Source organism: Phyllostomus discolor, chromosome 7 (assembly GCF_004126475.2).
Source record: "Phyllostomus discolor isolate MPI-MPIP mPhyDis1 chromosome 7, mPhyDis1.pri.v3, whole genome shotgun sequence".
NCBI lineage: Eukaryota > Metazoa > Chordata > Mammalia > Chiroptera > Phyllostomidae > Phyllostomus > Phyllostomus discolor.
Window position 1 is genome coordinate 49020925 of NC_040909.2, and position 1153433 is coordinate 50174357.

General features: G+C 38.7%; 3 protein-coding genes, 2 long non-coding RNA genes, 2 other non-coding genes and 2 pseudogenes across 29 annotated transcripts; 4 read left to right on the forward strand and 5 right to left on the reverse strand.

The window, feature by feature from the left end:
* Positions 1 to 57757: 57757 nt before the first annotated feature.
* ERC2 (ELKS/RAB6-interacting/CAST family member 2) lies at positions 57758 to 927187 on the reverse strand. 10 transcript variants are annotated; one of them, XM_036030920.1, is made up of 21 exons: positions 927056 to 927187; positions 895372 to 896170; positions 739743 to 739766; positions 738691 to 739107; positions 641347 to 641421; positions 611588 to 611743; positions 591992 to 592159; positions 523830 to 523997; positions 472805 to 472942; positions 466085 to 466225; positions 462907 to 463047; positions 458821 to 458856; positions 448672 to 448865; positions 442958 to 442969; positions 407483 to 407618; positions 339951 to 340111; positions 179921 to 180068; positions 178364 to 178492; positions 144562 to 144696; positions 128992 to 129057; positions 57758 to 57877 (listed from the first exon to the last, which is right to left on the reverse strand). In XM_036030920.1, the coding sequence occupies exons 2-20, from the start codon at positions 896026 to 896028 to the stop codon at positions 129031 to 129033; spliced, it is 3063 nt and encodes a 1020-aa protein (XP_035886813.1). In that variant the 5' UTR covers positions 896029 to 896170; positions 927056 to 927187; the 3' UTR covers positions 57758 to 57877; positions 128992 to 129030. The 10 variants fall into 10 exon arrangements, with proteins under 10 accessions (XP_035886813.1, XP_035886815.1, XP_035886816.1 ...); XM_036030922.1 differs by lacking the exon at positions 739743 to 739766; XM_036030923.1 differs by lacking the exon at positions 458821 to 458856.
* On the reverse strand, positions 411376 to 411643 carry LOC114501773 (annotated as a pseudogene).
* LOC114502205 lies at positions 702322 to 702393 on the reverse strand. Its single transcript, XR_003685052.1, has one exon. It is a non-coding gene; the product is annotated as a small nucleolar RNA SNORD72 (small nucleolar RNA).
* Positions 927188 to 988805: 61618 nt separating the features above from the next.
* On the forward strand, positions 988806 to 989091 carry LOC114502178. The gene has a single exon (XR_003685030.1).
* A 22512-nt stretch (positions 989092 to 1011603) lies between these two features.
* On the forward strand, positions 1011604 to 1073622 carry CCDC66 (coiled-coil domain containing 66). Of its 9 annotated transcripts, XM_028517834.2 has the most exons (19): positions 1011648 to 1011698; positions 1013461 to 1013525; positions 1014185 to 1014210; positions 1016919 to 1017041; positions 1017747 to 1018194; positions 1019858 to 1020023; positions 1020383 to 1020486; positions 1022553 to 1022674; positions 1023153 to 1023254; positions 1043581 to 1043831; positions 1044327 to 1044411; positions 1046867 to 1047028; positions 1052108 to 1052252; positions 1052701 to 1052841; positions 1068147 to 1068637; positions 1069231 to 1069271; positions 1070107 to 1070345; positions 1070610 to 1070737; positions 1072115 to 1073395. In XM_028517834.2, the coding sequence occupies exons 5-19, from the start codon at positions 1017747 to 1017749 to the stop codon at positions 1072184 to 1072186; spliced, it is 2697 nt and encodes an 898-aa protein (XP_028373635.1). In that variant the 5' UTR covers positions 1011648 to 1011698; positions 1013461 to 1013525; positions 1014185 to 1014210; positions 1016919 to 1017041; the 3' UTR covers positions 1072187 to 1073395. The 9 variants fall into 9 exon arrangements, with proteins under 9 accessions (XP_028373634.1, XP_035886827.1, XP_035886825.1 ...); XM_028517833.2 differs by lacking the exon at positions 1016919 to 1017041 and having other exon boundaries at positions 1011604 to 1011698; positions 1072115 to 1073622; XM_036030934.1 differs by lacking the exon at positions 1016919 to 1017041 and having other exon boundaries at positions 1011604 to 1011698; positions 1068147 to 1068499.
* On the forward strand, positions 1037649 to 1040519 carry LOC114501774 (annotated as a pseudogene).
* On the reverse strand, positions 1071662 to 1126805 carry TASOR (transcription activation suppressor). 6 transcript variants are annotated; one of them, XM_028517828.2, is made up of 24 exons: positions 1126189 to 1126805; positions 1116456 to 1116601; positions 1114158 to 1114250; positions 1113459 to 1113531; positions 1112938 to 1113029; positions 1112137 to 1112298; positions 1110173 to 1110297; positions 1107899 to 1107930; positions 1107129 to 1107234; positions 1106200 to 1106303; positions 1106015 to 1106118; positions 1095012 to 1095084; positions 1094855 to 1094926; positions 1093228 to 1093926; positions 1088925 to 1089334; positions 1087584 to 1087725; positions 1086249 to 1086308; positions 1081591 to 1082522; positions 1078354 to 1078476; positions 1077376 to 1077535; positions 1076814 to 1076922; positions 1075355 to 1075533; positions 1074990 to 1075154; positions 1071662 to 1074407 (listed from the first exon to the last, which is right to left on the reverse strand). In XM_028517828.2, the coding sequence occupies exons 1-24, from the start codon at positions 1126520 to 1126522 to the stop codon at positions 1074352 to 1074354; spliced, it is 4551 nt and encodes a 1516-aa protein (XP_028373629.1). In that variant the 5' UTR covers positions 1126523 to 1126805; the 3' UTR covers positions 1071662 to 1074351. The 6 variants fall into 6 exon arrangements, with proteins under 6 accessions (XP_028373629.1, XP_028373630.1, XP_028373626.1 ...); XM_028517829.2 differs by having other exon boundaries at positions 1071662 to 1074130; positions 1093735 to 1093926; positions 1126189 to 1126804; XM_028517825.2 differs by having other exon boundaries at positions 1071662 to 1074130; positions 1126189 to 1126804.
* LOC118501641 lies at positions 1106227 to 1108483 on the forward strand. The gene is made up of 2 exons (XR_004904275.1): positions 1106227 to 1106351; positions 1108313 to 1108483. It is a non-coding gene; the product is annotated as an uncharacterized LOC118501641 (long non-coding RNA).
* On the reverse strand, positions 1108444 to 1110166 carry LOC118501640. Its single transcript, XR_004904274.1, has 2 exons — positions 1109775 to 1110166; positions 1108444 to 1109537 (listed from the first exon to the last, which is right to left on the reverse strand). It is a non-coding gene; the product is annotated as an uncharacterized LOC118501640 (long non-coding RNA).
* Positions 1126806 to 1153433: the final 26628 nt, after the last annotated feature.

Sequence of the window (1153433 nt, forward strand, 5' to 3'; positions counted from 1 at the left end):
GATGTTAGTAGAAAAACCTTTCCATGGCTTTTTACTGCCCATTGTGGTCTGGACCACACTTGTCTCATACTTTTCAGCACGACTTCCAGACTGGCCCAGCCTGGCTCAAGCCTAGCTCCTGAGAACCTCTGACCTCTGTGATCTCACTGGCCTCGTGCTCCCTCTCTCTCCACAGGCCTTCTTGAAGTAACATGGCCTCCTTCCCTCTCTCTTTAGGGCCTTTGCACCACCTGGTCCCCCCTCAGCTTGACCATCACTGGGTGACCTCCCTAAAGAACCTATTTGTGGTCATATTTCTTTGCTCTGAACTCACATAGACTCACGGTCCTTACTTTAAAGTTCTTTTTCCAGTTTGTGATTCTATGTGTGAGGGTGTGAGGAGGGTGTGATCTCATTTAACTCCACTAAAATCTAAGTTGTTTGAGGGCAGAAGTCTCATCTTTTGCATTCAATGTCACAATGCAAATACTAGGGATCATGTATAGTAAATATTTGTTGAATCCATGCATAAATATATGAATTAGGTTATACCCACTGTCTTATGTAATTCTCTCCAAATTCCATGAAGTAGATACTATGAATTGTCCCTTGTTGTAGGCAGACAGCCTGAGAGTCTCAGAAAGGTCAGCCACTTACCCAAAGTAACACATCTAGTGAGATTAGGCTAGGATTTGGCCACAGGTATGCCTGACTTACAAGCTATCAAACATCTACTACTTAAGAAGAGAATACAGTGATATTCCATATAGTCAGGGTTCTCCAGAGGTTCAGAACCAACAACGTGTGTGTGTGTGTGTATACAGATAGGTAGATAGATGAATAGACAGTTGTATTTCAAGGTATTTTCTCACATGATTTTGGAGGCTTGGAGAGTTTAAAATCTGATGGTAGAGGCCAGTAGGCTGGAGACTCAAGGAAGAGTTGCAGTTTAAGCCCAAAGTCAGCCTCCTGGCAGAATTCCTTCTTGCTCAGTGGAAGTCAGTCTTTGTTCTATTAAGGCCTTCAACTGATTGGATGAGGCTCACCATATTATGGAGGGCAATCTACTTTATTCAAAGTCCACTGATTTAAATGTTAATCTCACCAAAAAACAAACAAACAAAATAGCAATAACAAAAAATACCACCTCACAGAAACATCCAGAATAATGTTTGAAAATACTTGGGCATCATGGCCCAGTCAAGTTGACACATAAATTTAAGTAATACAACTTTTATATGCCCATCACTGAGATTCCATAGTTATCAAGAAGTTGCTACATTTGCTTCAGGTAGCCTTCTTCTTCTCCTTCTCTACCTCCTCTTCCTCCTCCTCTTCTTCCTCTTCCTCCTCCTCCTTTTTTTTCCTGTTGGTGAAGTGTTTTGAAACATACCCCTGGTCCTATCTACTTTTGAACTCAAGCCTACCCAGCTTTAATGCATGCCCCCATATTCCCCTGTACTTCAAAGAGCAGGCTCTTGTCTCAGAAGAACCTGGCCTCTCAAAATGCCGAGGAGGCATCATGCTGCTTGGGCCCAATCTCTACTTCCTGAAATCAGAGATCTGATTTGTGGCACAATTTCTATGGTCTTAGCAAGTCAGCACATAAGTTGACCTTGGCCAGAGGTGGGGTGGAGGGAGCAGATGGCAAGGCTTACCCCTTTACTTCAAAATCCAGTAAATGATTTTACTCCAGAAAATCATTCTCCAGTTTTCTACAGCTCTACATTGTTTTCATTTTCTTGTTGTGCTGGCCTGCTCCTGGTCTGTTTATTGCTTTCTCCTCCCTCTTCCTCCCCCTCATTCTACTTTTCTGGCTTTGAGGAGTCTGGACTTGGGCACACTAGAGAAAGGGACCTATTTAATCTACCATATTTACAAGCTTTGTAAACAAGGTACAGTGAGTAAATCATGGAAAAATGCATTTTATGTGAAAAAGTTCATTATATGACTTTGTTCTATTAAAATTGCCTGGTGTAACTAACCCCACCCCATGAATTTGAAGGGAGAGAAAGAGAGAGAGAAGAAAGGGACCTCTGACAATGCCTTAATGGCATATGCATCCTATAATTGCATACCAACATTCATATTTTTTTTAGTGTAGAAACATTTGAGCGGAGTTTCCTCTAGGCAGGAGATAGGGGTACTTATTTTTTGTTGCTTTCTAATAATCTCTTCCTTAAAAATTATTTTTTAATTCTTCAAATGGGTTTAGGAACTAAGGTTAAAAACCAACCAGCTGAATGAATTCTTGTATTGAGTGGTTGAATAATTTGCAATCATTCTTTTATTTCAGTATCATTTTGTTTGGATTTTGTAATGGAATAATTCTGTGTTGTTATGATGGTGGGGCTTCCAGAGTTTCTGTTTTTCTTGTGATGATAACACAGAATGCACCAAGCCCTGTGCTGAAGGTTCTATGTTAATAATTTTGTTTAATCCTCATGAGAACTTGATGAGGACACGAGGGCTTTTTGGGGTTAAGTGACCAGCTGCAGGTCATAGCTAGAAAGTGACAGCACTGAGACTCAAACTTCATAGCCAAATGTCTGCATCATTTAAAGTCTACTTTTTTAAGTTACAAAAAGAGAAACGGAGACCAAGACATACTAATAATCATGAAATTGTCTTTTAGGACATAGGCCTATGGGTAGCTTTTAGTTTCTTCCTTAAAGTTATTAAACTTTTCAGATTGTCTATGACAAATCATGGAATAGTGTTTTTATGACTGTTTTGTAGGGGAAATAATGTAATCCAGCCTAGGCTTTTACAGGGAAGACTGAGTGTCTTCCAAGAAGTGTCTCAAATCCATCTGAGAGGGAATAACACAAAATATGCCAGATTCTCTGCATGTTGTGACAGAAGGCAGTGTTCCAGGGTGCACAGGACCTGAGCTGTGCCAGCCGGCCAGCCCCTCATCCATGACCATGTGGGTGAGCTCCTCTCTTTTCCTCCTCAGTTGTATCTCATCTGTGACATGGGACTGATATATTGAAATGCTCCTAAGGGCCGTCTGTCTGTGAACTTCTTTGACCTCTTTAATTGCTTATGAAATAACTTGATGGCCTCTTTATCACCAAATATTCAAAAACACTGCTTTATGGGAGCTCATGATATCCTTAATAAGTAGAAAGGACTTTCAGGCATTTTCCATCCTTTTATTATGGTTTTTAAGACAGGTTCAAAAAGGGCCAGATGGGATTACAATGGGCCTCTTAGGGACTGTGGAAGGAGACATAGGCTTGTTTTCAGGAGATACCAAATAGATGACACCTTCTCCTGAGGTAGACTACTATAATCGGCCCTTTCTCCTGCCACTCCTGCCAGGGCAGCCTTGGAATCTCCATCGATGCTAAATAAAGTCACTTGCAAATTGCATGGTTGTGATTTTTCTGTGCAGCTTCCCAGGAAGCTGGGTTTCCACACATGTGCTCCATGCTGCAGGCTGCCCTTGTTTTAAACCAAGACTTAGGGCTAAGCCAAGGGGCATGGCCAGTCTGGGATCTCAAAACTGGCAAACATCTCTGCCAAAGCCCTAAAGGAGGCTGCAGCTGCTCTGCCTGCTGAACCTTTAGCTCACACCTGACCCTGGAAAGGAAGGAAGGGAGCTTTGGGCTTCCTGCAAGGTGGGGCCCAAAGCTGACCCAGAGCTCTGGCCCCCAGACAGAAACTGCACCAGTGATTCTGGGGATGCCATTCCCTACCTTGGGGAAGTCAGTACCAGGCACCATGGAAAAAAAATCAAAATGCAGGCACAAATAATAGAAATAATCCTAATAATCTGAGACCTGCTGCCCTTGCTAACAGGACCATAAAGGGCATTTGTTTCTAATTAAACACCAAAACCCTAAACCTTTCAACTCTGCATCCACAACTACTGTAAATGTTTATGAAAAACGGGAAATTCTCCTTTAATTCAAACCATGCCAGAAATGCGTTTTCATTGTCCAGACTAGGAGAAATCCTATCAGCTCCAGCTTGAGCACATCTGAGCTTTAAATTAAGAAAGGCAGGATGCCTGAGAGCAGAACTAAGTCATGGGCAAAACTTGTGTGAGGAAGCAGCGTCTCTTCACCACTGCCAGACCCTCAGATGTGTCTCCGGCAGAAACCAGAGCATCTCCCAGAAAGAGAAATAGGTACTAGAGGTGCTAACATTTTGAGGGGAGGATCACAGGTACCTCAGAAATGGAGTAGGCTGCCCAGCAAAATGGTCATGAGTGGAAGTTCCAGAATCATACAACCCAAGTCAACTTTGTGGCACCTGGGTGACCCTGTGCAAAGTCATTCAACTTTCTGAGTCTCAGGCTCCTTAAGGATCATGGTAATAATAGAGAGGAAGACCTTAGCACAGCAGTGAGCAAAATGAGCGTGCTCCCTGCTCTCAGGAAGCTGATGGCCAGGCAGAAAAGCTGTGTTAATGGGTACTCATGCCCAGCTCTGGGGTGTCTCCTGGCAGTCTTGGACCCTTGTTAGTAAACACCCTTAAAGTTGCTGAAATTGTTTCCCAGTCATGGAGAAAGCAGTTCAGAGAAGAAAGGTTTCAGCAGGAGAGAGGAGCTTTTTAATAATTCCAGAAGACTGTGTCCAAGAAACCATAGAACTTCGAAAGCTTCTCGCCCCAATCCTACTCTGGAGGTCACAGCACCTGAACTGTCACAATGATATCCACCAGGGGCTGTGGGAATTCCCAGGGCAGAAAGAATCTCTGCCTTCGTAATCAGAGGATGGGAGTCCTCCCTTACAGACAAACATTTCATTTTGGCAGAGAAAGAGCAAGGAAGAAGTCCTAAGGAGTTAGCATTTCCTAAATCTTCATCCAGCCTTAAAAATCATGGGGTTTGCTTTGCAGGTCTTAGAGAAGAAGGGTTAGGACCTAAAATCTAGGGCTGAGTAATCCTTTCTCTCACTCTCTGGGTAGTCCTACTCTAACAATGTCAGCAGTGGCCTTTCAAAAGTAGGGAGTCCAAAATGGGGTCACATTACTGCCCTCTAGGCAGATAAAGAGACATGGGTTTTTGCCCCATAGCATCCAGTGACCTTACTTCCAAGAAGGTAGACCTCCTTGCTTCTGTCCACATGCTCTACCCCCAGCTCCAGCCACAGACTGTGTGACTCAGCTTGACCAATCACCATATCACACACCCTGGCCCACAGTGACTCATTCATATCCAACGAGGCTGGTTGAGAGTTTTGCTGGACTATTGGAAGACAGACACCTTATCTTTGCCAATGGACCTGAACCTGAAAGGATGAAGGCTGGGAGTGGTCTTGCTGCCAGGTGGGACCTGGGAAGGTAACCAACACACAGGAATTAAGGCACAGGGTGGAGAGTATTCAGGTCCTGACTGCATCATTTGAGCCCCTGGATCCCACCATGCCTGAAGGTGTGCTTTCAATCTTCCAATTCCACAAGCAAGCAAATACATTCTCTTATTTGCTTATGTGACTTTTGAGCTTCTTTTTCTTTCATTCAGCACTGAAAAGAGAAGAGGTAACTATGTGATAGAGAAGAGCAAAGCCTGTTAGCAACATTTAGCAATTATTTACTGAAAGCCTACTGTGTGCCTGGCACTGTGCTCAGTATACCACATGGTTCTAGGGTATGAATACACACACAGACCTAGAGTTTATAATCTTTCAGGAGAGATGAGATATGAGCTTAAGCGACAGAAATACATGACAAAATGTGACAAATGCTGCAAGAAGGGGATAAAAAGTTCTGTTCATACCCGAGGAGTGAGAACTTGCTTCTGACTAAGGGCCTGAAGATGGCTTCATGGAGGTGGCATTGTAGCACCACTGTATAGAAAGCTGGAATTTGACATGCAGAATTTGGGGTGGGAAGTGACACGTGGCACCCCTGGTGGAAGGGATAATGTGGGCAAGGTGAGGAAGGTGTTCTGGAATGGCAGATGTCCACACTGACAGACTAGTAGCAGGGAAAACAGTGGGTGAACAATGGAAATTCTGTGGGGCACAGCCAAGGCTCTGCTCCCTCTCAGTGCAGGTCTCATGTCTTATCTCCAACCTGCAGCCATTCTGGCAGAAGTTCTGCCATCTTGGCTGCCTAGGGAAAAGCTTTCTACAACAGATCGTGGACTGCAAAGGAATCTAGCTTTCACTTATTCTGGTGGCCTCTGGAGGGAATACTTTAAGCGCTGAGTAGCTGTCATTTGAGTTCTGCTACTCTGAAAGCTAAACAACTGCTCTCTTGGAATGCCCCCAAAGCTGCTTCCAGCATAAAGCCATGCAATGTGGGCAGGAAATCCATTTGCAAGAAGCCTGGAAGGAGCATGCCAGTCAATGCTCTGCATGGTCTGGCCACTGCCAACTGCTTCTCACTCCACCATTCCCTTTGCTTTCTGCATTCCCTATACCTTCAGCCACAGGGCATTTGCACAAGCTCTTCCCTCTGCCTGGAACATCATCTCTTTACCTAATCGACTCCAACTTATCCTTCAGATCATGGCTCAATTGCTACTTCTTCATGAAGGCATCCCCTGGACCTTCAGAGCTCAATTCCTCCTAGGGTATGATTTCAGAGTCAAAATGCCTCAGTTTAAATCCTGGCTCTAGTGAATTCCAGCTCTAGTGCTTACTATGCATGTGATCTTTGTGTGCCTCTGTTTTCACATCTGTAATATCAACATAATAATGGAGAGGTTCAATAATGGCGATAGTGTTAACACATAAAATCACTAAATAAACATGAACCATCATCATATGACTTCAGAGAACCACTTCCTTTGGCCTCTCTGCCTCTTCCCAGAAAAACAAATTAATGTATTCAAGTAATCATTTGATTGACACCTATCTTTGCCAACTGACTGAACCTCCATGAGGCAGGGGTAATGCCTAGTTTGGCCCACTCTTTACATCTAACACTTAGTACACTGCCTGGCACATAGTAGGTGCTTAATAAATACTTCAGGAATGCAGGTGTGAGTGAAGGAATCCAACTGGAAAAAAGTGAGATCCCAAATATCCTTATCATTTATAGAAACTATTATCTCAAGAGGTCCCTCCAAGTAACTCAGGGATGATATCTTAAAGTTGCAAACACATGGTTACAAAGGATGAAGAAAACAGGTCCCAGAAGATGCTCCAGCCACTGAATTCCCCTTTAGCAATTCATTTCCTTCTCAAAAATGGACACAAGACTTGGAGCAAACCTGGCCAGCTAAACAGTTGCAACACTCTGAGTTAGCAGAAGTCAGTCTGATGTGTGTCAAACAACTACAATTCCTCTGCTAGCATCCCTAACAGTTTCAGAGAAGTCTCTGTGTTTGTGACCTTTGGCCCAGATTTTAAATAATATTATGCTTTGCTCTGCAATGCTATTGTCTGAGAGTTTACATGTTTGGGATATGTTTTTAATATGCGCCTCATACCACAGAATGGGCCAAAGTCTCCTCTGAGATCCACGCTGAAACTCTGAAGTGTGGAATGTGTTATAGATAGAGGGGTAAACAGTGGTTTGCATGCCAAACTTTTGATCCATCTGTGGTCGTCCAAAAGGACTACTCAGATCTGAACGACCAGAAGTGGGCATGGCATGCAGGGGGGACATGAACACATCCCCCTGCAAAACTCCTCCCATTAGTCCTACAGCCAGGTCTGGAGAGGCAGAGGCCAAGTGAGCACTGACACAAATGGAGACAGGAGAGGCAGGGACTGGAGCTTCACCTTTGAGTCACCTAAGGCAGAAAGTCCTGGCTGCACCCTGCAGCAGGGATCCTGGACCCGCCTTCCCCTCAGCCTGAGTGCCTGAGCCAGCCCAGCTGTGCTCACTTCATGCATCCCTTTGTATGTCTGAACCACAGAAATTGTTTTCCTTCACTGACTGTTCAGCCTTCTGCAAGTTTTTCTACATCTTTCTTCCTTTCCTGAAACAAATGTATCCCCAAATCAGGTTCTGATTCAAGGCAACATCCATGTGGTACAATTCTGAGCCATAGTCTTCCTGCACAATGGCTTCTTACTTGGGGAACAAGGTGAAATGCATGTAGACACCCAAAACCCACACACACCCCCACCCTGAGACTGAAGCCACAGCTCTGGGCTCCTGTAAGATCCAGCCCCCTCTTATCTTACCAACGTAAACTCCCACCTCTTAGTGGTCCTATCTACCTCAGTAGCTCATTTTAGGTCTCAATATCTACTTGTTTAGCAGCTAACTTATTGGAAATCAATGCTAGAAATTTAAATTAGCAACATCAGACAACATGTGTGTCCCCGAGAGTCCTGGTTGGTGAAATGGGGCCGGATGGAAACCCCTGATGGATGGGGTCTGAGCACTGTGGTGCACTAGGTTTGCAGGGTACAACCCAGATTCTTCCAAAACTCCACCCAGAGAGGCTTCAGAGGACAACACCCTCAGTCCATCCATCAACGTCCTCCTTGCCTTTGGCCCCTCTCCACAGGAGATGGTGAACAAAGAGAGAACAAGAGAGATTAATTTACTTTTAATCCTTCCCTTCCAGCAAAGGCCTGACCCCAGGCTTTGGCCTGTTTTAGTGCTGTCCCAGGCAAGGCCATATTTCATGCTGAATCATCAGTTTCTAGGGGAACAAGGCACTTACCCCATGGGGTATGGATGGCCATCCTATCTGGAAGGAGCCCACAGGGGCTGCTCAGACATGATCTCATCCATCCCCACCCTCTGGAGCAAGGTGGGGGCAAGGAGTGTTATCTCAGCTGGGCTGCTGAAGAAACGTTAGCCCAGAGGTGAGGCACCCCCTCGAGTCATGAAGTACCAGGAGCAGTGCTCGCACCACCTCCCTCAACTCTAGGCAAACCCTCAGCAGCCCAGCTCTTCTTGGGCAGGAGGTTAGCACGGTGGTGACAAAGTCATTGTACCTCAAAAGCAGTTATAGGTAAATGAAGGGCATGGCTGTGTTTCGATAAAACTTTATTTACAAAAACAAACCTCATTTGGCTCACAAAACAGGTTGCCAACTTCTATCTTATTATAAGGTATGACGGAAATAGAGTTCCCGCTCAGAAGTTATTTTAGAATGTCAGACTGGATCTCAGACTCTGCACAATTAACATTTGGGGCCCCATAATTGCTCTGAGAGGCTGGCCTGTGCACTTTTTATAACTACTCTCTGGCCTCCAGCCATTAGCTGCCAATAGCTCCTCCCTTCTAAGTCTTGACAATCAAAACTGTCTCCAGACACTGCTAAATACCCCCGGGGGAGCAAAATCCCTCAGAAGTTGAGAACTACTGGGTTGGAGGGAATTTAAAGAGATCCTGACATTTGAGTCCTTTCAACTGTTGTCCCTGCCCAGTTTTGCATACCTGGAGGCAGAGGGATACTTGATACTTGACACTCTTACTTGGAACAACCACTACACCTGGAATCAGAATACCTGAAGGGGACTATAGCTCCTACTTACTGAGCACAGCCTCTGAGCCATGCTCTGTGCTACAGGCTTTGCACATATCATCACAACCACCCCATGCAGTGGGCACTGCCTCTCCCCACATTAGAGCAAAGCCTGGTGCATGAAGCTACACTACCCAGAGTCCACAATGATTCTGAGCCAGGGTGCACCTTCCTACAGCCTCAGGCTCCTAGGCAGTGAAGTAGGAATGCTAATAGTACTGCCCTTGAAAGGCTGCTGGAAGACCAAAGAGATGGCTACAGACACATCAGTGCCTTTACTGTCAGTGAGCTGATGGTCTCTTTCTGTAGGGCAGCCGCTACTTTTGGATGACTCCCTCCCTAGCTTCCTTCTAAGTTTGTAGTGTTCATTTTAAGTTCAGAGACCTCCAAGCCCTTCTCTGAGGTTCTCTTGGTGGCAATTGCCCAGATCCGAGGCGCTCATGTGCTGGACCCTTCACCCAGAGCACCTCTGCTTCTATCTTCTGCACATATTGAGTCTCAACTTGTGATGCCTTTTGTAAAATGGGCTCAGCTGCTAAACAGAGCTAAAACTATCACTCTAGAGCCTTGTTCTCTAAGTGTGGGTCTTGAACCAGAACATGTTGTCAAGGCTCATCAGGGAGATCATCAGATGGGCAGAATGTCAGGCCTTGCTCCAGACTTGCTGTCTCAGAATCTGCATTTTCATAAGCTGAGAAGCAGCTCTGCTCCAGGGTCCTCTGATGCAGATATTTACATTATTGTTCCCTCTTGGGGGCTCCTTTACTGGATAAGGGACACTGCTTTGACTAAGTCAATCCAAAGCTGCAGCTAAAAAATTTTTTGAAAATGCAAAGATTTCTGACTGCAACAGGGGAGGTGGGGTCTATAGTAAGGTACTATGTAGATTAAAGGTGACCCTGAGGAGTGAGATCACTTTACCCCCTTGAATCTGCTCTGGACTGTGACTGCTTTGATCAGCTACATGTGGTGAAAATGATGCTATGGCCCAGCCTCTACAAGGACAAGCAGCTCCTGCCTTGGTTTCCTAGTGCCCTAAACCACCATGCAAGGAACCAGACTACCCATGGACAGGACCCAAGGAAGGGCCCCAGGAAAGGCTCTGCAAGCATATGGAGAAGAGGGGCCCCACTGAGGCTAGCCTCCAGCTGTCCCCACCAAAGCACCAAGAATGAGACTGAAGCTTTCTTGGACTCTCCAGCCTAGTCAGCAGCTGAATAGCATTCAGTGTGATCTCAGTCTACATCACATGGAGCTGAACAGCCTAACTAAGCCCTGATGGAATTTATGACCCACAAAATTGTGAGCTATAAGAAAATGCTTATTTAAGTCACTGAGTTTTGGGGTAGTTTGTTATGAAAGAAGAGATAACTGGAATAATTTCAGAGAAGAAAAACCTATCTTATGATCAAGGCTTACCAACATAGATTAGAATATGATCAAAAGGGAATGTGATCAGAAACCCACTGCTGTGGCAGACGACTTAGGTCACTGTCTTGGCAGGCTGTTGGTACTTTTAGCCCCTAACATCCCCTTTCTCAATATGCTGAACCTTTTCTCCCACTAAGGCACAGGGAACCAAGGGATGGAGGGTGCTCTAGACCTCCTCCCTATAGCTTAGGATGCAAACTTGAAAGATTGGCTCATCAACATAAATGAAGCTTCGTTAGTTCAGGCAGATGGTTCAGGTGGGGTAAACATATTCCCAGTAGAAAGTATATCCAGCTATTGCTTCTTTTCTTAGAGAGAAAAAGAGAGAGGAGAAAATCTTTGGGTTAGAAATCAGACATCCTTCAAATTAGGACCAGCTCTGTCACCTTGAAAAGTGACAAGCTTTTGTTCTTAGGAAAATTCCTTTGCAGTCCTGATTTTTCATTTTTCCATGTGTCCATTATGATTTTGTATAAGCTCTAAGATAATCATATATAGTTCTTGGAAATTCACAGAAGATCCTCGGAGATTGGTTGCATTCATGTGGTAGAGAGATGGAAGAAGGAGGATTTAGCAAATTGGATTTGGGTCCTTCAGCTTCACTTCAACCAAAGGAATTTACTGGCAATTGGCAGAATATTTAATTTGAAAATAAAAGCTGAAAGCATTCCTGAATATTGCCAGTATTCATGATTTGTGAAGGTCCTTCTAGAATTTTCATCTTGAAATTCTTGGCTCCTGATTTGGAGGGGGTGTGGCGGTGTATGTATCTAAAGTGTTTCCTCCACTGCACCTTTCACAATGGTAGGCACAGTGGGCCACTTATCTTTTCTCCTGCATAATATCCACCACCTTTTTCTAATAATAATACCCCAAATTTGGGGGGGACCACCCATCCTCCATTCTCAGCCTATGCCCCATCTAAAGAGGGAGTATGTGACCAGATATGATCAAAGTACAACATCTTCTTGGTGTATTTTTCAGCAACAGGTGGCACTGGTCCTTAACCATCCCAATGAGCATTTGCCTTGGACTTTCACAGGCACTGTTAGAAAAGTAGCCATCACTTAATGGGGTTGTAAGATGCCAGCCTGGAGCTGACAGCAGCCATCTGGCCACCTCAATGGGAAAGCCAGCCTAAGAATGCATCCAACCCAGAGGAGAGCAGAGCAAAGCCAAGAGATGGGAAGAAACAGTATCTTGATGACATCACATGTGCTTCTGGATCAAGCTATACCTGAAGTCCAAAGGTTTCTAGACCTTATGGTTATTTAAGCTAGAAAATCCTCCATCTCTCCTTTCTTTTTAAATTAAGCCAATTTGAATTGGGTATTTGTTTCTTGAAACTAAGAGTCTCAACTAACAGAGTAAGTACATACAGCTTAATTGAGTCTGTGCATGTCATATGAGAAAAGCCCAAGTGCTTTGCATACCCTGCCTGCAGAGAAAGCAACCTGCCAGGTTGGTGTTGAGAGTTTATGCAACACCGACAAACACTAAGCTCACCCACCCTTTGGTGTTCCAAAGGGTTCCCAGCCTTTTTTTCCCATTTCTCTCCAGCTGCACCTTCATTTGTGGAGTTCATCTTTCTCCAGCCGAGACATCCAAAATGACATGCTATTGAAAGGCATTTCTGTCCATGCTAATACCTGCATTTAAATTTTTTGTTGTGTTTAAAAAAAATGATCATGATGTGATAGCAAATGAATGTTGGCAAATTACCAACTGACAGGCGTAAAATTTTATGAACATGCACATTCCAAAGGAATGTGGAAATAAGCCATCTACTGTAGTCCAGTTTGGCAGAAATATTACAAAAATATAAGTTTGGCATCTATTGTAATTCATTTAAAGATGCTTAAAAACCCATCCATCAACCTTGCACGGAAGGTCAAAGAAACATATGAATCCCAAATAAACAGTAACTGATGTACAAGGAAAAGGCCTGAATATCAGTCCCGGATACTGGAGAGAATGCACACATGTGAAGAAGATGGTGGTGAGGTTTGTTTGGAAGGCTGTGCTTCTAAACCCTTCGTCAATGTTTAAAGAGAAATAGTAATGACTTCTAGCAATAAGTAGGCTGGACTGTTTCCCCCTAAATGGCCATCTGAAGTCTGCTCCTCAGAGACAATTTTGTTAATGGACTGATGAGTGGCACCCTTAGAGACTTTATGTTTTTTACTTCAGGGACCATGTCTGTAAGAAGAGTACAATCAATTGTTCTTGCATATCTGGTATCCAGACCTTCTCTGCCTCATCATGTACCTGGAGGGGCTGACCCACTCTTTGCCAGCCTCAGGATGGACCCCTCACTGGAACCTGGCCAGTCAGATCATTCAACCTCTGGTCATGGTGATTGATTTAAGGGTAGTAAGTGTCCCAGCTGAGTGTTCCATAAGATCTGGTTAAGTGAACAAGAAAGAGAGAAAGAGACCCTTTTTCTTCAGGATCCAGAGGACCATGAGATATAAAGAAGTTTCTACCTTTCCCCCAGCCTCCCATAGAAGGGAATGAGGCCAACATGCTGAGAGAAACAAAGAATAGAGACAAATGCAACAGGGGTGGGATATATATCTAAGTGAAAAGGAGAGGGGGGGGAGGATCTGAGACCCAGCTGTGCCGGCACACAGAATCACCCGTGCTCGGACTTCTCAGTAACATTAGCCAATAAATATTCTTTTCAGCTTCAGCCAGTTTGAGCTGGGCTTCTGCCACTTGGAACTGAACTAATTTTGACTGATACAGTTACCCACAATATTTGCAGCATGATCAAGACCATAAAAAAGTTGGATATAGGAGAAGGATGACACGGTTCTTACTTCAAAGGAGCTCACAATCTAACTGTGCTGACTTTGGTAATGGTTTGCTAAGCATCTTCTCTGTTCCAAGGCCTGTGTGGGGTTCCAGGTGATCCTAAGATGAATATGACACAGGTCTCATCCTAAAGGAGCTCCCTGTTGAGCTCAGAAGTGGCTTTCTTCCTGGTGTTTTGAAGATGGAGGAACCTGTGGCTATCTGGAACCAGGGATGCGACATTCTGTTCTTAAAGGTGAGTGGAGTTGGAGGGAAGAAGGAAAGCTTGGGGGATAGGGACTTGGAAGTCCAGGTAGAGTATTTTAGTACAGTGGAAAAATATTAAAAGAAGATGCTTCCTTGAAAGCTTCTAATCCCCCAATTGTAAGTGGCCTATATACCACCCCCCACCCCACATTTTAACCATTTGTGAAACTGGGATGTGTCTTACAAATTGCTTCAGTGCCTGAGTTTCAGCTTCCCCAACTGTCATGTGGGAATAATATTACCCATGCTGCAGGATTCCTATGACACAAACACTACTAGCTGTCGACCCCATTTTTTGTTTGACATTTTTCTGAGTCATAGGATCTCTGACTCTTAGACTCATAGCTGTATTTCCCAGCCTCTCTTCCTGCTGTGTGTGCCCTACCCATTTGTCTAAATTCTGATTGATGAAATACAAGCAGAAGGGTTATTTATATGCAATGCCTAGGACGTGTTCGTAGAGGGAGAAGGAGGGCCCTTCCTTAACCTTTCTTCATTCCACTTCCCCAAAGTACAGCTGTGATGGCTGGGCTTACATGGCCATTTTGAATCTGAAGGCAAAAACCATGTCCTGGGACAGGGATCAGCAAACGTTTTCCTTTCAGGTTCAGATAGTAAGAATTTTTGGCTTTGTGGGCCATATGTTCTCTGTGGCAGCTACTCAACTCTGTTGTGAGAATGCAGGATAGACAATACGTAAATAAATGAGCATGGCGGTGTTCCAATAACACTTTATTTACAAAAACAGGCAGTGGGCTGAAGGCCAGTTTGCTAGGATGAAAGAGCAGCAAGTTAAAGAAACCAGGGTCCCTGATGACATCATGACACCCCTTACCTGGACATGGGCTGCCTCTTACCAGACTTATTTTATATGAGAAAAAAATAAATTTCATGATTGTTTTAGGATTTCTGTCATTCTAAGCCAAATCTAATTCTAACTAAAATAGTTGTTTAAGAAATGAATAAATGGTGCATGTAAAATATCCAGAATAAATGTTAAAAGGCAAGTGGATATTGAATAAATGGGTATTTCATAATGATAACCAGATAGCTGTATTCCAAAAGAGCTTATGAGAAGAGAAGGACAGAGGGTGGGCCACAGGCATTGTGTGCAGATTAACCCTTTCTGCCCTGGCTGTGCACCCCTGCTCTGCTCGAGGTCAGGGAATGCACTCTCCTCTGTTCTCTCTGGCTGGTATTCTTTCCCAGCCTGCTGAGATGCTGCCATCGGAACGACAATAAACCACTCACACAAGAAAAAGTGCTAAACTTGATTAAACATAATAAAAAAGATGTGACTGCTTAGGCCCGTGTAAGCTCACTGGGCTTGAGCGCCCAAGCTTGGCCGTAAGTCACCCTCTGGCAACTGAAACCACATGAAGCACAGTGTTGAAAACTTGCTAAATCATTTGTCACTCAAAGCCTTTTAAAATAAAATACTTTCAGAAATAATCATTTGATTTCAGACTCTGAACTGCGGGCTGCACTGAACGGGATATAAATACTCTGTCTTCACAGGCATGTTCAATAGAAACTGAAGTGAGGGCCAGTTAAGAGACTTTGCTGTCAAGTTTCAAATCCCAAAATACCCTTTCAAATTCCAAATTTCTTCTTCTTTATGCCTCAAATTAAATTATTATATCCAGTAAGGAGGCACAGAACTCTAAGCTTGGGGGAAAATATCCTAGCTGCTGAGTTCTCTGGCTCTGTATTTAAGTAGGCTTGACTTTTGTTCTATGAAATGAACTTCCTACTGTGTGTCAAGAACTTCTGCTCTGTAAGTTCAAATCCTGTCTTCATCACTTACCAACTGTGACACTTTGGACAAACGTAACTTCTCATCTGTAAAATGGGTGACATGAATTAAATTCACTCATTCACTCACTGTGAAAAAATTTCTGAGGATCTGCTCATGTACTAATATGACAAGGATTTGGAGAAAGCAGCCCAGGAGTTCCAGCCATGATGGAGACATAGGTAGAAACGTTTCACTTCCTCGCACAACTAAAAGAGGGACAATGATAAATTTAAAAACAAAAACAGCCAGAACTGCCAGATATTCAAACTTCATGGAAGTCTGACAACCAAGGAGTTAAAGAAATATTCATCCAGACTGGTAGGAGGGGTGAAGATGGGCAGTTGAGGTGGAGAGGATGCATAGACAAGGAGGTGGCTGGTAGACCAGATGGTCCCACATTCGTGGGCTGATAAGCTGAGAAGAACCATTGGGAAACAAGACAGACTGAAGAAGCCAGGGTTTCAGCATGAGAAATAAAGACTCAAAACCTCTGGATGTAAAAATCTGTGGATGTTGTGGCCATGGGAAAAACTCTCATGATCACAGAAGAGTCCATGGGAGAGACCAACAGGCCCTAGAACATACACAAACCCACTCACCTGTGAATCAGCATCTGAAAGGGCACGGTCCACTTGTGGGAAGTGAAGGAAGTGATGGAAAGTGGGGATAGAGCAAGTGGCATTGTTCTCTCTCTGACCTCTCCCCCACGTAGAGTCACTATAATGCATCAAAGAGGGTTGCCTGGCCCTGGTGAATACCAAAGGCTCCACCCCTTACAACATAACAAGTGCACCAAGACAAATAAATATGGCCCAAATGAAAGAATAGATCAAAACTACAGAAAAAGAACTAAGCAATGAGGAGATAGCCAACCTATCTGATGCAGAGTTCAAAACACTAGTAATCAGTATGCTCACAGAAATGATTGAGTTTGGTCACAAAATGAGGGAACAAATGAATGCTATACAAAGTGAAATAAAGAAAAATATATAGGGAACCAAAAGTAAAGGGAAGAAAAGTGGGACTCAAACCAAGGATTTGAACCAGAAGAAAGAAATAAACATCCAACTGGAACAGAATGAACAAGAATTTGAAAAATGAAGAGAGGCTGAGGGACCTCTGAGACAACTTTAAATGTTCCAACATCTGAATCATAGGGGTGCCAGAAGGAGAACAAGAGCAAGAAATGGAAAACTTATTTGAAAAAATAATGAAGGAAAACTCCCCCAATCTGGCAAAGGAAATAGACTTTCAGGAAGTCCAGGAAGCCCAGAGAGTCCCAAAGAAATTGGACCCGAGAAGGAAAACACCAAGACACATCATAATTAAGTTATCCAAGATTAAAGATAAGGAGAAACTCTTAAAAGCAACAAGAGAAAAGGAGACAGTTATCCACAAAGGAGTTCCCATCAGACTGTCAGCTGATTTCTCAAAAGAAATCTTGCAGGCAAGGAGGGGCTGGAAAGAAGTATTTCAAGTCATGAAAGTCAAGAACCCACATCCAAGATTGCTCTATCCAGCAAAGTTTCCATTTAGAATGGAAGGACAGATAAAGTGCTTCCCAGATAAGGTCAAGTGAAAGAAATTGATCATCACCAAGTCCTTACTATATGAAATGTTAAAGGGACTTATCTAAGAAATAGAAGATGATAAAAAATATGTACAGTAAAATAACAAGAAACTCACAACTATCAACATCTGAGCCTAAAAAACAAAAACTAAGCAAACAACTAGAATAGGAACAGAATCACAGAAATGGAGATCACATGGAGGATTATCAGTGGGGAGGGGGAGAATGGGGGAAGGTACAGGAAATAAGAAGCATAATGGGTAGGCACAAAATAGACAGTGGGAGGTTAAGAATAGTATAGGAAATGGAGAAGCCCAAGAACTTATATATACAACCCATGGACATGAACCAAGGTTGGGTGGGTGGCAGGGTGGCGGGGGGAGAGGAATGCTGGAGGGTGGTGGGTGCAGGGAGGAGGAGGATAAAGGGAAAGGAAAAAAATTTTGAGCATCTATTATGCATCAGATACTGTTAGCTGTGCAGGGAAAAAAGCATTAGATAAATGCCATGCATGTATTATGCAAAGTAGTAATTATTCAATTAGTGCATGCTATTATTATGCTGGTCTTTCATTTATATAAAAATGTATATGTATGTATATGAGTCTCCATTCTAGGTGCTGGAAATCCAGAGCGAAATGAGAGAAGTCCTTCTTCTCAAAGTACTTGCATATGAGTGGGGAAGGCAGACAATATAGAAGCACATTAACAAGACCCTTTCCTATGGTTATAACTGCAATGGAGACAACTAGCTGTGGTTATAGGATGAAGAATAATCAATGATGGTGTGACGGGGGTTGGGAGAAGACTGCTTAAATCATCAGGAGCAGATCTGGGAGAGAGCATTCCAAGGAGTGGATGGGCCCATGCCAAGGCCCTGGGGCCCAAAAGGGCTTCATGTGTGAGAAAAATGGACAAGAGGCTAATTAAACAAAGGAAGAAGTTGTTGCAAGTACAGTTGAAAAGGTTAGCAAGTAACCCATTATGGGACTGGGAAGCCCTGATAAGTGTTTTGGATTTTAACCAACTGAAAAAGATCCCCTTGAAGGATTTTAATCTGATTTCATTACTAAAACCCAGTCTTTATGATGACCAGTGGGGAGGCTGCTACAGTCCAATGGGGAGATGATGGACTGGGGGTAAATGGTGAGATGGTAAGAAATGGACAGTGGTAAGGCCGGTGTACTGGGTACAGGAGGTGAAAGAAAAGGAAGAGACAGTAATGACTCCAAGGATTTCTGGGAGGACTAGATTTGGAATGCAGGGAGAAGATTTCCCAGTGTGCATAGGAACAGGGGTCTGGAGGCCTGCTTTGGGCTCTCAGTCATCACCCAAGAATGGAAGATGAAGCCAGGGGGATGGTGAGGTCACTGCTGTGATTAGGGGATCACAGACAGCAGCCTGGAAAATTCCCTTCCGGACTTTTCCCTCACAACTGTTTTATCACTATCTGGTGAGTTCCACTCCTGGTGATGGCTTCCCTCTTTGGGCCCTTCTAATCTGTTTCCTTTTAGAAGGTGGCTGTTTTCAGTGGTTTTTCATTTCTTTCTCTGGACTAATTTTATTGCTCATAGCCTTCTCTTCAGCTGCCTTGGCAGGGAGATGCTGTATATTAAAATAGTTATTATTTTATTTTATAGCTCAGTCGAATCTATATTCAGCTCATTACAAGTCTATGGGCTCCACTAGCCAAGTACATTTCATAATGGTGAGCTCTTATTGAGAGAGAAATCTCATGTTCTCTTGGTATCTCCCAGAAGGCTGCCCCTAAATTGTGATGAATCTCATGTGGTCACAAAAGGCCCACAGTTTGGGTCAGTTCTAGTTAAGCTATTGTCCTGGTTCAATCTGGAAAACTTATAAAGCTGGAACCCATGTGGTCTGAGCTCAGAGTGACAGGAAGCTGAGAGAAGAATCACCCAGCAATTGATAGTTAGTAGGCATCTCAAAGTGAACATTTCCCAAACCTAGCTCCCGATGATCATCAAGATATCCCCTCCTGTAACCATCCTTGTTCTACATGGCAGCAGCTCCACTTTATTAGTGGCTCAGGCCCAAACTTCGGATCCGTCATTGTCTTCTTTCACACTCTATAGCAAATCTTTCAGCAAATACTGTCATTTCTCTCTTCAAAACACATAAAAAATCCAGCCACTTCCCTTTACCTCTACTGTCACCATCTTGGTCCAAATGCTCAACATTTCTTTTCCGGATTTTTAAAATAGCCTTCCTGTCCCTGTCCCCATCCTGTCTCTTCTCAAGTCAGCCAGAAATGTCCATCAAAATGAAGTCAGATCATGACAAATATTTGTCCCAAACCTTCCAATGACTTGCTTTCTAACTCACAGCAACAACAAGAGTCCTTATTGTGGCCTATGAGGCCTTACTGGTCTGGCCTCTTCCCTCTCTGACCCTGCGCCTGCGGCTCTCCCATGCTCACCATGCTCACACGGAGTGTCATGAGCACATGTCAGACACATTCCCACCTCAGGGCTGTGGCATGTACTGTTCCCACCAGGAGTGTTCTTTTCCTAGATACAAGCAAGGATCACCCTCACCTCCATCATGTCTTCACTCAAACATGACTTTCTCACTGAGGCCTTCCTACAAATCCCTATCTAAAATTGTAACCATCCTGCTTTTTCATAGCTTCTCCTTTTGTGGCTCTATTCTTCTTCTTAACAAGATGAAGCAGAAGCACTTATCATCAACAAATATTTCAAATATTTATCTTTTTCAAATGGTCTGGCACCCGAACCTGGGATATACTTGTAAGCTCACTGAGTGCAGGGATTTTTGTTTTGTTCATTGCCATACCTCCAGTGCCTGGCATACAGCAGGTGCTCAGAAAACATTTGTTGAATAAATGAATTAATTGACTTTCTTTAAAAAATTCAAGTTTTTTTATTGGATTATCTTTACCCTAGGAAGGGTATTGGTCACATATAAGTCAGGACATACCAAGCTGTGCTGCAGTAGCAAACAAACTGAAATCTCAGTGGCCTTACACAGCAGAGTAAGTGGCCTTACTCTGTTCATGCCATGTGTCTGCTGTGGGCCAGAATGTGGCCCTGCTTAGGGTGGTTACTTGGGCTCCATTTTGGCACAAGTTTCCACACTCAGAAAGGCAGAGAGAAAAAAAACAAAATAAATTACATGAGACTCCAAAAGCTTCTGTCCAGACATGACACACATTACCTCTGTTCTTATTTCATTAGTCAGAGCAAGATACAAGGTCAAGTCTGACTTCAGAAGGAGAGGAGGTGGAATATTGCCTTGTGACCAGAGTGAAACTGGGGAAGGGCCCAAATGCCCATCCCAGTCCAGAAGAGCACAGTAGAATCCCCTTTGTCTACATGTACTTACCTCATTCCTTGTAGCCTTCTCAGTTCCAACCACCTCATTCCCCCAAAGCTCCTCTAGCATGACTCTCCTTTTTTCACCAGGGAACATACCTCTCTAGACCTAACTCTTCCCCTGGACACACACACATATTAACTCCCAGATTTTGCGTCACAGAAGCCAAGAGCTGGGTTCAGCAGGGCTGGCCCCAACAGAAAAAGAGGCTGGCAGGGGTTACTCAGTTGACAAAGCCAGGCCTTTTCAGGAGGATGGCTGAAGGGCATGCCTGGGGAGGCTCACAAGTAACTAAGCTCTGTCCAGTAGCATGGGCACATGGCATCCTGCCCACAAGCCAGAGCATGGTGCTGGCTGATCTCCACATGGCTGACACCTTGACCTTAAAATGATCAGAGAAAGATCCAGCCTTTTGTCATTCTGTGACTTTAAAAAAATCTATTATGATTAATTTTTTAAATAGATGGAACCTATGATGACTAATCAGACTGTTTGGCCAGCAGAACACCTATTTCCTCTACTATTCCTTTTTTTTTTTTTTTTTAAAGATTTTATTCATTTATTTTTAGGGAGGGAAGGGAGGGAGAGGGAGAGAGAGAGAGAGAGAGAGATCAATGTTCGGTTGCTGGGAGTTATGGCCTGCAACCTAGGAATGTACCCTGGCTGGGAATCGAACCTGGGACACTTTGGTTCCCAGCCCGCGCTCAATCCACTGAGCTACGCCAGCCAGGGCTATTTCCTCTACTATTCCTTTTAATAGAGATGTTACTATGTCAATAATTTTGTGAATACTTACATCTCCATTCATCATTTCAACAAATTGCTACTGAGTACCAACTATGTGTTAGGGACATAGTGAACAGGTCAAGGATCCTTGCCTTCAAGGAGATTAAATTCTATCAGAGGTGACAGCCAGTGAACAAGATAAGTGAGTAGTTGCGATGGTGTGGGGAGGGTTAAGAGATATGGTGAAAGTAGAGGTGAGAAGGAGGAAGGGGGCTCTGGAATGTGGTGGGAGGCAGATCTGTTGTTCCAGTCCCTGGCACATACAATGTGTGTGTGGGAAGGTGATGTGGGAAGGTGATACGGGAAGATTACGGCAAACTGTCGGGTCACCTGTGGCCCAGGCAAGCAGAACAGAAAGCTAGTGTCCCAGGGACGCTGTGGGTGGCTCTCATCACCCCCTCGCTCAGGGACCACTTCTGCTTTTTATCCCCTTCTTTTCAGAGTGATGAAAAATGGAATGGGTTCTCCATTTTCCTCACCTTTCATTCATCTCTCATTGGGACCATTCCAGGAACTTCTGGGTAATGTGATTGAGGGAGAGGGGCTAAAAGTTGCCTCTGGACCTGCTTCAAGGAAATGCCACTGAAACCCCAGAATTCATCTCACTTCAGTGAGCAGGTAGCAACTTTCCAACCTATCTGATTAAACAAACACACAAGAAGACCACATTTGGCTGCAACAAAGGATTAAACATCCCCCTGTGATTATTGGGCCAAATCTGAAGAAGGAATCTGCACTCATTCCAATAACATGGTAAAGTTCAGTGGCTGAAAAATCTGCAGAACAAGTTGGGTCCCAGTGTGGAAGGGCCAGGGAAGGAGCAAGCCTCACTCTGCCAGTGGGGAGGAAAAATATTTTAACGAGGGCAAGATAAGAGCCAGACGTGTGGAAATATTTCTCTTTGAGGACATTCTTTGTACCAATTACTCTTCAAAGATATCACGTTAGCGTTTTTGGCACAACTTGACAATTAAATTAGACGAATGGTTTTCAATGTTTTTGCATCTGATGTGCCTGAAACTCTTCTTAACGCTAACATTTTCAGCCTGTCACACACATTTTAAAAACTTTGGCAAGTCATGTAAACACTGATTTCAATTAATTAAAAAAGTTTTAAAAACATTTCACTATTCATCTTATTTTAAAAATGACACAGCAATTATTTGGGCTTGTTGATTATCATTATGTGGTGCCTGAAGTGTCTGTGTAGGAAACTAACACAGCCAATACATTTCTTCTTGATGCTCCCTGAGATGGCTTCATTTCTTGCATTCATTGACTCTCCTTTTTTCCTCAAAGATTAATGTAGCCTTGAATCAACCCCTTTCCAATTTTATGCTCCAAAATCGTTCCTATCCTGGTGCTTTAGGTCCCAAGTCCACCCCAGATGGAAGGAGACTGCTGTGCTGGACGTTGGAAAGGAGCACAATAACAGCCTGGTCAGAATAGGAGCCTCAGCCAGAGGAAAAGCAAATTCCAGGTCTTATCTCTAGGGTTATAGTTTCCCAGTTGCTGATGTGACAATGTAACTTGACAAGATAATGATTTCCAGGCTGGTTCCAAATGGTCTGGGATTGGAAGGTGAGGGTGGATGGAGGGCCAGGTGGAGTTGCATCAGCCAGATGACGCATGAATTGGAAGAGGTGGCTAATTCTGCAGGACATCTCTCCCAGGAGTTCAAAGCATTCTGCCGATATTCTCTAACTCACCACTGACAAAGTCAGAGAAGAACAGATGGTCGATAGTCAGATAAGCCATCAAGGCTGGGACATGATAAGGAAGTTCAAGGAAAACTCTGAAACCTTGGAGCTTCCCTTTCCTTCTCTGCCCTCTCTTCACTTCCGGCCTTTCTCCTTGCACAAGTCATTTCTTTCCTTCTCACTGCTGACACATTCCCATTCTTAACCAGTTTCGTCAGTTTTGACCAACACTGCTAAAGAGAAGTAATGCTCCTGTCTCCATACCCATTGTCTGTGCAGGGGGCTCTTTCAAGCCATTAATGATAATTACTTATGAAAAATCCCACAGAAAGCTGTTCTTTCCCTATTTCATTGATCAGTGCATTTTATAATGATCAGTAATTTGATGTCTTCTTCCTTGTTGAATGGAAAATTCCACAGGGAAAGAAATCAGATCTGTTTTGTGCACCATGCCCTCCCCCCCCCCCCCCCCCAAGCTGAGCTATGTTAACCATGTCTTTTTATTCTGAGGTTTTGACACTGGAGCCTTATGACCCTAGGAAGATGGCTCATCCCAGGGTTAGCCAATTCCTAGAGATAGTAAATGGCTTGTGTACCTTTCATATGCAAACGAACCAACCAACCAAAGCCCATTCTCCCCAGCCACCTCCTTTATGGGGCATTTACAGGGCTCTTATACTCCAAGCCTAATCACTCCAGGGCCAGATACCAGACAACTCTGGACAGCTTCTACCCTCAAGAGCCTGCCAAAATTATTCAAACTAGCCACTCCTCAGCCTGTTTACCCTGCCTTTTCTTTCCTTTCCTGTAGAAACTACAATAAAAACTCTTGTTCACCCCTGACTCCTGACTGACCCCGGGGCTTCCCTGCAAGGCCTGGCATGACATGGCATGCCTCCTCTTCTTGGAAACTGTGAGTTGCCAATTTTTGTGTGTGTGTGTTTTGTTTTGTTTTGTTTTTCTGACAGTTGTCTCCTGATCTGTTGGCCTCACCAGACCTCAATGATAATAAAACATGCATTTTAAAATACTAGCACAGTGTCTAGCAAATAGCAGGTGCTCAATTAATACTTGTAGGGGACTGACTAAATGAATAAGTAGATGACTCTTCCAGTCCTTTATCCAAACTTTAAAGTCTATGAAAATTCTTGTCTATGGTTTCCTCACAAGATAAAGTCAACACTAGGCCACTGACTTTAGCCAAAATTCAAGCAGTCCTCCCAACCCAGGGAGTGGTGTTCTTCCCACAATCTGCAGGGTCTGTGTGGCCCAAGAAGGCAAGCCTAATGATATTGCTGAAGGGAGATGCTGTTAGGACACTGAAGGGGCTTTTTCTGGCTGCCTGTCATTATGAGACATTCCAGCCAGCAAGGAGAACAAAGACAACAGTCTGGGAGCCTTGCCTTTTACGGTCCCATCCTGGCAGCACTTCAGGAGCAGCCCAGAACGTAGACTGGGGGCCAGGCAGGCCTTGTCACCCACTTATGTGCATCTTGGCCACTAGTCTTCCAGCTAGAAAAATACTCATCATAGTGAGAAGCATGGGGATCAGAAAGTGGGAATGTGATTGTTGAGGGGACACAATGCCTGGCAATTAGCTTTCCTTATACTTATCCCCAATCACCTCCCATAAACAACTGTGGGGCATCAGAAAGAAGAGACTGAAGTAATTCCATGCTTAAATAATAGCAGTGACCATTTTTGACCCCTGCAGGATATTTGGAATCTTCTACAAAATAATAGGTAATATTTATACAGCAGTTAGTATATGTCAGGCACCATTCTGAGCACTTGGTATGTGTGCTAAACAAACCTCTCAATAACCCTGCACAGGGTTATTACTGTCCCCATTTTCAGATGGGAACATGGAGTTTAACTGCGGTGAAGGCACTTGCCCAAAGTTACACAGTGAGGAGGCCAGGTTTAAACTGGAGCTATCTAGCTTTAAAGTCTTTCCACTGCCATATAAGACCACCTACAAACAGCCAGATTCTGTTTAATGTTCAAAAGCCTGAGGTGGGTGACCTCTCAGGGCCTCAGTTTCCCTCTCTCTACTGTTAAGCAGTTGCCCCACTGGCTCCCACTAAGGGGCGTTTTATGACCTATTACTTTGACTCAACAAGTGGTAAGTCCACGCACTGCAGATTTTCCTATCTGAGGAGATGGCAAGGTGTTTAAAGCCCCATTTACAATCTATGTGACCTTGAGCAAGTTGCTTAGTTTCTCTGAGACTTGTAAAAAGGAATAAAATAGTCCTCAAGAAGATGTGATCCCCCAAACCCTAATTTTTTTCCAAGTATTCTTTACCTCCTTCCTCAGCAATATCCCTGTCTCAAAATATTTCTGGAATGTTATAGAATTACAGGACATGGCACATAGAGGTGAGTAAGATGTGAACTTTGATGTTGGACAGACTGAATGTTACACCCAGGACTTACTGGGAAAGATTTAGCTTTCTCTGTACCTTGATTCTCTTACTAGTAAAATGGATACTGATAGTCATTGTTCCATGGAGTTAGCTGAGAATTGCCTGAGATGATGCATTTTGTGTGGAGCTGGGCAACAGTAGCACTTAATAAATATTGGCCATTAACATGATCATTATGATTGGACTTTGTGATGACTGTTCTCTGCATGCTTCCTATATTGAAAATGATGATGTGATGGCAGTCAGCGTGGTGGGGTCCACAGCAGGCACCTGGCAGTGAGCTGGAAGGCAGCGCCAAGAGCCCATGTCATGGCTAGTAGACAGGCATGCTGTAAAAGGGAAGACTGGTAGCTGGATGACCCACTGGGATGTCCCCACCATGCAGTCCCTCACAGTTGTTCTTACTTCTTCCTCCATTTGCTCAGCCAAGGTCTGTCCCTGTCCCTTGGTCCTCTGCTTGCCAGAGTCAGCTGCCTGGCCCTTCCTGAGCCCATATGTCCCTGCCTCATCTTCACCCCACAGGCACACTTTTCAGGCACTGATGAAGCCTGCAATAGGTCATCATCCTCAGTAAAACTGACTCTCTCTCTAAACTCTTCTGGAGTATGGAGGAGCCGGAAATTCCCTAAATGTATTATTCCTAAAATGTATTATTTTCCTATCTTTAAACTTTTCTGAAATGAGAATACAGTTTACCTTTGATGAATGCTCTTGATGTAGGATTTCTCCTTATCATCAAACATCTGTTAATAAATGGGAAGGGCACTTTAGAATTGAGGGAATACATTTGTTTGTCATTATATTCTGTGTGAAGATTAAATACTGTCCTGCTGGGGGTGGTATTAGTAATATTAATTACTATTACTATTCCTAGCAGCTACTTGGTGTTAGGTTATTACAAAGGCCCAGCACTTTGTATGTGCTAGTTTTAATACCTAAGTAATAGGTTCTGCTATTCCCATTTGACCAATGAGGAAACCGCTGTCCATAGAGGTGAAATAGCTTTATAACTCTCTGGCCAATGGGCCTGAATTTGAATTTAGGCCCACTTGGCTCCCAAATGCCTCCTGCTTCATCTACACGATTTGGTAGTTACTGTTTGTCTCTCAAATACTTCATGAAATCTTTGATAGGATCTTCCTTTGCCAATGTCCCTTTAGGGAACACTGCAATAAAATAAACATTTATCTCCCAAGTAATCTGGCCAATGCATGAACCTAAATAAAACGATGCAGAGAATAGATCATTCCATGAGTGATGAGCTCTCTGCTGCTAGATAATGTCTGAGAGGAGAAAGATGCTCCATGATGGAGTGCCAACTAAGGTTCCTGGAGCCTTGGGTCACTCACCAGCTGTGTGACCTAGGAGGAATCACTGTGGCTATCTGGGCCACTACTGGCTCTATATTCTGTGAGTGTGCAATGAGAACAAGAGTCTTATAGAGCCATTTAGGGATTCACAATGTTTGCAGGGCAATCCTCGGAGGAAAGCCCAAATGGTGGTGGCTCTGTCACCATGACTATGAAGACTTCAATTGATCGCCAAGGCTGTCCCTTCAAACTTCAAAGTTTCATAACTTCTTCTCAGAGGGGCAGAGCCCAGATTAACAATCACCAGTGCCCGCCAGATACAGGTCACAATGGGACCTCTGTTTCCCTGGGGCCAGTTTTAAGACTGTAGCTGGTCTCCACTGCCTACACAAGCACCCACTTGTCCATCATAGAGAGATCATATATGAAAGGAGTAGCAACTTTGGGTCCCTCTTGTGAACTACCAGCTCACTGAAGGTTTATTTCCCTGTCCCTTTCTTGGCCTGGGCAACCAAGGGTTCTCCTGGCCAACAAACTCCAGTGGACCAATTGGGGTCCTATGATGGGTGCAGATCCTCCTGTCTCACTCTGACTAGCCTATGTGACCTCTTGAAATCATGTAACCTCTAATTTATCACATCTACAAAAAGGGGATAATGGAAATAAACCCACCCAGAGGGGCTGTTATTAGAATTCTTTGGAGAGGATGTACATAAACTAAGTAGCACACGGATGTCAATTAATTTTATTCTGGTGCTCACTAACCAAGAACCACACCTGATTCTTGGCCCCAGAGGCACCCCCCACACCATGCTGGGGCTCGAGAGCTCCTCCAGCCCCACTAGGGGCTGAGTTCAAGGCAGGCAAGGAGAAGGAGCATGGGTTCCATCAGAACATTACCAGACTAAATTCCACCCTCCCAAGGCCCTCTGGTTGAAACAGCATAGCTTTAGAGAAAAATCAGAACAGCAAGACAACCAAGCTCTGCTGGAATTGTGCTCAGCCCTGGGCTGTGCATTAGCCATACCTGTTTGCATTTAATCCTTACTGTAACTGTTCACACAGGTATTTATATTATGCTCATTTGACAGAGGAGCCAGCTGAGACTCAGAAAGGCTGCTGAGTGGTCTGCTTAAAGCCACATGGCTAGTTAATAACAGGTGGAATTCAAGCTTGGTCTGTGGGAATCTAAAGGCTCATATCCTTCACCTCTACAGAGTCCTACTCCAAAATAAAGACATTTTATGGAGTCCCTTTCATGCACCAGGAACTACTGGCTATTTATACATATTAACATATTTAATGCCCCAAATAAGTGCCCTTGATGTGTCATTTTTCCTCATCACCAAAGAGCTGGCAATAAATAGAAGGGGCATTTTAAAGTTGAAGGAATACAATTGTTTATTTCTCAAAAATTAGTATACTTAAAATGCTCTGAGGAAGAGATATATAATTTTACAGATGAGGAAACTAAAGCTCAGGGATGTGAAGGGACATACCCAAGGGCAATGGTCCAACCTGACCACTGACCTCCAGTGTGCTGGGCTCCAAGCACTTGCTCTTAGCTACCCTGGTGTTGTTGCTCTGGGACTTCTCCCAACATCCAGGCAGAAGCAGGAGCTGGGCTGCCTTTCAACTCTGAGCTAAGAGCGGAGGTAGAGAACCAGCCTTGAAGAAAGCTGACCACCCTGTGGGTCTTCCCACTGGCTGAGAGCCCTGCCTGTCTCCTTAGAGGCTCAGCTGCTGGCCTCTTCTTGGTTCCAAGTCTTCAGTCCCTGTCCCATGGAACCATGTTAGAGAACTGCAGCTCCAAAGTGGTGACAAATGTTAGTGACACAGCATCGTGAAAGGCTCAGGGGAGAATCTCCTGGTGGGAACGGGTGGGGGTGGGGTGTCACATCCTCAGGATCCCCTGGCCTTTCCTGAACCCTGTTCAGAGCCCTAGGACCATGGCTCTGGTCTCTCTCCAGAGGAGGGATTTGCCACACTTGGTCCTAGACAGGTCGGTGATAAAAGATCAAAAGGCAAGCTGAGGCTCCTGGCTGGCCAATAGGCTATTGTCTGCCTGCTCCCCAGAGCCGCCTTCCAGGCCTCAGAGGCCTGCATAGCCCCTCTGTACTGGGCCACCTTCTCTTTCACAAATGATTAAAAAAAATCCCCTCCTGCTCTTAATTGCATGCTGTGTGTTCAGATTTCCTGAAGTTCATGAACTGCTGTGAAATTTAAGACAAGTCTGCATTCCCGCTGCATTGCTACTTTTTAATTCTAAATTCCACCCACCCTCCCTAGGAGAAGATGGAAAAAAAAGTCAAGCTGAGTCAAAGAAAATTTATGCCAGTTGAAAGGAGAAAGCCTGCCCCAAATAATTTTACTAATAAAAGGGCAGTGAGACACAGGGTAAAAATAATAAGGTTACATCGTCATAAACATCCTTTATTTGTGATTCCCAACACATCGGGGAATGTTAGCTCATCAGGGGAAGGTCCCAACTATAGCATCTGTTTCCAGTGGCTGCCTTCATCACTCAGGGTACTCCATAAACACTGAACCACTGTAGTCTAGGGCCTTCAAGGTAGCTTGGTAGGAAGTGTGAACTAGAGGAATTTTATAGCAGGAGAAAGAGGTGCCAAAACCCTAAAGACTTCCTCACCATCACCTGATGAGTCAGGCTGGACCTCAGACGGAACCTAGGCACGCTCTGCATTCCAGGCCTTGGAGAGGAACCCACTGGGCAGTGGCCACAGCCATTAAGAGATGCTTTGTAATAACAAAGGCCATGATCTGGAGTTTCCTGGGGCCTCCACAGTCTTGTGAAAGAGGAAGAGCATTTCTTCCTAAGCCATTGGGGTCAAAGCAAAGGGGGGAGATTGGATAGGACATCACAGCATGGCAGACGTTTACTAAGGCTTTGCTGTGTGTGAGGCAAGGGAGATGGGGAGATGAAGGAGCCATGGTTCTCCCTCAGGGAGCTCACCAGCATCTGTGGGAGCACAGTTGGGTAAACAGAAGACCTTAAGCAAGGAAGTAGCAAGTCTGCAGGGGGTCTTCCCACTTAGGGCCATCCTCATCTGAGTCACCAGCATCTCTCATCTAACTTCTGCAGTGATTACCAACTGGTTTCTGTGGCCTCTCTTGCCACCACACAACAGCCAGAAAGTTAAAAAGCAAAAACAAATAGACAAAAAACAAAACAAAACAATGTCACTCTCCTGTATCAATGTCCTCCAAGGCTTCTCCCAGCATGTGTACTAAAATCTGAACTACTCACTGGAGCCCACAGACTCTGCAGGTCTGCCCCTGCCCCTCTCCCAGATCTTTTCTCGTACCATTCCCTTCCTAGTTCATTAGTCCACAAACCCTGTCCTGGGACCTTCACAATGCTCTTCTCTGCTCCAGGAACTCCCTTACCTCAGCTGCTCCCACAGTCTGCATCCTGTAACTGCTCAGATCTTGGCTTACCTGTCTCCTCCTCAGAAAAGCCTTCATTCAGCATCTTATACGCAGTAGCCTGTGCAAGCCCCTCTCTATCATGTTTTATTCCCCTCAAGGCAGTTGTTCCTATTGGAACTACTTACTCTCCCTGAAGTATTTGTTTGCTGACATATTGCCAGTCTCCCTATATTAGTTAGCTATTGCTGAGTAACAAACTATTTCAAAAGTCAGTGGCTTAAAATAGCAATGACTTATTATTTTTCATAAGTCTGCAGATCAATGGGATGACTCATCTGGTCTTGAGAGAGCTCCTCAAGTGTCTACAAGAGCTAGTCAGGTGGCTCTACTCATCTTGGCTGCGCACTCTCATAAGGTTGGGGGTTGGCTGGCCGTGACCTGGTGTAGGATGTCTTGGCTGGGACAGCTCAGCTCTGCTGCACACGTACAGAGCCTCTTATCTACCAGCAGGCTAGTGCAGACTTGTTTTTATGTAGTTAGGGGAGAGAGAGAGAGAGAGAGAGAGAGAGAGAGAGAGAGAGAGAGAGGATGCACAGGAGTTCACAAGGGTTAAACTCAGAACTGGCATACTGTCATTTCTACTGCATTTTGATGGGCAAAGGAACCTTAAGACTAGCCCATATCAAGAGGGGGAGGAGAATTCCGCCTCCTTATAGGAGAAGTTGCAAAACCACATTGCAGAGGGTATAGATACATGGATCCTGAAGAATTTGGGTCATTATTACAGTTCATCTACCACATTCTCCTTCTACAGTATAACTTCCACAGGAGGAAAGACCTCAATGAGTACTTGCCATGCACCATACACAGCTTTAACCATTCCCTTACATAGTACACATAACTCATGGTCTGTGTTTGGTGTGTTTGTCCATTTTTTTTAAAAAATGGCACAAACCTCTTTACAACACTGGATTCAGGGACAAGGTTGTGTTCTGGGTTAGACAAGTTAAAACAGGCAACTGCTGTGTGGAGTTGTTCTATGCTGGGAGACATATTTGCCCCATGGGATATCAAAATCCACGTAATAACAGGTCACGTTATAATGAGGTTTCGCTGCACATGCTTGCTCTCAATTTAGACAGCAAGCCTTGCCAGGTCTCTGTACAGCTGCTGGCTTCAGACCTCTTTCCAGAAGGATAAGAACTACCTGTCAAAATGCAAAGCTCTAACAATGAAATATACAGCGCATGCTGTGGGAAAGCCCTCGGTTTACTTCCACAGGCTGCAGCTGGTGTGCACGGCTGAGATGATTCATTCCTTCACCCAGCAAAACAAGTCCGTTTACAGGGTCTCCCAAACAGAACACATCCTCAGCCTTTCACATGCACTGCATTGGGCTTATGATTTAACCTCCTTTGCGTTGAAGAGCAGCAGACTCAGCAGGCTTGTGCTGGAAAAGGAGGCTCCTTCCTGAATTGCTCTCTCTTCCAAGACAGTATACTGTTACATTTCTAGGAAATCAGAATGTCTTTTAAATCCTACTTCAAGTATCTACACATTCCACACTAAGCTGCAATGCTTAATTTAATATCTCCACAGCAGTGCTAAGGGTTTTGAACGATAGAGCCCACAGCCTCTGGGACATAGGAAGAGAATTCAAAGGGTGATATAATAGTTTGAGAGGATTATACATGAGATGAGGCAAAAGTGAATGTAAATGGCACTTCATAGCAACCCCAAGAGCATCTTTTCTCTAGGGGATGCTTGAGTTATACAGGGGATTCCATTTTTGAGAGTCCAGTGCTGCTACAGGCCAAAGAATGAAGGCATCACTGAGCTGAAAACCCAAGGGCAAGAAACCTAGTTCAGCCCCCAAAAGTAGCAATGGCTTTTCAATGTCATGGAAATCTAGAAGAAAAGACAAAGGAAGAAGAACAAAAGTAGCCAAATTCATTTCCTTCAGAAATCACTGCCTGGATCAAGGGATCCTCAAGTTGTTACCTATTCCCACAGGAGCCTTGGACTCAATTTCCAAATCGAAGGTGCCAATTGCTTTTCTAAGGGTGCCCATTGGAACAGAACCCAAGAATGTGGCAAGTGTGATGTTTTCGTTTCTCTGAGCCTGAGGCATGCTTGAGTTTTAGAAGGTAAGCCCCTAGGTTGACTACATACATATTCTGTCCCTGCAATGCTTGTCTTCCTCACACCCAACCACAAACATTATTGGTCCATTAATTCATTAAATATAGATGAAATACCCCTGACATGAGCTATGTATTATTCTAGGCTAGCCTGCCTGGGACTTCTAAATAAAATCAATAGTTAAATACAATAGTACAGTAGATGATAAGTGTCCTAAACCAGGGAAGGAGGTAGAATTTATTTTTAAATAGAGTAGTCAGATGAGGCCTCACTAAGTCTGTGACATTTGAGCAAGGACTTGAATGAGGTGAGTGGTGATCTGGGGGAAGAGAATTATAAGCAGAGAGAACAGGCAGTGCAAAGGTGCCCTGGCAGGGGGTGCCCAGCTTGTTTGTGAAACCTCTATAAGGCCCGTGGTGGAGGAGGCTGATGGGAGTGGGGGCAAGGGGACCTGTCTGACACCAATTTTAAGGATGTGTTTCTTTAATAGGAGGCCATGCTGGGTGATTCCCATCAGCCCTTGAAGGAGTCACCTTTAGGATGAGCAGGTTAAAGAGGAAACAGAGATGTTGTCACTCTTTCCCTTTTTAAATACTTAAGCAATGGTTTTCCCATTGCCACTTCCTATGAAGAGAAACACGTAAATGGGAAAAAATGGCATAAATGTATAAATAGAAATGCAATAATATCATTTAGTCCTGCCACAGGGAGGGAAGAGGAAATGTCTGGAGGGTCACCCATCAAGGTGAGTTTATAGACTATGTAACTTCTTTAAGACAGTAATTACACTGATAGCTGATTAACATGGGGAAGTGAGCCAGGGGTGGAGACTTGAGGTGTAAGGAGAAGCCTGTGTGTGCAGGAAGAGTGGCAGGGTTTGCACAGAGGCAATGGGATGCCTGTGGCCAGCGCTGTTTCTCAATGGGCATCAAGGTGAGAACGAAAACAGCAGGGTTCCTGACCAGTGGTCCTTGCATCCTCACTTCATGGAAGGGTTTCAGAAGGTGCCTGTGAACCTCCTAAAGTGATACACAACATCTCATATGTGCTGAGTGCTTTTTTCTAGGAAAAGAATCCAGAGTGTCTCAGAAATTTTTATGACCTCCTCCAAAATGAAGAACCATTGATTTTGCATAGAGCAACCTGTGCTCTCACTTCTCTTCCAGGATGGTGGGGCAGCAGATGACTCCTGGGAGAACTCTGCAATCAGGGAGAGCATACATAACCAGTATCCTCATATTATAGGAGTCTTCATTCAGCGTCATGAAATGAATAATGTTTAACCCAATACAAAAAAAAAACATTGAAAAACACATGTATACTGTCCCCTCCCTACTCCAAAATCCAACCATCCTGAGCATTGGCTAGTGCTCCAATTGTACACAGGCTCTCATTCACCTCCTGGCTTCTACCCATGCTATTCCATCTGCTTGGAACACTCTTCCCAGCCTTTCACACCATTCAGGTCTCAGGTACCATGACATCTCCTGTAGGAGGCAATTCCTGGTGGCAATAGCATTCCCTGCAGCAATGTACATGTCCTCTATAATAACCCATCACAATTTATTGTGTGCATGGTTTCATAGCTTTCTCTGCTATAAAGTAAGCTCTGTGAGGACAGGAAGTGGGGCTCTCTTCCTTGGCCAGCATCCCAGACCTAGTAGGTACCAAATAGGTACTTCTAGACGGATGGGTGTGCTGCTCAATTAATCTTCTCAGACAGGCAAAGTCTTCTGGACACCAACCTGCTCTCCTTCCCAACCAGTGGCCAGGTTCCAGGAAGTGGTTTACTACAACCTGTAACTGCCTGTTCCCATTGACCTGGGTCATTACATCTAGAAGTTGGATCAATCTTTTGAGGTGAAACATTCCTTTTAAAAAAATGATTGATGTACCTCAGTGACTGAATGCTGCTCAGTTGATTGATTCCCATTTCAAGTGAGTTCTTGAGCAAACCTACACTACTGACTGTCTTTGTACCATATCAGTCTTCACAGCTCCATGTGTCAGTTCTTTTTCTGCAGGGCTCCAAGCTGAGCCTGACCTTCAGAGTGTTTGCTAAGACAGACAGGATAATATAGGTAGCCTGAGTTCAAGTGTCGACTTTATTACAAATCAGCTGAGGGCTCTTGGCAAGCCATCTAGCATTTCTGAGCCTCAGTTTTTCTGCACTTGATCAATTCAATGTACTACAGGGTGGTTAAGAGTATGAGGCTTCAGAGGCAAAGCTGAGTTTGAATGATGACTAACACTTGTCAGAAGAGAGGCCATTCACAGGTGCTTTAATCTTTGTGGGCTTCAGTTTTCTCCTCTGACAAATAGGACTAATAAAGGCTATTGCAAAACTATTAACTGCTTAGCCCAGAGACAGAACATAGTAAGTACTAACTAGTTATTGTATTGTCCTCATAATTGTTGTTATGCTATACAGACCAGAACATAATAAGACAAATATTCCTTTACTCAGAATTACCCAGTCTTCAGAGTCAAAGCAAAATGTCATATTTTTATCCACAAAAAGCTGACCTTTAGTTTCTTTGTATTAGTGAATATGAATCTAGAGAAATCATATGTGAAATTAAGTATCTGTTAGCTATTGGTTAGTTTCCAATGCAGAAGCATGTATTCATTCATTCATTCATTCATTCATTCTTGAAAAAAGGCATGGATGCACTGGGTGATATCAGCTCCCTAACAATTTAGTGAGTGCAGTTGTGTCAGCTACTATGTTCAGTGCTAGACTGGTATCAGACAACATGGGCTGGTGGAAGCTAGAGAACCTGCTCAGCACAGGTGACAGAACCAGCCAGCTGTATGATGGGAAAACCCTGGCTCTTCTACATATGCAAGGACTTGTTGAGCTGCTTCTCCCCTTTGGCCTTCAAAGGGCAGCAGAGGGCCTAGTAGGAGTCCTCATCAGCAAGTCCACTATAGCCATACTCTCTAGCCTCCTATCCCAACACAGGCACAGAGGTTAGGAGTCCAAGCTCCCAAGACTCCCTGGGCTAGAATCTCAGATCTTCCACATATTAGTTAAACAATTCTTAGTAAGTCACTCAGCTTCCACAAGCCTTAGTTTCTTTGTGTGTAAAAGAGTAATAAGCACTCTATCTACTTCAGTGAGTGACTGCAAGGATTAAAGGAGATAATGCAGAGAAAATGTTTCTTTAATAGTGCCTGACCCAGGGAAAGCCCTCAGTAGACAGCCATTATTATTATTATTATTGGCAATAATGGTAGCCTCAGAGTCCCCACATCATAGCCTACTGGTTAAGAGCTCATGCTGGAGCCAGATGACCTGGGTTTGAAGCCTGGGCCTGCAGCTTCCTAGTTGTGCGCTGGGGCAAGGTGTTTAACGTTGTGCAGACTCAGCTTTGCTATCTGCAAAATGGAATCAATAACAGCACCCACTTCCTGGGGCTTTGATGAGAACTCAGTGAGTTAATAGGCATGAAACCCTCAGAGCCATTCCTGGTTTATGTCATTATGCACTAAAAACAGCTGCTATTACTATTAGCTATTTGTGCCAGGTGTTCTGGGCTTAGTTCCTGGCTCTAGGCATCTTGCTGAGACTCAGAGGAAAGGCAATATCCCTCATTTAGAGGAGGTTTTAAAACTACACCTCTCCTACTTTCCAACCCACCTTGCTTAATGCAGAGCCCCTAAGGCACAAAGCAGATTTTGTAGAGGCCAGAGACTCTCTGCTCTCTCACCTGCAGGTCACTTAAATGGGCTATTTACAACCTTGTTCTTGACTGCCTAAAGGCAGCCCTAGCCCACATCTCACTGCTGGCTATGGCTGCCTCTTTCAGGAGCTCTCCAAAGTGGGGTGAAGCTACAAGGATGTGTTCAGGAAGGACAACATAAGACAGAGAACAGCAATTCCTCACTGAACTGGGAAGATTGACAGGGCAACTCCACCAGCAAATTGGAATCTCCCACGCAGCACTTGGGCATTTACATCCGAAGAGGGAGGTGTCCAAACAAATGGCTTGTTTCAAGCTGAGCAGACCTCTGATTTTATCACCAAGTCAATGGACTATGAGAACCAGACTTGCCTGCAAACGCCCGGGGAGTTACAAATCCAAATACGGTCTTCTTTGCTGTTTCTGGAGCCTGATATATGTCAGTCCATTTGGTGGGGAGGAGCACAGGCAGAAACTGGGCTTTTCAAGTGAGCTGTTGCTGCTATGGTCTGTGAGATTTGGTTATTTGAGTTCCCCTGTTTACTGTAGAACTCAACTGCTGCCACCTATTCAGTTCAGATTCTGTGGCTTGTTTTAAGATAAATGGCACTCAGCATGGTCTCTGGAGCTGTTTGTGCTGGGCAGCACTTAGGATGGGGTAACAGCCTTAGGACTAATTTTCTAAAAGGAGCCTCCATCTGTTTTCCCATTTCTATGTCAGAGCTCAGGGGTTTTGCACCAGGAACTGTCTTAGAGCATCAGGTGGCCCATTCAGTGGCTAGGCTCCAGGGGCTCCATTCAGTCAAGGGCTCCTCCAACAAGCAGCTCAACAATTGTGACCTCAGGTGGCTGCCAGGACTTTAATAATCCAACTAAGGGTCCAGTTATTAAAATATGAAGAGAATTCCTAACACAGCCTCCTCCCCTCACTGCAGCTGCTGGGGTTCTAGACTTTCATGATTAGATCTTTGTCATAGGGTAATGCTGAAAAATAATAAGCAAGATTTCTACCCCAAATTCCCTTGTTAGAGAGCTTTTGGGGGAGGCTTCACCCTGGAAGATAATAAAACCCAAAGCTGCATCAGTATGCTTAATTGTTTTTCCCAGTCATCCAAGCCAAGGGCAGGGCTACTGAGGGGCCTCTGTGGGTTTCGGTTTTTCTGACCCCAGTCCTTCCTTTGTGGCCATGTGAACTACCTTCTTGATTATTAAGAATACAGAGTGACCTAGAAAAATCCCCAGGTTTCATGGAAATGAAAGATCCACAAATAAACACAGCTGGTTTCAGCTTTGATGCTGATAAACAAAGCGAAGCAGAGCAGAACCGCAGAACAAAAATCAAAAACCAGACTGAAAACAAGACAAGAAAATCCTTCCCCCTCAGCCTGTATTTATGGGAGGGAAGGCTCAAGGAAGCTTTGGAAAGAGTGTGTTTGAGAGCAAGGCCTCCTAGAGGGGAATCAGGGAGCCCCCAGGCTATATCCTGAGTCACACAGAGACCCCCTACTGCTGGCTTGACATCCAGGGCACGGTGCACCCGAGGTGACCCTGAGCCAGAGAGGGAACAGTGATTATGGATGCAGAGGAAGGGCCAAGAGGAAACCAAGTGGGGGCTTGATATTTCCCAAAAGGGAGAGGATTGGCTGGATGGGGTCATATTCCCAAAGGGAAGACTAGAATGATTGTAGAAGGGGAAAGCAGATGCCCACCAGCTGTCTTCAGTTGCAAGTGGAGGACCCTGATGTGTAAATGCCCCAATGAAGTCCTGGGAAGACATGTGGAGTGGTTCCTGGACTGTTCATCTTTCCCTGCATTTCCCTGCAATATTAGTAAATAATATTGCCTTCTCAGTGCTAATTCCAAACCATCCCAGGCCAGCACCAAGGAGGATTCTGACCATGACACTCAGAAAAATGCTATTCACAGATCCCACATTACTCTGGGAAAAGATTTTATAATTAAACTGTAACTTTATATTACTGCATTTGACAGTATATTCCCCATTCTGCCTTCACAAACATAGAAACACAGTCATGGTTTTTAAACTATTTTTTAAATCTCCTAATGCTTCAAACATTTGTGACACAAAATAAAGTGCTTTTCCCACCCACTCCTTTTACTGTAGGAAAAAGAAAGCCAAACTTCTTGAAAGAAATATTTTTACCCCTTTATCATTTCTTCTTTTCCATAAAACAACTTAATTTTATTACAATTTTTACTGTGGAATATTTTAAACGTGCAAAATAGAATTCAAAATAGTATTTAAAACATTTATATCCCCACCATCCAGTGGAATAAATAAATCTTAATATTTTCCATATTCCCTTTAAATATTTTTTCCAGGGACAAAAATTACAAATATAATTTAAGCCCCCTACATCCTTGATTTCCTTCTCCTCCCTCCCCTAATCCTAAAGTAAACACTAAAGTTGAGAGTATTATTTTTATGCGTGTTTGTTATACATTTAATACTGTTGTTCTTCATGTATTCATTTATTAATAAATGTAATATAAATCTACAAGTTTTGAAATTTTAAACAAATGTTATCATACTCTGTTTATCACTATTAAACTTGCTTCATTCATTCAATATTATGTTTTTGCAATTTACCCATTTTAATGCAGTTGGTTCCAGTGCATGTTAATGCTGTGGTGTATCCTACTTCACAGATACACAGAACTTCTATTGTTGAATATTTGGATTATATCCGTATGTTTGCCAAAGCTTCAGTGACACTAATTGCACATGTTCTCTTATACACAGATTCAAGCAATTCCCCAGTATATCTGCCTAAAAGTAGAATTGCTGTCACAGTGACTGTCCAAGTTCAACTTGAATAGAGTTTGCCCAGTTGTACTCCAGAGTGGCAGCAAAGTGCACAGCAACAGAGTCAGAACTGTCCACTTCCTCGGTGGGTGGTGTACAGTACCTTGTCTGCTGAGCTGGTGATAATACTGTCAGTGGTTCTATGTGTCAGGCCATGGGCTAAGCTCTTCACACATGTTATCCTGTTAACCATCCCATGCAATCTAGCAATGACCTTATAAAACAGGTCTTATCAATCCCATTTCACAGACAGGAACTGGAGCAGGGAGGCCACTTACACAGGGTCAACAAGACATAGAGTGATAGCTGGTGATAGCAACCAGCTGTGTCTAGCTTCAGAACTCTTAAAAACTAAATAATATTGCCTTCAAAACTGCAAAAAAAAATCCTTTTTCATTGACCAGGCACATGCTTTGAAGCCACATAGATAGTAAAATTACCGAAGTGAGCACAAAAGCAGTATGTGTTCCTAGGCTGAAACCAGAGCTCCTAACTCCTTCCTCCCAACTGGAGGCTGGTGCAGACCTCAGGGTTGTTTCCTTGATGGTTTTCCCCAAGGAGCCAGCAGAAAGCTCCAAGCTGAATGGCATGAAGGGTAGCCATCTCTTACATCCAAAGCCTGGCTACAGTGGTGTTTCCAAGCCCCAGCCCCTCTTTTCAGGACAGGCCTCCAGCCAGGGCCTCCCTACCATCCATCAGGGTGCTATGCAACACACCTGACATGCAAACCATTTGGAGCATTTTTCCAAAAGAGGGAACAACATCATAAAGCCTTGGCACTTGGATTAGAACAAATGGATCCTAAAGACAACTTTCAACTTAGGCCCCAGTAGGCCAACAGTATGTTAAAAAGACACATGAACTTCAGAAGTGAAAGCAGAGAGCAAGAGGGAAATCCCTCTTGGCCTGATGAATCAATTCCAGAAAAACCTTTTCACCAGGTCCGGTCCCCATCCATCAGCACCATCATCAGAAGATGGGAAATGTTGGCTCTCATTCTTAGCACCTCTGAGTTACAGTTAACCACATTCAGAGTGTGGTCAGAGAAAACAGGTCCTGGGATGGGGACCAGGAAACTGACTCAGAAAGAGTGTGCATCAGAAAAGTGGGGTTCCTCCTTCCCATGTGAGATCCAGAGGTGCTGACCTCCTGATGACATTGCTGTAGGGCAGGAGCTGGGCTCTAATGCTTCAGTGTTAGTCACAAAAAGGCACTGTTGGCTCATGAGGGTCCCTTGGATAGTTTCAAGTTCACCCTGGCTTCAGCAGTACTGCTCACTGACCACACCACCATTCTAGAGTGTTGTAGGAAGAACCCAGGGTGGTGGTCTGAACCCAGTGCTTGTATCATAACCATAGCTTGAGGTATTTCAGAGGACTATTTGGGGGTAACAGAATCCCAATACAAAGAAAGGGCAGGCCAAGAGTTGAGCACAGACTTTGGGGTCAGATAGACATGAGTCAGAACTCACTAATTAGCTGTGTATCTTGGGCAAGTAACTTAAACTTTCTGAGGCTGTTTCCTCAGCTTTAGAGAGGGAAGTAATATCACCAACCTCAGCAGGCTGTTGGAATGATTTCAAAACTATTGTATTTAAAGCACATAGCTGTAAATACATCATTAACCCTGCTGCCAACTACTTTGGTGATTCTGTATCCATTTTTTCCTAAAAAGCCCCTTCTTCAAGACACTTAACTACCATCTGGCAGAAATAATTCTGCAAATCTGCAATGATTACACAGTGAATGGTGTCCCCTGCAGTTGTGCAATGGACTACTTAGACAGTAATAAGCATTGGCCTTACATATGGTAAGTGCTCACTAAAGAGTAACTAATTTTTATTTGTAAGAACAAAAACTACCATCACCCAAGGGCTTCATGAGGAGTATTTCAGATGGCACTGAATTCCTGAAGGAGGTCGTAAAGGACTCCCAAACTCCAAGTGTGTAGGACTCATGTGGGATTTGGGAGGGGTGGTGTGGGGAGGGAAATGAAAGGTTGTCAGGCAACAGTCCCAGCAGGAGACAGGCAAGCAGAGGATTCAGAATTCTCAGGTCAAGCCCAAGAGGCAAGCCTCATCAGTCAGGGGCAAGTTGAAGGTCTGACAGCTCGGAGGTCATCCGGAGCTCAGCCTACCTCCCAGGACTGCACTGAGGAGCATATGCGGGCAATAATACATGTGAAAGAAAATGCTCGTGAGCTGCACGGCACATGAAAGGAGTTATTACTACCTTCCATTCACCCAACTCCACTCTCCCAAACCCTTGTCTGTCCAACAGCCTTGGGAGGTCTTGCATTCTCAAAGTACCTATTAAAAATCACTTTATTCATTTTTTTTGCTAATTATAAAACAAGATAATATATTTTTTAAAAGACAATTTCACTCAAAAGGGCACAAATGGGCAATTTTCAGGACAAAAGTTGCCAATAAGCAAATGAAAATAAGTTAAACCTAAGTAAGAGAAATAAAATGAACACAGAGTGAGACAATTTTCCACTCATCAGATTGGGAAAAAATTAAGAGTGGTGATATCCAAAGCTGGTAATGTTGTGGGGTAATGGGTAGTCTGCACTGGTTATTGCTGGTTATGTAAGGTGCTTTCAAACACTGTAGAAACCAATTTGGAGGTCTTCATTAAAATGTAAAGAGAGTACACCCTTTAACTCAGAAGCCATACTTTTAGGAGTTGATTCCACAGAAGTAAAACCACCATAATATGTAGTAAAACATAAACATTGTTTGCTGCAGCCTCCTTGGTACCAATGGAAAGACTGGAAACAACCTATTGCCCATCAAAAGTGTATGACTGAATAAACATGGCCTTCCCATAATATGAAACAGTATGCTGCATTAGATATAGGAGGGACATCTATATACACTGACCTGAAAGGATGAACTTGATATAGTATCAAGTGAATTGCAACAACCCAGAAATGCAAAATGCAGTCCACCATCCTGTAAAAATCACATACATATGTATGCACCCATGTAAATAGAGATATGTGTTTTAAACTTAGGTAGAAAAGTAGGAAGGACATATACCAAACTGTTCGTGTGACCAAACTGCCAAAAGCTGGAGGGTGCAGAAAATTGGCTTCCTACTTTACACCACTGTGTAACTTTAAGGGGTAGAACCATGGTTGATTTTCACTTGTGTTTTTAGTATTTTTTAAACAAATTTTTGAAAGCACATGCTCTTCATAGAGTAGTATTTTCATTTTACTTTTGTGTTTTGTCTCTTTTCTTACTTACGATTGCATTATACTTCACATAACCTCTTGTTTCCACCTTTGTGGGACCCAGCACTGTGATCAGGAGAGGAGATCTCAAATGTAGAAAGTCTGGTGGAGAGTCCTCAGGCATCAGGGCTGGAATGAACCCACAAAGGTGGTTCAAATGAATCAAAATCCAGTTCATACCCTTTGTTTTCCAGATGCAGACACTGAGATCCAGGGCACAGGCAGGGCTGGGAGGATGTTGTCACTCATGCAGGCTAGGAGCTATTTACAGAGAGAAGGATCACTCAAAACATGATCATGTGTGTGGTTCTGATCGAAGAAGTGTCTGACTAAGGCCCAAACCAATCATCCACAACAAGGGTAAATCAGCACATGTCTTGACTGGGTCCTGGGTCTCTCCAGCCAGTTTCATTGCTAACACTGACCTTCTCTTTGCCAGACCATCTGTCAAACACACCTCATCTTCATCATCTTATCCTTACCACACCCAATGGCACAGGTTTGATTTATTCCATTTTACCAACGAGGAAACTGAGGCTCAGAAAAGATAACAAGTTGCTTAAGACTGCACAGCATGTAAGTGGCCGAGGAGGATTTTAAATCTGGTTATGTCTTGTCTAATGCTCTGACACATGGATTCTAAAGGAAAAAAAATGACTTTCCTGTCTCAAAGGCCTTTTTGTAAGAAATATTTGTGGAAAAGAGCAGTGCCCAAAAACATGCCAGCTAAAAAGTGGGCTTTGTGAGGGACGTCTCTTCAGTCATACCAGGCCGACTGCCAAGGAATGCCTGGTGAGGCTTCTTTGGGCTGCTCTAATATGTGGGCAGGGCAGGAAGTTGGGATCCTAAGTGACCCAGCAAAATTGGAAGGACAGCCGTGCCAGACACAACCTTCCTGGAGCTTACGCTTGGCTCACTGGTGAGTCCTGCTTACTCAGAAGGTGCCGCCAGAGCAAGAACAAAAGCCACTTTTGCTGACTCAGTAGCTTGGGCCACTGTGGGCATGTCCCCAAGCCCAGGTACAAGCTTTGCTCATTCCATTTTTCTCATCTGTTGAAAAGTACCTGATCTGTAAGCTCTTGTTTTGAAAATAAACACCCTCTAGGATTCCACACACTCTAGGCCAATCCCTTTAGCCTTTATTGATGCTTCCATCTCTCCCCTCTGCCCTCTCCTTTTGAAGACATATTTTTCTTTTATTCTGTTGGGATTTGGCTGACAATGGATTTCTCCATGCTGGAGGAGTCATGGGGAAAGGTAGAGAAAGATCTTATTTAGGAGGGAGGGGCAGAGAGTATAGAAAGTGTAGACGAGAAATAAGCTCTATTTCTTTATTTAGAATCTATTTTCATCTCTCTTTGCCTTGCCTGGACCATAGCTTCTAGTCTACAATAACAAATTACTATATGTTGTTTAACATCAAGAATAAGAAATGACTAAAACACCTTGGATCAGATTACTGAAGAAATAGGAGCTGATTTATTTGTAAGCCAAACCAATAGATGTAGACATCTAGGTGGTTAAATCTAAGCAACCCTGGAAAGCCCACATGCAGCTCTGCTAAAAGTATCTCCTTTCACCTGCCCACCAGTGGTAGCTGACATTCTGCTATTAGAGAGTCATTCGTTGGAATGATATTGACCTGCTAAAATGTACTTAAGAAGAAAAGTCCCATAGAACATTTGCATAGAACACTGGGAAGTTTGACAATCTTTAATTGTCTCTCTCCATTAATCCATTCAAATAAATTCTATGAGCACCTATTTTATATTGTGTAATGATAACAGGCAAGCAAAAAGGACATGATACCCTGTGCTATAGAAGGGCACAATACTTGACCTGGGGGACCACTCCATGCCCTTGACTCCTGATTCTGTGGTCCTTCCACTCACCCACTGGTCACACTAATGCCTGGGTGTGATGAGACCTTTGCAATCTTCCTCACCTTGGTGCAAATTAGTCTATTGGTTCATTTTTATGTAATGACCATCTGATATCTGGGCTAGGTACTGGGTAGGGGAGGAGGAAAGGGAGGGGCCCATGGGTGAAGCGGGAGCAATAAAGGGCCATCTGTGGGATTACAGGGTGCTTATAGTGCACTGAAGATCCTAGAGATTAAAACCTGGGCAAGATAAAATGGGAAGATCTAGAAACACACACCTTTTCTCCTTCATAGGGGTCCTTGGCAAGCATTCTAATCAGCTACTTGACTTCCTCTCCCATTTCAGACAGTGGTTCTTGTTAGACTCTCTCCCAAAGTCCATATGCCTCCAAACATCTCTTTCGCTCTCCCATCAGAGATCTCACCTTCTTTTAACAAAAGGTCAAGATCATTCAAAATAAGCCTCACAGATTATACTTTTCCTCACCTGTTTGTTCACTAGGGACCTGGCAGGTGGTTTAATGGGCCAAAGAACTTCTCCTTTTTCCATTTCTTTTGGGACTAAGTATCTGCTTGCTTTTATACCTTCATACTCAGCTTCCCCTGGCTCCTTCCTCTTCGTCTATAAATAGGACTTATTCTCTCCTATCTAAAAAATGTCTTTCCAGTGTGCAACCTCCTGTCTCTCTTCAATGTCTGTGGCCTCCACTGCCTCACCCCATTCTTCCTCTTTTAACATCACAGTGATTTCTGTGTCAGATGCCAAAACTGAATTTTCATTGCCAAATGTAATGGCATTGCCCAACCTTCCTCATCCTCACCATTTCTCTGATATTCAAAAATACTGACTTTCTTCCCGTACCTGAAACTGTCACCCTTCTTTGCTTCAGTGACACTAAGATTCGGTCCCAATCTTCCCATTGGCTGTCTCTTTTTCCTGTACTGCCTTCTCTAAGTTCCACACTCATGTATCTAAATGATTAAAGAAAGAGAAGTTGGCAAAGAGATGACAGAGAAATGTTCAAACACACAGGAGAACTCCAAGACATCCCATGTCTTAGATGCTAAGCAGTGAGCAAGCTTTAGAAAGGAGGATGTCAACAGGATCAAATGACTCCAAGTAACACTTCTTGGCTTTTTCAAAGATAAATCCAGGCCTGAAAACACAATTTTATGAGTGAACTAGGCTTTTGTGGATTTTGTTTGGTTTGGTTTGGTTTGGTTTTGTCTGTAATAGAATTTTATTAAGAAAGTACCTTCTAATGACTAAAAATGCCCAAGTAGAAACTAGAGAACTGTAGGTCAGGTAATAATAGATAATTCTGCCTTTTCTCAAGTTATTTAATTACCTCTCTGAGCCTTTTTCAATGGACTCCTAACATCCAGTTAACCCCACTACCACCACCATCATCTTCCTCACCATTATTCCTAGCATCAACATCCTCATCACCACTACCACCACAATCATCATCTTTATTACCATTGTCTCTACAACTACTACTTTCTTCATGATCATCATCATCATCATCTTCCTAATATTCTTCACCATCCTACTATGTACCACGTTTTGTGCTGAGTGAGCACTCCACATATATTATTTTTACTTAATATTAATATCAACTCTGAAAAGTTGATTTATTATTTTAATTTTAAGGATGAGAAAAACAGCTCAGAAAAGTTCATCAACACATCCCTCATTACACAGTTAGTATGTCCTGGAAGTAGAATTGAAATGTTGATCTGCCTGATGCATAGAATTTGACTCCTCATGCTAGGCTGCTTCTCTTGAAATGAAAAAAAGTAGACAAACCTTCCAATGACATATTCAACAAGTTAATACAGAAGAGGAAGTTCCTTTTAAAAATAAGAAACAATCTTGCCATAAATTGCAAACTTGTTGATTCCAGGAAAGTTAACATTTCTAGCCCTGTTGTATGAATACAAGTATGTCTTTCAGCACATACATTTTCCAGCTTGTTAAACTGAGATGACTCTACATTTGTTCGTGAATAGTTTGGCATCTTCTGAAAAAATGTTGAAGATACAGTGAATGATCAGAAGATAAAAATCCTCCATTTTCTTATGCTTAGAAGGACCCACAGTTTAAAATGTTTTCTGTCCTAATATACACAAGAGAGGTTATTAATCCCAAATCAAGATATCTGTTTAAATGTAGACCAAAGGATTGAGGTCACAAAGACATAGATATAACTTGCTTATCTTTAACAGATATTTTGTTGAAACTAAGTAGTGGTTTAATAGCATCTTTCCAACATTTTGTCTCCTAATGGACTCTGCAGGATATTTTACATTGAAATTTTGTCTGTCCAATACCAAAGTTCTTCAAAGACTCTATTTTCATCCCTTACATTTTTAGGAGATGGCAGGGGGAGGGGAGGGAGGCAGTGAAAGAAACCTCTTCAAATCCTTTTCCAAAAATCTTTGGCTGAGCAAAGACTTTCCCATTTAAGTGCAGGTGACAGTAAGATCTCCCTTATAGGCAGCACATTAAGACTCTCTGCAGAAGTAAACAAATCCATTATGATGAAAGCCGAACACTCCTCAGGGCCAGGATCTAATGAAAATGTCAGTGTTTTATGCATTTTAAAAACTGACAATTCAACAGTTTTACAGGAACTATTTAATGTGTATCATCACTTACAAGAGCTGAAATGCAGACGAGGCAAAGGGCAACAGAGGAAACCATGCAACTCCTTGCTTAGAAGCCACAATCCATGAGGATTTTACTGTTTGTCAATTACCAAAACCCTCAGTCATCAGGGCACAGGTCTTGGCAAAGGCAAATTGAAAATCCATACTCCAAGATATAATCATCACAGTGACCATGTTCTGCACTTTCATCTACACTCTTGCCCATTAAAGACCCAATCGGTGGGGCGTCAGCCAGGACACTAGAGAAAGCCATTAAACCAACTAAAGGTGATGCATTAAGAGCCTCTGTGTGTTTTCCAAAATCTGTTTTAGATACTACCCAAACAATGAAGAGAAGAAAGATGGAGTGGGTAACTTCCTAATCAGTAGAAGGAAAAAGACAAAGAAATAAAGAAAGCACAGTTGATTGAAACAGGGTAGTAAAGGAGAGAAAAGGAAGGGGAAAAACACCCATGATAACAGAACATGCAAAATAAGAAATCAAGGTTAAGTCCAGATAGATTAATTACAATAAATGCAAACAGCTTAAATTCATTCTTCAAAAGACAGCGACACAAAATTTTTTAAAAATAAAAACTTTGTCATTTATAAAATGAACCAATGACATACAAACACTGAAAAATAAAAGGATGAAGAAGCATACTCATATACATTAACCAAAGGGATATTGCTATAGCAATATTATCAGACAAAATAAAAATTATAGGCAAAAACATTAATAGGGATAAAGGGAGGTAATAATTAGTAACAGGAACCCCAGCAAGTTGTAACAGTAGATAAAGAAAACGAGTAGATCATAGCCTAGAAATAGATGAGACAAAAAACTGATAGAATTACTAAAAGAAATGCCCAAATCTATAATCATGAGTATTTGAATGATTACATCTCAGAAACTGAGCAGTTAAACAGCTAAAACATTAATAGAGATATAGAAGATTTAAGTTATATAATTCATAAGCTTCATCTAAAAAACATACAAAGACTATGCATTCAAGATAGAATACACATTCTTTTCAAGTAGACATAGAAGGTTTACAAAAAATTAAACATATGCCTGGTCCTCATAAAATCTCAACAAATCTGAAGAAGTAATATCACACACTTGACATCTGAGATTCTCTGTTGAAAGAACAATGAAATTTTAGACCCTTATGCATTAAATGTATTCCACTAGTTCCTTGCCTAGAAAGTTGTCCTCATTTCCAAGGCTTATTTATATTTTTTTGGTGCCATCTCCTCAGAGAAGGCTTCTCTGATCACTTTAGGGAGAAACACCTTCTATTTCCATTCATTATCATATCACTCTAATGTATTTTTAATGCAATTAATGGGCCTCTGAAATCACCTTATTTGTTTGTTTATTGGTTTATTATCCCCCTGCCAAATGAAATTCATCTGCAATCTCTCACTCCTAGAATGGAATCTGACACATAGTGGGCACTCAATAAATATTTGCTGCCTGATGTAGCAGCCTGCAGTATTCAGAGGTATTCACAGAGCTACAGATTATTCTTCTAGATCACATAACTTTAGAATTCATGTGATAACTTCATAGATGCCAAAGAAATGGTTGTTAAATAAACTATGATATCCCATGTGCCAGAAGAAGTGTGAAACCTTGAGAAGCCATGTGATCAGCTTAAAGCCCCATCTTATTAATGGAAGTGCCGGATTCTTGACTGGAATATCACACGGATCCCCTCCAAGTGACCTCTGTATCATATCCCATCATGCATAGAGGCTGCAAGTGAGGAGAGAAGACAAGTTGGAAACACTTTTCTCATCAAACTTAGTCTTTCCATTACTACTATATACACTAGCTTTTTCCAAACCTATTAAAATGGACTCAAATAATCATTTCTTACGATAATTGTGTATCTATAAGAAATTCAATTTCCAATTAAAGATATAATAGATACAGCTTAAAATAATAGCTTGTTGACTCAAAATCAGCAGTGCGGCTATATTATCAGCTTAGTGGTTAAAGAAAGAAGACTCACTGTGTGACTTTGGACAAGTTGCCTAATGAGCCTAAGCCTCAGTTTCTGTATCTGTGAAATAATCATAAGATCAGCACTTACTTCATAGGTTGCTATGAAGACTAATTAGATTAATCCAACAAAGCACTGAATATAGTATATGTCTCAATGAGCTTGATATATGTCTCTAAGATTTCAGACTTATGCATAGCCAGCTCGATTACTTTGCATGAGTTGTTTGCAAGTTTAGCTCAAGAAACTGGTTTTGGATAATCTGCCTTCAGGAGCTCTTCTGGAGATGTAACACTATAGAATGAGTCTTAAAATTCTTCTGAATCTGATTAAATCCATTCCTTGTTGTTGTAACTGAGCTAGAAAAATTCTGGCCAATGCCAGATATACTTGTTGAATGGCCTTTTCAGGAAGATTAGGCTGCTAGAGGGGCAGCCAAGATGACAGCATTGATTAACAAAAGGGGCATATTGTCTGGCACATTCTTCTCTGACCTAACCTTCTTCCTGCCTCAGAAGAAACTATTCTAGAATGGAAAGTTTCCACCAGAAACATCTGCTTTCCAGGTCTGCTCCAACACTGTAGCCACTGGTGAGAACCATCAGGCACTAAGGATTTTCCTTTGGATCAGGATCTACTGGACAAAGGCACAACCAAACTTCAGATTTGTCATGAAAGATATAAGCAGCACAGTTTTGATGGGGATTCCTTTAAAAGATCAAACAATTTTGCATACCCCTCCACCAGGGTAATATTATTTTTCCTATCATTTGATTCAGAAAAACACCTGATGATGAAAAGCTAGTAGGAATTCAGTAATCTCTTAAAATTAATTAATATTTTAGAAGTCACAATGCTATCTATATACATATCAAAAATCATCACACGTAATTTATGAAGCATTGTGTGTGTGTCTGGGGCGGAAGGAGGCAGATTCCCAAGGAGTTTTAGTCCACAGGTAGAATGTAGTTCACTGATTTAAAATGTAGAATTTTTTCCCTCCAAACCAAAGTTTTGAAACATCAGCACTATTGATATTGTGGGCTGGACAAACCTTGTTGTGAGGGGCTGTCCTCTGCATTGTGAGATGTTTAGCATGGTCCCTGGCCTCTACCCATTAGACACCAGTAGTACCCTCCTCATACACAATCTGGTGGTGAAAACAAAACTATCTCTGGATATTAACAAATGTCTCTGGAAGGGGTGAGCAAAACTGCCCCCAGCTGAAAATCACTGCTTTAACCTTTCTCTATATTCTAGCTTGCTCTACAGATAGCTGTTATTGAGGCAAGCTATGCTGTAGAAGAAGGGGGGTGAATATGGGGCAAGCAATGCTCAATTGGAATATTCACACTTGATGGGTGTGAGATTTTAATTAGATTCATGGTAATAATGATTTTATCAATCTAATTAGTTATTTTGTACCTCCACTAAGAGTTGATCTTGCAAGTAGAGTTTTGGGGATAATAGAGTCCAAGAGCCTTGGACTGGTGAAAACCAGAATTTTATTCCCATCTCTACCAGGAACCAACTATGTGGCCTTTGGCAAACTACACCCTTCTCTGGGCTTCAGTTTCCCTATCAGTCTAAAAGCCCATATGGGGCACTGAGGCAGAGGATGGAAAATAGAAAGGAATTTTTGCCATCTACCACCCACCAAAATATGCAATAATGGACTCACAATTGGCATCAGAAGCAGCTAAATGTTCAGTTACCATTACAAACAAATTGCATCTGTGAAATAAAGCATACACTTGTGGAGGTTATCCCAGAATATAGAGATGCAATGTACAAGGGTCAAGATGATGGATATGGACATTAGATAGTGAAGAATCTGAGGATAACAGATGCACAAAAAGATGAGGCTAAAACTATGAAAAAAAGCAATAAATTTATATAGATGGACAATATAATAGCAGGTTAAAATGGCTTAGTGATCACCAGGAAAATTTAAAGGAGGCAAATACTAGATATACTCTGGCAAAAGTAGTGACTTGTTTACACAAAGGAAAAAAAAAAACAATTCACAATCATCTAATAAGAAATTACCAGGCTGCCTATAAGAAGCACAAATCCACACAGTCTCAGGAACTTGCAGACATAGAAGTGCCTCCCACTGTTATGCACAAGATAAGATAAGCATTTGTGTTTACCCAAATCTTCCCCACCCAAGTCCCATTTTTGTTTTTATAGTTGGGGTTTAAAACTGAAACATTTTTGTATTTTGTGTTATATTTCTTTTTAAGAGACACTTTTGACATGTGTGTTTTCTTTGATTCCATGTTCATGACAGCTGTTTGTGATGATCAAGACCCATTCAGGAAGAGGATCTAGGCCAAGAAAAATGCTGATGAGAGCAGAATACTTGTCCAGAGAGCAGGTGAGCTGGGCACAAGCCACAATGAAGGCTTTCCAAAGTTCATGTGACCCTCCCAGAGCAACTGAGTCAGAATCCTTGAAGTGGGGCTTAGGCAAGTGCCCACTTGGTTTTTCTGAGAAGCTCAGGCTGGGTGGCGTTCCACTGACATTGACCCTATAGGCCCTGACATGTGGCATCTGGACAGGTGACTGCAGAGCCAAACCTGGATACTATTCACATGCTGTGGATTGCAGCAAGCCCACCACAAGGCCATCTTTTGCAAGTCTCTATTAGGGTTGTACACTGTGCTGACAGAGACCAGGGAGGTAACATGAATGAGAAACATGAATGAGGCCTGGTGTAAACAAAGCAGGCAGCAGTGACCAATAAACTGGAGAGGGCATGCTGGGACAAAGGGGGTGGCTGCCAGAATCTTGGTATATGGTCTTATGTAGCTGGATCACCTAATTTTTTTCCCCAATACAGAAAGCTACATTTAATGTGATACTTACAAGTTTTAGGGACCCCGTGTGGGCCAGAGAAACTGGCACTTGGGTGCAATTGACTTGTATCACAGGCTCAGAATTTCCAGGTCTGCAAAAATGGTCCCTTCACTTTAATTAAAGAAATCCTCAGTCCTCAAAATAGCAAGTAGAAACATAGATGCTTCAAATGATTGTCTTCATTAGTTAATATTTTAAGGGGCCGGTCAGAATGCCCTGAAGTTCAAGTACTCCCTGTCACTTCATGTTCACCCTGGCTTTGTGCAGTCAGCCAGTAAGCTGTTCTTCAGCACTTTAAAATGTCAGAGCTCAGGCCACAAGTACCCTTCTATGGGAGAGTTCTGCCTCTCTGAAGAGAAGCAGACACACTCAAAGCCTGGAACCCTGGACTCTCACTTCCAAATAGCAGGAGAGGGGGGACCACTAGGGCCTCTGCAAAGCTCAGTGGGACAACATGAAGCCAGATGCCAGAGCATCAGAAGCCAGAGCTAGAGTTCTGGCCAAGATAGAGGTATAGTAGAAACCCTCATGTACTCAAACAACCAAAAGGAGAATAATGACCAATCTAAAAACAATAAACAACTGGAAGTGCCAGAAAATCAAACTGCATGGAACGCTGACAACCGAGGAATTAAAGAAACAGTCAACCAGACCAACCAGATCAGTGTGCTGAGACAAAGAAATGTGGCCCAAATGAAACAACAAATCAAAACTCCAGTAAAAGAGCTAAGCAACAAGGAGATAGCTAACCTATCTGATGGAGAGTTCAAAACTCTGGTAATCAAGATGCTCCCAGAACTGATTGAGTTTGGTCGCAAATGAAGGAACAAATGAAGGCTACCCAAAGTGAAATAAAATATTCAGGGAACCAACAGTGACAAGAAGGAAACCATGACTCAAATCAACAATATGGAACAAAAGGAAGAAATAAACATCCAACTGGAACAGAATGAACAAACAAGAATTCAAAAAAGTGAAGAGAGGCTTAGGAACCTCTGGTACAACTTTAAACATTCCAATATCCAAATTATGGGGGTGCCAGAAGGAGAAGAACAAGAGCAAGAAAATGAAAATTTATTTGAAAAAATAATGAAGGAAAACTCCCCCAATCTGGCAAAGGAAATAGGCTTTCAGGAAGTCCAGGAAGCCCAGAGAGTCCCAAAGAAGTTGGACCCAAATAGGAACACACCAAGGTACTTCATCATTAACTTACCCAAGATTAAAGATAAGGAGAGACTCTTAAAAGCAGTAAGAGGAAAGGAGAAAGTTACCTACAAAGGAGTGCCCATAAAGTTATCAGCTGATTTCTCAAAAGAAATCTTGCAGAGAAGAAGGGGCTGGAAAGAAGTATTTGAAGTCATGAAAGGCAAGGGCCTGCATACAAGATTACTCTATCCAGCAAAGCTATCATTTAGAATGGATGGGCAGATGAAGTGCTTCCCAGATAAGGTCAAGTTAAAGGAGTTCATCATCACCAAGCCCTTATTTTATAAAATGTTAAAGGGATTTACAAAAGAAATTGAAGAAGATCAAAAACTATAAACAGTAAAATGACAACAAACACAACTATCGACAACTGAACATAAAAAAAAACACAGTGAAAACAAATACTAAGCAAATAACTAGAACAGGAACAGAATCAGAATCATAGAAATGGACATCACATGGAGGGTTTTCATCTGGGAAGGGGAGAGGAAGAATGGGGGGAAAGGTACAGGGAATAAGAAGCATAATTGGTAGGCATAAAATAGATGGAGAGAGGTTAAGAATGATACAGGAAACAGAGAAGTCAAAGAACTTATATGTATAACCCATGAACATGAACTAAGGGGGTGAATGCTAGAGGGTTGGGAGGTGCAGGGCAGTGGGGGGATAAAGGAAAAAATTGGGAAAACTGTAATAGCATAATCAATAAAATATACTTATATTAAAAAGAAGCCAGAGCTAGTTTTGCACTTCCTCTATAACAACCACAATCAACTGTGAACTACTATGTTCCAGGCATTTCAGCTACACAGTTAAACAGTAAGTCCTGAAGAACTGCCTTTGAGTGGGTGGATGAATACACAAATGAATCAGTTGTTGGTTTTATTTCACATTCCTAAAATCAAGCGTCTGTATTGCAAGGACATTTGGATTTGCAGAATCTTTTCTTTCATTCATCAATTATTTGTGAGTGCCAGATTTGTGCAAAAGTCAGCGTGCCAGGCACGGCTTAACAGAGAAAGAATCTGCCCTCAAACTGTGTTCTGGCTAGGATGGGTGACACATGTGCAGTAAGGACTCTGGGTCAAGAAGGCAATGGGTAGAGGCAGTTCCTCCCTCCTAGGAGCTGCTGGCTACATTCAGAAAGATTCTCTGAAGATGCTCAAATGCCTCCCTAAAAGCCATGTAGGAATCCTCCAGGGAGTAATTATTGTCCCCCACAGGCAGTCTGGCTCTTAAAAAGGAGGCCAGCAGAGGCTGCCCCTGAAAGGAAGGACCTCAGAGAGGAACCAACATAAGGAAGAGAAATACATGCCAAGGTGTTGATGTCACACTTGGGCATGGTGTGTCTGCTGTTAGTGAACATGGGGAAATCTTGTCTCTATGTGGAAGAGCCCTTCCCCTGGGGTTTCTGCAGGGAGACTTTGGGTGTTTCACTCCAGTCTAGCTGTTGTAGCAGCTTCTATGGGCAGAGTCCCAGCTAGTAAGGGAGGTCCCAGGTCCCTGGGCACACTCTCCCTTACCCCCTACTATTCCACCAGCCAAGACATGTATGCAGATGATCATCCTTCAGTTCTCAACCTTGAGCCCGCAGAGAAGCCCTTTCTGCCAGCCCCAGAGCCTGCTTCCCTCTTCTCTCCTCTCCCAGCTCTCTTATCCTTCAATGTGACACTTTGTATTATTTGCTGAAGTTTCTGACCTCTGGGCTGCTGGAGGACAGAGACAGGGCATGCCTGTCTTATTCATAGCCACTTGAAGCAGACTAGCTTCTCCTTCCAACAGGAAGAGCTCCAGGCGTGTCAGGAAGCTCACAAGGCGAGGAGATTTGATTTCCCTGGTTTCCTGGAAGAACCTGACAAGGCAGGGGATGCCAAAAGGCCAAAAAGCCGCCAGAAGCCAGCACTTCCCCTTTGCCTACCCTCCAAGATGGCTTCTCCTCACTGACCTTCCCATCCTCGGCTGAAAATCACAAATGAGATGCCTCCTACACAGCAAATAATACCCCAAACTGCATATGTGCCACATAAAAAATATTGCCTGCAACCATGAAAGAGCTGTCAGAACAAAAATCCAGACAAAACCCCAAACCAGAACCAGTGCCCTAACCTTGGCTCTACTAGTCCTAAATCTTTAAGAACCCCTTGCCTCTTTTTTTAAACAAATTGTATTTAAAATATGTGTTTCCCTTTCTTATTGTAAAGAGAATCCCAAGGGACCACTTTTTACGTTTAATAAAAACCTAAACAGCTGCTTTGTTCCCAAAGCACATTGCACACTTAATATCCCAAAGGTCAAAATTAGCATTCATAGATAAGTTTTTGTAGAGTTAAAACCTGACAAATGTGGTTATTATCTTTCCTTTAAGTAGGTGAAGACAGCAAGAATCATGTGTTGGCTCCATTCATGCTCCCCCCACAGGTGAGCCCCCCCTCAGCACCTGGTGCCTCCAGCCATGGTTAGTCATTACAGTGTGTGGCTGCTGAGCACTGTGTCTGCCCCACCAACTCTCAGAGAGAGAAAGATCAATACAATTACATGATGCTAGGATTAAACTGAACTATATTTAATAGTTCCTTAATGATTGTAAAAGTCCTTTCATATGGCTACATTATAAGAGAGGCCATTAATATTATTACATTGAATAAGGTCACTATATACATATATAAGTATCAGTATATTAATATTGATGGGGACATTATATTAATGGGACATTGGTTGAGAAATATTGTACTGTATGGGAAAATACTTCAGTGACCAAGCCTATTACTTAACCTTTGTGATTCTCTTCCCTTCCCTTCCTCGACATGAATTCCTGCTGACCCTACAGACAGTGCGGGTATTTGGAGATCAGAAAGAAGGCCATTGTGGAGTGGCAGAGCACAAGGGGAGGGAGGGAATGAAGGTAATAGCACCAGGTGAGGCTGGGCAGGTAGGCAGAGGATGGAGAATGCCAGGCTTTGTAAGCCTAAATCAAGCATATTTATTTATATCACTACAAAGGGAAGTGCCCAGAGGAACTTAGGAAGTGAGTGTATGAAGTAATTCACATTTAATAAAGATCACTCTGCCTAACTGATGAATTTACGTCATTTGCCCAGGATTGGATCACAAGCTTCTGGATGATAGGGCTATAGGAGCACTCCTGTTACTGCCCTCACCTCATGCACTAGCACAAGTTCTAAGCCAGTAGTTCTCAAACTATTGTGTGCAGCAGAATCAGTGGGAAGCTCATCTAAACTCAGCTTTCTGGACCCTGCCTGCAGAGTTTCTGATTTAGTAGGTCTGAGTGTGGCCTGAGTATCTGCATTTCTAACAAGGTGCCAGATGATGCTGAGAAGCAGGTTGCTGGTCCAGGCAGGCACTTAGCCAATGTTTAAATCTGCTTGCTGAATAAATCAGTCAATGAAGAGACATGAAAATGTTTTCTCCAACAAAACAAAAGAAACAATCAATGGCTTGAGTTTGACCTAAGACGGCAATCATTTATTCAAATTTTTCTTTTTCTTTTCTTAAATTATTCCCTTTACCATGTAACAAAGAGGACTAACCCCTGCATGCAGAAGTACACTGAAAGGAAAAAGATTGTTATGATTAGACAAAATGAGACACTTCAGACACTGCATCACCAAGTTTAATTACAAATCAAATGTCATTCAGAGATTTTTTTGTTTGTTTCTTTGGCGTAAATATGTGATTTGTGTAGGCAGTAATTACCTGCCTTAGTCCAGAAAGGATATGAGGTAAAGAGGCGTCCCCCGGAGCTGTCCCAAACTAAAAATTAAACTTAACTTTGTCTTGGAATTCATGAGTAAAGCCCACCATGGCCCATCCTGTTTGGTTCACAGTACCCAGTGTTGATGAACACACCTGCTTTAAGAAGAGGTTGTTCAATAATGTTGGGATAACTATCTATGGGGCCAGGTGGGTACTAGAAATATCACAGGGAACACTTTGTAAGGAACACAATTGTCTAACCACTATGCTGCATACCTGAAACCAATGCAAAATAATATTAAACTTCAATATCGACAAAAAATTTAATTGACAAAAATAAATAAATAACATAGAAAAATAAAAAAGTTGCTCAAACTCTCTTTCTTGTAGGAACCTCCAAAGATTCCAATTTATGTGTTTATTATGCAACTGATGAATGTAAAGTAAACAGAGAATCAGAACCAGCAGAGGAAGAGTATTCAGCAGACCTGGGAGAGACCTGGGACAGACCACTATGCAAGAGCACCCGAGGACACTGAGAGTTCACTGTGCTCCACCACATGTGAGGCTGTGGTTTCCACAAGGAAATGTCCATCCACCCAGAAACTGTGATTGCGGCCCAACCAACAATGAGCAGTCCAAACTTAGGGATGGCTGGGGGCCTGGGGGTTCACTAGGAAGCCCTCTTGCCTGAGGCCTACACTGTCATAGGTTTACATTCTGCTTAGGGAAAAAACTGGTTAAATATATCCCAAAATTGTGTAGGGTTATGATTAAACACTGAGGGCCAGTCCTAAATGAAATCTCATCTATTCAATAGTTATTCAGGATCTCATGGTCTTAGATGTTGACCCTGGAGGAGGGGATTCAAAACATCAAAAGCCAGAGAATCAAAACAAGAAAGGCCATTGAAAATCATAAAGCTTAAAAAGAAAATAACAAATATAAGTCACGAAACAGGAACCAGTAAATGAACCATACACTCTGTCCACAAAGCAAAACACAAACAATACACCGCCAATGTGACAATTTACCTCATGTGGATAATGAACCTGGATTTTTGTTCTATGTGGATGGGAATCATGGAACAGTCTGACTATGAGTTAAATACACAGGTAACAATCCCTACACTATAGCAAAATAATAAAGTATATGTGAGCCATGAGCCCCCAAATCCAAGGTCATAGGCAGACTCCAAAAGCCCACTCCCCATGGCATTTTCAGTTACCCACCTCCAAAAGGGTAAAAGTAAACATTGGACCTGCTCTGGTGTTACACTGCCACCGGATCCTCCCGCTGTCTCCCTCCTCCTCTTCTTCTTTACAGACAGGTAAAGTTGGATCTCTTGAAGGAACTGGGGGCTCCCACTCTAGGCAAAGGTTGGACAGGTGATCAATGTACAGCATGAGATTTGACTGTGCCTCCGTGCCTCCAACAGAGCTGGATCATCTGGGGCAATGAAAATTATAAGCAACAAGAAAGCAGTATTAACAGCAAGGGTGGGAAGCCCATGCAGCACACACCATGATTTCCTAAGACACCCAGCAACCATTCCGTTCCTAATTCAATCATTCCAAACACTCATCAAGCACTGTGCCCAGCTCTGCAGATATAGTACTGACAAATATAAACACAAGCTGGGCCCTCATAAAAGTTACAGGCAATTTTGAACAATGAGACAAGCAATTAAAGGACAATAGGTACAGGAACTTAGAGGATGCCATGGAGCACAAAACAAGGGCAGCCAAGCCACACTTGTGGTCAGTGGTCAGGGAAGGCTTCCTGGAAGAAGTGACATTTAACACTGAACCCAGGGGACCCACTGAGCCAGCTAGCCAAGACTGGGGTGTGTACAAGTCTGAGATGGTGCAAAATTGAGATGAGAAAGCATGACTGGTGAAATGGCTAAAAGTCCTTTGTTCTGAGCAATTCTCCAACCCAAAATCCTTCACCAAACCAGAGCACCAGATTTGGAATCTACAGCTGTCATCACAAGGTGCTTCTCTAGTCCCCACAATCCAATACATTTTAATCTCTTGGGGTGAAATCCCAGGAAAGGGAAGAACTTAGAAAATAGTTTGTCCTATAAAAAGATAGAAAAATGAGCAATAATACAGAGTTGAATGCTATACAGTGGACTAAACTGCAGCAATCTGTTTTCTGCACATCAGCATCACAGGTGAGTGACATGCCATGCTCACTGAGGGCAGTTGAAAAAAGACCCTGGAGTATTATTGGGCTTCTTCACTTTAGCTCTCAGTTTGCCTTTCCTTTTTCTCCAAGTCCCTGGGAAATAGCAGAGGGATGCTTTGCTGCTATTCCCCTTGGTGTTTTTGATGTCTAAAAGGCAACCACACACAGTACCTCCCACTTGCCTGATCCAATCAGTGAAGGAAAACCAGATAGCTTACGAAGCCAATCTTGTCAGGGCCCTCCATACAAGAAAACAAAACAAAATAAACGAAATACCTGTGAAAGCCCCAGTAGCTTGAATGTTGCCCAGGGTTCCGGCTGCCCTTACATTACAAAAGAGGCCACTGAAGGGGATGGTTTAAGATATGGCAATAGGCACATGGTCATTTTACCAAAATGCATAGTCCAAAGTATCTTGCCTTTACATTTTCATACTATCATATAATTCAAGTCTGCAAGTGGCATCCCTGACTGAACACGGGGAGAAAACCCTCACTTATAAAAAGCAGAGGAGGGAGCTATTTTAGAGACAAAGAAAGGATGTCTTTTTAACCTATGACAACACAAATTTGTTTAGCTTTTCCCTCTACTAGGAAAGTAAGCAATTAGGCTTTTTCCAATAAAAATATCCCCGTGCATGTGCAAACACCAGAGGCAATCATATAATTACCCTGCCCAATCAGATTCAATAGCTGACAGTTGAGTTCCCACTGCTCGTTAACTTCAGATCGAAATGAGGTCTTTATGGAAGCCCTTTCCCATCTCTTCACAAAGGTTCCTGTGATGCTGTGAGCAGTCCCAGCACTACCTCATGCAGGATAATCATCCCAAAATGGCCAGGGCCAAGGCCAGCCTACTCTGACTTCCCTCTGAAAAAATAAAAAGAGAAACTCGAAGAAAGACTGGCTTACACACCCTGGCTTCACTGGGGATCTCACTCCTAAATATAATAGTAACCTTTCACCCCCACACCTTAAGTGCGGTAATTATATAATTAAAACCAATTATGTCATTTAACAGACAGACTTTTTCAAGATCCATGGCAAGCCAATTACTTCAATCATTGACCTCAGAAGATTTCCCACACTGAACTACAACAATGACGATTGGGATAAATTTAGATACTGGCTTCCGAAGTGACCTGCCATTGACTAGCTGGGTGGGTTGTAGCTGGCCTAGCTTCTTCCAGAATCTAGAAGCTGAACTGAATTCACTGGCTGATAGCTGGCATCTAAACAACTACTTATGTGCACAATGCTTCCAACATCCCAAGATGCCTGCTTGATTTTCATAACCACCCAAATAGTATTACTACTTCCATAATTCAAATTATAAAAAGGAGGCAGTGAGAGAGTTGTAGAGTTATCTCAAATTATGCAACTAGTTAACAGCAAAGCCAGGGCAAGGAACTGGGTCTTTAACTGCAGAATCCAAAGCATCTTAATAGCAAGTAGTGTGGGTGTGTGTTTATTCTCCTGGACATCCATTCCTCCTATTTTGATAATTTTACCCCAATTTTCCTTTAAGGCAACACATCTGTCCACTTTCAGCACACATGGGTCACAAGGGGCTTAGGGGTATGCTGTCACCTAGGCCTCAGCCAATCGGCTCCTAGCATTCCCCTGGCCACAGCATTGGTTCAGGGATCAGCACCTGAGACAATCAACACTAATGAGAGACACTGTGACTTTGCCGAGAATCTTGGGAAAGAGTCTCACACATCCTAAGGGGGTTTGCATGCAAAAGGAGGGAAGGTCTGCTGGTTGAGCATCCATTTCTTGCTACCACAGAAAGAGTGTGGGAGAATGGAGCCAAGAGATGTAGCGAGAAAGTGGCTCTAGGAAACTCCCTGAATCCCTTCATGTTGATAGCTGCAGCATTTAGAACATGTGGCAGTTGAATAGCATGCACACACACACACACATACACACAACATGAAGAACATCACCACCTATATAGCTTGATTATAGCTACCCAGCTTGCTTACAAGGATGCACATAATTGACCATGGCTCTGAGCAATAGTCCTGCCTTCTGCTCACAACACAGTTAAATGCCTCCAATTTTTAAGTTATTTAAAGAACATACCATTTTATGGGTAGGAGGAAGCCCTTTAATCTGCAAAATGATTTTTATCACAAACTAAACATCCTTGTAACTTTTTGGTCCTCTGCTTCGGTCAAAGTTGTCTCTCCTTGGAGCTGAGACAGCTGTTGGTGCTGAGAAGGCCTGCCTCAACCTTGCACTTTGCCCTGCTCAGTGGCACTCTTGTGCTCTCCAATTCCTGGGTCCATATGGGATGTTGGACATCAAGACACATGTACTCATCAAAATTGAGAATTTCTTTCTTTTTTCTTTTTTCCCAAGCCTTGAGGAAAAAGGAAAAAAGAGGAAGATTCCTCTAACGCAGGATTTTCAACCTTGGCACTATTTAAAGTTTGTTGTTGGGGCTGTCTTATGCATTAGAGGATGCGTAGTACAGTCGTCTCGCCTCTACACATGAGATGCCAGTACCACCCCTCTCCCCAAGTTGGCACAACCAGAAATGTCTCTCAACGTTGTCAAAAGGTGTAGGTATTGGGCCCAGATCACCTCTGGTTAAGGCCCACTCCTTTAATAGAATATTTGTGGTATTTATTGGATTTGCCTCACAGCATCTTTGAAAATATAAGCTCATGTATTATTGTGGTGTCTTTTACTTAAAGTGTAAGGAGCGAGGGAACCACACATTCACTAGAACTTTACAAGAGCCACATAAGCTGTCCATGGAGGAGAATTGACAAAACCAGAGTATCCAATGTAGCAGTACTGCCTTCTATTGTGTCCTTGAAACCACATAAGACAAAATGACCCATTAAGGACCAGGGTGGGGGAAACCTTTATCAAATATAAATAATTTTACCTAACAAGCAAAAAGAGGAAGAGGATGTGGAGAAGGAAAGTAGAAATGAAGGACAGGCATTTATAGGGAGAGTTCCAAAGTGGCTATTTGATTTCTCACTTCCACGGGAAAGACAATGAAACCTCAAGAGTGTTGCTGGGTTTCCTGGATTCAAGTTCAGCCAAACAGGTGGAAGAGGCTGGAGTCAAACAAACAGGAATGATCTCTCCAACAAAGACTTAAAACTCTCTCTGCAGAGAAAAAACCAAGAATGGTAAAGCCTCACTTATTTGGACAAATGTGGGCAAAGACATTTAAAATAAGCAAAATTGAAGGATTTATAGACTTTTTTAAGGGAAAGGCATTTACTTTCTTTCAAATGCTAGGAGTAAGTAAGAGCAGGCTGGCAGAGCTCCTTCCTTTCCAAGAATAAGAAGTTAAGATAGCATTCACTTAATTAGTCCATGCATTGCTAAGCCTTCAAGAAGGCCTTTGAATTGGTTGATCCTTTCAAATGAGTTAATCAGTTACATCTTCACCCAAGTAGCTAGCTGAGGCCAGCACAGGAATTCCACAGTAGTGGGATTTCTGGTGAGGCTTGCTTCAAGGCATAGACTTCTTCAGACCTCAAAATACTGATTTCTGATCAAGCCCCTCAAAAGAATGAGATTGGTTTGTGTGTGAAGACTGGTCTTTGCTCAGGCTTCATTGGAAAATATTTGGATTCTAGCAATTTTCCTCAGTAGAAGTTTCAGTTTCTTGGACATCAGAGACATATATGGGGAAATTCAGGTTATCAGAGCTGGACCACCACTGTTTCCTCAGGTGCCAGGCAGCCCTCCCTCCAGCCAGCACCCTTGTTCCAACTGTCCCATCTGTCTGGCCCTCATTCTCCATCTGCCTCACTTCCCTGCTGCAACCAGTGAGATCTGGCTGCTAGGGTGTGACCATATCTCAAATGGAGAAACAGCAAGAATAAGAGGGTCTCTGAGGAGACTTTGGCCCACTCCCTATTATTATTTCAAGCTTATTTTTTGTTTTGGTGAAGAGGTAATATTTAAAACGAACAATACTAGAAAAATACAAGGTCTATCCAGAAAAAGTCCAGCCATTGATTATATAACTACAACGGTTTGCACACAGTTACATCGATGTAACTTGGTAGCCAAGGGGAGTAGACTGGAATGCACATGTGTAAACAATGGCAACTTCACTGTACTAGTCAGTGGGGATAGTAGATGCCATTGAGTGAGCACATGCACTGTGTGGCCCTCACATTCAAAATGACTACACGAGTAGAGCAATGAATCTGCTTTAAATTTTGCATTAAGCTTTAACATTCCTCCACAGAAACTGTGTGGATGATTCAGAAGGCTGGAGCTATGGGAATGTCAGTTTCATCACAACAACGTGCCTGCTTATGCATCATGTCTCATGTAGAGGTTTTTGGTAAAACCTCAAATCACCCAGGTGACTCAGCACTCCTACAACCCAAATTTGACACCTTGCAACTTCTGACTTTTTCCAAAACTAAAATCACCTTTGAAAGGGGAGAGATTTCAGACCATGATGTGATTCAGAAAAATACAATGGAGCACTGGGAGAACTACGTGAAGTCCCAAGGTGTCTACTTTGAAGGGGACTGAAATGCATTGTCCCATGTACAATATTTCTTGTATCTTCTTTAATAAATGTCTCTATTTTTCATATTACATGGCTGGATACCTTCTGGACAGATTTCATGGACATATTCATCTGGAGACTCTATAGAGATCAATAGGGACTCCTGTAAGCTGTATAAACAACTGTCCTTTGTAGAATTTAGTAATGAAATCTGAAGGAGCTAGTTCTCAACTGGAGCTAGTTCTCAACTCTTGATACATAAAAAATGAGTTTCTCAGGGCATCTTCCTATGGATAAGCATCTCCAGCCCAACCCATTCTACTGGTTATTCATCCTGAGATAAAAGAGAAGACTACCCTACTTCTCAATTCCAGTAGGCACTAAAACCACAGGATGATTTGTGTGTGTTCTGGCGGATATGCCTCTTGACTAAGCCTACCTGCTAGCATGTGAGCATTTTGTTTGTACCAAAGACATTAGCCAAGATGGGAACATGGGTCTGCTTGACCAGACATGTGCCACTGGTTCTTAAAAATAAAAAATATAATAATAAATAAATAAACCAAGGCTCTCCATACACCTTAAGACAAATACTTCCCTCTTCATGCCCTTCTCAGAATGAAGTGTGGAAAAGGAGTATCACTGGGGTGGCAGGTCACCTCAAGTCACCTTCATCATGACTGGACAAGACTTCCAGGAACAGCAACTCTTTGCTTTAGCTGAGTGTAGGCCTTACTCCCAAAGGTGCAGAAAAGGATTTTAAGAGCGTGTGGAATCCAGTTAAGGTAGGAGGTGGTATCTAGAGATGAGCTTCAGTAGATCTAGAAATTGTATACATCATTTGGTGTAGGCACTTTCATGCTTTATTCTGAAGACTGGATTTATGGGTTTTTTAAATCACATTCTCAAATTAGTATGAAACCAAAAATAAGAAATTAAGCAATAGTTGTTATAAAGCTCTCCCTTAATTTTTAAAAGCAATTTTCTGAGCTATAATTTACATACCATCAAGTCCATCCATTTTCAGGATAAAGGTCAATGAATTTGAGTAAGTTTACAGAATTGTGCAACCATCACCACAAACCAGTTTTAGAACATTTCTATTACCTCCAAAAGATCCTGTGCTGGTTTATTGTAAATTTCTCTTTGTTTTCACAACAGAAGTTCTAGGGTTGAAAGAAGGCTGTTTGTGTGTCTGCAGGGGTGATCGATTTTCATCTTCTCAAGAGCTCTATTAAAAAATTACTTGTTGTTTATCTGAAATTCCAGTATAACTAAGTGTGCTGTATTTTTTTTTTAATTTGTGAAATCTGGCAACCCTAATCTAAAGCCAAAGCGAAATTAAGTAAATACAATTTTCTGGAGCACTATAAATAAACATGCATTATTTTATCAACTTTAAGTCTTCTAGGTTCAGAGATATTTAGAACCTAGTTCCATTTAGAATTCAGGTTGAGAACTAAAGTTGCAGAAACAACCTGAAGAATTCAGGACCCAGTTGCTCTTTTACAAGCAAGCCTGGGACCTCAGGTACTCATAAGGTTATGTGCTACATTTGCCTTGAAAGGTTAAGAAAGTGGATGTAATTGTTAACCTTGCACCTCACAATCAGAACTAGAACTGTGACTTCAGGGACTCATATTATCAGGAAGTCATTATTAACCCTTTGAAGGATCACAAATCCCTTTAAGAAAATAGAATAAAAGTTAAGGACTTTCTCCATAAAAAAATTCATGTATACAGATTCAAAACATTTTGCACAGACACTTTTTGAGTGGGGGGAGGGGTTGAAGATTCTATAGGAAGGGAAGAAATCAGGGTGATGGCAAAGGAATTGTATAAAGCAAAGCCACACTGTCAGACATCAGTCGTGAGAACTATAGCAACTCACTGAACTCCATGGGCTCAAGGTTCATTGTCTGTAAAATGAACAGATCTGCCCAGCTCTGTTCTCACAGGTTATGTCCCATGGATCTAGCTGACAGAGGTATCTGAGAAGGGCCCTTTTAGATCCTAGAGCACTACACAGAATTTTTGTATTAAAATAGGTTTCTAAACTACTGGACTATATAGTCACTAAAGTCATCTGATTATCCGGTTGAATATTCTACAGAACTGGGGCCTGGAGACAATTGGGGAAGATCTGGGAATTCCTCTTCTTGGGGTCCAAGGGAAAAGCATTTGGCAGGGAGAGAGAGAATGATGTCCTGGTCCTTACTGCTCTTCAGCTCTGCAATGTGTCCTTCCTCCTTTCTGCTGCTCTCCCATTCTTCATATGGAAAACTCCAAATTGCCCCATTTTCCTTTGGTAAAATAAAAATAGTTTTCCCAGTTCCATGAACTTAATTGAATCAATTTCCGTTGGGTAATAAGGGAATAGGATGGTCTATTATATCACTATATGATAACATAGCGACTATAATTGTACTCCAAATGGACAAAGAACATGGGTGCTTAGCTCTGCATTTTAGAAATAGTATCTTATAGCACCTACAAAATAGGTCCTAGTAGTATAATCCCCATTTTTCAGAAGACAAAAATAAGAGAAAAAGGTTAAATGACTTATACAATTCACCCAGCTAGCCAATGGCAAAAGGGGGTTTCAAGTCCTAATGTCTACACTCACAACTACTCTACTATATTGAAGAGGTTAACTACAAAACTACGACTTTAAAAAAAAGGCAAGCATTACTCATTTATTGTCTCTCAAAAACAAATAATCTACCACTTTAAGCAGATCTACTATGTACATATTTATCACCTCAAAGGAAAATATATTATTTAGTTTTGGAGTTTTATTTTATCCATTCTTGGTCCTTGAAATAGCACAAGAAATGCATATACTCTGTTCTTATTTGTTGTCATAAGATACAAGTGGCATGCTGGGAAAAGCATGCTGGGAAGTAATGTTCCACATTGTGTTAAGACTTTTCTTTTTCAAATAGAGCTTATGTAAATCACAGACAAAGTTGGCAAATTTCATGGCTTAGTCATGGCTAACATATCAGATTACATGGTTTGATAGAGATTAACAAGAAAATCATATAAGAGTTGCAACTATTAGTAGATTCTTAGATACTTGGTAAAGAAACTCCAAGCTCTCCAAACTTCATTGCCCACTGCACACCACAGTCACCTTTCCTCCCCCAAATGCAGAGCTTCCATGAATCCAGGGAGCAAATGGGATCCTCCAGTGTGTTCCTTGGTCATCTCCTGGCTATCTCACCGATGAGCCAGGGCCTAATGGATCCCAGGGAAAGACTGACTACCATCCATGGAATAAGTCAAGGTTTAGCCTATATGACCCAATTCCTAAGAGTGCAGGGAGAAAAAAAAAACACACCCCGTTTGTCCATAACACAAGCATATGACCCTAACATCGCATGCACTATGGAGAGGAAATGAATTATCATAGTTGTTGAAATGAAGATATTTTAGGTAAAAATTAAGTTTTCACATCTTCAGAAGGGGGCAGGTCAGCAGAGGCCTTGTTAAAAGTAGGGGCATGCAAGCAGAGACTTCAAAAAGTCTGCTGACTGCCCAGCCATTTGGCCTGGGGGCTCTGCATATCCTCTTTCGGGTAGCAGCCCCACTTGCTTGTCAGCTTTGCATAAAAGACAGCCAATTTGTCAGCCATTTGCTTTAATTCTCTTTCCAAGTCTCCCTAATGATAAACTCCCTATACCTTCTGGTCTTCAATATCATATATCTGACTGGAGAATGAAAATTCACTCGTGGCTAGGCCCCGTTTCCTTCCCAGGCGATCCTCCTGGGTCTTATAGGATGTCCTTAATCAGAACCACATTACTGGGCTAGAGGAAGTCCTTGCGCAGACCCTGGCAAGACACTATGGCAAATTAGTTTCAGAATACAGAAGGTCAGATTGAGAATAAAAGCTGCAGTTATCTATTGTGTTTTCTTTAGTTCAGACAATTAAGACAGGGTTCCTAACTCTTAAGAAACAAAGATTTGGATAGGCAGCAGCCACTTAGGAAGGAGTTCTATTGACAACTGAGCACAAGAGTCAGTTGTGGAAACTGAAAGACTTCACATTCCAGGTTTTCTGGACATGAGCAAGGACTTTCTTGTTTTATCTGGATAGGTTTTTATATTTCTGTAGCATCCTAGACGTGTGAAATAAAAATATAATTGTCAACTAAGTGTGTGTGAGTGTGTGTGTATATACAAAACTATATATATTGCAATACGTGTGTTACATAAATAAAGTATATTTTAATAACAATAATAACAGCTACTATTTATTGTGTTCTTATGTGACAAATACTATGCTAAGCACTCTCCATACATTATTTCATATATAGTCTCAACAAACTAGCATGGTAGGGGCTATTGTTGGTCCTATTTTACCAAAGAAAAAACCCCTTCGATTAGCCACAGTTAGCAATAGAGCCATAAGTCAAACACAGGGCTTGCCTGACTCCTTAGCCAGTGAGAATGTCCTGGACATTCTCATCAGTTTCATTGACATGAGTGCCCAAGGTGTCTCTGAAAAAAAATACAAATTTCCTTGGGGTGGGGATGAGGAGCTATATTATTTCACCAACACATGAGTGTGAGAGTTCTGCCTGCAAGGCTTTTGGAGAGGGTGAAAAAAGGAAGAAGTTGTTGCAGAAACTCAAGACCCAACTCCTTCATGATTCTGCCCAGGACTAGCCTGTCTGGAGACCCTCAGAGAACCAGAAGGACCAGAGGGCTTTGTGGAAATATTCCCCCATCCAATTTCAAACTGATAGACTTCCCGTCTTGTGAATGGAATTGCCCTAGAGATTTGAGGCAAGAAACATTTCCAGTATGTCTCTACCTTAACTAACACTGTGGGGGGAGGGGGGGCAGCTAACAAAAGGAATGAACTTTTTCATCAAAAGCCCTTCCATAAAACCATTTCCCAGGAAATGTAACACAGCATGGAGCTAGCTGACTGCAATTTTCCACCAACAATGAGCATCGTGGGGAACAGGTACTATACTTAAATGATTTTCCTCCAGCTTTTTGGCAAGAATCCCTCTCAAGGAGACTTAGAGTTGGGCTGAGGTCTCACTCCCCTCCAGCCAGCAGGATTGGAATGTTTAATACAGCCCTGTGTCTTCAACACCCATGTGTAAAACACCAATAAACAAGCCGGCAAAGACCTGCAGGCCTAATTGCCTTTTAACTCCACCAAGATGATAAACTCCCAGAGCAAGGAAGGAAAGACTCCTAGGGATTTAACAAGTTTATCTGCCTGCCACTTGAACATTTTCTGTCTGCCTACACTTCAGTGAATTCACCAATAAAAGGATAAAAGGGCCCCGAACCTAAGACCCCCTCAATGGCCAAAAAGCCCCAGATTCAAAACGTATGCCCAGCAAAAATCAACCCAATAACCGAATTTTGTTTTACGTGTTTGTGAGGTCTGGAGGGAGGAGACTGGGGCCACTTGCCTGTTTCTAGCACCCGCCATTTCCTGTTTATTGACCACGGACCACAAATCTTTACCTACAATAAAGAAAACTGTTCTCACAAGGAAACTGGGAAAGGCAAATCATTGGGAAACCTCTAAAATTCAAGTCAGGGAATTGTAACGACCAAAGAGGAACCATACAGCTTCCGGTGGCAGAGGGATGGAATGCCATCATTGATGGCAACAAGCATAATCATTTTGAAGGACATTTTTCATCTTTCCCTCCTTGAACTGACTTTCAAGCTTAGAATTTTAGTGTTTTTTGTTGGTTTGCATGCTACCACCCAGAAGAAAAATTCTGAGAACTCTGTACCAATTGGAGTTAAACTGGAAAAGCAAAGTAAAACAAAACCAAAAGACTTGGGGGTAATACAGCAAGGTTGTGTCATCCAAGATGTAAAACATAGGGCGAATGGGCATAACCTCTCTGGGAGGCCACTTCACAATATTTATCAAGGTAAATGTGCAACTTCCCTTGTGGGGATTTATTCTACAGAAATTACTGGACAAGTGCTTGAAGGTGAAGCCCCAAAACTTGTAGCACTCTAATAGGAACAGTTTAAAAGGAACTAAATGCTCATCATTAAGAACTGGTTAAGCAATGCAAAATTGTTATGCTTCTGCACTTATAAAAATGATATTGTAGGTATATCAATTAGTGTGCAAAGGGGTCCAACAAACTAAGTTCAAAAAGCAAGTTATAAAAACATTTATAATATGGCTTCACTTTTTCAAAGAGGCTAGATATAGGTAAAAGACTAGAAAGGCACATAAGCTTATTAAAATGTCAGTGTTTCTCAATGGTAGTCTTCTGCAAAGATTTTTGAGTTGTTTGAAATTTTTAGTAATGAAAATGTATTGCCTTTAAAAGCAATGAAAACACTGAAGCTAAAAAATAAAACATCCCACCACCACTACCACCACTGCTGCCTCCACCACCACCAGCATCACCACCATCATCACTAGCACCATCACAATCACCACTATCATCATGAACATCACCACCCCACTGCCACTCTCACTGCCACTTTCATGACCAACAGAAAGAGAATCACATCTGTAATAAGTTATGGAAAGAAAGATCCAGCTTTCCTTGCTCAAGGAGACATGAGCAAAGAACATTAAAGGATTTAGTCTTGATTTATCAGCACATCTAATTGTTATTTAAGTATACTGTCGGAAGAAATGAGAATAAACGGTAAAACTATAAGTGGACTAAAAAATCCCAGAGGGTGTATTTCCCAGGTGGCCCATGCTTCTCTCTTCCCTGAAATCAGGGTACGAATGCTGAGAACTCCTCTATTAAGCCAACCTATTCCACTTAATAAAACAAGAGTAGCCCTAAAGTAGGTGCTTGCCAAATAAATAGCTGAAGCACTATTTTTTTCTATTAAAATGTTATCCATGTTTTTTCTATTGGAATCTGGAAACTGGACAAATTCTGAAGGAATGCAAAGGAATTTATTTAGAAAAGAATTCTGTTAACACCAAAAGCTCCCCAAGCACTACACAAAACAAATGTTAGATTGCATTATACTGAAATGTAAAAGCAGGGGTTCAAACCAAAAATGACCTGAAAAGGCACAATGTGTCCTTCACACCAGGCTTAGCATGTATCGGGGCTTATGCATTTGTACACTTATCCCCATGCATTTCTGCAACTCCTTGCTTCATAATTTCATAATCAGTTCCAGATTTTCTATTTCTCTCAAATTGTAAGGCATGGAATTCTGGATTTTAGAGATGCAAGCTTTAAGAGTATGGTAGTACAATGGAAAGTATGATAAAAAATAAAACCAAAATTGAAGTTTTGTTTTATACCCACTGAGAACTAATAAATTGAATGCACACCACAAGACCCACTAGAAACTGTCAGAACAGAGACACATGTTAGAACATGTACACATGTGCATGAAATTCATGTGTAAGACCGTTTAATTAGGACTTATTACCAATGGAGCTATGGGAAGCTAAAATCACTCCTACATGCCATTATACATCAATGATAGGTACATTTGCCAAAGCACAATAATACTACTCCCAAAATTCAGACCTCTGTCCCTGATAAACAGACTAAACTGAAAGATCACATTCATCTAGGATAAATTCATCTCTAGAGTTCAAAGACAACTGGCTTCTCTATGGGTTTCAATTGGAGGTTTCTTTGAAGGATTGTTCTCAAATTCATTAAAGAAATATCACTGATTTCACAGACTTTGGCATAAAATAGATAACCTGAACTCTTTATTGCCCTGCAAAATGACTGTTCACCTTTGAGCTCTGCAAATTAGGATTAAGCTGGCTGTTTGCCTTTTACCCCAAAGATGACTCCACTTTGTTGATCATTGAGTCCCAGGGCAATCATTTGGTTGATCAATGATATAAGATTTATCACCATAATGTGTCTCTTTCAGAATACTCATCCTTTCATGGGTAGGCTTTGTTATAATTTTTGCTTTAGATGTAGGAGTACTGCTTGCTTTTAATGCCCTCCCTCAGTAAAATCATCAGGAAATCATGTTATAAAAATCCATTTAATTTTCAACTAACTTGAAAGATAGGTGGAATTATTAGATACATAAATTCTCTACTCCAAAAGGCCGCAGAAGCTGAGGCTTCTCATCTTTGGAGCAGCATTCACTGGCTTTTCACAATGACTCTGCACATTCCTAAGAGGGCTCCACATAAACACATACACCAGCCTTCAGCTTTCACCCTCTAACCCCATGTCTGCTTCCTGAGCACCCTGTAATCTAAAACATCTCCTCTTCACAGGTATATGGTCTTGGATTTGTCACGGTGAATGCGAGACTTTACAAGACCAATAAAATGACAGCTGCACAGAGGAGATGGGGTGGCTTTTACCAACTCTGAAATACCACTGCCTTTAACTCCCAGGGATCAGGAACTTGAAAGCACTCCGATTCACTTAGCTCTGGGTTTGTTGTAAAGTGAAGGCTAATCAGATTTCTCCCAACTTGCAGCCCTATCTTAAATCCCCAAGCTTCTCCTATGCAAACTTAACTGATGGAAGATGTGATTATGCCTTCTCAGGTCGTAAATTTTAGATATTTATAACATAACTGTTGTCATTTAGGTCAATTAAGATGCTTTTACTGGCTCGGAAGAACTACCTATGGGTCTTGTCCAATACTCTGGCAGTGGTTTATGACCCTTAGGGTGATTTTATCTTATAGGGATATGAAAGATGGCTATGCATGAAAATGGTCATGAGACTCTCGCAGCATTTTTTTCCATATTATGATCAACTATGCCCATTTCCAGTCTATCTATCCCTGGAAGCTCAGACCCCTTCCCTATCCATAAAAAACAAACAAACAAACAAACAAAACAAAACAAAACACTGTCTGATTCTAAAATTTCCCTTAGAGTTGGTTTCTTTGATCATCTTTTCTCCTCCAAAGACCTGAGAGAAAAGATAACACCTCCTGAGACATTCTGATAAAATTCCCAACTGGTGGGCTGGCCAAACACCCAGCTGGGAAATGCTAGACTTTCCACATGCATAATATGTCCCTAAAGACAAATCCATTTTACTTTTCACATGGGGTAAACTGCTCCCTCATGAAAGGCAAAATAGGGTGACAGCAACAAAAATGAATAGAACATATTTGGGCATTTCAAATAGACAAGTTGTACCTCCTTTTCCTTTGAGTAATATCTCTTATTTACCACCATCTTCTTCAAGCTGTGTATACTTTCAACAATGCCCCTGGACACCCTCTGTATTCCAGGCACTGTGCTACGTTGGGAAATAGAGATCAAGGAATTCTCAGGCTGGCTGCAAACAGAGATACATCAATAATTATAATACAAAGTGTTAATAGGCAACAAGAGAGTCATGAGTAGTAAATTCTGAAAGCACTGAGAAGTAGCATTTCATCCTTTGGATGGCAGGGAAGTAGTAAGGAAAGGTTCCTTGAAAAGAAAGAAGTCCTAATCTGAGGCTTAGAAAATGCACGAGACAGCTAGGTTAAGCAGGGGAGAAGAGCATCATCAACAAGTAGAGCAGGAGCAAAGACATGGGCTTGAGAAGGGCACAGAACATGTGAGAATGCCAAGAAGGTCAGTGTTTGGAACATCACATTCCTGATGGGCTATGGTGAAAGTCGAAGCTGGAAAGGAAAGCCAGGATGAGATCTGGGAGGGCTTTGTATTTATGTTACATAATCTATTACCTTTCTTGTTCAAAGAAGACCTCGTATAATACTTTTCACAAAAACAACTGGATGTAGTTGAGCAGGGACAATTTTTTTCTCACCCAAATCTATTTGCTCCATTGTCTTCATGAACAGCTAGCATTGTAAAATCCCCCAATCTAACTTGACAAACATAACTCCTCGAGACTCCAGTCACACTTCCATTTGTGGAGGACACTGTTTTTGATTACCAGTCTACCACTATTTCCAGAGGCCAGGTAAAATGACCAAAATTCTACCTGGTAAACACATACTATGTGCTGACTCCATACAAGGTACTGTCCTGGGGTGAGTCAGAAATGTGGTAGACAAGGCATGACCTCATCAGTGTGCAGTGTGATTTTTAAAAGGATTTTATTTATTTTTGAGAAAGAGGGGAAGGGAGGAGAAAGAGAGGGAGAGAAACATAGATGTAAAAGAGAAACATCAACTGGTTGCCTTCTATACATGCCCTGACCAGGAACTGAACCCACAGTCCAGGCCTATGTCCTGACCAGGAATCTAACTGGTAACCTTTTGCTTTTCAGAACAATGCCCAACCAACTGAGCCACACCAATTAGGGCTATGCAGTGTGATTTTGAGGTACAGAATGACATACCTTGGGTCTTAAAATTTAAAAGTCTTTTAACAATTTGATTTTTTCTTGCATTTCTGATGGTGATGATTTGGTTGAATTTTGCTGAAAAACACCCCAAAAGCACAACATCTACTAAGCACAAGGAGGATACAGTGTGAAGATATGCTCCAGCAACAGCATGTGAAAGTGCAGTAGGAGAAAATGCAAGCTACCAGCAACTTAATAAAATTGGCTGCTTAAATGTACTAGAGAGATGCAGGGTCAGAATGTGACAGTGTTGACTCTGGTTGTCACAAGTTTCTTGAAACAATCAAATTGTAGTTAATTTTCAAGAGTAAAAGTTTTTGCTGCTGTTAAAAATTAAAATACTTGACTTTGCTTGCTTCTGTATTCTACCTTGTTCCAAAAAGGATTAAAATGCCTAATACCAAGTAGAAGAGGCTTTTATTGCCGGAGAAGGGAGGAGTGGGCGCTGAGTCATACCCACCAAGCAAAGGTCAGGTTGGTTCCAAGTAGGACTCAGATAGTGCTGATGAAACTTATAAAGCTCTTCTAAAATAGAACATTCTGATTTAAAACATAAATCAGCTGCTAGGTGATAGAGGAGGAGCTGAGGACCCATTTCTAGAGGAAGTCTGGGAATCATGAGCTTCATCAGTTGCATAAAAATCTTAGATAAAGAATTCACACTCATTCATTTGTTCTCTACGCCCAGATGTGTGTTTACATGTATCTTACCCATAGGCCAGTATCAAGCAGCACAGTGTAGTGTATAGCCACTGACTTTACTATCTGGTCACCATTTCCATTTCAGCATTTGGGAAAGTTACCTAGTAGTTCAGTTCCTCAGTTTCTGTGTCTGAACATGTAACTAATAGCAGTCATCATGGTAGAGGATTATTGTGAAGACTACAAGAGTTAATACATGTAAACAGTGCTTGGTGCATATTAAGTGCTCAATAAATGTTAGCTATCATTATTATTTTCTAGTTCTCTGTTAAGTACAGAGAGGACAACAGAAATAAAGGCCATTGCTTTGTCATAAGGAGCTTATAGTCTAGCTGGAACCAAAATCATCATAGAGAAAACCACTGTGATCAAGAAAAGGAAATTTGGGGGTAAATTAAATTAGGACTCTTAAGAGCCTCAGGAAAGAAGGAGATAATAACATTTTCAAAATTCAAAATTTTAGAAGAGGCTGGATCCAATAGGTAAGATTTTGGCAGAAAACAGGGCATTTCAGATAATGGCAAACAATAGTCACAAAGACATGGAAAGAAAAATAAACCCTATATATTTTTAGAAGAGGAAAAAAATATCTCATTATCTGGGAATAGTGGAAAATTCATAAAAACTGCCCAGGGATCCCATTTGGGAGGTATAAAAGGACAGAGTAGTGGTAGTTGAATCTAATGTGGTTGAAAATAGGGGGCCTGGCAATTGGGCATTGGGGGAGGGACCCAGAGAAAGTGGTAAACCTGGCTGAGGCATGAAGGTTAGATGAGCTGGGAAAGTTCTGAGTTAGATAAGCCACCAAGAGGCCAGTGGAAGGGTGAGACAATCTGGTCCACAGCAGACCAGTGCTGAGAGGACAGACACAAAGTGGAAGATGGGAGAAGAACTGGCTGGCCTTTGTCAGTGATTAGACATCTATCCATGAGGTATAAATGCACAGGGTCTGGGCTTCCAGAGAACCCATCTGAGGCCCCAGCACTGCCACTCAGCAACCCTGAGCTCAGGGTACCGACTGAGTGTAAGTTCAGCTTTCTCCTTTGCAGAATGGAAGTGAGTACTTACTTCACATGAATCACTCCTGGCTTATCCCAAAGTGGTAAAAAAGTAGTAAGCATTTCTTTGGTATTGGCATAAGGAAGAAGAAAAGAAAAAACAAAAAGCAAGAAAATGGATGTTCTCTACACCTGGTCCCTAAGCCACTGACTGAGACCCAGACCTGCCTCTTTCTGGAGACCCCATTAACTACAGTATCAGCCATTTAATGTTTCATAGACAAATAGAGGTGTCAGTATGAACAGAGACTGATTGTATTCTTTTTACAACATACCAAACTCATACTCACAGCCACCTCAACGTGGAAACCAAGTCTTTCCAAAAATATCAGACCAAAAGAAAATGGTGGTAACTTTGCTTCATTTAAAAGAATTAGCTTAAGGGACAACTATAATTGAAAAATAATAAAAAAAAATTAAATAAGAGAAATAGCTTAAGATTTTTTTAAAAAGGTAAGTACTTTGCACTTTATTTCATAAGAAGAGGAAAAAAGATGACACATTGTACCAGTGATTACCTGCCCATTTTAAGCTGTGTCAGCAAAACGAAGACTTAAACCAAAGCTAAATCCAGGGCACATTATCCCTTTAAGCTCCTGTGTTAGCTCAAGGGGACTGAAAGGCATGTCTGTATTTCTACACGAGGTTTGTGGTGGGCTCAGAGAACTTTTAAAGAAATGCCCTATTATCTCAGGTAGGTGTGTTCTCAAGAATCCAGACTGAAGGATCTTTTGTTTTAGTTCCTGAAGAATGTTTCTCATCTACCTAAGTTTCCCAAAGTCCATCTTGCATAATGCAAATTGTAGAGATGGGTTGTGTTTGACCTAATAAACCTGGAATGAAAAGCTAAGGAAGTGAGTAACACAGGGAAATTCTTCATCAGCACGCCCTTTTGACCCCCGCAGAAGTGTCCTTGATGGCCCTGAGTGTCCCAGGCTTTGCTTCCCTCTTAAGCTGTGAGGCATTTGAAAACAAAGTTTTGAGAAAAGCCACAGAATCAAAGAAGAATGGGCAGAATGACCTGCTGCTGATTAGTGCTGATAATCAGCCCTGGTGGTCACCAAGGTAAGGACTTTTGACCCTTCAAGAAAGCAGTGGGAGAGAAATGATGGAATAACGTCCCTACATCTGCTTAAGCATATTTAGTGAGGAATGGCCCCTTCAGTCCACAGACTTTCCTAAACTATGGCATGCCAGACCAATTATTTTTTCCATCCTTTATGTATGCAATTGACTAATATTATGACATAAATGAGCTTTTACAAGGCAGCCCTGTTTCCTTAATGACTATAACCCAACCCAGTGACTGCTTTGATTACAGAAGGAAATAAATGGCTTCTCAATGTCCTTTGGATATGGTGGCATTGGAAAAGTAACCTCTCAGATGTATAGAACAGAAGAATTGCTATTTCTCACCAAAGACATAAAGCCCAAAGAAAAATACCTTTAGCTGCCACAGAAGTCCCACAAATACTCATAACATGTTGTCTGTGAGTAAGAGCACAGATTGCAGGGTCTCTTTGGACCTTAGGTTCTGTTCAACACATAAGACCCACATGCCCTTGGTCAAGCAACCACATCTCTGAGTTTCAGTTTCTAGCCTTCAAAATAGAGCCAATATCTGCCTACCTCACAGGACATCATACAGGTCAAGTGGACTAATGTCCATGGTGCATTTAGATTATGTCTGATGTATGAAAATCATTCTACAATATTAGCTGTTGCTATTAATGTGAAATCCAGAAAAGCACAATCCCTATCCACTGGGCGGTGTTGTCATTCAGATCTAGCAGTAAATTCTTTTCAGTGGAGAAATTCTCCCTGAATGAGACAGGAACAAGTCAAATTTTGGCTTCAGTTCCATAATATTGGGTCAACTGTTTCTTTAGAAATTTCTTTTTTTCTCTGGGTCTATTTAACAATCACCTTCAACACCACAAATCAGATTGGCCATATGGGCGGTCTAGTACCATCACTTCAACACCTGGGAATGGTAAATGTGCAGACAAGGATAGCAGGAAGACTGCCCACTTAAAGTCTTGGAAACTGGGGCCAAGGAGCTGCCCAGGCCATTGAAAACCTTTCACTTTAAGTGCTTTAGAGTACAGACACCAAGAAGGAAGGTGCCTTACCTTGGGACACAGGCCATGAAAGAGAGAGGTGGACTAAAATCCTCAATCCAGGACTTTCTGGCCACTGCCACTTATAATTAAGAGAGTAGCTGTTCCTTGGAGATTTAGTATAAATTGACTGTAAAATCATCTTGACTTGGTGTCATATTTTGGTGGACAGGAAGGTTGTATGGTCATATTTTCGCTACTCTCCTGTTCTTTCGATGGTTACTGAGATATTCAAGCTAGCTTTCTATTTTTTTTTTTGAGTCAATTCAGAAATATGTACCTTTTCAGAAAATTGCTCATTATATCTCACTTTTAAACACGACACCTTTTACAATAAAAGTCTAGATTGATACCCCTAGTTTTTTGTCCTCATAAAGCATTCTGTACTTTCTCTACTGTCTCTGTTTTATTTAACCTAGATGAAAGTTAGACTGTAGAAGAGATGTGCAACAGAACTTTCTGCCACACTGGGAATCTTCCCTTATCTGCTTTGTAAAATATGGATAGACTGGCACTGTCCACAGCCATCAGCTCAGTGTGTTACTGAACACTTCAAATATAACTAATGTGAGTGAGGAATTCAATAGACATTGAAATTTAATTAATTTAAATGTAACTAGTAATACGTGGTTACCATATTGGATCTTTTCAAAGATTCAGCTTCTTTTTCAGCTTTTTTGTGTGTGTTATTTCTAGTTATTATTGTTGTTTTTAATTTTATTTAACCTAGCTGGGTTGTGATCTATGCTTCTGACTTTTACAATAAACTTTTTTCCTTTTACTTTGTTTTCACTGTTTTTATAAAGACCAGTCACTAGTCAAGAAACAGACTTGTGCAGAGTTCTTTCAAGGCCTGAATTCCTTTTTCCTTGCATTCAAATCCCAAAGGCTTAGTAGGAAAGGCCCATGGAAAGGTGATTGAAGAGAGAAGATGAAAAGCTAGAGGCCTCCCAGATGAAAGCCAAGCCAGAAACCTAGCTGTTAAGAATATTTTCTCTCCTCCGAAAAATGAATTAGTTGAATCCAATGTGACACTGAAAGGAAAGTCAAAATGCTTGAAGAGCAAGTTGTGGACTTGAACTCCCATGTAACTGGATTCCTCCTTGGGACTTAAGGCTCTGACACATGATACTTTATAGAGAGGGTCCTGCCAGCCCTGCTGAAATCTCGATACCATGGGCCTTTTTTATATGGGGAATTTTTAATATAAATGGGGTTGAGAACCAGGAACTTAGCTATCCAGGGATTTCATTCACTTGGGATGAAGATTGGGGATAGAAGCAACAGGAAAAAGAAGCAGATGATCTACTGTAAAGGGACAAAAGGAAATCTCCTTCTGCCTGGAGGGAGTCAGTCTCCAGGCTTGAAGATGAGAACCACCCTCCATAAAGCAAGAATTCATTACATTTTCAGTCCCCCAGGCCTTACTATAGTTTGAGCCAACATATAATATATATTGTGAAGCTCAGTATCAGAAGGGATGCCAGGGCAGTTGGATGACAGGGAGGCCACAGCTCCCAGAGATGATCAGAAGCCACTGAGCACTGAACCCTGGAAAGCCCAGACTGTTTCTGCTTTGATGCCTGGGGCTAGGAGGAAGGGGAGAGGCTCACTCCAAAGGGGCTCTAAAATGCCAGAGATAAAGTGAATGAACCTGAAACACTCTGACTTATGGTAACTTGGAGAGTACTTCAAGTAAAGTTAGCTTAAAATTTTGAGTGTTCCTGGTAATTTTACTACAATAATTCAAGTCTTCTTAGACTATTTCTTGCCTCTTGCTACTTTTGGACTATACTTTAAATGGTCAAGGAATCCTAAAAATTTACATTATACAATTATACCCAGAAAGCTACAGACTCAGGTATTACCTGCTCCATGATAATTTATCTCATTAAACAACCAATTACAGTTCCAGGCATTATGCCAGGAACTGGACTCACAATGGTAAACCATATAGATAAAGGCACTTCTCATGAATGGATATTCTACTGAAGACAGGCCTGTTCACAAATAAATAACATAATTCACATGGTGACAAGTGCTGTCAAGAGTACAAAAGAGAGGAATATGACAGGGAGGGCCTGGGGGGCAAGGGAAGAACCTCAGATGGTATGGTCAGATAGGGACACTTTAACAGTAACAGCTAAGCTGAGATCGATATGATGAGAAGGAGCTAGTTCTACAATGATAGAGGGGAATGGGTTCTAGGCACAGGAGGCTGAAGGCTCAGAGGTCCTAGGGTGGGAATAAAGTTGGGATGCTGGGGGACAAAAAGAGAGCCAGGGTTCTAGGAATTTGGTGAACCAGGGCAAGGTAATGGGAAAGGAAGAAGAAAAGGGGTACAGGGGACAGACCAGAGGGGATCTCAAGAATCAGTGTAAAGGCTATGGATTAATTGTGGGTTCATGAAATATTTAAGGCTATTCTCCTATAGTACATTGTCAGCTGAAACAGTTTTTATACCTCCTTAGTGACTCTGAAAACATAATAGACCTTGATCTGAGCAAGTTTTCCTCAAAGAAAGGGCAGACCACATTGGTGCTTTCACTCAATTAGTTGGGCAAAAAACCAAGTTCTTCCAAGAACTCCCCATGTGTCTCTGACCATCAAAGATACTACTATTGGGGTTTCACAGAGCTCAGGGCCCTCCCTCACAGGCACACGGTCAACTCATGGAGGCCTAAGCCCCTTGGCAATCGCCCCTGCTTCCGCCTCTGGGTTTTACACAAAGATTTTTTCCTCTGCCACTGGGAAAAGTACATAAAAATAGGTGTGCCACTTGAAAATTAAACAAAGAGTAAATACACAGGGCAGCTGGGTTGTGATCTAGATAACACTGGAGAATCTAAGAGTGGGAAGTCACGTAACATAAAAATAAGAAAGAAAGAAAGAATCATGGCAGTAATGATCAGTTTGGAAAAAAAAAGAGAGAGATGGAAAGAATTTGGAAGGTAACAACTTCCAGATGGTCCTGGTGGTGAAGATAGCTATATATAGAGAAAGAGGGGCTAATTAGTTCCTGGGCCGAGGCCCCAGTTTCTGTTAAGTGAGTGATTGTCTCGTGGTGGTTTAGTTCAATACTAGGGGACACACACCACATCGCGAGTAAATTAAGTATTTGGCGTTTTTTTCCTCAAGCAATGGGAATTGCCCAACCTTAATACAATTAATTAAGACTCAATGAATGTTTAATTTAGTTCTGGTGCTTGTACGAGGGACACAATGGGCTCTTTGTTTTGATCAAGGCTCGTACATATTGGAAAAAGGGAGACGGGCTGAAAGAGAACAAGGGTTGTCAACAGCTTTTCCCCAAATGCTCAGATGCACAAGTTGGTTTCCAAATGCAACAGCCAATTCAGTGAAACCCAAGAGATTGCTCTAGAAAGAGGCTGTGGACCTTCTAGGAGAAAAGGAAAAATACTGCCTCATGCCCCTAGGTTGGCACCGAAATTTACAACCTAGTCTTTCAAACACCCTCTCCAAAACTCTAGCTCTGTCAACTAAATGGACCATCTTTCCAGTGCATGCTCAACTAAAGTCTCACTTGGTTTCTCCCCATTTTTGGGTCAGGAGCTCTCGTAAGTGAAAAGAAAGTTTGAGAAAATGTAGGTGGTAGGAAGAGTGGTTGGAATGCTTCTTCCAAGATACTGTGACCAAATGAGCCGCTTTGGGCTGGCCACCAGCCATCACCTAACAAACCGCTGGACAACCATGAGGGGACTTTTATCACTATTGAATCCACACTATTAGATCCTGAGAGAATTCCACAAAGAACAGTAATAACTACATTATAAAGTGCTGTTGTTGACTGTGTATCTACTGTGTGTCAACCCTGTGTGTGTGGTATTCCATGTAGATATTCTCATTTAACTTTTGAAACAAGGTTGAGCAGAGTTCTTACCATCCCCTATGGAACACATGTGGAAGCTAAAGCTTTGAGATACTAAGTTCTTTGCACAAGGTCTCATAGTTAGTAAGTGGACAAACTGGGATTGCAACCAAGGATGCTTGACTCCAGAGGCTGCACTAACTTGCTCATGCCTGATACTGTGTTAAGTTACTCGCTAAGTGAACTCCCACTGGGTGAAGGAGCTACAGGGATTGCCAAACAGCTGGCTCTGTATGCACACCAGCAGAAGTCTCGACATTTAAGCCAGAGAGCAAACATGGGCTGTGTGCCCATTTAGATACCAACTTGCAGAGCTGGCAAGTGGTGAGATCTACCAATGGATCCATAGAACAATGGCTTCTCATCTTGATCATGCTGGACCAGAAAAATTAACTGGCTGGAGAAGAAAAGCATGTGTGGTTCAACTCATTTTTTTTCCTGGAATCTGGTCCTGTTCACTCTTAATCCACTGCTGGAAAGCTGTCAGCCAATTCTAGGAGACAGGGTGAGATGGAGGTGAGGCGGCAAGGATTATTGTCCCAAACTCCCATCTTTCCTTTTTCTCTTAAGTTTGCTTTCAGGGGAAGCCCAAGAGGTAATCCAAAGACATCTGGTTTGGCCATGTGTTAATTATATCCCTTCACCCTATTCTATAGGATCTGTAGTAGGCTGAGGTGACTGCGGTCAACCTAGAACTTTAAGACTACTCAGAAGATGTAACTCATATAGATTTTCATTACATCACAATATTTAGAGTTGGTAGGACTCTTGGGGGTAAATTAGACCAATATCTTTTTCTTCCTAATTACCACCAACCTACAGCCAAGATCTTCAATACCATTCTGTGGAAAAAAGGAAGAAATAGAAGAAAGCTGGTTAGTTAGTTAAGTTTGTAAAAGGTTAAATGACTTATGAAGGGTCACCAGATTGGCAGAAAAACCAAGACGAGAACTTAAGTATCCAAATTCCAAGTATGTGGTCTTCCCATTACATTATCTTGAAAGTCTACACGTTGTCCATATATCCACCTATCCATCCAATAAGAGAATCATTATTGCCTACTATCTGCTAGGCACTAGAAAGTGCAAAAATAAGTAACTTGCCTCTTTTGTGGGCTCTAATACTGTGTCAGTCTGCAGTATCAATTCTGATACTGTGCCTGGCCAGCAGAAGCCCTCAGTAAATTTTTGCTCAGAGAAGGTACTCTCTAATATTTGTTGAATGAATGAATGAATCAATCATTCAACAAGTGAATGAACCAACAGAAGTGAATCCAGCATAATCTGCACTGCTGGGCTTTAAGAACAGTACACAACAGGGTCTGTAGAGGAATTACTCCCTCACATGATCTTTCCTGGATGGAGGGTGGAAGGCGTTCTTCTGTTAGTTCAGGAGCAAAGATCTCAGGGCTCTGAAATCAGAAAGACTTATATTAGAATTTATTTGCCATTTACACATCATATTCCCTTGGACAAATTAGTACTTTGTCTTCTCTGACTCTTGTTTTATAAGAGGGCAAAATGACAGAACCTCCCTTGTCAGGTTATTGGGAAGATTAGAACTCAGTAAAGTAAAATGCTCAAGAAACATAAGAAATTCCTACCAGGAGTTCCTATCAGTTGTTACTAAATGCTTCTCTATTTTATCCATCCATTCATCCACTCATTTATCTATCAGCACTTCCTATTTATCAGGCATTATCTTAACACTCTAGAAATATAAACACACTCAATCATCATAACAACCCTATGAGTCAGGTACTATTATCTCTCATTTTACAGACAAGAAAAACAAAGAGCAAAGGGGATAAATGTCTTGGCAAAGTCACAGATAAAAAGTGGCTGAGTTGGGATTCCCAGGGGAGCATGCAGCTTGGCCCCAGAGTCCGTGCACTTGGCCACTATGATACGTTGCTTGCCAACAGTGGAAAGAGGCTCACTTCCTGTCCCCTGAAAACATGAACAGTCTTTTCACCACTGTTCCTGAATGATTCAAAACTCAGGGGCAGTAAATTTTAAGAGATTAGTACCTTATACCTTTTAAAAAGTGTAATCACCAAAATGGTCGTGGCAGACTGGCAAGGCAGAGGAGTGACAGGTTCAGCAGCACCAGGACACTGGTGACTAGACACTCATCACCTCAGTCTGGCAGGACCATCAGGTTGTGGCAATGTGGTTTCCCAAACACAATACAGCTGGGTTGGTCTGGAACCTTGATTTGATGCTGGGGAGAGCACAAGATGTTCAGATAACTCTGGTAGCATTTCTTACCTTGGAAGACTCAGTCACTGCCTCATGCCATCTTCTGAATTCTTTCCTATATACTCTAATTCTTCATCATTATAATCATTTATAATAATAATACAAATAATAGTCTTTAATTTTTAGCACAGTAAGCCAGATATTTTGTGTTATCTTATTTACCTTTGTAACAACTCTATGAGCTAGGTGTTGCTGTCCATATTTTAAAATAAGAGAGTTTCCTTCATTTCTCTATCTATCCACCTGCCCGGCACCATGATATGCCAGGACTGTGCCAGGTACTGGGACTCTGAAGACAAGAAAAACCAACCTCCTGCTTTCATGGAGGTTAATCAACTAAATTATATGAATAGTGGTAACATGACAAAGGATATGAGGAGTAGGAAGGAGAGGCTCAGACTATGGGAGCATAGAGTAAGGGGACCAGCCCAGGCGGGGACCAGCCCAGGCAGGGTCCAGGGAAAATTTTCCCGGAGAATAAGAGGGGGGCAGTAGTTGGAATGAATTGGGTTAAGGGGACAGAGTGCAGGTGGCATTGCATGGAGCGATCCAGGCAGTGGAAAGAGCATGTACACAGGCTTGATGGTACAAAGCATCATGAGGCCTTCAAGGGTGGGGCCCTTCCCTGCCTTGCCCATGGTTGACCAGCTCATCCTGCCAGGAGTGTAGCATGCCACCAGGTTTCTCCTTCCACTACACAATTCTTTCTGCCCTTTGTATAGCACACAACCCCATGGCCCCCTCATGACAATATTTTTAGAAATCACACAATGACAACACACAATCAGGAACACATTAACCTTTTTTTAGTTATTTTATATTTTATCAACCATACCAAATCTACATACATTTGAAAAATAGTCAACTATACTATATTAGTTATTTATCAATCCAGTGGACAGGTGGGCACATTTGGGGATTTTATAAAATAACTCCATGTCCCTTGTCCACATGTTCTGAAAAATATAGAAACTGTTGGCCGGTTTATGTGTCTCCCTTTGCTGGGCTGGGAGCTCTGTGGGGGCTGCTCCTCACTTTAGTGCCTGGCATATAACAGTTGTTTAATTTAACATGTGTTGATGGGACAGATACACACACAGACACTCAGTGGCCTTTCATTCACTCAGCAAGTATTCACTGAGTGCCTACTGTCTGCCAAGCACTAGTTTAGAACCTGGGACTACAGCAGTGAAAAAAAAAAATGGGTGAAGTATCTGCCCTTTCAGACCTTACATTCTACTGAGTCCAGAAAGAATTAATATATTTCTCCTTTGACCATTCATGCAAAAGCAAAGCTAAACCTTAAATGACTTTGTCTTTAATTCTTTTTAATTAAAATAAAGATGTTTCATATATATATGCTCCATTCCCCTTTCTTTTCTGGTTCCAGGCTTCAACATGAAATGTACCAGGCTGGCAGTCAAGGGTCTCAGATGGGAAAGTCCAAGTGCTCTGCCCGCCTCCCACATGGCCTGTTAGGGGTTCCATTTGTGTTTAAGGACCAGGGACCTGCCCCTCCAAGGGAGCCCCTTCAGATGTGGTGAGTTGGTCATCACTTATCAAATGCAACTGAAATCTCTGCATTAGGCCAGCTTAGCACAAAAGGGCCTGTTCCCTCCTCTTCCTGGGTACGTGTATTTTACAGGGGATCTGAACGGGTGGTTAGGAATTCAGTTTGTGGAAGACTCCAGACATGAAGACAGTTTATAAGAATCTGCTCATGGCATAAGTAACAAGCAAAAGTTGAAGTAATTTATTTTCTTTAAATATTACATTTTATGTATCCATGAATTCTCTCAGGATATTCAATTCACAGACTGCCTTGAAGCTACTTGGGATGTATGTACACCATACATCCACGTCCCTACTATTTATTGGGACCAGCTTGCTCCATTTCTATAATCCTGCCTGAATTTTACCTATTAAATATTGTCAGTCCCAGCTGTAACATAATCCTGGCTGAGATTCACAAGCAAGATGTAATCTTGACAAGCCATTTGGAATCTCTTCTTAAAAAAATGAAAAAGCCAGCATTCTTTCAGAGGAATGAATCAGCCTGATAAAAATGTCTACAGGGGAAGCCCAATCAGTTCACATGAGAACTTGTCAGTAGAACCTCTACTTGGACTGTAAGACTAAACCATCTTCATAAATTGTCATTAGTGAGAAGTGTGGTCCATTCAGCTAAGATACTCTTCTCTTATTTCCAGTTAGAGACTCTGGTTTGCATTTCTCAGATGAGGATGCTCGCAAAAACCATGTCTAGTCTGAGCATCAAAAATGAAATTGCACTTTTGCTCACTAGCAATGGTTCATTATTAACTGGCAGGATGGGTACTCTTCTCTCTCCCCCAGAGGTTTGGAGTGTTCTGAAAAGGGAAAGTTGCCTCTCTTTATTATTTCTTTTTTTTTCAAATACATCCTTTTTTGACCTCTTGTCCAGATAATCACTTACAGATTATTTTAAAGGTACACTACTATTTAGACAAAGCCTCCAAGATCACTCTCAGATTAGAATAGGAAATGCTTTAAGTCATTTTAACGTTTATCAACATTAGTGGTGAAATCACATCATTACAAGGGAAAACATTTTCAGATGATTTTTTGATATCATCTAAAGCAATTAGTGTGTGAGTTCAGGACAATGTACAATGAAGGACCATCTCAACAGAAGCTTTGCCAAGTAAGTAGCAACTTCATTCACTTATCACATTAAATAGCAAGAGTTTCCATCAATGGTTTTTAAAAATAAATTGTTTTCAACATGTTTATCTTTCCTCCCTTCTCACAGGAATCCATACTTACAGGGGAGGATAAGAACAAATGTGATTCTAGTCCTGGGTCTGCCACTTGCTGGCTGAATGGCCTTGCAAATGTCACTCAGCCTCCCCCAGCCTCAATTTCACCATCTGCAAAATGGGATGATACCATCATGGACTCACAGCTATTACATGGTTTGGGCACAGCACCCAGGACACTTGGTGGGTAGCACAATGTATAAGGTACCTTGGATGATAATTATTTGTTCAATGAATACATCAATGAATGAATCTATTCCTACCAAAACTATAATGTTCTAGATGAGGGGTTAGCAAACTTTTCCTGGAAAGGGTCAGAGAATAAATATTTCAGGCTCTGCGAGCCATATGTTCTCTGTCACAATTATCCTAGTCTGGGATGTAGCATGAAACCAGCCACAGATAATAAACAAATGGGTGTGGCTGTGTGCCAATGAAACCTGATTTGCAAAGGCAGGCAGGGGACCAGATTTGGCCTGCATGCCATAGTTTGCAGACCCATGTTCTAAAGTGCTAGACCATACTAATTCTTAAAATAAGGGCTTGGTCATGACTTATAGGGAAACTAGGAAGCAATAAAAAGTCAGTCCTTCCCATTTGCTGTATCCTGTCACACTTTCCTTCACCATGGACAGGACCCCTCATGGTCCTGCAGGTATGCTGGGGTCCTTCCAGCTGTCTGGGGACTCACCATCCTGTAAAACAACCTGTTTCACCCAGTTCCTCCTTGGGACCAGGCCTGTGATGAAGCCCTTGAAGGTGAAAGGCCCTCCTGGAATATCAGTATACCCCTTATTTTCCTACTTAAACTAATGACAACCCTCTTTTGTCCAAAATCTTCAGAGCTAGAGATGGGAACTTTCTTGTCCACACCTAGGCAAAGAAAGGGAAAGGATGAGCCACAGATACTTGATGCTAAAAGGATTAGCTGGAGCCTTATTAAGGTAAAATTTCTATGTGCTGAGCACCTACGGTGTTCCAGTCACTGCTGAGAGTCCCCCACCACCCACCAACTGACCCCTGGCTACAGAGAGAATGAGAAGCTCAGAAAGCATGAAAGAATTGCCCAAAGACACAGGCTGGGAGCAGGAACTAGTGCCCAAGCTGCTCTGACCCAGGACTGACTCAAAAACCCAAGTTATGAAAAGCCACTCTCTACTCATAGATACCCTGCCAGCTTGAATCCACTGAGTACTCACAGGAGCCCTGAGTACTCAGGGCTTTCAAAGTTAGTACAGTTGGCAAGCATTTTACTTAGTGATGTGTTCACATGTAGGTTATTTTTTGCCATTTCCCCCACTATAAATTTAAAAAACCCTGATCTGCGTCCCCAGTGTAGTCCCTGGCACATTGTTTATTATATATTTGTAGTTTTAGTTAAGAGAGAATAATTATGATACTATTAGGTAGCAGTAACTATCTAGTTACTTTCTATTAGAATTTCACAGGAGGGATCTCAGGGCCAGGCATAGGGCTAAGAATGTTACATATATTAATCTCAACAACCCCTTCAACTCCACAAGTTATTTTCCCCAATTTATTGATGATAGAACTAAGGTTCTGAAAGGTAAACCCTTCCAGGTCAAGGTCAGAAAGCTAGCAAATGGTAAAAGCAATAATCAAACACAGTTCAGTGAAGCTCTTAACCCAGATTCCTCTTATTCCATTTAGTTCCACCCAATACAATAATTGCCTTTGTCCCAATCCAGACAGTGAGTTCATTGGCCCAGGGCTCTGTTCCTTCCACAACAAAAGTCACCTTTCCCCTTTTTTCCCTGACCATGTTTGTTTCTAGTCTGGAAATTGCCCTCACCTATAAAGCCAGGATAATTTTCCATTGTCAACACATATCACAATCTCCTCCATGGAATTTTTGTAAGAATTAACTCCACTTGCAGGTATTAATTAAGTTGTTAAAAGTACAAGTAGCTTTTTCTCCATTTTTACATGGCTTCCCAAATGGTTAATGCCATTTTCTTTCTTGGTGCAAACACAAGGAGCTCATAACTTTTCAATGGTTTATGCAAGTTATTCCCCCAGGGGCTCAGCAGGGCAGTCATCACTGGGCATAGCTTTGACATGATGTCAGTGAATGCAGTCCTTCCAGTGCTCATGGTAGTTCTTTGTAACATTATTGGAATTATTATTACCTTCAATTAAAAGGTTGGCCATGAATGACTGACTACTTCAGAGAGATTCCCCAAAGAATCACGTCAGAGTTTGCTGTCTTTCTGCCAAAGGGCACCATAAGAACAGAGTCCTTGCCCATCCCCCTAGTAAATACATTAATTAATAAACATACAGCATTCAGATATTTTAAGATTTTGGCTGATTACCAGGTTTTAAATTTACGTCCTTAAAGGTGGATAGGGCTGGTTGATCACTACTACTTTGTTTTGAAAACTAAAAGGAAATCAAGAAAACTTTATTTTTTTTTCACTTTTACTCACTACACATTAGAGTACTATTAGCAGTGCAGCTGCAGCCTTCACAAAATGACCCACCTCTAATCTTGCTGTAGACAGGGAAGCATATGATGACAATATGATGAATGGTTCCTGGTAAAAAAAAAACTTACCTATTATATCTCCCTTGACAGTACCCCAGGCCTGAAGAAAGGGCTCTGAAGCCCAGTGAATTGTTCATTGGATTCAGGATCAGTGAGCTCGATCTGCCTCGACTTGCTAGAGTTGACTCTACCAAGTGATGTCTTCTACTTTAGGCAAATACATTTTTAAGTCTGGTCAGTGACCTATAGCTTGTGGCCTAGTTCTGAGGTTGACCAATGAGCTTGCTCCTCTAGGGATTGAGAAAGAGGGATTCCAACAGACTGAGTCAGTTCATAAAAAGGTGGTGGAGACATGCAGGCCATGGCAAGAATACAATGAAGGTAGAGGAAATTAGACGAGAGGGGAGAGAAGAATACATGAGAAATACAAGACAAACATCCTGCTCTGCCTCATGTGGCTCAGTGGATTGAGCCATGGCCTACAAACTGAAAGGCCTCCAGTTCAATTCTGGTCAGGGCACATGCCTGGGTTGTGAGCCAGGTCCCCAGTCAATCAATGTTTCTCTTGCACATTAATGTTTCTCTCCCTTTCTTTCTCTCACCCTCCTTCTCCCCTCAAAAAATAAATAAATAGGGTGGGTGGAAATGGGAGGGAGGAGGGGAGGGCTGGGTGGGTGGGTTGGGATGGGAGTGAAAAATAGAAAATTGTACTGCAACAATTAAAATTTTAAAAAAGAAAATAACTGTAAAGAAAAAATGCAACAGATTTCTGAATATAAATTTTCTATTTTGCTTTATTACTGAATTCATTTATCAGTTCTGCTAATGGTTTGGTAGAATCTTTATGGTTCTCAGTATTGTATTATATCATCTGCAAATAATGAGAGTTTTGCTTTCTTCTTTCCAATTTGGATGCCTTTTCTTTTTTTCTTGTATTATTTATGTTGCAAGGACTTTTATATTATGTTGAATAAAAATGTTGAAAATGGAAATAAATAAATAAATAAATAAAATATTTTAAAAACAAACAAAAAAATGAACACAAATACCCTGATTTTCCACTCTTCAGATCCAGTCTTGAGCAGCTCAGCTACACATCCAGCCTTCAACTTGGTGAAGAATTTTAACAAATTCCCAGCAGGAGATGCTCTTTTTTCTTTGCTCATCCTTCAGTACAGTTTATTTTTGTAGCAATATCTTGACTTTTTTTCCCTTAGAGAATCATACTTCACCCATTGTCAGACCCTGGAGGACATGTCCAAATTATCAAAATATCCTACTTCTTAGGTACACAATGTTTGATTCATGGGTGGGAATGTGGCAAAGGCTGGTGTAATGAGTTTCACTGCAGGACATTTGCTGGAACTACTACGGAGCAGGTTTCCATGCTTCTGGGGTATCTATATTATTATATAAAGATGTGTGGATGTCAGTGGCTGTTTTTCTATCTTCTGGTGAAGCTTTTGGTAGAATTCTGCTAAAGAATAAATATCTTTAGGGTAAGGCAAAGCTGAGATGGTGAGAGACAAGGTTTTAATATTTTTCTTTACTCCCTTGGATCCAGCCATACCTGGTGCCATTACACCTTGACTTTTTTAGATATAAGAGCCAATATATTCTTCTTCCATTTAAAAACTAGTTTGGGTTGATGCGAGGGTCCCGCCTACTTCATATTCCTTGTGGATTCAGATAGCATGGTTAGATTACTGTCCTTGGCAGCACAGAAACCTGACCTCTCAATCCTGCCCCCTTTTCCCTTATACTACTTACCATGTCAGGAGAAAGGTATTGAAAGAAGAGCTGACATTTCTACCTTCAACTACCGTTCAACTGCCCTTTTAAGCACCATATTCCCTTTCTAGCCATCTTCTCCACCCATCTTGCTATCTCATTAAATTTCTCAGTTTGAGTAAAGTAGTCTCATATATCTTCTGAGAGCATAAAAAGATTATAAAGGCTATTTTATGGGAAGAATAGAAGTGTTGCCCATCACTTCCACTCATGTTCCATTGGCTGGAACTGAGTTGCACATTGGAGAAATGCAGTCTTCCCCTGTCTGCAGGAAGGAGAGGCAGCGCTGGTGAGCGGGCAATTCCTGCTGCACTGACGCCCTCCTGGTCCACAGTAGGCACTCAGTCTCTGTTGAATGAATAAATAATGAAGAATAGGTAGAGCTGGGGTTTGTGGATGATTAGAAATTCCTTCTTATAGTCCAGGAAAAGAGGAAAACACACAGAACCTGAAAAGCCATATTCCATTATTTTCCATGGGTGAGTACCTTCTCTCTCCTGAGAAGACCCTGTTAAATTCCATCTCTGTATGTCATCCCTTCCGCAGAACAAAAGTTTAATTGATTTTGCTTTCTACTCTGATATGTGCTCTCTACATAATTATACTGTACCATAACTACAGCATTCCAAAGTATGTCCGATATTTGGTTAGGAGGGGTGAAGAAAGGAGGGTGAAGTTTGCTCATTATGTTCAAATCATGTATTAATGTAGAGGTGTTTTACTCTCAGACTCAGCAGTTCAGAAGTAGATGAGGGTCAATATTTTTTATGACTGGAAAAAAAAAGATAGTTTTACACAGAAAGTCACATACACACAGGTATATGTATGTCTCTATTTGCTTAAAAAGTAAATAATTATGAAATCTTATTACTACTTGATTTACCTAGGTTTATATTTTCATGATAAAATATGGCATAGAAATTTACTGTTAAAAATTTTAGAGAGATTTTTCCACAAGTTTTGTCCACTTGTGCTCATGGGTGGGCTCAGCAGTACACTCGTCCTGCTGACACTATTACAGTTGGTCAGTGTGGGCACAAATTAAGAAAGAGGTTGTTTTTGTCACAGGTACAGGCAGGTGTGACTAATGAATATTTTTTTTACTTTCCCTCCCATCTATGGGTATCTTTTAGTTATAGGCTAAGTCTTAAAGCCTTTTGAATTTTCCCAAAGTCAACATTTTTTAAAAGATTTATCTTCCTGTAAAGTTAAATTTTTAATTCTTCCCTAGATTTTTTAGGTCAAGACAGAGATAAAAATTATATATATATACACAACAAATTATTTTTCAATAGGATCCAGGTATTTTGTTCACAGGAGTATTATCAGATTTTTATAAAGATAAATAATGGAATTAGCAATCAGAATTAGAATGCAACTTTAAAAGTACATTTAATAGAAAGCTGGTCTAACACATCTTTGAATACTTTTTGATATTGATATTTCCTTGATGATCCAGCTGATTTTTCAAAATTATATTCTGCCTTGAGGTAACCATTATGAGCATCAATCATCATGTAGACACAACATTCTGGTAAATACAATGTTAGATAAAGGAGGGTCTCTAGAGCCTCCTCTGGGGTGTGGGTCTGTTTTCAAGATACTTGCAACTGTATCACCACACTGAATTTTACTAACTTTGGAGGAACTTGCACACATATTTCTTATTAGTGCTACAATCTTGGGCAAGCAACTCAACCTCTCTGTGCTTCAGTATCTTCCTCTGTAAAATGAGGATAACAATAATTCCTACCTCTTATGGTTGTTGCAAAGATTACACAAGTTAATGCACGTAAGATACTACATAGGGTATTTGGCCCAGGGTCAACTTTATTGCTATGATGATTTTCTCATAATTATCAACATATTGCTGGACAGGCATATCTTTATGGAAATTTGTGGCTCCCTTTTGTAGTGAAATCAGATTTTAGTCAGCATTTAATACTGAAAATAAAATATTTACAGAAAAATGAGTGTTAAATTTTAAATAAAATTAGACTTTGAATTATTAATGCAAAGCAGTTTTCACTATAAGTATTAGGTCTCTGAGTTTCAAGATATTTGGAAATAATAACAAGAGCCAAACTCACTAATGACCTCCAGACTCTGTGATGCTAAGGTAAGCTAAAAAGCGACCATGGACATATAATGATAAAGGGGCCTTTGTGGACAGGATGAAGGGGGTCAAGAGATGCCAAAAGCAGGGTGGGGTGTGAGAGGGCAGCATGACCCCACACATAGGCTCAAGGCCCAGGCCAGGCAACCTGAATTACAGCATCAGTGAGCTGCCAGCAAGTTGGTTGATCTTGGCAACTCATTGAAGTCCCAGTACCTCCATTTTACCATCTATAAAATGTGAAGAATAATAATGCCTCCTCTTTCTTTAACCTAAAATGAAAAAAAAGAATGGGGAACACTTAAAAATCTAGAAGTTAAAGTGTGTAATTGTTTTACAACAAATGTACATTTCTTGTATAATGAGGGAAGATTTTGTAAAAGTTACTAAATAAGAAAAAAAGTTAGTGTACACTATGTGAACATACAGAGTTGACCTAATGTTATAGAAAAAGTAAGGGGTTAGGCCTTGGAAAACCCCTGTGTTTGAAATGCAAAAGTAGGCCCTTACTATAGCTTGAGTGAGTTTCTTAACTTTTCTCAGTGTTTAGTTTTTCCATATGTTAAAGTTAGGACAATATCACATACCCCATAGGATCACTATCAGCAACAAAAGAAGAAAACAAGATATAAAAATGCTCTGGCACTTAGTAGGGGTGTGTGTGTGTATATGTGTGTGTTAAATAAATACAATATGTTTGGGAGTCGGGGTTATTTATATCTATGATCTGGTATCTATGGTCTATGGATAAACATCAAGAGAGTAGATGAATGCCTTGAAATTTATTTTGTGCATGTTCATTTTCTAGAGAGAGACCCTCCAGTTATCATGTTCACCATCCATAGGGACCATGGCCTTGAAAAGATTACATGTCAACAGTGTAGACAGGGAAATCGTTAGACTGATGGATACTTTGTTCCCATGTTGCCCTCTTCTCCTCATTCTCCCAGAGTGCATAGACAGTGGTCATCTAGAGTAAGATCATTCCCAATGCAAATACACCAGTTTCTCTTTATTGGAGGAAAACTGGAACCTGGAAAGTGCACCCCTTTAACAGGACCAAAAACATCATGGCAAATAGTAGGGAGAGATATGGGACTTAATGTTTTAAAAAGAGACTAACATTTTTATAAATGCATATATATATATCTTATTTTTAATAAAATGTATGTTACAATTTCAACAGCTTACTAGTTTTTATAAAATAGGTATTTATTTACTTGGTCCGATTTTTTCTTAACTAGGTTGTATGAGTGCATGATATGACATCCTTCACTTTCATCAGCACAACCATTAAGAGCATGATGTTTACAAAAATATTGGAGACTTGTCCCATTTTCCCTAGAATTTGTCAAAAGCTTCTAACATCCAATCATTCACTTGGAAGTCCCGTCGTTTTTTAAGGGATAATAAGTTATCTTCATTAGCTAATGAATTTGCATGTGACACAAATTTGATTTCCAACATCAACTTGATAAAAAATTTTATCTTTTAAATAATTTGCTACCTCATTTTATAAGTAATGTATAATATATTTTCACTGTATTTCTGGATATTGGGTAATTCAGAAAAAACAAATTTCCAAAGAGTTGACTCTCAACATAATGGGCAGCCCAGCATTAAATTGGGAGGATGTTTAATTGAGACTAATTTGGTAGGTGCTCAAGTAATTTATGAATGTTTTAATGTTATAACAACTTCCGCTTTCCTGCAATCTTTGAACAACTTGTCTTTGATAGTGAATTTTCAGATAAGGGGAACTGCTATAAAATTAGCAGACTAATACTGGGTCAGTACAGGACAAGCTGGCTACCTCCATGCCTTCTCCCATAGTTGCACGCAGAGGCTAGTGAGGGGAAAGAGTACATTTCAGTCCAGTGTATGTTAAGTATATTTGAGGATCAGTGCATGAACTCTGGTCTAGTGAAAAATGAGGCCTGCATTCCAAACCACTTTCACAAACACCCTCTGCCTTAATTTTAATAACAGCTTGTTTTACATAGGGGATGGGCTATTCTGCAATTCTGTAACAGTGAATTTTTGCTTATTGTGTTTCTGGATAACAAGGTGTGCCCATGTCTCTTTCTTGTGTATCAGTTTGCAGAAAGTAATTGCCCTGCGATTCTTAATCCAGCCCCTTTGCGCATTCCTTTCTGCGTTATTCCAGTTTGTCATGTCTGAGCTGTCACCTGAGAGCTGATCTTCCTTTGCTAAAGTCCATTCAAGAAGCATCTTTATCCTTCAAGATGTCTGCTGCAAAGATGGACTGTTTTGACTGATCTAGCAAAACATACACAGACCATCTCTTCCCAAAGCACTCTTGTGTTACTTCTCAAAGAAAATCAGTTTTTAAAATAAAACAGTGGACTTTAGACTCATGACTTATCTTTTTCTTTTTCTTTTTGAGGGGGAGTGTTATTTCATAAATATAACCTAAAGAATAATATTAGTATTTGCTCTTTTTAGCCGAAATCAATGTGCCAGGCAATGTGCTAAGGATTTTATATGCACAATCTATTTTAATCTTTATAATAACCCTCCCTGTACATTTTGTTTCCCCAGTAGAACAGAAGTTTCATAAGGCTGGTATTTTTGTCTTTTTGATTATTGCTGCATCCCAGGTTCCTACAACAGTGCCTAGAAGAGCATAGGCACCCAACCAATATCGGTTGAATAATGAGTGAATCCCTGTTTTCAGAGCACTGTGAGGCCAATTATAAGCAATTTGCCTAAGGTAACAGAGGTAATAAAGGACAAATGATAGTTCAAACAAAATCTAACATTAAAACTTGTAGTCTTGAAAGATAAGTTCCCTCCCATCCAAGACATGCTCATATACCCACAGGTTCACACATACCAACACATGCAGACACCCACCCAAACGCACACAAAGAGGCCACCCCAGCTCATCTGCTTCCTCAGCTCAGCACTGGTCAATTGCTAAAGGAAGCCCCTCCCCTGCCCTAACTTTTCCTCCCCCAACAAAAGTCCTCCATGGGTTCTTCTGTTGGCAGTTCCCACCAGCATTTGGTGACCTCCCTGCCCAGTTTTGATCCCCCATGCTACAGCCCCTGCCCCCAAAGACTTGTTAATTAAAAGCACCACATAGTCTACACCCGCCTGGGAGGGAGGCTGTTTGGCAGCAGCTGTGAAAGCTGAACTAAGTTATTTGGGGATTAATCCGCTGCTGAATATAGTCTTACAAGTATGGCTTTGGGAGGGAAAAAAAAGATAAAAGGAGCTAATGCTGTTCACATAAATGTGAACTTACATACAACACAGACACAGGCACACCCACAAGTACATTGACTAAAAGTTAAAATATGATTATCAAAGGATAAGAAGGACTTACAACTGTAATGTAAAACATTAAGAAATACGTCCTGGCTTTGTGTGTTCTGCAGGGATACAAGTGTGCTCTGAGCCAAGGAGAGGGGGAAAAATGAAAGATAGCAAATTGAAATATCTTTAGGTAGACTTAAATATAGCTTCAGAGATTATAATTCAGATCAAGGCTAGAGCTCCATTTCAACATTCCTTTACTGCTAGTAATATAACAAAGGCCTGCAAATTGGGAGGTACGTCTGCTTGGGAAGGGATGCTTATCTGATCTCAGCCCATCTTTCTTCATGTTTCAATCCCAGAACAGCTGCCCTCCGCTTGGTGAGAGACTCAGCAGTGGCAGCATAAAACTGAACAGGCTGAAAGCCCAGCTGACTGATCCAGCTGAGACTATGTCTCCCTGTGGTGTGTGGGGAGTGGATATGGGCTCCTGCTGGCAGGTAGCTGCCTTGCCCCACAATTACATAGTGTCCCCATGTACCCTGAGGCAGGGGATGGGACAGTGAGAGAGAATGAGACCCTAAGAAGGTGGTGGCTCAAAATGGGCATGGCTGCTTTTTCCCAAGGACAGGTAGGCTTCTAGAAGCTGGGAGTGAGATGGGGGCTACCCGTCCCTCACATGTTCATTTGTTCATTAATTCACTCATTCATTCATTCACTCACTCATTCATTCACCTTCCATTCATTCAAACATCAATAGAGCAATGCAGTATAATGATCAAATGCACAGACTTGGGGGATGGACTTGAGTGGGACTTCCAGCCTCCCACAAACCAGCTGTGAGACTTTTGGGAAGTTACTAAGTCTGACCAAGCTTCAGTGTCCCCACCTGTATAGTAGGAATAATATGGGGTCCACACCTCACAGGGCTGCTGAGGGGACTGTGAGTTAGTGTAGACAAATCTCTTTATACATTGCCTGGCTCATAGTAAGTGCTCAACGAATAGCAGATATTAGAATGATGAAGACAGTCCCATGGTGGGCATTAGAGATGCATCACACTGGCTCTTGCCTACTAAGTCACCTTAAAAAGCCTCTAGGGAAAGTTCCTAGGGAGAATGAGGCTGCTGTGGTCCTGGCGCAGGGAAGAGGCTGGAGTACACAGAAGGCTCCTAGTGGGAGAGAAGCTGTTTCTGTCCTCATGCTCCTTTGGAAGATGGCTTTTGTGGGTCACTGAATGGGACAACAGAGAGGGGATGAAGGTTGGGCAGGGGAGGGGACACACATGACAGAAACACTGAACAATGTCACTCTATGCCCTCGATTAATAAAAAGGAACAAAGACAGGAATAGAGGCTCCCTTTGATGTCAGTGTCTCAGAACCTCAGGCTTATCTGCAAGACAAGTGTCCTGAGGAGCACAGTTCTATGAAGTGTCCCCTCAGAAGCATTCCAAGGCCATGCACATAAATATACCTGTGGCATGTGTCAGACTGTATTTCTCCCTTGGTGGTGCTTATTAGCACAGTAAAGGCTCTGAGAAGTCCTGCAACAAACAGCCTGTTCAACTTAGTTTGGTTCAAAATTATTTAAAGTAACTTTTTAATAAGGCCTATGCCCCAATCCTCTCATCTCATACCTAAAAGAGTGCAGGTCCCGAGGAAAGAAGGAACTTTCTCAAGGTCAAACAGTCCATCTAGGCACCCCAGAAACTGAATTCTAGCTCTGACAAACAGCTCTTTGCCTTCCTCCTTATTTTCTCCTGGAGCCAGGGCACTGCTGGCATGTGCTGCTGCTCCTTGGAGTAGGTGGTGACAATACTGACACTTCTGTCAAGCAGAAGTCACTCAAGGTGACTGCCTTTTAACACACTACTAAAAACAAATCACAAAAGCCCTCTCTGAAAGGTCTGATGGGGAACAGATTTTAAATCCAAGTCTTTGGAAGACATGCTTGCGGGTAAGGAGGCAGAACACACAGGCAAGAGAAAAGCACAGGATTGGGCATCCCAGGTCCTGTGTCCAGGCCCAGCCCTCCCATTGCCCAAGCTGGCCACATCTGTCGACATTTCGAGCCTCAGTGTCCTCATTGTGAAACAAAAGGATTATGTTTTCTTTTAGGTCCACGTATTTATGTTCCTAACGAAAGGCCTGGTGGAATTCAGGCTGACTGCCTGGCATTCTGGTAGTCACTCCACCACTACAATGCCTACCATGGCTGTTTTTATGCTTCTCTGCCTCCCAACTCAAACAGCATAGCACTCTCCTGCTCAACACCCTCCCAAGACTCCCTCGTTCTCCTACAAGGACATTCAATGGCCCTGTGCAAACAGACTCATGTCCACCTCTCCAGCTTCTCCCAACACCTTCCTCCACCACCTGGGGTCTTTTTTGTGCTGACCCCTTCTCAGGCCGGGGGTCACACCAGCCTTTTATCTGAGGCAGCATCCTCACCCTTAGGCTTTCCTATCACATCGCCACCTTTGCTTCTAAAATCATCTTATTTATCCATTTATTTACCTGTTTCATTTCTTATCCCTTCCAAGGGGCTGTAAAATCCCTGAGGGCAGAGTATGTTTACTGCTCTATTTTTACTGCTCATTTACCTGCCACAAAGATGGGCAAAAAGTGAATTTCAATTAAAAGAATGGATGGATGAATGAATGAATGAATGAATGATGGACTGCTTTGCCAAGAAAAAGCTTACTCATCCCTTCAAGACCCAGGTCAAATAAAACTCTCTGAATTACCTAGGCAGAACTGAAAAGTCCCCTCATTACATTGCCAAAGCCTCTCAGGGGACATCAAGTATGGCTCTGCCCCTCATTGCTTTGAGAACAGGGACCAGTGTGTACCATCTCTAAGTCCTAGGCCTCCCTGGAGGCTGGCCCTCTGCAAGTCCAGTGCTTAGAGAATTAACAAATTGCTCTTCTAAGACAAAATGACTCTGTAGTTGTACAATCAGGTATTTTCTGCCTCTCCAAAAAAGAACAGCCATGAGAGTTTTTTTAAAGGTTACATTTAAACTGTCTATAGTTTTGTGTCCATGTGTGCCCCCCACAAGAAAGATCTGAAAGTAGCATTTAGCGGAAGCCTTGAATCCTGGGCTCTAGTCCTGGGCCTTACAGAGGGATCTTGAGTTGGCACTTTCACCTCCTTGAACCTTTCTTATCTCTTCAGCATCTGGAGTGGGTCTAAAAACATGGAATCTAAATATCCTCCTAGCTCTTACTTGTTTTGACTTTGTGGCTCCATCCTCCATATTCTCCCTCTGAAAGCCAATACGTACCTAAGGTTTGAGAAGGGGCATGTCTGATAAGTGTAGCCCAACAAGTATTTGGCAAGGGAAATTTTATCCTAAGAGTAACAAGAGATCATCCTTTTCACTGTAATTGGTGTTTTAATTCAGATTCAATCTGTCATGTACCAGGTGAAGTGATTTTCATATCTGTTAAACATTTAAGACTTTTCACAGATTGCAAAAAAGTCAAAATTACAGCAGCTCCCAACCCTATTGCATTTCATTTTACTCAGCCTTGCAGATTAGCTTCAAAGCTTGCTTGGTTGGCAAACATTTCTGCTGGCCTGGAAAAGCTCTTCAGTTTTTCCCAATCAATACCTACCAGGACTGTAATGCCACAGCTATGAGTAGTGGGATAAGCCATTTTCCATTCCTGTGAACATTTCAGGGCTTGAAGTCTGCCTTCTTTCAGATTCTGTGGGGCTTTGCTAATTTGTATGACAGCTTCAATGTAAATAGGACACATCTGCATGGGTTAAAAAAATAGCCACTCATTGTAAAGGGCAGTATACTGTGTTTATTTATCATCTACAACTGGAAATCGGGTTCTGTTTCTGGTCTAGAATAGATGATGGTTTGCGACAACCTCTGAGGCATTTTGGAATATTTTTAGTTGACTATTGACTTTAAAAATAATTTTACACTCATTTTATTTTCCACAATTCTTTCTCAACTACCTGGCTGGGAGAAGACAATGAGCACATGTAAAGGGTGATATTTATAGTGTGTGTATCTCATGTATCTCATAAGGCATACATACGTGACAGATGTCAGCTGTCTGCTGGTGATCACACTCCTGTTCCTACTACTAACAACCCCTGTTTGCTGGTCAAGTGCCAAAAGCAAAGGATTCTTAGGCCTTCTCTCCTTTAGTCCTCTCAGTGACACTAGCAAGTATATGTCATCATTTGCTGTGAGAAATAAGGAAACCAAGCCACAGAGAGAGTTAAGCACACAGACTAAGACTGTAAGCATCAAAGTTGGTATCGGAGCCCACAACCTATATTCTTAATCACCTATAGTGTCTTCCAGGAGCCTTACACTTAGCTACTGAGCAGCAATGCCAGTCAAGAAGTGCACACAAGCCTAAAATTAAATCCTGGCTAATGGGTGAAGTAATTCATTTAGGAAAAGTTAATTCAGGTATAGAAGTAGTATCTGGTTTTACTTAGACAGCTAATTATCTCTCTTGAATTTTATTACACTTTACACACCCACACTAAGATGTTTCATATATATATATATTCAAAATCAGTTTCTATAACCATTTTTATGACTTCCTCCAGTCTTCACTTTAATTCTATTGAATTAAAGAGATAAGATAATAAAAGATTACTCCTGCCAGAAATGATAACAGCAATCAGCTAGTAACATTTTTGTTTGTTTATCATGGGCTGGCAATTTGGGAAGCACTCTAAATCACCTTGAAAGGTGTAACACATTATTGTAATCTATTAAAAGAGCACCACAAAGTAATGACAAAGATTATACTGATGTGGAAAGATGTCCAAAGTTCAGAAGTGTGAAGGGGATAATTTATACAGTACAAGCTCATTTCTTGTAAAATATGTATGTGTTAGTGGGTGCATGCCTATGTCTAGAAGAATCTATGGAAGGACAAAGGGGTGGAACTTGTGGGTGTTGAAGAGGAAACTTTCATTTTTTCACCTCATGCATCTCTAGTCTATCTTTTTATTAGCATGTATTTATACTTTAAAAAGTAATACATATGACATTTAACAGCACTCCCAGCCAGCTCACGCTGGCAGCCCATTGCCATTGGTAAGCTCTTTGCGGTGATTCCTGCCATTGAGGCCATAGCTGCTTTCCTGGATCACCTGCCTCCTCGCTCCAGCTCTGTCTTAGAATGCCTACTCTGATTCAGGGTCTTTGGGCTGGCTCAACCAGCTGAAAGGCATGGAGCATCATTCTGTATCGTTTTCAGTCATCCAGGTCTCTCTTCTCATTCTGGCTACATATCCCCATGGCCTCACCCTCTGCCTGCACCAAGGACCAAGTAGCTGGAAACTATGAGGCCCAAACAATGGTGCTGGACTTAGCCTTCTAGATGAGGAGGGTTGTGACAACCCAGCTGGTCAAGAGGATACCAAGAGGAACACACAGGTCTCAGCTCCTCGGCTGAGCAACACTCCAAGCTCGATTCTGACTTTGCCTCCAGCTGCCTGGCTGAGCCAGCCACACTGGTATGAAAATTCGCTCGCCTGGCTTCTCAGAAGGCACACTGCCTGGCCTAGCTGCAGGACACACATTGGGTGCTGGGTGGCAGCACCTGCCAATCAAACAGCTTCTCTGTGTGAGCCTTCCCCCTACCCCACCCTGAGCTTTGAGAATGTGGTTTTCAATCTGACTTTCATGTTTCAGGGCTGAAGTTTCAAGGACGCATCTGGACAAAATATGCTTTCCATATAGGCCAACAATTTATTTATTTATTGCTTATGACATTGTACTTGGCAGCTAAGGAGATATAAAACAATTTGAACCACTCTGCAGAAAACGGTTGCAGAGTTGCCACTGGAGACCCCTGTGGAAGATAATGGAGGAGAACGGAATCTCGTAGATCTTTCTGTAATTGACAGGCAGATCCTCAAGAGGCAAGCGCGGTGAGCAGGCATTCCCGTCAGGAGCTCACATCTCTTTCCAGCCTCAACTCCTGCTTTGGCATAAGCAAGAGACCAGAGCCATGTATTGGAAGCCTCATCTGATGGGACAAATGAAGCCAATGGGAAGGTCTTCACCATCTACCCCCAACCGCTGGAGTAGATGGGGCATTTTGAAGGGTCTCTTGAATATTTGCTAGTGCAGTGGCTGGCACTGACTGCATCCTTCTGCCCCTCTCACACTGGCACTCTCTGGGTTCCATCTACTTCCAGGGGCTGATACTAGCCTGCCTTTGTCCGAGGGCTGCTCTGGCCCCACAGCCCACCCTGCTCAGGCTTGTGGCAGGTAAGGAGTGTCAAGGTACTGATGGTCCTAGAGGTGCCCTCAGCCGATGACTGAGAGGAGGGTATTTGTACATACCCCAGTCCCTAACCCTCAAGCAGGTGACTCTGAGGCATGTGTCTAACATTGGTGGGTCTCTGCAGGAGTAAGATCCAATCACCAATCACCCACAGTGATGACTTGAAAACACCCCCTATTGGCTGCTTTCCCATCCCTGCCCCACTCCCCTATCCCTGCCCTATTATGTCTTCTGGGATCCTATCCCAAATTAACTGCTTGTAATATATCCTTGTTGTGGGACCTGCTCCTAGGGAAACCTAAACTCAAACCCCCTAAACCCCCAAATTCTGCTCAGCCTTTAAAGTAGAGATAGTAAGTTAAAGCCCCAAGAGTTTCTGTTAAGTGGGCTGGCTGACCTGCAGAATCTTTAATTCAAATTAGTTGCTCTTATGTAAAAGTGAGATATTTCACAAAGAAATTTAGATTCTTGGTTTTTCATAAAAAAATACACAGATATGGCCAGACTGGGCCTGTATTCCCTATGACACATGAATCTGGAGCTTACTTGTGATGCCTCTTTAGCCAGGCTGACTCTCCAGTCCAATCGGTCCCCCTGGGCCCATTTCCCTTATTGACAATTTCAGTCTGGACCCTGCGGCCAGCCAGGTGGCCAACCTATCTATTAGGCCAGGTACTCTTTTTCTCCAAGTCTCCCTGCCTTGCTGAGGGCCTGCATCACTGTCCTGGACACACAGGCCTGGATTGTATATAGAAAAGTATGTGAACAGAGGTGTGTACTCTGCCAGAGGATGCAATGACATCAGTGATGAGAAAGCCACTAACTGCTAATGAGTGCAATAATGTCAAAGGTGCAGCTAAACCCTTTCCAGTCATTTTTCCTTCCATTTTTGTCCTCATAGTCACTCTGTGGTAGATCCTGCTATCATTCTCATGTTTTACATGAGGGAACTGAGACTTGGAGAGTTGAAAAACTTGTCTACACAGCTCAGTAATGGAAGCTGGGACTCAAGTTCAAGTTAATTTAACTCCAAAGTGCATGCTCTTCTTTCTGTCTGTTCAGCCCCTCTTTTCAAGGGCATAGGTATGCACATGGGAGAATGTGTTTTAAATGGCCATTGTCATCGTCCAGACCTGACTTCCAGTCTGGGAAGTTCTGAAGCCCACCTTGTCAGTGGATAGTGGAAATCTATTTCCAAAATAGAAGCTTCCAAAGTTGCCAGCTCCAGGCACTTTGTGATTATTTTACATGGACAATTCTAATAGATGTATGGACCCAAAGGCTTGATAGCTTTTGACCAACTCAGTCTCTTGTAGGCACACTTACAAAGGAAGCCAAATTAGGCTCTGAATGCCAGTTTGCTCATTTACAGTGATATTAGGCCATCAGCGCAGAATGTCTCTGTGTGACAAACTGTCTTCTCCCTACAGAGCAGTGGTTTAAAAAACAGTTTAAAGAGAGAATGCTAAGGGTCATGGCAAAGAGGAGCCTGGAGTCCAGAGAACTGAAGGTGTTGACTTAAGCACTCATTTAAGGCATCAGGCTACGAGGCCCAGTGTGCTGATCTACAGTAGAGATGGAGGCTTTCATGGGAAGAGAGACTGTTGGGTTCCATGGCCACCACCTCCTCTCTTATCTTTCCTTAGGGATAGGCTGACCACCAGAAAGTCGTATGGATATGACTCCCATGCTGATAGTGCTAGAACAGGCATCCCCAAGGACCTTCTCTTCAACTCCCTTATTCTGGGCTTCCATGGTTGGCTGATATCTCTTCTGACACACCCATTACTTCTCAGCTGCCAATACATTCAGGCAGCTATATCTAGATTGGTTGGCTGGGAGCCATTCTGCATCTTTAGAGAAACTTGATAAACTCTGCTCTGATCTACTCCATGTTGCTTTCATGAATGTGCAATCTATATCTCCTATTTCCAAGTCTCTGGGGATAGAAGGGAATAACTTTATCTGCTCTGCAGCACCCAGTGGGGTTCCTTTATGTCTCTGTGACTGGAGTGTAAGCACCAAGTTAGAAGAAGGCAAGAAAGCAGGGGAGTAAGAACACAGGCTTTGGAGCCATAGTACACCAAATTCCTAACTTGCCTCTTCAGTGACTAGCTATTATTCTTATTATTATATTGGATATATTTCTTAACCTTTCTGGGCATAGGTTTCCTCCTCTGTAAAATGCAAGTAATTCAAATGTCTGCTCATAATATCAAATAAATAACATGTGTAAAGTGCTGAGGAGTGTCTAATAATGGGAAATGTCCAATAAATGGAACAATAATTATAACAATTGCAGCTGTGACTATATCACACCTTGCGCATTTGCTGTAGCTCTCTGAGGTATAGTTCCCACCATAGACCTCAAATAATTGCTAAATTGACTTGAATCAGGACTCAATAATGGACACAATTTCTGTTCATCAGGACTCAAACTGGCTTACTGAGAAAGACATTTATTAGTTCTCGTAGCTAAATTATTCAGGACTGGCTTTAGGCACAGATGGATTTAGGGGATCAAACAATGATCCCAGGGATCTGTCTCTGCCTGCCTCTCTCTCTTCTCATGCAATTCTGCTTTCCTCTTCTTTTTCACTTCCTTCTCAGGCAAGTCTTTCCTCATGCTGTAGCTCACAGCACCTAAAACATCACCACACTACATTACAATTCCATTGAATAAGCATTTCTTTTTCCAAATTGTCCTCACACATTTTTCAGAACTGAGACTCATTGGTCTAGTGGAGTCATGTGTCCATTCTTGAGTCAATCACTCTGGCCCAAAGGACAATTCCCTCTGAGTGATCAAGACTGAGGGTGGAGTAGGGAATTATGACTGGCTGGCTTGAGTCATGTGGCCGTATCTGACATAGTCTGGGCAAACAGGTAAACTGACCCAGAACTGCAAAAACTAAAAGGAATTCACCAAAGAAAATCTGGCTGCTGACATCAGAAGACAGGGAGAGAGATTATGTGCAGAACAAAGCACATAATGCTAGGCACTGAATGCATTTCACATACTTGCTCATGAAAAATCTCCCTGACTTGCTGCAAGGCTATAGTAATAAGAAGAGGACTGAAGAACCATTATTGTGTAAGTGGATCTGAGTTATCCTGACCTGTCAGTCTGTCATAGCTTAGCCATGGGGCCATAGCAGTTGCAGGTGTTTAACCAACCAAATGCTACTAAGCCCCAGGCTCACCTGCTCTTCCCAGAACCCAGTCCCAGCTCACTGGCAGCTGACATGATATGCCAAGGCCAAGAGTCAAGACGCATTTTAAGACATCACAGAGCCTTAGGGTACATGACATATGCAGATTATAACTGCACTGACCCTTCCCCAGACCTACAGAACAACCTGCACTCACCACCTTCAACAGGAAAGGCATTCTTCTCTGCAGAAAACAAGGGCACAGGAAAGAAAGAGAGCATTTGAAACTGTATCATTTCCTGTTTTGTTAAGGGGTTGGGACTTTGTTTTCTTGAAAGCTTTTATTCTTCTGTCAGCATATTCCAAACAATCCAGTGGAGTCATCTGCTCTGAGAGCCCCAAGACACCAATCTACAAAGGCACTCTTGGCGGCCCCATGCAGCAGGAGGAAGATGTGCTTCCTGGCTGATCCCTTACTTCTCAGGCCTTGTACAAATTACACATTTTAATCCCATCTCACCTCTGCAGACCACAGCTTGGGCCTGTCAGCCATAATGATATTTGGATGATGATTTAGTCAAGGCAGGCCTGGCTGTCATCCTAGATTCCCTTTTTGCCCTGCATCCCACCACCGAATCCCTTTGACTTTCCCAGATATCCGTGGAATCCAGCTGCCTTTCTCCACCCCTAATGCCACCCTTCCTTTATATACACCACATTCTCCAGCCTCCCAGGGGTCTCCCTCCATCCATTTTTTACTCTTCCACTAGAGAGATCCTTTTACAGTACCCACATCTGATTATATTCCTGCTCACTTTTTTTCATTGCTTTCCAAGTTCACTTAAAATAAAGTTCGATCTCCTTAAAATAGTAGAAATCCTTTCTGACCTCAGTTTCTACTGATACCTTCAGCCTAATCTTTTGTTATTCTGTCACTTTGCCTTCTACACTCCAGATAAATTTATGGACAATTGTATGTTTCCAGATCAGACCTATATTATGAAATTCCCTCCATCTGGATTAGTCTCCCCTACTAGTATGTATCTGGCTAACTCCTACTTTTCCTTTAGGCCACGTTGAGGGCCACTATCTCTGATTTCTGAATCTGGGTTTGACATTTCTTCCACATGTTTTCATGGCATCCAGTACCTTCTTCATCTCAGCATTTAGCCTGCAATTCCCTGCAGATCCATTCTCCTTTCTCTAGCCTGGGAGATTCATGAACATGGAACTCATCTTATTCATCACTGTATCCTCAGCATCTAAATGCAAACTCTGGCCCATGAGAAGCTCAGTTCATATTTGTTTAATGTTTAAATATGTGAATGAATAAATACAAGAAGGAATTTGTTGCATTCTCAGACTTTCCACTGGTTGAGTTTGAGCTCACACTTTCTGTACAGACAACTGAGATCAAATTAGCACATTGCTCTTCCCAGATAAATTGTCAGTTATGTACCACACTGGTTCCACTTGATACTCCTTCTGTGTATGTTCAAGGTATAAAAATGTCTCCATCACAGCTTACACCTCTGGAATTGAGTGCCTGGTGCAGGAAAGAGAGTTCAATCTTTGACACAATCTAGAGCAAGTGGAACCTCCAAGGATTTGAAGAGAAATATAAGAGTGTGTGCTGTGCTTTTGCTTGAAGAGCCTGGGGTGGGGGAGGGGAGTGTCTTGTTTCCTTGACCATCCAACTTTGATTTTTTTCCCCTCCTTGCTCAGCATCTGCTGGAATAGGATTCCAATGGCACTGAAACAAGGTCAAGGGGCTTTATGTGGCAAAAGGCATTCTAGGACGTGAATGTTTAGCAGGAGTTTAAATATCAGTGATTTATCTTCATATTTTATTGGATAGGTAGTCACAGTGGTGCACTGTGAAACAGTGTTGACATGCATAGACTTGGGTGTGATGTCCCATAGATGCAGGTTTGAGTCCCAGCCTGCCATTTATAGGCCCTATGACCCCTGCCCATGGACCTAACCTCTCCGAGGCTTAGTCTCTCATCTATAAAATGTTGATTATCATAAAAGCACTAATGCTTATGGACAGTAAAGTGGGGTTATTGTGAAAAATTAGGTAGGGAAAGCACATAAAGCAGCTAGCAGAGCACATGGTAGCATTTAGAAAATGTGAGCTCTTTTTCACATTATAATATTGGTCCCTATCCTACTTCAGATGCTAGGAAGTAAGAAATGGACCAGCCTGCCCTATGGGTACATTTCTGCTATTCAACACATAGATGTTGGATTAACCTCTGATTAGTTTTCTATTGTTGTCACATATTTAGCAACTTATGAAAATCCATTTATGATCTCTCTGCTTTGGGTCTTCCAAGACCAAAATCAATGTATTGGCAGGGTGGTAGTCCTTTCTGGACCTCTAGAGATGAATCCACTTCAAAGTTCATTGAATTCATTGGCAATATTCAGTTCCATGTAGCTGTAGGACTTTGCTGGTGGACTGGTGTCAAGAAGTCATTCTCAGCTTCTACAGCTCTCTTTCATTCTCTGGCTCATGGACCCTCCCTCCAGGTTCAAGAGCCTCTTCTTACACTTAGTATCCCTCTGACCTCCCCTTCTGCCTCATCTCTCATCCTTCTTTCCTTTTCCTCCACATGCCTCTGACTCTTCTGCTTTCCTCTTCTACTATTACAGACCCATTTCATTACATTGGGTCTACCTGCATAATCCAGGACTATTTCGAGATCAGCTGGTTAGTAACTTGAATTCCATCTGCAAAGTGCCTTCACCCCATGCCTGGATTAGTGTTTGACTAACCAGGAATGGGAGTCTTGGGGAGACATCTTTGAAATTCTGCCCACCACACCCTGTTAGTTATACTTTAAAATCTCCAACAATATTCATGTCAGCAGAGCATACTCATTAGGTTTTTAGTTTTGACTATTTATGGAGTTGGCTTAGCTGAGAAGAAAAACATGAAAAAATTACTTTCAAAAACAATGGCCTATCTTCTTTCCTGACAGACTAATGTTCTGTTCAATATGGAGGTGTTAATCCATTTATCAGGGAAACTCCCTTTATTCCTCTCTTTTCCACTTTCTGCTCAGTGAAGTTCATACCATTTTAAGGCATTAAATATTGTAACTCTAAGGTTTTTATCTATGAGGCTCAACTCCAGCTTTCAAAATGTCAGCCAGCAGTGTCCAAACATGGAAGGCTCTCAGGCAATCCTGAATTATTCTGACATGGCAGCTTGGGCTGAGAAACTCAAGATGCAGGTTGGAGTACATTTGCCAATTGGCAACGAGTTCTGTTCTCATCAGTTTTTCAAACCCATTCAGAAAAACTGGCACGTGTGCCCAAAGACATATACACAAAATTGTTACTGCAGTCTTATTTGTCAGGGCAAAGAAAAAAAGGCAAATAATCTAAATATCCACCAACTGTGAGGAGTTAAATAAAACTTGGCAGGGGAACTCCATAGAATACTCCTTTAGCTATTAGGGAAAAAGTAGGTAGATTCATATATACCAAAATGGAAGGTTTACCAAGATATACTTACTGTAAAGTGAAAAATGCAAAGCTCAGAACCATCTGTATATTAAGATCCAATTTGTTACAAATGAAACTTGTAAATGTACATATATATGTAAATGCACATGAAGAGCACATCTACCAATTAATTGATGTTTACTGCTTCTGGGGAGAAGCATGGAGCTGGGGAGCAGAGCAGAAAAGGCACATTTGGGCTTTAAGTTGTTTACTTAAATAAAACTTAAATCTTTCACAATGAGAATTGAGTCATGAATTAACTGTAGACTTTTCAAAAGTTGGTAAAATATGCCACGTTTTGCACACCACTGAGAAGTTAGGGGGCATTTAGTACTTCTGAAAAATGGGACTTTCAGAAATTAAAGTCTGCCACTGTACTATATAGTAAATAACCCGTGAACATTTCAGCTGAAAACCCTATGCCTACTCATTGCCATTGTAGTACTAAACAGTCTAGACAAGAGAGAGCTGTTTGTCCTCTAGTTTCTGAATGACTGTGGCTTTCCATAGATCTAGCACATAGTAGGCACTCAATAAATACTTGTAGAATAAAACTGCTGGCACTATTTAATCTGGGAAAGTATGGTGTCTGCCTTTGATTAATTAAATAAAGTATAGTGAAATCATGATAGACATATATACAAGATGCGCCTAGTCTCAAGAATGGATGGACAAAAGGGAACCGGTTTCCACTAGAGAATACAGACAAGGAAGGTTTAGAATATAGGCAATCCTGCTATGCTTTAAAATAGAACAACAACAACAACAACAAAAACAATAACAAGAAACCCCTGAAAAACCAGATCCTAGAAATCTGATTCTAACCCCATATATCCCCCCTGAGATAAAGCTCTTATAAGGTGCACATCAGAATAGCCAGCAAGGGAGCAAGGGGCTCAAGGAGGAGGAAGTTCTCCACAGCTCTGCCCCTCCCTTTGTAGGATTCAGGGGCTGGAATAAATGATTGCTAAACTGCCTTCAGGTACCAACCTTCTGGCAATAAGTGGCTGCTCAGGTGGCTCAGTGGCCTCAAAGGAGCTGGAATCAGTTCTCTTAGCTTCAAAGGAACAGAGAGCATGTCAAATGTCAGAGTAAACCTAAGCCCAGGACCCCACTTCCTCTGCAGATCACCTGTCAGGAGCTGAGCTGCAAGGGCAGTCATGGTGGCCCCTCCATTTCCAAGTGCAGGTTGGGAAGGGAGGCTGAATGTGGCAAAGCGCCATCCTAAGGCCCTCAGCATAAAATTTTGCATTGTTTTCAGCTCTTCTGGCCCCTTTTTTACTGTGAAAGCTGTAACTTCACTTTGGAGTTATCAATATTAACTAAGTGACTAAGCCAATAAATATATAAAGCAAACAGGAGGATTCTAGGCCTGGGAGTGCAGATAACCCCACTTGCAGGGCTGTATGTACAGTCCTGCTGCTACAATTTTGCTGCTATTGGTTTGTTTCTGCCAATAACTGAGAAACTCCGTAGTGTGACTATCCTGTGAACCATGAGCTTGTTTTTAAATTGTACCAGATGTGCATCCACTAACTCAGCCTTATGTTTTCATCCAATTTTTATGTTTTGATGATGTACACTCTTGCCACTCAAAGTGTGGTCCACACACCAGCAGCATTAACATTGCCTGGGAGTAGAGTTGCCAGATAAAATATAGGAAATTTAAATTTTACTAGGCATCCAGTTTATTTTTTTCTTCTTTCTCTAAATCTGGCAACCCTACCTGGGAGTGTGTCAGAAATGCAAAATCCCAAGCTCCACCCAGACCTGAGGACTCAAAATCTGAATTTAATAAGATTCTGTGTGGTTGTAAAACCCAAGAGGTGCTGGTCTCCTGGACTGCTGTGATTTTACCCTTTTACCTGGAGGTCCTGCTGGCAAATTCTGATCTCACATCTCCACCAAATGCAGATGAAAAGAGTAATCCGTCAACAACAACGTTGGTTTATCTGCCTCCCTGATCAAAGATTTTCATAATGTATTCTATTTGCAAGTGGGTGCGTTATTCAACCTGGGTGCATGGCCTCCCACTTTCAACCACTGATCAGCTAGAGCTGGTCCTGTGAGCTGAATCCCTGTCACTGGGGGGAGGAGACACCAGGCTGTGTTAATTGCTTGCTGGGTGGTGGGGAGGAGGGGCGGGGTTACCATCTCGGCTTTGATCAGAAGGGAGAAGTAATGGTTTTACTTACATCCTGCTTGGTCTCCACTCAGGCCCAGAGCCCTGGGATCCATTTCAGGCTCTCTCTTTCTTCCTAGTATTCTGTTACTGACTACATACTGCAACCCAGGGCTTGGGGGGGAAACCAAACGCTCTTTGTGGTACACCCACATGACAGGCTTCAAAATGGAAACAATATTTAAGTTAAACCTGGAAGATCAAGTTTGCTAAGATCCTGCAACACAGGGAGCTTTTGAAAATAAAGCAGCATGTCTGAGTTTGATGAGGAGAGGCGAGCAGGGATGGAGAAGCAAGGTCCTGCTAACAGCCCAAATCCCCACATAAGAATCAACATTTCCCTTTATTCCTTATAAAAAGAAGGATAATAATAATGCACCTAGACAGAACCTGGAGAGTTTCAAGTTGTCTCTACAACCACTCTTCTGTGGTCCACAGAATAATTATTTTAGATGGGGGTGAAGTTGTAGAAAGTTGTCATTATTAGCCCCATATAACAAAGAAGGTCTAGCCAAGTAGACAAATTTTAAAAGTTAAAAAAAAATCAAGACACTTCCCTGGAGTGGCACATTGCCTGACTCCTAAAAGAGTACTCTTTCCCTTGCTCCTGGGGGTTCATTTATTTGGTCACCCCAAACTACTCAGACCTCAGTAATTTCTCATGGGACTTCAGAGCTGGAAGAAACCTTAAAAAGATTCACAGGATGCTAAATTCAATTGTGTCTCCTCAAATTTCACGTTGAAGTCCCCACCCCCAGTACCTTAGAACAGGACCTTATCTGAAAACAGGGTCTTTCAGATGTAATTAGTTAAGATTAGGTCATACTGGCTCCCTGACTCATTGTGAATGACATCCTTTTCATAATGTATTCTATTTGCAATAGAATATAAACGCTCATAGCCACCCAGGAAGAATGTCATATGAAAGCAGAGGCACAGGCAGAGACCCAGGTCCTGTATCCATGAGCCAACTGATGACAAGATTTCCAGCAAACCAATGGAAACTGGGGAAAGGCATGGAACAGGTTCTGTGTCACAGCCCTCACAGGGGACCAAACCTGCTGACCCCTTGACTTCTAGCCTCCAGAGCTGTGGGACAATCAATTTCCTTTGTTGAAGCCATGCAGTCAGTGGTACTTTGCTTTTTGGTACTTACAAACTAATACAAACTTTAAGGTGCAAAGTGCCACAGTGTTGCTCAATAATGTGGACATCAGGCATACTGTATGCCTCTTCTCATAGTCCCATCACATTGAGTCTGGGAGGTAGGGACTAGAAATGAGGAAGTGGAGGCTCACAGAGGCTGAGCTACTCAGTTGAGATGATACAGTCAGCAGGTGGCCAAGCTGGACTGACACTTGGGTAGTCTGAGTCTAGATCCTGTTTCCTTCACCATGAAACATCACAGCCTCAGGTGGAGTGGCCAGGACAACTGCCTAGCATTTACTGGGCCCTTTCTATAAGTATGTAGGCAATTGTAGGAGCTCAAAACACAACCATGAGGTAGAAACAAAAACATGGTATAGATTTTGTAGGGGAGAAAGCAGAAGAAATGAGGTTAAATGACTGGCCCGAGGTCACACAGCCTATCAGTGGTAGAACTGAGGTTTGAACCAGGTCTGTAAACTCTAGCAGGAGCCCAGATAGCTCATGTTTTCTGGGTTCTCAGAAGTAGATGTATGTCCCTTTCCAGATCAGAGTCCATCTCTGTGTCACCACACAAGCATCATCTTTCCGTATCTCTACTCACCACATGTCCCTCTTTCCATATCCGAATGCACACATGAACATTTTCAGGAAGTTCATTTCCTCCTTGCCTCTACAAGAAAGCTCTGCTTCCTCCAAGTAGTGCAGAAGGAAGGTGGATTCATGACTATAAAGTCTGTGAAATTGCTTCAGTCTGTGGGTCAAACTCTGATAATGTTCTAAGTCAATTCCAGGAATTCTCCTGGGCCACACATTTACAGCACATCTGGGTGTAGAACAGGGGTGCTTAACTGAGGGAAATTTTGTCCTCCAGGGGACATTCACAATCTCTGGAGTCATTTTCGGTCATCACAACTGGTGTGTAGGGACATACAGCTGAGGCCAGGGATGCTGCTAAATATCCTGCAATGCATGTTTGCACAGCATGGATGTGTCTAGCCCCAAATGTGAGTAATGTTGAGGTTGAAAAATCCTGACAGAGTGTGCCCTGAAGAGGCAAACTGCTCATGTTCAAATTCCAGCTTGGGGCTCACTAGTTCCACAACCCGGGGCAATTTTCTTAGACTCTGCAGGGCACAGTGTTCTAATCTTCAAAACTGAAACTAATAATAGTCCCCACACTGTGCCTAGTAGAGTGTAAGCGCTCAAGATAGTCGACCTTATTATTTCCAAAGCTGGAAGTTAGGCACCTGACCATGGGACTTCAGTAGCTGAGGTTCAGTTGTACTATTCTGCAATTTGACCTGAGGTGGTCATTCTTGGATTCATGAATGGCTGACTTAGGTATTTACTCTCCGCACAAAAGGCAAGGTGCAATGTATAAGGCAACTCTTTTGTTTCAAAGTAAAGGTATGAGGGTCATTCCTCTCTACAATCTTTTTAAAAGTATTCAGAAATTCCTTTAAGAATGTTTCAAAGGTCTCCTTTTATCCCTGCCACTAGCATTTACATAGCTTTTACAGCATGGCAGACACTATATGGTTTAATGGAATTAATTCTCAAAACAACTTGTGAGATGACCACTGCCTTCTCTTCTTCCTTTTAAACAAAATCACTTCTCCTGAAGTATCAGGACCCAAGGTCAATCAATGCCTTATTAAGTTTTCATTCAATGTTATTACTTTTCCTATTATCTTACAACTATTATCTTCTAATAATTTCTCCAACCCTCTTCACAAGTATAGGCAATTTAGCAACATGACAAGCTCTATGGGTTAGCCTGGGCACCTAACACACTGCTTAGCATATACAATATGCACTATATAACATGTACAATACATTATCAATTTTATATAATCACTCTTTGATTTCCTTCCCCCAAGCCATCTGACTTATGAGTTCTTAGAACTTAACCCACCTGGGGAGAGACTTCAGTATGTGGTTTAAGGAGCTGGAATTGAAGAACACCTTGCTCTGTGGTGGCTGACGGTGGCCACATAATATTGAAAAGAGAGCATGGGACATGGTGGAGATGACAAACTGGGTTCCAGCCTGGGATTTCCACCTCAAGCTGTGTGACCTCAGAGGCATGACGTTGCCTCCTCTCTGTAAAATGAGACACCTGAGACCCACATGTGGAAGTAGAATAAGACTAAGCAGAGTTACACGAAGGAGACATTTGATAATGGCTGCCTTCCACCGCTGAATAAATTTTGCCCCTTGTTATGACTTGATTCTATGGTGACCAGGCTTATGAGACTCCAGTGGGGTCTGTTAGGTGACCACAGCCTCACAGTTAAATGTCATTGTGTCACTGTCCTTTTAGTTCCTCTGTATGTTACCTCTCTTTGTTCTTACCCTGGTCCTGAATTACTCATACTAATCTATTGCTATACAGGGTCAGTAGCAATATAGATCATGCAATGTAAAGTTGTCCTGTGCTAAAGTGCAGAGTCCTTGAATTCTTTGTATAACCTTATTGACAGATAATTAAGAATATACCTTAGTTGGACAAAATAAGGCAAGAAGAGCAGAGACCATTTCTGTCTAGTTTCTGTTGAAGTAAACATAGTAGGTACTAGATAAATATTTGTTGAACTAATTACTAAACAGGTGAGCATTAGTTAAGTGCTACATAAAAGGTATGTGGCATTTTTCCCTCCCAGTGCCTCCTTTCATTTCTTTTCAAATAATATGAATAATTTGTAGGCAGAAGCATAAGAGCTTAGCTTTTAATCTCATCAACAAAGAACCTTCCAAAGAGGAGACATTCCTTTGGCCTTGGTTGTTGGCATTTCAGATGTAATTACATTTTTCACCCTAAAATTTCCCAACAAGATTAAGAGTCACACACAAAGTTTCCTTAACACTCTACTCAGAATTTGCACAAGGAGATCTGCCCACTTTTCATAGGATTTCTGAAGGATGCCAGCTGCTGGCAACCATGAAACCTGAAACACAAAGGACTCATAATCACCTGGAACAACCCTGCTTGCACAATTCCCTGCAAGCCTCTCTAAGAATATGCTGGAGCCTGCAAGTGTGCACATGCTGTCCTGCAGGGGTAAAGATGCAACATTTCCTTTCTCACCAAGCTATTCCTAACATTTCATTTACTTATTCTGGATCAGACAAGATAAGAGTGTACAAACATCTAAGACAGGGGTAATATTAGCATTTTCTTTGTAATTTTACTTGCTTTATGGCTTCTGTCGAGAGTTTCTCCTGACTTCACATCATGGTGATATTTCTGATGACGGCTGAAAAGTTTTAAGCTTCTTCAAGTACCTAATTCCAATTGGCTATTAATTGTACTAGTACACTGGGAGTGTGTATTGAGGGTTTTTGAATTTTTGTGCATACATTTTTTGTTTGATCCTAGGAAAGTTATGACCAACCCATTCCAGGGAGGAGGCTTTTGGTGGCAAGCATGAAGATCCCCACAGAGATGGATTCCCCTTGTTTCTTTGAGGATGTGAGTCCATGTAAAGCAGTTATGGTGGTCGGACTGGTGCTCAGTGCCCAACCTGATTTAGGAGATAGACATGGAATAAACATTGAGTTCTTTATAATGCACAGTATATGACTAACAAATCATTACAGAAATACTGGTGCTGCAAGGGATGATCAGTGAAGAAGGTATCAAAGAAGGTGATAGTGGGAAGAAAATAAGACAAAGTACTTACTATGTTCTAGCACTGGACTAGCATTTTAAATCATTGTGTTCTTTGGGATTCACATTCCCCCACCCCTTACTTTGCAGATAAGACACGGAGGCTCAAAGAGACTAAATAATGTGCCCAAAGTTCCACAGCTACTAAGGGACAGGTCTGGGAGATAGAGCTCCCACCCTCATTCCATGAACTTCCACATGAAAGATGGACATTTTACTCATGAAAAAAAGGGGGGCAAGAAGAAGAGGAGAAGTTAAAAAGAAGGTATGAGGAGAAGGAAGGGGAGACATGTCCATGGAGCAAAATCCTGAGATACAGAAGAGGAAAATGATGGAGTCCTGTTCACTGTCTTCACGATTCTTGGAAAACAGCCCACCTTCACATCCCATGAGAGAATACTGAGTGAGGAGATTGGAGACTGAAGCGGAGATCTGAAAGAGTCACTTTGGAGAATGCAGTGTGACTCAGTACAGACAAACAGGAGTCCTAGAGGGAGGCTTTGGAGTCATATACACCTGGGTTCAAATCCCAGCTCCAACATTCCTGATCTGTGTGATTTTAGACAAGGAAAATCCCCTCTCTGTGTCTAAGTTTCCTCATCTTGAAAACAGGACAGTAGTAGTACCTACCAGAGAGGGAGTTGTGAAGGTTGTACAGGGTGATCAATATGAAAGCACTTAGGGTGATGATGGCAAATGATGAACCACTGGATCACATGCAGTAGCCACTGACTTTTGTACAACCTGCAAGCTACAATTAGTTTTTACATTTTTAAAGAGTTGGAAAAAAATCAAAAGGAGAACATTTTGTGACACATGAAAATTATATGAAACTCAAATTTGTCCATCAATACAATTCATATTGGGACACAGCCAGGACCTCATGTTCCTTTGATGTCTTTTGCTACTTCTGTGTTGCAGTGGCATGGAGTACCTATGCCCCAGGCAGCATGGGGCACGCTCATGGCTGCACAGAACTGCAGATGGCCGTAGGGCAGTCAGACCTTGACAGCTGACCAAGTGGCCCATGTATCACTTCTCAGTGGGGATAGACATTTTTAAACATGAAATAATAAAATACCACTCTGGATCGATACTAACAGATGAACATTTGCATAGATTTTGATGACAGAGAATAATAACTTTGAACCCCAATTAAATAGAATGTTATTTCCCTCCAAAAGAATCCTATTCTTCACATTAGTAGATATGTATTACAAAAAATGAACTCATTATATTTTTAATTTCATCAACAAAAAAAGTTGTGAAAATGCGTTTTCTTCCTTGTTATAGGGATACTATATAATATTCTTCATTTTTCCTTTGGCCCACACAACCTAAAATATTTACTCTCTGGCCATTACAGAAAAAATGTGCTCAGCCTTGACTGAGGGCAGTGGCTGACACAGGAAAGGAAGTGCTGGCTCTCACCTTGCTGACCTCACAGCCCTGACACCATTTCCCTTGTTAAGGCACTCGGCTAAAGGCCCCAGTTCCTCTTCGTACGTCTTATTAGATAACTGCATATATATGCCCATCAAGTTCCAGGTAAAAATACTAGGCATACATAGCTGCCCAACATAGGAAGGGAGATGAAAGCTTAATGCTGGTGCTGGGCTACATGCCTTCTCCTTTTCAGGCCCATTCATCTCTTTTTTTTTTTTTTGGCACAGGACCCTGTGGGCTCCCAGTTAGCTACCCCCACATAATGGTGGCAGCTCCACCTGCTAGGACAAAGAGCTTATTCTGAAGACCAAAGAGAAGACAGATTGTAGCAAAGCTCTCCCCATACATATTCTGTGGGCACTAATCCTACATGAGGGTCTGGGAAGAAAAGGGCCTATGAACAATATGCACAACCACCCCAGCCAACTCTCTCTTTCTCTTGGAGTGTGATAACTAGCCTGAGGATCCTGGCCTATCAAAGGCTCTAAGAAGGCCCACAATGGAGAAGCCTATTTCATTCTGTTTAACCCAGTTTCACTCAAACTTATTTGAACACAGAATGCTTTTATTATAATTTTTTAAAAGTGCCTTAATATTCAAGATCATCAGTTTTCTGAGGAACAACTTTAGCAAATTACTATTACAGGGGGAGGAGCAGTTGACCAAGAATTAGATGTTTGAAGTTCATGTTCTACCTCCCACGTCCTATCTCTACATCCCTGAAAAAATCTCAATGGTTGGAACCTCACTTTTTTACTTTGTTAAGCAGGCATGATGCTACCTGCCTGTCATCCCCTTGGAGCTGATGGGGGCTCAGACGTGAGTGAGACAGGAATAGGAGAAGTGGCAATGTCAGCCCTTGGCACTTTCAGGATGTTTCTGATGATGAGTGGACTATGCACAGAGCTGCCAGGTGGAAGACTTCCCCTCAGCTGCCCCTGCCCTCAGTGTTTGTTGGAAAAGCAGAGGCTATCTGAGGGGGTATGAGGAGAGCCCATCCTTCCATGTCCAGTTGCTGACCAAGGTGAGAGACACACTGAGAAGAGACCCCCAAGTACATAAAACTCCCTGAAGGCCTCCAAGGGTGGGAGTTCCGGGCCTCAGACCAGGTGCTCACATTCACTTATGAAGTGTGGAAAAGGCTTAACTGTCTGGCCTCTGCAACACACCAAGCACATTCATAATTTAAAAAATAATAACATGGAGAAAATTCCTCCAGCACGTCTCAGCTTGCACCCTTACCCATAGTTACTGCCTTATCTGACATATCAGATTTCTCTGAGTCCCAAGCCTGTTGTGTAAGGAGGGACAGGAGTGCTCTGTGGCTCTGAACACTTCCTCATTCCCCCTCTTTGGTTTCCACATTCCGTGAGAAGGAAGGACAAGCCTTTCTGCCACTGATGGTATTGATGACCTGGGAGGCTGAACTGTGTTTCAAATCTGCTGGTGGCGATGCTGTCAGGTGGGTGAGTCATTTCTCTCCCAGAAGAAAGCAGAAGTGTTTCCATTTTCCATTGTGTCACCTGCCTCTGGACAAAGAGAAACACAAAGGATGCCTCTAATGTGATTTCACTATATTCCCAAGCTAGAGCCTTGGCACCAGTGGATGGATACAGGTGCAAAAACAAATCAATAAAATATAAAAGCAACCAACAACAGCAGCCCATAGCTCTACCTGCAGAACCTCATCAGAATCCAACACCATGGGCAATGGAACACCCCTTTTTAATCATGGAGGGTGTTTTGTTTTTGTACAGGGATTTGTACAGAAACTCATATCAAATAATGCAGTTACATCAGAGATCAAGGTGCACTGAAAGAAGAATGATGCTGGGGATCAGCAGGGCTGCTAATTCCACCACAGCTGACTCAGGGCAGCCACAGGCATCTGGGCTTCCTTGCTGATACCTGAGCATGGAACAAAGCAGTCTCATACCACTGCCAAAAATAATCAAACTGCAGCAATGCTCGTTACTCCCACTCTCTCCAGACGGTTGCTGTGGGCCCACCCCAGCCTGATGAGGCTCTCTGACTGCTCAGTGCAGAGCAGAAATCAAAATTATACACAGGTATGTTAACATGGGAGAGAGTCAGGTGACACGGAATAAATAACAACAATAACAGCCTTCAAAGGCTTAGACAGCATGTAAGAGTGGTAGAACTAGTACCTGAACTGGGTCGGTGTGACTCCAGAGCCTCAGTGCTTACCAGCCACAAAGCACCAAAGACTAGGCAAAGTTGGATTCTGTCCCTACCAGGCATGTATTTGCATGACCATGTCTGCATGGGAAAATGTGCCTTAGAATGGCACTTTCTCTGAATGAGGATTACAAGAAGTGTTTTTTTCCTGATTCCTCATTAATTTTCTAAGTTTTCTACAGTGAACATGAAAGTAATAAATGGGGAAAATGAAGCAGTGGCTGTAAAACTCAGGTTTTCCAGTGAAAGTGAACTTTGTAATTTTTATTTCAGAGTTTCATCCTATATTTTCTTCTGAAGGATGAAGGTGTAATGTATATAGAGGGTCTTTAGCCACATATGGGTAGTTGCCTTTTCATTCTGGGTCTAACAAGTTTCACTAAGAAATGATCTCTGAGATTTTTATAACAGCTTTTCTTTTATATCCTTCTGTAAGTTTTATTTCTACCACCCTATATGTGTACAGAGACTGAGGCACTAAGGAAATACTGGGGATGGATGGAGTTCTCAGTTGCCCAAGCCCTGCAACCCAGACACCCAGACTCAGACATTACAGGAAGAACCAGCTTACTAGGACACACAGTGGGGTTGCAAAGGAGCCAGGCTCAACCTCATGCTGTGGGAAGCTCCTGAAGGCTAAAAGAAACAACAGGAAGGGCTCCTCATATGCAGATAAGCATCCCAGAAATTCTGTTTCCTTGGGAACAGCCCCATGAGCTCAAAGGCAAGTGTCACCCACTGCAGAATCTGCATGGGAGAGATGGGGGCAGCTCAGAACAGCACCCTGCAGGATGGAAGTTCTCAGTTGTTATATGCTGCTCTTCCTAGCATTTGCATTACATTTTCTGGAAAACATAGCTAGAGGGAATGTACACTTTTATCCCAAAGTTTCTAATAGGCATGCTCCTGGGAAAGGTGCCTTATGGCCACTAAGGCAAAGTGGAGATTGTAGAACCTATTTCATGGGATCATCTGGTAGCTAAGAGGGCCAGCAGTCTTCCTGCAGAGATCATGTTACTCTGGGGAAGGCATACATGGGAAAGGCCTGAGGATACAGTTTAGATACATCTGGGCATGACCAAGGGCCTCCAACTAATTGATACCTCAATGGCAGCAAGGAATATAGTCATTCCAGTTGGTGGTGACCATAAACATGCACTCTTATTTTGGATGTTGTCTGTTTTTTCATTTTGGGGGGACTATGGGGATGGTTGGAAAGAGGTAGAATTGGAGTTCCTCTCTCTGAAACACCAAGAAAGTTCTGGCTCAGCTTGTTAACATCGCCTATCAATTGGATGGCTTCCCAAAACAGGCCTCTGAGAAGTGTCTATTCTTGGTCTACTGGTCTAGTGAGGAACCTTCTTAAATCCACATTTACATATCTTAACAGGAATCTGTTATGCTCTCCCTGAAAATGCCATTCTGGTCACATGTTTGAATGATAACTTATTAGTAATTGAGAATCAACACCTGACATTGAATGGTGTTCTGATATCACTTAGTGGTTGTGTTCTTTAAAAATCCATCTTCCTGGTAATTTGGGTGGTCCTCCAGAAAAGAGACTGAATAACATTGTGATGTCCTGAGTGTAAGACACAGTTTATGGGCAGCATTGTCACAAAGGGTGATGCCTGTCTCTGGCACCTGCTAACCTCCAGACAGTGCTAACTGCCATTGGTGCTTGCTTCTCCCTGCTCTCACTCATGGCTGGATTTCCCCAAGTCCACGCAGCTTATTATTTTTCTTCTAGCATTCAGTTTTCCATACTCCTCCCACCCATTGATATCTGATTAATTCTCACCAGATGTGAGTGTCTGGACTTCTCCAGGATTTGTTATTTTCCCTGCCACGTTCCTAACCGTCTTCAGGCCATTTGTGTGATTTTTGTGACCTCTCTAGTGTTTCCAACACCTCCCAAATTAGTGTCATCTGTGACTTTCCTTCACATGTTCTTTACTCCCCTTTACAGATCATTAGTAAAGAGGTTAAACAGGACCAGACCATCACAACACTGTAGAGCAAATGACAAAGGGGTGGGAGAGGCTGGACTGCTCCCTGAGCGCCAGCCCTGGCACAGGAAGGATGTAATGTAATGCAACAACACTCCGCTAGACTCCTCCCGCTCTGGCCCACATTCATTTATCACCACTGTTTGTTTATGAGTTCTCAGCCAGATTTCAGGTCCTGAGAGTGTGGTCATATCCAAGCTAACATGCATTGCTTTGCCAGGTAACTCTTACAAGCTCCAGAAAGAATCCACAAGAACTTATTTACTGCTCTTTACTCAGCTTAAAAGCTTCTATCCCAGCATCCGAGGCCATCATAATTGAGAGCAGAAAGAGGTAGACTGAGACATTTTTAATATTACTCTTTTCTCTCTTCCAATTCATCAGCTCACAGTTGTTCATTAAAAATATTCATTGGCTTTTCACATTACTCATTAGATTTTTCTTCCAGCCAAAAGAAACCCTCTGCTCAAAACACAGACTAATCTATAGTCGCCAGCAATCAAACATTTTTTTTTTTTTTGCTATTCCCAGGTGTCATTAAAATCAAAGGTAACTGAAGAGGGTGTGTTTTTAGGGTAAACATGCTTTAAGACCTGCTGGAAATTGTATAGCTGGCTTATGTAGCTATGGTCATAGGAATAAATTTCTCCTTTTGATTTTTATTCCTTCTGTCTTTCTCTTATACTCTCCAGCCCCCAAATTCACCCACCCCAGAGTTATCAACTACTTTCTCCAGCTGCCATAAACAGTCTGCTCTTCTGAGCCCAAAAGTAACAATATTAGTGATGTTCTATTGAGCCCCTCACCATGCAGCAAGCATGGCTAGGCATCCTACTCACCTCATCTCATCTAATCCTCACCATGTCCCTGGGAGGTGTCCTGACATCACTTAGTGACACATGGTGTACAAAACCTTCTGCCACTGAGAACATGAGGTAGATTGAGAAGGACAATTACCCAAGGCCATCCAAACCCAGACCTATCTGAATCCAGAGACCCCACTGTGAGCCACTCTACACAGTGTCACCCAATCTCTATTAGAGGAGTGGTCAGTTCTTCACCTTTCTGAGTCACAGGACTCCTATAAATCTCTGTTGAGGATTCAAGGTACTCTCTCTCCTTGGGGAATGTGCACATACCCACATTAAAGTCTGTTAATTATGTGAAGGGATTTGTAGATCTTTGGGGTGCATGGACACCAGCTTAAGAATCTGTGTACTATGAATTTTTGTACTACTCTAAGTTCTTCCAGGGTGAAATTGTACTTAGCTCACTGCCTCAACTTCAATACTAAGATGATGAATTATTGCCCTGGCTGGCGTAGCTCAGTGGATTGAGCTCAGGCTGGGAACCAAAGTGTCCCAGGTTCGATTCCCAGCCAGGGTACATGCCTGGGTTGCAGGCCATAACCCCCAGCAACTGCACATTGATGTGTGTGTGTCTCTCTCTCTCTTTCTCTCTCTCTCTCTCTCTCTCTCTCCCTCCCTTTCCTCTCTAACAATAAATAAATAAAATTTTTAAAAAACCTTATAAAAAAAAAGATGATGAATTATTTATGAATGAATTATTGATTGGAAGCAGGTTGGGTAGTTCATTCAAGCTGTAGCTCTGAACAATAAATAGCTCACAAGCCTGACTGGAAGATATAAATATATACATATCTTCCAGAGGAACAGAGGTGTCAAAAAAAAAAAAGGTGGCAATGGAGGAAGATAATAGCGCACAAACATCTCACTTTGCCTAGCAATTAATTTTGCAGTTGGTGGTTCTGAAACATCTCATGGCTACTTCTAGTGACTTCTCATCTTAACTCCTTAAAACAGATGATTGGAAGTCTCTTTTGAAGAAAATAACAGTTGACCCCTGAACAACACAGGTTTTAATGCACAGATCCACTTATATGAGCCACAGCTGGGAATCTGTGAATGCAGAGGGCTAATTATGTGCATTGTCCTATGCCATTTAACATAGGAGACTTCAGTGTTCTCAGATTTGGGTGTCTGCAGGGGGTCCTGGAGCCAATATCCACAGATACCAAGGGACAGCTGTAAAGTTTTGGGGGGTCAAAAGTTGTATGTAGACTTTTGAGTATATGTGGGGTCAACTCCCCTAATCCCTGCATTGCTCAAGGGTCCACTGTATATTCGGGATTTCAAGAGGGGCAATCATTAATTAAAAGCAGCCAAAATCTCATGAGGCTACCCCTTAACTGACAGAATTCTTGATTCCTGGGGAGTTCAGAGGGTACAAGAGCCAATGACCTTGTTTCCTTCTTTCTCTGGGTCCTTTCCAACCTTCTACAACTTCAGGAATATGATTTTTCCACAGATCAGTTTGCCCCACACATCTCCATATTCTATTACTGCTGATTTCTCTTTGCAATTTTTTGCTATTTAAGTTCTCTTCTTTTCTTTGAAAATCAGAGGAGCTGTATATTCTTGAAGTTAGATTTTAGCTATGCTGTAAACCTGACTTCCTAAAAGTCACTGCAGTGAGAGGCAAGAGATTCCCCTCACTTGTCCACAGGCAAATGGAAAAGAGGACAAGTCAAAAGGCTGCCTCTCAGTTGGCCTTTCCAACTGGATATCAAAGGAAAACAAAACTCTGGATTCCTACCCAGCCCCGTATTGTTCAACAATGGCTTGCCCCAGTTTCAATACCCATGGTAGAAATCTGGAAGCATTCTTGATTTAGTCCTTTCTTTTACCTCCCCATCTGAATCTTACTGGCTCCACCTCCTACTCTCATCTCCAACTTATCCATTTGCCTGCATCTGCCTCACTGATTCCCTGGGTCAGCACCATCAATTCTCTCACAACTGATGGAACAGCCCCTACTTCTTTTCTTGCCATGACAATTCGTCTTCTACAAAGCAGCCAGGCCTGTTCTACAACATAAATCAAATCGTGTCATGTCTCTGCTTAAAGCCAATGACTGTTCTTTTCATTTTTTAATTTTTCTTAAGCTAAAACCCAAACTCTCTACTTTGACCTACGTGATCTGGCTTCTTCCCACTCCTTCAATTTCACCTACTGTCTTATTCTTCATCCAGAGTCGTGATCTTCAAGCTCCTCCAGCCCATAAAGCTCTTTCCCACCTGCAGCCCTATGCACAGATACCTAGGACCACCTCCCAGGCATAGATACCTCCTGGTTCTCCCCCTTTTAATGTTTGGCATGAAACTCATTTCTTTGGAGAGATGCTCACTGAACATCCTTTTAGAAGTAGGTTCCTTTTGTTAATCTCCATATCTTTCCATTTCCCACCAAAGCAATGATCAAAATATGTAAGGTTTTCATTCATATTTTAATTATGCGATTTGCTTTCATTAACTAGATTGTAACATTCACAGAGTAGTAATCATGTCTATCTTATTCATCATTGTTTTGTCAGCATCTAACCAAGAATTTAACCATTTGATGAAAGGATACATGAGTAGGTAAAATGATAAAATCAATGAATAAATACATGAAAGAAAAGCCTTTGCAGCCAATGGCACAAAAAGGAGATGCATCAGATCCTCAGTCATAGGAGATATAGATTGAATTAAAAACCTTACTTGTTACTCTATACAGGAGGTGCAAAAGAAAAACTCCACTTTACAGAGAAAATAGGGCTTTGGTTGAGAGTCTAAGAGCACAGGGCTCCTTCCACAATTTCTTTCCCAGCCCCTGGATTCCTCTTGCCCCAGGACAAATGCAGGCCTAGTGTCTAGGCCCTGTCTATTCAGGGAATGCAAGGAAATCATACACTTTCAAGCCACAATAAAACACACCTCCTTCCTCATTCTTCCTGAGGGGAGGCATCCAGGGAGCTCTACCAGCCTTCAAGCTCTGTTTCTATGTGTAAAAAACCCTTGCTGGGGCTAAGTGCTCTGTAACTCATACTTGCACTCTGTAACATGGCCCATGTGCTGGTGGCATAGGGCTCCAATTTTTCATTTTGAACAGGATGTGTCTGCTGGCATCACAGCTCCGTGCCAAAACTTGTTAATGCCCACATCTGTATTTTTATGAATCAGGTCCGAAAAATTTGCATGTGTTTTCAATCTAAAAAGACTTATCCCTTTCTAGTGGTTTAAGAAATAAAATGGTCTTATGCTCTATGTATGCTCAATTACCAGAGTTCACAGTAAAAGCTGGAATATTCAAATGTCAAGGCCGACGTGGCACCAGATCTCACAAGGTGACTTGATTTGGTCCCTCACTGACCTGTGTCATTAAATGTTCACAAATCAAAGAGCCTCTTGGGGGTCCAAGGGAAACACCTTCATTCAATGGAAATGAAGAGTTATTTGCTGACACAAATGATTGCCACATTAAGTGGATTTTCCAAAAATAAAATAATGGAGAATTAAGTAGCTGTTTTCCTGTATTTTGCAAAGCAAGATAGAAAATGCAGTAAGGGCTCCAGGAGCACATTTTCACAATCAAAAGTTGGGGGCAAGAGGAGAGTGTTAGAATATGCATTTGAGGGATGCCCATGAGGGCAGCAACATGCTGGAAATGTGGTCCCACGGAGTCTTTGTGAGAAAATCATCACAATAATGCAAGGCAAAGGTAAATTGTAGCCTTGAAGAAACAGGGATGAGCCAATAGAGAGAGGGAGGGAGAGAATTTGGGGGCAATAGAGTATACAGTGGATGGAAGCAGCATCGTCTATGCAATTGGTAGTGCCAAGTGCAAAATGAAATCATGGGCCTTCTTCTTCAGTGGCAGCAGAGCATTATTAAACCAAGAGTGGAGCCTTTCTAAGCTTGGGGTTCTGTGGACTACATAGGTCACATGCGGATAATATCAGGCTGGGTGTGAGGTTTGTGGTGTGGGGAGGAGGAGTGGCTCTAGGGGCTATCAAAACTCTTTAGAAAAGCAAAGTTTCCTCAGTCCATTTTGCTCACAGTAAACACTACCCTTGAATAATCATAGCAAAAAAAAAAATAAGTTGCACCTAGGCTCATACCTAGAAGTGACAAAAAAGGGAGGAGCTGTCAGGGTTGTTACACTAATTCCAATTTGTTGTCAGTTTTGGAACGACTTTTCCTAAATTATGATTCATTTTAGCACCAAAACACCAGATTCCAGCCAAGGCCTTTTAATAGTATTATAAGTATATTACTGATGCTTAGTAAAATAACTTCTTGTAATGTTTCTTTTATAAGGGCCATAAATCAAAATATTCAAAACAGTTAATTTTTAATGTGCCATTATTATCCATCCTTAGTTATAAATTTAATGTCTCCTTAGTCCTCACAGATTCCAATGTGACTCAAAACAGGCAACGGCTGTTCCAAAGCAGACAGTTCCCCAGTATCTCATTATTTAAGTCTCTAAGATTTGGTTTTAAAAGCCTGAAGATATCTGAGTAAACTTGTTTAAAGGAGTCATAAAGAAAGATAAGTAGTTTTCCTCAGAAGCCTATAAAATTTATTACAAGATATTAAAGTAAGATTATATATTGACTAATTATCAGAAGACATTTGTTTTCTGGGGCACATGGTGTTTGGGGAAATTCACGAGCAAAGCAAGGTTTTCTATGAGCTTTGGCACCAATTCTACCCTGAGGATGACAACAAGGTTCCTCCTATCTCAGGAAATGGCAGGGTGGATGTCAGGAGTCTTATGAAAGAGCAATAAAGATCTTTATGATCCAGGAGGAGACCCAAATGCAGCCCAGTACACCAACATTTATGGTACAGAAGAAGCAGCTTCATAGAAAAGCCCCAAGGAGGACCCACATTCCTTGCAACGACCCCCAAACTCTTCGGAGCTTACTCTGTCTACCTATTCTATACATGTGTGGGTAGCTTTGACATGCCGATGTTTTTAGCACTTTCAAACCTTTTCTTCTCATTTAATATTGTATTAGGTCAAATTATTCTTTTATTAGCTTTTCAAGACACGGGGAGACTCTTTCAGACAGGCTCTTAAGAGTTTCTCTGACTTCTCTGCCTCCTCATACTGACAAGCTTCTCTTTGGAGCCACTTTGCACCTGACAGACATAATTCCAGTGCCATTTTTCACTTTACCCAGGAAAGAGTGAAGAGAGAAAATACTCTGATGTGACCATCAGGAAGGCTCTACTGGCAGCAAATGGACCCAGGAAGTGTTACATCTTTACTATATAGAAAGATACTGTATCTGAAAATCAACCCCTACTACCACCTGGGTCCCCCCACCTGGTGTATTTCCTGCAGGACCAGAGAAAGCAATCTCACTTATTGGCAGGAACTACAACAGGTTCAAACCAAGCAACTGAATACTCCATTGAAACTGTCACCCATGGGCAAAAGACACCAGTGATTGTTTTAAGATACACCCAAAGCCCCACTGCCATGAAAATAAGAGGGCAAGACTTGAGGAAGGGTACACCTGTTGTTACCCCAGATAACTGCCTCTCTAGTCACAGACTTGGTGATTCTCCAGTACTGTGATGTTTCATGTTTGTCCTAGAAAAAGAACTGCATACTCAGTACTTTTGACCATAAAAAATCACATGGCATACAATCTTTCACATTCCTACCATATTTCAGGTAACCATAGGTATATTCAACTCCAGGGAGTTGTGACTTGGTGTTAAACAGCCTACAGTATACTGAAGAGATGTGAGTCCCAGCAGCAAAAGTCACTAGAGTTTAGTGTTCTGTTTATAACTGTGGCAATTACATGCACAGCTGAAACCATTATAATGAAGATAGGACAGAAATAAAGGGTGGGTTGTTAGTAGCTAAAAACCCACCTTTAGAACAGCAAAACATTCAGAAATACTCCATGCATGAAATGTATAATGCAAAGCTCCGTAGAACACAATTGTAAAAAAAGCAACAGATATAATGCCACCAATGAGACCTGCCAATATTAATATTTCTCTTCTAATTTATTCAAAGAGGTATAGTTACCCATTCACCAGTACTATGCCTTGATCCTTGTGTTTTCTGCAGAACTGCCGTAGAAGAGATAGTATAGTCCATTAAATAGGCTTTTCAGAGATGACAGTTTCAGCTCCATACAAATATATCATTTCATTTTCCTTATTCCTTGCCAAACAGTTGAACAACCAGAAAGATGTGAGAATCACACCACACTGGCATGTCTGGCAAAAGCAAACAGTGAGCTGAAAACCACAACTGGAGAATTGTGACAATTTCTGAGTCCTCAATCATGCCTTTAAAAATGTGCATAAATCCTAGTGAGGGTGTAGTTTACATCTTAAATAACACAGAAGCATTAGAATTGTGCTCAACCCAGCCCCAACACGGCAGTGTGATAGTGAGGTCTCAGGTGGCAGGGAAGGGGCTGTAGGTAGGAAGGAGAGGGTTCTTGAGCATGGTCACAGAACACAGGGGCAAACACAGGGCACAGTCACAAACATCAATGAACATTATTGATCACACACACAATACAACACCAGATTGCAATCTTTTAAAGAAAAATGATATAAAAGATCGTTTCTCACCCCTCAAAACAACACTGGAACTTTGGTTTACAGGCCCGGCTATGCCCATATGCCCTCCTCGTCATCCTGCGGCCGGCCCAGGGAAGGAGGTGTGCGAAGAGGAGGGAGCACCAGAATGAAAGAAGAGAAGGTTAGTTACACCGTGATGCACTGCAAAGGCACACTGATCTTCACTTTGTTATTTAATCTTAAAGAATGAGAAAAAAAATCCATAGTAACTTAAGTTCCACATCACTGACTTGTCAAATACATAACTAAGTTTGTATCTATGGCAACCCACACACAAAAACATTCCACCCACCCCGCTCTGACTCCGTGTCAAGATTGGATTAGAAGATTAAAATTAGTCTACATTAGCAGATGATTATTTTTTTGGAAAGCATGCAATCAGAATTGCATATGCCTAAGGAGTAGATTAAACCTTTTAAGTAAGCAGAGAAGTAATTATAGTAATCAAATACCCTTAATTTCTCTTAAGCTTAAAGTATCAATAAAGGCTGAAGAAGAATTTAAAAAAAGATCTACTTTTATAGCAGGTGATAATTCACACTGGTTATTTCACAAAGACTCAAACCGGGCTGTGATCTTCTTGATTTGTCAGGTTCTATTTTGCTCTCAGCATAAGGGAGAATGTGCTTGCCATGGGATGATTATACATTTGCAATCAAATAAGTTTCAAAGAAAAGAGAGTACACTTTCCATTCAGTAGAATGCTTATAGAAAGAAAATTTTGTTTAACTTAAAATTGTATTCAACTGTGGATAAACTGAAACTTATTTGGTCTGAATTCTTGTTGTTGAAAACATTTCCAGAATGGCTCTGGTGAGTTTCCCCACTTAGTGAAGTGGCAGATAGGCAGGGAAATTCAACCTTTGAAGACAGAAGTGAATTTAAAATAGGACCACCACCACCACAAGGTTCCATTTGCAACAGGAATGCTCATGGTTTACTGCAAGGATAGACAAAATGTTGAGGACTGAGTGGTTCACGTCCTGGTCTCACACAGATTTGGGAGTGGTGTCTTTTAATAAATCCCTGATGAAACCAGGTTTTGCCATGACATGATTCTTTGTTTTAAAAACCAGGACCAGAAAAAAAATAACTTGGAACATTTTCTTACTACTGGATCTTTTATTGCTTAAGTTGTTGCACTATTAGGTTAAATCATATGAAAATGCCAATACTTGGCCATTTTTGATCTAGGAAAACAGCAGTTTCATGCAGTTCAGTCTAATCTTACCAATAGGAAAAGGTAATTTTCATCTACTCAAAGATTTATATCTGTGATCTTGAAATGAATTTTCACATAATTTTTTTCCTTTTTATCTATTCATACTTTATTTTCTGCATTTAAAAGTATCATTTTGAGAAGAGGTTCAGAGAGTTCATCAGACTGCCAAAAGAGTCCATGGATCACAGAGGGTTAAAGAGTCCCTGAATGACAGGAGTCAGTTAGGGGATTTGCACACAGTCAAAATTGGACACAGTGCAAAATTGGACAATTTGCACTGGAAAGTTTAGATAGAAATATTCTGGGGAAAATAAGGTACAATAGATATTTTTGGCTGAGTCTTCTCATGTAAAATTTACCTGTGTTTGTCACTATGCAGTCTAGTAATTACTCCTGACAGAAAAAAAGAAAAACAAAACAAAACAAAACATTATCTTTTCCCTACATCACTTGAGAAACATGTATTTTTATGTTCATTAAACTCCCTTTCAGTTCTTGGAGAAAAGCAAAGTTGATGTCCCTTTTTATGCTAGTAAAGAAGGAAAAATCTATAGCATCCACAAATGGATTTAAAGGGTTCTAGCAACCCCTTGAAATTCAGTGCAGAACATTGTGGGGGTTGGGGGTGTGAAAGTACATTTCTCTAGGTGGAAACTTTCATCATCCAGGGAATCTTGACCCGCAGAGTTACTGCTATAGGAAAACCCCAGGCACAGAGAGATGCTATGATTTGCCAAAGTCACAAAACAGAACAACACTTTAGCTGCAATGCAGCCTACAGCCTCTCCTGACTGCTTCTAAAAGACTATAAAATCACTTTCCTTGCAGAGCAGTTTATTTCATTTTGCATTTAAAATGCAATAGCATGGATACATTCAGTTTGTTTCAAATCCATTCATACTGGGTTTTAAACTTCAAAAAAGAAGAAAGAAAGAAATGAAGAAAGCTACTGCCACCAAAATCTACTACTATTTTCTTAACAGTGAAATGTGGTCTAATGCAAATCACTTTTAGCAAATTAAATACATTAAAAAGTGGTAATTAATTATGATTGAATGAGACAGGAATCGTAACTTGAAAATATACACTGCCAATATCACTACTGTGCCTCGTCCACCATAGGAATAAAAAGGAGCTCCCAGATGTCGAGGGTTATTAAAAACCAGATGTTGAGATCGACATCTTGTAAGCTGGTGAATAAAGTAAAGAAATATGACAGTCCAATATAAACTTTGCTAACATTTAACATGGTAGAAACGTGGATAAATTCCTTGAGTGAACTTGTAATATTATGCATATTTTTCAAGTTTTTAGTTTCTAAAGTTTAAAGTTTTTAAAAGAAAATAGAAAGGGAAGTGGCAGCCATTTCTGTTCTCTCTAATCTTCAAAGCTTAAACATGAATTGACCCTAATCACCAAGTGATCTGGGTCAGAGTGAGTGTCTGCTTAGGGAATAAAAAACAAAAATGCAGAAGCTAATCAGAGAGGGAGCTCCAAGTATTGCCAAACGTTCGCAGCTGTTTGACTCCTGACTGCATCTCTGGATGCAAATATTGATTTATTCAGCAATCTTACCATAGAGAAATGTATAATTGGGGACCAAAAATAAGAAACAGATAGATATCACTTGGTCATTAACTTTATGCCAAGTTATTCAGAAATACTTGAGTTTTACAATGCATCCATCCTGAGAGAGTCTATTTCCTCTCCTTGTTTTTCTGTTTCTAAATCAACTCTGTACTGGCTCTCCTGGATGTTGCCTGTTGTTTCTTCCCTTGGGTGTCCTTTGTGTGTGATGGCTGTGCCAGGAGTTGCCAAAATATCTGGATGGAAAGAAGGCCTCTAGTCCTTCAGTCATCCAAGTGCTTTTGTCCATAGCATCTAGGGATGGGAACATCCAAGGTGGGCAGAAGCCCAGAGCCCAGTGACCACAACACACAGCAAATTTTGAAGGGAGAGGAGGCTTAACTACCAAATAGCATCAGGATGTATCTATGGCTTCAGAGATGATACGAGGCCTTGATGGTAAATCTGCAAACCCAGATGCTGAGCCCTAATGGGATTCTGTAAATACTGAGATAAAATAAAATTCCTCACCAGATGGCCACTCACGGGGCCATGCTGATGACAAGATCTAACAGCAAAGGACAGAATTGTCACTGATGAGACAGGAGACTCACTGTTGTGGGGGCATTTATTGGCCCCAGCAAAGCAGCCCTGGGAAGGAATGCTATGATCTGATGTGATGAATGGCCCAGAGTAAACCTTTAATTGGTCTCTATTTTGAAGTATTCAGTAAAACAGCAGGCAAGCCCCAGCCCATCACTGGATATTAAAAAACAACACAAAACAAAAACAAAAGCTGGCAGTTCTCTTTGATTTGCTATGCAGCTTTTCTTCTTGAAATCAGAGGATGAGGTTCCTAATGGGGGCCTTGGTGTCATACCTGTCATACCTGGAAATGAGAGTAAAATTATGGAAGTGTCACCTTCAAATCAGCCCACTGCCTCTGTGAGAACTCAGCTGCCATCTCTGTCAGGAAGACATGGGAAGAGATGCAAGGAGGCTGTCCTGGTCATAGCAGAGACAGTCACCAGACCTGCCCCTGCCCCTACTTCAGTTCGGGGCTCCTCTGACACTTTCAGAAAACTTCAAGCCCCAGGGCTCTGTAAATTTTGGCTGCAAAAATTCCAAAAGCAGGACCATAGTATGGGATTTATGATGTGTCCTGTACCTGGGTTTCACCAGAGCAACCCTTCTTGGCATATCCCACTAAAGGTTTGGCCAGAGCTGGGACAGACAGATACATGTATAAAGGGAAACAATGGGTGGGAACCTGGAGAACAGGGGTTCTGGGCCTCTTCATGGCACTAGTAAGTTTTCTCTCAGGGTCAAGACCTCTCATTCATGTCTTTCACCTCTCCTGCCTCCTGGAATGCTTAGCCCTTAGATGGATGTCTTTGTTCGGGTGATGAGGTCAGGGATGGCCATGAACTCTTACTGGATTTGTATTTAGTATAGCCTGTAGGGCCCATTTGCAGACAAGTTCCCCCAAATAATAGGAAAGTCCTATCTGTCTTCAGACACCCAGTTGGGGCTCTGTTTAAATATACATGTTGGCTTATTTCTGACCTGGGCTAGACACCAGCCAACAGGTATCAGCACCTGCTATAGGTTAGAGACAGTATGACACTTTCTGTGCTTCTTCCCTGAGTCTCGCCACAGCCCTGTGACACAGGTGTTGGCAGGCTTTTGTGCAGATGTGGAAAGCAAGGCTCAGGGAGAAGGTTCAGGAAACTTGCCAAAGGACACCTGGCCAGGACCTGTGGAGCAGGGTCAAATTTCAGTCTGTCTGGCCACAAAGGTTTACCCTTTCGGATATGGATGCTCTGAAGCTGCAGAAAGAAGAGCTCATTTTGACTACGGAAGGCATTTGCTGGTTCTGCTGAGCTCAGTTTAGAATAATTTGGGTATTGTATGCCTCTTCCCAAGCTGTTGAAGATCTTGGTGTTGGATGATACAACTTAGTTGGGTCCCTCTGGCTCTTGGAAGACAGAAGTTCCCATGCAAGAACATGGGTCCCTTAAACAGGAATGTCAATAGCACCCAAACAAATTCCAAGGTCCCTGAGGAAGAAGGTGGCACTTTCAGCCCCTTCACACTGCCACTCAACATCTCAGATCTGGGAACTTAACAAATATTTCCAAAGGAGGAAGGATATAAGGCTCGATTCTTGCTTTCTGCCTGACTGGACTCCTCTGACAGGGAATGGCCTGGATTTCAGAGTTCCTGAGGCTCGGCCCGATTGTGTATCTTTGTTTCTCCAAAGCATGGCTCCCTCTCCTTTGTCACTGCACCAGCCGCATCCCTGGTTTATTCTTCTAATCCCAGGGGGTGAAAGCTGAAGTCACTGGAGGAAGGGAAACATGATGGGAGACACCCATATTTTATGACACACTGGGTTGGTTCTTCTCAGCAAGTTCACCTCACAAGGACACCCTGAGGAAGGGCAGCCATCTGAGTCCTTTTTGCCAAGCCACTGAGAACATTAGAGAGGCTTGGGGAGTTTTCTCCTTCACTTTTAAAATTTTTGGACCATCATTTTGGGGTGACATAGAAATGAGCCTTCTATTTCCGTCAAGCAAAATAATTCTGACAAACCGGTGTTTGGTATTTGGTGCATGGCTCCAGCTCTCTCAGCTGAAAGATATAAGATACCCAACTGAAGATAGAAATGCTGGGAGGCTCTACGTTGGCCAACAATATCGTATCAGAGCCCAAAGTCAACATCTGCTAAAAGCTGAGCCATTGCCAGATAACCATAAAAAGGGGGTAGTGGTGGAGACAGGCTTTATTTTCACTTCCTCATCCATCAGTCATTAAGGCTTGGCTTTGTTAAACACAGTGAAAATTGTGTTTTTAACATGAATCTGGTTCTGCCATTTCCTGGCTAGTGGGCAACCATATCCGCTGGCCCCTTGACCCTTTATTCCCTCTGTGGCCTCAAAAAGAATATGGGATCATATCCTGCCCCTAACGCTTCATGAGGATGCCATATGCATTAAATTGGAGAATGTCAATTAAGCCACTCTGTAGACATTACAAGCATATGCAAATAGAACTGGACACACCACCCTTGTTGGTAGCATTTGATAGTTTGTTACTATTACAACAAGTTATGTGATTTTGCACCAAGGCCAAAGACAGCATGCATGTGAAAAGAATGTGATACTGTATAAAACCATTCTTAGACATTTTAGCATCTCTGGGCTGTTCAAAGTTAGAGTTTATTCAGATCATTAATATTTAGAAGCTGAAACGATTTTTAGAATGCTGTTGTCTGCAGGAAGGCAGTTTTCCGAATCTGTGTGTGTGCAGTGTATGTTTAAAGGATGTTTCTGATTCTCTTTGCTCTGCTGTCCTGTTATCTTCAGAGTGTGGTGAGCGCCTGGAGTGTGTAAGTCAAACATGATCCTTATTACATCAGTTCCAGAAAAAAAGGAGAAGCAATGGTGTTTAGCAACAGAAAATGGATTTCCCTGCTTTGAGATGTTTTAGGGTTGGCCACCTCCTTTCAATGGGGGAGCTACAGCGCTGCCTCGTAGACAAATGGGGACTGGATTAAAGCAGCAAGTTGAAAAGGAATCAAGCCTCATCAAGCCTCTGATGTTGCCAAGATGAGTTATACCTAGAAGCTGGGGAGTGCAGGCTGTGTCTGAAAACCCCTGTTGACTCAAAGGATACTGCAACAAATCTCTTAATGAAACTCTAATACTACAAACAAGGTTTAAAACTAAGAGGAATCACTAAAAGGGTGGGGTGGGGGGATTTTACCAAAATAGAGTAAGACTGGAATTCTTAATAGGCTCAAATCTCCTTTAAGGGGAAATCCTTTTTTTTTTTTTTTTTTTTTTTAAACAAGAAGATCGTAATGCATTAAGCAGCTCTGCCTTTTCCCATCCGTGAGGACCCTACCTGGCAGCGTTTATCAAATCAAACCCAGATTAAAGAGCTTTGGCAGTAACCTGTTCATCTGCAAAGCCAGCTTCCCAAAGGCTGTGTGTCACCCGCTACCACCTGTCCTCTTCTGTGGCTTGTAATGGTTGGGTGAGGAGGTAACTGCTCCAGAGGCAGGAGTAGTTAAGCACCTCCCTCGACAACAATTTAGACATTTGTCCTACTCCTTTTCACCTGTGGCCTCACAGAGAACCAGGACCAGGTCATTCCTGCTCTTAAGAGCCAGGACCAGAGTTCCTGCTCTTAAACACAGTAACTTGGCACCTTTATTTCCCAATGGTGAGAAAACGCATATACCTTCTGGTTCGTGTTTTAGTAGCTTTGGGGATGTTTAGTAGTCTTTAAGGGATAAAGCAAACAGTGACATCTGAGTTATCTTTTTATTTCAAGTACTTAAAAAAAAGAATCTCTTGTGTTTTAAACACAGCATCTTCCAATCTAGTCTATGATAAAGGAAGTCTCAGAAAAGAGGCAAATAATCACAAAAAAAAACCCAGTTTGTAACAATGGGTGGTAATGGGTGTTAACTAAACTTATTCTGGTGATCATTTCACAATATACAGATATCAAATCATTATGTTGTATGACTAAGACCAAATACAATTATATCTCAGTTTTTAAAGATTAATCAATTGACTTTTTAAAAAGGAAAGAAAACAGGCAAGAGGCTCACAAGATTTGTTCCAAAAGGTACCAGAAAACACCCCAGGACACCTTGGCTCTGATTCCGACAGGACTGACCCAGGAGTGGGAACACTTAACATCTCTGCACCCTCCCCCATCCAGCAAGGGTCAGCCCAACCAGAGGTTTCTTCCTGGGTTTTTGAATTTGAAGGCTTCGTCCCCACATGAAGCCAAAACCCAAGGATTCTTCCAAGACGTGGGCCAGGAAGTGAGGTTTGCAATGCAAACCACTTTGTTGTTTCTGTTGCTTCTTAACCGGCAAGCTTCAGATAAACCAGCTCAGATGAGAAACAGGTATTAAAAGCCTAACACACGTAATGTTTCTTATCAGGTTAAATTACGGGAGCTAAAATGTTCTGTTCCTTTACTTGCTCTGTAAGAATACTTTAGTAAGCTCTGATATGTGGTAAGTTTTCTTTTATATAGGAAACATGGAAATGTATTTACACACACACGAACATATATATGTATATATAATGTATATTCAAACATGCTCTCAGGGGAAGTTAGGGAGAGAAATTTCTAGTTAAACATGATCTTGAGAAATTCTTCCATATGTGGAAAAGTCCTCAGTTCATCTGACATATAGCGATACATACATATATACACTCAGGACACTATGTATACATTTATCCCACATTCATTTAACCTCAAAACATAAAATAAATTTTTTTTTTCCTCCCTAAGCAAAAGCTAGAAATAACAACTTTATATACAGAATCCATCTTCTGGGGGCAATGGAGCAAGTTAAACCCCTCGTCTGTTTGTTAGAATTCAAAGGGCTGCACTTTGGCTAATCTGTTGGTGAAAGTGCACAGAAAGCAGGGCATCAATCACAAAGCCCTGTCCAGCATTTCACACAGGGGCTGAGGGTAAGTGTAGAATCTGAGGGCCTTGAGGTGGCTTACTGAGAAGTAACAGGGCCCCAAGGGGGCTCATGGGACCCTTTCATTTTCCTGGTGGAGGGTGAGACTCCACCAACTCCTTGTTGACCAAACATTAAATGCAGGTCCCTGAGAAGAGGAGGAAAAAAGCAGGGAGGTGATTTACCACACACATCTGAGGCCAAAAAACACATGTGGCTTGCAAATACTGTCACCTTCTTCCAGCTACCACCTCAAGAGGACCTGATTGTAGGGGTGGCTGGAAACCTCCCTTGTATGGGGATGCTCTGCAGGACACTAACTCGTTCTACCTGTAAGCAGGTACCCAAGGCTCGGGTGTGTACAATGTGGACAAAGGTGGGAAGGTGAAAGGGTAAGAACCTTATGTTTATTTTCTGAGCTAACTCTACCTTATGCCTCTTTTGCCTGTGGGAAGAGGGGAGAGGGGACGAGGGGACAGCCAAGCCTTTATGGGCCAGAGCCCAGGTACAATCAGCATGAGTGGGCTCATTGGGATTGTGTTGTTGTATCTTAAATATACAGTCTGTATATTTGACCCATGTTCTCTCTCTTGAAAGAAGGCCAAATCTAGGTCTGAGCAAGTTATTTGATGGCTTATGGCAGAATGACATGTATCCCAAACAGAATTCTATAAGGATTTTCAACAGGAAATGGAATTGGACATTCAGTGCTCTAAAAGATGTCCAGCACTACAGACTCACATCTCAGCTGAAAGCCAACATGTGCCAGGACCACATGGTAACCAGGAGCTGCAGAGAAAGGACCAAAGGCCACTCACATCTACAGCTGGGTTTTAGAAATTGCCAAGTGGACTGGGTAATATATATGACTAGGGCAATTAATTTTCTAGGAATAAAATAGCTGAGTAGTTGTCCTAAAGTTAAAGATGCAAAATGAAAACCTACTTCCTGCCATTATCTGCAAGTACTCAGAAAACCCTAGCTGATCTGATGGCAGCCTTTGGCCGACTGAAGCATCCTTAACTTTGTTCAGGGGGACTAGCTTGTACCAGGCCCTTGTGTGTGCAGAAGCTCAAGGGTGAGTGAACAAAGGAATGCGTGTCCTGGCAAGCCATTGCCAAGGTCCTCCTATAACCTAGAGTGACTCCCCCTGCCCTCTCTGTGCCATGCTCTCCACTCCTTGAGAATCTCACTCTGGTGATTACATGGCAGTGGGGGAGTTGGGAGAAGACATATTTTGTTTGGCTCAAGGACAATGGAGATAGAGAAGAGCAAAGGGGAATAGGTGAAATGGGAGGAAAATGAAAGGAATGAAATAAAACAGAAAAAGGGAAATAAAGAAAATGAAAGCTGAGGCAAATGGAAAGAGAACTAAGGAGATAACATTTTAATTCAACATTGATCAGAATAAAAAATAGAATAAATTTTCCTACAATTTAATGGGGAAAAGAAAGGATATTTGCATTAGAGGAAAACTTGATATTATAGCCATGCAACCATATTCATAACATTTTGTTGCACAAATATGATGGGGGATCCAAAAAACCCATAATTTATTTTTAAAAATTATGTATTTAATTTTACTTGTTTAAACTTCAGTCACCTCCAAAGTACTCTCCATATGATTCAATACATCTATCAAGACTTCCTTTCCACTGCTCAAAATAGTTTTTGAACTCATCAAGTTTGATGCCTTTTAGTGATTCTGACATTTTTATTTCATTTCTTCTACATCAGCAAAACACTTGGGGCGAGATCAAGTGAATAGGGAAGGTGGGGTACTGGGGTCATGTCATTTTTGGTCAAAAACTGCTGAACACACAGCACAGTGTGGGCAGGTGTGATCATAAATCACCCATTGTGAAATGGGCAAACACAATGAAAGAGTCTTCAAAATAAATTCACTGAAGCCAAATGCAGCCTCTCATAACACCACCAGCTGGTACACTGATACAGGTGGATTCCTAGAACACTCACCTGGCAGAGGAAGCCTGTAGTACAAAGGGCCTGCCCTCTAGGAGATAATTCTAGTTTGGGGGGGTCCTCGCTTGTACATCCATACTAATATCCAAAGAGGTTTGCCACCAATGGACAGCACTCAGACTGAGACTCAGGTTTTCATCTTGGGCCTGTTGACTTTCAGAGGTGTGACTCAGGATAGCTAACAACCTTTCTGAGCTCCAGTTTCTTTATCTAGAGATCTCTTTCTTTACCGCAGAGATACTTCCATCTGCTCTTCCTAGTTCCCAGAGGTGCTGTGGAAACAACTCACTCAGATGTTTGCAGAGTGCCTATTATAGACCCGACAGGTATAAATGTGCTTTGCAATATGAAACAAAGAATATGGATAACATATAAAACTTGACCAACTCCTTCCATTATCAATTTAGTAATATTCTGCCTCCATGCTCCTGGACTCTGGCTCCTCTTTAGAAGTGGGACTTCTATAAGTGAAATGCAAAATGCCTCTTCAAGGCAGCGAACATTTCTTGAGATTCCAAACTCCTGGGAGAGAGCATTTCCATCCAAAGGAAGGAGCAAGAGGAGAGGCGAGCTCTGGGCTTGGAAAGTGGCCACATATTCTGGGGTTTCCAGCCAAAATATGTTTAGGTTCTTTGCCATTTAGGCCCCTACACGTTAGAATCAGAGTGGCAGAAGCTTTAACAAATGGAAGTGAATTTTTCACACACACACAAAAACAAAACAAAACAACAACAATAACAAAAATGACAACAACAAAACAGTGCAGTTCAGAGCCAAAGGGGCCCAACACCAACCCAAAACCCAGGTACGGAAATTGGAGTCCTGAATGCCAAAGGGCAGCTTGACCAAGACCTGGCACTTTAAGTTGTCTGGAGTGTGGAGCTCACTCTGATGGTGTGCTTTTCTTACCCATGGGATTAGTTCATACCTGGGAGCACTGGAAGGAGATTAATAAAACATAACTCTTTTCAGGAACAATAAAAATCATATGATGCCTGGAAAAAGGAAAGTAAAAAGGCTTGGCATCATAGATAAGTCAAGGAAAGATCCTACTTAAAAAAAAAATAACAGATGATACTGATGATGACAGGTACAGAGGGCATTTAGGAGAAGTTGAGCTTCCACTTAGTTTTCCTAAAATAAATCTTGGTGACTTCACAAAAAATAAAATCACTGATGTGTTTCCAGCATGTTCCATCAGTTCTTTGGTCTTTGGTGCTTCTCAAAGCTCACCAGTAGCTTGTGTCATGGGAAATTTTTGTTGTCTGCCCTTGTGCCTGCTTCTTGGTTTAAAGGATTTCCGAAAGGTGTTACTGAGATTTGTCTGAATGTTCTATTTGGACATATTCAATGACTATGTCCATCCAATAGGGGGGTCACAGGGCACCAACTATTAACTGCTCCTTTTTGGCTGTTGGATTGCCATACCCTTGATTTCTCTTATATGTTCTCCAAATCCTCCTTTGTCTTCATCACACTCATTTTCAATCCCTGGGAGGCTTCAAATTTATGATTATCCTGGCTTTTTTGGGTCCTCATCCTTACAATGGCTCCCTGAGTTCAGATCTTTTGGGTTTTGGGTGGCATAACACATTCTCAGATGTTATATCCTTTATAAAGGTATCCCAAGAAATAAATGAAAGGGGAACTCTCATTTTCTGCTATGCAAAGCATAAGGGAAATACTTCAAAACTCCACCTTAAGATGAAAAACACTGCTGGAAACTAGATCAGCCATGTTTTAAACTGGGTAGTCTCTTTCTTCACCTGATACTCTGAGAACAGTATTTCTCAGAGCACAGATGTTACTAGAAAAGGAAAGAAAAAAAGATTCTATGATCAAATAAATCTGGGAAATGCTGGATTAAATAAAATTGGAGAGCTTTCTTTCTTTTCTTTCTTATATGACTTTTTCAGTCCTTTGATCTGCTAATTGCACCAAGACTCTCCAAGATTGAATTATAATATGCAGCACTTTCCCAAAATTCCTTGCCCACTGAATCTTTGTTACAAGACTATCCTCATGGGACTAATGTTCCAAAAGTTACTTTGGGAAATGTTAGTCTAGACTTATAACCCTTGGATTCAGTTTCTTCTGAGGAGAAAGAAAAATCATAGTGAAGGAGAGAGGGACAGGGAAAAATGGAAAAAGAATCGAATTCTGCAAACCTGGCAATACTTAAATTGAATTTCCTAAGGAAAAATGAGTTTCTCTGGAAAAGTAGCAATGGGATAGATTTTTTATATTTCTTCATTTTCATGTTTCGATCTGTAATTAAATCACAGAAGGCAATGTCAAGAAGACATTGGAAGAGGTAGGCCCTCTTCCAGAACACACTGTTGTCAACCTTCAGGGCCATAGGAAAGTTGGGGCTGGAAGACTGATAGGAAAGGGATTGGGAATTCTAGAAGAGATGTCTCCCCTTTAAATCAGCTCAGTTAACATGGGTACATTATGGACATTTAATTAAAATCATAATCAAATCATCTGTTATTTAGAATCCAGTGTTGTCACATACTGATATAAGGCTGTCACTTTCTCCTGAGAAGTAACCCACTCCATACTTATTAGTATATAGGCTTACACAATTAATTATGTGCAGTTTTTAATCAATTGGGAAAGGCTTCTCAGCCTTTTAAGACTGTTACATTCTAGGACTTGGATTTATAACAATGCGTCTATTGATAGGAGTTGTTGATGATAATGAATCTCAAATCTCCAGTATAGCAGGGGTCATCCTTTCCCCAGACCTAGGACAGCTAGTCCAAAAAGGCCTTACTATCGATAGCGTCAGCACACCAGTACCAGGGCTTGTTTAATTCTCCTCCTCTAACTGAAAGAGCGCAGCAAAGGAGTCTTATAAGTTTGCTGATTCCAATTTAAAACCAAAAATTATCCTCCTGGCCAAAGGTAAGTCATTTCCTGGTGCACCCACTTCAGAATAACTTCCTAAGTCATTGGCCCCTAATTAAATTATAACTACCTTTTATCTGTCATGTTCTGATTGGCATGATCCAGACAAGAATTAAATGAGACATCAGATGACCTGAATTTTTGTCCCAGGACTAGACAGCAAACTCCTTGAAGGCATAGTGCTTGGCACAGAATATATGCTCCAAGTATTAGTTGAATGAGCAAATAACCAGCAGCAGGACTCTGGTCAAGTTCACCCCCATCCTCTCAGGGCCTGGCTTTCTCATCTGTAGAGGATGGGATTATCTGCCTCCATGTCCATGGGTTGCTTAGAGTGGGCACTGAAATGAAGGATGTGAAAGTGAAAGGGCATCACCATCTTCCAAACAGTAGCATTGACAAAGGTGTGTCAGAGGTCCTGATGACATATCTTAGCCAGACACTCCTCAAAGAATGCTAACTCTTCTGGAAAGGGCACCACCCCTGAGCCATGATTTCTCCCCTGTGACAACCTCTCATGTCAGTGGACTAGCATAAGAGGGTCAACCAAGCAGGCAAGCATTCTAGTTTATGATTAAAGACCTCTGGGAAAGCAGCAAGAGATAAGCTTTTGTAAGAAATATCATTCACAAGGCAGATAAATTTGATCTGCTGCCCTGTTGGTAGAAGGACATATTAGCATATGTGTCTCTGTGATGAAACAAGCCTGTCTGTGATCTCAACACATCCTTGTGTGATCCACTCCCCTAATGGAGCTCCAAATCCTTCTTTCAGCTTCTACAGTTCCTGCTTCTCTTGGGGGAAGCCTTCTGGGAGCACGGATAAAACCTTACACTCACCCCTAATGGGAGAAGTTTAAGGAACAAAGGGTATGGACTAAGAATGAGAATGAAGAGATCTGATTAGCAGGATGCCAGTCATACTGTGACATGTTATGGGGAGGGTATTGGCTGTGAGGAATGAGAACTGAAGAAATAAAACCAAATCAAACTAAAACCACAGTCATACAAGATAATGACATAAAAATAACATTTCTCTCCACTATGCTGATCTCCAAATTGAGACCAATTTTTAGCTAATAACAAACTGGTGCCTTTCTGTACTTGACCTCAGATACTGAGGTGTCCTGTGTGTGAACACCTTCTGCAGCATTGAGGTCTCTGAGGAAAAATGTTTCCCAGTACAAGGGTAGGGCCAAGCTGGGGGTGAGGGTATGGGACTTCCTGGTTAGAGCAACCTCACTGCACACTCCAGGGAGCCTTTTCATGTCATATACTATACAAAGGGCTCCCCCTGGAGTTGTACTCCTGGTAAACCTAGAATCCCCCTATACTCCCCCTGTACACCTAGAATCCCTCTGTACTCCCCCTGTACACCTAGAATCTTAACCTCCTTTGGGATGTGAGTAACATGAAGTGAAAATGGAAGCCAAGCCAGCTGAAGCATATTAAGTACCTCTCCCTCCAACAAACAATTTAAGCCCTGTTCACATAGGTAATTCCAGTAAGTCCTCTCCTCACATTCAGAAATATATATTCAGAAATATATAACAAAAGCATTCACACTTATCCAGATGATTGTATTCTGTTACCTATGCCCTACCCCTCTTGAAATTTTGTAAGTTACACTAGGATCACAAAGAAAAGGTAATAGTATGATCAAGGTAGAAATACTGCTAATATTGACTATATCATCCTGCTAGTTTGCATTGAATTTAATAGTTTCTGTGAAACTCACCTTCAAGAGTTTTAATACCAAATGCTATAAGTAGTTTTTGTATTTGGTGGGCGAATGCAAAATAGTTAAAAATCACAGGAAATTATTGTTTTTGTCAATCCATCTTTTCACTTGCTTTACTTAGTCAAAGGAGAAGATACCGTCCAAATCAAATAAACCAGACCCCTTCATTTCACTGGCTAAAACGCAAGCAAAACTGATTTTTTTCATATTGTTTTACCCCACTGTTAATTTGCATCACTAAGGAATTTTCTAGAAAAGCGCTCAGCAAACTCAAAACTTCTCTGGTTGCCAAGCTCATGGAAACAAAGTGCTTTCTCTTAAAACTCTGAAAAAGACATTCCAAAGTCACCCACCATTAGATACTGAGCCAGCAATAGATGACATATCTATGAAAGAAGAAAGGAGGGGAGGAAAGAAAATGCATAACATAAACAAGAACAGACAAAACCTTAAAGAGGAAGGAGAAAGGAAAACATTTAGATTCCTTGAGTGATGGAAATAAATACCAAAGCTATTAGTTTCAGTTCAAAGAACGTATCACTTTATGCTGTTTATTATTTCTTGAGGATTATTTATTTTATCTTAAAATATCCAAAGGGTAAAAGGGGTCCTGGAGGTAAGCGGCAATGAAACTGACCTGGTCGGGAGAGGGCCTGTGATTGGAATGTTGCGACCTCCCAGGAGATCGGTGGTGGTGGTGATGGTGGTGGTGGTGGTAATGGTGGTGGTCCTCGTCATAGTTGTCTGCCATCAGCTTCATTCTGTTCTGGGTCTGTGCACACAAAAATCAGGGGAGATTCCATCAGGAGCTAGAAGACCAGCCAAAGAGACTCATGGCATCATTATAGCACCTAGAGGGCTCCCTTTGTTCCTAATCCAGAAATTTTTATATTTAGTCAAATTGACACTTCATGAAGAATGCACCATGCTTTGGTGAAAGAGGCTTTGTCACATCTGTGAAGCTACTATGTTCTTGGACCTACATTTGTAGATGTAAATGTACTTCTCCCACATGATTTAAAAGGGGGAAAGAATGGACAATTCCTAAGGTGCATATCAAACAATCACAGAGATCCAGAGGAAGCTTAGGATCACAAACTGCCAACAATCATGTCCTACACTCTAAAGCAAGCATGAGAAGGAAGTCCTAAGTGGAAAAATGGGAAAGGACTGGATGGAGATACAGAGCCACAAATAAATGATGGTTTTGCAAGACAAAGCAGAGAAATCCACTAGAAAGCTGCCAAATGCAAAAATGTTAATGGAGATGGTTTGCTGCTATGATGACTTCTGGTAAATGGGCATGCTATGGACATTTTAACTCAGAAACTTTTGGGGGGAAACTGAGCAAAAGGAGCAAAGTCAATGGTGAAGTGCTGACCACTCTAATTTACTTCCCACTGTTTGCCACAGGAGGCAACTGGGTGTCATAGTAAAAACCCTTGGGCCATAGAACTGTTTTATTGTATTGTTTTGATATGCAGGGCAATAACATAGCAGTGAACTGACTTAACAGAGTCAGAGAATTTAGAAAAATACCTAAAGACCATGGAAAAAAGAAGATAAAAATATCCAGTCCAGAAAGTCTACAAATGTGGGTTTAGAGATAAGACTGTCTGGATTCAAGTTTTATTGATTATGCTATTACAGTTGTCCCAATTTTTCCCCCCTTTGCCCTTCCCCACCCAGTACCCCCCAATCCCTCAGGCAAACTCTATTCATTGTTCATGTCCATGGGACATGCACATAAGTTCTTTGGTTAACTATTTCTATGCCTCAATTTCCTCAACTCTAAAATGGGACTAATAGTGCCACCTGCCTAATGATGAACTTCAAGCGTCAGTTCAGGACCTGGCACACAGTGGCTCACAATAAAAGTCAAATGCTATTATTACTATTATTGTTGTTTACTTTAAGGCATTTCCCCTTCTTGATACATATTTTCTTTGCCTGTTCCCCCAGCCACCTTGTCTCACCGCTAACGTCTGGGTCTGGCCAACTCACAGCCTTTTCCTGGCCGCACCTTTGAGGGTAGGGGATGTGTACCTCTGGCTTACTACCACTCTGTAACCAAGGATTTATCTGTCTGTCTTTCTTCCATCTGCCTCAGTCTAGAATCTAGCACATGGTCTAGCAAATGTAGATGCATAGGCATGTTGGTACAATGAGAGAAGGAAAGAAGGGCCATGATTTCTGACAGATGCTGTCCTTCTAGGGGCAAGATGAGGTTTACTTCCAGCCAGAGAAGGTCACTGAGAGTTGAGGATATCTCATGAATCGGCATCACAAACTCACTGGTAGCTAGGGATGACAACGAGCCATCAGTACTTTAAGAGTGTGAGAAGTCAGAGGCTAGCAAAACCTCAGGCCAGTTGGAATTTTATTATGTGATATAAATAATACACTGATAATAATTCTGGACCTCGCATAGTGTTTTCTTATAGTATTTTTCATGCACAATCTAACTTATCCTTAAAACTTTCCTGGGAGGAACTATTACTATATCCATTTGCAACCAAGGCATAGATTTCAGCCCCCAGAGCTTCTTTCTTGACATAGAACATGGGGGTTTTCTGGGAATTCCAATTCTTAATCGCTAGACTTTTCTCTTTGCCATGCTGCTAGCAAAAATGACAAACAGCCGAACAGGTAGAAATAACTTTCTTATACATGCTTTGATTCTGTTAAGTTTTGAAAACACCTCACATCTCTATTCTACCTGCCAAAGGATGTCTCATGATTTACTCATTTCATTTTTTGAAATGTGTACAATATTTGAACAGCCCAGAACAGATGTAAAAAAAATGCATTATATGGATAAAATCAATAAAATTGAGGTGAAATAACAAATTAAAAATCCCAGGCAACCTTTGGCAGCTGACACCATTTCTATCCTTCACTTGGACACTTCAAGTATCAGAAGACCCGATGGACAAGTTACATCTTGTGAGAAACAGAAGGTCAGTGGGGCAGTTGCTGACTAAGTACTGAGATTTCCCTCATATAGCCTACCCTTGTGTAGGAGATTCTGAAATTCAATGTTCACACATAAAATTCCAGTATTGTTAAGAGCCTGTACTTTTGAACTTGTGAACTAATAAATCTGGAATTGTGTCTTCTAATAGAATTCCAAGGGCCTAAAGGGACTTATAAGATCTGCTATGGTCAATAAGGAAAGAACTTGCCCAAGAATGAATGATGGAGCCTAAATGAACAAATAATAACTGCTATTGTAAATATCATAATGTCCTTATCCTTTGGGGAAGCTCCTGTGATTTTATGAGATTATTTTCTTACCAGCGACAAGCCTAAAGTTCCCTACCTTTGAACTGTATCCCATAAAAGAATGTACAAGCTAAACAAGATGCTATATGCAGTCCTAAATGTGTCTGCTGAAATGAGGTGTTGGAGAGTAGGCATGTCATGGGATAAAGACTGTAAATGAATGATGTCATCTTTCCAATTTGGTGCTGAAATATAAATAAACCACGTTGTTCATGTGAATACCAGATCTGGGGGAAATGTACACAGAGCAATTGTGAGCGGAAGAGGCTTCTTTTGATTAGTCTCGGCTGGAAGAGAAGAGCATGAAACGGAGATGAAAAATGAGAGTTTGGCCTGATACTCTAGACTACTTTTATTTATCTTGCTTGTAACATATCCCCTAAACTGTGACCGATTTCTTACAGACTGGTTGCTAGTTTTTCCTCCTACAAGAAAGTTTGACCAATCCTGCTTGCTAATTCTCAGATTGAAAATAAATCTCTGTTCATTTGTTTTTTTTTTGTTTTTTTTTTTTTTTATCTACACTACCTATCCTCATCACTACCCAATTGTATTGATTTCCTAACACACCCACCCACACTGGGCTGGAAGGATAGAAAGCCATGAATAAGACTCCCTAAAGGCTAATGGGGAAAAAAAGCCTGCAGAAAATTTTAACAAGCTTTGGAACAAGAATACCATTTGCTCAAATCACTTCAGATATATTTACTGGGTGATTCCATATATACTGGTTCATAACCATCAGACAACATGGGGTGCCTACCACAAAGATTTAAACAGCAAATCTTTTGGGCAGTCATAGCTGAATTCCCAGGAAAACTAATATAGAGTTGGAAAGGGATAACTTTCCAATGCACTGCACTTGGGAACTCAGACTCATTTAGCAAGTCACTGAAGTCCATTTTTATTTCTTTTTCAGTGTCTACCAAATGACTGACTTGACACTTTCACTTTTGGCTATGTTATATTCATTTTATGATATTATGTCATGTTTTCTGAAACAAATCTAATCAGATTTCATTTTCTACTTCCTTTTCCTTCCAGGCACCACCTTATTTCTTGAGGGCAATTGGACCGTAACAGTTCTCCTGTTGTACTCTTGCCTTCCATTGAACACAACCTGTAGCCAGAATGATACTCCCTGAAGTGAGCAACTTGCAGGCAGCTACTCTTTGGCTTCAAGTTCCCCAGAGCTTCCCACTGCCCTCAGGAAAACAGCCCCGTTTACTCTGCAGCTTACATGGCTCTTGGGAGGTCACTGCTCTTCACTTTCCAGCCCCACCGCTACTTCCCCCTTTCTTTTGCCCTGGATATGTTGTCTCTGTTCCTATCATGCCTTCATCCTCTATCTTTACCTGAGTTAGACCCATTAGTTCTTCTGGTCTTAGCTTCAACACTGTTACTTCCAGAAATGCCTTCCCTAAGCCCACCTCAGAAGAGAGTAAGTTCTCTTCCACTGCTTTCCCCCGAATCCCAAACCCTCCTTCAACCCCTACCCCATCATAGCACTTTCCTCAGTGAATGCTAAATAACTATGTGCTTTCTTGGCTTTCTCCACCACTAGGTTGAAAATAGGGTTGGGTGGGTGGGCTGGAATAGGAGTAAAAGGGAGAAAACTGTACTTGAACAATGATTAAAATAAAAAAATAGGAAAAAAAAGAAAATATCTTGAGGGAAATGCTATGTCTTAATCACCGGTATACCCATTACTTAGCATAGAGTCTGGTGTATAAGTAGTATATATATATATATATATATATATATGAATGTATGAAGGAATAAATGGAAAGGGTATAGGCTACTGGAACAAATGAAAGGAAAAATACACAATCAGCATCTAGGATGGGCCAGTTGAGTGTGTAACTCTCCATATGATAGTTTAACTGTTCCTGATGTATATTTGTTTGTGATTACTGTTGTTCTTGGAAGTGGAGAGAGCAAGATAAATGTATAGCTTTGGGCTGTTGGAAAAGTAAAATTGGTCTTCTTTGAGAAATATTCCACTCTTTAGTAAAATGGATCCAGTAATATACTCCATCATGTCCCTGGGTACTTGTTTCATTAATGATAAGGGGTATTGGGTTATTATGGGCTTCATTTTGTTACTCTCCCCTGGCCTTTGGAAGAGTAGGGGGCTTAGAATACTTTTGTTAGCACCAAAAACCAACCATAGTAAACTGAAACTTGCTCCATTAACTAAAATCCCTGATAAACACCATATGTGAAAAGGTGTCATTTAGTCCATCTCTCTTGACATTTTTGAAGAGTTTATCTAAGAAGCTCTTGAAACAAAATTAAAATCCTTGATTGACCAGTAATAGACTCAATAGCTTAATGGCAATATGTAGCTATAAAGTGTAATATTAAAACTGCCTTTAAAGTATTTTAGCAAGGTGGCAATAACAAACTATGCTTTGATCAGTCATCTGGATCAAGTTAACAATAAAATCTTCATAAATATGGTTTAAATAAGAAAAAATATCATAAGATTTGTTGCTATGAGATATGGAGATAATACCACACAATAGTAATTACACTTTATCCTATCAGGTTTTCTTTTTCTCCCTCTTTCTTTCCAGGAAAATCCAAAATAGTCCAGAGCTATTCTACCAATCTTATTTTTGCTAAATCAGAGCAAGGTCAACAGTTCTTGTTTCCGAGTAAAAGGTGGAGCAACCAGGTGACAAGTGGGCAATGAAGAAGGGAAGGATTTCCTGAACATCCACTCACCAGGCCCACCTGATAATGAATCACAATGGACATTCATGTGGGTCTGGGTTCCAATGCCTGGGTCATTCTTGGAGGACAAAAGTGAAGCAGAAGGATAAAGAAGCAGCATATTAGGACGATATGCTGCATTGGGGAACTTTATGGGAATAAGTAAGGATCAATGATGGAAAGGCTTTTACTGTGGATACTGTGCAGAAATTCATTCAAGACACACTAAACTTCTGCAACCACAAAGACAAGTACCATTTGTGTCAGGCTAAGTGCTTGACCAGTATGTTTTCAATAAATCCCTGCTTTTGACGTAGCCATTTTCAAGAGGAAGGAAGCCCATGATCGCTCAGCTAACGAGTTAAAGAAAAGGACTTCACTCAGGTTTCTGACTCCACAGCCCTACTATAGTAACAAAGTGAAGATGAATAAAACATGAATAATTAGAGGACCAATGATAACACAATATGGAAAGGAAAACAAGAATAAAGGGATTGGCTTACATGAATGTCCAGAGGCAGGAGAAATGTCCTCTAGCTCCATGGGTCAGGTGCCCTTTGAGCTAAGACTTGAAAAGTTGGCATGGATACAGGTATAAGGAAAAGTGGGCTGGGGGGATTCCATGGTAAACTCACCCTCTAATCACCTTGAGAAGAAACATAGGTCAATATGGGAAACTGAAACCCAAGACATGAGGGGTGTGTGTGTGTGCACGTGCACACGTGCACTGCTTTCTTCATTCCTTTAGTGGTTGTGGACAGAGCAGAAAACATATTTGAGATAATTCACTTTCTTATTTCTCAGCACAACTTATCAACATGGGTCATTTTGGAAGGAATTTAAGATAGCCATAACCATATACATGTATGCTCACACTTGTCATACTATGACATTTCTGGGAAAATGCGCCAATCTCTTGACATTTATGTTTTTACAAATATCTACACAATCCACTGCTATTGCATCAGTCCTGCCTCAAAAATTCGTCTGATCTCTCCCAACTCATTCAGCTGATCCATCCCCTGCTAAACAGGACATTGATGAAACTCTCCCTCCCAACTTTGGTGAAGACTCCTCCCTCAGTCCTTATTTATAGACAGAAAATTAGTAGGTCACCATAGAGGGCATGGCTGCTATTTTTGTACCTACTCTTTAAGGACCCTTATTTTAATTATTATAGAGAATGTTAGTGCCTCTCCACATCCTCTTGTTCTACCCTGGAGGTCACCTGCAGCTTGAATGGAGAATATTAGATGTGCTGCTGTCTTCCCACCTCATGCCCCTGCATCTCTCTCTCTGCTTGAAGTCTTCCTCTGGGCACAGAAACATGTTTGGCCAGGGAACAAGGCAGACCAGAAATGATGGAGAGCTCAGGCTCTCCAAACAACTCCCAATCTATGAGGGAGGGAGGTAATTAATAAATAACCAGCACCCTCACACCTTAGTGGGACAACACTATGACATGTTCCAGAATGTCTCAATAGGTCCTCAGCAGGGTGCAAGCCTTGTTGATTATAACACAACATTTCTCATAATGCACCTTTATTCACCTTTTGCCTTCGTTTTCTCACTTTATTTTTTTCACCATGGGAGCTTCTTGGGATCACTAAACCACCTACTCAAAATTGTTGTCTCTGAGTCTGTTTTGTGGGAATGCCAGCTCAAACCTATGTTGAATGATGAACAAGCCTGTGCCTAACTGTTGCAGAGGACACATTCCTGTGGTACCAGGCCTTCCCAAGCTCTGCTCTTGAGATTTCTCATCACCTAGGGAGACAGATCTTTCACCTTCTATAGGGAAGTAACACAGTCCTGGCACTATTCTTTTTTTCTACCAAATAGTCACTTTGAGACTCAGAATGAATCACTTTTCTATGAGCCTCTGTTCCTGGAACAGAGGCAAATGGGAGAGGTAGGGTAGAGTGTCTTTAGCATGAACCACATTCCACATGGATAGATATTGGTGTATTGTTCTTATTTCATATTTTACATTTGTGCAGCTTTTTTTCCTGATAAAATCATGGGAGGGGGTCTATTCTGGTAAACAACTTTCTGCTGCCACTTTAGGAACCCAAGGAATTCCACGAAGGGTTAAGGACAATGACTGCCCAGGAGCATCATCACTTCAGTTATGCTACCTGTCAATGCAAACCATGGAGGGAGAATTATTTGTAGAGAGAGTTCTGTATACTCTGCTGATAAGGTAGAGTTTAGGATCCCTAATAGTGCCAGAAAGACTACTGGCCCTGTGAGATGGAGCCAGCTACAGATATCATCAATAATACCCAACGCTCACCTAGCCCTTGCTGCTGCCAAGCATAGCACTTTATCCTGTCATCTCATTGGGACAGTCACACTGACACTGTGATGCAGGCTGCAGGAGGCTGTATTCAGAATCTTTAACAGTTGCTAGGAAGGGGCAGAAACTCCTAAGAACTAAGAGTGACTCAAATATATATGACCTGAATGTCAGCTCTGGCAGAGGCTGTTGTTATCCTCACTTTAGTGATGAAGAAACCAAGGCTTAGAAAGACAAAGAAGCATACCAAAGATCACACAACTAGCAGATTTGGAACTATCATTTCAAAGCTTCCTACGTAACCACTGTACCCTACTGTTCACATCCATAAAAACTGACCCTTCATTAAAAAAAAAAGCAACAGCAATTAAACTTGATCTGGAAATGGGCCCCGACTCTCTGGACATTGACCCCAATCAGAGCTGAGAAGAGAAGCAACTCACTTTAATTTTAAAGTTCTAAGTGAAAAGGAGGGAACTCAGACACATTGTAAAATCTTGATCAAGCTGGAAGGGAGTCTATGTTGGTGACTCCCTATCCAACTTATATACCTATCCGAATATAAACTCAAAAGTCATTATCCACCATGTACACTAATTTTTAATGCTCCAACCAGCAAAACCTTTTTGAACCTAGGCTCCCACATGAGCAACTGCAGACAAGCAAGGACTTTCTAACATGAGCCCCTCCTTTGGAGATGGGGGGTTGTAGGGGAAGGGGAAGGCTCTAGAAGTTTCCACCACAAAGTTACTTAGTTAAGCACAGGTCTGTTTAATTAAGTAGTGGGCAGCATATGCTATACTTAGCTTTTAAACACTTGTAAAGCCCTCTTCATTCATTTATCTTACTTGTCACTGACAAGCTCTTCAAGGACTGTAACAGTATGCAGAGCATGAAGAGCCTGGGTAAACAACACATATTTTATGTGGAGTCTAAACTGTTTCAGCTCAGAGAGTCAATAGAGGGTCTCCAAAAAAAAAAATCCCAGACTCTCCTCATAACTAAGGATGCATTCTGTGTATAGTTTATTATGGGTTTCTTCATAAAGTGAGCTTCAAAATCAAATCCCAATTCTTTAACTAAGAGGAAGAAAAGAAAAGAAAGGAAAAAGGGGAGGCCAGGAAGAAAGGAAGGAAGGGAGAGAGGGAGGAAAAGAAGAAAAAAAAAAGAAGAGAGGAGGTAAGAAAAAGAGACAGCTATGTGCAGGCATTGGAATTCAGACTCTAAAACTGTGCTGTCAAGGGAGGTAAAGTTCTTCATTCACTCAATTCATACATTCAACACATATTTATCATTGGCTTAAGCAGAAATAGAATCACCAAATCATCTCCTCAACTAGGGAATTTAAAACAAAACACCTCAGAACATGGCCTAACAAAATTGGCCAATACACTGAAAACTGACAGTGCAGGTGACTAGTCTAAGGAGAACACACAGTGGCACCCCAAGAAGGAGTAGAGAGTCTTACACAGTAAGGGCTAAGAAAAGCAGTGTCCACGTACCTGGAGATACACAAAATGATTCACAAGAGGAAACAGCCTTTTAATAGTTATGGGCTGACTTTGAAATGTATTTGAATAAATTAGAATGAGCGCATCAGAGAACTCATAGAAATTAAGTAATAGGGCATGCGAGACATTGTGAAGGTTGTTCTCAAAATGACTGAAGCTTGAGACACCCTCATCGGAAGGCAAAAACTAAGCAACTCAGAGTGGGCTGCATAGCAAACGGCAGAGACTGGAGATTCAGAGCAGCCAGGAGAGAATGTGTCCCCAAGGATTGTCAGAGTAGAGAAGGACGTTCTCCCTCAGGAGCTTTGACCTCAGCATAGAAATGGAGCAAATGAAATTTGAGCCAGCTCCCAGTTCTGAAGCTGAGTGGAAGGGCACAAACCCAAATCCTCTGTACCTCACCTCTTTCAAAACAAACAAAAAAAAACAAATGACAACAAAAGGGGGAGAGAAAGGAGGGTGTGAGCAACACAAAACATGTGGTGGGGCTGCTGGCCCTGCTGAACAAGCAGCAGAGCTCCCAGCAAGAACCCTAGGGAGTGGGGTGGGGAGACAGTGAGGAGAGGTTTGGCAGGGTGGAAGGGGCCTGGAAACTGGGGGAGTGAGAAGCAGTCAGAAGGAGAGACAGCTAGGGGCCTTGGACAGAGAACAAACCCCCCTCTCTCTCCCAGCTGCTTTCACACTTGGGTGAAACAACTGGAGAAAGTGTAAACACGCTCATTAGCAGTTCTCCAATCAGTTGAAAAACAAATGGAAAGGGAGAAATGGCAATGGAGTGTCCCAAATACCAAATCTATGAAACATGCCCTCCTATGATTATCCTCTCTTTGGGTTGCTTGCTGTGACATTCTCCCTCTGTTTGGATTTCCGTGCTCTCACTAGCTTTATGTGGGATAATCTGGACTTACCCAGCTAGGACCAATTTTGTTCTACATGGAAGGAGAGTCTGAGTCACATATTCCACTCTGGATAGAAGGTCTCTATGCACACTCCCAGAGCCACACAAACAAGACATATGTATCATTCATTCACAGATCCCCTCACTCGCTCCTCCAAGCTGACACTCTCCCTGCACCCCAAAATGAAACTCATTTATAACCACCAGCCCTTCTCCTGGGACAACTTACCCCCAAAGACAAGGCAAAGTGGAACTTCTGGGCTTGGGGATCTGACAGAAATCCAGTTTGAAATCCAGTTTTCAAAAAGGATGAAATTGTATTATAATTTCCTCTAGAAATGCCCAGTGTGTTGAATTACACTGCTTTCCCCCTCCCAACACATCAGATTAAATTTATCAATGAATACATATTTAAAGTCAATTTCTCTTAGTCACTTATTTAAGGTGGAATTCAAAAAAACCTCATTTTCTATGACCCTGATGTTGAAATAGTGTTAAGTACAAAATGTCCAAATGTATTTAAACTTGAATCTACTCAGGAACAGGTAAAAAAAAAAAGTATATAGCTAATGTTTCTTCACACCACTAGGAGATGCCGAAGTAATTTTCTCAAAGACTCCAGAGAATTTCAGGAGCTATCTCAAATCTCTCTCCTACAAATAAGGATTTGCCAGAATACTCTGGCTTCATGCAATGTTAGTTCTAGGCCACAAGGTTAGTCACAAACTCAGGAGGAAGCCCCAGAATACTTAACTGCCGGTCAGTCCAGGTCCTTCCCCTGCCCCTCGCTGTCTTCCTTATTTGATTTGTATATGCAGACAGGTCCACCAGGCCCATGACCAGTAATGCCATAGGCTCACCTCATGTCTTTAGTTTTACATTCCAAAGTACTATGGTATTAATTTCCATTCCTGCAGTCTGAACAGCATCAAACACCTAATCATTTTGGTCTCAATGCCTACAGATAGGTTATGGAATTTTCCATTTTCTTTGAGATATGAGCCTTAGTTCTCTAGAAGAACTACTGATTTAGCTTTATGATTTCTTCCTTTTTATAATACCTATAAGTTTTTCATTATATAAAGCATACATATTAGCTATGAGAAATAGTACAAAAGACTTTATAAAAAGAAAAATAATATTCTCTTTCTCCCTACTCCAATATCTAAGGTTTTTGACCAGTCTTTCCAGAAAATGTTTACATATAATGCAAGCACAGACACATGCACATACCCTTTAACAATAAAGTGTCTAATATGTCTTGGCCATCCTTCCATGTTGAAATCATGTTCAGCTACCTAATTTTTAATGGATAAATGTTATTCAATTCTATGCATATATTATCTTTAGTTATCAATCTTCTATTGATGCACTAAGATAGTAGGCAGGAATCTTTGTATATTTTGTTCCAAGACGTATCCCAAGCAGGTAAACATTGTCTGGCACATAGTAAATGTCTGCTGAATAAATGTCTGTTGAGTGAGTGAATGAATGATGGCCATTTAGGTCATGTCCAGTTATTCATTATTCCAACAATGCTTCAAAGAATACTTTTCCAAAGGAATAGCTTTGCCTGTCCTCATGTACTTGTTTTCAACACAGATGGATGCTTAAGCATATAATAGCTGTTTCTATAATGTGCTAAATAAAGAAATTTGAGAAAGATTCCTTGAATAGAGCATATATGCTTTAAACTTTGAAAGATATCATCAAATTTCTCTTAAAAAATGTTGGCCAGTGTCCACGCTGTACCTCTTTGCTTGTACTGTACCAACATGGAGTCTATTCAAATTCTTTAATCTTCAGAAATATGGTACATGGATACTCATGGATTGGAAGAATTAACATCATCAAAATGTCCATACTACCCAAAGCAATTTACACATTCAACTCAATCCCTATGAAAGTACCAATGACATATTTCACAGATGTAGAACAAACATTTCAGAAATTTATATGGAACCATAAACAACCCTGAATAGCCACAGCAATTTGGAGAAAGAAGAACAAGGTAGGAGGGATCACAATACCTTCCACCAAACTGTATTACAAAGCCACTGTAAGTGAAACAGCCTGGTACTGGCATAAGAACAGACACATAGACCAATGAAACAGATTAGAGACCCTGGAAATAAACCCAACTCCCCATGGTCAATTAATATTCGACAAAGGGGAAGAAGCATAAAATGGAGTAAAAATAGCCTCTTCTGCAAATGGGGTTGGGAGAGCTGAACAGCTACATGCAAAAAAATGAAACTCCATCACCAACTTACACCATACACAAAAATAAATTCAAAGTGGATAAAAGACTTAAATATAAGTAGTGACACCATAAAAGTCCTAGGGGAAAACATTGGCAGGAAAATCTCAGATATTCCACACAGCAACATCTTCACTGATATGTCCCCTTGAGCAAGGGACATAAAAGAAAGAATGACCAAATAGGATTTCATCAAAATAAAAAGCTTCTGAAAGGCTAAAGAAAACAGAATTAAAATGAAAAGAGAACCAATCATATGGGAAAACATATTTCCCAATGACACCTTGGACAAGGGTTTGATCTCCAAAATATATGAAGAACTCACATGACTCCACTTCAGGAAGACAAACAACCCAATTAAAAAATGTCAAAGGACTTGAACAGACACTTCTCCAAGGAGGACATACAGAGGATCCAGAGACATATGAAAAGATGCTCAGCATCACTAGCCATCAGAGAAATTAAAACCACAATGAGATACCACTGCATACCGTCAGAATGGCCAGCATAAATAAATCAACAAACAACAAGTTTTGGAGAGGATGTGGAGAAAAGGGGACCCTAGTGTACTGTTGGTGGGAATGCAGACTGGTGCAGCCCCTGTGGAAAACAGTATGGAATTTCCTCAGAAAACTAAAAACGGAACTGCCTTTTTATCCAGCAATTTCGCTGCTGGGATTATATCCTAAGAGCCCTGAAACATCAATCCAAAAAAACCTATTCACTCCAATGTTCATAGCAGCACAATCTACAATAGCCAAGTGCTGGAAGCAACCTAGGTGCCCATCAGCAAATGAATGGATCAAAAAACTATAGTACATTTACATGATGGAATACTATGCAGCAGGAAGAAAGGAGCTCCTACCCTTTGTGACAGCATGGATGGAACCAGAGAGCATTATGCTAAGTGAAATAGGCCAGGCAGTGAAAGATAATACCATATGATCTCACCTTTAACTGGAACATAATCAACAAAAGAAATAAGAAAAAAATATAACCAGAGACATTGAAATTAAGAATGAATTGACAGTAACCAGAGGGAAGTGGGAGGGGATAATGGGGGAAAATGAGGGGAAAGGTTTTCAGGAACATCTATAAAGGACACATGGACAAAACCAAAGGGGGATAGGATCAAGGGTGGGAAGTGGGGATGGCTGGGGTGGGGGGAGTTGTGGGGGGGGGGATGGAGACAACTGTACTTGAACAACAATCAAGAAAATTTAAAAATCTGGTACATGGAAAGTTGCATCCCATTCACATTTCCCCAGTTATAACTGAGGTTGAGCATCCTTTCATCCATTTATTGGTCATTTCTATTTCACTATCCATGATCTTCTCTTTATGTCCTTTTGTCTACTCTGGGAGGGGGAAGGTTTGGGGGACGTTTTACTTGCTGCTTATGAAAATAATTGTATATATTAAGAAAGTTAGTGGTAGCTGCTTTCAGGAGGAGAAGAACCTAAGTAAAAGTGGGCAGAAAGCAAGTAAAAGCAGGCTAAGTGGGAAAGGGAAATGTGCACAGACAGAAGATTTGAGGATGCCGGGATCAAAGGAACACATTAACATCTGAAATGTTCATCTGAACAGGAGAGAGAAAGGGGGAAGCCTGAGCTAGTTGGTGTGCTGGGAGGTAGAGGCAGCCCCTTCCTTTTGTGCTGCAGCCCCAGCAGGTGGTGGTTATAGGTGAACCATTAATAGGACCCCTAGTGTTAGCAGTTAAAATGAGGTTTTACTTATCTGCAAAATATTTTTTTTAAGTCTGGGTTATCCATGGAAGAATACTGGACATGTAAATAAATGCATGTATTGGTAGAAAGAATCTAGTACAACTTCTTACCCAGGCAGGAATTCCCCTACAGCTGCTCTGGAGGATGCATTATCAATAGGGATGGGAAACTCAATTGCTTATGAGACAATGTATTAAATGGCTTAAATGAGATGTCCTCCCTGCCTGACATACTTTGAACTTTTGGCTGCAGTTTCAGTCTTTCTGCCCTAATTCTGCCTCTTTGGAGGGTACTGAGGGTTTTAGACATTTAAATGCAGTTATGCCCATTGCCTCTAGCTTATTGAGCCTAAGTATTCTGTGTCCTCTTGATTGGCCAGTCACTTCTCTGTATCCAATCATATAATGTGTCAGGGATTCTCTTAGTGAATTCCCTGCACAGAGTCTGAATGCAATTCTTTACCTGCACTAAACAGTATTTTAAAATAATTACTCCCTGGCTGGCGTAGCTCAGTGGATTGAGCGCGGGCTGCAAACCAAAGCATCGTAGGTTCGATTCCTAGTCAGGGCACATGCCTGGGTTGCAGGCCATGGCCCCCAGCAACCACACATTGATGTTTCTCTCTTTCTCTCTTTCTCCCTCCCTTCCCTCTCTAAAAATAAATAAATAAAAAATGATGCAAATAATGTTACCTTAAAATAAAATAATTACTATACTCCTAACATTGTATTGATTTCTTAACATCTGCTGTGTCATGATGACTTATGTTTAGATTTTCAATTAATTAAATGCATATCCTGGTGGGCAGTTTCTCTGCCATTCTTACCCATGTGTGTGCGCGCACACACACACGCACACTAGGGTTTTAATTTTAAGTATAAGCTTCATTCTTTTCCTTACTACATATTTGCTTTAGACATATCCTATCTAAATTTGGGTCCACAGTTCCATCTTGCTGAGATATTTCTCAATTCTAATTATGTCTTCCATTGTATTAGATAGCCTTCTCAGCTAAGAAGCATCACATTTTCAAAAAGTGTGCCTTCAAAGGCTGTATATACAGTTGATCTTTGAATAACATGGGTTTGAACTACATGGGTTCATTTATATGCTGATTTTTTTTTTCAATAAATATAAAGGCATTCCTCTGTATCCCCAGGTTTTGTATGCATGGATTCAACCATGGATTCAATGGAAAATACTGTTTCCCATTCTCAGTTGGGAATCCTAGGATGCCGAGGATTGACTATATGCATTGCTTTACACCATTTTATTCAAGGGACTTCAGCATCAGGCCTTGGCATTTGTGGGGGGTCCTGGAACCAAGTCCCTGTGGATACTGAGGGACAACTGTAACTAAGTTTTTTGGGGGCCAAAAGTTTTGGCTGTCCTGGGGTTTGGCACCCCTAACCTCTGCATTGTTCAAAGGTCCACTGTACTTAAGTCTGTGTACAGTTTGGAAGGACAGAGCACAGCCTTGCAGCCTGCCTGTGGAGGTGACAGCATTCCCTAATCAACCTGCCTAGGATGGAGCTGTTCAATCAACTATAAACCCATCTAGCTGAACCACCATTGAGTCCTTATTTCTCTATTTGGTAAAATAAATAAATAAATGAATAAAAATATGTATATGAGTTTGTTGTATCAAATGCTTAGCTGAAATCTCAGTACCCTGTGTCCATGCCATTCCCTCGATCTGCCTTACATTAACCTTAGCAAAAAACAAAGTGTGTTTAGCATTAGTTAATTTTAGTGAACAAATAAAGAATCTTGGTAATTGCTGATTTTACTGCAACTTCATAAATGCATTTGTCTTTTAGACATTGAGAGGTGAAGTTCCAGGGGCAGGTAAAATTCAGAAAAGCTTAGAAAATGGAAAGTTCATTTCCCTATTCTTTAGGCACTTCCATCCTGTTGGCAGGATCGCAAATTGGAATAAATGTTCTCAAGGGCAATTTGGCACATTTATGAAAATTCAAACCATGCATACCCTGGAGTCCAACAATCTCCTCCTGAAAAGAAAGCTGGACAGGTATGCAGGAATGAAAAATACAAAGGGATGTTCCCTGGGATGCACATCACAGTAGCAATTAATGAGAAGTAAATAAAGTGTCCATACATCTGGATTTTGTTTAATGAATTAGTGAATATCCACTATCCATATAATAGAATCCTTAGAAGCCATTCAAGAGCAATGGATATTTATATTTATTAGAAGGAGAAAGTATCACACATGTAGTTGAATTGTTAGAAGTAGCAAATGATAATAAACCATGTTCATATAAAATATAAAAAATGCTGAGATATAGATCATTTTTCAAATTAGAACGAAACAGTGTTGAAATCATGTTAGCTCAGGGAAGAGACTCCTGAGACTGACATTGGGGTAGATAGACTCCTGCTTTTATTTTGAACTTCAGCAGCCCAGGATTAAATGAAGCCCTGCTTTACTGGCCACAGCACTCCTCCTTCAGCCTGATCCTTTAAAATTCTGATTAATCTGAACAATCAGGATCAACAATACCCCTTTAGTCCAGCAAGGGAACACAGAAACTTCTTCTTCCAGGAGAGGCAGTTAACAAACCTGGCCCCTTTCAAATGCTGAAGAATGCAACAATACTTTACAACTGCAATGAGAGCCATGGCTGTGGCTGTGCACTACAGCTCCACGGAAAAGGAAAGTTTCCCAACTCCCTGTCAGACTATGAATGAATATACTAGTGCCAAGTTCAAGTCCTCCCCCAGGAGTCCCAGGCCCTCAGCTGGATCAAGTCACTGTGTATCTGAGTTTTGCATCATGGGCCAAAGATTGGGAGTATCTCTTTGCTGGGTCTTTTCAAGTTGAGAGAGTTAATAGTACAGCTTCAAGTTCAGGAAATATCTTGTAATAATACAGCATTTACAGTAATGTATAGGCTAAAGTCATGCAAAAAATATTTGTCTCATTCCCATACACTGAACTTGGTAATTACATAGGAGTTTGAACATTAAGGACCCAGACATAAAGGAGTGGGTTAAAAAGCATAATTATGGCTCAGAAACTGCAAGTGCCTGGGGACATTTCAAACCTACTCTACAAAATAAGAAAATAGCACCCAAAATCAAATGGTAGCCTCTCTCTCTCTGAGAAATAACTCATTAAAAGAATAATGCACCATAATGGTTATTTAGGAATAGACATAAGTTGGAAACTGGTAATACACTGAGGTCTTTAGTTCTAGAATTATAACATTGATGGTGCAAGGACTTCTCAGGTTCTGAAGCTTTATAGGACAGTATTTGAAATTTGTGCTAAAGAGGAAAGACTTCAAATTTCCATGTCCCATAGACTGTATAATTGAAGGAAGCTGCTGTTTTATCCTTGGTATGGCAGGGGCAAGGGGGGCATTAATGAAAGGCCCAAATCATTACTTACCAACTACTCTCGGGTATGTATAAAACAAGAATGTGCCCTAGGAAGTGTGCACAATTCATCCAACCAAAGGAAAACTCTCATGAGCAGAAATGACCTAGCAATCTAATCTCAGAAGCCATTTTATCATTAATAAAAAATGCTGGTTCTAACTTGCTTCGTGTTGACAGTGTTCATATCATACTCTTCCATAATACATGGTGGCTCCCTATTATGCATTAGAGAGAAGCAGTTCAGGTGCAAGGACAACCTTTCCCTTTCCTTTTGAACAATCTACCTCCTTCCAGCTTCCTCCATAAAAACTCTCCCCAAATATGGTCTGTATGTAATCCCATGAACTAGGATTCATCTCTATCCTAGCCGGAAATGATCCCTCCCTACAAAACCAGGTCCTACAGACTCCATCACAGCTGGGGTCAGAATGTGCCCCATTAAGATAATTTCCATAACTGAAAGTGTTCTGGAGAGTGAAGAAAACTAGAAGTGGGATCAGAGGGCCTGGGACAAATGGTCAAAGTCAGGTCACTTAATAGCTGTTCAACTATCAGCACAAAGTTATTCAGCCACTCTGGTTCTGTGCAAAGGGCATCAGCAGGCTGGTGGATATCAAGGGAGGCACTCTAGGTACCTGAGCACAGTCTGTGGCTTCTAGTCCTTTTTATAGCCCTGGAAGGTCTGGACCAAGGCTTGGATCCTCTTTGTGCTCAATAGACTCTGTTGACCAACTGTTTCTCTTACCTGATATCATTGTATGCCCTGTGCTGACAGACTTATCTCTAATTCCACCCTTGCTCCTGTTACATGGTCCTGCACCAGCCCTCACCTCTTCTGACCACAAATGTAGCCCAAAGCCATTTCACGTCTTGCAATTTATATTAAGTTTACAGTTCCTGAATTTGCAAGCTGTCTATACAGAGAGAGCAGGCATTTTGTGGCACAAGGATTTCTACTTTTAAGGGTTGCTTGCCTCCTTCTTTAGACTAATGCTGTCAAAATTGTGGTCTGTCAAACAGATTTGTCAACTTTCTGGTGTCTCTCCCCTGAGATTCTGACTACGTAGATGGAAAGGCTGGCCTTGGAGTTGGTATTTAATGAAGGTGGGAAGAAGCTCATCAGGCCATGTCAAAACAGAGCCAGGGTTAGCTGCAGTTAATATAACCATTTTAAAAATTAAGACACCTGTAAATTTTTTTTTTGCCTTGAGATAGCCAGAAACACCACAGAGAACTGGAAGTTAAAATAATAATCTCTAACACTTTAATAATTCTTTCCTTTTATTTTCTCCTCTAATTTGTGACCTTCCTTCTTTATCTATGAATTGGTGGGCATAGCTTTAAGCCTTTTGGAGTTCCAAGATGAGAATCAAGCTTAGAAAAGGTCCAGTGTTTCTCCCCCTCCCTTGTCAGTGTGCCACTGCTGAAGGCCAATCAGGAAAGGATTCCCTCTTCCTCTTTTTGAAGTTTTCTCACATCGTCCTTACCTTTGGGAACCTTTTGTGTCCATAAAGATCTTGGTATTTTGGGGAATGAAAACCAGCATTAGCATATACTAACTCTGTCCCTGAATAACTGTGGTTTTTGTTTGGTTTGGTCCAGAAGCTCTTTCTTTGTTTGAGATTTCAGCAGTGTAAGATCTGAGAAACACCCTAACATCATGGCAAATTATCAGGAGGATATTGATTTAACTGGAGAAGGAGGTCTTTCTTCTCTTTCCTGGAACTTTCCTTTGCATTCTCTGAGATTGAGAATAATATATAATATTTTTAAAAACAACAAATAAATGAATCAACAAACATACATTAGGAGTTACACCAAAGACTTTACTCAGATGGTTCAAGGTAAGGAGAATAATCTACAAATCAATCAACAGATTGAGCAGAGGGGGGAGATACTGTGCTGTTTCCTTGATCCATATCTGGATTCCCAGAGTTCACAGAACATTCCAAAAGTAATTTGGCTTTTGTGCACAGTGCACAGGGACTAACGTTTTTCAACAGAATTTCATAAGGAGATATGGGGATAATTTTGGGTCTTGCTCTCAGCAGAAGCTGAAAATTGGGTGTGGCAAAGAGGAGAGAATTGGGCTTTTTCATGTGACCATTCCTCTGAAAATCCATCCCAGTGATGAAAAATTGCCACCTGAACCTCACTGAGAAGTAATGGTGGATTTGCCTAAGAGGATTCCTGCTCATAAAAATCTGCAAAACAGATCTGTTAGAGCAAACCTGCAATTATGAACAGAACAAGAATCTCACTTAAATAATTTTGCAGCTATAATGCCAACAGAGTAATGACCCCCTAACCTGATCAGACTTGTCAAACTTGACAAGATTGGAGTCCCCTAAAGGTGATTACTGAGCATGCATGATTGACAACCAAACTATGTGAGATGCTGAAAAAAGAAAAGAGAATTGGACAACAGCTTTCAACCCAAGCAATTTAAAGTACTCAACAATGGTTTCCAACATAAAAGCGTTTGGCAGAAATAAGGGAGAACCTATTGTCAAATATATTTTTGGACCAAATTCCAGGAATGGAAGTAAAATGACAGGATGTGCCCAAGGTCATGTATATGTGGGTGACCTGGTAAAGGAATGTGGAATGCCTGACTTTTAACCAACACCTAGCTCCTTCCGCTTAGAGGAAGGAGGACTGAGATTGAGAAGGATGCTCTGTGAATTCTTGTGGTTGTAACCTGCATCCTCATAGACTCTTTGATGCTCAGCGGAGTCATTATTAAACTAAAGCATCACACATCACTCTAAAATTTTCCTCAGAGAGAAATTCTAGCTTTCAACTTCCTCAATTCTCTTGGTTTTATTCAGAACATTAATATTTGTTGGACAGCCTGTTTTGTTTTTTTTAGTGGGAAGATATTTCAAAAATCAAATATTCTGGTTTGTTTCAAAGAATATGTTCTCAGCTAAATTCTGATGCTTTCTTCCTGTGGGGGTGAGCCATAGTTGGCCATGATTCACCAAAGTTTCCACCAGCTAACAATAAAAAATTATGTCCCATTCTCAAGAAATAAAAGAAAAATTATAATAAAGTTGTGCATTTCCTTTCCAGTCCCCAAAGACAATCTGAAGAACTGACTCAACATGCCAAATTAAGCCATGAGAATTTATCCATATCTAATAGGGATTAGTAAATGTTACAACACTGAACATGGCCTTGACATAGTTTATATTCCAACTTCTAAGGTGCTGGGTACAACATGGTCTCATTCCAGCCCTAACATGAAAGTAGATGTAGAACAGAAGCAGCCCTGCAATACCCTCTGAGTCCCGATCGTGTGTAGGACAAGCAGGAGGGCTCTTCACATTACAGAAGGTTTCTTTATACAGAAACAGTATCCTCACAACTGGAACGTGGTGACTGAGCTTGAAGAACTAACTACCCAAGGGAAATGCCAGCCTTTCTCCCCTCGAGCCTAAGAGATAACTGTTCTGGAAGCAGAAGTTGTGGTGATGGAAGCCACTCCGCCTCTTGCCAAGCTGGGTGTCCACCTGCAACTTGAGAACCTTTGGAAACAACACTAAGTTACATATTTGGAGTGAGGAAGATTAAGACTCCTGAACTTTGGGCCAGCCAGCTCTGATTGGGTCTCCTCCATTCCATTTCTCAGCCATACTTGCCAAAAGCACAAGAGACAACTGGGACTTTTGCTCATAGAATCTGCTATTAAGATAAATCAGCAACACTTAAGCGTCTTTGGTTCATAAAAAATAGTCCCCTGGAGATAGCTCTTCCCCGTCCAAAATATCAGCTTTTCATTTCCCTGCTTCACCAAGGATTGCATCACTAGAAAGCTCAGGAACACAGAGGCACTCCCTGGAAGCCCGACCTCATCTGGGAAGCCTCAGGAGACCCTGGCCCCAGCAGACCCCCCAGGAGCCTGCACAAGTCAAGCCTGGGGCTGGGAGGTCTGGACACTCCTTCCCTGGAAGGAAGATTTCTGAGCCCATGCCGAACTGGGTTCTTTCAAGGCAATGTTTGTACCTCCTTCAATATTTATTTTTCTCCCAGGATAAATCAGGGTCTGGCTCCCAGAGAAGCAGAAGAGGAAGGCCTGTTTATGAACATTGCCACTCAAGTTCTTTCTTCTTTGGTCAGGGGAACAAGTCATGTGGAGCAGGTTTGTGTCAATGGAGTGTCACCAGAGACAATTTGGGACCATTGCTCCTCAAAGCACAGTGCTACCCTGTGGGGAAGAATGAGATAGCCCTGTCTTTGCACCTCAGAACTAAGATCAACATCCTATGCATTTATGCAGCCCCCAGGGTAGATACTTCATGATAATGGTTCTCTGTGAGTTAGGTAGGAAACAACATACCCATTTTACAGGAAGGTAAATTGACCTGCCCACCATCATATACTAATAAATGGAGATTAGTCAGGATTAATTACTTAAACAATATGAGCAAACTTCAGAGCCTTCCCCTTTTCCTGTCACCTTTGAAATCTGGAGTTCTCAAATACTCCCTGAGGGGAAAGAGGGCAACTTCACTGCAATGGGAAAACAAAGGGGCTAAGAGTGTGACCACCACAGGCAGATTCGCTGAATATCTTTCTTACCACTCACCAGCTCTGTGACTTGGTTTTTCTGTCTGCAAAGCACCTAATAATGGTACTAGGTCTTCAAGTTTTTATGAGGATTGTGATAAAACAAAATTACAAAACTGTGCCTAGAAATGATAGCAGTATCAATGTCCTATTGAAAAATGCATCCCCTACTCCACCTCAGGCTCCATGAAAGCAAATACTGCCATTTGCTTGTGCATCCTTCAAGTCCTTGTTGTTAGTCAGGTACTCAACATACTACATGTGAATGCCCTGGAATAGTGTGTGACTATAGAAACTACAAGGAGCTCAGAGGTCTCTTAGCTCACTTCCTTCACTTTACAAATGGGGAAATTGAGCCTGCACCTGAGAAGCAAATGAGGTGTCCATGATTTCTCAGTGTGTTGAGGTCAGAGTTGAGTTGGAATTCTGATCCTCAGATCCATTCTCAGACACTGTACCTTCTCAAACCTGCCAGGGCTTCTGTGGTGAGGTGGGCTGCCTTGTTTTGTTTAAACATTTAACATCATACTTTCTAGATGGCTGCTTGTGTCAGACATCTTCGAGAGCATTGAGCTCCCAAACCCAAGAAGACTGATAACAGAAACTCTGCCTGGCGTGGTGACCCACACACCTGCTTCCTATACTAGCATCCAGAGGGCACCAGGATATCCAATGTACCCTAGCACACCCAATGTAGTCCAAAGAAGTAGGGTTTCTGGTTAGCTTCTGACCTATGTTTGTAATTCTAGGAGTGCTGGACCATGAGAGAGAGGAAATAAACTAGCCCCAAGATGATCAGTTAATTGGAGGTTTCTGGGCATAAGAACCACTCTGAATTGAAACCTTCTAAGTTGCCATTCTTATTCAGTCGATTTTCATTGTTTTCTGAAATGACAGCCTGTCTGTCCAATCTGAACTTGTAACCTCTTTGCACAATTCTGTTCCCAGACTGTATCAAAGATCATCTGAATATAGATTTGCTGGCTGTGTCCAGCCAGCATTTCCCAATGGCCTATCAGGGCAGAGATAAGAATGTGGGGTTTTGGTCCTTGTTTGTATATTAAAAAAAAAATAATCTCATCTAAACATTGGTGTTGTGGGGTTCTGGCTCCCCCACCTTGTCAACTCAGCAACTGCAGTTGGGTCTGGGATCTGAAAAGAATAGGTTCCAACTCTCCTGGGTACAGCTTGTCCCCACCAGGGACTCCCTCCCTGCATAGTGCTCCACAGGGCTCACCCTCCACCTGTCTGCAAGTCTTTGCTCACGTGTTGCTTTCTCAGGGAGTTGTCTCAGGAACACGCTATTCAGAATCACCTCCCCCACACTTCACAGTATAGCATCCTTATTTTCCCCCTACAATTCATTGCCATCTATCATGTCACACATTTGATGCCTTTGTTTCTATTTGTCCCTCATAGAATACAATCTCCCTTGGGGCAGGGATTTTTGTGTTTTGTTCACTGCAGTGTCCCCAGTGTCCAGACAGTATGTGGCACATAGTATATGCTCAATAAAGATTATGTGAATGGACTGTCCATTTGTTCCCATGCCTACTCACTCCTCTAAGAAGTTTTAAAAATCTCCCTCAGCCTCTTGCTGTCTCAGTTTACTGACCATTTGCATTGCCTATAGTAAGATTCTACCCCAAATCTGAGTGGCATGTTATCAGACTTTGGCTTTGACAAACTTAACACAAATAGATGGCATTTCTGTAAAAACTTATAAACGTCAAGTCCTTTACTGGACAAAACTATTTCTTAGTTCCTTAAAATACTTCAAATGACCATAATTCCAATATGTCAACTTTGGGGCATTAATCCTAAGAAAAATAATGGGGGAAAATAATAGAAAAAATAATGTTTGCATACTGAGATGTTCATACAGTGAGATTATAAAAGTAAAAAACTAAAAACAAATTGAAATCACAAGAGAAGAGTGATAAAGTTAATTATGGTGATGATGGAAATCATACAACCAAGATATATATTTTTGAAGACTTTTAAGGACATGGGAAAATGCATACAACTTTAAATGCTTATGAGGCTAAAAAAAACTTGATTATGTATTATGTCATATCTCTGTTCAAATATCTACATAGACAATGGAATGTAGGAAACTATAAATCTTAATGACAGTTATTTCTGAGTGATGGGAATATGGGTATCTTTAATTTTTTATTTATATTTTTCTAAGTTTCTCTACTGAACATGTTATTTTTATGATAAAAGATTTATGTATATGCTTCCAACTATGAAAAAAACACATTTATATAATAAGGATGGTTAAAATTAGGTCCTTGTTACTTTTTAATATAGTTCATTAGCATGGGTTAAATTAAAAAAATAAAACAGTAAACATGTGAAATTCTGGAACTTTTAACTCTGCTATTAGTGTGTTGTAGAGAATGAAAAAAGAAAATTGCATCTTCTCCAGAAGAATATGGAGCTGAGTAAGAATACAGATAAACTACTGGAAATGTTAAATTCTGTGTTTGATAAGTTTCTTTCTGTAATCATGAGAAAGGAGGGTGAAAAATCCTTTTCCTCTTAAATTATTACTTGAAAAAGCAAAAAGAGAAAATTGTGAAGCTGTTTTGCAACAATGCTGATCAATAACAAAATCGGTATGATTTAAACACAGTTATTCAGGAGGGAGTATGAAGTGAAAAGGGAGGGGAAAAAGGACTTTCCTTTCATTTTTGAAATTTAGCATCAGGAAGACACAAGGGCAGGAAGTCGGATCTTTTTTCAATTCATTTGAAATGATAAGGTGAAGACAGCCTGAAAGGACTTTTAATTATATGATGAGAGGAAGAAAAGGAGGGAGAGAGAGAAAGGGACCAGGAAGAACCTGTTTTTATATGTTAAATGATGAAGAAGAAAAGGGAAAACTGAAGGGAAAAAATGGCTTTCAAGCAAATAACTTGAAAATGAAATACAAAGTCTACAAGAGGCAAATGTGGACATTTCATGCTGGAGACTAAAACTGCAGCCACTTGATCAAGCCCATAGCCTCCTCCCCCACCTCACCTCCCACCCCAGCAGCAATGATGGGTGATGGATGCCCTGTGATGCAGAGTGAGATAAGTCCCTCTCCCCAGCCTGCACATGTGACCACAGGTCATGGTAGGGGCTACCAGGGGCCCTGGGGAGGGGCTGGAAGTGCTGCTCAGGGTCGCAGAATAAAGTCTTCTTTTTATGCTACTTTTTAGCACCATTCATTGCATGCAGCTCTGATCCAAACAAGGTATTGCACCAGCTTGGGGTCATCTTCTGGGAAGAGCCTGAATGAGCTTTGGAGTGAGATGCCACACAGGCTGAAGCATCTTGAACCTGTACCTGAGTTTCCTCATCTCTAAAATGGAATGAATAACACCTGGCTTTCAGAGTTGTGAGGATTGAGATAATATATTTAAAATCGCTACCAGTGTTCAGGTACATGGTAAGAATTTAAATATTTCAGTTCCTACAACTCTAAAATGTGAATATCAAAACTGTTATGAAGAGCAAGAACACTGGACACATTACACCCAAACTTGTTCTCATGAAGCAATGTGAATCCAAGATCCCTCAAATCTACCCCATTCAACAGCAGAGTCCTTCTCTTCCCACATTAGAACAGCTTTTGTGGTGGAAGTCTTAGGAACCCTTCCCCATACCACACTCTCTACTTTGGTGGTGAATCCGAATGTTTTTGGAGGCAGTCACGAACAGGTTAAAGTTGAGGGGATTTCAAACATGTCTAATCCAATAAGAGGCTTGGTAAAACATGCGTTATCACTTAAAGAATAAATGTTTAAAAATAGAGCACAGATGTGAAATTTGAATAAAAAAAAAGAGAGGGAGACAGCGCGTGAGAGATCTTCTTGGCACTTGTACACTAGTCTCTGTTTGGGTCACCTTCAGCTAAGCCTGCTATTCTGATGTACTCTGCCAACTGCTAGATGCTATGGGGGTGCTTCAAATTACTGAAGCAAAGTTGGCAAATCACCTATAACTTAAAAGTCAGACCCATCTCTCCTTTTTTGTATTTCTAAGAGTGGAAAACAAAACGGTAAAGTTGATCTTTTCACATTTTGCACTTAAAAAGGTATATTTGAAAAGCAAAGAATATGTTCTTCTAAAACTGGAACTATTTAAACTAGGGTTTTTGAAAACTTAAGAGAAAGTATCATGGTTCAATAGGCATTTGCCACAAAAGACAGTCTATGGATTGCCAATTATAAAATTCATAGGAATACCTGCTTCTGTAGGAAGCATTCTCTGACCCCTGCAGAATGAAAAGAGTTTGAATTTTGGTAACACTGCTGCATCCCCAAACAGTAATTTGCCCTGTTACTTGTTTCATGCATTGGCTTTGCCTGGTGGTAGAAATGATAAAACTCCAGGCTCAGAAACAAAGTCAATACCTCCTTCCACAGCCCAACACAGTCCCACTAAAGGCCCTCTGTCAATGTTTAGGAAAGAGAACAAAAGTAGTTTTTAGAACATGGCTTTGTTTAAATAAAAGACTCAGAAAGTAGTCCACTAGAGTCAGCTTGATAAACTTCTAAAGGGATTTCAGAAACATGGAATCTCAGAGAAAATACTTTGCCTTCACAAATCTTTGAGTATTATTTTGTATAGCAGCTAGCAAACTGAAAGGATTCCCTGAGTAGAGGGGTGGAGGCCAAGCAGCCTAGAGTAAGGAATGTCTCCAGGCTCAGAGAGCACACAAGTGTCCTGATTGATTACCTGGACAATAAAAGGAAACTGCTTCCAGTAGCACTGGGCAGTTTTACCTCCATGAGAATGCCCTGCTCTTGGCCTGCTGAGGAGAGATCGGAGTATTTCTTTCCCAAATGTGTTCTCTACAACATACTGGAAGTATACTTTGCATTGAAGTCAATGATAAATAGAGATGTGGCCAGGTTCTACCAGTGGGACATGAAAAGCTTAACCCAAAGTGAGTCTGCAGTGAAAACCAATGCATTTGCATTTCAGCAATTCGATCTGGGGCAAGTCTGTGATGCATTACAATGCTGGATTGGATCAAGCTTTTCTGGAGCTCATCCAACCACAACATGAGGCTATGGGAACCCTACTGCATAGAGTTCCTCCACTGCTGTTTAATTGTGCTCACCTCCTGAACCACAAAGTGTAACTCAAATTCATCTACAGGCAATACAAAGGACCTCTAAGTAGGAAGCGCAACCTAGTGTGGCCTCCAGTAGAGGGGAAAGAACTGCCTGACCAACCATCCTACTAAGGAACTCCCCAGTTCCCCTGACAAGATGGTTCTACCTCTGCCAAAATCCAAGTTTGACTAGGATCTCATCCTTAACTACCAGCTTTCCTGAACACTTTCAGGTTCAGCTCTACCTTTGCCCATTCTCAGCCACACCTGTCTGGATAATTCTTGAAGACAGTGCTATGACCTTCTGGATGACATAGAGGAAAAGGACACTCCACCCTAGTAGATTAGACTACATGGACCTGATGTAACTTCTAGAATGTTGACCTGGATGTAGCATTTTTCTTCTCTACAAACTCTGGGGGAAAGCACAGAGAACCACTGGACTCATCTCCTGGTCTTAATATTTTCCTGCTACCAACTGGCCAGGGTGTTTCCTGATAACCAAAAGCAATGACCAGAACTGGCAGGAAAGAAAACCAAGTACAATTTATCTCTGATCATGAAAGTGTTCTGACCAGTTCTGAGAAATAAGGTGGTTCTAATTTTAACTAAACAATAGTTTCTGGCCCCCATTTTAAGAAGGCATTTTTATCTAGGATGTGCATATCACTACTTCAGCACACAGGGGAGCATTTGGAAATAAGGCTTAGGGGGTAAGATTTAGTTTTAAGCTTTCTTCAAAAATCCTTTAGCAGCAGGAAAATTCAATGATTTCAGGATTAATTATTTTGATATCAGTCCTTTCTTCAAGGGTAGAGGACAAGTTGGAGGAATTGGATCCAAGATACAAAAGAAGAAAAGATGGTAATTTTTTAAAGATTTTATTTATTTATTTTTTTAGAGAGGGAAGGGAGGGAGATAGACAGAGAGAGAGAGAAACATCAATGTGTGGTTGCTGGGGGTCATGGCCTGCAACCCAGGCATGTACCTTGTCTGGGAATCGAACCTGGGACACTTTGGTTCCCAGCCCGTGCTCAATCCACTGAGCTATGCCAGCCAGGGCTGGTAATTTTTAATAATATATTTAGAACCACTCTCCCTAGAGAAAGAACAAAAACAAACACAAAAAGTTAACTCATTCCCAATTGAGACCCTCTCCCCAAAATGGAAAAAATCTGGAAGCCAGATTTCTTTAAGAAAAAAGGTCGACTAAAAGTATCAGGGGTATATGCTTGTGAAGAGATGGAATTAGGAAGAATACAATTATCTACCACCGAACTATAATTAATCCTTTATCCTTTTTTATACAACATGTAACAGAAAGTTAATCAGTATTGCTCTCTTACCTTTACACTGTACTGAGCCAACAACACCAACCAGCATTTGCATCAACACTTGAAGAGTATCATAAAGATTCTTTTATTGTTAAGCATAGTTGGAATCTCTGAACTCATTTCATTTCATCTTCCCTGGCTCTCCTGACAGATATTTAACAGCAGTTCAGGTATTTCTAGGCAAACTGATTTATGAGACACTCAGTTTACAGGGATAATATGGATGGGTTCCCTTCCTAAAAAGTGATCTCTGTCACATCCAGAAACACAGTGGCATTTTAATTAGGAAGAATCCCCCAAATTGGAGAGGATTTGAAGTAGAACATGAAAAAATTCAAAGAAAAGGTACAAAATGGTCATAACTGCAAATAATTCAAGTATGAGAAAAAGCATTTCTGTAAAATGTCTTGCAACATGGCAAGGAAGTATATGCACCATTCTATGGTCATCATTTGGCAAAAAGGTCTCATCTGTCCTATGAATTCCTGGAAGTTGGTGGTTGTTTGCTTAGAATATTGGGATAAGAAGAATTATGAGGTTGACTCTTGCTTTAAAGTCATAATTGATCAAAGATGTGTGTCTCTTTTTTTAAGATAAGCTGCCCTGAAAATTCATTTATTCATTCATTATGTTTAACAAATAATGGGCGAATGCCTACTGTGTGCTGGGCCTGCAGATAAATGGTCGGTTTTCTACTGACCATTTGGCCACATTCTCAGTCCTCATGAAACTCATAAAGTAGCAGAGTATATAGTTACTATTTAAATAATCACAGAAAAAATGCTAAAATGGTATCCATTACAGTGTAATTAAGTAATGTACACATGCTATAAGAGTGCCAAATTGGGGGTGAAAGTCCCAGAAGGCTTCCCTGAAAAAGTGATGTGGCACTGAGATGGAAAGGATGAGTGGGCATTAAGTAGATGAGGAAAAGAAGAAAATGTGTTCCAGGCAGTGAGAATCACATGTACAAAGCAGAGGGCACACTGTCCTGAATTTATCTCTGTCCCAACAGTGAGGCAAGACAGGGAAGGTTTTTCAGAAGTGAGGACTGGAGGGTAATGAGTATCCTAAGATTTATCTTTAGAAAAGATCATTCTTCTGCCCAATGAGGTTTGAGAATCTTTGGCCAGTACTGGAAGCTGGTTGCATTTCCCCAAGGCATGGCCATCATCCTGAGCATGGTCATGGCCACTACTGTCCACCTGCCAGCCTCCTTACAGCAGGCAGACAGAGTGCAGGGGTTTGGACTCCAGTGGTATGTTGTTGAGACTGCCAGACAGTCAGGGAGGGCATTTTGTTTTAGGGCCCTGCGCCTTCTCTACTTGAAAATCTCATCAGCCTTGACAAGCAAATTCTGGCATTCATTCTTTGTGGTTACAATAAAAGTGGCAATGCTATTTTAAAATGCAAGCTAACTGGGATTTGTTGGAGGCTGGAACCAGGGGATTTGTAGAACAGGCTCAGTTAGGCAGGCTTAAACAGAGAGCTAGGAGTGATCCCTGAGGGAGGCTTCCCTGTTCTAAGGCTGCATGGATGGTGTATTCTGCTTCCTAACTGCAGAAAATTTTTGCTCTCAAACATACCACTTTTAGAACATTTTGCACCAGTTATTCCCTCTGCAGAACACTCTTCCTCTAGATATCCACAAGGCTCACTCCTTCACCCCCTTCAAATATTTGCTCAAACGTCTCCTTCCCAATGAGGCCTATCCTGTCTACCCTATTTTAGAGTGTCACTAGCACATCGGTCGTATCCTGGTACACCTGTTCTCCTTTATACTAGTCTATACTTTTCTTTTTCTATCATATAATTTATTTATTAATTATGTTCATGATTTGTTACTTTTCTTTCCCCTAATTATAAACTCCACGAGGAAGGAGCCTTTATCTATTTTATCACTGATGTATTCCAAAAATACCTAGCATTCTAACACAGAGAAGGCACTCAATGAACAGCTGTTGAAGTCCAACATGGCACTTGGTCTTGCCAGGCTACCCCCATCTTCTCATTCTCATGTGCCTGAGCATCTCGGGAGCCACAGGCTGATGCATTGGAACTGGGCTCCTCTGATGACATCCGTGAGGGGGTTAATCCATGGTTCACAATGTTGCATTAGGGAGTAGTGTTCAGCCCATTGTAGGAGACTATTCTGTGTGGCATGGGCCCAGCTCCCACTCAGAGATGCACAGGACCCACGCCCATGGATAGGTTCTCCCATGGGGAATCAGGTCTGCAATGTCCCGAGGCCACTTTGAGTCTTGCTTTTTTGCTAAAACTCCTTCACCCTGAATTGAGGACATTTACTGCAAAGTAACTTCCTAAAATCCATTGTAAACCTTCTAAGGATGAGTATAACCAGTTCAACCACTTTTGCCTTTTCATTTGCAAATATCCCTCTTCTTCTGTGATGTGATTAGCAGCATTGGTTCCTTTGTTTTCTTTAAAAGGTAACCACCTAAAGCAAACCTGTGCATAGTAAATGAGGACCATAGAGAGAGAGAGAGAAAGGGAGATGGAGAGGGAGAGGGGGAGGGAGGGAGGGAGGGAGGGAGGGAAGGAGAGAGAGAGAGAGGGAGGGTGAGAAATAAAGGCCTGTCATGGCAGAGGCCACGGCTTTTGCTTCCCTTAAGAGAAAAGCCGTGCTGTCCCTTTTCTCCCAACAGGCTCGGTAGTCCATGTGAATGTCTCATTTCATCCATAATGACTCAGACACTGTGGGGCCAGTGTCCACATCAGCCCAGCAAAGAGTAAAGTGTCAGCACTCCAAAAAAAATGGGGAACAACTCTACTCTGCCAGGTATGAGTGGTATGATGGCAGTTGAATCATCTGTTCTTTCTGAGCCTTGCTTCTTCCATCAACTGAAAAATGAGGATGATGCTTTTCTCATTGGGACAGGTAAAATATCTGTTGGGGTGAACACCTAGAACCTGGCAGAGAACATAGTGCATATGGTTGGCTGATTGGGAGGAAAATATGAAATAATGTTTGTAAACTTATGTATCTATAAAGCACCTGGCATAGGGCCTGGCACATGGGAATCATGCATTAATTTACACAACAAATGTTGATTGAGTGCCTACCATGTACTTAGCAAAGTGCAATAACCATGGGGATTGTTGTATGAGCTATTCATGTCCAGTCACTGGGAATGTCATTGGCAGTGGGGAGACCTTCTGCATGAGATGAAACAAGCTCAATAGTCAGTATGAGGAGAGTGGCATCTCCTGACACTGTCCGCCTCAGCATCCCTGGAGAACATCAGACAGATGAATACCCAAACCCACAGCCTTCCTCTCCCATTGTCTTGGGCATCTAAAATAGCTCTGTTCTCCTAAGTCAGTCACACAGGTGGTAACTGAGGTTTGAGACGTGCTCTCCTGGGGATGTCCTCTGTTACTGATGTCTATGTGGGCTGGACGCAGAAACCAAGCAAATTCAATAATAAGTCTGTTCAGTGCAGGCTGAGAGCTGAGGTCTAGCATTCCCAGCATGTCTGCTCTCTGTTTCCCAAGTGCTTGGGTTTGAGGGTAGGGAGGACATCTGTCTGTTCTGCCTCCCATAGTTCAATAGTACATTCTCTGAACCATGTTCAGTGAGTTGTGATTCCCAGGCATGTGAAAAACAGCAATGATGGAACTAAATTGTGTCTGAGGGTTGGTAGTGATAAAAACAATGATTATTAATCATAGTAGCAATAGCACCTCACATATATTCAGTGCCTATCGTGTGTTAGCCATATATAAAGTACTTCTATACACATTACATCTCACAACAACCCATTTAATTACGTAGGCTATTAACTCAATTTATAAGAAAACCAAGGTTCAGGCAAGTTTAGTTTCTTGCCATGATTGCTCATCTAACAAGTGCTAGAAGTGAGATTCACCCTTAGCAGTCCAAATCCAGATGGCATCTGCAAAATCCATTTGTGGTTGTATGGCAAAGGGTCTTTTCCTGCTTCATGGTGCATCCAGCTGTGAAGCCCGAACAAGGCACCCGACCTCTCTGGACATGGTGCCTTGTCTATGTCCAAGCACAAGGCACCATGTCCTTCTCTGTAGGAGCATCAGTCCTTCAGTTGTGTTGGGAGTTCATTAGTTTACATATGTAAACTCCTCATACATATACCTGTCACTGGCAAATGGTGAGAGCCAAAAAGCATTAGTAATCATAGATGTGATTAAATAGCCTAAGTCTAAAAGCTCCGGGGAGAACCCACCCTTTGTGAATTATTGGAGAACGTTGTTAAATGAGGATTTAGGCACCTAAACTTTGGGAACCTCACACTTTCTGGAATAGCCTTTTGCTTGTCACTCTGAACACCTTCCTGAACTCGGTGGGGCATGTGTGGACTCAGATGGGCCACCCAAAATCCAAGCTCTATTGCTTATGAGCTGTGTGTCCTGGGCTGGTTATTCTGCATGCTGAGTCTCAGTTATGCCCCTAGAAAAGAAAGGTAATCTTGGTACCCATACCACAGGGCTACTGTGAGGATGGCAGGACCAAATCCTCTGGACACTGAATACGCATCCTGGCATAGAGCAAACACTTAATAAAAGAGGATGCTCCTATAAGCAAATTAAGCATTATTCTTAGAATCATTATCATTTATAAGAAGAATAAATAAATTGATGTGCCTTTTCTTGCTCTGTGGTAGATAGGGTATGGAAAAGGATTTCAAACCTAAATCACCAAGGAGCCCATCCTCCTCCTTTGCTGCCCCTTTTTCTACAATAGCCCTCCACACCCTGCCTTAGCCCAGGCAGGAGCCTACTTCTGAATGGCTGGGGTTTCCCAAAGGTGCCCCATGATACCCAAAACCAAGCCTGTTGTGAATAATGAAGGCTTTGTGCAGTTCCCCAGGAGTCAGTTGAAGGGCTACACTCAATCCTTCCTGGAATCCAGGAGTGCATTTTCATGATACTGAGAAAGAAAAAAGCAGCCTTAAAAAAATTCCTTATTGGGAAAAAGTACAGGGATATATGAAGAGCAAAGTATCTAAGAGACAGAAAGAAAAACATAATCTGCTATGCCTGACAGTGAGGCCTGCAGCAGCCTTGGCTCCACAGCAATGCCACACCATTTCAGAAGAGCTGGCCTTGTAGGGCGGCCACCAAGTCTGGAACCCTTGGCAAACATATAATAAATGAAAGTATACCACAAATCAAAATATAATGCTGTCACTTATGTTCTCAGACTTTATGCCTACCAAGTACTGGAAATCATCAGAAGAGGTGAAGGTCAAGATGTAGCTCTTATTCACCCCCACCCCCATGACAGGGGCAAGTGTCTCCTTAGCAGCTGACTGACCTGAGACCTTTGGATCATGTATGCATCGTAGCTGGACCCGTGGTACTTGGCCGTAATATCTGGGCTGTAGCAAGCATCACAAGTGCATGGTATATTCGAGCTCAGGGCCTGTTTCCTAGGTCTATAAACCTGTGGGAAAAAGCTACAATGGTTAGGTGTAGGAGGGGAGGGCGCAGGGCGCACAGCAAAGGAATTAGGAGAAATTAAAGAAGGAGGCTCATCTTGACTTACTGTGGCCAAGTGGGTGAAAAACCCAGTGTAGAAGATGCACAGCCCCAAACAAAGAGATCAGATGGAAGTGGCTCCCAACCCCCGGGGCCAGCACTAGCAAGGCATGCTGCTCTGTGGAATGACCCCAATGTCTGGCAGTGACTGGGACCCTTCCTCTGCAGAAGGCGCCCAGGCATGGTGGTGGTCTCTCTCTTTTAGCAAGGCAGCCCCATGAGAAATGGACTCTGGTTCAAGGCCAAAGGGTGCCTTTTCCTTCCTGAGGAGGGAGGGTTGGCTGGGCTTCCCTTCCACTCACTTTGTATTTTGTGCTCAGCCCAGATCAGCCTAGCAGGCAGCGATCCAGGCCAGGGGCTGAAATCAATGTGGACACACTCCACACGGTACCATGTGGCATTTGGAGAGTTTCAGAGCCACATGTGGCCCGAGCTAAGATGTGACAGCCACCTTGTGAGACCACAGACCATTGAGCCATAATATTTGCTGGCTTTCATAAGAAGCTAGAATCTGAGTGAATATCTTTGACCATTGCTTCCCAAAGCCCCCACATTGTATAAAGAGCAGAAATAATGTCTGAAGAGTTTAGGGTTGATTTTCATAACATGTTTTAAGTACAATTATTTCTATTTAAGCCACTTCCAGAAAACCCTACAGAAAGTAAAGAACTTTCTGCACAAATTAGGAATTTGTCCCTCCTTCCTTTTCCCTCAGAAGAAACACTGTGATCTAGTGAGAAGGGTAAAAAAGCAGGATAATGGGGTAAAGAGGTGATAAAAAGAATATTCAACTGAATAATGGCCAAGGAGGTCTCCAAACATAGTCTGGGAGTGCCAGGGCTGGGAGGTGTTCCTTGGCCGAAAGGTCCAGAAGGAAATAGTTGAAGTACCAAAGTTGGAAGTATGTAAGAAAGAAATATAAAGAACTGGTTGAAGGGAGTTTTTTTTATAGGGCCCAAAGAGTGAGCAAGACAGAAGACAACAGGTAGAGGATGGACCCAGAATTTAATTAGTAGTTCCTAGGATTGAGTCAGAAGTCATACAAAGTCCACGGGAAGGAAGAGAGCTGACAGCTATTTCTGCAGAAATGATGCTAATACAAAAGAAAGGAAAACAGCGCTGGTTGCAAACCACACAAGCCCAAGCACATGCACATCCACAGAGAAAAGCAATAAATGGTGTTCCAGTGGCAACTCGGGCAACTTCACGCCTACCTGTTTTTAGCTGTTTGAGCCTGCAGGATGGACATAGGAAAATGAAGAGTAGCTAAACCCAGAGAAAGCACCCAAGGACCAAACCCAGCAAAACACACTTTCCATGCAGGAGGCCCCACCTGCTGCTTTAACTGATGCACCAGTCGGTCTTTCTCCCGCTTGAGGGCCATGACTTCTTCCTGTGTCTTTTTCTTTTTGGAGGCAGACAATTCCAGCAAGGCAATGTTTGCATCTTTTTCACTGATTGCCGCAAGCAATGCTTCCTGTCTGGTAAAATAAAGATTATTGTGATAATTTTTTAAAGTAAAAAAATTGTCATTTATAATTGAAATGAGCAATGAAGTATTGTCTCAAAGGGAATGAATTATGGATAATATTTAAGACAAACTACCTCCTTGACTCTCAGAATGGTCAAAGTTGTATGAGTCAAAATCCCTGAGACCCCACACACTGTGCCCTCTAAACGAGGCATCTTTCAGTGCTTCATAGATATATCTGTATATGAGAAATGGAGGGAGTCAATCTGAACATTCACTTCTAAAAACACTTTCATCCATCTACCCATCTGTCCATCCAGTCATTCATCCATATGCCCATCCATCCTTCCTTCTATCCATTCATCTGTTCATCCATTCATCTTTCCATCCATCCATCCACCAATCCATCCATCCATAAATTTGTCAGGTAAAGTTCTATGTACTTCAAGACAACCCAGCAAAATTGGGCAGCAACTTCAATATCAAGTATTATTTTTCCCCTGCAAGATTTCCTTTTGAAGGCAAGAAGATATATTTACTAGCGTTCCCTTTTTATTTTCAGTGCAATTAGTGATTCTTGTCATTCCACAAAAAACCATACCTTCTTCAGTATTCCTCATCTCAGTAATTATAGCAATACCCACCAAGTAGCCCAAGCCCCAAATTTAAAGTCTTCCTTGATTTCTTTCCTTCCTTCTGCACCCAGAGATAATCAACATCAGTAGGTTTTACTACAAAATATATCTCTTATCTAAACTTACCTACTATCTAGGAAATGTTTCCCAGCCGCTAGCATCTACTCACATAGCTCACCCACTGGTCTCCCTGGTACAGAGGCCAAAGTAATCCATAAAAACCTAAGTCCAGATTCCAGCATCCTGTAGCATGAAAAATCCATTGCATTACTCATTAGACTTCAAATGCAGATCCTTTACTGATGCCTGCAACTAGTTATACCAACTGGCCCTAATCACCTCTGTGAGGTCATCTTTTTCCATTTCTCCCTCTTCAATCACTAGGCTCCAGCACATTCTGTTCTTGAACTCATTTCTAGTCCTTGAAAATGTTACACTTGTTCTCACCTCATAAGCTTTGTCTGCGTAGTTCCCTTACTAAAATGGCCTCACCTCATGCAGCTCCTTTTCCTTCAGGTCTCAGCTCAAAGTAGCTTCCTCAGAAAAGCCATCTCCAGCTGCTGTCTCCAGCAGTCTCACCACCATCTCCCTTGTACCCAAGCTGTTGGCCTGTCACATTTACACTGGTTTCTTTTCCCACAGGACTCTTCACTATTTGAAAGGATCCTAGAGATTTATAATTATACTCATTTTTCTTGTGTACCACTAACTCTCCAGCTTCTAGAAGAGCACAGAAAGGGTGTCAAAATTGTTTGTTCAAGGAATACAGACTTTCACTTTATACTTTTCAAAAGCTTTGAGGAAACCAACATACAACTCTTCCTCTCACTATAAAAATATTTACAATGCTTTGATTCCTGATTACTCTGTGATCACTGCTTACTAGTAAAGTGTTAACATTGTCTCCTCCCATTTTATAGTCCAATCTTCTGGCAACATCTGTTGCAAATTTCAATCTGGAATTTTCTGGGACCATTATGAACTAGGAAATGGTTCTCCTGGTGTGTTTCATTTAGCTCTTTCTACTGAGGGAAGTCTTATCCCAGCTATTTGTGTCAACTCAGCAATACTCTAGATCACTGAGAAGATCCTACACTCCCAGGAAAGCCTCAGTATTGGGACTTTTTTTTTGCACAAAAGTCCCAGGACTAAAACCTGGTCATGATTCTGTTTTGCCTTTCTTTAATCCCCACCACCAGACCAGACCCTCTCCAGATGTTTGGATAATATGGTCATTATTTGGATCTCACGTATTTCCCCTTTTCACTGTAGGAATTTGTATGGACTTTTCTAGGCCCTGCTAATGCCAGGTAGCAGAAGCTTCTGACTGGGGCTCAGACATGTGAGCAGTGAAAATATCTCCACTTTCCAGAGGAAAACCAGTGCAGCCTGGACTACCAAAGCAGCATTAATATCCAGCCTCACAGAGCCTGTCTTTTTCTGGATAACATCTTGAGAAAATGGACATACTTGTTGTTTATAGCCAATGCATACTTATGCATAAGGCCAAGCTGAAGAGGCTGCATGGGCTTCAGATCAGAAAGAACCCCCTGATTATAATACTTTACTCCACTCTGTCCCAAATTAAAATGTCCAGATGAAAATTTTCAATGGAAAAAAACTAAAAAATCATTATGAGGAAAATTAGGAGTTGATAGTAAATTATTCTACATCCCTATGATTCACTCTTTATGGCTACATGCAGTCATATGAAATGCTGATGCAAAATAGCTTAATAACATGTGAAAACAGTTATGTTTATCAAAAGACAATTCTCCATAAGTCTTATATTTTGTATATTTTTATGAGCATAGGCACTACCTTTTTTTCTCACAATTTTTCAAGGATGCTTATATAATAAATAGCCTTGGAAGACAGAAGCAGTGTCTCCTTTAGGATCAGGAATAGTCACACTTACTGTCCTCTATAACATTGCCTCCTTCCAGACCAGAGGGCAGGCATGGTACTGCCCATTATAAAAGATTTGGGCTTCCTAAGCTCAGGGTTGCTCTCCTTTAATGCAACCCACTGAAACTATAGCTATTTATCAGGCCCATTTGCCTTGCCTTTATGCAACTTTGGGAATGAAGAATTGACATAAATATGCTGATGCTGCTGTCTTCACCTTGAGCAATAAAGTCCTTTGTCTCTGACCTAGAAGTCCCTGGTCTGCTGCCTGCATCCATGAAACTGAAGCAGGCTAATCTATTAGTGTGCCACAGGGAAACTGTCAGACCCTTCACAGTTCTTGACATGGAAACACACTGAAATGTTAATAGTCATTATCTCATGGTTGGTAGAGTGGATAGGCTAGTTTTTATTTATTTTCTGTATATAATTTTCTGTGTTATTCTTTCATTCCACAAAGTATCATAAGAATAAAGATAAAAAAATTGTAAATGAAGCTTTTCAGTCACCAAATAAAATACAGGAACATGCGTCAAATACTTGGCACATGTGAAATTTGCTCATTTTCTCATCAAACTATTTATGGTTTCCCTGCAGCTCTCGCCCCACATGCACAGTAAGTGCCCACACACACGGTCACACACACATGTCTGGTGCAGCTACATCCTCTGCCACTAGGACAGCTGGAAGCATCTTCTAGCTAGGCTACCTATGTCCATTTTTATGGCTCTCTGTCCTATGGTCCTTTTTAACACATTTTCCTTTCAAGTCAAAATTCAGAATTATAAATTTTAATAGCACATAAAAGTCATCATCAATCTCGAGTGATCCTTAGAAACTCCCTTTTTTTCCTGTAATTCTATAATTTAGTCTTTCCAGAACTTAACATGTATTTCTCAATAAATTAATTTCTATCATTTTTCTGTCAGAGAATAACATATATCAATTCCTAAATCTTTATAGATGTTATCACTAAATACAGCCCCAAATCTAATAACATTTAAATTGTTTTTATAAAAGTACATTAAAAAACACTCACTAATATTAATATACATACAAAATATAATCAATTTTGTTTTTCATAATCATTTCCTCATTGCATTATTTTTGCTTGATTTTGGCTAATAAATCTATTTTATAAGTACTGGCATTATGTAATGATAAAACTCTGAATAAAATTAGTGTAAGGAAGGTTATATATATTTTGAAACCCTCATTTAAATAGTGACCACAATTAATGATAATGTCTCCTAAAATACCTTCATAGAAATCTACATTCAATAATCCCAGTCTATTTAAATCAAAGAGTAATTCTCAGAAGATTATAAAAGTATATAAAACTAGAAAAAAAATGAACATTTCACACTTTAGGATCCTTACAAAGATGTTCTATATGTGACCATTACCTATTTGTATGGGAATGCCAGGGAAAGCAAACTTAGTTCTAGAAGACAGAGTCATAACATTAATTTTTTAAAGCAATAAACTTTATAATATGAATTTTAAATAACTTTTTATTAAGCGGATACATTTTAACTAATAGTTTTAATCACTGTAAGTTAATTCTGTAGTTATGGGCTTTCATTACCTCTGCTTTAAAAGTTGAGGTTTTTTGAGGGTGATGATTTCTGAACTTACATTTTTACAAAAGATTAACTTCATCTGCCAGCCCTGCATCAGATCCTACACCTTCACAATTCCCAGAAGCCAATTTGCCAACACAGCTACTTACTTAAAGCACTTAATGTTGAATACTTAACTGAAAATACACAGAGGTCTATTTTGAGAAAATGGCAAACATTGTAATAAATTAAGAATGTTCCTATTTTTTATTTTTCCAACAGGAAATTTTGATTCAACCCTCTAAATACTGAGAAAACTAAAATATTTACAGTTCTGATGCTTCCTTTATATCTACAACTTTTTAAAAAGGCACAGTGCAAAGAGTGTATCAGTGACAAGGCACTTGTATAGAAATCGGAAACACAAAGAAAAATCCTCATTATTTTCCCAATCAAGTGAATCACCTTCTAGATTCAAGGCCAGATTTGCATTTCTTCAGAAATTGCTACTGTCCCATCAACCTGACGAAAGTTTCCATAGGCCTGAAATCACTTTCAGCACTTAATCTGCTCTTAGCTTATTCACAGACAATGCAAAAAGAACATAGGTACGTACTCCTATTTAGACAGTTAGTGGGGTTAAGTATGTACCAAAGGCTTGCAAAATTATCTTTAGAGATTGCAATGCTCCAGTGTACAATTAGTAAGGTGATCTATCTATGCCCAAAATGTAACTTAAAATATAAAAAGGAAGCCCAAATATTCTAGAAAGGAAGATAAGATAATGCAAAGAGAAATAAATGTGTAACAGCCTGCTGAATGCCAAACTAAGAAAGTGGACCATAGACAGCATTTTATCAAAGTGCAGCCTAAACAAATGTCAAAGGGAATAATTTCTTTAACAAATATGGGCAACAATGGGCAAGCAGGGGGTGATTCTGTGCCTTTGTATGCATTTAGTCAGGGTTAACAATGGATAAAAAATATGTGCAAGAACACATTTAATAACCCTAAACTGTCATTCAGTTTGTAGGAGGTAGTCAAGATACATCTAATAAAACACAAAAAAAATGGTTCTAGCCACACTGAAAAAATCCTCTATGGAATAAAACAAAAGAGGACTGAAGGGCGTCTCCCACCAAGATAAATGCCTTCTTCTGAGTGTTGCCTATGACCTTCACAAAGAGAACTCCAGAATCATCTGATGGTAATACATTGCTACTTCACTTATCACAGTCAATTTAAAAGGGAGCTTTATAAACATTTCTATTTCACTCCCTGTTGCTGTCTTTCATTAATGATGACTTGAGCTCTGAGGGAGGTGTCTAAAATTAATTTTCAGAGTTGTAAATGAGGCAGGCCAATTAGAAACTGTTATAAATTGGTTGGAGGAAGAAGCATTAACACAATTTTTTCTTGTGGGATTTTGTTTTAGTTAGCTGACCCATCTTTAGGAACACATTCAATTATAAAAGCAGAGGCTTAAAAAAGGCATTCCATTAAGAAATGTTTAGATAATGACATACAAGAGAGAACCTACATTATGTACGGTGCTCAGCCCACAGTCATGTTCTAATCACACTGTGGGAAAAAAAATTCCATTCAATCAACTTTGCCAGTTAATTACTGTTTTCTTTCCCTCATGACCCTGAATCTTCAACCATAAGTTCAGTAGGAGGTGACTTAAGACAGACGGTGACGAAAGATCCTGTTCAAAACAGTCTCTGTCTCACCCCTGGGGTGAGGGTAGGTGAAGGTTCACTGGGATCAACCCTGGAGAAAGATGCTCATTTGCCTAAATTTTCAAAGCTGTATTTTCAAATTGCATCTTGAGAATGAAAAAGCTTTTGATATCAATTAATACCAACACTACTCATCAGTAGAATGATGTATTATGCATGCAGAACAGCCCACACAGAGAATGAAGTAGCTCACCTGAATTGGGGCCCACAGGGTGAGACATATTGAACAGCTATGCGATTAAGCAAGGACAAAGAACAGACCAAATCTGTAAAGGCCAGGCTTTGGCAGCCCAGACTGCTGAATGCAGTTTGTTCTCTGTCGCCCACCTATAACTGACATCAAGCAATAGTTTACTCCAATTCTGCAGAATTTTGTCTTTGAAATCTAATAATAGCACATGACAGGAATTTCTTAACATGGGAGCCAGAATGTTGTGGAAAGTCTTAGGTCCATGCACAAGCTTCTACTCCATTACTCACCCAGGGTATGGCTCAGGGATGTAGCTGGCCCATCCTTGGGATCCTCTAAGTGCAACTGGACCAGAAAGCTCAAAAAGGCCAGTGTACTTCAGGGCACTAAGATGCATATACTAGCACCACTTGGCATTCTCCTACAAAGGAGTATTGGTGAGTATGGGGGCCATATGGAAAAGGCCCAAGGCCAGATGAGGATGAGTGTCAGGAAGAGCTCTTGCCCCATCCTAAATTGCTTTCTCTAGTCCCATCCCCTTCGAAAATTGATGAAAAGTCAATAAGGGATTAAAGGGACCACTGTTTGGGTCCTGGCAGAGGACGTCTGTGAGACAGAACTTTAACAGTATGCCAGATCCATCAAAAATTAATTTAAAAATAGAGAAAGACATCTTAGCCTATTACAATTTTTGTTAAACTTATCTACACAAATAAAATAATACTCAAGTCCTTCAGAGAAAAAGGTCCTGGGTTAGTGTCTCAGCTTTGGAGTTCAATATACTTGGATTTGAATCTCTGCAATACCTTTTGCTTTTATGAACCTGAGAAAGTTACTTAATATCTCTAAAACATAGATTTCCTCTTAAATGGACTAAGAAGGATAATAATAACTCCCTCTTGAATTGTTGTGAGATTTAAATGTGATAATGCACGCAAAGATTTTGTTCAGTGCCTGACACAACAATACAAAGGTCAGCAACTATTGTTTCATAATATGCAGACCACCAAATGTAAAGATTCAAAAGTTTTGCATTATTTTCTACTGGGCTCCCCTTTGTAAATGTAAATGTGCAAGTGGATTTCTTATTTTCAAGACAGACTCTCAGAGAAGCCTCTGGAATTGGTTTCTGGTAAGCTGCACATTTGACTTTCATAAGCTGATGTCTTTGTGCAAATAAAGGAGAAAACAGGGTTTTGGTGTGAAGAGGAATCTGTTCATCATAAAAGAATCCCTGGAGTTCCAACTAAGATGGAGGTAGAAACTGTCCACGTCCTCACACAACCGAAAGGAGAAAAACAACCAATCTGAAATCAATAAACAACCAGAAGTTCCATAAAATAAAACCTCATGAAATTCTGAGAACCATGGAATTAAAGAAGCAGTCAAACAGAACAACCAGGCCAGTAAGGCAGCAGACACAGAGAGAGAAACCTGTGTGAGGCTGCAGAACGTGGAGGCAGGGCTGGCTGCAGCAGGGCATCAGGCTGCATGGGAGGGGCTGACTTAAGGGGAAACTGAGCCTCAGAGGTGACTGTGGACTACAGCGGTTGCTGTGGTGGGATAAACTCCCAGTCTCACATGAGAGTTGGTTGAAAAGTGCTCTAGAGATGAGCAGGCAAAGCTGCACTGTTCTCTCTCTGGTCCCTCCTCCACAGGCAGCACAAAATTGCAGCAAGGAGGGTTGCCCTGCCCGAGTGAATACCGAAGACCTCGCCCCTAACAACTTATTAGGGGCCCTGAGCAAAGAAATAGGGCCAAAATGAAAGAACAGAGCAAAATCTCAGAAAGAGAGCTAAGTGAGGAGGATATAGCTAACCTATCTGATGGAGAATTTACAGTCCTGGTAATCAAAATGCTCACAGAACTGACTGAGCTTGGTCAAAAAATGAAAGAACAAATGAAAGATACTCAAAATGAAATAAGGCAAAATATTCAGGGAACAAACAGTGACAGGAGGGAAATCAGGACTTAAATTACTGATTTGGAACAAAAGGAAGAAATAAACATCCAATGGGAACAGAATGAACAAACAAGAATTCACAAAAATGAAAAGAGGCTGAGGAAATTGGAACAGCCTGAAATGTTTCAATATCCAAATTATAGGGGTGCCAGAAGAACAAGAGCAAGAAAATGAAAACTTATTTGAACAAATAATGAAGGAAAACTACCCCAATCTGATGAAAAAAAAAATAGACTTTCAGGAAGTCCAGGAAACCCAGAGAATCCCAAAGAAGTTGGACCCAAAGAGGAACACACCAAGGTACCTCATCATTAAGTTACCCAAGATTAAAGACAAAGAGAAAATCTTAAAGGCAGCAAGAGAGAAGGAGAGAGTTACCTACAAAGGAGTGCCCATCAGGTTATCAGCTGATTTCTCAAAAGAAATCTTAAAGGCAAGAAGGGGCTAGAAAGAAGTATTTGAAGTCATGAAAGGCAAGGACCTACATCCAAGAATGTTCTATCCAGCAAAGCTTTCATTTAGAATGGAAGGGCAGATAAAGTGCATCCCAGAAGGTGAAATTAAAGGAGTTCATCATCACCAAGTCCTTATTCTATGAAATGTTAAAGGGGCATATCTAAGAAAAGGAAGATAAAAAATATGAACAGTAAAATGACAACAAACTCACAACTATCAACAAATAAACCTAAAAAAATAAAAGAAAGAAAAACAATGAACACAAAACCTCCACTTACTAAGGTTAGCTACACTAACCTCCTCCCAGAACCAACCTAGAATTACAATTAAATTGTGGAGAAATTATCCAGAATAACAAACTGAACAACAGCTGCAAAGAAGCCTTAAAACCAGACAGACAGAAGAAACCACTTCACCACAATGAGACTTGTACGGAGTGCAGAGGAGGCACAAGAGGGCAGGCTGGGCTCCCACAGGTGGCAGCTGAAGTGCTGGAGGAAAATTTCAGTGGCCAGGGGGTTCCCTCTGAGAAGTATGGGGTCTAAGCCCAAAGCTGGGCTCCCTGGCATACAGCACCAGAGCCAGTAAAGGAATCCAGGTAACATCCAAAAAATTGGCAGGGTTTCTGCCTGCCAGGGAGACATGGCTGGAGTCACAGAGAGCCTTTTAAAAGGGCCACCACATAAAATTTCATTTGAAGCCACTTACCCTGGGCTCCAGCAAAGGGTGGACAGAGTGGACAATAAAAACTTGAGAATTTGGGGACAGTGGCTTTGGGGAGACAACTGTGGGAGCAGCCACAAGGATACAGGTATTGAGTCATTCTCTATACCGCAGGAGCCATCTTGCTTAGGCAAAGCATTCCCCTCCAAGTGGCATCAGCCTGAGGGGAAGCAATAGCCCCACCCTCAGGAGTTACTCTGCTCCGCCCTGTGGTACTTAAACCTGACAGCTGATGACAGAGTTACTAGATTAATAACTGAAGGAGAGAGCCACAGGCTGTGGATTGCTGGTAGCCTCCAACAGGCTGCATAGGGCCAGACTGGGACACCATCTGATGTCACCAGGGGCAGATCCAGTAAGAGAAAACAGTGCTAAATACTAGATACTACTGAGAGGAATTACACCACAGTCTTCTTCATGATTTGCATTATTTTCATTCCTGCATAGCTTTTTAACATTCATTTCTTATCCTTTAAGTTTGTGCATATTGTCACTAGTTTTTATATTACAGTTTATTTCAAATCTCAAATTTTGCTCCTCTCTTCTCTTACTTCATTTTACCTTCATATGTGCTATTCTTGTTTTCATTTTAAATTTCATTTTCTCTTGCTATGATTTGTTTCCATTTATTTATCCCCTTTCCAGCCACTCAAAACCATTTTTCTTGTCATCAGTCATCTCATATTATTTTTCATGTTCTTAAAATACCCTTATTCTCTCTTTCCACCTTTATCAATCTTTGCTGGTTGGTCCTAGATAGGGAGGTTGTTGTTGCATTTCTTCAATTTAATCCTAGATCTTCACTGTTTTTTCTATTTCAAATATCAAATTTTACTATTCCCTTTCCTACTCCATTTTATCTTCCTCCAGCCCTTTTATTCATTTTAAATTTTAATTTTTCCTTGTCTTAGCCTGGTTTTCATTCCTTACTCTTAGTATTCCTTCTTCCTCTATCATGTCAAAATCACTTCCCTTTCCTCTAGACATATCTTAAGCTTTTTGTTCTTTCTTCCTTTTTCCCCTCTTATTCCCATCCCACCTATATTAATCTTTGCTCATTGGTTGTTGATAGTGCTGCGATGGATCTTTTTCTCCAATTTAGTTGCTATATTTTCTCGCTCTCACTGTATATATTTTTTGTATTTCTATTTAAACCTAATACTATACTCTTCCCTTTCTTGCTCAATTCCACCTCCTCCCCTCTCTTTTTTATTTACATTGTAAATTTTACTTTTTCCTCTCACCACCTTTTCCCTGTTCCCTACACTTACTATGGCTCCTTTTGCTACCCTCTCAAAATAATTTTTCTTTCAGTTAGTCATCTCATATTCATTTTCCCTTTCTTATAATGTCTTAATCTTTTTACACCTTTATTAATACTGGCTCATTTGCTCTTGATAGTGTGATTGTGGATGGTGGTTACTTTTGCAGGTGTGGGTTTGTTTCCTGTGCAGCCTGATTTTATTCTGGCAACACCTGTACAACAGCATACAAGACATAGTGAGCAGAGTGACTCTCAGTCAGCCAGCTGGAGGGAAGATTCCACCAAAGAATGACTCAACAACCAAAACTCAATTATAACCAGAGAAACCATATAAATGGCATCCCAAGAGCATCAAGTTTAAGAGATCAAGGAGATTGCAACACTGAATCCCACAGGTCTCCTACCACAGAATTCACACGAAGAAGACAGGGAGTCAAACTAGATCAACTAAGAAACAGAAACAAAAAGAAGACTCATCTAAAATGGAGAGATAAAGAAACCCCCAATCAAGAACAAAGAAAGAATTTAGCACACAGAAAGAGTGCTAAATAAAGGACAGAATAAACAAACGGGACCTCATCAAATTAAAAAGCTTCTGCATGGCTAAAGAAAACAGAATTAAAATGAAAAGAGAACCAACTGTATGGGAAAACATATTTGCAAATGACACCTTGGACAAGGGTTTGATCTCCAAAATATACAAAGAACTCACACAACTCCACTCCAGGAAGACAGAAAACCCAATTAAAAGATGGGCAAAAGACTTGAACAGTCCAAGCCCTCTCCAAGGAGGGCATACAGAGGGCCCAGAAACATATGAAAAAATACTCAGCATTACTAGCAATCAGAGAGATGCAAATTAAAACCACAATGTGATACCACTGCATACCAGTCACAGTGGTCATCATAAAGAAATCAACAAATCAACAAACAAGTGTTGGAGAGGATATAGAGAAAAGAGAACCCTAGTGAACTGTTGGTGGAAATGCAGACTGGTGCAGACACTGTGGAAAACAGTATGGAATTTCCTCAGAAAACTAAAAATGGAACTGCCTTTTAACCTGGCAATTCCACCACTGGGATTATATACTAAAAACCCTGAAACACCAATCCAAAAGAACCTATGCACCCCAATGTTCATAGCAGCACAATTTACAACAGCCAAGTGCTGGAAGCAACCTAAGTGCCCATCAGTAAATGAATGGATCAAAAACTACAGTACATTTACACAATGGAATACTGTGCAGCAGAGAGGAAGAAGGAGATCCTATCCTTTGCAACAGCATGGATGGAGCTGGAGAGCATTACACTAAGTGAAATAAACCAGGACAAATACCACATTATCTCACCTTTAAAAGGAACAGAATCAACAAAAGAAAAAAAGAAAAATATATATAAACAGAGACATTGAAATTATGAACGATCTTACAATAGCCAGAGGGGAGGGACAGGGGACAATGTGTGGGTTTTCAGGAACTACTATAAAGGGCACATGGACAAAACCAAGGGGGAGGGTGGAAGCAAGGGAGGGAGGTGGGTTTGGCTGGGGTGGTGGGGAGTGGTGGGGGGGAAAATGCAGACAACTGTAATTGAACAACAATAAAATAATTTTTAAATAAAAAAGTATAAATGGTAGGTACAAAATAGACAGGGGAAGATTAAAGATAGTATAGGAAATGTAGAAGCCAAGAACTTACATGTACTACCTTTGGACATGAACTAAGGGGCGTTGGGAATGATGATGGGATGGCATCTGCAGGCTGAAGGGGAAGAAGGGGGGGAATGAAACAACTGTAATAACATAATCAATAAAATATATTTTTAAAAAACTGGTAAAGACACAATGAAGAAAGAAAACTACAAGTCAATATCGCTGATGAACACAGAAACTAAAACTCTCAACAAAATATTGGCAAACCAGACACAGCAATACATTAGAAAGATCATATACCATGATCAAGTGGTACTCACCCCAGGGATGCAAGGATGGTATAATATTCACAAATCAATAAACATAGACCACATAAACAAAATGAAAGATAAATATCATATGATCATATCATTAGATGCTGAAAAAGCATTTGATGAAGTATGGCATCAATTCATGATAAAAACACTAAGCAAAGTGTGACCAGAGGGAGATTCCTCAACATAATAAAGGCCATATATGAGAAACCTACAGCCAACATCATACTCAGTGGGCAAAAAATAAAAGTTTTCCCCCTAAGATCAGAAACAAGACAAGGGTGTTTGTTTTCACCACTTTTATTCAGCAGAGTATTGGGAGTTCTAGCCACAGGAATCAGATAAGAAAAAGAAATAAAAGGCATCCATATTGGAAAGGAGGAAGTAAAACTGTCATTATTTTCAGATGACATGATAGTGTATATGGAAAATCCATATAGAAAATACAACTCCACCAAAAAAACTACTCAACTTAATAAATGAATTTGGCAAAATAGTGTCATACAAAGTCAATATTCAGAAATTGAAGGCATAGTTTGTACACCTACAATGAAATATCAAAAATGGAAATTAGGAAAAATATTCCATTTACTACAGCAATAAGAAAGAAAACAACCTAGGAATAAACTTAATCAAGGAAGTAAAAGACCTGTACTTGGAAAACTATAGAACACTAAAGAAAGAAATTAAGGATGATACAAATAAGTGGATGCATATATTGTATTCATGGATTGGAAGACTTAATGTCATTAAAATGTCCATTCTACTCAAAGCAATCTATGGATTCAATGCAATCCCTATTAAAATACCAATGACATATTTCACAGATTTAGGACACATATTTCAAAAATTTATATGGAATCAAAACTGGCCATGAATAGCCTCAACAATCTTGAGAAAGAAGAAGAAAGTAGGAAGGATCATGATACCTGATATCAAACTGTATTACAAGGCCACTGTAATGAAAACAGTCTGGTACTGCTGTAAGAATAGGCACATAGACCAATGGAACAGAATAGAGTGTCCAGAAATAAACCCAAGTCTCTATGGTCAATTAATATTTGACAAAGGGGGCAGGAGCATAAAATGGAGTAAAAATAACCTCTTCAAAAAATGGTGTTGGGAGAATTGGAATGGTACATGTAGAAAATGAAACTATACCACCAACTTAGACAATACACCAGACTAAACTCAAAGTAGATAAAAGATGTAAACTTCAGCTATGATACAGTAAATCCCCTAGAGAAAAAGATAGGCAGTAACATTTCAGATAACCCACACAGCAACATTGTCACCAAAATATCCTCTATGGCAAGGGAAATAAAGAAAAGAATAAACAAATGGGACTACATCAAATTAAAAAACTTCCACACAGCTAAAGAAAGCATCAAAATGAAAAGGGAGCCAACTGTATGTGAAAACATGTTTGCCAATGATACCTCAGAAAAGGGTTTGATCTCCAAAATCTATAAAGACCTCATATGACTTGACACCAGTAAGACAAATAATCCTACTTATAAAATTTGCAAAGAACCTGAACAGACACTTTTCCAAGGAGGACATACAGAGGGGCCATAGTTGTATGAAAGATGTTCAACACTACTAGCTGTCAAGGAGATGCAAATTAAAATCACACTGAAATACCACCTCACAAAGGTCAGAATGATCATAATTAACAAACCAACAGAAAACAAGTGCTGGCAAAGATGTGGAGAAAAGGGAACCCTGGTACACTGTTGGTTGGAATATAGACTGGTGCAGCCACTGTAGAAAACAGTATGGAATTCCCTCAAAAAACTAAAAATGGAACTGCCTTTTGACCTAGCAATTCCACTGTTGGCATTATACCCTAAAATTCCTGAAACATCAATCCAAAAAAACCTATGCACTCCTATGTTGATAGCAGCATTGTTTACAATAGCCAAGTGCTGGAAATGGCCTAAGTGCCCATCAGTAAGTGAGAGTATTTAAAAACTGTGATACATTTACACAATGGAACACTACTCGGCAGAAAGAAGGAACTCCTACCCTTCATGACAGCATGGATGGATATGGAGAGCATTATGCTAAGTGAAATAAGTCAGGTGCTATGTAAGATCTCAACTATAAGAGCAACCTCATCAACAAAACAAACAAGTGAACAAAATAGAACCGGAGGCATGGAAACAAGGAACAGACTGACAGCAACCAGAGGGGATGGAGGAGCAGAATAAGGGGGGAAAGATGGGGAAAGATCTAGTCAAGGAACAGGTATAAATGACCCATGAACATGGATAATAGGGTAGAGATTGACTGTGGGAGTGAGGGATGGGTGGGGCAGGGGAGAACAAGGGAGGTAAATTGGGACAACTGAAATGGAAAATCAATCAATCAATTAATTAATTAATTAGTTAAATTTAGAAAATACTATGCCAAGGTAGCTGTCTATATAAAATACACCCAACCAGTCTGCCTGGAAGGGCTATTATGAATGATAGTAAGAAACCAAATACATGTGGATGCACCGTGAGCCAGAGCTTTGTGCAGCATTCCCTAAACCAAACCAACTGTCCATGGGTGGTCAGTTACTATCATGAGGCTTGCCTCATCACATTAAATTTTTCATGGGAAATGAACAACTGTCAGAAAATAGGTCAATGACTGCAAAGTTTAGAGCCCAGGACATCTGATCAATTCTTTTCATATTATTATTATTATGAGATATATGTATATGTATGCATATGTGTATATGTAAATTTCTAAAAGATAGTATATTTTAATTCTCTCTGTACTCTATATCAAAGCTACTAAGTTTGTTAGTAAGTCTTTGCACAGAACAGCAAATTGCCCTCCTGTATCTTGAACTAAACATTCCCCTTCTTAATTTGAAATTTTTGTCTTAAATCAAACTTCCCTTTGTTTATGTTTACTTGAAATAGAATATTGCCATAGGTTAAATTATAATGAAAAACAAAACAGATGGTTATGTCATTGCTGTAAGAGGGATACAAGCACAAGGGGGCACATTCCAGAATTTTGCTAATGCAACATTTGAAGAAAATCAAATTAGAGTTCTGTGAAGCAGATCCTTGTAGAGAGAAATACAAAAAATGAGTTTTTTGGAAGTGGCTCCTTTGAGAGAATTCCTACTCAGGGGAAGTGTAAAGGTGGCTGGGCTTCCGCCCTTGGGGAAGGAAACAGAGTGCTGTGTCTGTGAGTTCTGTGGGGACGTTAGTGGCTGGGGAAAACACAGGTTTCTAGGAAGGGCAGGAAGGCATGATACCACTAAACAGATTCTCTTCGACTTGAAGCGACTCTTCCTTGCTGTGCCTACCACAAAACTAAACAATTCAAGGTAACTTATAGGAGTCTTTCTCTAGGAAGCTGACAGCTTTTAAAGCGTCCTCAGCCATGCAATTCCACACATCAATCTTTAGCTACTTTGAAAAGGCTGGATTTGAGGTCTGCCATCTCGTGGCCATTGCAATAAATACTGCCCTTTTCTATTTTTTCCAAAGTAGTTACACCTCTATAATCTATATTCTAAAAATGCACCATAAAGGGCGTTCACTTAAAAAAAAAAAAAAAGAACTTTAGCCACAGGAGAGCTCTACAATGCAGAGGGAGCTAGGGCATTTCGCATTCTAATCCCCCTTCTACTCACATTGTTCATTTCTCAATGAAAGTCTTGATGTAAATTATAATTTATCAAATTACCAAATAATCATTTAGGACAGGGTTGGTCCTCCTAAGAAATCAGTTGAGGTGATAGATATTTTAGGTGACTTTTTTAAGAGGTAACTTAATGGACATATAGCTGTTTCCAAATAAATGAACATCTCTGCATTTCTGAACTTGCCACAGACTTGCTAAGAGAATAAGAAACAAACTAAGAGAATAAGCAGAATAAAATAGATTGTAAATACAAACAGGCTTACTACCTGAAAGCTTGGAAGATACATTTTCCACTTAAAGTCCCAATGACAGAGGTTAGAAATACATACTTCACATTGTGAAGAAAAGAAGGTCAAATTTGTCACAGTTATATTAGAGATTGCTAAAATGCCACCATGCAAACACACTGAGCCTGTCTAATGCACACTTAGCACCAGTTGTTGAATGTCACCTGCACATGGCCACTTTCTCAGCAAGTTTTCACAAATGTACCATAAGCCCTAAACTAAAAAGAGGTACCAGAGCAGATTTAATGACCATAAATTAATTTCAGATCCCAAGTTACAGAAGTATAGAACTATGCACATACATACTCTTAAAATATTGCATTGCAATGGATTCAAATGACATATAGCTGCAAAAATCAGTCAGTGAATCCACAAATAATAAGCTATATCTGTCAGTTACCTGAAATTTCTGGATTCACAAATATAGTATGTAGGACGCTACCAACATGTCCCTTCTTCAAAGGGTCAGAGAACGTGAAACCAGACAGCAGATGCAGAATGAGTCTGGTAAACTACCTGAAAGCACTCCACATCTGGAAAGAATCGTGGGGAAACCAGCCCAGGACACAATGGTATAGAAAGCAGTCTCAGATTTACAGTATGGGTGGCCTTGTGGCTCATAGAAGTCAAATTTCCACTCCAGGAGGAGCAATCACTAGAATACTTCTGATGTAAAATTATGAAGTCTAACCCAAACCAACTGAACTGAATGTGTTCCTTTGGGTGGCTATTTACTGGCCACACAAGCAAAGTGCCCAAATGATCAGAGCCAAGATCTTCAATCCTTCAACACACATTTACTAAGTGTCCACTGTGTACCAGGTACCAGGGACAAAAGGATAAACCAGACAGATACAACCCCTGCATCTGGGAGCTTATAACACAGCTGAGTCTCCACAGTAATAAGTTGGGTTCACCCTGTGATGATACCACAAAAGAAAAAAAAAAAGAAAGAAAGAAGTATCCTTCTATTTCCCTCAGGAACAAATACCAGATCATCAGCAATGCCACGTAAAGAAGATATCCATGAATCCTGTTTATCAATCCAAAGGTTTGGCATAACAACCCACATGGCATTTTCACTGACATGTGTCATGTACTGAGATAACTGATTTGTAAGCTCCCTCTCATCCCATCCTCTTCCTTCTGAATGTCCAATGCAATCCAGCTGCAATCCAGAAGCTAAAAAACCAACAAATAAACAGAAACATGAAACCTCAAACTCAATGGCTACTAGGCTGAGTGATAAGTGTACTTTTTTGTGGAACAGAAAGAGTTGAATATCATTGACTTCCCTAATAATGGCAGCTTTATTGGTTTCTTTGCTTGTTTATAATATATGTCCATAGATAATTTTTAATTTTTTATCACTTCTACCCACAAAGACTTAAAAAGATGAAGTAACTTTCTCTGCATAATATGCAACTATTATCCTCCATGCATTCAAGACTAATCACTAGAGGCAATTAGGCCAATCTGTAGGAGAGAGCCTGCTATGCAAATCAAAGAGGAAGGAGGGGTACCAGAAGCCTAGAAAGGTAACACAGCTCAGTCCCTTCACAGGGGCCCCCAGACCTGGAAAACCACTTAGTGAGAAACTTCCTGGTGACCAGACCCCAACCTGACACTGATTATCATTCCCCAAGATACTGACCTGTTGACTGATTGTTTTGAGATCACATCATTTATCTCCCAGGACAGCCTTGAGGCTGCCCAGCCCCCTGAGCAGCAGTGGAGCACCTTCCTTTAGATTTGAACTTCTGGTCACAGGACATAAGGCAGAAGTCAAAGAAGAATGGGGCTGCAGAACTCTTAAAGGGTTTTTTCTGAAGTCCTATTGATGAGCGGCCTAATACGAAAGTGTCCTTGAGGATAGTGACTCATGGTGGCAGCCTAAGAGGGCAGTCTAATGTCAATCAATGTCTTAATATCCACCCACATCTGAAGGGAATTTACTATGGACAAAATACTGTGCTAGGTGTTGAGAAAGATTACAAACTCTTCTGGCAAAGAAAACAAATGCATATGAATACGTTAATCACAAAACAAAAGATAAATAATTCTTGATTAATGACTCAATTCTTAGGAAGATAAACAATTATTAATAGTTATCAGTTTGTTTGTTATATGCATATATGAGGCATAAGTAAAGCACATTGTTTAATTTAGTCCTCTCAAATTACTCTCTAAGGAGACAGTTAATATTATCCCTATTGTGAAGTTATGTAAACTAAAGCTGTGAGATTTAAGCAGATTGACCAAAGTCACATTGCTTTTAAATGATGAAACTGGAATTTGGATCCAAGTCTGTGTGAATTCATAATTTTACTAAAATGCTTGATTGTAGGAAGGAAGAGACAATCAGTTTGGTCTGGGATGACAGGGGAAAACTTCACAGAGGACAGAAGTGATGGCTGGTGTGAAGGAGGGCTGGACTGGTAGGGTTCTGGGAAAAAAGGGACTCCCAAATGGAGATAAGTATGTGAGGAAAATCTAAGATTCAGTCATTTAAATTATTTCTCTCTTCCTTATTTATGTCCCTATTTCCAGTTTCATAGCTTTCACAAATTAGTTAAGAGTACCACCAAGGAAAAATTGTGATCAATTTAAGTAATTCCTAGGTGCCAATCCAATGACTGGTATTAGCCTGTGCTAAAAGTCTTCATACATGCAATGATGTACTGACACACATACACACTCATTTACATAGGCATGCACATGCATGAGGACGTAGATAAATATTGTGGGAATGAGATTGCCAACACCTTTCTAGGCAACAGCAATTGGATTGCCTTATTTAATTTAAAAGTTTAAGTAGGTTATCAAGTTTTGTGCTGTTTTCAAAAATGTATTTTTTTAAAGATTTATTTATTTATTTTTAGAGAGGGAAGGGAGGGAGAAAGAGAGAGAGAGAAACATCTATGTACGGTTGCTGGGAGCCGTGGCCTACAACCCAGGCATGTGCCCTGGCTGGGAATCGAACCTGCGATACTTTGATTTGCAGCCCACGCTCAATCCACTGAGCTACGCCAGCCAGGTTAAAAATATTTTTATATTATTGGTTAACTGCATCCAAAGTCTGGAAAGCACTCATTTAGTTGCCAAATATTATTATAATTAAGGTGTATTTGAGGAGCATCTGAGGTATCCCCTCTTGTCCCTCTTTAATCTGCATAGATGGGGACTTGTCTTTTCTTTTCAAAAGTGCTAGATAATTCTCTAAATATTGTTGAGGCTTCCAAGCAGGCTGCCTTATAAATGTCATGTTGAACCCCAGTTGTTCTTACTTAGTGACCATTCCTTTGACATCTATATGAGCTATCATATATCCTTAGGATATAGGAGGAGTGTAATCTTTAATTTCACTAATAAGCCCTGTCAGCATGAGGTATAGGTCTTTCTGGGGGCCCTCAATGACCAAAGAAGGAAAAGAAAAGCTGAGTTGGTCCATATGAATCCTTAGGAAAACTGCATGTAAAGGTGACCAGGGGGTCCAATGTGAAATATGACATACTCTGCCTCTCCTTCTATTGTCCCTTTTGTTGGATTTTAATGCAATAGTTATGTAGATAGAACCTATGAATGTAGGAATAATCAGTGTTTGAGAAGATTTGGGAACATGGTAGTTATTCCTTTAACTATCTGCTAGAGTGAGTACAGATGAGATCCACTCCAGGGGAAGCCTAATATTTGAACTAAGACCTAAGGATGGAAGTCATAGGTAGGTGTAAGGCTAATGCCAATTCAGTAACAGGAAAAATTCTAGCTAAGTCACAGCTGTCGAACAACAGAATGGGCTGCCTCATTCCCATCTCTGAAGGTACTGGTATAGACAACAGAGGACCATGTTGAGCAATTCCCAGAGAAAGAATCCTAGCAAAAAATAAGTGGTGTGACTAAACACATGTTTTGGTCGAATTTCTTTGAATTGCAAGCAACAGAAACTGATTCTGGCTAACTTAGCAAAAAGAGGAAGTAGTAGAAGGATACTTGGATAACTCAAAGGATAAAAAGAGCTAACAAGTGAACTTTAGGAAGGTCAATAAGAAAGTTGCTCCAGGACCGTCATGGCAGGAAATCCCAAATCTTTCATGGGAAGACCTACCATTTATATAACTCTGCTTCAACTTTTGGGCTTAATAGAAAAAGAATGATGGTTGACCTTCCTAGAAAGAAACAGATTGGCCCAATCCAGGTCATTCAGCTATAGCCTGGGGTCCCTGTCACTGAGAACCCACCCAAAATAATGAGGTCACATTTAAAAAAAGGGGATAGCTATGATTTGAGGGCCATCCTAACTGGCAATTACTCTAATGATCTTATAGCCTGAAGGGTCTGTTTCAGTGGTGTGCTGGAACTGGATTTTACTGACTAGTGAAAGTCAATTATATGCATCTCTTTCCAACTCCAGGGCAGTCTGTACCTTGGCCATGGTAGGATTATTTATACCATAGAAATTGGCAAACATTATCAATCAGAGTTTTTTTTTGTTGACCTGGTTTATCAGCACACCACTGGCCTATTTCAAGATTGGACAGTGTTGCCAAGACTGTTATACATCCTAGAGGACATGCCATAGATCCCACAAGAGGGAATATATAGCTAACACTCACCAGCACTTTTTCTATATCAAACACTGGCTATTCTACAGCACCACAGTACTATAACCACAGAACTATACACTATACTGTTCTAACTCCTTTATGTATATTAACTCATTCAGCCTATACAACAATCTAATGAGGTAGGTATTATTATTTCCCCACTTGACAGATAAGGAAATTGAGGCAGAAAGGTTGGAACCCAGATAGCCTATAATAGGTCCTCAGAATAAAATGGGCAATGTGTAGCTATTGCCATGAGTGGTGATACCTGTGCCACAGTAAAAAACTAACAACTCAACCACTCTGAACCCAGTGGGGACTTATCTGGATTCCAATAAGAGGTTCACTCCTCAGTGACAATCCTGATGTCAGTGAGAGTAGCCCTGGAGAGCTCTAAAATTAGTGCTTGAGTTTTCACTCCTATCATTACCAGGGATGATGGTGGACTGTATCCAAATCCGCAGGGAAGACAGTGATTCACAGGGGACAGTGTGAGATTTCCCATGTAACAGAGGGCAGCATTTCAGGACTCTGTGGGGAGTGTCTATCCCATCAGTGTTCTCAAAATGGCCATGATGCCGCAACCCCAGTGAGAAAGGGCAGAAAAATCTGAACTTTCATCTTCCCTCTCCTACTACTCCTACTGGGAGGTAGGTATGGGTAACAGCAAGCAGAGGGCTAATAGAAAAAGCATCACCTGATTTTAGATGTGTGCCTTGGATAAGTCACTTGATTTCATGCATCTTAGCTGTGGGACCTATAAAATGAAAATTATGTTACCTACCCCTAAGGTCACCGAGAGGTTCAAATGAGATGGCCCACAGGAAGGCATTAGGTAAACTGCACAGTCTCCCAAAAATGGTGAACATTACTGTCAGCAGAATCCCTTCTCACATGGCAGTGGCCCCTAAAGCCCAAACTGTGACAATGCAATTTGATTCATTTGAAATGGTATCTGACATGAACCTACTATGAGCTAGGCACTACTTCTATCAAGTAAGTCAAACTTGTCAAAGTGTCCAGTCATCAGTCCAAATGGCTGATGAGAGTTTCAGCTGGAACAAACAAACATAAGTTCACGAAGGGAAAATGACAATCTGAAGGAAACATAAGGCAGCTTTCCTTTTCCAATGATTCCTTGAGAGAAGTGACCATAATCCAGTGGCAAGAAAGACAATTGCTGTTTTTCAACAGACTTTAAAAATTATTAATTTTTAAAATCTACTGAGGATTCAATGAATATTTGTTGAATGAATGAATGCAATTCCACAGGCCTGGATTCAAATCCTAGTTCTGCAGCGCTATCATTTGTGTGATTTTGAAAAGTCCATTAGCTCTGTGAATCTCAGTTTCTTCATCCATAAAATGAGAACAATAATCCTCACTCTCATGGGGAATTATATGAGGTAAAATATGTAAATCATTTAACAAATTCGGTTGGGTACAGCAGCTATTATTATAAATGCAAGCTATAGTTTTATTAATTATTATTATTATTTACTTATTTAGTCCATTAACTTACTATTATCATCAGCTACAAGATAAATATGCTCAAATCACCAATTGCCAAGAGAGTAATATGAGTATTCCCAGCTCCTTGAGACCAGAGTAGAAAGCTGTCACCATTTTTTTTAACAAAAAGGAGTGCTAAGTAACAATAGTCTCGGTTTTCTGTATTTGTATCTACATATTTGATATGTTCCTAGTGTTTACCATGGTATCAAAATTCCACTTACACACACTTACACAAATGTAAATTGGAAAGTGAAAATGAGTTTTTCTGATAAGTGCAAGAAGAACTATTTTAAAATTGACAGGATATTCCAGACATTTCCACTCTAGACTTTAACTTCTTTTTGTAATCTAGCAAGACTCTTTTGAATGTCCAAATCCAACATGTCAATGATCTTCAGAGCCAAAAATTTCTCTGCAAAGGATAAAAGAGGTAGCAAAGTGTCATTAAGAACATGAATTTAATTCCCTTCAAAGAAAAATAAAAGTAGTGGCTATGAGAGTTCCCTGGTTTGATGTAAAGAATTAAACAAAAACCAAAAAATCATACCAGGAAAAATATTTTACATGTTATGGTCAAATAACCGAAAGTCTCATCAATTTATTTGTTGTTTCTCTTTGAACCTCAAATAGGCCCAGGTGCTAAATGTCTTTCTTTGTCCCATTAAAGAAGTCTGAAATTCTTAGGCCTTTCTACCCTAAACAACTCAACATGAGCCCTGGCAAATCTTTGCTCAAATCAAATTAAGTTAGCTTCTAGCTTAAAAAAAAAAGTAAAGTGTCTATAACCCACAAATTATGATAATATGGCAAAATAACTGTGTTGTATTCATCAATGGTAGTTGCATTCTTTAAGTCATTCCTTAGTTTTAAAAAAGAGAGGGTGAAGGAGATACAGCAATTGTCCTGATATGAAGACAAAACTCTATCTCCACTTTAATACTTAAAAAACCTAATTATGAATGAATGCTCAGCTAATAATTCGCTATTAATCTATTTTTCAACTGACCTATTTCCTCAAAGATCAGTCTACACTTCATTTATTTATTTCCACATAAAGACAGCTTATAATTCACTTAACCCAAATTTTAAATACTGGTTTGTCTGCAAATATGGAAGCGCCTAGAAGAAGCCCTGGTAATTGGTGCTTTTAGCCGCCCACTTAATCTTACTTAAATTACCAGCATTCACAATGAGGAATGACCGAGAGGCACAGGTTGAGTAACCACCAGGATGGAAAATGCAGGGGATGAGGTTAATAAAGATTATTGTCAGGAATCTGAACATTATTCCAAATCACGGTAACCAGCAAGTCACAAATTAAGAGCACTTGCTAACTAGAAGCAAGGTGACGGCCAACTGCAGTAGTTAAGATATTATTGCTTCTGTAAACGCTAAACTCAAGTATAAAGTAGACATGTAATCTTCAACTCCCCAAACACCCCAATTTGGCCACTAAAGATGCTGTTTTACATTTCCAAACATTTTCCCCTGTCACTACTTTTTATACTTCAGTTCTCAGGTTGTAAGTATTTGTTACTTGCAAAGCAGCCCCCTTTGAACACTGAATCATGGGAGGCATTTGTAACTAACTGCCAATGCCGCCTGCCAAACAAAAACTCCCTGCTGGTGACATGACCACCTAGTGACCTCTAAAAATGTTGTAACAATGTGAAAAATAGCTCCCTCTTGTAGGAAACAGCAATTTTTTAAATTAAATGTACATCGAACGTTCGCTTATATACAGATAAATGGTGTTCAGAGTCACCTTCTCTGTTTCCAATTTCAATCTTTTGAAACCCAGCCCAAACCTAAATAAATAAACGTTGATACTAAGAAGAAACTAAGAGCTCAAGAGCCTTGTGATTTTGCAAACAGCTTTTTTCCATTTTCGAAAATCTAAACTCTGGGCCAGACACAGAACAGGTAATGAAAAGGAACAGGCTTGGCAGTCCCTCTGTGGTTCTAAGCTGAAAAATACGTCAGGCAGAAATAAGTGGCTATAATTTGGCAGGCTTAATGTCTTTAAAAGTTTGCAGCTTGCTAGAGAAAAAAAATTTTATAAAACAGTTATAACATTTACAAATTGAAACACAATCACTAAGCTAAAAAGTCACCTTGATGTAATTTCATTATCCTCAGACTTTTTAACATACTTTTAGCATCATCTTCAAGTGTTTTTGCAGCTACAGAATTGTAGGCACTGATAATTATTAAAACTGGAGCACCAGGAGGCTTTATGATGCTAACATAATCTTAGGTGACTGTAATATTGGTGAGTTTAGTTTATGCCATTTGACATCAAAATATTCAAGGCTAGTCTCACTTTAAAAGGTGCAGTGGAGCTTCCCCTACGTGCCCAGTGGAACACAAGAATGGGAAATTGGACTTGACAGTAAGGATTTTTGAGGCTGTGGATCACTGTTTTTCCGGTTAGCTTATCTTTCTAAAATTTCAAAATTAAAAGTCTCAAAGCACCAGAGGTATGACATGTCAAAGGCTGTTTGATTCTAATGTGTCTGTTGTTCATCCTGACATCTCCTTCTGATGAATTATTTCCAAACACTGGCCCAAGCCACGAATCAGATCAGCTTGAAAACAAAGTGGCACCAGCAACTGTTTGTTTCCAAGCAGTTAAAATGCCGGGCCAATCACTCATTTTAGAAAGGATTCAGTCCTTCTTGCCTCTTGGAGTCTCTCTCACCTAGCATCACACTGCACCCTCCTCCTCCCTAGGTCCTGAGCCTCCCTCAAAGCAAGTGTATCCACTTTCAACTATGATGTTTTTCTAAAAAAAAAAATCATGAGTTGCAAAGAAAAAACAAAAAACTGCATACCCAAATCCATGTTAAGACATGTTTCTACCTTTTCAAATTTTAGCTTCGAACCCACTTTGTTTATATGTGAGTATACCAAATGTAATACTCTTTGGGAGAAGTGCTCCACTCTGAAGTAGAAGTGAACCTTTGGCAATCAGGAAACACCACCAAATGATACTAGTGCATAGCATGCTGAATTATCGCCATTTCCAGCAGAACAGGGCTTCTCCCTATTTTGTGGTACTTTCCCCTGCTTTAATTAGCAAGCCTAGGAGATGAAGTTGTTCTAGAAAACTTATCTTCTACAAAAGAGTACTGTGCAAATTGGGGTTTTTAAAGAAATACCAGAGGTAGCAGAGAACCTGCCTTCCAGGCTGGTGTCTCTCTCCCAGGCTTTGCAGTGAGGCAGTTCATACCAGCAGTATGATGTCCAAGTTTATATGCTAGTTACAATTATGAATGTAATATCAGTATAATAAAATTATATTCAATGGATCAATATAAAACTTCTAGTGTCCAGGTATGTTCACCCCCCAAAATGACAATATCATTTCAACCTACTAATAAACTGTATTACTTTCTTTATGATGAGTCTAGTAAATAATTATCTCACAGGATTGATGTGGAAAGTCAGTGAATACTATAAATAAAGGACTTAATGCATTGCCTGCACATGGTACACATTTGGCAAATGAAAGTAACAGTAGAAGGAGGAATTATGAACCTACAAATATTGTTCATTTGAACATTCTAACAGTTTTAGCCTATTGCCACTTACGTGAGCAAAAGCTTCTTATAAAATTGTCTATAATTTAAGAAATGTAACCATAATTCTTAGTTAATATTAACTAAGTGTTTTCAGTCAGTGTAATATCTTTAAAAGTCCATTTTATTTTAAGTTCAGGTAATATCTCTCTTTTATAAAAGATAATCATATTAAATCAATTTTTTATTTTCTGTATTTAAACTAAAATAGAGACCATTTTTGTTTCACCTGGAGAGAATTACATTTGATCACTATTAGTGTGGCTAAAATATTAACTCTTTTCCAATTTCTTGGTGGCCCAGCATTTCCCAGCAAGCCCCTGAGCTGTGCCAGGGGATCCTAGCAATCTGCTGCTGTCCCCCAGACTAACATGGATTGTTCTAAATGCATGAAGAAGAGATAGAGCTCCATATGTTAAGTGTCACCTTAAAACCTGCTATGCAAAAAACTGTATCATACTAAATAAGGCGCTTCTGAAAGAGTAAGAGACTGGACTCTATGGCTAAGATAGTCTAGGACTCTGAAATGGGTTGAGCCAAATCATGTAAACTGGACCCCCCAATTCCAAACAGCAACATCACAGCCACACTAGTCATACCCAGGAAAATCACAGAGACCTCTGTCTCTTCTCATTTCATACTTTTCCTAGAAACCCATCATTCTTGAAACCACTTCTCCTTTGATTGGTATTGTCACAGGTGAGGGCCAACTAACGAGGAGGGCTCCCTGCTGTCCTTCAGAACCCTTCTGCAGCAATACAACCTTTAGGAATCCCTGGACTTTTAAGGTCCCTGCCCCCATTTTATAACTTTCTGAGTTAGAGTTTCTTGTCTCCTAAGACATTGCTAGCCTGCATACTGTGGGCTGGCATTCAGACAAGGTGGGTCATGCCTTCTGCCAAAAGAAATCCAGCCATTTAATCTAAGAAATTGTGGATATTGGATCTTGCCACTCTCCTTATACATTAAAAGCAAACCAACTCCCTTGCAAAAAGCTCAAACTATGTAACATTTTCAAAGAAGGTTACAGTGGGTTTATGTCAATGAAGGTGAATAGATCAAATATATTCTTCAGTATGGTCTCTACCAACAAATAAGGTTTATGTATATTAAAAGAGGGTCCATTTTGGAAATTCAAAACACTTGGCTTGCCAAGGTGAGGGCTAACCACCAAATTCCACCAGATAAGGTGGTTTTATATTTTTCTTTTAAGATTATAGACTCTGAGTAATTCTTGATATTTTTAGTTCTTTGCAGTGGAATTTCAATTTAGAATAAGATTTTACTCCCTAACAATTAAGCCAAACCACAAAAGCAACTCTGTTTTACGACATTTCAGGCTCCCCCAGTTTACCTATCTGTGGAATTCCTCCTTTTATACCAATCCAACAAAGCATAAATTAAAGCAAATTATGAGCAGTATTCTAAAAGAAATAGACAGTACACTGTTGTGTCATTTTCCTTCTCATTTTGAAAATTGCAATCATATTAGAATTTTAAGAAACAGCTTTCTAAAATTTTTCATGAATACAAGAAGATAACTGCTTCCACAGTTCACTTAGATCTCTCAGGTCTTCCTCCAGCTTCTGGACACTTGCACAGGAGAAAAGTTCGTAGTCTCCTCCCCTCACTGGGAGCCAGACCAGCTGGGACATTTTAAGTCTCCTTCATTAAAAAAAGAAGGTAAAGGTCAAAATAAGTATGGTAAACATGCTAGTTTCTATTCTCAATACTCATGTATGAAAGACTAAACAACAAAAAATTGTAACATTAAAATTCACTAAATGTATGATGAAGATTATTTTTTCTTCCCTTGCAACATAATCATGAAGGAAAAAAGGTTCTGGAAAACAGCAGACTTTACCTTTAGTAAATCTAGTCTTTTAAATCCAATAGTTAACTTTACAGGCCACATTCCTTAAATTTATATGTTTCCAATTAGCTGAATGACTGACACTTTCAAGTTTTACAGTTGATTTTGAAGAGCAGTACACTTAAATGTACATAAAGAATATTTTCACACACACAAAGAGTAAGGAAATTGTGCTTTGCTTTAATGAGTTCATCTTTGAAGTTTTAGCATTTCAGTTGCAAGTTCTTTAAAAGTTAGCAAATTCCAATTCTGTGACTTTTCTCAATACAACCCTCATTATTGGGCTTAGCTTCTTTACTGACAGTGTCAGCACCCTTCCCTGACATAGGCCCTACCAAACAGTAGTCTAGTGTCAAGGTTATCACATGAAAACAGACCATGGGTTTCAGTCTCATCCTTCTCTAATAGCTGATAAAGGCAAACTCACAGCACCAGCAGAGTAACACATGGGCATCAGAGAGCCTGTGATATCATAGGTAAATTAATGTGCCTCCCTCTGCCCAAAGTCAAGGAGCAGACTGGATTCTTCAGAAACACATTCCGAAGCCATTTTATCTTCCAATCACCTTCTTCCTTAAAGGTAATAGTCTACTGTCTGTAATGTAAGCAAATACCTCAGGTTGTAAAAAATTGACTAGGGGCACTTTGGAGACCCCAACACAGTGTTTTTAGTAATAGCTACATGGATCAGCTTTTTGATAATTCTGCTTATACATGCAGACAGACTTTCTTTACTTTTTTAAAAAAACTTTTACTCTTTTACTTAGCTCAGAAGCACTTGATGTAGACTGAGTAGCAAAACTTGGTTGCTATTTAATACATTGTTAACATATTTTCACATATACAATATGTTGGGAAGAAAAATAAGTGAACTGTGGTGCACAACTAATACATTGCTTCACAATTTGAGGAATGGATCACAATAATAGATGAGTTTGGGAAGACTGCCTTGAGACTATCTCTATTAAATGCTTGTTCATATCAAATCCAGCTTCACACAGAGTATCTCTGCTGGACTGCATGGAGGTGGTTCAGTGCATGAGAAGGTGCCATATAAAAACAACTCTCAGATAAAATAATCCAGAAATAATGCCATGTTTTTTGACACATATAATAAGCAAATTCCATCAGTTAACTAAGGAATGAAATGCAGCAAATGATAATGGTTCAGGGGTGCCTTGACTTATTTCTGAGATAGCAGAGCCTAAAAAGTGATATAAATTCTGTGGGAAAATGATAACTGACAAACCTGCCCTCAAAAAAGAATAGGTAGGCCCAGGGTAGATTGGGAAGTGCCAAATGAGGAGACAGGTGATGTAGTCTTAAGCATCACCACGCGCTCACTGTGTGATCCAGAGACTCTGCCAACATTAAAGTAGATGCCACGAGAATTACATAGATAGTGCAACGGACACTGATAAAACAAATAAAATAGGTCATTGCTGTTATTATTATTGTTGTTTTTATTCCTGCTATTCCTTTGTTATCAGTATTGTTATAGCTGATGTGTCAGCAAACTTTTTCTATAAAGTTTAGTAAATATTTTAGGCTTAAGAAGTAAGATTGTCAGATTTGACAAATAAAAATAGAAGAGTTTAGTTAAATGTTAATTTCAGATAAACAGTAAATACTATTTTTAAGAATGAGTATGTCCCATATGATATTTGAGACATGCTTATATTAAAATGTATTCATTGTATACTCTGGTTTCTCTTCAGATTGTATAAATCTTTTGCCTTTTAAAAATGTATTCATTGTTTATCTGATTTTTAAATTTAATTTAGAGTTCTTATTTTATCTGGCAAACTTATTTACAGGCCATGAGTTCTCTGTTGCAGCTTCTTGATTCTGTTATTGTGGTGTTTATGACAGTGCATATACAAATGGGTGTGGCTGTATTCTAATAAAACTTTATTTACAAATGCAGATGGGATGATGGTAGGACTTGGCCCATGGGAAATGGTTTGTCAACTCAGACCACAGCTCAAAATTTAGCCTACATTGAGTGAAATAATTATATTTAATAAAGGAGGAACTATTCTAAACATGGTAAATGGAACTTTTCTTTTTCATTTGTATAAACAGCATGAGCCTTCAACACTGGATACAATTCCCAGGGCTTTCCATCTGCTACTATGCCCAGGAAAATGTTTCTAACATTGCAATGCATGTGAGAACACAATACTTGGCACACATACATGTTCCAAAATTCTATCAACTATATCAGATACACAAATGAGACCTTGACCCTGACTTTAAAGGTCTCCCACTCAGATTATGAGAATCCACTTTTATAAGTAGTGTAATAGGTAACCAATATTGTAAGCTAGTTGGGTCAAGCAATCCTTGGCCAAGGTTGGTAGAAGAAACTGACTAAGGGACCTCATCTGGCTCAAACTTGAAAAGGTAATGTGGCTTTGTATTAGTGACAAATGACATGAACTCAGGTTGTTCACCTAAATGTAGCAGAAAAATATAATTATACTAGGATGTTTAGTCAAAGAAGAAAATGCTACAATGAAGAGAAGCAGGGAAGAGTGGCTGAATATTTAAAGCGCTATTGTGCTGGGGAGAGATTCAGTTTATTCCATATAGGTTCCAAGGTATCTGAATTATTTAGTATAGCTTGGGATGGCAGAACCAGAGGCCAGTTCGGTTCAACATAATAATTCTCTACCGAACACATACTAAGTCAGCCAGCCAAAACCTGGCCCCATGCAGTTTACAGTTTAGCTGGGAAGATAGAGGTCAATTCATAATTGTGATTATGAATTGAAATCCCTGATATTCCTGAAATCCCTGATATTGCTGAGAAATGGCAATATCAGGGATTTCAGGAATAACCAGCATTTGGCTAGAAGGGGTGGGAGGCAGCCTGCAAGCAGATGGGAAAGCGCTGACAGATGCTAAAAGAATAGAAACAACTGGGCATGTAGAAGCAACAACAAGAAGTTCAATGTGTCTAGGGAGTGGCGGGTGGAGGGGACAGTGAAAGAATTAACTGTCTCCCAGGGAAGTGGGTGAAACATTAAAGGGTTATACTAATTAGCAGGTAGGTATTAATTTTACAGAGGTGGAATGTAGCTCAACTTAAGAAAGAGGTATCTACCATTGATGGAATGCTGCCCACCCATTGAATTCTCCAAGAAAGAAGAGAATGGACATTTTGACAGAGACTGACTCTGGGCAGGAGACTACACTCATGAGGAAGATCTATTGGGTGTGTCTGGCATTAAACACACCCAGACACAGAGTTGGACTCTGCTTCCTACCAACTGGGTGATGTGGGCTTCAGTTCTGCCATATTGAAAGGAGGATGGTTTTATTGTCCTTGCAGGGTTGTTGTGAAATTTAGAAATGATGGATACCTAAATATCCAAGCATAACTGTCTGGCACATAAAAGGTATTCAGTAAATAATATAGATTTTCTGACTGTAAATTATGGACATTTTCAAACATACAGAAAGAGGGAAGAGAAAAAGTATAATAAGCACAAACCCATCACCAAGACTTAACAGATATACCATATTTTCTTATATTTTATTCCTGAAATATTTTAAAGTTAGATAAACATCAAGATATTTTGTCCCTAAATGTCAGTATGTGTTTCTAAAAAATAATAACTTTTTTCCTATATAACAGCATGTAATAAAATAAATAATAATATTATAGATATTATAAGCCTCTCTCTTTTTAAAATGTTGGATTTCTCATGATACAATTTTATTAAAATTATTTTAGTGAATTCACTAACTTACACATGCAGACCTACCCTTTTTAATCCTGTAGAGTCACTAAAACAAGTTCTAAATATTAACATTCACAGTAATACTTTCCTGACTCACTTATCCTATTTAGTTCAGAATAAGGCTTTGCAAATCTTACTTTTGAGCCCTGCAATGTTCTCTAAATTAAAAAAAGTTTTTACCTCTCTGAAAACAGACATTTTTTAAAAAATTCATTTATTTTAGAGAGAGAGAGAAGGGGGAGAGAGAAAGAGAAAGACATAAATTTGTTGTTCCACCTATTTATGCATTCATTGGTTGTTTCTTGTATGTACCTTGACCAGAGATTGAACCCATAACCCTTATATCTCAGGACAATGCGCTAACCAGTTGGTCCACCCAGCCAGGGCTAGACAGTTTTAACTAATTTATGTTTCTGCAACAGTCTCATAACAGATTGTGAAACGCAGGTGTGATTACTGGCCCAATTTGTAAGCAATTTCTTTTTCTTCTTAGGGAGTTTTCACTTCCAGGTGAACACAGAGCTCCTTCCTTTTTGTCTCCACTGCTCCTTGTGAGAGAACTGACCTCGGCCACATCTGCTGTGCACTTGCACTGTGTTTACTTGTTAGCGGATTCTTCTCCCCTGTGTACACAGGGCCTGTGTTCACAGTCTCCAATCCAATACCTAGCCCAGAGCTTGGCAGACAAACCCACAATACATGTTGGCTGAATGGCTACATGAATGAATAAGATGACTTACAGCTCTAGTCATGCTTTTATTTTGCTCGTCAAACTTTCCTACACAGAGCAAAGACAAAGTGCTGCTTACGTCATATGATCCCACAGTCCGAATCGATGGATTCTAAAATAATAAGGTTTTCTGATAGTGTTTTTGGCACCCCTAAGACATTTTGGCAATCACTGAGTGAATCTTGACTTGTATTTATTCACATAGCTCCAGAGGATTCATCTGCAGACCAGCTAACACCAAATAGGGTCTAGAGCCCTCCTTTTCCTTGCTTCTTAAATGAGGGGGGTACTTCTCTCCACTGTGTGTAGCTGAATGTGACTATGAACAACGGAACACAAACCAGTCAGGCTCATTTTTGGTGGGGCTTTTCTTCTTTTTGGCAACATGTGGAGTTAGAATACAGCTGCCAAATTCTAGAGCCCTTCAACTCTGTGCCAAACTGCCAATTTCAAGAATTGCTTATTAGAACAATTTCTAGGAGACAGGTTTTAATCTGACTCAAGATAGCTTCTTAGAAAATGTCAACATACTACTGGTTCTTCCAATGGTCATAAAAGTAAGTCATAATCAAGTCTCCCTACAAATCGACATACCTATTTCTTTCTTCTTTTTCTTCTCCTTATTGACTAAATGAAGCTGAAATTCTTAATATAAAGAATTCGGATCAGGGCACATATGTGAGTCTAGTATCCTCATAAATCAAATTATGCAAAACATACGCAATTACCCACATTACCTGCTTAAATAAAAAGTACATTTTTTCTCCCAAGACACAAGAGCCATCTGAACTCTTACTTTTCTTGGCAGATTAAGTTGCCCATCCATCTCCAGCCATTGGTATTTGTTCCAACTAGTGTAATGGTTCTGCAAAGACTGATCCTAAAAGGTCCCCAGATTCATATTTAATCTAGCGATAAATGCAGTAATCAATCTTTCCCAGGATCTAAGAGAGCTATTGTATTCTACCCGATGACGTAGCACGTGCAACTATTGTTATGGCTTTCTGCCCTAATGACTCAAAATGAACATATTTAGACAATCTAAACTGGCAGAGGCATCTTCAACAGAGGGAACAAGCATCAGTGAGTGGACTGTTGCTTGAGATTTTTCCCTGAGGTTTGGGGAGTAGCCATCACTGGGACTATTATACCATGCCGATAGTGAAAAAATGCTACAAAAGTTGCTTTAAAGAGGGGGCAGCAGTCTAGACCAAAAGCCTGAGGAAATCTTGCTTGCTCAGGTGAGATCAGTTTTAGTGTATTTTGCTACATAAAATAATTTGGTGACCCCGCTGTCTCTGTTTTATTTTTCATTAATCTGAGAAAAAAGTTCCATAGGATGAGTGTCAGAGGGCAATAGAGTTGGATGCAGCCTTTGAATGAGCTGGCTCCAGACTAGACTCCAAACTTGGGGAGGAATCTGCTAAGGGGCTTGGACCCCACACAGGGTGTGCCCAGGTTCTACATCCCAGAACATTAGTGGAACTGTGGGAATTTACTACTGAAGCCTATTGGGAGGAGGGCTTGATTTCAAAGTCCAGCCCATTCAAAGCAGCACTGAACCCCACCCAATCACCAGGATCACTGCTGTTGCAGAGGGCTGAAGAAGGGGCATCTGCTCCACTTAAAGGTTAGATTATGTCTTCTGGCTTTCTCCACAAGGAAAGGGAACAAAGACCCAAACAGAATACAAGAGGAATGGATATAGTGTTTGGGTGGTTGATTTTATTGAATCAACAACAGTATGAGAGCTCTCCTTGTTTTGCCTTGGAAACAACCCAACATGGTCAGGCAGGGTTGGCACTTCAAGTGGATGTGGAGGGAAGCAGACTGAAGCTTACCCCAGGAACAATGAGGGGGAAGGGGGAGAGGAGGATGTGCAGAGCTTCATACAAGGGCTGAAAACCCTTAAGGGATGGTATTGTATCTTAGAAGGCAGTGCTCACTCTCAGATCCTATCTCTTATGTCTGGCCCAGGCTGGGAAGGGTTGAGGATCCTCTTGGAGACCCCAGGCACACTTGGGATTTGGTTATGTGCAGAACTTGGAATATAACTCACATTCTCTGAAAGGCCAACATATGGGAAAAAAGGGTTGCCAAAAAAGCACACTATCTTTCTCCTTTGCCTTCCTATCTCCATTTCCTAAAACAGGAGGCCTGATTGTGGGTCGCCTACCTGACCCCCGACATCATAGCCCAGTTTACCTCCTCCTCTTACCATGTTCTTCCTGTCACTTATGTTCCACAGGTGATATCAGCTTGGGGTTCAGAAAGGTTTTATTTATTCCTTCATTCATTCAGGCAGCAAATATTTATTGAGTACCTACTGAGTGCCAGGACCTGTGCTGGACATCAGGGATAAAGGGTCCTGCTGCATTCATGGAGTTATGACTTAATGGGGGTGGGGGGTAATAACAAGTACTAATTAAATAGTCATATAAATAAAATGTAAACTTTGGAGCTCCAGCAGCATAATCAATTAACAAGAAGTATTTCTAAAATGTAAATTGCTCAGAGGGCTTTGGTTTCTTGCCAGAAGTGCTAGCTTCCAATTCACTAGCACTTACTTCCATTGCTAACATATTTGCCAGCTCCAAAGTGGCTGGTTCCAGGGGCTGTCAAAGGCCCCAGAGGTTTCAGCAAGGCAGTCTATTCAATTTTTGCTGGCTGTCCTTGACTTCAGGTACAAGTGAGAGGGAAGTAAAACAGAAAACTCCCTGTGTGACAAGTGCCCAGCTCCACTCAAAGTCACCTCCCCTTTCAGCCCAGCATTCCTTATGATGCTTTATACTCCCAAGAGACAAGGTAGTCCTTCATGTGTTAGACCTCTAAGGAGCCTGCCTGGTCAGATATGCCCAGGTCCATGAAGGTTCAGTTTAAACCAGGGATGGCAAATAGTCCTGCTCTGATTTATGGGTGATGCCCACCAAAAATACTAGGTCAAAGAGGATTTTAAGGCTGAGCAAGAAATCATTGCTTTGAGCAGTTAGTGATGTCTGCTATAGACATGGAAATGATATGTCTTCCCTACGAGATTCAGTCTGTGAACACCCTCAATACTCATTCAATAAATATTTGAGTGCCTACCATGTACCAAATATAGAAGGATGGCAAAAAGACTGATTTACAAATTGGAATACCACTCCTAGAAAGAAGCACCATCTGGGTTTGCATAAGCCAGCCTCTTCACACTATTTGTTCATTTGTTCATTCATTCATTCATTCATTCATTCAACAACTAGTAAATGGTCATCAGTTCTATAATAGGCACCATGCATGGTACTGAGGACACAGTGGTGAATACAAAGGACTAGATTCTGCTTTCCTGAAATTGAAAGTCCATAGGACAGAATAACAATGAACATATAAAGAAATAAATGTAATTTCAGATCAAGACAACATAAAAGTTTAAAGTGATAAAGAGTTACAGGTGAGAAAGAAGACTTTAGACAGGCTCTCCTTTGTGAAGGAGACAATTATACGAAGCCCTGAATGATGGAGGAAACAGGGTCATCCATGAGCAGATCAGAGGGGAGATCATACCCAGCAGGGGCCACAAGAGGTGTAAAAGCTGTGAGGCAAGATGACCTTAGAAAAAGTAAGTCAATGGGGCTGGAGCCTAGAAATGAGATGGAGGTGCATATCTGATGGGTTTAGGGAAGCAGGCAGCAGGCAAAGGCAGGTTGCATGTCCTAGCATGGGGTTTGGATCTTACTCTTTTGTTTTAGTGTTATTTAATTATGTAATACAGTGATATACATCTGAAGATTCAGTGCAGGAAACAGACATGCTCTAACTTGTGCCTCAAAACCATACCTGTGGCTGCCATGTAGATGGGTTGCAGGGCTGGAGAGAACCAGGACTACATTCTCCTCACCTGTAAAATGGGGGTATTGGGCTACAGGGACTCCAAGGTCCCTTTAGCTCTAAAACCCTAACTTGTGTGATGTACTGGGCTGAGCTCCAGGGCAACAGGGCACCTGTCTGCCTTGTTCACTGTAAACTCCTTGGAGCCCTTGCCTAGGGCCAGGCACACAGAGGTGGTCAGTAAATATATGCTGAACAAGCATCTATGTTCCACATTGCCATTTAAGGAGGTCATCACCACTGCTGACAAGGTTAAGTCATTCAACAGTTATTTGGCATGAGTTGAGATCTGAGTCAGCCCAGCCTGAGTTAGGAGCTCTGTGGCACATGAGGGTCCCTGCTAGTATTTTATATCCTTAGGGATGGCCTTCTTTCCCTCCCTTATGATCCTATTCCTGAGCACATTTTAGGGGCAACACCAGAGAGTCTTTGCCTCAGGTAGATGGAAATAGGGAAGGTAGCTACAAGCAAGAGAAGAGCAAGAACAATGGAATGCAGCTGGAAGCTACGGGATATCGTTATGCAATGTTGGAGAGTCCAGCTTTCAGCAGAGGGTAAAAAGTTCCAAATATGTTTGCTTAAATGAAGTGAAATAATCATATTTCAGATTAAACATAGATGACTACCAGCAATTTCAACCTAATATATAGGCCCAAGTTATATGAGCACAGATGGCCTGAGTGACATGTTGAGAAATTGGGCATTCATCCCACAAGCCACAAAGAATATATTTGGTTCTAAGGAAATCTGTATATGCTCTGATCTGCATTTTAGATGACAACTGGCAACAACTGAACAAAACTCTAGAGAAGCAAGTGAATGGAAGGAGGAAAATCATGCAGAAGTTTCTTGCTGTAGATTATTTTACCGTTTCTAATTATTTGCTCTGTACCCTCCAACAAGAGTAGTCAACACACCTTCCCATTGGCAGGTGATTTGTAGGGTCTTCCTATAGAAAGAGTACATTCCCCAGCTCTCATAGTCAGGCTTGGCCATGTGATCTGTTTGGCCAATAAGACATAAGAGGAAGTGATGCATGCCAGTTCTAAGCTGATTCTCTAAGGTCATTGTGTGCTTCCTCCAACTCTTGTCTCTCTGCCATGAGAATGGTATGTGCCAAACAGAGGTAGCTGTTTCATCCCAGATCCTCAAGTGAAGGTGACATAGAGCACAGCCCCTACTGACCCATGACTGACATATAACCATTGAACTGTAGAGGTCATTTTTACACAGCAAAGCTGACTACTATAGTTTATAAACGGACAGCCTTCAGGCCACATCTGACCCACAGGAACATTTTGTTTGGCTTGCATGGAATTTTAAAAGTTTGTTTTTTTTTAAAATTAGTTCTATGAAAATCCCAATGTGGGGCTTTCTTTAACAATTTAAAGAATTAGTAGTACTAAGGCTGTGTTTTTGCATGACAGAAATCACCCTGAACTGATGAGTTGTGACTGTCCCCTTCAAAGGAGCAGATATGCTCATCCTCACTATCCCACAGTATCTCTCTAATGCTGAATCACAGAGCTGGTTGTCATTTTTAAAACTTATTTTAGAGAGGGAGAAAGGAAGGGGGAGGGAGAAAGAAACATCAATTTGTTCCACTTATTTATGCATTCATTGGTTGATTCTTGTATGTGGCCTGACAGGGGATTGAAACAGCAACCTTGGCGTATTGCAATCAGGACAATACTCTAAGCAGCTGAGCTACCTGGCCAGGGTCCAAGTCAGTTGCCATTTATCACAACTGTTAAAGTGGGTTTTTTCTTATACTCAGCCCACTATGGAATACTCAGATTACAAATTATCTTGATCATTTTTCTTAAAGATGACCTGAAGAATGACATTGGCACCACCCATCCTGCTAGGTACTTCCCATGGGTTATCTTATTGAGCCTTCATATCAACCCTGCTACTACTGTACAGATGAGAAAACTGAGGCTTGAAAAGACTAATAGCTGCTCAGGCTGAGACAATTAGTAGAAAGTGAACCAGGACTTGAACCCAGCTCTGTCTGTCTCCAAATCCCATGCGTATAACCTCCTTTATCAACTTGCTGATGGTAGAAAAATTAAGAGATGAAAATAAGTAAAAAGAATGACAGAAAAATACAACAAACCAGAAATTTATGATGTGGTTATTTCTAAAGTTCACTTAACAACCTTTCATAAAATTTAGATGTACCTTTGTGTTCTCAATAATTTTACTTGCAACATCCTTATCCTGAGCTTTTCCATTACATGGGACAGCTGTAGGAATAACTTCCCTCAAGACTGATTATGAGCAAATTCTAAGAAAAGCAATCAGTTAACTGAGATGATCTAATCACCAGCTCCTGACACTGGAACCTAGCCAGCTGGTATTTCTGAACACCAGGTCTTTCTCCCCAGACCTCCATCTTTACTTCCACCCAGGTGCTGAGGCACAGACCCTCCTAGGCTGGCTGTTTGAGTAGGTACAGAGCATGAGCAACTTAATCAAAGTGGGCTTCCAGTTAACTACTGTCCTCTTCTCCTGAGACCCTATGAAGGCAGCAATGTTTCTCATTGACATGGGGCTGAGATGAGATTATTAACCCTGCACATTTGATGAGACTGTGTCTTCTGCAAATCCCACCCAGCTCCACTACATGCCTAATGAGGCAGGATCTCCACCTGCTGTGGGAATTCACCTTTGAGCAGACTACCTAGCATGTCAGTGGATACTGGTTTTCTCAGAAGTCCAAATCATATCTAGTCTTCTGCTTTTACCCAGTGGTGAGCCTCATGAATAACCACTCACTTTGATAGTTGAAATAAGCCATAAATAAATCAGGAGAAACTCAGAAAGGCTTTGGATTCCAAGGCCTCATGCCTGTAGGCTTCTCCCTGCAGCAGAGAAGTCATGGTGCTTATTAAATAAGAAAATCCATGCTAAAAGGATAGCATGGCACTCCAGGTATACTGTAAAGGGGTCAACACCTATTCTTAGAATAATAATAATTATTATTATTACTAATTATTATTCTTAGTAAAAAGGCTAGTTAAGGCTATTTCCCTTCCTTTCCATCACCTATGCATTTTCACTCATCAGAACTGAGTCCAGCATACTGGAATTATAAACTCTGCCAAGATGGAAAGTCCCTCGGCCTGAGCCAGCTACTGCTACAATCACCCTCATTTTTGTTCAGAGCAACCACTTCTCAGAACCAAAACCTAGTTTCTACTTTAACACCCCCCATACCCAACTTCTGATCCTTCAGCACTTGTGTTGGTCATACCTTCTAAATAAATCCAGAAGTGGACAACTACACCCCATCCCACTGTCATCATCTGGTCTGGATCACTATTATCTCTTGCCTGGATTATTGTGATTGTTTCCTAATTGGCCCCCCTACTTCTGCCCTTGCTCCTGCAGCCTTTATTCAACCTACTAGCCAGGGATCTTCTTGAAATATTACATTGGAGCAAGTCATTATGCCATACAAAGTTTTCACAAAGGGCTCCCCCTTTTACTCAGAGTCAAGCCAAAGGCATCCCGATGGTACCAACCCTATGGGACCTAACCCTTAATTACCTAACATTATTCCTACTCATCCTTCACCCACTTACTCTATTGGCACTACTCAGGCCTCCTTGAGGGTCCCACTCAGGGCCTTTGCATATACTGGTTCATTCTGCTTGGAATGTTATTTTTCCTAGATATGTATTAAAAATTTAATATTTACCTTACTTATCTTGTTATTGCTTTTCTTCCCCTCTAGAATATCAGCTCCATGAGGGCAGGGATGTTAGCTTTTGTTCACTATATTCCCAGAACCTGAGAAGAATGCTTGGCACAAAGTTGGCTCCCAGTCAATTACAAAGAGTATGGCCTGATGCTTTAATTTTAGTAAGAAAATGAAAAAACAATTAAACTGCTGACAGGTGCTCTTGGAAAAGGCAATTTTGGTTAAAAGTGTCCTGGGCTTCTTGAAAGTGTACTGGGAAAAGCTCTAAGGGTGTTTTTTGGTTCACTAAACATTTGGGATATACTGCAAGGAAGAGATTACAGAGGGAAAGAAGGCAGCCTTTGTATATATACTTATCCAATTTGAGATTCTTGTCATTTCATTCTCTTCTTCCCTAAATTTGGGCTGCTACCCCTGCCTGATGCCCAAAGGACTCTAACCAGAATCCCCATAATCATAATCTCTTTAAAAAAAAACATCCTTCTGGCTGCCCTGCTTAAGCTCAAGGTAGTAATTAACCCCACAACATTTTGAGACATGGAGCACCCTCTTTTAACACAGTTTTCATATGATACATGAACTCTCAAACCAGGCTGGGTGAAACATGGCTCTTACTTTAGGGAAAGAGGAGACAATGGGACATAACCACAAAGTTCCCAGTAATCCAAGAGACACCTAGATGGGTTGAGAAGAAAGCTTGTTCAGGGAGGTTTATGTCAACATTGGTTCTTCTACCAAGTTAATATGAATTCCACAACCCAAACTCAAGGCCAAGTGTGCATTTCAAACATCAGGGAAGTGAAATTTCCAGAGCTGTGGGCTGGAGCAGGACAACAAAGCACTCAGGCACTCCTGGACTCCATGGTATTTTGTCAATTTTATGATGCTGTGGTAGCTCCTGTCCTCGGCTCTCTTTTCCTGGGGTTGGTTGTCCCAGTCCCTGCTCCCTAGGTGTCCCAGAGGTTTCTCACAGATGTGGTTCACAGATGATGACTTTGGTCCTCATTCTGCAGACTCAGCTTTGCAAGGCCAAGCCTTTAGAGGAGCTCATCTGCCCCAGACCCTCCACCTTCTGTCTGGGTAGCTGCTACCAGGTAAATAGCATGGTCTGGCTCAGCCAAGGGGAACATAATATGTTTTTCCAGTCAATTTCCTTTACTCCCCATTTAAAAAGGGCCTTTATCAAAATATCAAGCCATTAATATTAACTAATTACTAATATTTATTTTAATGTGGTTAAGAGAATGGCATGTTTTAAAAGTTTTAGAGACATAAAAGACAAGCCCAGAATGGTTCTTGTCTCATTAAATTTTAAATTGTTAGAAGTCACTGTTTAACACCAACACTCATTCTAACCCCCTGTTCTAACTAGAGAAAATATTTTAATTCAGCGAATATTTTAGGAAAGCTACCACCTTTTATACAGCTCAGGCAGGAATCCATCTTGTCTCAAAAGCCCCCCCCACACAGTCCTTCTGCCTTTAGTCTCCTTACATAGCTTTCAATCTACCAAACTTCAGGAGACAGATCTCTGTTTTTAATTCACTGTATCTTCCCTCAATTCCTCCCTCCCTCCCTCCTTTCTCTCATTGATGTTAAAGGAGAGAGAGAGAGAAGATACAAATGAGTGACAGAGGATGAGATGGAGAGAGAAAATATAATGAGAATGCCTTCCCCAAGCTTGACTAGAAATGTCTGATCAGAGAAATAATTTTACTTCTTGACCTTTTGATAGTCATAGAGGACAACAATTATTTATAAGCCCAAACCAACTCTTTTCTGCCAATCTCTGCCGGTTTCCAGATAACTTGCTTTATTCTGTGTGAGGTAGGGCAGCCCCAAATGGATCCCCCAGGGGAAGTCTGTGTGTCAGTATGATTCAGATAATCCCTCTGCCTTTCAATCTTAAAGGAAAGAAGGGCAAGTGAGCATGTACACAGAGGGGAAAAGGATTAGGAAGACAGCTTGGTGACAGTCCCCCAGCAACCCAGTCCCACTGACCTGGGACTAACCTTCTTCCACCCTGAGACTGGGCAAGACAGCCCCCTGGGCTTAGGCTCCTACTCAGAGGACATTGCATATATTATAACATCAACATCCCTCCCCCCACACTTTTTGTCTTTTCTGGCTCTTGAGAAAGTTTTTTTGTTGTTGTTGAAAGTTGAGTAGCTGACCAAGTAAACTGAAATTACAAAGAAGGACACATGAATCAAACTGGGTCTCTATTTGTTCTCCTGAAAATGTAAGAAACAGGCCTGTCTATACCCCACAGAGAGAGAACAGGGTGGAAATTGAAGGAAAGATTGTTATGAAGAGGACTAAGGACTAAGAACATACTGATGATTTAATTCCTCAGGCACAAATTGTGACTGAGAGGGAAGATGTCTAGGCAGGAGAGAAAGGAGAGAAGGCAGACCCCTTCTCAGGGGTAGAGCAGGGAAGTGGCTGGGTGGCTAGAACAGGACCCAAGAGGGGATGTTTCAGGAACTCACTAGGAATATCAACTTGAGATTCTTGAAACCTGAGGAACATAGGAGCAGAGGGAAAAGTCCTACCCAAAGAAATGACATGAATCACTGATATAAGCCCTGGAGGGACAGAAGGGGCCAATTAAGGGGCAAGCTGTGAGCCAGCCAGACCTGAGTAGAATACTGGCTCCAGAGCTTTCCAGGAAAAATGAGCTGGAGCCAGTGACTTCAGACATGCCAACCAGAGCTCTCTAATGCTTGGGTTTCTCGCTGTAGATGGTAGAAGAATGTGAGAAAGCACATGGAGAGTAATAACACACAATACCTGACACAGAGAAAATATACACAAACATTAAGCATTAGTACTACGGTTAGAATCACCATCAGTATTCACTTTAGTATTAGTATTAATAGTAGCTTTTCTGATTAACTTGATTCCTTTTGGCTGCTGGGTCTTAAGAAACACTGTGGACATCTATAACTCATCAGCCACATCTTTTCTGGAATCTTGCAAATATTTACCTCTGGTTTACAGGCCTATGTCTCCCTTGTCTATTCTACCCTCTCACTCCAAAAGGCATATGATTTCTCTCCCAAAGCAAATGGTCTTGCCAGGCAGAAGCACCTGGCAGCCTATAGCTCACATCTGGTATGCATGTTCCAGTGCCAGGAGTATGGGACTTTGGGGTGGCACCTGAAGCCCATGCATCACCAAGTTCTGGGGCAACACTGTGTGGAAGGCAGAACTGCACCCAGCGAGGACAGGAAACAGCTGCAGCTATGTTACAGTGAGAACAGCATTTCCTGTGATGTGCTACTGACGGGGCAAAACAAGAAAGTCCTTAATCTACACCTGAGACACACCCTCCAGGCTATCTTTGCATGGAAGTCCCGTAACAGAATCCAATGTGCAGCTACCCTCTCAGAATAGCAGAAGGAAGAGGAAGTAAGTCTTTGTGTGTAATCTGAATTTATGATAGGCCTCCAGATCCCGTGGAAATGTTGCTCGTTACCCAGAAAGCCATATTTGTGCAAGTTAATTTACAACTAAAGACGTAATGTTATGGAATAATCTAGATGTTGATTTATAGTAAATTTCCTACTGGCATGAATTTTTATACACCAGGCTTTAGCTGATCCCCCTAACCGACAAATAATGCTCAGCAATTATACACTATCAGGCAAACAAGCTGTAACATATACTTTTACCCTTAATCCTGTATATAAATTTTACTTTTTTACACTTGTGTGGTTCTCTTCCACACATGAATTTCAGAATACTGTGCCCATTTAGTGCAGTTTATCATCTATTTCCTATTTGAGGCTATGTTTGAAAAATCAGCTTTGTAGGGTTTATTTATATTTTTTAAAAGAAACAGGACTTTCAGGACATAGGAGATTTCCCTGACGATGTTTTACATCCAATTAGGTAAGATTATTAACGCTCACTGATGGTCAACATGACCTTTTTTCTTTTTTCTTTTTTTTTAAAGATTTATTTATTTATTTTCAGAGAGGGAAGGGAGGGAGAAAGAGCGAGAGAGAGAGAGAAACATCAATGTGCGGTTGCTGGGGTCCATGGCCTGCGACCCAGGTATGTGCCCTGGCTGGGAATTGAACCTGCAATGCTTTGGTTCACAGCCTGTGCTCAATCCACTGAGCTATGCCAGCCAGGGCTAACATGACCTTTTTTCAGTGGAAGAAATCCAAATACCCATGGGGACAAATATATGTTATAATTTTAAAAAGGGGCTTTGTTACACTGTCACCCATATGTACATGTGCGTGTGCTCATCCATAATGAAGTGAGCATGTGAAGACATGTATATACGTCCCTGCACCCAGGACTAGATGAGTGCAGATGATCCTTCAGTCCTGATGCTACTGATAACTGTGGAGAAAATCAGGTCCTCTGCAAATATTGTTTGGTAAGTCTGTTTCTAAAACTTTACTTTTGGCACTTTTTTCTCCACTCAGAGTGCTGCTATGAGTGGGAGGAGGAAAGAGCAGGAGGAAGAAAAGGGCAAGGAGGGACATTTGTTGAGTGTCTACTGTGTCTCAGGTACCTAGCTGGACATAATGTCCAGTTATTTTATTTCCCAATTCTATTTTTGAAATCTTGGCATTGAGGGCACTTTTGAAAAGACATGACATCCAGACAATATAAAGAAGAGGCTGAATCCATATAATTACAAAAGTCCCCAAATGAGAGAAGGAGAGAATTCTCCAGAAGAAGAGCTGAATGAAACGGAGGCAAGCAATTTATCTGATAGAGAGTTGAGAGTAGTGATTATAAGGACACCCAACAGCATAAGAAAAGGCATAGAAACCATAAAAAATGACCAGTCAGAAATAAACAATGCAATATCTGAAATAAATAATACACTGGAAGGGATAAACAATAGGTTAGATGAAGCAGAGCATCAAATCAGTGATTTGGAAGACAAGGTAGAAAAAAGTTCTGTGGAGCAAAAAATGAACCACAACAACACAAAACAAATAGCAGCAAAAGACCTCACATAAGCAAGGGTGTAAGATAAATGACAATTATTAGATAAGCACATTTCAGATAAAGAATCTATACTCACCTATGACTAAAGAAAAGGTCTAATAAATAGCCCAGGCAGAAATATGGACAAAGAATATGAAGAGACGAATCACTGACAGGAGACAAGCAAATGACTAATTGATGAAAGGATGTTCACACATAGCAGTAATTAGGAAAACAAAAAATAAAAACAACAGAAGAGCTCTTTCTTGGGAAATCTAATGAAAAAAGTGGGGGAGAATTCAAATAAATAATTATAGAATGACCAAAACATAAGAGAATATAACAGATAAAGAAGAGATAGGAATAAGGATAATAAGATACATGTGAATAAAATAGAAAATACTCTGGGAAAATAAAAATAATTAAGTTCATTGGCAAAAAGGAAGATAATCTTAATGGATTAACACCCTAAAAATCACAAAATAAATGGAAAATCTTGTCAAATAATTATCTCCAATAATGACCCTGGGTTTGGGTCACTTAACAGGAGAGCATTTTTATACTTTCAAGAATAAACCAATATTTTGACTGCTTAAGGATTTCTGGAAATACAGATTGCTTCACAATTTAATTTTCAAAGCTGCCATAGCTTGGATACATAAAAGAAGAAACTAGAAGTGAATTCCATTTGTGACTGTGATATAAAAACAATAAGTCATAATACTTCCAAAGAAAACCCAGCAGCATATTAAAAGAATAATATAAACATGGCCAAGTGAAATAAATTCAAGGAAAGCAAGGATGGTCTAATCTTAAAAATTCTATAACATAACTCACTGCATTAATAAATCAAGAGAGACAAATAGATATGTAATCATCTGAATCAATTTTTCTTAATCAGTGGTATACCTCAGAATCATGGGTCTGATTTCTATCATGGCACATTATCCTGCAGCATATTTGGAACAAGTCTTTGTCTTTTTATTTTTTTTAAGTGCTCTTTGGAAACTCTTATGTATCTTTTGAGAACCACTGATTTAGAAAAATACTTAAGAGATGTGACAAAAATGGATCCCTAATAAAAAATATATAAGAAACTACGAATATCAGTATATCTCTTAATAAGAATGATCTCATCTGAATAGTAAACATGATAATGGTGAACTACTGGCAGTGGTCCCATGAGTACCAGGTACAAGACAAGGGTAACCACTATAGTCACTAGTACTTAGTATGGATTGTTCCAGATATTCTCACTAAGCAAAAAGACAAGAAATTGATATTAAAACATAGGTATTATAAAAGATAATCTCAACTGTGATTACAGTTCATATGATTATCTACTCTAAAAGTACCAGAGTCAACTATAAAAACTACTTGAACTTATAAAATAACTCAGAAAGGCAACAGGCTAAAAAATTTTGCTAAGCTCTCTTATAATTTAAAATGCCAGTTGAAAAAAACACTGTGAATAATTTCCATTCATTATAGCCAATAAGTATGTATACCACTAATAAATAAAATCAATTATGAGCTCCACTTTGAAAAATATTAAAATTGAAAAATATGCATCTTAGAATTAAGCCCATACAGTAAGTAAATACAAATAACATAGCAAAACATTCTTTTAAATCTCAAATTACTACTTATTGAATGTATAATATGTACCAATAATTGCATGGAAGTGATTGTTTTACATGTGTTATTTCAGTTCCTACTCACAATTCACTCCTAGTTGGGACATGCCAATACTATACTAATTTTATAGTTGCACCTTTTGCCCAAGGTCACAAAGCTAGTATGTGGCAAAGCCAGCCAAATCTACCATGCTCCTGACCATAAGCTCTGTGGAAAGTATCTCCCACCAAGGGATGAGAGCATCTTGTTCAGCAGTGCTGTGCTGTGCACTAGTAAATGATATGCCAAGAAGAGCTCATAAGAATAAAGATCTTTCACATCACTATTTAATAAAACTCCCTAAGTGGGGAATAGCAACAAAGGGCTTTGAAGGAAACTACTGGTAATGTACAGGGCCTTGGCTTGTGGTATGTCAACCAAATACATTTGGATACTCTGTCATGGCTGTTATTTTGGGCTCTTGCCCAACACCTTGTATAAGACCTTAGACAAGGAAGTTTACCTTTGCTAAGCTGAGTGCTCTTTGTCAACATTCAAAACAATACTGAGGCAGCCATGGCACAGCCCAGGAAGGGATGTCCAAAGCCATGACACTTTGTGGAGGGCATCCTATATTCATCACCGTGTTTCAAGCTCAGACCCGCCCTTGGGACCTCTTCTAGAGTTCTTCGTATAACACTGAAAGCAACACTTGAACTGTTGGCAGTAGAAACACTGGGGAGGGAGTAAGACCCTCTGTCCCTAAAACTTCAGGCCCTCGCTGCCAGCCCTGCTCTCCAGGGCAGATACTTAGAGAACATTCCCAGACTTCTTCATATGATCATAATGGAGGTGTAAGGGAAGAACTATTTGTTGCCTGTAAATTTTCAAGTTTATATAATGTATTAATTGAAATTTTTAAAAACCTTTAGTCATGCTTCAGTTCCTGGTTCCCTTATATTTCTCTCAAAAAGTCTGAGGAGAGAAATAGTCCTTATATATTTTTTTTAAAAAAGGAAGAGGCATACGAATGGTAGAAGACCGTATTGGTAATGCAGCCTGCAGGTACCTTCTTTCATTCCGGTTACTTCCCTGTAAAACGGGAATAATTGAGTTGTAAGGTAAGGAAAAAGGGACTGGAGGGAACATCTCACTGCCCCTCTCTGCTCAGGCTCCCATACAGATAGCTCTGGACTATTAGGCAGGGGTATTCCATATTTGTCCCCACTGTGTATCTGAAACATTCTTTTATAATTCCAAGGCTTTCTCATACCTCAGTTAAAATTTCTTTTCTGCGTCTCACCTCTCCAGGAGAGACGGCCCGCTGAGAAAAGTCTGCTTGTGTCAGGCAGACACTCTTGCTGCTATCAAAGACCACAGGAATCTTATGTAAGGGGTAATGCCAGCATTTTGCTGGTGCTTGAAGTTGCTCAGTCCCATTGATTTTTCTGCTTATCCCCAACTCCTACATCCTTACCGCTTCCATTGCATTTTAGCAAAAGACAACATCATCTGGCTATTTAATCAGACCAGATATCTTTGCCTTCTATCTCTTTCTTACCTACCATGTTCACTCCATTTACTCAACCTGAATCAGTACTTTTATCTCCATTTGCATGGAGAAGATTGTTATCGTGTCACATGTCACGATTCCAATAATGTTACTGATTGTTCTACTTTTATCTATTTATTCCACAAATACTGAGTCCCTACTATGTTTCAGGACCTATTCAAGGTATAGGAAACACAGCAGTAGAAAAACAAAAACAAACCCAGTGAACAAAAAAAACACAAAATGGGGAGTGAGGAGTACTGCATCTCCTGGTAGGATTTCACAGTGGCTCTCTGGCAGCCACTCTCTACTAGACCTTTCCCACCCCCACCCCACCTTCACACCACAGGGAAGATCATCTTTTCAAATGCAAATCAGATTAAGTAGCCCTTCTACTTGGAAACATGCACTGACATTTGGAATAATGTTCATCAGCCCACCATCATTTCAAATAAGTATTTGACAAACTCTGTGCCTACTGTGCTTTTGGTACTCTATCCACCACTTTGATTGGAAAATACTGGAGGAATCTGTAAAATATACACCCTACCTCCAGGGATTACAGTTACTGAAGCAGCAATTTCTTAAGCACTTACCGTGTGCCGGGAATTTGATGGCAAAATACAAGCAAGGCTCCATTCTGCTCTTAAATTCTGTCTCCTCAACTAGTTCATAAGCTCTCTTTTAGGATTCTAATCTTTCCACAGCTATTCTTGTGTTGTTTTATGTACAGTGGGTACTCAGTAAACCTAAGGAACATGCTAACATTGTATATGTTAGCTTGACAGGAAGTTTGTTGCCAAGACAGGTGAAATATCATGTATTTCTATCATTATGACAACAATAAATTTTGGGTTGACCAAAAAGTTCTTTTGGTTTTGTTCCATAAGATAGCTCTAGTAGTGCTTAGTTGTCTTTTTCATTAGAAATAATTTTATTAGATTGTATTATCATAGCTGTAATATCGGTGTACATTTTTAAAACATTTATCAAAATTGGTGAATTTTTATATAGCCATTTAAATATGGAATATGGAAGAAAATATACATTTTCAGCATATCATGCATTATTATGTCAAGAAAGGTAAAAATGCAACTGAAACGCAAAAAAAGATTTGTGCTGTCTATGGAAAAGGTGCTGTGGCTGATAAAACATGTTGAAAGTGGTTTGTAGAGTTCCATGCTGGAGAACTCTTGCTGGGTGCTGCTCCATGGTCAGTCTGGTAGACTTGTTGAAATTGATAGGCATCAAATTGAGACATTAATTGAGAATAATCAATGTTGTACCACACAGGAGATAGCCGACATACTCAAAATATCCAAATTAATAAAGTTATTGGTGAAAATAAAAAAAAATGTCTTTTACTTCATGGAAAAAACTAAATGGACCTTTTGGCCAACTTAATACTACCATTCACTGAACACTAGGTAACTGCTTTCTTCATGTTTTCTCACTTAATCGGCACTCCACCTCTATGGGGAGGGGGCTGTTTCATTACCATTTACCAAAGAGTACTGTCAGGTGCAGTAGATAGTAAATGGCAGAACCAGAATTTACACCTCAGACTCCAAAGCCAGAAGCAGGTACCGTGGCTGCCACAAAAGAGGCCATTAAATGGGCACCCTCCTGCAGTATCCCTCACAGGGGACCACAGTTTTCACTTACATCACCTACTAAATTCTAACCCAGCAGCACCTAAAGGGGTGCAGAGAATACTCACCAAAGCCTGAAGTGGAGGATATATGTTTTGGGCACAAACACATGTGCCCAATAGCAAGGAATACAGACTCTGAATGAGTTCAAATGCCAGCTGGGCCACTCCCTGTCTGAGTAACCAGCCTGGGCCTCAGTTTCCCCATGGATAAAGAAGGAGTAAATATTTCTAGTACCTTAGCACAGTGCCTGAATTGTTATTTTAGAGATTATTCTATAAACAAATGTGATTTTTCTTAATCCGACAGTCCACTTATCACTGCTACATTTACTAGTGCCAAAATGATTCAATATCAAGGTATGAGAAATGTAAGTTTTACTTTTAGAAATATTTTGCTCTTTCCCCTAGAATGTCAGGTCTAAAGAAAAGTATTTCTACTGACTCCATTTAAAAACATTATTTTGTCTGCAAGCTAAATTCAGAAGTAGATTGATGACATGCCATCAATGTGCCTATCACTTATGGTTATCAAGGTGGGGGAATACCATTTTTGAGTATATAGGACAAATAGTCATTTGCCCTAGTTGACAAAATATCAGAGCTGGCCCCTATGGGTAACAACATGAAGATCACCAAACACACAGTCCCAGAGCAGGGTCCCAAAAATAAAAGCCACAGTGGACATTAAAACATAGGCTAATAACTAGGAAACCAGGGTTAGCTGTCAAATAATCAAATGGTTTGACTTTCTTGACCTATCTATATATTTCACCCCTGACCACTATAGGTTACCATATTTCATATCCTTAAATACAAAGATTTTAAAAATTAATTTCATGTGATTAGGATGTTTTTGTTCTAGAGCAGAAAAGTACTGGTTATAGTAGATAAAATTCATTTTAAACAGAGAAAAATGGAGTATGCCCTTGAGGAGTAATTTGTCACAGGTTATATAAAAGAGGCATATTCCTTAGTTTTCTGGACTCTTATGTATTTTCTGTTTTAGAGAACTCGGATTGGTCTCTTTTGTCTTTGTGATGTTCCCTTTATCTTCACAGAGAAATGGAATGAAAGTTAAGAGGAAACTGTAATTTGTTTCACAGGAGATTTAAAATTTATAGGTATGTCACAAAAGTTCATCATTTTCATCTTTGCTGAAAAACAAAGAGTTTCAAGAGAGTTTCTATAGAACTTGTCAAGATTTTTCATTTCAGTTACCAATTTATGTAACTGTGTAAAAAGGGCTGTCTGGTGAGGTCATAGGGCCCAAACCAGTCATATCAACAACAGGACTCTGTGAGACTTTGAAATACTTCATAGGAACTCATAAATTATGTCTGTAGGTAAAAAGCCTCCCACAGTCTGTTCATTGTTTCAAGTCCCTCTCCTAACATGGGTAGATGATTTGGAGAGATTTCTTTACCCTTTTCATACTTTACCATCCTACTATTCCCTTTTCCTCCCATATTTTTCATAGCTTTTGTGGATTCTACTCAAAGTCTACACAAATCACAATAATGTTGGTGAACTCTTCTTTGATTTTGAAATTATGCTTCAATTGTCACCCACATGAAGCTAACTGGAAAACGTCCCTTTGTCTCTTGGCATTCATCAGGAATTAGTTCTTTGCATATGACTGGGGAAGTTGCTACCACAAGCTTGAGTTTTCACCAGGGCCAACAAAGGAAAGAGTTGCTCCCGTAGGCTTTCATTATATGCTACTTAGCATTTAATACTTGTGGATAATTCTGGATTAGAAGGATATTCTGGATAAGAAAAAAGTTTTATGACAGAAAGCATCACAAGTGAAGGAATCTGAGTACAATGCTAGGAGGGGTTCAGAAAGGGTAAAGGTTACTTCCAGCTTTAGGGAAGACCTCTTGGAAAAGGTGTCATTTGAGCTAGGCCTTGAAGGGATCACAGGATTGTTACCCAGGAATAGAAAAATGAGCATTTGACCTAAACAGATTAACTGAAAAACTACCTGGAGGTAGGATCATTTGGGGTGCCCCTGGAAAATCTTAAAATAAGTCCTAATCAGAAGACTTTTTAAATATTTCTGCTTAGCGTTTGAGTGTTCAGAATTCAGAGAGTTCCTTCACAAATTAACTACCACTATCCCTTCCCTTCTCACCAAATCTCACTTCATATTATTCTAAAAAAAAGATTCTATTAAAGTTGTAAAGTTTTAAGTTTTCAGGCACCATTTTTCTCAGTTTATTCTTTTAGCTAACTTCTGTCCCTTGCTATAATTTTGAGCCTATGTCTTCTTCCTGCCTCCATGGGAAATAGCTGCTTTCTGTGGTCTTTACATCAACTGTCTTTCCTCCCTTCCCTCCTCCCTAATGCCCTGCATATCTCAACCTCAATTGTCTCCTATACTGTGGACCTCATATTACATTGAAGGTCGCTCTGCCTTGTGCCAGTGTAAAGTAGTGAGAGATGCCTCATGAGACCTGTGCAGTCCACATCTTCTCATTAATGTTGCTTAGAAATACTCCTGACTTTCAGCAATGCCTCTGCTGGGGTGGGTTCCCTTGACGGGGTCTATACAAAGCCAGCTCTGCACCAGCTTCTGCTCATAGCTTATTTTCCTCCTGACCTATTGAGTTCAGTCTGATTGTTCCTGATCACTTCTTTAATGTATCAAGGACACAAGGAATTCTAATCCTTTCCTTCAAGGTGCCAGCTACTTCTGAGTGGGTTATGTTCCAACTCAGTGGTTACAGGGACTTTGAAATCAGCCATGTGTTTAAAATATTGAACAAAGACTTAGATCTTGAAATGTGCATTTATCCTTTCACTTATTTTCTTAATTCATGAATTGACTACCACTTATGGATCCTGCCTGTACATCTGTTTTAAATGTGGGATTTTTTTTAATTCCTTCATCATTTGAGTTAAACACTCCATCGTATGTCACACACAACTTGCAATATGCCAACATACAGTGGAACAATTATCTTTTCTATTGCAAATCTGATCGAAAATGAGCCAAGTCCTATGCTTCTATGGAAAGTATATATAAATAGCAGTAGGGTGGAGGGGCAGGGGATTCCTTAGAGAAAGCCAGAGTCTGGCTTACCATACATTTTGGAAGGGATTACAGAGCCCTCTATACACTGAATCTAATGCCATGGTAATTATTCAAATGCCCTCTGGGTGCTAATGCCCATAGCCATTGAATTCATTCCAGAGGGACAAGAGAGTCTAGTCTCTGGCTCTCCATGCTGGAATCAGGCCTCACAACTAATTTCATGCATGTGACTGTGAATGTGACTGTGAATGTGTCCATGAGGCTCTCCTGTTGCTGTTGCTGATTATATACAACCATATCCATACTTCTGTGATGCTTACTATGAGCCAGGCACCATGTCAAGTATTTTGTGTAAACTTCCCACTTAGCTTCCCCAGTAAGTCAATTATATTGGGTTAGTACTATTATTATCTCCAATATACAGATGAATAAACTGAGACTAGAAAAAGTAAAAATGCCATGAACTAAATTCTGTCGACTCCAAAGTTTGTGTTCTTAACAAACACCTGAATGTAAGTAGCTAACTCAGAGTCCCAGGGAATGTTGATGCCAGGTTTTAGCTGTGGCTGGAGTGGAGGGCAAGTCGAATGAGCTCTACCCAAGGCCAATGGTAGCCTCTCCTTCCAGACTGTGAATAATGCAAAGTGCCCCTGGCCCAAAGGAAATGTCTACTCAGCTAATGTCCCATTCTTTGGAAGTGCCACATATAGGGTGAAATATATAATGCTTTGAGTCCCTGTGCAGGAGTACATGTGGATGAACTGTGGGGTTAAACAGAACCTGGTTTTAATATCAGCTCCCCTAATTACTATCTGTATAACCTTACAGCTACAAGGTACTTAGTGTCCTTGAGCATCAGTTTTCTCAACTGTAAAATGGGGATATGAATAGCATGTGTCTATTAATACCTAGTAGTAGTTATGAGAAATATGTCAAATAAAGCCCGGTGCTTGAATGCTAAGAAATGACTTCTATTTTTATTGTTAGCCATGCTCAGTCATCAGATATAGGGCTTCATTTGGCATCTTAATTATTTTTATGTGGCAGAATATTTCCCTATAAACTTTTAATGCATTTTACCTCTTATAAGATCTTTTACTCACTAATATTTCATTTTATTTTAAATGGAAAATAGGAACAAGGGAAATAAAGAGCATTAATCTCTCCAGTAAATCTACGAAGACTCAAAACAGATCTCCATTAATCATAAGAATTCACTAGAGAAAATTTACCACTCCACATCTGACAATACTACCCCTGCAGGCTCAAAAATGTCTCAAGGTCAAATATTCAAGAGACCACAGCTCAAGCCCAAAGAAGTCTCATGGTAGTTTCTGAAACACAGAAGCTTCCTAATTCTTGGACATTTTAGTACCTATGAAAATAAACCCATGTCTGAAACACATCTCTACATCTCTCCAACCTTGAGAGAGTTTTGATGTGCACCCAGCCTCAGCTCCAAATATTATTGACTAAGAGGCAAGAGCACATCCATTCTTGCAATCCTTTCATTGTGTAAAACACATAAAATAATCTAGTGTTCCAGAACCTTCTTCATTAGGGTTACTAGAAGAAGAGGGAGGAGAGGGGTCTTAAAAGATCCTTCATAATCCAGGGAAACCCATTTACTTAAATATTGTTTAGGGCAAGTCTTGCCACCTGTTTTCTGTCATCTGAAAGCCAAGGGAATGTGGCAAGGGTTAGGCCAGTTCTAGGGATAAAGAACCATGTGCCTGCTTTAAGATATGGTCCAGAATCTCCCCTAATGGTTTCAGAGTTCCTTAAGGCAACAGAATATACTCCTCAGAGAGTATCTTGAGTCCTGGCCATGGGCTGGGCAAGGGCCATGTAATTTCTGCTTTTCCCCAGCAGGATCATTGGCTACAATGTCAGGATAGGAGGAGGACATTCAAAACAAAAACAAAAGCAGCACAGAAGTATCTTGATCCTCTTGCCTGTGGATTTTTGTCTTATAAGTCATTTTCCTTAAAAATTCAACTCCCACCTGGGTATACTGAGCCTATCATGTCATTAGGATGATATGGAGATAGGAGCAATGACCTAGGAGAGGGTCCCTTTGGGTGCCATATCAGTTCTGGAGCTGGGCAGTTGTCTGTCTTGGGTCCATGAATGCTGTATTCCTTTTATGTCCTCGAGAGTTATGCCCAGAGAAGCTGAAATCAAAATGTCTATGGCACCAGACTTACTTAAGCAATACCTTTTTGCATTTGTTAATATTCCATGAGATTTATACAGATGAAACCCCAAATCCCTTAGGAGTTTCTAAGCTAAAAAAAGACAACACTGATGCACAGAAAGACTATAGGCACAGGCAGAAAACTCAATACACAATCCAGTTTAGAGAAAACACATTAAGTATAAATGAAAGAAAATCACTGATGTGCAAGAGGAAGGAGAAAGGCATTTTGTGAGGTTATATCAGGTAAAATTGCTACCATTTTTCCAAACAATTAGTCCGAGAAAATCTCACAAGGAGTGCTGGAAGAAACAGTCACAGGGCAGTTGTATTCTGAGGATAATGAACTGGACAGAGTTAAGAAAAATAGCCACATTTTTGAAAAAGGAAATAAAAACCTTCCCATTTAAGCAAATGATCAAACATAAAGGGTAATAATCCTACTGGTGATGCTGAAAGGCAAGAGAAGTTCCAGAACCATCATCCACATCCCCTGACAAGGCCAGGAGACCTTGGCATCAATATGATTTGATTTGGCAGCCAACACTGACACTGTTGGGATGTGTCAGCCTGAAGGGAGGCTGTTCTATTGGCCAGGTTTAAGACACTGACTTAACCTCAGAAGCCTGGATTATTGCAACATAATCTTAACTGGGCTCCCAGTCTCCAACTGTAACTCCTTCTCTACACTCTCTGAACTGAAGCCTGAAGGATTGTCCCCAAGCACAAACCTAATGATGATATGCCTCCATTTAACATCTTTCCACAGTTCTGTATATTGACCACAGGATAAAGTTTAAATTCTCCATTGTGGCTTTCAGTGCTCTTGGGATTTCACCTCTGCCCTTACCTTGCTCATCTCTTCATCACACTCTTACCACATAAACATCTTCTAGTTCCTCTGCTAGAACTCTTTCCCCTATCCTTTACCAGGCTAATTCTGTGTGCCTCACCTGTCTCAGGGAACTACCAGTTTCTCATAAAAGGCTCCCTTGATGGCCCCTCAATGCTCCTGTAGCCTCCCACAACACACTAATCACAGATTGCTGCCTGGTTCTCTGCTGAAGCAGTCATGGCCAGTGCCTCACCCTCACCCCCTCAGCACTCAAAGAATTTGCCAACAGAGTCCCACTGTGGTCTCCTGCCACTCCACCTATGGGCTTCTTCTTGGCCTCCCCGCACACATAGGCCAGGAGCGCCAGTAGTTAATGCTCCTGGGAGCATCCACAGCTAATAATGTAATGAAGATGAAAGGTGAGTGCTCCTGATTTTCCCCTCTCCAGATAAGCTGCTTGTACTCAAATTCTGTTCAAAAGCTTAATTCTGGGGAAATCCAACTGGCCCATTGCCCAGCCAGACAGAGAGCTCAGTACAACTACAGACTGGAGTCTCTCATTTATCAGTGGGCACCACCAGTGCCTACCACATGCCTGGCACATAGTAAATAAATGTTTATTAAATAAAAGGGAAATGACACTAAAGAAACAGTTATTTCATTGTTGGTTTTCTATTTAAAGGTAATATGGAGACTAGCAAAAAGTACCAGCTCTGGACCCAAAAGACATGGTTCAATTAAAAAAAATGGAATCTTCCACTTCTAATTGGTGTGAGCTTGGGCAGGGTGGAGATGTGGGTTAAGACTGCAGAGCCTTAGCATCTTCTTCTTCCTCTGTCTAAATAGGGGTTTTTATAAAACTCAAGGAGAGATGTATAAAAGTATGGGAGATACACAATTGTAAATAGTCCTTACTTTAGGTGTTCATGCAATTCTTTGTGGCTGAATAAGGAGAAAGAAATCTCATCCTACATACCATAAACTTGTGTGGGGGAGAAAAGGTTGATGGAAAACAGGGGCAGGGTAAACAGCTAATTTGATTTGGAGAGTCTTCAGAGGCTGACATCTTTTTTGATAAAGATCATCTAAATTTTTAAAAAGGACTAAAACAAGAGAGTAAAATAGGCTTTAAAAAGTCTAGAAATAATTACTATTATAAACAGGCATAAAAGATGTATTTATATCTATCTCAGATATATGACAGCAGACTTGTAATGAACCATATTAAACATGAACAATCTCAGTATGTTTTCTTAAATTATAGTTGACATACAATATTATTTTAGTTTCAGGTGTATAGTATAGTGACGAGACATTTATATAACTTAAGAAGTGATCATCCTGATAAGTCTAGCACCCATCTGACACCACACATACTTATTACCTCATTACTGACTTTATTTTCTATGCTCTACTTTACATCTCCATGACAGTTTTTATAATGGGGAATTTGTACATCTTAATCCTTTCCCCCTTTTTATTTTGTTTTTTTTTTCCTGTAACAGCTTCAAAATTCCAAAGTACAAACACATACATGCTGAGAATTTCTCAGATCATGCTAAAATTAAGTGCCATCTCCATAATGTTATCTTCATAAAATAAAATATATTCATAATACTGGTTTTATTTTTAGAGACTTGCCAAAACTTATATTAACCCACCAAGCCATACATAAGACTAAATAAAAGAATAAGAGTGAAAAATAGAATATGGTTTTAAAAAGTAAAATTCTTAGTTTTGGACAGTATTGAACATCAATATAAAATTAATTAAACATCCTTTGACATCCTTTTAATCTAAGGACCAACTTTTTAAAAAGAACCAAAATTTAGAAGTAAGAGAAACATAAACTCATTTCCTTCCTCTTGTTTAATAACTGTGTTTTGGGGGGCAGGAGGAAAACAGAAAACTCTGATTCATCATCATATTGATTAGCACTCTATAAGAGTGAAATATATGTGAAAATTTTTACCTCAAAGTTAGCGCTTGTAGGGCTGGGCTTTCTCTCCAGACCCTCACCCACGACTGTGTATCTTATGTATCCATGCACATGGAGGACATAAAATACATGTCAAACAAAATAAAGCAAGTTATTAAGTCCAACGAAACCCTAAATCTTAGTGGAAGTCAACAGATAAACAGACTATAGCAGCAGAATAGTCTAAATACACAATGCATAATTCATGGCTAACTCAAGGCTGGGCTTGTGCAATATTTCACCGCCTCCCCTTGCAGCCTTTGAGGTTAAGACTGGGTAAATTGCACTGCCTTTGCTAACTCAGCAAAACTCTAAACAATCAAAAAAGTAACCTCCATCTATTCCAATATAGGGAGTAGGAAAGAAGGCAGAGGGTGGAGAGGGTGTTATTCAGCTCTTGAAGCCAAACATTCAAAAAGGTGCCATGGACCAGGCTACCCAGTATCTTATTAATAGATAATTTTATCGTTGACAAACGTCTGTATCTTCTTCAGGCTATTGTGTTATTGAAATGAAGAGAGCCGACCAACCTTCTCCACACTACACTGCCCACCCTGGGCTCAGTGCACAGTAGGCATCCAATAGACATTCTTTAAAGAAAGTTCCTTTTGCTTTCTGTTTGTTGTCTTCTTGATGCAGCACTGAAGTGCACACATGAATGTACAATGCCCAATAACAACAGTAATGAAAACTGAATAAAATCCAACATCTCCATGCAAACTACAATCTGAGGTAATATCTTATGTTTCTCACTTTCAAAACTGTAGGATGAACTAACATGAATGTACATGACTTTCCCAAAGCTGACAAGACAAAACCAAGTCCTTGGCAGCTCTCCAATGGCCGCAAATGAGGCTCTGTACCACTAATAAGTACCATACCTCCCAGAGTCTAGAAAGCTGAATGGGTTGTGAGATACAGTGTAGAGTGCAGTGTCATTTTTGGCAACTAAGAAATAAGAGAGGGATGACAAATGTCAAGTCATCACCCTCAAAATGTTCATGTGCTCACTGTATATGGCAGAAGCATATCTGGTGGGACTACTAGTCTGAGCCTTGGGCACTAACAGATCTTTCCAAACAGCAGTATTAGTGCTGAGCTAACTGTGGGTGCAATTTAATTCCTTCAAGGAACTCTGCAAATATTTTAAATAATGGCATTTAAAAGAATGTTGAGAACCCAAAAAGGTGAAAAGTACTGGTTTACCCTTTCCTAACTAATGGATTCAACCAATTATTAACACCTTCTTTTGAGTATGTGGTGGTTGTTTGCTGATAAAAAAAAATCCAGGTGAACATTCCAATTACAGAATGTCTGTGACAGACAGTGTCTGCAGGACTGTTTTTATTTAAGAGGGATGATAGGCCCACACTCCATCACCCTTCTCTGTGCTCAGTTCACAGTAGGTGTCCACAGAGCAGAAAAGATACTGGGCCTCCTAAGTATCTAGTGCCATGAGAAGCTTTCCTCCACAGTTTAAATGTTTAAAGGGGTGGTAGAAGATTTTAAAAAATGTATTTGATATAGTCACTCTATAAATACAATAACAAAATAATATAGAAATTAATATTTAAAACAAGTAGGAAAACCTACATGAAGAAGTAATTTACACTGAATCTGTTTAAAGTGATAATATTATCCCTCCTAAGAATAAGCATGCAATTTAGCACATCCGTATACACTTAACCAAATCACTGAAAACCTTACTACATCATTAATGAATAAAGAGAAAGGTAGACCAATAGAAAAACTTGAGTGCTAGCTCAGAACTTCAAAACATTTAGAAGATTATGGTGAGTAGAACTTTTTAAATGTGTGATACATGCAAGTAAAAATCCCCAGGGAAATACCTAGATATAGAAATAGTGCCAGAACTCTACAACACAGCCACACAAATTAGAATTTTTCTTTGGACCTTTATAATATGTATTGAAAGCAAAACCATGCACCTTTCACCACATGGGGGAGGAGGGATCCAGTACTCTTACAAAAATGTGCCTTCTTTAAGCTGCACTCAGTGTTATGGCACCAGCTTTTATTGGGGGTTGTTACAGGAGACAGCTCTAGGAAAACCACATCTGCATTGCTGGAAAGAGTTGTTGAGGGTATTATCCATTATGTGGTTCAATATTCCTATAGAAAATCATACACAAGAAACTCCCTTTAATATCTGGTGCCAGGAAAATCTCTATCTCCAAGAACTGGTCTGTTTCCTCCTTTCTAATAACAAAACTGGTACAATTTATCCTGTTTCCCTTTTTGCCCTGGCTGCCAGGGAGTTCAGGGCCAAACTTGATGATCAATCATAGTAATTAAAATGGACTTTGTGGTTAGTAGAGTCACTTCCTTAAGGTTTTCAAGGTTTTATTTTCAATTTTTATTTTTATTAATCATGGTGTGTGTGTGTGTGTGTGTGTGTGTGGATTTGAACACATGGCCTTTATTGTATTTCAGTTACTTTTTGGAAAATGATGGATTATATGTATTGCATAAAAGTAAAAACTCCAGAAAGGTCAAAATATGCTTTTTCTTGGTACAAATAGTTTTCATACACATGTGTGTGAGCATATGTATCTTGTCTTTCTCTCTGGGAATAACTTTTATACAAGTTAAGTGTGAGTCAATGTTATTATACCCAAACAGTTTTTATTCTGTTTATGGATCATTTCTTTGACAAAATAATATATTTTTATTTATAGTTGATGCCTTTCAGAAAATTAACACCATAATTCTGTAAAACCTTGTTATGCTCACAGTTTTCATGAAGCCCTTAAAGTTGGCTCTGATGGTTTGGCTGAACTTACAGAATCACGGTAGAGAATTCATTTATGTTACGTTTACAAATGTTTGAAATGGACCATCATGTCATTTTCCCTTTGCTTCAATGTTTTCTTTTTTCTTAAGTAATACAGATAAAATTAATGGTTGATTTGCTTCAAATGGTCTATTTTTCTGCCCTGAGCCTGTTCTATTGGCCAGCTTACATTTAAACATATTTTAGTCATATAGATTTTCCATTAATAAGCAAACACTGCTTCCCAAAGTCCTAAGAAATGTACATTAACTTTCTTTTGAATTGTTGTTTAAAAAAAATTCCACATTGAATCCCCAAGCTTGGGACAAACCGGAAAGATCCCGTGAGTTTTTAAACCATATTCATTTCCCTGAGCAAGGGGCTCTGCCTCCTGGATGGTGCAGTGCATTCAGTCCTCCTGTCAGTTAGAATTTAGGAAGTCATTTCTCTTTAATGGTTGCCAGACCTCCTGGATAAGCTGGGGCACTTTGCTTTGCCCCGGATCTCCACTGAGAATGGAGCCTTCCTACTTACTTTCCCTTCACCACCGTAAGAACACTGGAATCCCGCTGGCAAAAAACTGTTTTGACCTCTGAATCATAAAGCTATACCTTAACAGTGGGATTGTTTGCAATTAAGTAACTGATCCTTTTCCTATTTAACTTGAGTCAGTTCATTTGATACTAACACCATGCTTCTGTAACCTCACCTCTCCACCCCCCATCTCTCACTCCCTTGACAGGTCTCCAAGAATAGCTGGGTGGCTTTGTTCTTCAACTATGCACATAACCAAGAAACCAAGAGGCCACAGTGGGGCTGGATATCAGCACAGGGCCTGGAAGCAAACAGACCCACCTCAGATTCAATCTGGGGTCTACTACTTTCTAGCTATAAAACTTTAGGTAAGTTATTTAATTCTGTGGAACCTAAGACTCCTCATCTGTAAAAGGTGGATGCTAGTAATAGCTCCTGCCTCACAGGGTTGCTTCACTTATCAGTCAATTATTCAGAGTAGCTACTATTTTCAGGAACTGTGTTAGGTACTAGGTACATAGTCAGAATATACATGGATCCTGCCCTTATAGAACTTTCAGTCTAATTGAGAAGTTAGATACTAAATAAGCAAATGAGAAATAGTTTTAGATTTGGATAAGTGCTCAAAATGAAATGACGGAACTCTCTGGCAAATAAAATGAGAAGTGAATGGAAATGGATTTATAGAGGGAAATCAAGGAAAGCCTCTGAAGCAGGAAGCACTTAGATTATGATCTTGAAGGCTATGGTGAGAGAATCAGATACAAGACATGTGGAAGAACATTCCAGGAAAAGGAACAGAATGTACAAAGGCTCTAAGAAGGCAAAGTCTGGCTTTTTTAAAAAAAAGAAAGTAGACCACTGTGTCTTCACTGGACTGGGTGGGTAGGGATAACCTCCAAAAAGAGGTCAGTGAATATCAATGGAGATCCAACATGTATGTGTATATATATATATATATATATATATGAAAAGAGATCCAGAGTTTAGAATAGATCAGGTATCAGGAAACTACACTCATGTGCCCACTGCCTATTTCTGTAGTAAAAGTTTTATTGAAATGAAGCCACATTCATCTGTGTGCTGTCTATGGCTACTTCACACTGTAAGATCAGAGCTGAGTAGCTTCAACAGATCTGAAAGTCTAAAACATTTACTATCTGGTGATTTAAGAAAGAGTATGACAACTCAAATAAAGCAGCCCTCCATAAATGTTTAAATAAAACAGCATAAAAAGTAAGCTAATACTTTATGACTCCAACCATACAATATTCTGGAAAAGAGAAAACTATGGAGAGAGTAAAAATATCAGTGGTTGCTGGTGGGTAGGGAAAATAAGAATAAATAAGCTGATTGCAGAGAATTTTTAAGTCAGTGAACTATTCTGTATGATATTACAATGGTGGATACATGTAATTAAAGATCTGTTTCAATCCAAAGTGTGTTCAACACCCAAAATGAATCCTAAATTAAACTATGGATTCTGGGTGATAATTATGTGTCAATGTCGATTCATCAATTGTTACAACTTCACCACACTGATAGCAGGGTAGAGCAGAGGGTATACGGGAATTCTCTATACCATTTACTCAGTTTTGCTGTGAACCTAAAACTGCTGTAGAAAATAAAATCAATTTTCTTAAAAAAAATAATAATACAATCTTCAGCAGCAATGCTTAATTGCAGCTTGGGGAGGAGGTGGGGAATTGAGGTAAATTTCTCTGTATCAATTAAAAAGAAATTTCTTCTTTCTAGATTCCACATAAAATACAGTAACTCAAACTGAAGTCTCCCCTGAATTTCAAGATACATGTATTCTAAAAAAAATGGAATAAATATAAATTTTAAGTTTAAAAAAAGGTAAACCATCTTCTATATCCATGGGAATTAGTAAGGGATGGAATTTAACATAAAAATCTTTGCAAGATGAGTTAAATTGAAAATCTTGGATAATTTAGAATGCAGAAATATGGTAAAAACAAAATTTACAAACTTAAAGTACTTAAAGATTTTTCAGAAATTATTTATATTAATACATTGAGAACAGGAAGTAAAAACACTTCTGCTCCCTGCCTCATGGCTAACATAAAGGGCCCTCTGATAGAATAATTTTTATTGCATTGTTGGGCTCATGAGAATTATGATAAACCTATAAAGGACTTGGATAAACAAACAAAACTCTGGAACGGAGCTGAAACCAGAATAGTGTGCTGGAAACCCACATAAACAGAAGAGGCTGCTCTAACAGCAAATACCAAGGTCATTTGTACAATTGAGAGATTAAATCAGTGGTGAGTTGGAAGCACTCAATGTGCATGCCCTGATTAAACCAGGGTTCTTGAGAAAAGAAAGTGGTCCTTGGTTTGGCAGTAGCCCCTTGCTACCAGAAGGAGCGAAAATAAATCCTCTCTAGAGAAAAGCTTCTCTATTTTAGTCACTCGGGGTTTCTACCAAGATATGTCAAATATACATCCCTGAATATTACCAAGCATTTGAAGAAACAAATCACCAATGATGGAAAGAAAATTGAATACATAAGAATAAGTGCACGTTTATACATATATCCCCAATGTGTTCAGATATTAGAATTATTAATCCCAGAATATAATATAACTATTAAAGATATGCTTAAAGAGACAAATGAAGTAATTAAATAAAAATGAGCATGCAATGAGAAACTGTTAAAGATGACTAGAAAGATTTGAACAATTCAAATTAAACTTTGGGGAATAAAAACAACATGATTGTTAAGTTAAAAAACTCAATGGATGGGTTTAGGTACACATTAGAGGGAATTGGAGAGAGAATGAGTTAACTGGAATATATAGAGAAGTTACCCAGAATGCAGCTCAAAGATAGTAAGAGAAAAAATAAGAATGAGATGTTAAGCAACATGGAGGGCAGAAAGGGAAAGTCTAATTCACATGTAACTGGAGTTCCATAAAGAGAAACTAGAGACATGGGGGGGGGAAGGTAATATTTGAAGAGATAATGGCTGAGAATTATACAGAAGTGGTGAAAGACATAAATTCATACACATATAAAGTAGAGTAAATAAAATAAAATTCACACCTATACATTGGAGTAAGTTCACAGATTAAGGCAAAAAATCTTTAGAATAATCACAAAGGAAAGTTAGTCACTTACTACTAGCCAGACAGCAGACTTTTCCATAGAAATCATGAAAGCCAGAAGTTAGTGGAATAATATGTTGCTGAGAGACAATAACTATCAACCTAAAACTGGGTGATTCAAAAGTGAAGGAGAAATAAGTACATTTTCAGAAACACAAAATTTGAATGACTTTATCATCAATATGATGATATTGATCTTTACTTACACTAAAAGAACTTTTAAAAGCATTAAGGATTATAAACTGAAAAGGAAAGTTTGAGCTGTAAGAAGAAATGATAGACAAAGGACATTATTTTCTTAAATAGTTTATATACAGGGTTGCTTAGAATTGCCTAAAATAGTGCATAATTTGTTGATTAAAAAAGAATTATTAAAGTACTGGATGAGAACATGTCTATAGGAAGGTGATGGATAGATCTAACATGTTTAATCATCTTTATGTTGTCTAGAAGAGGGAATTCATTGACCACACTGGTAAGGATAGGGGCCACATACAGCTCAATTTTAGTCTTCTTCTCACCAAAATTGATCCAGCTACTACAAAAGCTGAATACCAAACCTACCCATGGCAAAGGCCAGTCCTAGGATGTGGTATTTACTACCTAGGGAGAGACTGATGACATTGAACTTCTCTGACTTTGAAGAACTCAGTGTATTGCTTTAAAATATAGGAAATTTACCCTGGCTGGCATAGCTCAGTGGCTTGAGCATGGTCTGCGAACCAAAGCATCGCAGGTTCGATTCCCAGTCAGGGCACATGTTTGGGGTGCAGGCCACAGCCCCCAGCAACTGCACATTAATGTTTCTCTCTCTTTCTCTTTCTCCCTCCCTTCCCTCTCTCTAAAAAAATTAATAAATATAAATAAAATCTTTAAAAAATATTTAAAAAATAAAATAATAAAATATAGGAAATTTATATTTATGCACTTTCCTTTTCTTCTTCTGCACTTCTGCAGGATCAAAATTCTTGGATGTACAAAATACCTTATCTATCACATGATATTCTACACAACATCACCTCTAACCATGGGACACATTTTATAGCTAAGAAAGTATATAAATGGGCCCCAAACCTAGAAATATTGGTCTGGTACCAGCTGGGAGACAACACCCAAAGGGGTTGAGATACTGTCCTATAAAAATGCAGCACATGTCTTAAATCACAGACCAAGATATTAATGCCATCTCTACTGCAGGAAGGGTAGATAGGTCAAGAATCTGAGAGGAGAAAGTGGAGGTGGCACCTCTCATTAAAACACCTAATTACTCACTAGAAGAACATTTTGCTTCCACCAAAGAACATTATAATGGAGTGATGAATTAGAAGCTGAAATTGTCCCTTGGCTATTTTGGGGTCCTCATTCCATTGAGACAACAGTCAGGGGAGGGGGTTACCATTACTGCTATGCAAAGGGTATAGAAAGGAGATATGTAGCCCTGGCTGGCATAGCTCAGTGGATTGAGCATGGGCTGCGAACCAAAGTGTCGCAGGTTCGATTTACAGTTAGGGTACATGCCTTGGTTGCAGGCCATGACCCCCAGCAACCGCACATTGATGTTTCTCTCTCTCTCTTTCTCCCTCCCTACCCTCTCTAAAATAAATAAATAAAATCTTTAAAAAAAAAGAAAGAAAGGAGATATGTAGAACTGAAGCATTCACTGGGGTAAACTTAAATAAAAGTGTAAAACCGTGACAGCCCAATAAAGTCAAGTTCATAAAGGACTTATATCTTGTAGGAACGAAGCTCCTAGAGGGTGTGGATCACTCTATTGAGTGTAGAACCCTATGCAACTGAAGCATCAGAAAAAAGTAAGAGGATCACAGAAGAGGCAGTGGAAGAAGGAAATCATGGGTACCAAAGATGGAAACTATGGCCAGCTATAGAGATGAGGCTACAGCAGTTATAGTTTGTTTTATAAGTAATTTGTTTTTAAATTTTCACCCTTTGCTACCTTACAAGACTGGTGATAGCTCAAGTTTTAGATAGGAATAGGACTACACTGACATTGCCTCGCAACGATTTGGGGGATGTGGTGACTGCACATCTCTCCTGTTTGGGGGACATGGACTCTACACTGGAAGAAAGGATGAGAGCAGATGCTATGAGGCAAATGGAGTGAACCATACTAGACTTTGTCCATTTGTCCCTCTAGATCCAACTCCATGCTTCTTCTTTTGCTTTCTTCCCCACAGGCTGATGCATACAGATCACATCAATGTGCTCTGTGTCCTCAGGTTTCCAGCAGAACCAAACTAATTGCAAGACATGGACATGAGAAGTGCATGCATCCCTTTGGTTCCCACCCTGTAAGTTCACTTCACACTGGCTGTGTCCCTTGACAGGAGGCTATTATCCCTCTCAAAACAGCTTTATCTGATGCTCTCTTCTTCCAGATTCTGAGAACCTCACTTCTCTTGTCCATTTTGGCCTAGAAGTAGTGACATCTTTGCTACTGCAGCCTTGGCTTCCTGTACAGTTCCTCTACACTATATCCACACCTTTGGAATTAATCCCTTTATAAGATAACAGTGGCAATTCGCTGTGTTAACAAGACTGGTAAACTGTTTGGCAGCACCTCACAGGCTCAGGATAACCAGGAAGAAGTCAATCCAGGATGAATATAAAAATTAAAGAGCACTCTATTTCTGGCTGTAACTACTGGGCACATGCTACAGAAAGTCAGGAAAAAGCAAAACAGTTTGCCTAAAACCCAGGTTACTAAGTTGAGAAAAATAATGACTAACATTTCTCAAGACCAATTTTCTTAGTGCAATTTAATAGGCTTTTATTTATAATCAAGTGACCAACTACCAGATACCAGATACCTGAATATTTCTCAAAGATAGTGGTTCTCAAAGTCTGCGTGTGCATGGGCATCATTTGGGGTTGGGCTTGGACATAATCAGGGAGAGGTCAGGGCAAAATGAAAATGTAGGTCTGTTGCCAAAAAATTATTAGAGTTCCCAAAGAGTGACAGCAGAACCATTAAACCAAGCACAAGGCTCTTCTAAATGCAGAGTCCTATGGAAAGCTTGTTACAACACAGATGGCTGCACCCAACCTCCAGGACTTCTAATTCAGTAGGACTGGGGTAAGGCCCAAGAATTTGTATTTCTAATGGGTTTCTGAATAATGCTGATTCTCTGAAGGTCCAGGGACCTTACTCTGAGAATAAGGTCCCCGGACCTTACTCTGAGAATCACTACCCTACAGAATATAAAAGGGAAGAAGTCTCAGGAAGAAATGAACACATAACCAATATAATTAGAGTTGAAACAGAGTCTAAATGAATTTTGTATTGGATATCACAGTATATATTTATAAAGTATAAAAAGGTAAATTTGTGCAAAAGATGGCGGCTTTGCTTGAGGGAGCACAATTCTCTGCTTCTGTTCAGGGGAGAGAAACTTGCAGATTGCCGGAGGAACAGAGCAAGTGGCCTAGGTTACTGAAACATTTTTGAAAACAGGACATCAAAAATTATAGTGGACATTGAAAAAACAGACGGTAAGGAGACTGCTTAGGACAACAGGGACCCAGGAATCAGTGCAGGGACCAGGGGAGTTGTAGTCCCCAGGCCCAGTGCTCCCAGGTCTGCCTCAGGGCACCCGGGAGAGCGGAGTCACTGCTCCGGCCCCAGACAATGGGGGTTGAACACCACCAGGGGAGACCTTGTGGCTTGAAGGCACAGAGAGGGGAGTTGGACGGGGAGACAATTGCACAGGGGTTGTGAGAGCCCACCCATAGCCCTGGGAGAAGTGAGTGCCTCCAGCTGGCATGACCAGGGGCAGCCTGGACATACACCTGCACCCCCAGCCCAGTGGGAGTGTGGATCCGTGGAAAGCCCAGACCTTGAACCCCTGAACAAGGAAAGGGCGCGGGCATTCTCGGGTTTCTGGAGCCTGCGGGGTGAACTGTAGAAGCTCGCATCCCCTCAGGAATCCTGACTCTCAAGCTGTGAACCCAGAAGGGACGCGGCACTTAGAGGGTTCATAGAGCCCGAAACTGAAAGGTTGGTGGAGGTGTGCGTCCCTTTACGATCCCCAGAGCTTGCACCGTGAATCCAGAAAGATGCGAGTGCTTCCCGAGAACATAGCGCCTGCCGCAGTGAAATTTGGGGGAAGGACACATCTCCTTGTGATCCCTGGAGCTTGCATCGTGAACCCAGAAAACATGCAGGAGCTCTGCGGGGCCCCAAAGCCCGGGTGACCCCGGCAGTGAGCTCAAGAGCAGGCTCGGGAGAGACAAAGGTTCTGTAGGGGAAAGTCAGACTGGCTCTGGGGAGAGCATGCTGCTGGCCCTGGAGACAGTACCCGAGAGACTTCCTGAGTTTTGACTGGGAAGAGTGATAAGTATTTCACACGCACCTCATCCTGGTGACCCAGCAAGACCAGAAAAACTGGTCTGGCCAGTTAGAAACCAACAAGAGGGTTTTTTTTTTTGTTTTTGTTGTTTGTTTGTTATTGGCTGTTGTTGATTGATTGATTTTATCTTGTGTTTTAAGTGACTTTTTATTTTTCAATTCTTATTATTTTTATATCTCTCAATCCCTTATGTTTCTCTTCCATTCATCCTAGTATTATTCCTTCCACTCCAAATTTATCTCTCCTGCACTCCATCTTCTGCTTCTCCCCCTTTTTTTTGAGCTTGCAAGCTACTGCAAATCTGTATTATCTTTTTCTCATTTTTCTGATATTTTTTATTTTAATAGTATTTTGGTATTCTTTCTCTTTCTGTATAATCTTCTTTGCTTGGCTGCTTATACTGTCATTTGATAGGTTCCCCTTGTTATCTCAGTCACAGTGTGTTGCTAAGTTACTGTCCTTCATTCGTGTTCCATTAGTACACCTCTCAAGGTTCTATACTCCCTATTCGTGTTAGCTAGATCTCATAGATTCTGCCATATGATTGTTGCTTTAATATTACTGTAAATAAGACCTAGTTCATACAATTGTAAATACTACTCAACATCCTTACCTGATCTCAGCCCACTTTGCAATTTCCTGAACTATATTATTGTGGGGGTTGTCTCTATTCTTTTACACACGACTCCTATTTACTAATCTTTATCCCAACCCTACATCAGAATCTAACCTCTCACAGCCTCACAGCTTTCTAGATCCAAATAACAATCCTTTCATCCCCAATAAGAGTCTTACCTTCTTTCCATCCTTTCTAGAACGTGGCTAGTGGGACGAAGATCACGGTTAACACTATAAGTAGCCAAAAGATATCCCACCTCTTCTCTACTGGCTGCTAATGTAAATATCATAGAATACTGTATTGCTGTCTTAAACCATTTTGCCTTACTCCTCCAACTGATTGCTAAAAAGAGTAGGGGGAAGTTGTGAACACCAGGATACATGAAGGAGACTGCACCACTGAATCACACAGGTATTCTACCACAGAAGTTCACACCATAATCACAGGGAACCAAAACAGATCAATTTAAGAAACAGAGGCTAACAAGAAGAATCCCACGAATAACGAGAAAACAAAGAAACAATCCCCAAATGAAGGGAAAGGAGGAAGCCTCAGAAAAAATGCTAAATGAAATAGAGGAAACTCAACTATCAGATATTGAGTTCAAAACAATGATTATCAGGAAGCTCAATGAACTCACAATGAGCTACCAGAAACTAGAGGGAAGCTACAACGATCTTACTGCAAACTATATAAACATGAAAAAGGAAATAGAAACTATCAACAAGGGCCCAGAGGAAATGAAGAATGCCATTTCTGAACTGAAGAACACAGTAGAAAGAATGAAAAGCAGGACTGATGAAGCAGAAGATAGGATTTGTGAGCTAGAGGACAAAGTAGAAAAGAAAACTCAGAAAGAGCAAGAAAAGGAAAAGAGGCTCAGAAAGAATGAAGAGGGATTAAGAGAAATGCAAGACAATATGAAACATAATAATATCCGTATAATAGGGATACCAGAAGGAGAAGAAGAAAAGCAAGTAATAGAAAACCTATTTGAAAAAGTAATTATGGAAAACTTCCCTAATTTGATGAGAGAAAAAGTCACACAAATCCAGGAAATACAGAGAGCTCCAATGAAGAGGAACCCAAAGAGGCCCACCTCAAGACACATCATAATTAAAAAAGCAAAATCTCAAGACAAAGAGAGAATATTAAAGGCAGCAAGGGAAAAACAGGAAATAACATACAAGGGACCCCAATAAGGCTAACAGCTGACTTCTCAATGGAAACACTTCAAGCCAGAAGAGAATGGCAAGAAATACTCCAGGTAATGAGAACCAGAGATCTGCAACCAAGGCGACTTTACCCAGCAAGGCTCTCAATCAGATAGAAGGCCAAATAAGAAGCTTCCCAGACAAAAGAAGTCTAAAAGAATGCACCTCCACCAAACCAGCTCTGCAAGAGATTCTAAAGGGACTGCTTTAAGGAAAGGAAGGAAAAGAGAGAGAGGAACACATGTACATAAAAGACAATGAATAAGTACCTATCAATAATAACCTTAAACGTAAAAGGATTAAATGCTCCAATCGAAAGACATAGAATAGCTGATTGGATAAGAAAAAATGACCCACATATATGCTGCCTACAAGAGACCCACCTCACTATAAAAGACCTGCACAGGCTGAAAGTGAAAGGCTGGAAACAAATCCTCCAAGCAAATGGACAGGAAAAAAAAGCCGGGGTAGCAATATTCATATGAGACAAAATATACTTCCAAAAAAGGGTCATAAAGAGAGACCCAGAAGGCCACTTCATAATACTCAAGGGAAGAATCCACCAAGAAGACAGAAACATTGTAAATATATATGTACCCAATATAGGAGCACACAAATACATAAAGAAAATCTTAGAGGACTTCAAGAAACACATTAACAGCAACACAATTATAGTGGGGGATTTTAACACCCCGCTATAAAAAATGGACAGATCTTCCAAACAAAATATCAACAAAGATATTGTGGCATTGAACAATACCCTTGATGAAATGGACCTTACTGATATATACAGAGCCCTCCATCCCAAAGAAGCAAAATACACATTCTTTTCAAAGGTACACAGAACATTTTCAAAGATAGACCACATAATAGGACACAAAACAAGCTTCAACAATTTCAAGAAAATTGAAATCATACCAAGCATTTTCTCAGACCACAAGGGACTGAAACTAGAAACCAACCCCAAGGAAAAAACCAAAAACACTCAAAATCATGGAGATTAAATAGCATGCTATTAAACAATGAATGGGTCAAGATGAAATTAGGGAAGAAATCAAAAGGTTTCTGGAAACAAATGAAAACGAACTCACAAAAACCTAAAACTTATGGGATACAGCCAAGGCAGTCCTGAGAGGGAAGTTCATAGTGATACAGGCCTACCTAAAACAGATAGAAACATTTCAAACAACCTAACCCTACGTCTACAAGAACTCAAGGAACAACAACAAAGACAACCCAGAGCAAGCAGAAGGAAGGAAATAACCAAGATCAGAGCAGAATTAAAGAACATAGAGACTAAAAGTACAATTCTAAGGATCAATGAATCCAAGAGCTGGTTCTTTGGAAAGATAAACAAAATCGACAAGCCTTTAAGCAGACTCATCAAGAAAAACAGAAAGAAGACCCAAGTAAACACAATCAGAAATGAAAGAGGAGAGATTACAACTGATACCACAGAAATACAAAGGATTGTAAGAAATTACTACAAAGAGCTGTATGCCAAGAAATTTGAAAACCTAGGTGAAATGGACAAATTTCTAGAAAAATATAATCTTCCAAAACTCAATGAAGAAGAAGCAGAAAGCATAAACAGACCAATAACAGCAAAAGAAATTGAGGCAGTAATCAAAAAACTCCCAACACACAAAAGCCCTGGACCAGATGGTTTCACAGGAGAATTCTACAAAGCATTTAAGGAAGAGCTAACCCCTAACCTTCACAGACTATTCCAAAAAATCCAAAAAAATGGGAGACTCCCAAACTCTTTTTATGAGGCCAACATCATCCTAATTCCAAAACCAGATAAAGACACAACAAAGAAAGAAAACTTTAGGCCAATATCACTGATGAACATTGACGCTAAAATCCTCAACAAAATATTGGCAAACCGCATCCAACAATACATTAAAAAGATCATACACCATCACCAAGTGGGATTCATTCCAGGGATGCAAGGATGTAACAATATTCTCCAATCAGCAAATGTAATACATCACATAAACAAAAGCAAAGACAAAAACCACGTGATCATATCAATAGATGCAGAAAAAGCATTTGATAAGGTACAGTACCCATTTATGATAAAAACACTCGGCAAAGTGGGAATAGAGGGAGCATTCCTCAACATAATAAAGGCCATATATGAGAGACCTTCAGCCAACATCATACTCAATGGGCAAAAATTAGAATCTTTTCCACTAAGATCAGGAACAAGACAAGGCTGTCCACTTTCACCACTTCTATTCAATATAGTACTGGACATTTTAGCCACAGCAATCAGACAAGAAAAAGAAATAAAAGGCATCCAAATCAGAAAGGAGGAAACAAAACTGTCACTGTTTGCAGATGACATGATAGTGTACATAGAAAATCCCATAGACTCCACCAAAAAACTGCTTGACCTAATAAATGAATTTGGCAAAACAGCAGGATACAAAGTCAATATCTAGAAATCAAAGGCATTTCTGTACACCAACAATGAAACAGCAGAAGCAGAAATCAAGAAAAAAATCCCATTTGAAATAGCAAAAAGAAAAATAAAATACCTAGGAATAAACCTAACCAAAGAGGTAAAAAACCTGTATTTAGAAAACTATATAACACTCAGGAAAGAAATCAAGGAAGACACAAACAAATGGAAACATATACCATGTTCATGGGTTAGAAAAATTAATATCAAAATGTCCATAATACCCAAAGCAATTTACACATTCAATGCAATACCTATTAAAGTACCAATGGCTTATTTCACAGACATAGAACAAACACTTCAAAAATTTATATGGAACCATAAATGACCCTGAATAGTTGCTGCAATTTTGAGAAAGAAGAGTAAAGTAGCAGGGATCACAATACCTGACACTAAACTATACTACAAGGCCACTGTAATCAAAACTGCCTGGTACTGGCATAAAAACAGGCACATGGCCCTGGCTGGCGTAGCTCAGTGGATTGAGCATGGGCTGGGAACCAAAGTGTCCCAGGTTCGATTCCCAGCCAGGGTACATTCCTGTGTTGCAGGCCATAACCCCCAGCAACCGCACATTGGTGTTTCTCTCTCTCTCTCTCTCTCTCTCCCTCCCTTCCTTCTCTCTCTAAAAATAAATAAATAAAATCTTAAAAAAAAAAAAAACAGGCACATGGACCAATGGAACAGAACAGAGAGCCCAGAAATAAAACCCATTAATTGACTGTCTCTACAGTCAATTAATATTTGACAAAGGAGGCAGCAACATAAAATGGAGTAAAAATAGCCTCTTCAACAAATGGTGTTGGGAGAACTGGACAGCTACGTGCGAAAAAATGAAACTCGAGCACCAACTTACACCTTATACAAAAATAAATTCAAGGTGGATAAAAGACTTAAATATAAGCCGTGACACCATTAACGTCCTAGAGGAGAATGTAGGTAGGAAAATCTCAGATATTTCACGCAGAAACTTTTTTACTGACATGTCCCCTAGAGCAAGGGACATAAAGGAAAGAATAAACAAATGGGACCTCATCAAAATTAAAAGCTTCTGCACAGCTAAAGAAAACAGTATTAAAATAAAAAGAGAACCAACTGTATGGGAAAACATATTTGGCAATGATACCTCAGACAAGGGTTTAATCTCCAAAATATATAAAGAACTTACACAACTCCACTCTAAGAAGACAAGGAACCCAATTAAAAAGTGAGCAAAGGACTTAAACAGACACTTATCCAAGGAGGACATATAGAAAATCCAAAGACACACGAAACGATGTTCAATATCACTAACTATCAGAGAGATGCAAATTAAAACCACAATGAGATACCACTGCACACCAGTCAGAATGGCCATCATAAACAAAGCAACAAACAACAAGTGTTGGAGAGGTGTGGAGAAAAGGAGACCCTAGTGCACTGGTGGTGGGACTGCAGACTGGCACAACCACTATGGAAAGCCGTATGGAACTTCCTCAGAAAACTAAAAATGGATCTGCCTTTTGACCCAGCAGTTCCACTGCTGGGACTCTATCCTAAGAACACTGAAACACCAATCCAAAAGAACCTATGCACTCCAGTGTTCATAGCAGCACAATTTACAATAGCTAGATGCTGGAAGCAACCTAGATACCCATCAGTAAATGAATGGATCCAAAAACTATGGTACATTTACACAATGGAATCTATGCAGCAGAAAGAAAGAAGGAGCTCCTACTCTTTGCAATAGCTTGGATTTAGCTGGAAAGCATTATGCTAAGCGAAATAAGCCAGGCAGTGAATGACAAATACCATATGATCTCACCTTTAACAGGAACCTCAACAACAAAACAAAGAAACAAGCAAAATATAACCAAAGACACTGAAATAGAGGACAGGCTGAAAGTGACCAGAGGGGAGAGAAGAGGGAATTTTAGGGGAGAATGGGAAGGGTTTACAGGAACAAATTTAAAGGACACATGGACAAAAACTAGGGGGAGGGTGGTAATGGGAGGGGAGTGGGGAAGTTTGGGTGGGTGGGCTTGATTGGGAGTAAAAGGGAGAAAACTGTACTTGAACAATGATTAAAAAATAATAACAAAAAATAATAAAAAAGGTAAATTTACTCCCTTATAAATTTATAGATACAAATTTAATATCACAAACAATATTAACTGCCTACTAAATTAAATATTCTTTTCCCCAACGAGTTCTTAACAAATGCAAAAGTGTCAACTATGTTCCAAGATATGAGGCTTGCTTATGCATTATCTATAAATAAATGAGGATATTATTTAGAATAGGGATCTCAAGGGCCGGGGAAGGGAAATCAGAGTTGGGATGAATGAGATCACCCAGGTAGGGAAACTACAATGTGGGAAACCTATATCACTGAGGTAATATAGCTTATCAAAATCATCTTGGTTTTGATACAATTAATAGATGATATACGAAGAGCATCATAGCTGAGTAATATTTTTTAAAAAGTGGAAAATGCCTCATTTCAAGAAAGGAATGAGTTATTAGGTTTGTATAGTGACCTGTACAATTTTATTAAGCATTATATACTTCTATCCTATGTTGAAATACTCAGTCTATAAACAAAACTTTTAGAAAGCCTCAAATACCTTACTTGGAAAAATCAAGTTATTAGCTGAGAAAATCAGTGAGTCTAGAGTGAATTTTTTTCTGATGAAATAACAAAAAGTTGGACACCTTCTACAAAGAAGATTAACCTCCCCATTGTCTCAAAGTCTCACAAAGCCACAGACAATTTATTTTCACAAACAACCCCTGCATCATAGCCTGTAAGAGCCCATACCAGCTTCAGGGTTCTGGTTTCTCCTCCTGGATATACAGTGTGGCTGGCTGTTGACTATTCATCATTATGATTTCAAAGGATGAAGTTTGCTCATGTGGAATGTAGGTATTCTTGACCTCTGAACTCCATTGTTCTGAAGCAAGGGAAAAATATGAGAACTCTGGTGATACTAAACAAATCTGATAAGGTCACGTCTGGCATCAAAGAAAGATCAGCAACAATTGTACAATAGTCTGAAATTTCCACTATATTCTTCTCTCTAGGCCTCATGTTGATAATTAACTGCCTACTATTCTAAGCCTTTCTGTTGTAATTTTAGTAAAATTAAGTAATTGTTTTTGTAAAATTTTCTAATGACATTTTTATGATATTGAGAAAATAAAGTAAGTGATTTTTTCCCATAATCTTCCAATCTCCCACTGGAATGTCAAGATTAAGGTATATGTAGCACTTTATAAGAATTTACTGAGAACGTTGATAAAGAATGTTAAAGAAACTTTATGCTAGACTTCCAAAACATAATAATAAATAAGGGAAACACTGATTTTCAGTGAAAATCTTCTAATCAAAAGTAAATGCAACAGATGAATATTTACTATGAGATCCTGGTAATGTTTTTGCAAGGGCATTTTTTTTAGCACAGATCAAAGAATATTTTGTATCTGGTCCTCCCTTGATTTATATCAGTTTAACTGCCAATACTTTTTAATTCACAATGAAATTGCACAGAGCTCAATTTATAAATATTTATCTATACAGTTAACAACTGTGAACTGTAGTGGTGTTTCAGACTGTAAACATAGTCATGGAATATTGGTTCATTTTGAGAACAGATGTTGGGCCAGCACCACAGTGGGGTTGATTGCAGGAGACACAGTAATGATTTAGTCTCTTTTTTTCTAGCAACTTCTCAAGCACACAAGTAAATGTAGGAAAAGCAAAACTTGAACTTGAGTCTTAATCTTTATTTCCAGCACAGTGACAGACATTATTAAATGCTCTAAAACTCTTTAGTGCTCTGACTAGCCTCACTACAATCCTTAGCACATCCCTTTGGTAACTGCTGTCAGTTCATTGTGAGTAATACAAGATCAAACCATTTTCTCTGGGTATAATCTTTATACTCTGCAGTGGTTCTCAGATATTTTTATAAGTAATATATTTTCAAATATTAGAAAGTTAGCATTCTCAAAGAGATTGAAAGATTGAAGTAATTATAAGTAAATAAATTTCAACAACAATAATCTAATCTGTCACTGCCTCATGGGATCTAGGGAAGCAGCCACAATTATCCAGTTTATCTCTCTGTATCTAGGTTACCTTTGCAGGCAACCACTTTCAGGATTGGTTCTACTCCTAGAAAAAAGCTGTGTGCATCTATTAAATGTGCTGTGTCCTTTAGGTTCTCCTGGTATGCTGCTTAGGAGAACAAATGTTTATCAAGACAAGGGGATATGATGCTGTCAATTAGCTTTTTAAAAGAACACTTTGGCAAATGAGTGTTCACCCAATCCAAGAGGCAGAGAAAACAATTAGGAGTCTACTGGGTTTGCTAGGTGAACACAATTAGTTTACTTGGTTTATTTATCTTACCTCTTTCAATCCTCTCAGTATCCCATGTGAAAACTGAGGTTCCTTGCCCCACAACCCACAGTGAGGATGTGACAGAGACACAGTTCCAACCAGGAGACATGGCTGACTTCAAAGCCTGTGCTTAGCTTCTCTGCCACCCTGCTGTCTGGTGGCTAACAGAAACCAGTCACCTTCTGCAGCAGGAGTGGATCTTAAAAGTCAACAGCAATAACTGGTAAAATGAAATAGTCACCATCATTCTAAAAACAGGCTTCAGTCAGAGCCTGTTTTATTGGGGGCAGGCACCTACTTTCTCCTTGGACCTGGTGTCTGAAGGCATCTGTCACTTAAGAAGGCCACTTGGTATCAGGATTACTTACATTTAGTGCCTCCCCCCACCCACACACATAAGAGCAATATTTTTATCACTTTACAGGTGAAACAATTCAGGAAAGAAGAGAAGGACCCTACAAACCTTAATTATGCACCTACATGTCTATGCTATTCTATATGGGTGGCATACATAAGCTCATTTAACCTTCACAACAGATACCAAGGACGTATATTTTAATTCTTTGTAGTAAATTTTATTGCCATGTCATCTACTATATGCTTAATGTATTTAATTTGTTTATTATCTTTGTCCATTAGATTCTCCATTCCATAACGGATTCAGATTTTGGAATCCCTTAAATTTCATTTACTGCTATATCCACAATTGTGCACAGCAGATAGTAGATGTGCAATAAATATTGGTTGAGTAACTGAATGGAGGTTCAGCAAGATTCAATAACTTGCCTGAGGCCACACAACTCAGAACTGAGCCTTCTGTCATCTGTACCTAATTACCACATCAACACCCCAGTTCTTGGTTCAGGGCTATTAAAATGACTGAAGAGTCCCACCAACAGGCAGAGGGCTGGAGGTTGTGCAATAATATCACTTAGCAGTGCATTTCACAGAGAATAATGGCACCCTTTACCCAGCAGTGTCCTGAAATTATTGCTTTCTCACAATAAAAAAGAAAAAAACAAAGAGAGGGAGGAAGAGAGGGAAAGAAATATATAAATTTTTAAATATGTATGTATGTATGTATGTATGTATTTATTTATTTAATTTGGTTCAGAGATGGCAGCTTTATCTCCAGATTTAGAAAACCCTAAATAAATGGTCCGATGGGATTACACCAGCAGGAGACTCTATCCACAGTTTCTCCTTGCTACTTCCCTGCTAGTCTTCAGCCCCTGTTTGGTTCAGATGGCTGCAATTCAACTCAACAAATACTGACTGAGGGCTGCCCTGTATCATCAATAGGTGGTAAATAGGGAAGAGGCATCCCTATGCCAAAGTAACTCACAGTCTACTATGAGGAGAAAGGCAGTGAAACACCTAGGTTTAGTATGAAGCATCATGAAAGTGATAATAAAAAAACAGCATAGAGTAGGAGTATACACAGAAAGAAAGGGTGGCTATCTGAAGGCTGCATCAAGGAAGAATTCAGGGAGTAGGAGCATGTAACCTGGGCCAAGAGGAGGGTCACTACCCCAAGGAGAGAAGAATCCCAGTCGCCACCAAGATGAGGCAGGGTTTCATGGATTCCTGGATCACTAAATCAAAACTGACAGGCAGTAGAACTCAGCCCAGTGCTTTTCATCTGCTTAAAAAAGGGGTATGTTTGCCCCACAGGGGACATTTGACCATGTCTGCAGACATTTGTTACAACTAGGGGGATGCTGCTGACATCTAGTGGGTAGAAGCCAGGGAAGCTACTAAATATCCTGCAATGCACAGGACAGCCCCCATCCCCACCTCCGACAAAGAATTATCCAGTCCAAAATGCCACCAGTGACAAGCTTGAGAAAACGTGGCTTAAAGTAACAAGTATGAGCTTTGAAGGCAAACGGACCTGGACTGTGCCCCAAGTAGCCAAATGACAAATGGATACTTAGTAGCCAAGAGGTAAATGACTTATCCTCACTGAGCTTCATTGTGCTCACCTGTTAAATGAGAAATGCCGGTAGTACTTACCTCACTACAGTATTTACCTTACTCCTTCTTTCAGCAGATATATCTAAAGGGGCTCCTATGTGCCAGGCACTGTGGTAGGTCCCAAGACAGTGCAATGGGTAAGATTAATGTAATCCCCATCTTCATGGAGTTAAGCATGGAAAACAGGTATATAAGTGAGCAATAATAATAAAGATATGGGCATGCTACTCGAGAGATGTACTGGGGCTAAATGAGCTCCAAGAAGGAACATCTGCCCTATACAAGAGAGATGTGGCCCAGACCGAACTGCAGCCATACCAAGGCTGGGTAGACAAAATGTTTCTGTAAAGGGTTAATAAACATGCTCGCTTTGGGGTCATATGGTCCCTGCCACAATGATTCAACTCTTCTGTTCTAGCACAGAAATACCCACAATATGCAATAAATGGGCACGGCTGTGTTCCAATAAAACTTTATTTATAAAACAATCAGAAGGCCTAATTTGGCTTTCAGGCCACAGTTCACTGACCCCTGTGCTAGGGGATGAAGGGGCAGTGAGATGTAAAGAAACTGGATTCATGAGAGATGGCAGGGAACCAAACTTCCTTATCAATCTAGACTCTTCCTCACCTTGAAAATGTTATGAGAAAGAGAAACAAACATATATTCCTGAAGACCAACAGCATAGCCTAACCCTAACTAACACATGGGTTTCTCAGGATTCTTCAGGTTTATTTAGACTGCTCTAGGAATCCAGTTCCTATACACAAATAACAGCATCTTGTGGTGAAATGACCTCTGAACACCAGGCTGTCAGAAGCAAGGCTGCCTTCAAGCTGGAGGGGACTCAGGCGTCAGCACCAAGGGATCTGGAACTGAACTCTCAGTACTTCCTGCCCACCCAGCTAACAGAAACAAACCTGAGACATCACCATCATTTAAAAATCTAAGGTTTACTAAAAACCTAACAAATTATCCTAGTCAGGCTGCTGAGCACCTGTTGTTGTCTTCCTGGAAGCCCCCATTTAAGTAAATGGCTGGGGTCTTCAATCATGGCAGAGAGAACATGGAAGACACAATGGAACAGCAAACAAGCTCTGGGTACTCACAGCTGCTGGTAACACTGGCTGGAAGATGCTCAGAAACTTTATCTAAGTGGAAGACTGAATTTCTTACCAGCCTCCAAACCTAACTCATTGATGGTAAGCATTATTTCTGGCTCGTTCAGCAACTGTCTTTGCAGGAGATGTGGGAAAGTAAAAGTGTCCTAGGAAAACCTCTTTCCAAAAGAGTTGTAAATAAAATCATCACAATTCTTTTTATATTCATAATCCATTTACATCTAACTAGATTTTAGGCAACCTGACCTCCATCAGAAATTAACCATTGCCAGTTCTGAATAATCCCTAGGCCACGATGAAATGGAGTTAAACCAGCTTGAGACATGGGGGGACGCTGAGCCAGGCAGCACTGATGAGATGTCTGAGCTGGATGTAATGAGTGGATAAAACAACTATGGGACATTTACACAATGCAATACTACTAGGCTATAGAAAAAAGAAGTATGGATGGACCTGGAGAACAATATGCTAAGTGAAATAAGCCAGTCAGAGAAAGACAAATATTATATGATTTCACTCATGTGTGGAATCTAATGAATAAACTAAATTAACAAGGAAAATGAGGACACACTCATAGATGGAGAGCTGGATGATAGCTAGTGGGGGGGGGTGAGGGTGGTAGAGAGATTGAGCAAAAAGGGAAAAGGACTCGTGGACATGGATAACAGTGTGGTGATTGCTGGTGGAGGGGTGTATAAGGGGATGAAATGGTAATGGAAAAAATACAATAAAGATGAAATCAAATACAAAAAATAAATAAAATTTTTAGATATAGAATATTTTTTAAAAAACACAAAATAAAATAAAAAGTATCTTGTTTTGTCTGATTTTCCCTTTCCACTGGTGAGAAAACTGAGGCCCAGAGAGATTAATCTTTAAAGGTCACGAAACTAAGAAATAAAGTATTTGTGTGGTTTGAAGTGGAAAAACAATGGATTTGAAATTTGTTGAATTTGTATTTATTGATTTGAGAAAGAGAGAGAGAAGGAGAGAGAGAGAGACATTGCTTTGTTGTTCCACTTACCTATGCATTCACTGGTTGATTCTGGCAGATGCCCTGATGGGAGATCAAACCTGCAACCTCGGCATATTGTGAAATTGCTCTGACCAACTGAGCTACTTGGCCAGGGCTCAAAAATTTGTCTATTTGAAATTGAGGAGAAAAATACAACTCTACTGTCCATTTTCCCTTTGTTTTCTCTATTGAAAAGATCCAGAGGTAAATGTGAACTTCAACTTTTTTTTAAGATTTTATTTATTTATTCTTAGAGAGGGAAGGGAGGGAGATAGAGAGAGAGAGACATCAATGTGCGATTGCTGGGGGTCATGGCCTGCAACCCAGGCATGTACCCTGACTGGGAATAGAACCTGTGACACTTTGGTTCGCAGCCCGCGCTCAATCCACTGAGCTACGCCAGCCAGGTGTGAACTTCAACTTTTAAATCAACTTTTATAATCAAATCACAAACTCCTATGAAACGGAGTTAATATAATTTTCAGAATTTTGACTGATTTCTTAAATTTATTTAGTTTTCTAGAGAAAACATGGTATGAGTAAGATATTTGCACATGTTCCTGTCAAACAATGGCAGCTGTGTTTCTCAGTACAGCCTTGCCTTTCCTACTGAATTCTGTAGCTTTTGGAAATAGTCGGGGGTAGGGGGACAGCTAATTATTCCTAAACTGAGATGCAAAAGGGGCATCCTAAGCAAAATTCATTTTTCTGTTCTCAATTTCCCTGTATTTTTGCATAGGTTCTTCTCTGTTTTCCAAAGCATCTCACTCCAAAGCCTAAATTTAGAAAGATAAACATTCCAGCACCATTCCACATGGCAGGACCCCTCCTTGGACGAAGTTGCCACCCATCATGTAAATCTCAGGAGCAGTTATTCCCCATCTCCCTCAGACTGGCACAGACACCCAAGAAGTCAGGAAGACTCTGGCTCCTCAATTCCATAGGCCATCTTGTCTTTCATAAGACAGAACTATGACATGAAAATGTTTAGAACGTGAGTGCCATGCTGTGGATTTACATTTAAGCCATGAATTTTAGAGTACTTAGTGCAAATATGTATAAATGTTAAATTAGGTAGCCTGGTATTCAAAAAGCTATGGTTGGCTGTGAAGTTCTGGGGTTGCAATTCAATACCTGGGAGCTCACACCAGGACCATTTGTCTCTTGACACAACCAAAGTATGAAAGTCCCCATTTAGCTATCCTACAAGTTGGTTGGCATCCATGCCTCAAATCACGGGGGTTTTGTGGTAAGATATTAGTTGGCCAAATTTTTGATCACCAAAACTGCAGGGGAAATGTGCCTATAAACCTTTTCAACACAATTTCAGATACACCAAATATGCTGCTAGTGAGGGCATCTCAGGTAGAGAACACTTCTCCGATTTTTCAAGCCTAGTGCCAAAGGGACTGGGAAGGTTTCTAGAGCAAAGATGTTTTTCACACTGAATAATCCATGATGACAAGATTTTAAAGACATAAATCCATCTCCTCACAAAATATGTATAACTCACTGGCATGTCTGCAAATCATCAGGCAACTACTGAACATTTTGAAAATCTGTCTTAATAGTCTGCTCATGCAGGAATTTTCATATTCAGACATGTGCAAATGTTTTGACTCCTTTTTCTTTCTTGTTTGATTACATACACACAATTCATAGCCTTAAAAAAACTCTAAAGAAAAAATAAAAACAACAAACTATGATCTCATCAACTAAAAGTAAACAATTTTCAGGCCCTTGTAAATATCCTTTCAAATATTTCTATTTCTCTCATATACCCTTTATCTCCTCCCATCTCCTCCACAAACACAACATACAGACATGCACATCCTAAAATGATGTACACTGTATATACCAACTTGACTTTTTTTCACTCAGCGATATGTGTAGAATATCTTCTAATGAAAATACATGCCTATCTGTATTATCCCTCTTAATGGATATCTGGTATCCCATTATGAGTATGTATAAATATATGTATTTGTAAACACATGTATGGATACAACACATCATTATTTATTTAATCAACCTCCACTACTGGACAACTGAGTGTCTTCTTTCCGTCCATGGTTCTTTAATAAATGTGGGCATACATGAACCCAGATCCCTATATATTTGTCCATTTGTTTCCATAGGCTATAAATTCCTAAAAGAATGATTACATTAAAGAATGTAAATATGTTAAGACTTCAGAAGCCTACAATGCCTGCATTAAAATGAATATTCTCCATAACTCTTCAACAGAACTCTGTGACATAGAAATCTTGTTCTATATCTGTACTATCTCATACAGTAGCCACTAACCACATGTGGCTACTGAGCATTTGAAATGTGACAAGGGCAAGTGAAGAACCGATTTTTAATTTTCTTTAATTGTAATTTAAACAACCATAGGTAGCTAGTGGCTACCACATTGATATCACAGATATTAGATCAACTTAATACTACTTGAACTTTTCAGAGGAAATTTGCCATATCAATCATGTCTTTTCTTAAGGAATTCCATACACAATCTTCATGTTAAACACTATTTTTCCTTTCATAGAGTTTTTATGTTCAAGCCCTCAAACAATCTGCACAATATCTTTAAAGGAAAAAAAGGTAGGTATTATTTTTTTCCCATTTCATACATAATACAAACTGGAGTTGAGGGAGGTGCTATGATCCGCCCATAGTAAGTTAAGAGAAAAAAACGGGGCTAGGATCCATGTTTTCTGCTCTTTTCTCATTGTTGTTTGCTTTTAGAATTGGCTTGTACAGTACTACCTGAGCCTTTCACACATGGAGTTCCACTGAAACCACAAGCTCAATTTCTTGCCTCCCAGCCTTTGCCTGTGCTGTTTCCATTGCCTGGGACACTGGTCTAGTTCCTTCCTCTTGGTCTACCTACCTAGGCTTCATCTTCCAGAAATCAGCTTAGACGTCACCACACTTCCTCAAGAAACCCTTCCCTGTGTATACCTCCAAGGGCCTAGGCTATGTGCCCCATTCATCAGCTCCTACAGTATTCTTCCCTCATCCCAGGCATCCTAATTACCTGTCCTGAAAAGTCAGGGGTCATGCCATTGTTGTTCACCTCAAGACCTTCAGCAACTAGCTGAGTGCTCCTCTTCATACAGTATACTTTGATAAACACGTGCTAGATCAATGAGTAAAAGCATAACAGAAGAAGGAATCCCCAAAGCATGTTTGCTAGGAGAGAATATTCTGATATTGAAAAATAACTTCAAATAATCTACTAGTATGATACTCAAAAGAATAATCAATAACTAATATAAACAAAGTCATTAAACAAATATTTATTGTCTATGATGTTCCAGGCACTGTGGATTCCAGATCCTGATGGTCTCATAGGGAATAAATGAGACACAATCACTGCTAATATCTGATGAAACAGATAACCAACAAAGTACCCTATTATAAGTGGAATGAACTGTGATGAAGGAGATTGACAGGGCAGTCAGAAAGAACTATAGGGAATACCTACTCGAAAAGGGTAAAGGGAGGATTCTCTGCATAGGGGACAATGTATACAAACCCTAGGAAAGAGTGTGGAACAGTCAAGGAACTGAAATGGGGCCAGTGTGGCTGCAGCCTAGTAAGCAAGGAGGGCAGTAAGTGGAGGCAAGTATGGGGAGATAGGTTGGGGTAGAACACACAGGGCCTTGAGGACCAGGCTAAGACATTTTTGGTTCCTTTGCCCTCAAATCTAATCCACCCAGCTCTCCCTCACTTTATTAGCCTGCATATGTACCCCTGTAATTTCTGACGATGTCCTCAGAAGACACTCTTTCATTCCTGATGGCCAAAACAAAGACTGGCCACTTTGAAGATTTCCTATCACATGCAACATTTTAATTACCAGGCCATTTACATAGGGTCCTATCTTCAAAAACCCAGATACTTGGCAGAAGATGAAACCTGAAGACTTCATTCTGTTTCTTCTGGACCCAGAGGTGTTTAGAACACCAATAACCCATTTCACATTGCCTAACCTTGTCTTGGAGGACCCCCAACTCTACTCCATAGACAACCCACTCTGATACATTTGAACAATACTCTTTTCTTATACAGGTTCCTGTAAGTAATGTGATTACATTAGTATGTAGTGATTAATTTAAATATGGAATTATTCAATAGATCTCAATATGGATCTTATATTTTTTTCCTTCAGTGGAGTGGAGCTAAAATCTATCCACACTGCTATATAATGTGCCTAGTCTGTGGCTTCTCATCCCAGTAGTCTACTACATGTATTCCATCCTATGTGTCCATTAAAGTACTAGAAGCTTATATCACCTCTAAATGTCCATTACACCAATAATACTGCACTAAGCATCCTCACTCAGGTCTTTGGTGGTTCTGTGTGAGGATTTTTTCTGAGTTTGTACCCAAGTGAGGTTGCTGGATCATAGGCGAAAAGGCAGATGACCCTTTGTTGTAGGGTGTTGTCCTTGTACATTGCAGGATGTTTATAGCACTTCTATAGCTACTAGATGTGAGTAGCATCACTCCTGCCCTCAGACGTAATAACCAAATATGCCTCCAAACATAACCAAATGGCCTTTGTTGGGCAAAATAGCTCCTAGTTGAGAACCACTGAAATAGGCAGTATGCAGGTAATTTGACTCAGTGCCACCATGAATTGTTCTCCAAAAGACTACACCCATTTAAGCTCTCACCTGTAATGCAGGAGACTTCATACATTTCTGCCAACTCCCATCTTTCCAATTTGGGCCAATCTAGTAAGTATGAAGTGATATCTCATTGCTGTTTTAAATTGTGTTTCTCTAAATCTTAATGTTTGCAAGTCTGAGCCCCTCTACACTTTGTTATTTTTTATTTCTTCTAAGAACTGTCTGTTCATGACTTTCATCTTTTTTCTATTGAGTTATATGTCTATTGTTTGGTGATCTGCAGATGTTCCCTATATGTTCTAGATATTAGTCCCCTATCAGTTTTGACATGGTGAATATCTTCTTTCAGTCATCATCTATTTGTAAACTCTGCCCATGGTGTCCATCCTTGGATAAAAATCCTTGATTGTGATGAAATTAAATTATTTTTTAATGACATGGTTTATTCCTTTTGGATTGTGATTAAGATCCCTATTCTTAGGTCTCAAAAATGGTTATAACTAATCTTCCATTAGCTTTAGGGTTTTGTCTTTCTCTTTTGGGATTTTAATCCACCTGAGATGCATTTTTTTATATGGGGCCAAGTAAGGGCACAATTCTGTTTTTCCATATAGTGATCCTATTTTTCCCAACTGTTACAAAATGGCTGGCTGTCTTCTCTCCACCGCTTTGTGGTGCCACCTTCATTAAAAATCAAATGTTCCCAAATACCTACAAGTTCCTTAATCTTTCTGAATTCTTCACACATAAAATGGAAATGAAATTGGTACCTCTTGGGATTGTAGTGAAAATTAAAGAGAATGCAGAACTTGTCAAACATGAGGTTCAGCTCTGGTGGGCATCCTTGCCTCCCATTTCACCTAATGAAATCAACATAGAAAACCGAGACAAGGGTGGTATAGTATGATGTGCTTTCTATTTGAAGACAGACTCCAGGAGACAAACTCATGAGGCTAGAGTTCTCTGAGAGGGAAAGGGAGCCCAGGCTCACTTCTTATCACAGCCAGCATCATTTCTTCTTCTCTCATCTCATGGCTCACCTCCTTACTCTCTCAGCATTCCTCCTTTATTCTCTTCATCTGTTTTCCTTGGCCCTCACAGTCTCCCATGAGTATTGTCAGTTTGATTCAGGCTTGTCCTGGCCTAATGACTTAGTAAAGAGGATCTCCGACCTGGCTGGCGTAGCTCAGTGGATTGAGCGCGGGCTGGGAACCAAAGTGTCCCAGGTTCGATTCCCAGCCAGGGTACATTCCTGGGTTGCAGGCCAGAACCCCCAGCAACCGCACATTGATGTTTCTCTCTCTCCCTCCCTTCCCTCTCTAAAAAAAAAAAAAAAAAAAAAAAAGAGTATCTCCTCCATTCATCCTCTCTGCATCCCTGCTCCCATTCCCCACCAATAGGCTACGTATTTAAATATTTGCTTTATCTGTATCTTCACATAGGTTTCCCTAGTGGCCAAAATCCTATCTTTCTCCTACTTAACTCCCTCTGAACAATATTAGCTCTCTGTTCCCACAGGCCACTTAAACTATAGGAATAGAAAGTGACTCTTTACCACCTAGTCTTCAAACCAAAGGGTATAGCAAATAATAAGGCACATTTAAAAAAATGAAAGACATACACTTTATTATAAATACAAAAAGATGTCTTTATCATCATGGGCTATTTCTTCAGTCTTTTTTGACTTTAGACCTCACCTTCCCAGCTATGTATTGCAGGCAAATACCTTTCTAAATTGTAAAATCCTACAATTCTGACCTTGCCTATTTCCTCCAAACTTCTTACACAGATTAGGAAACAGATCCACAGAAGCCAAAAAACAGTTATAAGATTAAAATAAATAAGAATGAGAATGAGGATAAAAAGAAGGAAAAGGAGGCCCTGGCTCAGTTATTTAGAGCATCATCCTTAAATGCCAAGGTTGTGGGTTTGATCCTCAGCCAGGGCATATATAAGAATCAACCAATAAATGCATAAATAAGTGGAACAACACATTGATGTTTCTCTCTCTCTCTACCCCCTCTCTAAAAATCAATAAATAAAGAAAATTAAAGAAAAAGGAGGACAATTACCAATATCTATGAGTCAGGACACATACCAGACACAAAGAAGATTTGTACAATTATTGAATGAATATAATTTGTAACATCTTTGACTAACAAAGCATCAGTATCAAGAATACATAAACACCTCTTATAAATCAATAAAAAACAGACAATCATTATAAAAATGGGCAAAATGTATGAACAGGTATTCATAGAAATGGAAATGTGCATGGCCAATAAACAGGTGAAAAGATGTTCAACCTCAAATCAGGACAATAAGATGCCATGTCACATATTCTAACTGCCAAAATTAAGAAGTTATACCACATCAATGTTGGTAAATATGTGAACCTCCATAGGATCTCACACATGGCTTAGAGGGAGCATACTATTGAAATGACTTCTAAAACAACTGAGAATTTGTCACATGCCCTATGATTCAGTGACCACACAAAGTATATAACCAAGAGAAATTCTTGCACATATGATGAGGTCTGTCCAAAAAAAGTTCAGCCATTGTTAATGTAAGGAGAATGGTTTGCACGATATCAATACAACCTGTCAGCCAAGGAGAGTAGACTGAAATGAGCATGTGTGAACAATGATGACTTCACTGTACTTCACAGTGGGAGCAGAAGGTGATGTTAAGTGAGCATGTGTACTGTGTGGCTGTTGCATTCAAAATGAGCAAGCAGAACAAAGAATCTGCATCAAATTTTGCATTAAGCTCAAACATTCCTCTGTGGAAACTATTCAAATGATTCAGAAGGCTGCAGCTATAGCCAGCTGGTGATTAGCAGCTTCATTGCAACAACACACTCACTTATGCATCACGTTTCATGCAGAGTTTTTTGGCAAAACATCAAATCACACAGTGATTCAGCCCCCTGACAGCTCAGATTTAGTGCCCTGCAACTTTTGGCTTTCCCCAAAACTAAAATCACCTTTGAAAGAGAAGAAATTTTTGACCATTGATGAGATTCAGGAAAATATTACCAGGCAGCTGATGTTGACTGAGAGAACTGTGTGAGGTCCCAAGGTACCTACTTTGAAGAAGACTGAGGTGTTATTGCCCTATGTACAATGTTTCTTGTATCTTGTATCTTCTTCAATAAACACCTCTATTTTTCATATTACATGACTGGATAACTTCTGGACAGACCTTGTATATGTGAAGAGACTAATGAGAATGCTTTTAAGAGAAAAAAATAGAAATAGCCCCAAAGGCTATTATAGGATAAAGGAAAAATTGTATTCAGCTCATACATAAAATGTTATACAGCAGCAAAATCAATAAACTAAAGCTATATGTAACAAAATAAATCATTTTGGGTAATACCATATTGGGAGGGAAAAATCAGGCTCCAGAAGATTGAACACAGTATGCTATCATTCTTGTACTATTAAACAAATAAATACAAATTACACACAGTTTACTCACATACATGTGATTTATTTTTATAAAGAGGATGGCAATAGCAAACACAAAATCCAGGGTTAGGGTTATACATTAGGGCAAGGCCACAAGTTAAGAAGGGCACAAGTTACTGATCTGATTTTGGTGTAAGTGATAAGTATATGTGTGTTTTGGTATGTGTGTCTTGCATGCTGCATGGACCAATGATAAAAGTGTGTCATGAACCAAGTATCGTGTTAAACAAATTCCACAATCTGAAGTCCATTTAAGAAACAAATGATTGCCAGGCACTATGTTAAGCACCTTATAGATTTTCATTAAATTCTCACAAAAGTCCAATGACATAAGTACTTTCTATATTCCCATTTAACAGATTAGGAAACTAAGGCATAGACAAAACAAGTACCTTGCCAAGGCTCTCTGGCAAGCAAGTGTCAGGATTTGCACCAAAGCAGTTTGACTTCAGAGCCACAATCTTCTAAATCACTATGGCACATCTTCTTAAGCTATGCTAGTTATCTGCACAGCCCAATATGGTTTCTACTAGCCCCATGTGGCTATTTACATCAAAATTAAATAAAATTTGAAGTTCAGTTTCACAGTTACACTAGCCACATTTCAAGTGCTCAGTAGTCACACAGAGTAGTGGCTACCATTTTAGAGAGTACATATGGAGAACTCATTATCACCAAATAATGACAGTCTGGTTTAGATGGCTGCAGCTCAGGTTGATTCATCCCCCCACTTTGTTCCACTGCTCTATACTGCTTCCCAAACACATGGCCTTGGTTCTGAAGCCCCTTACAGAATCTCAGTATCTCAGGAAGGTTCTTTGATACTGCCTTGCACTGGGCTGAAAGGACACCGAGGGACCTGGGGCTGTCTGACTAGCTGGCCAGCTTTTGATGCTAGCTTTTGCTCTGCACTGACCATTTTTCTTAACAAATGAAAAACTAAAACTTATGTGACACAGAAATATTCACCATGTGTAAATAGTTACATAAGAGAAAATAAAAACTTGTTACAACACCTTCAAAGAACTGGTCTTATTGTAAATGCCAAATTTTTATCATTCTTTCAAAATTATTTCCCCTATTAAATGCAAGTCCCTCCATCAAAGCCACATTTGCTCATTTAGACAACCGCTCTCCTAGCCTTGAGCAGCACACACTTTTCCACTTCTTCTCATGTAACCCTCTTGGCTACTGTGAATGCTACAAAACCCACTTCAAAGCATGCAAGAGGCAGGAATGGGATCTACAAGGCCAAGAAGAAAAGATTCCAGGGATGCGATAACATGAATTTTGGAAAGGAAGATAAACGCTTTCTTAGGACATCTTTGCAAATGCATGAGCATGAGCAAGTTGTAGATGCAACAAAACAAAAAACAAAACTAAAATTGTATCTCTGGCATCCCCATCAGATGCCTTTTCCAGGAACCTGATTATTCAAGTGTTCTAAAATTCGGAAAGATGTAGGTTAGAAAAATGCTCATTGATCGTTAGACACGCATAATCAAATCCTCAAGATCACTTCATGTTCATTTTCTTTTTCTGATGCTCTTGACAACCCTGCAAAGTACACAAAAGTAGTAATAGTATGCTCATCTTACCAGCAAGAAAACCAAGACAATTCAAGCTTGCAAATCACCAGAGATATAGTATCAAACAAATATTTCCTGCTACCAGTTCTGGAGAGCTTTTGTTACAACATGCTGCTTTTTACTTTATTTTTGCATTTTGAAGCATGAATCAGATTCTCTACTCTTCCCATTCAATTTATACAGAGACCAGACTTATGTAAGGAAAGTCCTTAAAACCCATAGCTTGGGCATGAAATAATTAAGAAAATAGAAAAATTGGCTGATGTGGTCAATCATTCTATCAAAGTAGTTACATAGCAGATGGAAAACTGTAAGATATATGTAGGCTGGCCAATGTGGGCTACTTACGTACAAGTTTACATGAAAGCTGGATGAATATTTGGCTCTGCTTATCTTTCTGTGTCCCACATGAGACCATTTTTCCTGACTCTCTCCTTCCCACTGAACTCACAAACATACAGTCATGCTGGAACTCAATGGACCCCATGTCATGTCAGCAAGCCATCTAAAATAGGCAAGAGGTTTGCCAAGAGGCTGCTCTGCCCTTTGCCTCTTTGTCTGATTAAATCCTCATTTGTAGGTCTATGTTTTGGAGGTACTGTCCCATCCACAAGCCCTCCTTAACTCCTTAGCACCCCTGACTCTTTCCATAGGTGCTGCCCATGACATCTCATTGGGAAGGCCCACTCTGTTCTAATGCCCTGTTTAGTCTGTATTTGCCACCAGGCTATGAGCCCCTGGCAGGCAGATTCTTCAATCACCAGACCTGAGTCTAACATAGAGCAGTCACCAGTAATGTTTGTTGAACAACTACTTGTTGAAGTAATGTTTGTTTGTTCATGTATCTATGACAGGAACAAATAGTCTAACAAGTGGTCAAAGCTCCAAACAGGGCTAAAATATTATAGAGATGTTCATCTGGATATTTATTTAGATACCTGTTCTCTTAGTAAGGTGTGGTAAGCAGAACTCAGACTCCCATTGCCTTCGTTCCTTGGTGTCACACCACATATATTTATATTTATACTTATATTTATATTTATTTATATTTATACAAATAATAACTTTGTAGACATAATTAAGGTCACTAATGAGCTGACCACAAAATATAGTATCCTAGGTATTGTGGTGGGACCAATGTAACCACCTGGGGCCTTAAAAGCAGGAAAGGAAGTCAGAGAGATTCAAAACCTAAGGACTCAGCATGCCATTGCTGGCTTGAAGCTGAAGAGGTCATATGAAGATGTTAATTTTGCTAAAACCAAATGGGCTGGGAAAAGGGACCGAGCCCTAGATAAGATGTGCAACTCCAACTGATACCTTGATTTTAGTCTGGTGAGACCCTGAGCAGAGAATCCAGCTATGCCATGACAGAATTCTAATCTTGGAAACCAAGGTAATAAAGATGTGATGTTTTAAGCTGCTATATTTGGGGAATTTGTTATGGTAACCATAGAAATCTAACACAGGAACTTTCTCCAGAAGGAGCAGATTCTGTGACAGAGATTGACTCAAAGTTTTTAACTGGGGAGGTGATCACCAAAAAGTGGTAATAGAATGAGGAAGTGAGCCAATAGGTAAAGAAAGTTATATACAAAGTGCATTACCTGAGCAGGTTACCACTGTGGGGAATGGAGCCTCAGTCCCACTGTGGACCTGTGGGAAACCTATGAAATCTGTAGGATTTGCCTCCATTATCCTTTCTGAGGGCAGGAAACCATCTGCTCTCACCCAGCATTGGTGGGGTCTGCTCCCAAGGGCATTCACTCTCCAGCCCTCCCTATATTTCCTTTCCCCTTGCTGCCTTTCCTCTAGGAAAGAAAAGCAATCTGATAAATTAATTCCTTCAAAAGCATTAGAGACAAATACTTCCCCTTGGGTTAGCTATTCACTTAAAACATGATTTACAGAGAATGGGAAATGTTTAACCTTCTCAACAGTAAACCACAAATAAAGGAATTTAGAATTGTACTGATGGGAGAGGTTTCCCCAGTCTCCCTACTCCACCTCCCTTCTACCTCATCTCCATCCCTACTGCCTGCTACATCTGCTGACAAGACTTGTGTGACCCGGGCTCTTCTGCAAATGAGCCTTTACCAGTGACGCAGGTTTGTGTGTACAGGTGTGAGCCCTATCAAGACTGTGCTTGGTGTGGCCTCTCTATATACAGCTGTACACATCTTTAGCCACTTCGAGCTTTTCAAATGAAAGTCATATTATAAATAAAAGCATATTCTTGTTCACCAGTAATGATGATAATAAATCAAAGAACAGGAGTGAAACCTAGTGCTTGGGTATATTCCGATGATGTATGACACCCATGGTGGAACTGGTTTCTTAGTATATACAATCTCACTTCCCACACAAATCCATTGTTAGAAGACAATTCAAATCTAACCTTTCCTCAGACAAGGCTGAGATTGCAAAACAAAGAACCTTTTACAGCAAGAATGAACTGAATTGGTATACAGAACATATTGTACCTGAAAACAGTATGCCTAAGCAAGCTGACGAGGCCTAGGGGAGATGCCCATTAAGTCACCATGTGCAAGGAAAGCTGGACAGGTGACAATTCCTTATGCAAACTATGAAAGGAATCTGAAAACCTGTTCTGTGTCTCATGTGTGTGGCAGTGCAGAAAAAGTCCTGGATGAGACACTGCTTCTTAGATATAGCAGAATTCCTCAGAATATTTATATCAGAGCTAAAGTCTTATATACCACTGAGCAACAGATGCGTCAAGTCCTACTTCTCAAAGATAAGGTTTATAGGACACAAAGGGCTTCTACCTAGTTTCCATCCATGCCCAATATATGTGTGTTGTTTTCTATTTTCTAGACCCTAGGCTAGGCATCCTTTGGGTAATACTCATAACCATCTTCTGCTGTTATTATTAAGCCCATTTTACAGATGAGGAAACTAGGCTCCAAGAGATTAGGTTACTTGTCTAACTAAAGTCACAAAGAGCTAAGATTTGAACCCAGATCTGATGCTTCCTTCAAACATTTCTCAGCTTGTAGTGTTCCACACTTGAACAGGCACAGTTTCAGGTACCAAATGATTCAGCCTTTCTAGCAGTGAGGTGAGCAGTCCTCTGCATCAGGCCAGTCCTGACTATGCCACAGCACCCACTACTGTACACTTCCAGAGCTCATCCAAGGAATGGGCAGTCCTCAGCTTCTCAAATCTAACCTCACACCTTTCATTCAAGAAAGCACTTCAGTTGTCAAATGACTTATGGTGTTATAAGAATAACCTTGAATCCAAACTCATATACAGAGAAGTCAACTATCCCCAATCCTTGGTTGGGACACTTATTGCATAGAGGTTAAGTATCTGGGCTAGGAAGCCCTTTTGAGTTTACCTGCTCGATTTAGACAATTACTAGCCAACTCGTGGAACAAAGCAACTAAGTTATGAGTCTCAGTTTCCCCATTTGTCAAGTGGACCAATGTATAGTATCTGCTCATGGAGTTGATGTGAGGATCAAATGAAATCATGCCCGTAAAAAGCTTTGCACTCTGCCTGAAATATAACAAATGTTCCATAAATGTTAGTCTCACCATCATCATTATCCTCTTATTATTTTCCAGTTCCTTGTTGTGAGCAGGAAGGCTCCAGATGATGAGGATATAGAACTCCAGAGAAGTTGTAAGAAACTGCCCTCTAGTTTTCTAACTGAATAAGGCCCCACACTTAGCCTTTCCCTGTTGAACTTTTGACTCAGCCATCTGATGGCTTGTCACCACCTCTTTCATGGGGCACCACATTTCTGGGGGATCATAAGTAAGATTTAAAATCTGCACGATGAGACTGTTGAGTGGAATTCTTTTTTTTTCTTTTGGCAAAACTGCCAAGGCCTTCCAGAGCTGCTCTGGATGGAGACCATATCCTGAATGTTTCAATTCATTACAGTGACATTCATGAAATACACAGTCAGTGTGCCAAGCTCCACACTCATAACTGGGGCCTCCTAGATGAATCAACCTGGTCCTTGCCCTGGAGGAAAGCTTGGTGAAGTGCCTTTCATCTTACAAGCATAGAGCAAGACCTCAAAAGAACAAATAAACCCTAGAAACCAGAATTAAAAAACAGTGGTATCAATTTTCATGCTTAGATATATGCTGTTCACGTAAGTGTCTTTCTGGATTAAATATTGACCAATTGTCAAGTGTTATTACACTGAGAAGATTTCTATAAAACATGCTATACAAGAGTACAATAATCTTTCTTCTTTCAAAGAAAAATAAACATAGAAGGTGATCTTCAGCTCAGATAGATCCAGGTTTAAATCTTGCCTGAGGACTTCTGGTCAACATGGTGGAACAGGCAGACATGGCTTGCTTCTTTGTACAACCACATCAAAATTACAATAAAATATAGAACAATCATCACTCAGAACCATCAGAAATCGAGATGAATGGAAGCTTGACAACTACGGGGTTAAAGGAATAACATCCATCCAGACTGGTAGGAGGGATGCAGACATAGAACAGGTTTGTCCTTCACGCACGTGTGGTAGATAAAAACTCTGGAGGGATATCTCGGGATCAAGGAGCCCACACCAGGCCCCCCAGCCCAGGGTTCCATTGCCAGGAAGATAAGTCTCCATAAATTCTGGCTGCAAAAACCAGCGGGGATTGAGTTGGTGGAAGAAACTTCTGGAGCCCCAAGCAGTTCCTTTTAAAGAATCATGCTCAGACTCACCTATTCAAACTTACACCCTCTGAGCTTCAGCACCTGGGTACCAGCTTGAAATGCACCAGTGATACACAGGAAGGAAGTGAATTATATGACCTCAAGGCAAGCAGAGGCCATTGTCTTTTCTTTTCTTTTTTTTTTAAAGATTTTATTTATTTATTTTTAGAGAGGGAAGGGAGGGAGTGGGGGGAGAGAGGGAGAGAGAGAGAGAGAAACATCAATGTGCAGTTGCTGGGGGTTATGGCCTGCAACCCAGGAATGTACCCTGGCTGGGAATCAAACCTGGGACACTTTGGTTCCCAGCCCAGGCTCAATCCACTGAACTACGCCAGCCAGGGCGCCATTGTCTTTCCTAAACCCTTCCCCCACAGAGCCTGCAAACTGGTGTTATACCTGAGACTCCATCAACCTGGCTAACACTTTTTGACCTGCCTTGGAGATCCCTAGGAACTCCACCCCACCCAACTCATGGACACACTTAAACTGCTTTTTTGTATGAATGGCTGGTCTTGGCTGATGCTTCACAACATCCTAAATTCTACCAAACAAGCAATAGCTGGCCTCAGTGAGCCTCAGGCTCAGCAGCCAGCATAGATTCACAGCTTGGCTTTACCTGGGAATCTCCAAGCACAGCACAAGTAGCAGCTATATCAGATTGTTTTATGGCTCAGGCTGGGTGGCCCCGGGCAAAACACAGGTGGGGGTTGACCTTGACTTGCACCACCCAGGAAACCTCAGAGTCAGCACACCCAGTGGTTAGCTACAGACTATGTTGGAGCACCACCACCTGGCCCTGGCACAGCTGAACCCCCACAGAGAGCAGACATTGGTGGAAAGTGGTCATAGCTAGTTTTTACAGGTTACTGGCCTGGGTAAATCCTTCCCATTGATCTGCCAACTACACGAGGAGGGTGTACTTATCTCATACAGAGGGTGCACCTCGAGTACCCAGCTTGGGTGATAAGGGAGGCTGTGCTATTGGACCCTACAGGCCACCTACTACATTAGGCCATACTACCAAGACATTAGGCCATACTACCAAGACATAGTTAAAGCAGCTTTACCTAATGCATATAAAAAAAAAAAAAAACCCACAGGGAAGCTGGCAAAATGAGGAGACAAAGAAACATGGCCTAAGTGAAAGAACAGATCAAAACTCCAGATAAAGAGCTAAACAAAATGGAGACAAGCAATCTATCAGATACAGAGTTCAAAAGACAGAATGTAAGAATGCTCAAGGAACTTAGTGAGGACCTCAGCAGCATAAAAAAGATCCAGTCAGAAATGAAGAATACACTAATTCAAATGAAGAACAATTTATAGGGAAATAAGAGTAGAGTGGGTAAAGCCGAGAATCAAATCCATGATATGGAACAAAAGGAAGAAAAAAAACAACCAATCAGAACAATAAGAAGTAAAAAGAAGCCCCCCAAAATGAGGAGAGTATAATCAGCCTCTGGGACTTAAAGAAGCCTAACATTCACATCAAAGAGGTGCCAGAAGGAGAAGAAAAAAAGCAAAAAATTGGAAATCTATTTGAAACAATAATGAAAGAAAACTTTCCTAATTTGGTGATGGAAATAGACAAGCAAATCCAGGAAGCACAGAAAGTCCCAATTATGATAGGTGTAAAAAGGCTCACTCCAAGACACATCATAGTTAAAATGCCAAAGGTCAAAGATAAAGAGGGGATCTTAAAAGCAGCAAGAGAAAAGAAGTTAGTTGCCCACAGAGCAGTTCCCATAAGACTGTCAGATGATTTCTCAAAAGAAACTTTGCAGGCTACAAGGGATTGCAAGAAATTCTTGAAGTCATGAAAAGCAGGGCCCTACAGTCAAGACTACTCTATCCAGAAAAGATAGCATTTAGAATCAAAGGGCAGATAAAGAGCTTCCCAGACAAGAAAAAGCTAAATGAGCTCATCATTACTAAACCATTATTATATGAAACATTAAAGGGACTTATTTAAGAAAAAGAGGAACATCAAAACTATGAACAATAAAATGGTAAAAATTACAAATCTATCAACAATTGACTCTAAAAAACAAAGTAAGAAAACAAGAACAGATACAGAATCATGGATACAGAGAGCATTTTGATGGTTGCCAGATGGGAGGGGGTTGTGGGGAAATGGGTGAAGAGGTGAGAGGATTAAGGAGTACAAATTGGTTAGTTACAAAATGGAGATGGGGATGTAAAATAGAGTATAGGCAATGGAATAGCCAAAGAATTTATATATATGACCCATGGATATAAAGAATGGTGGGGAAATTGTCTGAGGGAGTGGGGGTTGATGGGTGGAGAGGGGGCAAAGGGGGAAAAATCAGGACAACTGATTTTTAATAACATAATCAATAAAATATAATTTTAAAAATACCCTGCCCAGCTACTGAACTTGGTAGCAGTTGACTTAATAATCTAGACCTCACTCTTCTCATCTGCAAGATGGTAACAAGACCACCAACCTCAGAGGGCTGCTGTGAATGTTAAGTATTAGAAGGTAGTTACAATAGTTAGCACAGCATCTGGTATTCAAAAAGATATTAGAATCTTTTCAGTTATTAAAGTGCCTCAAAACTCATTAGACAAATTCACTGGCAAAAATTCAGCAGAAAAACTACTAATGGATTTAGAAATGGAATAATAGGTTTATATTTTCTAATGTGAAGCATTTCAAAGTTAATGCACATAACTTGCCTCTGCAAATCCATAAGTGTGCCTGCATCTACTCAGGCACTTGGGAAGGGATCAGTTTTTGCAGAGACTAGAGTATACTTCAAAGTTGATGTTGGTGCCAGCTAATGTGGGCCACCCCATGGAAATTCAGTTTTCTGCATTAGCTTTTAATGGTCCTCTTCTGCTGGGCATTTGGGGCTTTGGTTTGAAGTAAGTGCATTCAAATAAACATCTTTTGGTGCCAGAACTGCCATGGGCACATACTTTTCCTTCGATAGTCCCGGGAAGTGGTTTGTTAAACTATTGTTCTCGATTAAAAACTCATGTGTTTTTTCAGTCCAATATGGGTCACTGCTTTGAGTGAAAGATCCCCTTGACATGGCAAAACCTCTACTGTGACAAGCCAGTGCCAAGTATGTCTTAACCAGATGTGAGCTGGGGTTTAATGCAGCCACTGAATTCCATGTAAAATCAGATAATGATGGTTTTTCCCCCTCTCTGCTGAGCAAATATCCTCGGCTTTTAATCAAGTCTATATATGAAAAACCTCTATGTAAATAATTCCACACAGTACAATGGATTTAAAACTATGGTTCATCTCAACTTTCCTGACCTCTGACTGTTTAATCTGACAAGGACCTGTGCAATACCAACTGAAAATAAAGGGACTACAATATTTGTTTTGGCAGATACCATATAGATATAATAAAGGGACATGTGGTGAATAGAAATTCTCTACCACACATGGAGAGAAGAAAAAGGAAAGGCTCTGGCGTCCATTTTTGTTTTTCCACTTGTGGGATAGCAGCTATTGGATAATGATGATATTAGGACTGCAAAGACACGTGTTGCTCTGAAATGCTGCACCAGACTCTGTGACTCGCACAGAAAGCTCCTTCTCTGCCCCTTTGGATGTTGAAAAGGTCCAACTGCAAACCTGGGAAACATGAGCTTTTTCAGAAGAGCTGGAGTCTCAGCTTGGGCTTCATTTCCTTTCTTGTGGGCACAATTTGGGCGTCTGCAGTTAATTATTTGCAGGTGCATTTCTGCTGCATGCAATGGACTGAGTTCCCAATTAGGCTCTTGCAGGTGTAATTAGCAATTTCCCCCTCACTTTGAGGGGGCAAGTGGATAATTGTGTCCATGAGGTGGTAACGGTTCCTGACCAGGTTGGGCAGAATGTCCCACTGCTGACTGCTGTGTGAGTATCTTGCTCCATGAAATGGTATGCTGGGCATTGAAGAATAAGTGCTGCATGTGCATGTGGGGTTTAGAGGTAGAGCGCATGGAGCTACAGAACAGAGTTGAGAAACAAGGACCACATGCCACAAGAAACAAGAACTCTCTGAGCCACAAGGAAGTAAAAGCTCTGGGCTGATGACCTTCTGTAATTTTTTAAAAACTAGCTCCAAGAGAAGAGTGTAGTAGAACTATAATTAACTTTTTGTAGAACAAGAAAAGTAACTCAGTGAAAAAAAGTCTCTATTAACTTTGCAATAAACTTAATACTTAAAGCATTTTCACATAAATCATCTCATGTGAGCTCATATACTTAAAGCTACAATATTCAAAATTTTTAAATAACCACTCTTAGAACTTACTGCGTGAGATGTTACTGTAAGAGTGTGTTTGTGTATATGTGTATATGTATTCAAGTAATGCTCTTCACAGACCACTTTAAATAATTATTCCCACTTTAAAGAAGATAAACTGAGGCACTGGGAGATGAAGTAATAGGCCCAAGGTCACAAGACTAAAGAGGACCAGAGCCAGATCTCAAAGCAAGGCAGGCTAGCTCCGGAACACTAGCTAACTTGCCATCAAAATGAGAAACTTTCAAATGAGAAGAAATCAGGTAGTTAAGGATTTGCTCTGTAGGACATGAGAGCATTCATTCATTTATTCACCCAAGTATTCATCCATTTAACAATTTAAGAAACATTTAGTGAGTGCTGTGGTCCAGCCACTCTGCAAGGAACCAACATAAGAGAGAGGGAGACAGCCTTGTTGGTACAAATGTCTCATAATCTAGAAGTTTCCCTGGATACTGTTTAATATGGATAAAAAAAAACTGGGAGAGAATAAGAAAGAAGGAAGGAAATAGAATGAGCAAAGGAGGGAGAAAGGAATGAAGTGAGAGACAGAAGGAAGGCAAGAGCTACAGAAAATGAAGGAAACAGGGGAAAGAAATCCTTATGAATTAATTTGTCTTCTGAAAATGAGTTTCTTCATGAGGGAGGGAGAGAAGTCTCATTAACCAGTCAGTGGGATTGTACTGAGGAATGCCAAAGACAAATCCTGTCATACCCCCCAATGCTTATTTCTTGTTTAACTGCAAGAGCAGGTGTTCTATGGGACTGCCAAAAATCATTCCCCACGTTGAAATCTGAGCACCAAAATGGACCCAGTCTCCCTGGCCTGTGTGGCTGCAGAAGGGGCTAATTCTGAGTGTTTGAGTTCTGGGCAGTCGATCCAATGCATGGCAACAATCTCGAAGAATCTCTAGATGTGATGGGGCCAAGTACTGCTGAGCCACATTCCACTGACCCATTCCCTTACTGATCGGCCAACTGTATTCTATCATCTTTATTGAAGCACATTTGAACAGCATAATTATATATTAGCCTATTGTTAGGATCAGTGTCTCAGACTGAAACAGAAGATCAGCAGTAGTGTTTCCTAAAGGATGAGCAAGACTTGACAGGAAAGAAACCTAACCATTGCTCTTGATGAGGCTGATGGTCATTACAGAGGGAGCTGACCCCATGTCCATGCTGAAGTTTCCCCCTGGGACCATCATTCAATCCTCATAACAAAAGTATGAAGAGTTGTGAATTTACAAACCTCCTAACAGCTAATATGTATTGAGAGCTTCCATGTGCCCTACACTGTGCAAAGCTCTTTAAGGAGACTATCTGATGATGGAGCATATTTCACACTGATCCTTTGAAGTTAATACCATCAGCTGGAGCTTAAAGACATACAGTACTTAGCCCAAGATCACACCGCTGGCAAGGGCAGAGCAGAGAAAATACTTGCAACTTGGATGCATTCACTTTGCTGCCAGTGTGCATGTGGAGGTGGTTCAAAAATGATCTTTCTTTGATGTTTTTAGGATATAACTTACAACTTCAAACATTTTCTTTTTTCTGAGAGGGCAATAAGAACATTTCCACTGAAAAATTCCACTTTGCTTTACTATTTTCATTAAATAGGTGGATATTTACTCCACTGGTTCACTCACTATAGAGCCATGCAAGAGTACATTTTAGCTGTCCTTTCTCAAATGCCCTGAGAGTTGAACCTGGTAGAATGTGGTCACTCAGGAGATTTTGAACTTGGCATGGTGATAGTCATCCAAAATAATTTCCTTTAAGATCCTTGTTTACTCCACAAAGAATTTAAAAACAACTATCATGTGGGGCCTGTTTCTAAAATCCATGCTGTTACAACATAATCTTCAACTTACTCTATTAGGGCCAAGACCTATTATAGCACTTTATTTAAATTATTCTGTCTTACTATGAATCACATGGCAATGAAAGTAGGGGCTGAGAGACTCACAGTGAGCTTGTTTGATTGTTTTTCTCACCCTCATCACTGACTCTGTAACTAGCCGGACTGTTCTTTACTTGCAGGGACTGTTAATAGTCATTATGCTGCCCAGAATCATTTATGGCTAACACCTCCTTTCATTCACCAATCAGACATGGTTTTGCCAGTATCATCTTGGCTAAACTGATGATGTCGGTTACTGTGTAGATCCTTTCATTTCCATTTTAAAAGACATGAAGGACTCACTTGGCCTCTTTGTGCTGAGTTAGCAGACCAAAGCTGGGTCCATTATAATGAGATATTTTATGCTCATTGTAACAGAGCTGGCCTCATAAGAAAGCTGGTCATGGGCAGTCACCCATCTGAGTGATTTGAAGTGACCCCAGAGAGTTCACCTGCCCCAGAGCCTTAAATTCCCATCATTCAAGCTGGACCACATGTGATGCTCTTTGAAATATCAATATCCTTCCAGAGGAAGCACAAACTGACTTCAGAGTGGACAACTCTTGTCTTTATTGGCCCAGTACCCTTCACGCTTTGGCAAATGGCTTTCTTATTATGCCCTGTTGTCCTGGCGAATATCTCAAGCATGGATCCTACTCCTTCCCACCACGGGGTGGGCATTTTACCTGGTTCAGACCCACAGTACATGCCTCTTCTCTTCCTCACCCCCACAGCAAATGACTGGTTCAGAGGTTGCCTGAATCCAAGTGGAGCCCAATAAGAGAAGGAAACTGGAGACTGCTGTTATCCACTACATGGAGAAAACCCACCTCTAACAGGAGGGAAGGTTGCTATACAGAGAGAAGACAGCTGAGGTCCATCAGGAGGGACAGGGCCCTGATAACTCTTTGGGAACTGCATCTCTCTAGCTTTTCTCGGTTATGAGGACCAACTAAACTAATATGCTTTCTGTCCTAAATGTCTTTGCATTGAGTTTGTTAACTGCAGTGCACTAACTAGTAGAATGCTTCATAACTACTTTGGAATTGATTTTATTTAAAGTTAAAATGGACCAAAGTGAATGCAACAAATAAGCAAATGTTGACAAGGGAGGCACATGGCAAGCCTATGTGAGGCCTCTTCTAGGCTGGTCTGACAGATTGAGGCCTTGAGGATCAGTAACAGGTCCATAGGGATGCAGCAGGAAGGATATTTTTAGAGTGGGACAGAAAGGGAAGAATAGGACATGGAATAACAAATAAACTCTTTTGGTGCAACCACTTTGAAGAATTGTTTTTGCAATATCTGCTAAAGCTGAAAATGAACATACCTGTGATGAAGCAATCCTACTCCCAAGAGAAATGCACATATATTCTCAAAAAGGAAATATTACAAATAGCAGCACTATTTGTTATTGCCTCAAACTGGAGTCAGCCTAAATGCCCATCAAGAAAAGAATAAACAAATAAATTATAATATAGTCATCCTGTGAAGTCCTGTACAACAAGAATAGGTAAACTGGATACACACAACATGAATGGATCTCATAAACATAATGTTGAGTCAAAGAAATAGACACACAGCAGTACATAGTATATGATCCCAAATGTAAAGTTCAATAGGTGAAACTAAACTGTGGGGTTAAAAGTCTGGATAGCGGTTACCCTTAGAGTGTAGTGACTGAAGAGTATAAGAGGCTGCTGCAGTGATAATCTTATATTTTATGATCTGGATGCTGACCTTATAGGTAAATTGAATTTGTGAACAGTTTCTCAAGCTGCACACTTAGGATCTGTGTTCATTTTGTATGTATGTTTGCCTTAAATTAAAAATTGGAAAACACTCCTCTACTTCACAATGTTGCAGCTAATGGACTTGCTATTAAAACAAGCCTTGCATTTTAGGTTTTGGACAATGGAAATGGTTACCACCCTTGGCCTCAGTTTCATGTGTCCTGTTCTCTTTTTTTGCTTTTCCTCACTTCCAACAACCATGTAATGAATGCTCAAGGCATGATAGCTTGAGGGCAGATGAGCCAGAATCTTCAGGTAATTCTTCCCATTTTTCATTTACCTCCCACCAAAGGAGAACTTTGTTAGAGCTACAGAAGAGACCTGATAATATGGTTTACTAGAATTAATAAGCTGATGATACCCTTAGATGCATAGTACAAATGCAAAAGATGAGACAAAAGGTATGGCAGACACTATTTTCCTATCTCATTTTATCTTCTCCCTGGCATGTAGCCAGGTTACACTTTCCAGACCCCACTGCACTTAGGAAGCCATGTGATTAACTTCTATTTAATGGAGTATGAGTGAAAATCATGTGAAAATACTAGTTTACTAGGGCTGCCATAACAAAATACCACAGATTGAGTAGCTTAAACAACAGAAATTTATTTGCTTACAGTTCTGGAGGCTAGACGTCCATGATCAAGATGTTGGTAGATTTGGTTTGTCCCAAAGACCTCTTGCCTTGGCATCTTCTTGCTGTGTCTTTACATGGTCTTTTCTCTGTGCACACACATCCCTAATGTTGCTCTGTACATCCAAATTTTCTCTTCTTATACAGGCACCAGTACCAGTATATTGGATTAGGGCACACACTAAAGGCCTCATTTTAACTTGATAACCCCTTTAAAGGCCCTGTCTCTAATAACAGGGCCATATTCTGAGGTACTGGTGGTTAGAGGCAGTACCATAAATGGGGAAGGGGCTGGTGGTACATAATTCAGCCCATAACACTATTCATGATTCTCCAGGCTTTCTCACCTTTCACCAGCTGGCTGTCAACACCCAAGTGATATTAGATGCCATAAGTTGAAGATGGCCAAGACTCCATCTTCCTGCTTCCATAATGATTATGTGGGGGCAAGACTCTATTAACCTGGACCCTACTTGGACTAATTAGGTGAGTAAAAAAAAACCAAACAAACCAACTTCTATACAAGCAAGAAACTAACTTCTATATGTTTGAGGATTTACATTTTCAATCTATGTGTTAAAGAATCAGTTGGCTCCAACTAATATAAAGGGCAATGCATTTTTTGATATTTTGCCAAAAATCAGCCAGGGTGGAATGATTATTTATGTTGAGGGTTCTGAGGGCTCTCACAGTACTTTATCATTTCTAGAATTATCATATGGTTTACATCATTGTTTCTCCACATGTTGTAAAAGAATATAGTATCCTGGGCTTCAACCCACACCTGCTAATCAAAATCTCAGTGCATTTGGGAGTCCTGCATTTTTAATAAGCCTATATATCACTCAGATAAACATGAAAATTTAGGAAGTATTGCCTAACCCAGTGGGTCTCTTTCTAATTTTAAATGAACATTGAATGCGCATAGCAAAGCTGTTTTTACCTAAATGTGGTTAGATGCTGAGATAAGGTTTTAGATTTTTTTCCATGGAATTATTGAACATATTCATTCCTATTTCTTCTCTGTTCTAGGTAAAATAAATAATTTTTTCTTTCCTTAAATCAACTCTATTTTATGATGATTTACCCCAGGACTGAGGCTGCTGCTGGAACTACCATTTGTTTATTATTATGAGTTATCTTAGTAACTTTCAACTGAAATTCATTTCAGTTGGCAATAAACTTCACCCAAAGAGTTCTTCCTTATGTCCTCATTTCAAGCTGTGAGCAGGGTTGCTTAGCTCTCAATGTCAATTTCATGCTGATTAAGGGAAGCAAGTCACCCTGAAATACATTCCTATTTCATTTGGTACATGGGAGTCTTGGGCTGGCATTTCCAAAAGTGTGGCAATAGTTCTTTAGGATTTTAATAGTTGTTAACAAGTAAAATGGTTCCATGGTCAAAGTTATTGGGAAACAGAACATAAAAATTTACCAGATTTCTCTTATCTAATGATTATACTTTGAATCTTTAAACATCCAAGAGTAGGATATACTCTATAAATCTCCCCAGACTTAATTTGCCACCAAGTGTTTGCATATCTGTGTAAAAGTTTATAATATCCCTGTTCATTAGAACACAAACATCTATCTCAAAAACCCACAATAATTATTATTTGATGCCATATCATGCTGATTCTTTTTACTATCACAGTTACTTCTAAGTTTTTTAATATTAGGACCATATGTATGTATAATGCTTCTTTCAGTCCTGTGATAATTTAGGCTATCTCTCAAAATCTATTTTAAAGAGAAGAGCTCTCCTTTGGAAAACTAATACTTTGCCTGTGGTGATATCAAAAAGCCCTAAAGTTAATGGGAAATGATGTAAACTGAAATACCGCTATATTTGCTAGAGGTAGCATTTTAACTAATGAGTTCAGTGTTTTTGTTGGAAGGGCCCTTGGTAACCACCTGGTGTGGATGGCAAACACTGGACATGGGTGCTCTCATTTTGCCCTCCTGTGCCATTTCAGGGGTCGCTAATCAATTAGGAACTATTCCAATGCATTTAGCCAGGATGGGCCTTGAAACGACTATGAATACAGCACTCCAGGAAGCCACTACTAAACAATCAGAACATGACTCCAATTGGCCTCTACTACTGAGTAGTTTCAATCTTCAAGAGTCTACCAGAGTTTAGAGTCAGGAAGCATTAATTAGAGGACTAACTATTTGACTTTGGCAAGTCAAATAAAACTTCACTAGGCCTCAGTTCCCTCACCTGAAAAAAGAAAATATTAATAGTTTGTATATTAGAGTTGCTATGAGATTAAGTGAGCTAATCCCTGCAGTACACACAACACAAAACCTGACAACTACCATTATTTAATAATTTTCATTTTTCTTTGCACTATTAATAAATACCCCCCCCATTATACAAAAGGCTGAAACTTAGGCCCACAGAGTATCTTCAACTGTGTCAAGTTAATAAGTCCAAGATTCCTGATTTCCATTTTGATTTTCTCTCCCCTATATTCATTCTATAGACAAATTTTATTAAACTTACCTATTTATTAGTACTGTATATTTTTCTACTTTATCTCTACTTAGATAGTTTCAAAAAGATTTAAAATAGCTCTCAAGTAGAAGGGCTGGTAAGGCATATTCTGGACTGGGAAGGGTTCCAACTCCTCTGCCCGATTTTCCCTGGCGCCAATGGCTATCATAGGAGACCTGGTTGTAGTGAGAGGTCACAGGGAAAAGCACGGCCTGTTTCATTTTAACAACAGCCTCACTTTACTTGTTGCTGACAATGCCCTTCTTTACATTGGCTGTGACACCAGATGACTGCCTTAACAAAAGGAGGTAACACAGTCTAATTGTTCTGGATTCCTCTGCAATAATTCCCTCTTGGGTAAGGAGCATTCCTGGCCTTATTCCAATGTACATATTTATTCCCTCCATGTGTTAAGAAAGAAAGAAAGAAAGAAAGAAAGAAAGAAAGAAAGAAAGAAAGAAAGAAAGAAAGAAAGAAAGAAAGAAAGGAAAGAAAGAAATGATAAAGTCACATGGTCATAATTAGCCCCTATGTTGCTTCTACCAATGCTCTAATTATTCATAGATACCAATGAATGTGTGGGTAAAGACAGTAACTGAATAATCATTACACAAATTTAATCAGTCAATATACCATGGGAAAAAAACCTTGGGCATAATATAAATCAAGTTGTTCTTTTAATATCCATTTCCATAAAATGAGCAGAAACCCTCTTTGAAAATACAATTCTACCCTCCCCATTGTCCATGGGTCCCTACAAATTCTATATTTCTTCATTCCCCATAGTGACAAAACCTGGGCTTAAGACTGTGAGAAGTGTCAGGAATCATTGGGAGCTGTATGACTCATAGAGCAAAAACAAAAATTCTCACCAGCAGAAGGTTCCAAGATCTATGATAACTATAGAGTCCCTCATGAGAAATTGTCATCTGTGACGTATACAAACCTGTTGCACTCAGCACTGGTGGAAGCCACACAACGTGGCCTGTGTTCCATGCATCCATCACTGTGGCCAACACGATCGAAACCAGCTGGAGTGCTGTCAGCCATTTTAAACACTCAGTTTGGATTACAGTTGTGCTACCAACTGTGACTATTTAGAAAAATCATTTAAACACTAAGAGGCATGAAAGAATAAATTCTGAACTGAGATTTTAAAGAACATGGGAGAAAAACATTTAACCCTTTAAATAATGCCCTGAAACTTCTATTACAGTCCAGGATGGAGTAGCCCACTCCAGCCTATTCCTCTCACTGATTTCAACTAAACAATCTGGACAAAATATAAAAGAAACTCCCTGAAAGCCCTGAAAGTGAAGTGCCAGCAGCAGCTTATACACCTATAGCTCCCAGAGAAATCTCTTTTTTTCTCTGTAGAACTGGGGAGAGAGGCCTCTGAGATCAAAGGAGTGTAAGGAAATCCCCATATCCTCCCTCTTTTTCTCTCTTCCAGTTTTGCCCCAAGGTGGATCCTAATTGTAACACTCTGCTGCAATAGCCTAGCAGTGGGCAGTTAGACCACCATGAGAAATATCATCTTCATAACCCTCTGAGAAAGAGGGCCCTATAAACTGCGGAATGTGGAGGAAATCCTGAAAAGAAAAGAGCTCAGGACGAAAATTTTGTTAACTCTGTGAATGAATCAGAAACACTACCGGGCACATATCTAAGCTATGTAAGTGTGACCTAGATCTAAAAGCTTTGAGAATTGAACTAGCCTAGGAACCACCACTCACAGAAGATGAAACAGTGTGAACCTAACTAGGTGGACTGCCTGCTAAGCCAAAAATAAAAATAATAAATAAAATAAAATAAAATTCAATATTCTCTGGAGGATTTTAGCAGGATGCAAAGTCTGAACTATATAAAATTTAGATTGTTCAGGATATCTGACATACAAAAAATAGGAAAATGTGACCATTTTGCAAAGAAAAAGATAATTGATAGATGTCAACACCAACATGATCATGATTATCAGACAAAAAACATTAAAGCAACTATTATAAATATGCTCCATGAGATAAAGGTTAAAATCATTAAAATGAGTAAAAACATAGAAATTTTTAGTAGCTATAGAAACTATAAAAATAAAATATCTGAAATTAAAAAGTATTGAATGTTTTAATGGCAGAATAAATATAACCAAGGAAGGGGTCAGGACACTTGAAGATAAATCAATAGAAATTATCCAATCTAAAGAAAAGGAAGGAAAAAATTTAACAAAACATAAGCAGAGCCTCAGGACCTGTGGAACAATATCAAAATGTCTTAAATTTATGCCATTGCAGTCCCAGAAGAAGAAGAGAGTCTCATGTTGAAAAACGATTTTTATATGGCAGAAACTTCTGAAACTTGGTAAAATATATAAATTTATAATTTCAAGAAGTGCAGCAAACTTCATATAGGATTAACTCAAAGAAAAAACACAAATAGCTACATCAAAACCAAACCACTCAAACCCAAGTTTTTTAAAAATTATTTTAAAGAACTAGAGAAAAATGACATGCTGCAAAGAAAGGAACAATGAATGGAATGATTGTGCATCTCTCCTCAGAAATCATGGAGACTAGAAGACTGTCGGGCAAGTTCTTTAAAGTCCTGACAGAAAAATAGCATGATCACTTCAGCAGAAACAGGAAGTGTTCAAATCATGAACAAGACAAAGATGTCTGCATTTACCCCTGTAACACTGTACTATAGGTTTTAGTCAGTACAATAAGAAAAAAAGAGAAACCGTAAAATACCTAAATTTAAAGGAAGATATGAAATTATCATTTTCACAGACAGAATGATCATTTCCATAAAAAGATCCTAGAAAATGTAAAAAAGTTTCTAGAATTCGAGTTTAGTAAGTATATAGAGACAAGATCAAAATATAAAACATAAAAAAATAAAGTGCATTTTTATGTACAATGTACAGCCATAAATTAAATTTTTGTAAAAATATTTACAACATAGCAAAGATGAATAGGGGTAAATCTAACAAACAAATATATAACACCTTACACTAAAAATTATAAAATGTTGCTAAAATAAATTAACAATCTAAATAGATTGACAAGTATACTGTGTTTAAAGATAAAAAGGCTCACTATTATGATGTCAATTTTCCCCAAAGTGACATATAGGGTCAACCTAATTCCAATCAAAATTCTAACAGACACATTTGTAGAAATCAATTGGTTCAAAAATTCATGTGGTAATGCAAAAGACTAAGAATAGCTAAATAACTTAGTAAAAGAAAATAAAAGATGGAGGACTTACATTACCTGATTTTAACACTTAATAAAAAGTAATTGAGACACTGTGGTATTAGCATCAACACAGAAAAACAGACCAATGTAACAGAATAGAATACAGAGTCACAAAACAGTTCTACACGTTTATGGCCAATTGATAGTCAACAAGTACAAAGACAATTCAGTAGAGAAAGGATAATGTTTTCAACTAATAGTCCTGGGACAATGTGACATATATATGCAAAAACAAAACTACCTCTGATCCACACCTCACTCCACTTACAAAATTAACCTAAAATTATTATTAGACCCAACTGTGGAACGTAAAACTATAAAATGTCTAAGAGAAAAATCTGTATGTCCTTAAATTAGGCAACAATTTCTTAGCCATATAGCAGTTAATAAAAGAAAAACTATTGATAATTAGACTTCTTAAAAATTAAGACTACAAATGAAGGCTATTGTCTTCAAAAGACAATATACACAATAGGAAAAGTATTTGCCAATCACTCATGTAGTAAAGCAGTCAAATGTAGAATATATAAAGAACTCTAAAAACCCAAAAATAAAGAAACAAACAACCCAATACAAAACAGGCAAAATATCTGAAAAGACACTTCACCAATAATCGACACAGGGGGCAAACAAGCACATAGAAAGATACTCAGCTTCATTAGTCATTAGGGAAAGAGAAATTAAAACCACAATTGGATGCTACTATATACCAATTGAAATGGCTAAATTAAAATGACTGACCATACCAAGTGTCAGTGAGGATTTGAAGGAACTGGAATTCTTATATACTTATACTTGGAAAGTAAAATGGTATAATCATTTTTGAAAATAGCAATTTCTGCCCTGGCTGGCATAGCTCAGTGGATTGAGCATAGGCTATGAACCAAAGCATCACATGTTCGATTCCCAGTCAGGGCACATGCCTGGGTTGCAGGCCACGGCCCCCAGCAACCACACATTGATGTTTCTCTCTCTCTCTCTCTTTCTCCCTCCCTTCCCTCTCTGAAAATAAATAAATAAAATCTTTAAAAAAAGACCACGTTGCAATGCTAACTCAAAAAAAAGTTTTTTTAAAAAAAAGAAAATAGCAATTTCTTAAAAAGTCAAAAATATCCTATCATATGACCCAGCCATTCCACTCTCAGGTACTTAACCAGGAGAAAAGGAAATGTTCCTCCCTACAAGGACATGTACAAGAATGAACATAGCAACTTTATTTATAATAGCCCCAAATTGAAACACCCCAAATGTCCAACAATAGGTAAATGAATGAATAATATGCCAATGTTACTGGCATACTAGTCAGCAATAAGAAGGCATGCCCTGTTGATTCATGTAACATGAACAAGTGAAAATAAGCAAGTCATGAAATAATACATATGTACTACATGATTCTATTTATATAAAATGTTAGAAATTACACACTAATCTGCAGCAACATAAAACAGATCATCAGGGGAGTGCAGTGGAGAGATTTTAGAGAGGAAGGAGGGATAGATTACAAAGAAGCATAAAGAAATTTTGGGAAGTAATAGGTACATTATCTTCACTGTTTACCTGGGTATCCATATGTCAAAATCAATCAAGATTTACACACTGAATACATGCAGTTTAATGTAAGTCAATCATACCTAAATAAAGCTGTTCAAAATTCAACAAATAAATTCTTTTTAAAAAGATTTTATCTATTTTATTTTTATTTATTCTTAATATATTTTATTGATTATGCTATTACAGTTATCCCATTTTCCCCCTTCACTCCCCTCCATCCTACGTATCCCCTCCCACCCACATTCCCCCCCTTTAGTTCATGTCCATGTGTCATACATGTAAATTCTTTGGCTTCTGCTTTTCCCATACTATTCTTACCCTCCCCCTATTTATTTCCTACCTACTATTTATGCTTCTTATTCTCTATGCCTTTTACCCCTCTCTCCCCACCCACTTCCCTGCTGATAACCCTCCATGTGATCTTCATTTCTGTGGTTCTGTTCTTGTTGCAGTTGTTTGCTTAGATTGTTTTTGTTTTTGTTTTAGGTATGGTTGTTAATAATTGTGAGTTTGCTGTCATTTTACTATACGTATTTTTTATCTTCTTTTTCTTTGATAAATCCCTTTAGCATTTCATATAATAAGGGCTTGGTGATATGAACTCCTTTAATTTGACCTTATCTGAGAAGTACTTTATCTGCCCTTCCATTCTAAATGAAAGCTTTGCTGGATAGAGCAATCTTGGATGTAGGTCCTTGCCTTTCAAGACTTGGGATACTTCTTTCCAGCCCCTTCTTGCCTGCAAGGTCTCCTTTTAGAAATCAGCTGACAGTCTTATGGAAACTCCTTTGTAGGTAACTCTCTCCTTATCTTTTGCTGCTTCCAAGATTCCCTCCTTATTTTTAATCTTAGGTAATGTAATTATGATGTGCCTTGGTATGTTCCTCCTTGGGTCCAACTTCTTTGGGACTTTCTGAGCTTCCTGGATTTCCTGGAAGTCTATTTCCTTTGCCAGATTGAGGAAGTTCTCCTTCATTATTTGTTCAAATAAATTTTCAATTTGTTGTTCTTCCTCTTCTCCTTCTGGCACCCCTATAATTTGGATGTTGGAACGTTCAAAGATGTCCTGGAGGTTCCTAAGCCTCTCCTCATTTTTTTGAATTCTTATTTCTTCATTCTTTTCTGTTTGGTTGTTTCTTCCTTCTGATCTGCACCATTGATTTGAGTCTCAGTATCCTTCCCATCACTATTGATTCCCTGTACATTTTCCTTTATTTCACTTAACATAGCCTTCATTTTTCATCTAATTTGTGACCAAATTCAACCAATTCTGTGAGCATTCTGATTACTAGTGTTTTGAACTGTTCATCTGATAAGTTGGCTACCTCTTTGTTGCTTGCTTGTATTTTTTTCTGGAGCTTTGATCTATTCTTTCATTTGGTCTATTTTTTTTTTTGTCTTGATGTACCTGTTATGTAGTGAGGGGCAGAGCCTTAGGTGTTCACCAGGATGGGTTGTGACGCTGTATGTGTGGAAGGGGTCTGAGAGGGAACAATGTCACTTGCTCTGTTCTCTGCTGGATTTCATTCACTTCCCTGCTTCCCACAAGCAAAATGGGCCCTTCTGGTGCTGATTCCCATGTGGGTGGGTTTGTGTACATTCTAGGGGCCTGTGGGTCTCTCCAACGATCTTTCCTGTGAGGCTGGGAGTTTCTGCTCCTCCTTTGTTTCACCTGGTTTATCTGCAGGCGAATATGGGATCACCAGGTCCACCAGCTACAGCCTTCAGCACCCCATTCCACAATCCACTGCCTTGCTGAGTCTGCCAGCCACCACCTTGCCAAGAGTCCTCTCTGCCCCAGCTGCCCGACTCCACCCCTCCTGTTGGTCTGGATAAATATGTCTTCTTTAACTCCTTGGTTGCCAGACTTCCATACAGTTCAATTTTCCATCAGTTCTGATTGTTTTTTTTGTTTTTAAATTGTTGTTGTCCTTCTTTTGGTTGTGTGAGGAGACACAGTGTGTCTACCTATGCCTCCATCTTGGCCAGAAGTCCTAAACAAATCATATTCTGCAATTCTGAGGCAAAGCTTGTAGACTTCCCTGTATTTCTTCCACTACTTGAAGTGGCAGTAGACATTGGGGTTGGCTGCAGTATTATCCATCTCTCTATTAAGAACACTTGTAGGCACTGATGTGCATCCTGTGTGGAGAATGTGGGGGTAGAGATGGTGTGGTTTCTGCTGCTGCAACTCAGGACACACTTGGATAGGGGCTTGTGGGAGTGGGCTGAGAGTGTAGAAAGGGAAAAAGTGTTTCAGCTGGAGTGGAGCTCACAGAGGTGGGGGAGAGATGTCATGAGCCCAACTCTCACTGTGGGGCATGGGTTGCAGAGACCAAGGAAGGAGCACTACAGATGCCCCCAACACTGGCTTCCCAGGTGCCAGATTTTATCTATTTATTTTTAAAGAGAGAGAAAGGGTGGGAGAAAGAGAGAGAGAAAAACATCAATGTGTGGTTGCCTCTTGTGCACCCTCCACTGGGGACCTGGCCTGCAACCCAGACATGTGCTCTGACTGGGAATCGAACCAGCGATGCTTTGGTTCACAGCCTGGGCTCAATCCACTGAACTACATCTGCCAGAGGAACAAATAAATTCTTAAGTTAAAAAAAAAAAACAATCTGACAGCAACCAAAACAATATAGCAGCCATATTTTACTGGGCACTTACTATGTGCCAGGTACTACATTAAATGCTATCCATAAATTATATCACCTAATTTTTTTGGAAACCCTAAGGTACCTGCTATGAAAGGGGCTCTGAGATACAGAGAGAATATATTTGCCTAAGGTCACATAATTAGAAAGGAGTACAGCTGGGATTTGTTCCAGAATCAATAATCTTAGTGAAAATACTACAAAGAAACAGAGACCCAGAGAAAGCTACACAGAGCTGGGGATCCAGTCTAGGTCTGTCTGACTTCAGAGCCCAAGCTATTCATTGCTTCATTATACTACATCTCTTGCTAGAAATGTCCTCACAGAGATAACATTCACCACATAGGCTGACAAAACCTGTGCTAGTTAAATGTGTGCCTTCTGGCCTCCATCATCAGCATGATGGGTCCCACACACTCATCCTCTTCAGTGTTCACATAACCGACAACTCTTGAATGAATGGAAGGTTACAAGCAAACTTTTCCCATATTATCAACACAAGAAAGTAGATCAGAAGAAGGTAAAGAAACTCACCAAAGCCACATGACAAAAACATAGGGGTAGAACTGGAAGTCAAACTGGGGTTAGCAAACTGCAGAGCTGGATGGCATCTGACTCTGAAAGTGATGCTGAAAATGTGCCTGCCAGAAAATTACACCTTCTAAGACAACCACAAGTGACTCAGAGGTGTTGAAGGCTGCAGATGAGCTGAGACAAGTTTACAGAGGAATGTGGCTGCCCTGTTCCTGGGACACACAATGAAGGCTCAGCTCTCCTGTCTCAGAAGACAATGCATTCCAAGCTCCCATTGCTCTTGAAAAGTGGAGGCGCTCTACTATTCAGCTGCCCACCACCCCTGTTATCTCAAGGTTAGCTAATTATTTTCCTTTATAATTCACTGGAGACTGATAACTACTATTTCTCTAACACATACTTACAAGTGCACTGGTTAAATATAGATTGCTAGGTATTGGGATCAACTTTTTTCTTTCTTTTTTTTTAGCTAAACTTTGCCAAGGGCATTCAGATTCAAGTTTCTAGAACTATCCCAATTATCTCTGAGAAATTAACATGTGAACTTAGTAATACAAAGAAAAATTTCTGTTTTCTCAGCTTAAGATCTGGGAAAGGACATGTAGGACCATAGGGTTTGCTGTCCTTTTCCTGGTTAAACACAGCAACTTCCAGAGATCAGAAGTGAGTTGTGGTGCTTTAATGGATAAGTTCTAAGCAAAAAGAAAAACGTAAGAAAGACAGGAGTGAGACAGAGAGGAAGAGATCAGAGTCCATGAATAAAAATATGTGACATAGTAATAAAGGCTCCAAGTCCACACAGGACTATTAGTTACTTGCCACTATCCACTACCCTTTCATATTTATGAAATTTTAGCTGACCAGTAGCCCTCAGCTAAGGACTACATTTTTCAGCCTCCCTACCACTGGATGTGGCCATGGGACTAAGTTTTAGCCAAAGAATGAGCATGGTAGAGATGTACATAGTATCCAGACTGTGCCCTTAAAGAAAGGAATATGTTGTTCCTCTGCCACTTACTCCTCTTCTGGTGGTTAGAGCACAGACTGGATGGAGAGAGCTAGAGCAGCCATCCTGAACCATGAGATAAGAACCATCATGTATGTGTTGAGGATGGAAGAGCAATGCAATCAAATGGGTCTGAATCCCTTTCACTGTCAATCCACCAAGGTAATCCTAAGTGACCTACACAGACTGATGTCGGGGAGAAGTAAATTTCTATCTCATATAAGTCACTGGATTTGGGGATCCTTTTGTTACTGCAGCCTAATCTGATTCCTAACTAATACATCAGATCACACAAGACTGATAATTAAGATAATGATATCAAATTATTTTGATTAAAAAGAGGACTCGATTTCATTGCAACACAACCTTCTGGACCCACATCCTCCAACTACCAGGTGGTATAAGTTCAAGAAGAGATCTAAAGTGTGATTTATGGCCATAGACTTCAAATCTAGAAAGTATAGTCAAGTTGTAAAGCCAGCTCAATTTTTCCTTGTAGCTTCTTTCTGAAGATATGTAATATTACACTTTAAATATGGACTGTTTGGGAGGAGGACTCTGTGATGCTGAAAAGCACAATTCTTCCATTCCCTTAATCTGACTGCAAAAAATGGGTGGCCCTGATGTTTTATGTCAGACCTGTTGGCTCCTTCCTTGCAAAGACTTTAGCTGTTACCTTAAAAATCACACTGGATCATATTAATTCTCTTCTCCCAATTTCCTTTTATTAAAACTTGGAGCCTCCTCATATCACAATGAAGCATTATAAAAATATAGAGTAACAAATGTTTTCCTCTGGACTTGGTAAATTGGAATGGGGCAAGATTGTGCATTTACACCCAATTTACTTCAGACCATATGACCTATAGAATAACTTGTGACTTCTCAGATAAAAGCAAATAATGGAAACCATGCCAAAGAAAATGAGCATTTTTCAATTTCTTTCAAATAGTAAATACTGATATATTCCTCCAGAAATATAAAAATGCATAGCAGCACAGTCCACTTTCATGCAAAATGCAGTACCTACCCTCTACCACCACTTTGGAAAGGCTGAACATATACTTTTTGTATATGCCTCCTATCAGAATTTCTACTCCTGAGTATTAAAGCAACAGAAAAGTGTGCAAATGCTAACTAAAACAAAGCTAGTAGAATGTCATAGCAGTACTATTCATGACAGTCCCCAAACGGAAACAATCCAAACACCCATGAAAAATAGGATGTATTAAAAAAAAATGGTATACTCAAGCAAGGGCATACTCAGTTGGAAGGAGAATGAATTGACTACAAGTGCACACAACCATATGGGGGAATCTCACAAATAAAATGTTATACAAAAGAATCTAGGAAGAAAAGAAAGCATACTTTATGATTCCAATAACATGCATTCCATAACCAAGCAAAATTAATCTACAGTGTTACAAATCAGAATAGTTATTCTTTGGAGAAATAATGACTGGGAAGGGGTATGGAGGACTTCTACAGTGAACAGATGTTCTGTTTCTTTTTCAGCTAGGTGCAGGTTACATGCGTGTGTTCACTTTGTGGAAATTTATGACACTGAAATCACATGACTTGTACACTTCCATGCATGCATGATATGTATCAATTTTAAAGAGATTTTTCAAGGAATACATGACTTCCAAACATCAGATTTGTTATAATATCAAAAGCAAAACAAAGTAAAAAGATTGTTGCTACTGTCCATCTGAAACAGTGACACTAAAGAATACCATGAACTAATCAATAAAAATGGCTGTTACCTTAAAGGACAGACAAACAAACAAACAAGAAACATTATAGAGAAGAGACAAAAATGGAAAAGCAGGAAGGACTGCCTTTTAGGAAATCTACTAATAATGTTTGGTTTCAATGCTAACAGTATATAACTTCAATACCAATTGTTTCACTTACTAATAGCAATTTTCATTCTTAAAACTCACCATTTGAATTATTTAAAATCTATCTTTTACAATGAAGATCAAAACAAGATCACATAATTTTTAAAATCTAGATCATCCATGGAAACCTAGAGTCCCTTGGGCTTATAATGCCAGAACATTAGACTCAAGAAGGTTGTTGTGTATAAAGGAATGAAGACATCTCAGTTTCCAGGAGCCTAACTTAATTTTTCAATACGGCAGCCACCCAAACTAAAAGTTGTGCAAATAGAGCAAGCAGCTGGTGAAGTTCAGGTTGCCTCTTTGGTATAAAACACAAATACATTTGGCACAGAAATGTCAGCTAACACCAACCACCATTGTGGATAGAAAGGACTGAGAGAATGTCTCAGGGAGAACGGCAGCTTCTGAATTGGAAATGATTTTTGTACATATTTAAATTCAATCTGTCTAACTGTCTCTCTGCTATCTCAGCATTGATTTCAATTTTGGGTTATGTTTGTATGATGTGTTTGTAAGGAGAAGAGATTTCAGATAGATGGCAGGCTTCCATTTCCAAGGCCGTCAGAGTTCATGATGACACCTTTGCCTACCTGCCACTAGGAACCCAGCAGAAAGCTTACAGACCATGGGGTAAATGGCACAGCCTCTAAGCAAGCACCATAACCACTTATTCAGACATCTATCTGCTCTCCATGGAGGTAAAAGAAGCTCCGTTTAGGCATGAGCTAAAACTAAAAACCATGAAGGAACAATTGGCTGATGGGAAAACATGAATATTTAAATGACAAACACACAATTAGAGGGAGTACACTATAAGAAGACACATAACACATTCCAAGGAAATAACAAAATTTTCCTGGTTTTTGTGCACAACCCAGAAACTTGAGAATCACCAGAGTTCTATTTGGTTTGTTTGATGCTGTCATTATGTGAGGCATGTTAATAATTGGACTCCAGAGTCCACAGCTTTGGTTTTAGATAATTCTTCCTTATCTCTCTTGCCTAGAGGTTTAAAATAGCTTTTATGATATTATTTTTTTATTTTTCTTCCCACCTAACTTTTTAAAATTCTAGGTAAACCATCTTTTCTCATTGAAACGATCCACAACAAAACCGCATTTTAAAAACTGAGTGCACCAATGTTGGTATTGGGGTCTGTCCTATTAAAGAGAGGGCATAGCAGCAAAAAGAGTGCAACATCTCAGGCCTCTTGCAGAGAACATAGTGCCATTAGTGGCAATCAGCTTCAGGTTTAATCTACTCATTTATTACAAAAGCAAGGTTTGGTTTTACTTAAAAAATCAGTGATGGAGTAGGTTGTGCTTTAAAACAATTACAGCATAAGAAAAAGTCACTTGCTGGAATTTTCTATTTTACTTGTGCCAAAGATATAGACTTTTAATGGTAATTCAATTCCTTCATTTTACAGATGTGGAAAATATGGCCCAGGAAGAGAATCAGAATTGTTAAGTATTACACAACTACTAAGTAGCAGAGCAGGGACGAGAACAAGGTCTCCTAGCTCTGGCTCCATACCTCACAACCTCCGTGCAGCCCCCCAAATGCCATTACCACATGATCTGCAGAGAAATGCAAAAAGTTCTAAAAGAACATTTAGCACAATTAAAGAAGAGAAACGATATCCATGCTTTTAAATCTTCCCACTTTCATGATGGCAGTTGCTCCATGAAGACAAAAACTCAGTCTGCATTTGCTTGTATCGAACCCCTGATATTTAATGTTTCACTAGATTAGTAATAAATTGATGACAGTGTAGAAATGTATTTCAAAACTACTCAATAAAATATGTCCTGTATTTTTCTCCAGATTTTTTTCCCATAAGTAACTAGCAAATTTATTAACCCTTGACACTTTGCACTCAAACTTTGCACTTTTGGCATTTGGGCTAGATAATTCTTTGTTATGGAGTTGCCCTGGGCATTATAGGGTGTTTAGAAGCATGCCTGGCCTGTGCATTCATAGATGCCAGTACCACACCATCTTCCTCACCCTGACTCAATCTTGAGAATCAAAAATAATGTCTCCAGTTTTTGTCAAATGTTCCCTGGAATACCCCGTAGCCCTTGGTTGAGGACAACTGATCTATGGAGACAGCACAGCCCCATGCCATTTATGAATCAAACAGCTGCACATTAAAAGATACACATATAAAGGACTCAGGCAATATAAACTAGTTTGATATATTTTAATCTGCTTACCTCAAACTTCATCACCCTTGAAGACACTAGCCCATCACAAAAGGATAAATACTGCATGGTTCCACTTACATGAGGAACTTAGAGTATTCAAATTCACAGAGACATAAAGAATGGTGTTTGCCAGGGGCTGGGGGAAGAGGAAAGTGGGGAATGTTGTTTAATGATTATAGAGTTTCAACTTGGGAAGATAAAATATTTCTGCAGATGGATGGTGGTGATGGGTATACAACGCTGTGAATGTACTTAATATGGCAGACTGTACACTTAAAATGCTTAAAATGATAAATTTTATATTATGTATATATCTTACTACAATTTTTTTAAATTTTTACTTTTTTGTCATTATGAGCAAGGCCTATTCCACAAAACAAAAGTACCTACATATGCTTTAAAATTCCCTTACAAAGAACCTGGGTTTTTGTTGCTGTTTTATTTATTTATTTTTTGGTTGGCTTTGTTTTGAAAATAAACTCCATAGCTAAGGAATCCAAAGACTACAAAAATCTCCCTCTTAATTCCTGGACAGGCTTTCATGGCCAGAAGGAGCAGCAGCAAGCAGGGCTCTAGTGCCTGCCGCAGAGCACACACACACATACCAGGGTGCAGGCCCTCGGGAAGGCCCCCTGATTTAAGAGTCTTCTCTGTGTGAAACATAGCAAGTCCAGATCCCCTGGGGACCTGGCCTGTGGGCCACATCAGCCCAAAGCCCTTCCAATTGCCAGGATGCTCTTGACAAAAGATGGTCTGGCACTGAGCGGCAAGGCCATTATTTTCATTTAAACCATACATGTCATGTCCTGTTTGTGAGAAACACGTTAAACAACTCAGAAACACATTCACAATGGGCTCCGAAGTGGGATTCACATTCCTATGGGCTGGCGTACTGTAAACTGCTGGGGGAGGCTGGTGGGGTGGTGGGCTGGCTCATCCACCCTTGTTTTAACAGAGGGCCCCTTTCTGAAGCTCAGCTGACAATGGGGCCTTCTCTTCAGTGTTTGATGTGGGTCTTTACTGTTTTCCTCAAGTGCCCAAAGCAGGAGGCACATTATCCAAGAGAGCCCAGAACCTTGAATTCCTTTAAGATTCTCTCTTAATAATTTTTATTTCCATTAAAAAAAGAGAGTAAGAATTCAGCCAAGGAAATACCCCAGAGGAAGATGACCGCCCCATTTCCACCTAGATTGCAACAGCAGATGATCTGTCTGCCATGACTGAAAGGCATCTTGGAGACATAAATAACCCCCAATAAAACCAAAATCTATTGTCCCGAGCTACCTTATCACAAGACCATCTTGGATGGAAATGCACTCACCTATAACACATAAGCTGAGAAAGTCATTCACTGATGAAAATAATAACTACTAAACATGAAGAAAATAATTTAGTTAAGTGTAATTTCAATTACTCTGCTGCTCACTTACTCAGCAAACAGATAGTATTTATATGCAGACCTTCAAGAAAAGTATATTCTAATATTAAAACTAGAACCCAAATCTAGGCTGTTGGCCAAGTCAAATAATAAACAGTGTGATAACTATGTCTGCTTTCGTGCTGTGACATTTCTTTAGGGGGAAAAGATTTATCATTTAAGCTGTACATATCACATCCTGTGGAAGTTTTTTAAAAATGGAACTATTTTCTCCAAATGCTAAAGGCAGATTAACTATAAAGAAAATCTGAATCAAACAGTATCAAAGTTTAGTAGAATCCATAAAAATATGTTAAAAGGAACCATATAGTTAATTAGAACAGAAATAGAGCTAGCCAACAGAATTACTAAAAGCCAAAATAATACCTACCAGGATTTGTTGGGGATGTAAAGGCAAGTGATGGAACACCTTATTTCCCTTCTCCTGGGAAGGGTACTTTTCTTGTTAAAGTAGCCAAAAGTTCTGTAGTAATTTAAATTTTACTTTGGGTTGTGTAAAAAAAAAATTTCTGGCCCCTTAAGTGCAACTAGTGAATAATAAAGTACTTGGTCATTAACCCCCAGACTGCAACATCCTGTTCTTTCCTCTCTGGCATGTCCGTCAAAAGAGAGATGAACATCTCTCTTCTCAGAGATGAAGATCATGCTCTTCTTGGCACTACTAAAAAGAAACTTTATTTTTGCTTTTATTACAAATCCAAGAGGATGTCTGTCACAGGCAGAACAGATTCTCCTCTATCAGTTATTGGCATCAAATTAAACTTGGGCCTGTGGCTGGTTAAGACATCCCAGTTCTGTGTCTTCAAACATCAGCCTGGCACACAGCAGGCTTGGCTGGGTCTCCCAATGCTCCTGTGACAGTGAGTGACAGGTCTCTTTTTTGAGTGATCCAGCCTGCCATATTCCACCCAAAGGATGGCTTAAAAGAAAGAAAGACCAAAGGGCACACTCTGGGGCTTGGGAAAGATTTTGTAGCTCATCTGATTCAGAACACCATTCATTTTTCGTCAGCTAATTCATTCCACTGGTACTCTTCTCAGCATTGGAGAGACAGCAAAAAATAGGATAAAGTCTATGCTTTCCCAGAGATTACAATTTAAAGTGGGAACTACAAACAATGAGCAAAAAAACTAAATACTTATATGAGGTCTGTCCAGAAGGTATCCAGCCATGTAATATGAAAAGCAGACACATTTATTGAAGTATGTATAAGATACAACAAACACTGTACATGGGACAATGATGCCTCAGTCCCCTTCAAAGTAGGCACCTTGGGACCTCACACCATCTTCAAATCACCATCAGCTGACCCATCATATTTTCCTGAATTTCACTGATGGTCTGAAATCTCTTGCCTTTCAAAGGTGATTTTAGTTTTGGGAAAAGCCAGACAGTTAAGGGCACCACATCTTAGCTCAAGTGGGGCTGAGTCCCCTGGGTAATTTCATGTTTTGGCAAAAAACTCTGCATGAAACATGATGCATGAGACATGATGCATGAGCAGATGTACTGTTGTGATGAAGCTGCCAATCACAAGTTGCCTGTAGCTGTGGTCTTCTGAATCATCCAAATAGTTACCATGGAAGAATGTTCAAGCTTGACACAAAATTTTATGCAGATTCATTGCTGTACTGTCTCAATCATTTTGAATGCAATAGCCACACAGTATACATACACACTCAATGGCATCTACCAGCCCCCACCCCCACATTGACTAGTACAGTAAAGTCATCATTGTTCACATATGTGCATTCCATTTCACTCTTCATGGCTGACAGGTTACACTGATGTTGCATAAACCATTCTTGTTATATTAACAATGGCTGTACTTTTTCTGGACAGAGTATGTATATATATATACACACACACATACATACAAATACATACACATATAGTGGTGGTGTTACAAGAAAATATCTATACTCTACAGAAATGTAAATCTATATCCACATAAAAACTTGTACACAAATATTCACAGCAGCATTATTCACTATAGCCAAAAAATGGAAACAACCCAAATGTCCTTCAACTGATGAATAGATAAATAAAATGTGGTATATTTATTCAGTAGAATATTATTTGGCAATATAAGTATGGATATATATTATAAAATACATGTACCTTAAAAACACTGCTGTATGAAAGAAGGCAAACACAAAAGTCCACATATCAATTTCATTTATGAGATGCTCCAAATCAGCAAATCCACAGATAGAAAGTACATTAGTGGTTACCTGGAGCTAGGGAAAAAAGGTAATAGAGGTTGACTACTTAATAAGCATGGCAATTTGGGGGGTGGTAATAATGTTCTGAAATTAGATAGTGGTGATGGTTGTACAACATTGTGAATATACTAAAAATCTCTGAGTTGCACATTTTTATTGGTTAAAATGATGAATTTTGCATTTGTGAATTTTATTTAAATTATAAAATATTTTGTGTTAATTTTATTTAAGTTTTAAAATGATGTTTTTTAAAAAAATATAAATTAGGGTATGGGGACAAAGAGCAGCAAGATGGTTCTATGCATATTTTACCTAATGTGGTCAGAAAGCCGTCTCTGATAGGGCAACACTGAAGTAGAAATCTGAATGCAATGCTGTTACAAAGAGCCAGACAGATACCTGGGGCTTTGTTCCCTACTATTCCTATCTCAATACCTCTCTCTCTGTCTCTGTCCCCCAACAATACCATCATCTTTTATGGAAAGTTATGTATAACACAAAATTTGTCATTCTAACCATTTTTATTCACAATAACGTAGAACCAACCCAATCTTTTTTCATTGCCTTAACTAGAAAACTTCCATCCCTCTTTTAATCCTATAATTTGGCCATTAATGCAGAAAACAAAACAAGAAAAATGAAAATTTATAAGAAAAAAGGTGAGTGGAAGTGTGCTTATATCACTATTTTGTTCTCTCCTGTTCAGTAAAAGGTTGATGATGACAATGGCAACAATTGTGTCACACAGTCCACTCAGTCTCTGTGTTGAGGGACAGTAGGGTAGGGGTGGTGGGAAGAAAGAAGTATCTGGCAAGATTAGCCTTTCAGTGAGAAAAGTCCTTCTCTCATCATGAAACATTTGCTTTTCAAATATTTTTTGACTCATGGGGGGAAATGTGAAATGGCTAGGCACCTCCTCACATCCATGGACTCTACAGAATTAATAGCTATCCAACCAAACCCAGGATTAAAAATCCTAACTTCCACTCCCTGAATAGTACAAAACTTGAAAACATAACATAAGTATTTTCCATATCTTGGCATCAGATCTTAATAATTCACAGAGAACAGTGCTTTTTTCACTTTAATTTGAAATATATGTTTGTACACACACAAATGATAACTAAACCTCTACTTTGAAAAGGAAACATACACTACCTAAAGACAAATAAATGTAAAGATGGCTAAAATTTTATTGGCTTGAAATAATGAGTTGATTCCTATTAAACACAGCATTCTCAGCTTTATTTTCTCATAATGTCATTCTCATTTTGGCCATAACCTGGTTTATATGTTACATGTCTTTGTGCTGGGAAGAGAAATAGATTTATACACTCTAAAACATAAGCCTTTATTCAACATACTTAACATACTTAAACTACTACTGATAGTGAGCTGCCATGAGGCATGTGCAATCTAAATAACTCTTTGAGCAAAAATAGTGAAATAGGTTCTGATGCATATTGTAAAATCACACTGATGCTCACAATGAAACTGAAGATAGGTGTCATGGCCCTGCTGGAAAGCATCCCAGCTCCGCAGCAGGTATGTCTACCTTAAAGTATTCTGATTCCAAAGTGAGAAGGACCTTTTTGATTCAAAATACAAGTCCCCATGTTATGCAACATGACAAAAACACTCTGCAATACAATTAGGCTGAAAATACCAAAAATGCAATCTTTGTGTGTTCTCCTTTAAACCAATAATGTCATATAGCTGACAAGGGTAGGTAGAATTTAGGCCATTGCTCTATACTTCAGAGCCTGGTGGCTGGATCCTGTTTTCCTGGCATGCAAGACCAACATTCTCAATGTACACATTTGCTGAGGTCTGAACCAGCCAGCATCCACCACCCTTGATTCCTGCTCCCCAGCACAGCTTGCCTCCAGGCTGTAGCACTGCATCTCTGTTCTCCAAGAACTGGCCTTTCCCCTTGCAGCTCCATGTTCTCTCAGAGCCTTACCATGTTGCATCCAGCAACTTTACCAGTTGGACATGGTCATGAGCTTGTCCTAGCAAGCCCCCAAACACTAACCACTCTCCAGCAACCTTGGGCTCCTCACACCCCTCTTTTCTGACTGTCCCCATCCCTTTGGTGGGGATGCTGGAGGGAGTTTGCAGGACTTCTCAGCTGTGGGCTTGCTGTGCGTACCTCCTAGGAATCACTTACCCATGAAATTGTTTCTTTTCATTGTTTTTCCTCTTCTTGGTCTTCCTTTCCACTACACCCTTCTCCCACCCTCAGTGTAACTCTAAACTGTTTGAGAACACCTTTGTTCCTGTAAGGCTGCAAATAGCAGTGTGTTGTGGCAATGCCTGGATGTGCAGTGGCTACTAAAGCTGTCTTCACTGCTGTCCCTATCACTGGGGCAGGGGTGTAGAATGACCTTAAGTTTCCAGGCTCCCTACCACGCCAGCCCAGCCAGGCTGCTCCTAATGAATAACAAATGGGCCTTCCCAATGCATTTGCTCAAGACAAGCTGCCATTACAAGCCGTTTTGTTTTTTTAGTGTTATGGTAATGTATCATCTTGCTTAGCTGGATGTCATCTCTGAGAAGGTCACCAAAGGTATGTGAGCCCTTTCCCTAGGCTCTGCTCCCACACCACCATCACCACCATTCCTTTAAAGCGTACTCAATACCTTTATTTGGACCTAGGGAATCAGAAAATCTAGGACTCCACTCCTGTTTAGCAGCTATAAATGCTCCCTGTTTTGTAAGTGAAGTTCTGCAAAAGGTGCTATATGTCTAGCCCAGAGAAAAGTCACAGGGGATAGAGGGGAAGGCACTGTGCTTTCAACATTGATTTAGGGATGGGAAGGGTGGGGGTGTGGAAAGTTCCCTTTATCATAGAAATAAAAAATCAGATCTTGATTCGGGGAGTAGAAAAGGTTTTTGTTTTTTTGTTTTTTTTCCAAACCTCCTACTATTCATCTTCATTTCACAGATATTTAAAGCATGTATTATGTTGCTATGGACAATTAGCCTTTTATCCAATTTTACTTGAGAATTTAATTCTCCCACCCGAAGGTTTTAATTATACCCTCAGCCCCATACTTAGGCCTCGGTTCCTGCAGCTGGAAACCTGCCCCAGTGATGTTATAACCTTGTTAATGTAACAAAAGAGGAGTTTACTTAAAACTGGACTGACTATGGACTTAAGCCAAATTTACTTGAAAGAGGAAAGAGTCTGTCAAAAATCCTATAGTAAACACGGCAAAGCAGTTCTTTCATAGCCTTCCCTTAATTCATAGCGACAAGCAATTTACATGTAAGTGGATTCATATGCTCCACCAAGAGGCCGCCTCTCTCCATACTGGGGTGGTGTGCTCTCTCTCTCCCCCACTGCAGCCTGCCTCCCCTTTTTCTTTTCTTTCCTCCCTTTTCATTTTTTTCTCTTTCTTGGTATGTGGAGTAGGCTGTTCTCTTCAGTGAAGCAGCATAAATCCACAATGTTTTAATCACCCCAAAGCATAATTAGGGCCCTCCAAACATTTACTAAGCCAGTCGCTCTGAATAAAGGCAGCTGAAATTTCCGAAAGGCCCTCTTAGACCTGACTGTTGTCCTGTCAAATACACACTTTCTATTCTGCTGAAGCCTGCTTATAAAGAGCAAAAAACCCCCCTGCTAACGAGGTAAGAATGGTGAGCCATAAGTAGAAGTTGTTGATCAAATACCAGAGCCCACGATTTTCCTCTCTTGCCAAAATCCTGCAGGGCTTCTTACCTTCTACTGTTAATTAGATTACCTTTTTCAGTCCACACACTAACAAAAAACATACATTAGACTAAACAAGATACGACAACAAGGAAGGGTTGAAGAGAGCCTTCTGAGAAAACTTTAAAGAAAAACATCACTGTTAATATCACTGTATTAAGAAAAAAAGGAACTTCAGGTAATTTCAGCCTGCAAAAGGGGAAATCCTAACATTTTAGAAGCAAAATAAAAAAATTAATTCCCCCCAAGTAGAAAGCCAGGCAGGGGTATGCTTTAGTTACATAATTTTCAACTATGCTCTTTGACAAAATCCATCCATAGCAAACAACTGGCCAGTACTCAAGTTTCTTTCATGCACATTGAAAATTTAATTAGTTCTAACTAGATCAAAAGTTGTTTTTCCCCCTTTTGGCATGTATCTGTATCATTTCTGTGCTATTTGGAAGCTGCTAGACATCAAAGGCAGATCCATCATTCTTGGGGAACCTCCATTCCTTGGAGGCAATTCCCATCTACCTTTCCTTCCACGCTACCGGACCTCGTGGCAGCCAGGGGCCACTCTGGCAGGGGCTGGTTACACTCCAAGACATGCACATAGCTCCTTCGCATTCCTTCTGAACAGCACCAAGGGCCTAACTATTCCTGAGAATGCCCCTAGACAACCCCACACAGATCATTACCATATGGAATCATGGCAAATCCCCCAAAATAAGGGACTCCCCAAATCCCCCAAATCCCTCATAAAACACAGGGTGGGACAAAGGACATTTACAGTTGTTCATATGGAAAATGATATTATAATCAATAAATAATAAAAAGGATAAACTCTGTGTTTTGTGTACTTATAACTGTAAACCCAATTTTGCCCTACTCTGTATATCCAAGATTGAGAGATTCCAGAACTTAGCATCATTTAGGCCTTTAAAAGTCCATGATATGAAGACCTACATCAATTACTCTAGTTATCCTAACTTTTTTGACCTTTTTAAATTTACTCTAAGGGCTTTGGTTCTAGGTTTTGAACTGGGTTAACAAATTACTAGGCAAATCAACTACCTACCAAGAGCCTTCTACTTATTGGAGAGCTTAGAGGTTATAACAGCACAGGCAGAAAGCAAGGGTTAGCATCCCAGACCTCCTCCACATTAGCTGTGTACCTTAGGCAAATTTACCTAGCTCTTCTCAGCCTCAGTTTCAGTCTCTGCAACCTGGGAGGAACATCTCCTTCATCAGAAGTGAGATATAAAGCCTGAGCCTTGTGCCTGTGTTCTCTAGGCTGAGCATGCCTGAAGGACATTCTCAGGAAGTGTTAGACACAACTCTCATTAAAGGACCCACCGCCACTTCTAGAGGACATAGTTGTAGTGTTGCCTGGGCTGGTCTTTTAACTACAAGGGAAAAATTGTTTTAAGATCCATGTTTTTATGATATACTGTATGCCAAGAAATGAACTAGGAGCTATTTACAGAGACTATATTTTCCTTTGCTAGAGTAGCAAGCTCTATGACTCCACATTCTAGTTGCTTCTTCACCTACTCAAGAGTCCCTGGCATGCCTGTGGGAGAAGTCATGTGACCCACATCAAGCAGATGACACAGGCAAAAGTTCTTGGAAGAAGCTGTCCTTCCCAAGTGAAAAAGGGTGTCCCTTCCTCAGGTATAGCTGTTTGGAGCCTACCCTTCCTTCTGCTAGAACACAGATGTGATGGCTGAAAACTGCAGCAGCCATTTTGCAAAATAAGGACAAAAGCTGGCCATGACGAAGGATAAAACAGGATGGCAATAGTAAAATACCCTACACAGCCTGGACTGTCTACATCCAGACCCACTGTTATGTGAGAAAACATATTATTCAATTTAGGGGTTTTTGTTGGGGCAGGCAAGTATATCCCTAGCTGATATACTCGTTTACCCTGATTTCTCTTTTTCCTAGAAGATATGGCTATAGGGAAAAGAAAATTTCTGGACACCCTGCAGGTTTGCCTGGGCCTATTTAAGGAAGGATTAGATGGGAACTTGAGACACAGAATGTCTGCTGCCCAAACCCGTCACACTTCCCCTTTGAGCAGCCCCACCACAGGCTGCAGGATCACACAACACAATTACTAAATCGTGGTTTTATCACTGTCTGTGATATTTTGGCTTCCCTTGGGTTCCAAAATATTATGTTTAAAAATCTCCATACTTGCCCTTGGTTGTGTTCCAAAAAGAAAAGACATTACTGGCGAGCATGTGCCTTCCTAAGAAGCACTGACAAGAGTACATCTTGAAGTGAGCACATTAATGGGTGTCCTTTAAACCCTCCACTTCCCATTTTCCCATTAGAGTCTCCTTAATTTAGCACCCCAGGATTCTACTTAAATTACCTTCTTACTTGGGATTAGGGGAGCAAAAGGAGACCACAGGGCCCTGACCCTGACAGTTCAAATTGTCAGCGCCAGGAGACTGACACACTTTTCCTCCCCACTAATTCCACACTGCATGGCATGGTCTCAATTTCGAAGAAATCCAAATGCTTAGCCAATCCCCAAGTGATTCAGATAAACTCAGTACTGAATAAGTGAGGCATTTATGTATCTTGAATATCTCTACTTGCTTGATGCCAGGGCCTCAATATCTTGATAAAGTGATGACAAGAAGAACACAGAGAACAAAAAGTAAAAGCAAAGAAAATACTATAAGTACATGGAAAAACTATGAGCTGCTAGAATTTATTTTGTATATTAGAGAGCAAATATATGTCCATAATGCAATTTTCAAAATATAGATTTTAGAAGCCAGATTGCTTTTCCTTCCTTTTTCAAGGAAACTGAAGCAGATTTGGGTTCAGTGTATTCAAGTTCAAGGGCAATTTCTAAAAGCCACTTCGAATTGTCTTCCTTCTGAATCTGCCAAAAAGTATACTAAAAAGTTCTTTAAAACCCTGTCTGTAACAACACTGTAAAGTAGAAATATAATACTAGCTAAATTTTCTAAATTCTCACATTAAAAAAGGTAATAAGAAACAAGCAAAATTAATATTTTTATGTAACCCAATTATCCAAAGTATTATTGTAACATGTAATTAATATAAAAGTTATTTTTATGCTAAGCTTTTATATATTTTTTTATACTAAGATAATTTATATTCTTTTTTTCATACTACGTTTTTGAAATCAAGCATGCATCTGATACTTAGAGCTCATCTCAATTTGGACTAGCCCGATTTCAAATGCTCCATAGCCACATAAGGTCCATGGTGACTGTACCAGACAGCACCAGTCTATAATACCTATCCTGTACACACACATACACACAGTCAATGGCACAAAGGCTTTCAATAGCAGAATAGCATGTATCTTTTTTTACCTCATTTTATCCATCCCACACACTTAGTAAAGGGGTGGGGTTATAAATCAGCATCACGTATTTTATAGCTTAATCTAGATAAAATTGCTGACAGTTAACTATTTTTGACCTAGAAAAATGGTAATTTCATGTAGTTCAACCTACTATTTTAACGTAAAGTTTTTGGGAGAGGGGTCATGATGAGACCCAGGACTTAGGCCCATGGCAGGCCTCCAAAAAAATCAGTGACATTAGTGGTTACCAATGGCAAGAGTATGGGGCACTTTATTTCAGAGCCAAGTGCAGAAATTCATTAGCTGCTAAAATGTTTGGCTTCTCTTTTATAGGCTAGTACATAATTTCTAAAAGCCTGGCTGAACTACTTGATCAAAAAGCAAGGTACTGGCCAATGACAGGTGCTCCAGGCCACAATGTGCACTCAGCTCAAGTCCTACATCTGCAGATGCCTGGAAGCACATCACTTAGAAGCCTTCGAAGCTCCTCGGACTCAGTCTTTGCAAAACCATCACCTCCAAAACTGCCATTACCAACATCATCATCATTATTATCACCATCATCAATGTCATCATTATCTTTACCATAATCATTATCATTGGGTCATCACCACCACCTTCATCACCATCACTGTTGTCATCATCATCATCACCATCACTCATCATCACTGCCAACGCCATTATCACCATTATCACCATACTTCCTATTTAATAAGTTTTCACTTAGTTTCTTTTAATCACTTCCCTAAGATATTTTCACTCCTTCATCCATTGAACTTCTATTCAGTCTTTAAGACTTAGTTTAAACATCACCCCTCAAAATTCTTCCTACCTCACAGACCAAATGAATGGCTATCTCACTTCTGTGGAACTAACATAAAATCTTTTGTACACATCTAGGTTATAAATAATGACCCAATTACTCAATCTTCTCTCCCTACTTTCAGCTCCTAGCACTGGGTCAAGCACCTGAAGTAGGATTTAAAATAAATATCAATCAGTTGAATTCAAATGAATAGGTATCATTTCAAGTGCATTCACTGGGTAGTACATTCTTTGGATGCTGTGCTAAAAAAATGATTTTGAGACTATCTAAGATTCTAGTCACTTTTATATATTCTGTCTTCAAACAGATTATAAATAAGTATGAACATGGATCATAACTTTATATTTTTGTAGATTATATGGCACCTCCCTTTCAATAGCTTTATAGAGATATAATTAACATATCATACAATTCACCCATTTAAAACATACAGTTAAATGGGGATTTTGTATGTTCAGTCCTAAAACCATCACCACAACTGAATTTTAGAAAATTTTCACTACTCCCAACAAAACTACATACTATTACTAGTCACCCCCTCACTTTATCTACATAGCCATAGACAATCACTAATCTATTTTTTGTCACTGTATATTTGCCTATTTGCATATAAATTGGATCCTACAGTATATGGTCTTTTATGATTGGCTTCTTTTACTTAGCATGATGTTTTCCATGTTGTACCATCTATCAGTACTTCATTTCTTTTTAATTTGAAATAACATTCCATGTATGAATAGATTGCATTTTATGTATCTATTCATCATTCATCATCAATTCATCCATTTGAATTGTTCCCACTTTGGACTATTATTCATAATATATCTGTGAATACTCATGTATAAATGTTTAGGTGGATATATGTTTTCATTTCTTTTGGTACGTACCTAGGAGTAGAATTTGCTATATCATATAGGAACTCTGTGTTTTACATTTTAAGGAACTACCAAACTGTTTTCCACAGTGGCTACACTGCATTATATTCCCATAAGCAATGTATGAGGGCTCCAATTTCTCCATATCTTCATCTTGTTAGTGTCTGTCTTTTGCACTGTAGCCATCCTAGTGGGTATGAAGTGGTATCTCATTGTGGTTTTGATTTATAGTTCCCTAAAGGCTACCAATGTTAAACATCTTTTCACACACTTATTGGACTTTATATATCTTCTTTGGAGAAATGTCTATTCAAATTGTTTGCCATTTTATAATTGGGTTTTTGAATATTTATTATTGAGTTATAAGATTTCTTTATATATTCTGGATACAAGTCTCTTATCAGGTATGATTGCAAATATTTTCTCCTGTTTTGTAGATTGTTTACTCTTGAAGGTCCCCTGAAGCAAAAAGTTTTTCATTTTAATGAAGTCCAAGTTTTTTTCTTTAGTAGCTTATGCTTTTGGTTTCATATCTAAAAAGGCTTTGTCCAACCCAAGGTCACAAAATTTATACCTATTTATTATTCCCGGTGTGTCATAGTTTTAACTCTTACACAGGTCTGTGATCCATTTTGATTGAATTTTTGTTGTGTACAGTGTGAGAGAGCCCTTTACATAACGTAGAGTTTTCAGGAATAAATTATCCACATTTTTTGTGTGTGTGACTCATATATACATTACCAGTAGTTTCTTCTTCAATGGGAACAATACTCGAGTATGCTACCTCATGAGCACTTTAGAGAGACACCAGGCACTTGTGTCCTGAGAATTTTATACAGGGAGAATCTAGGAAAGCTGAAAAGACTGTTCATCATCAAGACATTGTTAATGTTGGTAAAATTCCTCAATATTTGACTTTATATTATCCTGAAATATCTTTCACTGTCTTAAATGATTTCCATATTCTGAATACTGAAAATTCAATAGATGTTATGGTTTATTGGTTTGTCTTCTTCCCTCTCTCTTTCTCCATCCCTCCCTCAGTTTCTTGTTTCTTCCCTTCCTTCCTTCCTCCCCTCCCTCCCTCCCTCCCTCCCTTCCCTCCCTCCCCTCTCTCCCTCCTTCCTTCCTTCCTTCCTCTTATTTACTTCCTAATTTCTTTCTTAATTATCCTCCTAAGTAAAGTGTAAGCTCACTGAAAGCATCCTCTACAGGTCTTGGTCGTCTTGGCAGCTACCACCACCCTACTTCCCACACACAGTAACTAAAATAGGGCCTGGCATGTGGTAAGTACTCCATAAGTGTTTCTGCAGTTTAATGTGAGTAGTCAAAATTTGTCCATGAGTTCCAAACCTAAAGATTCCTTTCTCCCACAGTGACTGTGCATATACTATTCTATCCCTATTCAATTTAAAAATTATTGTATAGTAACTGGGAAACAAGAAGCATTATTCCATGTAAATGAAAAATATCAAGAGAAAAAATAGTTAACAGTGCAATCAGGACTATGCAAAATTAACTATGTATAGGAAAAGAGACTGGGAAGAAAAGACTTCAAAATGTTAAGTCATTTTCCTGGGTAAATATTTTTTATTTCCTATACAATTATAACTTACTACTCTTATTTTTAATAACAATAACACAATGAATCAATATCATCCAGTCCATTATGCCATTAAAACATCTAGCACCGAGGAATTCTGATCACCTAATGCAGATGATTTTCTGTACTCATGTGACCATGTCATTAATGATAACATACCTCTTTCTATTCTCTTCTGCCTTACTGACCATATGCCAGTGCATATTAAAGACACATTTCTATATATTAAAGGTGAATTTACTGGTTCCTTAATCAATAAGTGAAGTAACATCTGTACCTCTGGGCTCACCATGTGAGTGGGGTGAGTCCTGCACACAGTGCACAGTTAAGTCCCACATATCCAAGAGACAGGCTGTGTTCCTGCAAATGGGCAAGCTGGTCACAGTGTAACTTGTGTCTAAGATGCAGGAATATCTGCTGGATTTAAGAATGCTGGAGCATGTAGTTGATCCTTTCTGCTCTGGGTGCCACTGCAGCCCAAGAGAATGAAGCTAAGAGAGTTTCAGGAGACAAAGGCATAATTTAGTCAGCTTATAAAAAGGGGTGGGGAGCAATCCCTGGCAAGGGAAGTCAGCTCTTTTCCTCTCCCCACTGACGTTGGAGAGCCCTTGTTCTATGGACTTCAACATCAGAGGCCAAAGCTCTCCTGCTCCTCCACTGGCTGCTGCTCAATAAAAACACTATCCTATTCCATCATTTTCATCATTATTGTTTCCTCAGTTAATAAAACCTAAAGAAAGCAGGATTTCAGAGATGCTGATGGGTAGGGGCCAATTTTGGCTGAGGTCAGCCTTGGCAGGAGTCAACACTTTTTTCCCCCTTTTTATATTCTTTTGGTAAAATTGTTGTATTATTTCAAAAATAAAATAATAAAACATTAGGTTATGCAATGGAAAGTGATTCAAGTTTGCTGCCACAGATTTTCATGTATGCACTTATAGTTGCATTAAAAATCTAAACTCCAAGCTTGAGTTTTAAATATTTTCAAAGCTCAATATCTCCCTGAACAATTCTAGACGAGTTCTGAGAATCTCTTACATTGTGTATCTTATTTTTACAAGCCTTTCTTATTATAAACATATAAATTGTTTCTGATACCATCATGGAGAAAAGGTAATGCTGAAAATTTCATATCCAATTACAGTTGACCAATATGAAGGTAAACAGTGTTACTAGACATTGTGGAGATAGCATCTCTAATGACAGCTTGGAAAAAATGACTTGTGTAAGTAGCCAACCTTCAACAGCCACATGTAAAGAAGAATGTGAGAATGGAGTGAAAAGGGGTTCTATCCCTGCTTGGAAGGGAGTTATTCATTTTAAGGCAAAGACAAGATTAGGAGCCAAGGATTTGTGGTAGAAGATTAGCTATTATTGCATAAATATGGGAGGGGCATTTTTGAACCCCTCTTCCAAATAAATGGCCACTTTTAGCAGAATCTTCCAGAGCTGTATTTGCCTTTTAGCAGGACCTAATTTGTTCAATCACTGAATTTCTTTCTTGGCCATTTGAATATTGTATTTGACTGTATGTCCCATATAAAACACTCCTTGTTTCTCCCTTCTGTACCTGCCCTACTTTTCTCACCCCTTAGGTCTCCCAGGATCTGTCTCTTCCTCCTGCAAGCTTCCCTGAACCCCATCTTCCTTCCATTCTGGATCAGATATCCTAATACCCCCACGACTTCCCCTGTAAGAGCTCTTACCACATCCTCCTCATCCTCCTCATTAGTGCCTGAGCCTCACCAGGCAGAAATTGTGTCCCAGGGCCCTTCTGAGATATGTTCTCTCCCCATCTTCTATTGCAGCCAGGTCTATAATGCTGCCCACATTCCTGGCCCAGCTATTATACCATCCTTAGAGGAGTCATTCTCCTCTAGAACAACTGGATTTGTTTTTATGGGTTTTTTTACATTTTTTAATCTTTATTGTATTTTTTCCCATTGTCATTTATTCCCTTATTTCCCCTCCCCCTAGCAACCACCTCACTGTTCTCCATATCCATGAGTCCTTTTTCCCTTTTGCTCAATCTCTTCACCCCCTAAACCCCTACTAGCTGTTATCCTGCTCTCCATCTATGAGACTGTGCCCATTTTCCTTGAGAACAGCTGGAACAAGCCCAAGACAATAATCTGGCTCAACCCAACTAATCCCCATGGTTACCTAGTTGAGAGAGAGAAGGACACAGAGGATATTTGAATGAGGTCCCCCAAATCATCAAGGTTGGATGTACAATGGACAAGCAAAACAGCAAGACTAGAGTGAGCTTTGGGAAAGCTGGGACTATGTCTGAGCCATGGCTACATCAGTGTCTAGTGCAATGGGAGGTCCCTAGTTATTGCTCAATAAATGAAGGTTGAATTAAGTAATGAACAAATGTTCTAGAACAACACTACATAAATTAATTTTATTTACCCAATGAAATGGGGTTTTCTGGTGACAGCAGATGTGATCACTAACAAACACAGTACTAGAAACTAAGTGGAAATGTCTGGCCTTCACAGATTTAGGAGTCTCATCTCATTAGAAAGAGAGCTAATCTCAGTTTCATTCTATGCAGGAAAGCTATCATTAATCAATCTCCAAAGCCCTTAGGTGCAGAAGATGTGACTAGATCACTAGTTCATATTCACACTTTGAAAGTTGTTTATTTATTCAAAATCTTAAACAGTTACCATTCAGTCAAAAAGTAGAAAAGATACCCATCAAGAAAAGGCCTTCCCTTTCAGTTATGAGTAGAAATATCAATGATCATTAAGAGATAATGAAAACTACCCAAAATGTAATTATGCCAATCTGGGAACATTGAGACTTAAGTATAAGCAAGGGAGAAGAGAACTGAAAATCAGTTAAGGAATGTGTCCAGTAGTGTCAATCCTTCTGACTTCCTTGTATAATACCACTACATGCTCCATTTTGTTGTTTTCTAACAAGATTTTTAAAAAATTGAAATATAAGCCTCTCCCAGGGAGTTTCAACTTTATGGGCAAAAGCCTTCATTAGAATTCTCCTGCACCAGAGGAAGATGGCAGCGAGGTAGGAGGGAGTAGATTCCACTTTCCCCTACACACGGGAGAAAAACCTAGCTGATCTATGGAGGAACAGAGCAAAAAGCCAACAGTACCCCCGCATATATGAAAATAGGAGATCAAAAATTGTAGTGGACATTGAAAAATCAGATGGTAAGGAGAGTGCTTCAGGACAATAAGGGCCCAGGGATCAGCACATGGACCAAGTAGGCAGCAGCCTCAGGCCCAGTCTGCCACAGGGCTCTTGGGCGAGAGCTGGGTCAACAGGTCCCTTCCCAGCCAAACAAGGTTTGAGCAGCACCGAGAGAGACCTGGTTGCTTGAAGTCTGAGGGAGGGGAATAAGGACTAAGTGGCAAACACACAAGGGCTGTGAGCCACCACACATAGCCCTGGGAAGAGTGCATGCCCAAACCCTCGAGACTAGAGGCAACCTGGCTGAGCATGCGTGCCCACAACCTGGGGAGAGTGTGCTTTGTGGAAGGCCCAGAGCCCACATCCAAGGCCCAGCCGGAAGGCGCCAGGCTAGCTCTGGGGAAAATGCACAGCAAGCCCTGGGGAGAGTACATGAGAGTACACACAAGGCTGACTGAGTGCTGAACAGGAAGGGAGAAAAGCAATACCAAACGCTCCTCATCCTGCTGCAGCCAGCAAGACCAGAAAAACCAGTTTGGCCATTATGAAACAAACAAGAGGGTTTTTTTCATCATTGTTGTTGTTTTTGGTTTCTATTTTAAGTAATTATTTTTATTTTTTATTTTTTAATTTTTATTTTTAATCTCTCAATTCCTTTTGCTTCTCTTTCCTTCTTTCTTGTTTTATTCCTTCTTCCTTTCTTTCCAATTTTATCTCTTCTTCCTTCCTTCTGCTTTTTTTTTCTTTTTTCTTTTTAAATAACCACAAGTTGGACCAAAAAAACCCTGAAACTGTGAAAAGACCAGAGTTGGGGCCAAAGAGGGGACATCCCAACAGCTGACACAGTGAGACAAATTGCACTTTGTTATTACAGAGAAGCTGCAAGTTATTGCATATTTGTATTATTATTTTTTCATTATTCTTACATCTTTTATTTTAATAGTATTTTTGTATTCCTCTTCTTTCTGTTTAGTCTTCTTTGTTTGGCTGTTTATATTGTATTGTGTGATAGGTTTCCCCTGTTCTCTCATTCATAGTGTATTGCTAATTTACTGTCATTCACTTCACTTGCGTTCCATAAGCACACTACTCGAGGTCCTATACTCCCTATTCTTATTATCCAGATCCCATAGATTCTGTCATATGATTGTTGCTCTAATATTGTTGTAAATAATAGCTGTTCCATATTATTGTAAACACCAAAGAACACCCCTCCCAGATCTTAGCCCACTTCATGGTTTCCTGAACTCTATTACTATGGTGGTTAACTCCATTCTCTCACACACTACACTTATTTACTATCCTTTACTCTCACCTTACCACAGAATCTGACTTCCCACAACCTCACTGCTTTCTAGATCCAACTCACAATCCTTCCCTCCCCAACAAGAGTCTTATCTTCTTTCCATCTTTTCTAAAAAGTGGCTAGTTGGGTAGAAGATCATGGTTAACACTACACATAGCCAAAGGATCTCCTATCTCTTCTCTACTGGCTGCTACTGTAAATATCATAGAATATTCTCTAGCTTTCTTAAACCATTTTGCCTTCCCCCTCCAACTGATCACAAAAAAGAGTAGGTGGAAGCAGTCAACACCAGGATACCTGTTCGAAGAGGAAACCCACAACAAAGGAACCACCAACATATAACACAAGAAGGTGAAGGAGGGAGTGGAAGCCACACTAACCTCAGTTCAGGACCTATCTGGAAATACAACTAAATAGTGGAGAAACTACCCAGAACAAATAACTGAATAAGAGCAAGAGAGAATCCTCAAAACCTTGTACACATGGAAGAACCAGCTTTAACACAACCTACCCTCACCAGCACAACAAAATACAAGAGGTGGTGCACAGAGTGACCCTCAGTTAACCAGCTGGTGGAAAGGACCCACCAAAGAAAGACCCAACAACAATCAAAACCCAAAGACAAACACAGAGTGAACTTAAATGACACCCCAAGACCAGTGAGATTTGGAGATCAAGGAAACTGCACCACTGAAACTAATAGGTATTCTACCACAGAAGTTCAGGCCATAAACCCAGGGAACCAAAACAGATCAATTTAAGAAGCAGGGGCTAAAAAGAAGAGTCTCACAAACAATGGGAAGACAAAGAAACAATACCCAAATGAAAGGAAAGTAGGAAGCCTCAGAAAGAATGCTAAATGAAATAGAGGTAATACAACTATCAGATATTGAGTTCAAAGCAATGGTTATCAGGAAACTCAATGAGCTCACAGTGAATTACCAGAAACTACAGTGAAACTACAATGAACTCACTGCAAACTACATCAACATGGAAAAGGAAATAGAAACCATCAACAAGGGGCAAGAGAAAATGAAGAATATAATTTCTGAACTGAAGAACACAGTAGAAGAATCAAAAGCAGGATCAATGAAGCAGAAGACCAGATTAGCGAATTGGAGGACAAGGTAGAAAAAAATACCCAGATAGAGCAAGAAAAGAAAAAGAGCCCGGGCTGGCGTAGCTCAGTGGATTGAGCGCGGGCTGCGAACCAAAGTGTTGCAGGTTCAATTCCCAGCCAGGGTACATGCCTGGGTTGCAGGCCATGACCCCCAGCAACCACACATTGATGTTTCTCTTTCTCTCTCTCTCCATCCCTCCCTTCCCTCTCTAAAAATAAATAAATTTTAAAAAATCTTTTAAAAATACTAAAAACCTATATTATAAAAAAAAGAAAAGAAAAAGAGACTCAGAAAGAATGAACAGGTTGTAAGGGACCTGCAAGACAACATGAACTGTAAAAATATATATACAATAGAGATACAAGAAGAAGAAGAAGAAGAAGAGGAGAAGGAGCAAGGGGTAGAAAACCTATTTGAAAAAGTAATGATGGGAAACTTCCCTAATTTCATGAGAGAAAAAGTTACACAAATCCAGGAAACAGAGAGAGTTCCAATCAAGAGGAACCCAAAGAGAGTCATGTCAAGACCTATCATAATTAAAATGGCGAAATTTCAAGACAAACAGAGAATCTTAAAGGCAGCAAGGGAGAAACAGGAAGTAACATATAAGGGAGCCCCAATAAGGCTACAAACTTCTCAATGGAAACACTCTAAGCCAGAATAGAATGGCAAGAAATATTCCACGTAGTGGGAACCAGAGGCCTGCAACCAAGGCTACTTTACCCAGCAAGGCTCTCAGTCAAGATAGAAGGCCAAATAAGAAACTTCCCAGACAAAACAAGTCTAAAAGAGTATACCTTCACCAAACCAGCTCTGCAAGAGATGCTAAAGGGACTACTTTAAGGAAAGGAAGGAAAAGACAGAGAGAGAGGAACACAGGTACAAAAATGGCAATGAATAAGTACCTATCAATAATAACCTTACACGTAAATGGATTAAATGCCCCAATCGAAAGACATAGAATAGCTGAATGGATAAGAAAACATGACCCAAACATATGCTGCATACAAGAGACACACCTCAGGATAAAAGACCTACACAGACTGAAAGCAAAAGGCTGGAAACAAATTTTCCAAGAAAATGAACAAGAAAAAAAAAGTAGGGTAGCAATACTCATATCAGACAAAATAGATTCAAAAAAAGGGCCATAAAGAGAGACCCAGAAGGTCACTTCATAATACTCAAGGGAAGAATCCACCAAGACGACATAAACATTACAAATATATTTATACCCCATATAGGAGTACCCAAATACATAAAGAAAATCTTAGAAGACTTCAGGAAAGATATTGACAGCAACACAATTATAGTGGGGGATTTTAACAACCCACTGTCAAAAATGGACAGATCTTCCAAACAAAATATCAACGAAGATATGGTGGCATTGAACAATGCCCTAGATGAAATGGACTTAACTGATATATAGAGAGCCCTTCATCCCAAAAAGCTAAATACACATTCTTTTCAAATGCACATGGAACATTTTCAAAGATAGACCACATGACAGGACACAAAACAAGCCTCAACAAATTCAAGAAAACTGAAATCATACCAAGCATTTTCTCAGATCACAAGGGACTGAAACTAGAAACCAACCCCACAGGAAAAAAAAAAAACATTCAAAATCATGGAGATTAAATAGCATGCTATTAAACAATGAATGGGTGAAGAATGAAATTAGGGAAGAAATCAAAAAGTTTCTGAAAACAAATGAAAATGAATTCACTACGATCCAAAACTTATGGGACACAGTGAAGGCAGTCCTGAGAGGGAAGTTCCTAGCAATACAGGCCTACCCAAAAAAGATAGAAACATTTCAAACAAACAACCTAACCCTACATCTACAAGAACTCAAGGAACAGCCACAAAGACAGCCCAGAGCAAGTAGAAGGGAGGAAATACCCAAGAGCAGAGCAGAATGAAATAACATAGAGACTAAGAGCACAATTCTAAGGATCAATGAATCCAGGAGCTCTTTTTCTGAAAAGATAAACAAAATTGACAAGCCTTTAAGGAGACTCATCAAAAAAAAAAAAAAGAAAGAAAGAAAGAAAAAGAAAGAGAGAGCACCTAAATAAACAGAATCAGAAATGAAAGAAGAGAGGTTATAACTGATACCACAGAAATACAAATGATTGTAAGAAATTACTACAAAGAACTGTATGCCAAGAAATTTGAAAACCTAGGTGAAATGCACAAATTTCTAGAAAAATATAATCTTCCAAAATTGAATGAAGAAGAAGCAGAAAGCCTGAACAGACCAATAGCAGCTGATAAAATTGAGGCAGTAATCAAAAAGCTTCTGACACACAAAAGCCCTGGACCAGATTGTTTCACAGGAGAATTCTACAAAGCATTTAAGGAAGAGCTGACCCCTATCCTTCACAGACCATTCAAAACAATCCAAAATGATGGAAGACTCCCAAACTCTTTTTTATGAAGCTAGCATCATCCTAATCCCAAAACCAGATACAGACACAACAAAGAAAGAAAACTTCAGGCCAATATTGCTGATGAACATAGATGTTACAATCCTCAAAAAATATTGGTAAACCACATCCAACAAAACATTAAAAAGATCATACACCATCACCAAGTGGGATTCATTCCAGGGAATGCAAGGATGGTACAATATTCGCAAATCAATAAATATAATATATCACATAAACAAAAGCAAAGACAAAAATCACATGATCATATCAATAGATGCATAAAAAGTATTTGATAAGGTACAGCACCCATTTATGATAAAAACACTTGGCAAAGTGGGACTAGAGGGAGCATTCCTCGACATATTAAAGGCGATATATGAGGGGCCTACAGCCAACATCATACTCAATAGGCAAAAACTAATCTTTTCAATTAAGATCAGGAACAAGATAAGGTTGTCCACTTTCACCACTTCTTTTCAATATAGTATTGGAAGTTTTAGTCACAGCAATCAGACAAGAAAAGGAAATAAAAGGCATCTAAATTGGAAAAGAAGACACAAAACTGTCACTGTTTGCAGATGACATGATAATGTACATAGAAAATCCTATAGACTCAGTCAAAAAACTGCTTGATCTAATAAATGAATTTGGCAAAACAGCAGGATACAAAGTCAATATCTAGAAATCAAAGGCATTTTTAAATACCAATAATGAAACAGCAGAAGCAGAAGTCAAGAAAAAATCCCATTTGATATAGCAAAAAGAAAAAGAAAATACCTAAGAATAAACCTAACCAAAGAGGTAAAAGACCTATATTCAGAAAACTACACAACACTGAAGAAAGAAATCAAGGAAGATACAAACAAATGGAAGCATACACTGTGTTCATGGATCGGTAGAATTAACATCATCAAAATGTCCGTACTACCCAAAGCAATTTACACATTCAATGCAATACCTATTAAAGTACCAATGGCATATTTCATAGACATAGAACAAACACTTCAAAAATTTATATGGAACCATAAATGACCCTGAATAGCTGCTGCAATTTTGAGAAAGAAGAGCAAAGCAGAAGGGATCACAATACCTGACCCCAAACTGTATTACAAGTCCACTGTAATCAAAACAGCCTGGTACTGGCATAAAAACAGGCACATGGACCAATGGAACAGAACAGAGAGCCCAGAAATAAACCCAAATTTCTATGGTCAATTAATATTTGACAAAGGGGGCAGCAACATAAAATGGAGTAAAAATAGCCTCTTCAACAAATGGTGTTGGGAGAACTGGACAGCTACGTGCAAAAAAATGAAACTCGAGCACCAACTTACACCTTATACAAAAATAAATTCAAGGTGGATAAAAGACTTAAATATAAGCCGTGACACCATTAAAGTCCTCGAGGGGAACATAGGCAGGAAAATCTCAAATATTTCATGCCACAACATTTTTACTCATGTTCCCTAGAGCAAGGGACATAAAGGAAAGAATAAATGAGTGGGATTTCATCAAAATAAAAAGCTTCTGCACAGCTAAAGAAAAGAGTATTAAAATAAAAAGAGAACCAACTGTATGGGAAAACATATTTGCCAATGATACCTCAGACAGGGTTTAATCTCCAAAATAAATAAAGAGCTTACACAGTTCCACTTTAAGAAGGGTTTTTAATTTTGCCAATTAAAAAATGGGCAAAGGACTTGAACAGACACTTCTCCAAGGAGGATATACAGAGGATCCAGAGACACATGAAAAGATGCTCAGTATCGCTATCTATCAGAGAGATGCAAATTAAAACCACAATGAGATACCACTTCACACCAGTCAGAATGGCCATCATAAACAAAGCAACACACAACAAGTGTTGGAGAGGTTGTGGAGAAAAGAGAACCCTAGTGCACTGGTGGTGGGATTGCAGACTGGTACAACCACTATGGGAAACAATATGGAATTTTCTCAGAAAACTAAAGATGGGTCTGCCTTTTGACCCAGCAATTCCACTGCTAGGATTATATCCTAAGAACACTGAAACACCAATCCAAAAGAACCTATGCAACCCAATGTTCATAGCAGCACAATTTACAATAGCCAAGTGCTGGAAGCAACCTAGGTACCCATCAGTAAATGAATGGATCCAAAAACTATGGTACATTTACACAATGCAATTCTATGCAGCAGAAAGAAAGAAGGAGTCCCTACCCTTTGCAACAGCATGGATGAAACTGGAAAGCATTATGCTAAGTGAAATAAGCCAGGCAGCGAAAGACAAATACCACATGATCTCACCTTTAACAGGAACCTAAACAACAAAACAAAGAAACAAGCAAAGTATGAGCAAAGACACTGAAATAGAAAACAAGCTGACAGTAACCAGAGGGAAGAGGGGAGGGAATTTCAGGGGTAAAAGGGAAGGGTTTGCAGGAACAAGTATAAAGGACACATGGACAAAAACTGGGGGCAGGGGTGGATATGGGAGGGAGGTAAGAAGGGTTGTGTGGGTGGGCTGGGATGGGGGTAAAAGACGGGAAACTGTACTTGAACAATAATTAAAATAAATTAAAAAAAAGAATTCTCCTGTACCTTAAAGTGTTTGTAATTTGGTGTTAAAATGTTTATCTGAAAAAAAACTTTATATTGAATATTTATGGGTGAAATGATAGAATGTCTGGGATTTCCTTCAAAATAACCCAGAGCCAGGAATAGGGAAGTGTGTGATAGAAAAGAAACAAGATTGGCAGTGAGTTGAATAATTACTGAAGTTAGGTGAAGGGTATGTGGGGGTTCATTTTACTTTTGTATATTACTGACATTTTTAAAAAGACTGAACATATCCAAGTCCAGAGGGGCACCAATTAGGAAAGAGATGATTCCCATAGGGGCACTCCTTTCTGTTTCATGGAGGTCCCTCATGTTTCTGAAGGAACAGAAAGCACCACTCTTCAATACCAGACTTACATTCACACCTCATTTGGATGCTTATGGGTTTCTCCCAAGATATCTGCATGGATCCCACATTAAAGGGCAGGCCTCTCAAGGTACTTTATAAAAGATATGACTTGGTAGGGAATTTTCAACTGACCAAACTTCTTTAAAATTCTCTTCTCTTCATTCAGGTATTTGATAAATTCACCTTTAGAAATGTGAAGCTTATCTAACTTTAATATATTCTTCATTGAAAGGCCTTCTAAACAAATGAAGTCTGCATAGAAAAATGTTGAAGCTGTTTAGGAAATGGTTGCTGCAGAAACATGAGATGCAGCAAAAGCTCAAACATGAGAGTAGATTAAAGAAGCTCATGTTGAAATCAGTTGCATTGAACTTAGATGTCCATGTCCACAAGGAAAAGCAAATGGGTCTAAGTGATGGCCAAGTGTCTATGCCACCCCAGTAAAGACTGTTACATGGATGACATTGTTGAATGTGAAAGAGGCTTCTTTCTAAGCTTTCTGAATCAACCTGGTCTGGGGCCACCTGCCTCCAGGCAGAAGAAGGCCTATGTGATAGGTGTGAGCCAGTGTTAAAACCCAATTACTGCCACAACGAACTGGCTCAAGACCCACAGCATTCCAGGAAGGAGATGGGCTGCGGGTTCAAGGTGAGAAATTATAAACTTACACAGGCTAGGTCTAGACCAGCCCTTTATAACCAGGGATGCTCTCCTTTCAGGAGACTTCTGGCAATGCCTGGAGACATTTTCAATGATTACAACTGGAGGAGGGGATTACTACTGGCATCTAGTAGGTAAAGGCCAGAGGCACTGCTAAAACACAAGAATGTCCCCCCAACAAAGAATTATCCATCCCAGTGTCAGTAGAGTTGCTGAGAACCCCCAGACTAGAGCAATATTGCCACAACAATTTTCTCAGAGCCCCACACATGGAGGAATGAAAGCACTCAGGAGAGCAAAACACAGAGCTGGCAGGAAGGAGGATCTCCACTGCTTCCACGGCCAGTCTAACCCCAGTCCTATAAATTCAGCTTTCTACAGGTCTCTTGAAATCTTCCACTTCTTTCCATCTCCATTGTGAAAACCCCAAGACAAGCTCTACCTAGGAGACAGCAAAGCTTTCAAACTAGTATGTGCATGCCCAAATCTATCCTCTCTGGCACAGAAGTCTGACTGAGGCAGTACAGTGCAGTGATTAAGCATGTGGCAGAATACATACAATCCAGAAAGGTTTGAATATCACCTTTGCTAACCTATTTTTACCTCTGTTTTCTCAAATGTAAAATGGGAATGATAATACTTAGAGGACTGTGAAAAATCCAGTAGGTCAATGTTTACAAAGCATTGTAAAAGTTTTTCACACATATGTACACTGTAATCACTTTTTATTATTTTTAAATCATAATCCCATCATATTCCCCCCTTTTAGTGGGTTCCTGTTCTTCTTAGAATAAATATCAACAATTTGACTGTGACCCCCTATGTCCTGGGTGGTCTGGCCATCCCTCCAACCTCAACAAATCCCTTTAGTCTCTGTACTCCAGCTACACAGGCTTCCTGTGAGCTTATGGAAGGCATTATTCCCTTCTGCCACTGGGCCTTTGTACAGGCAGTCCCCTCCTCTTGAAATACAGTTCCCCACCTGACCCCACTCACCAGCTCCACCTCTTCACCAAATGAACTCACCCAACACAACGTAGGTCATAGCCACATCCCCAGGCAGCCCTTCTACTCCCTTCAGGATGTTCCCATTGCTCCTCAAGCCTTTCCTTTTGTGCATGTTTATCCCAGCCATAATTTTGCATTCAAATTTCTAATCCTTTGATTATACATCAGATTGTTCATTCACTCTCTCAATGAATGGCTATGACTGCCCAGAGTGATTTGTTTTATGAGTGAATGAGTCAGTAACTGAACATGTGATTGAATCAACAAGAAAGAGGGCTTAGCTCCTACCTCAGTCTAGAGTGCTGTGTTAGAGAAGCTGCTGCTCAGAGCTGCCATGCCTTTAGCTCTAAATGAAAACCCCAGATGCTCTGAGCTTAGCTGAAAGGCTGCTGCACAGCCTGGAGGCAGCTGGTTTGTACTCTTGCCAGGGTCCCTGAAAATGCTCTTCCCTGCCATCTCAGGAACTTCTTCCTTGCTCAGTCAAACCTACTTCCCCAAACCTGAAGATAGGGAGGGAGGGAGGTTTTTTCCTCATATGTGATGGAAGCAGGGGGCTGTCTTCACTAACCCTAATCCTAAAACTGAGGCTGAGTCTAGGAACATCAGCTGCATGACTTTCTGGGATAAGGGGTGCAGCAGTCATTCATGTTGAAGGGTCATTTGGAAGCCAACTGTTTTTTAGAAAACCACAGAATGGCAGTTTTTTTTTTTTTAGTGTTTTGATTCTGGCATCAAGCAATCTGCTTATTTTTCCAAAATTACTTAACATGGGAAATGTAAACACTTTCTAATAACACTTTCTCAAATAATCTTATTAAATGTCACACATGTGACCATGGCACGTGGCCTGCCCCACTGTTCTGGTCTGGGTCTGGCAGGAAACAGACTCCAGCACAGAAGGTTCAGGGAGGAGACTTCAATAAAGGGACTACAGAGGAGAGGTGGGCAGGGTTAATGAAACAAATAAGACATGTCGAGGCATCTAGAAAGCGGCAACAGTGGGCATTTGCAGAAGGAAACATGACTGAGTCTCAGTACCAGTGGGAGCCATGGTGGGGCACTGCTAAGGAGCTATGGTCACAGAGAGAGTTCCTGCTGCACCAAAGCAAGAAGGGAATGGGGAGGAAATTCTCTAATGTTTTTCTCCTCCCAGCCTCCTACCTTCTACAGGGCCTCCATTTGGCCTTGGACCCAACCAGGAGTCGGGTCGGCCAACAAGGGAAGCCCAGGAATGTAGCACAGTGGGGGCAACTTCCAGGACACAGTCTCCCCTCCCAAAGAATGGTGGGGAGAGGAGGAAGCAGAGAATAACCACTGCACCTACACAATCCCACCCTGTGTTAGAATAAAGCCTTAGCTGACAGGAGTCTTAAGAATGTATTAAAGGAAAAGTTTTCCAAGAAAACTTCTAGAGATAGAGCCAGGAACAGAAAGAAGCTCCAAGCTCATGGCTCATGAAGCAAACACACAAACACCAATTTCAAAATCGAACAGAGAGACAGCAATTTCACTTTTATCCTAACTGTACACTGGCACTAGCCTCAGTGTACTCTGCAAAGCTCTTCAAGTAAGTGAAACATCAGGTAGGAAGAATAACAGATTCTCAAAGTTGGCCACGGCCTCCTGCAGGTTCAAATTAAGATCCCAGGAATATTGGCTTAACCCAAAGATCAAGTCAAACACTGCATTTCAATTTTCACAATCCGTTGGTTCCAAAATTCCGTGACTGGAAAACAAAAGACTTTGGCTGCATTTGACTGGCGGCTTGGCTTCAGATTATAGTTTTCAATTGTTTTGCTCCTGGGGAACTCAGTGGTCTCCCCTTCAACACCTCATTCTCCAGGAAACATTGCCAGAGCCAGCCCCTTCTCTGCCTCCAGACACGTGAGCATGCACACACACACTCCTTCCAGGTGCTTTGTCTGCCTCCTGTACAGTACTCAAAATTAGAATCTAGCAAAACAACCATTTTTGTTGAGAAAATGCAGGAAATATTTTTCATCCCACCAGACTATGCATAAGAAAGGTGGACAAAAGGAAGAAGAGTAGGATAGAAGGTGCAGCAAAGTAAAGGACAGGAGGAAGAGAAGAAGAAAGATGAGAATGGATAGAAGAGAACATGGGAGTGAATAAAGTAGGCGGAATAAGGAAGAAACCACTAATAAGAGACAGGATATAATTTTCATCATCATTCATTCACTCCTTCCACAAATTCCCCTGTTCTCTTCTATCCATTCTCATCTTTCTTCTTCTCTTCCTCCTGTCCTTTACTTTGCTGCACCTTCTATCCTACTCTTCTTCCTTTTGTCCACCTTTCTTATGCATAGTCTGGTGGGATGAAAAATATTTCCTGCATTTTCTCAACAAATTCCCTGCAAATTCTTCACAGGGACCAAGAACGTTCACAGCCTTCCCCACCTCTGTGCTATGTCTCACCCTATAATCCCAATACCCTATACCCCTGTAGGTCTAACTGACTTGGTGCCTTTTGTGATGTCCTCTTCCAATGAGGATGCAAATCTTAATGTTTACCCTTTCCATTCTTAGGGTTGAGGTGTCCCCTGATTACATCTGGAATATATTTTACCTAAGCAAAAATACTACAGGGAGACAGAGACTCCCCCAACCCCACCAAGTAGGGGTTTGCCCCAAGTCCTGCCCTTCACAGTTCTGGCAGGCAGTTGCCATCAGTTGGTTCCCAAATTCCATGACTGGAAAACAAAAGACTTTGGCAACAGTCTGTTTCCCATTGATGCCCCTCCTCTGGCCTATATTCTCCCACCTTTGCAATGTCTTCATTTCTCTTCTACCCTTTCTGCTCTACTGACCATTGCAAGAAGTGGTTCCCTAAGTAAAGACAGCTCCCCAGAGGAATGTGGTGAAGGAACAAAGGGAAAGAAGGGACAAAGGTGAAGAAAGAGTAAAATTTATAAGCCTGGCTAGAGGACTGGCCAGTGGAGGACTATCCCAGTTTCATTCTCTTAATTGATAGTTGAGCAAAATGAGGACCAGAAAGAGCCACAGATTAATGAATGATGGAATGCTGGAGCTGTAGAGGATTGCATGGTCTGCTAAGCAGTAGGCATTGATAGATCAGGCCTTTGAATCTTAGCCAGGATTGATATCTTATAGGGAATACAGTCTCCTGGGTATTTAGATCTGAGACCTGTTCCAGTTCCACCAGGGAGATACATGGTGAGCTGGTCTATAGTCCCAAGAAAGCAAGCCTGAGTCAAGAGGTCAAAATCATCTATACAAATTGGATGTCTCCAGGTCAACATGCCCTATAGGATCATGATTCTGAATGTGCAAAACACATCCTGTGTGAGTTCTCTAAGAAAATAAGTCAAATTATATTGGAGAGGAGCTACAACAAAGCTTTTCTTTCTTCCCTAGTTAAATAAACACAAGTCTTAAAAAAGGGATGCTAGTTATGGGTTTTTCAACCTTGGAACTATTGGTATTTGGGACTGGATAATTCTTTGTTTGTATTTAGGGGGTAGGGGGAGAGCTGTGCATTGTAGGATGTTTACTAGCATCCCTGGCCTCTATCCCTAGATGCCAGTGGCACCTCCCCTCTAGTATGACAACCAAAAATGTCCCCAGACTTTGCCAAATGTCCCTAGGGGGCAAAATCCCTCCACCACCCTGGGGTTACAGCTATTGCTTTAGAGGATCGTAGACTGTTAACACATCATCTGAGTCCAGAGCCCTGTTCACAATTGGAAATGCCAGGTCAGGCTGGCCTTGGCTCACACAGCTGTAACAGCCAGATTCAGGCTGTGAACTCAGGTCCTGAGAGCCAGGCTCACTGCACCAGACAATTCTTGTTTCAGGACTTGATGTATGACCCTGGCTATACTGTTTGCTCTTTGGTTTCTCTGTGTGATGTAGCTGCCCCATTCCTTGCCTCCTGGGGCTAAACCTGACAGCACCCCCACAGCGTTAGAGTGAGTACTTTACGAAATTCCTCAAGAGGATGTTGCTTTTGGATGGGAAGAAAGTACCACAACTGCCCCTTTGCCTTGCTCTGTGATGGGAGGTTGGAAGGCCATACATTTTTCTTTCTTTTTAAAAGGTCGACCTTCCCTACCCCCATGGAGCTGAGCCAGGGTGGAGATAACATGAAGTATAGTGCTTAGAATTATTTAAGCTTTATGATTCACAGGCATTTAGATTATTTAACTACTGATTATGATTATTTAAGCTGAAAGATTACACTGCTCTAGCTCAGAAAATGTTTGTATTTCCATTAAAAACCACCAGGCTGAGGGCTCTTTTGACTGACATTTTTCACTATTAAAACTATACAGTGCATGTTTTTTGACAGAAGACAGTGTGTTCCTTATTTTGTTTTAAGATAAGGAAGCTGACTTCAAAGGTCTCCTCCAGCTAACTCTCTTCCTGCCCCCTCCCTCCTACCATCACCTCAGCCTGTTGTCCTCATCCCCCCACCCCTAAGCAAGCTGGAAGAACCATCTATCAGCCCACTGCCTTCAATTATTTAATCAATACTGGTTCTTCCATTTGCAGGCTTGAAATTCGTACAATGGCATCCCAAGTTCTTCACTCTGAGACCGTGTGCTCAGTGTTGAAGATCACAGACTATCATGTCAAACAGACTTGTATTTGAGTCCCAGGTGCCTGTGCCTCAGTTTCTGCATCTACAAAGTGGGAGTAAAAATACCCTCTGTCTCCCAGGAGGTGGCAGCCTATGCAGGTGAAGTACTTAACCTCTGACTGACATGTAATAAGCATTTAGTAAATGTTCATTGGCGACATTAATCCCATCACCCAAAATCTCCATGCACTGAATAGTATATGTGCCTGGGCTAGCTTAATTTTCCAAAGGCATTTTTATCAGAGGTATTACATTCTTTAAGGTAGGGAGAATGAAGGACCCTTGATTCTACCCGACATGAAATTTAATCATTGATTCCCTATCATGATTTGTGAAACACGTCTCTGTTTGACACATACAAACTCTTTACATCTGAAAAGTTTTGTTAAAAACAAATGCATTATACAAAAATACAGACAAATTTTATTGTGGTCCTATTGGAGAGGGCAGTGTACTAAACCAAGAGGTCATTTTTGTTTTTGGAAAAGTTTCTGGTTTCAAATAGCATTCCTCAGTGGAAGAAAAAAAGAAAGATTCCAATATCAGCTAAATATTATCCATTTTTCAGTTCATTTATTTAGTGGAATTATGAACAGAAGCTCACATGGGAAGGAGTTGTGAATATCACCCTGCCCCCTCCTCCCTGGACATAATTCCCTCTATAGCACCCAGAACAAGTAACTTTTCTTCCCCACAGGATTTGCTGACAAACTTCAAGAGCTACCTCAAAAGGCTACAGAGTTCCTACTATTACAAAGTTCCACAGAGCATTGAAGGGAAGGTCTTCCCCTCTTAAATTTTAGACCCCAGCTCTAGCACAATCTTCTGATGCATCAGAAATCAATCCACTTCTTTTCTTTCGTCAGCTTTCTAATAGCTGATGGAAGCATCTGTCTTTTTTGCCCTCTCTAGAGCAAATGCCCATTACCCATCAGCTATCCCAAGCATGGCGAGATTTTCAGTTATCCCTCGACCTATTCACTCACCACATGACTTGCCCAACCCTGGTACCCAGAAATGAACTCAATCTACTGAACACACATGCATATGAGTAAATGTCTATTAGAATTACTCTCTAAAGGTGTAGTTTGCAGGGTTGCTTTTTTTTTATTTCAAAGTGTTGATTTTGGAATTCTTTTTAAAATATTTTTTATTGCTATTCAGTTACAGTTGTCCCCATCCCCCCTCCTCACTGCTTTCCTCTGCCCCACCCAACCCCTTCTCCAAAAGGCAACCCCCACTCCATTGTCCTTGTCCATGGGTCCTTTGTACATGTTCCCCTTCTTTCCCCTGTTATCCCCCTCCCCCATCCCCTCTGGTCACTGTCTGTCTGTTCTTTATTTTCATGTCTCCAGTTCTTTTTGTTCATTTTTTGTTGATTAGGTTCCAATTATAGGTGAGATCATATGGTATTTGTCTTTCACTACCTGGCTTATTTCACTTGGCATAGTAGTTTCCAGTTCCATCCAAGCTGTCATGAAGAGTAGGAGCTCCTTCTTTCTTTCTGCTGCATAGTATTCCATCATGTAAATGTATCATAGGTTTTTGATTCATTTATTTACTGATGGGCACTTTAGCTGTTTCCAGCAAAGTGCTTTTAAAAGCTCAGTGAGATATTTTTTTCATACTTTATTTCAGCAAAGACTGCTAATTTCTCCTATACCTATTCTCTCCTTCTCTTCCTTGGTACTGAATTCCCTGAATGTCATCTGGACATAGAGCCACCCAGCTAAATGTTGCATCTCCCTGCTTGAATTGTACCTAAGTGTAACTTTGTGACTTAAATGGTGGCCAGTGAGTCCCTTCCCCTGCCCTGGTTTTGTACCTACTTAGAATGCAAGCTACAGAAATAAAGGGATTTTGTCCTTCCTGTTCACTTAATGTTTAGATCAGTGTTTAAAGGCACAGAACTGCCCTTGCATGTAGTGGATGCTCAACAACTATTTAATAAATGAACTGTTAAATGACTCAGATGTCAACAGATGGTATGTGCAGCTTAAAAGACAGAGAGGTTCCTTTCTCCTTTCTCCTTTCTGTGGGCTGGAATGTGGATGGGATGGCTGAAACTGAAGCAAAGCCTCAAGAGAGAGGAGTGTGGGTTCCTGATGACTAAACAGCTACTTGTATAAGCTTCTGGAATGTAGGTTTTTCTGTTCTTTGCAGTTGAAGCTAGTCAGACTATTCCATTACTCTAAAGTTGGGGTTTTTGTAGTAAAGTTTTACTTACCCACTGTAAGCTTTGTGTACTGTAAGCCTTTTTTCTCCCACTAAAAGCTCTAAGCTGCCAACTTCAGGGTTACAAGAAAGAAACAAAAATTATGAGTGGTAGCAACTGTATTCATGTGACTGACTGCAGCTCAAACCACAACTGATGTTGAATGAGCAGTTCTTCATGACATGTATACTCCCTCTCTCTCTGCCACCTGTCCTCAATCACTGCAGGTAACTCAGAAAGCTATAGCCAGCTTCATCAGGGTTCTAGCTGACTCAGTTTATTTTTGGAACTGAGCAGGTGGTACATAGTAACAGACAGACAGAATGGAATATTCTAGGACACACTGCCATAGCATTTAATATTTTTTAATTAGGAAAGTTGAAATTTTTCTAAAAAACATTGGTTAGAGAAAAAATTGCATCATAGCCAAAGAAAAAATTGTTGAAAGCGTAGGCCAATTGGAATTTAAGGCAGAATCAGTGCATACTAACTGTACTGGGTATACCTAACATATATTAACATGTAACACACACACACATATATAGAGTTTTACTACTTAAAAATAACTTTATCATAAATGTATAAGTTCATTCAGTCCCCATAACATCTCTGTAAGTTGGTGTATCCCTTTAGCAACTGAGTGTATCAATTTTAAGTAATGGTTGCCTTCAAAATTCCTCTCCCAGGCTCCATTTATCCTGTCTAAATTGCCAGGCACTTAGAATTCCTCCCTGAAGAAATGTGATTTGTCTTCCCTCATGTTGGCATGAAGTAAAGAATAAATTGATTATATCATTTTTCTGCACCCTGCCTCTCCTTTGAAGGGTACTTACCTAATGAGTGGGTCTCTCAAAAAGGATCCTAGATCAAAGAGGCTAACAGGATAATGCTTCGGAATAAGCTGCTGCCTTACCTCACTATAAACTTCTTAAAATAGCTCAGTGTATACAAAAGCTTTTGAGACTAGCTGGAGAAGATGTGTAGAATGCAACAATACCCAGTAAATTAAGATCTTACACCATCATCAGATGAATTAAAAATGTAGAGATCCCCTTAAAATCTTTACATAACATAAACACAAGAAACCACCAAAAAATCTAAAATATACACTTTGAATTATGTAACTATTAACCATCTCTAAAAACCTTTATTCATTCAGTAGTTAATGCTAAATGGAACATATCAGTTAGCCTGCCGGTCTGCCTATTAAATTACTATGTAAGTTAAAATTGTCTGAGCAAATGCACACAGATTTTAAGTACTGTATCTCAAGTCGTTCAGTTCCTTTTAGCCACAGATATCAAATTCACCTGCCAGAAATTAAATAATTGAGCGTTGGTTACTGGAATGTAAGCTTGTTAACCAGCATTAATAAAACCAAACATAAAGAATGATGTTTTTAATATTATTTTAATAAAATCTCTTTTAAATAGGAGCAAATGTAACAAAGATGAACCACTATGAAATGTTTTTACATGAGGTTTTAGATATTTTTAGATATTTTAAGAAGAATAATCTTATACACAAGGGAAAACAAATATAATGTTCTTCTATGAAAACACATGGTTGGGAAATGTTAGTTCCTTCCAGTGGGAATAATGACTGGCAGTTACAATACCAACCAATGAAGATCAAACTGAAAAAGAGATGTTAGGGTAAGAATCCTACATGAAATACAGTCAAGGCTGTTCTCTGTCTTCAGTTCCTAAAAAGGTTCTTTGACCATAGGAGGGTACATTGCATTTTTCTAAGAGTCTCTTTACCCCAAATAACCATGAGGATCCTTACCTTTGGAAAGAGCTTTCTAAGTAGTATTCCAAAGTTCTTTGGTTATACAAGAAGCTACTTTATTCATCTATGTACTAATTTCTTTTCTTATTTACTTGCCCATTCATTTCCTTCTGTCATTTTACTAAAATGCAAACTGGATAAGGTCAGGGATTTTTCTGTTTGTTCACCTAGAACAGTACCTGCAACAATGGTAGGAGCTCAAAGAATATTTATGAATTTTTAACTTAATTTGTCCTTTTATTCCTCCAACACTTATTCAGTGCCTACCACATAACAAGTTTTAGATATCCAATATTAAAAAGAAATTCCACTGTAAATAAAACTAACTCATAAGGAATCTTTTTTGTATATATTTTTTAAAAATTTTAGAGAGTGGGGAAGGGAGGAAGAAAAAGAGGGAAAGAAACATCAATTGGTTGCCTCTCATACACACCCTGACCAGGAACTAAACTGGTGACCTTTTTCACTGCAGGATGATGTCCAAACAACTGAGCCACACTGATCAGGGTGAGAAATCATTAAATTAGAGGAATTAAGTATTATTTTCTCACTTTAAGTTCAGTCTAAATTTTAAACTAGAAGGATAGTACCCTCCCCTTTCAAAGAAGAATGGCAGAAGAAAAGGTACACTACTATGGCACATGTCCCCAAATAATTTAACACAAAACAAAACTCTGGTTAAAAATGAAATAGCTGGCTGTAGGTGTAGCTACCAAAAGGTAGCATGAGGGGTCTTTGTAATGATGGAACAGTGTTGTATCTTGACTGTGATGGTGGTTACATAAATCTATACATGTGTTGAAATTGATACTGCTAAGCACACACACACACACACACACACACATAAATGAGTGTGTATGAAACTGGATAAATATGAATTAAATTAATGAACTGTAACAATATCAATTCCCTGGTATGATACTGTGCTATAACTATGCAAAAGGTGACCATTGACAGAAATGAGTGAAGTATACAAGAGGCCTTTCTGTACTGTTTCTTGTAACTCCATATCAATCTATAATTATTTAAAAATAGTTAACAAAATTAAATAGCAGGAAGCTTATCAAATGATTCTTTATATTAGCAAAACATTGGCACAAAGATAAATGCCCAGTAAATGAGTGAACCTATATGACAATTTATTGAGTAATTACAAATAATACAATTCTATGTTTGGGACATGGAGAGTACTCCCCCTTCAGTAAACAGAAGAAACAGAATTTACACAATATAAAAACAATTTAATTTTCTTAAAAGTAAAGAGCAGTTGTAAAGGTATACACCAAAATGCCATCAGTGTCTATCTTAATTTTGCCTCTTTGTGTTCCTTTTTTTTCTAAAATAAACACTATTACCTAAACATCTAAAAGGCTTTCTGTACTCTGGATGGGGTTCAGGTAAATTTTTGGTAGCTCTGGAACAAAAACCAAGACAAGTGGGAAGATTACATGGAAAGCCATACAGGGATGAATGAGCTACCTGCAAGAGTCATGGAAGATGAGCCATCACCTTATGAACCCAGGACTTCCAATGTGAATGGTGTCCACCAGGACCTGGTGAATTCCTTGTTAGTAATGATGTGGATGGGAGTCTGGCTGATGCAGATTGGGATGTTGGACCCAGCTGCTTTCCAGTTCTAAAACTCTGGGCCATTTGATTTTGCAATGAATTTAACAGACACCACCTTTCATTTCAACAGTCCCTTTTACATTTCAAAGCATTTTCACATATGCTGGTTTATATTAATTCTAGTTTATTACTTTTTTTAAAAATCCCCTACAACAATTCTACAGAGTAGACAGGGCAAGTATTATCACCTCCATATTACTGAAGAGAAAACAGAGGCAACCAGACAGCGATCTCCTTTTATGGGTGAATGATGAGGTCACATCTCTGAACTCTTGCATTATGGCCCACCCTCTTCCCTCTAACACCACACAGCTCTCCCTTCCCACCAGGGATTAGAAACTGGGTAGACTTGGCTGAAAGTTACTTGCATGTTTCCTGCCAGAGGAAAGAAAATCAACAGTGCTTGGCACAGAGTGATAGTAAGTGCTGACAATGATATAACCATCTGCTTCTTCCCACATACTCATGTGGACTGGGTTAATGTCAAGTAACCCAGTAATCAATATGTCAATCTAAAAATCAAGATCAATCAAACCAGTTGGATGATTTGAACAGCCCAAGAGGTTGATGAGTTATTCTCAGTCAATATAATTGCTCTATACCTCTGTCCCCATAGTCCCAGGAAGGAGCCCATAAGTGGAGCTTCTGGGCTATTAATACTGAATGGGGTCCATATTGGGCTTAATGAAGTGGGGCTTTGTTACTATTACCAAAGGAATTAACAGAAGAATTTTGTATTTATTTTGTACTGGTAGCAGATTAAGCACTTCTACAATAATGTGGCGATTCATCAAAAGAACTCTTAGGTGCTATCTAAAATCATGAAATTAAATGGGAAAATATACACTCAGAAAAGGTTTATATGTTTTAGAAAAATAAATTCAAATTCTAGATAAATGATACTCTTCACAAAGTATACTAAACAAATGACATAGTTTCATTGGCTAATAGTGCCATTCACACACATTATTTTGCACATGCCAAGCTCTCCTCTGAGCACCTCTCCTCAGAACCACCCCAGGAAAGTCACTACAGGAGGTAACTGGAGGGTCAGCAGTGGTAAGGGCATTTCCCTCAAGTCAGCCAGCCCCCAAGTAGAAACAGCAGGATTTCAACCCAGGTCTGATGACTCTCAAACCAGCATGCTTCACCATTGCTTGTTCTCTCATAACATGGAAAGAATACACTCTTTTTATAAAAAGGAAGAAATGAAAATTTCCTTAAAATAGCATAATAAATCACTCCAGGAAATAAAAAATTTAGCTGGAAACAACTGGAGAACAATGAGAGAAACTATGCTGAACATGACATGTAACAACACACAAAGAGGCAGGCGTGGAATAGGTGAGTGGAAAAGAATAAAGGCTGATGAGTTCAATGTACTCGTACCGTAAATAGATTATTAATTAAGGCAATAATGTCAAACATGCTTGAAATACTTTGCTTTTTATTTACATAAAACCCAGTCTGCACATTCAATCTACTCACTTATCCAACAAACAATTACTGAGCACCTACCATATGTCAGGCACTGTTCTAGGCAGTATGATAGCCACATTGACTCAAAGAACAAAAGTTACAGACTTGGTGGCATTCACATGAGGTTCTTGAGAAAATGAGGTAGTAGAAAGGGAGCTTAAGACAGATTTTGGTTTTAATCCTGGCCAGATGGCCTCTAAGCAAATTACTTGAAATCTTTCTGAATCTAAGTTCCCTGACCTCTAAACTGAGGATAAAAATATCTGTTTTTATTATATCATCTTTTACTAGGAAAAATTAATTTGAGTTTATATGTGAAAAATACATATTCTTTAGTCTTAGAGAAACTGAGGTAGTTGACAAGGAATAAAAATTTTGTGCTCATTATTAAATCTTTCAAAATATTTCATTCCATATTTTCCATGATCTAAGCTCTCTGGGTTTAATGTTAACCATGTGTAAGACTTGTAGGGTCAAGAGAAGGTCATTCTTCCATACCTAGCCACCAATTTCAGAGTCTATGTTACAGGCTTAACATGCCATAATTATGTATGTTTCCCCTTATTTTAGAAGGAAGTCGGATTGGAATTGTATCTTAGTGATTATTTCATTTTAAATCTTATAGAAAGAGATGTTGCTTCTTATCATTTCTTCAGAAACAGATCCACAGCAATTGATTTTTTCTAAAATATTTGAGTAAGTTTTTTTGGTATGTTCTTCTATAATTATATTATTTCATTGTGAGAGCAAAATAAGACCTACATGGAGATGGTTGTGTCATATATAGGCCCATAAGAATGACCACTGCCCATCATGTGGCCATACTTGATTGATTAAATCAAAGAACAGTGATTGGTTCCAGTCTCTCCCACTACCTAACCTTCCCCTGGAAAGGGTGGGGTATCCAGGATTTCTAAGCCTGTTTTTATCATGATACTCAGCAAGTCAGAGTCTTGCTTTCTAAACAAAGGTGCCAACCTTGAGACTCCATGAAAGCCAACACAAGCCCGGCATTGTACACAAGTGAAAAGAATATAATTAGCAAAGTTATAGTCACAATTAGGAAAGATCTTCTTGGAAAAGTTTCCACTCAACTGTGAACAGTTCTCGGATTACCTTTGTGCTTAATGAGGCCCCTGTCTTTTGGCCAACTTAGATCTTTGTGACAGATCTAAGAATGCCAGCACCATCCACAAAACACAGACATACAAAATCTAATGCTGGACATTTTTTGAATAACAGATGTGAAAAATGTGCAAATTGGAACATGGAAGCTGTAATTTAAAAATGGTAACATGTGTAGTCCCAGAAATGACTAGTCAAGTGTTAGCTAAATTATTCTTCCTCTAAGTTTTCTTCACCTTCTCTAGCCTTCCCTTCCCCATCCTCAAAGAGATTAGAAAAGAGAAACTCGGAAACAAAAATGGGTACTCACTTCATCTCCAGGATCTCCTCTAGCTGTTTTCTTCTTTCTATTCGGAGGTTGGCCAAATGAGCTTCCTTTTCAGCCAGGGATTGCTGCGTGGAGGCAAGACGTGCCTTGGTGGCATCCAATTCCTGCCTGGTCTTGTCCAATGCATTCATCAGTTCCTCTATCTGAAAGGCACATGGAACATGCTGTTTTATTTCTCCTTTGTTCAAGTGCAAGGCATTGCTTGCTAGTCTGTGTTCTGAAATACAAAGGAATCAGAGCCATCCTATCGTGAAGTCCATTTTTTATTTTGTCCCTGGTTAAAAATAAATGTCTCAAACACAAGAAATGTCCAAGCTTCTTCAAGATCCTTATTCCATTGGACTGTCAAATAACCTTCAGAGAAACTATTTGATATATTTATTAGAAGTGGAGGGTGAGTGACTTGACCCAGTTTCAACTGTGGCAAAAATCTAAGACATTGCCTCACAGTTGGTGGAAGGCAACATTCAAAATGCACTTTGCCCAGGACAATGTTCATTTGTGTGTAGGCCCCAGAGTATACTTACAGGAAGTTAATCTACGTGTTTCAAATTTATTCATGTTTTAACCTATCAAAGCCTTGTTTGGCAAAAGTGATTTGATGTCCAAGGGGCCTCAGGAGCCCCCATTCACCTCACCTCTCAGCCTCACAGTCCGGAAGCAAGATTTGGCCAAAGGTAAACAAAATTCTAGCCACAAAAGGTTCAAGTTTGGTTTGCCCCTGAAGTTTGAGAGGGTTCTAAACTTGAAATAAATGACATGTAACTTTTATAGGGTGCTAATACACCATAGAAATAAGCCAGACTATCAAATATCCAGAATTTTCAGCCAGGTCCCCCAAAATTGGACCAAGAAGCCCCAAGGCAAGGCCTTATCCTCCCCAAACCACGGGGGGCTTTTAAAAACCAATGCGCAACAAAGAGAGTTGGTGTTTACAGTCCTGTTCCAGAGACTTCTGTGGAGCAAGCTGGTGGCATACCACCCCCTGCACAGATGCAGCTGCATCCACCCTGCTGATTTAAAACTAGGGAAGTTCCAGGAAGTTTCTAGATTCCAGAGTTGATGTTTGGGTTTCTAAGCTACCCTTTTCAGCTAAACTTGGCAGAATGGGATCATCCATCACTAAAGGCAAAGGAACACACTTCAGAATGTGTCAGTGACATGTTAAGTTCCAATTCATAAAGACTCTCTACACCATTTCTGTAGCTTTTCATGGGATTTATTCAGGATAAGCCTCATAGTTCACATCCAAGGTAAATTACAGGCTTTTAAGAATCATAAAACCTTCCCTTTTGCCCTGATAAAAAAAGGAAACCTGATGATCCATGTAGTGTAACTCCAAGCCAAAACCAAAAACAATTTAAAAAGCAAGGGATATAAAGGCTAATCTATGAAAGTCACAGAAACACACCTGTTTAATTAGAGAACAAATAGCATTGTTCTTTAACTTTAAAAATATACAGAATGTCATTTGTTCATTTAAATTGGATTTTTTATCTTCCTGGAGCAGAGTCGTGTGAGTTTTTTATACATTTTGGAGATCAAGCCCTTGTCTGAGGTATCGTTGGCAAATATGTTTTCCCATATAGTTGGTTCTCTTTTCATTTTAATGCTGTTTTCTTTAGCCATGCAGAAGTTTTTTAGTTTAATGAGGTCCCATTTGTTTATTCTTTCCTTTATGTCCTTTGTATTAGGGGACATATCCGTGAGATGTTGCTTCATGGAATGTCTGAGATTTTCCCACCAATGTTTTCCTCTAGGACTTTTATGATGTTATGTCTTATATTTAAGCCTTTTATCCACCTTGAATTGACTTGAACAGACACTTCTCCAAGGAGGACATACAGAGGGCTCAGAGACATATGAAAAGATGCTCAGCATCACTAGCCATCAGAGAGATGCAAATTAAAACCACAATGAGATGCCACTTCACACCAGTCAGAATGGACATCATAAACAAATCAACAAACAAGTGTTGGAGAGGATGTGGAGAAAAAGGAACCCAAGCGCACTGTTGGTAGGAATGCAGACTGGTGCAGACACTGTGGAAAACAGCATGGAATTTCCTCAGAAAACTAAAAATGGATCTGCCTTTTGACCCAGCAATTCCACTGCTGGGATTATACCCTAAGAGCTCTGAAACACCAATCCAAAAGAACCTATTCACCCCAATGTTCATAGCAGCACAATCTGCAATAGCCAAGTGCTGGAAGCAACCTAAGTGACTATCAGCAAATGAGTGGATCAAAAAAACTATAGTGCATTTACACAATAGAATTCTACAGAGCAGAAAGAAAGAAGGAGCTTACACCCTTTGCAACAGCATGGATGGAACTGGAGAACATTATGCTAAGGGAAATAAGCCAGGTGGTGAGGGACAAATACCAAATGATATCACCTTTAACTGGAACATAATCAACAAAAGAAAAAAGCAAACAAAATATAACCAGAGACATTGAAATTAAGAACAATCTAATAGTAGCCAGAAGGGAGGGGGTAGAGGATAGTGGAGAGAAGGGTTTTCAGGAACTACTATAAAGGACACATGGACAAAGCCAAGGGGGAGGGTGGAAGCAAGAGAGGAAGGTGGGTTTGGCTGGGGTGGGGAGGAGGGGTGGGGGGAAAATGCAGACAACTGTAATTGAACAACAATAAAGTAATTAAAAATGAAATAAAATAAAAATATAAAGAATGTAAGATACAATCACAAACTTGTTAGTTTCTCATGTAAATTCATAGAATATCATGAACATCATGAATATGACTAGAAGCCCTTATTTTTCTTCCCTTTTTCCGATTTTTGATTCATTCAAATCGCAGTGTAAAAAGAGATCAGGAGGGTTCCAAATAGTGGCATAGGAAGACCCTAAACTCACCTTCTCCTGAAAATACATTGAACCTACTCCTACAAACAGAGAAATTCTACCTGAAGAAGAACTGAGGGCTGACCAGACAGCTTCTGCACAGGAACTGACAGAGAAACCACACAGAAACCAGTAGGAGAGGTGGAGACATGGTATTATTGGAATCCCATGTCCAACAAATCAATTTGCATTGGGGTGGAACACTGAGGAACCTTGTGTAGACACACCAGCCCTGGGGTACAACACAAAAGTAGTCACTCAAAAGGTATCTAGTCTAAATGGGAAGAAAGTCAATTGTCTAACACTAGAGCATCTGCCACTTTGTATGAGAGGGAGCTCTCTCTGGGGTTGGAGGCTCCAGAGAGCAGCATTTGCTGTGTTCCCCCACCATCCTGAGGGCACAGGCAGGAGGTCAGTCAAGGAGCTCTAGCCAGCTGTCCAAGGCCATCCTAGAGCCCCTGGGCTCTAGGCCCCAGGTGTCAGGCCCACATCAGCTCCATCACTTGCCCTGGGACCCCATATGGCGTACACCTGCTCTAGCCATAGCTCCTGGCCCATGCTACTTACCCTCAGGACTCTCCATAGTCTGCTTCAACTATAGCTTTCACCTCACCTGCCAAAGCAGCCTCTGGTGAGGCCTATCCCTGGGACACCTTGTGGCTCACAGCTGTTCCAGCTACAGTTTCAGGATCTGGTGCAGCTTTCCCTGGGACTTCACATGGCTCATGTTCACACCAGCTACAGATCCAGCCAGCCTTCCAAAGACAACTGGCACACTCATTCTACAAAGGGGAAGCCCCTACAAAACTCCATTCCTTCAAGACCAAGAGAGGTAGATAAAAACACAGAGAAAAAAACAAAATGAGGAGATATAGAAATATGTTCCTAATGAAAGAACAGTACAAAAATTCCAGAAAAAGAACTAAATTAAACAATCTACCACATAATGAAAACACTGTTACAAAGATGCTCAACAACTCAAAAGAAGAATAAATGAACATAGTGAGAATGTAACAAAAGAGACAGAAAACATAAAAAAAGAACCAATCAGAGCTGAAGAATACAACTAAAATGAAAAATATATTAGAGGGAGTCAATGGGAGATTACATGATATAAGAAGGCTGACTCAACAACCTGAAAGATAGTGAAAACCACATAATGGGAATAACAAAAAGAAAAAAAGCAAAAGAAATGAGGGTACTTTAAGGAAACTCTGAGACAACATCAAGCACACCAACATTTGCATAATAGTGGTCCCAGGCGGAGAAGAGAGAAAAGGACAGAGAACTTATTTGAAGAAATAGTGTTTGAAAACTTTCCTAACCTGATGAAAGAAAATGAACATCCAAGTCCAGGAAGCACAGAGAGTCCCATATATGATGAACCCAAAAAGACCCACACAAAGGCACATCATAATGAAAATACCAAAAGTTAAAGAGAGAAGTTTAAAAGTAGCAAAGGAAAACCCATAAGACCCTCAGCTAATATTTCAGCAAAAACTTTTCAGAACAAAAGGGATGGAACAATTTATTCAAATATTGAATAATGAAAGGAAAAAAACTCTAAAACCAAGAATATTCTTCCCAGAAAGTCTGCCTTTCAGAATTGAAGAAAAAAATAATTTCCCAGACAAGCAAAAGCTAAAGGGGTTCATCCTCACTGAATTGGCACTATGAGAAATGTTAAAGGGGCTTCTTTAAGTGAAAAAGAAAAGGCTGAAACTAAAAAGAAGAAAACTTAAAACATCTCACTGATAAAGGCAAATATTTAGTGAAAGAAGCAGATGGACCAATTATAAAGCTACTATTAGCATTAAAAGACAAAAGTAGTAAGATTATATGTAACTACAATAATAAATTAAAGGATACACATGCAAGTACACAGTGTAAAGTATAATTCCAAAAAATGTAAATGTGGCAGGGGGTGAGTAAAATATGTAGTACTTTTAGAGTACGTTTGATGTTAAGTAACCATCAACTTAAAATAGACTGCCATAAACATAGCTTGTTATATATGAATCTCATGGTAACCACAAACTAAAAACCTATAATAGATATACAAAAAAATAAAAGGAAAGGAATCCAAATTATTAAAGAAAGTCATCAATGTACAAAAGAAGCAAGCAAGAGAAAAAAGAAAGGAATAGAAAAGAACTACAAAACAATTAATTGCAATGACTACTTACCTACCAAAGAACATTTTAAATGTAAATAGACCAAATGCTCCAATCAATAGGCATACAGTGGCTGAATAGATTTAAAAACAAAAAAAAACAAGCCCCATACATGTACTGCATACAAGAGACTCACTTCAGATTGAAAGACACACACAGACTGAAAGTAAAGATTTGAAAAAGGTATTTCATAAGATTGAAATGAAAAGAAATCTGGGTTAGCTATAAAATATATCAGACAAAATAGACATTAAAACAAAGACTGGAACAACAGGCAGAGACAAAGATGGGTATTACATAATAAAAAAAGGGATCAATCCAAAAATTGGATATAATACTTGTCAACATCTATGCACTGAATGTAGGAGCACCTAAACATAAAAAAAGAAATACTAACAGACATGAGGGAAAGATCGAAGTACTACAATAATAGTAAGTGACTTCAATTCTCTGCTTACATCAATGGATAGAGCCCCCAGACAAAATTCAACAAGAAAACAGTGTTCTTAAATGAATGACATTTTTGATCAAAAGGCCTTAATAGATAGTTGTAGAACATTCCACCCCCAAACAGCAGAATAGGCATTTCTTTTTCAAGTGCACATTCCTCAGGATAGACCACAATAGGACACAAACTAAACCAATTATTATGGTACGAAACTAGAAAGCAGTTATAAGGAAAAAAACTGTAAACACAGTTTTTTAACACAGTCTGTAATCACAAACATGGGGAGGCTAAACAACATGCTACCAAACAATTAATGGTTAATAAAGAAATCAAGCAAGGAAGAAAAACAATTTCTTGAGACAAATGGAAATGTAATGATTCGAAATCTATAGGATACAGCAAAAGCAGTTCTAATTCATAGCAATACAGGCCTATCTCAAGAAACAAACACACAAAAATCTCAAATAAACAGCCTAACTTTACACCTAAAAAAATAAGAAAAAGAAAAACAAATGAAGCCCAACATGAGCGAAAGAAAATAAACAATAAAGATTAGAGCAGAAATAAATGAAAGAGAGACTAAAAAATGCATAAAATATCACTTCTGGCAAGATGGAGGAATAGGTGGATGCACTGTACCTCCTCGCACAACCAAGATTAGAACAACAATAATTTACAACAATAATTTACAGTCAGAATAACACCCAGATCCGGCAGAGGATTTATCTGAATGGAAGTCGGGCAGCCAAGAAGTTGAAATAGACGCGTTCATCCGGACTGGTAGGAGAAGATGAGCTGGGCGGGCTGGGCGGGCTCAGGGCTGGCTCGGGTCGGCGGTGCAAGGAGGTCGGGGAAAGTTTGGCGCGAAATCGGCGCAACAGCCATCCGGGGCGCAAGAACGCAGCGGTGATCCCTGAGTACACAAGCTGCAGCTGGCAGACCCAGAGCAGTAGCGATTGTGGACCAGGGCAGAACTCGCGGCCCGGAAGCCCAGACAAGGGTCTGAGTCCAGGAGAAGGGAACTATCGCCATTGTTTTCTCCCGTCCCGCTCCCGCTCCCGCCCCGTCCCACATATAACGTCACAATCTAGCCACTGGGGTGCCCAGCCCCGGTGAGCACCTAAGGCTCCGCCCCCCACCGTAACAAGAGCAACCAGACAGAAAAAAAAAAAAGGAGAGACAGGGGAAAAATATGTTTTCAACAAAGCAGATCAGCACCCAGAACTCATCCTTTTGAGCGACCAAGAATTAGCCAATCTATCAGATGCACAGTTCAAAACACTGGTGATCAGAAAGCTCACGAAACTGATTGATTTTGGACGCAATTTAGATGAAAGGATGCAGGTTACCATAAAAGAGATGCAGGAAGATACACAGAGGAGAGCCAATAGTGAAAGGAAGGAATATGAGTCTCAAAACAATACAGTGGACCAGAAGGAAGATAGAATCAACCAAGCAGGAAAGCATGATGAAATAAGAATTCAAAAAATCGAGGAAAAGATTAAGAGCATCCAAGACACCTTTAAACGTTCCAATATCCGAATTATAGGGGTACCAGAATCGGAAGGGGAAAAGCAACAGATTGAGCACGTATTTGAACAAATAATAAAGGAGAACTTCCCCAATCTGGCAAAGGGAACAGTCGTCCAAGAAATCCAAGAAGCTCAGAGAGCCCCAAAGAAGTTGGACCCAAGAAGAAACACACCAAGGCACATCATAATTACATTAGCCAAGGTAAAAACGAACGAGAGAATCCTAGAAGCAGCAAGAGGTAAGGGGACAGTCACCTACAAAGGAGTTCCCATCAGACTGTCAGCTGATTTCTCCAAAGAGACCTTACAGGCAAGAAGGGGCTGGAAAGAAATATTCCAAGTTATGGAAGACAAGGACCTACATCCCAGATTGCTCTATCCAGCAAAGCTCTCATTGAGAATGGAAGGGCAGATAAAGTGCTTCTCAGATAAGGTCAAGTTAAAGGAGTTCATCATCACCAAGCCCTTATTTTATGAAATGCTAAAGGGACTTATCTAAGAAAAGAAGATAAAGAAAAGACATGTATAGTAAAAGGACAGCAAACTCACAAATATTAACAACCACACCTAAAGCAAAACCAAAAGAAACTAAGTAAACAATTAGAACAGAAACAGAACCACAGAAATGGAGGGCACATGGAGGGTTAGCAGCAGGGGGGTGGGAGGAGGAGAGAGGGGGAAAAGGTATAGAGAATAAGTAGCATAGAATGTAGGTTGAAAATAGATAGGGGGAGGGCAAGAATAGTACGGGAAATGTAGAAACTAAAGAACTCATAAGTATGACACATGGACATGAACTAAGGGGGGGGAACGTGGGTGGGAGGGGGGTACAGGGGGGAGGGGGGAGAAGGGGGGAAATGGGACAACTGTAATAGCATAATCAATAAAATATATTTAAAAAAAAAAGATTAAATGGAGGGGCCTTCAGTGCCCAATGCCACTATCCTTCCCATTTTTTAAGGATCACTGGTATACAGGATTAGGAGACTCAAGATATGAGATTATTTTAGGTTCTCAAAATAAATTTCAGGCTCTCTACTAAAAAAAAAATGCATAAAATATCAATGAAACTAAAAGCTGGTTCTTCATAAAATAAATAAAATTGATAAAACTTTAGCCAGACTCATCAAGAAAAAAGAGCATCCAAGTAAATCAAATCACAAATGAAGAGAAAAGATGACAACTGATACCACAGAAATGCAAAGAAATGATTCGAGTAAGAGAATACTATGAAAAATTATATACCAACAAACTGGAAAACCTAGAAGAAATAGATAAATTTCTATAAAAATATAATCCTCTAAGACTTAATTAGGAAGAAACTGAAAATCTGAACAGACCAATTATTAATAACCAAATTGAACTGGTAATCAAAAAACTCCCAAAAATACAAAATCCAGGACCAGACAACTTCACAGGTGAATTCTACCAAACATTCATGAAGATTTGATAACTATTCTGAAACTATTCCAAAAAACTGAAAAGGAAGAAAAGCTTCCAAACTCAATCTACAAAGCCAACATTACCCTGGTACTGAAACCAGATAAAGACGCTGCTTTAACATTTATTAACTGTATAGAACCTTGGGAAATGTCTCAGCAGTTTCCTCCTCTATAAAAACAGTACTTCTCATACAAAGTACTACTAAACACCAGTATTAAATAAAGCAGATCCAGTGAATGTTAAGTGCTCAGTGCAAGAACTGGCAAATATGAAAACAATACCTTTTTAACAGAAGAGGCAGCACAACATAGCAGTTATGAACAAATTCAGGAGCTCTTCCACTACTCACTAGCTGGGTCACTCTGAGTGAGTTATGAAAGCTTTCTGAGTCTCCACCAACTCACTTGTGAAGTGGAGGTAAAAAAAGAACTTAGTTCTAAGGGGTTTTGTGAAGATTCAATGGATTAACATGTGTGATCCCCTGAGAACAATACCTAGTACTTGGTGCCTAGCACCTGGTGTTAGCTCTTATTAATACAGTGCCTGATAAGTGTTCAATTCATTTTATGTCTGCTTATTACCAAATTCAAGATTTTGTGCTTGCTGTCATCTACCCTAAACCAGACGCACCACTGGACTGCCCTACGCTGACCCCTCCAGTTACTGAAATCACCCATCTGTCAAGGCTGTGTTACAGAGCTCTGGCCTCTTCACAGGCTGCAGTAATTAAAAGTTTGAGCTCTGAGTAGGCAGACCTGGGTCAAGTTCTGGCTCCACCAAGAGAATCTCTGAGACCTTAAGCCAATCTTAACCCAGCACTTCCTAAACTTTGTTGCACACTACAATATACGGGAAAGCTTTTTAAAATCCTGATGGCGTGGTCACAGCCCTACCAACTAAATCAAAATGCTTGACAGTGGAAGTTAGGCATCAGTATTTTATTAAAGATAACAGATGATTCCAATGTGATTACAAAATGCAGCCAAGTCTGGGAACCCTGAGTGTTAGTTTGACCTCACTCAAAGCCTGCAAGCTCTCCCCTCTAAAAACCAGGGAGGAAATATAGGCTATAGCACAGGACTGGCAAAACCATAAATGGAGATAATATACATAAAGCCTCCATCCCTCTCTGCAGGACCTCCTGAAAGTGTCCAGTGCATGACAGTTACCATTGTCCCTAGTGTGGGTTTCTAGCCAGGCTACATTCATGCAACCCAAGTGCCTTCAGTTCCTACTGTCTACACCTGACTTTCTGCCACCTAATCAAATACTTCTTGCCATTTCTGCACAACCATGTCATGTGCAGGCTAAGTTGCTACAACTGGATTGTAATCCCTGGGCAGGCAAGGGTCATGTCTCTATCCTCCTTGGAAATTCCAACAGCACCTGACACAACAGCAGTGTCCACACTCAGCAAATACCTGTGCGATGGCAGTAAGGGGAACCCTCCTTTGACCCACTTAGTACAATGATGAATGAAGTGTAAGCCTGGACTTGATACTCCCCTACCCTATAATTCAGTGGTCCACTCACCATCCTCACTAAACATCCTTCAAATTTTGTTCTGTTTGCCTCAAGTACCTACTCTTTTCTATGGAGACAAGAGGGCTCAGTTACTCAGCTCCTGAATGGATGGAGGACCTACGCCCACTGCCACCCCAGCAACTGCCAAGAGGACCCAGGAACCTGCAAGTTTCAAGTTGGCAAAATAAAAATGTTCCAGGCCTTGAGCTGGAGTAGAAACAAGTAGCTTTCAGTTCTGCTATGCTTTCCACACCGTCCCCCCTACTTGGGAGATATGTGCTCCTTTCTGCTTTCACTCCACCACCTCAATGGGTGTTTCCTGTGTGCCAGGCACACTGCCAGACACTAGTGACAGGCCTATCCTCAGAAGCTCTCTGGTTCGCCAGGCAAGCTTAAATCAAACAACTATTTAATCACAACTGTGATTTAAAAAATTTATTAAAGTACTGAGTGATTAGCAAGAGTAAAACATGAGCCAATCCTGCCCTAGGCCTCCTGCCCAGCCTTCCTAAAGTAGGGAGTGGGAGAAGCCTGCTGTAAGAGGAGGGTAAGAAACAGGTGCTAGTGTCCCAGGCTTCCAGGGAAGGGGTGGAGGGGTGTGATCCTGTTCACTAGGAAACTGCTGCTTGGAGAATCACAATGATCATGAGCCAATAAATGCTTGTGAGAAGTCCAGCAGGAAAGCAACCCATCTGTGGCAATTTGATATAACATTTGCTTCTTTTAGCAACACATCTATTGGTAATTTACCAGACAATATTTCCCGAGGGGTGAAAATATTTTATAAAGGTTATTTAATTCCTAAAACACTATCTGCAATGAAAACAGAAGAATTCACAGCAACTTCAGAAGTCTTCTGTATAACTCAAACTGTTTCATTTAAAATAATTTCCTGAAAATAAATAAATAATACTTTTTTAAAAGATTTTATGTATTTATTTATTCTTAATATATTTTATTGATTATGCTATTACAGTTATCCCATTTTTTCCTCCCCTTTATTCCCCTCTGCCCTGACACACCTCCCACATGCACTCCCCCACGACCTTAGTTCATGTCCATGGGTTGTACATATAAGTTCTTTGGCTTCTCCATTTCCCATACCATTCTTAACCTCCTCCTGCCTATTTTGTACCTACCATTTATGCTTTTTATTCCCCATACCTCTCCCCGTATTCTCCCATCCTCTCCTCCCCACTGATAACCCTCCATGTGATTTCTATTTCTGTGATTCTGTTCCTGTTCTTGTTGTTTGTTTAGTTCATTTTTGTTTTTTTAGGTTCAGTTGTTGATAATTGTGAGTTTGTCATTTTACTGTTTATATTTTTTATCTTCTTCTTTTTCTTAGATAAGTCCCTTTTACATCTCATATAATAAGGGCTTGGTGATGATGAACTCCTTTAACTTGACCTTATCTGAGAAGCACTTTATCTGCCCTTCCATTCTAAATGAAAGCTTTGCTGGATAGAGCAATCTTGGATGTAGGCCCTTGCCTTTCATAACTTGGAATATTTCTTTCCAGCCCCTTCTTGCCTGCAAGGTTTCTTTTGAGAAATCAGCTGACAGTCTTATGGAAACTCCTTTGTAGGTAACTCTCTCCTTTTCTGCTGCTTTTAAGATTCTCTCCTTATCTTTAATCTTGGGTAATATAATTATGATGTGCCTTGGAGTGTTCCTCCTTGGGTCCAACTTCTTTAGGACTCTCTGAGCTTCCTGGATTTCCTGGAAGTCTATTTCCTTTGTCAGATTGAGGAAGTTCTCCTTCATTATTTGTTCAAATAAATTTTCAATTTGTTGTTCTTCCTCTTCTCCTTCTGGCACCCCTATAATTTGGATGCTGGAACATTTAAAGTTGTCCTGGAGGTTCCTAAGCCTCTCCTCATTTTTTTGAATTCTTGTTTCTTCATTCTGTTCTGGTTGAATGTTTCTTTCTTCCTTCTGCTCCAAACTGTTGACTTGAGTCCCAGTTTCCTTCCCTTCACTGTTGTTTCCCTGTACATTTTCCTTTATTTCACTTTTCATAGCCTTCACATTTCTCTCCATTTTGCGACCATACTCAACCATTTTTGTGAGCATCCTGACCACCACCAGTATTTTGAACTTGGCATCTGATAGGTTGGCTCTCTCTCTATCACTTAGTTGTATTTTTTTCTGGAGCTTCGATCTCTTCTTTCATTTGGGACATATTTCTTTGTCTTGGTGCACCTGTAATGTAGTAATGGGAAAAGCCTGGGCTGGGCCGCCCTCTTCACTGTGTTGTTGGCACTGTATGTGGGGGGAGGGGTCTGAGAGGGAACAATGCCACTTGCTCAGCTCTCTTCCAGATTTTAGTCACTTCCCCTGCTACCCACAAGTAAATTGGGCCCTTCTGGTGCTGATTCCCGGGTGGGTGAGTTTGTGTATTTTCTAGGATGCTGTGGGTCTCTTTAACGAACTCTCCTGTAAGGCTGGGATTTTCTCTCGCTAGCTCAACCCCCACAGGTTTTTTTAATCAGAGGTTTTGAGGCTTTATTTTCCCGCACTAGAATCCTGGATTGCTTGGTCTCACTCCTCAGTTGTTACCCCCTGTTTATCACACACAAGTGTGGGACTGGCCGATCCACCAGCCACTACCCTGCCCTCCCAAGTCCGCCAGCAGCCGCCTTGCCACAAGTCCTCTCCACCCTGGCTGCCCGTCTCCACCCCTCCTACCAGTCTGAATAAATATTTCTTCTTTAACTCCTTGGTTGTTGGACTTTCATACAGTTCGATTTTCTGGCAGTTCTGGTTATTTTTTGTTTTTAAATCTGTGTTGTTGTCCTTCTTTTGGTTGTACATGGAAGCAAAGTGTAACTACCTATGCCTCCATCTTAGCTATGGCAAGACTGGTATTCTAATTCTATATCTACAAAGCTAAGATTGCATTTTAAAACATAATGGCTTAATCTTACATATGTAGAACACAATATCTAAAGGTTTCTTTAAGCTACATGTCTAGTCTCACCAGTTTTTTAAAAAGCAAACCTTTAAATAACCATGTGTCATTTCTGATTTTATTAATCATCCTATGTGACAGATCATTAAAAAATCTTTTATAAAATGTTTAAGTTACCAAGACTATTCAATTGTATTTGAATAATGCATAACTGTACACTTTAAGAATAATAAAGCCATCAAATGAATTTCTAAAGAGTCTAGTGCTTACACCCAGCTCTGGAGAAGCTGTCAGAATTTTTAAAGTGAATGGCAAAGCTTAAAACAATAAAATAAAAAACCTGTTTAAGACCTTAAATCATTAACATGTGTCGACTTAAACTTACACATACATTTGTGTTGTTTAACTAAACATTTGAAGACCAGCTTCTCTCTCAGTTATCTGCCAAGAGCCATGCTCTGGGTTCTGTGTGTCTTCCTGACACGTGGCAACATCCAGTGCTTTTCAAGAGGCTTGCTTGGCAAGAGCAGATCTTCAAATATTTTGATAAAACAAACTTATTTTTCTTAAGTTATATCCCAGTATTGAGTTAGTATCTATTTTGTGTTAATAATTTGGAATTTTTAAACAGCTTTTAAAACTGTATGGGGTCTCCTGCCTCAGCCTTCACCATTCATCCTGGTGTTAGTCTTCACTCCATCCTAGCTGCAAGAGGATGGTAGTCAGTTTGCACCAAAACATGCAGCCAGTGAAATCCCTGTGTCCCAGGTTACAGCAAAACCAGAATTTGATTGGTCCTGTAGGAATAGCTGGGACTGGGCTCAGCTCTGCTGTGAGCTCAGAGAAGGTTACCCTGAGATCAGAAGGTGAAGGTAATGGCTGAAAACCTCCCTCCTCAACAGCAAGGGCTTCACAGACCATGCTACTGAGGGCTGAAGAACCTGTTAATAAAACAAGGACTACTAATCTTATTTTTCCAATTACTCTTATCTGTCTTTTCCATCTCCACCTCCTTACCACCTCACCACTGCTGCCTTAGAGTGACACCTTTTGGAAAAGGCAGAAAATGAAAATCCCCAGACTGCTTTCGCCAGGATCTGACCACCACCCTCAAAACTGTGTTTCGGATTTTTCTCCTCACTAAAGTTTAAGCATCTGGGAGTTCTGCTTAAATGTGTCACCTCTGATCCTTCAGCTGCAACAAATACCCACATCAAGTATCTGAGGCCAAGCTCTTAGATTTTGACATTTTAAATCCCCTATTCCCCTCTTCTCTTCCCAGACTCACTAACAAAACTTCATATTATAATAAAAGACAAGTGGAGAAGAAATGTGTCAAATATATACATCTGACTTAACAGATTTGGTTAAATCAAACAGTGTTGGAGTACCAGTAAATACCAGTGTCTCCAGACTGTCCTTGAGCACTCTTCACTCCAGATCAGAATGGGCTCCGCAGAACCGCTCTGAGAACAAGGCTGTGTAGGATGTGCTTCAGTGTATGCTTGGTGTCAATACTTCCTGAGCAACTGGAAGGTATTCTTTATTTATGTGTGCATAGCTCTGCAGCATGGCAAAGAGCTGTTCTTTCCCTAGCAGAGTCTCAAACATTTTGAAAAGCAATATAGAAAATTGTTAAGAGTGTGGACTCTGAAGCCAGAGAGTGTAGGACCCAATCAGAAATCAGCACATGCTGGCTCTGTGACTGTGGAAAAAATAACTACCTCCTAACATCCTTGTGACATTACAATAGTTACAGTAGTTATGTGCTTGCACATATAGCAAACACACAGTAACTTGCAATTATTATCAACAGTGATGTTAGTTTAAATGCTGGTATTTAGTTTCCAGCCTATTAGAGAGTGAGCAAGCAGGACAAAGAACTGAATGTCCATTTCTCACATTCTCAGATGATACAATATTTTTAATTTTCATTAGCATGGTGAATTTTTTACTACTATATCTGTCTATGACAAACCAAATTAATCAATGCAAAAATACATGTTCATGGTTTAGTCTTACTTAGCTAAATTCCAAACACAATCATGTAGGAACTCACAAAGGTATTAGAGCTGTACTGTCCAAAAGAACTTCTTGCAGGGATGGCAAGCTCCCAATTTGAGCTGCATGTGGCTGTAAAGCACTGGAAATGTGACTGGTGCAACTGAGGAAGTGAATGCTTAATTTAATTTAATTTTAATGAACTAAAATTAAAATGTAAATAGCCATATATCTAGTGGCTACTGTATTAGGAAAAGCCACAGCATCCAAGTTTTACAACTTTATTGTGCAATGGTGATGTTTAGAAATTATTTCAATCTTTGTGGAAAGTTTACCTTTCTTGAACATATGAGATAAACTTTTAAATTCAGTGTAACTCATGAATTACAATTTTACCATGTAATTTTACTTTAGGAATTAAATCTATGACCATAATGAGGGATGTTCCTAAAGGAATTTATTCTAAGGATATAATAAACATATTCATTATAGGTTATGTTTATTGCTTATAAAAATCAGAATAAAAATTGTGTATATATGTATGTACATATGTGTGTTTATGTGTTGTGAAGAAATTAGGTAATAGCATCGTAGGCAATTGTTGACATGTTGGTCAAACACTAAACACTAAGTAGAAAGACTTAATGTGAAGGAAAGATGCTCATGAAATCCTAAGTGAGAAAAGCAGGTAACTAATTAGTAAATACAATACAATCCCAACTAAATGTGAGTTTTTCAATGTATCGTCACAGAAAAAAAAGACTAGAGAGAAATGTACCATAATATTTGTGGCATGTTTGCTACTAGGCTTAGAGATTTCAGGTAATTTATTATATTCTCCTTGGTACTTATTGCTGCAAATATGAATTATTAATGTAAAAAAGTAATTTTAAAAAATTGCAACCAAGGTAGGTTTGCATAGAAGGTACTTCTGTGAAACAGTTGCTGGCAGACCATAGCTCCCACAGGAGAATGATAAAGCAGGACTCCAGAGCAGGGTGGGCCCCCTGGTGGTGGTAATAGTGGCAGCTACCCTAAGCCACAATGACCTTAAGACACTACACTTACTTTCAGGCATGGCTACTTTGGCCCTGACAGTCACTTAGATTTATGCTGATTATAATCTGGGTTCACTAGGGAGTGCCTGAGTGTTAGTGACTCCAGAGCTGTCAACAGTCATTCCTGCCACCTCCACCCTGCCCCACAATGCTCTTGAACATTGCTCCTTTCACCTGTTCCCTACCAAAGTTCCTACAGGTTTTGAAAGTCCAGTATAGTAGTTTGCTTGCTTAATTTCTTTTGTGCTTGCTCAGTATTTTCTGATTTTGTTGTTACCATTTTGTTTCTGCAGCATGCAAAATAAGTTGTCATGTGCTAGAAAATCAAAACCATGTGTCTACTCCACTTGGTCACTTCTCTTATTAAGGTGTATTCATTCCCATTCAACAAATCAGGGCAGTGTTGTCAAACAGACCTAATGTTTGCAAGGCAAAGATCAATTCTGAGGCAATTCCGAAGAGAAATGACAGAGAGGCCTATTTTACTCTGAATTTTCCTGCTGGCTTCACCCTGCAGGAGATACTGTTGATGACAACAAATTTCAAACAGCCCATTTTAACTCTGACTCCAAGCCCTTTCCCGATCCCCTCGGGATCCTTGCATCACAGTTCTCCCTACCTTAAGCAGTAGGTAGTGGCTTCCCTGATCTCATCTTGGTCCTTGAAAATGTGACATCTAATGCATCTTTGTATTTTCCCTCTGGGCCCTGCATCTCAAAAACACAGTAGATGGTCAACAGATAATAGTGGGAGGGGGTGCCAAGAGACAGAAAAGAAAAGATGAAGCTATACCATAGAAAGGTAACCACTGCCTCTGACTTAAATAACGTGGTTTTCTATATCCCATTTGATCCTCACATATTCCCGAAGAAACAGGGTATTTAATTGATGGACAACTCAAGCTCAGAAAGAGTAAGGTATTTACCCAAGAACTGCAGATGACTTACTCTTTACAAGGATGTGAGTCTGATTGTTGAGTACAAATATAATGAAATGATTGTTAGAGGGGACTATACTGATGGAACCGAGCAATTCCCTCAATGGCAAGGAAAGACCTTGGCTTACTCTCCTAGTAGCCCCAGTTCTGGAACCAGAACCCACAAATGCATGGATGAACATAATTTAGTGAATGGACCTTGGGTCCCATTTGAGTCACTGGAGTAGAATATCCACCATGCACTTTGATTCTAGCAATGTTCCAAACTATCTTAGCTGACTTTTGTGTTATACTCTATCACTCTTTAACAAATTACCACAAACTTGGCAACTCACAGTCTGTAGGTCAAAAGCCTAGGCAGGAAACACAATATGACTAGGTTCTCACAAAGGTGAAATCAAGATATTGGCAGACTACATTCTACCCTGGACCTCAGGGTCCTCTTCTAAGCTTATGTGGTTGGAGTTGAATTCAGTTCCTTACAGATGTAGGTCTGAAGTCCCTGTGTCCTGGACACTTCTGGCTCCTAGAGACCATATGCTTTCTTTGTTATATGATTCCCTCAAATTTAAAGAAGCCAGCAATAAAAAAATATCTCATGCATCATATTTTCCCCATGCTTTTACTCTCTTTCTTCAGGAACATCCCAGTCCCATTTAATGGCTCCCTGATTGGATCAGTCACACCAAAGATAATCTACCTATCTTAAAGTCAGCTGTGCCATGTAACAACCTAATCATGTGTGTGCTATCCCATCATGTCCACAGGCCTAAGTAATATGCATAGTGCTATCATATCCACAGTGCTGGGGAGTAAGAGACCCTGCTCATAATCACATGAGTGTTATCCCTTCAAATCTAGGGATTACACCAGGGATTACTCCACTGAGAGAGAATCTTGAGGATCATCTTATAATTCTGCCAACTACAGCTTTCTTTACATTATTGATCATATAAAACAAAATGGACGTGATAAAATATTCTCCACTACTTAGTTCTCTTTTATTTCAAAGATATAAAATTGCATTCCAAAACGTATATGCCAAATATAGGGGAACTTCCCAAACTTGACAAAGATCATTTACAAAAAAAAACAAAAAACAAAAAACTGCAGACCCCAATGGTGAAAAACTGAATGCTTTTCCTTTAAGATTGGGAGCAAGGAAAGAACATCTGCTCTCACCCCTTTAGTCGGCATAACACTTGGAGTTCTAGACACTAAACTAAGGCCAGAAAAATAAATAAAAGGCATAAAAATTGGAAAAGAAATAATACAATTGCTCCTATTTGCAGATGACATAATTGTCTATGTAGAGAATCCTAAGGAATCTACCATAAAAAAAGCCCAAAACTAATACATCTTTGTATTAGTTCATTTGTTCAACAAGGTTGTAAGATACAAGATCAACATACAAAAATCAACTGCATTTCTATATGTTAACAACATATGAAAACAAAAATTAAAATCATACCTATCTGAGTGGTTGAAATAAAAAGTAGTGACAATACCAAATGCCAGTGAAGATGCAGAAAAACTGGATCCCTTATATATTGCTGGTGGTAGTATGAAATGGTGCAACCACCCTGGAAAACAGTTTGGGAATTTCTTATAAAACTACCATACACCAGTGTGGCTCAGTTGGTTGAACATCATCCTACAATGTGAAAGGTCACTGGTTTGATTCCCAGTCAGGGCACGTGCCTGTGTTGTGAAGGGCTTGGTCCCTGATCAGGTGTGTGTACTAGAGGTAACCAATTGATACTTCTGTCTTACACTGATATTTCTCTCCCTCTCTTTCTTCCTCCTTTCCCCCTCTCTAAAAATAAATAAATTCTTTTAAAAAATATAATGCAAATACCATATAACCCAGCAATTGCACACTTTTTGTCATTTATCTCAGAGAAATAAAAACTCATGTTCACACAAAAACCTGTACATGAATATTCATAATAGCTTTATTAATAATAGAAAAAATGAAAACAACTTAGATGTGCTTTAACTGGAGAATAGTTAAACTGTGACACATCCATACCTGGGAACACTACTCAGCAATAAACAGGAAGGAAGTACTAATGCACACAACAACTTAGAGGAATCATCAGTGAATTATGCTAATAGAAAAAAAGCAAACCCATCAAGGTCACATCCTATATGATTCTATTTATATAACGTTGTTAAAATGAGAATATTGTAGAAATGAAGAACAGATTAGTGGCTGCTAGGGGTAAAGGATGGGCATGGTGGTGGGGTTGGGTGCAGTTAGAAAAAAGCACCATGGGGGATCCCTGTGGTGATGGGAATGTTCTGCATCTTGACTATACCAACGTCAATACCCTGGCTGTGATACTGTACTATGGTTCCTCAGGATGTTACCATGGAGAGAAACTGAGTAAAGGACACATAAGATCTCTCACTATCATTTCTTAAAACTGCACATAGATCTACAATTATCTAAAAATAAAAGTTTTAATTAAAAATAAAGTACATGCACATATGTTAGGCATTCACTTCTGCAGGGCAAAGGATAGCCAGGTCAAGTGCAGGGGAAGAAGGAGGCAGATGCTCACATCCTGTCAATGAGGCCAATCCCAGCCTCTTGAGGAAGAATCCTCCCAAAATGTCATAGCTAAGGAGGATCTCAGGAGAGAATTTCACATTGCAAATGCTTTCCATTCCCAAGGACAGCTACATACCCACATGGTACCTTCAACATTCAAATCAATGGCTATAAAATCAGGATGTGACATCCTAATTGGTGATAAAAGAGTAACATGATAAAAATATCATAATTCTGGTCCTCTTTTATAAAACCAACAATTGCACACACAAATAATAGAATATTTTAAGTGCCATGTTCAACAACAGCTACTAGTGCATCATAAGCTAACCCATAAAGGCCACCAGCAGGTACTGGTTTCCTCATAATTATAATCCAGGTGAGTAAAAACAAAAAATCAGAGTGAAGCTTCATTATCCTCAAACTAAAACACATCCTTCAGAAGGCTGCCTTGGTTAGTTCCTCAGTGGAAGAAAGCAGAAGCCAGACACGAAATACCAAAATGAAATCTTCTTCTTCAATTTCCCCTCTATTTAAAACATTTTATAGGGGCTTTATGTTGACCCTGCAGCTTCAGGAGAAGGAAATCTTCCCAAATGTATCCCCAGGGCACAGCATCCCCCACAGTGACTTGGCTCCTTCTTTTCAGAGAAATTACTGCTACGTGGAAAAAAAACAATTCTTAATTGGTTAACTTTGGGAAAATAGCCTCATAAAGAGAAGACTTGGAACAAAAATGCCCACCCAGTCAGTTCTCCCCAAGCACAAAGCCATGGAGACGAGTATGAGATGCCTCAGGAGCAAAGCTGACAGGCCGAACCTAGATGCCCTTTCCAGCTGAAGGGAGGGCTGGCTATTCTGCTCTCCTTCCATCCCCAAATGGATTAATATTGCCCAGTCACAACAGCAGATCTGCTCAGTCCTGCCTCTCTTCCAATCTTGAGTTATCAGTGTGCCACTCAGCATCCTCCTTGTACCCTAGGAAACAAGACTTTACTTTCTGGCTGGCCAGCTGAACTAATGAGAATGGGGTTATGACACTGGGCTCCCAGGACCAGTGACTCTGCCTCTCACCTGCCTAGAGATTGTCCCCAAACCCCTGCTGGGAACTGTGTATTGGTCCCTAAAGGAGCCTGGAGGGGAGTGGGTGGATGGCAAGGGTCAAATCCAGCCAACTCCTATAAAAACAACCAAAGTACACATCCTGCCGAGCATAATTTTCATGCTTAAAAGCAGCAACTTTTGTTTTTCCCCAATTATCCTGACGCATGGGAGCATTCACTGTTAATCTGAGCAGAAGCAAAAACTACTCAAATCTTAATGTGTGACACTTTGTTCTTCAAAACTCCACAAATGTGATGAAAAGTGCTCTGCCAGATGGTATAACATACACTCACATATTAAACACCAGGCTTCACCAAATACTTGTATCATGATTTGGAAGATGTCTATGTTTTCCCCAAAGAATGTTTTCTATAATTTATACCTTTGAACCTTTTTGAAAGTAAGTAATGTTTTTCCCTAGTAGATGTTTTCAGATATACATATATATGTGCATATATATATATATATATATATAAAATGTTCTATTTTCATTACCAATATGAGATTGTAGTCTAGTCCCAAATAAAGTGATAAAACATAAGTCTGAATCAAACATAACTCTCATATTAAAATAGTCTCAAGACAAACACAAGTGAAAACACTGGATTCCTTGCTTAACACCAAATATTCACTTAAAGATCTGATTTCTTCAGTTGGGACTTTCCTCCCTTTTATGACTTCTCAAATATTTAAATCACATTGTTTAAAAATATTTCTCATTATTTCTCCTCTTTTCTTCAAGAATTAATACTGCTATAACTGGCTATAAGGAAATCATGATTCCCAAACTTCAACAGGCGAAACGGCCTCGATATTTAAAATAACTAACAACTATACATACATGGAAATGAATACCCCATTTTGATGGGTCACATTCAGTAACCTTAGAGGCGCCTCCATCTGGGCAATAGTTCCTTTTGGATGAAAAACAATTAGGCTGTGTAATGTGCTGAATCCCTTCAGATAAACCGTGCGAGCACAGCCGGCCACTCTTGCACTGGCTTGAAGGCCAGGGCTGTCAGGCCCACTTCTCTGGTTAATGTCAGTAGCACTATGTATAAAAGGTGACTCCAGTGTGTACAAATGTTGATCTTTGGAGAAGTCATGCCTAGACTCACACACACATCCACTCTTCCGTACACTAGGTCAATGGCAGGAACAGAGGGCAACCCCGAAAGGGGCTTGCCAAGAGCACACTCTTACTTGTCAGGTTACATTGCCCCAAGGGACTTCCTTGCCTGCGATTAATTCATAATCCTGTTTTGTGTTTAAAAAATTCAGGTTCTAAAAGCCTTGCCTTTGAGACAGTTTCAGAGGCGACAGGGAAATGGTCTAATATACAGTAACAAATTAAGTGCCAATGCAAGTAAGCACTGCAAAGAAAGGAACTGTGTGGAGGAGGTGGCACGAAATGTTTGCCCTTGTCCAAAATCATTTCTTTAAGGTTCCAAAATAGATACTAAAACCATATTTTAATGGCTGAAGTACCTATATGTTTAAAAAAAAAAACAAAGCTGAAACCATCTACAATTTTTCTGCTTGCTGCAAAAGCTAAGAGAAACAAAGATGCCCCTGATCGAAAACACAGCCATGGTTCTAAAGAAATATAATATTCACTGATGTGACTTCCAAACTAAATTTCATCTGAATACCAAACAGTAAGAAAGCTCTCATCTCACCTCTGAACAATACCATTTTTATTACATCAAAATTGTTTCTTCCTTTGCCAACCACATTCTACTCCTCCTTTTTGCTACTGAGTTAATGTCCAAAAAGCTTTCTTTTACAATTCTAGCAGACCCGACCAAAAAAAAAAAAAGCAGGGATTCCTAATGCTGTAGAAGCCATCATGAACATATTCTCACTGAATGATTCTAAAAAGTGTAACTCAGCCCACCCTACACTGAAGAAAGAGAACATCAGGGGGAACACAGCTCTGAACAAGATGACCATTTGAACTCCTTGACACTCATGACCATTGAGGTGTGGACAGAGACAGGTGTTTTGGTGGCCTCTTCTGTTTGATTCAGAGAGAAAGAAAAATCATGGCAGTTAATAATACAAGCTTCTGTTCAATTTGTGACTCAGTCTGGATTTACAGTCAGTCCTCATAAGATTTAACTGACAACCTTTGGCAACGTGTTGACCTCTTCAAAGGCAAAGGTAAAGGTGTAAAGAGCATTTTCGACCCAGGGTGGATAATACGGGGCTCATGATGGCCATGGAAAGGAGTTGGGGTTTTATTTGAAAGGCAATAGGAACCATACTGACTCTCTGGTTCAAAATTAAAACCATGTTTTGATTTTGGAAGTCAGTACTTACAGATGCGAAAATTTCTTAGTCTACTCACTTGTAGGCTTTTAGCTTCTTCCACCCATAGTACAAAAGAAAGGACACACTAATTCACCTTCAGTTATCACTGAAGTAGGAGCACGTTCTGGGGGCCCTGGTAGGAGGGGGCAGAAAGGATGTTGTGTGTCCACCACCCCCTTCCAATATACACACAACACATGCAACTTCAAACTCTGAGTAACAAGATTGGTAACTTGTCTTCTTATTTTCACATTTGGTAACTGGTGCTTTTGTTAGAGAGGGTTGCCATTCCAGCTACATGCCCAGCTACATGCCATTCCATTCCAGATCTCACAGAATCTCTTCTTTCTCCTTTACCTTGTCTTGTTTTTCTGGCCACCCTTCCAAACTCTGTAAGCAACAAGCATCTCATCTGTCAGGCCTCAACATAAATGCCAACACCTCCAAAAGTCCCTTCTGAAACCCCTGAAAGTAGATGCCTGCCTCCCACCTATCCCTGGTATTCCTCATCTCAAGCTCCAAGTCTGTTTCCTTCATACCATGTGTATCACAATTTTAAATTACTTAATTTATTTGTATTGGCTTCTCATTTCCTTCACTGGGCTCTTTGTTCCATGTCTAACTTACCCACCCAATTATCTGTAATCCCCATCTGGGACAGGGCACATGGCTGACAGTTAGTAAATACTCACCTAACTCATAAGTAGAATCAGCCAAAGCAATAATACCTGATGTTCACACCAGTGGTTCTCAAACTGGGTCCCCTAACCAGAAGCAGCAAATTCACCTGGAAATTTGCTGGAAGATACATTCTGGGTGTCCTTTCTCCTGCCCCTGTGCCTCCACCTATTGAATCGGAAACTCAGGGGGCTCCAGCCCAGCAATCTCTATTTTAACAACCCTTCGCCTTGACTCTAATGCATGTTCAAGTTTGAGAACAACTGGTTCACACAATATTGCCTACTTTCCAAAGAGCATTCAAGCTCAGGTGTCATAGATCCAGCTATTTTAGGGAAAGAAAGTCTACTTTCTTATAGGGGATTTATCTTTGCAAGCAAAGGAACTATGACCATTCAGCCCAGAAAAGACCCTAAATTCACAAATACTTTTGTGTTCAAGGAAAGGAAACCAATGTATGTATCATGTAGACAGAGTGATCAGGCTGGGTCTGAACACGCTGCAGCCCAGACCTTTGACATGAGACTCCTGCCCTACCCACAGGGATCACCTAGAAAGGACCCTGGATTTGACAGGGACCTGTGCCTCCCCGTCCCCACCATTATGGTAAGGTTTTTTGATGATACAGACCTTCCCTTACTATTTTTGCACTCTGGCCTTGACCAATGACTAGCACATAGTGGTCACTCAGAATGTGTCTGCAAAAGAACCACTGCTGAAGTAGCTGTCATGTTACCTGTACAGCTGCAGAGAAACAAACAAAGGGGCTTTGCTTGCTGGGTTTATAAATGGGCTTTAATATGAGAATAGTGAGAGAGCTGGTAGTGGGTAGGATGCAGAGTCAAGAAAGATCCAAGTTAAATCCTGACAGCTTGCTGCTATATGTCTTTGGCCAAGATACCCAACCTCGTTGAGCCTCTGATTATTCCACTGGACATGGGGATTATATGGCCTGCCACATTGGGCAGTCATGGGCATGACATGGAGCTCCAGGGCAACTTGAAGGTAAATGTCCAGAACAGATTAGGAATGTAATGAATGCTCAAGATACTGTCATGACTCTATGGTAATGATCACTTAATTGTTTAACTGGGGAAAATGAATCCAAGTTCTGTGTCTCTCATGTAGTATGTATTCTGGAAGCATTACATGTAAGAAAGTTAGAGTCTCACATTACTGTCCACCCCATAGCCTTCAATGTGATGGGAAAGTATAAAGCAGAGGAAACACAGGCACTGAGGTTTGGTGGATGATGGCTTGAATTCCTTCTCTGCCATTACCAGCTGTGTGACCTTGAAGAAGCCACTTACACTCTCTGGGCTTCTGCACTTGCAGAGTAGAGATAACAATACACTTCACACAGAGTCATAGTGAGGCCTGGAGATTAAAGTGTCTGTGAAACACTCAGCCCTGTGGCCTGCCCTTAGTGAGCACTTGATAGATAGTGAATATTATTCACTAAAACCAACAATAAGCAGGACAAAATTCTATCTCTGCTTCAGAAGAGGCACAAGCTGAGTGTTAGGGGCATAAACAAGAAGGAGATGATACATTCAGAAAGCAAGACAAGGGGAGGGAAAGTTTCTCAAAAGGGAAAGCATTTAAACAGTGTCTTAAAATAGGGATCATAACCCCAAACACTAGCAGAATAAAGCACTTATCATCAGGGAGTGAGGCCAGCCAGGCAGGGAAAATGCTCCTTACCTGCCACTAATGCCTACCAGGCCAAAATGCAGGTTCTATGTGGCCAGATCTCTTATCAAATGAAGGAAAATCTACCTGAACTTTTCTTGTGAAATCTTATTTTTTAAAAAATGATGCCTTGATTAATTTTTAAAAACCTACCTGAATTCACAAAATACATTTGTGGACCACAGTTGAATCACTGGGTATCAGTTTTGACCTTCTATTTTAAAGGATAGGTAGAATTCTCTCAGGCTGGGTTGGTGGGGAGAACGTTCTAGCAAAGAAACTGTGTGGACTAAGGCAGTGGGGCAGGAACGGTTCAGAAAGGAGAATTTTGCTTCAGGGACTGAAGGGAGAGAATGAGGAACAGAGGGCCAGGAAACAGTGGGCTGCTGGAAAAGTTCTCAGGGAGAGGCTTAGGCTGGGTTACAGGAAGAACTAGGAATGCTGACATGGAGAAGGAAGGACTTGGAAATGCCCAAAGAACAACAAGCCTACCAGGTCACTCTCTCTCCTCCTTGGGCCTCAGTTGTTCCATTAGTAAAGCAAACTTTTGAATTAAATGAGCTCTAAGCTGCCCTCCAGCCCTCTCTGCACCATGCAGGGATGCCACACTAATCTCACCTAGGGACACCAAAAGTATCGTCTGTACTCTAATTTGTGGGGGATGTGACTCTAGCTCACCATCAGGAGGGAAGGAGCCAAAGTCTGTTCTAAGGACCACCTTTACTAGTCACAGAGGACAAGCTGACCTGAATAAGGTAGAGGGAAATAGAGGTCTTGAGTGCAGACTAGATCGCTGGATGAAGGAATAGCTCAAGTAATAACACAGTCACCTCCACTGAGTATCTGCTTTGGGTCAGACTCTGATCTATTCACTGAAAGAATCATTTCACTGTTGGGAACCAACCTGCCTGGTGTCAGAAGCTGTAACCCCCACCTAGGCTAAGGCTATGGGAATGCCCTTGGAACTGTAAGCCACCAAGGAGACAAAAGCTTATCTCCCTGGCAGGAGTGCTGCTTCTGCTGCTTCATTCATAACTGAATCCCAGTGCTTGGTCGGTTAGCCAGTGACAGGTAAGATTCCCCAAGGGGGGAACAACCTAAGAGAGGCACGATCACATGGGAGGCCCCCAAAAGAAGGACTTTGGGAGCTACAGCAAAAGGGGGTGATGGACCCTTGCTCCTTGGCTTTGACATAGCCTGAGTCCTCATCATCTGAGAGAAAATCTCCTTATTTCTTGGTTGCCTTAGTTCCCTTGCTCCACCTAAGCCTGAAACAATGACAGGGTGGTGCAGATCACTGCTGAAAAGGGTGGATTCCCCAGGTGATCAGGCCTAAGAAAGATTATGTAAAATCCCGTGAAACCTGCTTTGTTTAGAATGCTCTCAGTTGAATGAGAAGGATCCAAGGAGGACAGTTTGTTCCTAAAAGTTTTACAGCTGTTTGACCCTGACTCAAAATAGTCCCTCAGACTTCCTTGTTATCTATTGTTTGATCCTTACTTCCTAGCAATGAGTAATGAGCTTTCACCTGAATTCTTATGCAAACGAAACCAATAAAAAGCCTCTCCGGAGGGGGAACGGGCGTGCTCTCCCCACCAGGGAGGGTAGCCAAGCAGCACCCTCCAGGTGAGAGGGTGGCCCAGGTGATCCCCCTGTGAGGAGTGGCCCTGCTGTTCCTATTCCCCCACAGGACCTGGTTGTCTCTGTGTATGTTTTTCTCGAGTTTCGACAAGCCATCCGCAGCATTCTGTGATCACTGCTGGCCGGTGACCCATGCATCATTTCACTGGATGAGGCAGGTCAGGACCAGGCACTGATGGTTAAATAGAACCAAAGTCTAATAACTACAAACTGAAGGACCACAGTCAGGCCAGGTAATCGTCTGCTCCAGACCCCTCAATTCCAGCCACTCCATCAAACTCTGTCCCGTCTGCTGTCTTTCACATGTGTGTTTTGGTTCTGTGTTCCTTTCACAATGGTGCCAAAATGAAGTAGCAGGCTAACCCAACTCAGAACATCCCTTGGCCGTGGATATGAGAAAGTCTAAGGACTAGGGTTCCCTCTCATGCTCCAGAGTAGGCACAGGATTTGAGTTCCAGGGAGTTTTGTACTTCTCTTGACATAGAGGAACAGTAAAAGGCCTTTATTTTCAAAACCTGGATTTTTGGTCTGAGGAGTCAAATTGTCAGAATGAGTTTGGATGAGTAAGGAACCACTGGACTTAAGAGATATGGATTCTACCTGGTGGCTGAAGGATGGTAGATTTCACAGATGTCAGGGACCTACTTCCCATTCTAAGCAGCTCCCTAGAGAGTGAAGAGATAAGGAACCAGGGAGCCAGTGCTAAGGGCAAGGGTTCAGACAGCCATGAAAAGAAATATGTTAGCAACTTGTTTTCCATGGATCCCAAGCATCCCAAAGGTAGCTACGAAGCACCAGGGTGAACAAGCCTAAGGGATCTTATATGAACCCTGAGGGAGAAAGAAGGGCCCCCATAGTGCCTGAGATTTGTTCTTCTGCTAAGCATGGCTTACATGGAGGGAGGCTGTACTCTAAAATTTAATTTGACTTAGAAAAAAGAAAATATTCTGTTTTTGCACCCAAATATCATGGAGTAAATTTAGTGAATTATAATTATTTTCATGGAAAAATATTTATATTGAGAAGGCTTCATATGTTTAAGGAATTTTGTCCATTTGATTATGAAAAATTTCTCTGTTATGTTTATATGCACTATTGTTTTCTCTTTAAATTCTCTATTTTTATGTTGAATCAATGGCTGGTCTATAAGTTAAATATAAAACTCTACTAAAACATTAATGTATATGTCTCTATGCAGACACATGAAATATTTGTTTGTATCCCCACTTGAAATGGGAGACAAGGCAAATATTCTAAGCGTTTTCCTAAGCACTAATACAAATACATACTAATTAACTAAGTATTAATACTAATTAACAATTATATGGCATCTACTCTGTGCCAGACATTGACCTGAGTGTGAGTAATTATTTGCAGTGCCATTTATTTCTTACAATACTCTTGAGTTATCATCCCCATTTTATAGATTGGAAAATTGAGGAACACAAAGATTAGCTAATTTGCCCACAGTCACACAGCTACTGAACCCAGGCTGTGAAGTTCCAGTCTTTGATGACCACTAGAACACTTTACTTCCTAGCATCTGTTGTAAGGGTTGAAGGTGAGACTATTAGCATGTTTCAAAGCTCTCTATAAATTTATTCATTAACTCAACAAAATTTACATATTATGGCACTATGCCAGTATACAGGATTCAGTCAGTCCCTGATGCCTGATATTTACAGTCTAGCAAGGAACTTGCCCTTAATTCCTTCCCTCCCTCTTTCCCTTACTCTCTCTGTTCCAAGGAAGTTATCCATGTGAACAGAATTCATTTCACAACTTCATCCAAAGCTCACATGCACATACCTTGGTAATAAAGGTAAGTCTAATACACAACCTAATGGGTATGAAAAAACTGAAATTTAAAAATTTTAAAATGCAAATTAAAAATATTGATCTCACAACCCAAATATAGCAGGACGTGGTCCAGTTAGAAATAACCCCAAACTGCCAAGACACATAAGCATGGAAATCTAGAAGGCTGGAAAAATTATATTTGCCACCGTTAAGAGATTTCTTTTGTGTTTATAGTTCACAAGTTGAATGTGGTTCATAAACATCCTAGGGTTGGAGGCCCATTTAAATGCAATATTCTTGTAGGGAAAAGAGCATTGACTTCATCACAAGGCAGGCCCTGCTGATGGCAGGCTAAGACTGGAATGTGCAGATAATTATCTTTAAGGCCAGTCAACAGCTATATGTCTCCTATAATATCACCTTTAAGATCAGGCCAAGACATTCCAGCCTGAATCAAGGTTTATTTATGAAAGGATTTAACACTTTTAGATCCCATATTGCTTGGAGGACCACCAATTTCATTCCCAAATATCCAATTTCTTCAATTTCACAGAGCATGAATGAGATTTCAGGTTCTCATATGTGAAGGGAAAAATTTAAGACACTAAAATTCCTTTTCTTCAATAAGGCAAATTTCTTTGCTAACACCACCACAAAATAAAATCATGGTCCATGGAACTGAAGTTCACTAGGAACTGAAAGTAGAAAATACCGTAAGTCATAAAGCCACATTCATGTAGATATGACCAAATTTTCAGGTAATTCTAGCTGAATGGTCTCCCTTGTTCCCCTCAAACTTGAAAGGTCAAAAGAGAAATCTGATTGTGGGTGCTCTATATAGGCCACAGAGAGGAGAAAGAATGTCCCTTCTAGCAGCAAGGACACAGGATTTAAAGAGACACACAGATATTCCAAGAAAGCAACAAAATCCATGTAGGCCCCCATATGTTGGGGTGATCTACTGGAGGAAACCAGTTAATCTGGAAGACTACAAGTTCCTTCATTAGCAGTGTGAGGGACTGATCAGATATCCTTTCTGAAGAAATGGCATAAAGTGGCTTAAACTAGACTAGGGTGGCACAGCGTGTGGTGTGCAGTGAAAAGTGATAGCACCCACTGAGGAGCAAAGAGATACGCAATCTCAAAGGAGGTATCCCTTAGCCCAATATTTCAATCCTGCAGCTATTTGATAACTTCCCATGCTAGTAAAAAAGATAGTGATGACCCTGAAGATCACCACAGGTAAGAAAATCAATGTATCTTTATAGAAAACATAGTAGTAGTCACTTGATAACATCAAATAATTTTAGTCATTTGACGACCAAAAACAATTTAGGAATTAAGCAAGAAAAAATGAAAAATCATTTATGCTGAAGAATGATCAAATGCCTTATCTTTATTATTATTTACTAATGGTATTAATAACTACATCATATTAATAATTAATATAATTTTAATACTATGTTAATTAAAAGATTAATATGTATGCTTGTGTGAGTATACATTTATTTATTGTTTTCTAATTTTATACCTTTTAAGTTATTTTTATAAAATTTCTCAACAACAGTTGACATATTATATTAGTTTCAGGTACACAATGTGGTAATTACACATTTAAATGACTTCTGAAGTGATCACCCCAATAAGTATAGTACCCATCTGACACCATACATAGTTATAAAAATATTATTGACTATATTCCCTATGATGTACTTTATATCCCCATGACTATAATTATAATTGTTAATTTATACTTCTTAATCCCTTCACCTTTATCATCATCCCTGTAAACATCCTCCCATCTGGCAACCATCATGTAGATACATGTTCTCTGTATCTATAAATGAGTTTCTGTTTTATTTGCTCATTTATTTTGTTGTTTAGATTCTACAAATAAGTAAAATAAAAGAGTATTTGTCTTTCTCTGAAATTTCATTTCCCATAATATCCTCTAGGGTCCAACTGTGTTGTCAGAAATTACATTGAAAAAAGAAATTGAAGAAGATAGAAATTATACTGTGCTCATAAATAGAAAGAATTAATATCATTAAAATATCCATACTAATCAAAATACCAATGGCATTTTTCATAGAACTAGAACAAGTAATCCTAAAATGTATATGGGACTACAAAAGACCCTGGATAGCCAAAGCAACCTTGAGAAAGAAAAACAAAGTTGGAGGTATCATGCTACCTGATCTCAAACTATATTACAAGGTTATAGTAATCAAAACAGCATGGTACTGGCATAAAAACAGATACATTGATCAATGAAACAGAATAGAAAGCCCCCAAATAAGCCCATGCTTATACAGCCAGTTAACCTATCACAAAGAAGACAAGAATATACAATGGGATAAGACAGTCTCTTCAATAAATGGTATTGGGAAAATTAAACAGATACATTAAAAAAAACTAGACCAATTTCTTGTACCATAAGCAAAAATAAACACCAAATAGATTAAAGAATGAAATGTAACATCCCAAACCATAACATTCTTAGAAGAAAACATATACAGTAAACTCTGTGACATCACTCTTAGCAATATTTTTTTGAATATTTATCCTTGGGCAAGCGAACCAAAAGAAAAAAAATAAACAAATGGGAAAACATCAAACTAAAAAGCTTCTGCACAGTAAAGGAAACAATCAACAAGATTAAAAGATAATCTATTGAATGAAAGAAGATATTTGCATGGATACATCTGATAATGAGTTAATATCCAAAATATGTAAGGAACTCCTGAACACACACACAAACAATCTGATTAAAAAATGGGCAGAGGTTCTGAATAGACATTTCTTCAGAGAGGACATATGGATGGCCCACGGACATATGGATGGCCCACAGACATATGAAAAAATGTTCAACATCACTAATCACCAGGGTAATGCAAATAAAAACCAAAATGTAATATCACCTCACACCTGTCATAATGGCTATCATCAATAAATCAACAAACAACTTTTGGCAAGAATGTGGAAAAAAGGGAAACTTAGTGTACTATTTGTGGGTATTGGTAAATTGATGCAGCCACTATGAAAAACAATGTTGAGGTTCCTCAAAAAAAATTAAAAAATAGAACTACCATATAATCTAGCAATTCCAATTTTGGGTATTTGTCTGAAGAAATCCAAAATCCTCATTTGAAAAGATATATGCACACCTATGTTCACTGCAGCATGATTTACAATAGTCAAGAGATGGAAGAAACCCAACTGTCCTTTGAATGGATAAAGAAGATATAGCACATATGTACAATGGGATATTACTCAACCATAAAAAAGAATGAAATCTTCTCATTTGCCAAGTGTGCATTATTTTTATAGGAGAACTCAACACTCTTGATGGTCATATATATCATTCTAAATTAATAAAGAGTCATTATAAATTAACAAAGAGACATTCTCATTTTCTAAAACAAAATGAGATTAACACAGATATATGTTCATGCACACAGCAGAGAAGTTTAGAAAGAAAAACATCAGGGAATTAAACATGGTTTTTCTTAGCTGTGAATCATGAACTTTTTTCTATTCCTCATTATCCAAACTCCAAATACTTTACTGATACCTTGATTTCAATTGTAGAAATAATACATGTTTACATATTTTTAATTCTTAAAATATGGGAAAGTATGAGAGAGGGAAAGAAAAACAGAAGAAAAACAAAAACACAACTCCAGGACCCAGAGAACCACTGATGCCACTGTTACAGCCTTCCAGACCTCTTTCCATCTACATCCTTGCTTTAACAAGTCAGTCATGCTACACATACTGGTTTTTGGCCTTCCTTTTATCTTCACAAAACACCATTCATGTTTTCCCTGTCAATAAACATTAATCTAATTCATTCTTTAATGGCCATAGTGTAATCTATAATAATCCTCCCCCAGTAGTCCTTGAGGTTGTTTCCAAGTTTCCAATTTTATAAATAACTGTACAAAAATGATCTCTGAACATTTTCTCCTCTCATGATCCAGTTATTTCTTAAGGTAAGATCCTAGAAAGGCAGCTGCTAGGTCAAAGGGCATCCATATCTTTAAGGTATAGAATATACACTAACAAACAGGTCTCCTAGAATATTATACAAATCCAGAATAAGGGGCAAATCTTACTCTCTTCCTTTTGTTTCTCTGTATATTCTGGAGATATTTTCTCTAACTTATATTTTACTTATAAATTTCTTACATAAATGAACAAATTATCAGTAGTTTATGGAAAAATAAAGAAAAAGGGATGATTAGAAGGTAACTTTCCACCACAGAAATTTAACCTATGGGACAGGTTTTGACTAGAAAGAAGATGGAGACACATGACTCTCCAGCTTGATGCTACTGTCCATTAACCTCACCTATTCACTGCCCTTGCTCATGCCCACCATGCACCCTTTCCACACATGGCCATCCACTGGTGGAGAATGCAGTGATCAGCAAGCTTGAGTACCCAGGCTTCTCAAAGGTTGTAGTCTTCACTCTATTAATAAAAGGCCGTGGGTTTTCAAAAACAAAATAATGGCTTCCTTTTTTTCCCCTAGGAATAGCTCTTTTAAGCAGAGATTCCAAAGTGTCCTCATTAGGTTAAGTCAGGACTTTCCAGTTCCCCACCCTCATCCTGAAACCAATAAAACACTCTTGCTTTTCCCTGTTACCAGAAAGAGTTGTTTTTGTTTGGTTGACTTTCTGTCTGTCTGTCTGTTTGTTTGTTTGTTTTTAAGGAAGATACAGGGCATTGAGCCTTGGGGGAGAGAAGCAATGAGATTGGACATTCATCTTGAGCAAAGTCTCCAAAAGTGATATATTTTAAAAATATATTCAGTTAATATTTTGTCATGAAGTTTATTAACTGTATCATAGAAGATGTAGCATGAGAAAAATATTTTTCTTAAAATATATTTTATTAATTATGCTATTACACTTGTCCCATTTTTTCGCCCCTTTATTCCCTTCTGCCCTGCACCCTGCTTCCTACAAGCATCTGTTCCCTTAATTAATGTCTATGGGTCACACGTATAAGTTCTTTGGCTTCTCTACTTCCTATACTATTCTTAACCTCCCCATGTCTGTTTTGTACCTACCATTTATGCTTCTTATTCTGTGTATCCTTTTCCCCATTCTCTTCCCTCCCCCTCCCCACTGATAACCCTCCATGTGATTTCTATTTCTATGGTTTTGTTCCTATTCTAGTTGTTTGCTTAGTTTGTTTTTGTTTTTAGGTTCAGTTGTTGATAGTTGTGAATTTGTTGTCATTTTACCGTTCATATTTTTGATCATCTTTTTCTTAGATAGTCCCTTTAACATTTCATATAATAAGGGCTTAGTGATGACCAGATAAGGCAAAATTAAAGGAGTTCATCATCGTCAAGCCTTTATTATATGAAACATTAAAGAAAAAATCTTCAGATACATGCAGAAATTAGTCAACAATTGAGTGTCCTTTTTATGAACTAGCTTTCCACCAAACAGGACCTTGAGGTTTCCAAATACCCTCTGTTCTCTAAGTCTCACTTCCTCTACTGTCAGAAGGGAGGCTAGAACTGGGTCCTCTTTTCTTTAAATACTAAACTATTCTTAACACTCTTTATTGGTTAAGAATGCAATAAAAAATCAGAGAACTTAGAAGCCATAAATCTGTTTGCATCAGAGGTCACCTTTAACCTTTGAGAATAATGCCAGTTTTTCTCTTTAGAATGGAATCCATCTTTACCAAAATCCTCTTTCTGTTGATACATAGAAAAATCTCTTAACTGTTCCTATAAAGCCATCATCCTATAGCTCTTCTTCCTAGACAAAGGTCTGATAAGCTCTTGAATTCCCCCAGTGCAAGTGACTTTTTGGCTAAGCATTACCCCAGACCAAGAGAAATGATTTGTCCATTTATGTCAGTATTTGCCAACCAGCAGATGTACAAACAGGCAAATCTAGACTCACAAAGGAAGGAGCTGCTTTTTAAGTTGATTCTGAAGCACTTCTGAAGCTTATCCCACAAAACTAGACACCCACTATTGGAAGGTGAAAGAAAAGGAGCCAACACACACTTCCTTCCCGGATGTGCTTCCTTCTATGTGCTAACTGTAACTGCAGTCTTCTATTTGAGTACTTCATTCATTTTTGGAAAGACATGTAAAAATCAAACAATTCAGACAGAACTAAATATGGTTAAAGTGTCTAACTATGCCTAGCCTTTCAGATGCAGTCTTTTATGAAATACAAACAATTGTCCCATATTTTGTACATGCTCTTTATTTAATCAAGTCCATAGTTGAAAAGCTCACATCCAAAACATCCCTGATAAAGTCTCAGGATGGGCATTTGTCAGAACATTAGTAATTTCCATATTTGTCTTAACTATATCGAGTATAAAAACCTTGTACTCTTTATCATTATTTTTAGCAGCTTTTAAAATAAAAACAAAATGAGATTAAGAAGCTCATGTAATTACACAATCATCTGTATATCAGCTAAGGCTGATGCTGTTGTCTTGCAAAAGACATTCTCACAGAATAGACAGAAAGGATCATTTTACCTGATCTAAAGAAAAAATCTGAATGCGGTACAGAAAGGCTGTTGCAGAGGTATGAAGGATATAAAATGAAACACACACAAAAAACAAGAAACACATATATTAATTTATAACATGACTTATTTTCAAGAAATAAATTGCTGTGTTTTTAATATTTTAGGCCTTTTGGTAAAATTCTGCCACTTGACAACTGTAATTTTGATTGTGAGAAAAGCTGAGTTGGTTTGTATTTATAAGAGACACATAATATTTGAGTCAAAAGGAACGTGCAATAAGATCCCATTATTCTTACTGATGTCAACACACCTACTCACAAGTAATGTCTTTTCTGTCTCCTGACTGGCTGAGGGGTTGGAAGCAAGGTAACCACACTCTCATTAGATATATGTGTCTATAAAAAGACAATAGGTTCTAATTAAGTTATTGGGGCAAAATTATTTATTTATTTATTTATTTATTTATTTATTTATTTATTTATTTATTGGGCCTGTCCAGAGGCTTGGGATTTACTTCTTTATTCACTGCTATATTTCATATAGTGAAAATACTAGATTAGTAAATTCCTAAAAAGTTAGGAGTTACAGATTACCTCAAAAATTATTTGGCCATTTAAAAAATCATGACATTTTTAGACTATAAGACAAAAATAAAATATTACTAAAATTCTTCTTAGTAGTTTTTTGTCTTCTCAATAGAATATACATATCCATAGTATTTGTATAAGAACAACCCAACCCACACACAGCCTCTGCTGACCCAGAGCATGAACTTCATCTTGAGGTCAAGCCAGGTGATTCTGAAAGGAGTGCTAAATCCTCCAACTACTGCCAACCCATTCAACTAACTGTGGCAACATGTGGTGAGTACTTCACCTCAAAGGCCTGGAAGAATGAGTGTACTTCACAAAGCACCCAATTTATTCCCATGAAATGCTGGGCATGCCAGTTGACTTTGGGCTCACTTTACACAAAAATCCAGGTTTTTACAAAGATTTACTCTAGGATTTCCAAATGTTTATTTCCTCGCAGACAGATTTTTTTTGATTAATACTTGTAACAGGTGATTTTTCACACCACTAGGAATCCAGAATGTGATTCTGGAACAGTGAGCAAAAATTGTCTCTAGGACTCCAGTTGACAGCAAAGCACACATATTCTAGATTCTATGCAAGCAAAGAAGTAAAAATACTTCTTACATTAGTGATCATATGTGAGATACTATAGCATCATCAGAAGTTATACCAATTCACCTCCATTCACCTTCTATAAGGTCCATTCACTCTGTAAGGTCCACACCTACTGGCATTTTCTCTGTTCCTCAGATACACTGAGCTTGTTCCTACCTCAACGACCTTGCACTTGTTGTTCCTGACACCTGGAGTCCATTCATCTCAGTGCTTTATAAAGTTAGCTCCTGTTCATCATTCCAGTTCAAAAGTAGCCCTCCTGCCTCTCCAAGACACACTGTATATTTAATATGACTTGGACATTTTCTTCACAGCACATATTACAATCTCTAATTATCTTGCTCATTTTAAAAAATGTATTTCTTGTTATCAAGGGCTGGGACTTGTCTTGCTTGTCCACAGTCACACAGCCCTAGTACCTTGAACAATATATAGGAGAGAGTAGGAGCCTAATAATGTAAGCTAAATAAATTAGTAAAAATTTAAATTAATCCAGAGTTTATTTAATCCAAAGTTTGGGATTCTGCATTAAACCATAGTGCAAAGCTATAAGGTATGAATTGTATTGCATTCTAATTACTCCATAATTATAAAAACAAGATATACTATAGTCCAAATAAGACATATTAAGATCAGGTTCATGATCTACAGAATGAAGGGGATTATGCTACTTTACTAGTTCCCAGAGTTTCATCATGAAGATACCCTGTTGTATTTTTTCTTCTATGACACCAATGGTTTAAAATAGTTTGCTGTTCAAATAAACTTTCTTCTATTAAATTGGTAGTACACCATTATGCACTTTCTATCAGGATATTTTAAAGATAAAAGTGTCATGTGGAAAAATGTACAGTGAATGTTCATAGCAATACTACTCATTATAGCTAACAAGTGGAAACAACCCAAATGTCTTTAACTCATAAATGGATGAATGAAATGTGGTATACCCAAATATCCATACAATAGAACAGTATTCATTCATAAAAATGAATAAAGTGCTGAGGCAAGCTATAACATGAAGGAACCCTGGAAACAGTATCCTAAATAAAAGAAACCAGATGCAAAAAGCCACATTATTATAGAATTGTTTGTATTAAATGTATAAAATAGGTAAACTCATATAGATAGAAAGCAGATTAGTGGTTATCAAGGGCTGGGGATTGAGGTGGCAGGATGGGGGCAGAAATAGGGAATAACTGCTTAATGAGCCAGAGTTTCCTTCTAAAAATGAGTTTCCATTTAAAAATGGCAAAAATCACTTCAATGAACCAAAACTCAGTAATCTTACCATACCTAATTACAACAAAATCTGGAATTGTAAGCTACTCATGCAAAGGAGAAGGGTGAGGAATCAGGTTTTGTTAAATGTGTAGCAGAGACTCAGCGGGGTTTACTATTTAAAGAAAAAACAGATTTAGGAGGGACCCATGAGCATCTGTTTTGTCATACACACTGTTGATCCAAAGATATTCCCTCTTAACAAGTAGTTGATATCAAATGGAAAATACATTGATAAAACTACTTTTTAGAGAGAAATGTGGCAACATCTAATAAAGTTGAAGATATACTAGATTAGAAAACCAGGCCACAATATTTTACAACTTCTCTTATGCCTGAAATCTGGGCTGGCCTTGTGATTTGCTTTGACCAACAGAATATGGTGGATGTGATGCCATGTGCATTCCAGAGCCTAGGGCTTAAAAGGCCTTGCAGCTTTTGCTTCAAATGATGTCTCAAGAATGTCATGCTATGAGGAAGGTGGTCTACTCTATGGGGGATGAGAAGCCATGTGGAAAAGATCTGAGGTACCCTGGGCTACAGACAGACCCAATGGTCAGACATGTAAATGAGGCCACACTGGACTATTCATCCATTCCAGCCATCATCTGATTGCAACCAGGTGCGGAAAACTGGCAGAAGCACACTGCTTACACACAGAACTATGTAAATCATTATTTAAAGCCAGAAATTTTGGGGTGTTGTGTGATACAGCAATAGATATCTGATGCAAACAGGAATTTTACCTGGAAGTATACTACAGATAAACTCAGACTTTAGCCTAAAGAGAATTTCTCAAAAACATCCACCACAGTACTAGTTGTAAAAGGAAAAACATGGAAAAAACCTAATATGTCAACCATTACAATAACAATGGATATTTAATATATGATTTAGGTAGCCAGTGGAACATTGCACAGCAATGACAATAAAACAAAGCTACAGGTTTCAACTTTCAACTTCAAAAACATACTATTAGGAAAGTGAATTTCCCTGTCTGGTATAGCTGAGTGGATTGAGTACAGGCTGCAAACCAAAGGGTCGCCAGTTCAATTCTAATCAGGGCACATGCCCAGGTTGCAGGCCAGGTCCCCAGTATGGGGGTGCATAAGGGGCAACCACATGGACATTTCTTTCCCTCTCTTTCTCCTTCCCTTCCCCTCTGTCTAAAAATAAAATAAATGAAATCTTTTAAAAATGTTTTAAAAAAAGAAAGTGAATTTCCCAGCAATGTACATTCAGTCATAAAATATTTACTGAACACTAGTAGGTGTCTAGGATAAAGCACTTGTGAAAACAGACCACAAAAAGAAAAATGAACAAAAAAACCTGTCCTCAATGAACTTGGCATCATTCTAGATCAGGGAGAAAGAAAATAAGTCAAATGTTTATTCATCTAAGTGGTGAAAAGTACTAAGGTCAATAATGAAGAAGGAAAAGAAAAAAAAAGATTGGAGGGATTTGCAATTTTAGATGGGATATCCCAGGAAGGTCCTAGGCAGAGACTTTTATATTAAGACTTGAGGAAAGTGGGAAACTAGCCATGTGGATACCAGAAGAAGAGCATTCTAGATAAAGGGAACTGCAAATGCAAAGTGCCCTCAAGCAGAACTACTGGTGTATTCAAGGATCAGAGAGGAGGCCAATGGGCAATTAGCCTAATAAGTAAAGAGAAAAATATGAAAACATGAATTGTGGATTTAAGAATGCACAAACTAATCACATGTTATTTATGACTTTATAAATATCCAGTATAATTATTTTTTAAAGTTCATATTGGTTAAGAATGCACAAAATATGACAAATAAGTATAGAGAAAAGTAAGGAATGCTATGCATTAACTTCAGAATAGAATTCCCTTTGGAGAAAATGGAAGTAAATGGGATTGAGGTAGAGTATAATAGTTTATCTCTTTTAGAAAATGTCAAGCAAATATGACAAATTTTATTTATTTATTTATGTATTTAAGTAAAATTTCCTTAGTGTGGGTGTTGGGTAAATGGGTTTTAATTATAACATTGTCTGTGTTTTCTAATATGTTTGAAATATTTCATAACTGGTTTTAAAAGGAAATACAGTAATAAATATTTAATCAATAACCAGCAATTGTTTAAATGGGGAGAAGTAGTTGAACTACACATACACAGTGAGAAGGGTATTTACTGATGGTCCAAAAACTCAACAGGGCCCTGGATGGTGTGGCTGTAAACCAAATGGTTGCCAGTTGGATTCCTAGTCAGGGCACATGCCTGGGTTGTGGGCCAGGCCCCCAGTTGGGGGCATGTGAAAGGCAACCACACATTGATGTTTCTCTCCTTCACTTTCTCCCTCCCTTCCCCTCTCTCTAAAGATAGATAAAATCTTAAAAAAAAAAAAAAACCTCAACAGGCATCTAGTATGCCTAGTATGGATTGGGCCATACTAAAAATGATACCATCTCTTCCTAGAGGTAGCAGCTATCACATTTCACACTTAATATCATGCAGGATTTAATCCATATATAGTTAGCACAGTTCTGTTTTGATGGAGGCAGACACCAACATTGGTTCTACTTTAACCCTTAGTCCCTCTCTATCTGCTTCTAATATAATGTCAAAGCAATATTTATATGTAAAATTATATGTAAAATAAAAGAGCACATGTTTCTATAAAGCTGGACAGGAAAAGAGGTTAATGATGATGATAATGACAGTAACAGCACTGACAATTTTTGAGTGCTCAGTTTTTACTAGTCCCTTTTCCAAGTTCTCATTTTGTATGTTTAGGTCATTTAATCTTCCCAACAGTTTTGTGAAGTAAGTGTTGTTGTTACTCACACTGAACCAATGAAGCACAGAGGTTCAAACAGGTGAGTGACTTGACCAAGTTCACATAGCTGGGAAATTATTAAATCAGGCTTCAAACCCAGCAGTGTATCTGATGGCAGAGGCTGAACTTTAACCACTAAGTTCTGCTGGGAATGCAGAAACCTCTGAGTATACCCTAAACTGCTCCCATAATTCACCACTTGTATACTGAAGTTAAAACCAACTCTCAATATGTTTGTGTGACTGGGCAATAAATAATTAACTATATGGTTTATATTTGCTTCAACTCATGGGATTATAGGCTTCAGTTGAGTAAATGTGAACCTTCATTGCTCACCAATGTGAATTTGAAATTTTGCTGACTCTTATAAATAAAAATATATAAATAAAATTGCATCCAAAATAGTTAAGACTCTTTAAACTCTTTTTTTAATATTTTGCAAATCTTATTATTTTATTTTATTCATATTTTTTAAATTTGTAATTTAACTTTTTTAATTTTTGAATTTATTGAGTGGCATTAGCTAATAAAATTTTATAGGTTTCAAGTGTAAAGTCTATAATACATTACCTGTATATTGTATTGTGCATTTACCACCCAAAGTCAACTCTTACAAACACTCTCATCCTTACAATGGTATTCATATGTAAAGAAAAAGCATAAGGTCCAATTTAGCTCTGAAAAATGCCTCCTGAATCTCACTGCAAACCATATTCATTTCCCTAAAGGCTGTGTTTGTACATGTATCAGTATTTCAGAGTCATACAAAGCAGTTTGGGAACTGCTTCTCAACTAGGAATTGCTCTCAACCTGGCAGGCCAAAATTTGCTACCATCACACATAAAGTGATCAAAACTAAATATGGTTGCTGTTTTTTTAAACAAAGAGAGATTTTAAGACCAAATGAATGCAATGTAAAGACACCTAAAATCACCAAAACCAACGCTAAAAAATGTAAGTTATCTTATCTTTAGCCACAAAAATGAAAAAGAACATATCACTTTTCTACTAGCTTTTGTTCAATAATAGGAGATTAAACATGTATGCAATCCATATAACAAGAAAACTAATTCTTATAACTGGAAAATCATGTTTGCTAGGAATTAGATGCAATATAGGTAACACCAATAAGATTATTGTGGGACATATAAAAAACAAATTCACTGCTATCACTTCTTTCAGATAATCTCTATTGCTAATATACTTAATATGTTCCCTCATTTAAGCAAAGGTTTGTTAAATAAGATCAGACATACATCTATGTCTATCTCCTTGATAAATTCTAACAACTGCATAGTATCCAGAGATACTGTCTCATCATACAAAGTAGCTTGTATAAGGAACATTTAAACAGAAGCCTTCCCAAACATACCTCCTGCAGTCATTTATTCTTTAAAATAAGTGGACTAGAATCTTCTGTCAACTGTCCAAGAATGTTTCTGATCCATATAGTTTAAATGAGTGACTTTAAGTAGATTAAAGCTTAATTTAAATTATTTCTATTACTGGAGTCAAAATAAACTCAGAGCTCCCTGAGTGATATTTCTAACAAAACCAACTCAAACTTTGCTTCACTAAAATACAGCCAACAGAGGGGAAAACACCATAAACATAGTAATTATGGCGAGGTAATCAAAGGCCTCTACACTCAGAAAAAAAAATGTCCTAAAAATGTCACTTGTGGGTTTTGCGGGTTTAGAGTCTTGAAAGGGTCCTATTTTAAACAGAAGTCAAGAGGAAGCAACATACTGTGGATCTCTCTCCCCTCCCCTTTCTCTCACTCTTGGGAAGAAGATACAAGTTGAGAAATCAAGCAACATTTCTCCCTCTACTCCGTTCTTTCTGTCTTCACTTCCACAGGGGCTTCCAAACAGCTCCACTTTACACAGAATCTTCTTCCCATCATATTTCCCTAGCTTGTAATTATAATCACAGGGAGCTTCTACAGGACCATCCTAGAGAACTTTCAGGCCTTGCACAGGGAAATTCCTGGCTGAAAGTGATTTGTTTTATTCTCTTTAAAGAAGCCAGCAGTGTGAAGTAACTATTAAAGTTGATTCAATTTGAATATTTCTCCAAAGAAGACAAACAATAGGCACGTGGAAAGATGCTCAACTACACTGGTCATTAGGAAAATGCAAACCAAAACTACAATAAGATGACACTTCCCACAGATTGACTGGGGTGGCTGTTTTCAAAGTGTTCATAAGAATGTGACGATTTGGAGCCCTTTACACCTTGCTGGTGGGAATGTAAGTAGTAAGTCACTGTGGAAAAGTGTGTCAGTTTCTTTTGAAAAAATCATAGAATTACCCTATGGTCCAGAAATTCTTCCAGATGTACACTCAAAGGAATTGAAAGCAGACTCAAAGAGTGTACATAACAGCATTACTCACAATAGCCAAAAAGTAGAAACAACCCAACTCTCCACTGACCACTAAATGGATAAACAAAATGTGATATAGACATGTAATGAAATATTATGTCCTTAAAAAGGGAGGAAATTCTGACACCTATCACAATGTGGATGAACCCTGAAGACATTGTGCTAAATGAAATAAGTCAGACACAAAAAGGCAAATATTGTGTGATTCCTTCCCCTCATATGTGGTACTTAGAGGAGTTAAAATCATAGGGTCAGAAAATGGAATGGCAGTTACCAAGGGTGGAGGGAGGAGGGAAAATGAGGAGTCATTGTTTAATGGGTACAGAGTCTCCGTTCAGGAGATGCAAAAGCTCTGGATGTGAATGGGGGTGAAGGTGACACATTATTGTGAATGTACCTAATGCCACAGAACTATACACTTACCAATGGTTAAAATAACAAATTTTCTGTTATGTGTATTTCACCACAATAACAAAGTTGACTCAAAGGAGTGGACGGTTTCCAGTTAATTATTACTTTTATAAATCAATAACATGTCATTCTGTAGCTCCAGACTAGTGTAAACTGTGATGGCTCAGGGCTACAGAAGCTCTCCTCTCAGTGACCATCAGACAGGCTCCTTGCCTCTGATGTAGGCTGAACAGTCGTGCATGCCTCTAAACTTCCTACTGCTTTAGGAAGAAGGCATGAGCTAAAGACAAATAGATCACCTTTCTCTCATGCACAGGTACTGACGACATCAAGAGCCATTCACAATTCTGCTTTGTGCTGACATCCTGGGACTCCATAACTCTTCCCAACAAAGGGTCCAGGCAGCCATCAATTAATCAAAGCTATATGTCAAAATGAAATCTATTTACCACAGTGGTCTAGGTGGCAATCTAGTTATTTTTACACAAACTAAAAACTTACCCATTATAAACCAATTATAATTAAGCAGAAGACACCAGATGATAGATGTCAGGGGACAGGTGTGTTTGCCAATCTCTGTCCAAGGCTTTTCCTTGTCTTGGATTCTGACACATATAGGGCCAGGGTACAAGAAAAGCACCTTGGGTAATACAGCTCCAGTGACCAGAGAGACAAGAGATTCCTGTAGTGTAATAATAAACAGGAGATTGCCAGTACAGTGAAACCTCTTGTTGTGAAAGTCTTCATTGTCTTCTAGCACAGGGGATGACAAACTTTTTCTGTAAAGGCCTAGAGAGTAAATATTTTAGACTTTGTTGGCCATGCAGTCAGACTCTGTTGCACTCGACTCTGCTCTGTGAAAGCAACTATTCACAATACCCAAATGAATGGGCATGGTTGCATTCCAATAAATACTTACAAACACAAGTGTCAGGTGGGACTTTTCCCATGGGCCACAGTTTGCTGACCAATGTTCTAGATATTCAATCTTTAGTCTAGATGTCTCTGAAGGCCTCTTTCCCCTCTCCTTTAACCTACCTTTAGAATTTAGAGACATTTCTATCCCCCTTGAGCACCTTCCCCCTCCCTCGATATAGCTGACTGAAGGGCAACTGGCACAGCAGGCAGAGTACCAGGCAGGATGTGGAAAAGAGCAAGGAGAGAGGATCAAAGAAGGTTGATATCTTGGGGCATGGGTGGTACATGTAGACTTGAGGACTAAAGCTGAGAGTCAGATCAGTGGAATAAAGGAGCCACTCCTGAATGTCCACCCATGCACAAAAGCTGGACACATTGGAATGTGGTATTCAAATCTGTCCAAAGTGAAGCCTATCTGGATGGATGTGTTCTTGGATTCTGCATGTGAGCATGATATTACTAGGAGTGAGACTGGTTATGGGCTATACCATTGTGATCAGAGTAGTACAGAAAGTGATATTCTTAGACCATTCTAGAAACTGGTGCAAAGTAAATTCAAGGCTAAGGGGACTTCATCCACTTTCACTTCCAACAAATTCTGCTCAACAATAATTAGATACATACTAAGTATGGAGGAAATCATAGCCAGCATACCTCAGTCCTGGGCAGGCTGCTATAACACACTGACTTTGGGCAAGCCAGTCACTGACTGTTTCTTATATTTACAGTGGGAATCCAAATGCTGGTATATCCATGTAAACAAGGATATATATTCCACATGATCTGCCTTCAAACTGAATGATAACAGCTAATAAAAGGAAGAAAATCCCTCATTCCAGTAAGTATTTGAAGGTCTGCCTTCAATGCAAGGTAGGGCTGAAAGAGATAAAGGTACTTGGTAGAGAGAAATGGGAATGTAGAGAAGAGATAGGGAGAAAAATTTCGACTTGAGAAATCAACACCTAAGCCAGCTTGCAGGAACAACACATAGCTTCTTGGAAAAGTGAACACATTTGTTGAGGGATGTGAGAATAAGCAGGAGTTAGCTGGGGAACATAAGTGGGAGTGGGGGCATTCTAAACAAGAAGAATCACAGGGACCAAGGCCCAGGGGAGAGAAAGTGTGTGTAAGAAGTGGTTCTGCTCAGTGTTACCAGACTCTGAAGCTGGAGGCAGGTTCTGGTACAAAATGAGGCTGAGGGTTAGGCCAAGGCAAGATAACAGAAGAGCTTAACTATCCCAAGAAAGGCCACAGAGTTTATCCTGTGTGACAGCAGAGATGTTGAAGGTATTAATTAGGTAGGGCAGTGATGAGGAAATGTAGAGTTAATCAGAACAGAATCAGGCTAGAAACAGAGGGATAAGTCAAGAAGACAATGCATAATCCAAGCAAGAAAAGTCAGAACAAAGGCAGATGACAGAAGTGATGGTGAGGAGGGGTGTGGATTCAACAAATATTTATAGGCTAAAGCCAGCAGGATCTGGTGAGCAATTAGATGCAAGGGAGAGGAATGAACTGAGGGTGACTCTGACTTCCAGCCTGGATAGCTGGGCAAATGGCCAGGCTGTGTCCCTGTGAAGCCAGACCACCCCATACCCCAATATAATCTTTCCTACTACAGAGACAGTCTCCCAGCAAATAGGCAACCTGGAAAAAGTTCCCAAGATGGAAAGATGGTAAGACAAAACCAAGTTTGGAAATATCCTGGTAACGAGTGCTGAAAATCATAATTACACATGTATAAATAAAAGGCCAGCAGAAATGAACAGCTATACAATGCTGGTGTTAAATCAAGGTTCACACTATGAGGTAGTATTTCTACAATGCTTCAATGTCTTGCCTGCAAAATACACAAAGCTATAAAATGTATATAACATGTATGTCTGGGTATTTTACAACAACCCCTGTAGCTCAGATGAACACTTTCTGTCCTGTAGTATTTCATCAGAATGTTTTTAAACAATGGAGGAAATTTCAGTAAGTATACTCGTATATTTCAAATTACCCATAAAAAAGATTTGATTGGATAGGCATATACTTACTGTTTAGGTTTATAAATTATTGTTATTCCTATAACTTTTAAAATATTTTCAAGTTGTCTTAAATAGTGTATATATCATTAAACAGATGTCAAATTATTATAAAAAAAATGACATGGAATTGCCGGACACTTGAAGCACCACAAGTCCTGTGTAACTAAATGCAAAAAGGCCTCATGAGGTAGGGGAGAATGAAAATGAGCAATGCAAGTTTCAGAGTTTAACAAAATCTGTTCTGTGAAGGGTCATTCAAGGTCTACAAAGTTGTGTCTAAATTCAAACCAAGAACCAGGATTCTGGCTTCTACATTCCAATTCCTGACCTAATGAAACATTCTATAAAAACTAAGAGAGAAAACACCCTACAAACTGAAGGACACACAAGGATCTCATGTAGTTTGTGAGGGATTAAAATAGATTATTCTCACAAACAGACTCCTGATCTTCCAGTTTCACACTGCAAAGCATACCTGTGTTCCACTGACAGTAGGTGAGACAAGATCTAACCATGTGCCTTTCCAGGCACCCCCTCCAACTAGGTGGCTGCAGTGAGTCCTCCCACACTCTTCTCCTCCATAGCACTCAACAAGCTTGTCATTAATTTCCTGTTCAATGTCAGTCTTCATGCCTGGAAGGCAGCTCTGTGAGGATGACTCTTGTAATCTTGTTGATTTCTGTATACCCAATGCTCAGTGCATGGCCTGCCACTCAAGAGAAGCTCAATAAATATTTTCAAGTAACGAACAGCTTCCAGAGAAGTTCCCAATCCTCTTTGTCAATATGTTTAAGTTTAGGTATAATTGATATACAACAAACTGGTTTCAGGTATATAAAAAACCTTTTATGTAGTTACTAACAATGCCAGAATTGAGATCTAGCTTTCCCAATACACCCCCAAGGAAGGAGGACAGCTTAGTTTCAAGTTGGATCCCTGTCCCTCCTGCCTTTGCTGTCACACCTTTAGGGGAATTGCCTTAGCAGAAGCTTTCCCAGTTACTGGTTTCTCTCCCATCAGGCCCTGGAGGGCCATATTCCTAAACTGTCCTCCAGAGCTTCCTAGTTCTTTTAAAAGAAAACAAACAATCCATTTAAATTTGTCTCCAGTTTTATGTTAGTAACTTTTAAGAGACTGAGCATGGTTTTTTAAAATGGCACATAATAGGGAAGTTAAAAACATAAGCACAATGTTTAAGTAATTTATTAGAACTAAGCCTTCTCTCACCCAATTCCTTTCTCTTCCTAAAGATCGCAGGGAATGACCCACCCCAGGGAGTTTCACATCCCTATGTTCAGTGTGTAGAGTCAGGCTCTGGTTTCCTGCACCACGGGTGGCTCAGTTAGTTGAGCGTTGTCCTGCAAAGCAAAAGGTTGACTGTTGGATTTCCAGTCAGGGCACATGCCTGGGTCTTGGGCCTGGTCCCCGGTTGGAGCATGTGCAAGAGGCAGCCCATCAATATTTCTCTCACACATTGATGTTCCTCTCCCTCTTTTTCTCTCTCCCTTCCCCTCTCTCTAAAAATAAATACATAAAATCTTTTTAAAAAGCCCCCAAACCTCTGGTTTCCTCCCCATCTCCCTGTCCAGGGTCCCTCTTCCTCAACGAGCAAAGGGAAGTTCCCACTCCTAACTTTCTTTCATCACAGTTGGCCCTTCATATCTGCAGGATTTGCATCTGCAGATTCAACAAACTGCACCAAAATATTCAAAAAGAAAAAATGTTACATTTTTCTCACATGTACTATATAAACATGCTATGCTACATAAACAATATAGTATAACAACTATTTACATACCATTTACCTTGTATTGGGCATTATAAGTAATCTAGAGATGATTTAAAACACACAAGAGAATGTGTATAGGTTATGTGCAGATAGTACGCCATTTATATAAGGGACATGAGCATCCTTGAATTTTGGTATCCCCAGTGGCCCTGGAACCCATCCCCCAGAATACTACACACTGAGGGAAGACTGTATTTCTATCCCCTGATTGCTGATCTCCCTCCCCTGAGCCTTGGGCCCTGGGGAAATGGTTGTGGCTTCTTCAAAGAAGGAACTCCAGACTAGTGTAAACAAACAACTCAGTCTAAAACTGCAGTGCACAGTCCCTGAGTCTCTAAGGCAGGACTGCCTCATATTGCAGAAGGGACACTCCTGGCAAGGAACCCTGAGCCAGCCATGCCCCTCCCAAGCCTCTCCCCTCCATCCTCAATTTCTTGAATCTACCTCTTGCCACTAACCCAGGTCGAGTTCAAGTTTTGCATATTTTTTTTCTGTTGACTTTTGGTCTTCCCTATATGGCCAATTTTTTTTTTTGTTATTCCAGTCCCTCCAATGTAAAAGTTTTAAAGCTTGTTTTTAAATAGACAAACAAAAAGTAGACAAAGCTAATATATAATTTGTAGGTATACACAATTGGGTAAGAAAAATTACAAAGGAAAAGTATGACAGGGATTACCACAGAAGTCAAGTAAGCAGTTATTTTGGGGGGAAGCTATGAGTTGGTTTGAGCAAGATCTCTTTCCTGGAGGGCTTCTGGGGTAACTAGAATGTTCTAGGTCCTTTCATGAGTGATAGATTCAAAGATGTTATAAATTCATTAACTGTGTATGTGTTTTAGCTGTTTTCTGTATTTGTATTATACTAAACAATAAAAATTTTTGTGTTTTAAAGCTCTCATCCTCTTTGACCCTACAATTTAAGGAAATAATAGTCAATGAGATTTCTGTAAATAGAGACACATACATGTCTCTTCTCATGTTCTTCAAGTTCTCATCACTGCAAGAAATATTTCATATCCAACTACCATTTGCTTGTCTCCATTCATGAATTAAAGCAGATCTGTTTGAAGACAGAGAGTATGGGTAAGGAGAGCTAGACCCAAGAAAACTTTGGATGATAGACAATCAGGACAATAAAAGGCCTGAGGAGTCACTAAAAATATAATATCCCTTTCCTTTTATGTCTGTTAAAGTACTTTTAAGAATTACTGTGTTCAGAGAAGAACATTCAAACACATGAAAGCAATAATGATATTATGACATGTGTTGTTACCCTGTGCCTGCAACTAAATATTTAATAGATTTTATCAAATTTAATCTTTATAGCAACTATAGGATATAGTTATTACTTTTCTTAATAATTCTATATTGTATATATGGTTATTCCTCTGACAAGTCAATCCTATTCTCACCTCTAGATCTTTGCACACTCTCTTCTCTTTCCCCGCAATGCTTTTCCTCCAACTCTGTGTGACTGGTTCCCACTCCTCCATCAGGTCTGAGCTTCAAGGTCACATACTCCTCATGTCACACTTAGACTTCTTCCTCATTCTGGTACCCATTAAAATATATTCCCAACACTTCCAGCACTCAGAAAAACAACTATCTATCTCCTCATTTCCTATGCACAACTGTGGTAAAATCTTCTAAAAGTAACAGATCCTCCTGATGATTGGTCTTCTCTGGAGTTCTTCTCAATAAATAACTGGCTGGAATGAGGCAATCTATCTTGAGATACACATACCTTTTAACAAAGAATCATGAAAAAGCAAGCATTTAATACATGGGCCAGCAAAAAAGTTCTTGTTAATTACTACTAAGAATAAAGAAAATAATGGTTCCTGATCATGACTACTAATCTTCTGGCTAGGAAGGAAGAAAACCTGCCCTCTGTGCAAAGATAAAGCCAAGGAAAAGAATTCTAGTTCCTCAGCAAAATAACTATGCATGGGTTTCATTAGGTCAAGTTTTAATTGCAAACTTTCAGCAACAATATAGATGGCAAACAAAATCCTTCAGCTATTAGAAGAAATAACAATAATAGCCACATTCTCTTAGTCCAACTGGAAAGTATGCAGAGTGTTTCTAAAATTTATTTCACAGCTAAAGTTTACATCTAGCTTGGTTTTGTGGCTGCCTCTGCAGCCTGTATATGCAGAGCATTATTAATCCTTTTCTGGGGTCCTGCCTCCCTCATGTGCCCCATAGCATCAGTCAAATTAACCAAGTAACCTTTTGGAGAGTGCTCTGTGGCCCAAACCAATTGTAGGCATGCCACTTGGCCACAGGAGCCTTGCCATTTCCTCCACAGTCTCTTTGCTCCTGTGGCCTCAAGCCTGGAGATGGTGTCCAGCCTCTCAATTTATGGGAACCCCCAGCCCACCTCCTGCACATGGGCATGCAGGAACATATTTAGCTCAACCTACTCATACTTCACTTTGGCAGACCAGGTGAAGCCAGACACCACGTGAGCACAAAAAAGAAAGGCCTTCTGTGTTAAGTATCTGTCTGTGCAAAGTCAGTGGCTTTCTAAAGGCTACCACTTTGGTGCCTACACATCAGATTCTTTGGGTGTTTAATGTAGAGGCAGAAAATACAGTCATCTAATACCAGCAAGCAGAATTAAGGAAGCTATGATGTTTCAAGGGTAGAAAATAAAACAATTTTGGAATGACTATACATGTGTGTATATATACGTGCATATACATGTATAAATACCATATGTGCATGTATGCTCAAACAATGAGGGCATGGCTTGCTGCCAAACATTAAGCAAGGCCTTAAAAATTTATGATGCTGAGAAAAAGTATAGGAAGACATAAATCTTAGATTTTTCTCCCAATGTTCAAGTACCAGAACAGGTATGCAAATCTTTAAAATAGTATAACCCCCCAAATTGAGAGTTTAATCTAGAATTGAGAGAACATCTAAAATTGACAATGGCCTCAACAATCATGTCAGAAAATGACTGATTATTCAGGCAATGCTAACTATAGCAGTATCAATGATAATGGCAAAGTAATCGTGTCCATCATTTCCTGAGCACACCCCATGCGCAAAGCACTGTGGTAATGACCTTACATAGAGACATCATTGATTCATACAGACCTATGAGTTAGGTAGGTAGTCTTCTTATTCCAGTTTTTAAAAGGAGAAACCTGAGGCACAGCAAGATTAAGAAATCTCAACATCACTCAGCTATAAACGAGAAGAAGAAGGGATGGATTCCAGGCCTGTGTAACTCTAGGCAAGAGAATTAGAAGTGACAGCCTTTGATGTTCAGCCTCCCCTATGAAATGGGAAAGAATGAAACAAACCCAAATCTAGATAAAGGAAGAAAATTATGAAAAACTCAGGGAGTTTTCTAGATAATTTAGGCCTCTAAGAACGCAGTGTCATCCACGATGTCAACATAATTTTGGCAACATAAAGATTTTGTGTGGTTATAAATGACTCTGAGACTTTCATGGTATAAAAGCATTCATTTGAAAAGTTGGAAACCCAATCAGTGTGTTATTTATATGATGCCTAAAAATTGCCTTGCTTCTTTTCAAAATAAAATAGTGTGGTCTGAAATAAAAGAGATAAATTTATAAAATATGCCATAACATTCCCACCTCCATGCACATCATCCCTATTCCAAATGGTCACCATGGAGGCTGTTATTTATTCCAGTGAGGCAGCCTTTTCTCCAAGGCATCTTGGGAAGCCTGCCTTTGGATCCATCTCCAGAGTCTGGCACATGTTTGTGACAAAGTATCATGCCAGCAGCATAACTTTATAGCCACATGTATTCTAGAACCAAGTCTGGGGAAGAAGGCTGCTGATTGAAAAAAAGAAAACTCTGTTTTTAGGAAAGAATGTGCTGTGATTAAAAAAAAAGGTAAGGTCTTTTGTGTGGCTGTTTAGGGGCCAGAGGAGTGCCAGAAAGCTTTTGAGTAACAGCTGCCATGCTGGGAAATGAACACACATTCCACTGGGTGATGGATAAGATGGAAAACATTCATTTGGAAGCATGAGTGTTAAAAACTAGACTGTCTGAGATGTTGGCAGTGATGTAGTCACCCTGCCTACACAGGTTTGGTGCTCCCTGCACACTGGCCAGCACACAGCAGGTGCCTACCACACAGTCGTGAACTACTCAGTGACTCTACTCATCTGCCAATCACACAAACTCTTTGCTAATGAGAAAATTCTTTGCTCACACAATAGTTATCAAGTCAAAGACTTAAACACTCACAAAAGTATGCCTTTGTTGGAGGACTAATACAAAGAAAAACCTGCTTTAAGGGTCTGCTGCTCATTTTGCCATCTCTCTCCAGATGTTTCCAGTCTGCAGACCGTGTTTCCTGAACATGAGCACACAGGTGCCTGCCACACACAGCAGTCACTCTGAGGGCAGGGTGGGAATTAAGTTTCCTTTGGCCCCGCATTATGCTGCCCCTCCCTGCTGTCCTGACAGCCACTCCAAGCAGCTTCCAATGAGGACAGTAACCCCGGCAGCTTAAACAAGAAAGTAACAAGGACAACCAGGGCAGACCCCTGGCAATGAACATCTTCAAGTGTAACAAGACTGTCTCTTGCAGGAAAGACCTGTTCAAACAAACCTCATCTATACAAATCTGGATAGTGCCTCCTCTGTTTATGGTTAGTCTATCAGATTATTTAGCCATTCACTTATCCCAAAATTTGTTAACAATTAATAAATTATTATTATCTTATTACCTATTGGCAGTGAAATGACACAGGTCCTCACTCCAAGGAGGGCACCCTAGAGTCCCAGTCAGAACACACAGCTCTCTGCTCTCTCTGTGGCTCCAGCCTGCACAGCTGTCCAGGTAGGTACACTTCTCTCTTCCCAGGCCGCCTGCCCTCTGTGACAGGCTGCTGCTCCCAACCAGCAAGAAACGCTATGAGAGCTTATTTCCCATTCTGTTTACCCATAATAACTCATTTATTCAGTTACTCAAAAGTATTTATTGAATGCCTACCATAGGCCAACCCTGTTCTGGATACAAAAAAGAGTCCTCCATTATAGCGAGGGAAATGGACAGAGTCCCATGTGCCCATGGAAATGACAGTGGGAAACAAGTACACAGATAACTGACATTATTATTTTTAGGCTGGATACGCATGATAAAGAAAGATAAAGTCAGGAGGGGATGTGACAAGCATAATTAATTAGAGCACTCAGAGAAAGCTACTCTGGGGAGGTAACATTTGAGCAGAGATCTACACAAAATGAAGGAGTAAGTTACACTCATTTCTGAAGAATGTTCTAGGCAGAGGAAGAATAAGTTGCAGGATCTGGAGACTGGTGTGCTGCAGCAGTCAGTGATGGGGACAGCGGGAGGAGCGGGAGAGAAAACCAGGGCCAGTCACACAGGGCGCAGGCTATAATAAAGTCTCTGAGGAGCCCTCCCAAGTATAAATGTTGAACAACAACATGACATCATTAACACCCTCATCAGCATTGTCACAACACCAGCCAACACTTACTCTGCTGGACATCATTTTTTGAATGACCATAGCATGAGGAGGTGGGTACCATACCACCTGAGATGCAGACACTTAACAATCTGTCACACATCACCCAGCTAGAAAATGCTAACATCAGGGATCAACCCAGGATCTCATGATTTTAACCAGAGTAGTAAAAATACACCTTACAGAAAGGAGTTGCGACTATGCATGATAATGAGATAAGAATTATTTACACCTATGAAAAAATTCTAAAGCAAGCCCTTTTAATATTGTGTGAATGGATGTCAGTGGCTTCATGTAAGACTCCAGCAAGCAGCTCACACATGAATTTCCAAAATACTGGGGTAGAACCCCTCAGAAGTGAAGCCAGCTAGACTGAGAAGACTGTGCCAGATGATGGAAAAGCCCCTCTGGGGTGAGGGTGGGTGTCACTGACTACCAGGTAGCGGAGAGTTTGAGTGAGATTGTACCATCAAATACAAGAGTGGCAAAAAAGTAATGTGATTTTAGTTGTAACTAAATTGACAAAATAAACATCATAAAGAAGACATCTTGACTATTTTATCTATACCCTAGAAAATTTATATACTGAAACTTGAAAAAAATTTTGAAATTTCTCTTTGAGAAATAATAGGTGGCTTTATAATCAGGTTAGCTTATATTGGGGCATATACAACGGTATTTCCTGGTTCATAACTGATGGAAGAAAGTGCTCATTGCAACCAGAGAAGGAGCCCAGCCCTCAGTCTGGAAACATTTACAAGAAACCCCAACAAACCTGCAGGAGCTGCGTTGGGTGGAGAAACTCAGGTTGTTGCCTTTGCTTAGAATGTTCATCTTCTGAAAGCTGCCTGTCCAACCTATGAAATTTTTTTTTCTTTGGGCTGTATCCCCCACTTCCTATATCTCTTATATTATGATTATGTCTTTGTGGTTTTTCTGTCCATTAGGCAGGGTGAAGGAGAAGCAAAAATCTAGTCTCAGAAACCCAAAAGATCACTATATAGCCTGACACAAATGGCTGTGGAATGAATGAATATATAAATGAAACTTTCACTTCATATGTATTTAAAATATAAAGGTGTAACTTGTGTTTATATGAGGGGAAAACAAATGTAAAGCATTGAAAACATTGCAGAATCTGTTACAACTGAAAAGAGAGTTCTCCCACCATCTTAACTTATCTCCCAGATTTCATAGCCCCTATGGAGCCCCTAGTAGTACAATTCTACTACTACTCTGGTCTCAAACGTTGGACTCTACTGTACATGTGAAGTGAAACTTTATCCAGAAGAACCAAGCCACAGCCTCGTACGGCCTTAATATTTACAGTAAGGTGGAAAACAACCTTGTAAGATGAGTAAAAGGGTAAAGCCATCATTAAGCAAGGTTAAGAGAGGTGCAGTTCATTCAGAAATTATAGGCCATTTTATGATCAGATCCAACATCCAGGAGACATATATTCAAGGTTTTATTGTTTAAATGTTAACATTTTCAAATTTGTGGTTTTCTAATCTCTCATAAAGATCCTTTCACAGCCAAAAAAGTACAACTCAAATAAAAATAAACCTGCTAGTAATGACACAGGGACGCTCTGTGCTCCACTTTCAACCCACATAATTGATTTTGACAGCAAAACAGGCACCTAAAGCACTCTATTCCACATTGACAATGAACTGCTTCAGCAGGAAGAGGTCAAAACTGCACCCAAGTGAGAATGAACAATGGATACCTTAAAATTTTCAATTTTATATTTTAAGCCTGGAATAATTTCCCCATCTTCCTCCAAAACATTCATCATCCAGTTTGGATTTGGAGCACAGCATAATGTGAGCTTATAATCAGAAGTCAGTGCAGATCCCAGCATCAAGAGTGATCGATGGAAAGACTACTATACCTCTCATAAACATTTTTCAAGTTTGTTTCACATTAACTTTCTTAATGAGGTGAATTTTTTAAGAAGTGTATCAGAGGTAGAATTTTTTTGACCTTCATTCTGACAGAACTGTGTTTTAATCAAGTGGCAGGTGCAAAGCTATTGCAAGATGCCCAGGTGAATTGTGATTCAGCAAAGATAATATTATGTTTAATAAAAAGTAACCTTGCAGAGTTTGTTCGGCCTCAAACTGTAATCAAAGAGCTGATTGCATATCTCGGTTATTAGCACCGTGACTTGCTTGGATCAGCATTTACCCAAGTTCCATAAAATACTAATTCTTTGCAATGTTAATAGATGTTCCAGAAAAAAAAAACTTCTTTTGTTAAACAATTTGAAGAAATTTTGGAGAAAAGACATTAAACAGCTCTCTTGGCTGCCAGACTTCTAGGACTTCTCTTTAATATGCTAATATGTGCGGTGATTCTCTAAGAGGGGGGCAGAGTATGTATTGTTTTTCAAAGGCTTTTGACAAATGGAACCGGTCTTCCTAATAGTATTTTGCAGAACTTCACTTTGATAACATGCTTTGGGAAATGTGAACCTAGATAATATCAACCGGTTTTTATCAAATTAATCTCTTTTCTATTTTCCCACAGATCACTATGACCTACAGAGACCAGGAGGGGGAAAAATAGCCTCAGTTGACATAGTAGCTTATTAAAACAATAGTCTACATCACAAACAATTACATTTAAATGCCACATACTCCTGCCCTTGAGAAATAAATCTGTAACCCAAGTGGTTCAATTCTGAGGACCTCCTGCATTATGTATCTTGTTTCCAAGACTGTCACAGTTCTAATCTTTACCTTATAGCAAAATAATAATAATAATAATAATAGAACATATTATTAAAACCTACTATTCTAACATAGAAAATGCAATGTTTTAGTGCACAGTACAAAGTCTTCTAAAATGGTAGACTTTGCACCTTAGAGCACAGAATGTATTCCTAGAATATATTACACTTAAAGCTAGGTAATATATTACAGGGCTAGTCCTTAAGGAGACTGATTTCTCCCATTTTACTGGATTCCCAACTAGAGGACTTTCTCTGCCACAAACATGAATGCTCTATATAGGTGGCAGCATCCCCCACTGGCCCATAAGCTGTCCCCTCGGCTCATGGTGCTTTCCTTAAATCATTACATATGTGCATCCTTCGGTTAGTCCCAGGACCCCAAGAACTAAGAGTTGAAAGGGGCCTCACCTCACTACAACCCTGCCATTTTATAGGTAAGAAAACAGGCTCAAAGAGAAAAAAATCACTCAAAAGTCACACAGCTAGTGACTGGGTTTAGAATGGAACCCAGATCCCCAACTTCCTTGGTAGCTTCATTCATCACCCACTTAGAGACTTGTAGCTCTACTGCAGAGCTGCAGTTCAGAACTCTTTCTGGAAGCTTCTGCCAAGGCTCTAGCTGCAGACACATCTCTTCTAAAAGGTCTTCCATCCCAGAGCCAGCAGCAGCCCAGGAATGCACACTCTGGTTTCCTTACAGAAGTTGCTGCAGATCAGATGCCTGGAAAAGGCACCTTTGTCAGAAGAAAAGATCTTGAAACATTTGAGGGGAAAGAATCTTGTCTTATTGATTGTGAAATCCCAGCAGATAACACAGTGTCTGGCACACAAGAGTCCTCAAAAAAATATCAGCGAGACCATTTGCTGAGCTAAAGTCAGAACCTTATAAGCCTTGAAGAAGTATTTCATTTTATCCCATTAGTTAAAAGGAGCTCATCTACTACTCCATAAAACCCATTCAAAGCCTCCTTACCCAAGTTTTTGCCACTTAATTTTTCTATCTGTTTTTGAAGTAGCTTGACCATTATTTTCACTGCTGCTATAGTTGTTGTAGATGATCTAAACTGTAAAGAAACAGTTCTGCACAGGAGAGGAGTGCTTCACTCATGACTGAGACCTGAAAAAAATGCCAGCTCTTTTTCTTATTTAACATCTTCCCACTTATAAAATGGTTTCATAGAGAACAGCAACCTCATTAGTTGGAGAGATTAAACAAGTCAGTGTGTATACAGAACAGCTTGGCCAACTAGGATTGGCTTCTTAAGAGCAGTTTGTATTCAAAAGAAATATGAAGGTGGGTGGCAAGAGTCCTGAGACTAGCTGTGCATGTCTGCCAGGGTGTCCAAGGGGAAAGTGTAATACATTAGATATCTGCTGTAGATGCAGTGGTGCACTGCCCAGATCCCTCTTCAGGACTGAGGCACTCATTCCCAGATGCCAGGGATGAGCCTTCCTGGAGAGCTGTCCTTCCCACAGTTATTCCCTTCTCAGTGATTTGTTGATGGGGGTTTATAGAGGCCCACTCATATCATCTCATTTGCGGTCAATTCTTTCCAAAGAGCCACCCCAACTCCAGAGCAACTGATGGGAACTGCTGAGGCCTTTGCTGGAATGTTACAATTCAGTTTCTCCCATGCCCAATTCTGCATCCTTCCCTTCCTGAGAACAATCCCAATAACCTCCTGCGTGTTAATCTCAAGCTCTCAATTTCCCAGGGAACACAACCAAAGACATTGCCCTTGGCCTAGTTCATTGCCCAATAAAAAGTAGCAACTATTATTCTTATTGTTGAATTGCCTAAGTGATCCATGACAAGAGACTTCCTGAGTCTCTTTATGGGTGACATCCTTTCATGGATGAGGAAAAGTGGGAAAGATATAAATAACTTAAACCAATTTTTATTCATCATCTAAAGAATCCTAAATTCCATAGTCTGTTCTCACAGCAATTTTCTCTACCACCAATTTGCCCCTTCTTTAGTTACTCTAATTTTAAAGACATAGAAGAGACATAGGAAATAATAGAATATCATGTTTATAAAATATGCATAAAGCATAGCTTATTGTTAAGATATAATTTTATGTCATCTTAGAGGATCAAACTAATATCCAGCACTGATGAACACAGGCTCCACCTTTGGGCTCAAAGGTTAAAGGTTAAAATCCTACGGAAGGCAGACATAACTTACGGGACCAGTGGGCTGCACAAGCAGCCCTGGACAAGGATGCAAAAGGCCCAGGGTGTGTTCTTCCCCCAGCCATTAATTCCCTCTGGGACCTTGGGCAAATTATTTGCCTTTGTTGGGTCTTACTTTCCTCATCAGCAAAACAAGGTGGCTTGTATTAAATAAAATCTAAGGTCTTTTCTAGTAAGAAAAACTTATGATTGCTTAACCTTGCAGAGATTTTCCAGGCAACATAAATAAGTAAAATGCAGAGGGAACATGTAATAGCAGAGAAGAAATTAAAAGTATCATAAATTCAAAGTACCAGCTTCCCAAGTGTGCATTACAGAAGAGACCATTAAGTGAATAGAAACAGATTTTATAGTTGTATTTTCCTTTCACAAAATTTCTATATAAATTATTGCCCATGTCATTGATTGTCATTTCCTTAATATGGAGTGTCTGAATATACAGCTTAGCAATGCCTTGGACACACCATAAGTCAAAGTTAACATTTTTAAAAATTAACCATGCCCAGGTCTCTGCCTTGGGCAGCAATGTGCTGAAATACCAGCATCTATTAGAAAGAAATTATTGATGTCAGGGTGACATGCACTGTGATTTGCATGTGACCCCAGACTAACCTCTAGTAGCCGTATCGCAAAGTAAACGTGCCATAATTACCCTGGCCAGGAAGAGCTGGTTTAAGTGGACTGGCTCTTTTGATGCATGTTGAACACAATTGCCCCCTAGGGATTACCGAGTCTCACGTGTGTGAGTTATTATGTAAATTCTACCTTTGACAAAATTATAAGGTGTGCTGTCAGGATTTTTTTCTTCTTTCAGTGCACTTGCTTCCAATAAGGCAAGGTTGTTCAGTAATGTCTTCATCATATCTACTTTGAATATTATACTGCACATGCTATGGATTCAAGCAGAATACAAGAACATATAGATGTGGCCCTGGCCAAGTAGCTCAGCTGGCTAGAGCATCATCCTGATAAGCCAAGGTTGTGGGTTTAATCCCCAGTCAGAGCACATACAAAAATCAACCAATGAGCATAGGCACATATTCTTTCAAATTAGTATTTTGGCTTTCTCTGGACATATTTTTCTAGAAGTGGATCACTAGGTGATAGGCAGTTCTATTTTTAATTTTTGAGGTAACTCCACAATGTTTTCCATAGTGGCTGCCTTAGTCTGCATTGCCATCAACAGTGCACAAGGGTTCCCTTTTTTCACATCCTCCCTAGCACTTGTTCTTTGTTGATTTAATGCTCTAGTCATTCTGACTGGTGTGAGGTTTTAATTTGCATTTCTCTGATGATTAGTGACATCAAGTATCTTTTCATATGTCTATGGGCCATCTGTATGTCCTCTTTGGAGAAATGCCTCTTCAGATTCTCTGCCCATTTTTAATTGGTGAATTGGGGGGTTGGTTTTGTAAATTCTGTATAATAAGTGGAACAATAAATCTTTCTCTCCAAAGTATCAACCAATCAATCAATAATTTAAAAAATATTTTTAAAATTTTTTATTTATTTACTTCTAGAGAGAGGGGAAGGGAGGGAGAAAGAAAGGAAGGGAAACATCAGTGTGTGACTGCCTCTCACATGCCCCCTACTGGGGACCTGGCCTGTAACCCACATATGTGCCCTGACTGGGAATCAAACCAGTGACCCTTTGGTTTGCAGGTTGGCAGTCAATCCACTGAGTCACACCATCCAGGGAATCAATCAAAAGTTTTTTTTTAAAAAAGAACATATAAATGCTCCCAAGCACACACCACCAAGATCTCATTTCTCAATGGCTTTTAAAGCATGACTTCTGATTCAGAACCTCTTGCCTGAGAAAGCCTTTTCTTCATAGTCCAAAAGCTGACTGAGCTTTAGCCCAACCTTCATAAGGAAAACTCTCAGGCCTTGGTGCCTCCTCAAAGCTTTGCCTTTAATGAGACCTATAACTGCTGATGAGCCACTAAACAACTGCCTGAGGCTCAGTTTCTTCATCTATATAATGAAGATACACAAACTTAACCCATCCAATCCTCAAGGTCAATAGGAGGATCCCATGTGAAGATCGCCCCCTGAAAGCACTTGGTGAAGCACACAGGGCTCTGGCTGAGATGTATTACTATTGTTACTATTGACTAAGCTGATTATCAGCAGTGATTTTAATAAATATGTAACAAGGATGTCTCTGGTTTATAGCCCAAACCATCCTCAAAAGAAGCCCAGAGGTCAAAGTAAAGGTAAACAGAGGAAAAGCAGACTCTGTGAAACAAGCCCTCCCTCCTCTCTCCCTGGAACTGAAGTGCACACTTTCCTATAGCAGATCTACGTCTGTTTCTAGTTCTCACTGGAGAACCCCGTAGGATACATACTGTCTTTCCCTTATCTATTTACATTTTAGGGGTCAAAGGGCACAAAATGGGATGACATTTAAAAAATAGTCTGATCTCCTTAGTAACCTCTCTCAAAATGAATAAGAGATCACCATATCATTCTACCAAGACTTCTTTTTCAGCCCCCAACCCCTCAAGCTTTGTCATTCCAGAGCACTGACAACCCTCCTTCCTTAATAACAGTGATTTCATTTGATAAATATGTTGCATTTCATTCTTGCAGGATCTTCAGCCTTTGACAAACAAACATTCCCTTCGCTGAGGACTGCTGAAGAGCCACTAATGGAATGAAACCTGAAAACCCTTCAGAAAAGAATAATGAATTCCACTCTGTCTCCAGAGGGTAATTTAGTAGGTAGATTAGGCAACACTTGATTAAAGGTACACCACTCTTTTCCATAGAAATATATTGTGTTTGTACAGAGGGGCTGTATATTCTGTTTGTATGAAGTGGAGAAACCACTTTTTCCTTAGGTCAGAAATCCTAAGGAAAAAGCAGAAGATGGTTCTCAGAAGAAATATGTAAATTACTGTACATTTGGAAAAAACAAGTAATGCTTTATTGGGAAGAAAGAAGAAAAACTACACATACAATTCTTTACCTACCTGATTTTACTTGGCTTCTTGGAACATTTCTAAGATATGGTTAGTTCCCAAATACATTGCACAGGTGGCCTTGTCACCCCTGACAGTCTGTGAGTTACTGCGGAGAGTAACAACTTCAACCCAAGACTACTAGGAACTGACTGTCAAATAGGATTTTCTAAGATTGCCTATGGAGACCTCTACAGCAAAAGTCATTTTTGACTCATGGGGGATTATAGTGTGAAAAACAAACAAATGTTAAAATAAATCCCCAAGGATTGAAGGCACTTCTGTATTAACCCTCCATCCTATTCATTCACCAATGTTTTGCATCTTCTGCAGACCTACAAGTACTTGAGTATTTTTTGTCATCTAAGACTGTGAACAGAGCCTGGACAGGCTGGATACCTCTGGAATTTGTCCACAGCTTAATGGAACATGCCAGTCTCTACCCATCAAGGAAGAAAATCATAAGACAAAAAAAAACCACCCCACTGTGTTAAAAAATTCATGCTAAATTCTAATGAAAATTTAAACAAATGTGGATTTTTCCTTTAAACTGCTGCTAAAATGACTTTTCCCATCTTCCCATACGTTGAACAAGATGGCTGAAATGGACTTCCCTGTCACTCCACACCATGCCTACCGAATAGCCATGAAAAACTAGGAACTAAATAAACATGTTTAGACAATGATAAATCTCTTAGCTCTGCTGGTCAGGTTTCTTCTAATGGCAGCTCTCAGAACTGTACCATAACATAGGAACATAGATCAACGTTAAGAGTAACAGTTTTGAGCTTAGGGAATTGAAAGAGAAATTAACTCAGTGACTTGGAGAAATGAACATATAGATATTAAGGCTTAAAAATTGCTTCTTAAAACATCAGTGTCCCTCTGAAAAAAAAAACTTAGCAAAGCTCGGGAATTTCATAATGTTTTTGCTGAAAGCTAGGCATTTATAAGGTTTATGTTGCTTGTTACACTTCCTCTGTTAGCTGATTCCAAGTCTAATTGGAGGAGCAAACTAAAAGAGGTGCCCTTGGAAAAAAGATATGGATGTCCAGAGTTGCACAGATTAAAAAATAAAATTGTCTTTTTAGCTTTTTTTTTATTTTTAAGAATGCTACTAAAACAACAAGAATAAATGGGAACATTCACTTGCTTTTTATACTGATCACACTTGGGTTTAACCACTAGCAGAAAAGAAACTTTACAGTTCCCTGGGAACCTATAATTTGGAAACGGAAGCACACAAGAACAGACTTTAGTTTTCAGGCAATAAATTGAAGAGAATTCTGCAGACATACAACAGAAAAGGAGCATAAAATATTGGCTTGTGCACTTCTTAGAATGTTAGTTCATTAACTTGATAAGCTACACAGGGAAAAATGCAGCCAAAATCTACAAAGATGTCCACTGGGATTTCAAATTGGCATATTTACTCAGCAAGAAATAGCTAGAGGTTAGAGGAAAAAAATGCATCCCATTCTGGCAATGACGATTTAGTGTGAATCTTCGTAAAAACACTTTGTTGAAAAATCTCCATGTGGACTCTAAGGGGACACACAGAAGCCCAAAGCCCCAAGAATAGACATAAATATCATGACATAAATAGCATGCTCCATAATCTATGTCCTGGGGAAAAGTTCTACGAAATTACACAGGAAAATCACAATCTTTCACATCTACTTTTCACACATAATTCAACATAAACTTGAAAAATGTTTTAATTTTTCTTTCTTATTGCCCAGAATGTTTTTAATGCTTTATGGGAAACTTTCATTTACTGGTGTGTGCTCTAGGTCTGTATTATTCATCAGTACAGAAGAGTTACAAAGGGATTGTTGGGCGATACTTCCAATGGGCACTGTCTTCTACAAATAGAAGCTCATTAGCAGTCTCTCTGGGAGAAAACTCTAGTAACTGCATTCTATGTAGGTCAGTTACTGTGCTAGGCTCTTTCATGAACTTAACCTTATTTGACCCACACAATGAGGTACAAATTGTAATCCCCACTTACAGATAAGAATGGAGACCACCAGAGAGGTTCCCTGCCTTACTCAGGGATATAATTAGTCCTGAACTAACAATAATAAGGGCCAGTATTTGAACACTGGAAAGTTCAACCTTGTCATTCTTTATCTTTCCCTTCTTGTTCTCCTTGCCAGGCTCCAAAAAAAACTGATTCAAGAAGTTAAACCAAGAGCATTCTCCATTCCTATAGATTGTGGGCATTTCCTCCAAGAAACAATAATTCAAGGTATTCAAGGTATTTCAGACAAAAAAAAAAAGAACTCAGGACAAGCCCACTACACTGCCATCTGTCTTCAGTGGGTCAAGTTGAGTTAGCGTGGGTGCATTCCTAGTCTCTTTACTTATAGTATATGAACCCAGTGGGAACAGAAAGTCAAGCTGTGTACTGGAGGCTACAAGCCAGTGGTTAATTCACTTTCAAGTGTGCTTAATTGGACCCACAGAGTCGTTAAAACATTGCACTATTTTTAAAAATCTACTCACATAAAGATTTATATTTTACGGCAATCAGAAGCACCCTTCACCCTAGGCCCACCTTTATGGCCACATTCAGCCAAAACTTAGAGGTCCCTAGTCCTTTCCATGAGGCATGGACTCAGTTTCCCAGAGTTCCCACTACTCTCTACTACATCCATACATTCAGGCCACTGTAGCTGTAATTTTTCATTATATTTATGTTATTGTTTTTCTTATAAAAGAACCATTTCAACAAACCTTGTCTCTTTTCATAGATTGGAAGATTGCACTGCCCCTTCACAATGTTCTCTTTATAGATAAGTGCCCTTCCCCAGTCTTTGGTCTCCAACTTTCAAACCAGCTGGTTGAATCTCTTCAATCTCTCTTTGGAACATGATCCAAAAGCCATTACTGTTGTAGGCAGTGCTCTACCTGAAAGTTTTCTGGATATAATTTCTATTTGGTTGTTTGGAATCATGAAGTCAGAGTGTCCAACCATTATAAAATGCTGGCATAGAAAAAAACAATTTTGTAGGTGCCAATCGCATAACCACCAACTAATCAACCAATCAGTCAACCAATCAACAAACCAGCTCCCAGGTGAATGAAACTTAAAGGGCTTAACAGACTAATTTATAAACCAGAAGTACCTAAAACAACAGCAGCATTAAAAAATCGAGTGCCCCCAGAAAGGAAAGTTCTGCCTTCAGAAGGCAGTAATTGTTGCATCTGAGCACATCTGCTTAACAATCCAGGAAAGTGGGAGTTTCACTCTCTATTAACCTTAACCAGAGACATTTTCATCAAAATTAATCGTGATTACTTTTTATTGCATTTCAAATGCTATCCTTTATTTGGGGTGGTCAGGAATGCAACTAAGCAATTCCAGACCATGCTATCTTTTATGAATAGGTCTATGAGGTAGTTACCAAGCCCCCTTATGAAAATATTGCTATGCAAAAGTTCATGGGTCAAAATGAGACTTTAATTTCCATAACTGGATCTGTCCTTAGAAAGGAAAAAATTACTTTATATAGAAAAAACAAAAACTTTGATGCTAAATGCATATCAGAGTAGAACTATATAAATACCCATGGGTATCATAGACAATATTGAAATTTTTTTGCCTTTCCTTGTTATTATAATAACAATTAATCATTAATGCTTATTTGGAATATAGCTTGTGCCAAGTACAATCCTAAGTTTTCTGTATGCACTGACACTTTAATCCTCACAACTCCAGAGTAGTTGTAATTATTATTCCCATTTTATAGAGGAGGAACCTAGTCCTAGGGAAGTAAAGCAACCTGCCCAAACACATTCAGCTAGTAAATTCTGAAGCCTGGATTGAATCCTAGGCATTCTAACCCCACAGTCAGTTAACAAAATAGAATAATGACACTTACCTCACCATCCCAATGATCACCTGGTCCGTTGTGTTTTGTGCCAACTGTATCTTGCTCTGTGCAACCTCTGCACCTTTGTTAACAGTTCTCCTGCCTGAAAGGCCTTCCCTACTGCTGTGTCAAACTCATGTCAAACTCATTCAGCTCCAATCCCACCTGTTCCATGAAGATTTTCCAACACTCCAAAGTTGCCTTGCCTTCCTCTCTTAATTCTCCAGAATCCTTACCATATCCACAATCTACCCCATGTGACACTGGTGCGAAAAAAAAATCAGAGGTGGTTTTACCTGCCCAGCACCCTGTCTGGCAACAGAACTCTCTTTCCTATGGGAAATCACCTGTCCCCGCTCTCAGACCGTGGGCTTCAGGTAAGACTAACAGCTGTCCTTGAGGTTCCAAGTGATCACATGACCTGGTCCTAGCCTGGCCAATTCATGAATTTTACCAGCCTTTGAACTTTTTCTAGAACTACTGAGAAATAACTGAACTCAAAGAATCTAAGTTGGCTGCTGGTGGCTATTGTTGGCATTACTGTGCACAGCCTTCCTGAGAATCAAGGCAACAAAAAGCAAAGCACATCTGTAAGTAGGATAAAGACAGATTCCTGATGCCATAGTTTGAATAACTAAAGGTAGTTATGTCGGAAGTCCACCCCTAGCCTTTTCAGTTAATTGAACCAACAGTTCCCTTTTTCGCTTCGTTCAGACTGAGTTGTATTCTTGTCACTTGCAGCTATGAGTCCAGTCGACATGTGAGTTAAATAGCTGTTATAAAGAGCACAGTACTCAGCATATTAAAAAGTTTAATAAAAGGTACATACTACTATTACTATTTCTCCACATGAGTTTCTTGAAGGCAGAAGACCTGGCATCAGGTCTATCTCCACCCCAGATATCACGTCATTATTTTTTTAAACTACTTTTACCATATGTAAAATCACCAATATGTATGTGAGGAATAGATGAGAATATATGCCTGGTAAAGCAATAAAATGTTCTACAAATTTAAGTTAACTGTTATCTGAAACTGTAGGCTCCAATCTAACATCTCATAAGACTGATGGGGAAACTAAGACTCAAAACCCTGGGATGTAATTTGCCAAGAACATTGAGGAAGCTGTGGGTTTAAATAAGCTCCCAGTCCATGCTAACTAAAGTGGTCCTGGGACTGAACAAAGGAGCTGATCCTAATATTGTGCTATCTAAACCAGGCATCAGTGAAGAGAGGCTTGACTGACAACATCAGGGCAGCTCCAGGACACACAGAAGAAAGAACTAATACTAATGTGCCATGCTCTGTGTAAGACATTTCCTTATATTGCCTACTCTGGAATAATTTGTTTCTCTTTTGTTCCATTAAAAAAATGAACTATGAGTACATATTGAAATTATCTAACTTAATCTCCAAGGAGGAAACCTAATATATGAGTATAACTGGGGAAAGACACTAATTAATAAGCAAAATTTAAAATGAACTCTGGCCAACCTGAACTTGAGCTGCTGTGTTCGGAGGCACACTGGAATAAATAAGGAAACTTCAAAGCAAATGCAGTGTTTTAGCCTGAATGTTTTATTGAACAATGGAGAAAGTTCCTTTGCCTAAAATAGGAAGGGTTAATAAGAAAAAAAAATGGTGTTTTCACCATTTTGGTCCATCGGTCCACCAAAAATGGTCCATCGGTTTCTGAGAGCCATCCATTCAAAGATAACTATATTTCACAGAGAAGACAGAATAATGATCTGTCTCAGAGCCTCAGAGTTTTAAGCAAAACAAAATCAGTTTTGTAAACTGTCTGAGATGCATCCTTTCTCAAATAGCTTCTGTGATAATATGCACACATTTTCCTTCTACTAAAACCAAAGCAACTTCAATGTAATACTAAAAGGAAGACATTTGTATGTTTTAAGCTTCTTGCCAACTATATAAACACAGCTCTTAAGGTTAGGTATAGGAACCAAGAGACTATGTGAAGTATTAGTGGGCTCTACCATAATCAGCTTTCCTTGGATATGAGCTTCCTCATCAGCTTTCCTTGTAATATGAAGCATCATTTTGCAAATGATGTTTCATATTACAAAAGACTGACTGGGCTCCCTGAGAGTACATTATTAGTACTGAATTCAGAGCAGGGGCAAGTCCTCTGTTTCTGTGCACATTTTCCCATAGGAGTATGTTTTAGAGAGAGTCAGTCTCTGATTATCTGGGGATTAAGAGGAGAAGCCGGGGCTCACCTGCAAGTGCTGTGTGTTGTCAGCCATGCTATCTTCTCGCCTACGGACTTCTTCCAATAACTGGGCATTCTTCTTTTTTTCCAACTGTTGATTGTGCTTAAGGTTGGCCACCTTCTTATTCTGATCCTTCATATGCCTGAGAAAAGTAAGCACAGCTTGGTTAAATGCAACCACTAGAGGATCATATGTTATCACAATAGCAGTGCTAAGTATAGAATATATGATATGGATTCAGGAAAAGTGGCAACTTCAGAATATTCTAGCCATTCAACCACAAATACACATTGAGAGCCTACGTAATGCCAGATGCCAGGATGGCCCTGGGGTTGCACTGGTGAATAACACAGTACAGTCTTCACCCTCCTCACGGAGCTCTGAGTCCAGTAGGGGAGACAGACAAAGTACCAAGAGACACAACTTAGGTTTCCTAACATTGAATAAATAGCATGGGATAGCTATTGAGATAAATAGCATTGAGATAAATAGCATGGTGTGACAGGTGATGATGATGTGTGCTGCATGTGCGGACAGGCAGTGGGGTGGAGCAGATGACTTCAGTCACTGTTTGAAGTCATCTTCAGGGACCCCCCCAAGGAAACAGGACTGTGAGTGAGACTGAGAGGAAGCAGCCAACGAAACAACAGGAAGGAGCCCCCAGGTAGGACAAGTATAATTACCAAGGCAGGAAGGAACCTGGCTACTTCTAGGAACTGGAGGTTGCAGTAGGGCTACCCCAAAGTGAGGGGTGGGGTGTGGTAGGGTGGGATAGGAGATGGAACTTCAAAAGTAGGCAGGACTCAGGGCACACAGGGCCCTATGGTCTGTGATAGGACATTTACTTTCTTCTAAGTGCTTGCCATCCTAATTATTCTTCTTCTTTTGGATCATGTTCTATTCTGAAATCATAATCCATTACTTTGGTTTTAAAATAACAATTACAAGGCTCCAATCAAATACATTGTCATCACTTAGCTCAAACAGAATAATACTTTGGCTAAACCATCATGTTGAATAAAGCCCCAGTGCTGGACTAAAAGTTCTTAATGAATCTATAGAATGTCAAAGTGCAAAATCATAAAGTGATCAAGTGAATAAAAGACTAAGGATAAAGGACCAGTTTTATAAAAGCAGGGAGTGGGGGGGGGTTACATGCTTTATGTGGACTATTTCACCAGCAACGTTTAGCAAAACATTCCACAGATTTAGGCAACCATGTCCACAGCAGCTGTTATAAATCTAATCCAACATGTGAGGAGGCAGAAGGGCAGTACAGAGAGCTCAGGAGCAATGATTCCAAAAGCAGAGGGTCTTGGAGCAGAATCATTTGGGGTCCTTTCTAATCCCTTCAGCCACTCTCCTCAGCATTGCTACCAGCCACTGTACCAAACCCTGAGTCCCCAAACCCTGAGTCCCCAAACAGGCATTTTGAGAAGCACTGTTCTTGTAGAAGGATGAATGAGATGAGAACTAGATGATACACAGAAAACATGCCAAAATAAAACAACCAATAACCAAATGGAAGCCATTCTCAACAAGAAACTCTTACTTCCCGTGCTCATTAAATTATATACATCTTTACTCCCTCCCATTCTGAGAAAAGGAAGTTCAAGAACATTGTTTATTGAGCTGAAAAATCTTCTATTAGGGACCTTGCTAATAAAAATATTTTGAGCATTTTGGCCCTATAAATATTTATAGAATGAACTGACACAGTGATTTAAATATTCCTGGTGACACTTACTAAGAGGATATAAGGTAAGAGAGAAAAAGCATCCCCTTAGTCATTATTTGGATTGGATTATTTCAGTCTTATACTTCCTTTTTATCAGATACAGTAATGTACACATATGAAACTACCAGCAAGATCTACATGCTAAACTACTTTTAGGAAAGTATCTTTTGGTTACTAGAAAGATGTTAAGAATGACCTCTTGCTTTTGAACTGAACAAAGCTTTAGTAGTTCCAAAGCTCACACTAAGCCAGGGCAAGCACACTCTCCAGTTTCTTGGAAGACAGGTCAGTGCACAGTAATAGGATGTGATGAAGAAGTCAGTATTACAGAAAGATTGTTTAATTACAGGACAATTTTTATAAAGAAATACCTTTTATTACTTTGAAGCATACTCTTAAATAGAACTAACTGCTAAATGTTTTTCCCCAAGTATCAATGATAAATAAAACAGATTGTAATTGCAAACATCATTTGCACAGTTAAAGAACTCCCACAAAGTTCCTGGAGCAGACCTTGCTTCCTGGAATACTGCAGTGTTTTTTCAATCTGAAAAGAAAAAACAAACTCCAAATCCATGCATCTTTTAAAACTTTCCTGAATTAAGAATGAGCAGCAATCAACTTGTGATATATAATTTAATTCAAGAAAAATATACAATTTTGGATGTACAGTTCAATGAGTTTTGACAGATGTATTACACCCATGTAATTCCCACCACAATCAAGATATGCAACATGTGCTCCACCCAGGAGTTCTCCTGTGCCCTTTCACAATCGATCTCCTGCCACCACCTCCAGGCTTGGCAACCACTGATCTGCTCTCTGTTACTATAGATTAATGGAACCACACAGTGTGTACTATTTTGTTTCTGCCTCCTTTCACTCAGAATAATGTTTTGATTATTATTGATTAACAATACAGTTGTCAGTATCAGTACTTATTCCATATGGTTATTCCAAAGTTTGTTTATCCATTCATGTTTTGATCATTATTTTGGGGTTTTGCCAGGTTTCTAGCTTTTAAAGTAAAACTGCTATGAACATTTTTTAAAAGAATGAGTACCTAAGAAAAATGAGAAACTGAAGTGCTGACGCTGAGATTGAGGCATATCCTCAGTGTTTTCCAACCAACCATTCCCTCAAATACTGTTTTATATAGGACACCAGCGATTCGAAAACTAGGGTTTTGAATGGACTTATGCACAGCTTAGGACTTGGGCCAATAAAATCCATGCAGAGCAAAGTGATGAAAATGATCACCTTGTCTTTGTATATGTGAATATTAAAAAATATAAAGTGTACATATTTCTTTGTAGGATTGCTACGGTTTTCAAATATATTTCTAGTAGTAGAACCCTTTCTTCTAATAAAAGTTTACTTAAATTCCAAAAAAGGAGAATGCTCTGCCAGAGGCATGAAAGAGGTAAGGAGGAAGTGGGCTGGGAACAGGTAAGCACCCCACCCACTGGACAATTCTCCTCTTGGGCCCTGCAGGGAATCCCTGTAGCAATCCACGGGGTAGGAAGAGAGAATGGGAGGCAGATAAAAAAGTCATGACATTTAAAAATGTTAGATCTCTTGGAAAAGAAAAAACAGCTCTACACAAGCTCACCCGACACTTGTTGCAGGACTGACCACAGTGATTTTTGCTAGTAGTAACATCACCACTTCCAAGAATAAAACCTGTAAGTGACCAATCAGTCTCCACATCTTTCCCATCTGCAGAAGTAAACCCATACTGCATAGATCATGCTAAAGTTAGAACAGCTTTCAATTTTCTCTAGACTCAGAGAGGTGGAGCCCCTAGGCATTCAGACTACAAAGCCCTCTGACAGTCCTGCCTGAGAAGAAAGTGTGTCTGATACCAGCTTCCCAAATTCCTACCTACCAAGCAGCTTAGCTTCTAAGACTCCACCAGAGACTGACTTGCTCCATGCTTGGGGAGGGGGGAGTTATTTTGGAGGGATTTTTTTTCTCCAGGAAAACACCATTAAAAATATATCTAACATGTAAAATTTTTTAAATTTCACTTTTCCAACAAGTATTTATTATTAGTTAAGCCATGACCTCAGAGTCCTAGGGTAGGATGTACCCAGGTCCCTCTTCACCTCCCTGGAAGAAGGATGGAGGACAGAGGACTGGGAAGGGCGGTGCAGCTAGGTCAGGTCTTCCCAGGGAACACAACTTCTGCCCAGAAGTCATCTTAAGCTGACACTCGAGAGATGGGGAAGAGGGACTTGCACACATGCCTGTACCATTCTTACTCACAGAGGCATCACCCCTTTAGCAGTCATTGCCTTCTCACAGTGGTGGACGTCCAGGTACTTCTGCCAACAGTTCCTGGTCTGGTTGTGGTTGGGGAAGCAGCTGGCAGAAGGGACAGTCTGGGCCTGGTAGTTTTTGATTTTGGTCTTGATGTCTTCTGCCATGTTGCCGACTCCTAAAGACAGCCCTGAAGCTGCTCAGCGTGACCCTTGGCAAAGACCCATGATGCACTTTTTTAAAAAAAGCTATCACAAGAGTATAATTTGAGAGTACAGTGGTCAGTTTTTAATGTGTGACTTAAATTGACTAGTCTCATTAAGTGAGTCATGTCACTTTTCAAATTCAGCTATCGTTAAGAAATTTGGATTAACTAAATAATTCCAGCAAGTATCTAGATCAACAATGGCTACTATGTTAAGAATGAATGTCAGAGAGGACAGACTCCTGCTATTTTCACTCAAATAGACCATCAAAGTAAAATTAGAATGTGTTTTCTAACTTGCTGGTGAGAGATCATCAGGCTTGGAGGCCTCTAGAAACACAGAGCCAGGAGCTGCATGTTTCTCCAAGGGCTTATGTATATTTGTACATAAAAGAGAAAACCAAACCTTCTCTTCCTTTAAAATCTCAGCAGAAACAACATGCCACTTTTACCCATTTCTTCTCAAAAACTTTAAAAGATGGATAATATTCATTGTAAGAGAGGATGAGGAATCCAGTTCTCTCATATGTGATTAAGAGGAGTATAATTGAAAAGGCATTTTTGGAAACCAATTTGGCAGCATCAACAAAAATGTATGTACATTTTGCCCAAGCAAACCCACTTCTAGGAAAGTAGCCTACTAAAATCTTTGCACAAATACATATGTACAGAAATTTTCATTACAGCATTGCAAAAGTAAAAATTTGAAAACTGCCTAATCATCCATCAGAAGGAAACTGGTTGAAAAATCAAGTGCATGAATGCTGTGGAACCTGGAGCTAGCTAAGAAGATGAAGGAAAAACTGCCCTGGCTGGTGTGGCTCAGTGTATTTAGCACAGGCCTGTGAACCAAAGGATTGTTGGTTCAATTCCCAGTCAGGTCACATGCCTGAATTGCAGGCCAGGTCCCAAGTAGGGGGAGCATGAGAGGCAACCACACAGTAATGTTTCTCTTCCTCTCTTTCTCCTTCCCTTCCCCTCTGCCTAAAAGTAAATTAATGAAAATCTTTAAAAAAAAGAAGATGGTGAAGGCAAAACTGAAGCATGAAGGTGGAAAAACCTTCAAGACATATTGTTAATTGAAAAAAAAGTAGGTAGCAGAATGATGCATACAGTCTGATTTTTGTTTATCTTAAAATAGAAAGGCCTGTTTGGATGGATATATACAAGCATGCATGGAAATTGAAACTCCTAGAAACCCCACTCAAGTCTGTAAACTATGGTTACCTTTGAGGAAAATGGGGAAACATTCACATGTTTCTATATGCATTTGTGTGTGTGTGTAAGTGAGGTATAAATACATATAAGAAAATGCAGATATTAAGCATACAAGTCAATAATTTTTGACCAATCAAAATATAAAGTATCACCATTCCTGAAGTCAAGTATCCCCTCCCCAAGCCCAGAAGTTATCACTATTCTAACTTTATTTTTAATCCTCATCTGAGGACATATTTTTATTGCTTTTAGAGAGAGGAAGGGAAAGAGAGAGAGAAAGAAAAAAAAGAAAGAAACATCTATGTAACAGAGAAATATTGATTGGTTGCCTTTTGTAGGCTCCCTGACAGGGGATTGAACCTGCAACCCTTGGTGGATGGGACCATGCTCCAATTAATGGAGTCACACCAGCAGGGCCTAACTTTTATTTACATGAATTCTTTTTGGCTGTTCTTGAATTTTATTACATGGAATCATATAGCACATGTTCTTTTCGGTCTGACTTCTCTGACTCAGCATAAAGTTTTTGAGATACATTCAAATAGTCGTGTATAAATTCCATCTTATTGCTGAGTAGCATTCCATTATACAATATGAATATACTACACTTTGATTTGCTATTCCATTTTTAAATGGATATTTGGGCTGTTTCCAATATTTTACTGTTAAGAATAAGATTCTTATTCTTATAAGAATGAACATTCCTGTAGCAGTTTGTGTGTGTGTGTGTGTGTGTGTGTGTGTGTACACATATTTTCTTTTCTCTTGGATACATAACTAGATGTAGGTTTAACTGGTGGTGCAAATGGTACAACCCCATGGAAGATGGTTTCTGGGTTGCATGACTCTTCCAAGAGCAGCTGCAATGCAGGAGCTGGCAGTTTAAATTCTGGAGCCAAGCTGCCCATCCCCCATCAGAAACCACCACTTTCTAGCTGTACAGCCATGGGCAGGTTTCTTAGCCTCTGTGTAGCTCAGCTTCTTCACATAAAAAATGAGAATGATAACAACCTCTTAGGGTTCTTATGAAGAGTTGATGAGTTAATACAAGAGTTACAAGAGTTGATGAGGTAAAATGCTTAGAACAGACTCCAGCATGTTCCCTCTCTGTTTCACTTTGGCTTACAAAGAGTGCAATCATGTCTTGTGCAATACCGTGAACGCACACTTAGTGTCTTGCTTCCCACACAGGAACAGCAGGTATTTAAAGTACCTCAAACAATGAACTTAGGAATGCATTTTTAAACCCTTTTTGTCATACATTTTACTTCCACTTGCACTTCCCTTAATAATCAAATGAGCTACATTCCTGGAAGGTTTTCCTAATGGAAGCATTGCAGGAAGGTCACAACAAGCATGGGTAAGTGAGCTGGGATCCTGGGGCGACTGCACAAGTAGATGGGCCACACACACACAGTGGAAGCTGACAATGAGTACTGCATGCAGAATTTCCAATAATAAAAGCTTGCACTTTTAACCACTGAGATGATCCCATTTTTTAAAGCTTGTAAATACCATTCAGTACTTCAGTATAGCTATAAATTTTAGAAAGCTATCATACATACTCTAAAGATATATTTACAGCATATACAATTGTGTTAAGTGTCATGAGCATGATATTCCTTCCTGGAAGAGAAGGTGCTTGGCCAGCTTTGGCTACTTGAATTCAGCCCTCCTCCCCACAAAGAGTAACAAGTAGGGCCAACGTCTTGGGACTTAGCTCCAAAATGAACCCAGTCTCTTGGACTTCACATTTTGCCGCAGCTTCTCCAGAGCAGCCAGTCTGTTTGGCTACTAGTTTTGATGACTGCCTAAGTCCTTGCCAAAACCCTTGAGCAGGTGCCCATTAATTTTCCCACACTTTCCATTGTAGCTTTCCTCCTCAGTGGATTCCTCCTCTACTCTGTACCTATGGTCCTTGATCCTTTCACTCCCTGAAGTGATACCCTCCCATCACCTGTCTCTTCTCTTCCTACCTCCTCTATGGTGTTTGGGGCTGCAGAAGAACCCAGAGACATGGGCACCCTCAGTTAAAGCACATAATGACAACACACCTTTAAAAGACATTATTTACCATTTACTGGGCCAGCAGGACATCCCAAAAGCTGATAACATAGCTAAAGAAAGAAGGTGTTAAGGGGAAGGAGTATTCAAATATGAAAACTTGAGGAATAAAGCTTTGCAGAGGCAAAGAGAGACTTGGCCTTCTGCTTTGTCATCTCAGGTTCCACTGACAAAAGTCTCCTTGGAGGGGATGATTCTATCAGGCTGTCCCCATTCAGCCTGATAAAATGGCTAAATTGTTTGAGGCCAAGGAGGGTCTTTGTTGCTAGACTGGCTGCATTCTCATCACAGAAGAATCCTTTGCAAAGTGGGTGACGCTGCCCAAGTTGTTTCAGTGGGGGTTGGGGATGGATTGAAATAATTTAATAAATCTAAAACTCTTAAAACCATAACTGGCACACAATGAGTGCTTTATACATGTCAGCCTGATCCTACTGACCCAAACACCCCTCTAGAGTGCATATCTAGTCTCCCTCTCCCCCACCATCAACCGCTCCACCCAAGGTAGGAAACCCTAGGGAACAGGTTACATGGCAGATCTTCATAATTAACAAGAGAGGGGTTTGTTTTCCTTGTAGATATTTCACTCTGGGGAAGGTTCTGAATGGCCGACCCCCTTCAAATGCCCTCCCTCATTCTAGCCCTGAAGAATCACCTCCCTCCAAATATCAATGCAGTGGCATCCTGAATATGAATGGAACCAAATGATGGAAAGCCTGAGCTAATGACAGCAAATGCTTGGGGGCCTATTAAGGAAGACCATAGGGTTAGAGAACAGAGAGAGCCAGGCCCTTTCTGCCATTGCCTGACCCTCCTCCAGATATACTTGATAGGATTGGCATGCACCCATGGGAAACACAAAGGCAAGACCTGTTCTGCACCCTCCTCAGGACTCAGTGGTCAATCCACAAGCATTTAATAATAAGGTCTTCATCCTGGCAAGCAGACCATAACTAACAGGGCTAGCCCTGATTTACTTACTATTTGCCAAATAAATTTCTTATTGCTTGGCCTCCCATGTAGGTGTGGTGACCCAGATAGTACAGGATAGTCATATAGATTTAAGAATGGTATCCCTAGAATGATTATTTTTCTCACTGATGAACAACAGATGTGTTGTGCTGTTCTACATCCTTCTCACTAGACTAAACTACATGTTCAGGCTTCTCAGTCCATATGGTCACAGTTGGCTCCCCACAAGAAGAGCCCAGAGCAGAGTTCCCTCATCATCTTCACCTGCCCAGCAAAGTATCCTCTACATCATTACATCATGGCCCCACACAACCTATGGTGCCTCAATGCCCTGCTGAGGGAAACAGAGGCTGGGCAGACCCTTTCTCTCCATCACCTGTGCTGCCACAATAGCTCAAGTCAGCATCATTTCCTGCCTGGACCATGATGTTCTTCACTTCTCCCGGGTCTCCCTGCTCCCACTCTCAGTTCCCCTTTAATTCACCCTCCAGCCAGCAGCAAGAGTGAGTGTTTCATAACAAGTCAGATCACACATTTGTTGTCATACAACCCTCCAATGGTTTCCCAGTTCCCAAAGAATAAAATCACACCCCTATGAACCTCACACCACACCATTTTTACCTCTACCCCAGACTCCAGAATCCAGTCTTCTGTTTTCAGCTTCTAGCACACACCAGCTCCATGCTGTTCTCTCTGTCTGTGACTCCCTCCCTTCCTCTGTCCCCAGCCACTGCCTCTCCATGGCTGACTTTCACCCTGAAGAGCTTAAATAGCACCTCTTCAAAGGGGCCTTTTCTGGGCACCAAATATAAGAATGCCCCCTTCCCCTCATCAAAAATTTCTTTGACTGCACTCTGTGCACCTATTTCATTGCATACACCATAATTTGGAACTGTACATTTATTTGTATTTTAATTGATTATTGACCTTTCCACCACCAGATGAGCATTAGTGTCAGAACCTGGGTCTGCACCTGATGTAATGCTGCCATGCACTAATGATAATCATAGCAGCAAATGCTCAGGTCACGTGATATACTTAATATATTAGAACTAATAATTCATTAGCTCATTTAACCCTCACAACAACCCTATTAGGTGGGTCTTTTGACTATTCCTCTCGCAAATAAGAGAAGTTCCCAAACTCACAGAGCGAGTGAGTGGCAGAGGCAGGCTTCTCACTTGGTCTGGTTTCAGAGACCTCCCCTGTCCCTTAACCTCTGTGCTGTGACAACCAGCTGTGGAGAAGGTTGCAGAGATCCTTCACACCCCTGTCCCACATTCTCTTCTTTCAAGCAGCCCAGAAGTTCTATAATAGAAACAGAAATTCCCAGGATACTATCTCTGCTCAGTAGCCCAGCCACTTTAGGATGCAATACTCTGAACTTCACAGGGTGTCCTGACTAGTAATGAACTATATACTAGCAAGTTGGTTGTCTAAGAACATGAACTTTCCACCAGGAGATCTTTGGAATGGAAGACAGTAGCTTCAGACTTCATGGCAGCAGTGATACTTACTAAAACGAAGGCCCAGATAGGAGGCAGAAAATAAGAATGTGACCACTCTTGGAACAAATTATTAGATTTCATGGATGAATCTACCACCACAAGTCAACATGTTTAGTCATATTACAAATCCTGAAACTTTAATATATCATAACAAATTTGGTTCTTCTTCCTATACAAACAGGTTTAATCAGAGGTAGAGAGTTTGAAGATGATACAATAAGTGAAGATAAAAGTAGAAGCTCACCAAAAAAGGTAAAGTAAGAGGTAAACAAAGAGGCAAGGACAATAACAGGTAGCTGGTAACAAAACTCAAGACAGAACTCCTGGGACCATGGGGACAAACCCAGGGTAGAACCAAGACATAAGATTCAAAGCCTGTTCCCACCTCATATCTTCTCCTTGCACATCATTTACTTCTTTTCAGATTTTAAAAAAGGGAATCTGAATACTTTAAAAACATTTGTATAATTGCTCCAATTCCATGGAGTATTGTATTATTCTAAAAGCCTATGACTCCACTGTTAGACACAGGCACATTAGGGCCAATTTGGTAGGGTGTCAGTTGTATTTGCAATTTGGGGTAATATAAAAACATATGGAAACTGTGAAAATTGACCCCTGGGGGGCCCATGTTGGAGGAAACCAACATTCCACAGTCTGGCCAGAGGTTGGGGGCAATTTGCCCAGACAATACACAGCAAAGCAACCTTTGAGCACAAGGGCACTCCATATATGCAAGACCTATTTTTATTGCATCCAATCTGGAATTAGGCTGTAGCAGCCCAGGCATAAAATAAAGGAGGCATAGGAAGATAAAAATCTTCTATGCTGACTTTCCAAATTAGAGTACAGGAAAATGTATCAGAGTTTATATTATTTCCTACAAGAAATCAATGTTGGAATATTGCTAAATAATAAAAACACCCTCTATTTTTATTTTTGGATGTCATATTATGTGTAAGGTGCTATGCTAAGCACTGTAAAAATATAATATCAGTTAAACAAAACAACATCCTAACATGAAGAGTATTTTTAGCCTTACTTTACAGATAAAGAAACTGAGGCTTAGAGAGGTTAGGTAATTTTCCCATCATCATAGAGTTAGTAAGTAGTGGATCCAGAATTTGAACCATCATTTCTATGATGCCAAAGCTTATGGTGTTATCTATCATGCTATAGAAAATATTTAAATGTTATACATTATTACGAGATCTTTGCCATAAAAACAAATGGAACATTCTAGCCAGGCCTGGACATTGCTTTTTTAGATGTACAATATTACCTCTCTAAAAGGAAGGCAAAGCACTAGCCTCAGTAAGCTAGTTATACTCATTTAGGATCTGGTCTATTTGAGGTATGGCTTAGACCATCCTAAAGATAGACCAACACAGAATCAGTTTACACTGCTGCCTAAAAAATCACCACAAATTTAGCAGCCTAACAAAACACTGATTTATTCCCTCATGTCTTCTGTGAGTCGGAAGTCCAGGCACAGCTTGGCTGGCCCTTCTGCTCCCAGTCTTACCAGGGTGAAATCAAGCTGTTTGTGGATTGCATTTCTCATCTTCAGGCCTAACTGGGGAAGAACGTACTTCCAGGCTCATTCAGGTTGCTAGAACAATTCCTTTCCTTGTAGCTGTATGAATGAGGTTCCCAGCTATTCACTGGCTCTTGGCTGAAGCTGAGGGCTGCCTGCAGGCCCCTCAGGAAGCTGTTCATAGCTCCTTGCTCTGTGGCCCTCCATGGGCAGTTCACAACATGGCTGTTTGATTGGAGAATCTCTCTCTCCAGTCTGCTAAGATGGGATCTGGTATAATGCAAAGGCATCATGGGAGTGACATCCCAATCACCTTTGCCATATTCTATTAGCTAGATCCAGGTCCTCTGCACATCAAGTGGAGGGGATTATACAGGGTGTGAAAACCAGGGGTCATGTCAGAATTCTATCATATGCACTAATAGGGATTTTTGCAATTATGGACATGTTCCAGTTCTCTGCTGTCTACTACAGTGGCCACTTGTGTGTGGCTATTGGGCATTTGATGTATAGCTAATGCAACTGTGGAGCATATTTTTCAACATTACTTAATCTTATTTCATTTAACTTTAAATTGTTATATGTGACAAGGGCTACCATGCTGAACAGCATAGATATGGACTTTAACAAATATCCAGACAATATGTTAATTATTTTAAGAAATTTTTTAAACTTTTATTTTGTTTTGTTTGAGTTAATCTTTCAAAATATTTCACAGTCATTTCACTGTCAATTTCAAACATTTCATAGGGACTATTTACCTCACTATCTACCAAATAGACTTCATTTTTCCATTTTCTAAACTTCTTCCAAACCATTTTCACTGTCAAAACATAAGGAATCTGGAAGGCCTAACTTATGGCCAATGAGGGGTTATAAAAATTTATGCATCCTTACACTTCCCCAACTATTTATCCCAATGACAACATATTGCAAAAATAAATGCCTGTTCTTTCCACTCTTCTTCTCATAACTCAAACCTCTTCTAACTCTTAGTCTAACGTCAATGAGTAAAACAGAATCAGTAGTGGGTGGTGGATAAAATGAAAATCAATGAAGGAAAACAAAATTGCAGAATTATCAGCAAAAAATCCGTAAACCACTTCCCCCAATTATGTCAGAAGACAGAACAAACCACTTCCACACATGATTGCTTCAGCACAACGAACCACTTCCCAAATCCCTCACTGGAATACCACCTGTTTCAGTTTCACTGGATGAGTTTTTCTTAACTCGATGGTTTACAAACAATGCTCTGGTAGCACTAGCTCCAGGGGATGTTAATAACTGCTACCGAAACAAAAACAAAAAGAAGGGTTAGGCTGAAATGAGTTTGGAGAGCACAAGGGGGGAAATGTAAACAGGTTTCTTGCACTACAGGAGTTTTCAGAGCCTTTGCTATTGTAAAGTGCACTGTGAATCTCCAAGAAAAGGACATGGTAGAATATGTTTACTGGGTTTATTTTATTCAAAGCCTTTTACACCTCCTCCCCTGTCCAGGATCATCCTACTGAATTATTGCTCTGAGGTATAACATCAGAGGAATAATAGTGTTAATCAAGGTTTCTCAAACGTTAGTCAATAGGTATCATCCCAGTGATTTTTGCAATACCATGACTACCTGTGCTACTTAATATATTTCTTTAAATATTTTTACCTCACATACCTTTTAGTCTTAGATTCTATCTAAGCAAGAATTAGTAAAATCATATGTTTGCTCTGCAAGTTAGAGAGAAGTTCTAATACAAAAAAACAAAGCTAATAAAATACATGAATTATTCATCTGTACCATTGTTACAGGGTGCAGCCAAGACTGGGGACCCCAAATTGGCATTTGAAATGGGGTCCAGAACTCAAGGTGTCCAGGAGATTTTAAGATGTCTCCACCCCTTCCCCCACAGGTGTGAGTTGGGGGAAGGGGCACACAGAGCAAGGACATGCAGGGCAGCTTTGCGGCTAATCCATGGCATGGTCATTTAACATACCTATAGCCTTTGGCTGGTCACTTAGATATGCTAAATAGCTATGGCCATGCTCTAGATCAGGGGGATGGAAAGGGACCTCCCCCCCAAGATGTGACTGGGGGGCAGGTCCCCCGAGTTACAGCGCCTGCATGGGAGCTTGGAGAAGATTGGCTCCATGACATGGGGCCACACCTGCTCAGACCCACAATGGCGACCAGAAAAGCTGGAAAAGACAGCTGATTGAGGGCAAGTGTGCCCGAGTGTAGGAGGAGTCAGAAATGGGGCTGCAGAGGAAGATTGGTGTGGGGATTTAAACCCAGACACGGCAGCCATTGAGGGGAAAAGCACATGGTTTTGGCTGAGTGGGGACTCCTATGGCCCTGGGAGAGAGGACCACGTGCCTTTGCCAGAGTGGGGACCCCTGCAGCTTTAGAAGGGGGAACTGCCACCTGGTTTTAGCAGAGATCCCAGTGACACAGCCGAGGGTGCCAGGAACCCAGGGAGGTGTCCCAGTCAAGACAGAGTACTAACTGGGAATAACCAGAGGACTGCCTGAGCCATGGACTTCTATTTCCTTTCCTGAGATATAGTACTCTGGACTGGGCAAAGGGGGAAGTAAGGACTGTGTCTGTTTGTGGTATTTTAAAGGGACTTTAGGATTTTTGATAAAGACATTAGGTCACTACTTTAAGTTTTTATAGCATTAAATAAACATTTCCTTTCCTTTTCACAAATCTCTGGTATTGAGAGACGTCTTTCCTCTGGTGGTGGACATAACAGACCTGGGGGCTTCTTTCAGTAATAGTATATCATCCCAGGCCCCCCCTTGTTTGTTCTGTATCACCATCTAAAGGCATCCTATTGTTTAAACACGTGCCACTAATGACAAGAAAGTATCCCTGGTACCACTAAAGCTGGGCTAGAAATGAGAGACATCATTTAAGAACAAGAAGGAACAAGAGCTGAGTTCCCACCTTCCATGTATGGCTGAAGAGAGTACTGCTCAAAGCAGGTCACTGATTGCACACACTCACTTGGTTGGTAGTCTTAAGACCCTCAGTGTCTCTGGAAATTGCTAGGTGAGTTATAAGGTATAAGCAGTTATCCCTGGTTGCCACTGAACTTGTTCCTGAGTCTCACCAATTCAAGCTACTTAATCTCTTTCATTTGGTACTAGAGTAAGTCACTCTCTCAGCTTCTTCATTATTCCCAAACAGGTAGAGACTACTGACCTTCACTCTCCCCTTAAGAAATTCTAGCCATGACCAACCTGGGGATTCTGCTTAGAAGCAGAACAATGGCTTTTATTTGCTTTTCAAAAACAACACCAGTGGGCCATCCAGGCTGAACGGGGGGGGGGGGGGGGGGGGGGGGGGGCTGGATCAGCTCTAGTGACTTCAGACTAGAGGCAGGTCAAAAGTGACAGTGAGACATAGGGAGATTAAGAGCTGTGACTTGGAGCCTGATTGCATGGGTTTTAATCTCAGCTCAACTATTTCATCACTGAAGAATCTCTGGACTAGGCAATGTATGAGTTAAATCCTTGGGATCGCTTTATGATGTAGATATTACTATCCCAAATACACACCAGAAAAATGAGGATGAGCAGGTAAGCAACATGTTTAGAGGGTTCTTCCAGTTAGAAGAAGGAAGAGCTGGGTTCCATCCCAACTGTCAGACCCCAAACTCATGTCATTTTCCTAACCTCTCATTGCTATTCTTGGATTTAAATATCTCGCTTGCTAATTTCTTATCAAGGCTAACCAGAATAATCCTTGCCATAAAACATCGATCGTTGCCTGGCTGAGATTGTTTTCCCAAGGCTATATCACCACTGCTCCCCATCAGCGGTTCCAAGCATTTTCTCTTACTCTCATCACAGAAAACTCAGCAAAACATTCTTAGACAAAAGATACACATGCACACACACATATTTAATTCACATACCCATGCTACTTATGTTTATATCACACAAACATACATACAAATGGAAAAACATACATACGCAGTCTGTCTGGGAGAAGCCCAGCCATTTTTAATATCACGAGAATGGATTGCATGACATCAATGTAACCTGGCAGCCAAGGAGAGTGGACTGCAATGTGCATGTGTGAACAATGACAGCTTCACTATACTAGTCAGTGGGGGCAGTAGATGCCACTGAGTGAGCATGTGTAATGTGTAGCTATCGCATTCAAAATGACTGAGCTAGTAGAGCAACAAATGTGCATCAAATTGTGTTAAGCTTGAACATTCCTCCATGGAAACTGTGTGAATAATTCAGAAGGCCACAGCTACAGGTACCTGGTGATTGGCAGCTTCATTACGACAACATGCCCACTCATGCATCACATCTTGTGCAGAGTTTTTTGGTGAAACATCAAATTATCCAGGTGACTCAGCCCCCCTACAATCCAGATTTGGCACCCTGTGACTTCTGGCTTTTTCCAAATCTAAAATCACTTTTGAAAGGAGAGAGATTTCAAACCACTAATGAGATTCAGGAAAATATGACAGGGCATCTGATGGTGATTGGGAGAACTGTGTGAGGTCCCAAGGGGCCTATTTTGAAGGGGACTGAGGTGTCATTGTCCTATGTACAATGTTTCTTGTGTCTTGTATCTTCTTAAGTAAATGTCTCTAATTTTCATATTACATGGCTGGATACCTTATGGACAGACCTCATATATGTATATTAACATCTCTCTCTCTCTTCCCCCCTCTCCTTCCCCCATACCTTCCCTCCCTTCCTCTCTTGCACAAAGATATACCTGAGCAGTGCCTACGAGGCATCTCTCCTTTAGGCAAATACTCTATCCATTGTATAAAACAGACACCACAGGAGACTAAAAATCATTTGAGACTCTGTGAAGACAGATGGACAGACAAGAGGAGGCCTGCTCTAACATTCCTCATACAGCATCCAAGGAAACCATTTACCCAGTGAATAGCTGATGTTTGGAGAATAACTGAAGTTTTACAAAATTCCTACAAAATAATGATAAATGACTCTATTAAATGTAGCTATGGCATAATTTAGAAATGAGAAATAACCTAAAGTCATATTGTATAGACTGATTTTTCTATACCAGTAGGTAATAAGTCATGTTAATGTTTTACATCTATGAGAAAAACACCACCAATATTAATTAGATGAATATGGAAAATGTTTAATATTTAAATATAAATCAGGAAAAAAAAGCAATTCATTTGCAAAAAACTGGGTCTTCTGCTGTGCTAACAGTGTCTCAACCTCATATTTTTCACCCTATTCCATAGTTCTTCTTATTATTAAGCCCATTTGCTGGTATAAATCCCAAATTCTTTCTTGTTATACCTTGTAAAATCAGAGTTCTTCATCTAAAGAAGAGATCAGAAGCAGGAAAGATTTTGCCCTTTCCCAAATGAGGAAACTTGAAACCCCTATAAATTTAACACATCCAAAGCCCAGCCCATGAAAAAATAAAGCAACATTCTATTAAAAAATAATCTGTTAAATTAACACTAAATTTTTATTCCATAGTGAATTCAAGTCCAATGTTGCTTATATTTTTAAGTAATTGATTTTCTTTTCATTTGATCTTTTCCTTTTTAAAAAAGAAATTACATTTAATTTGCCTCTTCTAGTAAACTAAGCTATTTGTTTACATTGTAAATGTAGATGTGAAATAATAAGGAACTGTTACTTCCCAAGCTGTTGGCATTTACTTTCTATATTGTTGTTTGGTGAAAATTGATTACAGAAAAAGTCCTAGCAACAATGAACACATGATGGTTAAAAAAAATCAGAAATTTCTCACTGACTGACTTGTTGGGAATGAAATATTTTATAATACAGATTTACAAATTTCCATGAACTGGAAACATTTCCTGGGCAATTAATCAAGGGGAACTTTTATGTAAAAACACATCTCGATTGAGCTATTCACAAACGATCCCACAAGCTGCAATGACTAATTATAAGTCTCAGACCAGGGCAGTTTGCTGAAATGCTTTTCTTCAGGCCATTAAAAATACCATGACAACATACAAATTCAGCAAGAAGAATAAACTAACTACGGGAAGTTATAATTACAGAAAGAAATTATTCAAAGTATGTGACCTTTGCACAAAAATGATGCACGTTTATTTGATACTACAGACTCTCCTCTATTTTCCCCTTTGATAGGTCTGTGTAATTCCCACTAACATTAATGAGAGATATGTGCTAAAAATGAACAGCTGCTAACTCCAGCCATCTGTGCATTCCCAGTACAAATAAAATTGAATGTCATCACTACCCTATTGGATTTCTCAGTAATGCTCTTTGCTGATAAGACTTTGAAAAAAATACCAATGGCTTTTTTCTTTTTCTTACTCATACAAAGCATGCCCATTCCCCTTGCTACATAAAGGAGTCTATTCTACTCTGAATCCAGGCAGCCACTGAGAGGTGGGGTGAGATAAATCCTTGCTTATCAAGATAACTGTTTCCCCACTCAGTATAAATGGAGACAAAGTATACCCAGACTCGAATGATTAAAATGGCCAAATTCTTAGCAGGTTAACTCATTACTTCATCCTTCCTCTGCCAGCCCTGAAAGCTAAGTAGCTGTCTTAACAGCCTGCAGCAATCACTTCCAAACAACTCTCTTGCCCTACAGCTATACTAAAATGGAGTTAATTCATTTTTCCTTTATGAATTACTGGCTGTCAAGAATTTGAGAAGGGCCCAGGCTTTAATGGAGACCTTTGGAAAGAGACCATGTGCTGAAGAACCCAAGGCGGTGTGCTGGAGAGTGAGGAAAGCTACAAGATTGGAAAGCCACTGGTCAGGAATTAGAAATAGATACCCAGTGGGAGAGGTCCATGTGACTATCTCCTATCACAGCCAAGCGTCTCGTCATGAGAACTAGGAACACACCACACAACAGGGCAGTTATAGCTACACTTCCCTGAGAACCAGCCAGCTTCTCCTCAGCAAGCCAAACCTCTTCACTGGCCCCTTCATTGAGGGTGTGCGTCTCGTGGGTGTGTGTTAAATCTTGTTTCTGAAAACCGAAGGGTATGATGATCAGTTGTATCATGTCTTCCTCTCAAGCTGTACAGAAGGCTGTGGTGCTGGGATCCTCACTTAGATTTGACCATTAGATCTAGTTTTATATGACATATGATGACAGAACTGCTAACAATATTTACTAGTTTGGCTAACAACTAAAGAAAAAATGGTAATCACAGCTCTCTAGAGAGGCTTTTTAAATTTCATTTTATGATACTATAAAATGAGGCCATACCCTGAATTTAAATGGGCAAATTATTTGGTTGGAAGTGGCTCAAATTTGGAAGCTCAGTCATATCAATAGACAGAAGCTAAGTGAATATTTGAGGTAAAGTCCATTTCAAAGGTTGCTAAGGCAGCACAAAAAAAGGGCAAGCATCTGTTTAATACAAGTGACCACATATGTGTTTGTAGGAGTCTGTGAAGGATATATTTTGTAAAACTTCTTAATATTTGGTAAACTGTTCCTAATCCTACTTTACAGCACCCTCAAAAAAGCAGCACCAATGTAAAACTGTCAACTGGTCATTTATTTGTAAGCAACATATTTAATTATACATATAATAGTACAAATGCACTTACTCTCCCCGAGAACATAATTTCTTAAAACTATCACCCTTTCAACATACTTAAAAAGTGTTAACTATTATATATTGGATGGAATTTTTTAAATAGAACACAGCAAATACAAGTGGAAAATTATTAATACAAAAGAGGATATAAGAAATCATATATCTAACATGTCTAGTATCCAGATTACAGAAATATAACTCTTATAACTCAACAATAAAAAAAACAAATAATAAAGAGTGGCAAAGGATATAAATAGAAATTTCTCTAAAGAAGATATATAGATAGTAAAAAATCACATGAAAAGATGTTCAACATCACTCGTCATCAAGGAAATGCAAATCAAAACCCCAAGGAGACACTGCTTCATATTACTAGGATGACTATGATCAAAAGGGAAAACAATAGCAAATGCTGGTGAGACTATAAAAAAGTTGGAACAATTATATTGTGCTAGTGGGAATGTAACGTAGCACACTCACAGTGTAAATAAGTTTGACAATTCCTCAAGAAGTTAAACATAGAGTCACCAGCAACCCCACTTCTGGGAATATATCCAAAGAAACCCAAAACACTAATTCAAAAGAACAAAAGTACTCCTATGTTCATTCTGGCTTTATTTACAATCACTAAGATATGGAAGCAGCCCAAGTGTCCACCAAAAGATGAGTGGATAAAACAACTATGGGACATTTATACAATGGAATACTACTTGGCCATGAAAAAAGAAGAAAATTTACCCTTTGCAACAGTATGGATGAACCTAGAGAACATTATGCTAAGTGAAATAAGCAAGTCAGAGAAAGATGAATACCATATGACTTCACTCATATGTGGAATCTAATGAACAAACTGAACTAACAAGGAAAATGGGGACAGACTCACAGATGCAGAACAGATTATAGCTACTTGGGGATTAGGGAGTGGAGGAATTGAGCAAAAAGGAGAAAGGATTCATGGACATGAACAAAAGGTGGTGATTAGTGGGTGCACAGGGGTATGAGGGGACTAAATGGCATGGAAAATATAATGAAGATTAAATTAAAAAACAATGGAAAATGCTATACATTTTATAATATGTTTTGGACATCTTTCCACATCAGGAACATATAGACTGGGTATGGATAAAGGGGATGGTGAGAGATGTGAAGCTTAAAGAGCGAATGCCAGGCAGCAACCTGAAATCCCACTCTCCGAAGGAGCAAGGCTCTGTAAATTCCTAAATCTTCAAATGTCTATTAAACAACTCTGCCTGAATATTCCACACATAACTCAATATGTTCAAAACTAAATTGTCAACTGTCCCCTCTCCAGAGCCAAAGATCACCCTATTTCATTGGAGTTTCTTCTCTAACGAACTCATCTAAGACTGAGAGTCATGGAGTAAGTCTTCCTTCTTCCTAACACTTTTCTTAAAGTATATTTTATTGATTATGCTATTACAGTTGTCCCATTTTTCTCTCCCCTTTACTCCCCCCACCTTGTAACACCCATCCTCCTTGTTAGATCGTATCCATGGGTCATATATATAAGTTCTTTGGCTTCTCCATTTCCTATACTACTCTTAACCTTCCCTGTCTATTTTGTACCTACCAATTATGCTTCTTATTCCCTGTACATTTTCCCCCATTCTCCCTCCTCCCCATCCCTGCTGATAAGTCCCTATGGGATCTTTCTCTGAGTCTGTTCCTGTTCTAGTTGTTTGTTTAGTTTCATTTTGGTTTTGGTTTTGTTTTTTTTAGGTTCAGTTGTTGATAGTTGTGAGTTTGTCATTTTACTGTTCATATTTTTTATCATCTTCTCTTACTTAAATAAGTCCCTTTAACATTTCATATAATAAGTGATAATGGACTCCTCTAACTTGACTTTATCTGTCCTTTCATTCTAAATGATAGCTTTTCTGGATAGTGTAATCTTGGAGGTAGATCCTTGCCTTTCATGACTGAATACTTCTTTCCAGCCCCCTCTTGCCTGCAAGGTTTCTTTGGAGAAATCGGCTGATCATCTCATGGGAACTCCTGTGTAGGTAACTCTCTCCTTTTCTCTTGCTACTTTTAAGAGTCTCTCCCTATCTTTAATCTTAGAAAATGCAATTATGATGTTCCTCCTTGGGTCGAATTTCTTTGGGACTCTGGGCTTCCTGGACTTTCTGGAAGTCTATTTCCTTTGCCAGATCGGGGAAGTTCTCCTTCATTATTTTTTCAAATAATTTTTCAATTTCTTGCTCTTCCTCTTCTCTTTTGGCACCCTTATGATTTGGATGTTGGAGCATTTAAAGTTGTCCTGGAGGTTCCTAAGCCTCTCCTCATTTTTCTGATTTCTTGTTTCTTCATTCTGTTCTGGTTGAATGTTTATTTCTTCCTTCTGCTCCAAACTGTTCGTTTGAGTCCTAGTTCCCTTCTCTTCACTGTTGGTTCCCTCTATATTTTTCTTTATTTCACTTTGTATAGCCTTTACTTTTTACTCTATTTTGCAACCATAGTCAACCATTTTTGTGAGTATCCTGATTACCAGTGTTTTGAATTCTGCATCTGATAGGTTGACTATCTCTCCATCGCTTAGTTCTATTTTTGGAGTTTTGATCTGTTCTTTCACTTGGGCCATATTACTTCATCTTGGTGTACCTGTTAGATTGTAAGGGGTGGGGCCTTAAGTATTCACTTGGGTGGGGGAACCCACATTGTTGTGCTGTAGCACTGTAAGTTGGGGAGGGTTCCAAGAGGGAAAAATGCCACTTTGTTGGCTCTTGGCTGGCTTTCAGTCACTTCCTCCACTACCCACAAGCAAATTGGGCCCTTCAGGTGCTGATTCCCAGGAGGGTGGGTTTGTGTATATTCTAGGACCCTGCAGATCTCTCCAACAAACTCTTCTGTGAGGCTGGTAGTTTCTCCTGCCACAACCCCCACAGAATTTTATAGCCAGAGATCTTGAGGCTTTCTTTTCCTGTACTGGAACCCTGGGTTGTATGGCCTGTCTCACTCCCCAGTTGTTCCTCCCGCTTTATCCACATGCAAATGTGGGACCACCCAGTCTACCAGCTGCCCCCTTGCCGCTTGGCCTCTCCTTCCCAGCTGCCTGTCTCCACTTCTCCTACCAGTCTGGATGACTGTTTCTTCTTTAACTCTTTGATTGTCTGACTTACATACAGTTCAATTTTCTGGCAGTTCTGGTTATTATTTGTTTTTAAATTTGTTATTGTCCTTCTTTTGATTGTGGAAGGAAGGAAAGGCCATCAACCTACACCTCCTTCTTAGACAGAAGTCTCTAACACTTCTATACATGCAATGGATCACCACGATCTGCCACTTTAATTTATAATATCTACCAATACAGTTACCTCCTATTTTTACTGCGGCCATCTTGACTCAGGCCTCTGTTTTCTTTGACACTGAAATAGCATCTATCTGATTTCTCTGCTGACAACCTATCTGTCCTTCCATCCCTTCATCCATCTATTCACCTGACAAATATGTATGAAACATTACTCATGTGCCAGGAATTAAAGACACAAAGACAAAGAGGAAATTATCTTTATCACTAGGTAGTTCAAAGTTTAGTGGAAGGGAGAAAAAAGTAGCCTGAACATCACAAAATGTTTATTATAACAATATTAACCAAGTACTGTCAGGATATAAGTTGAAACTACTGTCCTTTGAAAGGAATTAGAGAGTGACATGTGAATTGAAACTTCAAGTATGAATAGGAGTTTTGCACAAAAAAAGGAGGAAAGGGGCATTTGATCAATGGGGAGAGTTTGTTCAAAGGTAGAAGATGGAAATGTCTAACAAACACAGGGAATGAGAAAAAATTAGTATCACAAACATGGGTGGAAATGAGAAGGTATAGGAGTTTTTGTGTGTGTTGAGCTTTAAGGTAAGACTTGAAAGCCACCTGGGGCCAGAATGTGAAGAACTTTATAAGACAGGCACCGACTTTGTTATTTAGCCCAATGTATGAGGAGGAGGAAACAAGAGCTTTTAGGCACAGGGTGTTGCCTCACTGTTTTTATCTGGAATAGAGGATGAGGCAGACTCTGACTCTCTGGAGGCTATTGCAATAGACCAAGTGACCAATCTGTGACAACAGCAACTAGAATGGGGGAAAGGGAATAATAAAAATAAAATATGGTGGATTAGATACAGTGAGGGATGAGCCAAGGGCCACTTGGAGGTTTCTATCTTAGAAGCCCAGGTGGATGTGTACTAGTTCCTTGACTAAATGCCAAGTATATGGAGGATAGGTGAAGGAAAAGGTATGAGACCAATTTCCATTGTATTGGAAATATAAGAAAGACATCTTTCTAAAACACAGTCCTGCCCCCTTGCCCTCAAAATAAAAACAAATTTAATTGTTTTTATTGTGGCATGCAAGAAAGCACCCACATGTGCTGTATCCACGTGTCCCTTGCTCTTGAGTTAATCTGGGTTCAAATCCACAGTGACCTTGAGAAGGTTACTAATAACTTCACCAAGCCACAGTTTACTCATGTGCACACTGCAAATTAATACTATCCTTCATTCGGGTTTGTTGTGAGGGTTAGAAAAAAACATTGCACATCAATGTTTTGCACAGAACCTGGCCCATAGAAAGTGCTTAATGAATAAGCAGCAAAGTTTTGTTTTTTTTTTTTTAAAGGCACTTAGATTTACCTTTCCCCCAAATTATGTTAAAAATATAGCATCTTGCCCTGGCTGGTGTAGCTCAGTGGATTGAGCGCGGGCTGCGAACCAAAGTGTCGCAGGTTCGATTCCCAGCCAGGGTACATGCCTGGGTTGCAGGCCATAACCCCCAGCAACCACACATTGATGTCTCTCTCTCTCTCTCTCTCTCTCTCTCTCTCTCTCTCCCTCTGTTCCCTCTCTAAAAATAAATAAATAAAATCTTTTAAAAAAAGAATTTAAAAAAATATAGCATCTTTTGACAGGTCTTGCGTGTGCTTAAATTTTATGAATCTTAGTTGATGGTATGATTTTAAAAAATTACAAATAACGTGTAAAGTGTAAAAAAATTGAAAACTATGTTTCTCATTCTATCCAAAACATCTTGATTTTAGCAGATGAGACATACATAAAACATCCATGGGAGATGAAAAGGTAAACCAAACAAACTGGCAACAAGTCCCATTCTGTGCAGCATCTGTGAGAATTGAGACGCCATCATGGATCCCTCCCATCAGGCATACAAGCGAACTCATTCAAGCTTAAAAGTTTAGAGTTCAAAGGTGGCTTTTTTTTTAAGCTCTGTGGGAGGAAGATCCTGCATTTGGTGGCATGCTATCTGCCCTGTGACTTCACATAATGATGAGAAAGAAATGATTCCACAGTATAGATTACTGCCTGGACAGGGCACAAGCACATGGACTTGAATTCTCCGCCTTTGTTATGTGCTGCCAATCCTCCCATTTGCCTCAGACAAGATCAAGGAAGATGCAGATATTATGCTGCATAGAAGACCATCTCTCTGTCAGAGAGTTGTTCTATTTTGGGCTGATTTCTTTTTTCAAAAGAAAAGTCATATATCACAACAAAGACCTTTCTTTTCAAATTTTATACTGCTGGAACTCTCTGATCACACTGTGTGGGGCCATGAAGAGTGATCCCAAGAATAATTCCTGGAAGAAGCAGAAAACCCTCCTGGAAATACATCTTTTCTCCTGGCTACTTCCCCAGAACTCTCCACTGGGAACTGTGTCAGGCAGGCAGGAGGATGGATAGCTTAAGGTCTTCCCCCATCCCTGTTGTCAATGTTTCTTGAAGCCCATCCAGAGCTGATGACTGCCTCCAGTCTACAAAGCTGCTGCAGCCTCCACAGAGGCCCACTCACAGGCCACTCAAACTCTCTTCGAAAAGAGAAATTCCACATTCTTACTCAAGAGAGGGTGAAGACTCAGACAAGCAGCTCAAAAGAGGCTGCTGGAACTGCCAACACAAACAGCTTCTCAACTTCCATTATAAGAGGTTTTCATCAACACTTGGAATCCTTTGTATTACAGAAATATTGTAGCTCCCAACCCCAAATGAAGCACACTAAATAGTGGTGTCTATACTACCAAGAGTTCTTGGGCCAAATCAATTTATACTAGCACAAAAATTCTCACTGCGGAATAGGATGCAGTGGTTGATTCTAGGGTCTGGAGTCAGAACAGTTCAGTTTGAATCCTGGCTCCATCAATTATAGCTGTGTGACAGTGGGCAAGTTACTTAACTTCTCTGAGCCCTGCTGTCCTCTCTCACAAATGGGAATAATCACAGAAACTACTTGGAGTTACTCGAAATAAAATCTGAGATAAACCTTGGGGAATGTACAGTACCATGCATAGCACCAAATTAGTACTCAACTAAGTCTTGTCTTATTTCTGCTGCTATAACAGCAATAGTAACAACTATAGAGCTGAGCAAAATATCTGCCACCACACCTCTATTTTGTTCCTGCTATTATAATAATAGCTAGGTTTTGTGTGTGTGTGTGTGTGTGTGTGTGTGTGTGTGTGTGTTTTAATCTCTCTGGCTCTTGCTAAAACATGGTCCATCAGTTTCTTCTAGAAACTATTCAGGCTGCTGATTTTTGTTTTGTCTGTGTGCTTCTTAATTATCCTTGGGTCTCTTAACACTCTTCCCTCCCCTTCACCTCTAATGTCACCATCTTATCTCAGCACCATTGTTCCTTCCAGCTTGTGCTACTGCCAACTCCTCCAGCATAGTAATGCTACACAGTTAATCCTTCTATAGGATACTCCTAAATGTGCTCTTCCCAGGTTCAAAAAGCTCCAAATCTTTAGCTAATTACTCAAGAGCTTCCCTGTCCTGGCAAACCCCTATTTCTGACTCTTTCCCCAACTCCAGAGCTTAAGCTACAGAACCCCACCCTCTCTTTGGAGCACACCTTGTACCTTCCCACCTCTGTTGCTTTTGCTCATGCTCCCCACCTAGTTCTACACCTGATAAAAAATCTTTTCCACTTTTCTGGTCCAGTGGAAATACCATCACATTCATAGCAACTTCCTTGAGCCCTCCCTCCTCTGACTGCCCCTGACATTCATACAGAGTTTGTCACACTATGCAATGGGTAATGCCTCTTTGTCCAGTTCCAGGTTTTCATTCCAACCTGCCTATTAGACAGGCACACCTAGCTATCCCAAAACATCTAAAACAGAGCCTATACAAAACCTCTCTGTTCTTAACTCCCCCTACATTTTTCACACCTCTTCCTCCATTCAGTAACAGGCAGGAATCTCAGCTGTGTGGGTAGGTCTTATTGAACCCAATAAAAATGATATTCCTGCTGGGTCTCAGGATAGGAAAGCTATCCAGAGAAACAAGGTGACTCTAGACACAGGGTTGTTGTCTCATCCTATCTAGCAAGAGCTAGCTAATCTTCCACCACATCCACCCTGTGGACTTGGTTCCCCTCTATGTAAACCTCAGTGGCTCACACTCCACTCTGTATCCTTCTTCCGTACCTTTAAGTTAGCCATAATTTCTACTGCCTCATAGCTTCAGTTCTTTAGAACTCACATCATTAATTCATTATATAAATATTAAGTGTCTACTATTTTACAAGCGCTGGGTGGATAGGACAAGTCTTTTCCAGATTGAAGTCCCACTCTAGACTGAAAGACAGACGTTAAACAAGAATTAAGATGGTGCTTCATGTTCTAGTGGGAAATTAGATGAATTTGCAACAGACAAACCTAATCTGGGCTGGGCTAGCTCCAGTGAAAGGCAAATGAAGGAAGTGACATTTAAACTTCACTTGACCTAGAAAAAATAAAGTTATATCCATACTTCATACCTTACAGATAAGTTCCAGATGGTTCAAAGACTAAACGCAGAAAATAAAACCATAAAAAGACCAAAACAAAAAAAAATCCCAGGACAATTGTTCTTACACTCTTGTAGTGTAAAAGAGGTTTCTAAATATGACACAAAATTGAGAAGACATAAAAGACTGAATATGACTGACTATATAAAAATAATGCTTAAAAATTTCTGTGTAACAAAACCCACCATTAGCAAAATTAAAAAAAATACAAACTGGCAGGGGAAATATTTCAAATTAAAATCAAAGACTAATATATAATTTTTCTAATATATATAGAGTATCTACAAATAAATCAGAAAAATACCAACAAAAATATGATAAATTATGCACATATGTAAAGATGCTCATCTTCACTTGTAATAAAAGCAAGTGAAAATTACACTTAAATGCCATTGCACAGCCTTCATATTGACAAAGATCAAAAAGCTTGAAAACCATACTGAACTGACAGAGTTAATAAGAAAAAAAACTTTTACGTACTGCTGATAAGACTAATAAATGGTTAGACTAATAAATGAATGGTAAATGGTTTAGTCTCTGTAGAGGGTAACTAACAAAATCTAGTAAAACTAGAAATATATTGTCCTAACAGCTCCATATCTATAAATTTATCCTACAGATGTAATCATATGCATATTCAAAGTTATTAAATATAGAAGTATATATGAGAGGAAAAGACTTGAAGCAAACTAAAAGTCCTTCAGGGGAACACTTATAAAATGGAATGGTATGCAAAGGTAAAAAGAAATGGAAAGATTTTTATGTATGGATATGGCAAGATCTCAAAGATATTTTATTTAAAAATAAAATCAAAGTGCAGAACAGTGTGTATTACATTATATACTTGCATAAACATCATACTGCAAAGCCTATTGTTTTACTTCAATCACTCTGGACGCTTTAGTTCTATCACAGTGCCTGCTACAGAGAAGACATACAATTACTATTTGGTGAAAGTAAATAAATTAATGAATAAAGGAAATAAATGGATGAAGGAACACACTTGGGTACTTGGTCAATCCTCTAAACTCAATTTCATGTCCTTTATACATAGATACAAAAGGGCTATAGCTGAATCCTGGCTGTTTAGTTCCAAAAAGTCTAAACTACATCTTTATACAAGGTAACCACATTTTAAATGAATTATATTATTGAAATGCACATATATGAAGACTACTTTTCAATATGTGTACAATTAATTTTCTAGGTTCACTTATTAATATTCCTCAGAAAAAAAGCATTCAGAAGTAAAATGTTGTTTTCAAACTTACCCTCAAAATCTCTCTATGGTTTAAGGGGGAAGAAGTCTAAAGTCAATTTTATTCTAGCAACTGAGTTTTCTACAACTAGGAAGGCCAAGGAGGCTACCTTGAGAGGATCATCTCTTACTTCTCTTTCACATGAACTCCCCATGCTCACCTGTTATTTTTGGCATGAAAACCATCAGCACAGCCATAACCATGACAACCACCACCCTCACCACTTAATCAACACCTACTATGTGCCAGACTATGCTCCATACTGAATGTGCATCCTGGTCACAAGCTCATGAGGAAGGAACTATAACACAATTGTCTCCATTTTACAAACCTAGGGATAGGCTTAAAGACATGTGGGCATGTGTCCAACATGCTGCAGCTATGATGATACTGTTTCTTAGGATGGAGTTGATTTAATGTTCTATATGTAATGTTCTGACAGTAGATGGCTGTTTGCATAACTTGAATTACAAGCAACACACTAGTGTAAAGTAATAACAGGTCCAGGATAGATGACACATGCAAAATCCAAGAGCAGTGCTTCTTTATCTGCTCAGGAATACTTAGAAAGCCCCTGCTTTGCATGTTAGGTGGCAGAAGAGCACCCACACTCTCCTAAGTGATAGGACACCTAGGTGCCAATTGCCCAGTGAGTGTTTCTCACCAAGGCCCACTCATCGCAGGTTATCAGAAGATTCCCAGCTATTCATTATTATAACCAACTCATTCTCTCCACGGTAATTATCTGTGAGCAACATATCATGCTGTCCTTGGAACCATCAAACTGACATATGATTAAATAACAGAGGGCTCTGAAGTTAAATTTAAAACCACTCTCTTACACTTCAGCTCACACATCACATCAAGATCTGTCCAGCCATGGGAATATTCCAGTTGATCAACACCAAAGGCCACTGAGACACTATTCCGTTACTTCATGTTCCCATCTGAGAAAGGTGATGGCTATGTTCTTAAAACTTTTTAAAGATATTTTTCCAGAACATAAAGAAAAATTTTGCAAAGCAATTCCCTGTATGAAGTTCTGACCTTGTCTACATTAAAATACCTTAAGAGTTGCTTATGTTCACTGTTATGTCTTTACAACTTTGTGTGGGGTCTCACAAGAAATAGCATATTTATCCAACACACTGAGAATCACATACTTTTTAACTTTCATTGAAAAAATTATGGTAAAGCATAAGTTACTGTGCACTCAGTTCTGTATGTATCAATAAGAATAACACTCATATTAGCAATGTCATCAGTTAGAAAACAAACTGAAAGAGAAGGTTGATGGGCATGCTGAGTTAAAACATTAGTCTCACTGCTCTTGGACTCAAAAATAGGAGCAACAAGAGGTTCTTCAATGGAAAATTTGTTTTCATTTCCCATCTTATTCTACAGTTCTAGAATTAAAGTTTTTCTACAAAAAAATAATTCTGCATGACCCACCTTTATTTTTGCAGATGTTATTTAGAAAAAACAACATTTTGCATCCCCAGTAAAATAGTTGCACCCAAAGCAAAATCAGTCATGTTCTCCTTTCCAATTCTATTCTATTTTTACCTATATAGTATTCATTGAATTTAGAGTAAATTAAAATCATCAGAACTTTTTACAAAGAAAATATCCAAAGCCTTTGCTAGATATACCAACAACACAGTATTTTCTTTAGAAAATACACACAGTACCCACTCATTTTTAAATTGGTCCCCAAAATGTAGGCTTCATAAAAATGCTACATTATGCAGTGTGAAAACTCCAGCCACCTTCACCCAACATGGAGGAAAGCCCCAGACACCAGTTGGATAGGTTTCCCTACAACTTGATCTGGTATTGTGGATAATGAAGTGATAGAATTCACATTTCATAAGAAAAGTCATATAAAGGAAATAAGATACTATTTTTCTAGAAAGTGATTTATAATAATACTGAGAAACTATTTTTTCGAATTCCTTCCCCTTCTCAACATTTACAGAAAAGGCTAACATATCTTGAGAGATTTACTATTTGCTGATATTCATCCATATGGTAGTACCAACCAAAAGCCAGGAGTAGTGGAGAAATAGGGAGAAAATAGTTTTGAAAAACTACAGATGAATGGTTAATTGTACCAACTTGGTATCTTTTATTCTGGAGCCAAGCCTTATTAGGCCAACCTCTAACTATCAAGCCTTATTAGGCCAACCTCTAACTATCTCTTGATTGCGCTGTGTTGTTTTCACTGTTGTCACTGTTTGATCAGATTTGCACTTTGAGAGTGTTTTACTCATCTCTAAGGAACCTCAGAAACATATGCACCACAAAGCATTTCAGCTACGATACAAAGTGTGTTTTTTCCATCCTGCTTGCCATCCTAGAGGGTACAGATAAAATGCCAGAGCAAAACTAAAAAGTAAAAATAATACACAGCATAAAGCCCCAGTTCTACAAATTGGAGCTACCTCAGCAAAACGTTAGCCGTGGCAAGTCCCACCAAGGCCAGGTCGGAAAGGTGTAAGAACCAACCCCTGGCTACACCTCAAAGTTAAAAACCATTTCTAAATATAGAACATACTTTATGTTTGCAGAAGCTGTAAATCAGGGAAAACAACATTTTTCCATCCCCAATAAAATATTTGCACCCAAAGCAAAATCAACTGATTTCTGGCTTTCTACCAGTTCTGCTTGGGCATAAAATTTTCTGACACTTCACCAGAAATGTCAGCGTTAGTATAAGACAGCTTTAAAGAGGGAAATGATTGTCTGACCTATGGATAACCCCCTCAACCCCAACAGGAAAAGGAGTTTTAAAAAACACCTGAAACCCAGTTTTTCCAGTTATTAGTATAAACGGGAAAAACTATTTTCTTAGTGGCCAAATCCTTCCTTATAGGAAGTGTTAGTCTTTGAATTCAGTGAAGGGAGGGGGTCATGTCTTTTTTACTGCTATATTCCCAACACCCCACACTGAACCTTGCATGGAAAAGAATTTCAATGCATAGTCAAGAAAAGAGAGAAAAGGATGGAAGGGAGAGAGAAAGGAAAGGAAGGAAGGAGGGAGCACAGGAGGGAGGGAGAAAAATAAGAAGGGAAGCAAGAAGGGAGAAAGGAAGGAAGGAGGGAGGTAAGAGAGAGGGAGAAAAGAGAGAAACTTCAGAAGGAGGTCTTTTCTCCACTCCTTTATTTGTGTTTTTATTTTTCTTGCAGGGATCGAGTAAAGGGTGGCAGTAAAGGGTGAGATGAACTAATGGAAGTACCTGTCTCCAATAGTCATTTACTCAACAACATTCAAAGGTATGACTGCCACCTCCAATGTGAGGTCTCTGCATCAAGCTAGAGGCCCATCCAAAGTCAAGGAGGCTACTCTCTACTAAGAGACATGATACACTAATTAACTACCTTAATTTGAGGTAGGGTATGGTACAGCAAAATAAGGGATCAGATAGAGCAGTGAGAATATCAAGGAGGGGAGAAATTGCTTCTGCCTGGGGGTTTCAGAGAAGGCATGGTGTTGGATGTTCTACCTGGGCTCACCCTGCAGGAGCAGCATCTGTGTACAAGGAACCAACCCAGGCTGGGAGATGGGGTGGGAGACAGGCATGAATCTCATGGTATCTCCTCAAAGTGCTTAATGGAATGTATTGTGTGGATGCCATATCTGGGAAACAGATGACTGAACACAACTGCACAGGTTTCCCAACTGCAGGCCTTCCCAGGTGCATTTTTACTATGCACCTGGAGCCAAAGATGCAAGAGATTCGATCTGTACATCGGAAAGGACTAGCTTTGGGAGGGAAATCATCAATCCTTCACTTACATGCTGTATCAACTTGAGAAAAATATTTAATTTCTATGAACTCCAGTTTCCTCTTCTCTAATATGGAAGAAATGACATTCCAACGTCATACAATGGTTATGAGAAGTGCTACAAAAAGTGATTAATTCAGTGTTCACACTCAATCTGCATTGTAATTACTGCTGCTACTATTTCTGCTATTTCTATTAGTGATAGGTAGCATCAGTATGCATCATGAATATTAAAAAATGTAATATGCAGGGTTTCTTAAACAGTTTCATTAGTTTTTCAACAGCGCATATGTTTAGCCTAGCACACAGTAGGTACTCACTATGTATTTTGAGGAAATGGAGCCAAGAACAGAACCTACAAAGAGTGAACTGAAGGATAGCAGGGGTGTTCTGGGCAAGATGGTTTTCATTACTTCTTTGGGCAACAGGCCTTTGAGTTCTGGGAGGAGTGACGTCATCTTTTGCTAGAATGAGAGATTGAGAGCACAGTGCTCAACTTTGGGGAAGCATCACAAAGAGTTTATTTTGGTAGAAGTGTTTGAAGTGACTCTCTAACAATGAGCTCATGCCTGCTGCCAGGTGCCAGCCCACTCGCTAGGGAGATGCACCAGGCCTGTCACCAAATCCCCTCCTTCGGATACACGCAGTGAGGATCCCAGGAAATCTGCTCCAACAAGAGCTCCTTCCTCTCCAAGAGGGGACACTGAGGCACAAAGAAGCAGCTGACCCAGGATCCAAAGCAAACTGAAGGATGAGAGAGCCTTGGAGAGGCCTGAGCCTTCTGGTTTTATTTGGTTGATTCTCTGACAGGATTTTGAACTGATTCCCAAAGGATCCTTTTTTTTTTTTTTTTTTTTTTTTTTTTAGTCAAATGCTGCATGCATTGATCTAGATAACTTCATTTGTCTTAAGTCACACAGTAATCTTGCAAATAGTTCCTAGAAACAAGCACAGTTCACATAAACCCTCCCCCTGAGTACAATGCAGGGTCCTGTTCAGCTTCTCTGCTTTCCCACTGGTTTGTGTGTAAAGAGTTTCTTACAGAAGTAGAATTTTCTACAGTGAGAACCTAAACAGGTTTAGATTATGACATTTGCATTTTACCAAACACAATTCTTCATATCCGTTCACCAAAATTTAAGCTAGAGAGTCTACATAGAATTTGAAAAGGAAATGAGGCCATTTTTAAAAAGTAGTTAGAGGAGAGAATTTCCCCTGGAGTCCACTGCACGTAGAACAGACCCAAGAGTTGGTGAAGTTTTCAAAGGTCAGATTAGGTGACAGGGAGGTACCAGGCAGACTACAAACTTCTATGGTAAGAAATATGACATCATTTTTAAATATATTATAAATATATATACATACGTATTTACAAACATATATCTGCATGTGTGGACACACAAATATATGTATCTCAGTTGTGACCCATATAAAGAAAGTACTTGGGCTATAGATTCTGTATTCAACCAGTTGTTATATTTCATTTCATTTTAACTGGTAAACCTGGAAGTGGTTGGGAAAAAAAGCATAGTTAGCTCTGGAAATTTGTCAAAGCTCAAGAAAGCTTCCAGGACTCTACAAACCTTTTTGTTTCCAGGAGAACAGGGCTGCCCAATTCCTTGTACACTGAAAATATAACTAGAGACTATTTACAAGGATTGTATATTCTCTCCATCGTGTTCACTTGGGGCAGGAAGTTAAATGATATCACAGTTGTCTGAATCTTGGTTTGACTACTACATACAGTCACACAATGAGGCTTGGCCTAAACATTTTACCAAACCAAACCAGCACACCTGGCTCCTTGTCCAGAGAATCCCCTCTAACTTACAACTGCTCCCAGCCCAACCCTGGCTTCCTGTGTTCTGAGAGTCAGGGTTCGTGTCAATTTACTGTGAAACAGGAAAAGGCTAAATGCCATGCAAGACAGTTCCCAGAGAAACACATACACACACACCTACACATACAGTAAAAGGCCTGTAGACAACTTCTGAAAGCCTAGGCAGGAAGCCTGATACATTAGAGGGAAAGGGGCCCCTGGTCTCAAGGACTGCAATATCAACAGGTGCAGACTAGGGGTAGCAAAGGGAAGGCAAAGGAGTAAGAAAATGAAAAGATAGGCAAGGAGAAAAACTTAAAACTTCATTAAATGAGCAGATCCAAAACTTAAAGGAAAGGTTTGGATGCCATGCGGCCAAGCCCTTCCACCCACACCCACACAGTGATCTACTGTTTTTGCACACAGACACCAGAAAGTGATTTCACAGTCATTAGGTTTTTGGTGAGAGCAGTTCTCCGGGGCTGTTTTAGGCCCTGTTTAGAAGTCTGTTTGGGAGACTATGGAGAACCAGCTTCCTTCAGTGTGATGAAGTTCAAGGCAGTTCCTATGGCATACCCCGGGTGGTAGGTGGGAAGGGCAGAGAAGGGGTTTCATTTTCCAGGACTATGAGCCACAAGGGTTGGGAGCAAGCAGTGGGACATATTGGTGTGTGGGCAGCCGGTGGCATTTTGAAATTGTTTGCTGCCAGTGTAATGCACTGGTCTGGTGGGTTAGGTACTGAGCAATGGACAGGACAGAGAGGTGCAGACCTGACTAAAGAAAAGAAAATAATATAGCATACCTCTCAAAAGAGCAACTACATTGGCTGCCAACTTAATATGAGTCTCTCTCTTTTTTTTTAAGTCTAGGCAGCCCAAATAATACAATGAGCATCTTTTAGTAAACTCATTGATTCAATATAAAGAAATCACTATATATTCCTATATATTATCGAAAAGGGAAAGGAAAACTAGTTATTGAGTTTAGTCCTCATCTTAGATGAATCAAACTTGGGATATGTTTCCAAACAAAATGTCTGTTTTGCTTCTTAACATTGGGATGCACACAGTCCACACTGAATCTAGTTTTACATTTGGGCCCATATGCCATGCCCTAGGTAATTAAAGTATGTCTTATAGCTAATAAAAATAAAGTTAAGTAAAAAACCAAAACAATGACAGGAAATAACATGTGTGTACAATATGTTACTAGCACACTGATAATTTTCAAAAGTGACTTTAAAAAAAGTATTATAAATCTTTCAAACAACAGTGATTTATTAAGCGAAAAGTCTGAATGGTTTGCACTATTAAATTTAGCTTTTAAGTTGCTGTGTCCCAGGCAAATCTTTTGTTCTCCTAGGTTAAATTTAGTATCTTGCATTTTGTTTTTTTTCCACTGTTCCATATTTTATCATCATGCAGTCAATTTTGCACTAGGAAGTTTCCTTGATGATTTCTCTTATTGATTTTTATAATGCAGGAATAGAACATATCAAATAATCCAACAGTGATTTATTTCCATCTTCTTTTTGTCTTTTCCCATTTATACGGCCTTCTCATAAAATAAACCTTCTCTAGGCATGGGATGAAATTTTTTTAAAAAAAAGTGGTGGCCAGAGGAAAATCATTTCAGAAATGTGTTTGCTGAATAAGTGCAAGCAATTAATTGAGCTTAGGAAAGAAAGGCAGTTAGAAGAAAAACTGAAAATACTAACCTGAAAGTCAAGCTGAGTGGAGCGAGGGTGAAAGCAGCAGTTTGGAGGATAAGCAGAAAGAAAAAGGAATAGCAAAAGAGAATAAAAGGAAGGAAACGCATTAGTTTTAAACATACAGCCAACAGATGTAATATTAGCAGGTTTTATAACCAAATGAAGGACTTTTATCTGATATTACCACAAAAAGTCCCGGCACACACTGTAAGCTGTTATATTAAATGTGGTACATTAGACACCGTATCTGCTCTCATATGCATAATCTCAACAAGCACTGATGTGAGCCAGAGGGGTCCTCTGGCAATTCAATGGCAGAATTTGCCCTTTCCTGGAGGAATATTTATAAAATTCCTATCTGTGCTCATATAAAACTTTATTATTTAATAAAATGAAATGAAAATTACTGAGGTATTAGAGCTGGCGGTAAGCACTAATGTCAGATTTTATTTGAACCAGTAAGTGGGATGGTTATATCACTTGAGATGTTTTTCCTTCATCCCTGAAAACCTAAAGAAGCTGGGCAATTTGGCTTTCTGTTCAAAGATTTCCATTTCAGATGCTCACAGAGCACTGCACCTAGCCACGATCAAAGACACCGTGCAGAGGGCTTCCGGGGAGGGGCTGTCTGCACAGCAGCCTCCCGAGAAAGGACAGAGTAACTTCTAAAGCTGAAAGTAATTTTTTTCAGTTGTGAAAATGAGGCTCATACTTCATCACTGAAAATATCCAGATGCTTGATAACTTATTTGTATAAAAATATTTAACATGCCCTTCTATATCAGTCAAAGCAATAAAGTCTCTAATGCTAAGCAAAAACTAAAAGAAAAAAATCATGATTCTCTTCAGGCTACCTCAGGAGTACACAGTGGACACTCATTTTGTTAACCTATAAAAAAAACCACTTGCAACAAACAAAATGAATAAACAAATACTTTACCAGCCATCTACTCAGTGGGACTCCACCATTCTATACTATTCAGAAGTAGCTTTAAGCTTTTCACATGGGAAGGAAAAACAAAACAAACCCTCAGAAGAAAGCTTAAACATGAACATTTCAAATGAAAACAGCATTTAGTATAGTGATAAAAATCAAAGAGAAAATTGAAGGTTAAACACATGGTGAAAGAATTTTCCTTGTAACTTAAATCCCCCTCCAGAGTGTTTTGTAATTATGAATGTGCAACTGATCAAAAATAAGATTTGGGTCAGGCCATGGTCATTGTGGGGACTCTAGTGATGCTGGCCCCAGCTGCTGTTTCAAATCCTTCTGGATGAAGCTGAGATTCATAGCCAAGATTTAGGGAATCCTGGGCTGAAATAACAGGCAAATATTTAAGATTTACTTGCCTTTTTTCAAGGGTTCCTAATTTTCATCAAATTCTCAAAGGATCAATGGTATCCATGACTTTCCCCCAAAAGGTGGTTAGGGATGGTAGAAAACAATTAGCCACTAATGCTTTTCTTTAAAATAGATGTTATACTTTACTTTAATAAAGTGTTATTTTAAAGAAATTCCTTCAAATATATTAATAAACATAAATGAAAATTACTTAGCAAGATGAGTTTATATCAAAACAAATAGAAGTGGTATCAAGTTTCTTCCATGCACCATGAGACTTCTAGAATATACTATCACAATTTTTTTTTAAATGAAGCTGAAGTTTACATTTTGTGAAGAGTGCTGAAAGGCATTAAAGAAATTATGTCAGCACATTATTTTAAAAATTCAGGAGAAAAAATAATAGTGCGTTTCTCAACCTTAGATAAGGCACTTTTAGGCATCTAAAATGATTTCTCGATGTCCAAATGTCTGGTGGCATTAGTCCTGATCCAGTTAATGAAGTGCTACCTTGTTTTTTATTCTGATGTTATGCCTTAGGAGAAGACCCCAAGGGAGCTACCCTCCTCTCCACAGTAGAGAGGGATGTGATCGAGGACTTGATTTGGGCATTCCCCAGTGTTTGTCCAGTGTTAGACAAACACTGACAAACCCCCTAACATATTTAAGATAATTACATGAAAGGTCACCTGACTGATTCTTCTCCATGAGTCAGATGCCAGAAATCAACTGGTAGCAGACCCTGTTTGACAGACTCTGTTAACCTCTCCTTCCCCAAAGGCACCAAAGGATTAATTCTGAAACTCTTCAATAAAACTCAGAGATTTTGATGGGCAATGATACAGAAAGATCACATATTTCACTGTCTGTAATGTTTAATTTGCTATCCAATTGTGTAGCCTCGGTGATATCTAGCACTGGTGATCGAATAAAGACTTCAGCTTGATTTGGACCAGTTCTCCAGGGCTTGCTCAGGGCCCCACCCCCACCTTGTATCAAACTTCCCCATGGCAGCCTGCATTCCAAGGCAGAAACTGCCTGCTGAACCACCAGGATCAAGTGCGAGGGTTTACAGACAGATGCACATGGGGACCACACTGGAGCAATATGCACTTTGGAAAGCAAACTCTTTAATGACTGATGAAAAACATCATTCATGTGAAATTTAAGAGGTAAATGTATCCAAGTAAGTGCCAGGGATGTGTTATTTGCAATATATACATTATGGAGGAAATTTAAAAATGGGAAGATTCACAGAATAGAAAGCAAACACGAATTGCCCTCTGAGAGAAGAAGGCCAGGGTCAGTGTTGTTTGAGTTATTCTGAATGCTATACCTCTTGTTGCACATGACTGAAGTTCTAGAATATTTTACAGGACTAGCTGCTTTTAAAAAGAACTCTTTCTACTCTGGCAGGTCATATTACAGACCAGAGACCACAAATTTATTTCAAGTTCAATTTTTTGGTTTTCAAAATCACAAACTTAATTGCAAAAACTCCTCCATGATTCCAAAATGGAGATATATGTCACATTGCTAAGAAATCTTTAGTTCCCAACATTATGAGGTATTAATTTTGTAGTTTCAGCCAGCAAATGGAGATACTGCCCAATTTGAAAAGAGCTGCCTGAGAAGCTGAGGAAGACATTTTGTTCAAAATATCCATGAAGTCCAGCAGATAAGGCTTCAGAAAGCCAGGCCAAGGGTGCACTCTCCTTTTCCCAAGAAATTTCCCCTCTCGATCTCTAGCCCCAACTCCTCAGGGGCCTGGCCTGGGGCTGGGGCTCAGATATTTCCCAGACTGTTGTTCTGCTGCTGGACCCAAGACACAGGCAGGCAAGAGAACTGGGACAGACAGAGTCAAGTCCCACCACACACTTTATGAATTACAGTGCCTGGGAGGCATCAGCTTTAAGGAAAGGCAAAGGCAGAGATAAAGAAAATGTGCAGAAAGTACATAAAGATAAATGCTTGTAAAATCACTGTTGTTTTAATGCATTCCATATTGAGGAAATAAAAATGTGAATATTCTTGATGATTTAATGGCAAGAGCATCCAGCTAAGACCTGTTTGTCCAACTACGCAATTATGCTATTTTATGCAAATATTTATAGTAGCTGATACTAATATTCAATCACAGTTTTGGAGAGCTGGTTTAGTGCAGAAAAATGCTTCCTTAATGTGGGGCACATCACTTTCCCTCATGAAAGCTAATAAAGATGAGGCAGATCTCTTGGGTCGCAGCTACAGTGGCTCTCTGCTGGCTGAGTGACTATCTGGTGCTGCACATATTTTCTCATCTGTCAGACTTGAGTTCAAAGCCAGACTTGATTCTTATGAACTCTACAACCTTGAGGAAGTTACGTAATTTGTATAAAGTCATAGTTTTCTCATCTATAACATGGGGATGTGTTGTGGGTAAGATTGAACAATATATAGTAACAGATACACTGTCAGCATAAACTATAAACACAACCTATTACTAGGAATCTAATGGCTATTATTAATATCATCAGTATTGCTATCTAAGGCACCTCAGTGGCTCACTGTTTCTCACAACAGTGGACTACATTACAGTGTTGTCTCTTTCTGACCACAGAACGAACCCAGAGGATTGTTTAATCTTTCAGAATCTCAGTTTTTTCACCGATAAAAGACACATGATCATAACTTCCCTGTAATCTGATACCAGCTTTTTAAGAAAATTTTTGATCCTAAAATATAGTTCCAAAATAGCCGTGTGGATATATCTACAATTAACAGTGTTTTTAAGAACTAGTAGGCTAGCAGAACATTCTCACATTTTAAAAATTAAAATGAAGCTCTTAAAATATTTTAATTTGTATACTTAACTCAGGAAAAATATTGGTTTGATTGCTAAAACTGATCATATGCAATAAAATTCAGATTATCCAATTAATGCTAAGATTTTTAAATGGTTATAAATTGATTTGGGGGTTGAATATATTAAATACTATATATCAAAATGTTGGGCCCTAGTTGGTATGACTCATTGGATTGAGCACCGGCCTGTGAACCAAAAGGTCACAGGTATGATTCCTGGTCAGGGCACACGCCTGGGTTGCAGGCAGGTCCCTAGTTGGGGATATGGGAGAAGCAACAGATCGATGTTTCTCTCACACATGTTTCTTTCCCTCTCTTTCTCCCTCCCTTCCCCTCTTTCTAAAAAATACATATACAAAATCTTTTTTAAATGTCAAAATTTTATTGAGAACTAATCTATCCATTCAGTGTAGAGCTACTTAATATTGAGAATTTATTTGTTTTAGCATTAGCTTTTCATCATGATATAACTGTCCCACCCTACACTGGGAATTGGTACCTGCAAAGTATGATACATTTTAACAGGTTTTCAGAGATTCACTTCTAACAAGATTCAAGGTCATAGAGCTGGCATGAAGCAGAGGCAAAACCTGAACCCAGGTCTTTCTGTTGCTAATGGCTGTGATCTTTCCACAAATCCATAGAGAGCTACGCTGCATGTATTTTCAAGTCCTTTAGGCCCTCACAAGTGTCTTGATCAGGACTGGCAAACATTCATTGATTTATTCAAAACTGGGCTGATCTCTTCCATATGTACTGAATCTAGGAAGGACAAATTCCTCCTTAGTACTGAACCAATAAGGAATCTTGAAAGGTTATGGAGTTATGTAAAATTATTCAGAAATTCTTCCTTATATGAAATATAGGAAAAAAAACACTAATAGAGAGCTCATTTTTAGAGTCCATACTATAAATAAATATAACATGGATACGATTTATCTAAAAATCTAAATACTCTGGAACCCCAATGTAACCCTCTTTGTTTTTAGACAGAATTTGCTGTCTAGTAGGCCTGGCTTAAACCCTTCTCAAACATATTTATTTATCAAATGTCACAAGGTCCTCTTAAAAAATAAATCCCAAGATGGATCTGTTGTGTACCAGAAAACACTGGAAGGACGTGAACTCCTCATCCTTTCCCCTATATAGAATAAATTCCCAACTACTATATAATTCTCTAAATTCTTTGCTTGAGAAAAACATTAACCACAGATGTTTATCTCTGATAGGAGAAAAAACCCTGAGACTTCAGGTACTCGAAGCCTTAATTTCTCACACATTTTGCTGGCACCAGTGCTAGACTATTATTTTCTTAAATACTTAAATACATAAGCCATCAAAAGATAAGCCAATTGACTTCTGAATATCCCACAGAAACACAATATCATCCTAATAGACCATATTCCTCATACATAACTGGTTTCCAATTTGAAATATGAACGTGCCTTCTGAATCCACTGTGACCTGAGATGGGCAACTAAGCAATCAGTGTTCACTCACTGTTGACAGTCCACAGCATGACTGCAAAATTTACCTCTCGAGCTCTGCAATCTTCTTGTCTTTGTCATTCTTTTCATTCTCCACCTCCTTGAGGATCTCCAGCAACCGGTCAACTTCTGCTTGGGCCTTGCCACACTCATCGCGGTAATAAGATGCCTCTTTATCAAGTTGTTTTATTCGGTCTGCAAACTCGGGGTTCATCCTGGAGTCATCTTCAATATTATGAGCCTTCAACATTATATTTTTAAAGAATGTAGTTAAGACAACAATTTAGAATAAAAGACAGTGCAGTCACCAATGGCCCAGAAATTAACTTTGGAGGGAAAAAAAATAATAATCACCAAGAATTATGGGTATACTGTCAGTTAAAAGGCAAGATAGAAAAACTGCACATTCCAGCTACCACAGAAAAATGTTGGTTTTAAATTATATTACAGTTTCACTGGAAAGTTTCTGCTACTGTTGATATTTTGTTGTTCCATTAAGTGTTTCTACTTTTTGCTTTTTTTTTCTTGCCAAAAACTCAGGGATGATAAAGGCAGAGACTGTGAAGTCTTCCTGGTCATTTGTCAAGAGGAACTAAGACAAATCATCTCACGGTTAAGAAGATGATTCATACCAACAGCTTCCTTTTCCATTACCAGAGAAACCGAGATAAAACAGCATTAAATTATTCTTCCAAGAACCATCAAGGGCATATGTAAAACCAGGTAACATATAAGAGACTTGTTGACTGATCATGGCACATTTCATCTCACTGAGAAATTTCAGCAGAAGATGTTTGAAAGGAAGACCTGGAAGTGAGTAAGGGCTTTCCAGCTAACAGTCACACCCATAAATTCTTGTGCTATTGATTAAATTTAACCTGAACCAGGAGGAGGATGAGCTAATTCATGAACAAGCACACAGACGAGAATCTGCAAACACATGCATGGGAGGTGGCAGCATTACACACAAGAACAGACACAGCAACAACACAGCAACAACACTGCAGAATCATTTGCAGCCAAAGTATTTGTGGTTTTGTGTGTGTAAGACTGTGTTATGATTTTTTTTCCCAAAATAAACTTTTGGCTGAAATATTCCCAGACAGATGGAAATAACACTGCACTGCAATGTTTTGCCTACCCCTTGTTTCCCATTATTCCTAATTGACTTCTTCAAAGAGCAGGCAGGGAGAAAACAAGTAGTTTAACAACAGTGCACATTCAACATAGAAAGTTCATAGATGTCATCTATGTATGTATATCCAACATCCGTGTGTGAAATAATAAAATTTTAACAATTTATTAGGACTAAGGTTGTTCTGCTGTCTTGCTATGGAGAGCAAATAAATGTTTGTTGTGTTTTTATATACCTTCTTTTTATAATTTCAGGGAAAAAACAAGGCAAGCAAGCTACAGCTACTGTGGAGTCAAATGAATCATGCATGGTTAAAAAATACTACTGTTAAAAGGTTGACAGTCTGCAATTATTTAGTAGAAAAATTCAAAAATTAGTATAAATAAAAATAAATTTATTTATGACAAAATAATAATTTTTAGGATAGCATTTTGCATGTAACATATTATTTAAGCATGAGGATAGAAGGGGAATAATTTGTTTTCATTCTTTTTAAGATTTCTTTATTCAAGAAAAAAACTCAACTATGCAAAATATTTTGGGAAAATATAACAATATTTTCAACATACTATCAGATACTGGTTTACCCCCTTTTACCAATATTTCTCAGAAAAGTTATTTTTCAATTTATTTAGTATGTACACTAGTTTTCATTATAATAGACAGTAAACAGTTTCAATATAATTAAAATAATCTGAAAAATACTAAGCTAATATGTCTTTAAGAATTTATTTATCTAATAATTTTATTTAATTATAATAGTGAATATTTTCATTTAAGGTCCTCTTTAAAATGTAGAGCAGATATTCTATTTTAAAAGAAAATATTCTATATAACTAATTCTATTTGTGATAATGAGAATCAATTCATTCCTCTTATAACAACAAAAGCATTAAAAGTACAGTTTTCAAATTGCTAGAAAATAAGAAAACAAAAATTTTCATATTAATTCTCTTCCACTTGTATACTATCTTATCATTATTTTATGGAGGCTAAAAAACTTTTCATGACATTTTTCTCAAGCTATCCAAACAATAACATTAAAAGCTTTAAAAAATAATTAATAAACTGAGGTATGAGTCACTAGAAACACTCAAATAAATGAATAAATATTTTGATTGGTTTCTTCTGACAAGTTAAAATGCTTTTCTTCACTCAGATTTAAAGATTCACAAGGAGCTAGAAGTCAGCCACTGTGGTTTATTTTGGTTATTTTTATTCTTTAGATGATTATTATCACAATTTTTAACAAGTGGGTAGAGGATTACTAGTTGCAAGACCTAGATTCATCCATGGGACTTGTACAGTTAAGCAAATAGGTTTATTTAATTTCCATTTGTAAGATATGACATACACCCTAGAGAAGCCTCCCTGCCAGGTTTACAGAGAAAGCTGCTAGTTATAGGTTTATGAGCACATTCCTTATTTTAGCTTCTTAAAGAGAAGAAAATAATCCAAAGCTAGCTTTCAACTTGGGGGTGAAATTAGATAGGCTGGTAGTCTTTTTCAACCCAAAAAGTGGGTGTGGTTACAGGACTCATGGGATGTTTGAGGTACAGAAAGCTGAGGAAAAAATATGCCTAAATCTAGACCACTGTTGATCTCATATGGTGCTAAAGTTGATTATATTATTAAAATAAAGACCATAGACAAGTTTATAGCTGGCCAGGTGTCTGTCAGATAACACATTGGTGTTAATGATTCTCCTTTTTAAAGGAATAAATAACCTCAAAAATATATTTGAGTTAAATATATCTATCCATCTCTATATCAATATATACTAATTTATGGGCAAAATAATTTCTATAAAACCACCTTCAACATTGATACCAGAATTTTTAGAGAGGTTATTAAATAAAGGTGTAAATAGATAGTACTTAAAATTCTTTAAGTTAGTGGAAAGTTGTAAGAAAGTGTCACAGAAAGATGGGAGAGTGACAGCTGTTTCTGGGTCAGCACCAGGGTGCAGGTAAAGACCCAGGGAAGAGAGAGTTTCACATGACTGAACACTGGTGAGTCCCTGATCCAGCCTGAGTACTGGAGCCAAAAGTCTTCACAGAATTTATAAAAGATAGTGCAGTTAATCAACTCTATTCATCCTGAATCACTACTTTCCAGAGGGTGGGCTGAAACTGTTTACTAGTATAGTGTGAGTGTGTTATGCTGTGATCTACAGAGTTGGGGGTGATACTAAGAAACACAGGAAGAAACTGAGCTTACAAAGCCAATGCTTCCTTCAAAGTTATAAGGCCAGAGCTCCCATCTAAAAATGGAGTAAACAAAGTAGTTTATTTGCATTTAGATAATACTCTTGCATTTTCAAATTATATTGTGGGTTGTTTGATCTGGACAGGTAGCTTCCAGTGGGGATAAAAAGGAGATAACAGATTTGGGCCTAATGCACTTTAGATACTACAGAAAAAAATAATAGACATATTGAATAAAGCATTTCCTGAACAAATTCCTACCAAGGCATTCTGACCCACTCAAGGTTTAGACTGAAAATGCACAGTAATTATTTCCCCTATGAACCTGTTGGTTTAAAATTAGCTCCCTGAAAATATCAGGAAACTATTGCTCATTCCATTCTCATAAGGCATATCAACTTTGTCCATTCATTAGGAATTTAGCTCTTGAAAATGCGGGTTGGTGTGGATTCTCCTTTAATGATTTCAGAACTTATTTACCATAAATACAGCTAAGCACACTGTCACTTTCAGATATCCACCAGTCATTAAAACCAAAGGAGTATCAATGAGCACCCTTTTCTAACTGTAGAGATTTAATTTTACTGATGATACAGCTCAATTTAAGAGAAAATCCAGGTACCTTGCTCTCCCTCAAAGTATTTTTGCTAACTTCTAGAGCAACTCTCAAGCATCTACAAGATGTGTTTCTATAAGAAACACGAAATATTGGCAAAAGAATACTTCAGACGTGTCTATATAATGTATTAGATCAGAAAGTTTTGAGAGTCCCCCAATTATGTCTCTTGAATTTTCACATGTGAGAAAATTTTCCCACAAATGTGAATAATCAAAATAAAGTTTGGAGTCTCACTAATATGGGCAGGCCTTGGTATTTTGATGTGAACTGATTCTGAAAGCTTGAATCAAGCACAAAGGAAAAATCTGGTCATGACTTGGGATAATTACTACAGAACAATACTTAGTGGTTATTTTATGAAAGAATTCAGAATTATTTCAGGATTAAGGCAGAATTTCAGATAAATACTATATCTAAATCAAAGTTAAGAGCAAAAAGTGGCTAAAGCCAGGTATTGATAGTATTGATACAACAAATTGCATGTTCATTTACACTCTTCATGGGAAAATTGGTCATTGATTACTTTCAATAAAATCACAGTTCTTCACTTCAAGTGCCTGGGAAGGAAAGCATTAACTTTGGTCCAGAAACCTGCTGCAAAACTAGGTGGGGAATACTCAATTATAATATTGTATGACATTCTCTTTGAAATGGGCCCTAGTGATTTTAATAAAAAATCATGTCTCTCACCACACATTGATATATTTCTTTCCCTCTCTTTCTCCTTCTCTACCCTTCTCTCTAAAAATGAATAAAATCTTTAAAAAATTAAGTTAAATTAAATTAAAAATTGTGTCTCTCAAACAAATTAGTCATGGCCATAAAGTGCAAGCAGAACACTAACTAATGAATCTGATGACTTGTCTTCCATGTGGTTTCTGGGTTTTAGCAATAATTTGCTAAGTATATGCCCTGTAAAAATATGATTCTCGATTGCAACACCTGTAGGGGTTTAGTGTCTGTTAACTGTGCTTTAACACTCCTTTAATATCTTAATAGCAGAGCTGGCTATATAAACTACTTTAAACATATTTGATTTTAATATTCTAAAAGAAATTATAATCTTCACATAGTTCTGAGTTATGAACAAAATATTACTTTTTCAAATATAGTTTTAAGGGTTATTACACAAGTTTAACATATAATTTTTAATTTTATTTTAAACCCAATTAATACCAAATATAATAGCTGAGACTAAATAATACATTTGTGAACTAATGAGAATGAGTGTTTGGATATTATACTATCTAGTTCTATAGAAAATTATTCTTTCAATAATCTAGCTATGTACATCCAGAATGATTACAATTTGTATATTATAGGTATTCCTAAAAGAAATTTCTTGTTATTGATGGAACAAATAGGATATTTATAAATAAACATAAACAAATGATCAAAATAATTTTTCTCATGTCACACATACAAAATGAAAAAGAATCAACTGGTATACTTAACACTTTTTAAGACCCTTCAAACAAGCAAAATTGTTAAGATAATACCTTTAAACTATGGAACCTCTTAAAATTAGCAATGTAGAGAACTGAGGTAATTACCTGGATGTTCTGAAACAAAACATGTAAATTCAAATGATAGTGTCATTTCAAGTACCACTTGAGTTCTTTAGATATTGAAAGCCCAGATCAAGTGTAAAGCGTGTGTGTGCATGTGTGTATTTGTACATGCTCTATGTTCTGAATTATCTCTTAAATAGTTGTAGTTTTCCAGTCCAAGAGTGAATCAACTAAATTTCAAAAATAGGCTAAAAATCATAAAAAGAAACCACTGTATCGAGACAAAGACTGTTGAAGAAAATATAATTCAGACCATCATGCTTGTGGGATTACACAGTCCTGCATGTGTAAATCAGGAAGACCTCACTGATCATTAACAAGATTTTTTTTCCCACTGGACTGGAAAAATGCTTGATCTTTTTCTTACAAACCCTTATATAAAATGTGAGCCCTGAAAAAGAAGCATTTGCAGAAGAGATGGGATTTCAATGGATAGTGACTGGGTGGGGGAGGGGGCCATGAGGAGGACGGAATATGTGTGTGGGAACACCAGAGTGTGCTCTGGCCAGCAGCAGGGTTCCCCCAGTGCCTCCAGATCAGTCACTTGCCTTGTAGCAAGAAGGATGTCATAGAAAGCACTAAACTGAGGACTCAGAGGTCTAAAGATTTATTTAAAATGTATAAGAGAATTCTAGAGACTATCTCTGGACACTAGGATCACAACAAAGAAGGTATTTGAGAATGATGAAAAAAATCATATTATTTGTTTAGAATTAAGAACTAAGGAAAGAAAATAACTCAACTGAAGGTAACGAGCACAGTGCTTATAATGACAAGACAAAATCTCTCCAGGAGTGAAGACGAGTAGTTAAGCTGCAGAAAGGTTATTATTATAAATAGTAAGGATAGAGAGGCAAAATTTTAGATTCCTAAGAAATGGCAATAGGGCATCACTTAATAAAAATGTTTTTAAAAGTAGGTTTATTGCTACTCTAAGAAAACATTACTCTCAGGAGGACTTTAAAGCTTATTTACACTAATTTAGTTTAAATTGATGAACATAGGACTGACTGTAAAATTGTCTTATTTAACAAAAACAACTAAGTTATAATTCAACAAATTTTGTAGGTGGTCATGTTGAAAATAAACATACAAGAATAAAATAAATTTTATATGTACCTTTAACTGGTTAGAAAATAAAAGGAGAAATACAGCATTCACAACAATAACCTAAAAATTATGTATATAGAAATCCTGAGGACTATACATAAAAAGAAATACAATAGGTGTATAATAGAAAAATGTCAAAAATTCACTGTAAAAGATCACTGAAATAAATAAGTTTTATCAAGTTCATGAATGGGGAGAAATAATATTGAAAAGATCAAACATTCTAAAATTATTTTATAGGTTGAATAATATTCAAATTAAAAGCACCAACACTTGGGCTTTTTAATTGACAAGGCAATCCTGAAGTTTACTTGGAACAGTAAAAAAATTAAAGATCATTAAAACAAGACAACATGAAAAGCAGAAAGCATTGGGGTGGAATTTGTTTCATTAGATGTTTAAAAATATTATAAAGATACAATAATTAAAATTCTGACCCAGCAAGCAACTGACATCGATAAAATGAACAGGAGCTCAGAAACCAAGATATTTGCCTATATGAAAACTTACTATACAATAAAATAGTATCAGGATCAGTAGATAAAAAAAATTTGTTAAAGGGCATTAGGATAATTAGTTAATCCATTGAGAAAAATGTAAAGTTGAAACCTCATCACTCAACATGCATCAAAATAAAATAAAGTTAGGCAAAGTAGTAAAATTGATGTAAAAACTAACATTAATTTTTTAAATATAACTGAGTATCTATTCTTGAAATCAGAAGTGACTTCTAAGTATAAAGGCAATAAAGAAATCTAAAAGGGAAACACAGGAACCTAAAAATAGTTCTCTATGTAAAAAAATTTAAGTTAAACATAACTTTGCTATAAATTTGACAAAGGTTCTATCCAAAGCATAGAACTCATAGAAACCAATGAACAAAACAGTAAACTCAAAAACAAGTACTTAAATGATTAAAATGAACATTTTACAGAAAAATACAAATAGCTAATTAATTCATTTAAAACTTTAATCACACTAATAATTAAAGAAAGAAAGGGAAAGATGAAAAAAATCAATACATGCATTTGTCAAAGTTATGTAAAATGATGGTTCTTGGTATTGGTTGGGGTGTGGCAGAAAAATCTGCCTTTATTATTTCTTTTTTATGAATTTATTGGGGTGACACTGGTTAACAAAATTATACAGGTTTCAGGTACACAATTCCACAAAAATCATCTGTACACTATGTTGTGTGTATACCACCCCAAGTCAAAAAATGCTGCCTTTATTCAGTGCTGGAAAAAAGGTGAGTTGGTAGGACTTCAGTAAAATGCAAATAGCAAGAACTATCGGGAGCTTTTTAAAATCACTGACCAGAAATTTATTCTATAAAAAAAATAGAGAAATGGAAAAATTAATATGGAAAGATGTTCTTCAGAACATTGTTTATATTGGCAAAAACATACACACGTAAGAGGAAAGGAATGGTCCACATTTGGAAAATGGGAAAATAGAGTGGAATAACCATTAAAATAGTGTTGCGGAAGAACTGTTAATTATATAAGAAAATTATGATATGTTATTAAAAATAGGATATAAAACTCAATAAACACTTTAGAAAAGGAGGGAAGGAAGAGCAAGGGAAGAAAAAATGAAAGGGAGAAAGGGAGAGAGGAGAGAACAATATCAACAAAAAGATGTCTGGGTCAGGAACAAATCAAATGTTCCTAGTGATTATTTCTATCAAGTGGGATATCCTGTTATTTTTATTTTTCTCCTATGTCCTTCCACTGTGGCCATATATTATTTTTATAACCAGAAAAACATAGTCATTTCATAAAAGACTATTAAGGATAGAAATCCATCATGCTGCATCCCTATCAGTCCAAAAAAAGAATGGGGCCCCAAGAATATCTGCAGACAGAGAGCTAACATAATGAGAGTTTGGCTATATTCCCAGGATGCCAAAACAGTGGGTCAGCTTAATTAACTCAGGGAGAAAAGTCAGTCAATGACCTTTAAATTACTCACCTACAAGACTGAAAAGTTCGCTTTTATACCCTGGAGACCCAACACTGGGATAAATAAGGCAAAGTCCAGTAAGAGCCATGTCGTCAATATCCCAGGAAATGGCCTAAAAGTCTACAGAGCAATTTTTTCATCCCTACCTACCCAACAGAAGTCCAACAGGGATGGTGAACTCCTATCATGGGCCTGGTAAATCTAAGCTGCTGCAGAAACAAACTCCTCCCCATGTGTTCTGCACACCCCCAAAATGTGACATACTTAGGTTTTCTTACTGCCCTTAACTAACAAGCATGAAACAATTTCAGTAGATTACTTTATATCTTTTTTTAAAATTATCTAAAGAAAACACTCATTTTTTTCCCCATGGTCAATTTTCAAGCTTGAAGGTACCCCATTCTTATTTGTCTTTCTTCACCTCCTCACTGTCTTTTTCTTTTTCTTTTTTTCTATTGTTGTTTAATTATAGCTGTCCTCATTTCCACCCCATTACTCTACTGTCTTGAGCCTGCTTATTAATACTGCCATGCAAATGTTAAGAGAAAGGAAATATGGATTATTTTTGCTGCTCTGCTAAAAGTCACATTTAGGGAAAGAGGTTAATAAAGATGCTCCAACAGTTCACAAAACCAAAATTGTTTTGAAGACTGGAGTGTGGAGCCTGAATCTAATTAAATACACCAAAGCATCTCATGTTATCATGTGGTATGCAGTCTGGAGCAGTGGCTTAACAAAAAGTTGTTGGCTGAATTGTTTCCTTTATCCATGCTATTCCTGTTCCCTGTGATGGGAATTTATAAACAGGAGGTAATTAGAATACATGATGGCTCAGATCACATCTGCCAAATAACAAACACTGGCCACCCTTATGTAATATTTCTCCCAGTAAGGCTCTTCAGTTGGCAAAACAAACAAACAAAAAAAGCCCTCCTTTAATATGTTAAAGAAACAAATAAACTTCTTCATATTAACGCATACCTGTCATTAGGATAAAAATGTCAGTGATGGCATCTTGACCATCTTACACATATTTTTAGTAGTTACCTGTTTTTGTGTTATTAAGCTATAATCAGAATTGTTACTATCTGTTATTAAGAGGCTATATTTTAGCTTGTCCTTAGCCAAATGACATGCTTGTAACTCTTATAAAATGCACAATAATGTTAGGCATTTACCAATCTCAAAGAGCAATGCCCTATTTTTAAATCTAAACCTATCTTAACTTCCATCATTTGAATGTAACATACATTGAGTTGTTTGCTCAATAAGTATGCATTTAAGGATCTAAAAAAGAATTCCATGAGTCTAGATCTGCTGCTGACCTCTGCTTTTCTATAGCCTTAGACTTGAAGTTAAGGTGGAGGTAATATCCAAGCTGGCAATATTTCCCTGACTTCCTAGTTTTTAAATTTCACATTCAAAAGAACTGGCAGTGGACTACGCACAGGCCATTTCTTCTGACAAAATGGAAATGGGAAGAGATTCAAATATTTTCAAAAACTCCCCAGTATAGCACACCATGACATGTGATCAATAGATCCTCATGCTTTGATATGTTACAGCGGCAACATTTAGGAATGACTTACTGGGTTGTACATCTGATTGAACAACTGCTCAGCTTGCTACATTGCAAAGTTGGGGAAGCATTGAAGCACAGACAGGGAAAGAAGGAAAGATCCAGAAAAACAGCATTAGCTCAACAAATCCAGTGCATTTGCACAGACGACTGGTCGTTAAAAAAGAAGAAATTTCAGTTTCTAAACATTCCACAGTGAAAGTGAGAGGCTCTAGGGAAATAGAAATGTTGACTTTGGCTCCTAGAAAAGAATAGCTGGAATAAGAAATTTAAGGTTTGTGTTACTTTCCCTTTCTCAAGTTAAATAACCCATGAAATAAAGAAAGCTGTCCACTTTTGATGATACATGAAGTGCTGGCTTCTAGCAATGAATCAGGAGAAGTACTTTTGGCCAAGTTTGCAATTTATTACCTGAACTTCAAAGATGGTAATAATAAAAGATTAATTAAATCTTATCATTGAATTTATAGCTCTTCTTTTATATTAACACAAGCCTGAATTTTCTATTCAGTCTAACTTTAGAAAAACATAGATCAGCAAACAGCAGATTAGCAATGGCAAAAAAACCCATAAGCAAGAAATTACAGGATTAGCAGTGAATGGGGGAAGTAAAAATTTAAGTGCACAGGAAAAACAAAGGGAACCAAAATACAGTATTACCCATTGCTCATTACCAGTTCCTACTGTTAGTTTATAATCAATAAAAAATATAATCTTTACTAACTATCCTATTACATTCTAAGTGCTTAAGAATCTGAAATGCTCTCCTATCTATTTTGTGGAGAAGAGTTAAATATTTGTGGATTTAACTACACTAAATATTATGTTAAATAGTGCTGTCAAGTTATATTTATTAAGTAACTGCATTATTAATTTGGGATCAACATCAAGGTATAGAAGGCAAAATATTACAGAAAATGTTTACTCTGCTTTACTCGAAGACATGTGCCCTTGAAGAGCCTGAATTTTTTTTGTTTGATCAACTTTAACAAAATAAATAATAATTTTGCCATGGTTAAAAAATAACTTCTTCAAAGATAATATTAATTGGAAAATAACATTTTTAAGGAGAGCATAAATCATAACATTTCAAATTGCTGTTGCTTCTCAACTGATTTCTAGTCATGTAAGGTAAATTTATATTCACATTTTGAACACCAAATACTCTTGAAAGAAAAATTGATCAATATTATCACTAATTGGTTCTTTTCAACCCCCAGGTGTCTATTTCGATGGATGAATGCACTAGTTTATAAAGCACCCTCAGAACTAGTAGCTATGCATTATTTGGTTAGTACCATTTTATCACCCTATCAGTAAAGATTTCCTCATGTGTGAACATTTCATTGCATTGCTTTTAAGATGTCAGACAGCATGTATAAGAAATAGTTCCTCTTCTGCCTATAAGCACTTTTCTTCACAAAGTATCCATATTTGGAAATGTATTAAATTAACACATATAGTAAAGGGTTAAATGTATTAAATTAACACATATAGTAAAAACAATTATGTATGCGAATGTTTCCCATAAACTTTTATAAAATAACTCACTTTACCAATTTCAAGAATTGTTTATAAGACAAAAACAAATTTAAATCTCCATTTGGATTCCATTGTCACAGGCAGACAAGGTTTCTGTTCAGCTAAACACATCTACATTGTGTAGATTTTATTGCAAAAATACCTGGACGCTCACAAATCTTGAGCAAAATTCCACTGGGAATTCATGGTTTATTTATGACATAATAAAACTATTATGTTTTCAGCTTTCATTTAGTAACCCTTTATATTTTATTCACAAGTCACATACCCTTTTATTTAAAGGGAGGCCCAGACACTCCTTAAGCTTTTATAGCTGCTTATTTTTCCATGAGTAAATGATGTGTTTATATGTATATTCACATACTGTTGGCTTATATTTTCAAATATTTCATGTAGATCTCAATTCTTTTTAAGGTGATGGGTACTTGAGGTTTTTATGGAACTATTTATTAGCAGAAATTAAAGACTACTAGAAAAAGTATTTTAAACTTTTGAATTGAGTTGATGCTAGAGAGCCAAAAATAACAAAATAGCATCTGCAGGTTAGGTATGAAAATATTTAAATTATAATTACCTTATTTAATCTCACTGTACTATGCATTTAGGAGATGGTATATGCAAAGAGTATTTATAGATTTAGAAATAAATTATCTTTTCATAAATTAAGTAGGGCCTTTTCAGTAAGATAACCATATTGGTTACTTTAATTCTAGTGATATGACAGACTATTAAAATATTCTCAGGAATAATGCTGAGATGTTTACAAAATTTGATTTGTGAAGTCCAGTATATGGTGTCTACCTGTGAGTTAAAGGAAATCACATAATCGAAATGATTTCTTGGGCCAACCATAGGTATTTTGAGAAAAACTAGTCAAGTCATATACATGGAAACTATAAGCATCACTATGTGAACCTTTTCCTTTTAATCACTATAGCATTTCAAATTCCATAAATGACTTAAACTAAAGGGGAGGGTGTCTAGAAAAATAATATATGGAGTGCCATCATCTGCATAACAGCTCTTTGGAGTTGATGAATGGAATCTATCATGCCCAGGTCTATCTGAGGTCCTCCTTCTTCAGGACTTAGCACAATAGAACTGAGGTACGACAGTACAAAGGACCACCAAAGAAAGCCAATGAAGTTCTCTTTTCACAGTTATCTTTATGATCTCCATAGAGCCTGCTCTATGATCACAAAACTCTTGGGTAAGGAAAAAGTACATTTCTTGACATGCATGTGCATGTATAACATTGCAGGACATATTTATATATGTGTTAAGAATGTGTATGATACACCCAGTACATAAATATCCAAGTCAATCTCCATTTAAACACCCTCAAATGGACATTTGAAATTATTCTATTTATTGTTCAAGATTTCTGCTTAACTAGATATTTCTTGAAAAAAGTGAGTTGTTGAGTAGATTGGAAAATAGATTTTGCAATACAGATTTTCTTGTTATTTTGTTACAAAGGGATTTGATTTGTATATATATATATCTTTCTGTATTGGTGAGAAGACTTTATTAGTGTGAAATTTCTCAAGACAATTTCCTAAAGTTTCATAGTAGTGAATACAGTATAATCACATTTCAGTTATATATTGCATCATACAAAATAGTATATTAAATTTTAAGATATCCAGAATAATTTCTCTAAAGATACAAATGCTTTCACATCCCTATCATCCATATCATATATTTCCATAATTTTAGCAAATAAATCCCCATTCCAATGTGCTGTGAAATATACATAGTCAAATTTTATTATATACTTTGTTTCATTTTTTTAGATTCTTATCTCCTTTGAATAAATTTATAGTCGTCAAAGGGAAACAAAATGCTTAAACTCATAGTGTTATGAGTTTTATGTACACAATGAATGCAGACGTACCGAACAACACAGGGCAAAGTCAAAAAAAACAATGCGTGACTGGAAATGTGCTCCACAAAACGTCCAGTTCAGAGAAAACATGTCAGTGCTGCAATATGAATATCTGAATATCCTGCATTCTTTTCCAAAGCCTTCTACATAAAACAAGCTTTCTTAGAAATTAGGGCCATTTCAGGTCAAATATAAATACTCATCCCACAGGTATTCCAGGGACTTGACTATTTTGGTGAACTTCTAGAAATTTAATGTCATCAGGTAAACTTTGCAAAGCTCCGATAGAAATGTTGACCTATTTCTAAAAGAAGAAAAGTTTATCAATGCATAATCGAGCCCCTGGATTCTTTGGTTTGTTGCAAATTTCCATTGATCTCTTTTGATAGTTGAGATTTGCCCAGAGAGTGATGGCTGGCTTTTATATTTGTTATTTCCACTACTATTTTCATGTATTTTTCAAGGTTTTTTTTTTTTTTCCAGACAGGAAACCTAAGATAATTTCCAGGTTCACAGACAGATTTGATGCAGACTTCTTAGGACTAAAGAGTGTTTAATTCTTTTATCAGCAGACAGCAAAAGATAAGGGGTTTTTTTTCTTTTCCTTTCCCATTTTGTAATTCATTATAAAATAAGCATGTTTTTCCCCCCTTAGGCTTCACTTACCTTTTTTAACTGTGCCTCCAGTTTGCTACATTCTTCTTTCTTTTGTTCGATGGCTATTTCTAGAGATTTTAATTTAGAGTCCCTTTTCAGCCCTGCTGAGGCTAACGAAGATGCATGTTCCTTGAGGTCAATTAAACTAGACTAAAAAAAAGGAAGAGAACACTAGTAAGTAAAATACTGCAATTTCTACTAGCAATGTTGTCTATTTGAATACATTGATTCTATATATAGCAATAAAGTGTGCATTAGACAAATGAGTAAATATAGTCTTACTAGGGTAACAATAGTCTGCTCTGGCCCGGAAATTAAAGTTGGCCAGCTTACAGAACTGAGCAGGATCTAATTGCAGCACAATCAAATGTGACCAAATGGTGCAGTCAGTAAATGCATGTTTCACGTCTCAAAGCCATGCTAATGATGTAAGTCCCAAGGTGGTCTTTACATGTCATGGTAAAACAGACACCCTGAACCTTCCATTTACATTTATTGCTGTCAGGTCATGCAAACCCTAAGACAAATATGAAAGAAAATACTGACTTTAATGCTTTCCCACCCTCCCTCTCAGGGAAAATCAAGTATAAAACACCCTATTAAATTTTGATAAAATTCCCTTTCTTTAACAGACAACTGGCCAATGGTTTTTCAAACATCTTTTGTGTAATCAGATAAAATTATTTTAAAATTCAGAGTAGACTTTATGTTCTAATCCTTTGTAAATCCAGATTCAACAGATATAATGAGCCTCTCCAATTAGACATGGAGTTACTTAAATTCCCACCCAGAAACCAAAAGCTCCCCTATGTAGTCTGAATTCTTTAAACTAAAAGAAATAAATACTTGCATATTATCACAGAGCATAATTTTGCTAGCTATGATGGCAAGGTCCATCACTAAATATGAAATTATTAGCAACATCTGACTATGTGACTAAAATGTTCAGGTTTCACCTAAAAGCAGATGTTGTGCATTTCCTTTATATCCATTTTCAACACACAGGGAGAGACTAAGCACACAATGCTCTCTCTGTAGCTGATGTTGCCTAACACTTCACATCTGGATAACCATGTTGATGAAGATACTACCACCATCACCCAGCAAACAGCCCAGCTAGTAGCCTTCTAAGGGACAGGTTAATCACTCTTATTTTTCAGGTCAGGAAACTGAAGCTCACATGAACTACGTGTCTTCACCAATGTCACCAAGCTATTAAAGGGAGATACAGATCTCAAACCCAACTCAAATATCAAAACTTTTTATCATATTATTCCCCCAGAAATAATAAAAGACCTTATAACCCAGGCATTTGGTTATGGTAAAGATTATTATCACCCCATCTAAACTATAAGCACCCTGATGACAACAATTATATGTTGTTTTCTTGACAGCTTTTAAGTTGCTGGGTGTTATAGCTTCAGGTGGCAACTCAGCTAGGCTCTCTTCCCCAGGTATTCAGTCAAACACTGATCTGGTGTTGCTATGAAGTTGTGTTGTAGATGTGACTAACATCTACAATCAGTCGACTTTAAGTAAAGGATATGATAGTCCATAATGTGGGTGGGCCTGATCCTATCAGCTGAAAGGTCTTAAGAGCAGAACTGAGGTTTCCCTGAGAAGGAAGAAATTCCACCTGGTCAGCATGGACAGCAGGTCAGCTACCATCTGTGAGTTTCTAGCCTGCTCTTCCTGATGTCCTGCCTTATGAATTGTGGACTTGCCTAGCCAGCCCCCCTAACTATGTAAGCCAATTCCTTGCAATAAATTTCTTAATATGATTAAATTTCTTAATACGGTTCTGTTTTTCTAGTGGAAGCTTGACTGACACACCCAGCCCACTGTCAGGCACATTATACAGGGACAATAAATGTTTGCTGAAATGCCTGTCTGAAATTCATACACTATAGGCATTGTTCACTAAATTATTTTCATTTAAAATGTATGCTCCACCATGTCATCAAGATCTCTTTTCAATAAGATGTGTGTGGTGTGTGTATACTTTTTAAGGAGCAAACCCATCAATAGCACTTGCAATCAGTGGCTGCAAGTGAGTCAAAGCCTTCTGTCACATATCAACTGTAGTAATTATAGATTCTCCCAAGTTACATTTAGCAGGAAAATAGTAGGAAGAGGATTCATATTCTTTATTTTCATATCAAGACAATCATCTCCTGCCTAAAAACTTAGATTTTAAGTTTATATTTCAGGGAGTATAAATTTTGCTTCTGAGTTTCCTCAAAACTCCTATTATTCATCAATTCTTCCCTTCTTGGATTCCTAATTTATAGAGAATTATCAAAACCTAGCAGAGTGAAAGGATCTGTGCTGCCCCTAAAGGAGATGGACATTTCCTGGTAGGGGGTGGTGGGGGGATAAGGGTGAAGGAGCCAGTTGTGGACAATGGCGCATATGTCAGAGTTTTGACAGTTGAATAAAATAATGTGTATTGCTGCTTCTCAAACCTCTTCAGTGAAGTATTTCTAAGTAAACTAAGGGGTTATAGGTATACCTCAGAGTAGGGGGCTATAACCCAAAGCAGTCTCTCCATGACCCCCAATAAGATATTTCTTTAAAGTATATTGCTTTACTGAAAAAATGCAGGTGAGATCTGCTTCAGTTTCCACATTTGCTCTAATGTGAAAATATTGTTTTATATTTTTACCATAACATGAAAATGATGTCCCAGAAGAGAAGCCACATTTAACCTTTTGTGTCCAGCCTGGTACCAAACCTCTTAAGCTGGGGGTACTGAGTTATCCCCAGAAGCACAGATGAATGTAAATCACCCAACCCAAGAATTAGGATGTTAAAAGCCTTCAATAAAGTGGAGCTGCTATTATTATTATTAATGCTTTTGTTGTTATCTCAAACAAAAAGTCAACGGACACTGAAAAAAATATAGAAGCCTGTAAGCCACACAAATGCAATAAGACATCCAGAAGAATTTTAAGGTGCTCCATCCTACGCAGTTAGTGGAGAAGATGTGTATTGAGCAGCACTGATGAAGAGTTACAGTAAATATTCTCCTTTGAATTCAGACAGCTTTACAAAAGAGGGGTAACTATGTTCCCCAAATCTTCACAAAGTTCCTCAAATTAAGTCTCTGGTCTCTTGAGGCTACCATAAATACAGTTTTATGAGGACCATCCATATGGTTCAAGTCCATTTGTTTTTCCAGACTCACCTCTTTTTCAGTCAGTTCAGCTTGTAAAGCATTGACCTTCTCCTTTAGGTCTTTATTCTCTTTTCGGAAAGATTCTATCTCTTCTAGTCTTTCCCGATCATCTCTCTCTCGCTGTTCTTTCAAACGTTCAATTATTCTTTCCTGTGAGGCAATTGTCAAAAAAAGAAGAGGTGAGGACCCATCTCTCACTTTGTCATATGCCAAGATACCCTACAAAATGAGGCAATACATGTAAGAAATTCCCTACAAGAATCAACACACATAGATATTATTAAACATTTGGTTTATGAAGAGGCATAAGAGAGAACACAGCTTTTGGCTTGTTCATAAAAGTTAGCATCACAGAGTTGCAAGGGGCATTAATGTTCACACTCTGAGGCTGTTTTGATTCATGGTACTTAGAAAATTTCAAAAGCAGTTCCAGAAAAGGGAGGTTCAGGCACCAAGACCCTGGACCTGTCAAAGCCTTGTCTGGGCAAGGGAAGAAGCAGAAGCAAACTCTTGGCTCTACCCTCCTTGCTTTGCTTTCCCACCTGATGCAAAAAGACTTTCCTTGGTTTCTGAAGACTCTTCTCTGAATGGAAAGGGGACTGGAATGGGGCAGGACCTCTACCATTCAGGACTGAGGACCGACTCACAGTGAGAACTTGAAACAAAATAAAAATAAGCCCATTGTATAAGTAGTTTCCCAATGGCTTATTGGCAATGAGTAAAGACTCCAAAACATTTCTTGACTTTAAGCAAAGTTCATATAGCAGCTTTCCTGTATTGAGAGCTTACTACACATTAGGCATGGTAACGTGCCCCACTTACCCAGTCTTCATCGCAACTATTGAGGTCTGAAGCACTGCTACTGGGAATACTGTAGAGGTGAGGAAACCAGGCACAGAAAGACTGGCTGACTGACTCATCGAAGGTGACCCAGCTCATAAACAGAAGGCCCACCCTGACATCCAGAGATCTCTTAGTCTTAGCCAAGCCCATGAGACCACACCAACACAAACAAATGCCTGAAGACATTCAAGGAGATCTGAGGACCTGCCTGCCCTTGACTTTCATACTGAAATAAAAATACTATTCTGGTAGTCATGTTTCCTAAGCTGTGAAATCTTGCCAATATCAAAATAAGAACCTTCTTTTTTAAAAGAAAATTCCACTTGAGAAAAGTTTGAGTTAGATTTCTAAAGTTGGTTTCCAATTACCCAACACATATCTGAACTTCCTTTTGGATGTCATCGTTAAAAAATATTGATGCAACAATGACACTTAAATATTTTTACATTATCCTCTATATTTTTATAAGTAGATAGTAAAAGGCAATTCCTGATACATAAGACAACTGTAGAACAGTGTTTAAAGCAGAGGAAAGTTAGCTGAAACACTTAATCTGTGATTTAAGAAGAACTGCCAGGGAAGCAACTCTTCTACCTCAATGACACTAATTTTTGTATCTAATGCTTTCAGGGGAGAAGAGAGTAGCATCATTGTTTTGCAATTATTTCAAAATACTTTAAAGTGAAGTATATCATTATGACAGCAGGAGTGAAAATAGAATAAATGAGTCTATTAATTGCCTATATTTGTTTCTCCTTGATTCCAGCAACAGTCCTATTTGACTTTGTCTGTGACATTGTAGATGATTACATGATCTACAGAAGAAAGAAATGGCCTCAGTGGATGGTAAATCTCTCAAGGGCTTTCCATGATTTCAGCAAATGAGCCCTCACTGCCTTTTGCCTATACTTATTACAAAAACCTCATGACTGGTCACCTGGCTACCAGGCCCTCTCCATTTCATCACTTCTACCACATGGTTGTTGGAGTGATATTTTTAAAGCCCCAGACTGACCATGACACCTCACTATTTGACATCCTTCCCAAGAATCACTTTGGTCCAATTGTGTGGCATTTATTCCCACTCAGCACTGTGCCCAGGGTTGACTGCATGCTCAACCTCCCAGGCCAGCTTCTCCAAGGGCAGCACTCTAGTCCAAAGGACTGGGCAAGCTGTCTGGCATACAACAGGCAATTAAAAAGGCTGATGGAAGAAATAAGAACTCAACTTAGGAATCATCTTGTCTTCAAAGGAAGGGAAATGAAATTAAGTATGTGTTTTAACATCTAGAAGGTGTCAGAGTCATTTGGAAACAACGTTGATTTGCTCTAAGCACTTGTACTATTGACTGGGCATTGATGACAAAAAACATCAGCAAGCAGTATAACGTTTTTAAGTGTTATTGATGATTCAATACTCCAAAATATTTCTCCGTCAATCACAAAACTAATTTAACTGTCAGCCACACAGGGCCAGATGTCAAAAACATGTGTTAAAAAGCCTTAATATGCCATGATCTACTTGATTAACAGCTAACTTGTAGAAATTCCAACAATGTGTTCTTGTTTTAGTCTTATTTGCATTGGCAAGTGTTCCTTGCACACTCATCTGGCCCTGCACAGGTCTAATCTTTTTGTGCTTTATCACTGGGTGGGAACTGAATTGCAGTGGCCTCCAGCGCTGCTATCTGGCTTTCTACTGCTTATCTAGTATGTGGCTGCAGCAAGGCTTGGGAGACCAGCTTTATAAACACCATGCATTCTGTCTCTTGAGCTTCTGTGTGTCAATCCTAGAACGAGGTCATGCTCAATCTTAACTTGCTAAGTGGCATTATTTTTTGCAAACTCTGAATATGTGAATAAGTTCCTGGAAATTAAAAGAAGTAACACACTCCCTGGGATGTAATAACCCAAGAGGAATGGTGAATAATGCCTAATGCATTCTATTGGCCAAAAGACAGCAAACAATTCAATGTTTTTATGAATCTATAATTATTAATAAATCATTTTACTTTTTGCATCATGCCTTGTTCCAGAAGATCTATTCAATTACATGTGGATAAAATTAAGAACTTGTGAGGTAAATGCCATTAAGGAGATGATGATGTCAAAAGCACAAAGATCAGAAGGTTTGAGATTTAGTCATACTCCATCACTGGTGAGCTGAGTGGCCTTGGGATAATACAGGGTAGGCAACAAAGTCCCAGCCAAGGGACACCTTAGAGCATAAGTGACTTCCTGGAGTGCTGGGTTAGAAATTAGCTGTGCCAAGGTTGATTAATGATGTCTGCTCAGGTCTCAGAAGTGGCAAGTGATGCAGCATATCTCCCAAATTTTATTTCTGGGCAAGTCATTTTACCTCACTAAGCCCTTTTCCCATCTTTAAAATGATAGAGCATAGATTTAATGTTTATCAAAGTATGATCTTCTGACCACATACATCAGAATCACTGGGCATGATGCTACTAGAGTTGTCTCATTGTTTCTCCCCTTTATTCTCCTCCACCCTGTACCCCGCCTCCCACCCACACTCACCCCAACCCTTAGTTCATGTCCATGGGTTGTGTATATAAGTTCTTTGGCTTCTCCATTTCCTATACTACTCTTAACCGTCCCTGTCTATTTTGTACCTGCCATTTATGCTTCTTATTCCCTGTACCTTTTCCCCCATTCTTCTTTCTCCCCCTCCCTGCTGATAACCTTCCCTGTGATCTCTATTTCTGATTCTCTTCCTGTTTTAGTTGTTTGCTTAGTTTGTTTTGTTTTTGTTTTTTAGGTTCAGTTGTTAATAGTTGTGAGATTGTTGTCATTCTACTGTTCATAGTTTTGATCTTCTTTTTCTTAAGTCCCTTTAATGTTTCATATAATAAGGGCTTAGTGATGATCAACTCCTTTAATTGACCTTATCTGGGAAGCACTTTTATCTGCTCTTCAATTCTAAATGACAGCTTTGCTTGATAGAGTAAGATATTAGGATGCACACAGAAGTTTGATACCCATTGGAATAAATACTGAAATCCACTATTCTTTCTCCTATGATAGAAGGCCTTGCCATTTCCTATCCAACGATTTTATGTTTTTTAAATACATTAGCACTGTGGCTGTGGCACCTTTAGGAAATTTCCTCTAAATAAATTGCTCTGTTTGCTTTTATTCTTCATTACTATGAAAGGCAAAGAAAAAAAATCAGTTGCAAATAGCATTTACAGAGTAACAGCTCACAGGTCAAAACTAGCCCACACAGCTATACTATTCTTAACCTTATTCTTTTGTTTGGCTTGAGCATTCTTATTGTTAAAAATCTGAACTTGGATGTTTTGAAACATGTCAAGGACTACCCAGCTGACCACAGTTGCCAGTACTCCCTACTCCATCACACCAAACCCACTTCCCTCATTTTGTTCCCCGCCAGCCCTTCGAGGAGACATCTAAGCTCTCAGCTCCTCACCTATGGTCCAATTCAGATTTCATGTGCCTGAGACAGGATCAGCAAATTGAACAATTATGGTCATGGTAGTTCCAAAATTGAGAATGGAACTTAGAGATCAGCCAATTTAAACGTGCATTTTGAAAATAGGGTACTAAGAGACACTTGCAGTTGAAGAGGCTTGCCCCAATTGATGCAATTACCAAGCAGTGGAGGCAGGATGAGGGGCCAGGCTCCCACAGACCCCAGCTGTCCTTCCCAGTTATCCCCTTGGCTACAGAGGAAGTGCTTAAGGAAGGGAGTAGTTTCAGATTTGGGAATTCTTTGGGATTTAAAGTAGAATAAATCAAATCTTAATAGAGCCCAGGGAAAAAAAATGATAGAGTTCTGCCAAGAATTCACAACATGGAAAATTATATGGTATATGTTTACTTCTTTACATTTGGAGAAAGAAATGAAGAGGTACAAATAGGCTGACGTCCTACCACTCAAAAACTGCAAAAGGGTTACATAATCATTAATAGTTTGAACCAACTTTCCCTCATTCAAATCTTACAAAGGCAATTATTACAAAGAGCTTTGGAAATATAATCTTTTTTTTTTAAATACAATCTTGAAAACTAAAAATAGAAGAATATCTTTCCCTGAAAAATCACTATATTTACACTTCTTATAAGTCTTCAAGTCAAATCTTAAATCTTATCATATAATCCCAAATTTATAATCTTATAACTTTTAATAGAAACATGAAGACCATCTAGCCATAGAATATGACTCTTTTTTCTCTTCTATATTTTTAACATAGGTTAGTGGTTCTCAGACTGCAGTGTACATCAAAATGATGCACACCCTGGGAGGTGGCTAAATGCAGATTCCCAGGCCCAGTGCAAGGTTCTGATTTAGTGGACATACCTGGGGCCTAATAATTTAGATTTTCAACAAGCACCACCTGGTAATTCTGAAAAAGCCAAAGAAGGCCTCTTTAATATACACTGATTTACATAGCCTGTGGGACCATTTAATCTAATTTCCCCATTCCACAAATGGGAAATTTGAGGCCCTAGGAGAGAGTTACTTGACTTCTGAAATCCTACGTATTTTACTTATTTATTTATTGTCTGTTTCTCCTTCACACCCATTAAAATCTAAACTCCACGAGACCCAGGATTTTGACTCATTTTTTTTCTCTGCTGCATCTCTGGTGCCCACAGCAATGCCTGTCATACAGTGGAGACTCACTCAACCAGTGTTTGCTGAGCACTCCCCCGAGCAGGTGTTATTATACAAGGCACTGGGTGAAGGTGAGCTAACACACATAAATGGCACACAAATAATGGGCATAAAGAGACAGATCAATAGTAACACAGTCCCTGTAGGGGACATTAATACCCAATTGATATCAATGGATAAATCTTCCAGAAAGAAAAAAAAATGGTACACAAATATGTGTGCACTTCTTGGGTATGGAGTCTAGCAGAGAAGACCAATTAATCACAAAAAAAAACACAACACACAGACAAAAGCACAATTAAGATTGTAACACAAGCTCTGGGAAGTTCACAGTATTCATGAGAACATAATGAAGGATTTTACCTAGCAGGGTGCCCTGAGAAATGACTCATAAAATAATAATAATAACCACAGCTATAATGTATTATACCTATTGTTCTAAATCAGAACTGAGGAACAAACCGAGGAAGTGAAAGATTACGTAGTTTGTCCAGTGTAGTAAATGTCAGACCTAGGATTTGAAGCCAGGCAGTCTGACTGCAATGTCCACATTCTTAACTATTGTACAATATAGCTTCTCGGGAAACTGAGCTCTCAGAAGAAGAATTAAGTCTACAGAAAGCATAAAATATGTCTGTATAACATGTAATAACATGTAAAATAGCATGTGCAAAGGGTCTGAGGCAGTATAGAGAATGGTACAGCTGAAAATCTAGAAGGCTAATATAGTTACAACACAGAGAACAAGGGAAGAGAGATGTGGGATGAGGCTTGAAAGGAAGGAAAGAAGGAAGAAAGAAAAAACAAAGAAAGGGAGTGGGGGAGAATAAAAGGGAGAAAGGGAAAAGGAGGGAGTATGGCAGAGAAAGAGGAGTATGACTGGCAGAGGGGTAGTTGGTCAGATAAGAGCCGGATTACATAAAGGGTTGGACTCTATGGGCCAGGTTAAAGATTTCCCTTTTGATCATCTTAAGAACAAAGACAAGCTGGTAAAGGTTTTAAAGCAGGGTCAGGGGTGAGGTGATCAGGTTTGTATTTCTAGAAGACACCCTGGCTTCAGTATGCCAAGTCTCCTAAAGAGGGTTAAGCATGCGAGTTGGTGGCCCGGCTGGGGTTGTTAGTGGTGTGAGTGCATGGGAAAAAGCAGGCACACTTCAATGCATCTGGAAGATCTCCTCCCAACCATGTTTCCCTAAATCCTGATACCCCACTTTGTAGTCCAAGCTCACCTTCTCTGACAGAGCCTCCTCCAGCGTCGCCAGGGCAGTGTCTGTATTACTGGAATCTGTCTGCAGGGACTTCACTCTGTCTTTCAGATTGGTCAATTGTTTGTCTTTATCCCTAAGCTGTTCTTGCAAGTTTTCAATCTGAAAATAAACATCATCATACTTATTGCACATTTGATTATATATGTAGGGCCAAGATTCCAGAAGTGAACTTGTTAAAAAAATAGACTTGAGATTACAGAAATTGTTAGCATTACGAGGTTACACTTCTGCTTAGAATCAATGTTATTTTGATGAGGCCTTCTGTCTTCCACATAATCCAAACTTGCATTTAAATAGTGACACAGGTGAGCAGAATATCTCCCTCCATATAAATGCAATCCCATCAGACATGTAAGCACTATTATTTCTATCCATTTCTATCCCTCTCACCAGCCCTTTAAGTCTCAAATCCATAGACCTTACTATGGTGCAGTAAGTCAGAGAAATATACACACAGGATTTATTCACTCAATAAACAGAATGGGTACTGAGTCTGCACCAAACACCATATCAGTATAGAGCAGAACCTATGTAGTCATTCACTCCCTCCTTTATTCAGCATTAAACTTTGTGATATGCCGAATGTTGTCAAGTGGCTGTTTCAAAGTAGCCACATGAAAAGCCAAGTAGGTTATCACCAGTAGGCTGTTAATGGGAAGAACTTGTGATATAAATCAAATGTAACAAGTACTAAACACTCCATTTGGCAACTAAGTCATGTGCTGGCAACCTACCAGGCACTTTCATCCACTATCTGCAGCCTGAAATAAACACACCAAATAGACGATTATAACGCCTGCCCAGGAGCAGCAGCCAGGACCTTCTAGTGGGCATTGCGTACATTATCATTCATGTTTTTATTCTCTGCTTTCAAACCACATATTTCTTATCTAAGGATTTTTAAAAAAGCTCCACTGTACAAACAATTTATTCATATTAAGGGTTTTAAAATGACAAGGAAAAATAGTAGTACAACTCTGAGATAAGTCCATTCAAAATATTTGCATTCTGCACCCAGGCTTTCTCAGGAAATCATTCCAAATGCATGTTTCACAATGTGTGACTGAAACAAATTTTCAGATTACTTGATTCATTTAGCATGAATCTGGAATGGCCAGTGGTAGCAGCAATAATGAGGAAGAGAAAGTGACAGCAGAGGTGGCAGCTGTAGCAGCATCAAAATGACTGTGACTACAAAGACAGTGCTGCTGCTGACCCTCAATCTACAGCACAGGTGGCAAACACAAGCTGAATCCGGCCCTCCACCTTCCTTTATCCAGCCTGGCACCTTGTTTCTACCTGGCGGCAGCACTGAGCTCTTGCTTAACTGTTAAGGAGTAGTTACATTTATACAGTCCTAAAATTACATTTGGCCTTTTGAAGGCAAACTCAAGGCTGATCTGGCCCCTGGTGAAAATGACACCCCGATCTACAGGATGCAACTTGGCGAGTTTTTCCAATGGTTACAAGGTGGTGGGAGAGCAGAGATTAATTTTTCCTAGTCCCCTTCTTCCTTCCCTCCTTCCTACCTTCCCTTCTCCCTTCTTTCTTTCCTTCTTTTTTTTTTTTTTGCCCATGTATCTTTTTAATAATACATGTTTTCTTCTTTGAGACACATACCTGGAAACTCAGGTATCAAATAATTAACTTTCTCCTTCATCAAAATGCAATATGTTCCTATCCAGCCACCACTGTGAGAATTCACTGTTTTGCCATGGAAAACAGGAATTCAAAAGACATAATCATCTGCAGTCAAAACAAAGGCTTCCTCCATCCCAAACAAGTGTTCATAGAGCTATATAACACCATAAGCAAACACATGACAGAGCAAGAATATGGACATTTACATGTCAAAATGATGGTTGTTCTATAGTAGGAACCAGCAGCTGAGAGGATTGGTTCTTCTTAATTTTTAAAAAGAATTTTATTTATTTATTTATTTATTTATTTATTTATAGGCAGAGGAGAAGGCAGGGAAAAAGGCAGAAGAGAAACAACAATGTGTGGTTGCTTCTTATGTGTTCCCCACTGGGGATCTGGCCTGCAACCCAGGCATGTGCCCTAACTGGAAATCAAACCAGCAGCCCTTTGGTTCACAGGCTGGCACTCAATCCACTGAGCCACACCAGCCAGGGCCCATTATGCAAATATTTAAAAGCATGTTTGCATACAATTGTCACTAAATGGAAATAGTAGAATGCAAAGAGGAGAAAAGCAGAACGTGGAAAAACATAATTTTGTTTTAAAAAGTTCTTACAGAAAACAAAATATATATAAAAGAAATTCACTTAAAATATTTTTTTCTCAATGGTATGACTAATGATTTTAGTTTTCTTCTTTATACTTTCCTACATCTGCTGACTTGTTTTCCTTGAACATGATAAACGGAAGACCAGGGAACCAGAATGAGGAAAAGTCTCCCATAAAAATGCTCCAAGTTTTGATGCAAATGCTACTACTGCAGATGTTGTTGCCCCAGCTGCTGAATTCCAGAAACTGAGCACAAAGCCAGTGGGATACCACCACTAGCCTTGCAGCCATGCAGCGCCATGGCCTTGGCCTTGCAGTCACTGCAGCAGAGAGAGCTCTTCATATTCCCAACATCCCAACAGCTCTGGAGCAGAATAAAGGTCAGACACACAGCCCACCTACAAAGGAATCTGAGAAACCAAGTGTTGACAATTTCACCTTCCAGCATGAGAGGTCCTTCATAAGCTCAGAAGAAAATGAGAGCCATTCTCTCGAATGGGGTAGCCAAAAAAGGATTCATATCTACAACACCAAGGGAGAGACCTGGTGTTAGCTCCTAAATCCAGCAAATTACACTCTCCTGGAACAATTATTCTAACTTTCTCTCTTTGAAATTCTTACAGTGCTATAAATCTAAGCTTTGATTCAGACACTTGCCCAAATGTAGTTCATGCAACTCTGCTACCAGTCTGTGATAAGAACACTGGAGACACGGAGATTGTCCGTATATCACTCCAATATTCAAGAACATGACTGACAGACTTCTCATCTTGAGCAATATATAGACAAGGTGAGATGTTTTTGAATTCATGTGCCATTTGTGGTCAGAACCACACAACGATCATACACGGTAGGACCACATATTGTTACATGACAGACTGGAAATTTTAAAAAGAGATTGCTTAGTAAGCACAAATTTATAGGCCTGCTAATCTCTCAATGCTTTAGAAACCTTTCTTTTTCCTTTTTTATTGTAGTAAAATACACATAAATTTACCATTTTAACATGTCAAATGTACAGTTCAGTAATATTAAATAACTTCATGTTGTGCAGCCATCGCCACCATCCATCTCCATGTGTCTGCCCTTAGTTCTACACAACTGTATCACACATAGATTCAAGCGACCACCACCCAAGTCAGGATACAGAACAATTCCATCACAGCAGGAGTGTCTTGTGTTGCTCTTTTATAACTGCACCTACTTAGCTCAGGCAACTATGAATCTGTTCTCTATTTCCATAATGTTCTTATCCCCAAAATGTTATGTAAATATAGACATACAGTATATAATCTTTAGGATTGGCTTTTGTTTTTTCCACTTAGCATAATTTTCTGGAGATCCATCCAAGATGTTATGTTTACCAATAATTTCTTCCTTTTAATTGCAAGGCAGTATTCCATGACATGGATATACCAGATTGTTGAATGATTCACCTATTAGAGGATATTGGGTTGTTTCCAATTTGGGGATATTACAGATAGACTAGTATGACCTTCTTGGATAAGCCCTGAGCTAAAACGGCAGAAACTAGGCTTACAAATAGAGTAGTATGACCATTCATGTACAAGTTTTTTCTATGAACTTAAGCCCCCATTTCTCTGAGGTAAACGCTGCAGGAGTGCTATTTTCAGGTCATGTAGGACTTGAGCAATTTTAGTTGTATGAGAAACTGTCAAACTTTTCCAGAGTAGCTGCACCACATACATTCCGCCCACAATGTATGAATGTGCTGGTCTCTCTCCATTCCCACCAACATCTGGTGGTGTCACTACTTTCTATTTTAGTAATTCTGATAGGTATGTAGTGACATCTCATTATAGTTTCATTTGCATTTCTCTTGACTAATCATTTTGAGCATCTTCTCATATGCTTAATTGCCATCTGTAAATCCTCACCAGTAAATGTCTGTTCTTGCTTTTTTGCCCATTTCTAACTGGATACTTTTTACTACTGACTTTTGACAGTTCTTTATATATTTCAGGTACTCACTCTTTGTCAGATATATGACTTACAATTAATTTCTGTATTTCTTTCCAGGATGCAGCTTGTCTTTTCATCCTTTTCACAGGACCTTTCACAGCATAACAAGTCCAGTTTACCATCCTTTTCCCCTCTATGTATCATGCTTTTGATATCAATTCTATGAAGTCATTCTTAAGCCCTAGATTCTGGAGATTTTATTCTATAGTCTGTCTAATAAATTTATAGTTTCCTGTTTTACATTTAAGTCCATATCTACTTTGATTTAATTTGCCTAAGGTGTGATATTTGGCCAATATTCATTTTTCTTGCCTATGAATGGCTCAGTACCATTTATTAAAAAGGTTATCCTTCTTCCATTGAAATGTTTGTGCACCTTTGTAAAATAATCAGTGAGGCATATTTGCATAGGTGTGTTCCTGGATTCCCTACTTTATTCTATGGATCTATGTTTCTGTCTCTCTGATACTACCACACTGTCTTGCTTATGATAGATGCAGAGTAAAGGTATGAGTAGAGTGATACTTCCCACCTCATTATCCTTTTTCTTTCAAGATTGTTTTAGTTAATCTGGGGCTTTTGCTTTTCATTAAAAAATTTATAATACGTTTGTGTATGTCAATAAAAATCCTCAGTGAAATTTTTATGGGAATTTCATTAAACCTAGTCAGTTTTTGGATAATTGACACCCTTACTATGTTGAGTCTTCCAAACCATGTATACAGTGGGTGGGTGTGTATATATATAATGTATATGTGTATATGTATACACACACATACATATATAATACATGTATTATACATGCATATGTACTGTGTATTATACATATATGTGTATATGTATATGTTGTATATTATACATATATACATTTACTTATATGTATATGTATGTGTATTATGTGTATATGTGTATATTATGTATTATATGTTTGTGCCATACATGCATATATTATACATATATTATGTATACATACATATATACACATATATATACAAATTTGTTTAAGTCTTTTCTGATTTTTTTCATTAACATTTAGTAAATCTCGGAATGAAGATCTTGTTCATGTATTGGTAAGTTCACTTCTAAGTATTTCATTTTCTTTGGTGTTATTATAAATGGTGTTATATTTTTAATTTTAGCTTCTATACATTCATTGTTAGTATAGAGAAATATAGTTAATTTTTATGGGTTGACCTTGTATCCTGAGGCTTTATTGAACTAATTAGTTATAGGAGATTTTATTTTTCTTTTCAATAAAGAAAATGATAAGATGATACCTTAGGATTTTGATTTTCTATGTAGACAATCATGTCATCTGCAAAAAAGAAGAGAACTTTGGAGTACTACATTGCATAAAAGTGATGAGAGTAGATATCCTTGCCTTTTTCCTGAATTTAGGAAAAACATATTTAGTCTTAATGATGAAACACAGATATTAGCTACATGCTTTTGTTTTAATTTTAGATATTCTTTATCAAGTCATTGTGGTCTCCCTCCATTCCTCGCTTGCTAAGAGTTTTTATTATGACTGGGTGTCAAATTTTGTAAAATGCTTTTTCTATGTTAATTATCATGATCATATATTTTTTCTTTAGCCTGTTCAATGATTAATTTTTGAATACTGATCCAAGCTTGCATACCTGGGATAAATCTCACTTAATCATAGTATATATTATTCTTTTCATGAACGTTTGCATCTGATTTTCTAATATTTCATTGAGGATTTTTTGCAGCTCATTTGATAAGAGATAGTGATCAATAATTTATAATTTCAGATTTGGGGAGTTTTGTGGGGGTTCATGGGGCTGTTCTTTTTTATTTTTATTTTTGTATTGTCTTTTTCTCTTTTAGTATTGAGGTAATCCTGGCCTCATAAATTGGAAAATATTATCTCTTCCCTTTTCAGTATAAGATTGAATAAAATTAGTGTTAATTCTCTTAGGCAATATTCTCCAGTGAAGCTATCTGGGCCTGGGTATTTCTTTTTCAACTACTTTTAAATTACAAATTCAATATATTTAATGGGTATGAAACTATTCAGGTTATTTATTTCATATTGGTTGAGTTTTAATATTGTGTTTCCTGAGAAATTAATCCATTTCTACTAAGCTGTCAAACTTATGAGTATAAAGTTGTCTATAATATTCTCCTAAAACCTGTTTAATGACTACAGAATCAAAATATCTCTTATTTAATTTCTGATATTAGTGGTTTGTCTCTTCTTTCTTTTATCTTTGTCAGTGTTGCTAGAGTTTTACCAATTTTACTGATTTTTTTCCTAAAAAGCAGCTTTTAATTTTATTGAGTTTTTCTATTGTTTCTATTTTCAATTTTACTGATTTCTGATATTTTTATAATTTCTTTCCTCATACTTCTTTACATTTATGCTGTCCTTTTATTTTTTGGTTTATTGCTGTAAGAATTTTATTATTTTGTGATATTCTCTCTTTTCTAAGTAATCATTTAATGCTACAAAGTTTCCAATCGGCACTGCTATAGCTGCACCCCGCAAATTTTGATACATTGTACTTTCATTTTCATTCAGTTACATGTATATTTTTCCTTTGAGACTTCATATTCAAAACATGGATTATTTATGTAGCTTCTTTGAATCATGGATTATTTGTAGATTCTTTAGTCTTTCTACTATCTAGTTTTAGTTTGATTCTGATGGTTTGATAGTATGGTCAGAGAAAACATACTCTATGAATTCAATTCTTTTAAATATGTTGAGGTTAGTAAATGTTACATGTGTACTTGAAAAGAATGTATAGTCTGTAGTTTTTGGGTCAAATATTCTAAATGTCAGTAAGCTCTTGATAAGAGGTCAGTTTTCCTATATCTTTGCTAATTTTCTGTAATTAGTTCTATTAGTTGCTAATTGTAAGGTGGTGAAGTCCCTAAGTACAATTGTGTTTGCCTATTTTTCCTTTTAGTTCTATCAATTTTTATTTCATATATTTTGAAGCTCTTTTGTTTGGTGCATACCCATTAGGATTGCTATGTCTTCCTGGTGGATTGCTTTTTTTATTATATAATTATGTCATCCATTGTCTCTGGTAATTGTCTTTGCTCTAAAGTCTATCTTATCTGATATTAATATAGACATTACTCCTTTTCAGTATTAATGTAAACGTGATATATCTTTATTCTTTTACTTTCAGCCTATGTCATTGTGTTTGAAATGAACTTCTTATAAATCTCATATAGTCATGTTACGAGCTTTTAAAAAATCCACTCTGACAATGTATGCATTTTAATTGGTATATTTTGACCATTGATGTTAGGGCTTAAGTCTGCTATTTTATTATCTTTTTCAGTTCATTTCCTCTGTTGTTCATTCTTCCATTTCTCTTATATTCCTGAGGGTTATACTTGAAATATTTTTAGGATTTCATCTTCTCCTATAATTGGAAGCCAATAAATGCTTTTTAGAAATGAATTGCTTAATTTATCTTCAAAATCCCATCCTGGTTTGAAATAAAAAGAAGCAAAGTAACTTTTTTAAAAAGTGACCCAGAAAAACTGGTGGTGAAGGGAAGATTCAGACTACCTGACTGCAGAGACCCCAGCCCTGTGCTTGAGCCTCCTCTCACCTGCCCCGGAGCATTTAGAGCAGGAATTCTCGGCCCCCTTCCTGCACCAGCAAGTGGAGGGCTCATTTCCCACCAGAAGATGGAGGGAAGAGAACCCAGAGTCCAGCTGGGCAGTTGAGTAATTCACTCCCAAGTGGTGTGTAGCTACCTGGCAAACAAGTTCTAACAAACTCAAGTAAACTCTGTGTTGCTAAATATTTTCTCCACTAAAATGTGAAACACGGGGTTTGCATGACACCACTAAGATCTACATTTCCTATCATGAGGCTGGCACATAGTGGGCCCTCATTAAATGTTTCTTGACTGTAACCAAAATGAAATAATCCTTTGAAATACTGCAGGAGGCTTGGCTCAAATTACATCCACCAGCCTTCCAGAGAACAACCAACCACATCACGACACCCTGTGGAATATTTGAGATACTGCACTCTTCAACTTCTCCCAAAGTCCAGTTCAAGTGGATGGGGGGAAAGCAGGAAAGAAAACAGCTCCCCAAAGTGCATTATTAATATTTAAAGTCTAGAGTGTTCTTTTATCATTGGCAGTCTGACCCCAGTGGATAAGCAGTCTCAAATAGAAGTGCCAGCTTCCCAAGCTCAGTGCTTATCTGACCTCCAGAACATTTATATGATTTCCTTTCTTTTAGAACTAATTTTAAAATGTGATCCAAGCCCTAACCAAGACAGCATGTTCTCAAATAGTATGGAATTTTCTGTACTTTTTCTTTTAGACATAAAATGAATAGGCAGCAAATTTAAAACATCCCCAAATTGTTATAACATGGAACATCCTGAAAATGTCTAATGATAAAATGAGAGGCAAGGTCCAAGGGAGCTTCTAGAATTCTCATGATGTACAAATATTACTAAGTGATTGCTGTGGACAAGAGCTTCATGGTTTGCTAGCCATGGGTAAACATACAGACAGCATGGCCAGGCGGTGCAGAGATTTGGAACCTCCTGAACAGGAAAAAATCCTAACACTGTACAAACACATTTCTGCTGTCATGATAGACAGAAAAATGATTTTACTTTCAGTTTCCACATTGGAAACTGAAAATCCATCAAAAACAGCATGCAAAACATTCCAATATTTTTGCTCCTTTGAACTCCCAAAATAACAACAACTACAACAACAAAAGGCAAGATACACACAAAGGAATCACTACATGCAGCAAACATACATTTGTGCACACACTGAACAGGAAATAATTAAGAATTTTTTATGACACTAATTTTATCTGAAAGCCACAGCTTTCAGATTTCAGGTACATTACATAGCTTTTTGTACCATGTTTTGCATGCAGGGGTTGGGGACTGAATGAAAGGAATTAAGCAAAAAAGAAAGTTGTGGGCACTGGCTGTGGTGGGGTATGTGGGCTGCGTGGAAGAGGGCAAAAATTGGGACAACTGTAATAAAATAACAATAGAAAGAAAGAAGGAAGGAAGGGAAGGAGGAAGGAAGGAAGAAAAGCAAAAACTCCGACAGACAATAGATAGTATGGTGATTACCACAGGGAAAGGGAGGTGGGGGAGATAAAAGAGGGTAAAGGGGGTGATAAATGGTGATGGAAGGAGGCTGGACTTGGGGGTGGTGAACACAGAATACAATATATAGATGATGTACCATAGAATTATACACCTGAAACTTATATAATTTTATTAACCAATATCACCCCAATAAATTCAATTAAAAATTTCAACCATACATACATCTTTCATTTTTATAGACTTCTTTACTTATTCAAATAGTACCTGACATCAGAAAAATTGGTTCAAAACACTACAGAAAAGGGGAATTAAAAAGAAATAATAAGACAAATAGAAAAATTTTATAACATCTTTAAAAGCTCATGAAAATCATATATAGATGATTCTGAATCTCAGATGCAACTGATCTTCTACAGATTTTTGTTTATGTATTTTCTTTTATTTTTTACACATTTATTTTCCACTCCCTAACTTTATTCTAAACTTGAAATTTAGTTAGCAAGATATTACCTGCCTTTCATGCTTGCTTTGTTTTTACTTAACTCCTAGGCTGCAATTCAATTGTAAGTAACTTTAAATTTTAAGTATATAATCTAATCTTTGATTACTTCAATAATGTATATTTTAGTAATTAAAATTGCCATTAAGACTAAAAAGAAATCATTAAACTCTTCAGGATAAAAGCTTTTTTTTTTTTTTTTGTCCACACACTGTCAATAAACAAAGCTCTAATCTTGTCACTTTTTTGGCCACTGCCTGAGGAATGCTTCTTAAGTACTCAAAGGATTAAATTAAATCTCACCTGCAGACAGGCTTTACAATTCCACCAAAAACCTAGTTCTCAAAGGAAAATTACCTTCATTATCTTAAGTTAAAACCAAAGATTCTGTCCTCTGGAATTTGCAGGAAAATAGCAGCATCAAAGAAAACAATTCACTTCAAGAGAGTTTATTCTTCAAGACCCTGTCTAAAAGAATTATTTAAGATAGAATTTGTTTAGGGAAATATTTTCTCAAGGTCTTTCTAAGACAGCCATAAAACTGTGTCATTTAAATTATTTCAAGTGGATGTCTTTTCACAATTTTGACTGTCTTCTTGAGTTTTTAAGAGACTTTAAAAAAATATCATCCTTGCTTTGAAATATAAATTTGGCTTATGCTCTTTTGCTTTTCTAAGAAATTATTTAATTTTGTGAACTAAACATTTAAAACCCATGAAGGGAATAAAAATAAAAGATTTATTTCTCTTAACTTCAAAAGTGAAATAATAAAATAAATTGATTTTGAGATTAAAGTATGTATGCATTTGGGTAAAAAAATGATAGCACTCTAGTATTCAAGAAACTATTTTCCAACTTAAAGTATTCTACTATGTTCTTTAATTTAATTTAAGAAATAATAGGATAAAATACTCACATTGCAGAAAATTTCCTCCTAAGAAGAGATAGCATTTCAAAAAGGTCCCCCACCATGTTGTTATAAGAGCCTCTGGGGGGAGGATTAGGACGTGGTTCATTTTTAGACTCTTGCATCTACTTCCTAAATAAACAAATCCTGGCTCTTTCTCCCCAAATCAAATACAAACCCAGAGGAAGGGCAGGGAGATGTACTACTAGGCTGAAAAATAGAAACATTATGTCAAAGCACCCTACATCATTATTTGCAGACAATTTATTTTGTTATTGGTTAGTATCCTTCATGCTAAATGTTCTGTCCCCTAAAGCAAATGTTCCATTTCAGAAACATAGTAACATGTGCTGGAAACAGAAACCGCCAAAGCAATGGTTCTGGTGGCTATAGAATGTGTTTGTGGTAGATGAGAAAAATAAAATGCACATTATTACAGAAGCTCAGTATGTATGAATTTCACTGTCAATATAATCTGTGAATAATAATAAAAATTAAATTCTATACGTCAGAATTCTTTTTCAGTTGGAATAAAAGCTCTGTGAAATGCAGATTAAAGTATTTTTTTACTACTATCGGGCTATATCTAAAAGAAGGCTCTGTTACATGCTAGTATTGAAGGCAATATTTGCAAACTCACTTTTTATTTTCATCTTAGAAACTACAAGAAGTATCAAGAGTAACATTTCTTCATTTAGGTACATGGCCATCACTTGCTGGATTATTCTATAAATTAGTATTTTCTCCTTCGATTTTTCCATTTGAGTCTTTAAACAATGTGCTTTATCTATACTTAGCAAGAAGTGCCTCAGCCTTACCCCCTCCCACCCCCCCCCACCCCCTGCCTGGAAGGGCTCTGACAGGGATTCAGAGGCAGATCCCACTCCTCTTCACTTCAGATGGATTTCTTCAGGGACATCTAATCGTACGTGTGATTGTAACTAAAACCATGGTGCTGTGTCTGCACTTCACAAATGTTATATGTAATTCTGAACATAATTAATGTTTCTCTCAAATATTTTGAGAACTAAACATGAAAGGATCTCCGGACATGAAATTTTTATGAGGTTAGGGCCAAATCCTTTCTCAAGGGTTTTTGTGACACGATGTGTTATGTTCTTCATTGGAACCAAGGGTGGGTAGACAAAAAGCCCACATGAACGTAGGTCAGCCACCTCTGACAGACACCAACATCCAAAGACATCATCTATTTCTGTCTCTCATTGTGTTGTGATGAATCACACATCTGCAATATACTCAATTACTAAAATATAAAAATTATCCAAAATAGTGTGGTTTCCAACTTGACCACATTTAAGAATTATCTGGCTACCTAACAATGCAGGTTCCTGGGCCCTAGGACCAGAGGTGCTGGCTCATTGGGTACAAGGGGAGGTTTCGTAATGTGCATATTTAACAACTGCTTCAGGTGATTTTGATATAACAATCCATGAACCAGTAAAAAAATTAAAAAAACAAAAAAACCCCACTGGAGCTGAAATATTTTTACATTAACCTGAGTCTGGAAGATAACAGTGAGTACCCATTTCCCTCATTATTCATCTTCTTCAAGAAAAATCAGCAATAGCTTCATTATTCTCTCATAACTAAAGTTATTTTTCAAAGGTCTGAAAATTCAGAAAGCATCTCCTGAGGCTGGTAGGGTGATTCCTCTTCCCTGGCACCTTCCTCCTCACAAACAGAACACACATCAGCGGCATTTGCATTTGGTAGGAGCATCTTCTATGAGAAAGCAAGGGCCTGACCCAGAAGATCCAATCTCCATGAACAGCTCTGTAAGTGGGAAGTCACCAGTCACTTGTAACAAATTCTAAATTCACAGACAAAACCACTGGAAGCCTAAGATTTAACAAAGAGGCTGCAGATATAACAAACACACATAAAAAGAACAGGACCTGACAAATTCCAGTAGATAGAGCTTCAACACAAATGAAACAGGTTCTGTATATTCTCTGCCTCTCAAGTTCCTGGTCAAAGAACTTCATGGAATTGTATATGTATTGGGAGAAAAGAAGCACAAAAAGATTGTGAACAGCAAGCCTGCAGGCCTATGATCTAAACCCTGGGGCTGGACAGACAGCTGAAATGGTTAAACAAGCCTTTCATTTTCTTCTTTCAAAGTTGAACATCGCCCATTCCTCCAAGCAGTAACCATCTGCATTTGAGAGGTCTGATTACAGTACATGCAGAATTTACAAAATAAAATAATGACACAGGCTCCAGATTCATTTGGCTAATGGAAAGAAGTCTGTCTTCTGCAAAGTGTCAAAAATTCAATCTCATCTGCTAGCTTGACACTAAAGAAAACGTAAACCCACTTTTTTCCCCCAATTAAATTCCTTAAGCTTTCCTGGGAGGCTAGGAAATCAGAGATTTAAAGAGGCAGTCTGCTTTTGTTTATGCACTTTTGTTTCCTATTAAGATCTAGAATGTGTTTTGTTCTTTTATTGTTCAAGGCAGGTCTCCCACTCAGTAATTTTGGAATCTTATGGGTCGATGTTTCAAGATAGCCACCAACTTCTGTCCTTTGTTAATGAACTCTGGTCCCCTAATACCTAACTTGATGAAAAAGTAGGATTTGAACCCAGGTGTACCAGATTCTAAACATTATGCTCTCTTTTCTATATTTTATTCACCTAGCCACTAGTTTAATATTTATTTTTTAATATTTAATATGGACTGAAGACAGAATAACCAAGAACAGTTCTTCTATAAGCATTTACTCTAGACTGGTCTGACTACATACTATTAACATGTCCCATTGCACCTCTCCTTCCTACAGGTATGGTCTCAGTAAAGATCAAACAGTTACAAGATAGTGCGCAGTAAATTATTCATATATTCAGTATTGGGCTAATATTTGAATATCAGGTATCTTTGCAGACCTGGAGAAGCCAGACAAGCTCCCTGCCCCCATGGAACTTATGTATAGTGGAGGAAAAAGTTAATAAACAAGTCAACAAATGTTCATAAAACATAGTAACTTCAGGCAGCGGTAAGTACAAGGTCTAGTAAGAAAACAAATGAAATCAGGGAACAGAGAATGATGCAGCTGGAACAGAGTTATGCCAGATGAGTGCTCAAGGAGACTTTGTTGGAGGAGGTGACATCTAAGCAGAGACATGGATGCTATGAAGAAAAACTGGGGAACACTGAGATGCAAAGGCCCTGAGGTAAAAAGAAGATGGGGGAGTTCAGAAGAGCAAGAAGGCTTCCCAAACACAAGCCAACAGACAGCATCATATTGCCTGGTAACAAGGCATTTAATCTCCAAAGAAATGTGATTTGATGGCTCTACAAAAGCAGAGGCAGTCGCCCCTTCTTTTGTTATGTATTTATTCACACATTACTTTAACAGATAATTGTGGAGTGGCTATCTAGTTAGATGATTTACAGAAATAGGTTTCCTACCATGGGACTCCTAACCTAAGGGTCCATTCACCAACAGCTCATCAGAAGAGACACCACAGAGACAGAAGGGGAGCAAAATCTGATGCATGGAGACCCAACCAGAACCTCCCCCAGAAATCCAGAGAGAGAAGAAATGAACTCAGAATTAGACCAGGCAACCCTCCAAGGTCAAGCTGATCAAGTGGTATCTAGTCTCAAACCTGGGTGGGAGGCAGGAATACATTCTTGAACCTCAGAGAAGCTAGAATTCTATTTCTAGCTTCTGAGGTTCTAGGGTCTCTACAAGGCTTCAGTCAAGGTTAGCTGAGGCGAAGAAAGAACCTGCAGCACCAAGATATTTTGTAGTGCGGAAAAATGGTGAGGCTCCCTACATTCTGGAGTCATATCATGTATAAGAGCACATGCAGGCCTAAGAAAAGCAGGACTTCTTCCAATTCACTGAACAACATAAAGCAACTCTTTTAACAGTGCCAGGCTCTAATCTCTGTAGCTGAACTAATAATGTTTCCCCAGCCACATTCATTTATTAAACAGATACTAGCTGAGCACTGGGTACCCAATAGGTACTAGGACATAGCAGCAAACATTCCAGCTCCCATTTTCAAGGGCTTTCATTCATGTCTAAGGGGAGAAGACCCAGAAATAAACAGGAAATTATAATACAGTGTGATATTCTGAATAAGCACAGAGCTACTGTGGCACCTAGGAAAAGTATCTACTTCATTCTGTACGGTCAAAGAAGATGTACTGTAAAAAAGTGACCACTAAGCCAAGAGCCAAGGGACAAATCGGAATTAGCAGGTGAGAAGTGAGGCAGCAAAAAAGGAGAATGTTCCAGGCTGAGGGAGGAATTCGTGCAGAGTCAAAGGCAAAAAAGAGCAATGATGTGTTCTGGAGTCTGGAAATAGTTCCAAACGGCTGAAGGAGAGAGTGAGAGGGCACAGATGATACCCAGATTATAAAGGGTGTTGTGAGAATGCTGAGGACCATTATCCTCAGGGCAACTGAAACCTTTAAAGTTTAGAGGATGGGGGTGGCATGACTTGACTTGTGTTTGACGGTTCTGGCTGCTCTGGGTAAATATATGGGAGGGGCAGAGCAAGAGAAGGAAGGGCAGGCAGCCCCATAGCCATGCAGGCAGGATTACTGTACAGGGGTGCATATGACAGCACCTGGACGACTTCAGTGAATGGACAAACAATTTCAGTTCCACCAGGCAATAGAATCGTACTTGGCAATAAAAAGGAAAAGACTACTGATACACATGGCTGCATGAATAAATCTTAACTGCATTATGTCACGTGAAAGAAGTCAGACCCAAAGTCTCCATATGTGTGAGTCCATCTACATAATATTCTGCAAAGGGCAATGATGGGACAAAACAACAAATCCGTGGTTACCAAAGGTAAAGTTCACTGAAAAGGTACCCAAGAAAATTTTACAGGATTATGAAACTAGTATATCTTGATTGCTGTGGTGGTCACATGAGTGTATGCATCTTTTACAGATATTTCTTAAATTTTTAAGATTTTTAAGAGAAATTTTAGGTTCACAGTAAAACTGAGAGTTGGTACAGAGATTTCCCACCTACCATGTGCCCCCACACATGTACAGCCTCCCCCATTACTGACCTCACTCACAAGAGTGGTACACTTGTTACAACTGAACCTACATCAATCATCATAATCGCCCAAAATTTGTACTGCACATTACAGCTCAGTCTTGGTGCTGGGCGTTCTATGGGTTTGCACCAATGTGTAACACCTATCCTTACAGTATCAGAGTATTTCCCCACCCTGAACATCCTCTGATCTGCGTAGTCATCCTTCTTTCCACACCCAGCCCTGGGCGGCCTCGATCTTTTTACTGTCTCCATATTTTTAACTATATGCATTTTTAAAACTGCGTAGTTGTGTAGCAAAGAGGGTACATTTTACCATATATAAATCATATCTCATATTTTTAAAGTGACTGGACTGGTAAAAGTATGTATCGGTCTAAGGGTGGTACTACTGAGATTCAAGGAAGAGAAATGGACTATGAGCTCCAGGAGTTGTTCCTATGCCCCTCCATCAGTCTGGAACATTCAACAGTTGGGTTTGGGATCATTGGGGAACTTGAGTGGATTGTTGGTGGACTGTCTCAGCTTCATATGCAAAAAGAGGTGGGAAAGTACTCAGGTCAAGTCTGAAATCCCTGCAGGCTTACAGGACTCCCCACCAAACTGTCTCTGCTTAAGTCTCCAGCTTCCTCTCACTCTGCCCCTTTGTTCGAGTCACAGTGAAGTCCTTGAAATGCTAATCTCCCCCAACTCCACATTCTCTGGCTTGGCACACACCTTGTCTTTCCCCCTTTCTTAAAATGCCACAGATCTGTTGATCTTCCTGTCCCCAACAAGGGAGGGAGCCCCTTGCCTGCCACCCCCCCCCCACCACCACTTCCACCCTCTATGCTCTCAGCAGCTACACTTTCTCATGACAATCTCTGCAGCTGGTCAGATCATTGACTCCATAATCACAATTGCAGCTTGACTTTTGTTTTGACTGTCATTTTCCACTGAGGCTCCAACAGACATGGACTCCTCCTCTCTCATCCCCTGCTGTTTTCCCAGCACACAGTAGGCTCTCACAATACATATGCGTTGAATGAATTCCAACATATCGCTCATTAAAAATGTTAGGTCTCTAGAAGATGCTCTGGAAAATCTTTTTTTTTTCTTATTCCCAAATGGTTTTCTTAAATTTATTTATTTTTTACTATTGTTCAAGTACAGTTGTCTCCATTTTCACCCCACCACACCCCCTACCTCCATCCCCCCATACCCACCTCCCACCCTTGAACCTACCCTCTTTGGCTTTGTCCATGTATCCTTTACACATGTTATTGGGGAAAGCAACTGAAAAAAGTCTTACAAGGCTTTTGCAGAAAGAAGAAACCCCCTGCCCACACATTTCCCTGATGCATGCTGCTGAGGTACTAAAGACAAGACACATGCAGCCAGGACCTATTTAGAGTTCAGAATGAGATGCTTCTCTCAGCTATAGGCTTACTGAGAACTTTGCTCTCCTTGTTCCAGAATGAATGCAATTTGTGATTCATATATTCAGTAAGAGACCTAGGAACAATTTTCCAAGGCTTCTTGGAACTCAGATAAGTACTAGAATGAAAATATTTACCAACAGATTAAGGTGGTTTCAACATTTCCATTGTAAACCCCTATTTTCAGAGACTTACATGATAAGCCAGCCGTAAAACTTAATTCTAAACTGAAACTTGCCAACTAATGATGGACTGTCTTCACAGATTTTTTTTTAAAGAGAGAGAGAAAAAGAGAGACAGAGAAGGACAGAGATCCAAACTTTGGCTGTTTATATAAGTTACTGAATTGCCGAACAAGAGAAACTGAAAAGCAGCTTTCAGTGTTTCTTTAAATTATCCTTGCAGAAACAAAATATTTTTTTTTCAGCATCAATCTTAACAAGCAGTGATCAGGATGAGACCACTGCATAAACATGAGAAATGTTTTCATGGGAAAGTTGACTCAGGCAAAATAGGATAACTTGCATCAACATAGCACACTGGGTAGCCACTAAAAAAGTCCACAAATTTAACATGGTCACATTTATTTGTCAGAATTAGTGTCCCAAGATATAAGGAACAGCAACCCCTGCTGTTCCGTAGATGCAATAAATTGAGCATAAACTATGCTCTCTGAGATCCCCCACAGTCCCAGAGAGAAAACCAGGCTGAGAAATGTCAGCACTTTGTGCACTGTCCATTTTGCTTAAAAGAAAGTATAAATAACAGTCACACAATTCTAGCAATATGCCCTTGGCCCTGACTGTAAAATCCCAGCACGTCTTCAGCCAAGTTTGGAGGCAATACCATCATGCATGCCCTATGGATAGTTTAACAATCATTACACACTTGTTCACTCTATGCAAAGCTACATATTGCCTTCAGCAAAAAAAAAAGAGCTTGAAATTATGTGGCCACGTGGATTCTCTTCTGGGTTCTGTTATGAATCCACTTTAGGCTTTAAATTAGAGACATTAAATAGGGAGTCAGTGTTGCAGGAAAAGGCAGCACAGTAAAATGCAAGGTCAGCAAACTCTGGCCCACAGTCCAGTTTCTAGCCCACCACCTGTGTTTGTAAACAGAATGTACTGAAACCCAGCCATGTCCATTTATGTACATAATGTCTACACCTGATTTAGTGCTATAAATGGCAGAATTGAGTATTGCAACAGGGACCATTTGGCCCTTTAAGAAGATGTTTGATCTCTGGTGCAGTGGATATGAAGAGATTAGATCCCTGTGTGACCTTGGGCAGGTTAGCTAATCTCTTTGAGCCTCAGGCTCATCAACTGTAAGATGGGATCTAAATATAATAATACATATCCCATAGGGTAATTATGGTGACTACAGGAGTTAATGCATCTGTAGAAAGTTGAGGAGGGGTAGAATTTTAAAAAATGGTTCGTGAATTTCATTTGGGGATAAAATTGCCCTTGCTTAGAGAAATATGAAATATTACATAGTCCTCTTCATGTGGGAAGGATAAAGGGCTGGAGATGTGATCTGAAGTGAGGCAGGGGAGCATACACTATATAGTGTACTATAGTACACTACAGTATAGTGGACTATAAAGTCCACTATATGGACATCGGGTAGGGCTACAGTGTGAAGGAAGATAAACAGGTGGACTATGGACAGAAGTGGGCAAGAGACAGGGCCAAGCAACTTGGCAAGCTGCTGAAATTAGGAGACAAAGGTAGCCCATGAGAAACTCCACATGAGGTGGCACAAGGCTTGTGAAGAATCAGGTATCCTAAGGCTTTGTGTTCCCAAGTCTGCCCCATTATGACCTGTGTTCCTGCCTCAAAGTTTTAGGAAAGTTTAGGAAAGCCTCACTGCCACAGGTCTTGTGTGAGTGGTAAAATTGGAAATGAGAGTAAGAGGGCTGTGTTTACAACTGGGTAAGTACAGCAACCAGAGCCACGGGGCAAGGAGGTGCAAAAAAGTCCCATAAGGCAACAGAGGTGGAAATTCACAATGGAAGGGCATCCTGAGAACAGGCTCTGAGGGGTGCTGAGGACTGCTAGGGAGGGGTGGGCTTCTTATTGGATGTGAAGTAGAACAGGCAAGCAGTATTTACTCATCTCAAAGGGCAAAATTATGTAAAATACATGCATCCTGACTGAGGGCTATATACAGGGCTATTTCATTAGGGGATGGCAGGTAGTGCTTAAAGAGAAATAGCAGGACTGTGCCCGACTGATGAATCTGCTTTGAACTGGAATAAGGAAAAGTAAACATCACTGAACAGAGGAAAGCAAGTCTAAAGGTACCAGACTTCAGCTGGTACCTTAGTGACACATACCAGGAACTCAGCTTAGGATCTAAGTTCCTAAGTTTTTATGTGTCAGTAATCCTACCTGACACATAAAACATTTTCCTGATCTTTCCTATGTACTTGCCATTATATGCTGGAAGCTGTCATTACTTGCTGGAAGTCAGAAAATTTGATTCCATTTCTTTTCTACCTCATGAGCTCAATAAAACCATTAGACCACTTCTGGACCTCAGCTTCCTCATCTATAAAAATGGTAATCACAATAGCTGCTCTGATGACCTCAAAGGATTATGGAAAAAATCAAATGGAATAGTCTGGGCCCTATGAAAATGGTGAAGCCCTCCCAATGTAATGTGGCATCATTAAGTAATTGACCTTTTTGGTAAAACATTTACCAGTCTCACCCTTTAAAACAAACACTTCAAAGATCGTGAAGCAGTTTACATTTTTGCCCTCTTAATTCCAGGCAATAAAACTGGTAACCTCCTCAAAGCTGCACTAGGAGATAAAGAAGAGGCGGACAGGCCAGTTGCAGCTCATGGTCTCCTCTCTGATAGACTGAGACCACTTATTCCAAGTACACCTTTGAACCATCTGTTGAACTCTTCCTTCAAGTGCCTACTAAGTTAAACTTTGCTAACAGCTATCAATTGTATGGCAATCATTATATCCACTTGGTTTATAGGATTAAGGCCATACTCCTAGGAAAACAGATGACAATATTATAAAGCATCCTTTTAATAAAATTATGTAAAATACATGCATCCTGACTGAGGGCTATATACAGGGCTATTTCATTAGGGGATGGCAGGTAGTGCTTAAAGAGAAATAGCAGGACTGTGCCCGACTGATGAATCTGCTTTGAACTGGAATAAGGAAAAGTAAACATCACTGAACAGAGGAAAGCAAGTCTAAAGGTTTCAAAATGAAAATTCTGGAAACAGCCCATTTTATTTTGAGATAACATATGAGTGAAGTCTAAGCATGGAACACGATATGTGTACAATATCACTGAATAAATGACTGAGTAAATGCTATTTTGTGTAAATGATGGTATATGTAAACATGATCAGCTATTATGTGTTAAATGTTTATGATGGCCCATGTGCTCTGCTGGGTACTTTGAACATCCATCATCCCACTTCACTCTCATAAGAATCCTATGGAAAAGCCATTTTGTGTCCTTATTTTATTGATGAGGAAACTGAGGGTATTAAAAGGGTACAATAACTTGATTAAGTCCACACAGTCAGTAGGTCACTCAAAATACTGTGTTTCGATAAAAACACGGGTCACCTCTTTTGGAACAAACTCAAGAGGTTTTGCTAATACTCAAGCCAAGTTGAAAAACTGGTACAGTCACATAATCAAAAACTTGTTTTCAAAATGCTTCAATTTGTATTAAGCCATTCAAAATTGTCCTCACACTTAGTGTATGTACTTTATATCAAAGAGCAATAAAGGCACAGCCTAGGCCAAATGGGGGTCTTCAGAGGGTTACAGCCTTCATGGCAGTATGTTGTGATGCAGTAATCCAGCTCAGGGCCTCCATAAGACAATGCTAGTGTTGGGCTGCAGCACTGGCTACCTCAGGCGAGACACAGGCCCTCTGGGTACAAGTTTTCAAAGCCCCACTAAACTTAAACTGAAATGTTGAACACTGTGACCTGGACCCCTTTAATCAACATCTGCTCAACAGTTTGCCTCTTTCTGCCAGCCAGCAAAGGGAATGTGATACAGCCTTCCTGCTATAAAGCCTGGGTAGGCCCAGGGAACAGCCTGAGCTGGTGCATTCTAGATGGGATGGCAGAGCTCCCTGATGGAGAAGGCAGGCTGGGGGAGGAAAGACAGGCATCAGTTGCCTTCAGATTTCAAGAGAATTTCTCTCCCAGCAGAACAGCAAATGAAGCAAGTCATTTTCCTCCATTCCAAGGGATGATATCACTTTTTTCAGATAATAAAATGCATGGAAAGTGAAATGGTTTGATTATCTTTAGCACCAGTAAATTTTATTGTAATCCGTGGCCAAATATATTTATGTCTGGTTCTGATATACAACCTTAACATCCATTGTTGAGAGGAAATTTGACTTAAAAGACATTACTCATCAAGTCTGCCCCAAAGAGTTCAAGCAGTACTTTTTCTACTAGAATGTCCTGTATAAGAGGCAAGACAAATAGACTACAGGGATAACAAAGGCTGGCTTCCAAACCTGCCACTCTCTGCAGGCCCATCAGCCCCACCAGCACCATCATTAGCCGCAGAGACTCAGCTTCAGAGACTCTTCTTGTTTCCAACGAATTCACTCCATCTCCACCTCTTGACCCTCTGAGTTTCTCCTCTTTCTACCTGCTCTTGTCCCTCTGTGTTGAGTTGCCATGTTACAATTGGTACTGTGTGACCACACTTCAACAACAATAACAATAGTGGGGGATCCAGATATTGTGGAATCTGAATTGGAAGTGGGGACAGATGGAATGGGAGTGGTTCTTTAAAAAATACAGAAATATCTTAATTTTGCAAAATTTACAAAAACATATAAACAAAAGAACACACTACCAGGGCTTTGCAAGAGGCTTGCACAAGGGAGGGGGCACAAACTTGACCATTATTAGCTTCCCAGTAAATTCATATTTGATAAGTCATAACAAATGCTTATTAATCAATGTCCAGAAAACCCTCAGATCATCTTGCCTTAATAAGCCAAGACTTTACTCACTTGCTATGTGACAAGCCTTCCTTCACCTGGAAACAAATGCTTTAGAAAAGCTGTCCTTAGAGGACACAAGGTTTAATCTTTTCCATTCCTCAGAGATAATTTACATCATTACCCAAAATGGAAGGGAAGGAAGATGTGAAATATCACTGGGTTTTTATAGCTTTCTCTATGTCAGAAGATGTTCGCACATTTGCTATGACTTTATGATGTTTCTTTTGGGAAACAGGAGAACCCTACCTCTCAAAGCTCCAAATAAGAAAGGAAGAGTTACAACTCCATGGCCATTCTGTCAACTACCTCATATAGAAAAAAAAGATGCAAATCAACAACCCTGGCCAGTCGTGTCCTTGAAACCAATCTGGAATAAATGCGTTTCTAGGCTAGGACTCCTAAGGGAGTTAGGGTCTGCAAGCACTGCTCAGAGATAGGAAAAATTCACACAAGGCATCCATCAACCCTCAAGAGTTGAAAAATCAGTGTTAATACCTGGTCATTACTTAACATCATCTAAGTAGAAAATAAAAGGACCGCATGGAGAGCACTCTCAGGCATTGGTCTTTTACAGCTCCCAATTCTGTACTCACAAACTTACAAAAAGAATCAATAAATATAGCAAGAATTTGGCAAGAGTAAAGGTGTCTACCTTGATCATTTGATCAGGAATTCACCTAAAAGAGAGATTCACTAGGAGCCAGGCACTGTGCTGGGCCCTTTTCACTCATTCTCTCATGAATTGTCACATCTCTATGAGGTAGGTACTATAACCACATTTATTGCAGAGATTGGGGAAACTGAGGCTAAGAACTGATCTAAGGCATAGAATCAGAAAAGCAAGAAGCCAAATTTTAACCCAAGGTGTTCTTGCCTCCCTTTGCCCCAATAAAAATATTTTTATTTTTCATCTTTCCCTCCTTCCTCCACATATACACATACATTATAAACAATGGCTAATAAGTCTTAACTCTTTTTTATTTTATAAACTTTATTTTAACTGTGATAAACCATACATAACATAAAGTTTACCACCTTAACCATTTTTAAGTAAACAGCTCAATGACATTAAGGACATTCACATTGTTGTGTGATCATCACCACTATCCATCCCTAGTACTCTTTTCATCTTGCAAAACTAGATTCTGTACCTATTAAACAATAATTCCCCATCTTAACACTTCTAATTTGTCAGCACTGTGCCCCACATTGCTTAAGTGCTTCTTGGCTTTATTTTTCACCTGTGGAATCTTCAGAACTGCTGGATTCTTCTTAACTGCAAAGCCTGTGGCAAGACCGCAGCTGACTGGGTAGGGTTCTGACTTAGCTATACAATTCTTCAGCCTAACATGTATCTAAAATGCAGCACCAAAGTGACTTCCAAGAAACTCGTTTTCTTTTGTTCAACTAGGATAAATATAGGACATACCTAACTGTCATAAGGGTGTCATGGGGATCAAAAGAGATACTCATTTAATATTCTACAAATATTTATTCAGCTCTCATTATATAGCAAAGGCAAATCTGTGCCCTTGGGCTACATCAGTACACAAAACAGACAACCACCCCTGCCATTGTGAAACAGATTCCAGCAAAGGGAGGCAGATGAAAGACAATAAACACAATTAATAAGTAAATGATGAAGTATATTAAAAGGTAAAATATTAAGAAAAAATTAACAAGTGTAGTGAGGTAAGAAAGATAAAGACTGCTGGGATAGAGGCAAGCAGGCTGCACTATCACAAAATAATCAGTGACCAAGGTGAGCTTCATGGAGAAGGTGACAGTAGAGGAAAGACCTGGTGAGGAAGTCACCTTGATAACATGTGAAGTACCTAACATATCACCTGGCCCACAGGAACTACTCGGTAAATACTAGCTGCTATTATAAAGTAAAATAATAATTACAATGATGATAGCAATCATAAATACCCTGTTGATCTTGCCCTCAGAAGGTCTGACAAATCTCTGAAAGAAAACATCTCTTTACTGAATCCCCATCCCTCTGCCTCCTCCATCAGAGTTTGGACTGCTTACAATAAATCTCCTGTCACACATACACATATCCTGTACATCATATAGCTATGGAAAGACAGAAAATTATAAGGATTCTTTGGCTAAGGAGGTAAGTGACTTCTGGCTACTTCCTTCAGCTCTGAAGGCCTCAGATTCCCCTTCGGAAAAACTCGATGTCTTCAGGCTCCTATCTTTGCCTAGAAGTCCTCTCTGAAGAGTTTAGAGTGCTGGACTTTTTCTCTGTGTTTAATTCTTTTATCACAAATTATATCCTATTGTGTTACATCACAATTTTCCCTCTTTAGTCTTATAGGAAAAAAAGACTGTGCTTCAATAGAAAACTATTGTTCAGATCAAAATGTTTAGGTTATCTCATCTGGTCCTTCACTGTCTTTGAGCTATTTTATAACTCATAGCAATGAAAATAATTCTTTTCTATAAACACATAAATTCTAACCTGCCCAATAGAGGTTATATTGACTCCTCTCCACTCTTGGGGAGAAACCAGTTTTGCTTCTATGTGCACATTCATTTCAATATTTCTGTGTATAAAAGTTTCTGTTTTATGGGTTCCCTGTCCAGTTCTACCTGCCTGGCTTCTTCACAAATTAATGAGTTGACTAAAGTCTTTAACACATATTCATTTTATATGTGTATCAGAGTCATAATTTTACCATTTTGTGAAAAATACCTATAATAGTTTCTGTTTCCTCTGCTATCCCAGGAACACTTTAGGATATTTGTAAAGATAGGATGTTTGCTGAATGAATGAACAAATAAATGAATGAGCTAACAAATGAACAAACTCTTTCTCCATGATGAATACATAGGGATACTCTATGCATAGTTGTTAAAAGTAAAAAAATTAAGACTACCTCAGTTGAAACCCACTGCTGCTACTTACCAGCTACATTATGTACAGTAATTTCCTATACTTCACTTTTCCCATCTGAAAAATGGAGAGAAACCCAGCTCCCTCAGGTGTGGTCAATAGGATTAAAATAAGTAATCCATGAAAAAGGCTTAGCACTATACATGGCAGCCTTGTAAGTATTCAATAAATGGTATCTATTATCATTTTCAAATGTATTGGCCATTTGGACAATTGTATATATTCTATCTTTATTTAAGTACCTCCCAGAGTGCCCTATACCCAACAGGTGCTTCATAAAGGCTAATGACAGTGGTGGTAACCACAACAACCAAAACCTCCTGGCCTGCCAAGCTTAATAAAGTGTGTTATCCATTCTTCCAGACCACTGCTGGTGATGTTACAGCCTGACCTTCTATTGATCCCTGCATCATCCCAATGGACCTTGTTCCATTGTAATTTATCACAAGAGCCAAATTGAATCCACATGACACTGCTCAGAGCCAATTTTCATTGAGGCTCTCCCCACCCCCCGTCCCACCTCAACTGCCCCCAAAGATTTGTGCAGACACTGAATTAGATGATTTACTCAATTCCAGATATTACAGCTATTGAATTCCTTTCTTTAATCTTGCACGTCCACCTAGAAAACAATAAAGATGGCCTGGCATGATTTGTTCCGTACTCTCGTAAATTTATTATTAATGTGGAGTCAGTAACCTCCACTTGCCTGCTCAATTCTTCCCAGCCATAGTCTTTATCTTGAGGAATTCAAGTTGCTTGTTGCTACTGACATCTCCTATATTCCTCAAACCTTTATCCTCAGTTAAAAAGAGGCAAGTCCAGAAAGATAGCTCTCTGGCTATAGGCATTACTGCACATAAATAACAACAGGAGTGAGCAGATTTACATGCAAGTTTGCCAAAAGATGTCTGAGCAAATTAGCGCCTCCCACCCACTGTACAGCGATTTCAATAGCTAAAATTGACATTCTTGATTTTTCCTTCCATTCAACACAGGGCCAGTGTCTCAGGTCCTTTCCCTTGTCATAGCTCATTGCTTTTGTAAGCATTTTGGACATTATTTTCTAGCTTCTTCTCTCCACAGGCTAGACTAATCCACACTGACACTCCAATTGGAGACTTATCTAACCAAAATAGTTTGTCAACTACCATAACACTTATCACAGCCTCTGCTTAGTTCCTATATCTTTGATCATAGAGACTCTACAAAAACAGGAAAGGGACTTTAAGGAATGAATTAGTCAAAGAAAAAAACATTTAGTTTAAAATTTTAAGTAAGGGTCATGTAGCACTGACGTGAAAAAATATATAAACAACACAGAAATGTACAACAAATGTTTAATAAAATACCAAACCAAAGACACAATTAGAGTCCCTCAAGAGTTCCATAAAAACTCTTTCTGAGAGTTTAAAATTGAACATGGCAAGTAACATATATTTCCTTATGAAAATTGCCATGTTTATCAGAGATTTAAGTTAAAGTTATTGTAAACTGAGCAAACATATAAATTACCTTGGATGCTTAACTAAGTCTATACCTAAGACATTCAGTCAACTGATATAAAAATATTTTAAAAGGGAAGTTCAAAATAAGGCAGAGGAAGATGAGCAAATATGCACATGGGTATAAATGTGCATTACTGTGACCAACTTAAATTAGTGAATTAATGTCTCATGTTACTTATAGGAGTTTTCTTTCATATTAAACCATAAATCTGAACTATCCTTAAGGTTAAATGTTTATTTTGTCCATTGCATTATGAAATAAAATGGATAAATATTCCCATATAAAAGATTCCATTTTTAAAAACCTAATTTGATTTTTAAGAAAGTAAAAGTTATTTTATTATTTTTTAAAAAGATATGGTACTCACATGTAAACTGTTTTTTATTCAATTTTTATTTTATTTTTTCCATTACCATTTAGTCCCCTTATATCTCCCTCCCCCCAGGAATCACCACACTGTTGTCGATGCTCTTGAGTCCTTTTCCTTTTTGCTCAATCCCTCCTCCCCCTAAAATCCCCCCACAACTAGCTGTCTTCTGCATTCCATCTATGAGTCTGTCTCTGTTTGCTTGTTAGTTCAGTTTGTTCATTAGATTCTATATATGAGTGAAATCATATGGTATTTGTCTTTCTTTGACTGGCTTATTTCACTTGGCATAATGTTCTCCAGGTCCATCCATTCTATTGAAAAGGGTAAAATGTTCTTCTTTTTTATGGCCAAGCAGAATACCATTGTATAATGTCCCATAGTTGTTTTATCCACTAATGTATTGATGGACACTTGGGCTGCTTCCATAACTTGGCGATTATAAATAATGCTGCAGTGAACATAGGGGTGCTTACATTTTTTTCTGAATGAGTGTTTTGGGTTCCTTCAGATATCTTCCCAGAAGTGGGATTGCTGGATCAACAGACAGATCCATTTTAATTTTTTGAGGTATCTCCGCATTGCTTTCCACAGTAGCAGCACCAGTCTGCATTCCCACCAACAGTGCAAAAGTGTTCCCCTTTTTCCATATTCTTGACAGCACTTGTTTGTTGATAGATTGATAATAGCCACTCTGACTGGTGTGAGATGGCATCTCAGTATGGTTTTAATTTGCATTTCTTTGATGATTAGTGACTCGGAGCATCTTTTTATCTGTCTATTGGCCGTCTGGATGTCCCCTTTAGAAAAGTATGTATTCAGGTCCTTTGTGCATTTTTTAATCAGATTGGGTTTTTTTTCTTTTTTTGGTGTTGAGGTTTATAAGCACTTTATAAATTTTGGATATTAACCTCTTATCAGATTTATCAACTAATATGTTCTCTCATTCTGTGGCTTATCTTTTTATATTGTTGATGTTTTCCTTTGCTGTACAAAACTTTTCAGTTTAATGTAGTTCCATTTATTTATTTTTTCTTTTGTTTCCCTTGCCTGGGGAGATATACCTGATAAAATAACTTCTACAGGCAATGTCCAAGATTTGACTGCCTATGTTTTCTTCTATGATTTTTATGGTTTCAGGTCTAACACTTTGGTCTTTGATCCATTTTGAATTTATTGTGTGTGGTGTAAGAAGGTGGCCTAGTTTCATTTTTCTACACATATCTGTCCAATTTTCTCAACACCATTTTTTTGAGTAAACTATCTTTAGTCCATTGTATATGCTTGCTTCCTGTGTTGAATATTAATTGACTATAAAGGTATGGGTTTATTTCTGGACTCTCTCTTCTGTTGCATTGATCTATGTGTCTGTTTTTATTGCAGTACCAGGCTATTTTGATTACTATGGCCTTGTAATATAGTTTGGTATTAGATGAGGTTAGGTGCATTCAGGGTGGTATGGCCATAGACTATAGTTTGATATTAGGTAGCATGATTCCTCCAACTTTGTTCTTCTTCCTCAGGATCTCTGTTGCTATACAGAGCCTTTTGTGTTTCTATATAAATTTTTGAAATATTTGTTATAGTTCTGTGAAATACATAATTGGAATCTTGATAGGAGTTCTGTTGAATCTATTGATTGCTTTGGGTAGCATGGACATTTTAATGATGTTAATTCTTTCTACCCATGAACACAATATGTGCTTCCATTTATTTGTATCTTCTTCAGTTTCTTTCTTCAGTGTCTTATAATTTACTCTGCACAGGCCTTTTACATCCTTAGTTAAGTTTATTCCTAGGTATTTTATTCTTTTGGAAGCAATTGTGAATGGTATTATTTTCTGAATTTTCCTTTCTGTTAGTTTGTTATTGGCATATACAAATGTGACTGATTCTGGATATTAATTTTCTATCCTGTTACTTTGCTGAATTCATTTATCAGTTCTAGTAGTTTCTTGGTGGAATCTTTGGGGTTCCCTATGTACACTATCATGTCATCTGCAAATAATGACAGTTTACTTCCTCTCCAATTTGGATATCTTTTATTTCTTCTTCTTGTCTGATTGCTGTGGCTAGGACGTCCAGTACTATGTTGAATAAGAGAGGTGAAAGCAAACATTCCTGTCTTGTTCCCAATATTAGGGGGAACCTTTTTAGTTTTTGCCCATTTAGCAGTATGCTGGCAGTGGGTTGGTCATATACAGCCTTTGTTATGTTTAAGTATGTTCCCACTCTTCCCACTTTGCTGAGAGTTTTGATCATAAGTGGGTGCTGGATTATATCAAAAAGTTTCTTTTGCATCTATTCATATGGTCATGTGGTTTTTATCCTTTATTTTGTTTATATGGTGAATCACACTTATTGATTTGCAAATGTTGTACCAACCTTGCATTCCTGTAATAAATCTCACTTAATCAGGGTATATGATCTTTTTGATACATTACTGTACTCAGTTCACTAATATTTTGTTAAGGATTTTAGAGTCTATGTTTATCAGGGATGTTGACTTATAATTTTCTTTCTTTGTAGTATCTTTATCTGGTTTTGAATTTAGGATAATGCTGGCCTCATAAAATGAGTTTGGGAGCCTTTCCTCCTCTTGAATTTTTATGAAATAGTCTGAGAAGGAGAGGTGTTAGTTCTTCTCAGAATGTTTGGTAAAATTCATCTATGAAGCCATCTGGTCCAGGGCTTTTGTTTGCTTGGAGTTTTTTTTTTTTTTTTTTTTTTTTTAATTACTGCTTCAGTTTAACTAAGTATAATCTGTCTGTTCAGATTCTCTGATTCCTTCTGATTTATTTTTGGAGGATTGTATGTTTCTAGGAATTTATCCATTTTGTCCAGATTGTCAAGTTTGTTGTCATATAGTTGTTCATATTTTTCTTACAATCCTTTGTATTTCTTTGATGTCAGTTGTTATTTCTTTCATTTCTGGTTTTATTTATTGGATCCTTTCTCTTTTTTCTTGATGAGTCTGGTTTAAGGTCTGTCGGCCTTGTTTATCTTTTCAAAGAACCAGCTCTTGGATTTATTGATCTTCTGTATCATTTCTTTTTTTTTTACTCCATTTCCTCTATTTATGTTCTAATCTTTATTATTTCCTTCCTTCTGCTCACTTTGGGTTTTGTCCATTGTTCTTTTTCAAGTTCCTTTAAGTGTTAAATTAGATCATTTATTTGAGCTTTTTTTGTTGTTGTTTTTGATATAGGTCTCTAGTGCAATGAATTTCTCTGTTAGGATTGCTCTCCCTGTATCCCACAGATTTTGGATTGTTGTGCCTTTGTTTTCATTTGTTTCAAGGTATCCTTTTATTTCTTCCTTGATCTCATTATTAACCCATTCATTGTTTAATACATGTTATTTAGCTTTCATGTGTTTGCATGTTTTTCAGTGTTCCTTTGTGATTGATTTCTAGTTTCATAGTATTGTGGTCAGAGAAGATACTTGATATGATTGCAATCTTCTTAAATTTACTAAGACCTGTTTTATATTCTAACATGTGGTCTATCCTAAAAAAGTGTTTCATGTGCACTTCAAAAGTATGTGTATTCTGCTGTTTTGAGGTGAAATGCTCTGAAGATACCAATTAAATCCATTTGATCTAGTGTGTTGTTTAAGGCTGTTGTCTCCTTGTTGATTTTCTGTCTGGAAAAATCTATCCATTGAAGTCAATGGGTTGTTAAAATTCCCATCTATGACTGTATTTCTATCAGTTTCTCCCTTTTTGTCCATCAAGATTTGCTTTACATCTTTAGGTGCTCCTATGTTGAGTGTGTAAATGTCTACTAGGGTTATATCCTCTTGTTGGATTGTTCCCTTTACCATATGTATTGTCCTTCTCTGTCTCCTACTATAGTCTTGGTTTTAAAGTCTATTTTGGGGGTTATACCCCAGCTTATTTCTCCTTTCCATTTGCATGAAATATCTTTTTCTATCCTGTTATTTTTAGTCTGTGTGCATCTTTCAATCTGAGATGTGTCTCTTAGAGGCAGCATATGTATGGGTCTTGTTTTCTTATCCATTCAGCTACCTTCTGTCTTTTAGTAGGAGCATTTAAGGATTTACACTTAAGGTGATTATTATAGATATGTGTGTTGTGCCATTTTATTATTAAATTGTTTTCCTCTGTTTTTTTTTTATTTTTCTTTCTCTTTTTCTTCTTTTCTTCTTAAAGCAAGCCCTTTAACATCTGTTGCAGTACTGGTTTGATATTAACAAAAACCTTTAGCTTTTTCTTATCTGGGGAGCTCCTTATTTCTCCTTCAATGTTAAATGATAGCTTTGCTGGGTAAAGTGGCATTGGTTGTAGGTCCTTGCTTTTCGTCACCTTGAATATTTCATACCACTCTCTTCTGGCCTGAAATGTTTCTGTTGAGTAATCAGATAACAGTCTAATTGGTGCTCCCTTGTAGGTAAACTACCTGCTTTTCTCTTGTGGCTTTTAGGATTCTCTCCTTGAGAATCCTAAATTATGATGTGTCTTGGTGTAGGCCTCTTTGGGTCCAATTAGTTTGGGACTCTGAACTTCCTGGACTTGTGTGACTTTTTCCTTCACAAGATTAGGGAAATTTTCAGTCATTATTTCTTCAAATAGGTTCTCCATCCCTTACTTGCTCTCTTCTCCTTCTGATATTCCCATGATGCAGATGTTGTTATGCTTCATGTTTTCCAAAATGTTTCTTAAGCTCTCCTCATTTTTTAAAAATTCTTTTTCCCTTTTGCTGCTCTTCCTGGGTGATTTTTTCTACCTTGTCTTTCAAACTCTGATTTGATCCTCTGCTTCACCTAACCTATTGTTTATTCTTTCCAGTGTATTATTTATTTTAGATATTGCATTCTTTATTTCTGACTGGTCCTTTTTTATGGTTTCTCTGTATTTTTTCACGCTGTTGAGTATCTTTATAATCAGTATTCTAAAGTCTCTATCTGATAAATTGCTTGCCTCCATTTCATCTATTTCTTCTGGAGAATTCACTTAGTCTTTCATTTGGTATCAGTTTCTTTATCTCCCCATTTTGGCTGCTTTGTATTTTCTGCCTTAGCTGTTAAACTAATCAGTGTTAAATTGATCTGTTTGTTGATAAAATGAAGCCGTAATCTGCAGCCTGGCTTAAGTACCATAGGGTGGGGCAAAGTAATTCCTGGGGGCAGGGCTATTGCTTCCCCTCAGGCTGATGCCATTTAGAGAGAAATGCTGTGCCTGAGAAAGATGGCTCCTGCAGTATAGGAATGACTCAGCACAGGGATCCTGGAGGCTGTTCCCTCAGTTCTCTCCCCAGAGCCACCAACCCCAGACTCTTCTTAAGCTCCTCTAGTCTATTCTGCCTGACCTTTGCCAGCACCCAGAGTAAGTGGCTACAAACAAAAGTTTGTGCGTGTACCCTATAAGAGACTCTCTGCATCTCCAGCCACTTCTCCCTGGCAGACAGAACCCCTGTTGCTTTTCACAGCTGAATGTTATCTGGGTTCCTTTCTGGCTCTGGCCCTGTAGGCTGGGGAGCTCAACTTGGGGTTTAGACCCTATATTTCTTAGGACAAACCCCCCAGCTGCTGAAATATCCCTCCAACACTTCAGCTGCCACCTGTGGGAACCCAGGCAGCCCTCTTGCACCTCCTCCACACTCCCTACCAGTCTCGTTGTGGTGAAGTGTTTTCTTCCATCTGTCTGTGGTTATATGGGTTCTCTCCAGCTAGTACTCAGTTGCTTATTCTGGATGATTTCTCTACAATTTAGTTGTAATTCTAGATTGGTTTTGGGAAGGGGTTAGTGTAGCTTCCACTTACTCCTCCACCATCTTGCATCCTTCATAGCTAACATTTAATGAATTATAAACTATTTAAAATAAAATAGTACTATGCCTTCAGAAATAAAAGATAAAGAGGATAAATAATAAACAATAAAAGGACACTTTTTAATTCAGGCTTCAATATAAAACTACACACCCCTGTGTGCTTCAAGAATCTGGTGTAAGCTTTTTTGTGGGGAACATGATTCACAGTGGACAACCTTACATGTTTAAAATGCTTAGCCAGTCACCATATATCTGCTCCAGGGCCAAAAGCAACATCTATGATACCTGCTGACCACTCTCCAAACCAGTGCTTACTATGAATGCTAGGAAATGAAAGTGGGTTTATACAAACTCACCCCTTTTGCAAAATAATAATAATGATAGAAGGTCTTTTCTGCTTATTCTAAATAAAGAAAGTACTGGTTTGTTATCTGTCTAAAAATAATTTAATGTTGTCATTTCAACTCACAGGCTACCTTTCTCCCTGCCCTTCAGGGACTTTTCCACTAGTCCATCTCCAGAATAGTTTACCCTCTCTGATTTCCAATATAACTTTGCTAGTGTAGCATCAAGGCTGTGGATTCTGCTCTCACCTGGGGTAATGCATTTGATCTCTGGCTCTCAGAATGCCCCACCTTCTCAACAGGCAGGGTTAGATGAAGCTGATTCTCAAGTCTCCTTCAGCATTAACATCCCTCACTGTAACAACTCTGGTTTCATAGCAACTTCAGAGATAAAAGAACTGTGTGGTTATGATATGAAACATTTCAAACAATAGGAGTTATCTTTAAAACTATTATCTTTAGAATGAACTACTGATAAAGGCTGCAACATGGATGAATTTCAAATGCATTATGCTTGCAGAAAGAAGCCAGACACAAAGACTATATAATATATAATTCCACTTCTATGACATTCTGGAAAAGGCAAAACTATAGGGATAGAAACAAATAGGTAGCTGCCAGGACTGGGGGCTGGGGCAAGGGACTGACTACATAGGAGGCAGCATGAGGATGCTAGAAGTGTCCTGTATCATGATTGTGGAGGTAGTTACACAAGTGTATGCTTTTGTCAAAACCCACAAACTATACAACACAAAAGCTGCATTTTACTGTATATAAATTTAAAAACCAATTTAAAATCCTCTTTATAAAGTAATTTCATTTTCTTTCCAAGTTCATTGAGTCAACAGGTCTAGTACATAAAAACTAATTTTTAATATAATTTTTTTATGGACCAACACTGATGGGCACTTTGTTCTTTCAACAAATGCTTCCTAAATGCCTACTATGTTGAGAAGAATTGAGACTGAAAGTGAGATGTGAGTTTATCCTCATTCCAAAGATAGGGAAAATGATGCAAAGAGAGTGTAAGTAACTTGCCTTAGGATAAAAGCCCATGATTTGAGATTCAAAGCCAGGCCTGTCATAGTTCCTGCTCTTATGAACTAATTAAACTGAAACAAGCCTATAGGCATGTATATGTGTGTTTACATACACCTCTGAAACAAAAATAGGGTCAGACTATGGCAGCAAGAGTGTGAGAAAATGCATCCTCTGACCATTTCCTGTACATACATATATAAGGAGTTTATTTCCATTAATGAAATAATGTAAATATCTTTCTGTCATTAAACATTCCTCTATAACATAATCTCTATTGGCTGAATTTCCATGGAGGGGTATACTATCATTTATTTAGTCACTCCTCTACTTATAATATTTTCATGAATCAGACAAAAGAAAAGTTAAAGGATCATGCTATGAACAAGGTTGTGACTAATTCTATGCCTACAACTTTGTTTCTTAAGATGAATTCCTTGATGAAGAATTGGTAAACAAAGCAGCTTTGATTGACAGCTCCCATTTGTCTTCCACCCAGTTACCTCACATTTTGTACCTCCTAACAACCTCTTTAAAGAATGCTCCCTACAAGGTCTAATTAAGTGTTATTGACCCAGAATGGCAGCAAAGGATTCTTGTATCAATTCCTACCTTCCCACTGGGCACCCTCATCTATGCCTCTAGCTGTTTAAGCACACAAACATTCATAATTTGGACAGACCCTGAGGATATGTATGCTACTCTTCATAGTTTTATAAGTCAAAGTATCATATCTGACCTAAAGTTTAACATCATATTCAACACTAAAGAAAGTAATATCTCGCAGACTTCCGGCAAGACGGAGGAATAGGTGGACGCACCATACCCCCTCGCACAACCAAGAACAGAACCACAATAATTTACAACAATGATTTGCAGTCATAATATCAGAACTGTCAGAGGATTTATCTAAATGGAAGTCGGACAGCCAAGAAGTTGAAGTAGACCCGTACATCCAGACTGGTAGGGGAAAACGAGCCGAGCGAGCAGGCGCGGGGCTGGCGCGGGTTGCAGGCGCAGTAGTTCGGGGGAAATTTGGCACAAAATCAGCGCGACAGCAATCCGGGGCGCAGGAGCGCAGCGGTGTAGCGTGATCCCTGAGTACACAGGCAGCGGCTGGGGGAATCAGTGGGGCAGCGATTGTGGACCAGGGCAGAGCTCTCGGCCTAGAAGCCCAGGGAAGTGTCCGGCTCCAGGAGAACGGAACGGTCGCCATTGATCCCTCCTTGCCCCCGCTCCCACCCCTGCCCCCACATATAACGTCACAAGCTAGCAACTGGGCGCCCAGCCCCAGTGAACACCTAAGGCTCTGCCCCCCCACGTAACAAGAGCGACCAGACCGGAGAAAAAATAAATAAATAAGTAAAATAATAGGAGAGACAGGGAAAGACGTAAGACATGTTTCCAGCAGAACAGATCAGTCCCCCAGGACTCATCCTTCTGAGTGACCAAGAAATAGCCAACCTATCAGATGCACAGTTCAAAACACTGGTGATCAGGAAGCTCACGGAACTGGTTGATTTTGGATCCAAATTACATGAAAAAAATGCAGATTACCATAAAAGGGATGCAGGAAGACACACGGAGGAGAGCCAATTGTGAAAGGAAGGAATATGAGTCTCAAAACAACACAGTGGGCCAGAAGGAAGATAGAATCAACCAAGCAGGAGAGCATGATGAAATAAGAATTCAAAAAATCAAAGAAAAGTTTAAGACCATCGAGGACACCTTTAAACGTTCCAACATCCGAATTATAGGGGTAACCAGAAGGGGAGGACCAACAAGTGGAAAAGTTATTTGAACAAATAATAAAGGAGACTTCCCCAAACTGGCAAAGGGAACAGTCTTCCAAGAAATCCAAGGAGCGCAGAGAGCCCCCAAAGAAGTTGGACCCAAGAAGAAACACACCAAGGCACATCATAATTACATTAGCCAAGGTAAAAACGAAGGAGAGAATCCTAGAAGCAGCAAGAGATAAGGGGACAGTCACCTACAAAGGAGTTCCCATCAGACTGTCAGCTGATTTCTCAAAAGAGACCTTACAAGCAAGAAGGGGCTGGAAAGAAATATTCCAAGTCATGAAAGGCAAGGACCTGCATCCAAGATTGCTCTATCCAGCAAAGCTTTCATTTAGAATGGAAGGGCAGATAAAATGCTCCTCAGATAAGGTCAAATTAAAGGAGTTCATCATCACCAAGCCCCTATTTTATGAAATGCTAAAGGGACTATCTAAGAAAAGAAGATAAAGAAAAGACATGTATAGTAAAAGGACAGCAAACTCACAATTATTAACAACCACACCTAAGCAAAACCAAAAGAAACTAAGTAAACAACTAGAATAGGAACAGAACCACAGAAATAGAGGGCACAAGGGGGGGCTAGCAGTAGGGGTGGGAGGAGGAGAGAGGGGGAAAAGGTATAGAGAATAAGTAGCATAGAATGTAGGTTGAAAATAGATAGGGGGAGGGCAAGAATAGTACGGGAAATGTAGAAGCTAAAGAACTCATAAGTATGACACATGGACATGGACTAAAGGGGGGGAATGTGGGTGGGAGAGGGGGCACAGGGTGGAGGGGAGTGAAGGGGGAAATGGGACAACTGTAATAGCATAATCAATAAATATATTAAAAAAAAAAAGAAAGTAATATCTCCACCCTAAGTCAATAGGTGCTATTCATTGGAGCCTATTCTGTTTGCTTAGCTTTGATTCATTCAGACTTTATTCACAAGAAAGCTATGAATTGTAACAGAAACTTAGAAATTTAACCCATGGGAGAATATGCCCTAACTTTCCATTACACCAGGATCTGAGGTAAATAGTAAATATAGCTCCCAAAAGAAGTATGCTTTCTTTCAACTCTATCAAATATTTGGAGTATATTTAAAAAATCTCAAACTTTCTATGAAGGTTGTTATATGTTACAATTGCTCTAGGCAATAATAACTGTGATCTACACCAGAGTTCAGCAAGCTATACACCATAGGCCAAATCTGCCCAAATGCATGTTGTTGTAAATCAAATTTTATTGGAACACAGCCATTCCTATTTGTTTATTCATCCTGAATCTCACACAAAAACTTTAGATAGATTTGTTTATTGATTCATGTCACCTCAGTTTTCCAGTATACGTATTAAGCACCCTACAAGGTACCAAGCACAGTCCTTGGTACTACAGATAAAAAGATGAGTAAGATGTACTCATTTCCTTTGCTGAGCTCAGGACTTAAGGGGAAGCAGAGACAAACACATAACATCATGTTTTAATAAATCTTAGTTATGCAACCTAAAATAGTAGGAATCTGAAAAGTATAATAAAGGCTCAATCCTATGTCTACTTTTAGAAATAATGCAATCCCCCTAAAATAAAATTCATCAAACACCCATGGTTTCTAAGCTAAGCAGACAAAGGTATTGGAACTGCTTTCATTACAGTACAGTGATACCCTTTAGTGAGCCAACACTCCTCAGTATCCTGTGAACTCAGCCACTGAGTTGCCTCTGGACATCTGTGAAAAGTTTGCTACTGCTGAAGAGTTTTAATATTTCACTTGTATAAGTTTTCTCTTGCTGTGTAACAAATACCATCAATAATTTAGTGGCTTAAAAACACATCTATCTATCCACTTACAGTTTTAGAGGTCAGAAGTCCAGTGCAGTGTGGCAGAGTATCACAAGGATGAAATCAGTGTCAGCCAAAATGAGAATGTGTCTAGAGGCTCAAAGAAATGTCTGATTCTAAGCTTATTCCTGTTATTGGCAAAATTCAGCTTCTTGTTGGCTTAGGACTGAGGCCCTTGCTCCCCTTTCTGGCTATCAGTGGGAGTCACTTTCAGTCCCCAAGGACCACCCCAAATTCCTTGCCATGTAGCCCTCTCCATCTGCAAGTCAACAATAGAGAATTTCTCAGGCAGCAAATCCCCCTCATATTTAATCTCTGCCTTTCCTATTTTTGACCTTAGGATCCAGATTTAAAAGGATCATGTGATTAGGTCTATGAAAGAATCACATGAAAGGGAAAGATGGTCTCCCTTTCTTAAAATCAGTTGTGCCATAGCACATAATTTAACCATGGGTGTAAAGTACATCATAGTCACTGTCCCGGGCATTACTCAGGAAATATGTATCAGGGAGGTGGGAAATCTGGTGGACCATCTTAGAATATGACCTACCATAGCAATTTTTTGTTAGAATTGTTAATTACTTTTACAAACTATAATTATATTATCCAAGGACTGATTACATGTGGTGTTTTTACTGGTTCTCCATAGGCAATCTAAAAAGGAGGTAAGTGTGATAAAATGCTAGATGAAGGCACCATGTTAAAGGTCTGCTAAAGCAATTACATCTTTTACTTTGCAAGGGAGTATTATAATCAGATAAGTATGAAGGGGGAAAATGGCAATGAGGACTGCACTATCAGAACAATTTGAAGGTGCCCCTTAGCAGCAATAGTGGGTTATATGCCCCAATAACACATTACCCATAATTTACATTTATTCTTATAAATGGAAAACTTAATGCATATTATTAAAGTTTTGAATTATGGACTTCTCTGTACAATATAATATGATAAGTGTTAATATAGATATGTTTAAACTCTTCACAGAAAAGTAAAATCCATTGCCAAACACAGGATAAGTAAAAAAAAAGATAGGAAATTTCCTTTCTCACATAAATAAGTTTAATTTAAATTAAATAGCCTGGGGAGTATGTGGGAAGCAAAACAGAATCATCTCCAGACTGAAATATGTAAAGGCTCAACCACCTCTAATCCCATACCACAAATGACTGCTGGCAGCTGACATGGACAGCTGTGTCAAGATGCATGTGCCCATTCAGGTAGCAGCCATGGTCAGGACAGTCTGGCCATTTTTATTTTAAATCTTCAAGGGATTGCAGGTAGTTATAAACAAAGGTTTTTAAAAAATCTATCATGCTGAAATTGAGTACAAATCTTAGGTCTTAATCCAGAAGCAAATATTTATTTAAAAGAGAATGTGCCTCCCCTGGTGCAGAATAAAGTTCTGTCACTGAATAAGAATCAGTTCTCAGAATGACATAGCCCTGAACTGCATCTGAAATAACAAAGATAATCGTTATCACCACTTGCAAGACAGGAGGGACTAAAAGAGAATATTTATATTATGGAAGTCAGGTTGACTCTCAAACTTTAATTATAAAACATATGTGATTGCTAGAAGACATAAAGAATATAAAAACTTCTATAAATGTATTTCCTAAATGAGGCAGGGGAGTGGGGTCCATCTATATGAAATTACTTCTACTTCTACCAAATACACTGTGCTGCCTTCCAGTCAATCCTTCACAAATTCTGTTCTTGAGATCTTTGTCAAGTCATCAACTTTTCCAGAAGTCTTCCTTGACCATCTGACTCTCCATAATAGGTGACATGTCCCTCCTACGGTGTACCATGTACCTGGTTGGCATAGCACAAATCACACACTGCCCTCTAGTTGACTGTTTAGTGGTTTTTCCCCACGAGTATAAGCTCCCAGAGGGCAGAAACTACACCCTTTCAATAACCTATGTATCTCAGATCATTATAGATGTTTACTATATATTATTGGATGACTGGAATAGGAGGAAAGAAGGAAGTAAGACATGCTGACCAGAAATAAGTCAGTGGGCACTCAATGCTTTGGATGTCATAGGGTCATGGAGAGAAGAAAAAGGAAAATATAATCAGAGCCCAGCTCTGTCACTAATTAGCCCAGTGACTCTAAACAAGTCATTTCATCTCTCAAGACCTCTGTGTCCTGAGTGGAAAAATTAAAAGGTTGGACTAAGAGACATGAAGTGTTCTTCCAAGTATACACTCATATCATTCTGTCTTTAGGATTATCCATGCTTCATCAGACTACTCATTTTAACATGTCTTTTAAAATCAAATAATATTGAGTTGTATTCAATAGAGTCAAGGGGTTGAGAGATGCAGCTAATTGAGGACAGTGACTATAGATGTTAAATGAATAGGCATCCCTATATCTCTTTAGTTGCTCTATTAGAAGGTGAATGTTTAGCTTTGATTCTTTAGATAATAAAATTTCATTTCATTTATATCATTTCTAAAAGAAAGGCAATTTGAAATACCTTAGAAGAAAGTGATACATGAATGAGGAGGACAGTGAATTCACTGTTTCACAAAGAAGCTTAAGTTTACCAAGGAAGCCACAACCTCCACTCAAGAGACACAAAATGAGTGACCTTCCAAACAGTGCTTCATGGGGGCAAAAGGGACTTCTAACCAATATGATGAACTAGTAAAATCACCAAGCTGTTTTTCCCCTAGGCTATCACTAACAAGAGTGATTATTCCAGGCTTGTCCAATTATTTGTCCCATGGAATTTATTAGCACTAGAACCCTAGGCATCAACTTCATGTCCAATAAGAGACAGAATGCAGACTTCTGGCCAAGGTGGAGACATAGGTAGACACACTATGCCTCTTCGCACAACCAAAAGAAGGACAACAACAAATTTAAAAACAAAAACAACAACTGACAGAAAATTGAACTGTATAGAAGTCTGACAACCAAGGAATTAAAGAAGAAACATTCATCCAGACTGGTAGGAGGGGCAAAAATGGGCAGCAGGGTGGAGAGGACTCCTGGCAAGGTGGTGGCTTGCAGACTAGGCAGGTACCACATTCGTGTGGCAGATAAATGGGGAGGAACAATTAGGGAGCAAAACAAACCATGCAACCCAGGGTTCCAGTACAGGGAAATAAAGCCTCAAAGCCTCTGACTGAAAACACCTGTGGGGGTTGAGGCAGCAGTGGGAGAAACTCCCAGCCTTAGAGGAAAGTTTGTTAGAGAGACCCACATGGTCCCAGAACTACAGAAACCCACCCACATGAGAATCAGTACCGACAGGCCCAATTTGATTGTGGGTAGTGGGGGAAGTGACTGAAAACCACAGAGAGCAGAGCAAGTGGCACTCTTCCCTCTTGAACCCTTCCCCCACATGCAGCATCTAAAATATAGCAATGTAAGTAGCACTGGCCTTGGTGAAAACCTAAGGCTCTACCCCTTACTACGTAACAGATGCACCAAGACAAAAAAAAAATCGCTCAAATGAGAGAACTGATTGAAGCTCCAGAAAAAAATACAAGTAAGTGATGAAGAGATAGCCAAGCTATCAGATGCACACTTCAAAACATGGCAATCAAGATGCTCACAGAATTGGTTGAGTATGGTAGCAAATTAGAGGAAAAAAATGAAGGCTATGAAAAGTGAAATAAAGGAAAATTTACAGGGAATCAACAATAATGGGAAGGAAACTGGGACTCAGATCAATGGTTTGGAGCAGAAGAAGGAAGAAACAACCAAACAGAAAAGAATGAAGAAACAAGAAATCAAAAAAATGAGGAGAGGCTTAGGAACCTCCAGGACATCTTTAAATGTTCCAACATCCAAGTCATAGGGGTGCCAGAAGGAGAAGAGGAAGACAACAAATTGAAAACTTATTTGAGCAAATAATGAAGAACTTCTCTGATCTGGCAAAGGAAATAGACTCCCAGGAAGTCCAGGGAGCTCAGAGAGTCCCAAGAAATTGGACCCAAGGAGGAACACACCAAGGCACATCATAATTACATTACCCAAGATTAAAGATAAGGAGAGAATATTAAAGCAGCAAGAGAAATGGGGACAGTTACCTACAAAGGAATTCCCATAGACTATCAGCTGATTTCTCAAAAGAAACCTTGCAGGCAAGAAGGGGCCAGAAAGAACTATTCAAAGTCATGAAAGGCAAGGACATACATTCAAGATTGCTCTCTCCAGCAAAGCTCTCATTTAGAATGGAAAGGCAGATAAAGTGCTTCTCAGATAAGGTCAAGTTAAAGGAGTTCATTATCACCCAGCTCTTATTATATGAAATGTTAAAGGGACTTATCTAAGAAAAAGAAGATCAAAACTATGACAGTAAAATAACAACAAACTCTTAGCTATTAACAACTGCACCTAAAAACAAACTGAGCAAACAACTAGATCAGGAACAGAATCACAGAAATGGAGATCACATGGAGGGTTATCAGCAGGGGAAGTGGGAAGGGAGGTAGGCAGAAAAGGTACAGAGAATAAGTAGCATGAGTTGTAGGTAAAAAATAGACAAGGGGAATTTAAGGATAGGTAGGAAATATAGAAGCCAAGGTACTTATATTTACAACCTATGGATATTGAACTAAGGGCAGAAATGTGGGTAGGAGGGGGTGTGCAGGGTGGAAGGGAATAAAGGAAGGGAAATGGGACAACTGTGATAACATAATCATAAAATACATTAAAATAGTTTTTTAAAAAGACAATGCATTAAATGATGCCAGAGCAAAGACTCATCTGCTTAGACTGGTGACCTACTGCTACCTAGAATACATATAGATAATTTATTAAATGAGACAGTAAGTTACTTTTTTCTTATATTTTTCTAGAATGAAGAAACAATATTCAAAAGATATTGAGTAGAGTAAAAATAGCCTCTTCAAACAAATGGTGTTGGGCGATCTGGACAGCTATGCAAAAAAAAAAAAAAAAACCAAAAGAAAGAAAGAAAGAAACTCGACCACCAATTTACACCATACACAAAAATAAATTCAAGATGGATAAAAGATTTAAATATAGTCATGACACCATAAAAGTCCTAGGGAGAACATAGACAGGGAAATCTCAGATATTCCACACAGCAATATTTTCACCATATGTCCCTACAGCAAGGGGCATAAAGGAAAGAATAAACAAATGGGATCTCATCAAAATAAAAGCTTCTGCATGGCTAAAGAAAACATCAGTAAAATGAAAAGGAAACCAACCTTATGGGGAAATATATTTGCCAATGATACCTTGGGAAAGAGTCTGATCTCCAAAATATACAAAGAACTCACATGACTCCACACCAGGAAGGCAAACAATCCAATTAAAAAAATGGCCAAAGGACCTCACAGACACTTCTCCAAGAAGGACATAAGAGGACCCAGAAATATATGAACGGATGCTCAACATCACTAGCCATCAGAGAGATGCCAATTAAAACCACAATGAGATACCACTTCACACCCGTCAGAATGGCTATCATAAACACCAACAAACAAGTGCTGACAAGGTTGTAGAGAAAGGGAACCCTAGTGCACTGTTGGTGGGGATGAAGACTGGTGCAGCCACTGTGGAAAACAGTATGGAATTTCCTCAGAAAACTAAAAATGAAACTCCCTTCTGACCTGGCAATTTCACTGCTGGGATTATACCCTAAGAATACTGCAGCAGCAATATTCAAAAAAAGAAAAAGAAACAGGAAAATTACAAACACTAATCTAGACAATCCTTTTTTTAGTTACAAATATTTAAATAACACATTGGTTAAATCTACATTCAGTCCACACTAAACATACAATGTTACCATATTCTGAGTGACTAGATAAAATATATAAAAATTATATTCAATGTGAATATAGGAATCTGATTTTCAGCCCAAAAGTCTGCTAAAATAAATTACCTTTGAGGGGGGTCGGGAAAAACTTAGTTTAAAAAATCACTTTCCAAGTGACTAGAATGCTGGCATTTAGCCAAAGAAATTTAAAACTGGGCAATGCCAGCTGCATGACCCATCTCTGTTTTAAGTCAGATGCTTTATTTATATGCTCCCTATACTATAGCTGACCAGTATCCCATCCAAATTAGTTGATATGATTAGTGTGGTCAGATCAGTTTTAATATTGTAATAATTTGAATAGTTCAAGTGTGCTATATATATACACTCTTAATAAGTATATGTAGTGAAAATATAAAATAGAAAGTAATAGTTCAAACATTATAAACCCTCATACACACATACACATACATAAGATGTTCACCTCTATAACTGCCTATAATTATGCCAGAGAAAAAGTGTAGCTAAAAATGTTAATCATATCAGCTGAGACAATATCCAAAGGAGAGAGACATTTCTCTCCCCTCTGGATATTATCCAGAGTATAAAATTATTTTAAGAAATACTATCTAAAGGCAGGGAGCTGTAAGAACCAAGATGAATAGGGTAGTCCATACATAACAGGATAGACAAGGGTTTGGTCTGGATAATTACTTGTTTGGCAGGGGTGGAGGGCAGGGGGCAGAGGTGTCTATTTGGTACATTGTAGGATGTTTAGCAGCACCCCTGGGTAGCAATTCCCCAGCTGTGACAATTCAAACTATCTCCAGACATTGTCAAATATTCCTGGAAAAGAGGTAGTTGGGTTGTAAGTTGTCCCTGGTTGAGAACCACTGCCTTAGAGGCATGACCTACTTAGTTGTGCTCAATCCTGAGATGCTATCCCAGTTCCTGCCTTCAGAGGCAGTGGGTAGGCAGTTCGTCTACACCAAGGTTAGACATCAGGCCACCAGCCCCTGCAAAGTGGGGCAGCTTCCCAGATGAGGTGAGGAGTTTCACAAATTTTGAGTTCATCTGTGAATAGTCTAGGAAAGCTACTTAGATTTCTCAAATCATCTTTTGAGGCCTCAGTCCTTTAAGCCAACAATCAAAACAAACTGAAACAACTATGACAGCAAAAATGGTGTAATCCTTTGAAAATGAGGCAGCAAAACATTCAAATGGCTTAGAATAGTACAGGCAGAATCTTGCAGGGAAAAATAAACAGAAACTAAAGGTCACCATGATCTTTATTTTTTCTAAATATGGCTTTATACATATATATACACAAATATGTGTATGTATTCAGACCCAACATTGTATTTTACTAATTATATTGCCTTTCCATTTTTTGTCAGATTATTTAGTAAAGGCATCTCTGTTTGTTTGGTATTAAAAATAAGCAGCCTTTAGATCAACCTCAGGTATGTTGCTCAAATTACGATTTAGTTAATCCCTAAAAGTTAATGATCCCTCTTGTCTCTTGAGGGAGGCAGGATCATAAAGCAGAAAAGACCAGAATTGTGTGGTGATTAAGAAGAGCTCCATCCAGGGTCATACCTGCCCTGTGACTTGGGGCAAGTTACACTCTAAATCACAGCCTCCAATTTTTAACATATATTTTATTGATTATGCTATTACAGTTGTTCCATTTTTTCTCCCCTTTATTCCCCTCTGCCTGCACACCCCCCCTTCTACCAGCATCCCCCTTACCTTAGTTCATGGGTCATACATATAAGTCACTTGGCTTCTCCATTTTGTACACTATTATTAACCTCCTCCTGTCTATTTTGTACCTGTCATTTATGCTTCCTATTCCCTATACCTTTCCCTAATCCTCCCTACAAAGGAGTTCCCATAAGACTATCAGCTGATTTTTCAAAAGAAACCTTGCAGGCAAGAAGGGGCTGCAAAGAAGTATTCAAAGTCATGAAAGGCAAGGACCTACATCCAAGAGTACCCTTTCTATCCAGAAAGCTATCATTTAGAATGGAAGGGCAGATAAAGTGCTTCCCAGATAAGATAAAGTTAAAGTAGTTCATTATTACCAAGCTCTTATTATATGAAATGTTAAAGGGACTTATCTAAGAAAAAGAAGATCAAAAACATGAACAGCAAAATAACAACAAACTTACAACTATCAGTACAGCCTCCAATTTTAAAGTAGAAATTATGATAGTGCCTACATGTCATTAGGTTTGTTCTAAGGGCGTATAACCTCAAGATGCAAAGCCCTTAGCACAGTGTCTGGTTTATACTAAGGGCTCAATCAATAGTAGATAATCATTTTACTATAAAAATTATCATTTGCAATGTTCACAATTGGAAATGATCATGAATAATCAGCAGCATCATTATGTCACTCTTAGAAGTGAGAAATGGAGGAGGAAGCATCCTCTTTCTAGAACAAGACAGTATTCTTGATAAATGATACTTTTTTTATTAAAAAGGAAATGAAGGAAGAATGGCCAAGTGCCCTTATTCAGGGCTTCATCCCTTTTTACCTTCCCAGTGTAATGGAACAGAAGCTGGAGGTATTATATATGGGAAGGTCAACAGTCATTTCCTCACCCAAGTTTATTATTCATTGGATGGCTCCTTCATGTAGTCTACACAGAACATACTGTCCTGGGAATGAGCGGATTTGACTTTCACCAGGGCAAATGACTCTTGTCACAGCCAGCAATATACTTGGGCCAAGAGTATATCTCAAAGTGATTTCCCTTGTCCCAAGTTCTCATTCATTCAGAATTTGCTAATATAACTATTTACCCAAAGCATATTGATTGAGGACCATCGCCTGCCAAGAATTTTGTAAGGAACTGGAGGTATCTTGATGATCACAACTGGGACACTCAAGGAACTTAGTCCTGGGAGGGAAGCCAACATTAGCTAAAGGACTGCATCATTTCAAACTGGGCCAGGAAGTGGTTCTCGAAGAGTGTAAGAGCTGTCTCAGACTGCAGTATCAGCAGACTTCCCTGAGTAAGTGATAGAACTGAGTGGAAAGTCCAGGTGGAAAGCTTAGAACTGCATTTCTGAGATTCCTTCTAGAAAGCGGCTGTTTAGTCCTGCCAGTAGAGATACTTGTCTCAGGACTTTGAATGTTGACCAACAGCATGATGTAAGGACAGAGAGATGAGGGTAAGAGGGCAGCCATCAGCATAGAAGACCTCTGACCACACAGTGGTTATGAGATCATGGCACTGCCTGCCTTTCCTTAGTCTCCTGGAGCTGTCCTGGTTCTTGATCGTTCCCCAGATCTGGTTCTACTAGTCAGACACTGAGGCTCTGGATATTCTTGTAATAAATTCCCTTTTGCATAAAGTAGCTAGAATTAGCTTCTGCTGTTTGCATTCATCAAGCTATTTGTTTCTGGTTATATGCCACATTGCTTTCCACCAAACACATATTTTGGATTATGCATGTCTATCTCCCCAATCAGACTGCCAGCTGCTTGAGGACTAGACAATGTCTTACTTCTCTTTGAACCTCCAGGATCCGGAGAAGTGACTGACTGACACATACAAAACACTTAGTACATGCAAAATGAATATGACTTTGCACATGTTCAAAAAATTAGGAGGTTTGCCAATAATAAATAGAAAAATTCAACTGGATGTTTAAACACTGAGAAAGAGATTGAATCAAAAAGTCCTCCATATTTTACATCAATCTTACGCCAGTGTGGAAATTCTATGTTCTGTAGTTATCTTCTCAGATATTACTTTTTTAATCAACTTCATGAAGAATCCAAGTAGGCTAATAACCATACTCCTGTCGTATCCTTACCTCTGAACCTTACCTATAGTCATTCAGAATTATCCCCACCACCCTTCCAAATGGGTAGAATAGAGCTGCTGATGTGGGCAGGTCCATAGCATCATTGCCAGGAGCCACCAACACTCACCTCTCCCTGCCCTTTGCAACCCTCAGGGCAATCCATGAAGCCCAGTAGAGAGCTAGTAGATCTGGCTTCCAGATAAATCACCATCTGTTTTTCTACCCTAATAAATAAAGTGCCTCTGCTCTATAAATTCACAGTGCTTGTGGAACCGCAACTTAGAATGAAAATGGATATTGAATTTTTGTCCAGTTTAATGGCTTTTTAAAAAAAAATATCTTGGGGAGTAAATTCATGCTGCAAGAATCTATAGGCTGCATAACAGAATTTTATCTGGGTCAAATAATACTACCATGTCCTAAAGCCCTGGGCATTATACACTTTCCAAATGTACAATGTCATCAAGGTTTTATGGCATTTCCTACAAAAATGACTCAATAGTCAGGTAGCACTTCATCAACTTCATTTTGAATTCAGGTATCAGAGCAGAATGCTATGCCTGCAGCAGGAAATCTGTGCTGCTCCTCTAACTTCAGTATCACAGCCACAAGGGGATATTCCACTAAATGATTTTCATCCGTGCATATTTTTGTCCCCTAATAAAAGAATTCCATATCTTGAATTATGGAGTAGAGTCAAAAATATGGTGGCAAGACCAAAAATCCATTCTTGATGACTTCTGTTTTCCTATAAAAGCTTAATCAGAGATATTCTGCCACATGGGAGGGGGAGTTCTCATTTTATTCAATTTTACTTCCTTCTTCAAGTAGTAAAATGGTTTACAGCATCAGGCCTGTGCCTGCTGCCCAAACGTGTGACCTGTCCATGTGGCATGTGAAGGACACAAGACTTCTGAGACTCAGGGCTCTGAAGGCAAAGCTGGCAGATAGGAGGTACAAGCCTAGCCTTGCCAGGTTAAACACGGCTATGAAAGAAGCATACCCAGTTCTACTGGCATTAAAACACAGTGCTGGTTGCCAAAGAGTCTATGAGAAAGAAATATTAAGTAATATTCCACCTCTGACATTGACATGAATTTATTATTCTTCCACATCAACTCACTCTAAACCAAAGCTTATGCTGTTCCAATGGAGGTCTGCCCTAAAACAGCCAATTATGCTGATTTTAGTCAATACTTTAAGGAGTATTCATTCCCAAAGACAATGTGTCATCAGCGTATTAGCTTCTGCATCATTTCCGCACTTTCAGTTGGTTACTGAACTCTGTGCATCACCTTAGGGATTGTTTCTCTGTGGTTACAGTTATAATAGAACCCCACCCCTTCACTATGTTGCCAGTGCCTCCCCCAATGTATTGGTAAACATTCAGTGAAAAACACTCAAAGTGGAACAATCTCTTCAAATATACACAAAATATTTCCAAACTCATTACATACATGGTTTAAATACATGGAATTGTGACCATGTTGCCCTGAGGAACCATAATGTATAACTGCCTTTGTTCTAGGACTTGCAAACTGGTCCCCAAACCTTTGGGTCTGTCTTTGGAGAAAAGTGTAAAATTTTACAAAATATACACATTAGCAAAAGTGGTCATTTGTCACTTAGTCATAGGAAGTGCCTTCCCAAAATCTCTACTGAGATTATTTTGCCACTTATTTCTCAAGAATGAGAGTGTTTAGTCTCACCTCCTGGCAAAACAAACAACTGTGATGTTCTTCCTTGATTCACTCCCACATATGGTGTCATCACCATAAAACTAGAGTTCCAAAGGAAATGAGGCTTATTCTCTTAATTTGCCATAGCAATTTTACTCCATTTTCCCAAAGACAATTAAAAAAAAACTTCTATCTAGATTGTATGGCCTTGGGCAGGCCTACCATAAGCCTCCATATTCCTCAGTTTCTTGGGGTTAATAATTGTACCTGCCTCACAAGGTTATGGTCAAGAGAAAGTAAATAGTGCATGTGATAAGTTTAGCAGAGTATCTAGCATACAGTGCTCAACATTGGTAAGTTCAATAAATGTCAGTTTTTATCATCATTCTCTGCTTGGTATTTAAATGAAAAGACTTCTTTGCAATCCTCCATACATTTTCCAAGAACTCCCACTTAACTGGTTCTTTGTTAGTCCCACCTGCCCTAGATAGCCCCTTTGATCCAAGGGTCCTTGGTCATCTCTTCCCAGCTCTCTTCTAGTTATCTATATCAATTATCTGGAACTTCTAAAGGGGGATGTAATGACCAGGGCCTTATCTGCAAAGATCTTGCCAGAATTGAATTAAGAATATGATCCATCTGATCACCAGTATCCTGAGAGTGAGAATAGAAGCCACTGGGAATGGAGACAGCTTCAACGGCATGCAACTTGTGTGGCAGCGTGGGTCCCCTATTCAGAAGGGCCCCGTGCTTGGTTTAATGCTCTGCTATCACCCCATCCTGAAATTCACAATAAAGTTTGAAAATGTGGCCCCACATTTTGATTTTGCACTGGGCCCCAAGAATTATGTAGCTGGTTGTGACTGAAGAGTTTTAATTAGCTTGGTTTTATGTTAAAAGGATTGCTCTAGCTTCTGTCTAGGAACAGGCTGTAGGAAAGGTACGGGTAGAAGCAGAAAAAAACAGCTAGGATGCTGTTGATATAAACAAGGTGAGAGATGATGGTGGCAAATGACACCAAAAGAAGAGGCCAGTTAGATTCCACTTGCAGCTGCAGCGCATATCACCAGCAATGTGCCTGCCCGTGGCAGTGTCCTTGCCAGCCAGCTCCTGCTGCCACCACTGGCTCCCATCCAGTTTCCATACTGGCTGCCTATTAATCTGAGAACTCTATGCTTCACAATGCATTTTCTTAAAAGAAAGGTGTTGGTTTCTCTTCCAGCCTACCCTTTTCCTAGGGAAAGGCAAGGGACCCTATGGTCCCACCAAAACTGTATCCAGTAGCAAATGGGAATTCTGCACAAGAAAAGCAGGCTGCTGTCACAAAATCTGGGTCCTCTACAATGGAGAAAAAAAGCTGCTGAAAGAAGGAAGGAAAGCAGGGCCCTAACCAAGTCAAACGTCTTTTGTGTTAGGTCACTGTAGTCAGAGATTACTATACATTCTCCACTGACCCCAATTAAGTAACAGATGTAAACATTACCCCTTCTAAAATCTGTACGGATTTGGCAGGATAAGACCTACTGAAGTTTCTGTAAATACAAAATGCATCTAAAGTATATTTAAGACCCACAAAATACTCTGCTCTACTCACCATAAGAAAAAAGGAAAGATTAACTTGTTGGACTTTTTGTTTTAGACTTATGTCTAAATTTGTACAATAATCTCTATGCTTAAACTCTCAAATGAAAAATATCATCCTATTTAGTCTTCAGGTAATCAAATAGAAAATTCAACATGCCATGCTAAAAATGACATGCTACAACCATAAGCAAGTTCAATAACAGTAAGTTAAAAGTTTATATTTCTTAACCTAAAATTCTTTAAGCATAATATCTTTTTTTCAACATTCTCCCAAATGTCTCAAGTAACAAAATGTCAATGATACCAATTCCCAACCTAAAGGGTTTGTGCCAGCTACTCACCTTTTTCTGAAGAACATTGATTTTTCTTTCCTTCACTTCTAACATATCCTTCATGTCACGAATCTCCCCCGCCAGTGTCCCCTTCTCTTCTGTGAGGTCCTGCAGCTGTTTTGTTTTTTTATTGAGAAAAGATTCTTTCTCTTCTAGTCGTAATCTCAGTGCATCTACCTGGAATTAAGAACAATAAAGAAGGTACAGAGATCATCAGTGACCACCAGTCAAGCCCTGGGAAGGGCGGGCAGAGGTAAGCCTTCTGAGCACAGCACCACCACACCACTGCTCATGGGCTCTCATCGCCATGCCTTTTAACAGCCTGTATCTACATTAATGTCCCGCTGTATGTATATCTGATCAGTGGTACATTTTTAAACACAAGTTATTCATGAAATCATACATTATGAAATAGTAGTGTATCTCCACATTATGAAACCATAAGCTGGGAATCAAAGCACACTAATCCTCTGTGTCTGAGCGCCCAGGGAGGGCACAGTACTGCCCACTCTGCCGCACCCTCCAGGAACATGGAGAGCACAATGGGCCATGCCACAGACATCTGGAAAAACCAGGTTGACATGTGGCGAAATGCTCCTACATTAGAAAAATATATGTTGCCAAGAGGAAGTAGATGGTGCTATAAAAAAATGTGGAAATGACACCCATTCCCCAGTTCTATGAAAGACTACTTTCCAAATAATAAAGAAAAAAAGATAAAACATACCAAAAATGCCTATTTCTACCTTACCTCAAAAATTAGATTATTACAATTCCTGCTTTTCTTATGTCAGTAATAAAATGAGGAAACATAAGCTTTATTTTTTCTGAAGACCACAAAAAATTCCATGGGTGATGTAGGATGTTGGGGTGATAGAAACTTTAATCCTTACACTATGTACCAGGAATCTGACAGACAGTAGCTTTATCAACATTCAGGGAGTAGTGATACCAGCATGTTATTTCGAGACATCAAAATAACAAGGCAAAAAGAGTTAAAACCATTTGTCTTAGGGAAAAAGAAATGGTATAAGGGATAAAACAGTTGACTGCTGCATCTGACTGCAAATTGTGCTCATTATGCTAAGAGCAAGTAAAATTTGGATGAAAACGAGGGGGAAGGCAGAAGTTTAAAAACAGGATTCAGGAATGCCATCAGAAACCACAATAAACAGATATGTAAATACTGTGAGGACACAGAGTTAAAAGGTTTAACTTGGAACAATCAGAAGAGAACATTGGGTTTTAGGCTGGGTTCTGCTTCTATCTAGCTCTGAGGATCAGGACAAAACAATTCACTTCCCCCATCCAGCCTTTCAGCTGCAGTTTCTTCCTTCAGGAAACACAGAACCTGAAACAGAGTGCCTGGCATTTTATGATTTTAAATGTATTTATTTACTTATTATTTAATTTTTAGAGAGAGGGGAAGGGAGGAAGAAAGAGAGGGATAGAAACATCAATTGGCTGCCTTTCATAGACAACCCAACCGCGGACTAAACCAGCAACCCAGGCATGTGCACTGACAGGGAATCAAACCTCAAACCGGCAACCTTTTGGTTTGTGGGACAAGGCTCAACAAACTGAGCCACACTGGCTGAGGCACATTTTATGATTTTAAAGACAGGAATCAGTCTTAGGTAGAATACACCATGCAGAGATAGTGATATTAGAGATAAAACAGTTACTGGGGTAGAATCTCCTTTTCTTACCCCTTTCCAAGAAAGAGGAATCAAAGTTGTGTTTCTAAAGGTCAGAGGTGATAAAGAGGTGGGTGAGTACAGTTTTCCCAGTTTCTGTCCCTGAGAGGAGAATGAACCTGGGAGGTACCATTGAAGCACAGGGTGACAACAAGTGCTTAAAGCCCAGTTAGCAGATTGACCCTGAATGCATTATGGAAGAGGATGGACATTCTGTGACTGCAGAGGGTGAGAACAGCAGATTCTTCCAACATCTGATGCCTGTGCCTCTTCTCACATAGTGACCATAGAGATCTAGGAGCTGGGAGGGTAAAGGAGATGCTCATGTTCTGGGGATCTTCACTCTCCTAAGTGAAAATTGATTCCAGCTGCACTAAAGTATAAACATGAAGATTCTCAAGTGGCCTTTGTTTAAAGTTACCTTCACCTACCAATCTGAAAATAACAGCAATACTTGTCTTGGGAGTTTCATCATATCTGGTAAAAAAAAATCTATGTATTTTTAGTTTATACATAAAGAATGGCATTTGTGGACTCCTTGTAAACTGGCTGAGCACTCCAGATTACAGGGTAGTTATAAGGGGTTACAACCTGACTAAGACTCAGTGTGAATCTGAGAAGAAACTGTGTTCCCATTAGCCTCCCACCCTAGCTATCAAAGATGGGTGGTCTTTGTCTGGACTAAATACCCAATATCCAAAACTGTGATATAAATAAATTACAATATGGGAAATAGTGAATGGTACTGAAGAGAGTTTAAAAAAAAGACTCTGTTTTGATGAATAATATACTTAACATTTGTAGCACCTTCTTACCATGCATGATCTATCAGTACCCAGCTGTATCTTTCTGAGCCCAGAGACATACATGCAAACCTGGCTGTAAGAATATTTCTCCAGGCATACAACAGAGAGCAAGGATGGCCGTGATCAACACATTACCCAACCTCTACATGGCAGGAGGGATTCTGTGCCAGCTGAGGTCTTCTGCTCAGGAGTTTATTTTCCATGCGCCAAAAGCTTTTACTCAGCTTCAAAGGAATTTGAATCATACCCTTCAATCACCTTCACTCTATCTTTACAGCTTTGCACAGTCTCCTATAATCAAGAAACAAAGCTTAAGGGACTATTTTTTTTTTTACTTTGACCTGAATTGCATCCAATTCTCAACCAACATTAGCCCAGTTCATAGTAAGCAAGTATGACATCATTTCTAAAGTAAAATTTTAACTTCCAGATGGTGCAAAACCACAAGCAGGCACACAGGCCTTCCGATGCACATAAGTTTAAATACAGGGAAGATCAGGCAAGAAAGAAGATAGTCTATTAAAATTTAGAAAACATAGTTTCAAACTGGGTATCAATGAGTAGAATTAAAGTTCCCCTCACTAATATATGGACTTCAATCAACAGTGTACATCAGTTAAAAAAAGAAGAGCCTTGAAGCTTAGGTTATATTCTAACATCAGGTAGAGACATAAAAGTTAAAATGTTTGAGAATATGAAATACTTCTCTTTGTCTCTTCACTCAACACCAAATAATTTTAAGGGCCCTCGACGCTCTCAAACTTTGGCAGTTGGCTCAATAATAAAACTTGGCAAAGCAAAAAGCACCATCATTTCCCAGAAAAACAAAAGAAAATTAGAACTATATGATATAGTCAGTACATAAAGACCCATAGGTTGAGTTTCCAATTTTTACTTATGACTCAACTGCATGGGAACTAGCCACCTAATGTTAAAACTAGGACAATCTTTTCATTTTAGAAGAATTACTCATTTCCTTCTGATCCAGTTATGTGTATATTTCTGTGTGTGTGTGTATTTCTGTGTGTGTATGTGTGTTTAAGAGCATATAACATATGAAAATTTAACCTTTTATCTGACAGTATAAACATGAAACATTTGTTATCACTTCAGTTCCAGGTAATAACTTGAAAGAAAAGGACCATGGCAAGGAAATTGGCAAAAAAAATGCCAAAATCAGAGTTAAACATTATTAATCTTCATGTCAGCACCCAGGAATTATAACCAGTTCCAATGGTGAGGTATGTTTGTAGAAGTTCTATACATAAGCCTCCTGACCTTTCTGCCATATTTTACATGAGCCTTCAGAAACGGTTTTAATGTTGTGACAAAACACTAAGTGCTACTTGATGTGCCATAAATAATTTTTTAAAATCAAATGGTTCATTTCACTGTTAAAATGACTACAGCAACACTTGAGGGAAAAAGAAACACTTGAGAGAGAAAAAGGAGCCACTTGAAATTTTTCACAGATTAAATACTACTTACTTGACAACGCTTCAGGAATTGAATAAACATAGTATCACAAAGGACAACTTTAAAAGAAAATGAAACTGGAACACTCACAAAAGCTCCCAATGTAGTTTTATTTCACATTCAAAGTTTTGTTTGTTTGTTTTTCCTAATAGTAGACTTGGGTTAAGGATATATTTGAATTGATTCAGCTTGCAATCATTCTAATGGGGAGACAGTTTTAAAGCTGGAAGTATGCATAATGTACACAGCCTCCAAACACACAAGCACTAAAAATAACCTAAAATCTAAAACTTGCTGTGGTAGTAACCACTACTTCTCACTCACATCCAATTTCCCTTTCCTTCCTGAACACAGGAAGCTCCCCCTTGCAGGAAGATGGGCCATCTGTTTTATTCATAAAACATAAACAGAAGTGACAAATATCACTTCCTGTCCATGCCCCCTCCCCAACTCTTTCCCTTCCTCAGAGATCTTGGAAGCTGCATTTGAGGATGGCAGACCTACAGGATGGCAGAACCTCCCTAAATCTGAACCCTCAAGAGACCATGAGAAGGGGAACATCCCCCACCTCCTGCTCACCAGTCCACAAGCCCCACATGGGTTAGACTTACAGTATAATGTATTAAAGTGCTCAAAAGTTACTATAATAATTTCCCCTGTTTTAGCTAAGACATGAGCTCCTTATCACTGAAAAAATTTGTCTTTAAGATTACCATAAACCTAAAGAAATGGGGCCATTGTACCTCCCTCTACCCCTTCTTTATGTAGGATCTCAAAATCTACTTTCCCCTATCTTTTCACCCCAAATGCAAAGGGATGGGAAATGAGAGAGAGCCAAGGGCATAGCTAAAAGGAGGAGGTAGCAGAACCCTGGGGAATGGACTAATAGGTTAAAGATCAAGACCTTGGGGAAGGGAGAAAGATTGAAGAAGAGTCCCCTTAAACTCACTGGCTTAAACTCCAGTTTGTATAGATAAGTGGCTCAAGTGGACAATTCTGCTTTGCAAAAGTCTCTGTATTACAAATATATTGTTCAAGTAACTCACAGCAATGGCCATGGACTTACCCAAAGGTCTTCCAAATGTTGGGAACAAAACTAAGGTGATAGAAGCAAAATTAGGATAATAACAGTACCTCCTTCATCAAGTTATTTTGGGGATTAAATTGAATAACCTGTAATGCACTTAGTACAGTGCCTGGCACCAAGAAACACTCAACAAATTTTTGCTATTGTTATTATGTTTTATTATTCTGCTTTCCACAGCTTCTAAGCCACTGATTTATATACTGTAGGTATGCAATAAAGATTGCTAATCAACAGCCCTCAGGAAAGGGGAGAACCAGCAAATAAGGTTTTGTGCTCTCATATGTATGGGGGTGTTATATTGTCTCTCACTTACTTTAAATTATTTCAGCATATTCCACATGATCTGTGTGTCTGTGGAGAGGTGTCTGAGTGGGCAGGTGGGTGGTTGTATTTCTCAACAGAGAATAAATCCTCCAGAGTAGTTAATTAGCCTATGAAAGACTTTAATTAAAAGCCGACATGCTAGAGTTAGCTACCAAAAGTGACTCGGTATTCTTTATATTGATGAACACCTGAAATTTGGTCAATTAATGTAACTGATGTGAGGAGTGATTTTTCCGTGGTGGAGTGAGTGGTGTTTGAGGTGTGTGGGTTGCCTAGAAATGTTGCACAGGCACTCCTGCTCTTCCAGGAACAAGATTTAAGACCATGAGTGGGTCCCATGGAATATGATGCAAGCTGCATCTGTCATTTTAAATTTTCTATAGCCATGTTAAAAAGTTTTACAAGGTAGAATTAATTTTAATAACATTTAATTTAAATTATGATATCCAAAATGTTATTATGTAAGATGTAATAAATATGAAAAAAAAATAATGACATTCTATTTTGTATTGTCTTCAAACTCAGCATTTATTTTACTCTTTCACATATCTCAATTAGGACTAGCCCTAGCGGCTCATGGCTATCATATTGGACACTGCAGGCCCGTGTGTGCCCAGTAAGCCCAAAAGTTTCAATCCTTAGATTTTGGTCTCCCTTGTACATATAGATGCTTCAAGGTGGATTCTGGCCCAACAGCAAATGTGGTTGTTAGAGCCGTGCCTCAGGAAATATCACCACACTGGTGTAATATGAACCCTTTGTGGTCTCAAAAGGACAGCGAGCTGGAACTTCGAGGAGCACAGCTGAACACCTGTGATGCAACACCTGGAGGCTAGGCCATGGGGCAGGAGCCTTCCCTCCTCTAACCGTTAGAGAACCAAAGAAAACCACATAAGTGTGTCAGTGACCTAATTGGCTTAGTGATTCAGTGAGCATGCATGATCTTTCTGGAGTCTTGTTGAAAAGAAGAGTTCAGAGTAATTATGGCCTTTTAAAAGTTCTTTCACAATAATCTCTAATTATAGCAAAGCCTTTCAGAAAAAAAATGCCCTTCAGTAGTTGTATCATCAAAACTGCTCTACAAATGAGGGTGTATATATCTCTTATCCAGGCTTAGGCTATGTCCTTTTATTCTTTGACATTTGCAGATATTTTTATTTCAGATTTCTCCTCTCTGCAGGTACTCGTAGCTCCAGGAACTAGAATTATTTACTTATTCATTCAACAAATATATGATCAGTTTTGCACCAGGCATCATTCTAGGTTAGAGATACCCCCTTTTAATAGGATCATCAGGTCTCTGACTTTTGAACCGTACATTGGTGAAGTTGGGGGTGGGGCACAGCAAATTATTAATATGTCAATATCAGTAATAAATAAGATTGTTAGGATAAGAAGGAAGTAATACAAATATAAAAGCTAAGAACTTATATAAAATCCTTATAAAAACTGGACTGGCAAAAGGCTAATTTGCAGATACCTGTGTTTATTAGTGAAAATATATATATTGTGTTTGTGTGCATACAAAATAATAACATTCATGATTTAGTGAATATCTACCAGCTATTATCAAATGTGCACCAAGACTTTGGTTTTCAACAAAAGGGCCTATTATTACTATTTTTAGAGAGAGGGGAAGGGAGGGAGAAAGAGAGGAAGAATAATATTGATCAGTTGCCTGCCCCAACTGGGGACTGAACCTGCAACCCAGGCATGTTCCCTGAATCAAACCAGAAAACTTTTGCCCTGAGGGATGACACCCAATTAACTGAGCCACATCAGTCAGGGCCAAAATGGTTTATTTAACTGATGCCTACTCTTTATTGTGTAATCTCAGAACACTAAATGTCTTTATGGATCTTTAAACAAGTTTTGCTTTCTAACTGCTCCACTAAATTTAATATAATTTTGGATTTTAATAAATTTGGATCTTAAAGAAGCCTTGTAATACTAGTAAATTTGAACACATGATATATTTTCTCCTTTGAAAAATTATTTTCTAGCTTTACCTATTATAAACATTTAGAAAAAAAAATTACTAGTAGCAATGAGCACCCACCTGAAACACCCAAATTTTAGGTGTGTGGCAAGAAACATAGAAATGAGTACAGAATATCTCACTGAACCAGAAAGCAAGGAAATATTAAGGTCCAAATCTTATTGGCCAAGGACCAGAGAATCTGATGCTATTCTACAAACAGACACTAGGGAGCAGGAATGAAGGCTGGGACAGGTACCTAGCTACTACAGCCAACAAGAGAAAAGGAAGTGGCTGCCACAACTAGGATGCAGGTGATAGAGAGGGAGAACATGGCTATGTCTGAAACACATCTTGAGGTATAATCAGGAGCAGGTAGACTGAGAGTTTGTATGTACAAGGATAAAAGGAAGGAAGGAATCAAAGATAACTTCTGGATTACTGGCTGAAGCAACTCCATAGACAGTGAAATTATTGCCTGTGCTCAGAAAGACTAGGGAGAATCAGACTTGATGGTGAGAAATCAAGAGTTCAGTATTAGATATGTATAGTTTGAGATGCTAGTAAACATCCACAGTGTAAACAGCTACATAACTTGGACTCTTCTGAGACAAGAGAACCAGGACTGGAGTCTAACCTATATGTGACTGAGCAGTCCTGTAATTACATCAATATTCCTCCAGCAGACAAATTAGGATATCAGCACATTTACAGATTGATTCCCACGTAGATGCAGCTATCTGAGATCAAGTTAACAAAAACTTGTAAGCAGAGGAAATCTATCACAGTTGAATACCAAGAGAAATCCCTTTCCTAAAAGGGTCCCTAATTTTAGTTATAAGGTCTCTCCCCATCACAGTCTTGAGAAACAAGAGGGTTGGTTACTTTAATCACTTCCCTCAAGCTCTCAAGGTGGCTAGTTAACATCAGTGCTGTTTTGCCCTCCAGTGGGTCCTGCCACCAGGAGAGTGACACCCACGGGGAACAAAAGGGCTCTACCGTCCCGCTCCAGGGGCTGGCTTTCACCTGCAACCAGAAGCCCATACATTTAACCAGGGGAAAGACCTAAATTATATTTTTAAAATGTAACATTTAGATAGCACAAAGGAAAACAATAATGGCTGTGTTATAGAGTGCTTCATAATTTATAATATACCTTTCTGTTAAATTATAAATCTGTCCCCTTATACAATTTTAATTTAAAAATAAAATTCAGGGATACTTAGTACTGTATAGCCACATGATGTGCTTATAAAAGTTAAATTACAATCACCAGCTTGTTAATGACACAGTTGAGATTTTCAGGTTGTAAAGATTCATTTTGTCTTACCTACCTGTCAAAAATTATACCCATGTCCCACATGCCACCTACTTTCATGCAGGAAGAAAATAATGCTGGGTTAAGAATGCCTTGTATCACCCACATGGAAGAATTCATATCATATGTGGGTTAATAATCCAGCCAACTTTATAAAGCCTGTTTTCATACTTAAGTTTTTGGCTACTTCTTACACTAAAATTAGGTGGTTTTAAGTGACTAGTCCAAAGTTCAAAATTTAATGTTCAGTTCAGTTCCAGCAAATTTCTGAAAACACATGGGAATTGTAACTCATGTGTTAATACTTAAAGTTTTTGTTAATAAAACTTCCAACACTAACCTTACCTCATTGAACTTACCTCACTACTTTTTATGCTTACTATTAAACTGTAGCTGTCATAATATTTTTGAATTACTACAAAAGGAAGTAAGCCATTCCAAAGTCAATGTTATTTTGCAACATGATGATAGTTATAAATTCAAAATACTTAAAACCAATTTGCAAAGCTATCAATCTTCGTACCTCCTAACATTTGAAAAGACCATCTCCAAGACATTTATTATTATTAAAAAACAAGTTTAAGAAAACACCATGTATCATTCATATTGCACTTTCCCTTCAAGTAAGCACATTAAATTTAAATATGAAATCTCACTTTAACATAAAGTTTTAAAGATTGGTCCTGCTTAGATATTCCATGAACTTTCTAAACTACCACTGAAGGCCAAAAAATCTTAAGTCACTGATAATTTAGTACCAAGATTAAGTAATAATTTTGTGATCTCAAGGTTGTTGCTTTTCAATAAATCCAAATAACTAACATCCATCCAGGTAGCTTGACATATGCATTTACATATGTGTAAATGACCAACAAGTTATGAACTGTAGTCATTTTATTTAAATGAGTATTAAACCCATATTTTAAAGTCATATCTCTCAAATCAGGGCCCATTTTCCTTCAGGGTGGGGACCAATGTTCAAAGATCCATGAGTTTACTACAAGAATTGTTTTATGTTATCTTTTCTTTTTGATGATGACCTCAAAATTAAAATGAACTTATTCTGCATGATGTAAATAATTCCTTATAATCAAATATTGTTAAGAGATTTCAATATCTGCCTTTGTGTTTGCACTTAAGATTCCTTTGGGGTAAATGGAGAAAGCACAAAAGGACTTCTTATTTCTCTGATATAGTCCCTCCAAATATTGGCCATGGGACATCATTGTGACCATGCAAACACAGGTTTCGACAGCATCTGGGAACCGACATCAGTGAGGAAACTAGGTCATCACACAGAACTCTGCAGACCTCCTCAACCAGCATCTGGGCATAGGAGTTGGCACCCTAGTCATGTGAAGTATAAATTTATGTCCAGCAAACACAACTGTTCCACATAAAGTTAATATCATTACTTTAAATTTTATAGACTTTGACATTACATTTTCATTTAATGTGTAATTTTTACTTGGTTTCATAGTTCTGTAAGAGCTATAAGCATTCCTACTATTATCTTTGTATCTGATTAAGTAATACAAGTAATAATTATTACATAAAGCAATACTGGGTGTCTACAATGTTCTTTTTATCTTTTTTCTTCTAAAAGGTCTCCCAAGTGTGAGACATACTGTCCTAAAATAAACAGTATTTGTTCTTTGAAATGTTGCTGAGTGTTGTGGGAAAATTAAATGGGGGAGTGAAGGTATGTTTCATAATCAAGACTTGGGAAATGTAGTTTGCTGTCTTGATTTATGGTAGACATTAGCATGCTAAAGCAAAAATCTTACTTAACTTGATTTAACTTACCTTTTCCCACATCTATTTAACCACAGATCCCATATATATATATATTTTTTTAAGAACACATAATAATATCCTCCAGAGGTTGTTAGGAAAGATTGTTCTCAAGTATCTTTTAGTCATCAAATGTTTAAGGCATAGCACAGATATGAAATGTTTGAGTACGGTGCAATATGGACACACCACTAGATTAGATTCAGAAGACCCTGGCTCAAAGTCAGCTAAATACATTGAAGCTGTCCTCTGTGGCTAACAACAATGTGTTAGGTGATGTGCCAGAATATCTTATGTAATTCTCAGGGTCAATGGTGAGGCAGGTATGTTTAAAAACATTAAAGCTCTGAAGGCTTACAGGGCTAATATGGTAGGCTTTGTTAAAGCCCCATCCCTTGGTTGAAGATGCACACTACCAGCCTATACCCAGGCTCCACAGGCACCTGGGGTTGAGACCTTCAGGGAAGTCACTTGTTTCTGAGGAACTCAGCTATCTCCTCTATAAACCAACAAAGTTTTGCTCAGTGATCTCTAAGGTCATCACCTACCTCAAACTTTCATGAAGTCAGGAGGTAAGTGATCCAGATACTAAAATATATTTTAAAGCTTTGGTAATTAAAACAATTTGGTATTGATGCAGGAAGAAAAAAGAAACAGAGAAAGTACAAAACAGATTCACATACTTACGGAAATTGAGAATATGGTAATAGTGGCACTTAAACTCAGTAGAGAAAATATGGATTACTCAATTAATAATGGCTGAAAATTGACTACTCCTTTAGAAAAATAATAAAGGCAAAATCTTACCTAATTTCTGATGACAAAAATAAATTCCCAATAAAGAGTTAGATATAAAAAAAATAAACCATAAAATTATAAAAGAAAATATGGATCCTTCTTTCTACTTTTGAAATATATAAGTCCTTCCTAACCAAGAGAAAAGGCTTAGACACCATAAAAGAAAAGATAGACAAATAAGATTACATAAATATAAATTAAGCTCTGGCTGGTGTGGCTCAGTTGATTGGAAAATTGTCCTGTAAACCAAAAGATTGCTGGTTCATTTCCTAGTGAGGGCACATGCCTGGGTTGTGGGTTCAGTTGCCAACTGGGGTGCATATGAGAAGCAACTGATTGATCTTTCTCTCCATCTCTCTCCCTCCCTTCCCCCTCTCTAAAAATCAATAAGCATGTCCTTGGATGAGGATTTCTTTTAAAAGATTAAATAAATATAAATTAAAATATCTTCATGAAAAAAGACAAAGGCAAATTACAGAAAATTTTTGCAAAACCAGAAGTAAAATGCAACATACGTTCCAGTATGTATAATATGTTTCTATTTGGGAGTAAGAAAAAATATATTTGCCTGTGTGTGCATTGAGTATGTCTGAAAAAGCAAATAGACAAATAAATAAGAGTTTATTAAATGCCTACTACCTGCTCAATTGATAAGTGATAAAAAAATAAGAAATAAACTGACACACTAGTCAATTCCACTTGTAAGCTAACTAAGGCACAACACCAACTGCTATGGGGAGGTCAGAGTAAAATGAACCCAGTCAGACTCACAGCTCCCAGGAAATGAATTGATTACCTGCATTTCCAATTGACCCCTCTTCAGGGCAGAAATGCTGCAGATAGAGGATGTAATCTGTCCTGGAAGAATTATTTACTTTGGTACTTATTATAGCTGCTATGAATTTTTACCTAGTATATTTCATACACTGTTGGAGGTTGGAAAGAATAATAGCTACAAGTAGGGGTTTTTGAGTTAGACACCTCAAGTTCAAATCTTAACTATCCATCATTTACTGAGCATGATTTAGTGAAAGATACAATCTCTCAAAACTTTAGGTCCCCCTCAATAAAGAGGATAATAATAGTACCAAAACCACAAGGATTAATTGAATCAAGACTCTCAAGGTGCTTTATGGAAATGCACTAAGAAATAAAGTAGAAAATAATCAATAAACAGTGACTGCTCTTTAATAGTGAAGAGTGGCATAATTTATGACTACCATGATAAATTATATATTCCATCATCCACATACACTAAGTAAATTTAGTCACTAGAATACTATATGTTAATATTCAAGCAACTGCCATGCAAAACTCAATGCACTGAAAACAATCATGGTAACATAAGCCAATGCCTGTGGAGCAGTTTCATGTGGCCCATCAGCCCATCAACTTTGAGCAAGTTACTGCTTTCCATTCCACAAGGCCCAGAGCTATCCAGCTTATAGGTGGCAAAGCCTAGACTTGAGCACATATCTGTCAAACCCCAAAGAGCTTGATCTGAATATCAAGCTAAGAGGGAGAAAAGCTAGAAATATTTAGCAGCATGAATGGCAACCACAGATATGAAGAGAAATATTGTATGAAACAACATGGGTATTTTACCCTTTCTGACATATTGATATATTGGTAGGTACTGTTTATAGGTGAAAACATTAAGTCTCTGAGGGGTCTTCAGTCTATCATGGTAGAAATGTGAATTATATATATATTTATTATATACAGATATATTATATAATATACACATATATGTTATGATTGTGTATTAAATATTAAATTATGTGATATAGAATTACATATTAAATTATATGATATATAAATTTATATTTATATAAACATGTAAATAATAACATATAATATATATAATTAAATTATATATTGTTTGTTCCTATATACTATTGTAATACAGCTGACCCTAGAACAACACAGATTTTAACAGTGTGGATCCACTTATATGCAGTTTTTTTCAATAAATACTATAAATTTATTTTCTTTTCCTTATAATTATCTTAATATTTTCTTTTCTCTAGCTTACTTTATTATAATAATATAGTATATAACACATTAACAAAATATGTGTTAATTGACTGGTTGTTATTAGTAAGGTTTCTGGTTAACGATGGGCTATTAATAGTTAACTTTTGGGGGAGACAAAATTTATATGCAAATTTTCAACTCCACAGAGGATTGGTGTCCCACGTGGAGTTAATCATCTGTAATATATTACACTAAATATTAGCTCTATTCTCTATCCACGTCTAAAATTCCGTGAATAAAATGTCATCAAAAAGAAAATCCTGCAAAATTCTGCCATCAAGTATATACTATTCCCTCTATACATTCTTACCCTATGATGTTGCAACTTTGACCAAATATTTACTACTGAAATGGTTTTTACAGGTTCACTTTTAAAAGTAATGAAAACACTCCTCCTACCCTAAGATATTCAGAAACATCCTTTGCACACACAAATAGCTAAAGGAAAGGAGGGTTAACTACTGAAGTTCCATTGTAACACACCCCACTAGGGTTTGTATAGAATTTAGAAACACACTTTTATTTACTTTTTTATAGGTCAATATTTTAAAGTATATTTTATTGATTGTGTTATTACCGTTGTCCCATTATTTTCTCCCCTTTATTCCCCTCTGTCCTGCAACCCCCCTCTCACCAGCATTCCCTCCCTGCCCTTCCACCCCCCTTAGCTCATGTCCACAGCTCGTTCATATAAGTTCTTTGGCTTCTGCATTTCCTATACTATTCTGACCCTCCCCCCGTCTATTTTCTACCTACCATTTATGTGTCTTATTCCTTGTCCTTTTCCCCCATTCTCCCCCTCCCCACTGATAATCCTCCACTGTGATCTCTATTTCTGTGATTCTGTTCCTGTTCTAGTTGTTTGTTTGGTCTGAGAAACACACTCTTATTTTTAAGCCAAGTTGAATCTTCATATCACTGACTTTCCGAAAGAGCATAAATGATTCTGAAAGGGGCGGTAACACCAAACCCTGTGCAAATTTACCTTGGCCAAAGCAAGCAACTGTTTCTCTGTTGGGACTTGTTACAGACTCTTCCTACTTGGAAGCATTTTGTTACTAAGGGACAAACATGGGACTGGAAATAAACTGAGCTCCAGGAGTGAAAACAAATTAAGGTATAAGCAAGAACTGCTATGAAATTTTAAAAATTCATCATGCTATATACATTCTTTTGTCCTTTTTTTCCTTCAAAAAAACAGAAAAAAAGAAACACCTAACACCCTTCCCTTTCTGGTTCACCATCATTGCTCCTGAAAATATTTACTGTGATCACAGAACTATTATATGCATAGAACATTTTGGTGTGGAAAATCTATTTCATCTTGCAAATTTGCTGTGTTTATGTGTGTGTAAGTAAGTCAATTTATTGTGTGAGCAATGGGCCAACAATATTCTATTGTATTATTCTTACAGCACTGGTTTCTTTGTTTAGAGCTCTATGATTTTATGAGAGAAAAGCACAAGTGAGCTACTCATAGAGTAGCAAATGGTGATTGGGAGTTCCCATCATTTTCGTATCTGTAAAATGAGGAGGTTGAATTCACTGATCCAGTTCCAACTCTGACATTCTGCAATTTTATGATTCCATTTAGTTAGTTCATATTCTGCAACACTGGAACCCATCAAACCACCCACAAAGTAAGGGACTGTTGTTTCTGAGCAGGCTAATATCCTATAAGCAAACCTGGTCACTAGGCATTTATCCACTTAAACAGTAAACATTTTCAGTACAACCTAAGGGGAGACAGATGACAGTTGCATTGCATTTAGTCTTGCAAATTGAGTGTCTTAGAAAATACTAAAAAAGCATAGCTCCACTTTTTTTAAATGACCAATTTTACAGAGAGGGGGAAATGTGCTGGCAGCATTCTATCTAGCTGAAACACAAGAAATACCCAGAAGTGAGAGAAGTGATCAAACAGGAAGTATGGTCTGAGCCAGAGGGGGAAAATCTGTCTAGAGAGTAAAACTTTCTGGTGATAAAGAAGCCAAATGCACCATGCGAGCTCTACTGGGGACTCTTATAAGTATGCCACTTTCCTGCACTTCACATACAAGCCAGTTTACACAAAGTACACGATGAGTAAGGATGTTGGCAGGACAAACATTGCCAGGATTGCCAAACAATCTAAAGGATTACATCCATATAGAAAGCAGAACTTGCATCTTGTAAAAGCTGTTGTATCAACCAGAGTTGTCCCAATTTCTTCTGTAGATTCCCAAGTGGAGCTCAGAGGAAGGCATTTCTTCCCTCCTCAGTTTCTTTTCACCAGGCACTTTGGATCCTGCGAGGATGTACATACAGGACAAGAAACATGCACAAACATCTCCACCCTATAGGAAAGCATTCCCTAAGAGGACTACCTGTTTTGCTAGACAGAAATAATATATGTTTTATATATATACGTGTGTGTATGTATTTGCATCTCATTTCCATTAAGCTTGAATTCCCTGGCCTCTTGTGGAACTGTTTTAATGAGACTCTCTATTTATCTCTCTCAGAAAGCCTGCTCTGATTATCATCTGATGAATTGTGTCTGTTTGCTTCACATGCACACTTCAGTCAACTGGAGGTAGCTTCATAGAGTCTGGTGTTAAAAATGCTGATCCCACATCCAAGCTTAGTGAAAGACTGGAAGAGGCGATATCTACCATGCAAGTATGGAGAGCTTTGGCATGCCTATATGGGTTCTCTGTATTAGAACACTCAACCCTGAATCTTCTTCACGCTTATACACATAGCTGACTTCATTACGTTTTTCTTAAGTATCCGCTCATCTTGAAAAACCTATTTAGTATCTAAAGTGAGTTGAATGGTTCTTCCAAAACATATGTTCCTGTTCCAGAACCTGTAAGCATAACCTTACTTGGAAAAAAAGGTCTTTCCAGATTTAATTAAGGATCTTGTGGTGAGATCATCCTGGATTACCTGGATGGGCCCTAAATCTAATAATAAAGGTCCTCATAACAGACATACTGAGCAGACACACAGAAAAGGAGAAAGGCACCTGAAGATACAGGCAGAGATTGGAGTTATCCAGCTCAACTGAAGGAACACCTGGGGCCACGAGAAACTGGAAGAGATAAGAAAGAATTCTCCCCTAAAGACTCTGGAGGGGGTGCAACAATACCAACACCTTGATTTTGGATAACTGGCTCCCAGAACTGTCAGACAATAAAGTGTTTTGTTTTTTTAAGCCAGCAAGTTTGTGGTAAATTATTATGGCATCCCTAGAAAAATAATACAATATCTTTTTTCATTCATTAACTCACCACCCAAACTGATGTTGGTTATTTTTAGGGGAATCCAAAGATAAATTAAATACCATCTCCACTCTCTAGAGATCCATGTTCTAGAGAGTGTCATGTCAAGCAAAAAACTATGAGAGAGAAGTGCAGAACACTCCCAAACAAGTGCTAAAGTGTCCGCAGAGAATGTAACATCTGACCTCAGTCTGCAAGAATAAGTTCACAACAGGAGGGGGGTACACAGGATGCCACAGGGTGTCCCTGGGGTGGGCAAACAAACACAGAGGAAGTCATCGAAGAAAGTGAGACAACACATCCTAAAAAGTATGTATACCATGTTAATGAGTGTGGCATTTTTTCCTGTGGGAAAAACAGATAATCTGTAGCAAATGCCTTTTCTAATGATGTGAAAGATACATGAAGGTTTCTTTTCCCACCTCTGTCACATTGAAGTCAAAGTTCTAAACTGTCTCCCAATGTAAATACAGCCTTTCTGTTCCTAGTGCTGGATCTTGTCATTCCACCTTGCTAAGGACATTGGCAGGAATTTGTTATGTGTAACCCTGGCATTCCCAAAAGTATTTCCAGAGAAAATCAGTTCTACAAGTACATTTGGGGGGAAAAAACATGGAGTGAGTGGAGTAGGGGGGACATGCAACCATAAAATAAATTTGGGAAATATAGCAGACTCTGAGAAGTCCACTTTAACTTTGGGTAATCAGTATTTCCCAAGTTTATTTAACTCCCATATGCTCTTTTTTATACTATCACATTAATGTCCTAGGAAACATACCGCGGTAGAATGCTACATGAGAATAAGGTTCTTTTTCAAATGTAAGTTTAATATTAATTTCTATATTCAGTAGGTTTAAATGTATATTATAGCTAAACTCATAGTATGAGCATTTTTCCCCTCTCTTACCCAAACCCAACACTTTTATCAGAAAACATAAGCCTGAACAAATGCCCTCTGGCCCACCAAGCAAGCACCAATAAGCACTCAAGTACATGGCAGAGTTGTAGGCCCTGAAGATGTAACATTTAGAAGATGGAATTGTGAAGGAAAAAAAGGGCCACATAGTAAACCTGATGAGCTCAAAGGAGGCCGGCATAGCAGCCTTACAAACTCAGACACCCAATCAGGGGATGGAGGTGGGGATGTCTGGGCTGGGGGTTGGGGGGAGCCGTGGGGGGTAAATGCAGACAACTGTACTTAAACAGTGATTTTAAAATAATTAAAAAAGGGGGGGTGAGCAACTCCAGGGGAGAACGTGTTGCTAGAAGGAACAGATTGGCCAGTTGGACTGGGAAAAAATCGCCCAGGGACTATGAACACCCTCCCAGAGACCTGGGAGGAGTGAGGGACTCTAGCCTACAGGACCAGGGGCAGCCTGGAAGGGCGCCTGCACCCCTAGCCTGGTGGAAGTGCAGATCAGTGGAGAGAACAGAGCCAGGCCGTGCTCCCGCCCCATAGGGAGGCCTGAATCTCACGCTGCGATCCTGGGAGGGACGTGGCGCTTGGTGCATTCCTACAGTAGTGGCTCAGAAATCTCCAGCCAGCCCCACCGGAGGAGCCAGGAAAGGCGCCAACACCTGGTAGGAGTGTGGTTCGGCGGGGAACACAGAGCTGGAAACGGCTCGGTTCACGCACCATCAGGATGACTGACTCTCTCTCGCTTTGATCCCAGAAGGGTCGCGGCAAGGTGCTTAGGGCGATCCTAGACCCCAATCTCAAAAGTTTTGGGAGGGGGGCGCGCCCTTTTACGATCCCCAGGGAGGGCACAGTGAATCCCAAAAGGTCGCGGGTGCCTCCTGAGATCATAGAGCTGGAAACCTGCAGGACCCCGGAGTCCGGAAGAATGTGGAAGTGAGATCCAGAGAGCCAGTGTGTTCAGGAGCGCCCAGGGTACCTGACAGACTTGCTGAGATCTGGCTGGGAGAGAGAGAAGCATTTCAAAGGTCCCTCAGCCAGCTTAAGCCAGCAAGATCAGAAAAACTGGTATGGCCAGTTAAAAACCAACAAGAGGTTTTTATTTTGTTTTGTTTTGGTTTTTTGTTTGTTTGTTTGTTTTTGTTGTTTTTTGGGGGGTTTTTTTTGTTTTCTTTGGCTTGGTTTGGTTTCTCTGGCTGTTGTTGGTTGACTGATTTTATCTTGTGTTTTATGTAACATTTTATTTTTCAATTCTTATTATTTTTATCTCGCAATCCCTTATGTTTCTCTTCCATTCATCCTATTATTCTTTCCACTCCAAATTTATCTCTCCGGCACTACATCTTCTGCTTTTCTTTCCTTTTTTTTAATCTTGCAAGTTACTGTAAATTTGTATTATCTTTTTCTCACTCTTCCGACATTTTTTTTATTTTAATAATATTTTGGTATTCTTTTTCTTTCTGTATAATCTTCTTGGCTTGGCTGGTTGTACTGTCATTTGATAGGTTCCCCCTGGTATCTCAGTCACAAGGTGTTGATAAGTTACTATCTGTGTTCCATTAATACACCTCTCAAGATTCTATACTCTTTATTCCTGTTATCTAGACCTCATCGATTCTGCCACAAGACTGTCACTTTACTATTGCTGTTAGTAAGACCTAGTCTATACAATTGTAAACACTTCTCAATACCCCTACCTGATCTCAGCCCACTTTGCAATTTTCTGCACTATACTATTGTGGGGGTTGTCTCTATTCTTTTACTTACTACTCCTATATACTAATCTTTAGTCCAACCCTACCTTAGAATCTGACCTCCCACACTCTCACAGCTTTCTAGATCCAACTAAGAATCCTCTCGGCCCCAATAAGAGTCTTACCTTCTTTCCATCCTTTCCAAAATGTAGATAGTGGGGTGGAGGATCATGGTTAACACTATAAGGAGCCAAAGGATAACCCATCTCTTCTCTACTGGCTGCTAAAGTAAATATCATAGTATACTGTCTTGCTGTTTTAAACCATTTTGCCTTACTCCTCCAACTGATCACAAAAAAGAGTAGGGGGAAGCTGTGAACACCAGAATACACGAAGGAGATTGCACCACTGAATCTCACAAATATTCTACCACAGATGTTCACACCATAATTAAAGGGAATTAGAACAGATCAAATTAACAAACAAGAAGAAAAAAGAAGAAACCCACGAACAATGAGAAAACAAAAAAACAACCCCCAATTGAAGGGAAACGAGGAAGCCTCAGGAAAAACACTAAGTGAAATAGAGGCAACTCAACTATCAGATAGTGAGTTCAAAACAATGATTACCAGGAAGTTCAATGAACTCACAATGAGCTTTCAGAAATTAGAGGGAAACTACATCAGTCTCACTGCAAACTATATAAACATGAAAAAGGAAATAGAAACTCTCAACAAAGGTCAAGAGGAAATGAAGAATAGAATTTTTGAACTGAAGAACACAGTAGAAGGAATGAAAAGCAGGATTGATGAAGCAGAAGATCGGATTAGTGAGCTGGAGGACAAAGTAAAAAACAGCATCCAGAAAGAGCAAGAAAAGGAAAAGAGGCTCAAAAAGAATGAAGAGGGATTAAGAGAAATGCAAGACAATATGAAACATAGTAATATCTGTATAACAGGGATACCGGAAGGAGAAGAAGAAAAGCAAGGGATCAAAAACCTAGTTGAACAAGTAATGAAGGAGAACTTCCCTAATTTGATGAGAGAAAAAGTCACACAAATCCAGGAAACAGAGAGTCCCAATCAAGAGGAACCCAAAGAGACCCACCCCAAGGCACATCATAATTAAAATGACAAAATTTCAAGACAAAGAGAGAATCTTAAAGGCAGGAAGGGAGAAAAAGGAAGAACATACAAAGGAGCCCCAATAAGGCTAACAGCTGACTTGTCAATGGAAACACTTCAAGCCAGAAGAGAATGGCAAGAAATACTCCAGGTAATGAGAACCAGAGGGCTGCAACCAAGGCTACTATATCCAGCAAGGCTCTCGATTAAGATAGAAGGCCAAATAAGAAGCTTCCCAGACAAAAGAAGTCTAAAAGAATACACCTCGACCAAACCAGCTCTGCAAGAGATTCTAAAAGGACTGCTTTAAGGAAGGGAGGGAAAAGAGAGAGAGAGAGAGAGGAACACATGTACATAAAAGACAATGAATAAGTACCTATCAATAACCTTAAACGTAAATGGATTAAATGCCCCAATCAAAAGACATAGAATAGCTGATTGGATAAGAAAAAATGACCCACATATCTGCTGTCTACAAGAGACCCACCTCAGCATAAAAGACCTACACAGGCTGAAAGCAAAAGGCTGGAAACAAATCTTCCAAGCAAATGGACAGGAAAAAAAAGCCGGGGTAGCAATACTCATATCAGACAAAATAGACTTCCAAAAAAGGTCCATAAAGAGAGACCCAGAAGGTCACTTCATAATACTCAAGGGAAGAATCCATCAAGAAGACATAAATATTGTAAATATATATGCACCCAACATAGGAGCACCCAAACACATAAAGAAAATCTTAGAGAACTTCAAGAAAGATATGGACAGCAACACAATTATAGTGGGAGATTTTAACACCCCACTATCAAAAATGGACAGATCTTCCAAACAAAATATCAACAAAGATATTGTGGCATTGAACAATACGCTTGATGAAATGGACTTTACTGATATTTACAGAGCCCTCCATCCAAAAGAAGCTAAATATGCATTCTTTTCAAATGTACACGGAACATTCTCAAAGATAGACCACATGATAGGACACAAAACAAGCCTCAAGAATTTCAAGAAAATTGAAATCATACCAAGCATTTTCTCAGACCACAAGGGATTGAAGCTAGAAACCAACCCCAAGGAAAAAAACCAAAAACACTCAAATCATGGAGATTAAATAGCATGCTATTAAACAATGAACGGGTCAAGAATGATATTAGGGAAGAAATCAAAAGGTTTCTGGAAACAAATGAAAACAAACTCACAACAACCCAAAACTTATGGGACACAGCCAAGGCAGTCCTGAGAGGGAAGTTCATAGCCATACAGGCCCACCTAAAAAGGTTAGAAACATTCCAAACAAACAACCTAACCCTACATCTCCAAGAACTTGAGGAACAACAACAAAGGCAGCCCAGAGCAAGCAGAAGGAAGGAAATAACCAAGATCAGAGCAGAATTAAATGACATAGAGACTAAAAGCACAATTCTAAGGATCAATGAATCTAAGAGCTGGTTCTTTGAAAAGATAAACAAAATCGACAAGCCTTTAAGCAGACTCATCAAGAAAAAAAAGAGAGAAGACCCAAATAAACACAATCAGAAATGAAAAAGGAAAGATTACAACAGATACCACAGAAATACAAATGACTGTAAGAAATTTGAAAACCTAGGTGAAATGGACAAATTTCTAGAAAAATATAATCTCCCAAAACTCAATGAAAAAGAAGTAGAAAGCCTGAACAGACCCATAACAACAAAAGAAATTGAAGCAGTAGTCAAAAAACTCCCAACACACAAAAGCCTGGAACCAGATGGTTTCACAGGAGAATTCTACAAAGCATTTAAGGAAGACCTAACCCCTATCCTTCACAGACTATTCCAGAAAATCCAAAAAGATGGGAGTCTCCCAAACTCTTTTTATGAGGCCAACATCATCCTAATTCCAAAACCAAATAAAGACACAACAAAGAAAGAAAACTTCAGGCCAATATCACTGGTGAACACTGACACTAAAATCCTCAACAAAATACTGGCAAACCTCATCCAACAATACATTAAAAAGATCATACACCATCACCAAGTGGGATTCATTCCAGGGATGCAAGGATGGTTCAATATTTGCAAGTCAGTAAATGTAATGCATCACATAAACAAAAGCAAAGACAAAAACCACATGATCATATCAATTGATGCAAAAAAAGCATTTGATAAGGTACAGCACCCATTCATGATAAAAACACTCAGCAAAGTGGGAATAGAGGGAGCATTCCTCAACATAATAAAGGCCATATATGAGAAACCTTCAGCCAACATCATACTCAATGGCCAAAAATTAAAATCTTTTCCACTAAGAACAGGAACAAGACAAGGCTGTCCACTTTTACCACTTCTATTCAATATAGTACTGGAAGTTTTAGCCACAGCAATCAGACAAGAAAAAGAAATAAAAGGCATTCAAATCGGAAAGGAGGAAACAAAACTGTCACTGTTTACAGATGACATGATAGTATACATAGAAAATCCTATAGACTCTCCCAAAAAACTGCTTGACCTAATAAATGAATTTGGCAAAACAGCGGAATACAAAGTCAATATCCAGAAATCAAAGGCATTTCTGTACACCAACAATGAAACAGCAGAAACAGAGATCAAGGAAAAAAATCCCATTTGAAATAGCAAAAAGAAAAATAAAATATCTAGGAATAAACCTAACCAAAGAGGTAAAAGACCTGTATTCAGAAAACTACACAACACTGAAGAAAGAAATCAAGGAAGACACAAACAAATGGAAACATATACCGTGTTCATAGATTGGAAGAATTAATATCATCAAAATATCCATACTACCCAAAGCGATGTACACATTCAATGCAATACCTATTAAAGTACCAATGGCTTATTTCACAGACATAGAACAAACACTTCAAAAATTTATATGGAATTATAAACGACCCCGAATAGCTGTTGTAATTTTGAGAAAGAAGAGTAAAGTAGGAGGGATCACAATACCCGACACTAAACTATACTACAAGGCCACTGTAATCAAAACAGCCTGGTACTGGCATAAAAACAGGCACATGGTCCAATGGAACAGAACAGAGAGCCCAGAAATAAGCCCAAGTCTCTATGGTCAATTAATATTTGACAAAGGAGGCAGCAACATAAAATGGAATAAAAATAGCCTCTTCAACAAATGGTGTTGGGAGAACTGGACAGCCACGTGCAAAAAAATGAAACTTGAGCACCAACTTATACCATATACAAAAATAAATTCAAGGTGGATAAAAGAGTTAAATATAAAACGTGACACCATTAAAGTCCTAGAGGAGAACGTAGGTAGGAAAATCTCAGATATTTCATGAAGAAACTTTTTTACTAACGTGTCCCCTAGAGCAAGGGACATAAAGGAAAGAATAAACAAATGGGACCTCATCAAAATTAAAAGCTTCTGCACAGCTAAAGAAAACAGTATCAAAATTAAAAGAGAACCAACTGTATGGGAAAACATATTTGCCAATGATACCTCAGACAAGGGTTTAATCTCCAAAATATATAAAGAACTTACAAGACTACACTCTAAGAAGACAAGGAATCCAATTAAAAAGCGGGCAACGGACTTGAACAGACACTTCTCCAAGGAGGACATACAGAAAATCCAAAGACACATGAAACAATGTTCAATATCGCTAGCTATCAGAGAGATGCAAATTAAAACCACAGTGAGATACCACTTCACACCAGACAGAATGGCCATCATAAACAAAGCAACAAACAAGTGTTGGAGAGGTTGTGGAGAAAAGGGGACCCTAGTGCACTGCTGGTGGGACTGCAGACTGGTACAACCACTATGGAAAGCAGTATGGAACTTCCTCAGAAAACTAAAAATGGATCTGCCTTTTGACCCAGCAATTCCACTGCTGGGACTCTATCCTAAGAATACTAAAACACCAATTCAAAAGAACCTATGCATCCCAATGTTCATAGCAGCACAATTTACAATAGCTAGATGCTGGAAGCAACCAAGATGCCCATCAGTAAATTAATGGATCAAAAAACTATGGTACATTTACACAATGGAATTCTATGCAAAGAAAGAAGGAGTCCCTACCCTTTTCAACAGCGTGGATGGAGCTGGAAAACATTATGCTTAGCGAAACAAGGCAGTCAGTGAAAGACAAATACCATATGATCTCACCTTTAACAGGAACCTAAATAACAAAACAAAGAAACAATCAAAATATAACCAAAGACACTGAAATAGAGGACAGGCTGACAGTGACCAGAGGGGAGAGAAGAGGGAATTTAAGGGGACAGTGGGAAGGGTTCACAGGAACAAACTTAAAGGACACATGGTCATAAACTAAGGGGAGGATGGTAATGGGAGGGAAGTGGGGAGGGTGGGAGGGGGGACTGGATTGGGAGTAAAAGGGAGAAAACTGTATTTGAACAATGATTAAAATAAAAAAAAAGGATTAAATCACCAAAAAAAAGCAAGAGTGAAAGACAAATAAGGAACTACAAAAGAGGCAGAAAACAGTAACAAAGTGGCTATAATAGATCTTTCAACAAATTCTCCAATCAGGAGACATAAAGTGGCTGAAGGGATTAAAAAAACAAAAGACACAATTGCATTTGAGATTTTGCTTTTTGGCCATTGACATCAGTTTTGCTCAAATAAATGCTTATAAAAATTATCATGATGAAGAGATTAAGAAGTACAAATAGGCAGTTACAGAATAGTCATGGGGATGTAAAGTACAGCCAGGGAATACACTTAGCAATATTGTAATAACTATGTATGGGTTCAGATGGGTGTGGGATTTATCCGGATGATCACTTAATAAGTTACATAATGTCTAGTCATTGGGATGCACACATGAAACTAACATAATAATGTATGTCATCTTTAAAATTTTTACATTTATAAAAAATAAATAACTAAAAAAAAAATAAAAAAAAAAAAACCCTCAGACAGCTAAAGGAACTACATAGGACGTCTGAAATTAAAGCTTCCTAACTAAAAACTAGTCTGGGATGACAATCATGTCCTAGGGTAGTATTTTCCTTCGCAGAGGTCAATCTTTACCTTAACTGAGACTGCCTATTGTCTTTTTGCAAGATAACAAACCTTAGGAATGTCAGAGTAATCCCCTTTTTCCAGATCCTTCAGGGCACAATCTCTCACTAGAGCACGAGACATACCCCCACAATCCCTCATTATTATCTTGTTCTTCTACATACCATATCTATGTCCTATAAATGGTAGGTATACCCACCAATGTAAAAGAAGTATTTGTCTCTTCATTTTATTTTTATCCAATCTGAGAGATTTACCCACTCTGCTTTCTCCAGCTTCCCTAATCGACCACCATTGAATTTCATGTCACCCTCCTTATGCCTCCTTCTTTGATTGTAATGCATAAAATAAGGTGTAGAACTGCCATTCTCTGCAGCATTGAGATTTTGCTTCTTGGCAATTGTTATCAGTTTGGTTCAAATATATTCATAAAAATTCTTACAGGCGTGGATGTTTCTTACACTGACATTTACTTGGCATAGTGCAGCAGATTTCCAAAAAAGCCCACCCAGGACCACCTTGCAGACACAGATCCAGACCTAGGTACCAAAAGGTGCCTATTGTGCCCCAAATGACTCCTCATTTTGCATGATGAACTTGGTTTAGTGATTCTTGGAATTCTGGACCTCCACATTTTAAGGTAAGAGGCCCTGACTTCATTTAAGCTGTTTAAAAAAAAATCCTTGAGGTGGAACTAAAGGTTAAGGGTTGAGATAACCCAGGCTAAGAATAGAGTTGCAATAATTCAAGACAGAAAAGGAAAAAAATAGGTGGCTGGTTTTTAATTTTAGCTTTTCAATTGGAATTGTTTACTGAGAGTCTCAACAAAAGCTTTTGCTGGATAAATAAGAGTCTGCACTTATTCAGCTCCAAAGATAAGGGGCATTTATTCTCTCCAGCTCAAATTTTAAGTATCCTTAGGTGACTAAGAATCTTTGTGGAGGTATCAGAGGGTAACCCTCAAGATGAATAGGGGCCCCATATGAAATTCCAGCACAACTGTAATTAAATAACTGACTTGTCTGGGGAGAGGCATATAAAGGCTGGATACCTAACGCTCTGAGTTCTCACAGTTGTACTGGACAACCTGGGAGAGAAACCAAGACATGTAGGACTGTTGAGATGACTCAGGAGGTAACAGTCCCTTGGAGCTCAACTCATGAGCAGCACACTTCAATCTACCACACAATATCCCTAGAAATTTGTGCAGACTCTAAAGATCTCAAAATAAAACTAAAATTAACATGGGAAATTGTGCCTCCAAGGCTGAAAACTCCCAGACCCCAGTCCCCATTAATATTCCTGAAGACATACATTAATAGGAAGACTTTACTTGCAAGTACTTACAGAAATGGGAAGATTTAATTAAAAGTGATGTCAAATTAAGATGACCCAAATGGAGCTTTTTGACACCTAAATTAGTTTGTTTGCATGCACAATTAGAAAATGCCAACTCTAAAATTAAGGTGAATGAATGAATCTCTTGATTGAAAATTAGGAGCTTCTAGGAGTTTCTCTACAAGAAGTTAATGAGAACTTGAAGAGCCTGTCTCTGAACAAAGGGAAGTGTGTGAAGCTGCCAATGCCACACTTTTTCCTCTTCTCCCACTGCCCTGCTGTAACCTTTACTTCATTGTCCAGACTCACTCTCCTTTCCTCCTCCCACTTCTCTCTATTTTGTGCCTCCTCCTCCACAACTCCCTACTGACCTAGGAAATAGACAAATGGAAAACCAGATCAGGATAGACTAGGGGAAAAAAAAAAACACTCCAGAAATTCTGATAGCTTCCTTTGAAGAAAAGCTGGTCTGAGGCAGACGGGAACCAGTAATTGTATATGAGATTTGTCCAAAAGGTACCCAGCCACATGTCATATGAAAAATAGAGACATTTATTGAAGAAGATACAAAATACAAGAAACATTGTACACAGGACAATGATACCTTAGTCCCCTTCAAAGGAGGCACCTTGGGACCTCACATAGTTCTCTCAATCACCATTAGCTACCCTGTCATATTTTCCTGAATTTCATCATGGTCTGAAACCTCTCACCTTTCAAAGGTGATTTTAGTTTTGGGAAAAACCAGAAGTCATAGGGCACCAAACCTGGGCTGCAGGGGGGCTGAGTCACCTGGGTGATTTGATGTTTCATCAAAAAACTGCATGAGACATGATGCATGAGCAGGCACATTGTCATGATGAAGCTGCCAATCACCAGTTGCCCATAGCTGTGGGCTTCTGAATCATCTGAATAAATTTCTGCAGAGGAATGTTCAAGCTTAATGAAAATCTGATGTGGATTCATTGCGTTACTTGCTCAGTCATTTACAATGTGATGGCCACATAGTATACATGCTCACTCAATGACATCTACCGACCCCATTTCTTAGTCTGTCTTGGTCTGGTTTTCCATTTGACTATCCCCTAGGTCAGTAGGGAGTTGTGGTGGAGGAGGCAGAGAAGAGAGAGAAGGGGGAGGAGGAAAGTAGAGTAAGTCTGGACAATGAAGTAAAGGGTACAGCAGGGCAGTTGGAGAAGTGGGAAAAGTGTGGCATTGGCATTGAGTACTGAAATCATCATTGTTCATGCATGTGTATTCCAGTCCACTCTCCTTGGCTGCCAGGTTACATTGATGTTGTACAAACAATTCTCATTATATTAACAGTGGCTAGACTTTTCTCAGACAGACTTCATATGTTTCTTGGACTAGAACAGAATTAAGAAACCTACCTAAAGATTTCCCCAACTTTCTCCAGGATTCTGATGGGTTGGCAAAAAAAATAATTTAACTGTTAGAATGTGTGATCCTGGCTATTCTAACCTATTCCAATCCATATACCTACTGGATTCTGGGTGCCAAACAACAGAGTTACTTAATAGGGTTCAATAGAAAACTCCTGTAGAGGTGCCTGTTTGTATTGTGAAAAGCCAGTTCACCTTAACAAGGGAATAGAAAAACAAAATGGGATTTAGAAAGAAAAAAAGAAACAGTAACAAACACAGCGTTGCTCTGAGGACTAAGAGAAGGCATTTCCCCTTCTCCTTACTAATATTTTAGGAGAAACTGAAATTACCATAAAAGGGGAAATTACTAAAATCCTTGTAAATACTGAGGCTACTTTATCTGTTCTTAACCATACCCCTTTTCCAAGGGAAAGCTGCCCTTTCCCTTGGAGTAAAGCTTCTGTCCAAATGGTAGGGATATCCAACCATCCAAAGACTTTTTAAATCAGCACCTGTTCCCTCCCAACTAGGGAAATGTTATGGGGCAATATATATTCTTGCTAGTCACATCTGCCCTAATTCACCTGATAGTGTGAGATCTTCTTGAAACCAATGAGGCCCACATATCCATTTTCCAGAGGGGTAAAATTTATTTAGAACTAAATAAGTCAGATATTAAACCAACTGGGAAAATAATGACTTTAAAGGAAATTCCACAAGAGAAAATTAATCTTGAGACTAACTAAACATTGGTTACAAGATGTTCCAAATCAACTATAGGTTTTTTCTAGTTACCAATATCCTTCATGCATGAACTGGAACTGAAGCCATTACTTTAAAGGTGGGGTGCTTATTATTCCATGTACAAGCCCCTGTAATTCTCATATCTTTCTAATATAGAAATCAAGTGGGAAAGAATGGAGATTTCTACAGAATATCATAGCTATAAATAAAATAGTTATTTTCAGGCATCCTGTGGCTCCAAATCCACATAACCTGTTATCAGCTAGTCCTGTGGACTGCCAACGTTTTTTAATGATAGATTTATGTAATGTTTTGAGCATTCCTGAACAACAACAACAACAACAAAAGACAGAAATACCTCTTTGCTTTTCCCTGGGAAGATCACAAGTTTACTTGGACAGTAAGGCCCCAGGGGTACATGAAGAGTCCCACCTATTTCTCTCAGACTCTGAAGGCTGATTTGAATGGTGTTGAATGTTCTAGAGATTTTACTCTGATCCACTATGCAGATGCTTTATGTTTATGGTCTAAGACAGGGTTGTCTAACATGCAGCCCAGAGGCTGGATGCAGCCCAGGGTGGCTATGAATACAGCCCAAAACCAAATCGGAAATTTACTTAAAATCTTACTTAGTTTTATTACTTAGATATATACATTTTCTATATTAGTGATCACAAATTTGGGACCTGCTCGACAATTTTAAAAAATTATTGAAAGGGCCGCTGAATAATTAGGGTTATTATGTGAGGACTTTTTTGCTTATCTATGATGGGAGATATCATGAAAATTGTGCACAGACCTTTTTCTGGCCCACCAGTTTTCATTAGTGTTTGTGTATTTAATCTGTGGCCCAAGATAGCTCTTCATCTTCCAGTGTGGCCCAGAGACACAGAAAGGTTGGACACTGCTGCTCTAGGACTCATTAGACTCCCAAAAGTACACAATTAACCTACTACAACAGCTAGCCATGAAGGGGCATAAGGCATCAAAAGACAAGCTTTGATTCTGTTTACCCCATCTAGTATATCTTGGTTATTAAATATCTAAAGACAGGCTACTAATTAATCCTGAAAGATGCAGAGGAATAATATGCTTTCCTCTTCTAAAAACAAACAAGGTACAGCTTAGAGAGTACGTGGGTCTGACTGGGTACTATCACAATTGGATTCCAAATTTTCATTGATAGCTCAGACTCTATATGTTTTATTAAAATCAAACTGACCAAATCTAATCCAGTGGAACCCAGAAGGTAAACAAGCTGTAAAAGTCTAAAGAAAGAATTACCTAAAGCTCCTACTCTAGCACACCTTAATTATAAATTTTCTATACATGAAATTTTTTATACATGAAAATAAAGAAAATACTTTACAAGTTTTAACTCAAAAACACAGAGATCATCATAGGCCTACAGGATATTATAGTCAGCAATTGATCTCAGTAGTCAAAGGGCTCCCTCCCTGCATGAAAGCCATCTCTGCTATAGACATGTTATGCAAACAAAAAGAGAAGATAGTTATGGCTCTTCTTTTGTTTATGTTCCTCATTCTGTTGAATCTACATTAAATTCTCATCACACTCAACACTTCTGTCAGTTGACCAGCTCTTGCCTTCTGTGCCTAATATTACTTTAACTTGGTATAACAGTCTTAACAACTTTACTACCTTCTTTACAAGTTGAAGACACCCACAAGTGTGTTTTGCTTACTGAACACCTTCTTGTTCCTAGGAACAATTTATAGGAAACTGCTATTGATAATGCTGACTTAATTTGGCTTACAGATTGATATTTAAAAGATGAACAGAGATGTTGCTGAGTTAGATATGCAATAACTTTTATGGTGGGCATAGTTGAAGGTTCTTATGTATCTGAATAAGATCAGCCCAACAAGCTGAATTAATTGTTCTAACTCGGGCTTGTCAATTGGCCAAAGGTCAAATAACCAATACTTGCACTTATGGCAGCTATACCCTAGGTATAGCTCACAAGTTTAGAATATTATGGAAGCAGCAAGACTTCTTAAGTTTCTCAGTGCAGCCCATAAAGAATTTAAAAAATAGGTTGTAGAATTATCAGATGTCATACAGAAATTGAAACAATTGGCAGTTATCAAAATTCCAGAACATTCTATAACTGCCACCATGAAAATAAAAGGAAATCATTTAACTGGTGCTGCAGCTAGACAGGCAGCATTAAACAGCCAAGTTATTCAGACCCTAGAATGTTCCTTGCTTCCTATTAAAGCAATAAAAGACTTCACAGTTCCAATGGACAGCTGCAGAAGAAGGAAAGAGGATATAGCAATAAAAAGGGGGAAACTTTGATCCAGACAGATATGATTTGGACCCAATAAGAAACCAATCTTACTTATAGGGACTTAATTACCTATAACCTAACATGTGCATGAGCTAACATAATGGGGGTCCTAAGAAGATGATTTTATGATGTAAACAGTATTATCAGAGACCTTCTCCTGCTGTAGCTTGTAAAGTATATAGCAGATGTTCTATTTGTCCAAAATATTAATCTGGAAAATCAATCCACAGGACCCAAGGAAATTTCCCACTTCCTTAAGATCTATTTGAGGAATGGTAATTGGATTTTATCCAAATGCCACCATCTCAATAATACAAATATGTGTTATGGTTTGTATGCTTTCTCACTGGGTTGACACATTATCTTGCAGGAGAGCAACAACCTGAACTATAGGTAAACTGCAGTTGTAGGGGGGAAAAATTTCAACTGGGGAATTCTCTCTGAGTCACAGTCACTGAGGGACTCATTTCATTGGGCAAATAATGCAATCCATTTGTAATACTTGGCCTATTCAACAGCATTTTAATGGTGCCTATTACCCCTGTCCCCTGGATTGATGAAATGTACAAATGGTACATTTAATGGTACAATTAAAACTCAACTAGGTAAATTCTCAGAGGCTTTTAATCTCTCTCCTTTGGTTAGGAGATCTCCTAACCAAAAGATCTCCTTATATTTCTCCCCAACCTGAAATCTACTTCTGGTAAACACATAGCTCTTTTTCACATTAAATAGTCACTGGTCACCCTATACATCTACATAAAGGGCATATGAGCCAATCTTACTAAAAGGAGACATTCTACATTATTACCAAGAACTTATTAACCAGCTTAAATAAATTGATAAATTAGTACCTGATTCATGTCAGTGTGCTCCCAGGAGAAGAAGACTTCAAAGACCATGACTTACAACCAGAAAATTTTTGTCCATGGGAAAAGACATTAATTAAAGACTCTGCAACATTTCTGGACAGGACGCTATCAGGTACACAACTGCCATCCTCTAGAGCATTTTCTCAGCCTGTTGAGATTTTGCTTCCTGGCCATTGTCCTCAGTTTGGCTCAAATAGACTCATAAAATTTCTTATAGGTTTGGAAGCTTATGTCTACAGTGTCCTTGCCCTCAGAAGTCTACATGGCCACACATTATATAGTATGACTTAATTCTACACATGACAAAATGGACATATCGAAAAAACAGAAGATGTTTCATTTTGATTACTGATAATTCTAAGTATTGTTTATACCAGTGATTTTCAACCTTTTTCATCTTATGGCACATATAAACTAATTACTAAAATTCTGCAGCACACCAAAAAATGTTATTTGCTGATGTGACAAAAAAATACTCACACCAGATGGCCATTGTTATGTTGGCTGTTGTCATTTTTTTAAATATGACAGTGTAAGGGAAAAGAAGTCAGTGCCCCTGACTGAAGAGTCAGCTATTGCATGTTGTAAAAATTTTTGCAGCACACCTGTTGAAAATCACCAGTTTATACAAAGGGGCAAAATACCTAAAAAATTTACATTTTTCAAATGCCAAATTTTGCCACACTAAAAAATCCCCATGAACTTGCCAGAAAACAAAGCATTTAATTAAATATCGTCCCTCAGAAGATACTGAGGACGGTATTCCAGTATACTTCTATGCCATTCCCTTCTAGTTCATAACTAGTTGCTTTAGGTTACAACATATTTATGGTTGTACCACAGTACAGTAAAAGCTATACAAAACAAACTTTTGGTTATTTCATGACTACACATGCTATAAAAATTATAAGAAAAATGGAATTAAAGAAAACGAAAACTAAAGAATTAAAAACTCATTCTCTTACCTCTGACAATTGTCATCAACACAGAAATTTTGGGGTAAGTCAAATTAAAGAGAAAAGAGACATTCTTTCTCTGTTTTTCTCTTCTTGGGACCATTCTAAATGCAAAGTTATTTTCCAGGCAAAGAATGAAATTCTGCTGTTTCTAATCTCTGTAAAGAGAGTGAACGTAAAGATCCATTTCATTGGATAGGATGATCCACTCTGAAAAGCAGCCACACTGACATGACTGGAGATGAGTGGGCAGGACTTGGACTCTTTGAGCTATGGGCACATGGGCCTCCAAACTGTACCTCCAGCATCCTTTTCACACCTTATGGTGACAGACACCATAGAGCTGCTGACACTAGTGAAGATAAGAGCACTTATAAGGCAGACAACAACAGTAATATTATATTTTTAAAAAGAGGGACTTTTCCCTCAAATAGTTCACATTATTCATATACATGCCTTCACTATTCCTGTAATTTTTGAGGGGCTTCATTCTCATCACTCTTTAAAAACATTGTAATTAATTTTTTATTAAATTTATTGGGGTGACATTGATTGATAAGGTTATATAGTTTCAGGTATACATTTCTATGATACATGATCTGTATATTGCATTGTGTGCCCACCACCCAAAGTCAAATCATCTTCTGTTACCAAATAATTGGCCTCCTTTAACCTTTACTACACCCCCACCCACACTGTAATTAATAATAACAAAACCAACTGCTATTTAGTGAATGCTTTAAGCACTACATGCCAGCCTAAGGATGTGACGATGAGGTAGAGAGAATATTCCCTCCTGTTTTCAGAGAATGAAGGTGAACATCAGGAAAACGAAGAACTCAGCCTATGACCCCACATCCACTAAAAGTCAGAACTGAGTCTCATCTGCCCATCAGAATAGCCTTGACGCTAGGGGACCTGAAGGACTCAGGTAACAGACAAAGGAGATCCAACAATTCAGGTTCATGCCTCCCAAATCAGGGCCCAGAAAAGCTACTACAGTGTTAGTGTCCCAGTAATGTAAGGGAGAAAGCCATTCATTAAAGAATAGAATTCACTGGGTTGGAAATACTCCACCTAGCAACAGGAAACTGGGTAGTGCTGAGCCTCAGAGGAGTGAATTGAAAGCATAGGCTCAGTCCCACTGATCTGAGGAAGGTAGACTACACTGCCTGGTCTAAGGAGTGTTGCTGTTCCCTCTACTCCCTTTCATCCATCCTCTTGCAACCTGTGTTGGTGTTTGGAGCATAACAATAGACTCGGATTACACTTGCTTCCAGAATTCAACTTTAATCCAGTAAAATGGTGAACTTTCAAAAGCAATTGCTACCTTGTTACCGTATCCCTGTCACCTGGATGTTCTTACACTCATATTTTATTCAAATGTTCACTGGCTAAACTTTCCCTCCCATAACTTCACTTACAAAGCAGAGGAAACACAGGAGTCACAAGCACCAAGGAGGTCAGGCCAGTGGCAATATAGGGTAACTGTGGCTGAATGGGGACGGGGCCACCTGGCAGCCACAAGTGTCACCCCAGACAGCAGGTAGCCCCTGCCGCCCCCACTCAGGGTTGCCAGAGGAAACCATAGCAGCACTACAGAGCCTCACCTTACTCAGGAGAAACAAGAAACCTACACTATTGCCCTGGCTGGTGTGGCTCAATGGACTGAGCACAGGCTGGCAAACTGAGGTCAATTCCTGGTCAGGGCAGATGCCTGGATTACCTTCCAGGTCAGGTTCCCAGTTGGGGGCATGCAAGAGGCAACTGCACATTGGTATTTCTCTCCCTTTCTTTCTCCTTCCCTTCCCCTCTTTCTAAAAATATATAAATCTTTTTAAATAATCTAAATTATTATGTGATATGGTATGATCTTTTATTTCTAGTAATATTTGCTTTAATTTAAGAAAAAAATAAGACCCAAACAAAAAACTGGGTGAGAACAGAAAACTAAGTCTGTGGATTGGTACCTTGTGGTTTTCCAGCTTGTATAACTTCTCCCAAACAAGACAGTTAAAGAATGAGGAATAAGTGAAGATCATTTAATTCAAAAGAACAGCAGAGACAGCTTCTTAACAGTTTTATGTTTTCCTAAGAAAAGATTTACTATGAATATATAATAAGACAAGAAATATGCAATTCTGTGTCCTTTTTATTAACACTTTAATATTCTAAAATTAAAGGGTTGTGGGGGAACTGTTAAGTTGAATTTCTTCCAATGAACCTATTTGTACTGATAAGTAGTTGGTACTTCAGAGGGGGTAGGTGGTGGGGAGAGGACTTTGAAAACTTGTCAAAAAACATGTGCACTATTCACTAAATTGATATACTAACACTATTTTCAACATTTTATTTTATACCTTTTGCAAGGGGTGCAGGGGGGATCGTGGTCAAGCTCCAGGGTCTATGCAGAGTTCTAAGGAAACTATGGTGAAGGACATAGTCTTGTCTTTTTCAGTGGGCTGATAACCTAGCAAGAAAGAGGAGCAATTAAACAAGCAACTCCAATAAAGCCTCACTACCTGTTACAATAGGGAGAATAGAAAGTGCTGTGGGAGCACCTGATCAGTTTAAAATGAATTAGTGAGAACTGCCCGAAGGAGGAGATATCAAAACTTAAACTGAAGAAATAGAGGTCAGTGAAAGAAAAACTTTGAGACAGAAAAGACCTGTCTGCAGGAAACCTACAAAGACTTTGATGCACCTGGAGACTTTAATTGACTGGGTTGGGTGGGGGGCAGTGCAGATATGAGAAAGATGACCTGAGTTCTGTTCTGAATTCTGGGTTTTATCCTGATGGCAATGGGAAGTGACATGATCAGATACGCCCTTAGAAGGAACGTTCAGCAAGGATGCACTGAGGCCAAAAAGTGTTACTGCACCCAGAGACCCACCCTTCCCTCCTCTTTCAGAAAGAGAGGATTGCTCACTTGCTGGGTCAGCTCTCAGGTTCCCCTTTGTTGTACAAAACCAAGCAATAGACTAAGCTAGTGATTCTCAACCAGGGCATTCTTGCTTCCCAAGGGGGATTTTGGCAACATCTGTAAACATTTTTGGTGATCACAACTGGGGCACCAGAGGCTCCAACTGAGGTAGACTAAGATACAGGGAAGTACACAGAATCCAGAGAAGCCCCCCACCAAATAAAGATTATCCAGCCCAAAATTTCAATAGTGCCAAGATTTAGAAACTCTAAGCTAAAAGATACTAAAAGTCAATCTACATATTTTTTAAAGGGGGCAGGAGAGGACATGAGAGGGGTAGAGATTCCAAAAAACTACCACACCTTGGCATCAAAAGGAGCTTGAAGGGATTTTAAAGAGGTGAGAAGATACAGAGTAACTGAGTGTTAAAGAAGGAACCCAAGCTAAAAGTAAGGAATGGTTGATAGGAACCTCTTCTGTACGAGGTTCTTCTGGTATAGACTCACTGTAGGAAACCAATAAGTATTTTTTCAAATAAATGAATTAATGAATAAACAAACAGAAGAATGAATGAACTGGACCTCCTTTGATAAGTCACAAGTAAAGAACTGAGAATGGAGGCTATCTTTGTTACTATGACTTCAATATGACTGCTGACCCACCCACGTCAACATCTCCATTCTTCCTTCCAGGAAATCTTTGCCCAGGAATCACAAGGCTGTAAACCAATAAATAAATTTACTATTAGCTTCAGAAAATACTCATTGATTGTTTTATTGGTGACAATAACCTATTCATCTGGCCAAACCATTCACTTACCAACCACAGTTATCTATCGTGACTCTTCAAGACCCTTACTTTGTTGTGCCCACCAACCCTAAATTATTATATCATAAACTGTTGCCACCTCTAGTGAGTTCTGTCCAAAAGGCCCATCTTAAACCACTTGAACCCAAAACTCAAAGCCCTATAAATACCCCACTTCTAATTTTCCCCTCTGAGAAACTATAAAGGTTTTTTCAAAGTAGTGTGCTCCGTCACTAAAATAAGTTGTGATAAATTTAGCTGGTGGTATTTTGGGGAGTTCAACAGAATGGAACTACTTTTAATTACTTTAGTTATTGGGCTATGTGTATTTTAATGTGACAGGACTGGGTTACATGAGATCCTAGATTTTTTTTAAATTATATTTTAGGATCTATCTGGGATTTTGAACTAAGGCTAAAGTACCAGATGCACCATTTCATAAAACATCCCCTCAGAACTTCATTTATTTATCTAAAAATATTCATAGGATGTTTTACTGTTTTCTATACTTTAGGGAAATCAGTGAATAAAATAGCTTTCTGTCTAATAGGAGGAGGGAAGAGGAGAGAGACCTCAGGCCTCTCTGAGAAGGTAAAGATGGTGAAGAGAGTTAGCGATGTGGCAAGCCAGAGGAAAGTGGTCCCAGTAGAGGGAAGTAGTACAAAAAACCAAGGGTGGGCACACACCTGGCATATTAGAGTGGAGTGAGCCAAGGGGACAAGGGTTAGACAGCAAAGTCATGAAATAATGGGGTGAGGGTAGGGGTGAAGAGAGATCATATCAGCTCGATGTCACTGTGAGGACTTTGGGTAAAATAAAGAGCCCTTTTTGTGTGTGGAGGAGAGAGAGGACTGGACTTACATGTTAACAGGGTCACTATGAGGAGGCACGGGAGGGGCAGGAAGACTAGTGAAGAGGCAATTGCAACAATCCTGACAAGAGACGACAGTGTCTGCAATCCTTAGTGACAATGAGGAGCAGTGGACCAAGACCAGGAAGAGCCAAGAGGATGATGCACTGACAGGTTGGTTAAGAAATATACTAGCAAACAAGCAGTAGAGACCTAAGCTAAGCGGGCATTTTAATATGACTGCCTGACTGTCTGGGTCAGTCAGACACAGGCAGTTCTTGTCCTTAAAATACAATCTCAAAATCCAAAAGAAATGGGGAAATGACCCAAAGCTGGCATGTGATTATAGAAAAAATATACAATTTAAAACTGGGTGATTTTGATAAAGAAACTTACAAGGCATTATTTTAGTTCACTAAGAGAATTTTTCAAAATTCTTTTATGCAGTTCCAAACTGTATATTAATTTTTACTATAATCTCTATGGCATTTAGTTTCTTAGGAAAGTAGGGTCCCTTTTGCAGTAGGAGAGAGTGGGAACCTTGAGAAGGGCCTGTTCTTGAGATGAAAGTTCCCTAGAGAGGAACCACAATGAACACAGCCAAGCACAGCCTGGCAGCACCTCTAGATGCACAGAATAATTACATTGGCCCCTGAAAGGAAGAGAAAAGATAGGGGTTCACCTGTAACCAGAATAATTCAATTATACATTATTAGATCTCTCTTTTGTGGGGGTCTACAACCATGAATATGGGACCAAAATTATTGTTTTTGCATAGACAAAATATAAATGTGCCCAGTGTCCCAGCATTAAAGGGAGAGCAGCCTTTTGTCTGGACTGTCTCTGGGCCCTCCTGCACTCCAAAGGAAATGCAAATGGAGGGAACATAAAAACAGCCCCAGATTAGGTCCATGTTTTTTTAAAAAATTGCTGAAAGGACAAAGAGAGTAGAGAGAAAATCCACTGAACTCGGAGGATAATGAGGAGAGAGTAACAGTAGACCTGGATATTCTTTCAAAATGGGAGAAATGTTGCTATTCATAAACTGGAGAGTATGTAATATTCTTTAAGAGATACTGTGAGAAAAGATCACTTTCTAATTAACTTGCTGGCTGAAAGTCACTGACTGTGACCCAATCAATGCAGTGATTGGCTGAGAAATGATCAAGTGATTAAGCCCAGCTAATTACAGTCTTCCTTATAGTCATCGAACACACCTAATAGGGAAACCTATTTTATTCTGTTAAGGTTGCAAAGATGGAAGGATGTGATTCTGGGTTTGCTGATGGCCACAACTTCTTACAGAACACAGTCCAAAAAAAAAAGGCCAGGAAATTGAAGAGAAAAACAAAAGAAGCGCAACAGTCCTGGATTCAGCTATGCCTGAAGTCAAAACAATCTTGAAATCCTCAACTGTACAAATCACTAAGTACCATTTTTTGCTTAAACTAATTTAAAACAGATTGCAGTCACTTAACGTAACCATTAAACCACAGTCTATTATATTTTTCAACCCTTCTTTAAAATGAACCTTAAATCCTCAAGCTTAATACAATAATCTCTGACACCTAGGTTAAGTGCTCAAGGTCAACATGTGATTTTATGTTCACTCTCCCTACATTGTGGTAGACCTTATATCCAAGTCTGTACCCCTTCAGTTCACAAGAGTCCCAGTCCCAGTTTTCCCAGGATATACACGTACTGATTTGTTCTGGTCAAGCCACAAAACTGATCTGTGCTTCAGTTTCCACATCTGAAAACTGAGGGGATCTCAATGACCCTCTACCTCTGATAGTCTGCTTTTGCCTTAAATATGCAGGCAGACACAGGGCTGAAGTACTGGGAAACTACTCCCATCACCAAAGCCACCTTTCTGATTTTTTAACTCTACAAAAATCTTTACCTAAGTAAAATAAAATTTACTAAGGAAAATTACTTACTAAAAAAGTAACTGTCCAAAATTCTCATTCTAACAAAATAAGGGAGAAACTTAAGATATGATATCACCCAAAAAGAAGAAAACCTAAATTGACAGAAAATTATTCCTTCTAAAATGACAACTAGTGAATTTTGTCAAACTTTCAAGGCACAAATAACTTCCATATTAAATAAACTACTCAAAAACATAGGGGGGAAACATTAATTTGTACTACCAAGACATGTGATTCTGATCTTAAAACCAATCTAGCTGTGTGTGTAGTATTTTTCTTAGTAGTATAAATACAAAGGTCCTAAATAAAACTAAAACGAAATTGAAAAACTAAAATGAAACTAAAACTAAAATGAAATTTAAAATACTTTAAAAATCACACTACAGCAAATAGGCTTTTACCAGGATCCTTCAGCAAAAGAAATTTTGTTAATGGAAACACCATAATAAAAAACAAAGTAGGAAAAAGCAATGAGCACTTTAATTTATATTTAAACATTATTTAAGAAAATGCAACTTTCATTCCAATAACATTTTTAAAGGGAAGCTGAGCTCTCTCAATATTAGAAATGTATCCCCATAGCAAAGAATCATAATACCATTACTGGAGAAACTGTTCAGACATTCTTACACAAAATAGAAACAAAAATGATTTGATATTGTTTTGAAATTTGACTATTACATAAGATCTCATAAAAAGGCTTTCCAAGGAATAAAAAGTGACAAAAGGATAAAAACATTATTTGCCTTAACATTATAATATGAAAATTTAAATGACCAATAATGTTTCATAATTCTTACAATAAAAGAGTAAGCAAACACAAAAACATGTATATACAAACACATATATATATATATACACTTTATATAAATATATATTTTATAAAAACATCACAAGAGATAAGTCACATAAGAATAAACTTGAGGGTCATAAAAATACTGAAAGTCAAGAAAATTCTAACAAAATATATTACTTACTTATTTTTTTAATTAATCAATTGTCCCCAAGTTAATTTGCAGATCAAGTGTACACATGGATAATTATTTTCAGAAATGAAGAAAAGAAAAATGGTTCTGGAAATAAACTGGGAAAAAGTCAAATAAGCATATCAAACATAATTCTAGAAAAAGGAATGTTGGATTGGGGAGAACAGTCTACCTCCCTCTCTAGAACACAGAGTAGGGAGTACTGATGCAGGATACAGCACCAACATTTTATTGTTCTGACTGACAGAAGAAAGGGCCCAAAAGTAGTGCCAATTATTTATAGGAAATACATGAAGATTGAATCAAAAACAAGGAAGAAAAGAAATTAAATAAATTGCATTAGGATAAATCAGTCAAATGGAAAGATTTAACTTAGATTTATATTTTGCAACATATGCTAAAATAGACTCTGGATAGATGCTAAAGAGCAAGATTTTTCAAATAAAGTCTAGCTGCACACATAAATTATACTCCCTGAAACTGATGAAATATAATGTAGTACTGAAGGCATAGGTCAGCTACCGCTTTTGGGTGGAATGAGTCCTTAGACATATTGCTCACTGAAAAACATGAAGGCACATAACTATGGACCCACGTGGGACAGTTCAACTTCAATGTTTAAATTATTTTGACCTTGTACCTGTACCATGTTTTCAAAAAGAACAAACCATAAACAAACATACAGGATGGGACAAAAGTAGATTTACAGTTGTGAGTGCATGAAATACAGTTTAATCTTGTATTCTTATTTATTAACTATTGTATTATTTGCCATATAAACAACTGCAAACCTACTTTTGCCCCACTCTGTATTTAAAACTGGTCAAATATTAAGGTATAGGACAACATACTGAAATCAGAACAGAGTACTTCTCTGATCTTTGGAAGAACCAAGAAGTGAGACAGAAATGCTTAACAGATTCAACTACATTTACAGCCAAAAACTTAATATGAACCCTACAAAACCAAAATGCAAAAGGCAAACAATAAAATGGGGTAAATATATGCATCAGCTAAGACAAAGACATAATATCTCTAATGTACAATTACACTAAGAATCCACCATGTAAGTGTATCATGGAGAAAATACACACAGTAAACACAGCATGAAAATAAATCCTGTAAAATAATTTAAATAGTATCAAAACGTAATAATGTTATGCTAAACATTTCAACATTAAAAGACCCAGTGCTAGCAAGATTGTGGGGAATTTAATATCGGCTTTTTACTGAGGCATTATATTTGGTACATGAGTACGTTTAAAAAAGCAATTTAGGTGTATGGTTTTATTCTTTGATCCAGCAATCCAAACGTTCAACCACATTCACATTGAAATTTGTCTACATCAGTGAAAATTTGTAGGAACAACTCCAACGACCAAAAGTAGGAAAGTGGCTAGGAAAATCACACCACCCAGTATGATTAAGAATAAAAATCAGGAGACTTATAATCACATGAGCAAACTTGTAATGACAATATGTTAAAAATCTCAAAACCCTAAATTATAGTAAAAAATTTATAAAAGTAACTACATCAGAAATAATGTGAACACAGCATAACAAAGATGAGAAGGGAATATGGAAACAATTTTTAAAATTCTGTCACAAGGTTAAAACTGTGATTGATTTAAACATTAATAGTATCATTAGAGCACATTAATAGTACATTAAAAGTGGGAGGAATGAGGATTTTTGAAAAGTGGCCTGGAGGCAGCACTGAAACGGGTTAGCATTTAGAATGATGTGACACATCAAATGTAAGCTTATTTGATTCTACAAATCTAAACGGATAATTAGAGACTTATCCAGAATGAAAAGCTATGGAAAAGCCTTTGAACTGGGTAATCTCATATCTGCCAAGGTCACCTCTGGAGTCCAGGACACACATCTGCTATTATTAGGGTCCCACCTGTTCATGTGGAATACCCTGTCTCTTTTGATTATTGAACTGATCCCTCCCCACCAGATGCTTTCACAGAGGTGGGGGGAGCCCACAGCCTGACAATGACTCAAGGACTCCAATTCGCTCTCCAGTTGAGGGCACAGGACCTTTACATCCTCATTACAGACTTAGGACCATAACCCTTCACACCCTTTAAAGTAGGAGAAAGTCAACGGAGTAAAGGTAGGCATGTGCCAGTCTCACACACGCGACTTCCAAAATGTCCAACAAAGAAATGTTGGTAGTCCATTCGAAAAACATGTGTAAGGAGAAAGTTTGTTTTTCAGGTGTGAATTGTAACCCAGAGCTCATGCTGAAGGGATGTGTCCCTGTGGTGCCCGTGAGGTTTTGTTCCATGGGCTGGAGTCCTGCCTTCTTTTCCGGTGTCTGCTGAAGTTTCACTTTCTTATCTACCGAGACCAGTACGTTTTGACAAAAACAAGAAGACAAACAACCAGCTTACTCTCTTTTTCTCTCCCTGCCCCTCTCTCCAATCAGCTCCTAGGATGTGCCTTCTGATTTTGGTGTTAATGATGTCCAAAGAACCGAAGGGAAAATCTGCCAAATAAGGGGAAATCAGAAAAACGGCGGCTGCTTCAGAAAGAGAGCAGGAGCGCCTTTCGGAGCAGACCCCTCTCCGAAGTACCCGCACAAGAACACGTTTAGTCAGTCAGTTTAAACAGCCATACTCATCATCATTAAACTGTCTAAGCCAGGGAGAAAATGAAGATGATGGTCTGAAATTCATTCATAGGATTTCAGGACAAAGCCAATTTTACCTAACTTTACAACACCCAGTTCCCCCTGAACCCTGTCACGGCTCTATAAGAAAGGCCAAATGGCTCATTATGATGTGAAAAGTTCCAACAACTGTTTTTTAATGTTTAGCAGCGGTTTGCTTGGCTAGGCCACTGCAACAAATATTGCTGAACTGTTTAACTTAACGAGAGACATTTAAAAGCTAAAAAGCCCAAATTCTAAATATGTAATTCATAAAACAGCATATTTTCTTTAATTCATTTTCTCAAAGTTTACAATATCTGTACTAATTCTCTGTAACTAGATATGTTCTGGATACATTCTCAGAGAATCTGTGCAGAATAAAAATTTGAAACATCTTAAAACTAACTAAAAACATCTTTCTAGTATGCTGCAAGGCAAATGCTTTTTAGATGTTTTGCATTTTTATGCTAAACAGAGCAGCTGCGATTGATAAAAAGCAATCAAGCTAATTTAAGTCAATCAATTCCAGGAGGTTCTCATCACTTGGATAAAAATGCTCTCTCACTCCTTAGAAAATAAATAAAGATTTAACAAAGTAAATGTATTTTCTGACTATGCTTTCTTGACATTCCAAAAGCAGCATATAGCCAAGAAATCATGTTAGGCAATTTCTGTCACTAGTTTAAAAGTAAGGCAAACTTTTAAGTCATGTTTAATTAAGTAATCCTGGGCAATAGCATATTAGTAGAGAGCAATAAGCCTTGAGCAAGAGAATAACACACACACACACACACACACACACATTTATGAACGGTACAGAATGGCTGTTAGAGAGGCTATCAATTTCTCTTTAATCTCTAAGGGGAGTATCATGTTAAACAATTTAGTTCTGGCTGGTTGTCATTATTAAAAGATGATCCTGAAGTTCTAAAATCACAATTTAAAATATGTAAGTTCAGGGATAAAATGGAAAGCAGAGTTCAGGTATTTAACTAACTCCATACATTATGAGAAAACCAGTAGGAATGGTTACAAAGCACTGTACTTTACCATGATGAAAATAATACATGTTTAATATTTGGGGGTGGGATGGGAGGAGAGAGTCCAAATTTACCACTTCTACTAGCAGGTCACCACCCCATTCCTCTTGATGTAAAATCCTAAGATGCCTGCAAACATGACCTAAAAATTAAACCTGAGGGGTATCTTATATAAGCCCATCAACAGAGGTATTAGCTACCTAGGCAAGAAAAATAGAACAAAGCCATTTGGTTTTTGAGGGATGTGGTTATTAAGAGGCACTATGAAAAATCAGTAAAAGTTTCTCTTGCTTCTCTTGGTATAAAACCCTGGACAAATAACTCTAAATATATATATTTCTCCATCTTATAGATGGGGATGTTAATATCTGTTTTGAGAATTAAACTACTTGACAGGGCTCAGCATGCAAGCTCTAGTCTCCAGGAGACATCTGCTACTATACCAGAGCCTTGTGTAAACACAAGTTTTCTTTCTTAATGTCTTGCATATAGGAAGAAGGGGTGCATTTTTTTAAAAGGCCAATAGTAAAACAAAGCAATGAAGTTTAAAACAATATTCTGAAAAACTTCTATGAAATCAGCCATGTAAATAGCATTGGAAAGATGAATCGAGTGTTTTTATGGGGTTTGAGCATCAGTCCCCTCTCACCATAAAGAAGCCTCCTGCCTGGTGTTGAACACGTGGATGAGAAGATGCCCTTCTGTAGCAGCCATCTGTGATGCAGCTCCTGATCACATGCTTTGCAGTGTATGTGTATGTGTGTGTGTGTGTGTGTGTGTGTGTGTTCTTCAGGAATATCAGAGTTTACTTAAATTCCTGAAGACACAATTTTTTTACATTATCAAGGATGTAAATATATTAATCATGTCTTTTTATTTTCTGTATTATAAATCTTTGTCAGGTGTGGCCTTACTGAACCGGGTGAGACTGCCCCTCTCAGCGGTATGCAACTCCTCTGCTAGTACAGGACTAGCAGAGAGAGTAAAGGACTCACCTGCAAATGTGCTTTTCATATGCAAACCAATCAAACCAGAGCCCCACTATTCCCCTGCCCTAATCACTCCATGGCCAGGTACCAGGCAACCAGGGACAACACCTCTGTGCCCCCAGAGCCAGCTGACATTATTCCAACAAGCTACTCCTAAACCTGCTTAACCAGCCTCATCTGTTCCTTACCATGGAAACCACAGAAAAGCCTCTTTCCCATGTTTCCCCCCACTCCCTCTGCCTCTTGACCCACTCTGGTACTTCCCCATGTGCCTCCCTCCCCCACCGTGGCATGGTATGTCCCCTTCTTGGGAACTACGAATAACAAACTATCTTTTCCACAGTAGTCTTCTCCTGACCTGTTGACCTCACCAGACCTGAAAAAAATAAAATCTACATTTTAAAACATTAAGAAAGCCATGCTTCACTCTGTTTTACCTTGACCTAGAAAGTATGGCTCAGGAACCTGGCTTCAGGAACATTTAAGATCGGGGGCATGTTTTCTGCCAAGGAATTACACATTGTAAGGGCAGATGTAACTCTGGTATTGAACGTGGGAGGGACAAAAGTGTCCTACCAATAATGTGGAGTAAAGGCATTGAAAGCAGTATATCAAGCCTTTATACCTTCCTGCAGGAGGAGGGGATCACTTTGTAGCCTCCAGGAATGGCAGGCATCCGCAGAAGGAGCGGTTGCACATTCATTGGGACACCACCATGTTCTCAGAGTCACGAGTTCCAGAAATACTTTATTCAACATTCAGAAAGTCATACTCTCCACATCATTCCACTTGCCCTCCCTTTCTAGCTACCTAACACCATGAACACACCTTTTCCTGTCTTGTCTATCTTTGTTCAAATTGTTCCCTCAGCTTGAAGCGCCATGCCTTCTCCTGGCCATTTTTGCCCATCAGATTCCATTATCCTTCAGTTTGCAATTTGCCTCCATTATAAAGCCTTCCCACACGCCCTCCACCCCCAAACCTGAAGAAATTGAGTCTTCCCCTACTAATACCTCTTTTATATTTCCTTGTTTGGTCCTTCTCTGGGGCTGTGTTTATCTCTAGATAAACAGTTTATCTCTAGATAACATCTATGGACACAGTGCTAAATGTTTTATCTGTTCCTGTCACTGAATGCTGATGCTAATGTTTGAGGCAGGTATTCCTATTAACCCTGTTATTCAGTAGAGAAAACTAAGGTTATGAAAAGTTGAGCAGATTGCAAAAGATCATAGCATTAACCTAGTGACAAAACCTGGATTAGAACCTGGGTCCCTCAGACACAAAGCCTGTGCTCTTAATAGGGTGTGTTGCCTTTTCTTGGGCAATAAATTGCCTTGGAGAGTAAGACTGCCTCAGGCATTTGCCCTTGCTATACTTAGCTCAGTGCTCACTCACAGTGGATAATGGGTGCTTAATGTCTGTTAAACTGAATTAATAGTTCTGGTTATGTTTGAAAATTTAAATTGTAGCTTTTCATCCACTATGCTTTGTCATTTATTTGGTAATGGGACATCACCCAGATTCTCCATGTCAAAGTGATATGATGTCAATTTGATATGATCCTTAGAATGGAACCATTTGGTCTCTATTCCATACAAGCAGCTGCCAAGACAAAGACAATTGGCCAAATGGACAACTTTGTCCTTAGTGGAAGCCCTTGACAACCACAAGGTGAAAGGGTCAAGAGCTCAGCCCCGGAGAACATTCCTGCACTTCACACCCACTTTACCTTCCCCAGACCAGTGACCTTGGCCAGCCTCAATTTCTGCATCTGTAAATCAGGATAATAAGAGGACCCCTTCAAACGGGTGCTCTGAAAATGGCATGATGTTTGTGGCATAAGGCCTGCCTCATACAAAGTGCTCAGTAATATATTCAAAAGGAAGAAGGAAGAAATCATAGTGGCAACTCACTAAATACACAGGAAAAGACATTCTAAATGAGTGCCTGCTCTGAGCAAGGGGCTCCTCCTAGTCTACACTGTATTGTCATTTCAGCATCCAATGAGCAGTCCAAATGGTGGGGAAGAGGTCGCTATGGCAATGAGAACTGGCTTCTCTAAGATACAGAGGTTTAGAGGTGAGCAGATTTTAGACAGTGGGAAAGAAAAGTCATGACTACTCTGAGCAGAAAAAAAATTCAACAGAGATGCTGTACCAGGAAAAAGAAATGGGCTAGCCTGACCACAGTCCCTATAACCACTCTATCTTGATTACTCATGGGCCATGGTGTGGCATAGTGATGGAGAATATGTTCAAGGGCTTTGGTGTTAGACCAGCTGGAGTTAGAATCTCAACTTTATCACATCAAAGACAGCTTTATAGGGACCTATTACTTATGTGAGCACCATGCTCAGGCACAGAGTAAATGTTTAGAGAATGGAATGATAGTGTTTGTTACTGATATGAGCAGAGTCTTATAAAGTAGGGATACCTCGATTTCAGCTCCCAGCATAATGTCTAAAACAACACTGGTGAGCAATTAATGTGAAGTATTATTGTAGTAGTGGTACTAATAATATTGATATAATACATACAAGGCTCAGCAATTAGAACAGGAGTTTTTAAGAAGAGAACAAAAAGAAAGAGGATAATATTAGGAATAGTAATAAATAGTAGCAGCAGCAGCATATTACATGCCAGGTAGCAAGCTAGCTTTTTTCCACACACTAAGGTGTTTCTTTATACAGCCCCACACATAGGTAATATAATTTCCAGTTTTTTGTTGTGGAGACTCCTACCAATTACTATTAAGTAGAAATTGGCAAAATTTTTAGTAAAAAGTCAGATAGTAAATAGTTTTGGCTTTGTGGGCTGTATAGTCTCTTTCACAAGTAATCAACTCTATCATTGTAGTGGGAAAGAAATCATAGACAATATAAATGAATGGGCATACCTGTGTTCCAACAAAACTTTTTTACAAAAGCAGGCAGCAGTGGGAATCTTGTCTGTGGGTCATAGATGGTAGACCTATACTTTAAACTGCAAATTTTGAGGTTGTTACCACACCATAACCTAGAGTCTAGGTCCTAGACCACGCTATCTGATGTAATTATTACTACACTTGACAAAGGAATCCTGTTAGAGAGCTGCATAGAAACAATAGCACTTTCATGTTTCTCAATGAAAATATTTGTCAAAACTGAACGATGTAAAATTGACCTAGATTCAGATCATGATTTAATGAGGTTGAATAATATCAGTGTGATTTCATTGCCTAGACCTTTGACCAGAAATGCTATTCCATCTTTTTCTCACTGGGTTTACTCCAGCTCATCTTTCAGATCTCAGTCAAGTATTTCTTGCCACCGGGAAGCCCAGGCTAGAGCCACCTTTGGTGTGGGCAGATCAGTTAACCTCCTTTTCTCATTTTAATTATGTTACTGAGATTTTTGATTAATATCTTTCTCTTCCACTGAACAGTGAACTCCAGAAATGTCAAAGCTATGTCTGGTTTTATTAACTGTGGCATCCCCAATACCTAGCCCAGTGCCTGGTATTTATTTGATACTCAATAAATATTTCTTGTGCCATAAAGCACTTAAGGCAGATCATTAGTAGTCACCTTTTACAGGTGAGTCATAAAGCAGCAATGACCCATCCAAGGTAACAAAATTATTATGCGATAGAGCTATAATTCAATACAGATTTGGCTGATACTCTCAAGCTTTGATCTTAAGCAGATCACCTGCCTCCCAAAAATCTAGGGATAATATCTGTGGGAAATAAAAGTATCAAAGAAAAGACTGCTTTAGCCAAAAGGTAGGGAAGTTTGGAGGGAGGTGAGCAACTACCTTCAAAATAAGAAATCTCAAATTTGTTCTTTGGTTTACTAAGAGATTACAAGTGATATCTAACAAATGTCTTTTGGGTGTCTTTTGTTTGGCTGTACACTATTGTAAATAATGTTTAATTAGTTGTCAGCATTTAAAAAAATGGGAATTTCCCCCTAAAAGTCTAGATTTCCTGATTCTCTAAAACTCAGAAGATCTGGCAACAATGGCCCCCTAGTTCCTGAGGGCAAGAATCAGCCTGAGATTGAGTGTCTGCTCTCCAATTACAACAGTCTCCTCTCAGTCGGCTTCTCTGAGTTAAGAAACCTGCCTGGACCTTGTCACATTGATATGGGAACCCCTGGGTTATAGGGAAGTTCAATAGAGGCAATTTAAGGGAAATGGGCTGTAAGCTGAGTAGAAAGACAAGAGAAAGTGATTGTTTCCTTTCCTTTGGAAAGGTTATTAAAAGGAAAGAAGGAATGAATGGAGAAATAGAGAGAGGGAAAAAGAGAGGAAGAAAGAAGATAAACTGTAGTGTTGAAATTAGAAGCCAAAGCAGAAATACTAAGGAGGTGAAAAGTTTTCACCTTTGCCACAATTTTGTGACTGTATAAATAAAGAACCAGGTGGGAAAAGAAATGAGCAGTTCCTGGAACACATGACAGTGGAAGGGAACATCCACAGTGGTTCCTGTTAGAATGACCTGATTTAGTATCATCTGCTGCAAGGGGTTCTGTACAGCTGAGGAGTTATCCACATGCAGAAATCTCAGCATCTACTTCATCCAAACCCTCCACATCTGGGAGCTATGTTTAAGAGCAGGGGTCAGGAGGCTGCTCAGGAAAAAGTCCACCATTTTGCTTGCCCTGACCTCTGATAACCTTAGGAATTAACCTTCAGAATCCTAAGGTTTATTTTAGAGTCACAGTTGGCCAGTGAATTTAAGATTAATCATGATACTTTATATACCATAAGGAATGAAGGCTGTTTCAGTTCTTGGTAGTAAATGTATTGATGAATTCAAAAAGGAAAACAAAACAAAACAACAAAAAAATAAACAATACCAGAATCACACAGCTGAAAGGGCAATGAAGACATGCCAGCCTGAGGTTGAAATCCAGCCCTCCCACTTTTTAGCAATCGATGTTTTTCAGATACTTACTTTACTTCTCTAGACTTCAGTTTTCTCACCTGTAAAATAGGTTAGCACCATCTATTTTGTAGGATTGCTATTCACAATTTATTAAAACAAGGTCTGTAAAGTGTGTACCACACAAATTCCTCTCCCAGCCCTCCCATCTCCCTGAAACCAAAAGGTTAACCATTTACATTGTCTAATTGTCTTTACTTTTGAGAGTATTAACAAAATATATAGTTTCAAGACAATTAGAACACTCATTGATTTTCCTCAAGCACAATGCTTTCTCTAAAACAGAGCTGTATTACTTCAAAAATACCCATGCCTCCCACAAACCTATCTACAGAAAGCATACAAATCTAGGGTGCCTTTATGACTTAAGTTACTTCAGGTTTTTCTATTAATTTTCAAAAACACAAATGCTCCAACTTTCAAAGCTCAAACATCCAGGCATTTGGTACATTTAAATACTTTTCCTTCTCAAGAAATAGTTATTACTTCTTAAGGCTGAACTTTGAAGATATTGTTTATCCTTTGCATGTTTAATTAAAACTGTTAAATTTAACTCAGAAATTCTCATTAAAGCTCTCTTTAGAAGACTATTTTAGGAAAGTTAATATTTTCTTTTACTAGGTGTTAATATAAACAGGGTAGTTTACTTCAAGTTTTTCTAGAGGAGACTGCAACATTCGAGGCTCACCCTGCCCGGCAGTGCTCATTCCTCCCTGCAGCAAGAGAAACGAGGAAAATTACTGCCACATGTGCCTGGCCCGTGATCCACACATGCTCCACCGACTCCCTCAGCCCAACCTCAGGGCTGACATACACCACACAGCCGGCAATGACAAAGGACTTCACCAAGACTACATTGGTTTTGCCCAAATAAGTGAAAGGTCACACAGTAACAAAGTCCAGCTCTTAAAACAAGTCTGTAATAGAGAGAGTGGAAACAACCTAACTGTTCATCCATGAGAGAATGACTGACTAAGGCATAGCAAATGGAGTAATGGGCAGCCAGTGACAGTGAGGCAGGTCTACATGTACTGATATGGAAAGATCTCTAAGAGACAGTAAATGAAAAAAAGGAAATGACTGTTTTTCATCCCCAGTATGACCTCATTTATGTTTGGAAAATCCCCACAATAATATGTGTATATATTTGATAAGTATGCAACCATACAAAGCATTATATGAAAGAATACATCCCCAAATGGTCAGGGTGCATACCCCAGGGGAGGGAAAGAACTTCAGTATGTTCAGAAAGATAAAAGAGGAATTAGTTCTACATTTAAAATTTTTTATTGTAAGAATTTTTAATTGACAATACAAATGCATTCTTGCATTACTTTAAAATTTAAAATAATAAAAATCTATTTTAACTATGCCACTTTGCATGTATAAAAGTTTTGTACAATAAAAATGTCCATCAGAATCAGGTAGTAGCAACCTCATAGGATTGATATGAGGATTATTTGACATCACAAATGGGCACTGGGTATGTTTAATAAACATGATATGCCACTACTGTGTCAGTTACTGATATATAAGACCTGCTGTTGGCAAAATATGTCAAGATGCATTAATGCCATTAGTAACTTCGTTCTACTGATTTTTCAATTGCAAGTACCTAAGGGGGAAAAAACTCACTTCATTTATGTTAATCATCAGTAATAAAGTATTAGTGTGCAATAAATAAATAAATAAATAGAAAGTACTCAGCCTATAGGTAATGCAATGCCCAGATATGGTTTTGTGTAATCATTTATCTTTAAAAGACTGGCATTATAGCAAATATAAACTTGAAAATAAGTGCAAAACCATTGGGTTAGCTCTAGTAGCCCTTAGTTGTTTTTAACTTCATTTGAAACACTTTTGTTAGATTGTATTGTGACAGCTGTCATACCAGTGTGCATTAAAAAAAAACTTATCAAAATTGGTGAATTTTTGTGCAGCCATTTTAATATTGAAGAGGGAAGAAGGTAGTCAACATTTTTGGTGCATTATGTTTTATTATTTCAAGAAAGGTAAAGATGCAACTGAAATGCAAAAAAAAAGATTTGTGCAGTGTATAGAGAAGGTACTGTGACTGATCAAATGTATCAAAATGTTTGTGAAATTTCTTGGTACTTTTGACATTTTTGCCAAACAATTCTTTGCAGTGGGGCTGTCTTATACATTGGACGATGTTTAGAAGTACCCCTGGTCTCTACCCACTAGAAGCCAATAGTGGGAGACAGCCAACATGCTCAAAATATCCAAATCAATAAAGTTATTGGTGAAAATGAAAAGTGTGTATTTTATTTTATCAAAAAAACTAAATGGACTCTTTGGCCAATCCAATATATTCGCTTTTCAATAGTAGTCAATGTTACATCTTCCTAGGTTCTGAAACATTCCAAAAAGTTGTAAAGATTCTTTGATATAAACCCACACCTACAATAGCTAAAGAGAGTAAGTTGACCAAGACAAGACATTGCAGAACTAGGTAAAAACATAAGATAAGATGGCTCGATCCTCAAGAAATGTAAGTCAAGTTAGAGAATACTTCTGAAAACTCAATATTAAGAACTATGCTGAAAGAGAGAGCAGAAAAAATGATAGAGGCCAGGTCATCCAGGAATCAGGAGCACACATGGATGTCTACCACAACTAAACAAGTGTGCATAAATGAACAAAATATAGATCCAAAGGAAAGAAAGAATTGGAAATAAGCTGCCAAAAACTTATCTGTATAAGTTCTACAACTGAACAAAAGTATTTTCAAGTCACCCATGTCTTAATTCTCTCAGTCTCACAGACATTAATGACTAACCCTTTCTTTTTTATGTCTGCAAATACACTCTACAGTACATTAAGATACCTTGATAATAATCTTAGTTCTATTATATTTCATATAACATGTGGCATTACTTTGAAATTCACTTTCTAGAGAAAGACTAGAGAAAACTGGCTTACTTCTTCTAGACTAGAATTTAAATGAACTTAATTTACAAAACACACACTGGCACATTCTAACAAATCCATATTGAATATGCTTCACCTTTTATAGTATTTAAGAGGCTTCAAAAAGTTAGCATGGAGGAAGAATAAAATTAACAAGATTTTACTACCTGTATTTCATCTTTTAGATACTTTCTTTTTCTAAATTATGTAAGATAAATATTTAGAATTCCTTGAGTCAAACTTATGTTTTATTCATCAGAAAACATCCAGACTGTAAGATTAATAGAAGAATCCAAGCAGGCAAAATAAGGTTTTCTAAACTTCTAGACTGTGAGTAAAATAGAAATTAGATACTCTGATGACTGACACCAACCACTGTGGGTAAAAGAATGATGTCAAGCAAAAATCATGTGGTCAGTGTCTGCCTGGCAGTTTCCAGGGATGTTATCAAGGATCGACCTTACCTAAATGGTGTGAATCATCAGCAGGTCCCTGACATCAGCCAGCTGCAAAGTCTTACAGTGACTGGCTAGATTGAAAAACGATTTCTAAAAGCTCCAACATAAGATTCAGCTTCCCTATCAGATTTCCCAATGCTTTCTTCTTGTTTATATCCAAATTACTCCCTCATAAAAACGAAGACTTTGAAAAACTACAAAAAGTTAAAACAGTACTTTTTTTCCTGAAAAGTGTACTTCAGCTGATTCAATAAAAGGCCTGAAATTATCTTCAGGGTCACCATCAAAATTAGAGTCATGGAGCAGCAATAGCATTTGTAAAAATGAGGACGTGAATTCCAAAGGTAGGTGGGAGAGATCTTGTGGCATATCGGTGTCACTGGTAAAAAAATCCCAAGAGCCCATGAAAGCCACTGAGTCATTCATTTTTACTTTGTTTTAAATAATTTCTTGTGTAAGTATCAAACACATGTAAAAGTACAGAAAATAATATAATAAATCTCTATGTACCCATTCCCCTTCTTCAACAAGTATCCACTCATGGCTGGCTACTCTTGTCTCTCTATAACCCCAATCACTCCCCTTCTCCCACCCCCCAGGTATTTTAAATCAAATCCCAGATACCATATCATTTCATCTGTAAATATTTCAGTATGTATCTTTAAAAGATAAGTACTCTATATTAAAGGGAAAAAAATCATCACACCTTAGAAAAATTTACCAATGATTTCTCACTATCATCATTTCAACTGTCAGATTTCCCCAGCTGCCTCACAATTTTACCATTTTGCTTATTTGAATCAGGATCCAAATAAGGTTCATGCACTATGATTGGTTAATATGTCTCATAAGCTTTTTAATCTTCAGTTTTCCCCTCTACCTCTGTGTCTCTCTTTTTCCTTGATGACTTTTGTTGTTTAAAACGGAAAAAAAAAACCCAAAAAACACAGTCATCTGTACTCTAGAGTTTCCCATAATGGGGAGCTTGCTCACTGTATCATTTGGAGTTGTTTGCCAGTTTTCCCTGTCTTCTATATTTCTAGTAAGATTCTGGTTTGAATTTCTAGTGAGACTGCTTCATTGATAATAGAGCATACTTCCATCAGGAGGCACATAATATTTGATGTGACAGCCACTAAAGCTCAATCCCCAGATCTACTAAATCATCAGAAGTTACAAAATGATAAGAGTCTAGTATTCTTTCTTCATTTGTTAGCTGAAATAATTCTATAAAAAGAATCTTCTCTTTGTCAACCCTTTGACTATCCTGAGATACAATTTATACAAGAGTGTTACAATGATTACTCATTTCTTTCCCTTATTTACCAGTTTCAAAAATAATGCATTGATTCTCTAGGATCTACAAAAGGTTTTGGGGTTACTTTAGTTATAACTCCGAATTCATGGATTTAAGCATATTTTATGTGTCACTGATACTCAGATTCTGTATCCAGTAGGCACATTTTTTATTTGCTCCTGAGTCCTTTTGACATGTGTTATCAGTCTTTAGCTTCCCTGCAATCTGGTATGACAAGATGCTCTAGACTACTTACATATACCTGTTCTTAAATATGAAAGACATCCTAGAACTACAGTATTTTTTCTTAATTTCAGTCTAGCATCTGTATTTCCTTTCTCCCAAGCTCTTAAAATCCAAGCTCTTACTGATACTAACAGAAACACTCATTTGTTTTACTCCACTCTCCACACACACTTTTCTATTATGTCTTAGAATAATATTACTTACACTATAACCAATAATATAAGTACTGAAAAAAATTAAGATTCTTTGTAGATTTTTTTTGTCCTGGATTATATCCCACTAGAAATATATGCTCAGAGTACTATGGTTCAAAGTCACTTGGAATGGAACCTCCCTGGGTGTGTATACCGCCACTCAGATACACGGGCAGGTTAATTTTCCTTTTAACATTTTAGGGATTGCCTTTTTGGGTTTAATTTTACTTTATAATTATGTAAACTATTTAAGTGGCTCCAAAGTCAAATCTGCAAAACAAAATATTCAAAGAATTCTAGGTTCTCTCCCTGTTGACTCATTCTATTGCAAAACAAGTAACATATTATTTTAATATTATAGTTTATCCACAAATTTTTAAAAATATATAAACAGAGATATATATTCATGTATATATGCAAATCTCTTAAGCAGCATAGTAGTGAAAGTACTTTCACTACTTTCTCTTCTTTTTCCACTTAACAATATATCCTAGAAGTCACTCCATATCAGTATATAGAGAGCTTCTTCATCTTTCACATAGCTATATATTAATCCACTTTTTGGACCACAGCGATTTATTCAAACAATCCTCTCCTGGTAAACATCTTGGTTGTTTCAAGTCTTTTAGTATTACAGATAGCATTGCAATAAACAGTCTTGAATATTCTGTATTTTTGTCAGTGTATCTTTGGGATCTATTCCTAGAGTTGGGATTGCTGAGTCAAAGGTAAACATGTAACCTGCTAAATGTTGCCTAATTCCCCTCTGAAAGGTGCTATATAATTTGCATTCCTACCAGCAATGCCACTAAACAGCTAGTTTTCCCTACAGCCCTACCAATAAATAGAGTAGAGTTCAAATTTTTGGATTTTTGCCAGTCTAATGAGTGAAAATTATTTTTCAGTATAGTTTTAATATGTATTTCTCTTATCATATGTTAGGTTGAGCATCATAAATTAAGCACCTTTACATATATTTTTCTGTATACTATCTACATATCAGGCCCACTCTTCTATAGGGTTGTTGGTTCTTTGGTTAAAAACTACATATTGGGGATAAGAACTCTTTAATTGCAATATATCTTGCAAGCATATCACCCAAGTTATTTGTCTTTTACTCTGCCTATAATGTTTGCCATGCAAAAATTCTTTATTTTATGGCATCAAATTTATCAATCTTATACATATTGCTGCCAGATGTTGATTCATAGTTAGAAAGTTTTCCCTGTGCCTAAGTTATAAAGGAGTTAATCCATGTTTTCTCCTAATACTCATATTAAAGCATCACCTAAGACTGGATGTTTCCATTGCTACCATGATGTGATATCTCATCTAATTCTCTCACTACACCTCCAATGATACAGGAGAGCAGCAACAGATCCGATAAATATTTTTGGAGTTCCTATATTGTGCTAGGCACTGCTCTCAGAGGTCACACATCCCAGTGAAAAAGCCATTTTTTAAGAAGCTTATATTGTGATAGTTTTCCTTCTATATAAATATTAGGTTAGTAAAGGGTTAAAATACTTAAGTGCAGCACAGTAATAAAAACCCCAGTGAGGCCACAATGCCCCTAAGAAATGAGATTATATTTTTGTGTCCCATAATATCAGAGACTTTATCCCAGAAAGTTATCCTTGAAAATTTAAGGTTTGTAAATGAAAAGAGCTGTAAGCATTAAAATAAGCTGTTCTTTTGGTCGGGTACTTTCATGCACTTACTCAGAGTCTGTTATATATGCAAGGCCTTCATGGGGCTTCTCTGTCAAGCAACCAACAGGCCACCCTACTGAATCTTTCATGAATCAATCCTAGCGGATACTCAGAGACAAAAAGAGCTACAAACAATTCTTAAACTTTTTTCAATAAAATCATGGATGATAATGTTGGCAACATTTATTTCTTGTTTACTTCTATATTCCTGCCACCTAGAACCTTGCCTAACAAACAGTATATATTTTGTAAATAACCTACTGGAGACCCAACAAATGTTACCAAAATTATGCTGTGTACCTAATTTCCATATCTTAGTTCTCTGCTCTTTCTGCCTTACATACACCTACACACACAGGAAAGTGCAAATATGATTATACTTTTCCAAATTAAATCTTTAAAAGTCATGTGCATCTTTCTGCAAATGTATTTTTTGACTTTGGATGACACTGAGGTTGAAGAGTTGACAAAATCTGACATCTAGATCTCTGGCAGTCCAAGCAGTTGCCCAAGCCAAGCATTTCCCTCTCCCTGTACTACTCCCAGAAGGGCAGCCACAGGTGGCACACCATGGAGAGTGCTGGCCCCTCTGATACTGCCTTTGCTGGCCCTCAGCTAAGAAGTCATGCTCAGTAAATGAGCAGTTGGATTTTCCTTTTTCCTTCACATTTGGCCAGATCTTAATGATACAACTTAACAATCTGTCCAGTTTCAAATTAACAACTGACAGTATTTCAGAGGCCAAATGTCATTTTATTATAAAGATTTAAGAAATCACCTACATTTCACAAAATAATAAAATAAAAAATAAATAATGCAAGAAAATAAATTTCACGCACTTTATTCAAGATAGAAATACCTGCAATAAAAACAAACTTGTAGGGTTAAAATGATCTTCATCCACACAGCTTATTACCTCAAGTTATATTCTCTGTCTTTTTTTTTAAAAGGTTTTATTTATTTATTTATATTTGTCTTTAGAGAGGGAAGGGAGGGAGATAGAGAGAGAGAGAGAGAAACATCAATGTGCAGTTGCTGGGGGTTATGGCCTGCAACCCAGGAATGTACCCTGGCTGGGAATCGAACCTGGGACACTTTGGTTCCCAGCCCGCGCTCAATCCACTGAGCTACGCCAGCCAGGTATATTCTCTGTCTTTTTGTAATAAAACAAGAGGGGGGAATATATGTCTGTATGGGATAAATATCTGTATTTAATTTTAAAAAGAATCAAGTTCAATGAAAATGGGTAAAAGATTCTTGCAGAAGCCCTACAATTTAACTTCACTCTGTAGATTTTGGTTTGTTATGTAAATATACACATAAAGAAACCCAACCACAGCAAATGTTAGCCTTTTTCCAGAGGAATGGAGGCAAGTGTTACAAATGTGGGTCCTGTGTCAGGAGGACATAATCACAATATAAACTGGTTATTTCCAAATGGTGCCCCCCAGAAGGAAACAAAATGAATGGAAGTACTTAATAAATTCTGTTTTCTATATAATTCATACTCCCAAAAAAAGAAGGAATGTTAGCTCAGAGGTCAGTGAGAGTTTTGTTGGATTTTCCTCCTTCTAAATTCTGTCATCTCCTTTTTAAAGTGGAAATTCAGTTTCCCACAGATATGTCAGAAATATGTTCTTTTTTTTTCTGCAAACCATTCACCAGTAAGTAACATGAACCAGTGGACATGTACTTTCTCATGGATGATTTGCTAATTGGACACTGTCACTTCCAGTTGCAGCTTAATATATTATAGACAATGACTTTTTCAAATGGAAGTAAAACCAAATAAAAATACTAATGATGTATTTATTTTCCATCAAAGGAGATAAAGGGCTCTGAATCCATCTCCACATGCCAAAACAATGGATGCAGATCATGATGGGATTTAATGTAGAAATGAAAATGATTCAGCGATCTTAATTACATGTTTAGCCACCCAGGTCAAATAACATCCCAAGGAATACAAAAAGAAAGACCAAATTCTTTTGTTTCACTAGAAAAATAAGTTGCTCAAAATAAGTTGACAATAGGCTAAGCATTGGAAAGTTTTTTATTAAAAACGGATTTCTGTTGGAACACTTATAATGAGATTTGAGCTATAGTAACAATATAAAATTGAAAGCAGAATTACATACAAAACGAGTACTGTAAAACATCATTATTTTAGTACAATGGAAAATAAGGTGTTTGTGGTTTTACTCTATAAATTCTGTGTTGTCTGCTCATATGTATTCCTTCTTGGCTGTCTTCTGAACAGCTATTCTGATTTACCAGTCCTTCTGCACCAGCACTCATTTGTGGTGGGGGAGGGGGGCAGGGTACCCACACAATCGTCATCTCCTAGGCTCAACTTTTCCCTTCGTTTTATTGACTTTTCAGGACTAATTCTTGTCCATGCATCACACTGGCATTCAGTTACAGGGCAGACAATGAATTTTCCTAATCCATTTAGTATGCTGACAGAGCCAGGTTCACAATTTACAGAATTTCCTTTTAGACATCTACCTATTTCACACTTCATTAACATTCAAACTGAACACCTGTGTTTGTGAAGTCAAAAGCAATTTTATACTAACAAGGTGTTAAATATGGCATTCTCTGGAAGCCTGAACAACAATAACAACAACAAAAGTACTAGACTCTTGGCCTAGGGAACAAAATAATGTCTAGCTATCTGCATCATCCTTTAATAGACAAGAAATTGCCTTGGAACTGCATCCAACAAGCGTAACACATTTCAATTTCTACACCAGAAGTCTTTCATGTTTTACTCAAAAAAGTAAGTCTATGAGGCTGCCTTGCAAAGTTTACCCAGATACCTAAAATCTGCAAAACAGCTAAAAATTTCAGGAAGTAAAATGGTGCCCCTTTAAACAATGTCTTCTCTAGCTAGATACAAGGACACTTTCAGTATTCTGGGGCCCACAACACCTGACCCTGGCTCATTTTTATGTGACCCCAAAGTTTTCACATCATTAATAAAGAGAGAATCAAAACAAAGCGCACAGACATCAGGGGTGGGGGAGTGTGTAGTTTGGCACTGCCATCACACATACCCTCAAAATGAAAAGGGAAAAAATAGAACGTACGTAGCAGAGCTGGTGACCCCTGTAATGACTGTGGTTCCCAACACTTTTTTTCTACTGGTAATAAACCATTTTGCAGACCTCCCAATTGTGGCCACCATGATAGTTACAACTTGTGGGTTTATGTCTTTTTCTTGCAGTTAAGAGTGTTATCAATAAAAATTTCAAATGATGCCTTTCCTGGTCAAATAAAAACATTTTAAAACGTGAAGCCAACGATGGGATTAGAACAAAAAAAATACAAGTGACACTATGATGTTGTTTTGTGTATTTTTTCACCACGTCCCTTAATTTATTAATTTTTAGGACATTCCTTGCAAGTCTTGAAAGCACCAGGGTAATTTGACAATCTTAAAAATTGGTTCTGTCGTATGCTACTAACTTTTTAAAAAAGCACCTCACTTTTAAATGTAGTGATTATGAAGAGCATTAAACAAAAATCTTTCTCAGAAAGGACATTTAACATATTGTTCTTTGAAGGCTGAACTGAAGTGATTAAAAAGGACTTCACTGCTTGCTGGTCAACCAATGCAGGAGGTAAAAAGGAAAACTGAAATTACTGATTAAAAGTAAGGCAGCTCTCCATGTAAATTCCACCTTATATATTGTGGCAAATATTATTTCCATCCATTAAAAAACCTCTTTTGCTGAAAACATGTGAGTGCAGAAGAAAGAGATATTCCTTAAGTACCTGGAACAGTTCACAAAGCCCTGTATGAATAGTCCCAAAAGGAAGCAAAGCATTCAGGCTTCTTGTCATGGTGACCTTTATACCCAAGAATCTAACCTCACCATAAAGTGAGGTGGAGGGCTCATCTCAGTATGAATAAACCAGGAAACAAGGGCTCATAAAATTTATTTTCTCCAAGTAACAACAACATTTCCATTGTCAAAAGCTTGGTTTGTACGATGCAGCTTGAAAACTGACAGCTCAAGTCTGCTTTCTGGTTGCATTATCAGATACCAAAAATTGCTGCCATGGGCTCAGATAACACTGTCTCTGCTGCCAGTACCTTCTACAATCTCTCTGAAGAAATGATCATCACCACTTCTGTTAAAAATGTGCTTAATTCTGTACATTACAAATGTATAATATGTGAATCATAGACGATTTAAAGATCACTTGAGCCCTGGTTAGTGTGGCTCAGTGGACTGAGTGCCAGCCTGCAAACCAAAGGGTCACTGGTTCAATCCCCAGTCAGGGCACATGCCTGGGTTGTGGTCCAGGTCCCCAGTTGGAGATCTGTGACCTGGGAGACAACCACACATTCATGTTTTTCTCTTCCTTTCTCCCTCCCTTCTCCTCTCTCTAAAAATAAAATAAATAAAATCTTTAAAAAATAAAAAAAATAAAAATAAAAATAAAGATCACCTGAGTCTTCAACACAAAGAGAAAACATAGTAAGATACTATTTTCCATTCTTTTACTTATTTTTTCACAAAGTATGCATGCATGTGTGAATATGCATAATAATAAATGCATAATATAAAGCATCTTTAAGGAAATAAAAACGAAATATTATATAATGAATTCTTAATACACTAGAATTCTTGACTTCATGAAAAATGTCACCCTCTTTAGAGTTTGGGCACTATCCTTAAATATTATGGCCACAGTGTTAATATTATTATAGCCATATGATACTATGAGGATTTAAGTCCCAGAGTTACTCATTCTTACCCCTTTTCATAGCCAGTACAGGGCTGCGCCTACTAAGCCTTCTTGCAATCCCAAAGAACTCACCTATTTAGACATAAACCTTACAACAAACTTTGCCATGAAGATTAAATGTGATAAAGCATGTCAGTTCCTTGACACAAAGGAAACCCTCAATTCTCTGGGACTCATGGAAGGCCCTAGATTTAGAGTTAAGAGTTCAGGATTTGGAAACCCAGGTCCTGTCACTCATCATTGTGTGAGCTCGAGAAAGTTACACATACTCTTAGAATCTCTATTTTCTCATCTAAAAAAATGGGTCAACAATACCAACTTCACAAGTTATAAATCAGATTTAAAATAAAGCATTGCATGTCAAACACTTAGCCACAGTTCCTGGAATTCAGTATGGCAGCTACAAGACACTTGGTAGACATTTGTGCGATACAGTTAAATTAAAAAAGTCTAAGACAAATAGCTCCTGAGATTATGGGTCCCATCTTATCCATCACCATGATCAATAAAATATTATCAAATGATACCTCATTCATTTCAACAAGACAAGGGAAGGGTCTTTCTGAAGTACAGCCTACTGAAGTATTTCTAAGCAGGTGAGGTAACTCCTGAAATAATCAAACCAGCAGAGCATCTGTAACCCCATAAATAGCCTTCCCTGTCTCAAAGAGACTCAGGTTGCTTGAGTGCAGACTCAAAAATGATCAGCTTTGAGAAGGGGAAAAGGTACAGAGAATAAGTAGCATAGATGGTAGGTAGAAAATAGACAGGGGGAAGGGAAGAATAGTATGGGAAATGTAGAAGCTAAAAAACTTATGACACATGGACATGAACTAAAGGGGGGAATGTGGGTGGGAGAGGGTGTGCAGGGTAGAGGGGAGTGAAGGAGGGAAAATGGGACAACTGTAATAGCATAATCAATAAAATATATTTAAAAAATAAAATGCAAATCAATACATTAAAAAAATGATCGGCTTTAATCAAAACATAAAAACAGTGTCAGAGTAGCCCTGGCTGGCATAGCTCAGTGGATTGAGTGTAGGCTGTGAATCAAAGCATCGCAGGTTTGATTCCCAGTCAGGGCACATGCCTGGGTTGCAGGCCACAGCCCCCAGCAACTGCACATTGATGTTCCTTTCTCTCTCTCTCTTTCTCCCTCCCTTCCCTCTCTAAAAAAATAAATAAATAAATAAAATCTTTGAAAAAAAGAAAAAAAGTATTTTGAAATCAGACATGCATTTAAAAAAAAAGTGTCAGAGTAATCACCTTAGCAACATTAGCCTTCCATTAAAAGAGATACAAATGGATATTTCATATAGCTTACATACTTTAGTTTTTAAAAAAGCTAAACATTTATTTCTTTTTATTTTCTCTCCTGCTTTTACTTACCTACTTTTAAACAACAGAAGGAAGATGGTATATAATTAAAATTTTGTGTGACATTATTAATAACCAGAAATTGCTGAGCATTGATGGCACTATAAATCAGTTCTGTATCCTATGAATATTGTCTGGATGAGGGCAAGAACAATATCTGGCACACAGTAGTCATTCAAAAACTGTGTGTTGAATGCAAAAATGTATGAAATCTATGGGGCAGGAATCTTGAATGGGAAATTCCTGGAAATGCTTTGGGGCATCTATAAACTGCCTGAAATTATATACATTATTGCATGTGAACTTGAGTGTGTATGTGCTGAGGTGAATTCTTCTAGGGACTAAGACTATAAATTACATGATATTCTCTTTTCTATGGATTTCATTTAAAAAACAAAACCAAAAATGTTAGGGACCCTGGCTAGGAGCTGCTGCTAACCTAATCTGCATGCACTGCCCCTTGCCTTCATAAACACAAAACCCCTACATTCTGTCCTAATTAACAGGTGCTCAAGTGTTTACCCTTAAACAAGTATAACTCTTCCCTGACCTTTTTAGAACAGCAATGAGTATAAGAGCTGTCATGTAACACTTCCAGAAACCATGCAAAAGAGTTGTCACATCTGGCCATTTAAAAATCATGCTGGGCTGGGGCAACATGTACTTGTCAGAAAACAAAAAGGAATCTCTTAATTTTGGATAGAACAAAAGAGATGGTACTTTTATAGTATCTTCATTAAAAATAATGACTCTATTGAAATATAAAAGCCTGAACTTGGTAAATGCAGACACCAAAAATTCAGAGACCCACAAAAGTAGAACACACAGAATGGAAATAAGAAGTATGATGGAGTACTCCCCAAACAAACAGCCCTGATGTACAATAAAAATAATAATAACAGCAAGATGATAATCAACACAATTTATAGCTGAAACCATTTACTAGAGTTGCAGCACTTTTCACACAGGTGTGCCAGGCTGGTGCAAAGACTGCCATTTTATAGATAAGACATGGAAGCTCAGACAAATTCAAGTCTGCCTCCCGTCACAGTTATTCAGTGGGGAAGCTGAAGTATGTCCACATACCTCTTACTTCTTCTTTTTAAAAAGATTTTACTTTTTTAATTTTAGAGAATGTGAAAGTGAGGAAGAAAGAGAGGGAGAGAAACATTGTTCAGTTGCTTTTTGCACGTCCCCAACCTGGGACCTGGCCTGCAACCCAGGCATGTGCCCTGACTGGGAATTGAACCAGCAACCTTTTGGTTCATAGAATGGTGCTCATCCACTGATCCACACCAGTCAGGGCAACAAACATCTCACACTTCTCAATGCTGTGTTCTTCATACATTTTACTTCAGACCATGGAATAATATCTAGCCTTCTCTTTTTAATTTCTGGATATGTTGGTAATTATTTGTTGGAATCCAGAAAAAACAAAGTGCTAGAGAAAGCTAATTTATTATCTGTACTGCCACATAGTAATTAATGTGTTGGTGGATGGGAGTAAGTTGGTACATAAAAACATCAAGGGAGGTAGCAAAATAAGAAACTTGGCTTTGGGGTCCTTTGAAGCTATTTTAAAAAGTAAAATGTTATGTTAGGAGCTATGTGGTGTATTCCCTCTGTGTGTGTAACTATTATTCCGTTGATTTATTGCACACATGTCAAAGAGCGTCTGGGCATTTATTCAAGTTAAAACAAACCAACCCAAGGGCCAAGCCACATAGCTGCAAACCCGGACAACTTGCCCCCACCCCTTGCCCCACTATTAATCCTGCTACCTCCCAAATGCAAGCTCTCTGGTAGCAAGAGTCTTCTTCCTTGCAGAGATGAACTTTAAAGCCAGTGACATCTGTCATTTTCTAAAAGAATAGCTAAAACCAGTTGATAGCACAGATTTTCCAAAGAAACCAGAAAATTTCTTCCAATTTTAGAGAGAACCATCTTCTGTTTTGGCAAAAGCTTTTAAGGAATGACTCAGGAATAAAATTGGAAGGAGCAATCACATGTAACCTCCTCCAAGGATGAGTGCCATATCTTTCACACGAACTTAAACTCAGGTCTCTTGTTGTACGGCAAAACGGTACAGAACATATCTCATCTACTGAATACTTGCCCACTAAGATAGGGAGACTCTTTAGAAGTGGGAAAATCACTTTAATATATTTTACCCTTTTGCCAAAAATCATTTGCCTATGATCCAACAATTAGATCAAATTTTAACAGAGATGGGCATCATTGGGTAACTGTCTCCATTTTCATTTACATAGATCTTAAAAGAAGAAAAAAGGCAAAAGAAAATTCCTCAGATGTTTCCAGCCGATAAAATCATTAATCACACACTCCCAACCTCAAAGCAGAAGACTAGAAAATCATCTCACTCTCTCTGCACATGGAGGATAATTTTTTTTTTCTACATCAAAGCACTGTCTTTTTACTGGGTCATTTTGAATTGAATGTGGGATGGAAGCTATCCACATAATGTCACCACTGTCTTTTTCATGAAATATACATAGGTCTAATTTTGACTACATTAATTCAAGAGAGGTAAAACACACAGGAAAGAATAAGAAAAGAAAAATAGGCTGGGAGCATAGCCCTTATCAGTACAAGGTAGTAAGAGAAAGGAAGTAAGCCTTTCTGCGCTGACTTTTCTCATTCCTTCCTACCGAGATGCCTGACTGCCTATTGGAGCAATACCTCAACAGACTGCCTTGCTACTCAAATTTCCTCCTACTCAATACACTGCAACATGATTATACTAACTTGATTAGTAATGCTGGTATTATTGCCAACTTGAGACAGCTGTGGTACAATCAGTTGCTTTGTGAAGAAAATAACCCAGTTGCTGTGTGAAGAAAAACTTGTGCTCTAGAATGAGGATCAGCAAACTATCTGTCCCTGTTCACAGTAAGACTACTGCACAGAAGTCAGGCCAGGTATTCCAATTCCTACTCAGCCCTCCTCCCACAAAATCACAATGCTGTGAGTTTGCAAACTTTTTCTGGAAAGGGCCAAAGAGTAAATATTTTCAACTTTGTGGGTCATATAATCTCTGTTGCTACTAAAATCTGTGGCTATAGCTAAAGACAACATATAGATGAAGGATAGTGGCTGCATTCTAATAAAACTTTACTTACAGCCCTGGCCAGTGTGGCTCAAATGGTTAGAGCATCATCCAGTAACCAAAATGTTACGGTTTCACTTCCTGGTCAGGGCACATACCTATGTTGCTGGTTCAGTCCCTGGTTCAGGTGCATATGATCCCAGCCCAGGCATGTACTGGAAGCAACCAATCGATGCTTCTCTCTCACATCAGTGCTTCTGTCTCTCCTTTCCTCTCTCTCCAAAAGCAATGAAAAAATGTTCTCACGTAAGGAAAGGAAAAAAAAACCTTTACTTACAAAACCAGGCAGATGGCAGGATTTGTTCAACAAGCTATAGTTTTCAAACCCTATTCCAGACAAGTGCTAGAGGGTGAAATGTTCTGTAGCTGTGCTGTCCAATACAGCAGTCATTAGCCACATTTCACCATTAAATACTTGAAATGTGGCTAATGTGACTAAGGAACTACATTTTAAATTTTACTGACTTTTATTATTTTTTCTTCTTTAGTTAAATTTACTGTGGTGATATTGATTAGTGAGATCACATAGGTTTCAAGTGTACATTTCTGTGACACCTAATTTGTATTATAGCATTGTGTGTCCACCACCCACAGTCAAATGATTTTCTGTCAGCATATATTTGACCCCCCTTTACCTAGGAACTACATTTTAAATTTTACCAAATTTTAGTAATTTAAATCTGAATAAACATGTGGCTAGTGGCTGCTGTATTAGATAGCATAGTGGTAGATACTATTCGCTGCTCCTCTTCAAAGGAGATACAAACCACCTTCCAATTTATGGAATAGTTTAAATTTTTGCCTTAAAAAAGAAAATATCCATGCTTCCAATTCAGAGTGGGACTACACACAACTGGAAATTATACTTCTTAAATGTGGAGTATATACATCATTGAAGCTAAAATGATCATTCTGGTTTTAATCAATCAAATAACTATTAGCCAATGTCAAGTGCTTAGGAGCTAAGTCGGGTGTATGCCCAGACTTATCCAACCTGGAACCTATTTCCTTTCGCCTGTGAACACTGTCCTGCATCTCCACTGAGGGCACAGACCTGCTGAATGGCCCCATTAACTCCTAAGGAAAATCCAAATCTTCCCACAGACCCAAAAATATATATATATTGAAAGACATGGCTCAAAGCACACAAGAAGAAACATGCACTTTAATTAGATCACCTTGTCCTAAAGTGATCCACATAATGCACTGCCACTCTGCAAAAATCAGAGATATGCACAACATTCTTTGTTACTGCCCACATATAATAATTTATTTTCTGTCACTGCTTTATTTACACAACAACTTGTTTGTGTTTTGCATTCCTTAGCAGCCCCAAAGATATAATCCATTGGAGAGAGCAAGGGAATAGGATAGTAACATATATTTACCTTTTCACCAAGTATGAATAAGGAATAACAAACCAATATTTTCTTTAAGAAACACACCAACTTTCTTCAATGAGTAAGCGAATTTTGAAAATTGAGGATACTCCTTAGGAAGTAAGAACCTTTGGCACCACAGGTGCCAGGAAAGGGACCAATATGGATACATGACAAAGAAAGGTAAATGACATTCTGATTTTTTAAATGATTTTTGATAAAATAAAGCCATTCTAGATTCAATCATTTATACACAATTCCCAAACCCAAAAAGCTCTGAAAAATGAAAAAAAAATTTCCAAGCATGAAGCAAACTCCTTTAGTGGCACAATCTGACACTAACTGAGAGGCTATTTATATAGCCTTTATTTATCCTACATTGGGGTGAGAAACTTTTTTTCTGCATAAATATCCACGTGTTTGTAGACCACTTCCAGCAACCCCACTGGGAATGTTTTGTAGTCTATGATACATGCAATGGGTTTTACCTTTCCCAAGTCCCCTAAATATCTGATATACAAAATACCTCTGGCTCTAAGGGTTTGGATAAGGAATCTTGTGAAGAAAGTTGTTCAGGTAAGACATTTTCTATCAACTCAATGTCTGCTGTCTGGAATCCTGAGACAGCACCTTACCTCAGTTTGAAGAATGGCAGCCCTCTGTTCTTTGGCAGTAAGCGACTCTTTAAGCACTTCAATGTGTTGCTTGCAATCTGAATTTTGATTGCTAAGGGTTTCAAGCTTTGTTTGTAAGGCAAGAAGTTCTGACTCCTTCTTTGAAAGTTCCTGCTTCAGCTGATCAATCTGTAAAACAACAAAATTGCAAGACATTAGAAGTCACAACTACTACTCTATATGTGGGAACTACTCATTTATCTCATACTTCTTTTGTGTGTGTGTCCTTTAAATGACTTATTATTTATTTATTATTTTTATTTTCAATGGCCAATGACCAGTATCCCCACAAGGCAGGCTATAAGTTTGCTTAAAAGATGGCCCTGGGAGCCACAGTCTGTGGGGCCTGGAGAGTCTCTGTACATGTGGGTAAGAGTAGAGTAGGTAAGGTCAGCAGACTGCCTTCCACCTTCCACCCCTCTGAGAACCAAGGTTCACAGAGGAATGAAGGCTTCCTGGCCAAACCTACTATTCATCCATGAAACCACAAAGTCATTCACCGAGATCCTCATGGAGCTAATAAAGGTACTTAATCCAACACATAAGCTGGATCTTCTCTACTACTCCACAGTGAAAATGATCATTCAAGGGCATTATTTGAGAAAAGAGAATCCTCATTCCCCCCTCAAGATATGTGTTGGGGGTTTTTTTTGGCTTATGTCAAATAGTGAGAAAACACAAAAGAACATAAAATATATATCAAGTATAAGGGAAAATAGTATAAGAAATATCCACCATTCAATTCACCAAAAAATGATTATTAGAATTGTCTGTGTTCCAACCCATCTCTAAATCTTTCTTTACCCCTTCAGAAACAATTACCACTCTAAACTTTGTGCTTGTCACTTTCTTGTTTGTCTTTTAGGTTTACTGTATACTTTTTGCATCTGTAAATGATATACCATTTAATTTTGTATATTATTTAGGTTTTTAACTTTGTTTGCACTGTATATTTTTTAGTATATCAATATTATGCTTTTTTCTATTCAACCTTATGTACTAGAGATTATATTGTGTTGCTGTATATGCAATTTGTTCATTTTCATTGAAGAACAGTATTCCATTGTAAGACTTCACCACAATTTATTTGTTCATTCTGCTGCTGATAGATATTTGGGGTCATTTCCAGGTTTTTTTGTTATCACAACAATGCTATTCTGAACATTCTTATACATATCACCTGGTACACATAGCAGAAATAATCTAAGGGTTAAATTGGTGGACCGCATGGTATGCACATCTTCAACTTCACTAGATAACCAAAATGACTCCAAAGCAGTTATATTAATTTTCATAGTCACACGGTGTAAGTGTGCTAACCACTCCACAACTTTATCAGTATCTTATGTCGCCAGCATTTTATATTTTGGCCAGTCTGATTGGAGAAGTGATAGATGATCTCCAAAGATAACTGCCACCCATTTCTTCTTTTTTGTGTACACATGCTGCTTCTCCCAAAAAGGGGTAGAGTCATTTTACCCTCCTCTTGAACCTGGCTGGACAGTGACTTGTATCTACCAGCTGAATGTGGCAAAAATGTCGGAATGTTCTGACCCTAGACTGTACAAGGAATGGCAGCTTCACCTTTCTCCTGCTGGAGGCCAGCCACTTGTTAGCAGTCCAATTATCCTCCAACCACTGTGCTCTAAGGAAGCCCACCCCGGCTGCACAGCCAGGGAATGCAAGAGAGGCCTGGTGGAAATGATGACTCCTTTGTCTTGTTTCTGGTGTTCAAGGGAAGAATTTCAATGTTTCATCATTAACATTCATGTTTGTTTTACCTTTTATAGGCACTCTTAGGTTTCAGAAAGCTCCCTTTTATTACAACTTTAGCAAGAGGTTTTTTTTAAGTCATTAAGGAATGTTTAATATTATCAAATGTTTGCATCTCATGATTTATCACATTTTTGTCTCTAATATACTATTGTAATGAATTATATTAGTGGGATTTTAAAATATTAATCTCTCCTTGCTTTACAATAAAAACTCTACTTAGTCAATGTGTTATATTTTTTTATATTTCACTGGGTTCATACTGCTAATATTTTGTTCAGAACTTCTATCTATGGGTGAGATTGGTTTGTAACTTTCCTATCTTATGCTGTCTTTGTCAGGTTTTAGTATCAATTTAGTGTTCCAAGTAAAACAGAAAGTGTTCCTTCTTTTAATGTGTTCTGAAATGATTTTTATAAAATTGAAAATTCTTCTCTTTAATGTTCATTACAAATCACAAGCAAAACCATCTAAAGCTGGTATTTTCTTTCCAAAAACCGTTACTTACTTCATCTGTCTCTGTTGCTTATAGGAATATTCGTGTTTCTAATTATTTGAGTCAATTTTGAAAAGTTTCCCTCCTAAGAACTTTTCATTTCATCTAAATTTTTACCTTTATTCTCAAGAAGTTTTCATAAAACCCGTTTATCTTTGATACCTACAGCAATTATGATTATGTCTTCTTTTTCATTCTCAATGTGTATTACTTTTATCCTTTTCCTTGATGAATCTCAGCAGAGGATATCATATTAAATACTCCAATTGTGGCTATCTTGATCATCCAACATTTTATTTTCTATTTCATTAATTTCTGCTCTTATTTTTAAATTATTTCCTACCTACTATTTGGGGGGGGGGTTATTCTACTTTTCCTAACTTTTAAAGTTGGATGTCTATCTCACTAATTTTCTGTCTTTTTTCTTCCCATGCATAATAAGCCTGAAGACTATAAATTTCCTTGTCAGTAGCACAAGTCCACTAGTTTGATATACAGTATTGACATGATTGTTCGGTTCTCAATATTTTCTAATCTCCATTATTTATTTTTTAAAGATTATATTTATTTATTTTTAGATAGAGGGAAAGGAAGAAAGAAAGGAAGAAAAAGAAGGAACGAAGGAAGGAAGGAAGGAAGGGAGGGAGGGAGGGAGGGAGGGAGGGAAAGAAACAAAGAAAGAAAGAAAGAAAGAGAGAGGGGGGGTGAGAAAGAAAGAAAGAAAGAGAAAGAGAAAAAGGGAAAGGAAAAGAAAAAGAAAAAGAAAAGAAAGAGGGAGAGAAACATCAATTAGCTGACTCTCCTTCATGCCCCAGCCAGGACAGAACCCACAACTCAGGCACGTGCCCTGACCAGGAATGAAACTGGTGACCCTCCACTCTGTAGAATGATATCCAAACCCACTGAGCAAACCCTGTCAGGACATCAATTATTATTTAGAAGTATGTTCCTTAATCTCTAAATACATGCTTGTTTCCTATTTATCTTTGTGCTTTTTATCTTTATTTTTGTGAACAGAGAACATGGTGTATTTGATACTAATCATTTAAAATTTGGTCTCTATTATTGACATAGTACATGGTCAATTATCAAAAATGTACTTTGTATACTGTGTACTTGAAAAGAATATGTACCATCAGTTGTTGATTGCAATATTCTACATATGTGTGTGGCACTTGATAACACTTTTAATTAGGTAGTTTCAGTCTTTCATATTTTGGTCTCTTAATCTGCTTCATCTGTTAATTACTTATGGGTGGGTTGAAATCACCCACTTAATGGTGAAATAATACATTCTTCCTTATGGTTCTGCCAATTTCTCTAAAAATTGTTTCTTTGTTTTAAAGTCTACAACAAATTCATTCCTTTAAAGACCATGAAATGTTTTCACTAGCTGCATTTTTAGCAGATTTATTGAAATATAATTCACATGACATAAAATTCACCTAACTAAAGTATACAGTTGACAGTTTTTAGTGTATTCATAGTGTACAACTGTCATCAAAATAAAATTTTAGAACATTTTCATGATCCCATCATTTCATTACATCTCTTGTAACTATTAGAAGTCACTCTCCATTCCCCAACATCTACCAGCAGCTGTAGGCAAACAATGATGTATTTTCTATCTCTCTGGATTGGCCTATTCTGGTCATTTCCTGTAAATGGAATCATATAATGTATGTACTTTGTGACTGGTTTCTTTCATACAGTGAAATGTTTCAAGGTTCATCCATGTTATAACATAAATCAGTACTTCATTCCTTTTTATTGCTGAATAATATTCCACTATGTGAACATACCATATTTTGTCTATCAACTCACCAGTTGATGGGCCCTTACATTATTCCATATTTTGGTTATTATGAATAACACTACTAAGAATATTCATGTACAAGTCTCTGGCGACATATATTTTTTCTTTTGGGTATATACATAGATGTAGAATTGCTAGACCATAAGGAACTGTATGATTAGCATTTTGAAGAACTTTTGCCAAAGTGACCACAGCATTTTAAATTCCCACCGGCAAATATATAAGGACTCTAATTTCTTCATACTCTTACCAGAACATGTTATTATCTGTCTTTTTAATTATATCCATTTCAGTGGGTATAAAGTAGTATCTGATTTGTAGTTTTGACTTGCATTTCTCTAACAACTAATGACATTAAGCATATATTCACATATATATTAGCCATTCATATATTTCTTTTAGACAGATATTCTGCCTGCTTTCTTAAACTTTTTCTTTACCTCTCTGATTTTATAGCTTTATTTGATAGAAATAGATAGGTTTCTTTTTATTCACACTATTTGGGATTCTTTGGACCTCCTGAATTTGTAGGCTGGTACTTGTTATCAGTTTTGAAAAATTTTCAGTTTTTATTTCTTCAAATATTGCTTCTGAGTAATGATTCTATCCCTACTCTATCTTTCCCTCTGAAACTCTATACTTTTGCTTGACCTTCTTATTCTATCTTCTATGTATCTTACCTTTCATTTATTGCACCTTTTTACTTAATTTCCTCTGCTCTGTTTTCTAGTTTATTAAGTCTCTCTTCTTCTGTGACTCTCCTCTGTGACCACTTTGTATTTATTGATTCAGCTTTGAAATTTGCCCCTTTATTTTCCCATTTCTAGAAGTTTTATTTGGCGCTCTTTAAATTTGATTGGTATTTTATGGCATTTTATAGTCCTTTGCATTTTATTTGTACTCCAATACCGTCTTTTATTTATTTAAAAATATTAAACATACTTATATTACAGTGTTTGTCTTAAACGTCCAGCTTCTGAAGTCCTTGCCATCTGCTTCTGCTGTTTGTTCTTTCTACTGGCTATCACTTAGAGTGATTTGTTTTCTTGAAGGTTTTATAATTTAAAAAATATATATTGTGTGTTCATGTTTTTTGTAACTTTATCTATATAAATACTTTGAGGCCTAAGTTAGCATGTGGCCTTCCAGAGCATTTGCCTCTGCCAATACCTGGGGCACTATCAACCAAGCACCCACCTTTAAACTACATTCTCTACTTGAAGAGTTTTGGATCACCTCACACTGCACATCTATGCAAGAGCCAGCTGTGGTTATAGATTCTCAAAGCCAGTTTTTTCATCTTCCCCTTGGCTCAAAGTTTTAAAATATATAATTTTCCCTGGAGTCCCTAGTCTGAGTGGGAGGAGAGTAGAGTAGGGAGGTTATTTTTAGTTTACCCTCACACTAAAAAGTTAAGCTGTCTAGGATCCCACTTTATGTGGTACTGGTAGTGGGATTCCTATTTGACTCCTGATCTTGAGCAGGACCAGGCTTTGGTTTTTTTTTCTTAACGGTCCTTGTGACTATGAAAATGAAAGCTCAAGTTTATCTGCCTAGTAAATGCTAACAAGAAGATATAATCTGTGCTCTATTTATCACTCCAGCTCCCTGCTTTGGTTTAGTTTTGGCCCTTGAGATTTTTTCTAACTTGACAGTTCACAAATACATTTTAAAATGTATGTTTCTAAAATATATTTCATCCAGTATTTTTTGTTGTTGTTTTCAGCATAAACAACAACAAAACGCATAAACGAGAACCAAGCTACTGACAATCACTGCTGAGCATGAACAGAATGAGATACCCAAAAAGAAGTGAGACCCCCATCTTCAGAAGTGTTAGGGTTGCAACAATTTACTAGGAATGCTTATATGGAAGGAAATCCCATTTGCAAAGAGAAGTTAGATTGACCAGGGTACAAATAGGTTATCATTCTTGTCATATCCAAAGGTTTGGTAGTGGCTGGCCAAAAAGTAGTCTTGAAAATGATTCTGAGTTTGCTGAAAAGTTCACCAGGAGAGAATCATGATGGATTACCAACATGCTCTAGTATATGTAAGCGTGCTCAGGTATGTGTAGTCCATGATATATAGTACTATTCAATCATTTGTGAGTCTATGAACATTTTTATCTGGAATAAAAATAAAAGAGCTCTCTCTAACACTCACACAACAACAACAACAAAACAGTATAAACAGAGGGGAAATCAGGATTAGGATTACCTACAATTATAAGAGAAATTAAATCTGTTGTGATCAGTACTCTTCTCAGGGGATATGGCTCCAAATCTTATGCAGTTGTACCTGACAGCATATACAGTTGACTCCACATACAAAACTGATTCATCTGAAAATAATGCTAAAAAAATCTTTCAACTCTAAGCAAAAATGATGTTTATGGTGAAAAAACTCATTTGTGCTAAGTTTTACAAATGCCAGACCAGAAATCTATGGTAAGAGTGGGGTATTAAGAGAGAAATTTGAATGAAATTAACTTGATCAACAAAATGGTATTTAATAGGAAGAAGATGGCAAGTTCTATGTATACCTAGCTTATTCAATAAGAATACATTGATAATGATAAAACTACTTCAGTCTATAAATATTAAATAGGCAGTTGCTTTAAATAGATTTCAGACTGTTACTGCCATGAGATAAATTTTCAATAAATATTTCATGCAGACAATAACAGAAAAAAAGGCTTTTCTAAGGGGAATATAGTTACTGGGTAAAAAAATCATATTCTTCCATAAAAATATGCCTTTGGCTTCTTTTATAGCCATAAACTCAATAAAAATGGAAAGTGATGTAATCAAACATACATGAGAGCTGAGGCTGGGGGGAGGTCTGTCTCTGTGATGGCAAGAAGAAAAGCCAATCGGAATTACATCACATGCTTTATATGAAGTCCATGTGGACATCAGGAACACTTCATCTCGTCTGAAAGTTCTTCCACCACTTATGTCTGTGACACAACCAACACCCTGAGAAAACCACTCTGCCAAGGAAAACAGCTTCTTTTTCACTGCAGATATGGTCCTCATGTATAGCAAATGATATGTTTATTATCATGCAGTCTGGGTTATAAGATTGTAATCCGTCAGAGATTAATAAGAAAATGTGTTACAAATTCAGAATAAAGGGAGACATGTAACGCAATGGAATAGCATCTTTGGTGAACTCTGAAAACAGAGGGAGTGGCTAATATAGAAGAACTGGGATTGGAAGATGAAAAATGTGTTACACATATTACAAAGTCTCATATAGAATAGGGGATGCCATCATTCTTTCCCTACCATAAAAACAATTACTTATATGTTACATTCCATTCTTTTTTAAATTATATTTTATTGATTATGCTATTACATAATCAATAGTCTTGATTTTTCCCACTTTGCCCCCCTCCACTCAGCAATCCCCACTCCCTCAGGCAATCCCCCACCATTGTTCATGTCCATGGGTCATGCATAAAGCTCTTTGGCTACTCCATTTCCTATACTGTATTTTACATCCCCATGGCTATTCTGTAGGTACTAATTTGTACTTCTTAATCCCCTCACCTCTTCTCTCATTCTCCCACACCCCCTCTCATCTGGTAACCATCAAAACACTCTCTGGATCCATGATTCTGTCTCTGTTCTTCTTGTTTGCTTAGTTTTTTTTTTAGATTCAATTGTTGATAGATTTGCGGTGGGTTTTTTTTTGCCATTTTATTTTTCATAGTTTTGATCTTCCTCTTTTTCTTAAAAAATAAGTCCCTTTAACAGTTCATGTAATAATGGTTTGGTGATGATGAACTCCTTTATTTTTTTTTTCTTGTATAGGAAGCTCTTTATCTGCCCTTTGACATCTTTGCTAGGTAGAGCGATCTTGGCTGTAGGTCCCTGCTTTTCATGACGTTGAATATTTCTTGCCAATCCCTTCTAGCTTGCAAAGTTCCTTTTGGGAAATCAACTGACAGCCTTATGGGAACTCCCCTGTAGGTAATGAACGTCTTTTCTCTTGCTGCTTTTAAGATCCCCTCTTTATCTGTAACCTTTAGCATTTTAGTTATGATGTGTCTTAGAGTGGGCCTCTTTGCATCCATCTTGTTTGGGACTCTCTGTGCTTCCTGGACTTACATGTCTATTTCCTTCACCAAATTAGGGGAGTTTTCTTTCATTATTTTTTCAAATAGATTTCCAAGTTCTTGCTCCTTCTCTTCTCCTGGCACCCCTATGATGTGAATGTTGGGCCTCTTGAAGTTGTCCCAAAGGCTGCCTATACCATCCTCATATTTTTTGGATTCTTTTTACTTCTTGTTATTCTGATTGGTTGGTTGGTTTTTTTTTTGCTTCCTTATATTTCATAACATTGATTTCATTCTCAACTTCATACACTCTGTTTCCCTGCAAATTGTTCTTGATTTCAATTAGTGCATCCTTCTTTTCTGACTGGATCTTTTTTTTAATTACTTTATTGTTGTTCAATTACAGTTGTCTGCATTTTCCCCCCTACTCCTTCCCTTGCTTCCACCCTCCCCCTTGGTTTTGTCCATGTGCCCTGAATGGATCTTTTTTGTGTTTTTGAGGTCCTCACTAAGTTCCTTGAGCATCCTTATAACCAGTGTTTTTGAACTTTGCATCTGATAGATTGATTATCTCCATTCCGTTTAGCATTTGGGGGGGGGCAGGGGGGGAGTTTTAATCTGTTCTTTCATTTGGGACATGTTTCTTTGTCTCCTCATTTGGGCAGCCTTCCTGTGTTTGTTTCTATGTGTTAGGTAGAGTTACGTTAACTCCATGCCTTCCTTGGTCGTGTGGCTTAATGTAGAAGGTGTCCTGTAAGATCTAGTGGCACAGCCTCCCATATCACCTAAGCAGGATACTCAAAGTGCACCCTTATTGTGGGCTGGGTACACCCTCTCCTGTAGTTGAGCCTTAGTTGTTGTTGGCAAACCCATAGTAGGGATTTACCCAGGCCAGTAAGCTGGCAGGATTGGCTGTGACCACTTACCACCTACATCCACTCACCATGGAGAATCAGCTGTGCCAGTGCAGTACTGTCATGCTCCAACCTGGTCTGTAGCTGTCCACTGGGTGCACTGGCCCTGGGATTTCCCAGGTGGTACAGGCCAAGGTCAGCCCCGACCTGTGTTTTGCCTGGGGCCACCCTACATGAGCTATAAAGCAATCTGAGATGGCTGCTACTTGTGCTGTTCTTGGAGATTCCCAAATGAAGCCAAGCTGTGAATCTACGCTAGCTGCTGCTAGTGTTAGGCCTGATGCTCACTGAGGCCAGCTATTGATTGTTTGATAGGATTTAGGAGCCAAGACCAAGTTATTCATATGGAAAAGCAGCTTGAGTGGGCCAGTACATTAGGCAGAGCAAAGTCTCTAGGATCTTCAAGGAGAGTCAAACAGTGTTAGCCAGGTTGATGGAAGCTCAGATAGGGCACCAGCCTCCCTGCTCAGCCAAGGAAATGCTTAGAAAAAAGACAATGGTCTCTGTTCACTTTCACACCAGACACTTTAGTTTCTCCCTGTATAGAACTGGTGCCCTTCAAGCTGCTACCTGGATGCTGGAGGTCAGAGGGAGTCAGTGTGAGAAAGTGAGTCTGTGTGGGGTTTTTTTCATCCCAATTTTTCCTCCATTGCTCTCCCATGCCCCACACCCCCACTTGCTCCCACAATCACCCCCCCACCCTGTTGTTCATGTCCATGGGTCCTTTATATATGTGCTTTAACTGGCCCTTCCCCTGTTTTCCACTGCTAACCCCCTCCCCTCTGGTCACTGTCAGTTTGTTCCTTATTCCCATTCTATTTTGCTCATTGGTTTGTTTTTCTCATTAGGTTCCACTTATAAGTGAGATCATATGGTATTTTTCTTTCATGGCCTGGCTTATTTCACTTAGCACAATACTCTCCAGTTCCATCCATGCTGTTGTGGAGGGTCAGAGTTCCTTCTTTCTTTTTTCTGCATAGAATTCCATTGTGTAAATGTACCACAGTTTCTTGATCCACTCATTTACTGATAGGCACTCAGGCTATTTCCAGCACTTCCCTATTGTAAATAATGCTGCTATGAACATTGACATGCATAGGTTCTTTTGAATTGTTGTTTCAGGACTCTTAGGATCACAGCAGTGGGACCGCTGGATCAAAAGGCAGTTCCATCTTTAGTTTTCTGAGGAAATTCCATATTGTTTTCCACAGTGGCTGCACCAGTCTGCATTCTCACCAACAGTGCACTAGGGTTCCCTTTTCTCCACATCCTCTCCAGCACTTGTTGTTTGTTGATTGGTTAATGATGACCATTCTGACTGGTGTGAAGTGGTATCTCATGGTTTTAATTTGCATCTCACTGACAGCTAGTGATGTTGAGCATTTTTTTTTTCATATGTCTACGGGTGCTCTGTATGTCCTTCTTGGAGAAGTGTCTGTTCAGGTTCTTTGCCCATTTTTTAATTGGATCGTTTGTTTTTCTGGTGTGGAGTCATATGAGTTCTTTATATATTTGGAGATGAAACCATGTCCAATGTATCATTAGTAAATATGTTTTCCCATAAGGTTGGTTCCCTTCTCACTTTGCTGATGTTTTCTTTAGCCATACAGAAGCTTTTTAATTTGACCTAGTCCCATTTGTTCACTTTTTCCCTTTTCTTCCTTTATCTTCCTTGCCCTAGCAGATACATCAGTGAAAATATTGCTGCATGGGATATCTGAAATTTTTCTACCTATGTCTTCCTCTAGGACTTTCATGGTGTCATGACTTATATTTAAGTCTTTTATCCTTCTCGAGGTTATTTTGGTTTATGGTATAAGTTGGTGGTCTAGTCCCATTTTTTTTTCATGTAGCTGTCCAGATCTCCCAACACCATTTTTTGAAAAGGTTATTTCTACTCCATTTCATGCTCCTGTCCCCTTTGCCAAATATTAATTGACCACAGAAACATGAGTTTGTTTCTGGGTTCTCTATTTTGTTCCATTGATCTATGTAACTGTTCTTATGCCAGTAGCAGACTGTTTTGATTACAGTGGTCTTGTAATATAGTTTGATGTCATGTATTGTAATCCCTCCTACTTTGTTCTTCTTTCTCAAAACTGCTGAGGCTAGTCAGGGTCATTTATGGTTCCACATAAATTTTTGAAATATTTGTTCTATATCTGTGAAATATGTCATTAACATTTTAATAGAGATTGCATTGAATCTATAGATTGCTTTGAGTAGTATGGACATTTTAATAATGTAATTCTTTCAATCCATGAACACGGTATATGCTTCCATTTATTTGTGTCTTCCTTAATTTCTTTCTTCAGCGTTCTATAGTTTTCTGAGTACAGGTCTTTTACCTCCTTTGTTACAGTTGTCTGCCTTTTACTCCCATCCCAGTCCCCACCCCAGCCCTCCCCACCTCCCTCCCATTTCCACCCCTGCCCCTTGTTTTGGTCCATGTGTCCTTTATACTTGTTCCTGCAAACCCTTCCCCTTTTCCCCTGAAATTCCCTCTCCTCTCCCCTCTGGTCACTGTCAGCCTATTCTCTATTTCAGTGTCTTTGGTTATATTTTGCTTGCTTGTTCGTTTTGTTGATTAGGTTCCTGTTAAAGGTGAGATCATATGGTATTTGTCTTTCACTGCCTGGCTTATTTCACTTAACATACTGCTCTCCAGTTCCATCCATGCTGTCGCAAAGGGTAGGAACTCCTTTCTTTCCTTCTGCTGCATAGAATTCCATTATGTAGATGTACCATAGTTTTTTGATCCATTCATTTACTGATGGGCACTTGAGTTGCTTCCAGCACTTGGCTATTGTAAATTGTGCTGCTATGAACATTGGAGTGCATAGGTTCTTTTGGATTGGTGTCTCAGGGTTCTTAGGATATAATCCTAGCAGAGGAATTGCTGGGTCAAAAGGCAGATCTATTTTTAGTTTTCTGAGAAAATTCCATACTGTTTTCCATAGTGGTAGTACAGTACTTTATTTTTCTTGTTGCTATAGTAAATGGGATTTTTTTCCCTAGTTTCTGTTTCTGGTATTTCATTGTTGGTGTACAAAAATACCTTTGATTTCTGAATATTGACTTTTTATCCCACTGTTTTGCCAAATTCACTTATTAGGTTGAGTAGTCTTTTGGTGGAGTCTATAGGATTTTCTATGTCTCTTTAAAAGGAACTGCTTGGGGCTTCAGCAGTTTCTTCCACTGACTCAAATCCCACTGGCTTCTGTAGCTAGAAATTGTGGAGACTTATCTTCATGGCACTAGAACCCTAGGCTAGGGGTCCTGGTGTGCAGCTAGGAACCCTCTCTCTCAAGATATCCCTCTCAAAGTTTTATCCAGCACACATGGGTAAGGGACCAGCCTGTTCCATGTCTGTTCCCCTCCTACCAGTCTAGATGGATGTAGTTTTTTTAATTATGTAGTTGTCACACTTCCATTTAATTTGATTTCTAATGATTCTGAGTGATGGTTGTTCTATATTACAGTTGTTCTATATTTTAGTTGTAATTTTGATGTGATTGTGTGATGAGCGGAACCATGTCTGTCTACATCACCATCTTGATCAAAAGTCCTACATTTCTTTCTTAAAGGTTTGATAGTGCTTCTAAAAGAAATTTATGCTTTTCATGGCCTCTTAGTTCTGCTCTCACAGTCTGATCCTTATTAGCCTTCTTTAAAAAAAAAAAGAGATTTTATTTATTTATTTTTTAGAGACAGGAAGGGAGGGCATAAGAGAGAAACATCAATTAGTTTCCTCTTGTATTTGTCCTGAGCAGGGACCAAACCCACAATCCAGGCAAGTGCCCTGAACAGGAATTGAACCTGCAATCTTTCGCTTTGTGGGACAACGCCCAACCAACTGAGCTACATTGGTCATGGCCCTTCTCAGCCTTCTGAGTTAGGGTAGAAATTGAAGTTTCAAACAGGTGAGAGCTGCCCAGGTCAGGAGTTCTCTCAGTATTTCAGTACTCGGGGAGACTACACACATGCCAAAGAGCTTGCAAGATGTCAGGTTTTCCACCCAGGCTGACTATGTCTAGTATCCCCCAGCATTTGCACAGGTTGCGATATTGTGCTCTACTTTTACATTTTGACAATTCACCTCCAGCCTACCAAAAATGCTACATCATAGTTTTTCTATGATATCATATTTTTAAAGCAATTTAGGTCTTCACTAATACTTAATTTAATCATGGCACTTTCAAGAGTCCCAGCCATCTGCTTAGTATCAAGATAAAATTGCACACCCCTTTATGTGACTATTGAAAATATTGCCTTTCTCTCCAACCTACATTGTTTTATTCATCTCAATAGTTAATGCAAGCAGAAATGCCTTTCATACCACAACATTGTTACATTGTTCCTGTCAAATTTTCACTGAAAAAATTATCTATTACAAGAAACTTCTATATCTAAAAAATGAGTTTGCAATTTTGAGAAAGAAGAGCAAAGTAGAAGGAATCTCAATACCTGATATCAAAATGTATTACAAGGCCACTATAATCAAAACAGCCTGATACTGACATAAGAACAGACACATGGACCAATGGAACAGAACAGAGAGTCCAGAAATAAACCCAAATTTCTATGGTCAATTAATATTTGACAAAGGGGGCAGCAACATAAAATGGAACAAAGATAGCCTTTTCAACAAATGGTGTTGGGAGAACTGGACAGCTATGTGCAAAAAAAAAAAAATGATACTCAGCCACCAATTTACACCATACACAAAAATAAATTCAAGGTGGATAAAAGATTTAAACATAAGTCATGACACCATTAAAGTCCTAGAGGAAAACATAGGGAGGAAAATCTCAGATATTACACACAGCAATATTTTCACTGATATGTCCTCTAGAGCAAAAGACATAAAGGAAAGAATAAACAAATGGGATCTCATCAAAGTAAAAAGCTTCTGCATGGCTAAAGAAAACAGCATTAAAATGAAAAGGGAACCAACTATATGGGAAAACATATTTGCTAATGATACCTCGACAAGGGCTTGATCTCCAAAATATATAAAGAACTCACATGACTCCACTCTAAGAAGACAAGCAACCCAATTAAAAAATGGGCAAAGGACTTGAACAGACACTTCTCCAAAGAGGACATACAGAGGGTCCAGAGACATATGAAAGGATGCTCAGTATCTCTAGCCATCAGAGACATGCAAATTAAAACCACAATGAGATACCATTTCACACTGGTCAGAATGGACATCATAAACAAAGTAACAAACAATAAATGTTGGAGAGGGTGTGGAGAAAACAGAACCCTAGTGCACTGTTGGTAGAACTGCAGACTTGCGCAACCACTGTGGAAAACAGTATGGAATTTCCCCAGAAAACTAAAAATGGAAATGCCTTTTGACCCAGCAATTCCACTGCTAGGATTATATCCTAAGAACCCTGAAACACCAATCCAAAAGAACCTATGCATTCCAATGTTCATAGCAGCACAATTTACAATAGCCAAGTGCTGGAAGCAACTCAAGTGCCCATCAGTAAATGAATGGATCTGAAAACTATGGTACATCTACACAATGGAATTCTATGCAGCAGAAAGAAAGAAAGGAACTTCTACCCTTTGCAACAGCATGGATGGAACTGGAGAGCATTATGCTAAGTGAAATAACTGAGGCAATGAAAGACAAATACCATATGATCTCACCATTAACAGGCACCTAATCAACAAAACGAACAAGCAAGCAAAGTATAGCCAAAAAGATTGAAATTGAGGATAGGCCAACAGTGATCAGATGGGAGAGGGGAGGGGATAAAGGAAGAAAAGGGTGAAGAGCTTACAGGAACAATTATAAAGGACATATGGACAACAAGTGGGGATGGAAATGGGGGAGGGAGGCGGGAAGCGCTGTGATGGTGGGGAGGGGTGGGAGAAAAGGCAGAACAGTGTACTTGAAAAACAATTTTTAAAAATTGTTAAAAAATTATATAAATAAATAAAATAATGAGTTTATATACAAGAATTATTAGATGCTTTTATTATTTATTTAGAGCAAATTACTACAGATTAAGATGAAGACTGATTTGAGATATCCTATTAATGAAGAAAAATCAAATGCTGAGTCAATTTTATCACCAACGTATTATAAAAATAATTTTCAGCTAAATAATATTTCAAAAATATAAGCAAATGAGAACATTGATATGGGAATAATTTCAGGGGCTATTTTTTCATGTTAGGTTGAATTTTTCATCTTATCATTTGTATTTAAAAATTAGTAAGCTTCCAGGTAATCACGATAAAACAAGCTTTGAGCTCTGTTAAAGAAATACTCAGATCAATCAGCACCTCCAAACCTAGTCTTTGTAAACAGTGGTCATTCTGAAGATGCCTCTCCAAAAACCTCTGGTAAAAGACAAGCTCTCTGGGACACTTTTAAAAGTTTTCTACATCTTCATTACAAATAGCAATTAGAGGTAACAATGTTTAGAAGCAATTTTGGCCTTTGTTTCCAAAGAATTATACTTCTCTCCTTATGCAGCATTTCATAAAAAATTCTGAAATGTTCTGCCATGATTCTTTGAGTCTTTATAAACCATTAAAACAAAAGTTTGTAAAGTCAGCTCTCCCAGCCTCAGATCTAGCATTTTCTGTTAGTTGGGATCCAAAGTCATTTTATGATTTCCATTCATATCACTGCCTCATTAAACCAAATGAGTTACAATTACTTTTCCATTTCTCAACTAAGTTTCAGAGCCTCTAGGTTTTTGCAATTTAAATCTCATATTTCTTTTCTTTTTTGGAAAATCTGTGTTTTAACATAGACTTGAGTTCTTCCTACTTCCTCATCTGTGTGAAACTGGGGATGGAATGGTATTTTTACTTATCCTTCTAGGTTTGATCTGGCACCAATCTGAATATGCATTCTTCACCAGACCTGTCATTGCCATGTTGCCAATCCGAATATTTAGACAAAAAAAAAAGTACTACCTCTAAAACTAAACAACCTGCATTGCTCCAGCCAGAAGTAAACTCTCCTCCCATCAAATCTTCAGGGTAGTTTTTTTAGTATATTTCTTACATTACCAACTAAGTGGTCAGTATGTGGGAATGGAAGGTACTTTGAATATGCACTACTTTTCCTGTCTCTCAGTGCCATGTGCTAGAAACAATGTTCAGTATATCTAAGGGGATTGCAATACTCAAACTCCATCAATGACAGCATTCATTCATACAACTCTGCAACATTAAAGAGTTCAAGAGAGCCCTGGGTAGTGTGGCTCAGTGGATTGAGTGCTGGCCTAAGGACCAAAGGGTCGCCAGTCTGATTCCCAGGCAGGGCACATGCCTGGGTTGCAGGCCAGGCCCCCGGTAGGAGGCACACAAGAGTCAACCACACATTGATGTTTCTCTCCCTCCTTTTCTCACTCCTTCCCCTTCTCTCTAAAAACAAATAAGATCTTTTTTAAAAAAAGAGTTCAAGAGACCCCAATGTTGATACTTAATTGTTTTGTCAATATATAACCAAATATTGCAAAAATTAACTCTTCACATATCTTTGATAATTTTGACAAGCAATATAGTCATGTAAACTTCATTTAAAAAGTATCCAAGTAGGTGATAATAAACCATGAAATATGTAGTGATCCAATTTTAGTGAATATCAATCCATGCCTCTACAATTTAACAAGTTCTATGATAAATAATTTACCCACTGGAACCAATTCATGCAGCCTAAGGGATCCCACAAAACACAAAACAGAAGCACTCAAGACTAAATATTTAGCAATAGCTATGTCTTAATAGATGTGCATGACCATTCCTAGGTTTAAATAAAGAATCAAACTCCCTTGTCAAAGTAGAAATAAGAAAAATAAGTAATTGAAGCCATGATATGAAGTATGAGCAATAAATGTTATGGTTCAATACAATAAAAACATTCTTTCAACTGAGAAAATATGAAAAGCTAATTCTTACTAGTATTTTATCATTATTACTATCATCATCATCATCATCATCTTTGGTTAGATTTCAATAATAATGGGTATAATTATTAACTATGTGGAAATGAATAAACAAAAAACCTGATTTAATAGGGAAGCAAGAGGCTAGGAGAGAAATCTCTCATGCACATGTAGACAATCTGACCCCAACAGGAAGAAATGTACCTTGCATCTCCAACCAGAAGTAACACTATATTACTACAGCAGGAGGAAGATTCCTCCTTACTCAGTAACAGCTCAGCCAATGGGAGACTGCCATAGCTCAGCAATGAAAAGTCACTATACTTTGAACTATCAGTTTCTTCCAGTGGACTCTTCATTACAACAGCCCCTTCCAAGTCTATAAAATTCTTCTCTTTTGTTTCTCTCTACTTGTGTGTGGCTTACCATTGGACTGCATGTCCCAAATTACAATTCTTTGCTGTTCCCAAATAAACTATTTTGCTAGAGAAATATTTGGCTGTCTGTTAAAAATCAACAGCTTTTTTTTTTTCGAGCCAGGCACTTAAACTACATTACTTCATTTAATCCTTTGAGAACACCTCTACAGTTGGTAGTGCTGCCCCATTTTATGGAAGATGAAAGTGTGGTAGGCTGACTAAAGTTACTCCCCAGGGGCATGCAGCTAGCAAGGGCAGGCTAGAGACTTGCCAGAGTCTGCCTTTGTCCTCAGCCTGCACTCTTTCCACCAGACTCCAATACTTTCCTCAAACATTCTTCTGACCTGACCACTTTTGGAACCCTTCAAAGTAAATCTTTCCGACAACTGTGGGCCAATAAAGGTCATGACTTACTTGCTGAAGACCATATAAATGTTTTATTTACCTGGACAGAGTCCATGGTGAGGGATGAAGTTTACAAACTGCATGGGAGTCTCAGTTGTAGAAGAGGCTTGCACTATCTCCCACCATTCAATGATAGAGTACGGAGGAAAGGTTTAAGCTGAACTAGTAACTTCCCCCAAACATCATGAGTTCACTCATATCTGTGCCTCTGGTCTTCATTCCCAGAGGGATTCAGTCATCATCTGCAGGCCACCTTCCTACTGTGCTTGCTCAATGTCTTAAGAGGGAAGGACTGCCAAAATGAAACCAGAAGGCAGGGCTGAGCAGGAAAACCCATTCTACATTTTGAGGCTGTCCCTGAAAGGAAGGGGTTAGATTCAAGTTCGCTAGGCACTCTCTTTCCAGTCCTCTTTCTAACCTCCACTCCTTGATGCAAATTTTGATTCATAATATCAATGTCAGCTTACAGATGAAAAGTTGGCAGAAGTAAGTACAGTTTTTGTTTTTTCCCCTGGAGAAATACACACATGTACACACATATAAATATGGGGTGGAGTAGATGCTAGATACTATTTCCTCTCTATAATGTGCAAATTTTCTGCAATGAGTATGCATTTATTTCACAACTTATAAAAATCATAACCATCATTTAAATATTCTTCTCCCTACTCCAATTACTTTCTCGTCAAAAGCTGCATTACCCTTAAATCTGCTGCATTTCATAAGGCAATAAACAAGAGTAAAACCTAGAGCAAGAACAGGAGTATTTAAGAGCAAGTAGTAGAAAAATTTTTTTTAATTATTGTGGTTATTATTTTCAGAAGCAAACTGATTAAAAGACAGGAATAGATAAAAGCATCTCAAAGTCTCATAAGACCTATTTGGGCTATTCATCAATTTAGTGATTATTCATATGTGAAAATAATGTATATTCAGGTGCATGATCCATCTGTAGCCTAGTTCAGTTTTGAAAAATACAAGTTCTTCAAAACTGACAATGAAAAATAACTTAATGGAACACATTACTATAATATCTTATAAATATCCCCCAGCAACAGATAACAATAATATTAATAATCACTGTCAACAACAATGCCTTACATTTATCGAATGCTTTGTAGGGATTACACAATGGACTCAGTATTTTAAATGCATAACGTCTTAGAATAATCAAAGAACCCAATGAAATAAGTACTTTTCTTTTTCTTTCCCTATTTCATGGACAAGGAAACTGAGGCTTATAGAAGTTAAATAATTTGTGCAAATAGCAATGGACTCAAAATCACTCTTATCTTAAACACTATGCTAAAACCCAAATGTCTTCAAAATACCACTGAAATCAGTTAAGTTGGCCTCTCAGATCAACAGCCTCTGAAACAATTCCTTCTAGGGATGGATCAAAAATGTGGTAATGATAGAAACTTCAAAAAAATAAAAAACTTAAGAAAACTCGGAAAATTTGGAACTGAGGGCACTATTAAAAGTAAATGTTAATTCCCAAGACAGTACACCACCAAAGGAACTCATTAGAAAATCCTGAATCCCTTTTTAAAAAGAAATTCTACCACAGGTTTTCCCCTATTTCTTTTCAGAACCTGTGCATCTGAACTAAAATCTTTATTGTCTGTATATTTCATGATATCACATAAAGCAGATTACATGGGTATTTGGAAAAAGTATGTATGTAAACCATAACTTTCCAGTTACACTAAGAGTATAAAAGTTTATAACTCTGGACCATACCTTGGTTTTCATGAACTTGGAGTGACTTTTGTAAACTTCTATTTGTTTGATCTCTTCTTCACGGTCCTCAGTGTTCAGCACACCATTGGCTTTTAACATCTGGATCTCATCCTCAAGATCCCTTATGTTTCGCTCCAATGAAGCAATTTTTGTGTCCTGTTAGTTCAAAAAAAGGAAAGGAAAAGAAAGAAAGTTATTTTTCAGTGTCATCAAAACAGAATTTCATATAGAAATTCTGGTAGTAACACATTAACTATGATGTAGACATAGCCTTGAATTCAGGACATATTTTTTCTCTTTTGAGGATCATTTATAAGATTATTTTTTAAGCTCCCAATAACAATCATATCTCAGTATAATAGAGTTACCCAGATGTGTTTGTCTAATATCTGGGAATCAAATTACCAAAACAAGCGATAAAAGTGATCTAAAGTGTAGAAAAATAAAACACCATTTAAGTGACCAAATTGGTAACTTAAGATATAGTTTACTACTCTATATTCTTGAGTCTACTTTGTAAACACAAAAATAGTTTGTTCATGTGTGTATTCTGTGGCTGGTTTTATAAGGCATGCTTGGAATTTGACTGTGAGAGGAAAGGAAATTAAAATCTACTAATGGGAAAAAGGATTCTCATTTAAAATACTTAAGTAAAATTAAATAACAGAATCCTGACTGATATATTAAATATTAAAAATGTATAGCAACTAGAAATAATATATCACAATGCTATGATTTATTTGGCAAGCAGTCAGCTTCCTGTGTGACAAAAAACATTACTGCCTTGAAGGGCATCTCTAACCTATTCATTTACAGAGTCAACTAGAATGTGGGATTCATTGAGAAAAATCAACCATACACACATTTTTTAAAAGGAAATAATAGACTATACACACAAGATAGAGCATAATAATAAATGATGCATTAGAAAGTAGAGAAAAGATAGCTCTTATAAGGGGGAAAAAATTTCCCAAACTTGATTATTAGACTCAAATCAATTTTGTGAATGAAACATGTGGAAAGTTTCACTTTAAGTTTTCTCACCATCACCATCTAACTGCCACCTAATTGTACAATTCCAAGAGTTTATATACATTTATAACTGAATAATTATAATACCAACTCAATTTTTAACAATTAATTTTTTAAGATCTAAAACAATACGAGTTCCAAAAATAAAGACAATGAATATGCTATTCAATTCATAACTAATTCATTAAAATAACTTAGAAACAAATGAGTCTGTCCTGACTTTGTGGCTATTTTCTATTTTATTTTCCTGCAGTATGTAATCATTATTATCATTAACACCATCATCATAGTTAAAAGGAAAACAAGGAACAGCAACAACTACTTATTGGGCTCCACTATCTATGTGCCAAGATGTAAGTGCTCACAGTGCTGGAGAAATTTTATTAATTCTCAGAAAAAAAAACCAAGAAGATGAAATAAAGAGATGCTAAAATTGTAAGAGTACAAACTGTTACATTCTGTAGTATTCCATTTTCCTTTTAAAACAGCATTTACTGCATTTTTTTTCCAGTCATAAAAGTAATACAATTTAAACTTATTGAAAATGGAGAAAATCTCTTCTAATCCCACCATCCAGAGATAACCATCATTAATGCTTTTATGTATAGCCTGCTAGTCTTTTTGTATTTTAGATGCAATTTCTGATGTCTTATGTACTTCTAGTTTGAGTGAGGGGAGTGTTATGGACTGGATGTGTTGTATGCATCTAAAATTAATATTTTGAAACTGTATGTCCTAATAGGATGATATTTAGAAATGAGGCCTTTGAAAAGTAACCAAGGTTAGATGGGTCATTAAAATAGAGCTCTTATGATGGGATTAATGCCCTCACAAGAAGACAAACTAGAAAGCTTGATATCTCTCTCTCTCTGTCTCTCCCCCCCCACCAACATGAGAACACAGCAAGAAAGGGGCCATCTGCTAGCCAGGAAGATAGCTCTCTACAGAATCCTACCATGCCAGCACCCTGATCTTAGACTTTCAGCCTCCAGAATTCTGAAAATTTCTGGAGCTTCTGATCAAGATGGCAGACTAGGAAAATGCATTACTGGCACCCTCCTATCACCATATCAAAATTACAACTAAGCAACAGAACAACCATCACTGAGAACTACCTAAAATGTAGCTGACAGAAGTACTATAACAAAGGCTATAGAAAAGAAGCCACACTGAACTGGTAGGAGGGGCAGAAATATGGAACACTTTGGTCCCACACCCACATATGGCAGTAAAAAGTCAGAATGGATATCTCCCCACTGAGGTTCCCCACTGAGGAATGAGAGGTCTGAGCCCTACACCAGTCTTGCCAATCTAGACCACCAGTGTTGGAAAAAGAAGTCCTTATAACTTCTGGTTGTGAAAACCAGCGGAGATTGTGGCTGAGTGAGACAAAGGACTTTTGGGGTCCCAGGCATTCCTCATAAAAGGCCTGCTCACTGACTTACTTGCTGATAGATTCACTCACTGTGAGCTCCGGCACTGAGCAGCAGCTTGAAGGGCACCGGGGACATACGAGGTGGAACTGAATTGTCTTGCTTTAAGGTGGGGGCTGGAGGGGCACCTTTCCCCCAGACATCGTTCCTTTGCTGAGCCCTACTGCTTCAGATGCAGATGGGAAACTTACCTGAGTCTCCATCAACCTAGCTCACACTATTCACCCTGCCCTGGTGATTCCCTGAGACCCCATCCACCCAAGCCACTTCTAGTGGCTTTTCCATACAAATGGCCTGCCTTGGCTCAGGCTCCATCTTTCCTAAATATCTCAAGAATTCACAAAACTCAAAACAAGCAGCATCTGACTGTAGCATGCTCCGTACCTCTTGCTCAGTGGCCCCACGACTAGCATTAGTGGCAGCTGGACTTGGTACATACCTTTGCCTTTCTTGGGTACCTCCAAACCCAGCACAAATAGCAACCATCTTCACATTGCTTTATAGCCCATGACCCATGGCCCTGGGAAGGCACAGGTGGCCGCTGACCTTGGCCTGTACCTCCTGAGAGGCCCCAGACCCAGTGAACCCAAACCTAGCCTCAGACCACAGAGTGCCACCCAACCACCTCAACAAGTGACACACTCAAGGGGTGGATCAAGGGGTGGAGCCTCACTGAAGCAAGTTTTGTATCTTGGGGTTGGCTCCTGCATAGCAGCTACTCTGCTATAGTTGTGGCCATCCTCATAGCCAATAGGTCTGGGGATAAATCCCTCCCATTGATGCACCAACAGCATTCAAGGCTCAATTACAACAGAAGGGTGCACACAGTCCATGCAGGGGGTGTACCCAGAGCACCTGGATTGGGTAACTGGGGAAGCTGTGCCACTGGATCCTACAGGACACCTACTACACAAGACCACTCTCCCAAGACTGGTGACATAGCAGATCTACCTAACATAATAAACAAACACAGGGAGGCAGCCAAAATGATGAGACAAAGAAACATGTCCCAAATGGAAGAACAAAACTCCAGAAAAAGAACTAAATAAAATGTATGCAAACAAACTACCAGATGCAGAATTCAAAGCAATGGTTATAAAGATGCTCAAGGAACTTATTGAGAACTTCAACAGCATTAAAAAGGACATAGAAAATACACACACACACACAATCAGGAATGAAGAATACAATAACTGAAATGAGTACATTAAGGAAAATCAATAGTCATCAGACGAAGCAGAAGATCAAATCATCAATTGGAAGACAAGACAGCATAAAACAATCAGAGCAGCAGAAAGAAAAAAAATTAAGTAAGGATAATATAAGGGACCTCTGGGACAACATCAAGTGTAACAATGTCTGTTTCATAGGGGTACCAGAAGGAAAAGAGAGAGAACAAGGAGTTGAGAACCTATTTGAAGAAATAATGACCTAAAATATCCCTAATTCGATGAAGGAAAAAAGACAAAAATTCAGGATGCACAAAGAATCCCAAAGAAGATGAACCCAAAGAGGCCCACACTAAGAAACATCATAATTAAAATGGCAAAGGTTAAAGATGAAGAGAGAATCTTAAAAGCAGCAAGAGAAGAGAGGTTAGTTACCTATAAGGATCTCCCATAAAACTTTCAGCTGATTTCTCAACAGAAACTTTGCAGGTCAGAAGGGATGGACAAAAAATATTTAGAAATGAAAAGCAAAGACATGCAACCAAGATTACTCCACCCAGCAAAGCTATCATTTAGAATCAAAGGACAGATAAAGAGCTTCCCAGATATGACAAAGCTAAAGGAATTCATCACCACCAAACCAGTAGTACAAGAAATGTTAAACAATCTTCTTTAAAAAGTATAAGAAAAAAAGATTTAAAATATGAATTATAAAATATCAATCAATACACATCTATCAACAATTACTTTAAGTGCAAGTAAGATTAAATACTCCAATCAAAAGACACATGCTGGCTGAAAAGATAAGAAAGCAAGAACTTTATATATGCTATCCACATTTTTGTTTTTTTAAGACCTACTTAAGATCATAAGACACACACAGAGACAGAAATCAAAGGGATAGAAAAAAATATTTCATGAAAATAAAAATGAAAAAAAAAAGCTAGGCTAGCAATACTTCTACCAGACAAAATAGACTTTGAAACAAAGGCTATAAGAAGAGATAAAGATGGACCCAGCAATTCCACTTCTGGGCATTTATCTAAAGAAACCCCAAACACTAAATCAAAAAGGTATATGCACCCATATGTTCACTGCAGCATTATTTACAATAGCCCATATATGGAAGCAACCTAAGCGCCCATCACTTAGATGAAAGGATAAAGAACAAGTGGTGCATATATACAATGAAGTATGTTTCAGCCATAAAAAAGAATGACATCTTGCCATCTGCAACAACATGGATGGACCTATAGGGTATTGTGCTGACTGAAGTGAGTCAGAAAGAGAAAGACAAATGCCATATGATTTTACTTACATGTGGAATCCAAAAACAAAATAAACCAACAAGCAGAAAAGAAACAGACTCATACTTACAGAGAACATTTGGAAGGTTGTCAGATATAAGGGTGGTCAGGGGGGTGGGCCAAAAAGATGAAGGGACAAAGAAGTACAAATTGGTAGTTACAGAATACTCCATGAGGATATAAAGTACAGCATGGGGGATATAGTCAATAATATTGTAATAAGTATCTATGATGTCAAATACAAACTAGATTTATCAGGGTGATCACTTTGTAAGTTATATAAATGTCTAATCGCTGAGTTGTACACCTGAAACTAATATAATATTATACAAAAACTTTAACTGAAAGATAGAAATTGTATTTTAAAATTTTTTGCTTTTTTAAGCCACCCAGTTTGTGGTAATTTTGTTATGGCAGCCCAAGATGACAAATTAGGGAGTCATCTTTAGTGACTCACTTGAGTTCTGAGCTATGAGAGCTCTGTATATAAAAAGAGCAGCAATAATAAAAAGGCTATAAAAAAGAACTTCTAAAAGTTCATATGAGGTTTCTTAAATAGCAAGTCTTTTAAATCAATATTTTTCCTGACTACAAAATTGAGATGTGCTCATTATAGAAAACTTGAAAAACTGTAGATGATTATGATTGTCTAATATCCCACAACCCAGATATACCAATTAACATTTTTATTTAATACCCATAAAAGCCTTAAGATTATTTTTTACTTTGCAACATAGAAAATATCAATATGATATAAATATCTTTCCTTTATTAAGCTCTAAGTTGACTACTGATGGGATTTACAAATATCTAAGTAGAATATTTATGAGTTTACTGTAAGTTAAGTGTGGAAGGAAGGGCAAGTATCTGTATTTCCTATATAAATCTCCTAGAAGTTCAGACCCAAGTCTGAAGTGACCATATTTATATGTATGTGTGTACACATGGACATGTATAAACGTGTCTGTGTATACTGCAATAACCTTTGTAGTCCTCATATCTCATACCTCACATTTTTATAGCATATGGTTGAATTTCAGGTCTCAATCACATAGGCAAAAGAAGAAGAACCCCTCAGTTTTCCTCTAAGACAACCCTGGATGCTTTATATAGTTAGCAGTGACCACAACTGCCGACTTCTAAATGGGTTAGAAGGAGCTTTTCACTGAACTTTAAAAAATCACAACTGCTAAAGAAAGATCAGAACTGAGTTAAGCTAGAAAATATCTTAACATAGAAAATCCCCTGGATCTATAAACATCTGAGTTAAAATTTCATCAAATGGTGAAACACATTTTGAAAATAATACCTTTAACTTTTATTAATTTTCTTAAATTAACCAACTTTCCTTTTCCTCACAAACTTCTATCTTCCTTTAACTATAGGTGTCCCAAAACAGAAGGAGAAGGAGGGGGAGGAAACAAAAGAAAAGAGAGAAGTGGGTATTGTGGAAGTCACTTTAACAAGAGTTAATTGTTTTCTGTTCTGATTAATACTTCTCTTCTTACATTGGAAGTCAATATCAAGGGCAACAGAACTCATACCTGAAATTATGAGCATATAGAAAAGGAGACAGGAGAATATCATTAAAATCTAGAGAGAAGAACAGATACTAAATACATAAACATATTAGATGGTGTATTTATTGTGCCCAAGAAGATGTTCAAAATGCCGAATCAGAGAAAGACGTGAGGAGATACAAGCATGAAAAATAAAATTGAACAACATGCCTGCCATGGGCATAGCTTCCCAACTGACTCACTTTGAGCACTTCAGGGAGAAGAGAGTTTTTCCTTTCAAAAAATCTCCAAAACTTGGACTTCTGGCCAAGAAGGAGGTGTAGGTGGACACACTGTACCTCCTTGCACAACTGAAATAAGGACAACAAAAATTTAGAAACAAAATAACAACCAGTACTGACAGAAAATTGAACTGTATAGAAATCTGACAACCAAGGAGTTAAAGAAGACATACTTATCCAGACCCATAGGAGGGGTGGAGTCGGGCAGCGTAGTGTAGAGGGCGTGCAAAGCAGCAGCTGGCAGACCCCGGCAGGCGCACGATGTGGCAGCAAGCAGAGTGGCATTGAGCAGACCCAGTGAGGAGGCGGATTGTGCATGGGCGCAGCTCGCAAGGTGGCTTGTGGAACCAGGTGGTCCCACATTCACACACAGATAAACCAGGTGAAACTGGGGAGTGAGACAGACCGCATAACCCAGGGCTCCAGCTTGGGGAAACAAAGCCTCAAAACACTGATTGAAAACACCTTTGGGGCTTGAGATGCTGGGAGAAACTCCCAGCCTCACAGGAGAGTTTGTTGGAGAGACCCACAGGGTCCTAGAATGTACATAAGCCCACCCACATGGAAATCAGCACCAGAAGGGCCCAGTTTGCTTGGGGGAAGCAGTGAAAGTGACTGAAATCTTGCAGAGAGCAGAGCAAGTGCCATTGTTCCCTCTCTGGCCCCTCCCCCACATATAGCATCACAACGCAGTGATTGGGTTGCCCTGCCCTGGTGAACATCTAAGGCTCTACCCCTTACTACTTAACAGGGGCATTGAGACACACACAAAAAATGGCCCAAATGAAAGAACAGATCAAAGATCCAGAAAAAATACAACTAAGCAATAAAGAGATAGCCAACCTATCAGACACACAGTTCAAAACACTGGTAATCAGGATGCTCACAGAATTGGTTGAATTTGGTTGCAAGTCAGATGAAAAAATGAAGGCTATGCTGAGTGAAATAAAGGAAAATGTGCAGGGAACCAATAGTGATGGGAAGAAAACTAGGACTCAAATCAATGGAGTGGACCAGAAGGAAGAAAGGAACAACCAAACAGAAAAGGAAGAAACAAGAATTCAAAAAAATGAGAGTTAGGAACCTCCAAGACATCTTGAAACATTTCAACATCCTAATTATAGGGGTCCCAGAAGGAGAAGAGGACAAGCAACAAGTGGAATGTTTATTTGAACAAATAATAAAGGAGAATTTCCCCATTCTGGCAAAGGAAATAGACTCCCAGGAAGTCCAGGAAGCTCAGAGAGTCCCAAAGAAGTTGAACCCAAGAAGGAACATACCAAGGCAATCATAATTACATTAGCCAAGGTAAAAATAAAGGAGAGAATCCTAGAAGCAGCAAAAGATAAGGAGACAGTCACCTACAAAGGAGTTCCCATCAGATTGTCAGCTGATTTCTCCAAAGAGACCTTGCAGGCAAGAAGGGGCTGGCAAGAAGTATTCAAAGTCATGGAAAGCAAGGACCTACATCCAAGATTGCTCTATCCAGCAAAGCTATCATTTAGAATGGAAGGGCAGATAAAGTGCTTCTCAGATAAGGTCAAATTAAAGGAGTTCATCATCACCAAGCCCTTATTATATGAAATGTTAAAGGGACTTATCTAAGAAAAAGAAGATAAACAACAAAAAACATGTATAGGAAAATGACAGCAAACTCACAATTATTAACAAGCACACCTAAAACAAAAGCAAAAACAAACTAAGCAAACAACTAGAACAGGAATAGAACCAGAGAAATGGAGATTACCTGGAGGGTTAGCAACAGGAGAGTGGGAGGGGGAGAGAGGGGGAAAAGGTACAGAGAATAAGTAGCATAGATGGTAGGTAGAAAATAGACAAGGGGAGGGTAAGAATAGTATGGGAAATGTAGAAGCTTATAAGTGTGACACATGAACATGAACTAAAGGGGGGAATGTGGGTGGGAGAGGGTGTGCAGGGTGGAGGGAATGAAGGGGGGAAATGAGACAACTGTAATAGCATAATCAATAAAATATATTTAAAAAAGAAAAAATAAATAAGTGAATAAAATCTAAAAATCTCTAAAACTAGATATGTCTGAAAACTTATAGTTAAGTAGAACCATTAAAGGAAACTACTTCATAAGTCTTCATGCCTAATGTGGTCTTTGGATGGATTCTGCCTTTCAGGAAAGACACTAAATATGCATGCTCACTGACTCTAAGCACTGACCTGGAATAGAGATTAAAGAATGAAATAGACACTGTGACATCATGAAAAGGAAAGTTTTAGAAGGCAGAGTGACATTTTACTCCCAATTATCAGAGATTTCATCTGAACATCTTTAAATATTGTTTACAACTGATATTTTTACATAATATATGTAGTGATTTTCAGATACCTTGATAATGTTTCACAAATAAGCAACCTGTCAAAGCAGAGAACTATAGGCCTTCCTCAGACATGGGGAAAGTGAAACACAATGCAGAACAGATTTTATGTCCACCGAATACAAATGCTCTGTTGAAAGGGGGTTCCAGGGTCAAACGAGTCTGAGAAATACCCATTGGGGATTCCCAGTGCATATGAGTATTCATGGCTCTGGGAAGTCCTGCAGCAAAGTATTTTATTTTATTTTATTTTCCCACTATTATTCCTATAGTAGTCAATTCTTAGGAAAAATAAATTAGGACTTGAATGATCACATTAAGCTCACAGTAATACATAAAAGTGAAGAGTCAAAACAATAATTTGGATTCTTCAAGGGAAACTTGCCATGATTACATCCAATTTAAAGTAATTGGGGATTTAAATATCCAAATCACCTTGTCAGCTTCTGTCACTCAAAAGTGGTGTGCTCAGCTCTGCTCTGAGCCCAGAGTGGCGGAAGAATACTGAGGCTCCCATGCTCCTGGAACCCACCACTTCCTGTTTCAGGTTGTATTTTTCAAATAGTCTTGAGATACAACAACCATGAAACTGTTTTTCTTTTATACTATCTTATGATTAAAACTGTAAGAATGTGGTGGGGGGGGTTAGAGAGAAAAAAAAACAACTGAAAGGTGTTTGCTTCATTCCCCATTAGTTAGAAAAAATATCTGAATTGAATATCTCTTCCAAGTAATTTCCTTTCACATATTTATAAAATAATACTTGTAAAAATTTGAGACATAAATTGCAGATCACAACTCCTTAAAGATTCATACCAAAGACTATTTTACATCTGTCATTCAAAAGATAAAGAATAGGTATTTGATGGGAAGCTAATAAGTAAACTACCAGAATTGAGCCCCTAGTAGGGAACTACCCAATGCTCCTACCCTGCTGGTTCTTCAACCAGTCGTGAATATTAGCACCAGCCCATGAGTGCAGGAACTACAGCAAGGAGGATGAAAGTCACATGGGAAGACTGAAATAAGTTTCTCTCTGCTTTATCTTTTATTAGAAAATAATTTTTGGATTTTTCTAGGATATGTCTGCTCTAGTTGATAGTAAACTTAGACACAGGGAGCTCCTTCATTCAATAGACATATATTGAGAATCTGGTGGGTGCCATTCACCTTGCCAGACGTGTGAGTTACCAGGTAGATCTCAACAAGATTCGTGGTCATTCTTCTCTCCCTATCATGAAGTGCATGCTAGATTTTTGTTACTCAGTGACATCGCCTGAGAGATTTTTAGAAATGCAGAATATCAGGCCTCAAAAAACAACTATGAAATATAAATCTGCATTTTCAGAAGGTCCTCAGGTGACCAGGGTGTTTTAAATGATGGCAGGTGCCCATCATATATAAGGGATAAGACTGACCAAAGCTGAGGGACCAGGAGAACTTTACTGCCCAAGTATATGTAGAAAAATATGAACCTACTCTCAAAAGCTACCCAACTTGGCATAAGTGTAAAGAAACCCTGGGATTAAACTTTCTGGAGCATCTTTGCCAGGCTTTTGACTCTTTTTTCGTGTTTGTCAAACATTAAATTCCCCTTTAAAACAAGAAACAGATTTCGATTCTTGTATAGGAACTGTGAACACTGAAATGGTGAGTGGGTGGAACATCAGAAAAGCAACATCATTTAGTTACAAAAAGTAACAATTATGTTATTGGTGAGTGTCACAATGTGCCTTCCTTTCAAACACAGTTAGAATTACTGGTTTTATTTTAATATCAGACCAGGAAAGAAAACAGAAGCAGTTTTTACAAAGCATGGAACTCACCGTGATCACATATCAGTCTACAGAGGTTGATCAACAAAGTTAGGGCCAATTCTGTTTGAAGAAGATGTGATCTAATGTTCAGGAAATGTTCCTACATAATTATATTACACTTTATTTAGAATAAAATTCTAGACTATTATTACTGGATACCACAGAGGCTCTTGAAGGCTTAAGCTTTAAAAATCATCTAGTTGTAGTTGCAACATAACTGAACAGCCCTTGGTCTTAGGCTGAGTAATGCCCTGCTTTTGGAAGTATTTACTGTGTGGGATTAACCATGGTTATGTGAGTCCAAGCTCAGCACTCCAGAAAAAAAATGTCTACTTGTGCCTAAGCCATGTTAGGAGGAAAACCAAACAAAAAAAATCAAAAACTTTTCTTCTTGAGCCTTATCAAAATATAAAGAGTTGACGACCAAAATCAGAAGATGACAGGGCACATGCTCTCCTCTGGTGGTGGTACTTTTGTGTTTGTCTGTTTGCTCAGAAGGTATCTAATTATTTATAACAAAATATACAAGCACAGTATCAGGTTGGACTAGTTAAAATTAAAAGCAGTTAGGGTGCTTTGATGTTTCCCTTCATGGCCCCATTTTCCTACTTCTGACTCACTCTTCATGAAGCCCATGCCCTGGAAGTCTCCTTCCTCACGTGCATGCTCTCTGTGTGTGCTACTAATGACCCATGGCAGAGATGTGTCTCTAGCAGTTTTTTCTAGATAATGTGTGGCCTTTGAGGTTTTGGTCTCCATGTATAAATTTCTTCAGGTTGTTAATGGACTCAAGTCAAACAAAAAGACCTAGAGACAAAACAATGCAGCTGACCCTTAGAAAGTTACAAACCTAGATGAAAATCCTGGATCAGGCTTTTACATATTTGAAATAGAACCATGCTCAAGAGCATGTTAATAAAGTTACAAGTAAAATATAATTCATGAAAGGTACCTGTTATGGAACCTCACCTGGAGAGTACAAGTTTGCCATTGTTATCACAAGCCCATTTGCCAGTTCTGTGAGGTGCACACGTAGAAGACAATAGCTGCTAGTTTCAGTCCACCCTGTTTAACTTGTAAGCATGTTTCTAACCTTGCTATTCCTATAACCTAAGGTTGTTATGCGATTTAAATGGGTAACATGTAAACCTTCCAGGACATAGTGAACACACAGTAGGTGCTCTGTAAAGATCACCTTCCTTCCTGTCCCTGTGGTAGCATATACCTATTACATCTTTGTCAGTCTGCTCAGCTTCTTTTCCTTGTGAACTCCACTTCCTCCAATTCCCTGTGGTTTTAATGGGGTTTTGATGTGTGACTGCCCTGTAGCAAGTTCCATGGATCCTCTGAACACAATGATTGATCCAGGATGAGTTCAGGATGCTGCCAGGTGAGTAAGAGTCCTTTTAAGGGACAGAAATACAGACAGGGGCCTCTCCCTTTCTAAGTTTACATTTCTCATTTTCTGAAATGACAAGCAATAAAGAAAATACATGGCTTGGTTGTGACCTTCTTTGATTCCATGAATTAAGTCTGCCTGAATTACTGGACCCTATAACATCATTTGAATAGCCAGATACAGCTATGTCTACATCATCCACTTCCCCAAATGCCAGATTATGTAGCAGGGTTTCAGTCATTTGTAACCAGAAGAATATGGCACACAAGTGATAGTGTAAAAGATGACACCAAAATATAATTACATATAATATTCTAAAAGTCTACAGGTAGAGATATGAAAAATGGGTAAGATGACCATAGCAGAGTCAAGAAATCTAGAGAAAGCACAGAAGCCTATTATGGGGTTTGGAGATAGATATGAATAAGATTATAATAGAGAAGATGAAATTTTTCCAGCCGGAAGTAATAATATATACAAATTTAAGAGTATTTAGCATGGTGTCTAGCACATAATATTTAATAGTATAAACTTTAAAAATAAGAGAACAAGTATTGAGTATGTATCAAGGAGGAGTAAGAAGATATGGCTTACTACCAAGAATAGACTACTTTTAGTTGCAGAAGAGCTGAAAATGAAAGGAAGATGAAACCAATGATCACTGGTTTTCAGAATCAAACCAAAGTCTGTATTTGGGTCTGACTGGGAGTCGTTTATAACTGGTTAAAAAAAAGCAGTAAGATAATCTGTGGAAAGTTAATAATCAAAACAGAAGCCAAAATGGAACTTGAGATAATAGAGATGATGGATCATCAGCCTAGAAGTGAAAGAATTCTCAGACATGGGTGAGTATCAAGGATAGGGAAAATGGTACAGGAATCAACAAAACAAAAAAAGGGGTAAAAATTAATGAAAATCATGAAACTGTCTCAGAAAGTAAGAGAGTGAAGTTTCAGGAAGGAAGATAAGTCACAGAAATGTTTGGAGAGACTAAAGACTAAGAAAAAATATTAGGATGTCATTGGTGACATGAGGGCAGTTTCAATGGAGTTGTGGTACCATAAATGGAAACTGAAACCCAGCACTTTAAATACCATAGAGTAGGGGGTGATTATTGAGTCTTTCAACAATAGTACAGCACAGGGCAAGAACCAACCAGAACAGATACCACCTGGAGTCCTGGAATCAGGTTTTGGAAGTCCCTGTGGGGCTAGGGTTTAACTCTTTAGTTGCTGAATTTGGGGATCCCAGGGTAATAACTCCAGTGAGGAGGTATTTCTCACATCCAGTGAGGGATGACCATGGACACACCTCAATATCTTAACAACTATTGTAGCTGCACCTGTGCCTCCCAGCTGTACATCAGCCCCATGTATAAAGCTGTTTCAGTGAATACTGCAAGGTTTGTACATCCCCAGTGCAGCACTCACAAATCCAAAATCACTTCCATTTCCATGAGTCTGTGACACACTAATGCAGAGGTTTTCCAATGCCAATCTGTGGACTAGGTTTATCAGAATCATCTAGGGAGTAAGTAAAAACTATTGTGACTTGGCTCCACCCCCAAAGTTTTCATTTCAGGAGGGACGATGACACAAAAGTCTGTATTTATTTGTACGTTCCTCAGTTTGGAAACATCAAAAGATTTATTTTTATACATGTTTTCTTCCCTGTTTATGTTAAAAATATAAATACACTTGCATTATCTGTACATGGAAAAATGAATGGCATGGGACAGAAGCAAACACCATTTCTCCATTCTGGTATTAAAAATGCAATGAAAGCAACAACAGCTAACACCTATTGATTACTCATGCAAGCACTATTCTAGAAAAATTTCATTACTCTTCCCCCTAACCCTATGAATTTAGCACTTATTTTATCCATTTTAAGGTCAGGAAATCTACAGAAGGCAAATATCTTGCCTAAGGTTTTCCCTTTGTTGAAGTAACTTTCTAGGCCCAAGGTGGAGCTGCCTCTGCCCAGTGTGCCACATGAGCAAACCAAAACTCAGATAACTTGCAAGTCCCTGTAAGTGTTACACTTGACCAGAAATGTAGAGTGTATCCAGTCATCCAATCCCCAAGTGCCAAGCTAGCTCTGAACTCTATGCTTATTTCCTTGTTCCTTCTCATGCCAAACAAGGTGAACTATGTAGCCCCAGCTATTAAGATATTTTCTATTTTTCTCTTCCTTTGGCCCTGTTTTTCAGTTCTCCGAATAGAGACTGCCTGCTTCATGAAATGTTAAATAAAATCTGCTTGTATCACTTCAATTGTTTTCTTTAATCATTTTTAACACCTTTAATAATCTGGAATGGTTCCTTCCACAAAGGCTTCCTTGAAGTAGGGAAGAAAGCCACACACTGGGAGGTGGCTGTCTGTCCCCACGCCAAACTCAGGAGAGACTGGCTTCAGAGAATGTGTCCATCTAGAAGCTGGGCTGGTTTGGTCCTTTTTCCATACAGAGTTTCACCTTTAAAAATCACAAAGCAAGGGGGAAAGAAAATGGCGAAGAGTTTGGGGTAAGGGGAAAAGGTAAGAAATTTCAGAAACTGCTTCCAGATGAGAGAGCAGTCTTCAGTGTTCCTGGCCCAGCCTGCCCTAAGGTGGGATGAACATCTACGTTCACATACATTCAAGAGCAAAGAGGTTTTGAAATCCCAGAGGTTCAGTGAAACTCTACTTTGCAATTTCAGGAGTCATAAGAACTTGGTAATACGATCAGTCTATTCTCTTCCAATGCTCTTTAGGAAAAAACTGGGTGAAGAAGTTCTCCTTCCTGCCCTTCTAGCAACCTGAACTTGGTCTTCCCATTCCCTTGAACCCACCACTCCCAAGTCCCTGGCAGCCCTGGTTTGGGGCCTCATTCTTAGGATTTCTAAAACATACCACAAATCCTTCTATGTTCAACCAGTTTTTCTCATGGAAAAAGCAACAGGCGGCAGAGGAATTCAGGCCACCCCAAGTCACCAGTGTGGCCTGATGGATGTGGAAACTGGACCATGCCTTGGGGATGAGACATGTGACAGCCGGTACACTGTCATTACTGAAACTTGAAAGGGGAAGTTCACATGAGGCCTGTGGTTGACTTCTAAACCCTGCTGGCGGGGGTGCACGCCAATAAGGAAATTGCAATCCCTACATAAACAATAGGCTAGGAACCTGAGCACCAGCAAGGGGGAGGGCAGGGGCTCCTGGCCTGATCAGGGCTGGCCAATACGGAGGAAACATAGCAAAGAAAGATTTAAACTTTGTAAGAATGTCATGTCAATTCAGACACCCCAGGAAGGTCCTTTGAGAGTCCAAATAGCTTGTCACCAAGCCTCCAGGCTTGGAAGAATTGTAAAAGCAGGACACTAAATCCAATCCCTTCATGTGCCACGAGAATAACAAGAGCCAGAGGGGACAAGTGACTTGCCAAAGGCCCGACAGCCAAAAAGCTTAGTCCCTAGGTCATTTATTATGCCAGAAGCCCAATGGGAGTTGCTATTTTTTTCCATTTATTCCTCCTTTCAAAGATGTTTTTAAAATCTTTCTACAAGCAAACTGTGTGTGTGTGTGTGTTTAGAGCTAAGACTTGCCTGAATTAAGTTTGTTAAATCCTTTCTCTCCAGTGGTCCTTGCTCAAATGTACCACCTCTTTTTTACAGGTAAAACTCATTTCCCAGGCTGAAAGGGAAGGGATGGAGAAGAAAAGGATCCCTTGAGCATCTATTATGTGCTGGGATTTTCCCATGCCTAACTCCATTTTAATCCCCCACTTCCTATGCACGCTAGCATCATGGTCCCATTGCACAGATGGGAAAGCCAGGGCTCAGAGAAGCGGGCAGAAGCAGAGCCAATTCTCAATTGTCGTAAATACCCTAACCTTCTCCCTCGTGAACCCTCTTGGAGTTCAGCCTAGCAAAAGAAAACAACAATAGAATAAATTGTATATTTTAAAGCTTTTTGAAAAATAATTTTTCTTCTAAACAATTTATTGTTGTTTTTCCTAAGTAATAATTCCTAACCATTCCTATACAATGAATGCACATTGATAACATAAAAATTTAGGAAGAAAAAAATCCTTTATAATTCTCCAACCAGAATTAGTGTCAACATTTTCATGCATTTTCCCCCTAAGCTTTTATTCCACATTGATAAATATATCTTCTTTATATATTAAGAATATTAAATCTCTAACTACTATAAACCTTAGACTATATATATATATCTCTTAGTTGGTTATTTTATAATCCTATTTTAATTTTTTTAACTTTTAAATAATCAAAGTTATTTGTCCTTTCCTCTGTAATATCTTTATTTTTTAATAACAGTTTTATTGATATGTAATGCACATACCAGAAAATTCACCCTTTAAAGTATGGTTTGTGCAACCACCACCACTGTCTAATTTCAGAATATTTTCACCACCCAAACTGCTGTACCATTAGTGGTCACTACTTTTTCTCCTCCCCCCTAGTTCCTAACAGCCACTAATCTAATTTCTGTCTCCACGGATATGCTTATTTTGGACATTTCATATAAATGGAATTAATAATATGTGGACTTTTGCAATTGGTTTCTATCACTTAGCATAATGCTTTCAAGGTCCTTCCATGTGGTACATGTATAGGTTCTTCATTTCTTCTTGTTGATGAGTAATATGCCACTGTTTGGATATACCACATTTTGCTTATTCATACAAGATAATGGACATTTGTATTGTTTTAGGTTTTGGGCTTTTATTAATAATGGTGATATGACTATGCCTCCTCACACAACCAATAGAAGGACAACAACAAATTTAAAAACAAAAAACAACCAAACTGACCAAAAATTGAACTATATGGAAGTCCAACAAACAAGGAGTTAAAGAAGAAACATTCATCCAGACCAGTAGGAGGGGCGGAGATGGGTGGCCAGGATGAGAGGACTCATGGTAAAGCATCAGCTGAAGGACCAGGGTGGGCAAGGCAGCAGCCAGTGGACGGGTGAGGCAGTGGCTAGAGGAGCAGGTGGTCCAATGTTTGCATGCAGATAAAGTGGGAGGAACAACTGGGGAGTGAGACAGGCTGTGCAGCCCAGGGTTCCAGTGTAGGAAAAGAAAGCCTCGAAACCTCTGACTGAAAAAAAAACCTGTGAGGGTTGAGGTGATAGGAGAAACTCCCAGCCTCACAGGAGAGTTTGTTGGAGTGACCCACAGGGTCCTAGAACATACACAAACCCATCCACCTGGGAATCAACACCAGAAGGGCTAAATTTGCTTGTGGGTAGCAGCAGGAGTGACTGACAGCTGACAGAGAGCTGAACAAGTGGCATTGTTCCCTCTTGGACCACTTTTCAACATACAGTGCCACAACACAGCCAGGTGGGTAGCCCCACCCTGGTAAATACCTCAGACTCCTCCACTTACTGTATCACAGGCATGGCGAGACCAAAAAAAAAAAAAAAATGGCCCAAGTTAAAGAACAGATCAAAGCTCCAGAAAAAAATACAACTAAGCAACGAAGAGATAGCCAACTGATCCGATGCACAGTTCAAAACACTGGTAATCAGGATGCTCACAGAAATTATTGAGTACAGATGCAAAATAGGGGAAGAAGTGAAAGCTATGAAATGTGAAATAAAGGAAAATGTATAGGGAATCAACAGTGAAGGGAAGGAAACTGGGACTCAAATCAATAGTTGGAGCAGAAGGAAGAAATAAGCATTCAACCAGAACAGGATGAAGAAACAAGAATTCAAAAAAAATTAGGAGGGACTTAGGAACCTCCAGGACATCTTTAAATGTTCCAACATCTGAATCATAGGGGTGCCAGAAGGAGAAGAGGAAGAGCAAGAAATGGAACACTTATCTGAAAAAAAAATGAAGGAGAACTTCCTCAATCTGACAAAGGAAATAAACTTCCAGGAAGTCCAGGAAGCTCAATGAGTCCCAAAGAAGTTGGACCCAAGGAAGCACACACCAAGGCACATCATAATTACATTACCCAGGATTAAAGATAAGGAGAGAATCTTAAAGCAGAAAGAGAAAAGGAAACAGTTACCTACAAATGAGTATCTATAAGACTTTCAGCTGATTTCTCAAAAGAGACCTTGCAGGCAAGAAGGGACTGGCAAGAAGTATTCCAAGTCTTGAAAGGCAAGGACCTAAATCCAAGATTGTTCTATCCAGTAAAGCTATCATTTAGAATGGAAGGGCAGATAAAGTACTTCTCAGATAAGGTCAAGTTCAAGGAGTTCATCATCCAAGCCCTTATTATATGAAACATTAAAGGGACTTATCTAAGAAAAAGAAGATCAAAACTGTGAACAGTAACATGACAACAAACTCATCACTCTCAATAACTTAACATAAAAAAGAAAAACAAAAATGAACTAAGCAAACAATGAGAACAGGAACAGAATCACAGAAATGGAGATCACATGGAAGGTTATCAATGGGGAGGGAGGAGAATGGGGAAAAAGATACAGAGAATAAGAAGCATAAATGGTAGATACAAAACAGACAGAGGAAGGCTAAGAATAGTATAGGAAATGCAGAAGCCAAAGAACTTATATGTATGACCCATGGACTTGAACTGAAGGGGGTAGAATGTGGGTGGGAGAGGGTGTACAGGGCGGAGGGGAATAAAGGAGGGGAAATGGTACAACTGTAATAGCATAATCAATAAAAATATTTTTAAAACATGAAAAAATGGTGATGTGAGCATTTGTGTACTGTTTTTTATATGTACGTATGTTTTCAATTAAGGTGTGTACCTATGAGAAGAACTACTGAGTCACATGGTAACAGTATGTTTAATATTTTGAGGAACAGCCAAATAGTTCTCTAAAATGGACTAAACCATTTTATATTCCTACCATCAATATATGAAATTTTTCCATATCTCCCCCAATATTTGTTGTCCTTTTTATTTTAGCCATCCTGGTAGTAGATAAAGTGTATCTAGCTGTGTTTTGATTTGCATTTCACTAACAACAAATCATTTTGGACATATTTTCCTATCCTTCTTAACCATTTGTATTTTTTTTTATTTTTATTACTTACTGGTTTTAGAGAGAGGGAATGAAATATCCATATGAGAGAGAAACATTGATCGGTTGCATCTCACACATACCTGACTGGGACTGAAACTGCAACCCAAGCATGTGCCCAGACTGGGAACCAAACCAACAACCTTTTGGTTTATAGGCTGATGCTCAAGCAACTAAGCCACACTGGCAAGAACCATATGTATGTTTTCCATGGGACATGTCTATTCAAATCCTTTGCCCAATTTTTAATAGCATTATTTATCTTTTTACTTTTGAGTTATTCTTCCTTTATTTTTAAGTGAATTGTTAAAGTACATTATATATAAGAAGATAGCCAAATCATAGCTTTTTAGCATGATGAATTATGATACAGTGACTATACCTGGGCACATACAAATCAGATCATGAAATAGAATATTACGCCCTGTCTGGTGTGGCTGAGTGTATTGAGTGCTGGCCTGTGAACCAAAGGGTCACTGGTTCAACCCCCAGTCAGGGCACATGCTTGGGTTGCGGCCAGACGCCAGTAGAGGGGGTGATGTTTCTCTCCTTCTCTCCCTCCCTTCCCCTCTCTCTAAAAATAAATAAAATCTTTAAAAATATTACTTGTAGCCCTGGCTGGCATAGCTCAGTGGATTGAGCTCGGACTGGGAACCAAAGTGTCCCAGGTTCGATTCCCAGCCAGGGTACATGCCTGGGTTGCAGGCCATAACCCCCAGCAACCGCACATTGATGCTTCTCTCTCTCTTTGTCTAGCTCCCTCCCTTCCCCTCTAAAAATAAACAAATAAAATCTTTAAAAAAAATCTTTAAAAAAAATATATTACTTGTAATCCAAAAGTTTCCTTCATACCTTCTCTCAACCTCCATACATTTTTCCTTCTCCAGATTAACCACTATCCAGACATCTAACACCACTGGTAACTTTTGCCTATTTTTGAAACACATATGAACAGAATCATATTGTTTGTTTTCTTGTCTGATTTCTTTCAACACTGTTTTGGGGGTATTCAATTATGTTATTACATGAAGCAATAGTTTGGTCCTTCTCATTGCCGTATAGCATTTCATTGTATAAATCTCCACTGTTTATCTACTCTATTATTAATAGCTATTTCATTTGTTTCAAGATTTTGGTTAGTCTGTATATAATTATATTTTGTATCTTCTTTTTAAATTAGATCTTGTACAACCATTGTTGGATTTGCCCCTGGATATTTTTGTTTTTTTCAATACCATCGTAAATGATACTGTTTTCTAAATTTCATTTTGTAATTTTTACTAGAAATGTAGAAATATGATTCATTTTAAAATACTGACAGCTTCCCTGGCTGGTGCCACTCAGTGGATTGAGTGCCGCCCTGTGAACCAATGGGTCACCAGTCCGATTCCCAGTCAGGTCACATGCCTGGGTTGCTGGCCAGGTCCCCAGTAGGGGGCATGTAAGAGGAAACCACACATTGATGTTTCTCTCCCTCCCTTCCCTTCTGTCTAAAAATAAATAAAATCTTTAAAAAAAATGAATATATTCCTTTTAAAATAAAAATAAAAATAAAAATAAAAATATAATACTGACAACCTCTCTGACTAAGTTTATTTATTTCTCTAATAGTTTCTACATGGATTGAGACTCCTTACATACAAATTATGGTGCCTATGAATAAAAGTAGTTTTACTTCTTCCTTTCCAATTCCTATACTTTGGATGCCCAGAACATTGTTGAACACCAGTGACAGTAATAGGCATTATTGTCTTGTTCCTTGTTCCATAGGGAAAGCTTTCAATATTTAATAATGAAAAATAATGTTTTCTGTAGCTTTCTTATGGCTACCTCTTATTAGATTAAGAAAATCCTCTCCTAATCTGAGTTTGCTGAAAACATTATTATTATTTGGGGGGGAGGCAAGGCTGGATATTGTACTTATCAGATGCTTTTTCTGCATTTACTAAAATTATATGAATTTTACTGCTTTATCCCATTAAATAATATTGATATTTGGTAAATAACATTGATTGATATCCAAAACTAAGTCCTTGCATTCCTGGAATAAGGACAATTTAGTCCTGTGATTTAATTGTCACTGGATTCAGTTCACCAGATTATTTTACATCAGATTTGAAAGAGGTTCCCTGTAAACCTTCTTTCTTGTAATGGCTTTATTAGGTATTAATATCAAGGTCATATTGGCCTCAAAAATAAGATGGGAGTGTCGCAGGTTCTATTCCCAGTCAGGGTACATGCCTGAGTTGCAGGCCATGACCCCCAGCAACCATACATTGATGTTTCTCTCTCTCTTTCTCCCTCCCTTCCCTCTCTAAAAATAAATAAATAAAATCTTTTAAAAAATAAGATGGGAAGTGTTCCCTTTTTTTTTATTCTCTAGAATAGTTTCCATATGATTGATGTAATTTTTTTCTTCACATGTTTAGAAAATCCACTGAAGATGCCATCTGGGCCTGCAATTATTTTGTTTGGTTTGCTTTTTGAATTATCAGGAAGTGTTGTTAGTGGTGGTAGTGAGATTTTAAATTCTAGAGTCATTTTTTAAATTTTTTTAGATTTTTTTTTTTTTTTTTTGAGAGAGAGAGGAAGAGAGGAAAAAAGAGAGGGAGAGAAACATTGATGTGCAAGAAATACATTGTTTGGTTGCCTTTTGCATGCCCCCAACTGGGGACCTGGCCCACAACCTAGGTATGTGCCCTGACTAGAAATCAAACCAACAACCTTTTGGTTTGCAGGCTGGTACTCAATCCACTGAGCCACACCAACCAGGGCTAGAGTCATTTTTTTTTTAATTTATGAAACTCAGATATTTTATTTCTTCACATGCGGTTTTGACAACTTGTATTTTTAAAAGAATATATGTAAAACTTCAACTTTATTATCATAACACTGTTAATAAAATCCTCTCATGTTCTTAATGTCAATTAGATTCATAGCAAAGGCCCTCTTTCATTCCTGATAATGGTTATTTGTGCTATCTATTTTCTTTGATTTTAACCAGGATTTGCATTTTTGTTAATCTCTTAAAAGAAGCAGCATTCGTGTAGTCTAATCATGATGCTGATAAATGTGTCTTTAAAAAAAAAAAAAGCAGCAGCAGCATTTGGTTTAGGTCACAGGTAGCAAACACAAGGCCCACAGGCTGAATCAGGCCCTCCACCTTGTTTTATCTGGCCCAACACCTTGTTTCTACCTGGCAGCAGTGCTGAGCTCTCACTTAACTGTTAAGGAGTAGTTACATTATACAGTCCTAAAATTACATCTGGCCCTTTGAAGGCAACCATGAGGCTGATGTGGGCCCCGGTGAAAATGAGTTTGACACCCCTGGCTTAGGTATTCTCCTCTAGTATATGCCTGATTTGTATTTCATTAATTTCAACTTTTGTCTTTATTTCTTGTTTTGAATATTTTGATTACAGTTGACATTCAATATTATTTTATAATTGCTTCAGGTGTACAGCATAGTGGTTGGACATCTATACAATTTACAAAATACTTGTCCCCATAAATCTAGTCCCCAACTGGCACCATACATGATAATTACAATATATTGACTGTATTCCCTGTGCTGCGCTTTATATCCCATGACTCTTTTGTAACTGCCAATTTGTCCTTCTTAATTCCTTCACCTTTTTCACTCAGGCCCCCAAGTCCCCTCCCATCTTGGCAGCCCTCACTTGGTTGTCTGTATCTATGAGTCTGTTTCTGTTGTTTGCTTATTTATTTTGTTCTTTAGGTTCCACAAATAAGTGAAATCATATGGTATTTGTCTTTCTTTGTCTGACTTATTTCACTTGGTCCATCCATGTTGTTGCAAATGGTAAGATTTCATTCTATTTACAGCCAAATAATATTCCATAGTATATATCTACCACATCAACAAAATTAAAGACAACCTACTGAATGGAAGAAGATATTTGCCAATGATACATTTGATAGGGGTTAATATCCAAAATTTATTTTAAAAACTGATACAACTTAACACCAAAACAAACAAATAAACAATCCAATCAAAAGATGGGCAGAGGACATGAACAGACATTTTTCCAAGAAGGTCATACAGAAAGCCAGTAGACATATGAAAAGGTGCTCAACTTCCCTAATAATCAGAGAGATACAAATTAAAACCACAATGAGATATCACCTCACACCTGAATGCTATTATCAATAAATCAACAAACAAGTGTTGGTGAAGATGTAGAGAAAAAGGGAAACCTGCATTGTTGGTGGGATTGTAAATTGGTGCAGCCACTATGGAAAACACTATGGAGCTTCCTTACAAAATTAAAAATAGAACTACCTTATAACCCAGCAGTTCCATTTCTGAGTATTTATCCAAAGAAATCCAACACACTAATTCAAAAAGAATTATGTATCCCTATGTTCATTACAGGGTTGTTTACAATAGTCAAGAATATGGAAGCATCCTGAGTACTCATCAACAGACAATTGGATAGCTTTATTTCTTTTCTCTCACTTTCTTATGGTTTAATTTGATCTTCCATTGCTTTTAAAATCTAGTCTCCCCTCAGCCAAACTGAATGACCTGCTCTTCCCCAGACACTCATACTTTCCATCCACTTTGGCTTTGCTCATATCATTCTCACTGTTAATAAACCATCCTTCTCCCTTTTATCAAAATCATGCCAATCTTTTTGGATCAAGGCCCTCCTTGGGTGCTGCCTCCTCCAAGAAGAATCTCCCACCCCTCTCTCACTTGGTATGTTCTGAGCCCCTGCAACCCATTTTGTCATTTTTTAGGTCACTAGACCCTGGTTTATGTACTTCTTTCATTAGCATCTTAAAGACTGAGCTCAATTTTTCTGAAAGGCCTGTCACAGTGCTGTGTATAAAATAGATGCATGATAAACACTGGTGTTTGTGACTCAACTTCAGGAGTTAAATTCACACAAATTGAACCTGTTTATTGCAGAAATCATCAACTAGTAACTCATTTAGAATCAAACACATCATAAGAATTTGGGCAAAGAAGAAAAAAAGTCTCAGTTTTTTTAATCTTCCATGCTTCTAAATGACAACTATATATCATCCAGAGCTAACATTTAACTTGACATTTTGCTTTTTCTGGCTATAACTTAAAACCCACATTTCCCTCCTTATTTTAAAAAATAGTTAAATAGAAAAAAGGTTTTTTTCTAAGTTGTAAAATGAGAAGATGAAGAAATTTCTCAAGAAAAAAATAAGCTAAAGGACAATTTTTGGTATTGTAAATGGATAGTGCACATCAAAAACACATGGCTTTCCAAATTTGAATGAGTTATGTTCCACACTGTTATAAAGGCTTCAGAGCAAGACTTAAAACTCGGGGGGAGGGGACAAGAAACAGGGCATATGTTGGCTGTAGGGTACATATTTGGAGCCAATTTTTAAGGCTGATAACACATACAAGTAGAAAGGGTGAGTCTTGCTTTATAGCACAAAATACACCAGGCCTTGATCTAATCAAAAATACCAAATAGACCTTTCCAGTTCTCATGAGCTGCCTCAACCTACTCTATGATGCAAACCTCAATGCATCATTTCCAAAATAAGTGTTCAAAGTAAAAACAGTTGAATGTATGAGCCATCTTCAGTAAAAGAAGACTGGAGGACTAGAGGTATAAGAGCTTTGAGGGAGAAACCTGTGTTCAAATGTTAACTGCCAACCAACTAGCTATAGAACCCTGGGCAGGTTGCTTATCCTCTCTCAACCATGGCTTTCTCATCTGTAAAACAGGGCTAATTATGCCTACTTGAAAGTTTTTATGTGCCAGGTTCCCTGTGCCTGGCTACCTATGTGTGGTTAGTGGTGTTTGAGCTGTGGGTTGTCACTGGTGGTACAGGTGGTATCATTGTCTTTATTGCTGTTATTTTTTTTCAGTTGCCACAAAAGGAGCTCAGGCATCTTTTAAGTCCTAAAATCCATCATAATGGCTTGACTAGAAAAACTAGGCTTGACACAAATTTTATATGAACACATCATTCTGGGAGAAGAAACAATTCTAAATAGAGTTTAGTGCTTGGACTCTAAGAAGTAACAGTTCAAAAGATAGATGAAATAAACCTACAGCCAGAAAAACATTTCAGGTATTACATGGTTTTGCTGATTAGATCCTAGTACTTGAATTAAGTTCACAATGGAAATTGGTATGCATTCAATGGCCTAGGTTGGGAATCAAAATCTCTCCTTAGCTTGTGTGACCTTGGGTTGGCAAGCAGCTCTTGCCTTCTCCATGTTCCAGCACATTCCTTCCATGCCTGCTAGAACTGAAATGGCTGGATCTGACCAAACAAGAAGGTATCTTTTAAGGGAAACTTAACTCAACTGTCAGTCAGCTCAACCACATGGAGAAGAAGAGTAATCATCTTCCTGAGCACAAAGACAAGGCTTGGTTTTTAGTTTTATTAACAAAAATCAGCCTTGTCACTGAAGTTTAGCACCCGAATGCAAAGTTACAGTTTTCATCAACAGCACAACTATAGGTAAGCTATTTAGCCAAGTTTTATCTTGAATTACTTACAATGCAGTTCCCATAGCAAAGCCTGGTACTCTAGAAGGACCACACATGGCACACACGTGCCCTGGCTGGTCATGTGACTAGAAAGCTAAACACTCACAATCCTCACTTCAGTTGCCACAGAGATACCATCGCATGGTGACATTATACCCCTAGCTTCTTAAACCACTTTCACCAGATCAAGTATATTTTCTGCAACTTTCATTAAAACCCTGACATCCCATATATGTCCCATTTGATAATTTCTGCTGAGTTTAGTGCTAGCATAAAGCTTGTTTTTTTTTTATTGCCATTTAATTCATAAGCAAATGAGAACTAGGGAACTTTATGCATTTTCTTTTCAGTCTGAGCTGTTAAGTTTGAATGAGGTTTTATTCCCTATCTCAGTAATTATTATTAGGGTTGGTTGGGTTTTTTGCATTTTTTAAAAAACATAGCTCTCTTCCTGTTCCTTCCTTCTGTGGTTGTTGGAGGTGCTGCAGCCATCTTGTTCAGACGGTCAGAAAGAGGTGGTCTGAAAATGGAGCTCCCATGAAGGAAACCAAAGTATGTGGTGGAATGAGAGAAAAATGGGATCTGTGAATACCTTTTGAATCCCTGGATCAAGCTATGCTTGAAGCAATACTCCTGGGATATTGTTCCATTTATATGAGCCAATAAATTTCCTTTTGGCTTAAGCCATTTTGAATTAGATTTTGATTTGTTTAGAAGTTCTGACTAACAAAGAAAAAAATTGAGATTATCTGACAAGTACTGTCATTACAATAATTCATTGTCCTTAAAAAAAAAACAAACCTAGGTACAGCTTTATGAATAAAACCAAGAAAGTGCAACTTTTGGACATCATGTTTATACCATATCAAATTTATAGTAAAAGTAGATTAAAAATACATTCTTTCAAAGGACTTAACATTAATGAAAGAATAAAAGGGAGTTAAAAGCCTTTAAACTGTCATTTTTATTGACAGTTCTATATAAGAGTAGAAAAGAGGAGCTTAGTAAAGAATTTTTAGACACAAAAGTAAGAAAAGGAGGAGCACTGCAACATCCACAAGGAAACTAACTTTTCTGAGGAACACACACAGTGTTCCAACAGTACAAACCTGGAACATACCTGCCAGACCAAATCAGGATCAAAATTAAAATTTGGAGCTTCCTGTAAGAAGATAAATCACAAATAACTTTAATTCACTTTGCTTCCCTTCATTTTCATTCAGGTGACTTTAGCTCCCCTGGCTCAGCTGGCTGGCAACAAATGTGATGGCTGCCAGAAAATAGTCCTCCATTGTGATGTGAGCAAATCGTCCTCCCCAAGGCTTGCCCCACAATGAGGTATCTTCACAATTCTAAAAGTACTGAGGGGTATGTACAAAGTCACTAGAAGTATGAGATCGTGGTTCTAAAGTACTTGGGTTGGACAAGATTTCAGATTTTCACAATAAATACCTTTCTTGAGTTGATACAAAGGATATGTGTGGAGAAGACAAGGGGTCAGATTCACTAAGAACCAAGGGATAAGTAGGGATAACTTCTAAGCTCTTAATTCTATCATGTCCCTGAAACTACAGATCCAATTTACTATAGAGAAGCTCCCTCTGACTTCAGATTTTGCCAATGTATTATAGATGACATTAATGTTTACACAAAGGTGTTTAAGTTAAAACAAAACAGTGTCTCAAATTCCACCCACTAGGATTAAGGGTCAGTTCTATTTGAGAGTAAACCCTAAGGCTTGTAAAACACTGGTTTCCAATGTGCCCTCCAATTTTAAAGAGATGTAATATACAAAATCAGAAGAAATCACAGCCTCTATCACAGGCCACACACATGCAGCTGAGGAAATGACCCCTCTCTACCAGCTGCCTCCTTAATTCAATTTATGCATGTTGAGAATAGATGCTAATGGGACTCAGACTTCTCCACTGACAAAACAGAAGGCCATGCTTTGTAAATGAGCAGTCATCCAAAAGACAACAGAAAATCTCCAGGCTCTATACCCTGACAAATATATTGATCATCATTTGTCCTAAATATGTGTTCAACAAATCAGCAACATTGGCATCATAAGAGAAAAAGTACTGACTCAATTTACTAGTAATGTATGGGCATGAATTTGACCTAAAAATCATGTTTTTATGCCTTCTCCTGTAGATAGCCTAAAGAGTGCTTTTATTTATTAATTTTTGTTTTCCAACAAAACATGATACTAAAAACAGTAAGCTAGAATCAAACCAATTTATCTTTATGGTGACCTTTACTAGGAAAATGCCCAAAGCACTGGGAGAGATGTCATTCCTGGTTTCTCCAAAGATTTTTAGAAGCATTCTTTTCTAAAGAAAAAAAAAACATAATAATTTGAAAATAGATTTTACATGCATCTTCTTATCCATTACTAATTATGCAGATGTATGTGTGGAGGTGGGTAGAGAGGGGACTGACTGGCTCTTTGCAAAACAATAAATAAATAAAATCATTAAAAAATTTTTTTTGTCTTTTTCTTTCCTTTCCTTTTCTTTTCTTTTTCCGCCTTAAAAAAGTTTCAAATTTGGTTCTAAGGAATGTGAAGTGAGGATGAAATCTCAATTATAAGCCATTCCCCTTCAGGTATGGAATAAGTATCTTTTCAAAGTAACTTAAAATTACATAAATTCAGAATGAATTGATGAGCCAAAATCAGCAATTATTTTTTTCATCTTACTGGCAGGTGGTCCCGTAGATAATATATTTCAAATCAATCTGCTGCAAATACATTATGAGTGCTTGACCTGTGTAACCTTTTGGAATCATATAGTTTGAAAGCAAATGATCTACATTATTTCCACAAAAATCTACTTGGACGAAGACACTGTCATTGAACAGAAAAAAAAATCCTAAATCAGAATTGTACATGTCAAGAACTCAGTAGTTCATATTAATTTCTTTTTCCCCAGGACATGGGAATTTTTTGGTAGACAATTCAAAATCATGTGCTATAAGGAAGACAGAAAAATCATTATACTGTCACCAAGCTTCTTAACTGTCATGTAGGCTGATGGTGACCGGTGTTGACCTCAAGTGTGAAATTACTAAATTGCAAACATTGTTGTTATGAATTATTTCTCCTTATGTAGCAATTTAAATCAAGGACTATTTATTCTTAAGATAAATACTATTTGCTTTCTTCTGGCAAAAACTGTAAGTAAAAAAGACTTCAAATTTCTAGATACTGACAGCAATTAGGTTTTATTTAGATCTGTTTCTTAATCATGTATCATGACTTGGCCATCATCATTTACTTCATTATTCTTTAAATGCCCTAAATCCATCCAGGAGGATCTTTGATTCTTTTAAATAGCATATCTCTAATGCTTCCACAGCTAGAGGAATATCTGGAGAGTATTTTAAAAATTATTACTTCTAGGCTTGGTTAGGAGAATATATTGGAGTCAAGAGAAAGTATTATTCATTGATAAGTAAATTTTGCTAATAGTACCATTTAAGTTATTTAATGACTCCATTGCATATAAAACTCCTTCTCTTTGCCAAATCTTAGTTTCTCGTGGTGTCTTTCAATTGTAATGCAAGTGGGAGGGAAAAAAGAATATTTCCGGGTTTAGAAATTTACTTTTAAAGCACACACAAAACCTCCCTTAAGCTTGAAAGCATTGGCCATACTCTGGAAAAGATCTCAGCTCCTTTCAGCCAAGGGATATTTGAGCCCTTTATTCTTTTGCTCAGAAAAAGAATCCTAATTAAAGGGCCAAGAAATTAAATGTACCCAGGAAGGCAAAATTATTCAGGAAAAAAAGCACTCACCAGGGTGCCTAGAGAAAAATACAACGTTCAATTCACATGTTTTATGTTAGGCACCATCAAGTTTAAACAAACTCCAGAGGCACAGCTGTTTTTGACAAATGTGAACAGCTCCTACCTTCATTTCAATGACAGTCTGGAGAGCCTTCGTCTTGGCTGGCTCCGGCTGAAGTTGGCTTCTTCGGTGCAGTTCCTGGGGAGGAACACGATAGAAATAAGCCTGACGGTTCATCCTTCTGTTACACCATGACCTTTATACAGGTACCACACAGCCCACCAGATACAGGTTTGCTGTGCACAGACATAAACAAGCCACAGGTACCTCTTCCCCCACCCTCTTTAGCATCCCTCCTGCCTGGAGCCTGAGTTCCGGTGCAAAGCTCCTGGCACATGCGCTATTTCTGAAACTTCCATCAATAATTAATGTCAACTCTGACAAAGCCAGCAAGTAATTATAGTCCTAATACTGTTCAACACTGAGGCTGTTGCCCAGCCATCAAATCATAATTTAGTAAATTACATCGCTCTGCACTCCCAATACAAACACAGCAAGAAAACGGAGGAAAGAAAATGACTAATGTGGTTGCAAATCTGTTGCACGCATGACATTTTGCTACTGAGGTAAGTTTGAAATGAGCAATTTAAAACCTTTTCAATACAACTGTGTCCCTTTTTGGAGTGAACTGATCTGATGAAACCCTGTGAATCTCTTGCTTCCTAATTTACAGTTTCAGTCCTTGTTCAAAATCACATGTGTGTGTGATATGTTTGTGCCAAGAAATTAAAACTGGCATTAATATCAACAGTGTTAGAGTGGAGAGAAAAATGGGTAAAGCCAGATGTGGACTTAAGAGCTTTTGGAATATGATGAATATTTCTTTAGGTAAAAAGCTAATAATATAATTGCAATTTTTAAGCTTGAAGGCTCAATTTTTGCATGTCTCTTCTCAAAAGAACAGTTCTATTAAAACTTTAAAAGGTTGTCTTAGCAGAAGAGATGAGATAAACAGGCTTTTTTCAGTTCGTGCTTTAATTTTCTTAATATTATCAACATTTTATGAAATTGACAATAACAGGAGTAAACAAAAGTGCCAACACATGTCCATGCTGCTGATACAAGTTACCTATAAAGTAATTCCATTAAGAATTATTTGAATTGAAGTCACATATGGAGTAATTCCATAAGACTTATTTGCTTCCAGAAAAATCATTTAAAGTCAATGTGCAGTAGTTTTAGGCATTTACATTCCATGGGACCACAAACATTTTTCACTTTTTAAAATATTTATTTATTTTTAAAGAGAAAGGAATGGAGAAAGAAAGGGAGAGAAGCACCAGTCAGCTGACTCACATACCCCCAAACTGAGGACCTGGCTCTCAACCCAGGCATGTGCTCTGATCGAGAATCAAACCAGTGACCTTTTGGTTTGCAGGCTGGCACTCAATCCACTAGACCACATGGGCCATGGCAGACCACAAACATTTTTAAAAATGTTTCTACAAGGAGGACATGCAGAGGGCCCATAGACACATGAAAAAATGCTCAACATCACTAGCCATTAGAGAGATGCAAATTAAAACCACAATGAGATACCACTTCACACCGGTCAGAATGGCCATCATTAATAAATCGACAAACTACAAGTGCTGGAGAGGTTGTGGGGAAAAGGGAACCCTAGGGCATTGTTGATGGGAATGCAGACTGGTACAACCACTGTGGAAAACAGTATGGAATTTCCTCAGAAAACTAAAGATGGAACTGCCTTTTGATCCAGCAATCCCAATGTTGGGATTATACCCTAAGAATCCTGAATCACCAATTCAAAAGAACCTATGTACCCCTATTTCATAGCAGCATTATTTACAATAGCCAAGTGCTGGAAAACAGCTTGAGTGCCCATTAGTAAATGGGCAAATGGTCAAAAAACCATGGTGCATTTACACAATGGAATTCTATGCAGCAGAAAGAAAGAAGGAACTCTAACCCTTCACAACACTATGGATGGAACTAAGTCCAATAAGCCAAGTGATGAAAGACAAATACCATATGATCTCACTTGTAAGTGGAACCTAATCAACAAAACAAATAAATGAGCAAAATAAAACCAGAGAATTGGAGATAAAGAACAAACTGACAGTGACCAGAATGAAGGTGGGAGGGCAATAACAGAGGAAAGAAGGGGAAAGAGCAAGCAAAGGAACACGAATAGAGGGCTCATGGACACAGATAATGCAGGAGATTGACTGTGGGAATTGGGGTGGGTGCAGTAGGAGAGATCAATGAAGAAAAAGGCAAGACAACTGTAACTGAACAACAATAAATTTTTACCAAAGAGAATGTATTAACATAAAAGTTGTCAGAAGAACAGAATCCCAAAATAAAATATAGTCCTTCCAGGATAAGAAAACAGACTTTTCGCCCATCTCCTATTATATCATTCTTACTTGCCAGCAGTGCCTAAGAAGACCTGGTCATGGACAGTTGTGCCCATGCCCAGGGACCAGCAATGCAGAATCACCATTGCAGCTCCTCCGTACTGTCACAGTGGGGGCAGTAGAGGAAGCATATTTTCTTCTCAAAGTCGTCACAAGCATGAACTAGCAAACTCATGCAAAACTCTTTCTCAACCACCAATTTAAGAAGGATTAGAATAGAATTTTGCTTCTTAATTATTCAAATATGTCTCACATCAGTTAGGAAACTTTTTTTCCTCTAACATATCCCTAAAAGGGATGGAGTCAAGTATTTTGGAATCTGTTGTATGACTAGAGAAACAGAAATAGATTCCATGTTCTTTTGGAGTCTCTGAAAAGCGATGATCTGGCAACACTGGTCATTTTGAGACTCCATGGTAATGCCAGAGATTTTCTGAAGGAATGACCTTAAAAGCTGCTGTCCTTTTTTGTGCATCTACAATGTTCCTGGCACTATTTGTCTCCTCCAGGTCTCAACACACTGTGTGGAGTATGATCTGTGTGTGCATCCCATAGGCTGCTGATAAATATATAACAAATAGCACCCACCATGGCCAACTTCAAGCTACCTAAGTGGTGTCACTGAATGCAGAGCTGGGAAGAGAGGTGCAATAACATCCCATCATATGGCACTTCCATTATATGGACACAATAGATATAATAACCTCAAGAGCACATATAATAAGAAAATATAATAAAAATTAGGAAATTAATACAAGTACTTTAATCATAAGTTTGGATATTTAATTTGTAACATAGGTTGTTAAAACAAGTTTCCACTATTCAGCCATCATGGACTACTATAATCCAGTTCCAGCACCCCACTAGGTGAATCACATAATACTTCAAATTTCCATAGAAAGTGACTTATCCCTAAACATTAATTCCAAGAGAGCTGGAGATCACTTGACCAATAAAATCTTATAGATGAGAAAACAGAAAGTAAATCACCTGTCAGAGTTGTTCCACAGTAAGTGGTAGAAAAATATATTTCACAAGTCACTAGTTATGATACAATGTGGCATTAAAAGCATTTCAACAAAAAAGACAAGAATGAAATTCATGATAATTTCATACCATAGCCAATCCCAATTCCAAAATAAAAATCATAAGGAAGTTTGAGGAGAGAGGTTAAGCTCGCATAAAACAAATTTAAAAACCAAGAAGCAACAAAGCAACACAACACAAACAAAAATTCATTGGGTAAAGGCATATGCTATTACAATTTCTGCCAAGCACAAAAACATTTTTAAGGGAAAATATGCACTAACAAAGCTAAACTTGTAGCAATAGTTTTGCAACAGAATTCTCTTCTGTAATTGTAAAAGTTCTACTATAATATAAACCAGCTCAAAATCCATATTGTGTCCTTTCCCTCTGTGACACTCCATAAAAAAATAAACAATTAATAGTATCTCTAATTACTCATGGATTATAATTTTCCTTTCTTAACTACACTATTTTTCAATCAATCCTGCTTCACAGTTTCTGAGGAGCACCTTAATTTCTAAGATGTCAGGTACATGAAGACTGTAATCCACATTCAGATTTCATGGGCTGTCTGAAAGTCCCACCTCAGACATGTAATCCATCTCTTTGATTTAGAAACCTTAAAATGCTCACTCTGACTGTAGCAGAGGGAACCAGTTGTCCAATGAAGATTCATGCTTCTCTCCATTAGTACAGAACAGCAGTTTTCAACCTTTTTCATCTCATGGCACACATAAACTCATTGCTAAAATTACATGGCACAGGAAAAAATATATTTTTATTGATCTGCCAAAATAGGTATAATTTTGATTCATTCACACCAGATGGCTATTGTTGTATCAGCTGTTGTCATTTTTTATTTGACAGTCTAAGGGAAAAGAAGTCAGTGCCCCTGACTAAATAAATAGTAGGGTATTTCATGTTTTAAAAATTCTTGTGGCACACCAGTGTGCCTGCTGTGGCACACCAGTTGAAAATTGCTGGTGTAGAGTGGTTGTTAGGAAGCCTCATCACCACCACCCTTGTGTGGAGATGGGCCATGTGACTTATCTGGCCAGTGGAATGTGGGTAGAAATGAGGAACAAAACTTCCAGAAAAACTTTCTAGCTTGTCTTCAACTTGCCTATTTCCCTGCCTGCTGGTGAGAAGTAAAGGACTTGAAGACCCCAAAAGTTAGCAGAACTCCAAGATAAAGGAGCCTCACTTCCCAAAATGCCATATGAAAAGTCTGCTGAGCACCCATATTGGAAGGTGGTGTACATGAAAAATGAACTTCTATTGTTAGTCTCTGCATTTACAGGATTTATCTGTACAGACCCTAGCTCTCTCTGTCTTAAATATTGCAACAGATACAAAGAGAAGTAATGCCTAATTAGCTCCCAATTGTGTGTTGCATTTGAATCACAAATTGATTTTAATATGTGAGTACTGGCCAAATTTTTCTAAAGAGACACTAAAATAGTTGGTACTCTGACTATCCCTAACCATCTTAAAAATGCACCCATTATGCATTGATCTTAAACAACTAAAGAATTTTGCCAGCCCTGGCTGGTATGGCTCAGTGGATGGAGCATGGGCCTGGGAACAAAGGGTTGCTGGTTCAATTCCCAGTCAGGGCATGTCCCTGGGTTGTAGGCCAGGTCCCCGGTGGGGGGGTGCTCAAAAGGGAACCACACGTTGATGCTTCTGTCCCTCTCTCCTTTCCTTCCCCTCTCTCTAAAAATAAATAAATAAATAAAATCTAAAAATATTTTAAGACAATTAAAAAAAAAAGAATTTTGCCAAGGGATCTGGTGTTGGTATGAGAGATACATAAGATTTAACTTACTCTGGTAGTTTTTTTATTGTTTTTTATTGTACTTTTTCCCCATTGTCATTTAGCCCCCTTATGACAGTGTTAAATCATCCAAAGCAGTGGTACCTATGGTTTTCTGGGTCACCCATCTTTGTAAGAATCAGATGGAAGGTGTGGATTCTCTCCAGTAATGGTCACAAAAGCACACACAAACAGAATGGTGCACTCCATGTTAGCTGTTTCACAGGGCCTGGGCCAGCATGTAAGAAGTCTGTCTTTGAATCACACACCAGGCTGAAAACCACCTATTGAGAGGGAAGAACATTGTACAAAGAATTGGGAATCAGGGGTCTGCAGTTCCAGACTGAGATCTCGGGCACACCTCCCCCCACTCTCTGATCTGCAGAATATGGACCTTTATGAGTGGGTTTCTAATGGCCCTTCCAGCTCTAAGAACATCCAGATTTTTAATAGGCTGCTGACTCTAAAATGCTGATGTCTGGCTGGTATTTTTAGTCACAGCCATTCTCGGTTTTTAAAGCAGAGTAAAAATAAAAGAAGAAAATGGGCAACATCACAAAATTTAATATCTCACTATACCACTGACCCCCAGTTTAAATATTTTCCTATAATTTCATGACTAGATTGGCTTTAACTGATCTAAAACTTCCAGCTTCTCTAAGTGATCAACATGGAAATATACCAAGAACCCAGAATTTTCAGCATGAAATCTCAAGTGGTTCATTGAGATGACGTTTCTTGGCAGTTAATGAGCATGTAGAGTAAGGGACACTGTATTTTGCATACTCACAACTACCTACTGCCAGGCTCATCTTGGAAGCCAGCATCCATAATTCATTCATACGGTAGCAATGGTTTGTCTCTACAGCATGTCAGAAAACTGGAATAGCTAGTTCTGGCAGATCCACTTCCAAAATGGCTTCTTCATTCATTTGGTGCCTTGCATGATAAATGACTTGAAGGATAGGAGTAGCAGAAATCACCAGCCTGAGCACCTATATATGGCTCTCCCAGTGGCTTGGGCTTTCTCACAGCACGGCAGCCTTGGGGCAATCCAACCTCTTACATGTAGGTGTACAGACTCCAGAAGAAAGTGTTGAAGCAGATAAACCAGAGACTGCACAAACCCCCTTTTATTAACTCACCTCAGAAGTCCCATTGCATCACTTCTGCAATGTTCTATTGGTTGAAGTAGTTACAAGCCTGCTCAGATTCCAGGGCAGGGTACCAAACAATCTGAAGCCATATTTTTAAAATTGCCACTGTTAAGGAACAAAACCAATTGGAGAAACCAACAAGGCAGTAATGCCATAATCTCAAACATTAATTCACATCAGTTTTAAGATATGGCAAATTCATATATTCAAATAATAATTTGATGCAAGGGGGTACAGGAAATACAGTCATGAACCAAACAGACAAATATCTCAGCCCTCATGGGTTTTTATTTCAAATTCCAATGGGAGAAAGTCACAATAATTTTAAAAAGGAAGCCAAAACAGTTTGTCATAGTGCTATAAAGGAAAGTGAGTCAGGAAGGTGGAACAGGACATGTTGAGGGTAGAGATAAATTGCAATTTTTAAATAGAGTGATCAGGGAAAGATTCATTGAAAAGTGACATATGGACAAAGAGCTAAAGGAAATGAAGGGAACAGTTGTGCAGACATTCCAGGCAGTGGGAACGGCAAATGCTTAAGTGACTGGCTAGAGCTGCATAAGGGATGGGAAAGGAGAAGATCAGAAAACTGCAAGGGTGGGGAATAATGGGAGGAGGGGCCCTACACTTGGAATCCATTCTTAGAACACTAGTTTTACTCTGAGAAATACAGGAAGCCACTGGAATATTCTGGGCAAAAACAAACCATGATATGATACACTTTCTTTCTTGTGTGGGTATTTTATTGATTACGCTATTACATTTATCCCACCTTTTTTCTCCCTTTTATCCTGCAGTACCCTACACCCTCCCAGCAGCATCCCCCAACCCTTAGTTCATGTCCATGGGTCCTACATATAAGTTATTTGGCTTCTACATTTCCTACACTATCTTAATCTCCCTCTGTCTATTTTCTGCCTACCAATTAAGCTTCTTATTCCCTGTACCTTTTCTTTCATTCTCCCCTCACTGCCTCCCCGCTGATAACCCTCCATGTGATCTCCATTTCTGTGATTCTGTTCCTGTTCTAATTGTTTGCTCAGTTTGTTCTTGCTTTCATTCTTTATGTTCAGTTATTGATAGTTGTAAGTTTGTTGTCATTTTACTGTTCATAGGTTTTATCTTCTTTTTCTTAGATATTCCCCTTAACATTTCATATAAGGGCTTGGTGATGATGAACTCCTTTAACTTGACCTTATCTGGGAAGCACTTTATCTGCCCTTCCATTCTAAATGAGAGCTCTAGAGGTCTAGAGTAATCTTAGATGTAGGTCCTTGCCTTTCAAGACTTGGAATACTTCTTTCCAGGCCCTTCCAGCTGCTTTCTCAAAAGGTTTCTTTTGAGAAATCAGCTGATAGTCTTATGGGAACTCATTTGTAGGTAACCATTTTAGGTAACCGTTTCCTTCTCTTTTGCTGCTTTTAAGATTCTCTCCTTATCTTTAATTTTGGGTAATTTAATTATGATGTGTCTTGGTGTGTTATTCCTTGGGTCCAATTTCTTTGTGGCTCTCTAAGTTTCCTGGACTTCCTGGAAATCTGTTTCCTTTACCAGATTGGGGAATTCTTCCTTCATTATTTTTTCAAATAAGTTTTCAATTTCTTGCTCTTCCTCTTCTCCTTCTGGCCCCACTATGATTCAGATGTTGGAGCATGTAAATTTGTCCCAGAGGCTCCTAACCTCTCCTCATTTTTTCTGAGTTCTTGTTTCTTCATTCTATTCCAGTTGAATGTTTATTTCTTCCTTCTGTTCCAAATCATTGATTTGGATCCCAGTTTCCTCCCCTTCACTGTTGGTTTCCTGTATGTTTTTCTTTATTTCACTTTGCATAGCCTTCACTTTTTCCTCTATTTTGCATCTGTACTGTCATCTCTGTGAGCATCCTGATTAGCAGTGTTTTTGAATTCTGCATCTGATAGGTTGGCTATCTCCTCATTGCTTAGTTGTTTTTCAGGAGTTTGGATCTGTTCTTTCATTTGGGCCATATTTCTTTGTCTCAGCGCACCTGTTATGTTATAAGAGGAGGAACTTTAGATATTCGCCAGTGTGGGGCAACCCACTCCACTGTGTCATGGCACTGTATGTGGGGGAGGGGCGCAAGAGGGAACAATACCACTTACTCTGCTCTTGCCCCACTTTCAGCCCCTTCCCCCTTACCCACAAGCACATTGGGCCTTTCAGGTGCTGATTCCCAGGTGGGTAGCCTTGTGTACATTCTAGGATCCTGTGGGTCTATGAAAGAACACTCCTGTAAGGTTGGGAGAACCTGCTACCACAACCCCCACAGGTTTTTACAGCCAAAGGTTTTCAGACTTTAGTTCCCCACACCAAAACCCTGGGTTGCATGATCTGTCTTGTTCCCCAGTTGTTTCTCCTGGCTTATCCACACACAAATGTGGAACCACCAGGTACCCCAGCCACCACCTGGCCTGCCCAGTCCACCACCTTACCACGTGTCCTCTCCACCTTGACTGCCCATCTCTGTCCCTCCTGCTGGTTTGGATGAATGTTTCTTCTTCAATTCCTTCATTGTTGGACTTACACACAGTTTGATTTTCTGCAGTTCTGGTTGTTTTTTGTTTTTAAATTTGTTGTTGTCCTTCTTTTGGTTGTGTGAGGACACAAAAGGTATCTACCTATGCCTCCATCTTGGCCAGAAGTCTGATGATATGCTTTCTTAAATGCTTATTCCAGCTGCTGGACTGCAGTGTGGTTTTGGATTGGGGTTGGGCATGATAAGTTGGGGAGGTGTTAAGGACAGAATCACAGGGACTAGGATGAAGCAATTGGAATAACCCCAGAAAGGCATGATATAACCTTGGACCAGGGTAACAGTAGAGGCAATGAGGAGTTGAGTTTGTTTATGTGTTGAAGGTGAGGCTAACTTGACTTCCTGACAGATTGCCTGGAGACTAGAGAAAGAGAAAAGTAAAGACTTCTAAGCTTCAAGACTTCTAGTCCAAACAACAGGAAGAACAGAGATGGAATACAAAGATGGGAAAGACTGGGGAGGAGAAGTGGTAGAGATGAAACCAAGAATTTTGTTTTGCATGTGTTAAGTTTGCGGTGCCATTAGACATCCAAGTGGAGATGCTAATTAGGAGGTCAAATAGATGGGTCTCGATTTGAGGGGAGAAGAGCTACAATTACAAAATTGAAATTAGGGAATAGATAGCACTTAAATCAGAGAGTCTATATAAGATTAACTAGGGACTGAGCATAAGAAAAAGAAGTCACAAAACTAAACCCAGGAGCAATCCAACACTAGGGGTAGGAGAAAGGAGGATGAAACAGCAAAGAAAACTGAAGAAGAATAGCCAGTAAGGTAGGAGGAGAACCAGGAGTGTGGCATCCTGGAAATTAAGTGAGGATAATGAGCCCAGGATGCACAAATAACCACCTAATCAATTACTGCTGAGAGGTTAATAGGATGAGGCTAAAGCATTGACCACAGGACTTAGCAACATGCAGGTCATTAGTAACCTCATTAATAACCTTGGCTACAGCAATTTTAGTAGCTAGTAGAAATTAAAGTTTGGCTGGAATGTGCTATGGGAGAATGGAAGGAGAGAGGAACCTCAGGCTACTATATCTCCACAGATTCAACTGATCACTTCTTTTATCAAAACTCTTTAAAATTTGTACACCCATGTTCATACCATTATCACATTAGCAAAAGATGGAAGCACCTGAAAAGTCCACCAACAAATGGATGGATAAACAAAATGTGGTATGTAAGTATAATAAAATATTACTCAGTCTTAAAAAGGAAGGAAATTTGAACACCTACTACAATATGAATGCACCTCAAGGGCATTATGATTAGTGAAATAAAGTAGTCACAAAAACACACATAGTGTGCAGTCTTATTTGAGGAATATTGAATAGTCAAACTCATAGAAACAAAAAGTAGAATGGTGACTGTCAGGGAGTGAGGGTTAGGGGGAAATGGGGAGTTGCTTAATGGGCACAGTTTCTGTTTCACAAGATGAAAAAGTTCTAGAGATTAGTTACACAACAATGTGAATATATGTAACATTATTGAACTGCACACTTAAAAATAGTTAAGATGGTAAATTTTATGTTGTGTGTCTTTTTACCACAATTTAAATTAAAAAAAAAACATAAACATAACAGAAAGTGCCAAAGTCCCACAACCTTCTCCATTGCCATTCTTTTAGAGAGAAACCATTGTCTTAAAGTCAGTGTCCATCTTCCTCATGCATGCTTTTGTGCTCTTTTTATAGATGTATGTCCTCATAAATAGTACATATCTAACAATAGAGTACATCATTTTTAATTTACATAAAATGCTGTCCATAGTGCACAAAGCTTTTGCATTTCAGTTTTTACCTCAACAATATTTATGTATTTAGAATTTATCTGTGTAAATAAGTGTTTCCTACTCTTTTTTCCATTACAAACTGTGTTACAATAAACCTCCTAGACATGGAAAAAGACTGTTTCAGGTATCTTTATATTCTTAAATTCACAATAATTCTAGTCTTTCTACAACATTCTGTTTCTTCTATTAGGAATAATCCTCTACCCTTTTACTCTCTTTTGTCTACAAAGGTCAGCAAACTAGCTCTTAGGCCAGATCCAGCCTACCATCTGATTTGGTAAATAAAGTTTTATTGAAATACTGCTTACCCATTACATATTGTCTATGGTTGCTTTAATGCTACAATGGCAGAGTTGAAATATTGTGACAGAAACCGTATGGCATCATATATGGCCTTTTACAGAAAAATTTGTCAACCCCTAGTCCAGAATATCTTCAATACTCATCCTAGTAACCTCAGAAAAAATACCAGTTCCTCATATGGTAGTTTGACACATGCCCACAAATTCTTTAACTCTATAAAGTGAAGCCTAAATATCTTCTCCTTAACCATGGCCTGGACTTAGTAACTTACTCCTAACAAATAGAATATGGTTAAAGTGGCATGTGTTACTTCTGAGGCTTGGTCATAAAAGCCATGTTGGCTTACTTTTTAATCGGTCTTGTGTTACTTGCTCTGAGGGAAACCAGCTGCCACACCATGAGGATACTCAAGCTGCCCTACAAAGAGGCCCAATGGCATAAAACTGAGGCCTCCTTCCAACAGCTATGTGAATGAGCAGTCATGGAGGTGGGTCTTCCAGATCCAGTCAAGCCTCAGATGCCTGCAGCCCTTCCCTGCAGCTTGGCTGTAATGTCATGAGAGATTCTGGGCCAGAACCATCAGATAAGTGATTCAGCCTTTCTTTGTCCACAGAATCTATGAGATAATAAGTATTTGTTGTTTTAAGCCACTAAGTTTTGTGGTCACTGGTTATGATGCAATAGGTTACAAATATGTCACAGAAAGTTTATTAGCTCACCCTCCAGACAGGCTTACCTGCCACATCCTCATGTACACTCTCATACCATTGTGTACTCTCCTTTGTAACATGGGATATGACTGTAATTTCACAATAATTTATAAAATTAATGGAGTCACATCCATGTTTACCATTGAGTGATAAACTTCATGAGCACAGAGACTCTGTATGTCCACTATATTTGCAGTAACCAATATAGTACCTGTCTATAGTAAGTGTTCAATAAATATTGACTGACACAGTACAAATGACATTATACTTATAGGCCTGGAAGTTCTATACCTTTTGACCAAAAGAAGTCTGATATGAGGGATAATAGCCAATAGTTACTTATACATTGCTACATTGTACTAAGCACTCTTCTAAGAACTTTATAAATATTAAATTGTTTAATCTTTACATTAACCTTCATAGGTATTATTATCATCACCATTTTTCACTCAAAGAAACAGAAGCATAAAGAAGTTAACTTGCCCAGTCTACTGAATTACACTAGTGGGATTTACCCCAAGCAGTTTGGTTCCAAGGTCTCTGCTTCTAACAACCATGTTAGACTGCCTATTTTCACCAGTTAGCTTTGATTTGGTATTTGAAGTTGACACTAACATCTCTATTGGCTTATTTCACTATAGCTACCTCCTACTTCTCCTTTGATTCAGTCTTACATTTCTCATTCTTTTCTTGGGTACTTGAAAATTTAAAGAAACTTCTAACAGTTATCTGATGCTGATATCCATATTAGGTATTAAAATTTAAATGACAAACATGGTTAAGCACACAAAAATGGAGAATAAAAATTTTCTTTCAAATATTAGCACCTTTCTCACTCTGACAGATCAAGCATTAAACATAATAACTGAAAGATTTAAATGATATAATTAGTAAGGCTGAACTAATAGATAATCATACTGAACTTTGGATCCTATAGACATCCATGTCAAGGCTCCATGGAATATTTAAACAGATTGATCACATACCAGACCACCAAGAAAAACCTCAAATGGATTCCAAATGGCAGAAGTGATAAAAGGCCACACTCTTTGCCCACACATAATAAAACAAATTAATAACAAAAGTTAAAAGTGAAACTTCCCTGTTTGGAAAGTAAAGCTCACAGTCTTAAAATTCATCCTTTACAATTAAACAGATCCTGTCCTCTCCACCTCCTATGTGTATGGCCTTGGGCAATTCCAGAATTTTCATTGATCCTCAGGATAGTGAAATTGAAAAGAGATAAGCATGTAAAGTACCTGCCTGGGCTGGCATGTAGTACACTCTCAATAATTGAAACTTATCCTTATTGATGTTGTTGCTCCTGAATGGTTATTAGTGTTCCTTAAAGTACATTAGAGAATGCATCCTAGAAAATGGTTTTCCTGGCCACTTGTTCTGTGGTCTGATACTGCCAACCATTAAGACATTGACACTGGGTGTGACTAAAAAATTCAACTCAAGAAATACTTACTGAAGGCCCACAATGTGCCGGATAAAATACACAGAACCCCTGCCTTCATGACACTTGCATTCTAGTGCAAGCATTCTCTGTAGGGGTGATATCATGCCTAGAGGGTTCAAGGTAGGAGAAGCAAGTTGCTCAGTGTTGTTGCAGTGATAAAGAGAGTGCTGGGAGGTGAGGCCCAAAGGGTAAGGGGTGGAGAGGTGAAAGATTGTATAAGGCCATGTAGATCCTCATAAAGACCTTGGTCTTACACAGAAGTCTTCAGATTCTAGAAAGAGAAAGCAGTTTCCATGGAAATACATAAATATGATATAACTTTATTGTTAAATTATTTTTTTAGTCTTCACCAAAAAAAAGACATTGGGGAACATAACAACATAACAACTGAATCTCTTCATATATACATTTCCACTGAGTTTGTTTTAATGTATAACTTACTCCTGTTGCTAAATCTGCATTAAAAATTGTTTGAAAGATTTATATTGGTCCTTCAGATACTATAAGCCTGGGAACCACAGAAATTAATAGAATGAGATTCAGGCTTCCAAATATTTAGCCAGTGGTATTAGCAATGTCCTAGGAGAAACAATGAAGTTTAGTTATTTAATTTAATATTTATTGAGCATCTAATGCATGCTAGGCAATGCAGAGATAACAAAAATTAATGAAACACCATGACAGGTATCAGGAAACTTAGTTGTCCAGTGGAGTGGGAGTACCTAACTGGAATACAAAACCACAATAAGAACATTATCCACCACTTCCAGAATGCTTACCATATGCCAAGCCCTGGGCTTCCTGTCTAGCCTGACTGGATCTGCAGAGAATCCCTTTAGATAGTAGTTACCACCCCATGGGAAAGCTTCAGACATTCAGACTCAGAGAGTTGAATAACAGGCCCAAGATTACAGAGCCAATAAGACTTAAGAGTGTGACACTTAAGTACTAACACAACACTTAGTTTATATCACTATTTATGGTCTCTTCATACTTTGCAAACATTTAGGGTTTTAACAGGTAACTAAATCTGACATCTGGCTTGTTTCTCAGGTCCCTGATAGGAACCTACCAGTTCTTAATGGCATGCTATTGGAGAGAATGAGAGGCAAGCATCCTCAACGAGGAAAGGAGAGCTATGGAAAGCTTCATGGACAAAGCCTGTGGCTGGTTAATCTTTGACCATCTTTGGGCTTCTCTGTTAGACTCCCCTGCTGGATTCCTCCATTCCTAAGCCAAAACATGGGTACTACTCCTTGAACCTTATATATACTGGCCTTTGTTCTACTCATTTGGGAACATAAAGAACAAAAAGGATCCATTTGTTCCATGATGATAGCTTCCTGCTCAGAAGTGCTTTCTTACTGAAGAGTCATTCTATCTACTGTGTCTTATATGGCACAGTGTTGGGTGCTCTCGGCAACATCCTGGTCATTTACCGCATTCAATGCCACTGATCTCTGTTCTTGGAAGCTAAGCAAGCTTGGGCCTAGTTAGTCCTTGGATGAGAGAGTGCCTGAGAAAATCAGGTGCTATAGGGTTTTAGTGAAACCAAGAACCATAGAGGATTATCCCCAGGGCTTGAAACCTAATAGAGTTTGCCCAGCTGGATTTCAAATCTACATTGGACTTGTGACTCCAAATCTCCCCTTTCTTCCCCATTTGAACTGGAATGTCTATAACAACGTATACCAGTACAGTTGTCATTTATTGGGAGGGGATAACTTGTTTCTTTAGTTTCACAGGCCCAATGATAGAGAGGAATTGCACCCCACGAATTGTATTTCGTAGATTATACGCAGAGCTTCACCAATACACAAGTTAGATAATTTAGATGTTTAGACTTGGAACTGATGATATCTGGGGCTTTGAGTTGGTGCTATAATGAGACCTTTGGAGACCTTGGGATGAGGTGAATGTATTTTTATTTGGGAGTGATGTGCATCTTTGGAGACCTCACAGGGTGAACTGTGGTCAGCGAAATAGCACCCTTTACCAAAGATGTCTACTCCTGTTTCCAAAACCTGTGAACATGTTATATTATATGGCAAAATAGACTTTGCTGATATAATTAATGTTATAGATGCTAAGACAGGAAGATGATCCTGGATAACCTGAGTGGGGCCAATCTAATCACATGAGCTCTTTAAAGACTCAGAACTTTCTCTGACTGGAGGCAGAAGAGAGATGCATCAGATGGGGAAGTCAGAGAGATCCTACGCATGAGAAGGATTTGATGTGCCATTGTTGGTTCCAAGATGCAGGGGTCATGTGCAAGGACCAGAGGAGGCCTTTAGTAATGGGGATCTCAATCCTACTAATACAAGGAACTAGATTCAGCCAGCAACCTAAATAAGCTTGAGAGCAGACTGATGTCTAGAAAGGAACAGCTCTAACAACACCTTGATTTTGGCCTCATACAACTCAAAGCAAAGGATCCAATTAATCATACTATACCAGGACTTCCAACCTATGAGCTAATAAATCTGTGTTGTTGTAAGCTGCTAAATGTATGATAATTTGTTATGGCAGTAATAGAAAACTTTTACAGGTTGGTTAATCTTTCACTAACCTTTGGACTATACTATTGGACAGTTCTTTCTACACTAAAGTGAAATATATGCTCCTGAAGCTTCTATAAACTGGTCTTTGTTCTCCTCATTTAAGGGCAAAAGAACAAATTAGGTTCCTCTCCCATGATGACAACTTCCTGGTCCAAAATCGTTCTTACTATTGTGGCCACTGTTTTTTATATGGCATGGTGCCAGGTACTCTCAGCAGTATCCAGGTCCCTTACTTTACTCCACCTCTATGTTTCAGGTCAGATTCCTGAGAAGCAGAGCATGAGACAGGAACTTTTATGCAAAGAAGTTAAGCAAGAATGTTGTTGTATAGAAAATAGCCTGAGCCTGAGCCTGAGCCTGCAGGGAGCTCTAAGAAGTAAACTGTGCTTCAGAATCTGTCCCTCTTGAGTCAAGGAAGCCAGACTTCTGTACCCCTGCTCTATTCATTCATCACGTGGGGATGGCCTTGGCACTTCTAGGCAGGAGGTAGTTTGACAACTCTAGCTACCCACAGGCACACCTCCAGTAAATATCGCAAATATGAGTCATTGGCAATAGCACAGCCACTGGAAGATGGGCTTACCAGCCCAGTAATGGGATCCCAAGGGGTCTGAGCCAGGCAAAATTAGCATCTGCTAGAGCTCATGATTCAGAGGTTGTATACCAGAACTCCAGGTTTGGTATGAACAATCATGGAGTGGGTAGTGTTGGATTGCATTTCTCCTATTCTACATATGTGGCTTCAACACTTTTATTTTAGCAGTATAAGTTTGTTTTGTTCCCAAATAAAATTCTACACCATAAACACACACACACAAACACACACATACATACTTGGTAAAATTAATCGAACATCCACTGTTTCCAACAGAGTGATAGGTCCTTTAGACAGGAAGGAAATAAGACTGATCCTGCCATCACAAGGCTGTCTGGTAGGACAGGCATCAGAAATATGTAAAGAAGGAAAGTAAAAATCACAAATGTATACAGATGATAAATGCTGTACAAACAATAGCAACAAATGGATGCAGAATACTGAGATGAAGATAACAGGGGAGGGATAAAGTCAACCTACTGAACATGTGGTCAAATTTCTGATTTTCTACTTCTGAAGTGCAGTATCAATTAAGGTATGTTGCTTTTCCTGTTATCATCCCCTTTAAGTTTATTTTTATTAAAGTATATTTGCCATACAATATTATATTAGTTTCAGATGTAAAACACAATGATTTGACATTTATAATCCTTAAAATGTGATCACCACAATAAGTCTAGTAAACATTAGTCACCATACAATGTTATTACAAAAATATTGACTATTGTTCCTATGCTATACATTATGTCCCTATAACGTATTTTTTAACTGGAGGTTTGTATCTCTTATTCCCCTTCAGATACACAGGAAATTTTCACCATCCTCCTATTATCCTCCCCTCTGGTAACCATCAGTTTGTTCTCTGTATCTGTGAGTCTGTTTCAATTTCTGTTTTATTTGTTCATTTGTTTTATTTTGTTTTGTTTTTTAGATTCCATATATAAGTGAAATCATACAGTATTTGTCTCTCTCTGACTTAGGTCACTTAGCCTCTTAACTTTAATCTAGAAGGCTTCCCAGACATTCAGCCAAAACCTGAATAATGAGCAGAAACTGGCCATCCAGGCACCCGTGGGGAGAGTTGTCCAGGTGGAACAAAGAAGTGAAAAAAAAAGTGGATCTGCTAAGATTAAAGGGGTGAAAGGGGAGGAGAAACCTGGAGACCAACCACTCAGTCCACTGCAGAGACCCCCAGAGGTACTTCCTGGGAATTCCAGTGTCCTCAGAACACCATTTTAGAACCATCTTTCTGGGGATTATATTCTAGTTACAGATTCTAAATAATTCAATTCAAGATTGAAGAAAAGTCACTGGTATTCTGTCCAGTGCCCCCAGGGGCCCCCCAACCATCATTCTATGTTCCTAGATCTTTATACACTTTTCCCCATGACCCTTTCTCTCTCAAAGCCTTGGAGAAGGTGTGGGAAAGAAAGGGACTGGCATCTTCGCAGCTCCAGCTAGAGGGCCCATTTGAGAGATGCCAGCAGGGGGTGGCATATGAATCAGCAGCATGTTCCATGCACACCCCCACGGCCCAGATGGCTGCACAGCACAGGAGCAGAGGGCAGCTCCAACGCAGACAATTTCTCTGGCTGAAGACACACCACGCTTTAGACCATGAGGGAACAAACACGCTGTGGTCGTGGGGGTGACATTTTTACAGAAAAGGGCATGGTCTTTCTTTTACCATCTACAGTAAGACCTTAGCATGTGAAAAGTGAGGACTCACAGAAGTGTAAAGCACCATAGGGGCTAGCTGGTGCAGCATCTCACTCACAGCAGAAATTTTTTCATATCCCTGATATGGATCACTGAGCTGAAACTTGAACAATTCAGACCTGGAGGGTCACACCTCCACGAAGCAGCTCTGATAATTGGACAGTTCTCTCCTTGACTCAGAATCTGCTGCATCTAATTCTCTTCCATTTGGTCCGCTTTTTCATTACACAGGATTTAATAACAACATGTTGGCCATTCATCAAATCCTTGCCATGCCCTAAATGTTGTGCTAAGTACTTGACACGAAGTATTTCATCTAATCCTCATCCCAGACTTGGGAGGCAACCATGAACCTTATCTCCACTTGTCACTAGGAAAGGAACCCAAACCCCAGGTCTCAGTCTAGGAGCAAGAGTAATGGAATCTGAAGCCAGGACAGTTCTGAGTTGCTATCTAGCCCACCCAGCACACAGCTGAACCAAAACCACTTAACATTCATTGCCAAGTGCCTTCTCTATTCCTAAGCCAGGTTAGGTCCTTCTCATGAAATCTCTCACACAACCTTCATTCACAACTTCCTGTAGCCCTAGGATTATCCTCCTTTTGCAGATGAGGGGACTAAAGCCCTCTGGTGAAATGATTAGGTGAAATGGTAATAAAAAAGCTGGGTCAAGGGCAATTCCACACCTATGTAGATCTTCATAACTTTCTTGTGAATTAGACAAAGCTATGAACTTTATGCCCATTATGTAAAACAATAAACTGAAACTCTGAGTGCTTAATCAGCTTTAGAAGATCACCCAACAAGGTAGCCATTAGTTCAGGTCAAATCACTCATTGCCTGGGGTCTACAAAGCTCATAAGGTCCCTAAAGCAAGTGAAGTTTCTATCATGGTCATTGCTGTCTTGGTCATTCTAGCACCTAGCAAGTACCCAGCAAATACTAGGAACTCAAAAAAAGCATGTTTGAAAAATGAAAGAAAAATTTCAACAAATATATCATGTAGTAGGTTACATGGTACCCATTCTCCCCCAAAATATTTGTCTTCCTGGAAATTGCAAATGTTACCTTATGTAGAAAAGGAGTTCTTGGAGATGTCATTAAATTAAGGATCTTGAGATGACATCATCCTGGATTATTCAACTGGACCCTAAATCCAATGGAAAGTGTTCTTATAAAAGAAAGACAGGAGATTTGAGACAGACAGAAGGGGGAAGACACAGACACACAGAATAGGTGATATGGAAGTACAAGCAGAGACTGGAGGGAGTGCTGCCACAGCCAAGCAATGCCTGGAGCCACTAGAAGCTGAAAGAAGCAAAGAATAAATTCTCCCCTAAGGCCTCCAGAGGGAGTATGATCCTGCTGATACCTTCATTTCAGACTTTTGACCTCCAGAAGTGTGACAGAATAAATTTCTGTTGTTTAAGCCCCCAAGTCTGTGACAACAGTCCTAGGAAATGAATACACACCACTACTAACAGCAACACAGGTGTGGACTGCACTTTACAGGTTATAGCACTTTCACAGACATTACTTTACCTGACCTTAACAAAAGCCCCAGGGGATGCAAGGTCATTTGATCCATTTTTGCACATCAGCACAATTAACATGTAATTGGATTTACCCTGGCACAGAGGTGCAGTGGGGTGCAGCGGAGGTAAAGGGCAGCAATTTTCATAAGCTTTAAACGCTAGATTGAGTCTCTTGAGCTTAGTTTATGAGCTTTGGGAACCACAAAGTCAGACATATGCTCAGTGAAGATGCATCAGGCAGCATCCTGGAGGCTAGGGAGTTCAGGGAAGGCGGAGCATCGGGAGGAAATGGGGGGCTGCAGAAAAGGGAGGCCATGAGCATGGGAAGTAAAGGGAGCACTTGAAGGATAATCAGGCCACATCGATGTGTCCAGAAAAATTACAATAGCTGCTGTTTATTGAACCCCTATGCTAGGTCAGGCCCCGTGCCAGCTGCTAAAAGATATTACTAAGCCATATTTCTTACCCTCCCAAGGTTGCCATCATTTCCATTTTAAAATGTGAATCTGGAGATTAAGGAGCACACCTGAAGCAGCCAGCCTGAAGCAGAGGAGGCAGGCCTTGAACTGACACCTGATGTGGGTGTCCACATACCCCACTACAACGTGTGGCTACAGAGACAACAGTAAGTAGCTTTGGGTAGAGGGGACGTACATTTTTTAAAAATGCTGATCGTAGGAGCCATAACTGAAAATGGTAGGTGGTTTTTACCTTTCCTTTTTTTCAAACAGTGCTTGGAAAAAAGTGAAATTTACCTATTATCCCCTCTATCAGAGAAAACTGCCATCAACAGTCTGGCACAAACATGCTTTCCAGGTCTCTTCTCCATGAATGTGTGCACATGTGTACATGTGAGGAGTGGGGGAATATATGTGAGTATGTGTGTGTTCTCTTTAATTAAAATAGGACAATGTTGTTTACTATATTCATTGTGGGGAAGTCTGCTGTATACATTTAACATGAAATTATGCCATAATAACCTGGTCCATATATGAACTTGATCAGCAGGGAGAGGAGTACAAGTGATCCCTCCCATGGGGAGGAGAATTTATCACTGGTATTATTTAGAAACCCAAGAGCATTGTGAATAAAAGCACACCGATTTTTATTCAGCTTATTGTTTCTAAATCCTCCATAGACGATCCACACTGCTATCAACTATGCCTGAAGAGGGCCACTTGTCCTGTCCCCTTTGGCAAGCCACTGCACTAGGGAAATGGTCACTTGGGTGGGAGGGGACAGAAAGTGGTGGTGGGTCTGAGAGACAGGGATGGCTCATCAGCTGGGCCAAACAATGGAAGTTACATGATGCCATGATCCTGTTAGACAAGAAAACCGTCCCCACTCCCTCCTCACAGAGATCTGGAGAAAATTTATGAGGCAAGATGCACCATATCTTTTGTGATCTTAAAAGAAAAAGTACCAGAAAAGGTTAATTTTAAGTATATTAAAAATACAGGTCATCTTCAATGGAGTCCAAACAACATCCATAGTCAGGAAGTTCCTCTCTAAACCCCACTGCTGAGTAACAGAACTGATGACTCTGTTTTTCTTTCTTCCTTTCTCTTTCTTTCTTTCTTTCTTTCTTTCTTTCTTTCTTTCTTCTTTCTTTCTTCTTTCTTTCTTTCTTTCTTTCTCCTTCCTTCCTTCCTTCCTTCCTTCCTTCCTTCCTTCCTTCCTTCCTTCCTTCCTTCCTTTCTTTCTCTCTCTCTCTCTTTCTTTCTTTCTCCCTCCCTCCCTCCTTCCTTCCCCTTCCTTCCTTCCTTCCTTCCTTCCATCTTTTCTTCCTTCCTTTCTTTCTTCCTCTCTCTCTCTCTCAACATGTTAAAGACCAAAATTCTTGAGATGAGTTACTATGAAGATATAAGGGAAATTGAATAAACTGCTGTAAAAACAATCCGGCTGTCCACAAAGACACAATTGGAGTTTAGAATCTAAAAACTATAATGCCATAATTTTCCTTTTGGCCATTCCCTTGAAATAATCATTGAACTGGCAAGTCCATTCCTCATAAACACTTTCATCATCTGTGGCTTGACAAGGCCTAGCTGCTGAGCCACAGATAAAAGTTTCTTCAAGATAGTAAATCATGAGCCATCTGTCAGAAATTACCCTAACTCCCCTATAAATGGGACTATACCCTCCATTGTCCTTTCCAGACAGTGGAAGGGGTTTTTGACAGCCAGATACTTCAGAATCCCTGGAAATAACACTGCTAATCCCCAACATGACACTTTCAAGACTTCAGAACTGTGTTTCAAACAGTATTTTCACAGTGTTTGTAGAGACCATGTTTATAAAAACTGATTCAAAACAATTTTTTTAAAAAGTAACTGAAAACTTAGCTCTACCCACCTCAGGTGTGGGGAAAGCTCTTAGTGTTGGCCCCACCTGTGCCTGTGACAGGCACCATCATGAGAGGCAGTGAAATGTCATCAGGGAAAGCCTGGGGGTCCACAGACCAATATCCTGCAGTCATATTCTGGCCCCACTAATTTCTAGCTCTGTGACCTTAAGCAAGGAACTTAACCTCTCTGTGTCTCAGCTTCAGTATCTATAAAATGGGAATGGTAATAGTACTTGCTTCACAGGGTTATGAGAATTAAATACAAAAGTCTCTAAACTTTTTGACTGACATTTTCTGAAATGTACCTTAGAATAGACCTCCAACTACAGCAAACAACTTAAGTGACAAGTCGAGGCAAGGTTTTTAGAGACCATGCCTGGACGTAGAATATTCAGTTTTGCTCATGTTCAGTTGGCCAGAACTTAGTCATATGGGCAAATATGCAAGGGTATCTGGAAAATGCAATCCAGCTGTGTGCCCATGAATAACAAGGGAATGGGGCACTGGTAACAACAGAAGTCTATAAAACATGGATGTAACAGAAATCAATTCCTCTACTTACTAAACATAAGATACCCTAGTATTTCTATTTTACTCCACTATATTCTAATCTTTTTCATTTAAAACATGTTGGTCATGACCCAATTAGCTGATTTTTCACAATCCACTAATACTTTGCAATTCACATTTGCTCAGCAAGTGTTAGTTGCTGTTACTGACAATAATGGTGACACCAACAGTGAGCAAAAGGACAAACTAGATACTTTCAAAATTTTCAGAAAATTTCTGGTATTTGGGCTCACAAGACTACAGTGAAAACATGCTTGGGTTCTGACTTCATATATTAGGAGTCTGAAACATGCATCTAGAAACTCTAGTCAATTCCTAGAGCCCAGGCTGCTTTGGGACACATACCTAATTACAACCATACATTGTAGAAACTGATAGAAATAAATGTTCACATGCACATGCACATGCACATATAAACACACAAGTGTGTGCATAAAAATAAAAAATGACTACTAAAAAAAGACCAGAGAAGACATAAAGAAGAAGGAAACATGGCAAAAAACAGAGAGATTTGCCCTCTCTGAATGCACCACCACAAGCACAGAGCTCAGAGGAAGCACAGGTACCAATTTAACATTGAGTACACAAGCAATGCACCAGTTCTTGATCTTCATATCTTTTGGCACAAATTCCTCACAACTTGTTCATAAGTTCATACAATGTTCTCCCCTGGTATCCTTAATGTGCTAAGGGATTTGAACTCCCTCTCAATAGTCATGGGGAGGCTATGTAAGGATCCAAGAAGGATATGATGTGATAAGATGTACATTCCGGAGAGATTCCTTGAGATATACTGGAGCTGACTTGACCTGAAGCAGAAAGACCAAAGAGGAAGCTGCTGCAGTAATACGTCAGAAAAGAGAATGGCCTGAGCTAAGGCCATTCAGATAAAAAGCAGATAAAAAATGAAATAGAGAATGCTATAGAGGAAATGGGGTGTTGAAACAGAGACTATCAGGGAAGAGAAAGAATCAACTTGGATTCTAAGATCAGAGAAGCCTTCTCTTAATAAGTGGCATTTAAAAGGAGACCTCAAGGAAGAGAAAGAATCCAATGGGGAGAGAAAGCAGAAGAAACTGGATTTTAGACAAAGGCAAAGGAAAGATGTTGGATGTTTGGAAAACTGACAGATCGGTGTTGTAGAGCTTAGAAAGCAAGGTGGAATGGTACATAAGAGTTAGATCATGGGAACGAGTCTGTATTTCACTCAAAACATGAGAGTTATTGATGGTGTTTTAAGTAGGATAATAACATGATAACAGCATCACTCTGGCTGTCATGTAGAGAATGCATGAAGGAGGACTATGGACTCAGGGCCACCAGATGAGAAGCCAATCATAATGGGGGTCTAGACCAGAGGATTAACCAGGGACATGGAGAGGACTCAAATGGCTTTGAAATATAATTAGAGGTATAATCATCAGGATTTGATTGTAAATAGGATGCAGTGGGTGAGAAGAATGATTGAGGATGATTCCTAAGTTTCCAGCCTGAGCAACTCAGTAGATTTCTCTATCTACCTATCTCTCAAGGTTGTCACGAGGGATGAAGAATATAATGTGTGTACATCACTCAGCACCAAGGCCAGCACTTGAGGTGAGCAGCTATAAACAGGGGTCTTCTTCATCATCATCACTCTTTCCCTACAAGACCCCCACCAAAAGCAGACTTAGAGACTGCTCTGTTCTGGTTTTCTGCTATCCTCCATCACACAGAACCCTGGACTGTTAAGTTTTTGCCCACACATTTTTGTCTACTCAAACCCTCATCAGAGGGGAAAAAAAACTAAAATGTACTTAGTATCATTTTGCTAACAAAAATATCTTTCCTCCCAGTTCAAACAAGTAACTCACATTAGTCAGTTCCTGCCACCAGGGCCACCCTCACCCACAACTCAAAAAGTTCCTGTCCCCATGTCTATAACTCCAAGTGGCTCTTGTCCAAAGACGTGAGTCTAGAAATTTGCCCAAGTAAAATTCATGTCCCAGAGCCTAGCAATTATTTCCAATAATATACCTCACATTAACATCATTTGTGCTTATAACTAAGTTAACTTTCTGTTGCTTTGGCCAGGGTGACGCAAGCAGAATAACCCACAGATATCACAGAGGGTTTGTTGCAAAGGCCTCAAGCATTACAAGAGGGAAGCAGTCAGTGCTGTGCTGCAACCAGCTTGTATGAGTTCGGGAGCATCTATTGCTCATTTCTTCCCAACACAGTTCAAAGATACCACATTGGTAGCTTGAAATCAACCACCATAGGAGTAATTACACCATAGAAATCTTCAAAAGCTACAAATCAGGTGTTTCCCTCCCTTTTAAGAGGCACTTGTCAAACATTTACCAGCGCACTACCGGAAGGAAGCAGCTTTTATTTTTAAGGTTATTTTTGGTAGCTTAAATACTGGTACTTACCGTATACCAGGCACTGTGCTAAGTACATCACTCATGTTACCTCACTCCATTCAGCAACCCTCAGACAGGATGCTAAGCTTGTCAGAGCATCCATCCCTCATCTTGCTGCCACATTCCTCCTCCCCTGACCTCGCCTCAGTCCTTGTGTCTAGTTTTCTCTTCTTGCCTCGCCCCACCTTCACTAACATCTCCCTAACATCCAGCTCTGTTCTCCTTATGAAGTCTCTGCTGGATCCCTTGAGGATTATTTTCAGCCAACTACCTCCCATGTACCAAGCAAACAGAATTACCACTCTGGTATCCCTTTTATGCTATGCACAGGCTTCTCTCATGGAAGTTTATTGTCTGGAAGTTTATCTTTATTATTTGATCTATATGAAAATGCTCATATTCATTTTTCTTTTTTCTTTATTACTTACAAAACATGAGATTGAATCAATTTGGGTCACTTTGCTCTTCTTGGGAAAATTGTAAACCAAAACTGTATTCCTGGAGTATGGGAAATCAGTATGGCTCAAACCCTTTTTCCAAAACTTTCTTTTCCTTTTTAAGGAACTGGGAGTAAAGTTAGTAAAAAATAAAAAAATAAAACCGCCTTGAAGCAATTCTAAGCATCTCATTAAAACACAAGCCTAGCAAAGTATCCATTCCCAACACTCCATCATCCTTTGTCTACACATATAAACCCAGCCACCAGGGGAGGACTGATCAAAGCCACGTGCTCAGTGGGTACAATAGGCTATACCCTCATTAGAAGCCCGCATTGTTAAATGACCTCTTTTAAAAAACACTAAACCAATATTTAACCAAAGTACATACATTTTGCTATCAGAAAAGAATAGAAGTTTAAGGATCTGTTCTATTCACAATATATTAGTTCTCACAGAACAATTTTTTTTAAAACACTAGGTCTAGGATATGTCTTAATGTTTCTACAGAATTCCTCCTTTCTTCTGGAAGCCTGTTGTCTGGACTGCTTTCAGAAAGGATGCTGTATTAACATGTTTGGCTACATGAGGAACAAATGTTGCCACTAACTCAGAGTCAAATTGCAAAAACATAACTTCTACCAATGTGTGGATCAAAATGGTCATCAGACCTTTGGTTTGGCCAGCTTTGTATTCCACCATTAGGAGGAGCACCACAGGCCATAAGAGTGGAGCAGAGGGCTTTAGCCTGCTAGAAATATTCACAGTCTGCAGCCACTTCTCCTAATAACCACTTGTAATGAAGAATGTCCTCAAGTGCAAACCCCATTTGTATTGTGAAAGCCTCAAGTTACCCTATCCATGAATTGCAGTGCATTTTAGGAGCATAAAAATGACTCATATTGAGAGTGAAAATTGGTTTCTCATAGTTATCCAAAACACTCTAAATACCCTTATAAATAGAGGTAAAGGTAAATTAAAATTACAAAATCTAATTATGATTTTGTGCCTGAATAAAGCCTCCTGAAATGTCCAAGGAACTTGTATGAAATTACACTGTGATACAGACCAAAGGACATTTGACCACCATTATACAGACTTCTGGGAGTCTCCAAACTCAAGCTCTTAAAAGACAATCAAGCCAGTGCTATTAGTTGCTTTAGAAAAATAAATTGCATTCCACAACCACTGACACTAAAATCACATATGTCTTAGGTCCAAGAACCTTGGGCCCTCAAGCTAAGACAGCTCCTGGGCAAAAGACAAATTGGTATTGCACCTGGGCTCATATTTCCTGAAAAACAGTGCAGAAGTCTCTTTGTGCAGCTGAAACCTAAACCTTTTAAGAAAAACATTTCTGCCCATTACCAGCTTATCAGAGTCCATCAAGAAGGGGATCATCCAGCATCTCTATCTTGACTTGATTAAACTATAATTAAGTACCTGAGAGGACAGAAGCCTGACAGCCCCTGACCTTAAAGTAACTCTAAGAGCTATTACTGGAGGCTAGAGGAAGCCAGATTTCTCTGGTCACTTTTGTAGATCTTGACTTCTGGCTTAAAAGGAGTTCAATTAAGCCCTACCCATCTTAATAAGGACAAAAGAGAGAATTATTTCTTACTTGAGAAAAATCCAATTATTAAGCTATGGGATACTGTCTAATTATATATAATTTTACAGTATTTTTTAAAAAATCTGCATCAAGCCGTTTTTAAAGACTTAATAAAGTATCAACTTCAAATGCTCCAGATACAATGAAAAGGCACATTCCCTTATCTATATTGTGCTTACGGGAGATCAGGGATTGAGTATTCCTTGAATACCCCAATTACTTCCTGGCTATTCTTCCAATAAGATGTATGTTAAAACCATAAGACACAAAAGACAAACTGAAACCTTGGGAACAGAAATACTTATTTACCATGAGCTTAGGAAGTGCTACGTAAATGCCATTTCATAATAAGTTCATAGGCTAACCCAAAGAACCATCCTGTGTAAATGACTTGATGGGAGATATTACCTATTACCTTGGGGAAACATTTAACATATAACCTTGAGTGTACTGGTCAGAGTGCTCTAAGTTCCATACTCTAAGAACAAGGCGCTTTGCTCCCTCATACCAGTGTAAATGTAGCCCATCTCTCGACATGGGTGTGGCATAGAGTAGGCATTCAAAACATATTTGTGGACTGGGTGCATTTTTTTATTTTACTTTTGCCTTGCTAACTCTATTTAAGTTCTCATTTTTTTGATTCCACAGACAAACATTTGAAATTATTTCCCCTGAAGTTTTTAATGACTCATATACATTTAATTAAATGCATATTTAGAACGCACTGAAAAAATCCTCCTGTTACATCAATAAAGACATAACATTGCCCCCAACAGAGTCAACTTATACTCAGCATGAAAGGTTTTTTTTGTTTTTGGGTTTTTTTTAGAATGGCGTGTATATGTGTGTCTCATTATGAAGCCACAAAGTTGGATCCAGGTTGTCTTTGAATTCCGTTTCTTCAAACTATTTTCCCATAAACTCTTTTAACACTCCATAAAGCTCTGCCCTTTCTTAACGTAACTGCTTGTCCCACATAGAATCCCCATTTCTTTGAACAAAACAAACACCCAGATCTAATCCTTAGTATCTGCCACCCATGCATCAACATCTCCTTTGTCAAAGGAATTAGCAGGAAATATGGTAACAAGGATTCATCTGCCCTCAGATTTTGTTTTTCAGGTCACAGACAACTGAATATTTAGTAAGAACAAGCAGGAATCCAGGTTCCATCATTGTGTGTGACAATACTTAAGATTGCTACAGAAATTTTCCTCATTAAGCCCATCTTCACATTGTTGTTCCCAAGTCCAGGGTGCTGTCTTAGAAAAGGGGAGCATTTTTTTATGATTTGAGTTACAAGAGTAAAATGCACTCTGAGCAGGATCCCCATTATTCCAGCATCTGATTAATGTTTGTCCAAACTGTTATCCAGTAGTAAGACCCTTCAAAACTCAGCTAACCACCTAACAACCCACATCATGAAAGCCCATTATCTTTTAGAATGTTGATTCTTGATATCCAAGGTCTGTGGATCAGACAGATTATTTAAAGGCATTAAAAGAACAACAGCCTGGCCAGTAGTGGGCATGACAACCAAAACTACCATCAGTTCACAAGGCCAGATGCATCAGATCCCAGGAACAAGACTAAGACAGCAGAACACACACTTAAGAAAACAAATCCACCCTGGCTGGTGTAGCTTGGATTAAGCACAAGCCTGTGAACCAAAGGGTCACCAGTTCCATTCCCAGTCAGGGCTTATGCCTGAGTTGTGTGCCAAGTCCCCAGTAGGGGGCATGTGAGAGGCAACCACACATTGATGTTTCTCTCCCTCTCTTTCTCCTTCCTATCCCTCTTCCTAAAAATAAATAAATAAATAAATAAATAAATAAAAACAAAAAAGAACACAAATCCACTTGTTTCCCAAAGGAGAGCACTGGCCAGCAAATTTCATGGGTGTGGAGAATTTATAGCTGGTAATATAAATGGTGGTACCACAAGTTCTTTGTCTAATTAGCTGATCTTTTAAATTTTATCTCTGCTCCTGTCACATTTTATCTTGAAAAGGCTGAAAATTTTTAAATCTTAGACGAAGTTTATCTCCTTTTTACTGGCCATTAGGTTTAACTCTACAAAAATCACATATGGAGTTTCTTACATCAACTGCCACTCACCACTGTTCTTTGAATTTAACCTGTGACTATAAGCTCATTCTGGAATACATATTATTGTTGAGTTCTCTCTACTTGTCAGGCACTGTTAAGGATCTTGCCTGTATTATTTAATCATGTAACAACAATTTCTCTTTTACAAATGGGCAACAGGGTCAAAGAATACTAAATAACTTTCTCAAAGTCACACAGCCAGAAAAAGGGAGATTAGGATTGTAACCCAAGTCTCTCTGACATCAGAATTCAGGTTTTTAGCCATGACACTACACTGTCTCCAAAGCTTTTGGTTCTTAGAATTTATATGAGATGTCCTCAACTAGAAGTTCCCAATTTTCCAAGGAAGAAGAGACCTTTCCAAAGACAAAACAACATTTCATAAATTAACATATAATGAAGAATTTAGCATAGAATCTGATAAAAACTGATCAGGAAATATTAGATGTGTTATCATCATTAGCATTGTTATGAAGAACCTTAGGATAGTAACTGTATTTTGGGATACACCAATGATGATGCTAATGAATGAATTAACTTTATACCCATTATAACAGCATCCACATTCATTTGAAAAAAAGTACAGTATATAAACACATATATACATATATACAGTATATGTATACACACATATATGACTTGCTGATATGAAAAAATACTTGTAGACATATAGGAATGGACAAAGGTAGGTTTACAGTTGTTCATATGAAAAATAATACATTAATTCATAATAATACAAGAGTAAACTGTTTTGCATACTCACAACTGCAAACCTACTGTTACCCCACCCTGTATGTGAGTGTGTGTGTGTATATATATATATATATATATATACACATACATGCATGCACACACACATATGCAGACCTCGTAACACAAAAACACATATACATGTGTACACACCAACAAACACACAAGACTCAGAACTCCTCTTGAGGTCCCAACTTTTTGCTAAGTTATGGTATAGGACTACCAGTCCTATTCCTCCCATTCATGAGTAGTATCCTATACCCTTAAAGACACCCCAAATAGATCTCCATATCATACATATCTTCAATTAATTTCACCACTTTTAACATCTCTAATTGTTTACCTAGGCTGGGATGCAACTAGATGTAACATAGCTAGATAGGTCAGCCTAGAATTTAAATATAGTAATGTCACCCATATACCAATAATAATTCAATTAAATAATCAGAAAAACTTGATGAAGCAAAATGAAGGGCAGCTTCAAGGAGGGAAGTAAAGCATTTAGAAGATGAGAAATAGCAGATAGAATTATCATCAGTGCTGCTCTCCTGATTACAAAAAAAACCCTCAAGATGTTTGGTGCAGGCATCTTATGACAATAATGTCTATTTCATGAGGACTCAAGATTCGGGATTATTTCTAACAGTATTTTCCTTGATTACAAAATCAATACATGTTACTTTTGAAAGCAGAAAATATATAAAGTAGTTTAGAAATCACTATGTCTCTACTCACACATTAACATTTTTCTGTACTTCCACCCAGACCCTTATGTATGTTTATTTATTTTTTTCAAACTATTTACAAATCTGCTTATATTTCTGTAGTTATAAAGTAAAACTGAATCAAGTACTAATATTACATGCTCCCTTTTTCATTTAGCATTATGTCCTGAGGTATCTCCCATGAACTATTCTTCAAAAACATTATATATAGTGGCATTAGAATATTCCATCTCACAGGCTTAAAAGGATCTTAAAGATCACAACTACTTTTTACTTACCCTTAGAAATTTGAACATAGGGTTGAGAGAATGCAAATTTTATCAAAGAAAGAAAAGCTTTTAAAAATTATTTTTATGGGGTTCAGTTACTTGGTAAACAGCAAACAAAAACATACATCACAACCTAGGCACTATGAGATTAGGGACATATCTGTCTTGTTTGCACCATGATGTCTTCACAACATAAAAGAAGCACTAGCACAATAACCATTTGTTTTAAGGGAAGGAAAACACAGGATGGCTGGACATTTGTGCTTGGAGTTTCTAGAAAACTCAGCTCCTCAACCACTGTGAGCCTCCACCAGATTACATGGAGATGAAGAAGTAAAGGGCTTGCACACATAATTGTATTTTCCAGTTTCATAGATGGCATTTTTACTAAGTGTAAACTGCTTCTATTTTGCAATCATGCAAAGTAGCTGGCAACACAGCGAAGTCAACTGTGGTCATTTCATCCCCAAAATGCATAAGGGTTTATCAGATCCAGACAATGTGGGAATAAACTGATGCATCTTCAAGCAGATTTTCTAATCAATCTCTTCTGGGACATCACTTACAGCAGGGTAGAATTTCCATGATTCATTCTATCAAATCATAAAGATGTCAGAGGAAATGCCACAAATGGATCACTAATTGTTGCCAGAAATATTAAGTTCATTCTTTTTGACTGAAAAGATGGCAGTTCCAAAAAACATTGAGAGATTCTGAACAAATATTTTAAAATAAGATTTTTGTCCACAATTTAAACAAAATTACTCTAGCAAGTGTTTTTGGTTTGTTTTTTTTTTTCCAGTCGGCAGGTCAGGAATTCAAAATGTCTCCTTGTTTTACCTATACTTGTCTTAAATTGTAGTTTTTAAGCACTGTTTTACTATATTTTATCATTTTGCAGATATAATAACAAATCATGCTAAGATGTTATAAATGCTCAAAGCAGCTAATAAGAAAGAGCAACCAATGCCTGAAGAAGGGGATATTTGTGCTGTTCCTCATACTTAAAATCTTTCTTGTCCCTAGTCTGTGGCCAGGAGCTAATAACTTTTCAGTTGGCTCAGTGACAAAGGACACCTCAGCACTTCATTAGAAATAGCAAATGGTAGTAGATTCTAAGCTCTCCAGCATGAACAAAAGTATGAGGTATAAGAAAGTAAAGCACACCTAGTGGTATGGAGTGAGGGGCAGCTCTACAGTTAAGGGGCACATTCATCAGGTAAAATAAAGAACTTAGTCATTGAACAAAACAGTGGGGCCCGACAGGAAAACTGAAGTTGCCAGGGAAAGCAGTGATCAGAACATACAGGCTAGAAAATGGTAGGGTGGGCACAGCCACAGTCGCCTTAGGAACTTGAGCCCAGAAAATGGGTATATGGTGATGGAGCAGAGCTCAGAGCCCACTCTCACCCTCTATCCAGTTTCCATGGATCAGCCATTGGATCAAATTTGATCACTCCTTTGCTCTGCTTAAATCCTTCAAAGGCTCCCCACTGCCCAATGGGTCAAATTCAAGCACCTTAAAGTAGCATTCTAGGCCTTCAGTCTTTCTGCCCAGCCTCCTTTCACATCACTCGCCTTCCTCTCTCACTAGCTTCAGAACTCAACTGATTTCAGCTCCAGCAGAACATTATTACACTCCTCCCTGTCTGGAGTCTTCATCCCTGCTCTGCATCCCTCCTATACCCATTTCTCTGCCTGGCCTGTTTCTGGTCTCCATCTAAGTCTCCAAGATACCTTGCTTAACCTCTTAGACTACATTGTGATCTCCTAATATACAGTACACTTCTCCTTGGTTTCACTCCTCATTCTGGAAATTTCCTTTGAGGTGCCTTTTAGATGGTAAATTCCATGAAGGCATATAACACTTCTGCCTATTCACTGCTCTATTTCCAGTTCTTAGTATAGTGTGCAGCACATACCCAGAACTCAGTAAATATTCACTAAAAAGGTAAACAAATAAATTTTCAAAGGACTCAGAAGGAAGATCATTGGGTCTTGCCTAGTGCAGGTAGCCCCAAAATCCTCTCACAGGTAGAAACAAAAGGAGGGTTTGTCTGGGAGCCCAGGCCCACCTTGGCTGCTGACTTTCACTGTAACTGAATGGTGTCAATAATCCCATGTATTGTCCTTATTTTTAACCTGTAAACCACCACCACTTCCAGGTTTCAGAGACTTCTCAAGGAAGTTGACCATGAAAATTGACATTTCCATAAAGTAATGAATTACGTCTCTTCAGACAGAGCAGCACTGAATTGAGAGGGAGTATATTTCCCTTTCTTACTTCACTTTTGACAACATACTATAGCATTAAAAAATATTTTAAACACAAATAAATCCCAAGCACCAACTTTAAGAGTACTTTTACAATCAACAGACATTTTCCCAGTATTATCAGTGGGACATATGTAAACACATACTGAGGTAAATTATATTGCAAGTAAAGATCCTGATCTTGTTTCTTTCTCCTAATTAACTGACAATAGTTTTCTTCTGTGCAAGAGTGAATTACCTGGGGGATGATAAATCAGACCTAAGAAGAGAACTTGGCGAGGTATTCTAGTCAGTTGCCATGGAGATGTGCATTTGTGGTGTTTCCTTCAATAAAGTTATTATCCATGGGAAAAATAATTTGTTGAGCCTATCTAATTGAAAAGAAAAAAAGTACCAAAAATGGCACATTTTAATATTTATGACTCAAAACCTGTTTTTAAGCCCAGAGAATGCATATATGCATATAATAAGGCTACACTATTCTTACATAATGTAATTACTGCCTAACAGCACACTCTTGAGGGAATCTATGTAGGTGTGCTTCATACTAAACATTACGGTTTATGCTCTAAAATGAATAATGTATCCACACTAGCTGTGGGCCTTTACTTTGAGCTTAAGTTATACTATCAGGAATTCCTTAGGAAATTCCACAACTGAAAACTCAAAATTGAATTAAGCTAAGTAAACTGTCAAGGCAAGAGATCTCCATTAATGAGGAAATCTTGGATAAACCTCTGTATCTTTTCTGTAAATGGTATTTTGTTTATATCTTATCTTTCAGATCTGCCTGTTATAAAACTGTAACATCAACATGAAAATTATTTGGCCAATTGAAGTCATCCTTGATATTCCATTACCATTTAATAGAGGACACCTTGTACCCATATTTGAGAATCTACAATACAAGAACTTTATGCACTGATGCTTTAATCTCACAGCAATCCTACAAATTAGACATTCCTAGCACCATTTTACAGAAGTTGAAACTAAAAACCAAAAGCTTAACCCATGCATTCTCAACAGGGATGATATTATTACCAAGGTGGAAAAATGATTCTGATGTAATGAGAAAACCTTACATACTACAATGGTTGGTGGTCCTTCAAAGCTCAACCCTACCCCCTATAAAAGCTTATTGCCTATTAATTAATTTCTCTCATTATGGAGAACGAAAATTTCTCTTCTTGGCTGGAGCAATGATTTTAAAAAGGTTCAGAAACACTGACCTAACCTCTAGTAAGTAATGGACCCATTTATTTATTAAGTGATATTTAGGGAATATCTATGGGCTAAGCACTGTGTGGAGGCAAGGTACACAGTGGTGAACAAAGACATAGATCCTGAGGTTCCCAAACCATGGAGAATGCTCTGATAGAAAAATAGTGTTCTGTGAACATGAAATGTCAGAACCTCTCTTTATAGAAGTGATTTTAGGCAAGAAAGTTCAAGTGCAGTGCATGAAAGCAAAGAAACAGTGTCCAGCTTAGAGAAACAACCAGAAAGACCATGATGCCTTGAAAACAAGAAGGTAAGATTTGTACTCCCTAATCTGAGACACTTAAGTAGCTTAGCGGTCAAAGAGTGGACACCAGAGCAATTCACAGCTTTACTGCTGGTAAACTTGGGCATTTTTTAAAAATCATGTTGTGCCTCCATTTGGAAAATTGAAAAACAAGGATAATATTGCCCACATATAGCTATTATGAGGATTTAAATGAAAGTGCCTGACATATGCTAAGAGCATAAAAAATTGGTTGTCTATTATGATTGTTTATAACAAATAAAAGCAGGCTCCACTGGGTGGTACAAAGAACAAAACTGATCCTGGCCTCAGTTTACAGGTACTAGTCATGGCTTACTTACCTCCTGCAATAACTTAACTGGAATTATGAAACTTTCTGCAGATAAGACTAGCTGCAGACACACACAGGGACACTAATTATGGTCATTTCCATAATTTGGCACTCTCCCCAGGTTTTGCTATATCATGCCATTCTGTGTTTCTCAACATGTTTTCCAACATGATAATTCCACGCAATGTGACATGAAAAACAGGCTATATGGACAAATAGTTTTGGAAACACTGCTTACAATGTAGGTAACTGAAGTTTGGGTCGCAAGCCAGAAATTGGCTGACTGAGGGGTCAGATCACGGGGAGGAATGGAAAATCAGGCTGAGAGGCATCACAGCTAGAATCACAACCCAAAGCATCAACACTGCATCTGGCACAGCTGCCCCAACCATCACTATTGCCCAATGGCCACTGCACATTGCCACTGCAATTGCCCCAAGAGCCTGATGCTTCTGACTGCCACAGAACATGTCACTACCTTCCATTCAAATTCCAGAACTAATGCATCTGAGTGGCCAAGTCAAAGTCACTTGCATGGGAACTTAGGAAGTAAGAATCTGATACTTGCCATTCCTTTAAGGGAATCAAGTGCTGCTTCCCACAAGACTCCTAAAGTAAAGAATTCCCTCCACTTATTTTAGAAGTGATGTCACCATGGTAAGAGCAAGAAAAACAAAAGATGAATGTCTATAACAATGTGCTCTAAACATTTTATAAGGACTCTTATCAGTAAAATAATTGAGCATACCCTCTTAATATATCTACGTGTATTTCTAAATTAAGTATATGTAATATTCTAATATATGTTAGATGAAGCAATCTGCCGGAAGTCATACACATAAATAAATAACTGTTAGAGACATGCTGTGAAGAAAGGAACTTCAAATTACATAATTTATTTTGATGATTTGGCAGCTGTCACTGAAGTTTTCTTTTTTTTCTCTAATTTTTGTCAGACTAACATTAGATGCTGACTAATCATTAGCAAGTATGTGTCATAGAAGCCACCCACTTCTGCAAAACTGGAAAGTGAACTTAAACACTGTTACTCTGCTGGATTTGATTATAGAAGTTGAAGGGGTGTCATTTCAGAGCACAACAAAAAGTTATCAGCTCATCAAAAAAAACAGCGATGACTCTTGTTTATTGAGGACCTACTGTGCAGCATGCTCAGGAAAAAAGTAAGTGCTTTACATGGAGTCCTGCTCAGCTGCTTTGCAACCTCCTACAAAAGAGAAAACCAAGGGTCATACAGGTAAAGTCTGGCCCAAAGTCACTCTCAATTCCACGGCATGCTACCTACCTTCATGGAAATATCCTGCCATTTTTGTACAGAATTTAAGGAGCATTTCAAAATTCCTAAAACCATCTGTTCAACAATACAATGAGAAACTCTGTCATCTTCTGATTAAAAAATAAAATTGAAGACACAAAAAGTCATGATGAATTGTGGAGGAAGCTTAAATAATTCACTCACTGGTACAAGGAGAGATGCCATTTTGCCGTCATTTACTGTCAAGAGCATGGTAAAATGTTTTTAGTGATCAAAGACAATGTTATCAACAACCTATCATGGGATTCCAGAGCCTAAAAGATATCGAGGGTGCTGAATAAAAATTTTCTGTGCTGAGAGTGGCAGATAATACAAAAGGTATCCTGGTTTATTGAAAGGGCATAGCACATTATGGTCATAGATTATATCCTCTGTTTTCAAATTTGTTCAAAATGTCCATAATGTATAGTTTGAACCCTGGGACCTGAGTTATCTTAGCACCAGCCATACCACTTTTCTCTCTCTCTTCCCCTGACTTTTTGCAGAAAGTGCCACTGTGCATGGAACACCATGGCCATGAGTATACCATCACCAGCAGCACGACCTGATCCCACCACCACCCATGAGCCAATTGCAGTTCCTCCCTCAGTTCTTAGCTGCAACATCAGTTGCTTGGGAAAGCCTTGCCTAACTGTTAAAAATAACATTAGGTGCTTTTTTATAACACTCCCCATATGCTCTTTTCCTCCCCTTTCTAAACCACCACAACACTTTTAACTATGTATCTACTTTTTGGCTTCCCTAGAATGAAAGGCTGGAGAATAGGCACCATGCTGATCTTCTTCAGTAATTAATTCTCTGCACTTCACCCATAATGAAGATTCAACAATTACTAAATAGATGAATGGATGAATGAATGAATGAATGAAGATAGCTAGATGTAAAATACATCACAGTCAAAAATAAAAGACCTACATATAGACACATTCAAGCCTGACCAAGCTTCATGCAGTGCCCAAACCTTTCCTGTCTTGGGCTCAACCACTTCCCAGAACAACTTGGCTTCTGATTAAGACCAGCATACTTTTCTTCTCCCTCATATCATCCCAGTAAGCAACTATCTCCCAACTGGGTGCCTTTTGTCATGCCAGGAATGAAGATACACACTGCACCACCACAGACTAAGCTCAGAAAGTAGAATTTAACCAGCTCCCTCCCAAACACAAGGAAGCCATCCATATCTGTTGGCAAATGGGGCTCTGTGGAATTTGGACTGCCCTCACCTCTCCATATTTTTAAAAGGAATCTGTGTGCCTAAAATGAACATGTTGGACACCAGAAATAGAGCACCCAAGCAGGTCAGTATAAACAATCTCATTTGAGGAGATTCCTTTGCCAGGAAGGCAAGCCTTGTCAGCACTGTGGTGGGACCCCTGTTAACCACTGGCCTCATTTCACACAACACCAACTGAACTATGTCTCTTACTGGGAAAAACCTAGATGGCACAAAAATTGAAGGCAACATATGCTAGAAAATGGCAACCATGTATGTCAAATAGAGAGGAGACAAATTAATAGAGGGGCAATAAACTCAGGGATTACTGAAGAAAAGTAGCTGAAAAATGACAACCAGTAGTTGACTTGGCAGGATAACTACACTATTTCTGCTGACACTTCAGCCCTGCAATTTACGTAACTCTTCCCTTTTTTCTATTCTCTGCTCCTTGGCACCTACACCTCAGCTACTGAAGCTCTCTTTGGCATCTCTCCACAGTAATTAATCCAGCCCTGGTGGTCAACCAGAGGGTGGACATTTTACCAAAGGCCATTACTCCTCAAGTAAGCATTTCTAGTTAAAATATATTTGCAGTTTTTAAAATACATGTTTACCAAATACATTTTTTAAATATTCTATAATACATCATCTCTGATAGTTAAAAACTGCCAAAGATACACGTTATTTTACCCATATCTTTCTGTTATATTTTTATATAACTTTGCATCAATAATATGTAAAGAGATATCTGTATCCACTTAGAATATAAAGAATAAAAAGTGATACATAGATTTAAAGTTTTTATATGTTCACTATGCCAATTAGATTTATTAAGTTATATATGTTAATATATATATTAAGGGCATAGCACATTATATACAACTATATATATAACTATAACTATATATGTGTGTGTATATATATGTATGTGTACACACACATATACAGAGAGTTGCAAATAAGCTTATTTTTAGATTCAGATCAGCAAACATGCTTAGGTTTAGCCAAGGCTGGTCAGAGTGTAGAAAAACAAGTCCTCTCAAATGTTATCAATGAGTGTCTAAACAGCACAATCATTTATAAAGTCACATGGCAAAATGTGACTTTATTCCCACCAATTCCAGTGCTTGGAATTCACCCAATGAATTTATTTACACAAGGACTTTAGTATTTATGTAAAAGGATGTCTAAGGCAACACTATTTACAACCAAAAAGAGAAAAAAGTACTGAATGTCCAAATTCAGAATAAAAAAGAAACAAGAAAGATAAAATGTATCAGAAATTCTTAAGAGGTTTGGCTTCAATGGGGGCAAGAGGCTTTCCATGGTAGTGAAATAAGAATGGCCGGGGAAGGAAAACACAAAGCCAGTGAGGAGTGTACTTGTTTATTATTATAAAAAGTATTGCCACAGCCTATTTATCCTTCTTCGTGGTATTTGAGAACTTTAACACAGACCTTTGAGCTACATTGAAACTATTGTTGTGGATGCCAGACAGAGACACCACATAAAGTCTGGACCAGGTGGGTCCAGGCTCTCTCAAAACACATACATAGACACAACCATACACAGGTTTTAATGTGCACGTGTAACTAGGGTTACAAGACCTTTTCACTCCACAAACACACATGTATTCTACATGTAAACACATCATTCTCTTCTACCCTCTTGGAGACCCAGAGATCTGAATAAAAATAAGAGAAACTCTGTGCACCCACTAGGAGCCAGGCATACGCTGAGGGCATTACATGGCCACTAATGCAATGGCCGGCAGGCTGCCCAGAGAATTACTCTCTCCCTCAGCATGTATTTCCTATCATCACATCAGGCTTGGTCTTTGGTGGGAAAGGATCTGCTCCCCCTTCTTTTGTTTTCTCAGTCCCTTCCTGTTACTCTCCCCTCAAGCAACCCCTTTCTCATGAAGACCAGAGTCTTGCACAGGATCCCAATCTTACTTCAGCCTTCTACCCTCCACCTGGGTTCTTTAGTAAATCTCTCTCTTTAAAAATTTCTTTAAAAAAAATTTCTCTCTTAAGATTTGGTCCCCTCTTTCCTCATGCCTCCTCTTTTCTCCCATTTGTTAACTGCTACAAGAGGAAGCTGAAACTGTCAGCATACTAATTATGAAAAAAACAAAGCAGTATTTTCTGACATCCAGAAGCTGGTCTGGTACTCAGAACCAGACCACATTAATCTGTTGGACATCCGTGGACTCACAGAATACCAAATTCAGATAAAGTTACTCTGAGACCTTGATAAAGTGAGAGAACACATCATAATCTCATCTAAATACAGACAATAATAAAATCACTGTGTCACTAACTAAATACCGAACAACCCCTTTTCTGGACTCAAATAAGTGACTGCTGCTTATTTACCAGTGATGATTTTATCTTCACTCTAGTCTCCCCTCCCTATACAGATAAGATTTTTGAGCTATTCAGTCATAGAATTGCATTCACTTTCCCACAGCATCTACTCTAGAATAAAACTCTCTTCCGTGAATCAGCCAACCCAAGTCCAAATTCTATAATAGGTTTTTATTCTAACAGCCTCTTACCAAGACACCTCAAGTTTCTCTACATTGTGTGTTCTCCTCACTGCAACAAGTAATAAATGCAACATGTACAACAAGTGTGCTCTGGTGGTCACTGGATGGACATCACAGACACTAATATCAAGGAAAATGAACCTCTACGTCCCTAAGGAAAAGGGGATGTTGTCCTATTGATGCTTCCAGCCCGTCAACAACCAGGCAGTCAGCTACTCACACTCAACTCACAGGGCTCTGGCCAGAACCTCACCCCTGGCAATCTGCATCCCCAAGCATCACCATCTATAAAGAATGCAGATTATGCCTCGTGCAATTGTACCATCTTTCTGTTTATTGAGTGACTATCGCAACTGAGATGCTTTTACTATTTTTCAATGAAAATATATCATATATCATCTATATTAATAGTTAGCAGTGAAAGGGCCTGGGAACTTAATCAAGAGATGTTATTTGTAATTTGCTCCAAGAAACAAATTATCTACCTACAAAATATTTATTACCTGTACTGATTGCTTCTATGAGCAATTAACTCTCACATGGTAAATTAGAGAAAATACTTCTAGCCCAAGTGCAAGAAGACTGTTTTCATTTTCTGTTTGTTTTGGGGGGGATTGTTTTGTTTTATTTTTTTAGTTAATCTTCTGCATACTCTGTGGGTCAGGAATTGTGTTTTGTTTGCTATCATCTCCGCAGCACCTAGCACTCTACTTAGAACAGAAAAGAAGTTTAAAATATTTGCTAATGTTTTGTAGTTACATAAAATTTAAAGTATATGCAAGGGGTTATTTCTTTTTAAATGGGAAAGAGGTGTGAAAAAGTGAAAGCTGACAGAGATGAAGAGATAGCCCGAGGCACTGCAGGTCCGAAAAGGGTCCCACACCCAGGATACTCTCCCATCTGGCTGGTGGTCAGGGAGGAAGAGCACATACCATGGTCCCATCAAGAAGTCCTAGGCTTACAGGCTCTCTTATACATCCCAACTCCCAACATCATTATTGGTAACCTCTGCCTTCTTGTGGAGGACTCATCCAGACTCCCTGGCCTCTTGTTTTTACCTCCTTAACCACAATAATCATTTTGTTTGCTCTATTGCAATATTAGTTACTCTAATTACCCACAATTATTCTCAAGACCTTGTCAATACCAAAAACTAACTCCTGTTTAAAATCTTTATGCTAACATCCTGGCTTTTAACCTCCCCCTCCACACTCCATCTTCCTAGCTCAGCTACCTTTGCCTCATTCTCATCTACAGCCCATGGATCCCACTACTTCATCAACAGCCCACTCTGGTCATTTCAAAACTTGCCTTGCTTAGATTCCAAATCAGTCCTCATAATGTTAGTGAATAGGTGAATAAATTCAATATAATGTGGAAGTTGTGCTGACACATAAGCAATTTTTCTGAGGTAATGAGAAGTAAAAATACAGCAACAGAATTACAGCCTCCAACAGGAAAGAAAGAAAATAGCTCTCAGTTTGATGGAAGCCTTTTCAGTTCCTTTTTTTTTTTCAACTTTTGAAAAACCTGAATCTGAGCTCCCTCCCCAGGGTCACATCCCAGTCTTACCTGGTTTGCAGATTGTAGCAAGTTGCACTTCTTCCCATGCCCTCCTTAAAAAGCCCCACTCAGTTCTATTTCCATCTGTACTGCCTCAGCACCCTAAAACTAGCCTTTCCATCCTACTCTTTTTTATGCTTTCCTACTCTTTCCTGAGGCCCCAGCAACACCAAGAGTTGATGATGAGGTAGCTCAATTGGAACACTCACACCATGTTAGTGTAAGTGTAAACCAATACAACTACCTTGGAAAACTACTTGGCAATATCTACTAAACTACCTTGTGCCTCTAGAATTCCAATCAAGTAAAATGAACAAAGATATACATAAGAATGTTCACAGCAGCTTTACTTACAATGAACAGAAGCTAAAGACAACCTAATGTTATGAATAGCAGACAAGATAAACAAGTATATTCATACAATGTAAAATTACACAGAAATAAAATACAACTTCTACTATGAATAGCAGCACAAAAGAATTGCATATATGTGATGATTAGAAAAGAAGCCAAACACAAGAGTAAATATAATATAAGCCCATTTATATGAACTTGAAAAACTGGCAGAATCATGGTCACTTCAAGGAGATAGAACTAATAAGGAGGGGCATGAGGGGTTTGCTGGGGAAAGAAATACCCTACATCCTGATCTGAGTGGTGATTATATGAGTGTAAACATTTCTTCCTTCCTCTTTATATTTTTTACTTATGGCAAAATATACATAACACAAAATTGTAAATGTATGGTTCAGCGGCATGAAGTGCATTCATAATGTTGTATAACCATCACCACTATCTATCTTTAGAAATTTTTTCCTCCAAATTGAAATCCCATGTTCACTAAACATACCCATACTCCCTTATCCCTAGCCCACGGCTGCTACCATTCCTCTGTCAGTGTGAACTGGACTACTCTAGATACCTCATATAAACAGAATCATATAGTATTTGTCTTTTGTGATTGGCTTATTTCATTTAGCATAATGTTTTCAAAGTCCATGGATGTAGTAGGTTGTGTCATATCTTACCCACTTTTAAGGCTAATAATATTCAATTAAATGTATACACCACATTTGTTTATCCATTCACTTGTTGGTGCACACTTTCATCAGTTGTTTCCACCTTTTGCCTATTATGAAATATAATGCTACTACAAACATAAATGTCTTTTTGATATCCCCCCCTGCTTTAAATTCCTTTGGGTGTATATACAAAGAGTAAAAACATTTTAAAAAATAATCAAATTGTATTTTTAAGACATGTATGACTTACTGATTGGTACACTATATATTAATAAAAGTGTAAAAAAACTAAACAACCAAAAAATCATATCCCTGAAATACCCTCCAGTTAGATTACATGCCTGCTTGAGCTGTCTATGTTTTCCTTGGGGAGATGTGATATCAGTTATTGTTTTGGGTTTTTTACTTTCTTTTTATTTAACTTATTAATATATTTTATTGCTTATGCTATTACTGTTGTCCCAATTTTCTCCCTTTCCCCCTCACTCAGACACACCCTCCTACCCCCTGAGGCAACTACCACACCATTGTCCACATCCATGGGCCAGGCATATATATTCTTTGGCTACTCTATTCCCTATGCTGTAGTTTACATCCTGATGACTTCCCTGTAACAACCAATTTGTACTTCTTAACCCTTTAACCTTTTTAGCACATTCCCCCGACCCCTCTTCCATTTGGCACCATCAAAATGTTCTCTGTACCTACAATTCTGTTTCTGTTCCATTTGTTTGTTTATTTTATTTTTTTAGATTATTGATAGATATATATTTATTGTCATTTTATTGTTCATATTTTTTATCTTCTTCTTCTTAGAGAAGTTCCTTTAACATTTCTTATAATACTGCTTTGGTGGTGACAAACTCCTTTAGCTTTTTCTTGTACAGGAAGCTCTTTATCTCTCCTTCAATTTTAAATGATAGCTTTTCTGGGTAGAGTAGTTTTGGTTGTAGGTCCTTGCTTTTCACCACTTTGAATATTTTGTGCCAATTTCTTCTGGCATACAAGTTTCTGAAGAGAAATCAGCTGACAGTCTTATGAGAGCTCCCTTGGAGGCAACTAACTGTTTTTCTCTTGCTGCTTTTAAGATTCTCTCTTTGCTTTAATCTTTGCCTTTTTAATTATGATGTGTCTTGGTGTGGGCCTCTTTGAGCTCATTTTGTCTGGGATTTTCTGTACTTCTTGGACTTGTATGTCTATTTCCTTCACAAGTTAGCAAAGTTTTCTATAATACTTTTTTTACTATGTTTTCAATTTCTTGCTCTCTTCTCCTTCTGGCATCCCCATGATTTGAATGTTGGTATGCTGGAAGTTGTCCCAGAGGGTGCTTACACTATGCTCATTTTTTAAATTATTTTTTCTTCTTGATGTTCTGATTGGGTGTTTTTAGTTACAAATATGAATAGGTATTGAATGGTCTATACCATTCCTATGTTCCCCAAAGCCCCAATACTTTTAACGCATGATTTTACAGAATGCAATTTTTAACACTGTATGTATTTTGTTATAATACTTACCAATATATAATATATTTATTTAACATATATTTAGCATTGTTTATGTTTAGTGAAGATACAACAATAAAGAAGACAAAGAAAACTTCCTTCCTGACCTCTGGGACAATAATCAACATACCAACATTTGTCACACCTAAAGGATCTAGAAAAAGAACAACAAACAAAACCAAAGTGAGAAGAAGGAAGAAAATAAAAAAGACCAGGGCAGAAATAAACAAAATAGAGTCTAATGCAAGAATACACAAGACCATGAAAGCAAGAGCTGATTCTTTGGAAAGATAAATAATATTGAGAAACCTTTAACCAGACTCATCAAGAAAAAAAGAGGACCCAAACAAATAAAGTCAGAAATGAGAGAGAAGTGACAAGTGACATCATATATATACAAAGAATTATAAGAAAATATTACAAAGAATTATATGTCAACAAACTGAACAATCTGTAAGAAATGGATAAATACCTAGAAACATATGATCTTCCAAGAGTGAAAGAAAATACTCCTGGCCGAAAAAAATGATCCTGAACCAAATATCTTCACTGGTGAATTTTACCAAACATTCAAAGAAGAATTAATAGCTATCCTTCTCCAAATAGTACAAAACATTCAAGAGGAAGGAATACTTCCAACCTCATTTTATAAGGCAGCATTACCCTGATTCCAAAACGAGACATTACAAAAAAAAAGAAAATTATAGGCCAATAGATGCAAAAATCCTCAACAAAATATTAGCAAACCCAATTCAGTAATACTTCAAAAAGATCATACACTATGATTGGGTAGGATTTACCCCTGGAATGCAAGGTTGGTTCAATATCCACAAATCAATTAACATCATACACCACAAACAAAATGAAGGATAAAAATCATATGATGATATCAATAAATGCAAAAGAAGAATTTGACACAATACAGCATCTATTTCTGATAAAAAATCCATTTATTATATTGAGGTATTTTCTGTCTATTCCCACTTTATAAATTATTTATTTCATATTATGTATTTCAGAGAATATTATCTTTTTTATAAAACTAAATACAATTAATATTTGTATTTTTTAAGCCTTTTACCATAAAGTAGGGGAAAAAGACAAACAAAAGATTGTGTCATAAAATTAAAATAGTACCATTGGCATTCAAATGTTCTTTCCCACTTACCCCAGAATCTCCAGGACATATAATACTTCTCACATAGATTATTGCAATATTTTTTATTTCATCCAAATGATAGTAATAAAATTAAGATAACAATATGTGTCAGATGCTAAGGGGAAAGCATAGTTATATGTGTTTTGTTTATCTTCTCTTAATCCTCACAACAACCTTAGGAGATGGACCTGTTATTACTCCCATTTTATAGATGTAGAAACTGAGGCTTAAGCATATTTAAGTTACTTGGAATTCAAACCAGGACAGTCTGATTCTAGGGCTCATAGTTTTAAGTATCATAAAACATACATATCTCAGCTTCTATTCTGAGTTTAAATTAAGCTGTCTAAAGCATGGTGCTCCAATACTTTGAGTGACTCCTTCTATATTAAGAAAAAATTATATTACTCAGTGTTCAATACTTTTCCTGCTCTGACTTTCAAGATCTGCCCCTCACACTTCAATCATTGAACTGAGCATTTTTTCTTCAATACACAAAGACTCCCCAAGCCCTTTACCTATATGCACACTCCCATAAATTCGTCTTCTCCATTACCCAAGACCTAGCCCAAAAAGCACCAGCTTTGTAGCATTCCCTCAACCAACTGTGCACTTGATATAGCATCTCTGACTGGCTGCTTGTACTTAAAACATTCCTCTCAGAATTTCATGGGAGTCCATGACATAACTGTCAATGCATTATAAATTAAAGTGGTTGATTATGCAGGGGTTACAAGTATGACACATTTATCTGCGCTAAACATATTTCTCTCTATTTTTTGAGCCACAGGGAAACAGGTCCAGCCTGACAGGCTGAATTTTAGCAGTCAATCATTATCATTAGCTGTTCTCTTCAAGAGTAATATTATTCAAATTGTCAACAGTGACTTTAGGAACAGACACATGGCCCAGTTACTGCCTATCAGACCATTTCTTTCATAGAGTGTTTAAACAGCAAAAGAAAATCATTCTAAAGAAATCATTTCTTCAGTTGCCTCTAAAAATGAACATGGCTACACAAAATAAACATTACACAATTTACATTAGAAAAAATTTCTTTATAAAATATAAGATCTAGACTTATTTCTTAATGTGAAGCAAAACAATGCAAAATAAGAAACAAAAATCTTTTCTGACCTAGTTACATGAAATTTAAAAGACTAGTTTTTGGATAGTCTCCCAAATCAAACAGGGTCTCTCTTAGAGGGCTTTCTCCCAACAGTCTAGAATTTCCTTCCTTTCAAATTTTTCAGAAAACATCCTCCCATGTTCCAAATGATCTCCATTCCAGAAGAACCACAGGCAATTACGGGCTGTCTCGATGTGTGTGACTTCACCCTTGTGTAACAGCCACATACCCCAGGGGGCCCAAGCAGAGATAACATGCTCAATCTGCAACCCAAACAGGAAACTGAAAGTGAAGTGGTCAGGCCATGCCGTGACTGTGATATTTTTATCACACATCACAAGGAGTGGTGCCTGCAACCAACATCTACACTGGGGAACTTGAAAGCATGTGGACAGATACTGCAAAAGTAGAATGGTGAGGAAGTATTTAGGAATAAAAGTTACCCTGCAGAGCAAAGCTGCAGTTTATTGATGAAACTAGAAAGAAGGGAAGGAAACAAACATATCTTGACAACGCTGCTGCCTGACAATGAGAGATGGTTATCCAAAGACACTCCGAAATGGAGCAATCCCTCATGATTGTGAATGTTGCTTCTCCGAAATTCAATGTTTACAGGCTTCACATTGGCAGCGATCTTGAGTTTGAAACCTGGTTTACCAGCTGTGTGGACTTGGGAAACTTACTCTCCTTGACCTTTAATTCCCACATCTAAAAAATAAAAGTGGTACCTCTCTCAGGGACCTGAGCATTGAGAGAACACTTACAAAGCAGACAGCACAGTACCTGCCACATAGCAAATGCCAATAAATTATACTTGCTGCTATTGTCATTTGATGTTTATTATCTGAAGGCATTGAAACAAAGACTTGTCATCTAAACCTATGCTAGAAATACAATATTTTGTGATGATGCAATGTTCTATATAGTAGTTACCAGGCACATGTGGTTATTAGGCACAAGAAATATGGCCAGTCCAATGGAAGAACTAGTTTTTAATTTTATTTTAATTAATTTAAATAAACAGCTACGTGTAGCTAATGGCTACTGTATTAGATTGTATGTGTTTAAAATAACTAAAATACCACCTTCCTTTGAAGAAAGGATGGCCTAGCCCAATGGCTCTAAAATCTATTCATAGACCAATGCCAATCTGCCATCAAGTTTTCACTGAGTCCACAGCAAAACAAACCAAAATGTTCAAGTTTATGAATTTTTCATAGAGCTAAACCAATTCTATTTAAGGGACTATTGCTCCTTCTGAGATTAGACGTTCACTCCAAATTTTTATGAAATTCATTCATTTAGTAAATGTACATTATTCTCAGCATAATTCCGTGGATATGGAGTAAATAAAACCTTTTCCTGCTTCATTGAGCTTACATTCTAGTGGAGGAAGAAAGACAATGAACAAACACACATACATCTATAAAAAATATCAATGAGCAGGATAAAGTACCAGAGGGAAAAGGAAAGGATTAAGGAAGCCCTCTCCCATACAGCAGCATTGGAGCAAATATCTGAAGGAAGTAAAGCAACTAGCTATGCACTAAGGGAAGAGCACTCCACGCATAAGACACAGCAAGTACAAAGGCCCGGAAATAAAAGCACACGTGGCATATCCAACAAAGAGTTTATTGTGGCTGAAGCAAGTGAACTATAGTAGATAAGGTCAGAGAGCATGTATCAGAACCAGATAACGTAGTACCTGGTAAGCCACTAGAGAAACTTTGGCTTTTTTTTAAAGATAAAATTCTATTTTTTGAATAATTTTAGATTTGTTGAATAGTTACAAAGCTAGCTCAGAGAGTGGTTCTCTCTGCCAGTTTCCCCAGTTGTTAAACATCTTATACAACTGTGGTGCACTTGTAAAAACTAAGAAAATAGAATCAGTGCAACAGCATTAATTAAACTCCAAACTTTATTCAAATTTCACCAGTTTTCCCACTGTCATTTTCAGTTCCAGGATACCAGATGCATCAGGACATGACTTCTTAGTCCCTTCCTCTCTGTGACAGTTTCTCAGTACTTCCTTTTCTGTCATGCCCTTGCAGTTTTAAAGAGTACTGACCAGGTGTTTTGTAGACTGCCCCTTAACATGGGTTCTCTGATGTTTTCCTCATGTTTAGCCTAGGGTTATGGGTTCTGGGAAGAATACCACAGAGGTGAAGTACCCTTGTCATCACATTCTATCAGGTGATGATATCCACATGATTTATTACTGGTGAAGGATTCTGGCTTTTATTCCAAAAGCGATGGGAGCCACAGAACTTTGAGCAGAGAACAGACATGGCCTCAACTTTTAAAAGAATCATTCTGGAAACAGGCTGTAGAAAGCAAGAAGCTTGGAGAGCAACCAGGAGCTTATTAAATGATTCAGGAGAGAGATGATCATGGTGGTTTAGACTAGGATAGTGGCAGGTGAGGTTGGAAGAAGGGGTTGAATCCCAGGTAGATGCTGAAAGTAGAACCAGCAAGATTTGCTCATGGCTTGGATGTGAGCTGTGAGAGGCCAAAAGATAATGGTAACATTTTTTTGTCCTGAGCATCAGATGGGAAACACTGAAAAAGGACTAAGGGAATGGGGGGAATTAAGAATCTAGATTGGATTCATTGCATTTGCAATGTCTATTAGATATACAAGCAGAGAGGTGGAATAGCGATTGAACAGATGATTCTAAAAATTGAAAGGTAAGATTTAGGCCAAAGATATAAATTAAAGAATCATCAATAAACAGATGGTATCTGCAGCCATAAAATGGATGAGATCACCCAGAGACTGAGTGTTAAGAAGAGAAAAAGTCTGAGATTGAAAATGATGAAGGGAGTTGGTGATAGCTGTGTTTTTTCTCTCAATTTCCTAATTTGGAAAAATTAAAAGCTAGCAACCCTATAGCAATCTTCGAAGGTTTGGTGGTATACATATAAATAAATATACATACACTTACTATTTTACTGTATCTTGGGTTTTTTTTTTTTACTCCAAAGTCTGAGAACCATAAATAATATCTCCAGCTCCCTTTGCTATCTTTAGTGGTTTTTCAAAGGTTTTTCTGGAAGGCATTCTTTTCTTGCACTGGAAGCTTATACTTTGGAGAGGAAAAGGAGATACAACTTTACGGGCTTTGACAGCATGAGTCCTCTGGCTGCAGAGAGGCCCAGAGAGCAGCAATCACTTAGTGCTGTCTCATGGCCCATGGACACTGCTGAGATGGCATGCATGGTGGTTCAGACAAGAGACTTTGGAAGGGGGTGTGGGTATGCCCCAACTCAGCCACTTATTACTACAGGGCTATGAATAAGCAACTTCCCTCCCTGAGCCTCTGCTTGCTTCTCAGCACAACAAGGTTCTTCTTTTAATGTACAGAAGGCCCAAACACAGTGTTATGCCCAAAATTTCTGACCAGTTGCAATTTTGCTGCAATGTTGTCCAAAGCAGAACAAAAATGAATCTTCCTACAAGAAAATCTCTTTCAATTAGGGATGGAGGCATGAGAAAACTAATTAATTTCACAAACAACCATTTACAACAATTTCTTCAAATGCCTAAACCTCTACCAGCAGCCTTACTAATAAAGAATAAAATCTTTCAAATGTAGCTTTGAGGTTTGCAATTTTCATATTCAAAACAAATAAACAAAATCCCAAGATGATGACCTTTTTAGAGCAAGCACAGTAAAGGAGCTAAAGAAAAAACCAAGGTTTATCCCAGATCTTACATATCACAATGTGCAGAAGGCAGGACAATTTTAAGCAATTTCCCCCGCTGTCTTCCGAAGCAGTGGTTATGAAGCATTGGTGTGAATCAGGATCACCTGGAGGACTTGTTGAAATGTAAATTGCTGGGCCCAACCTCGGAGCTTCTAATGCAGTAATTCTGGGATGGGCCCTGAAATTTTGGATTTTAAACAAGTTCTCAAGTGATGCTGATGCTGCTTATCCAACCACCACACTTTGATAACCACTGGTCTAAAAAAATGCCCAATATGTCAGAGCCATAGCTGAGAATATTTGAGTGGACACCAATCTCTTTTATTTACTTCCAGCAGGGTAATGATTGATGGACAATGCCTGCAAGATTTTACCATTTGATTTGCAAATCCAGCCCTAGATAGTTACTATATGAATCATTTTCCAGCCATTCAGAACTTCCAGGAATTCGTGGACACCAAACCACACACTTTTGAAAGCCTTCCCTAAAAGGAAAGCTTATGAGAAGCCCAGAGGATATGAAGTAAAGACACTCAAAAATAAATTCAATAATTATTTCATAGCATCATTGTCAAATTTTGACATAACCAAAGGCCATATGAAATATACTAGAAATTGACTACACAGCAAAACCTAAGTAATTAAGAAAAAGTAAGACAGCTTAGCCCAACTGTGGGGGAAAATTAAAAAATAAGTGTCTTAGTACTTGTTTTAAAAACTATATACCATGACTAAGAACAAATAAGAAAAAAGAGGAAAATTCAGTTAAAATTGCTCTACATTATAAAATGCAAATAAAAATTCAGAATTATGCCACCTATTCAACAAGATTTGCATTCCTACTTCAATGAAGTAAATATTTATTAAAGCACACTCTGAGCAAGCCTCCTGGAATGAAGTGTACCCTGCCCCTCATCCTCTGACTCAAGGACGTCCATAGTGTGAGCTGAGGAGTGTCATAACAGTAAAATAAATACACTGAACACAGAGGAAACAACCCATTATACCTCGTAGGAATGGAAGGGCATCCCAGGTGGGTGCACAGCAAACACCACGTTCTAAAAGCAGAAATAGTTCAGGGCATATTGGGGGAAGGCTGTACAACGTGACGCAAGTGGAAAATGCTATTAAAGTGGGATCATGTGAGACCCCCAAAGACAGCCCACCAGAGTTTGGCCTTGCATCACATTTAACAGGAAGTCAATGAATAAAGGTGTACTCTGTAAAGGAACAAGAGTACCCCTGTGAGAATGCAGAATTTAGGCATAAATATAGTAATAGCAATACCAGATGCCAAGTATGAAAACTTTAAGGTCCACACAAAATGGTAGAAAAAGAAGTTATAGAGATCATGTGTTTGCACATATCCTCACTCTTTCCCCATAATTATGCACTAGGCCGGACCTTTACAAGCTGCCCTACAAGGGATTCTAATACAGTGCCCTCTATTGGAAATCACTTCTAAAAACCAGCAATGAAAGCTTTAGCGGAGGCTGGAGAAATCACAGCTCAAACCCAGACAAACCAGGGTGTTGAGTTCCTTGAGATGTACCTTTGCTGCCACTTGTGAAACCTGTTTGTACATGACATGTCTTCAGAGGTAAGACCTATGAATTCTGTGGCAGCAGGACAAAGGAGACACGTGTAGTGGAAACGGTCATGTCTTTCTGCAAAAGCCAGTGTACAAAGTAACTGATCTGCTTGAAATTATTTATCTGCAGATTTCATTGAAAAGTGTACTCTTGCCCTGGCTGGCGTAGCTCAGTGGATTGAGTGCGGACTGCGAACCAAAGTGTTGCAGGTTCAATTCCCAGCCAGGGTACATGCCTAGGTTGCAGGCTATGGCCCCCAGCAACCACACATTGATGTTTTTCTCTCTCTCTCTGTCTCCCTCCCTTCCCTCTCTAAAAATAAATAAATAAAATCTTTAAAAAAAAAGAAAAGTGTACTTTTATGAAGTTCTAAAAGGGCTATCTTCATGGCCACCACATGGCCCAGGCTACTACTATTTATTCTTGCTCAGTTTAGGATTACAGAAAACTCCTACTGTCCAGTTTGCTTGGGACAGTCCCAGTTATTGTTGTCCCAGTAAGTATTAATAGCACCCTCCTTCATTCTCAGAAATGCACCAGTATGGATGTATAGTCACTCTTCTCATTTATTCTTGTCTCACTTCAATCATTCCTCCACATAATAAGGAAATTATTATGACAGCCCCTGATTCCTTCCCAGTTTAAAACCTTTCCGTGGCTTCCACTGTATTGGCACCAAAGGCCCGCCCTGCTAGGCTCATTCCTGTACTTTTCTTCCTACCCATACCAGAATTCTTTAGTTCCTCAAGGACACTAGAGATTTCTGCCCTGGGCCCTCACACATGCTATTCCTGCTACCAGGAATGCTCTTCCCCATCGTCTCCCTTTTCCTGCTAATTTTCAAAAATCGTTTCCTCGGGAAAGCCCTCCTAGAGCACCTCTTCAGACTTTGCATGTGCACTTGTATTTATAACACCACATGTGTGACTCAATGCTTGTGCACCTACTTGTTTAATGTCTGTGTCCATGGAACACAGCTCTCTGAGGACAGGTTTATTTACCATAGAATCCTCAGTGTCTAGAACAGTGTCCGCCACATAGTAGGTGCTCAATTAATATTATTGAATAAGTTAGTTCACTCAGATCACATGTTACAATTTTTGGTGTAAAAAATAAAGTCACCATTTACAAAAAGATTTAATTTATTCATCAGTATAGTAATTTCCCATTGCTGCTGTTACAAATTACCACAGACTTAATGCCTTAAAATAACACAAATTTTTAATATTATACCACGAGAAGCAAAAAGTCCCAAATGAATCTCTCAGATTATAACCAAGGTGTCAGCAGGACCATGATCTGAAGGCTCTAAGAATCCCTTCCTTTGCTTTTCCCAGCTTCTACAGGCTGCCCAAGTTCCTTGGCTTGTGGGCACATTCCATCTCCAAAGCCAGCAATTGCATTACTCTGGTGCATTCTTTCATCATCACATCTGCTCTGACTCTGACTCTCTTGCCTCCCTCTTTCACTTACAAGGATCATCATGATTGCATTGGGCTCATCCAGATACTTCTGGATAATCACCCCATTTCAATGTTCTTAATTTAATCATATCTACAAGATCTTTTGCCATGTAATTTAACCTAATCAGAGGTATCAGGGATTAGGATACACACCTCCTTGGGAGGAGGAGCATTATTCTGCCTAAAATTTATTTTAATGCATTTCTCCCTTTACATGAATACAATAACAGCAATAATAGGAATGAGAATATATTGTGGTGCCCTGGCTGGTGTGGCTCAATGGATTGAGCACTGGCCTGTGAACCAAAGGGTCACTGGTTCAATTCCCAGTCAGGGCACATGCCTGAGTTGCTGGCCAGGTCCCTAGTGGGGGGCACACGAGAGGGAACCACACATTGATGTTTCCCTCCTTTTCTCTCTCCCTTCCCCCCTCCCTAAAAATAAATAAAATCTTTTTTAAAAGAATATATTATGGTTCTGTATCTTATAGAATCACTAAAAATTCATTTTAGACAAGGCAAAGAGTAGCAGCATGAAAATAAATGCAATTCATTCTTTCCTTGGAACAGTTTCTCATGTAGCAGACATTTCAGATAATTTGCTCAATTCAAAACAACTGCCTTAATAGCCAATGTGGAATGTAGTAAAAATGGCATATATAAATGAAGAGAATACCTTTTCCTATGAGTGAGGTGTTTTGTTTGTTTGTTTGTTTGTTTCAGTAAGCTCAACTAGATATTTGGAGAGCAAAGAATTCAATTCCATTAAAATTCATGTTTTATACCAACACCCGCAAGATACAATTCCATGAGCTAGACGATTACTAACATTAAAAGTTCTGACCCACAGTTCTTAACAATTTTTGGACCATGAACCCTGGAATTTCTAGGAAATTCAGATGGTTTGGGGTATTTTAACAGAATGGTTTCAGTTAGGATACAGACACCATGACAAGTAACAGCAGTAGCAGTGGCACCATTTTTCCTTATAATCTTGAAACAATTCATTCTTCCTGTTTCCTTTAGGGTTTACAGTAGAATAAATGCTTTCACAAAGAAAGCATTTCCTCCCTTGTCCAGAATCCTTTGGTCTATGTCACCTCTTTCCCTTCTCAGGGAACTAGGTGTACTAGGCCACATACTATTGTACATTCTTCTAAAACCTGGTATCTTTCCTTAAACTCACCACCATGCAACTGAGTTCTATCCAGAAGGGTTTGTCCCTTCCAGGCAACTGCTTATCCATGCAGAAAAGCAGGTTGGGTTTCATCCAAGGACCAAATTTTCTGTCTCTTATCTCTTAGGTTTGGTTTTTCTTCTCCCTCTTTTAATTTATTTTTACCTTATGCATCCAATAGTCATTCAATAAATATCACTGAATACCTGCTCAATACGAAGCTGAGTATTGAATTGTAATAGTAAACAAGAAAGGCATGACCCCTGTCCATATAGAGCTTACATTTCATGGGGGAAACAAAATTAAATAATTATACCAACAAGTACAATAGCGATATTTGTCATGATAAGTCATAGTAGAAATCACAAAATGGCTGCACATGAGTGAAATCTGACCAAGAATTTTAAATAGTTACTGATTTTTAAATAAAAAAATTCACGATAAAATAAGGAATTTCTGCTACTCTTTTTAAAAAAAGGACTAGAACTGAGCAACAGCTGTCCCTTTGACAGAGCACATGGTTTCTGATTCCATAGTCCTCAGCTCTCCCTCTGTCTCCCTGACAGTGAGCCACAGTTCAACCATTTGTCATCACGTTTATGCTGCTGTATTAAACATAGTAGCCACTAGCCACATGTGACTATTTAAATTTAAGTTTTAATTAGTTAAAAGTTCAGGTCCTTAGTTGCACTAGCCACATTAAGTGCTCAGTAGCAACCATAATGGACCAGGCAAATATAGAACACTACAATCAATACAGAAGGTTTTGCTATCAACAATCCATTTCATTCTTTACATCACACACTTGTCTCCTACAGGCATACCAGTTTGCAAGCCCTGCTATAGGATGATATGAAATTGTTTAAAGAGAAGAACCAAATTGGATCTGGAAACCCAAGGAAGGCTTCCCAGTGGAAATGACCAGGCAGCTGGGATCTCAAAGACATGCCAATGTTGGTGGGTTGAAGGTAGCTGGAGGAAAAGTGATCTAGAAAAAGAAAACAATGTATAAGGAAATACAAAGAGGGAATCTATACTTACAGAAATCTTTCCTGATTATCTAGGCTCACTTCACATCTTCTTACTAAAAAAATCCTTGTTTAACATATATCCAAGCAATAGAGGGCTACATATAAATTCAGATCTTCAAATAACACTGCTTATGTTTTTGAAATTTGAAAAACCATCTCCATTTGAAGGGCACATACCCAGAAAATCAACTTTTCTTCCTCTCCAATTCAGGATGATAGTTTCCAATCCCGAGACTATCAATGCCTTAAATGTGAGGACCATCTGCTAAGCAGACCGTTTCCCAGGGAACAGCAAATGCTCTTCTTGAGTGAATTCCACTGTAATAGTTTTCCTTTCTAAAGGACAGTGACTTCTCTGTGGAAGAAAGCATTCTTGATTTTTTTCACAACTTGCATCTTCTGGAAAATGATGTGCTTTAGGAATTGTTTCAGACCCCATGCTGCTGAAAGCCAAGTTTTTGCTAATAGTTTCTCAAGTGCTGGGGCCTACTTATTATTTATTTGACACTTTTTTTTTGGACCCTCAGCAGTAAAAATATGGAAGCAGTTCTGATCTTTCCACTGAGGAGACCTTGCTCTTTTGGCCCATGTAACCAAATGACAACTAATTCCATGCAACTAAATTAGAACTATTTCTGAAACATCATTAGTTCTGTTGGAAATAGAAAAACACATGACTAAGTACTGCCCTAAAAAGCTCACAGCTAATTCCTACAATCAACGCAAAGGTCGACATGTTACAGGCGTTAAATGACCAACTAACACACGCACTGGTAAAAAACATCAAGGCGAGTCTACATGTGCAGCCTACGAGGGGGAAGCATCCCTCACACAGTTCTTCCACTGAGCTCTGAAGGAAATCTAGGGGCAGTGTTTTAGGCAAAAACAAACCCAACTTGTTACTTCCCAGCCTAAGCCTTTCTGCCCACTTTCCTCTCACAGATTCTTGAGACCAACAAGATTTAAGACTTTAGTCCCATCAGCAGACTCCCAAACCCACAAAATTCCTGCCTATACTTAATGCTACATTTTATACTTCATTAACGGGATCCTTTGCCAGCATCAGTGGGGATCTTCATCATGCCACCAGATGACGGCATCACCCTTCCCGGACTGCACATGTGTTTATTGCAAGAAGAAATATAAAATCCCCCACTCAAGCCCTTCCAGTTGGCCTGTCTACTACTTGCTTGTACTTTCATCTTTACTGTGAAGCAACCTTGTTAAAAAAATTTTATTTTTCAGGTGCCACCACAGATAAATCGTCCTTTTGATCAGAAAAAAAGCATAGTGAAATTAAGAAAGGACACATTTTCCTTTTTCTGGGAAGGTTTTGGGGATGTCAGTCACTGTAAAAATCTTTCCCTGGGAATGCTGTCCACATCTGCAAACTGTTCCCAGAAGGTCTATGCAGAAATCCATTTAAGAATATACCTTTGCTCCATGATAAGCAATCTTTCCTGGAAAATGCCAACCCGGCCTCCTCAGCTGAACTACAAAGTCACATTGCTTTCTTTTTTTCTATGACAGGACAGAAGGAAGTGATTCACACACCTGAATTCTCTAAGAAACGGAAAATTTCTCACAGGAGAGTGTTTTGATAGCTTTACTTTCTTTCAAAATCACGACATACATTGAGTTTAAGGGTTCCTTACCCAGAAGAGAAAGAAAACTTAAGATAGGATCATGATAATGTGAATAATACCTTATGTAAATGAGTTCTGCCCTTTCATTTTCTTTCTCTTTTTGCATTTTATCAGAAGTAAGAATTTTGCAAATTATAATGTAGATGGAACAAATCCGTAGTTTCTGAAGATACCGTCATACCTATACTACTACTTAGTTGTGCGATCTTGTCCAAGCTCCTCAACCTCTCTTAGACCTAAACCAGAAGGGCCCTTGTCCTGGGCCATGAACTCTGAAAGGCCCCACACATGACAAACCTCAAAAATGCAATTTTTTCTTTGGTAACATCCTGAGCCAATTGGGAGGGACTTGTTAACTGAACTTGGCCCCCAGAGCATAGGATGCAGAGCATAGGATGAAAGCCCTTGAGAAGATGAACCACAGTCTCTGCCCTTAGCAAGGACAAAAATGGTGTCCAGCTGTCCCAAATTACCCACATAACTCTGCTACCTCCCCACCCCCTACTCAGAGGATGTGGTCTGAGACATACTTAGAACACTCTGGAAGGCCTGAGTCAGACAAGTACAGCCTGGAGGTGGAGAACCTGCCCAACCCACCTCCCTGGGGAGCTGGGCAGGTCATCCCCATTTTTGGTTGTGAGGCTCAGGGGTGTGGGGCCTGGGCCAGTTCCCACCATGTCTTGCTCCAGCAGAACCATGCTGCCAAGCAGGCTCACAGGCCACAAGGCTGGCCCTGATAAGACTGAGGCTCCTGTAGCCCCCAGACACTGGGCTGCAGCCCCAGGAGAGAAGGCAGGCATAGCCTGATTAGACAGACCTTTAGCACATTTAGAATTTGGTCTATGGGTCTCCATTAGCACTTGTGCTGGCCCCACAAATGGTAGGGCATCCTGTTTCTGGTTCCTTGTCTAAAAATAAGAGGACCTGCTCCAAAATGTCATTATACTTTTCCCTTAAGTACCTTAAGGTAAAGCAAAGTAAAAATTACAATTCAAGATGTCAGAAAATAAAATAAAATAAAATTTATTTTTCCAGAGTTATTCCAAGAAGAAATCTTTGAATGAATTGCAGTTTCTGGCTTGCCCTTTCCTACCTCTCAGGTTGCATGCCCTATAAAAAGAATGTCATTAAGTAAAACTATGGTTTAAAGTGCTTAGGGATACATCCACACAAAATACCACAAATACCACACCGTAAAATTCTCCATGTGGTATAAGAATCACAATTTATCGTTCTCTAATGATCAATTGGCAATTAATATTTAACCACCTACTTGCACTGAAGACCTTTTCTAAAATACACATGAGGAAAAAACTATGGAGAGATTATTTCAAGACTCAGCATTCAAATAATTTTAAAGAGAACAAATAAACAAAAGCCATGCCAAATGGAGCCCAAACTTCAAACACTGAGGAGTATTTACTATTATTACTGAGAAGCATTAACTTAAAAAATCTAGAGATACCAGTTGTGAAATACTAATCTGAATTTTCATTTTTCTGATTTTCATACTAATTACAAAGACAGATGTACTTACTATTCACGGTGCTTAAATGATAAGCACAGTATAAAAAAGAGCTTTCCTCCTCTGATCAGAAGCATAAACAATGTTTCTATATTATGTCGTATTCCCATATATCATGGAACTGGCTGAAATGTATCTCTGGCTACTGTAAATCATTAATACATTTATGTTGAATTTCCTCCTTGAATGTAGAAAACAAGTACATAGCAATGAAATCTGGATACACAATTTGAGTGTGAGTTTCTTCATAATCCATTTTACCTGATTTATATAGACAGGAAAGAGGGAAACATTAAACCATTTACAAACCTTCCCAACCTCTCCTAATTAGGCCAGTCCTGCATAAAGAACTTCATAGTTTTAGAAAATCTGAGAGTGATGAAATTAAAATGAGATAAATTGGGGGAAAACACACATATTCAACACCTGTTCTCAAATTCTGTGTTCTAACAAAGTGAAAGTTATAGGTAATAGACACAGAAGGCTATGACCAGGTTCCTCACTGGCCACAAAATGGTATTTCAGAAATTTCTGTCCATAATTTACCATTATGAAGAAATCTGTGAAATAAGCCAAAAGCATCAAAGAGCACAGAAAATGTGCTTGACATGAGAAGTTTATTTACCAAAACATTAACTGAGACATTTAAAGTAACCAATCTCTGTCAGGAGTTAAGGTATTAGTTGTTTTTTAAAAAGCATTTGAATGTCTATTTAAAATGTTCTCAGAATCTTTCTGTGTAGCAAGTTGCTGAGTAAATGTAAATGTAAAAACTAAAATATCTGAAGTAAATGACCCCGTTCTAGAATATATGTAAGGCAGTACTAAAACATCTACCATATTTCTTCAGAATCTAAGCCACCATTGATGGTAAGGCACTTCTTAATTTATATCCATAGAGAAAGAAAAATCTTGTAATAATAACACCATCAAGTGTGAGATGTATCCCAATTTCAAAAGTGGTAAAATGTGTAAAGTAAGTCATTGAAATATGGAACAATGATGCTTGAAAAAACTAGAATGAACATTTTGTGTATGATGACCACTTAGCAAATATTTGTAAGATAAATGAAAAAAAATGGAAAGAATAAAATTTCTGTACAAATGATCGCAAAGACAAATAGCCTCTCCCTCACTACTCTGGCCCAGCTTTCTCTCCCACATCAGAGTTTCTACAGAGTTGCAGTAAAAAGCACACACTCCAACACTAATTTTATATACATATCTACACACTCACCCCAGTCTAGTGAAGGGGGTCAATAAAGTATGACATACCCTAAACCCAGCTGCCAATTTTATAAATAAACTTTTATTTGAAATCAGAGTCATGATTTATATATTGTCTATGGCTGTCTCCATTATGCTATAATGATTGAACTGAGTAATTGCAGAGGCAAAATAGCCCAAAAGCTTAAAATAGTACAGGGCTGGCGAAATATTCCATTTAGTTTTTTTTCATAAAATAAAAGATACATTTTTCACTTTCACCAATAACTTTATTGATTTGGATATTTTGAATACATTGGCTACCTCCTGCTATTGGCTTTTAGTGGGAAGACACCAGGGGTGCTGCTAAACATCTTCCAATGCATAAGACAGCCCCACAGCAAAGAATTATTTGGCCAAAATGTCAATAGTACAAAGAAACTTTGCAAACCACTTTTGACATATTCCATCAGTCACAGCACCTTCTCCATATACTCCACAAATCTTTTTTTGCATTTCAGTTGTGTTTTTTACCTTTCTTGAAATAATAAAGCATAATATACTGAAAATGTTGCTTATTTTCTTTCATCTTCAACATTAAAATGGCTGCACAAAATTTCACCAATTTTGATGTTTTTTTTTTTTTTCAGTGAACAGTGGTATGAAGCTGTCCCAATAGAATCCAACAAAACTGTTTCCAAAGAAGTTAAAGACAACTAAGCATTACTAGAGGCATCATGCAGAAAAAAACTTAACAAACTTTTTGGTCAACCCAATATTAATTATCTGGTTCTTTAAGAAAAAGTTGGCCGACCATACACTAGAACATGAGGCCTTAAACAGCAGATGCCACATTATAAACTGGTCTTACTCTCCCAGCAGTATCTGACACCAAGTTAAAAGCAGATAATGAATGCCTAGCAGTAGATTTTAGTAATCTAAGAACACCACACTTCTAAATCAAGCTGAAAGGTCTTCTGACACACATACCTTTTCACACTTATCTTTATTCAAACTAATTTCCATTTCTAAAAGACTCTCTTTGTACTCCATTTTACCTTTCTTTTAAGATTTAGCATATAAATCAGCTCCACACAAGCTGCATGACTAATGCAGAGATTAACTCCATCTATCTTCCTTATTAAATTCAGTAAATAGATGCTTTACAGAAAAAAAAGACTAATTTCATCTATCTTTCTGATTAAATTCATTGAATAGATGCTTTTAAAAAATAAACAGATTTTAACAAGTTAAATGCTGAATTCAATATTGAATTCATATGTTCAGACTTTTTTTACATCACTCATTGAATAGATACTTGAGGACCTTCAATTGTCTTTCACACAACAAACTACATAACAAAGAAGCATTAGCCACCTAAGAGTAATTCAAACATCAATCATTTCCCAGTTAGACATGCTCTTTGTGTTACTCTAGGTAAGGAGCTACCAAATAGAATTTGACACAGTCCCCATCCTCACAGGGTCAGTCCACTTAGACTTTAATCTCCGTAGACTCATTTCAAAGTAAACACATAGTAAACAGCTTGATAGTAAACAGACCTCAAGCTGACGATAAGAGGAAGATTCACTAAGTTATTCAATCAGGACTTTTAGGTATTTGCTGTGTGCAAAGGCTCTAGGGCAGATGGGAAGATGTACAGTCCTGGTTCCTTGAGCTGTGTACAATACTGAGACAAGGGTATTTTGACCAGCTCTAACAAAAGGCAAACTATAGAAAAATGCAGGCCTTTGGGTTCCTGAAAAGAAAGGGATTCATTTTGAAAGGACTGGGGGTTGAAGAAGGAAAAAAATGAAGATCTGATGAAGGAGGTTTTGGGGTGGATTTTAGAAGAGAAGATGAATTTGGGGTGGATTTTAAAAAGGAAAAAGGAAACCTTTCTGGGTGAGGGAGAAATGAAGGCACAAATATGGGTGCATCTGTACATGCAACAAGGGAAGATATTAATATACAGTCATCAAATGCACCTTACCTGTGCTGTGCCTGCCCAATATATCTGGGAGCAAGAGAAATACTGTGTAAAGACAAAAAATGGCCTCTAAAGTTGATTTCATATTGTCATCACTCTGGTCTAAGGAAAGCCCTCTGTGGGTGAGGAATATGGTAATTTTTTAAAAATCTGTATGGTAAATTAAATGTGTGTATATTTAATATATTTTAAGTTCTGCTCATATTTTAGAGCACTGAAGATGATTCTAACACTAGTCTTCAAAACCAATTGTTTTTATAGCAAAGTACAGAGCAAAATGTGAATTCAACTCACTATGAAAAGTACCACTGCTCATTCTCAACTGCTTGAACTCTATCACTTTAAGCAATACAGAAGGCACCCAGTGTACAGTATCGTAACAGCCAATGTACTGCTAGCTATGGATCAGAGGTTATTCCCAAATGACCCTAACTTAATACTCTATTCAGTTTGCCAGCCTGTATTTGTGTGTGTTAAAGAACACACACCTTTAGTTTTATTTAAGAAGGAACAAAAGTTCCTCCACTGCTTAAATGCTTCTTTATAATCTGTCTTGGGAAGTGTCAGGAAGAACATACATTTCAGCAATTTAATCCCCAAACACTAGCAGCCCCAAGACTTTCTCAAGTATGTTTCACCAACTCTTAGGTGTAGGTAGGCTGTTTCCTAAAAGCAAGCTTCTTTTGCCTTTCCTGAGTGATATTTCTTCCCTAGTCATCACAGTAAATCTATTCCTCAGGTGAAATACTTATCCTCCTGACTTGCCTTCCCATGATACACTAGAGTAATTTAATATTTAAACATCACTTAAATATTTAACAAAATAAACAAAAATATTTTCTTGGCTGACTTATCTTCACTTGGCATGTACTTATTAAGCTCTAAACTAGGGCTTCTCACTCTTGACACATTGACAGTAGAGACCAAAGAATTATTTCTTGTGGGGGCTGTCCTGTACATTGTATAATATTTAGCAGCACCAGCAAGGCACAGAGTCCCCAAAATAGACATGAATATTTTAAAAAGAGATGAGATCCTTGCTTGTAAGAAATATGAAACTTCGCCCTGGCTGGCATAGCTCAGTGGATTGAGCACGGGCTTGCAAACCAAAGGGTCACAGGTTCGATTCCCAGCCAGGGTACATTCCTGGGTTGCAGGCCATAACCCCCAGCAACCGCACATTGATGTTTCTCTCTCTCTCTCTATCTCCCTCCCTTCCCTCTCCAAAAATAAATAAATAAAATCTTAAAAAAAAAAGAAATATGAAACTTCATGGGTGAGGCCAAAGCTCCAGAAATGAAACAATTTAGAAAGCATGTCACACAGCAATAACTTCAACTAACGGTAAGGAGAACCCACCCTGATTGCATCAAAACTTAGAATTAAATTTTTAAAAATGTAAAACAATTTTTAAAAGCAAGTAATCAAGTGGTAAATAAAATGTGGATTAACAGTACTTAACAAGTTTATGTAATGGATGTCAAAATGACCTGAAATTCACCTGTCAATTTGTTTATAATGAATACAATTTTCTGTTATGGTTGAAAGTTATTTGTGCTCTTTAATAGGACAAACATTTCCCTTATACTCTAGTGTGATCTATAATTTGCTTAGCAAATCATTTCCAAAGGCAAACTTTCACCCAGCCCATACAAACTGATACAAATTTTAATGAGTGGGTTATCAATTAATTAAACTTTTGCTTGAGAAATAATTGACCTCACAACTATTAAAGCTGATCAGGAATAATAGGGGCAGGAAGAGGGGTTCTCAGTCAGTTCTCTCTTCCTAGTAGAATAACCTGGGCCTCATTTCCAGTGATCTGATTTAACCTGTGGTGGGACTTGCTGTCTGCACTTTGAAATTCTCTGGATTGTTCTAATGAGCCCCAGGGCTGAGAACAACTGGATTAAAGGAATGTCAGAGCAAACTGGGCATCAGGAACACTTGAGCAAACCCCACTGCAGACTATAGGCTCTTGAACCCCAGAGGCAATCAACTCTCCTACCAGCTCGTACTCTGAAACCTTAAGCAGATTATTTCTCTCTGATCTTTGGCTTCTTCATCTGTAAAATGAAGATCTTCAGTTGAGTAAATGAGAAAACTCATGTAAAGCCTAGCATACTGACTAGAAGTGCTCAGTATATTTTAGTCATTACTATAGACTTTCCAGAAGAGGTGACTTTTGAGTTGAGTCTTGGTCTTGATGGTAAAAATAAACTTATGTGTCTCTGTCCAATAATTTTTCATTCCTACCAATTAATTTCTTTTAAAAAGTGTTGGGGGAGGTCACAAAATTCAATGATATGTTGTGTGGACTTTCTGTTTACAATTAACATGCAAATTAAAGAACAAACTGCATTTGCCAATCAGGCATCCAAAATCCAACTGATGTGTTATACTTTGCCACTTGAATCTTTGAGGTCCCTGAACTATTCCAAGAGCCATCCTACCCTCTTCAACAATTACACAAATGTTTGCAGCAGCCCCAACTGCTAAGGCAAAAGTATGTTTTCATCTACCTGCTTCCTTGCAATAATTAATCCTGCAAACACAATAAAGTAAATTCCAGGCGGAGCTGAATTTTTTACAGTATTAGTTATGAACCCCTAAAATGATTTATAATGGAAATTCTGAAACGTCCTTCACTATGGAGGATATTGGTCTTAGGCCCAATGACAGAACATGTGTTCACAGGCGCACACAACTGTGTGTATGCAATATGCATACACAGAAAAGGGTTCCTTTCACTTAACTCAAATTTATTCAGAACAGTTTTATGTTATTTATTTTCATGAGTTTTAGACAAGATCTTTTTTAGCACATTACAGAGGCCTGGAGGGGCTTTCTGCATAAAAGACAAAGCCAAGCACTGTTAATGCGAAGTATAGTAACTCAGTGTGTTGAGAAATACGGCCAAACATATTTGAATATGAAACCATCAGGCCAAGAAATCTTGGTGTCTAGAGCTGAGAGCAAAATTGGCAGTTGAGTTCTCTTTATCAGGAGATTTCTTGCTACCTTGTGGCCTCCTGGCCTAGCCTGACTCAACCTAACAAAGATTCATACTCATGTTCCACAAAACATTTAGGATGGAACATTTCAAATCATTCATGTGATGGTAAAACACAAGTCATGAAAGACCAGATCGACAGTCTGTGTTGGGCCTCTATGTGACATTACTTAACCTTAATCCTTCTAACACTCAGTTTGTTCATCTGAAAATGCCATAGAAATAGCACCCATTGCACTTCACTCTCCCTCTTGAGCACACCCACGAGTTCTGCTTTCCCCTCCTTCTCCCCCCAGGCACTTTGTCTTTACCTTTCTCTCTCTCTCTCCTAAGCTCCAAGGGCCCTTCTGTCACCTCTGTAACTTGTTCACTTCATCTACCTCTGTGATTTTCTAAATAAACTCTTGCTTATAGTTTGGGAAAAAAAATAAAAAAGAAAGAAATAGCATCTATCCCCAACAGGTTGCTGTGAAGATTAAATGAGCTAATACATGTGAAATGCTTCGGCACAGTGCCTGGAACAATAAGTGTTCAATACATATTAACTATGATTATTACTGTCTGTTTTATCTGGTATTTCCATTATAAACCACACTCACAAAATCTGCATCAAATTTCTTAAACAGATATTCTAACACAAACTGTTTTACAGTCTACCATGCTAAAAAGCTAAGGCTCCACAATGAACTAAGTACAAACAAGGCCAATGCAGTGCTGACCACTATGGAGGAAAAAGCAAACACACAAGCACAACAATCGAAGCAAGAGATAAGGGAGGATCTGACAGCCATGCTGAGAAAATCACAATGCAGACAACCTACCTTTAGAAAATATGAGAATTTTAATGTCCATGGGGTGCTATTTGAGGTTTGTAAAGGATCTTTTCCTGGAATAAGATTAACAGGACTTACAAAGAATTTACCTTCAAAAGACAGCATTGAAAGACCAAGATGAGCCTCCAGTCACAGAGTTTGGCTTCTCACCATAGCCCCCATCCTACCACGTGCACACACACACGCTTCAGGTAATTCAGGAAGCTGTACAGGAAGCCTCCTCATTATATTTTTAAAAGCTCCCTTTCCATCATTAAAAAGGCACACATTTCTAATAGGTAAACATCCTTCAGTTGAACAAACTCGAAGTATGACTATTCCTAAGTAAAGTTGCCTTTATTTTCCAAAACTCCTGAGCACACTTAAACCAACGTGTGAAATTCCATGAACTCCAGGCAGGAGGTAAGGGGGTGCTAAAGTGCTTAAGCTTACAACAGTGAGACCCAGTGAAGGACAGACTAACTGACTAACCCACAGAACAGGAACATCTTAATGTGTAATAGCAAATTATTTTTAATAAAGAACCAATCAAAAATTTACTAGAACATGAAGGAAACTTTAAGAGACCACTTTACACAGCCTGCTGGAGAGTGAGACCTTCTGAAGGTGCATGCCACCTAAACATAATAATATTTCAGTGATCCCTAACAAAATTATACATTTGTAAGAGCTGAAGACACTGCTTACCCATCATAGGAACTAAAGAAATTTCCCAGGTACCCCCGGATTCTCTCAAAGTCTCACAGTTCAATGTTTCAAGTTGATCAGTAGAACAACCCAAATGTGTAATTAAATTTTGTCTGGCTAGTCTCATGTAAAACATTAAAAATAAGATACACTGGCATTGTTCACATAGTTGGGTTTTTTTAAAATAGCTATTGTGAGAAAAATTATATACTACTTCAATCTTGGCTGATATTTATCCCTATCGTTGATACAACTGTTTTATTTTTAAATGGCTTGTAAAATGTTAGCAGAATGGCCTTCAAATCAGTTTAATAACTGATCTGCTCTTTCCCAGTGCATGGGAAAAGCAATGTTCAAAAACGTCCAAGAGAAGCCAATCAAAACTAAAAAGCAAATCTCATTCAAGGGTGCCATCTAGTGGGCAAATCAGGTGGCTGTAATGTTGCTAAGCAACATTTGGATGGTATGTTTAAAACCCCTGATCTTGGAGTTTGGAAAAAACTTTGTTTAGTGTTTCCCAAAATATGTTCCCTGCTAACAGGATTCTGTCATCAAATACATTTAAGACATGCTGGCTGAATCACTGTGGAAAATACATCTTTACTGAGAAATTCTCACAGCCTAGAATATGCTCACGCACTTTGGGAATCTCCAAAGCGGGGTGCACCATTTGTCATGTGTATTTGATCAGGGCAACTCTTTACTTGTGGATGCCTCTCAGCTCCTCACAGAGCATGACAGTTTCTCAGAACAATGTTTAGGAGATGCTCATCTAATCCAAGTGCTGCCTCCACATGTACCCATGAGATCTCCAGCAATATAAGTAATTTGTCCTGATTCCCAGCACTGTCTGTCAAGACCCACTGCCTGCTGGTGTAGCTTTGTAAACTGGAGGCTAAGTGGAGTTGACCTGAGGAGGGCCAACCACAGGACACTTCTTTTGTTTCTTTTCTCTAGCATTAAAATTGTATTGTAGCATCCTATTGCACTTACATTAAACATTGATTGAAAACTAAAAATAATATCCCTCTTTCAAGTTATGACGGTTATTAATTTTTTTAATCTGGCTACAAATTTATCTTCTTGTTACATATCAACATGGGTAGCAATTCACCCATATAAATTTTGTTAATTTTAAAGTTATATTTTTGCAGGAAAACAACTTAACTGTTGGAAAGTTATTTCTGACACCTCTCATACATGTTCCATTTGAGTGTTAAGCTTGAAGGACAACCATGATACCTAACTGCAATTTTACAAATCAAAAATCAAAGAAGTATAAACTAAAATAATAAGCTTGAAGAAAGGCAGGTCTTAGATACCTTCCCTACCTACCCTAATACCAGAAAAATATTACATAGTATAATAACAATGACATTATTGTACAAAAGCAGTTTCCAAAGCTATTGCTACAAATTACCCTAAAAATTAAAATATACTTTCATTTGGCTGTGTTTACGGGCATCCCAAGGAACCTATGAAGCACCAGACACACAGCTCCTTTCAGAGAACTTTGTTCAGGTGGTGCTGGCTAAGTGACCCCAGGCTCCACACCCTCTAGGGACAGCCCCGCCATAACTGACTCTCCTGATTCCTGACTCAGTGTTCGTCATTGCTATACCTTCTGAGCTGGCTCCACAGCCCCTTCTCTTCAGTCTCTAAAGACTGAAAATTGGGATAATAATAACTTCAATAAAGGTCAGAGAATAAATGCAATTAATAAAGTACCTTATTACTTTTTAAATTGTTTTGATGGTTATATAATGTTCTGTCACTGCCAGTTTCATATTTGGAAATGTTTAAGATTTACCTTATTTAAAAGAGCTTTCTCGACCCCTGGCTGGCGTAGCTCAATGGAATGAGCATGGGCTACGAACCAAAGCATTGCAGGTTCGATTCCCAGTCGGGGCACATGCCTGGGTTGCAGGCCATGTCCCCAGTGGGGGCCACATGAGAGGCAACCACGCGTTGATGTTTCTCTCTCTCTCTTTCTCCCTCCCTTCCCCTCTCCAAAAATAAATAAATAAAATCTTACAAAAAAAAAAGAACTACAAAGATGTTTGATTTGTAAAAAAAAGAGAGAGAGAAAGATTTCCCTTAGTTAAAAAAAAAAAACTTGAGTTTTTTCTTATTTAAAAAGAAGGAAAACTGTTCTCAATATGTGGGCACAAAATTTTTTCTGCAGTAAGACTTATCTCCAAAGGATAGATTCCAGATGTAGTATTACAGAATCCAAGGTTAAGACTCATTTAGAGTGACTAGTTTTTTCGCAATTATGGTTGTCCCAATTATACCATATACAAGATTTCTTATCCCTCAGTGATAGAAGAGAGGCTTGAGAGAACTGCAGACATACAGATCATTCTCAGTGCCGTCCAGGACAAACAGGCACTGCCGCTGAAAGGCTCTGGAAGTGCTCAGGTGTTTGCTGTATACTCAGACTTTACTGTAAAGAACCACCTCCCATGTGTAAGATGCACATTCTAAAAATTCCCAAAACTCTAAGACCATACATTTTCAAAAGAACTTGTGCTTCTAGTAGGTGAAAAAAAAATCTCTTAATTAGGACCCCACACCTCAAAGTGTTAACAAGAGACATACCACCTATTTATAGGATTGGTGCCTTAATCAGATTAACAGAGACCCAAGTACAAAGTGGAAGCTGGACAAAAGTATTGTCAGTTAGACAGGATAGGTTAGGAGAGGGTTGGCGTCCGAGTTTGAAACTGACACTGCTTTGTACCAGAGAACTGGCTGTGAGTTCTTTAGATCTACTATGGAAGGCTATGTGCTTATTCTACTCATGGATTTCAGCGGCATGATGGGATGTTATGAGGTGACTCTAAGAGGCATGAACTGATTTGAAATACTTTCTTGGCCCCTCCCATTTCACCCCCACTATACTTAGTCCAATAGTTATCTTTCCTCAGTTAACTAAACCATACATTTTTTTTTACTTCTAAAACTCTCTTGCTTTCTGGGTATTTTCTGATAGGATCCACAAATATTTCCAAAGGCTTAGCTCTGAGTTAGAATGCACAGCACATCAGGGATAACTAATTCACTGAGAGGAGCCTCAGCTCTGATTTATTTCTCTTTCCTTATCTTGCTCAGAATAAGGTTCCCAACATACCAAGTGGTCAGCTCACACTGCCACACAATTGAGCCGTAATTCACTCAAGTATTTTCTGTGCTCTTATCATGTATAGGTTCCATGCTAGGTGCTTAGAATCCAAAATGGATGTTAAATCGATTAACTCCAGCCTCACTCATTTACCAGTTGTGTGACCTTGGCCAAGTAAGCTAATTCCTCTGAACTTTAGTTTCTTCAACCATGAAATATGGAATAACAATGGTACCTAAGAAAATATTTAATTATACATACTTCTCAAATTAAGTGAAATAATATACATGATAAACATGCTTTCCAACACTGTTAAATATTCAAAAAGTGTAGCTTAGTAAACAATATGAAAAATATTAGAAGCACAATTAATTTAGCTGATTCTGGTTAAAAGTTATCAAGGCAATTCTTAACAGAGAATGGGAAAAATAGAACCTTATATTTGATGTTCAAATATATAATGTTCCATCTCTATAACTGAATATCAATGTGGCCTACAAATTCCTAATTTCAACCCTTAGTGGAGATTAAAGTACAAGTGACTAAACCTTGGCAGTTAGAAGTAACTCAGTCACCACTAGTTAAACATTAGTCTTCTAAGATTCTTTTCTTTCCCCATCTTTTCATTTACCCCTGACTTCCTGACACTGGGAAAGCAGCCTCTGGGGCACACTTGCTATCCATAGGTAGTGTCAGAGTAGTTGGTGCCACCTGGATTTCTGTCATCAACTACTGATGGACTCCAACAAGGTCCACTGAGTCCTTCTGCTGCCCACCCAGATCTCCCCAGTCTACCAACTCTCTCAGCCTCTGCCATAGCTTCCCTTGAGGACTCAAGACCTCTCGGCTGCTTTTCCCATGTCACACTGGGTCTTGAGTTCTATATGGCTGTCCTCAGCCACTACCCGTTCACTCAAGAGGCCAGTTGAGTGCAAATAATGGAGTCTCTCTGGGCTGTTCTGGAAAGCAAGCCCAGTTGTCCCATTGCTCTAGATTCCTCCAGAATCTAGAATTGGGAGAATTCTGGATCTGAGAAGACCATATCTAATTCTTTCTATCCTCTCATGAAATGTGGCAGGGTGCAGAGGATCTTTTCCCAGGCACCCGCTGGCTTACCGACTTCAACCACATCCCCTTTGAAAAAACTGGGCCAATATACTCAAATACTTAATGGCTATAAGCTTTTGAAGTGCTTAATTAACTAGTTTCCGTATCTGTATAACAGGGATAATAAGTATCCATCTTAGAGAGACACTATGAAGATTAAATGAGATAATATATATCAAACCTCTAGAATGAAGTAAGTGCTACCCACTTCCACCCCTTGTAGGTGTTCCCTTCTAGATGACCTTCTGGTCACTGCATTCGTGTGTATAAATTGTGTTTGTTCCAGTAACAAATTCCGTCCTCCCTGATCCTGAAAAGTCATTTGCAAATATGTGCCCCAAGTTTCTCCTCATAAAAATTGGCAAAATCTTGCAATTCTTTTGACATATGATATGCCTTAATGCATCATGTTTCAAAGTCTTCATCAAGCATGGCAAGCCTGATAACCACCTGCAGTTCAGGTGACTTAACCTAAAGTAAATCAAATAGCCTCATCCTTACCCTCCCAATCCTAAGGTTTTATTTCCCACCCCAAGTTACTCCTACAGCTCACATTTAGATTTTTACTTAAGTTACAAAAGTCAAAATACTTGAAGAAATTAGGTAAGAGGCCATTTTCCATGACATCAACTTCAAGGGCAAATTAATGTGTTGATGCTTTAAGAATTAAAACCAAACCATGGCACATTTTACTTTTCAGCCATTACCTTGTATATCTAAACTTCACCTTTCAACAACTCTAGTCATATCTTCCTTTTTAAATCTGATGACACCACAGAAAGAAAGTTAGCATCTTTGCCCACAAAAAGAGAAAATGGGCTGCCAGAGACCTAAAAGCAATTTCCAGCAAGTCAGTAATTACAGGGGTCCTTCTCAGTTTTCAAATTCCCATCTAGGGCATTTTTTCAAGCTGGAGACATCATGTCAAGGTAACAACCACTTGGGCTAACAATGAAAATGTGTAATTAGACATCCTCAGAGAGACCCTCTCTGTTCTGAATGCCTTCCTGTATTTTCAGATCAGTAGCTTTAACAGTACTTTTCAAATAACACAATCTTTCTTTCTTCTTCTCAAGTCATATACAGAAGCCCAACAAAGCACATAGGGCAGCCAAACTGCTCTGGACAGAACAGGACCAGGGCTCATATGCCTTCACTTGCCTTCTAGGTCTCACCCCATAGCTTGCCTCCAGGGCTCTAGGACCCCTCAGTGCTACCTCGAAGGATCTAAACTAGAGGTTAGCAAACATGTTCTGTCAAGAGCCAGATGATATGCATTTTCAGCTTTGCAGGCCATGTGGTATCTGTTGGCACTACTCAGCTCTGCCATTGTAACATGAAAGTAGCCAGAGATAATACATAGACGAATGCTTGTGCCAGTCTTCCAATAAAACTTCATGTAATGAAATAAGTAACCAGCTAGATTTAGTCCAGGGGCTATAGTTTGCTGACCCGGAATTAACTAGTGATGCATCTTTTTATTGTCTCTTGGTTTGCATCACACTCAAGATGGAGAAGCAGAATATCTCTGCAGCACCAGAAACTCTACTTTGTACATCCTAACTTTGATTTATTTTCATTTTACCCACAATCTTTTCTAATGTCATTAGAACATAGAAATTGCATCTCATTCATTCACCAGGTGGCTGATTAGGACCTTAAAACTATATTTTACTCCATAAATTATGATTATGTCAAATGTAATCTTTCACACACAGTGAATTTGAATTCTTGGTAGATGGATGTTTACTGCAGTTCTACAGATTGGTCCCACTTCTTCTAAAAAACTATATTTCATAAGTATCACATAAAATTAGGTTTTGCCCTTCTCTCTCGTGTGTAAATAGCTGATACTATGAAACACAGGTCAGAGTCAAAAGAGGTTCATTGTAAAAAGCATAATTCCTGAGTTCCTGGAAAAAGCAACAGGTACAGGGGGAAACTTGGAAAAAGCCAGAGTTCCTGGAAATGCAACAGGTACAGGGGGAAACTTGGGTTGTACAGTAATCTTCTATATAATATCCTAGACATTGCTCACTATGTTATATGCTATTTGCATATTGACATTATGCATTTATGATATGATATGATATGATATGATATGATATGATATGATATGATATGATATATGATATGAAACACCACTCTAACAACAACCAGGCAGAATTCCTGCCCTACAGAGCCATGAACCAGGAGGCCCAGAAGCTGTATCTGTTCCATGTGGTCATTCCCAGCAAACCAGGCCTGGTTGGAGCAAGGATAAAAACTGTCCCAAGCAAGACCTTCTCCCAGGTTTCAGATGGATCTATCAAAGGTAAATTCAAGAGCTTTGGGTTGGCTAATTTTACCACATGAACCAAGATGCCCCACAGGTAAGCCTGTGCTCAGAGGAACTGGAACATTCTGGCAGCCATGGGGTTCCAAGGCCAGCAGCATCCAGCAATTGAATTCCACAAGCTACCCTCTCAGTAAAGACTCCTTTTCTAATTGTGCTAGCTAGGCTTTCTTACAACCAGAGTCTTAACTTCCACATACACCGCCCTGCTCCAATTCTCACTTCCCCTTTCTAGCCATACCTCTCAATCTTCTCCAGAGAGAAAGCAAATTTGTTCCGTCTGTTTGGTCTGCAACTGGGGAAAACAAGCTCTATGAGAATGTTGTGGGGGACCCTCAGGAAATCACTCCTCTCCCATAAGTCCTGGGACTCTCTGCCACTGCCAAACACTTTCTTATGGGAAGCAGATGAGAATAACAGACTTTCCGTAAAAGTTTTGTGAAAAGCTTACCAAATAAGGTAAAAGAAGAGTGAATGAGATGTCACCAAGGCCCTTCACTTCTGCACCAAGTGAAACAAAAACAGGAGAACATGGCCTCCATGCCCCACTCACAGAATGACAATGTGCAGTGGCTCCCAGAGGCTTGGCTGTAACCTCAAGCAGCCCTCTGTCATTGCCCTGTAGCTGTGTGAGCCAAACCAGCTCTCTCTGGGTCCAGGCACTGCCAACACAGTTGAAGCATCCTCCTTCCAGGCAAACCAAAAATGGCAGACCCAGAATTTGGCTCTGGCCATCATACTATGGAGCCTGCATCATTAACCACATGTTCTCCTCTCCCCACTCTGATCAGGTCACCTTCGGCCATCCCTGTCCAGTCCATCCCACACCCCACTCAAGATCAATGTTCCTTAGGGACATATTTATTACAAACACTTCTTGCTCAATTTCAGCAGTAGAATCCTGGTCCCAGGCCAATTGCAGAATGCCATTTTGACTATATACCACTCTTTCATGAAACCCTTAAGTGGCCTCCCAAAGCTCTAGAATAAAGTCTGGACTGCTCACCAGGGTCTACCATATCTCAAAATATCTCTCCAGTGCTCCTCTTCAGTCTCATGAAAACCCCTCTATTTTGTGTCCACTCTGTTATAAGTACACTAGTCCTATGCTATCCAGTATATTCATCACCAACCAGGTATAACTAATTAACTCAGTCCCTTCTTTGCACCAGCCACATTTAAGTTCCCAAAGTCACCTATAACTATGGCTACTATATTGGATAGCACAGCTCTAGACTTTCCTTACTTCTCATTCTTAGCTCAGCTCTCTACTCCTTTTGCCTCTACTATGTCCCCACCCTCCCTTTCCCAGCCCTTTCCTTGAATTTCTTTGACCCTTCAAGTCTCAACTTACATACCACTGAGTGGGAAAGCCGCTTTTGCCCCCTATGACTAAAGTAAGTAACTCTATTAAACACCCCCAGGCATATGTAATAATTAAAATGACTTAACTATATACAATCTGTTGTTTCCCATAAGGACTGGCCCTATCTTATGAAAAGCTGTATCTACAGTGCCTGGTGAGTGGTTAATACAGACTTCTTGAGATCTGCCCCCTTTCAAATGCTACTTCCTACACTTAAGAGCTTCCCAACGCTTGATGGAAATCGTTCATTCTTTTCACCTTCATAGACTTTGTTTGACAGCACTACTCTTCAAGTGTCTCTTCCTCCTGTCCCCTGTTGTATAACTTGAAGGGCAGGGACCATGTCATCCCAGCACCTAGCACCATGGCTGGCACACCTTTTGCACTGAGTGACAGTGACTTGGGAGGAACCACTGAATCTCAGAGAACCTCAGACAGAGCCATCAAGTGACTACTGAGCTGGGATGAGTAACAAGGATAATGCAGGATAGGAACTTCAAAAGAAAATTATCTGAATAGCAACAGATTAAAGAGGCTACTGGGAAACCTGAAGAAGCTCTCCAGCATATTTTTGGCAAAATGACACTTTTTAAAAAATGGTAGTGCAAAGGTCAAACATTGAATGGCATGCTAGCTGTCAATTTTATTAGAAACATTCAGCCCAAATAAAATTGATATTGGAGTTTCATTACTTACTCTTTTTAAAAATTAGCACAAGGTATACTTCTCACCTACATTTTGTTAAATGTAAGATTTAGAAACTTATTTCATATTTAATTACATTTGCAAGATGAACATCCAATCTAAACTTCCTAACTTTACTCTGATTATTTACACAAATTTTGGTCCTCAATTTTGTTCTCAATTTGATCCCAATACCCTCACTTAAGGAATACCTCCTTCATAGGAATACGGCCTAATTACCTGTAACAAAGTAACATTCCAAAGATTGTCTCTTCTTTCGTCTTGCATTTGTATTACAGAAGTTATAACTTTAGCTGTCTCATAGCCACAAGCTAATTCCCCTAAAAAGAACTATCCTCTACTACTCACATGAAGACTGACAAGAGAAGGCATTTTCAGAGCAGGAGGATGCACAGTAACAACAAGAGAAATACAACAATACTAGCTTATTTCCACTCATTTTATGTCCTTGTAGGTAGAAGAGGCTGAAAGGACACAACGAGTCATTCTCAGGTTACATAATTTTCAAAATAGTAACAAGTTCAAAGTAATTTTTATTTTTAGTCTATTCAGTCATATTTGGATTGACTCACAAATGCAAAATAGGAGATGTGTAATATAAATATTTGTTCTAGCCCCCTACACAAATATAGAAAGTAAAAGTTTGAGAAACTTTCAGTAGGCCAGAATAATATACAGAATAATATATACTATATATTAATATAATTAATATATTAATTATATTGATACATAATATATTAATAAGTATATGCCAATAACCTACTGTTGTATGATACATGATAATTCCTTGGTTGATATTATTAATTAATAATATTAATATTCTGCAGAATTATAATAATTATTCTGCAGAATAATTAATGCACAATAATATTTTGTGCATTAGTTTGTAATACACAAACCTTTAATTGATCTTATATTAATCCAAACTAGTATAAATGAGTTGTCTTTCCCACTTAATCAAAAGGAAGTCTAATTATTTTAAAATTTCAATCAAACATTGAAAGACCAAAACAGATAGGCTGGCAGTTTGATAAACCTTACTTTCATGGTCCAATTTAAGCTGCTATGTGGCTTCTCCAAATTTGGTTACTCAATGTGATGCCATTCCTATTTTCTAGTTGCATCTGGCTTGGTTAAGGTTAAAGACATAAACAGGAGGCTAAATAATAAAAGGTTTTTTTTAAATTCCAGAATCTATCATTAAGAGAAAAAAGAGGAAATGCCATAAATACTAGTACTTTGGCTAACATTATAAACATACAAAAACTGAACAGCTTAAATAAAATTCTGTTACATGTTCAGATATTAGAAAGTGTATTGGAAAAGAACTGAGAGTTCCCATCAACATTTTGACTAAGAAGTGAAGACAGCCTAACATTCTGAAGCCTGAGATCCTTCCTGGTACTGATCTCAATTTCTTCACAAGCTATATTTCACCAGTGTCACAACTGAACAGAGATATCTGAACACACTACATTTATCTAGGAGTCCTACCTTCAATGATCAAGTTCTACACAAAGATACATTCAATTTACTCATAGATGAATCTGCTCAGACCCTAGTTACTTTACACAATTCTAACAATTGTGGCAATCTGATTCCCCATCTGTAGAAATTAGCAGTAAAATTATGAAATGTGAGAAGAGTACTAGCAACACCAATATCATCAACAGTGACAGGTAATCTCTAGCATCACAGAACAAACCAAAAAAAAGAAAAAGCAACCCAAAGGTAGACATTAAAGGAGATAATCTGAACCCACTTAGGAGAGAGGCAACTAACCTTGTTTTCCCAAGACCATGGAAATGCACCCAACCCCTTCACTGGAAAGAATAATAGACACTTCTATTCTTGAACCTGAGCTATGAAGAAATTATTCCAATCTGCTGAGGACACAATCTGTATAGGAAAGCCAGGAAGTATTCAAAAAGCTGTAATTTATAAAGATTTTCCTCTAAGTGGTTAATCATTTTTGAAAGTGTTGACATGTAAAGAGCAAGGCTCCAGTCACTAGGGGAGTTGTCTTAGAAGGAAAAGTTCTCCTCTCCCACACCATCAGTTGATGAAGCACTGACTACGGACACTCTGCCTTGGGAGCTGTTCCAAGGACAGCATTCCACAGACAGCTATAACAACAAACAGCAGATGTCCTGAAGAGGCACAGATATCTCCTCTCCACACCCAAATGGTTTGAGAAGGAAAAAATAGACCAAGAAAAACAAAAAACAAAAACAAAAAACATGCGACCAGATAGGCAAATGATTTATATATTTTTTAAATCTAAGTTTCCAATGAGTACACTAGAGCCCCTAAAAAAATTTAAGACAAATCATTCTCATTTTTACAAAATAGTAATCAAATAAACTGCTTGTACAATTGGCAGGCCCGTAGGCAGATCTTCCAACATGAGATAATCCAACCTAAAGAATTTCCTTGAAGGAGTAGACACTTCCAAGCAGCAAATTTCCATTTTAAAATCAGCATATTTATGCTACTTTCTCTAGTACAATAATATGGGTGGTTGTTAAATAATAAATTCTAGTTTCTAAACTCTTGTAAGGGAGGAAAACAGTTCACATTCAGGGTTGGGTCCTGTGAGGGTAAGAACCACATATCCCCCTATCCCACCGGCACCAAATTACTGGAATCCATCCACTGAGAGAAAGACAGAACTGAGATATCTGGCTGAAATGCAACCGTAGTGGCCAAGTACGTGTGTCCCCACCATCATGGCAGGCTCTTTATGCATTTATTTATAACTTCGTCACCTGCTTCTAGAGAGACCCTGAGGATTCTGCCTGATGAGCTGCAGACCCAACTTGTACTCTCTTTATATCTTGAAAAAGTTTAATAGAAAAACCACAAATTCATCCAAACTGTCCAGAATACACATAACAATAGCAAGGAGGATGAAGCAATTGGTATTCCCACCTTCTCCTTCCTTGCCTTGTCCCCACCACAACATGCAGCAGTGGGGTGACAAACTCCTCCTGGTTTGCCCAGCACTTCTCCAGTTTTTAAACTGGAAGTCCTGTGTCCTAGGACTGACTCCCTTACTACCATAACTGGGACAGCTACTCATCCTAACACAGAACATGACATTCACACATCCGTGTGGGCAGTGCCGAGAGATGTGGTTATGTACAACCACTCATCTTTTTAGCTTATGGAAACATAACTGTGAGTGGAAATCTGTTAGCCAGACTTGGGTTCAAATCCCATTTCCTCCACTTCCCAACAGTATAATGTTCACCTCTCTAAGCCTCAGTTTCTACATCTATGAGATAAAGGTAACAACAGGAACTTTCTCCAGAAATTATATGAGAATTAAGTGAGATCATGGACCCAAAGTAAACTTTCTATTATATAATCTACCTAATCTTGTATCTATTATTTCTATCATCATTATATTATAATCATATATAATTCAGTTTTAATACATTATTTGTGAATTTCATGACCACTATTAAGAACAAATTATTTCCCCCACATCCCATAACTTGTGCTTATAGTTGAGAAACCTAGCCATGAAACTAACAGCCATGAAAATGACATCACCACAAAAAAAAAAATCTAGGGGAGAGTCTTCTTTGCAAACCAGTAAAAATTACCAATGTGGGTGCATCCAAACCCAAAAAACACAAAATTTTACCATCTGAAAAATAAAGTCGAGTTCCCTGTCTAGCTCCCTGTCAGTAATTGCATTCTCTCTTTCCTGCTCTACCCATCTAGAAGAGCATCTGTTGTCTGCATCATCAATGCTGCTGCATCTAGACAGGCTGAGTAGAAACAGACATTTTCCCCTCCTCGGTAACTATTCAGATACAATTCCAGGTAAAACTGCAGGCTATCTCTAGAAAGAAATGGAGATAAAGTAGAATAACTACAAGACCATGTATGACATGTGGCAACCCAAGGGTATGATGTATGACCAAGTTGTATGTTCACATGACCAATACTAAGTTATGTGAATAGCCCTCCAATCCAAGAAGCAAAGTGCTGAAAAAGAATGTACATGAGATGCAGCCTCATGTAGGAAATGGGTATTGTCCCATCTCTCAGTACAATGACGGTCCTTCACATCAGCTAATCATCAACCAACCTAAGCCAATGAGATCCTTTGTATATCCTAACTACTGTTTGCTGGACTTAATGTTGGTAAACCTCTTCTGCCATATTTCTTAAATTATTTCCATTTCACTTGGGAAAGATGGCAACATACACACAACCACTAGCAATAGTTTTAAGATGAAAGTGATAGTGAAGGATACCACTTCAATGGAAGATTTTTTTCATATTCATCAGATGTGGAAATTAAATAAATTGTACCTTCCTAAGGCTCCTGGGCACATTCTGACTTCAAGAATAATGATTTGTACAGTTTTGCATACTAGAGTAGAAGCTCCAAAAGAAAGGAAAGATGGTGGGTCTACAACCAGTCCACATGGTATCCTTGTGCAAATTAGAAAAGGAAGCCCCTTCCTCAAGACACTTTACCTCCATCTGCCAGAACACTGTTGCTATACAGTGGTTTCATTAGGACAAGGACTTTGTTGCCACCTTCTGACAAACTGTCATGATATTTATGCAAATCTGTTATGTCCTCAATATACCTGGTGCTCCCACAGGTGTGCAGTACCCAGTCTACACAATTGAACATTGGTCTTGGACAATGTCCCTTCATACATTGCTTTGTGAGTATGTGATTACATGTGTGTGCATGCCTATTTTATACATTATTTTAAAATGAATTATGCAAAAGCATTCCTGGCCAAAAGCATGAGATCAGCTATTCTTGACATACCAGGATGAGAAATTTAAAAATACAGGCTTTTATGTGAAGGCAATGTCATAGTAGGAGAAAGAGAAAAGGGGGAAATTTTGGAATCCTGGGACAGTTTATTCCAAGGCAGGGATATTTATCCTTATTTTACACAACTAAAAATTCTACTAATAGTCATAAAAATAATTGCCCCATCTCAAAATCCACTTGCTATAGGACAGGAATAAAGTTTGCCAGTGTGAACTTCTTCCTTAAACAGTGTTACATTTAGCTGCCATCAATTTCACCTTTCCCACCTTTAGAATCTGGCTTCTAAATGAGACCTTTAAGAGTTCACAAGGACCAGGATAATGGGTTTTCCAGAAATGGGATCCCAGCTTCCCAAGCATTGGGAAGGCCAGACCACAAGAGCCACAGCTCAAAGAAAGTAGATAATTCAAAAATAAAAATTCGTAAACAAGCAGATTTTTTATGGCCCTCTGTACTTGCGGAGCACTGATTCAGACACATTGTTTTTCCTCCACATCTTATATCATCACTACAAGTAACCGTGAGTGCAGTAGGGCCAAGTAAAACAGTTTTCTAAAGAGAGGAAAGCAAACCAGCCCATTTGAGATTCTAATAAGAGCCAGGTGTTCTTTTTGCTGATTCAGCTGGATCTCACCCTTTTTACTCTCACAACACAAAAGGTTTTCTTAGTCCCATTTTACAGAGGAAGAAACTGAGTCTCAGAGAGGTTAAACACCTTGATGAGGTCACACAGCTTTTAGTTAAGCCATGTTTGGCTCCAAAGCTCATGCCCTTCTGCTACACAACATTGCCCTGGGCAGAGCTTAGTACTTCTCAAACCTTCATGTGCTCACAGGTTTCTCACAAATCTTGTCACAGTGCAGATTCTCATTCCAGAGGCTAGGGACAAAGCCTGAGGTGCTACATATCTAATGAGTTCCTGGAAAATACAGATGACCTGCTGTTTGCTGGACCACACTTTGAGTAGTAAGGCTTTTGGCCAGTGGTTCTCAGATAGGGACAGTTTCCCACCCCCTGCCCCACAGGGACATCTTGTAATATCAGGAGGCATTTCTAATTGACACAGCTACTGGTGGTGATGCTACTGGATGTTGTAGATGAAGGTCAGTGATGTTACTAAACATCCTACAACACACAGGGTGGGTGCCCACCCTGAACAATGAATTATCTAGCCCAGAATGTTGACAGTGATACAGTAAAGAAACTCTACTTTGCAGGTTCCAAATCCATTTAAACTTCTTCCAAAGCTGCTGTAATTTTATAAACTTGCACTAGGCTCTATTCTCCTAAAAGACCAATAGAAAATTTGGTGCCACACTACCAATGGCTAGAGTACGATAAAGTTTAATTTCCTCACAAATATCCTGCCATTATACTGAAGAAAATCAAATTGGCTGATTACACAGAAGGGTTTCACAAACTGCCCAAGTTTCCATGAGGTCTTTGTTTCTTCACACTGGAGGTCACAAATGAAAAGGCAAAGGATAAGATTATTTTTAGATGCAAATTTTATAATTTCCTGTCCTTGCAGTTCAAACATCCACCCCTTTGACAAGGATCACATGAAGCCATCTTTTATTATTCAGCATTAGCTATTGCAACCAGCCATCAATAACATGCTGGGATATTGCAGTGATTCTCACCCAGATCCACCCAGTAAAGAAACCAGTCATTCATCTGAGTCTTTAACGTTCATAGTCCCAAAAGAAACTAGTTCAATTACAGTGTTTTTCACTGAAGTAACCATGCATTACAGCATTAAGAGAAACTTCAAATATCATAGTTTGATTATAGTATATACTTTAGGAAGACTACATGTGAATACAATTTAGGCAGTAAATTAAGGTTTGGTTAAAATTAGATAGCTTTTGGGAGAGTCTAAGAAAAAACATTATATATGCTAATGTGTCTGACCCCCAGGCTATACCCATCCTTCTGTCTTTCCGACCTTATTTATCAGTGGACTTCTCCTCATCCCTGGGGACCTAGCCCAGAGGTCCCACCTTCACATAACCCCCAGGACAAGGGCTCTTGTCATCTCAGTGTCCCCCTAAAAACAGAGGTTAGAGTTGAAGGCTCTCCATAAAATGACTGAGTGAATGAATGAATGGATTCTCTTGCCCTTGAACACTCCCTCCTCCCTTCACATTTCCTTCTCAGTTTTTTTTCACTGCTTCCCTTCCTCCTTCTTTGTCCTAAACACAGATATTCCCCAGCTCTATCTTTGAGTCCTTCTCTCTTTGGGAAGCTCTAAACCCTACCTCTTACAAACAGTTCCCAAATCTACATTTCTAGCCTACTTTTCTGCCCTGAAATACAAACCTGTGTTTTTGAATGTGAAGCTCATCTTCCCCTCCCCAAACCTGCCTCCTTCATAACTATCACAGGTGTTATCAAAAACATTATCACCCATGCCACCAAATCTGGCTTCTTTCTGGTATCTCCATCCTCCTCATCTTTTATATTCTTAGCTGCCATACACCATGGTTCCTATTTCAAAGCATCACATTCTATTCCTTTCCGAGTCAGTTCCTGCTGTTATTACCTCAATTCTGCCTCATGACTGGTTTCCTAGCTTCAAAACTAGCTCTTATTTGATGGGCACAGAATTAAGGAGACCAGCATGGGAGCCAGTTGTGGAGAAAGTCTAGGCTGTAACTGCCCCATGATAAGCCCTCATGACCCCAAATGCTGGTCCTCTGGACCCCATCCCCAGCTCTCTCACACACAAAGGAGGCAATGCAGCCTCATGGCTTGGAACACAGGCCCTGAGGCCACCCTCATTGTATCTCCCTGTAAGGCTTTGGGCAGAGTGATCTACTTTCCCTGTGACCCAGTTTCTTCATCTGTAACAAGGGGGGATTAATCTACTTCATAACATTCTGAAGAAATTAGAGTGAAACTGGGGTAATAGAGAAAAGGTCACTCTTGAGTTTGCATAATTCAGTACAAACACCTGTGCCCCAACAACTGACCTATAAAATGGCACCAGACAAGGTTTGACTCTGTAGAGAGAAATCTATATTTTGTAAAGGAAGCATGGACTTGCTTTACAAGGAGACCAATTGATGTGAAGGCAACTATTGTTTACCCCTTCCTCACCTTTTGTCAAAGAAACATAAATGATATTTGCTGAGCCAAGACCTGTGCAAAGTGCTCTGTATAGGCCATTTCATGAGACTAGACTAGAGTATCAACTCATGGAAATGAATGAAAAGGTTTTGTAGGAGGCAAAGAAAACTGCTGATTAGAATTATATTAGGCCAGAAGTCTCCTATAGATTTCACTAACATCTCTAGGTCTCTTGCAAAACCTCAGAACTGCTACTTGGAATATAACAACAAAGACAAACCCATTCAACAATGCAGATGACCTGGCTAGCATAGCTCAGTGGATTGAGCACGGGCTGGGAACCAAAGTGTCCCAGGTTCGATTCCCAGCCAGGGTACATGCCTGGGTTGCAGGCCATAACCCCCAGCAACTGCACATTGAAGTTTCTCTGTCTCTCTCTCTCTCTATCTCCCTCCCTTCCCTCTCTAAAAATAAATAAATAAAATCTTAAAAAAAAAAAAAACAATGCAGGTGAAAACACCAGAGGAAGAAAATGACTGAGGTTCAAAATAAAAGAAAAAAGAATGAACATATTAGGAAAAAGAATAAGATTTTAAATGAAGCCATAATATAAACCAGATGAGAAACCTAAATAGAACAGAAAAGATTCAAAGAAAACAAATCAGAGAGGAGGGGAAATGGGTGGGGAAAATGGCTAGAAGTTATTTTGACTTTCTACAAAACAGTAGATGATACAATGATTCTCATTTCTGAGGTCAAGTCCCCTGTGTGGTCTTAGGCAAATTACTTAGCTGCCCTGATTAAGTCAGGGGACGATGTCAGCACCTACACCTCACACAGTTGCTCTTAGGAGTATCTGAGTGCAGCACTCAGCTCCATGCCTGCACCAGATTTATGCTAAAAACAGCAACCTGCCAGGACCTCCCAAGATGAGGCTCCATGAAGCTTTCTGTATCTGTATGATAACCCTCAGACAGACCTTGCCTGTCACACAGATTTTGGGGGAGGCTGCTGTGATTTCAGGAAATACAGTCATTTTGGACAATTCTCCTTGAGTCCTTTATGCAAGAAGTAGCACATTTATGTCTGTAATGCAACAAAGCAAAAAGACAGCATGAAAAGATAACCTCAGCCTAGAAAAGGGGGGAAAAATAATGAGTTCTTCAAAAAGATTTCACAACCTCTGGAAAGTCCTGTGTCATCACATGTCAGAAGTCTCCATGCAGCACGAGCATCCTCAAGCCGCCGCTAAATTCCCACAATCTCTGTACCTATAACAGTTGCTTGAAAGACATCTTAAGGATACCCACTGATGTTAGCACTGGGCAGGTTTTTAAGTTATATCAAGTTTCCAGTGTGTAACTGGCAAGGATCCAGTCATTGCACAGCATTCTATTCTGTCTTTTAAAGCAATGAAAGCCTGAGTCCTTAAAATTGTCTAAGTCCTGACATAGGTCATAAAAGTAGTACCATAGAGACCTTTGGCAGGAACACTGCTGGGTATCATAAAGGTACAGCAGAATATCTACATTGTTATTTCTACTGTCTACGGTGCAATCAGGTTTTGCCTCTTCCTTCCTATATGAACTCTGCCAGAATGACAAATATCTCCTCTGCCCTTTAAAAGAAATGCACCTTGCAACGCACTATTTAGATGGAATGGAAAATGCAATTCTTTAAAGAAGAGCATGTCTAAACCAGGATTATTTCCAGCACATTAAAATGTGCACACAGGTGGCAAGGGAGTTCTCGATTCCAGAATCAAGTAATTAAATTGAAAGAGGTATTTTTTTAGCAACTATTTAGAATAATGTGTTTGATACTGACCAAGAAATATTTTTAAGTGGTACTAATAAACCCAAAAGAAATTAAGAATAGAGCAGCAGCTAATCTCCATGAACAGGTTTCTGAGTGGGAGTATGTTGAATGGTGATAAAGCATTTCCTGGGCACAGGACTACTGGCCTCAGGGTGTGGCATGTGAAGAACACAGAAACTCTGCCACCCACTGTGGATTCTCTCAGAGAAGAGAACTTTCCTTCATTAATAACTTTTAAAAACATGCACTAATTCATGCTGGCAGTTCAAATCCTCCCATCAAATTACATTAGATGATCAGGCTGAGTTCAAAGACATATGCAGGTTAGAGAAAAACTCATGCACAAAATCCTATAGTCTGAAGTTAAAGTATGAGAGTCAAGAAAAGAGGGTAAAACTAGAGGACTTGGTTAAGTGGGTCAAAAAATAAAGGTTTCAATTGCATAAAAAGCCAAATATGAGGTTTTTTAGAGTGATATGCATAAATGCTTGCTGCTATTTATACACACAAATATTTGCCTTTACTTTAGATTTAGTGGGACTCTGCCTGAGGCAAGATTTTTTTAAGAGTAATAATAAAAATATTTAATGGTACTTAGAGCAAAGCATGTGTGGTCATGATGTTTTAAAGGGGAGAAAGAAAAGGTAATTCTGAACATCTGTACTACATTTCCACATGATAAAACCACCACACTCCAAAATTATTCTGAAGTTTGGTGGTGCTAGGGGGTGGGGCAGAGTGGAGCAATTCATGTAGAGAAATGTTTATTTAAAAAACAGAAAAGGAGAAAGGACAGAAAACTGTACTTGAACAATGATTAAAATAAATTTTAAAAAAAAAAACAGAAAAGGAGAAACAAAGGCCATTTAGGGAAAGCAGGGACAACAACCTTTATTGTAAAATAAAACTGCCAATTAATAGTGAGAGTTGGATAGTCAAAAAATGAGGTTTATGTGTCTTCTTGGATCCATAATTATTATCTCCATAAATACTCCTGAGAATTAAATCTTTATTTTCACAAAACCTCAACTTTCCCAAGTGGCACCTCAGATCAAATCACTACCCCCTAGCCCCTCCCTTAGATTTCTTTTCTGGGGCTTTTTTTGCTCTCAGCCCCACATTTTCTGAGACGGCAGGAGTAAGGTAGTTGAAGCAGCTTCTCTCTCAATCCTGCCCCCTCTATTTCTCTCTCCCTCTCTCTCATGTACACACACACACAGACACACACACAGACACACACTCTCCCCACTTCTGTTTTCTTTTCAGGCTCAAACCCCTACTGTTCTTCAGCACATCTGTTTCCTAGTTCAGTCCCCTGCAGTCAGTCTTTGGGTCAAGGAGTATCATGATCTGGGCTGCCCTTCCTCAGTAAAATGGTTTCAAGAAAGTGGGACTGGGAATCACTCCATTTGCCACAGCTGTAAGAAGGATGTGTCAATCACTCTACACCAGCAGCTCACAAGCCTGGCAATTTTGTCACCTAAGGGATATTATGCAATGTATAGACACATTTTGGTTGTCACCAGTAGGAGAAGGAAAAAGGCACTATGTGCTTGTAGTGTGTAGAGGCCTGGGATGCTGCTCAATATCCTACAAGGCACAGGGCAGCTCCCACAACAAAGAATTGTCTTGACCCAAATGTCAAATGCTAAGATTAAGGAACTCTGGAGTACAGCAAGGAAGCAAAATCCCAATAATGGGCAGGTTCTTCTCCCATCACTAAAAGTGCACAAATGGCTGGCAACCCAGCCTGCATGCACCAAAAGAGATCTGACTGTTTTGGAGGCTGAAGGAGATGCAGAGGGTGGTGAGAGCAATGTCTCAGTGGTCAGGTCCTATCTTCTCTTGATTAAGAACACTTTCTATAGGACAGCCTAGCAATTCAAGGGCACACCAGCAAATACTGTTTGTGAATACATTGTCACATGACTTGTATATATAGTACATAGACAGTTTCTTTTTCAGACCATTTCCTTCAAAGCAGCCACAAATTTTTAAAACACTAATTGTGCAGGCCTAAAAAGTACCAACAAACATAGCACTTAAGAAAAAAAAAGGAGTTGGGGGAGTTGGAAGCTTATTTTTTAATTGTCAGGGATTCCTAAATCTTTTGGAGTTTTTTGTCAATCTCCATTTCTCTGGCACATTGTAGGTTGGTGAATACTTCACAGATAGTCCCCTTTTAATCCACATAGGTTTGTTTTTTATATTCCTATTTTTATTTTTAATTTGGAATATTTCTTATTTCTACGGTATTTTTCCATTATCATTTAGTCCCTTATACCTCCCTACCCCCTACAATCACCACACTGTTGTCCATGTCCATGAGTCCTTTATCCCTTTTTGCTCAATCCCTCCAGCCCCTGCTCTTCCCCCACACTTGCTGTCTTCCTGCTCTCCATGTATGAGTCTGTCTCTGTTTTCCTTGCTAGTTCAGTTTGTTCATTAGATTCCACATATGAGTGAAATCATATGGTATTTGTCTTACTCTGACAAATTCATTTATTTCACTTAGCATAATTTTCCCTAGTTCCATCCATGCTGTCACAAAGGGTAAAATTTTCTTTTTTTACAGCCAAGTAGTATTCCATTGGATAAACATCCCATAGTTGTTTTTAGCACTCATCTATTGATGGACACTTGGGCTGCTTCCATATCTTGGTGATTTTAAATAATGCTACAATGAACATAGGGGTGTTTATGTTTTTTCAAATTAGTGTTTTGGGTTCCTTTGGATATATTCCAAGAAGTGGGATCGCTGGGTCAAAAGGCAGATCCATTTTTAATTTTTTAAGGTATCTCCATACTGCTTTCCACACTCCTGATAATGCTTCAGACTTTTGTGATAACTGGCAATACTCAATGTGCTATAACTCTGAAGATTAAAATCACAGGTCTTATATTGTAAAAGAAAAATGGGTAGAAATGACATAAAAATATTGCCTCTTCATTTAATAAAAAAACCCTTAAAAGCTATACATAAAAGTAGTAAAATTTGATACTCTAAATGTAACTAATTACACATAGGCTTTTAACCAAACATCTTGATTCAAAAACCACTTACATATCATCTAAATCAGGAGTCACCACCCTTTTTCTTAAAGGGCCAAAGAAGTATATGCTCTAGGCTTTGAGTGTCACAAGGCAAAATAGAGGATATTATATCAGTTCTTATATAACCATTTCAAATGTAACCATTTTAAACTGAGGCTATTAAAAAAGAAAGAAAAACAGACAGTGGGGCACATTTGGCCCACAGGTTATCATTTTGTCAACTCTTGATCTAAATAAATAGTAAGTCTTTATAATTTTTACTCTAAAGTCTCACTCATTTTTCTTTCTTTTTTTTACTTTTTCCATGAACTACTTTTGTAATATAATTATATTTTCCTTTAGTAAGGAGGATTTAAACCCAGCAACTTTATATCCAACTGCTATAGCCATAGGCCCATCCTAGGGATTACCCAGCAGCCATGCACACTGCCCTATTTAACACCACCCAGAATATTTAGGATGCCCTTGAACCTATATCCCAAACTGAAAACATAAATAAAGCTGCCCGTTTCACATCCAAGCCATGGTGGGTGGAAAAACAAATTTTGCTTTACTGAATTTTAGTAATTGGAAGAATAATAAAACAGGGCATCTGTCAGGAGGTTTTAAATACAATTTTAATGTCTCACAATTGACATAGAAAGAAACCAAAAATACTGAACAAAAATTAAATAAAAAGTAAACTTAGTTTGAGGAGGCAAAGCATTTCTCTAGGCAGTAAGGCAGTGATAAATTTTAAAACATAAAAAGGAAGGCTAACTATGAGCAGATGAAATAGGAAAGGTACAACTCTAAGCACCACTCACTTTTTCCTTATTATCTGCTCACAAAGATTCATTTATTCCCTAGGAATTTATGGAGGATCAAACGTGCAATACTGTTACTTGCATTTTAAGTAAGCACTTTTATTTTCACCAGCCACAACTGGACTGGGGAGAGGGAGCCATGATCTTGCCTTCTACATGGCACTGTTTGCCCTCCTCAGCATCCATGAGCTCACAAATTTACAGGTCCTGATGAGATGTAGCAAGAAGAAAAAAGCAAAGCTTTTCGTATTTTTTTCTTTTTGGCACTTACAGAAAAAAATATCCCTGAGAAGAAGTCAGAAGACCATAATTCCAGTCTCTGGTCAACTCCATATCAGGTAACTGCAGATTCTTTTGAGCTAAAGGCAATTTTAGCTTTAGGCTCAAGAGAAATCCCTTGACTACCTGGAAGAACTTGAATGAGAGTCCCTTCCCATAATGGGAGATTATCAACTATCTCTTTTTGACCTATCAATAGGTCAGGGGAAGCTTCTATTTATTAAAGAACTGCTCCTGTCATTCAGCAGTGACCCACTGAAGCCCCCAAGGCCCTAACTTCACCCTAACTCAGAATGTCTTATATACCCATATTCCCTTTCTATCTCTGAACCCCTTCTGCATGTGGAGTCTCTGACTTTCTCATGTATATGAGGTTCCCATACATATGTATGTATTAAATTTGTTACTTACTTGCTAAAAAAAAATAGAGAAAAGGGAAGAAAGAAAGAAAGGAATCGAAAACAAAAGGAAAAAGGAGAAAAAGAACTGATTAGGAACAGATGCCTGGAACCAGGAGACCCAAATTTGAACCGCAAATCCATGACTACTTACTCTGAGAACCTGGATCAGACACATCACCCTTCTGGACCTCAGCCTCTTCCTCTGAAAGGCAGGAAACCACCTCCCACCACAGAGAACTGTTGGAAGGATTAAATGGCACTCCCAGGAAAATAATTAGCAATGATATTCTCAGTACCCAATAAATGTTACATGTCATCTCCACTTAATTTCCCTCACAGGGTTATGGGCAGCATCAGAAGAAATCATTAAAATGGAATGTGTTCCATAGAATATAAAATCTCCTCCATTAATTAATGTTACCACCCAAAACACCAGGATCTTGGTATAACTGAGCCCATCTCAACTTCCCATTGTTGTAGCTTGTGAAACACACTGAAGCATCTATAGTACTGGTGCTTGCAGGATTTTCTCATTCTGGAGGTTTCAACTGTGGTGCACTGTTTTACCAAATGATACTGATAACAAATTAGGTCAGCTAACAAAAGAACATCTTTCAAAATGAAGTCATACCCAAGGCAGAGCAGCAGGACAGGACGGTAAGGACAGTAATCAGAGTATCTCCCAGCAAAACCTCCCACCATTCTCCCAACCCCATCCTCCCCTGCCACTTTCTTTTTCTCAGCAGGTGCCAAAATACCTTGTGTCTAATGGCTCCCTGGAGCTCCACCAGCCTCTGTTACTTTTAAAAGCCAACAGTTACACTCATTAAAACCAATAAGGGGTAAAACCTGAACCATTTTAAATTAGCATAGAGTGTTCAAACTTTAAAGAATGTATTAAATTTTAAAGATAGGCAAATGATGCTAAACAAAAATGAATACACTTCTTATATTACCAGAAATATTAGAGTAAAGGTTATGAAATCCTGCCTTTGGATGTGTGGTTAATTAGGATCCAGAGAGAGCACTTTTCTGTTAAAATGCTTCACTGCATCCATCCTGTACAGATGGTTTGGAGAAAACGAAATGCAGTACAAACAAAGGGAATCTGTACCAAGTTGGTATCAGTCAATGAAAAGTCTATGTAATCTTAAAAGACATATCATATTCAAAATTAAGTGCTTATTCAAAAAGAGACATGAAGAAGAAGTATGCAGTTCCTTGAGTCTCCTACTAAATAACAGTAGGAATAATTGACAAGGCAGACTTTAGAAGAATTACACAAATGTGGGCTTGGTGACCACAAATTATCAGTATGTGTGTGTGTGTGCGTGTGTGTGTGTGCATGTGAAAATAATAATAAACAAGTAACCAGTAGTCAGAAATGCCTTGGGCAATTGACTGGAACTTCATAATCATTTCCTCAGCCATAGTCTCATCCTGGTTGGACAGCTCCACCAATATTTTCATTAAACACAACTCATTCAAAGACTTCCCTCAATCCCAGCACCTCCTGCTGATGACTCACCTGCCCACTGTCCCACTATCAGTCTCCATCCAGGCTCACAATGATTGTCTGCCTCTTATAGCTCCTGGCACGCAGGTCCTGAGCCATCACCCAGATTCATACTCTTGGTCACCTAAACAACCACAGTAGCCTTCTAACTTACCTCCATCTCTTTGGTCCCTTCCTAGACAATCCACTATCAATTCACACTAACAATCTTTTCTGATAATGCCATTCTCCAGGGAAAATTGCTGCCCAGGCTGTACAGAGCCTCAATAATAAAGGCCAACCTCCTTTGTCCCATGGTCAGAGCCCTCAATGACCTGATCTCAAACCACCTGCTCATCTTTATCTCCTTTTCCTCCTGACAGGTGGAGTTTCAGCTGCTCCAAACTCACTGTGCCCCAAACCAACCACAGCCCCCAACCCAAGGCTTGGCTCCACCACTGCTTTTCCAATCACACTTCTCCACCACCCATGTGTGTTGAAATTCTTCCTGCCTTTGAAGACCAGCTCTGTCATCAACTCTCCTATTCTAAGCTGCATAGAATTTAAGTACCATTTGAGGTCTTCTTGGTGCACCACCTGAGAGGCAGTAGTGTGCAGTGATGTCAAGTGTACTCTCTGGAGACAGACTTCCCAGGTTCTGATGTTGATTTCAGCACTTGCTGTGTATGACTGGGAACAATAACTTACCTCTTTGTGCTTCAGTTTCCATATCTGTGTATGAGGATGATGACAGCAATATTTACTTAGTAATCTGGCACAGAATAAGCTTTGATAAGCGTGAGCTGATTCTCTTAATGCCCACCTGAATCCCTGAACAAGACCATAAACTTGTCAAGGGTGCTCCCACAGCATCCTGCACATGGATGTTCAATATGTGTCCAATGATGTCCAACACACTTTGAAAACAATGAAAGAAAATTTCCAATTCAGGTTGGAATTTTCAAAGTGACTGCTCCACTCCAAACACTGGACAGTGATAGAGAAAACATAAAAGAACAGGGGACTTGCATAATCATTATAAACCTTTCTTTCTTTTTTTTCTTCTTACCAGAGGATGTTTTTTCATTGCCTTTAGAGAGAGAGGAAGGGTGAGAGAGAGAGAGAGAAAGAGAGAGAAACATTGATGTGAGAGAGAAACATCCATTGGTTGCCTCCCATACATACCCAGACCAGGGATCACACATGTCTGGATCAGAGGTCCTACACACCTAAACTGGAGATTGAACCTACAACCTTCCAGGTTATAGGGCAATGCTCCAACCAACTGAACCACACTAGCCAGGGCATAAACTGGCTAAAATAAACCACAGAGCAACACTCAAGTTATTTTTTTAACTATTTTTCAGTCTTTCAAATACTTATTGAGCACCTGCAGGCAATATTTGAGGTCTGGGAATATTGATGGAATGTACTGATCAGGTAAGAAACTTACTTGATTAAAATAGGGAGAAATTGTTAGGTTCTATAGTATATTTATAGGAAACAACTCTTGAAAAATAAAGTATGTGAAATGTTATGTTTATGTGATCACTTGTGTTTGGGAATGTTTTCTGTGATATGCTTTGTTGGTAGAAATAGAATGTATTGAATCTGTGGACTCAGAATTAGAAAAGCCTGCATCAGCAAAACCATGGCTCATCCTGCAAAATTGGAGACAAGTGTGTATTAAATAGAAAGAAGCCATATGGTGTTTAGAGAGGGGAGACTGGAGTGGATTTTAGAAGTTTGGGCAAAGACTATACTGGAGGGAAGTCTGAGCTATCCATAAAAGGTTTATGAGCTCAAGAACTTCTAGGTCACAAACTTTCCTTTGGTGGATCTCCCATTGGCCTGGGGACAATCTGGATAAATAAAGTAGGAGATAAAGAATTCTCATTGCCTTGCCCTCCTCCTTGCTGCTTTCCCCTCTCACCCTGTCCCCACACACACACAGCATGGAGGGAAGCCCAGGCCCAGTCTCCTGGGGGTTATACTTATGCTGGATTAATAGCAGTTGTGGCCACTGATGACTTGAGTGCTCCTTTCCCCTTGTTACCAAAGAAAGGCAAGCTGTTCAAGGGATTAGTATAGGAAATCAACATGCATGGCAGAAGAACTTAGATCCCTTCCTTTCAAACATCTTACAGTCTAAAGACTGCTGACTCTGTTCTAAGGGCCAGCCAAGAATATATTAAGGAGAGTAAATATAGGAGGATCCTGGTATATAAGCCCGCTTTTTCTTTAATAAGATCAGTAGCATTTTGGGTACTTGATTACTAAAAACCTTTACATGGAACAATATGTTCTTTGCAGAAAAACTAGAGAACAAGGTAAACTATTACTACATCAAACAAAGTCTTATCAAATCAACCTGTATCCAAAAGCACCAGAGGACACTAGTGAGTAATACTGTATTTCAGCCAACACTTCAGCTCATTTGAGCACATCCGTTGTAGTTCTTGAGCAATTGTTTTGGTCCTCCAATTAAGTTGAGATCATAATCTTTCTGTTGTTTCCTGCCAGGCATAGAAATGGTTTCACCCTCAGCCTTTTTCAGACCACCAAAACACAAGGCACTGAAGCAATCTGACCCTCCAATGTACAACTGCCAACTCAAAATCTCCTGAAACAATAGGCTAAACAAGGCCAGTATTTCAGAAGATGGGGTTTACATGAGGTCCAACACCTACCTTTGACTAAGAATGAATCATAAAACCACAAGTTCTCCATTCCCCAGCATTATGCCATCTAATCCCAACAGGGTTGAACCGTGCAAAATGAAAAAGAAATCAGGAACACACTAAACTTAAACCTTCAAGTATATTTTAAATCCTGGTTTAGATTAATTTAAATAAACTGAAGTCAGGCAACTTCTTTGTTCAAGTTGGGTTATTCTTAGTGGTCTAATACCAAAAGCAGTCAGTCACATTTTTCCACTAAAAAAAATACTCTGACAAAAGAACATTCTAAAACTCAGTAGAGAATATGAAAACAGCTTACACTAAACTTTGCCTCTGAAAATAACTAATGAAGAATATTACTCAGTTATTTGACCACAGGAAACAACTATCTGAATATTATTGCATATTTTTCAGGTCACAAATTAAAAGCACGAATTTATTTTCTAGCATAGCATTTTTCCAAGGTGTCTTACAAAGAACACCAATGCAACAGGAGAAAAGCAAGTCAAATAAGTGTGAGAAGCTCTGTCTTCCCTACACTGTTTCTTGGAAATGACTGATGCACATTTGTAGTGAACTCTTTGGAATCCAGCATCTCCCTGAGTTTATTTGGCTTTGCAGCATTTTTTCTCTCTTAACACATACCAACACTTCAAAAACTGGCTGTTCAGTAGAGCATACTTTGAGAAAGATTCTTACAGAAAAGGGATATAATGAAATGGTCCGATAGCTGAGACCCTGAAGTCAGCCCGATTCAGATACCAGTGTAACCACTTGTTAGCTGTGGAACACTGGGCAAGCTTCATAACATTACTTGGCCCTCAGTTTCCCCAGGCAAAGTGGGCAAAATAATGACACCTACCTCTTAGGCATGGGTCTTTCCATATCATTGCAACAGTCTTCTGAGAACCTTACATGGCTGGCTCCTTTTCGTCACTCAGATCTCTCTTCATAATGTCACCCCTCCAAGAGGCCTTCCCTAATCACCCAATATAAAAGTGGCCTCATCCAAGTCACTTGTTCTTCATCCTTTTCTTTTCTCCATGATTGTTCTCTGTTTAACTATTAAATAGATATTTGTGTTCTAGTTCACCCCAATAAATACAAGCACCATGAAGTCGAACTTTATCAGCTATTGTTACTCTATCCTAAAATCAATCCACAGTAAGTGTTCATTCAAAGGATGGGTGGGTGAATGAATAAATGAGGTGTTTGTGAGAATTAAATATGAATCATATAAAGCATTCTTTATAGTACCTGACACATAAGAACCAATCCAGATGTTGTTATGAAAACTTTTGATGAATGATGTGGTTAATTCTTACATTATTTAACTTGCCTTTTCTTTCTGTATTGCATGTAAACATTTCATGGCACTTTTTTAGAGGTGTGTTGGTAAATAGGCTTTCAAGGGTGTGTGGGTAGGCCCTAAGAATAGCATTTTACTGATTGCCATGGTGTAAACACTCCCACCATAACCAACTTCAAGCTATCAATGGTTTAAAAGCAGGCTCAAAAAATTCCTGAAAATATAACAAATGGCTCTCAAAATTTCTTTGGAAGGGTCCTTTCAGGCCTCCAAGTCTTGTTTGTTTAGTTCAAGCTTAAAATAAGATTTTTACATATAGAAACTTTTTTCCATATTCTCCCTTCTTGGTGAGCCAAGATAAGGGCTATCCCCTGACTAGCCTAATCCTGAAGGAAACTAGTTGGATATATTGGGCTGCATTTTCTGTACTACTCTCTGTGGGCTCTTGGACTGATGTTTAAGGCTCTAAACATGATCTATATCCATTCCAGATTGTTGTGAGGACCAACTAATCTCATAAAACACCAATTAAATTGTGTTTAGATTCATTTCATTGAAGACACAACAGAATCAAGGCACCACCTATTAAGGGTGACCAATGAGCAAAATCTAATAACAGAATAAGAGTGACTCTACCCTGACCACAATATTCCAACATAAAGTAAAGGCCAATGCCATAGATGGAGGTTTCTTTGGTACTACAGCTTTTTTCAAGTATAGCAATCTACCAACCAGAATTTTGAGATACAACCAAAATTTCAAACTCCACAATCACTCTACATGCAAGTGATGCCATGCAAGGAATTATTGCTTCTCTTCTGTAAAATAAATGGAAAGTCTATGGAGTAAGGCAGGAAGAGATTACTTTCTGATCAACTATATCAGCTATCTATTGCTTTGTAATAAATTACCCCAAAATTCAGCAGCTTATTATTACATTTATTATCTCAGTTTCTGTGAGTCTGGAATCCAGGCATAGCTTAGCTGAATACTCTGATTCTAGTCTCACAATGCAGATGTCAGCCCACAATCAAGGTGTCAGCCCAGAACAGAATTTTGTGTTTTTGGACTTGATGTCCTCTCATTGGACAGGTTCAGCTGGGGAAGGAGCTACTTCCAATCTCACTAAGTGGTTGTTGGCAGTTTTCAGTTCTTTGTGGCTGTGTGAGTGAGGGTCTCAATTCCTTATTGGTATTGGCTGGAGGCTGCCCTCGGTTCCTTACAACATAGGCTTCTCCCACATGACAGCTTGCTTCAAAAAACCATGCAAGTTGAGAAAGCAATCGAGGTTGCTTACAAGAGGGAATAACAGTCTTGTGTAACCTAATCATGGAAGTGTCACCAGCATCCCATTACCTTTGCCATATTCTGTTGTTTAAAAGCAAGTCACTAGGTTCAACTTATACTCAAGGGGAGGGGATTACACAAGGGCATGAATTACAAGAGGTAGGGATCATTACGGCAGTCCTAGAAGTCTGCTCATAATAATCACCCCCTTGGAATATGAATAGGAAGACCAGGGCCCAACATAATGCCTTTAAGTATCTTAATATGAACTAAGCCATGGGGTTTCCCAAGCATATTGCTAAGTAAGGTCTCTTGGCTGGGGGCAGGGGAAAGGGAGAGTGGGAAAGGAGAATGAGCACAGAGGACATCAAGTCCAAAAACACAAAATTCTGTTCAAATGTTCTAAGCAAATATAATCTACATCAGAAAAAACCCCTAAGAACATTCATATTAGTTAAGTCCCACCATGGAAGGCATGTTTCTGAACAACACAAGTGACTCATAAGAAGGCCTGCCCATCTGAACAGGTATATAATGCCAGGAAATCTAGCTTGGTCTGGAAGCAAATATCTTTCAGAATTTTTATTTATTTCTGTAACATATTTTAAAAATATACTTAAATGCCATTTTATTGCTCACTATTTTCTGGGAGATCTCTGTCTCCTAAGGCTTATATGGTACTTTTGAGATCCACCATAGTGGCAGAGAACTGCTGTAAAAATTTCAAATGTTGGCTGGTACCCACCTTTTATCTGAGCTCTGTCAAACTGCATATTCTCAGATAGATGAGCATGCCAACACAAAATGGTGGTGGCAGGCCAGTGAGGCTGCCTCTGAAAACTTTGAATGATTTAATCCACTAAGTACAAAACACATAGAAAACCTGGAACACTCTGTCCTAGATTAATGTAAATGCAAACAAAGAGTACCTTAAATCTAAATGCTCAAAATCAGTCTGCACATTTTACCATAGTTTCTAGAAATATCCATACACTTTATTTTCTGGAAATTCTGCCCCAATTCAGCTATAAAAATACTTAGGTTTATTGTGTTGCTAATCACCTATTCCTTTTTCTCCTTTAGAAAAATGATATTTGATAAACATCTAAAACTTAAACACTACTATACTTAAAAAGCTCTGAAACAATGACCATCTGTGGCAAAGCAGCTGTAAACCACCCTACTGCTGACATGTGCTACACACGCTTGGATCCTGAATACATGCTGAATAATAATGGAACATATGCGGGGTGAGCAGAGGGAAAAAGACTAATGCAAAATTCCAGTTTAAAGGTGATAAGCAGACAGGAAGGTTATAAAACAGGTAACAAAGGGAATTTTAAGGTTGTGGATGTTTTCCAACCTGTGAAAATAACTTGATAACATTTTAACTTGTAAAACCTGACTTTTGGGCAATAAAATGAATGCCCTTACCTCTCTAAGATGTATGTTTTCCTTCTCCTTCTGGTCTAAAATCACCTCCAAATGGCTAACTTGAGACTCAGCCTCTGCCACCCGCCGCGTCCGTTCATTGTCATCCTCAAGACTTTTGGACGGCAAGCCTTTACTTTGTAACATCTCAAGAAGCTTTTTAATTGACTCATCTCGGGCATTGAGGGTCTGCTTCTGTGTTTCAATTCTCAGCTCCATTTCCTCCAAGGTCTTCCTCAATAGGAACAGCTCCTTAGCCTGTCTGTCATGCTCAGCTTGCAGGCGCCGGAAGTTCTCCTCAGTCAGCTCAATGGTGAAGTGCTCAGCTCCTCGATTGCCACTCTCTTGCTGCAGGAGGTGGTTGAGGTCTCTCTGGGTTCGCAGCTCATCCTGAAGGGCCTGGATTGTCAATTGCAGGTGCTGTGATGAGAAAGATGGAGCAGGGGAAGAGAAAGAAAGGAAAAGTCAATGGGAATGCCAAGGGCTACTTGCTGGTACCACACTATGAAGATGGAATGTTAATCATGAGGTCCAGAGGGCCAGCCGTGAAGTCCTCCAGGGTGACTTCAGAAGCATGGGACAGCACATGGAGAGGGGGATATTAATTCAATGATGCTTTCTGAATGTCTTAGGAGAAAAGAAATGTACACAAACACAGAAACAGTATATTAGTGTCAATCACAAGGAAAATTATGTATCTACAGGTTTAATTTAGAAAGTGGAAAGAGTTAGAGGGAAACTTTCACAAACACACCTTCTTTATGCCCACAATGCTCCAGACTCAGTATTCCTTGTTTCCTAAGTGTTCTTTATTCTACTATCCATTATTTTCCATGATAAATGCACATCCATTTATAAGTGAAAATAATAGCATCCACTACAAGTAGACACAAACAAGGACTTTATTTTTACAAATAAAGCTGTGACCAGGTTTGGTAAACAGGATTACTGCATCTGCAAGCAGAAGGGAACAAACACAGACAGAGACAGACACTTAAACACACAAGGTGAGGCTGTGCAGAACAAAACAAATGAGCTGCAAAGAGTGGACAAACCTTGGTTCTTCTGGCATCCAGTAACTGAATAGCATGGGAAATGAAAAAAAAAAATGAAGCAAAAAATCAACACAAAGAAAAGTCCAGTGCAAGCAAAGGATATTTAACAGAAAGAACTTAACATAAAGTACCTTCACAGAGAAAAAAAGAAAAAGAAAAACAATTTCTTATTATAGCAAAGACCCATAAGCTATACAGAAACTACAGTACTGATGATTGATAAACATGATATTTTTTTAAAAAGTGAGGTTTATTCCACCTTTTGTTTTCCTAAATCTCCCTGACACAGTGAGTTTTGCACGTGTCGCCAGGGAGAAAAGCACAATACTCCAGAAGCACCTGCATACGACATATCGTTCCAGGTCATCATTTTAACCAAAATCACAGTGAAAGCACCAGAGGAACAAAATAGTTACTGGTTATGAAAAAAGAAATTTGCATGAAGACAGTTGGTGAATTCAGCAACAAGTTCCCCACAGGCTGGTCAGAACAGGCAGCCACAGGCCTGAAGGCATTTTTGTCCTAGAAACAAACCAGGAGGCTTCCAAATCACCCAGCACTTTCACTCACCAAACACACACTCCTGGCCTCTGGGTGGACCAGACACAATGCTAAGCAAGAGAATCAAGATGAATATAAGGCATAGCTCCTGGACACAGGGAACTCACCATATTATAAGGGATGGATAATACCATGTCTAAGTTATATAAATACTGGAGCAGCCCACATTTTAAAATCTTTTTGAGGTCCTATGGCTAATGCCCAGAGGTGCTAAGACTTTCTGAGTGTGGCCTATACCCAGAAACTAGCAATTAGTGATGCATCACCTTGATAAAATCTTTTATGGATATCCACTCCATCTGTACAATTCCACTGCAATATGGAGCACAGGGAACAAGTACTCTCTTTCTCATCCATGTGCCACAGTGCCTCACAGGGAACTGACTTGCAGTAAGCAACTGGTATGTATGTAATGGTGGTCATTATGAATTATTTTTTTAAATATAATGCACCCTTGTAAAAAGTATAAAATTCAGTAGTATTGTAGTATCTTAACAAACTTGTACAACCATCAACAGAATAAATTTTGGAATATCTTCATCATCCAAAAAAGGAGCCCTATACACTTTAGCAGTCACTCTCCATCCCCTTCCATATGCCCCGGCCCTGACAATCACTAATTTACTTTCTGTCACTAGTATTCACCTATTCTGGACATTTAATACCAATGGAATCATGCAAGAAGTGGTTTCTTTCACTTGGCAAGTTTTCATCCATGTTGTAGCATGTATCGGTATTTCATTTATTTCATAGATGAATATTATTCTGTTATAGGTACATATCACATTGTATTTATCCATTCATCAGTTGATTCATACACAAATATTAACAGTAGCTTTATTCATAGTAGCCAAAAAGTGGAAATGACCTATATCTCAATCAACTGATGAATGAGTAAATAAAATGTGGAATATCCATACAAAGGATATTACTTAGAGATACAAAGCAATAAAACACTGATACACACTGAAACATTGGTGAACCCTAAAACATTATGCTGTATGAAAAGAAGTCACAAAAGACCACATTACATGATTCCACCGATATGAAATATCCAGAATAAGCAAACCCATAGAAAGAAAGTAAATCAATGATTGCCTGGGGAGTTGAAATGAGGGGAATGAAGGGTAATTACTAAAAGGGACAGAATTTCTTCATGGGGTGATGAAAATGTTCTGGAATTAGATAGTGGTGGTCGTTGAACAACTTTTCGAATATACTAAAAACCACTAAATTTTACATGTTAGATGGGTGAACTGTATGGTACATAAATTATATCTCAATAAAACTGTCATGAAGAACATGAAATGGGACTATAAAGTAATATGACATTCCTCCACCAGCTACTCATGCCTAAACCACATCTAAACAAAATCCACAGGAGTATCAACAGCTTTCAACCCAGCAATCTGGCCACCGTAAAGCCTTTTGGGAGTGGAGAGTGCATCTTTAAATCATTTAAATATTTTTAAAGATGACAAATCTTTGTCCTTTGAAAGTGGCTTGGATTTCTAATGTGATCTAATTTTATTTGGATTTCACATGTGATGAATCAGGATGATCAGACTAGAAATCATCTTTTCTGAAAGTGAGCAAAAATAAGATTGGTTTTCTTAAGTGATTCATAGGTTGACCATAAGGGAATTCCAAAGACAAAATGCCAAAATTCTTTCAACAGAGACAGCAATATGGAGACAACTCTGTAAAGGGGCTGCCCCTTTGGATGGGCAAGTTGCCTATTGCTCTGGTCCTTTGTTTCCATACCCAAAAATGGGAATTATCATAACACCTACATCATAGGCTTCCTGTGAGGAATAACTAAAATAATGCATAAAGTGCTAAGCTTAAATGCAAAGGGAGGTAGGAATTTTGGTAGAAAGGAAGGTAGAAAAGAAGGAGGGAAAAAAGAAAGGAAGAATAAGAGAGGAAGAAAGGAAGGGAGGGAGAAAAAAATTGAACTATTTATCAATTCAATGTATATTTACCCAGCATCTCCCTCATACTCATGAAACATTAAAAAAGGAAAACAAATGGAACATGCTCATAGTCCATGTGGACAAGTAAACTGATAGTAGAAATATTATGTTATAAGAGTTATGACAGAAGTCATATCTAGGTGGAGGAAATACAGGGAGGATATAACCTAGGCTACAGACATGCAGGAAACCACACCAAACCAAGAGAAACCACTGAGCTGCTTCTGGAAGAGCAAATGAGAATCAGCCCCATGAAGAACAAGGGGAAGAGAACAGGAAGTACAAAAGCCCAGAAGCATTGAGCATCTTTACATATGTCTATTGGCTGCCTGTATGTCCTCTTTGGAGAAGTGTATATTCAGGTCCTTTGTGCATTTTTAATGGGTTTGTTTATTTTTTTTTGGTGTTGAGTTTTGTAAGTTCTTTATCAGAGAAATGCAAATTAAAGCCACAGTTAGATATCACCTCACACCTGTCAGAATGGCTATCATCAATAAATCAGCAAACAACAAGTGCTGGCGAGAATGTGGAAAGAGAGGAACCCATTTGCACTATTGGTGGGAGTGCAGCCACTGTGGAAAGCAGTATGGAGATACTTCAAAAAATTAAAGATGGATCTGCCTTTTGACCCAGCTATCCCACTTCTGGGAATAAGGAACCTTTGGATAAAGGAACCCAAAACACTAATTCAAAAGAACATAAGTATCCTTATATTCGTTGCAGCATCATTCACAACTGCCAAGATATGGAAGCAGCGCAAGTGTCCATCAGTAGATGAGTGGATAAAGCAATTATGGGACATTTACACAGTGGTATATTACTCACCCATAAAAAAGAAGAAAATTTTACCCTTTATGACAATAGGGATGGACCTGGGGAAAATTATGCTAAGTGAAATAAGCCAGTCAGAGAAAAACAAACACCATGTGATTTTGCTCATATGTGGAATCTAATGAACAAACCGAATGAACAAGGAAAATAGACAGATTCATAGATAGATAGCAGGAGGACAAGTTAGGCGTTGTGGAGAGTAGGGGGTGGAGGGACTGAGCAAAAAGGAAAAAGGAGAGACTTCTGGCCAAGATGGAGGCATAGGTAGACAAACTGTAGCTCTTTGCATAACCAAGATAGGGACAACAACAGTTTAGAAACAGAATAACAACCAGAACTAACAGAAAATTGAACTGTATGAAAGTTGGACAACCAAGGAGTTAAAATAGACACGTTCATCCAGACCAGTAGGATGGGTGGAGTCGGGCACCTGGGTGGAGAGGGTTTACAGCACAAAGAGCAGTGAGACCAGGCATGTAAGGCCTCCTGGGTGCACAAGTCCTCAGCGGGAGGACCCTGGGCTCAGGGTGGCAACTGGCAGACCCCAAAAGGCAGCAATTGTGAAGCCAGGCACTGGGCAAAAACCAGGGTCCCAGTGCAAGGAAATGGAGCCTCAGGTCACTGATTGAAAACACCTGTGGAAGTTGAGGTACTAGCAGAGACTCTCAGCCTCACAGGAGAATTCGTTAGAGAGACCCACAGGGTCCTAGAATGTGCACAAGCCCACCCACATGGGAATTAGCACCAGAAAGGCCCAGTTTGATTGGGGGGAAGAGGCAGAAGGGACTGAAGTCCTACAGAGAGAGGAGCAAGCGCCATTGTTCCCTCTCAGACCCTGCCCCCACATACAGCGTCACAACCCAGCAACTGGGTTGCCCTGCCCCAGTGAACACCTAAGGCTCCACCCTTCATAGGTAACAGGCAGGACAAGACCATCCCCCCCGAAAAAAAAAAGGCCCAAACAGAACAGATCAAAGCTCCACAGCAAATACAACTAAGCAACCAAGAGACAGCCAACCTATCAGATGCACAGTTCAACGCACTGGTGATTAGGATGCTCACAGAATTGGTTGAATTTAGTCACAAATTGGATGAAAAAATGAAGGCTACGCTAAATAAAATGAGGGAAAATGCACAAGGAACCCAATAGTGATGGGAAGAAAACTGGGGCTCAAATCAATGGAGTGGACCAGAAGGAAGAAAGAAACAGCCAAACAGAAAAGAATGAAGAAATAAGAATTCAAAAAAAATGAGGAGAGGCTAAGGAACCTCCAGGACATCCTTAAACATTCCAACATCTGAATTATAGGGGTACCAGAAGGGGAAGAGGAAGAACAACAAGTGGAAAACTTATTTGAACAAATAATAAAGGAGAACTTCTCCAATCTGGCAAAGGAAATACACTTCCAGGAAGTCCAGGAAGCTCAGAGAGTCCCAAAGAAGTTGGACTCAAGGAGGAACACACCAAGGCACATCATAATTACATCAGCCAAGGTAAAAATGAAGGAGAGAATCCTAGAAGCAGCAAGAGATAAGGAGACTGTCACCTACAAAGGAGTTCCCATAAGTCTGTCAGCTGATTTGTCAAAAGAGACCTTGCAGGCAAGAAGGGACTGGAAAGAAGTATTCCAAGTCATGAAAGGCAAGGACCTACATCCAAGATTGCTCTGCCCAGCAAAGCTTTCATTTAGAATGGAAGGGCAGATAAAGTGCTTCTCAGATAAGGTCAAGTTGGAGTTCGTCATCACCAAGCCCTTATTTTATGAAATGCTAAAGGGACTTATCTAAGAAAAACAAGATTAAAAACATGTATAGTAAAATGACAGCAAACTCACAATTATTAACAACCATGCCTAAAACAAAACAAAAACAAAACAATCTAAGCAAACAACTAGAACAGAAACAGAACCACAGAAATGGAGATCACATGGAGGGTTAGCAACAGGTGTGGGAGGAGGAGAGAGGGGGAAAAGGTACAGAGAATAAGTAGCATAGATTGTAGGTAGAAAATAGATGAGGTGGGGGCAAGAGTAGTAGGGGAAATGTGGAAGCTAAAGAACTTATGACACATGGACATGAACTAAAGGGGGGGAATGTGGGTGGGAAAGGGTGTGCAGGGTAGAGGTGAATGAAGGGGGGTAATGGGACAACCATAATAGCACAATCAATAAAATATATTTTTAAAAAAAGGAAAAAGTGTGGGCTGCAAACCAAAGCATCGCAGGTTCAATGCCCAGTCAGGGCACGTGCCTGGGTTGCAGGCCACGTCTCCAGTGGGGGCCATGTGAGAGGCAACCACACATTGATGTTTCACTCTCTCTCACTTTCTCCCTCCCTTCCCCTCTCTAAAAATAAATAACTTTTTTTTAAAAAAAGGAAAAAGGACTCATGGACATGGACAACAATGTGATGATTGCTAGGAGAAAGAGGGCTATAAGAGGACTAAATGGCAATGGGAAAAATTCAATTAAAAATAAAGTAAAAAATATATAAATAAATAAAAGCCCAGTGGCAAGAACAGACCAGACCTATTAAGAAACAGTTATAGCAAAAATCTGGACAGTGCTTACCACATGGCACACATAGTTCTAAGCTCTTTTAATCCTCAGAATCACTCTGTGAGATAGCTACTGTTATGATCTTCATTTAATGGATGAGCAAATGGAAATGCAAAATGGTAAAGAAACTTGCCTAAGGTCACCCCGCCAGGTAAGTGGCATAACCAGGTGTTCATCCAGGCAGTCTCACCTCAACACCCCTGCTGAAACTACTCTATACCAACTAGCTTCTGAACTGACACAGACACTTCTGAATGACTGAATATACATATATTCACTTTTCATAAATAATCAACTGAAAAGAATATTTTCTCTGTCTCAGTTTCCTTATTTGTAAAAGGGGGAGTGTAATAATTCCTACCACATAGAGTTGTCAAAATTAAATGAATTGATACATATAAAGTTCTAGAAAGTGTCAAGTAGAGTAATCACTTATACAGGGTGGAGCAAAAGTAGGTTTACAGATGTGAGTATGCAAAATAGAGTATATTCTTGCACTACTATTTATTAATTATTGTATTATTTTTGATACAAACAACTATAAACCCACTTTTGCCCCACCCTGTATCAGTCAGGATAGGGTAGAATATGCTGCTGTGACAGCAACAACAAAACCCCACATTCTGAAAAACAAAATCCACCTTACATGCTGAGGACATGGAATAAGAACCCTTAGAATTTAAAAAGACCTTAAAGATTTACATGTTGACCTATTTTACAAATGAGAAAATCAGATCACACAATTTAAATGTCAGGCCCAAGAGCACACAAACACTGCCAAAGTCAGAGGTCCTGGACTCCATTCTGGCCTGTATTCCAATAACCCTAAGGATAGACAAAAAGGGAGCGGCTCTCCACTTTAACAACTTACGAAATGGCAGTTGTGTTAGAGGCAGAATGAGTGATAATGTAAATCAGGGGTGTTGAACTCACTTTCACCAGGGTCCATATCAGCCTCGAGGTTGCCTTCAAAGGGACAAAATAATTTTAGGACTGTATAAATGTAATTACTCCTTAACTGTTAAGGAGCTAAAATTACATTTGGCTCTTTGAAGGCAACTGCAAGGCTGATGTGGCCCCCAGTGAAAATGAGTTTGACACCCCTGATCTAAATCATTTCATTTACACATCACTGGGTCCTATCCAATAGTTAAATAGCATGGGACACACATGGACAATTATTGAGACTTCCTTTCTAACTGTTTGGAATTAGACTGGTAGCTAATTAGAATTAGCTATGAGAAGACAAACTCTATAAAAACTCCCTCTAAAAGAACAGTATACAGTACAGGTGCAATCTGTAACTAAGCCAAAGTACCTTCTCTAAGGGTCAGAAAAGTAAGAAAAACTATGCCCAGTTTTTAATTCCCCCTTTCCCAGATTATCCAATTCCTTCAGACTGAATCACTTCCCCCTTCTCAACTTTGAAAGCATGTTTCTTCTAAGGCAGTCATCCTAACCGCACTGGATCGATCAATAACCAACAGCATTCATTTCAGCTTGTTAGCTACATCAGATACCAACCTACAGATAAGCAACCTGCAAGGCTATATTTGAGGGCTGTCTCTTTGGAATCTCCCAGTTGTCACCATGGTCTCAACCTAAGCCACAACCACTACTTCTGTAGTTTCCATTCCACCACACAAATGGAGAAAGAAGCCCTTCCAATGTCCACCTACATCAAGATAGGACATCGCCACATGATCCAACCTATACCTGGGTTCCAGTCAAACTGCTGACAAGTTAGTATTTGTGGCACAGGTAAAAGGGGTGGTAAAACAGCTAATCCTCTTCAAGTACAAAAGTGACTCTGCGGTTGAATGAGAATTCAGAAAGCTTTCTATCCTGATTCTGGGATCCTTCTCCCAATGCTCTCAAAGAATCAAAGCTCAGGAAGCCAACTCCTTTCTCCACAGCCTGACACTAAGGACACCACAGGGGGAAGCAAAGCAGGTGTGACAACAGCATCCAGGCCAGTCTTTACAGTCACTGAGCTAGGAGTACAAATAAAATGCATCACGTTTGTCATGATACCTAGCCTTTAACCCAGTTTGTTTTCATCTTTGGCCCCCCACATTGAATCTCATACTTTGAACTCTGTCCTGGACAATAAAGACTAGTGCCATCTCCAGTCCACAGAAGGGAAAAAGTTTAGAACCCTTGGTCTGTCCTTGAAACATAGGTAAACAACATGGGAGCTGAAAACATTAGTCTGTCCAATGGGTTCTAAGTCTCAGGCAGTAAAGGAGGTTATAGAGACTCATCTTTCTGGTGTTATGGCAGGCTACATTTTCCCAGTATACAACAGCTAGATAAGAACAAATATATCTTCCAAAGCATTGTTGTGCTTACACAAAAAAAGTAATCTCGAAGAAAGAGAGAGAAAGTAAGCTTCTCAAGGGCAGGTTCTGGGCCAAAATTGAACTATACCTCCAAATCTAGCACATAATAGGTATGTAATAAATAGTGAGTAAAATATGAACACAAAGATGAGAAGACCAAAAGAAAAACTGTCTCTCCAGGCAGTTGGCCCAGGGGGACAATATGAGGGAGAATGGGTTTTCATTCCTCTTTGATTTGCTGTAGTTAGGTTGGAAGTGAGAAACTGGGAAGAGGGAGAGTGTCCTTGACCTCAGATTATTCTACCCTGTTCTCTTCTCCAAAACTCAAAATGCCTCACATCCACCCACTCACCCTTCTGACAATATCGCTCTGAAGCTCCCAGTACTATGTCCACTTCACAAAAGGATAAATTGGCTGGCTTAAGGGATCTGACTGTAATGACATCATAGCTGATACAGCCCAGTGTCTAAAATTGAAGTTTCCTCCAGCCAATTCTAAGAACTTCATTTTGTACAACTCTGAAAAGTTCCCATAGTCAATAATCTTGAAAAAAGGAGAACAATGAAAATATAAGAAATTAAGTCACACTTCACTTTATATGAAAAAGGAGGGAAAACATACTTTGCCTGAATCAACATTTAGGAGAGTGACTTCCAATTGCTACTGGAGTCAAAATCTAATCCAGATTTCAAGATATCTAAAACACAAAAAGGTAAATAGAATGAAAATATAGTCTTGTGTGTGTGCATGTACACACACACACATATGGAACACACAATTATTTAAATAGAAACTAACCAGATGTTTAGACTCTACTTGTCTTATCCCCAAACATGGAAAATATGAATTCCTGGCAGATTTGAAAAAAATCCATGACCTTAAGCTCTTTTCCACACTATGGGTAAAAAACAAAAAAATGATAAAGCTTTGTACTACAAAGAAGTTTAGGGTTTCATTGCTATGAATACCATCTCTGAGCTATATAAAAATATGAATTGGCTTATACCCAAAAGTCTTGAACTTTTTTTTAATAAATCCATACGCCTTCTCAAGCAAGGGCTTAACATAACTCTTTCAAAGAAAACAGAATCTCTCTGCAGACAACTTGGCCTGCTCTACTTCTTCTGTGACTTTATTTTCCTATTTATCATTTTCCAGTTTGTCTCTAATCAAATTTTAAGGGCAGGTTCTCTGATCCCTTTTTCCATAATCCTGTGTGCAGGATGTACAGAACTCCTCATGGCTCCAAACCTTCATCTGTGTGAAAAGACAAACAGCAGACGTCGGCTGAAAACATGTGGCCCCCGTGTGCTGTAGAAGAGTTGCTCTGCTGAGGAAGGTATAAAAAAATTAATATTTAGACATATGGTCTTAGGCATTCTCCTTTAGGATAGAATAAGGACACTAGGTGATTTTTAAAAGCACTGAAGTACAAGGACCCTGGGTTCCTCCCGCAGACATGCTGTCAGCAATAACTGCGGAACCCATTTTGGTTGATAATATGTGACATTTTGCCAAGATTCATAACAGTAAGAACAGTATACATGGGAAAGCCCTCTTGGCAGCTGCTTTCATAACAAGAGGTTCTGGTTTTCATTACAGACCAATACTGTAAGGTGGCACAGTGTCAGAATATTGCCCTGAACAGAGAATTAAGGACTCAAGTTTTAATTCCTACTTTGCTACTCACCAATTATGTGATCTGAGGAAAATCATTAAACTTCTCTGGGATTCCAAGGACAGTGATGAAGAGCTGGGCTTTGTATTGTACATCTACCCATGAAAGTCTATGTCACCTTGGACAAATTACCTAAGTACTCAGAGAGTCAAATTATTCACCCATAAATAGGCAATAATAATCATCACTAATTTCCAGGGTTCACACAAAGACTACATGAGATGCTCATCAAGCAAGTGAACAAATTCCCACAAAGCACAAAACACAGGGCCTGGCACATAATAAGTGCTCAATAAACATCCAGCATTATTACCACAGTTGAGACAGAGGTGGTAGCTAGAGGCCCAAAGTTAAAATTTCTCTCCCATTTGAGCATGGTAAACAAATGTTTTGATCATCAAATAAATGTAAGGGTAGGAAACTAAATGCTACCCACGTTAGCATTTTGTAAATAAGGGAAAATAGGAAACAGTTTTAAGACCAACTCAAAGATTGATAAAATTGACTTCCCATTAACTAGTACATAAAGAACTCTGCAAGAAGCTCTTGAGAATATCAAACATTTCTATTTTGAAGGCCAGGTTTTTTCCCCACTAGTAGTCAGTAGTAAGTAAACAGCTAAAGGATAGTGGCATCCCCTGCTGTGGATACCACTCAACCTGGCATAGGTTAAAAAAATGTTAGTAGTATTGATATTTTTAAATGTGTTCAGAGAAGCAACCAGAAACATGTAGCCATAGAAGTTATGGTTAGAATTGGAACTTTCCCATTAATAGTCACAAACAGTTGTTAGAAAACAGCTCCTTTGTTTGAATTGCTTAGCAAATCTTTAAGTGATGTTTTCATATCTTTACTGCAGTTTCCTTCCCTGTCACTTTGTCTCACCTCTCCAACATATTCATTTAACAAAATTGCTAATAATCTAAGTATTTTTAAGATGGGTAAGAGGTTTTACCTAAACTAGTATCACTTCAAATAAGCAGGTGGCAGGCATTGAACTACTAATTTTTCCTTGCTCTGAGCTATATGGCTTCCTTAGCCAAGCTCTACTCCTTGCCATTCAAAGTTTTCATAAGGAGTGTTTTTCCCTAAGTAGTCTCCTGCTTCTCTCAGCTTCTGGACTCACTCCTCCCCTGGGAAGAGGGAATAACTGACCTCCATTCTACTCAGAGTTTGGTCACTGGACCAGCAGCAACAATATCACCTAGGATCTTATAAAAAGGTGGAATCTCAGGTCCCACCTCAGACCTGCAGTTTCAGGACCTGCATTTTAATGAGACCACCAGGTAACGTATAGGCACATAAGGTTTGAGAGCATTTCTCTAGACTTCAAGAAAAGGTTCACTACAGGTTCAGTACAATCCCTATCAAAATACCAATGAAACTTTTCATAGAGCTAAAACAAATAATCCTAAAATTTATATGGAACCACCTGAATCACCAAAGGAATTTGAAAAAAAAAAGAACAAAGTTGAAGGTATCATATTCCCTTATTTCAATTTATACTACAAAGCTATAGAAATCAAAACAGCATGATATTGACACAAAAACAGACCCATAAATCAATGGAACAGAACAGAAAGCCTAGAAATAAACCTATACTTATATGGTCAATTAATCTACAACAAATAAAGATAGAATATACAATGGGGAAAGATAGTTTCTTCAATAAATAGTGTTGGAAAAACTGGACAGATACAAGCAAAAAATAAAATAAAATAAAAACGTAAACCAATGTCTTACAGCATACACAGAAATAAAACCAAAATGAATTAAAAGACTTAAATGTAAGACATGAAACCATAAAACTCCTAGAAGAGAACATAGGCAGTAAACTCTTGTCGAAGACAAAACATATCCAAATATTTTATTGGATATGTCTCCTCAGGCAAAGGCAACAAAAACAAAAATAAACAAACAGGACTCCATCAACAAAAATGCTCTCATATAGTAAAGAAAACTGTTAAAAAAAAGCAACCTACTAAATGGGAGAAAATATTCATAAATGATATATCTGATAAGGAGTTAATATACAAAATATACAAAGAACTCATACAATGCAACATCAAAAAAAATCCAATTGAAAAAAATGGGCAGAAAACCTAGTCGTGATCAGGTGGCTCAGTTAGTTGGAACATCATCCTATGCACCAAAAGGCTGTGAGTTCAATTCCCGGTCAGGGCACATACATAGATTATGGGTTCAAACCCCAGTCAGGACACATTCAGGAGGTAAATGATCGATGTTTTTTCCTCACATCAATGTTTACCTGTCTGTCTGTCTATCTATCTATCTATCTATCTATCTATCTATCATCTATCTGTCTCTCTATCTCTATCTCTCAATGTCAATAATAAAAAAAAAGAAGACAGTCTGAGGGAATCTTTAAAAAGTCATCTGAAATGTCAATACTAGGCTTTATAGTCAACTGTTTTATTCATTTCTCCTTTTAAGCACTATTTCTGTATGCAAGTTCATGCTCTCAATGAAATTTTAAGTGACTGAGAAAACCATGAACACAGACTGAGATGAAACTCTTTTTACAAATCATAATTTGAATAATGTGTAGGGAAAATGTGAATAAGTAGCCTTGTCATTCAAACTCTTTCTGTTTTCTTTTTATTAATAAACTAGAATCAAAGGCCTATACCATTGTTTCTTTTTCTGCTGTGAAGAATGGATACCTATCTGTATCAACCCAGTGCTTACAGTCATATATATAAAGCTGCTAGTAATCCAAACATCTCACAAAATTGTAATAAGGTTAATAAATAGTATATATAATATAATATAATATCTCTCTCTATATATATGGAGAGAGAGACAGAGACAGAGAGAAACTAATGACTAATGAATATACCATACCCCACAAACAAAAATATGGCCAACATACCATAGGAAAATAGTACAAATAAACTAGAAAATTACATTGAAATGGTAATTGCGGGGGGAGTAGGGGATGGGAAATGACTGTTAAAGGGTGTTTGGGGCTTGGAGATACAAGTAATAAAAATCTTTTAAAATTATATAGTGATGATGGCTGTACAACTCTGTGAATATACTAAAAATTGCTGAATTGTACTGTTTAAAGGTGAATTTTATGGTGAGTTATATCTCAATAAATCTATTAAAAATGATGGGAGGTAGGAGCATTATGGATGCCTTCCTTTCTTTTTCCCACTTTCCTTCATCAAATATTTTTCCAAGAATAATTTTTGAATGCCTACTTCTATAGACTGAATATGTATGTCCTCCCAAAATTCATATGTTGAAACCTAATCCCCAATGTGATGGTATTTGGAGGTTGGGCCTTTTATGGGTGATTAGATCATGAGAGTGGAGATCCCATGAAAGGAATTGGTGCCCTTATAAAAGAGGTCCCAGAGAGCTCCCTCACCCCTTCCACCATGTGAGGATATATAGTGAGAAAGCCCCTTAACTAGGAAATAGGCCTTTATTCAACACAGAATCTTCCAGCACCTTCCTTGATTCTGAACTTCCCAGACTCCTGAACTGTGAGAAATAAATGTTGTTCATAAGCCACCTAGGTGATGGTATTTTTGTTATAGCAGCCTAAACCGACTGAGTCACCTGCCATATACTCGTCACTGCTAGGTTAGTTAAGGTTCTTTGAGGTGCAAACAATAAAAACCAACTTGACCTAACTTAGGCCAAAGAAGGCTATGTACAGAAAAATATCAAGAGTACCTCCCTAAATCAAAGCAGCAATTGTGAAAACAGAACCCAGAAAAAGAAGGAAGCTGAACACAGCAGAAATCATAAGAAGTTTATGGCTTGGTTTCAATGATCCTTGCTCCAACTGAAAATATCCAGGATAGAAGATGGAATTGTCCTAGCATGAGCCAGGTGTCTACTGTGAATCAATCAGCTGGCCTACCCATCTGGAGCTACTATAAGGGAAAGGAGATTTATTTAAAGGTGTGCAGAGACCCCAAGAAGAATCTACTATAATTGCTATTATAATTAAAGATATTTTAAATCAAAATATGAATAATATAATAAGGCTATGGTTATACATATTCAGGGCGAGGAATTCCTAAAGGGCAATATACACAAGACTCAGGTGATCTTGATGGTAGAGACATAACCATGACAGTTCAAGGTTCTAATACCCAGCAACAGACGTGATTAGTTAAGAGAACTCGGGAAACTGAAAGACTTCTAGGAAGAAATAAAGGAATAATTAATCTGACAGTGAGAGTCCTACAAATCTGATTGAGAATAATACCTCCAATTAGAGCCCTGTCTTTAATGTCAGACAGCCTTGGGTCAAGCTCCAAGCTGGTAACTCACTAGCTATGGGGTCAACCTGATCACTCACTAGCTGCAGGGTCCCACGGGCTTGGGTGGGCTCTGTGACACCAGCAGGTATTTCTCTTCTCTAGATCTCAATTTGTAGTTCTTTTGAAAGCTGCTAGTAATCCAAACATCTCACAAAACTGTAAAGTTAAACAGATAACACACATCAGGTACTAAGCAAGCACCACTCCAGCCCACAGGAACCTATCATTTTTAAAAGCTGCTGTTTTTAATATACAAAACTTCCCAAAATGCAATAGGGAAAAATGAAAGTAGAGTGGGAAGGGATGCAAAATTAAGTTTGGCTGTGTCATATACAAATAAAACCTTTAACCCAGAAGAACTTTTTAGCTTGGCCACTTCAGATGCTAACCTTTCAATGGCAAAGAAAATACTTGGAAAGAATAGACCTGGATTTTGCTACAAACTGGTATATGCATTTTAAAAAGACAGTAAATATTTAACAACAAAATGGCTGAACATTAGTGAAGACAGGGATCAGAAGGATAAACATCTTTGCATCTTTTTATAAGGGGATAAACTGAGGCCTAAAGAGGGGACTCCTCCTCACCTGGAGGAGTCACAGCAAAGAGGGCACATGGTAGTTATAAAGCCCAGGCACAACACTTGCAGGGCACTGATGGTGCCTTTCCAGCCCATGCACCAGTCTCACTCAGTCACAGGACTGTGAGAGGATCCCGTTACTACACAATGAGTGTCAGGGTACGTGCAACAGCTGCCACAAGCCAGGTTTCCACACTGGTCAAACATGTTGGGCCCAAATGCACCCCTTCCACCAAGTACCACTGATGATGCAGCTGCTATAACCACGGTCCACATGCCAGTGGCTACAAGAATTAAGGAGCTGGAACAGATGCTTAATTGCAACCAGCATGAAGTATCTCTTCTCTCAGAAAGGATTTCTTAGAAGGGGGGAAATGGGACAACTGTAATAGCATAATCAATAAAATATATTAAAAACAAAAAAAAAAAAAAAAGAAAGGATTTCTTGAAGAACACCTTTAGGGAATTTTGAAAGATTTAGCATTTTTCCACCTGAAAGCTTAAAGACTGTGAAATGTGTTTAGATGAATCACCCCCGCCCCACCCCACAAAAGTGGAATAAATGTTAAAAATGAAGATGCCACATAGGAACCTGGAAAAAATAATAAGTCACAGGATGTCCATGCTATTGTTGGGTAAGTCAAAGCAGGGATGGGGGGAGGGGGAGGAATGGTTCTTTCACAGATAATATCACCGAAAGGATATGAGAATGTGTTATGTCACTGAGAAATAAGATCCCTCGATATCAATCTCAAATAATATCAAGTTGAGAATATTTTTATTTTATCTGGGTAATTTTGTGTGTGTTATTAATAGCAAGAGTTTTCCTTAGCAAAGACTCAGAAATCCATGTATGGATTCATGAGCATAAACATACATTTCATATGCTTTAAGACTCTTTTTCAAATCTTAAGCCAGTGAAAGAGAATAATAGAATTTTCTCCAAAAAGACAGTAATAAGTGTTTTTAAACAAGGGCTTGCAAAGTGCTTTTCTCATCCTTGGATATTCATTTTGTTTTATAATTCATTTGAGACTTTTAAAATCGGGAAAAGAGGAAAAATGGTTTTCAACGTTGAGTCTGGAAGAGAGCTAACTTATCAAGTCCAACAGGGATATAAAGAGAGTCCCTAGCAGTGCAGACACTGCTGATGCCTGGAACAAAAGCATTATTGAATGGAAGAAGAATTTAAATTGAAGCAAGCCCTAATGTAATACCTCACTAACTCGATGTCCTACTGCCATTTTTCTTAATAAGATGAACTATTAGCCCTGGGTTACATAAATTTCAACATTCCAGGGCCCTCAGCAAGTTATAGGGATGTAAATGACCCTCTTGATTCCATTCATCTGTACGCTATTTAAAAAGCATGATTATCCGTCTCATCATCTTTTGTACCTTTGACTGTGGACTAGGAGAAGTTTATAAAACCAGTGTAGACAAGGGCTTGCAAATTAATTTTTGGCTGCATCTCTGAAGGTTTCATTTCTTTAATTTAAAAATCAAAAGGGATATAAGAGTAGAAAGAATTGTAGGTTTTATGGTTTTGTAAGGTGAAAGAAACAGAATGAGTTTATAGTTTACAGTGTCTGCAAAAAGACTCCACACTTAGTTCTTTAAATAAACTTTGAAATCACCTTTTAACAGGACAAAGAAAACTGTTATTATAGGAATAACTAAAATCCAGTGTGGGAGACACATTAAGAAGTTTTTTTAAAGGATATGACAAAATCTCCCCATCAAACCCCCTATCTAGCAACAATTATGCTACAAAGAATTCTTCCTTCGTTTGAGTCCACTCAGAGAGTTACAGAAAGTTGCATCCTTCATTTCCGCCACAGCCACTCCCAGGCACCATTCACTCAATACACTTTTACTGAGCATGTACTCAGTATACTAAGAGCTATGTTAAGGCAAAAACAAAAGAAAATACAAAAATATCACTTTGTATCATAGATGAACATGCAAGACAGTAAAAGAGGTCCTGAGGGGCCAAAAGCAAAGAGAAAAACTAAAAGTCAGATGGATGAGAGAGCTGAGGGCCTGGCTGTCAAGGAGAAAGGTAGGGACAGGGGGACAAGAGAAAAGGATCTGGGCAAATTGGAGCTGAGGCTGCTCCACAAAATTGGATCAGTGAAACGGTGAGCACCAGGACACAAAGATGGTAGCCTGAACTATGAGCTCAGGGCAGGATAAAACTAGTTTCTCCAAGGGTCTACCTTCACGTGAACTTGGGGTTCATTTTACAGTGCCTAGAGGTCGTGGAAACCCAAACAGAGAATAAAATTAAATATAAAAATGATCTGAAGGTGATACCAAGCAAAACAAACACAAAAATATTCTGGAGGAATAATCTCTCAACCTACACCATATAGAATCCCAGAGATCAAACAACATTCTAAGAGACAATTTAAAAATTCTAATGCTCATTAAAGATTGAGGGGAGTAAAATGTTTCCAATCAGGATAAGTAAAATTAAATGCATACTCAAGCACAGCAAAGTAGAACTACAGAATTCTAAACACATAGAAAAGGTTTTAGAAGCAACCAGAGAGAAGGAACAGATTAACCACAAAAAGAATAATGTAAGATGACCATAGACTTCTCAAGGGAGCAACAGTTTGAAAAGTGCTAAATGAAGTTGGGAAAATAACTCTCAGCCCCAGAATTTTACTCCCAGTTCATCTGCCATTCAATAATGAGAATGAAATAAAGATGTCTTCAGATAAAAACAGAGTTAACCACTAACATAATCCACCTGAAATAATACTGACTGATAACAGTCAAATTTTAAGGAATTTTGAGAGTCAGTTGATAACATGTTAATAACTTGAATTCAGCCACTGTGGGAGTATTTATATCATGGAAATAAGCAAACACTATAAATCAGGATTTTTTGCCCTCAGGAAACCAGTTGTTAAACATTTACCACCATAGCACTAACATTAAGGAACTTCTAGAATATGTACTTCAAGAAAAATCTAGAAGGAGGAGTTAATATGAGTATAGAACAATAATGATCATAACTGATTGTGGAAGGGGTGGGAATCAGTTTATCCATCAGGAATGCTATGGTAACACTCCCAAAATCTTTATGGCTTAAAACAATAAATATTTATTTCTCACACATGCTAAATATCCTTCAAGGGTCAGCTGGGAGACTCTCTAGCTGCTCAAGGACCTTGTCCCAAAACCTTCTTCAGCAAGTGCTACAGGTCACGTTGTGAACTACACACTGGCTCTTCAAGCTTTCTGTTTCTCATACATCACTGGCAAAGCAAGTCACACAGTCATGCACAATTTCAAAGAATATAGGAAAGCTCAATACCACCGTATTCACCGGGGGGGGGGGGGGAGTAAAAAGAAAAGCATGAAAGACAAGAGGCAAATGGTTGGTATAAAATGTTCCAAATTCTTCATGGATTTTTTTTTGAGAAAACAGAATATAAGTTAACTATAGACTTTAATTCTAGTGTATGTGTTAACAATTTTTTCTTTCCTTTTTTTATTGTTGTTCTATTATAGTTGTCACAATTTCCCCCATTGCTCTCCCCTGCCTCACCCACACCCCACTCCAACTGTCAGTCCACACCCTGTTGTCCATGTCCATGGATCATTCATATACCTTCATTGACTAGAACCTTCTTTTCCCCCTTATTCCCCTCCTCCCTCCCTTCTGGTCACTGTCAGTCTGTTCCTTATTTCCATGCTTCTTGTTCTATTTTGCTCATTTGCTTGTTTTGTTCATTAGGTTCCTCTTATAGGTGAGACTCTTATATATGGTACTTGTTTATTGCTGCTTGGCTTTTTTCACTTAGCATAATGTTCTCCAGTTCCATCCATGCTGTCATGAAAAGTAGGAATTCCTTCTTTCTTTCTGCTGTGTAGTAGTCCATTGTGTAAATAGAATGCATTTTTTGTACACCAACAATGAAATATCAGAAACAGAAGCTAGGGGAAAAAATCCCATTTGCTACAGCAACAAGAAAAATAAAGTACCTAGGAATAAAGTTACAAAGGAGGCAAAAGACCTGTACTCAGAAAACTATAGAACACCAAAGAAAGAAATTAAGGAAGATACAAATAAAGGAATGCATATTCCATGTTCATGGATTGGAATAATTAACATCATTAAAATGTCCATGCTACCCAAAGCAATCTACAGATTCAATGCAATCCCTATTAAAGTACCAATGACATATTTCACAGATTTAGAACAAATATTTCAAAAATTTGCATGAAACCAAAAATGACCTGAAATAGCCTCAGCAAACTTAAGATGTACATTTTAAAATTATAAGGGGAAATTTAAGGGCAATAGTTAAATGAATAGGAGTAGAATCATAACTTTCAAATCTGTAAAAAAGGAGAATAAATACAAACAAAAAAGAGGAAACAAACCTATAAAAGGCAGAGTAAATTAGAAGCACAAAATAAAGCTAGAAATAAATGCAACCATATCAGTAATTATAATAAATGTAAATGGAATAAATTTACAAACTAAAAAGACAAAAATCATCTGTTTGCACTATTTTTAATGCTATTATATCTGTTTGTAAGAACTACTCCAAACACTTAAGGACACAGAAAAGTTGAAAGTATAATAATGGATTCAGAATACAGGCATAGAATCACCCAATATCAGGCATAACCTCAGGCAAATCATTTAACCCTTGAGGAATGGCAGTTTCCTCATCCTGAAAATGAGCTTTACCCTGTGGAGGTCAAGGCTGATCTGAGAGATACAAGTAAACTCTTTCCTTAAATATTGTTACATATATCCTGTGCATAGGTTCAAGGTCATGACTAGCTTAATGCATGATGCATTTGTACACAACTAATATTAAGCCATGTTTAAGCCCTCAGTTTGGTTATAACACATGTTTTGTACAGGTGTGTGATATTGGACAGTAAATTGTATCTGAGAGATACCACAAGTGCTGTGAAAAAATATTTATACCTTGAGCACAGGAGTATTGTTTGTGATGACTGTCACAAATGTTTTGCAAAGCCAACTACAGAATATTCTGATTAATTAATGTTAAAGACATTTTTCGTTGTTTTAGCAATATCATCAATGTTTCCATTATTTGAAAAGAAAAATTTTTATTCTTTATGTTCTTATATTTCTTTGTTGAATAATTTACAGATTGTAACTGAAACCAAATTTTAAAATTAAGTATTTTATTGTATAAATATAACAAATGCAAATTTGTGGTGTTTTAAATTTTTTCACATTTTAGCACATACTAGTAATGAATGTATCTCTTGGATACACTCAAGCTATACTGTAATTTTTTTTACCTTTGCAGGGTTTATAGTGTTATACTTGTTCTACATATGAACAATATTACACAAAGTTCACAACCTTTCACAATGTTATTAGGATTAAATGAGCTATGTATAAAGTGCTTCATACAGAGCCCCATTCATAACAGCAGCCTAGCAAATGATAGCTATCATCTTATAATTAATCCTCCCTGCCCACCCAAAGTGGGCTAGTGTTTGCAAACAGAGCTTAAATCATTTCTCCCATCCCCATCCTCATGTGTCTTTGCAATACAACTTTATCACTCCTCCCATCACAAAGTCTACTTCTCCACCCTTTGAGTATGGGCTGCCCTTGGTCTTGTTTTAACTAATAAAATTCAAAGGGATGTGATGTCTGGAAGTTCCAAGCTAAGGCCTCAAAAACCTTGCAACTTCTACTTTTATTCTCATGAGACTTCTTTCTCCATCCAAGACAGATTACAGAGGTGGAATAAACTTCTTGCCTGAAACAACTCAAAAACTGGACAACATATATGAAACAATGGTTTCAAGAATCCATTGTTTCCCTGAGAGATGGGAATAAAAGGAGGTGAACACTACCACTGGCCCAGCCTACTGCGTGGAGACAGTGTCTAGGCCACAGCACCAAAAGGAGAATGCCAGGCCGGGACCTGTGGCCTCTGTGACTTGAGAGATATCTGGAAATATCAAGTCTACTGGAGTTCGGGGAGCTGCACAGGGTTTCCCTTGAGCTATTAATCATCACATATATGTGAAGAAACTGTGATCAGAGAAAGAATCACAAAAGGACAGAGGAAATCATATTTGGTGATCACATTTTACTCTCTTAATGTGAAAAATCTCAGACTACCCTATTTGAGGATAAGAGACTGTGAGAAGAGAGAACCAACCAAAAGCCAACAGCAACCACCAAACATGTGACAGGTCATCTTAAACCAGAGTCTGTCAATTCACTAGATGACTGCAGCCTGATGAATGACTGAACCTTGAAGAGATCAGCAGCAAACCACCCAGCCAAGCCCAGCCAAAACTAATGACCCTCAGAGCTATGAACAAATATAAGAGTTGTCTTAAGTCTCCAAGTTTTGAGAGTGATATATAATTTGGGAGATATATAATAAGTAATGATTTATTATGCTTAAATAGAGAAGTGATACACAAGATGTCTAAAGCAATGTTGTATATACAAAAAGTGAGCCATAAATGTCCAGTAAATAGCCCATCTCTGCCACCCAACAGCATGAACCAATACCTAAGGGCAGCAAGTCCCACTGCAGCAAGAGTCACAGCCTTCTTCACTTGTAGGAAGTTAAAACCATTATGAAAACAGATGTTTTGAATCAAAGAACTCTAAAATATCAGAGCTCAAATGTCACATCCACTGTGAAGCACTCCCAAGATTCTACCAATAAAAATACATACTTTTCCTCTTGTTTCCATGGAACATTGAGGATAGCCCTACCCTGGCACCTATGTCAGTGGGTGGGCTTCCTACCAGCAGCAGCAGTTAATGTGGGGTGCAGCTAAGTAGTTCACCTCTTACTTGTGGTGGTGAGTCACTCAGTAGAGTTCTTATCCCCAAACAATAACCACACTGGGTACAGCATGCCAGGCTATTTCAATCCTGAAGAAAGAGGTCAGAACACAGAGACAGGATTAAGTGATGACTAAGGAAGCAGCTCTATGACAATGATGACAGAGGGAGCTTGCTTTAAATTTATCAGGACCCCTAATCCATGACTCACTCTATCCTGGTGGGGAGAAATACTAAGTGATCTCAAGAGCCAATAGTCCAAAAAATAGTTTAAAACACTAAGGAGCCTTCATGCATTTCACAAAGTCCATCTCCTTTAAAATGGGCATCTGTCTGCTACCCTTAATCACAGAGGAAACTGACAAGCTAGGAGTTCATGCCAACCTAAAAAGGTAAGATGAGCCCCAGACACAGGATATAACTGAACCTGGAAAAAGTTAAAAATTAAAATCACCCCCAGCCCCTAGCTTCCTCTGAGAACTCATTTCCCACTCTTCTCACTTTCACTCACTGTAGCTCCAATGACCCAGCCTCCTTGTTGCCTTTTGAACATATCAAGCACATGTCTGCCTCATGGCTGTTGCCTTTGCTCTTCCCTCTACCCAAAACACTCTTCCACCAGGTGCTATTTAGTTTAGTTCTCTGCTCAAATGTCAATTTCTCAGGGAGGGCATCCTGGTCTACTCCTCTAAATTAGACTCCCTACATACACCCCAGCATTCTCTAGTCCCCTACCCTGCTTTTTTTTTTCTTATTGGACACAGCATCACCAGATTTTATCTATCTATCTATCTATCTATAGTGTGTGTCTACCTTCTAACTATAATGTGAGCTCCATGAGAGTACAGACTTAACTATTTGCTTAAAACTCTACACTCAGTGCTGACAACAGTGCCACAAACCTAATAGGTGGACAATAAATATTTGCTCAATGAGTTACTTTACTAACTATAAGATATACATTGTGAATGTATTAATACTAGTGCACTAAATGAATGGCTCATAAAAGTTATTTCCTTCTTAGGCTATAAGATCTAAGACAGGTGCTATCTTTGTATTATTGACTTACAGACTGTATATAAAAATAACTAACATTTACAAAGTGCTTACTCTGCACTGAGCCTCTACTAACTTCTATACATGCATTTTTTTCACATCTTCTTTGAAACAACTTTATGAAGTAAATACAATTAACATCCCCTTTTTACAGATGAGGAAAGCAAGGCTAAGAGAGAGAAAGTTACTTACTTAAGATCACAGCCAAGATTTGAGTCTGACTCTGAAACCCAAGCTCCACCCCAATGCTATGCTGCCAAGTAGGAAATGGAATAAATGCATGACTGGACAACTAGAGATGTCCATCATGAGTTGCTCTTGTAATGGCCTATTCCATGCAATTATGTCCATCCACAGCTATGCTCCATGTCACATATTCCTTCTCCTGGCTCTCCCCATCCCAGTAGCTAAGTGGACCAAGGAATTGACTTCTCATGCATAGCCTGACTGGGCCATCAGATGCCTCTCTGAGGAAAATTAGAATTGGAAACTGAGAGCATGAGCCTTAGTCAACAGAGGAGGCAGAGTTACAATGAATCCCTCAGGGATATATGGGGTCTTAGTGAACCAAAGCCCCAGGTAAGCCCAAATACTAAGGAAGCAAAATGGACATAGAGATGGCTATGGAAGGAAGAGGTAAAGAGGGGAGAATACAGAAAAAAAGCCAAAGAAATGCCCAGAGACCCTCAGACTTAGATCCCATTAGTCCTTCAGTTTCAGTTCTAGTGAACACCTGTTTTTTTTTTCTTCTTGAGGTAGCTAATAGTGTCAGCCCACCCAATCAACCACATTGCAAATACACTGGTCACACTAAAACAAAGTATAGTACAAGAAAAGGCATTCTTATCCAGTAGGACTTTCTCTGGAACTGTTCTCCAGAGCTACCTTGAATTAAATACTAATCCTGGACATGTAGGAGTGAGAGGGGGGTTAATTCCAGGTTTCATATTTTTCTCTCTGTGACCTTCTCAAGTTCCCCAACTTCTACTGCTTTTACCCCTTTCTGGCTGGAAGGTAACTGTGGCCCCACAAGACCAAGTGTTTCAAAAAGAGTTTCTATCAGCAGAGCTGATGGGCCCCTAGTGACTCATTCCTCTTTCTTTATACCACAGCCCTCTCATTCTCAGGAAGCAGCAGGCTAGAGGCTTCTGGAGGCCATGGTTAGGCACCTGCTCCACAAGTCCTCTACTCCTTTGTTCTCTGTGAACTCTCCTCATTCACAATGATTTCTTGTCTCAAAGGTCCTATCACCTCTGTCTCTGCAATCTGGCTTTCCTTGGAGATCCTCAGTCCATCAAACTTGGGCTATACATGTCTAAATTCTATTTATGTTAAGAGATCAAATTCTTTCTCAGAGATGTTCCATGATGCCTAGGAGGCAGGCATAGGAGCATACAAAGTGGGTGCTGCTGTTTAACTCCACCTTCTGAACAGTTTCAACTTGGTCCCAGTTAAAATATCCTCCATTATCTTTCAGTGGACCCCTTAGGAGACCACTGAAAAATAATGAACCTAAATTTTCATATCACCACTATAAGCATCCATTCATATTTTCATCCATGCAACACTTACCTCCCACCAGATTCCTTCAAGAGAATCACAGAAACCCTAACCAGAGGACATTAATTCAACCTTCCAGTCTGCATATAATAACTGAGTTATAGGAAGGTAAAGAGGAACCTCAGACCCAAATGAGCCTAGCATGAGTAAGGAGAATTCCTTTGTAGGATCTACCCTCCTCAAAGCACAATGTGGTTTAGTTAAGAAACCAACTGAAAGTCTATTTGAACAGGGTTATGCAGGAAACTATGACCACTAAAAGATCAGTAAGTTCTAGTCTTCCTCTTCAAGGTGTTTGTAACTCAGTGGGAAAGAGACAAACCTGCATATTTATAAGATAAATAGGAATCTGCACATGTGATGTTTGGGGCAGAAATAAGTGCTATAGTAATCTACTAATAAATCAGGGGTGTAAAAGAATAAATGTGACCAGGAAGAGCTCCAAGGAAAAGATGGAATTTGATTAATCCTTGAAGGACCTATTCATGCTTTTCCAGGCTCAGCTGAATGCTTCCTTCTTTCACAACCTAACTGGATGGGTTTGGAACACAGTGACTTTGATCTGATCTCGGAAACTGAACTCTTCATCAACACCTCACATGGAATTTGGAAAAGAACAAGCAGACTTTGTGAGAAGAGAGAAGAAGTCTAGCTTTGTTGTTTGGAAGAGCATAGGGTCATCTTCACTTGAAAGCTAACTTCTAGAAGGATGCAGTCCTATCCTAAAAGCAATTAAAGTAAAAATGGTGGAAGAGCAGAGCAATGGACAAGTCCATAAACACAGAACCTTAGATATGTCCCTATTTCTTCCCACTGTGCCTCACACCTCTGTGGTCACCTTCATTTCTTTTTCAATAAAAGGACACTTGTGGATCCTGAAAATAATTAAAAGTAAAATCTTTTTGCAAATTATAACATGAAAAGTTATTCTGATATTTAAAAGATTTTGTTATAAACAAACTAAAATATAAATTCTGTTCTGAGGGGAAGGTAAGAATTTCTTAAATTTTCTTTTACTCTTTAACCTAGCTTCATTTAAAACATAAATCAGAAAAACATCCAGTTATACAAAATGTCCAACAACTAAAATTATTCAGCATAGTGGCATTTGTTAAAAACAGTTCAAAGGACCTTCAAAGGCAATGACTGCTTAAATAACTATGTGGTATTTCAAGTAAGCCAATTAGTTCTATGACTTTCTAGCTTTGGGTAGATTTTGAAGATTCACCATATTCTGTGGACACAATTCACAATTTTTATTCTGTAATATATCATCCATTTTACTACCTGGTTTCCTCTAAAGGAATCAAAGTCAGGTGGCTTATTCTTTTCATCTACTCCCCTTTTCTTTCAAACCACACACACATGTGTTACATGCATCTGGTTGTAACCCCAAAACAGCTATACTTTTGCTGCTAGCTATTATCATTATTCTAAATAAATTCCTTAAGTGGTTGCTAACCCTCTTCCTATGTCCAATCTATAAGCAGATGGGAATAGAGCAAGAAAAATATGTTATTTTATTTCTTAATTTTAAAGAAAAAATATTATTTAAAAAAAAACAAGGGAACCAAATCTTGGCAAGACCCAAGACTTTCATAAATTTTACCTCCAGAAGCCCTACCAGGTTCTTACAGTGAAGATGGGGGAAAATACCTTGGTTCTTCCCTCAGAGGGCTGGGGAAAGTGGTCATTCTGAAATAGTTCCAGAGTACTCTGTTCTTCTTAATAGGTCTGCCCTCAAAGGAAGCCATTTTAACAGAACCTAACTGACTGAAGAAAGAGAAATGCCCAACTCCAGCTCCTCCAGCCTTCCTATCTCACCTAAGGAGGAAGATAAAATAAAACTGAGTAGCGCTAGTGAAGGCCAGAGCCCAGGGGCACAGGCTCATTAACAGACTGAAACCTAATCATAGGATTAGTAAGAAACAACTTTACACAAATTTTGATTAGGTGCTAAATATAATCCTTTCTGGTTTTCCAGATATATTGTCATGTATATTTTGTCACTTTATGCCAACCTTGGGACAGGCAAGAAAGAGAAAGTAGGGCCTTTGGGAGCTGATTAAACCATGAGGGTGGGCCACTCATTAATGGGATTAGTACCCTGATAAAAAGAGACCCCAGAGAGCTCTCTTGTTCTCTCTCTGCTATTGAGGATACAATAGAAAAATGGCCATCTGCCACCTGGAAGACAGCCATCACTATAAATTGACTATGCTGACACCCAGATCTTGGACTTGCAAGCCTCCATAACTGTGAGAAATAAATTTCTATTTTTTATAAATAGATACCTAATCTATTATAGTCTGTTATAGCGGCCTAAACTAAGACATGCTTTGATACTATAATTGCACTCCTAAGAATCATAACCAAGAGGATAATTAGAGAACCTCTTTTATTATTGATGGAGAAAGAGTAGAATGAGAGAATGGCGGGGAGAGGGAGGGAAGAAGAAGGAGGAGGAGGAAGAAGAAGAAGAAGAAGAAGAAGGAAGAGGAAAAAAGGAAGAAGAGGAAGAAGAAGAAGGAGAAAAGAGAAGAGAAAATGAGGACATGAAATGAAAATAAAATAGAAAAAAACAAAGCCAATGTGGACACTGCATTTTCCATTTACTTAGCCTTAATAGTACAAATGTAGCATTTTTAAACCAAGAAATTAATCCTTTGGAGGAAGTCATGTGTTTATTTCTCACCTGAAGGTAAAAATTTTTAGCTCATGCTCCAAGATCCTTTTCCAGAATCCAACACGTGGTCACACTTGATTCACGCATACTAGCTCCTCACAGATAAGAAAAAATCAGTTAACTGGACACATGAGCTAATGTCAGAGACGGTTCATTAAAGTGTTATGCTCTCTCTCCTTCATTGATGGTGAGAATGTAAACTGAAACAGCTTCTCAAAGGGCAGAGCAGCCATCTGGATCCAGAGACTTAAATGTGTATTTTCCCTTTGATCTCCTAAGAGTGGAACCCAAGAAAATCATCTGAAAGGTAAGAAGGATTTGGATGCTAGCACATTCTTTGCATTTCCCATGTTAACAAAGTTTAGCAAACAACTTTAATGTACAATGCTGGAGGAATGGTCAACTCTGAAGGACAGAATAACAAAAATCCTATTTCTAACATACATTTCTTTTCAAGGGATATGCTCATGATAAAACACTAAATAAAAAAGCCAGATTCAAAACTGTAAGAACAATATTAAGCCAATTTGTCTAAATATTATGATTAGGTCAATTATTTTATCTTTACATACACACATTTAAAGACTATAAAGACATTCTCCAAAATGCTAACTAACCAAGATGCTATCTCTGGTTATTAGAATTATTTTTGTTTTCTTTTTTGTATTTTAGCTCTTCCAAATGAATATATATTTTTTCTTCAGAAGAAGAAAGGGAATTTTTCTTTTTTTAAAAGATTTTATTTATTTTATTTTTAGAGAGGGAAGGGAGGGAAAAAGAGAGAGAGAGAGAAACATCAATGTACGGTTGCTTGGGGTCATGGCCTGCAACCCAGGCATGTACCCTGACTGGGAATCGAACCTGCAATGCTTTGGTTCACAGCCCATGCTCAATCCACTGAGCTATGCCAGTCGGGGCTCAAGAAAGGGAATTTTTCAATAAATGAATTTTTAAATCTCTATTCACCTATTAGCGAGTTTCTTTGCAATATCTATAATATTCAAATCATCCCAGGGAAGTGACTATTTATTAAAACACAATAAAACAGGACAGTCTAAAGATGAAACACATTCTAAAATATAACTCCAGGAACTTTCAGGAGGCTTCCTTACATTTAACCCATCCCCCACACTGTAATTTATGCCCATTTAACTTACTTTGCAATCTTTGAATCCCTAGGGTGTAGCATAGTGCCTGGCATAGGAATCACTCAGTACTTGCTCATTTAATTTCAAAAGGAACCATCCAGTGGAGTATGGAAACCATGGTTCCATTATTCTCTCAAGGGTATTTGTTTCCCTTCTCCTAGCAACAGTCCACCTTCACTTTGGTTAACTCCAACTAAAGAACCAACTCCAAGGTCATTTCACCTCAGGGTCCCACTTTTTCTTTTGCTCGTGGCTCAGCCAGGACTGTTAGTCATTCACAGCCTCCCCCCCAAAAGAACAGAAGGACTATTCAGGGAGAGGGGGAAGGGGCCAAGCAGGGTCAAAGTCCTTCCCTAAAAATCAATTCAGGGATATTGGGAAATAGATGTACTTCCTCCCACTGTACCACAGAAGCCAGGTGTGAGAAGGTACATAGAGCATCTGGGGACCATCTTCTCCAGACACATGGAAGAAGCCACGTCTGTAGAATTACAAATGGAACCAATTAGGCAGAGGGAAGGCAAGCATGAATAAAGAGAGATGAGGCAAGGGCTGGACAACAATGGCATGGGCCAAGAGGAGCACAAGCCAATGAAGGCAGAGAAATAGTTCTGGATGCCTTGAGACCCCCATTTCAGCCCTGATAACCCCATTCCTGCCATTTAGCTTCCATTCTATTCTTCTCAGCTATGGTGAAACAATAAATTCCCATTTATCTTAGGCTGATTTGGTTTGGGTGTCTCTATTTGTAAATAAAACTATCCTGACTTCTTTGTGTCTCTAATAACTATAAACATGTGGTATTAAATTAGAATCTTTAAGAAATATAACATAAAAATTCTTTATTTCTGAGAGTCTAGAGAAAGACTGATAAACTTGTGTGTTAGAATAGCTGATAGCATTTGAAAAGTTGCAAAGCTGATTGGTACTGATGACAAAAATGACCAAGGAAAGATCTCTCATAAAAACTTGAAAATAAGACAAAGTTTATAGAATTGAAATACCAAAATGTATGTATTTATTGAAGGGCGGTATTTATACTGGTACAATAGGTTAAAGTGTGGCTTCTTAAAGGGTGGTAGATTCTCTATTCAATTAAATAATTTAAGAAGACTATTTAACATGCTCACAACTAAAGAACCAACTCCAAGGTCATTTCACCTCAGGGTCCCACTTTTTCTCAAATTAGCACATAAAGGGCCAATATGGAACACATAGATGTCAGATGCAATTTTCCATGATTTCTCCTAAAAGAGGTCATGATTTTCATAGATATATGACTAGAAGTATTATTTTGAATCAACTGAGAAAGCTGTAATTTTTTTAAGTGGAGGAATATTCTGATAGGCAGCCACTCCAGCATGTACCATATATAGATTGAAACATTCTGCCTAAGCATTATTAATGACCCATAAACCATAAGATGAAATGCAACACCATGGGCAAGACACCTTAAGCTAATGGAGTCTTGTAAATTAGAAAGCAGTGTCTGACAGAAAGCAGATTGAGAACTAAAAATACATATTAAAAATCCAGATCAATAGGACACCTGACCAAAAAAGCCATTTAAACAATTAGAAGCTGAGTTCATTTAAGTTAGGGCTTACTTGAAAGCTGTATCTAGGGAGAGAAAATCAACTGTCTCTATACTCCACTGTGAGCCATGCTTCCATTCATTCATTCACTAAATGAACCAACACATGAAGTATGCAGCTGTGTGCCAAGCATTGAAGACCTGGGAATGACCAGGGTTGGTAGGCCTCAGCCCTCCTGCAGTTCACAGTCTGCAAGGGAAAGCAAAAATATCCAAAAGGAATTTTTTTTAAAAAAGGGGGTAGCATAAGTATCTACCTCAGCTTGTAAGCAGTTCAAGCAAGTACACTAAAGCTGGTTTTGAGGAGGAAGAATGCTACCTAGATGAGAAAAGGTGAGAGAAGAGCATCTCAGACAGAAAGAACACCACGTGCAAAATCCCTGAGGAGAGAGAGCACAGTTCAGTGGGGGGGAACATGGACTCTGAAGCCAGTAAAGCTGGGTTTGAACCCCAGCTCTGCCCGACATTTACTAGCTGTGTGGCCCTGAGCAAGTTAGTTAACCTGTCTGTGCTTCTCATTTAAAATAAGAAAAATACTTTGCATACAATGTGATAATTAAAATAGTGCCTGGTATGTGGAAAAGTGTTTATTGAATATTGTGGCTGGAACACAGAGATAAGGGGAGAGTAGCGTGAGGCTGGAGAAAGGTAGTTGGGACCAAATCATAGAGGGACTTGGTGAGAAGACATACAAGCAGACTAGGTCTTTTTAAAAGATTCCATTGGCTATAGGAAAAACAACTGATAGGGGTGTGGTAATGAAGGTAGACGTACCAGCTAGCCCATAAGAAAGCTTCTGTGGTGTGTGGCTGAAAAGGAGAAAAAGGTCAATGTAAATAGTGCAGAGGCCATGGAAAATGTTTATCTGACATCATTACTCTGTATGTTTAAGATTTCAATTTTATCACTAATAAAAAAAACTTAAATAGAAAAGCCAATTACTGACCTATTAATAATTTATTACTTGGATTCCTATTAGTGAAACAGAAGGATATTCTATAATTTCAGAATTTTATTAGGGGCATGGGAGATATAATCAAGGCATTGTCTTCTGACACTTTGTAAAAAACAAACAAACTTGAATGGATGAACACTTCAGGTAAAGTCTCAGCACCAGGACCAGCTAGGCCTGGCCTTAATGGTACATAAACCAAAGGAGACTTAAATGCTTCAGGCTCCCAGACAACCCATTTTCTTCCATGATTTTTCTTCCTTCTGGAGAACAGAATCTTTCTTTAAGTGAATGGCTGCCAACAGGCTTGACCCACATCTGTAGGCAGGAAGGCACATGTGCACTGTGCCAAACCACAGTTCCCACACTCCGACTACCAGGTAAATCCCAGCCTTTCAGCAGTGAGGTAAGAGCTCAGATTTTTGGAATTAAGGAGCTCAGACCCAGGTTTAGATCCTGGCTATAGCACATGCAGGTTGTGTGACCCTAAGAAAGTTATTAATCTCTCTCTAATCCTCAGGGTCCTCATCTGCAAAACGGGGAAAGCAATCTAACCTGTCTCCATAGGCTGTGGTGAGCATGACCTGATATACTTAGCATAGATTCTTACACAGAATAAGCAATTAGTGAGTGCCAGTTGTGATTATGATCCATCTTTCGATCCTGTAACAACACCAAAATTTTGAGATTAGAAGAGGTAGAGAAAGAAAATACTGATGGTAAACTGGTCACCTGTTTTGGAACATTGGCATATCAACTAATAGTGAAGATGTGCCTACCCTGCGCCCCAGAACTACCACTCTTAAGTGTCCACCCAACTGAAGTTCATTCCATGTGCACCGAGAGATGAGAACAAGTCACAGGAGTATCACTCGTGATAGCCAAAGTTTGAAACAACCCAAATGTCCATCAACAGTAGAACTGAAAAATTAATGATGAAATGATGGTATATTTATGTAATAGAATAACATACGGGGCCAAAAATGAAGAACTCATGGTTACACTCAACAAAAGGGATGACTCTCAAACCCAATGGTGAATGAAAGGAAGCAGACACACAAAAACATACTAGATGATTCCATTTGCATAAAGTTCAAAAAACAGGCAAATTAATTCTAGTGTTTAAGGTGCATACTTAGGTGGTAAAAGAAGAAAGAAAAGAAAGAGATTACCATGAAGTCAGGGTAATGATTGGCTTTGTGGGGAAGAGCAGGGTCATGACTGGGATGGAGAACACCAGGGCATCTGGGCTTCTGTTTCTTGGTCTGGATGATGGTCACATGTGTGTTACATAGATTCATTAAGCTGTACACAGGTTTTGCATACTTCCTGTATGTATGCAATAATCCACAATAGTTGAAAAACTAGTCAATCTACCTGTTCCATCTAGTCCATGCCTCTTTTCAGGAGTGTCAAAGGCTTGGGGAATATGGTCTATGCAGCTAGCTCTGCCTTTCTGAACCCCCTGTCTGCTCGAGTTAAAATCCTAGGGGGTCTGACAGGCAGGGAAAATGCAGGAGAGGTGAGGAGACAGACCCACCACCTATGATTTTTGATAGAACTGTCTAACCTTTCTATCCCAGCCTCAAGGGATACTCCTAAGGTCAGTCTTTGTCTTGGATTGTGTCACTTTTGAGACATGGAAATGAAGAGGCTTATAATAGGCACTAGCAAGAAATAAAGTACACAAGGGGAAATGCCACATGACTATTCATTCAACATATATGAAGCATCTCAGGTTCGATTCCCAGTCAGGGCACATGCCTGGGTTGCAGGCCAGGTCCCCAGTGAGGGCCATGTGAGAGGCAACCACATATTGATTCTCTCTCTTCCTCCCTCCCTTCCCCTCTCTAAAAATAAATAAATAAAGTCTTTAAAAATATATATACGAAGTGCCAGGCCACACTGATTGTTCTGAGGATGGGCATCTGATCCAAACAAGTCCAATCTCCTCTAAAATCCATGTAGGGATAATATAAGAGAGAAGCCCTTTCTTCCTGAGGCTGCCAAGCTGTAAGAATTTATCTGGAGCTTCTGGAGGCCACTTTCCCCAGCCATCCAGTTTAAATCACACCTACAAGTAGGCAACATAAAGTGGACAAAAGAGGGAAAGAGACTGAGAGTTGCAAAGAGATAAGGCAAGGAGCTAAGAATGGTGCCTCACGCCAAGAGGAACAGAGGCCCCACGAGTCATGGAGCAGGTTTGGAAACCTTGAGTGTCCAGTCCTACCACTGATGCACTGATTTCTGAAACCTAACCTTAGTTCTGTCCTTTCCATCTATGGTATGACAATGTGGATGAGATTTTGTGCTCGAGTCTAATGACAGAGAGGTAAATAATGTAAAGATCTTCTCTTAAAAACATATATCAACAGAGACACATCAACAGAGAGTCAAAAAGCATATTGACAGTATACAGAGGTGGTGCATCTTAAGCAGACTAGAGAAGAGAAAATGGCCAGGGAAAGATTTTAAAAAGAGTAACCTTGAACTGAGCCTTATAGAATACTTTGGATTCATCAGGAAAAAGTGCATAAAAAGGGTGGTCCAGGCAATGTGCAGGGTGGAGGTAGGGTATGAGGGGCAGCTAGAACAAAGGTGGGGAGTAAGAAAGGAACTTTGTAGGGCACTAAGAGCACATTGGCCTTGCTGCAGTGAGGTGTAGCTAGCAGCAGAAGCCAGAAAGGTGGATCATAAAGGAACTGAGAACCAATTAATGGAGTCGGGACTTTGTCATGCAGGAAAAGGGAGCTAGCTGCCTTTGAAAAGCTTTCAACAGGGGGGAAACGGAGGGAAAGTTAGAATTTACCTTTTAAAAAGATTAAGGAACTGTCTCCTAAGGCCATTATCTAACAGAAGAAAGATTCTCTTCTCTCTCTCTCTCTTTCTCTCTATCTCCCTCCCTCCCTCCCTCCTTCTTTCTCCTTTAAATTTCAACAGCCTAAATCTATAAAACTTGCATTAGCTTACAAGTTTATTTCTTGCATTTGGCACCCTTTACAATGTAAACAATAGGGACAGCTAATGACAAGCACAGCAGAACAACTGTCATGAGATCTGGGTTCTCACCCTTCCCTACCATTACCAGGCCTTGTGAACTAGAGCAAGCCACCCATGTCTTAGGCACTGTCTTCTCTCTGGGCAAAATGAGGATTAATAATATCAGTTCTACAATCTTCAGAGGGCTGTTGTGACCATGATAAAGTGGGTTGAAAAATCACATACCCAGTATCATTGAATCTGCTGAAGGACTTTCGTAAAAGTAGCATCCTGGTGTAAAACAGTATTACTGATCACACGATGCATTCTCTTATTAATCATAACACTTGGTAAATACCTAAGTTTTATTTAAAATAAATTAACAAAGATTTCTCATAACTTGGGTTAATCTGTTTTGACTTCACTATTTTCTCTCTAATAAGGACAGAATTAAATACTACCACTAAGAAGATATATATTGACAGATACCTAATGTTTAGCTTAAAATGAAAGAAAGAAAAACACACTAAAATATATTGAAAACCCAAAGTATAATGAAAGAACGCAGATACCCAGAAAAAGTTTTCCACAGGTAATAAAGCACTGGTACCTCAGCAGGGTATGAAAATACCTTAGGAAGGATTAAATAGTTCCTGAAATTAGATGGTAATAGTGCCTCTAAGATAAGGCTACACAAACCCAGTCAAATAATCATTGGGGTTTTTTAATCTAACTAATTTACAGAGCATATATTTTGAAAATTAATTATCTTGGGGCAAGTTTTCTCTTATTGGCATGCATAATAGTCTAACAATTGCCCACAAGGTGGCACCAAATTCATGCCCAGAAGATAACCAAGGGAATTTTTTTTTAATCATAAAGCAGTGGTTCCAAATACTCAACAGACAGGTTCCTTTATAGCCAACTTTACAGATATTAGCATCCCCTTCTCCCTATATGATACAAAAGTTAAAACCTATTTATGCCTACAAGAAAACTTTTAAAGTAGACATACTTCCTCTCAAGACAGAACTGTTCTACTTCTGTAGAAAGTTCTCAACAAAATGAAAGAAAGAAGGAAAGAAAGTATGTAAGTCCTAAAAATAAATGTCCCATTTCTTGAGGGGAAAGAATCCTGAAACTAATTTAAGACACTGAATCATACCCAGAAGTTGATCATTTTTTTCTTTGTTTTAAATTTGATTTGATTGAGCTTAGATGAGCCCATGAGCCCATGTAAATCTTTAAAGAACTGAAAGTTATTTAAAAATTGAAACAGACCTGCAATTAATACCTAATGTAACAGGTCATGGTTATTTTAAAAGTATGAGATCTATTATTGGAGACCTTCTCCTTCCTACCACCCTCCACCCTCTTCCACCTCACAAAGGCTGTTCTAAGGTAAACTAGGTTAGGCTGGCATAGAGCTTGGGGACCCGATAATGAAAGTCATTCTGGGAACAGACATGATGCAACACTATTGGGTTAGGGGATATTTCTGCCAATTAAAAACAGTATGTTGGCCTGAGCCCCTGGGAGCCAAGCCTTGCATTTTGAAAAAGCAAAGGTTGTGCAGAGCAATAGGTTATTCTCAAAGAGCACAGCTTCCTGTGAGCATGAGAAGAGAAAGCTCTCTGCTAAGCAGAAAAATTTATTTGTTCCCATTTGCAATACCCACCACAGATAAGAGTGAACATCTGTGAAAGGCTTGTGCCATGAGCTAAAAAGTTTAAAAGCTTCTATCATTAACTAAAAAGCTAAAAGAAAAGAACAAGGTAGATGAATCCCAGTCTGAGACCAACAAGCTACCTATCACCAAGCATCCCACTGGGCATGCCTGAGAAGCTTCCCTTGTCCTATTAGCAACCCTGAGTCATTTGTTCAGCCTCCACATCACTGCTCCACTAAAGAAACACCCTCAACTGTAACCCCTTGGCTTCTATATATTTGTGATTCCTGACAATATGAGGTAAACTTCCTGTTCACTTATTTCTGTTTCCTAAGCAAGGCATCACATACCCCTAGACCACGTTCAAGTGGTTTGTCATCTCAAAGACAAGATGCTCTGGGAGGCTTGTAAAGATACTTCCTGTAGCCCAGGCCACCAAGCAGGGCAGGCACTCCCACAGACTGGCTGGACAAGCACAAAGGCAAAACAAAGATGCGGTGGCATTACCAATGTTCTTGGAATCTGCTCATTTGTCTCTCTGCATGCTGCAAACTTGCTGTACCGACCTGGCCACCCAGCCCCTCCCTCCGCATGAGGAATACAGAACTCTAGCTTCTCAAAGCTCAAGTCTCTTCTAAGCAGTCTAAGCTCAGGGCAACCTGGCAGACACTTTAGCTCAAATATCCCAGACCATTTAAAAAATGCTGCAGAAGCTCTTTCTTACCCTGATTTTTAAACCAACAATACTACTCATTGACATCACAAAATTGAGAATGAATTCATACAATAAAATACTGTAATCACAAAAGCATATATAACTTCTCTTAATTCACTAAGCAATGAAAGAAGTGTAAGACTTTAACAGAAGAATGGCATGGAGTTTCAATGTTGGAATACATAATAAATATTCCTAGTGATGCAGCTTTTGATTAAAACAGGTAGGAACCTACCATTCACTAGACCAGTGAGTTTCAACCTTTTTCATTTCATGGCACATACAAACTAATTACTAAAATTCTACAGCACACCAAAAAAATACAGTGTTTGCTGATCTGGCAAAAAAAAATAGGTATAATGTTGATTCATTCACATCACACATCTATCATTGTGTTGGCTGTTGTCATTTTTTTATGTGACAATCTAAAGGAAAAGAGGTCAGTGCTCCTGACTAAATAGTCAGGTATTGCATGTTTTAAAATTCTTGCAGCACACTGGTTGAAAATCACTCCACATGCCAGCTACTATGCTAAGCCTGTGTCACTTTCCAGTTTAAAAATTATTTTATAACTGCAAACTTCCAAAGGACCCATCACAAATCCATAAGTGTGCCCTTTTGTAGCATTCAACACACATTCACTACCAAACTGCATCAAGCACCATTATGGAGCAGCCTGGTCCCTGCTGTCAGAACCTTACACCCTGGTAGGGGTGGAGAGCCCACACACAGTACCTGCGAGGTACATACCAAGAAGGGCCAAGAAGGGAGCAATGACTCATCCTTGGATTCTATACCCCACTTTTATTAGAACAATCCTTAATTAAAGAAAAAGAAATAAAATGGAATACAAAATTGAATAGAGTAGAACAGAGGGGGTCACTAAGAACCTGAGAAATGTTCACCTGTGGGATGAGGAAATGATCTCTCATGAGGATTCTCTTCTGGCTCACCAAGGAAAAAATAAATCCTCTAAGCAAGGAGGTGTTTACTCTGATGAAGTTCAAGCCCATCAGCCTATATTTTCCTGACCTTCTCTCTGCCCCCAGTCAAGCCCCAGGGTGACCATATCTCTTCCTATTGAAGTTGACCACAGCTAAGCCCTTGCCAGGCCATACCAAGCTTTCTCCTCTTCATACCACATGCTCTCTCTCCCTCCACAAGTCACATTCTGATTGTTCTTAAGGCCCACCTCCTTTGTGCAGCTCTCCCAGATTTCTCTCTCTCTCTCTCTCTCTCTCTCTCTCTCTCTCTCTCACACACACACACACACACACACATGCACACCAGAGTGCTACTTAGAAGCTCCACAGCCAGCATTGCCCCACTAGACTGTAAATTCCATGAATCATTGTGTTCCCAATGCCTGAAACATACTAAGCATTTGATAAATAATTGTTAACTTATAAAATTTTAATTTTTAGAAATCTTGACTTTCTCCCCCAAAAGACATTAAGCTCATAGAAGACCAAAAATGTCTGGCTTCCAGGAAGTACACAAGAAATGTTCACTGACTAAATAAACAGCAAACATTAGGCCACAAGACAGAGTTGTCTAAATTAAATTATTGTTCCTTTGTAAAGTTGGGGTTTTTTAATCATAAATTTCCTCCCTTCACAAAGTCTTGTCCTCGTTAGCTTTGCAAATTCTGTTGTTTGCATTCAAAAGCCACAGTATAATGCCAGACTGAAGAATTCAGTAACAACAAAGAAAGGATTACTTATTTCAATAACTTATCTGTTGAAATTTAACATTCTTTCCCCCCAGAGAACAAACTGCATCATCCCTGTCTCCTAACCCAGCCATGCCTGTGTTACTAGGACTTATCAGAATAAACAGGCAGAGACAGGCAGATGGATATTTCAAATATCACATAAGACAAAATATACTTTACATTTATAAAATAAATATAATTTCATTGCTGATATTTCCTGGATAAAGTGGCAAAAAGAAGAAGCAAAAAAAACAAAAACAAAAACAAATTTAAGAAAAAGACCCACAGTCTCTCTAAGTCTAATAACTTAGGTCAGAGATTTTCTACTGGTGTACTGCAAGAATTTTTAACATATTTGTAGGAGGGTGCAGCCAAAGGGTCCCCAAATAGAGATTTGGAATGGGGTTCAGAACTCAAGGTGTCCAGGAAATATTAGAAAAATATATAGAATGTCCTCACTCTCCACCCCAGGGGAAGGGACAAGTGAAGCAGGGCCATTGAGAGCTGTTTTGCATAGCAACAGCCTTGCAGCTACCCTCTGGCATGGTCATTTGGCATATCTATAACCTTTAACTGGTTGCATGGATATGTTAAATAGCTGTGATCATCTCTGAGCCAGGGGGATGGAAGTAACTTCCCCACCCAGATGTAACTGGGGGGCAGGTCCCCTGAGTTACAGCGCCTGCGTGGGAGCTCAGAGAGGATTGGCCCCAGGACATGGGGCCACGCCTGCCCAGACTCCTGATGGCAGCCCAGTGAAACTGGAAAGATACCAGTTCTGGCATGTGAAGCCGAGTGTGAGAGGAGTCAGAAATGGGGCTGCAGAGGAGGATTGACCACAGGGATTTGGGACCCAGACTTGGCGGCCATTGAGAAGAGAACCACGCAGCTGTGGCAGTGCAGGGAGGACAGCAGCCACTGAGGAGAGAGAACCATGTGGCTTTAGTAGAGTGGGGACTCCCGCAGCTGCGTAGACACCGTCTGCGATGCAGCCGCCTGAGGCTCCTCTACCACCTGGCTCCGAGCCCCAGCCAGCTCTACAGCCAAGGCCGAGAGAAGGGGCCACCAATAAGTGACTTGGGAGCACCGGGTCACTGCCCGGTTGCCGCAGCCACCGCCAGGCCTCCACATGCTGTGCCCGAGATCTCACCACTCGGGCTCAGCCAACCTTGCAGCCAACTGCTCTGGCCAGGACACGATGAGCTCCATGCTAGCCCTCTCGGCACTGCTGCCGCTGCTGTCTCAGAAAGGGGGATCACCCCCACCCCCACCCCCGCCCCCGCAGCCATGAGAAGAATCACCACGTGGCTTTAGCTGGCGATCCTGGCAACACAACCAATGGTGCTGGGAACTAAGGAAGGACTGCCAGCTGAGCACAAATTACTAGGAAAAACTGAGAGCTGCCTAAGCCACGGACTTCTATTTCTTCTCCTGAGATATGGTACCCCAGATTGGGCAAAGGGGGGAAGGAAGGACTGTGTGTGTTTGTGGGTGTTTCAAGGGACTTTGGGATTTTAACAAAGACATTAAGTCATTACTTTTAGTCTGTATAACTTGAATAAATAACTCTTTTCTTTTTCACCAATCTCTAGCATGGAGAGCTATAATTCTCTGGCTTAGAGAAAGGCGAACCTAGTACAGGGGGACCCCAGGAGAAACGGGGATTAATTCCCTAGCATTGTGGGACTCTCTTCCCTGGTGGCCAATCGGGGAGGATCATGGGAAACCACATGTGCAGTAGCTTTAAAGTAATGCAACTACTTGTACATACTCAGTAAAAGCCCACTAAAACTAGCCAGGAAGGATCCGCTCTATAAGCATAAAGTCCCTCCAGCCCATGAAGTCAATCTCTGCTGGGAGTTGGCCTGCTCCCGTGTTCTCTTCTATGAACTCTGGGTGTTCGGTTCAATTCTTTGTCCCGATCACTAAGAACCTGGTTACCTGTGCCCACCTGTGACATATTCACTACCTGATTATTTAGTCAGGGGCACTAATCTTGTTTCCCTTACGTTGTCATAGAAAAAAATGACAACAGTTAACATAACAATAGTTGTCTGATGTGAATGAATCAAAATTATACCTGTTTTTTTGTCAAATAGACAAAATATATATTTTTTGGTGTGCCACAGAATTTTAGCAATTACTTTGTGTGTGCCATCAGATGGCAAAGGTTGAAAATCGCTGACCTAGGCTAAGCTGGCCACTTGAGTCCTGGAGCACAGTTAGGGCTCCACTGCCCAGACAAGAGCCCTTCTCTTCCCTCCTCCCTCTCCTTTTCCTCATCCTCTCCCCCCTCCTACTTCTCTTCTACTCTACCCTGCCCATGAGCACACTGAGGGAGCCTGACAGCAGCATGCCCTCTTATGGTCTGTTGAGCACAAAGTTCACAATTACTGTGACCAAGCACCCTCAAGTCTGCCTCCAATAAAGGCCTGCACCATTGTTCAGTGTGGAGAACCAGGACCTGCTCCCCACTATACTCCCCACCCTCATCCCCCCCACACCAAAACCTCAATAAATGACAAGGGAAAATACTATCCTTTAATAAAAGGTGGACCCTGACATGAATATACAAAGTGTTTACTATGAAAATGGATTTAAGTTATTCCCTCAGTAGATTTTTTTCTATTATGAAGCCACCCTGTCACACTGCACTATTAACTCCAAGCAAAAATAAAACAAAAAGCAACAACCAAAGTCATACACACAGTAGAATGATGGTTACCAGAGGGGAAGAAGGGTAAAGGGAAGATGAAGAGGGTAAAGGTGGTCAAAAAATATGAACTGAAGGAGTCCAGACTTTGGGTGGTGAGCACTCAGTGGAGTATACAGATGTTGTACTATAAAGTTGTATACCTGAAACTTATATGATGTTATTGGCCAATGTTACCCAATAAATTTAATTTTTTAAAAAAAGATATCAGAATTGGAACATTTTCACTAATGGTACATGAGTTGATTCCATCATAGCCTCGTGATGATGGGTCATTCACTCAACAATAACTGAGGGCCTACTATGTTGCAAAGGTCATTACACTTTATCTTCTACTTACCTGTTAGATATTTTAATGATAAGTCCATATATTCCCAGTCCTAAGCCCAGTGCCTGTTACACAAAAAGTAGAAATATGTACAACCAGTCTCTGTTGAATGTGTTGATGAAATTGTTATGAGATGTGTCAAGGAAAAACTGAGCTACCAGTACCCAGTGTGCATGTTCCTTCTCATCAAGGCTACTTAAAGCACCAAGTCATATTACAAGGATCCAGTTTACATTCTCCAAAAACAATGAAGTTTGAATACAGGTTTGCCTTTACTGTGTTTTGTTTAATCATTTATTCAATAACTTTTATTGAACATCTAACTTGTGCCAGACCCTAGAGACACAACACTAAAAAAAAGCAAGGCACAGCCCAACCCTCAGTCTAGTTGAAAGAGTAAGCAATCAGCCAAACATCACCTATAAGAAGGTACAGAGTCTATCAAAGTAAAATACAAGTCCTCTGGTTCACCTAAGGCAGAAACATGGAAATAGCTGGTTTATGGGGGGAAAAATCATTTGTTCATATATGCTAAAAGAGAAAATGGCATTGGGTAGCTGAAGAGGTGAGATAGGGTTGTCTGGTTCAAAGCAATGTGACACTTATACAAAGAGGAAGACAGGAATGAGAAGTGAAAAAGAGCAATGATAACAGTAAAAAAAATTGTCCAGAAACTACCAGCAGGGCTCAGCTGGAAGGTTCTACAGTGAGCTTATGTTTGAGAGGAGTACAAAGAGCTTCCGAGCAGTACCAAGACTTCTACTCTCTTAGATAAGCTGTTTCTCAGAAGCAGACCCCCACCTGGGAATATTATGAGATATGTGAGCAAACACGGGACTATAATCTGTAAGAATATATCATGGAGCAGAGGATTTATTAGGTGTCTGAGGCCCCGAGTGGCCTCTGGAAAAACCCTTCCCACCCTGCCTGTTGCCTCTGCCAGGCCAAGGGGAGAAAGAAAGTGACCTCACACAGCTTGCAAAGTCTCATTCCTTTTATTATTTGGAGACCCCCCCTGACCCCATACAGGGATGCCACAACCACCCAGAGGGACATCATCCCAGAGGAGGAATCACTGGGTTATAATGATATGAATATTTTTGAGGCTTTTAATATATTTTGACCATTTTGTCTTGGTTTTTTAATTTACCAAAAATCTCTGTGGAACACAATTCAGTGCAGCACTTTTAGTGAAAATGATTGACTGTATATATTTAAAAAGCTGCCCTTTCTGAATTTGCTAACTTATTTTAGAGGCTAAAGTGTGGTTTCTATGGCTGTGTTGGTCTTTTCTAAATTTCTACTTGCTAACTAGAACATTTTAAAAACTGATGCTTGCCAATTTGATGTGATTATTAAAATAATATCACTCATTATTTTATAAGACCATGACAATAAAAATAACAACGTTTCACTGATATTGATTGAGAGTATTTTAGTCACCTAAACCTTTTTTAAATATATAAGGTCTTCTGATCCTTAAAGTACATGCCAACTTCCCCTCAAAAAGAATAACAACTGGAGGACAGGAAGATGGCGGCTTTACTCTAGGCAGCGTTTTTCTCGGCTTCTGTGAAGAGGGGGGAAACTCGTGGATTGGTGGAGAAACAGAGCAAGTAGGCTAGGTTACCGAACCACTTTCGAAAGCAGGGCATCAAAAATTATTGCACTCACTGGAAAACCAGACGGTAAGGAGTCTGATACAGGACAAAAGGGGTGCAGGGATCAGCGCAGGGTCTAGGGGTGTGCAGGCCCCAGGCCCGCCCAGTTCTCCAGGGTCTGCCCCAGGGCTCCCGGGAGAGGGAAGTCGCTGCTCCCTCCCTCCTCTGAATACGGGGGGTGAGCAACTCCAGGGGAGAACGGGTTGCTAGAAGGAACAGATTGGCCAGTTGGACTGAGAAAAAATCGCCCAGGGAATATGAACACCCGCCCAGAGACCGGGGAGAAGTGAGAGTCACTAACCGACAGGACCAGGGGCAGCCTGGGAAAGCGCCTGCAACCCTAGCCCGGTGGAAGTGCAGATTAGTGGAGAGTACGAGCCGGCCAAGCTCGTCGCGCTCCATAGGGAGGCCGGAATCGCGCACTGCGATACCCCCGGGACGTGGCGCTGGGTGCATTCCTACAGTGGTGGCTCAGAAATTTCCAGCCAGCCCGACCGGGGGAGCTGGGAAAGGCGCCAACACCCGGTTGGAGTGCGGTTTGGCGGGGAATAGGAGCTGGAAACGGCTGGGCTCGTACACCTTCAGCAAGACTGACTCTCGTGCGCCAGTGTGTCCCGGAGCGCCCAGGGTACCTGACAGACTTGCTGAGATCTGAGATCTGGCTCAGAGAGAGACAAGCATTTCAAAGGCCCCTCAACCAGCTGAAGCCAGCAAGATCAGAAAAAACTGGTCTGGCCAGTTAGAAACCAACAACAGGGTTTTTGTTTGTTTGTTTGTTTGGGGTTTTTTTGTTTTGTTTGGTTTGGTTTTGTGTGGTTTCTCTGGCTGTTGTTGGTTGATTGATTTTATCTTGTGTTTTATGTGACATTTTTTTTCAATTCTTATTATTTTTATCTCGCAATCCCTTATGTTTCTCTTCCATTCAACCTAATATTATTCTTTCCACTCCAAATTTATCTCTCTGGCACTACATCTTCTGCTTTTCTTTCCTTTTTTTTCTTTAATCTTGCAAGTTACTGTAAATTTGTATTATCTTTTTCTCACTTTTCTGACATTTTTTATTTTAATAATATTTTGGTATTCTTTTTCTTTCTGTATAATCTTCTTGGCTTGGCTGGTTATACTGTCATTCAATAGGTTCCCCCTGGTATCTCAGTCACAAGGTGTTGATAAGTTACTATCCTTCATCTGTGTTCCATTAATACACCTCTCAAAGTTCTATACTCTTTATTCTTGTTATCTACACCTCATCGATTCTGCCACAAGACTGTCACTTTACTATTACTGCTAGTAAGACCTAGTCTATACAATTGTAAATGCTTCTCAATACCCCTACCTGATCTCAGCCCACTTTGCAATTTTCTGCACTATACTATTGTGGGGGTTGTCTCTATTCTTTTACTCACTACTCCTATATACTAATCTTTAGTCCAACCCTACCTTAGAATCTGACCTCCCACAGCCTCACAGCTTTCTAGATCCAACTAACAATCCTCTCGGCCCCAATAAGAGTCTTACCTTCTTTCCATCCTTTCTAAAACGTGGATAGTAGGGTGGAGGATCACGGTTAACACTATAAGGAGCCAAAGGATAACCCATCTCTTCTCTACTGGCTGCTAAAGTAAATATCATAGTATACTGTCTAGCTGTTTTAAACCATTTTGCATTACTCCTCCAACTGATCACAAAAAAGAGTAGGGGGAAGCTGTGAACACCAGGATACACGAAGGAGATTGCACCACTGAATCTCACATATATTCTACCACAGAAGTTCACACCATAATTACAGGGAATCAGAACAGTTCAAATTAACAAACAAGAAGAAAAAAGAAGAAACGCATGAACAATGAGAAAACAAAGAAACAACCCCCAATTGAAGGGAAATGAGGAAGCCTCAGGAAAAATGCTAAATGAAATAGAGGCAACTCAACTATCAGATAGTAAGTTAAAAACAATGCTTACCAGGAAGTTCAATGAACTCACAATGAGCTTTCAGAAATTAGAGGGAAACTACATCAATCTCACTGCAAACTATATAAACATGAAAAAGGAAATAGAAACTCTCAACAAAGGTCAAGAGGAAATGAAGAATACAATTTCTGAACTGAAGAACACAGTAGAAGGAATGAAAAGCAGGCTTGATGAAGCAGAAGATCGGATTAGCGAGCTGGAGGACAAAGTAGAAAACAGCATCCAGAAAGAGCAAGAAAAGGAAAAGAGGCTCAGAAAGAATGAAGAGGGATTAAGAGAAATGCAAGACAATATGAAACGTAATAATATCTGTATAATAGGGATACCAGAAGGAGAAGAAGAAAAGCAAGGGATCGAAAACCTAGTTGAACAAGTAATGAAGGAGAACTTCCCTAATTTGATGAGAGAAAAAGTCACACAAATCCAGGAAATATGGAGAGTCCCAATCAAGAGGAACCCAAAGAGACCCACCCCAGGGCACATCATAATTAAAATGACAAAATTTCAAGACAAAGAGAGAATCTTAAAGGCAGGAAGGGAGAAAAAGGAAGTAACATACAAAGGAGCCCCAATAAGGCTAACAGCTGACTTGTCAATGGAAACACTTCAAGCCAGAAGAGAATGGCAAGAAATACTCCAGGTAATGAGAACCAGAGGGCTGCAACCAAGGCTACTATATCCAGCAAGGCTCTCGATTAAGATAGAAGGCCAAATAAGAAGCTTCCCAGACAAAAGAAGTCTAAAAGAATACACCTCGACCAAACCAGCTCTGCAAGAGATTCTAAAAGGACTGCTTTACGGAGGAGAGAAGAAAGACAGAGAGAGAGAGAGGAACACATGTACAAAAAAGACAATGAATAAGTACCTATCAATAATAACCTTAAACGTAAATGGATTAAATGCTCCAATCAAAAGACATAGAATAGCTGATTGGATAAGAAAAAATTACCCACATATCTGCTGTCTACAAGAGACCCACCTCAGGATAAAAGACCTACACAGGCTGAAAGTAAAGGGCTGGAAACAAATCTTCCAAGCAAATGGACAGGGAAAAAAAGCTGGGGTAGCAATACTCATATCAGACAAAATAGACTTCCAAAAAAGGGCCATAAAGAGAGACCCAGAAGGTCACTTCATAATACTGAAGGGAAGAATCCATCAAGAAGACATAAATATTGTAAATATATATGCACCCAACATAGGAGCACCCAAATACATAAAGAAAATCTTAGAGGACTTCAAGAAAGATATGGACAGCAACACAATTATAGTGGGGGATTTTAACACCCCACTATCAAAAATGGACAGATCTTCCAAACAAAATATCAACAAAGATATTGTGGCATTGAACAATACCCTTGATGAAATGGACTTTACTGATATTTACAGAGCCCTCCATCCAAAAAAAAGCTAAATATGCATTCTTTTCAAATGTACACGGAACATTCTCAAAGATAGACCACATGATAGGACACAAAACAAGCCTCAAGAATTTCAAGAAAATTGAAATAATACCAAGCATTTTCTCAGACCACAAGGGATTGAAGCTACAAACCAACCCCAAGGAAAAAATCCAAAAACACTCAAAATCATGGAGATTAAATAGCATGCTATTAAACAATGAATGGGTCAAGAATGATATTAGGGAAGAAATCAAAAGGTTTCTGGAAACAAACGAAAATGAACTCACAACAACCCAAAACTTATGGGACACAGCCAAGGCAGTCCTGAGAGGGAAGTTCATAGCGATACAGGCCCACTTAAAAAGGTTAGAAACATTCCAAACAAACAACCTAACCCTACGTCTACAAGAACTCGAGGAACAACAACACAGGCAGCCGAGAGCAAGCAGAAGGAAGGAAATAACCAAGATCAGAGAAGAATTAAATAACATAGAGACTAAAAGCACAATTCTAAGGATCAATGAATCTAAGAGCTGGCTCTTTGAAAAGATAAACAAAATCGACAAGCCTTTAAGCAGACTCATCAAGAAAAAAAGAGAGAAGACCCAAATAAACACAATCAGAAATGAAAGAGGAGAGATTACAACAGATACCACAGAAATACAGAGGACTGTAAGAAATTACTACAAAGAGCTGTATGCCAAGAAATTTGAAAACCTAGGTGAAATGGATAAATTTCTAGAAAAATATAATCTTCCAAAACGCAATGAAAAAGAAGCAGAAAGCCTGAACAGACCAATAACAACAAAAGAAATTGAAGCAGTAATAAAAAAACTCCCAACATACAAAAGCCCGGGACCAGATGGTTTCACAGGAGAATTCTACAAAGCATTTAATGAAGAGCTAACCCCTATCCTTCACAGACTATTCCAAAAAATCCAAAAAGATGGGAGTCTCCCAAACTCTTTTTATGAGGCCAACATCATCCTAATTCCAAAACCAGATAAAGACACAACAAAGAAAGAAAACTTCAGGCCAATATGACTGATGAACATTGACGCTAAAATCCTCAACAAAATACTGGCAAACTGCATCCAACAATACATTAAAAAGATCATACACCATGAACAAGTGGGATTCATTCCAGGGATACAAGGATGGTTCAATATTTGCAAGTCAGTAAATGTAACACATCACATAAACAAAAGCAAAGACAAAAACCACATGATCATATCAATTGATGCAGAAAAAGCATTTGATTAGGTACAGCACCCATTCATGATAAAAACACTCAGCAAAGTGGGAATAGAGGGAGCATACCTCAACATAATAAAGGCCATATATAAGAGACCTTCAGCCAACATCATTCTCAATGGGCAAAAATTAAAACCTTTTCCATTAAGATCAGGAACAATACAAGGTTGTCCACTTTCACCACTTCTATTCAATATAGTACTGGAAGTTTTAGCCACAGCAATCAGACAAGAAAAAGAAATAAAAAGCATTCAAATCGGAAAGGAGGAAACAAAACTGTCACTGTTTGCAGATGACATGATAGTATACATAGAAAATCCTATAGACTCTACCAAAAAAACTGCTTGACCTAATAAATGAATTTGGCAAAACAGCGGGATACAAAGTCAATATCCAGAAATCAAAGGCATTTCTGTACACCAACAATGAAACAGCAGAAGCAGAGATCAAGGAAAAAATCCCATTTGAAATAGCAAAAGAAAAATAAAATATCTAGGAATAAACCTAACCAAAGAGGTAAAAGACCTATATTCAGAAAACTACACAACACTGAAGAAATAAATCAAGGAAGACACAAACAAATGGAAACATATACCGCCTTCATGGATTGAAGAATTAATATCATCAAAATGTCCATACTACCCAAAGCAATTTACACATTCAATGCAATTCCTATTAAGTACCAATGGCATATTTCACAGACATAGAACAAACACTTCAAAAATTTATATGGAATTATAAACGACCCTGAATAGCTGCTGCAATTTTGAGAGAGAAGAGTAAAGTAGGGGGGATCACAATACCTGACACTAAACTATACTACAAGGCCACTGTAATCAAAACAGCCTGGTACTGGCATAAAAACAGGCACATAGACCAGTGGAACAGAACAGAGAGTCCAGAAATAAGCCCAAGTCTCTATGGTCAATTAATATTTGACAAAGGAGGCAGCAACATAAAATGGAATAAAATAGCCTCTTCAACAAATGGTGTTGGGAGAACTGGACAGCCACATGCAAAAAAAAATGAAACTTGAGCACCAACTTACACCATATACAAAAATAAATTCAAGGTGGATAAAAGACTTAAATATAAACATGACACCATTAAAGACCTAGAGCAGAACGTCGGTAGGAAAATCTCAGATATTTCACGAAGAAACTTTTTTACTGATGTGTCCCCTAGAGCAAGGGACATAAAGGAAAGAATAAACAAATGGGACCTCATCAAATTAAAAGCTTCTGCACAGCTAAAGAAAACAGTATCAAAATTAAAAGAGAACCAACTGTATGGGAAAACATATTTGCCAATGATACCTCAGACAAGGGTTTAATCTCCAAAATATATGAAGAACTTACAAGACTGCACTCTAAGAAGACAAGGAATCCAATTAAAAAGTGGGCAAAGGACTCGAACAGACACTTCTCCAAGGAGGACATACAGAAAATCCAAAGACACATGAAACGATGTTCAATATCGCTAGCTATCAGAGAGATGCAATTTAAAACCACAATGAGATACCACTTCACACCAGACAGAATGGCCATCATAAACAAAGCAACAAACAACAAGTGTTGGAGAGGTTGTGGAGAAAAGGGGACCCTAGTGCACTGCTGGTGGGACTGCAGACTGGTACAACCACTATGGAAAACAGTATGGAACTTCCTCAGAAAACTAAAAATGGATCTGCCTTTTGACCCAGCAATTCCACTGCTGGGACTCTATCCTAAGAATACTAAAACACCAATCCAAAAGAACCTATGCATCCCGATGTTCATAGCAGCACAATTACAATAGCTAGATGCTGGAAGCAACCAAGATGCCCATCAGTAAATTAATGGATCAAAAACTATGGTACATTTACACCATGGAATTCTATGCAGCAGAAAGAAAGAAGGAGCTCCTACCCTTTGCAACAGCGTGGATGGAGCTGGAAAACATTATGCTTAGCGAAACAAGCCAGGCAGTGAAAGACAAATACCATATGATCTCACCTTTAACAGGAACCTAAATAACAAAACAAAGAAACAAGCAAAATATAACCAAAGACACTGAAATAGAGGACAGGCTGACAGTGACCGGAGGGGAGAGAAGAGGGAATTTAAGGGAACAGTGGCAAGGGTTCACAGGAACAAACTTAAAGGACACATGGCCATAAACTAAGGGGAGGGTGGTAATGGGAGGGAAGTGGGGAGGGTGGAGGGGGGGACTGGATTGGGAGTAAAAGGAGAAAACTGTATTTGAACACTGATTAAAATTTAAAAAAAAGAATAACAACTATCGTCTTTAATAATTTTTGTTATTGAACTTAAATTGTTTTTGTCATGGCTTTCTTTTTTAAAACATTTATTCTTTACTTAAAAGTAACAGTAAATCATTCACTCACGATTATAATTACCTAAGTGCTATATACTTTACTAATTACTTAGGCCAAAGGGGAAACAAAATCCAGAACCTGCCATCAAGATGACAATCCAGTAAGAGAACCAGGCTTGGAAGCAATTGTATTTAATGTTAATATATGTAATGAAGTGTATACAAAGAACAAGGGAACACTGAAAAAGTATACTTGGGAAATTCAGAAAGGGCTGCATAGAGGAGGTAACTCTTGAACTAAAACTTGAAAACATAAAGGGATTGACAGGCAAACAGAAAGAAAGGTACTTCTGGGCAGAGGACACAAAGGGTAGTTCACTAGAGACAGTACGCACAGACAGGACACAAAGGGTAGTTCACTAGAGACAGTACACACACACTGGGCAGATTACAGAGAGGTTGGCCCACAATGCTGAGGAGTTTGAGTTTCTCTCAGGGACAGCATGAAAGTCATGGAGATTTATGACAAATGAAGGGACATTATCCAATTTAGACTTCCTATAGGAAATGGGGTACACTGGGATAAATTATAAATGAGTGAGTAGTTAAGCTGGAATTCCTGTCAAGTAAACACAGCTTGCCTCCTTGCATCACATCAAAATTACACAACCACATCAAAATTACAACTAAACTATAGAACAACTATCACTTGGAACCATCAGAAATATAGTTGAATGGAAGTCTGACAACTACAGAATTAAAGAAACCACATCCATCAGGCTGATAAGAGAGGCAGAAAAGCAGAGATACATAACAGGCTGGTCCCACACACACATGTGGTGGATAAAAATTTGAGAGACATGTCTCTCGAGCAAGGGTTCCCAGCCCCAAAATAGGCCCCTTAGCCCAGGGCTCTGGTGCTAAGCAGATAAATCCTCATAACTTCTGGCTGCAAAGTGGAGACTGAGTCAGTGAAAGAAACTTCTGGGGTCCCAAGCAGTTTCTCTTAAAGAACCCACACATGCCCTTACTGACTCACTCCCTCTGAGCTCCAGCACTGGGGTACAGTTTGAAAGGCACCAGTGGCACACGGGGAGGAACTGAAGTGTCTGGCACCAAGGCAAAGAGCTGGGAGACAGCTTTTTCCCAGACAGAAAGGTGGGCAGAGGCCATTGTTTCCTTTTCTGAACCCTCCCCACACACAGCCACAGAGTTGGCAGGTAAGTGTCATATCTGAGACTCCATCAACCTGGCTAACACTGTTTGTCCCATCCTGTTAATTTCCTGAGACTACACCCCACCCAATTTACAGGCCCAGTCAAGCTGTTAACAACGCTGGATTTTTCATACAAATGGCTGGTCTTGGCTCATGTTTTACAACTCCCTAAATTCTCTCAAAGAAGCAACAGCTGGTCTCAATGAGGTCCCAATCCTTTGCTAAGAGTCCCTAAGCCCAGCTCTAGCAGCAGCCAGCCTAGAATCATAGCTTGGTTTCATCTGGGAATCTCCATGCCCAACATAAGTAGCAGCCATCTCAGATTGCTTTATAGCTCATACAGGGTGGCCCCAGGCAGAACACAGATGGAGGCTGAACTTGGCCTGCACCACCCAGGAAACTGCAGGACCAACACACTCAGTGGACAGCTACAGACCATATTGGAGTACCACCAGCCTGCCCCTGCACAGCTGATTCTTCATGGAGGGTGAAGGTTGGTGGTCAGTGATCATAGCTAGTCCTTGCAGCTCATAGGCCTGGCTAAATCCCTCCCATTGATCCGCTAACAGAAATCAAGGATCAATTATAAGAGGTGGTTGTACTCAGCCCACACAAAGAGCACACCTCGAGTACCCAGCCTGGTGATAGGGGAAGCTGTGCCAGTGGACCCTAAAGTACACCTAATACATTAGGCCATGGTACCAAGACACAGAGTCAAAGCAGCTCTAACTCATATACAGAAACAAACACAGGAAGGCTGCCAAAATGAAGAAACAAGAAGAACACAAGCCCAAATGAAAGAACAGATCAAAACTCCAAAAAAAGAACTAAACAAAGTAGAGATAAGCAATCTATCAGCTGCAGAGTTCAAAACAATGGTTATAAAGATGCTCAAGGAATTTAGTGAGGACCTCAACAGTGTTATAAAGGAACATGTATAAAGGACACATGGACAAAGACAAATGGGGCAGGATCAAGGGTGGGAGGTGGGGATGGCTGGGGGTAGGGGGCTGGTGGGAGGGGAAATAGAGACAGCTGTACTTGAAAAACAATAAAAAAGAAAAAAAGTATCCAGTCAGAACATAGGATACACCAATTGAAATAAAGAACAGTTTACAGGGAAACAACAGTAGAGTGGATAAAGCTGAGAAGTAAATCAATGATTTGGAACATAAAGCAAAAAACAACCAATAAAAGCAAGAGGAAAAAGAATCCCCCAAAAAGAGGATAGTGGTAAGCAGCCTCTGAGATTACTTCAAGCATTCCAACATTCACATCACAGAGGTGCCCAGAAGAAGAGAAAGAGCAAGAAATTGGAAGTCTATTTGAAAAAATAATGGAAGAAAACTTCCCTAATTTGGTGAAGGAATAGACCTGCAAATCCAGGAAGCACAGAGATTCCCAAACAAGATGGATGCAAAGAGGCCGACTCTAGCTTCATCATAATTAAAACACCAAAGGTTAAAGATAAAGACAGAATCTTAAAAGGAGCAAAAGAAAAGCAGATAATTATGTACAAAGTTCCATAAGGCTGTCATCTGATTTCTCAAAAGAAACTTTGCAGGCTAGAAGGGACTGGCAAAAAATATTCAAAGTCATGAAAAGCAGGTCCCTACAGCCATGACTGCTCTACCCAGCAAAGCTATCATTTTAGAATGGAAGGGCAGATAAAGAGCTTCCCATACAAGAAAAAACTAAAGGAGTTCATCATCATCAAACCATTATTATATGAAATGTTAAAAGGACTTATTTAAGAAAATCAAAGTATGAACAATAAAATGGCAAAAATGCATATCTATCAACAATTGAATCTAAAAAATACAAACTAAGCAAACAAGAACAAAAACAAAATCATGGATGTGAAGAGCATTTGATGGTTGACAGATGGGAGAGGGGTGGAGAAGAGGTGAGGGAATTAAGAAGTACAAATTGCTACTTACAGAATGGCAATCAGGATATAAGTAAGTATAGGAAATACAGTAGTGAAGGAACTGATAGAAGTGATCAGTGAACATGAACAATTGTATGGGGATTGCCTGAGGGAGTGGTGGGTGGTGGGTAGAGGGTGGGCACAGGGGGAAAAATTGGGACAACTATAATAGCATAATAAATAAAATATAATTTAAAAGAGGTGAGTTGTTAGAAAATTATTGTCCACTTGAGAGATTACATACACCTGAAATAAGACAATAGCAGTGGGAATCAAAAGAGATGTATAATACAAGTGGTATTAAGAAATTGAAGCTAAGTGATCTGATAATTGACTGGATACTGAGAGCAAGAGAAGATATAGAGAAGAACAGATAATTCCCAGGTTCTGGCAAGTAAATATGTAGTTGTGCCATCTTGTGACCTAAGGAATAAAGAGGTTGTAGACATGGAGAGGAAGATAAGAAGTTCTAGATGGGCAGTGTGTTGGGCAGTGTATTGGCCAGGGTAGATTAGGATAAACTATGATTAACAAATATCCCCAAATCTCAGTGATGTAAACAACAAAGATTAATTTTTTACTCATGCTACATGTCTGTTGCCACTTCAGTAGGGCCTCCCTCTGGTGCCCAGATTGATGGAGGGCCTATCATCTGGAATGCTTAGCCCAGAAGTGACACACATACCTCTGCTCACAATCTATTGGCCAGAAATAGACATGACTGTGTCTAACTTCAAGGAGACAGGAAAGTTGCAGTCCTCTTAGAAGTAACCCAGAAAATGCCAGAGGTAGAGGAGAACCAGTTATCAGTGATCAGCAGTAATATCTCTCAAAGACATGTTAGAGCTGAAGTACTTTATAACAACCAAGGCATGCCATGTAGAAGACCATCTTATGTGCAGGCTAGAGCTCAGGAAAGGTATTAGGGTGGAAGGTACAGACTGAGGAGCTTCAGGGCTAAATGTGAAAACTCTACTACTCAGTGCATCTATGTGAAAATTCATCTCAGAGGTTAACTAATTCTCCATAGTCACAGCAGTGTGGAGGTTGGGGGACCAGGCCTCCAGGAATCTGACTTCAAACTCAACATTTCTCTCTGTTCTACCTCAGATGCCTTTTGTGCAGAGATTTTCAACTTTTTCATCTCATGGCATAAACTAATTACTAAAATTCTGTGGCACACAAAAATGTAATTTGGCCAAAGTGACCCCAGAAATAGGTATAATTTTGATTCATTCATACCAGATGACTATTATGTTGCCTGTTATCATTTTTTATTCGACAATCTAAGGGAAAAGAAGTCAGTGCCACTGACTAAATAGTCAGGTATTGCATGTTTTAAAATTCTTGCAGCATACCAGTTGAAAATCACTGCTCTAGTGGAATGTCCTATTTGGACAGATTCTGTGGAAACAGCTATTATCTATCTGTTCAAAAAAGATGGCATTATTTTGATTTTATCAGCAAGTCAAAAAAATTCCCATATTACCCCATGTTCTCAGAAGGTCAAGGTAAATTTTAGTGGTACTCACTTACATTTGAACAATGTCTTTACTTTTTCAAATAAGATCTGTCCTATGTTGGTTTTTATATTGTGAGACTTACTTTTCTAAATATATATGTCATAGTCCTCTAGTGAAAAGCAGAGGTTAGTGGGAGGGGGATTGAAGAAAAAGGACTCATGGATATGGACAACAGTGTGGTTATTGCTCAGGAAGGGGGAATACAAGGGGATTAAATGGGAATGCAAAAAAATACAATAAAGATAAAAAAATCAGAATGGAAGAAAAACTGAAATTTGCATTATGGGAGTGTGAAAATATCTTCTGGTAAACAAATGGGCATGGCTATATTCCAGTAAAATTTAATTTATAAAAACAAACAACCATATCTGGCACATGGGTTATAGTTTGTCAACCTCTTCACTAAAGGGCAAAAGCAATTAATAACAATAAAGTAACTTTGAGGTATATTATAAAGAAATCATCATGGAAACTAGTGTTGTACAAGATAGAAACCTGGAAATCACAAGAAGAAGGGTGGGACCTATTCCTTCCTATTAGCTTCCTGCTCCTGCAGGCGTGGCCCAGCCATGCTTCTCCCAGGTAGCAGCATTTGTGTCCTGTGGCAGCTGCTGAATTCAATTTACAGTCTTTCTGCAGTCAACTTCAGTGTGCCCCCTCAGAGACCACAGTCCAGCCTGCCTCCTCCTCAGGTCTAGGTCCCAGCCTCCTTCCCCTCACCTGAGCTCAGAACTCCAAAACTAACCAGGACACCAACCAGGTGGTACCACCTCTTGGAGTTCTGGGTTGAGCTCAGAAGGGTCAGCACCAACCATCATCTTGGAAAAGTGAGTTCAACCCCACAGGGCCCCACTTCCAAGCTTCTAAATTTTAATAACCCCAATAATAGGAGTGGAAATGCCTCCTGTAGTTGTTACTTTTATGATGTTAGTGTTCTTTTATTGCTTTTTTCAGTTCTTCAATATCAAGTTGAAAATTTTTAATATTAAATTCTCTCCATTAGAATAATTGGTATAGCTTCTGTCTCCTGACTCAACCCAGACTGATACAAACACATTCCAGCAATTTCAAATAACTCAAATCCTTATTTGTGTTTCTTGAGCACTATGAAATAGAAACACAATTCTGTACTTGATTTAAAATCCATCTGCTGCTCTCAAATACTCCAGCTGCTCCCAGGCCTGAGTCTTCAAGAGTCTCCTCTTCCCCTGAAAGCCCCTTCTACCTTAGCTTCTGGTCTCATCTCTTTTGTCTTCCTCCCCAACTCCTTTTCTCCTAATCCTCCATCACAAAATCTCAAGGGTCAGAAAGGAGGAGCTTCACCCTGGCTAGCGTAGCTCAGTGGATTGAGCGTGGGCTGTGAAACCAAAGTGTCGCAGGTTCGATTCCTAGTCAGGGTACATGCCTGGTTGCGGGCCATGGTCCCCAGCAACCGCACATTGATGTTTATCTCTCTCTCTCTTTCTCCTCCCTTCCCTCTCTAAAATAAATAAATAAAATCTAGAAAGAAAGAAAGAAGAAAGAAAGAAAGAAAGAAAGAAAAGAAAGAAAGAAAGAAAGAAGAAAGAAAGAAAGAAAGAAAGACGAGCTTCAGAGGGTGGCAGAGCCAATCTAGAGTCCAGGACACTTGGAGTCCTTTCCTCCAGTCAGAGGTTATAAACTGAAATGCCCTCCTCAGGACTGAAATGGGAAGGCAGGAAACTTGTCAAACATAAAAACTCTGGGACTGCAATGTTATCGGACTCAAAGTGAGTGTGGTGTTACAACTCACTTTGTGGAGTTACAACTCAGTGACAACTACACTCAATCTCAGAGAGAAGTGGGTAGTTATGAGGATTGCAAAGTGTGGTGCCCTGTCTAGATGTCAGAGCTTTCAGTTTTTCAAAGGAGGGGCCAAAAAATAAATAAATTTTTATGTGAAATCTCATGTTTTTAACATTGGCTCAATTCTTTTAATAGTCTGTGCAGGTTAAATGAAACTTGCCCAATCCTACCAATATGACCTACTACTCTGCCCCATGTTAGCCCCAAATCCATTCAATATATTCCATTTTCTTAACAAAGATTTGATGATTAAGTTTATTTTCAATAGTTGTCTATAAGGCTCTGAACTATAAGAGCAAACCAAAAGCAGGATCCATTTCCCTGCCACTTTTCCAAGTACCACCAAATGAAAGAAAGCAAGAAAGAGTTGAGATATAGAAGGTACTACTTGATTAAACCTTTAGAAAATCTGGGATTCAACTTTAAAAATATTAACAGAAGAAAATAGCTCTCTAAAACAAAGCTTTTAAAGTTTATTTTAGAAGAACGTGGTAGTGCTGCATTATTTCTAAAGTAATATTTAAAGAACAGTTTGTTCTAGAGTTTTAAATGACACAAATAGACTAGGCCTGGTATATAGATGCCAAAATGGTGACAATGAAATTAGGTTCGATCCAGTGGTAAATTACCCTCTGCTCATCTCACACCGACACCTAAGGCTCCAAAATGGAGAAGGCATCAGATGAATAAGTAGGCCATTTGGGTATATATAAGGGCACACACCCACTTACCTCTCAAACCCCCCATGTGCAATTACCCAGTCTGTAAGAGAAAGACACACACTAGCTCTATAATTACCAGATGTGAACTAAACAATCATGCCTTTTTAAAAGCTAAGCTATATTTCCCAGACACATTTTATCAGCCTCAGAGCAAACTCCATAGCAATATGATGCCCACTGCATAGAATGTCTCATAACACAGAACATCATGAAATCTACCAGCTGGGGGACAAAGCAAAGTTAGTAATGATAGAGTCAGGGATAGGCATGGAAAGAAAGGGTTAATTTCTTATTCCTTATTCTAAGATACCCCCATGTGTTATTATTACTACAGAAGGAAAAAAATACAATTTCTCACAACCAACTTGTTTTGCTTCACCTCCAGAAGTGCTTACAGTCAAGTACAATAAGAACTAGCCTACCTAAAACCCACAACCTTACTTTCCAAAAGCCAGAAAGGAGCCATAAAAGGCAGAGTTCATACAGCTGGCACAAAGGCCATGCCCTAAGGATACCTCAGAGACCTATTGTATCTTCAGTCCATTGACTCTTATTTTTATTTCAAAGTTGACAAATCAAACTCAAAATTTCAGTCTGGAGACGAATCAAAGACACTTGAAAGAGAGAAGGACACACTATATGTTGTGAAATGCTACAGCACATGGTGGAGACAGCAAATGTTGCAGAGAAGGTACATTAAAGAAATGAGGAGGAATGTATAAGCCCATTGCTCAAAGTTGGTCTTAAAGAGACAGTGCTTCTTGTTGAAAGGTGGGAAAAGACCAGAGCCAAGTAAAAGAGGGTAGGACACAGACTCACACAGGAAAAGAACCAATTTGAAATAGCCCAAAGGGGCAAAAACATCATGATTATCACAGCTGTTAAAGTAGCATCTGATGTCTATAGTGAACTTAGCCATGCAGTCTCTGTGCCAAGTGCTTCACCTGATTTCTCTTATTCAACACTCTAGCAGTCCTATAAGGTGGTATTATGCCGATTTGCCAAAGCAGCTATAGAGACTCAAAGAGTTCAAGCCCAAGGTCACCTGGCTAAAAAAGGGCATAGCCAGAATTGAATTTCAGATCTGCCTAGTTCCAAAGCCTGTCCTCAGGGCAAGTGGAAGAGGCAAGGAAGGGGAAAAAAAGCATCATACTATCAAAGGATGCAAAGTACCACCATGCCCCTGGCTCTCTGAACTCTACATCTGGGCAGCTCTGTGAGGGCAGGGACCATGTCTCTCTTGCACAGCATCCAGTACATGGTCTGTGCTCTCTCTGTCTAATGAAAGAGTGCATGATTCTTTCCATAGGGCAATCCTATAATGTAGATATTGGTATCCCCACTTAACAATTCTGTAAAGCATTCATTCTAAAAAAGGAAATAAATAAACTTTCCTGGTGAAAGATAATACAAGGGATTATTTTGACAGGCCAAATGTCTGCCCTTATCAAACAACTGACAGAAAACTAGGAAGGAAAATAAAGTAGAACTACTAGGGGATATAAAATGAGACAGCTTGTACTATTCCTTTTTGTTTCAAATGTGAGATAACATAACTTGCAGTAACATCAGCAAACAGCTCTCTTTGTAACCAAATTTCATTTATAGCCCATACCCTTGAAAAGTTTACCATGACAATGATGCAGGGCATCATCACCTGAAATTTAAAAAAAGAAGAAAAAGAGAGAGACTGAGGGAGAGAGAGAATCAGAGACAGAAAGAAAAGAAAACTAACAACCCAGAAAACCAGCAGCTCATTATGTGTTCTCTTCCAAATTCTGCAGAATAACACGTGAAGTGACAGATGTGAAGAGGAAGGAGGTTCACACCCAGCAAGGCAGGAGAACTATTTTTGTGAGGTTTTCAAAGGACATGGCAGAGTGCCTGGAGAACAAGTGTACAGATGTAACTCCAGCACATGTATTTATTCATTAATTCATTCATGTATGAGTGTGTGTGTGCATGTGTCCATGTATGCATGCAACAAACATTTACCAAGCCCCTACTATGAGCCTGCTTCAGTGACAGAAGCTGGAGATACTTTGGGGAACATAGTCCCTGCACTTAAGAAGCTCACAACCTGCTAGAAAATTTCAGGCAAGTTATAAGTTAATTAATATTACCCATAATACAGAATGTCCCATGGACTCTAGGAACTCAGTCTGAGGGAGGAGAGGTTGAGAAGTCTTCTCAGATAGGATATGTGAGTCTTGAAGTGAATGGCAACTAAGGAAAGAAGTGGAAGGAAGGTTTGAGACGTTATCAGAGGTAAGAATTGCATTCTATGTCAAGAATTTTATATTTTATCCTGAATGGAATGAAAAGCCATTCAATGTTTCCATTTTTAGGGTATTACATGTCTAGATTGACATTAAAAAATAAAAATCAGGAGACAATGTGGATAGAAAGAAGTTTAGACTGGAGGCAAGAAGTGGTAAGTCAAGAGACTACTGTAATTGTTCAGGCTAGAACTATTGAAACCTAAGCTAAGGTAAGGATGGGAGAATAAAAATGTCGATGGTAATTTGGGATGAATATGGACAGAGATTATGAAGAAGGGAAAAAGAAGTCAATGATGGCCTCAAATTTGTGTGGTGGGGCTGGGATACTGGAAACATTCCAAAGAAAGGGACACAGGGTAAGATTCAGGGAAAGTATAGTAGCAAGTTCCTACTTGGACAAGGTCAAAGGGCCCTAGTCATGTGTCTCTATATCGACCTCACTGTAATATGACCAAGTTCGTCCTTCTGCAAGGCTGTGATCAATAGGTCAGCCAGGGCTGAGTTCTCATCTGAAGCTCAATTGGGGAAGACTCCACTTCTGTTTCTTAGCTTATGTGATTATTGGCAGCATTCAGTTTGCTGCAGACTGTTAGATTGAGGGCATCAGTATCTTACTGGCTGTTGACTGGAATCCATCCTAGGCTCCTTGCCATATAGCCCTTTCCATAGGTAACTGATAAAATTGCAGTGCTCTTTTAAACCTAGCAAGAATGAGCATCTTTATGCAATAGTCATTACGATTTTGTTTAACATAATCACATAAATTTAATTGCATACACACCATCAACTTTGCTGTATTCTTAGTTATAAGCAAGTCACATATTCCCACCCCCCACCTTATTCAAGGGCAGAGGATCACACAAAAGTATGAATCCAGGAAGTGGGAATCTTGGGGGCCACCTTAGAGTTTACCCACCACACTTATTTTTGTTTGGTCTCCAACAGTTGGAAACCCTTGAACCCACTATCTTACTTCCTATGGCCCCATGGCCTAAGCAACTAGACACCAAGTGGCATGCAAATATAGACCCACAACCTATCCATCTCTCTCAATTCAATCTATTTTATGAAAACCTCCCAAGGAAGCAATCCTCTTCCCTTCCCCCTCCACCTTTCTGGTCTCATAGCACTTAAAAATAAACTAAGAGTTTTAAGAATTTGAGGGCCAAAAGCTACATAACTCCCCCCAAATAATAATTCCATTTATTAGTGCTCACTATATATGGCTCACTATACTGAAAACCATATATGCAATGTCTCCTTTATCCTCACAATGATACCAATGTAAGTGCAAATGTCATTCCTATCTTACAGATGGAAAAATTGAGACATGGAGAGGCTAAGATACTTGCCAAAGTCAAATAGTTAATTAAGTGGCAAGTACTGGGCAATCTCCAGAGCCCACACTCAAAACCAGTTCAGTCACTTAAACATCATCAGTTGCATTTCAAGGATCTTCTAAATGAGAAAATATAAAAATTGCCAAAAGCTACTTTGAGTTCAGTTACAGTTTTATATACATTTGTAGATTTTTCCCCACAATAGAAGCTACAAATATTTGCAAAACATAGTACATACATATGTGTAAACACTATTCTCTCCACAAACAGTGAGGACTGACAACCATTGGCAGAGTCTCAGAGCCCTCCCAACATGGCTCCTCAGCTGGGCACTAGTGGCTCCTGTCCTGTTCTTTTGGTAGGTATCTCACCCAGAGATGATTTTGCCATCCAGGGGATTTGGCAATGTCTGGAGACATTTTTGATGGTCATGACTAGGGAGAGGTCACTACTGGCATCAAATAGGTAAAGGCTGGGGATACGGCTAAACCTCTTACACAGGGGCAGCCCCCAACAACAAGGAATTATCCTACCAGAGTATCAACAGTGTCAATCTTGAGAAACACACCTGTATATCTTCTTTTTTTAGAGTTTCTTTTTTTATTTTATTTTAATCATTGTTCAAATACAGTTTTCTCCCTTTTACTCCCATTCCAGCCCACCCACCCAACCCTCCCCACTTCCCTCCATTACAAACCCTCCCCTAGTTTTTGTCCATGTGTCCTTTAAATTTGTTCCTGTAAATCCTCCCCATTCTCCCCTGAAATTCCCTCTCCTCTCCTCTCTGGTCACTGTCAGCCTGTTCTCTATTTCAGTGTCTTTGACTATATTTTGCTTGTTTCTTTGTTTTGTTATTTAGGTTCCTGTTAAAGGTGAGATCTATGGTATTTGTCTTTCACTGCCTGGCTTATTTTGCTTAGCATAATGCTTTCTAGCTCCATCCATGCTGTTGCAAAGCGTAGGAGCTCCTTCTTTCTTTCCGCTGCATAGAATTCCATTGTGTAAATGTGCCATAGTTTTTTGATCCATTCATTTACTGATGGGCATCTAGGTTGCTTCCAGCACTTAGCTATTGTAAATTATGTTGCTATGAACATTGGGGTGCAAAGGTTCTTTTGTATTGGACACACCTGTATATCAATACAAAAGTCTCTAATTCTTTTATACATATCTGTCTTAACTCTCCAAGATAAACCAATATGCCATAGAGCAGGGACTTCTTGAGTTTTTCATCATCCCACCTTTCTCCTAACCCAAGTTCCAAACATGGTGAGTGTCCAAGAGATACTTTTGAATTGAAATTTATTTCAAAAATACAGTAGGCTTTATTTTTATATGAGTTATTTTTTTCAATGATTAACACACTCCCTCCGAATTAAGAGCTTCTACTTTGGGTTTATTGAAGGTTAATTTACTTCTGGAATTAATACACTTCTACCCTGAGCAGCCCCTGCCACCTATATAGTTGAATTAGCAAATCAAATCCTTCGTTAGAAAACCAGGTAAATGAAATAATATGCAAGATTGAGACAAACAGAGAGACCCAGAAGCATCATCAAATGCCAAGGACTGGAAGATGTTTATTTCTTTATGCAACCACTCAGCCCTAAAGAAGCCAAGGACATGCAAATAAACTAAGTTCCAAAATTTTATTATTCCTTTTATTTTTTTATTCTTTATTATTTTATAATAAAGGAAAACTAAGTTCCAAAAATCTTATTATTTCCTTTTATTTTTTATCACAAATCATTGTGAGAGAAGAAAAGAGAACATTGTTTTAAAGCATGTCAGATGTATTTGCTGAATGATAAAACAGCCCCATTGTGTATATATTAAGGCAAGTATACCTTATAATTTTAGGAAGAAAAAGGAGCTATTATTCCATTTTCAACATAAAGAAATTTAAACCTGTATGTCAGACAATGAGCCAAATGACTATCCCAACAAATTTTCTACCAAGCAGGGAAATGTCTGTAGTGGATCGCCTTGCCTCTGTGACTCCATCTCAGGTTACAGGCTAGTTCCTCATTCCCTCTCAGATAAACAAAAAACAAGTCCACTGAATCCCAAAATAACCTAAAATTTTGGGGACCACACCCACACTGCTAAGAAGGCTCCAGAATTATTCTGTCTTCTCCAGCACTGTACTTTCCAAGGAGAGCTAATGAATCAGACTGGACAGGGCCATGCAGTTTTTGAAGTTCAGAACCATCTTGATTACACGCAATTAGTGAGGCTGTGTACAGAAGTCCAGTGACTCACACAGCCTTGCAATCCAGCACAGTCAGCAGGGCTAGAAAACCAAGGTCATTAGCTCCTGCTGTTTCCTACCTCTCAAAGAATCAAATCCATGCTGGTTGTTAAAGACCATGGCTGGCCACTTTGTACAATCAGTCACAGATTATTTTTAACGGGAGTGTGAGAGATTCAAAGCAGTGGGGAACCCCTAAATCACTAAGAGTTACATTTGGAATTCTCTGGAGGTTTTTCTTTGAAACAACAGATCTAATTCCTCAAATATAATTTTCCCAGGCTTATTTGAACATTTTCTCTGAGCTCCCTGAGCACATGCTAAACGGCATCAGGAAACAATGCAGGCATGTACCAGGGCCTAGGATAAAGTGGCCTGGTGGTAAAGCTCATCTGAGCATTAGCTCCTGGTTCTGCAGGATCAGTGAGCTCATGTGGGTAGATTGAGCCTTTCGCTACTAGCCCTCTCTTTATTAATTCCACCTACCCTGGTTAAGCATTTACTCACATGTAGGGCCTTTATTCTAACTTTCCCTTCCTTTCCTGGTGTCTGCTTTACCAGATTCTACACATTCTCCACAACTCAGTGGCCTAAATCAAGCTTCACCTCCTCTAAGAAGCCAGCCCTGACCAACTCCAGCCAACATGGTTTCACATTATTCTCTGAACACTGGGTATCAGGGTAATTGTTTGTTGAGCTCTCATGATGTTCCTTCCACACACCATGCCCAAATCTTTATACAACTGACCTAAGTTAATTTTCCTTGGGCAGTCATATATCATTACCCTCAGTTTATGGACAAGAAAACTGAGCCTAAGAGAAGAAAAGTAACTTACCCCAGATCACACAGATAGTAAATAAACAGTGAAACTGGAACTCAAGCCATGTCTGTCTTGGACACTAAATCAGGGCTCAGGAAACTTTTCTATAAATGGTTACATAGTAAATATTTTAGGCTTTGCAGGCTACATATTCTCTCTTGCAACCTCTCAACTCTGTCTTCAAATGTAGTGTGAAAGCAGCCACATTTAAAAATGTAAAAATGAAGAAAACATTCTTCACTCAGCAGTGGTATGAAAACAAGTGGCCCATGGGTCTGTATGAAACATTCTCCTAAGTAAAGTTAATGGGTGATAGCCATTCTGGCAGGTGTGAGGTAATATCTCTTTGTGGTTTAATTTACATCTCTTCGATGATTAGTGACATTGAGCATTTTTTCATATGTGTACTGGCCATCTGTATGTCTTCTTTGGAGAAGTGTCTATTCAGATCCTCTGCCCATTTTTTTAATTGAATTGTTTGTTTTCTTGGTGTTGAGTTATATTAGTTCTTTATATATTTTGCATATTAATCCCTTATCAGAGGTATCATTGGCAAATATGTTCTCCCATTCAGTGGGTTGCCTTTTCATTTTGTCGATGGTTTCTTTTGCTGTGCAAAATCTGTTTAGTCTAATATACTCCCATTTGTTAATTTTTTCCCTTTGTTTCCTTTGACCAAGGAGATATAGCAGCTAAATTATTGCTACAAAAACTGTCTGAGATTTTACTGCCTATGTTTTCTTCTATGATTTTTATGGTTTTGTGACTTACATTTATGTCTGTAATCCATTCTGAGTTTATTCTTGTACATGGTCTAAGTTGGTGGTCTAGTTTCATTTTTTTTTGCACATATCTGCCCAATTTTCCCAACACCATTTATGAGACTGTCTTTACCCCATCAAGGAAGTTCTTGTCTCCTTGTGAAATATTAATTGGCCACAATGGCATGGGTTTATTTCTGAGCTAATTCTATTCCATTGATCTGAATGCCTGTACAATGTTCTTATGCCAGTACAATGCTGTTTTGATTACTATGGCCTTGTAATATAGTTTGATATCAGGTAGTGTGATAGTTCCAATTTCGTTCTTCTTCCTCAAGGTCACTGATGCTATTTGGGGTCTTTTGTGGTTCCTTATAAATTTTTGGAATATTTGTTTTAGATTCATGAGATATGTTGTTGGTATTTTAATAGGAATTGTATTGACTCTAGATTGCTTTGGGTAATGTGAATATTTTAATAATGTTAATTTTTCCTGCCCATGAACATGGTATATGCTTCCACTTATTTGTATCTTCCTCAATTTCTTTCTTCAGTATCCTATAATTTTCTGAGTATATGTCTTTTACCTCCTTGGTTAAATTTACTGCTAGGTACCTTATTTGTTTTGGTTGCAATAGTAAATGGGGCTGTTTTCCTTTTTTAAAAAAAGTATTTTTTTATTGATTGTGCTATTACAGTTTTCCCAATTTTTTTTCCTTTATCCTTCCTCCACCCTGTTCCCCTGAACCCTCCAGCATTCTCCCAACCCTTAGTTCATGTCCATGGGTTATACATATAAGTTCTTTGGGTTCTCTGTTTCCTATATCATTTTTTATCTCTCCCCATCTATTTTATGCCTACTAATTATGCTTCTTCCCTGTACCTTTTCCCTGCTATTCCTCCTTTCCCCTTCCCCGCTGAAATCCTTCCATGTGATGTCCATTTTTCTGATTCTGTTCCTGTTCTAGTTGTTTGCTTAGTTTTTGTTTTCATTGTTTTTTCTTTTCTCTTAGGTTCATTTGTTAAGAGTTGTGAGATTTTTGTCATTTTATTATTCATATTTTTATCCTCTTTTTCATAGATAACTCCCTTTAACATTTCATATAATAAGGGCTTGGTGATGATGAGCTTCTTTAACCTGACCTTATCTGGGAAGTACTTTATCTGCCCTTTCATTCTAAATGAAAGCTTTGCTGGATAGAGAGATCTTGGATGTAGGTCCTTGCCTGTCATGACTTCAAATACTTCTTTCCAGCCCTTTCTTCCCTGCAAGATTTCTTTTGAGAAATCAGCTGAGAGTCTAATGAGAACTCCTTTGTAGGTAACTGTCTCCTTTTCTCTTGCTGCTTTTAGGATTTTCTCCTTATCATTAAACTTGGGTAACTTAATGATGATGTGCCTTGGTGTGTTCCTCTTTGGGTTCAACTTCTTTGGGACTCGCTGGGCTTCCTAACTTCCTAGAAGTCTATTTTCTTCACCAGATTGGGGAAGTTTTCTTTCATCATTTGTTCAAATAAGTGTTCAATTTCTTGCCATTGTTTTTCTCCTTCTGGCACCCCTATAATTCAGATATTGCAATGTTGCAGGCTGGAACATTACAAATCCAGAGGTTTGTAAGTCTCTCTTCACTTTTTTGAATTCTTATTTCTTCATTCTGTTCTGGTTGGATGTTTATTTTTCCCTTTTGTTCCAAGTTGTTGCTTTGAGTCCTGGTTTCCTTCCTGTCACTGTTGGTTCCCTGAATATTTTGCTTTATTTCATTTTGGGTATCTTTCACTTGTTTATTTCATTTTTCAACCAAGCTCAACCAGTTCTGTGAGCATTTTGATCACCAGGTCTTTAAATTCTCCATCAGATAGGTTGGCTATCTCCTCATCGCTTAGCTTTCTTTCTGAAGTTTTGCTCTGTTCTTTCATTTGGGCCATATCTCTTTTTCTCAGCACACCGGTCTCGTTGTTCTGGTTGACTTTTTCTTTAATTTCTTGGTTGTCAGAGTCACATGCAGTTTAATTTTCTGGTACTTCTGGTTGTTTTTTTTATTTTAGGTTGGCTGTTATCTTTCTTTTGGTTGTGCGAGGAAGTGAAAAGTTTCTACCTATGCCTCCATCTTGGCTGGAACTCATTGGATTATTTTTTTTATTTCTCTTTCTGAAAGGTCACTACTGGTATATAAAAATGCCATCAATTTCTGAATATTTATTTTATATCCTGCTACTTGACAGAATTCATATCAGTTCTAGTAGTTTTTTGATGAAGTCTTTAGGGTTTTCTATATACACTATCATGTTATTTGCAAATAATGACAGTTTTACTTCCTCCTTTCCAATTTGGATGCCTTTTATTTCTTCTTGTCTCATTGTTATGGTTAGTACTTCCAGTATTATGTTGAGTAAGAGTGGTGAAAGCATGACAAGTTACAAATGACAGATATTAGTATTTCCATTTCAGTGTTACACTCACAGCAGGTAATAATCTTGTCCAAGTTTTACACTCCAGTTTAGATGAAGAGCTGAGTATAGAAAAAAATCAAGTTTTCTTGTTTTTTTTTCCTTTTGCCACTATGTATCTCAGATGCCACAAGACTAGGTTACCCTACCTGTGCCCAAAGGACTCCAAATGAATTTTATAAAAATATCATTGTAGTACTGCCCACTGTGGATTGGTTGGTTAGAGCATCATCCATAGCTGAAAGGTTGCTGGTTGATTCCTGGTTAGGGCAAATACCTAGCTTGACTGAAGATTCTTGAATCTTATACTAAACTACATTTGTTCAGCTAAGATGTTTATGGGAATATGAGTGGCACAGTTTGAGAATAACATATGTAAAGGAATTATTTTGTCAGTGGCTACTTTAAATTGTATGTGGAGAACTACACTTTTAAACTGTTTCTAAAAAAATTATTTTTGTAGTGCTGACACAGACAAAATGGCAGATTGGGACAGGGCTCTTTAGTGGGGCGGGACCTAGTCCAGAGCCCAGAGAAGCATTAGAGATCCTGCACTGGAGCCAGGACCCAGGTCAGGGGACCCTCAGAATGTAGCAAGGTAGCAGGAGGGCTGGTCTGCATCCATCCTGACCCTGGCACACAGGGCCACGGGTAACTTCTCTGCAAGCTGCACGAACAGGCAGGAGAAATGAAGACAATGGTGTCTTTCACAATAGCCATGAACAAAAATAATCAGCATTATAGAAAATAAGAAATACAAATACTTCACCAAGCCAGACCCACAAATTCGTAAGTGCAATGAGCAGCCAAGCCAAACTAGGTGGATGATGACAGAATGGACACCGTGTTTATGAACCTGTGGAAAAGGGATGCAGAGCTGACAAGTGGCATGTATGCAACAACTGAGCAATGGAGCCAAGATGAGGGTCCCAAAAAGGATGGTGCTAGGCCTTAACCTGCCTCTGGCCAGTGCTGTGAGTGCCAGGACAGCATGACCATGTGGGAGGCGGGAGCATGGTCAGAGTATTTGGGCAAGTGTGGGCAAGATGTCCATCACTTGACCTTGAGGTGTATTAACCCTAGAAATAAATGTGTCCTCTCCACCAGACCCAGGGAGGCTGAGTGAGGCCTGTTGTACCTATGGTCAATGGGTGACTGGGCTAAGCCTGTCATAGGAACTTCAGATTTTTTTTGTTTAACAAAAAATATTCCTAACACACTAGGGTCAAAGCCCCTCTTATGAGCTCACTGATTCTGCCCCTTCATCCAGTTACCATGGACACTCAGCTAGAGGAAGACCAACATTCCACATTCTGAGCTATTGGAGAGGGAAGAGTGAGAAGGAAAGAGAGGAGAGTTATGTGAGCTGTTGGAGAGAAAAGAGTGAAGCGATTCAGGAGCATCTTCCTGTGCTGAGCTGGCATGGGAGTCCACCTGAGAAACTGGTAAAAATCAGGTATCACAGTACCCATCATTGGGACCACAGTGCCACACAGATCTGGAGTACTCACTGCTGTAACCACAGTGCTGCTGCAGTCCATAGATTCCACCACGGGGAGTAGTTGAGGTCTGGAGCATCCACCACCAGAGCCACAGTGCCGCTGAGGTCTAGAGCTCCCATCCCCGGGCACATGTTGCCCTCAGGTCTGGACCATACAACCCAGGGACTACAGTGCCAATGAGGACTGGAGCACCCACCTACAGGAACATGTTGCCTCTGAGGTCTGCAACGCCAACCAGAACCTCAGTGCCACTCATGGCTGAAGCAACAACCAGAACATCCATGGCACTCAAGCCTGACTCAGCCTGTATCCAGATGAGCTGGGACCCATAAGGCTTCTGGATGATGGACACTAGTGCTAGGTTTGGACCCCAGGAACCAAGAATATTTCCCAAAAGGGAGGACTCTAGTAGCCCTCTATGTTACATTTTCCTTTAATAAATCCTACTTTAAAGCAAGAAAAGCCAACAACGGCAGTGATGGGCCTTATAAAAAAGGCAATGGAAGTGATGAAGGTGGACCACCAAATAAGAGAAACTCAAATCCAACAAGGGATAATGGAGAAAGCTGGCCTGTTGCTCAATGAAAAGTTACCGTTCCAGACTAACACTAAAGTCATGATAGTGAATTTGACCAACAATGCTAAGAAGTATTGAAGGGAAATAAAAAATCAGTGGGACAAATATGCCCAAGAAAGTGGTGAGATGTTACCAATGAGACATGAATCAGCCTCCAAATATGCAAAGCAAACTTCAGAGCTTCAAACAACACAGCTCTTGGAGAAAGAAAATCTGGTCTCCAATTTCCAGCAGAAGCAGGAGTCAGTGAAGAATATTTCACTGGGAAGGAAGAAGGCCAAAACACAGAGAGCTGCAGAAAATACAGGAGGAGCTAAAGAAAGCCCAAGCTGAGACAGCTGCAAAGGCCCAGGCCTGGTACCTCCAGGAAAAAGCATTACTGGAGAGGCAACTGAATGAGCCAGCTGTGAGCATGCTGTGGGAGAGAGAAGAAAAGGAGTTTAAAAGAAAGGCCCAGGCTTTGGAGGTGGTAGCAGAGAGGCACGCTTCTCAGCTGTGCCGCCTCAGAACAGAGCCTGGACTTCCACAGAGAGTCCCTCCAGAAGTCCCAGCAGTACCAAGAGAAAAAGATCCTTTAAAGCTGGTTAAAAATTCAGAAGCAGCAGCTGCAGCAGGAAAAGTGGTGGTCTGGAAAGAGCTCATATGCAGACAGGCTGGAACAGAAGTCCAGGAAGAGTTCACTGGCTGATGTGCCAGAATACCTGCTTAAAAGATAGGCATCTAGGAAGAACTCACAACAGGGTGCTCCAGGGTCTCAAAGAAGTGCCCAATAGGAATGCTAGAAATGCGCTATATATTTGTGTGACCAGCTTCCTTAAATAGATTTTTCTTTAATTAGCTCCTGTTGATAAACCAGGTATTCCTCACACCTCCAGCTCATGTAACACAACTTGCCAAACACTGATACATGAAACCAGGTGGAGAAAACCACCTTGAGTATTGAAAGGAAAACAGTTGTGTGATTTATTCCATCTAGCTGAGGTAGATTTCTTTATAGGAATACTCCTTTAACGATAGCATCTCAGATTAACTATATTTAGTACTTTCAGCTTATAACAGAGAGGTCATTCCTAATGGCCAAGAGAAGGCAGGGGACAGGGAGAAAACCCCAAGGTGAAACTGAAGGTCAAAAGTGACTTGCCCTCCCTGTGAAAGGAGGGTATGCCAGAGAAGGAAGCTTGTACAGAGCTGATGGGACTAGAGACCTTGTCCACTTGCTAGGCACAGTGGCCAGAAGAAGGGCAAAGGCAAACATAGCCAATACTGGCCTGCATTGTTTGTAAAAGGGGACACTCCCACTGGCTTTCAGGGCACATGGGATTCTGGGAGGGGACTTTTAAATGGAGTGTCTGGGAAGCAAAATCAGTTGTTTTTTTTTTTTTCCCTCCCCCAGTAGGGGGTGGCCACAGTCACCAGCAGGCCTGCCAATGGTGACCAGTGCAGTCCTGTGAGCAGAGGCCTAGGGGCACAGACTCCAAAAGATGCCTGGAGCTAGATAGCAACCTGAGACCAGCTAAGCCACCTACATTTATGATACTTTGGGGTGGGAAAAGAGGTTCCTGGAGCCACCTTGAACTGAGCTGGTAGAGTGTGACAGGGCAATTTCTGGGGGGAGTCTGACAGGAGATGGGCTGATTTCAGGCAGAAACTTGCCATTATTTACAAAGACCTTGGTGATAATAGCACTGTGAACAGATTTGTTCTTGTGTTATTTTCAGTTCTGAACCTATGTAGTAGTTGTAATGACAAATATTTAAATAGCTATTTTTGATATCATACTCATTTTCTTTCCCCTTACATTTGTTACCCAGATTTTTTAGGCAGAAAATTCCCCTTATTTCAAATTATAATATTGTTAAATAAAAGTGGTGAAAAAGACAACGCTGTTTTGTACCAATTCTTAAGGGAAATGCTTTCAGTTTTTGCCCATTGAGTATGATGTTGGCTATGGATTTGTCATAAATGACCTTTATTATATTGAGGTATGATCCCTCTATTACCCCTTTGATGAGAGCTTTCACCATACATGGGTGCTGGATTTTATCAATGCTTTTTCTACATCTTTTGATATGATCATGTGTTTTGTATCCTTAAATTTGTTTAAGTGATGTATTTCATTTATTGATTTGCAAATACTGTACCAACTTTGCATCCCCAAAATGAATCCAACTTCATAATGGTGTATACTCTCTGTAATATATTGCTGGATCTGGTTTGCTATGATTTTCTTGAAGATTTTAGTACCAATGTTCATCGGGGATGAATCAACAAACAGCAAGTGTTGATGAGGGTGCAGAGAGAAGGGAGCCCTCATGCACTGTTGGTGGGAATGCAGACTGGTGCAGCCACTATGCAAAACAGTATGGTATTTCCTCAAAAAATTAAAAATTAACTGCCTTTTGACCCAGTGATTGCATTTCTGGGAATATATCCAAAGGGACCTAAAACACTAATTTGAAAGAACATAAGCACCCCTATTTTCATAACAGACTATTTACAATAGCCAAGATGTGGAAACAGCTCAAGTACTCATCAGTAGATGAGTGGATATAAAAGCTGTGGTACATTTACACCCTGGAATATTACTTGGCCATAAAAAATAAGGAAATCTTACTTTTTACGACAGAATGGATGGACTTAGACAATATTATGCTAACTGAAATAAGTCAATCAAAGAAAGACAAGTATATATGATCTCATTTATATGTGTAATTTAATGAACAAAATAACAAATAAAATAGAAACAGAGGCACAGATACATGGAAGAGACTGACAGCTGTCAGAAGGAAGGGGTGTTGAGAGACTGGATGAAAGAAATTGAAAAAACCTATATATAGAACACATAAATGCAAATAACAGTATGGTGATAGCCAGAGGGAAAGAAAGGTGGAGGGAGGTGGAAGAGGACAAAGTGGGGATAAATGGGGACAGAAAGAGACTTAAATTTGAGTGATGGGTGCATGATGCAGCATGCAGATGATATTTTGTTGAGTTGTATACTTGAAACCTGTGTGGTTTGGTTAACCCATGTCACCCCAATAAACTCAATAAAAAAGTATAAATAAATAAATAAAGTCAATGCACTACAAACCCTTTGTCAACCTCCCCTACCCCAGTGAGCATATCTCTAGACTTACCCACTTAACCTGTACTAAAGGCTTGTTGAAGCCAAACTCTATCAGTGTTTCCCGAAGACCTATAACCCCCTCCCCCAAGACAGAGGTCATTAATATCCCCATTTAAACAAATATGCTTTGAGAAGTAAAGGAACTTCACAAGGTTAATTCACTGGTTAAGCATGTGCTGAAATTTCAACACAGGCAGCCTGACTCCAGAGCTGCACTTTCCATCTCCACAGCCAGTACATGACCAGGCTGACTGAAGCTGGAACTGACACCTCTTCAGTGTGAGCACCCAGTTTGGAGTCCTGGTCTCCTGGCTGCTCTGCTATCCCTGTGTCCACTGGAGATATTTCCAGCACCAGTGCAGTCTCTGGCCTCATGCCACCTCTCACCACTTTAACCAGGCAGAAAACATTTCAGCTAACTAAAGATCAAGGGTCATTTCAGAAGGCCTGATTTCACATTCCATTGTTAAACTTTAATGAACCATTACATTCAGTAGAATGAATGATCTAAGGAATCAAATACATCATGTCTCATTATGTAATTTTGTAAATTATAAGTAAATATTACAAGCACCAAGTAAATCATTTCCCAGAGCCCCTTACAGTCCCCACTCCAGCTGTGCCTGATGCCATTCTGAGGCACTCACCTGCCATAATTAACTAGGTTGTCATGTAACACTTCCTCCTCTATAAGACTTCTTCTGCCCTTATTCTGCAAAAAAAAAAAATTGGATTAAAGACAAGCCCTATGCTGGCTGAGCAGAGAAAAATGGGAAAACAGGTCCTTATTTCAAAGTAATAAATCCTTGTTCTCCTCATGGGCTGATATGTCATCTGATAGAGCAAATGTGAGTTTCAGATCCAGAAAACCAGTTTACTGTCAGAGTGACCTTGAACCTCACTAATCCTCAGGTTCCTCATCCAGAGCATAAGAACAAAATCACTATGGCACAGGCTCTTCATTGAATGAAACAATATTTCTAAAGTGACTGGCGCAAATACTAGTCCCACCCTCTGCTTCTTCCTCTCAGATGCAGACTTTATTTTTAAACCACATGAAATAGAATAACAGCCAGTGTGTCTATTATTTTACTTTCCATACACATAATTTTAAACTTCCACAAGTAAAAGAGGCACTGTGATACATTTAAATTGGAATTATCTAAAGTGGTGGTCTTCCTAGATTTTTTTGAGGTCCACTGTGAAGTGTAAAAACTAGTTAGTAGAGTAAAAGCATATTTTGATCTCACTTACACACTCATTGCAAGTAATATAATACAACTATCACCTAATTGGCCAAACATAGCTTGGTTTACAAAAGGCAACTATATCCAAAAGTATGCAGTAGACACCAGTCAGGTTGGTGGCTTAGGCCAGATTCCTTGGTTCTCATCTCAACTCTCACACTTAGCAACTAAGGCAAATTCTTAGTCTTTCTGAGACTTGTTATCTTCATCAATAATATGGAATGATAGTGCCTGCCCTGTGAGCTTGTTATGATGGCGAAATAAGAAAATCCATGTAAATGCATATTACATACCTATAAATCCATACTAAATGTAAAGCAATTGGTATGCTGCCTAACTCCTTGATTCAATACCTGTAGATTATGATGATCAGTGTTTTATAAATATTGGCTCATTAATATCACTGAAGAGATTCTAAAGAAAATGCTATTCTGAAAGAAGACCTGAAAGAAAATGCTGAGTAATAAAATTACTGGAAACAGTGGATGATCTAAGGTAACACCTTGACAAGAAATTTATTTCAACATGTTTGCAAAGATGTGTCTATGTAGAAATTCTGGCATGTTTTCTAAAAACTCCACCACATTATCATCATGCTCGTGTATCTAACCAGACTGGGGAGTCTATCACAGAACAAATGTTGAGTTAAAATTGGATCATCGCTATCCAAATGAAGACAGTTTCTCAATTTCCTTTTTTATTTCTCCTTTCTCTACTTCTTGTCACCCTTCCACCAATGAAGTTGCTTACCCATGCCAAGAATATACAACTCAGAAATGAGATCAGGAACAAAATTAAAATGAAAAAGAAAGACCTAGGAGAATAAGAATATCAGAGAAAGAAATCAAAGAACAGCACCATCTGATCATTCACACAATAAGCACTGTGCACTGCCCTGCACAGACACTGTATGAACTGCTATGCTGTTGTCTCTAATCCTTATAACCAACATGCAAAGTACAGGTGTCCCTGAACAATGTAGGAGTTGGGGCACTGACCATCTGTGCAGTCAAAAATCTGTGTATAACTTTTGAACTTGACAAAATCTTAACTATAGTCATTCCTCAGTATCCTAGGGTTACTGACTTAAGGAACCCCTGCAGACACCAAAATCTACTGATGCTCAAATTCCTTGTATAAAATGGCATAGAAGAATACATACAGTCAGCTCACCATATCATGAATTCCCAACCATGCATCAAAAATACTATTTTCAATGGAACTGCCTTTTGACCCAGCAATTCCACTGCTGGGATTATACCCTAAGAATCCTCAAACACTAATTCAAAAGAACCTACGCACCCAGTATTAGTAGCAGCATTATTTGCAATAGCCAAGTGCTAGAAGCAACCTAAGTGCCCATCAGTAAATGAGTGGATCAAAAAACAGTGGTACATTTACACCACGGAATACTACACAGTAGAAAGAAGGAGCTCCTACCCTTTGCAACAGCATGGATGGAGCTGGAGAGCATTATGCTAAGTGAAATAAGCCAAGTGATGAAAGATAAATACCACATGATCTCACCTATAAGTGGAACGTAATCAACAAAACAAACAAGCAAGCAAAATAGAATCAGACATTAAAATAAAGAACAAACTAACAGTAACCAGAGGAGAGGGGGAATGGGGATAACAGAGGAAGAAGGGGAATGGTCATCGAGGACCATGTATATAAAGGATACATGAATAAAGCCAAAGGGGGGTAGGATTAAGGGTGGGAGGTGGGGGTCGGTGGGGTGGGGGAGTGGGGGCAAATGGAGACAACTGTACTTGAACAATGATTAAAAAAAACAAAAAACAAAAATCAAACAAAAATACCCTTTTCAATCTGTGGTTAGTTGAATCCACATATGGGACACTGAAGGATATGGGGGACCAGTTGCATATTTTTAAAAAAATATCCATGCATAAGTGGACCTGCACAGTTCAAAACCATGCTGTTCAAGGGTCTACTATGCATATTTTTATGCCCATTTCATAGGTCAAGAAATCAAGGCTTTTACAGATGAAGTGACTTGCTCGAGGTCACACAGCTAGTACGTAGTACATCATGGAACCTTACCCTCTCTGGTAACAAAAACTCTTCCTAACAGCTACTGACACTTCTCCAAATCTGTGACAGGCAGGGGTCCTGTATAAAGAAACTTAAGTTGGCTCTTGCCCTCAAAGAGCATATAATTTAATGGGATGGAAAGACAGAAATGAAGAATGATGGTACAATGTAAAATACATGCTCATCAAGGCTAAAAACAATGTGTTATGGGAGTTCCAAGAAGAAAAAAACTCAATCCACAGTGAAATGACAATGTAAGAGTTAGGTATTAAAGGATGAATAAGACATTGCCAGCCAGAAAAGGGAAACAGACATGCAGGCCTGGGATAATCATGCAAACTGAAACACAGAGAGGAAAGATTCTTGCATGTTGAAGGTAGTATAATGGGAGGTATCAAGCTGAGCAAATGGAAATAGACTGAAGACTGGAGGCTGACAGTGAAAAGTCTTGTCAGCCAGGTTATAGAGTGTGGAGTGGACTCTGTTGATAAATTGCAGGCAGAAAAAGACCAGCAAGCCAGCTGTTGCACCAGGACAAAGTAAAGAAGACAAAGAAGGACAATGGAATGAAATGAAGGCAAATTCATGGAGTAGAGATGTCCTGGGAGGCATGAATATCAAAGGCTGACTTTAAACACATGGAAGAAAAGATGATACCTTCTCAAAGGAGGTCCAACCAGGCAAAAACAGCACATATGAGAAATAAGGGGAGTATTGGATACTTGATATTTAAGACACATAATTGAAAACAGAAGCAGCCAATAGCATATTTGATTTGATCCAGTAATAAATAAGGAAAGTTCCAAAAATGACAAGTGATGGAAATTAGCACAAGGTTTCTAAAAGGACTCAAAATGTAAAAGGTAAGATTCAATATTCTATTTCAAAACATTCTTAACTGAAAGGAATAAGAAATTAAAAGCAACAAAATTATAAAAAATTAAAAACAAACATAGTAAGTTTGGTTTGGAGATGAGACCACTGGACAATGACATACTCACAAGGACATCAAGAAGTGAAACACCAACATTGGAGTGGAGCTTAACTGACCCGAGTACTGGAAATGGTATATATTGCCATAAGGACTGGGGTCACACCCACAGGGTCAGTTTTATGTATATTCCCCTATGAGAAAATCATGTATAGATGAGGAGCATGGTTACAGGGTACAATCCAGGAAACACTAAGACCTGAAATGATAGCACAACTTCCTTGTTATCCTCAATACTGCCCCCATGATGCTGGCTGCAACTCATGACTCATACTCAGGAATTAAAATTCTCCCCAAAAAGCTGTTTCAATTGCACACATGACTTCCACAGAAAGGAGGGTGATATATTTCTATTGATGCAGACAGAACTTTAAAGCCCAGCCAATCCTCTGTCTGGAAAATTCAAGGAGAATTCCCAATAAGACAAGATAAAGACTATAAACACCGTATGTCTTGCCAAATGGAAGGAAGGACCATGGTTGACCAAACAGGAAGAAAAGTCCATAGACCAAGCTGCCAGGAAATCAAGGGAGAATTTTAAGTGTTAGAGATGCCAAGTCCCTCAGAGAATACCTTGTTCAAACTGCTGCTTATAAATGAGGAAAACAAAGACCAAAATAAGAAAGATATTCCAGTCTCATACAGCACATGGAGACAGGAGAGATGGAGAGAGAAGGAAACCAAAAGAGAGAGGGAGAAAAACCAGGGCTTCTCACACCTTCCATGCCAAGGTACTACTTTTCCTAGGGTCCTCAAGAAAAGCAGCCCCCTCTCTCTCCAGTGGGCTCAAACCCCTCTTGGGGAATTAAAGAGAGACCAGAGATAAACCGGCCACACCCTGGTTCTGGTGATGGGTGGATGATGTCTCAGTTCCACTCTCGGAACCTCCTCCTGTTTTGTGAGCATCTCCAGTATGCCTCAGATTATTTTTTTCCCTATGAAAATGCAGGAACAACTATATTAGTCCATTCAGAAGGGACAATTAGCTATTTACATCTGCAAGAGGGTGAGAGTAAGCTCTTCCTGACAGATGCCATCCTCATGCCACAAGAATGCTTGTCCCATTGAAATAAAGGGACTCTGCTCTGGAAACCCTGTCTAAGGAAGGAAGCTGGAAGGAAGCTCCTCCTTACTTACAGCATAGCCTTTCTTGAGATTTTTGGGATTTCTAGATGTCTTAAAAATATGGCCAACAATTGTTAGACCTAATAAAGGATTTTGTCTCCTCATAGCCGGGCCTCTTTTGAAAGAGGTAAATAAGATGGTTACAATTACCTTTTAAGATAATCACATGCAGAAACAAACAGTAGTCAATCTTCATGATACTTTTATGATACAGAGGCAAATAAAGAATCGAATCTGTGGATGGCAAGACATTAAAGAATAGACTAACAATAGAGCAGAATATAAAAGACTATAATAAAAAAGATTAAATATGTAATCAAACCTTAGAAATAAACTCCTGATGAATAAAAATGGCCATAATTTTTAAAAACAAAAATAGATTTGCTGAATTTCAATTTGAAGAATCCATCCACAGCACAAAAAATAAACATACAATATTTCAAGCCTAGAATTTAAGCCCATTTTCAAATCACTTGATCAAGTACTCATGATTGCTGACTCTGGCTTCAAACACCATGAGACATAGGAGGAAAATGTGTAGCAGGCTTCTTATCCTAAGTAGGTGGAGATAGGTATAGGTATCCTATCACTTGCTTGCACTAAATTGGGATTTGGTGCAAGCAAGGTGTACACCACTGAATTAGGGGAAAAGAGAATTTATACAGTGAGAGGCAGAAGTCCTTAGGCTGTGACACAGCATCATGTGTTTTCTTTCTGTCAAAGTAAATCCCAGGGTGTCAATTTCTTTGTGTTAAGATAGAAGTGAAACTACAGAGTGACTTTTGCTTCACTTTAAATAAAAAGTGCATTTTATCTACCAATGCAATTGGAACCATGTGCATAAAAATCAACCAGGACACAATTTTTTTTCAGCTTATAATGTTTCCCTATTATTTAAAGATTTATCCCCTAAAGAAAAAGAATTTATAGCATAAAAACTCAGGTATCAGAAAGACTCAAAAGACTGTTTTTCACTTTGTTCAAGTTTTGTTTCCAGGCATTAAGCATACCATGCAGTTGTTGCCATCACTGTTTTCCAGATGTCTGCTGTGTGCTATGACTGACAGCTACTTTTCTCTGGGTCTGATCAAGGTTGCAGCAGACCATTTTTGTTTTCACTGCATCAATAATAAATGCTTCCACATTAACAGCTTCAAAGTGAAGCTCGCCTTCCAAACACTCTACTGGTTTTAAAGTAAGAAGATGGTCAAAAAGAAAGGCACTCACGGAGCCCCTCTTAGAGCCTGCTTCTTCATCTGAGCAATGGGAATAATAATGGCACATACCTCATAATGTTATCAAGAGAGTAAATGAAATAATTTACATGAAATACCTATAACCAAGTCTGACATCCAGTACTTTGATCTAAGGTTTAGTCAACTATCAGCTGCTACTATTTTTATTGCTGCTATTGCTCTCTTACATATGAGTATATGTTATCTATTCCCTCCTAGAGCAGGGATTGACAAACTATGGCCCAAGGGCTGAATCTAATCCACCACATGTTTTTGTATGGCCCCAAGCTAAACATAGTTTTTACATTTTTTCTTTTTAAAAATTATTTTATTGTTGTTCAATTACAGTTATCTGCACTTACCCCCCCACCACTCCTCCTCCACCCCAGCCAAACCCACCTCCCTAGTTTTCACATTTTCAAATGCTTGAAAAAAATCAGAAGAATCACACGTGGTTACATGAATATTATGTAAAATTAAAATGCCAGTGTTCACAAATAGAATTTTATTGAAACACGGCCACTCCTATACATTTATATATTATCTACTTCTGCTCTCAAGCAATTACAACAAAGACTGTCTGGCCCGCAAAGCCTAAAATATTTATCATGTGGCCCTTTGCAAAAAATGTTTGCTGACCCCCAAGGTGTGGTGCCCAAGGAGGCCTTTGTGCCTTGCTGCTCACAGCTTGTCAAGTCTGTGTCAGCACTGGGTCTGAACACCACTCTCTACACTGAGTTCCCTGGCTGTTTATTCTCTGATTGGCAGTACCCACGTTTTGCTGTTGGTTCCCATTTGTTTGGAGGAATCAGGACAATCCTTTTAATTCCTTTTTGTTTTCTTTTCTCTTTCCATTTTGTGTTGTGCTATATAAAAAGAATTCCAGGGTAGAACATACGCAATAGGCCCTATAAGCCTGTTTTTTGAACTAGTCACCACATCAGCGATTTTCTGGTTCTCGCCGAACCATTGTCCATCTGGACAAGATTTTCTGTGGGTCACCAATAAAACTAGGTAAGGTTCTCCTTCCATTTCTGCTTTTTTGTCCTGAGAATTTGATTTTAATATGGGCAGAGCATTCTCTCTGAAGGCCACAGATTGTCAGATCTGTGTTTGAAAGCAGCCACCTGTCAGGTTGAGGGTCCAAGCACAAGCACCACTTTCAACAGCCACCAGGTCTCATGGGGTCATCTAAATCCAGTTCCTCTCCTCCCCCAGGAAAAACTCCTACAGTTGTACTCTCTCTCATTACAATCCTAATTCTTGTGCCTATCTCAGCTAATTCCACCAAGGCTACATTCCTCTAGAGACAGTTTGACTTAAAATTGTTTGACAGATAAGATGTTGTAGCAGGAAAAGGGAGGGAACGGAGACTTCTCCAGCTCAAAGGGCAGCAATTTCAGGGGAAGAATTTCAAACAAAATTCTGGTTCAAAAATTGTTTCACTAAAAGATTATTTGACCAAAGGTAATAAACAATTTAACACTCTTAAGCAACAACAAAAGAGACTCATTTCCCTAATAAATCCTCCCCACCCCACCCCCATCTTCATTCTCCTGCTGCCTCCCTACAGTCCCCTTATCCTTCCGTTCTCTCTCCATGGGCACCTTTGTCAAATCCTCTACTCTTTATCCAGGCCCCCTGCCTTTTCCCAATGACACTCTTAGGACCCTAAGATGCCAATAGTGTCTAAAGATCCATCCTGAATGCCATGAGCCTGATATTCAGGCAACTATAGAATTTAAACCCTGGACCAATAAATACAGACCGGACTATAATTCAGTCACACTGAAAAATGGTGAAACTGTAAAAGATTTTCAGGATAAACTGAAAAATAACTTTCAACCACATTCAGGAGTTAAATAAGGTAGAGATCTAACAGGAGCTCTTTAATCTTGGCCAGAAATACTCCCACTAGCCCTTATGACCATGTGGTCCACTCACTTGGAGACACATTAGTTATTCTCCTATGAATGAGTAACTGAAAAGACCATACGTTTTGAGATTTCACTTCAAATACTAGATCATGTCCTGCTGCACACAGACATGGCATAATGTTGCAGAGGACTCACTGTACTACACCCAACCCTATCACCAACAAATTAAGGCCCCCTTCCTACATCTTCCTAAACAGCCTCTTCATGACCTTCAGGATATTTGTCAATTGTAAGAAACATTAGAGAAAACCTGCTCCTGGACCTTGTTGTAAAAGACATGATCAAGTACTCTTAAAAATAAATACAGTGGTGAAACTCCAAGGAGTCACTCCCTGGGTTCATGTTTCACAATTAGAGAAGCAGAATTCCACTAGAACTGGAAGGCTATTACTATGTGGGGACCTCAAACTGAGGATTCTCAGAGACCCTCTAGGAGTAGTCAATTTTCAGAAGTGGAAAGCTGACCCAAGACCTTTGGAACAAGTTCATGAACTCAGATAAAGGACAGTTTCCACTCAAGGCATTGGACCAAGACTCCTATCTAATTCCTGTTTTATCATCTGCCTCCTATAATCATTCTTTTCATTTCTATAGACCCCTGATTGTTGTCCATCCATGATAGCCCTTTTTCTCTTTTCTTTCCTCAATTGTTAGGGCAGAAAATAATAATTTTTAGATTATCCCAAACAATAGCCACTACCTTAATCTTACTGATTGTTGGATATCCCACCCATCACCAGATACCCATGATACAGTTCCCCAGGCAGGTCAAGACTCATCAAATAAGACTGTAGAGAATTACAGTCCATGGCATTTCCACTCACATCTATGTGGCCAAATAACTTAAAACAAATCAATGTGTGCCTTTGCTAGTGACCTTCTCTCCCAGAAAAAAAAAAAACAATTAATCACTACAATCTGTGGTTTACATCCTATGCAATTTCACACTTGAATTCAACAAATTTCCTAAAATAATGATCAAAATATTTGCCACCTGAAGGAAACTCCTAGAGATTCAAATATGTAACCAGCTAACTTGATACTTTGGTTCTGATTTCATGTTATCAATAACTACTTTTGTCCTGTATCTCCATGAGCACATCCTGGGTATTACTCATTTTGTAGCCAAAATACCTGATTTCATTTGCCTCAGACTAATATTTCATGCATGTCAAGAATAATATTCTAAGACCTGCCCATGCACAGATACTCTTAAATCTATAAATCACCAAGGCTGGACATGAGCTCCAAAACGAAGCCACCCTGATTATTCAGGCATTCTACCTGGGCAAATGACTGACTTACTGTTGATGTAAATAATCAGAGCAATGTTTCCAGTCTTACAAAGAGAAACATCTGCAAGAAAGTAATGACTAACTCTGGCAAGAGTTATTAAAAATACCACTTCAGTCCTGGATGAATGCAGATCAGTCTCAACTCATTAGCAGAAGCAGTGATGAACCAGTGCCATTGCTCTAGACTTCTGGTTGGCTAGTCATGATGGTGTCTGTACCATTGCTAATACTGCTTGCTGTGCTTGTATCAATGGAACAGAAAAGGTAGAACAGGCTAAACATTGCCTTAAAGAAAGAGTTACTGTCCTGGCTAGGAGGCTCAGTCAGTTGAAAGTCAGTTTGGTGGGTTGTCCCATACACCAAAAATTTGCAGCTTCAACTCCTGGTCAGGGCACATACCTAGGTTGCAGATTTGATCCCCAATAGGGGCATATATGGGAGACAACCAATATCACTCTCTCTCTCCCCCCCTCCCCAAATAAATATATCCTCAGATGCGAATTAATAATAACAATTTAAAAAGTTATTTGGCTTTCTACAGTTAATCCTCATGGTCTATAAAATTGTTCTTTTGGCCTGGGTTGAACAATTGGTGTTCCTACTTCTAAAACAACTTCTAAAGACTATTATTGTTCTCACTTTTGTCATAGTGACCAAATGACTGCCCTGATTTAAAAGAAAAAAAGTCAGGAAGATAGAGAGCAGGATGACAGCTAAGGCAGGGAGGGAGTTAGGGGATGGGGGAATTGAGCCAAAAGGTATAAGGACTCATGGACATGGACAATAGTGTGGTGAATGCAGGACAGAAAGGGGGATAAAGGGGCTAAATGGTAATAGAAAAGCACAATAAAAAAATTTTTTTAAAAGATCTTGTAACACACTTGACTGTGGAGACAACTGGATAATCTCTGACAGGTAAAGATCTGAATCTCTAGCCTTTCCTGCATTAGTCAACCACTCACAAGCAACAGAATGATGAAAAGAGAGGACTACAAGGCTGAATATGTAAGCAGACATGGCCAAAAAACTCTGACCCAAAAATTCTGTTGCAACCAGCCTGCAACTGTCAAGATTTGGTCAATGATGCAAGCTTCCCTATTTTTTTGTCCCTGCTTCTAACTCAAGGGCAAATAACCAGAGGAAGCCAAATATTCTCCCCAAAACCAATCACATAAGATGCCTTGCTTCTAGTTAACCTGCCTTGCTTCTAGTTAATATCTCCCCAAACAAACCACATATAACTGGAGGTTCCCCTTTTTCACTGTAGAGCTTTCCCACTCTACCAACTACCTCTAAGAGTCTCTGTCAAAGGCAAGTGATGGTAGCTGCTTTCCTTGTGATAGACAGCAAGCTCTGAATAAATAGCACCAGTTTGGTCTCATTTGGATGGTCTTTATTTATTCCCACACTACATATAACTACATACACACACAAATAACAGGGTCATGTGCAAGACACTAGAAATTCCAGCAGGCATATACAGAGGGTTACTCCTCAATGAAGGAGCACTTTCTCACCTCCACCCTATTCACCAAGTGCAACTGCTACCACCTACAAAGAGACCTTGCCAGGTAGGCAAATGTGGCTTCCTTCCTTAACATTCTACCACTATACCCAGACTCTGCTCAGAGATGGGAGAGCAAAGGGGGAAAATTGGGACAACTGTAATAGAATAACAATACAAAATCATTTTTTAAGATTTTTATTTATTTATTTTTAGGCAGGGGAGGGAGAAAGAGAGGGAGAGAAACATCACTGTAAGAGAGAAGCATTGATTGGTTGCCTCTCATATGCACCCCAACTGGGGACCGAACCCACAACCCAGGCATATGCCATGACTAGGAATTGAACCAGCAAACTTTAGCTTTGTGGGACAATGCCCCACCAACTGAGCCATACCAGTCAGGGCAGGGATGGCACTTTTTAACCACATGCCATGGTGCAACCAAAAATGGTTACAGGTGTGCTGAGAAGTCATTGGTTCCCACACCACCACCCCAGCAAGGCATCTCCAGTCATGGGCAACTTCATCTGCTCACTCTAGAGAGTGGCATGGAAATATTACCATTTTCTGTACATGCTATGGCTGAAAAAAAGTGGAAAGCCACTAAGGAGTTTCCATGCCATCTGACTCTTGGATTTCTCACACTGTGTGCCAGCCTTTGCCCAAGGGAGGAATTTGTATGGGCCAAACAGGCTTTGGTAAGATACCCAAAATGAGAAGGACATGAATGCAATGCTTTCCACGGGTAAGAAAGTAACCTCCAAGGAAATGAGGTGAAGAGTTCTGTGACTAGGAGGTGTTCCTAGGGTGACTAGGATGCTTTCAAATTCTGAAAACTATAAAAGCCAGAAGCTGCAGCATGGCTCCAAACAGATGGAGCTGATAATGTTCTCATATTCCCACTAATGTCAGGACATCTAAATTATATTGATTAATATTATCAACATTAAATAATAATGCTAAGGCTACTTATATCATAACAATATATCTAACACTCAATAAGCTTTCACTATATTCTAGGCACTATCACCAAGTACTTGTTTTTTTCTCAGGTAATCCTCACAACAGCTTGGTGATAAAGATTCTATTAATAAACCCATTATACAGATAAGGAATCTTAAGCTAAGAAAATTGGAGCAAGGTCACATAGCAGAAAAGGAGCTAGAACCCAACTATAATCTATTTGACTTCATACCATGAGCTATTAACCTTGAATTACAGACCTATATATTTTCCATATTTAACTGACCACGCATTAGCAACTCAGGCATGACAGCTTAGTATGAAGAAAAACAAATGTATACATGGGGAAAAAAATCCTCATTACTGAGCAATTGGAAATTAAATTCTAATTTATGTCAAGTCAGTTATTAATATTTATGACAATTCTAATTAGATGCTTATATAGCACTTTTGACAAATATGGAATATAAATTCCTTTTAGTGTTTCATTTTACTGTGGCTTTAAAATTGACTTTGTGTCAGCAGTTGTCTTCCAAATTATGTGAGATGATAGCCACTGAAGTAATTGCATGTATTGTAACAGTCTATTTTGTGCATCGGGCCAGTGTTTCATCGGCATTTTCAGCCAAATGTTAATGGAAATTTAACTAATATATTTTAATCATAATGATCTATAAAATTACATGGAAGCTGATCTATATGTCATACTAATATTTTGTTATTTCAAGAAAAGTAAATTCAGTAACTTGCTATTTTTATACAGTCAATTTCTATACACTGATAAAGAGAAGGGAATTTGAAAGTCATTTAGTCTATTCAACCTCAGGATGTGTTACTTCCTAAATTTGAATATAGGATATAAATAATCTGGGGCATTGCCATATCATGAAAGCATAATGAAGGGTCAACAGGGGATTAGCTGCAGAGCTCTTCACCTTCCCCATCTCACCATCTCCACCCCTGCCAACTTTATGTTGGAAATAGCAGCATATTGGTCTAAAGCAGCAATTTTCAACCTTTTCATCTCATAGCAAACATAAACTAAATACTAAAATTCTGCAGTACTCATACCAGACCACTATTGTTATGTTGGCTATTGTCATTTTTTTATTTGACAGTCTAAGAGAAAAGAGGTCAGTGCCCCTGACTACATAGTCAAGTATTGCATGTTTTAAAAATTCTCGGGGCATACCAGCTGAAAATTGTTGGTCTAAAGCAAAGGTTGGCAAACTTCTTTAAAGAGCTAGATAGTATTTATTTTAGTCTTTGTTGACCAGATGGTCTCTGTCACAACTACCATTGTAACATGAAAGCAGCCAGAGACAATGCTTAAATGAGTAAGTGTAGTTATTGTATAAACTGTATTTATAAATAAATAATTTTATATTTTTAAATTTATTTTTTACTTTATAAAGTTTATGAACAAGAAAATTTTTCATGTGCTGTGAAATATTATTCTTTGGATTATTTTCAACCATTTAAAAATGAAAATGCATTCTTGCTCATGGTTTATACAAAAATAGGAGGTGGAGCTGACATTGCCCTCAGCTTCTAGTTTGCTAACTCCTGGTCTAAAGCAGAGTTGCCCAGTTTGTTCTTTTAATAGTTGCATCCTCAGTGAAGTTCACACCTTGCATCCCCACCTCCTGGAGAGAGGTCATCCAGTATTTGTTTTCAAGCAATAAGTAGAGCTTATACTTGTTAAGTGCTTACTGTATGCCAAGCCATGTGTGAAGTGCTTTAGGTATATCATTTCATTTATTCCTCTCCTTAACTTTAATAGTCAGTTCCATCAATATCTCCATTTTACAGAGCAGGAAACAGAGAGAGATTAAGTCATGAAACTGGTAAATGGTAGAACTCAGCAGTCTCTGTTATCAGTACCCCACCAATAGATGCCTTCCAAAAGAGGCTTCTGTGGGTCAGGAGGCAGAAGAGAAAAGTTGCAGTCAACTGGGAAGCTTAATATGAAGAATAGCAAACAGAAGACATCAACAAAGCAAAGGACATAACCACCAATGGAATAAGAAAAGTTCCTATTTCTATATTTCTTTGAAAATTACTAGTCTTGCTTATCTCCTCTATTCAATGCTGAACTCTGTCAGTTTCAGTGTAACAATATTTGCCACTGAGTATGAACAACTGGAGCCTCCCAAAATCTAATTGAGCATCTATTCACTGCCCAGAAAGGTAACCTTCATATTTTGCCTTTTCGGGATTGGATGAAACCAGCCAGCCCTGTGCGTTCTTCCTTGGTACTTGCATCAGGAGAGAGGACCCAGGATGCTCCCAAAGTTACCAGGTCATATCTGTGCATAACCAAAATCTCTCACCAAACTCTTTCCCTCTGGGAAAAAAAACTCTAAACACTCTTCTGTGAATGAGGAGGCCAGGACCCTGGAGACAGAGCTAGGTCTGGGAGAGGGTTATAAAAGAGAGAATGCAGGCAAGGGGAAGTGAGGTCTGGTGCCAAAAGGATTCCCAAAACATGGGGTCTAACAGCAGGGTGGGAAGAGGCAAGAGTTAGGTCCAAGGTCAAGGATCCTTCGTTAGAGTCAGACAAACAGTGTGAGTCCAGGAGACCCAGCAGGAGGAAGAACTTGGCAACAAATATGTACTGAACATCATTTTATGCTCACAGATTTAAGTTTTGGGGACACAGCTGTGGACAAGACAGACATGGTTCCTGACCTCATTGCGTTTACAGGCTATATTGTAGGAAGGCAATCCACTAATGACAATAAAGGCCGAGGAACTTATTGGGCTGGCCAGAAAGTTCCATTTGTTTTTTATTTGTTCCGTAAATGGCTCTATAATGCTTAGTTTTCATTAACTTCATTTGAATTCAAAACAATTTTGTTAGACTGTATTGTGACAGCTGTCATGTCAGTGTGCATTTAAAAAACTTTCCAAAATTGTGAATTTTTGTGTAGCTATTCTGATATTGAAGATGGAAGATAATAAGTGATATTTTCAGCATATCATGCTCTATTATTTGAAGAAAGGCAAAAACACAAGTGAAACACACACAAAAAAAGATTTGTACAGTGTATGGAGAAGATGCTGTGACTGGTCAAATATGTCAAAAGTGGTTTGCGAAAGTTTGTGCTGGAGATTTCTCACTGGATCGTACTCTACGGTTGGGTAGACTAGTTGAAGTTGATAGTGATGACATCAAGACTTTAATTGAGAACAATCAACATTATACAGCACAGGAGATAGCCAACATTCTCAAAATGCCCAAATCAATAAACTTATTGGTGAAAATTTAAAAATGTGTCTTTTATTCTACAGAAAAAAAAATATAAAGACTTTTTGGCCAACCCAATAAATACAATTAGGAAATCCTGAATCCTATAGGAATACCAATTGAAAAAGAACCATTAAGGAAGCTGTGATAGGCAGTCTTTAAAATGGTTCCCAATGATCCACACCTCCTTATATGCATGCCTTTGTGTAATCCCCTCCCCCACCCCATGAGTGTGGACTGGACCTAGCAACTTGCTTCTATTAAACAAAATATCGCAAAAGGGATGGGATGTCACTTCTGAAATTAGGTTATTAAAAACAGTAACTGCTGCCTGTTTGCATTCTCTCTCTTTTTTGGTCTCCCTTACACATTCACTCTGAGAGAAGCCAGCTACAATGTATAAACTGCCCTATGAAGGAGTCCAATTGGCACAGAATTGAAGACAGCTTCCAACAACAGCCCAGGAAGAACTGAGGCCTGCAGTCCCAAGCCTGCAATGAACTGAGTCCTGCCAACAACCTCATGAATAAGCTTAAAAACAAATCCTCTCTCAGTCAAGCCTTCAGATAACACTGCAGCCCCAGCTAGCACATTGATTACAACTTGTTGGAGACCCTGAGCCAGAGGAATCAGCTGAGCTGCTCTCAGATTCCTGAACCACAAAAACCATGAGAAAATAAATACCATTCTTTAAATCCACTAAGTTTGGGGGAAATCTGTTATGTAGCAATAGATAAACTAATACAGATAACAAACCAATACACTCAGAAAATACCCACCTAAATTTTTTTCAAACTTCTCTTATTTACCACAAAAGAAACAGATTCTAAGGATATTCAGTGCCATAATCCAGAAGCTAAGATATCATAACATTGATTTTACAAGTGGAAATCATCTCTCCTAATGGGTGAGGCTGAGCTAGTTCCAACTATTCAATAGGAATATCACTGGCTCCCAGAAAAGAAGTGATGTGAAACAAGAAAGTGCCTTCTTTTACATGGACTGGGTGTAACAATGGGGCAGAACAGGGGGATTCTAGTAGAACCAGAATGGCAGAAAAGTGCAGTAAATAAAGAGGTCACAATAAATGGGAGGCAGTAGATCAACTGGCTTTCCATAAGTTTACTTGTTCAAGGGTAAGATGCACATAAGTGTTCTTTAGTGCTCCATGCACTCTGGTTTTCCCTATCAAATCCCTTAAAATGCTGAACTGCCAATGAACTGTTTACTATCTAGTTTTGTTACAGAACACAACAAGAGGGGCCTGGGATGATATACTATTATTGAAAGAAGGCCCCGGGTCCGTTATGTCCGCCACCAGAGGAAAGACGTCTCTCAATGCCAGAGATTTGTGAAAAGGAAAGGAAACGTTTATTTACTGCTATACCAACTTAAAGTAGTGACCTAATGTCTTTACCAAAATCCCAAAGTCCCTAAAAACACCCACAAACAGACACAGTCCTTCCTTCCTTCCCCCTTTGCCCAGTCCAGAATACCGTATCTCAGGAAAGGAAATAGAAGTCCATGGCTTAGGCAGTCCTCTGGTTCTTCCCAGTTAGAACTCCATCTCGACTGGGAGACCTCCCTGGGTTCCCGGCACCCTCAGCTGAGTCGCCGGGATCTCTGCTAAAACCAGGTGGTGGTTCCCCCTTCTAAAGCTGTGGGGGTCCCCATTCTGCCAGGCCACGTGGTTCCCTCTCTCTGGGATGTGGGAGTCTCCACTCTGCTAAAGACACGTGGTTCTCTCCTCCAGGGCTGCCAAGTGGTTCTCCCTTCTCTCAGGGCTGCAGGAGTCTCCACTCCGTCAAGTCCGAGTGGTTCCTCCTCCCAGGGCTGCACATGGTTCACTTCTCAATGGCCGCCAAATCTGGGTTTTAAATCCCCGTGGCCAGTCTTCCTCTGCAGCCTCATTTCCGACTCCTCCCACACTCGGCTTCACATGCCAGAACTCGTATCCTTCCAGCTTTACTGGCTGCCATCATGAGTCTGGGCAGGTGTGGCCCCATGTCCTGGAGCCAATCCTCTCTGAGCTCCCACGCAGGGGCTGTAACGCAGGGGACCTGCCCCCCCCCAGTTACATCTAGGTGGGGAAGTAACTTCTGGGTGGGGAAGTTACTTCCATTCCCCTGGCTTAGAGCTGATCACAGCTACTTAATATATCTATGCAACCAGTCAAAGGCTATAGATATGTTAAATGACCACACCAGAGCTTAGCTGCAAGGCTATTGCTATGCTAAACAGCTCTCTATGGCCCTGCTCCATTTGTCCCTTCTCCCAACCCACACCCTGGGGGGGGGGGGGGCGGGGAATGGAGACATCCCAAAATCTCCTGGACACCTTAAGTTCTGGACTGAATTTCAAATGCCTATTTGGGCCCCCCCCTTGGCTGCACCCTGTAACAGTTTCTCCCATTAGAGTGGTAGGACCATGTCAGTCTCCATCATCACTGTATCCTCAGTGTCTAGTACAGTGCCTGACACAGAGTAAGAGTTCAATATATTTTTTGCCAAATGAGCAAAACACGATCCCACTTCTGTGACAGGAAACGCATAGAAAGAGAGTAGAAAGGCATGCATCAAAACATAAACAATAATGACCACTAAATGAAAGAGTATAATTCTTTTTTATTGGATAAATTTGTCTGGATTTTCCAGGATGTTTTTAATGCAGAGAGAAATACCAGAGACTACCATAAGACAGACTTTTTAGGCCCATTCAGATTATTTTTACAACTTTATGATCTTGAGATTGCTGCCATCACTTTCTAAATTCAAAGACTTATTTATAATAAGATTATCATCTCACTTGTCAATTTTTAACCTGACAACTGAATTCTCAAGCACCATGTGGAAACTTTCAAATATAAATTAAGAGATCAACACCTGCAGAACAATATTATGCAAACAGCTACAACTGGCTTTCATCTTCAAATAGAATGAACCACTTCACACTTCAGGCCCCCAAAAAGATTATCAAATGGCAGAACATATTGTATTAAAAATAACCACATGAGAATCTTTGGATTGTGCAGTACCTTGCTCCAACCTGTCTTTAAAAATGCATTGGAGCATCCAACCTACAAAACAAGATTACCCTCAAAGGCAGTCAATTAAGTGGAAAGAGATTTTGTATGTGTGTGTACATGTATATTTTTATCATGAATCACTGGGCTAGATCACAAAAGCAGCAGAGAACAGCAACTCTCCCAAAGGCTCAATACCTTCTGCTTTGGAAACAAAGACAAACACCTGAACCTATTCCTCCGATGTACTCTAGATTTCTACAGATAGAAAGCATTTCTTCCATATAATTCTGAGTTTAAAAGAGCTCAAAATCATCCACATGTCCCCAGTTTAGAACTTCACAAGTAAGCCAAATGAACTGGGCTCAGAGACAGGCTACCATGCCTGCCTAGTCACGACTATGCTCGCAGTGTGCCAGCAACAGTGATGGGACATCTCCACTACCACAGGGCACTCTGATTCTGGCAGAACATGTCCATCCAAGAAGCCTTGCCGCTTAGGTAAGCCCCACACAGCCCATTGGAAATATGATGCAAACTATATATGCAATTTTTTAAGATTTATATATTTAGTTAGTTATTTTTAGAGAGAGGAAAGGGAAGGAGAAAGAGAGGGAGAGAAACATCAATGTATCATTCCATCTCGCACCTCTTATTGGGGACCCAGCTCATAACCCAGGCATGTGCCGTAGGCTGGAAATCGAACCAGCAACCCTTTGTTTCATAGACCTGCACTCAATCCATTGAAATACACCAGATGGGATGCTATATATGCAATTTGCTATTTTCTAGGGGCTACATTTTAAAAATATAAAAACAAACAAGCAAAATTAATTTCAATAATACATTTCACTTAATCCATTATATAGGGTCCAGCAGAAGTAACACCTGCTTGAGTGTGGTTGGTAGGGTAATAATATGGGTGTAGTAATTTATGGTTTTAATTTGAACATTCTGCCTAGAATGTCATATGGTGTGCTTGAGTGTGATACTGTTCTTTACAGAATTACATGCTTATGACTTCGTAATTTTTTTAAAAAGGGTGTTTTTTGTGCCAGACCCTGGCACAAAAAAATGAGATCATTTACAAATAATTAAAAAATTAGATCATTTTCAACATGTAATAAATATTAAAAATTACTGAGATACTTTACAATCTTTGTATTCAGTTTTAAATTTCATGTGTATGTCACAATTTCAAACCCATCTCAACTTGGAAGCTCACATTCTAAATACTCAATAGCACATGTGGTTCCTAACTACAGCGTTGTATAGGAGAAATGCAGGATTAGTGCACCTACCTAATTACTCAGGAGAAACCTTTTTGTGCTCTTTATCACTGATCAAGATAACTCATCTACCAAGACTTGAAACTAAAGCCCAACCACATAAAGATGAGAAAGCAAAGTAACCTGGTGCAGCTTCTGTTTACTTATGAAATAATATACTGAGCACCTTCTGTATGCAGGTATTGAATCAAGGGCTTCAATAGCTCATTTCTAGTAACGCTCACAATAACCTTATGAGAAGATACAACATAACCCCCATTTTACAGATGAGAAAACTGACACACAGAGATTAATTAATGTCACTAATGCACACTTCTAGCAGGTTGTGGTGCTTGAATTTCAACCCAAGCAGTCTGGTTCTAAAACATACACTCTTACCCACTGCACTTATGCAACAATGAGATGGAAAGTAAGGACAGGAGACAAATGGTTATGAAATCTTAGTCTGATGTGAGTGTGCATATCAGAAAAGACTCAGGAAAGTACTTGATAAGGCTGGGGCAGAAATCTAGGTTTGTGGTAGAGAGATAAATTGACCTACAAGGTAAGGAAGGGAAGAGAGCAAGAAACATGCTCAAGGGGAAAAAGAATTGGCAACCAACTGAACATTTTTGTGTCAACAATTTTTGACGATGATAGTGACAATGATAATGATGATGATAAGAACTATCATTTTTGGAGCCTTTGCTCTGGACCAGGCATTGAGCTTAAGTCAGGGTTTCTCAACCCAAGTACTACTGACAGTTGAGGCCAAATAACAGTGGTGGGGATTGTCCTGTGTATCACAGGACGTTTAGCAGCATCCCTGGCCTCTACCCACTAGGTGACAGTAACAGCTCTCTACCCCTACCAGGTGTGTCAATCAAAAATGTCTTTAGACATTGCCATATGGCCCCCTAGGAGGCAAATTTTTCACTAATTTAGAACCCCTGTACTAAGTGCTTCACATACATTATCTCATGTATTCTTCATAGCAGCCCTACAGAGAAGAAACATTATCACACTCACTTTATAGATGAGAAAACTGAGGGTCTGCTTAGGCAGCTGACCTGAGGTCCCACCACTAGTGAATGAAAGTGCTTGGACTGGAATCCAAGTTTGTCTGATTCTAAGGCATATTCTTTCTTCTGGTCAATACAACTTTCCCTTCTGTCTCAGATTCATATACAGATTTGCATTCTCCCCCACCTCTTCTGATCCCAGGGAGAAATAGAAATAAAACATCAGTTGCAGAGCTCATTGGTGAGAAGTTCTCCTCTCACCAAAACCACCCTTAGTTTACCCTTTAGTCTTCTGCTCTTTTAGCTCTTTTTGTAGCCATGTTTTCATGGCTAATCACCTTTCAGCATAGTATGAATGAAAAAATGTTTAAAGCCTGAATACATTCTTATGGAGAGTGTGTTCTTATGTTCTTAATACAAATGTCTAATTGGCTGCAATTAAAAGCCACAAATATGTTTTAATAAGGAAAGTAATCTATCATCCTATTACCTTTGATATAAAGTGAGATGTGACTAAAAATGTAAACTTCACAAATGAAGCTTCAATTGCTACAAGTTGTAAATTTGTTCTTGAAAAATTAAACACACGGGAAACAGAAGCTAATTATTTTGTTCTATTTTAGTATGTGAAAATTACTTATGATCTGCCTGTTAAACAATTCAATATTATTTTATAATGATAATTGACATCAAACTAGGCCGATTTACACCTACAATTCCCTCTGAAACCACCTAAAACCCTGGAAAACAGCAGAAGAAAAACACTTCCATGTGTGTCAATTTACTTCTGTTTCTTAACCATCATTCCCCAAGGCTAAAAAGACAGGAAATCAAAAAAGCTTAACACAATTGGGAAGCACTTTTCAAGCATTGAAAGTTTTACATTATTTGATTTGACTATGCCAAGGAAAAGTCCATGACTCACATATAAAACAAGCCATTATTCCAGCATTGCTCATGGGGATTTTTTTTAAGGAAAAAAATAGGAATTTCTTCTAACCATTTCATTGTCAATATTTTAAAAATATATATGATTTGTTTAATGCTTTTTGCCCCATCCCAATGAAGGAAAGAGCATCTGTATTCACACTAATTTTTTAAATGTGTTGATCAATTACGGAAATACATTCAATAGCAGATTCTTCTTAGTGTTCAGAAGGTCCAAGCTGGACAGGGGACAAAAGAGGAAAGGGGAGATAAAGGGAGGGAAGAGGAGGGAAGGGGAGAGAAACAAATGAAAAGAGAAAAAAATAAAAGAAAGGGAAAGAAGGAAACAAAGAAAAATAACTGCTGAAGTTATATTCCTGATGGTTGTGTTAAGACTAATCTCCCCACAGCTCCATATACCACTTCATCTGAATACATCTCCTTTCTTAAACTCTCAAAATTCCTTCACTGGTCATTTTGGAATCCAGGATCCTCAAGAGCAAAGAATACCTATGCCCTCAAAGTCTTCCAGGGCAATAACTTCATCTTGACTTAATGCATTCACCTTTCCACCCTGTGTAGAAAATACTTCATACCTTCTCCTTCTTCAAAGTTCTAGCAACTCTTTCAGGCATCCACACTTGCAGCTGTTGATCTTCCTACCCATTTCACTCAGAAAATGGAAGCTGCAAAGAGAACTTCCTTCACCTACTGTCACCTCAAAAACCTATGGACTTGCATCTATGCACAGATACTTTATCATCTCTTCTGTAACACCAGATGCCCTGTCCACATGCTTACCAATAGCAGTCCCTCCTCTTATGTACCAGATCCCAATCCCCTCTCCTACTCAGAGACACTACTCTAGCAGTGCCCCCTGTACATCATATCATCAGCAGACAAATAGAGTCTCAGGTCTCTCATTCTCAGAAACAGCCTCTCTTGACCCCTACTTCCTCTTCCACTTTCTGTCTCATTTCACTCCTTTTCAGCAAAACTTAGTGGAAATATTGTCTAGTCTATGGCCTCCAATTAGAATCAAGTTTTCCCCCAAGCCATCATTTCCCCAAAGCATTTCTTAGCCATACTAAAGTCATCAGTGACCTTTATAGTCCAATGGTCAATTTTCAATCCTCACAGTACCTGAACTATCTAAAGCATATGCAACAACTGAACATATCCTGCCTGTGGATATTTTTTTTCACTTGATTTCAAGGATACCATACTTTCTTGCACCATGCCACCTCGTCTACTTTACCTCTTAATGTTAGAATATTCCAGGACTCAGTCCTTGGCCATTCTCTCTTCTCTGTGTATACTATATATACTTTACATTATATTTACCCTCTTGGTGATCTGTTCCAGACTTTTGCTGATTAATCCCAAATTTATATCTTTAGTCTGTGTGTCTATCCCCTACATTCCAAATTTGCAGAGTGAACTCCATAATCATCTCCACTTGGACATCTGATCAATATCCCAAGCTTCAGATGGCCAAAACCAAATCCCTGATTTTGCCTTCCAAACCTGCTCCCCTTAAACATTCCCCTCAGTAAATTGCAACTCCATCCTAACAATTGCCCAGGCCCCAAATCTTAGAGTCATTCCCAGTTCTTTTTCTCTCCAATCCTCCATCCAGCCTAAACTTGTAAATCCACTCAGTTTAAAAATCAAGTACATCCAGATTCTCACCACTTTTCACCACATCACTGCTACCACCAGGGTCCAAGTTACCAATCTTACTCATCCACACTGAAGCATTTGCCTCCAGTCTTGCTGCTTCTACCATTGCCCTCCTATAGTTTGTTCTCAACACAAAATCCAGAGGAATTCTGTTAAAATATCCCGACACCCTTCAATTTGAAAACAAAACAAAACAAATTAAAAAAAACTCCAATGGAATTGCACATAGAGCAAAACCCAGGTCCCTAAAATGGACAACAAAGTCCTTCATAATCTGGCATCTTTCATTCCAATTCTGTTTTATTCTTCTCATCCCACTAATCTCCATCTCACATCAGACAAATCCTACTTGGATGTTGTTGATTACTGTCTAAATGCTCCAATGTAAGCTCCAAGAAGGCAGGAGTTTTGTTTTTGTTTATTTTTATATTCCCAACATCTAGGACAATGCCTGGCAATAGGGGATACCCAAAAAAGTATGCTGAATCAATGGAAGTGTGACAGCAAGAAAAGCACTAAATCACCTCTAAGGACTAGAGAGTTAACTCTGCCATGTTCCTTGTCTCTTTTTGTTTTTACTGTGATAAAACGTATATAAAATTTACCATTTTAAATGTACAGTTTAATGGTTTTAAGTACATTCATGTTATTGTGAAACTATCACCATCATCCATCTCCAAATTTTTTTCATCTTCCCAAACTGAAATTCCATGCCCATTAAAGAATAATTCCCGACCTGGCTGGCATAGCTCAGTGGATTGAGCTCGGGCTGAGAACCAAAGTGTCGCAGGTTCAATTCCCAGTCAGGGTACATGCCTGGGTTGCAGGCCACGACCCCCAGCAACCACACATTGATGTTTCTCTCTCTCTCTCTCTTTCTCCCTCCCTTCCTTCTCTAAAAATAAATAAATAAATCTTTTTTTTAAAAAAAGGAAGAATTCCTCCTCACTCCATCCTTCTAGTCTCTGACAATCACCATTCTACTTTCTAAGACTTGCAATTATTTTCTCCCATTCCATGATTGCCTTTTCATTCATTTGATAGTGTTCTTTGATGCACAGAAGTTTTTAATTTTGACATAGTTCAATTTATCAATTTTTTCTTTTGTTGCCTATGCTTTTAGTGTCCTATCCAAGAAACTATTGCAAAATATAATCTAATCAAGATTGTCTCTTATGTTTTAAGTGTTTTATAGTTTTAGCTCTTATGTCATTTGTCCATTTTGTGTTAACTTTTTATATGGTTTAATATAAGGATCCAATTTCATTCTTTTGCATATAGATGTTCAGTTTTCCCAGCACTATTGGGTGTGAAGACTGTCCTTTCCCCCATGAATGGTCTTAGTACCCTTGCAGAAAAATTATTTGACCATATATGTGAGGGCTTATTTAGGGACTGTCCTTTGTTTCTTCTGACCTCTCCAACTTCAATTCTCAAAAATGTAAAAACAGATTCTACCAGTAGGAATCGCAGATATGTATCACACATGCCCCAATGCCCCAACCCATGCCCAAAACAGACATCACTAACCAACCACAGCACTCTTTTCCATAAGTTCAGTTATGTTATCGGTCTCCTTCTTAACAAAGTCTAGACACCCCCTAATAGACAGACAAAGTTAGTACACAAGATGAAACTTGATGTCATTAGCTATAATATCTAAGGTTCTTATCAACTATATATAGTTATCTGTGACTGCAAAACACAGCCAAAGTCCTTCTATTCAATACGATAGACTTAGGATCCACCCAGCATTAGTGAAGAATAATTTCCCCAACCAACCATCATATGCACCTAAATGCAACCATTGGGTAAAAAAATCAATATAATGTATACTTTATAAAGATTTTACTAGTCACATGTGTAATAATTTCTGCAATATTGAAATCTCTATGTGAAAATATCCACATGGTTATTTCAACTATGTTTGAATATCTCCTCCACTGATGGGAAACTCCCTACTTTCAGAGGAATCCCATTCTATTTTTTAAAAAGCTTTGGCTCTTAGGAAAATCCATACACATACATATTCTTTTAAAATGGTTTGTTTTCTTCAGCTATGCTTATTACATTCAGTTGGGTCCCTTTAAGAGGATTCTCTAAAGATGCCAAGGCTGGTAAACTGCCTACCATGAATGAGACCACTCTAAAGGAAATAAGAACTTTATTTGCAGCTACCTTCCCTGAGCTGTAGATTAGATGGAATATGAGAAAACTAACTTCCTCAGGCATCTACTATAAACTCAGATCTTTACCAAAGGGAAACTCCCATGAACTATCAATCTAATGATAGATACATGGCCTCAAAGTTGTCTTAATTTCAGACAAGCAAAGAGAAAATGGAAATGGTTTTTTATTATGAATAAACAGAGGACTCCAAACTACCTCTCAAGAGTGAACAAAGTTCCATAAAAATTAGAGATCCTGTGGAAATGATTAGAAAAACACTTAAACAAAGGCTTATATCTATACCTTGAGGCCCTGATCACTTAGTAGGGGAGTGATTAAAAGTAGAAAATCAATAGAGAATCAATATTCTGGAAAGCTTTTAAAAATACAGGATTCACACTAGATACTCTAATTCAGAATCTTTACAGTTGGAACTTGTTACCTGTTTTTTGTAATTTTTAAATTTCCCCAAGGTGGTTCTGATAAGCAGGGTTTGGGACCTCTTGGTTCAGACCCCTACTTCTACTGGTTTTCTGTGCTGCAGATACAGCATTAATAATTGTCTCTGCCAGTGAACAGGATACCCACTGTCATTGGGAGACAGTTACTGCTATTAAAGATGAATTGCTAGGCCACATAGAAATGTGGAGGCATGTATACAATATAATGCTAATTATAAATCAAACACCAAATATAACACTGTATGTAAATTAAGACTTTGACCAGGTAAAATAACAGAAACAACAGAAGCACTTACATCCAACACATATAACATAAAATACTTGTATAAAGGTGGCTACAACAGAACCTAAAGCCATTTTGTTTTGTTTGGGGTTTTTTTTTTTATAGCAAGGAGTTGCCTAAAACCACCTGTGGGAGGGATTTCATTGGTTTTCAAGTGTTCTCCTGTCATAGATAATCCTTAGACTAAGAGAAGATCTGCCAGAAACATTCTCCCCTCACTGTACCATCTCCACTTCAGTTCAGTAGCAACAGAAATCCAAAGTGGTAATCAAAACCAACAGATCTTTGTTTTCTTCACAAAATAAGAAGGCTGGAGTTGGATGGTTGCTGGCATCAGTTGTGCCACTCAATTAATGATGCCATCCAATACCCAGATTCTTTCCATCTTTCTTCATCCTTCACACTTGTATCACCATTAACAAAATGGCCACTTTGGCTCTAGGCATCATGTCCATGTTCAAAGCAAAAGGAAGGGGGAAAGGGAGAGACATCAGCTTTTCCAGAAGCCTCCTGTGTCTTACTAGTCTAGGGGTTACATGACAGATGACCATCTCTAATACAAGGATTGCTTGGAAATTAAAATCTATCAAAGGAAATAAAATTATCTTGACTAGTTTATATCAATCATGATTTACATTCTGGGCCTGAATATACAGCTAACCCAAATGAAATCAGTTTCTGTTATCAGGAAAGAAAGTGAGAAACAGTTGTTGGGTAGAAATAGTATCTACTACAATTTACCTACCTCAATTTATAAATAAATGTCACAATAAAAGAAATCACACAATTTACTTTAATCCCATAATATGTGAAGAACCATGATGGGCCAGCCATTGTGCTACTCACATCAAGGGCTAGAACTAGATCAAACAATGGATGTGTCTGGAACTTGCCCATATTGGGACTTATAGCCAAAACAAATAGATAAGGCTTGACTACAGACAACCAGAATTGGGGCATGTTAAAATGTACAAACATATACTATTAAAAAGATACCAAAAATGTGCTGTGACTAGTGTGGCTCCGTAGGTTGAGCATCATTCCACAAAGCCTGAGTTGCAGGTTTGGTCCCCCATCAGGGCATGTATGAGTGGCAACCAATTGATGTTTATATCTCATATCCATGTTTCTCTCCCTTTCTTTCTCCCTCCCTTCCTCTCTTTCTAAAAATAAATAAAATCTTTTTTAAAAAGATACCAAAAATGTGTTATAGTGAAATAGCTTCTATAGGAATGCCACTAACATATAAGAATTTAATACTTATATTAAAATTAAAGTATGTTCAAATTTTAGCTAATTATAAATAGAATACAGATATTAAGAAATGACAAACCAACTTTGAAAATACAAAAATGCTATGAATTGAAATCCTTTACAATGACTATGAAAGTATTTAATAACTTGTTATTACTATAGAGTTCCAAATACACATACAAAATCTGTTATGAAACAACAGTTTGACCTTCACTGAATTTTGCCTAAGCCTCAAGGATTCTAAACACACCATGGGTGTTCTTGGTTTCACTTTAACCTGCTCAATACAAAGTGATTTTTAAAATCCTCTAAACTGAACACAATGAAATGAGCAATGGACCATACTAAAGATTACCTTTCTGCTGTTCCTCCCTTGTCTATTTGACTATTCAGAGTCTGCCATTTTTTGTCTATGATACCTGGGGTTAGGTCAGGAAGGTGTGGGATAATGGGATAATATTCTTTCACCATGACAACACCATTGCCTCTGCTAACTCGTCCAAGCCTTTGAGAATGACAAAGGGATATTATAACTTCTCTAGTTGGGCTCTTCTCACTGCCTGAACAGAGGAACAGCTAATCAAATTCCATTTCAAAGAAGAATATTATTACCCTTTTATCACCTCTTCCTTTTCCAAAAGTGTCCTGACAAGAAGTGTATGACCCAGCCATCAATGCTAAAGAGGCATGATTGGATAAGGAGACAGAGCAAGTCCCACATTCCTATTTCTAGTTCTCATTTTCAACAAAGGCTTTCTGCCTGTGACTAGAATAACTTGGTGTGTAGGAAAAGCTGGAATTAAAAGATGAAAATCTTCTTACACATTTGTAGACAGATATGATTCTCACAGATGATTCCTGTTTTCATCTTCCATTCTATTCCTCTGTGTAATCACTCCTTTCCTTTAGACTTTTCCAATGTCATATTTACATATCTAAATCCCAACTACTCATTTTCATAATAAATATTTATGCAGCACATACTGTGGGCTAAGGACTATACTTAGCCTTGAGCATACAACAGTATCCAAGAGAATCCACAGACCCTACCCTCATGGAGCTTAAAGTCTAGCCTTCCTGTGGCTATTTCTAATGCAACTTCCTCTAGAAGGTCTTCCATGATTTATTTCCTTATTCTACATGCTCACTGTACTTTACCCTCATTGTATTTTTGGTCTGTATCATTTTCCACTTTGTATGACATTGTGTACATATCTCATCTGCCCTGTCCATTCATTCATTTTTGAATCCTAATAGCACCTCACCCAATACTTTGTTTATAGGTGGCACCCCCCAAAAATTAGAAACTGAATAAAAAAACATAAAGGAGGAAAAAATGTGTCAACCTTTAAAATTATCACTCATTACATTTCCAAAGTTGAAAGAAAAAGAGAAATTTATGAAAACTATGAGGCAGAACACTCATGTATTAGAAGACAGAATACCAAAAATATAGTGCACATATTACAGAACCATTTTTGTAAGGATGAACAAATAATAGCCCACTTTCTAGCCTTACCACACTCAAATAAATGAGAAAAGCAAAAAATATAAGTCAGTTAAATAATATCTGTTAGGTGGAAAATATTGATCACAGGGAAAAATTATTACATGGGAGGAGGAAAATACATCAAGGAGTTCAGGTAATGAATGCAGGAGAAATGCTGCCAGTCAGCCAGACTTGAGGTAATAGCCACACTTCATGGAAAAAAGGTAGCAAAATGCAGAGTAAAAGCAGGTCTCACTGTGGAATGAGCTGTATTCTTTTAACCAGAAGGGTAAGACACGTAAAAGGAAGTTGATTGAGCAGTGCTTATGATGTCCAAAGCTACCTATATAATATTCAATTACCCTGACAAGGTTACCCCAGTTCATGACAATGGCATAAGAATAAGAAAAGCCACCTCCACATGAAGTAAAAACATCCCACCTACAATGGCAGGTGAGGTCCACACGTGGTCTTGTTAGTGCCACCTCAAGGGTTGTGCCCAGGAAGAATGATTTTCCAGAAAGGAAGACCACACATTAAGTGGAGCCCGTGCTCACAAGGAAGCTGGCCTATTGCTTCTCCAGCTGACTTTGGCTAGAGTCAGCAGAGGTAACAAATCATGTTATTGACTGGCCCCAGTAATTCACTCCATCTACTATTTGATTCTGCTGCTTGGAAGGAAATCCCAGAAATCAGGAAGTCCAAGTTGAGAACCCATAGATGTCATTTAAAGCATTCAAGAAACCTGCATAAATCTGTCATGTCTTGATCTAAGAGGCCTGGACCCATCCACACAGAGGCAGAGAATAGGAAGTTAACAACAGACCTAAAATTCCAACTTCACAAATGTTGCTAAATTTTAGTGGTTAAATCTACAGCTGACTCTGAAAGAGAGCCTAAAATAGGGCTGAAATTTTAACGATTAAAAATCATCTCAGTTAATAATTCCTTTTTCCATTCTAAAGCAGTGACAGTCAAGAAAATAAATGCCCATGTTGAAACCAGAAATGGAATGAAGTATCCTTACAATGAAAAAATAATCCTTTTATCAAAACCTCTCTCAACAGGATCAAATGCCCTGATTAGTAACTATTTGTTAATTAGCTTTCCCATCAACTTTTCCATCAAGTGTATTTTACCCTCCACAAAAGATCTATCACTCAACTTGGGAATCCTCCCACTGATTTTCAGGCAAAATAATTATAACCAACTCAACACTAGGTTTCTACAATGTTCTTATTTCTACAGCAAAAATAGAATTTCATGACTTTCTTTTCATAGCTTGCTTTTCAAACTAAACTAACTCCACGTCATTTCCCCTCCCCCCTACCCACACCTAAGGGATTAAGTAATGACAATGTTATAAACTACACTAACAGTGAAAAGCATTACAGGACAGCAAATGGTAGTGACTGGTTGCCTAATGCATTGGGTTTAGAAGGATTCTAAAGCCAAAACTAGGTTTAGTGGGAAAGTCTCATCATTAATCATTGATTTCTGCCACTGGATGTAATTAACTGCTTACATCTAGGACTAATAGGAAGCACTGCTCATAAGGACCCCTTCCAGGTTAGAGGAGACCATCCATTTAAGGTTGGACTCTAACAGACTAATAGAGCTGTGAACAAAGTGCAGTGAAAGAAAATCACTGAATTTAGAGCATGTGCTTCAGTTTCTATGTGTGATTCATACCATGTCACACTGACCCTTGAGCTTTCCTTTCATCATTAGTTCAAAGGGGATAATGGCTCTTACATTAACCTCAAAGGATGGAGAGGGGTTAAAATGAGAACCTAAGTGAAGCATTCAGACCACAGCATACCTTAACACCTTTCAGTCTCATACATAGGAGATGTTCCAAAAATAAGAGTTAATCTGGGTTCCCAAATATCAGCATTGCAAAGTATTCTCCATCAAAGGATCACCATAGAAAGCAGGAGGCTAAGTTCCTTGCTGTCCTCTGGATTGAGGCCACAGTGTCATTACACCAAAATTTCCTGGTCACAGCTTTTGATGTGTATCATTGACCACACCCTGCACCCTCACAGTGAGGGGACAAGAACAAAATAATATCAGTGATTAAGTTCTGTCTAGAACTTTAGAGTTTATCAATCACTGACCAAGAGAAGACCCTCATGTCAACTAGCAGTATTACCACCATTCCCATTTTAGGAATCAGGAGACTGGTAAAGAGAAAGAGTAAAGAAATGGGACGTCAACAAATGAGAACAGGGAGAAGACAACATCAACTCTAAATATATTGCCTTGTCTACTGTGTAAGGTGAGTTATCAACCCAAGGTAAATTATGATATCTGAATGACAACCCTATATTCTCTGTTATCACTTAGGAAGGGAGCAAAAAAAAGAAGTTTCAATTATAGAGGTAAAAATTAAGGTTTCATATAAGGTAGAGTGTACTAATAAGGTAACCATGTGCAGAAATGGGTTACTAATGAGATTGTGTAGAACATCTCTCCAGGGAGGAAAAAATGTGCCTGCCATCAGATACCTTTTTAATTTGCCAAATTAAAATGGGCCTATGGGCTTTAGGAAAAATATTAAAAATAACCTTGTCTGTCCCCTGGGCACTGTAATATCCCAAATCATTATCCAATATAAGATTAATTTTTCCATTCCATGTATACTATTCAATTTTAAGTCAAATCAAATACTTACCAAGTTCCTACTGTGTACAAATCATGGTATAGCAGATGACATGCTATGTATGCAATGAATGCAAGTAAACATACTATAATCCTGCAGTGAAAATAATAGCAAAGACATTATCCTCTGGTAGATAAAGGTAAAGAGTCACTTCAAAAAGACAAATTACTTTTTGAAAATGTTTTAAATGTTTCAGATATCAAAATTATCAAGATGCCAGTGGATTTATCCAAGCAAAGGTATGTATGTGTGTATATATATGTGTGTGTATACACACACACACAAATCCCTATATGACACTTAATGCCACCACAAGTTTTATTTCCTTTAGAATGTTTTTGGACCTTAGCTGTGGAAATATCTCACATCTTTGGCTCTCCATCCTAAACCAAGTTAACTTCATGAAATGAGTATTTCATCATGATATTTGCTACCAACAAAAGTATCTTCTATTTCTCTTCATGGGGCTTATAATATGACAATTTGAAAAGAAAGTAGTGAGCATGTGCACAGTGACTCAAAAATTCCTGCTTCTCTAGGGAAATGAAAAGGATTCACACTGATTTCATTACTGAGGTGCATTTTGTACAAAGGTACAGGCACTCATTAACTTCTGTCTACCACCCTTCTTTGACCATGATACTAGGATTTACCATAGCATAAAGTCCTCTTTCAGGATAAACCAGCAGAAAGAGGAAGCTTAACTAGCTTTCCATCAGGGTAAAAAGGGAAAAAAACCTTGAATATTTATCTTAAACTGTCACTTGGATAAAGAACTTTTCTATGAGGTGCAACAGGAAATGGCTTCCAGTAATGATGATGGTGGTTATGACCAAAGGATCTCAGTGAAAACCTGAGATATTTCTAACCACCTTCTCCATTCTCCTCACTGGCCACTTGCTGTGCAAAGCCCAAAGTTGCCACAGCCTAGGAAGTCCTACTTGACGTAGCAACCACCACCCACCTCCATAATCTCACCTGAAACTCCTCTCCCTTTAGCTCTTTCTTGTCCACAGTTCTCTTTCAATTGCTCCCATTTGTCACTCCCACCTGCAAGGTCTTCATACCTGCTATTCCTTTTACCTGGAATGTTCTGTACTTCCACCCTTCCCCAGTCATCCTTCATATTATAGCTAAAATGACAATCCATCAAGGAAACTTTTTCTGTGCTCTACACATGTAAAGCTTTAGTAATGGCCCCCAGCTACATGTTCTTTTCATGACACTTAACATAATTCATTGTGTATATAAATGCCTATTTCAGATATATCACACTTGACTATTGACTCTTGAAACCAAGGTTTAAGTCTCTTTTTCACTCCTATGTCCCTAATAGTTAAGGCAGTTTCTGGCACATAGTGGGAGCTTAATATACTTATTAAACAAATGAATGAATGAATGGAACTGAACTATGCAGTGCTCTGGCCAAAAAACCTCTCTCCTTTAATTATGTTCCCAAATCAAACATGGGCCAGTTGACTGAAAGAAAGCCAGGCTCAGCAAACCATCAGGTATGCTCCCATAAACCTCTGTGAAAACTACAAAAGCATCACAGTACAAAGTTCAGTGAGCCATCAACTGGAGCTTCCTTTTCAGATAATAAAAGTTCTAGAACTGATGGTGGTGACGGTTGCTCAACTCTCTGAATATATCAAAAAATAGGGACTGCACACTTTAAATTAGTGAATTGTACAGCATGTGAATTATATCTCAGTAAAGTTATTTAAAATTTTCAGCTTCTAAGCTACAAAAACCAAACTACTGAGGTCTTAAAGTACTTTATTTCAAAACTTAAAGTTCTTTACATTGTCTCTGGATTTGGTTTTCAATTGTTAAAAGGGAAATTGGAGTTTTTTGTGGCTTAATAATTATTCAAATAGAAACTGATGTATTTTGAATGAGATGTTTGGGAAAGAGTACTTTTCACCAGTGGGTTGAGATCTCTCCTTTCACGTGAATGAACAGCTCACCAAAGAGAAACTCCAAATGGGTGCAAAACTAAGATGCTCGCACAGAATTTTAAAAATGCAAATTAAAATTTTTCATATTTTTGCATATAATACTGATAAGGTCAGGCTTAAAAAAATAATGTCATACAAAAGGAATTCATACTCATGGTTGGTGGGAGTAGAAATTTGCACAAGCATTTGAAGGGCAATTTGTCAATAGCTATCAAAATTTTATATATTCATATTATTTTACCTAAATAATATCTCCTAGTAGTTCATTATCCAAAAACACTTGCCGTGTTTGTTACAGGGTGCAGCCAAGGGTGGGGGGGTGGGGGCCAAATGGGCATTTGAAATGCGGTCCAGAACTTAAGGTGTCCAGGAGATTTTAAGGTGTCTCCATCCCCCACCCCAGGGTGTGGGTTGGGGGAAGGGACAAATGGAGCAGGGCCATTGAGAGCTGTTTTGCATAGCAACAGCCTTGCAGCTAACCTCTGGGTTGGTCATTTAACATATCTATAGCCTTTGACTGGTTGCATAGATATGTTAAGTAGCTGTGATCAGCTCTAAGACAGGGGAACAGAAGTAACTTCCCCACCCAGAAGTAACTTCCCCACCTAGATGTAACTGGGGGGGGCAGGTCCCCTGCGTTACAGCGCCTGCGTGGGAGCTCAGAGAGGACTGGCTCCAGGACATGGGGCCACACCTGCCCAGACTCATGATGGCAGCCCAATAAGGCTGGAAGGACACGAGTTCTGGCATGTGAAGCTGAGTGTGGGAGGAGTCGGAAATGAGGCTGCAGAGGAAGATTGGCCGCGGGATTTAAAACCCAGACTTGGCGGCCATTGAGAGAAGGAGAACCATGCGCTGCCCTGAGAAGGAGAGCCAGGCACGGCCCTGAGAGGAGGAGAACCATGCTGCTTTAGAAGGGAGAACCATGCTGCTTTAGGAGGAGAAGCACGCAGACTTGACGGAGTATAGACTCCTGCAGCCCTGAGAAGAGAACCACGCGGCAGCTCTGAGGGAGAGAACCACACATCTTTAGCAGAGTGGAGACTCCCGCATCCCTGAGGAGAGAACCACGTGGCCTGGCAGAGTGGGGACCCCCATAGCTTTAGAAGGGGGAACCACCACCTGGTTTTAGCAGAGATCCTGGCGACTCAGCTGAGGGTGCCGGGAACCCAGGGAGGTCTCCCAGTCAAGATGGAGTTCTAACTGGGAAGAACCAGAGGACTACTTAAGCCATGGACTTCTATTTCCTTTCCTGAGATACAGTACTCTGGACTGGGCAAAGGGGGAAGGAAGGAAGGACTGTGTGTTTGTGGGTGTTTTTAGGGACTTTGGGATTTTGGTTAAGACATTAGGTCACTACTTTAAGTTAGTATAGCATTAAATAAACATTTCCTTTCCTTTTCACAAATCTCTGGCATTGAGAGACGTCTTTCCTCTGGCGGCGGACATAATGGACCCGGGGCCTTCTTTCAATAATAGTATATCATCCCAGGCCCCCCTTGTTGTGTTCTGTAACATGTTGAGCAATTGTTTATAATACTGAAAAACTAAAAACAAACCAGATATAGTCTGTCCACTCAATGGAATATTTGACAGTTGTTTTAAAAACTGAAGTGGTTTAACATACATTCTCATGGAAAGGTGTCCAAGATGTAATGTTAAACAAAAAAAAAGCAAGTTAGAATATAATATGTATGTATAATGTTAATATATGTGTAGGAAAAATATGAAGGAATATACATTGTATTTAATGGTAGTTATCTTGAGGAGCAATTTTCAGAGTGCCACAAGAATTTTTATTTTTATTTTTAATATATAATCTTTATTATATTTTTCCATTACCATTTAGTCCCTTTATACCTCTCTCCCCCTAGCCATCAACATCCTATTATCCATATCCCTGAGTCCATTTTCTTTTTGCTCAATCCCTCCACCTCCTAACCTCCCCCACCCCACCACTAGCTGTCATCTGTTCTCCATCTATGAGTCTGTCTCTGTATTCCTTGTTAGTTCAGTTTGTTCATTAGATTCCACATATGAATGAAGTCATATGGTATTTGTCTTTCTTTGACTGGCTTATTTCACTTAGCATAATGTTCTACAGGTCCACCCATAGTGTTGCAAACAGTAAAATTTTCTTCATCTTTATGGCCGAGTAAAATTCAATCGTGTAAATGTCCCATAATTGTTTTATCAACTCATCTACTGATGAACACTTGGGCTGCTTCCATATCTTGGTGATTATAAATAATGCTGCAATGAACATATGGGTGCTTATGTTCTTTCAAATTAGTGTTTTGGGTTCCTTCAGATATATTCCCAGAATCACTGGGTCAAAAGGCAGATCCATTTTTAATTTTCTGAGGTATCTCCATATTGCTTTCAATAATGGGTGCACCAGTCTGCATTCCTTGAAAGAATTTTTAAAGCATGCAGTACCTAACTATTCAGGTAGGGGTACTGACCTTTTTTTCCTTAAATTATCAAATTAAAAAAAAATGACTACAGCCAACACAACAATAGCTGTCTGGTGCGAATCAAATCAAAATTATACCTATTTTTTGTCAGTTCAAAAAATAAATGTATTTTTCAGTGTGCCACAGAATTTTAGCAATTAGTTTATGTGTGCCATGAGATGAAAATTGCTGGGTTGAAAATTGCTATCTTAGAGTAATGGGATTTCCATTTTTTTATGTTAAATATTTTTTCCAAGTTTGAATTTGCTATAATTCAATATTGAATTGCATTGCTTTTGCAAGCCAAAAAAAAAAAAAAAGGAAAGATTTTTAAATTTCTCTTTTCCTTTGTTTGGCACACTGGAGAATGGGGTGGGAGGGGTGGCAACACTGAAGGAGGCAGCAATCACAATTGTCTCCAACACTAGGGACAGTTGCAACTTTCTACCTACCACTGTGTAAAGTCAGTCTCCTCTGCTTTTCTTATCTCCCACAGTCCTTCCTTTCTTCCTTTCTCTGCTTTCAAACTTAACCACTTTCTACCTCAAACTACTGAATGGAGAGCAATCAATTCTTTAGGCTCTTGTTGGAGCATAAGCTCCTAGAAGACAAAGGACTCAATTCAGCTTATCTCTAGGTCCTCCACACTACAAAGAACAATGCTTGTACACTGTGTTCTGGAGAGCTTCAGCAGCATGTCAGAACTTTTCAAAAATAGTATTTTTTTTAAGTTTTTAAAATGGTTTTGGTTTAAAAATTCAAACAGGACAAAAAGATAAAAAAGTCTTCCTCCCATTCTGGATTCTCAGTTTCCCAGTGCCTGGCAATGACTATCACCAGTGTCTTGTCTGTTCTTTCAGAAATGGTCTACATATATGAGTATACATGTGTTCCTATAGACCCTCTCCTTTACCCAAATGGTAATATAAGCTCTGTTCTGTTGCTTGCTTTTTTCACTTATATAGTTATGCAAATGTTTCCAATTGGTACATATAGACCTGATTAATAATACCTTACTTATCTTGTTAAATACTTCCCAAAAGTGTATTTTATGGCTGTCCCACAACCAGTTTAACCAGTCTCTCCCTGACATAATTTAATTTGTGCATTATTTAGAATAAGATCTAGCTGTACACAGTTAACAGTGTCTTACACAACATAAAATTATCTTTCTTTAATACAAAAAAGTATGGAAGTAAATAGTTAGAACAGGGCTGCTCTGGTACCCTTAAATGTCAGAAACCCACGCTCCTAACCTCTTATTATTATTCTACCAGGCACATCCTCATTCCAAGCTCTCTTCATGGTCCAAGATGGCTGCTCTCACCCTGGCTACAATGTTCATATTCCAGCCAACAAAGAGGAAGGAAAAAGGAGAAACGCATGCTTCCCCCTTTTAATGTACTTCCCAGAAGCTGTGCATGCTACTGACACTTACAAATTAGTGACATGATCATACTTTGTTATGAGGAAGGCTGGGAAACGTAGTCTTTACTCCAGGCAGCTATGGGTCACCATTAATTAACAATTCTTTTATTATCATATATGAGAAGAAACAAAGTGTTGGAAATAATACCACCTCTACCACAGGTTTCTTCCAATCTTTTGCAAGTAAGAGAAATAAAATAAATAAATAAATAAATAAATAAATTCTTGTGCATCTGTATTTGTACACTTATATGAGAGTATTTTTGGACAAATTATTATACAGGAATATGAGAGGGTTTAGAGATCCTATTCCAATTCCCTCATTTTATAAGTCAGGATTGCCACTGAAAGAGGTAAATTGAAGTAACTTAACCAAACATCACAAAACTAGCTCCCAGCCCAGCAGAGTAGGGTTCCAGATAAAATACAGGATGTACAATAACATTTGCATTTCAAGTAAACAAATATTTTTTATTATAAGCATGGGACATACTTAGAAAAATAATGATCTGTTACCTATCTGAAATTCATATTTAACTAAGCACCCTGTAGTTTTACTTGCTAATCCTGGCAATTCTAACTAAGCAGAGCCAGATTTAGAATTTAAGTGTCTTGACTTTCCATCCCACAGTTTTTCCAATATACAGCATGCCCTAGTCAAGTGGACACTCAGTTAATAAATGAGGTAGCACCAAAAATGCATACCAATAATCCAAAGAGACAGGAAATACACCTTGCCAACAAAAATTACCTTTTATAAGGGTTCAGATATCATGACCTCATGCCACATGCTTAAATTAATTGAATTGTTCCATGTCATAGACACATGGGTGACAAACCAACCATCCCACAGAGGTTATAGTAAATGCTACAATCCAAAAGCCATTAGAGGCCATGTGCTCCTATTCAAAATAAAATTAGCCTTAAATCAAAGCAGACTCCCAGAGCCTAAAAGAAGGCAAACCTTGCCAAAATTCTGGTTTATTATACATGCAGAGAAGAACACAAGTGTGGAATATAGATATGATGAAGCACTCAGAACTCCTTTGAAATTCAGGTACTTTACTGTAGTGCTAAACTAAGGATGAGGAACCAAGCTCAAAATCTCAATTATGCCAGTAAATATATTTCATTACATTCTGGATATATGGCTTAAAAAATTACAACCTAACAAATTAGGATTTTCTCATAGCCTTTCTTTCTGATTACAAATAAAGAGCTCTGCAGAATTTTTCACATGACAAGATTTTATAGGTACACACACATTTTATAACAATGAAATCAAGAACTTCAGTTCTAAGCATGTTTTCAATCTAAGTAATGTACATTATTCCCCTAAAAGAGAACTACCTTAAGCCTTAGCTTTCCAAAATTTATCATACGAGGGCAAAAAGAAAAGAAAGAACCTGATTATAATCCAGGTTCTGGATTCAGCTACCAATTTCCAGGAAACACCAGAAAAGAACATTTTAAACTCTGCAGGAAAGTAATCAAAAACATGTGGGTTATGGAAAGTTCAACAAGATAATCTGGTCTTCAATAACTAAATAGCAAATGGAAAAAGTAAATGGGATTTAAAAAACATCAACTAATCACAATGTGTGGTCCTTATTTGAATCCTAATTCAAACAAAGTGTTACAAAACAAATCAACAACAAAAACTATTCCACTTATGAGACAATCAGAAATTTGAACATTGCCTGAATATCTGATGATATTAAAGAAGTATAGATAATTTTTCAGTGCATGAGATAATATTATTATACTTAGACCTTTTTAAAAGGCCCTTATCTTTTAGAGATAGGGACTGAAATATTTAAAGATGAACTGATAAGGTATCTGGGCTCTGCCTCGAAATATCAGAGGAGGAGGAATTGAGTGGGATGCAGATGGGGTAGGAGTGGCCACAGGATGATGGATTGGGAAAGGTGATGGAAACACATGGAAGTATTTCACTATTTTCTGTTTATGTTTCTTTTGTGTTTGAAACTCTCCAATTTTTTAAAAATTTCTAGTACATGACAAAAATAACAATAAAATAAAGCCTGTAGCATACTTATAAATATATCTGAAATATGGTAATATTCCACCAGAAAAAAATAATTTAAACAACTCCATTATTTTTGGATCCTATTATGAGCAATACATTAATTTAGGTAAAACACTTGTCTTGAATTTTTTCAGAAATAAAGGTTTTACTCCTCTAAATGCATTAAAATGAGGACAAATACTACATAATAAGATTATTTAAAATACTTTATTTTCCTATAACAGTAGAGATGTGTATCCACCCCACAATTCTTTTGACATTGTTCCTGTAAATGCTTACTCTGACTAATATGTAGCTTGCATAATCCTAGGAACTAATTTCAAAAGATATAGACTCTGACCTTCAGTTATCCCAGCTCTGGGAGATTTGCTGACCTTCAACCACAAAACCAGGATGACACACACCAGACCATCACTTGACCAGTTTCAATGTCCTTATCGGAATGGACAGTGCTGGTCTGCATATAGAAAACTTTTCAACCCCCTCCCTTGATCCCTTTGTTCTGCTTTCCCTCTCCCTCCTTAAAAAAACTTCTTCCTGAATTGAGATGTTAAGATGGGCTTTGAGACAAGAGTCTCCCATCTTCTTAGACTGCTGGCTTCTGAATAAACCACAGCTATAATTATTCTAAAACTCATATAACTAAAATGAAGTCTAAACCCCTTTAAGTTCCAATCATTAATTTTAGTTATGCATTCTAGAACTACACAGTTCAATACAGTAGTCACTAGCCCAAGTGACTATTTAAACTCAAATGAAATTAAATAAAATCAAAAATTCAGTTCCTAAGTAATAGTAGACACATTTCAAGTGCTCAAAAGCCACATACAGTGATAGATACCATATTTGACAAGGCAATATTGTCATCATCGTAGGTTGGATACCCTGTTAGGGCACATCCCCAGGTTGCAAGTTCAATCCACAGTCAGGTCATGTATAAGAGGTAAGTGATCGATGTTTCCCTCTCCCATGGATGTATCTCTCTCTCTCTTTCTCTCTCTCTCTCCCCCCACTTCTTCCCTCTCCCCTTCCTCTTCTTCTCTCTCTAAAGTCAATAAACATTTCCTCAGCTGAGGATTAAAAACTAATAATTAAATTTTAAAATATTGCCCTCATCACACAGTGTTCCATTGGACAGAACTGTTCTGGAGCCTTGCCATTCAGAGTGTGATCTACAGACCAGCAGCACTAGCATCACCTAAAAGCCTGTTAGAAATACATAACCTCAGGTCCTAACCCAGACCCATTAAATCAGGAACTTCATTTTAACAAGATTTCCAGGTGATTCTAGTGTCCTCTGAAATTTAAGAAGTATTGTACTGAGGGCACCAAACATTTGAAGTCAGTTATCAAATTGCACTCATACCACAAGTCCATACTAAATGTCCTCAGCTTTTCATCATATGACCTAGTTTCCAAATCTCGCTGATCCAATTCTTCACTGCCTTCTATCATCTTCCAGTCTACAAAGAGTAGAACCAGAGATTGTACTTCAGGACTAAAAGTGAGACCATCACCTTCTTTGAGCTGTATACCACGTTTCTTTCAATATAACCTCACAGTGCATTAGTTCATTCTTGTTTAATAAGTTCCCATCAGCTACATCACACTGGAGGCATGTAGGAAACTCATGATCCACAAGTTCCTTGGGTCTTCTTCATGGAACTACAGTGAAGTCACACATACCAAAGACTTTTTGTGGGTGACTGCTCAAACCAATGCTTAGAAATGTACAATTGTCTACATTAAATTTAACCTTGTTGATTGTGTCTTTTGGTTTCATCTACTGAGTTCTTAATGCATCATAATTCTTTCACCCAATTTTGTCTGAAAACTTTATGAGCATGCCTATGTCTTCCACAAAAATCTCAAAACCCTTAAACAGAAGGAAGTCCAGAATAGTGACCTGGAGTCTCACAGTCTTCTTCTCCCACAGGATAGGAGTCCATTCGGATTCTTGGGTCTCATCCTAACCCATGATACTGATACTTGAAATCATTCCATAACTCCAGAATGTATTGTTGCAGAAGCCAAAATAATTTTTAGGCAAAAGACTTCAAGATTAGATTTATAGTATTAAAGATTGAAGACCATGCCCTGGCTGGTGTATCTCAGTGGATTGAGTATGGGCTGCAAACCAAAGGATTGCCAGTTTGATTCCCAGTCAGGGCACATGACTGGGTTGCAGGCCAGGTCCCCAGTACGGGGCACAAAAGAGGCAACCACACATTGATATTTCTCTCCCTCTCCTTCTCTTCCCCTCTCTCTAAAATGAATAAATAAAATCTTTTTAAAAAAGATTGAAGATCAGTTAATTTTTCCCACATCTTCTGTTGCTACCAGTACTTTGTGACAAAAGCACAACACTCTTATTTATATCCAGTCCTCAAATTATATGTAAAAAAAATAACTGCCTTTTCATTAAGATACATACACTCTTCTACATTGAAACAAACAAACAAAAGTATTTTAAGTAGTTTGTACCAACATTTAACTTATATCTGTGATGGGTTCAATTCTCCAATACATAAGTGTGGTTATATGATAAAATAACTCATTATGTCTTCTGGGACTTCCAACCAAGATGAAGGTGTAGAGAGATACACTTTGCCTCCTTGCACAACCAAAAGAAGGACAACAAAAAAATTAAAAACAGAAAATAACAAGAACTGCCAGAAAACTGAACTGTATGGAAGCCTGACAACCAAGGAATTAAAGAAGAAATATTCATTCAGACTGGTAGGAAGGGAAGAGAGGATAGAGGCAAGGCAGTGGCTGGTGGACCAGGGAGGGCAAGGCAGCAGCTGGTGGATCTGGCAGTCCCACATTTGCATATGGACAAACCAGGATGACAACTAGAGAGCAAGACAGACCACATAACCTAGGGTTCCAGCCCAGGGAAAGAAAGTGTCAAAACCTCTGACTGAAAAAACCTATGGGGGATGTGGCTGTCGTAGAAACTCCCAGCCTCATAGGAGAGTCCTTTGGACAGACCCACAGGGTTCTAGAATGTACACAAACCCACCACCTGGGAATCAGCATAAGAAGGGCCCAATTTGCTTGTGGGTAGCAAGGAAAGTGACTGAAAGCTGGCAGAGAGCTAAGCAAGCAACATTGTTCCCTCTCTGAGGGGGCTCCCAATACCATGCCACTACACAGCAAAGCGTGTCACCCCACCCTGTTGAATACCTAAAGCTCTACCCCTTACAACATAACTGAGACAAAGAAATATGGCCCAAATGAAGGAACAGATCAAAACTCCAAAAATAGTACTAAGCAATGAAGAGATAGCCAACCTATCAGAGGCAGAGTTCAAAACACTGATAATTGGGATGCTCACAGAAATGGTTGAGTATGGTTGAAAATAGAGGAAAAAGTAAAGACTATGAAAAATGAAACAAAGAAAAATGTACAGGGAACCAACAGTGAAGGGAAGAAAACCGGGACTCAAATCAATGATTTGAAGCAGAAGGAAGAAATAAACTTTCAACCAGAACAGAATGAAGAAACAAGAATTTTAAAAAATGAGGAGTGGCTGAGGAACCTCTGGGACAACTTTGAATGTTCCAACATCTGAATCATAGAAGTGCCAGAAGAAGAAGAGGAAGAGCAAGAAATTGAAAACTTATTTGAAAAAAAATGAAGAAGAACTTCCCCAATCTGGCAAGCAAAATAGACTTCCAGGAAGTCCAGGAAGCTCAGAGGGTCCCAAAGAAGATGAACCCAAGGAGGCACAATCTAAGGTACATCATAATTACATTATACAAGATTAAAGATAAGGAGCAACTCTTAAAAGCAGCAAGAGAAAAGGACACAGTTACCTACAAAGGAATTCCAATAAGACTATCAGTTCATTTCTCAAAAGAAAGCTTCCAGGCAAGAAGGAGCTTAAAAGAAGTACTCAGACTTCCAGCCAAGATGGAGGTGTAGGTAGACACACTGTGCCTTCTCGCACAACCAAAATAAGGACAACAACAATTTAGAAACAAAATAACAACCACAACTGACAGAAAATTGAACTGTATGAAAGTCCAACAACCCAGAAGCTAAAATAGATCCATTCATCCAGATCGGTAGGCAACGTGGAGTCAGACGATTGAGCGTAGAGGGGTTGTGGCACAAAAAGCAGTGGCACCGGGTGCACAAGGCACCCTAGGCATGCAAGATGAAAGAAGGTGGACTCTGTGCACACAGGCAGCGCCTGACAGACCCCAGGCACAGGGTGGCAACGGGCAGACCAAGCAAGGCAGCAATTGTGAAGTAAGGCACTATGCACAAGGTGGCTGGCTGACCCAGCAATCGGTCCCACATCCACACAGAAAAAAAACAGGCAAAACTGGGGAGCCAGACAGACCACACAGACCAGGGTCCCAGGGCCAGAAAATAAAGCCTCAAAACACTGATTGAAAACACCTGTGGGGGTTGAGGCAAAGGGAGAGACTCACAGCCTCACAGGAGAGTTCGTTAGAGAGACCCAAAAGGTCCTGGAATGTACACAGGCCCAATCACATGGAAATCAGTGCCAGAAGGGCCCAGTTTCCTTGGGGGAAGCGGAAGACGGGACTGGGATCTGACAGAGAAAGGAGCAAGTGCCATTGTTCCCTCTCGAGCCCCGCCCCCACATACAGCGTCACAACCCATCTACTGGGTTGCCCCGCCCTGGTGAACACCTAACTCTCCACCACTCACTACTTAAAAGGGGCGTCAAGGAAAAAAAAAAATGGCCCAGATGGAAGAACAAAATCAAAGCTCCAGAAAAAATACAACTAAGCGACGAAAAGATAGCCAACCTATCAGATGCACAGTTCAAAGCACTGGTGATCAGGATGTTCACAGAATTGGTTGAATTTGGTCACAAATTAGATTAAAAAATGAATGCTACACTAAGTGAAATGAAGAAAAATGCACCGGGAACCAATAGTGATGGGAAGAAAACTGGGATTCAAATCAATGAAGTAGACCAGAAGGAAGAAACAACCAGCTAGAACAGAATGAAGAAATAAGAATTCAAAAAAATGAGGAAAGACTTAGAAACTCCCAGGACATCTTTAAACATTACAACATCTAAATTATAGAGGAACCAGAAGGGGAAGAGGAAGACCAACAAGTGGAAAAGTTATTTGAACAAATAATAAAAGAGAACTTCCCCAATCTGGCAAAGGAAATAGACTTCCAGGAAGTCCAGGAAGCTCAGAGAGTCCCAAAGAAGTTGGACTCAAGGAGGAACACACCAAGGCACATCATAATTACATCAGCCAAAGTAAAAATGAAGGAGAGAATCCTAGAAGCAGCAAGAGATAAGAAGACAGTCACCTACAAAGAAGTTCCCATAAGACTGTCAGCTGATTTCTCAAAAGAGACCTTGTAAGCAAGAAGGGGCTGGAAAGAAGTATTCCAAGTCATGAAAGGCAAGGACCTACATCCAAGATTGCTCTATCCAGCAAAGCTTTCATTTAGAATGGAAGGGCAGATAAAGTGCTTCTCAGATAAGGTTGAGTTAAAGGAGTTCATCATCTCCAAGCCCTTATTTTATGAAATGTTAAAGGGACTTATATAAGAAAAAGAAGATAAAAAATATGCACAGTAAAATGACAGCAAACTCACAATTACTAACAACCACACCTAAAGCAAAACCAAAAGAAACTAAACAAACAAGTAGAACAGGAACAGAACCACAGAAATGGAGATCACATGGAGGGTTAGCAACAGGGGTGTGGGAGGAGGAGAAAGGGGGAAAGGTACAGAGAATAAGTAGCATAGATGGTAGATAGAAAATAGACGGGGAGGGCAAGAATAGTATGATAAATGTAGAAGCTAAAGAACTTATGACACATGGACATGAATTAAAGGGGGGGGGGATGTGGATGGGAGAGGGTGTGCAGGGTGGAGGGGAATGGGGGGTAATGGGACAACTGGAATAGCAAAATCAATAAAATATATTTTTTTAGAAAAAGAAGTATTCAAAGCCATGAAAGGCAAGGACCTACATCCAAAATTACTCTATCCAGCAAAGCTATCATTTAGGATGGAAGAGCAGATAAAATGCTTTCCAGATAAGGTCAAGTTCAAGGAGTTGATCATCATCCAGCCCTTATTATACAAAATGCTAAAGGTACTTATCTAAGAAAAAGAAGATGATCAGAAATATGAACAGTAAAATGACAATAAATTCACAACTATCAACAATTGAACTTAAAAAAGACAAAAGAAAAACAAACTAAGCAAACAACTATAAAAGGCATAGAATCACAGAAATGGAGATCACATGGACGGTTATTAGTGAGAAGTGGGGGCAGCGGGGAGAAGGTACAAGGAATAAGAAGCCTAAATGGTAGATACAAAATAGACGGGGTGGTGGGGGAGTACGTTAAGAACAGTATAAGGAATGGAGAAGCCAAAAAATTTATATGCACAACATATGGACATGAACAAAGGGCAGGGAATGCCGGTGAGAAGGTGCAGGAAGGAGAGGAATAAAGGACAAATATATTTCACATAAATAAATAAATGATGTACACAGCAAAGAAAAATATTAGGTATATTACAACACCTGTGACATGACCTCTTATTTTGTAAATCAGTTAAAATCATTTATTTCTTCCATGAAATGAATTCAAAATCCTAAATTCTAGTTATATATAATTTTTTAATTTCTTTATTTTTTAAAACTTTATTTTAATACTTGTTCAAGTACACTTTTCAGTCCTTTACTCCCATCCCAGCTCACCCACCCATTCCTCCCCACCTCCCTCCCATTTCCAGCCCCCCTAGTTTTTGTCCATGTGTCCTTCATACTTGTTCCTATAAACTCTTCCCATTCTCTGCTGAAAATCCCCTGAAATTCCCTCCCCTCTCCCCTCTGGTCACTGTCAGCCTGTTCTCTATTTCAGTTTCTTTGACTATATTTTGCATCTTTGTTTGTTTTGTTGTTTAGGTTCCTGTTAAAGGTGAGATCATATGGTATTTGTCTTTCACTGCCTGGCTTATTTCACTAAGCATGATGTTTTCCAGCTCCATCCATGGTGTCGCATAGGGTAGGAGCTCCTTCTTTCTTTCTGCTGCATAGAATTCCATTGTGTAAATGTACCATAGCTTTTTGATCCATTCATTTACTGATGGGCACCTAAGTTGCTTTCAGCACTTGGATATTATAAATTGTGCTGTTATGAACATTGGGATGCATAGGTTCTTTTGGATTGGTGTTTCAGTGTTCTTAGGATATAATCCCAGCAATGGAACTGCTAGGTCAAAAGGCAGATCCATTTTTAGTTTTCTGAGAAAATTCCATACTGTTTTCCATAGTGGTTGTACCAGTCTGCAATCCCACCAACAGTGCACTAGGGTTCCCTTTTCTCCACAACCTCTCCAACACTTGTTACTTGTTGCTTTGTTTATGATAGCCACTCTGACTGGTGTGAAGTGGTATCTCATTGTGGTTTTAATTTGCATCCCTCTAATAGCTAATGATATTGAGCATTGTTTCATGTGTCTTTGGATTTTCTGTATGTCCTCCTTGGAGAAGTGTCTGTTCAAGTCCTTTGCCCATTCTTTAATTGGGTTGCTTGTCTCCTTAGAGTGGAGTCGTGTAAATTCTTTATATATTTTGGAGATTAAACTCTTGTCTGAGGTATCATTGCCAAATATGCTTTTCCATACAGTTGGATCCCTTTTTATTTTAATACTGTTTTCTTTAGCCATGAAGAAGCTTTTAATTTTGATGAGATCCCATTTGTTTATTCTTTCCTTTATGTCCCTTGCTCTGGGGGACATATCAGTAAAAATGTTGCTGCATGAAATATCTGAGATTTTCCTGCCTACGTTCTCCCCTAAGACATTAATGGTGTCACGGTTTATATTTAAAGCTTTTATCCACCTTGAATTTATTTTTATGTATGGTGTAAGTTGGGGCTCGAGTTTCATTTTTTTGCACATAGCTGTCCAGTTCTCCCAACACCATTTGTTGAAGAGGTTATTTTTACTCCACTTTATGTTGCTGTCCCCTTTGTCAAATATTAATTGACCATAAAGACTTGGGTTTATTTCTGGGCTCTCTGTTCTGTTCCATTGATCCATGTGCCTGTTTTTATGCCAGTACCAGGCGGTTTTGATTACACTGGCCTTGTAATACAGTTTAGTATCAGGTATTGTGATCCCTCCTACTTTACCCTCCTTTCTCAAAATTGCAGCAACTATTTGGGGTCATTTATGGTTCCATATAAATTGTTGAAGTGTTTGTTCTATATCTGTGAAATATGCCATTGGTACTTTAATAGGTATTGCATTGAACCTGTAAATTGCTTTGGGTAGTATGGACATTTTAATGATGTTAATTCTTCCAATCCATGAACATGGTATATGTTTCCATTTGTTTGTATTTTTCTTGACTTCTTTCTTCGGTGTTATGTAGTTTTCTGAATACAGGTCTTTTACGTCTTTGGCTAGGTTTATTCCTAGGTATTTTATGTTTCTTTTTGCTATATCAAATGTGATCTTTTTCTTGATTTCTGCTTATGCTGTTTCATTGTTGGTATACAAAAATGCCTTTGATTTCTGGATATTGACTTTGTATCCCCCTGTTTTGCCAAATTCATTTATTAGGTCAAGCAGTTTTTTGGCCGAGTCTATAGGATTTTCTATGTACACTATCATGTCATCTGTAAACAGTGACAGTTTTGTTTCCTCCTTTCCGATTTGAATGCCTTTTATTTCCTTTTGTTGTCTGATCACTGTGGCTAAACTTTCCAATACTATATTGAATAGAAGTGGTGAAAGTGGACAACCTTGTCTTGTTCCTGATCTTAGTGGAAAAGATTTTAGTTTTTGCCCATTGAATATGATGTGGGCTGTAGGTCTCTCATATATGGCTTTTATTATGTTGAGGAATGCTCCCTCTATTCCCATTTTCCTGAGTGTTTTTATCATAAATGGGTACTGTACCTTATCAAATGCTTTTTCTGCATCTATTGATAAGATTATGTGATTTTTGTCTCTGCTTTGTTTATGTAACATATTACATTTACTAATTTGCCGATATTATACCATTCTTGCATCCCTGGGATAAATCCCACTTGGTCATGGTGTATGATCTTTCCAATGTATTGTTGGATGTGGTTTGCCAATATTTTGTTTAAAATATATGTTCATCAGTAATATTGGCCTGAAATTTTCTTTCTTTGTTGTGTCTGTATCTGGTTTTGGGATTAGGATGATGCTGGCTTCATAAAAAGAGTTTGGGAAGCCCTGGCTGGCATAGCTCAGTGGATGGAGCGTGGGCTGGGAACCAAAGTGTCCCAGGTTCAATTCCCAGCCAGGGTACATGCCTGGGTTGCAGGCCATAACCCCCAGCAACCGCACATTGATGTTTCTCTCTCTCTATCTCTCCCTTCCCTCTCTAAAAATAAATAAATAAAATCTTTAAAAAAAAAGAGCTTGGGAGTCTTCCATCATTTTGGATTTTTCAGAATAATCTGTGAAGGATAGGGGTTAGCTCTTCCTTAAATGCTTTGTAGAACTCTCCTGTGAAACCATCCAGTCCAGGGCTTTTGTGTGTCGGGAGTTTTTTGATTACCTCTTCAATTTCATTTGCTGTTTTTGGTCTGTTCAAGCTTTCTCCTTCTTCTTCATTGAGTTTTGGAAGATTATATTTTTCTAGAAATTTGTCCATTTCACCTAGATTCTCAAATTTCTTCACATACAGTTCTTTGAAGTAATTTCTTACAATTTTTTGTATTTCTGTGGTATCACTTGTAATCTCTCCTCTTTCATTTCTGATTATGTTTATTTGGTCTTCTCTCTTTTTTCTTGATGAGCCTGCTTAAAGGCTTGTCGATTTTGCTTATCTTTTCAAAGAACGAGCTCCTGAATTCATTGATCTTTAGAGTTGAGTTTTTAGTCTCTATGTCATTTAATTCTGCTCTGATCTTGGTTATTTCCTTCCTTCTACTTGCTCTTGGCTGTCTTTGTTGTTGTTCCTCAAGTCCTTGTAGACGTAGGGTTAGGTTGTTTGTTTGAAATGTTCCTATCTTTTTTGGGTAGGCATGTATCGCTATGAACTTCCCTCTCAGGACTGCCTTCGCTGTGTCCCATAAATTTGGGGTTGTTGTGAGTTCATTTTCATTTGTTTCCAGAAACTTTTCAATTTCTTCCCTAGTTTCATTCTTGACCCACTCATTGTTTAATAGCATGCTGTTTAATCTCCATGATTTTAATTGTTTTGGGTTTTTTCTTTGGGGTGGTTTCTAGTTTCAGTCCCTTGTGATCTGAGAAAATGCTTGCTATGGTTTCAATTTTCTTGAATTTGTTGAGGCTTGTTTTGTGTCCTATCATATGGTCTATCTTTGAAAATATTCTATGTGCATTTGAAAAGAATGTGTATTTAGCTTCTTTGGGATGGAGGGCTCATATATATCAGCTAAGTCCATTTCATCTAGGGCATTGTTCAATGCCACAAAGTCTTTGTTGATATTTTGTTTGGAAGATCTGTCCATTTTGACAGTGGGGTGTTAAAATCCCCCACTATAATTGTGTTGCTGTCAATATCTTTCTTGAAGTCCTCTAAGATTTCTTTTATGTATTTGGGTGCTCCTGTGTTGGGTGCATATATATTTACAATGTTTATGTCTTCTTGGTCAATTCTTCCCTTGAGTATTATGAAGTGACCTTCTGGGTCTCTCTTTATGGCCCTTTTTTGGAAGTCTATTTTGTCTGATATGAGTATTGCTACCCCAGCTTTTTTCTCCTGTCCATTTGCTTGGAAAATTTGTTTCCAGCCCTTCATTTTCAGTCTGTGTAGGTATTTTGTCCTGAGGTGGGTCTCTTGTAGGCAGCATATGTGTAGGTCATGCTTTCTTATCCATTCAGCTATTCTATGTCTTTTTATTGGAGCATTTAATCCATTTACATTTGAGGTTATTATTGATAGGTACGTATTCATTGTCATTTACGTACCTGTGTTCCTCTCTCTCTCTCTCTTTTCCTTCCTTTCCTTAAAGCAGTACCTGTAGCATCTCTTGCAGAGCTGGTTTGGTGGGGGTCTATTCTTTTAGACTTCTTTATCTGGGAAGCTTCTTATTTGGCCTTCTATCTTGATTGAGAGCCATGCTGGGTAAAGTAGCCTTGGTTGCAGATCTTTGGCACTCATTACTTGAGATATTTCTTGCCATTCTCCTCTGGCATGGAGCATTTCCATTGAGAAGTCAGCTGCTAGCCTTATTGGGTCTCCCTTACTGCCTTTAAGATTCTCTCTTTGTCTTGAAATTTTGCCATTTTAATTATGATGTGTCTTGAGGTGGGCTTCTTTGGGTTCCTCTTGATTGGGACTCTCTGTGTTTTTTGGATTTGTGTGACTTTTTCTCTCATCAAATTAGGAAAGTTTTCCATCATTACTTTTTCAACCAGGTTTTCTATCCTTTGCTCTTCTTCTTCTTCTTCTTCTGGTATCCCCATTATATGGATGTTATTACGTTTCATATTGTCTTGCATTTCTCTTAATCCCTCTTCATTTTTTCTGAGCCTTTTTTCCTTTTCTTGCTCTTTCTGGGTGTTTTTTTTTTCTACTTTGTCCTCCAATTCTCTGATCCCATCTTCTGCTTCATTGATCCTGCTTTTGATTCCTTCTACTGTGCTCTTCAGTTCAGAAATTGTATACTTCATTTCCTCTTGGCCCTTGTTGATAGTTTCTATTTCCTTTTTCATGTTGATATATTTTGCAGTGAGTTTATTGAAGCTTCCCTGTAGTTTCTCATAGCTCACTGTAAGCTCATTGAGCTTCCTGATAACCATTGCTTTGAACTCAGTATCTGATAGTTGAGTTGCCTCTATTTCATTTATCATTCTTTCTGAGGCTTCCTCCTTTCCCTTCATCTGGGGATTGTTTCTATGTCTTCCCATTGTTTGTGAGACTCTTCTTGTTAGCCTCTGCTTCTTAAGTTGACATGTTCTGGCTCCCTGGGTTTATGGTGTGAACTTCTGTGGTAGAATACCTGTGAGATTCAGTGGTGCAGTCTCCTTCGGGTATCCTGGTGTTCACAGCTTCCACCTCTCTTTTTTTGTGATCAGTTGGAGGGGTAAGGCAATATGGTTTAAGACAGCAAGAGAGTATTCTATGATATTTACAGTAGCAGCCAGTAGAGAAGAGATCCTTTGGCTATGTATAGTGTTAACCCAACTGGCCACTTTTTAGAAAGGATGGAAAGAAGATAAGACTCTTATTGGGAAGGGAAGGATTGTGAGTTGGATCTAGAAAGCAGTGAGGTTTTGTGAAGTCAGATTCTGAGGTAAGGTGAGAGTAAAGAGTAGTAAACAGGTGTAGTGTGTGAGAGAATAGAGTAAACCACTACAGTAATAAAGGTCAGGAAACTGAATTGGGCTAAGATCTGGGAGGGGCATTGTACAGTATTTACAATGGTATGGAATAGCTATTATTTACAGTAATATTAGAGCAACAATCATATGACAGACTCTATGAGATCTAGATAAGAACAATAGGGAGTATAGAACCTTGAGTAGTGTACTAATGGAACACAAATGAAGTGAAGAACAATAAATTAGCAATACATTATGAGTGAGAGAACAGGGGAAACCTGTCAAATGATACAATATAACCAGCCAAGCAAAGAGGACTATACAGAAAGAAGAGGAATACCAAAACACTATTAAAATAAAAAATATAAAAATAATGAAAAAATGATAATACAAATATACAATAACTTGCAGGTTCAAAAAAAGAAAGAAGAAACAAAAAGCAGAAGATGGGAAGAAGGGATAAAATTGGAAAGAAAGAAAAAAGGAATAACACGAGAAAGGAGGAAAGAGAAACAAAAGGAATTGAGAGATATAAAAATAATAAGAATTAAAAAATAAAAAGTTACTTAAAAAAAATCAAACAATAAAAAAAATATCTAGTTGGTTTCAAACTGGCCAAACCGGTTTTTCTTGTCTTGCTGGCTTCAGCAGGCTGAGGGGTGATTCATATCGCTTTTTTCCCTTCCCAGTTCAGCACTCAGTCAGTCTCATGAGTACTCTCTGCAGGGCTAGCCACGCACTCTCCCCAGAGCCGGTCTGGTGCCTCTCCGCAGGGCCCTGGGCATGGGATCCGGGCCCTCCTAAGCACACTCTCCTGCATTCAAGGCTGTGAGCTCCGGGTCTTCCACAAAACACACTCTCCCTGGTTGGGGGCACAGGCGCATGCGCAGGCCGGCAGCCAGGCCGCCCTTTGTCGCACACTCAGGCACACACTCTTCTCAGGGCTATGCATGGATGCTCTATATTTAAAATGTTTATGGTCCTGCTTGTCCTTTTCTTAATTTGCTTTATCTTTTCTGTTTTATCCCAAGAAATTCCCTTTTTATGTTGCTCTCATTATGCATATTAATTGAACATATGCACTAGGCACTAAGAACACATACATCAAACAACTCCTACAAGAGAGGCAAATTAGGTGATTCAAAGATCTGCAAGATAAGATCTCCTTGAGAAGCTTATTAATCCAGTGGGGGGGGGGGGGGAGATTTGCACAGAAATAATTAAGATAGAAAGCAATATACAGAGCATACTATATAAGTAATACAATAAATGAGCTATAAAAAAATCAGAGGATGGAGTTCTTTAGAAAGAAAAAAAAACAACTCAGAGGGAATAGCAGTTACAGTGGTTTTAAAAATAAATACGATTTCAAATTGTGGGTATAGGGAATATTTGGAAACTAGTCCTGGCTGACCAAACAAAGGTGAAGAGCAAGGGAGTTGCAAATACAAATGATTCTACTTTTGCCAAAGTAAAGGAGGCATAATGGGAAATTAGGCAGAAAAGGCCACAACATGAGGGGGTGCACACAGTTGATAATAATGAGAAAGAAACAGATGCACCCAGACTGGGGCAGTGGCCCTGAGCAAGGTATATCCACATAATATCTAAGTCTGTCTATTACCAAGGTTGACTGAAGTAAAATATTAATGATTGTTTATTTATAATGCATAGCATAGGATATAGTAATCCCCATGTCATTAAATATTCTTTTTTTAAATGTTTGGATGGTATTTCAACATGTGATAATATGAATATCATCCATTATTGGATATTTAGGTTAGTTTCCATGTTTTGTCAATACTTAGAATAACTATGATGAATATCTTTTTATTTTGTGTACATATAATTCCTAAGAAAGGAATTACTGGGTCAGAAGAAAGAATTTTTTTTAGAAAGAGAGAGAAACATCAATGTGCAGTTGCTGGGGGCTGTGGCCTGCAACCCAGGTATGTGGCCTGACTGGGAATCGAACCTGTGACACTTTGGTTCCCAGCCCACGCTTAATCCACTGAGCTATGCCAGCCAGGGCAGGAAAGAATATTTTTAAGTCTTAATACACATTACCAGTTTCATCCCAGGAAATACATACCCATTTAAACCTCCAAAAGCAGTATGTGGTTTTGCTCATCATGTGTGGGTAGCTAGGTACATCTCACCAAAAGAATGTGGGCTTTTGATCACCTATCTCCTCCCCCAATGGTGTGAGGAGCCAGACCAGAGAAGAGAAAGTATACTGCCCCAGGGAAATGCAAAAAAGGTCCAAGAGAGAGTTGCTTTCACCCTCTCCATGAAAATGTGACTCCTCATTGGGCATCCCAGTATCTCACATCCAGGCTGCCTTCATGGTTGTGACCTGTGAAGCTTCACAGAGCCCCAGGCTAAGAAGGCCCATGTTTGGCTTAATGTCTGTCATCAGTAATTTCTGAACAAGGGTCCTACATTTTCATTTTGCACTGAGGCCCAAAAATTCTGTATCCCGTCTTATCCGCCCCACAGTGCCTAGGAGAGTGTGATGCACATGAGACACATTCAAAACTTCCCCCAAGTAGAATAATATTATTGTGTTTATAGGAAAGGGGGAGGAGAAAAAATCAAACTAAATCTAAATTAAATGCCTTTCTAAAGAGTATGCAATTTTTTCAAAAAAGTCATTATCAAATTACTGATTAATTTTGTTAGTTACACAGACCAAGGGGACAATTAAGTTAAATTGAAGTCACAGAGATTCAAAGGAGTCATGCAAAGAAAAAAGTAAACAAAGTTTTTTAAGAACTAGAGAGACAATAATTCAGAAAAACACTAAGCTCAAAGTCAATGAAAATTTGTTTTTTTCCAAGACTATATCATTTTCCCAGTGAGTTCTTGAACTGAATAAATGTGATTTTTGCTTGAAAATTTTCATGAAGGCCACCTGGAAAATTAAGACAGACAGGATAAGTGTCTTTTTATTATTCTGAGCCACATAAGATAATTGGTCTCAGAGGCCAATAAAAACTAATCCAGAGGAACTTAGACCACAAATCTTGCTACCCCAACCACTCACCAACCCTAAAAATTAATAAACTATTAATATTCCTAGTGTGAACACTGCCTTTTTCCCAAGTTTTAGTTAAAGCTTAGAAGAACCAAAAAGTATTAGAATTCTGCAGATGGATTCTCAAGGGAGGCCCTAGACTTCACCAGGCCAAAATCATTTCTGTCCAAGTCCAAGTCCATGTCCTCCTCACATTCCATGCAGGCATTGTTGACAATGTGTTCTTAAATTTGGTCCTGGATCAACTGCTTCAGAACTACACAGGGTATTTCTTAAGAATGGTGATTTGTGGGCCCCATGCTGGACCTTCTGAATCAAATTTCCAAGACACAGAAATCTATTTTTTTGACCAATGTTAGGTGAATCAGTGCACAAACCAGAGCTTCTCATACTTCATTGTGTATAGTCATCACCTAGGGATCTTATGAGAATGCAGGTTCTGACTCACTGGATCTTTGTGGGGGTATAAGAGTTGGTATTTCTAGGATGGCTGGGTAGCTCAGTTGGTTAGAGCAATGTCCCTATACAAAGTTGTGGGTTTGATCCCCAGTCAGGGCACATACAGGAATCAACAAATGAAAGCATAAATAAATGGAATAAGTAATCAATGTTTCTCTCTCTCTCTCCCCCACCCACTTCCCTCCACTTTCTTCTCTCTCTCTAAAATCAATAAATAAAACAAAAAAAATTAAGAAAAAAAAGAGTTAGCATTTCTAACAGATGAAGTTCCCTCCTTGGCCACAAATTAGAGTCATATGGGGAGCTTTTTAAAATCTCAATTCTAGGGGGAGGTCCAAGATTATGGACTAAGTGAATGCTGAGCTTGCCCCCTCCCACGAATACATCTAATGTATATCTATATTTAGAAAATTTCTTCTGAGAGAACATTATAAGCCAATTAAATAGCTTCTGCACAATAAGCAAGAGAGAGACACCACATAAAGAAAGTTGGAGAACCACAAGAGCTTTCCGGAAGCTGAAGGAACAACCCAGGACCAGAGGAACTGGTGAGTGCCACTGTTTATATTTCCCCTGCATGTGGATAGCAGGTGGGACCTCCATCCAAGTTCTCTGGCCAATCTACAGGGCACTGTAGTGTGTTCCCAGCCACCCCTCCTAGAGCTAGATCCAATAGAAACAGAAGAGCTCCATAGCATGCACACAAGGGGCCCCTCCACCCAGAGAATGATCCAGCGGGTATGGCAGAGTGCTGCTACCAGAGCCCACTGAGCTGCCCACACGTGTACGGCTTCCCCAGCTATAAAAAGTGTGGAGCCAGCAAAACACTGTGGTACCCATTTGCAGGGCTACTCTGTACAGAGAAAGTGTGGGTATAGTAGAGTGCTACTGTGTGCTCACGTGGGGCTGCCCCTCCTGGAGAGAAAGTAGAGCTAGCAAAATGCCATGGTCACCACACAGAAGTCTTCCCATGTGGAATGAGTCAAATGCTGCTGTGTATACACAGTACTGCCCCATCAGGAGAGGGTGCAAAACTAGCAAAGTGTTGCTGTGTATGCCCACAAGACTGCTCCACCTGGAGAAAGGGCAAAGCCAGTAGAATGTTAAGATGCAGACCCATAGAGCAGCCCCACCAAGACCCTGCTCTGATGGCAGACAATTAAAGCAATAAGGTACACACACAGCACTACACTACTGAGTGATCAGAGCTCAGCTGAGCAAGTGAGGAGCTGCAGTGCCAAGAGAGGGTGAGGAACAAGTAAAGTGCAACATATACACAAGCAGAACTGCCCCACAGAGAGAGGGAGTAGAGTGGGTAGAGCACTGAGTTGCAAGCACACAGGCAAATCAGCCCTGCCCAGAACCTTCACTGACAACAGACAGTTAAAGCAACAAAGCATGCCAAGAGTACACCAAGCAGCCTTGTCTACACCATGTAGTCCCACCTGGATTTAGAAAGGCAAGGAAGAATGCATACCCCATAATGCCTCATTTGGAACCCACTCCTTCTAGCCAGGCAAAACACTAGGCACAACATGCAACCTGCACAACCCCCCGCCCCTGCCCCGCAACTAAAACCAGGCTGCCAAAACTATTCAACCCACAGTCTACACAGAGACCACTTTTTCAAGACTAAGGGAGTTAGGTATTCCATCCACCTCAAGGGAACAAAGACAAAAAGTCAACAAAATGGGGAGATAGAAGAATATGTCCCAAAGAAGAACAAATAAAAATTTCTGAGAAAAATCTTAATGAAACAGTTAATTTGCCTGATAAAGAATTCAAAGAAAGAATCATAAGAATGCTCAAAAAACTTAAGAGTAGAATACAGGAACTTAGAGAGCACTTCAACAAAAAGAAGGAAAATGTAATAAAGAACCAATCAAAGATGAAGAATACAATAACTGAAATGAAGAATATATGAGAAGGAATCAATATCAGATTAGTTAATACAGAAGAATGTATTAGCAACCTGGAACACAGAATAGTGGAACTCACCCAATTATAACAGCAAAATGAAAAAAGGATTGTTAAAGATGTGGAAAGTATGACATCTCAGGGATTACATCAAGTGCTCAGACATTCACATTATAAAAATTTTTAAAGAAGAGAGAAGGGGGCAGGAAGAATATTTTTTGAAATAATGGCTGAAAACTTTCCTAATCTTAGGCAGGAAACAGACATACAGGTCCAGGAAATGCAGGGAGTCCCAAACAAGATGCACCCAAAAAGACTCCCACTGAGACATATTGTACTTAAAAAGGCAAAAGTTAAGGATACAGAGAAAACCTTATGGCATCAAGAAAGAAACAACAAGCCACATACCAGGGAAACCCCATAGGTTATCAGCTGATTTCTTAGAAGCAACTTTACAGGCTAGAAGGGAATGGCAGGAAATATAAAGTGCTGAAAGAAAGGAATCTACAAACTAAAATACTGTATCTGACAAGGTTATCATTCAGAACTGAAGAGTTCCCCAGACAAGCAAAAACTAAAGCTATTCACAACCACTAAACCAGCCTTACAAGAAATATTAAAGGGTCTTCTTTATGCAGGAAAAAAAGCCATAACCAGAAATAAGAAAATGCAGGAAACAAACATAATTTTATTGGTAAAGGCAAACATACAATAATCACAGTTAATCAGTCACTTAAAAAGGTAATATGGCCCTGACTAGGTAGCTCAGTTGGTTGGAGCAGAGTCCCATACAACAAAATGTTGCAGTTTCATTTCCCAGTCAGTGTACATACCTAGGTTGTAGGTTCAGTCCCTGGTCAGGGCATATACAGGAGGCAATGGATCAATGTTTCTCTCTCTCTCTTTCTCTCTCTCTTCTCCCCTTCCCTCCCTCCCTCCCTCTCTCTTCCTTCTCTCTCTAAATCAATAAACATATCCTTTGGTGAGGATTAAAAAATAAAATAAAACTAATATGAAGGTTAAAAAACAATAGTAGCAAAATTAACTATAACTACAATAAATAATCAGGAGATACACAAAACCAAAAGATACAAAACATGACATCAAAAACAAAAGAGTGGATGGGGAAATAAAATGTAGTGCTTTTAGAATAAGATTGAACTTAAATGCCTATCAGCATAAAACAGACTACTATAGATACAGTTAGAGATATATGAGTCTCATGGTAATTATAAACCAAAAACTTATGAAAATACACAAAAATGAAAATAAAAGAATCTACTCAAAACACTAATGAAAACCAACAGATCTAAAAAAAGAGATCAAGAAAAACTAAGGAACAGAGAACAACCAAAAAACAATTAACAAAATGGTAATAACCACATACCTATCAAAATTTCAAATATAAATGGTCCGATCAAAAGGCATAGAGTGGCAGAGTTAATTAAAAAACAAAATAAAACATGACCCATCTATATGTAGCTTACACATGTAGACTCACTTTAGATCTAAAGGCACACACACTAAAAGTGAAAAGATAAGAAAAGATATTCCATGCAAGTAGAAACAAAAAGAAAGCTGGTATAGCAAAACTCCTATCATACAAAATAGACTGTAAAACAAAGAACATAGAAAGAGACACAGAAGATTATATAATTTTAAAGGTATCAGTCTAAGAGAATAAAATAACTGTAAATAACTATGCACCCCACATAACAGCACCCAAGTATATAAAGCAAATATAAATGGACATAAAGGCAAAAATTAATAGTAACACTATAATAGTTGTACACTTTAATACTTCATTTACCTCAATGGATAGATCATTCAGACAGAAAATTAATAAGGAAATAATGGCCTTAAGTGTCACATTAGAGCAGTTTGACTTAATAACATTGACTTAAGAACATTTCATCCAAAAACTGTAGATTACACATTTTTCTCAAGTACATATGGAACATTTTCCAGGATAGATCACATACTAGGCCACAAAACAATCTTCAATAAATCAGGAACATTGAAGTCATATCAAGCATATTTTCTGTCTATAATGTCATAAACTAAAAGTCAACTACAGGAAAAAAAACTGCAAAAAAACCCACAAATATGTCTAACATGATGATTAGACAACATGCTTCTAAAACAACCAATTGATCAAAGAAAAAATGAAAAAAGGAAATAGAAAACTACCTTGACACTAATGAAAATAAAAACACATTCTCACAAAAATTATGAGATAACAGTAAAAGTCATTTTTAGAGTAAAATTTGTAACTATATAGTCCTACCTCAGGAAGCAAGAAAAATCCTAAATACTCTATTGAATAATTTACATCAGGAGTGTCAAACTCATTTTCACTGGGGGCCACATCAGTCTTGCAGTTGCCTTCAAAGGGTCAATGTAATTTTAGGGCTGTATAAACATAACTACTCCTTAATAGTTAAGTGAGAGTTCAGCACTGCTGCCAGGTAGAAACAAGGTGCCAGGCCAGATAAAACAAGGTGGAGAGCCAGATTTGGCCTTCGGGCCTTATGTTTGCCACCTGTGATTTACACCTAAAGGAGCTAGAACAAACAAAACCCAAAGTAAACAGAAGAAAGAAAATATGGAGACAACTGTACTTGAATAAGAACTAAAAAAAGAAGAAAGGAAATAATAAAGATCAGAGCAAAAGTAAATGAAATAGAAAAGAGAAAAACAATAGAAAAGATCGATGAAACTAAGAGCTGGTTCTCTGAAAGTGAAAACTGAGCATCTCTAAAAATCTCTCATGAAAATTATCTGTAAATAATGAGAAAGATGTTGAAATATTAACACCTCCTTCATGAGCATATCAAAATGCTCCCTCAGCCACCTTCCATCTGCTTGCCTGCCTCTTCCAACAGGAGCACCGCCTCGCTCTGTTTTCAGCTCATTTGATTTCTAAAAAAATTAAGCCAAAAATTGTTTCAGCATGCTGCAAAGTATGATCTTAACATTTCATATACATTTGGACACCCCAATTTAAAATATAGTGTGAAATAGCATATTTGTGGGCTGTTTCTTGCCATATTTTAGATTCATTCTTCATGAAGTGCATTTCTCTATCAAAATCATATGCATGAACTTAACTTCTAACTGAAGTAACAACACCAACAATAGTGGCTAACACTAATACAATGTTGTTCTAAGCACTTTCCAGTCATTCATTTAATCATCCTGTAATGTTACTATTATCAACTCCATTTTACAGTGTAGAAAACTGAGGCCAGAGGCATTCAGCAACTTTTTCGTGGTCACAGGGCTGATAATAGCAGAGCCAATGTTTTAAACCAGGGCTCTGGCTCCAGATTGTAGGTTCTTACCTATTATGCTGGACTGCTCAGCAGGCACTACCTAGCTTGAATCCTTTCTTTTCCAATATCAGTGGTCATGGTCATATTGCAGCATGAAAAAGGCTGGATGGGGTGATTATAGTGGGTTGAATAGTGCCCTCAAAAAAGATATACCTAATGCTAATTCCCTGAACCTATAAATGTGACCTTATTTGGAAAAAGAGTCTTTGCAGCTCTAAATACAGATATCAGGATGACAAGTGTCTTCATAAGAGAAAGGCAGAGGGAGATTTGAGACACAGAGGCTTATGAAGGAGAAAGTGTGAAGGCAGAGGCAGGAACTGGAGTGAGGCACCTGTAAGCCAAGGAATGTCAAAAGTTGCTGGCAGCCAGGCACCAGAAGCCAGGAGAAATGCATGGAATATATTCTCCCTCAGAGCCTCCAGAAGGAACCAACCCTGAAGACACCTTGATTTCAGATGTCTGGCTTCCACAACTGTGAGGGAATAAATTTCTGTTGTTTTAACCCACCAAGTTAGTGTTACTTATGATGGCAGCCCCAGGAAGCTCATATGGTGAGTCACACAGTAAGCCCAAAACCTTGAACAGAATCACATCCTTTACAGATCAGGAAACTAAGCCTCAGAGTAATGACTTCATCAGTGTGCTGTTGATCACACAACAGGTTTGTAGCAGAACCAAGCAGGACTCTAGGCTACATGCTGGTCCCCTAGTCCTAGGCTAGCCCCCTGTTGAGTATCTCTTACCCACCTCTTTGGGAGACAGAATCATACATGCACTTTAGAACCTGACCACCAAGGTCAGTGTCCTCATTCTACCATTTGCAACCTGTGTACATCCATTTTCTCATCTGTATTGGGGGAACAGAAATGACACCTACCTACAGTGTTATTCTGAGGAATAAATGAAGCAATATATAAGCCTGATATATAACCTCTCAATAAGTATTAGGCTTTACTATTATTTTATTCCAATATCTATTTGACTTTTGATAGAGAGTTGATTTAAAAAAAAAAAAAAAAAAAAAACAGGAATATCACAGTGCCTAGGGGGGAAAACTGATAGACACATTAGCAGCATTTTCTTTATGTGAAAATTTGTGACAAATATTCCCCAATTTCTTATGAGGAGGTTGGATATCAAGATGTAATGCCCATCACCCTAGATTTGCACCTCTCTGACAGACTTTAATGGTCCTGCCCCCCAAAAGGTGGGCCTAGTATGATTGACCAGTGACCAGAACATTGACTGGATGGTGTCATGCTAGTGGGCATGGTCATTCACAATGCCCCGCTTCCTCTCTTCCACTTGTGCAGCCCCAATAGGGCAGGATGGCCCTAAGCCTCTCATCTTTTTCTTGGTCTCCCATGATGACCATTTTTGGAAACATTGCTTTCTCAGGCAGCTCTGCCATCTTCCAAGCTTTCCATGCCCAGGGACCAGTAAGGCAAGCAGAGTTTTTCATGCCTTACAGGACAGGGCCCTGCCCACCCTCCTTACCTTTTATTCTGGGTAGCCATGTGGTAAGAACACCAGAGTCTCCTTTTGCTAACCCTGATTTACCCCTGAGCATGGTGGCTACATGGGGTCAGCATGCAGCAGGCATGACCATTTTAACATCTGGTGGGGCAGGATTAGCAAGTTCTGTCCCTAATCAAAAACCCCTGCATGAGAGGACACTGAGCTCATCCTCAGGGATTAATAAAGCCATACGCTATTTCCCTTTGGACTGCTGGACTTAGTCAGACCCTAGAGAAAGGCAGAAAGAGCAGTAGCATTCAAACACCGAATCCCCACCTAAATTCCTAATAAATTCATATTATGTTCTGATGGTAAATGTGTACAATAAGCTGTGTTATCTCAAAGAATACTGTTCATTATAAAGTGTCCTCCAACGTATTGAACTTCCTATTAGTCATCTGAATGATAATGCAGACTTGAAGAATACCAAGAAATTGAAACACTTGGGGATATTAAAGCCATTTCTGCCTAAACCAAATAACCATCAATCTGTTTGCAGTGGTTATACTGTTCTAATTATTGCACTGTATCTACATACACACACACAGATGCATACACACCACACCTCTTGCCATATCTCTCCCAATATAAAGCCCAAGGCAGCTGCTGGAATAAGCTAAATACTATTGAAATCAATAGTGTCCTTAGAAGATGTGGGTCTGGGATGCTGATTTCATCACAAACAGATTTCTCTGTTTGCCAGAACTTTCTCCAGGAAGTTCAAGAACCATGAGCAGCTGTAGAAATCCAAGTCATTAGAATAAAAAGTTCTCCTTCAAAGCAAATTTCCTAAAAGGACCTCAGCATCTGCCTTTTTAGCATAAGAGGATGGGCACCCTAATCTTAGGTGAATTTTTAGTTCTCTCCTCCCTCTCATTCCATTCATTTGTGAAACTTGATTCCTTTTACTCCAGGCCAGGCACCATACTTTCACTATCACCCATAATCATGTCAATCGTTTTTGACTTTCAAGAATTAATCAATGCCTGATACATCGTACCCATTTCTCTTTCTGCAAAAATCCAAAAGGACATTCCTTTCCCATTTCCAGTCCTATGTTGAGTGCCTCATAAATTCCTGGAAGCCAAGAGAATGATTAAGGTGATACCACAACCCTCTCCTCCCACAGGTAGAGTCAGGATTCTCACCCAAGACTTTGAGCCAGAAGATGCTCATATTTTTTCTAACATCTTGAATTTGACATTATTCACTTTTGTTTTACCTTCAGACTAAGAATGAACATCTATCAACCAAAGGGTAAACCAGAGCAAACCAGAGAGACGTCCCACCTAAGGCAAACAACAGCTGCTTAGCTCCAGCTCACTGGGTTCAGGGCCACCAGATCTGCCTGGTGTTTAAGGATATTCAGAAATCAAGTTTTTACATGATGTCTCTTAAATTTTCCATACTGGTACACAGCCAACTTGTGTCAGAGGGAGAATTAGACCTTGGCCTCCTGGCCTCATGAAGCCCGAGGGGCCTTGGCTTTACACATGCCTGTGCATTTCATACCACAGCTATTTACTAAACAACTGCTCCATTCAGGGATATTGTTTTAACAAGTGGGTAGATGGATGGATGGACAGCCATCTGGAAATAAGGTAATTAAGGAACTTAGGAAGATAGCAAAACATAACCCCCAAATTTACTAAGTATCTTTAAAAAACTGAGATACAACATTCAATCCATCATCTTCCATCCCAAAATAATTTTATTTGCAATTGACAATGATTAGGGAATAGATTACATAGTCTGAAAACTAAAAGTAAGGCAAACACAGAAATCCTATTTAAGCCAGAGCATCTTCCCCAAAGAAAGTCATGACTAAGGAAGCACTGTAGCTTTGTAATCCACAGATAAAACCCATTCTTGGATTATTTAAGAATGTCTTTCCCCCTCTGCACTCTTGAAACATGGGGTATATTTCTGCAGTATTTCTATCAGGATGGTAATTAGTACAGCTGAGAAATGTCATCAGCAGCAAAATTAAAATTAACCTTTACTGGTAAATTTTATCCTGGGATATACCAGTAGTTCCTGTATCCACCAAACAGAATAATGGGTTTATGTATCATCCCACAGCAAACTAATCAACCCATCTGTAGCACCTGAATAAAACCAAACAACATATCAAACTGGACCACCAACATGTCAATCTTTGCTTGCTGCAACCACACCTGCCTCATCCTAACCCCTGGCCCCCATCAAATCACACTCACAAATCATATAACAGCACTGACATTTTTTGCTACCAAGGCACTCTAAATTTCCCTGAAAATTTTTTGAGTAATTTAGAGTTGTGGCATGGTTCAGCTAACATAAGCCTTTGGGACATTTGTATTTAGTATAGCGACACATCAGGGAAAGCTGAGATCCAAGGAAAGGAGGTAATTTGGCCAAAATCACATTGTTTGGCATCAAAGTCAAGCCTAAATTCCTAGCCTAGTGCTTTCTCTTTTTGTTAAACCTAACAGTCTCCCTAGGTTAAGAGTTACTCTTTTTACTCCACAGCTAGTAGGGTCTCTTTATCTGGAGATTTTCTGACCACCTCCTCCCTAGTGTGAGGAAGAAAAACCTCACCCCATCTGCAAGGCTGACCTTATTTTCTCCCTCCTGTCTGACTTTGCTCCACCAACAGCCCCTCTCTGTATCATACCATTCCTTACCAGTTAGAAATGTGGTCAACTATGTCATACATTAGTGGAGGGAGATTTCTTAAACTCTGCATCTCCTCCAGTTACCACTCTTCCAAGCTAAGCACCTTGCAGGAAAGACGATAAATATCAACATTACTACTTCCAACATACTGCAGCCTAATATCCACTCTTACCACCCTATAATGAGGTCTAGCAGAGGCCATGAGAAAGCCAATTCCACCAAACCCTCATCCCTACTTTGCCTTGCCACCAGGACCAGTGAGACTTTGCAACAAAACATGATCAAAGAATCAAACTTCTAACAGCAAAAGAAATTGAAGCAGTAATCAAAAAACTCCCAACACACAAAAGCCCTGGACCAGATGGTTTCACAGGAGAATTCTACAAAGCATTTAAGGAAGAACTAACACCTATCCTTCACAGACTATTTCAAAAAATCCAAAAAGATGGAAGACTCCCAAACTCTTTTTATGAGGCCAACATCATCTTAATTCCAAAACCAGATAAAGACACAACAAAGAAAGAAAACTACAGGCCAATATCACTGATGAACATTGTCGCTAAATCCTCAACAAGATACTGTCAAACCGCATCCAACAGTACATTAAGAAGATCATACACCATCACCAAGTGGGATTCATTCCAGGGATGCAAGGATGGCACAATATACGCAAATCAGTAAATGTAATACATCACATAAACAAAAGCAAAGACAAAAACCACATGATCATATCAATAGATGCAGAAAAGCATTTGATAAGGTACAGCACCCATTTATGATAAAAACACTCAGTAAAGTGGGAATAGAGGGAGCATTCCTCAACATAATAAAGGCCATAGATGAGAAACCTACAGCCAACATTATACTCAATGGGCAAAAATTAAAATCTTTTCCACTAAGAACAGGAACAAGACAAGGATGTCCACTTTCACCACTTCTATTCAATATAGTACTGGAAGTTCTAGCCACAGACAGAGTTCTAGCAATCAGACAAGAAAAAGAAATAAAAGGAATCCAAATCGGAAAGGAGGAAACAAAACTGTCACTGTTTGCAGATGACATGATAGTGTACATAGAAAATCCTATAGACTCCACCAAAAAACTGCTTGACCTAATAAATGAATTTGGTAAAAGAGAGGGATACAAAGTCAATATCCAGAAATCAAAGGCATTTCTGTACACCAACAATGAAACAGCAGAAGCAGAAATCAAGAAAAAAATCCCATTTGAAATAGCAAAAAGAAAAATAAAATACCTAGGAATAAACCTAACCAAAGAGGTAAAAGACCTGTATTCAGAAAACTACATAACATTGAGGAGAGAAATCAAGGAAGACACAAACAAATGGAAACATATACCGTGTTCATGGATTGGAAGAATTAATATCATTAAAATGTCCATACTACCAAAAGCAATTTACACATTCAATGCAATACCTATTAAAGTACCAATGGCATATTTCACAGACATAGAACAAACACTTCAACAATTTATATGGAACCATAAACGACCCCGAATAGCTGCTGCAATTTTGAGAAAGAAGAGTAAAGTAGGAGGAATCACAATACCTGGCACTAAACTATACTACAAGGCCAGTGTAATCAAAACTGCCTGGTACTGGCATAAAAACAGGCACATAAACCAATGGAACAGAACAGAGAGCCCAGAAATAAACCCAAGCCTCTACGGTCAATTAATATTTGACAAAGGAGGCAGCAACATAAAATGGAATAAAAATAGCCTCTTCAACAAATGGTGTTGGGAGAACTGGACAGCTACGTGCAAAAAAATGGAACTCGAGCACCAACTTACACCTTATACAAAAATAGATTCAAGGTGGATAAAAGACTTAAATATAAAGTGTGACACCATTAAAGTCCTAGAAGAGAACGTAGGTAGGAAAATCTCAGATATTTCATGCAGAAACTTTTTTACTGACTTGTCCTCTAGAGCAAGGGACATAAAGGAAAGAATAAACAAATGGGACCTCATCAAAATTAAAAGCTTTTGCACAGCTAAGGAAAACAGTATCAAAATAAAAAGAGAACCAACTGTATGGGAAAACATATTTGCTAATGATACCTCAGACAAGGGTTTAATCTCCAAAATATATAAAGAACTTACACGACTCCACTCTAAGAAGACAAGTAACCCAATTAAAAAATGGGCAAAGGACTTGAACAGACACTTCTCCAAGGAGGACATACAGAAAATCCAAAGACACATGAAGCAATGCTCAATATCGCTAGCCATCAGAGAGATGCAGATTAAAACCACAATGAGATACCACTTCACACCAGTCAGAATGGCCATCATAAACAAAGCAACAAACAACAAGTGTTGGAGAGGATGTGGAGAAAAGGGGTCCCTAGTGCACTGTTGGTGGGACTGCAGACTGGTACATCCACTATGGAAAGCAGTTTGGAACTTCCTCAGAGAACTAAAAATGGATCTGCCTTTTGACCCAGCAATTCCATTGCTGGGACTCTATCCTAAGAACACTAAAACACCAATACAAAAGAACCTTTGCACCCCGATGTTCATAGCAGCACAATTTACAATAGCTAGGTGCTGGAAGCAACCTAGATGCCCATCAGTAAATGAATGGATCAAAAAACTATGGTACATTTACACAATGGAATTCTATGCAGCAGAAAGAAAGAAGGAGCTCATACCCTTTGCAACAGCATGGATGGAGCTGGAAAGCATTATGCTAAGTGAAACAAGCCAGGCACTGAAAGACAAATACCACATGATATCACCTTTAACAGGAATCTAAACAACAAAACAAAACAAAACAAACAAGCAAAATATAACCAAAGACACTGAAATAGGGGATAGTCTGACAGTGGCCAGAGGGGAGAGAAGAGGGAATTTCAAGGGGGAATGGGTAGGGATTACAGGAACAAATTGGAGGACACATGGACAAAAACTAGGGGTGGGGGGGTAATGGGGGGTAGGGGGGAGGATTGGGCGGGTGGGCTGGAATGGGAGTAGGGGGGAGAAAACTGTACTTGCAAGAATTTAAAAATTAAAAAATGGATTGGTTAAATAAATAAATAAATAAATAAAAACATAAAAAAAAAAAAGAATCAAACTTCTGATCTCCACCCTTTACGAGTCTTCCAAAGTGGCTCAAGCCAAATCCTTTGACTCCTTGTGTTTTCTGCACTAAAATGGAAGTTCCACACAAGCAGAAATTTTTGCCTACTACTATACCCTCAGCAACTAGCTCAGCACACAGAAGTTCAATGTTTGTTGACTTACTCCATTTAGCCAATCAGTCATTGTCTTGTTTGAACCCCTTGGGGAGCACCAGTAATGTCTCCAGTGGAAAGTGGAAGATACATCTAAAGGGCCAGTGGAGAGGTTTGAGTTAGAGAACTTGATCTGGGAGACCATTCTTTTGATATAAACTACTGAAGTGTCATTATAAGAGTCTCAGCTGTACAAAAATGATCAGCAGATGAATTCAGTAGTCAGAGATGAGCAAAATAGGCCAAAGTTTACACAAGACAATTAATCAATCACTTCCTCTGAGTTTTCAGGATTCTAGCTGGTTGGATCAGTCAATCTATACCTGGAAGCCATGAGAGCTGCTTTGGGCAACTGGAGAGTTTGTCTTTCCTGAAGATTCAAACAGTAATGTTTACTGTAAAGTCACCCTCTTCACTTTTTCTCTTTTACTCCCTATAGTGACACAAAATTTATAGTTTCTACCTTGTGCCACAGAAAATATTTTAATGCAGACTACCAGAAAATGCAATGGGAGTCTTCCCATTTTTTTAGCACAAGAAAGGTCTGGCTATGGCCCAGAATTCTCCATGGCAGTGATCTGCAATTCAACATGAACTGCCTTGGATTCAGCTAAGGGGATCCATACCTTGATCAAGAAAACTCTCTTAGCCACCCCTAAGAAGTTCATCTAAATTTGGTTTCCAGTGCAAGATATTCTAATTCCACTGGCTCAGTAAAGAGGAGGAAAACAACAGGATAATAAGGAAAAACTCTTCCCAAGATTGTGATATGGCATCTCTTTGGCATATGACAAAAATTATTCTGTATCTTGTGATGACAGTTTGGAGATGACATTCTCTCTCTCTCTCTCTCTCTCATTCACACACACACACACACACACACACACACATACACACTAATAATAGAAAAGGCACATCAAAGAATTAAGCCAAGGGAAACAAAATAGGCTGTTCTCAACTCAACAGAACAAGAGTTTCTGTTGGGTTCACAATAACCCTTCCCTTTTGACCATCAACATGTTGACAAAGGAGCTTTTAAACTCATCCTTCTGCTGTTAACATAACAGTCCCAGAGGAGTTCACAGTGGTATTAACACAGGAAAAATCACAGAAGCAAATAGAGTTTATTCCAACATATGCCTCCATATAAATTAAGCACTATACTGACTTTTCCTTTTTTATTGAAGTGTAAGTGGCATATAATATCCTATTAAATCATTATGAATAATGATTTAATATTCATAAACATTACAAAATGATCACAATAAGTCTAGTTATCATCTGTCATCCTATAAAATTATTACAATATTATTGACTATACTCCCTATGCTGTGCATTATATCTCATGATTTATTTTATACCTGAAAGTTTGAATCTCTGTATCCTCTTCACTTATTTCATCCACCTCCCCACCCCTCCCCCCTTTGCAACCACCAGTTTGTTTACTGTATCTATAAGTGTTTTGTTTGTTTTTGTTTTTTAGTTTTCACACATAAGTAAAATCATATGGTATTTATCTATCTCTGTCTTATTTCACTTAGCACAATGCCCTCTAGGTCCATCCATGTTGTCTCAAATGGCAAGATTTCATTCTTTAATGGCTCAGTAATATTCTATTGTGTATGTGTGTGTGTATGTGTATATATATATACCACATCTTCTTTATCCATTCATCTACTGATGGACACTTAGGTTGCTTCCATATCTTGGCTATTGTAAATAATGCTGCAATGAATATAGGGGTTCACATATCTCTTTGAATTAGTGTTTTCATTTTCTTTAAATAAATACCCAGAAGTAGAATTGTTGGATCATATGGTAGTTCTGTTTTTAATTTTTTGAGGAAACGCCATACTATTTTCCACAGTAACTGCCCAGCACCAATTTACCTTCCCACCAACAGTACACGAGGGTTCCCTTTCTCTACATCCTCATCAACGCTTATCTTTTGTCTTTTTGATAATAGCCATTTTGAGAGATGTGAAGTGATATCTTGTAGTGTAGCTTCTCTTGATTCAGGGAAAATAATGACCTTCATGGGCCAACTTCTCTTCTCCTCTTTAAACATAAGTACAATATTTGGATGACTAATTTTGCCCTTCTGTCATCCCAATGCTTTATGAAATAAGTCTCCAATCATCTGTTTTCTCTTGGTCATTCTCTCTATTGAGAATCTGGACTCCCCACCAACCACCTCTGCTCCCACCTTCCATATTTTTGAATACTAGCCCATCCTCAGAAAGTGTATCCAATGCTACCCTCCCTATGTGACGTCTTCCCTCATCTCATCCTTCTCTGGGCTCCTAAAGCATTTGAATTGTATACTTAATTGTGAGTACAACTTTCTTCCCCCTTTTACAGGTTGTTTTTCTGTGGATTTTTATGAATGTAGCATTTTCCCTACTAAAATAGATGCTCATGGCAAGAGCTCGGACCTACTCATATTTGTAACCACAGAGCTTCTAAACAGAGAGCTGTGACTACTAATTAGTCAAGATGCATTGGGCTATTACTAAGAAAACCTCAGCTAAATTGGCTTACACAGGACCACTCCATACTACAGTCAACCCTGACTTTGAAGACCAACCTTGGAGTTAATCTGCCTGGACTCAATCCCAGCTCTGCCACTTGCTAACTGTAACTTTGGACAAGTGATTTCCCTTCTAGCCTCACCTTGCTCACATATAAAATGGCAATATTACTAACAGTATCTACTTCACAGTGTCATTATATGGATTCAATAAAATACCATAGGCAAGTCCTTCCGCACAGTATTTAAAAGATCATTATTTCATTTAGGGTACATGTAGGAAGTTCTTTATCAGCTATACCAATCATTTTTATCCTTATCAAGGGAACATACTGTAGAGACATGGGTGTGCTAAATGGGAAAGTAATTCACAGCCTGACATGCTTGCCTGAGAAAGGCAGGAGCCCAGACCTTCCCCAATTCCTTCTAGAAGCCCTACTCTGGCAGGGATTGGGAGGAGGCTGTATCCACTCTCCTGGACTCTGGCTAGGCTTCTACAAAGAGAAAGCTCACATCAAGGGCTATTCTCAGGAAAGTAAGTACATTTGGCAAATTCAACTTCATGCTCACATAAAATTCCAAGATAAGTCAACTGTCCATCAAAAACTGCTGTGATCTCTCATTGATGTTCTACATAGAAAAAAGAAATGTGTCTCTAATGATTTTCAGTAGACAGTAAACAGACAAAAAGTGTGCTTCACATTCTTTAGAGTCTTCTTCAGCCTTAGCATATAAATGAGAACACAGTAGGTTCCCAATTAACCCTTACTTGATAACTCCCCAAAATCTTTTATTCCTTGTTCTATCACAAATGCCTACAGCATAATTTAATTTAAAGTATTAGCTTTTATTTGCAATTACAAAGAAATAAAATAGAATTATCCAAGACCCCAAAACCAACATAATGATCTAGAAGTCCTTAATAAATGAAAATATTTAAACAAGCACTTTACTGTGATACCCAACACTATGCAAACTCTTTTAAGGTAACTTATTCCGGAAGAAGGACTAAAACCTACCACCTCTAGTATATTCTACTTGAATTCATTCAATGAATGTGATATAGTCCATCTACAATTTTCTACCCTACTAATAAACACACCTTTTAACCATCCCCAGAGTCCTGGCACATGTCCCCTACTTCTCGGCACAAATTGAACAGTAGTGAACTGAAGATATGTCTCATATTACCAAAAGCTCATTCATTTCATTAAGTGCTAGGAACTACTTATTGCTAATACACATGCAATATTAATATTAAATGACAATATCTAGACAGAGGTTTTACCTAAATATTCATAGATGCCCTTGGGGTTCAGAGTAAGGGTAAGGAAGTGAAATAACAATTCAGGTTATGCACATTTTCTAGGGAAAATTACAAAGTTTTCATTGGCTTCTTAAAGAACATATGATTCCCCAAGTTTAAAAACCACAGACAGAGGGTGTTTTTTTTTTTAATTTGGTAAGGCAAATTTTATTTATTTGCTACATTTCTAAATATGAGCAATTTCTAAATTGGTCATTATTTGCATTGTTTAACTTTCCACCTCGTATATTTATATATTTCTATTGGCTTCAACATTCCTTGGGAACTTTTATATACTTTATATGAATATTTCAGAAATATACCTATTTCTAAGAGTTGCAGATCATAACTAGCACCATAATATCATCTACTTGGAGACCGACATCTAATGGAATTTACAAAAAGTGGAGAATTTCTTAGACATTATATCATGTGGTTAGGTACACTAAGATAAGACATCATGAATTGATTCTGGTGTCAGTCAATAGCACTTCTGAAATTTCTCCAGTAGGCACAGTCAAGGATAGGGACTGACAATTTGGGTGTGAAGATCAAGAAATTCCAGAAGGCTACTGATGTTCCTGTTGAAATAGCTAGGCATAAACAGGTGAGAGGAGGTAACTCTGTTTGATTGATCTTGGTCTTCCTAATAACTGAAATAGAGCAAGCTCCCAATTATGTGTTACACAAATATATTTCCTAGAAATGGCTGGCCTTTCTTCCAACCCACCTTTTCCACAAAGTCCATGGCTAGAATATACCCATCATGCCTCTTTTTCAGAGTTTCTTTCCACAGCTCTGCTGGGGTGGGAGGGCATAAATCTCACCACTCCCTTGGTCACAGCTGACTGGACCTAGAATAGACTCTGGATTCAAGCTGGCCAATCAGATTATCAGATTCTTGGTTTTCTCAATTTGAAACGGAAACAGAACAACTCTAAGCAGACTCCAATGAGCACTTGAATAGACAAGACACATATGCTTTCCTTGAGTGGCCACTTTCTCACAAGCCACATATAAAAATCTATCAAGAGAAAAGACAGAAAGTGAGAGACTGACTTTGTCATTATTACCATTTATTTTCAAAAAAAAATTTGATTCCAGCCCCCAAAATACCTGGCTGCCTACCTATCCTTAGGGTCTGGGAGGAACTCTTCTATATTCCCAGTAAATCCCTTTTTTTCTTTCAATATGCTTGAATGGGTATCTGCTACTTGCAATTACATTCCCTCTTAAACAAGAAGTGATTGAATGAATTAGTAAATAAATGAGTTGGATTCTCAAAAAGACAAAGAGGTTTCATAGGAAAGTTGTGGGAAGAAAAAGTCATTAGAAACACTGGAACCCAAGGGGGTAAGTTCTGACTTTCAGACACAAGATTTGAAACAATGTAAAAGACAAATCCTAAATAGTTAGGGCCACACAGGGAAGTCAAAAACCCCCTAAAGAGGAAGCTGAGAGGTGAGAAACTGCTAGGCCAGGAGACTATTTATGTACCCTGAAGTCCCTGTAGACGAAGGAAAGATCAGAAAGAACTCTACCTGAATTAATGAGATCATCTTCAATAGAGTTCAACAATCCATAGTAAAGAGTTTCTTCATTCCTGAAGTTCTGCTCTGCGGACCCAGTAAGTTTGTCAGTGAAAACTACCTGGAAGAATCTGTTGGACCTTTAATGAAGCATCCTGAGAGATAATCTCTCTCATTCCTCTGCAATGGTTTTAATTTTCCAGCTGGTCATTGAAGTTGCTCCCTCCTGCCCTTCAGGATGTGTTCCGAAGATAGGAGTGTTCCTTTGGCATTCTCCTCTGCTCATTTGCTTGACAAGAATGCATTTGCTCCTTCCTGCTTTCCTTCTCTCTTCTGTTGCTTCCAACAACATACTCCCTTCCTCATTCTTGTTTTCCATCCTTTCTCTATGCCTCTTCAACAACATCATGAAGATAATGTCAGGCAGCACTGCTACTTCCACCCTATGTTAGGCCTTCCATTTCAGCACCAAATTCTCTATTTTTCAAGCAAATCTGTTGTATTCTCCTTCAAGGCAGTAAGAACACAGTTTTGTGGCTAAGCATACCTGAGATTCAAATCCCAACTATACCTAATGGTAAAACCTCAGGCAGGCCACCTAATTAATCTCCCTGTGCCTTCTCATCTATAAATGGGGATGCCACATGTTTTGTAAAGCTGTTGAGCTCTCACACACAAAAGCAACTAGCAAATTCCTGGTACATAGATGGAGCTCAAAAATGCTTATTCTCTTCAATAAAAAAAATCCTCAAAGACACAGACAACAGTATGGGGATTACCAAAAAGAAAGGAGGGTGGGAGAAGATAGAAGAGAGTAAAGCAGGGATAAATGGTGACAGAAGGAGACTACTTGGGGCAGTGAACACACAATCCAATATACAGATGATATGTTATGGAATTGTACACCTGAAACCTATATAGTTTTATTAACCAATGTCACCTCAATAAATTCAATAAATAAAAAATAAAATAAAATGCTTACTCTCCTTTCCTTTCAAGATCAATGTCAGACATAGACAGAACAAAACACCATAAAAAGTATGTGAAAGCATAAAGAAATGATACTTTTAAAAACAGGTTTAATTTCCTTAAAGGGGTTGTTCATTTCCTTATAAGATTGATCTCTATTTACCAAATGTCTACTTCTAAAAGAATTCAAGGTATTTGAAGATTCATGCTTAATAATCCAGGTCAAGATTTTTTTTTAAGTAAAGACATTCACAATTAATTCCTTCCCTCAAAATGATGAATCAGGTTTTATCTTTTATGTCATTGTTTTTACATAAATATATACATTTTTAAAATTTTTTTTATTTTTCAATTAGAGGTGACATACAATATCATATTCGTTTCAGGGATATGAGTAATTGGACATTGTATAACATACTAAGTTATCACCAAATTGGTACTATAAATTTAGTACCAATTTGACCACATATAGTTTTTATAATATTATTGGCCATATTTCCTATGCTATACTGTATATCCCTGTGACTACTCTGTAACTTCCCATTTTTACTTCTTAGTTCCTTCACCTTTTTCACCCAGCCCCCCAATCGCTCTCCCATCTTTCAAAATCCCAGGCCTCCAACCCCCATATATACATTTGATCATCATTTTACAAAGTGAAATAATTGAGTGCAGGCAAGTTATCAAGAAAAATGAAGATACAGTAATCATCCAATTAACTCAAAATTTCTGTCTTGTACCTATTGACATTTTCTACCAGATAGTGTGGAGGGCTGTCCTATTCACTGTAAGATGTTTAGCAGTATCCCTAGCTTCTAACTACTAGATGCCAGTAGCATATCTCACCCAGTTTCAACAACCAAAAATGTCTCCTGACATTGCCAAATGTTTCTTGAGAGGTAGAACTGTCCCAGTTGAGAACCACTAAGTTAACTTGATCAATAGCTATATCACCAAACCGGACAGTACAAACATAGCCATAGATTTATAAGACATGAACTAGCTGCCTCAGTCTTTATTTCTTCTCTCCAAAATATTCTTACTAAAAACAAAATGCCTGCATATCACTTCCAAGATGTAATTAAATGTTGGCTTCTCAGAGAAAGAGAGAAAAAAAGACATGTGACAGAAGTCTGTTTGTTAGGCTGCCCAAGCTCTCTGCTGCATGCCCATGTTCTGCCTAAAACCTACTTCCCAAACTTTTCAAAATGCTTTTCACAGCTTTCAGAACCTGACCTTTAGAGCAGCTTTATGTGTGTGTGTGAAGTAGATTTACAATTTTCTACATTCTTGCAAAGCCAAACCACTTATTGAGTCCAAATGCCAACTGGGATGGTCGGAATTTGCACACAGATGTCAGTGGACTCCAAAACAAAAACACAAGAGCTCCACCTGCAACTAATTATAGAAATTGAAATTGCACTCTGGCCAGAAGAGGCCAAGTTCAGAACCCACCCCATCTGCTTTGGCCGATAAAATCACTGTTACTTTTTCTCCTGTCAGCACAGACTTGCTTCTTAAAATCCTCTAAGGATGTTGTCTATAGGGAGGGAATTGTATCAAGCAGTGAATGTTTTGGGGTGACCACTCCCTCTGCCTTCCCCTCCCAAAACTTGGTTTCAGTAAGTGTCTTTGGCACATGTGAAACTAAAATCTCATTGAAATATTCCAAAATGTTTTCTTTGGTTGTGAGCTGTCGCTATCTCATAGCCAAAATAAAGTGATCCAGAGAGCAAATGGAACATGGAAATCATTTAGCTCTCCCAAGGTCCAACATACAAGAATGTTTATTTTCCTCTTATTAGCCAAGTCTTTCATAAGAAAACCTGGGAATAAAAATCTGTAAGGCTACTAATACAATGCATATGGCTGATTCTAGGGCTGACTGCAAGAGATTACTGAAGCAAAAACCAGCTGACATCTGTGACAAAGATGTATAGTTCACTTCATATCATTCTCCTACATTCTGGCAAACAAAGAAATCAACTTTTGGCTCAGTGCCATCTCATCTATCTTCAGAACCAAAGGAAGTTTTTACCTACCCATGAAAGGCATTAAAATTGTGGTTTCAGTCTAAGTAGATCATTGCCGAAGTCTGGACCAAAGTTTTTCCACCTTTCTGGAAAGGCAAACAAAAGCTACAGTTCTCTGAAAAGCTGAGGAAGACTATTTCAAGATGAGGAAGACAGGCACTTTTTCTTTGGTCCTTCTAAGATTCAGCATTCCAAGTCATGTTATGGCACTAAACTAGTTCATATTATCCAGTTCTAAATCCATGAGCCTATGTAACATTGAGGAAAATACACACAGACACACACATCTCAAATCAGAGTTAAAATTTAAAAATGTATATACAGATATGACATATGATTGACTTAATTTATTGGGTCTCTTGATTTTGCTTATAAGCCCTTAAAACATTGGGAGAAAAGAGAGTGACCAACAGCTCAAGTCAGTGCAGTGGACATCTATTTTTATCCTAAAGTATCCCCTTCACTCTTTGTTTCAGTAACTTTGAAAACTGCTCCTCTCCCAATACCTACTGTTCCAATAGGGTCACCTGTCATAGTAACTCCTTTCCACATATTTGTTCCCACCCCTTTCATATGCATTCCCCAAGTCTGGAAGCAGGATATAACTAAGGCAGGACCAAATCCTTTCATAAATTTTGCAAGTGGGAAGTAAAGACATAGGAATTGCTTAACTCTTCAGTTGTATTGGCAGCCAACACAGTCCACCACCTGAAGGAGAAAATGAGGCTTACACATAGAGATGGCTATCAAGAACCAGAGATGAAGCAATGGGTAGAGACATAGCCCTACTTCAGCTGGAGGCCCTGGGCATAGTCAACCCTGTGTACCACACCTCAGCCTTCCTGTAATTTCATTACAGGGACTAATAAATTTCCCTTTGTTGTTAATTCAGGCTAGGAGAAGCATCTGTGTCACTACTTTGGAATATTGCCTAATACAATTAGTAAGTAGATTCCTTCCTTCTAATGTATAAAGTCCTTTGAGATCTCATTTATCCTCCTGAAATGTACCTGTTTTTATGGTTATCATGACTGGTAATTATTAATAATTTTCTATGTTTTATCAGTTAGAAAGTTATTGAACTGCAAGTAATAGAATAACCAACAGTGACTTAAACAACTGGGGGTTTATTTTCTCATGTGACTAGAAGTCTGAAGACAGGCCACCACTGTTGCTGATGTACTTGCTCAGAGATGGCTAGGCATGTGTATCTGTGCTTGTCTCAGTCCCTCTCCCATGGTTACTTTACGGACGACACAGCTCTAGGCAACACATGGGCACTCAAGAACCATTCCTAATGACATTCATTCCTTTTAATAGGAAAACAAAAGCTTTCCCAGAATGTCCCAGACTTCCGCTTGGGTTTTATTTGCCAGATATTTGATATTATGTACATAATATCTGGCAAATAAAAATTCATTCCTCTCCCTCTCTGCTTTGGCAGAGAGTAGATTTCCCTGACCTCAATGACTTAGGCCTTCACCATAGAACATGCTTTAAGCAATAGAATGTCAGTGTATATGATCCAAACAGAGGCTTTAAATGTGTTTGTGGGATTTGGTTGGATGCTTTGAGGGACCCATGGATCTCAGACAGAGTTGTAGAAGGAATGGAGCCTGGAAGAAGGTACAGATATAAGACAGGTCTATTTGAGCAATGAATGTATTTAAGTCCAACCTACAAACCTGAGGGAACCTGACACTCCAGGGCTCAGCCATTGATTACACAAACATTCTCAAGGTGATTTGCATCTGCATTTAACTGTCAGCAGGCCCTTCACAATACAACTGCCTCACTACATTCTCAAAAAAAAAAAAAAAAGAATTGATTCCGTCACCCACTTCCAACTGGGACAGCTCTTCATATATGGACATTCACAGTGAAATTAGTATTTTAGAACAGAGTTGAATGACCCCGCTTGAAATAACCTACAATTATAAAAATAAAAGAGAAAATAGTAATAAAGGAATTACAGAAATGTGATCTATCTTGACCTTATCAAGTTACAGGCTGAAAATGAGAATCAAATCATATATTGCAACTAGCTCAAAATCTCATAAAAAAACCATATTAATATTGATTTAGAGTAGATTATTTCCTATTGTGTTAAGCCAGAAATAGAAATTATCATATAACCATGGCTTAAAAGCTGTAGCATTCCCCAGCCAGGTTTACTTACACTTCTTAGGTTACGTTTCCCAATGACCTTGTCCCACTTCTGCACACACAAGATGGGTAAATATTAAATCTGGTACAATCTCCCAGTGCATGATGCTATTTATATTCATGCAGATCCTTGGCTTGCGATGCACAACTTGGGAAAATATTTAAAAATTGTTTTATTATACCTAATTTTGAAAAATAATTCATTAAAACTACAAAGAATAATTGCACAAAATATCCAGGAGTATAACAAGTCACTAACTTATAGGCACCAAGTTGTAAGATATGTCTTTATGAACTTTCTGTAAATTTATTTTCTATCATGTTTTCTCTCTCTGATCTCCATCACACAGGTAAATAGAATAGAGCTGTCAAGGAAAAAAACAACCATATAATCTTTTAGAAAAAATTGGATTACTTTACATCCATGTAGTTGCATTCTCCCACAGCCAACATCCATCCAAACCCCATACAGGCTATTAAAAATAAGAAGGGGGCTGGCTCAAGTGGCAGCCAAACATCTATTCTAATTCTTTTCTCCTCACCATTCCCCAAATCAACCTACCAGTGTGACACTGAGGCATGAACTATGTGTTCATGCCATTCCAAAGAATTAGCCATAATATGCCACCGCAGTCTACTTCCATTCAAGAAAGTACATTATGAAGCAAAAGGCACGAATGATAGCATAAAGATAACTCTGCATCTATGCATTCCAGTTAAGTAAGCCAGTGATTCCAAATGTCAGTACTGTAAATCTTAGCAGTCACAAATGTATTTCTACTCATGCATGCCGGTATAGCTGAGAAGTATGGAGAAAAGCTGGGGGTGGGGGTGGTAACCTGGGGTATAATATTCATCCAGGAACCCGAGTATCACCCCTTTGCACAGAAGAAATTTGGTCACAGCTACCTACCCACTGGCTCCAAGGTTCCAAACAGCCCTGTACATCTTGTAACACATGCAAGGCATTCAACATCCTCCCTTAGATCTGGGGTTGGATTCAGCTCCCTTGGACAAAACCACTAGGACTTCAAAATCTATTGCCAAAGCATGGGTGACTGGGAGCCCTCTACAACACTGAACATAAGGGTTAAAATTCTATGCTGATGAGCATTAAATTCACAGAACAATAAATGTCGTAAATATGAGCACTCTAGGTTTCTCACCTTTACTCTTTAATGGACCTGCCTCCATTTCTGTTCACAGAGTACAATTCAAATTGTCTTAGTTTATTTGAGTTTAGATTAGTGAAATTCTAATTATCCAAATACTCTCCAATAGAACTACATTTGTAAATGCACTATCTGGTTGTTATGGATAAGAAACCATAATCAAGTGTCTCTTATCTCTTTCACAGTCTTCCATATAGAAAAAGTTTCCATGATTTTTTCTCTGAAATGAAATTATAGTAAGTTATAGTAAATGGTAGAAACCCTAAACAACACAAAACCATTTCTAGGAAAAAATAAATAAGTTCCTAATTAAAATAAAAGTACTAAGTACACTAAATTACATTCTTAATGATTCTATTAAAACTACAGATGCTTCTCAAATTACAGTGGGGTTATATCCCAATAAACTCATCATGAGTTGAAAATATCTTAAGCTGAAAATGCACTTAATATACCTAACCTACCAAATATCATAACTTAGTCCCACCTACCTTAAACATGCCCAGAACACTTACATTATCCTACAGTTCAGCAAAATCATCTAACACAATGAACACATTGTAGAGTATTGGATATGATCACATGGCTGACTGGGAACTACATCTCGCTGTCACTGCCCAGAATCACAACAGAGTATAATACCACATAGTGCTAGTCCAAGAAAAGATAAAAATTCCAAGTACAGCTTGTACTGAACGCATATCTCTTTTGCAACATACAGTCAAAAATAAGTTGAACCATCATGAGTTGGGAATCATATAGTCATTTTTTACATCTAACATGTATGAAGTATGATCTTCCTATTATAGTAAGATTCTATTCACAGCTCAGTGATCCTATAAGAAGGTAGTGAACATAAAGTTAAGATGTAGACACTGGCGCAAAGTAGACCAAAGCTTGAAATTCTGACTGTCAATTACCAGCCATATGAACTTAGGCAAGCTGCTCATTCTCTCTACATTTATTTTTCATCTGTAAACTGAGACAAAGTCTAGCACCTAATGTACACAAAGGTCTAAACAGAATGCCTAACATATAATGCTCCCAACAGATGTCTGCTTGTAGCAGCAACATAATAATAGAAACAGCAGCAACAGCAGAAGTCTGCAGTATTGCCCAAACTTTATTTCATCCAGCTCTACTTTTTGATAAACATAAAAACCCCACTGGTAGAAATTTCTAATTTTCCTTCACATCTAACTCTACTCTCCTTCTTGAAAACAGGAGAGGACTATACCTCTCAGCCCTTTGCAACTGTGTCACTTCAAGTCCAAGGAACTGAGGAGACAATGAGCCATCTCTAGGTACTCTTGCTCTCCTTGGCCATGTACCAAGATGCAAAAAGCCTGGATCCTGCATCACTGCCTGGAGGAGAACTGCCCTGGAGAGTCACTTGGCCTGCTTCATACTTGAGGTGAATACAAAATAAATTTCTGATGTTTAAGCTTTGTCGATTACTAAATCAGGATCTACCCCATCTTGACCAAAAGGTACTCATATACCCCTAAAAAGGATCCTGACATACTTTCAAAGGGGGAAGGAAGGGTGTTTCAATTTTTTTAATAACTTGCTTTTTGTCAATCTTACTATTCTTTACTTTGTAATACTACCTCACATTGCAAGTATATTGACTTTTCAAACTCTCCATGCTTCTTCCTCCTTTATATTTTTAGCCTAAAAAAGAAAATAATTACATTTTACTTATATTTAATATATAAATACTGGGGCTTCCCCTGGGTCTTATGTTACACAGTCACGTCACCCACGTGTCAGCCTAGGATCATAATAGGTTCCGAACAAGGAAGGAGTACTGGGAGCACCTCAGCTGTTCACTTGCTTACAGCTTAAAGCAACATGGGACAGTTAAGTAGAACTGTAGATGTTACCTAGTTTAAACCAAACTAACCCTCTTGAAATAAACAAAGGGTTCTAAATGTTTTTACTAGGAAACAAATGATTTTGCGTATCATTAAAATTTTCTCTGGCTGATGTGGTTCAGCGAGTTGAGCACTGGGCCTGCGAACCAAAGGGTTGTCTGTTCAATTCCATTAGGGCACATGCCTGGGTTGCAAGCCAGGACCCCAGTAGAGGGTGCATGAGAGGCAACCACATATTGATGCTTCTCTCCCTCTCTTTCTCCTTCCCTTTCCCTCTCTCTAAAACTAAAATAAAATAAAATCTTAAAAATAAATAAATAAATAAAATTTACCTCAGTATTCTATTTATTTTATTTTGTCACTTCCATGTCTAAATTTTTGTGAATAATATAATGACACAGTCACATATCATGTAATTTACAAATAATTATACATATGTAAGTAGGAAATCTACACTCAAAAAATATTTAATGATCAAAGCATAAGATAAAAGTAATTTTACAACTGACAGTTTAGAGAATGGCTTTCAACTTTGTCACTCCTTGCATCATTCCTAAACTGCTTTAACCACTTTCCAAAACAACCAACAAAGGAAGAAAAGCAGTACAGAACTGGGGAAACACACATAGATGTAACAGGTTCACAGGATTTCATGAACCAGCAAAGTCAGAAAAAAACAGAAATAATAATTAAAAGCATTAATTTGATTTAGGAGTAAAAGACAAGGTTTTCTGCTCCAACTAAAAACCACATTTTCACATCTGAAAACCAGCATAGGCTCTGTCAGATAATCAAAGGGATAAGGTGATAACTTTCCACTTAGAAGGAAAACAAACAGCAAGTTCTCATAAAAATCAGAAATGCTTCTATGAGTGCTTGGACTCCAAAGGGATGGTAGCCAGGGTAACAGAGAGGAGGGTCACCTCATTAGGCCAATGTAAAGATCAATTATTGGAGAATCACTGGTGTATAGCCAAGTTTAAATTATCTCAAATTTCTATTTAAAGTTAAATGATATCTGAGAATTTTTTTAGCCAAATGGCATGGCATCCACTAACCTTCTATTCCCCATCTCTTAGTTCTTACTGGTATCTCACTACCACTAAGAGCTGAAGCTGGAATTTAAACCCAGGCACATCCCAAAGCCCTTTTGAAAATAGCATCATATAAATGAGCCTCACAGAACAGTTAGGATGTGAACATCAAGATCGGCTGGGACTGAAAGGGAAGAAGCAAAGAGAGGAGGCACTGTGAAGTCCTCCAGCAGAAGATAATGCAAAGAGCAAAGGTATGGAGTGGAAACGCTTGAGTACTTGCAGGAATTACCACCTGGTGGTCTGGTAGCATAGAAGATGTGAGGGAGGAGGTACAAGATAACACTGGAAAAGCTGATCCAGTAGAAGGCTGAGCCAAAAGGGTAGACTTCATTCTGAAGGCAATTACTGAGGACTTTAAAGCAGGGAAATGGCACAACTACAGGTAGACTCTGGGAAAACTAATCTTGCTATTACTTGGAAGATGGATCAAAGAAAGTAAGAAGGTGTCATGAACATAGTATGTACTTATATTGAATGGATGAGATAGAAATGTACTGTTTCTCTAACACAATTATCAAGCTCAGTCTACCCAACAGTACTTAATATTGTTGTTAGTTTGCTACTTAGAAAATAAACTCCACTCATTCTAAAAAGAAATAATCTGCTGGAACTAAAAAAAAAGTCAATCCACCAGTCAAATGTGACCCACTAAATGCTGCTGTTAAAATGTCTACTCTTACAAAATTAACATTTTACTCTTCTATTCAATGGGAAGTACATCTGAGTTGCTCTTGTGACTGCTGAACAAGAAAACAAAATTAACCAAGTGTAAAAGTTAGGCAGTGAGAAGTGATCCTCCCTCTTCTGCAACAATGTGAAAAGGTCATTAGAAAATAAAGAGATCACAAGCTGTAATCTCATATTTCCTATGACCTCTTGCAGTCCCCAAGTGAAACACATACTAAGTCAGAGCTAGTTTGATGATGCTGAACTTTCTTCTGCACAGGTTTTGGTAACATTTGCAAAGCATCAACTACTCAATGAGAAGCCAAGGTTGAAAAACAAGGAGATGAGTCATACCTACCTGATTTTCTTCATGGGAAACCCTCATCTGTTCCTTGAGGACAGACATACGGGCTGCTTCTTCCTTCCTTAAGACTCTCTCCTTCTTGAGCTCAGGACTCCAGAAGGTCTTGATACTGTTCATGGAAGATCCCAATTTGCTGTCCTTGATGTCTAGCTCTTTCCGAAGGAGATCATTCTCTCTCTGAAGTTCCTTGAGTTGGGCTTGAAGGTCTAACATTGTGCTATCCCTTACCTGCCTCAACATAGAGGGGACCTGGTGGTGGTGATGATGGGATGAGCTGGTCAGACCACCATGTTGATCTGTGTATGAAAGGACATCTGTGTGGGAAAGTCCAGCAGAAGCAATATTGGGACTACTCCCCATGGCTGTGACTCGACCTCCATATACAGCTCTATTTGTGGCCCTTCCCAGAGTCATGGTACCCTTTGGGTAAGTTGTAGAAGCTACCCCCTCATGATCACTCAGGTACATAGGCCCAGATGTAGCATAGGCTGCATTAAGGGACTGGATGTTCTCCATGGACAGAGTCTTGCCTGTTCCTCCACCTCCCCCACTACTTGTTCTTCGGTGGCCCAAACGAGGAGACCTTGGCAAACGAGGAGATCTGGAAGGGCTCCCCTCCAGATTGGTGATTGTTCTTGCACTTCCATACATTTTTCTTCTATTATGAGGTGATACTGAGGAGAAGAAATGCTATAGTAAGCTGAGGATTAAGCCAATATTTCCACTGTTGGCCAGAATTTTCACTGCATTTTACTCATAGTCTGTACAAGAAAATGACTCCAATCAGAGAGATCTGAAAAAAGAGAAAAAGAATAATCAAAAACAAACTTCTTTAGAACTATGACTATAACTTCATTATGTGTTTAAGTATACATTGATAAATATAGATCAATAGTGAAAATAAATACATGATTAATAGATAGAGATACTCATGTTCATTTAAAAAGAAAGGTGACCCCCAAACTTTACTTGCTACATCTAAAGATTTTGTAAATTAGCCTACTCAGCTCTCAAGCAAGGTCAAATTTTCCCAGAACAATAAGACCCTCCTTTTTCCTTAGGAAGATAAACTCTGTACTTTGGGTTATGTTAAGTGACAGTTGGGACCTCCAGAAAATTGACCATAGGATTCCTCATCACAGAGACCTTAGTTATAAAATACTCTATCTGGGGGAATGACCCCCCTCACACACACACAAGTAGTTTGACAGTGACTCTGAGAAGCTGTTGCTTCCTCAGAGTAATGTCAAATAATAGTCAATCATATTCTTACCTCCCAGTCCTGCACCGTCTAACACATCTCAAATCCATCACAGTCCTTTTTTTCCACTAGGTCCAGAACTCTTCTCAACACAGCACTCTAGATGATTTACCATCAATCAATGAGCACTGACACGTGTTAGAACCTATTGGCCATCTTGGAGCTAAAAGAAAAGAGGCGTCTCAACCAATGAGCTTCCCTGCACATAACCAGGTCTGAAATGCTATCATCGGAAAAGATGATAGTCCTGTCTCTTTCCCCTTTCACTTAAATCTTTCAGGCTGGCATATTGGGACTTCCTTTCCTTTTTTTTTTTCTGACCTAAATATTCACATTAACTATTCCACACCTGTACAGAAATGGGACAGGAGAACAGTGCACCATGTTAGAGTCCCTGTTCTTATAACTCCTAGAGAAAATAGTAGAAGCTCCTGTATATTGGGACAAATTTTATGTAGCAGGGCTTATCCCATTAATGCTAGTATCCAAATGGCCTTCATGGGGGTACATCATGGCCTCCTGCTTTTCTTATTATGGTGTGCTTGGTATACTCTCTTTTTTTCATCTTTAAGATAGTAAGGGCACAGATTCTAGACAGGGCCAAACTGAGGTTACTCCTCCCCATGCAACTTAGGGGCCCATCCAAGCTGCTTTTCTATATGAATGACTTGTCTTGGCTCATGCTTCACAACTTACTAAATCCTCTCAAACAAGCAACAGCTGGCCTCAGTGGGCCCCAGGCTGGGCACTAGCAATAGCCAGCCAAAATTCACAGCTTGGCTTTACCTGGAAATCTCCAAACCCAGCACAAGTAGCAGCCATCTTAGATTGCATTATGGCTCAGGGATGGTGGCCCCGGGAAAAACACAGGTGAAGGTCTGCACCACCCAGGAAACTGCAGGGCCAATGCACTCAGTGGACAGTTACAGACCATACTGGAGTACCATCACCCTACCCCTGCACAGCTGATCCTCCAGAAAGGGCAGAGGTTGGAGGTAAGTGGTCATAGCCAATCCTTGCAGCTCACTGGCTTGGGTAAATCCCTCCCATTGATCTGCCAACAGCAACCAACACTCAACTGTAAGAGGAGGGTGTACTCAGCCCACACAAAAGGTGTACCTCAAGTACCCAGCTTGAATGATAGGGAAGGCTGTGCCACTGTACCCTACAGGACACCTACTGCATTAGGTCACACTACCAAGGCATGGAGTCAAAGCAACTCTACCTAAGACATAGAAAAAACACAGGGAGGCTACCAAAATGAGGAGACAAAGAAACATGGCCCAAATGAAAGAACAGACCAAAACTCCAGAAAAAGAGCTAAATGAAATGGAGATAAGCAACCTATCAGATGCAGAGTTCAAAACACTGGTTATAAGGATGCTCAAGGAACTTAGGACCTCAGTAGCATAAACATGATCCAGTCAGAATGAAGGATACACTAATTGAAATAAAGAACAATTTACAGAGAAACAACGGTAGAGAGAATGAAGCTGAGAATCAAATCAATGATTTGGAACATAAGGATACAAAAAAACAACCAATCAGAATAAGGGGAAAAAAGGACCCCCAAAAATGAGGATAGTGTAAGCAGCCTCTGGGACAACTTCAAGCATTCCAACATTCGCATCACTGGGGTACCAAAAGAAGAAAAAGAAGAAGAAATTGGGAATCCATTTGAAAACAATAATAAAAGAAAACTTCCCTAATTTGGTGAAGGAAATAGACAGGCAAGTCCAGAAAGCACAGAGAGTTCTAAACAAAATGGATGCAAAGAGGCCCACTCTAGGACATAATCATAATTAAAACACCAAAGGTTAAAGATAAAGAGATAGTCTTAAAGGCAGCAAGAAAAAAGCAGTTATCTACCTACAGGGAGTTCCCATAAGATTGTCAGCTGATTTCTCAAAAGAAATTTTGCAGGCTAGATAGGATGAGCAAGAAATATTCAAAGTCATAAAAAACAGGGGGGCCTATGGCCAAGATTGCTCTACCCAGCAAAGCTCTCATTTAGAATCAAAGAACAGACAAAGAGTTCCCAGACCAGAAAAAACTAAAGGAGATCCTCATCACCAAAGCATTATTATTGAAATGTTAATGGGACTTATTTAAGAAAAAGTAGATCAAAACTATGAACAATAAAATGGCAATAAATATCAACAATTGAATCCACAAACCAAACTAAGCAAACAAGAAAAACAGAGACAGAATCATGGATACAGAGAGCATTTTGATGGTTGCCAGATGGGAGAGGGGTTGTAGGAGAATGGGTGAAGAGGTGAGAGTATTAAGAAGTGCTAATAGGAAGTTACAGAGTAGCCATGGAGGTGTAAAGTACAGTATAAGAAATAGAGTAGCCAAAGAACCTACACATGACCTGTGGATATGAACATTGGTGTGGGTATTGCTTGAGGGACTTGGTGGTGCTGGGTGGAAGGGGGCACAGGGGGGAAAATTAGGTCAACTGTAATAGCATAATCAGATGAGATCAGGTGCATTCAGGATGGTATGGCCATAGACCACAATCAATAAAATATAATTAAAAAGAAATGGTGGGTCTGAGTACTATGATGTAAAAAGGGCTTCCCTGAGAGTGAAGCTAATGCAAAAGAACTCAGAGCCAAACTTTTAATAGTGTGAAATCAAACCAAGTGACATCACTTGATACCCTGGATCCAGCAGCCACTGAAGATACATCTATCCATAGGCCATTTTAGTTACATATGGCAGGTAGACTGACTGCATTAATGGCTCTAATTCTTTACCCCTTCCTGTATCTGCCTCCTTGTCAGTGCCCTCACAATCTGACCCTAGTTCTGTCATATGACTCTCTTCGGCCAATAAGAAGAAAATAAATGTGAAGCATTAGGAGGCCTGAAATAGCACTTGAGTATTTACTTTTTGTTATACTTGCCTGAAGACATTTTTTCATTACTTTTAGAGAGAAGAAGGGAGAGAGAGTAACATCAATGCGAGACAGAAGAATTGATTGGTGCCCAGACCAGGGATCACACACAATCAGACTGGGTACCAAACCCACAAACTAGGTATGCACCCTGACCAGGAATCAAACCCACAACCCTTCTATGCAGGGGTGTCCAACCTGTGGCCTGTGGGCTGCATGTAGCCCAGGATGGCTGTGAATGCACCCAACACAAAATCGTAAATTTACTTAAAACTTTACAACATTATTTTTTGTTATTATGTGTCACATTGTATTTAATATGTAGCCCAAGGCAACTCTGCTTCTTCCAGTGAGGCACCGAGATGCCAAAAGTTTGGACTACCCTGCATGATGCTCCAAACCACTTAGCCACACTGTCCAGGGAGTGTATTTACTTTCTTGCTCAATTTTTTCTTACATAGGAATTAGATCATGCCCAGTCTAGCCTGCTGGGAAATAAGAATATAAAACAGAGTCAGGGTGTCCTAGATGGTAGCCAACCCCAAGACGTTTGAGCAAGCCCATCTAAGACCAGCAGAGGTGCCTAGCCAACCAACAGCTGATCACAGATGCATGATCAAGTCCAGCTGAGAGCCGTATACTGGATTCCATATACTTATGGACTAAATAAATACATATTTCCCAATATGTCACTGATATTTTGTGGTTGGCTGTTTTGAAGCATTACTAGGGCAACAGATAAATGATATATTCACCCATAAATTTCCTTTTTAGCCACATTCAATTATAGTTGGAGTATTTGTCACTTTTACTCTAAAAAGTCCTCACATAGAGTATGAACAAATATCTTCCATAAACGCTTTTCCTTTCCCCAAAAAGTCCCTACAAAGAATTATATATCTGTCTCTAACTAAGGAACTTAGTTTCAAATGTTTATATTGCTAAGAGCTTAATCCTGTTTTACTTGATAAATACACAAAAATCATTTTGTATCTAATTTGCATGAATAACCTGTTTTATTTAAAAAGGTAAATCAATAGTTCTAACCATCAAAATTCAGTTTACATAAATGATGAGAGAGTGAAATAATGTGACCACTACATGAATATTTAATGAGATGACAAGATATTCATGACATACTAGTAGTCTGGGTGGGCAGAGAACCGACTACAGAATGTTGTGATTCACTCACTCTCTTCTTGTGAGACACATACACAATAACTGGCAGGAGACGGAAACAACACACATCAAAATGTTAACAGTGGTGTGAGTCCAAGTGGTTTTCACTTTCTCCTTTCATTTTAAATGTATGTGTATCTTTTATATTATCTTTTTACTCTCTATTTCATTTATTCTACTCCAAACTTTGTTATTTTCTTTCTTCTACTAACTCTGGGCTTAGCTCGTTCTTCCTTTCCTTGTTCTTTGAGGTATAAAGTTTGATTGAGATCTTTCCTTTTTTCTTAATGTAGGTTTTTATGACTATGAACTTAAGAAAATAATTTCTTCTTTTCCCCTTCTAGAATTCAAACAGCCAAATTAATTTGTCTTGTGCTTAGAATCTAGGAATGAATCTAGGTCCAGCTGTGCCACCACTTATAAAGTTGTCTTCCTATCTAAGAAGACAGAGAAAATTGGAAGCACAGCTGGCCTAGGCTTTGGAGAATTGCAACAACTGACAAACAAAATGTGGATTTGCTCCTTTTGGAAACATACATACATACAGCCCACTTGTAACATATGATATGCACAGATATATTAGCTTGTTTGTAACAATGTTTCTTTATTTAAAGAACAATACATGTTGACAACAACCCATGATTTCCTTGGGTTCTCCTTTTCTATGTTTAACATCAGGTTTATGGATTGAGAAGCTTTCAGTGTTTCACATATTCTGACACAGTGGACATATAATGAGACTTCTCTATGCCTACAATGTTTGAGACAACACACCCATAAACTGAATGGGCTTAGTTGTTGATTATCTTTTCATTTTTTACTTTGCTTACTAATCTTATTCAGGTGTACTACAAATTTGTGTCAAAGGTCACAAAAACATTTCTTCAGAAACAGTCCATTCCATCTAGGTTTTTCAGGCTTATTGGTCTTGCTTTGTAAACCTTTCCTTAAAATTTTTTAAACTGCCTCCAGTTATATCCTCATCAGTATCACTTTATCCTTGATAATAAGTTGTACTTCCTTTGTGCTTAGTTACTGGTCTTTTTTGCATTAAATGTTCATTTATCTTCAATCATATTATCTGATTAATACATGTAAGATTATACATGTTGACTGCATATTCCAGGACTGTATGTATAGAACTCTTGTCATTTATAAATAACTGCCTTTCTTTTGAAATTTTTTATATCCCAGGAATTATTCAGAAGGATATATTTAAATGTCAAGTTCAATAAAAGTTTTTAAGTAAAACTTTGTAGTTTTGATTTTATGGCATTGGGATTATAGAACACATATCGTCTAATCTTTGAAATTTGTCAACAGATTTTTATTGACCTAAAAGAAGATCAGTTTCTTAATTGCTAAAACAACTAAGAGATGATTGCAGGAAAAGTTTTTAAGAGAAAATGGTTAATTAATTAATTTGTTTATGTATTTTAGAAAGAGGGGAAGGTGGGAGAAAGGAAGAGCAACATCGATGTGAAAGAGAAACATTGATCAGTTGCCTCTTGCATGCACCTGACAGGGGACTGAGCCCACAATTGGTATGTACCCTGATCAGGAATCAAACAGTGACCTTTCAGTTTATGGGACAACATCCAACCAATTGAGCTATGCCAATTGCTCAAAAAAAATTTAAATATAGATATGTATACAGAAGAAAATTAAAACAGTCTCAATTTTGTCACTCATAACCTCTGTTAACAAGTTGATGTTGTGGCTTCCAGCTCCTTCTAGGTGTGCGTGTGTGTGTGTGTGTGTGTGTGCACATGTGTGCATGTGCATGTGCATACAGTGCATACATGTATATATATTTACACATATACATTTAAACTATATTGTATTAGTATTAGATTCTACATGTCATTTGCTCTCCTTTTTCCTCAATGGTTTTATTCTTAATGTCATCTCCCTTTTCCACTTAACATTAATGACATAAAATAGTTTCATATAACATGATTTTAATGTCCACCATGAGTCTGCAAAGATGGCCACCAACATTCTTTCCCTTCCTGTACACATTTGTCTCTCCTTCCATCAAGAAATGGATTCTCTTTACCTCTATTTGAACCTGGGCAGAGTTTGTGACTCCTTTGACTGAAAGATGCTGCAAAAGTGACACTGTTCCAACTCTAGGCCTCAGCTTCTGTTTTTGTTCTCTTAATACACAGAGATGTAAGGCCCAAGCTATTCTACTGGAAAGAGAAGCCACACAGAAAGGTTCTAGAAGGTGAGATGCTACACAGAAAGAGAGATCATGAGAAGGAGAACCAAAGTATCCCAGCTAATAGCAAGGACCAAGACACAGCCTATTGAGACAAGCCAATGAGCAGCTTCCAGCTCAGCCTTGCTGCCCTGTAAAATCAGCTGCCTGAGTGCCTACCAACTCTGTGTGACAGGACTGCCTAATCAACCCACAGTGATGGGATATAATAAATTATTGTTTAAAGCCTCCTGAGTTAGGGGTCTTTTGGTTGTTGCTGTTACACAGCAAAAAAACTGAAATAGTCACAGTGTTTCATTGAATGGTTTTCTAATTATTTACTGACCATCTACGGGACATTTAGGTTATTTTTATTGGAAATATCATACTTAATATTTGATTGATAAAACTCTGTATACATATCTTATTACTTCACCTAGATAAAATTCTAGAAGTAAAATTACAACGTGGAAATTTAAAGGTTCTTGATTCCCACTATCAAAATTCCCTCCAGAAATGTTGAAATAATTTATACTCGCACCCTTACCATTGGCTATTTTTCCTCCCCTGCCTTTACTCTTTACTCTCAACATATCCTGGAAGCTACCATCTTCTTTTGAAGCTACTAAAAATCCCAGAATTACCGAACTCAGGATCACAGCTCTGTATATTCAGTAAATACAGATTAACAAGTAATACCAATCCTGTTCTACACCAGTTCTGCTTTAGGCCAGTGCTTCCCCAATAGTTTGGACAATGTTCAGATAAAAGAGACTAACAGGGTTTTTATTTTATACCAAGATGTCTCAGAGACTTCAAGACACTAATGTGTATAATGACTATTCCAAAATTGAGTATACAATGTAGCTTTTTCTAAATCTATTTCACAAAAGAACCTTTTCCCCTTCAGAATACCTGAAAACATTTCACTAAACATTCAGACTAATGTATTTAATAATTTTTTTAAGCATCAGCCTAATTCCCAGTGTTGAATGCTAGAGATAAAGCAGTAATTAAAACAGATACAGTTTCTGTCTATGGGAAGTGTACCCATGAGAATAGAGTTTCTTCATCTCAGATCTAACACGGATAGAGGGAAAAGTGGTTGCAGGAACTAGCCATTGCTTTAAGGGCAGAGATATAAAATTGATCCAAAAGAATCAGAATTGAGCTTTAAGAAGGAAGTAGGGGCCTCTAAGAGGGACCAAAGTGATGACTGGTTGGAGTTGGGGCCCTACCAGAACAAGGAATACATGCAATTCTGTATTTATTTTTCAAATACTCCATAAAGAAGCCAGAATGTCAAAAAGAATGCAAGTCAGTTATCCACATGCGTGTGTTGAAGAAATGAAGAAACAGGCTGCTGTCCCACCAGACAAGGGGCATTATGTACAATTCCACAGAATTTATCAAGTCAAATAGGAACTTAAGAGAACATTAAATGGTAACAACAATTTCTTCGCCACTATATATCTGCTTCTTATCAGTAAATTTTAATTAGCAATCTAGGCCAAACACTCTATTAAAAGTATTCTCTTCTACCAAATTTACTAAGAGCAGAGATGGTCTACTGTTTTTTTACCCTTAAAGTACATTATATATCTTAAATTTTACACTTAAAGCACATAGAGTGGTGTTGATTTCACAGATGAGGTAAAGGCCAGTTGACAAGGTAAGCCAAAGGTGAGTCCCCATGGCTGTCATGTCCTAAGTCTTAGGAGTCCTACTTGTTCTCCTGAGTCACGCATAGCACCCACCTCCCTACCCCAGCTGAGTTTAGTCACCTGATATATTTTAGGTACTTGTTTTGACACTCGGGCTTTTTTTGGTTAGCATCTCCTAATTCTTGTCTATTCTAATTTTTTTTAGTTCTGTAAAATGAATCCCTGAGAAAAAGCAAAAAGATAACTTTATTCAGCAATCAATAATACAATAACGTCTTCTATTTCCCATTACTGCTTCAAGAAAACATTTTCTAAGCTTTTCCACATGCCTATAAATGCACTATAGGAAATAAGGTAGAACTTAAGATCTTATTGTTTTAAATATTATTATGAAGCCAAGATAAGCCCAACCATTGACATTTCTTATAAACTCTCAAAAACACCTGTTTTCTTACATATTTGTGATGTAAAATCCTAAGAAGGACAAATTACTAATTAGACCAAATTGTGCATAAAAACAGAAATGTGTTGCTGAGTATGACACCAAAGAAATTAACTGCCTAACACATTTCACTTTAAAAGCACCTCATGATTAAAATTAGAAGTACAAGAATAAGTTCCATTTGAGGGTCAAATGCAAGATAAAATCAAAGATGGTTTTATGAACCTATAAGAATACTTTCTCTAATTGAATATGGATTCATAAATAAAATATAGACTCATCCACTCTCTTAAAAGGTTTAAGGACACTTGAAGTGTAAGCTCAGGGGGAAAAAGTGTGAAGAGAGCCTTGATTCCTGTTACCTCAAGTATCACAGACTAGCATGGTCTGGAATGCTCTATTTTAAGACAAATGCATTTCCTGCTATCTGTTCTAAATTAAGTTAAGTTTATTCCCACATATCTCAGCCTCAGCTTATCACCTGAGCCCTGCTGACAGGCCGTGTGAACTGAGATCATCAGTATCTCCCAAGATTTAGCCCAACTTAAAATATCCTCTTTTTTTTCCTTATTGGCCTCCCTAACTTTTTAAAAATTTTGTGTCAGAGACCATAATTAATTCTAAAAACTTGCTAGAGGAAGACATGATTTTGAATGGCTCTCAAGCAAGAAATGGCTGACCAGGAGCCAGATGCTGCCAGCAGATGTGTTATCTATGACTAGCCCAGTATTCTTTAGAATTTTGATCCAGTTGCCAACATAGAGAGATGCAAACATTTCACATTAAAATTCAGATCTGGCTTCTCTTGAAAAACCTGAAAATCTGACAATGTCAGGCCCGATTCCGCATGTGGCAATGCCTGGTGAAAGCCAACCAGCAGCTGCCCCTTCAAGAGAGAGAATGCACCCTCCAGTGTGCCACAGTCCCTCCTCTCCTATTACCTTGCATCCAGTCCAGTTCACTTTTTCATGCTTGCCCCTGTAGGCATTTAAATTTAGGTGTTTACTACTTCTACCCATACAAAAGAACTTAAATAAGAATTCATTCTCCTCACCACCCACTTCAAGTTCATTACCAAATCCTACCATTTATACCTCCAAAGCTCTCTCATCCTGTTCCCTTGTTTCTGCTTCTACTATCACCACCTGACTGCACCAACATGATATCCTTAAACTATCCCATACCCTCCTAAAGCATCTCCTCTTTTCTAATTCTCCTCCACTCCATTTCTCACACATCAGCCAAACTACTTTAAGGTAACAATTCTGACCACAAAATATCTCCCCTTACCCACTTAAAACCATTCAATACTCCTCAGTGCTCTTTGAAGAAAGAACAAAATCTTTCCCAGGGCCATAGGCCCCACAAGATCTGGCCAATAGTTCCAGTCTCCTCTCTTGCTGCTCTTTCCTTCACTGACTCTGCCAGGTCTTCTTTCTGTTGCTCAAATGCATCCAGTCACTTCCTGTCTCAGAACCTTCACACATGCTATTGTCTTTGCAGGGCTGATTCCTAGTCATCATTCAGATCACAGCATCCAACAATACACCCTCTATATTACAAGGTCTCTCCCATCCCAAATCAGCTCTCTCAGCTATTTTCTTTCAAAGCATAATGCCTGATTTCATAACATGAATGACATGGTATTTTTAATAAGAGAATCTGACTGTATCTGCCCTACAAGGGTCTTCTGACTGGCTCTCTTATTTAGGCAATATAACAATGATTAGGTAGCCTGGGTCCTTTGACAAAGGTGTAAGAAAATCTACTATAACCCGATCAAAGATGCCCCTCCTCAGATCCTTGGTTTGCAAAATGGGAAACCATGAAGGGGAGGAACTGATATGCACAAAGGACTCTAGAGCCTGCAGGGAGGGAAGTCACTGACACCTCAGTCGTGATGGTCAGGATTTAGAGAGATCTATGGGAGGAGATGAACATGGTTGCTAATAAGACTGAAGTTCCCAGAAATAAAGTAATTACTTCAAAATAAGGGGAAGTCAGGTCAGTGATTGGGGTTCAAGACAAGTGACCCAGTAACCATGAAAAGCTTGTAAGTACAAAGCATATGGGCAAGGCAGGAAGTGGCTGGAGCCTCACCACCACCACCATGCTGTGAAGAACCTGTGCAATGGGGCACAATGTTGTGCACAAGACCGTAACTCATAAGGAGGTTCATGTGTCCTAGTAGGGTACCCCACAAGCAGTTGCTGAGATAAGGACCTGGGTACAGGTGGTTCACTTAAAAGGTACTCTCAGGAAAAATGAAGGAGAGAATTTGGTACCAAGACCAGCAAGTAAAGGAAGTCTATATAGCATGCATTTTAAGAAGGTTTCTGCTGTGTGCAATTCGGCTCAGTCCTGAAGAAGGAGCTCTAAGAGACAGTGTAAAATCTGCCTCACAGTTACACCTCCATTCATCATTGGCAGGAGACTGCTCCCCCGGCACTCCCCGCCTGCACTGCATGGAGGCCAAGAAAAGCCCTCATGTTCCGATACAGAGATGTGAGTGGGGTACTGATGGTATCTGCTACTCCACACACGGCATACCTGTGGCTGAGCCTGGCCACTGAGGCTGGGTTGGCCTTTTCTTACAAAACCATACAGTGGTGAGTACAAAGGGCACCTGCACCTTTCAGTCTGAGGAAAACTGGCCTCAACAGTTACACCTTGTGGCAGAAAGATATAATCATGTGGCAGACTGGTTGGACTGAACTCATCTCCCGTTCTTGGTTGTGGGATTTACATCCATATCCCCCTTACTTAGGAGCAGTGGAATCTCGGGGTAGATTCCTCAAGGAAGGTAGATCTCCTCAAGGGAGGAGACAGGGAGAAGTGGAAAGAGGTGGGAGGAAGCCCTAGTGAAAAGACCTGGACTTCCAGCTATGTAGAAAGGCAGGCTCCAGTATTTTTGTTTTAACTTGGACAAATGAAACTGGGAGCAAGGTTTCTGAATCAATATATGACCCAAAAAGCCCTTCCACACCTTATAATTACATATTAATTTGTGTAATTATTTGTTGGAATCTCCCTTCCTGCCTACTTTAACTCCTACACTACAACCCAAGGTTTAACATTCATCCTAACATTTGTGGGACCCAGACAAGAATACAAATGGAGACCCCAATACCATATAAATATACATCATTAAAGTTATAAATCAAGCCAAGAAACTGGTAAATAAAATACATTTTATCATTCTACCTTGAAACATATAAAGATGTGGTTGTTGAGGTTTGAATTTTGAACTCAGAATTCTTGGACTCTTCAGAGATCTGGCTGAAACGTGGTAGCAAAAGGCAGGCCTGCCCCAGACAACAGCCCTCTCCCCGCCACCCCCACCCAACAGGTAAACCCTGCAACCTGTACACTAAACAAGCTCCATTTATACCAGGGGCCATCAAACTTCTTCTATAAAAGGCCAGACAATAAATATTTCAGGTTTTGTGGTCTATGCAGTCTCTGTCACAACAATGCAACTGCCATGTCAGCACAAAAGAAGCCACAGTTTGTAACCAAATGAGTGTGGCTACGTTACAATAAAACTTTATTTTAAAAAACAGGCATTAGCTAGATTCAGCCCACAGGCAGTAGTTTGCTGGCATCTTGTCTATACTTTCACAATTAGGTACCCCTCAGCAATTCGAAGGTTAAAGATGTTCACACTGGTACCGTGGTTTGTTCTAAGGAGAACAGACCTGGTAAAGAAACCCAAGCAGGCCCTGGAAGACAACTCATGGTCATTTCAGCAGGGAGGTCCCAGTGGCCTGCGGGTACCCCGAGAGGGCCCTGGAATGCCAGGCACAGGTTCCTGGTGGGCACCTCCATTTGGCCCCATGCAATCAAATGCAATCAATGAGGCCCTCTAGACTTAGCCCTCACAAGTCTAAGGTCCTGGGCAGGATTCTTCCTGCCCAGATCTAAGGGTACACAGGAGATATACAGGAGTTTCTGAATGTTTGAAAAAACATGTTTAATATAATTATACTTTCATCATATCATTGAAATCACTTACATGGCAGTTAATGCAACCATTTTGTAATTGCAGCTAGAAAGGTGAGACATAGTAGTTTGATAAAAGGAAAAGGGGACCTCAAAATCACATCTGGTTGGAGTCATACTCTAATTTCTTGATGCGTAGCCTTGAGCAAATTACTTCACTTCTCCCATCCTCACTTTTCTCATCTATGAAATGGGGACAGTAACAATATTTTTCACAATGATTTCTGAAAGATTACATAAAATGATAGAAGAAAATTAGCACAATGTCCAGCATACAGCTAATGTTCAATCAAAGCTAACTCTGATAATTCCAACACTACCAGAACAGAGCACAGTGATTTTGAACTCCAAAACTGTCTTACAATTCTCTAAGCCCAATACCTTGCCTTGTCTAACACTCCTGAGTCAAACTCAGCCTACTATTCAAAAGTGCTTAAGACATCAACTATTTTTTAAAACTGGAAAGAAAAATGGGCATTTTGCTCATCATCTGTGGGTATAATATTATGCATCTATAGATATTCAAAGTCTCAATAATAAGCCATTTCTTCTTTAAATGTCACAATGATATAAATCAGGGGGTGGGGGAGGAGTCCAACTTGACAAAGCAGAGATTTTAAAAAATGCTTTCACATCATTCTCCAAGAAGCTGTCTGCAGCTCTGACACATTCATCCACACAGTACCACTCTCTCTTTCAGTGCCTCCAAACCATTTTATAATCACTGTTTTCCACATGCAGATTTAGCATGATGGTATGTCCAGCTGTCCTGGCTATGTTTTATAGTAAGGAGCTTGAATGAAGAGGCTGACTACATTCCATACTACAAGGTAAGGACTCTGTATACCCAAGGGCTAGTTAACTGCACTTTCCATTACCTACTTCCATTGTTTTAATTTCAAACTCTAACAATGTATTCTAAAGGATTAAATTTAAATCCTAAAACACCTAAAACTGTTTGTTAAAGGAACAGGCCACTATCTAGTACACAGACAAATACAGGTTAAAAATACATATAGCAAAACCCCAAACAATAAACAGTAAATATAAAACATAATTTGAGATGCTATATCAAATTATCCAAAATTATAATTAATATAAAATGCTAATATAACAGTATTACTCATTGTCTCATAGTTTCATAAATATGACAAATTGAGTTATACTGAATAAATAAATAGGATTTTTAGATTAATTTTCAAAATACCTGTACATTTCCTTTAATCCACAAATGTAAAATGTCAGTTGGCAAAGCTTTAGTTATATTTACAAAAAAATTCAGAAATTTCTGGGTCTTACACTAAAATATTCTCAATCTGTCAACTAACAGATGTGTCAGAGAAAATGATAGAAAGGTAGGAGAACAACACCCTCTTATTCTTAAAAATCCAATTACACAAAATTTTTCCACATTTAAAATCAACATGTAAGGATTATGTCTAAATAGCCTTTTACTAGAAAAGAATATGTGCATAATCAGATGAATAAGGAAGAATTTTGGCAAAGATTATAAGCTGTTCCAAAAGAAAAAAGGCCACAATCAATAGCAAGGAATGGGAAATGGTTTTAAATGTGCAAATTTTAGAGACAAGCATTTATCTATGTATTCTGTAAAGAAGATAAAGAATAAATGTTATATCCTAACACTGGAGTATCTTAAAGATAACTGATCACCATGGAGGAATCACATGAGACTTTAGCAAGGGCCAAGTTCAGGGTGCTGGATGGTACTCAGAAACCCCTCTAAAAACTGAAATTATAGTGAATGAGAGTCAATAACTGTATTAAGTCATCAAGTAACTGAGTTAAATCTTTTAGTCAGTGTGCAGATAAAGGTAAGCTTGTCTAACTCAAAAATATATTAGGAGAGAAATTATGGGACATGATTCAAATCTATTCAACAAAAACTTCTAGAGAATAAATCAGTAATATGGTTTCTGACCTTCCAGAGACCCAAGTCCCTCCATTTCAAAAGGGAGCCACAGCCGTCTTATTCAGGTTTACACGAGCAACTCCAGTTAGTATGAAGGCTGCCAGGTATGTGAACACTAGAAATAGATGAGAGCCTCTCTGGGAGTGTAGGGTCCTATGAAAGTAAGAGGAGTACTAAAGAGGAAAAAAAAACAATTTGTAATGTGAGTAAGAATTGAAGAAGACAGGGCAGATCCATAGTCATGTGTATTAAAGAATTTACCAAAATCATAAGAAATTAAGGTTGTTTTTATTTCAATAATATGAAAACAAATAATGCAAAGATATTCCTTTTTTTAATCCTCACCTGACAACATGCTCATTGATTTTAGAGACAGAAAGGAGAGAGAGAGAGAAACATTGATATAAGAGAGAAATACAGATTGGTCGCATCCTGTACTCACCCCAACAGGGGATTGAACCTGCAACCTTTTGGTGTATGGGATGATGATCCAACTGACTGAGTCATGCAGGCAGGGCTGTAAGGATATTCTTGATTATCACAGTAGCTATTTTCATTGAGTTTCAGCAATAAACTAAACCCTAAAGAATCACTATGGGTCAGTGAGAAAGGAAAAAAAGATGAACTTGGGAATTAAATGATGTGTTCTCACCAGTTGAAAAATAAGAATAGCAAGTTCCTCAGCATTAATAAAAGTCTCACAGAAACTGAATATCATGGATATGATGGAAAAATTGAATCACCACCCGGCACACAGCAGGGTAGACCAGTTGACTGCCAAAGAACCCGCCCAGAATAGTCAGCATGGTATTCCAGTTACAGGCAGCAATTTAGTTAATGTGGCTAAATTAATGTTGTTAATTTGAATTAGTAATATTAAGTGTACTTAATTTCTAAATTGAGTTAGGATTTATAAAGGTATAGGAGCTAAAAAAAGAAACCTTACCAGCTTTATGTTTATACAATTAAAAGTATCATCACAATAACAATAATTTGAGTCAACCCTGGGGTTCTACAAGAAATTATTTTCTTTAAAAGGGATCTCATCCAATTTTGAGAAACCTTGATTAAGTGATTAAACATACACTGGGTTTTAGTCCTAAATCTCTCATTTATTTACTATTTAACCTTGAGAAAGTTAACAAACCTCTCCAAGCCTGCTAAGTATTAATACCTCAGTAAGTAACAATGGCCTCAGGAATAACAACAGATACTGCACAAAAATAAGATGAGTCATGATTAAGTCAGAGAGAGCTTAATTGCTACCACAGCCTGAGGCTTAGTAAATACTCAATACAACAACCTTCATCAGCATCAATATTAACTACAAACACCTGTGTTGTTTTCTTAAGGCATGTTCATCCAGTTGGTAATAATTAGCTCTTTGTTCTCTACTAATTTCACATGACTATGAAAGCCATTCAGTTCTGAGCCCTAACATTCCCTTCAATTTCAATGATCCAGTCTTGAAAGGCAGTATAATTGATTGAATTATTTAAAAAATAATAATAGCTATGTGGTTGATTTTACATGTATCCCAGGAAGACACATAGACCCTTAAGTACAATATGTTTCTTCTTCATGAGCAAAAGAGGAAAAACAATATTAAACATGTTGCAATGAATCTAAAAAGTTTAGCTGGTTTAAAAACTTTGCTAAGCAACTTTCACAAGAGTAAAATTTTAGCCAGTGCAATAAATTGCACCATTTGTTCAAAATATTCACTGTCCTCTCAAGTTGGCTCATGCCCTACAGTCTCTCTCCCATAGGAGGAGAATCCTGCCTGCCCCACTGATATCAGGCTTGGCCATGTGACTTGTTTTGTCAAATGCAACATAAGCTGAAGTGACATGCCATATCCAAACAGATGTGGTAACAGCCATCTTATGAGTAAACCATTGCTTTTTCCCTTCTCTACTATAAGAAAAGTTCATCCAAGAAAGGAACTACTCCCCCAGCCTGAGTCCCAGAATAAAGACAAAGTGGAGCAGAGCCACACATAACTCATGAGAGAAAGCCACTGAGATTGGAGGTTCTCTCGGCATAAACTAGCAGTATCTGACTAATACACCCAGCTTGCAAAGATGCAGAACTAAAACAAAACATCTAACACTTAGGTAAAAATATAGGTAGGGCAGCATTTTCTCACTGATTTATCTCATTTCTTTCCTGCTTTGCCACAATACCAACTTAGGTAATGTCATCCTTTTGGAGACAAAATATCTCACGTTAGGTCTCTTGATAAATGCAAATCACTTATAAATGGTATCTTTTAAGACACAGACACACATAACCACCTGTTAACTCCAAATATACATCCTCCAAATATACATTTTCTTTATCGTTCCTGGGCCCTGATTTCTTTCCTAACAAATAGCTATTCCTGACGCTTAGACAACAAGGATGAAGGCAATCATCAGAAAGGCTCAAAGGAGAATTAACCCTGCTAAGGTAAGATAGTTGTGCAACAATGGGTGTGGGCTGAACTCATGACTCCAATGATCAGCACAGTGAAGGACTGTACTGCAGCACAGCTGCATGAAGAGTCCAGGTGTGCTTGGCCCAAGCCTCACCACAGGATGTTGAGAAAAAGGGGGCCCACATACATGTGATTCCATCTTATAATGGCCCCATGAGTCCTATATCCACCAAGTGATGCCAGTGCCTTCCCTTGAGCTTTCTGCAAAACAGATGATCCAAACCTAATAGGTCTGTAAAGGCAATAGCCATGTCTCATTCATGTTTGTATCTCACAACTATTACACTTGCAATTAAAGGCAGCTCAGTGTGGATCAGTTAAAAGCATAGGCTTTGAATCAAGAGTCCAAGATTCAAATACCAGTTTTCACTTATTTGGGTAAGGACCTTCTGAGCAGATGCTGTTAAGTGTCCTACTCTGACTTGAACATTTTAGAGTTCCCCAAAGGATTTTGCACTGCCAATATCAGCATCTCTGCTGGGGACTTATTTTGTACCTTGGAAAACTAGCCTGCACTTGCAGGAGGCAAGATGGAAATGCCAGAGAATTAACTACCCACAAAAACAACTGACAGAGACATTTATACACCAATGTTCATAGAGCCATCATTCACAACAGTCAAAAGGTAGAAACAAACTAAATGTCCATTGACAGATAAACAAAATGTACTTGTTTTGTCAAATGCAACATAAGCTGAAGTGACAAGCCATATCCAAACAGACACAGTAACATGTTTATCCAGATTCATTGCAACATGTTTAATATTATCACATTTATGTACCATTTGTTTATCTAATGATAAACAAAACATGGTATACAAATACAATGAAATGTTATTCATTCTTAAAAAGAAATGAAATTCTAATTCATGCTTACATCATGCATGAACCTTGAAACTATTATGCTAAGTGAACTAAGCCAGACATAAAAGGGCAGATATTACATGAACCTACTTATGTGAGGTACCTAGAATAGAAAATTCATTAAGACAGAAAGTAAAATAGTGGTGGCCAAGAACTGAGGGCAGCAAGAATTGGGGTGGGCCATCGTTTAATAGGTAAAGTTTCAATTTGGGGTGACGCAAAAATTCTGGACATGAATAGTGGTAATGGCTGCACAGCATTGTGAATGTACTTAATACCAAAGAACTGTATACTTAAAACAGTTAAACTGGTAAATGTTATATTATGCATATTTTATCATGATAAAAATAAACATAATAAAAATAAATTTAAAAAAATAGCCCTGGCTGGCGTAGCTCAGTGATTGAGCACGGGCTGCGAACTTAAGTGTCACAGGTTCAATTCCCAGCCAGGGTACATTCCTGGGTTGCAAGCCATAACCCCCAGCAACCACACATTGATGTTTCTCTCTCTCTCTCTCTCTCTCTCTCTCTCTCTCTCCCTCCCTTCTCTCTCTAAAAATAAATAAATAAAAACTTTAAAAAATCGTTTAATAAAAAAAGAAAAAAGAACAGAAAAAAACTGACAGGAGCTGCTTCCTCATCCTCTGTTTGAAATCATCCTAAAACAGGTATTTTACACTCTCTCCAGAGTATCTTTGTGAGATTAAACTTTAGTCACAACTGCAGTAACTAACTGAATAGTCCCATCTACTGGCTGCATTCTCCACTCTGTGTCATACTCTTGTTCACCTACTGGTATTCCCTGTATGTCCCAAGTAATTACTTGCACTAGAATACTTGTCTGGGTGTCTGCTTCCAGAAGAAGCTAAAGTAAGACACATAGGCAAGTTTCCTAATTTCTCTAAATGTTAATTTCCTCATCATGAGAAATAATACCTGAATCATGGAGTTATTGTTAAGATTAAATGAGATAGTTCTTGATGTTCTTAGAACAATACCTGACACAAAGTAGGCACTTAATGTGAGTTTCTTGAGGTTCTGGTCCAATAGTTACCTGCCTTTTTGATAGAAGCTGAAATACATCTCTCAGTTTTGGTAGGGATATGAAATTCAAGAGCTATTCTTTACAGTCTTCTACCTGATTAATATCTCCTATGATTTAACATTCACCAGTTAACCACAAGGAGCATCAAGAAGAACTAGAATTTTGCATCCAACTCAATCCTCTCCTTAGAAGTGAGCTGAGCCCACAAAGGATGTTAGATAAGCCCGCATATATCAACTAGATCCTCCAGGGCAGACAGATCACCACCATAGCATCCTGACCTGGGGAATTAGAGAGCTGTGGGGTTAACTGTACACAAACCTTAATTCTTATCCTTCTTTCTCTTTGGGTCTGAATGCACCATCTCAGCAACACTAAGGCTTCTAATGAAAACTAAGATGCATTAAGTCTTTTCCTGTTCCACTTTGCACCAAATGAAACCATGGAATCATAAAAATCCATTCAGATGTATCCTTTGTGATGGGTCATTTTGTTTGCTTTGGTTTTTCTTTACTTGTTTGCCAAAATACACAGAGAGTTTTAACACAATAATCACCTATTCCAATTAACAAACCAAAGAAATAGGTTACTGACTTTGGTGGCCTCTCCTAAGACTGATGAGAAATACAATTTCTATTCTACTTTTGTAGAAAAGACCTTTCTAAATATGAGTTTTTTTAAAAAAAAAGTTCAACAAACAAAAGTTGACTGGACTACATGTTAAAAAGGGAAGCTCTGTTGTAAAAACAAATGACAAAATCCTAAATTTTGCTCTTTATCATAATTCCCAAAGGTTTTTCCCAGCTTCATACATCCATAGCCTTTAACTTTGTTCTTATCCCTCACAACTACATATAGTTGGCCAACTTGAGTCCAAAGCATCTGACTGAGGGTAAACACCCTGCACACTGGGCATGTCTAATGGTTTCCATCTTTGCCTCAATTACATCACATTTATGAGGCTCATACTGCTCCCAATATCACTGCCTACATTTTTCCATTTTCCACTTACTTTTTATAAAATAATGACAAGACTCAAGAAATATTCAAATGATTGCACAAACTCTGATATACAAATATGGTGATGCTAATGAAATAAAACTACTTGTTAGCAGGTAAAGCCATAATGCAGTAGCTCAAAATGTTGGTTCACAAGCTAATGCACAGAAGTGAAGATTAATGTATGAGAGGCAGTGCAGCAATGTTACCATCTAATGTCCAAAATGTGAGGTAAGTCATACAAAAATGTCAAGTCAGAGGCAGCTAGTATGCATGGGGCATTAAGTACAGTTCCAGCACATAACTCCCAATCTTGCACATTTCAGAGAATTAATAAACCATTTCCATTCACGAACTTACACCACTTTGAGAAGTATATACACTATGAATTACTCTAAGTATTTCCAATTATATTAGTCTAACAGTCAGTTTAATTACATCCATTAATTGCAAACATTTACAACTTTTTTTAAACAAGAACCACACTCTTTGTGCTGTGCTCTGCTCAAAACTCACTGAAAACAACCTGGTGGTCCCAGATGACATTCAGACATTCTCAAAACTAACAAGCAGTGTGGAGTCCCATTCCAGATCTTTTATCAGGAGAATCATCACTTGGAAAATCATCTTTTAAAGGCTGAATAAATTATGTTTAATCAATGAAATCAGAAGGGGCACAACTAGGATTCCCAAGCCATATTCATAATCTTTCTGTTGTTTTCCAGGTCATCCTGCCACTCCCTCACCCCAATTTCAAACTCCATGCTCCTACATACACCAAATGCAGGTAGTTACTGCCATGAAAGAGGAATGGAAGGAGAATAAAGAGAATTCAGCATCTCTGGTTGAGTCAGTCCTGTGTTGAAATCCCTTGATGATTGAGCTTGAACTTCATCTCCTTAATGGATCACAGGGTCTTCATGCCTGTCACTCTCTGGCCTCTTTCACCATCCCCCACCCCCAACTAAACTAATCTCCAGATCCACAGGTCTTCTTTCCCATTCCCAAGCCCAAAATCTCCAATTTTCTTGCTCACCTTTAGACCAGGACCCTTTCTTTTGTTATTTGTACCATCAAAACCAAGCTCACCCCAACTAACTCCACTTAGCATTCCCCCTCACCTTAGATATTCCCTTCTGCAAAAAGCCTTCTTTCCTCCTTCATGCATTAATCTCCTAAGTCCCCTACGACAGCCTGGGTACTCCCCCATAAGAGCTCCCATTACAGTAGACTTCTGGTTTGTCTGGCTACAATTCCCAAGTCTCCCAGAATCACCTGCTCTGTTTATGGTTGCATTCCCTATGCCCAGCAGAGGGCTGGCATAAAGCAAGCACACATACATATGGTAAATATATTATATAATGGCTTAACTTTTTGCAATAGAATCTATCATGAAAGCACACCAGCCATTCTTATTTTCCAGGATAAAACAGCTAATAAAATGACACAGTAAGTCCTTTGCATGAAAACAAAACTGTTGTAAAAAAGTCATTTTATATCTAGAAAAGGGCCAGATGATTTTGAAATATATCAAGAAACAAAGACCCTTCAAATAAAGATAGAGCTGGTAGCAAAGCCAGAAGTGGAATTTAGGTCTCTTGACTCATGGGTCAGTGCTCACATCTTTATATCCAAGGTGTTCCCTGTCAATGTATTTGAAGCCTGTGTAGGAGAAGACAGTTCTTTCTCAGACTTAACAAAAAAGGAAATTTCCCTTCTGTATCCTGGCTAAGTGTTCCATGTTCACAACCCTGATGAACATCAGTCACTGAAACTCAGGTGCCTTTGTGTCCACCCAGCATCATACAGGACCTACTTTCAACAAGCACCTAAGAATGCCACACTATCATCCCATTCACTACGCTACCTCCCACTTCTCTCCCCATGGAGACATTTCAGGAATAAGATGGCTAATGGGCCAAAATGGAAAACAAAGAAGAGATAGGAGGAAATTTTACCAGAAGGGAAAAAAACACATCAAAAGCCCTCTCTTGGAAGCCCAACGTGAACAGAGTCAGCAACTCTGCTCCACTAGGATCCTGCCCTTTGAAACAGTCTTGCTCCTCCAGTGGACAACATTAAGCTTGGAGCTGGCTGGCAGGAATGCAGTATGGTTAGCTGGCCTTAAATGAGGCACAAGAAAGCCACCTTGTGTCACCAAGAAAATAACAAGGATCATGGTACCAGCACAACTTCACATCTTGCAAAACCACTCAAACTCCTACCTTCAGAGCAGAGGTCTCCACTCCCAGAGCAGCTCCCTGACCCAGACCCACCTTCAATCACCTTGGGGCCACAGAGGACAAAATTCCCACCCTAACCACACCCACCTTGTTTTAGGGAAATCCACTACCTTAGAACAAGAAATTACAGTGTATAAGTAGATTCAATTTCTTATATAAATCCCAGCCTTTTCTTGCTATAATTAGCTATACTGTTCTAGTGAAAGTTTCTCACGGTTTGCATAAGAATCTGAGAGTATTCCTAAAGAACAGTCACATTACTCAATTCCCATTCAAGTTCTGTCTTCTAAGTCACTAGGAAATTGCCTTGAATTAATAGTTTGCTTTTAATACACTTACGGGGAATGTACTTTGCTGCCTGCAATTCATTCATACCCCGAGATCACAGAATGACAACTAACCTCAGTGGTGGAAAGCTGTAAGGTAGAAAAAAAAACAAACACTATCAGACACCCTCCCTCCTCCCCCACCACCACACACACATACAAGAGAATTAAGTGAGTGAAATGTAAAATCTGAAGAACAAACCAGGACAAAGTAAAGTTTCTGGTATAAGGCATTTGTGAACACTGCCACTGACCTTCCCCATACCGGTGTGCCATAGAGATACCTCCTGACCCAGCCCATACTCCTCGCCTGCTGGAACAGCCATCTCACTATTGACTTTCAGGAAAAAAGTATTCACTTAGTTCCTTCCTGAAGGTGCTGGCTGCCTTTATTTATTTGTTTCCTTCACTCTTTTTCTTTTTTTTTCTTTTTAATTTTGTTAAGTGCCACTGCATGCCAGCAACTAGAGATTTCCTGGAACTTCAAAGCAAAAAATCTGGAAGATGCAAGTGGACAAGGAATGCCCAGAAGGTTAAAAGCAGAAATTGAGGTATATCCCTGGAAAACAGTGCCACCCAAGTGCTAAGGAAATCAGCTAGAGCAGAAGTTGAACTGGCCCAAAAGAGGGGTGACCAATTATATCAGCAAGTAAGTGAGTAAGGTCATGGCCTGGACTAGTACATCACAGAGGACTAGGCCCCAGTTGTAAAAGAGAGACAGCCTATCTCTTCCTGGTGGCAGGGCTCAGTTGTTGCTTCTGTTGTATTCATAGGACCATGCACTGCTCCTACTACATCCAGAGAAATTTTAGCAGGACTCAAATTATGTCTTTGCCATAGCATGGACTTTGAGTGCATTCTTCATTCAGTCAACACACATTTATTGAGCATCTATTATGTGTCAAACACTCTCCTAGACACTGGGGACTCAGCAAAAGGCAAAAGCTCTTGCCTTCATAGAGTTTATCAAATTCTTTGAGCTTTAGTTTCCTTACCTATAAAATGTGGATAATACACCTACCTTTACAGACAGCATGAAATAAGGGATATAAAGCACATACCACATAGTAAATACTCAATAAATGGTGTCCTTCATAGAATACAGAGCAAACCTATTTATGACTGCAAACTAGAGTGTAAGCTACAAGAGAGGAACTATCTATAATTCACTTCTATATCCCCAGTGCCTATCACATAAGTATTTCACAAATCAATAGATAAGTATTCAATCAATAGTAGCCATTATTATGGTGACTGATGATCATTATTCTTCCCCAAGCCATCTAGGTTCTATCACTTAAAAAGGCATCCATGGTCATGTCACCCTGAACGCGCCCAATCTTGTCTGATCTTAGAAGCTAAGCAGGGTCAAGCCTGGTTAGTACTTGGATGGGAGATAAAAAGGCAACAGGGCATTTTAGACTTTTTTAAAGAAAGGCAAAATGCATTACACAATATATATTCCAACTTTTTAAATATAAAAACAAATACTATTGAGCACAAGTATTCCAATTCAGAGATTCTATGAGTACAAAGACCTGCATGGACAGCTATTATAGATGCCTGCCTACTTCTTTCCTGAGCACAAAGTAAGAACAAGTTGGCTTCAGGTTGATCCCAAAGATTAAAAAGTAAATTCAGTACAGTTTAGCAGATATGCTAAAAGATGATCTATCAGTAAGAATAAGCTAAAAAGTATGCTGCATAAACAATAATAAAATTTCAATAGCTTAAAACAGCAAAAACTTATTTCTCAGTCACATTATATGCCCAATACCAGTTGACTGAAAGCTTTGCTCATTTAATGACTCAAGGGCCCAGACAGAGGGAGGCTCTGTTTGCAAGAGGTGCTCCTGTGATCATCACAATAGTAAAAGAGATCACTGGCTGGTCTCACTCTGAAAATTGTGTTCTAGCTTACGAGTGACATAAGTCATAAGTCACTGGAAAGAGAAGAAGAGTGGCTATGGGGCACATTAACAGTCTCTACCACAGATGATACTAAGATACAACAAGCTGTAGAATAACAAAGGGATTTGTTAAAAAGGATGCTCAAATAAAATATCTGAACAACTCTAAGGTTCACATAATTCTGGACCTGGGGGGGGTGTGTTGGATCATTTTAGAGCAGTAGCCTCGGCATAAAGATACCTCAGACAACATAATCCTGGACCTGAATTTTCAGAGCAATGCTGCCTCTCTATAAATATACTGAGGGTCCAGATAAGCTTTCATTTAGAAAATAAGAAAAGTTTCCACAGCTGAAAAACATTTGAAAACCACTAATGTAAGCCAATTCCTTTATTTTACAAATTAAAAAGTAGAGAGAGGAGAAGAAAAGGGAAACCCAGGAAGTTAGACTGAACCCACCTCACCCCCCAAGAAAGCTCCAGAATGTTTAGCAGATGTAGAAATAAGTCCACTGGCAGAATTTGTTGTACCATTGCACCACCCTCTGGCCTTACCCTTCATCTCAGCTACCTTGAACTGGCACAATGGAGCCAGATCTAGACCAAAATCATGTCACAGAGGGTCATCAAGGGTTCAGTAAATGGTATGGTCAATAAATAGAAGTGCCTACCCTACTACCTTGAATAATGATTCACATTGCATTAGCAATTCTCTACATTACTCATCCCCTGCTTCCTGGCAAACATGAAGCCATTAGTAGAAGTTAATACTAACCTTCAGAAGACTATCATTTTGTTCTCAGATTATAGGTTAACAGCTAACTATGACTTGTGTTCCCTCAATTCCATTTTCTTATGTTCCCAGCTTTCCTTTGTACCCAGCCTTTCCTCCACCTTCATTCACACTGAAACACTGGGTGTCACTTACTGAAGCCTCAATGGTCTCTGTCATTTTCAAATCTTCTTATACTTGCTAGCCCATGAAATAAAACTCAGACTTTTCAACTTGGATCCAGTTGTCTCCTCAACAGTCTTACCCCAGCCTACTTTTCCAACATCATCTCCACTGTGGTACTTATCTTACCTAGCCAAAGGCAGGATGATGGGCCTGAAAGTCAAAATGACATAGCAATGAATCCTAGAATTTGTGAAAGTTCCTTAATGTGATTTTTGATGTCTCACCTGTAAAATAGGTATGAGGACATCTACTTTGAGAGGCTCTTGAAAAGGATTATGTTTGACTACAAGTAACAAATAGTACAGGTTTTCTTGTACTATTAGCTTACAAGTAAGGAATTCATTCAGTTTATGCAATAGGTACAGGGCAGAGGTGGCAAACACAAGGCCTGTGGGCCAAATCTGGCCCTCCACCTTGTTTTATCAGGCCTGGCACCTTGTTTCTACCCAGTGGCAGTGCCAGGCTCCTTGCCCCTAGTTAAGCAGTAGTTACATTTATACAGTCCTAAAATTACATCCCTTTGAAGGCAACCTTGAGGCTGATGTGGCCCTTAGTGAAAATGAGTTTGACACCCTTGGTGTAGGGGAAGGCAGTCTAGGCTGGTACTATGGCTCAACAAAGTAATCAACACCAAGATCCTTTCAGAGTCCAGCTTTCCCGTATTTAATACATGCCCCTCCAGGCATTGTACCTATGTTCCCAGAAGAAAGAAGCAGAAAGGGGACAAAAGCTGTTAGGGTATACCAGCCAAGTGTGTCCTCCTCACTGAGCTTTCAGGGAAACCCCCATCCAACAATGTCCACTCACATTACTATACAACCTGAGCCTTATGGCCACTCTAGGCTGTTAGGGAGTCTAGAAAAGTGAGGTGGACATATTCCCATCTTAAACAAAACTGGGGTTCTTTTAGTTAGAAAGGACAGAATAAATGTTGAGTAGTCAACCAGCAAGGTCTACCCCAATATTAAATTAGATATTTTATATAAAGTGTTAAGCACAGTAACCTCACTCATAGTTAACTGTTTGATAAAAACCTATAATTACTGCTGTTATTATAATTATTACTGTTTATTATTCACATATCTTACATGTCTATTATATCCACTGTTCTCTATCTGCATCGACAACACCATCCCTGCTTCAAGCACCAGGAAAATGTCATTTCATCCAAGAAGTCTTTCCTGACACCTACTTCTAATAAGAGATCCTATGGTAGCAGGACCCACATCAGATAAAAACCATGTTCATCACCCCATTCAGCATAGTCCCTTGAAATACAGTAGGTTCTAATAAATAGTACCTTGATAATTTAAGTAATTCATATACTTATACCAGCTTTTAAAGTCAGCCCTCTAGAACCAAACATGGTATATTCCTGAAATGCAAAAGTTACATGCTAGGTTCATGTGTATAAAGCTAGGGTTGGGAGTGAAGGGACAAAGACTGCATTCCCCAAGAATGAGAAGAAAAAAATATAAAATTCTCTAATAACACCCTACTTTTTGCACATTGTGGGAGTCCAGATTATAGTTCATCAAATACTTCTTCCCTACCATGGGCAGAGTCTACTTTTACCCACGAATGTTGGGCTTCCCCATGTGACCTGGTAAGTCCAAAAGGTTGTTAGAGAAAATGGCATTTGTGCAGTTTGGCTTGGCTCTTGAATCCAGTGTCTGCCACGAGAAGAGCATGCCCCAAGCATCTGCTATCCCTTGAGCCTGGGCCCCAGAACACATGTGGAGCAGACCCGAACTCAGCCTGCAGTCTACAGCACAGACAACCCTCCAGCCTCAATCAGCCAAATCACATTCAACCTAAAGACTCACGAGTATGAGAAATATACCTGTTGCTGTAAGTCAGGGAGTTTTGTTATTCCCCAAAAGTTGACTAATAGATCCTTCACCATTTGATATACTTTAGCACTTCTTACATATTCATTTTGTTCTTTTTCTTCACATGAAAAAGAACAGGCTAAAGAATCTCTGCCTTTGGTATACCCAATTATTTCTATTTTTGTATCAACTGTTTTAAATTTTGAAACTGACATTGTTATTAATATCAGTGCTTTTTTGCTTTCTATTTGTTCTACTAGCTCTCAAAAATAAAAATCAAATAAAGTATCAAGGAATAATATAAACATTGCTGAAACTAAACTGTTGGCTGGAAAGCAGGTCTCTCCCATGACAGCCAACATGTTAACTTCTTAGCTAATAAAAGGGTAAAAGGATGTCTTAGTAAAACAACAACAAAAAAAATGTAGATTGTACAAAGTCATCCTCATCAAAGTCAAAGACTATCTGTTGCAGTGAATTTGTGGACTCCAACACCGTTCATCTAAACACATTTTTCAGAATTCTTGTTTTGGCAAGCCATAACCACTGAATTTCACCAGTAGGAAGACACTAAGAAGGCTTAAGTATTATCATTTTTCCAATGTAAAAAAACAATTTGGGCATACTATTATAATCTAATAAGTTTAAATATGGTTATATTTAATCACTAATGAAAAACAGTTTTTTTGTAAGTGAAAGAGAAAATAGAAAGCAATCCCTCAGCAAAAAAAAAACAGAGAGAGAGAGGGAGGGAGAGAGAGAGCCAGTTGAATGATGTTAAAAGCATGTATTCAACCAAGACCAATTAAAAATTCCAGTTGGAAATTTGAGTATCAAGAAAAATGGAAGAATGTGGATTTTGTTTTATTCTACCTTCTTGTAAGTCATCATCATTAATTCAGGAGCCAAATTTCCATTGGGCCAAAGCTGACCTACTAGAAATATTTAAGTCACAAAGTTACTAAATTTGCCTACTAGTGGAAATGACAGCCTTACAAAGACCATCAACATCGAAATGAACTCTAAACAGCATAGGCCTCATGGAGGCTGGGAGAGGCCACACTTCAGACTGGACACATGCAGACAACAAAACCAAAATTTGAATTTGAGACCATGGCCAAAAATACAGGCTCTGGGTTAAAGAAACCTGTATTGAAGTTCTCAATCTCACACTAAGCTGTAGCAAGATACTTAATTCCATTAATTTTTTCTATCTATAATTTGGGCATAATAATAGTACCTACCTCATAGAGCCTCTGCCAAATTTTAAAAAGATAATGCATGTAAAGTACTCAGCAAAATGCTAGCACATGCAATAACAATAATAATGATAATAGTAATGGTAATAATACTACCTTGACAAACCTGGCTCACAAATGAAGACTGTCCTAATCAGTGTACTCTGGCTCATAATCTGTTCATGAAATACTGAATGCACAGTTTTGTATTCACATCCAGGTACAGCTTCTATGAGGTGACAGCATTCTGGATCAACCAGTAATTTTTCTACTGAATTCATGAAGAAGGGTGTTCAAAAATAAGCTTTTCACTAATAGAAAATTGAGAAGGATCTGGTCCTTCTGCCCACAGTCCACCCACAGTCCACCCACCCATGAAAGTCTTGCTGGCAAAAGCCATGTTTCTAGCACTGTCCACATACCACCCCTCCAAGCTGTGCAAGGCTTTTATTAAAGCACAGAAGCAGACCTACAAGATGGCTCACTTTAGAAGCAAACTCACCTCAAAGGCAACTCTTCTACCCTCCAGAAAGGATCTGGCTTAATCCCATTGCCATCTTCTCCACACTGATATCCAAACTGGAGGTGAAGAAGGCAGCCTCACTTCCAGAAGTTGAGTTTCACTGTCAAAAACTAGAAGAGTCCCTTCTATTTGTGGTAATCCCCAAAAATCATGCCTTTCTGCTTCAAAAATATCTTATAAATTCATTCAACAGAGCCAAGTATTGTACACTGAGAAACAATGTGACTTTACAAGGACAAGAGTGACTATAAGAGACAAAGTGCCACACCCTTTTCTGGAGAGCTCAACAGTAAATGGTGTGTCTTATAATGGAGCCCGCAGTCCTAGAGAGAGAGGTGGAAAATTCTAACCCCAACACCCTCTCTCCCCACGATTTCGTTCTTTACACAGATCCATTTAATTTTTAAATCAATGACCTGAGCATCCCCAACTACTACAACTAATAAAGGGTGGTGGAAGAGACAAACACAAGTCAAACATACTTGCTTCTAAGCGCATTTTGGGAGACTTTTCTTCCCGCTTGTCTGCCTCTCACAGCTGGAGCCTTATACCTGGTGGAAACCAATGGTTAAATAAAACCACTGATTTTAAAAAGCCAACCAGGAAACTAACCATGACAAGTGGGAGCTGCCCTCCTCTCCCGAGCACTGATTGGTTCTTGGGGTTTCACTGGTCCCTCTTCTGTCCACATAAATGGCAGATGTGGCTGTCAATCACACAAGGAACTGACAATTAACTGCTCCGGGAGTAAATTGCCTTTCATCTAGCAAAGGCAGGTAGCTACCTAAAATCGATCCGCTAGTACAGAGAGGACCCTCCCTCTCTGGCAAGGAGAACAGAGACCCTTAAGTACAAAACAAATAAGGCAGGGCCGATCAGAGAGTTTACAAGCGCTGTTATATTATCCCGCACCAAAGCAGCCCTTAATCTTCACTGTCCTGAAATGATCTTCCAAAAGCTTGGACAGTAATTTTAAAAAAGAAAAATAGGCACAACCATCTAAGTACCCCCTTTTCTTGCATAATTCGGGAATGGTGAGGGGAAGGTAGGAATGTCGTTCAGTTTAATTTCACATCGTATTCGTTTTCCTACACCACCACCTTTATCGTCCCCAAATTAATCCAGCTTTATTTTCCCTGGCAGAGATTTTTTTTTTTTTAACACGCTCCCCTCAGAGTCCATCGAGGCAGCCTGGGACCCCACCCCCTGGGTTGGGGCTCCACCTTTCTCCACTTTGTCCTGCTTGAGATTTCCCGAGACCCTTGTCCCCGCGGACGCCCCACGCCTCGAAGCAAGAAGGGGAACGCCAGGCGAAAGAGGGGGAGCTGGAGAGAAAAAAGGCGATGGCAGTGAGGGTGGCTGCAGGAGAGGGACTGCGGGAGGTGGCCCGTGCAGCCGGGACAAGAGAACGGCGCCCGCACGCTCGAGGAAGCTGTGCACTTGTTCCGATCCGGGGGTTCTACATGAAGGCAAATACGCCTTTAGGCCGCCCCATCCATTCCCCCACCCCAGAAAGCCCCGGTGGAGGCGGATGGTTCACCCCTCGGCTCCCCTGGATAACGCATTGCAGCTCCCCACGAGTGAGGGGCACCCGGCATGAGAGGTGCCGGGCACTGGCACCCGGAGGGAGCCGGGCGCCTTGGGGCCCCAGCCCCAGCGTCGACGTCTCACCTTTCGGATGCTCGCCCTGGGGCGGACCCACATGGATTTTTACAACCTCACGTCGCCTTCGCCCCGGGCGGCCGGGAGGAGCCGGAGCCGGCGCCTGAGCGCCAGCGAGCAGCAGCGGGAGGAGGAGGAGCCCGGCTGGGAGCAAGGGAGGGAACAAGGGAGGGCGCCGCTCTGAGGGCCGGCCCGCGAGGGGCCGGGCGGAGCTGACGGCTGAGGGGGCGGTGCCCGCCGCAGTCCCGAGACGCGCGCGCTAGCAGCGGCGCCGCCACAGCACCACTCAGCCGGCCCCCAGCCCAGCGGCTCAGCCGGCTCGCACTCTCGCCCGCGGAGGCCCAGACTCACATTCCCAGCATTCCCGAGGAGCCGCTGGGGTAGGGAGGAGGGGTCGGGGCTGGGAAGCGGACGCCGCCGGAGGCAGCAGAGAGTGCTTGGCCAGGGCGTGGTGCAGCAAGGGTCTTTGAAGCGCTTTCTCCCCGGAGGCCAATGTCTTGAAGCACCTGGTCCCCATCTTCTGCCCCTGACGCCCCATCCAGGGCACCCGACTCCAAAAACTGCCAGGCACTCCTGGACTAGTCAGGTGGCTTCGCCACAGGGGCAGGAATGGCAATTGGTGGAGGGGATGCAACTAGCTCGATTTAAGCTATAGAGTTGGGGTCGAGGTTTCCATACCCTGGCACCTTGACATTAACTTAAGCTTCTTTAGGAGGGTGAAGGGATTTCATAAGATTTTTACTTTCTTGTTCCCCCAAGGAATGGAGAGACTGGAAGATGAAGGAAGGGAGCAAGAAAAAAAATCATCATCATCGTTGTCATTCATCAAGTGCCTCCTCTGTGCCTTGCAATGTCTGCGTGTCCTCCCATTTAAGGTAGTTCATTCACACATACACATGCGTATCTCAAGGTGAGGTGCAAGATGAGCTGGACAAGTTTTTCATTGGTAAAAGCTTCCACCCAACAAGTCTGGAGCCCCAGCTGCTCCATTTCATATTAGACAGGGAATTCAAAATGTCATAGTAGTATCCAGATTTGGTCTCTCACTGAGAGTCCATTTGCAGGATTAGATCAGTAATTTCCTTCCATTCCTAATGAGTCTGCTTCCAGCAATTTCAGTAACCAGGTAGAAATATCTTCTGATGGGAAAAATCAGACAAATGAAGCAATTTTGGCCACAGGATGACTAGATGAGCAGAGGTATGGAATCAGCACAGTGACTAGGGATGTTTCCCTTCCCTTCCCTGATGGGAGTTCAAGTATTAAATGAAGGCAGTGGATGCTGAAAGAAGAGGATGCCTTCCTGTTCTAGCCCATATGCCCTGCTCCTTAAGCCTCCCTTTTATATTTCTGGTATTAAAGGTTTTTCACAGATTCATGGTCCCAGAGGTCTCTTTGCCCTAACCCTCCTCTTTTAGTCACCAAGAAATTGGCACTCACTCTGTCGTCCTTCATGCTCCCTTGGCAAAACCAAGCTACACTGTTGTGTTTAGTTTCCCATGTACATCCTTAACAACCTCAGCTGAAAAGGTATACTATATATTTAAAAAGCCTTGTCAAGAGTCCTTTGAGAAGTCCTAAAATTCCATGTTTTGAAATATGACAAGTGTTTATTGAATACCTCCTATGTGCTGCACTTACATCTTCTCAACTACTGTAACAAAAACTCTGTTTACTATCTACACCAGCCCACCAGAATCTAAAAAGTTTACATAGAGGCCTGATTCTCCCAAGGCTATGTCCTTGGACATAACCATACATTCCAAGGACAAAGAAGGAAGTGAGGAGCCCCCAACTACCCAGGTATAGCTCCTGGGTAACTGGCAGTCACTGTCCTCTCAATTACCTCCACTAACAACAGGTGGTGTGGCCCCAAAATCAACAAGGCAAAATTAACGGAACTTGGTGAGCAATTGGAGGAGCCAAGAATGCTCCCCAGTGCCTAATTTGGGAAACTAAATGGATAATGTGCCATTTGCTAATACTGGAAATAAAGGGAGTGGGAAAAGATACAGGTTTATAGAAAAGTTATGAACAACTTATGAGTTCAGTTTGGTCATTTTACATTTGAGGTGCCAGGGACCTCATCCAGAAGGTGACATTCTCAATATCACCTTCTTTGAGGTCAGATGAGAGATATATGATAAAGACAGTGTATGGGAGTCATCACATTTGGTAATTAGAGCCATGGTCATGGCTGAGTAACGTAGAATAGTCGTTAGCCATGGGAAGAATATAGTAAGATGAGGGGAAAAAAGTCCCTAAAAAAAATTATCTGTTCTTCTTAGGCATAACGTTATTTGTACAGGTGTCTTAACAGCATAGAGTTTAGTTCAAGAGAAACATCACTGGGCTACCATGAAAGAAAAAAGGCCCAAATAACTGACCCACTAGCACCACCACCGCCTCATTCTTAGGAAGCCAACCTGAGCCAGTTCTCTTTGCCAGGAATGTTTTAAGACCTTTGTAGCCCTAAGCATCATAGTTAGCATGTCAACATTCAGCATCATCAAAATATATGTATCTTTTTTCTGTAGAAATTTTTGAAAGTTTTTATAACATTCCCTTTTAAATTATTTAAGTAATTCATTCTATTTACCCATGGCTATGATTTGTCCATAATCATTAAGCATATACAAGAATTATTGTGAGGAGAGAAGAAAACCCAACCTATAATTGTTTTCAAATGGAAGGAAATGTTTGTAAATATGAAAAACCTTAATATTATGTCTTGCAGATATTTATAATTAAACATTTACAGTTTTCTGTAAATATAATCTCAAGGCATGCAAATCTCTCAGAGCTTGCAAAAACTGTTGATTAAATGTTCATATAACCTAAAATTATATTAATTTATTCAGTTCCTTGGTTTTTTATAACTTTCCATATCCCTGATTCTGGCCACTTATGAAGTCTGGTCACTCTTGCTGTCCTTGGGTTCCATGAGAGGTCCCTGTGCCCTTCCAAAAAATAGCATACCTTTCATTTTTCTGCCCTGGGTAGCTTGAGCAAGAGTCTCTTGCTCAGAACTATAAGTATTCCCTGAATTGGAAAGCCAATATCCTTATGCTGAGACAAAGCCCTTTACTCCAATCTGCTAGATTCCAATGGCAGGATCTGGCCCAGTGACCAGATTCCCCAAAGGAAAAAAAATTCTAGGGGAAAACTTCATAAGCAGATATTGTTGCAGTCATTAGGGATTTCTAGCTTTGCTCCCAGAAATATGTGGCAGATGGCCACGTTGAGCCCTGAGCCTGGGCTGTGTCTGTGTGGTATTTTCCATGAGCTACTGCCCATCCCTAAGGCCTCCTCTTCCTTTCAGTTCCCTGGCTTCACTATTTAAAGGTAGGTCATTAGTACATTTTAAATTATCCTAAAAGCTGTAAAATTAAAAGGAACTTTTTACCATACCCACTTTTTAAGAACAAGCTCAAGGTGGAGAAGGCCCCTTGGAAGGCCTCATGGAGAGGAAGAACTATAGATGCAGATTTTAAAACCTTCAAAATTCTGCTGGCTCATATATTATTTTGGCTTCACCCAGACCCTGGCTCCTTTAGACTTGTGTTTTTTGCTACTAAAGCAGTTGCATTTGAATACCATCATGTTTTCCTTCTAAAAAGCTAAAGGCATTACAGAGAGTTAGCTTAACTCTCTATAGCTATTTTAGAAACCTATGAAGAGTTCTTACCTTGAATCCATCTGCATTTCCATCCATGTAGATGCTGAAAGGACCTGACAAAACTTTTAAGTGAGCTAATAATGGGATTCATTATGTGAGAGAAAAATAAAATTGGAAAGAGGGTATTGAAACATGAAAGATGTTTGAAACATCAGAAGACAGCAAAACTAACATTTTTCAATTTTTCTCTGATAGCAAGTTTGGCACTTAATAGTTGTGTGTCTTTTGTTTCCTTATCTGGAAAATAAGAGGAGTTCACAGTTTCTTCTTAATGTGGCTATGATAAGGATAAAATAAAACAATGCAGGCAAAGTCCTTAGATTGTTCAAGGAATGGTGGCTTCTGAGCCCAAAATGCTGGTCAGGTTAGGAAAAGGAGTAAAATTTACATGTAACATTTTCAGGAAGTTTAAACAAATCTAATGAAAACTTGCTAAATGGCCAGGAAAAGTGTGAGGCAGGTAAGACACTAGCTTTGGGTGCAAAATGTAAGGAGGAACCAAAATTTAAATAATCAAGATAAATCATATCAATATAATATTTTTTAAAAACAAACCTGCAAACAACAGCCCAGAAGCTGGCTGCTTGTTTTTATAAATAAAGCTTTATTGGAACTTCTGAGAAACAAAAAAAGTAAATTGAAAAAAAGCCGGAGCTTCAGTAGGGTCTCTACACCCTGAGGTTCCAAACAAGAATTCCTTATACTAGGCGTGCTTACTAAACAACCAACTTCCTGATGTTGTGCTGGAAGATGCTGAGAAAGCCTGCATTCATCCATTATCTTTACAGTCTGAATGAAGTCTCTCTGAGCAGGAGAGAAGCACCTGCCCTTATGGTGGGTTACTGTTGTGAGAGAAAGAGTAACAAGCCATCCAGGAATGTAACCTGGGGCCAAAATAGACTTGTTTACCCAACTTAAGCAAAGACCCAAAGTCTATAAAATACTAGCTTTAACTTACATATTTGAAAATACATATTTGAGATAAATGTCTGAATATTCTCTGGGTACTCCATAAATATTGGCCATTTTTTAATAATAGGAGAATCATTAATATAATTTGAAGAATGAAATCTTCAGTTGACCTGGAATGATATAAATGATAGGCCCATTAGTCAGCCTGCCTTGGGACAAGGCCAATGCTAGATAAAGTCAGAGTGGAGCATTCAAAAGCAGGAGAGGGTGCTAGCTTTCCTTCCATGCTTAGGTATGCATCCTACCACCTACAAAAGTAGCTCAGATTACTGAAGTTCCCACCACCAAGCAATTCTTAGAGACAGTACAAAGATTCATAACTTATGTTGCCAAAAATTCATCCATTTCTTTGTTTCTTTTTTAAAAATTAATTTTATTGAAGTATTGATATAATATTATATGTTTAAGGTATACAATGTAATGATTTTATATTCATTTGTATATATACAAAATGATCACTACAATAGGTCCAGTTTATACCCATCATCATACATAATTACAAAAAATTATTTTCTAGTGATGAGAACTTTCAAGTTCTACTCTCCTAGCTACTTTCAATTATGTAATAATTGTATTAACTAATTAGTTAATAATTAACTTATTATTAACTAATAAGAATTGTATTATTAACTATAGTCATCACACTGTATATCACATCCCCACAACTTACTAATTATATAACTGGAAATTTGTACCTTTTGACACCCTTTACCCATTTTGCCCACCTTCACTTCTCTCAGGCGACTATCAATCTCTTCTGTAAATCCATGAACTCAGTTTTTTGGTTTGTTTTGGGGTTCATTTGTTTGTTTTATTACATTCCACATATAAGTATGAGCAAATGATATTTATCATTTGTTATTATTATTCTATTATAATTGTCCCAATTTCCCCCCTTTGCCGTCCTCCACCCAGCCCACCCCTAACTCCCACAGTCAATCCCCACACCATTGTCCATGTCATTCATACATGTTCCTTAACTAGTCCCTTCCCCTTCTTTCCACTATTATCTACCTCCCACCTCACCTCTGGCTGCTGTCAGTCTGTTCCGTGTTTCCATGTCTCTGATTCTATTTTGCTTATTAGGTTATTTTGTTCATTAGATTCCTCTTATAAGTGAGACCATGTGGTATTTGTCTTTCACTGCCTGGCTTATTTCACTTAGCATAATATTCTCCAGTGCCATGCCATAGCAAAAGGTGGGAGTTCCTTCTTTCCTTCTGCTGCATGGTATTCCATTGTGTAAATGTTTTTTGATCCACTCATTCAATGATGGGCACTTAGGCTGTTTTCAGCACTTGGCTATTGTAAATAGCACTGCTATGAACATAGGGTTGCATAAGTTCTTTTGAATTGGTGTTCAGGATTCATCCATTTCTTGAAATAACCTTGGGTCAGGTCTGAGAAACAGTTTTTTCCCCCCAAACCACAGCCTTAACTACACAATTAAATGAAAACAAATTAATTTGCTTGGAAGAAGAGAATAATGAAAAAACAAGTCACTTTAAATGACAAAATAATATATGTACCAAATTGGCAACAGCTTTAGAATGATTGCTTCTGGGTTTGGTTAATGAGATACATTATCAATTGAACAAAGAGTTTACAGGTTTAGGATCTTTTTCACTTAACCTTTTAATAAAAAATCTTTAAAAATTTTTTAGCTTATAAAATAAGAGAAGTGGTTTGTAAAATAAAATTCAAACATTCCAATGATAGCAAACTCACAATTATTAACAACCACACCTAAAAGAAAAACAAAAACAACCTAAGCAAACAACTAGAACAGAAACAGAACCACAGAAATGGAGATCACATAGAGGGTTAGCAACAGGGGAGTGGGAGGAGGAGAGAGAAGGAAAAGATATGGAGAATAAGTAGCATAGATGGTAGGTAGAAAATAGATAGGTGGAGGGCAAGAATAGTATGGGGAATGTAGAAGCTAAAGAACTTGTGATGCATGGGCATGAACTAAAGCAGGGGAATGTGGGTGGGAGAGGGTGTGCAGGGTAGAAGGGAATGAAGGGGGGGAAATGGGACAACTGTAATAGCATAATCAATAAAATACATTTAAAAAATTCAAACATTCCACAAAAAAGTGAAAATCTACCCTCAAAGAAAACCAACTGCTTTAAGCAGCCAGGTGTGTATATTCTCTTGAATATTTTGAATGTATATTTTGACAAAAATAGGGCCCAGTTATGGTGGTTGTCTTTGAGTATACTTTACCTCCTCCTTCCAGCTTTAGACATTTCCCTCCGGCTTCAGAAGTTGTCACCTTGCCTTCTGTCTTTGGCCACAGTGATGTACCACAGCCAGGCCAATCAGAATCCTCTCCTGCAATATTTCAACTGGAGCTCTGTTCTTCTCCAATCAAGGAGTTCTAAGAATATAATAACAGAGTTGGTGGCCGCCATGGCTCTACTTTCATGGAAAAGCTGCAAACACTGAAAAGCAGAGGTGAGAGGAAGAGAATCTTGGCCCTGAGGAAATTCAGGTCCTTGATTTCATTGCTGAGAACCCTACGTTCCTGTCATCCCCAAAGCTTTGTGCAGCACTGTCTTCAATTCTCTGAGCTATTCCAGCCTCCTTCCCATGTATGTGACTGTGCTAGACCCATAGCAAGTTTTATTTTTCACTGAAGCTATTCCCTGTGGTTGTCTGCCACTTGCAGCCAAAATATGTATCTTAATATACATATTTTCCTCCTATCTGATTTTATTCAGCTAAAATTGTGTACATTGTGGACAATTTCCATGTCAATGCACATCTCCCTCTTCTTTTTCAATGGCTAAATAATAGTCTATTGTATACATGAATGTTTATGACCTTTTTTCTAGAGCCAGGAACACAAGGAAGTTTTTAAAGAGATAAACATAGGAAATTATATTCAGATTGAAGAGCTGAAACCACACAAGAGTGGTGATAATTGTTACACAAACCTGATGAAGTTTATTAATAAGTAGCACTTATTCCCCAACCACCCATGCAGTACTCATCATACCTGCCTTAGGGAGAGTAATTTGTGGCATATATTATCACCTCTGCAAGATGACTAAAGACTATGCTTTACAAATCCCAGTTTCCCCACCAGATCTACCAGTAGTAAACTTGAACTCATCCATTTGTTCAAAGGGTCTTTAAACCTCTGTTTGTTAGAGGAAAATTTTGAGTGAAGTTGAGATGATGCTACCTTTGCATTAGTTGTTAAGGCCTAGAACCATAAGTACAACTACTACTGATGTTAAATCTGTCTAGAGATCTGATACCCAAAGTTTCTGCCATGCTGTTTCTAAGACATGGAGCAACTGTAATAAAGAGTTCTACTTTGGCTTTATAGTCACATTATTGCTGGTGGAAGTGGGGTTCTTGCCATGTCATATTTTCAGGGACCCATAATAGAGAATGAAGTCTGGTGGTAAGATTTACTCAGGAAGCAAAATCAAAAGGATGCCCCTCCATGTCTGTTCTCTATCTGTCCTGCTATCCCAGAAAATCTGCCTGTCTCAGAAAATCAGAGGCAGAAATAAAGTCAATATCCAGCTATCCCATGCCATATTAAAGCTTGGTCCAGTCTAGCATCTGACTACTTTAGCTTGTGTTCCAGCTGCAATCCATTGCTGTACTGAGATATTTGGGCTCCCACTTGGAGCATGCATGTGGAGTCTGTGCAGCAATTGGCCATGTGGCTGCAGGACCACATGGCTATGGAGAGAGGACAGACAAGTGCATGGGGCAAGTATGGGTCAAGAGCAAGAGACAGAGAGAGCTCTTTGTTTCCCCTGGGTTTCAATCAGGAGCTCTTTCAAAATAACCAATCAACATTCCAAGCTTTTGTGGATTTCTGATGGGTCCACCCCCTAGCCAATCCATTGTTCTCCAGGCTAGACTGACAGGACTCTAGAGTAAAGCACCTCCCTTTGTACCATTTTGAATTCTACTGTGCATCTGCTTGCAACAACCCCCCTTCCTCATCCCCAAACCCCACACACATATCTGGTACCTGAGGTGCAAGGGGAGGAGTGTTAATCCCCTTAGCAGAGCAATGCCATGATCCCCTGGGATGTGAAGCTATAGCTTTATGGTGAAGCAAACAGGCTCATGATCCAATATCCTTTGCTCTCTTTCTTATCAATAACTAGTTAACTAGCACTGGCTGGTATGGCTCAGTGGATAGAGTGCCAGCCTGTGAACCAAAGGGTTGCCAATTCAATTCCCAGTCAGGACACACGCCTGGGTTGTGGGCCAGGTCCCCAATAGGCAGCATGCAAGAGGCAACCACAAATAATGTTTCTCTCCCTCTCTTTCCCTTTCCCTTCACCTCTCTCTAAAAATAAATAACATATTTTTTAAAAAATAACTAGTTAATTACCTATGGTAACAACACAATAGTGGAGTCGAGTCCCAGTCTCTCCATTTATGAGCTGTGCGGTCTTGGTCAGTTTATTTAACTCTTCTAAGCCTATTCCCTCACCAGAAAAGAAAAAAAAAAAGAGGTGATTAGTAGTACCTAGCTCATAGATAATTTGAGAGAATTAAATAAGAAACCATGTAAAAACTCCCTGTGCCTGTGCTGGGCCCATAATAAATGTTCAGTAAATGAAGGCTAACTAAAATCATCTCCTTCAAATATGCAACAAATTCAGTTTTCGGTTTTCAGTTTTCAGTTTCAGTGCTTCCACTTTTCAAGTTTCCCAACTACCAGTGTGGTTTTCAAAAACTGTTCTTTCTAAAGTTTTAGAACACACATAGAAAACTTGGTACCAAGACACATTTGAAAGCAAAACAGGACTTCCAGCCAAGATGGAGGCATAGGTAGATACACTGTGCCTCCTTGCACAACCAAAATTAAGGACAACAAAAATTTAGAAACAAAAAAACAACCAGAACTGACAGAAAATTGAACTGTACAGAAGTCCCGACAACCATTCATCCAGACTGGTAAGAGGGGAGGAGTCAGCGGCCAGAGGAGAGGGGTCACGGCAGGAAAAAATGGGGGCTAGCAGACCCCGGTGGCAGACCCAAGGTTCAGGCACGGGAGGCAACAAGCAGACCCAGTGAGGCACGCAAAACAGCTGGCTGTCTACAGTCACACATTCACATGCAGATAAACCAGGTGAAAATAGGCAGTGAGACACACTGGCAACCCAGGGTCCCAGTGCCAGGAAATAAAGCCTAAAAGCACTGATTGAAAACACTTGTGGGGGTTGAGGTGCTGGGAGAGACTCCCAGCCTCACAGGAGAGTTCGTTGGAGAGACCCACAGGGTCCTAGAAGGTACACAAGCCCACCCACTCAGGAACCAGAACCAGAAGGCCCAATTTGCTTGTGGGAAGCAGCAGAGGGGACTAAAATCTGACAGAGGACAGAGCAAGTGCCATTGTTCCCTCTCTAACCCCACCCCCACACATAGCGTCACAACCCAGTGACTGGGGTGCCCTGCCCTGGTGAACACCTAAGGCTCCACCCCTCATACATAACAGGCTCAACAAGACTCCCCGCCACCGCCCCCCTCAAAAAAAATGGCCCAAACAGAAGAACAGATCAAAGTTCCACAGCAAATACAACTAAGCGACCAAGAGACAGCCAACCTATCAGATGCATAGTTCAAAGCACTGGTGATCAGGATGCTCACAGAATTGGTTGAATTTGGTCGCAAATTAGATGAAAAAAGGAAGGCTACGCTAAATGAAATGGAGAAAAATGTACAGGGAACCAATAGTGATGGAAAGAAAACTGGGACTCAAATCAACAGTGTGAACCAGAAGGAAGAAACATCCAATCAGAAAAGATCGAAGAAATAAGAATTCCAAAAAAAGAGGAAGGTCTTAGGAACCTCCAGGACATCCTTAAATGTTCCAACATCCGAATTATAGGGGTACCAGAAGGGGAAGAGGAAGAGCAACAAGTGGAAAAGTTATTTAAATAAATAATAAAGGAGAACTTCCCCAATCTGGCAAAGGAAATAGACTTCCAGGAAGTCCAGGAAGCTCAGAGAGTCCCAAAGAAGTAGGACTCAAGGAGGAACACACTAAGGCACATCATAATTACATCAGCCAAGGTAAAAATGAAGGAGAGAATCCTAGAAGCAGCAGGGATAAGGGAACAGTCACCTACAAAGGACTTCCTATCAGACTGTCAGCTGATTTCTCAAAAGAGACCTTTCAGGCAAGAAGGGGCTGGAAAGTATTCCAAGTCATGAAAGGCAAGGACCTACATCCAAGATTGCTCTGTCCAGCAAAGCTTTCATTTAGAATGGAAGGGCAGATAAAGTGCTTCTAAAATAAGGTCAAGTTAAAGGAGCTCATCATCTCTAAGCCCTTATTTTATGAAATGTTAAAGGGGCTTATATAAGAAAAAGAAGATAAAAATATGAACAGTAAAAAGACAGCAAATTCACAGTTATTAACAACCACACCTAAAACAAAAACAAACTAAGCAAACAACTAGAACAGGAACAGAACCACAGAAATGGAGATCACATGGAGGGTTAGCAACAGGGGCATGGGAGGAGGAGAGAGGAGGAAAAGGTACAGAGAATAAGTAGCATAGATTGTAGGTAGAAAATAGACAGGGGGAGGGCAAGAATAGTAAGGTAAATGTAGAAGCTAAAGAACTATGGCACATGGACATGAACTAAGGAAGGGATGTGGATAAGAGGGGGTGTGTAGGAGGAGGGGAGTGAAGGAGAAATGGGACAACTGTAATAGCATAATCAATAAAATATATTAAAAATAAAGCAAAACAGTTCTAAAACTAGGGGGATGCACAACTTCTTATACTTTGAGTTTCTTTTTAAGAGCAAAATTATACTGTGAGTAAAATCAAAATTACTGTTTTGTGCCCCTGTTCAAAAATGAAATTTATTGGAGCATGATGCATGTAACATGTTGTTCAGAGTGGCATGTGCCCTTCTCAGGACATATTGAACATATGCTGCACATAAGAACTTTTTTCTAGCGGGTGTTTCAGGATGAAGAGGGAAGAAGTGTTCTATGTTTGACTACAACATCTGGAGTACTGAGGCTTGCTCTGGATTATGTTCTGTAAAGTATAAACAGGTAGAAAAAGGCTAATTTCTTAGAGCCTTAAGGCAAATAGTTGTGAAATAGAATTCAAGGGCCTTTGAGGCCTCAGGAATTCAGGCTAATATTCATAGAAAATCCACAGGGAAAAATACTGCAACTTTCAAAAAAAAATGTGCCCCTTGCCATTTCTGCTGCTTAACACCCTCCCCTCCCACCATTCCACCTCGTTAATGTCCATTTAGCTTCAGCCTCAACTCAGATGGCATCTCCTCCAAAAGCTCTCCCTGAGCCTTCTGTTAGGTGCCCATTCTATCAGGTTTCATTGCCTTCTGCACTTCTCTTTCATGGCTCTTATTGTAACTATAAGGAAGTAACTGTTCTATTGATGGTCTCAGAGATTTCCTCTCACCTGTATGCTCCAGTTCCATCAGAAATAGGACCACTTCTATTGTGTTGACCCCATTGTCAGGCCCAGTCTCATGATAAATAGATATCTGTTGAAAAATTTAGAAAACTTTTATTCTATGAATTTCAACTCAAAGAATGGAAACTCTAAGAGTAGCTAATCTGCTAATAAGAAGCTTTCTTTATGAAGGTCAGAAGAACATATTTAATCCATGTAACAAAAAAGGCATTTGATGTTATATCATCTGCATTCTATGACATTAATAGGTCATTGGTTTCAGGAAAGAAAGTGATAATTATAACAATTAGCACTAATTGGATGTATAACTGGCTAGATCCAAAAAGGAATTGAAAGAAACTAAGATAAAAGGAGATTTACCTCCCTCATAGGCCCACTTGAAAGTGAGGGTTCTGGTAAGGCTTATCTTCTCAAAGCACCTGCAACATTAGGTTCTAGCACTATGTTGGACAGAAGAAAATTCTGAGACAGCTTCTCCTTCCCAAAGCCAGCTAAGCCTCTGTTGGATCCTCTCTGTGATAGAGGGTTCACTTATACCACAAGCAATCCATTCTATTTTTGAATGGTTCAAAGGGTTAGATAGTTTCTTCCTAACACATTAAGACAGAAGCATATCCGACTCTAATTCTACTCATTGAAACCAGAATGAATGGATATGTGAATAAATTAATATTTACTAATTCTGAAACCAAAATGAGGCTCACTCCTCTACTTCAAAACATAACAAACTTTTAAGTTTCCTCATTCTGTGTGTAAATTGTGAGCAAGCAAGTGTAAATGTATGTGAGTGTGTATATGCATATGCATGTATATGTTTGTAAATATAATATACTTTGCCACATGTTGATGTGGATTTATAAGATTCTGGAGTTATCTACTGTAGTTATTTTTATAACACTCTTTGTAAATTCTCAGCCATTAAAAACCAAAACACTTAAATAAAATAAACTTAATTGTGGACTAAACCCATAGATCATTTTTAATATAAGACAAGAGATAAAAAAGACATAAATGTTTTGTCTTCTTTACCAAAGCCTAAAATCCTTCTTCTTTGAGGAAGGAAATACATGACAAGGAGTAATTCTTTAATTGCTTCTAATTAGGATAAATGCCCACTATGGCATTGCCTTGCCTTACCTTGCAATGACTGCACATGAAGTGTGGGTGGAGGTGTAAAAATGGTGGGTATCACCTCAACACCATCTCCTCCTCTAACCTTACAGTAGAAATCAGGCACCCACTAATATCTGTGGCACTGGAAGCTCTTTCCAACAAGTGTGAGAATATTAGAGAAGCTCAGATATTGAGTTGTAGTTGAAACAGATATGGGGATAAGTAGCTTAGTATTTAGAATACTGTGGCTTTGGAGACCAAGAGACTGCCAAGTTTCATGCAGATTCTATCTCTAACTCAGCCAGGTGACCCTGGAAAGCTTACTTAACCACTCAGTATAAAGGGAATAATGTCTTTTCTGGTTGTTATGAGGATTCTATGAGCAATTCATAGAAAGCTCTTGGCACAGTGCCTGGCGCAAAGTAAATACTCAAAAGTGTTAGCTACGTGTATATCTAAGACCATCCCACAGACTGATTTGATTGTCAATGGTGTTTATATGTTCCCAAAACCCCTCCCCCCACCAGACAAATCTAATGTGTAGCCAGGGTTGAGAACCACTAATCAGTTTTGATCCAAATACTAACCAAGATTGAGAGAGGGACACCTGCTATTTGAGAATGAGCTCTAGAAGCAAATCACTTACATGTTTCAGAAGGAGGAAGAGTGAATTTTGCCTATGGAACTTCCTGATGTGCACAACAGTTTAGGGTCATTTGATGAGTGGTTGTTGAGAATGAGAGGAAGAGGGTTACACTCTCTTAGTCTTGGGGAATGACTGAGATGGGTGAGACAGCTTGTAGTCTGTTTCAGACACTTGGGATAGTCCTCACCCTCTGCCTTAGAAATTCATGTCTGAGCTCTGTGCAGAGGGAGCCTCTGCGTCAGAAGTGATGGAGCCATGAGCTGATTCAAGTTCCAAATGACCAGGGACACTCACAATAATAATGGTAACAGAAGCCACCCTTAATACACATACTCATGCCAAGCAACTTACATGCAATTTATATATAATAGCTGATATCCATTGAATGTTTACTACAGGGCACCAGTCAAAATGCTTTGCAGGCTTAATTTTCCTAAACCATCATAGCAGCCCTCTGAAACAGCTTCCATTCCAGCCATGCCATAAGAGAAAAGGGCAGCTATAAGAGAAAATGAGGTGACTTTCCAAATTCACACATCTAATAAGGTCGGACTCTAAGTCATCTACAGCCCAAGTCCAAGCCCCTGACCAATCACAACATGACTGAGATTCTCCCTATCTGATACATTCAAGAATGCTCCAGAATGTTCACCCCAGCTTTCAAATAAGCAACTGCCTCTTCATTGGGTTCTGCCACAAGATATAAATTTGTACCAACCTTCTCAAAGTGGACTGTGGTTAGGTGTTCCAATTTTAATTGTCAAAAGCAGTGTCCAAGTAGTTCTGGCCATGCAATCCACTTTGTCTGAGAAAAGACAGCTGGCAGTCTGTCAAAGCAAGTGCTGCAAAACACTTAAAGGCAGGGGGTGGGGAGTAGATGTAGTCTCCAGTGGGAGCAGAGGCTAAAGAACAGATTTCTTAAAAGAGAACCAACTGTATGGGAAAACATATTTGCCAATGATACCTCAGACAAGGGTTTAATCTCCAAAATATATAAAGAACTTACACGACCGCACTTTAAGAAGACAAGGAATCCAATTAAAAAATGGGCAAAGGACTTGAACAGATACTTCTCCAAGGAGGACATACAGAAAATCCAAAAACACATGAAATGATGTTCAATATTGCTAGCTACCAGAGAGATGCAAATTAAAACCACAATGAGATACCACTTCACACCAGTCAGAATGGCCATCATAAACAAAGCAACAAACAACAAGTGTTGGAGAGGTTGTGGAGAAAAGGGGTCCCTAGTGCACTGTTGGTGGGACTGCAGACTGGTACAACCACTATGGAAAGCAGTGTGGAACTTCCTCAGGAAACTAAAAATGAATCTGCCTTTTGACCCAGCAATTCCACTGCTGGGACTCTATCCTAAGAATACTAAAACACCAATCCAAAAGAACCTATGCATCCCAATGTTCATAGCAGCACAATTTACAATAGCTAGATGCTGGAAGCAACCAAGATGCCCATCAGTAAATGAATGGATCAAAAAACTAGGGTACGTTTACACAATGGAATTCTATGCAGCAGAAAGAAAGAAGGAGCTCCTACCCTTTGCAACAGCTTGGATGGAGCTGAAAAACATTATGTTAAGCCAAACAAGCCAGGCAGTGAAAGACAAATACCATATGATCTCACCTTTAACAGGAACCTAAACAACAAAACAAAGAAACAAGAACAATATAACCAAAGTCACTGAAATAGAGGACAGGCTGACAGTGACTACAGGGGAGAGAAGAGGGAATTTCAGGGGACAATGGGAAGGGTTCACGGGACCAAATTTAAAGGACACATGGACAAAAACTAGGGGGAGGGTGGTAATGGGAGGGAAGTGGGGAGGGTTGGGTGGGTGGGCTGGAATGGGAGTAAAAGGGAGAAAACTGTACTTGAACAATGATTGAAATAAAATTAGCCCTGGCTGGTGTAGCTCAGTGGATTGAGCGCGGGCTGCGAACCAAAGTGTTGCAGGTTGGATTCCCAGTCAGGGTACATGCCTGGGTTGCAGGCCATAACCCCCAGCAACCTCACATTGATGTTTCTCTCTCTCTCTCGCTATCTCCCTCCCTTCCCTCTCTAAAAATAAATAAATAAAATCTTTTTAAAAATTTAAATTTAATTTAATTTAATTTAATTTTTAAAAAAACACATTTCTTCCCTGAGACACCATTCTAAAACATAAAATGACAAACAAACCTCTGCTCCTGGTCAGTGGAAACTTTTTCCAGATTATCACAAATGACTACAATGTGCTGATATTTGCAGCATCTCTATGGCTGTTCTTTGCCTCTCAATCCATTGATTTAAGAAAATGCATAATTAAAAGTCACCCTTCTCAGCACTTTCATCTGAAGGGACTGAAGCACTTCCATGTCAGAAGTAAACCAGAGGGCACAGTGAAATTTCTGGCTCATCTATGCCTTCAAGACTTGCTTTTGACCTGTGACCTTAGATATGTAATTGTACCCCAGGGAGTTCATTAAAGGAAGAAAACAGGATAAGCAACCCTCACAAAGTGGCTATCCACAGAGGAAGATCCAAAGACAAGCAAATAAGGCTTTATTCTGTCACTGGGTCTCGTTATGGTCTGAGGCTGTTCCCTATTGTAGAACATGTCCTTTGTGTCATTTACAACCCACTAGAAGTTGACACTAATGACTGCTAGTAGCACATTTTAGCCTGCCATTTGTTGCATTTATCATACCCCTAACAACCATTTGAGGAACAGAGTGTTAATTTTACCTTCATTGACAAATAAAGAGATGGAGGCATGAGGCTTGCCTACTTTTACATGGCTGGGCCTAGAATTATGACCTCTGACCTCTCCAATAAATTCACAACTAACCATGTTTGTACAAAGGACTTAAAGCTTCTGTCTTTAACACTCTTTGAAAGCAGGGGAAATAAATGGAGATGAGTCTAAGATGGGGAAGATTAAATATGAGAGAACTCGTGAGCTAAACTTGAAGGATTCACCTAACTATATTAGAACCAGCCTCTACTTACTGAACACTTGCTGTGTACAAGGCATTGAGCCAAGAGCTTGACATACATATATTTCCTCATTTGGCACCCACCACAATCCGAGTGATGGGATGTAGTTTTCCTAGTTTGCAAGATGAGGCACCATATCCCAGAAAGTAACTCTCCCCAATCTGGGCACTTCTTACACCAAAGCCATTACTGCTCACCAAAACACCATGCTCCCCTCTATAATTGATAGATGGGGGAAGGAAAGGCATTTCTTAAAAGTAACTCAGTGGTTTGAGTCATGAAAGTATATCAACTTAAGATTTTACATGAAAAGTCAGGCAAGTGTTTTTAAGAGATATTTAAATTAGTTCTACAGTTGCCAGTGCTATATATAGCATGGTGGGGTGGTGAGACAGTCTGGCTGGCTTTGGAGCAGGAAAACCTTTCTAAGCTTCAGTTTCCTCACCATTAAAATGGAGATAATATTATCCCACCCCCTGTTGTGAGAATTCAATGATTTTATATATAATACAATATTTTATTAATATTATATATAAAGCTTAGCACAGCTCTTGTTAAATGGTGAGAACTAAATGAAAGACAGTTGCTATAACATCACAGTAATTTAGTGATATAGACAAAAATAAATAAGAGACATACAATTATAATAAGCAAAATATTCTGACTTCAGATCATAACTTTTTGTTTTCTTCTTTGTCAATAACTATTTCCCATTGATGAGTGATTTTTGATGTTTATTTTCTGGAAGCTTATCTTTGTAACTTTGGTTGAAAGGATTTTGAAGTCATTATAGAGTGATGGCTGATTCTGCTTAGAAAATAAAAAGCCAGAACAGCACCAGCAGCAAGTAGAAAGATGTGATTTATTAGCTCTTCTCTGTTGCAAAACCAGCAATGCAGATGCACTAGGTAAGGACCATGCAGGACACAAAAATGATATTAGAATATCCACCAACTGACATCCAATTATGTATGTATGGTGAATGGCCTTTCTTGTTTAAGGTGAGGAATACTGGTAATGGATAGCAGTCCAAGTGTCTGAGTATCCTCACTGTAGGAAGAAACAGCAGCAGTTGCTGCTGACTGGCTTCCCTGTCAGGGTTCAGTGCCAATGGAAGTGTCGTGAACTCCCAGAACTTACTGATACTCTTCAGGAAGCCACACAGAAAATTCTTCATGCCTACATCCCAGTACATCAAGGTTTGGTCAATGTTAATTTCTCTATAGCCGTGTATCTTGCATGGGTTTGAGATCCCATTTTCACACCCATTATCTACATGACCTTGGACAAGTTCTTGCCCTCTCTGAGACTTGATTTCCTCATCTGCAAGTTGGTTATAATAACAAAAAACCCAGATTTAGTTTAGAAGTAATATACCTTTGGAAATAGCATTGCAATAAGGTTCTACCAACAAATTAATGGACACAATGTCACACAACACTGTAACTTAGACCTAAAAGTTCACTGGGGACTGACTCAGCTATAAAATTCTTTTTAATAGATAATTCTCTATTGTAATTTTTGGTGTTAGTTTAAACTCTCTGCTTGTACTTTAGAGCAGTGTTTTCCCCAAGAGTTAAAGTGCATTCCATGAAATGCTGGTCCCAGATGCTCCATATGAGGAATTGGATACCATAAACCTTTCTCAGAGATTCCCAATGCAAATTAGAAAGTTAAAGGTTCTCAGCAAATGAAGTCCTGCAGTATAGAAACCTATCTGTATTTAACCAAGTGTTTCCCAGGTATTGGTATATGGAATCCTTTTGTCCTTTAACACTCATTTAAATCACATAAAGCTAGAGTTCCAAGGGATACACTTTGGAAAAATGGTTCTCAAACTGACATGTTCATTAGAATCCCTTGGAGACCTTGATAAGACAGATTTCTCAGCCAGGCCCCCAGAGTTTCTGATCCAGTAGGTCTGGGATAGGACCCAAGAATTTGCATTTTTAACTAGTTTCTGGGTATGAGCAACAACTGCGAATGTTGCTCATTTAGGGACAATACTTTGAAAACCACTATTTTGATATATGTAGAATTAGACTCATTTTTTAAACAACTTTCAGGCTGTTTTGGTAATAACTCTGGGCTTTCAAAGTCCATATCAGTCAAAGAATATTAGATATGAAACAGAACTTCCATTCATTTATTTGGCCAATATTTATTGAGCACCAACGATTTGTGAGACACTGAAGTGGGAAGTTTGGAGACATGAAGAAACACTGGGGGAGTATCTGTCTTTATACAAATCATGATATAGTGAAGAAAAATGAAAAAACAAATAAAGATGATTATAAATTAAATGAGAATGTGAAGGAAAATCAGGGCATTGATGAGGAGAGATTAATTACCATGAATATTTAGTTTAGCTTGTCTGATACATTAAATATGGCCACAGAGTCATGTAGCTTTTCCCAACAAGAGATAGAGTTGATTTTCCTATCCTTTGAATCTGAGCTGCCCTTGTGACTGGCTTTGCCCAAAAGAATATGGCAGAAGTGCTATTATGCATGTTCAAGAGTCTAGGCATCAAGAAGCCTTTGCCTTCCATTCTTACCCTCTTAGAAACCTGAAACTACCTTACCATGAAGAATTGGGGTGAAAATCAGAGAGAGACCTATCCCAGCTGAGTTCAGCCCAGGTCAACCTGCCAGGTGACTGCCACCACAAGAGTGAGTGAGCCCAGGCAAGATGAGAAGAACCATTCAACCAGTTCACAGAATTATGAAAAATGATACATATTTGTTGTTTTAAGCCACTGAGTTTTGTGGTGCTTTGATATGAAGCAAAAGCAAGGGGATCATGCAAGAGCTCTGGGAGAAAGGGTATTTAGGGTGAAAAATAAGTGGGTGCTAGGAAGGCAAAAGGCAGAGTAGGAAGAGAATTCCAGGCCAAGAATGACAGCATCCTGCCCCAGGGTGGGCCACTATCAGCTTCTCCAATAGCTGAAAGGAGGGCCCAACAGGAAGGGAAAGATTGGAACACATTGTACTACAGATGCTGTGACAAGCCATCCAGAGATTGTCTCCCTTCAAGACTAAAACACAGAATCCCTGGGCTTCTGCAGCCAGTGATGACTGACAACACTCAGCCAATCCCTCTCTAGGAATTCACTTTGGCTGAAGAGAGCTGCCTAACCTAAGGTCATGGGCCTTCCTGGAGGGAAGCTTGTATCCAATGACAAGTCTATATGCCAAATGGGAAGGGGGTTATGGGGCTGAGTATAAAAAGATGAAGGAATGAAGAAGTACAAATTGGTAGTTATGAATAGTCATGAGGATGTAAAGTACAGCATAGGAAATATAGTCAATAATATTGTAATAACTATGTATGGTGCCAGGTGGGTACTAGATTTATGGGGAGATCATTTCATTAATTATATAAATGTCTAATCACTATGCTGTATACCAGAAACTGATATAATATTGTCAATTGTAATTGAAAAATAAATACATAAAATAATAGGAAAAAAGTCTACATGTATATCTGGAAAGGGAAGCAGATGTTGGTATAATGGCCCAGTTCCTTGCCACAGTGATTCCAGACAACTCCAGAACTTTCTGTGGGGTCAGCTGAGGCCTTTGTTGTGACTACGTCATGGCTTAACTTCTCCATGTGCTTAATCCTGCCTTCCTCACTCCCCCTAGAGCACAGGGGAAGGGCATTGCTAGGTGGGGGTGGCAGGGGTAAGAAGATAGGGGAGGGAGGCTATGTCAACAGCACAAGTGAAAGAAGATGGCTTGGACTAGCATAGTGGCTTTGGGGATAGAGATAAGCAGACAAATCTGGGGTTAGGGGTTAGAGCTTGGAAAACATGTGGTGATTTGAAAGATGAGGAAACGAGACAGGATCACTACTGATGTCATGGACAGCCAAATTGGCACCTGAGGCAAAAGGAAAAATCATTAATACTGGTGCTGTCTTTATTTAAAATCTTGGTATTTTGTTCATCATGGATTTTTTTGCATCAATTTTGATTTTTAAAATATTATTTGTTTTTATTGCTGAGTTTTTTGGCATACCCTTAAGTTCTGTAATAAAGGCCTATATCTCACTCAACAAATGTTTGTTGTTTTATTTTTTTAATTATATATTATTGATTATGCTATTACAGTTGTCCTGGTTTTTCCACTTTGCCCACTTCCACCCAAGCACCCTCTACTCCCTCAGGCAATCTCTCCATCATTGTTCATGTCCGTGGGTCATCCATATAAGTTCTTTAGCTACTCCATTTCCTGTACTGTATTTTATATTCCCATGGCTACTCTGTAACTTCCTATCACTTCTTCACCCACTCTTCCCTTCCTGCTCCCATCTGGCAACCATCAAAATGCTCTCCATAGCATGACTCTATCTCTGTTCTTCTCATTTGTTTAGTTTGGTTTTTTAGATTCACTTGTTGATAGATATGCATTTTTGCCATCTTATTGTTCATAATTTCAATCTTCTTCTTTTTCTTAAATAAGTCCTATTAACATTTCACATAATACTGGTTCAGTGATGATGAACTCCTTTAGCTTTTTCTTGTATGGGAAGCTCTTTATCTGCCCTTTGATTCTACCTGATATGTTTACTGGGTAGAGCAATGTTGGCTGTAGGTATCTGCTTTTCATGACTTTGAACATGTCTTGCCAATCCCTTCTCACCTGAAAAGTTTCTTTCGAGAAATCAATTGACAACCTTATGGGAACTTCCTTGTAAGTAATTATCTGCTTTTCTCTTGCTGCTGTTAAGATTATCTCTTTATCTTTAAACATTGGCATATTAGTTATGATGTGTCTTAGACTGGGCCCCTTTTCATCCATCATAATTGGGACTCTCTGTGCTTCCTGGACTTGCTTGTCTATTTCCTTCACCAAACTAGGGAAGTTTTCTTTCACTATTTTGTTCAGATAGATTCCCAACTTTTTGCTCATTCTCTTGTCCTTCTGGTATCTCTATGATGTGAATCTTGGATCTCTTAAAGTTGTCTCAAAGGCTGCTTATACTATCCTCATTTTTTAGATTCCTTTTTCTTCTTGTTGTTCTGATTAGTTGTTTTTTGCAACCTTATGTTCCAAATCATTGATTTGAATCTTGGCTTCATCCACTCTACTATTATTCCCCTGTAAAATATTCTTTATTTCAATTAGTGTATCCTTCATTTCTGACTGGATCTTTTTTATGCTGCTGAGGTCCTCACTAAGTTCCCTGAGCATCTTTATAACCACTGTATTGAACTCTGCATCTGATAGGTTGCTTATCTCCATTTCATTTAGCTCTTTTCTGGATTTTTTATCTATTCTTTCATTTGGACCATATTTCTTTGTCTCCTCATTTTGGTAGCCTCCCTGTGTTTTTTTCTATGTCTTAGGTAGAGCTGCTTTGACTCCATGTCCTGGTAATGTGACCTAATGTAGCAGGTGTCATGTGTGGTCCAGTGGTACAGTCTCCCCTATCACCGAAGCTGGGTACTCAAGGTGTGCCCTTTGTGTGGGCTCAGTACACCCTCCTCTTGTGGTTGAACCTTGATCACTGTTGGCAGATCAATGGGAAGGATTTACCAAGGCCAGTGAGCTGCAAGGATTGGCTAGGACCACTTATCTCCAACCTCTGCCCTCGGTAGGGGATCACCTGTTGGAGCAGGGTGGTGGTACTCTTATGTGGTTTGTAACTGTCCACTGAATTCATTGGCCCTAGGGTTTCCTGGGTGGTGCAGGCCAAGGTCAGCCCCTACCTGTGTTTTGCCCAGGGCCACCCTGCCTGAACCATAAAGCAATTTGAGATGGCTGCTACTTGTGCTGGGCTTGGAGATTCCCAGGTGAAGCCAAGCTGTGAATATAGGTTAGTAGCTGCTAGTGTCCAGTCTAGGGCTCACTGAGACCAGCTGTTGCTTGTTTGAGGGGATTTAGAAAGCTCTAAAACAGGGGTGTCAAACTCATTTTCACCAAGGGCCATACCAGCCTTGCAGTTGCCTTCAGAGGGCCAGATGTAATTTTAGGACTGTATAAATGTAACTACTCTGTAACTAGGGGCAAGGAACTCAGCACTGCCACCAAGGAGAAACAAGGTGCCAGACCAGATAAAACAAGGTAGAGGGCTGGATTTGGCCCACACACCTTGTGTTTGCCACCTGTGTTGTAAAGTGTGAGCCAAGATGAGCCATTTATATGGAAAAGCAGCTTGGGTGGGCCCATAAGTTGGGTGGGGCAGAGTCTCAGCATCTCCAAGGTGGGTCAAACAGTGTTAGCCAGGTTGATGGAGCCTCACATATGGCACCAGTTTGCCAGCTCCATGGCCCTGTTGGGGGAGGGCCAAGAAAAAGGACAATGGCCTCTCCTCACCTTGATGCCAGATAGCTCAGTCTCTCCCAACATGCCACTGCTGACTTCCAAGCTGCCACCCTGGCACCAGAGTTCAGAGGGAGTAAGTTTGAGTAGATGAGTCCATGTGTGGGTTCTTTAAGAGGAACTGCTTGGGGCTCCAGAAGTTTCTTCCATCGACTCAATCCCTGCTGATTTTTGCAGCCAAAAGTAATGGGGACTTACCTTCAGGGCACTTGAACCCTGGGATGCTGGGGGCCTGGTGTGGGACTGGGATGCCTTACTCTTGAGATATCCTTCCCAAAATTTATCCACCACACATGGATGTGGGACCAGTCCATTCCACATCTGCACCCATCCTACCAGTTTGGATGGATGTGGTTTCTCTAATTCTGTAGTTGTCAGACTTCCACTCAACTTGATTTCTGATGATTCTGAGTGATGGTTGTGCTATATTTCAGTTAAAATTTTGACATGGTTGTTTGAAGAGGCAAGCCAGATCTACCTACACTGCCATCTTGACCTGTTTGTTGTTTTAAGACACAAGGATTGGTATAATACAGCAATATTGGTTATTCAGCAATAGATAACTAGCGTGCTAACTATCAGTCCTTTGGAAATTTACATACACTCTCCAAGCCTCAGTCTCTTAATCTATGAAACAGGGACAATATATGTCACATGGTATTTTGAAAGTTAAATGAAATACATTAGGAAAGTCCTTAGCATGGTAACTGTCACATAGCATTTCAATGTATCCACAATTATCATCAATAGAATCACAAATTACATTCTGACTTTAAAATCTCAGAGTAATATTGATCACTTTTTACAAACAGTAATGAGAATTTCCTGTTCTGCTTCCTAAATAAGTTTTCTACTTTTCTATTTTTATCATAATCTTTATAAAAGTGTAAATATGAGGGGCAATGTCTAGTTGCTTAAGAGAAACTTGTAATGCTTACCATTTCCAATGGAAACAAGGTACCAGGAGCTCATAACTATGAACATTTATTGAGTACTCATGAAATGTTCAGGTTTCTAAGCACATCTGTCATTTAATCCTCAAGCCACCTACAAAACAACATTCCCCATCCCTCCAAATTATTCCCCATTTTAAAGATCAGTAAACTAAGGGAAACAGAGAGAAGGTAAACCCTTTGCTGAGGGTACAGTCAGAAAGCATTTGCCTCCAGCAACAGTGCTCTCAAGGGCTCCACAGCTTGTGTACCACTTGCAAGTAAAGGTCTTTCCCTCTATCCCAGCTGTGCCCTTGGTTGGGCAAATCACCCTTCCTAACCACATCAAAAATCATATCTGAGTGTGCTCACCCAAACTAATACGGGTGTTTCATCCCTTAGGAGTTAGCCATTTCAAGATTTCTCTATTCATAGTATGAATTTCGGCTGATGCTAAGTCAGCATGTTAAGCCTTACTGGTATCCACGCTTCTGCATGAATAACAGCATGTGCTGACTAAGAGCTTCAGAAATGCTTTAATTCCTTCCCTGTGGCTTTCACCTCAAGAACTGGCTTACTGCGCTGCTGTGGCCTGATATGCCAGCACAACACAGCAGCCTTCTTGGGTTGCAGAACTCTAATTTTCTCAGTACCTTATGGTCTCTTTTGCCCTTGAACTCCAGATATAGACTTTTCACTTGAATGCACATTACCTCAAGAAATCCAAGGCCAAAGAAAAACATTCCACCAGGCCTGCCTCTTTAGGAATTACAACTGAGTAGGAAATGGAAGAGATTGTATAATGGCCATATTTGTTCCCAGAAGTCTGCATGCCTGATAATCACAGAACAATTCCCTGCACAGCTGGAGGGCTTATCTTGGGGAGACTCAACATGCTTGGAATCATCTGAATTTTTTACTTAAAAAAATATGATGTTTGACATCCAGAAGGCATAATGTTACATTTTTACACTTTATAGTTACTAAAATAGGAAATGTTTTGAGAAGGGGGATCATTGTTATTAGCACAGATTACTTAGTATTTGGTAAGCCCATATTAGATTGCTAGGCACTTATCATATATCTCATGTTCCAATGTTTCAAAAAGTTTAAAATCAGATCCAATTGAAAATGGATGCCCCTCTAGTGAAGGTATAAATATACTAATCTAAGAAAACAAAACACTTACCTGCATTATAGAAATCCTAGAAAGTGAGAGAAGCTTGTATACTGTACTATCTGTGTAAAAGGGGGAAAGGAATTCTTTATTCATGCACACCAAGGACAAATTTAGCTTCATCAGTTCATACCACATTGTATACAGTGTTTACCAAGCACTCTTCCCAGAAGGTCTCAGCCAGCTGGAGAATTCTCTGAACTAATATTCATAAAAACTTACACATGAATGGGCTTTTTGAAATCAACTTATTAAACACTTTCTTAGTGTAAAGCTTCCTCCCTGAAATTCCTGCCAGATGGTTTGCAGATACAGAACTCTAGAAACTATCTCCCTTAGCAAGCTTCCCCTGATTTTGGTCAGAATTCACTGCTCCTCCCAACAACACTTTATAAATCACAAATGCTATCATTGTAAATAACATAATAATGATTACAACTTCCTGGACACTTACCATGCACAAGGCACTGCAGTGTCTCATACAATAACCTTGCATAATAGGTATGATCATTCCCATATTTCAGATAGGAAATGGGATAAACTTATTCTCCAATAACTTGTTCAAGGTCACAAAGCTAGAAAGTGGCAAAGACATGTCAAGTAGGAAGGGTCTCAAGCCTGAACTCCTGCTGCCTTTTCCATGCCATGTCTATCTATTATATCATAAATATTGTTGGAATTAAACTGTACTCATCTGTTTCCTTCCCATCGATAGTAAACTTCTTGAAAACCAATATGGTGTCCCTTGTCTTCTGATCTCCAGTCTCTACCACTGTGGCCAGCATATAAAGTGTCTCAGTAAGCATTACTTGTTGAGTAGGTCATTTCCCTGTACCTCTGCTTCCCCAAAGCCTCAAACCCCAATTCTAGATTGCTTCCTTTGTCCCTCTTGTATCACACTGATGGAAGCTAATAATCAGGAAGCAAAATATATTAATTTATTAATATGGTATATTAATATATTGAGTGAAATTCTTTAATCAAGCGATATTGATGAAAACTTAGACTTGAAAGAGATTCTGTAAGCAGAAAGTTGTGATTATGTGAACCCACATGTTTAGAACTGTTATGTTTGACATTAAGTCAATAAAAGCAGATAAATATGAGAATTCAGCGCAGCCAAATAAGAGACATGATGAAGAAAGAATATTTCTTACATAATCTTGGGAGTACAGGAAAAGGGGGGCACTGACATGGAGTTTTGTGTGCAGTTCAAGCAGAGGATGTGGGCTGAGGTTATTGGAAAGATTTTGGGTTGGAAATAAAAGGGGGGAAAAGATGTGCCCATCAAGAATTTTTGGGTACACCTCATGTGTCTTTGGCATTAGCATCTCTGCATGAAGATCCCTTCATGTGACTGAAATAACAGAGCTTTCTTTCCTGGGTTGCTGACTATTGAGGCCACCTGTCGCACTTCCAATGCTCTCTCATTAGCCCTTTACTTGTTTCATCACCCATTCCTTAAATGCCTTCCACATTATATTCCCTGTCCACACTTTATCAGTCTTTCATAGTCCTCTTCTGCTATAAAGCTTTTACTGACTACCAGTTCACACTGACCTGGTTCAGGACTAAACTGTGCCCCTCCCCTTAATTCATATGTTGGCCCTCTCCAATGTGACTGCATTTGGAGATAGGGCCTTTACAGAGGTAATTAAGTTTAAATGAGATCATAAGGATGGGGCCCTAAATCAATAGAATTTGTGTACTTCAAAGAAGAGGAGGAAACACCAGGAGTGTGGTGCACAGAGGAAAGACCATACAAGAACACAGAAAGAAGATATCCATCTACAAGCCAAGAAGAGAGGCCTCAGGAGAATCAACCCCTGCCAGCACCTTGATCTTGGACTTCCAGATCCCAGTACTGTGAAAAAAATAATTTTCTGTTGTTTAAGCCACCCAATCTTATAAATTTTGTTATAGCAACCTGAGCAGGCTAAGGTACTTCCCTCTAGAGTTTTTTGGCCTTCTACCTACTTTGCCTGCATCTTTGGTAGTTTACACTGTCTTGTTTTCCATCTTTGTATCATATTTAAGTCTATTCTATTTAATACTCCCTTCTTTACACATTACTTCATCAATATGTGACTTATCTCCCAAAGCACAGTATCAACTAGGAGAAAATTAGGTTATGCAAGTCTCTTTTATTCTAAAATGTCTAGAAAAAAGGTAAAGACTCTGGACATTCAATAAATCTAAATCACTTAAATAAGTTTCTCCTGCTAGTTGCAAGTTGCATAACTTTGGATAAATTAATTCTCAGTTTTCACATCTGTAAAAGAGGAAAGATTCTATCTCTTAAATAAAATTTATCTGAGATTGTAGTGAGGATTAAATGAGACAAAACTGCTTTGCACATAGTAAGTGCTCCAATAAAATGGAACTATTATCATTATTAATTTGTTCTGATGAAGCCACATCTGCAAAAAGGGAAATGATCTCACACAGAAGGCACAAAATCACTGCATATTCATCTGTCCAGTAGACAAAGAACCTTATAACCTTGTCTGTCACTTTTTCTTGTTTTGAGGTGAGCCCAACAGAATTTTACTGGTTGGAAGAAATAAAAAAATAAATAACAAAACCCTGATTCCCTTCTCTTCACTGGCACTGAAGAATTGAATACTGCTTGGCTCATTAGCATTTTCTAGTCCTATTAGTTGTTCCATTTCAATTGAGTATGGATTGAGTACCAATTTGATGCAGCCAAAGAGGCTTACATAACAATATACTTTATTTACTGAACATATAAAATGTGAGAATAAAGAAATATTAAAAGTTGGACTACCAATTCCCAGGTGTGAAGGTCCTGTTTTTTGCTTTATGTTACCTTTTTAAAATTTTTCAATGTGGCAAACATGATTTTGAACAGATTGTAAAGAAGGACAACTTAGCCATATTAGCATCTTATTAGAAAACTTCTAATTCCCCACATGTAGAAGGGAGTGTGACCTGTCACAGGATTTCAGGCTTTGTGATGATTCACCAGCCCCCCTACACACACATACTGACACATCAGAAAATTATCCTCTGTTTTTACAATTTGCAAACATTGATAAGTTTGCTACAAAAGAATTTGTTGCAATATTCACCCTAGAATTTAGACTCTTCACAGAGGATCCTTTCTATGGCTGGCTTGGGACTCTTTCTCATGCTAACAGACTTCCTGCTCCCCCAAATTCACTTCCCCTCCTAAAGTCAAGAGTTTAATCAACACTAATTGAATCTCAGGAACATTATACATCTATACATATTTCTTTAATTCTTAACTAACTTTGAACACTATAGACAATTTTCATTTTTCAAAGCTCTTATTTCCATATTTACATGTATAATCTCTTGTAAAATAGTAAAGTGAGGAGCCTGGCCATTGTTTATAAACTTTGTTACAAAGGAGTTTAAAGTTTAGGTTCTTTAAGTTAATTCACTATAATAAAACTTTTTTAAAAAGTATCTTCTGCCCTGGTTGGCATGGCTCAGTGGTTCAGTGCCAGCCTGTGAACCATAGGATCACAGGTTTGATTCCCAGTCAGGGCATATGCCTGGGTTGCAGGCCAGGTCCCCAGTGGGGGTCATATGATAGGCAACCACATATTGATGTTTCTCTGCTTCTCTTTCTCCCTCCCCCTGTAAAAAAATAAGTGAATAAAATCTTTTAAAAATTTAAAAGGGAAATTTAAATTTAAAATTTAAGTTTAAAATTTAAAAAGGAAAATCTTCTTTTTTGTAGGACATATTCTTTCCCAATTGTTGAGAATAAGGTAGAAATTTCTGGTGTCTATTGTTAGATGAATTTTCTACCCCAAGTTCCCAAGCTTCCAGTATCACCAGATTCCTAGTGACGAAATGTTATCTCTCTTCTTGGGTGAGGAGTATAATGAAATACTATCACTTGTCTACCCTTCCCTGACATGCTAGAGCTGATTTGTGAAATAACAGAGAGAATGAAAGAATTCAGTTCAGTTCCCTACTTCAACTGATTCCCATCTGTAAGGCTTGGCAGTGGAAGCTCCGACAGTCTTTCTAGGTCCCAGTGTTTCACTCCAGTGAGCTACTCACCCTACACACTTCAGCACCTGGACAGCTCTCTCAACACCAACTCTAGGGGGAGATTGTGGTGAGCAGCTGTTGAGCCCTCTAGTGGTAGCTTTAGTTGTTGCACAACCGTCTTTTAATTACTAGGGTAATATACATAAATACATTATTGTTTTAAAAGACCCAAGCATCTTAAGAATATAAAGGGTAAATATGAAAGTTTCTGTTATCTTCTCCACTCACCCTCCTCACAAACGAGCACTAATAATACACAACACCCAGAGACTTCCGGCAAGATGGAGGAATAGGTGGACGCACCGTACCTCCTAGTACAACCAAGATTAGAAAACCAATAATTTACAACAATAATTTACTATCAGAATAACACCCAGATCCGGCAGAGGATTTATCTGAATGGAAGTCGGGCAGCCAAGAAGTTGAAGTAGATGCGTTCATCCGGACTGGTAGGAGAAGACGAGCCGGGCGGGCGCGGGGCTGGCTCGGGTAGGTCCGTGTACGCGGAGGTTGGGGGAAGGTTTGGCGTGAAATCGGCGCAAAAGCCATCCGGGGGCGCAAGAAGGCAGTGGTGATCCCTGAGTACACAAGCTGTGGCTGGCAGACCCAGAGGGGTAGCGATTGTGGACCAGGGCAGAACTCGCGGCCCAGAAGCCCAGACAAGGGTCTGAGTCCAGGGGAACAGAACTACCGCCATTGTTTTCTCCTGCCCTGCTCCCGCTCCCGCCCCACCCCCACATATAACGTCACAATCTAGCGACTGGGGTGCCCAGCCCCGGTGAGCACCTAAGGCTCCGCCCCCCCACCGTAACAAGAGCAACCAGACCGAAAAAAAAAAAAAAGGAGAGACAGGGGGAAAAAAAAATATGTTTTCAACAGAGCAGATCAGTCCCCCAGGACTCATCCTTTTGAGCGACCAAGAATTAGCCAATCTATCAGATGCACAGTTCAAAACACTGGTGATCAGAAAGCTCATGGAACTGGTTGATTTTGGACGAAATTTAGATGAAAGAATACAGATTACCATAAAACAGATGCAGGAAGACACGCGGAGGAGAGCCAATAGTGAAAGGAAGGAATATGAGTCTCAAAACAATACAGTGGACCAGAAGGAAGATAGAATCAACCAAGCAGGAAAGCAGGATGAAATAAGAATTCAAAAAATTGAGGAAAAGATTAGGAGCATCCAAGACACCTTTAAACGTTCCAATATCCGAATTATAGGGGTACCAGAATCGGTAGGGGAAAAGCAACAGATTGAGCATGTATTTGAACAAATAATAAAGGAGAACTTCCCCAATCTGGCAAAGGGAACAGTCTTCCAAGAAATCCAAGAAGCTCAGAGAGCCCCAAAGAAGTTGGACCCAAGAAGAAACACACCAAGGCACATCATAATTACATTAGCCAAGGTAAAAATGAAGGAGAGAATCCTAGAAGCAGCAAGAGGTAAGGGGACAGTCACCTACAAAGGAGTTCCCATCAGACTGTCAGCTGATTTCTCCAAAGAGACCTTACAGGCAAGAAGGGGCTGGAAAGAAATAATCCAAGTCATGAAAGACAAGGACCTACATCCCAGATTGCTCTATCCAGCAAAGCTCTCATTTAGAATGGAAGGGCAAATAAAGTGCTTCTCAGATAAGGTCAAGTTAAAGGAGTTCATCATCACCAAGCCCTTATTTTATGAAATGCTAAAGGGACTTATCTAAGAAAAGAAGATAAAGAAAAGACATGTATAGTAAAAGGACAGCAAACTCACAAATATTAACAACCACTCCTAAAGCAAAACCAAAAGAAACTAAGTAAACAATTAGAGCAGGAACAGAACCACAGAAATGGAGGGCACATGGTGGGTTAGCAGCAGGGGGGTGGGAGGAGGAGAGAGGGGGAAAAGGTATAGAGAATAAGTAGCATAGAATGTAGGTTGAAAATAGATAGGGGGAGGGCAAGAATAGTACGGGAAATGTAGAAACTAAAGAACTCATAAGTATGACACATGGACATGAACTAAAGGGGGAAATGTGGGTGGGAGGGGGGTACAGGATGGAGGGGAGAGAAGGGGGGAAATGGGACAACTGTAATAGCATAATCAATAAAATATATTAAAAAAAAAAGAAAATTAAGATCCAAAAAAAAATACACAACACCCATATACTTACTTATCAACATCTTTTGTTTTGTGAACTGATGTATTCTAGACCCATTTTGCTTTTATTTTCAGCTAATAAAATCCTTAGGACTTATTAAAAATCCAACAGCACATATATCCTAATTTCTGGAAAACAGTATGAAAGAGAACTTGAAAGTGTGTGTGCTAGCCGTAGTTAGGCCATGAATCCTAACTCTGCCACTTCTCAATAGTCTGACCTTGGCCAAATCACTTAACCTCTAATAACATTTTACACCTCAGAGGGGTTTTAGGATACATAAATAATAAAATATAGATAATAATCAACATCTCTTAGCTTCTATTATTAATATTAATTACAGAGTAACTGGTACATAGAATTCTATAGTATAGATATATCATAAACTATGTTTAGGCTCCCTTATTGATGGACAGTTCTGTTGTTTTCTAGTTTTCCTCTATTGCAAACAACACTGTAATGAACACTCTAGTGTGTATGTCTTTATGCCTATGTAAAAGTAATTCTTTAAGATCTATTCCCAGCAAGTAAGTGAAAAATGTTTCAGTTAATTTCCAAAGTCTCCTAGAGTCCACATCATTGGTTGACTTGCACAGTGCTGCTGGGAGAGAAAGAGAGGTTAGAAACTCCTCTCTAGAGATTTATGTTAGTGTAGAGATGACTGCTATGAAGAAAAACAAGGTGATGAGAAAGCACCCAGCAGACTGGGGGAGTAACAGGTAGGGCACCCTACTTTAGATGGGGTAATTAGCAAAGACTATCCCATCTAAAGGAAATGACATTCGCAAAAGTGATCTGAATAAAGTAAAAGGCTAAACATAGTAAATGGTTTATAAATATGTGGGACCAGGAAACAATCTTGGCTTTCTGGTTCTTTCCTCTCCTCTTCCAATGAAAGTAAACACTGTACCCACCCTGTAGCCTTCCTACTTACCCATACATGGTCTTTATTTATCTTGAAATTTTCACTCTCTGTGTTAACTTACTATGAATATAACCATTTTGCAGGCAGGGCTTAATTCCTTATGCTTCATAGTCCCCCCATCTTCTCACCAGAACAGGGTTCGGAGATGTGCATTTCATGAGCACTCAACATTAACTGGCTGGGGTGTGACTGCTGTTCCAGTTAAATAATCCTTTGAGGTTGCTATGCAAATGACCCTTGGCCATGTGTACTTACTCTATTCAGTGACATGGAAACATGAAAGGTGAGGCATTCAAATATATATTCTATGGGTGTCAGTATTCTGAACAAAATGAGTCCTTCACTAGGACTCTGGGCTTTAGCCAAAAGAAAAACTATTTTATGCTGGAGCAGTTTATTAGATGTAGGAGTTCATGCTTTAGGTACAGGCCTAAAGGCATCCAAAGGTTTATAGGACCTATTTCTCTCCATTGTTTTGTTCTAGGTTTCAATTATACCAATTAGGATGCTTCTGGCTGCAAGTGGGAGAAAACAAAACTTCAACTGGCTTAAAGATAAACTGCATTATCTCATTAAACAAGTCTAGAAGAGGTTGACTCCAGGATAATTTAAAAGGCATTATTAAGAATCCACATTCTAACTTCCAGTCAAGATGGAGGCATAGGTAGACACACTGTGCCTCCTCGCACAACCAAAAAGACAACAACAAATTTAAAAACAAAAAACAACCAGAACTGACAGAAAATTGAACTGTATGGAAGTCCAACAATCAAGGAGTTAAAGAAGAAATATTCATCCAGATCAGTAGGAGGGGCAAAGACAGGTAGCTGGGTAGAGAGGACTCAGGGCAAGGCAGTGTCTGGCAGACTGGGTGAGGCAGTAGCTTGTGAACTGGGTGGTCCCACATTTGCATGCAGATAAACAAGAAGGAACAATTAGGGAGCAAGACAGACCACACAACCCAAGGTTCCAGTACAAAGAAATAAAGCCTCAAAGCCTCTCACTGAAAACTCATGTGGGGATTGAGGCAGCAGTGGAGAAACTTCCAGCCTTGTTGGAGACACCCACAGGGTCTAGGATGTACACAACCCCACCCACCCAGGAATCAGCACCAGCATAGCCCAATTTGATGGTGGGTACCCAGGAAAGTCACTGAAAGCCAGCAGAGAGCCCAGCCAGTGGCACTGTTCCCTCTCAGGCCCCTCCCCGACATACAGCATCACAAGGCAGCAATGTAGGTTGCTCCACCCTGGTGAACACCCAAGGCTCTGCCCCTTATACATAGCAGGTGTGCCGAGACAAAAAAAAAAAATGGCCCAAATGAAAGAACAGGTCAAAGCTCTGGAAAAAATATAACCAAGCAATGAAGAGATAGCCAACCTATCAGAGGCACAGTTCAAAACACTGGTTATCAAGATGCTCCAGGAACTTACTGGGTACTTCAACAGCATAAAAAAGACCTAGCAGCAATGAAGGTTGCATTATGTGAAGTAAAGAAAAATCTAAAGGGAACCAACAGTGACAGGAAAAAAACCAGGACTCAAATCAATGGTTTGGAGCAGAAGGAAGAAAGACACATTCAATCAGAACAGAATGAAGAAACAAGAATTCAAAAAAATGAGGAGAAGCTTAGGAACCTCCAGGACATCTTTAAAGGTTCTAACATCTGAATCATAGGGTCCCCAGAAGGAGAAGAGGAAGAGCAAGAAATCGAAAACTTATTTGAAAAGAATAATGAAGAACTCCTCCAATCTAGCAAAGGAAATAGATTTCCAGGAAGTCCAGAAAGCTCAGAGAGTCCCAAAGAAGTTGGACCCAAGGAGGAACACACCAAGGCACATCATAATTATATTACCCAAGGTAAAAATGAAGGAGAGAATCTTAAAAGCAGCAAGAGAAAAGGAGACAGTTACCTACAAAGGAGTTCCCATTAGACTAGCAGCTGATTTTTCAAAAGAGACCTTTCAGGCAAGAAGGGGCTGGAAAGAAGTATTCCAAGTCATGGAAACCAAGGACATACATTCGAGATTACTCTATCCAGCAAAGCTTTCATTTAGAATGGAAGGGAGACAAAGTGCTTCCCAGATAAGGTCGAGTTAAAGGAGTTCATCATCACCCAGCCCTTATTATATGAAATGTTAAAGGGACTTATCTAAGAAAAAGATAAAAAATATAAACAACAAACTTGACAACAAACTTGTGGCTATTAACAACTAAACCTAAAAACAAACAAACAAACAACTAAGCAAAGAGCTAGAACAGGAATAGAATCACAGAAATGGAGATCAAATTATCAGTAGGGGAGTGGAGGGGAAGGTACAGAGAATAAGTAGCATAAATGGTATGTAGAAAATAGACAGGGGGAGGTTAAAAATAATATAGGAAATGTAGAAATCAAAGAACTTATATATATGACCCATGGACATGAACTAAAGTGAGGGAATGTGGGTGGGAAGGAGTATGCAGGGTGGAGGGGTATAAAGGGGAGGATGAGACTACTGTAATAGCATAATCAATAAAACACATTTTTAAAAAAGAATCCATATTCTTTCTATTTTTTTGGTTTTCTATCTTCAGCAAGTCAAGGTAGCTCTTCAGGCTAGCTTCTCTAACAATCCCAAGATGCCTGCCACAGTTCTAGTCATCATTGCAGATATGACAATATCCAGCAAAAATATAAACTAAGCAGGGAACTGTGCCTTAGGGTATGTCTCACCATCTAGGAAAACTTGGAGACCCTCCAGATTTTTCACTTCAGATGTCCAGAACTGAGTCACATGTGCATATCAAAATCAATAACCATCAAGGGAATGGACTTATCACCATTTTCATGGGCATGAATAAGATCCATTTCTCACAAAAGGAGGTGGACACCTAAACCAAGTTGGAGTTCTATTAGAGAGAAGGAAGGGCATGAAGATTATTGGGGGTTGGGTACTAGATTACTTTGTTAGGGCTGTCATAACAAAATACCACAGACTGGGTAGCTTAAACAACATAAATTTCTTTTCTCAAGTCCTGGAAGCTACCAGTCCAAGATCATAGATAGCCATCTCCTCCCTAAGTCACCACATGGGCTACCTTCTGTACCTGTCTGTGTCCACGTTTCCTCTTCTTATAAGGACACCAGTCATATGGGATTAAGGCCCAACCCAACCACCTCATTTTAACTTAATTATCTCTTTAAAGACCCTATTTCCAAATGCAATCACATTCAGAAGTACTGGAAGTCAGAATTTCAGCATACGAATTTTGAGCAGGACACAATTCAGTCCATAAGAGGTAGCAACAATGACTTCCACTAGTTATTTGTAGAGCATACAGATAATCAAAAAGAAAGAAATCCAAATTACACATAATTACACTATCCACAGGGACCTGCTCTATATATCCTGCTAGGGGGTATCCTGGAGGACAGTGGTGCTTGATGAATACTTGTGGAGAGAAAAAAGGATGATTGAGTAGCGAACACTTCCTGTACAGTTGACATGTGCCACACACTGTGTTAAGATCTGTATAAACATTCTCTTATCACAATCACATAAAGAAGGTACTACTATTTCCTCCACTTTACAGATAAAGAAACTCAGGCTTAGAGAGGTTTTAAAATTTTACCAAAGTCACACTGCTAGTATGCAGCAAATTGAATTAAATCATGATCTGAACTCTAAACTTGTACTCTTGTCTATGACCCTATGCAGAAGAAACTCAAACTACTAGCAACATCCAGAACCTTAACAGATGATAATCCCAAAGAAAAGCCATAGAACTAGATCATCTGGGTGCCATGATTTCCAGCTGTGTTTCCAAGAGTACCATGAAACAAGCCATCCTCACTGATCATTGGAGCAATACATCATTTCACCATTTCAACAGAGCAGCAACCAACTGGTTGTGTACATGTATCTTAAAAGTAATTGAGGTGATAAACCTAATGTTTCTGAAATTCATTTGAAAGGAATGGACAGTCAAGGAAGCAGGTTACATGGGCTAGACTGTAAGTAAATACAGTAGCAATGTTGTAATTGGTACATTTGTACAGTATTATTTTTCCCATGCAGTCAATATCTATTAGGCATCTACAAAGGATCTGTCACTAAAGAGACAGAACAAAAGTTTAACACATAATCCCCCTCTTCTTAATTTGTTGGGCAGTTAAGACAAACACACATGAAACAATTCAAAAGCCATAAATTAGTATATATACTCAAATACCAAGTGAGGCCCAAAATCTAATTTAATCCTCTCAACCACTCTGCTAAAAGTAGAGATTGTTGTCCCCATTATATTAGTGAGGACACTAGGCAAAGAGAGGCTAAATAATTCACCCAAGTCATGTAGCTTTTATGTGCGAGTATCAGGGCTGTCCCCACATTCATCTGTTTCTGAAGCCCATCTGTGAACCACTAGACTTTACTGTCTCCAAAGAGCATAGTTGAAGCCAAAGACATCAGGAAATGTTATGTGAAGAATAGGACCTAACTCTCACCTTGAAATGCAAACAGGAGTTGGATGGGCAGCAAGTAACAGATCAGATACCATAAGATGCAGGAAAGGACCATATAAAGGCCCAGAGGAAAGAATCTACCTGACTAATGAGAAGAAGTGAGAAACGAGGAAGAAGTAAGTGGAGAATTATACAAGACCTTGACATGGAGTTGGGGTGAGAGAATGTGAGGGAAGGATTTGAATTTGTGATAGTCATATGAGAAGCTACTTGAGTATGGAAGCCATATCAAATGCCACAGCTAGGACAGTGGTTTTCAGCCAGGATGAATGTGTCCTCCATGGTACATGTGGCAAAGTCCAAATGTATTTTTGGTTGTCATACCTGGGAAAGATGCTGCTGCATCTAGTGGACAGAGGCCAGGGATGCTGCTAAACATGTAAAATGCAAAGTACAGCCCCCCACTACAAAGAACTGTCTAGCCCAAAACATCAGTAATGCTGGAGTTGAGAAACCCTGGTTCAGGAAGATAGTCTGACAGTAGCTATCAGGCATAAATAGTGTGAGAAGAATGGAAGCAGAGAGCCCAAGTAAAGGATGCTCATTCAGGAAGATAGGAGTGAAATCAGAGAAGAGAGATGAACAGGAAATGGCAAAATCTTCAAGTAGATCAAAAAAGAAAAATGCAATTTGTAATCCCTCTTATAGGAAGTTTTTCTACAAAAGGTTAAAAAGCTAAGCCTAACTTTTTTAACATTTTAACCTTTTTCCTTTTAAGTCATCTAAGGGCACCTGATTTCTATTCTAAAAAGTTATAAATGATGCCTAACGTTAAGAAAATGTCCACCTTGAGGGCGTAAAGCACAGAGCTATAACTATAGCAGTAGCATTTTCTTTCTTTTCTAAAGCAAAGTCTGAAGCAAATTTGGCAAAATGTTAACATCTGTTCAATTTGGATGGAGGGTCCTTGGGTGTCTGTTACATTACTTTCTGAATTTTATGTCTTACTTCACACAGAAATTTTTCATGATTAATAAAAACAAGGTGGGAATGAAAGAAAATGTCTTAGAGTGGTAGCTGATACTACTCCAAGGTAAACAAAAATGTTACCTTTTGTTAGCATTTTTATTGGTATTTCCAAATGTCATTTTCTTAATTACAGAAGTTATATGTGAACATGTACTCATTGTGAAAACTGTCCAACAGTACAAAAATAAAAGTAGAAATTCCTCTTTTATTATTCTTCAATCTCTTTTATTTTCTCCTTAGTTAATTAATACTAAATGTTAATGTGTACTATACATCAAGATCTTTTTCTATGCACATAAAGAAAGAAAGGAAGGGAGGGAGGGAGGTAAAGAGGGAGAGGGCTATATGGTATCTAGATCTGTGGGTCTGCCCTACCCATCTGTCCTATGTTGGGCCATACCACTCATGTAACATGCTTTTCTGATTAACACATCTTTCCATGTCAATTCCTAAAGATCTACCTCTTTCTTTTACCTATCCACAATATTTCATAGTATGTATGTACCATACTTTTAGTTTTACCAAGATTGCTCTATATTTAGGTTGATTCCAAAGTTTTTCCATTTAAAATAATGTTGAAACATAAAATTTAATGTTCCTTTGTAAGATTTTCTGTAAGGAAGATTCCTAGGAATAAAATTTCTGGGTCATAGATATGCATATTTCTAATTTTGCCATACAGTAACAGTGCTCGCCCAAGCAGTGTATGAGCTACACATTTTCCCAAACCCTCACTGATGCTACATTCAATCAACCTTTAAAAGTTTTGCTGTATTTGCCAAAAGTACATCTAGGAATCTACTCCACAGACATAGTCACATGTATGTGAAGTGATGTCTATACAGTGATGTTTAGTAGGAAAATACAGAAAAAATATTTCTACCTATAGGGAAACCTTAATAGACTGTAGTATGTCTACACAATGAAATTCTAGGTAGCTATAGAAAATAATGAGGATTCTGTCTAGGTACTCACAGAGGAAGCTCTTGAAGGTAGAAGAGAACAACACAATGTGCAGAGCAGCTATACTGTGGTGGATACCAGCCAGCAGTATCCATCTCTGCTGCAGATGCTCATGAAACACAAGAAAAACATACACAGAGACAACCAGGTCCTGTGGGGAAGTAGGAACGGAATGGCCACTCTCTCTAGTGGGGAGCACCCCATTTCCATTCCCAAGCAGATTTTTATTGAGAATACAGACTTAGTTTGTGGATTCACAGTCTGGCAGAAAAGATCGAAAGAAGTAGGTGACTTACAAAGGTGCAGACAGAACCCCCGCTGTGATTCTGGGCAGAGCTTGGAATTTTATCATTTGAAAGGTCTAACAGGGCTCAAAGGGCTAGTTTTGGTTTTCTGTCTATGCCTTTAAATTCTAATCTAATAACATCCTCCAGCAAACAGATCTCACAGGATCTTGCATATTCTATGTTCCAGGCCTGATTACCCCAGGGGTCGGCTGTTTCTGGTCTGGGCTGCACTGGCCCTGCTATTTCCACAGGCCTGAGTTAACAGAGAAGACAAACGCAGCCAGGAGACTTGGATTTCTCACATCTAAGAACAAGGACTCAGGCTTTGACAAAGCCAAGGGGGCAGGGGTTGATGTCCATCACCCCTTCATTTCCACAGCCCCGAGTCTCTTCCCAGAAGCCTCCATGTGATCATGCTGTCTTAGGCAACTCCCTCCATGGGAAATCTTACCCGTCATTGGCTAACTGATCAAGCTTAGGCAGTCAGGCACAGAACAGGCAGCATTCATGCTAGGGAAATAAGTTTTGTCTCCTTAGTGGCTCCTGGTCCAGAGGTCTCTCACTCAGCCTAAGTCACAGGGGGTTACAGCTTCCTGAGACCAGGCAGGGAGGTCCCCAACACTATACAATTCCTGGCCACCTGTGTATACAGTGGTGGTGGTAAATATACACATTTCTTGTACGTGCATTAAATGTCTCTGGGAAATGCAGAAAATCCTGAAACACTGGCCACATTGGGGGAAAGAAAATTAGGCATCTGAAAAAAAAAAAGACAGAAAAGGAATTTTCCCTGAACATTTTTAGAGCTTTTTTCATTTTTATCTTTGAAACTTTTAAATGTACTACCTACTCAAATAACTCATATGATTTGAATTAAAATATATACATTTTCCAAATTACAAATGAAAAATACTTTTGTTGCTCCTTTAGAGTGCAATTTTCTAATTGCTGGTGCAATCAAGCTTATTTTTATCTTTATTGGTCACCCATACTTATTTTTCTGTGAACTTCCTTTTTATATTTCTTTTACATTTTGCAATTAAGTTGTTGTTTCCCTGATTGTTTTGTAGTTCTTTATATATCAGGAATTTTTTATAGTTTTATAGAGATATATTTTATATCATAAAATTTATCCATTGTAAGTATATAATTCAATTATTTTTACCAAACATATAAAGTTGTACAACCATCATCATATATCAAGGATATCCATTCATTGTTCCAGAGTTCTCTTGATTACATAACGCTTTGCAACATAAGTAGAGGAAAAGTTTTCTTCCAGTCTGATATATTCTTTTAGGTTAGACTGATATGGATATTTCAAAATTTACCTAATTAGCCCTGACTGGTGTAGCTCAGTGGGTTGGGCATCGTCCTGCAAACAGAAAGGTTGTCAGTTTAATTGCTAGTCAGGGCACATGCCTGGGTTTTGAGCCAGGTGCCTGGTTGGGAGAGCGTGAGAGGCAACCGATCAATGTTTCTCTTGCACATTCATGTTTACCTCCTTCTCTTTCTCCCCTTCTCTTTATCCCTTCCTTTCCCTCTCTCTAAAAAATAAGTAAATAAAAATCTTTTAAAATTTTCTCTAGTAAATTTGTACACAGAAAGACATGTAACAAAAACAAGGGACAAATACTCATCTCCTATAAATCCCAAGAAAAATAAAAAGGCTTCACTATCCAAACAGATCATATGGAATACTATTTGAATCTGTCATTAAGTTCATTTATAAAAATATTATAAATATGATCTATGGGTGTCTGACTATATGTATCATTATTAAAGCAAGTATTGTATTAAAACATAGTACATGAAGAAAAGAGCTCCCTCTGAAAAATTATAAAAGGTATATATACAAGGCCACATGTAATTTATACAGCTTAAGAATAATAAAACAAATCTGTATTCCTTAAACAGTACCTTAAAGTTACCATTGAAAAGGGAACTTTTCAATCAGAAGAATGACACCCTTTCATGCCACCACCTCTAATGCAAGAACCACCTGGGAAGTGCTGATGCTTCTGCTCAGTGACAGCTCTGGGTCTCCTGTGAATTGCACCAGCCTCAGAATTTAAAAAATAACCAAAGCTAACATAACTGACCCCTCTTTTTTGTACCAAGCCTCATACCTAGCATTTTACAAATAATGTCCCTATTTTCACTGCAACAGTGAAATGGTGGCAGCATTATCGTGGTTTTACACATGGTGAACCTGGGACACACAGCGTGAACTACCCTCTCTAAGGCCAGACAGTTTGGAGTTTCTTAGGATTTGCACCCAGGTCTGTTAGCTTATAGAGTCCAGTTTCATCACCACTGAAATCTACTATCTCCCAAGCCTGCTAATGCTGTTAAATGATTCGTGAAATTTTTAAATCTCATATTTCTAGGTAAGTTTTTCCCCCAGATGTTCCCGTACACCATTTCTCATTAATCAGCAGTGTGTGTGTATGTGTGTGTTTTCTTTTTACTTTCTCTATAATAAATCTTTTTTAGGTTGTCTGAGTAACTTAAAACATAACAGACCTATTCTGACCTTTAGATTTTCCTTCATCCAAATGGAATTTTTTTAACAGCAGTTTTTACCTTTTGGGACCAGCTGGATTTTTTTTTTTAATTTTAAAACTAAGGGCAAATGATAAAAATTTCATTTGCTGCCTAACTTTCCCTCCCAGCTAGTCAGAGGCATATATTTAGACTGCTTTCCTACCAGCAAGTAAATACAGATGAAATCTCTTTGTAGACATAACATTTTGATACTGATCGTTTCCTACGTTAATCTTTTCCTACTTTTCATTTTTGAGATTCAAAAGTGAGCTAGGAAACAGTTCCACTCACTAAACAATATTTGCATGGTCCTCCTTGTTAAGACTTCTCTGGAGATCAGTCGAAGGCTAAACTGAATTTAAAAAGCAACTTCCACTTAAAGAGATCTCTTTCTAAGAGCAGCCAAAATTATAGGAGTCATACAAAAGAGTTCCAAAAACATCTTTTCCTGGATCCAGAATTTGTCTATTTTCTGAGTTATACATTTATTCTGAATGTCTTCTGCTCTGTGTACTCTACTACTGTAACCACTAAGAAGGTGGTAAGTTGATTTAACTGGGCAGTGCAAGCATCGATGGGCAGTTTGTGTCAAGTCTACGGATAACAATAACTAGATTCAGATTATTTGGTAATTTATCTTAATGCAGGCTTACACTGAGTTGCCAGATAAAATGCATGTCAGCTATTGCATGGGAGTTATGTTGCTTTATTCAACTATTTACAAGGGAATCAATAGCTGATATACTCATTGATTTTTTAGAATAGAAACTTTCCCATGAATATGCTTAAAACAAATATGTTAAACTGCTCTAAAATATTTTTTTGCTTTTTTTTTTGACTGAACACAAACAGGCCCAACAGAGGTAGCCACATGTTGTGGATTGCTGATAGTTCCAAACAGGTTGACTCGGGCCAGTCATAAGCAGTGTCTGACAAAAGAATACACCAGAGTCTTTGCATATCTACCTAATACACAGAAACTAATATAGGAGAAAAAGAGAAAGAAAAAAAAAACAGAGGAAAATAGTCTAACAGTAAAATGGCACTAAATAATATCTATCAATAATCATTTTAATTGAAATGACTTAAATGCTCCAAGTAAAAGACATAGGGTAGCTGAATGGATAAGAAAACAAGACCAACATATATACTGGCTCCAAGAGACCCATCTCAGATTGAAAGACACACACATACTAAAAGTAAAGAGATGGAAAAAGATATTTTAAGCAGATGGAAAGGGAGAAAAAGCTGGGGTAGCAGTACTTACACCTGACAAAATGGACTTTAAAATCAAGACTGTAATAAGAGATAAAGAAGGACACTACACAATGATAAAGGGAACATGCAGTAAGAGGATGTAACCCTAGTAAACATTTACATACCTAAAATAGAGCTCCTAATTATGAGAAGTAAATTTTGAGGGACATAAGCAAAGAAATCAATAGAAATACAGTCATTGTTGGGGATTTTAACACCCCATTGAATCCAATGAAAATATATTCCAGACAGAAAATCAACAGGAGAGAGCAGCCTTAAATGACACACTAGATGAAATGGATATAATTGATACCTTCAGATCATTTCATCTCAAAGCAGTGGAATATACATATGTTTCAAGTGTACATGGAACATTTTCTAGGACAGACCACATGTCAGGACACAAAACAAGTCTCGATATATTTAAGAAGATTGAAATCATATCAAGCATCTTCTCTGACCACAGTGCTATGAAACTACAAATCAATCACAAGAAGAGCACTGATAAACATGCAAAGACATGGAAGCTAAATAACATGTTAAACAAAGAATTTGTCAATGAGGTCAAGGAAGAAATCAAAAGATATCTTGAAACAAATGAAAATGAAGACACAACAATCCAAAATCTGTGGGACACTGGGAAGGCAGTCCTAAGAGGGAATTCATAGCATTACAGGCTGATCTAAAAAAGAAAAAGAAAAAGAAAAGAAAAAAAAAAAACAAGAAAAAGCTTAAATAATCCAAATTTACACTTAAAGGAACTTGAAAAAGAACAACGAATAAAGTCCAAAGTGAGTAAAAGGAAGGAAATAATAAAGATCAGAGCAGAAATAAATAAAATAGAGTCTTTAAAATGATACAAAACCATTTCTGTGAGCATCCTGATTGCCAGTGTTTTGAACTCTGCATCTGATAGGTTATCTCTTCATCACTTAGTTCTATTTTTGGAGCTTTGATCTGTTCTTTCATCTGGGCCATATTTTTTTTGTCTCAATGAGCCTGTTAAGTAGTAAGGGGTAGAGCCTTAGGTATTCCACAGGGTGGGGCAACCCATGTTGCTGCTGTGTATGTTGGGCATGTGGGGGAGGGATCCAAGAGGGAACAATGCCCTTTGCTCATCTCAGATGACTTTCAGTCACTTCCCCCGCTACCCACAGGAAAATTGGACTCTTCTGGTGTTGATTCCTGGGGGTGGAGTGGGGTGTTGTGTACATTCTAGGACCCTGTGGGTCTCTCCTGTGAGGCCAGGAGTTTCTTCTGCCCCTACAACCCCCGCAGGTTTTTCCAGTCAGAGGTTTTGAGATGTCATTTCCCCACACTGGAACCCTAGGTTGCTCAGTCTGTCTCGTTCTCTAGTTGTTCCTCCTGGTTTATCCATGTAAATGTGGGACCACCCGATACTCCAGCCACTGCTTTGCCACAAGCCCTCTCTGGCCTTGTTAAATGTTAAATGTTAAAGGGACTTATCTAAGAAAAGAAGATAAAAAATATGAACAGTAAAAGGACAGCAAACTCACAATTATTAGCAACCACACCTAAAGCAAAACCAAAAGAAACTAAGCAAACAAGTAGAACAGGAACAGAACCACAGAAATGGAGACCGCATGGAGGGTTAGCAACAGGGGAGTGGGAGGAGGAGAGAGGGGTAAAAGGTACAGAGAATAAGAAGCATAGATGGTAGGTAGAAAATAGACAGGGGGCAGGTAAGAATGATATGGTAAATGTAGAAGCCAAAGAACTTATATGTATGACACATGGACATGAACTAAAGGGGGGGGTGTGGGTGGGAGAGGGTGTACAGGGTGGAGGGGAGTGAAGGGAAAATGGGACAACTGTAATAGCATAATCAATAAAATATATTTAAAAAAAAAGATAACAAATGACTCTCAAAATGGAACAATGTTGATGTATTTACTAATCATTCCCCTGGTTTGCAGACCTTCATTGTACTCAGTCTCTAGTCATTAAAGAGATACTTCTGATCTTGCAATATAGTTTATAGAACAAAAATGGAAATTATGTGAGACATGTGCTGTCCCGACAACTTCCCACACAACCTCTGTCAGCTAAGGAAGACAATGACAATCACATGTGGGATCCTTCCCCACAGGGTTCAGGGCTGGCCTCAGAATCCTGCTCAGTCTGACATTTCAGGCAAACCAATCAATTAAAATTGGCAAGAGATGAAATTCATCTGCCATCACTGATATAGGTAAACCTCCTTTAAATTTATTAGATGCAGAAATCTTTCTTAATTAGCAAAATGTCTGGAGTACAGCAAAATTATCCAAAAAAAATTAACTTCTAAGTACACACATCTGGAGTTCAAATTGTCTTCTGTAAATCAAAATGTAACCCATAATTGAGAAGAATTTGTAATTAAATCAGAGCACTGGCCAAATAAGCATTGATGTTTACTTTCAATGTAATCATAGAAGTACCTGGTGCTACTTTCCAGAAAACTGATGTCTCTGGACACCCAAAGTCCTTGTCTGCTTTAATTGGGGCTTGACTTTTTTAGCATTTCAAACACAATTCCCAATCAATCAAAGGAGCTGTAAAAATAATCTGATTAGAAATAGAGGGGAATTAAATTTCCTCCTCTCTTGTTCAAAGAAACTATTTTATGTTTATTCATTCATGTATCAAATACTTACTGAGAGCCAATTCTCTTGGCCAGTGCCCAGTGCTGGGGATGCAAATGAGACCAGGATAGAGGAGAAGTCTGTCCTCCTGGCTGTGCTCCCCTGGGCAACAGACACACCTGTGGGCAGTTCAGAGGGCTCTGGAGCACCAGGACAGGACAGAGGGCCTACAAATTTCTGATCTTGCTTGTTGTAGATACTCCTGTAAATAGCTCCAGAAGTTCCTGATACTTCTATTTGAACCACATGGAGCATTTAACAGCCAACTTTACATATCAAAACAAACAAACAAACAAGCAAAAAACCCTAAGCACAAATATGGTCTTTCAAGTATCAGGAAAAGTTGCTTTTTTTTCATGGAATGCTCTAATGTCTTGAAAGAATTATTCACTATTACTTGAGATAACAGACCCATATCCCAAAGTTTGAAGACTCTTTCCCTAATTTCTCCAGTTTATTTTAAAGAGAAAAAAATAAATTAGAGGTAATGAGCATACAAGTTAAAGGTAGAAAAAAAGAGAAATAGATACTGTATATTAATTCCCAAATGTAAAATATGAATTTTTTTGGACTCTCCTGTGGACTTTGGACCAAGTCATAGTATCAGAAATATAATGAAATAATGAAATATTTAAATAGTCAAGCTATATATTTTCTAAGTTAACCTAAAACTGGAATGTGATCCCTGCTACAGTGCAAATTCCACGTGCTCAGGAATTGTCTCCATCCCCCGCACCCAGAACCCGGCACCCAGCATAACACCTGGCAGAGGGTAGACACTTGATAAATAATTAAAAATAAATGAACAAGCAGGTAACTGACCAGGAGACTGGTGAATTATAATCACTAAATTCTACTTTCTATCATTGCCATTTTCATTTTGCTTTTGCATCTGTTTCAAAATTGTATTGCTCCATTTTTCATTTGACAGACTCATAGAGAGCAGGCTGACAGCTGTTAGAGGGCAGATGGAGGGACTGAGCAAAAGAGGAAAAAAAAAAGGAAAAAAACTCATGGACACAGACCCAGTGTGGTGATTGAGAGGGGTGGGGATGGCAGAGGAAGGTATAGAGGGACTAAATGGTGATGGACAGAGACTTGACTGGGCGTGGTGAACACAAAATACAGTGTACAGATGACGTGTCATAGAATTGTGTACCTGAAATCGGTAGCATTTTGTTAACCAATGTCACCCCAATAAGTTTAATAAAAAGGAAAAATAAAATAAAATAAAATAAAATTGCTCCAGTGCTTTCTTTAATACATTGTGTGCATAACTATTTCTCTAGGTATTACTGAGCTTAGGTTATTTCCTTCCTGAGATAGTCTACTGTTCTGATCTTAAAAAAAAAACAACTGCCACGTTGAAGGGAGCTATAACTGTGAAAAAAATTTCAGTATATTGGATTTACATTTCAGGCCTGCTATAAATAAAAGACTGAGTTTATAAAATGTAGTGGTATCTAAAAGAATATAATAAACAGAATATTTTACCCAACCTTGAGCTCCAGCCATAAAGGCAGATGGATTCCAGCCACCCTGTCCCCATATAATGGTCTTCAGAGCAAAGGAGTAAATTGTACCAAACTCCTTGACCTGCTCATCCTTTTACACTTGCAGCCTCTTGAAAAGAAAGGATCCACGTGGACATCTGGTGCTGTTGCCTAATGAGCATTCTTGCTCTGTAAGGTAATAGTAACTGATTTTCCTTTGAATGTGCAGAACCCATTGAAAGCAGTCAATGTCTTTCTGGTAAGCAAAATGTCTTCTGCTTCTCTGGTGGAGTATGGCATTTGTGGCACAGATTTCCACTGTTGAGGTTTTTATTACACTTTATACAGACAGGGTCTGGCAGGAGTAACGCCTGCCTGAGTGTGGTTGGTAGGTAATAACATGGGTATAATTGTTTATAGTTTTAATTTGAACATTTCACCTAAAATGTCACATGGTGTGCTTCAGTGTGATATTGTTATGTTACAGAATTACATGCTTATGATTTTTTAATAAAATATTTTGTAATGAAAAAGGGGCATTATTTATGCTGGACCCTGTAGTCACAATATGGCTTGTTTAATTGGCTGTCCTCCCAGCAGACTGTCAGTTACCCCACCACTGAGCACCCAGCACCCTGCAGTACTTGATAAATACCTGTTGGAGGAAATGAATACAAAATGCCAGCCCCAATGCCTCTAAAAGGCAGCTCTAGGAAAAGGTGACTTTGCATAAATTTTTAAGAAGTGGGCCAGATCAGAGCTTCCCCCTTCACTGTGCCTCTTTAAATTTTTATAAAAGTCTGGCAATTGTGTATAATAAGTGGCAATAACTTAAAACAGTTCCCACACTTCTGACATGAATAGCACCACCATCCTGTCTTATGACTTCCAAATAAAGCAAAACTGGAAACTGCATCTCAAGTCAGCTATCTTGAAAAAAATTCCAACACTACAAATCCTGTTATATATGTTTCTGACATGCCCCGAAGAGGTAATTTGACTTGGGATGCTGAGAGGATGAATAAAAGAACAACAAAATGAAATGCTTTGAGCTAAAATATTCTGTTTATGAATTTCTCTATAGGATAGATCATTAGGAATGGGATGTCTAGACACTAAGAACCTCTACAAGTTCCCAGAGTTACACCCAAGGATTGTTTATTTTAAACTGATTAATTTTATGTTATGCTAATTTCACCTCAATAAATTTATTTAAAACATAGCATCTCAAATGTATTTTTCCTGTAAATGTGCTTTTTCAAAAAGAAAACAAAACACTTTAGCCCTGGCCAGATAATTCAGTTGGTTAGGGCATCATCCCAGTAAGTCAAGGTTGTAGGTTCCACCTCTGGTCAGGACACATACAAGAAACAACCAATGAATGCATAAATAAATAAAACAAATTGATGTCTCTCTCTCAAATCAATAAATTATAAAAATACTTTATTAATTCCAAATTAAAGAATTCTCTCTGGATAAAGGCCCAGAAAAAGAATATAGAGCTGTTTATAATTCACTGTTAAACTGGAAATGCTGCTGAAGCCTTTCAATGAATGCTTCTGCATAATATGGATCAGTCAGGTGTTTGGTGTTGAGAGTTCATTGGACGCCATTTTTCCAAAATAGAGGATGCTATTTCTGAAATGATGCATTGTGTATTCACAGCTAAAGCTAATCTTTGTTTCTTAGTTTATGGAAAGACTCCTTTTTTTAAAGCCCCAGTTTGTGACTTGAGTAACTAAAGGAGCCTAAGGATGCTACTCATTGATGATTGATCCTTCCTCCTCTTCAGATCCTATGTTTTTAGGCTAATGTAATAGTTAGCTCAGGCAACCATAACAGAATATGACAGAAATTAATTTCCTCACAGTTCTGGAGGTTAGAGGTCCAAAATCAAGGATCAGCAGTTTTGGTTTCCCTTGAGGCCTCTCTCCTTGGCTTGTAGATGGCACCTTCTTGTGTCCTCATATGCTCTTTTTCCTGTGCACACATCCCTGGTGTTTCTCAGTATCTCCAAACTTCCTTTTCTTATGAGGACACCAGTCACAAAAGATTAGGGCTCACCCCAACAGCCTCATTTTTACTTACTCACTTCTTCAAAGGCCCAGTATCTAAATACAGTTTCAATACCGAGGTACTAGGTGGTAAGGCTTCAACATATGAGTTTGGAAAAAGTGCAGTTCGGCTCATAACAGGCAGTACCTAAACTGACCTAAACAGATTACAAAAGTTTCAAATAATAGTGCAATATTAAAGTAGGCTCAACCTTACCATTGACAAAGACAGTTTCATGAGATTTTTCTCATTTTGCTTCTGTAGCCAAAAGAAAAACATAATGATTTTAAATAGCATACAGATGCTTTTATTTTCCAAAAATCTAATTTTTGCTAGGCAAGGCCTAGCTATCAAAGAAGGAATCCTAATCAAGTTCTGGATCATTTTAATACCCTTCCAAAATATATGATACGTTGTAGATTTAACTAGATGAATATTAGAAGACATAGAGATTTATTCCCATTGGGAAATACATGACTTTTCTGACCTGATTTCCAATTTGTAAAGTAGGAATGATATCCATCTTGTCTTGTAGATAGCATTGTAAAGACTTTGAAATAACATATAACTATAGTGCTAATTTATGAAACACAATGTCAATATACAGTGAAACTATTAGTAGTGCCATCTAGTGTAACAAATGGTGGGTGATGTGATATATTAGACAAAAAAATTTCATGAATGAAACCTTTTCTTAAAGAAAGGGTTATTGATCCAAAGGCTAGCCAAAAAAGGACCAGGTTCTAAGGCATGCAGTCTGTACCACCACTAGCAGGGCTATGTAAAAAAAGACAACCATTTCCACTGTCCCACAGTTGATGATGAACGCTTTTATACATTATGTTTTGGGGAGGAAAGATGTAAGTTGTTTTAAAAGAATTTACATTGGCTTCAGATAAGGAGGGTGGGGAAAAGTGAAGCAGGGGATATTCTATGCCAAGTACATAGTCTAAGTAAGAAATATTTCCTTCTTTTGATTGGTTACAAGCAACAGTTCTGCAAGTTCATGCACATGCAGGGTGCTGTGGCATCTGTGGTCACTACCGAAGTTCACTCAAAGTTGTAACATGCATTCAGAAATGTGAGCAACCTACTGTTAGTTGGCCCACAGCAATGAACTGATTAAATACTCTTGTCTCTCTCACCATACTTTAATTTAGGACATCTCAGAATTTTCCTCTTATCAAATTAAATAAGAAATTTGATAAAACCTCTCAAATAATTTTTATGTGGCTTTTACTTTTTCATCTTAGCTTTACTTCAAGAATTATTGAATGAGTTTAGAAGGGATAGCAAAATGTATTTTTTTGCCATTAAGCAAACTGCTCTTTCTATTAACTAAGAAAAGAATCTGGAGGTGGGGTTTAGGAATGGAGGATGCTCAGCTAGATTCTAATTTTGTTTCCCTCTATATGTGCATTTCTTTGGCATAAATTTGTTTGAACTCAATCAGTACTTCTTTTGTGACAGAAATGGATGACATGAAGGGGACTTGAGAATTGGACTAGTGTCTATGGCAACACATCATTCTAAGGAATGGCAGTGCACTTCAATATGTACTACCTAATGGAAAAAGAGAGGAGCTAGATGAATGTCAGAAGAAAGATAGCAATCAGCATCAATTTGTCTTCTGTAAATAAGGATTCTCTTTCTTTCAATTCAAGTTCAAAGCTTTTCCTTTTTTGTCTTTCCTATCAACATAAATACTCATCAAGAAAGTGTTAGGCTTAGAGAAGATTCTCACAATTGGTCATTGCTTTCTGTTTTCTCCCTTGTTAGTTACATGTTGTGAATATGGTAGGAAAGCTAAGTTGTTAACACTAATTATTTCAATCCTGATTCATTATTCAGTTTTGCAACTGTCATTCTCTATATACCTCTGTTTCTACACTTAAATCTAAAGGTTATAGGTAAGATAAAAATGATGTATATATTAAAATGTTAATAAATTATTCCAGGGAATTAAAAAACAAAGAATAAGTTCCACATCATAATTTAAACTTAATATAACCTTGATATCAAAACAAAATAAGAAATATACAAGAAAAGAACATTCCATGCCAATTACATTCATATACATCAAAATAAGAATCCTGAAAATATTGGTAAACTTAATGATATACTATCATTATAACCAAATTGGGTTTATCCAAGAAATGAAAATTTGTCTAACATTAGAAAATTCTAATGTACTTAACACATAGACAAGGAGAAAAAATCATGTGATCAACTCAATAGGTTCAGATAAAAGTATTTGACAAAATTTAACACTCACAACAAAAATTCTCATCAGTCTCAGAATGAAAGTGAGTTTCCTTAATCTGTAAAACACACACACACACACACACACACACACACAACTACAACACATCTACATCAAATATTCTTCACAATGGCAAAATCTTAAACATTCTTGTTAAAAGTCAAACCACCATCACCACTCCCATTTAGCATTACCAGAGATCCTAACTGGTGGAGTAAGAATAAAGTGAAATAACAAAAGAAATAAAAGTTACTAACATTGAAAAGGAAAAAATAAGTCGCATTTATTTGAAAACACCATTGTTTACATAGAAAATCCAAAAAACTATACATTATTACTGAATTAAAGCTATGAGACACAATTTATAAGATTAATAAACATATGAATAATAAACATTCAATATTGTTCTTTAAAAGATACTATTTACAGAAGCAAAAGCAACTTTAAAAATACCACTTGCAAAGACAAAAATTGTGAGATATTTTAAAATAAATCTAGAAAAAAATGTTCAAGACTTCCATAAAGAAAATTGTAAATTTTTAAAAATTTTTATTTTTTATATTTAGAAAGGAGAAGGGAGGGAAAAAGAGATGGAGAGAAATAGCAATGTGTGGTTGCTTCTCATGCACCCCTACTGGGGATCTGGCCTGCAACCCAGGCATGTGTCCTGACTTGGAATAGAAACAACAACCTTTTGGTTCACGGGCTGGCACTCAATCCACTGAGCCACACCAGCCAGGGCTATAATTTTTTGAAAGACATTTAAAAGTAACTCAAATGAAGAGATATGCCCTGTTCATAGATAGGAAGCCTCTAGATCCTAAATATTTTAGTTCTTCTTAAACTGACCTATAGGTTCAATGTGATTCTAATCAAGGAACTTGACAAGCTAATATTAAAATATATATGTAAGAGAAAAGGCCTTCTGAGATTAAAATAAAGGTGGAAATATTTACCATACTGAAAGTCAAGATTTACTTTAAAAGCTTTAGTCATTAAGTCAATGAGATATTAGCACAAGATAAACCAATGGGGGGGGGGACAAATAAGCCCCCACATATATAGAACCTTGATATGAGAGAAGTGGCATTATAGAAAAGTGGAAGAAGGATCTGTAAACCATCTCACACACAAAGAATCAGTTACAGCTGGATTGAAGATCTTAATGTAAAAAAACACAGCTGGAGGGCAAGGAGAGATGAATGGGTGGAACACAGAGGATTTTTAGGGCACTGTACTCTGTACAATATTATAATGATGACTATGTGTCATTATTCATTTGGCTACCCATAGAATGTACAACACCACGAGTGAAACCTAATGTAAGCTGTGAACTTTGGTTGATGATGATGTGTCAAGCTCATCAGTTGTAACAAATGTATCATGCTGGTCAGGTATAACGATAATGGGGGAGTTTTTGCATATGTGGGAAAAGGGTGTATGTGGGAAATCTCTGTACCCTCCTCTCATTATTGCTCTAAAAATTGTCTTTAAATTTAGAAAAAAACACAATTTGGGAACTTTCTGGGGTAGGGAATATTTTCTTAAATAAGAGACAATTCAGGTAAATAATTAAGAAAAATACTTACATTTTTTACTACATTAAGAATTTTTTAAACAAATACATCATAAAGGGACTAGATATATAATCCACTAAGAACAGATTTGCGCAATCCATGTAAGACACCAAGGATTAGTAATCAGAATATATACAATAATAGGTCAATATAAGAAAGGCAACCCAATATGAAGATGAACAGTAAGAGGAGAATGCACAATCTAACATAGGGAAGAGCAGAATATCAATTACTTTTCACATAAGAGGATATACAAATAATTAATAAGCATAGAAAAACTGAAATACTTCATTAATAATTAGGAAATGCAAATTAAAACTAATGAGTACCATTACATATCTTCCAGATTGGCAAAAATTAACACGTCTGAAATACCAAATGCTGATGAGAATTTGGAACAACAGGAATGCTAGTGCAATGCTGGTGGTAGTATAACTGGAAACAATTTAAGAAACACTTTGGTCCTATCTGAAAAAATTAAGACTGCATGAGCAGAAACTGGTATAAAATTATTTATAGCAGCATTGTTTATGAGAGAAAAAACTAAAACTGATAAACAGATAAAAATCATGTAAACAATCTAGCCTTGGCTGGTGTAGCTCAGTGGATTGAGCACAGGCTGTGAACCACAGCATCACAGGTTCAATTCCCAGTCAGGGCACATGCCTGGGTTGCAGGCCACGTCCCCAGTGGGGGCCACGTGAGAGGCAACCACACAATGATGTTTCTCTCTCTCTTTCTCCCTCCCTTCCCCTCTCTAAAAATAAGTGAATCTTTAAAAAATATCATGTAAACAATCTAATTGTCCATTAATAGATAAATGGAATTTTTAAGTGATATATTAAAATATTTATGTTGTACAGCAATGAAAAAGTGAACGTTGCCTTGGCTGGCTGGCTCAGTTGGTTGGAGCATTGTCTTATACACCAAAGGGTCTTGGGTTTGATTCTCTGTCAGGGCACATACCTAGGCTGTGGGTTCCATTCCTGATTGGGGTGCATTGGGAGGCAACAAATTGATGTTTGTCTCTCACATTGATGTTTCTGGTTTTTTTCTTTCTCTCTCCCACCGCTTCTTCTCTCTCTAAAAATCAATAAAAATAAAAAGGAGTAAATGTCAACATGGATGGAACTTAGAAATAGGACATTTACTGAAAAGAGAAAGACAAAGAAAACTACTTGAAGTATGAATCTATTTATAAAAAGTTCAAGAACAAATCAAATTAAACAATATATTGTTAAGGACAATATATTAATTTACTTAGACTGCCATAACAAAGTACCACAGACTATGGAACAGAAATTTATTTTCTCATAATTCTGAAGGCTAGAACTCCAAGATCAATGTATAAGCAGGGATGGGTTCTTTTGAGGCCTCTCTCCTTGGCTTACAGATGGCTGTCTTCTCCCTGTCCTTACATGTGCTTACCTGTGTCCATGTCTGTGTCCAAATTTCCTTTTCTTATGAGTATACCCATCATATTGGACTTAAGACCCACTCTGATGACCTCATTTTAATTTAATTATCTCCTTAAAGACCTTATTTCCAAATGCAATCATTTTCTGGGGTACTAGGGGGTTAGGTCTTCAACCAATGAATTTGGGAGGAATACAATTTAGCATGTAATAGGTATATACATTGAGTAAAGCTGTAATGAAAAGCAAAAAAACAATGACTAAAATAACAATAGTGGGTCTTCTTGAGGGCCAGGAGAGGGATGAGCACACTGGAGACTCCTATGGTATTTGTCATGCTTTGCTTATGTGAATACCCTGATATTCATTTATTGTATCCATTATGGATGTTCTTTTGTGTGCTTGAAAATTTCATAATAAAAAATCTTTAAAAAAATAAAAGGTACTTATAGCAAGACAATTTAGGGTGCACACAACAGAAATCTAACCGAATTAGCTTAGGAAATTTGTTGGGTCAATATCTGGGAATACTAGAAATCAAGGTGGCTTAAACATGATAGATCCTAGGATGCAAACATTGTCATCAGGTTCCTCACCTGCTCACTCTCTCCTCTCATGCATGTGCCCTTCCATCCACAAAAAGAGAAGTCCCTTTGGGTTTGAGCACAAAATTTGCTTGGTTTCCCTGAAGATTTTTTTATTGTCAAGTTGTTGTTTGTATTTAAATTATTTGGATTGCTTTATAATAAAATAGTAAATTAGTACCCTGGAAAAATTTTTATACCTAGCCAGTACTTTTAAATATATAAATAAAGAACATGTCAGGTTAAAGTTATGATTTTCCCATTTCCATAGCTAATTCATTTCAGACAATATTTCTGAAAAAAATGGTGAATAATAATTAGGTCCTCAAGTTTCTAGTTTTATGGTTTTGGCATATGTAGTTAAATTCCTGAATATGTGTTAAATGTAAAAGTTCCATATTATCTTACCTTCTAAAAATTTGTACTATAGTTTGATAACAAATTCTAATTCACATTTCTTTCTTTTGAAATATCTATAACCCAGGAAAAAGTAATTATGTGTAAATGACTAAATAAAATGTTTTCTTTTAAATTGGATATCCCATCACCCTCAAAAATCCAACCTAAAAAAATAAAAAGCATCAAACACTTTTTATTATTTATTGATTTTTAGACAAAGACAGATGAAGAGGGAGAGAGACTTGTTGTTCCACTTATTTATCCATTCATTGGTTACTTCTTTCATGTGCCTTGACCAGGAATAGAACCCACAACCTTGGTTTATTAGGACAATATTCTTTTTTTTTTTTTGAAAACTAAAATAAAGTGTTTTTTTTCACATTTCTCTTTTTTTATTTTAATCTTTGTTTAAGTACAGTTTTCTCCCTTTTACTCCCAATCCAGCCCACCCACCCAAACCTCCCCACTTCCCTCCCATTATCACCCTCCCCCTAGTTTTTGTCCATGTGTCCTCCAAATGTGTTCCTGTAAACCCTACCCATTCTCTCCTGAAATTCCCTCTTCTCTCCCCTCTGGTCACTATCAGCCTGTTCTCTATTTCAGTGACTTTGGTTACATTGTTCTTGTTTTTTTGTTTTGTTGTTTAAGTTCCTGTTAAAGGTGAGATTATATGGTATTTGTCTTTCACTGCCTGGCTTACTTCGCTTAGCATAATGCTTTCCAGCTCCATTCAAGCTCTTGCAAAGGGTAGGAGCTCCTTCTTTCTTTCTGCTGCATAGAATTCCATTGTGTAAATGGACCGTAGTTTTTTGATCCATTCATTTACTGATGGACATCTAGGTTGCTTCCAGCATCTAGCTATTGTAAATTGTGCTGCTATGAACATCAGGGTGCAAAGTTCTTTTGTATTGGTGGTTTAGTATTCTTAGGATAGAGTCCCAGCAGTGGAATTGCAGGGTCAAAAGGCAGATCCATTTTTAGTTTCCTGAGGAAGTTCCATACTGCTTTCCATAGTGGTTGTACCAGTCTGCAGTCCCACCAACAGTGCACTAGGGGCCCCTTTTCTCCACAGCCTCTCCAACACTTGTTATTTGTTGCTTTGTTTATGATGGCCATTCTGACTGGTGTGAAGTGCTATCTCATTGTGGTTTTAATTTGCATCTCTCTGATAGCTAGTGATATTGAACATCGTTTCATGTGTCTTTGGGTCTTCTGTATGTCCTCCTTGGAGAAGTGTCTGTTCAAATCCTTTGCCCATTTTTTTAATTGGGTTGCTTGTCTTCTTAGAGTGAAGTCATGTAAGTTCTTTATATATTTTGGAGATTAAACCCTTGTCTGAGGTATCATTGGCAAATATGTTTTCTCATACAGTTGGTTCTCTTTTTATTTTGATACTGTTTTCTTTAGCTGTGCAAAAACTTTTCATTTTGATGAGGTCCCATTTGTTTATTCTTTCCTTTATGTCCCTTGCTCTATGAGACATGTCAGTAATATTGGGACAATATTCTTACCAACTGAGCCACTCAGCCAGGGCAAGGGTGTCAAATTCTTGCATTCAGAAAAAAAAAGTATCGGCGCTTTCAGCCAAGATGGAGGCATAGGTAGACACACTGTGCCTCCTCGCACAACCAAAACAAGGACAACAACAATTTAAAAACAGAAAGCAACCAGAACTGACAGAGAATCAAACTATATGGAAGTCCAACAACCAAAGAGTTAAAGAAGACATACTCGTTCAGACCAGTAGGAAGCAGAGATGGGTGCTCAGAGAGGACTCGCAGCAAGGCAGTGGCTGCCCTGGAGGACCAGGGCAGGCAAAGCAGTGGCTGGCAGACCCAGTGCCAGATTGTGGAGCAGGGCATGCAAGGCCACAACTGGCTGGCAAGGCTATGGTGGTGGCTGGTGGAGCAGGCAGTCCCACATTCGCATGCAGATAAACCAGGAGGAGCAACTGGGGAGCAAGACAGACCTTACAATCCAGAGCTCCAGAGTAGGGAAATGAAGCCTCAAACCACTGATTAAAAACACCTGTGAGGGTAGAGGCAGCAGTGAGAGAAATTCCCAGACTCACAAGAAAGTTCGTTGGAGAGACCCACAGGGTCCTAGAATGTACACAAGCCAACTCACCCAGGAATCAGCATCAGAAGGGCCCCAATTTGCTTGTGGGAAGCAGGGGAAGTGACTAAAGCTGGAAAAGAACAGAGCCAGTGCCACTGTTCCCTCTCAAAACCCTTCCCCACACACAGCTTCACAACACAGCAACATGTGTTGTCCTGTCCTGGTGAACACCTAAGGCTCTGCCCCTCACTATGTAACAGGCACATCAAGACAAAAAAAAAAAAAAAAAAGGCTCAAACGAAAGAACAGATCAAAGCTCCAGAAAAAATACAACTAAGCGATGAAGAGGTAGCCAACATATCAGATGCACAGTTCAAAACACTGGTAATCACGATGTTCACAGAATTGGTTGAATGTGGTCACAAATTAGATGAAAAAATGAAGGCTATGCTAAGTGAGATAAAGGAAAATATACAGGGAACCAATAGTGATGGGAAGGAAACTGGGACTCAAATCAACAGTGTGAACCAGAAGGAAGAAACATCCAATCAGAAAAGATTGAAGAAATAAGAATTCCAAAAAAAGAGAAAGGTCTTAGGAACCTCCAGGACATCTTTAAATGTTCCAACATCCGAATTATAGGAGTACCAGAAGGAGAAGAGGAAGAGCAACAAGTGGAAAAGTTATTTGGACAAATAATAAAGGAAAACTTCCCCAATCTGGCAAAGCAAATAGGCTTCCAGGAAGTCCAGGAAGCTCAGAGAGTCCCAAAGAAATTGGACCCAAGAAGGAACACACCAAGCACATCATCATTACATTACCCAAGATTAAAGATAAGGAGAGAATGCTAGAAGTGGCAAGAGAAAAGGAGACAGTTACCTACAAAGGAGTTCCCATCACACTGTCAGCTGATTTCTCAAAAGAGACCTTACAGGCAAGAAGGGTCTGGGAAGTATTCCAAGTCATGAAAGGCAAGGACCTACACCCAAGATTGCTCTATCCAGTAAAGCTTTCATTTAGAATAGAAGGGCAGATAAAGTGCTTCTCAGATAAGGTCAGGTTCAAGGAGTTCATCATCACCAAGCCCTTATGATATGAAATGTTAAAGGGATTTATCTAAGAAAAAGAAGACAAGAAATATGAACAGTAAAATGACAGCAAACTCACAATTATTAACAACCACACCTAAAACAAAAACAAAAGCAAACTAAGCAAACAAGTAGAACAGGAACAGAACCACAGAAATGGAGATCACATGGAGGGTTATCAACAGGGGAGTGGGAGGGGGAAAGAGGGGTAAAAGGTACAGAGAATAAGAAGCATAAATGGTAAGTACAAAATAGACAGGGGGAGGGTAAGAATAGTATAGGAAAAGTAGAAACCAAAGAACTTATATGTACAACCCATGGACATGAACTAAAGAGGGGGAATGTGGGTGGGGGAGTGTGCAGGATGTAGTGGGGTGAAGAGGGGAATATGTAATAGCATAATCAATAAAATATATTTAAAAAATTTAAACAAGAAAAAATGTCAAGAAAGGAGAAAGAAGAACATTTATGTGATTAATTGAAAAATTTTTGTTTGTTGTTGCAATAACATTGAACCCAAATGGGCTCACGCAGACTTGAAGAGAGATAACTTCAGGGCTTTCATACTTTATAAGGTGGTGGTATTTATACCCCCAGAAAGGGACAACAGATGCAGTGACAATTACAGAGGGCTCTCGTTGACAATGGAAACATTCAGGAAGATTTGAGTAAAGTACCAAAAAGGATAAAATTGGATATATTTCTTGTCTTTTTAATTCTTAAGGACATAGTATTTTACACACGAGTAAGAGTGCAAATATTAAAAAGTAATTACAATACATTCACATTTTAATTTATATATGGTATGTACCAGAGACTCCATTTATTATGTGCCATGAAGTACATGTTAAACTACAGTATATACAATTTCTCCCACATATTTTCCTGGCCCAGTTGAATTTATCTAGGTCAAAAACTTCTGTAAAGGGACAAAAAGTAGATCAGTGGTTGCCTGGGGGCAGAGGAGGGAGTGTGGATTAATGTCATTTATTTTTGAAATTGGATTTTTGAGATCCATGGGCTTGTTTAATCAACAACAGACTTTTAATCTAGTCATTTACATATAATTATTCTTTCTTTTCAGCTTATGGTTGTCTCAAAAGAAAAACATACATTCAAGAGGAAACTTTTTTGAGTAATGGTAGTATTCTAAAACTGGATGGTGATAATGAATGACTTTTTAAAATGTTTTCCCCAAAATCCAATGAATTTGAAAATAGGTCCCAATGCAATATTGAAACTTTGTACTAATATTAAAAATGCTTCTGCATATTAACTTGTATGTGAAATAATTATTTTTGCATGACAATCGTTTCTAAAGAAAAATTACAAAACTTAATCTATGTTTTGTTTTCATAACTATTTTATCTTACTGTTAATAATATGCTAGAATTTTTAAAGCCCAAGCAAAATAATTATGTCTATGATAAACATTTAATTCTATTTAGTAGATAAGCTTTAAGGTGTTATATTTAATAATTATAAGCACAAATATGAAAACATCTTGTGTGGGCTCTTGCAGTTTATGCAAATTGCATATAATTATTCTCTACAGAAAACAGTTCATTTAGAATAAAAATTCTTCGCCTTGGCCAGGTGGCTCAGTTGGTTAGAGCATCATTCTAATACATTAAGGTTGTGGGTTTGATACCCAGGCAGGCCATAAATAAGAATCAACCAATGAGTGCATAAATAAGTAGAATGAAAAACAAATAGATGTTTCTCTATCTCTTTCTCTGGAATCAAAAATAAATAAGCAAATAAATACTTTGTCTTTTTTAAACTTTAATTTACATTTATTTATGCTGAATTTATTCCCAGGTTGTAAATTTTTGTTTCTTCAGTTTCATCTGGGATATCTTCATCCGTGCAACCTCCTCTTTTGGTTTAAAAACAATCTGCTATTTTTCTGTAAGGATCTTCTCAATGTGGCAGAGAGAGCTCATATATGCGTTAATCCGTCTATGAGCTCTCTAAATTCTGGGCCATATCTTGGGAGCTTTGTTCATCTGGATGTGGTCAATATCCAGAGACTGTACATCTAAACCCATAAATTCAGAATTTTTCTCTGCACTTTTAAGCACATGCAGTAAAAATTCAGCACTCTTCTTGGGCCACTGACCTCACGTCCAGCCCCAATTTTTGGCTTGGGCACACCTACCAACTCCACCATTCTAATGACTGAATGTCACACTTTGCTTCTGTAAAGTGACATCCTTCTTCAGATACTTGGTGGCTTTTTCTGATATGCATACCCTTGATGGCCTGGGAAGTTTCACAAATGTTCTTAAACTGAACATAAAGATATGAACCTCTTGATTTGCGTGATTTTGCGGGCATTTTCTGGGTCAAGTGAGTAGCAAACCATCAAGCTGCTTACAAAAAAAACTAAAATAAAGTTCTTAAACTTGCTTTAAAGTATGTTTTTACCTTATTGTGAGTTACATAACATGGTCCTGAATATCATACCATAGGAAGCCACAACTTGATAAAATTTGACTTAACTTTTACTGCAAAATTTATAGTAAACCTCTAGGTATAGATCAGTTAAAATACCAAAAAAGTAATCATTCGTGTTCTCAGAAAAGTAGGCAACCTAATTAACTCACATTTTAATTTTTCTTTCATTAATTGAAGTATACTAATATCACAAATAGGAACAGGTAGCATCATCTATAAACCTGTACTTATGTCAAACTTGCCAGATGTTGAGAGAGAAGTCACATTTTCAGGATGAGTTGCTATTAGGGTATAACTCAGGCTCCCTCCAGCCATGGGCCCTTTGCACACACTGGTAGCACTGTTAGCCATTGTTCTTCATTCATCCCTCAGATTTCAGTTCTGGCATCTTTTCCTACAGAAAGTCCTCAGCCACAAGTCAGATCAGAATACTTTGTTGTACACATTCCTAGAGGCATTCATTTCCTTCAGAACATTTAAATTAATGATTATACAATTGCAAACCACAGTCCTACAAAGGGGAACAGAGCCTGTGTCTGATTTTCTGGGTCAAACGAATAGTAATTCATTTTCAGAGGTCATCTCAGGCCTGCCCTCAGTCCTACCCTCCAGGGAAGCAGAACCCATGTCTGGTTTAGCTCCTTATTACCTATATCTCTTTTTCCTAATGACTGCCTGGCACATAGCAAATGCATAAAGTACTCACTGAAGATGGAAAGAAAGAAAATAAAAACATACTAGATTATTTTCCTAGAGTCCTCCTTCTTCAAGTCCAGCCAACTTTACTAAAAGTGAATGGGGGTGATTAAAGTTACATTTTCATTACCCTAGAGCACACCAAATTTGCAGAGAAAACATACTGCAGAGGAAGCTGAGTCATGACTGCTTGAGAACCTGCTGTTCATGTGCAATTCTTCTTTGATAGTTCCTGGGCACTGTTGTCACGGTGATGATGGCTGTCCTGTGTCATTTTCTATTCCCCAACACTAAGAGAAGCTTTGCAGTTCAGATATTGTTTAACAGATGGGGTAGCTTCTGTTGGACACTAAGTACTGCTACAGATTTAAAAATAAATAAATAAAGTTACATATTCAGAAAGCCATCTGATTATGACCATATGTCTTGAGGTAAATCAATCAGACATGTTCTGGAATTTTAATCTTCAGGTGATTACGCAGTAGACAAACCCTTGGAAGTGTGGTTGGTAGTCAGCTGGAAGGTCTGAGGCCATGTGGAGATAGGCTGTTAGCTTTTGTTCCATTGCCCTCCGCCCACCAAACAAAAGTTTTTCTTGATCCTGCATCTTCCTGCGGCCTTTTTCTTTATTTCCAGTCTTCACCAAATCCACTGTAGTCTAGCATCCACACTTCTGATCCCACTAAACTGCTGCAATTCTGATCACAAAAAGGTTCTGCCAGGCACAGGGTATGTCATAGCTCTTTATTGAATTCATTCATCCATTCACCAGATGGGTTTGAACACTCACTCTGTTCCAGAAACTGTGAAATATGCATTGGGTGTACAGCAGTGAGCAAACAGATAGGGTCCCTTCCATCACATAGGCAAGATCATCTCCTACCTGCCAGGTCCAGGAGCCACATTGGCTACTTCTCAGCTTTTCTCCTACTTAATCTCCTCTGTAGTAGTCACACCAACCATTTCCTCCTTGAAATTTGGGCAGTCTTGGTTTTCATGAAGTCTCTTACCCCTGCTCTTCCTCTCCTTCCAGGACCACACTTTCTCAATCATTTTATAGTTTTTTTTCTTTTCGCCTCTTAAATATTGGAGTTTCTTAGAGTTCTATCATGGAGTAAGTACCTCAAAGTCAGTAAACCCTAAATTCAATTTCCCCCATCCCATTCACTTCTTTCCTTTCTTATTTCTTGTTCTTGTTAAAGTGGTACATGCCACCCAATCTCCCTCTCCCTTTCTGCCTCCACACTCTCATCCAATGGTCAGAAAATCAGGTGGTATTTTTCATCTGTAGTTCAATTCTGTTTTTTTAAAAAATATCTTCTGCATCTCTACTTCATTTTTTAAATATAGCAATAATAATAACTTTTAATGCCATTTTTTGCTAATTCTAACATTTGTGTGGGTTCCCAGTCAGTTTCAATTGATTGATTATTCCTCTTACTATGGACCATGTTTTCCTACTTCTTTGCATGTCTGGAAATCTTTACTTGGATACCAGCCATTGTAAATTTTACCTGTTGCATACTGAGTATTTTTATATTTCTATAAGTCTTATTGAGCATTGCTCTGACATGCAGTTATATACATGAAACAGTTTTATGTCTTCAGGTCTAGTTTTCTTGATAAGTTAGTCAAGTCACAAGCAGTGTTCAGTCTAGGGATAATTATTCTGGAGTACTGAGAGAAAACCTTCCTGTTTGATCTGTCCAATGCACAAATTATTAGTTTTTTCTAGTCCAGGTGGTGGGAAGAGGTACTGCAAGAGTATTAGGTCCTGTTCTCTCTAATCCTTAGAATGGTTCTTTCACTGGCCTCACACCTGTGCTGATCAGTCAGCACTCTGATGAATACTGGAGAGGGAGGGAGTCTGCAGATCTCCAGGCTCTCCCTCTCTGTTAGCTCTCTCCTCTCTGTCCTATGAACTCTGCTGTCCAAAATCTCCAGAATCTTAGTTCTGTCTTCTCCATCAGGGAGGCCTCTGAACCCAGCCTGGTTCCCCTGCCTGCTGCAAATTTTGGAAACTTTCTCAAGATCATAACCTGGAGCAATCAGTCATAGGCCTCAACCCATTTGTTTCTTGCTTCATAGGGATCTTTGTCCTTTGTTGTCTGATGCCCAGTGCTTTTCCAAGCCATCATTTTATAAATGTCATTGGTCTTTGCTTCAGTCAGGAGGGTAAAGCCAGGCTTGTTACTTCATACCAACCAGAAAAGGAAGTCTTGCAATGAAATCTAATAGATCAGCTTATCTCAAACTTTTGCAATCTACTCTTCTCACTTCGCTAGCCTTATTTTTTCCTAAAACATTAATCTCTTATTCCTCTGCTTCAGGTTCTTTTATAGCATCCCAATTATTTGTAGAATAAAGTATGAACTGCTTAGCATGGCATATTTTGTGCATTCCTGATAAGGCCCCTTCCCATCCCTCTACTATACCTACCCCAGCCATTTCCCCATATGTTCCATTGGCTCTGACCAATTCAAGATATTTATAGTCATCTTCTCCATCCCAATAATCAGCACCTGCCTCCCCGTTTTTGCACACATTGTTTCTTCTACCTGGAATATTTTTTCTCATCTTCCACCTGGTAAACTCTTCTAGAAGATCTTTCTAAGCATGCATATATTTTTACCACCAAGTATAGAATTGCTCCCCTGCTTTATTGTACCACTATGAACTAAATATTGTGTATGTCCCTTTTATAGCACTTAGCACTCTATACTGTATGTTTGCTTATGTGTCTGTTTCCACTAATATATAGAACATTCTAAGAGGGTAAAGAATGCACTTTATTTTTTTAATATTTCATTTATTTATTTTGAGAGAGGGGAAGGGAGGGAGAAAGAGAGGGAGAGAAACATCAATGTGTAGTTGGCTCTCGTGCCCTGCCCCCCCTACTGCGGACCTGGCCTGCAACCCTGGCATGTGCCCTAACTGGGAATCGAACCGGCAACACTTTGATTTGCAGTCCAGTGTTCAATCCACTGAGCCACACCAGCCAGTGCAGAATGTACTTTCTTTACATACCCATTGTTAAATTCATCCAACCAGTAACTATTTAGTGAGGTCTTCACCATGCCTGGGCACTATCTATGTCCTGGAGATACAAGGTTGAACAAGACAATGTCCTTGCCCTCATGGATTTAACATGGTGATGAAAGAGGCAGTTAATAAATGTAGAAATGTACATCATATTTACACATCAGAATAAGTTAGAATGCTGTTACCATCACCCAGGGAACAGGGATGATATTAGCATGAAATAGGGGGAGGGAGGAAGAAAAGGAGAGAACTGGATCCACTTGAGACACATTTCTAAAATAAAGTGAATAGGGGTCATAGGTGGATTTCTTGGGGGCAAGAAGGAAAAAGGAGGGAAAGGATGACTTTTATATGATAGATGCCTAATAAATTCACGTATGAATAAGCTCCTTGACAATTGAAAATTAGTTTTTTTTAAGATTTTATTTATTTCTTTTTAGAGAGAGGAGAAGGAAGGAAGAAAGAAAGCGAAAGAAAGATCAACATGTGGCTGCCTCTCATGTGCCCTCTACTGGGGATCTAGCCTATAACCCTGGCATGTGCCCTGACTGGGAATCATACTGGCGACCCTTTGCTGCAAAGTCTGGCACTCAGTCCACTGAGCCACACTTGCCAGGTGAAACTAGTTTTAAAAAGATGAACCTATGATCCTGACCAGGTGGCTCAGTTGGTTGGAGCATTGTCCCATACACCAAAAGGTTGTGGGTTCAATCTGCAGTCAGGACATATATGGGAGGCAACCGATCTATGTTTCTCTCTCTGTCTCTCTGTTTCTCTGTCTCTCTCTCTCCCTTTCTTTCTTTCTAAAATCAATGAACATATCCTCAGGTGAGGATTAAAAAAAGAAGATGAACCTATGGATTTGGTTCAGAAGCTAACTGGACAACTTTACCGGGAACATTTTCCTTATACAGACTGGTTACAAGAGAATAGTAAGCACTGAGCAAAATGGGTAAAGGTGGTCAAAATGTACATGCTTCCAGCTATAAAATAAATAAGTCCTGGAGATGTAATATGCAGCATAGTGATTATAGTTGATAATACTGTATTGCATATTTGAAAGTTGCTAGAACAGTAGATCATAAAAGTACGCATAAGAAATTGTAACTATGTGTGGTAACAGGTGTGAACTAGACTTATTGCAGTGATCATTTTGCAATAGGTACATATGTAGAATCATTATATTGTACACCTGAAACTAAAATAATTTATACATCAATTACATCTCAAAAATAAAAAAAATAGTAATATTGAGGTTATGCTCTAGAGTCAGACTAATTTAGCTTTACCCTTATTTGCTGTCTGACCTTACTGAAGTCATGTAACTTCTCTAAGCCTTAGTTTTATCATCTGTAATACAGAGGTAATTCTAGTATCTACAGTTGGGTTTTTCTTTTTTATGAATAAATTAAGGTCATACTTAGTAATATGTCTAATATATAATAAGTATCCAATAAAGGAAGCTTATTTCAATATATTACATGTGAAAAAATCAATCAGTTGGTTGTTTTGTTGTTGTGTGTTCAAAAAGAATATCATGATTAAAATTTCTGTTCATATCCAGTGATTCTTTGTAAAATGAAGTTAGGTAATTTTTTCTGTGATATAGTTTGTGTTCTAGAAAAATTAATGAAACTTTAAAAAAATATACAAAATTAAGCTATCACAAAGTTCTCTCCAACAGAATGCAAATTCTACAATGGTTTAATACTTTCAAGTATCTTTCAAAAGTGGCCCATTTTCAAATATTTCTAACATTGGGAGAAAAGCCCATCTGGTCAATTCTAGCTGAAGCAAGGAGTTCTCAGTTCTCCTGAGCCTTTCCTGGGGAAAGGTGGGTGGACCTGAAGGGAAGATGGCTGTGTCCCCAGCAGGGAAGGAACAAACAAGGCCTGTCACTAATTTCTTTGGGAATTAGGAGCAAATGAAGATGAACACTGCTGAGCAACATGAAAGCAAAGTGGAGTTTCAGAATAGGAGAAAGAATGAAAAAAGAGAAAGAAAAACAATCAGGGCCTAATGAAGGGCAGCATATTGGAGACATATTGCTCCAAAGGAGGGGAAGGAAAGATGTCAGGTGATGGGTGTTTTTACACATTCTGTAAAAGGGGAGAGAAAAGAGAATATATGCAGGAGGGTAACAGTGAGAGTGGAGCCTGGCAGTCCTCAAGAACACTCATCTCTGGTAATATTGTGAATATATTATCACAATAACCCTAAATGCTAAATTCTACTATTATCTCCATTTTACAGGGAAGGAAACTGAAACTCACTGAGGCCAATTAACTTCCCTCACAGGCATTGAGGAGGAATTTGAATCTGGTCCTGTTGAATTAGCGCTTGTACTCTCCTCCATCTTGCTGGACTGCCTCTCTCGTTCTTGCTACTGGGAGGAAAGCAGCAGGTTCAAAAGAATCTGGGAAATGGGGGTGAGGGGTGCAAATGAAATGTACTTGCAAAATCTCATATCTAGAGTTTTAAAATAAAACTCAATTTAATTTAACTCTCTGTTTAATTTTTTTTAAGTCATGCAAAAAATGTAATCTTACACTATGGTAACAAAACATGAATATTCTTAAGTAATTTTATGCAAGAGGGTTTATTTGCCAAAGATAACTGGAAGCACCAGACAATTACTGAAGTCTTGTGAGAATAGGGTTGCTCAGTATCTCTTTGAAGGTAATGATTCCTATTTCAGCTTAAGAATTTGCTTTCACTTTATTAATGAGTTATTTTAATGAATTTAAAATAATTAGAAAATATGTCTCTAAATCCTGAGGAGCAGAGTAATGATATTATAATTTTACCTTTTCTATGCTAACCATTTAAAACCACAATTTTTTGGCTACAGTCATTTTATCTGTGAACATGTCTGTATGTTACTGCTGTATGAGAAACTGGACCTACACTGCCATCTGCTGCGTCAAGATTAGGTGAAAAATCACCCACATTAACTGGGCTTAAGGAATGCAAAATATACATATGAAAAGCCTGTGTAACTTTGCTTTGTGGAAAGTTACTGTAGGGAAAAATATATGCTTGCACTAGGTATTTCAAATTATATTGGAAGCATAAGGAAAGATTGGGGGGGGGTGTTTCAAATCACATAAAAGAAATAGAAAATAATGTAACAAAACTTATGCCCCCACCACCTATATTTAGAAAATGAATACAGTAGCTCCCTTATCTGTGGGGATTCTGTTCCAGGACCCCCCAGTGGATGCCTGAAACTGTGGGCACTATTGAACCCTATATATACTATGTTTTTTCTTATACACACATACCTATGATAAAGTTTAATTTACAAATTAGACACAGTAAGAGATTAGCAATAATAACCAACTATAAAATAAATTAGTCAATCTGATAACTGAGGTGGCTACTAACTAGCTGACAAGGGGATAGAGAGACAGGTGAAGGGGAAGGGGAACATATACAATGTGTATACAGCATAGATGTGCTAGACAAAGAGATGATTCACGTCTACAGTAGAATGGAGCTGGATGGTATGAGATATCATTATGCTACTTAGAATTGTGCAAAACCTAAAACTTATGAATGGTTTATTTCTGGAATTTTCCATTTAATTTTTTTGGACTGCAACTGAAACTGTGGAAAGCAAAACGAGGATAAAGCAGGGACTACTGTATTATTAATGCCACTGATGCTCCGTGCCCCGGGCCCATTCTCTACCCCTCTCATGCCCACCCCAAGGAAATCACTCTCTAATGTCATGTTCATAACTGGGAAAGGTTTTAATAGGCAAAGGTGTACACTTAATAGGTAAATGTATTCACCTTTTACTTCTGTGTGCTTTGGTTTACCAGTGAAGACATCTCCATGCTAACCACACTTCATCCTAAAGAATTAGCGGAGAGAGCTCTATTCTTATATTCTTGTTCCCAAAAGTATTTTCTGCAACTTTAAGACTAAGCCACATGGGCAAATTCTTTATTGTTGCTAAGTCTTAAACAATCACTGTGCTTCCCTTTCTTTGGTATGTCTAAGATAATACGTACATTATGAACTTCTGTTGTCCCATTACAATTACACCCTTGTTACAAGAGATTTTCCCCAAACTTCAGACTCAGAGCTGCCCAGCTAACCTCTCCTTAGTTGCTGCTAAACCTTACACTTATCATGGTGTACCCCTTTCTTTGGTATGTCTAAGAAAATATGTAAATTATGAACCTCTATTGTTCTATGACAGATTTAGATGTAGCATTTTTCCATTTTACATGATTCCTTTTCAAGCAGGTAGTCACTGGTTTGTAACAAGTTTAATGTATCTTTTTTGCAACAAATATTTTTTCAGAACTTGCCATGTGTCAGGCCTTGTGGGGGAATGATGAACAAGGGCAGCATGCTCATGCTCCCATTGATATTATACTCTAGTGTTATGCAAAGACAACCATGTCACACAGCATAACAAATGCTGAATGGCAGGAAGTAGAGGGTGTACCCTGGAGTGGGTGAGATGAGGGAGAGAGGGCAGTAAGAGGAGCACTCCTAGGAGGATGTGACATCTCAGCAAGAATCTGTAAGATGAGTTACTGAGTAAAGGGGTGCTTTGAGGAATTGCTTTCCAGTGATAAGAAATGGCTCTGGTAGGGCAGGGATTTTGCCCAAGTGGTTATTGCTTTATTCCTTGTGCTAAAACAATTTTTGGAACACAATAGGCACTCAATAAAATCTGTGGTTTAAATGGCCACACAAAGGTGGGATATACGATCCAGAATGGCTACCTTTAAAGAAGTGACAGGAGATGAGTGTAGGGAGGTTTGGAGTGTGAGGAGCAGTGGTGAGATGTGAAATTTAAAGATCAAGATGAAGCCGGTCATGCGTGAAATCCTTTAGACTTTACATCAGGATTAATGCAGTTTTGTTGTTGTTTTGTTTTGTTTTCAATAGAGTTTTTAAATTATTGAGAGATTTAAAGCAGGAGAGTGACTTTAGCAGACATGTTTTAGAAATCATTCTGGCTATGAAACAGGAGGTTGGAATATTCCTGGGAAGAGATGAGAGCAGCCCTACCTAAGGTGGACAAGTGGGAGTGGAGAGAGATTGTGGATAATGTAGAATCATATACGTACAGACTGAAAGGAACCTTAGACAGCTCCTCTGATATTTGATATGAGGAATCTGAGGTCAGAGATCATTCATTGACTTACTCCTGTGTGGTTTTCTCTCTTCTCTACTTCCTCTGCTCTTTTGGTATTTCTCCTTTTTTAAAAAATTGATTTTTAGAGAGAAAGAGACATCAAATTGAACCTGCAACCTTGGCATACAAGATTATACTCTAACCAACTAAGCTACTCCGCCATTCAGCCAAGGTTTTCTTTCAGTATTTCTTAAGACATATTTCAGAATTGCCCAATTAAGACTATCATCGGCTTTCCAGGAGGGGAGAGAAAGATGGCGACGGGCTAGCAGGGAGCAGATTCCACTTCCTCCTACACACAGGGAAAAAAACCTAGCTGATCTACAGAGGAACAGAGCAAACAGCAAACAGTACCCCAGCATATGAGGGTAAGAGACTGAAAATTGTAATGGACACTGAAAGGCCAGATGGTAAGGAGGGTACTTCAGGCCAATGCGGTCCCAGGGACCAGCTCTGGAACCAGGAGAGCTGCAGCCCCAGGCCCAGTGCCCGCTGCCGGGCCTGCCGCAGAGTCCTTGATAGAGAGCCGGGTCAACTGCTCCCTCCCTCCCTGGCCAATCAAGGTTTAAAGGGTACTGGAAGAGACATGGTTGCTTGAAGTGGCAGAGAGGGGATCACCCGCAGAGCCTGTGGACACCGGCTTAGGAGAGTTGAGAGTTGCGCAGTGAAGAGCACTGCCTCGGATAATCACTGGTCTGACTGGAGAATTGGACTGGATGGAACAGCAGGCTTGAGTGGGGGCAATTTCCCAAGAAGAAGAACTGTTTGGGCAATACTCCGGCATCAGCCGTTCAGCCTCCTCCCCAACCAGCAGGGCAATGATCCAGAGGTGGCAGGGAAGTTTGGCGGAAAGCCCTGCGCACCTGCATACTGTTAGGAAGGGTGTGCACCCAAGCCGGTCGCACAGTCACAGCCTGACGGAGGAACGAGCAAGCACGCGCTGCACCCCAGTTCATAGCAGTAACCTCCGGGGGGAAAGAGCACTCTCAGCAAGACCTGGGTTTGACATCCAAGGCTCTGGGGAGAGGTGTCAGACTAGCTCTGGAGAGAGTGGGCACAAGACTGGATGAGTGGAGAACGCGGGAAGGGACAAAAGCCATACCAATCGACCCTCAGCCAGCAAGACCAGAAAAACCGGTTTGCAGTTTGGCAAGTTTGAAACCAACAAGAGGTGTTTTTCTCTTCTTTCTTTTTTTTTTAAGATTTTGTTTATTTATTTATTATTTTTTTTTAGAGAGGGAAGGGATGGAGAGAGAGAGAGAGAGAGAGAGAGAGAGAGAGAGAGAGAGAGAGAGAGAGAGAGAGAGAGAGAGGGAGAGAAACATCAATGTGCGGTTGCTGGGGGTTCTGGCCTGCAACCCAGGAATGTACCCTGGCTGGGAATCGAACCTGGGACACTTTGGTTCCCAGCCCGCGCTCAATCCACTGAGCTACGCCAGCCAGGGCTTAGAAATCTTTTTTAAATTTGTATTATTGTTTTATATTTCAATACCTTCTTCCTCTCTTTCCTTCTTCCTTTCTTTCCAATTTTATCTTTTCTTCCCCCTTCTTCTACCTTTTTTTTTTGAATACCCACAAGTGAAACAAAAAGGAAGAAAAAAAAACCCTGGAATTGTGAAAAGACCAGAGTTGGACTTAAAGAGAGGGCAACCCAACAGTTGAGACAGTGGGACAAAATTCACTTTGCTATTACAGAGAACCTGCAAGTTATTGCATATTTGTATTTTTTCGTTATTCCTACATCTTTTATTTTAATAGTATTTTTGTACTCCTCTTTTTTCTGTGTAGTCTTCTTTGTTTGGCTGGTTATATTGTATCATTTGACAGGTTTCCCCTGTTCTCTCTGACATAGTGTATTGCTAATTTACTGTCCTTCACGTCACTTGTGTTCCTTTAGTACTCAAGGTCCTATACTCCCTATTCTTGTTATTCAGACCACATAGATTCTGTCATATGATTGTTGCTCTAATATTATTGTAAATAATAGCTGTTTCATACTATTGTAAATACTTAACAACACTCCTCCCGGATCTTTGCACACTTCATGGTTTCCTGAACTCTATTACTGTAGTGGTTAACTCTATTCTCTCACACACTACACCTATTTACTATTCTTTACTCTCAACTTACCTCAAAATCTGAACTCCCACAACCTCACTGCTTTCTAGATCCAACTCACAATCCTCCCTCCTTAACAACAAGAGTCTTATCTACTTTCCATCCTTTCTAAATAGTGGCTAGCTGGGTGGAAGATCACAGTTAACACTATATATAGCCAAAGGATCTCCTATATCTTCTCTACTGGCTGGTACTATAAATATCACAGAATACTCTCTTGCTGTCTTAAACCATTTTGCCTTATCCCTCCAACTGATCACAAAAAAAGAGAGGTGGAAGCTGTGAACACCAGGATACCCGAAGGAGACTGCACCACTGAATCTCACAGGTATTCTACCACAGAAGTTCACAGCATAAACCCAGGGAGCCAGAACATGTCAACTTAAGAAGCAGAGGCTAGCAAGAAGAGTCTCACAAACAATGGGAAGACATAGAAACAATCCCCAGATGAAGGGAAAGGAGGAAGCCTCAGAAAGAATGATAAATGAAATAGAGGCAACTCAACTATCAGATACTGAGTTCAAAGCAATGGTTATCAGGAAGCTCAATGAGCTCACAGTGAGCTACAAGAAACTACAGGAAAGCTTCAATAAACTCACTGCAAAATATATCAACATGAAAAAGGAAATAGAAACTATCAACAAGGGCCAAGAGGAAATGAAGAATACAATTTCTGAACTGAAGAGCACAGTAGAAGGAATCAAAAGCAGGATCGATGAAGCAGAAGATGGGATCAGAGAATTGGAGGACAAAGTAGAAAAAAAAACACCCAGAGCAAGAAAAGAGCAAGAAAAGGAAAAGAAGCTCAGAAAAAATGAAGAGGGATTAAGAGAAATGCAAGACAATATGAAACATAATAATATCCATATAGTAGGGATACCAGAAGGAGAAGAAGAAGAGCAAGAGATAGAAAATCTAGTTGAAAAAGTAATGATGGAAAACTTCCCTAATTTGATGAGAGAAAAAGTCACACAAATCCAAAAAACACAGAGAGTCCCAATCAAGAGGAACCCAAAGAGGCCCACCTCAAGACACATCATAATTAAAATGGCAAAATACCAAGACAAAGAGAGAATTTTAAAGGCAGCAAGGGAGAAACAAGAAGTAACATGCAAGGGAGCCCCAATAAGGCTAGCAGCTGACTTCTCAATGGGAACACTCCAAGCCAGAAGAGAATGGCAAGAATATTCCAAGTAATGAGAACCAGAGGTCTGCAACCAAGGCTACTTTACCCAGCAAGTTTCTCAATCAAGATAGAAGGCCAAATAAGAAGCTTCCCAGATAAAAGAAGTCTAAAAGAATACACCTCTACCAAACCAGCTCTGCAAGAGATGCTAAAGGGACTGCTTTAAGGAAAGGAAGGAAAAGAGAGAGAGAGAGAGAGGAACACAGGTACGTAAATGGCAATGAATAAGAACCTATCAATAGTAACCTTAAATGTAAATGGATTCAATGCTCCAATTAAAGACATATAATAGCTGAATGGATAAGAAAGCATGACCCACACATATGCTGCCTATAAGAGACCCACCTCAGGACAAAATACCTACACAGACTGAAAGTGAAGGGCTGGAAACAAATTTTCCAAGCAAACGGACAGGAAAGAAAGCTGGGGTAGCAGTACTCATATCAGACAAAATAGACTTCCAAAAAAGGGCCATAAAGAGAGACCCAGAAGGTCACTTCATAATCCTAAAGGGAAAAATCCACCAAGAAGACATAAACATGGTAAATATATATACACCCAACACAGGAGCACCCAAATACATAAAGAAAATCTTAGAGGACTTCAAGAAAGATATTGACAGCAACACAATTATAGTGGGGGATTTTAACACCCCACTGTCAAAATGGACAGATCTTCCAAACAAAATATCAACAAAGACTTTGTGGCATTGAACAATGCCCTAGATGAAATGGACTTAACTGATATGTATGAGCCCTCCATCCCAAAGAAGCTAAATACACATTCTTTTCAAATGCACATGGAATATTTTCAAAGATAGACCATATGATAGGACACAAAACAAGCCTCAACAAATTCAAAAAAATTGAAATCATACCAATCATTTTCTCAGATCACAAGAGACTGAAACTAGAAACCAACACCAAGGAAAAAAAACTAAAACACTCAAAATCATGGAGATTAAACAGCATGCTATTAAACAATGAGTGGGTCAAGAATGAAACTAGGGAAGAAATCAAAAAGTTCCTAGAAACAAATGAAAATGAACTCACATCATCCCAAAATTTATGGAACACAGTGAAGGCAGTCCTGAGAGGGAAGTTCATAGTGATACAGGCCTACCTAAAAAAGACAGAAACATTTCAAACAAACGACCTAACCCTACGTCTACAAGAACTCAAGGAACAACAACAAAGACAGCCCAGAGCAAGCAGAAGGAAGGAAACAACCAAGATCAGAGCAGAATTAAATGACATAGAGACTAAAAGTACAATTCTAAGGATCAATGAATCCAGGAGCTGGTTCTCTGAAAGAAAAAAATTGACAAGCCTTTAAGCAGGCTCATCAGGAAAAGAAGAGAGGAAACCCAAATAAATACAATTAGAAATGAAAGAGGAGAGATTACAACTGATACCACAGAAATACAAAAAATTGTAAGAAATTACTACAAAGAACTGTATGCCAAGAAATTTGAGAATCTAGGTGAAATGGACAACTTTCTAGAAAAATATAATTTTCCAAAACTCAATGAAGAAGAAGCAGAAGGCCAAAACAAACCAATAACAACAAATGAAATTGAAACAGTAATCAAAAAACTCCCGACACACAAAAACCCTGGACTGGATGGTTTCACAGGAGAGTTCTACAAAGCATTTAAGAAAGAGCTAACCCCTATCCTTCACAGACTATTCCAAAAAATCCAAAATGGTGGAAGACTCCCAAACTCTTTTTATGAAGCCAGCATCATCCTAATCCCAAAACCAGATAAAGACACAACAAAGAAAGAAAACTTCAGGCCAATATCGCTGGTGAATATAGACACTAAAGTCCTCAACAAAATATTGGCAAACTACATCCAACAATGCATTGAAAAGATCATACACCATGACCAAGTGGGATTCATCCCAGGGATGCAAGGATGGTTCAATATTCACAAATCAGTAAATGTAATACATCACATAAACAAGAGCAAAGACAAAAATCACATGATCATATTAATAGATGCAGAAAAAGCATTTGATAAGGTACAGTACCCATTTATGATAAAAAAAACACTCAGCAAAGTAGTAATAGAGGGAGCATTCCTCAACATAATAAAGGCCATATATGAGAGACCTACAGCCCACATCATATTGAATGGGCAAAAACTAAAATCTTTTCCATTAAGATCAGGAACAAGACAAGGTTGTCCACTTTTACCACTTCTATTCAACATAGTATTGGAAGTTTTAGCCACAGCGATCAGACAAGAAAAGGAAATAAAGGGCATCCGAATCGGAAAGGAGAAAACAAGACTGTCATTGTTTGCAGATGACATGATAGTGTACATAGAAAATCCTATAGACTCCACCAAAAAACTGCTCAACTTAATAAATGAACTTGGCAAAACAGCAGGATACAAAGTCAATATCCAGAAATCAAAGGTATTTTTGTATACCAACAATGAAACAGCAGAAGCAAAAATCAAGAGAAAATCCATTTAATATAGCAAAAAGAAAAAGAAAATACCTAGGGATAAACCTAACCAAGGAGGTAAAAGACCTGTATGCAGAACACTACACAACACTAAAGAAAGAAATCAAGGAAGACACAAACAAATGGAAACATACACGGTGTTCATGGACTGGAAGAGTTAACATCATCAAAATGTCCATACTACCCAAAGCAATTTACAGATTCAATGCAATACCTATTAAAGTACCAATGGCACATTTCACAGACATAGAACAAACATTTCAAAATTTTATATGGAACCATAAAGAACCTTGAATAGCTGCAGCAATTTGGAGAAAGAAGAGCAAAATAGGAAGGATCACAATACCTGATATCAAACTCTATTACAAAGCCACTATAATCAAAACAGTCTGGTATTGGCATAAAAACAGGTACATGGACCAATGGAACAGAACAGAGAGCCGAGAAATAAACCCAAGTCTCTCTGGTCAATTAATATTTGACAAAGGGGGCAACAACATAAAATGGAGTAAAAATTGCCTCTTCAACAAATGGTGTTGGGAGAACTGGACAGCTACGTGCAAAAAATGAAACTCAAGCACCAACTTACACCATACACAAAAATAAATTCAAGGTGGATAAAAGATTTAAATATAAACTGTGACACCGTTAAAGTCCTAGAGGAGAACATACACAGCAACATTTTTATTGATATATCCCCTAGAGCAAGGGACATAAAGGAAAGAATAAACAAATGGGATCTCATCAAAATAAAAAGTTTCTGCATAGCTAAAGAAATCGGTAGTAAAATAAAAAGGAACCAACAGTATGGGAAAACATATTTGCCAATGATACCTCAGACAAGGGTTTAATCTCCAAAATATATAAAGAACTTACACAACTCCACTCTAAGAAAACAAGCAACCCCATTAAAAAAATGGGCAAGGGACTTAAACAGACACTTCTCCAAGGAGGACATACAGAGGATCCAGAAACACATGAAAAGATGCTTAATATCACTAGCTATCAGAGAGATGCAAATTAAAACCACAATGAGATACCACTTCACACCAGTCAGAATGGCCATCATAAACAAAGCAACAAATAACAAGTGTTGGAGAGATTGTGGAGAAAAGGGGTCCCTAGTGCACTGGTGGTAGGACTGCAGACTGGTACAACCCTATGGAAAACAATATGGAATTTTCTCAGAAAACTAGAAATGGATCTGCCTTTTGACCCAGCAATTCCACTGCTGGGACTATATCCTAAGAACCCTGAAACACCAATCCAAAAGAACCTATGCAGCCCAATGTTCATAGCAGCACAATTTACAATAGCCAAGTGTTGGAAGCAACCTAGGTGCCCATCAGCAAATGAATGAATCAAAAAACTATGGTCCATTTACACAATGGAATTCTATGCAGCAGAAAGAAAGAAGGAGCTCCTGCCCTTTGCAACAGCATGGATGGAACTGGAAAGCATTATGCTAAGCGAAATAAGCCAAGTGGTGAAAGACAAATACCATATGATCTCACCTTTAACAGGAACCTAATCAACAAAACAAAGAAACAAGCAAAATATAACCAAAGACATTGAAATAGAGAACAGGCTGACAGTGTTCAGAGAGGAGAAGGGAGGGAATTTCAGGGGAATTTCAGGGGAAAAGGGGAAGGGTTTATAGGAACAAGTATAAAGGACACATGGACAAAAACTAGGGGTAGGTGAAAATGGGAGGGAGGTGAGGAGGGCTGGGTGGGTGGGCTGGGGTGGGAGTAAAAGATAAAAAATTGTACTTAAAAAATAATTAAAATAAATTTTTTTAAAAAGACTATCATCTCTTCACACCTGAACAACTTACTTAATTTAGTTTGCCAATTGTCTAATATATGGGTCCTTTGGTTTGTGTCATTTGCTACTCCAGACAGAGAAGACTGCTAATTAACTTGCTCTGCAGAGCAGCACTCACCAATAAATCACAAACACTGCTGGACAGTGATGGTGTGTGAAAGGAAAAGCGAATTCCACAAATGGGGTATGCAGGAAGGTCCTCCCAGTTATGTATTTCTGAAAAGGTCTTTGAACAGTTTCAAGCAAAGTGGCAGAAATCAACCTAGGATACAACTTTCCAAGGCAGAGTTTTAATTATTTTGCATTATATAAAAGTGAGTTTGCCAAAGTCCTGCTAGAAAGAAAAGTGTAGAAGTCAACAGCGGGGTCCTTAGGCATTGACTGTGAAAAAGAGTTCTAGGTACTCCTGAGAGCAACAGGCTTCACAGTTACAGTTCTGAAGCCACTTGTTTTCACCTTTAATCAAACAACCCTGGACTAATTGTGGATGCTTGGTATACACAATATAATATAAATATAAATCTAGTATAATTATATATAATTATAATTTATATAATTATATAAATATAAATCCAATATAATTCTAATATAAATCCAGCCTGAATGCATTGCCATACCGTCATTCAGAAATTTGACAGGACTGCCTATGAGGATATAAAGGGCTGAAAGATCCTAGTAGTGGGGCCTCTCCTTGCAAACTCTGTAAAAACTGAGTGAATGTATTCAAAATCATTAGTCATAAGGGAAATGCAGATTAAAATCACAATGAGATGCTATTGCACACCCACTAGAATGGCTTAAATTAAAAACTGACAATACCAAATGTTGGTAAAGATGTGAAGCTACTGACTAGACCCCTCATCCCCTCACACATTCAGAGCATTCAAAGTGTGGAATAATGAAAATTTTGGGAGAAACAGTCTGGTAGTTTCTCACAAAATTTTAAAGTATCTGCCCTGTGATTCAGCAATTAATTCCCTTCTTAAGTATTTTCCCATGAGAAATGAAAACATATGTCTACAAAGAGACTTGTGTAAAAGTGTTTAGAGGAGCTTTTTTTTCTAATAACCCCAAACTAGAAATGATTCAACTAGTCAACAGATTGTCACACATTCATACAATGGAACACTACTCGGTAACAAGACAAAACATACTCCTGTACATGCAAAACATGGTATACTCACAAATATTATGCTAAGTGAAAGAGGCCAGACTTGCATGGTTCAATTTAAGTGACATTTTAGAACAGGCTAAAGTAATCTATAGTGATAGAAATCAGAATAGTAATTGCCTATAGAAAGGGGTGGGGATTCATAGAAGGGATTACAAGAGAACTTGGCGGGGGTGTCATGGAAACGTTCTATATCGTGATTGAAGTGGTATTTAAATGAGTGTATAAATTTATGAAAATTCTTTGAATTGTATGCTTAAGATCTGTGCATTTTACTATATGTAATTTATTTTTATTTTTTATAATTATTTTACCCTCACTCATGGACATTTTTTCAATACTTTTAGAGAGAGAGGAAAGAGAGAGAGAAACATCAATGTGAGAGAAAGACATTGACTGGTTGCCTCCCATGCCCAGACCAGTGTTCGCATGTGGCCAGACTAGGGATCAGACCACAACCCAGGTATGTAGCCTGACCAGGAATTGAACCTACGCTGGCCAGGGCACTATATGGATTTTTTTAAAGTCAGTTTTTATTAAGAATATAAATTGATTATACAAATAGCACATTATAATGAGTGCTGTTGAACAAATAACTTTAAAATGGGCACCAACACATAAAAACATCTGAAATACATAATCTTCTCAAGCAGAATATGCTATATTAATACCTGTAAATCAATTAGTATTCAATGTCCATCAGATCATACATAGAATGAGCTTCACTATTATGATGTAATTCTTTGTTAAGAAACTATTCCATCGGTATTAAATTCATGACATTAATGAAAGCCTTGGTAGATCAAAAATATAATTCTTCAGTTGTCAACTTTTTGGCTTAGCTCAAATTCATACTTGATGTCTTTTCTGTAAAAATGGATCTGGGCCCTTTAAATATTTTTCCTTTGCAGCTGACAGGATGTCAAGCGTTCTCAGTAGAGGGAGCTAGAGAGACACTGTAGGAAGACAGTCGTGTTCCTAACTCCATTGTGCTTACTTGGCAGGCTCCTCAGGATCCAGCTGCTCAGCAAATGAGACTTCCCCCAGTTCCCAGCGTCTGCAGCAAGGGCAGCCTCTTCAAGGTCCAGCCCTCAGCAGACAAGGCTTCCCGAGTACTCAACTATTGTAGAGCACAGCGGCCAGCAGCACACAGCCACCAGCAGTTCCCCAAAACAATCCCCTCCGGCAGTTTTGTAGTGGAATGCTCCTGGTAAGACACCTCCTTGAATAGACTCCTCCAGTAAGAGGCACAAGTTTCCAGTAAGGTCTGGATCTCAGTCCTGGGGAACAGGGGGGCTCTCCCTTCGGTGCTCTGTCTAAACTACTCCTTATATCTGTTATTCCTATATTTTTTAGAGTTCTCTTTATTTCTTACTAGCCAATCTCTCATTATGCCAATCCCCCATTATGGTTAACAGTTCTTATCTTAAACTTTTAAACTTTGCCTGTTTCAAATTATGGTGTGACTTCTTTCTCCTGATTGGACCCAGGCTGATGCAAACCCACAGAAGCAAAACCAAAAACAAAACACACAATTTTAATGTAAGGCTACTTTCTTGGACACTTGATGAAAACAGTAGTTTCCATGACAAATACTGTTTACTCATACAGAGAAGAAATACACACAGTATTTAAAGGAGAAATGATTTACACATTTGGGATTTAGATGGCTAAGAAAAGTGAAAGCATATGAAGAGATTGTTCTTATACTTTTTTACTGATATAAACAGCTCAATTAATCATAATTATGCCTGTTTACTTTGTGATGAGCAAGACACATACATTTTTTATCTTAGGAGTGTCTTGCACTGCCCTTAAAATTGACTTAAATGTTGAAGTCAGGGAGTCACAGACAACCAAATGAGTTACAAGCTCTCTTCCCTTCTTCAATGAAAACACTTCAAAACTTACTGTCATTTTAAAGAAAATATTTCTTTTTGAGATCTCTCTCTCCCTTTCTCTCTCTCTCTCTCATTCTCTCTGTCTCTACACATACACACACACAGGGTTCTCTGTTTCTTTAGAGAAGATTAACACACAGGGATTCAAACAGGTACTTGTACATCACCATTCACTGCAGCATTATTTACAAGAGCTAAACCATGGAAACAACCCAAGTGCCCATCAACAGAAGAATGGATACACCAATAGGTACACCTATTGGTTGGTCAAAAGTTCCTGTGGCTTTTTCCATAAAATAAAAGGCACATTTTTCATTTTCACCAATAACTTTATTGATTTGGATATTTTGAGTATAATAGCTGTCTCCCACGTGGTATAATGATTGTTGTCAATTAATGTCTCAATTTCATAGCTATCAATTTCAACTGGTCTACCAGACAGTAGAGCATCATCCAGTGGGAAATCTCCAGCACAAAACTTCTCAAGCCCCTTTTGACCCATTCAAACCAGTCACAGCACCTTCTCCATACACTACATGACTCTTTTTTGTGTGTGTTTCAGTTATGTTTTTCCTTTCTTGAAATAATAAAGCATAATATGTTGAAAATGTTGCTTATTTTCTTGTATTGCAAGAGATCCTCAGTTCTTCTTGCCAAAGCAGTAAAAAATTACAGATAAGCAAGTCTATTAGTCTGCAAGCAAAGTTTATTAGTGATACATCCTCATGGAAGAGAATGGGCCTTGCTGAGGTGGAGGAGAAAGGCATAGGGCATAGGTAAAATCAAGGCAAGGGTGACAAAAAGCATCAGGTCCTTTGTCCTGAGGACTTACATAGTTGGCAGTATGAAGTGAGAGAGTTACATATTGATTGGTGGGTGAAGGTGGTGCCAGCTTCCCAGGGATTATGTGACTCCCTAAATGTAAGTATGTGTGGAGGGTTGTTAAAACAGATTCTTATCTTGCTCCAGACCAAGTTTGTTCATCTTGTAAAACAAAGAAATGACAGAAGTCAGTTAATTAAAGTTAAGGCAGTTACCCAAAGTTATTTGTGTACTCTTTCTGTAAGCACCAGGGACCCCCTCATTAAACAGATAGTGACAAGAGGTAGGCAATTGCCCAAGGCTGTTTTATGGGCTTCGTTGGGCACTGTGGACCATTTCCTCTTCCCCTTCTAGACCATGGGATGAATACACAGTTTTAAAGGCTTTTTTTCCCAGATAGTGGAAATGATACATAAGAACGTCAAGGGCTCCCCTACTCCTGTGCCATCATGGAGTTTCTTGTGATGTTTGGAACACTTGTCAATATTATGGGACCAGGCTGAGGACTGCTGAGTTAGTGGGTGAGACATGCTTCTCTCTTCCTCCCTGCCTTAGTTGACTATGTATCCTACCAAACACTTCCATCTTCAACATTAAAATGGTTATACAAACATTCACCAATTTAATGTATTTTTAATGCATGCTGATATGACAGCTGTCATAATACAATCTAACAAAATTGTTTCAAATAAAATTAAAGACAACTAAGTGCTACTAGAGCCACCTTAGGGAAAAACCAAACGAACTTTTTGGCCAATCCAATATATATATATATATATATATATATATAATGGAATATTATTTGGCAATAAAAAGGAATGAAGTTCTGATATATCCTACAACAGGGATGAATGCAAACATTATACTAAATGAAAGAAGCCAGACATCAAAGGACAAATATTATATGATTTTACTTATATGAAATATCTAGAATAAACTAATTCTTAAAGAGACAGAAATGATATTAGAGGTTACCAGGGGCTTGGGGGAAAGGAGGATTGGAGAGTTATTTCTTAGAGAGTATAGAGTTTCTGTTTGGGATAATGAAAAAGTTTTGGAAATAGACACTGGTGATGGTTATACAACATTGTGTCACTGAATTATACACTTGAAAATAGTTAAAATGGGCCCTGGCCAGGTGGCTCAGTTGGTTGGAGTGTCATCCAGTACACCAAAAGGTTGTGAGTTCAATTCCTGATCAGGGCACATACCTAGGTTGTAGGTTTGACCCCCAGTCGGGGTGCATAGGGAGGCAACCGATCAGTGTTTCTCTCTCGCATCAATGTTTCTCTCCCATCCCCCATCCCTTCTTTCTAAAATCAATAAATATATCCTCAGGTGAAGATTTAAAAAAAAAAGAAAATAGTTAAAATGGAAAATCATATTATAGATATTTCTGTAGTAAAAAATAAAAGATGTAAAGGTTAAGCATTTATTATTAAATATACCATATTTTCCTGGAGAGAGAGGGAGATAGTGGCAGAGGGAGATGAAAGGATCCTTAACAGTCAAAGACAATGTGTAATCCTCTATTGGGTCTTGCTTTCTAAATAAAAAGCTATAAGATATTCTTAGGACCAGTGGGAAAGTTAAATAGTAGTGAAACATAAATAGGGACAGAACATTTGATGTTATCATAAAATTACTAACTTTCTTAGGTGTAATAATGCTATTGTTATATAGAAGAATGTCTTATTCTTAGGAGATATATGCTTTAATGTTTAAAGATGATGTGTTATAATGTCTACAGCTTACTTGCAAATAGTGATGCCAAAAAAGATTGTATGTGTGTTGGGGGTGTATGGGTGTGCCTGCCTGCTCCTGTGTAGCAAGGGAGAGGAAAAGAGGGAAAGCAAATGTAGCAAAACATTAACAGTTGTCAAATCTAGATAGAGAATATACAGGTATTCATTGTACTATTCTGTCATTTTTGTTTATTTAAACACTTTTATAATAAGTTAGAAACAAAATAAAAATTTTAAAGTCACATCACTTTACTTCCCAGAAATATTCCTGTTAACATGTTGCTTTAAATCCTTTTAACATTTTTTTCTATGCATAGTTAAGTATTCCTTAAAAACAACAACAACAACAACAACATGGGGTCAAATGTACATTGGTACCTTTTCATTTATTGTCAAGTAAGTTAACAAATGTTTATTTAAAGCATATCCTCAACTAGCCAGGTACACAGTGAATATTAAAAGATCTCTGAGTTTTCACTGAATGTACCAAGAGAATTGCACCTTATTACAACCATAGTTTGTAAAAAATCATGTAAGAAAAGATAGATTAAAAAACTGTGAACTTTTAGTAACTGCATTGTAATCCAGGGGCATCCTCATGAAATATAATTAGGTTGTTGTTGGCATTTTTTATTTTTGCTGTTCATTCATTGCAGAAATATTTGCTGTCTATACTGCTCAGCGCTTTGTGCTGTGGCTATAGTGTTGTCTGCCTCTCTGAAGCTCACTCTGACACAGGATCTTACTGAAAGGACAGTCACCATGGGTTCCTGATTTACCCACCAGTGGGTTCCAGATGAGTTTAAATTGAGATTTGAAGGATGAAAAGGAGTTAGATTCGCATAACACTAGATTGGATCATGGTCTTGGGTTAAATTGCTTGATAGTCTGTGACCTTGGGCGAGTTATTTAACTTCTCTCTGCCTCAAGAATAATGTTGTAAAACTTAAATAATAGACATAAGGCGCTTAATCCATGTCTGGCACGTAAGAGCTAAGTTTATTGAGCACTTGTAGTTGTTGCTGCTATTTAAAAAGAGCTACTATGTGGTAGGCTTCGTGCTGAGGTCACAACAAGAAATAAGACATAACCTGTACCCTCCCTACTAGTTTCTTCCCAGTAGTTCTCTATTTTATACTAAAATAAGCCTCTCTTCTGAATATAAAATGTAGAAAATGTAAATGTCTTAAAAACATTTGTTTTTTGTTTTCACTATTTTTGCCACCTCCACGTGAGTTGAGACACTTTACTGAAGGCGTCAACTCTGGGGGCGTAAATTCCCAGGAACAGATATCTCTACCATCCAAATGCCCAACCAGCAACACCAAGCTTGGTGGAAAAAGCCTGTCACCTCTGCAGCCCCTAGAGCTCACCCATCAACAAACCCAGCTCTGATTGGTCCTTTCTCCTACCTAGCCGGCATCTCTTTACCCAATCGGCATAAAGCTTGTTGATCCGCGGCGGCAACCGACGTACACAAGGGGCTTAAGAGTCCTGAGAGAGCGGGGTCAGGCCATGAACTTGGGGTAAGCTGGAACAGGAAAGGTGGGCGTCACCGGAGAGGGGGTGAGGCTGGGTCTGCCCTGGGTTGTGTTTCGCGGAGAACCTTCCGGGCCTGCGGCGCTCGAAGTGGCAGTGCCAGGCACCCCCCGGTGGAGGAGGCAAGGGCTGGGTCGGCTTTACCACCCACCACTGCCCTCAGTTTTCCACTTCATTACTAGAATTAAAACTGGCGTTACCTCCTTTCCGCCCCCTCTTTTACCTCTGGGTGGAGAGGGAGGAAAAGCGTGGAGGACTGAAGATAAAGGGGGAGGGCAGGTGGAGAGATGAAGCTTAGTGGTATTGCAGGGGAAGTCGTGGCCCAGGCCCCTGTCTCTGAGCGACCCCGTCCTTTGGAATCTGCAGTGTCCCGGCTCCTAGATGAGTTTAATGTCTGCGGTGCGGGGAACCGAGGCTTCCCAGGGAATCCCTGTATTAGCAGTGTGGGCACATTACTGGCCCTCATTCAGTAGTGGTTGAGTAAATAAAAAGGATCCTTGCCTGGTTTTCATTATGGAGATGTTTAATATTTTAAGATGATAATGCCCTCCCTGCCTGGTGTGGCTCAGTGGATTGAGCGCTGGTCAAGGGTCGGTGGTTCGGTTCCCAGTTAGAGCACATGCCAGGGTTGCGGGCCAGGTCCCCTGTAGGGGGCATGCGCGGTGAGGTGGGAGACAACCACACATTAATGTTTCTCTCCGTCTCTTTCTCCCTTCCTTCCCCTCCCTAAAAATAAATAAATAAAATCTTTTTTAAAAAGATGATCAAAAGTCACCAAACTCAAACTACTGCACATCCTTTAGCAACTAGATTTTATGTTCTGGAGTTTGGGGATAGAAAAATAAGAGTCGGCCTGGAAGAAATTTATAGTGCAGTCCCTTAAAACCCATTTATTCCCCAGTGTTTTATCTTAGTAAATACATTGAGGTAATTTTATTTCCCTTACTTTAGCAAAACCTCATATTTTGTGTTCCTAGTCAGACCTTCCCCAACCTTTCTTCTTTGGCCCGCTGGATTTAATTTTGTCTTCTGGAAGTCACTTTTGTCCCACCTTAAAAATAACATTGGTTGACTTTGTAGGTTATTTTTGTTTTTAGAGGAGTTTTTATTAGGACCATAACAGATGTACAAGTTTATTGTCAGTGTCTGTTACTTTGTGCTCTTTGATTTGACATGCACAAATAAAAAGTATAGCAGCTGTAGTATATGTAAATTTGTTGTAGTAGCAGAAGTGTCAGTAAATGTGAATATGTATTAGTTGAAATATTCAAAATAGAATGGAACTCTATTTGTGAATAATCCTGGTGGCAATGTTATATCTCATTTTCAGATAATGCTCTAGCATGCTATAAAATGTGTTAGTAATAAGATCATTGTAAAATTGATAAATTGTAGGTAGATATGTTTCGCACCTTTAACTTAAGTGAGAAGTATTGGTAACAGCATTATTTTTTCCAGTCTATGACTTAAATGATAGTACAATAATTAATTAATTTGTTGCTTACCAGTAACAAATGAAGTTTCAGGTTAAAGATAACAAATTTTTTGTGTTATTGGAAAGTTTCAAGAATGTTCTCTCTGTAGTTTCTAGTTTTATGTTGAATTGAAAAATGTTAATTATAAGAATGGTTTAATATTTACAAGATTCCTGTGTAATTTTAAAAGAACAGATTTATTTTCTAGGTTCAAGTGAGCATTTTTGGCTATTTAAAATGTTGTTGTTTCTTACGACTTTCTTTTATTTTGCAGAGATGGTTTAAAGCTAGAAACTGAATTATTAGATGGAAAAACCAAGCTAATATTGTCTCCATATGGTATGCTGTGTTACTGGAATCTAAAATGTTAACTTTTTAAATTCCTACATAAAATGTGTACTAGTTTAACAGACTTTTTGCTTATGATAGAGTGATATTTAAATGGCACTTTGAAAAAAGCTCTTTACCCTAACTTCCTCAAATTTATTTTTACCAGTGATTATATCACTGCTTACCACTGTCAGTATTCATAAAATTTAGTGTTCCAATATATGTCATGTGTTATATATCTTTATTATATTTGCATATAACAACCTTACTGCCTAATGAATATTCTAGGTGAAAATATAATTATGTTCTGTACATGTAAGAATGCGTTGTTTGAGAAATTAAATTTATAGTAAGACTACAGTTGCTAAAGTCATTTATAGTATTACTTTTATTTTATTATTTTAGAATTAGTTTTAAAACTCAAAGTAAAATTGCTAGTCTTCTCATTCACATTATTTTCTTTGTCCCTGATCTCTTTATCATTTTACCTTGGAAAATAAACAAAAATGAAATAGAAATACTTGATCCATACTGTAAAACAACTCTTAGTGCTTTGGGGGTTAATATTTCTACTTAATATCTTAAACATGCTGATTTTAAAAGTTTTTTTGTAACTGCTTTAGTATATTTTCAGTTGATAGCTTAGTAATTTTTTTTTTCTTTTGTAGAATGTAAATCAAAAATTTCTGTGAAGGTAAGCCAAATAAATGACTTTGACCTGACCTATTTTCAAATATAAAATATGGTTTTCTTTACAGTGATTTGAAAGTAATTTGTGTCGAAATATTATAAGGGGTTAGGAGTGTTGGTGAGTAGTTATTGTTCCCTTGCTTTCAGCTGGTCCTTTCACAGAAATGGAATCATAATATTTCCGTTGTAAAAGCCTTTTAGAACCCTTCTCTCTAGATCAGTGCTGTCTAATAAAGCTTATACAATAATAGGAATTTTCTAAAATCAGTGCTGTCCAATATTGTAGCCAGCCACTAGTCACATGTGGTTATGAGCATTTAAAATGTGGCTAGTGTGACCAAGGAGTGAATTATTAATTTTATTTAATTTTAAATTTAAATTCAATAGCTACTATAATGGACAGTGCAGTTCACAAGATGTTTAAAAATAGATATTCAGATTTTAAAACAAAAATATTTTTCTGTTCCTTCTCATTGCATTTTTTTTTTAATTTTAGTTTTAAATTACAGTTGACATTCAGTATTTCTTATATTAGTTTTAGGTAATTAAACAATCATAAACTTTACAAAGTGTTACCCCTAATATTTTTCAGTACCCACCTGGCACCATACGTAGGTATTACAATATTATTGACTATGTTCCCTATGCTGTACTTTTTATCCTCAGAATCATGCCATTTTTCCTCACCAAAAGGGTGTAATTTAATTCACAAGTTCTTACATGCATTTAACATTCTCCTTTAAGAGATCACACCTGAGCTTTATGAAAATTTTCCTTTTAAGTTATTTTTTTTTTTTAATGAAATTTACTGAATACCTACTCTATTCTACTCACGGTACTGGGAATATAGCAGTGGATGAGGCAAACAAAAATCTCTGCCTTGTGGAGTTTACATTAGAAAGGGGTGGAATGGGCAGACAATAAGAAAAATAAATACAGAGTATTACAAGATGAAAAGTGCTATAGAGAAAAATAAAGGAGAGAAAGGGAAGAGGCACAGTCATTTCAGAGGTGCAGCAGCCTTGGGAAAAGGGAGTAGTATGGAGGTATGGAAGCAAAGGTAGAGCAGGAAACCTGCAGTTTTAGATAGGGTGGTCAGAGAAGACTTCAGTGAGCTGTCCATACTGGAGCAAAGATTTGAAGTAGGTGAGTGAATGAGCCATGTAGAATCTGAAGAAGAAAGTCCCAGGTAGAGGAATTGACTTGTGCTAAGGCCTAAAATTGGAGGTTCTTGTTGAATTTAAGGAATAACCAAGAAGTCCAGGTATCTGGAGGCTAAGAGGTAGAAAATGAAATTAGAGATCAGTTAATGGAGACAAATGGGAGGGTGCCCCAATCATTAGGTCTTTTTTGATCAGAGTGAGAAGTTCAGCTTTTCTTACAAGATGGGAACCTATTGGACACTTTTGAAGAAAGTGACATGATCTGACTTAACATATGTATTAAAATAATCACTGTGGCTGTTGTGTTGAGAATAGACTGGAGCAAGGGTAGAAGCAGAAAAACCAGTTAGAAGGTCTTTCAGTAATTTAGGCAAGAGGTATATATTGACTTAGAGCGGAGGGGTGATGAGATATTCAAGAGTAGGGTCAGATTCAGGATATAGTTTGAAGATGGAGCAAAACAAGTTTTGATAACAAGTTGAATGAAGCATATGAGAGAAGATTCAAGGATAATTCCAAAAATTTTGGCATGAGTAACTGAGATGGGAAAGACTGAGGGGAGGTAGTTAATTATTTAAGGATAAGAGGGAGAACAGGAGTTCAGTTTTGGACATGCTGAGTTAGAAGTGTCTATTAGGAACCCAGTGGAAGTTTTGCATAGGCAGATGGAACCTGGATTTAGGGGAGAGATACATTCTGGAGACAAATTTAGTATTCATCATCATATGGATAATATGTAGAGCCAGAAGAGTAATAAAATTGTCAAATGAATGAGAGAATTTAAAGAAGAGATATTGGAACTGAGCCCTAGGCACTCCAACTTTAAGAGGTCTGGGAGAATAGGAGGAGCCACTAAAGACTGAGAAGGAACAGTGAGAAGAACCAGGATTGTGGAGTCCTGGAAGTGAAGCAGAAAAAATGTTTCAAATGGAAGGAATTATCAACTGTGTTAGATGTTGCTAATAGGTCTAGTAAAATGAGGATTTGAGAATTGATCGTTGAATTTAGCAATGTACGAATTATTAGTGACCTTGATGAGCAGTTTTGGTGGGGTGGTTGGGTGAAAGCTTTGTTGGAATGGGATTATAGGAGAGAAGAGGAGCAAGTGGGATCAGGAATATTTTAAGATGGTACAAAAAGATGTGAACCAGCAGGAAAAAAATGGTGATGATTCAGAACAAAGCAGAAGGTTGCTACAGAGAGGTCCTTGAGAAAGGGTTATGGGAATGTGTACTAATAACAGGAGGGCAAGCAGTTTATATGAGTACAGATACTGGTACAGATTTGGTGGAAGATACTTGAAGTTTTTTCTTAATGCCTCCCTGTAAGATTTTTAGTAAAATATTAATCAAAGTCTTAAGCTGAGAGTGAGTATGAAAGAAAGTGTTAGGGGCCAGGGGAAAGTTGAGATTGTTGCTAAAAGAATGAGAGTAAATGAACTTTAGAAACATGACTGCCAGGTAACATGAAGAGCTTATTTATTGTTCTTGGGTATGTATATAAGGTGAAACCAGATGTTGTGACTGTATGTTTTTCTCCTTGCATGCAGGCTCAGAGTAGGTGAAATGTTATGTTACCAGGTTTCGGGTTTGCCAAGTGTACGTGCCATAGAGCAGAGGAGTTGAGAATGGAAGACGGTGATAATATTATTTGATCATGGAATTTAATATTGGTAAGGGGGGACATGAGGACAAGAAGAAGGTGGTAGGATCAACAGATTATAGATCCCAGCAGAGTTAGAGAATTGTTGGGATATATGAGAAAGTTAAGATGGAAAAAATAGGAGGTGGTAGTCACATGCAGTGCTTGAAATTGAGATTATGGAGGGAGTGCAGTTATGAGTAGTTACAAGGTCAGTGTAAGGTATCACTATGGGAATGTGTAACTGAGGTATCACGGAGGATAAAAGTATAGGAGCAGAGATCAAGGAAATGAGAGCTCAGGTATTGAAAGAATAACCTATGTGGATATGAAAGCACTGATAATTAAGACAGCAGTTGGTTAGAGGGATGATGACCCACAAGCTAAGATACTCAAAGAATAAAGGCCAGTAACCCATGGGACTATAGATGCCTATAAAGAAGAGAAGTAGTGTGGGTGATGTAATGATGAGATTCAGTGCTGGAATAGGATAGCGATGTCCTGTAAGAACTAGAATAAAACTTCTGTATTCTTCATTATCCTGAATAAAATAATAATTTTCAGTTGTGGATAAAGCTTTCAAGTAAAGCTTTGCAAAGGTTAAATGTTAGTTTCTTATAGATGCATTAACAAAATGGGAAGAAGTTTAGAGGCCTGTTTTATTGCAGATTATATAAAGATAATTGTTTGTTTTTCATGGGCTATTATAAAGAAAAGATTTTTGGTGTCTTAACAGATGGGAAATAAGACCAAGACTGGAAAACGTCCTTTTAGAGCAAAGCAAACTGGATACATTCTAAAATCAACACAAAATACTTGTATCAGGAATGAGAAACTTTTGCAAAAGAAGAGGATTGGTTCAGAAACTTCACTGATAAAGGGTGAAAAAAATAGTATGGCTTTTTCACTCACTAAGGATTTATGCAAGGAGTATGCTGATAAAGACTGTCTTCATATCCAGAAAGAGATTTCTCCTGCAACCTCTAATATACAGAAGACTAGAAACACCATAAATACGTCTCTAGTAACTAAACAGAAGCCTTGCAAAAAATACATCACAGGTGAAAATATGAAGAGTAGTTTTGTGTGTCTAACACAAGACCAACTACAACAGATTTTGATGACTGTAAACCAAGGAAATAGATCTATTTTGCTGACTGAGAATAGAAAGGAGGAGGAAACAAGTAAGACTTTCTAAAGTTTTAATTAATATTAATTTCATTGACATAAAGTATTTAGAATTTTCATTGGATTTTACGTAACTTTGCCTCTTAAATTCTATTTTAACATGTAACAATGTTTAAAAATAATTATTCTTTTAAAGAACACTCAAATGTATGCAGAATACATTTATAATTATAATATGCATATGTTAAGGTTAATGGCCAGAATTGTTCTCATATACCATAAGAAACTCAGCCTTAAGAAACTCAGTTTTCCTCGGGTGAGCACTTCCACATTGTCTTTGCCAGAAGACAATGTGGTGCAGAGTGACTCCAGACAACTTATTGACTTGTATCCTGAAATTAAACTATCTTGACTGGCCACAAGTGCATAAGTTAGAAATAAATGTTTATCTTCTCATGTTATGGGGGGAAAAAAGAAATCCAGTTTTCTGTGGACTCTGGAAAAGATGTTATTACAAAACACTGTTATACTTATTAGAATGTAGGAGACTTTACTTACATTAATATGTAGTGTTCTAAAAAGTTACTATAGTATTTCTAGTGAAAATTGAGAGAACCTAACTATGAAGATTTGATTTGATTGCTGAAAATGTTGATTTTCTTGGCCCCCACATTTTGCTTCTCCTAATTCTCAATCCATACTAAGGATTGGCAGCACTATCTTTTTTAAAAAAAAGAATAGTAGAATGTTACATGCCTTCTGTTTCACTAGTCATAGTTATATTGTTTTTAAAGTTTTGCATCTCATTTCAGCTTTGAGCTAAGGAATTGTGAATATGAGTAGAAATATTAAAACTTTATGAGGCAGTAGTGAAATATTCAATAATAAAAATAAAAGTAACAGTTATGAGAAAGATGCCCCATAACTGATTTGAAGACCAGGTAGCTCTTATATATGTACTCCAAAGGTGTGGAGATGGAGTTATTTACCTTCTTTTGGTCTAGGTTACTCTTTGTAAAATGAGAGAGCTAGATTTTGTCTTTAAGTCTAGAATTCTAGCTCAGAGAACAAATATAAAAACTTAGTAGGGATAATGAGAGAGAATATCAACAAAGTTAAAAGAATTTGCCTAATCATATAGTGACCTGCATATTAGATATCTTTCTTTTCACTAGGAGAACTAGCACATTAAGGAACAATTAGAATAATTTTTGAGCCAAGTAGATAAGCCCCATATTTGGAATAGATATCATAAATAGCTAGGGCACAGAGACAGCAGTCCATGGTAAAGTTTTTCCCTGATTTCCCAGCTAGGTGAGAAAAATAAGGATGAGGTAATGAGTTTTTCATAAAGCTACTTGCTTTTATTTTCAATAAAGGGGCGAATTTGTTTTCATTTATATTATTTGTAAAAGTGTGGTTGGAGGAGTAAGTGGAGGTGTACTTTTTTTGGTTGCTTGATGTTTGATAAAGTAATTTGTATAGTTTTGGCCATACTGCTAGGCCTTTTTACCTCTGTTACTCAGTTTCCTTTTTTTTTTTTTTTTTTTTTGACAAAAAGGGAATTATAATACCCACTACCAGGACTGCTGTGAGAAGTGATTAATTAGGTAATGTGTAAGGTAGTGTTTTTTAAACTGTGTAGCAGTATGCCAAAATAAGGTATTGTAATACATGTAATTTTAGTATTAATTTTAAAGTATGCATTTTACCTCCTAGGTCAGTACAATCTACATTTAAACAGTATTCCTAATCAGCCAAAGGATGAGAACATTATGGGACTACTACAAAAAACTGAGGCTATTTCACATGTCCAGGATGAAAATAAATCTGTTTTAAATAAAAATCAGGAGACACCTAAGCAGCCTGAGCAGAAAATTCCCATGTATGTAACTCATATCTGTTATTGTGGGGTCATCGTGTGAATATGGTGTTGCTTTTCCTTGACTTTCTTGTGACATATTTACTCTGAAGACTAAGAGCTAGTTAAAAGTTTATTAATATTTATGGAGTATGTTGTGTAGAAACCTACACCGTATTTTCCTGTGTATAAAGGACACTTTTTTGCCCAAGTTTTTTAGGGAAAGTGAAGAATGCACATTATACATGGGTATTATGATTATGTACCATGGTTGTAATAATGGGCATAATAATCCTATGTATAATGTGCACAAAAACGTGGGTATGCATATACATGGTAAAATATAGTAATAAGGTTTCTGTTATTTTTGTGTTTTGTCTCAGTGAGAGAGTATGGAAACCAGCTGACATATTCAGTACCCTGGGGGAAAGAGAACGTGATAGAAGTTTGTTGGAAGCAAAAAAAGCCCAGTGGAGGAAAGAGCTTGGTAAGTAATTATTATGACTTTTATTATAGTTTAGTTGCTCTATGGAATATATATTGAGTATGAACTATATTTTTTAGTATAATGTTATCAAAAGTCTTGCTTTATAACAGTTGCCATCTAGAGTAGTTCTCTGTAAATGCATAAGATTTGTGGTTACACATTCACTTAGATTGTATTTTTTTGTTTGGCACTCTGTGGTGTGTACCAAAGCCAGAGGAGAGCATTAATGTTATCAGAATCATTTTGGAGCTCCTGAATCTCAAAGATTCCTAAACTTTTCTCATTTCTTGAGAATCTGTTATCATATTTTTCCATTACAGAAATCCTATGGGTTTAAAGAAGTTTTTAAAAAAAAAAATAGAGAGCCCTGGCTGGTGTGGCTCAGTGGATTGAGTGTTTGCCTGAGAACCACAGGGTCTCTGGTTTGATTCCCAGTCAGGGCACATGCCTGGGTTGCAGGTCAGGTCCCCAGTAACAGGCGTGCAACCACACGTTGATGTTTCTCTCTCTTTCTCCTTCCCTTACCCCCTCTCTAAAAATAAATAAATAAAAATCTTTAAAAATATAAGAGTTCATTTTTTAAATACTCAAAGTGTTCTAATGGAGAATCATCAATATTAGTATATTCCATATAAAAGCAAGCTTTATTGCTTTTTGTCAGCCTATAGATACCATACAATAGAAAAATTTATAATTTCTGTTGGGGTAATAATAGCTAAGAAACTCCCGTTACTTCTTGGACTAGACTTAGCGTCCAGAATTTGGAAAACATGTGAAGTAAGAGTTCTACTTCTTAGGAATAGCTGTACTAAACATGAAGATGGGCTTCACCCTCCTGTGAGGCAATCATGCTGGGACAGGACAGGTGATTTAGAAAAAGATAAGCAGAAGAAGTAGGGAATGAAATGATATTGGAAGTGAAAGTAACAGAGGAATGAAGAAATTAAATGTATGGTAGTGGAGTCAGCAGATTTGGAGATCTGATATGTGTTTATAGCATAATTCCAGCTTTAAGTATTTTCTTGCAATACAAATTTAGCTTATCAAAATGCAATACAAAACTTCTGAAGTAAGTTGGAACCACTTTGAAATGACTGAGCATTTTATGCTTTAATTTTTATCTTAAAAACACAATTTGCATTCTTTTACTTGATAATGTTAGAAAAACATATCTTTCTATGTTAAAACTAAGCTTTCATTCTTGGAATTTAAATTTATATATCTGAAGTTTTAAGAACTATTGATTTGGGGTCTTGTTTGTTTATATCTGTCTATTAGACACAGGATTTTACATTTTTTACTTTTCCACAGCTATGAATAGTAATGGCAGACACTTATTAAATATTTATTTTGTGCTAGGCCCTATACTAAAATACACACTATTATCACTCGCTTTTGACAGAAGAATGAACAGGTTTACAGGGGTGAATAACAGTTTGCCCATAGTTACATAGCTGGGAAATGGTTGAACTTGGATTTGATCCCCATGGTTCTCTTTGAGTCCAGAGTTCTAGCTTTTAAGTCTCTTAGTAGTAATTGAACAAACATTACAGGAAATTAGAACCTGAGAATAATTAGCATAATATATGTTGTTCCGAAAGAATTTCTTTTTATTGATAATTGTAATAAAACATTTTTACATCCATTCGTGCGCCCTACTTAAACTTGATTCTGATTAAATGATTCCATACCCCTTAAATTTCTTTCTTCTGGCTTGTGAGTTCATCTCCTCCCTATAAAACAATTTTCATCTGTGTTGGAATCTGCACTCTTTAAGAAGGTCATGATTTGCCCTGGCTGGTGTGGCTCAGTGCATCGAGTGCTGGCCTGTGAACCAAAGGTTCACTGATTCGATTCCCAGCTGGGGGCACATGCCTGAGTTGCAGGCCAGGTCCGTGGTGGGGGGCACATGAGAGGCTACCACACATTTATGTTTCTTTCCCCTTCTTTCTCCCTCCCTTCCCTTCTCTAAAAATAAATAAATAAAATCTTTAAATGGATATGATTTGTTTAAGTGACTTTTTAATAGTTTTTGTACACTTTTTTAAAAAGGATATTATTTGCAGATGAACAGGTTGCTTTAAAGAAGAAAGAAAAAGAAGCTCCTGAAAAATGGAATAATCCTTGGAAAAAATCTGAAAGTGATAAAATAGTATGGGAAAATCTTCAAATTCTTGACCAGTCTAAGGTAAGAATTTCAAAATCAAGCATTTATGGAATATAAATGGCTTAACCCACTGAGCCATACCAGCTGGGACTTAATTGCTGTTTTTTAATGCTAACTATGTTCATATTATAAAATTTATTTTTAAAGCATATGTATTTTTAAAAAAACTTTTCATATGATATTTGAAAACATTGTTATTTTGAATTTATTTATGACCTCAACTAATATCTGTTTGCATTCTTTAAATTGTCTTACTATATTAGTAGGTATGTGTAGAGGCCCCAGGTAACACCATTAGGCTCCTATAAAAGAACTCTGCAATTTTTTAGATGACCACAAAATTCTATCACTGACCATGTGGTATCCACCATAAGGTTATCAAGTCAAACATAAGTATGTACCAGGTGTCCCTCAGGTCTTGGTGTGGTGATTGTTAAATTTTGCCTGTGTTTTATGTAAGATGAAGAAAGTGTGCCCTTGTTTTTCTATTTGTTTTTAGACTTTTCCTAGTGTTTCCAGCATTCTGTCACAGTCTTCCAGTCAGGTAGCAGTAGTCCAAGCTGATGGTCACTCATTATCTAGAGCTGGTCAGATTTTAGAGGTGAGTCCTAAGTGTCATTACTTTGAATATATATATATTTTTAGTACTGGATCACTGTGTAACCTATTTTTCTTGAAGAAGTGAGTGTAAGTACTTTTATTTTTAATTATCAGTTAATTTTTACTGAGTGCATTGTGCTCCTTAAATTTAAAAAAAAATTATTGTTTCTTTTTTACATATAATCCCAGCTTCCTAGTGAATATTTACATGTTAGCAAATATATTCTGAAAATAAGTAGGCTAAAGGGATGATTCTAAGTGTAGACATTTTCATTCAGTCCTGGTAGATTTTCTTAAAGAATCCCTCCAGATTAGATTGCTTGCATGGCTGTTTGTTCTGTTCCATACAGGGTTGACTTACCTACATCAGTTTTGTGGTCTGTTGATAATTTCACATTAGCTAAAGGAATGGTGTCTGAATTATAGTCCCATATTTCCAAAAGCACTTTGACTCTTTTTTAAAAAATATATTTTATTGATTATGCTATTACAGTTGTCCCATTTTCCCCCCTCAATCCCCTTCACCCTGTACACCCTCTGTCACCTACATTCCCTCACTTTAGTTCATGTCTATGTGTCATACTTATAAGTTCTTTAGCTTCTACATTTCCCATACTATTCTTATCCTCCCCCTGTCTATTTTCTACCTACCATCTATGCTACTTATTCTCTGTACCTTTTCCCCCTCTCTTCTCCCCCCATTCCCCTGTTGCTAACCTTCTAGGTGATCTCCATTTCTATGGTTCTGTTCCTGTTCTACTTGTTTGCTTAGTTTGTTTTTGTTTTTGTTCTAGGCATGGTTGTTAATAATTGTGAGTTTGCTGTCATTTTACTATGCATGTTTTTTATCTTCTTTTTCTAGATAAGTCCTTTTAACATATAAAATAAGGGCTTGGTGATGATGAACTCCTTTAATTTGACCTTATCTGGGAAGCACTTTATCTGCCCTTCCATTCTAAATGAAAGCTTTGCTGGTTAGAGCAATCTTGGATGTAGCCTTTCATGATTTGGAATACTTCTTTCCAGCCCCTTCTTGCCTACAAGGTCTCTTTTGAGAAATCAGCTGACAGTCTGATGGGAACTCCTTTGTAGGTAACTGTCCTCTTATCTCTTGCTGCTTCTAGAATTCTCTCCTTCATTTTTACCTTGGCTAATGTAATTATGATGTGCCTTGGTGTGTTCCTCCTTGGCTCCAACTTCTTTGGGACTCTCTGAGCTTCCTGGACTTCCTAGAAGTCTATTTCCTTTGCCAGATTGGGGTTTTCCTTTATTATTTGTTCAAACAACTTTTCCACTTGTTGCTCTTCCTCTTCCCCTTCTGGTAACCCTATGATTCAGATGTTGGAACATTTAAAGATGTCCTGGATATTCTTAAGCCTCTCCTCATTTTTTTGAATTCTTATTTCTTCATTCTTTTCTGTTTGGTTGTTCCTGTCTTCCTTCTGGTCCACTCCATTGATTTGAGTTCTAGTTTTCTTCCCATCACTATTGGTTTTCTGTACATTTTCCTTTATCTCACAAAGCGTAGCCTTTGTTTTTTCATCTAATTTGCAACCGAATTCAACCAATTCTGTGAGCATCCTGATCACCAATGCTTTGAACTGTGCATCTGATAGGTTGGCTATCTCTTCATCACTTAGTTGTATTTGCTGTGGAGCTTTGATCTGTTCTTCTGTTTGGGCTGGGGTGTTTTTTTTTCTTTTTTTGGTCTTGACACACCTGTTATGTAGTGAGGGGCAGTACCTTAGGTGTTCACCAGGGCAGGGCAACCCAGTCACTAGGTTCTGATGCTGTATGTGGGGCAGGGATCAGAGAGGGAACAATGGCACTTGCTCTGCTCTCTGTCAGATTTCAGTCCCTTCCACCACTTACCCCAAGCAAACTGGGCCCTTCTGGTACTGATTCCCATGTGGGTGGGCTTGTGTACATTCTAGGACCCTGTGGGTCTCCAATGAACTCTCCTGAGAGGCTGGGAGTCTCTCCCAGCACCTCAGTCCCCACAGGTGTTTTCAATTGGTGTTTTGAGGTTTTATTTCCCGGAGCTGAAGCCCTGGGTTGCTTAGTCTGTCTCGCTTCCCAGTTTCGCCTTGTTTATCTGCACTCGAATGTAAGACCAGCCAGCCAGCTGCCTTGTGCGCCTTGCTGGGTCTGCCTGCTTTCACCCCACACCCAGGGTCAGCCAGCTGCTGCCTGCGTGCCCAGGGCCTGCCCACTGCTGCCTTGTGTGCTGGGGGTCCACAAGCCACCCCTTTTTTTGCCACAACCCCTCTCCGCCCAGCTGCTGACTCCACCCCTCCTACCAGTCTGGATGAATGTGTCTGTTTTAACTCCTTTGTTGTCAGACTTCCATACAGTTCGATTTTCTGTCAGTTCTGGTTGGTTTTTTGTTTCTAAATTTTTATTGTCCTTATTTTGTTTGTGCGAGTAGGCACAGTGTGTCTACCTACATTTCCATCTTGGCTGGAAATTCTAGCACTTTGACTCTTAAAAGGCAGTAAATTAGTTTTGATATATATAATTTTGGGAAAATTTGTATTTCTGGGTGAAAATTTTAAATGTGTAACGTTTAGAAGTTGATACATGTAGACACTACTAAAAACTACACTAAAACTATTCATGAAGTTGGTGAGAATCAGCTTATTTACTTTTCAACATTAGAATTGAAGAATTGCTAATGTTAAAATATTAAGTATTTTCAATTACCAAAATTTAAGTTGAAATGTTAGTATATCATTTAGTATTGTTTAATTTGCATGGTTTTTAGGTCATTTATTACCTGGGAGTAACCTATACTATGATATGGGCAAATAAAGAATTTACAATTTGAGGTGACTTAATTTTTAAACAAAGAAATGACGATTTGTGTATTTTTTTTTAATGAAAGTATGTGTCTTTTTCAAGAATCCAAGAACTGTAAAGTATTTTTATTTTGGAGTCAGAGATGGGGGTTGGGGGTGGCAGAAGGACTAGAAAGTAAACATATACTAAATCCAGGGCTGAACAAGCAAAGGTAAAGAGTATGATTATCTACTTACTCTTTTACTATTTAAATGCAGTTTTTATGTATTTGTGTATGAATGTGGTAAGACACTGGAAAGATGCTATTGAGGGAAAATAAATTGTGTTTAAAAAATCCCCCTTCTTAAATTCCTGTAAGCAGTTGGTTTTAGAAATCTCAGCCATAGCCAGGACTATTTATACCACTTGAATATTAAGCTATAACTTCATTTAATTGAGAAAAGGAGAAGTCTGGTTGTAGGCAGAGTCACCAAGATCAATTTTGTTAGAATGTGAGGGCTTAGAACAGTGGCTGACAAATAGCAAGTGCTTATTGAAGGTATCAAATTCAAAAAGAGTATGGAGGCTTTGGCTAGAAATAAATGATCAAGATTTATTCATGGGTCTTAGGCTTTGCAAAATGAAAACACCAGGCAACACCCCAGAAGTGTTCCAAAGAAGAAAGAAAAGTTAAGAGTTCTTATAGTAAAAATACATTCTTGAGAAAATCAGTTCTACGTTAGCCCTAGGATTGGTCCATAGTTATCACTGAGGTGTCAGGCAGTCTGGATAGTATGGAGAATGGTGCGAGGAAGTTGAATCACATCTGGTGGTCTGGATAGTGGATGTCAAGTGGTCTGTATACATGAGTCCTTGAGGGAGTAATTAGATGGTTATCTGGAAGTCTGATGTATATCCAGGCATTGATGCAGGATTGGAAAGTTTAAAAGTTTAAGTTCTCATGCTAGTTAAAACAAGGGATGAAGAAGGATGTTTCTTCATCCCTTAACCTACTTGATTTTAGTATTTTAGTAGTTCGACTGTAGTTGAACTACTGTAGACTCTTATTTCTTCACTGTGTTCCTCCAAGATTTGCTGTAGTTATAGTTTACAAAGCAGGTCCATTTAGAACTCTGAGGCTGTTCAGGGTCAATTCTCTTAACAGGTTTCTTTCCTCTTGCCCCTTGATTTTTATTCTCCCTAGCCAGTTGAATGACGTATTCTCATCTCTATGTTGTTCAACCAAACAGTCTTTTACATAGTGCAGCTTAAAGCTCCTTTTGTGTTTCTAAGAAATTCACTTACAGCCTCAGCCTTTTTGAGAATAACTTACCTTCATAAAACTTGTTTTTCCCTAATGATTACCCCTCCCTGATAAGTCTTTTAAGTGTAGGAAGTATATTTTAATGTACTCTCTAACATGAGGTAGAATGTGAGTCATTCTCCTCACTTCATATTACTCATTTCATATGGCTACCACCAAACCATAGCTCTTCATTTGGCCAACAAAAAATTCCATCTAATTTTTTCCTTTTTATTTTGTTTACCTTTTATTGTATAAAATATAACATTTTTATAATTTCAATCATTTTAGTACTTAAAGTTCAGTGGTATTAACTATATTTACATTGTCACACAACCATCACCACTGTCCATCTTCTGATTTTTTTCATCATCCCAGATTGAAAGTACCCATTAAACAATAACTCCCCATTTCTCTCTTTACCTAGCCTCTGGCAATACCCATTGTACTTTGTGTTGCTACGAATTTGAATTCTAGGTACCTTTAAGTAGAATCACACAATATTCTTTTGTGTCTGTTTCACTTAGCATAATGTTTTTAGGGTTTGTCTAAACTGTAGCATGTATCAGAATTTCATTTCTTTTTAAGGTTGAATAATATTCCATTGTACGTATAATACTGCATTTTGTTTCTCCTTCCATTCAAATGTTAGTGGATATTCAAGTTGTTACCACCTTTTTGCTATTAGGAATATTACTGTTATAAACATTGGTATACATATAATCTCTGAATCTCTGTTTTCAGTTCTTTTGGGTATATCCCTATAAGTGGAATTACTGGATCATATACTAATTTTATGTCTAACTTTTTATGTTACATTTTTACCAATTTTAATTTGGCAATTTTATGTTACTGTTTTTCACAGTTGCTGCACCATTTTACATTCCTAACAGCAATGCACAAGGTTCTGATTTCTCCACATCCCCACCAACATTTCTTTTCTTTCCTTCTTCCCTCCCCTCCTCTCTTTCCCCTCTCCTCCCCTCCCCTCCCCTTCTTTATATGTGCTGTATGTTAATGCCTTATTTGATATATGATGGCAGATATTTTCTCCCATTCATGGGCTGACTTTTTACTCACTTGATAGTGTCCTTTGAGGCATAAAAATTTTCAAATTTGATGATGTACATTTTATCTTTTTCTCTTTGTTGCCTGTGATTTTGGTGTCATACCCAAGAAATCATTGCCAAATCTGATATCAGGGGCTTTTTCTCCTATGTTTCCTTGTTAAGAGTTTTTTATGTTTCAGTCTTTGATTCCTTTTAAGTTACTTTTTGTCTGTGGTATAAGGTAAGAGTCCAACTTCATTCCTTTGCATATGGATGTCCAGTTTCCCCAGCACCATTTCTTGAAAATACTGTGCTTTCCCCATTGAATAGTCTTGATACTATTGTTGAAAGTCATTTGACTGTGTGTGAGGGCATATTTTGGGGCTCTCCATTTTGTTCTATTGTTCTGTACATCTATCTGTCTATGACACTGTCCTAACTGTTTTGCTACCATGCCTTTGTAGTAAGTTTTGAAACCAGAAAGTGTAGGTCCTACAGTGTTGCTCTTTTCAATATCCTTTAAGCTATTGAGAGTCCCTTGAAATTCCATATGAATTTTAAGGATAAGTCTTTCTATTTCTGCAAAAAAACTGAGATTTTCATAAAGATTATGTTGAAAATACAGATTAATTTAGGTAATCTTGATAATGCTAAGTGTTCCAGTTCATGAACACATTATATCTTTCCATTTATGTCTTCTTTAATTTCCTTCAGTAATGTTTTATAGTTTTCAAGATACATGTATCTTGCCTACTTACTCCTAAATATTTTACTCTTTCTGATGCTGTTATACATCTACATGGATTTGTTTTATTTCCTTTCCCAGATATGTGACTTATTTTTGTGTTGCATTGTTTTTGCAACTTTGTTGAATTTGTTTATTCTAAGTTGTATCCTACAATTTTGCTGAATCTATTTTAAGAAGTTGTGTGTGTGTGTGTAGAGAGAGTGGTGGTCATTGTGTGGCACATGAGTTTGATATGAATCTTTCATATTGTTTTGTTAATGAGTAGATACATATATTGATCAGCATTAAAGCCAAGAAATTCATATATGTGTGATCATAACTGACCACATATGTGTATCTTCTCCTTTTTGACTTTTCAACTGACTTGAAAATATTATGTAATATTTCTAACATGCAAAAGGATATAAAAGACAATACAAAACACATCTCTATCCATGCCATGAACCAGGAAGAGTACATTATATCATATAGTTCAGAATTCAGCAAGAATTTCTATGGATTTATATCACTAATAGGACAAGAGTTTTTAAAAATAGCAGGTTATGCAACCCAGTAGATTACAAATGGAATACTTGGAACTTTTATATTACTATTGGCAGGTTACTTTAGCATCCTGGGAATAGTGTTTGTGGATTATGAGGTCCACCCCACAGTAGAACTGGAATGTGACTAAGTTGAAACCCAGTCCCATTTCACGGATGGCTTTATTTCAGAAGAAACAAATAATAGCAGCCTAGCCAAAATGAGCCAGTCCTGCCCAAAGCTTCCTTTTGTCTCTCTATACTGGACAATCTAGGAATCAGGGGAACCCTATCTTAGTCCTCCAAAATTGGACTCTATATTGAAAACTGGGTGGGTCTCTTGCCAGAAAGATTAATAGTTAAATTGAATAAGGAAATAGAATTGTTTGAAGTCCTCCTAGTTAAGAAATATACTAGGCACATCACATATCTGTGCATCTGGTTTTAGAATGAGATGCAGAATTTACTAATACCTAATCAGGTAGAGGAGAGCACCAAGTGTAACTTGTGCATCCTAACTACCCATAACATTAGACCTAGAGAAATGACTGTTTAAGGAGGGGTGAACTGAAAAAATGGAGACTATGAACATTCTCAGCACTAAAAAGAGGAGTATACCAGCTAAATACTCAGAGGAAAATCTCTGATTAGAAATATGTCCTATTTGTGAAGCAGGACATTTTTAAAGAAAACACTGACTTTGCTTTTATTTATTCATGTCTTATTCCACAAAGGACTTGAAGTTGTTCAGGAAATTCTTGTACAAGAATAGGCCCAAGATAAGAGTAGAATAAAACTAAGAATACAATAGCAGGAAAGTAAAAAGATTTGGTAATGAAATAAATTGAAATCACAATGAGAAAGAAGAAGAATTCACTTGGGACATTTCCCTGAATACAGGAAGAATTTTTTTAAAAAGATACAAAGTCTAGCATAAAATATACTACAAATAGCTGAATAAAGTATAACCTTGAGTGATAGATTTCTCCAAAGAAGAAAACAAATAAATAAAAGCGCTAATAACATATCAGAGGAAAAAATTTCTAGACTAGAAAGAAAAATTAAGTTAAATGAATTAAAAGAGGCTGATTTGAAGACATCCTAGTAAGTGATCAAATTTCAGGAAGTATAGACTTCTTCAAGTATTTAAACATAAGAAGGCAAGGAACAAAAATCAAGTTAACTTTAGATTTCTTCTATATAAATAATAGAGCAGTATTTATAAAAGTTTACTAAATACAGACTGGGACTAAGAAATTTAATGCCTAAACATGTTTACATGTAAAGGGAACATAAAGGTAGACCTGTAAGAATTTATAAAATATTCCTCTCAGGGTCTTTTCCTGATGTTTTTTTGTTGTTTAAAGAACAGTTTTTAAAGGTTATTTTAGAGCCAGAAAAGTGAATCAAAACTAAAATACAATTAACAAGAAATTTGTGGTTGAAAAAAACAGGAATATGGAGCTGACACAGTGTATCTAAGACATTGCAAAACCAGAAAGGTAAATTGCTGAACAATACATATGATATAACTGTATCTATGTTTTGTGTTTTTTAATATATTTTATTGATTATGCTATTTCAGTTGGCCTAATTTTCCCCCCTTTACCCTCCTCCACCTGGTACCCTCCATTCCCTCTGGCAGTCCCCACCCCCCCACTTTAGTTCATGTCCATGGGCCATGCATATAAGTCCTTCAGCTACTTCATTTCCTATACTGTTTTTAACATCCTGCTGGCTATTCTGTGCCTACCAATTTGTACTTCTTAATCCCTGAACCTTTTCTCTCCCATTCTCTCCTTACCCCCTTCCAATTGATAACCTTCCAGATGATCTCCGTATCTATGATTCTGTTTTTTTTTCTGCTTGTTTGCTTCATTTGTTTCCTGGATTGATTCAATTGTTGATAGTTGTGAATTTATTGCCATTTTTGCTTTGTGGGAGGACGCCTGACAAACTGAGACCCATTGATTAGGATTATTGCCATTTTTATTTTCATAGTTTTTATCTTTTTCCTTTTTTCTTTTTTTTTTAAAGATTTTATTTACTTATTTTTAGAGAGGGAAGGGAGAGAGAGAGAGAGAGAGAGAAAGAAACATCAATGTGCGGTTGCTGGGGGTTATGGCCTGCAACCCAGGCATGTACCCTGGCTGGGAATCGAACCTGGGACACTTTGGTTCCCAGCCCGCGCTCAATCCACTGAGCTACGCCAGCCAGGGCTATCTTTTTCTTAAATAAGTCCCTTTAACATTTCATATATTAATGGTTTGATGATGAACTCCTTTAGTTTTACCTTCTCTGGAAAATTGAATTAGAAATTCAATTCTAAATAATAGCTTTGCTGGATAGAGTAATCTGGGTTGTAGGTCCTTGCTTTTTATCACTTTGAATACTTCTTGCCAGCCCCTTCTAGCCTGAAAATTTTATTTTGAGAAATCAGCTGACAGTCTTATGGGAATTCCTTTGTAGGTAACTCTCTGCTTTTCTCTTGCTGCCTTTAAGATTCTCTCTTTAGGACTTCTGGCCAAGATGGAGGCATTAGTAGATACGCTTTGCTTCTTTGCACAACCAAAAGAAGGACAATGGCCAATGTAAAAACAAAAAACAATCAGAACTGCCAAAAACTCAAATTGTGTGGAAGTCCAACAACCAAGGAGTTAAAGAAGCATTCATCCAGACTGGTAGGAGGGAAGGTGGCTGCTGGATAGGGAGGTCCCACATTTGCGTGCAGATAAACCAGGAAGAACAACTGGGGAGCGAGGCAGACCACTCAACCCAGGCTTGCAGTCCAGGGAAATAAAACCTCAAAACCTCTGGCTTTAAAAATCTGTGGGTGTTGTGGTGGTAGGAGAAACTCCCAGTGTCACAGGGAAGTCCATGAGAGAGACCCACAGGATCCTAGAACATACACAAACACACCCATCCAGGAATCAGCACCAGAAGAGCCCAATTCACTTCTGGGTAGCTGGGGAAATAACAAAATGGGATGAGAGCTGAGCAATAGCATTGTTCCCTCTCTTACCCCTCCTCTACATACAGTGAGCACCACAGCACAGTGATGTGGGTTGCCCCACCCTGGTGAATACTTAAAGCTCCTCCCCTTACACCATAACAGGCACACTGAGACAAAAAAATATGGCCTAACTGAAAGAACAGATCAAAGCTTCAGAAAAAAATACAACTAAGCAATGAAGAGCTAGCCAACCTATCAGATGCACAGTTCAAAATGCTGGTAATCAGGAGGCTCACAAAAAATGATTGCGTAAGAATGCAAAATAAAGAAAGAAGTAAAGGCTATACAAGGTAAAATAAAGGAAAATATACAGGGAACCAACAGTGAAGAGAAGGAAACTGGGGCTCAAATCAGCATTTGGAACAGAAGAAAGAAATAAACATTCAACCGAAACAGAATAAAGAATCAAGGATTCAAAAAAATGAGGAGAAGCTTAGGAACCTCTGGGACAACTTTACACATTTCACCATCTGAATCATAGGAGTGCCAGCAGGAGAAGAGAAAGCAAGAAACTGAAAACTTAATTTGAGCAAATAATGAAGGAGAACTTCTCCAATCTGGCAAAGGGAATAGGCTTCCAGGAAGCTCAGAGAGCCCCCCAAAAGTTGGACCCAAGGAATCACACACCAAGGCACATCATAATTACATTACCCAAGATTGAAGATAAAAAGAGAATCTTAAAAGCAGCAAGAGAAAAGGAGACAGTTACCTGCAAAGGAGTTCTCGTTAGACTATCAGCTGATTTCTCAAAAGAGACCTTGCAGGCAAGAAGGGGCTACAAAGAAGTATTCCAAGTCTTGAAAGGCAAGGACCTACATCTAAGATTACTCTAGACAGCAAAGCTCTCATTTAGAATGGAAGGGCAGATAAAGTGCTTCCCAGATAAGGTCAAGTTAAAGGAGTTCATCATCACCAAGCCCTTATTATATGAAATGTTAAAGGGACTTATCTAAGAGAAAGAAGATCAAAACTACAAATAGTAAAGTGACAACAAACTCACAATTATCCACAATGGAACCTAAAAAACAAAAACTAAGCAAACAACTAGAACAGGAACAGAATCACAGAAATACAGATCACATGGAAGATTATCAATGGAGAGGTGGAGGGGGAGAATGGGGGAAAATGCTTCATGGAATAAGAAGCATAAATGGTAGGTGCAAAATAGGGGGAAGTTAAGAATAGTATAGGAAAGGGAGAAGCCAAAGAACTTATGTGTACGTCCCGAGGACATGTACTAAGGCGGGAGGTATGCTGGAGGGAGAGGTGTACAAGGTAGAGGGGGATAAAAGGGAGGAAAAAAATGGGACAACTGTAATAGTATAATCAATAAAATATATTTTAACAAATAAATTGTTGGAGTTCTTGCTAATTTACTACCTGCCCCTCCTCCACACTCCCCATTTCTTTAAAACAAATAGTTTATCACCCTACATTTACTATAACTCAGATCTCTGTTCTGGCTGTCTTTTGAAATAAAATCTTGGGCAGTCTTTCCTTAAATTACAATTCTTGGGAGGAATTGGAAAAATCAGTTAAATACTTCACTTCCCCTTGCTGCCCCTCACTTACCTTGCTGGTGACTTGCAATCTAAGGAAGGTTCCAAAAAAGAAACTGACCTAAGGAATTGTTTTGAAGGTTGGGGAGTGACTGTCATGTAATGCCTAAAGTTTCCACCCTCTAAGGAATGAATAAAAAAATTGGAAAATTATATTTAGAATACATCTTAAAAGGAAAAAATGACATAGGGAAAATAATTTCTAAAGTGATAAGAGAATAAACAAAGAAATACATTCAGTAATAGGCAGCTCAAACAAGAGGGGGAAATTGGAAAGAGGAAATGCTTGAAAAAGCAATTGAGATTAATTTCCCAGAATGAAAAAGAAAAAGACCCCAGATTCAAAGGACCAAAAAAAGAGAATAAGAAAAATCCTACCTCCACATTCTAAATTAAAGTTTGAGGATATGAAAGACAGAAAAATTCTAAAAACCTGCAAAAAGAAAGTAGTCTATAAGAGAACAAGGATGAACTTCACATATTTCTTTTTTTTTTTTTTTGACATTTTTAAACAGCACTGGGTACAAGATAACTGGTTATATTTCAAAGTATTAAAATGGAAAATAACTTTAAAAACTAGAATTTAATATTTAGCCAGATTATTGTTTAAATAAGAGTAGATAACAAAATATCCTCAGACATTCAAGTCCTCTGAAGATTTTTATAAAATGGCTCACATTGAACCAACAGCAATCTTGAGAAAGAACAAAGTTGGAGGAATCATGCTACCTGGTATCAAACTATATCATAAGGCCATAGAAATCAAAACAGCATGTTACCTGCATAAAAACAGTCACATAGATAAATGGAACAGAACAGAGAGCTCAGAAATAAATCCACACCTTTATAGTCAATATTTGAGAAAGGAGGCAAAAACATACAGCAGGGTAAAGATAGTCTATTCAATAAATTGGGGAAAATGGGACATGTTCCCATTATGTTCCAAAAACATATGTTCCCAGATACGTTCTAAAAAATGAAACTAGACCACCTTCTTATACCACACACAAGAATAAACAAAATGGTTGAAAGTCTTAAATAGTAAGCTTAAAACAATTAAAATTATAGTAGAAAACAAAGGCGGTAGAATCTCGGGTATTTCTTGCAGCAGTATTTTTTCTGATATTGTCACCTTGGTTAAGGAAAACAAGAACAAATAAACAGGACTATGTAAAGCTAAAAAACTTTGAACAGCAAGGAAATAAACAAAGTGAAAAGAAAACCAACTAAATAGAAGAACATGTTCGCCAATTATACATCTGATAAGGGCTTAATATCCAAATTTAATAAGTAACTTGCAAAGCTCAACACCAAAAACAAACTCCAACTAAAAGAATTGGCAAAGGACCTAAATATACACTTCTCCAAAAAAGGACATACCAATGGCCCATAGACATGAAAAAATGCTTAATGTCACTAATTAGAGAAATGGAAATTAAAGCCACAATGAGGTATCACCTCACACTTGTCAGAATGGCTATTATCAAATCAACAAATAAGTGTTGGAGAGGATGTGGTGAAAAGGGAACCTTTGTGCACTGTTGGTGGGAATGCAGGTTGCTGCAGCCACTGTGGAAAGCACTATGGAGTTACCTCAAAAAATTAAAAATGGAACTGCTTTGTAAGTCAGTGATTCCACTTCTGGGAATGTATCTGAAAAAAAGCCAAAACACTAATTCAAAAGAATATATATCAAGACTGATAAAGAAGACAAAATTACATCTGAAAATGCCAATGATTGTAGGTAGGAAGTAAATTATTAGTGAATATCATGCCAACAATTGTAAAACTTAGATGAAATGGATAAATTACTGTAAAAGTAACAGGAATTATAAAGAAAAACCTTGAATAGTCTTGTAACTGTTAAATAATAGATCTAGTTTAAAAAGTTTTCCCACAAGGGGAACAAAATGCCCACATGGTTTCACTGATAATTTCTACCAATAAATCCCAATGTAAAAGACTGGTATACTTGATATTGAAGCTAGAAAAATAAATAAGAGAAAAGGAAAATTAGGTTTATTTCTTTCATGAATACACAAAAATCCTAGAGAAGACATTAGCAAGTGAAATTCAATAATATGTATCATGAGTTAGATAAGCTCATGCTAGGTAGTTAAGGATATTTTAAGAATCCACAAATGTACCTTTTAATACAATAAAAAAAAATCTCAGTAGATGCAGAAAAAGCATTTGATCAAATTCAATACCAGTTCATTAAGGAAAATGCCTCTGGAAATTAGACTAGAAGGGACTGCCAATTGAATATTAAAACTAAAAAACCCAGAATATCATCTTAACTGAGAAATTTTTAGTGTTTCATTTAAAATTTAAAATGAGATAAAATACCCACATTATTACTATTTGTTGGTAGTGGTGTTCTACCCAGTATAGCAAGACAGGGAGAAGAAATCAAAAGTCAAAAGAATTGGAATGGACAAGATAAAATCGTAATGATTTATCATTTATATAGGAGATCCAAAGAATATATGGACAAAATATCAGACATTAAAAAGTGAGAATTAGTAATTTGCTAATTCATAAAGTCTCAGCAAATTTCATAGGCCCAGGCTACACAGAATATGTTGTCACAGTGGAATTACACTAAATATCAGTAACAAATGGTAAAATATCTAAGTGTTTGCTATTTAACCAATATACTTCTAAGCCTTTCAACCTGTTCCATCTCATGGCACACATAAACTAACTACTGAAATTCTTCAGCACACCAAAAAAAATTTTTTTTGCCAGACTGACAAAAAAATTGGTACAATTTTCATTCATTCATACCAGATGGCCATTCTTGTGTTGGTTGTTGCATATATATATATATATATATATATATATATATATGACAGTCTAAGGGAAAAGAGGTCAATGTACCTGACTTAAACGGTCAAGTATTACATGTTTTTAAAATTCTAGCACACCAGTATGCCTGTTGTGAAACACCATTTAAAAATTACTATTATAGGCCCTGGCCAGATAGCTCAGTTAGAGTGTCATCCCAATATGCCAAAGTTGTAGGTTCAATCCCCACACAGGGCACATATAGTAATCAGCCAATGAATACATAAATAAATGGAAAAAGTCAATGTTTTTCTTTATCTCTGTCTCTGTCCCTTCCTCTAAAAGTTAATTTTTTAAAGAAAATCACTGTTCTTAGTGAAAGAAATAAAAATAACTAGAAAATATTTTGAACTGAATGATAATGAAAAAATATACCAAACACATGGGCTTCCTGTACTTGGAGGGAAATTTATAGACTTAAATGCATTTCTTAGAAGAGAAAGACAAAACAAAACATCAATGATCTAAGTATTCATTTCAAGAAGTTAAGAGAAAGAACAGGAAAAATTGAATCCAAAGGAAGTAGTAGGAAAGAAAAAATAAGATTGGTGTGGCTATCAATAAAATTAGAAACATGTGCAATAGAGAGAAGAAAGCCAGAAATTGTTTACAAAGGTATTTAAATTGATAGAGTCCTTGAACAATTGGCAATTAAAAATGAGACATCAGTAAAGAGTCTGGTCATTTAAAAAATGAGCATATTACGAACAACTTTTGCCAATGCATTAGAGAATTTAGCTGAAAAATTGATGCTATTAGACAAATTACTAAAGTGATACAAGAAATCGGAAGTCTGAATGAATCTAAACTTATTAAAGACATGGAACTCATCATTAAAAACCTTATAAAGTGAACTCCAGGCCAGGTGTATTTATTGGTGACTTCTTCCAGACAAGGTAGAAAGTAAAACTTTTCCAAGGTTCTTTATGAGGAAAGTATAAAGAGGTGAATACCTGATAACCAAAGCTAACAAAACAAATATTTTTGATAACAAAACCTGACAAGACAATAAAAGGAAGAAAAATATTAATTCATCATGATCAGTTGGATTTATTAGGGAACACAAGCTAGGTTTACCATTCAGAATTTAATATTATATTTATAGAAGTAATAGGGAAATTTAATCAGAAGGGCTGGATATAAAATTAATCCATGTGTACTGGCACAACATTGAAATCTGGCATAAACAGAAAAAAGGTGATAAGCAGTCCCCTTAATCAAAAGTTCTGCTCTTTGAATATTACTGTTAGATTATAAAATACAGAAAAGTAAAAACTACCTATCTAATAAAGGACTTACATCTAGAATATATTTTTTTTAAAAACCCAAGTTATAAGAAAAAACTCACTTTTTAAAAATAAGCAAAAGATTTTGAACAGACCTGGCTCCAAAGAAGATATATAGCAAACAAACACATACCTCTATAGTCCTGGTTCCAGGGGATTTTAAAGAAATTTTCAAGTTTAAAAAATTATTTCAGCCCTTTGTTTATGCTCTTACTCTTGGAAGAGCTTTTTTTTTCCTAGCTCAGTGTCCTGAAATTGACCATCCACTATCCACACAAATGCCTTTTCTGCCTGATGAGTGGACAAGATAGGTAGGTGGACAGTGTCTAGAATGAGGAGGCTCTTGATGGATGGGCTGGCAAGCAGGACTATCGTGGATCATGGCAAAATCACCACTGAGTGACTGTTTTCAAAGCTATCTTTTAATAAACAGTTTTAAGGAAAGAATGGAATGAAACAGAACCAGGTATTTAATGTGGACCACTTGCAAACCCCTCTATTTTCAGTTCTGATTTAGCAGCTGACATTCATACATTTATGTTATGAATAAGAGTTAGTGTTTCCTAACATAGAATGAGTTGAAGGTAGCTAAAGAATTATATTAGGACCCTGTAACATGTCAGGACCTGTTTGTGAGGAAGGGTATATGGAATACCAATGAAAAAATTTTCACTCAAGGCAGTCACTTGAGAATAGAATAGGCTGAATGTGGATGTTTTAAAAAGGAGATTTTACATAGGAGAAGGGAAGTCTTGGGTCTATAATATGAGGGAGATAAAGTGAAAGTTTGAGTAAGTCTGGGGGAAAAGGGTTCTTAATTTAGGGATGAATTAATGGAAGGGAGGTGTTAGGTGTAGCCAAATCACATTTATTACAGTGTGTCTTGTGTTCCCATTTGCCTTAGCTTAAATTAAATTAGCTCAGTAGCCAAAAGGGAAATTTCATTCTACCTCCCACTTCTTCCTACCCACCCAAATCCTTATACTTTCATTACTCTAACTGAATGCACATTGGGGAAACTTAGGGGAAAGAAAGTAATAAAAGGTTTCTTAGACAATCCTGCAGAGCTTCATAAGGCTGCCTGCCTGCCACTGAAGGTTTCCAGCACTATAAAGGCCTGGATCTTCTTTCTCCTTTGCCTGGCCAGAGGATCTTGGCAGCCCCTTAGCAGGGAGCCCTGCCTGATGAGACATAGGTTGTGGAGGAAATGGTGGCTGAGGTGGCTGAGGTACACATGGGAGCCAACCCTGTCCAAGTGGAAGGAGAAGTTGAAGAAAGTGCTGAGGAAGAAGTGCTGAAAACTTGTGCTGGAACCACCACTGCAAACATGGTGGGGTGTGACAGCTGGATGAGAACAACACCCCCATGTGTGCATGCCATGATCCTATCAGCTGCCCTGCCCCAATTGCTGAGTTTTAGAAGGTGTGCAGCAATACCAATGAGACCTTTGACCTGTCCTGCTACTTCTTTGGCACCAACAAGTGCAACCTGGAGGGCAGCAAGAGCCACAAACTCCCCCTGGACTACATTAGACCCTGCAAATATATCCCCCCCACTGGACGTCAAGCTGACTGAATTCCCTCTACACATGTGGGACTGGCTCAGGAACATGCTGGTCACCCTGTGTGAAAGGATGAGGGCAACAACCTTCTAACCAAGAAGCAGAGCTGCGGGTGAAGAAGATCCATGAAAACAGAAGTGCCTGGAGTTTGGAACACATGCCATGTTGCTGCTGGCCTAGGACTTTGAGAACTACAACGTGTACATTTTCCTTGTGTTCTGGCAGTTGGTCAGCTGGACCAGCACCCCACTGACAGGTACTTGTCCCATACTAAGCTGGTCCCACTGCTTGCACCTCTCATCCTGATGGAGCACTTGCACCACCTGCTTTTTTGAGATCTGTGACCTGGACAGCAACAAGTACATCACTCTGATTGAGTGGGCCAGCTGCTTTGGCATCAGGGAGCTGGATAGCAACAAGTACAAATATCCCCTGATCTAAATCCACACTTTCTTCAGCAGTACCAGATTCTATCTCTTTAACCTTTCCCTTCATATTTCAAACCTCAAATGTTTAAAATGTTTGCATGGTGTGTTATTCTACCTGGAGACAAGGTGCTAATATAGATTTTTAAAAATGAGCACATCAATGGTGCTAAAAATGGAAATGGAGCCCTGGCTGGCGTAGCTCAGTGGATTGAGCTCGGGCTGTGAACCAAAATGTCGCAGGTTTGATTCCCAGTCAGGGTACATGCCTGGGTTGCAGGCCATGACCCCCAGCAACCGCACATCGATGTTTCTCTTTTTCTCCCTCCCTTCCCTCTCTAAAAATAAATAAATAAAATCTTTTAAAAAATGGAAATGGTAACCCAAGTCACGACATCTTAGATAAAACTTGGCCCTTTGCTCACCCACTAATAGTCCCATTTTTTTCTGGTCATTTGAAGCACTGGCCGTTGTCTTGGTGGCAAATGGGTGGGAACTTTGAGCTGTTCACATCTGCGTTCAACACATAGCATCTCAAAGTTGCTCTTTGTTCCTCTGTTTCAAACTAATGTTTACCAAGTGAGACTTTTATGTTAATTTTATTTCAGGTTGTTGGCTGCAGGTGGGATCTTTCCCATGTGGCCTGAAGGTGGGCAAAAGGAAGTAAACAGACATGTAAGGTTGGCAAGAATGCTTCTGGGGCTAGAGGACTAGTGGTTGGAGAAATTTCTGGAACACCCACTGACCAGAACAGCAGATAACTAGTCGTGTTTGCCTGGGCTGAACTGAAAGAACATGAGGTTGTGTTATGTAACTATGTAAGCTCTCACTTTAACCCAGTTCCTCCCCATTTTCCCCCGCTACCAGGACCAATTTTTTCACCTTATGCGGTTGGTCAAACTTTTGGGAGCAGGGAACCATCAGTTCTCTAGAATCCACAAAGCCTTGGGGTTAGGGGCATGTGGCTTTAGATCACCACGTACTATAGGGCTTCTCCTTTCCCGTCTTTAGGAGTAGCAGGACTGGGAAGGTGTTTCAGCCAGGAAAGGCAAAATCAAAAGTGAGGTATAGAACATTGTAAAACAGAAAAAGTGGAGTTAATGAATTGGTTTTGTTTTCTGAGTTTTTTGTTTGTTTCAGATGGCTGTCTGAGAATTCTTTTCCTCAGTTTCTAGCATGTTCCTCCTTTCCTTCCCTCCCCCCTTTTCCTCCTGTTAATCAAGGGAAACTTCAAAGTCAATGGGATGGTCAGATCTCATAGGCTGAGAACTTGTTCCCCTCCAAGCATTTAGTGAAAAAGCTGCTTACTAATCATGCAGACTCTCGCCATGATGTGGAGAGTTTGACAAATCTTTAAAAATAAAAGTAACGACTTAAAAAAAAAAGTTTCCTAGTTGGAGAAGTGAAATGAATTATTCAGGTGGCAAGCAAGTATTTGGTAATCATTTTGTAAGACATCCTTGAGTAAGAAAATGAATATTTAATTAAGAGAACTGATTGTTAACTTTCCCACTAAGTTGTAAATATATATCTATAAAAGATTTTGAGAAGTTTTAGGAATTTTCAAGGATAATTTTGACTTGTGCAGAATAATTTGCAATGTCACTAAAATTTGAAACCAGATCTAGTTATATCAGACTTAGGAAAACAGGTCACAGAATTCTAAGATTGATATAGTGTCAATGTTGAGAATTTCTTACAAGAAATTCAGAGAGCCCATGTGTTTTTCTTTTCCCCTTTGACCTCTAAAATAACATTTCTAGAGATAGAAGACCTGTTAAGTTATTTACCTGAAGATAGTGCTCATTTTGGAGTTGTTCTTTTATACTCAAATAAATGTGATGGGTTTTTAAAAACCTGTTTAATATTATGTAGGAGTACCTGAGATGCTAAGGGTTTTTTTTTCTTTTTGTATGAGTATTTCCTATTTACTGATGAAAGCAATTCATTGCAAACTATGAGCTTTTGTCTTTGTTTCTGGTAAAAACAAGGGCAGACAGTAACATTTTGAAGTATATTGCCATTGTATTCTGTCAAACTATTTAAAATTATGTCCTGCAGTTATTTCACATAACAAAATGTTGCATTTCAGGACAATTAGAGTAGAATACATTCTTTGGTTTTTGTTAGAGAATATTAAATTCATAAATTAAAGCAACAACAAATTTTTATGGTACTCTTTTATTTTTGGCTTTCTTATAATTCAAGGACTTAATCTGGACACAATATATTTTTCTTATTGAAACGTCAGAGATTGTGATAAGGCTATAGTAGCCGAAATGGAAAAGCAGGATATTCTAGAAATAGACATTATTCAGTAGAGAAAAAATCAGTCTCTTATCCTCCTGGCTCTGGTCCAAAGGCAATTTTTTTGTATTTTGAAGCCAAATGTAAAACAATATTCATCTATTTTAAATTATCAGTATAACTCCTTTCAAAATCTAAGTGAGACTATGTTAGGATAGAACTTTGGAAATCCTGTAATTGTTTCAGAGAAATAATTTTCTATTTTTCATTAGAAAATTCCCTTTCCTTATATGGGGCAGGGCAAAAGTAGGATTACAGTTGTAAAGAACATGTTGTACATATATTGATGGCTATTTAGATTGCTTCCAAATCTTGGCTATTGTAAATAATGCAGCAGTGAACATAGGGATGCATATATCTTTTTGAATTAGTGTTTTGGATTTCTTCGGATAAATACCCAGAAGTGGAATTCTAGGTCATAAGGTAGTTCTGTTTTTAATTTTTTGAGGAACCTCCATACTTTTCCACAGTGGCTGCACCAGTTTACAATTTTACTAATTGTACATGAGAGTTCCCTTTTCCCAACATCATAACTAATATTTGTTGTTTGTTGATTCATGAATGATAGCCACTCTGACAGGTGTGAATTTCACATTTTTAATCTTAAAAGTATTCTGAAACTATTTGATACGACTAGAGTATACCAGATATTCCACATTTACTCTTGTGAACCTTTTATTGAATACATTTAAAAAGTGTGGTTTTTCTCATATTTTCTTTTAAGAAATTTCCCAATTCTTTGAATTTCTTATATTCCCCAAGCTTCTTATTTAAATGTGTATGGAATCAATACAGAAAGCATTTGTTAATTTTTATGATGTTTATTCTGCTTATGGTGACTTAGAAATCATGTTTGATTTTCATTTAAGATTTTACACGTGAGAACAATTGGAAAAATTCTTAGCAATTCTTATTTGTCATGATTAGGATGAGGAACATGACAGATGGGCAATACATTTTGATTCATTGAAGAGTTATCCTGGTTCTCAGTCCCAACTGTCCTCTCGGTCATCACACAAACAACCAGAGTACTTCTGTGTCTCTCCGGACACTCAGGAGCTGGCTGATATCAGCAGTGTTTATACACCTACAACTGGAAGCCAGATTGAACCTTCAGAAGAGGAACATATAGCAAAACCTGTTAGAGGTGTGGTGATTGCAAACAGTCAAAAAACAAAGTAAGTGCATACTTCAGTATTTATTGAGGTTTTAAAAAGTCTGTTCTTTATGAGGACTGTTAATACATTTATAATATATAATCTTAACTGATTTTAGGTTTGGTATTTTTCTTTAGTGTAGAAGTAACTAGACCTGGCTGGTGTAGCTTAGTGGATTGAGCCCTGGCCTGAGAACAAAAAGGTTGCTGGTTTGATTCCCAGTAGGGGACAGCTAGGTCCCCAGTAGGGGGCACGTGAGAGGCAACCACACATTGATATTTCACTCACTCCCTTCCCCTCTCTCTAAAAATAAATAAGTAAAATCTTAAAAAAAAAAGCTGCAGATTGATACTTGCAGGATAGTCATGGAGATGTGGAAGAAATTAAGTCATTAAATTTTTATTTAAAAAAATAAAGTAGAAGTAAGTAGTAGATATATCCGAAACAAAAATGATTTAGTACCTCGTTAAACACATATTTTGGTGGCTTTAAATAGGTAATATATCTCTTTTGCAGCTTCCTTCGTTCGATGACTGCCCTCTTGGACCCAGCTCAGATTGAGGAACGAGATAGGCGGCGACAAAAGCAGTTAGAACATCAGGTATTGCATTGTAAAATATTGCTCTTTGCCTTATTTATAGGCAATAGACACCTAAGTAAATATAAATAAAATTTCATTATAAACTTACAGCATAGGCCTTGTTCAGTCCCTTGCCCATTTTTTAATTGGGTTATTTGTGTTCCTGGAGTGGAGCCTTGTGAGTTCTTTATATATTTGGGAGATCAAACCCTTGTCAGAGGTATCATTTGGAAATACATATTCCCATACATTTGGTTCCCTTTTCATTTTGTTGATGTTTTCTTCAGCCATGCAGAAGCTTTTTATTTTGATGAAGTCCCATTTGTTTATTCTTTCCTTTCTGTCCCTTGCTCTAAGGGACATATTGGTGAAAATATTGCTGTGTGGAATATCTTGAGATTTTCCTCCCTATGTTCTCCTCTAGGACTTTTATGGTGTCATGACTCATTTTAAATCTTTTATCCCTCTTGATTTTATTTTTGTATATGGTATCCGTTGGTGGTTGAGTTTCATTCCTTTGCATGTAGCTATCCAGATCTCCCAATACCATTTGTTCAAGAGGCTATTTTTACTCCTTTTTATGCTTTTGTTCCCTTTGTCAAATATTAATTGACCATAGAGCTTTGGGTTTATTGCTGGGCTCTCTATTCTGTTACATTGATCTATGTGTTTGTTCTTATGCCAGTACCAGACTGTTTTGATTATTATAACCTTGTAATATAGTTTGATGTTGGGTATTGTGATCCATCCCACTTTTTCTTTCTCAAAATTGCTACAGCTATTTGGGGTTGTTTATAGTTCCATATAAATTTTTGAAATGTTTGTTCTATATCTGTGAAATACATCATTGGTATTTTAGTAGGGATTGCATTCAATCTATGCATTGCTTTGGGTAGTATGGCCATTTTAATGATGTTATTTTTTCCAATCCATGAGCATGGTATATGCTTCCATTTGTATCTTTCCTTAATTTCTTTCTTCAGTCTTGTATAGTTTTTTGAATCCAGGTCTTTTACCTCCTTTATTTTTCTTGTTGCTATATCAAATGGGATTTTTTTCCTGATTTCTGTTTGTGATATTTCATTTGTGTACAAAAATGCCTTCAATTTCTGAATATTGATTTTGTATCCTGTTGTTTTGCCCATTTCACTTATTTGGTCAAGTAGTTTTTTGGTAGAGTATAGGATTTTCTATGTACACTATCATGTCATCTAGAAACAATGACAGTTTTGTTTTCTCCTTTCCAATTTGGATGCCTTTTTTTCTTTTTATTGTCTGATTGCTGTGGCTAAGACTTCCAATACTATGTTGAATAGGAGTGGTGAAAGTGAACATCCTTACTCATTCCTGATCTTAGTGTGAAAACTTTTAGTTTTTGCCCATTGAATATGATGTTGGCTGTAGGTTTCTCATATATGGCCTTTAGTATGTTGAGGTATGCTCCCTCTACTCCCATTTTGCCGAGTATTTTTATCATAAATGGGTGCTGTACCTTATCAAATGCTTTTTCTGCATCTGTTGTTATGATCATGATTTTTGCCTTTCCTTTTGTTTATGTGGTATATTACATCTATTGATTTGTGAATATTGTACCATCCTTGCATCCCTGGGATGAATCCCATTTAATCATGGTGTGTGATCTTTTTAATGTATTGCTGGATGCAGTTTTCCAATATTTTGTTGAGGATTTTAGTGTCTATGTTCATCAGCGACATTGGCCTGTAGTTTTCTTTCTTTGTAGTGTCTTTAACCGGTTTTGGGATTAGGATGATGCTGGCTTCAGAAAAAGAATTTGAGAGTCTTCCTTCATCTTGGATTTTTTGGAAAATCTGTTAAAGATGGGGTTAGCCCTTCCTTAAATGCTTTGTAACATTCTCCTGTGAAACTGTCCAGTCCAGGGCTTTTGTGTGCCAGGAGTTTTTTTATTACTACTTCAATTTCACCAACTTGTTATTGGTCTGTTCAGGCTTTCTGTTTATTATTCATTCAGTTTTGGAAGATTATACTTTTCTAGAAATTTGTCCATTTCACCCAGGTTTTCAAATTTCTTGGCATATAGTTGTTTGTAGTAATTTCTTACAGTCCTTTGTATTTCTGTAGTATTAGTTATAATCTATTCTCTTTCATTTCTGATTTTGTTTATTTGGGTCCTCTCTTTTTTTCTTGATGAGCCTACTTAAAGGCTTGTCGATTCTGTTTATCTTTTCAAAGAACCACCTCCTGGATTTATTAATCCTTTGAGTTGTTCTTTTAGTCTCTGTGTAGTTTAATTCTGCTCTGATATTGGTTATTTCCTTCCTTTTATTCACTGTGGACTTTGCTGTTGTTCCTCCAGTTCTTGTAGATATAAGGTTAAGTTGTTTATTTGAAATGTTTCTATCTTTAGGTAGGCCTGTATCACTATGAACTTCCCTCTCAGAACTGGATTTTTTAAAAAAAAATTTATGACAATGATTATGTGACTGTTTCTGACTAGAAAGCCATCACTGCTCAGGTAGAAGAGAAGCGTAGGAAGAAGCAGTTGCAAGAAGAGCAGAGAAAGAAGGAAGAACAAGAAGAGGAGCTTCGTTTAGCACGGGAACGAGAAGAGATGCAGAAGCAGTATGAAGAAGACATACTTAAGCAAAAACAAAAGGAAGTAGGTATTTATATTCTAATTGTAACATTTTAGAGCAAAAATGGATGTGTTCTTAAAAATTGTGAAGCTCTATGAGGAAACATTAAAGCTTTGCATAAAGAAAGTTGTGGAAGTTAGGGAGGAATTTAGAGGTTTTATTTCAAATGATTATTTCACAAGTGCTGTATTGCTTGGGTTTTTTTTTTTTTCTGCGTAGAAGAAAGTCAAAATGAGTTGTTATAGCACAAAACAGAAGTTATCCATAGTCTTGATTTTGAAATGTTTTCTAAGCAATAATTATATTAATAAATGTTTTAGAAATATTAAGAAAAATGATTGGCCTTTCTCTCTGTATCCTCTTGTGAATAGAAGTATATATTTGCAGTGATTGGCTGGGATTGATAATACAATTTGTTGCTGTGTTAGAGGTTTCCTCTGTGCTAAATAAAAGTCTTTTAAAAAGAATAGATGTTTGATCAACTAGGAGCATCCGTAACAAAGGTGTCCAACCTTTTGGCATCTCTGGGCCACACTGGAAAAAGAGGTGTGTTGGACCACACATTAAATACATTGTGACATGTGATCAGCAAAAAAAATCTCAAAATATTTTAAGTAAATTTATGATTTTGTGTTGGGCCACATTCATAGCCATCCTGGGCTACATGTGGCCTGTGGACCATGGGTTGAATGTCCCTGCTATAAGAGGTATAGACAGTATAGTTTATGTTGATGTCAAGCCGAACTGACAAAGAACAACTCATACTATCACATCAGTTGCTGAAGATTCTTGAGGTTTACAAAGTAGAACATAGAGCACTTCCCCTGGAGTTGGGAGGTAAGACTGAGACCTTTTATTTTCTTGCCTTTTGCAATCTTTACTCCAAAATTAGTTGATGAAGGGGCGCATGGTCTAGGTTTTGACTTCATTATATTGAATAGGCTGAGCCAGCCACTCCTATGAAATAACTATATACATGAAAAAAACTTAAAGTATCATTTGTTTGAATTGTAATAAATGGCCACATATTTTGTGTGTTATCTTTTAATAATCTCTTTTTAATCTTAATAGAAATCTGATGGAATGGACCATTGGTTTAGAAACTTTGAAAACTTTGTTAGTATAAACTTGAATGTAAAAGTGTTCTTATATATGTGGTCTAATGAGGCTGTAAAAAAGATTAGACTTCTGGTCAAAATGTTGGAATAGGTAAACACTGTGCTCATCTCCTCCCATGATCACATCCAAATTACACCTAAACTACACGGCAACAGTCATCATAACTGTCTGAAGTCTAGCCGAACAAAAGTCCTATAACTAAGGACATACAGAAGTCAGGTGGAGACTAGTAGGAGCAGCAGAGACATGGAATGGGCTCCTCCCATGCCTACATTTGGTGGTTAAAAATTGGGAAGGCTATCTCAGCTGTGGAGGTCCCCTGAGAAATGAGCATTTCCAGCTCAACACCAGGCTTCCAGCACACAGTTCCATTGCTGGGAGAAGTCCCTATAACTTCTGCTGTGAAATCAGTGGAGATTGTGGTCTGAGACAGAGTGAGATGGAGGTCTTCTGGAATTGCAGGGCCCATTCATAGATTTACTCACTGACAAACTCACTTGCTCTGATCTCCAGCCTTGGGGCAGCAGCTTGAAAAGTGCCAGGGTAGAACTGAATTGTCTGGGTTTGGGACAAGGACTGGAGGGGCAGCTTTCTCCCAGACCAAAGTACTGGCAGAAGCCATTATTCATTTGTTTTACCCAACCCACACCCAGCCTTCAGGCTTAAACAGATGCCAGATCTGAATTTCCATTAACCTAACACCATTCACGCTGCCTGGTGAGTCTCTGAGGCCCTGTCCCACCCAACTTTTGGGCCCACCCAAGTTGCTTCCAGTGCTATAACATTTTCCATACAAATGGCCTGTGTTGGCTTGTGCTGTGGGCTTTCCTAAAATCTCTCAAGGGTTCAGAAACTCCAGACAAGTAGCATCTGGCTTTGAAGTGTTCTATACCTGTTGCTAGGCAGCCCTAAGCCCGGCACTAGCAGCAGCCTGCCTCAGTTTGCAGCTTAGCCTCTCCCATGCACCTCCACACCCAGCACAAGTTGCAGGCATCTTATACAGTGTCCCTGGGCAGGGCACAATCACTGACCTTGGCCTGTACCAGAGGCCCCAGAACCAACACACCCTGTGGCCAGCTTCAGACCACACCAGAGTACCACTCAACCACCTCCACAAACTATATACCCAAAGGGCAGACTCTGCAGGCATCAGAGTCCCACTAAAGAGAATCTTGCTTCATGGGGTCAACACCTGCACACCACTTCCTCTGCTTTGGACACGGCCAGTCCTTACAACCAATCAGAGAGAGTCAGTCCCACCAATTGATGAGCCAACAGCAATGAAGGCTCAACTACAACAGGAGAACACATTCTACTTACACAGGAGACATACCTGGAGCACCTGGCTCAGGTGACCAGTAGATTGAGCCACTGGGCCTCATAGGACACCTACTATATAAAGTCACACTACCAAGACTAGGAGATGTGGCAGCTGTATGTAATACATAGAAACAAACACAGGGAGGCAGCCAAAATGAGACAAATATGCCCCAAATGAAAGAACAGAACAAAACTACAGAAAAAGAACTAAACAAAATGGAGATATGCAATCTATCAGATGCAGAGTCCAAAACACTGGCTATAAGGATGTTCAAAGAAATTCAGGGAAGAATAGAAAATCTCAATGAGAACTCCAACAAAAAGATAGGAAACATAAAAATAGAGATAGAAAATATAAAAAAGAATCATTCAGAAGTGTAGAATAAAATAACTGAAATGTAGAATATATTAGAGGTAATAACAGTAGATCAGGTGAGGCAGGTGAAGCAGAGGATTGAACCTACAATTTGGATGACAAGGCAGCAGAAAACATTCAGTCAGAACAGCATAAAGAAAAAAGAATCCAAAAAATATGAAGCTAGTTGAAGGGACTTCTGGGACAACTTCAAGTGTACTAACATTTGTATCATAGGGTTACCAGAATGAAAAGAAAGAGCAAGAAATTTAAAACTAATTTGAAGAAATAATGATGGAAAACTTCTTTAACCTGGTAAAGGATGTGGACATACATGCCTAGGAAGCACAGAGATTCCTAAACAAGAATGAACTCAAAGAAGCCCATATTAACATACATCATAATTAAAATGTCAAAGGTTAAATAGAGATTTTTAAAAGCATCAAACAAAAATCAGTTACCTACAAGGGAATTCCCATAAGCCTATCGGCTGATTTCTCAACAGAAACTTTCAGGCCAGAAGGGATTCAAAATATTCAAAGTGGTAAAAAGCAAGAACCTACAACCAAGAATACTCTACCCAGCAAAGCTATCATTTAGAGTCAAAGGACATATAAGGAGCTTCCCAGACAAGAAAAGCTAAAGGAGTTCATCATCAAACCAGTATTATAGGAAATGTTCAAGGGACGTCATTAAAAAGAAGGAAAGTAAAATATCAAAAGTGTGAATAATAAAATGTTCATAACTACATACCTACCAATACTTACTTTAAATGCAAATGGATTAAATGCTCCAATCAAAAGACATAGGGTGGCTGAATGGAAAAGAGAACAAGACCCATACATATATTACCTACAAGAGGCCCACTTCAGATCAAAAGACACAGACTGAAAGTAAATGGATAGAAAAAGATATTTCATGGGCTGGAGACAACAAAAAGAGCTGAGGTAGCAACACTTGTATCAGACAAAGTAGACTATAAAACAAAGACTGTATCAAGATACAAAGAAGGACTCAGCAATTCCATTATCTGAGTATCGATCTGAAGAAACTCCAAACACTAATTGAAAAAGTCCTGTGCATCTCCATGTTCATTGCAGCATTATTTACAGTAGCCAAGATATAGAAGCAGCCTAGGTGTTCATCAATAGGTGAATGTTTTAAAAAGAGGTGGTATGTATATATACAATGGATTATTACTTAGCCACAAAGAACAGAATCTTGCCATCTGTGATGATATGGATGGACCTAAAGAGAATTATGTAAAATGAGTGAGTCAGAGAAAGACAAATGCCATATGATTTCATTTACATGTGGAATCTGAAAAACAAAATATACATAACAGAAAGAGATTCAAAGATACAGAGAACATTTTGATGTTTTGTCGGATGTGGGAGGGTTGGGTGAAAAACGGGGAGGGATTAAGATATGCAAATTGTCAGAAAAAGAGTCCCAGGGATGTAAAGTATAGCATAGGGTCTGTGGTCAGTAATATTGTAATAACTGTGTGTGGTGTCAGATGGGTTCTAAACTTATCGGGATGATCACTTTCTAAGTTATATAAATGTGTAATCACTCTGTTTTACCTGAAACTAATATATTGTAGATCAGCTGTAATTGAAAAATAAAAAAAAATTACTGAAAAAATTAAAATCCCATAAATCAAGAACAAAAAGACAAAAACCTAATAAAAGAATGAGCAAAAGACTGAAACAGGTAATTTACCACTTTACAAAAGAAAACAGCCAATGAATATTTTAAAAGAAGCTTATTCTCATTAGTCATCAGTAAAGTGTAAATTAAAACCACAATGAAATGCCATTTTATATCCACCAAAATGGCTAAAATTAAAAAGACTAACATTGTACTCTGGCTGGTGTGGCTCAGTGGATTGAGTGCCAGCCTGCAAAGTAAAAGGTTGCCAGTTTGATTCCCAGTCAGGGCACATGCCTGGGTTACAGGCCAGGTCCCCAGCAGGGGGCACTTAAGCAGCAACCACATACTGATATTTTTCTCCCTCTCTTTCTCTCCCTCTCTAAAAATAATTAAATAGGATCTTTAAAAAAGAAGAATTATTCTCATTTAAAATAATAAAAATAAAAAGGCTGATATTGCTTTTAAAAAAGAGACGTTAAAATGTAAGCTTCAAAAGGGGAGGAAATTGCCCTGTTGACTGTTTTATTCCCAGTATCTTGAATACAGCCTGGCACACAGTAGGAGCTAAAAAATTATCTACTGAGAGAAAATAGTTAAGTTTGTATGTGTTTGATAATTTATTTAATGAATATTTGCAATTTATTATTAATAGGAAATTATAACTCTCAAGACAAATGAACTGTTCCAGACGATGCAGAGAGCACAGGAGCTGGCACAGAGACTGAAACAAGAACAAAGAATTCGAGAATTGGCTCAAAAGGGACATGACACTTCTAGATTGATGAAAAATCTTGGTGGTAAGCACTTAACTAGAATTTTATTTATAATATTTTTAGTTGACTTTAAATGACTATTTTTAATAGCTTTAACACCCCTATTAACTAAATATTTTTAAAGGAATTTTAGACCTTGAACTAATAATGCATTTTTGGGGGGTGGGGGGAGATTACCTTAAGAGTACAACTATATAGTGTTACATTTTTCAGTGTGTTTTCACATAATTTTCTTATTTTGCTCACAATAAGTAAAATGAATACTTTTGTGCCCATTTTTATGGAGACATTCAATAAGGGATAATAAGAATGAGGGTAACTTTTTGTAAGAAACGTTAGGCTAGCCCTTCTAAATATTTTTTCATTTTTCATCTTGATTAGTTAACAGTCTTGTTCATATTTAGTTTCTGCTATTCATAATTTTACTCTTCCTCAACTATCATTTTATCCAATTATTTATTTCTCTTGCCAGTTGATTCAGTACAAGTGGAATTTAATGAATCTACTAACAACATTTCAAATTCAAGACATAGCTTGGATGAAGTCAGTGGTAAAATGAATACATGTATTAGTTCTGTGAACTCTTCTAAGAAGGATACTGGTGTGCAAACAGGTATTTGTTTAGAAATTATTATTTGGTTTAAAGTTTACTTCAAATTAAGTCAGAATTGGAATCAAGTTCAGTTACTTTAAAACAAAAATTAAAGGAATTGAAGGTTTTCAGTAGGTTAAAAAGTAAAAGAATGTCTTGATTTTTCAATTTTCTATAACTTATTGAGATATAATTCACATAGTATAAAATTAACCCTTTTTACAGTTTAGGTTTTTTATTTTATTTACTTCTTTAAAGATTTTATTTATCTATTTTTAGAGAGAGGGGAAGGGAGATAGAAAGAAAGGGAGAGCAACATCAATGTGTGGTTGCCTCTCTCATGCCCCCTACTGGGGACCTGGCCTGCAGCACAGGCATGTGCCCTGACTGGGAATCGAACCAACAACCCTTTCGTTCACAGGCCGTCACTCAATCAATTGAGCCACACCAGCCAGGGACAGTTCAGTGTTTTTTCAAATAGTTCAATTTACTTTTTATATTCAGAGTTGTACAAGCATCATTACAGTGAATTTTAGAACATTTTTGTCATTCCATAAAGAAATCCAGTACCCATCAACAGTCACTCTCCATTTCCTCTCTCTTCTCCATTCCTAGGCAACCACTCATCTACTTTCTGTCTATAGATTTGCCTATTTCAGACATTTCCTATAATTGGAATCCTATCCATTGTGTGGTCTTCTGGATTTTTTTTACTTAGCATAATATTTTAAGGTTCATCTATGTTATATCATGTATTAGTATTTCATTTTTATCACTGAATAATATTCATTTTACGGATATCCCACAATTTGTTTATTCCTTCATCATTTAATGTGCATTTGGGTTATTTCTCCTTTTTGGCTATTGTGAGTATGCCACTATGAACATTCATGTGCAAATTACTGTGTAGACATAAATTTTCAGATCTCTTGGGAGAAACAAGTAGCATTGCTAAACCATGTAGTAACTATATGTTTAGCATTTAGAGTAACTACCAAACTTTTCCAAAGCAGCTGTGCCATTTTATATTTCTACCCACAAGGTTTGAGTTTTCTGATTACTCTATATCCTTGTTCACAATTATAATCCTTATGGTTATAAAGTGGTTTCTCGTTATGGTTTTGATTTGCATTTCCCAAATGACTAATGATGTTGAGCATATTTTCATTTGCTCATTTAAAATTTTTACATAGGTAATAAGGTAATATCCATAGTGGGTACCATTATCATAGGTCTTCATGCTTACTAAGAATTCTTTTAGGCCTCCACCTATCTGTCCCGGAAATCTTTTTCTTTTTTTTTTTTTTAAATAATTTCCAGGCAATTTCTTTACCTTTTCATTTTTCTCATTCAGGGTATAACTGACATGTAACATTAGTTTCAGGTGTATAATATCATTATTTAATATTTGTATATATTTCAAAATAATTACTACAAGAAGTTAACATTTATCATCATACAGAGTTATAATTTTTTTCTTCTGATGATAACTTTTAAATACTCTTACCAACTTACAAATATTCAATACAGTATTTTTATTATTTGGTATAGCATTTTTGTTATTTTATTACTTTGAAACCTCACCCAATTTTATTGATTTTAGAGAGAGAGAGAGAGAAAAAAACATCCATGTGAGAGCAAAACATCCATTGGTTGCTTCCCATTTATGTTCTTACTGTAAATAGAACCCACAACCATCTATATACCCTGACAGTGGATGAGCCCACAACTTTTTGTTGTATGGGATGATGCTTTAACCAACTGAGCCACCAGGCCAGGGATTACAGTATTATTAATACAGTTGACCCTCGAACAACATGAGTTTGAACTGCACTGGTCCAATTATGTGTGGGTTTTTTTGTTTGTTTTTTTCAGTTGACCTGTGTAGTTAAGTTGACCTGTGTAGTTGACCCATGCAGTTCAAGCCCCTGTTGTTCAAGGGTCAGTCCACAGTTGGGAATCTGTGAATGTTTAGGGCCAGTTGCAATTATATATGGATTTTCAATGGTGCAGGAGAATAGTACCACTCACCTTCACATTGTTCAAGGGTCAGGTATATTCACCATGTTACTGAACAACAACAAAAAAAAGGCAGAAGTTCAGCTACCTGCTGGCACAAAAGCCAAACTCAAGAGGCAGGTGCTGATGCAAAAGGAAAGAAGTTTGATTTGCATGTTGTGCCATTTTGAAGAATGGGGAACTCCTTGTCTCTTAGCTCATCTCCTCTTAGTAACCCATCCTCAGCAAGACCAGAACAAAGGGCAGTGCCCAGAGTTCCTGCTGTATTTTAAAGTATCGTCCTTTGGGGCCTGCAGGTGGCTGCTGAGTGATCGTCCAGGTAGCTTAGCTTGTTCCCAGCTGCTGTTGGGCTTCAGACTCCCTCCTGGAGGCTGCATGTGGAGCCAGTGTGGTCATGGCCATGCTGCTGCTAGGGCCATAAGGTCACATGCTTCCAGATGAAAGAGCACATGAACACCCTGGTAAATGCTTCACCAGGTCAGCAAGAGAAAGAGCAAAACTCCCTTCTAGAGGCCATGGGCCACGCAGCTACTAAGACCACATGGCCCATGGAGGGCAGACCAGTGTACCCACTGGGTGCAGGTTTCAAGCAGTGAGCAACAAGCAAGAGCTAGAGCATTTCTTTGTTCTCCTGCGACTGTGTCTATTTTGGGTGTAGGATGGGCCAGATGCTTTCTCAAGATGACCAATTAACTTCCTAAACTTTCAGGTGCTGTGGGTGGGTCTGCCTCCCAACCAATCCCTTCTTTACCCAGGCTAGATTGACAGTGGTCTAGGACCACCCTCTGCTGCCATTCTGGTTTATATGGCATATGTACCTTTCTTCCCCTGGGTCCACCCCCAATCTAGTCCTGGAAGGGTGGGGACAAGGGCTTTCCCCCTTATTTAATTATCTTTCTAGATCTTGGTACACTGGGGGCCCTATCCCTTCATCTTTAGAGGTAATGGCTTGTTTGGACCCTATCCATCATTTCTCTAGCCTTAAGCATGGTTGGGCCCCATCTGTTCATCTTTCCAGCTTTCCCCACATACTTGGGCCATATCCATTCATTTTCCAGCTTTCAGTATACTCAATTTAAGTATCCCCCCTGCTGCCATCCCAGCTGGTGGGGGGAGACTGCCCTGACTCTGATACATTCAAGGCTGCCTGGCTTCCTTGCCCTTGAAGCCTCAAGCTATGCTGAAGTGACTCTGCCATTGCCTAGCCTAATGCTTTGTTGCAGCTGGGCCCCACCACCACTCCCACCTGGGGGTGAGAGGGAGATGGTGCCAGAGCGGTGGTGCCCTGCCACTTGTGGTGTCTGCCAGGGTTCCCGCTGCCTCTGGGCCAGGCAGTTGCACAGCTAGGATGCTGCAGTCAGCTGAACCTCAGGGCTCTGCACCCCACCCCCAGAGAGGCACCCCCTTCTCCTTGCAGCTTGGCACAGTCTGCCAAGTGTCAGCTCCTTGGCTCATAGAGAAGTGGCAGGCCAAGAGTATGGGCCTATCTACCCGTAACAACCATTCTGTACATTATGTCTCAATGTCTTATAACTAGTAGTTTGTTCCTTTTGACCTCCCTTCACCAATATCACTCACTTCCCTTACCACACCAATCTATCTATGAACTTTTTGTTAAGATGCCACATACAAGTGCAATTATATGGTATTTGTCTTTATCTGACTTATTTCACTTAGTATCATGTCCTCAGGCTTTTATTATTTTTTTATGGCTGAATAATATTCTGTCTATTGTGTATATCACACATATCTATATGTATTCATATATGCACATACATACTAAATTTCTGTACCTATTCATTTATCCATGGACACTTAAGTTGCTTCCCTGTCTTAGCTATTATAAATAATGCTGCATATGTTCTTTTGAATTAGTGTTTTGGATTTCTTCAGTTATATTCTCAGAAGTGGGATTGCTGGGTCAAAAGGCAGAACCATTTTTATTTTTTTGAGGTATCTCCATACTGCTTTCCGCAGTGACTGCACGAATCAGCATTCCCAGCAACAGTGCACAAGGGTTCTCTTCTCTCCACATCCTTTCAACATCTGTTTCTTATCTTTTTGATAATAGACATTCTAACAGATGTATGGTGATATCTCATTGTGGTTTTTATTCTCACTTCCCTAATAATTAGTGATGTTAACATCCTTTCATGTACCTGTTGGCCATCTGTATGTCATCTTTGGAGAAATGCTAGTTTAGATTTTCTGTCCATGTTTTCATCAGATTATTTGTGAGTGTTTTTTCACTGTGTTGTATGAGTTCTTGTAATTTCCAATATTTTTCTTCCACTCAATAGGTTGCCCCTCAGTTTATTGATGGTTTCCTTTACTGTGCAGCAGCTTTATAGTTTGATGAAGTCCCTCTTGTTTACTTTGCTTTTGGCATCAGATCCAAAAATGATCTGACACCACGACTGATGTCAAGGAATTTACCATCTATGTTGTCTCAGAGTTTTATGGTTTTCAGGTCTTATAATCAAGCCTTTAATCAATTTAGATTTAATTTTTGTATATGATATAAGACAGGGGTACCCAACCTCTAGGCTGTGGACTTGTACCTGTCAGGAACTGGGCCGCACAGCAGGAGGTGAGCTTGAAGGTAATACACTTGAATCTTCCTGAAACCATCCTCCCACCCTTGGTCTGTGGAAGAATTGTCTTCCATGGAATTGGTCCATGGTGCCAAAAAGATCAGGGACCTCCAATATAAGATATTAGTATAATTTTATTTTTTTGTATTTGGCTATCTGGTTTTCCTAGCACCAAATATTGAAGAGACTGTCCTTTCCTCATTGTATAATCTTGGCTAACTTATTATAAATCAATTGACCATGTATGGGTGAGTTTATTTCTGGGCTCTCTGTTCTGTTGTATTGACATGTGTGTTTGTTTTTATTTCAATACCATACTGTTTGATTATTATTGCTTTGTAGTATAGTTTGAAATCAGGGAGTGTGTTGCTTCTGGCTTTTTCTTTCTCAAGATTACTTTGACTATTCAGGGTCTTTTGTGGTTCCATACAAATTTTGGGATTGTTTCTTCTATTTCTGTGAAAAATACCCCTGGGATTTTGACAGGGATTTCATTGAAATTTGTGGATCACTTTGGGTAGTATGGATATTTTAATAATATTAATTCTTCCCATTTGTAATTTTGGAATAGTTTTCCTTTCATTTGCATTTTCTTGAATTTTTTCCATTAATGTCTTACAGTTTTCAATGTACAGGTCTTTCACCTCTTTCGTTAAATTTATTCCTAGAATTCTTTTTGATGCAATTGTAAATAGGGTAATTTTCTTAGTTTCTCTATCTTGTAGTTTCTTATTGGTATCTAGAACTGCAACAGAGTTTCATGTATTGATTTTGTATCCTGCAACTTCACTAAACTCATTTGTTCTAACAGCTTTTTTTTTGTAGAAGGGTTTTCTGTTATGTCATCGGCAAGTAGTGACAGTTTTACTGTTTCCTCACTAATTTGGATGCCTTCTATTTCTTTTTCTTGTTTAATTGCTCTGGCTAAGACTTACATTAGTATATTGAATAAAAGTGGTGAGAATGGCATCCTTGTCTTGTTCCTGATCTTAGAAAAAGCTTTCAACTTTTCACCCTTGAGTATGTTAGCTGTGGGCTTGTCATAGGTAGCCTTTATTATGTTGAGGTATGTTTCCTCTATTCCCAGTTTGTTCAGAGTAATAAATGCATGTTGAATTTTGTCAAATGCTTTTCTGCATCTATTGAGATGATCATATGATCTTTATTCATTTTTTAAAAGATTTCATTTATTTATTTTAGAGCAAAGGGAAGGGAAGGAGAAAGAGAGGGAGAGAAACATCAATGTGTGGTTGCATCTTGCACACCCCATACCAGGGACCCAGCCCGCAACCCAGGCATGTGTCCTGACTAGGAATTGGACCCATGACCCTTTGGTTTGCAGTCCAGCACTCAATCCACTGAGCCACACCAGCCACAGCTTTAGTTTTTGTTTTTTATTATAGTGTGTCTCATTGATTGATATGTGTGTACTGAATTCTCCTTGCATCCTTGAAATAAATCACACTGGATCACAGTGTATATAATCCTTTTAATGTATTGTTGAATTCACTTTGTTAATATTTTGTTGGGAAGTTTTTCCATATGTTTCATCAGGGATATTGGTTTGTAATTTTACTTTCTTGTGGTAGACATATCTTGTTTTGGTATCGGGGTAATGCTGGCCTCATAAAATTAGTTCAGAAGCATTTCCTCCTCTTCTAACTCTTTTGTAAAAGGATTGGTAATAATTCTTCTTCGAATATTTGGTAGAATTTACTAGTGAAGCTATCTGGTTCTGGACTTTTGTTTGTTGGGTAGTTTTTGATTACTCATTTTCTTTACTAGTAATGGGTCTGTTTAAATGTTCTATTTCTTCTCGATTTAGTCTTGGTAGGTTGTACATTTCCAGGAATTTATCCATTTCTTACAGGTTCTCAAATATATTGGTGTATGATTGTTCATACTGTTCTCACGATTCTTCATATTTCTGTGGTATCAGTTGTAACATCTCTCTCATGTCTGATTTTATTTGAGTACTTTCTCCTTTATTTTTGGTGAGTCTAGCAGAAGGTTTGTCAGATTATCTTTTCAAAGAGCCAGCTCTTACAGTTTTATTGTATTTTTTTCTATTATCTTTTTAGTCTCTATTTTATTTCCTCTGTGTTCTTTATTTCCTTCTAGTAACTTTGGTTTTCATTTTTTCTTTTTTCCAGTTCCTTGAGGTATAATTACGTTGTTTCTTTGATATTTTTCTTATTTCTTGATGTAGGCATTTATCATGATGAACTTCTCTCTTCGACCTGCTTTCACCGCATTCCATAAGTTTTGATGTATTTTCATTTTAATTTGTCTCAAGGTATTTTTTGAAGTCCTCTTCATTTCTTCTTTGACCCATTGGTTGTTACATAGCATGTTATTTAATATCCACATATTTGCAGATTTTCCAGCTTTCTTGTAATTCATTTTTAGTTTCATACCATTATAGTTGGAAAAAGCATTTGGTATGATTTCAGTCTTCATAAATGTATTAAGACTTGTTTGTGGCTTTATACATGATCTATACTAGACAATGTTCTGTGTGCACTTGAAAAAAATGTTCATTCTGTTGGAATTGGATGGTATGTTTTGTATATATCTGTGAATTACATTGGTCTAACATTTCATGTAAGGTCGGTGTTTTCCTATTGATTTTCTGTTTGGATGATCTATCCATTGTGTATGTGGGTTATTAACATCTGCTACTATCATATTGTTATTTCTCCCTTAATGTCTGTTAATCTTTGTTTCATATGTTTAGGTGCTCCTATGTTGGGTTCTGAAATATTTACAATACTCTTGTTGGATTGACCTCTTTATCGTTATGTAATGTCCTTCTTTTACCATCCCTTCACTTTTATTTTGAGTGTGTCCTCACATCTGAAGTGAGTCTCTTGCAGCCCTCCCTTATCCACAAATTCATTTTACATGGTTTTAGTTAACTTCGATTGACTGTGGAAATTTTAAATGGAAAATTCCAGAAAGAAACAATTCATAAGTTTTATATTGAATACCATTCTGAGTGGCATGATAAAACCTTGTCCTGTCCCACCTAGGACATGAGTTATCCTTTTGTCCAGCAAATCCACCCTGTATGTACTACCTGCATGTATCAGTCACCTTGTTATCAGATCAACTGTCACAGTATCACAGTGCTTGTGTTCAGATAATCCTTATTTTACTTAATGGCCCCAAAGCACAAGAATAGTGATGCTCACAAATGGAATGTACCAAAGAGAAGCCACAAAGTGCATGTATATATGGAAAAAACATGCATTGGGTTTAGTACTACCTGTGGTTTCAGGTATCAACTGTGGATCTTGGAACATATCCCTCACAGATAATGGGGGACTACTACAGATGGGTCTTAATTTTATATCTGTTTTAGCCACTCTGTATCTTTTGATTGGAGGAGAATTCTATTTACATTTACAATAACTGTTGATAGGTATGTACTTATTGCCATTTTGTTCATTGTTTTCTGGTTTGTAGTTTCTCTGTTCCTTTCTTTTTTTAAGATTTATTTATTTTTAGAGAGGGAAGGGAGGGAGATGGGGGGGAGAGAGAGAGAGAAACATCAATGTGCGGTTGCTGGGGGCTGTGGCCTGCAACCCAGACATGTGCCCTGGCTGGGAATCGAACCTGCAACATTTTGGTTCGCAGCCCATGCTCAATCCACTGAGCTATGCCGGCTTGTTCCTTTCTTTTTTTACTCTTTATGTTTTGAAGATTTCTTTAGTGTTGTGCTTAGATTCTTTTCTCTTTCTCTTTGTTGTTTCTCCTGTGGGTTTTTGCCTTGTGGTTACCACGAGGCTTACATGTAACAACTGATACTTATAACAGTTGATTTTAAGTTGGTAACAATGTAAGTTTTGACACATTCTAAATCTCTCTGTTTTTACTTTCCCTCCCTTCACATTTTATGTTTTTAATTTTTTTTTATTCTGGAATGTAAAGTTCTTCTTTTCATTAAAGTATAGTTGACATACAATATTAGTTTCATTTGTACAACATAGCGATTTGACATTTATATATACCTTATGAAGTGTTCACCAGGGGAAGTCTAGTATCACCCTACAAAGTTATCACAATATTATTGACTGTATTCCCTGTGCTGGGTCCCATTTACTTATTTTTTATTTTGTTGCCATTATTCAAGGAGATATATCAGAAAAGAAGTATTGCTATGAGAAATGTCAGAATTTACTGTTTGCTTCTAGAAATTTTACAGTTTCAAGTCTTAAATTTAGGTATTTAATCAGCTTGAGTTTATTTTGTATATGGTCCCATATAATTTTTTTGCATGTAGCTGTCCAGTGTTCTTAACAACATTTATTGAAGACTTTTTCGCATTGTTTATTCTTGCCTCCTTTGTTGTAAATTTAATTGATTATATAAGCATAGGTTTATTTCTGGGCTCTTTATTCTGTTCCATTGACCTACGTGTCTGTTTTTGTGTTAGTATCATACTGTTTTGATTATTGTATCATTGTAGTATAGTTTGAAATCAGGGAGACTGAGGTTTCCACCTTCAGTTTCATTTACTTCTGCTATGGTCTTTATTCCTTCCTTCTACGGTAACGTTGGGCTTTGTTTATTCTTTTTCTACTTCCTTTAGGTGTAAGTTTGGATTATTAGAGATTTTTCTTGTTTCTGAGGTAGACCAGTGTTGTTATAAACTTCCCCCTTATAACAGCTTTTGCTGTGTCCCATAGATTTTGTAATGTTTCCATTTTTCTTTATCTTGAGGCATTATTTTCATAACATTTGATTTCATCGACTCATTGGTTGTTTGCTAGCATGTTGTTCAGCCTCCACCTGTATTCTTTCCAGGTTTCCTCTTGTAACTAATTTCTAGTTTCATACCATTGTGGTTATAAAAGATGCTTGACATGATTTCAATCTTCTTAAATTTCTTGACTTGTTTTATAGCCTAACATGTAATCTGCTCTGGGCACTGCTTGTGTGCACTTCAGAAGAATGTGTAGTCTACTGTTTGGGGATGGAATGTTCTGTAAATATCTATTAAGTCTATTTAGTCTAATATGTCACTTAAGGCCAATATTTCTTTGTTAATTTTGTGTGGATTATCTATCAATTGATGTAAGTGGGGTTTTTAAGTCCCCTGCTATTATTGTGTTACTGTTAGTCTCTCCCTTTATGTCCATTAATATTTGCTGCATTTCACTGCTCTTAAGTTGCATGCATAGATGTTTAGAGTATTATATCCTCTTGTTAGATTGATCCCTTTATTATTATGTCATAATATTCAGCCACCCTGTCTTTTGAATGTAGCACTTAGTCCATTTACATTTAAAGTAATTATTGATAAGGTATGTATTTATTGCAATTTAATTGTTTTCACACTAGCTTTTATGACGGTGATTTTTCTTCTTTTATATGTTTTCTTATTTCTAGTTTTGGTCCTTTTTTTCCCACTTGAACTCCCTTTAACATTCCTTGTAATGTCGTAGTGATGATGAACTCCATAGCTTTTGCCTGTCTGGGAAACTCTTCTTCAATTCTGAATGATAACTTTGCCAAGTGGGGTATTCTTGGTTGAAAGTTTTCTCTCTTTCATCGTGTTGAATATATCCTGTCCCTCTCTCTGGTCTGCAAAGTTTCTGTTAAAAAGTCAGCTCGGCATTTCCTTGTATGTAACTAGTTTTTCTCTTGCTACTTTTAAGATTTTCTTGCTTTGCCCTGGCTGGTGTGGCCCAGTTGGTTGGAGCATTGTCCCATAGCCAAAAGGGTTGAGGGTTCAATTCCTGGTAAGGGCGTATGCCTAGGTTGCAGATTTGAGCCCCAGTCTAGGTGCATATGGGAGGCAGCCAATCAGTGTTTCTCTCTTGCATCATGTTTCTCTCCCTCTCTTTATAGAAAGCAATGAAAAAGTGCCCTTGGGTAAGAATGACAAATAACAAGATTCTCTGTTTTCCTTGAACTTTTAACATTTTACTATTGATGTTCTTGGTGTGAGGTTTTTTTTTTGGTTCATCTTGTTTGGGACTCTTTGTGCTACTTGGATATGGATGTCTGTTTCCTTTGTCAGGTTAGGGACATTTCCAGCCATTATTTCTTCAAATAGATTTACTGTTCCTTTCTCTCACTCTTCTCCTTCTGGGATCCCTGTGACACAAATGTTAGTACATTTGATGTTGTCCCAGAGGTTCCTTATGCTATGCTCATTCTTTTAAATTTTTTATTCTCCCATTTGGTGATTTCCACTATCCTGTCTTTCTGATCACTGATCTATTCTGGTGTATTTTTCAGTTAGTTCAGCTCTGATCAGTTCTTTATAGTTTTTGTCTCTTTGTTGAAGTTCTCAGCTTGCCTACAGAGTTTGGCGAGCATCTTTATGACTGTTGTTTTGAATTCTTAATCTAGTAGATAGCTCCTTTCCATTTTGTTTAATTTTTTTTCCTGGGGTTTTATATTGTTTTTTGTATGGAATATACTCTTTTGTCTCCTCAATTTTGCCTGTTTGGTTCTATGCATTGGGTAGACCACCTGTCTTCTGGTCTTGAAAATGTGGCCTTTTTTAGAAGGTGTACCATGGTGCCAAGTGATGGTATCCCCCGTCAACCCCCTCTCACCAGAGCTATGTGCTCCCGAGGTGTTCCCTGTGTGGCCTTCTGTTGTGATTGGGGTACAACTGCTAAGGACACACTGGGCAGGCAAGGCTGGCGCTGGGCACAGCTGGCTGTGGGGCCTGACCATAACTAACCCTTGAGCATGCACTGATGTCCAGAGCAGGGCTTTGGTGTAGCTGGCAGTGAGGCCCAGCCTTGACTGTTGAAAACACACAGCAATGTGCTGGTGCTGCTGAGGCCACCCACCGGGTATGGCAGGGGTGCCAACCTGGTGGGTCCTCAGAGAAATGCCAGGGTGGGGTCAACAGTGTTAGCAACATTAATGGAGAAGTCAGAAATGGTATCTGGTAGTATCAGACTAGCTAGATGGGAGTAAATAAAGATTTTTAAATGGTGCCTGCCAGTAGTTATATCTCTGGCAAAGTTCTAACCAGGTCCCTGTCCCTCCAGCACACACCCTAAAATTAGTCAGTGTGTCACCTTCTTACAACACCCAGGTGCTTTCAAACTGCTGCCTCTGCACTGGTACTCAGAGAGCACAACCTTGGTTTCCTGCAGGCCTTTGGCTTTCCCAGCTGTAAGCCCTGCCAGTTTTCTAAGCTAGATGTTATGGAAGCTCCTTTTTCTGGTGCCTGTTCCTCAGGCTTGGGCTCAGACCCCTTTCTTTTCAGGTGGGGACCTCCAAGACTGTGGTATCTTACCCACTTGCTGGTTATCACTCAGGGAGTGGAGTGGTAGTCTGCCAAGAACTGTCTCTGTGATCCAGGAATGCAAGCAAACCCTCACGGCCTCCAGGGCCAGGCCATCAGGAACATTACCCTGGCTGTGGCCACAAATAATGGGACACCAGATGCGTGTTACAGTGCCTTTCCAGGAAATACTGGCACTCTGGAATGGGGCACAAGGAGAGTACGAAGATGGTACATGCCAGCTGGAACTATGCAGAAGGGGAACAAAAGATGACGCTTGCTTGGGGTTGGGGAACTTGCCTAGAGTTAAAAAATAAATCACCCGCCAGGTTCAGTCTTCTGGAGGGGATCCCAGCAGGCCCCTAGATGTGTTAAGTTAGATGCCTGCCCCTCAGGCCAACATTTTAATGAAGGTAAGTGATCCACTTTCAAGTACAGTCTGGACACAATTGGCTGCCTCTGCACTGGGCCCTGGGGCAAGTGAGTTCATGTGTGAGCTTTTGTGGGTTTCATGTTTGCAAGCCCTGTTGACTGCCAAAGTTACATGTTTTGGAGGTTCATCTCTTAAGTGTAGGTCTTAAAACTACAATGTGGTGTACAAACCCTTTGTTCCTCGGGGAAAAGCTCTTGAGTTTTGAATTCCCTCCCAATTCATGGGTTGCCATGCCGGGGGTAGGGTGGATGGCTTGATTGTGTCTTGGCCTCTCCTAGTGACTTCAGTGTGGTCTCTTTCTCACTTGCCTGATGTGTAGGAGTCACTGGGACAGTTTTTATGATTGTTTCAGAGGAAATTATTCCATATATTGCTGTAGATTCAGTATGTCCATGTGAGGAGGTGAATTGAGGATCTTACTAGGTCACCACCTTGAACTGGAAAACGTCTTAATTCCCAATGCAGCCTCCTATGAGTAACTTGAAAAGAGACAAAAATCAATTTGACTGGTTATAGGCTAGGAAATTATATTCCTCTAGAAATATAAAAGCCACTCTGAAGTTGCATAGTAGATAGCTACAAAACAAAAATGTGTTGAAAGAAATCTGTACCCTAATAGAGCACGATTTTCTGCTAGTTAATTTTAGACCTTACTTTGAAAACACCAAATGACCCACATTATTTGACAGAAAGTAGAAAGGAACCTTGAAAAGGGAAGTGGGGTAAAGCAATTTGCCAGTGTAACCTGCTTACTTACCTGAAATTATTCTGCTTATGAGCTCTTGGTATTTCTTGATAGTTGCCTTTTAAGCCTGAAGAATCTAGTCCAGTCCCTTCCCCATGTCCACATAAATAACAAAGTTATATAAATCCTCACACCAGTTAAAGAAAAGTGAAACTAAGTCTTTAAGATAGTAAAATTCTGTGTATTAACAATGAGCAGCTATACATAAGCAAAATTAATCAGGGTCCCAAAATCGAAAAATTCAAATGATTTATTTAGAAAGGCACCTTTGGTAAAGGGACAGAGTCAATATAAGGTGAAGTTCCAGGAAATGAGCTAGTGGAATAAATATCTTGACTTCACTCTTTTTTCTCTTTAATCTGCTTGTGAACACTCTTGGCAGAAGCAGAAGCCAGAGGACCCAGGAAATCATTGATATGGTTCATACCAACCTGCCAGGGCAGAGAGCAGGATAGAAAAAGGTGTCAAGTGTGTCTAGAGTGGAAAAAGAAATACCCAGGAAGAGAATGACCACAGGCTGGGCAGCCTTACCAGGGATTAGTCTTAGAGCAACTCCAGCCTGAAATAACCACCTAAGAAGTCTCCATGATAAGAGCAATAACTGGGCTATTCTTTTTTTTAATGTGCAGCCTGACCTCCTTCTTTCATTAAATTTTAATCATAAGTAAAAGGAAGTTTTTACAAGGTTTTCAACTGGCTACACAGCTGTGCAAGCAGAGCACATCATTGAACATTATATTAGTTAAGGATATTTCAGATGTCTTTGGTGAAACTTTTACTGTTTTTTTACAATGGAAAAAATGAAAGGTTGTATGTGATTCAGGGATGATCTGCAGGCAAAAGCGTAATGGTGTGTGAGATATGGACTTAAAAGAACATAAAATGTAACATGACTGTATATCAATAGCAACATTTCCCTAAAAATCTGGTACCAAGAGGGCAGTTAAAAAAGACATTTTCCCAGTGTCTCTGGAGTGAAAACAACTGAAGGACACTTTCCAGGTCCCTTTATATTCAATACTTAGGTACTTTGTTAATTTCAAACCAAGAACACTTCACATCTCGTTTTTTTACATTGCTTTTGATGAAGTTTTTGTCAGTTACCATTGATATGAAAATTGCAAATTAAACTTTTTCTTGGAAGTATACTTAGTTGTACAAGATGGTATTAGATATGGTGTTTGTATATTCAAGTCAAAGCCAAGACCATGCTGTTGAAAGTTGTTTAAAAAATGGTCTATTCAGCCCTGGCTGGCATAGCTCAGTGGATTGTGTGCGGGCTGCTAACCAAAGCATCGCAGGTATGATTCCCAGTCAGGGCACATGCCTGGGTTGCAGGCCACGGCCCCCAGCAACCACACATTGATGTTTCTCTCTCTCCCTCCCTTCCCTCTCTAAAAATAAATAAAATCTCTTAAAAAAAGAATATTTAAAAAAAATGGTCTATTCATATGTGATGCTACAAATGAATCAATCTTAAATTCTGGTATGTACTCTAGCATAGGATGATCCACTTGTGTGAGGGATCTAGGGTAGGGTGAACAAATTCGGAGATGGAAAGTAGAGTGGAAGTTACTGGGGTTGGGAGAGTATGGAATGGGAGATTCTGTGTAGTGGGTGTTCTTTATGCCACTGAACTATATACTTAAAAATGGTTTAATGAAAGATCTGGAGAAATTAGAACCCTTGTGTATTACTGGTGGGGTTGTAAAATAGTGCAGCCACTATAGAAAACAGCAATTACCATTTGAACTAGGAATTCTACTTCTGGGTGTATACCTGAAAAAACTGAAAAGATCTGAGGTATTTGGACACCCATGTTCATCAAGGTGGAAGCAACCTGTGTCCCATGGCATATGAATGGGTAAACAGGTGTGTTTACATACATACAATGGTGTATTATTCAGTCTTAAAAAGGGTGGAAATTCTGACAATTCTATAACATAGGTGAACTTCTGAGGACATTATACTAAGTGAAAATAGCCAGTCACAAAAAGACAAATATTTGTGACTTTACTTATGTGAAGCACTTAGTCACATTTATAGAAACAAAGTAGAATGGTGATTGCCAGGGGCTTGGGGGATGGAGGAATGGGGAGATATTTAATGGCTATATAATTTATTTTGAAAATTTTAAGGAAAAATGTTTTAGAGGGTAGTAGAAGGTAGTAACTAATAAAACAATTACCTTTAAAAGATGGTTAAAATGGAAAATTTTATGTTAAGTATATTTTAACTACAATATTAAAAATCATATGCTTTTTTTTTTCCTTTTAGATGACTTAAATATTGAAATATTCACCAGTGCAGAATCACACTGTGGATCAGTAACAGAGAGGGAAATTATAAATTGTTCCTCTCCCGAGATACCTGCAGAATTTAATGAACAGTTTAACACCAAGAAAAACAAACAAGAACTAAGAAGTCAGGATAAAGGATTGAACTTAGAAAAAGAAAATAGTTGGTATAATGACCATTGCAATCAGTTCACAAGTGCAGAGAAACAAACAAAACATAGGAAGAAGTGTCCTAAAAGGCCTGATTGGAATATAAATAAGCCACTCAAAGGGTATATTCCAGCATCAGAAAAGTACCCTAAGCAGCTTCAAAAGCAGAGAGAAGAAAAAAAGGTAAGAAGGCAAATGGAACTGCTTCATTTGGTAGAAAGAAATAATCCTGGAAACCTCTCTCAAAATAGAAGCACTTCACCAGTTCATTCATCTCATCAGGAAACTGAGTCAAAGTTCAGGTGGCATCTAGTCAAAAAGGTAAAGCTCTTCTGTCTCAAATACATATTTTAAAGTGTATGTTGTTTCTAGATTTAAAAGTTCCCCACATGCATGTTTTCACAAGGCTGTTTATCTGAAATTTGCTTTAATTTACACCCAGGGCTAGCAAACTATGGCCCATGAGCAAATCTGCCCTGCTGCCTGCTTTTATAAATAAAGTTTTAAAAATACACAGCCATCGCATTCTTTTTCTTTTATGTATTATCTTTGGCTGGTCTCACACAACAGCTGCTGAGTTTAGAGTACCAGTAGAGACCAGTTGGCCCACACAGCCAAGTGTTTACTATCTGGTCCTTTAGTTTACCCTTAAACCTTGTATGGATTAATGCTACTCTTTATTCAAACACCCATTCAGAAGTTTATGATCCAGATAGATAGAAGGTAATTTATAAGATCAGGAATTAATGGCTTGGTTCTGACTCAGGAAAAATACAAAATCTACCCCATAATCTATTATCTTTTATTCAAATATTATCCTCAAATATTTTTCCCAACAAATAACCACTAAAGTATTTGTGAGAACATGTGGAAATACTATTATTCCTTTCTGCATTTATCTACCCATCTTTTAGGAAGAAGAATGTCTGAAAATTAATTCTTTCAACAAAGAAAGGTATGTTAAGGATAGCATGATTCCACAGCTACTTAGTGCTTTGTATGTGGTACAAAAGAGATAAAAAGTATTTGCTGAAAATACAGTTGAGATCAAGCATGTATATATAAAAAGTATTTGCTGAAAATACAAGTAAGATCAACCATGTATATATATGAAGACAGAAACAGGAAAGAGTGTGATTTCCAGGTGAGGAGTAGAGGTCTAAGGGAAAGGGGTGGCTGGCATTTAAAATTACCAAGATTATTTAAGCTAAGTTGGATTGGGCCCAGGCCTCCTAGGCAGGAATGTGGGTGATGTTTTCTGTTATCTCCCAGCTTTAACACTTTTGATTTTCCAGATATGACAAGTGTCAAACTAAGACATTCTGCTTGGATTGGAGGGTGGGTGGGAAGAAATGACTGGTATGGATAATGAGAAATTCAATTAACCAGTTGAAAATTTAGAATTGTTAGATGTTTTATTTTGTCTTTGTTCAAAAAACAGCTGGTTCAGTTTTGTCTCAGAATGTGTCTGTAACAGCAAGTTTAGTTCAGATAGTAAAGTACATTATTTTATGATGAATTATTTGAGAAACATTTGCCTTAAATAACCTAGGTAGTGTTGATCCTCAGATCTAGTTTAATCCCTTCCTTGCCCCAACTGGCATATGGCATAGACTGTATGTGTATATTTTAGCAAGTACTAGTAAAAACTTAAATTAATCCTATTTTATTTCTAAAGGTGTTACAAGCATATTTAGGATAAATTGAAACGCAATTAAATAGTAGATATGCTTAATCTAAAATACACCATTTTTCATTAATCCCTATTTATGCTTTTTTGAAAAATACAGGTCTCAATCACCACCAGTTTCTATGGTGAAAAACAGAACACAACAAACTCAGACATTAAAAAATAATTATGAAAGAGAGAACCTGATCTCAGGAGGCAATCAAACAGAATTATCACCTAGAATTTCTGAACCATCTCATTTTATTCCCTATGTTCGAACCAATGAGATCTATTACCTTGATCCAGATGCACCATTGTCTAGGCCTCTAACTCAGGATCCTCAGTACCAAAATCCACTAAGTAAGTATTCTTTCCCTCTACAATTATAAATTCAAAATCCAAATTGGTATTCTGGTCCTAGTTCTAGAAAGTGTCCTAACAAGGTCTGCCCAAGTTTGGGGATCCATTACTAAATTTTTAATCAACTATCTTATTACTTGAATTTTGCTTGGTGCTTTCTTAGGATATACATTTATTCATGAATCCTTAGAATATACTGTAGTGTAGGTTTATATCATATTGTTAGGAATATATTTGATTCTTGTCATTTTCATCTGGCTTTAGACTTTGACCAAGAACAAAGACAGCTATTTGACTCTGATTATGTCAGGGATCCACTTCTTAATCCTAACCTGGTGAAAAACAGGGATAGACAGCAAGCAATCCTAAAGGGACTGTCAGAACTGAGACAGGTACGAACTTTTTTTTTTTAATGAAGGATGTGACTGTTTCCTGGCTGTGTGTTGGAATGGCTGTTTACTAAATGCCTGGTTGTCTACATGATTTGTGACTTTACTACATCCCAGTTTAAAATAAAAATTTCAGCGTCAGGGTGGGGCAAAAGTAGGTTTACAGTTATGAGTACATGAAACAAGTTATTCTTGTATTATTTTCCATAAGAACTGTAAACCTACTTTTGCCCCACTCTGCACATGCTACTCTTGAACGGAAACAGGACTTTCAGTTTGCTTCACCTTGCCATCTTTAAAATTTCCAGCATGAAATCATGAGACAATTCAAATATTAAAACCATTTTATTGAATGAAAAAAACATACATTTGTGCAGTAAAATATCACTAAGGCCCTAAAACCAAAGGCAGAAAATATACAATTATGTTGTGATAGGTTCTCAGTAATGCAGTTCATGCTTTTTATAGAATGTGTTGGCAGTGTTCAGAACACAACATAAACACAAGTCCCAAAAAATAATTCATTGTGAAATTATACGTGTAACCTTATCCACCAGACTATTTTTTATCCCCGACCAATTATGACTTCTCATCTTGCCTATGTAAAAATAAAATTCATTATTTAAGGCTGTAACTTTTCTCCATCAGCTTGGCTTAAAAAAAAATAGTAAGCTTGCAAAATTTTTTGCTGTTAGTTTTGATTAAAGTGTACTTTTTGTATTTGGGGAAAATACACTGTCATTTTAGGGGTGTCTTTTTCCATGTTCAGTCATCAAATTGATTCTATAGAGCTAGAAAATCACTCGCACTAACACAGGATTATGAAGAAGACTGTCCTTTGTTTTTTAAATGGTAGGTTTGGTTACATATAGATTGAGTTATGTTACTCAGGTTTGGTAATTCACACACTGAAGGTTTTTTTGTTTGTTTTTAACCTAAAACTACTAGCTTTGTGGAGACAAGGTCAAGAGGAAGGACTATGATGTACACATTCACCCACATATTATTCAGCAGGGCCTTAGATTAGCCACTGTTAGTGCAGGAAACACTAGCATTTGGCAGACAGGAAGAGGGAAACTCAGGCCCATAAAATCATGTAGACCTGGTTTTAAGATAAGTCATCCTTATTTGTTTCTATGCTAAAAATACAATCTTACAAATATTATAATAGCTACAAAAGTCTAGTGTGAGAATTACTGAAATTTTTTTTGAGTAATTAATTTAACATGACAAAGAGAAAGCTTAGACAGTAGCCAAGTATTTGAACTTAATACATGTTTTCAAAAATAAAATTCTGAATTAACAGGATAAAAATGTTAAAAAGGAGTAACTTGCAAGTCTGCTGCATACCTTTACTAACATATATCAATGTAATTTCAGGGCCTTCTCCAGAAGCAAAGGGAGTTGGAAACTAATCTCATGCCTTTAGCTGCCAATCAAGAAGAATTTTAGTTCTTCGTTTTAAATGTAGAAAAATCAAATCCTTCACATTTGATTTGTCTTCCAAATTATAAAATGTCCTTGTCACTTAACTATTTTTACAAATAGTCTAGGTTGACTTTTTAGATGCTTATTTAAAAATTGTATATTATGTAATAAAATGCTGTATATGTGTATATATATATAATTTTTCAACAATAAAACAGACACCTTTGTAAAAGTTTAGTAGTAATAAGAAGCATGTTTCTGCTCTTTCACCATCTGGGTATTTAAGTCCTATAAAAACATTTTCCTACTTACCTTAAACACAGTCTGGAGTTTCTGATCTGTTAGTAATGTTCTTCCACACATTTTATGTATACCTTATTAACTGAAATACCACTTATGTATTTTAATATACAAAAAGATTTAAAAGGGTAGAAACTCTTCCAAGTTGTTTTGAGGTGTCAAAGGAAAGTCTGATTTAATACATCCCAACTTTACTAAAATAACTGAAATTCAGTTTAGGCTCACAGGTAATTTTCTTTTCTCCAAATCCTATTTTTACAACTTTTTGAATTAGTAATGGAGAGGCAGTTATTGGCAATAGATGAGGGTTTAAAATTTACCTCCACCACATATTTTATCTGAATTTAAAGTTTTTAGTCTAGCATTTAAGTACTTACCACCTCAAAAATATACTTCTTTTCTAAGACTGCCAATTTAAAAATTTATAAGCAAACTGTTTGTTCCAAATTGTCCAATGCCTTTAATAAATTTATATTTTGAAATATGAAATTGAATTTGGGTAAGTCAAGGGTCACACAAGCATTGAAAATTATAATTATCAAGTGCCCTAAAATAACAGGTTGACCAGAATTTTAACATGGCTAAGCCTGAAGATAAAAAAATAATGCTGCCTGGAATTAAGGCCTAAGTCCTATGTACACAGTTTATTTACTAAAAGAAACTGCACTGTTAGATAAATCTTGAGGTATTGAGCCAAAATCTTGTATTTATTAATATCACTGGCTTATACCTATGTAAAAACACTATACAAAAAGCTTAAATGAAAATAAATACAATAGTTGATAGGTCATTTCAGCAAAAGTAGCTGGTATCATCTAACATTAGAGAAGTAAAGCCATTGCTGTCTACTATCCTTTTGCAAACGTCTAGTTTTATATATAAAACAGACTTCAATTTGAAGCCAAAGTACAGGTGATATACAAATGTAAAACTTAAAAAGTGCCAACATTAGATAATTCAAGTACAATATATGTTAAAAATATATATATATTTATTTCAATTTTCATATGCTTCAACTGTTACAGGCCATCATGATTTAAATAAGAGGGGAAAAAATTTTTGAGAAAGGACAGAAACCTTTTGTTTCTAGAGAATGAAATATAAATTGTTAATTCACTTTTAAGAAACAGAAAAAGTCCGTAACAACTTATGTAAAAAAAGTTACTATAATTATTTCTCTTTTAAATATGGCCTGGAAAAATCACTTCTCCCCCAAGCTTTCAGTATAAGCAGATAAAAAGTAATTTTCACTTTCTTGAGACTGACTTGATGAAAGGGCATATGGTGTCCCCAAAAATGTCTGGTGAGTGAGAACATTAAAATGACTACAGTGATGGGACATACTTAATTGACTTTGATAAATCTGAAAGTTGCTATATGAATCTTGTTCAGCTGAACTGCTGTTCTGTCCTTCAGAGCTTACATCAATAAAAGCTCTCTCTTCAGAATCAATCTGATAAGTCTTATCTTCTAATAAACTTTTTTGCATGTCAAGAGACGACTGCAACTCAATTTGAATATTCTTTTTTTGATCTGTTCCACGTGATCCTTTGGTCTCTTTCGCCAAAATTTCTGAATGAAAATTGCTGTACACTTCTATTTGTGAGATTTCATCTCCTGAATCCAGAGACATATCCTCTTCATCCTTTTCATCGTTTTCTAAAAGAGCTACATTTAAAAAACAAAAAGTCCTCCTCTATTGAAATACACAATTTGTTTAAGTTTTAAAATTATACACTACTCACACAATATAATGCGTCAGGGTCTGCAAGTCCACAATCCCTTAAAGCTTGGTCTTCTGCCACAAGTTCACTTAGTCACAACACTCACACTAGGTGTGAATGTCCAGATAATCCGATGCTAAAAGCTTCTGCGAAATGTGTTCACGTTTAATGTTGGGAAATCCCAACTCCCAGCTCCAAAGGGGTTAATGTCAAAACAGCATCTAAAGTTATACGGTAATTCAGTATTTGACAAGACAAATACAAAATAAAAATTCTGACATCTAGCTTCACTGGATTACTACTAAACTGGTTTGATCTCTGCTTTTCGTCAAAAACAAAAGTACATCTTTCATTTCACATAAAAAACCTGGAACCAAAGCAGAGGCCATCTTACAAAACTAAAGCTATGGATATCCCTACTATTTTGTATTAAATTACTTTGTACATCTGGGGAGATTTAGTAACCTAAAGCCAAATCCCCATATTTGGTGTTCTCTTTTAAAAATTGTAACTCCTCTGCTGACAACAGCAGACAATAAGGCTTACAATACCCTCAAAGACAGAATGCCTACTGTATAATATGCAGTCCACAGAAACACGAACAGCTTGTATTGACTACAGTATAAAATGAGATTCGGGGTATGCTAAGTATAAAAATGATGAATTCCTTAAAACACTTCCCCTGAAGCTGTTATGCACCAAAGTGAGTCATTTTTAAATAGGTACTTCATTATATGAAAATGGCAAAACCATTCCTCTTTTTCTGTCTGCCTTAAAGAAAATGAAAACTACTAAAAAGTTACCTGACTGCGACTCAAGATTCTCATTAGCACCAAGCAATGGAAGGTTTTCTTCTGTGACTGAGTTGTGATAGCCCACAAGATTTTTAAAGTTTTGCATAAAGGCTTCAGCAGATGCAACTACTATTCCATTATCTGTATAACTGGAGGACATCTGGATATTTTTTTCTAAATTAAAAAGAAAATGTTTTGAATATAAAATACCCGAAAAGGTACATAGACAAATGATAATGCCTGCCCCCAGCTCTCACAAAACACTGCAACCTTTTCAGAATCATAGCTTAACAGCCAATACCCATTACAGCCCCACAAAATCCTTTTGTCCACATTCCTATATTCATAGTAGAAAACTTCACACCATTGCTTACCTGTTAAAAAGACTATGTGTCGTTGCTGTATGTTCTGAGCCTGAAGTCTGATAAGACAGTCAAATTCTGGAGCATTTCGAGTTTGCGAATCACAATTGTGGTATGACAAAATTTCAACCAGATGTTTCTTCTGATAGACATTCAGAAGTGTCAGCAGACTTAGGGCTTTAGCATTCAATCTGTAAAATTACGTAGTTCAGTATCTAGATCTACATTTCTAAAATTTATTGTGGAAGTTTTTGCTTTAAAACCATGGTTTCTAACTTGGGGCAACTAATGATAACTGCACTGCTTAGCCCACTGCCTGCTGTGGGGGTGCTTCTTAGGAGAAAGGGATAGCAGTGATTGTGCAACCCACCAGTAACTCCAGGGGCTTTCTCTGGGTGCAAAGTTTGAGGACCAGCTATTTAGTGTAACTAAAATCTCAACCCAGTCGTTTACTTTCGAAGTAACAAATTACAGTTCTCTTTAGCTTCCCCAATTTAGAACTTTAATGAAATATACATAAATAGACAAAAAATAATAAATCCTTCCCTTCAAATAATACATAGCTCTCAGCTATTTCTACATCTCCAGGCTCAAGGCAACAAGTGGTAGAAATTACTATTGTCAAGAACATGGTAATAACTGTACAAGTTAAAACTTTAGGCCTCAGTAGTGTTATCTGTTATATAAAGATAAGATTTGAAGCTAAAACAAGTTTTTAAAAAAGTGAATTACTACTAAAAATTAAATGCTTTAAAATTATTTAAGCCTGAATTAGTGTGTGCCACAGAATGTCAATAGGTATTAGAAAAAAATCGTTTGTGGTCTAAGTTTAGGAAATGCTTAACTACAGAATTCTTAACTATAGAGTTTCTCAGATCCTTAAATGTGTGAATACAATGTATGGACTCTCTAGTAGTACAATACAGTATCCCAAACTCATCTGATTACATAATTATTTGTGGAGCCTCTCAAAGTAATTGATGCTCCAAGGTTCACACTTTGAAAAGTGACTTCAGGCATGTTAAAAATCACCTATTTACATAAATGAATGTCCTAATAACCACAAATCCCCTAATCATGTTGAGATTAATCCTTGTGTGATGTTACTAAATTAGCTGCCTAAGGTAGCCATCAAACGGGAGAGAGCCTGATCTAGTTGACATATACAGTTCAGTAAAAATATAATGTTGATTATTCCATTTTATTATTATTCAAAATGCTTGAGTAGCAAAGGTAAAACCAATTTTATTTATATACATAACTAGAACTTAAGCAGACTTCTACCTAAAAACACTATCACTTGCAAACAGGCTACAATAATTCAGTATCACACTCCCTTATGACTGGCTAAGGACATATGTGAAAACTGAACAGCATCCATAATCTATAAACAGAGAAATGCAGAAACTTTGTGAATACATACAAAAAAATGTTACATCAACAACCATTATAGTTATTTTTGAAATCTTACCTGCCCAGTTCCTTTAGCTTTTTCTGGAATTTACAGTGGACTTTCCATTGCCATTTTCCTTCTGGAGTACTAAGTTCTTCGAGGAATGTCAAAAAATTTTTAAGGTTCTCTGTTAAAGATAATTAACTTAACTTTAAATTCAATAAACAGCAATCACCCAAATTTAATTATGGAAGAAGTGTATGGTGATATTGTGTAGGAACACCTACATTCCTATGTACTTTTCTTTCTCTTTTTTCCTCTAAAGGAGACATCTATATATTCTCTTTTAGGTCTAAGAACATTATAGCTATACATTATAAAAATTATGTTGATGATAATAAACCAGAAGTGATCCAAGTGCAGTGGGAGTAGAAAGCCTTGCTTTACACCAAATTTAGAGGCAATTATTTGTAAAGACTAAGAATGGGAAATTTGTGGTAAAAAGCTCAAGAAAATGATAGAAATGTAGTATCTGTGATTAGCTGAACAGACAATACATTAAAAAGCATGAGTGAGTTATCACTGAGGAAAACCTAAAACAGAGAGAAGTTACATGCTCGAAAGAATGCATAAATCTTACCAACTGTGATAACTTCTGGATTTAAAATAGATTCATCAGACACAATAAAACCTCCAGACACGAATAGTTCATTGTACGTATGATTTTTAACATCATCCAGACTATCAACACCAGCAAAACTAACGCAGGGGAGCTTCTTTAAAGTCACCAAACCAGGTACCTGTGTAAATACCAAAATATAAACAGAAGTAAGGACAGACAAAGGAATGAACTGACTCAAATGTGAAGTAATCTGTACAGAAAGTCTAACAAAATACACTATGGCTAACCTATATTAGTATGTTGCCTCTGGAAAGCCAAGCACTAAATAATATTCCCAACATTATTTCCAAATATATAAACTGACACTTATGTAATGGGTACCTACCAGGAACAGAGCACTAAGGAAAAGGCACAATAAAGCTGAAAACACAGAATGAAAAATACTAACCTGTCTGGCCCTGTGAGTAGTCAGAATTCAGATGATGGCAAAAACCTATGTACTGAACAGTCAGGAAAGGCCTATGTACTGAACAGTCAGGAAAGGCTTCAAAGGGCAGTAGGATTTGAGATAGGCTCGTAAAACTCAATGATGGGGTACCTCCAAATTCAAGGAAAAGCAGGACCAATTTGGCAAAGGGGGTGAAAACAGGTTTTACCTGGGACTTTGTATAAGATGACAACAATATAAAGAAGGTCAGCAGACCCACTGGCATTCAAGAAGTCAATATTCTTAGTCTTGACTATTTGACTGATATGGAAGGTCTGTGATATGCCTCCATTTAAAATTTTGCACGGGTACAAACTTGATTCTCACCAGCTAATTCACAAAGGGTCATTTAGGTCTCAAGCTCTAAATGTCCAAACCCTGAAATTTTATCTTCTTGAAGGCTTATGAGGATATTTAAAAAAAAAAAACACTTCAGTCTGAAATACAGATTTTATAGTAAGGCTGTTTTTATAACCAAAATTAATAGTAAATTTGACTTAATAGTCTACCTTGTGAATGAAACCTGCAATGTCTTCATTTTGAATAATAATTAATAGTTTATCTAATTTTGATCTTCTTTCCAAAAACTGTTCTGGATGACATTCTGTATTGCCTAACTTGATAAGATATTCCTGTTGAAAAAAAGTATATCAACATTAAAAAGCATTTTTACAAAAAATTCATTTAATACTAAAATTCAAGATAAACTGATAAACATAAGCTTAAGCTAGATTTAGGGAACCCAGGGTCAAATCTGCTTTTCTTCTTACTGAATCTAAAGCTCAGAGCTTAGTCACAGTCAATGTTACAAAATGCTATGCAATCAAAGCCAAGTAAATTCCAGTGTAGGATAAAAGAAAGAAGCACAAGAACAATGGATTGGTCTCAATTCTTAACCCTGCTCCACTGCTTATTCTGGGAAACCCAGAGCTCAGCCCAATCATTAACCATTTCCTCATCCCCATTTCCTTTTCTTTCAAAGCAGGCCAGGCCCCTGGTTATTTGCAGCAATGTTACTGGTATATTCCTTTAGAATTACAACCCAGTTTCCCAAATACTGTGGTTCATTTAATTCACAACAGCCCCCAAATCATTCATAAGGAGCTTCAATATGTACAATGGTATTCACAGACTACAATTAACCACATTTGTCAAGTTACACCTTCAAGCAAAATACTCTTCCATCTAATACCTTCCTCCATACTGATGACATGGTACTCTTTCAAAGGACACAAGGTTGTATCGTCCAAGCAGAGTTTTCTTTGCTTGCTGGTGGAATACTGAACTCTGAAGCAAACTATAGGATCCTGGAGGTTACATTCCTCATTTCACAGACACAGGTGCAGAATTAATTTTCTCAAGGTTGGCACAGCTGGTTAGATAAGCGTAAAAATCTAAACCCAGCTTGCCTCACAGTCTACTGATCTGTCAAGAGCTGTCTGTAAGTGTCACACCCCAAGAGGATGTTTCTGTGTACCCCCAAACTAAAGCAGCATACACTGCGCTGTTTGATTTTGACCTAACCTGTAAAGCTTGTGGGAAGACCTAAGAGTAGCTTACAAGCTTACAGTCAGGTAATGAATAGATAAATTACTGTCTGTCAGGCTTGCTTGTAATTTTTGGTCTTTTTATGTTAAGAAGCTTTAAATCAGAGTTCATTTTAGATCAGTTTAACTCATACAATAACAGATCAACTCGACTCCAGAAATACTTGAGAAGTTTAAAATTATATTCATAAAGTTTTTATTCTTTGTAACATTTTTTCTGGAAATTTTCCAATGAATATTGATTAAAAGAATTGAAGTTCCAATATTCCTATCAGATTTGTAAAACACAGAGCCTTCTTCCCCTAAACAACAGAAATATAATTTATTCCATGTCAAAATGAATTAAAAGCACCATTCATAAGTAAATGTATTTCCTGTTACAATTAGTTTTAAAATGTGGTGGAAGGAGGAGGAATAATGCTGAGCATACTGGGGCCTGTGCCCATCCTATTTTCTCATCTAGCCCCACAACAACATGCAGCTATGCCCCAAAGAGTGCAATGCCTGAGCACATGTTGAGGGTGGAAAAAAATATAGAAATCTACATTCAATCATACAAGGCAAAATGTAACCAAGGAATTCCTAGTAAGTCTGGTTTCACTCTTCCTGAGAAACCACAAGGGATTAAAAGACAGACTGAGCACTATGCCTCCTTCATTTCCATGCTTTTCTGTTCTCATGGGTACACCACATGAAACATGCTGACATCAATGTGAAATCCCCAAATTGACAAAGGCTCAGGACATATCAGTAACATGGAGTTTCTAGGCCACTCTGGGATAACAGGCCAACTTTTTATAGTTTCTTATGCTTCCACTTAAAAAACAATCAGAACCTCATCATGGTAAGTAAATTCCAGAAATGGGATTGGGCATTTATTTTAAAATCTAAGGTATTCCCCTTAAGAAATAAAATCCAGTAGCTCAGTGAATACTAATTGGTTAATATTAAAACCATAGAATAGTTTGGATATAGTATTATAATTTATATACCTATTATTACAAATGTTATAGGCATCTAACCCTGTATACACAAATGTTATAGATATCTAACACTATATACATGCATTTTTTAAAACTAGAAAACACTCATCTACTCTGTAGCTTCAGTAGAAAAAACTATATACCTTGCAGTGGAAAATCTTTCAGGATTGGGGAGTCTTTCAGGATCATAGTATTTTTTGATCAATACAAGGGAGCACCCCAAACAAAACAGAATTTATTTATAAAAAATGTGTATTTACTCTTAAAAATAAATCCTTACATGTTTAAACTTCAGTCACCTTCAAAGTATTCTCCATCTGATGCAATACACCTATCAGGATGTTTTTTCTACCATTCAAAACAAGTCCTTGAAATTGTCAACCTTGATGTTTTTTAGTTCTCCTGCCATTTTTTGTTTCACCTCTTCCACATCAGCAAAACATTTCCCTTCGATGACTGTTTTCATCCAGGGAAACAAAGAAAAGTCACTCAGGGTGACAGCAGGTGAATAGGGAGGGTGGAGCATGGGGATCATGCCAGTTTTTTTTTGGTCAAAAAATTGCTGAACACTCAGCGTGGTGTGGGCAGGTGTGCTTGTAAATCATCCATCATGAAATGAGCAAAAGCATTAAGAGTCTTCAAAAATAATTCACTAAAGCACAACACAGCCTCTTACAACACCACCAGCCGGTACACTGATACAGATGGATTCCTCAAACACTCACCTAGCTTGGGAAGCCTGTACTACAAGGGGCTTGCCCTCCAGAAAATAATTCGAGTTTTGGGGTGAACCTGATATGAGCAGGTATCAAGAAAAACCGAAATATATTATCATTAGGTTATCCCTGGACAGTTTCATTTTTCTAGTTGACTGATAAACCCCGTGAGGTAAACACTGACAACTTCCTTCACCCCTCTGTATCTTTCCCTTCCCTTCATTAAAAACCCAAATACAAAACATTTAAAATCTCTGAATCAACAATTTAAAGGTATTTGCAGTACGTAGCAATGATTTTTAAAATAACTCTATAAAACAAGATTCTAAATTCTAAGATACTTACATCATAGTTTTTATTTAATTGGACACTTAGCCTTTTATTCTACTCTGCATTATGAAACTATTTTGAATATTCCTTTTTATAGAGGTCAGACTCAATATGACAAGTTTATACAACATGACTAATACAGCATGACTATTACCTTTTCATTTAGTTACCTTTATTTCTTTACAGAGCACGCTCTCTTCTTCTTCATGAATATAAAATTTCACAGTATTTTTCTGGACATCTTTCATGATTTTAACTAAACTGTTAAATACTTCAGGTTCTAACTTGCTTATAAAATTTGAAAGAGCTGGTTGGGCAGAAATGTTTACATCACTGGGTGATTTTGCTGCTTCTTTTTCTTCTGGTTCCTGGGCAGTATGATCAGGTACAGTATGATCAGAAGTCACCATTATCTCCATGGCATGGTGTGGCTGGATCACTTCTACTTCAGTTAAACCCAAAGTTGAAGAATGCTGACCATTAGAGTTGATGTCTTTCAAAGTATCACCACAAAGTGGTTCAAGGAGGTGTTTATTGTTAAAGTCACTTGAGGAAACTGGTATGACATGTCTTCCTAGAGGATTCAATGCTATCTTAGTACCAGAACCATTAAGACCAACTGGTGGCAAATTCCCACCCTTTGTTGATGCTTTGATAATGATAGTATTTAGTTTCTCATGCAAGCCATCTACAAACTCCTGTACACTAGCTTTAGGAGTCTTAGAATATATGAACTCAGAAAGTCGTTTCATTTTCTTTTGTGTTGAAAAGATAGGTGTAGAAATTCTACTGACATATGAAACATTCTTTTGCTTCAAAATCTCTTCTATCTTCCTAGAAAAGAGATTGTATTCTCCTAACACTGTCCTCTCTGTGGTTTCACTCACTGCAGGCGGCTCTGCTGCTGGCACACACTGCTCCTCCACCTTCACCACCTGACCTGTCAACACGCCATCCTCAGTGGTGCCCTTTAGTGTGTCTGTAAATGGAGAGGATGGAAACTGGTAATCAGAAGTTCTCTGTCTACTTATTACCCGGGGGTCGTTAGGAAAGGCCTCGTGCGGTGGCAGATACACCAGCTGTTCTTCTGGTGATTTCATACCTATATAGGAAGAGTGTATTATTATAAGAGTAATTAAAAGCATAAAATTTGAAAAAATAAACTTATAAGTGAGAAAAAATGTCAGGTCAAGCCTATATTTACAACTAATTATGCTATGTAGAATAAAAATCTCAAATAATGGTCTGAACAGGGCCAATATGGATCAATACAAATTAAGTACTTTGCTTATTTCTGCTCCCCTGCCCTCCTCTGTCTGACTTCAATAGACATGTTTTAATCAGAATGGTCAGCTGCAACAGCTTACTCAACCCCTATGTGCTTTGCCAAGTAATGTCTACTACAGTGATATAGTTTTAACGTGAAAATTTACGCGTAAGGCAATCAAAACAATTCCAAACTGAAACGATGTGGGAATAACTGCTAAGAGTTGCATTCACAATGTAAGGATAATTTTATATGTTTTTGGTTTTATGAGGTTGCTTAGTGGATTTCCTACAAATGTTAGGGATTTCAATTTATCAAGGAAAAACTCAGTAATATAGGAAAAAACATATTTCAAAGCTGCAATAAGTAACATTTTTAATAGGGCTTTCCTAGGTAGTTTTATTTTGTTTCAAAATAATTCCAAGAGAAAACATAATAGCTAAGAACCCATTCGAGATAAAGAGGCCATTCAGCTAGCTAGTACTAACAGAACTATTTAACTTTTGACTACTGACAACTAACTCAACCCATAAGATCATATTCCCTCTCTGCCCACAAATCCTATATTCAAATAATACATTTTTGAAATTATATTTCAAAACAGGTACCCTAAACCCTTTTTTATAAGACAAGGAGGAAATGTGTTTTAACAACCATTTAATATTAGGAAATAAAAAAATTGTGATCTTTGCCTAGAGATTGATATATTATACAATTTTATCCTTTAAAAAAGCTACTAATTTTAACAAACTGCTATTCTAATATATGAAATGATACCTCTAAGTCAGAAAGTCCAGGTACTAGTTTTCAAAACTACAGTACTTTAAACATGTAGTGAATTCCCTGTTCACCCAGGTGTAACAGAATGCCCTCTTCGCACAAAATTCAGTTTTGATTTTCCCCACATTCACACATTTCTAAAGGTTTAAACAGCCTCAGCAGCAGTCAGCTTGTAACATTTCTCTACCAACCCCAGTGGTTACCATGAACTATTGTAACGATTAACTACTGCAAAGGCACCAGTCAGAAGGTTTAGAAGACCACAGCAGGTCTGTAGGTGGAAGAAGAGGAGCAAAATAGCCAATACCGTGTTAAGAATTACAACGGTATGAACTGATAAATCAGAAAATCAAGTTCTATGAAATAACTCAGGAATACTGAATATCCTTCTTAAATTTTTTTTAATTTTCTTTTTTTAATATATTTTATTGGTTATGCTATTACAGTTGTCCCATTTCCCCCTTCACTCCCCTCCACCCTGTACACCCTCTCCCATCCACATCCCCCCCTTTAGTCATGTCCATGTGTCATACTTGTGAGTTCTTTAGCTTCTACATTTCCCATACTATTCTTACCCTCCCCCTATCTGTTTTCAACCTACAATCTATGCCACTTATTCTCTGTACCTTCCCCCCCCCTCCTCCCACTCCCCTGTTGCTAACCCTCTATGTGATCTCCATTTCTGTGGTTCTGTTCCTGTTCTAGTTGTTTGCTTAGTTTCTTTTGGTTTTGCTTTAGGTGTGGTTGTTAATTGTGAGTTTGCTGTCCTTTTACTATGTATGGTTTAAATTTCAATATAAAGTTTAGCATATATAAAATATTTGGGCTACTAGAAGACTTACTTTTTGAAGTATTTTTGTACTTCTTGAATTATGTACCATGTCAAATGTCTGATTTAAGTTAAAAAAAATTTATTTTATCTCGTAAAGCAAATGGGTTGAGAAGAGGACCACCTATAATTTTAAAACTTCTTGCTCCCAAAATTTACAGCTATACTTGATATCAATAAAGTTATTTCTGAAGAGCTATGGATAAAGGGAATTTTAAAAGATGAAATATAACTTAAATCCACCTGGGGAATTCCTTATACTAAAAAACCCAAACTAAATCCATTTTAAAATGCAAACGATCACCTAATTTTATTTTGCACAAATTTCTTCCGCATAATTTTAATACTGACTTTATTTTAAAAATGTTTTCACCAATAAATGATTTAAAGGAACACATGCCAATATCCATAATAATGCATGTTTTCTACTGTCATTCAAGGACTGCAGTACTTTGACTTTTAAGTGACAAGGTAGCAGTGAGTTCACTCAAGGCAGCATCATTCAGATATTTATACTTTCAGTCACAAAATATTCAGATGGTACGCCAATGCTGAGGGAGCATTTTGAAGCATAAATAAGATACCTGCTCCTCCTAATGAGAAAGAATTATTGATTTCTCCTACTGAGAAAGAATTTACTGACACAAAACACAGGTGAATCCCAGACATAACATGAAGATCCAAAAACAAGAGGACATGTTAGGTTCCATTTATCCTAAATTCCAGGACACGTAAAACTAATGTATCGTGAAAGAAGAAATCAGATTTAGTGGTTACTATGAGGAGCAGAGAGAGCACCAACTAGGAAAATGCAGAAGAAAATCTTGCATGCTAGAAGTGTTCTACGTGTTGATCTGGGTGATGTCACATAACTGCAAACATGTAAAAATTCATTGAGCTGTATACTAAAATTTGTGTACTTTTCCCTGTCATGTATTTGTTGTCAAGTTTTCCTAGGAGACATAATAGCTTTCTTTCTTCGAGAAAATCTTTTAAGTCTTTTGAATCCCCCCCCCCCCCAAAAAAACAAAATAGCCATAAAGACCTACTAAAATTCAAAAGCCATTTAGCTTTCCTTCCAAACTAAAAAAAAAAGTAACACCACTTAAGATTTCTGAAAGAGTAAAATCAACAAAATGGAAACAAATAAAAAAGACCCACCACCAAACTAAGCAAGCAAAAAATGGCTATGATCATGCAGGAATATTGAACTGACTGAGCTCAGACAAAAGACTCTTTTAGGCACACACTGCAACTAGCTAATCATTACTATCTGTAATGTTTCTGGAATTCAAGAGTTTCCTAATCTTTGTTAGAAGAAGAACTGGGTAAAAATATTCAAGATTAGGAATAATGCACCTAAAAGATAAACGGCCTCACCTCCAAGTGTTTAAAAGAAAATTGTTTTTAAAGATAAATTGGACTTTATTAAAATCTTCAGCTACTTTGAAGAACATTGTTAAGAAAATGAAAAGATAAGTTACAGACTGGGACAAAATATTCACAATACATATATTTCACAAAGGCTTGTATCCAGAATATAAAGATTTTTCACCAATCAATAAATCCAATTAGAAAATAAACAAAATACTTAAACAGATGCTTAACCGAAGAGATGCCATTAGCATAAATTTAAGAGAAATTTGAAGACTGCTTCTCACAGAATATCATACAGAAATGGATTAAGAAAAACACTCTGGTCTTCCCAAGTCATCATCAGATATACAGTGAAGAAAATGTGATCTCTATCAGTATCTAATGGCTTCTTTGAACACATTCTTAATACAAGAATTTTGATACAAATCAATAATATAATACAAATATGATATCATCCAAACCTTCTGTAATTAACAAAACTTAAACTGACACCCTATTGATGAAAGCCTAGAAACACCAAGTAGCAATTCTGAATAAGGGCACAGTGGGAAGAAAAGCAAAGTGAGCCTTCTCACCTGGTGTTTGTTTCTCACCATGGTTCCTTAGCTGGTCTTCTGGGCTTCTTGCATTCCCTCCTGACAGAAAGCACCCGTTAGATTTACAGAGACTCTTCAGGTATTGGTGATACACATTTAGCACCTTTGAGACAACGCAAAATGCTAACAAACCCAAGAATTCCTTCTTTTGCCTAAAATAATCCTGAGGGGTCATTCAGATATGGGAATTTGCTTCCCTTTTTATTCAGGTGATGACAGAATATCAAACACCGAGATATTGTGCCTTCAAATGGTTCTGAACACCAACTATAAATGTGTCCAAATGAGGAATGGTTAGGATAATCATCATAAACCAATTACTTCCTTATTCATTTTCTCCCGCTCAAAGTGACACCTCCAGCTCCTAAGTGAGAACCAGTTGCCTCTCTACCATCACATTTATGCCTCTTGCCCTCTCTGGTAAGGTACTACGTAGAGAATGGTGCTGAATGAAGTCCACGGAGATTCATAAAAGTTTTAGCAAATCCTCTCAGAGTCCTTGGAGGTTTCAGTAGCTTCTAGGTGGCAAGTCAGTCTATTATTATTTTTTTTAGGAAAAATCTGTTTTTCTTTTCTTTTTAAAGGTTAAATAAAGGTCTAGGAATGGAAAAGATGTGCCCTGGAAATATTTCCAAAATGCTTAGCTAAAAAGATGAGTAAGAACTTAGAATATTAAGAGTATGTAAATGTACAGGTATATGTTTTTGTGTGTCTGCACAAAGAAATCAGAATACTTCAAAATGATCTTTCAACATTTGCTATCTATTCTTATCCCATGGTTCAATAAGCTTTCTAGGATATTTGCATTTGACCATTTCAGGACATCCTCCACAATGATCTAATTTCTCTATCCAACATTAAGAAATCAAATTTCTTTCAAATAGATGAACCTCAAAATGACCACTTCTTAGAAAACAGCTATAGAGAAGCTTATAATTGAAGTACATAGCATTGTCTATCCAAGATCATCATTTCATCTCTGTAACTATCTCACCTCATTAAAAACTATTTCTGCCAGCAATTTTCATCTGGAAGTCTGCATGCTAAACTCCATATGGTGAATAAGTATGTTTTAAATCCCTACTTTTAATAGGGTTTTTTGCATATATTTGCTGATGCTGACCAAGAACAGCAACACTCTATGATGAACATTGTATTGCTCAAAATAAGACACTGAACATGTCAGAGCCAAGTAAGATGAAGCACCTCTAGTGACCCAAGAGCGAAATCTAGAAAAGTTGAAACCCTTCAGGAAACTGTTCCCTAAATAAAACCAAGCAAACCTAATTCCCAGTACAATACACTTGTTCTTACCTGTAATTGGAATCAATTTCCAATGTATTTCAGTCTCTTCAACATCATTTGACTTAGATTGTTTATGGAATCCATGTTCAATGGGAATAGTGGGACACAAACTGCAATCTTCAAAATTATTCATGCTAATTAAATTTGGGTCCTAAAAATTAGAGGACATATTCAATAGCTTTCTTTTCAATTTTAATGTCAAAAATAACTATTTTTTTCTACAGCAAAAACATAGAAAATTTGTCAAATCAACATGGTAAAGTGATAATACTCTAGCTTCAAATTATAACATGCTATTTTCCTTCAAAACATAATTTGATGTTGATTTTAGAGCAGAGGCTGGTAAACTTTTCTGGTAAAGCTCCAAGTATTTTAGGTTTTGCAGGCCATATACTCAGATACTCAACTCTGCCACTGTAGTGCAAAAGCAGCCATAGGCAATACAAATGGGCATGGCTGTGTTCCAAAAAAAAACTTTAGTTACAAACATAGGCAGGGGGCTGCGTGTGGCCTATGCCCCCATCAACTCAATTTAGAGTACTAAATATGTTAGGAAATGTTAACAATATAGGTTAGTTTCCTCCGTGCCTACTTTACACACCTCCCTAAGTGAGCCTCATGACATCATCCTCCCCCTAAAATATCTGAAAACTATCTGGACAAAGCCTAGAGACATGCATATGACTTTTATTCAAAGGCAGGGAGGAGAAAATAAATGAAAGAGTAAATTAGAAATAAGCCTTAGGAATATGGTGCCCTCCTGGTATTGTTTCTCAATTATGCAGCCACTTCCTGGGGGAAGATAAGGCTGCTTCTCAGATAGACATCAGTACTCTAAACACATAAACTGGATGCTCTGTCAAGCAAGACTGAGTGTCACTTCAGTGGTAATCCTAAAGGCCACTCATTTTCCATTCCTATTTGAAAAATACAAAGTACCTAACCTTGTTTGTAAAACTAGTGCACTGACTTTAGTGACTTTATCTGCTTCACCTATAGGTTATGGTACGTACTTCTAACAGAAAGCCAATAGTTTGAGAATTCAACTTTATTATGAAATGCTGTGGAATTAACTCCCAATAAGCCACTTCTGAAAAACAGACTGTAGCCTTAACTTTATCACAACAGGTAAAGCTTACACTATACATAAACCTATAAACAAAAAGGAGAACAACTACTCTGTACTTATCTTTGTAAAAAGGAGTAACTTAGAAATACTGTCCTGGACATTTTTATTGAAATGTATATTTTATTTCTTTTTAAAAAGGAGAAAAGTAAGTCACTGAAGCACATTTTTCTCTTTCACACATTCACAAAAGCAAACAATATAATCAAAAGATATATGCTTACTTCTTTCAAATGTAATTTATGATCAGTGCCTACTTCACTGGTAGAAACAGCAACATGATACTTTATAGATGACTTGTCAACTTCTGGCAGTGGGCTCTGAGTACCCTTAAAATGTGCATTTTCAATTCTTTTGCAAGTAGGTTGCTCATATTCTTTCTTATCTGGGTTAGAATTTAAGTCATATTCATCATGCTTTTGCCTCAGCTCTTCATAGGCACCATCAGTGCTCAATCCTAAGGCTTTGTTGACTGTGTCTGTCAGGGATGCATCAGAATGGCGTGCATTTGCTAATGTTTCTGATAGCCAATTAAACAGCCTATGGATGTCAGAAACGCCAGAGTTAGAGGTATCCTGCTGCTGCTGTCTCAAGTCAGCATCATGCCCAAGTGAGCCAACAGGCTGTGAAGACTCTGAAGGGAAAAGAGAAAGGAAAGTCATCTCTTAAAGTAGAGTTTGGAAGGCTAGTATAAAAATTTAAAACTCAAACATAACTAAAAATTAATTATCATGACCTGGCCAGGGTGGCTCAGTTGGTTGGAGCATCATACCACAAACCACGGAGTAGAGGGTTGGACTTCCAGTCAGGGCACATGCCTAGGTTGCAGGTTCGGTCCCCAGTCAGGGTGGGTATGAGAGGCAACCAATTGATGTTTCTCTATCACATCAATGTTTCTGTCCCTCTCCCTCCCTCCCATCCCCTCTCTCCAAAATAAATGAGCATGTCCTCAGTGGGGACTAATACAAAATAATAATAAAAAGTAAAAATTATTTATTATAACACATCTGTGGGCAGGAACTCAATCAAAACACCTGCTTAGGTTTTACATGTATATCCATCCATTACTTTACAAATGTAACTGGTTCTAAACTCTTGCACATAAGTCAACATCCCCATTAAATGAAAATTTATTTATATAATTTTAAAACTATTAATAGAGACGAGCTCAAACATCAAGTTGGTAACATGGATATTAATAACCATACTATAGTTACCTTGAAATCTACCACCAAAATTCTGAAGTCAACCAAATGCTTGACAACAGATAAAATATCTGTTGCTATTTTGCAAGATAAGCAGATTACACTAAAATCTTTTATAGAGAACTCATGACTTAAAGAGTTCTATCACCTTTATAGCTATTACATTTTGTCTTTAAGATACTGTCTGACATTCTTATCGTCTAAGCCTTATCTCAACTGACTAGATTACTTAAATTCATAACAAAGCTTAGATTTTAAAGATGCCGAAATATCCTGAAGTAATCTACACTAACCTTGCACTAAGAACAGAAAGCACTGTAAGAGAAAACATTTACTAAGATATGGCTCAAAGAAGGTATAAGTCTGGGTAATCAGCACAGTAATACATTTATAAACTTGTGAAGAGTGTAAACATTCAGAAAGTCATGTGGTTTTAATGCTGAAGGAAGGTAAAACCTAGGTAGATGTCAGGATTTACAATTTAGGTAAGGTATAATGTACCACAGTAAAAATAAAACAAAACATCAAAGAACAGCATACTGTATAATTCTAATCACACATACTTATGCAGCAAGCAAAACTAATCAAGAAAGACTGAAAACAGATCAGTAGTGGGGTAAGACTAAGCTACAAAGGAATACCAGGCAACTTTCAGGCGTAATAAAAATGTTCTATATATTGGAGTGGTGGTAATACAGCTATCAAAACTCATCAAACTGTGCAATGGGTACATTGTATATAAATCATATCTCAAAAAAAGTAGATGTTAAAGGGGTAGGGAGAAAAGGTATCATAAAATGATTGGGTTCATCACCAAATCATGCTCAAGGTATTTTAGAAGTTAGAGTATAACCTTTAAATCTCTACTTTTAGAAATCAGAAATAAACTGTGCAAAATACTACAAAGAAACAAGTGAGAAACATCTAGAAATGCAAATGTGATTGTAGTAGACTGTTCTGTGTGGCATAGGCCCAGCACCCACTGGGAGATGCACAGGACCCAGGACCCACGCCCACGGATAGGTTCTCCTGTAGGGAATCAGGCCTGCAATGTACCTAGGCCACTATGAGTCTTGGTTTTTGCTAAAACTCACCCTGAATTGAGGACATTTACTATAAAGCAACTTCCTAAAATCCATGCTAAACCTTCCAAGGATGAGTATAACCGGTTCAATTACTTTTGCCTTTTCATTTGCAAATATTCCTCTTCTGTGATATGATTAGCAGCACTGGCTCCTTTGTTTTCTGTATAGGGTAACCACCTCAAGGGAGTCTGTGCAGTTAATGAGGACCTTCTTGTAATGTGCCCAGTTAAAACAATAAAAGCTCATTGAAGCAAGGGTTGAGGCTTTTACTCCCCTTGAGAGAAAAGCCATGCAGTCCCTGTTCCTCCACCAGATTCGGTAATCTGTGTGAATGTCTCATTTCATCCATAATGATGAGGACCCCACGAGCAGGGGTCCGAATCACTGATGATCACTAATTCTAGTTTAATGCATCAACATGACCCCTCTCCCTGTTCCATTTCTCCTTTAGTCTATTATAGTAATTAGCATGGCTTCCCCACCATTTTAATTATTGACAAAGGCTGAATTTTCACCCATAAATATTTTTTCGTATGTATAAAATCAGTCTATTATTAGCTAAAACAGCATCAGAATTTAATTACCTTGCCTATTATGTGCTCAGTGGTAGGAAATACAGTCAGATTTAGGAACAATGCTTTGTAGAGTCAGTCAGAACTGAGTTCAACCATGGATTAGCGAAATACATTACTTTATATAAAGTTATTTAACTTAGATGATTTTCTGATCTGTAAAATAAGGATAATGTCTAGCATTCAAGAACTAAATGAGTCCATATATGAAAAGCACCTAGCACATAGTAAGTACTTAATTCTCAAGACACACATGAACAGTTTAAGATAGTATGGATCAGAGTCAATAGGTTCAGCACACAGCAGAAATCCAGCATAATAAAGGAAATAAAAACCATCAAGGAGAAGAAAAACCAGAAATATGTTCTAGGGGAATGTAACTGCAAAGATATGAGACTTGAGAAATTAAAGATGCTTCAATAAAAAAGAAAGAGAAGGACTAATCACAACATATTCTGAGAAACATGAACTTTAGCTGAGGAGCATGTGAAGGAAGAATGGGAAACAGCTATTCAGGTTCAATGTGGCCAGTCTATAACAAAGCCTTTGAATACAGAAGCTGAGATTTGTAGAAAATTAGCAAAGCAATATTGAGAAGAACATGTACTGAAGTGAGTGACAGAAGCCAGGAAGGCCATCTATCCAGGTGATAAGAACACAAGCAAAGATGAAAACATTGAAAAGAAAAAGACAAGATCCTGGAAGGTGCTGAAAACAGCACTGTCAAATAAAACTTTCCGCAATGATGCAAATGTTCTCTATTTGTGCTGTTCAATACAGTGGTGTACCTACTATAACACAGGAAATGAATTTTTATTTCATTTTAATTAATTTAAACTTCCTGCACTATCCAATATGGCAGCCACACTAGCCACATTATTTAAGATCTACCTAATTAATAAGAACAGCAGCAGCATCACAAAATGTAGATCATGACATCAAAGTTCCCTGAATGTAAAGAAGCATATTCGATTACTATGGACTAGCAGTTTAAGATATTAAAAATCTACATAAAAAGTATTTTAAATTACTTGTAATATTGAAAAACAGACTTAAAAGAAAGGCCTCCTGTTTCATTCGTCAACTAGAACAAAAAAACAATGAAAACTAGAAAAAAAGAAAAAGGCAAACATACCGCTAGATTCCTAGGGTGGAAAAGAGTGTGTGTATGCTTCTAAGAAATTTGATTTTAAAAGCTCAGATTTCTTTCATTAAGCACCTTCCCACTCCCAACCACAATATTCTATGTTGTACTTCTCCAATTATAAAATTGAAGGAATACAAAAGGACAATCCAATTAGTAGGATAAAAGCTGAGCATACTTTTTCTATTTTTTAAGCTACACAATTCAGAACTCTGATGTGCTAGGGCAGAAGTTGGCAAATATCTTCTTTGAAGGACCAGACAGTAAATATTTTAGGCTCTGTGGGCCACAGAGTCTCTGTCCCAACTCTGCCATTATAGTGTGAAAGCAGCTACATGTACACATAAATGAACAGATATGGCTGTATTTCAGTACAACTTTCTCTACAAAAATAAAACAGGGTGGACTGGCTTTTCAGGTTGTAATTTGCAGACCTCCATATTAGAAGAAAGGACAGAACTACTTTACTATATTTTTGGTTATTGTTTTTGTACTATATAAGAACAATCTGATATTTTTACCTTCATAAAGATGGCAATTTTCAGATAAATTACTGGTTTTGGCGAGCTTTCTCATATTTTCAGGTAGATCCTCAAGCTTCCTCTTCAAGACAGTTTTGCTTCTCATATCTTCTGTGTCTGAGTCCCCACCCACATTTTTTTTCCTACACTGAATCAAATCAATCAATTCTTTGACTCTATCCTTATCATAATCCAAAGAGTGAGATGACTTCTGCTTTCCAGGTTTAATAGTCTCACCCCTTGAGTTACTTCGTTTTCCAAATTTCTTTTTTGTACCATTCATTTCTTCATGGCCTTCATAATCTGAAAGTTGACTGAACTGTTGAAGTTTTCTATTATCATCAAACAACTCTTTTAACTTACAAATAGGTAACTGATACATTTCAGGCCGAAAAATATAGGTATGCAAACAATCATCAATATGGGATTTATTTTTTGGAGCTGGGTATAAGAATTTTTTATCATCTAATCGTGAATCATATGGAAACATAATGAACTCTCGTTTACCTGAACCAAAACCTCGCTTAAAAAATTCAGTTACATACTTTTCAACACCAGAATGAAAATTTATAGTATTTATAGTTTTGAATTCCTTTCGACACCGAATCAAAGCAAACTGTAAAAATTGAGTTATTTTTAATACATCTGGCATGCTCTCATGTCTCTCCTGTGGTGCTACATTGGTTGAACCTTTTTGTGCTGTAAACAAACAAAAAGGAAGCCATGTTAGTAATCAAGAAACTAATCAAATATGGATCTACATGTTGTCAAATAAATGTAACATTCATACATTAATGGTGAACCAAACTAATTTGTACCTAATACATATATGTAACATAGAAATATATGAATCGCATGTTTTTAAGTACTGCGAACTAAAACAAGCCAATGAGAAACTAAAACAAAAGAAATTATAGAATATACTTTTAAATGGAAAAACACCCACTCATTAAAGATCTCATCTCCTTTTGTTGCTAGACCTTTCAACCCATGACAAGTAAAATATAAGGAGAATTAAAGAAGCAGGGCAAGATCTGAGGCTCCTAGCAAGACAGTCCTACAAAGGATAGCAATGGCATTCTTTCCTGTTATAACTTCACTTCACATGAAATTTCTATCTCCATAGGAGACACACATGCAAAAATGCTACAATTGAGAATCTCATTCTTAATCTAACAGTAGGAACTTTACCTTAATACAGCATTAAAGTTAGTTCTTAGAAATGGTGAGAAGCAAATTTTCTCTAACATCAGTATAATGTTAAGAGAAATTCTGAATGGCCTAATATTTAACCCAGCATGTGATGCTTTTATAGTTGCTAAAATCTGAATGCAAAAAATGAACTAAGCTAAAAAATAATCACACCATATTTTATAAAACCCTTAGAAAACATAAGCTACTGTATTATAACAATTACAAATGACATTTAGTAAAACAAATTTTTCATAGTAAGAAAAAGAAATCAAGTTATATAATTTATGTTTGATATTGCTAATAGCTCTTATCACCACCTATATCTCCCAAAACATGATGGGACCCTAAATAAGACAAAATACTTAGGGAATTATCCGTAAATTTTCAATGTAGGTATCTATTAAGACTGGATTTAGATAGTCAAAGAACTTACAAGTAACTATGCCTCTAGGTTCTTGAAATAGAAATAAAGCATGGAGAACTCGAGACTTGGTAGTCTGATGTTCTATAAAAAACAGAAGCCAAATTCATTAGCAATGTGTTTCAACTAAAATGTTAAAAAAATTTAAAAAATTAAAGAGATTACCTACCATATGGAGAAACCATTTGATAAGGAGAGAGAAGAAAAAGGTATCCTCGGTCTCCCAAAGGTTTAACAAGAACCTGCATTTGGGAAAGAAGTTTAATCTGTTTTATTATTACTAACCATAGGGCAGACATAGCAGTTTCTGCTAATTATAATTATAACAAACAGTTCCTGATCATCTTTAGGAAAAATACTGCTACTTAATTGTTAAAAAAACCTCTTTTCCAACTATGCTGATTAACAGAATTCTAGTCGAATAAAAATTCCTTAGTTTTCATAACTTAAGTAAGAAAATTCCCCTTATTTAATGTGTAACCAACTTGATTTTTCCTTGAAGCTAAAATATAAGGACCAAACTTCAAATAATTTCCTCAGCAATTCAAAAGATAAGTTAATTGCAAAGGCAGTGTGCAAAGAAACATTAGAAATATGACACAAGCATGACACAAATGCTGCCTTTAACAATTCAGGCTAATCTCAAATGAAATGTGTTGCTGTAATCTATTTCTTCACATACTTAATTAACATCTTTCACACCTAAGGTCATTTGCCTTGCCAGATTTCAAAGATAATTTCAAAGATAAGCAACACAAGATACTTGACTGCAAATAGTTTATAATTGGGTGGACAGAGTAACACAGGGGAAATATCAATAATTAGATTAAGACAGATAAATTCTCAAAAAGATTTACAAAGCAACATGAAGAGGAAAAAATACAGTTGGTTTATGATCAGAAAAGATACTGAAAGAATACAGAAGGTCAATTTTGAAGGATGGGTACTGTGCCAAGAGCCTGAGCTTGTGAGAAGGACGTTTCAATAGAGGCAACATTATGAACAAAGGCAGAGTTATAATATGATAGACAGTTTGCATGTATCAGAGTACTTATGACTGGCAAAAGGGTGAGGACTAGAACAACTGCATAAAACAAGTCCACAAAAAAAGATCCTGGGCTAAATTATTAAAAGGCAAGAATGGCAGGTTATCCAGGAATATGCTGGAAAGTATATACCCTTTTGAACTAGAATGTTTCCCTAAAAACAAAACAAAATAAAAATCTTGACAGCACTATGAGGAGGGGAAAAGAAAGAAATCAATGTAAAAAGAACTCCAACTCAGTTCAGGGACCACTACTATAATACTTCATAGCATTTCTTTTGATTAATGCAAGGGTAAATAAAGGAAGAACTGAGCATGACAGTGGAACACAAGAGGTTACCTGGTTTGTCAAAGAAAACCTACGCTACAAATTCCTATCAAGTAATTCCAATAAACAAAGATTGTGCAAGAACCCATAATATAAAGGCCAATAAGTGACTGAGCTACCAATTTACATTTAATAAAAACACTGAACACTAAAAATGCGGATAATGTGTCTGGCAATTTTTGTTTCAGACTCAAACACTTTAAAATGTTTTGTATATCATATCCCCTTTAACATTTTGCCCAACTCCTGGTTGTCAAAAGAAGAAGCTGAAAACCACAAATAAGATTTTCATCTTTTGTGGTCACTGAGGGAAAACAATTCGATTCTTTTAACTTTCAACCCACTCCAAATATCAGGTTTTAAAAATTCCACTGGCTAAGTGGCCTTATAAAGACCACTGTCCTCGAAACAGCCTCAAATCCAAGGGGATCAACACCCAGAAACACTCAGGCAGAGAGAGGCCTTAGAGGTAACAGTTGTGGCCTCTAGCTCGAAGAAACTTTTAGCCCTCTAGAAAAGGAAACAAACACCTGTGAACTCTGTGTTCCTGCTGCCTCTACTTATTATACCTTACTGTTTCCTTCCTCTTTAGAAAACAGTACTAACCCAGTCTGTGGGTTTTTATTACTTGATGCTATTACTTTGACTTTTCAATAAAATTACAGGTAATTAATGTGGTACAAAAATGCATTAGAAATATAAAATGTTAAGCTCACAATTGTAAGTGACCAAGCTTAGGAAGAAATAAGCTATCTAAGTGAGATTCAATAGAACAACAGATTCAAACACTCAAGGGCTTCAAATTAGAGATAATTATCAGATGCAATATATAAAACAACAGGTATGAAATGTTTAAATAAACTAAATAACCAGCATAATTGAAAACATATTCACACAAAAATTGGTATACAAATATTTAGAGCAGCAATGTTCATAACAGTCAAAGCATGAAAACAAGTGATGAATGGAAAAAATGTGGCATTATCCATACTATAAAATATGACTCGGCCATAAAAAGGAATTAAGAGACATACTATATAACATGGATGACCCTCAAAAGTATTACGTTAAGTGAAAGCAGCCAGGCACTACAGGCCACACAATGCATGATTCCACTTATATAAGATATCCAGAATAGACAAATCCATAAAGACAGAAGTATATTAATTGTTGTCAGGGACTGGAGGGAGAAAAGAATGTAGAGTAAATGCTTAATGGGTACAAGCTCTCTTTCTGGGGTAATGAAAATACTCTGGAATTGGATAGCGGTGATGGTTGCACAGTACTGTGAATCTACTAAAAATCACTGAATTGTATACTTTAAAATGGCTAAAATGGTGAATCTTATTTCAATAAAGACAATAGCAAAAAATATCAGAATATAACCTCCACCTCCTAGAATAGTGCCTGGCACAAAATGGATAGTAAATATTTCTGAAAAGAATTAACAAGAATCTGTTAAATGATGAAGCAGATCTCAAATATAACTTTCAGAAATCAAAAATATGTTGTGAAATTAGAAACTCTATGAATGGATTAAACAGCAAATTAGACATAGCTAGACAGAATTTACAAACTCAAAAATAGCTATGACAAAATTAATCAGAACATAACATGAAGAAACAGGTAGATGGAAAACACAAGAGAAGTTAACAGACATTAAGAACAGACTGAAAAGATCTGACATATGATGATGGTTCAGTCTTAGAAAGACAATCTAAAGAAATGAAGATGCATAATCAGAGATAATGACTAATATTCCAAAAATGAAGAGATTAAGTCCACAGATAGGAATGAATATATACCAAGATAAATAACAAAGAAATCTACACCTAGTTATATTTAATATAACTGAAGAACACCCAAGACAAAGATTTAAAAAGCTACCAGAAAATAAAGAGGTTCTACAAAGGAACAATAACTACACTAAGAGCTGATCTCTCAACAAAAAGAGAAGTTAGAAGATTCTGAAGTATTATGTAATCAAAGTGCTAAGAGAATTTAGCTGTCTACCTATAATTGTGTACCCAGGTCCCAACAAAGAAAGAATATGCATTTTTCTCAAATAAAAAGAGGGCATATACAAAAACTGACCACAAAGTAGGTTTTAAATCAAATCTCAATAAATTTCAAATAATCACCACCTGTTCTGATTACAATAACATTAGAAAACAAAAAAGTATTCATAATTTGGAAATTTAAAAACATACCTGTATATATTAAAGTAGAAATCACAGTAGAAACTAAAGAATACTTAGAACTGAATAATAAAAATACTACATATTGAAACATGTGGAATGCTCCTCCCTCAAACACACACCCCCTATTGGGATTTTTTAAAACTGGAATTATAAATATTAAATCTGTTGTTCAAATACAAGAGAATTAACATCTTTATGACACTGCCATAACCATGAACAAGGTTACCTCTTTACTTCTTTAAGATATTCTTGAAATAGAATTTTATAATTTTCTGGATACAAGTCTTGCCTATTTTTGTCAGATTTATCTATCACCAGGCATCTTTTTTTGATGCTATTGTAAACAGTACTTTTCATTTCAGTACGTTTTCTGTTGTGTATGTAGAAATGTAATTTATATTTATACATTAATTTTATATCAGATCTACATATAACATTTGAATGATTGTATTTATTTTAGTACTTTCTATGGGGTTGCTATATAGATTTCATTATCTGGAAACAACACTTTTGGTTTTTCCTCTCTAGTCTTCATGCGTTTTACTTCTTTTTCTTGTGTTACTGTGTAATCTAGGAGCTATAGCATAATGCTGAACAAAAATGGTGATTGTAGGCATTCTTGTCTTCTTGATGTTTAAAAGAATACTTCTAAACATTACCCATTGAGTAGAAAATTTGCAGTAGGTTTTTCAGAGATACCTTTACCAATTTAAATTTTTTCCTTTTTTTTTCTTGGCAGTAAGAATGAGCAGCATTTATTATTGTCTCAGATGAGGCTGGAGATGGAAGAGAAAGCAATAGCAGGGAGAGAAATTTAGAGGGGGAGATTGTATTATTTCATCCTCTGTGTCTCGAAGTTTTCTGTCTTCCCTGCAGTGGGAACCCCAGATAATGGTCTCAGGGCAGGGCCAGGGTGGAGTTTCTGGCAACTGCACCCTGCAGGGAAGGTCCAGATCAATGGTCTCTCTCAGAATTGCTGATACTAGCAAGCAGAGCCTAGGAGCCAGCTCAGTGAGGGGGCTGTAGCTGGGGGGAGTGGTGAGGGGGCAGAAGCAGGGACCAAATTGGGGTCACAGTTGATAAGTTCATGACATGCCCCTTCCTCCCTTGATAAACTGTGAAATCCATTTGTCCTTGGCCAGGATGAACTCAATGAGGAGATAGCTGTCACTTCTGGGCATCTGCAGAGGACCTACAGGAGGATTTGGGGAGGTGCCTGTTAGCGCTCATATCCTGGCCTGTTTCCCAGTACATGACCCTGGGAGTTTGCTTGTCTTTCTGCTTTTTCCTTTCCCTGACCAGCTGCTTTTGAGTCCAAAAAGCCTGGTTCCACTCCACACTCTGCCTTTCTCTTGCTTTGTCTTCCTGTTGGCTCTTTTTTCTGTGTTCAGTGTCTCCTTTTTGGTGTCTCTGTCTGTCTCGTTTTTCTCTCTCCTGCGCTCTCCTTCCTGATGGATCTCCTGACCTTCATATTAGCACTGACAACCTTGGCCCCAGGCAGTTAGGCCAGAAAGACAGCTCCAATGGAATGTGAGAGGTAGTGCCATGCTCATGAGCCCAGTGAGTCTAAAAAAATTTTCCTTTATTTTTTAACCATAAGTGGGTTTCAATTTTTATTTAATGCCCTCCTCCTCCACACACTTTTTTGCATTTATCAAGATAGCCATATGGTATCCTTTCTTCTAGCATGTGTGTCTGCAAATTACAACCTGTAGACCAATCCAGTATGTTCTTTTTTCTTGTAAAGAAAGTTGTACTGGAATACAGCTATGTCTATTCATTTATGTGTATATGTAGTTCCTTTCACACTGTAACAGTATAATGGCAGACTTAAGACAAAGGTTCTATGGCCCACAGAGCCTAAAACATTTACTATCTGGTCCTTCACAGAAAATATTTGCCAACTAGCACATCAGAGTTCTGAATTATGTAGCTTAGTTATGCCTGTGAGAAAAGGTATGCTCAGTTTTTATCCTACTAATTGGACCTTATGTCCTTCTGTATTTCTTTAACTTTTTAATTGGATATAAGTACAACATAGAATATTGGCATTGGGGGTTCGGATATAGCTTAATGAAAGAAATCTTCTGAGCTTTAAAATGAAATTTCTTAGAAGCATACACAAATTCTTTGCCACCCTAGGAGTCCAGTAATGTTTGGCTTTTTCTTTTTTCTATATGATGAGTGATGGTTAATTTTATGTGTCACCTTTACTGGGCCACAGGGTATCCAGGTCTGAGGTCAAACTTTATTCTGGGTGCTTATTGAAGGTGTTTTTGGATGAAGGTAACATACATGGATAGACTGAGTAAAGCAGATTGCCCTCCCTAATGTGGGTGAGTCTCATCTAATCAAGTAAAGGTCTGAATACAACAAAAGGCTGACCCTTCATGTAGTAAGGGGAAATTCCCCCTGCCTGCCTTTGAGTCAGAGTATCAGTTTATATTCCCCTGTCTTTGGACTTAAACTGAAACATCAGCTCTCCTGGATCTGACACTCAGACTCAGACTGGAACTACACCATCAGTTCTCTTCAGGTTCCAACTTGCCAACTGCAAATTTTGGGACTCTTCAGTATCCAATTCTTTATATTTTATTTATGTATGTGTGTGTGTGTGTGTGTGTGTGTGTGTGTGTGTGTATGCCATTGGTTCTGTTTATCCGGAAAATCCTAACACACCATGTAACTATCTTGATAAATGGAAAAAAAAAAAGAGCATTAAATAACATTCAAAATCCACTCATGGTTGAAAAATGAAGAAAAAGCTTTATCCCTGGCTGGTATAGCTCAGTGGATTGAGCATAGGACTGGGAACCAAAGGGTTGCCAGTTCAATCCCAGTCAGGGCACATGCCTGGGTTGAGCGCCAGGTCCCCAGTAGGGGGCACAGGGGAGGCAACCACACATTGATGCTTCTCTCCCTCTTTCTCCTTCCTTCCCCCCTCTCTCTAAAATAAATACAATCTGTAAAATATTTTTTAAACTGATAAAGTTACCTATGAAGAATGTTTACAGCAGAAAAAATATTCAAATTTAGGGACATTGCTCTCATGTTTTTTAATATTAATGTCAACTTTAAAATTAACTTGACCTATCACCCATCAAAAAAGAGCTCAATATAATTTTACTTATTTTATAAATCTTCCTGTGGAAAAATAAAACTTTTCCAGACTTCTCAGTGCTCCTACAAAAAGCCCTCACCTCCTGACACACAGAAATCTGTATTAAATAAAGATAGGGAATGTTTGCTTTCATTTCCCCCAGAAATAGTTTGCTATTCACATACCTTAAGAATTAGATCAGGAAAGTAGACAAATTCATCTAGATCCTTAGGAGGGGCACAGCTGAGAAGGGAGAGGTTGCAGCAAAAAAAGTGGCAGATGGTAGACCAGGCAGCAGATTGTAGAGGGGCTTGGCACACAAGTGGGCTTGCAGAACCAGGCGGTCCCACAGTAGGACGCAGATGAACCAGGTGAAATTGGGGAGTGAGACAGACCATGAAACCCAGGGTCCCAGCACCAGGAAATGAAGCCTCAAAACACGGATTGAAAACACCTGTAGGAGTTGAGGTGCCAGGAGAAACTCCCAGCCTCACAGGAGAGTTCACTGGAGATACCCACAGGTTCCCAGAATGTACACAAACCCACCCACACGGGAATCAGCACCAGAAGGGCCTGGTTTTCTTGGGGGAAGCGTCAGAAGTGAATGAAATCTGGCAGAGAGCAGAGCAAGCCCCATTATTCCCTCTCAGACCCTTGCCCCACATACAGTGTCACAAAGCAGCGACTGGGTTGCTCCGCCCTGGTGAACACCTAAGGCTCTCCCCCTCACTACATAACAGGCACATCAATACAAAAAAAAAAAAAAAAAAAAAAAAAAAGGCCCAAATGAAAGAACAGATCAAAGCTCCAAAAAAATATATAACTAAGTGACGAAAAGCCAATCTATCAGATGCACAGTTCAAAACACTGGTGATCAGGATGCTCACAGAATTGCTTTAATTTGGTCACAAATTAGATGAAAAAACAAAGGCTATGTTAAGTGAAATAAAGGAAAATGTACAGGGAACCAATAGTGATAGGAAGGAAACTGGGACTCAAATCAACAGTGTGGACCAAAAGGAAAAAAGAAACATCCAACCAGAACAAAGTGAAGAAATAAGGATTCAAAAAAAGAGGAGAAGGCTTAGGAACCTCTAGGACATCTTTAAACATTCCAACATCCAAATTATAGAGGCGCCAGAAGGGAAGAGGAAGAGCAACAAGTGGAAAACCTATTTGAACAAATAACGAAGGAGAACTTCCCCCATCTGGCAAAGGAAATAGACTTCCAGGAAGTCCAGGAAGCTGAGAGAGTCCCAAAGAAGTTGGAGCCAAGGAGGAACACACCAAGGCACATCATAATTACATTACCCAAGGTAAAAATGAAGGAGGGAATTCTAGAAGCAGCAAGAGATCAGAGGACAGTCATCTACAAAGGAGTTCCCATCAGAATGTCAGCTGATTTCACAAAAGACACCTTACAGGCAAGAAGGGGCTGGAAAGAAGTATTCCAAATCATGAAAGGCAAGGACCTACACTAAGATTGCTCTATCCAGCAAAGCTTTCATTTAGAATGGAAGGGCAGATAAAGTGCTTCTCAGATAAGGTCAAGTTAAAGGAATTCATCATCACCAAGCCCTTATTATATGAAATGTTAAAGGGACTTATCTAAGAAAAAGAAGATAAAAAACATGTATAGTAAAATGACAGCAAACTCAAACTCACAATTATTAACCACACCAAAAACAAAAGCAAACTAAGCAAACAACTAGAACAGGAAGAGAGCCACAGAAATGGAGATCACATGAAGGGTTAGCAACAGGGGAGTGGGAGCAGGAGAGGGGGGAAAAGGTACAGAGAATAAATAGCATTGATGGTAGGTAGAAAATAGGGGGAGGGTAAGAATAGTATGGGAAATGTAGAAGCTAAAGAAGTTGTAAGTATGACACATGGACATGAACTAAAGGCGGGGAATATGGGTGGGAGAGGATGTGGAGGAGAGTGAAGGGGGAAAAATGGGACAACTGTAAAAGCATAATCAATAAAATATATTTTAAAAAAGAATTAGATCAGTAGTCTATTATCTAGTTAATTGCTCTAATCCAAAGGATAATTAAATTTTTCTTGTTCCCCTAAAAGTGCCACGTGGATACACAAGAAGACCAAGAAGTTATAGCACAGATGAGTTCCTAGTTTAAGTCCCAAGGTGCTGGGAAGACTGAGAGCTCTGTCTCCTATTTACATTTCAAGCAAGAATGAGTCCTAAGAATTTGGAGATGTCATTGGAAGAACCAAGAGAGCTATCTGGCTCCTGGAAAGATTCTACTTATTTACCAAAGGGTTGGAGTTAACATTCATTAACATTTTCAGATTCCTTTTCAGGAGGGGAACGAAATAGCTGCCTCCTTCTCTTTATAAACAAAGAAAAATAATTCTTTCTCAACCTTTACCTCTAGAGTGTCTAGCTACAACTGGCCTACTATTGTGTTACCCTAACGGTAAGGGCAAGGGAGGGCCAGTACATTTATTACTTACTGTAAGGTATTCACTAAGTTTGTCTCTGATCTAAAACACCTCATGTGTGTATTCAAGATAAAATTACTAACAACCCAAAAGTCCCCAATGCATACCTCTCATTATCATAAGAACTATGAAGAAAGGAACTATAGTTAGGATAATTCCTAATGAGGCTTGCAGGAAAAGGAACAGCTACACCAAATTCCTAGATCCATTAGATCCAGTTAGTGTATTTTTATGGAATGCCTGTGCCGTCTAAGACCTAGGGTCTCACATTACTTCTTGATTCTGGGGAGACCCAGGCCTCCACAAACCTTGCTCAGATGAAGAACAAAATGCCAGTATCCTTCTCACTATTACGAACTGAAGAGACATTATAATTTTCTGATAAACTCCTCGCTGTCTAGACTCTTAATACTCATTCTCTGAAATGTAAAAAAACTAAACAGATTTGGATAACTTAGCACATTCAAACCTACTATCTTAAACTTTCACTTTCTGAACTCAGGAACCAAACAGACTTTGATCATGAGAAATACTTGTATTATAGACAGGCTTTCTGAGGAAAACAAGAAATGTAAATATAAAAAGAGTATGTTCGTATATATTGAATGTGCTTGTGTATGTGTGTGTTCTATGATGCCTAGCTCAATAGTTTCTAACTTGTTGGTCAGAGCTATCACTGGGAGTCTAATAATTCATAAGTGTACAAATTCTGCCTGTAATTTGTATATAATTTGACAAGCTCATCTATAAACAATGGATTGGTTAAGCAAATCTATAATGCATACAATGAAAATTCTACGTAGACAAGAATGAAGTGACGGGTTCTGAAAATCAGTGATACAAATCTCCATTTGACTATATGGAAACTGAGGCACAATAAAGTAAGGAGTAAAAAGAAGTCAACTGTTGAATAATATGTATTAAATGACATACCTGCACAAAAAAATTCTCTTCCTCTCTACTGAAATGTTGGATCAGCGTTTATATATCTAAACATGAGCTCGCCTATCTCATGTTAATAGAAACCTTGGAATAGCCACTACCCTTTTCTGCAACCACTCCTCTCCTTCAGTTAAATTGTACATTAGCATCACAAATTCATTTTTCATTCATTCCAGAACACATTACAATATGATGCCTCACCTAATCTCTCTAATCTCAACATATTCAGTCTCTCTTAAACTGGATACTATCTACTAAATAGTTCTTACCTGACTCTCTTATTACAATATATTGTCATTCTTAACTTTCTCATCCTACCCTCCATCACCCTCTAATAGTTTCCTACTTCATCTCTCTCTCTCCCCCCACTTCAATTCATTCTCTACGTAACAACCAAGGTAGAACGTGAAACATAGATTTGGTCATGTTACACACATAATCAAAACCTCATCCCACTCCCTTTAAAAACCATTGCTCTTAAGATCAAGTCCAAACTTCTAAAATATTTGAAGATTGCCTTAATGATGCTGTAGGACAGTCTCCTACAGACTTTTCTGCCCTCAAGTTCTACCACTTTCTCCCAACTACTATAGTGTTCTTTTATTTCTTCAACCTCACAAAGCATCTTCTTTTTGAATGTTCAAATATGGTACTATCTCTACTAGAACAAACCACATCTACCCGAGTAACTCCATCCAAACCTACTATATAAACTTTCACTTTGAGCTTGGGAATTGAACAGATTTTCCTGGACTATCTGTGTAGTCCAGGAAAACAGTCTCTTCGTCTCATTTTTTACTAAACTGTATACCCTGCATAAATAAATGATTTAAGTATATTTTTAATATCACCATTACAATCACAAAATACAACAAAGATACATGAGAAGACTGGTCTAGAAGATCTATATATCATAGCTATAAAACAGTGTACCAAAGGCCATAGTAAAACACTATTAACTAATTGGTAGCAACAAAGACAGAGAGCTTGTGGTACTTTCAGAGGCAAAAGTAAAATAAATTGAAATATTAATATGATCACTTATTAATATGCATATTTGTAAAGGAGGAAGAACGTTTTAAACTTAACTCACAAGTTTTTCTTTCTCTAGTTTTTGCAGTAAACTCTCCATGTTACTTCCAATTCTTGTCTTTTCTACAACTTCATAAAGACTGCAATACATTCCACTCTTTGAAACTGACATAAGAAAAAATACATGGTAAACATTCAAATTCAAGTCTACTTTTTATTATTTCAGTAAAATTATAATTACTTTACCTTCATTTGAACCAAAGTATGCTTCCTTGTAAAATAGTGCTGGATGAATTTTCTGTTTAAGATGATCAATACTCATAACTGTTTCAACATCTAACTTCTCAGGACTGAAAGAAAATTGAAAAAGCGTATTTCCTTACCTGTATTTTGCAATGGTATGTCTGTCTGTCTCTGTCTCTCTCTGTCTCTCTCTCTCTCTCTCGCACACACACACACACACACACACACACACAAATATCTTGCTGGAAAACAAAGAGCATACTTATTAATATCATACTTTAACAAGGATTTGATATGAGAAGTCCAGATATACAGTAAACAGATAACTTGGTAGTATTACCAACCTTCCAACTTTAAGGCTGAAGCTAATTCTGTATGTCAATATTACTAACCACAAAGGATATGAGATCATTTTATTAAAGACAGTTCAAGTAAATACTGTTAACATAATCTTCAAATGTTTTTAAAGACTCAATGTTTACTGTGGTGGTAGCAAAAGATCATTTTAGACCTTTCTATTCCAACATGTTGCACAAGACTGAAACAGCCTATAAATTTTAACTCACCATGTCAAAACTGTTTCCAACAAAAAACTGTAACTTTTAAGTCTATCATGTTCAAATTACTAAATGGAAAATATATCTAACTAGGTTAAAACTGTGAAAAATCACTTAAAATTGAAATTCACTAAAAAGAAGTTTTATGCCCCAAATATGTGTATGACTTTTTAGCCCATCCTCAAATCAAGACAGAAAAGCAGAGGGCTCATTTTGCCAATTAAGTATCTAAAGATATAAAATTAATCTTTTTAAAAACAAACCAATATTTATATCTAAGTTCTCATGGACAAAAGTAAAATTTAAATATAACTAAGAAAAAAAGCAAAATAGCAAAATTGCCGGGTTTTCTTTTTTGCAATATAGTGTACTTACAGTTTGATAGGCAAAAAAGCACGAGTGGCTGACCTCAAAGAAATATAGCACAGAAGCTTTCCTTTATTTAAAAGCTGTCCTTTCCACAAGGTGTAGTTAAATTTATCTAAATTAAAAAAAAAGACACAATTCTTGGCAGTCCAGAAGCAAATACATGTTTACTAGAAATAAGGGGAAAAACATCTACAAACAAGATTTTGTAGAACAACAAAAACCAAAATATTTGATATTTCTATATACAGGAGAATTCAAATACTAGGATTTTTGTTTAAGCTATCATTTCCCCTACAAATTTATTCCAGCTGCAGAGAATACCAAATTTGTCTAAATGTCTTCATATCAGAAAGCTGAGAAGCAAAGACAATATAGTTACTGCCCTGTTATTTCCCCTAAAGGAGACTGTTTTAAACCCGATTAACTATGTACATCCCTACAATGTCTCCTATCAATCTCTTTTCATGTAAAGAAACGGCCTAAATCTCTGATGAAATTAATACTTTTAAAAGGTGAGCTGGGAAACTTGTTTTATTTTTTAGCATTATCAATCAAAGTGCCAAAACCTTATGGTCTAGTCACAGCAGAAGTATCTTCTTAAAGGAGATCTTACACTTGGATGACCAAATGTTGATGCTACATCTTAACACAACCTTGCCTTCCTTTTCAATACTTTGCAGTCTCCCATTTGTTATAAAAATGAAACAAAGCCCTTATTTTTTATTGCACGTACTTACTCTTACATTTGATTTAGAAAACAAAGGAAAGAATCTTACCTGTGTTTCTATCTGCATTAAAGCTGTTAGATCTACAAATAAATTTTAAAAAAATTACTAATTGCTAACATAAAAGTTAACATTCAGGACCTTAATTTAACTGCTAGTTTTAATGGCATTCTATACAAGAGAATGAAATTCTCCTTCCAACTAGAAGGAACCAGTAACTTACTTACTATGACATTTATAAATCTAAGTCTACTTTGAGAAAAAAATTAGTTTCTTGACTTAAATTACCACATTTGCCCAAAATTAAGGGATCCTTTTCCCCAAAAATATTCATCAAGAGAAAACAGAATCCATTAATGTGTCTGTCAATTACTTTATTCTGGTGATAAGATTTGAAGAAATGGCCTCTATATATATTTAAGTATGTTCATTCATCATTCAATAAATATTTACTAATATTCTAAGTTAACAGGAGGACTACAGGGATGAATAAGCCCATGCCTTCATCGAGTTTATGACTCATGAAACAGACAGACAACAAGCAGAAAGGTAGGTATACAATTTACCAGATGATAATGGTTTTAAATTCTAAGGAATAAAAAGAAAAAGACACTAAAGCACAGAGGTTAAAAAAAATCACAGAAGACCTCACTGATAAGGTCATCTTTTAGGAGAGATCTGAAAGAAGTGTAGGTGTAAATTATGCAGCTAATTGGGGAAAGAGAGGGAACAGCAAAATGTAAAGGTCCTGAGGTAGGTGCATTGATGGTGATATTCAAGGCAGAGCAAGGATGTTCAATCAATGCTTGTTTAAAATGCTATGAAAGTCAACAGACAATCAAACAGGAGGCAAAGAAAATTAATGACAGTCATTATTCTTGTGAGTATGACCTCATAATCATCAAGTGATGAGTACCTTTTGAAGATCACAGCTAAAAGGCACTATAGTAACTGTATCATGGAGATCACACACACACACACACACACACACACACACACACACACACAACCACAACTGTCTGGATATTATATGAATCCGTACTTGTGGCTATGGATGGTTAACAGAACTAATCACTGATATGAAAAAAGTGCTAAATCTCAAACAATTGAAATGAAGACAAGATTATTTGATCTGGAAACTGTAAAGAGGTCAACTTCAAAAATGTATAGTATGCTTTATGAAATGTGGCTTTTTAAAATAGCAGTATTTCTAAATTAACAGATACCTACATGACCCTGAATATGGGTACTCAAAGTAAAAATAAGACTTTGACCATTTCACCTATACCTTTTTAAGTTCATATCAAGCCTCAGCTCTTGAACATCTTGGTTCTTGAACAATTCATTTCTCAACCAAGTTGTTCACAGAAGAAAATCTCAGTCATCTAACAAAACTTCTGGTCTTGGTTCTGAATCCAAAAACCCTTTTGTGCTGATATCTATACAATCAATCACAAGTCTCTCAAATGACTAAGGAGATTTGGTTGAATAAATCGCTTCTTGAACAGTTTTCCAGAATGAATTAAGTTTGAGAACCAAGGTTCCACTGTACTTACTTAATTTTGCTAAAACATTCTGTGGAATAACTACATGAGAATAAAAATAGGGGAAACTGCTTTGTATTTGGTGACCTTTTATTAGAGCTTGTAAGAAGTCATCAATGCTACTCAACTCTAAAAATCAGAATCACCTGGAAGCTTTTTTTTTTTTTTTTTTAAGATTTTATTTATTTATTTTTAGAGAGGGGAGGGAGGGGGAGGGAGAGACTGAGAGAGAGAGACAGACAGACAGACAGACATCAATGTGTGGTTGCTGGGGGTTATGGCCTGCAACCCAGGAATGTACCCTGGCTGGGAATCGAACTTGGGACACTTTGGTTCCCAGTCCAAGCTCAATCCACTGAGCTACGCCAGCCAGGGCTTATTACCTGGAAGCTTTTAACTATCAATACCTGAGCTACTTAATAAATATTTGATTTAATTGGTTTGAGATAATGCTGGGAATCTTTAGTAGAAACTCCCCATTTTTGGGAGGGCTAATACATAAAATTTCATTTTTAAAAACTGCATTTATTCAACTATGCAAACCTTCATTATCAAGGAAAAAGAGGTTAACCAGTGAGGTTCAAGTAAATGTTAGTTTGTATTGCCACATAGTTTGAGAATCTGTCCTTCATGTTGACCTTTTAAATCACTGCGAACATTTATTTAATTAACTTCAAGGGAAGAAAAAGAAAATGGGAACAAAATAAAGTGTTCCTTCTAACCAGGCAGTCCAGGATATGTAATATAATACCATCTGATGTCTAAAACTCCTAAACCTTACCTTGATGAAGGTACAAACTTCGGAGGTTGTAGATCATCTTCGTAAGCAAAAGACACAACAGCATATGGACATACATGTCTTGGTCTTCGCCTTAGCTCATCAAAGCCATACTCATAAAAATAATACTAAAAATAAGATAATACAAAATTAACTTCTTTAAAAAGGCAAAAAGTACAGAGTGGAAATCTTGTATTTATCTGCCTGATTTTTGAGAAATATAACTCTGAAATGTGCCTCCAACAGAAAATATCTTTAAGCACTGCTTGTCAATTTAACTATACAATTTCTACTTTATACACTTTATGATATAAAATATTCCACATGTGTATGTGTGTGTGTGTGTGCTTGTGTGTGTATACACACACTCCAGATACTAGGATACTAATAGGTATTGCAAAAGTTTATTTCTGAAGAGCTAACCACTGGGAACATGGTCAACAAATTTCCTCATAAAAGTTATAAATGAAGCTCCCACGTTAGCCCAGAAAAGCCAATTTCGTACACAAAGTAAAATACTAAGGACACAATTACAACTACACCCACGTCTTTGTTCATCTTATCAAAAGAAAAACATTTTCTTGGCTCTAATTAGAGACAAAGCAGCAAAAGGGAGTTGGACGAGATTACAAGCATTGGTAACAAAGGTAGTTGACCTTCTAATTACTACCTATCTGCTTTTCCCCTTCACCTATTCACAACATTCATTAGATTAGGGTTTTATGACTTACAGATTAGTGGTTTTCACTAAAAAGAGTGTCCCAGGTTACAAATAAGGCATTGTGCTTCAAAGTCCATTCCCTTAGGGTACTACTGATTTCAATAATGTTGTTGCTCTGAAAATGCTTGGAAATTTTTTAGAAATATCAAGCCATTTTAAATACATACTCTACAGTTATATCTCACACCTACCAATACTACAATCCAGAAGGTAATCAAATGAAGTCAGTCTAGATGACTTGGGTGAATATAATTTTTGCTAAAAGCCCCCAACAACAGGTCTTGCCCACTGAGATTCTTCAAAAAGAAAGGAGTACCCTGGCTGGCGTGTTTCAGTTTGTTGGGTGTCATCCTGCAAACCAAAAGGTCACGGATTTGATTCCTGGTCAGAGCACGTGCCTAGGTTGTGGGTTTGGTACCTGGCTGGGGCATGTATGAAAAGCAACCAATCAAAGTTTCTTTCCCTCCCTCTCTCTCTCCCTTCCTTCCCCTCTCTTTAAAAAAAAAAAAAATTAATAAGCATGTCCTCAGATGAGGATTAAAAAAACAGAAGAAATTTTATATTATGTAATTAAAGTAAAAATTAAAGAAATTAAAAAAAAACATTTCCAGGGAGATTAGCACCACTATTTTTCACATACAATCCATTTGGATGCTTACATTTTTTGTAGATTTGTTAAAAATGGTAACATTACTTTATAGTCAAACATCATTTAAAAACATGACTAAAATTCATCAAATAGAACACTTAAGTATGTGTGGTTTACTGTGTATCAATTACATCTGACTAAAGCTTAAAAATTAACTGTCATTTGGATCTTAGAAAAATGTTAACAGTACAAAATAATATGAATTAAGGTATTTCAACGGGCTTCAACTCTACCTTAAAGGATGAGTAGTAGTTTTATTTGGCAGGAGATCTTTCTAGGCCAATAAAAGCCAAGGCTTCAAAATGAACTGAGGTATGTTGAGAGCAGAGGTGATACCAAAAAAAGATGGAAGTTAACAGTCTATAGGCAAGGTGAGCTAGGCTAAGGAATCTGAATATCATCTGCAAATTGATGTTTCTGAGCTTTCTTAGAAACACTGAACAAACAGCAGTGAGAGACACTAGAATCTGGCAGTCAAATTTGGAAACCAGTATCTCAACTGTCGTGGCAGAGGAAACTGAAAGTGAGACATTTTAAAGGATTTGGTGAAAAAAGATATCATTAGGTCATAACACTAAAATGGATTCAGGTACCTACCTGAGTAAGCTCATAGGCTCGGTAAGCCAAAAGTGATGTAATTCTATTGGCATTCTTTGACACATGACATTCATGCTTTGGGGTTGGGTCCAAAGTACTTTTATTTAATGTAGAGTCCAAACTTTTTACACCCATGGGGTCGTAAATACTCTTTATTTTACCCTAAAATACAGAAAACCCTTTAAGTCCACCCAAACCTAATTATTGACTAATGAAATTGCCATTATAGAATACTTCTTTGAATATAGATAACCTATAACAAGTTTTTTCCTTTAATATCTGGTAATAAAGTAACATTCAACACTTTTTGTCAATATTGAAGCAGAAGAAAAAGTTCACCATGCAAATTAAGTGTTGTCTGAATTTGTTCTATAACAAGGAAATAAAAATTTTATTCACAACATTCTTCACTAGCCTAAATGGCATTACCAACACATTATCTTCCTTTCTTCATTCGATTCTTTGGAAAGGAAACCAAACTCTAGCAGGAATGTCAACCTGGAGCCCACATACAGCCCAAAACAAAATGGTAAATTTACTTAAAACCTATTTTTTGCTTATCAGTTTTCATTAGTGTTTGTGTATTTAATGTGTGGCCCAGAGACACCGAAGGGCTGGACACCCCTGCTGAGTCTAAATTACAGTAATTTACATCAAAGATGGCACAATACTCTCAACAGTATCTTTATAATAAACACAAGCAAGCAGTTTTTAATGTAATCGAACTTCCAAAAGCAGGCTCAATTAAAAGACAAATGAAATGCTTTCTTTGATATATGAAATGTAAAAAGTTGAAATTACCTTCATTATTTTAAAAATAATAATATCACCCACTGCCCCAGCTTCCAAAGGATTAGCTTGTAATAAATCAGCATACCTAGAAAGATAGATACCTAATAAAGACGGAAAATTGTTTAAATTTGAATTTGAATAAGGACAAGACTATAAAAAACTAAATATTTAATAATGAGATAAACAATGACTGACATCTTTTAAAAAATGTAATGACAGTAAAGATAGCTAATATTTAATCAAAGCAAAAATAAAACCAAAAGAAAACATGCAACTAATCAAATTTTTCAAATTTACTAGGACTAGATTAAGACATTTTAAAGAAGATAATTTTTTTCTATCAATTTGGAGCATGCAAAAATCAGAAACAAAGAATAAAACTGGTTCTACATCACAGAACCTAAAATTAGTCTCCTTTTCTGGGAACATGACAACACATACATAAATTTATAAGGACTATAGCAAAACTAGATAATATATTTTTAAATGGCAACTTAATAGTAGATAAATGAAAAAAGAAAAAAGATTACCCATGGAAGGACTGCCAAGAATTGTTATTTTGGACTGGCCCACCTGTAATCCTTTTTCACATATGCTTTGAACCTAAATAAACAAAACACTTCATCTTGCAATCTTAATACATGGAAAATGTGAAAAGATAATTTGTAAACTTGTTTTAAATAAAATCTAAGCTTCCAACCTGTGTATTTTTGTACATTACAGACATTTTATATATATATGGCAATTTATGACTAAATATCAATATGAAACTGGCTTACAATTCCAATGTAATCATAGCTGAAATCCCTTTTTATTTATGCTGAGTGTGAGATACTTAGAATTCATGTTACTCATATGTAAACAAACCCTTTTAGAGTGAATTAGAACTAGTAAAATATTTAAAGAAAAAATAATTCCACCTAAAAAATGTTCAATTGAAGGAGAAAAAATAGATCCCAGCACATGTAATCAACAATATGGGAGATAATCCATTTTAATAAAGAGAAAATTATTCATTATCAAGCACATTCTAGGGGAAGAAAATAGGTCTGGTCAGAAAAAAAATGAACACATCTGAAAAACAAATCACAAACAATGAAATACCTTCACCTTACTAAATCATTTCTATTTATAAATCAAGAAAATGTTATTTGTAACCATCAAGTGTACTGCTGAATAACCAAAAAATGGGTATCTTACAATGCTTTTTATAAAATGGGATCACTTACCTGATATCGATCAACCATCAGAAATGCATAGGATTCTGAAAGTTCTTTATCTAAACGGCCATCAAACTTCAATTCTCTTCGCTTTTCTGTAAACTAAATGAAATTAAACCCATAACAACTCTGTAATATGTGAATGTATTTTCTGAGCTAAGAGTTTCAGAAATTTTATTTCTAAGCCCTGGCTGGCATAGCTCAGTGGATTGAGCGTGCGCTGGGAACCAAAGTGTCCCAGGTTCGATTCCCAGCCAGGGTACATTCCTGGGTTGCAGGCCATAACCCCCAGCAACCGCACATTGATGTTTCTTTCTCTCCCCCCCCTCTCTCCCCCACCTCTCCCCCTCTCCCTCTCTCTCCCTCCTTCCCTCCCTAAAAATAAAAATAATAATAATAATAATAATAATAAAGAAATTTTATTTCTAAAAAATTCCAAACCAACTAAAATAGAAATTATCTTTTCTTCAGCTGTAATTTCTGTGCTTTCATTTTTCTCTTATTTTAATTGGTTCTTTACCTTTACAATATAGTCAAATATGCATCTGGTATCTATCAATTTTAACTTCATTTCTATTAAAATTTTACCACTCCAACTCTCCCATACATTTTAAAGTTCATGTTTTAATTATCTGGATCTTTCATTTTATTTAATGTGGTGCACTGCATAAAGTGGTTTAATAAATCTCTGTACAATGACCAACTTAACTATAAACTCAGTTAAGACAAGAAAAAAATGTTTCATTTCTTAGTGAGTGTATTCTCAATGCCAAGTACATAAAACGTTCTCCATACATAGTTCCAGGATAAAAGAGTGACTTAGTCTAAGTATATCTGAACTGAACAGTTTAGGGTGAGTCACCCTAAACTGCTGGCTTTTGCTTTTAGACACAAGTAGATAAATATACATTTGAAAGAGATAGCCCATATCTAATAGATTTAATGTATGCAGGCCATTACTGATCTTCAATAATATAATCAGAGAATCTACAGACTAAGTTTTCATATAAAATTAACAAATAATCTCTATCATGCCATGAAACCACATCAAACTACCAAGGTTTTCATTTTCTCTGGCAGCCAGTAACATAGAGATTCTTCCAAAGGTAAATTCTGGTAGCACTGGATTAACCAACTTACACAGGAACAAAAATAACAGTATTTCATGTACATGAGAAAGTAATACATACATCAAATATATCTAAACACCTTACTTGTATTACTTCAGAATTACCCATTGGATTTTCCTAAATCAAAACTCAAGGAATATTCTAATATGTACATGAAGTGTAAATTCACTATTTAACACACTTAACAATTATTTCCCTTTGTTTGCACTTTTTCTCTAAAATTTCAGCTAGTAATAAGATAATTCAATCATCAGGTAACAACTGGAAAAAGATAAAGCATATCCTAAAAAAGAAAAATACATATTCGACTTCATTATCTTGCAATTTAGACATATTGTATGATTAGTGATTCCATTTAATTAGCATGTACTTGAAAGAGCAAAGCCCCAGGTGGTGTGGGTCAATGAACTGAGCAACAGCCTGTGAACCAAAAGGTCACTGATTCAATTCCCAGTCAGGGCACATGCCTGGGTTGTGGGCCAGGTCCCCAGTAGAGGCGTGTGAGAAGCAACAACACATGAATATTTCTCTCCCTCTCTTCCCCTCTCTCTAAAAATAAATACATAAAATCTTTTTAAAAAAGGAGTAAAAAGCCAATAAGCTATCCTTATGCTTAAGATTCATTATTTACTAAAATGTTATTTTATATAATCACACATTAACAGCAGATCAATGTTGTGACATACTAACAATGTTTAGGGGGGAAAAGATGTCATTTAAAACTTGTTTCCAGCCCTGGCTGGCGTAGCTCAGTGGATTGAGCGCGGGCTGTGAACCAAAGTGTCGCAGGTTCAATTCCCAGCCAGGGTACATGCCTGGGTTGCAGGCCATGACCCCCCAGCAACTACACATTGATGTGTGTTTCTCTCTCTCTCTCTCTCTCTCTGTCTCTCTCTGTCTCTCTCTCTCTCTCTCTCCCTCCCTCCCTCCCTCCCTTCCCTCTCTAAAAAATAAGTAAATAAAATTTAAAAAAAAAAGAATTAACTAATGAGTAGCATCCTCCAAATTTTAAAAAATAATATTAATTAATTAATTAAATTAAATAAAACTTGTTTCCCCTTCCACAATTTGGCTTTCCTAAAAACTCTAGCATTTTTAAAGAAAGGGAAAGTAAAACAAATTCCAGACTATTAACTGATTCTGCAGAATCTGACAACAATCACAATTCAAAACATACCTCCTTTTCCAAAAGCTCATTATGTACCAAGCAAGCACGTTTGTAGTTAAAATTTGTTACTGAGGTTGGTTCAAGGTAAGATGAATGGAGAATATTTAAAACATCTTCAAATTCACGAGATCCTGGAGTTAATGGCTGAAAAAGCGCTGAAATAAAAAAATATTCATTAAGATTACTCCATCTTAAATAAAGTTTTTTATATTTTTGTGGGCTTTTAAATAAAGCTAAAAAATTTCAAGATTGTCTTCCTTAGTGATATGCAGAAGAATTACTTAAATCATTGAAGAAAAAGTAAAACCAGTTGCCCAAACCAATTAGTCCCTTTAGCAATGAACACCTGGCATTACATGTGCAGAAGGTGTTATAATTTTGCAAACTTTAGACATGCAACATTAGGCAACCTAAACTGCTTCAAGAGCCTCAGAAGAACTTGCCCATATATTTAACATATCTCAACTCCTATTTGTTACACTGAAATACTGGACCATTTATTTCACCAAACTAAATGCTTACACCCTTAATGATAAAACGTAAAAATATTTCATAAGACAAAGACAATAAAATTATTCCATTTGGTGTTTAGTACTAAAGTTAGATATACTGCATCCACTGGCACCTTGTATTACCAATATAAAGTGGGAGGACATTTATCATGAAAACTGAGTGAAAAGATATGGAGCTTTAGAATCAAACTTATCCTATCCAGCCTTTTCTGGCTTTATAGAGACCCTGGGTAAATCAATTACATAACCAAATGTAAGCTCAGTTCTCTCATCTATAGAATAAAGAAATCAAGCTACCCTAGTAACCACTATTACACCACATGCCACACATAAAAAACATTAAGCACAGTAGCTGGCACAAAAACAATAAAGGTTTTTATTCCCCACTCCTCCAACGATTCCATTCCCCATTTAATTCTTAAAATACTTAAGTATCATTCTTGTACCACTGGATCACTGGTCTAATAACCTTAAATTTCCACTTTATGCATCAAATAGTTTTACTTACTAATGAATTTCAAATATTAAGTATGCATATGCATAAATTTTTCTCAAACCAAAAAGGAACCACTTATTTTTCACTGTAGATAACTTATGTTATACTTTATTCCTATTCTTCCAAAACACTACGTATAGTCAATAAATGTTACAAACAAAATGCAAAAAGTATTCTCTTACATATCCTCTTAAAGGTACTACATAACTAATAAACTGTTTATATTCTATTTTTTACACATAGTTATTAAGGACATGATGTTAAATGATAAATTCATTCATCCATTAATTTACCAAGCCATATACATGTTACAAAAGTGTTTGTATCCTTGACTGGTGTTGCTGAGTACATTGAGTGTCATCCCACAAACCAAAAGATCACTGGATCAATTCCTAGAATCAAGACACATGCCTGGGTTGTGGACCAGGTCCCCACTTGGGGACATGAGAGAGACAACAGATCCACATTTCTCTCCCTCTTTTTTCCTCCCTTCCCCTCTCTAAAAATAAATAAAACTTTAAAAAAACTACCTAAGAAAGTGTAAAAATGTAGCTTACAATAACAATGCATGTTTTACAATAGTTACTACTGTGGGATCACATGCTAAACACTGTTTTGAAAAGGAATAGCATCAACCTAGTTATAATGCAATAAAGACACTGACTAGCAGCAAGTGGGGGGGGGGGAATAAAGCCCTCAAAACCACCCTAATATTTACTACATGAATATACTCAATAATCTATTGATTATAAGCTTCATGAAAGCAGTAACTCTATCCACCTTGTTCATTACTCTATCTTTACCATGTCAGTAGTCAGAACTGTGGCCCCAAGTCCAATGACTAAGTAAAGGAGAACAGACTTTGTCAAGTGTCTTTAAAAAAGAAAATGGCTTGTCACTTGAAATTAGCTGTCACGTATTCAACAATTGAGTAATATAGGAAACAAAATGAAAGCTCAAGAGAAACACATTCTTTAAATTAAAATCTGTTCTATAGAATGTGGTAGGAAAAAAACATTTTTTCTCTGTGACTGTCCCCAACCAGAAAAAATCTTGGCAAGAAAAACAGCAAGCAGACGAGTCTTTACAGGCTTTCACATCCAAAATGGGCCAAGAATGATTTAAAACTACCATATGATTTATTTGTATGTGGAATTCAATGAACAAACTTTTTTTAAAAAATAAAACAACAAATGAAATAGAAACAGACTTATACATACAGAGAACTGACTGACATCTGTCAGAGGAAAGGTAGATTGGGGGACAGGGCGAGAAAGGTGAAGAGATTAAGGAAAAATTAGTTCAGACACAGACAATATGGTGATTACCAGAGGGAAAAGGGACTGGGGGAGGTAGAAAAGGGTAAAGGAGGGACAAATGGTAATGAAAGGAGATTTGACTTGGGGTGGTGAACACACAATACAAAATATAGATAATATACTATAGAACTGTATCCTGAAACCTATATAATTTTATTAACCAATGTCACACCAATAAATTCAGTAAAACTCTTTTTAAAAAACTATGCACAATTGATTTGTATGTTTCTAAACTAACAAAGTAAATTCAGATACCTAAAATGTGCCAAAAAGTGTCACATGGATTCAAATTTCTTGGAAATTTTACAAGTCTACATAAAATAAATTATTTCTAACTAAGTTAAGCTGTCCCAACACTATTTCCACCATCCATTACATAAAAACTTAAGCATTAAATCATGTAAACTTATATAGCAATTAAAGTTCAAGCCCTGGCGAATGTGGCTTGGTGGACTGAGCACTGACACGCCAACCAAAAGGTAACTGGTTCGATTCCAGGTCAGGGCATATGCCTAGGTTGTGGGCATGTGAGAAGCAACCCATCGATGCAACCTATCAATGTTTCTCTCACACATCCATTTCTCTCTCCCTCTCATACTTCCTCCCTTCCCATCTCTCTAAAAATAAATAAATAAAACCTTAAAAATTTTTTCAAGTTAGTCTCAAAAAAGTATTTAACATTTCTGTTTCATCCCAAAGTAATGCTCTGAAGAGTCAAATACACACAAGTAGAGTGCCAATGGGAAAAATTCTTGTGAATGAAAATACGAAAAAAGGTACAAGACTTTTAGTCTAACAATAAACCATGTCTTGAGTATTTTACATTTCAAATGCCTCAGCTAGCATTACTAGTTCAGCTAGAGTTGCAATTTTTACTTTTTCTTCCCAATTATCACTTCTACAAAAATAAAATTATGCAGTTTAACTACTTTTAAGGATTCAGGTCAATGTGCCAGTAATGGTAGTTGAGGAAGGTAAGCATTTTATTGTGAATGTACATTCCCTGGTGGTCTTTTTTGTCCTTAATAATACTCTCAACTCTTAGCCCTGGCTGGCGTAGCTCAGTGGATTGAGCGCGGGCTGCAAACCAAAGTGTCGCAAGTTCAATTCCCAGTCAGTGCACGTGCCAGGGGCAACCCGCACACTGATGTTTCTCTCTCCCTCCCTTCCCTCTCTAAAAAATAAATAAATAAAATCTTCAAAAAAAAAATAACACTCTCAAGTCTAAATAAACCCTGATCAACATATCCTGTCACTTCTTTTACAGAAAATATATACACATCATCTTAGTTATGGCCCATTTTTTTGAGGCAGTAATAAACAATCCTGTGACTTCAAATGGAAAAGTTTTTGTATTAATCATTTCACTAAAGTCAGTATACAATATACTGTTCTCCGAATTCTGATAATTATTGCGTCTAATAATTAGTGGGTCATTACTACTTTTCAGATACTGTACAAAGAGGTTTACATGCATTACCTTACTTGCTTATCAAAACCACCCTATTTATTTCATTATGCCCATTTCACAAGTGAAACTGAGACAGCTAAAATTAACATGCCCAAGGTTAGTTAATGAATAGGGCAGCTGGCATTCAAATTCAAGCTGCCCAGAGCTCCAAATCTTGTATCCCAAACTAGAAGTTTAACAAAAAGTGTTTAAGAACTCAAACTAACATTTCCAGTAATTAGAAAAATATATTTTTCCCTCATTTTATAACAGGAAATAATATAGAACACTTATACACAATTAGCTATAACACAAAAAGAACATAATGCCTAAAATTATGCCATTTCTACTCTTTTATGTCTTTCAAATCTGTTTTTCATTTCAATGCATTTAACAGGGCCAAAAGCCATACACCGTTTTTTTGGTTTATAAAGGTTAATAGCAGCAACAATTCTTCCACAGATTAAAAAACATATCATTTTAGCCCTGGCTGGTGTTGCTCAGTGGACTGAGTGCCAGTCTAAGGACCACAAGGTTGCAGTTTGATTCCTGGTTACAGCATGTGCCTGGGTTGCAGGCTGGGTCCTGTTGGGAGTGTACAAGAGGCAACCAATCAATGTTTCTCTCACACATTGATATTTCCCTTCCCCTCTTTTTCACCCTGTCCCCCTTTCTCTAAAAATAGTTATTTTAAAAAACACATATAATTTTATTTCCTTACAGGACTTGTCAAATGCATGTCAACTAAAGAGCTGATTTCTGATCATAATTCACAACCCTATCAACAAAACTGATTATCAATGTGTTTTACAGGACTGAAGAACAGATTTACAAAGGCACTTGGAGATTTATAATTCATATGAGGAAACATTGTACCAGAGTCAGAACTTGAATCCAGGTCTCCCGACTCCCAGTCCATACTATCATTGTTTTTCATTACTGGTAGGATACAAAACATACCTAAGAATTCAATGTTATATTTAAGCAGTTCAAAAAAGACATAAAACTTAGGTCATCAAATTGTTCCTTAGTCAAAGCAACATTTTCCCTCAATTACCTTTATCAATTTAGTGTCAATGCTGATCTTTCTGTTTGTATATATGTAAAAAAAAAATTATTATGCCCTGGCTGGTGTGGCTCAGTGGGTTGAGTGCTGGCCTGCAAACCAAAGGGTCACTGGTTCAATTCCTAGTCAGGGCACACGCCCAAGTTGCAGCCCAGGTCCCTAGTAAGGGGTGCATGAAAGGAAACCACACACTGATGTTTCTCTCTCTCCTTCCCCTCTCTAAACATAAATAAAATCTGTTAAAAAAATGCTTATATACATATACATAAAAAGAAGCTAAACTTTTAAAAGATGGACAACTTATCAAAACATACAAATGGATGATATGAATTATACATTCCAATTTAAAGTAACTAATTCATGGAAGAAAAGGATATGAGACTGTGGATCACATATGGTCTGCAATTCTCTCTGAATCCACCGCTCTAAAGTAGACTCTAAAGTCTACTAGTATTAATGATTGAAATACAATAAATACCCATTTGTTCCTTATACTAATTAGGTTACTTAAAAAAAACTTTTCTTCAATCTAATAAATTGCTACAGATATAATACTTTAGGAATGGTATTTCATCTCTAAACCAATGTTGAACATAATGCAGAATTAGGAATGAGTAAGTTGGCAGACATCTATGAAGACAAGTACAAATAGAACACTGCTAACTTTTTGGACTCGAGACTAGGTCAAAGAAAATTTTATTTCCATTTCCTAGTATTTGCATGCACCTATCAAACAATTTATGTGAATAACTGGATTCTGACTACAATATCCTTTTCATGCTTACTTCTATGTAAGAAACTCTATGGTACTTAGAACCCAGTCATTCCTATATAACTACTAAGGCATCAAGCCAATTTTCTTAAGGAGACTTTGCTCCAGAGTCTTCAAAAAGACAACTGCAAATTTTGTGGAAGATGGAGGTTGGGGAGAAGAATTAGCCATAGACTAGACCAGTATGGATGCAGGTACATGACAGCAAGCAGGTAATACACAACACACGTGCATGAGACAGAGGCACATGAGCAGTTAATCTCATGCTCTACAGAAAAAACTGACCAAAAAGAAAAACTTTTCATAGAAAGTGATCCCCAAGAACTTTGGAGAAAATGAATTCTATCAAATACGTTTACCAGTTTAACTTACTTTTGATGACTTACAGTATTAGACTTTAAAGTAAAAGAAGGCCAATAGTGAAATATCTACTAACAAAATGCAATTCTACAATTTGGTTAAATGTAGAACAGTGCCTCTTCAAACTACTATATTAAATAGCCCAGCCAATAAATAACACTGAGTAAAATTTTACTCTTCCAGTCAAGAGTTAGGTCACTTAATATGTCAATATTGACTAAATTCATTAATTTTAAATGAGCATAACCTCAATTCCCAGAGATAAAGACATGCTAAATATTTCTAAATTTAGGTTAAAAAAACATTTTTTAAAATAGGTCAGTTCAGCCCTGGCTGGCGTGGCTCAGTGGATTGAGCGCGGGCTGGGAACCAAAGTGTCCCAGGTTCGATTCCCAGCCAGGGTACATTCCTGGGTTGCAGGCCATAACCCCCAGCAACCGCACATTGATGTTTCTCCCCCCCCCCCTTCCCTCCCTAAAAATAAATAAATAAACTCTTAAAAAAAAAGAAAGATGGATGATGGTTATTGTATTTAAAAAAAAAAGAAAGATGGGTGATGGTTATTGTATTTAAAAAAAAATAGGTCAGTTCAAAAGCATAATAAAACTCTATAATAAAAAAAGAAAGTTCATGCCCTGGCTGGCGTAGCTCAGTGGATTGAGCGCAGGCTGCGAACCAGGCATCGCGGGTTTGATTCCCAGTCAGGGCACATGCCTGGGTTGCAGGCCATGGCCCCCAGCAACTGCACATTGATGTTTCTCTCTCTCTCTCTCTCTCTCTCTCCCTCCCTTCCGTCTCTAAAAATAAATAAAGCCTTTTAAAAAGAAAGAAAAGAACAGAAACAAAGAAAGAAAGAAAGAAAGAAAGAAAGAAAGAAAGAAAGAAAGAAAGAAAGAAAGAATATTCTTGCTAAGTTTGAGTAATGACAGGTACTCTACCACCAGCAGTTCCCAACCTCCAGGCTACAGACCAGTACCAGTCCAGGCCTGTTAGGAACCAGGCCACATAGCAGGAGGTAAGCTTGAATGCAATGTACTCAAATCATTCTGAAACCATCCCCTCACTACTCCAGTCCGTGGAAAGATTGTCTTCCAAGAAACAGGTCCCTGCTCTACCCCTGGGTTCAAATTCCAACTCCATAATTTAATACTAGCTGTGACCTTGGGCAAATCATTTAATCTTCCACCAGTACTTCCCTTTCCTTACCTATAAAATGGGAATAGTACCTACCACATAGTATTGAGATTTAGTTAATACATATAAACTACTCAGAATAAGCACTATAAAGTATTTGCCAATATTACTTAATTACAAGGGCAGTATTTTGGATGCTACACTACTGTCAAGACCAAGAACTTTCTAAATCAATGCATTATACTCACATAGTATTTACCTTTAAGGTGCCAAAAATACTCAAGTCCTCATCTTAAATTTCACTGGAAAAGCATAGGCACAAGAAAAGGTTTCCCATATTTAAAAAATGAATGCAACAGAAACTTTGATCCTGAAAAGTTCAAGCAGGTGTCTACTAAAAATGATCTACTGTTCATGATTAGTAGACTTAGATGTCCACAACTAATATCTAGCCAAATCTTATGCCTGTCATGACTTCTAAGAAATGATTTTGAAATGAAATGTAAAACCAGCATTATCTGCTGCACTGTTTCTGATAAAGCATTTTCTAAAAATAATGAAAAGTTGAATTTTTCTACTAAATTCTATCACCAAGAACCAACTGCTCTCCAGTTAGACAGGATAAAGTCCACGGAGGTAAAATAGTTGTTTATTTAATTTTTAAAGGCTCTATTTAAATTGTTATTGCACTATTTGAATAGCTGCTGCTCAGTATATATTGAGACAAGTTAAAAATTACTCATTTTCACTAAACATGAAAAAAATCCACTGTGTTATATTTTCCTTATACACAACCTCCCTGACAAAAGAAAGGTGACAACCCTTTACCACTTAAGTGAAAATGAAAAATATAAATTTTCCCCAAGGGGCATCAGTCTCAGGAGAGAAACAAATTTCGTATTTCATAATTTCCAATTATATCCACATTTAGTGTATTCAAATACAGCAGTTTCACAATTTATCTTATTAAAAAAGACACACACACATAGTGCCTTTCAACATTTCCTAGAGCCTTCCCTCATTTCAAACCAAACTGTAAAGTTTCTAGGCCAGTTTTCTGATCCTATCAAAAGGTAAAAGGTGGTATTATCATGGCTTATGATATAGCATAAACCATATTTTGGACACTTAAAACCTAAAATAAATTAACTTCAAAATTTCATCAAACTGGAAAAAAAAATTCAATCTCCTACCTCATAACCAGAGCCCATCTGAATGTACTTCCAAACTACTACTAACTGGTAATTTAGGCTAGGCATCTAACTTGCCTCACATAGACTACACTGTACACCTAAATCAAAAGAATTGACAACCTTTACAAGCAACTACATTAACTCACTGAAAAGTTACTTCTGGAAATATTCCTTATGGTGGTAGACAGAAGGTAACTTCACCTTTGTTACCATGGTTTCTAACAAGGCTTTCCTTGGCTTTGTCATCCAAATAGAAACTAACAGTTTGACTTTATGTGCATCTAACTGATAAAAGGCCCTAACGATTTCAATTGCGCTAATGGAGCTGGTTGTGCACACGGAAAGAAGCACATGCTTCCTTCCAGATCCTAAGTCTTTACTATGATTCAAATTATAAGTAAGTTTTCTCTAAATAAAAAAATTCCCATTATTTTCCAAAGTAAATCATGACAAACTGAACCACGCAGTAAATCAAAAAGAAGCTTTAAATTGACTAACTCCAGAATATCCCAAATCACAGGATAGTCAAAAGTAGTACTATAATAGAAAACAGTAAGTTTGATTTCCATTAAATTGTGTCAGTGTGGCATTATGCTTTAAAAAAAAAAAAGGGAAAATGGAGTTCATGTAACTTCCCACATTGGCTCCAAAAATCAGCCTGGACTTTTTTTTTTTAAATCTTAAGTTCTCATCTGCAACATCAAATTGGTGATTCTTGGGCATAAGCTAACCTCTCCCTATTTTTTTTTCCCATAGGGAAATTACTGCACCAAGAACCTACCTTCCCATTCTTCTCAAATACAGTTTAAAAATACACTGAAGTTTGTATTTAAAAAGAGAGAGACCTATTTAATCAAACGCTTCAAAAACAAGAAATATCTACATGGAAATGAAGTGTGATGAAAAATAGTGTGCATGGATCACATCTAATGGATATTTCTAAACAAGGGAAGACGCTGACATCCAGCAAATTTCAAGTAGACACATATAGCTGAAGAATTTCCACAGGGAGAAGCACTCGTGATCCTCTGAACAATGGCCTTGGAGAAAGCTCCAGAATCCATGGCCACGGGCTATTTCCACAGTGAGACTTCTCAGAAGCATCATTAGGAGGACACATCAGCTTTTCTGCCTTCAGGGGTGGGAGGGAGGGGCGCCGAGCACCATCTTTCCTCTCTGGGAGCTGCAGCCTTACGGACAAGCTTCAAACCTGAGCTACTTCCAACTTCCACGGGGAGAGGGGGAGCAGGGGAGCGTGGTTCCACCGCTTTCCTCTCGCACCAAGCGCAGCAGCTGGGCGGCCGTGGCAGTGAGGGAAGAGGCGGTTGGCGCTGCATGCGTGTTTACGTGTCTCGCATGGGTGTGGGAAGAGGAGACAGATTCTAATGAAAAGATGGAAGGGAGAGAGAAAGAGGAATTGGGGAAGAGGGGAAGCACCACCTTTCTTTTCTCTGCTCTTCCTGGGGATCTGAAAAATCCTCCTAACGGGTCTTTCGGGCTCTTCGGGGCCTTTGAGGAGAGCGGCCGCGCCCGCCTCAGAAGAGTCTTGAGGCTGCTCTTGGCTGACGCTCGCCGTGGCCTCGGCCGCAGCGGTCTCCTCAGGCCCGGCGCCGCCGCCGGGCTCCGTGATGCTGAGGACACCGCCGCCATTTTGTGAGGAGGATTCAAGCTCCGGAAGCTCCTGTTTCATCTCCTCGTCGCCGCCGCCGCCGCCGCCACTTTCGCAGCTCGAGTCCGTCGGCGGGTAAGCTTCGGTCTCCGCAGTAGTCGCCATCGCGCCGGCGTGAGGAGGCCCGGGAAGCTTCTGCCAACAAGGTCGACTGGGGTGGGGGGGAAGGGGCGGCGGGCCGGCGTAGCCGCCTAGCTGCTCTCAGCCCACCCACCCCCTTCCCCCCGTGGCCGTGGGCCGCTCTACCGACCCAGGAGCCTCTCGCGGGCCCCAAAGCCAGCGACCCAGCCGTGCTGTTGGACTCTAGAAGCCGCTCCTCGCTTGTGCAGTTCTTCGGCCAGCCCCCGCCACTAAACGTGCTAGCGTCTGAACCGAGAGGAGGCGGGGTCATACAGACTGCTCCGCCAATGGGGGTGCAGCGCCCACCTCCGCGGGTGTGGGCAAGACTGCGCCGGGGGGCGGAGCCTCGGCACGCTGGAGCCCGCCAAAAGGGGCTACCGCAACGCCCCACGACTATCTCGACGCCGAGCCGGGCTGCGGGTAGGTTGGGCCTCCAGGCGGGCAGCTACCTCTTAGGACCGCACGTGGTCAGCGCAGCGGGCCAGGGAGACGCGCCGCCACGTCCTGTAGAGCATGCGTCACCTATTTCGGAACAAGATTCCCTTCCTTGACTGTGCTCGGGTTTCGCTGGACTCAAGCAGTGGTTGTGGGAATGATCCCGGCATGCTTATAAAAAAGCCTGTAGAGATTTAAAAAATAGACTGCAGCACAAGAGCCTCAAAACCTTTAGGAGAGGCACCCCAACTTCAGCGAGGTGTCTTTCCCACTGGATCTTGATCTTGCATGTTTACAACTGATTATTTTCATTGGCTCCCCTGTTTTATCTTAAAGAGTTAGAACGAGTGGTTGCCTCCAGCAAGCAGTCATACCTGGGATCCTTTGATATAACTCAACGGCCTAGTGTTTACAGGACTTGGTTCTGGTGAGCTTGAGGGGAGGGGGCTGCAGACTTAAATTTTGGTGTCTTCAGTTTCCTATAGGGAATGTATATTTAAAAATATACACCAAGTGGTACTATAAATAGTTAAGTCGAAGGCCTTTTGAATAGTTTATGCTGACTAGGATGAAACTACTATCATGGGTTATCATGTGTACAGACAGTAGTTACTGGGTGCTTTCTATATGCCGGGTACTGGATAAAGCCAGTTACATACCTTATCTCTAGTGAATCCTCACAACAAATACAGGGTGATACCAAAGTACTGTATCTTGTTTTATTGTGCTTCACTTAGTGAGCTGCACAGATCTATTTTTTATAAATTGAAGGCAAGACCCTCCACCTGCAAAGAGATTACAACTGGCTTTATTGTGGTAGTCTGGAACAGAACCTGCAATATCTTTGAGCTACGCTTGCCTGCATTATGCACAGTTTAAAATAAGTATTTCAAGACATTGAACAAATGAAGTTAACAAAATCAGAATTTGAAGTCAGGTCTATTTAACTACATTATAAAGTACTTACGCTTGACTACTATAAGACCTAATCGTCACAGCAGTCCTGCACCTTTATGCATCATGGATGAAGAAATGAGGATTGGTATCTAATTCAGCCTCCTGGCATCAGTATCAGGATTGGAACCCAAATCTCTATTCTCAAACTCCAGCTGTCTCCCAAGGAGTTGACTAACCAAACCTATAATTATAACAAAACTCTAGACTTTGCCATGTGACTATGACTTAAAGAACATTAGCAAATCCAACATGACAGTTGGATTCCTATGTCCCATGATAAATATCATCCCCGTTTAACAGCCTATGTAAAAAAGCTAAATCATGATTTGCTCAGCCTATTTGCATCAGCTGAGTAAATGGAAGGACAGTGAGTGTAAAACAGTTATTCCTTTTAGTAAATAATTTCTGTAAAAACTTTTAAATATTGATGGAAAGATTATGGGCCATGTTCAGACAATGTGCTCATTATTTTAAGTTAAAAAGAACCTTTTAATTTGGTGGGAAGAGGTGCTTTATTTGATTTAAAAGAGGCTACAGAAGATAAGAAATAAATGCTGAAGTCTCCAAACTATAACTTTGTTTTTTGTTGGTTGATTAAAAACATTCCTAAAAGCTAATTTTTATCAAATTAAAAGGTAAATAGGAACTAATTGCATACTGATGCCACTACTCAACTAAGGCTCCCTCATTGTTCAGCAACAGCCACCTTTACTTGGAAAGTAGAAGTCCAAGGCTGTGTATAATAAGGCAAACACACCAGTTGGTGGTAAAGAGTGCCCAAAACTAAGGCCAGAGAATGATTAGTTTCCCACAGAGAGTGAACCTTACATTTTGTGAGGATAAAAATATTTTTCCATTCCAAATCATTTATTTTAAAAAATGTCTAATGAATCGGCATTATGTCTTAATAGGCATTTAGATTCCTGATGATTCTGACCCTTTTCTACCATTTTATATCCACTCCTTTTCCCTAAACTCCTCTTCAGTGTTTCCTTAGTCTTGCACACTTGCCAAGCCCATGCAATTTGTCCAGTGTGCTGTGCTCTTCTCACCACCATCTTCCTCATTAGCTCCTGTACTTCCTTTGGCTTAAATTTCACTTCCTTGTATAAGCTTCCTTGATTACCTCCCTTCCATTTTAGGTTGAGTTTCCCTCTTTGGTGTCAAAGAACCTTTGTTCCTTTCTCTCAGACTACTTCCCCTTCCCTTAATCTGTAATTACTCCCTTGTTTATGGAATTATTTAATTAAATCTATCTCTCCCACTAGACCCTATGTTCCACTTCCTGGGCTGAGGAGTAATATCTGTGTTTACTTACCATAGCATTTCCAGGGCCTGGCACAGTGTCTGGAACACAGTAGGTGTTTCTAAATATGTTTTGACTGCTGAAGACAACAGTAGCTATCTGGTATTTTCTGGCAAGAAAATTGCTTATGTAACCTGATTTGGATTTATCCCAGTAAGTATTTACTGGTGTATCTTGCTTTAAGCAAACCGAATCCATTATATGGGAATCTGGATTTACCCAAAATATAAATTAGGGTATGTCTGTCAACTCCCCTTAAATCAAGGGTCCCCAACCTTCAGGCCACAGACCGGTACCAGTCCCAGCCTCTAAGCAACTGGGCCACACTGGAGGTGGTGAGCTTGAATGTAATGCGCTTGAATCATTCCAACCCCCCAACCCCAGTCTTTGGGAAAAAAAATTGTTCACCCTATATTTGTTGTTTTCCATGAAACTGGTCCCTGGTGCCAGCAAGGCTGGGGACTGTTGCTTTAAATGATTTATACAAATTCAAAGTGCCTTTTACTGCATTTGAGAAGACAGCTGAATTTCATTTGTCAAATCCAAGACTTGTTGAAATAAAAAGGATTAACAATTGGAAGTGATTATTGTGTTATATCAGCTGGCTGACCAGTATAGACTTAGTTACAAAATCATTTGCACCACTGCCATTTCCACCTGAAGAAAGTCTCAAGTTTATACTGCACTAACTTTACATTGTGGTTTGTGAAGTTTTCTAAGAAGGATGGTGCACAAAGAGGAAGAAAATGCTCAAGAGGAAATGGTACACTACAAAAGGGCAAACTGGTAAAATGTGTGAAAAAATGTCAAATTAAAAGTGTCTTCGGTTTTGTGTTTCTGATAATAAAGGAGAGCAAAAGAAAGTTGTGTAGGAATTCATGTTTTCAGAAGAATAACATGTCTCACTGCTCAATTGAGAGGACTGAATAAATTGGTGGAAAAGGAGTAATAATGCAAAAAGAACATTTGAATCACTCCTTACAATTTAACAAATGCTTTATTTATTCTCTCAGCAAATATTTCTTGGGACTCGATCTGCTACCAGATCCCAGGCTAGGTGTCTGGGGATACAACTGAAAACAAACAGGCCATTCTGACCCTGGATTTACAGTCTAGGGATTCCCATTACCTGATTAAATCTTCACAGCAGTCGCCAGAGAAACATTACCACTTTGGCAGAGGAGGAAATGGTGGCTTAACTGTTTTGCTGAAGGAAATACCACCAATAAGTGATGGAACAGGATGCAGATATGCATCTCCTTACTTCAATTTCTGGCTCTTGCAACTACATGGAATTCTATTTGCTTGTAGGCCTCTGGGACCTCTAGTTTGTTAATCAAGGCTCTCAAGAGAAATAAAAAAATTATGAAGTTATAGCACTATGCATTTCAAACACTCCTCTGTGTATCATTTCTCTTCCCTTATTTTGTCCCTCTATTCTTAGTGAGTAGGGAACTTCCAACCAGCTCCCTTATAAACACAAGTGTCTTCATTTTTATTCTTTCCTAGTGGCACCTAATGATTTGTAGATGATTTCTGTACTGGTGGAAATGAGTGGCAAATCAGTCACTCAGTTTCCTTGACTGACTAATAACTGAACTTAGAATCTGTACCCGTTATACATGACCCTTTATTATTCGATGCTTCATAGTACCAGAAAGGTACTCAGACTTGAACTTTGGACATTTTCTGCCCAATGCATAAAGCCCTGGCTGGGTTGCATTGACCCCTTATAACCAAGGTTCCAGGTTCAGTCCTCATTCAGGTCTTATACAAGAAGCAACCAATGAATGCATAAATAAGTAGAACAACAAATTGATGTTTCTCTCTCAAATCAGTTTTCTAAAAAGTCAGATTATTGTTTGGCTTTAAATACCTATTTCAAATGTCCTTTCCCATTTGAAAGGACATTTTCCAAACACACATAGGAATGCATTTTCCCAAATTATTTTTCCACTTCATTTAAAAATATTCCTGGCTAGGAGAGCTATGCAAAAATAGACCCTTACAAAAATTACAACCTAGAGTATTAGTAACCCCCCGCCCCTCAGTGGCTCTGAAAAGACAGGCAACTAATTATTATCATAAGTTTTCTTGTAAGAAGTCTTTGGGGGAACCAGCCAAGTTTAAATAGGGTAATTGGTAGGTCTATTGTTGCAATTCACATAAATTATAGAAACATAATACCAGACATTTATCTAATTAAAGAAAATATGGTGTTCAGTTCCATATTTAGAGGAATTCTACATGTGTTTTTGCCATTCTCTTGAGACTCATATTCCCTGGGGACAGAATATGCTAATAATGTTCAAAAATTCAGTTTTGCTTTACTTCACAAAAACTCAAAATATATATTAAATATAAAATACTATTCATATATGTTTCTTTAATAAAAATAGTATTAAAATATAACTCCATCAATTCCTTTAGAAGATGTTTATCCACATCCCTTACAGAGGGATGTGCTGCTTTCTTTAAATGTAAATGAACTCTTCACTCTCCTAATCATTCTGCATTCATAGTCTTATGACCCTTAGTTGAGTTTCTGCTTCCTGTAAATATAATAAGCAATGTAAGAAATTTAATAATGTCAAACTTTTCCAAGTATTTTACACTCTAAATAAGTATGAAAATGCTATTTCTATAAAAAGAATATTAGAATTAGATTCTTACAGAATTGCACATAAGAGAAGTCCCAAATATTTAAACTTCAGATATTATTCAAACAAAATTCCACATCCTTAATCCTACCTAAAGGGATCTGAAATAGAGTCAAATTGCCAGTTTTATGTGTTTTTAAAAAACACATAGTAACATACAAATCTTTCTCAGTGTCTTAACCTCCAACCACAGCCTATCTAAAATAACCTAGTCCCCTAGCCATGTGGCTCAGTTGGTTGGAGTGTCACCCTGTAAACCAAATGCTCACGGGTTTGATTCCCTGTCAGGGCACATGCCTGCATTGCAGGTCCCATTCCCAGTAAGGGCACGTATGAAAGGCAACAAACTAATGTTTCTTTCTCACATCCTCATGCTGGTGTTTCTCTCCCTATCTCTCCCTCCCTTCCCCTCTCTCTAAGATTAATAAACTTATCTTTGGGTGAGGATTTAAAAAAAAGTAATCGCCCTGGCTGGCATAGCTCAGTGGATTGAGCGCGGGCTGCGAACCAAAGCATCGCAGGTTTGATTCCCAGTCAGGGCACATGCCTGGGTTGCAGGCCACAGCCCCCAGCAACCACACATTGATGTTTCTCTCTCTCTCTCTCTTTCTCTCTCCCTTCCCTCTCTAAAAATAAATAAATAAAATCTTTTTTAAAATTCCTTTTAAAAATCTTTAAAAAAAAAGAGTAATCTAGGAAATTTATAAGACAGGAGAATCCCTCATGCCCTCACACTGGGACACTGATAACTTGGAGATTACCACACTGATGTTATTGGCACCCATTTACTAAACTTGACTACTTAGCAATTAGTTATTGATCAATGTGTGCTTGCCAGGAACTGTATCTGATGCAGGGGATTAAACATAGACATATTTCCTGCTCAAAAAGACACTCAAGCAAGAGAGACTATCCAGAGAAACTCAATGAGTTAGCAAAGGCCAGGATAGGAAGTTGAAGTGGCAGGGAGCAAGATAGTAATCTAGGTAGAGAGGAAAGTAAGGGAAAAAAGGAATAAAGATACCTGTGAGAAGCAAAAAGATTTATGTGGCAGGGAAGCACAGTTGGTCCTTATGGTATACAGGGTTGGGCAGAAAGTGGAGAGACAGGCTGAGCTGAATCACAGACCCTTGTGTGCTATGGTAAGGCATTTAGACCTAATCTTGAAGACAAGAGTTAAGAATGTAAAGACTTTAAGTAGACTTGTTTTTTCTTTTTAAATGACAAAAAAATTGCGTGTGGTTTTTTTTCTTCTGCCTTATAATCTTCCTTTATCTTTCAAGTGGGGACCTATATAGCTGAAATAAGGTAAACAAATAATATGTGATGGATTTAGAAGATGGTAGGATGATTGTTCAAATATGTGCAACTTAACATTTTCATTCAAGTATATTATTGTAGAGATTTCTAAATGGGTCACCAGCTTAAAATGTCACCTTTAAAATAGAAATATATAGCTGTTACTTTGTGCCTATCTTCTCTAAGAACTTTTTAAAATGGTCATGGCTCCATTTCCATTGGCGGTAGATAGCAGCTGCTTGTCACTGTAACAAGTTTTAACCAGACAAGCTTTTGCAGTCATCCATCCTTTCAGTCCATCTCATTTCCGACTGAGTTTCTCACATAAGTGCATAGGTTCTGGCTAATAAAATTCACTGCTGTGCAAAAGACATCACAGAGCAAGGATGGTATGTGATCAGCCACTTTTCGCCAACAGCACGGTCAACATCAGCATGGTCTTCTCCCCATCCCTGTCTTTAGGGTAAGTCTGCTTCAGTGTAGGAGCAAGGCACTCCATTCAGTGTGTTTATTAAATTGCAACCTTCAGCACAGTCTTATAGCAGTGTCATGTGTGAGGAGGGCAAGGATTAGAGAAGGAATGCACATACCCCTTACGAATAAAAATTCCTTACAGAACAGGAAATGTCTTACTACTAAGGAAGTAACAGTTTTCCTGTTTAAAAACCAGACAGCATAGGAGGGTCTGGATTAAAGCTGGGGATTCAAACAGTGGGAAAATCAGGCCTCAAAACATGTCTAACTTTTTTCAACTTCATTTCCTTTTATTAGGGTCAAGGAAAACCATAGGCAAATAGAAGGTCTGGAGATGACTTAAGGTCCATGTCATCCAGTTACCAAAATCAGGTAACTAAAGGCACCTTTTCTCTTTGCAAGAAGTCAAGGCTTTAATAAAAACTTTAAGGTGGTGGAGTACATTCTGAGGGAAATCTTATATTTTCACTTTCCAGCCATATCCCTCAGTTTATCCATGCCTAAGAAGCTGCATCAGGAGATAACAGGTTTTTCTAGGCATAAAAGATGAAAAAACAGACTTAAAAATTCAAGTTTGGTGGTTGCCTTTTCTAGGGATACAGTCAGAATACAAGTAATAACAAAATAAAATATCTTAGGTAGCGCCCAAATAAACCAGGGAGTGTATATATTTAGAAATAGTGCTGCACCATCTGTTGTTCTAGGGTTCCATTTACATATATAATGGTGAATTTTGGGTCCATATCACACATATTACCTTTACAGTAACACTCTTGTTACTGTGAACATGACATTCTGGAGAAGCATATGAACAAGAGTAATGAAGTATTAATATATATTTCCTTGTTACCAAAACAAAAATATAAGTAAAAATACTTTAGGTAGAGGCTGACTCAGATGTGCATTTTAGACAGATTATTCTAGTTTCTATTATAGAAGGTGGGTTTTAGAGCTATAACATGGAGGCCAGAAGACTGGTTGGGAGACTGTTAGGAAAATCTAGTAAGCAATGGCTTAGTACTTCACCATTCTTGGTCATTTTTAGCCTAATACAAACCAAGGATGTGTTATAGCATGAGAGAATTTCAATGGGAAGAAGGGAAGAGATTGGAGAAACTGAAAATAGCTACTGAAGAAAGCTATTGTTGTTCTCCTTACCACCACATTCCTGTTTTTAATGTGTCAGTAGTAGAATTTTCTGAAAGAACCAAGTAGTAAACCATAAAATGATGTTTCCAGGTATTTTAAAATAAGCCATATAAAGAATGAAAAAACTTTTAATTAATAATTCAGATACAGAGACTTATAATAGTTCACAATGTCCAGGCTTACAATATAATCCCCTGTAAAACATTATATCTTTCCTATTGGAATGGTTTAAAGATAATAGGATTTGAAATGGAGTGATGGAGCACAAGGTATATGAACAGATAATGAGAAGACTGAAAGGCTAAAGTTTTTTCTTTTTTACTTACTAGTTGATTTATTGAGTAACAATAAGCCAAGTCACAGTGAAATAAAATTATTTGCATGTGAATATATAAGCAGATTATTGTCTAAAAAATCCAATTAGAAAAGATGTATGAACTCAGTATATTTGAGGGATATATTGGCTTTTAATATGTATTGACAGCTAAGCATTCTTAAGAAAAAAAGCAGTACATAACAAAACTCCTCTTCATAACTTCACCCACCCAACAGCCCTCCTTCTAATTTGGCTTGGCTCTTTTTTTGGTGACATTAATCAAGCAGACTCCAAACTTCATCGTCAATTCTGACCTTTTCCACTTTGTGATTTCTTTTATCCATGAAGTCACCAGTGAATCCCTCCAGAGTGCATGTAATTTATCACTTTCTGTCTGTTATCACAGTGAATGGCTTAAGATTTTCTTTTTCTGGACTTCCAGCAAGATGGAGGTGGATGCACTGTATCTCCATGCACAACCAAGATTAGAACAACAACAATTTAGAAGCAGAATAACACCCAGATCTGACAGAGAATTTATCTGAATGGAAGTCGGACAGCCAAGAAGTTAAGTAGACCCATTCATCCAGACCGGTAGGAGGGGCAGAGAGGAGCAGCCGGCACGGTTGCAGCATGGGTCATGGTGCGGAGAACAGAGAGCAGCAGGCACATAAGGCAACTGGGAGGGCGTAAGGCATCAGGGGTGCGCAGGATCGCAGTGGGTGGACCCTGAGTACACAGCAGCCGCTGGAGGACCCAGTGAAGCAGCGATTTTGGACCGGGGCAGAGTGCCACAGCCCAGGATCCGAGGGAAGGGACTGAGGTCCCAGGAAAGCAGAGCTACCGCCATTGTTCCCTCCCGCCCCCACCCCCACATACAACGTCACAATCTAGTGACTGGGGTGCCCAGCCCCGGTGAACACCTAAGGCTCCACCCCTCACCATAACAGGAGTGACCAGGCCAAAAAAAAAAAAAAGAGAGAGAGACAGAGAGAGAGACACGTCTCAAACAGGAAAACAGATCAATGCCCCAGGGCTCATCCTTTTGAGTGACTAAGAGATAGCCAATCTATCAGATGCACAGTTCAAAACACTGGTGATCAGGAAGCTCACAGAATTGGTTGATTTTGGGCACAAATTACATGAAAAAATGCAGGTTACCATAAAAGAGATGAAGGAAGATGCACAGAGAACCAATACTGATGGGAAGGAAACTGGGACTCAAAACAGTAGAGTGGACCAGAAGGAAGAAAAAAACAACCAAACAGGAAAGAATGGAGAAATAAGAATTCAAAAAAACAAGGAGAAGCTTAGGAACCTCCAGGACATCTTTAAACATTCCAATATCCGAATTATAGGGGTACCAGAAGGGGAAGAAGAAAAGCAACAGATTGAACACATATTGGAACAAATAATAATGGAGAATTTTCCCATTCTGTCAAAGGAAATAGACTTCCAGGAAATCCAGGAAGCTCAGAGAGTCCCAAAGAAGTTGGACCCAAGAAGAAACACACCAAGGCACATCATCATTGCATTAGCCAAGGTAAAAATGAAGGAGAGAATCCTAGAAGCAGTAAGAGATAAGGGGACAGTCACCTACAAAGGAGTTCCCACCAGACTGTCAGCTGATTTCTCAAAAGAGATCTTACAGGCAAGAAGGGGCTGGAAAGAAATATTCCAAGTCATGAAAGACAAGGACTTATATCCCAGATTACTCCACCCAGAAAAGCTATCATTTAGAATGGAAGGGCAGATAAAGTGCTTCTCAAATAAGGTCAAGTTAAAGGAGTTCATCATCACCAAGCCCTTATTTTATGAAATGTTAAAAGGACTTATCTAAGAAAAGAAGATAAAGAAAAAACATGTATAGTAAAGGGACAGCAAACTCACAATTATGAACAACCACACCTAAAGCAAAACCAAAAGAAACTAAGCAAACAACTAGAACAGGAACAGAACCACAGAAATGGAGATCACATGGAGGGTCAGCAACAGGGGAGTGGGAGGAGGAGAGAAGGGGAAAAGGTACAGAGAATAAGTGGCATAGATTGTAGGTTGAAAATAGATACGGGGAGGGTAAGAATAGTATGGGAAATGTAGAAGCTAAAGAACTTATAAGTATGACACATGGACATGACTAAAGGGGGGGATATGGGTGGGAGAGGGTGTACAGGGTGGAGGGGAGTGAAGGGGGAAAATGGGACAACTGTAATAGCATAATCAATAAAATATACATATATATATTTATATATATATATTTATATCTTTATATATATATATAAAGATTTTCTTTTTCTATTCCAAAACTAGATTCAGGCAGTATTTGGTGTGTCAAAACTGGCTACATAACACTTAAATGTAAAGTATTGTTTTTATTGTTTAAAAGTTTAAATGCGTTTAGAAGATAAAATTTGAATCAGACACTTGCAGAATGTCTAAGACACCTCCTTGAAACTTAAGGTTCTTAGAAGAGAATCTAACACTGGACTAATGAATACTAAATTTGACACTCAATCTCTTTCTTTTTTGGCCCAAAACCAGACCCTCAGGGGCATATACACAAACAGTACAGCAGAGGGCAGCAAAACTTCACTAACCACCTTTGTAACCTCTAGCAGCTTTTCTATGTCTAATACTTTGTTTTTATTATTTTTATTTTCAATGTATTTTATTGATTATGCCATATAGGTGTCCCATTTTTTTCTTCTCTTTACTCCCCTCTGCCCTGTACTGCCCCTTCCACCATCATTCCCCCTCCTTAGTTCATGTCCGTGGGTCATACAGATAAGTTCTTTGGCTTCTCCATTTCCTGTGCTATTCTTAACCTCCTCTTGTCTATTTTACACCTACCATTTATGCTTCTTATTCCCTGTACCTTTCCCCACATCCCCCCCCCCCCCCCAGGTAATAACCCTCCATGTGATCTCTATTTCTGTGAATCTGTTCCTGTTCTAGTTGTTCACATAGTTCATTTTTGTTTCTTTAGGTTCAGTTGTTGATAGTTGTGAGTGTGTTGTAAGTTTACTGTTCATATTTTTTATCTTCTTTTTCTTGGATAAATCCCTTTAACATTTCATTAAATCCCAATAAGGGCTTGGTGGTGACGAAGTCCTTGAACTTGACCTTATTTGGGAAGCACTTTACCTGCCCTTCCTTTCTAAATGATAGCTTTGCTGGATACAGTAATCTTGGATGTAGGTCCTGCCTTTCATGACTTTAAATACTTCTTTCCTGCCCCTTCTTGCCTGCAAGGTCTCTTTTGAGAAATCAGCTGATAGTCTCATGGGAACTCCTTTGTAGGTAACTGTTGACTTTTGTCTTGCTGCTTTTAAGATTCTCTCCTTATCTTTCATCTTGGGTAGTATAAATATGATGTGTCTTCATGTGTGCCTCCTTGGGTCCAGCTTTTTTGGGACTTTCTGAGCTTCCTGGACTTCCTAGAAGTCTATTTCCTTTGCCAGATTGGGGATGTTCTCCTTTATTATGTTTTCAAATATGTTTTCAATTTCTTGGTCTTCCTCTTCTCCTTCTGGCACCCCTATGATTGAAATGGTAGAACATTTAAAGGTGTCCCAGAGGTTCCTAAGCCTCTTCTCCTTTTTTTGAATTCTTGTTTCTTCATTCTGTTCTGGTTGAATGTTTTTTTTCTTCCTTTTGCTCCAAACCATTGATTTGAGTCCCAGTTTTCTTCCCTTCACTGTTGGTTTCCTATACATTTTCCTGTTTTTCCCTTTTCATAGCCTTCACTTTTTCCTCTATTTTGCAACCATTTCTGTGAGCATCTTGATTACCAGTATTTTGAACTGTGCAGCTGATAGGTTGGCCATCTTTTCATCAGTTAGTTGTATTGTTTTCTGGAGCTTTGATCTGTTCTTCCATTTAGGCCATATTTTCTTGTTTTCACGAGCCTGTTACATAGTAAGGGGCAGAGCCTTAGGTATTCGCTAGGGTGGGGTAACCCACTTTGCTGAGTTGTGGTGCTCTATGTAGGTGACTGGCCTCAGAGGGAACAATGGTGCTTGCTCAGCTCTTGGCCAGCTTTCAGTCACTTCCTCCACTACCCACAAGCAGATTGGGCCCTTCTGGTAATGATTCCCAGGTGGGTGGTTTTGTGTATATTCTAGGACCCTGTGGGTCTCTCCAATGAACTCTCCTGTGAGGCTTGGAGTTTCTCCTGCTGCCTCAACCCCCACAGGTTTTTTTTCAGTCAGAGGTTTTGAGGCTTTATTTTCCCTCACTTGAACCCTGTGTAGCATGGTCTGTCTCACTCCCCAGTTGTTCTTCCTGGTTTATCTGCATGGAAATGGGGTACCGCCTGTTCCACCAGCTGCAGCCTCACCGCCCCAGTCCTCCAGCGACCACCTTGCTGTAAGTCCTCTCCACCCAGGCTGCCTGTCTCCGCCCCTCCTAGTGGTTTGGATGAATACTTCTTTTAACTTCTTGGTTGCTGGATTTCCATACAGTTTGATTTCCTAGCAATTCTGGTGGGTTTTTTTTTTTTTTTAATCTGTTGTTGTCTTTCTTTTGGTTGTGTGAGGAGGCAAAGTAACTACCTACACCTCTATGTTAGCTGGAAATTTTTTATGTTTTTAAATTATAGTAGATATACAATCTTATATTAGTTTCAGGTGTACAACATAATGATTAGGCATTTATATCTTATAGTAATTATGAAATTGTAGCACTTATGCTTAGGCAGAACAGAATTCTTCCCAGAATTCTGAGACTGCTGAAGGCTCTTGGATGGATATAACCTGAGGCAATAGCAAGAGGGAAAACAGATGGGCCACAATGTCTTAATGCCTTAATGGAGTCATCTGCTGGGGGTTTGCCAACTCTTTCACAAATAATTGTGGTTCAAGTTATAATAGGATTCTTTTAAAAAAGTATGTTCTATGTACCTGAGTTTCCTCATCTATAAAATGGAGATTATAATTATACCTATACCAAAAGGATTGGGCAGATTAAATGTAAAATTAGTGGAACACCAAGTGTTCCTTGCTTTATTTTTTATTTTATTTTTTTAATTTTTTAATTTAAATTATTTTATTGTTGTTCAATTACAGTTATCTTTTTTTTAAGATTTTATTTATTTACTTTTAGAGAGGGAAGGGAGGGAGAGAGAGAGAGAGAGAGAGAGAGAGAGAGAGAGAGAGAGACATCAATGTGCGGTTGCTGGGGGTTATGGCCTGCAACCCAGGAATGTACCCTGTCTGGGAATCGAACCTGGGACACTTTGGTTCCCAGCCCACACTCAATCCACTGAGCTACGCCAGCCAGGCAATTACAGTTATCTTTATTTTCTCCCCACCCTTCCCTCCCACCCCCTCCAAACCCACCACCCTCCCTTGCTTCCACTCTCCTCCTTGGCTTTGTTTAGGTGTCCTTTGTAGTAGTTCCTGAAAACCCTTCTCCCCACTATCCCCTCCCCGCTCCCCTCTGGCTATTGTTAGATTGTTCTTAATTTACTTTTTTTAAATGAGCTATTTTTTAAATGTATTTTATTGATTATGCTATTACAGTTGTCCCATTTTCCGCCTTTACTCCCCTCCACCCTGCCCACCCCCTCCCACCCACATCCTCCCCTTTAATTCATGTCCATGTGTCATAAGTTCTTTAGCTTCTACATTTACCATACTATTCTTGCCCTCCCCTGTCTATTTTCTCCCTACCATCTATGCTATTATTCTCTGTACCTTTTCCCCTTCTCTCCTCCTCCCACTCCCCTGTTGCTGACCCTCCATGTGATCTCCATTTCTGTGGCTCTGTTCCTGTTCTAGTTGTTTGCTTAGTTTGCTTTTGCTTTAGGTGTGGTTGTTAATAATTATGAGTTTGATGTCCATTTTTACTGTTCATATTTTTTATCTTATTTTTTCTTAGATAAGTCCCTTTAACATTTCATAAAATAAGGGCTTGGTGATGATGAACTTCTTTAACTTGACCTTATTTGAGAAGCACTTTATCTGCCCTTCCATTCTAAATGATAGCTTTGCTGGATAGAGCAATCTTGGATGTAGGTCCTCGCCTTCCATGGCTTGGAATACTTCTTTCTAGCCCCTTCTTGTCTGAAAATTCTCCTTTGAGAAATCAGCTGACATTCTGGTGGGAACTCCTTTGTAGGTGACTGTCCCCTGATCTCTTGCTGCTTCTAGAATTCTCTCCTTCATTTTTACCTTGGCTAATGTAATTATGATGTGCCTTGGTGTTTTCCTTCTTGGGTCCAACTTCTTTGGGACCCTCTGTGCTTCCTGGACTTCCTGGAAGTCTATTTCCTTTGCCATATTGGGGAAGTTCTCCTTCATTATTCGTTCAAATAGGTTTTCCACTTGTTGCTCTTCCTCTTCCCCTCTGATACCCCTATAATTCAGATGTTGGAATGTTTAAAGGTGTCATGGAGGTTCCTAAGGCTCTCCTCATTTTTTTGAATTCTTATTTCTTCATTTTTCCTGTTTGGTTGTTTCTTTCTTCCTTCTGGTCCATTCTATTGATTTGAAACCCAGTTTTCTTTCCATTACTATTGGTTCCGTGTGCATTTTTCTTCACCTCACTTTTTGTAGCCTTCATTTGTTCATCTAATTTGTGACCAAAATCAACCAATTCTGTGAGCATCCTGATCACCAGTGCTTTGAACTGTGCATCTGATAGGTTGGCTGTCTCTTGGTCACTTAAAAGTACTGGCTGTGGATCTTTCAATTCTGTTTGAGCCATCTTCCCCTCCCCCTTTGCTCTGGCCGCACCTGTTATGTATGAGGGGTGGAGCCTTGGGTGTTCACCAGGGCAGGGCACCCCAGTGCTGGGATGTGACGCTGAATGTGGGGGTGAGGTCAGAGAGGGAACAATGGTGCCTGCTCTGCTCCCTCTAGGACTTCAGTCCCCTCCGCCACTTCCCACAAGCAGATTGGGTTCTCCCAGTGCTGGCTCCTGGGCGGGTGGGCTTGTGTACTTTGTAGGACTCTGTGGGTGTCCCCAAGGAGTTCTCCTGTGAGGCTGGGAGATTCTTCCGGCACCTCAACCCCCACAGGTGTTTTCAATCTGTGCTTTTAGGCTTTATATCCCACTGCTGGGTCCCTGGGTTGTGTGGTCTGTGTTGCTGCCTATTTTTGCCTAGTTTATCTGCACACGAATATGTGACTGTGGACAGCCAGCTGTCTTGCGCACCTCACTGGGTCTGCTCATTGCCTCCCGCACCCAGGGTCTGCTACCAGGTCCGTCAGCTGCCCCTGCACGTCTGGGGTCAGCCAACTGCTGCCTGCGCCCTGTGCACCCGCATCTGCCAGCCACCACTTTTTCCTGCCGGGACCCCTCGACCACTCTCTGTAGTTCTCCAACTTCGCCCCTGCTTACCGGTCTGGATGATTGGCTGTCAGATTTCCGTACAGTTCATTTCTCTCTGTTCTGGTTGCTTTTTTGTTTCTAAATTTTTGTTGTCCTTAATTTTGGTTGTGTAAGGAGACACAGTGTGTCTACCTATGCCTCTATCTTGGCCGGAAGTCAGATTGTTCTTAATTTCAATGACCCTGGTTATATTTTGTTTGTTTTTTTCTTTTGTTGATTATGTTCTACTTAAAGGTGAGATCATGTGGTATTTGTCCCTCACCACCTGGCTTATTTCATTTAGCATAATGCTCTCTAGTTCCATCCATACTGTCGCAAAGGATATAAGCTCCTTCTTTATCTCTGCTGCATAGAATTCCATTGTGTAAATGTACCACAGTTTTTGATCCACTCATTTACTGATGGGCACTTAGGTTGCTTCTAGCACTTGGCTATTGTAAATTGTGCTGCTATGAACATTGGGATGCATAGGTTCTTTTGGATTGGTGTTTCAGGGCTCTTAGGGTATAATCCTATCAGTGGAATTGCTGGGTCAAAAGGCAGTTCCATTTTTAGTTTTCTGAAGAAATTCCATACTGTTTTCAACAGTGGCTGCACCAATCTGCATTCCCACCAACAGTGCTCTAGGGTTCACTTTTCTCTGCATCCTCTCCAACACTTGTTTATTGATTTGTTTATGATGGCCATTCTGACTGGTGTGAGGTGATATCTCACTGTAGTTTTAATTTTCATCTGTCTGACAGCTAGTGATGCTTAGCATTTCTTCTTGTGTCTCTGGGCCCTCTGTATGTCCTCCTTGGAGAAGTGTCTCTTCCAGTCTTTTGCCCATTTTTTTACTGGGTTTTTTGTCTTCCTGAAGTGGAGTTGTGTGAGTTCTTTATATATTTTGGAGGTCAAACCTTTGTCCGAGGTGTCATTGGCAAGTATGTTTTCCCATACGGTTGGCTCTCTTTACATTTTAATGCTGTTTTCTTTAGCCATGTGGAAGCTTTTTAATTTGATGAGGTCCCATTTGTGTACTCTTTCCTTTCTGTCCCTTGCTTTAGGGGAATATTGATGAAAATGTTGCTCCTTGGAATATCTGAGATTTTCCTGCCAATGTTTTCCTCTAGGAATTTTATGGTGTTATGACTTATATTTAAGTCTTTTATCCACCTTGAATTTATTTTTGTGTATGGTGTAAGTTGGTGATTGAGTTTCATTTTTTTTGCATGTTGCTGTCCAGATCTCCCAACACCATTTGTGGAAGAGGCTATTTTTGCTCCATTTTATGCTTCTTCCCCCTTTGTCAAATATTAATTGACCATAGAGACTTGGGTTTATTTCTGGGCTCTCTATTCTGTTCCATTGGTCTATGTGTCAGACTAGAATTCTATATCTAAGAAAAAAAATACTTTAAAAATTAAGGCAAAATAATAGACTTTTGAAACAAAAGCTGAGAAAATTTGTTACTAGTAGGATTTCAATAAAAGAAGTTCTTCAGGTTGAAATGATGCCAAGAGAAAACTTTATATAAAGGAAATAAAATCACTACAAAGGTAAATATGTGCATAATTATAACACAATTTTTTTTTCTAATTGCTTTATTTACTGAAAACATAAATGCCTTTGCCCTGACTGGTGTGGATCAGTTCACTGGGCATTGTCCTGAAAAGTGAAATGTCACTGGTTCAATTCCAAGTCAGGGCACATGCCTGGGTTTCAGGTTTGGTTCCCAGTTGGAGTGCCTACCAGAGGCAACTTATCAATGTTTCACTCTTGCATGTTTCTCTCCCTCTCTGTCTCCCTCCTTTCCCTGCTCTCTAAAAATAAATAAATAAAATCTTTTTTTCTAAAGACAAATGTTTTTGTTAAGAAAAAAAAGCAATAATGCATTGTGGACTTTATAACATAAGGAAGCAAGTATGTACCAGGAGTAGCACAAAGAATGGGCAAGAAAAAAAAAAGAAAGTATGAACTTCTTATATTATACATGAAACATTAGAAGGTTACTTCATGGTTAGACTGTGGTAAGACTAAAGAAAAGACTGTGAAAACAACCACTAAAATAATAAACCTATATGGAAGACAAAATCAAATATTAAAAAGTACTAAATCTAAAAGAAGGTGTGAAGAAGAAAACAAGAACAAATGGGACACACAAGAAACAAATAGCAAGATGGTAGACCTGTAATGAATTATGTTAATTACATTAAATACAAAGGGTGTAAAATTTCCAATTAAAACAGAGAGTGTCAGACTAGATTTTTTAAAAAAGTAAAACCCATATGTATACCATCTGCAAAAACATATTTAAATATAAAAACAGATACATTAAAAGATGTAAGATGATAAAACATATACCATAGATGCACAAATCAAAGGAAAGCAGGAGTGGTTATATTAATATTAGAAAGAGACTTTGGAATAAAGAATAATATCAGAGATAAAGGAAAGATATTTCATAATTATAAAGGGGTAAATTCAATCCTAAATGTATTTACATCTAATATCAAAGCTTGAAAATACATACACAAAAACAGATAGAACTGAAAAAAGAAATAGAAAAATCCAAAATTATAGCTGGAAATTTTAATACTTCTCTTTAATTAATATAAAAGTTAGATATGAAATCAATAGTAATATAAAAGATTTAAATAGCACTATAAAGCAGCTTTGCTTAACTGACAGCCTACCCAACAACATTCAAATGCACATGAAAGGTTCACCAAAATAAACCATATGCTGGGAAATAAAACAAGCCTCAAAAGATTTAAAAGGATTAAAAAATGCTCTAAGATGAAGTAATACATATCGTAAGAGGGCAAACTTGGTTTAGTATTAGAAAATTAATGTGATTCAACATTAATAAAACAAAAAGGGGGAAACCATGTGATCATATCAATAAATTTAAAATCTGTTGAGAAAATTCAGTATCCATTAATGATAAAAATAAAAAGCCTCTCAACAAATTATGAGTAGAGAAAGAACCTCATAAAGAACACATTCAAACACCTAAAAGTATGGAGAGAAATACTACATCTACTAATTAAAAGACACTATTATTAAAATGCCAATTATCTCCAAATTGACCTATATAATAAATACAATACCAGTCAAAACATCAGCAGGCTTTTTTTTTTTTGTAAAAATTGACTAGCTTACTCTAAAATTTATTTGGAAAAAGCAGAGGACTTAGGTTAGCCAAAATACTCATGAAAAAAAAAATGTTTCTACGTGTTTATACCACGTAGTTTCAAGAAGCACTATAAGACTATACTAATCAAGACTATGCAGTATTGGTGTAATGATAGACATGTAGAGCAGTGAAGCAAAAGAGAAGGTCCAGAAATTGACTATCAAGTGATCAAGTGGTCACTTAATTTTCAAAGTAAAGCATTGGTAGGGAGGGTATAGGTTTTTGAACAAATGGTCCTGGACAACTACATATCCATATGGGAAAAATGAACCTTGACCTTTACCATATGACATTCACAAAATTCTTCATTACCTTGGGGGTAGGCAAAGATTTCTTACAAAGGATACAAAAAGCTTGAACAATTGAAGACAAAAATGAAACGAACTTCATCAAAATTAAAATTTTTGCTTTCAAAGACACTGTTAAGAGAATTAAAAGACACAGAATGGGAGAAAATATTTGCAAAGCAAAAACTGGATAAAGGACTTGCATCTAGAATATATAAAGAACTCTTAGACCTCAATAATAAGAAAATAAACAACCCTTAAAAATGGGCAAAATATTTGAACAGACACATTGCAAAGCAGATATGAGATGGCTGATAAGGTACATCAAAAAATCTCAACATCATTAGTAATCAGGGAAATACAATTAAAACCTGTATGAGATATGATTACATACCCAAGAAAGTTATGAGAGAGAGAATGAGAGTGCCAAATAATACCAAATGTGTTTTCAAGAATATGGAATAACTGAGATTTCCTTTTGGAAATGTAAAATGATACAACAATATGGAAAATCATTTAGAAATTTCCTATAAACATACACTTAATATATAACCCATTAATTGCATTCCTAAGTATTTACCCAAGAGAAATAAAAGTGTAGCTCTATGCTAAGATTTAAACATGATTGTTCACAGCAGCTTTAGTTATAAGTCCATCAACATGTGAATGGATAAACAAAGTGTGGTATATTCATGCAGTAGTATGCTATCCATCAATGAAAAGGATTGTACTACTGATATATACAACAATCTGGATGAATATTAAAAAATGTTATGAGGGGCAGAAGGCAAACACAAAAGAATGCATACTGTTACATTGTTCCAGTTACATAAAACTCTAGAAAAGTAAAACTTGACCTATGCGTGACAGAAAACAGAACAATAGTCACCTGGAGCTGGGGGCAGGGGGCGTAGGGAGTAGGTGGCAGCATTGACTGGGAAGAAGCAAAGGTAAGTCTTCCGGGGGGAAATGGGAAAAGTTCTTTATTTTTACTGTGGTGTGTTTACATGAGTGTAATCATTTTTCCAAAGTCATTGAGGAGTACACCTAAAATGGGTTCCTTTGAGTCTATGTAAATTACACCTCAATGAATATGATATCAAGTGAAAAATAAATCTTTGCCTACTCGAGTAAATTTTAAACCAAATGTTGACCGACTAGACATTCCTGACTCAGTCACTGTCCTGCTACTCGGTGTCTTATAGGAGACTCCAGCTTAACATATGCAGACCTGAACTCATGGTATTCTTACCCAGACCTGTTCCAGTATTTGCTATTCATTCTCTACATTGCAGCTGGGTGATCTTTTAACAGAAAATTTTTGTTGAGATAGTTATGGATTTACATGCAGTTATAATAAATAATGCAGAGAGATCCTGTTTGCCCTTTACCTAGTTTCCCCCAGTGGTAACATTATGCAGAACTATAGAATAACACCACAACCAGGATATTAACAGTAATAATATCTGCCAGTCTCATTCAGATTTCCTGTTTTACATGCACTCATTTGGGGGGATGTGATGCCAATGTTGAATAATTTTTCAACTGACATGTTCCTGGGGCTCTGTTCATTTCTTTCTTTGTAGTTTATTTTCTCTGTTGTTCAGATAAATTCTATTGACCTGTCCATAAGTTCATGATTCTATTATCATCTCCACTTTATTACTGAGCCCATTTAAAGAGTGTTTTATTAAAAATACACATGCTATAATTACAAGTTTAAATTCTATAGTTTTACTTTGATACTGTTCTGTGTAAGTTTTATTTCTTTGTTTAGATTGCCTATTTTTAAAATTTTGTTTCAAGAGAGCTTGTAATTGATATGTGAAGCATTTTTTATGATAGCTGCTTTAAAATCCTGGTCAGATAATGACAGTATTTGACACATCTTGTTGGTTGGCGTTAATTGGCCATCTTTTCTTATTCAAGTTGTAATTTTCCTGGTTTGAGGTATGGCAGACAATTTTTTTATTGTATCCTGAGCCTTTTTTATTATTATTATATAAGAAGACTGCATCTTATTCAACTATTTTATTTTAGTAGGGATCACTCTAGATTTAGCATGTAGGTCCTGGCTCAGTTTTGTGGACTATGGTTCCAAAGTCAGTTTAATTTTCACAATGCTGAAACTTGTGGTGCTGGTGGGGCTTCCACTGGTTCTTGCTGGTGCTGAGAAGGCAGAGGAGTTGCCTCTAAGTCAGGAGTTGCCTCAGGGTGGTACCTGAGAGACCCATGGAGACAAATATGCTTCTTGGGGTGAGCCCCTTGTTGTGTCAAGGTCCCTCTTGTAGGTACCACCTCTCTTGGTGGAGGAGGGTATTCTCAGGCCTTGTAGGGATGGAGAATACTTCCCTGGAACTTACTGCTTGCAGGACTCCCAATCACCCCATTGGAGGTGGTGCTAAGTTCATTGGGTATTGTCCGAGGGACTTCTCTTTGATTCTGGGGAGACATGAGCCTATCTGGGCTGCCTTCTGTTGCTAGGTGAAGAAATGCTGGGCATGGATACCCTTCTTCTGTTGGGTAGGAAGGCACCCTACCACTGTGTTGTTCCTCCAGTCCTGGGGTCCCAAACCAGTTCGCCTTCCTATTACTATTCTTCAGAGTTTTCCTTTGGTTGTCTCTTGTGTTATTCCAGGATTTATAGTTGTACTCGGTGGAGAGTAATAGGGACAAATGAATCTACCCCATCTTATCTGACTATACCATCTTATCTGAACCAGAAGTCTGGTTAGTCTTTTATTTTGTTTATTATTTTTAATTGTGGTATAAAACACAGAACATAAACATTACCATCTTAAACATTTTGAGTGTGCAGTTCAGTGGTGGTAAATATATTAATGTTGTTGTATAACAGATCTTCAGAACTTCTCCATCTTGCAAAACTAATATTCTATACCCATTAAACAACTTTCCATTACCTCCTCCCCCCGATCCTACTACTAGTGCAATTTACTTTCTGTTTCTATGAATTTGACTGCTTTACAAACTGCATATATATGGAATCATGCAGTATTTGTCTCTGTGATTGGCTTATGTTACTTAATATAATATCCTCAAGGTTCTTCCATGTTGTAGCATACAACAGGATTTTTCTTCCTTCTTAAGGTGGAATAACATTCCATTGTATGTATATACCACATTTTATTCATCCATTCATCCAGAGATGGACACTGGTTTCTTTCACCTCTTGGCTACTGTGATTACGGCTGCTATGAACACAGGTGTACAAGTATTTCTTTCACATTCTGCTTTCAATTCTTTTGGCCAGAAGTGAGATGGCTGGATTATGTATATGGAAGTTCAAGTTTTAATTTTTTGAGGAACCACAAAACTGTTTTCCACAACAGCTGCACCATTTTACATTTCTACCCACAAGACACAAGAGTTCAAATTTCTTCACATCTTCACCAACACTTGTTTTCTGGATTTTTTTCTTTTTTGTTTGTTTTAATAGTAACATCCTAATGGATATCATGTGATGTTATATGGTGGTTTTGAATTGCACTTCCTTAATGATTATGATATGAAGCATATTTTCTTATGCTGTTGGCCATGTTTGATCTTTTAATTTTAGATTTATAATAGGTAAGAAGTGGTATCTCATTACGGTATTAACTTGAATTGATCTCATGACTAGTGATGTTGAGCATCTTTTTCTTTGTATTCTTTGTATCTTTTTTAAGAAATATTTTATTGTTTATGCTATTATAGTTGTCCCAATTTTTCCCCTTTCCCTTCTCCCCCAGGCCCTCCTCACTCCTATAGTCAATTATAGTCAATCCCTACACTGTTGTCCATGGGTCATGCATATATGTTCTTTGACTAATCCCTTCCCCTTCTTTCAACCAGATCCCCCCTCACCTCTTACAGCTGTCACTCTGTTCCATGTTTCCATGCCTCTAGTTCTATTTTGCTCATTAGTTTATTTGTTCATTATATTCCACTTATAAGTGAGATCATATGGTATTTGTCTTTCACTGACTGGCTTATTTCACTTAGCATAATAGTCTTCAGTTCATTCATGCTGTTGCAAAAGGTAAGAATTCCTTCCTTTTTTACTGTTACATAGTATTCCATTGTGTAAATGTACCATAGTTTTTTTTTATCCACCCATATACTGATGGGCACTTAGGCTATTTTAAATCTTGGCTATTGTAAATAACACTGCTATGAGCATACAGGTGAATAAATTCTTTTGAACAGGTGTTTTGGGATTCATAGGATCCACTCCCAGCAGTGGAGTTGCTGGGTCAAAAGGCAGTTCCATTTTTAATTTTTTGAGGAAACTCCATACTGCTTTTTTGCAATGGCTGCACCAGTCCGCATTCCCACTGACAGTGCACTAGGGTTTCCTTCTCTCCACCTCCTCACCAACACTTGCTGCTTGTTGATTTATTGATGATAGCTATTTTGTCAGATGTGAGGTAACATCTCATTGTGAATTTAATTTGCATCTCTCTGATGGATAGTGATGTTGAGCATTTTTTCACGTGTTAATGGGTCATCTGTAGGTCTTCTTTGGAGAAGTATCTATGGGGACCTTTGCCCATTTTTTATTTGGGTTGTTTGTCTTCCTGGTGTTGAGTCATATAAGTTCTTTATATATTTTTGAGATTAAACCCTTGTCTGATGTATCATTGGCAAATATGTTCTCCCATACAGTGGGTTTCCTTTTCATTTTGATGATGGTTTCTTTAGCTGTGCAAAAGTTTTTTAATTTGACATAATCCTATTTGGTTATTTTTTTCCCTTTGTTTCCCTTGCCGTAGGAGATATATTGGCAAAAATACTGCTACATGAGATATTTGAAATTTTACTGCCTATGTTTTACATTAGGATTTCTAAGGTATCATGACTTATATTTGTCTTTTCTCCATTTTGAGTTTATTCTGTGTATGGTGTAAGTTGGTGATATTTTCATGTTTTTGCATGTACCAGTCTAGTCTTCTTAACATCATTTATTGAAGAGACTGTCTTTACTCCATTGTATGCTCTTGCCTCCTTTGTCAAATATTAATTGACCAGAAAGGTATGGGTTTATTTCTGGGCTCTTTGTTCTGTTCCATTGATCTACGTGTCTGTTCTTTTTTTTTTTTTTTTTTTTAAGATTTTATTTGTTTATTTTTAGAGGGGAAGGGAGGGAGATAGACAGAGAGAGAGAGAAACATCAATGTGCGGTTGCTGGGGGTTATGGCCTGCAACCCAGGCATGTATCCTGGCTAGGAATGATCTACGTGTCTGTTCTTATGCCAGTACCAGACTGTTTTGATTATAGTGGCCTTATAGTATATTTTGATATCAGGTATTGTGATCCCTCCAACTTTGTTCTTTTTTCTCAAGATTGCTGAAGCTATTCAGGGTCTTTTTTGGTTCCATATAAATTTTTGGAGTATTTTTTTTTGATCTGTAAAATATGCCATTGGTATTTTAATAAAAATTGCATTGAAATCTATAGATTGCTTTGGGTAGTGTGAATATTTTAATAATGTTAATTCTTCCAATCCATGAACATGGTATATGCTTCCACTTATTTGTATCTTCCTCAATTTCTTTTTTCAGTGTCCTACAGTTTTCCAAGTACACGTCTTTTACCTCCTTGGTTAAATTTATTCCTATTATCTATTTTGGTTGTTGTTGCAATAGGAAATGAGGTTGCTTTCTTATTTCTCTTTCTGGTAGTTCACTATTAGTATATAAAACTGCCATCAATATCTGAATATTGACTTTGTGTTCCTCTACTTCGCCAATTTCATTTATTAGGTCTATTAGCTTTTTGGTAGAGCCCATAGGGTTTTCTGTGTACAATATCAATGTCATCTGCAAATAATAACAGTTTTACTTCCTCCTCTCCAATTTTGATGCCTTTTTTTCTTCTAGTCTGATCACCATGGCAAGAACTTCCAGTACTATGTTGAATAAGAGTGGTGAAGGCAGACATCCCTGTCTTGTTTCAGTTCTTCAGGGAAACACTTTTAGTTTTTGCACATTGAGTATGATGTTGACTCTAGGTTTTTCATATATGGTCTTATTTATGTTGAGGTATGCTCCCTCTATTCCCACTTTGCTCAGAGTTTTTATCATAAATGGGTGCTGGATTTTATCAAGTGCTTTTTCCATATCTATTGATATGATCATGTGATTTTTATCTTTCATTTTGTTTATGTGATAGATCACATTTACAAATATTGTACGAAATATTGATTTGCAAATATTGTACCAATGTTGCACCTGTGGGATTAATCCCACTTGATCATGATGTATGATCTTTTTAATGTATTGCTGGATCTGGTTTGCTAACATTTTATTGAGGATTTTAGCATCTGTGTGCATCAGAGACATTGGTCTATCATTTTCTTCCTTTGTTGTGTCTTTTCTGGTTTTGGGATTAGGATAAAATTGGCCTCATATAAAGAGCTTGGATATCTTCCTTCCTCTTGAATGTTTTGGAATAGTTTGAGAAGGATAGGTGTTAGTTTTTCCTTGAATGATTGGTAAAATTTGCCTCTGAAGACATCTGGTCTAAGACTTTTTTTGCTGGGAGTTTTTTGGTTACTGCTTCAATATCATTGGTTTTTACTGGTCTACTCTGGTTTTGTTTCTTCCTGATTCTATTTTTGAAGATTGTATGTTTCTAGGAATTTACCCATTTCACCCAGGTTATCCATTTTCTTGACATATAGTTGTTCACAGTATTTCCTTATAATCCTTTGTATTTCTGTCATATCAGTTGTTACTTCTCTTTCATTTCTGATATTATTTTGGCTCTTTCTTTTTCTTGATGAGTCTGATTAAAGTTTCATCATTTTAGTTTATTATTTATTTATTTAAGATTTTATTTATTTACTTTTAGAGGGGGAAGGAAGGGAGAAAGAGAGGAAGAGAAACATCAATGTGTGGTTGCCTCTTAAGTGCCCCCCACTGGGGACTTGGCCCACAACCCAGACATGTGCCCTAACTGGGAATTGAACCAGTGACCCTTTGGTTCATAGGCCATCACTCAATCCACTGAGTCATACCAGGCAGGGCTCAATTTCATTTATTGTTTCAAAGAGCCAGCTCCCGAATTCATTGATCTTTTGATTTTTGTTTTTAATCTCTACATCATTTATTTCCACTCTGATCTTGATTATTTCCTTCCTTCTACTCACTCTGGGCTTTGTTCTTGTTTTTCTAGTTCTTCTAGGTGTATAGTTGTATTGTATCCTAATTTTATCCTAATTTTATTTGAGATATTTCTTTCTTCTTGAAGTAGGCCTGTATTACTATGAACTTTTCTCTCAGGACTGCTTTCATGGTTTCCCATAGGTTTTGGGCTGTTCTGTTGTTTATTTTCATTTGTTTTCAGGTACTTTCTGATTTCTTCATTGATCTCATTGATAACCCATTCATTATTTAATAACATGCTATTTAACCTCCATGTATTTGGATGTTTTTGAATTTTTTAAATTAAGGTTGATTTCTAGTTTCATGCTATTGTGATCCAAGAAAATGCTTGAT

Coding starts and splice junctions, on each gene's coding strand:
- ERC2 (XM_036030920.1), bottom strand. CDS start 896,028: ATGTATGGAAGTGCAAGAACAATCACCAATCTGGAGGGGAGCCCTTCC. Junction 611,744..641,346: donor AGACTGTCATTGAAATGAAG/GTAGGAGCTGTT, acceptor TTGAACTAACAG/GACACAAAAATTGCTTCATT. Junction 180,069..339,950: donor GAGGAGATCCTGGAGATGAA/GTGAGTACCCAT, acceptor TTATTTTACCAG/ACAGGAAGCATTGCTTGCGG.
- CCDC66 (XM_028517833.2), top strand. Junction 1,052,842..1,068,146: donor GGATACTGGTGTGCAAACAG/GTATTTGTTTAG, acceptor TTTTCCTTTTAG/ATGACTTAAATATTGAAATA. Junction 1,070,738..1,072,114: donor GACTGTCAGAACTGAGACAG/GTACGAACTTTT, acceptor ATGTAATTTCAG/GGCCTTCTCCAGAAGCAAAG.
- TASOR (XM_028517825.2), bottom strand. CDS start 1,126,522: ATGGCGACTACTGCGGAGACCGAAGCTTACCCGCCGACGGACTCGAGC. Junction 1,114,251..1,116,455: donor ATGAGCTTTTGGAAAAGGAG/GTATGTTTTGAA, acceptor AATTTCATTTAG/TTTACAGAAAAGCGAAGAGA. Junction 1,107,931..1,110,172: donor AAGTTTGTACCTTCATCAAG/GTAAGGTTTAGG, acceptor ATTTATTTGTAG/ATCTAACAGCTTTAATGCAG.